The sequence below is a fragment of the Ambystoma mexicanum genome, chromosome 1p, assembly GCF_040938575.1.
Source record: "Ambystoma mexicanum isolate Mex_15411 chromosome 1p, UKY_AmexF1_1, whole genome shotgun sequence".
NCBI lineage: Eukaryota > Metazoa > Chordata > Amphibia > Caudata > Ambystomatidae > Ambystoma > Ambystoma mexicanum.
This window is the reverse complement of record NC_090921.1, coordinates 539085144-540238576: the sequence shown is the minus strand read 5'-3', so window position 1 is coordinate 540238576 and position 1153433 is coordinate 539085144. Positions and strand designations below refer to the sequence as shown.

Sequence of the window (1153433 nt, the reverse complement as noted above, 5' to 3'; positions counted from 1 at the left end):
TCCGCCGCCGTGACTTTCAGTTAGGTTGCGGGCGTCCTGGCGCACAAGTTGCATGTCAGATTTTACCTCCTTCAGCCTTCCTTCGAGTGATGTGCGGAGGGCAGCTATTGCTTGCAGGACTTGCATGTGTTTGAGGTCCTCCTCCTGTTGGGGCAATACTTCGGGGGATTCCCGATCTTGTTGTTGTGACTGACTTGGGGGCCTGACTGTCGTGAAAGAGTCCATCGTGACCAGTTTCGGTTTGCTCCTAGGGGGAGACATCCCCTACTCAGAGATCTGTAGGTACTGTCCCCTGCAGGGTGCGGGTTAATCTTCGACCCCCGTTCTGTTATTTCCGAGCGGATTTCAGGGGAACGTTGGCCTCAGGGATCCAACCCCAGCTCCTGTGTTGTATCCGGCAACGCGCGTTTCCAGAATCAGTTAGCAAACTTTGTGCCAAGAACTATGGGCGTGGGTTGCGAGGAGGGCCCCGGTCTTGGAGGTGCTGTGCCGTGGGGCCGGTCCGGGACTGTAGACTGTGTCCAGGTATCTTCTGGCCCCTACTTGTGCCGTCTATGGGCTGCCGGCGGATCGCGTCCCGCCACCCACGGGTCGAGCTTCTCGGGGTTCCCAGTCTCTATGATGTTTTATTTTTATTCACCGCCTCTTCCCTTCTGGGCTGTCGTGTTGTGGGCTGGCTCCCAGAGCTCCCCCGCCACTCCAGGAATCTTCCTCGCGTGGACTTTTGGTGCTTTTATTTTGGGGAGGGGGCCAGTGTCTACTCACCCTTCTCAGTCCAAGGGCGACAGGGGCCACACAGATCCGGGCTGGCCTCCCGCGCAGGAGACAGTGCAGGTGCTCAGGGTCAATTATTCTTTGCGGCCTCAGGCCGGGCGACGTCGGCTAACATGCGCCGGGGGGTCGCTCCTATATTCCGCCTTCTCACCTGGTATTATGTGCGTCCGTTTACCTCCCTTGAGGCCTCTGCTGCGCAGGTGCCGTGTCCCAGCTCTCGTTGTAGTCACGGGGGGGGGGGGCAACCCCCGACCCCCTAGCGACCGGTGTCATGATGGAGGCCGGAATCCAAAGGGCCGACTCACAGCCGCCGCGCCGGGGCACGCCCGAGGGGTTGCGTGATCTGCTGCAGCGGGGGATGCACTCCCAACCCCCGCAGCTTTATCCCCGGATTCTGTAACCCGGGCGAAGCCGGGGCTCGCGTGGCCCGGCCCCCTCGTTGATGCGCAGGAGTACGTTCGCGGGGCTGCAGGCCTCTCCTCGCTGCAGGGCTCGAGTGGCCTGTATCTGCTCCCTCCTTCCAGGCTCTGCGGCTTCTCCCAGGTCCGTTGCGTAGGGCTCGCCGGCGTTCACGGCTGTCTGCTCACTCAGCTGCCGGAGCCCAGGTGGGGCCGGGGATCAAGTGGCCCGATCAGTGGGTCACAGCGTTCAAGCGCGTCCTCCGCCGCGGGCCTCCCGGGGTCTCTAAACGGCTGCTGCTTCAGTCACAGCACGCAGTGGGTGGCGCCATCTTGCGGGTCCCAGGGGCTCTGCTCTCCGCGTTTTCGGTTTTCCCCTCCCCAATTCGGCTCAGGAGTCGGGTCGAGTGATGGGGATTAGCTCCCTTGCAGGATTATGCAGGCAAGTCGTTGATTGCAGACGCCGGTGCGCAGGAGTACGTTCGCGGGGCTGTAAGCCTCTCTGCACCGCAGGGCTCGGGTGGTCTGTATCCGCTCCCGCCTATCAGGAGCTGCAGCTTCTCCTAGGTCTGTTGGGCAGGGTTCGCCGACATTTACGGCGTTCCCCTCGCTCGGCAGCCGGAGCCCAGGTGGAGCCGGTGATCAGGTGGCTCAGTCAGTCGCCGCGCTCAGGGGCGTCTTCTGCCGCGGACTCTCCGGGGTCTCGAGTCGGCTGCTGCTTCAGTCACAGCACGCAGCGGGCGGCGCCATCTTGCGGGTCCCAGGGGCTCAGCTTTGGGCACCGCGTTTTCTGATTTCTCCTTTCCGATTCGGCTCAAGAGTCGGGTCGAGTGATGGGGATTAGTTCCCCTGCAGGATTGTGCAGGCAAACCGTTGATTTCAGCACTAATCAAGCATTTAGTTCTTTTTGGCAGGATCTCGGACGGAGCTCCACGGGAGCTTGTCTTTACGGCATGCGTGCAAGCCACGCCCCCCGTGGTGTCTTGTATATATGAATACATCTCATGTACGAAAGGTTTTAGGTATTAATCCGCAAATTGTGATAGCGGTACGAGCAAGGAACCTAGCCCCGATACAATCGGACGGCCTGGAGGGTTGGATAGTGACTTATGGATCTTTGGCAAGATGTAGAATTTTGGTATAGACCTTTTTTTTGCCATTAGAAATGCATACTCTTGCTTACAAATCCAACCTCTTTCCAGAGCTTTTCTTGTTTTTTCTTCAATAATTAGTTTTAGGCGTGGTGTGGGGTCTTCCTGTATTTTTTTATAAAATGATGAGTCTTGTATCTAGTGCATTCCGAAATATAGAAGTCTCGGATTAGTAGCACTATTGCACCACCTTTATCTGCCTTCCTCACTACAATTTGCTCGTTGTTCTTTAGTTGTTGCAGAGCTTTTTGTTCATCCCGTGTTAAATTTTGAAAAAATGTGATATTAGTGTTTTTTTTCTAGTAGTTTTAATTCGGCTAAAACCCGTTTTTCAAACACTATTGCTTCTGGTGTCAAACTTGAGAAAGGGGGATGGAAGTCGGAGGTTTTTTTTAGACCACTGTTTTTTTCAATTCATAACTCTTGTCTTGAAAAAACTGCTTTAAATTTATTTTTCGGAACAGTTGATGGATTTCTGTTCTCATCCCGAAGACTTTCAAGAGTGTCACTTGAAGTCTTCATGAAATCTGTACTGGACTTCTGGCAGCATAAAAAACAAACTGGGGTATGTTTAAGCCACTGCATTTACCAAGCATTGCCAAGTGACTGCTTTAAAAATGGCAGAAAATGTGGAATCGGCGGGTGAAACTACTTAAGCATGTTGGTAGACCTGCAAGTTCCAGGAACACAGGAAGAGAGTAGGTTAGGGCACTGAGTCTTCCAGTCAGCCAAAGCCAACCCCCACTGAAAGTGAGAGGACTAGTCCAGGGACCTAAACTACTCTAAGACATTTAGTACCAATATAGAGGCTTTCATGATGGGCTCACAAAGAGCTCAATGGTCTGAACGGGCATTCCGAGGCCAACTCGTTGTTACCTAGATAAAGGGAAGCCCTGGAAAACCAAATGGTGGTGTAAAGTATTTATAAAAGCCCATTGGTATCCGAATGACTACCAAAAAGATGCGTTGGTTTACCAATGCCGTAAAATGCTTTGCACCCTTGGTGAAGACCTAATTCAAACGCACAGCCACCTCCAACCTATTCTCTAAAACCAAATTACAGTGACGTGATGACACTAGGGCAGAAATGAGGTGTCTCGCAGGCACCCTTGAAACTTGGCACCTTTGGGGTTTCTCAATACCATAAAGCTTTTATAAGGTATAACAGGAAATAATGGCAGAGGGACTTCAGAAGTAGTCCCTCTGGCCACCAAAATGTTATCATGGAACCAAAAAAGACATTGGGTGGGGGAAGCAAAATGCTGAGGGGCCCCAATAAGTGGCCCTAGAATCCCCAAAATGGTTATTCTGCCCTCATAAAGAATATATAGTCTGTGGAAAATCCTTTATTGTATTTTTTAATTTACATTTACTTTTGTATCAACCTGCTCCGCTCTTTGTGTAAGTAACTGTATATTCCCGACTAACCCAGCGGAAGATGTGACCTAGCAGTCAGGGAAGCCATGCAACCCAGATGTGGATTGCTCTTTATTAATTTTAAGCATGGGGTCTAGGAAAGTCCTTTTAAAAATCGTAGTGATACGGGGGGAATTCTTTAAACCATATCTGTAAGTGATGCAAGACTCTTATCACGGCAAGAAGTCTATTGCTGGATAGTTGTCTACAGTGTCAAATGCTGCAAACCAATTAAGTAGTGAAATAATTCACCTATTACTACTTTTTGCTTCATTACCAATATAAAATCAGATTTTCCATTACTATAGAGAGATGAATGTTGTTCTTTATTTGTGGATCAATTTTATAGTGGTTGAAAGTTGGCAATTGGTAGGTTTGCATTTTTCTGTGGTGACTAATATCCTTACCGGTCTTCTGGACTTGATGAAAATATTGCTACTTTCAAGGGTACATTTTAGTCTGCAGGGAACGTCATACCTCCTCACTGGGTCCAGTAAGAATGAGTTCCGGGGATTGGGCAACACGTGTTCAGATTAGGTTAACATTCTCCTTCCAGCCTCGTGTTTTAGACAACCTCCAGACTGGGATGCATCTGAAGTAACGTTGTTTTCTTTTATTTTGCAGAAGCACAATGATGACTTCGAGGTTGCAGCATTGTGGCTCTCCAACACTTGCCGCTTAATCAACTGTATGAAGCAGTACAGTGGAGAGGAGGTGAGGGACAGGTGGAAGGTGGAGGGTATCTCTGAATCACTGCTAGATAAATGGCTTTAAATGAAGCTTCAACCTTATACCAACTTCTATTCTACTAGCAAATACAGTTTTAGATTGCAAATGATTAACAGCACAGTTTTCAACTTGCAAAGTTATTTACTTTATGAATCGTCCTTATCCTTGTGAAAAACCCAAGGGTCTGTCTACCCCTTCTCCCAAGCTGAATGAAAAGTTCGGGGAAGAATGCCAAAAGAGGAGAACACCATTAGGCGAAACATGGTGATTTCCCGCCCCCCCATTCCAATGCCCTTACCTGATGTCCCCTCAGCTTTTGTAGGATGCTGTCGTTCTACCTCAACCTTATCCCGACCATGCCCGTCCCGAAAATTTAGAACTGTCCCCACATATAGCAATAGGAAGTTCCCCACTCACTACCCCAATTCCCCCTTCCCAGACATAAATCTAAGAAACATTCTCTGAAGGGTCCATTCTATTTGGAACCCTTTCAAACTTATTTTCTCATCCATTCTTCAATGCACTACAACTCCCATAATCATGACCCTTCCTACCCTACTGACATGACTAAGACGAGGAAGAACAAACCTGGATCAATGAGTTACCCATAGGAAGTCATGGGCCATTGGTTTCCTATGGACCACCACCATTTTGTCACATTTCCGAGGCCAGGCAGGATCAGGCACTCTAACCCAATCATCTACACCTGCCACCAACTGACTCTCCCCAGCTGGATAAAAGGCAGAGCATGAAAACACACTCTCAGCAAGGCAGTGCATAGGAAGGAGCGGTTTGTCCAGAGAGGTGCTAACCAGGCAGAGAAACGCAGGAGGCCAGACAATCGGGGGGGGGGGGGGGGGGGGTCGGGGGGGGAGAGGCTTCAAGCATAAAACCCTTATTGCCAGAGCACGAGAATCCCAAGACACCAAGAAGGTTATTCAAGCCAGCCCAGCGGCAAGCAAACAATCCTATCCAGTGCCAAAAGGCTAATAGCTGCCCTCCCGGGTGAATGGCAGAGTTAGGGAGGTACCAGCAGAAGGAGAGCCATAGCATTGACTCAAATGGAAGACTGACGAAAGCAGGAAGCCTCCCATTGCAACAGGTGAGTCGAGGAGAAAGATGAAAGCCTGGTTTGTGTTGCGGAGAATGTGCAACAATTGTATCAGGAAAGTTGGTTGAAAAGGAACAGCGGCATTTCCAGTGTTAGTCCTTGCCTCTTTTACTGTACCCTCATCTTGAGGTGCCTCACACCTACATTTCTAGACCTGCACCCTTTGCAAATATCTGCCAAACCACCACCCTCTGTCAAACAACTTTTCACATGATTCAAAACAACTTGTTCCACCAGCGTTTCGTTAATCGCTCTCATTCTTCACCTCTTTGGTATTGGTCCAAATAAGTGCATGAGCAGCTCTGCATTTTGTTCAATTGTCTGATAATTTATTGCCCCACTCCCCATTATTGGGACGTGTACTTATTTCTGTGTACCTCAATCCGGTTATGAATTGCCCATTGCTATACGTTTGATTGCATCAGTGTTTGGGCTAACCCTGTGGGGGAAATGACTAGCAAATCTTTATTTTTCCTTCTAGGGCTTCTGCACAACAAATAGCCCTGCACAGAATCGCCAGTGCCTGAAAAACTTTGATCTTTGCTACCACCGCCAGATCCTCATTGACTTAGCCATTCAGATCTATCAGCATCTGATCCGAATTGCAGAGGGACGACTTAAACCGATCATTGGTAGGTGCTCACAGCCCTTCTAGTGGTGGCCACACACTAGGTATGGTACTTCCTCACATAGTTTTACATGGGACCAAAATGGTACCATCACCTATACTCTTCTCTTTTGAGCAAATGTGATCCTCACCAGACCTGGAACTTACTGCCACCTGTATTTTCTTAGTGTTTTCTCAGACATTTCATGGTGCTTGCTGTTCCTTAATAATCAGACAAGCCTTCTGATCTCAGCCTGTCACTGCCTTCTGAATTCTAGATCCCAATATCTTTGATTGCATGTATTCTTTTTGTTTCCTTACCAGTTGCTGGTATGTTAGAGGATGACACCATACCAGGCCTGTCCAGTTCTAGATTGTCAGGCCTCCGGAGGCGCACGTTGACTCCCTGGGGAGAGGAACAGTCACCATCTGTGGCCGGGATGGGCCATATTCTCCACCATTTGACTCACTTCCACGAGGTGCTGGGACGTTATCAGCTGGCATCTGACACCACACGACAGATATTCCGCCAACTTTTCCATGTTATTAGTGGTACCACACTCAACTTCATGCTCCTGAGGAAGGGTAGTTGCTGCTGGAAGAAAGGAGTCCAAATCAGGTCAGTTTGCAGGACTCTAAAGCAGTCACTCTTTGATGTTTTGTTGACACAATAGATGCAGTATGATTTCACCAAATGGATATTACCTGTACTTTTTTATATTTCACAGATGAGAGGAATTATATATGCAGCTCCTTTGTCCAGCTTTCTTTCTAATCCCTTAAGTTGTTTTCTTTCTAATCCCTTATGTTGCATTCCGAGGAATAAACACCTGACTTGACACCAAATAGATTTTAAATATAATGATTTATTTACATAACAGTGGAGGGTTCCAGGAGAACAAAACCGGTAAGCAAAATCTTCAAAACCCCAATCCACACTAGAACCATGGCTTCATTCAAGGTCTCTATTCTACAACAGTTAGGGGTCAGGACTCTTCCCTCCCTGAATGATTCATGCAAAGTCACTCTTTACTTCTAGATTCCCAGGGTCTGGTGCACTTCTTTATTGGTCAATGGAAATGTTGGCCTTCATGGGTTTGGGGTCCAGATCAATTGATGTCCTTCCTCCCTGTCTGTTCTGGCTTGATTTTTAGGCTGCTGTCATTCCCCCTGCCTCCACCAGCCAAGGGCGGTATACCTGATGAGAATCCAGCTTCTGGCTTTGGTCATCCAAGAGTCCAACTAATGCTCTGCCTCCTCCAGGGGTGCCTGCAAACTATGGCTAAGCTGTAGGCACCAAACATCTTATTTGTTTCTTCTCTTCGTCCTCACCTTTTCATTAGACTTCAGTATTTTTCTCATACTGCCCCCTTCCCTTTACCTCTCCTAGAAAGGTTTTCTTTTTTTCCCTTCTCTTCTTGCCTTTCATTTCGGCTAGGAGGTGGGACAGACTTCTCAAGGGGTCATGGACAATGCTCCTCCCTTGCCCATACAAAAACTGAGTAGTGTGAGGAGTTAACCAAATCATTTTATTTAAAATAAAAGGGTTATTAAAGGCCTCTCTGACCCTGCTCCAAGAGGAATTTCCCTACCTAAACCAAAACTAAGGATCTGTCTGTGTGAGGATGTCAAAACCTATACTTTCCAGTGTCCAAAGTTCTATTCTGTCCCTCACGTTAAAACTAAACTAAGGTGTAATGGGAAATGTCTTTAACCTTGGACGGTTTAGAAAAGTGTTCACAAAAAAAAAGACTAAATGGCTCCAACACAATGGTTCTGCCAGGATAGAGGTCCTTGTTCCAGAGGGTGGTCCCCTTTGCTCTCCGAAGTTTCACACAACAGTTCTTTGTGCCTTTCTAGGCTCACACTTAATGTACAAACTTTGACTTTGCAGTTGTATTTTCAGAACACCTGGTATGTTTTCCTGCCAGGATTTTTTTTTCTCTTCTCCTGGCTCACATATCTCCTCTAATCCTGATATTCACTCTTAGGACCTCTTTACTTCATACAGTTATAGATGCCTGGTATACTCTCCTGCTAGGGCTTCTTGTTTTCACACACTGGTGGCTTCCCCAAAGTTGCATATACTCTTAGTTTGTCAATCTCTCCTCTGGATATATTATCCGTTCTGGGTTTCCCATATATGTGTAACACATAGCCTTTGCTTGTAAGGGGTTTGTAGCTTATCTCCCCTTTCCATATCAAGTTCTTTCTCTCTTGATTGTTCATGGCTCAATTACTTGCACTCAGCGTTGCTGCCGACACACCCTGGGGTCCCTACTGCCTCTGGGTGGACTCACCGGCTCTTGTTGGCGTCTTTTGTTTCTCCTGCGGTGAACTGGAGAGCGTCTCCATCTGCTTACTTATTGCAACCGCTTTCTCTTGGCTCCTTCATCTCTCGCGGATTTCACTTGAGAGGTCTTCTTCTTTCCAAGCTCAGGTAAGTAAAGCGCTGCTCTGTCACCTGGGAACGCCCAGGAGTGTCTCACTGGCTCCTGGCGTTCCCGCAGCGTTTCCTTCTCACGCAGCCTCTTCCTTCTTCGTTGGTTCCACCACGTTGCTAATTGCCCTTCGGTTTCTTCAGCTTCATGGAGAGACTCTGCTCTCTCCCGCCGGCAGCAGACCTATATCCCCTGCTTCAGTTGCCTTTTAAACTTCCCAGGCTCAGGTGTATGCCAGCAATCACTAGAGCGCTCACTTGACTTATAGCCTCTCTCGCTCTGTACTTCTCAATGCCTCTTCCTCGTCACAGTATTTTGTTTTTTGTGGGAGATGACATTTTGAGAATTGATTTGGAAAACTTTCCAGTAGCCTTGAATGATGAATGAGTTCTGGATGATTGATAAGTGGAACTGGAGAGGATGATTTCCTTATTCTTTATGGGATAAGGACTAAAGGTATCGCAATAGGCAATGAGGGTGTTATATATGTGAGGGTTATTTTCAAGAGAAAATGGGGGGATACCATATCTCACCCGATGGAGCCATGCCATCTCCCTGCACGTTATCTCCCCCATGTGATCTTCTCTCATAAGCCGCCCCCAGGGTCTGGATCAGATAGCGGCTGCCGTCCCCTGGCCACATGGGAGGAGGTCACCACTGGGGAATCGGTGATGACTCCATCGGATTAATCACACTAGCCTTCACCGGCTTGTCAGATTTCTCATCTCCAATTCCTTGATATTTCTTCTTGTTCCTTTTTCTCTGGCATCCCTGCTCTTTTCTTCCTCTTCTTGATGTTTATTTACTACTTATTACTTCTGTGTCTCACTTTTCCTTCTCCTTGATTTGTCCCCTCTCTGAGCTCCAACCTTTCCCTTCTACTCGTTCTGTTAAGACGGATTTCCAAAATCAGCCTGGGCGGAGAATTTTGGGAGGCCACCCTATTGTGGTGAAAATGTAGATCAATTAAGGTTTAGCCAAAGTCAATCAAGGTAAAGTAGCAAGGTTTCAAGGCTTAGTCTCAGGGAGGGTGTGAGAGTGGTCAAGGGCTACAATGAGTTCACACAGATCAACACCAATATTTCTACTTAAACCAGTAAGTACATTTATTAGGCCTTTAAAATACACACACAGCAGGTAAAACGTCTAGTCGAATATTGTCATTCCAACACTATAAGACACATCTACATTTGCCCTTAGGCAACATAGAATAGAATTTGATTGAATGACGAGTGAAACACAGGTAAGCACTCGCATGCATTAGGAATAGAAAAGACACTTCATGATAATCATATGCATGCTCCCCTAGCTCTCATAAAGTCCAACCTTAAGATGGTTTGGGGCCTTCTGCCTAAATGTCACAAAATCCAAAGTAGATCCTTCACAGGTTAGATTTCTTAAGAGGTTGACAATGCTAGTGGTTATGATTAATAAGAGTCAAAAAGTTAGATAACGTTCTGTAGTGTCTGGAGTCACAGGATACACCTGTAGGATGCAGTGAAGACGCTGGAGCCAGTAAATACATGTCACAACCCAGAGGTTGTTTTCTGGTTGTATGCAGTATTTCCTTTTGCTCAAGTAATCCTGGGCTTTTATGGAGATGAGCCCAAGACTTCCCTCCCAAGAGCTCAGCCTTCAGGGATAAATAATCCTGACAGGTTGGGGGCTTGAGCGAAAAGGCCGGAGCAGAATCGTCAGAGCTATAGGGACAAAGAACAAAACAAAGAAAACAGTTGTTCAGAAAAATGCAGCCAAGTAGTGTTGGATAACAAACAGCCAACACCACCCCCAATCCCCACTCTTACCTGCACCGTAGAAATAATATACCAGTAACCTACTAGTATCGAATTGTAGGGAGGGAGGAGTGGAAGTTTGCCAGTATCTTAGGATCACCAGGGCGAAGACCGCAGAGCGTCCCAAGTAGGTTCAAGGCAATCCATAAGGTAAACAGCAAAGCGTCCCAAATAAAGGTTCAAATCAATCCAAAAGGTAAACAGCAAAGCGTCCCAAATAAAGGTTCAAAGCAATCCAAAAGGTAAACAGAAAAGCGTCCCAAATAAAGGTTCAAAGCAATCCAAAAGGTAAACGGCAAAGCGTCCCAAAATATAGTTCGAAGCAACAGAAGTAAAAGGAAAATTGAAATGGGAAGTGAGCGTTCACTTCACGCTAATTTCCTTACGGAGATGTTCGAGGTATCGGGTCACCAAAGTTTAAGGATTTAGAATTAGGAGGTCGAGAATGAGTAAGCCGGGTTCAGAATATCCAAGGGGAACAATCGAGGGAGGCTGGCGTCGGGAAGCAGGTACGGACAAGGCGAAGGCAATAAGTTAATTCAGGCGCTGGTTAGTCAAGGATTCAAGAAACGGGTCCGGGAGCTCGCAACTAACAACAGTTTAGGAGCACTCGATCTCCGGGTAGATGGGAGTTATATATCGTTCCCAACAAATGAAATCATCGCAACGTCACGCGTACTTCACGCGGCTATGGTAGCAGGCGTTGTGGGAGTTGTAGTCTCAGGGACTTTTACTTGCCGAATAGCGCTCGGATAATCGCCAAGGCAATTTCCAACCTGGCCGGGTCGTGACAATACAAAAGTAACAGTACTTGTGTTGCAGGGTATGAGGTTAGGAGGGAGAGAGCAGGTAATCTCCTTCTAGGTTGTGGCTCCCATCCTGAATGCACAACTGAAATTCCTCGAACCCTGAGGGAACCCAGGGTTCCACCACTGCTGTACATTCCATGGCTTCCATTGCTATATGCAATGCCATGCAAGCACCACACTACAAGTTGAAGTAAATAAACTCACTTAATCCCAGTCCTTGGGATAGTCTTATGACTGGATCCTTGACCTGGCCTCCACCGACCATTAGAGACAGGAACTTATTCCCATGCAACACTACAGGGGGCAGAGGGTGGGCAGAAGCAGGTATGTAAACTTTACCTCCTGACTGTGATTTCTCCAGAGACCACTGCTGGTGTTCGGAATCTGCAGGGGACACAATATTCTCCGGCATGGTGTCGGGCATGGATTCACATGCTCAGGAATATACCCTGTCGTCCGGGTGGGAATCCTCAGTAAAAGATTTTTTTTTAACTTTCACTTTAAGACTGTTTCACCTCTAAACCAATCACTGTCCTCTGGGTCATACTGCCCCCATCCAATGACAGTCTTCTACCTAAGCTCTGCCCCTGGGGGACGTCTTCAGATTTTTATCGCACACTTCAGTGTTGGGAGTCCTCGAGTTGCGCTCCAAGCTTTTTGTAAGTTTTTTGAGTTTTTCGACGAGAAAAGTTCAATTTTTGTTCCAAAGACCCTGTTATTTTTTTTTAAATGTCTTAACAGATTCACATCATCTGACCACCATAGTACATACAGTATGACATATATTCACTGACTGATCGGCCTTATACCTTCTACACTAGAGCATTCAGGATACAGTTATTAACCCACAAAGTGTTGAAACTCTGGAGTGGTCTGTCGCCTAGATAGTCTTGTTTTTCCTCTCTGGTGTATCCACTGTAAGTTCAAAACAGTATCTTGTGTCAGCCACCAGGGATATGTTGCAAGTTGGTTTTAGGACTTCGATGTGCCATAGTGAGATGCCCTGGTCAAACAGAGGTCCCACCGGAGTCTTTTCAGGGCCATCCTCCAGCCATACTGTGCTTGCTACAGGGTCAATTCCACACTTGTCCGCGACCTTGCCCGAGATCAAAACCCCCTGTAAAGAGTATGGTTTCACCGAGCCCCGCTCTATGCGCACATGGGGTACATTCTGTGCTCCCGGCATCCAATATTGAGTGAATGATAGTTGAGCCGCCAGGAAATAGTCTTCAATGTCTGGGGCGCAAATCGCCCTCTCTTCCCACGCTAGTGTTAACCCCTCCCAGCTTATATGCAGGGCTTTCGGCTGCCATGCCAACTTAATCAATTGGGTGCATACCTCATGGAAGAATTTCACCCCCGGCCACACCGGAATGTTTTGGAACATGTAGAGAAGCTTGGGAACCACCACCATCTTGGCTACAGCTACCCTGCTCATAAGCGTGAGAGGGAGTCTGCACCATCTGTCTGTTTTTCTTTTAAGTCTGCAGATATTCCAAGTGGTTGTTCCTGAGTAGTGAATGGGCTTCTATACAGACCCTGATTCCCAGGTATGCGACGACGGACTGTTTCCACCCGAACCCTTCAGTGTTTGGGGGGCGTGTGGTGGTTTTATTGAGGATGAACAATGTGGATTTAGCGCGGTTCAGTCTGAGTTCTGATGCTACCCCGAATTCGGCAACTTCTTGTGTCAAAGGGGCCAGGTTAACCTCTGGATTTTTGAGGTAGATACTTGCGTCGTCTTGCATATAACGAAATTAATTCAACCGATCCTCCCATGGGCAGGTGTCTGTGTCCGTGAAACATCTGCAGCCTGCACGTTAGCCTCTCGATCGCTATAGCAATGATTAAATGGGAGAGTGGGCACCCCTGCCTGGTTCCCCTCCCAAGTCTGAATAGGCCGAACAGTGTGCCCCCAATGTTGATCTGGGCGCTTGAGCATGCGTACAGCAGCCGCACTGCACTCAGGAAGTACGTGGGGACCCCCACTTGGGACAGGACCTCAAACAGATGGTCCCACTCGACCGAATTGAATGCTTTTTCCATGTCCAGCAACGCCGCAACCACCTGACTGGAGGGATCTATCTGGGTCAGAATCGCAAACAACCTTTTTAGGTTCCATGTGGTCGACCTCCCTGGGATGAACCCTGATTGGTCACTGTGGACAACATGCGTGATGTACGGAAGTAGGCGGTCAGCCAGTATCTTGGCAAAGACTTTGGACAGTGTCCTGGCGCCAGGCTCATAAAAGACATCAGTCCTGGCGCCATAGGCGCCAGGCTCATTTTGGGAATGCTTGGGTGCACTTACCTGATGCAGACCATGCTGCAGGATCCCGGCCTCCTTGAGGCCTGAAAGGAACTACTTTACCTGTGGGACTAATTTACCATCCGGGCATGGTCGGGGAAGGATACATACCTGATTGGAGGAAGGATACATACCTGGAACTTCTTCCCAGGCTATTTAAACCCCACCCGAACAGCCACACATGCTTTGTGGTGTTCTGCATCTAGCAGCTGGACGCTCACCGTGTCTGCTCCTGCATCCTGACTTCTGCCACGCCTGCCAGCATCCTGGATCACCTGCAAAGGAAGAGAAGAAGGAAAAGTCCTTACCTGCTAAATCCGCATCCCGGAGGCATCTCGCCGACAATCCTGAAAAGGAAGACTTTAATTTAAAAGCTCATCAAATATAATTGATATTTGATTTAAAGATAGCTTGGAAATAATTTAGCTTTCCAAAGTAGCATCCAGCGACACTCTGCATGGAACCAGCACCGGGAAAGACGCTCATTTGAAGAGGAAAACTATTAGAAAACCGAAGGTGAGCATTAGCAGATTTGCACTAGTAGGTGACTCTACTTTGGAAAGCTAAATTATTTCCAAGCGATCTTTAAATCAAATATCAATAATCTGGAAAAGCCGTCCACATTTCTAAGCTAGCCTTCTCTATCTCAACAGATTGTGTTTAGAATCAACAGCAGAGAGCTGACGATTATCCCAAAAAAACACACCCATTTCGACCAACAGTTCAACTAATTTGGATAAAGTGAACACATTATATAAAGTGTATACAAAGGAACTAAATTGGGTGAGTCATGAAAAAATAGATTATTGGATATTGATTTTCTTTTTCTTAAACACTTGTGAAAACGGTATCTCTCCCTTTTTCTTTTTTCCTTTAATGTTAAAGTGACTAGGATTTGCTCTCCTGATGAACCATTGCAAATTAACAATGGGGAAACACGTGTCGAGAGGGAATTAAAACAATTAAGTGTGAAAACTGATATTATTCATTGAAAACCATTGCTTATTGAATTTATAAGTGTGAAGTTAACACTTGGACCAAATTGTTACGCTCACCTGATTCCCACAGGGGCGTCGATCGGACCTGGACAGCTGCGGTCTCCACCAACGTGATGCGTAGTGCTGAGATGAATGTCTGGACTGGCCCGCCTAATCTCATCTGCTTGATCAGTAGAAGTATTCTCCTGCAAGTGGAGAAAGGGATTTAGCCACCCGTGGATATGAGTGATGGCCCCCTCCCACTGTTCTCGTTCTCCCTTCTTGTCACCTCCTCTGATATCCCCTTTTTGGAACCTTACCTTATGTTTTTAAATGATGAGCTCTCCATCCTGCGTGGATTGCAGGGGCGCGTTGATGCCAGTTACTTCACTGGTTTGAAGGCGTGGAAGAGTTCTGGAGAGTATTGACTCAGAGGTTCCTGGCAAGGTTTGGTAAGTATCAAGTTCATAGAGTTCAATAGGTCCGATGATTCAATCTTGTTTCCCCCTTCCTTCATTGTCTTACAACTAAGATCGTGAGAAGATACCCCTCGTGGCAGTTGGTGGCGCTCAGGTAAGAGTCTGTATTACCCGACGCCGTCCGGTAAATGTTGCCGGTGTTTAACGTGTTGTTTTCTCTCCCTTTGCACGTGCGGCACATGAAGATGTGGAGAGTTATAGAATAATGCCTCTGGCGCTAATCAGGTAAGTCTATGATAAGAGTTTTATTTGTTGGTTTTCTCGGCTCACCTTGTTGTTTTCTTTTGTCCCTCAGGTGCCGGAGTTCGGCGAAGAACTGATGGAGGCAGCGCCGAATCGAAAGATGCTGCAAGGACTGGCGAGTATGGCGCGACGCTGCAGCTGGAGATGCGACGCGTACAGAAATGATGTTCTTTCCAGGTCCGGAGGCGAGATGGATCCGAAATCGGGTGAGGATTTCGAAATAGTTTTCTAATCTTGTCCTTTTCTTTCCTCTTGGTTTTAGGAGCTCCAGATTCGAGGCGGGCATGGCAGAAGACTGGATGCAGACTGCAGGCATGGTGAGCGTTACGCTGCTGGATGCAGAATAACGCAAAGCGTGTGCTGTTGTTCGGGCGTGGTTTAAATAGCCTCCAAAGTAGTTCCAGGTAAGAAGCTCCCTAGAACCACGGCCGAGTAAAAAATAGTCCATGTAGAAAAATAGTCCCATCCAGGCCTCACGTTGGCTTGGACTCACTATCAGCATGGTCTGCATCAGGTAAGTAAAGTCTGAGCCTGGCGCTTATGGCGCCAGGACCTATTTCCATGATGAGCCTGGCGCCTAAGGCGCCAGGACTGAACCCAAACAGCCCCCAGCCGGGGCTGTTGGGGCTTTAATAAGTATCTGGATGCCTGCTCCAGGAGATGATGGGCTTGGTCCTGATGCCCGGGGGTAGGCATCATGACACAAATAGAACTTTACATGTGATGGTAACATGTGGAATTCACAGAGAAGGAACTAAAATAATAGTGTTAAAACTGGTATTATTCATTGAGAACCATTGCTTATTGTATTTTTAAGTGTGAAGTTAACACTTGGGCTAAATAGGACTTTACATGTGATGGTAACATGTGGAATTCACATTAAAAAGTACTACAAAACAGAACTAATACATTGAAGATTCCATGTTTTTCTTGTTCTTTTTCAAAAATCATTAATTGGATCTACAATTTGAAGACTCACCGTAAGGAATTTAACCCTAAAGGTAGGCGCATTGGGGTAAAACTTTTTCTCAAATCAATCACTTTCAAATTGTCGAGGCCAAGTCCTACGGGAGGGAACCCGATGAGGGAGATGTCGAGAGCGGTGACGAGATTGACTAGGAGCAGGGCATGGAGGATTTGTAGGACCCTACACCACTGCCGCAGTCGCTCCCACCTCCGCCACCTCAATCCCCAGTGGACATTCTCAAGGCACTGCACACCTTGTGCTCGGAGATCCGGACGAGGATGCCCCTTCCGCTGGTGGGAGACCCTGCAGCACCTGGGCCATCATGCTAGCCCCATGCCAAGAAGCGGAGAGTTCACCCTCCACCGCCTTGTCACCCTTCGCCTCCCTCCGCACCACCGCGGAGGGGATACGGACCCAGACACGGCTACAACGGGTACAGACGACGGCAGGTTAGGAGACCTCCCGTCTCCGCCGCCCCGAGCCTCACCGACCGACAAGATAGGCTCGTTCCATGCCATGATGTCTAGGGCCTCGGAAGTGTTTCAACTGACCCCCAAGGAAAAGAGGGTTTCCTGTACCAACACTGCGAGGCTAAGAGGAAGACCGTACTTTCAATCCTGCTATTGGACATTTGAGACAAGGGAACTGAACCTTTATGAAGAACCCGTACTCAGCCCTGGTGAGGAGGGACCGTTATGAGAAAAAGTACAAGGTACCAGACTCTGCACCCAAGTGTTTGAGGTCCCAGCCTTCCATGGAATCGGTGGTCTCGGCGAAGGCGAGGAAGAAATCTTCTTGCTCTTCCGCGTCAACATACCCCCCACCCCCCCGGACAGTGAGGGGAAGAAATTAGACGCCATGGGACGAGTCATCACGTCGTCGGCGTTGACCATCAAGGTGGCCAACGCCCTCGCCATCTTAGCGCGCTACGATGGGGAGCTCTGATTTAAGATCGCTCCCCTCCTGGACTTCCTTCCATATGACAAGGTAGCGGAAGCGTTGGAGATCCTGCAGGAGGGCGAGGTGGCATTGGAACACGCCATTACAGTGGCCACGGACATTTCTGACACAGGATTCCGCCAAATGGGCAACCGTGTTTGCCTTCGTTGGCGAGGATGGTTAAGGGCCACCAACTTTCTCCAGGATGTGCAGTCGAGGGTGTTGGACATGCCTTCGACGGGGAGAATTTGTTTGGAAAGACCGTGCATGAGTCCCTTCAGGCCATAAAGGCGGACACAGACGGCTCATGCCTCAACAGTGACGGCCATCCTTTCGGACTTCCTGTGGTAAATCCCAAGTTTCCTCCAAAGGCTTTGGTGGAAGCTTTTCTTCCTACCATCAACCGTCCAGCTCTTCGGCGCAGGAGGCCTAAAGGGGCCGCAACAAGTCTGAAGGAGGTAGCCGTCGTCGCCAAGGTCCCCAAGGCGGTGCCTCCATGGCGAAGCAAGATTGAACCGGCTGTGACTTTGGGCCCCCACCTGTGCACCCCGGTGGGAGGCCGGGTGGCGAACTTTGTCAGCGTGTGGAAGTCAATCTCCACCGTCCGTTGGGTGCTGGACGCTCTGGCCCACGGACACACCCTGGAATTCCAGCGACAGTGTCCTCGCATACCACTAGTGGCCAGGCAGTAAAACCACGTCCCTCAGCTTCTGCTGGAGGTGCGGGCCATGCTGAAGAAGGGTGCGATAGAGCTCGTCCCACAGAGGTTCCGGGGCTCTGGAGTGTATTCTCAGTACTTCCTTGTCAAGAGGAAGACGGGCGGTTGGAGGCCCATCCTAGACCTCCGCCGTCTGAACAGGTACATCAAATCCCAGAAGTTTTGGATTGTCACCCTTCGGCACGTGCTAGGACAGCTGGAAGAAGGGGATTTTCTATATTAGCCGGCCTTGGCCTTGACAGAGCTTGGGTTCTCGGTGAACTATGCAAAGTCCTGCTTGGTGCCATCGCAAGATGCGCTGTTTCTGGGGTTCTCTGCTCAACACAGTGTCGTGCCTGGCGTCTCCTGAGGAGAGGATAGCGGCCATCCTGGGCAAGGTACAACGGCTGTTGACCCTGAAGATCGCAAGTGTGAGGTCCATCAAGTCCCTTCTTCTCATGATGTAGTCATGCATATACCTCATTCGGCTGTGCAGGCTACGGATGCGCCCACTGCAAGAATTACTCGATGCCCATTGGATTCAGGTATCGGGAAGCTTTGAGGACAAGATCACTCTCGACAAGAGTTTCCCTCGAGCGATACGGTGGTGGGGAGTCAGTCCGCATCACGACAGATGCCTCTCTGGAAGGATGGGGTGCGCACAAGTCTCCACGCAAGAGGCCTGTGGCTGCCGGAGGAGAAGTTGTTGCATATCAACGTACTGGAGCTGCGGGCAGTGTTTTGGGCCCTCAAGTCTTTCCTTCCGTCCCTCAAGGGCAAGGTGGTACAGGTTTTCATGGACAACACCACCACAATGTTTTACATCCGGAAGCAGGGGGGCACCAGATCCCCAGCCTCTCTACAGAGAGGCACAGGACCTATGGTGCTGGGCCGTTACCCAGGGGATGTTCCTCATCCTGTTGCTTCTAGCAGGAGTGAAGAACACTGTTGCCGACTCCCTCAGCAGTGAGCTGCGCTCTTGACACAAGTGGGAGCTTTGGCAGGACCAAGTGCATCTTCTGTTCCGACGATGGGGCAATCCCCAGATCGATCTGTTTGCGACGGTGACACACACCAAGTGCCAGAGGTTCGCCAGCAGGTTTCCCCAGCCGGGGAGCATGGGGGACGCATTCTCATTCCCTTGGGACTGCCTGTTCCTGTAGGAGTTCCGCCGTTGCTTCGTTGACTAGTCAATCAACTCAGACGGTCCCGGTGCAGGATGATCCTCGTCGCACTGGCATGGATGAGACGGATATGGTACCCGGACCTTCTGGACTTGTCAGCGTCCCCTCCAGTCAAGCTTCCGGCGGCCGCAGATCTTCTCGCCAGAGGAGGAGACACGATTCTGCACCACGAACCAGGGTCGCTGAACTTGCTGGCCTGGCTCCTGCAGCGCTAGAGTTTGGGGGATACAATATCCCAGCGGACTGCAATGAGAGGTGCTTGCCAAGGCCAGTGCTTTGTCTACACTGAAATGCTACAGACATAAGTGGAAGAGGTTCGCTGTCTGTTGCCGTGCACAGAAGATCGACCCTCTACAAATTACGGCTCCGCAGGTGCTGCCGTATTTGCTGTCGCTGGCCAAAGCAGGTCTGGCTCATGCTTCGATCAAGGTTCATCTGGTGGCTATCTCTCGCTACAAGAGGGCTCCGGAACGGTCGTTGTTATGATCACACCGTCTGGCAAGGAATTCATCGAAGGACTTTACCGTTCGTTCCTGCCGGTGAAGGCCCTGACCCCGGAGTGGGAGCTCAATGTGGTTCTGATTTGGCTCATGAGTCCTCCTTTTGAGCCTATGCACTCGGCACAGCTGAATTATTTTGTCTTGGAAGACTGCGTTTCACATGGCCATCACCTCCGCACGACGAGTGGGAGAGATTCAGGCCCTCTCCTACAAGCCACCTTACTTGACTTTTCAAGACACAAGGGTGGTGCTGTGGACGCACCCCTCCTTCATGCCCAAGGTGCCGTTGGACTTTCTTCTAAACAAGCCTTTGGTGGTACCTTCGTCGCCGGCTGAAAGGATGTTGCACACGCTGGATGTGGCTAGAGCGCTGAAGTTCTATGTGGAATGCACAAAGTTTCTTGAAGACGTCGCAACTTTTTGTGAACTTTGGCCCTGTGAATACTGGGAAGGCCCTCTCCAAGGCTTCCATTTTCAGGTGGCTCTCAGACTGCATCACTCATTGTCACCGGTTGGCAAACCGACCATTGCCTGGTCGTCCGAGAGCCCATTCCACCAGAGCGATCGCTGCTGCTACGGCGTCCCTGTCTGGTGTGCCCCTGCTGGACATCTGCAGGGCTGCTATGTGGAGATCGACGCACACCTTCACAAGATTCTACTGCGTCAACAGGGATTCCAGAGAGGAGTAAAGAGCCGGCTAGGCAGTGCTCCGCAACCTGTTCGTTTGAAGGTGAGCCTGGTGAGGAGGTAAGAGATGCTTAATGTTGAGATGCTTAATGTTGAGCCTTGCCACCTCCCGTGGTTGTGCATGTGTGTACTGCAGTGTATTCTTTATTCATGAGCATGTGAATCCATGCCAGACCCCATGTTGGAGAAGGAACAAGTTACTTGCCTGTAACTGTTGTTCTCCAGCATGGGTCTGGTATGGATTCACCCTTCCGCCCGCCCCTCTGCGGCTCTTCTCTTGGTCCTACTGCCACTTTGTGCTACCAAATCGAAGATGGCTGCCAGAGGAGGGGCTTAGGTAGAGGGCAGTCATTGGCTCGGGGCAGTATGACCCAGAGACCAATGATTGGTTGTTTGGAGAAAGACAGTTCAGAAGTGAAACTAAACTGATTTATTTATTTTTTTCTTTACCGAGGATTCCCAGCCTGACGGGGAATATTCAGGAGCGTGTGAATCCATGCCAGACCCATGCTAGAGAACAACAGTTACAGGTAAGTAACTTGTTCCTTGGCCCATATATAATGACTAGAGTTAGTGACGTGTTGCGTACTGAGCCTGATACGATAATGTATCTCCCCCCTGGGTCTATTACTGTAGTGCTGACCCGAAACCCCAGTGACCTGTATTAGTGTCATTACCCCCGCCGATTATGCAGAGTATGTTATGAAGAATTTGCAGTTACCCCAGCCCCTAGAAACGCCTTCTTTCCCTTTACCTTTAAGGTGTGTGTCTTGAAATATCACTATCCTCGCCCCATGTCTCTCGCAGTATTGCATCACTTTCCGCGCCTTTCGTTGGTTATTCAGCCCCATCAAGTTCCAACTGATTACCTTATATGCCATTACTAGGGTGCAGGCTGAATAGAAAGGCTGAACTGCCCCATATACCTGAACAATCTGCTAGTGGGCTTGTGGTCAATTTGAGACGATGTGAACCTTTTTGCAATACCCCCAACATGCCATATGGGCTACTTGTCCTACCAAACCCCACCCTCCCCGGAATTTACCCAATTTTGCCTTAGTCATCCTCAGAGTGTTTTTGCTCCGATGATGTTTTTCTGTGACCAAGTCTCAGGCTGCAAAGGGATATTTGTGCTGTAGGTCATTTCAGTATCAATTCTAGAAATGTGTGCACTGCTTCCGGGTCTGTGAAGAAGTGTGCCCTTCCATTGTGCTGAACATGCAGCTTGGAGGGATATTGGCGCGCCCAGACGCGGAGCGCCGTCTTGGCTGCAGCGAAAATGACATGTGGGCCTTTTGTACTGCAGGAGTGAAATCCGGGTAGAAGGAAACTTTGCAGTTCTCAAAGGTGATGTCCCCAAGCTTCCTCGCTCTCCTTAGGATGGCATCTTGGTAATTGAGCAGCTTAGCTATCACCGCTCTAGGGTTTTGACCCAGTCTCGGGACCAATTGTGAGATTCTATGATCCCTTTCAACTAAATGGGAGTCAGGCACATTCAGGTACCTGGGAACACACACAGAACACGATGAGGGCAGTAGACAAAACCGAGAACTCCATGTCTTCTGGGCCAAGTTGCCATTATCAAGGTGGGACAAGCAGCAGTGTTAAAAATGGTGGTGGTACCGAGACTCCTTTTATTTTGCGAATGTCCCGTATGCTATACCGAAAACCTTTAAGAAGCTGGACGGTATATGCAGGAGCTTCCTATGGCATAATGTGATGTGCAGGGTGGCACTTAGGAAGCTTCAGAACTCGTTCGAGCAGGGAGGGATAAAGGTGCCCAATTTTGAAGTATATTAAGTTGCTAGCCAGTTGCAATTTGTGGCCAAATGGCTGTCAGATGAGCAAACACCAGAATCGCAGCTACTGCAGACAGCAAGCGTCCCGTTCTTTCTGAGAGAAGTGATATGGATAACCAAACCCCGTGCAACCTGCCTGCCCCTGCTGTTGCAGCTAGCGTGTACAATGTGGCATAGGGCCTGCCAGTTGCTGGGGAACACTACACCGTATTCCCCACAGTACCCGCTGGTTGCATTGCAACGGGAGGAAATGCAAATGAGGTTGTACTGGGAACCTAAAGGAATATCAACTGTGGGAGATGTGCTAAAGGAAGGTTCACCCAGGAAATTTTCAGAGCTGGCAGAAGACACAGGGGTACATCTAGGGCAACACCTCACATACTCCTGCTTTATAAGGAATCTTGTGCGCAGGTGGCCAAAAACGAAGTACGCTCACAGTTAGATGATTAGATAGACATTTTATGATATATCGGAAGGGGGACACAAAGTCTCGAGTATATATGAGCTACTGACGTCCAGGGTGGGAGATGCATTGGTGCAGACAAGGCAAAGTTGGGAAACAGATTTGTAGAACCAATGTCGGAGGCAGTGTTGATCAGGGCTATGGCTTATCACAAAATGTTGTCTAGAAATGCACGTTTACAACAGATTCAATTATATGTGACCCATAGGGCATATCTGAACACGAACAGGACAGCCAAGTTGAACCGTGCAGTTCTCGGGAGGATAGCTCAGTGTTGCGAAGTGGTAGAGATATTAGGTGCAGTGTAGGCTGGGGAAGGGGGTAGGGGGTGTACAGGGAGCAGAGAGAAGTGCCTTGGTGTATAATAGAATGTACATGTTTATGCAAGTCTGTAAATTACTATGTTTACATGAAATAGAAACTGTTTTTTAAAAAAAAAAGAAAAAAGGCAAGGGCAGTAAAGCAGAAGACTTTACTTAATTCTAGAAAGTCAGGACAAGGTTCAAAACAAGCAAAAAGAAAGGGTGCTCCATAGAAGTCTATGGGATGAAAGCAGCAAAAAGAAAATCTTTCCTAGCACCTTTCTCCTCCTCGACTTTTCCCTCATCCAGTTCCAACCTTTCCCTTACACTTTTTCTTTCCTCCTCCTGGATTATTTCCCTCCAGCTTCATCCACTCCCTCGCGCCTTTTCTTTCCTCCTCCTGGCTCACCTCATAGAACTCCTCTATTGACAACCTTTCAAAATCCTGTACCTTTGGTCTTTTTCCTCTTTTATATACAGGCTTATGAGCTCATGGTGTTCACTTGGGATGCCAGATCCCTATTATCAGGTAAAGCACTGGATTGGTTTAGAGGAATTGGACACTCCCCCTGACCATAAATGTTGAATCCTCCGGTACAGTAGGGCAACCACCATCTTTAAATCTGACACCCCTGTCATGGCACCCATGAGATTCTGCTATGGCTTCCCCCGAGTGTCTTCCCAATGGGTTTCCCTGCATCGCTTCTTCTTGAGTCCCGTGCACAGGAGACTGTCTCCCTAAAACCTACTATGGAAGGGGACTGGTGAAATAGGGTCCACTGTCTGACTCGTGGACCATTCTTGCTTGTAAACTTTGCCACCACTTCTGTAAATTTAGCTTGTGGACTGTGCTTGCTTCCTTTTAGTTCAAGTGTCGGAGTCCCTTATGATGAACGTGTTCAGGATGGATGTGGATGGATTTAGTGAGGAGGTTGAGTAGAGCAAGATGCTCTGGGGGATCCACCATGTAATTCTGGTGGTCAGCATTGCAGAGTTGGTGGTGTTCCGCGGATCCAGAGTATTCCTACCCTTTTCTCTGCATCACACTATATACTGCATTTCTAGATGTAGGGTCCCATTATGAGTTCCATGGTATGCGTTAAAACTGGCAGTAACACAATTACCGTCACTTTTACTACACCGCTGAATGGCGCTAATTAAGCTGGCGGAACGAGTCCTGGCGCAATTATTGGCAATATCAGGCGGAATTAGCATCAGCTGCCGGAATTTCCACCAAGATGCAAAACGGTATTTCTACTGTATCACAAGTTGAAATACCACCCAAAAATGGCCGATAATACCACCAAAAACACAGTGCAGTTACCTCCACTTAAAAGGTGGCGGTAAATACATACAGGTGATGTGATGCAAGTCACAGGTGCAACCAATCCACTCTGAAAGACTACATAAGGTCTGCACCTGACCCAAACACACTTTCCAACACCATGCTGCCACTAGCTGTCGCTAACTGGGACATGCAGCTCCTCCTGCTCCACATCGAGCTGCAGAGGTAGGAAAAGCAGCACATGACGCAGTGAGGAGGAGACGCCATGCAAGGCGAGCGCAAATTCCCCTTGTCCAGTCCTCACCTTGCACATTGACTGATATCCAGCTTATTACCTTGTACCGGCTGAACAGAGAAACCATTGCAGAGCTCCTTTCCCTGATAAAGGACAACATACAGAGCAGGATTAACATACAAACTGCTGTACACCTGCTTAAAGCTTTTCGTCCCTTCATTTCCTTGCAACTGGCCCTTACCATCACACTGTGGGCATGCTGCATGGTATGTCTCACACAAATGTTCATTTGTGCTCTGGCAGGTGCTGGAAGAACTCCTCTGCCATGCCTCCCGGCACATTTCCCGGCCCACCACCCTGTCACAGATTAATGCCACAGAGGTATGTTTCCACACAGCAGCCCACCTGCTCTGGACTGCACCCATTTGGTTTTTGCGCCCCCCATCCTGCCCCTTCCTGCCCCTCCACCCCCTGATGGTTGCCCTTGTGATCACACACACTACTGTGCCTGCTTCCCTGGTTCTGCAGAAGATGCTATGGTCCTGTGGGACAGCACGCTGTCTGCATACATCGAGAGCCACAGGGACCAACAGACATGGATACTGGGTAAGTACAAGTGTCATTTGTCAAGCTAATATCGCAGCACTAGTGAAATGCTTTGTCAAAGGGTGGAACATTACCACAACTGATCAATGCATGCACTGTCCAGGCCCTGTACACGCAGGACCTGACCCCTCACCCAGCATATGACAGCCACCAACCCACACGACTAGGCCATGCAGGACAATGGAGTACTATGCCAAGGATGCCTTTTGCTCCCACAAGTAAGCAGTACACACACAGAAAACTGCAGGAACCACAATGCAAAGCAACACATGCGTACACATCCAATGTCACAGTTCAACACTGCACAAAGACAATGCCACACTGGCAGAAAGTGATGGCATGTACTCTAGTAACCATGCATATGAAACCATAATGGAAGAAACGCATACCCCGCCTACATGCACAAGATCAACTAATCGCCCATCGGAACACATGCATGATAGCAATGTACAGGCCCAACACAGGCAACATGCACTCTGCAATCCCAATCAGAGACCATGAATGTGACTGCTAGCTTTGTGCATGGTTTAACACAAAAATGCATATGTACCCCAATAGTATATGACACTACATTCAATTACTGGGATGAAAAAACATGTTGTACAACAATGTTTCTGTTTTAAAGCTGCTTCTGTTAAAATATTTTTTGCATAACTCCTGTTTCTAAATCTTTTCTTGATTAAATTGATCTCATCCTCTGCTTTAGCCATCTGACCACAGTTGCATCTTGCTTTGAGTTCACCAACCGGTATATTTTGAATCGTGCATCTGAGATGACAACTTGTTGCTAATAGAGTGGAGTTAACCTCAGTGGGTTTGCGATGCGTGCATGTCTCTATTTTGTTATCCTTTACATAGCTGGTAAGCTCTAGCAAGGAAATTGTTGCTTTGTTAATTTGCCCCACTAACTCCACACCAAAAGTGGTGCTCATGTATGTGGTGTATTGTGTAAACTCCCTCGGTGGCCCATCCCATATTATTCTTTTAAATTTATTTGATTTATTATGATGTAGTTTATTACAAACTTTTCATAAATGCATCAAATTCATATTTAAACATCTAGTGTAATAAAAACCAAATACATAAATACATCAATTTCATATTCACACATCTAGTATAATTAGGGTTTCCTGTTTTAGGGGTTATTTTTTACTTCCGTGGTGTTTTTTTTTCCAGTGTGTTCAAAAAGTTTCAGTATATCTGTTTCAGTGTGATCCCGTTTGCCCACTTAAAGAAATTGCGGATAACACTTTTTTCCAGTGTAAACACACAAATATTATTTTATTGTTTCATTGCGCATATTAGTGTAATGCCTCTTAGAGAAAGATGTTATGAACACTTTCCAGACAATAAAGATGAATGTGGAAATCCAGTAATATCGAACATTTCTACAAGTCAAAATTAATGTAGTAAATAATGCAATACTTTTTCAGGGACTCTTTGCCCATCCTTGCCCTTTCCTTTCTTCCTATGAAGACTTTGATTTGTGAAAACGACCTTTCCAAATTGTACAGACTTCTAATTTTAGCAGATAAGGCATAGCATGATAAAAGGATTTGCAGTGGAGCACTCACTTTGGTGGAGATAAGGATCATTTTGACTGTCAAAATAAATAAACTCCAAGCAGATAATAACGGTTTATCAAGTGCTGCTCAATACAAAATTAGAAGGGATTCTCATTAATGTACACTTAGGGCTTGTTTGGAGGGGGTGAGCAGGCCAAAACTGTTGGCCTGGTGTGGGAATATCAGGGGATCCGATAGCAGAATTTGTCAAAGGCAACTCAGCAGGTTAGGTGATTGTTGCTGAGATGTTATGTGTATACTTTCCTGTAAATCATATGGCTTTTTTCCTATTCCTGCTGCAACAAGTTCTGTAAAAAGTGTTGTTTTGACTGGGGATGAGCACGGCTCTCGCTTCACACTCATTGGGAACCTTTGTCCCCATTGCGAAAATCAAAAGTTGGCACCCATGAATATACGCACAGTAAGTGAACACAGCTTAAAGTGAAATATACAAATGTAGTTCAATTGACCTTCCCCTATGAAGGAAATGTGCAAGACAAAAGAGCACTGGGCTTTAGAAAAAGTAATGAACACCAGAAGAATAACCTGAGAGGAAATGTTCCAATAAAAATGCTGGAAAAGTATAAAAGGTGCTCACCTTTAAAACTCAGCAATCTGTGGTGAAATATTCCCTGGAAAACAAAATCCCAATACAAGACAAGGGCTTGTTTTCTTGTGGGTAAGCGTCTGCACTGGGAATATGACAACCTGGGTAACATCCTGGTAGCCAAATACTTGACCAAGCTTCCAAACCTAAAAAAAAGGGGTTCCGTCTGTCCTCAAGTTACGCTGTCCATCCACATGTATCCCTTAAATTAGCCATCATTTATAAATTGCTCCTAATTAAAAAACTCTACTTTGAGAAAGAAAGTGCTAAGCACCAATTAAGGTGTGCTGCAGCTTCTGATGGGCTGCTGGGTGCGGGTGTTCTAGAGAGCCACAAGAGGTTGGGAGGTGACCTCACGCAAGCCTCGTACATGGAAGCAAAAGATTTCCTTTTAAAGCCGACTGGCATCTGACACTTTTCAGCTCTCCTCCAGACAGATCCACATACACAGACGTTTACTGAACAATCCATGTTAAACAATTTTTTGTAAATAAAAATATTTGTCAGCGGTCAACAGCTATTTTGAGGAATTTTAGCCAATTTTAAAAGGTGAATCGGCAACCATAAAAATGGCTGCAATATGTCTACAATTCCTCAAAATAGCTCTGACCACATATGAATACATTATTTTTTACAAAGAAAATGATGTAATATTGAATGTACAGTGTTTTTGAATAAGGTCAGGGGACAGGAGGGGAAGCAATGGGAGAAAGAAAACAAGCATACATGAGGGAAGTAGGGACCTTTACCTATTGTCTACCAAGCCCCCTCTCCAGCCACCCCTTCAACTCCAAACTTAATCCCATCCCATCTCATACAAAGGCACCACTGGGAAAGGGGAAACAGTGTTTTTTCAGTTTAAACCTAGGAGGCATTAATCCTTCTGGGGGTGTTTTTCCGGGGTGTTTTATCGGATTTCACTGAAAACAGGAAAGCCTAAGTATAATGGAAACCCAATTCGTCACATCATCCGATTTAAATTAAAAAAAAAAAAATCATTCTTTTTAAAAAAAAAATACCTTCCAAGTATTAAGAACAGCTGCCAAGCAATCAATCATAATGCTTCCCTCCTCCTCCTCTCTAAACCCAAACCATCAGAATTAGCACTTTCTCTTTCTCCCCCAACTTCAATTGAGCTTTAAAATTTCCTTTAAAAATGTCATTATTGTAAAAGTGCTCCCCTATTAAAAACATATTCCACCATTCTTGTTTCGTAAGAGATGATGGGGCATAGATCCTATCCCCCAAAAAAGTGTTGGTCTCTAGCGAGTGACATTCCACTATGACATGCTTAGATTTTTCTATCTTGGCCTTGTTCCTACAAAATCTGCCGAATGCCTCTGCTTGGTTCTCGTTCCTACAAAATCTGCAGAATGCCTCTGCTTGACTCCCTTGTCTTCTTCGAGCCAAAACCTCCCTTGTCAGCAAACCAGTCAGTTGTATAAATAAATCCCTTAACTTGGAGCACAGATACTTCCTTTAATAGAGTGGAGCTTATGGATAGCCCGACTTTCATGGACTAAATTCAAAGATGTTTTATATCTTGATCTTACTTCCTGGATATTAACACAATCCTGGAGGAGCCATTTTTTTTTTTGGCTCCCTCAGGATAATTGTTTAGCATATCCATCAGAATTTCCAACTCCCTTAACCACCTTATGCAACTGCCATACCACCTTTCTGAAGTCTCTTCCTGTCTTTTAATTATCCTGCTACAGTATCTTGAATGGTAAAGCTACGTCTTCCGGAGCAAATTTAGGGATTTTCATAATACTATTGATTGCAATGATTGGAGTGCCAATTCATATCTTATTGAATCAGGAAACTCAATGTTAAGTGACCCTCTGCCAGAAATCAGCCTCCAACACATCCCAAATACCCAGAGTCAGGGTTAAAATATTTTTTGCTATATATGTTAAAACAGAAACTACTTTTTGCTTGTTTTCTACAATATCAGAGGTGGTATAGTGAATTTCCCAAATGTTCTATGCAAAGTGGCTGCTTGTGCAGTCAAACTTTTTAGCACCTTTTGCCATACCTGCTCCCCTGCTCCTCCCAGTAATTTAGCAATACCCCTAGATATTTGATCGTACTTATTTGTTCCAACCAAGTGTTCGCTGCCTGCCATTTTAACTGTTTTATTCTAGCTTTCCCACATGACCATCCAAAGCACATGATCTTTGTTTTTCCTGCGTTTATCTTAAAGTTGTCCTTCATATACACCTGCAATCCTGCCAACCTCCTTTGCAGCCCAATACTGGTCTGATCAAGGACAACCAAGTCATCTGCCTATATATTCCATGGCACTGGATGGTCATAGATTTTAGGGGCTTAATGCTTTTATATGTCTTTGACTGTTCCCCAGGTCTGATATGAATAGGTTAAACAGTATCGGGGGGAATGGGGCATCCCTGCTTAAGGCTATGTGTTGTAATGCTCCTTGAGGTAGCTCCTTGTTGAGAGAGTCTTACCTGCACTGGGTTTGCCGAGTATATGGCACGCATTGCCTCCACCAAATCCTTAGGGCAATCCCAAGCTAGTATTTTCTGCCATAGACACTCCCTATCTATGCTATGAAAAGCTTGTTTTAGGTAAATAAAGACTGCATACAGCTAGCTTTGTCTTAGTTTCCATTGCTAAACTTATTTAAGATCAGAGCAAGAGCAGATTCTGGCCCGTTCCTTCTCCCTTGACAAAACCAGTCTGTCTAGGGACCAGCCTATTGCCCTGTTGCCCATGCCATAAGGTGCCCCAACAGGATAAATGCAAACACTTGCCCATGATGACTGAGGACAATTGGCCGATCGTTGCAGGGATCAGTTCTACCCCGATTTTTATAGATCGGTATAATCCGAGCTGTTTACCAAGATGGTGGAACCTTCTTTATCTGCAGTATGCGCTTAAATAATTTGGTGCAAAAAACTGCCCATTCTTCCAGATTTGATTTCAATAGATTATTAGATATCCCATCTGGCCCTGCCGCCCTTCACTTATTAAGCCTTTGAATTGTGCCCAATACCTCCTCATAATCGAAGGTTAATACCCAGTCCTTCCCAGAATCATGATCTATTTCTGTCTGCCTTGGTCCCTCTTTGGTGAACAGGGAAGTAAAATGGGTCGTCCATGCACTCTGATACCGCTGAAGCAAAAGCAGCTATCTGCAGCGCCTGGTTATTCAGTAGCCCCCAAAGACTTTGGGTGTTCTGTCTACTAACTACCTCTAGCATGGACCCTTCATCAGCTTGGTAAAACATTTTTATACTTTTGCTTCCTTTTCTTTCTTGGCCTCCACCAGCACTGTAATGGCAACCTTTCTATTTTCCTCAGATCTGCCCGAAGGTTTCTCTTCACGATTACCACCTCCTGAAAAATTACTAATACCCATGAATAGTCTAGTGACAGCGGAGAAGACTCAACCAGACCATTCAACCCTTGTGTTGGATCCAATGCCTTTTTTGGAGCTATTTTCAACCTGTTCCTCTCCAGGGAAATATACAGTTCCTTATCTGGGATGGTTGTAAGGGCTCCTAACACCTTCCCACATGTGATCACGAACAGATGGTGATCACTCTTTCCAGTAGACTTTACCACCAGATCTACCGCTTGTGCAATCATACATATCGATACAAAGATATAGGGCCTCATTCCAAGTTGGGCGGTAAGGGTTTACCGGCACCCTTAAGGATGCCGGTACCGGTAAACCCTTACCACCCAATTCCTAGGTCCCTTAGCGGGACCCGCTAAGGGACCAGGGCGCTATTTGCGGGCCCGTTGTTGGCGCTTTCCCCATTCCCATTGAGCCCTATGGGGGCACAAATGGGAATGGGGAATGGTCCACTGAATGGGGACTTTCCGGGTCCTCCAAGGTCGAACTGACCCGGTAAGTCCCCATTCAGCCAGACCGGACCCGGGTTTGGAGGCAGCCATGGCGCTAATAGCACCATTGCTACCTCCAAACTCGGAATGAGGCCGATAGTCCAGACACGCTTTCTGTTGCCCTCGAGTCCATGTCATATTAGCCAGGCTATCACCTTTTATTTGCCCGTTAAGCATAAAAATGCCCTGCTCAGACCGTTCCCTCCACCATAAAGATGCTTTTTTTTAAAGGAATTGATTGCTCAGGTCATTCCCCCTCTCATTAAAGAAAGTCATGTTGAGATCTCCACATCTTTATATATAAAGCTGTATGTATGTATGTATGTGTGTATGTTTGTCCGGCTATACAAATCCACACCGTCTAACCCACGTCTACAAAATTTTGCATGGGGTCCTCTCTTGTGTGGGGCAAGATCGTAGTCTGTTTGGAAGCAAAAATCTTATATGCAAAAAAAAAGTTGGATGTTTGTCTGTTAGTCCGGCTATACAAATCCACACTGTTGAACCCACTGCTACCAAATTTTGCATGGATTCCTCATTTGTCTGGGGCAAGATTGTAGTCTGTTTGGATACATAAAATTCACTGAGTAGACACCCTCATTTACTGATGAATACCCCGATTCACTACAGTAAGTAATTTGGAAAAGTGTCTGAAGCAAAATGTTTGATGTGTTGGTTATTCCTTTGAAATGTATTACTACTGTATACAGTTCGAATGTGTTGATTAAAGCATTTTTAAAGGGAATACGAAATGTACATTTTATTTTATCACACCACTCCAAATATGGGAAATGGCAAGATTATAGTTAATTCACAAGAAGAGAGCACAATAAATCTTTCTTGGACATTTTCTCAAATATGCTGAAGCCATTGAGTGACATGCCACACAAAAAACAAACCTCACTTGGAAAAGCTCCATCTGATGCAAAGCGAAAATCAATATCAAGAGCTTCTGAAACACAACAGCAAGCAGCAGCATGACTTGCCGACCAGAGGACAGGAGTAACATCGTCCAGAGCACCAATAGATCAAGAAAACGGGCAAAGATGGGTATCCTAGGTAGTATTATATAGGGTAGTGGGGCTTGCTTGCTCCTTAGCCTCTTCTAACAAAGTTAAAACCTGCTTGATTAATACCTCATCTCTAATTCATGCTAGATTCCAGTAGAAGTTCATGATTATTAATATATTTGACTTTCCATATTGTAAGTCCCTCCATTCTACTGTTAGTACCTGGATATTATAATTAGGGTTTACCACTTGTATTACCGTCAAACCATACCCCCCTCTTGATCAGTCATGAGGCCTTAATGGGGGCGCCCAGTCGCACCCCTCAATGCCGGGTTCAAATATACATCATAACTATCACACATAGGGGGTGAACTCAGCCATGTCTCTTGAAAGCACAACATGGCATACTCTTCCAGCCTTCCTTTAGGGGGTTTGAACGCAGCTAATCCAATCTTCTTTCCTTTGAGCTCAACCGGTCAAGTACCCCCTTTATCATTGAGCATATTGCCTCTTGAATAACAGACCTTAACTCTTTTGGGGGACTTTCATTGGCATGTAACAGTCTTTTCTCATTGTTCTTATCAATATACGACTGATTCCTCGGTTGTTTGCCCCCATGATTTAGTTGCTGGGGATTTCGTCCGGAACCTGCCAATAATTCATAGCCCATTGGTTATATGTGTGTAGCTACTTCCAAGTGCAATAGTCTTACCAATGATGAGTTTAAATACAGAATGACCCAATCCAGCCTTGTCTATTCCACAAATTCTACAATCCTAATCTGACCCCATATTTCTAGTGCAATAGTTTCAGGACATTGGCTCGATTAAAAATAAAGTCATCTTTAGCCCCAAACAGTCTCTGAATAACCACTGTACACTTCAGCTTACTCTCGTTCTCATCTTCCCATTGTGTATCATCTTTTAGTTTTTATTAGTCTATCCTCCTTATTTCATTTTTGACCATGTCCAAACCTTTTCCCCCCAGTGTTTTGGTTCTTTTTTTTTTATCATCTTTCTGCTGTTGATAAATTACCTTCTCTCTGACTTTAGTCACTGTCTGTGAAGTTACCGCCCCATTGTCGTCACATCCTCTTATTTCTGCGTCACCATCATAGTGTTTGTGGAAAAATCGAACATTCCAGTATTCTCAAAGGACACCTCTTGGATTACTTCTACCAAAGGTGTATCTTTGTCCGATGTCAACCTGTACTCAAAGCTATATTGAGCTTTGCTTTTGTTCGATGGAGCCTTAATTTCTTGAGGGTTTTTTGTTCCATCCACTTCTGCTTGTAATTTTCTTGGTGGAGTTTGGAGGTTTCGCAGAAATGCTTGCAAACCGTTTGACTTTGGCTTTTGCGGATGTGAGATGTTTTTTGCTTTCTTGTGGGTTTCCCCACTGACTTACTAAATTCCCTTTCTTTGTTTTTTGAAATATCAGGAAGATCTTCAGCTGCTGCTTACCCTCCATCTCTAATACTTCCAACTGTGGGGGATGCTATTCAGATTGTCCCCCACCGCTAGACATCTGGGGACACCCTATCACCTTATTTATTTTGAGCCAGTTTGGGGTTTGGATCTTCCTGCACTCTATGTTCTAACAGTTCTATTTGCGTCTGGTTTGTCAATATGGCCGTAAGCGTTTGCGTAGCTTGAGCAGCTGCCCTAACCTCTTCTTTTTTTTCCTGCGCTCTTAAGGTCTCAATCTGTCCCTGTCCCAACTGAATCCATCTCCGACTGTATCAAATGAACCAATTTGCTCTTTTTTCCACAGCCACTTCATTGTGTGTACAATGGAAGCTATCATAAGAGTTTTGTCCGATTTTTCGCCCCTAGCCAGATCACATAGACGTGCTTACCATTGCGTTGATTGCTCTGCTTCTCTATCTAATCTTTTTTTGTATAGTTGAGGCAAATGATTCCAGGAATATCTGTTTTGAATGAACCATTGCTAGGGGTGTGGCTTGATTTTTCAATGTCTCATTCACTGATTCATACGTGATGAATGGTGAAAACGCTATTGTTAATGTCGACATATTGCTTTGGAATTGCATCATCAGTATAGGCGATATTTCTTCCTGTGCCTGCCTTTGAATTGAAGGCCCATCCTTATTTGAAAATCTATAAAGCACAGAACTAAGGCACACAGGCATCTAGGTGCTAAAAACAGCAGCTACACAACATGCTTCATATTCATCACCTGCGGAGGACTGAATTTAATACAAGTGGCCTTTCATTGCTCTCTCGGAAAGGAAGATACTCCTCAATAGCTCTTAGAGAAAGTGGGAGTGCATTCCATAGACTTGGGACCAGGACTGAGAAGGAATGGCCACCCAGTCGCTTACGCTGGTATTTTGGTATCTTAAGAAGTAGGTGTGATGCAGGGTGTAGTTGTATACTCCAGTCCAGCATTATGCACAGCCTGATGGACGACCCAAAGTGTCTTAAACTCAATCCGCGTCTTCACTAGCAAACAGTGCAAGCGATGAGGAAGGGCTATTGAAGCAGGACAGACGTGGCGCCGTAAGTGGCAGCCTTGCTGCTGAATTTTGGAGTATCTGCATGCGCTGAATCTGGTACTTGGGCTGTCCCAAGTATATCCCTTTGCAGTAGTCCAATGTCCCCATTATGGTTGCTGTAACCAGTGTTGTTCTTGAACTTATCTAGGATATTTGGGCCTTTTCCGAGCTTTCTTAGCTCTACGAGTCAGTTGGTTGAAAATATCGGCTTTCTCTTTAGGTGGGCCGATTCCACAAACATTGATGGTATTGTGCGAGAGGAGTCAGGGGTTTATCTCTGTAACTCTTCATCCTGCTGGTGTGGCAAAGGATTATTTATTAATGGATATTTTTCAGTCAATAGATTATCTGACATCTGCTCAGATAATGTTGGATTTTCATTTAGTTCTCCTTGCCAATCTTATTTTTCCAACCATGACATTGATATTTTATTTGCCTGGAAAACCTCACTCTTTCTCTTGGACTCGATTTAATAGCTGAATTTCCACAATGGGCTGCTAATTCAGCAGATTGTCTTTGCATAGCTTCCTCTGTAGTAGGGTTCTCTACAGTATCTTCCTCTTCCGTTCCATTGCCAACCCTGTTTAAGTTAATGGGCCTTAGCGCACACCCTCGGCCGGACTCCACCTCTTTGAGGGGATTGGGTCCTCCGACGTATTCCATATCTGACAGGTAATGTCCACAGCTGTGCTGCTTCGGAAAATCTTCGGCGTCTGCGTCCTGCGGCGATGACGTCGATGCGCCGTCCCGAGGACCTCCTCCAATGGCCGACGTCACCCGATGTGATAACTAGGACGCACGACGCCCACAGCCTCAGTTCCGTTTTTTCCGCGAACGTGTTTGCTTTGTGAATCTCGGTACGCCTCGAATCTTTGGAGTTTGCTGTTTTCTTCTCGGTTCGTTGAACCTGTTTGGCTTTTTTATGAAGACCTGTTCGTGGCGATGTCTACTTCGTCTTCAACCCCGCGTTGAAGACGTTGGTGCGCTTCAAGAAATGCAGGGACTGTGGGTCCAAGATGTCAGTCACAGACTCGCACGACGCCTGCCTCTGGTGCCTCGGGGAGGCCCACGATACGGACGACTGTGTCGACTGCCAGTCGCTCACGGCAAAGGCCTTGCGGGAACGCAAGAAGAAGCTGTCGGTAGGTCGGGTGTCTAAGCCCCGGAAGTCGAGGTCTGCGGGGCTTTCGACGGATGACTCGAGAGGCGACTCTCCGCGTCATAGTCAGAAGTCCAGTGGGTCTCCTTCCAGGAGTCTGTCTCGCCACTCCTCCGACTCTTCGAGGCATTCCTGGAAGTGCCAGCATCGGTCGCCTTCCCCGTCTTCTTCCGAGGACTCCGCCCGTCGGTGGGTCGCTTATACCTCCATGCAAGCGACACCGGAGGAATGGGCTTCCTTCGGGAAGCAAATGCTAGCGATTCTTGAATCGCAGGGCACGGGTCCTTCCGCGCCTCCGAGTGGGGTCGGTCGGCACCGGTCGAGAGACACCGCTCGTACACTTTCAGGCTCGGGTGGTCGGCATGGCTCGCGGGAGAGGTCCCGCTCGGAAAGGGTAGCCGTTCTCGCCATGCCCGTTCCAGGTCCCGGTCCTCGAAGCGCTCGAGACCGTGTGATCCTGTGCCGTCTTTGAAGACGTCGACGGCTGTGGCGCCGAGGTCGTCGATGTTTTCTCTCGAGGCTCTGCCTCCAAGGGGGTCGTCGACACTGTCGGCGCCTCGGTCGTTGAGAGACACGCTCGGTGCTCTGGCTTCGAGGCCTGTGTCGATGCTGGCGGCGCTGCAGCTGACGTCGACGCCGATTCGCTCAATGTCGACGCTGTTTCTGTCGACGCCGACTCGTTCGGCGCCCTCGATGCCTTTCGAGGCGGTGGTGTCGGAGGGACCCTGTGGCACAGGGTTAGCCCCTAGAAAGGCTCTGGCTAAGGTCAGGCACAGCTTTGGTCCCCAGATGTCTTCCTCTCATCGCCTGGACTACATTTCAGAGGGTGATGAAGGCTCTGATGATGGCTTGGTCCCGGTTACGGTACCAGATGAGCGTATCTCAGGCCATAGCCAGTTTGATGACCTGAGGCAGTCACTGCATGATGCCAGTGGACTGGACACCTCTCCGGAGGTGGAGTTTTGTAGGCCGGAGCCTGGCACTCATGCCGATTCTTCATATCGGCGCCTTATGTCTCGGGTCACCGAGTACTTGGGTTGGTCGGCTCCTCCAGGGGAGTTTGTTCAGGATGATCTCACTGACATCCTTGATATTGGTCCCCCCACTGACCAGGTATTGCCGTTTCATATGGCTCTGCAGAGAAGGGTGGCGGCGGCAGCTTGGACTGCTCCGGAGAGTCTCCCGGCAGTGTGCAAGTCTTTGTCGCGAAAATACCGTCCAGCAAGTAGCGACCCCTGCTACTTGTCCAGGTACCCCACTCCGGAGAGTTTGGTGGTGCAGGCGGCTACGGCCCCGGCAAAGCAGGCGGCGTATCCTACCATCCCTCCAGATAGGGACGACAAACGTTTTGACGGCTGGGCGAAGAAAGTGTTTTCTTCAAGGGGTATGGCGCTTCAGGTGGCCAACTCCATATGTGCCTTGTCTCGTTTCACACACACTCTGTGTTGCATTAGCGGCTGAATATATTCCCGAAGGGGACGAACAGGATGGTTTCCCTGCTATGGTTCAGGATGAGGCCGTTCAGTCGGGTTTGGATATTGCAGATTGTGTCAGCTGGCCCATGGCGGCGAGCACCGTAATGCGCAGGTTTGCGTGGTTGCGGAAGTCTGGGTTCGCTTCTGATGTGCAGTCCCGGCTCCTCAACATGCCCTTTGACGGTGAACATCTTTTTGGCAGCAAGGCTGACGAGAGCCTTGAGAGGTTGCAGACCTCCAAAGCTGCAGCGAAGTCGTTGGGCGCTGCAGTTCGACCTCCGCCTTTTCGTCCTAGGGGACAGCAATGGAGGGGAGGTTCCTTTCGCTATTACTCGTCCTTCAGTAAAGCGAGAGGAGCTAGCAGTCAGAGGCCACCGTAAGAGTGCCAGAGGTGGAAACAAGGGTACTCGAGGTGCCAAAGCTGCTCAGGCAGTTGCCTCTTTGCCTTCAGGCAATGCCGCAGCTGCTACCACTCAGTCATGAGGCCAGGTCCCATGGTTCGCCGGTTGGGGGAAGGCTGGCGCAGCATCTTGTAGAGTGGCGAGCCATTACTTCAGATGTGTGGTTTCTGGAGATCATAACCCACGGCTACTGTCTTCCCTTTCGGCTGAGGCCTCACGACAATCCACCTGGGAACCTCTTGGAAGAGTCCGGATCCGCTTCTTGCGCAGGAAATTCAAGCCCTGCTGGAGAAAGGCGCCATAAAACTGGTGCCTGTAGCGGAGAGGAACAAGGGATGGTATTCCCCTTATTTTTTGATTTCGAAGAAAGACGGGGGAATTGAGACCCATCATGGACTTGCGCGGTTTGAACAAACTCTTCAGGAAGGACAAGTTCAAGATGGTTTCTCTCTCTCAAGTCCTCCAGGCCCTTCAACTTCAGGACGGGTTGGTGTCTCTCGACCTCAAGGACGATTACTTCCATGTGCCGATCCATCCCAAGCACAAGAAGTACCCGAGGTTCGCGGTTGGCGACTCGCACTTTCAGTTTCGAGTCCTGCAGTTCGGGTTGACCTCCGCCCGAGGGTTTTCACCAAGCTCATGGTGGTGGTGGCAGCGCATCTAAGGAAAGGGGGGGGGGGAATTCACGTCTACCTCTACCTGGACGATTGGTTGATCAGGGGGAGCTCTCCCAAGCAAGTCCTGATCATCTGTCCGTCACTTGCCACTCCCTTCACAAGCTGGGCTTCTCCCTCAATTTAAAGAAGTCCCATTTGACACCAACGCAGCGGCTCCAGTACATTGGAGCAGTGCTCGACACAACCCTGGGGCACTGTTTTCCTCCCCAGGTGAGGGCTCTTCACATTCAGCAGATGGTGCACAAGTTTCAACTTGCCCAGAATCTCCCAGCGTCCCGAGTTCTTGAGACTGCTCGGCCTCATGGCATCCTGCATTCTTCTGGTGCCAGAGGCTCGTCTGCGGATGAGATCTTTGCAGTGGGTGCTCAAGCTCCAGTGGTCTCAGTCCCCCGGCAGGCTGTCGGACGCTGTTCAGGTGCCGCCCTCGGTCGCCCAGGACCTTCTGTGGTGGGCCGTCGAAGGCAATCTGTTGAAGGGGGTCCCATTTTGGCTGCCCTGGCCGGAGGTGACGATCGTGACGGACGCATCCCTCACGGGATGGGGAGCTCATGCCAACGAGTTGACAGTCAGCGGTCGTTGGTCTCCGTCGGAGTCCAGACTCCATATCAATCTGTTGGAGCTGAGGGCCGTCAGGCTTGCCCGGAAGGCTTTTCTGCCGACTGTACGGGGGAAAAGTGTTCTAATCATGACGGACTACACAGTGGCCTTGCATTACCTCAACAAAAAAGGGGGGCAGGGTCACTCCCGTTGTGCAGGGAGGCGATGCAGCTCTGATTCTGGGCCATCGAACAAGGTCTTTCGATCTCAGCAGTTAATCTGGCCGGAGATGAAAACGCGGCGGCGGACGCTCTGAGCAGGCAGAGTGCAGTCTCTCACGAGTGGGAGTTGGCTCAGGAAGTCCTTCTGGAGATCTTCGCCCTTTGGGGAACACCGCAAGTGGATCTCTTCACCACCAGTGTCAACTGGAAGTGCAAGAGATTCTGCTCAAGGGAATTTCCTCCGAGAGGAGCCTTAGGAGACGCGTTTGTGGTAGATTGGTCATTCCCACTGCTGTATGCGTTTCCTCCAGTACCCGTCATTCCTGAAGTGTTGCGGAGGTTCGGGACCCGCATGATCCTTGTGGCTCCGAATTGGGCCAGGAGAGCGTGGTACCCGGACCTTCTAGAATTGTCCATCTGCCCTCCACAACGTCTTACTTAGCGAGAGGATCTACTCTGGAGGGAGGGGGGTCAGGTTCTCCATCCAGAGGTCAGGACTCTCAACCTTCACGCTTAGTATCTGAAAGGTTGAGATGCAAGGATTTGGACCTCCCGGATGACGCGATGATGGTCTTGCTTTCGGCCAGGCGGCCAGCAACAAAGTCCCTGTGCCTTTGGCGTAAGCTCTGCGACTGATGCAGGGGACAGAATGTTGATCCTTTCCAATGTTCCATTCCTATGGTTTTGTCTTTTCTGCTTTCTTTAGCCCACAAGGGCCTTCAAGTAGGTACCATTAAGGGTTACCTGGTGGCGCAGTCCATATTTAAGCGCTCGTCTGAAAAGTGTTCTTACTTTAAGATACCTTTTGATTTCGCAGTTTCTAAAAGGGCTGACTAATGCGTTTCCGCCGTCCCCTTTCATGGTGCCGGTTTGGGATTTGAATTTGGTTTTGAAGTTTCTTATGGGTGCTCCGTTTGAGCCCTTTCACTGTTCTCCTTTGAGACTGTTGTCTTTCAAGACAGTGTTTTTAGTTGCGGTTAATTCCGCTCGCAGAGTGAGTGAGTTGCAGGCACTTTCGGCCAAGCCACCCTTACTGTTTTCCATAAGGACAGGGTTGTCCTTCAGGTGTGGCCTTCTTTTCTGCCGAAGGTCGTGTCTGATTTTCATTTATGCCAGAAGGTAGTTCTTCTGGTTTTTTATCCTCCTCCGCATCCTGGCAAGGACGAGGAGAGGCTCCATAGGTTGGATCCTAGGAGAGCTCTGAGCTTTTACATTTCAAGGATGTTCAGGGTCAGATTGGACGATCAGCTCTTTATCGGTTATGCTGGACACCGGTTGGGCCAGGCTGTTACCAAACAGACCTTGTCCAGGTGGATTATCCTCACTATTACTGAGTGTTACCGTTTGACGGGTAAGGACCCTCTGGTCGGATTACGTGCTCATTCTAGGGGCGTGGCTACCTCCACTGCCCTTCAGCAGAGTGTTCCTATTCGGGATATTTGTGAAGCAGCCACATGGGCTTTGTTACATACTTTTGTCAAGCATTACGCCCTGGATTCAATCCACGGGCAGGATTTGGACCTTGGTAAGGCGGTTCTTTATTCTGCCATTTGATTGGGTATTCTAAATTCTGTTCCCACCTCCATAGTCTGGTATTGCTTTGGGAGTCTATCATAGATATGGAACATGTCGGAGGACACAATCCCCTTGAAGAACAAGTTACTTACCATATCTGGTAACATTCTTTCTATGGGATGTTCCTCCAATGTATTCAACATCACCCTCCCAACCTGCCCATCTGGAGAATTTCCTATGCAATTTCAGCTTACAAATCTGCAAGGCTATCTGCAGTCAGGGTGGCAGGAGATTGATGCCACACATTCTGGGAAAAAACTACAACTGAGGCTACGGGCGTCGTGCGTCCTATATATAACATCCGGTGATGTCGACCCTCGACGGAGGCCCTCGAGGGACATGGGATTGACGACATAGACGCAGGACACCCTCTGCCGAAAATGTTCCGAAGCAGCACAGCTGTGGACATTACTGTCATAGATATGGAATACGTCGGATGAACATCCCATCGAAAGAACGTTACCAGATATGGTAAGTAACTTGTTCATCCCTGTCATCAGGGCCTCCCAGTGCCAAACACAATCAACATGATTGTATGTAAGTCGCGGGGGGTGCTCAAGGGGAAAGCATGTTTTTATTTTTACTGGACATCTATGATAGATAGCCAGTAAGGGAAATAACATCCCTGTCTCTGGGCTCCACAGTGCCCCTCAGGAGAGCTGATTTTGGCAGGTGGGTAGGGGGGATTGAAAATGCATTTCTCCAGCATGGGTTCTGGCATGGATTCACATGCTCATGAATATTCCCCGTCGTCAGGCTGGGAATCCTCGGTAAAGAAAAAAACCAGTATCAGTTTCGTTTCTGATCTGTCGTTCGTAGTAATAACCAATCACTGGTCTCTGCGTCATACTGACCACAGCCAATGACTGCCCTCTACCCAAGCACCGCCTCTGGCAGCCATCTTCAGATTTTTACCGCACGTTCATGTGTTGGGATCCTCGTGCTATGGCTCTCGAGCGTTAGTGCTATTTTTTCACGTTTTTTCTCAAAAACTTCGTTTTTTTCGGTCAAAAGAGCCTCAAGCTCCACCGACTCTCCATCCGATCAACGGGGACCCATGTCGGATTCGTCTGCGCCCCTCAAGGGTGAAGATTTCGTCGAGCTACGCATTTGGAGGACTCCAGAAGCTTCTTAGGCCCGGACATGGCCCAGGAGAAGGGAAGCTCGACGCCCGGAAAGCTGTTCAGGGTCTGCCCTGGATGCCAGCTGCAGAACGTCTTTAAGGAGGACGAACACTCCTTTTGTCTCTACTGCTTACATGAGGACAAGACGCACGTGGAGAAGGACTGTGCGTTTTGCGGCAATATGTCGGAGCGGACCATGAAGGACCGCCATCAACGTCTCGCCAACTGGCTGGAAGGGAAGAACCCGTCAGGCGAGAAGAAGAGGAAGAAATCCGAGCGGTCTTCTAAGACCTTTGAGGACGCCCAGGCGACGGGGGTCCAACACAAGGCCAAGCACCGCGAGTCCGCTGGCACCGGGAGCGCCGAACGGTCGGGCTCTACGGGCGCCAGGCAGGGCGCACCCTCCCCGGCACCTTCAGCCACGAGCCAACACTCTGGGTCGGGTAAGAGGAAGGGCGAGCACCCGGCAAAGCTCCTGGAGAGGCCCCGGTTGAGCTCGAAGGCCCCATCGGAGGGGGAGCGAGGCAGTGTTCCCCCCCCCCTCAAGGATAAGGCGGTGAGCGCACCTAAGGTGGTGAAGGCCTTAATCCATCCGGCCAAGCCCTCTATCGAAACTGTCGCGGCGGCCCTGGCTCAGCCTGTGGAGGCTACACCAGTGGTGGCGACCTCGGGGCTCAGAGTCTCCCTGCCACCTCGGAGGGAGTCCTCTTTTGTGCCCGTCGATAGGACCCCCGTGAAATCCCTGGCGGGGAAGAAAAAGGGGGGGCAGGGCGTCGTCGTAGATTCGGCTTCAACCTCAGAGGAAGAGCTGATCGAGGTCTTAAGCCACGGCCTTGGCGTGGAAGAAGACCGGCCCGTCGGGATGGATCCCGTTGAGGGTGCCGACGAGGCCCCTGATCGCCCGTCGGATTCCCCTCTGCCAGCGCCGCAAGACAACTCGCCGGCCATTTTGTTGGCTATACAGTCCTTATGCTCAGAGATAAGGACGAGACTACCGTTGCCGACGGAGGAACCTCTCCCGTCGGGGGATCCTGAACCGGGACCTTCTGGTGTTCCCCCGCCCAAGAAAAGAAGGATTCACCCTCCACCTCCTTTTCAGCCCTCCTCCCCGTCCACCCGAGGGGATGATACGGGGACTGACACGGCAGCGACGGGTACGGACGACGAGGTATACGACGAGGATCTACTGTCGTCACCTCCCACCAGGGCTTCTCCGCCCGACGAGATTGGATCGTTCCACTCCATGATCGCCAGGGCATCCGAGCTTTTCCAACTCTGCCCTGAGGAGAAGAAAAAGGAAGGATTCCTTTATCAGCGGCGCGAGGCCAAGAGGAAGACGGTCCTCGCGGTGCCTCTACTGGACAACATTTGGGATGAGGGCCTCGCCCTCCTCAAGAACCCTTCCACGACGCCAGCTAGAAGAGACCGGTACGAGAAGAAGTACCGGGTCCCGGACGCGGCCCCCCTGTGCCTCCGGGCGCAGCCTACCCCGGACTCCGTCGTCTCCGCGGCGGCCAGGAAGAAAGCGGGGGGGGTGCGGCCTCCACATCGACTTCCCCACCGGACGGCAAGGGAAAGAAATTGGACGCTATGGGACGCAGGGTCATCTCGTCTGCAGCGACGACGATTAAAGCGGCCAACGCCTTGGCTATCGTGGCCCGCTACGACAAGGAGCTATGGTACAAACGGCTCCCCTGCTGGACTTCCTACCGGACGACAAGAGGGCGGATGCCCTGGAGATCCTACAGGAAGGTGAAGTGGCGTCGGACCACGCCATCACTATTGCGACGGACATCGCCGACACTGGGTTTCGCCAGTTGGGCAACGGCGTGTGCCTTAGGCGACGTGGATGGCTCAAGGCTACGGACTTCCGTCAAGACGTACAGACCAGAGTCCTGGACATGCCGTTCGATGGGAACAACCTGTTTGGGAAAACAGTGGACGATTCCATTCAGGCCATTAAAGCGGACACTGGGACGGCCCGGGCCCTTTGGGTTCTGCAGCAACGACGGACGCCCTTTCGGAGCAGCGGAGGCAAGGGCGCCTCCAAAGGTTCCGGCGGCGGTTTCTCCACCTACCGTCAAGCGGCCCGCTCATCGTCTCAGGAGGCCTACAGAGGACGAGGCAAGTCTGGCGGACCCCGCCGTCATCGCCAAGGAGGTCAAGGCGGCAAAGCCTCGTCGAAACAGGATTGAACCGGCCGTGGGGTCGGGCCCCCACCGAAGCACCCCGGCGGGAGGCCGGCTGGCGAGCTTCGTCAGCGTGTGGGAGTCCATCTCCACCGACCGTTGGGTGCTGGACGCCTTAGCCCGGGGCCACGCGCTCGAGTTTCAAAGAAGGTGCCCGCGCGTCCCCCCCGTGGCCAGGAAAGAGCTTCACGTCCCTCAGCTTCTCCTGGAGGTAAGGGCGATGCTCAGGAAGGGCGCCATCGAACTCGTCCCAAAGAGGCTTTGGGGCTCCGGAGTTTACTCGAGATACTTCCTCGTGAAGAAGAAGACGGGAGGATGGCGCCCCATCCTAGACCTGCGACGTCTGAACAAGTTCATCAAGGCGCAGAAGTTCCGGATGGTCACCCTCCAGCACGTCCTGGGTCAGCTGGAGGAAGGAGACTTCCTGTCGTCGTTGGATTTGGAGGATGCCTACTTCCATATTCCCATCCTAAAGGGGCACCGAAAATTCCTCAGGTTTGTGGTCCAAGGGCGTCACTACCAGTTCAAAGCCCTCCCCTTCGGACTACGGTCGGCACCCAGGGTATTCACCAAGTGCCTTGCACCGGTGGCGGCGCAGCTGCGCCGCGAGGGGATCCACGTCTACCCCTACCTGGACGACTGGCTCATCCGAGCCAAGACGAGGGAGCTCGCCGTGGAGCACACGGCAAGGACCGTCCAACTTCTCACGGACCTGGGATTCTCCGTGAACTACGCCAAGTCCCACCTGGTACCCGCGCAAAACGCACTGTTTCTGGGAGCGAAGCTCGACACAGTGTCCCTTCTGGCCTCCCCGTCGGAGGAAAGGACCAGGTCCATCCTGGGCAAGGTACAGCGGATGTTGGTTTCTGACGCGGCCAAGGTGAGGTCCATCAAGTCCCTCCTCGGAATGATGTCTTCTTGCATCTACCTCATTCCCATGTGCAGGCTCCGGATGCGCCCGTTGCAGGAGTTCCTGGACGCGCGCTGGATCCAAACGACGGGCGGCTTCGAGGAGAGGATCACACTCGACGAGAGTTTCCGCCGAGCGGTCCGGTGGTGGGGCACCCGCACGCATCTGACGGCGGGCATGGACTTCCAGACCACCAGGAGACAGTGACCACGGATGCCTCCCTGGAAGGGTGGGGAGCGCACACCGAAAATCTGCACGCGAGAGGCCTTTGGCTCCCGACGGAGAAGTCCCTCCATATCAACGTCCTGGAGCTCCGTGCAGTGCTCTGGGCCCTCGGGTCCTTCCTTCCGTCCCTCAAGGGCAAGGTGGTGAGGATCTTCACCGACAACACCACCACCATGTTTTACATCAGGAAACAGGGCGGAACCAGGTCCCCAGCACTGTCCAAGGAGGCGCAGGACCTGTGGCATTGGGCCGTCGCCCAAAGGATGTTTCTGGTGCCGTTTCATCTGGCAGGGATAAAAAACACCATCGCCGACTCACTCAGCAGGGAGCTGCGCTCGTGCCACGAGTGGGAACTACGGCAGGATCTAGTGGATCGCCTCTTCCGACGGTGGGGCACACCCCAGATCAACCTGTTCGTGACGGCGACGAACTCCAAGTGCCGAAGGTTCGCCAGCAGATTTCCCTAGGCGAGGAGCATGGGCGATGCTTTCTCGTTCCCCTGGGAGGGCCTGTTCCTCTACGCGTTCCCTCCTTTGCCACTGCTAATCCGGCTCGTCAACCAGCTCAAGAGGTCACGGTGCAGGATGATCCTCGTCGCACCTGCGTGGCCGAGGCAGATATGGTTCCCGGACCTTCTGGACTTGTCAGCGTCCCCGCCAATCAAGCTGCCGGTGGACGCGGATCTACTCTCCAGGGAAGGAGGCGCCATCCTCCACCACGACCCGAAATCGCTGAACTTGCAGGCCTGGCTCCTGCAGCGCTAGAGTTTGGAGGATACGACATACCGGCCGACTGCAGAGAGGTTCTTGCAAAGGCCAGGGCGTCCTCGACTCTTAAATGCTACGGACACAAATGGAAGAGGTTCTCTGTCTGGTGCCACGCACAGAAGATTAACCCTCTACGGATTACGGCTCCCCAGGTACTGCCGTACCTGCTGACGCTGGCCAAAGCTGGACTGGCACACACGTCCATCAAGATTCATCTTGCTGCGATCTCCCGATACACCAGAACCACGGGGCGGACGTCCTTGTGGTCTCATCGTCTGGTGAAAGAGTTCATGAAGGGACTGTTCAGATCGTTCCCGCCGGTGAAGGCTCCGGCCCCGGCGTGGGAGCTCAACGTGGTGCTGACCAAGCTCATGGGACCGCCGTTCGAGCCTCTGCACTCGGCCCCGTTGAAGTTTCTGTCGTGGAAAACCGCGTTTCTTGTGGCCATCACCTCCGCACGACGGGTAGGAGAGATCCAGGCCCTTTCCTGCAAGGCCCCGTACTTGACTTTTCACGACACGACGGTAGTGCTCAGGACGCACCCCTCCTTCATGCCCAAGTTACCGTCGGACTTCCATCTCAATGAACCCTTGGTGTTGCCTGTGTTCTTCCCGTCGCCTTCGTCGCCGGCTGAGAGGACTTTGCACTCGCTGGATGTGGCTAGATCGCTGAAGTTCTACGTGGACCGCACGAAGTGTTTTCGGAAGACGTCACAACTCTTTGTAAACTTTGGACCTGTCAATCAGGGGAAGGCTCTCTCGAAGGCTTCCATTTCCAGATGGCTCTCCGGCTGTATCATGTACTGTCATCGGTTGGCAAACCGACCGCTGCCTGGCCGTCCGAGAGCCCATTCCACCAGAGCGATCGCAGCTACCACGGCGTTCCTTACTGGTGTGCCCCTGCTGGACATATGTAGGGCTGCTACGTGGAGGTCGACGCACACCTTCACGAAATTCTACTGCGTCGATCGGGATTCCAGGGAGGAGTCCAGGGTCGGCCAAGCAGTGCTGCGCAACCTGTTCGCCTGAGGTGAGCCTGGTGAGGAGGTAAGATGCTTAATGTTGAGTTTGATGTAATGCTTAATGTTGAGCCTTTGCCACCTCCCGTGGTTGTGCATGTGTGTACTGCTATGTATTCTTTATTCATGAGCATGTGAATCCATGCCAGACCCCATGCTGGAGAAGGAACAAGTTACTTACCTGTAACTGTTGTTCTCCAGCATGGGTCTGGCATGGATTCACATGCGAACCCTCCCTACCTACCCCTCTGCGGCTCTTCACTTGGTCATACTGCCACTTCACGTGCTTCCAAATCTGAAGATGGCTGCCAGAGGCGGTGCTTAGGTAGAGGGCAGTCATTGGCTGTGGTCAGTATGACGCAGAGACCAGTGATTGGTTATTACTACGAAAAACAGATCAGAAACGAAACTGATACTGGTTTTTTTCTTTACTGAGGATTCCCAGCCTGACGACGGGGAATATTCATGAGCATGTGAATCCATGCCAGACCCATGCTGGAGAACAACAGTTACAGGTAAGTAACTTGTTCCTTGTTGTACAGCCCACCTCCACAACACCCCCCCTTCCCCCACATCCCCTTGCCAAAATCAGCTCAATGGACCGAAACACACACACCCACCCCTATCATTCACACAAGCACCCATCACCGTACACTCACTCATAACACAAGCATACACGCATCTGTACACCTATTAAAATAAAAAATAAATGAACATAAACGTAACTTCTGCCCCGTTCCTGAAGTTTCCTCCCCAGCTCCTGCATCATGAACAGGAAGCAAGAGCTTCCAGGTTCCTGCACATGCATGCAGGGGCCTGCATGTGGGTGCTGAAATGCCCCGCTACAGGCTGCCCTGTCCATATGTGTGAGGAGGGGCAGGAGCTCCCCCTTGCACATACAGACATGCAGTTCCCCAGTCAGCATTTCAAATGAGTTCAGCAAGGCTGTTGAAGCAAAACTTCCCTCAGCCTTGCATGGCTCTGGGAGCATGCGGCTGGGGAACTGAACTGCCAAAGGGAAACCGTGTTAACCTTTGACAGTTCAGCCAGCCCAGGAGCACTCCCTCATCTGGAAAAAGCAGCTGAGGGAGTTCTCAGTGTTTCACTGGGCTGGCTCCTCACCTCCTCCATAATGGGTGAGGGGGCCACTGGGTTGATGCCCTCTTACCCATTATGGATGAGCCACCATGCTTGGACTGGCATATATGGCAATGCCTGAAACAAACATGCAAAATGTTAGTGTGGGCCAGTTTTTCTGGTGGAAATGGGCCCGTTTTTGGCCAATGCGGGCTAATTTGATGAGTTACTTCACTATGCAGCTAGTAGTTTTGACCATTGTTGCTGAATAAATATAAATATCACAATTTGCTTACATTGTAACAAAAAAACACCCCCATGGGTACTATTCAAACAGTCCGTCACTAAAGGAATGAATTGCCATTTGCAAGTATGGGCCACTTTTTCATTGGTGCCCGACAGTTTTATGCTCCAGTCCGACCCTGTGAGCCGCCCCTGCCAGTTTCCTCCATATTTTTTTAAACATACTTTTTTACATTTCAGGCTGGGGCCTCGCTTCCCCCTGGGAATACAGCCACACCCCCCTCACTTCCCTGGGGGTGCACGTGCCACAGTTTGAAGATCTCTGCTTTAGTCCATCTTTAACTATGTTCGTCTTCCTTGTCTTCTGCCTCCTCGCTATCTCATTTCTCCAGTACCAGCTGCTCTTCGCTGATTGTCCTTACCTGCCCAACTACAGTTTGGTTGCATAGGTATTTGTTCATTTAGTATCTTCAAATACGCACATGTCCTTGCTCCTCCTTATTTATATTGCGTTTGTGTACTACCCCACTCCCTCGTGTTTGAGCCACCTGTGACAGGAGGAAGAACACTCCTACTCCCAGAGACGTTTCAAGGGTTTGTTTTAATTTTAGATAGGGTTCTAGGGCTGTCCCCCTCTCATCTAAAAGCACCAATCCCTGCTTAACCCAAGAGTCCTTACTCTCCAGGTTATTACGTACTGAACGTTTCTCTATACTGTCGAAGTTCCATTGTATGCTTACAACCTAAAGGCCAATGCCTTATCTGTCTGAACTCCCGCAGGGACATTCTAAATGGACACTATACTATCAATGTTAGTTGATTAAGGGGGATTATAGACACTCTAACCAATAGTCGTCTTCCTGTCATGCCCACATACTCCTCAGACTCGGTCAGATAGTCTCTCAATTACCTGTTCCCAACCCCAACCACCTTTACTATTCCTACTCCATGTGTTTCTCATCTAGCCCTCTGATCTCACTCCTCCTACCACTTGCCTCCACTGTTAGCTGTTACACCACCCTACTACTACTACTACTGCCCCCTCCACACTACTAACACTGCTCCAACCCACCTTCTATTCCATCACACCCCTTTTACTCTCACAATCACTTCACATTGACTCCCTCCAATAATATCAGTCGCTACCCTTGCACGCACCACTTCCAACACAGTACCAATTACACTCACTAACCAATACCTCACCTGCTCCAAAACAAAACGCTGCCACACTCCAGTCCAGCGTCCTTCCTCCTGCTGGTCTCATGGTCTGCCACCACCTCCTCTTCTCACCTCACCTGAACAACCCACAACTTCCTCTTTCCATCTTTGATACTCATACGAGGGTTCATCCGCCTCTTCTAGGTCTGCACAAAAAGAGCTCATAATATGTAACCCATCATTCACTGCGCTCTAGAAATGATAAATTAATGAAAAGTACATCCCACTGTGCACCTTTAAGCCATATCCTAGTTAATATTTTGAAATCTGCAGCTGCACTTTGTGCACATAAGAGGCAATATATGTAATTATAAATTTGAGGACTCTAAGGATTTCAATGGACTTTTCTAAATATTTATCTGATGGCAGATTTTTCTTTGTTTATTCTTTTGTTTTATTGGCCTACAAAACCTCGTGTTTGACAATCATCTCACACTTGTTTGTGATGTAGGGCGTTTGTCTACTCCGAGGTGTGGACATCTTGCGTTAATGTTGGAAATTATCATTGACTGCCCACTAGTATGAGTTGTTTGCATCCTGTTTCCTCTGAAGCTTACTGCATCAGATCTTTTCAGACTTATTAAAATGCAGTAGTTACTCAGTTTGCCTTTTAAGTTTTTGATTTTTCTTTCCAATGCACTTACCTCTCCCCCGCGTTCTGGTCATTTGTGCTTTTGGCTGTTGATTGCAAAAATAACTTCCCTATCTGCATTCCAAAGTACAAAAGTTGTTCCTTCCTTGGGCAAGGAAATTGAACATATTTTTTAGATTTCAGTGGTTCGTCCATGCATAGTTGGGTTGGGGTGGGTGTGTTCAGGTTTCATACCCAGCAGAAATCTTAAATATTCTGAAATTATCCCAAAGACCATGTTGCGTCACATTGCTTCCAGGAAAGATGCATGTGTGAGGAAGGGAGATGCTCTTCTGGGATTATCTCCATTCATTTTTTTATGTAGCCAATTATGCGTGATATCTCCCACAGATAGGCACTGCAATAGCAGCCTCTATTACCCAATACAATGGTTCCCAATTGATGAACCTCGGAAGAGGGGCCGAGTTGGCCCTGCTGGGGTTGAAACCTGTGTTCTGCAGTCCAAACACAGCCATTTCAGGAGAGTTCTTAACTGGGTAAGCTGATTTGTAGGCTGAGTAGTTGACTGGGAATTGCCACTCCCCCTTTAATCGTACTGAGTGGAAAATCTACCAGGCATTCCTGAAAGCATTGTCTGCTAGCAATATAGGACAGCATTCAGCAGCATTTTGTTACAATGGATTTCTTTTTTCTTTCTAAGCTATGGTGCCAATGTACTTTGGACTATATCATTCAGACAACCAACCACATTTTCTTTAAAAGGATGGTACTGAGGTTATGCAACTGACCTAAAGCTCATGTTCGACTTTGCGGGTAATGCGTACTTCATAATTAGCACCTCGCAACAAACTCTACATATAAATTAACTTGTAATATACATTGTGTACTTATTTGTAATGCAGTGCCTACTTTTGTAATGCTTCCCACCTTTCTAGTGTGGGTCATGCTAGAAAAAGGAAGGGTCTTCTGGATTCTACTAATGTAATGTGGATAAATACCTGTTGTACGTCTCATCTTGTTACAAGTGTACATTTGTACTTTCTTTGCTTTCTTATAACTTTATTGTTAATGTTTGTCCTTCTATAGCAAATCCTAGGTATCTTCTGCATTGTCTCTTAGCTTTTACTACTTATTTTAATCTGAGTCTGTTTATATCCCCTTCCGGCCTGTTCAGTCTGTGTACTGCTAATGTTGCTTTCTGTGTATACTCTTTGGGACATGTGGATCTTGCCTTTTAGGTACAATGTTAGCCAGTTGGAGGAGTGGCTGCTGGTCCGAGGACTGAGACACAACAGCATAATGGACATCATACAACCTCTTATCCAGGCTGCACAGCTGCTACAAGTGAAGAAGAAAACTGAGGATGATGCAGAGGCCATCTGCAGCATGTGCACTGCCTTGTTCCCTCAGCAGGTAGGTGCAGCCTATAGTGGCCTTTTTCACACTTCAGTCCCCTTGGGAAACCATTCCTGCCACAGACCCCTTCTGAGGGCTCCTGGCTCTATCCCCTTGTTGAAAAATGCCTACAGACGTCCAGTGGATTGGTGAACGACTTTTATTGGAAGTCAGCAAAGCCAGCAAACACAGGACAAAACAACCCAATAACAAACTACACTCGACGGAGCAAACCCCTTCTCCTCCACACATCGAGTTTTATGTGAGAGAGCACACATGCATTTCAGTGGAGAGGAAGGTCTAACACATGACATGACATGGTATATATATAAGCAACAATGTTTCAGGTGAAAGAACAGTGTCTCGGCATACAAGGCTTGGGCAGAGGCTGCACTCTCGTGCTCAGGAAAGCATAATCAGGATGGAAGGTAAACAGTGATATATTTGGGTTGTGCAGCGATAAAGCCTTCTGAGTTATGACATGCGCCTGTGAAATGCAAAACACAATGGAGAATCTAAAATAAAAGTGAAAAGTCAATCTCCCATCAGGTAGGGTTGGATGAACGACTACCAGTCCTAAGGATGCAACTGAAACCAACTCTATATCCAAAATGGGGTGAGGGCCGGCTAATTTAAAGAGCTGATTCAGTCCATATTGCTACCCACCCCCACTCTGCAATGGTCTTGTTTCTGTATACCCCTAATATAATGGAACAGAATCAAAAGGGTAGCCAACAGAAAAATAATGCTCAAAGTCCTTACCATAACCTAAATCAGAAGATAAACCAATGTTTGGCTAAAATATTAGCCACAAACCCTTTAAGCTCCTTCCCTATGATGTGACAAAAGATTACTTTAGCACAGTTCCGATATCAAGTACTTAGTCTGGCCTTCCCTCAGGCCCCCTCTGCTTTCCCCGTGATAATCTTTCTGGTTTGATCATTTCTTTTAGAGCTTCTTCCAGTACTTTTGTTCTGTCTGGTTTTGGGCACTTCTCACATCTGTTGGGGGTTTGCAACCTTTACCTGTCCAGATGTTTTGGACTACAACTCTCTACTGCCCTAGCTAGCCTATTCAATGGTGAGGGATCATGGGAGGTATAGTCCAAAACCGCTAGAGAGCCACAGGTTGCAGACTCTTATGGGATTCTGATTTACTCTAGTTACTGGTTAGCAATTCTCTCCTGATTTTCCACCACCCGATCTGGCCGAGTTAAAGGTTTGTGTGAAGTTCAGTGCAAATCATGGAATTGCTCCTGATCCTGAGTGTGCAGTTACACAGTTCTGCTCTCTGGCTCTCCTTCTACTCCCTGTTCATGCTCACCTCTCTCTCTCGAATTAACAGTTCTCTCTCTCTCCAGGTAACCTCTCTGTCTGGCTCTGGCGCTCTCTCCCTCACTGTAACATTCCATTTGTAAGGTGACACTTAGCAAGTCAGCAAGACTATGGTCTTCTCTCTCCAATTCCTCTAGGGGATGTCCTTCCGAGAAATGTAAAACCTGACTGCTTGTACTTTTTTCATGTTTAATCTTTGAACTGCTGGTAGTCTGTTCTACTCCCAGTCCTCTTCAGCCCCAATGCTGCGATGTCGGGGAATACTACGTTGTCACCCCCCATTCCCCTATGGCTGACTCTCACCCTGACTTAGCCCTTTCCATGCTCCACTCTGCTATATCTGATAGTCTAGATATTCTTTCCCCTGTCATGAGAAGCCACCTGAAGCCCAAAGCGAAGTGCAACTCCTGGTACGACTCAGACCTTGCCACCCTTAAATGCAAGTGCAGGGAGGCCGAGCGGAAATGGCGTGCTTCATGTACATCCTCTTGACAACCTGGTTTGCCGCCTGCTCCAAAGGCAATACCGGCTCTCTGTCCTCACCATGAAGAGAGCTCGTATCCAAGCCCTCGTCTCTGCGGAAACCAACTCGGCTGAACTCTTTAAAATCTGCAAGGAACTGGCCAATCCTGCCACAGTCTCTACCTCTCCTGTCCCTTCCCAGGCCCTCTGCACGGCACTGGCTTCTCACTTCATCTCTAAAACTCAGGACATCCTGTCCTCACTCTCCTCCTCTACCCTCCCTTCCTCTACTCCCTGCTATTCCTCTGGCCCTTCTGCAGCCACCTCTCCTCCCGCCTTCTCTGCCTTTCCCCTGTTCTCCGCTGATGAGATTTCTAGACAAGTCTGATCTATGAATGTCTCGTCAAAACAGATCCACCCCTGTTCCTCCAAAACCATCAAGGACCACATCGACTCCCTGGATCCTGCCCTGGCCGACTTCTGCAACCACTCCTTTGCCACTGGAGTCTTCCCATCCCCCCCTGAAGCACTCTCTCGTGCACCCTCTTCTTAAACCCTCTGCTGACCCCCAACTATCGCCCAATCTCCCTCACTCCCTTCCTGGGCAAACTCCTAGAAAAGCTGGGCATCTCCCAGCTTAATCTCCACACTGAAACTGTTGGTTGTCTTCATGACCATCAGTCTGGCTTCAGAGCTGCCAGAAGCACGGAAACTGCTCTCCTGAGCATCTGTGAAGACCTGCTCTCCAACCTTGATTCTAACACCCCCTGTGTCCTCATCTTGCTTGATCTCTCCTCTGCCTTTGACACGGTCAACCACACCATCCTGCTCAAATGTCTCAGTGATAACTTGGGTATCACTGGTCAGGCCCTTGCTTGGCTGACCTCTTTCCTTTCTGACTGACCCTCCCAGGTCCAACTGGGGTCCTTCCTCTCCTCTACCTTTTTCTCTACCTCTGGTGTCCCCCAGGGGTCTAACCTCTCTCCCTGGCTCTTCAACCTCTACCTGGCACTTCTTGTCCACCGCATTGCCGCTCTCTGCCCCAACTTTCAGTGCTGTGCGGATGACACTCAGCTCATTTTCAGGCTACCTTCAGCCTCCTCTTCTCCTTCCCTCATCACTGTCTGTCCGCTATCCAGGAGTGGAGTGCTGTCAATGACCTCTGCCTTAATGCCAGCAAGACTGAGATTCTCCTCATCGGCACACCCACTCCCTCCTTTCCTGTCACACTCTGGCCGGCCTCACTGGGCCCTCCTCCCTCTCCCACCTGTGAGGCTAAAAACCTCAGGGTCATGTTCTACTCCACACTCTCCTTCTCTCCTCACATCTCTGACGTCTCTAAGAAATCACACTACCAACTCCACCTCCTCAGAGGTATTCTTCCTTTCCTTTCCTTCCAAGCTCACTGTCTCCAGAGCTCTGGTTCTCTCTAGGCTGGACTATTGCAACAGCCTCTTTCTAAATCTGCCTGCCTCTACTCTCCGCCCTCTGCAACTCATCCAAAACAGGACTGCAAGACTTGTCCTTGGCCTCAAGCCCAGGGATCGTATCTCCCCATGACTGAGATCTCTGCACTGGCTCCCAGTGGGTGCGAGGATTAAGTTCAAAACCCTTTACATTGCCCACAAGGCCTTCTGGGGCCTCAATAACCTCATCTGTCTACCTAAATATCTTCCTTCTCGAGCTCTTCGCTCATCCGCCTCCAACTCCCTCAGGGTCAGTCGCTTCTCCAATCAACGAGTTGGTGGTAGATCTCTCTCTTCGGCTGGGGCCTCTGTCTGGAACAGCCTCCCTGAAACTCGGAGAACCATCTCTGGTTCTGGAAGCACCTCAAAACCTCTTTGCTTCTGCATTTTCTCCTCCTCTCCCCTGCTGACCACCTGGTTGAAACAGCAACTGCACTGGTTACCTGGCCATCCTCTGATCTCGGGCCCAGGTCCCTCCCACACTATTCGCACATGCCCGCACTGCCTGCCCGGCAACACACGCACTTGGAGACCGTTTCTGTATCCCTACAGTCCCACTACCAGCACTTGACACACAAAGTCTGCACTTCCTTGCACTTGCCACCTGCTTGCCATTATTTTTACTTTTGTTATTATTCTATTCCCATGTATTGCACTGTCCCCTCCGCCCCACACACTTTTCCCCTTCCCCCATCCCATGCACTTGCACGATCTGAATAGCACCTGGCCTAGTAGGATCGTTGTCTGTCCTCCCTTTGTTCCCCCCTCCCTTGCCTCGTCGCGCCTTGATACACTTGTGTATAGGTGCGTTATTAATGCCATATCATATATCTTTAGAGGAGCAGGCCTGTGGGATGCCACATAATTCACCCTCCAAGCACATTGGCTAGCGGCCAGACCAACGTTGTCTCTAGTGGCCAGCGTCCATATCATGCTGACATAGGGCGTCCTGGGAACTCGCTCTTGGGTTTCATGGAATTATGTCCAGGATGTAACCATGTAATCGAGCTATAAAATGATTTGTGCAAAGATGTATCTACAGGTGACAGTCGATCATGTTTTGATGTACAATTTCTTCTGAGTATTTTGCATGCATTTCTAGTGTCTGACCTAAGCGAATGAGCAAAACTCAAGAATGTGTTCACACCGAGGAACACTTGAACTGAATTCACTCCTCTTCTTGGGTGGTTTAATTCTAAGCCTTTTGCTATATTATTGCAAACATAGCAGTAAAAACAGAGGACTGTGTGTTTTAATAGTTGATGAAAATGTGTGATCTGAATTGTCAATCTATGTTTCGACCAACCTGTCTCCAAGTTTTTTTGTGAGCTTATGTGCAAATAAACTGAGATCCTCGGTGTGTATTTTAAGTCCATCTCATTGCAAAGAATTCCTTCCTTGCAAATTATTATCTTAATAGTGTGACATGCTGTGTGTCTATTAGTGGGTTCACAACCTTTTTTGTTAATGCTTCAGAAAGTGTGATGGCTTGAAATCCCATTTGCGCTTGTAGGATGCTAGCAACATTATTTCCTCTATAAATCGTCCCATGAGATCCTTAGAGGATTTTTTAAATTGGTTTCTGCTTTGCCCATTCGGATAATGTGCAGAAATGAATCTTAAGGCTACGCTTTAAGGACAAAGGATGGAGCAATGCTTTTGAAGCATCCTTTCAGTTTATAGGTTTTCGGTCTACCTGAACGAAGAGCTGTGTCCTTAATAATGCATGTGTTTCATGAATGGTCGAGGGGCGCAAGTGTGCGTTTTGGTGCATGCCATCATCTGGGGCTCTCTAATTTATTTTATTTATTTTCCTACATATAATGCGCCGACAGCCCGCGTGCATCGTGGCGCAAACACGGATACAGTATACATGACACTCTAGACGGGACAGGCAAAGCTAGAAGAACAGAAGTAGGATGGAATCTACTCAGTTAAAAGAATGTTTTAAGGCTTTTCTAAATGATTTCTGGTGAGGGTTAAGTCTGAGAGCAAGTGGCAAGGTGTTCCAGAGACTGCCCACTTTGGCCGGGAAAGATCTCCAGAGGCCCTTCATGCATTTTATCATAGGGCCTTGAATCAACACTAAACTGGGAGACCGAAGTTATCTGGATGGTTGGTATGGAGGGGCCAGTAATTTGAAATCACCAGTGTAGAGCCAAAAAGGCAGCGATGGACCAGGTTGTCTGATTTGAAAGCAATTTGTTCCCAGATCGGCAACCAGTGCAGGCTCCTCCTAGGATCTGAGATATGTGATCTTCTGGAGGTATTGGTCACAATTCAGACTGTATCATAAGATTGGAGGTGCAAGGGCCTATAAGCAGGCAGTTGCAATAGTCTAGTAATAATGGTGGCAAGTGCAATTGTAGCGCAGTTTCTCTCAGATGTATGTGGCAGATGTTTGTAAGGAGTCGTAGGTAATAATTGCAGGTATGGTTCACATAGGTGGTGTGGGCGTCTGCATTCAGAGATTCCTCCAACTGGACCCCTAAGGTTTTAACTTTTTTGCTGAGTTTTTATTACCTTCTCTTTCAGAGGAAAGCTGCTGTAATCCATGCTCAATTTGTCCTTGGCCTGTTTGGATCCGAAAATATTTAGCTCTGTCTTGCTGCCGTACAGGCACAGCCAATTTCCAGACATCCAACTGTCAATGTGATCATAGATGTTGGACAAGGTTTTGGAGTCATCGTAAGTCCCAGTGAGTTCCAGCATAACTTGGGTATCATAGGCATAGTTTGCAAAAGTGACACCCAACTTCTCTAGAAGGTCACAAAGGGATTTGATGTATAGGTTAAACACAGGAGAAGTCGCACCCTGAGGCACTCCACAGCGAATAAGCGCAGAAGGGGAGAAGGCAGAGCCCCACTGTATTCTGGACTCCCATCCCATGAGAAGGTATGCAGTAATAAAATTGCAGCAAAATAGTAATCTGCACAAAGAATTGTGGAAAAAATGCTGTGGTTTGACACTGTAAAGGTGTACCCCATTATACCATTTAAGGGGAGCAGGGATTGCGGGGGCTCCCCTCGCACCCATTAAATGGTATAATGGGTCGGGGGGTTGAAGGGGTGTCCCCTGCATCCATTACATGGATTGCGGCGGCAAAACCACAGCCTTTTTGCTGCAAGTTTTGTGTAAACAGCAATTTATCCTGTGATTATTAACTCCTGGAACCCATGAGAAAGGACTGGAGCCAGTTTGCAGCATTCTTGGAGCAAAGGCCTTGGGCCTTTAGGCAGCTGGGGAGATGTTCATGATCAATAAAATCGAACGCTGCAGAGAGATCTAATAAGATCAACATCCCAGCCTTGCCTCTGTCAATGATCTCCAACATTTGGGTCCAGAGGTCGAAGAGGGTGGTCTCTGTGCTAAAGGTAGGTCAAAAACCCGATTATCGGTTGTGATGGATACGTTTGGACTCCACAAATGATCGCCACTTGGAGGTGGCAAATTTGTCCAATATTTTTTGTACAAATTGACAATTTTTATTGGGTCTCAAATTGTTGGGTTTTCTTGGATCAATGTTTTTTTCTGAATGGGGGTGATGGTGACTTTTTTCATATCATTAGGGACATAGTTATCCCTAATGGAGGCATTAACGAGGAGGGTCAGGAAGGGGGCAAACGGGTCCTTATGTTCCAGGATTAATTTAGGTGGTAGTAAATTGTATGGGCACAAGGTTGGGCACATGGAAGACAGCATGCTGGGCATGTCCTGGATAGAGATTTGAGAGAAAAAGAATTCTTGAGGCCCTGCCAATAGTTCCGTTGAGATCCTGTTCCGTTAGGGGGGGATTGAGGGCTTGAGCTGCTATAATTTTGAGTTGGGCATTGAGACTAAGGCAATTGTAGCACAGTCTGAATTAGTGGGAATGAAGGAGATCTTGGAGGTCATGAGTTTTTCCAGGGATTTCAAGATTTCAAAATGTTTCTCTGTATGGTTGGACGAGGACACAATTTAGGTATTGTAGAAGCTTCTCTTGTTTTCCTGGATTAGAGCTTTGTATGAATTATCGCTCCTTCCAGGCAGATCTGATATCTTTGGATATCCGTTTAAGCCACCAGGCCTCTAGGGCCCGCTTGTGGTTTCTCAGTAGTTTGAGTTCTGTAGCGAACTAGGATTGGTGTGAAGGGTTTTCCCTAACCTGTTTTGTTTTCAAAGGAGCCGATTGATCGTTGAGTTATTTGCACATGTTACTTGGGCAGGAATGTAGGTCCTGATGTGTAATTCTTTTAAAGTTTGCTCTGTCACTGTTTTTAGAGGGCTGGGGGGCTTGCATGAAGGGTAAGGGCTCTTGGTGGTGAAAGTGACAACAGAGTGGTCTGACCAAATGCAAGGATTAGTTAACATGTGGTTAGATGTAAGGTTCCTTGACAATATCCAGTCAAGAATATTTTTTGTTTGTGGGTTTGCTGTTTTGGACTTCGAGACCTATGCTAACCAGGGAAGATTCTAATTCAATGGCTTCTTTATCCAACATATTCCCTCTCCAACTGTTCAGGTCTCCCAGAAAGAGCGTAGCAGAGTTGGAACTGGACAGCTTGTTGTTGGTAATTTCGTCATTGAATTCATGCATAGGGTTAGGGGGCCTGTAGATGAGGACGATATTGATGCAATTATTATTGGTTGGAGTCATTTTTACATGTAAAGTTTTGCAACCTTAACAAGAGATGTGAGCTGGGGCAAAGGCCCAACTCTGTTTTTGCAATGATGGCAACACCGCTGCCATAGCCAGAACTACGGTGTGCTCCAAAGAAAGAGAAACCTTCAGGTACTGCTAGGTTACTAGAAGGTTCGCTCGTATCCCGGATCCAGGTTCCCGTGATACAAAAAAATCTCCAAGCTATTATCGATTATCAGATCATGGCAGTCTCGAGCGTGGCTAATCAAAGACCTTGCGTTGAGGAGTGCAATTTTAATATGGTTGCGTTACATATAGTCAGATGAGCGGTAGGATTTGCAATAGTATTGTCGGGGTTAGGAGAGCTAAACAGTGAGGTAACAAGCTTGAGAAAGCAAGGGTGTAATACCGACCACTGATGCCATGTCAAAGGTTTGGGTAGCAGTCTGGATGTCCTGAGGTGGTAAGCCTGGGCTCAAAGGCCCTTGGTCCGGGGAGATGGTTGTAATGAAAGGGGTGACACATGATGGTTCAGAGGGACCAGGTTGTATTTTAGCTACTGAGACTGTTTCCTTTAGGGAGGGTACAGGATCTGATGCTTTGCTGTCCGTATCCGAGGGAGTGACTGGTGGTACGGTCAGGAGGCTATCCAGTTTCGTTAGTTTTAATTTGTTAATATAAGCCAAACTATTGCACCGAGGGAAAAGGAGTACTCGTGGGGGATAACCCATTGTGGCTACAGGGCATGGGTGGGGAAGATGCAAAGGTATCTAGTTAGATGTTAGAGCACTAACTTGTACTAAGAAGCCCCGTGGCACCGTGAACACTGATGACCGGCGAAGACTGGCTTGTTGCTGAAGCGCCTGCCGGTTCAGTAAATAGGACCCAGAGAAGCCTGGGTAATGTAGTTCACGAGTGTGCTTCGTACGCTCCCACTTAAACAGGATCACAAAGATCAGGTGTTACAAAGTACAGTCAGAAAATGAGTGCTTTTTCTCTCAGCCAGATGGAATTAAGCAAATAAATGCAAGGCACAGCAGCTGCTAGTGGAACACTATCGTCAGCACTGTCAGAACAGTCAGTAAATGTTACTTTAACTAGATCAATCAACACAGATGCGTTTGGTCTCTAAACTGCTCAGCCTATACTAATGAGGGAGGCATCGTTCATTTTCGTACAGGCAGCTTTGTAGTAGGCGGAGTGCATTGTGGGTTGGGCATTATGTGGCGTTATATCTGTTGCGTTCAGATATGCGGTGGGATTACCTGGGCATGCTTTTGGTGCCTGGGCGGTGGCTAAACCAGGAGGGATGCCCCCTTCCAAAACCGCCTCTGGCTCCCCCAATGCTCCATACACACAGGGGTCAGCACCAAGTAAGAAATAGGAGGGCTGATACCACTATTACAGCTGGTGCTTGGCCATGAAGTCTAATACGTGAATATTCCCTCTTGCAGTCTTTCGTCCACTGAGAAATTTAAGGCAGGTCAATGTCAGTGATGTTATCCCCTTTAAGGGTCCAATTCTGACCGTGTTGCCTGGCACAGGCAGGGCAAAACCCTTCGTAGATTATGCTGCTATGACTAGCATAGAACCAGGAGAGAAAATGGATGCTCGGACCAAGCACCAGATAAATTAGCGAGTGAGGGGGCTGTACTGCTGTCTCCTAAGTATGCAATGTTATGCAGGCAAATAAGTAAGATACTAAAAACAAAGATACTGAACATGCTCAAGTTCTTAACTATATCTGATCTTGAAGAGAAAGGAGGAATAAAAGATGCTGCATTCAATCTGTCTAGTAATGTACAATAACTTCAGTCATAACTCTTAGCTAAGTTCAAGAAAAACCAATGCATAAGAGATGTGACCCGTCTGCTGCCTAATAGAACGACAGACAGCGGTCTTTCTAAATTTAACTGTCGTGGCCCTGGTGCACATGAGTGCGCGCCAGGGCTGACGGGCACGGCCGATACAAGCATGAGAAGATGGAAGTTGGAGGTGAGGTAAGTGTTTATATGTTTGCGTGTATGTTGAGTAATGTTTGGAGTGTGTGGGGAGGGGCTTGGGGAGAAGGTGTGTGTGCATTTGTTTATATTATATGTGGGGGTAGCATAGGGGTGGTTATGGGGGAGGGTTCGGGATTAATGGGTACAGTGCTCAAGATGTGAAACTCTTTCCGAGGTGAAGGGGGTCGAGGGGTGGTTGAAAAGAGATATATTTGGCTAATATTAGAGGCTGCACCAAATTGGCCAAAAAATGGGTCTTTTATGTGTGTGGCCTTTAATATCCGAATTTATCACATAGAACCGTCTGGGCACCACATTACTGATTGTACTGTGAAAGCACCATAGTGAGCTTGCCATTATACCCCTGTCGGTTGAGTGAGCTGGGCCTTAGAACCCTTGGAGCAGAGTAAGCAGCATGCTGGGCTCTATATACCTTCAATTCAGGAAATAAAATAAATGCAGGGTGCAATGTTCCCCTAGTCTGAGATGACAAGAAGCATGCTGATTTATATATCTTTGAGAATGAGCAATCAAGAAGAATGGATATGGTGCCATCAGGGGGACCTGTGGATCCCCCTCAACTTTGGGTAGACAGCCTATCAGAAAATAGCCAAAGCTGTTCCTACCCCAGGCGTGGTGTGGGGGAGTTGAGGGACTCCAGTCCCTGGTTATCCAGAGGGTTTGAAGATGTGCAGGGCTATTGGAACCACTCCACTTGTTTCATTACCAAAGAGGCTCGGTCCTGGCAAGGTCTCTTTTCCAAAGACCCCATGACCTGTGAACATCTAACCCCCGCGAAGCCTGGCTGAAATCCTGGAGCCAAGGAAACCAGTGCAAGTAGGAGACTTGAACTGCAACTCCCGGAATGCAGCTGGGCACAAAAGGAGAACCAGTGAGTCCCAGGAATCCTCCCAAAACTAAGTAAGGAGCTTAACTCACCAAGAGCAACACAGCAAATGCAAGCATGTCAAGTACATCAGGGGTGCTCAATATACCTTGAAAAGTGCCTTGAGCATGGAAGGGAAACTGATGCCCCAAACTTACAAAGCACCTGGAACTGGAGAGAAGCTAGAAAAAGCTAAAGGATGCCTAAATCCCAAGGGGCATTGTAGTTTTAAAAGGTGCCCAGAACATGAGGGAAGTCCTGAGGAAACCAAAAGAATATGATCCTGGGAAAGGACTGAGAATTGCGAATCACTTGAAAGGAGCTCATCTCATTTCTTCTCTCTGCCTCTCCTCGCTCCTTTACTCTGGCATGCTCTTCCTCTCCTCACTACTCCCACTCTCTCTATTTAAATCCGACCTCCTCTCTGAAGAACCACTTGCATAAAATACTAGGACTCCACCTCTCCCTGATCTCTCCCCCCTACATCTCTTCTGTTGGAGGCAGATGAATGCGTCATCCATAGCTTCTGCCCCTCCCCCGCATCAATACTGCACAGGTGAGAGACGTTATTCACTCAGACAGCCGTTACACCCTTATCCCCCACTGGTACAGCAGGGTTTTGAGACAATGAAAACTGAAAATGGTAAAAGCATTCAAACTAACGTAACCGTAGAAAAGCATGCATTAGACATGAAGCAAACATGCACTCCACATGAAGAACACGTGCAATAGGTAATATATGCATTTAGACATGATGAAAATTAACATAGCATCCACAGACATGAAGAACACTAACAGAACCAATGTATAGGGTGAATGCAACATGAACAACACATGAATATAGCTTGCTAAACACAGAAGCAAGAGTGTAATTGGGCAGCCATCTTCTTAAAAATGGAAGTCGCAGCATGTATTTGAATAAACACATGCCTCAAGACGTTGAGGAAACTCATAAGGCTGAATCCACTGAAATAAATATCTGGGCAGAGCTCAGACCATGGCTGGCAATTAGTGCCATGGTTGGAGTGAAATGAGGGCGGATCGAAACGAGGGATTGAAGGTAGGAGCTAGCAATTGCCAAGACGCAAGCAGTCTACTCCCTGATTAATTAAGGTTTTATATGGTCACAACCAGCCTTTGTTAGTCGGGTGCAGTACAACAGTAAGCCAAAAAACTCCATGAAGAATAACTCAAGAGTCTCTCTGGTGGCAACAGAAAACACAACGTACCCATTAATATTATATTAAACCTCAATAAATAGGAGGCAAATCTATTCCAAACACAGTCCCATGGCACATCACTCATAATTCGAGAACACTGGCCATTCATTAGAAAGAAATACAGATATGGCACCTGCGATACTCCCTAGAATTGCACATAGGCATGAATCGCTGTAACAATGCCAAATCTAAAGGGATCGCCCGGGCTCATGGCCTGAGAATGAAGGATGGTAACTTTTAATTGAAGGCAGAACGTTCCATGGGTGTCTCTGCCCCTACTTTACGTTTGGCTCATATCTCGACGACCTGTCAAGGGTCCAAGGAGTGTTAGCAATGTGCCAACCTATAAAAATCGTTTGTGTCACGCCGCCCATCAAGTAGTATGCCAACCAATCTCTTTTTGTAGAGATGTTTTTTTTTCTTTTCAAAATCGTTTTTCATTCAAGTTTTGCACAACAGTGAAAGTTAGGACTAACAATCTTCCAAATCATAAAATAAAAACTTAAACACGCATAAGCTCACTTTCAACTCCTTCCCTCGCCTCCCCCTATGGCAAACACATAGCAAAGCATGCATGCATTTATTGAGCACTCTCCCACTAGGATAGTTCTTTGTCCCTTTTTAAGCTGCAACTTTTCAGAACCCACCTGCTCCGTTGCGTTCGTTGATTGTCTCCTGTGCCCTTCTTGTGCGCTTGGGGGGGGCTGATCATGGTTGTTTGGCCGCTTTTATTTTTTTATGGCTCCAGTCTCAGATGCTGCCTCTTCCTGATCTTTTTGCCTTTACTGCTCTAAGAGCGGCAGCCATTCCATGTCTGTGTGCATGAGAATTCAGGATCATTGCCGTAGGCTTTGTCCAACCATTCTGTCTTTGTGGGGAGGGCACTCTGCATACATTTCCACGTTAAGCACACCCGTGCCACCAATACTAAATTCTGTGGCATATGTTGGAACAGTGAATAGTCCTCTGCTCTATCCCAAATAGCAGCAACAATGGTGACAGAGTTCTAGTGATCCCATCTATGGCATGTACCCAGCCCAAGACCGCTTTCCAATAAAGTTGTGACTTCGGGCAACTCCACAATTAATGCCAGTAATCGTTCTCGACAGTGCAACCCCTCAAGTAATTGGGGTTTCCTGTGTACATTCTTGACAGTTTCTGTGGGTGAGGTGCCAGCGGAACAATATTCTGCTATTGTGCATCTTATACTGCACTGCTATAGTGGAGGAACAAACTGCCCTATAAATGGTAGGCCACACCTCTGCCTCTCCCTGTAGCCCCATGTCAGCCTCCCATTGGGCCTTTGTTCGTGGTGTGGGTAGGTGCTTCGTTTAGCAGCGAGGCATGTTGCTGTGAAATAAGTCCCTTCATTCCCTGGTATGAGTCGAACACCTGCTCTACCGGGGTTAGCGGACACTGTAGCTGCCTCGGAGCTGCAAGTATAGAAATCATGGTATACCTCCCACGTGCAATGCTTCCTCCAGCTCCCCCTTTGCCAACACAATCCCATTTTTACACATCTACCCAGCCCTGATCAAGCCGGCCTCATACAGTGATTGGAAATGATTGGGGTCTACGAGTAAACCCCTGATCGGAGGGCCCAAATGCAACTGAACGACAAGGACCACAATGTTACCCATACTGTGTCTCAACCCTTCTGCCACAGCGACCAGAAAACAGCAAGCACGGGGTGGGTTTGGATTCCACAGGGCAGCTTTTCTTGCGGGACCCACAGCCATTACCCCCTTGTCACAGGTGTAAAGAGATTGTTTTCTTACACTAACCATTGTTTTTCCGGGTTTTCTCTGAGGTGGTCCAGCAATATTTGCAGCTGCGGTGCTCTGAAGTATTCGTATAGTTCGGGAAACCCCAATCCGTCCTTATCTTCTGGGAAAACCAAGAATTTTCATGGTATCCTGTGCCTCTGATCTGCCCACAGAAAGGAGAGTAATTATTTTGTCATATCTTGGTGGAAGGCTGCTGGGACGGCAACAGGCAATGATTGGAGGAGGAATGTTAACCTCAGCAGAATATTTATTTTTATGGTGGTGAACCTGCCTGCCCAAGACAGGGCGAGTTTAGACCATCCTAATGTCTTTCATTTTTTCCCACATCTGTAAATAGTTGGCTTTATAGAGCTGGATAAATGGTTGCTTAATGTTCACTCAAAGGTACTTAATACTTTGTTCTGGCATACAGGTACAGGGAGAATCTATCCACTGGCTCACGGTTGCTGCAAGGATCAAATTCAAATCCCTCTGCATCATCCTTAAGGCTGTCCTGGGCCGGCGACCAAGATATCTACAACTGGCTCTCACTTAATACTCTCCCTCCAGATCTCTGTTCCTCTGGCACCAACTCTGTGTGTCCAGCACTTCACTAAACAGCAAGCTGGTGGCCAATCTCTATCATCAGCATGCTCCCTCCTATGTAACAGCCTCCCCCTGTCTTGAGCTGGATCTCCACAAATTTACGGAAGCTCCTGAAAACCTTCCTTTACACCACCTCCTTCCCTTCCACCCTCCTCTGCTAAACCCCAAAGTTGCTGAGATTGGTGACCAGGGCCCTTGTGTCCTCCTGGGTCCTGGCCTCCCACATCCAATCTCCTTGGGCCTCCGCCCGCTCCCAGCACTTGCTTTGGCACCCACTGGCCTATGGCACCACAGACCTGCCCTTACTTATTTTATTGGCAGTTGACCACTCTCATCAAATAATTTAACAGCTGCCTACTTCATAGCACTTTCCTCTGTGGTACTCCTAGCACTTAGGCCCCACTCCCTCATCCCTTCCCTCTCTCTGCACTTTCACATTCTGAATGCTCACAAGGCCTAGTAGGTCCGCCTCTATCTTTCATTGTTAAATTTGCTTTTCATTCCCATGTTCCCTCCCTGTTACCCTGTGGGCACTTTGAAACACAATTTACTTGATGTGTAAGTGCCTTTCAAATGCTCAATAAATAAAATAAATATCCCCCCCCTCCCATGACTTGGGAAACCTGGGTGCTGTCAGTGGTTAGTGGCTGGGCAGTTGTTTTGTGTAAAATTATGCCAAATCCCGAATATGAACCATACACTTCTATGGTTGCCAGGAGGGCCGGAACAGTGGACTGTGTGTGAGTGACATACGCAAGGATGTCGTCTGCAAGCATCCAAGTTTGTACTATCTGCCATACCTTACAAGCCCATGTATGCCGCTATTCTGACGAATCACCTGTGCTAAGGGTGTGCTAAGGGATCCACTACCAGTACATAAAGTGGTGGTGAAAGTGGGCAGCCCTGGCGTGTGTCCCCCTTCTCAACCTGAATGTGTCCAAGGCTATCCCATTTACTACTGCCTGGGCCATGCTATCTTTATAGAGCACTTGGGCCTCTGTTGTTCAACACTCCCTGAGCCCTAGCTTGCTCAGGAACAGTCGCAGGAAGAGCCATTCTACCCTGTCAAAAGCCTTCTCTCCATCTATTGATATTGGAATAGGATCCTCCTACCTTTCTCCCAGACTGGCTGTCCTGTCCAAGGTTTTTCAGACATTGTCTGAACTCTGCCTCCCCACTACATACACCACCTGGTCTTTGTGAACCAATTTGGGGAGAATACCACTCAGTCGGGGGGCACCAGGATGCTTGTGTATATCTTCTCATCAACATTAACTAGAGATATTGGACGGTATGAGCCGCATTCTATCCTATCCCTCCCCTCTTTGGGCAAGATTATGATTCTAGCTTGAGTAAATGAGGGTGGAGCTTGGCCTGGCTGCAGTATGTTAAAAAGCGTCAAAAGAAACTGGGCGAGGGCCAGTCCATATGCTTTGTAGAAGGCTGGTGTATAGTCATCTTGCCCTGGCGTCGAGCCCGCTTTAAGCATAGAAATTGCCTTTAAGACCTCCACACTATCGTTGGGGGCATTAAGCGGTTTGCTCTCCACTGCTGACATTTTAGGCACTAGCCGCGTGAGGTACTTCTCATCGCTGCTCACATTATCAGGACTTTCTGTTGTATATAATGTGGCATAGAATGGAGCAAAATGCACAGCTATCTGGGTTTACTAAAACTTCCCCAGAGCTACTTGTTGTTTTATTGACTGCTCTGTCTGCTCTCTGTGCCTGTAATCGGGCTGCCAACATTGTATGAGCCTTTTCCCCATTCTCAAAGTACCTCTGCTTTAGTTATTGAAGCTCTGTGAGGGGCTTCCCCTTCCATATCTCACTCAGCCCCTTTCACAATTTCATAATCTCTGCTAGAGCGTCCTCTGGCGGGTCTGAACTCCGGTGGAGGCTCCCCTCTTTCGCTGCTATATACTTTCTCAGGGCTGTCTCTCGTAGCATGTATGCTCTTTTCTTGGCCGCGCCTTCCACTATCAACACCCCCGGGTGGTTGACTTAGCTATCTCCCATACTGTGTTGAGCAATATCTCGCCTGTATTGTTACCCTAAAATATGCCTCGATCTCCTTGTGGAGCTTTTCTTTGAAAGGGGGTCTTCATATAAAGTATTGTTACTCATCCATCTGTGGCTTAGCTGGCTGCTGGGCCCTATCTCTAACGTGACGGTAGACAATGTGCTTTACCAGCCCACTACTGTGATTGACGTGTTATTATCCTGAATTCCTGCGCTGCATCTATCGATATATAATCAATTCGGGTTGGGATTGGTGAGGCAGTGAGTGAAGTGTATGATTTTATGGTTGGGTGTGTTACTCGCCAGGTGTCTATCAAATGTGTCCCTCTCCAGATCTGTCAGGCTATCTCTGCTGGCTACATGTGGTGGGTGCGTGCCCCTCCTTTGCGAACTCCATTCTAGCGTGGCATCTGCGATTGTGTTGAGGTATACCCTCCGCAATTTAGTGTTCCTTCCTCCAGGAACTAGAGCACAATTTTACAAAAGGGGAGCTGTAGCTGGTTGGGTGCAAAAATAGAGCAAAGGATAACTACTGTCTTCCCCACAACGCCCTTCAACACAAAGTATCTGCCCTCTGGTTGCTTGTGAATGTGCGTCACATTGAGGCCCAGCGGGGTGTGATATAATATGCCCATCCTTGCCATTTTGTTGGGCCAGAAGCTCAACTGGCGCCCTCCCCCCACCCATCAAGTACTTCCCCCTCGGTGCATATTCTTGCCCATTCTTGTACTTGGGGCTATACATTTTATCTGTGCAAAAAACCAACAACTTTATCTGAGGAGCACGGAGCGCTTCAGCAGAGAGTTGAGCCCTTTCACATTGAGCGTCCCAAAGTGCAGTGTACCGCTAGCCTGCATCATGCTGCGTTTGGCAACCCTGTGTCGCAACTTGTCCAGGGACTCAACAGGGACTAGCGCAGTGTTGGATCGTGGAATATACTGTATTGTAAGGTTTGCTCTGACCTTCTCCTCTTATGCCCGAGATGCTTAAGTTCCTGAAGGCTCTTATGTGCGCAATGCTACTGTCATTGTTCTTCGGTGTGCGCCGGGTCTGGTGCTGGTTCTGGCAGGCACATTGTATTGGACTTCAAAGGAGTGATTGTGCCACGCTACCTTTTACAACGTAGTGCTCTGAGATCAAACCAAGTGTCAAGGGGTATTAAAGCAGCAGCATTTCCTTGACCCTCCTGCCCTGCTGCATCTTGGCCGTTTCCACGGCTCCCTTCGTTTGTTTCTTGCGTGCTCCTTATCTCACCTTGTTCGGATCCCAATTCTTCTGCTTCAACTGCTATAGAACTTTGGATGCTTCCTCTCCTGTTGTAATCCTGAAATGTTCCCACCGATGCTCAAGTTCCGGGAGAAGGAGGGAAACTCGCACTTATATTTGATGCTCTGTTCTTGAAGCCATGATGTCAATTGTCTTCAGTCCCGTATTTTCGTTAACATGGCGGCCGACAGTGTTTGATATATGCGAACGTGCAAGCCTTCAAATTCAATCTTATCCCGCTCTCCTGCCTTCAGCACTATTTACGCCTTCTGCCTGCAATGGTGGCATTTTGCTATGATTGATCGTGGGTATTTCGGGGGACCACCTCCTGTGAATCCTTTCGAATTCTATGGCACGGACTGGCGGCTCCTCAAAGAGGGTGGCAATGAGTGTTTTCACCTGCCGTTCTAGTGCCGTGGGTGTTTCCCCAGGCGTCTCCTTCTATCCCGTGATCTGGATGTTGTTGGCGCGACTTTCTCTGTTTTCGAGGTTCTCTACCTTCGCTGCCAGGTCAACTTCTCTTTGCTCAAGGTCTAGAAAGCAGCCTACCACTCATCTCTGTTAGTGTTGCGGATTGCTGGTTGTTCTCTAGCACCTCTAGCTTGTTCTCCACGTTATCCATCCTTGACTGGATAGCCAATATGGTTGTCATGATGCTGCTCTTCATCGATTGAATTTCCCAGAGCAAAAGATGGATGTCTGCCTTTGTAGACGCCTCGTGGTCTTCTCCTGGTATGCTGGGCGCATTTGCTTGGGGTTGTCCTTCCATCTCTGCACCTTTGCAGCGGAAGGTTTGTAGTGCTGCTTTGTACCAGGGTGCAGCGTGGCTGATACAACAGGGACTTTAGTTATGCAGCGGGAGATGGGGGACGTTACCGTTCCACGCCCTCCATGATTCTGTTTTAGGAAGTCACCTCTGCAATGTTTAACTCTGAGCCCATGTTTCAGGGACACAACTCAGCTGTGCCCCTCAGAGCCCCGAGACCCGCCAGTCCAGCTCGTCGTTTGCTGTGATGGGTGGAGAGTGCACCTGTTCTTGGCCACCCAATCTTATCAGTGGGTGCAGGCACCTGGGGGCCTCAGTGACTCATTACTTGGCTCTTTACTTCTTTGCTATAAGTCTCCAGGTACTGAAGCGCTCTCACTGCGCTGTTGGGAGCTCTGCCAGGGTTAATTTGCAGCCAGGCCCATACAGTGAAGCTGGTGCATCACCTTATAAGGGCTTTTCCTGCTGTGAGCTGTTTTGTATTTGTATTATTTGTAAAGCGCGCCGGGCCCAAGGCATCTGGGCGCATAAACTTAGAACACACAGTTTCAATTTACATACAGGAGAGATCATTGAGTAGCTCAACCAGCTTACATACAAACTGCCGGTAGGACTACAGTTGACCAGAGAATGTACAGAATAGTATGCAATATGATGGCAATACGAATAAATTGGGTAAGGGTATATATACATTGAGTCATGCTGGCATTTTCAACACATGCTAGGCAACAGGGTACAAACGTGAGTAACGACGAGGCAGTATTAGACGTAACGTAGTGTGTCAAGTCATTTCAGATGTTTTGAGCAGAGAGCCATGATTTGGTTTTACTCTTGAATGCTTGGAAGGAAGCCTCAGCTCTAATAACGTTGGGAAGAGAATTCCAGAGCTTCGACGCCAGGACAGGGAAGCTCACACCACCAGCTTTTTGTAGTTTGAATCTAGGGATGGATAGGCTATGGGTTTGGGCCACTCTCATAGGTCAGGTGGAGGTGTGAGGAGTGAGGCGGTTGGCTAAGTAGGTACGAGCCTGGTTGGACAGGCACTTGTGAGTCAAGGCAAGTGTTTTCAGTGAGATTCTATGCTTAACAGGAAGCCGGTGTAGGGTTTCTCGATGTGTTTAATGCTGCTCTGATGGCATTGTTCTGGGTAACTTGCAATTTGTTGAGGTTGGACTGACTAGTCCCTAGATAGAGGGCGCTGCAATAATCTATCTTGGACATGACACGTATTCTGGCCAGGATGATGCAATTGGGAGTAGTCGGGAATGGTCTACATGCCGCGATAAGTTTGCATTTATAGGCGGAAGCTGACCTGACAGCATTAGCTTGTCTGCATAGTGATAATGTAGAGTCGAGGTTCATTGCTAGGGTTTTGGTATCCTTAGAGACTTTGATGTTACCGTCAATGATGAATGACTTGAAGGACTGGTCAAGTTTATTAAGACGTTGGTGGGAACCCAGAAAAATCAGTTCCGTCTTGTCGTCATTGAGGCAAAGATCATGTTGCGCCATCCATGCCTGAATAACCATGTAGATGTCTTTCAGGGCTTTGGTGTTGACTGCATAATCACCCGTGATTTGCATCTGTCGCCTCAGTTGCCAGCATCTATGCCCTCATGCCAATGGTATCCCACTGGTGCCTGCCACTCGGGGCCCCCTGCAGCGTTCCGTGCCTGGAACTAAGTTAATGAGGCCCACCATCTTGCCAGGTAGGTCCGCCAGCCTCCCGTGGTGCTTGCAGGGTGAGCTTACAATGCTCAACTGTCTCACCACGGCGCAGGGCGCTTGGATCTGTGAGAGCTTCACTGCACGGGGGTGGCACTCACGTTCCATCCGACGCAGCCCTCCCACTGGTGGCGCTTCAAGCAGCATGGATGGGCTTAAATGCGCCTCCTCTGTCAAGAACTTTGCAGTGGGTCTCTGCCACCCTCTGTCATCTCCCTGCAGCTGGTAGTTCAGTTACGTTGTGCCCGAGTCCAGCACTCTACAGGGCAATTCACAGCTGTCTACTGCGGCAGCATCAGACTTACTACAATCAGGTTGCAGGCAACATTTTGGGGGGGGGGCACATGCACTTACTTATATTGCAGCTCCCAAGGCCTTTGCCACCTACAGCTACCTGCGGAGCCTCTTTGCATCAGGCTCTCATTCTGCGGATCTGGGCTATTGTCGCCCCTCAGTCTCTCCAGCGGTCCGCAGGAGCTTCCGATGCCGCCGCTGGCCTTATTTCTGTAGTTTCTGGGCTCTTACCGGCTGCCTTTCATCTCTTTACTGCGGCAGGCAAGTCCGGCAAACGGTCAGGCAGCCATTTCAATTGCACCGCCCTAGCGGTCTTCCCAGAGATGTTTTAACCCTTATCAATATAGAGGTGGTTCCAGGTGGAGCCATCAGATACATGTAGCCCAATGAACTGTTTAACCTGTATGTAATCCATATGTAGGCACACCCACTAACCTATCCGAGTCCCCATATGTTATGGCGTAATTGATGACACATTTGTAGTTGTACTTAAGCAATTGTTTTTGATTAACATATCGAGAGCGACACTATTTCAATGCTTGTGTGCTTTACCTGCTTTGTTTTGATTAGAATAAAGCTGAATTTTGCTGAGCACTTGGTCTACTGTCATAGTCTGGTTTGGACCGATAATGATTCCAATTCCTCTGGGCTTATTTGGGATTTTGGGGCTAATTTAACACTACAAAAACCCCACAGCACTTTTCCTCACCCCTTCATCCGAAAACTCAGCACTTCCTCCACTATCCCGTTCCTAGAACATGCTCTACTATCCTTGTCCCTGCTTCATCTGGCCTTGTATCAACATCCTCATCCATTACGGACACTGGTCTTCCACTCTGTAAATCAATGTTAAATAGTTTTGTAAGCATTTTTGTGCCAAAAATGCATTGTTTTCCCTGTAATTTTCATTAAATAAATAGAAAGACTTTGAGAAACCAAACTGGCATTATCAGAAAAGGAGTAAAGGTGTGACACCTCAGGCTGAGGGCTAGATAATTCTGAGAGCGACATGAGAAACCTAATTACATGTAAGAAAAGTTGTCTTATTAAATATTAGCACTTGTAATGGGTGTGGCAGCAAATCGTATTGTTCAGAACACTTAATAAATCTCACGATTCAAGCTTGTGTTCTGAACAAACCCACTGCTGTCTGCACCTGCCCACCAGCTACCTCCCCGTCCACTCCTTCTGCCTTGCCTGGGTGTTGTAGTACCGTGGCCACACCCAGCCTGCGGGGCTATCGTTGCAATAGAGGGGTTCTACATTTCCATGGTGGCCTTTTTGGGTGAGTAGTTAAAACAAGTTGACGCAATCTGTTATTTCATGCAAATACTTTGCTGTCCACCGTGATTGTAAACCCGGGGTGCTTAAAGCAACTTTGACGACGTCTTCCAGGCTGCACTAGGTGGTACTGGCTCAAGGACCCTTGTTAAAGGCAGGCCTTTGCTGGTATGCATGGAGCTATTAACTATGGCTCTGAGGCTATTACCACCCAGTACTGCTCATGGAACCAGTGATTATTGGTAAACTAGTACCTAGCTTCTCTAGAGCAGCCAATTGTGTTGCTCGAAATGTGAGCTGAATTCCATGATAGTGGTCCGCATTTAATCCGGCTCTTCTTACCCCCGTGATGGGAACCCTCCAAACCAAATGCAACCTCATAGCTTCGGTTACCTGCGCCATCTTGTATCAGTACTTTTTTGGGGCGGGTTAAAGCTGCGCGCAGCACACGCACAATGGTTTCCCCCACATAAATTAACCATGAACACTCGGTATCCGGTAATGTGCCCATACATGTCGTCACCGGGAAAAGCCATTGGCGACATTATATATGGTGACATATATGGTGACATTATGTATGGGGAGGGGGAGCAAGGGTGTGCCCTGCTCCCATTGTTAAAAATAAATACAAATCTGGAGTTGCAGGGGTGGTCCCCCCGCATGTTCAATGTAATAATGTCACCGCAAAAAACAGCAACTTTGTCAGGGGACATTTTTGATGGAACAACACATGGAACCGACCACTCGAGGTGTCGGGCCAGATTCTTGGGTCAATCGCCTTGGATTCTCATAGCCTCAACTCAATAGCCCAATGCCCTTCCCGTCCCTCGCTAGTCTGAAGGATGGAGATAGGATCATTAACCAGTCAGACTGACCCTTAGCACCTACCTTTATCAGCTAGAAAAGAACACGTTGTGGCAAAAGAATGTTTATATTTTATCAATGTCACTTTGCCACCAGAATTTAATTAAACCGTATTTTTATTTTTTTTGGTAGATTGTGAAAATTCTGAAACTCTACACGCCACTGGATGAGTTTGAGGAGCGTGTTTCCCACCGCTTTACTGAGAGTGTTCAAGTGAGTACTGCTGTGCTGTTTCTCATGCCACCATGGGAAGAAGAATGCGTGCAGAGATGGTGTGGGGATGAAAGGTGCTGGGAATTCTGCTAGCCACAAGAGTAGTAGGAACATGCATGATCTTGCAGGGCTATTGCCTTCATCAGGCTATCTTACGTTTTCTGACTGCTTGCTTTCAAGACAGAATGGGTCTCTTGCTCCGGCACTTATAGGATAGGTGTGATTACATGAGACAGCGTGGAGGGGCAATAGGCTTTGGGTGAAAGCAGGAAAGCAGGACATATTGTATGCAGTTTGATGAAAGCACTAATTGAGTGTTCCATTTATGAAGGGGCAGCTTTGTTACTGACTGGAGTGCTCCTAAAACGGTCCCGGTTCTATATAAAATGTCTTCCTGTGAAGCCGTCACATGATTGGTAAGCTCTGCATGTTTCCCAGCGACAGTCATTGTGAGGTTGGTAAAGAGCTTATTCTGATGTTGAATGTACACGGTTTAGACACAATCTCACTTCTAACTACGCTCTATGCTACGTTTTGGAGTTGGCCCATAGGCTGACGTGGGCACACCAGAGAAGTGATGGAAAGTGAGTTTGAGTGAGAAAGCAAAGTGGAATGTTAGGACTTGAGCAGCTGAAGAGTGAACATGATTTCTGGTAAGGGTGTGGTCCTGCAAAGATCAACGTACTCTTTGTCCTTGCTCCAGGTGCGGTTGCAGGAGCGGGTAGTAGGAGGCGACCAGCAGCTGCTTGTGGACCTGAAGAACCCGTACCCGCTGCACATTCCCTTTTCTGCCTCTTCTCTCCCTCTCGACCAGATCTGCATCCCTAGCAGTGCCAACCTAGCCTTCTTGAGGCGCATCTGAAAGTGAAACCTGGCGAAGCCTTGGCCACAGGAAGGAGAATGTAGTCTGGGGATCTTCCATAGTGGGACATTAACACCTAGCAGCTACCCTCCAGTGCTCTCCCGTCCACCATGGCGAAGCAAAAGCACTTTTACTCACATTGCTCGTCTCTTTCACTCAGCACTTACTCTGGACTCCTTAAAGTCTGGTTAAATGCCTACTCTATGCAGGACACCTCAAGAAGCAAACCCTGTCACTTCTGCTGTGAAGTCACGCACACGCATGGTCCAGGGTGGATGGCCAAAGCGTGCACCTGAATGTCCATGCTCTGAGCGGCCTCCTTGATGTGGATTGGCACAGGATGGTCCGGCTATACAAATGGGTTAAGAGACTTTTTATATATGTCTTAACACTTGTGTGTATTTATTTAAAAAAAAAAAAAAAGGTATAGTAAAACAGTGTGTGCTCATTGAGAACAACGTGTTGCCCTTTCTTTGTGGCCTAGTGCTGTGATTCTTGCCCTGTTCATCTGCCTCCTGTCTCTGCTCTTGTTCGTCCCAGTTTAGTCTCTAGAACTTACTTGTTTTGGGGATACTCGTTCTATCTACTGTTGGCAATGCAGATCTATTGGCGTTGAACAAGGCTCCCAAAGTCTGCATTGTTGGATTTGTTTAGCTGGCAACCTCGTCTTGCGTTTGGGTGGCTTTTCTACTTTGCATGGCCACCATTCAGCATTGACAACAAGCAATCGGAGGGTCCTTAACAGCATATTGACGGTTCCTATCAGCAGTTGTCTTAGAATTATTTGCCAGCCGATCCTTGTGCAGTCTTGGCAGGATAGCTCAGGGGCAACGCGCTCGTCTTGCAAGCAAGAAGATACAGAGCAACACAAGTTTGATCCCCGGGGCCGCGCTTGAAAACCTCTGGGTATTAAGCATGCTATAAATAACCAGTTACAAGATCTCTAAACCGCTTGGTTGATGTATTTTGTTTTTAATTATTTTTATTGAGGTTGGACCGGCTATGATAGTCTCTTCCTCCACTGCTTGTCTGATCACCCACAGCCACTGCATACTTTGTACATAAGAACTATACCCAGAGTTAGAATAGCTCTGTCTTTGGGGGACTTATTACGATTGGCGACCGGCCATCATTGTATTTTGGTTTGATATGATACGGCATTCATAACGCGCCTATACACAAGTGAACCATCCTTTAAACGCTGTGGCTATGGTATGCTCTGCTTTGTGTGACTTTGCAGTCTTTTGGAATGACATGGCTTTGCAGCAACTCCTCCCAAACTCTTCGGTCTAGAATGCCTCTTTCTGCGAGGGTCAAATTATCAAACCATTCAAACATTTTCTTGCGTTATGTGAGGAACAGTTTTAAGGCAAAGAATGTACGAAAAACCTGGCTGGCCATCTTGTCTAGCCTAAATGTCTTCTGAGGTCTCTCTTCAAAACCTAATGTTCATGTATAGTAAATGGAAGCTGCCCTCCTACCCACCTTCAAAACCTAATGTTCATGTATAGTATATAGAAGCTGCCCTCCCACCCACCCTCAAAACCTTATGTTGACGTATAGAAAACAGGTTTCCCCTATATGCGCTTTCACAACCCACTGTTTACATATAGTAAACCAACGCTGCACCTTTAACCCTTCTCAAAACCTAATGTTTACCTATTGGAAACAGAAACTGCCCTTCCGAATTGCCCATGTCTAGTAGTTTGGATTTACAGTTTTCTTTGTAGCCCAGGAGGTTGTTGCACATGTTAGCAACACATCCCCTTTTTTCTTCGTTTTGCAGTTACCCTTTCTATGAATTTTACTTTCCCCAGTGTGCTACTGTTCTGTTAGTTTTCTGGTTACAATTCTGAGTTTAAGCTCAGCCCTGGTCATTGGGCTGGATTTTCCCCGATCCCGCTCTCTGGTAAAACCTATTGTGCTCATTAATGTAATGGATCTGCTTTTGTTAACACGACTGATATTCGAACTCTGTGGTTTGACCCGTTAAAGGTGTACCCCATTACACCGTTTAAGTTAAGTTGGGGTAGCGGATGTGTCCCCCGCCCCCCTTAAATGATAAAATGGATACGTGGGTTGCAGGGGTGTCCCCCGCATCCTTTACATGGATTGTTGCGGCAAAACCACTGCTTTTTGCCGTGATATTTTGTGTCCACAGCCATTTTTGCCACGATTTTAACACATGGAACTGTGACAACTACTGGAACATCTGATTAGAGAACGTGTGAATATCCCTCGAAGGATGAAAGGTTGACTTTGGCCCTGCCGGGATTCGAACCTGCGTGAGCAGGCTCTGCACAGATGTCAAAGCGAGCACTCTACTCACTGCTATCGCATCGCATCACATGTGAAGCTAGTGATCTTTGGCACTTCTCCAGTATTGGATCTTTCATACACTCGCATGCTGTGAATATTCCCTTTCGTCATGCTGGGAATACTCGGTAACTTATTTGTTTACCCTTTTCCTATTTGACACCTTTTGCAACCCATTGACATTGTTATGAGTGCTTATGGTCCCCACCAATGGGACCTCGAGTATGTAGCTCTGTGCCTGCAGCCTCCCTTCAAATTTCAACTGTCTTTCTTGTTGGAAGGATTCCTCAAGTGGATCTCTTCACAGAGAAAAAATATTTAAAATTACTTTGGATAAAAGAATTTTATACGATGGAGCACTGGTGAAGCAGATAAGTGCTTTTTCAAAAATCGTGGACAGAAGATCAAAAAAATCCTTTTTAAGGCCTGTTCTACCTGCGGCCATAAAAATGACTTTGAAGAGGACAGACCTGCAAACTGCATCTGTCTGTACCGCAATCACTCCATGGAGCAGTCTGACATATTGTATTTGGTTATTTATATAGTGCTCTTTCCCCCATTTGTATGGCCTCAATGCGCTTTGTGGTTGCAACACCCTCAGCGACCGTAGTCAATGTGCTGCAGATTCTAAGAGTTTTATTTTCGGAGCTGCATGTGTGCATTTTCGCCGGTCTAGGACTTGGGTGGCTGGCTAGGCTCGACTAAGCAGCCCAAAAAGGTCAGGCACGTGGGTGGGCGCTGTTGGTGGTTTGTGATAGAGTGCTGTTGTTGCAAGAGTCGATGTGTGGCCAGCTATACCGCTGCTAGACCGGATGAGCATAGCCATAGATGCATTCTACGGTGCACGGATGTTTGGCTGTCCCTGTGTCCACAGACGTGATGTAAGGTATACATACCCTAGGCTACGATGTTGTTCGGCTGCAGCAATCTTTGTCCAGTGCAGACGGCATGGTCTCATTATTTGTGGTCTCTCTGGTGCTAGTCTGAGCGGGGAGGGCGAGTGAGTTCATTGCATTGTGCCACAGCGAAAGCTGCTGTCTTCCCTGGTTATTTGTCAGGTAGGAATGTTGTTCATGGGGCGATAGTTTGTCGGGGTGAGCCAATGTGAATACTGCTGTTCGTGTTGGGAGAGGAGTACGTTTATTGTGGTGTGCCTCAGTGAATGCTGCTGGTTTCCATGCAGTATTCTTCATGTAGGAGTGGTGGTGTGCATGGGAGCAACAGTTTGTCAAGGTGAACTTCTGCAAATGCTGCCAACATCTGTGTTGTAATTGGTGTATAGGATTGTTGCGTTCAGCAGTGTAGTTTCGAGAGGTGAGGTCTCAGGAGGATATTGGGAACATCCAGAATTTTAGTGCCTTTCAGAATTTCAGGTGATTTTCAGTGTTGCAAATGTGTCGGCAGCTCCAGATGATTGGCACTTGGATGGAGAATGGATCTGCCGAGTCTGGAGGAGTTATCAGTGCGACCACTAGGCGATCTGCCGTGCGAGATTTGAGATTCTTTGAGGGCTGGTAGGGAAGGATTTTGTCTCAAAGGAATTCCGGTCCGGTGTTGTGGATGGACCGGTGGGTGATTCACATGGCTCTAAAGGTAGTGCGTCGACCAATCAGGAGCCAATGGAGGATTTTTAGTGTAGGGCTAATGTGTTCAATGGCGGATAGGTCAATGGACGGGCGCGCTGCAGCTTTTTGGATTCTTTGGCGTTTCCTTAGTTGAGATGCTGGAGTGTGCCTAGAGAGGCAGTTTGCGTAATCTAGGCAGGACAGGATGATGGAGTTGATGGCCTTAAACACAGTGGGGATAGTTGAGGTAAGGGAAGACAAACCTGAGAATCCGTAAATGGAAGAAGCAGGTTTTAGATACAGTGGTAGTGTGTTGGGCGAGGGTGTGCATACAAGTTTTTTTGCAATGTTTGAGATTACCGGTTCTTGTCCTAGGGATTGAGGCCACTGAATTTTAGGGGAATCGTTTTCCCGCAAACTAGGATTTCGTTTTTCCCAGGGTTGAGGATGAGGTGGTTAGTTGTCATCGAGTGGTTGCGATTTCTAAGGATGATCTGGGTGTCGTCTGCGTAGTTGTAGCAAGTAAGATCGTATTTTTTTTATTATTATTTATTTATTTTGCATTTTTAAAGCACTCACAGAGCCCGCGGGCATCACGTCGCTTTTACAGGCATTTTGTTTTTTAGTTGCGTAATTGTTTTTTTTGTTGGTCAAGTTGCCTATTAATAACGCGCTTAAATACGCAGATGTTTCTAAGCACGGACCCGGGGATAGAACCTGTGTTGCTTTGTGTCGTCTTGCTTAGAAGGCGAGCATATTGCCGCTGAGCTATCCTCCTGGGACAATGTATGAGCGGATGATTGCAGGCAGTGGTTTTAGGTAGAAGTTGAAGATTAGGAGAGATAGGGATGCTCCTTGTGGGACACCTTTTCTTACTGGTCGCGATGTGAACTGGTGGAGGTGCATGATTTTTGATCAATTTGAGATAAGGAACAAGTTACTTACCTATAACTGTTTTTCTCCAGCATGGATTCACACACCCATGAACAATATGTCAAGTGTTCAGCACCAAAACCCGTAAAAACAGGCCAGATGCTTAGTCTGTTGACTAAATGAGGGGAATTCTCCAACCTCAGAAGCAAAGTTGTCGGAGTGCTGTGAGCAGGCTGGAGAAAAGAGACCCTCTTCCAGACAAAAAGCGAGGGCGGCAGAGAACAGCTAAAAGGCACAGAGAGTGTGCAGATGCCCCTTCTACAAGTGGACCTGTTCAAACTTCAAAACCGTCAACTGGATCGTCGACTGGAAAAAAAACAGAAAAGGCCAACCACCTCACCATCAGCAGCGTCAACGATAAAGCACCAGACTACAGCCACACTGCCTACTAAATCGCAGTCCACGAAGATTAGTCGGTGATGGACATCCATTCCATGCCAAAGTTGGTGGCTCCATCATCGAGAGAATGTGGCCCGAAGAAACTATGCCCATCGAGGACAACACTGTCGATAATGATAACTCCGATTCCAAAATGACAAAATCAGTGTCGACAGAAAAATTGTCAGCAAGGTGCAAAAGATGGAATCGTCGCAATCATTTAGTAACTCTCGCTCAGCGTTCCACGCTACAACACATCACTGTTCAAACTCCTTGTCCACAAAAGTGGTTCACCAGGCGTCGACTGCATCATCTACGTCCGCTAATACACCCATGGCAGAGCCAACAACTCCGCCAACAGCCATTCAAAAAGCGAAGGTGACACCAACTACAATAAAAGTCCCCAACCTCACAGCCCGCCCCTTCACCTTGTTCGTCCAGTGAGCGACAAGCGCAGGTAGACCAACCAAATCTTAGTCTCACAAGTCTCTCCAATTATATGTTCATATATCGTGCCAAGAGACATCCTGCACATGAAATCACTTCGGACTTCAAGGCACAAAGGGTGCAGTCACCAGTCTTCTCAAGTTCAAATCTGTGATCATTCAAGGGCAGAAGGGTGCTGACCAGCCGGACATTACCTGTCATGTCCCCCAGATCTCCCTATGAACCAAGAAGGGGGCCATCCAGGCCCCCACAAACAGCTGACACTACTAGTGCAGGTCATTTAATCTCACCTGCTTATCCGCTGTTAAATCCTCAATCACTTCTATCCCTGCAAGTGCTGTCATCACTGCAAATCCTGCTCGTGCAGCTTAATACCAGGTTTTCCCCACCAGAAGGAGCTCCACCACCACTGCAGGCTGCCCAGACACTACGTGAGGTACGAACCTGGACAGACCTAGGTCAGAGCATGACAGAAGGTTATACAGTGCAATCAAGAAGATCACTTTCCCCACAACACCGTAGGCAACAATCAAGGTCACGTTAGCCAATCGCAGTGGCCTCTTTTCGCCCCTTAAGGGGTAAAAACCAGCTACCACCCAGACCACATATACCACCCAGACCACACCGGTCTCCGTCAATAACCGGTTAGCCACATGACCCGATGTCAAGCACACAACCCAGAAGGGGTGAGCAGGAGGAAGGCAAACAGATACAGATCCGAATATGGGTCCACATGACAGAGCGTCTACCACAACAGGGTCTCCATCCAGGTATGATGACTGGGAGACAGACGGTACTACGATAGAGGAGTCATTGAAAAGCCCCCTGCAACCGTCACCATCAGATGAGATTGGGGCCTTCCACTCAATGATGTCCAAAGCATGTCAAGAATTCGGTTTTCTTTTCGACCAATTGGGGGTGGAGGGGAAGTGCAAGATGGTGTTCTCTATCTCCAGCCTAGGCCACGTCTGGGAGGAAGGGGTGTGCACTATAAGACACACTTTCACTGAAGTGGCAGTGAAAGACAGATTAGAAAAGAAAGGTAGAGCTCCAGAATCTACTCCTAAATTCCTCACAACCCAACCAACACCAGAGTCATCGTGTCTGCAGTGCCAAGCAGAAAGGCGCATACACAAACACCAAAGTACCACCTGAAAGCGAAAGAAGAAAAAGACACCTTTGGCAAAAAAGTCCTTGCAATCAAAGCCACTATAGTAAAGGCTGCCTATTCCCTTTCCATTATAGGATGGTATGACTGGGAAATGTGGCATAGAATGGCCTCCGTTCTGGAACATCTAGCTGAAGAAGACTGCAAAGAAGCCCTAGCTATCCTAAAGGAGGGTGAGGAAACCTCCAACTATAGCGTTAACATCGCTGAAACAGGCTTAAAGAAATTTGGAAATGGGGTAGTCTTAAGAAGGCGAGGCTGGCTCGATGCACAGACTTCAGACAAGAGGTAAAGCACAAATTTGCAGACATGCCGTTTGAAGAAGACAATTAGTTTGGCCCTAAAATAGAGGCGGCCTAAAAATCCATAAAAACAGACACTGATACTGCACGTTTGCTTACTTTGCTTCAGGGGAGAAACATTTGTTGTCACTTTAGAGGAGTATCAGGACGAGCAGGATCCTTCTCAGCAAGAGGTTCAAGACCTTATTCAAAAAGCTCCTATTATTCTCAGGAGTATAGGAGAAATGTCCAATCTTACCAACGATCCTCGGAATATCGCTAGCCTCGGCGACAAGAGATTCTGATACTTCCCACAGGGGAATGCAGAATAAGTCACATGCATGGCTCCAAACATAGCAACATACCGCCCATAGGAAGAAACTCATTACATCCATGAACCCTCCTTCTGGAAAATCTGAAAACTTGGCTTTTCTCACACAAGCATTGAAATTCATTCGCTTCTCAATCCGACAGAGTCACCCACACAAGCCAACTGTATGCCCTTCCTACCACCGATGTGCCCCAGCACTGTTTAACTATATGCTTAACTCTGAACAGAAATGTTAAGTTTTTATTCTCACGTGTACAAACTTATTGCTGCTATGATGTATTTGCCTGTGACCTAACCACTGTGAAAACCCTACTGTACATGTCAAAAACTTGCACCCAGATGCCCCATGTGCGCTACACAAATGGCAAAATAAATAAATAAACAAGTGGCATTTAGTAACAACGGACAAATGGGTTTTGGAGGTGATCCAACACCTGCTTGAGTGAAACAACCAACCAAAACACATTCCCCCACAAAACACTCGCAGCCACACCTGTGGGTGCTCCATCAAGAGGTGTGACAAATGCTTGACAAAAAAGGGTACCACAACATCTACGATGCAGAGAGAATCCAAAGGCAAATGGCTCCACATACTCGATGTGCGTTGGCTGGACACATTCCTAAAAATCAAAGATTCAGGATTACGATGTTGCTGGAGGCAATGAGGGCAGTGGACCCTCAAGAATCCTAGCGTCGATAGACCTACAGGATGCCTATTTTCATACCCCAATACTTCAGAAACAAAGAAAATACCTAAGGTTTCTGGTTGGGAACCAACACCATCAGTTCCAGGTGCTGCCCACAGTTCTAAAGTCAAACCGCGGACGTTCACCAAGTGACTCCCACTGATGGCTGCATGCCTTAGTCGACAAGGCCACCATGTCTATCCATATTTGGACAATTGGTTAGTCTGAGCACCAACCAACAATAAGGCGGAGCAGACCATCACCAAGACAGAGATTCTCCTTCAACGATTGGGATTTACAAACAATTACAAAAAACTTGTAGACAGCCCTCCAAAACGTTAGTGTGTTTGGGAGCACAGTTATCCACAGCAGAGGCATTGGTGAGGCCATCGCAAAAGATTCCAGGCGCTCAAAGCCTTGTTTGCAACCTTCAAACCAGGAAAATGTACCCCAGTCCGCAAATGTATAGGACTCTGCTGGGCACTCTTTCTTTTTTTCTTTTTCTTTTTTTTAATTTTGTTTGGCTGAATAAATCAACCTTTCAAAACAGAAAAGGTTTTACAAGAATATTAATAAACAGAAATTGATCATTAAAGATATAAACATTTAAAAATCATTTTGCACAATATGAAAATTAGAAATTTTACAAAAATAAACACTTGCTATTTACAAAGGCAGTAAATTAAATTTGATAATGAAGTCATGGTATAAAGTTGCATCATATTTCATTGAGGTGGAATTACAATTTTAACAAATTGAACTAATGCAATTTGAATGGAGGTTTTAGTGTTAGTGAGCAAATAATTCCATATTTCTTCTATGGTGCGTAGAGAAAGGAAGTTGCAACATTTGTTCAACAATTTCTGCCTCATAAGACTCGAGGTTGGACATTCGACCACCAAATGGCAGAGTTTCTATTTGCTGTTGGTCACCAGCAAATTGTTGGGCACCCTTTCACCATGCATCTTTCCAATTCCTCACTGCAGGTTGCACACGAGGTCCCTGCGAGATTTTCTCACCAGCAAATGGTCCCAGATAAGGGTTTCTTGGGTAGAGTCCAACTCACTCCCTCTCTCACAAACACATAACAGTGGTGGTCCATCATGCACAACATAACACTGGGAAACCCATTTCAAGAACCAATACCGCAGAACACTCTAGGTACAGACGCCTCCCTGTCGGGATGGGGAGCACACATCAGCTCCCTTCATGTCAAGGGTCTCTGGACACTCTTCACATAAACATTTTGGAGCTAAGAGAGGTCCGGTGGGCGTTAAAATCATTTCTACTGATCATGAAAACTCAACGGTTAGGATCCTTAAAGACCATACCACTGCAATGTATTATATCAGAAAGCACAGAGGAACCAGGTCGAAAACCTTATCCCAGGAAGCTCAAAAGATTTAGCATTGAGCCATTCTCAACATCTCTCTCCAAGCACATCAACTACAGGAATACACAACCAAATAGACTGCATGGGCAGAGCCAGTGTTCAGTGCAATGAGTGGGAACTCCACGACATTCAAATCAACAGGGTGTTCACTTTATGGGGTCACCTGTCCATCGATTTGCTTACCAACAGAAATGGAGAATGTCACCAATTTGCAACCAGAATGCCACAGCAGGGGTCACTGGGAGGTGCATACTCCTTCCCATGGAACAACACCTTTGCCTATGTGTCCCCTCCCATACCAATAATCCACAAAACAGTACAAACAATACAGGCATACCCATGTCGGGTGATCGTAACCCAACTGGCCACGACAAACGTGGTATTCCAACCTGCTTCAGCTCTCCAAGGAGAAGCCAATTCACCTTGGGGTCCATGCCAGTCTGCTGTCTCAAAACAATGCGTAGGGTTCTACATCACGGCCCCCAGTCGATCAAGCTAACAGCATGGTTCCTGAATTCAGGGCGTTTGGGCACTTGAACTTCATGCAAGAATGCCAAAACATACATGCAGCAGCAAGAGCACCCTCCACCAATCGCTCATATATTCTAAAATGGAAATGGTTTTGTAACTGGTGTTCACAACAATGAAATCTGCAACCCCTCTGCACAACAGGAACAAATCCTCCTATATCTGCTGACATTAGCTAAAAGTGGACTTTCACCCTCATCCATCAAAGTGCACCTCGCAGCCATTTCTAAATTCACTAGAAAAAGGGCTCCACGCTCTGCTTTTCAGCGAATGTCTAGTTGAGCATTTTCCGCAAGCAATATTTTGTTTTCCCTCCAGCTAGGAGAATACCACCTGAATGGAGTTTGAACTGCACACATAAAGTTTGCCTCGTCGCAGGTCACATTCTTGGTGGCTAGTACATCTTCCAGAAGAGCATCGGAGTTACAGGCACTAGTAATAGACAAACCATACCTAATGTTTTGAAAAGTGGTACTTAAGAGATCTTTGGGATAAAGTTTGGGTTGGTACTGTTCCACAAAAATTCAGCCATCCCTCATTCTACCCTTTTTCAGAATGCCACAACACCAGCAGAGGCTGTGTTTTCCTTGTCAGATGTAAAGAGGGTGCTTAAATACCACTGGGCCAGGCTTACTACTTCAGGACCTCCACTCAAATCTTTGTCACATATGGCCCATCAAGTAGAGGGAAAGCAATCACAAAACAGGGCATATCCAGGTGGATCTCCAACATTATTTCTTTTTGCCATGCATAGCCAATAAACCTCTGTGCAACAGTCCGGGCACACTCTACAGAGCCACTGCTACTTCTGCTGCTCTATGGGATGGCATTTCCCTAAATGACAAATGCCAAGCAGCCACATGGACAGTGATGCACACCTTCACAAAGCATTAATGCCTGCAGAGTCAGCATTTGGCTGACACACAGATGGGAAAGCCAATCCTACAGTGTTTGTTCCTATAAGGTGGCCCTGCAGCTCCAAGTTTATTTGCTTTTCAGCTTCTGTTTTTACCTACTTTCACATAAGCTGATCCTGCTCTGTACTCTATTCACAGCATGTGAATCTATGAAAGATCCAATAATGGAGAAGGGATACGTTGCTTACCTGCAACTCCATTTCTCCAGCATTGGTATCTTTCATAGATTCACATGCGCCTACCATCATGGTAAAGCACTCTAAAAATATAAAATTGTTTCAATCACAAGGGAGGCTGCAGGGGCAGAGCTCCATACGCGAGGTCCCATTGGTGTGGACCCTAAGCACCCATAACAATGTCAATGGGCTGCAAAAGGTGTCAGTTTTTCCTTTAGGAAAAGTGTAAAAACAAATGTAACCGATAATACCCAGCCTGACAACAGGGAATATTAACAGCATGTGAATCTATGAAAGATACCAATGCTGGAGAACTAGTTACAGATAAGCAACTTATCCCATCTCTAACATTGGATACCAAGTTTGAAAATGTTCAATGGCATCCAGTGCATTTTGAAAGCTGACTTCTGTTGATGGGCAATGCTGCAGGTTTATGTTGTCTATGGGTGACAGTCTTGATTAAATGAGAAAAGGTATAGTAGAAAGGAATTGTTGGGGAGCTTGATGCTCTGCCAAAGTGATTAACCATGTTCCTTTGGTGGGAGTGACAGTACTTGACTATTGTACTCTTCGAGGGGATTGGGTGCTCCGACGTATTCCATATCTATGACAGTAATCACCACAGCTGTGCTGCTTCGGAAAATATTCCTGCGTCGATTATGTCGATACTGTCCTCGAGGGCCTCCGTCGAGCCGACGTCACCGGATGTTATAAGTAGGACGCACCACGCCCGTAGACTCGGTTTAATTTTTTCCACGAACGTGTTTGCTTCAGAGATCTCGGCGCACCTCGGTCTTTCTGTTATTTCGGTTCCTCGAACCTGTTCGTTTGTGAAGATCCATGATGTCTTTGTCGTCTTCTACCCCGCGGCCGGGTTTTAAGAAGTGTCGGGACTGCGGGTCCAAGATGTCGTTGACGGACTCGCACGACGCCTGCCTCTGGTGCCTCGGTGAGGACCACGACACAGATTTTTTTTTTAAAAGATTTTTATTAATTTTTATCACCAAACACGCAGTGTATTTTACAACAAAACAAATGTGTTAATACTCAATATTGAACACTGCTCCTCCCGCCCCCCTTCATGAGCCTGTCTATTCCTCATATTCTGTATCTGCCGCACGTGGCGGGGTCTCGCTTCCCGTAGATTCTGTCCGATCCGGTATTGTTCCAAACAATTCCGCTATTAATGATTTCCATGCCATCAGGGTAGGGTACCTGTCTCTTCCCCCCCCCCCCCCTACAGCGTTCGACTCTTGCCATACCATTGTTTCGGCCTCTGCCCATCTCTAACTCCTTCCACCACACCTCCACCCGCGGTCTGTGACAAGTCTCCCATCCCATAGCAATCCTCCGTTTAGCAAGCACATATGCCAAGTCCTTCAATTTACCCACATGTTTAAGTTTCGATGATCTGGGGAACCCACCCAGCAAGCAGGCCCACGCTGTATCTATAATTAACGTGACCCCCTTTTTCACTAGTTTTTGTGCCACTTCTCGCCAGAAATGCTCAATAACTGGGCAGGACCAAAACATATGTGTCATATCAGCATTTTCCTCGTCGCATTTGGGACACGCTTGCCGTCCCGCGTTTTCAAACTTGGACATCCTAATAGGTGTCATATATGCTCTGTGCGTTATATATAGTTGTATTTGTTTTAGCCTCGCATTACGTGACACCTTCTTATGATATCCCAGGGCCCGTTCCCAAACCCATCCTCTATCGGGGTCCCCACTTCCGCCTCCCAATCTATCCTTAATTGTGTTAAGTCCTTCCCGACCTTAGACATCACCATCTCATACAGCCTAGAAATTTCATGCCCCCCATCCGATATATCATATATTGCCTCCATGATGGCGTCTGGTTCTTCTCCCAATACAGTTTCAGGCCACGTTTTCCGAATTCTCTGCACCATTCTGTGATATGTAATGTACTGACCCGCATGCAACCCCGTTGCCTCCCCGAGGACCCCAAAGTCCAAAATGGCCCCTCCTTGCCAGACATCTCCCAATGTTACCAGCCCCACCGATTCCCAATGGGTCCTGATTATCGCCCTTAACTGCATATCTGCCCCTGCCAACACGACCAGCGGTACCTGCGGGGAGCATGGGAATGGGTTCTCCATCCGGCATGCTCGACGCCATATCTGCCACCCGAGCACCATCATCCTAGGGCGCCCTCTCATTTCGCACTTGGCCAGCCAGATCACCCCTCTTAAGTGACATGGGGCACACTCGTGTTCAAATAGCCTTACGTCAGGGGTCGCCTCATCTGAAAGCCACTTAGCCACATATTGCAGCTGACTTGCCACATAATACACCTCAAAATTGGGCAGTCTAATCCCACCTGTTTCGTAAAAGTTCTGCAGCTTCCACAGTGCCACCCTGTTCCGGGTACCATGCCACAAGAAATCCCTGCACATACTGTTCAGTTTGGCAAAGAACTTTTTAGGTATCATATATGGAATGTTGCTGAAATAATGCAGAAGCCTAGGAAGGACCACCATTTTCAGCCTTTCCCAGTGTTCCTTTTTCAGCATTGCGCTCAGTCCCATCATCGCTAGGGGCAACTTCACCCTGAACCGCATACACTTTCCAATTTTCTCCAGTGCCACCTCGGTGTTATACTTATGCTCCTCCTCCACCGTGTGGTACAAGTCTATCTCCAGGTACCGAAAAGAACTAACCGCCCATGGTATTTGTAACACCGGTAGCCGTCTCTCGGGGATTCCCATATAGCCGCCCAACGGGAACATACTAGATTTTTGAGGATTCACCGCTATCCCAGACAGTCTCACGTACCTCGCCATCACCTCCAGCATGTACTGGAGATTTTCTTCTGGATACCTTAAGTATAGCAGCAAGTCATCTGCATATAAGATCATCAAGTGTCTTTCTCCCCCCGCTTCAATACCTATCGTATCATATTGTTGTCTGAGGTATATTGCTAGGGGCTCCAGAGCTAATATGTAGAGCATCGGGGACCAAGAGCACCCCTGCCTAGTGCCTCTACTGAGCTGCCACCTCTCGGATATTACCGATCCCGTTCTGACTCTGGCCAATGGTTCACTATATAACATCTTCACCCACCTCATATAGCCGGGCCCCATACCATACCCCTCCAAGGCTGCCAGCAACCATGGCCATTTGACTGAGTCAAAAGCTTTGACCGCATCCAGGGACACGATCGCCATTTCGCCTCCAGTCGTACTACCCCATTCAACAACCCGTCGCAGTCGTCTGTGATTGTGGGTAATCCTATTCGGGACATAGCCCGTCTGGTCAGGGTGTATTAGCTTACCAATCACTCTTTGCAATCTGTTCGCCAGGACAGCAGTCAAAATCTTGCTGTCCTGGTTCAGCATCGAGAGAGGTCTGTAGGAGCCACAGCTGTGTGCGGGTCCATTAGGCTTGGGCAGCGGTATAATGATTCCGGCAACCATCCCAACTCAAACGCTTCATTGAGCATTTCCAACAACGGTGGAGCACCTCCACTCTATATGTCTTATAGAATTCACTAGGGAGCCCATCCGCCCCTGGGGTCTTGCAGGTAGGTAACTGCCTCACCACTTCTTCCAACTCCTCCAGAGTGATCGGCGCATCTAGCTCCTCCCTTTCCGCCTCACTTATCATGGGTAGTCCTATGTCTTCAAACGTTTCTAGTATTTCCTCCTGGCTGCCACCCCTCCCGTCTGCATACAGCACTTTATAATATTCTGCAAACTCCTTGTTGACTCCCTCTTGGGTGTCTACTACGCTGCCATCTACCTTTATTATTGTTCTAATCGTAGGTCTGGGAGCCTCGCTCTTGTATAACCGCGCTAACAGCCGTCCTGTTTTATCCCCTCCCTCATGCTTTCTCTCAATGTACTTTTTATAGTTAAGGTTGCAGAGCCTTTCCCAGTGTTCCGCACATTTCTGCTGCAGCCAGAGTACCCGCTCCATGTCTTCGCATCCGTCCTTTAATGCTCCCTCTAGTTCTTTTTCAGTACTTCGTAGGTCAGCCAGGACCCCGCCCTACAGTCCTTTTGATTTTGCTATTGCAACCCCCCGCAGTACTACCTTAAAGGCTTCCCATTATGTACTTGCTGAGTCAACGCTACCCGTATTCTCCTCAAAGTAATTAGCAATCTCCTCCTGTATGTCTTCCCTAAAGACCAGATCCTTGAGCGCCTCTGCACGAAGGCGCCATGTCGGAATCCGTGCCCTTGGGGGCGGAACTGCCACCCCAAAACCAGTGGCGAGTGATCTGAGAGGACCCTTGCATTCCACCTGAGTAACCTCCGCTATCACATCTGACGTGGCAAAGACGTAGTCCAGCCGCGTGTGTAGCTGCTGAGTGGCGGAATAATGCGAATATTGCCGCTCTAGGGGGTATTTCGTTCTCCACACATCCGCTAGACGAAAATAATCCAGCAGTGTCTGTAGCGCTTTCGCCGCCGGGGAAGGTCTATCAACCTTACCATCCGATCTGTCTACGCTGGGATTTAGTACACAATTAAAATCACCACCCCAAATTACTGCGCTACCCATACATATGCCAAGGTTGGCACACAGGGTCCTGAAATATGCTGCTGTGTCCCGATTGGGGGCATGTGTATTTATAATACTTATCTCCTTATTCTCCACCAACCCTCTCAGCATGACCATCCTCCCATCTGTCTCCGCCACCTCCTGCAATGGTTGGAACGGGACATGCTGCGCCACCCAGATTAGTACTCCCCTGGCATACGCCGAGTATGTTGAGCCCACCACCACCCCTTTTCATTTCCTGACAATCAGCTCCATCTTTTCCTGTGTCAGATGGGTTTCCTGCAATAGCGCAATGTCTATTTTTTGCCTTCTTAGGTATAGCATGACCTTATTCCTTTTCAGGTAGCTATTAAGTCCCCTGACATTCCACGTGATTATTCTAAGATCCCCCATAGCTCATTACCATCCTCCTTGTCTACCTCCAACAAATCCCACTGCCCCGCGCGATACAGATCCAACCATCCAATTCTACTAAATAGGCTCATGTTCAAACTTAAACTCCCAGCAACTATAAACATCCCAAACTCCCAGCTCCCTTCCCACCCTCCACCCGTCCCTTATCCAACAACTGTTTCCCAGCTCCATCCCTGGATCTCAGGCTCCCCCGCATCTAGCTCTTCCTGGCACACGCCTGTACTCAACGCTCCGCAGGGTGAGGTCGCCCTACTGGCGCACCTACTACTACTACTACAAAAATGAATTGGGGGGGGGTGGGGTAGGGTGCTGTCGCCCTGCCGCTTCTTCTGAGCTTAAAGTTAACTACTCATTGCTACACAGTTTGCGTATGTATTTGCGTTACTATATTCAAGGCCTTAAAACATATCGTTTACCACATCCATTGATCACTGTTTTAACTAATCACCCCCAGAGTGCCCATCGTACACCATGACAACGCATATACAAAGTCTCAGTCACTTTTCCTGTTACTCTCGGGTCTCCGCCGTATCTCCATCCGGGCAACCCTGCAAGTCTAGCCATGCCGATGCGTCTTCCGGTGTGTCAAAAAAGAACATTTTACTCTTGTGCACCACCTTCAGTTTAGCTGGGTACAGAAGCATATATTTAATCCCAGCCTCCCGTAGCCTCCTTTTGATAGCCACGTAGCCGTAGCGTTGTCTCTGAACCAACATTGTGTAGTCCGTGATACGCCGTGATGGTGCTTGAAGCTCTCTCGATTGTACCACCTTTTCGGAAGTACTCCAGTATCTTTTCGTGGTCTTTGTAGTTCAATATTTTAGCGATTATAGCATGAGGAGGGGCCCCTGGTTGCGGTTTCCTCATGAGGGCCCTATGTGCATGTTCCACTGCAAATCCTTGCGAGAGTTTTTCAGCCCCAATTTCCTGTAAAAGTAAGTTCTCAACATAGTCGGTCGGGTCCCGTCCCTCCTCTCCCTCTGGAAGGCCCACCACGCGAATGTTATTCCTTCTCGCTCTGCCTTCCGCTTCCTCCGCACGAGACTCCAAATTGGCCACCTGTTTGAGCACGTGGATCTCCTTAGCGTTGCTGGAGTCCGTATTGGTCTTTACCGCACTTTCTAGATTGCTTGTCCGTTCTGCCAGACCCCTGACATCTTGTCTCGGCAGGGTGACCTCTATGCCCACCGCATCTATCTTACCCTCCAAGGAAGAGCGTAGGTCTGACATTGCTATCCCCCATGAGTCTTTTAGTTCCGTAATGGCAGCCAATATGTGGTGGTTTTCCGTTGCCGCTGCACTCTCCGCTGGTGGCACAGAGGCAGTGGGCGTCGCAGCGGCGGGAGACTGTTGAGTCTTAGCAAAAGTGTCCATTGTGGCTTGCTTAATCTTGCTTTTACTCGCGACCCCTCGTGCCGCCATTTGGAGGCCTGTGTCTTGCGCCCAAGGTTGTCCGCACCCCGGTGTGATTGTACTGCTTTCCTATATCGAGTTTACGCCCAGCACCTTCCAAGCCGTGGGTGTCACGATGCCCGCTCCCGGGGAGCCGGCTCAGGCCCTGCGTCCCCGAAAGCGGACATCAAGTCCCCGGGGAAGGTCCCAGCAACCCCTTATAAGGGGCCCTTTGGACAGCGTCCTGGCGCCTATGGCGCCAGGCTCATAGAAAACGTCAGTCCTGGCGCCATAGGCGCCAGGCTCATTATGAAAGTGTTTGGGTGCACTTACCTGATGCAGACCATGCTGCAGAACCCCGGCCTCCTTGAGGCCTGAAAGGAACTACTTTACCTGTGGGACTCATTTACCACCTGGGCGTGGTCGGGGAAGGATACATACCTGATTGGAGGAAGGACACATTCTAGGAACTTCTTCCAAGGCTATTTAAACCACAACCGATCAGCCACATGTGCTTCGCGTTGTTCTGCATCTAGCAGCTGGACGCTCACCGTGTCTGCTCCTGCATTTTGACTTCTGCCACACCTGCCAGCATCCTGAATCACCTACAAAGGAAGGGAACAAGAGAACAGAAGAAGGAAAAGGCCTCACCTGCTAAATCTGCATCCCAGAGACATTTCGCTGACAATCCTGAAAAGGAAGACATTTATTTTTAAAAGCACATTGCATCGATCGCTGCAGCGCCACATTCTACTCACCTTTACAGGGCGCCTCCATGTTCAGCAGAGACCATCCGGATTCGCAGTCGTGCCCCCGCGCCTAGGGAGAAAAAGACAAGAACAAAGGTGAGAGAAAGAAGGGAAAAGGGAAGCTAAAACTCCATGTCAAGACTTACCTGTTGGGTCATTCCCTTTTCATTTCGGGTCCGCGCCGCATCCAGGCATTTTCGGACCCCGGCCCCTAAGGGGAAAAAGACATCAGCGTTAATGAGTGAATGAAAAGACATTACCAAAACACTCATTAAAGACTTACCTGATTTCCACAAGGATTTCACCGCTCACCTCGGGTCGGTGCCTGTTCCCCGGCATTCCGTACCCCGGCCCCTATGGGGAAAAGACACTAGCATTAGAACATTAATGCATGGACACAAGGAGAACCACTTATAGAAAAACTTACCTGGAAGCCAAGCAAGTTTGGTTCTCACCCATCCGAAAATCCAGTGACGTAACTGGATACCAACGCGCCCCTGCATCAGAAGCAGGATGGAGAGCTCGTCCTTCCAGACACTAAGGTGAGATGCTACGGGGAAGCACAGAAGGGTTTTGAGGAGGGTGAGAGGGGTAAGTGGGAGGCCGATTGCATTACCCCGCAGACAGTTAACCCCCTATTCTCACCTACAGAAGGATACTTCTGCGAGTCAGACAAGCCAGATCTGGGGCCCGGTCCAGTCCGTCTTCCGAACCCTGCGCATCACCTTAGACGAGGTCACAGCAGCGTGAACCAGGCCAGCGCCCCCGTGGGAGGTGAGCGTTACAGTGGGGTGACCACCGTTGAGTAGTGAGTTGTGACCGGGGCCCCAGCGTCAGCTTGTGTATCCCGAGCTCCGGCTTCAGGATGGTTTGTTTCCTCCCACGTATCGAGCGTTTGGCTGCATCCTCAAGACCACGCAGCTCCTTGATATAATCACCCAGCTACCGGGCTCTTCATATGCGACACAGCACCAGCTTAGTCCCCAGCCCCTCGGGCGCACTTGCATACTTTGGTGCCTGGTGATCTCCTCCTTTCACTCTCGTTACATCTCTTTAGTGCACTGGGAAGCCCAGCTCTCCACAGTGCCACTCGCTCTCTTTATTCCTCACTCGTTGTGATAAGAAGCGCGGTTACAGTCTCATGGAACCTATTTGATGGCCACTGCCCGTTGTTGCAAAGCGGCTGCTGCCAGCGGTCCGTCGTGTCCTCAGCAACCACCTTGTATAGGCTGCTTGTGCGCACTGTTCGCCGCGCCTTAACTTCCCTGCCCGGGGCGCAAGCCCCGGGTACTGTACACCCCCGTTCTGGGGCGCACTCCCGGAGTTCAGCCCACCACCTCGGATCCGCTGCACCAGTGCCCGCAGCCTTCGGTCGCGGGGACCCCCGTACCTCCTTTCATTCTCACTAACTTCTTCTATTCAGCCAGGCAGCTCCTCGCATATGGTGGAAGCCAGAGGGGCGTCGGCACCCCCTCGCACTACTTTCGCTGTGCGACGCTCATCGCCTCCTCGCTTGTAACCGAGGCGTTTATTCTGCCGGGTCCTTCCTGCATGCGCTTCGGGACCGCACGGCCCATGTGCCGGTTCCCGTTCCACGCCTGCCTTCTCATCTCCTATCAGGGGCCGGTCCGCCTCCTTCCGAGCCCTCGTCACAGGCCCGCACAGACCTGCCTTACTTCGTTCATCAATCAGAGGGACTCCGATCGTTCCCCTGGTGCTGGCATCCACGTCCGCATGTCGTGTGCTTTCTTCTCAGAGCCGCCCCAGTGAATTCGGAATCACAGTCCTTTGTTGTCGGCCATCTTGCTACTTTGTTTCTCGCGGCCGCGATCGTTCTTCAAGTGGTATATCAAGTTCCACGCATCCAAAGCACTCGATCTTCCTCATATGTGCCGAGCACACATTCCGTTGCCCATGTCGTAATTTCAGGGACTCCTAAAGCTTTTTTAAGCGCAGTAATTGCAGATCATTTATCGGATCGGCTGGAGCCTACAGGACGCACGTCCTACTCCATGGCTTCCCAAGCCACACCCCCAGGACCACGACGCGGATGACTGTGTAGACTGCCAGTCGCTTACGTCGAAGGCCTTGCGGGAGAGTAAGAAGAAGCTTTCTGTTGATAAGGTGGCCAAGCCTCAGAAGTCGAGATCCACTGGGCTTTCAACTGACGATTCGAGGGGTGACTTTCTGCATCGTCGTCGTCGTCGGTCCGGGGGATCTCGGTCCCGGAGTAGGTCCCGCCATTCCTCTGCCTCTTCGAGGCACTCACGGAAGCGCCATCACAGGTCGCCTTCCCCGTCCTCGTCTGAGGACTCTGCCCGTCGGCGGGTTGCTTGTCCCAACAAGCATTCCACTCCTGCCGAATGGGATTAATTTCGGCAGGAGATGATGGCGATTCGCAGGGCTCCGTTCCATCCGCACCGTTGGAAGACGGCACCCGTGACCGTGCTAGAGACACCACTCACATGCCTTCGGGCTCGAGCGGTCGTTGCGATCACTGGGCGCCTTTGAGGTCCCGGTCGGACAAGGATGGTCGCTCTAGACATGCCTGTTCCAGGTCCCGGTCCTCGACGCCCTCGAGTCAATCGGAGCCTGTGAGGTCTTCAAAGAAGACGTCGACGCCTTCAGCGCCGAGGTCGTCGAGGGACTCTCCCGAGGCTCTGCCTCCGAGGAAGCCGTCGATGCCTTTGGCGCCCAGGCTGTCGAAGGACACGCTAGGGGCTCCGCCCTCGAGGACTGTGTCGAAGCCATCGGCACCATGCTCGACGTCAACGCTGATTCCATCTACGCCTTTCGAGGCTGTTTTGTCAGAGGTACCCCATGGCACGGTGGAACCCCCTAGAAAGGCTCTGGCCAAGGCTAAAAATGTCTTTGTCCTTTTTTCTGTGCCCTCATTGCAGCCTCTGGATTATATTTCTGAGGTGGATGAAGGATCCGAGGAAGGGATGTTTCCTGATGCGGTACCAGACGAGATTTTGTCTGGTCATAGCCAGATTGAAGACCTGCGTCAGTTGTTGCACGACGCCAGTGGTCTGGACACCTCTCCGGAGGTGGAGTTCTGTAGGCCTGAGCATGGCACCCATGCCGAGTCCTCATACCGGCGCCTTATGTCGAGGGCAACGGAATACTTGGGGTGGTCTGCGCCACCAGTGGATTTTCTGCAGGATGACCTGACGGATATCCTCGACCAAGGTCCACCAACTGACCCGGTACTGCCATTCCATTTGGCCTTGCAAAGAACGATGGTGGCGGCTTGGACTGCTCTGGAGAGTCTCCCGGCAGTGAGCAAGTCTTTGCTGTGAAAATACCACCCAGCCAGTAGCAACCCCTGCTACTTGACTACACACCCCACTACGGAGAGTTTGGTGGTGCAGGCAGCTACAGCCCCAGCAAAGCAGGCGTCATACCCTACCATCCCTCCTGATGGGGACGACAAGAGTTTTGATGGCTGGGCGAAGAAAGTGTTTTCTTCAGAGGGGGTATGGCTTTACAGGCAGCCAACTCAGTGTGTGCCTTGTCATGTTTCACGCACACTCTGTGGAACTATTTCGTTGGTGGCTGATCATATTTCCGAAGGGGAGGAACAGGATGGTTTTCTTGCTATTGTGCAGGATGGCAAGGATGCCATGTGTGAGTCCGTTCAGACGGGTCTGGACATGGCAGATTGTGTCAGCCGGTCCATGGCAGCGAGCACCGTGATATGCAGGTTTGCGTGGTTGCGGAAGTCGGGGTTTGCTCCTGATGTGCAAGCCCGGCTCCTCAACATACCCTTCGATGGTGAACATCTTTTTGGCAGCAAGGCTGACGAGAGCCTTGAGAGGTTGCAGACCTCCAAAGCTGCAGCAAAGTCGTTGAGCGCTGCAGTTCGCCAACCTCTGCCTTTTCATCCTAGGGGACAGCAATGGAGGGGAGGTTCCTTTCAATATTACTCATCCTTTGGTAAATAGAGGAGCTGCAAGTCAAAGGGGCCACTGTAGGAGTACCAGAGGTGGAAAACAGGGTACTCGAGGTGCCAAGGCCGCTCGGGCAGTTGCCTCTTTGCCCTCAGGCACTGCCGCAACCGCTTCAGCTCAGTCATGAGGCCATGTCCCATGGTTCGCCGGTTGGGGAAAGGCTGGCGCAGCATCTTGTAGAGTGGTGTGCCATTAGTTCAGATGTGTGGGTTCTGGAGATCATAGCCCACGGCTACTGTCTTCCTTTCCGGCAGAGGCCTCACAACAATCCACCAGGGAATCTCTCTTTGAAGAGTCTGGATCCGCTCCTTGCGCAGGAAATACAATCCTTGCTGGAGAAGGGCGCCATAGAACTGGTGCTGTAGCAGAGAGGAACAAGGGATGGTATTCCCCTCATTTTTTGATTTCAAAGAAAGACGGGGGATTGAGACCCATCATGGACTTGCGCGGATTGAACAAACTCCTCAGGAAGGACAAGTTCAAGATGGTTACTCTTTCTCAAGTCCTCCAGGCCCTTCAGCTTCAGGACTGGTTGGTGTCTCTCGACCTCAATGACGCTTACTTTCATGTGCCGATCCATCCCAAGCACAAGAAGTACCTGAGGTTCGCGGTTGGCGACTCGAACTTTCAGTTTTGGGTCCTGCCGTTCGGATTGACCTGCCTGAGGGTCTTCAACAAGCTCATGGTGGTGGTAGCAGCATATCTCAGGAAAGGGGGGATTCACGTATAACCCTACCTGGACAATTGGTTAATCAGGGCGCGCTCTCCCGGGTAAGTCCTGGATCATCTGTCCGTCACCTGCCACTCCCTTCAGAAGCTGGGCTTCTCCCTCAACATAAAGAAGTCCCACTTGAAGCCAACTCAGCGGCCCCAGTACATCGGAGCTGTGCTCGACACGTCCCTGGGGCAGAGTTTTCCTCCCCAGGTGAGGGCTCATCACATTCGGCAGATGGTACACAAGTTTCAACATGCCCAGAGTCTCCCGGCGTTCGAGTTCTTGAGGTTGCTCGGCCTCATGGCATCCTGCGTTCTTTTGGTGCCAGAGGCCAGGTTGCGGATGAGATCTCTGCAATGGGCTCTCAAGATGCAGTGGTCGCAGTCCTCCGGCAGGATGTCGGACCCCGTTCAGGTGCCGCCCTTGGTCGCCCAGGACCTTCTGTGGTGGGCCGTCGAAGGCAATCTGGTGAGGGGGGGGCTCCATTTTGGCTACCCTGGCCGGAGGTGATGATCGTGACACTCATCCCTCATGGGATGGGGAGCTCATGCCAACGAGTTCAGTCAGCGGTCATTGGTCTCCGTCGGAGTCAAGACTCCATATCAATCTGTTGGAGCTGAGGGCCCTGAAGGCTTTCCTGCCGACTGTGCGAGGAAAGAATGTCCTGATCCTGACGGACAACACAGTGGCCATGAACTACCTCAACAAAAAGGGGGGGCAGGGTCACTTCCGCTGTGCAGGGAGGCGATGCAGCTCTGGTTCTGGGCCATCCAGCAGGAAATTTCGATCTCAGCAGTTCATCTGGCCGGAGACCAAAACGAGACGGCGGATGCTCTGAGCAGGCAGAGCCCGATCTCTCACCATTGGGAGCTGGCTCAGGAGATTCTCCTGGAGATCTTTGCCCTTTGGGGGACCCCTCAGGTGGATCTCTTTGCCTCCAGTGTCAACCGGAAGTGCGAGAGGTTCTGCTCGCGGGAATTTCCTCCAAAAGGAGCCTTAGGAGACGCGTTTGTGGTGGAGTGGTCATTCCCACTGCTGTACGCGTTTCCTCCAGTCCCCGTCATCCCGCAAGTGCTGCGGAGGTTACGGAGGTTCGGTTCCCGGATGATCCTCATTGCTCTGGCATGAGCTCGGAGGACGTGTTACCCGGACCTTATCTACTTGTCCATCTGCCCTCCACGTCGTCTTCCCTACCGAGACAATCTGCTCTCACGGGAGGGGGGTCAGGTTCTCCATCCAGAGGTCAGATCCCTCAACCTTCACGCTTGGCTTCTGAAAGGTTGAGGTATAAGGATTGGGACCTCCCTGAATACGTGATGGAGGTGTTGCTTTCAGCCAGACGGCCGGCAACAAAGTCCCTGTACCGTTGCCGTTGGAGGAAGTTCTGCGACTGGTGCAGGGTTAAGAATGTGGATCCTTTTTCATGCGGCATTCCTGTGGTTCTGTCCTTTTTGCTTTCATTAGCCCACAAGGGCCTGCAAGTGGGTACCATTAAAGGTTACCTGGCGGTGCTGTCCATATTTAAGCGCTCGTCTGAGGAGTGTTCTTATTTCAAAATTCCTTTAATTTCTCAGTTTCTCAAAGGGCTCACTGTGTTTTCGCCGTCACCTTTCCAGGTGCCTGGTTGAGATTTTAACCTTGTTCTGAAATTCCTAATGGGTGCTCCATTTGAGCCTTTACATTCTTGTCCTTTGAGACTGTTAACCCTTAAAACTGTGTTTTTAGTTGCGGTCAATTCCGCTCGCAGAGTGAGTGAGTGAGTTGCAGGCACTTACTGTTAAGCCACCCTTCAGTGTTTCATAAGGACCGGGTTGTCCTTAGAGTTTGTCCTTCCTTTCTTCCGAAGGTTGTCTCGGAATTTCATTTAAGTCAGAAGGTCATTCTTCCGGCATTTTATCCTCCTCCGCCCCCTGTTCAGGAAGAGGAGAGGCTCCATAGGTTGGATTCTAGGAGAGCTTTAAGTTTCTACATTTCACGCATGTCCCGGGTCAGAGTGGACGATCAGCTCTTTATAGGTTATGCTGGAAGGCGTTTGGGACAAGCTGTTACTAAGCAGACTTTGTCTAGATGGATTATCTTGGCAATTTCTGAATGTTACCACTTGGCGGGTAAGGACCCTCCGGTAGGCTTATGGCCCATTCTACTAGGGGTATGGCTGCCTATACTGCCCTGCAGAGGGGTGTTCCTATTCTTAACATCTGTGAAGCAGCCACATGGGCTTCGGTCCATACTTTTGTAAGACACTACTCCCTAGATTCTATCCATGGGCAGGATCTGGCCTTTGGCAAGGCGGTCCTTTACTCTGCAATTTAATTGGGCATTCTAAATGTCTATATTCTAAATTCTTTTCCCTCCTCCATACGTTGGTACTGCTTTGGGAGTCTTTCATAGATATGGAATACGTCAGAGGACCCAATCCCCTCGAAGAACAAGTTACTTTCTTACCTGGTAACGTTCTTTCGATGGGATGGTCTGACGACGTATTCCATATCGCTTCCTCCCTACCTGCCCCGCTACAGAATTTCTTATGCGATTGCAGCTTACGTTTCCACAAGGCTTTCTGTGGTCATGCTGGCAGAAGATTGGTGCCACACGTTCTGGGGAAAAAACTATAATTGAGGCTACGGGCGTTGTGCGTCCTACTTATAACATCCGGTGACGTCAGCTCGACGGAGGCCCTCGAGGATGGCGTATCGACGTCATCGATGCAGACGCCGGAAGATTTTCCGAAGCAGCACAGCTGTGGTGATTACTGTCATAGATATGGAATACGTCGTTGGACCATCCCATCGAAAGAACGTTACCAGGTAAGAAAGTAACTTGTTCTTCTATAGTTAAACCCCCACGAACATGTCCATGTCGCATTCGATTGTGGGGTGTTCATAACTCTGTCCAGGCAAGTTATGGCTATAGCTTTGAATAATTATATGCTACTGCATCCCTTGTTTGTGGGCACTGTACTGGGTCCCACCTATTGCTTATTACAGAATCCTATTGGAAGGAAGCCACTGAGGACCAGGGTGTTTGAGGGGGGGTTGGAATCCAAACAGTTCATGTCTGCATAGCTCAACTGGTCATGAGGTTTTTTGCACAGGCCCAGCCCTTAGATGTTGTGTACACCAGAAAAGAAGAGAAAATGTGCATATATATCTGTACCTGTGCAAGCAGCCAAGAGCAAGATGGAATGAAGAATATACTGCAAGCATTATCCACAGGCCCTAAACCACCCCCTCTTCTGGCATGCATAGTTATGTCAAAGGGTCACAACAAAATGAAAATGATTCCACTTAATGAAAGTTAGTCTTCAAAATGAGCAAGTGACTGCTGCACCCATCATGCTGAAGTCCTGCGTTATAAATGCTGTAGGGCCTGTCAGAAATGTTTATTGCCACCTCTGTTACTGCACTTTTATTATGGCCTTCTTGGCTATGCATCAGAAGGTCTTATACTGCTCTAGGCACACATTAAATTGTCACACTATATTATAAATTGACAGGGCCACACAATAACAGAATACGATGCGGGCTTACACTTCCATAACTTTATATACCCACTTCAAAAATCTGTCGACACAATGATATAGGTTTACAAACATAACCTAATTCAAAATCCATCAGAAAAACATAAATGTAACCGTGCCCTTTGTTACAAAGAGAAAACCGAACATGCAATTTGACAGTGACAGATTTCTTTGAGTTCTAAATGCTTTTTAGTATTCATTGATGTATGTATTGTGTTAACACCCTTTATTATTTCCCCCTGTATAGTATTAGTAATTTGGGAATGAAATTGGGACACGCCTTGGCACGTACTTAACTTGGTCATGAAAGCCAGTGTACTTTAGGGAAAGCCCTACCTCCTATTTACCTCTTGCCCTTTTAGGCAAATGTCAGGTTCGTCTGAGGTGGAGATAATAGATTTCCTTGCATAGCAGATGTATGCCCATAATCATTTTCATTCCCGGCAGCTCCCTTGGTCTCCGGGTACCGTGGAGAAAGAGGCAATTGCCTTTTAGGCCAGTCTGACCTGGCCAAAATCACTGATTGCAATTCTTTTGATCCCGATTTATACTTGCTTGCAACCCTTGTACAACCAGTCCTTCTGCCTTCTTTGCAAGTTCAGTGCCCGTCTCAGCACCAGACACGGCAGCACACACTTCACAGCCCCTACTTTTCAGCCCTCTTCAGAACACTGGCTTGGACTCTTGACACAAAGCCAGGCACACAGATGTCAAGTCTGCTCACAGCCTTTAACGCTCCAGCCAGGCTTAGTGAAATGCCATGATGTTCGAAAAGCATAACCTGGCACTCACACTCAAAACCCAGGCCATAGAATTATGCGCAAAGCCTGAGTCACAAGTGCTCCATGGAAAAATCAGCAGCCCAAAAACCTAGTGGAATCAGCAACAGGCAAACCACCCTTCATGGAATCAGCAACAGGCAAATGCCCACAAGAAGACAAGCCTTCAAGAAGGCAAAAAGCCCTACCTCCCATCGCCCATCTCACAGTTCCTTATAAGCCTTTCTTTCAAACCCAGCCCAGGACCTATGGATCCTGCACATTTCCATCCACCTCTGACCATGTCACCACCTTCTTCCAGCCCCTTGTGCCACTAAACATGTGACCGAGGGAATATTCCGGAACTGATCTCACCCCTTTTGTCAAACTGCTCGCCCCTTTGACTGTCTCTTCCTGTGCTCAGAAGTAAAATTTAAAATGCCATCTTTTCTTCCTGCGTTTGCTTTGCACAAATGGACATTTATTTTCAACACCTTCACGTTTTGCCACACTGCCAAAGTACGCTGGTCGTCCTTTAATTTCTCTGTTCTGCTTTTTCTGAATCTACCCCTTGCAAGCAAATCGGTCCATGCACATGCTGTATTGTTAATATGTTGAGGATTAGAGCCCCCAAATCAACCCCCCATTGGTTTACCCTCAATGCTACACATCATTACCGGTGCATACTAAATCAGACACGCAGTGTGTGCTGCAATGCCGGCATCAAATGAAATTAGTGGCATTGTTCAAAGTAGTGACACTGTTGAAATTGGTACTAAATTACCACAGTTGAAACTGGTGCGCACTGTCTGTTGAAATCAGTGGCACAGTTGATATGAATGCACCGTTGAAATTGGCACACCATTTCTTTTTCATCTACCGCTTTCTTCATTGGAGCCCATCCCTAAACAAGGGCCTCTGCAGAAGCATAATTCCTAGCTACACGTCAAACCATGTGAACTTTGTGCAACAATGTGAGCATGTGTTTTGCTTAGTACCGAATTTGTGTTTTTTTATTGATTACAAATTTGATTAAAGGAAGAACAGGAATCGGAGCACAGAACAGAATATTGTGAAAGAATGATAGTGAAAAAAGCAAAAAAATTGAAACTCTTTAGAATGGATTTGGCATCAATGGGACTCAGTGGTGATATATCCATCAGAAAACCTGATGCTAGCCCCAGCTTGAACATAGCTTGTCTGTTTGCCAGAGAGGCCTGTGTCCATGTCACAAAATACATCACTCCAGATTGCAGATTTCCATCTTGTCATCTGGATCTCTTTTCTGCTCGCCAGTCTCTTTCGGCCTTTTCCCCCCTTTTGATCCAGGAGATTCTGCCTTTTTCTGTTCTAAGGCCTCCTCCGTGGACACCCGGCTCTAGTGAACGCTGATGAAGGAAAAAAGTTAGAGAATCTAAACCAGAGGGGAAGGAGAGAGAGGGACAGCCTGGTTAAGTACCAAGCAATAATATGTTTTTATTTAAGAGTTGCCTTTCCTTCAAACTGCCTGGCATCAACCTTAAATACAGATTTTTATACATGTTCATTTTTTGTTGTTAGTACTCATCCTTCTCATTCATTTCTTCAGGCACACCACATCCAACACACCTGCTTACCTGCTTCGATAAACCCCTTTCATACCTCACTGCCCTTTACTGACTTACCTTGAGTTTAAAGTGACTGTTATACTTCTCACTCTCTACTGCTTTTCTTCAGATTGCTCTATTCTCTGAATTTCGTGTTTTGGGTAAAATGGCTTAATTTGGTTCACGTGGACAAATTGTTCCACGGCCAGATCCCCTTTCTTTCTTATTCTGTACGTAACAGGTGAAACCTTGTCCATAATCTTGAATGGGCCATGCCATGATGCCATGAATTTGGCATTTTTATTTTTGCCTTTTGCAAAATTAGCTTTGTACACCTGATCACCTACTTCATATTCCCTAACAGATGATTTCCTGTCATAGTATGATTTGGCACCCTCAGCTGCCCTTTCCAGATTTCGCTGTTCATATGCAAATGCATGCTGCAAATTATTTTTTAACTCTTCCACGTATTGATGAATTGTGAATGCATTTACCAGGACTTACTTATTGGCTCTATACAACATATTGGGGATCTACCATATTCCTGCCCGTTATTTCATGTGTACTGAGGTTTATAGCCTTCAATGGTGTCGCCTTCCTGGCCATCGGTACTAAAGGGAGTCGCAAATCTCGGGCATAATCGGAGTTGGTAACCAAAACTATTTATTTCAATTTCACTACTGATGTGGTAATGGCTTTGAAAAAAATTACCACCAATTCTGCCACTTGACCATTTTTGGGACCTATTCTCCTGCTCATTCGTGGGACTTCATATTTGACCCACACATTCCCTATTTCTGCCAGCAGTTCTTTTTCAGGATCAGCCCCCACATGGTATGTGCATCCATCCACAGTTGGAGATTTCTGCACCCTTCATCAAAACCCTTGTGTGGTGATTGCACCAGTCATAGCTTCTACAGCTGCAGTAATGTAAATCAGCCAGCCGCATAGCTACTGGACTCTTGTTATTTTGCCCATTTTTCACTTCCACAGGAAATCCCTGTAACACCAATGTCCATGATGTAATTCTTGACTGGGCTAAATTCCCTGATCTGATTCTTTTACTCTGCAAACATTTCAGGGGATGATGATGATGATTAATTTCAACAATAACCCACTCTCCTTGAATAATTTATCGTGAAGCTCGCCACATGCTTTTAAATAGATTAGACCACGGCAACCAGATATATATATAGTTTCCACTACATATATAAGGAGTGCTGAACGAAGCAAGAAGGCCTCATTTTAGTGTCTCAGTTGAGAAAAGCAATTGAATTAAACAGAATAAAAGTTCAGCTAAGGAGTTCACTGAGCCAAGAAAGCCAAGGCCTTATCAAACTGGAATTGGCTGACATTGGATACAATTAACGTGAAGGAACAGAAGCTCCAGTTCAGAGAGGTCAAGCAAGAAACAAAGACGTCGGAGGGCTATTGAAAATAAGTCAAATACATGAAAAGGCTCATCATAGTGTCCAGTTATGTGATAAAAGGAAGTTGGATGAGCGCGGTGATCACACATATGCACTGAAGCCGGCTAGTGCCCATACTCCTTAAAAATTCTCAGAACAGTACAAACTCAAGGCCAACTTCGAAGCACTAATTAACACTGGACCACTGAGGTGATGATGGATGATATTTTAATTGGTGGGAAGCTGGTGCAAAGACGAGCTCACCCGCACCTGGTTGTTCAGTCTGCGTGCTACTAAACGTAGGTGGAAAAGTACGACAGGGGTTAGAAGCCAACCAATCGTAGGGGACCATGTAGTTGGTGGCCCTATAGATTGTGTAGCCAATGGGATGTCGTACATTTAGTGATGTTCATAGTGGCCATTTTGAAGGGAGGGCTTAGTTGCTCCACCTAATGACTATCCAATTACCCCTCTGTTACTCCATACAGATATAGAACCTATGCTTAGTTATTCACTTAGAACCAATCCCACCTCCCGATAGGTTTTTGTAGTTTGCCACGTAGGATGACGTTGGTAATGACGCAGGTCAACACGTCAATTATAACCAGTTATGTGTATAAGAACCCAGTTTTTTATGATGTAGTTAGAGTCAGAGTATCGAGCGATTGCTGATGTTCGTTGTACTCCATTTTAGATACTTGACATTAAAAGAGACAATCTTTGCCAAACTATTTGTGTCTTTTTGATTATTGATGTATGAATAAAATCTGCATCCCCATCTATCTCCAGGGTATCGCAACTCATCTTAAAGGGCTGGACGGAGCCTCCAGTTCACTTGGTGGCAGAGATAAAATGGTTAGATAAGATAATCCATGGGCCGTTGACATAAGTCTTGGCAATATCGCACGACCTCTGCTATTTGGCTGACAGGACGTGAAGCTCCCCGTAGAAGTGGTTAGAATAGGCAACTCCTTGCAAGGAACGGTTTGACGGGACCCCTATTTTCAGATAGAAACCCCTCCCACATCTATGTGAAGCGGATTGAAAAGCAGCTCAAAGAGGCGGTAACGAAGGCGGTGATCTCGAGGGTCCGAATAGGAAAAATATGAGTGAATAGACCAAAGAGTGTGGCGAAGGGATGCATGCATGGTAAATGACAGAGAATAACCGAGGGAAGTGAGATAAAATAGAACGCCAGAGTAAGAGTGTTATATATATATATATATATATATATATATATATATATATATATATATATATATATATATATATATATATATATATATAGGAAAAAGATATTGACTTGAGTGTGGTCGAGCAATAAAAAAAGAGGAATAGTCCTGAGTGAGGCCGCGACAAGAGAACATGCCATGTTCCTAGATTTAAAGAGTGCTAGCAGAAGCTTTAATTCAGAGCCCCTTAGCGGGGACACATAGAAGACAAGACTGGTTAAAGACAGTCTTAAAGGAATATGCTTAAGTTCCAATCGGAGCAGATTTAGATGGTAAGACGAGTCTTAAGAAAGGATCGTGAGTAGTACATGTGGCCGGTCAAGGTTGTCTGTTTTATGTGATTGAAAGGGGTGATGACGTCAAAGTTGAAAGAAAAAAAACATTTTATGAAATAAAGTGTGAAGTTGAGACACATAAATTGATGGTTTTATAATTGAACTTTGATGGTGGTTTTTTAGCAAGATTAAAGTAAAAAATGGTGGTGTGACAGATTGGAGCTTGCAACGATTGGCGCTCGCTCATAAGTGTATTTTGATTGAGACATAATTTGGAAACTAAACATAAGCGAGTGGTAGCAAAGCGAAGGTTAGAAATGGGAGAGGTTACTCCATTAGTGCATCTCTGCAAACAGCTACCGAAACATGCGCTTAAGCTTAAACAATATAGTGCATAGTGGGTTAAGGGGACCGCAAACAAAATGTTTATGCCATGGCCACAAGGCGGATCATTGTCGAGAGCAGTTCTGCAGCATTTGACATATTTGCATGCTGCGTACACAGGAAAAAAGTTAGAAAAGCGCCTAGCAAGTCATGAACTTTGCAAATGTATGAACAGGCCAAGGAGGAGGAGCCTCCTTTAGATTGGATACTCAATGTATGCTAAGAGGGGGGTGAAGAGCCTTCTGCTCCGCCCACCCCATCTGAAATAAAAGACGAAACTAAGGATGATTAAGGGTTATACCCATTAAGGGTACTTAATGCAGCAACAGGATATAGCAATCCGTCATGAGTCACCTACGCAAAGTAGTGACGAGGGCCCAGAGAAAGATACAGAGAAAGATGTAACCTCCAAAGTGCCGAGGGAAAAGGAGAGACGCGACAAGGAGAGAAGTCATTGAGCAAGTACATCTCTAGATATAAGAGAGATAAAGAGATGGAAAGGAGACGAGGTTAAAACTGATGAGATGGAGCCTTTCAGAACGAATGGATGGGAGGTCCGATTTTACTTTAGCTTGATGGCAAAAGTATCGAAGATGTTAAACATAGGGGAGATGAAGACGAACAAGACAGAAAAGACGTAGAATGGGATGAACAATTGAAAATTGGAGTGAAAAGACACAAAGACGAGAACAGGTATATAAAAATGAGCAAGCTAAAAAACAGGAGAGCAGAAAAGCAAAGAAAACATGACAATAGACAAAGAACATCCGATGAACAGCAAAGGTTAGGAAGAAAAAGAATAGATGATGAACAGGAAAGGATAAGAGAAAAGTATACAGAGGCGAAGGGATGAGGAGATACAAAGGGCAAGTGAACGAAGGGATATGAAAGAGGAAGACTGAGTAAGAGAAGAAGCGAGAAAGTGCAGAGAAGTAGATGACTACATGGAACGCACAAGAAGACAGAGCACGAGATCTTGAGTATTTGGAAAGGGAAGTAAGAAATCCCAATCCACAGGTAGCATGGGAAGACATGGAGGAATTTTTTTCTGAATAGTTACCGGGCACGTCTAGAGTAAATCTAGAAGCCAAGTTTCACTTGCGGAGTATTTTGGAAACTATCGACAAAGTATACCATGAAATGCAAGGCCAGAAATAATCACAAGGGAAGGAAAAAAATTATCACCTCGAGAGCACTCAGTTTTATGACACGGAGGAAACCTCCTGTAGTAGGAGACACAAGGAGCTGCCTCTAGACAGACTAACATTAAATAGAGATGATGAGAGAAGTTGCACGAGTTGGGCACAAGAAGTATCAAACGAAGAAGGGGGAACCTTCCAGAGGGAAGAGAAAAGTGATATGTGATCCAGAGGGAGAGTCTCCTTTGGATAAAGGAGTAAGATGGTCAGATTTAAAAATGCCTATGTCTAAGGCACCAGAGCTACTGACACAGTCAGACCGACATAAGGGGCAATCCCACGATCAGAGGGGGGAGTCCCCGCCTTATTTAAGCAAGTTAAGATCATTGCCAGGTAGACAGCGATGTGGGAATATTACCCCGGCGGTAGATGGACAAATGATGAGAGATGAGAATGAGTTTGGGGCATCACAATTTCCTTTTCTAGAAAAGGGAGGGGCCAAGCCACAGTATATAACATGGCCCCAAATGGACAGAGATAATCTAAAGTGCAAACTCCCAAGTTTAACTTCCGGCACTGGAAAATGGATACATAAGTTAGAAAAAATGACGGGAGGGAGTACATTAGCTATAGGGGATATTAAAGGTCTTCTAATCGCTATACCTGGTGAGAGAGCTGATGACGTATGGACATGGGCAGGTTACCCTGGTGCGACTACAGTCAACACTGCGCATGATGGAGCGCCATTTAATAATTGTAGAGCAGCAATTTGGAAAGTGCTTAGAGTACTATATCCGGACACCTCCGATATGGGAGCTATAATGACAAGAAATATGAAAGAGGGAGAGGATCCGTTGCTTTACATTCAGAGTTTTCAAGCCGCTTGGAAGCTTGAAACTCGCGAGGCTTGGGGGAAATCTGTACCTATGTTTCATCATATATTATGCCAAGGGCTGCCAGAGCAGGTACAGAAGCAGCTCAAGAAGTTAGTGGGTATCGAAGCTAAACCGTGGTCGGAAATCCAGTTAACCACTGCATATTACTGCAGACTCCTGCAGGAAAAGAATCGCAAAAAGGACAATACGCGAAAAGGTGAGGAAGCAAAATTGGTTTAGAATAAACTGTCCAAGTATGCCATTGAAGGGACAATGTTAACTAGCGTAGGTGGATCAAATTCACAGCAGTCAGTAAGCATGCCACAGATAAATAACCAAAGACCGTTTCATCAGACAAATAATGGATATGCTCCATGAGGAAGGGGATATCGAGGAAGAGGTTGGCAAGGTAATCAAGGGAATTGGCAGAATAATCAGGGAGGTTTTCAGAATATGCTAAACGGTAATCGGAATATGTAATATGGGGAGACCACCGCCGATATGTTGGACATGTGGAATGACAGCGCACATGGCTCATATGTGTAGAAGCCAAGGGATGGTGCAGAATGATCAGTTTTCTAGACATGGAATGCCAAATCCACCAACATATTCACAGCAGAGCGGAAATGGATTTGCGCAGAATCACACAGTGCAGCAAGGCTTGCAGTCACAGCAAGTGACTGGTAACCAACCGCAAGGACAATCACAGCAATCTCCTATGCACCTTCAGCAGAACACGAACACAGAACTGCCAATAACTCATAGAATAGGCGGTGTCACTGTTGATGGAGGAAATCCATTCACGAGTAATGGAGTGAAACTGTACCCGCAATAGGACAGCTCACTGGGAGACCTGATGTGTTCAGTCCTATCTAGAATGCTGAATCCTCATGAGGAACCGAGGATAGATGTAAATATAGGCGGGAAAGCTTTTTCGTTCTTAGTGGACACAGTTGCAACACGACCATGTATACCTGAGGGCAAATTTTTAATGTCTGGCAATGGGATGAATACTCGGGGCTTTACAGGAGCAACACGCCGAGTTCCTTTCACAGAAGAATTACCAGTCTCCATAGGAGAATGCGATATGGAAGTGCCACTGCTTTATTCGAGGCAAACACCTGTCAACATATTAGGACGAGATTTAATGACAAAAATGAATGACCATTTCGTTTACAGAAAAAGGCATAATATGCTCAACTCCGGGAACGCATTATTTAAATGTGTACGAATTGATAATGGCATTCGCAGGGCAAATAGCGCCTAGAGCAATACCGCTTCAACCCGAGGTGTTCTATTATGGGATACATATTCTGTTAACATGGCTACCAGGTCTAGTAGGCAGAACCATGAGGATACCAGATGAGTTTCTATTTAGGCCTCAGATACCCATAGACGAAGAGGAGGGGCACATTTTTCCCTTAGACATAGAAGCAGCTATACTCCGAGGAAATATGGCTTTGCTTGATGCAACTGATAAGTGTAGACGATGGAGTACACTAATTGCCATTGAGGAAGGCTGCAGACTGACTCACTGTCACTGATGAGGAATTGTTTGGAGATGACCCATCTGGTGATTTTGTGATATTTGAAATGTGCATTACTTATTGGCTAAAGGCGATGAAGAGAGAAGTTCCGCAGAGAATGATGCTAGCAAAGAAGCGGCCTGAATAATTTGCTGAAGATATGGCAAAAGTGGCAGTTTAATTATGGACCACTGGCCCCTATGACGTAGGCTTACTGAAAGGGGTTGGGGAAGTGAAGATTAAATTGAAACCAGGAGCAGTTTTACCTCGAGCACAGCAATATCCCATGTCTCGAGAGGCAGGTGAAGGCATTTTGAAGACAATTTCTGGCATTATGGAGCAAGGTATTTTAGTGACGTCAGAGTCACCATGTAATACGTCAGTGTACCCCATGAAAAAAACTAAGAGGGTCGTGGTGTTTCATACAAGATTTGAAACCAATAAACTGAATTGCAGAGGCCGAGTTACCTCTAGTCCCAAACCCGTCTACAATTCTATGTAATATACCTATTGATGCACAATATTTCACGGTGATTGACTTGAAGAATTCCCTTTTCTCAATCCCATTGCACAAAGACTCACAAGATTTGACATTGTTTACTTTAAGGCAAGTGTGATTAAAAAGCACAAGGCTGCCCCAGGGGTAGTGAGAGTCCCCATCAATTTTCAACACAGTCCTCCAGATGGATTTGAGCAATATTGCTTTAGAAAGTGTTGTGCTGCAATACGTAGATGACATTTTAGTTTGCAGCACCACAGAGGAAGAGTGCAGACGCAATTCTGTTCAGCTGATGATTATACTTGTTGACATAGGATATAAGGTTGACAAGGAAAAGTTACAATATTGTCAACAAGAAGTGTTGTACATAGGCCAATTGATTTCACATGAGGGAAACAAGGTTACCCCTGAAAGAGCTGAGGTCATTTTAAAAACAGCTAAGCCACACACGATAAAACAGATGCAGAGTTTTCTAGGATTATGCAATTATGTCAGGGCATGGGTCTTTGACTGCAGCTCACATTCACAACCTCTTATAAAGGCCTTGAAGAAAGCACACACAACACAATAAAAATCGTGTGGACTGAGGCAATGAAAGAAGGGTTTGATTAATTGAAAAAAGCAATATGCACAGCCCCAGTTCTAGCGATCCCCAATTAAGCAGAGGAATTATTTTTATTCTCGCATACAGATGGTACTTTTATGACAGCAGTACTCACACAGAGAACCACATTGGGGTACAAGCCCCTTGCATATTACAGTGGAATTTAGGACCCAGTAATGAGTGGTCACTCTCCATGCGAACAAAGTTTAGCATCTGCAGCGTTCGCCATAGAAAAGGCTACAAGCATAGTGATGGGATGTCCTATGACGTTATTTGTTGAGCACGCACTATTTGCTATTTTGGAAAAACCGAAAAGCACGTTGACTTCTCAAAGGGCTTCTGCCTATGAGGTAGTCATATTGTCATGGCCACAGGCCCTAGAACACACACATCACACCATCTAGTGAAGGGGGCAATGGGTCACTTGACTCACTTATGTCCCTTTGGGACCCGTAAACACAGGGGCCCTAGCTGGACTCAGTCCTGCCGCCTTTCACGCCAGGCTCATATAGAGATGTGAGCAAGAACACTTTATTTCAGTGCAGGAGTGCTTTTACATTATTTCAGTGCAGGAGTGCTTTTATTTTACAAGAAATGTCCAGGAGCTGAAAGCCTTTATTCCAGAGAACATCCTCATGGGCTGACTCATCTGGTGTGGGTCCCTAGACCTGGTCTTAATGTGCTGACTCATCGGGTGTGGCAGGCAGACTGAACCTGATGGACGTGGCTTCAGAAGCTCAGCTATATAAGCTGCTCCATCCTTGAGGCCGGTGCTTCGCGTTACTCTGCACTTGTGTGCAACGTAATGCTCACTGCCCCTTGGACCAGTTTACTTACCTTTGAAAACAGGCGTTCTCCTGCATACTCACCTCCAGGAAACCGGTGCTTCATCGCTTCATCTGTGATCTTGATCCCGACGCCGCAGCACCGCACCCACAAACTCAGACCCTGTGAAGAAGAAGAAAGACAAGGTTAGAACATCTGTCTTAGGGCCGCACCGCATTTGAACCCCACGCGCCCCCTAGTTAACAACTTACCAGCTACTGTACTGCTGCAGCTTTGTTCCTCATTCCCTCCGGCAGCCGCCTTGAGCTCCGCTGGAAACATCAGCTGCAAGGGAAGAAAGCAAAAGAGCGAACATCAAAAGTGGAACGGACAGCAATACAAGACAACGAACTTTACAATACAACAAAAACAGACGAGAAAAGGCAAAGGCAAACAGGAACACTTAACTGAAGTATAGTGGCTTAGTCGCAGCAGGACTGGACTACCACGTGCAAGGGACCAGTGAAGGAACTTGGTCCAGATCATACAAGCCCCCCTGCCAGAAGCAGCAGGACGGAGTGCTCACCAAAACTAATCAACAGGAGCAGTCCCGAGCAGCATCACCTATTACCACCAGTCACCACATAAGTGCAGAGGGCAAAGTCGGACCCGAACGACCTCACGCCCGGGAGGGCATCATCCATGCCCCAAAGCCTCCACAGAGACCAGGTGAGCGTAACACATATCAAATCCAGTGATTAAAATAGTTTGATGTAAAATAGTGAACCCAGCTATCTTTATAGCTGAGCCAATCACAGAAAGAGAACCTATACATGATTGCACAAACTATGAAGAGTTCTGTGATGAGCTCCCTAGAGTAAAGGAAATTGCACTTGCAGGGGGAGAGATTGTTTTCATTGACGGTCTTCAAATATCGATCAAAAAGATGGGCAAAGATATACAGGTGCCGCAGTAGTGAAACTTCTGGCAAATGGAGAATTTCCAGTGCTTGTGAGTACTCTATTGCAATCTCATTATTCAGCACAAGCTGCAGAATTATTGGTGTTGATACTCGCGATTGAGAATCATGCAGACCAGGAAGTACTAGTGTACAGCGACTCCGCCTATGTGACGTCGACTGTGCACGCAGGATTAGCATGCTGGAAAAACAGGGGCTACCTCTGAGCAGACGGCACACCGGTACAGCACACAGCCTTATTGGACAGGCCCATTAAGGAACTACAACTCCCAGTGGGCATAGCAGTCATTAAATGCGCAGCTCACACAAAAGGGACAGATTTGATCTCGCGCGGAAATCAAGCAGCAGACGCTGAAGCCAAGCGCGTAGCAAATACAGATACAGGGATGATGAACATTGCAACCATTGATGTGAATGAAAGGATGAATGTGATGATGATTGTGGGTGAGGGATATAATCATATGCCTAAAACACAGATAGTGGAGCTCCAAGAGGAAACAAACTTGTGGAAGCAAAGAGGGTGTTTTTTAAACCCCTCTGAAGCATTGTGGTGACATAACAGCACTGGTAAACCAGTGATGCCTATAGCCTTATTAAGGGTAGCGCTAGAACAGTTGCACTACCCAGCTCGTACAACTAGGGAGAATCTTTCTGTAACCATTGCTGAGGATTGGTTAGTAACGAACCTAATGGAGCATGTTGCATTTTTTATGTTAAATTGTACTCTTTACCAACAATTCACGGCTGGGCATACACTGCTCAGAGTGAGGGTAGTCATCCCAAGACCCAATGGCCCTTTTCAACATTTGCATATCGACTATGTCGACATGATACAAGTATGCAATGGATATATGTACCTGCTTGTTGTAGTGGCCTTTTTCTAGATGGATAGAGGCATTCCATGCACACACCCGGACTCTACCTGTGCTGCTAGGTTCTTAGTGCGAGAAGTGTTTCCTAGATGGGGAGTGTGCGAGGTAATGATATCGGATAATGGACCTCACTTTGTTAATAGTTTTCGAGCAGATCAGCTCGTTGCTTGGTATAAAACACAAGTTTTCTTCGACTTATCATCCACAAGGAAATGGGATCTGTGAAAAGCTCAATGGCCTGTTAAAAGAAAGAATAGCCAAGTTGAAGCTTACTCTGAAAAAGGGGTGGTTGCATTACCTCAACTGGCATTATATGCATTGAGGAACCAACCAGGTACTGACCACCATCTTACGCCTCATGAAATCGTGACAGGAAGGTGAATGAGAACACCTTTAATTCCTCCATCCAGAGTTAGAAGTGATGCTCCGCCAACGTCAGAAGTTTTAGGATTGGAATTGCAAAACTATTTGAACTGTATGACTTCCAGTTTTTCTGTAATTTCAGGACAGTTTCAGAGACGAGGGTGTAGAGCAGTACAGAACACAGAAGGAGATGCTTCAACAACCCAACCTCTGGAATTTCAACTTCCCAAATTATACCCTGGACATGCGGTCCTAGTTCATAACCACACAAGGAAAAGGTGGGACAAGCCCAGGTTCAACAGTCCTTTTATCGTAGAGGACGTAACGCCATCTGTTGTCAAACTGCAGAGTAGGCGCGCTTGGCTCTTCTTGGGAGATATGGAAATCTACTCTGGAGAAACCCCTCTACCTACACCCCTCCGCGAAGAAGCTACAATCTGGGAAGAACCACAGCATCTGCAGACGAAATTTATGATGAATTAGAGGGACGCATAACCAGATACGTGGAAAGCGTGAAGAACCCTTTAGTGGATTGTTGCTTGATTTTGGACATTCCCTTTTCAGCTATAAATAAAAGGGTAAACACACACATTCAAACACTCTGCATTTATTTGTAGAGTGAAGGAAGACCTGCATGCTTAAAACCCACAGTAGCTTATTGACTTTGGACTGAGGCATACTTAAGCCTTGATAAGAATAAGGATCTGCTAGATTCTGATCGTGGACACAGCAATTGGAAGAGGGTACAATACCCCGATTCCTTCTACAGAGTTCTTGTTTGGTTCTACTCAGTGTTACCCAGTGATGTCCTTTCTAGGAATGTACTTCCGTATTGTGAGTTGGCGTTACGCTCTTATCCTACACTGGTGGGGAGAACGTGCTGCATTCCAGCTTTTATTCAAGATCCTGACAATGAAAAGATTATAAGAAGATTGCTCATAATCATTACTGAAGAATTTTTGAAGTTGCCTGAGTACAGTGAATAAAACACAAATGACCTCATCAGCAGACGCAGCACATAGACTGGTCAGTGTGGTGTTCTTTTGTCTAATTCAAGAATACCTGCATCTTGTTGGAAGACGCATTGGTGTGGTAACTTTTCTGAGAGATCCAAGAAACACTGCAAACTTGAATGTAATCCTGGAAGGAATGATAATCCAGGTGAGCATCTATTCAGAAAGAAATCAGAGCGGTGTAGAAAATTTCCTCTGAGGGACAGATCGAGGAAGTGAATAAAAGACCAGACTTTTTGTTCATGCTGACAGGGACGAAACAGGTCATCTGGACTGAAGCGGATTCGAGGCATCGATTGGGAACTAATGAATGAAGCAGAGCTTCTAGAGGCTTGCAAAGGACATTTTTCTTCACGATAAAGGAACATTTGCATTCGGACTGGTGAAAAAATTGGTTCCAGAAAGAAAGATGGATAGTAATTTCTTAGTATTCAGGAAGCAGATAGTTGGTCGAGAACAGCAGCTTCCAGAAAGCAATCTACAAATGCAGAGCCATTAAAGATTGTTTTTCCTTCCTTAGCAGGAAATGATTGAGATGGGGAACTTTAACAGCAACGTTGTGTTGCCCCATGAGAACAGACACACACGTTGTCCAAGAAGTAGATGGAGCAAGCTCACGTACTACTGCATTATCTGCACATGCATTATATGCATACTCGTATTGCTTTCACTGACAGTAAGAACTGCATTTTATATAGGAGCACATGGGGCCACGCCTCCTGTATATGTTTCTGAGCAGAAGGAAAAGGTGAGCGTGGCAACTACAAGGCAGCCTAGACCCTACATAGTTATTCCTGTCCCAAGAAAAGATGAGAAGATACCTGGGCTTGAAATTAATGTTGTTAGTAATCAATCACACACAGCACTTGTTTCAGAAACTGCTTTTAAACGACAGACACAGGGTCGGCGGATCAGGCAAAGTAAGGTGTTAATAAAGGTTGGGCCTACATAGATAATGCATGCAGACACACCTGGTCCAGTGACGAGAGGCCCAAGCACAAGTCCCACAGAAAGGTCAAGTGCAGAGATTCTAGCAGACTCTTTATGGCCATTTTTTATCTGTTGCTAGAAAAAGACAGATGGATAAAGAAAGACTTGCTGAACCTTTGTCTATGCAGGGAACCCGGGTGGATGTTCCTGAAAACAAACAAGCCAGAAGAAGTTATGTGGATATGTTTAGAAATGTAGTGATAGAAAACTACATGAAGAGTTTGAGAACCAAAAGAAACACCCACGAAGACAATTATGTACTGAATGATTATCTGGACAGCACAGCACACTTGGGAAGCAACATATGGTACCAACACATGAATGAAGTTGGAAGGAAGACATTGATGAAGAAAGCTTCGTATGTGCACTCTTGCCTTACAGCATGGGGAAGTCTAAGATCTTCATAGCTATTGAAATAGATGTCCTAACTGCACACTCCACAGTGCACCTAGCATTCTGTAGTACAAGAGGGCAGTTCATGGGTCGAACAGCCTCTTTCAAATGGGCAACTCTAGGAACAGATTCAAATGAATATGACTATGTTCAACATAAAAACAAGAAACAATGCCAAGACAAAGAATATTGTGATCAGAAACCTCGAGTAAAAGGAACTGGAATAGGAAGAGAACAAAATAAAAAGCTGAAAGTTCCAGGACACACTACAGACGACATCTGTAGATGGAAAAACAGAGGCTAGACAATCGAGAATGCACAAATGTTGTGTAAACTATTATGGCCAAAGGTTGCTAAACTGCTGACATGGGTCGAAGACAGAGGAGGACCCATGCAGATAGTACCAATGGAAAGTTCTAAATTATGCTTCAGGAACAATGGTACAAGAAAAATGGGGGAGAATCAGAACTGTGGATGAATCTTCGATGCCCCAGGAATAAATATCGGAACAGCAGTCATCATGGATCATTATTGGGCTTGTGGATCCAAGGCCTACATCAGACTGCCTAAAGATTGGGGAGGAATCCGCACATTGGTGAATGTTCATGTTCCTGCGTTGGTGATTCCTAAAAGTGTCCTGAACATTGATAGTTTCAAGCAGATGCTCATCTGAGGAAGAAGAAATCTGTAGAGCTGATAAAGCGAATAAAGAGAGAGGGCTACTTCTCTGCCAAATCAATAGAAGCCTTTGATGCTATTCCATATGAATATAGATTGTTCAACTAGACTTCTTCAGTGTTCATGTTGATCTTCATGCCAAGGGTCTTGGAGCAAATACCAAGTGGCCTCAGATCACAGATGGTAATTACCACAGACAAATAATACTACCATAAAGGGATTCCATGCAATCAGAAGAACTCAGAGCTGTAAGATTGATGACCCCCCAGAACAGATACGTCCTGGACATGATCACAGCTATGGATGGAGGTGTTTGTGCCAAAATCAGAGAATCATGTTGCACATTTATACCTGTTCATGGTGAAGAGAATGGAACATTGACAGAGGCCATAGACATGCTGACGAAGCTCCATGGCCAGATGATAGAATAGGTTGAAGACATTGCTGATGACAGCTGGTTTGGATCACTCTTCTTGTGGGTTCCACAATGGATGGCAGATATGTTCAAATTTCTTGGAGCTTTGTTATTATTCGTGATGCTTGGATTCTGTGTGATCAAGATAATAATCTCACAATGTAAGAAGACAGCAAAGAAAGCCATAGGGATGAAGATTATGATTGATGTTGAACCAGGATGGAAGCCTAAAGATCTAACTGATGAAGAAATCGGATACTTTCAAGGCCAGTATTCATGCACCCGGGGGAACAAAATTCCTGCATCCTAAGGACCATAAAAAATATATGGGGTGATGGAGCTATTGTAGTCCAAGTGGACAGTGCATGCTCATGACATGGAACAAAGTTGAACATGTGAAATCAGCTGGATGCTTGAAGGGAGTCATAAAAATATGGATCCCAATGAAGCATTTCTTCAGACCATGATGTCTAGATGTAGAAAATGATGTGAGAGTGGTTGATAAATTGCCCAGAGGGGGAGTGTAGAGGAGGAGCCAAGTACCCCCACTCCAACTGCACTGCCTCCATTCCATGAAACGTATAAACCAAAGTATGTGACGTATACTGAACAGTTAAACCTTCAAAGAGAAGACCGTGGACTCTGTGCAGTACCCATAAGAATACCTATACCTAAGAGACTATGGGAGGTAAAGTACCCATTGAGGAAACCATACTTGCATCCAAGTCAATATGATGGCCATTTGAGCAAGATAGAAACTAAATGGCAAAGATGAATGGTGACGTCATACAAAGTTGAATCGACACATATATAGAAAGACAATCAGACCCGAGAGGCAGACGATTTATGAAGTACAAGAAGGTGCCAAGGATAAGTGACATCTTGGGATCAAGATGAAGAGACTTATGCCTCAGACCTGATAAAGATACTTAGTTTAAATGTGTACAGATGCAATGAAACTCGAGCAGCAAAGCAATCAATGAGCTAGCCACATGCTTTTAAATTGATTACACTGTGGCAAGCACCAGTATATGTGTGTATATGTATATATGTATATATATAAGTAAAGGATGAATGTTTCCACTACGTATTTAAGCAGTACTGAACGAAGCAAGAAGGCCTCATTTTAGTGTCACAGTTGAGGAAAGCAATTGAATTAAACAGAATTAAAGTTCAGCTTAGGAGTTCACTGAGCCAAGAAAGCCAAGGTCTTATCAAACTTGAATTGGCTGACATTGGATACAATTAACGTGAAAGAACAGAAGCTCCTGTTCAGAGAGGTCAAGCAAAAAACAAAGACGTCAGAGGACTATTGAAAATAAAATCAAATACACGAAAAGGCCCAATTCATGGTGTCCAGTCATGTGATAGAAGGAAGTTGGACGAACGAGATGATCACACCTACACACTGAAGCCGGGTAGTGCCCATACTCCTTTAAAAATTGTCAGAGAACAGAACAAACTCAAGGCCAACTTCAAAGCACTAATTGACACTGGATCATTGAAGTGATGATGGATGATATTTTAATTGGTGGGAAGCTGGTGCAAAGACGAGCTCGCCCACACCTGGTTGTTAAGTCTGCATGCTGCTAAATATAGGTGGAAAAGTACTGACGGGGGTTAGAAGCCAACCAATTGTAGGGGACCATGTAGTTGGTGGCCCTATAGCTTGTGTAGCCAATGGAATGTCGTACATTTAGTGATGTTCATAGTGGCCATTTTGAAGGGAGGGCTTAGTTGCCCTGCCTGATAACTATCCAATTACCTCTCTCCATTACTCCATACAGATATAGAACCTATGCTTAGTTATTCACTTAGAACAAATCCCACCTCCTGTTAAGTTTTGTAATTTGCCACGTAGGATGACGTTGGTAATGACGCAGGTCAACGCGTCAATTATGACCAGTTATGGGTATAAGAAGCCAGTTTTTCTATGAAGTAAGTTAGAGTATCGAGCAATTGCTGATGTTTGCTGTACTCCCTGTTTTAGATACTTAACATTAAAACAGACAAACTTTGCCAAAACTATTTGTCGTCTTGATTATTGATGTATGAAAAAAATCTGCATCCATATCTATCTCCAGGTTACCGCCATTCATCTTAAAGGTCTGGACGGGGCCTCCAGTACAGTTGTTTTCTTAAGTTGAAATCACTAAGCAATTCAGCATCTACAGTCAATGGTGGATCATTCATGCCTTCACTGTGAGAGTTCTGCCTGATTAGTCATTTATTAATGCCCTTTGCAATGTCACTCTTATGTTCTACATTCTCACTCAGCTGCTGTTTTTGCCCTGTGCACAGCCTTCCTATCTGCTCAGCTAACATTTTCACTTGTGCTTCTAAGCACTGGAATCTATCCAGATCCCTAATGTAATCTCTCTGCTCTGGGATGGTACTGGTTGGATTCAAATTGGTCACTACTATTTTGTTTTTTTTCAGGAGACGGATTCCTGTTAGTGTTTCCCCTAAACTCCTGGGACAGGGGGGTGGGGAGCATAGAGAACTATCCTTTGTCTATGATCTCCTTGTAGGGAGGCCTGAACATTGGAGTGAGGGCTGTAGGTCACATTTGTCCTCTCATTGGATGGGTACAGCTCCCTTTGCCTAATTTGCATTTTCAATGAACCTGTCTACATATATTGGCCCTGTTTTATTTCCATATATCATTATAGCAGGGTTAAATCTACTGTGTGCCCCCAATGCCTTGTAGGGTCTGTTATGCAGTTGGCTTTAACTTGATACATTTGTATAGCACACTTGATGAACTGAAACATATCTAGGTGCAGAATGGAAATAATTAAGAACACAGCAGATGTTGGGTGTTACTAGGCCCTACCATATCATAATGAAACCCCACTTGTGGCGAATTACCAAGTTACCTGGGACTGAGGCAATTATCCCCCTGACTGGGGTCTGTGGATTGAAATACAGTTGCCTGGGGTGCTGCCTTTCTTTGCATGGCCACACCTTTCTGGTTATGTGATGGCATTCCTTATTTGAGCAGTCGCTAATGGCGTTTTCCCTGATCTAATTTCTAGCACTTGTGATGAATCAGTAATGATTCCTCCCAGAAACCTGGCCTGGTACTCTTCCCATAAGGCCAGGGAAAGGCAGACGCTTCTTGATCCCAACCCTGGGGGTAGTGTACTGCGGGAGGATCACATGGGGGTTTGAAAACAGGCCAGGAACACTGTGAAGCCTCCTCCCCCCTATTTAACTTTCCCTGTAATCCTACACTTTTGATGGCGGTTTTCCAAACAGAAGTAAAACAACTAATTTGGTTGTTAAGGACTGAAAGTCCCATAATCTCGTAACTACTGGGACGTGGAAGAGGACTGAATAGTTATGCTGCATCAGTAGTCAGGCAATTAAGCCCAACAGCCCACACCTGAAGGTCCGGGGAGGCATAAAAGGCCCCCTTATGTGCAGGCAACGAGAAGGAGCTGGAACTGTGAATGGAGTGCATGCAGTAGCAATAGAGGCAGAAAGAAGGTGCAGGATTGGCAAACCAAGCAGACGTGGGAGAACCAGAGGGGCACCGGAACATGGATACGCCAGATTTCACCTGCTTGTTTTGAGAAGGTCCTGTTTCCTCCCCACCCCCAAAACTCTGAAGTGCAGAGGTTGTGAAGCGGAATGAGTGCATGAAGGCTGCCTTTCCCCATGTGAGCCTGATTGCAGTGGTTGCCGTGGAAGAAGTGTGTCGGAGGCCGAGTCGAGGAGCTGTTGTCAAGCTGTGGGTCTCAGGAGCAAGAGGGCCTCCTTAATCGAGTGGCTGGGCCAGAGATCCCTTGAGTGAGGAAGAGTGTGCGTTCCAAGTGAACCAGAAGCAGTAGAAGTTGTGCAACACGTGGAAAGATTATCACAGAAGCCTGAGAGTCAATCTGATGCTTTGCGCAACCACTTAGGACAGCAGTATCCAGCTTAATGTTCACTCACGCAAAGCAAAAGCGGTTAGCCGAGTTCCTAACAAGGGGACAATGGAAAGTTGCACTGGCATGTGTATCAAATCTTAATCGCGTGAAAGCAAACACTGCTAAATGCATTGTTAAACCCTTAAACTTATACAGAAGTGGTTGCATGTCTCTTATTAAGCAGAACAAATGTTGCAAAGAGTCGTCGCTGAACACTTGAATCCTGTAAAACTTGAGAAGAGGTGGTCACATGTGCCAGGTTTGTTTTCCAAGTGAAGAGTGAACTTGAACTCTTAATTCAGAAGAACACCCATTGTCCACGAAAGTGGAGTGTTTAAACATTGTATCTGCAGTTGGAGAGAGCGCACACTTTGCCCAAGCAAAGAGTGTTCCTTTATTAAGATTGAAAGCAGCCTTTCTGAAAGCGAGAAAACGGTCCAACAATTACTGTGCGCCCAATAGAAGTTCAACCTTGCCTAAGTTACAAGTGTGCAAGCATTACCGGACGCCAAGAGAGTGGCACTAAGGCTTGTGAGTAATTACTTTGGTTAACAATTGGCAGAAAGGTGAAGGCAAAGTTCGGGAAGGGAAACTGGCTGCTTTTAAAGATTTGAAGTTGACAACCTATATTGCCAAAGCCTGTGAGAGAAAGAGAAGTGGGTCATAAAGGCAAACTTGGGTTATTGTCGCTCAGTCAAGACAGACGAGGGGCAAAGAGGCTGCTCTTTTGAAGAGAGATATTCAGAGGAAGAATTCCTTCCCTATTTGAAGGGGTTGAAGTACCTTAAAGGGAATCAAGTCAGAACCTGTCTTGAGTCACAAGTACTGAAGCTGTGGTGGTATATCCGAGTGTCAGTGAATGCAAGACTTCAGTGGTACAAGTGAAGCAGAAAGCTATGAGGCAAAGGAGAATGCCCTCATGGTAATAGTAAGTAGAATTAAAGTTGTTGAAGTAGAAGCAGCAGCACTGTGAAGTCATCCTGACAAATATACCTATTGTGAATCCTAACATTGAAAAGAAGAATGATTCCAGTTAACCAAAACTTGTTTCACTAACATTTATAGAAGCTGTATTTCTTTGAACTGTGTCAAGTCTTCCTGTATAACTGAAAGTGGTGAAAAAGCATTGTGGCTAGGAATAACATTGATGCTTAGAAGTGGGAAGTCTTTTATTTCACTAAGAACGACGTTGTTGGTAATTTGGTTAACAAAACTGTATCTTAATACTGAAACTCTTCGAACTGAATTGAGACTTTTCTTCCTACATAATTTCCTTATTTTGTTTGATAAACATGGAAACTGAAGATATCTTGAATCCTGGGGAAGAGAGTTCACCCAGGTTACTAAAAGGGCATCCAGAAACTGTGAATATAAGTGTTTATCTGAATTGCCTTATATATTTTCTTTTATGTATTTGTTGTTTAGTGTGAGGCCCAGACATCCTGTGTTAGTGTTTCCCCTTTAGTTTTGTTAGGTAGGGAAATCCTCTGCAGTGTAAGGATAGTGAGGCATTTAATATAATTAATACTTTAATAAAATGGCAAGTTTTGAACAATCATCAAACAGTTGTCCGCCTTGCATTGCTGACCCATCACACACTGCAGGGACAGCCTCTTCTGACTTCTGCTTTGATTCCTTGCTTTTATTCTTATTTGTGATTGATCTAGAATCCACTGAAAGCTCTTATCTCTAATAAATTTACAGGTGATCCGAGACACCCCCTCACTGTGCAGGCCATGAAAGAAAGGGGTCTAAATTCTACTGAGTGTATATCACCACTGACATCAGATCTTGCAAATGCTTGTTTGATGTTTTGCAAGAAGTATCTTGGGGATTCATCTTGTTGCGCAGTCAAACTATATGCTGCCTCTTTTGTGTCTTGAATAGACCGTAATGGAGAGAAGTGGTTTCAGATCAGTCTTCCCATTGTAAATTTTCCTGTTCATTAAGGCCACGTATAAAACTAGCATAACCCGGGTCCATTGTGAGATTGAACATATTGAGTTTTCGGAATGTGCAAAGTATGATACAATTCAAGAACATTTTCCAGATTCTCTTCGATAGTCACACCTATCATCTTTAGACATCAACTTAAACACTTCACCTTCTAATGACTGTTGGTTATCATGTTTGTGTAGAAATTGCATCTATGACCAAGCAAGATTGCTGTCTGTCTTGATGCCATCTAAACTAGTTTCTGAGTGGTTAGTTTCCACCACACCTTCCAATTGCTTCTCTTTCTGCGCTACATCCACATATAGAGCTTCGCATTTGCCCTGCAATTGTGCACTGGCCTGTCCCCCCTTCTGCGGTCTCTTCTGACTGAAACACTTTTTCATGCATGGCCGCAAACTCACTTTGCAAGCCTGCAATGAGCTCACCATTCTCCTCAGATCGATTAGCCTGTGTAGAATGAACCGTGTTTTGGCTTCAAGATGGACCAAACAATCTTGCTAACCCTCCTGGTCATCAGAGTGAAAAGGTTTAAGCAAACAGTAATGTAGCACAGTTCCCTCAGCAAACCGCTGCTCAGGGGCTTCGTTGTCAATTTCTGACAACAATCGTTCTCGTCAACTCGTAATAGTTTCTGACGTCCAAGTTGCTAGAGCATAGAATTTAGTTTCAGCATAATCACACAGGTCTGTTACTTTAACCTCTGCTATGTCTGCAGTGTGCCAATATTACCTAAATCACAGTACCACTAAGACAATTCACCAAGACCATTTCGAAGCGTGCCCAGCACAGTTTGACCGCTATAAGGTGCCATACCTTACAAATGCACTTATCCAAAGTTCCTGGCCAACGCACCAAAATGTAAGAAATATTTATTGCCACCTTTGTTACTAAACTTTTATCACAGGCTCCTTGGCTATGCATCAGAAGGCCTTATACTGCACTAGGCACACACCAGATTATCACACTGTACGTTAGAAAATGACAAGGCCACACATTAACAGATCACCATGCAGGCTTGCGGTTCCAAACTTTATATGCAAACTTAAAAAATCTGTCAACACAATGATGTACGTTTACATGCATAACATATTTTAAAATCCATCAGCAAAACATACATGTAACTGTGAACTTTGTTATAAAGATAATACAGAACATGCAATTTCACATGGACAGTTTTCTTTGGGTTCTAAATTCTATTTAGTATTCATTGATGTACGTATTGTGGTCATCACCCTTTATTTTTTCCCCCTTGTATACTATTAGTAGATGGGGGGGGGGGGGGGATGAATTTGGGACACGCTTGCATGCACTTCAGTTGGTTATGTAAGCAGGTGCACTTTAGGAACAGCCCTACCTCCTATTCAACCCTTGCCCTTTTAGCCAAACGTCAGGTTAGTCAGAGGTTAGAGATATTGGATTTCCTTACATAGCAGAATTATTCCCAAAATCAATTTCATTTGAGGCAGCTCCCTTGGTGTCCATGTACCCTGGAGAAAGAGGGAATTGCCTTTTTAGGCAGGCTGCCCTGGCCAAAATCGCCCCTAGTAACAAAATTCAATGTGTTTGATCCTTTTTTATACTTACTTGCGACCCTTGTACAACCAGCCCTTCTCACTTGTTTGTAATTTCAATGCCCGTCTCAGCACCAGACACTTCAGCACACACTTGACGGCCCCCACTGTTCCACCCTCTTCAGAACACTACCTTCGAATCCTGACACAGAGCCAGGCACACAGATATCAAGTCTACTCGCAGCTTTCAATGTCCCAGCCAGGCTTGGCAAAATGCGATGATGCTCGAAAAACACAACCCAGCTTTCGCACTGGAGGCAAGTCTTCCAAAACTCAAACATGCATCCCCAGGCCTTTGCTCACGATCAAGCCTTGTAATATCTAAACCCAGTTCTTTTGAAAAATTGCAGCAGTGCCAGGACCAGAGCAGGCTCCATCAAAACCCAGGCCAGATTTATGTGGAAAGTCTGGGTCACAAGTGCTCCAGGCTAAAATCACCAGCACAAAAATCCAGTGGAATCAGCAACAGGCAACTGCCTGCAAGAAGTCAAAAAACCTGCAAGAAGGCAAAAAGCCCTGTCTCCTAACTCGCAGGATCGTCTAAGCCTTTCTCTCAAGCCCAGCCCATGAACTATTTGATCCTGCACATTTCCACCCACCTCTCTGACCATGTCACCTCCTTCTCCTAGCTCCTTGTGCCACTAAACATGTGACGGAGCATTCAGGAATATTTCAGAACCTTCCAGGACCCATCTCACCCTTTTTGGAAAAATGCACACCCCTTTGACCATCTCTTCTTCGTCCCTTCCTGTGCTCGGACGAAAATGTAACATGCCATCCTTTCTTCCTGCACTGTCTTTGCACGAACAATGGACATTTATTTTCAAGGCCCACACGTTTTGCCACACTGAGCAAAGCAGGCTGTTTCCCCTTTAATTTCTGATTTTCTTCTTTTTCTGAATCTAACCCTCGCAAGCAAAACTGTCCATACACATGCTTTATTGTTAATATGTTAAGACTCAAAGCCCCTCAATCAACCCCACTTTGGTTTACCCTCACTAAGTAACACACACATGAAGCATGTGCTGCAATGCCAGCATCAGATTAAATAAGTGGAATTGTTGAAATTGGATCCGACCAACTATCGCCCGATAGCCCTCCTGGATATCATCGGAAAGATTTTCGTCACCCTGCTTCTTGAAAGATTCCAAGTTTGGGCGAAGTGCTCACCCTGTACTGATCCCCTGCCAAACAGGGTTCTTAAAAGTCAACACCTCCGTTAATATAATGCTTCTGAACATCATCAAGAGTAAGATCAGGGATGGTGCTCCGAAAGTGTTCGTAGCCTTCATCGATCTTACTCAGGCTTTCGATCGGGTAGATCTAGAGAAACTGTGGAAGAAACTTTTGGCATGGAAGTGCCCTGCATCCATCTTGGGTCCCCTCGTCGGCTCTGCATTCAGACACAAAAATGAGAGTGAGACTCAACCGGCAAGTCCTCCTCTCAGCGGAAATTCCTTCATATTGAGGGGTAAATCGGGGGCTACTGCCCTGTTTATTGCCTTTCTAGGTGATTATCAAGAAACTGCAACAATGGTCTGGGCATTTCCCCCTAAAATTGGGAATTCGGGAGTTTCCCGGCTACTGTATGCCGACGACCTTATTTTGTTGGACCAAACTCCAGTTGGACTCCAAAGAAAACTGAACAACTTGGTCCACTACATTGAGCAAAACAACCTAGAAATAAATAAGGGCAAGGCAAACTTTCTGATCCTGGAGAAAGCACCAAAAGAAAGCTCAAACACTGCTGGTTTGTGGATGGGACCAAAGTCGAACAAGTGGCCCTCTTCAAATATCTTGGTGTAACAATAGACTGCTCAACAGTTGATGCCGGAATGCAAATAGCCCTCAGGAGCAAAGTCTGTAACCTAACTGCTCACACTCGAGCAATCAACAGAAAATAAGTCAGGTTCTCATTGCTCCCCGCTCTCCAATTTTATAAATCCAAAGTGATTCCCGCCATCACCTATGGGATGTACGGCCATTCCTTCAGCACTATGGCCTAAATTAGGCGGCTTCCTCTGGCGATCTGTGCTCAACTTGCCAAAGTCCACTCCCATTGCAGTAATTCATCAGGAATTAGATCTGCTGTCTATCTGCAATGGTAGATCACACCAGTATGCAGCTGTATAGGAAGATCCTTATGTCAGACAGTCCACCAGTCTACAGACTGATTGCCGATGAAATCACTAAAGGAACCTGCCGCATGCTAAACACCTTGGTGCAAAATAAAAAATCCTTACTTGAGTCGATAGCATGCACGGAGGAAATCTTGATTTCAAATCCACAGAGTAAAACAGAAAATGGAAGATCACGACTGGACAATTACCCAAGAAAAAACAGCAAGCAGCAAGTCTCTCCCTCATCTCCCTCGGACTGCGCGAAAACGTAAAGGCTCGTTACAGTATATCATTGAATTTCCTGGCAAAAAGTTAAGAGGAACTTATGAGAGCGCGGCTTAATCTTCACCTGACTCGTGAAATCTTGTAGAGAAGATCCCAGTCTAATTCAAATGAATGTAGACTCTGCCCAGAGAACCACCAACTTGAATCCATCAGACGCCTGATGCTGTCCTGTCCAGCAACTAAAGAAGCAGGGCCAGCTTACCTTCCTCCTTTGTTTTCTTCCTGTGATCGGCGCGAAGAAGCGTGGTGGGCCCTCCTCATCTCTGGAGTAAACACCAGATGGTCAATTGCAGAGACCAAGATTTTAAATGAAGCCTTACAGAAAATTGCATCAACGGAAAAACCAAACAGCAACTGAAGGAGTAAGATTTTATTTGTACTCACAGAACGATGATCGTCATCCTTGAAAAAGCCGAAATGTGGCTTTACACAAGTATAATAAAACAAAATTCAAAAATAAGTGGAATTGTTGAAATTAGGGACACTGTTGAAATGAATGCCAGTGTTTAAGTTAGCACACCATTTTTCCTTACAGGCCAGAGGCCCAAAATGAAAAATATCCATGAAACACACAAGCATCCACAGCCCCCAAGACACACACATCAAAACACAAAATGTCAAACCCCTTCCTCTCTACAGCACAGATGAGCAGTTTTTGAAAATAATGTACACGCACCAAAACGACTTGTGGCAAATTATTGAACAAAATACGCAATTTCTGCTAACAATTCTGTCAACATAACTCGTGCTAATTATACAAAACTGCCTTAAACAATGAAATCAAGTAGATATTGGTTTTAAATGTTTGTGGTGCCTACCTCTCAAATTTTATTCTACAAATGTTAAGCCTGCCACCATTAAGATTTAAACTCATATTAAAAACTAACTAGTAACACTTGCCATTTGTTTTGCTCCTTAACTGTAACACTTGCTCAAGTATAAGCGCCCAGATAATGGAGTGTTAGGCACGCTCTATGAATAAACTAAATAGGAAGTAACACGAACATAGTTGGAACCTTAGTTAATCTCAATAAATGAGTCAAAAAGTAAAACCGGCAAATGTGTACCTTTACAATATATAGTATACCAGCAATATACCAAGATAGATCACATGAATGCAATGGAGTATGTGTTGAATCCTGTGGATCCCTCAACGAACCACTGCCTAAAGTCTCCTCCCAGGTGGCCAGAGAAAGGCAGACTCTGCCTGATCCTGTCCTTGGGGGTGGTGTACTGGTGGAGGATCACCTGGGAGGAGACAAGGCCCAGCGTGGTGAGGAGATCTTGTGGGATGAGACCTGGCATTTGTCCTTTAAAAGGGAGAACCTTTTAAAGTTGCCAGAACAGGTAATGGCCAATTGTCATTATTATGTACATGAATCACATAGAAAATCTGTGGCTTAGAATGCAAACACATTTAAACCTGAAGAGACCTTAATAACAGTAAGAACCTGTAAGGTATGTCATAATAAACATCCTCCCTCCTCCCAATGGTATAATGAAAAGGAAACTAGAAATATTGCCTTAAATAGACTGTCTCCTCTGTAACAACAACAAATTTTAATGATTCATCCTTAAATAACTTTAAGGGAAATATATCTACCCTTAAAAGACAGAAGTTATTGAAAAGAATTAACTTGGTTGTTCGGATTACAATTCCTATAATCCCAGAATTACTGGGACTGAAGAGGCATGCTGAGGTAGTAGTCGGGCAATTAAGCCTAGTAACCCACACATGAAGGAACCAGAGAGGCATACAAGGTCCCCTCAGGTGCAGGCAATTGGAAAGAGCTGAAACTGTGACTGTAGTGCGTGCAGTAGGAGCCGAGGCAGAAGAAAGCAGACAAGCTGTTAGCAATCCAGGCAGAAGTGGGAGAACTAAAGGGATGCCAGACTGTTGATGCAGCAGATTGCACCTGCTTGTTCTGTGAGGGCCTGGTGCGCAAGCACTTCTGGCAACAGTTTACAGCTTAATATTAATGTGCATATGTGCAGATGCGAGCTGAAGTTGTTAGTTGCAGTCTTAACAAGGGGACAATGGAAAAGTTACATGCGCGTCTTATCGGATAACTTCTTTTTAACTTGTGTGAAGAGCAAATGCTGCAGAAAGCCATTGCTAAACCCTTAAACCCTGTAAGCTTTATGAATAAGTGGTTGCATGTACTCCATCACGCAGAAAAAGCTTTTGAGGAGCCATTGTTAAACCCTTAAACCGTATGAGGAAGTGGTCGCGTGTGCATAATTTCCCGTTTCAAGGGAAGAGTGAACTTTGCATCTTCATTTATGTTAATAACAATTGCTCATAAAAGAAGTGTTTAAAAATTGTATCTGTAGTCGGAAAGAGAGCGCAAGTCTTGCCTAAGCCAAAAGCATTCCCCTATTCAGACTGATGGCAGCCTTTCATAAATCCAGATCATAATCTAACCAATATTGTAAGTCCAATGAAAGTTCAACCTTGCTTAAGATACAAATGTGCATGCATTACCTGAAGCCAAGAGAGTGGCATCAAGACTTTTGGGTAATTAGTTTGGCAAACAATTGACAGAAAGATGAAGACAGTTGTTGAAGGGAAACCTGCTGCTGACAAATATTTTTTGAAGTTGACACAACCTATATTGCCATAGACTGTAAGCAATAGAGGAAAGGGGGTCATAAAAGCAAGGTTGTTGTTGCAGACCGACAAGAGAGGGAAAGAGGCTGCCCCTTTTGAAGAGATATTCAGAGGATGAGTGCTAGGCCTATTTGAAGGTGTTGAAGTGCCTTAAAGTAAATCTCATCGGAAACAAAACCTGTTTTGAGTCACAAAGTACTGAAGCTGTGGTGATATAACTGATTGTCAGAATATGCATGACTTCGGTAGCAGAAACAAAGTAGAATACTATGAGGCAGAGGAGAGTGTCATCATGGTAAACTGTAGAAGAAGTAAAGTTGTTGAATTGTAAACAGCAGCACTGTGAAGACATCCTGACAGAGGTCTATTGTGAATCCTAACCTTGTGGAAAGAGACTTAATAACTGTTAACCAAGATTAGTATTCCACTAACATTTATATAGGTGGCGTTTCTTTTGAACTGTGGCAAGTCTTTTTGGTCGAGTGGAAGTGGTGGCCAGGCAGCATGTCTGGGAATAACACTGATGCTATCTTGAGGAAGTGGAAAGTCCTTATTTTAATGAGAAGAAAAGCTTTGCTATTGTTGGAACTTTGGTTAACAAAACTTTACCTTAAGATTGAAACACCAAGAACTGGTCAGAGACTGGACTACCAATATGGATTTCCTTGTTTCTTTTTGTTGCCTATTGGAACAGAATTTACCTTGAATCTAGGGGAAGATGGGTTCACCCAAGTTATTAAGAGCTTATCAAGAAATGGTGACTATTACTATTGATAATTGAATTGCCATATTTTTCCTGTGTATATTTGATGTTGAAATCTAAGGGCCAGACATCCTGTGTTAGCGTTTCCCCTTAGTTTTGTTGGGCAGGGAAATCCTGAACAGAGTAGGATCAATGAGGCATTTAACTTAATAAAATGGCATGTTTTGAACAATCATCAAAAAGTTGTTCGCCGTGCATTGCTCACCCATCACAAGTATGGGAAAAAAGCTTACAATTTATACAATAGTTTGAATGTAAATAAATAAAATAAAAAATACATACTTACACAATCCCGCAAAACATACTATCTTCCTGCTAAATTGTGCAACAAACATTAACATTTGAAGTACAAAACAGCACGGATACAACATCGATATACTAACAAAAACTACTGATGCTTTAAAAACACACACACAACAATCCAAAACAAAAACGGGAGTTCGATTCAAATGATGGTCCTTTTGCTCAGTGTTCAGAAATAGGCTTAACATTGGCATGCGCAATGTTTGCAGACTTCAACTGTACCAACTACCATGATACATAGCACACATTCAATTAATTTGAAAAACATTACAATGAAATCTGACCTACTAGACACATTACATGAATTGTGTATCCACGAGTGAGAACTAGCTCGCTAAAAGATACTTACGGTCATCTTGATACTACACATCACATTCACTGGGTAAGTAGCCCCCACACAGCAGCAATATACAAACAAAACACTAAACTATTAAAACCATACAAAACGGAGATGAGTAAAGATTCCTAGCTTGTTGTTTTTTATTTTGTTCAGTTGAATAGGCTATTTCGAGGGGATTGGGTCCTCCGACGTATTCCATATCTATGACGGGTAATGTCCACAGCTGTGCTGATTCGGAAAATCTTTGGCGTCTGCGTCGATGCGCCGTCCCCGAGGACCTCCTCCGACGGCCGACGTCACCCGATGTGATAAGTAGGACGCACGACGCCCATAGCCTCAGTTCCGTTTTTTCCGCGAACGTATTCGCTTCGTGAATCTCGGTACGCCTCGGCTCGTTGGAGTTTGCTGTTTTCGATTATCGGTTCGTTGAACCCGTTTGGTTTTTTGTGAAGACCTGTTGGTGGCGATGTCTGCTTCGTCTTCAACCCCGCGTCCAGGCTTCAAGAAATGCGGGGACTGTGGGTCCAAGATGTCGGTCAGGGTCTCGCACAACGCCTGCCTCTGGTGCCTCGGGGAGGCCCACGAGAAGGACGATTGTGTCGACTGCCAGTCGCTCACGGCAAAGGCCTTGTGGGAACGCAAGAAGAAGCTTTCGGTAGGCTGGGTGTCTAAGCCCCGGAAGTCGAGGTCTGCGGGGCTTTCGACGGATGACTCGAGGGGCGACTCTCAGCGTCATTGTCGGAAGTCCAGTGGGTCTCCTTCCAGGAGTCTGTCTCGCCACTCCTCCGCCTCTTCGAGGCATTCCCGGAAGCGCCGGCATAGGTCGCCTTCCCCGTCCTCTTCCGAGGACTCCGCCCGTTGGCGGGTCGCTTATCCCTCCATACAAGCGACTCCGGAGGAATGGGCTTCCTTCGGGAAGCAGATGCTAGCGATTCTTGAATCGCAGGGCACCGGTCCGTCCGCGCCTCTGAGTGGGGACGGTCGGCACCGGTCGAGAGACACCGCTCGTACGCCTTCGGGCTCGGGTGGTCGGCACGGCTCACGGGAGAGGTCCCGCTCGGACAAGGGTAGCCGTTCTCGCCATGCCCGTTCCAGGTCCTGGTCCTCGACACGCTCGAGACCACGTGATCCTGTGCCATCTTCGAAGAAGACGTCGACGCCTGTGGCGCCGAGGTCGTCGACGATTTCTCTCGAGGCTCCGCCTCCGAGGGGGTCGTCGACGCCGTCGGCGCCTAGGTCGTCGAGAGATACGCTCGGAGCTCCGGCTTCTAGGCCTGTGTCGACGCCGCCGATGCTGGCGGCGCTGCAGCTGACGTCGGCGCCAATTTGCTAGACGCCTTTTCTGTCGACGCCGACTCCTTCGGTGCCCTCGACGCCTTTCGAGGCGGTGGTGTCGGAGGGGCCCGTGGCACGGGGTTTGCCCCTAGAAAGGCTCCGGCTATTGTCAGGCACTGCTTTGGCCCCCAGAGGTCTTCATCTCCCCGCCTGGAGTGCATTTCAGAGGGTGATGAAGGCTCTGATGACGGCTTGGTTCCGGTTACGGTTCCAGATGAGCTTATCTCGGGCCATAGCCAGTTTGATGACCTGATGCAGTCACTGCATGATGCCAGTGGACTGGACACCTCTGCGGAGGTGGGGTTTTGTAGGCCGGAGCCTGGCACTCATGCCGATTCTTCATATCGGCGCCTTATGTCTCGGGTCACTGAGTATTTGGGTTGGTCAGCTCCCCCAGGGGAGTTCGTTCAGGATGATCTCACGGACATCCTTGATCTCGGTCCCCCCACTGACCCGGTTTTGCCGTTTCATATGGCTCTGCAGAGAAGGGTGGCGGCGGCTTGGACTGCTCCGGAAAGTCTCCCGGCAGTGGGCAAGTCTTTGTCGCGAAAATACCGTCCAGCCAGTAGCGACCCCTGCTACTTGTCCAGGCACCCCACTCCGGAGAGTTTGGTGGTGCAGGCGGCTACGGCCCCGGCAAAGCAGGTGTCGTATCCTACCATCCCTCCGGATAGGGATGACAAACGTTTTGACGGCTGGGGGAAGAAAGTGTTTTCTTCGGGGGGTATGGCGCTTCAGGCGGCCAACTCCGTATGTGCTTTCTCGTTTCACACACACACTCTGTGGAACTGTGTTGCATTAGCGGCTGAACATATTCCCGAAGGGGACGAAGGGGATGGTTTCCTTGCTATGGTTCAGGATGGCAAGGATGCCATGTGTGAGGCCGTTCAGTTGGGTTTGGACTTGGCAGATTGTGTCAGCTGGTCCATGACGGCAAGCATCGTAATGCGCATGTTTGCGTGGTTGCGGAAGTCTGGGTTCGCTCCTGATGTGCAATCCCGGCTCCTCAACATGCCCTTTGACGGTGAACACCTTTTTGGCAGCAAGGCTGACGAGAGCCTTGAGAGGTTGCAGACCTCCAAAGCTGCAGCGAAGTCGTTGGGCGCTGCAGTTCGCCAACCTCCGCCTTTTCGTCCTAGGGCACAGCAATGGAGGGGAGGTTCCTTTCGCTATTACTCGTCCTTCAGTAAAGGCAGGGGAGCTAGCAGTCAAAGAGGCCTTCGTAAGAGTGCCAGAGGTGGAAACAAAGGTACTCGAGGTGCCAAGGCCGCTCGGGCAGTTGCCTCTTTGCCCTCAGGCAACCCCGCAGCCGCTACCACTCAGTCAGGAGGCCAGGTCCCATGGTTCGCCGGTTGGGGGAAGGCTGGCGCAGCATCTTGTAGAGTGGCAAGCCATTACTTCGGATGTGTGGGTTCTGGAAATCATAACCCACGGCTACTGTCTTCCTTTTCGGCAGAGGCCTCACGACAATCCACCAGGGAACCTCTTTGAAGTGTCTGGATCTGCTCCTTGCGCAGGAAATTCAAGCCCTGCTGGAGAAAGGTGCCATAGAACTGGTGCCTGTAGCGGAGAGGAACAAGGGATGGTATTCCCCTTATTTTTTGGTTTTGAAGAAAGACGGGGGATTGAGACCCATCATGGATTTGCGCGGTTTGAACAAACTCCTCAGGAAGGACAAGTTCAAGATGGTGACTCTTTCTCAAGTCCTCCAGGCCCTTCAACTTCAGGACTGGTTGGTGTCTCTCGACCTCAAGGATGCTTACTTCCATGTGCCGATCCATCCCAAGCACAAGAAGTACCTGAGGTTCGCGGCTGGCGACTCGCACTTTCAGTTTCGGGTCCTGCCGTTTGGATTGACCTCCGCCCCGAGGGTTTTCATCAAGCTCATGGTGGTGGTGGCAGCGCATCTCAGGAAAGGGGGGATTCACGTCTACCCCTACCTGGACGATTGGTTGATCAGGGGGAGCTCTTCCGAGCAAGTCCTGGATCATCTGTCCGTCACCTGCCACTCCCTTCACAGGCTGGGCTTCTCCCTCAATTTAAAGAAGTCTCATTTGACACCAATGCAGCGGCTCCAGTACATCGGAGCAGTGCTCGACACGTCCCTGGGGCAGTGTTTTCCTCCTCAGGTGAGGGCTCTTCACATTCAGCAGATGGTGAACAAGTTTCAATTTGCCCAGGATCTCCCAGCGTCCGAGTTCTTGAGACTGCTCGTCCTCATGGCATCCTGCATTCTTCTGGTGCCAGAGGCTCGTCTGCGAATTACATCTTTGCAGTGGGCACTCAAGCTCCAGTGGTCTCAGTCCTCCAGCAGGCTGTCGGACCGTGTTCAGGTGCCGCCCTCGGTAGCCCGGGACCTTCTATGGTGGGCTGTCGAGGGCAATCTGATGAAGGGGGCCCCATTTTGGCTGCCCTAGCCAGAGGTGACGATCATGACGGATGCATCCCTCACGGGATGGGGAGCTCATGCCAACGAGTTGACAGTCAGCGGTCGTTGGTCTCCGTCGGAGTCCAGACTCCATATCAATCTGTTGGAGCTGAGGGCCGTCAGGCTAGCCCTGAAGGCTTTTCTGCTGACTGTGCGTGGAAAGAGTGTCCTGATTCTAACGGACAACACGGTGGCCAGGCACTACCTCAACAAAAAGGGGGGGGGCAGGGTCACTTCCGCTGTGCAGGGAGGCGATGCAGCTCGAGTTCTGGGCCATCCAGCAGGAAGTTTCGATCTCGGTGGTTCATCTGGCCGGAGTTGACAACGAGACGGCAGATGCTCTGAGCAGGCAGAGCACAATCTCTCACGATTGGGAGCTGGCTCAGCAGATTCTCCTGGAGATCTTCGCCCTTTGGGGGACCCCTCAAGTGGATCTCTTCGCCTCCAGTGTCAACCGGAAGTGCGAGAGGTTCTGCTCGCGGGAATTTCCTCCAAAAGGAGCCTTAGGAGACGCGTTTGTGGTGGAGTGGTCATTCCCACTGCTGTACGCGTTTCCTCCAGTCCCCGTCATCCCGAAAGTGCTGCGGAGGTTACGGAGGTTCGGTTCACGGATGATCCTCATTGCTCCGGCGTGGTCCCGGAGGACGTGGTACCCGGACCTTCTCGACTTGTCCATCTGCCCTCCACATCGTCTTCCTTACCGAGACGATCTGCTCTCACGGGAGGGGGGTCAGGTTCTCCATCCAGAGGTCAGATCCCTCAACCTTCACGCTTGGCTTCTGAAAGGTAGAGGTATAAGGATTGGGACCTCCCTGAAGACGTGATGGAGGTGTTGCTCTCGGCCAGGCGGCCGGCAACAAAGTCTCTGTACCGTTGCCGTTGGAGAAAGTTCTGCGACTGGTGCAGAGTTAGGAATGTGGATTCTTTTGATTGTGACATTCCCATGGTTCTGTCTTTTTTGCTTTCTTTGGCCCACAGGGGCTTGCAAGTGAGGACCATTAAAGGTTACCTGGTGGCGCTGTCCATATTTAAGCGCTCGTCTGAAGAGTGTTCCTATTTTAAGATGCCTTTAATTTTGCAGTTTTTGAAAGGGCTCACTAATGTGTTCCCTCCGTCACCTTTTCTGGTGCCAGGTTGGGATTTGAACCTTGTTCTTAAGTTTCTTATGGGTGCTCCGTTTGAGCCTTTACATTCTTGCTCTTTGAGGATGTTAACTCTGAAAACTGTGTTTTTGGTTGCAGTTACTTCCGCTCGCAGTGAGTGTGAGTTACAGGCACTTTCAGTTAAGCCACCCTTCACTGCGTTTCATAAGGACAGGGTTGTCTGTAGAGTTCGTCCTTCTTTTCTTCCAAAGGTGGTTTCGGAATTTCATTTGAGCCAGAAGGTTGTTCTTCCGGCGTTCTATCCTCCTCCACATCCTGGTAAGGAAGAGAAGAGGCTCCATAGGCTTGATCCTCGGAGAGCGTTGAGCTTTTATATTTCGCGCATGTCCCGGCTCAGAGTGGACGATCAACTTTTCATTGGTTACGCTGGAAAGCGTTTGGGACAAGCTGTGATGAAACAGACTTTGTCTCGTTGGATTATTTTAGCTATCTCCGAGTGTTACCGCTTGGCGGGTAAGGACCCTCCGGCTGGCTTGCGGGCCCATTCTACCAGGGGAGTGGCTGCGTCTACTGCCCTGCAGAGGGGAGTTCCTATTCGTCACATCTGTGATGCAGCCACCTGGGCTTCAGTACATACTTTTGTACGTCACTACTCCCTCGATTCCATCAGAGGGCAAGATCTGGCCTTTGGCAAGGCAGTTCTCTATTCCGCAATTTGATTGGGCATGCTAAATTTGTATTCTAAATTCTTTCCCACCTCCTTGCTTGGTACTGCTTTGGGAGTCTGTCATAGATATGGAATATGTCGGAGGACCCAATCCCCTCGAAGAACAAGTTACTTTCTTACCTGGTAACGTTCTTTCGATGGGATGGTCCGACGACGTATTCCATATCGCTCCCTCCCTGCCTTCCCCGCTGCAGAATTTCTTTTGTGATTGCAGCTTGCGTTCCGCAAGGCCTTGTGTGTCTGACTGTCAGAAAACTGGTGGCACACGTTCTGGGAAAAAAACTATAACTGAGGCTATGGGCGTCGTGCGTCCTACTTATCACATCGGGTGATGTCGGCCGTCGGAGGAGGTCCTCGGGGACGGCGCATCGACGTCATCGACGCAGGACGCAGACGCCAAAGATTTTCCGAAGTAGCACAGCTGTGGACATTACCTGTCATAGATATGGAATACGTCGTCGGACCATCCCATCGAAAGAAAGTTACCAGGTAAGAAAGTAACTTGTTCTTCTACCTTAATAGCATTTTAAAGGTAGAAATCATATTTTCTCTCGCTGATGTATATCCGAATTTGCCTCATCCTTCCATTTCTTTTTTACGTAGCACTGATGATTCAGATGCTTGCTACCTTGAAGTGATTCAAAATAATCATGTTTACTCCCTTTAAGTCCCCTTACCTTCTTCATTCTTGCTCTTATCAGAATGATAAACCAATAACATTTGAAGGCCAACATTAGCAGTCTACTAAGAGGTTACTTCTGTTCTAGTATAGATACAGGAGACTTTTTGTCAGTAGCATCCAGGAAGGTATGCAGCCTGTAGTATTAATGCAGGGCCGTATGTAAAAAGTACATGTAACCCAGAATAGAGAACTCCTATTATTTGCCTTACAGAATGCAAAAGTGCTCAAGCATTGATGGAGGAGACCAATTGAGGAAGGTGAAAGCTACACTTACCATAACCTGGATAGTGGATGCAGATTAGAAGCTACTAGGATGGTGTCTGTAGCCAGACAGACTGAGATTAGAAATGGGACATTGTTTTCAAATAGTGTTGTCATTAAAGATCAAAGGAACGTATGCCTGTAGTGTGCAATTTATCAATGCTCACTATTATAGTGTAAGGAACACTGTAGCCAGTGAAACCATGAGTGAGGCTTTTTTGAAGATCATATCGTGAAAAGGAAATCATTGTGAAGGGCTCACAATTTTGAAAGGTTTAGGGACTGGCAATTTTGAGAGCTTAGGCAATACAAGATTAAATGAGATGCCCAGGATCACACATTGGTTAAGGGGTGAAGCTATGAAGTGCACCAACTATGCAATTTCTGCATTTAAACACTTTCTTTTCCAGTTCTTACCATGAGCTAAAATACTCTCATTTTATAAAACTGGCTAGGAAAGTACACATCACATTACCAAACATGACAGTTTTTAAAAACTAAATCTTATAGAAGGGTGTTACGCAAAATGGGAATGATGCTATCTTGATTCTCTCCATCAAGGGATGTTTATAAGTACAAGCATACCAAGTGATGTGATTTAACAAATTTAATCTGGAGTTGTCTTTTGTATTTTAAAGCATTAAATACTTTCAAAAGACTGATTTGTGTGAAATTGTAATTTGTAAATGTGCAGAAAAATCTTTGACTTTGACACAAAGAACGGTTTGCTTTTTTGTAAAACGAGCAGACCTCAAAATATGCTTGCCCTGCAACATCTGTTCCGCTCTCTTCTGTCTACCACCCCTTATACGCAAATGGCCTACATAAGAAGAAAGATCAAGTAATGGCCAGTGGACGAAGTTGGCAGGAGCGGTTGGGAGCGTTGTTCTTCTACTTCTTTTTTAAAATTAAGATTCGCTTGTCCTATACTTCTTCTTCTTTTTTTTTTTAATAAAAAGAAACCATTCCGGAATGGAAGTGTAGGAAGAAGTTGAAGCTTGCACTGAACGTTCCCTTAAAAAGCAGGCGCATTTGTTTGGGGGGGGGTTTATAGTGCGTGTGGGACGGAGCATGGTGATGGGGTTTGCTGGGTGTGGGGGCAGGCCAGCAAGGAACATAGTTCCACTATTTCCTTTCATACACTTCGACCACTGGTAATGGGCTAAACGATGCCACCAGCATGCGAGAAGGCAAGCCTCACAGAAGACAGCACAGTAATGTAAGAGATATTACATGATTTGACCAGGATCACTGAATCTTCTGCTGGCAAATCCAGGATACAAGCATGAAGGCTTTGGTTCCACAGTCTTCAATTTGGATACTTATTCACCACTTGGTCTTAAAGTGTTTGCTCATCATTGGAGGTGATTGCCTAGGGTTTGCAACACCCCATCTGAACAAACCAATTTCTAGACCTTCATCACATAGATGACATGTTAGTTTTTATAGCAACTCCTATCTGGTGCAGCTACATTGCTGATAATAAATAGCACTTGTTGTGGTGCAAAACCAAGTTCATGTGGAGGCAGGTTTATAAACTTCAGACATAGGAAAGGCTCAGCCAGCCTTACAGGAATGTGATATTCTAATCTTGCATATGAACACATCTCTGCAATGAGTGCTTAACACACTGAGCTAACTTCTGAACCCTTGTGGCACTCAATTTATCAATATGCATTTAATCTTTGGCTATTGCACATGATCAGCATAATTCCCTCAGGAAGAAAAGAATGATGCAGGAGTTGTGCAATAAGGAACACAGATACTGTGTATATCACAGTGAACACAGAAAGCATTACATGATGAATTGAGCAAAGCAGAATGTACTTGACAAAACAGACAGGCAATGGGTTTAGCGCCTCAGCAGCATGCCATCAAATATCCTGATGTGTGCTATTTAAGTCTGGTGAACAATGGAGTCTTACTTCTTTAGATCAGGCAGTCTGGCGGGCCCCCCCCTCCGAGGTGGCGGCTCTGGGCAAGTGCCCCTTTTTCCCCTCCCATAAAAATGTCTCTGGCATGCATGACAAGAGTTGCACGCAGCAGGCATCCGATTTGCCCCAATGCTGTTCGGCACTGCAGTGTGGATCACAACAAAGGCCCCTGTGGATTATGCAAGACGAGGTATAAAAAGCCTATCTGGAGCAAGGTCTTCACCACTCCTCATTAAATTAGCCGTAGTGCGAATCATTCTTAGTACCCTCCTCATTCTGACACAAGTTGTCGAGCTGTGGCACCAGGACTTCGGATCTGTTGCAAGGCTAGTTAAAGAGCACAGGAGATTCCAATCTAGTAGTCGAACAGTCAAGGTGCATGGCGTAAAGAAAATACCCTCCTTCATCTCCATCAAGTCTTTAAATGTGGTTTTCCAAAATGCACACGGGTTTCAGCAACAACCCGATCTGCTCGCGTCCAGCCTCCTGCCTCCGACTCATCAACTTTTAAAGAATTCGTCATTGGACGTGAAACCTGCATATCCCGGCAACAAGCCCTCAACCTGCTGGGCTGGCCTTCCAGTAGAAGACATTGAAGCAACATTAAGCTTGCTGGATGCGCCACCGATGCTGTCCAGGCCCTGTGGCTCCTATCCAGAGCGCGTGATGAAAGGATTGTGCAAGCTCAGAGATCTAATCAGTTCTTCCTGCAGCTCATTCCAGGAAACCTTCAGCCAGCTGGCAGCACCTCTACTCCTCAGGCTTGAGGGACCTTGCCGCGTGCATAGCACAGAGCCCCGGAATCCTTCCGGCCAATCGGTTTAAAAAAGCTGTGAAGTAAGTTCCCTGATCATGACAAGTCACATGAGAATGGGGGATAGGGGTGGGGCTCTAATGATCAATCGCTGCAACCATGTGATGTAGCGGTTATTTACAGTCCTTCCTTGTAAATCGACACTTCCATACACTAAACATGTATTGTAAAACAAAATCGTGTGATAAGCATTTCATGGACACATCTCTTGTGATGTGTTAGTTTTACAAGCAGTTGGCTTTCCATGGTCGAATCATTGGCCGCCCTCTTTCGCTAAAGCGTGGTTAGACTGCACTGTTTCTTATGGATGGTTCACGCTACCACATTACTGTTGGCCTCCTCTCTAAGATTAATTGTGGATGCCTTGAATGTCGTTGTGCTTGAACAGAAGTAGACTGGAGAAGTAGCAGCAGCAGGACAGGCTAAAGAACTCGCCGATGGCCCAGGCGGTAGCAACCTAGAGGCCATCCTGTATCGCAACCTAGCAGTAGGGACGATGTATCCACGTCTTGCCATTGCCAGCCGGGGGAACTGGCGCCCCCGTTGCAGAGGAATTCATTGGGTTGTGCAGATGTCGCCCCGAAGACCCCTGCCCGCGGTCTTTCGGGCTGCGTTTATTGGCCATCTCACTCTTCGTATGCTGATAGCCTTTATGCACGAACTGCGCAGGCGCAGGTTGGTTCGCAGGCATCAAATTCCTAGAAATATCATGCAAACGTTACTGGACTATATCACCAGCGCAACTGGCTGCCCTATGCCCTTGCTTCCGCACGTCACACTTGACCTCCCTCTGCCAGGAAGATGATCACTGTGAATTAGTGGCCCACACTCGCGAATTCCTTTTGTGGCAGACTGCATCCTTAGTAATCAAGTTTGATTTTTGGATAAAAAGTCTTCCCAGTTGTGCATTTTCAATAATAATTGTTCCGTGCGGCTGTTTAAAAGTTGGAACGCCACAGTCATGTAACTCCTCAAAATGGACCCCTTTGACCAAAAACCAGGCCCACACTAGCAGGTTGGCTGTGCACATTGTGCCTTGCCCTACAGGTCTGCCCGAGGCTGATCTCGCCACGTGATGCCTAGGTAGGGATGTCAGCAAAGAGACATGTTCTTTGCCCTAGAGAAAACGTTCTGTAGTTTTCTGATAACAAATGGTGCTGTCTTCTGGCATACTTGGTGGGTGCATGGCTGACATGGAACACAAGTGCGTAGAGCGATTCCCTGCATACGTTTTGCATCCTCAGAAAATGGCCACGTTCTGCCTGACTTTATGTAGGTTTTAAGAGAGTAGGAGACCTTGAAAAAGCATGCACCGTACCAGAACACTTTTTGAAAATATGTAATGTAATTGTCATTTGTAAAGCGGCTACTCCCATTGGTATCTCAAAGCGCTGTAGGTTGAAATCCCTCGGAGTCCACAGTATGAGAAATTCGTCAGAGGGGTATAGAAGCGTGTGTGCATTTGGGCCGATACGAGAGTGGAGAGGGCAGCCCACGCCCCTCTTAGTTGCCATTTGAAAGAGGCATGTGGATGAGTGGCTTGAGGCCTTAATGAAGAGCAGGCGAGTGCAGGAGACACTATGGGCCTGATTCATGGAATGTGTTCCTATGGTATTGCGCCATTATAAAACACTTCCATGAATCAGGCCCTATGTGTTCAGCGAGTCTGAATTCTGTGGCGGCAGATGGCTGCGTTCTAATGGCAGACGTGTACTCTGCCATTAGAACTTTGCTTTAAGGGTAGTGTATGCTAGCGAATATCAGGTGTGTCCTGTTTCTAATAAGTGAACCCTAACTCTCAATTCTCTGTATTTGATACATTGCTATTAAGCATTTTAAAAGCATCATTGTACCGTCTTGTTATTCCCCAACCGTTCTCTGCTCTGTGCAAATCTCACCAAATAAAAGTACATATGAAGTATGTTGTTGAAAATTGAGAAGGTATTCCGGGAGCATATGAGGGAATTTCATTTGACATGATGGAGAATGTCTAATATTTGTCAAAACTAGCAGCTGCACAGTGCATTGACTTATAACAAAACCGGTTTCCCACTCCTAGTACCCATAGGCCTGTTAAAGAATGATGAGTGTTCATTTACACATACGGTAGGTGTTTGCATGAATTGTCGGTTTGTTTTTCCCGTACTTTAACCATAGATTGTCACTCTTGTGACATACATATTATTTGCTCAAAGTTTACATATGGTTCAAAGTATGTAATTCATTTTGGTTGCATTAGTGACGACACGTGTTTCAACCTTTAAGGTCTTTCTCAAGGCAATTGTAGGGTTAGCGTGTTCCCGGATGGGTGAAAGTCATTCCCATATAGTCAGCAATGGTGCTGGATAGTACCTCCAGCCCTTCGTTGGGGGACTGTGTAGTCTCTCGATCTCGTGGTGATCACTTTAAGCAAATAATATGTATGTCACAAGAGTGACAATCTATGGTTAAAGTACTGGAAAAACAATAACCAACTATTGTTGCAAACACCTACCATGTGTGGAAATTAACACTCATTGGATGCTAAGGAACCACTGTGCAGCGCCTAAGTACAAACTATTGGATTTCAGTCACCCAGAACAACATTTGCAAACACCGGGACATCAGGAGCTTTGTCCCCCTGAGATCCACCTACAGGCAGCAGGCAATGGAACGAGGAAACACATACAATAGCCAAGACCCACAGTTTCAACAAGCTCTAACACCACTTCAACTATCAGTTAAAGAATGAATGTGTGTGTGCTGCTTCAAATCCCATCAAGCCTGACTCAGCCTTTCATCCATAGTTCATGCATGTTACAAGCAGTGTTCCCGCTCAAAAGTTCCTTGCCCACATACACCTGCTGCTGTGCTTGGCCAAGCCCTGCTAGTGTTCACAGAGCAGGGCTGTGCACGGCAACATATCTGTGTTCATGAGAAAATGCGGCCCAGTTCAAACACTTCTAAAGCGGCGGCTCTAGGCAATTCTTCGAGAGAAGCAGTTTTTGCACTGATGACCATGTCTTATTCCCAGCCCCAAATGCTGGTATGACTATAAATTGATATCAGAGAAACCTAAAAGAATTGTATATGCTGTGAAAAATAAGTATGATACAGGATGGAGGAATGCCCTTTCAATCAAAAGGTTAAGGAATATGTTTTATAATCCTGCTGCTATTTACATTGGTATCTGGCTTCTACAGACCCATATTTGAAATCTAAAATCAAAAAGCACACACGGGTTTAAAAATAACTAGATAAAATCATGGTAAGAAACGCATTTCAACACGTGAGGTTTTGGTGGTGCACAGGAGTTGGAAGAGTGACGTGTAAATTGCAGTGCAATGACACTCAAGCCCCATTCTTTAAAGCTATGAATGAGTAGCTGATCTACAACAAACAATGCGAATCAAGGAATCGCAGTTTGAGGGTAAAGGTTAAACAACCCTTAAAAGTATGTTTGGAGTATATGGTTTGCATGGCCCCAAAAGTTTGATAATTTTCTTTTCACACTAACATTGTGCACCTAACTGGATGAAATCTGCATTCCTCCTTCACAGAGCCAGATACTAGAAGGGAGAGACTGGGCAGGCCAACACGTGCTATGTAGTCACACAAGGACAGGTGTCCCCTGCACCGGTCCAGTGGAGCCAAAATATAGAGCTTCTTATCTGGGAAAGGCATGCCCCCTGCGATAACTGCTTGGCCAACCTGTCGCAGCTATTTGCCAGTTGTTGGAAAGTGAGAGAATCAGATCTGATCTGAGCAAAAAAGGATTGCCGAGGTCATACGTGTATGCTGGAGAAGGGGTACAGCATATTGGGGTGCATCAGCATGTTTATCAAAGGAATTCTACTGAATATTGACAAAGGAAGAGTCGCCCACCTATCAACCTTCCCTCCAACACCTCCACGCATAGCATATGGTTTCACTCCAAGAGTTTGGGTACACTCAATGCAATACAGATGCCCAAGTAGGTAAGTGATCCGGGGGCCCGGTGATCTTCTATTTATGGGAAGGTGGGGTGGACGGCACAGTGGATTTGGTCAAAGGGAAAATATTAGACTTGGTCCAGTTCACTTGCAGCCCAGAGAGTATTCCCCCCCATTGCACAAAATAACACGCAATGCAAATGTTACAGTGCAGATTTTTAATGTATAACCACATATTGTCGGCATACAGGGATATTCTGATTCTGCAGCCACCCATCTCACGCCCCTGGCCAAGTGTTTGGCCCTAATGAGGGTCACCAGGTGCTCCAGAGCAAGTGCGAACAAAAGATGGAGCACATCCCTGCGTGATGCCGCAATCAAAGAAAACGGCTGTGATTGGCAACCGGCGATACTAACACTGGCCACTGGCTCAGAGTACAACTGTATCCTCATTTTACTCATGACAGCAAGCATAAAATGCCACAAAGTATAGTTAAATGCTTTTTCACATACAACAATGGTGCCACTCCTTGTGTAGAAGGATCCAACTGGGGCCACATGCCTAACAGATGGTGCAGATATGAGGCGGTAGATCTGCCCAGGAGGAACCCTGACTGGTCACGGTGAACCAGTAACAGGATGAAGAGGAGCAATCTGTCTGACAAAGATTTTGCAAACATTTTTATATCAGTATTTATTGGCAAGAGTGGATGGTGGTAACCACAATAAATGTGAGTCCTTTAAGGGGTCAACAGTAAGGAGATTAAGACCTCATACATTGATCGTGGAAGATGTCGCCTCTCTATCGCCTTCTTCCACCCCCAAGAGTTGGGGAAATGAGAAGCAACCCAAACATCATGTAGAACTTACAAGAGAAGCCGTTAGTCCCAGGGAATTTAGATGAAGAGATGAAGGAAGAGCGTCAATAATACGAAAAAGCTCATGAAGAGCATCACGCTTGTTGAGTGCCTCATTTGCCTCCTGAGGCAGATAGATGCATGAGAAGGATGTCCCTTAAATAATCATCCAAATCGGCAGTGAAAAATGTATAATGGGATGCTTACGTGATTGATAATAATTTGTGAAGATAGAGTTGATCTGAAAAGGATCTGTATCAGCGATAATGACACTTGACGGGCAGGTGATTCAGATCAGGACCCTGCACACCCTCCACTCCTCTCCATACCCGAGACCTGCTCCTCACTGTTTCCTCCCCTGGTTGCTTGTAGATCCCTTGATGCCAATTGGCCGCCCTACCCTGTTGTTGGCTCCCCGCTCCCTTTTTCTCTGCTTCCCTCGTGGTGCTCTTCTGTCTATTTTAAAGCTATCCATTGCTTCCTGAAGCTAGGCCTGTGCTCAATAAATACACTAATAATGGGGCAGAGATATGCACTATGCTTTTTGCTTAAAGCTTTGCGAATGGGGGTTCTGGTTAGCAGACCACGCTTTCTGAGATGCAATTACACACATCCTTTCCTTATTTAATAACCATCAAAAAGCCAGGGCTTCTACACCCTTGCCAGATCGCACTTCCTCACAAAAAAAGCACCGTAAGGGCCTCAGGTCATCAACTCTGAGAATGATATTGATTATGAATCAAGAGAGGATCTGCTATTGGATCCTGCTGGCAAGTGAGCTGTCCAGAAGAGAACATGGATTAAAGTGCCAAGGGGGTCTGACGGGGGAATGGTTGGAATAAGTACGGGGAAGGGTCTAATGCCACTGGGAGCATTTTTGAAGCAACTGAGATCAAATCAGTTCGGGAATGCATATTGTGGCACGATACGCAGATTTTATATTCACGTTGGTCTGGATGTTCAAGACTCCATGCTTCCAATAAAGATATTTTAGACAAGGAATTAATAAAATCAAAAGGGTCCCACGTGGGCCTCTTTAGGGCATCAGATGATCTGTCTTGTGAAGTGGCTAAAATAGTATTCGGCACCAGGCCTTATGAGTAGTAAGTGTAGTAACATATCAAGTTGCACGCCCCTCAGAGACAATTACATATTTCCCGCCTAGATCCATTCAACAGGCACTAATACAAATGGCACGGTACTATGGAACAGAGTGAATACATCCCTGGAGCAGAAAGAAGGAATAGAACCAATGAGCACATGGAGATTGTTATTGATCTCCTCTCAGGCAATCAGAATGTCTACAGCGCAGTCAATAACTACTGGTATTGACTGCTTTGAACATTCTGTCTTCAAAAGCAAACCAAGAAACAACAATGCAATTTACAGGCAGTTTTTTTTTCAACAAGACACTTACTGTCTGAAAATCTTTTATGCTGCAGCATCCCGTTTAATACATCGAAGAGGAATCCAAAACATGATCAGATGCTTGCTCTTATAGAGAAACTGTGTACTTTTACATGACACCAAAGTTTGCAATTAAAATGCTTAATTTGTGAGGAGAACTGTCATTTCAAATTTACAAAATAAAACCACATTTAATTTGCTAACTAAAATTGCCTATTTACTTTGAAACAACAACCAACTTAGAGAGGCTTAAGGGAAAGCATACCGCAAAGCGGTACCTTCAAAAAGGTGGATAACCTTTAGTTAACGAACACAATACACTTGTGGTTTAGGGGGTTCGTTATTGCGGGAAGACATTCACATTTTCTGCCTTTCTCTAGGCATTAAGCACACATTGACAAGCCAAGTTTAGCTCGATAATTCAGCTCGAGTGGTTAGTACAAAACACAACAGCAGATAGGCAAACATTAATTGCTTCCTACTCAAGTGATTAGTGCTGTGTAATTTCACACTGGACATACCTCGTTCAAAGCACTACTCAACTTTCACCCCATTCATACCAATCTGAACATACCAAATTCATACTTGATTCATAAAAAAACATATATAAAAACAAATATATACCCACCATGTTTCTTTCCTTAAAGCTCTGATGTCTCATAGGTAATTAGTCAGGCTCTTGTGATTCTGTACTATACAACTCTCCGGCTTCCTCGAGCAGCCTAAATATCAATTGTAGCTCATGCTCTGATTCAATTTGTCACCCAAGTCCTCGATCCTTGAGCATGTCTGTTCCTTATGCTGTCGATGTCTTCCCCTGTAGACATTAACACACAAGATGGCGATCAACTTCTCTTCTTATTGACAGAGGCTACTTGGAGTTATAGAATCAATCGTACTTCCTCCGTAGGTGGGAGTGGGTTGCTACTGTCGCACCTTGTCACATTTGTTGGGATCTTTGGTATTCTAAGAATGCCTCAGACAGCAACGATTCGTCACCCCCTCTATTTGTTGGGAACCATCTACCCAGGAGATGCAAACATGCTGCAACATCCTATTTAATACATCGAAGAGGAATCCACAACATGGGCAAATGCTTTCTCTTCTAGAGAAACTGTTTACTTTTACATGACACTAAACGCATGTTCATGTTAAACTGGTTTCATTTAAACCAAGTTTGCAATTAAATTTATGAGGATAACTGTTATTTTAAATTGACAAAATAAGGGGGGCGTTGTTGCGCAGCAGTTTAATATGGCCGCTGCCTGAGAAGCTCTGGCAACGGCGGCTGTAATATTTGCTAAAAATCCTGTCTCACCCTTCTCAACTCCCTCTATATCATCGGAAAGACTTGGCTAAGTGCTCCGCAGCCCGTGAGATAAGTTTTTGGGCCAGTTCGCTTCCCCCTGGAGTGCTTTTTTTTGTCAGTGCGTAACTGCTGGGGCTCAAGTGCGTTGTGTGGGGGAGGCGCGATAGCCCCGAAACAGAGTGGATGTGGAGGCAGGCATGTAAGATCGCAGAGCCTGCCCTCCTTGCTGGAGCGGAGGACTGTTTGTAGCCTCGGTGCAGCACCCCCGGGAGGCTCTGTTGGCGGGCTGTGTGGGTCCCTGGGGCCCGGGCACACGGTGTGGGAGAGGGGTGTGCAGCCCACTGATGTGAGAAAGACACGAAGACTGCGCCGAAGGAGCGGGGCGCTGCCCTCGACTGGTGCGTTGGTCCGGTGGAGGGCACTGGCGAGTGGCTGCATGTCGGTGGGGGTGCCCGCCTGAGTGACTGTGGCGGATTGTATGCCCTAACCCGACGCCCGGTTTTGCAAGCTCGGGGGCCCAGCGGCGGGCTGGTGGCTCAGTGCGCTCCGGGGTTGAGCATCCCTGCGCTGTGTATTGCGCCTGAAGCTGAGCAATCAAGTGCTGCATTGGATTCCTGATGGCGTGCGGCAGGAATATCCTGCTGCTGGCCCCATTGGGGGTGTACAGCCCGTGCAGGCGGTAGAAGAGGGAGGATTGCTGCCTGGCGTGGGCTCATTATAACATGACGCAGAGCCTGAGATCCCCTGTTCGTGCTGCGTGTTTCAGAGTGGGCTGGTCATAGGGCTGAATGGGCACCTCTAGCACTGCGGGGGCCTGGATCTGATACCCGCTCCTGCATATTACTATGTGGACAAGAGTCGGTTGGAACGCGGACTGTGCACCTCAGGTGGGCACTTGAGGATCTCTAAGGAGGTGGCATGAGGGCAATTTCAAAAGTAATATTCTTTCTGCAGCTGCCTCGTGGACTGGAGTGCCATCACACAACTTGCCTGGTGATACTGTGCTCTTGGAGGGGTTGGGGTGGAAATTATGGTGAAGGGCTGTGCCATAATATACGGCTAGGAGAAATAAAGCTGGTATAGTCGATCCTGGCGCAGCACCCTGGTCACCGGGGCGGAATGGACAATCACAAAAAGCAGGCGAGAATGGACCAGTTTACCTGCGCCGACCATGCTCGGGGCCCATGCTCCTGCTCACAATCGCGCGCTGCAGAAGAGGTGGATATCAGTGCCTTGAATCAGTCACTCTTAGCGTTGAAGAGCAGCACTGATAGCCTTGGCATCAAGATAGATTCCCTTACTAGCAAGGTGGATATCTCGGCGGTTCAGATTGAGAAGCTCTGCGGCCGTATAGGGGAAGCTGAACAGAGAATTGGGACTGTAGAGGACAATGTCGCGCAGCTACAACGTGAAGTGTCAGGGCTGCAGCAGATGGTTAAGAAAATAGCGGTGAAGAATGAAGATTTAGAGGGCCGCGCTTGGAGGAACAATGTTCACGTCCTGGGGGTTCCGCAGTCCACGAATATAGACAACATGGAAACATTTATAGAGAAACTCCTGGTAGACATACTGGCTAATCCGCCTCTCTCCAAAATGTATATGGTGGAACGTGCTCATCGATCGCTGGCGGCGAGACCATCTCCGGGAGCCCCTGCACGCCCCATAATTGCCAGGATCTTCTGTTGCCGGGACAGGGATGATATTCTGTGTGCTGCACGGGAGAAGAAAGAGTTAAAATGGGGGAGCTCCACTATACGATTGTTCCCGGATTTTAGCCCGGCAGTTCAGGACCAGAGGAAAACTTTTCAAGCGGCGAAGGATATTCTCCGGAAAAAAGGGGTGGCATATGCAATGATGTATCCAGCCAAATTGCGTGTACAGCATAAGGGGTCAACAGTATTTTCACTCACTTGTTTCTGGTGTGGGTGGGGTAGGGGTGGAGGGTGGTGGGCCACAGTGGGAATGGCCCTAGTTCTGTGAGTTGTTTTAATTGGGATAGTAGTGCTATGGCTCTCCTGCAGCAGTCCCTTTACGTTGGCTCTTCCCGCACTGGGTATGTGAGAGTGTGGCATTCAGTAGCTATAGAGTAGTATGGCTGTATTAAGTTCTCAGAATATGGGGACAGGAACGCTGGTGGTAATGACATGGAACATTAGGGGATTCACTAATCCTAAAAGGATGCGTGCAGTAGCAAATTTTAGTAAAGCTCTTAAGGTTAATGTACTGAGTTTGCAGGAAACACATTTGGCCAGTGATGTTTCTCTTCCGAAACTCCCCGGTTGGGGGGTGCACAGATACTGCTAGTCATACTGCACACACTCTAGAGGGGTTGCCACGTATATTCATAGCTCCCTTCAATTTAGACTGCATGAAGAAATTAGAGATGAGGAAGGGCGATGCTTGATTTTATCAGGGGAGATATGACACTAAAATACTGCTTGTAAACATTTACGCGCCCAACACAGACACGCCTGAATCTTTTCATCAATGTGCTAGGCATATTCATAAATTCCCATCTTATAAGATTGTTTGGATGGGAGACTTTAATTTAGCCCTTTCCCTGGAGATGGACAGGTCGGCCACAGTACAGCAGACACTTCCCCAGGTGGCAAAGGCCTGGGCTAGTATATGCGCTTATAATCTGTATGACATCTGGCGAGGCGAACATACAGGGACGAGGGAGTTTACTTTTTACTCTGGGGTCCATCAAAGTTCATCGAGGATCGATTATATCATGGCGTCTGGCTCCATGGCAAGTGCAGTCACGGCAGCCGTTGTACTCCCCCGCACTCTCTCGGACCACTTTCCAGTATTAGCCTGCTTTTCGGGCCTGGCACAGGCACCCAGGCAGCGTCTTTGGCGGTTTAGGGCCTCAGCATTAGAAGATGGAGTGTTCAGCGAAGGGTTAAGGGAAGATATAAATCTTTTTTTCGAAACCAATATTGGTTTGGTCCCTCACCTAAATACCATCTTGGAGGCTTTTAAAGTGTATTTAAGAGGGTGCTGTATATCCAGAGAAGGCGGGGTGCTGAAAACAGTCCGAGGATCCATGAGTAGATTCGAGGGAATCATTTGGGAGCTGGAAAATGAGCAGGGAAGAGGGGATACTCCTGAGATCCAACGGGAATTTAGGGAACGTAGGGAGGAATTTAAGCAGTTGGGAGAGGCCCAGGAGAAATTCCTGAGCGACCCTGTGGCCGCGGTTAGATACGGGGAGTGAGATAGGCCGAGTAAGACCCTGGCGTGGGCCATAAGACAAGAGCGCCACAATACTCCCATCGCAGAGATTGAAGGACGTGATGGTGGTTCTGTTAGAGGTCTTCAGGAGATAAACAGGGAATTCTGGGTTTACTATAAGGAGTTATGTAAGTCCCGCCACATACAGGGACATGATATCTTGACACAATATCTTGATGAGGTGGCACTGGGATGGTTGGAGAGGGAGCAAGGTGAGGCATTGAACGCCCCGATTACTGAAGAGGAAGTCCATAATGCTATCAGGGCTCTCCCCAACGGTAAGGCTCCAGGTATGGATGGGATAACAATTGAATTTTATAAAGAGTATGCAACGATTATTGTTCCTCAATTGCTGCAAATGTATGAAGAGTCTAGGGCCAGGGGCATACTTCCAAAGACTACTAGATCAGCATTGGTTACGGTGCTCCCCAAGCCAGGTAAAGATCCACGACAACTAGTGTCCTATAGACCATTATCTTTAATGAACATTGATAATAAATTCTTGGTGAAAATCCTGTCCGACCGGTTGTTGCCATACACGCCTGCCTTGATATTGCCGGATCAGTCTGGCTTCATTCCGGGCCGATCCACACAGAATAATTTGAGGCGCCTGTTCCATTTAATGCATAATGTAAACCGTGATGTTCCAATAGTAGTAGCGGCCCTGGATGCAGAAAAGGCCTTTGATTCGCTGGAATGGCCTTTCCTATTTGAGGTGCTCCACCGTTCAGGCCTAGGTCTTACATATCTTAGCTGGATAAAACTGCTGTATACAGCTCCAAGGGCTATGTTTTATATGAACGGGGTAGTCTCGGACGCCATTTACCCTACACGGGGCACTCGTCAGGGGTGCCCCTTCTCCCCCAAATCCTGTTCGCCTTGGCCATGGAGCCAGTAGCGGGTCACATCCGCGAAGGGCACATTCAGAAAGGCATCTGGGTGACTAATTTGCGGACTATTATTTTTTTGTACGCGGATGATATTCTGTTGTATGTTAAGCACCCCGATAGGAACTTAGGCCCACTGACACAAGAGGTGGTAAGATTCGGGGAACTATCCGGTCTTGGAATCAATTGGGACAAATCGGAGCTACTTCCTCTTACTCCGGGGGTACAGCGTGCAGATGTTGTGGGGGATTTTTGATGGTGCCCACAGGGTCTTCGGTACTTGGGCATTATGGTGTCCACACGGGTGGAGACACTCTACAGAGAAAACTACAATAAGGTCCTTGAGGCCTTTGAGCTGAGGGTGGAATCATGGATCCGCCTACCGATCTCCCAGGCGGCCCGGGTGGCCTTAGCCAAGATGGTCATTCTGCCTAAGATGCTGTATGTTTTTAACAATGTGCCGCTGTGGCCCCCAGGTAGTTATTGGTCCCGTGTCAAGAAAATGATTATCCGATTAGTGTGGGTGGGAAAGCAGCCTCGTATTGCTTATTACACGTTGGCAGCGGCACATGAACACGGCGGCTTGGAATATCCAGATTTACAGATATATTACCTAGCGGCCCAGTTACAGTACGTGGCGGGCTGGGGTGTTCCGCAATCTCTTTTACCACACGTAAGGGTAGCCACTGCAGTGTCTTTTCTGGGCAACCTAATGGGCATGCTGTGGGGAAATAGAGGCCAGACTCCGAGAGATGAGATTCAGCCGGTCTCGGTGACATGCCGGGCTTGGATGCGCCTTGCTCTACTGCTTGGGACTTCTCCGGATTATCATCCCAACCTCCCAATATATGATGTTACTGGTATCCCTCTCAAGTTTGAAAAATCTTTCAAGAACCGTTTTCAGAAGCTGGGGGTATGGAAATTGGGTGATCTGGTGATAGATGGACGGTTTAAACTGTGGGATGAATTGCGGGCTCAAGGGGAGCATGATGCTGTGACTCTGCTTCACTACTACAGGCTTAGAGGGGTGTTGAAGACGAAATGGCCAGATTTTCCGAGGGCTCCTGTCCCACATGTAGTGCAGCAACATGTTGTCCAACCCCTGATGGACAAGAAGATATTTGCTACTACATATAAGTTGACCAGGTGTGGCATTGGAATAGTGAGGCAGGGGTTTAAGGCTTCCTGCGAGTCCTCATTGGGTATTAAGCTGAGCGAGAAGCAGTGGAGACTGGTATGTATGCAAACAAAAACAATCTCGCTAAATGCTTGACATAGACTAGTACATTATGAGTTCTTGCATCAGGCTTATTATGCACCACAGAAGCTTAGTAGATTTTACCCTAACGAGGTCATGGCATACAAAAGATGTGGAGTGGTGGCATGCCCTAATATTCGATCCTATTGGGTTGAGATTGAAAAAACAAATAAAGAAATATTCTCTGTGGAACAGAACTACTCACCGGTGCTATGGCTTCTGGCATTAATTGAAGGAGTCACAAGCTGATAAGAGATTGTTGGGCATGGTGGTCGGGGTGGCCCGATGTGTTGTAGCAAGGACCTGGGGTAGGAGTACTCCTCCAAGGTTTACAGCCTGGCTTGAGAATATGAGAATGTGTGAATTTGAGGAAACCAGATATGCTTCGACGCTGCCCCCTACTAACGGACCATTGGACTAATGGGGACCTTTCAGGCAATGCATGGCAAATGAGGTGTGATCAGAACAGTCCTCAATAGCAAGTGACTGAATGGTATGATGGAGGACTGATGGGGGAGGGGGGTGGGGGTTGGGGTGTGGGTGCTCTTGCGGCGGAGACTGTACTGGACAGTGGGGTGTACTAGGTTGTAGGACAAATGATGAAATCTAAATGGTCAACAGGACAAATGGTCGACACCAAAAGGTCGACAGGTGAAATGATCGAATTTTTTTTATTTTGTTTTTTCACTTTATTTTGTGTTTTTTTTTGTTTGAGGGGGGTCCCCCCAACCCCCTTTTTTTTGCTTTTTTCCCTAAACGAAAACCTAAAAAAAATATATAACTTAAAAAAAAATTCGACCTTTTGACTGTCGACCATTTGACTAGACATCCTAAAACCTTTGTCGGAAGATGTTACATCTTGGGTGGGGGAGTGTGCTTTGAGTTAACGTGGAGGAGGGGGGGCGAGCTGGGGTGAGGGGATGGGGTTAGGGTAGCCTGGGTTGAGGGGGGAGGTGTGGGGAGTGGGGTTCATATTTGTGTTATGAGTTTTTTTCTTTTTGTCGGTTTACTGTTAAAATCAATAAAGAAAGTTTTAAAGATTTACAAAATAAAATCACATTTAATTTACTAACTAAAGTTGCCTATTTAATTAAAGTAACACTTGGGATAATGACCCTTCCTCAATTTATGGCCCAAGGCGAACATGGTGGTGGGTCATTAACCTGTGATAGTGACCCATCCTAAGGTCTATAAGGCTATAGGAGTACCCCAGTGCCTAGCAATACTGACAGTGGCAGAGCCCTGCAGGTGTGTTTCGTGTAAATATGTACTCTGCACCGCTATTCTATGCAATAAAGCAAACATTTTGTGGGCTTTAATATGATTATTCGGGTCGTGCTCATTCCAACTGATTAACTTAACGACATCAGCAGTATCAGCCCCCCACTTCAAACCAGTAGCCTTCATGGAATGACTATACACAGACGTTGTACATAAAATAGCCCCATAACAATTCACCACCTTCACTGCATTCCCCAAACCAGCCGTGCCATATCCCCTGCCATATTCCCGCCCCCCCCACCTGCCCAAAGGATTCTCCTCACACAACACCATAAACCGTTTTGACCATCACTGGAAGGTGTTGCTGGAGCCATCACTGTTCACTTGGGCACATTAGCTATGCTTCTGGGCAGACCATAACATATCAGAACAAGCACTGGCAATGCCAACATTTGGGCTTTTGTGTAGGCATGGTAAAGGCACTTGCCATCATCACTAGAACCCTACAAGGACCAGTCCTACCAGAAATGCCCCTCAGCCCACCTCATCCAACACATTGAGGTCTTATTTGTTTCGGCACCACTGGCCAAGGCCCTCAGCTGTGCCCACTATATATTTTAAATTAGTAAAGGGCCACTGCCATGGCCTTTGGCCATGCCCACCATTTTTGGAAACACTAACGAGCAAAAGCTGTGGTTTTTGGCCATGCTCAGTGGCCACGGCCTTTCATCATGCAGACTGTATAATTAAAATCAGTAACAGGCCACTAGCTACCATGCCCACTGTAGTTTTTAAAACACTAACTGGCGGCCATGGCCTTCAGCTGTGCCCACTTCAGTTTTTAAATCCCTCCCTAGCTACGGCCTTTTAACACTGGCCTTTTAACACTAAAAGGCCACCTTTGGCCGTGCCCACTGTATATTAAAATGATCGATGTAGCTGTATGAATAGCCTTTTTTTAAAAATGACTTTTTTCCCATAACCACAACTATAATATCAATTTACTATATATAGCCACGATTATCGTTAGTTTTCAGAGAACCGTGATTAAACTGCAAAGTCTTTCCCACCCCGTAGACCCTCACTCACCAACAGTGTTGGATTGGCATCTCTGCCCGTGGCCGGGCCGAAATCGTCCCTGAGGAGCGGGGCCGGTTTTCTGGCCACGCCTGGGCTGGTTTTGAAAACACTATAAAAAAAAAACACGTTACCTTGCTTTGATGATTGATTTGCATGCATGCTGTGTGCATCATAAATTATGATGCATGCATCATTCAGCTGATGCAGCATGCAAAGTTAAGGGGCCGGGGCTGTCACTGTGCCACCGCTCCAGGGGGCACTGTGCCCCCTGGGCCGGCTGTACAGTTGTATTAGTGATAAATATGTATTAGTGATAAACAACCAATTTTAGAGTAGAATAAGCATCCATTTCCGACTATGTATTTTGCCTTTCGCAAGTTGCAGTAATAGCATGTTTTTTTCCGGCTGTTTTCTTTGTTACGATCATCACAAGACATTCCATCTCGGTGTCCTCGTTCACTTGACAAAATCCTTGTGCCTAAAAGCTTTTGTACAGTGTAGAAATATTTGACCATAGCACAACAAGTGGCCATTGACTTCATTGTGCCACAATGAATGCTTTGTTGTAATGTGTCTATCTTTCCCATCTCCCTGGCATGCTGTTCAGGATGTTTGTTTGCAAATATGAGGTAACGAGTTCTCAGTATGGTATGTCCTGTGAGTGTGCTGCTTTCCCTATTTTGCCAACCTCTGAAGCCTGAAAGTAGATGCATGCAGGCTTGACATGCGGGCAACTTTGCACCAGGCCTGCAGATGAACTTAACTAGTCTGCTGTTAAATCTTAGTTACCCGTTTAATGGTATCCACTACAGAATAATTGCTTATTTTAGTATAGCTGATACAGTAGCTTGGTGGGTTGAGCGCTCGCTGCTGCAATGTGTGTGTGATCTGCAGGTTCGAATCCCAGCAAGACGATCTCAGTCTTTCATCCTTCTTCGGTTGATAAATGAGTACCAACACAGGTTGGGTAATATTGTATGCATATTTATTCTATAAAAAAAGAGCTTAAGGGTAAGTGCTATACAATAACATATTATCATTTGGCCTTGGACATCTGGTTGACTTCACAGTAATTTGACAATATGGATCTATACACACAGATATTAATGATACATATTGTGATCCATTTTTGTATGAAATGTATATCACATTAGTGAAATCACAACCATATATTACGAAAGTGTACTTGGGAACAATGCTATTTGATGTCACTTTCTGTTTGTCATGGGGTGAAAGGTCGTGTTTCATCGCTTCCTGGGATTTCACTTTAGGGTGGGGGTCAAATGACATCACTTCCGGTGATGTCATCAGAGGTCAAGGGTCGTGAAGCGAGGGGTGGGACACTTTTTTGAGGCAAGGGGTGGGACCCTTTTTTTTGGGTGACCGGGCCTATTTCTTGTTTTAGTCCGACCCTGCTCATCAGGTGCCCCTCGCCTCATGTCAAAGCTCCCCCCACTCCAACAAACTCCCATTTGCCTCCCGAGCCATCTCCCACATTTGTTCCATGTGATCCACTTTGATTGCCCACTCTCGTTTTCTGTAGTAGCCGCGATTATCGGACTGAATAACCAAACTCTGTCCTTAGCCCACTTCCAACTCACACATTTCACATGGTGCCCTCTCTCCCGCCCCTGCCTCTAGCCTGATGCCATTTCGAAGTTTTTCTGCCTCCAAATGCAATTTTTCTGCTTTTCGTTTTCCACTGCTATCTTTTGGATCAGAAAAAAAAAGATGGCAGGCGTAAACATTTCTGCAAAATTTCAGCTAAATCTGTTGCACAGTTCAAAAGTTATTAGCAATTAATTTTTTTGATTAATTATATAATTCACAACTCACATAACAATAGTGTGGGAACCGCCGCCCTATAATATATATTGCACAAAGGAAGGAAAAACGCCAGAAAACCGGCAAGGACCACACTCCAAGTTCTGGTGGCAGAAAGAATCACGGCAACACCATGATAGTCAATACACGGTTCTTTAAAATAAATTGTGGTACTGACAAAAAGGGTACATGTAAGGAAAGATGTTTCACACTCCCTGAGTGCTTGTTCACAACAAAGATGCAGTCATCTCACACAACTCTTAAAAGCTTACAGTCCAACTTTGCTGTCAATTGCATTGGGCTGAAAGGTAAACCTAGACATACATACATACATGCCATGCAGGTGGCCATATTGGAAAGGCCTGTTCTGCATAGTGCTGAAGCCAAATATTCAAACGTCGGAATATGTGGATCCCAGGTCCAACAAGAATGGCACTCATCCCATCAAATTAATCAATTGATTAAAACAGATGACATGCTGGATTACAAGACTGGAAATTGCAAATTGCAAGAATGTAGAACATTCATTATAAAATGCAAGTGCATGGATATTGACTGCGTGCTCTAGGTCCCAATGTAGGGAAATGCCACATTTAAATGCCTGACAAATATGAACCAAAGTGGGCAAATATATATGATGCATCAAAAGCAACTTAACAGCTATACCAGTTTCGTGTGTGTTTTAAAGAAAATGAATACCTGTGAATCACAATATAATTTGATTAAAGCCTCTCGCCTCTCCAATACCCTCCCTCCATATAATGAAGTTATTTACACTTGAAGCACTGGTTGTCTGTAGAGGACAACACATGTTAATACATAACTTGGAAACATACCGTTAAAGTGCAAATGCATTGAAAAATACAACTGCAAATAACAGCCTCTACATGACACAGTAAAATACAAGAATTCTATCAAAATGTCTATGCATTCAAAAATGCCACTACATTTTGCAACTTGATTAAGAATTTGCACTTTAAGTGCAAGTTCATAAAAGTGCTAATGCTAAAGTGCATAACAAGGCTGAAACCATATGATAGTTGCAACACTCTGGATATTAGAAACCTACTGTATATTACGTTGCCTGTATAAAGTGTCAACTGCCGAGGAGGTCAGGAAGGTGGAAAGTGCCTCGAAATTGGATGTAATAAATGCAAAGTAGAAACACAGAAAACAAATAGGTCCACTCACAAAATAGACAGACTGATACACTGGGATACTTCAAAAGGAATCTGCAAAGCATATGTCTAAATATGCCCCAAGTCCAGCCAAGATTTACTATCATGGAGGACATGTGAAAATTAACAAAAACAAGGGGGGGGAAGGGATCACTGAGCTACAATAAGCTTATAAAAACAGAACAGCAGCGCATCGATCTAATTCATAAAAAGCCAGTATGTAGCCGCAAAAATTGGAAACAAAAATCAATTTAGAAAAAGATTCAATTGATAAAGAACAATCAATTCATAATAGATGCAGATGAGGACTGCTGAACTCCAATAAAAGTACATAGCTCCTCCTCAATATTGTGTCCAAGTGGAGCCTTCATATCAAAATCCAGAATAAACATGGTCTCTATAGCTGGAGTAGTTTCAAGGTTCGATCTCCCCTCATGGATGAATGGGAATATGGGCCACTACAAAATATTTGAGCAGCTGGGGATTATTACAATGAACTTCTTTGAAAAAAGTTTAGCCAAAGGATAAGAGGGATCCAATGTATGGTTGGCTCTCAAATGTTTTAGGATACTCATCTTTAATTTACAGGTGCTACCCACATACCACTTGTTGCAAGGACAACATAATACATACTCGACAAAAGTGGTATCACATGTTATTAAAAGGGAAATATTGTGTGATACTGAAGTAATAGGATGCTTGTACCCTTTACATGGGATAACCAACATGTATGTGTGGACGTTTTACCACGCAGTGGGAGAAAACTCTATACCAATTTGTCTAATAACGAGGATACTCTTAAAGTAAGAGTGGTTTGCCCCGAAAGCAAAGGCATTAAATAGTTGTCCATCCTTAATAGATGCCAATGCTTATATTACGGGATGAAGGTCCAAATGTTACTACAAACCATGGGTCCCCATCTGTCTTGGCATCCAGAGATTTATTGGTGTTGAAAAGTAGACCCCCTGTCAAGTTGCCTGGCTTTAAGATGGGCAGTCTCTATGCTGCCCTTGGAATAATCTCAAGATAAAAAATCATGTGATGCATCTGAACAACATTTGTCAAATTGAGGCAAATCAGAGCAATTCCTACGGTACCGCACAAACTCCCCATAGGAAATACTTTTCTTACAGCTGGTGGGATGATGGCTGGTCGCATGTAATGGTAGTCCTTAGTGTTTTTTTTATAGACAGTGGTATGTAGCCTGTCCTTATCCATCTTAACTTTCACGTCTAAATAGACCATCTCTGAAACACTATGACTTTCTGTAAATGCTAAATTTATAGTACTGACATTAATTCTTTTGACAAATTGTACCCAGCTGGACTTAAAAACTTTCCATAAAACAAACACATCAATAAATCATCACCAACCCATGGTGAGGTTCGCATACGAAGGAGCGAAGTGAGGAAGGTGCAGACTCCAGTTCCCAAGGGTATTAACAACATTGGGATTCAACCCTGTTATTATTGCATCATGGGCTTCAACCCCGTTACTACTGCATGTTGTTGGGATTTCACCCAGTTACTATTTGCATTAAGAATTTTTGACTGGGAACTAGGGTGCGCGCCTGACCTACTTTTTTCATTTTTTCTACATGAGTCCCGGGCTTTAGAGGCAGCAGCAGCAGCGGGGTTATCATGCCCAACTTTGGAGGACCACAATGCTGGTACTCTTCCCCTCCCCAATTTTGGGTAAGAACTGTGTTTTTGATGGGTGTTGGTTCCTGGCGACCTGAAATGACTGAACTTTATCAATATATGTACCAGAATCCTCTGAGACTGAAATCAGAAACTAATTAGCAGCACCTGAAAAGGTTACAGCCTCCCTGAAGAATGTTTGAGACAGGAAAGTACTAGGAGGAGAAAATCAACAGAAGAATTAGAACTGCAACACATGGGATTCAACCCTGTTACTACTGCATGTTGTTGGGGATTTAACCCAGTTACTATTTGCATTAAGAATTTTTGACTGGGAACTAGGGTGCGTGCCTGACCTACTTTTTTCATATTAAGGGATCTGGTTTGTAAAAAATAACAGCATGCATTAACTCCCACTGAGTGATCAATGGACATGTACAATGATGCAACGTGCAGAGGGCCAAAACAAAACCATCTTCCCAGGGAACCTCATGTATATGTTGCAAAAAGTCCTTGGTGTCTTTGAGAAAGGAGTGCAAGGCAGAAACAAACAAAATCAAAGTTGCATCACTTAGGCGTGATACGTTCTCCAGTAAGCTTCCTGACAAAGTAACAATGCTTCTCCCGGGTGGTTTAACAAGGGATTTGTGAATCTTCAGCAAAAAATAAATAGTAGGAATGGTGTAGGACGGAGGAACAAAAAAAGTTAACAAATGCCCAACAATCATACCTGCCTCATTCCATTTAGTAACCAATGCCATCAACTCTGATTGTAACCTGGGAAAATTGACTGTTAGCTGTGAGTAACACAAGCGATCTTTAAGTTGCCTGAAAGCTTCTGCAACATAATCTTTGCGATCTAGCAGTACAATATTGGAGCCATTGTCTGACGATTTGATCACCACATCTTTCAAACCTTGTAATGATTTTAAACAGTCCATTTGACATCTATTCAAATTACTACCTCTTGGGGACAAAGATGTTGGTGTTAATTTACATAGATCCACTATGCAAAGATCATGGAAGGCCTCCATACAGCCCCCACTTGCCATAGGTGGATTAAACTTCAATTTAGGTTGGAACCTATAAGAATATGTTCACCCAGTGTCAATGTCAAAATCCTTAAAATTGATATTAGCGGAATTAAAAAGGGGTCTTGCAGACTAGCTAGATCAGATAACGACTCGATATCTTCAATACACAGTTCAGTTCGACCCAGCCATGGAGTAACGGAACCTCTTTCCTTTGGAGGATTGATGGCAAAAAACATTTTGAGTTTCAGTTTCTGAAAAAATTAAGTCCAAGTACGTTTGAACATAATCAAACGACTGACTGGGGCAAAAGTTCAGGCCCAGCTCCAAAAGATTGATCTGAGATTCACTCAACTGGTGGGATGACAAATTAATGACTTGCTGTCACGCGCCTCCCCGGCTGGCGCTTGTGGACTCTCCTTTGGCATCCTCCTCCCGGCGTTTGGCGCGTTGCAACCCGGTCATTCAAACTGTTCGGTTAATATGCTGTGTTCCTTTTCACGCTTTGCAGTGCACCCCACCCCCCCCTTTGCTAGCCTTTCATTTAGGTTTCTTGCTTCACTTTCATGGCTGGCTACGCCTCCTCTCTTTGCACCGTTGCCTCCCTCACTTGCTGTGGGCTTCTATCGCTGCTTCTTCATTCTCACCCTGTCTGCTCCAGGAGGCTTCCTGACGCCTCTCCCGGCATCCCGTCTGTGGGTTAGTCTCCTCCTCTCCCCTCTACGGCTGCACTTTCAGCAGTTATTTGGCTCACAGAATTTTGGAGGTCTTGTTTTCATTGGTCCTCAGTTCAAACTCTCTCCTGTTTACCAGAGACGCATTTCCCTTCTTACCTTTGGTTTTCTCCTCTACCATCCCACTTCCTTCCATGGTCCATATCTCCTTTGACCAGACCTGGGACCTGCCTACCTTCCGGGTTCAGTCCTGGTGCTGACTGTGCTTCACTCCAGTTTTGGAATCTTCAGAGCTGTTTAATCACCAGTGCCACTAGGGTTTTTTTTGCCATGCATGTCTTTTTCCCTTCCTGAGGCTGCCCCAGGGATGGAGGTCACTGGCCTGCTAGTTGGTTAGATGGTCACTGTGGCTTCCTTTCGGGTAGACCCTATCTCCACCAAAAAAAGGATTTCTGAAGCAGAGGAAGAAAGGAGGAGTCCCAACTTAGTTCCAGTAGTTCAGGTGAGGAGGAGGTGCTTTTCTCAGAATCTGACGAACACACAGAAGTTGACACTTGCATATTACTTTTAGGTTATAATTGTTTCGCTTGTGTCCCAGAGCACGTTATCCTGCTCTGATGATCTGTTCTTGGATCATTGCCCTCAATGTCCCCTGCAGGTTTTCTTGCACCTGGTGCATCACGTCCTCGACCTCTGCCATCACCCCTGCCTCCTTTTTGAGATTTGCCATCTTAGTGCAGGAGCCAGATCTTGTCTAAAAACTTCATTTTGATAATGGGCTGTTCATTGTCTGAGTTAGAAATATTTGATTCTGAAGAAGCCGCTATGACATTAGATTCGTTTGAAGGCAATTGAACTTTGTGCGCCTTTCGAAGAATGTCAAAGCATTTGGCAAAGGTATAAAGCCTTCCATTTTCATAGTCATTCTTAGCCCGAATGAATTTTCTGTGTTTGCCCAACTTGATTTTCTCTTCATATGAAATAAGTCCAGTATCAATCTTGGCTTTAAGTTTATTGCCTTCTTCAATGGAGGGTATGATTTTCAATTGATTCTCTACCTCCTCTGACTTTTGAGTACTGCCACCCGATCTAGTTTGGCATACTTCATGAGAATGGTCAAAAATCTTGCTGAAAATTCAGAACTGGCTTGTCTCCATTCCTCAAGCATCACAGGATCTTGGTCCTCAAATGATGGAGTTGTCATAATGCATAAACCACGAGGAATATGTTGGACATCAAGGTAATGTTGCTCCCAACATTTAGAAATTTCCTTTTTCTGATGCTTCTCCAATTGTTCAATGAGTCAATTATTTGTTTATAGCTACATCCGTGGGCTTTTTAGTCACAAGTTCATGTGTCTTTGAAATAGTCTGCTGTGTAGTGTGTGTGTATATATATATATATATATATACACATATATACATATATATATATATATATATATATAATCGCTTTAGTTATGATCAGTTAAGATACTTATTGCAACAAAACCCCTGAAATTCAATACATTGGGGAACTAAGGACTGGCTTAACTGTGAGCCTTTGGCTGTGCCTACTGTATATTTTAGAGCACTACCAGACCACTATCTATGGCTTTCAGCCGTGCCCTCTGTCCATTTTAAAACACGACCTGACCGCTAGCTGTGGCCTAGTCATGGGCAGCAAGTGTATTTTTTAAATCACTATCTGGTGGCAAGCCATGGTTTAAAGCCATGGCTAGTGGCCACAGCCTATGGCCATGTCCACTGTCCATTATAAAACACTACTAGACCACTAGCCATGGCCTTTTTCACCCCCAACCTCACTATCTGTTAAAATTACTAAAAACGTTTTTTGTATTACTTTTATGCCATAGCCGCGGGTGTACGTATAATTGGTTTCCTGTTTTCAGTGTTTGTTTTTACTTCTGGGGGTGTTTTTACAGTGTTTTGTGGGATGTATTTACCCATGCATCCGAGCCCTACCTCAAAACTGTGCAGTACTGACATGGAAAACATCATGATGGCCAGAGCTTCCCAGAAAATGCACAGGCAAATGCATGAAGAATAGGCTGCCACTCATTTTTGCCGATGTTATGGGCACAGAAGGACGCTGCCTAAAACCACCATTGGACTACCCACACAGTAGTCTGAAACCATTGGGAGTGGCAATGCTGATTGCCAAAAGCAAACCCATAACTGTTGGGAATTCATTTTCTTAAATCCCAAAAAGGGGTGCAGTACCAGTACTCACCACTATCCAAAAGCCGGCGTTTTAAAACCACCAGATTTTGTAGAAAACTGAATAAATGAACCCAAAGCAAGCCAAAGAAAGACTTACTGAGAGGTGGATCCAATGTAAAGTTATATTCTGAAGTGACTTGAAGGTTTATAGCAAGACTGGCTGAGCTGTGGATTTCAGCAGTCGAAGTAAATTTGGACTGAAAGACACTACAAATCTAAATGTTTAAAAGAAATGAGTGACCTACTTTGAGTGTCACATAGGTTGCAATTGTTTAAATGTCATAGTTTTAAACTTAGAATCAGCATCCTAGCTGCATATGTAAAAAAATGTCTTGACTTAAACTGGGGAACAGAAATGACATGTAGCTAAAAACTGGCTTAAAGAGATTCCAATTTTGCCTGGCAACTACCCCCCATCAGGAGTGAAACTTGAGTCACAGCTTTGTTCCCAGGCCTATCTGCCTTTTGCTGGCCACACTAAGGATATGCCATCTCTCTGATAATTGAATTAAGGGGAGCCCCCACAGAATACAGGAGCTCTGAACAAAGCCCTGTCCTGACCCAGGCAGATGGTTTATTGCAGATGTCGTAAATGTAGCTTCCTCCTGGAAGGACAAAGGAGGGGCACTGCCTGTGAGAGCAAGCTGGCTTGGCAGAACTGGAAAAACCAGAAATTCAACCTTGTGCTGGGGAAAACCACACCCCTTTGGGGCCAGAACATAACTCTAAAAAGATGAATAACTCCTAGTACGGACATGTGAAAATTTTATAAATGATACCATAATTCTTGTGATTTTTCTGCCCACATTTTAAGAGGTTTTTAGAACCGGTGGTATGTTCAGGGGAGTTTTAGCGGAAAAGAGGATATTACTCAAAATGTGTGCATGTGAAAAATCTGACACTTCATCAACTAATGTCCATACTCCTTGCGCACATGTGTGTAAATTTGGGTTAATGTCCGATATTGCAAACCAGTTAAAAAGTGCAAAATATTGCCATTTCTGAATGCAAGCCCCCAGGAAGAGCAGAGTTGGAACAGGGGATACCTCCTGTGATATGTGATGGGTGCATGTAATTTCAAACCACTGTGTAGCTATGAAATAAGTATTTGGTTCAAATCTAGATTTGTGTGCAAGTTGACAGGAGGAGTGGACTTTCTGCAGGCTGTAAAATGACATCACTCTGACACAACTTAGCTTCCCCAATCAGGGGAGAAATGAAAGCTTGGCCAATGATAAGTGGAGAGGGGCTGGCTAGTGATGCTGCTCACACACACCCATTTTAAAAACACATAAAAGCAGAGAGACAGGACAGATAGGGACCTTCAAATCCATTTGCAGCTGGAAGCTCTGCCGGGAAAATCCATACTTTACCTCCATCAACCTTCAGAGACCCAGACCAGACCAGCAGAGTAGAGCTGACCTGTTAGCAGAACCAGAGAGAGCTGACCCAGATCACTGTGAAGTGCAGAGACCAGAGTCCAGTCTAAAACCTGACCAGATCCGTGGCAAGGCCCATTCTAATTCAAGAATATAGTGTGAGTACCTAGCAAGACTGTGCAGAACCAATCTCCTAGTTAAAATAATATAATTCAATCTATTTTAATCTAAGTAGAACTGCCTCCTAACTGTCACCTGTCATTTGTAAAGCTGTCACTTGTCATTTTCTAGTTGCAAGCTGCACTTGTCTTTTTTAACTTTAAAATTTCAAATCTGAAAAACGACCTTTATTTAATCGCTCATATCTCCGTGACCGTTTGTTTTCCGTGAATCGTGAAAAACGCACTCGCGAATTTTGCCGCGATTTGCAAATTTCTCCACGTATGAAAACAGAAGCTTCTTGCTTTCATTTGCCAAAAATTCGTTTAACCTACCAATTACTCCTAGATCCTTGCTAAAAGTGAGCCTGGACTAATATTAACTTGATTTCACTCCCCCTGAACCTCCTAGAGGGAATTAAAAGCATTTTTGCATATTTTTTTCTACATTGCCAGCACATTTAAAAGCATTTGGGCCTGTGTTTTCAACTTCTGTAGTCTAAGTTGCTGGGTGAACTGAATTACATTTGAATTGCATTTCTGAGAATTGTGTGCCTTCCTTCCATTTCCCTGCATTGCATAAAAGGGGGGGTGAATGGTCCAAGAAAGTGATTACATTGTCTTTTGCTGAAATTCTATCAAGTTATTTTCTTTACTGCATTTCATTCCACATTGCATCCATTTGAAACCATAAAAGTATTTTTGCTATCTTATCCATTTCATGTCAACTCCTTAGTGATTATAAAGAAGTGTGCTAGTGCCAGATTCTCCGTTGTTAATCTTTATCATATCAGATTAAGTGTGATATTCAATTATTAATTTATTCTAAAGCGTGATATATATATATATATATATATATATATATATATATATTGTTTAAATTATCAAATAAACCTTTAACTTGCAAAACAGAACTACTTCTTGGCTCAGTGGGGTCAGGAGGATTCCAAGAGAGGGGTGTTATATAGGGGTAGTCATCCAGAAAGCATGAACTGGACATAAAGATATATCAATAAGGGTTTTCATTCAGTATTCTAGACTAGGCGTTGACTTGGCTGTAGTGCTGAATTGAATCCTCTTACAGTTTTCAAAAAATTCAGAATCTGTGTTGATCAGTGTTTTCCCATGTTACCCCCTTCAAAGAATCACAATTAACTGTTTTCCCCAGTGTAAACGCAAAAATATTATTTTATATAGGGTGTACCTCTGATTTGTACCCCTCCCCGGAAGTCTTTCAAGAACGGTAACCTTCTCCATATTGCCACTCTTAACTCTCGCTCAGCTGTCAAACACTCCTGACATCAGCCGCCTCCTGGAGGAACTGGACCTCGATGTCCTCCGTCTCACCAAGACTTGGTTCACGGCCAGCTCTGTCACAAGCTTTGACACCCTCCTCCCTGACGGCTACAAGATTGTCTCTGCACTCTAAGTGGATCCCTAAGTGGATTCCTGCCTCTGTCATTCCTAGGCAGGCCTACTCCTCTTTTGAATGCCTCGTCTGCACGCTCTCTCTCCTAGCCATTCCCTTACTGTGGCTACTATCTATCAGCCACCTGGTCAGATATCCTCCTTCCCCTCTGAATGGGCGGACCTCTCCTCTTCCCTCCTGGTCTCGACCACTCAAATCCTCCTCCTTGGAGACTTTAACATCCACCTGGATGCTCCCTGTCCTTCCTCTGGACTCTTTCGTGACCTCTGTGAGCCTCTCTCACTCTCTATTCTACCTTCTGGCCCGACTCACTCTGCAGGGCACACTCTGAATGTTCTGATCTCCTCAGACCTTCCCCTTTCTATCCCTCTCACCACTCCTCTATCCTAGAGTGATCACGTTCTCCTTTCTTCCCATCTCACCCTCTTTTCCCCCCAGGCTAAGCCAATTCCAGCACTGCCACCTACCTTCAGTTATCCGACCCATGAAGCGTGTGTCAGTTGAAGCTTTTGCCGCCACTTTCTCACCACGCCTCCCCTTATGGCTGACTCACACCCTGACACTGCCCTTTCCATGCTCCACTCTGCTATATCTGATACCCTTGATGGTCTTGCCGCTGTCATGAGGATTCGCTTGAAACCCAAAGCCAAGTACAATTCCTGGTACGACTCAGAGCTCGTCACCCTCAAACCCAAGTGCAGGGTTGCTGAGCGGAAATTGCGTGCTTCTGGTGCATCCTCTGACAAACTGGCCTGCCGCCTGCTCCAAAGGCAATACTGGCTCTCTGTACGCACCAAGAAGAGAGCTCACATCCAAGCCTGCGTCTCTGCAGCATCTAACAACTCGGCCAAACTCTTTAAAATCTGCAAGGAACTGGCCAATCCTTCTGCAGTCTCTACCTCTCCTGTCCCTTCCCAGGCCCGCTGCGTGGCTATGGCTTCTCAAGTAAGAGCTAGCTGGAGCTGCACATGGGGGAAAAGTGCAAATAATTGCAATAGAGTAGACAAGTGTTGGAACTGTGCAAGAAGGTTTGAGGAGGAAGTGTATTACAGGAAGGGGGAAATAGAGTAGTGGGGTATTGAGGGCCAAAGTCAGGTGAGAGCCTGCTGGCCTACTGCAAAGTTATATGCTGTAAAACTGGGCAATGTTCTGAAGTTGCTCTGAAAGAAAATAAACAAGACGATAGTGACAGTGCATCCAGGAAGGAGGGCCATCCAGGAAGGTATGCTTACTTGCAAAGGTGTGTTTTTAGTGTTTTCTGAAATGTACACTTCTTGCTATATTTCAGCAGGGGGATAATTCCAAAGGAAGGTGGCTCACTCACTAATAAAGCCTGGTGCCAGGTGTTTTACCTTGTGGCCATCGAGGAGCTTAAGGTTCCTGAGGTTTTTTGACTGGAGCAGCTAAGTACTTGGGTGCCTTGCCCTGCAGTGTTTTATGGATAAGGTACAAGGATTTGAAGGCAACTCCTTTCTTTCCAGAGGCAGCCAGCTCAGGAGCTTCAGGTATGGGTTTAGGTGGGCATGCATTTGAGTCTTAGGAGCAGGCAAGCAGCGCAGTTGACGTCTCAGGGTAAGATGTTTCCCAAGCATAGGCTATTACAGCAGTCTATACTGGCTAACACCTTAGGCCTGGTAACCTACTATTTGTGGTGCATGTTCAGGAAAGGCAGGATCCGTTTGAGTTGATGCAGGTAAAAAATGACATGTTTTGTGTGTTCCCGGATCTGCCTGCTGAAGGAGAGTTGGCATCGAAGTAGATGCTGTGGTTTCTTGCTTCTGGGACAAGTGTGGGGAATGAGACCCATGGGGAGGGAGGCCAAGCAAAGAGGAGGGCACAGAGAGTACTCATGCCCAAGAGAATGATCTATATTCTTGCTGCATTTAGTCAACCGTGATTTTCAATAATCCAGTCTTGAAGGGCGACCAAGAACTTTGTCGACTTGTGCCGAGTTTACATCTTGAAGGGGATGTGTATCTGCATACCGTGGGATAGGTGCATTGAAAGTGTCCAACAAGTCAGACAGTGGTTTCATGTAGACGTTGAAAAGGAGTGGGTGTTCGAAGTAGTGTATAAACCATGTACGTGGAGCCCATCTTGCCAGTTAACTGGTTTCTACGGGACCACAGTGTCATCTTCTTGGTTGTCGCTTCTGCATGGTCAGGCCTGATATCAAAAGTGCGGGGGGAGGGAAAGTGAGGGGAGTGCGGGGGTAAAATTGTTGAGATTTTGTGCGATACTGTATTGAGTTTCAAAGTTATGTTTAATGATAAATGCTCAATAAAAATGTATGTTAAAAAAAGAAGAGTGGGGCGAGGACAGACCCTTGGGGGACGCCTGAGGTAATGGTCAAAGTTTTGGAGCAGAAGGAGCATCATTTCACTTGAGCTGCTCTGCAATATAGGAAGGATGAAATCGACTGCATTGCCCATCCCGTTTTACCCAGGGAGTTCTGGAGCCTTTGAAGGAGTGCAGTTTGATTGACACTGTCAAAGGAAGCAACATATTGAATAACAAGAGGCGGGCAAAGGAGCTTCTCTGTCAATGATAGGAGCACCTTCTTCATGTGTAGTAATGCAGATTCCGTAATGTGTGCTGAGGAGAACCATGATGGGTAGCTGCGTAAGAGATTTCCTTTTTTGCAGTAATCTCAGTTATTTTACAATAAATTCCAAGGTATTACTTATGAATAGATTATTTGTGATTGGGTGGTAGTTTGCCAGCAATGAAAGATATGCCGATGGATTTTTCGGGGGAGGGCACGATGATGACTTTCTTTAGGTGAAGTGATACTTTGCCATGGGATAAGGAGCTGTTGATTAGGGTGGTTAATACAAACACCAAGGTTTTTTTTATTCTTTTTGATTTCGGGAGCAGGGCTGGGGTGGCTTTGCAGTGAGGAGGCATTCATTTTGAAAACACTCTTGATCAAGTCTTCCGATGTCATGGGTGATGGCCTATTTTGCTGTCCCTTATTCTCTAAACAATTACAAACGATTGTGAATTCGCAGGTGCCTGGTTTCTCCCTTCTTAGAGTTCATATAGTTACAGTAAACTGTTTTTTATCCTATTTACATAATTGTCCTCATCTTGGTTGTGTGGAAGGAGCCATCCTCTGCTCCTTCTGCTTTGTGTGCTGAGGCAGCCTTGCTAAGGGTTGGTGCGTGGGCCGTCACAAGCCTCTGTGTAATAATGACAGACGCAGGCGTAGTATAATCTGGTAGATTTATTTAGCATATTGTAAGTATAAGACCCCAAACGTGCTGTCACTCTCGCAAGGCAAGAGTTACAATGGCAGTTTCACCAACTGTCAAATGACAACCATCATCGCCTTGGTGCGTGCAGTGGCATTCCAAATGGAACGTGGGGATTCCATTATGTGCATCGAGGGATAGATACAACATACGTTCCTCCTTATGGATAGCAATAAACATTGAAGGTTTTGCAAACGAAAATATCATGAAGCAACAAATACATATAAAAATAAGTGCAAGGATTGTCACTGTTAAAGTATAAAAGGCATGCCAAAGTACGGTTTAGCTACACATTACTATGCTGGACAGCAGAAGTATACACAGTTGCAGATAATGGTCACTTGTACAGTTCATAGTCATCAAATTTCGTTGGTATCCTTCTCATGCGGCCTGTAATCCCACCATCACTAGCATTCCCAGCAGCACCCCTTTTTCGAGGGGATTGGGTCCTCCGACGTATTCCATATCTATGACATGTAATCACCACAGCTGTGCTGTTTCGGAAACTTTTTTCTGCGTCCTGCATCGATGACGTCGATGCGCCGTCGTCGAGGACCTCCTCCGACGTCATCCGATGTGATAAGTAGGACGCACGACACCCGTAGCCTCAGTTACGTTTTTTCCGCGAACGTGTTGCTTCGTGAATCTCGGTTATAGCCTCGACTCTTTGGAGTTCTGTTCTTCTCGGTTCTTTGAACCTGTTCGTTTTTGTGAAAATCCTTCGTGTGAAGATGTCTTCTACTTCGTCTTCGACCCCGCGTCCGGGCTTCAAGAAGTGCGGGGAGTGTGGGTCCAAGATGTTGGTGACGGACTCGCACGACGCCTGCCTCTGGTGCCTCGGGGAGGCCCACGACACGGATGACTGTATCGACTGCCAGTCACTCATGTCCAAGGCCTTACGTGAACGTAAGAAGAAGTTGTCGGTAGGTCGGGTGTCCAAGCCCCGGATGTCGAAGTCTGCGGGGCTTTCAACGGATGATTCGAGAGGAGAATCTCCGCGTCATCGTCGGAAGTCTCGTGGGTCTCCTTCTAGGAGTCGGTCTCGCCACTCCTCGGCCTCTTCGAGGCATTCTCGGAAGCGCCGACACCGGTCGTCTTCCATGTCCTCTTCGGAGGACTCTGCCCGGCTCGTCGCTTACCCCACCAGCCGTGCGACGCCAGAGGAATGGTCTTCCTTCGGGAAGAAAATGCTGGCGATTCTCGAGTCGCAGGGTACTAAGCCGTCCGTGCCCCCGAGTGGGGTCGGTCGTGAGAGGTTGAGAGACACCGCTCGCAAGAGTGGTCGGCACGAGTCACGGGAGAGGTCCCGTTCGGACAAGGGGACTCGTTCTCGACGTACCCGTTCCAGGTCCCGGTCCTCGACGCGTTCGAGGCCGTGTGCACCTGTGATGTCTTCGAGGAAGACATCGACGTCTGAGACGTCGAGGGCGTCGACAGGCTTTCTCGAGGCTCCGGCTCCGAGGAAGTCGTCGAAGCCGTCGACGCTCAGGTCGTCGAAGGACACGCTCGGAGCTCCGGCTTCGAGGACTGTATCGACGCCGCCGATGCTGGCGGCACTGCATCTGACATCGACGTCGATTTACTCGACGCCGATGCCTGTTCTCTCGACGCCGGCGCCGATTCACTCAACGCCCTCGTCGCCTTTCGAGGCCGGGTTGTCGGAGGTACCCCGTGGCACGGGGGAACCCCCTAGGAAGGCTCTGGTTAAGAGCAAGCACTCTCGGGTGCCTTCTTTTCGCCACCTGGAATATATTTCGGAGGCGGATGAGGATTCTGATGGCATGGTTCCTAGTCAGGTTCCAGATGAAATTGTCTCGGGCCATAGTCAGTTTGACGATTTGAGGCAGTCACTGCATGATGCCAGTGGACTGGACACCTCTCCGGAGGTGGAGTTTTGTAGGCCTGAGCCTGGCTCTCATGCCGATTCCTCGTACCGACGCCTTATGGCTAGGGTTTCTGAGTACTTGGGATGGTCTGCTCCCCCAGGGGATGTTGTGCAGGATGATCTCACGGACATCCTTGATGTTGGTCCCCCAACTGACCCGGTACTGCCGTTCCATATGGCTTTATAGAGAAGGGTGACGGCGGCTTGGACTGCTCCGGAGAGTCTCCCGGCGGTGGGCAGCTCCTTGTCGCGAAAATACCGTCCAGCCAGTAGCGACCCCTGCTACTTGACCAGGCACCCCACTCCGGAGAGTTTGGTGGTGCAGGCGGCCACGGCCCCAGCAAAGCAGGCGTCGTACCCTACTACCCCTCCTGATAGGGACGACAAACGTTTTGATGGCTGGACGAAGAAAGTGTTTTCTTCTGGTGGTATGGCGCTTCAGGCGGCCAACTCCATTTGTGCCTTGTCTCGTTTCACACACACTCTGTGGAACTGTGTTGCGTTAGCGGCTGAACATATTCCCGAAGGGGACGAACGGGATGGTTTCCTTGCTATGGTCCAGGATGGTAAGGAATGGTAAGGATGCCATGTGTGAGTCCGTTCAGTCGGGTTTGGACATGGCTGAATGCGTCAGCAGGTCCATGGCTGCGAGCACCGTGATACGCAGGTTTGCGTGGTTGCGAAGTCGGGGTTTGCTCCTGATGTGCATTCCCGGCTCCTCAACATGCCCTTTGACGGTGAACACCTTTTTGGCAGCAAGGCTGACGAGAGCCTTGAGAGGTTGCAGACCTCAAAAGCTGTAGCAAAGTCGTTGGGCGCTGCAGTTCGCCAACCGCCGCCTTTTCGTCCTAGGGGACAGCAATGGAGGGGTGGTTCCTTTCGCTATTACTCGTCCTTCAGTAAAGCAAGAGGAGCTGGCAGTCAAAGAGGCCAACGCAGAGGTACCAGAGGTGGACGACAGGGTACCCGTGGTGCCAAGGCCGCTCGGGCAGTTGCCTCTTTGCCCTCAGGTAACGCTGCAGCCACTACCACTGTCATGAGGCCATGTCCCATGGTTCGCCGGTTGGGGGAAGGCTGGCGCAGCATCTTGTGGAGTGGCGTGCCATTACTTCAGATGTGTGGGTTCTGGAGATCATAACCCACGGCTACTGTCTTCCCTTTCGGCACAGGCCTCGCGACAATCCACCGGGGAACCTCTCTTTGCAGAGTCCGGATCCGCTCCTTGCGCAGGAAATTGAAGCCCTGCTGGAGAAAGGCGCCATAGAACTGGTGCCTGTAGCGGAGAGGAACAAGGGATGGTATTCCCCTTATTTTTTGATTTCGAAGAAAGACGGGGGATTGAGACCCATCATGGACTTGCGCGGTTTGAACAAACTCCTCAGGAATGACAAGTTCAAGATGGTTACTCTCTCTCAAGTCCTCCAGGCCCTCAGCTTCAGGACTGGTTGGTGTCTCTCGACCTCAATGATGCTTACTTCCAGGTGCCATGCCGATCCATCCCAAGCACAAGAGGTACCTGAGGTTCGCGGTTGGCGACTCGCACTTTCAGTTTCAGGTCCTGCCGTTCGGATTGACCTCCGCCCCGAGGGTTTTCACCAAGCTCATGGTGGTGGTGGCAGCGCATCTCAGGCAAGGGGGGATTCACGTCTACCCCTACCTGGACGATTGGTTGATCAGGGGGAGCTCTCCCGAGCAAGTCCTGGAACATCTGTCCGCCACGTGCCACTCCCTTCACAGGCTGGGCTTCTCCCTCAATTTAAAGAAGTCCCATTTGACGCCAACGCAGCGGCTCCAGTACATCGGAGAAGTGCTCGACACTTCCCTGGGGCAGTGTTTCCCTCCCCAGGTGAGGGCTCTTCACATTCAGCAGATGGTGCACAAGTTTCAGCATGCCCAGACGCTCCCAGCGTTCCAGTTCTTGAGGTTGCTCGGCCTCATGGCATCCTGCATTCTTCTGGTGCCAGAGGCTCGCCTGCGGATGAGATTTTTGCAGTGGGCACTCAAGATGCAATGGTCGCAGTCCTCCGGCAGGATGTCGGACCCGGTTCAGGTGCTGCCCTCGGTCGCCCGGGACCTTCTGTGGTGGGCCTTCGAAGGCAACCTGATGAAGGGGGCTCCATTTTGGCTTCCCTGGCCGGAGGTGACGATCGTGACGGATGCATCCCTCACGGGATAGGGAGCTCATGCCAACGGGCTGACAGTCAGCGGTCGTTGGTCTCCGTCGGAGTCCAGACTCCATATCAATCTGTTGGAGCTGAGGGCCGTCAGGCTAGCCCTGAAGGCTTTTCTGCCGACTGTGCGAGGAAAGAGTGTCCTGATCCTGACGGACAACACAGTGGCCATGCACTACCTCAAAAAAAAAAGGGGGGGGCAGGGTCACTTCCTCTGTGCAGGGAGGCGATGCAGCTCGAGTTCTGGGCCATCCAGCAGGAAGTTTCGATCTCTGCAGTTCATCTGGCCGGAGACGAAAATGTGACGGCGGACGCTCTGAGCAGGCAGAGCACGATCTCTCACGAGTGGGAGTTGGCTCAGGAGATTCTCCTGGAGATCTTCGCCCTTTGGGGGACCCCTCAAGTGGATCTCTTCGCCTCCAGTGTCAACCGGAAGTGCGAAAAGTTTTGCTCGCGGGAATTTCCTCCAAAAGGAGCCTTAGGAGACGCGTTCGTGGTGGAGTGGTCATTCCCGCTGCTGTACGAGTTTCCTCCAGTCCCCGTCATCCCGCAAGTGCTGCGGAGGTTACGAAAGTTCGGTTCCCGGATGATCCTCATTGCTCCGGTGTGGGCTCGGAGGATGTGGTACCCGGACCTTCTCGACTTGTCCATCTACCCTCCACGTCGTCTTCCCTACCGAGATGATCTGCTCTCACGGGAGGGGGGTCAGATCCCTCAACCTTCACGCTTGGCTTCTGAAAGGTTGAGGTATAAGGATTGGGACCTCCCTGAAGACGTGATGGAGGTGTTGCTTTCGGCCCGAAGGCCAGCAACAAAGTCTCTGTGCCGTTGGCGTAAGTTCTGCGACTGGTGCAGAGTTCAGAATGTGGATCCTCTTGCATGTGACATCCCCATGGTTCTGTCCTTTTTACTTTCTTTGGCCCACAGGGGCTTGCAAGTGGGTACCATTAAAGGTTACCTGGCGGCGCTGTCCATCTTTAAACGCTCGTCTGAAGAGTGTTCCTACTTTAAAATCCCTTTAATTTCACAGTTTCTGAAAGGGCTCACTAATGTGTTCCCTCCGTCACCTTTCCTGGTACCCGGTTGGGATTTAAACCTTGTTCTTAAGTTTCTTATGGGTGCTCCGTTTGAGCCTTTACATTCTTGCCCTTTGAGGCTGTTAACTCTGAAAACTGTGTTTTTAGTTGTGGTTACTTCCGCTCGCAGAGTGAGTGAGTTACAGGCACTTTCAGTTAAGCCACCCTTCACTGTATTTCACAAGGACAGGGTTGTCCTTAGAGTTCGTCCTTCTTTTCTTCCGAAGGTAGTGACGGAATTTCATTTGGCCCAGAAGGTTGTTCTTCCGGCATTCTATCCTGCTCCGCATCCTGGTAAGGAAGAGGAGAGGCTCTATAGGCTTGATCCTAGGAGAGCTTTAAGCTTTTATGTTTCACGCATGTCCCGGGTCAGAGTGGACGATCAGCTCTTTATTGGTTACGCTGGAAAGCGTTTGGGACAAGCTGTGACGAAACAGACTTTGTCTCGCTGGATTATTTTGGCCATCTCGGAGTGTTACCGCTTGGTGGGTAAGGACCCACCGGCTGGCTTGCGGGCCCATTCTACCAGGTGTATGGCTGCATCTACTGCCCTGCAGAGGGGTGTTCCTATTCGCAACATCTGTGATGCAGCCACCTGGGTTTCAGTACATACATTTGTATGTCACTATTCCCTCGATTCCATCCGAGGACAGGATCTGGCCTTTGGCAAGGCGGTCCTTTGCTCTGCTATTTGATTGGCAATTCTAAATTTTGATTCTAAATTCTTTCCCTCCTCCTTGCTCTGGTACTGCTTTGGGAGTCTGTCATAGATATGGAATACGTCAGAGGACCCAATCCCCTCGAAGAACAAGTTACTTTCTTACCTGGTAACGTTCTTTCGATGGGATGGTCCGACGATATATTCCATATCGCTCCGTCCCTGCCTTCCCAGCTGCACAATTTCTTTTGCGATTGCAGCTTACGTTCCGCAAGGCTTGGTGTCTGACTGGCAGTTGACTAATGTCACACGTTCTGGGGGAAAAAACTACAACTGAGGCTATGGGCGTAATGCGTCCTACTTATCACATTGGATGACGTCAGACGTCGGAGGAGGTCCTCGACGATGGCGCATCGACGCAGGCGCCGAAAAAAGTTTCCGAAGCAGCACAGCTGTGGTGATTACATGTCATAGATATGTAATACGTTGTCGGACCATCCCATCGAAAGAACGTTACCAGGTAAGAAAGTAACTTGTTCTTCCCTCTCGATGTCAGTAGGTAGAGTACCACCTCTTGGTTCACGATTGGATGTGGTTCTCTGCTCACCATTGGTGCTCTGTTCCCCATCCGAATCAACACTGCAGTATATCTCATTGTTGACTGATCCTTCCTTGTACCATTCATCCTTTAATGCATTGTAACATGAACTCTCCAGAGCACGTTCCCTTACTTCGGGGTGCCTCACAATAGCCCCTCGATACATGCTCCAACATTTCTCATCACTGGTTACATGTTTCTCGCCTACCTTTATCACTTTAATGGGATCAAAGTATTGTGAGCACCCTTTTGGTACACAGTTTTAAAAGAAATCCTGGTGACATCACCCACTCTTACTGCTCGCACCCCCCCCCCCACACACACTCATGCTACTCAACAATGCAGTTATCAACCACCAATTAGAGTATAGGTCAGAGCGCATTCTCCTTCTCCTCATTTCGAATGGTGAAACCTTCGTCAAACTGTGAGGAGTGTCGCAGTGAGCCGTCAAAATTTCACGCATGCAGTTTTTCCAATCCATGTCGCTCTGGACAACTGGACCGTCTCCTTGGTTGTCCGATTAGTGCGTTAGACTAATCCGTTTGCCCTAGGGTTATATAATGCTGTGCGTTGGTTCTCGATTCAATGTAGTTCGAGATACTGCCTCATTTCACTCAACACTAACTGAACACTGTTGTCAAATATGATTATCTTGGGATATATACCTCCCGACGCAAAAAGCCTCTCCAGATAATCAATCACAATGCTGGTCATGATACTTTCCATAAACTTCACCTCAAACCACCTTGATGCATAGTCAACAACCACTATGGCAAACATATGCTCTCGCCCCAACGTGCTCATAGGGCCTATGAAATTGATGGCAACCTTTTCCCACACCTTCTCGGGAATGTCCACACTGCCATCTCCACCTTCTGAGTTTTTAGGGAATTGTAGCTTGCACTGCAAGGCATGCACAGCCCTACTTCCTCATTTACCATGTCATCCATGTACACCCACCAAAAATTGGCCCAAAGTCTCTTTTTGTTTAGGCTTTTGCCCAGGTGTACCTTGTGAGCTTGTTTGGTCAATTCACGCCACAGGGAGATGAGAGACACCACTCTCTTGCCGCAAGCTAAACCCGACTCTGAACAGTTTAATCTCTGAATGTATAGTACCGAGAGCTTATGAATTAATTAGACTTCCAACCCTGCTCAATGCTCGCAGTTCCTAACCTCCTCTCCTGGGCCTCTCTAACCGATTCCAACCAAACCTCTTTAGAAAAAGCATTGATCACTGCCCCTCCCTTGAGTGGAGCGATCCACTCAATACATATATCAACTTCAGGAATACAACTGTCTAAGGGAGTTTTAGACCAGCAGTCAGCAATAGGGTTGCATCATCCAGGGACGTACTCAACAGTGAAATTGAAACTCTGCAGAGCAGCTAACCATCTGGCAATTCTGGGAGTTGCCAAACCTGAGCCCTTCGTAGAAAACAAATGTGCCAATGGCTTATGATTACTGCTGACCTTTATAGGGTAATCCCCAAATGTAGGTTTTAAAGTACATAGACACCCAATACCATGCCAGACTGTCTCGTTCAATAGTAGAATAGTTAGATTACGTATCCAATAATGCCTGAGATGCGAAAGCCACAGGTATTTCCTTTTCCGGCCCTGACCTGACTTAAAACAGCACCAAAACCTACGGCACATGCATCGTCCGACACTATGGTCTCATCCATAGGATCAAACCTGTGTAAGGTAGGGGCATTAGCTACTTCTTCCTTCAACCTGCTGAATGCCCCCCTGCTCCACATGTCCACAAAAAAAAACTCCTTCCTTACCTTCAACAACACGCGCAAAGGCTGACTCTTCACAGCAAAATTCTCAACAAACTTTTAATAGAATTCTATAAATCCTAAGAAAGACTTCAACTCTTCTTTGTCAGAGATTTCACTTTTAAAATGGCATCCACCATCTCAGGACGTGGCACCATGCCCTCTTCAGTGAGCCTGTGATAAGATACTTGGTGGACCTTGAACTGGCACTAACCCATTTTGAGAGTCAAACCCGCGCTCTCCAATCTCTGTAATACTTCATACACTCTAGCATCGTGCTCAACCTCACTCCTGACCCCGATCAAGATGTCGCTCTGGAAGCATTTCACCACAGGAACATCCCCCAACAGATCCTCCATTATTTTTTGGAAGATGGCAGATGTTAGTGCCAGACCAAAAGGCATTCTCATGAACTGATAAGCGCCCATCGGGGTGATGAAGCCTGATAACGTGCGTAATGAGGGATGTACATTCACCTGGTAATATGCAGATGAGAGGTCTAGCACACTATACCATTCAGCCTCTTCCATTGTCATTAGCATCTCACTAACCTTGGGCAAAGGGTGCCTGTTGACCCAGATAGACAGTCCCTTAAGTATACACATAATCTAATCTACCCATCGGGGCATTGTGTGACAACAATGACTCTCTATGGGTTCAATTATACCCTGCTCACACAGGCCACGTATCTCTTCCTCTCTCACTCTTAAAGGAAGATTCTGCACTTATAGCACACACAGCATTGCCTGCGAAGACAACAGAATCTTGAGGCAGTACCCCTTCAATTTCCCCATGCCCTGCCGAAACACCTGCCTGAACCTGGAGCAAACCTCCTTGGTGAATTGCTCTGCTCTGTTAAGTACCACTGATGTCACCTGTAGTTCATTCCCTGGGTGCGGTTCAAGGCCCAATTTGCCTTAGTGATGCCACCTCAATAAAAAATCACTGTTGGCTGCCACATAAATCTTTGCCCTTGTGTGTTTGGCCCGTAAACAATGTCACACCACACAAAACCCATTATGTCAATCTTCCTGCCTCTGTATACTCTTGCCCTTATGTCGGTTGTGAGTAAGACATGTCCCCTTTCACCCTAGATTTCTTTGTACATTGCCTCTGAAATTATGGTATACAGTGAACCAGAGTCAGCCCAGGCTGTCACTGAGCATCCAGTCACTTTGATCTCAACTTCAGGGGGAACATAGTGCCCTTCCTCACCCTCCTCAACTTCACCCACAATGTGTACAATTTTGTTGGACCACTCCCCCTTCTCCTTCCTTACATACTGGATATTTCTGTCAACCCCCTGAGATTTGCTGTTGAACTTACACAACCTGGAAAATTGACCCATCTTGCCCCACCTCCTGCATTTGACTCTCATAGCCTAGTCTTTGGCATTCATGGCATGTTTTTCAAAACCACACCTAGAACATTGCCCCCTGTGGGTATCTTGTGATGTTACATGGCTCCAACTCGCTGCTGAGGACTGACTCGCACTGTTCGTCCCCATCCACACTATTATTTTTTCTTACTGCACCCACCTTGGTTTCATCAACCCCAGGTTCTCCCCCTGGCCCCATTTTCAGCTACAGCAGGCACTAACTCCTTGCTCCTTTAGCATTAACCTCCTTCGAACACATACTAGTTAATAACATTCCTTTAGCAATCGCCAGTGCCTCTTGTAGCAGTGGGTTTCTTGCCTGCCACAAACTGAATTTTTGGGTTTGACGTGTGCATCCTTAGCTGTTCGCTGATATATTCATCCTCTTTCCCTGTGAATTCACAAGATGAAAATAGTACCATAACATCTGCCACAAATGAGTCCAATGCTTCCTCCTCACCTTGTTTCCTTGAGAAAAACATGTACCTTTCCAACACAAAAGTGTTAGTCTGTTTCCTAAACTTCACCTGTGATTCTTTTCATAGCCATACCATACAGCCCATCCCCATCTTCTCTATACCCATCTGATTCCCCTCCTCCACAAAATCTGCCAGTTTCTTTATCATTCTCATTGCTTCTGCCCCTAAGCAATACATCAATGTAGAGAATTTACACTCATCAGAATATCTTTCACATCCTGAAGCAACACAGTTATATTTAACTCTCCAGTCTTCCCAGGGTATTGGTGGGTATAGGTGGCCATAACATGGGTGGTGGCTCAAGATTCTGCATGGTGGCATCACCTTCCTGACAGGACGTCCACTGTTAACCAACTGTCTTAAGGCAGAAGTATCTCCCATTGCCACTTATCGATTTGAGCTGAGAATTCAACCAAAGCTGAAGTAGAAGTTCCAATATTAGATGATGTGGAGGGAAGAACCATTAAAAATGATAAAATGAATGATTTATAAAGGGAGAAAGCAAAATGGGCACAATTACTTCTTAAATGAGGAAAACGAAATTGCCTGACTCAAAAATGGCAGCCCCCATTGGTTTGCACACATATCAGGACTCTGGCTGTCCCCAAAATGGAGGCAGGACTATTATGAAGTACGGAGCTCTGAGTGCCTGACACCCACAAATGGGGGCCTCATTTATTTCCTCATAGCCCACCCAGCTACTGCCTGCTCGCACGAATCTCCACAAGGGATGGGTGCCCACTGGTTGATGTGCCTCTGTAGTCCCTGCGATGGGGTGATGAGAGCCCCCACCTCAATAGGACCGGCTCCTCCTCTCACCTCATTCTATACCGCTCCCAACAATGCTGCTTTCTCATCCAGGTCGTGGCCGTCCGCTGAATTGTAGTGTGGCCATCCCACTTCCTGATGTGGCTTTCCGCCTCACCACTGTAATGTCCTATTTTCATTGTTAATTGTTTCATGCCGGGGACTGAGTCCCCTTTCTATTGTGTTAGTTGTGGGCTGCGACCCACGTGGTAGAAGGGGGGGAGGGGGTTACTGCGAAGTTGGCAGTTCGTGCTTAATTAAAGACAGATGCACATGCACCTTCCAGTCTCTGCGCCTCATTGACTTGTAATTGTTTCACCTGCTGTCATTGCATGATTAATTATATTGCCAGAATGTGCGATTCTAGTACGGATCTAACAATGGTGACAAGGAACGTTGAAGCAGCACCAAGATCCTGACAGAACGGGAGCTGCAATCTTCACGCAGCCAGCGTAGTCACTGCTGCGTCTGAAGCCTGATGCTGGTGCTGCCCGAACTCCATGCGAGCACCTGTCCACCCAGCAAGTATGGCTGGTATGACTGCCTGGGCACTGGTGGAGTGGATGAGGTGCACTTCAGGGAAACGCGACATTTCGTCAACAATTACCAGCGCATATTTGCCATTCACTAGGGGTCCAAACATGTCAATGGCTACTTCGTCCCATTCTTGCAAGGGCATTGAGGAAGTTCTGATGGGCTCGGGGGATGTGCGTGGGGCCACTGCTTGACAGGCGAGGCACTTTCCTAGTAGTAGTTCTACTCTTTCGTCCATTGAAGGGAACCACACTTTGGTTCGGAGCTGTCTCTTGGCTGACACTAATCACTGCAGGTGACTCCTCGTACATAGAATTTGAATACCGAGAGGAGGACAGAGATGCCGACGACAGCGCACACATAAGTGCTCTTCCACCAGCTCGCAGTCCATCCCAGAGGACCATACGGAGGCCATGGAGATGGATAGAAGAAATGAACTAAATAGCCTATCTGCATGCTAAGCAAAGGGGAGATGTAATGTCCTATTTTCATTCTTAATTGTTTCATGCCGGGGAATTAGTCCCCTTTCTATTATTAGTTGTGGGCTGCGACCCACGTGGTAGAAGGGCGGGGTTACCACCGAGTTGGCAGTTCACGCTTAATTAAAGACAGATACAGACGCACCTTCCAGTCTCCGCGCCTCATTGACTTGTTGCAATTGTTTCACCTGAAGTCATTGCATGATTCATTATACTGCCTGAATGCGCAATCCTAGTGCACATCTAACAACCACTGACTGCACTCTAAGAAGTTGTGCATTATTAGGTATGATTGTGCAGTTTGCCGGTTGCCCTCACTTCTGAATGCCACTGCTGTACCTTGACTGATTATTGGATGACTGTGAGGCCGAGCAACAAGGTGAAGACAGCGCTCATGAGACTGAGCCACCCGTTAAGAATTGGACCTCCAATTCAGCACTGATGGATAGTATGCTAGGTGCCCATGCCTCTGATCCTCCTCCTTGCCTGAAGAGTTGCCTGGGATGAGCTGGTGCAGTCACTCAGAGGGGTGAAGTCGCCGACCGCTTCACCAGACCCTGGCACCAGGAACCTGCAGTTTGTGGTCTTCCTCCTGCGTCGCCAATCGTGTAATAAAGTTGGACAGCAGGCGTATAATCCGGTATGTTTATTTAGCATACGGTAAGTAGAAGAACCCAAACCCGTTCTCACTCCCGCAGGGTGAGGCAAGAGTTATGTCAGTTTCACCAACTGTCATAGGACAACAGTCATCGCCTCGGTGCATGTGATGGCATTCCAAATAGAACGTGGGTACTCGATCATGCGCACCAAGGGATAGATACAGCACCCTCCTACGGATACCCAGAGTCCCATGGATGGGAAACCCCCCTTAGACGTAAAGCCAGTCTGTGTTTTCAGGGGATAAGAGATCCCTATGCAGACCCACTCTCTGGGTATAGAAAAGAGACTGGGGCCCCTTAAACACTTTCCCCAAGCTCACAACAGCATTTACAAATAGAAGAAAACACATACTGGACCTACCAGCAGGCACAGAGAAAGGCAGGCAGCTCCACAAGAGATAGCAAGGGAGGTGGTACATGTTCACATGCAGCACAGGCCATCAGGGAATCCAGTGGCCGCTGCATATGTATATGTGGTGTCCAGTTAAAGTTTCGAAAACAAAAGGATTGAATGCCAAAGGTGAGCGTGCATTCAACCAAAAACAAAAGGATCTAATGATTTTTTTAAAAATGTATATATATTTTTTTTGCTCTAGTTTAGCTTAAAAAGGTGTTTTTACACCAAAAACGTGGGTTGGGGGCCCAAAAAAACTGATTCAATACTATAACCTATAATCTGTATATGCTAGTCCCCTTAACACCCACCTGACCAGTGTGAAATAGCCCAATCAGGAGGTCCAGTAGTCCCATCACACAAGTGCAGTCAGTTCCCTTTAAAGCCAGACCAGAGGTGAAGCAGACACAAAATGAAAAGCAGGCAGCCCAGGCAACATTTGTCAGTCCTGGAAAGAGCTTTGTGGGGGGAGGCAAATCCTGGGAGACCCCAAGCAGCAGGCTTGGTTACAAGAGGAAGACCGTCCTGGGGAGAGCTAGCCATTGTAAGGCAGCAACCCTGGGAAGCCTTGACAACAGTGTGTCCACTAGAGAATATGATGACAAAGCACTGCAGATAGGAAGCCCTGGTGTGAGGTAAGGTTGGTGAGGTGTGGGGTAATTCAGAGGAATCCATTTGTGTAGAGCCAGAGTCCCTAGAAGGGCGAGTACTGGCTTGTGAAGAAATTGAGGGGTACTGAACTGGGGTGTCCAACCCAGCCCTTTAAGACGAGGTAGCCATACTTTGAGATGGATAGAGATGCAGAATATACTCAAACATCAATAATCAAACTGATTCAAGAAGTAGTGCGTCTGTTTTAATATGAATTATCTAAAATGGGGAGTTCAACGAACAACAACGAACTTGCTCGATCTTCAAACTCAATGCATGTGATTAAAAAAACAGCCTTTATAGTAAAACTTGTCGTCATTGACATCATCCTACATTGCAAACTACAAAAACCTACTTGGGAAGGTGATAGGCTTACAGGGAACATCTTGGTATATGTTCCATACTTGTCAGGGAAGGTGATTGTGTTTTTAACATCAGGCGGGGCAACTGAGCCCTCCTCTAGTGCAGGTTTCTACGAACCTTATCAAATACACAATGTCCCATTGGTTACACAAACTATAGGGCTCTCTACTACGTGGCCCTTTATAATTGGTTAGCACCCTCGTACCCCTCTGTAATATTCCACATACGTAAGCAGCATGCAGGCTGGCACCCAGGTGCTGGTGGGCTGGTCATAACCATAGCTTCCCACCAATTAGCCTGTCATCTATCATCACTTTTGCAGCCTACTAGTCAATTAAGGTTTTGAACTTGGCCTTGGAAACGTTCTCTGTGCCTTGAGAATATGAGGGAGTATAGGCAGACTGTCTTCTTGGTTTCGATACAGCTCGTCCCAGTGTCTATTTTCATCCAATTACGTGACTGCAGACCATGTTTTAAAGTCTTTCTGCATTTAAAATACTATTAAATGATGAACCTCTGACGTCTTCAATGTTCTCTCTCCTCACCTAAGACAAGAGTTTTGTTCTTTTCACACGTTCTGTAACTAATGCTCGAAAATTCAAGCCCACGGTAGTCTTGACATACTGGTCTTGGGCCAACCAAGCCTTTCTTTGATTCACCTCCATGGTTAAGTTTTCAATTTCTAACTGCGACACACTGAAAAATTCCTTCTGCTCACGGGATCCAGCTCTGCTAAAGTATGCTGTAGAATCATCCATAGTCCATACATTTCCTATGCATATATGTTGGCACATCGCCGTAATCTATTCACTACATAGCCAGTCTTTAAGAATACTTTGTCTACTTGTGTTGCTGCATCTGCACAATTGTAAAATGACTTGATATCCCCTTCATTATTTCTGTAGCATGAAAATCTTCATCTCGAGCCCGAAATATTGCTCATCTTTAACCCCTCCTCCTTAGAGCCTATAGAATATTTATGTTCTTTCGTCTCTGCATCTCTTCTGGGTGCATCATTTCTGCTTCTTCATGACATCACCAATCTCTTTTGCTCGGTTTTCACACTTCCTCCGGGATTTAATTAAAATGGCCATCATATTTTTGCGAATGCATGTATGGCTTCTTCAATTGGAACCTTTCTTCCAAGATTCTCTTTGGTATAGGTATTTTCACTGGTACTGCGCGTGTCTCACACTCTGGCTCCCAACATATAGGCAGCATGGGGGAGGAGCTTTGGGTGAGGGTACTTGGCTCCACCTCTACACTCCCCCCTCTGGGTGATTCATCCACCACTCTCATCAACCTTCATATCTAGACATCCTCGTCTGAAGAAATGCTTCTTTGGGACCCATATCTTTTACTGCCTGCTGATTGCACATGCTCATAAGTACTCCAGGACATAAGCATATAAGCATGCATTCTCCACTTGGACTGGAGTAGATCCATTTACCCACATACTACTTGTGGTTCTTTGGGTACATGAAATTTTCTCCCTTAGGTGCATGAATGCAGGCCTTCACGTAGTCTGATTTCTTGATCTATCAGCTCTTTAGTTTTCCATCCTGATTCAACATCAATCATGATCTTCATTCCTACAGCTTTCTTTGCAGTCTTCTTGCATTGTGAGATTAATATCCTTATCACACAAAATCAAAGCAATAGCATCACTATCAGGGCTCCAAGGAACTTGAATATATCTGCCATACATTGTGGAACCCATGAGACTATTGATCCAAAACAACTGTCATCGGCAATGTCTTCCACTTCGTCTATCATATGGATGTGGAACTTTGTCAGCATCAATATGGCCTCTGTAAAGGTTCCATTCTCGTCATCATGAGAAGGTCTGAATGTGCAACATGGTTTTCCAATTTTGGCATAAACACCTCCATCCATAGCTGTAATCATGTACAGGACATATCTATTCTGAAGAGTCATCAGTCGTATGGCTCACAGCTCTTCCTTGATAGCATTGAATCCCTTTATGGTAGTGTTGATCGTCTGCAAAAGCTCCCATCTGGTTATCTGTAACCACTTAGTATTTGGATCTGTCTAGATCCTGGGCATGAAAATTATCGTGAATATCGATGAAGTCTTACTAAACAATCTGTGTTCATATGGGATAGAATCAAAGGCTTCTATTGATTTAGCTGAGAAATAGTTCCCTCTCCATTCAACTCAGGAGTTCAGCAGATCTCTTCTTACACAGGTGAGCATCTCCTTTAGGAACTCACCAATGTTTAGGTCACTTTTAGGAATTACCAATGCTGGAACATGGACATACAATAAAGAACACAGTCCTCCCCAATCCTTGGGTAGATTCATATAAGCTGTGGATCCACAAGCCCAGTAGTGATCCATTATCACTGCTGTTCCTGCTCCTATTTTAGAGACATCAACTGCAGTCTTGCACCCTACGTTAGCTCCCATGTGCTTTTTCCCTTATCTCTGGAAGCACACTGTCACATTTGCCAACATGATCACTGTCATTGGACCTGATTCATCTTCAACCCACGTTAGTCGTTTGGCATACTTGGCCCATGGTTTAGAACACTCATGGTCTATTTCCTGTGCTTCTCATATATATTTATCTTTTATCAGGTGAGCTGTGCAGTACACCAGCCCTTCTTCCGATCCTTTTCTAGATTTTACTTTTCCATAAATTAACAGCTGAGCTCCATCCAGGCATCCAAGATATTTCTTCCTTCTCAGAACAGTTCAGTCTCTTCATTTCTTCAATGATTACCTCATCTTGTCCTGCAGCAGGATACACAAGCCCTTTTCCAACTGTGTGGTCTTGATCGAATCATCCTGGAATGGAAACAACCATTTCGCTCCCAATCGCAGTGTAGCCCGACTTGAAACTGGCCTCTTGTCATGTATGCTGCAATGTGAATAAGACATTTGGCATCATTCTCTGGGATTTCTCTAACCATAAAAGTTCAGGCTGCAGTCATAGCATGAAGTATGAGAGCACAAAAGTAGCAAATCTCTTTTAGATGTTCTCTCTCCCACCTCTTTCATGTGCTGATACCACATATTGTTCCCCAAATGTGCAGTGCTGTCTAGATAATCATTCAATTCATGATCATCCTCCCTTGTACTTCTCTTAGGTCTCCTTGCCTCATGAGCTTCTATAATCATCTCATGAAGTATACCAGCATAATGCCTTCTCACTGGGGAATCATAGGGACACTTGTCAATACAATCGGTGTCTTTACATGTGATACTGGTGTAGAAACAGTCATATAAGGTCTCTTCCTATTGCCATAATACAAAGGTATCCAAAAATCATGAATAACTTGCAAAGCCGACTTCCCCCCCAAGGGAAGCCTAGACCTATCTGTCACAGGACTAGGCGCTTTCATATGTACCACTGGAGTAGGGACAGTCGCATAAGGCATTGGCTGCCTTATAATTGCCTCCTGCTGCATAGGATGATACACAGGAACTACTGCCTTGTTTGGATCTACATAATAGAAAGTACGTACTGTGAGAGAAAGAAGAATGACAATGAACATGATGCATGTATATATTATGTACCAGTATGTCCATTGTATACAGCAATAGCCTCTTGCACGTCGTGGTGCTCTCTCGTTGATTGCCACATTGTTGTTACTGTCAATGTTGCCCATAGTGCTTATAATTAAGTTTAAGGAAGGAAAAAACTATTTTAAATCAGGCAATCTCATAAATTATTCTGGCAACTGCTGGATCTGCTCCACAAGTTCCACAAGCAACTTGCTGATTTCAGGACGATTGATAGGATTCCGTATGAACACAAAAGAGTTGTCTTTTTGCCAAACTAAATGAGGATGGACCTCCAGCAAATAGTAAAAGACCAAGGCCAGTAGGTTGTGAATGTTGTCACTCAGTAGACCCTTCCATACGTTCAAGATGTGTTGGGCAATAAACAGACCTGCCTGTGAATTTCATGTATCAGAAAATTTATCAGAGGTTGATTTCTAGGATCCCTCAAATACCCAAGTATTAGTTTGTCGTCCAACAAGATAAGGATGCTCTTCAATCAAGAAATAAAGACCATTCAAAGAGGTTTGTGTGCGTCTTCGTCAGACAGGACCATCTGTGCTTGCTGTACTATACTTGGGTAACTGGAGGATTTGCTCTATGATAGCTGTGAGTAGTCTCCTCATGATTGGACCATTTTTAGGATCTTGCAAAACCACATGTATGTCAACAGTTCTCCCAACCAGTGAAGGATATGCATGAAGACTGAAGAGGAAAACAGCAAGAATGATCTGATGAACATTGCCATTAGGCACCACCATGGGCACCTCCAAAGAGAAACTCAGTGAGAAAGGAATCGGGGAACTGCTCCCTTTTCCAATCATCAAAGATGAGCTCTAGGTCTGGCATTTCTTTTCCCTTCAAGACTTCAATATGTCCGAGTCCAATGTTAACAAGCCCCTGTGGCTCAAGAACAATAGGTTTTTCACTCCTTGCTTAGCAGCTATAAAAGAGTGTCTCAAACGAACCACAGTCCAATGAACTCTATCTGTCTACTGGACAGTCTCTGTGTCCTTCTTCCTCATCATTGTTCTAGTCTGCACATGCTGAACTTCTCCGTGGCGTGCTTCTGAATGGGGTGGGGGGTGAAGCTGTTTCACCGGTGTAGATCTTCATGTCGCAGAGAAATAGCCAAGCTTGTCTCCCAAAGATCTTCACTGCCGATTGTGTGACATTCTGTACTATGAAAGGACCATTAAATCTGGGTTGATGCCATTTACGGACAAAGTTTTCTGATCAGAATTTGATCTCCAGGAAATAACTTTGGCAATAATAGTTCATTTGGTCTGGTTGCTATATGGTCTTCATCTGTGTTCTGAGACCGGCACCCTGTCTGCTTGAATTGATCTGAAATGACAGAGATACTTGTAGTCATACATGTTAAGTATGCACATAACTCATCTCCTAACAATTCTGCTGTTGTCTGGGCATCACTTCTAGTCCTCGATGGAGGAGTGAGAGGCGTTTTCATTCGCCTCCCCTTTACTAGTTCATGGGGTGTGAGGTGATGGTCAGAGCCTGGTTCATTCCTCAGTGCATATAATGCAAGAGGCAGGCAATGTAGCCATTCATTTTTCAATGTTAGCTTAGCCATCCTTTCCTAGAGCAGACCATTGAGTCTCTCTCATATGCTGTTTTCTTGTGGGTGATAAGCAGAGGAAAGTGTATGCTTTATGCTGAGCAATAAGCTTATTTGTTTGAACACTTCATTCACAATATGTGGGCCATTATCTGATCTCAATACCTCACATATTCACCATCTAGGAAATACTTCTTGGACTACAATTTTTGCAGCACAAATGGCATCTGGGTGTGTGCATGGGCCAGCCTCGACCCACTTAGGAAAAGGGGCACACCACCAATATCCAATACCTATAACCATTACAAACTTGCATCATGTCAACATAATCAATATGTAAATGCTGAAAAGGACTGTTTGGTGGAGGTATAACTTCTCTGACTGTTTGCAGCGTGTACCCAGCAGTAAACTTTTGACGTATGATACAATTTACTGCATAGAAAGCAACGTGTTTTAACAAATTTCGGTACAGACCAATCCTCTGCAATAGTTGCTGTGAGCCTTTCCCTAGTGAAATGCGCAGGGTAGTGTAACTGTTCCAATGCCACCATTAATAAGGCTACAGGCATCACCAGTTTACCTGTGCTTTCCTGTTGCCACAATGCCTCGGAAGGGGATAAAGAACACCCCCTCCATGTCCACAGGTCCTTCTAATCTTAAACTTCCATCAATTGTGTCTTCGAAAAGTCAATAAAGCTTTGATTTACAGTCATCATCATCACAATTCTTTCATTCACATCAAGCGTATCAAAGCTCATAATATCTGTTGAATATGCAACTCGTTTTGCTTCTTCGTCTGTGGCTTGGTTTCCACGTGAAATAAAGTCTTCTCTCTTAGTGTGCGCAGCACACTTAATTATCGCAATGGCTACTGGAAGTTGTAGTGCTTTAATAAATCTGTCCAATAAGGCGGTATGTTGCACTGGTGTGCCGTCCGCTCAGATGTAGCTCCTCCTTTTCCAACATGCTAGCCCTGCGTGTACTGTCGACATCACTTGGGTGGAGTCAATGTACACGGTTACTTCCTGGTCTGTGTTGTTCTCCAGCACGACAGTCAGCGCCACTTATTCTGCAGCCTGTGCTGAAAAGTGAGATGGTAGTCGTGCACTTATTATTTCTTTGAATTCCCCGTTAGCCGTGTGCTTTATCACAGCAGCGCCTGAATATCTTTGTCCATGAGTTTGATCGATTTTTGAAGATCCATCAATAAAAAGAATCTCCCCAGCTGCCAAAGTATTTTCTTTCACCCTCAGGATCTCATCAAATAATTCCTTATAGTTTGAGCAATCATGTGCATGCTCGTTGTCTGCCAGTGGTTCAGCTACAAATGTGGCAGGGTTCACTGTCTTATATCTGACTATTTTAATCGCTGGATTCGATATAACCACCTCATAAGCAGAAGCTCTTTGAGACAGCAGTGTACCTTTTGGGTTTTTCCAAAACAGCAAATAATGCATGCTCAACAAACAACTGCATGAAACACCCCATTACTATGCTAGCAGACTTCTCAATGGTGAAAGTGGCTGCAGCCAAAGATTGTTCACACAGGAAGTGACCCCTCATTACTGGGTCCAAAATCCCACTGTAATATGCTAAGGGCTTGTACCCCAACGTTCTCTGTGTGAGTACTGCTGTCATGACTGTTCCATTCATGTGCGAGAGTAAAAATAATTCCTCAGAATAATTAGGAATCCCTAAAACTGGAGCTGTACAAATTGCCTTTAACTCCTCAAACCCTTCCTCCATTTCCAAAGTCCATACAATCTTTTCCTGATTTGCTTGAGCCTTTTTTAGGGCCTGCATCAATGACCTTGTGTATGAACTATAATCAAATACCCATGCTCTTACATAATTGCACAGTCCCAGGAATGGCTGCATATGCTTTATCATGTGCGTTTTTAGCTGTTTTCAAAATTGCCTCCGCCCTTTCAGGTGTGACTTTCTTTCGTTCATGCGAAATTAACTGGCCTATGTATAACACCTCTTCTTGGCAATACTGCAATTTTTCTTTGTCCACCTTATATCCTTTCTCAGCTAAAACAATCATTAGCTGAACTGAGTCACGTCTGCACTCTTCCTCTGAAATGTTCCAGACCAAAATATCCTCTACGTATTGCAGCACATCACTTGGCAAATCAATATTCCTTAAATCCATTTGCAGGACTCTAATGAAAATCGATGGAGACTCACAATACCATTAAGGAAATCTTGTGCTTTTTAACTTAGTCTGTCTGAAAGTAAACAATGTCAGATCCTGGGAATATTTATGCAATGGGATTGAGAGAAACACATTTTTCAAGTCAGAGTGAAATATCGCACCTCAACAGGGATACTACATACGATTGTCGCTGGATTAAGAACTAGAGGAAACTCAGCCTCTACAATCTGATTAATTGGGCGTATGTCCTGAATTAAATGCCATACCCACCCCTTTGATTTTTTGACAGGATACACTGCAGTATTGCATGCTGACTCTGACATTACTAAAATATCTTTATCCGTCTGGGCGGATATTGTCTTAAAAATACCCTTGTCTGCCTCTCGAGACATGGGATACTGTCGTGCTCAAGGTAAAATTGCCTATGTCACAAGGACCTGTAGTACATAATAATAATAATTGCTTTATTGTGATTTAGTCCAGAATCTGAACTTTACACAAACAACTCCATATCACATAAAATGGACAATAAACCATATCCAATAGAAATGAACAATAATTAGTAAAACAGTAAAATGGAATGAAATAATACCGTGAGCACAATAGTCATTCACCTAGGATGATGCAGCACAATGTCCAACAGAGACAGAAACATGATCTCTCCTGAATCCTTTACATATGTCCTCTGCCAACAACACATTGTATTGTACATATACTTACAAGCTAAATGGATAGTCCATAATGAAACTGGCACTTTCACCATGTCTTCATCAAAAAATGCAGGAAGCCGTTTCACTATCATTATTCTCAGTGGAACCTTGCGCCTTTCTGCCCTACCCCAATATGTAATGCTCATTTCGAACACTACTTCATCAGATGGATCATCTTTAAATATGTCCTCATCAGTGACTTCAGTTAATCTGTAACCCTCTCCAACAGCAATTACTGTGCTCCATGATCTTCCTTTATCATCAAATCCTATAAGCCTAGCCAAGACCCCTCTGACCACAACTGCTTGTAACTCTAAGGGAAAGATCCATACCACCTCTTCGTCCATGGGAATCTCAGGTCTAAAGAGAAATTCATTAGGTTTTCTCATAGTCTTACCTACTGAACCAAGTAGCCATGCTAACAAAATGTGTACCCCCTAATTAAATACTTCTCGTTCTAACGGTACCCGTCTTATGGCTATTTGTCCTGTAAATGCCATGATGAATTTGCTCACATTTAGGTAATGTATTCCTGGCGTTGAACACACTATGCCTTCATCAGTAAAAGAAATCGTTATGTTCAATTCCGTCATTACATCCGGACACAGTATATTAACTGGTGTCTGTTTTGAATACAACAATGGAACAGACGTATCACATTCTCCTATAGAGACTGCCAATTCTTCAGTAAAAGGAACTCTACTTGTAGTTCCTGTGAAACCTTGAGCATTCATGCCATTACCCGATAGTAAAAATGTTCCCTCCCGTATACATGAGCGAGTTGCACCCGTGTCTACCAAAAAAAAAAAGGATTTGCCTCCTATCGTGATGTCAACTATTGGTTCCTCTTGAGGATTTGGCGTTACTGATAGTGCTGAACACATCAAGTTACCCAGTGAGCTGTCCTATTGTGGGTACTTGCTTATTCCTGTGCCCGTGAAAGGATTCCCACCCTCGATAGTGGCACCCCCTATCCTAGGAGTCATTAACTGTTCTGTGTTTGCGCTCTGCTGTATCTGCATGGGTGCGTGCTGTGAACTGCCCTTGTGTGGATTCAATGGTGATTGCTGTGGTTGCAAATCCTGTTGCATTCTCAGCGCTTGTGCTTGATACACTGTTTGATCTTGGGCAAACCCGTCCCTGTTTTGTGAGCTATATGCAGGCGGATGAACGGTCACCCCTCTTGAGAACTGCCCATTGTGCACATAGCCTTGGCTCCCACATGTTCATGCTATATGCCCAGTCATTCCACATGTCCAACATATAGGAGGGAGCCTTCTAAGTTGCCCTCCCTGCATGCCTTGATTATCCGTTCTGCATAGGCTGAAACCCACTTTGGTTATTCTGGAAATTACCTTGATTATTCCATGTAAGTTTCTTCTACTTCGTGGTATAAATCCATTCCCTCCTTGATCGAACAGCTGTTGTTTATTCACCTGTGGCATACCTACTGCTTGTTGTGATCCTGGCCCTTCTCCAATAGTTAACATTGCCCCTTATATAGCATTTTCTGTACCAACTTAGCCTCCTCAAGCTTCCTACCATCTTCTCTCTTTTGATTTTTCTCTTGCAACAATCAGCAATGATGCGCTATGGTCAGATGTATTTCTGGCCATGGTTTTGCCTCCATACCCACCAGCTTCTTGAGCTGTCGCTACACCTTGTCTGGCAGCCCCTGGCATAATATGATAGAATACAGGTATAGATTTTCCCCATGGCTCGTGCCTTTCCAAACTCTACTGCTCTTGGAAATTCTGACTGTAAATAAGCGGATCCTCCCCTTCCTGCATCTTACGTGCCATTATAGCTCACATATCCGATGTATCCGGATACTGTACTCTAAGCACTTTCCAGACTGCCGCTCTACAATTATTAAATGGTGCTCCATCATGAGCTGTGTTTTGAGCAGTGACAAATGACTGGAATACACTGATGTCACCAGGAATCCAATGCGGAAGCACCAATGGGGTGGAACAGATGGATGAAGGACCAAAAAGGGAGTTCCACAGTGGTAGGAGCCCTGCCCCCAGCATCCAATGAGAAATAAGGGATGGCAGAGGAGGAGCTCGACTCTGAACAGACAGAGAGAGCGGAGAGAGTAAAGGTGCCATAATTTGCAATAAGGCGAGAGGATCAGCGAGGAGAGCGCTGTGAGGGAAGTACATGGCCTGAAAATGGCACCAAAGAGAGAAACACTGCGGGGTAAGCTCCTGGCCTGAAATGGCACCTTGGAGGGGAGCGCCGGGAGGAACGCGGACAAAACGATAGACGGAAAACGAGAGAGAGAGGGAAAGTAAAAGGAGGAAGAAACAGGGCACTGAAGAATGTGGGCACTGATAGTAAGGAGGGTTCACATTAGTGAACGGAAAGTAAAGTACTGAGAGGAAGGAATAAAGGTACTTAGCATTTGGTTAGGAGCAAGAGAAGCACACTGCAGTTGCAACGTGTCACGGCCGCCGAGGAGGAAGTGATTTAATCCTCTGGTGGCTCTGAATGCCCAGCAAGACTAAACCACTCACAACGTGCATGTGTAACTTGGTGGAACCTTCAATGACGGCGGCCCACCTTCCATCTCTCCCACAATTTCCAGGTGCATGGCAGTATCACATCTCTTTCTGGAGTCTTTTCGGGACTCTCATCGCTGCTACATGCAGGCAACTTGTACGTTGGGTTTCTATACCCCGTTGTGGCCTTAAGCTCTCTAAAAGGATATAATCCTTCATCTTTCGCACTATCGCCATTTACTCCAGGCACGGTAGGGGGAACAGAAGGCTCTTCACCCCCTCTTTACACTGGTTAAGCATCCAGTCTTTAGGAGGTGGGTCTTCCCATTCCTCCTGGTACATCTTCCAAAGCTCTAAGCTGGCTAACCTCTATTCTAACTTTTTTCCTGTTTATGCTGCGTGCAAGTATGTCATCATGTGTTGCAAAACTGCTTTATACAGTGATCCCCCTTGTGGCCATGGCATGAATGTTTTATCTGCCGTACCCTTAACCCATTCTGCACTGTACTGCTTGAGCTTGGGTGCATGATTTGGCAGTTGTTTGCACAAGTGTATAAGTGGACTAATATGCTCCATCATGACTTGGTCACAATCGACTGTCACAATTTATTGTTATTTCACACAAAGAAATGCTTTCCAGAAAAATATGAGTGTGCACCAATCGTCGCAGCACCAAGCCTCTGTGTCACATTTACTTCAATCTACTTATTCACTGATCATTATCAAACATACATAATCAAATTCATACATTCCAAATCTCAATGTTTCCACCACGGTCTGAGTTTTGAGTTTTCCTTGGGTAGCAGGTGTGAGCACATTCTGGTAAGGTTAGTCTCTTCTCTCGCCAATCAATACAGGGATTATGTTTTTCCAACCAAGGTATCCCCAGTATCAGCTGAAACTGTGGGGCCTTGATTAAGTCAAACACCATAGCCTCTCGATGCCCATCTTGACTCAGCAATGTCATCTCTGCAGTGGAATGAGTTACGGGTCCAGAGGCAATTTCCGTTCCATCTACAGTGGTGACAACATCGGCCGTGGTCTTGCGGGTGAGAGATAGATTCATCCTGGTAGCCAATTCCCAGTCCAAGTAATTTCCTATGGCGCCACTCTCTACGTACGCCTTTACCATGTGCATGCGTGATGGCTGCTCTGGATCGACGCGGACCATGTGTATGGTGAAATGCGAGGTCAGAGTGTCCTTCTTTAAGCTCGGCAAGCGGACCTCTACGCTTGCCGGGCGTGGTCGTTTCCCGAGTCAGATTTCACATGGTTTTCGTCTGCTGCTCCTATAACTTTCTTGGGTGGTTTTACGGGGCAGTTCCGAAGAAAATGACCAGTAGTTCTGCAATATAAACATAATTGCAGTTGCCGTCTTCTATCTCTTTCCTTCTGGCTTAAGGGTCCTTTAACCCCCCCCCGATTTGCGTAGGTTCTGAGACATCTACTCCCTTGGAGCTTACGTGGGTTTTAACCAACACCCAGTTCTCAAACTTGGTTCTGTCAGCCTTCCTGGTTTGAAGTCTGTGATCGAGCTGGACCACTAGATCTATATATTCAGCACAGTCTTGAGGCGGTTCACGATTTGGGCCAAAACATCTTTGAGTTCTCCCCGAAGTCCTCGATGGAATAATGTGATTCGCTTGGCTTCAGGCCATTCGGTTTCCACTACTAATCTGTTGAAAGTTGCAATGTAAGATAAAAGATCCTGGTTACCTTGCCGTAGGGATAAAAGTTCGTTGTCCAAAGCCTGTCCTCGGGAGTGTCGGGCGAATAGTCTTTCCATGCTTGTTCGAAAACCCTGGAAATCTCGAAGAATTGGGTCATCCTGGTTAACTAGTGGAATGGATTAATCCGCCGCACTGCAGCTGAGATATGACAGTACAAAGGCTACCTTGGCCTGATCGTTTGGGAAAGCTCCAGGTCTACATAAAAAGTGCAAGCGGCATTGATTCATGAATGTTGCAAGCCCTTTTGGGTCTCCGGCAAAGCGTCCAGGCGGAGCCAAAGGAATGGCTCCAGGTAAATTTATCTGCACCGGGTTACTCGATGGTACAGGAGCTGGACTTGCCCCAAGTCCTGGTAGAGGTGTTTGTCCAGCCTGGCTCTGTAATAGTTGTCTGGCCAACTCATCAGTTCGTTCTTTTGACACTATCAGTTCCCTCCTGAGGGCATTGGTTTCTTGGCGAGCGGAATGCACTTAGGCCCTTAATTCCCCTAATAATTGGGCCAAGTGATCGGTTTCCGAGGTCTCCATGACGCCCAGGTGGGTATTTGTGGGTAGGCTTCGCGTTCTGTTACGCTCAGCTGGTTCCCACGGGGGCGTCGACCGGAACTGGGCCGCTGTTGTTTCCACCAGCGTGACGTGTAGTGCCGAGATGACTGACTGGACTGGCCAGCTCTGCCTAGTTTGTCTGGCTCGCAGGAATATTCTTCTGCAAAGGAGAAGGGGAATTAACCACCCGTGGAATTGAGTGTCAACCCACCTTCCCCACTCCCGTTGTCTTCCCACAGATCACTCTTGATGTCCCCTCCTTAGTCTCACCTGATGGTTTGGAAGGATGAGCTCTCCATTCTGCGTCGACCGCAGGGGCGCGTTGATGACCAGTTACTTCACTGGCGTAGAGGAATTGGTGAGTTCCAGTATTGACTCTAAAGTCCAATTGTTCATAAGAGTTCAAATGTCTGATCTTCACTCTGTCCGATTCCTTGCAGGTTGCCGATTAATCCCCTCGAAGATTTCCAAATGGCAATTGGTAAGATTTAGGTAAGTCTATTGTGGTTTTCCCCTTAGGGGCCGGGGTACGGCAATGAAGCAGAGTTGACTGCGCCGAGATGAGGTGAGTACCCCCCGTGGTAAATCAGGTAAGTCCTTGGGGGTAGCTTGTATAGCCTTAGAGAGTCCCCTTGCTCACCTTGCTGTCTTTGTCTCCTTAGGTGTCGGAGGGCGGCCGCGAGATGGAGAGAGCGTGATGGAATGCTGAAGTACCGCCAAGCAGGTGAGTTCAGCGCGGCGCCGTAGGAATGCGAAGCGATGCTTCAAAGACTTCTGTCTTTCAGCTCCATGGCGAAATGGATCAGGATTCAGGTAAGGATTAAAGTTAAAACTCCTGTTCTAACCTTTATCCTTCTTTTCTTCTTGTTTCAGGAGTCCCAGGACTGAAGCGGGCGTGGCTGAAGACTGGAGCTGCTGAAAACACGGTGAGCGTTACGCTGCAGCAAGCAGAATAATGTGAAGCACGAGTGGCTGTCCGGGCGTGGTTTAAATAGCCTTGGAAGAAGTTCCAGGTAAGTATTCTTCCACAGCCCCATTTCCAAGTAACAAAATAGTCCCTTCAGTAAAATAGTCCCTCCTAAGCCTCATTTGGCTTGAGTCTTCATGCAGCATGGTCTGCCTCAGGTGAGTATGCAGCATGGTCTGCTTCGGGTAAGTTATCAATAATGAGCCTGGCGCCCATGGCGCCAGGACTGACTTTATCTTTATGAGCCTGGTGCCATAGGAGCCAGGACTGCACCCAAACATCCCGTAACTGGCGCTTTTGGGCATGCTCCAAGTGGCATGATGCCTGCTTCCGGGGCTGCTGGGCCTGGTCTGGTCTTCCGGGGGCAGGCATCATGACAGCACCGCTGCACCGAAGAGCAGGACGGAGTGCACACTACACAAGAAAACAAGGTGAGGAGAGGACATAGGGGAAGGTTTCGTCCTCAAGGGAAGTGGGGGGTCAAACAACCAGAGACTATAAAGCTAAATCTAGAAATCCTGTATTTCAAACCCAGTCCCCAGTCGAACAGATTCCAGGAAAGAGTTTGAGATCGTGAATGGTCCAAGCAGGCTCAGTGGCGTCCCAGTGGATATCAGGTGAGCATTACAGAACGCAAGGCTTCATACCATAATCCCCCTGGATGTCATGGAAACATCAGAAACTGACCAGTTAGCCCAAATGCTGGGGCAGTTACATACCCTGAGGAGAGAGTTGATAGTCGCTAAAGAATGCACTGATGACTTACGCCGGCAACTTCTCCAGTCACAGGCGGGTCATACACCGTTGCCCGGTAATGTGTCCGCAATGCCAGTACCATCAGCCAATCCTTTACAGATAACCCTTCCTGGGGCAGTTACTTTGGCCCCACCTGAACGATTCATGGGAGATCCCAAGAAGTATGCAACATTTATGAACCAATGCCATCTGCATTTCCTTTGTAGGCCTGGGGCCTTTCCAAATGACCAATCACGGATCGCTTTCATGCTATCCTATCTGAGCGGCAGTGCTGCAGACTGGTCTGTACCCTTTGTCAGCCAGGATGGTCCTTTGCTTCATGACTTCAGGGGTTTTCAGAAGGAAATGGAGAAACTCTTTGCTCGTCGTACCCATGGACAGGCATTAGACAACAAGGAAACCAAGACCTATTAACATATATATCAACCTTCAATAGGCTCGTGGTTGAAGCTGGGTGGCCGGAGGAGAAGAGAATCACGTTATTTATTCGGGGCCTACGAGGGGAGCTAAAAGATGTTCTTGCACAAGTGGTGGACCCCCGAAAGACTGTGCAGAGTTCATTAACCTTGTTGTTCAATTAGATCATAGGTTGCAAGACCGAAGAGCGGATCGAATGAGACTGGACACTCGCGCTATGTATGTGCGATCAAAGTACAATGTTTCACGAACAACAAAGTTCAGGGGAACCAATGCAGATCAGAGTGGTCAGGGCCCCCTTGACTAAGGCTGAAAGGGGCAAGAGAAGGCAGGAGCAGTTATGTTTGTACTGTGGAAAGTCAGTCCATTTCCTTAAAGAGTGTCCAGTGAAACCACCAAGGAGAACCGTAGAGGCCACGGACAAAGAAGATGCCAACAAAGAGTCTGAAAACTACCCAGCCCGGCAAGTGTAAGGGTCCACTTGTCGAGCGAAGAAAGTGAACTACAGACCTTCCATTTTGCATAGGAGGAGGTTTGGTCCTCAAGGGAAGTGGGGGTCAAACAACCAGAGACTATAAAGCTAAATCTGGGAATCCTGTATTTCAGACCCAGTCCCCAGTCGAACAGATTCCAGGGAAGGGTTTGAGATCGTGAATGGTCCAAGCAGGCTGAGTGGCGTCCCTGTGGATATCAGGTGAGTGTTACACCAACCCTTTCTTTGATTCACCTCCATGGTTAAGTTTTCAATTTCTAACCTCGGCACACTGAAAAATCCTTTCTGCTCAAGGTATACAGCTCTGCTAACGTATGCTGTGGAATCATAAATAGTCCATACATTTCCTGTGCATATACGTTGGCGCATCACCACAATCTATTCACTACATAGCCAGCATTTAAGAATACTTTGTCTACTTGCGTAACTGCATCTGTACAATTGTAAAATGACTTGATATCTTCAATATTTCTGTAGCATGAACATCTCCATCTCGAGCCCAAAATGTTGCTCATCTTTAACCCCTCCTCCTTGGAGCCTATAGAATATTTATGTTCTCTTGTCTCTGCATCTCTTCTGGGTGCATCAGCTCTGCTTTTTCATGACATCACCAATCTTCTCTTTTGCTCAGTTTTCACACTTTCTCCGGGATTTCATACAAATGGACATCATGTTGGTGCAAATGCATGTATGGCTTCCTCAATGCGAACCTTACTTCCAAGATTCTCTTTGGTATAGGTATTTTCACTGGTACTGCATGTGTCTCACACTCTGGCTCCCAACATATAAGCAGCATTGGGGAGGAGGTTTGGGTCGGGGTACTTGGCTCCACCTCTACAGTACCATCTGGGAAAACAAACAGTGAAGCAGGTGAAGGGGACCAGCTTGGTGATGGAAACAAGGGGTAGAACTTCAGAAGTGGAGAATGTGAAACAGAGAGATTTGGAAGAGCCCAAGAGATGGGAGAGAGATTACTGAGGAAAAGAGTGAGATATGCAGGCAACGTAGAAAGGCGGGTTAGGCAGAAAAGGATTCAGAGATTTTTAAATGGAAGACATTACTGGTAGAGAGATATGAGAAGACTTGGCCTATGAAGAGAGAGGGAAGGGTACTACCGTAGAAGGGGAAACATGGAATGCCAGCAGGGACTCATAGGAGAAAATTGGGAACAGCTTAAGATCAAACCAAACGGGGAATGGTAAAGAAACAATAGAGAAATACAGAGAGAAGGATAAGGAACTGACAAGTAGCAGAGACCAAGACTAGGAGTTCTGGAGCACCAGGTCAGTCCAGAAGAAAGCCTAATAGGGGACGAAAGTGAGACGGTGCTAGGAGCAGGCAGTAGTGAGTAGGAAGAAGAAAGAGCAGAGAGACATTCATGAGAAGACACATAGGAGGAAGAATGGGAGGTGGTTAGGAGCAGGCCTCCGCTTCTCAACAAACCCCACCAATGCCAGTGATACTTCCTGGGCAAGGGAAACCATGAGCAAAGGCAGATCAAAAACGTGAAAAGGCAAAGGTTTGGTAAACATACCAAATACCTCTCTGCCAGAGAGCAGGGAGCTGTGGCAGAGGACCATGTGCAGGAGAATCAGAGGGTCTGACACCCTCCAGGGTAAAGGAGAAGGAGAAAAGACATCCTCCTTGAGATACTTGATGTATGATACTTTAGTTTTGGACACTCAAGAATATTCTGTAGAACCTTTAGATTTTGGTTGCCAGAGTTTTCCGATATTTTCTGGACTATTGCAACACTGAGCATTGCCGTGAAGTAACCCTTTGGCATAAGGAGGGCAAGCCCAGGCCTAAATAATTACAGTGAGTCACCTTATCCTGACAACCTTAATATTTAGTCCATCTACCAGTACCCTGACGCATCATTTTAATTGAGGCGGAGCATGATATGTTATTGTTTGGTTAAACACTTAAACTGTATCATTGGCTGCTGGGCCCAAAGTGGGTGCTCACCACAATTGGCATAAAGAGCCCCTCAGGGTTCTGTTCGTGGACCCCTTTTCTTAACTCTCGACACCATTCCATTGATTCAGGTTTATTTCTACACAGATAGTACTCCCTCCTTTTTTCCATTTCTGTCATTGACAGATTCTTTTCATCTTCCTGCCTGTTCATCTGATTTTGAGTCCTGGATGGAACACCATAATCCCAGGCTTGACCCCTGCAGGACAGAAATATGGTTCAATCCTGCTTCATCACCATTCACCTAGTTATTAGTTCTCCTCCTGTGTGGTTGTCCCACCTTCTTCTGCACACAATTTAGGTTTCCTTTTAGAAAATTAATTATATGTTCATGAGCAAATTCTCTGACCTATATTTCTAATTCCACAGTATTCCCCAAGTAGGGTATTTGATTCTGTTATCAGAACTGAATTCTGAGGAAGAGGTTTAGCAGTTGTCTTGCTGAAGTTACTGTTCCCTTGGTATTGGGTTACCTAATTGTGCACATCTGCTATTTCAATCGGTCTTCCGATGTGTTCGAATCTTACTTGGGCTTCTAGCTTTTACTCCTATTTGAACCCCCAAACCCCTACACGCTCTCTTAGCTTGTTTGGTTTCCAATCTCATATTATTTGTCAGTTTGTTTTCTATGCATTATGTTTGCATGCTTTTAATCTTGCTATTCCCAGTTTATTCAATGTGAGAAGATGATCAGCAAGCTTTTCTGTGCCGCACGCATTCTGATTGGCACTCGCCGGGTTGATAGCCGGCCAAGAATCATTGGCTTCTTGGCCGGGATTCCAGCCGTCTTGTCCTTGGCGGGGGGCGTGGCAGCCCCGCAGCCAATGAGGAGGCTCGAAGCAGGGCCATCCCTGCTCTGAGCCTCCCACGGCTGAGAGGCTGCCTTGGCCCCCTTCCGGGGACTCGGGTAAGGCTTTTTATCTTTTTTTTTTTCCCCTTTCCTCCCTCGTCCCTCCCCACCCCACTTACCTTCTTGCTCTTGCATCCCCGGTGGGGGACGATGGCAGCCTTGAGTCGTGTGGAGACTCGGAGCGGGGCCATCCCCGCTCCATGCCTCCAAATGACTGGAAGTTTCCATTGTCCACCACCGGGGATGCAGATACGTTTTTATTTTTTTTCTTCACTTTTTTTTTCTTCCCTTCCCGTCCCCCAACCCCACTTACCTTCTGCTGCTTTTTTTTAACATTTCTGTTCCCAGCGCATCCGCTCCCGATGGCTGCCATGGAAAGGGAAAACAGACTCCGTTTTCCCTTTCCCGGCGGCGATTTTCTTGGTCGTGTCTTTTATTTTTTATTTTTTTTCTGTCCTGAAACGCACCAGCTTTTAGTGCCCCGGTCACGCAGATTTTGTGGGACGGGGTACTAATAGCAATATGACCCTCGCGGCGGGGGCATTACCGTCTCAGGTAATGCCCTGAGACCTTCGTTAACTACGGGCCCCGGGGCATTACCTGAGTCTGTAATGCCCCCGCCACTCTGGTCATATTGCTTAAGTACATGTTGGTTGTCCAAATCCAGGCTGCGAGGGCCGGGTTCCTGAAGGGTTTTCAGGATAGCCTTCATTAATATTCATGAAGAAAAATGTGCATACATTTAGAATCATTGTATGCACATTTATCTCATGAATATGAATGAGGGGTATCCTGAAAACCTGACATGGATCCGGCCCTCCAGGCCTGGAGTGGGACAATTTATGCTAGTGCTGCTGACAAGCATTCCAGTAAGCACATGTTTTGAAATGCATAGCTTGATTGTTGATTGAATTCAGTAGCCATAAACGTGTTTGTTAATTATGAGAAATGTTTATTGCACGTTCTACACTATGCGATAGACTTATTCATGCAAATGATTTATGTTCAATTTTGTTTTGAGATTTTATTTTCCCAAAGCTAACAATGAGTGTTTGAATCCGGACTGCGCTTGTTTGCATTAGGGCAATCATTTTTACTCCGATATGGCGAAGTTTGCAAGTTTGTTTGAGTGCAAATGGAAAGTGTGAGATTTTAAAGTTTGTGGGTTAGGAAGTCGAAATAAAAACGAACAATGAGTTCACGATGTGAATTTGCCAAAGTGCTAAAACTAGCCCGTCTTGCGCCCATCAAAGTGTATCCTGTGCACGTAGAGTGCACTGTTAGGGCCTGCTGTTACAGAATAATTAACATGTAAAGTGCAGATTGTAGCTTGCCACTGTGCTGCTACAGAATCACGCAAGAGTGGGAGCATACGGTCTCCTCTGCTCTGTCCTTGCCTCGCTTGCGTCGCATCGATCTTTGCTTCCATGTCTCACTGCTTGGAGTTGCATTTCAAAAAGACTGCAATACAAAGGAAGGCATCCACGATAATCACCTAAAAATAGACTGCTTGACCACCAACCTCTTATTACATATAGTTCACTTAAATAGCAAAAATATCGTACTTCTGTTCCTTTAAGGACAAATAAATATAAAATACTGACCTATGAAATCACCCGCTTTTATTATAAAAGAAAAGAAAGCAACGCATAACCATTCAGGTTATCTGTCACTCCTGGAAGAATCAACTGTTTTGGTAACACAGGGTAAATGGAAAATGGTATTCCTCCAGAATATGGAGTCTTTGAAACAGCAAACAAAATTTGAGTTTCCCAAATATTAAACAGTAAAAGCATTATTAATGACCGAGACCCATTGTACAACCAGGTGTCAGGCAACACAGTCACTGCCTCCCATCCTTCCTCCTACGCCCCTTCTGGCCCCGTCCTACCATATATCACACACTTCAATATTGTCAAACTCTTTATTATGCACTCAATCGCATCAGGGTTATAGGGTATGTATTATATGACCAAAAGATATAAACCACTGTGACGTGTAGAGTATATGGAATTCCAGACGCCGATGAATGCAATGTCTAGTTATAATTCAACACTGAACATTCAGCAACTTACCTCATTGCTTTCAATGAAGGCATGTCAACGTCTTTACCCACACTGCTCCTAGGCCTGTATCCACTGCCCCGGAGAGCCAGTAACATCATGGCCATCCCCCTTGTGAGAAGTGCGTTGTAGAAACTGCTCCTAGGCCTGTATCCACTGCCCTGGGTCGCCAGTAACATCATGGCCATCCCCATTGTGAGAAGTGCGTTGTAGAAACTGCTCCTAGGCCTGTATCCACTGCCCTGGGTCGCCAGTAACCTCATGGCCATCACCCTTGTGAGAAGTGCATTATCACCCTTGTGAGAAGTGCATTGTAGAAACTGCTCCTAGGCCTGTATCCACTGCCCCGGATAGCCAGTAACATCATGGCCATCCCCCTTGTGAGAAGTGCGATGTAGAAACTGCTCCTAGGCCTGTATCCACTGCCCTGGGTCGCCAGTAACCTCATGGCCATCACCCTTGTGAGAAGTGCATTATCACCCTTGTGAGAAGTGCATTGTAGAAACTGCTCTTAGGCCTGTATCCACTGCCCCGGATAGCCAGTAACATCATGGCCATCCCCCTTGTGAGAAGTGCGTTGTACAAACTGCTCCTAGGCCTGTATCCACTGCCCTGGGTCGCCAGTAACCTCATGGCCAACACCCTTGTGAGAAGTGCATTATCACCCTTGTGAGAAGTGCATTGTAGAAACTGCTCCTAGGCCTGTATCCACTGCCCCGGATAGCCAGTAACAACATGGCCATCCCCCTTGTGAGAAGTGCGTTGTAGAAACTGCTCCTAGGCCTGTATCCACTGCCCTGGGTCGCCAGTAACCTCATGGCCATCACCCTTGTGAGAAGTGCATTATCACCCTTGTGAGAAGTGCATTGTAGAAACTGCTCCTAGGCCTGTATCCACTGCCCCGGATAGCCAGTAACATCATGGCCATCCCCCTTGTGAGAAGTGCTTTGTAGAAACTGCTCCTAGGCCTGTATCCACTGCCCTGGGTCGCCAGTAACCTCATGGCCATCACCCTTGTGAGAAGTGCATTAACACCCTTGTGAGAAGTGCATTGTAGAAACTGCTCCTAGGCCTGTATCCACTGCCCTGGATAGCCAGTAACATCATGGCCATCCCCCTTGTGAGACGTGCGTTGTAGAAACTGCTCCTAGGCCTGTATCCACTGCCCTGGGTCGCCAGTAACCTCATGGCCATCACCCTTGTGAGAAGTGCATTATCACCCTTGTGAGAAGTGCATTGTAGAAACTGCTCCTAGGCCTGTATCCACTGCCCTGGATAGCCAGTAACATCATGTCCATCCCCCTTGTGAGAAGTGCATCGTGGAAACTGCTCCTAGGCCTGTATCCACTGCCCTGGGTCGCCAGTAACCTCATGGCCATCACCCTTGTGAGAAGTGCATCGTGGAAACTGGTCCTAGGCCTGTATCCACTGCCCTGGAGAGCCAGTAACATCATGTCCATCCCCCTTGTGAGAAGTGCATCGTGGAAACTGCTCCTAGGCCTGTATCCACTGCCCTAGGTCGCCAGTAACCTCATGCCCATCCCCCTTGTGAGAAGTGCATTGTGGAAACTGCTCCTAGGCCTGTATGCATTGCCCTGGACAGCCAGTAACAACATGTCCATCCCCCTTGTGAGAAGGGCATTGTGGAAACTGCTCCTAGGCCTGTATCCACTGCCCTGGATAGCAAGTAGCATCATGTCCATCCCCCTTGTGAGAAGGGCATTGTGGAAACTGCTCCTAGGCCTGTATCCACTGCCCTGGATAGCAAGTAGCATCATGTCCATCCCCCTTGTGAGAAGGGCATTGTGGAAACTGCTCCTAGGCCTGTATCCACTGTCCTGGATAGCAAGTAGCATCATGTCCATCCCCCTTGTGAGAAGGGCATTGTGGAAACTGCTCCTAGGCCTGTATCCACTGCCCTGGATAGCAAGTAGCATCATGTCCATCCCCCTTGTGAGAAGGGCATTGTGGAAACTGCTCCTAGGCCTGTATGCATTGCCCTGGACAGCCAGTAACAACATGTCCATCACCATTATGAGACGTGCATTGTGGAAAAGAAAGGAGAACACACACACACCACTAACTGTGCTTTTTTTTATTGTCCGTTATAATAAAATATTTTTACAGAGACCAAAAAAGTCAAAATAGTGCAAAACATCTCAACATCATGCATCCATGTTCAATTTGCAGGATTTTTTCAATTATTTTTTTTTACAGGGGAACCACTAGGTATGTGTGCGTGCGTGTGTGCGCGTATGTGTGTGCGTGTGCCGTCTATTAAGAAGTCATCTTTGATCACATACCAAACACAAGTTCTTTTGAGAGGAACTGTGGATGGAAATGGGGGTGTGGCGGGATTTTAGACATGGGAAGGGTATTTTAGGGGTGGGGTGGGTAGAGAGTAGGTAGGGGTCCTCTTGGCAGGGCATTATGCATTTGCAGTAGCTAACCCATGTAAACTCTGCCAGGGGGGACATGGGGAAGTAGAGGTTGTGGGAGTAGCTCAAAGAATGGGAGCATGGAAGAAATATTTCCACCTTAATGCCTGCTTAAATTATTTAAAATTGCAGCAGACAGTGGAAGGAAATGGGGTCTGAATTTGATCCTATAAAAAGCTTTGGTCCCACAGAGTGTTGATGTATTTCTCAGAAAGGAAATGTGCTAACATTTGATGTGGGTGTATAACATTATTTTCCCTCTACTCCGTGGTGCGGCTGTGCTTTGAGAGAGGGATAGGGGTTTGGGGGATTCATTTCTCTTCGGGTAGAGTTTTGTTGGTACTGGGGAGATTAGCCCTTGTTTCTGTTACTTAGGAAGGGAAGTTTGGATGACCACAAGATTATTCCCTCTTAAAGAAGGAACCATGTTGTTTGACATTCACAGCATTCAAGCCACAGCAGACAACAGGCTATCGCAAGCTGTCCTATGTACACTTCGGAAAGGGGTGACACGAGTTGGCGGAGGAGGGAGAAGGAGTTTCTCTGGTTTGGAGGTAAATAAGTCTTGGAAATAGCAAGGAACCATTCAGCGGCTTAACCCATCGCACATGGGAAAGCACTTCAGGGAATTAAAAAAATAAATATTAGCTGCACTGTGAGGAAGGACTTGCTTTCCTCAAGCACTTCAGTACATGTCATCAAAAACAATTGCCGCTTTCAGAGGCATGTCTCACAAACTACCCACCAAATTCTCCTGAAAACATCCTGAAACGTAATCTCATTAGTTTTGCAAGTGTATCTTACGCACTGCACAGGTGGTCCTCAATGATGGCACTGCTCTGGTGAAGAAAGATGCTCACTGAAGTATTGCAAGAGAGGGCCACAGGAGATGATGCCAGAGGTGACCAAACACGATGGATAAAATCTACCACCCTCACCACTGCAGAAAGTATAATATAATGCTGTTCTATTGGTTCTAGACTAGACACCGGTGGAAAGGATTCTCAAAAACAGTACAGTTAACTATAGCTTGAACAGTCCAGATAATGGGCCTCATTACCAGTCCGGTGGTAACTCTGCCTGATTTGTAATATTTTACTGGGGCCTTACTTTCCGGTGCCATCTGGAAATTACAGGTCCGGCGGCCTGGGAAGTCAGCGCCGGTAAAATGTCCATGCCTGGGACTCTATGGGAGTGGGGACTCAGAAGCGCTGGCATCGTTAACTTCCGTGAACGGTCTGCCTACCATGGCCGCTGTGCCCGGCAGGGTCAGACCTGTTGGGCACAGCGGCCACGGCAGGTAGACATGTAGATTACCGTTCCAGAAACAAGGGTGCCAGTGAGCTTACCACCACCCTTGATTCCAGATGAGCAAACTTGTAATGAGGCCCAATGTCTTTACTTTGGTAGGATGTACACAAATAGAACACATCCCCATACAAGGAATGTGTTCCCCTACATGGCATTATGCAATGTGTACTAAACCGCTGCAGAAGGTGTCCTTATACGCTGTGGTAGGAGATAGCCAAACACTGCCCAAACTTCAACCACAGGTGTAGAAGCACACTGTAATTGACCAGATGGCATTCTGCAGAATATCTGGTGTATGTTCGCCTAGTGTTCCTAACTTTATTTAAGCTCTTCCATGAGAGAACTGGCTGTATGCTTGATTAAAAACCAGCCCTGCTATGGCCACTTATGAGGCGAAGGCTGCGCCCACTAATACCCAGCCCTTATGTCAAGGCTGCAATGTGGCAATGGTGGCCTATGACGTCAGTGGGAGAGTAGTAGATGCTGCCATCTTTATTCCACAGACCTGAGCACTCTCAGTGCAGCCAGGCATGTTTGAGTTAAACTGCAGTTATTTGTGGGGTCTCTAGGGGGCAGTGATGCTTCACCACTATCTCACGTTATTTGCACTAGCGACTTTGATCGAACTAATGTCCTATTCCTTGACCCAGGATTAATGTGCAGGGCTGCAGGCAATAGGTATACAGCAGCATCACAGCTGTTTCATATATAGTAGCAGTAACTATATTCAAGTATCGTGAGGACGTGGTCGGTCTGAAAGCGTTTGGGACCCAAACCACTGAGAAGAGTTATTGGCTGGGGGGCATGATGATGGCACGAGACTCGTAAGGCGACAGGTTCAAGGAGGGTAGATGATCTCGTCTGAGGATTGGGTATTATGGCAGACGGGAAAACGTTTACATTAGGTTTTCCATGGAAGGGATGAGAGTCGGGGCTGGGGGGGGGGGGGGAGTCGAGACAAAAAGTACCTCTCAACCCCTGCTTTCTGGTTCATAAACACAGCCAATCGGCTCACGTGCCCCTTCACGGAATATAGGAACACCACAGCTATAAACAATATGTACATCGTTTTATATACACACACACACATACATACATTCACACACACATGCGTGCACAACAGAGCTCGAGGGAGGGTATCACTTTTAACATGACACAGTAAAATGCCTTGGCAGTCACCACTGCCTGCCAACTGGAAAAGCGACCTCCAGTCTTATTGCCACGCTGCCGATGAGCAGCTGGACAGTGACATAGACGCTCAATTTTATGTAAGAAAAATAAGATCTATAAATTCATGGTACATTACAAAATAATGTGGGCTCGCAAGTTCATCAATGACGCAAATGGTCCAAGGAAACAACTAAGGCTTCTCTTCTATCAGGGCAGCTTCTGACATGCTTGTGTTCTTTAGTTTCTGTGATGGCCTCACCCAAAGTAAGCAAGGACGCATCACAGTGAGGAAGGGGAGGGTGGCATGCACACTTCATTTGATCATATAGCTAGCTACAGCGACACACAAAGAAGGGCGTGGGGAAGGCCGCCCCGACCACGCCCCCTGCTGCTCTAACATTGCATTGTCTTGGCTGATCTGGTTGAGTTCACGTGGGACAGTACGGGCGCTCACCTCACGTGATCACTGGCTGAATGGAGGAGGTTGGCATGGGTGGCTCGAAATACTTTGATCATTCACAAGGTAGACTAAGCACACTGCACAAGCAGCATTCTCACAAGCATATCTGCACTTTCCAAGGCGTGTGGTGATTACAGTACAAATGCACATCAGGTTTTGGCTGACCCTTCCCCTGGACATTGGATGTGAAATTGAGGTGGAATGAGCTTGGGCGGGAATGAGCAAAGTGGTGGTGTGTTGGAGGGTCACTTATGTGATTTGGGAATAGCCTGAAGGCAATATGTTCGGTGTTGAATGGTTACTTCAGAATATTCAATAGCAGCTCTCCTGTATCCAACCAATCGTATATATTGTTGTGATGGCCTCTGCCTGATTTTTCTGATCCTTCGGTGGGTACAATTTGAGGGTTTACTGGTCCGACAAAAAGACTGAGGCACACTTTGTAGTGTCTGATCCAACACCTTCTTCCATAACTCCGTGACTGGCTCATACCGATCTCGGGGTGTCCAGTAAAGCATTTGGAGTTAATGTTGTTTTTGGGATTTGCTTTAAAAAAGTGCATTTTGGCTGCTTGCGCCATTGGTACTAAGTGCTGACATTGCATTCAAGGCTTTGCGAACAGCATAAATCAATGACTATCAACACATTTAAGGAGGGTGCGAGCAGAGATTCCCTGGGAAAAGGTAGGAAATACACTGGGGAGGGTAGGTTAGTGGAAGAAAGATGACCCACAAGTTGAATTTTTGTTCAGGTGAATTATCTTCCAGTTGACCTCTTCGGTGGGAATTTGAGTTTGTTCTACCTGGTGCTAGTGTCTGCGGAACATAGGGAGTTTGGGTCAGAGACCTTGCTTTACACGTCACTGTGCTTTCAAGGCTGTGGGTGAAAGTGGAAGAGAAGATTTAACTGGCCAAGCAGAGTTCATGTCCTTAATGATCCCCTCTGTGTTTCAGCCCTTTTTCATTTTAACACAGTCACTAGCAGGGACGTTCAGTCACCAAGAGGGCCTGATGGTTGGGTGGGGGCGGGGGGCCTTTCCACTCTACACACATTATTACAGGTCTTTTGTCACATTACACTCATGTAAGAGGGGAGAAAAAGATGGGAAGGCTAGGAAGTGGTACGACTGGCCAACACTTGCATCTTATGGAAGATCTGCAGTTGGCAGGTTTGCGTGGGCCAATAGGAAACACATATGATTTTCCAACCGTATTGAACCCCTGATTGGAGGGTAAGAAGGATTTCATTGATACTGACAATTCGCTACAAGTAGTGGTTAGTATAGGGTTTTTCATGTTTGCTGTTCGTACTCTTGTATGACTTGTGTCGTTGCAATCTGAAATAATGGGATTGAGTACCAATTGGAATAGGCATGGCCTCTCTGTGCATCACAAGGATAGCTCTTTATTCTTGACAATACGAACATCAAATGCCCATGCACTAACTCTCTTCTAATCGTCACTGGATACAGTCACACGATTGTAGAGATCCGTTTTAATTTACAAAGATTTGCTTGCCAAATGGAACGCCCTGGCAGAATGCCTGCTAGAGTTTGAGATGTTTGAGTCATGGAAAATACCATTTCTAAGAGTGACCTCAAATTCCCTGCAAGCACTTTGCTCGCCGGCATTTGCACAGGAGAACGTTACTGAGTGAGACTGGATGCCAGCTTTTTCTAGCACATCCATCACACCACAACGTTGGTGAGCATTTGCTGCACCTGCCTCCTTGTCTCTTGCCTTAACCTTTCCCTGGATGGTCTAGGTTATAGCCTCTGACCTTCCGAAGCATGTATCTGCATAGTGACCTGTGAGGTTCGCTCTTTCCAACGATGCGTCAGAATATACTACATTTGCACTGTATCCAGATCGAAGCCTAAACCTGGATGTCTTGTCTTTGATCCATGCTTGGATGTGTGAGGAACAGTTATGCCTAAACTCTGGGAAAACTGAAATACTGCTCTTTGGTGAGGCATCAACAACAGCCATACTGAAGATCTGTCTGAGCGACCTGATGCCGACAACCCCTACAGCATTGACAACCATTGAGAATCTAGGCTTAACATTCAACCAAGGGCTCAGCAGCAATAGGCATATCTACAACGTAAAGGTTCTTCGCAAAACCCAAGATATCATAAGATTACGGACTATTCAGATAGAGAAGCTAGCCTTATTTTTAAACTAAAGAAATACGATCACAAAACAGGAGGGCACAAAATCTTAGACTAGCACCCATATAGAACAGAATACAGTTTAAATTCCTTTGCACGATCAGATCATCAATTTTGAAGACCGATCCCAAGAACTCTGCAACCACCTGAACAAATACATGTCCAGAGCCCTGAGATCAAGCTCAGAGAAAAGAATGGACCAACCAAACCTTCCGACTATTTGGAGTTAGGAGTCCAGCAGTCAAAGGTATTTAGATGACCGCATGCCCCCAAAAACTGACACTAACACTACACCACCTGAAATTCAGGAAATTATTAGCAGTGCTCCTGTTCAAGAATGTCTTCCCAAATAGCTAACAGCAGTGTTCCAAAACCATCAACTGAGGCACCAGAAACGAGTACCTAATGACTTGTGAGCAACGACTCAAATGTTATGTTTTACCAAGTCTTGAATGTGTGTGCCATCTGGAACAGCATTGACAGCTGTCTTTATATTGTGCACACTCTGCCAGTTGAGTTAGTTCACTCATAACCGCCCCTTCCTCCTTTTCCCCTAAGTGCGTTGAAGTATTGTGTTTACCAGTAACGACCTAATAAATTAAATAAATGAAAAGCAGTAATACTGCATGGACCAATGCTATCCATTCCATCCCGGAGACCAAGACACATTCTTCTCCGTGACACTATTTCTACGGATCTTCAACTTAAGAGAGATCTCAGCAAGTATCAGAGTCAACACACTTGGTTCGAGGAGGAATATCACCCATATGATCAGACTTCAGTATTATCAAGGCATCCTTGTTTGACTGTTACAGAGATGTCAAGACTTTGAATGAATGTGTCAATATTCATGCCTCAATTGGTAACTCAAGTCTATTATGAAGCAGATGTTTGGTGCTTTAGCAAACATACATGCTCAGTATGCAAGAGCCGTTTGGTGGGCATACCCGCGCCATAGATAAAGTGCTTGCTCTTGTGACTGGCACTTTCTACAGCTTCATGGCCCAACACTATTCCTAATATGACCCAAAAGCAACACTGGGCCTTTCCATTGGATGGTGATGCAATTGGTGATGTCATGAGCCCCATTCTCAATGTTCAAGATTGTGTGATTGGCCTGGTCATGACAGCCCTGACTTTTGAAAACGTTGAAGTATTTTAGAGTTTGTGTTAAAGAAGAGGAAATCAAAGACCAGGTATTGTTTGGGCATCACCAGCAATGGGCTATGGAAGGCCCTCCCTCTTTATCACGCATCTGTATAATTTCAATGCCACAACCACAATCTCTTTTCTGTCTCTGTGTAGCAGAGGCCCTTATGAACAGAGTGACTGATGGCTTTATGGATAGGCCTCTGGTGGAAAAGCACAGGAAGGGCCATGACTGATGAATGGACGGGCCTCTGCTGTTCTGTACTGCTAGAGAGAAACTTGACTGCACATAAAACGGCCTGCGAAGGATAGGTCCAGAGAGGAACATTACTGGTATATGAATAGGCATCTTGAAAATAAAGCCAGAGTGTAACAAGGCCATGAAGGGCTAGACCTCTGGTATATGCATCCCAAGTGGAACATATCCGGTGCATGGACCGGTCTCTGAACATCTAAGAATAGAGCAATATGGCCAGGTTTTGGATTCACCTGCAAGAGAGGAACACTACTGCTGCATCGATTGGCCTTTGCCATGTAGATCCCACGAGTAACATGACTGGTGACTGTATCTTCTGCCAGGAGATGCAGGTGGACACGGATGCGTTCCTAGATCTCCACAGTGCCTATAGCTTTAAGGAGTTTGACTGACATGCCTATGGCATATACACATTGTACAGATGGAATAACATCCTATTTAATCTAAGTGGGTCACTTGCATGGATGACATTTAGAATCCCCAATCTCTGCCAAAATACCCACCTATCATCACCCTTGGGCTGTGCATGCCCTTGTGAAGCTTCGTGATGGTTTATTTGGCCTGCCCTGTCCACATTTATCTGTTGGTGTGGGCATCTTCACGATTATTGGCGATGTCCGCCTCTGTGAAGCCGCGTGAAGTTCTATTTGGCTTATCCTGGGCTACCCACATTTCTTCCTGCTGACACTAGCATCTTTGTGATTTCCAGTCCGGTTGTGGCTCTCTTGTGCTCCTACCAAAGCACAGCACTAGGCCTCCATTATAGTGCTAAGGACGTGCATGCCACGCTCTGACTGCAATGTCCTCAATGCTAAGCATGTGACATACATGTGCTTTCCGCATACTTTGATGAATGGTATTTGCTCTTCAGAATTCCCGCCACAGCGAAAGGGGTTGCACGCGAATGCAGGAGGTACGTCATACAGAATTTTTGCGTGTCAGAAGATTTTTGTCACGATACTGTGTCTTTCACACTGGGGACAGCATCAATTCTAGATGTGCAATGTAGCTGCTTTAAAAAAAAAACCCTCCCCACCCGCCTTGCCTCTTGTGCATTCTTGATATGGGGCCATGTGGATCAATCTGTGCATGGCTTTTCATGGCTGGGATTGGGCCGCCATCACATTGTAGAAAAGAAGGACAGGAGGAGAACACGATGGGGAAGGGTGGAGGGGTTTGGGTTGTACATTTAGCAATGTTCCTATGTTTAACTGCCTTCCTCAGCTGAGCGTGTGTCCGACTTAAGCTTCACAAACTCCTTGGCCACGTCGTCGTTGTTGCGCTGAGAGAGGATTCGCAGGATGGTGAGCCCCGTCTCGTCCATGTGGATGCGCCGGCCCAGCGGGAGCCAGCAGGCGCAGCTGCCTCTCTGCATAATGTCTCGCATCTGCATGACGGCGATGCCCACAGTTCGGTCCTCCCTCGCGAAGCAATAGTCCTTCACGCAGATCTGGAGCTCGTAGCACTCGGGGCCCGTCTCGCTGCTGAGTGTGCTGTGGGAGGGAAAAGGAGAGGTCAGAGATTGGCACTGCCGGAGGCATACGTGGCTATACTACACAATCCTGCACTAGTGCCACCCTGTTTCATTCGGCTTGGTAGAGGCCCCCAACCCAAATTGCCTGGCAATGATCCAACTTGTATCCTCATTGTAGGGGTGTTGCTAGGTCTGGAAAAGATCAGGGGCTAAGCTAATGTCGGGTCTGGCGGAATTCAGGGCTAGCTATAGCCTTTTGGTTGTAGTCTCTGACAGAGGCGTAGTCAGGGCTGTCTACCAAGTGGGGCCTGAAGCTAATGGTGTTGGGCACACTGCAGTGATATTAATATTTGTAAATGCCCACACAGCACTTCTGAGTGGGCATTTAATGGTTTTAGGTGGGCCTTGCCTGCTCAGGCCCTCCCCTCGCTATGCCTCTGGTCCCTGAGCTTCTATCCGAGGCTACAACCAAAAGACCCGGGGCTATAGCCTACTCAGCCCCCCCTAGCAACGCCTCTGCTCATGGTATTAGCCCTGTGGGACATCCACCGCCCCTGCTGTAGATGAGGAGTTATCCAATATGTCAAGTATCTTATTTTTGTAAAAGACAGAAAATAAAGTTGATTTAGTATTAGTACAAAAGTAGAGGTAGAGTTTAGTGCAACTGAAATGTATACAAGAGCATTTTGCAACATAGATTGCAGGCACGGTTTTCTCAATTCATTCAGGTTCTTTGTACAACACGACTTGTCACATAGCAGCCACGCCAAAACAATTGTCCACCAGTGTGACATTGTCAACATGGAAGTTCGAGTCACGTGATTGGTCTGGAGTGTGAAGGTGAATGGCCAGTGTAGATCTCTCTGATTGGTGGGTTCAGTCCATTCCACTGTTGTGGGTAGTGCGGATATTCTCTGGTGGAAGAAAGAGATTCTGATGGATACTGGTAATGCCCAGCCAAGGAGGCGTAACCCATTCCCCCTTTTAATGTCTAGCATGAATGGATAGGGTCCACAGATGGACAAGCCAGATGAAGCTAAAAATGCTCACAATCCAGGGCGGAAATCGACCTGCGGCAACCATGATAATCGGACATCACTGTACCTTTTTGGACAGTTAATCAGTAAATGACAAAGACCGTGGACTAAAATGCAAAACATTTGTCTCCATGTCTGCGTTCCTTACCAGTGACTCTTCAAAATGGGCTTGCCAGGAAAAATGAGAAAAGCATATTCTCAAGTCCTCAATGGCATGGGAGTACTTTTAATTGCCTTTGTAATTCGAGTTTTTCATTAGTAGTGAAATTGGGAAATGTTGCAATGTTTTGACCAACTACAATCCGATGTCCTTCTTCAGGAGGAATCACTCCCTTCTATTGTCCCAGTCATAATCAAGTGATTTCCTGACAGCATACTTTTAAATTAAATGTGTGATCAGAACTTTGCTATCATATTTGTTTGCTAGATGACAGATACAGTGAAGTTAATAAAGCAATGGGAATAAGGTACCTGGAAATCCTATGCACTTCAATGTGGTGGGGGTTCACCCCCTACTCCTTGTTTAGTGGAGAAGATAATACATTGTGCTTCGTGGCAATAGATGGATTGCAAAGAGGGGGATACACTGGAGCAAGCCCTGCTGGCTCCAGTGTATATAGGACTTTACTAACGTTTAATTGAGCATTGTACATGTACATAATATTTCAACATATTTAAAATAACCAATAATGGACAAGAACCCCCGTGCCTCATTTATTCCCATTGCCAATTGCGAAGATATTTACTGCAATGTACACATTGACATTGAATTGCCCTTACCCACACTTTGGTCTAAGCTGTTGATTGTACAGCCATTAAAGGGTCAATCTGATGCCCTCTCTTGACTGGTATGGCCTTTCCTTTCCTTCCCCCTTGCTCAGAACTAGGGCTTCCATTTGGTCTATGGCTTCCCACGGACTAAACTCTGAAGATTGGGAACTTGCAGCCTGTCAATGTGTGAAAAGGGATCCCCAAATATTCTGCATCGGCTGCACAGTATCAGAATGCGTATCAAAGCATCTGGTTGTGCGGATACTTTCATCGCACCCTCTGCATGCAACATATCTAGGTTTTCAAGACTGTGTGTGAACTCTAGCGTTACATTCTGTGTCTAGCCCCTTCCTCCAGAGAGCTTTTTTTTTTTAAAGTATAGGTAAATACCACCATTGTTTGAAGCGGAATTTAGTGGTGCTTCTTATCTCCAAGTACCCGTCAAATACCCGTAAAATAATTAAGTTGGCATGGAGCATTACCCTTCTATCCATATCACCCAGGGATTTAAATGTCCCCTCAATCCCAGTGGTATAATTGTTTTGAAGAGCAATATATAACTAGCTTGGAAATGGTATGGGATATCCGCGCGTATGTGCTTTGATAAGTGTGCAAGTGTGGAGTGGTATTACAGCGCTTAATGCTGGGAGAAGGCTTCTAAGGCCACAGGGGAGTCATGGAAAAGCCTGATTAAATTCAGAAGGCCGCGCTTTGACACATCCGCGACACATGCACTACCCAGTCAGAGATTTTGCTACTAAGCGCACATCATGGACATGAGAAAAGATGAAGCATATCTTTCACTCACAACTGGAAGTTCTCGTTGTATTTGGGAGCCCAGCTGTTGTTCTTGGATTTCGTGGCAAATTTCCTCTTCTTATCACTGAGGTGAGGACCAATCATATTGACCTCGATGAAAGGACGGAAGATTCCAGAGGTTTGCCATTTCAGGTCATTAGCAGCAACAACTGGAAGAGAGTGGCGAAAGGATCAAGATCTCTCGGGGTGGAGTGCCAATGTACACCATTTATGTTGGGTGAGAGGAAGTGACATCATAGGAAGTGAAATTACTTGACATTTTATCTTAATAAAACTGCGTTACTAATTTATTTAAACCGTCTTTATCCTTAGAAAACTCGGGAGTATAGAACAGTAAAAGATCCCTGCCACCCAAACACAGCCGTTAAATGGAAAAACAAGCCATAGACATAGCAACTTCTTAAAGGTCAGTTTGGTTTCATTACAAATGTTCACTGATCAGTCTGCAGCGTTTGCAAGTAGAAGCAGAGCGGTAGCTTTGTCTACCCCATGATAACCCCGGCCCTGGCCGTAGACCAATCAATGAATAAACATATACAACATTCATAATAAGGCTTAAACAGGTGAAGCTGTCCATCCTTCAGTTTTGTTTTCGCCCATGGTTCTAAATAGCCGGTAATACTGAGGTAAAGTCAGTGAATGTCAAGCACACCTGACACGTTGCTGGCCCTTCCTTACGGCAACCCTAGCAATAATTCAGAGGTTAATACCCTGTACGGTACGGAATCTCCAACATGAAGCCATTATAATATTATTTATTATATAGCATTTCATGACGGATTAGTCCTGCTTCTAAGTCCTGAAATATCGGTTTTGTTTCTCAATTTAATGGTACTGAGTACTTTCATCTCTGATGGATGAATGAAGGGCTGAGCCAGTCAGCACCATAGATCTGAACTTGCCCTGCACAGGTCGGCCCTTGTCAGAGCTAAGCGATCAGGACACTATTGAGCCACACTCCTTCAAAAACTGACCTACAAACTGTGCACAAAATGTTTTATTTATTTACTTATAAGGCGCTGATGGCCCGCAGACATCCGATCGGCAAAACAAAAAATATACTTACAACATGTTACACCAAACATAACATGCAAAGTTACAATAAAGCACCTTATCACAATGGAAGTAACGAAACACGATTAATAAAAAACAGCATTCTCATCGAGAAAAACCTGATTTCAAGTTAGTCAACTATACGTTTTCAATTTGATGAACCTCTGGGCAAATAGTAACAATCACTCAGGTAGCTAGGTAAATTGCTGGACTCACATCCAACCAGGACACAGTCCCTGTTTTCCTGGGTACACCACTCATCGATTTCCAGTCTCTGCAAACATTTCAAATCTATATGCCTAACAACCCAGTTAGTTGACAGCGCCAGGCCAAAACCTTATTCCTTAACGCTTCTCTGGGTTCTTTCCCAATTGGTTTTTCTATATTTGTAATAATGATGTTCTTTTTGTCCATGACATTTCTGATGATCTTATCTCCAGGCCGTGGCATAAGGGACTTCCTAACCCAAACGTTTTTTGGAATGGGTATTTTTTTACCTTTCCCAGGGTGACCCACAATACCGATGTTCGACTTAGGTTTCCCGGGGGCCAAAAATGGAGGTGGGTGTGGATAGCGCGCCCTAACCTCTTCTCCGCAAGATGGAACAGTAGGTCCTGCTGTGGATCAAAGGCCAGTGATGGGAGCCAGGTCATCAAATGTTAGCAATGTGGAAGATCAAGCTCGATCCACCTCCCTTGATAAAGGAACTAGCCAAGCCGGAGTATCAAGAGGAGCCAGATACTGATAGATCAATCGGGAGGTTATGGGGTCAGTTTGACAAGATACATCCACCTTCACAGTGAGATAGTTGGCCACACAATTGCCTAAGGAATCCATCCAATTACTGAAGTCATTGAAATTTGGACACAAGTTCAGTTGGTTAATGATGTTAGCCTTTACCATGATCCATTGATATGGGGTAATCTGCTCTTGGGGATTAACCACCGAAGTGTCCGCAGCAATCAACACAGAATTAGTTTGGGATTGAAGATCATTCTTAGGCTTTACTAAATCTATGGTGAGGGTTGTGGACTAGGGCGACAAAAAGGATTTCCCATCGTTGGCTGAAGCAATTCCAGTAACAGTGGCCTCTTCACTAGTCGGGGTTACGAGTTGGCAATCTTCTTTGCCAACCTGTTCACTTTTCCCAAGGTCCCCAATGTTGTTGAGATTAAACAATGGTGGCAAGTCCGTCCTTTCAGAATGAATCCTTTGCCTTCTACGTATGCTAAGGGCCCGCACCTCAGATAGTCGATCTCTTTTGAAAGGTAGCGGGGGGGCATAGGAGTAGTGACTGGGGGCTCAATATTCAGAATATCCTACTCAGTGTCCGGGCCTCCAACACAAGATGTCCTTGCATGAGTGTTGGGGGGGACCATAGGAGTGGAGTGGGTAGGCTTCATAAACCTGCCCATGCTCCCGGCTGGGGAAGTGACTGGGGAAACGGGAAGGATAGCGGACACCTCCTTTGTCATGACTTGCCTGGGAGAGGTCAGGCAGATTGCATCAGAGGTTAGGGTCAATAGAGCTACAGGCTTTTTGTCCTTAAGCCCTTTGCACAACCCTTTTTCCCTTTTTTCATCCTGGGTTGCAGGATCTCTAATAAGGGACATAAGTACACTAATAAGTGCACTTTTAGCAATAAATCTGCTCGCTTACAGGTGGGTGAAACGATAAAGTGCCAATGTAGAGGGGATTTAAACAAAACTCACTGTTCTCAAAAGCTCACCAGTCAACACGGGAACACCTTTAAAAGCCAGTGCTCCATGTACAAACCAGTTTACATTCTCAGAGTTGAGGTGCATGCAGGAGTCGGACTGCTTAACCTCCACGCGGTCTGCTTCACCACCAGCCAGCGCAGCAACCATCTGCATTCCCTTTTGAAGGAACGCTGAGCTTGCTTGACAAGTTTAGAGGAAGGGACCTAGTGGTGGGTGGGGTTAAGAGCATCACGAGCATCAAGCCGTGCTGCACCTAGAGTGTCAGTCGCTTCCGATGCTAAAAGCACTACATTTAACCTTCTCCCTGACAGATTCAGGTGTAAGAACATGCAATGCAGATGTTTCATATATAAACCATGGTATTGGGAGTTCTTGAAGAGTTTGCCCAGCTTGTGTGAATTTTGTTTTGATTCGATCATGCAACTCCAGGGGACTGTTTAGTGTGTACATAGAAGGATGTGTTACGTATTCCCTAGATTTTGCTTATTTCTGAAATTTGAATAGGTCTTGTCTTGTTTATCCACAGAATAGTGCAGCTTGGTAAGGTTTTCAGGATCACTATTAGCACCTGGGATGGGCATCAAAGCCAATCGGGTTGCTCGGATCACAGGCTGAATCTCATGATCCAAGCCCGCATTATGAGCAAGCTGAGAGCTGCTTTCAGCCGCCCCACGATCTTCCCCTCCACCAGCCTTTCTCTCTGGTTGCTGCATTGACCTCACCTACCCTGCTCACCCCCGTTCCCACTCACTTGGTTTATATTTTGGTACCGCCGCCCCTGGCTTCCGGGCCACCATGTAAATGGAAGAGGGGCTCTGCATGGAGCTCAGTCTTCCATTTCCATGGTGGCCACCTTGGGTGAGTATTTGTTTGAGAGAGCAGATTGTGGTGAGTGTGCAACCTTTTTTGTCAAAGAAATACATTGCTATCAGCTCCCTGGTTTAAAAAACCTGGGTTGTGGACGGCCACAAGGGGGCGCACGGATAGTGGACACAAGATAGAACTCCTCTGCTTTGCAGACCCCTCAAAGTGGCAAATGTGCCCCCACTTGCTCCCAAATTGAGGACATTCTAGCACCCAACAGAACAGCTACCCGGTGGAGTGCACGTCCAGAGAAAATCCGAACTAAATTGGAGAAGAGTTCACGGAGATACACTGTGAAGACAGACAGGCATCTGAAAGTGAAAGTACGGCACGGAACGAGGCCTGGCCACCTCCCGAAAGAGACTCCCGAAATCTGAGGCGCTCGGGGTGACCAACGGACAAAGACTTGCAGGTGCGAGTGGTCGAGTCTTAACCCCGGGACAGTAGTGACCCACATCCAGCAGCAAAAGTGAATCCGGTGCCGACATACGTGGTACCCCAGGGCGACCAAGACCCCTCCACACAACATGGGACCCTTGCACAGTGGCGCGAACACCACGCATCGAGCTCCAACGCATTAAAAAGGTAGGCACAAACACCATATAAGCCACCAAGGCACGTTGGCAGCTGCACATGCCGCGGGAGGGGAGAGGAGCCAGCTGCTACCTCTTCTAGACAGTATTGCAGCGCCCGCACACAGGACGCTGCACAGTGCTTGCATCATCCACTGTCAAAGAGCGGGAAGATCCGTACATACCGCTCTGCAGGCCCGCCGAACACCGCGGCCACGCTCAAAGGAAAGAAAGAGCACTGCATTGCACAGGAGAAGACTCCCATAGAGGGCCAGCAAAAACCCACACAGGCCACGACCAGGCCTAACCTGGCAAGCATTGAGCACCGGAACAGAGTTCGCAAGACTACAAGCGATGGTCACACAGGACTCCCATGAGATGCACTAAGGTGGCAGAGGCCCCACATAACTAAGCACACTACTGCTGAAACAGAGATCTGGGATACAAACGGCCAGACAACGAAAATGACCCCCGAAGGAAGATGTATTGAAGTAGAGTTATCTGGACAGATAACAAGAGGTGTGGGGCCCCTCTTTAGGGGCGTGTGCCCGCCTCACTAACCTGGAGAGCTTGCCACGAAGGAGATCAAACGTCAGCCCCAAATAACAATAGATCTAGTTCTTACACCCTTGAAAACATCAAGGCGTAACCAAGTCACGAACCACAGATCCCCCAACTACTCCAAGTCACAAAGGTCTCGTGAGATAATAACCCTGTGGTAAGAAAGGTAGAACCTGCTGAACAAACAAGAAGGCCAAGTGATCCCCAGTAACGCACGAAGAAGGTGTTGCAGGTGAGTGGCCGCCGATCCGGGGTGTGAGCCCGCCTACTATGAACATATAGAACCGGACACAGCACCCTCACGGCGATCAGCTAAGTCACCACCGGTACAAACATAGCCCACCGGTTCTTGTAGGGGCAATCACAAGCACCAGGAAATCACATGCACACTGAATCCCGCAACAATAACCCCTCCTGGTAGCAACGCTTGACCTCCTCTAGTGACGTTTTATGCTGCAATTCCAAATGTAGTGCACGGGAGAAACCCCCAGAGGCGGAAACGCCTACAAGTACCTAATGACAGAAATACTGGTCTATGGAACACAGAAACAGGTTAGCGGAATTTGCATACACTGGGAGAATAGATAACAGTGACCTCGACGAAAACACAGCAATGGCATCAAGAATTCAAGAAAAAGAGGGAGAGATGGAGAGAGACCTCAAAAACGCAATTCATCAGATTCTAAAACACCTCTTTGATGATGACTCAATTGCATCACAAAGATTGAAAGACTCCACAGATCCGGGGCACCGGCTGGAGGCCCAAGATCTGTGTTAGTACGCTTTCACAATTACCCCGACAGGCTCAAAATCCTTGAGAAGGCCAAAACCAAAGGGTCAGTGATTCTAGGCACAAAGCGCATCAACATATTCCAAGATCTGTCATCCCTCACCCTCGCCAAGCGACGACTGTGCCTCCCACTGACCAAATGGCTAATAAATAAGGGAATACGATACAGATGGGGTTACCCATTCTCAATCACATTCGAATTAGAGGGACAGAGACACAAGCTCGTAACTGAAGTGGAAATCACCAACACCATACAGGTGCTACTTGGAGGCAAAGAACGCAACCCAGGCAATCAATCAGAAACTGAAAGAGACACGGACTGGCGAGTGAAAGGACCAAACAGAAGGATACCTGGATCAAGAAGGTTTATGAAACTCAACGTTTTATGAAGATATGATGAATCGAAGATATGTCCAAGCAAGGAGACACGCGCACAGATGAACTCACCAGGTAGTCACCGGTGGTGAGCAGAGAACAGCCTCACACACATCATAAAGACACTAGTTGTCAAACGATCTCTCAAGGAGACTATGAAGTCAGAGGTAACCTGGGAAAGTTGTATAATGTTAAAAATGTTTGATCTGTTATAGTTAAGTGATAAATATCTGATATGGGACTACAGGGGTCACCCGACATATTGGTGTAATGTGCAGGGGTCTGGAACAGAAACCTCGCTGGTGGACAGGACTCGACTAGTGAAGACAACTGGGAGAGACTGGGCGCCCCACCAGGAAGGAAACATGGGAGGGGGGAGAGGGAGGTAGGGGGCAGATGGGGAGAAGAGGACTTTAAGAACAACCTTACGAATAAAAAAGCTCAAGTAATGACTCATATCAGGAACGAGAACACTGTACTATGAGAACCTATCTGGCGCATGATGGGGAGTGAAAATCGTAAATTCCAAAAATTGCGTCATTAGCAGGGACACATAGAGAAGGCAAACTTCGAATATGCACATTAAACGTTGAGGGCTTAAATTCACTCACAAAAAGATCACTACTTGCCAGAGAATTCAAAAGATCAGGAATTCACATCCTATTCCTACAAGAAACCAGATCCCAAAAAGCCGAAGAACGTAGGATACCTAGTGGTCTGATTGGAGGCACATACTGGAGCTCCGGGATCCTCAAGAGGGCGGGGGTGGGCATCCTGTTAAGGAAAGGGATACGCATGGAGATAACGAAAACATGGGAGAACACTGAAGGGTGAGCCTTGCTGATTTCAGGACAAATTCAAAATACAAAGATCACTTTTGCTACAATCTATGCACCGAATCAAGGTCAGAAGAGATTCTTGCAAAGGATCACAGAGAAAATAACTGGGGAGCCACAGGAACACCTTATACTCGGAGGAGACTTTAATAATTGGATGCACATAACCCTGGATAGATAGACCAGAGAAGAAACCAACCAGGAAACTCTGGGCCAATGGGGAACAGAACTTAACACGGCCATGGAGCTATATGAGTTGAGAGATAGTTGGATATATCTCCATCCGCACGAAAGGGGCTTTACCTTTTACTCCGCCCCACACTGCACACTCACAAGAATTGATTTTCTATACATCACAAGAGAGATGTTAGCCGTGTTAGGAGATTCTCATATCAACCCGATTCCGTGGTCAGACCATGACATGGTATCAATCGACATCATCTGGGAAGGTCTGCACCCCAGAAACTCGAAATGGAGGTGCAACTACTCCTTATGGAAGGACCAGATTTTCAGGGAGGAAATGGAAAACGAAATCAAACCATTATTTGTCAACGACACCGGGGAGGTGAAAAAGGGAACCGTATGGGATGCAGCCAAGGCCACTTGGAGAGGTATTCTTATCAGTGAAGGCGCCCGGAAAAAAAAGAGAACGTGCACTCATAGAAAAAGGGTTAAAAGGCAAAATAGAAGCAGCCGAGAGGCTTGCACAGTCCTCTCCCAGAGACAGACAGAAACACCTCACGGAAGATAGAGACTTAAGAGAAGAACTGAACTTACTAGAAGAGGGAAAGATAGACTGAAAATTGCAGTTTCTAAAACAGACATTCTATGAAAAAGGGGACAAGGCTGATGCCCTCCTAGCGGCACAGCTATGTAAACAATGAGCTGAAAGATGGGTCAAAGAATTAGAGAGACCAGACAATAATAACACAGATGGGGTAGAGGAGATTCAGGAAGCATTTGCCTCCTACTATTAAATCTTATACAGCAAGGAAGGGGTGGGTACCAGCAGGTGCCATTGAAGAACACCTTGCAGAATCGCACCTCCTCTCACTTTCGAAAACAGAGACCGAGGTCCTTGAAGCCCTGGTCACGGGAGATAAAATAAAAGTAGCCATCGGATGCCTCAAGCTGGGGAAAGCACCCAGCGAAGATGGTTTCACTCCAAGATTCTTTAAAACATTCTCACTAATTCTGACCCCCTTTCTAATGACACTCTTCAATGTTCAGCCTCTGTTTTCCAACCAGACAAGGGTGCCCATTATGCTCACTGCTCTTTGTTCTCTCATTATAACCACTAGCTCAGAGACTCCGACAAGATCAGAGAGTGGAAGGTATCATGGTCGGAGGCAAGACGTACAAGCTAGGGCTCTATGCAGACGACATGTTGTTGCATGTGACAAACCCCCTAACATTGATACCGGCGGCAATTGAGGTAATTGAAGCATATGGTATGCTAGCTGGGCTCAAAATAAATCCTGGAAAATCGGTCCTCTTCCCCATAGACAAAAGTAAAGACGAAGACGTGGGGCGGTTCACACCCCTGGGTATGAAAGTCAGTGTGGGAATGCTATGATACCTGGGCATCAATGGTACCATAGAACTTAAGGAGCTATATGAGGCAAATGTCCCCCCTCCCTGATGACACTGATAGAAAACGACCCCACAAGATGGAATTAGTTGATGATATCATGGATGGGCCGTTTCAATGCCATTAAAATGGTGATCTTACCGAAAATCCTCTACTTATTCTAGATGCTCCCCATACGATTACCCGATTAGTATTTTGTGAAAACTAAAGCCTCTCCACTGCAATTTTTGTGGCAAGGCAAGAAACCTAGAGTCCCCTTCGCATTACTACATCTTAACAAAGACAATGGAGGGGTGGGGCTTCCAGACATACACCTATACTACAAGGCCACGCAACTGAGAATCCTGTCGGTGGATCTCAACAACAAACATCTTCATCCCACAACTGTAGGAGAATGGATATGGGTAACCAGACCAAATCTATTTAATAGAATACGCAAACATCCCATTTTAGGAACCCTATGGAACATATGGCGACAGAGAACGGGGATGGAGGGTGTCACAACATGGCCATCTCCCCTAGGACACATATGGGTACCAGGAATCAGGGAAACCATCCCAGAGCCAGAAAGGTTTCAGACATGGTTCGAAGATGGACTGGAAAGGGCAGGAAAATTATGGAAAGGGGGAACCTACATTGCAATCCAGGAACTTGAAGAGGCTTTGGCCTCGGCCCACTTCCAGAATTTTTATATCTACAACTGAAGATGATCATGACCAGAGAAATCTGGAAAGATAAATTGCAGAGAGAGCTCACTCCCTTCGAGAAAATATTGGACATGGGTACAGGCTGCAGAGGTCTTAAAGGTGCACTATACAGAGCCCTGGTAGAGATGAATAATGCCCCCTCCAAGAAAGTAAAGGAAAAATGGAAGGTCGACCTGGGAAGGGAGCTATCTCCACACGTCTGGCTTAAGATATACAAAAGAACTGCGCAAACATCCATAGCCTGCCAACACAAACGCCACGGTATCAAGCGTCTCTATGGATGGTAATATGACCCTGCCACACTCGCTAAGATGTATCAAGGAGTAAGTCCCTTTTGCTGGCATGAATGTGGGATAAAAGCCAACTATTAGCACATGTGGTGGGGTTGCACAGCGGTCCAGTCATATCGGGATGATGTCATCAGTTGGATCAGAGACCTAGATGGAGAAACAAGGGAGAAAGCACTGCTACTAATATTATTCGGCTTAGAGGAACGCGAGTATGAACTTGTGAAAATACCAAAGATGGTTAATGGGCTGCTTCTAGCTGCACGGGTATGTCTAGCAACATTCTGGAAAAGGAAGACTCTCCCAAAAAAAACTGAGTGGGTCAATGTGGCACGGAACTTATACCGAATGGACTGCCTAACACCTGCCATCCATGGAGATCAGGGCTCTGTTGAAATGACATGGGCGGGATTCTGTGCAAAATACGATCGCTGAATTGCAACCCACAGACTTAGCCCGATAACAAAGAACACAATTAAGTCTGTAGGACCTTATGAGAAGGGCCACATGCCAAATGAAATGTACCTGAAAATATTAATGATAATGTTAATTGATAAAATTTAACATTTCCGAGCCAGTGGTGATATGTATTGGGGGCAGAGGAGGTTTTGAGGGACAGGACGGGAGACACAAAGTAACACACTGCATGTTGCCTATGATTGATGTCAACCAAAAACTCAATACAAAATAAATTAAAAAAAATAAAACCTGGGTTGCTGATAGTGAGGACTTCAAAGGCAGGTAAGGGGACGGGGCCTGGTTTTGAGGCCCTCACTTCGCTCAGGCCTATAACTTAGGACCCAGGTTGCTACTGGCCAATGAAGCCTGGTAGGTGGTTATTATTTCTTTGATAACATTTGCAGCAACTAATTTAACGTATATTTGTTACATATGTAATCACTGAAAGTATCCTGAAAACCCTAATGAATTTTGTTAATGAACGCACATATAATTGACCAGTCTAACAAAGAAAACGGTCGATAAAGGTAGAGGTCTTTAACATGTGGTTCTCCAGCTGTTTTGACTACGACTCTCATAACCCCTTATTGAATATGCTGCCTAGGCCTGATGGGACTTGCAGTCCAAAATATCTGAGGAGCCTAGGGCTGCAGTGCCATTGTTCATTTATTTCAATAGAGTTATAGAACTGCTTTTAGCATATATTTGACGTGCTCTGATGGTACCTCGTTGTTCGATGTGTAACCTGAAGACCTGAGTATTATATACCCTTGTGCCTTCGTTCCCCGACTTTTCAAAACTGAATGTGCTTAGGAGTAGGCAAACCCACACCCAGTGTGATATATATAAAGCCATACTTGGGTAAACTGAAGGGTGAATTCGGTCTATTGAAGCACTGGTCATGACTTTTATTTTCTTTAAATAATTGGTTAATTATAACACGCTTAGGACCCGGGGATCAAACCTGTGTTGCTCTGCGTCATCTTGCTTCCAAGGTGAGCGCGTTGCCCCTGAGCTATCCTCCCGAGACTGTGGCTGAAGAGAGGCACAGGGGGGTTCTTGAAGAAAGCCTTTCTTTCTTTTAAGTAACAGGCCAAGGGGGAAAATACCTCTTCTAGGGATGTGAAGATGGCACAGTTAAAACAAAGTAGAGAGAAGAAACGCTAAAGATCCCGACTTTCTAACTAAAACAAAAAATAACTGTATTAAATCTAAACCATTAAAGTAAAGAACATCAGTTTAGTCAACATGTACATTTAAAGTTAATCCAACATTCAGGCACATGCTAAAATCCAAACATAGAATATCAATACAAACCAAACCAGGCTGCTGATTTAACTAGCATGCATATGGAGTGTGGATGCATGATGTTAATAAGAAGCAGTAAACACTTTCAGAATGTGAAAGAGAGACATGACAGACGACTTCGAATGTCAACTCTCCTCATCCAAATTGCCCTTTGTCTACCTTTAGTGTGCGTCAGGAATTGTCTTAAGAATGCAATAAGGAAATTCTATCTATTGACGAACCTTAACCAATGACCTGTCTTTGCGAGCCAGACCAGAACCTGAAACATTTCTGTGCTTTGTTTGGGGGAAATTGTGCAGTTGTTTTGCGGATGTATATGTCCCTTCATGTGCCCCGACTCCATAGATACTGTGTGCGTGTGGGTCTGTGTATAAACGCATTAAGTATTCTTTTTGAGTGCATCATGTGCCTGATGGTCCTATGGATGAGTGCCTGTACAGAGCACTCAAGTTAGAGTGCAGCACTTGACGGATCTATGTTTAACCAACACAGACAGTGGCTCGACACTGCGTACCTTTTTACTCTTTACCGCAGCACGTGCTTTACAGTAATGTTGGTCTGTGTGGTAGTGCAGTGATTTCAGATGTACAATGGAGGCTCATCTAATTAGGGATGGGAATATTTGCCAGAGATTCGCTCCTTCCACATGTCAGGACAACAGTATTCTTTAAAATCACTGACCTCAAATTGTAAGGTCACTTACGCACCACATCCTAAAAACAAGGACATATCCGCTTGTAGGGTTGACCTGTAAGTACCCAACTACACAAACTGGCACTGTCGGGTCTTCCAAAAGCCAATGCATCAACGATTCCAGAGCAATAGCCACACAAGCAGACACCCACAGTACATCAACTCAACACACACAACAGACAGGTAGGCAAAAGGTGCGGGTGCATGCTCACCTGGCCCATGCCATGAATACACACCTGTTCCAGATCCCAACCTTAGACCATGGCATGCCAGTCACAGTCAGTGTGTCAGCAATCACTCCGGATAAATCCTCATCGACCCCAGATGAGGAAGAGATTAACAACCTAATTTCAAAAATTGAAACTGCATGCAAGGGACTGGCAACGTTGACACTTGCATGCAATCAGAAACATATACAAGGCAGAGTGCAAAAGTGAAGATTAAAACCAGCTTCATTGTTCACTTTTACTCTCTGGGGTGCATTCTGGGTTTGGCGGTAATTCGGTTGTAATTCTGCCGGATTACCACCAAAAGCAGATACTGCTACTGCCACTTGGTCCTGTGGGTTTACGCAGGATTACAAGTGGTGCTAGTGCGGTGTTTGTCCCCATTTATGGAGATTATAGGACTCCATTGGGGATTATTGGTGGAATTACCACCACCGGAATTACAGAGTAGTGATTTTGCTGATTTTTGAAGGCAAAGTGGAGGATTTAGCTCCAGCACCGCCAAAACCTGTAATGAAGCCCTCTATCTTGTAAAAATGTAAGCCTGCAAATTTTGCTTTTCAGAGAGCATTTACTAATTGATTCCTATGGAATCTACCTTCTAGCCGGTGCTAGTAGCAGGAGGATTTCATAGGAATTCATCTGTTTTACACCAACATGACAAATTCATGCCAGTGTAAACAGACAGGTTGTACAGGTATAGTGGCAAATTCAATTAGGACACATATTTCCCCTCCCGTCTCGTACTCTGCCTGCAAAAACTGGCACAAATCTCCCTAAGCATTATAGAAAAGTGTAAATGGCTTCAAGCCTTCTTTTTCTGCCTTGCAATGCCACACTGTGAGGTTTAAAATTACCCCTTAAACAACCCACCCCCCAACTCTAATCCCATGACTACCCACATCATTGACCTCACATGAAACACACAAGAACTAGTAGGAGATGATATGATAAGTCATTTATAACGCGCCTGTACACGAGTGTTTCTAGGCTCGAATGGTGGAAAGTGGCTAACGAAAATGGCCGCTCCTGGTCTACTCACTTCTCTAACCCCACAGAGCAATACCATGTGTGAGAATGGTATCAAGAGAGACACAGACTCAAATGTGTTCGTTTTTAAAAACCTTTATTTACTAACGTGTCTGGGTTTGGTGTAATACCTGACTGGCCCTAAATCTAAAGGGATGGTTTCCTTAATTGATGTTTCTAATGACCGTCCTTGTCTAATAGTCCAAAATAAAAGTCAGTCTGTGTCTAAACTTATGCTTGCCCTCACCCTTTACAAAAATGTGATGGGAAGTCTTTTTAAGAACGAAAAATAGTGGTTCAATAAGAAGTCGGAAACCAAAGTTGGTTTCAGGTGGTCTTCTCACCAGGTGCAATATGGTCAGTTTCACAAAAATTAGTTCAATCAAAAGGGCTGTTAGTAAGACCTTCTTCACAGGTCCCTTGCAGTGATTTCAAATATATTCATTGTCTTTGAGTTCCTTGGGGTTCCATCCACAAGCTTCAACTTATTCAAGTTTCAAAACACCACAAAATAAATGTGACACAATTCCTCTTGAAGCTTCTTAGGATTCCCTTCACCACACTTTAATCCTTTCAACACTATAAAGAAAACCAATAAGCCTACAACTTGGTTGGGCCTCTTACGGTTCCCCTCCCCAAGCTCAGGCCCCTTCCAGCTTTCAAACACAAAGTCAGTTTTATCAGGATGCACTTTGCTTTCCTCAATAGGACTCTCAGGGTTCCCTTCCCCAAGCATTGGCCTCTTCCAGCTTTCAACACAAAACAAAATATATCACAGTTCCTTTTTGGTTTCTCAGGGTGCCCTTCCCCAAGCTTAGGCCCCTCTAATTCCAAACACAAGTTCTGCTGGTCAGATGTGCCTTTTCCTTACATACAGCTTTTCTTGCATACAATCCTCTCATGGGGTAGAATCAGAGGCCTTCAATAACACCAGGCTCTTTGCTTTTCCTCAGTGTGACCACTCTGATACTTTCCCCCCTCTCTTTCTTACTCTTGCTTTCCTTTGCACTTTTTGTCTTCAGGTGCATCCTGCACCCCTTTTATGTATTCCTTTCCCTTTGTCGTGCACCCTTGCACTGTCCTTTATTCCTTCTCTCTGTTGAGCCCCTTGCACGCTCCCCTCCTTCCGTCGTGCACACTTGCACTGCCTTTTTCCTATCATGCCTCTTGCACACCTCTTTGACTCTTCCATGCACACCTGCACTTGTTTCCTTCTTTTCGGTCACTTGCACCCTTTTCTCTTTCTCTGGACTTCACTTTTACTTCTGTGCCGCTAATGTATCTTTTCTTCCTTCTGTGCCACTAGCCTGCTTTTCTCCTTTCTTACTTTACTTTTACTCAAAACTGTCCTTCTTGCTTTCCGCTTGGTGCCACTTTACAAATCTTGATTGATTTGTCCTCCCTTCCACCCGCATCACCTGTGACTGGCTACAGCCCTAGGTCAATGAAGGGACAAGACCAGAAAGAGGAGAGCAAGTGGGCAACACTAGGAACTGCCAAGCAATTACCGGGAAAGGACTACCCGAGGACAAAGAGGCAAAAACACACGCACCAAGCCCCTACAGCCAGCCCACAGAACAACAAGAAACAAAAGAGCAAGCAACACCAAAGAATTCAAGCCTCCCCCACTGTCAAGCTACGGACCACTGACTGCGTGAAACACGCCACCCAAAAGGTGAGCAAGTACAATCAGTGACCACTGCAATGGCAGATGAAGCCCTGATAGACATCAAATACGACCAATCCAAAGTCATCCAAGGACCTCCACCAGGCACACAGATCCTACACGCAATATCCTGCCAAGAACTAAACATCGAGGAACTCCAGGCCCTATTTCTGAAGCTATTCGAAGGAGTGGGCATGCTGAAAGACACAGTCATAACCCTCCACATAGACCCAAACATCACCCCTGTACCCCAACACCCTTGCAGAGTTGGATTCCACCTACAAGGCCAAGTAACTCACAAACTACACCTACTCATCGAGAATGATATCATCAAGAGGGTGGACGGCGCCACCACGCAGGTGCCCCCCTAGTTATCTCCCCAAAGGACAACAGGCGCCTGTGCCTCTGCATGGAGATGCGCATACCGAATACTGCCATTCAAAGGGAGAGACACCCAGAACCCAACATTGAGGACATGCCGGTGAGGCTCAACCACGCCACTCGCTTCTCAAAACTAAACTTGAATCAAGGGTATCACCAGTTGGTAATTGACCCCACCTCCAGACCAATTGCCACGTTTGCAATGCACAAAGGGCTATTCCGCTGCAAGTGGCTCAACTTTGGGATATCCTCAGCTGCAGAAATCTTTCAAGAGACAATTCGCAGACTAATCTTCCCGGTGCTCAATGCCCTCCACTTCAACAACATCCTCATCTTTGGCTCTGCACAAGAGCAGCATGACAACACACTGAAAGCAGTTTGCAACATCTTACACAAAGCAGGACACGTGTTAAAACAGATGAAAATAAATATACTTTTATACATGGTGGTCAAATGAAAGTATATGTATTTTCCTGTAACTATGTATCATGTGGTTTCTAAATGCCACCAGACTGTGCGGTGGAATTGTGGGACCGCATGTTGCAGAATGTGTTTACTGTATTACATGTACCAAACATGTTAGTGTTGGAAATCAATACATCATATGAATGCCATCACGCCCAAGGTTTACAGGCTAGTAAACAACATTCATGAAATTGCAGGTTTTGGGAACAATGCCGTTTGTGAATTATCCATGCCACCCACGTGGTTGTGTGCTTCTGACTGTCTCCTACATGCTCAAAGTACCTTCGTATCCTACTTTTCTATATTTTTTTCCACTCTCCTTGGCATAAGATCTAAGGGAAATTCCCTTGCTCATGCAAAAATGAGTGTTTGGACCATGACAATGTACATTTAGACGTGGTGTATTTTCACAACTTACTAGTTCACTCACCTTTGACACTGACTTTGTGTTCTCCTGTACCTGGGTGTGTGAACAGCTCCACGTGAATGGATACCTCCCCGACAGGGTCATCCACACCGGATCCTGCTTGGCAAAAGAGGGCAACATGTGATAAGCTACCAAAACCCATTTGGCAGTACTGAACCCCTTGCAATTGGAGGCACCATCAGGTCATGGATTTCTAGAACCATTGGAAGGGCGAGACACCAGCAGAGATTAAATGGCTCAACAAAGCCCTGAGATGTCATGGGAACATTAGGACCGCCCATTTCTACAGTTCATTCATCTAATGTGGGTAGGACTATATTGACATGACATTGGCTACTGGCGATACACTGGTACACCTTCATAACACATGAAGATGTTTATAATTTTGTGTTCGGTTGGTAAATCACATGACCTGAGCTTGCCATAGATTTGGAGCCATGCCCAATATGCTGAAGGCATGAAGAAAATGTGTCCTCGAAAAAATGGCCCCCTTGTATTCAGGCTTCCCCAGAGATCCATGCAATAAAGTCTGAGCCATCACTCCAGGGCGCACCTGCCATGTTGCATAGAAAAGAAAACTTCCAAACAATACATGAAATAACTGTTACACTGTGAAGACAAATGGAGAAACCTTTTTGTCTCCTTCAAACCTCTTACGTTTTTGGCATTAGTTAACTTTAAAGACTATGGATCAGAGGGGAAAAAACATCTCCCAGCGCTATGCCAGCCAGGAGGCACCGTGGTATTACGCACTGGCTAATGGGATCCTGGCAGTAACCTGTCTTAACTCAAACTATGACCAAATCCATTGCATTCTGAAGCCTCTGACTTCCAAACATTGCCCCCTTTTCCAGGGTAAGGGCATTGACAGGAAGGCAAGTAACCTCACGATCCATAGTCTTTTTCATGCCTGCAGCCTCACTGTGTGCGGAGTGAGATGCTGGCTTTTTATTGGAGCTGTTGGATGAATCGCATGCTTCCTCTCCCCCCTCCCCACCCATAGCCCAAATGAAAGAAAATGCTCAACGCAAGCAATAACAGTAGAAACCAAAATGGAAGAGAAAATGCTATCTCTGAATGCAGCGGCACTGTTAGGGCGAGAGCAGCTACCGGGCCCACTCCAACATTCCATTCGGTGAAGTTGATTCAGTTTGCTAAAAGCGCCAGGTCTTGTGAAGGGGTGCAGAGGGGCGTGGGCTAGGATGCTTCACTTCACTAACACTCACTTGAGCAGAATATATTAGCCATGATGGACACTAGGGAAGAAGTATGCTCGAACATGCCGGAAGGGCTCTTTTTTATTACCCAAGACCATAACATTAACATCTCCACATAGTGCTGACTTGACTTCTCATTCATCTTGCATAATGTAGATGTTCTTACTATTGAGAACCCAAAATGCATCCTGTGCCCCCAGACTATTCATACATGTCCCCCTCATTATCCAAAGAAGATTTCAAATCCATTCCACAATGTCTCCAAAGTTGGAGCACGCAGCTTTGTCTGCCTTAGGATATGCAGGTGCGTGCGCCCATCACACACTTGTGTCCTTTTTTCTTTACTGAATTTGCAGAGACTCATCTGAATAATTTCCATAGGATGCTGTCGTTCATGGCATCACTTTGCGTACTCAACTGAACTCTTCTTCACCACCCCACTCTCCCATCCCTAAATGGTACGGTTTTAAATCGCTAGCCACTGTAAGGCGCTCGCGCGCTGGACTGCTGCTGTCTCTGCAATGTTTGCTTATGTCCGGGTTTCTTGCTGAAGCACCCTGGGGCTTAGTGTCTAGTTCACTGTAAATTGGCGTCGGGGAGCCGTTACGTGTAGACATACATATAAGTGGCTCCCTGCCGCCAGATTTTTGTCATTTGCACGTTGGAGTGCAAATGAGTAGGACAAACGGCGGCGTACACGTGTGTACGCAGCCTTTTGCTCAGCACATTTACACTATGCCATGCATGGCAGGTAGCGTTTACAAAGTGTCCCTATGGAGACCGCCAGCTTTGTGCTGGCGCATAAGGCAGGCAGACTCCATAGGGATCCCCAGCATTTGTGTATACAATGGACAAAAATGGGGCTTGACATAGCAAATGTGCGTAAAAGCGTTATGGACGGCTTTTATGCATGTTTGCTATGTTGCATGCCAACGAAAATGAGCCCCCATGTATATTTGTACAAAATGCAAACTTTCAGACTGTGGGTGGGAGCACCGTGGTCTACAAGTAGTCACGTGTAAAAGGCTCAATGGTTCAAATTAACCTATTCTACGTATGAGATTATAGTCCATTTTTAGATGTCATGTTTAGATCATGTCCAATTTTTTCAGTTGACATCCAACCATGTTGTGGGATACATGGATTCTGAGAATCGGGTCTACAGTGCAGTGTAATGTCAGATTGGGAGCCACCTTTGAATGCAAACATTCAGAGTTACAGCCCATTGGCTGCCTCGCTAGACATGGACTTCCTTTTTGCAGGCTCTCTCTTAGCAAACTGAATCTGTGTTCATCCGTGTTCTCCTTGGTTGAGTAGGAGGGCTAATCCCAGTGGCCTCACCTATTGAAACACCCAGATTGAAAACTTTCTTTGATTTATTAACATTCCTCATCCCTACTATCAGTACTCAATGGTTACCTTGAACATACCTGTAAAGGATGTGGAAGAAGGAACTTCCTCATATGGCTTGAAACAAAGAATATGGTCTTGCCAGGATGTGACCAGTCCCTGGGGCCTCACTACGAGTTTGGCAGTGGCTCCAAAACAGCCTGTGTTTTTTGATCCACCGGTTTTGGGGGTTTTAGATCCATATCTAAACTTATCGTTCCGCAAAGCCATCACAACAACGCTATTTGTCTAAACTGCTACTTGTCTGTAACCTGCCAATATGCTGTAACTAAGTAACCACTGCCTCCTATGCAGTCTTGTTTACGTACACCTTCTTGTAACAAGCGCCTCAATGCCTTTGGGCTGCAGTGCGCTATACAAATGTAAAAAATACATTAAAAAATAAATAAATATATTCAGAAAAATTCCCATATCTTCACGGCAGACTTACCATCAAAATAATATCAGTAATGGTGATGTCTGTAGTACCATCAGCGGTAATGTGTCTATTTTTTTTTTTTTTTTTCCTTTATTGCTTTAACCTATTGGTTTTAACAAAAGATGCTTCGCTATGCTTGGAGTTTTGCTTTAAGTTTTGTACTTGTACTTAGGACACCACTCTCGATGTGTCATGCTAGTCCACACCGGGCTTTGCTCTGGCTGTGGTTTCTCTTGTACTACTATCAGATGGCGCTGTCGTCGGAGGGTTGATTTTCTTTAACACTCCCTCCAAGAATTTGGCTGTCGACCTAGCCCATCTTGGAGAATCTCCTGCGATCAGACGGAACCACAAGGTCTCTTCATCCATTATTGTCAGATCTGAAGTGAGTGGTGCTAAGTACGTTTTTCTTTCTCCTGCTAAAGCTGGACAAAACAAGAGCAGGTGTCGGATTGTTTCTATTTTGGCATGATCAGCGCAGAGCCGGCAATGCGCATTGGTTCCTGGACTTCTGATAGCCATAATTTCATTTGTATTCAATAAGTTCAGCCTGGCTCTCATGAAAATTTTTCTCAGGTTCTTCTCTGGAAATTTCTCGCAATAGTTCAGAGGGACTTTTAGACGATTTGTAGTAGGTGGCAGATGTTTTAATGATTTATAGCAAAGAATTTTTTCCGTAGTGCGTATCCAGTCTTGATTTTCCAGTTTTTTCTTTACTTTTCCCGGGTTGCTCAGGAGCGTTTTTGTTGAACAGGCCACTTCTTCTAGGCTTTCAAGAATCTTTCTTTCCCAATCACATAAGGGTTTACAAGACTTTTTTACAATTTCCGCTTCCATAATGCGAAATATCGGCAACGAGCTGGGTAACAGAATTTTTCTGTACAGTAGGACGGCACCTTGTAATATCACTGAGGCTAGAGAAGGTAAGCCCAGGTCTCTCCGTATGGCAGATATGGGGGCGGAATTTGGTAAGGATAACACTGATCTCCATATGTGACCTTCCAACTTCGCCCAAATTTCAGGTGGTAGGTGTAAATTTGACGCCATGCCGTAAGTTAAAGCTGGGACTACTTTGGATTTGTAGTACTGCACTGCCGGTATCCAGGAGAATTTTCCGAATTTCTTGTCTACAGCACGGGTTTGAGCTGTGAGTCTTCGAGTTTTTTCCCATAGTGTGTGCTGCAAGGCAGTGTCTTTAGTGGAGTTGTCTAACTGCACACCCAGATATTTAAATTCTTTTACTGCCTCAATTTTTGACTTCTCCAAAAACCAGGAGTGAGATTGCTGAACTCCTCTTGTATGTTTGCAGAATGACATAATTTTGGTTTTTGTAGTGTTTATCTTTAGATTATTGCTCTCCATGTATACTGACAGATTAGCTAACTGTCTTTGGAGGCCTATGGCAGTCTGGTCCAACAGAATTAGATCGTCCGCGTACCATAGCCTTGAAATTTTGACTTCTCCCAACTTAGGTGGGAAGGCTCGCACGAGCTCCTCGGTGGTTTGGAAATCGCCAATGAAGGCTATGAATAGAGCTGGAGCCAACGGGCAGCCTTGCTTCACTCCTCTCTTGGTTTCAATCTTGTCTGAGAGTGTTCCTTGTTGGCATAATCGAATTCTTAGAGAAGTCTTCGTGTGGAGGGACATGATAGGATCCAAGATCTCTTTTGGACATTCCCAGTTTGTTAATTTCGACCAAAGTTTTTGACGATCCACCATGTCAAATGCCTGAGATAGGTCGATCATGGCCATATGGACATTGGGGGCGCCTTCCTTCACCTTTGCTTTGATTGTATTAAGGATCAGAAGATTGATTCCTGTTCCCGCTCCTTTTTGGAAGCCTGTCTGAAAAGTGTCAGTAGCCGGCGAGTTCTTAGCCTATTTCTTAAAGAGGGTGAGTATCAGTGACGCAAAGATTTTTCCAATAATGTCTAATAGGACTATGGGCCTGTAATTGGATGGTATGTTTCTTGGTCCCTTTTTGTAGATGGGAACAAGTACAGCCTCTGTCCAGTTAGTCGGTATCTGTTTTTGATGTACACACTGTTCGAACAGTTCTTTAATCACCCTCGCCCATGCTTCAGGGTGTTGTTTCAGATTTATGTTAGATAGACCGTCTGGGCCGGGGGCCCTGGATTGTTTCAAGCTTCTGATTGCCTTTAGAATCTCGTCTAGACTGGTGATATCCGCCCAGCCCCCGTTTTCCTCCTTTGGGGGTTGGTTTTGCATAGAGCAGAGGGTGCCAGAGGTCGGAAGTGCGTATAATTTCGCGAAATGGGTGATCCACTGCTGTTCTGTGACGTCACACAAGATCTGATTTGGTTTCTGTCCATTAACGGTTTTGAGTAGTGACCAGAAGTCACGATTGTTCTTGGACACACAGACTTTCATCATTGCTTCTGCATCGTTCTGATAGAGATTTTGTCGTTCTTGCTTAAGCCATGCTTTGTACTTTACTTTCCCTTCTTGATGTTTTGCCCAGGCTTCTTTGGTGTTGCTTTTTTTTGCCGCTCTTTTCAATTTTGTAAGGTCTTTACGTTTTTCGACCAATGTTGCATTAAACGTGTGTTTGTGTATGGGTTGAGTTCCATTCTTTCCCCCAAAGCTTACTTTGTGGGGTATCAGTAAAGAGACATATTCAGGTTGAGACGCTTCCCTAGCGCTGTTTATCTCCATGTGGTTTTTGCGAAGCTTGTTCTCCAATATGTTTATGTTGCCGGAGGTCAGCCGAATTCGATTTTGTTGCGTGTTGACACCAATTACAAAGGGATAAAATGATCGCTCTTTGGTTTCCCCCCTCCACGACAGAAATAGAAGGTTGTGGTCACTTTCTCTGGTTCTTTCCACTTGGAATTCCACAAAGTATGGAATCAAACCTTCTGTAACAAAGATGTAGTCGAGATTTGCCGCTGCCGGCGCTCTCTCCCAGGTTGGTATCTGCACTTCGAGTTCTTGGAGAGAGGCGACGTTGTGAAATTGTCTCGATTTCATCAAGTCCATCCATGCTTGACCTCTTTTGTCCCTTTTCCTCAATGCTACTGCCATCGTGTTGCCTATCGATTGGGTTCCACATTTTGCATTGAGATCCCCACAAAGGATTATGTTGGGGGTATCGAAGTTTACTCTAATTTCGTCTATTGTTGTTGCAACTTGCTCACAGAATGTTTTCGTAGCTGTTTTCTCGGGATTCCAATAAAGGTTTATTATGACCAGATCAGGGCTCATCTGGACATTTTTCCCTTGAGCCTGGGGATTCCACTTTGTTAGGGTTGCCAGCATACCATATTTTTCACAGATTTTGATCTTAGGTGAGATTCCTGAACCTAACCGGATTGCTGTTAACAACCCTCCAGAGGGTCTTCCTGATGCGGGTCTCTGAGCTGGCGAAACTTCGATACTGTAGCCCTCGAGAGTAGGTTTCTCTGTTAGCCATGTTTCTTGCAGGCAAATTAGGTCGAAGCGGTTCAATTTTACATCGCTGGGCTTAGTTAGGTGGCTGAATCCTCTTGTATTCCACGACGCCATCTGAAGTGAGGTCTTTTCCTTAAATTGGTCTGGGATCATTACCTGGATCTTGTTATTGACGGCGTCATGGATTGATTGCTAGGCCTTCTTCTTACGGCCAAACGTGTCTGCAATCCATTTCCAAGGTTTGGTTGACGTGGAAGGGGATTGAGCTGGTTTGATCTCTGTCGCCTGGTCCCTCTTTATATAGGCGTTACGCGAGCTTTCCACTCGTCGCCTTGGCGTAGTAAGTGGTATGTGATGATTTCTGTCCCGTTTCCGGGGGTAGTCTTCCCCATTCCCGCTTTCTTCTCTGACTTGGCCAGCGTCCAACTCCTCCTTTCTATTAGCAAATTTCGAGGGGGCGTATCTTTGAGAGCCTGTCGTATCTTCATTTTCCTTTAGTTTTTCTAATTTTAGGCCTAAACACTGTAGCTCTTTTGCTATTTCAAGGGGCCATTCATGCAGGGCTTTCGACCTTATGTGTAGATATGCTTTAGCTTTATGGTCTTTGTGGTAGGGTTCCACCAGAACCAGGTCCCTTGTGGATAGATGCCGCAATTTGTCAATTTTTGCTGTGATTTTTAAGACTGTCCTTCTATTTAGGACCATGTATCTATCTTTAGATGAAGATTGCTCTAATTTAAATAGCGATGTCCCTTCGAGTTTTAGGAGTTTTTTTTCGGCCGGTTTTGATCGACCGTGGTCTTTTTTATAGGAATTAATCCTATATTTTCTATGCTCGCGATTAGGGATCCGTTCATCGCGACGGTCTGTCTCTTTTTTAGGGACTGGCTTCTCTTCCATTTTCTTTAAGGTTTGGATAACCTCCAAGCCAGTGGTGGGGGTGCTCGAGCGAGATCTACCCTGGTCGCTTGGAGCCTCCACATGTGTAACCCTCCTTGCTCCAGATCGCGTCCTAACGCAAGCCGGCGGGGTAGTTATTCTTGGTTGCTGCGGGCTTGAGATTTCCTCTTCAGCGCAGGCCGAGTCGTCAGAAGAGTTAGATGAATCGAGGGCGTGGATCAGCGTGGGGGACCTTTGCGCGGTTTCGGGGCGATCTTGCTGTGAGTGATTTCCCACTGTGGTCGCCTGGCGCTTTTCTTTGCTGGGAATGGCTCTGTCGGATCTGTCGACGGGGGGGACCACCGCGGAGGTGAGGGATGCTGTCACTCGAGTGTCTGGGAGACTCTTTGGAGGAACACACAGGAGGGGGCTCTCCATTGCCTGTTTCCTCATGTTTTTTGTCTGTAAGGCTCGACTCTGATCCGGCACATCTCTTGGTAATTTGACACGGGCTTTCGTGAAAATCGGAGCCACTTCTGTGACTCTGGCCATCTCTTCCGTTTGAGTACTTTGAGAGGTCATTGCTAGTGTCTGCCTGGTTTGTCGATCCATATTGAGCAGCTTGTTTTCGAAATTCGTTAGTTTGGTTTCGAGGCTCTTTTGTATGGTGTTTGAGTTCCTTTCTACTGCTGTTAGGTATCCTTCTATAAAGGTCAATTTATCCTTAAGTGAGGTGATCATGGACGTGTTGTCCTTTAGGGCCTCATGAATCGCCTCATACAGTTTGCTGAAGGGGTTGAGCGCTATTGAAAAGGCTGACATGATTGATAGTAAGTCAGCCTTTTTTTTCTTTTCTGAGGGTGTTTCTTTCTCAAACCCTGCCGGGATGTCACTTGGCCTCCTGTTTCTGGTTGGTGTGTAGAGTTCTTTTTCGTTATGGAGCTGATTGAATTTTTCAGAGAATCTTTTGTCCCCTCCTGCAATCACGCCTTGTAAGCTGGTTGAAGATTCCGCCCATGATGTGTTACTATGTGCCTGGCTATGCGATCTCGTCCGCGCCGCTTGATCTTCGACGTAGGACTGTCTTTCGCTTGGTTTTAGTCTTGTCTGAGTCTCTTGATTTGCCATGGCTGCGGGTGCTTGGCATTCGGGTTGGTCTAAAGTGTCTTTTTTGCTCAATAAGCTGTGTGGGCCTTCACTGACTACATTTGATGGGTCTGACGTTTGATGGTCTGTTACCGTTTTTATTATTTGAGTATTGTCTTTTTGTTTTGAATCTCCTGAGTGAGGTGTCTCCCCACTTGGCTCACTAATGCATTCGGCATTTGTCCTTAGGATGTTTAATTGTTCTGCATTTTTCTCTGATGTCATAAGGTCCTTCGCACTCATTTCTGCCGGGGGCTTTCCTTTCACGACTTCAATATTATGCGTTCTGTTTGGTGAAGTACGAGCGTGCCATTTGACTCTTGGTAATGATTTTTCCTGTGGCTGATCAATTTTCTGGGCTTTACACGGTGAGGGAGGCTCTCGGATAGCCGCCAGAATTTCAGCGTCTGACAATTCTTGGTCTGTGGCTTGTTTTTGCTTTGTTTGTTTTATAAAGTAATCCCTCAAGGAAGCTGAGAGTAACACTATATCTTGTCTTTTCGAAACTTCACCCGCTTGAGGGCCTGCTTTCCGGCCTTTCTTTTTAGGTGGCATATCATTCCCTGCCCTGGCTTTGCCTCCAGCCTTCTTGGTTTTTTTAAAGATTTTTTTCCTTATAGTTGTATCTCTAAGTTGTTTATGTTGTTCGTCCTGTGATGTAGACTGATCAGATGACACCGTCATCTCACAATTTACAATTTGATCCCTGGGCCCTTTGTTCTCTGGATTTCTGGCCCTTGACTCTTGTAAGAGATCTTCTTTTTCTTGTTGTACTTTTTCTAGTTGAATTCTTTGGGCTTTTATTTCATCTGCTGATGGGTCTTGGCTGGATATGTTTCCGCCATCCGACATTGACTCTATGAAGACGGAGTCATCTGCGTCGTCCCCCGGCCCTGGCTCCTCTCGTTCTTCGTTTTCGAGTGTCTTCGGGGAGGGAGGCCTTTCCGACGGCGAAATGGTCTGCTTTTTTCTGTCTTTGTCCAGCATGTTTCTGTCTTTGGCCGCCGCGATTGGGGCCCTTTTTCTGACACTGTTATGTACAATGGCCATTGCCAGGCCTCCCCCCTCTCCGCTCTGGACTAGGGCATCTTTTTCACCTGTGCCTACCGAGCCTTTCCTCATGTCTTCACTCGGCATTGGTGTAAGATGCCGTTGGTGCGTGGGTTGCCCCATGTCTCCTTCCACCTGAAGAGACCCTAGCCATGCAGACCCCAGCCGAGGCCGTCCTCCAACAGCTTCAGGCCTGGTGTCATTCACCGAGGCGGTACGCTGGCGGGGCGTTTGTGTGGAATCCGTGGAAGGGGCAGGGGCAGGGCCTTTTGTTCTTTCCAGGTTTAGATAGCCTTTCTGTTTATTTACGGTCGCTTTTTGCAGGGAGGTCTCGGGTGGCACGTTTAGATCTATTTGGTCTCCAGTTTTCAGCCCCCTTACAGTGGCTGTAGGATTCGCTGGGGTCATGATGCTTGTGTTTTTTACTCCTGAGGTCAGTGGAAAAGCATCTGAAGACTGCCCCTCTAGCCCCTCTTGCGAGGCATTTGGCATGCTGCTGTTGTGTTCTAGCGTAGCGCTGTTGGACTGCTTGCTGGCCACCCTGTGGCCATGATCTAACTGTGTTTTGTCGCTGCGCATCCACCTCCCGGCCTCCACTTCTGTCGGTGAGAGCGGCGCCATTCCTTTTTTGATATTTTTGGATAGCCGAAATGAAACGCGAACGGGGGTTGTGGACGCTCAAGTAAGGCGGAAAGTCTTTAAGCGAGACTTGCGTAGGATCGGGATATTTCCAGTGCCTTAGTGTCTTGTTTCACAGGTGTCCCCGGAGCGGAGTGGCGGGAGAGACAGCAGAGAAAGGGTGCAGGAAGGGACTAGAAGTAGGGAAAAAGAAGGAGAAAGAAAGAAAGGGGGAAAAGGGAAGGGGGCAGAGGGAAACGGGAAAGAGATAGGGGGATAAAAAGAGAAGGAGCGAGAAAGGGAGGAGAGGCGAGAGGAGGGAAGGAGGGAGGGGGAAAGGGGGAGGGAAAAGCTTTGGTTGCTGCTCACCGCTCTTTGCTTCAGGCTCCGTTTGGCTCCGTTTGTCTGTCTCCGTTTTTTCGCTCTTCGGCCTTAGGCCACTGGACACTAGACACACTGTGCCGCACACCGCGCCGCGCTCCGCGCGTGCGCAGTGATTTTGAAGAGTCTTTGTGGAAATGGTAAACAGACTGTCACAGGGATCGCTGGAATCCGGAACGAAATGCACAGAGGTCTGAAGAACAATGGGACTTCGGAATAGGGAATAACGCTGCTCTCATAATTAGACCGAGACACCGCTGTTACCACTGGTAGTAATTCGGTTTAGCATCATTAGCACTAAACACATAATGCTGCCCTTTCTCTTCTCCCTCCAAGTTAGCGATTGTTGATTGACTTAAATGTCAGAGGTCCTGTCTAGTTAGGAAGGGATATTCATATTGTCATTCTATGTGGGGTGAAGCAGATAACCCGCTAGGCCACCGAGCCCCCGAGCTCATGCTTTCATAAAAGGTTCCTTCCCCCCTAGTCCCTCTGTCTGCTGGGATTCCAAGATGCTTTCCTGACTCAATTCATTCTGTCTTTTTTCATTTAGTCTTTGACTTCTTGTCCAAGTCTTGCCATTTCCTTTTCATGCCTCCCACATTTGAGGCCCTCATATTTTTCATTCTCTTGTCATGGACTCGAAACTTTGCACATCTTGCCAACTTACTTGCTGTTGTTCTGCATGCCTCTAAGGCTCACCCTACCCACCCACATGCCTTTGCGTTAACCTCTTGCTCTCATCTATGCTACCTTTGAATCCCCAACTTTACCCTCTTACTATTGCCACCCCTCACTCTTACTCCAACTTTGCTGCCATCTTTCCACTAATTCAGACCTTTACCCTTTCTTCTCCCCATCTCACCTCGTCTATTCTCCCCAAACCTTTATCACCAAGCATTTTTCTAACATTTGCCTAATCATAATTTTCTCATTGCGGTGCAGGTCCATTTATCTCACCTATAGTGTCACAGACTGTCAATCCTCTTTGATTTGCCCTTCAAATATTCTCCCCCACTTTTTCAACAGATGCATCATCTGCCACCTCATCCTTTCTAAAGTTGTTTTCTAATCCGGGTGTTTCTTTTGGTGTTTGAACCCCTGGAGCCTGGATCAGAGCAAGGGTGTGGTTCCAGCATAGGCGCATCAGCAGTGCAAAGGAAGGGTTTCATTGTTCCTTTGAGTTTGACATACCCTTTTCAGGATACATTTCTTCACTAAGGGTAAACCTAACACCCTTTCCACCATGAACTATGAAAGATAAAGAGAAGGAGACAGGCATGGGGATAGGAAGAGTGCAGAAGGGGAAACAGAAAAATCAAACATTTTACACCAAGGGTAGTCCAGATTAGTTTCTGCTGAAAGGTTGGAAAGAAAAATTAGAGACACAAAAACACATACAATGTGCACACACGTTCAACATGTTACTCCCTCAAACAAAGCTAATTCTAAATATCTGTGATGGGGATTCCAGTTGAATCCAATTGCAACTTGGATCTTGTTTCTAATGTCATTACATTTTTCATTGGTTAGTAATTATGTTAGCTGGTTTTAGTTGTCATTTTTAGTCAACCTGTAGAATTCGTTTTTTTGTTCGACCAGTCATCGGTAGTTCTGTACATAAACAGATGTCCAAAATCTACATGACACTACTGAATCCATTGGATTCGGTTAGATTAAAAATTAAACTTTCATGGCACATGTGTAGGTTGTTCCACAGCTGGCATGACTTGGAATCCAATTCCTGAGGCTTAAGATGAGGAGAGAATCAGGCCAGGATATGAATTATAAGAGTGATGTTGTGCGTTTCTCTGCTATGTACTGCTTCCGTTTACTGTGGACAATAATGTAATATACATGTCTTCAGTCCAGAACTAAAATGGAAGTTGTTGTTCAGATGTGTCATAGACAAGGTGGCTGCAAGTAGCTATGCATCCCAAGTCAAAATGTCAGCTATAACAGTATCTCCCAGTCTTCTGTTCCAAGTCTGAGATGGCAACTATTCATTTTCTATTTTGTCACTTCTGCATTTCACTAAGCAAATCAATAAGGGAATGGACCCAGATCATCATTCCTCTCTCTTTACTTCACACTGAGTTGCTGGAATTCACAAATGAACATGGAGATTGGGGATTAGGACTAAAAATTTGTGCGCATTAGCAGAACTTTGGCAATGTGGTAGTTCTGCATTTGCTTCATGAATAATTAGTTCAGCTTGATGCAGCTGCACGTGTTGGCCCCATAACTCACTGTGTGAGAGATAAAATTAAGTGCTTATCGTTTACGTAGTGGAGTCTACAGAACTGTGAAAGAAAGTGTCCAGTGTCTGGGGATAATTCTAAATTGGGCCCAGAATTACAAGATGTTGGTTCTGAAGAAGTTGAGGTATTAGGATATGAAGTTACCCACTGACGTGTTACCACTGATTCCAGCTTCTTCAAGTTCATACATAACTCAAATTTACTAACTTGCTCATGTCTGTTTACAGCTCTATGTAAAACGGAACTCTCCATATTCTGCCAGTTATGGATAATTTGTAGATATTAGGAGGTGGTAATGATCGGGGACCAGATGACTATACGCCACTTGATGCCTCTTTTCCCAGTCTGGGGCTTTCACTTAACAAACTAATGCAATGGTTTATAAAAGTAAATCCTGTGAGTGGTGAAGGGGTGTCCCGGTGAAATGTAGGCCATGACAAAGAAGTGACATCAATCTCTTTATAAATATTCACCGTTACTGTTTCCTTTCTGGAGCGATATGAAGCCCTGCAAGACAACGGAAACCCTTTGATGCTTATCACGCAATGTACCCTGCAGTTATTCTAGCAATGGGCAAATGCCAGGGTCCCCAATTTAGTCTAATTAGAAACTGCCTTGATAACATGAATGCCATTAGCCCTACAGCACTTGGTTTCCGCATGTGGTTTTTCATGAAGAGAGGAAGCTTAAAGAAAACATGACAAAATCCGCTAGAATGTGGATAGGTGCTAACAAATGTTCGGCAAAGAATATTTGGTGGCAGGGAAACAAATTTTCAAATGTCATTGTGTACGGATATTTGGGATTAATCTTCTCAAACAGAATCTTCCCACTTGGGACCATATTTAATATATATAGAAGTACACACCAAGGCTTGGTTTTGGAGGTGTATAAAGCCAGGCCAATCAACTATGACAGTCTCATGTGAGGCTGGGTTGCTGCTAATCTTTAGTGGTAGAGGAGCAAAAATGTATCAAAAGATGTATCCATGGTGCCCAGTTCTTCTGTTAATGAACTACCCTTGTAGCGCTCGGTTTGACCCTAGTTAACCTGACTTCCACTCATTTTCTGGGTATTCATTTGGCCCAATAAAAAGGCCTGCTTGACCCCCATGATTATTGATGACCTAGTGGCCAGGAAGGTGGACAGGTGGATTCCGTTGTTTGTTCATATTGTTAAGGTCGTGGCTGAGTCCGTTTTCTTGAACCTTTTGTATTCCTATCAATACAGGCGGGTACTGTATTGATAGGAATAGGAATTCTGATATATTAAAGGTAATCAAGGCTTGGTGCTGCAGCATTCCAAAGATTTGTCTAGTTTTGGAGCAAACCTTCCACTCATTAACACCTTGCATTGTGAGCGGGTCTTGTATTATATTTCATCAGCCGCCATTACGTTTGGTCACAAACGCAAAGTTAAACCGGCTAGAAACCTGAACCGTGCTTTTGCGTAAGTCTTTTGGGAGCGCTAGCTTGCTTGCTAGCTTGGCCTAAAGCTGACGTGGCTAGTACTGGTTAGACACGATCCTGCCTTTTGTATTATTTTGCAACAGACTGTCAGGCCTAAGAAAGAGACTGTCAGGCTGTCAGGCCAATCTTAGGGAGGTTTCGGTTTGTCCAGGGCAGGGTAGTATTTTGTTAGGTGCTCTCTCTCCACTGGACATACCCATGGCTTTAGGAACCTATTTTTACCATGCAGAAAGGGAAAAGGCTTTTTTGTATGGTAATGCATGTTGCACTTCTAGTATTCTTGATTTTTGTATTTCTCTCATTTATATGATGATGTCGTTTATTTTTACTATTCATTATGTCACCTTTTAAATATGCATAGTTTTATCGCATGTTGCTGAATAAACTTTAAATTGAAATAGTATAACTTGTCTTCATATGTGTAAAGAGCGCGATAACATAGAAGCACAGTATACAGTTTCTAATCACATACAGTATTCCCTGGAAGAGGAAGGTCACGTGCAAAAGACTGAATAAAAAAGCTGAAGCTTACTTGTGTTTTTTTTATTTTGTTGAGCTACCTTTTTAAAGGGCATTGTGTTGTCTGGGGTTATTTTTGCTGTTTGTATTTTTATATATACTTGTCATTTCGCTCATTTATTTCATTAAAACTCTTGTATCTGCTAAATATAACATAACAGCAGGGCTCATGTCGAGGGTACACGTGGGGGGATGGGGTCCACCCACGTTTCTCAGAGGGTGGACTAAAATGAGAAACCGTGCATGCCCTCTTTGAATTCATGCATTAAAACCGACCATGAGGATCGAACCACAGTCGTCAGGTTTGTAGGCCAGACACTTCATCACTGCACTATATATAACCTGATGAAAAATAACAAACAACTAAAAGTAAAATGTCTCATTTCGGTACTGCAATTCCCAGGGAAAACATTTGTATTGGTTCTTGGAGTTTAAAACATGCACATCTTTTAAAGTTTTCAAAAACACAATTAGAAGAAAAAATCCTCTCTGGGCTGTGTGTGTGTTTTTATGAAAGGCACATGACATTCGTCCTGTGCAATTTGGGTGGTTATGCAAAGCAAATATAATGAAATGTGCATATTTCACCTTGATATGCTAATTTCTGGTGACGTCACATCCCATTCCATTTGTTGACAAGTCCCCCTACTTTAATTTTTAGGACTTGACCCCTGCATAACAGATCAATGAGTTCTCATAGCCTTGTCCATGTGCCGCTGTACATCGCCCTTTCTTAGTTCACCACTAGAGTTGTTACTCCTAGTTGTTGAGAATGAGCTGTTAGCGTGTCTGAGCGTTACCCATGGGGCGTTCTACAGCTAAGCAGTGGTAGGACGAGCCAGTGGTTACAGGTCACTGGCACATCAAGCAGACCGTAGCCGTAGACTACATCTGAGCAATTCGGGGTACTGTAGCAAATTTTAATGTGTTAGAAAACGAAATCGCATGACGGCAAATCTGACGTTCGTGTGACCTGGAGCCCTTTGATCACCTGAGTGGCGCATCCGAGACAGGGCATTCATTTTGGGTTGGTTTGCCCAGACTGGGCGGTGGAGGGCTGATTTTGTGAACTAAGTGTTAGTAAGGGTTCAGCCAACTCAGGCTTCTGCGAGGCAGAGTGTGATCGGTTGTGATCCATCTCTTTGGCTCCGGTACAACATGCATCCCTCTGCGAAAGTGCCTGAGGTCAGTGCTGTGCCTCCGATTGATGACCGATGAAGCCAATGCCCACTACCTTTGTTTACAACTGCCCTAGTGAAAATATTGTTCAAGCAACAGTACAATAATACCCACGGTATCCTGACAGATTCAGTCTCTGCCCTGCATCCAAATACATTAAGGTGGGAATGGCATTGTGCTACCTATGCCAACATCTTTGACACCCTGGTAAAATATTACAGTGAAAGACCTTTGCAAAACATTCCACCAGGAAACTTTGCACCAGGTGTTTCCAGTGGAGAAAGTGGAGTATGGCCGGGCCAAGATTGAGTTTGCTCATATCAAGGCTCTGTGTGGTGCACTGAGGCACCGGTCCTGAGTGGCATCTGCCCATGCAAGAGGCCAGAGAAGGGTTTATATAGGGTGGGTATAGTGACTGTTAGTGTCATTCCTGAATGTGAGGTTTCGAATTATGGTGTCCTAATAGTATTGGTGTTTCCAGGCAAAGAGCATGATCCATCCTTTAACAAGACTGAAAAGAATACTACTCATGCCAGCACTATTTATTATATTTATTTATTTCATTTATAAAGCTTGCAACAACCTGTGGGCCTCGAGGCGCTGTTACATCGATCCAGGTACTTGGAAGGAGATAACAGACACAACAGGTGATTCTGTGAGACAGTGCGAAGCATAACAGTGTGTGGAGTATAGTAGGCAGTGATGGCTGGATTAGGTCAATAACCAGGTTTTGAGTGATTTCCTAACTATCCAATACATGTTTTTTTTTTCTCCGGGTGGGAGGCAGAGCGTTCAATTTTTTGGCTGCATTGTTTGGCTTGCGCCTTCTGCTTTTGCACGTCTGACTTTCGGCTGTAGGAGGCGATTTGCATAGGTAGTTCTCATTAGCCTTGACGACTGAACTTTTCTGATTTTCTGAGCTAGGTAAGGGGATGCAGTGTTGGACAGGCATCTTTGAGTGATGGACATGGTCTTGAAGATGATGAGCTCACGGATTGGCAGCCAGTGAGCTGCTTTCCTGGTGACCGATATGTGTGCCCGTTCAGGAGTTTTGAGATCAGCTCGGAATGCGTTATTCGGAATGATTTGAAGCTTATTTAACTTTTGGGATGAGGTCCCAGCGAATATGACATTGCAATAATAAAGCCTAGCGCCAATGACCGCTTGTGCTATGGCGAGGCAGCTGTCAGGGGATAGAAAGGGTCTAGATGCATTTATCAGTTTAGATATGTAGGCAGCAGAAGAGGTGATTGTGTTCACTTGGTGGGTCATTGAAAGGTTGGCATCTAGATGGACACCTAGTGTCTTTACTGATGTGGAGATGGGTATCATGATGCCATCAATTTTGAAGGCTGTGTATTGGGGATTGAGCTTATTGAGCTCTGAGGGTGGTCCAATCAACAAGGTATTAGTTTTATCCCCGTTAAGGCACAGGTGGTTGGCTGCCATCCAAGCCTGGATGGTTGTGTAGGCGGAATCAAGGGTATTCGAGTCATCTAGGTATTTGCCAGAAAGAGGTATGAGAATTTGTTACGGGAGTCAAGAATGTCAAAGATGAGTCTGGTGAAAATGTAGAGTGTAGGCGATATGCAAGAGTCTTGTGGTACTCTGCAAAGGATGGGTGCTGGTGGGGCGCTGACGCTGTCAGCAAACACTTTCATGACTCTCCCTTCTAGAAAGTAGGTGATCCATGCTGTGGCTTCAGTGGTGAAGTTGGCTGAGGTGGTAAAGTGGTGGCAGAAGATTTTGTGATCTACCAAGTCAAATGCTGCTGACAAATCGAGGAGGAGTAGGAGGGCTGGCTTCCCCATGCCTCTAAACTCATCCATCTGTTTTTTTTTTAAGTCGAGCAGTGCTGATTCTGTACCGTGGCCTGGGCAGAAACTGGATGGGTGAATTCCTTAGATGTGGTATTTTTCCTGGTAGTGTTGAATTTGAAGGTAAGCTGCTCTATATACGATTTTAAGAAGGAATGGGATGGTTGTTATTGGCCGATAATTGTTGGGGACTGTAGGGCCAAGGGAAGGTTTTTTTTTTTTTAGAAGAGGGAGAACGCCAGCTTGCCAATACCAATAATGAAAGAAGAACTGGCAGTGCCAGGACTGGATCGAACACTCTCCATGCAAGCACCAAGGTGCTCTTGCCCACACTTTTATGTCTTGAGACTTGTGTTTTCAGGTAGCAGCTAGAGCTTACAGATACAGTGGTAATCGTATCCCCATTACCCTTCTATAGGAAGCGCTAACCGAGTGTTGTGTCTCACTCAGTGAGGTGTGTTCAAAGCTGTGGAGAACTCTTTGCAGCTGAACAGAGGTCAGCGGGAGGACACAACCTCTCCATATGATCCAGAACGCTTCCCTTAGGGAATTCTCACTATGATTGCTTTGCCTTGGTCTGATATCTAAGAAGAGCCTCTTACCCTGAGAAGACTGTGTCTGGATGAAGGTCTTGATGAGTGTGTCGGTTGCCTGGGTGTACAGAGACAGTGCATAGCGCAGAGACTGCAGGTCGGGGCTCTTTTCCAGGAACGTCTTCTTCAGACCAACGCCTCCTGCATGGAAGTATTGCTGTAACAGAAGGATAGGCATGACATGGGGAGGAAAGGGTGATCATAAGACCTTGAGGCCAGAGTCGGTGAGGTCATACAGTTAATGGACATTGAAGGAGAACATCGCATAAGATAGGACAATTGGGTGTTAGTGCTAAAAGGCAGAAAGGTGGTTGGAAGATGGAGTAGAGCACTGACTGGAGCATGGGGTGGTCGGTGGATAGGGACAAAGAACGATTGTGTGGGGTGTTTTATGCAAATTGGAGAAACTATTAAAAACTTGGCTCTTGTGAAGGCAAACAAACGAGTAAGGGGCATCTATAGAATTCAAGTCGGGAGGTTTGAGGTCTAGATATACGGATGTGGTTCCTTTGATTAGGTTGATCTTAGAGGTGTATGGGCGCAAGCTTCACCTGGGAACTAGGTGTCAAGCTCATGGGTGGAATGCAGCAATCAGGAATTAAGGCACATGCAATTGGGTAGAGGGCAGGGGCTTTGATGATGGGAGGGTAGAATAGACTTAACTAAAATACTAATCATTACCTTTATGGTGTCCAGGGCCAGCTCCACCACTGCACACTGCTTCGGTGTTAAGCTCTTTGCCTCCTCGCGCACCATATGATCCTGCAATACAGTGGTTTCTACATGATTAAATTGACAACTTTATAGGTTAATTAGTGCAGATTGTCCCAAAGGGGTACAACGCCTACCCTACAACTGGATCAATAATACTACATCATTTCAGGCAAAAGAACCATTTGTCCATGCACTTGTGGAAGCTGTACCGTGAAAGATCCAGACACATAACTGTCCAGCTTTTGCATTTTAAACCCCATCCCTGCCTGACAAACTATTTGGAGGTGGATCGACAGACACAGGCTGAACTGTGGCCCCTTTTGGACAATCATAGTATGCCATCCATTGTTTGATGCTTTCGCTGCCCTATGGTCACAGCTAATTGCTAGGCTGTCCACCCTGGAATATTTCGCTTGGGGAAATGCAACGGCTGAAAAGTGATGGTGTACTGAATGGCCACCATCTTGGGTCTGTGCCCACCTTAAGCCAACCAAAAGAACAGTGGTGATGTGATTGCAAGTCAGCGAGTTCCACTGGACCCGAGTATGCTAAGGCAGAGAACACCGAAAACTAAATACATTTGGTAAGCACATTGAAGGGTGCAAGCATCAAACTCACATACATTTTTAGATTTACTTATGGTCTAACTGCTTAGGAGCAATTTTATGCACACACACACTGACAACCTCAAACCAGTGGTTTTAAAACAAGGGTCTTGTGTTAAATCCATCTACAGGGATAAGCTCCAAAATTACAGAAAATCTGTTGGAGGCTAAAGGTGTCTCCTACTCCCCTTTTTGTGGCAGCCCATACACATTTTGAGAAAGAAATCTACTTTTACATTTTAAAATGGCCCACAGGAACTTTCCTTAGGCCTAATCTTTGAGTTTGGCAATAAATCAGCAGTAAATCCCCAAATTAACTGTCAGAATTGTTTACTGTTGGCGCCATTCAGTCCCGTGGACTTACCATGGGATTACAAGTGGAGGTATGGCAGTGTAAGTCCACATTTTTGGAGTCCATAGAACTTTATGGGGGTTTTTGGAAGATCTACCAATTCTGTGTGGTAGATCCACCGTTTTTTTAGACTTAAAGTGGCGGTGTGGTAAATGTGGCTGTATTGCTGTTACCACCCAAAAAGTGGTGGTATGGCGTTGCCTTCACTTTTTACCACACCGCTGAACTCGTAATGAGGTTCTTTGTCTTTTCACATTTAATAGGAAAAGTCACTGCAGTCTTACCATCTAGACTAGGCTATGCCAACTCTTTGAAACTCCCTGATATTCTATTTACACAAATTCCTCATTAAGAGTGTGATGGTGTGCTACGTTTTTTTATGCTAATTGCATTCCCTTTTGCGACATTAACAGAATGACTGCCAGTCTGGTTTCTGTGTGTGTGACACAATGAATGAGACAGCCCTGACTGGAACTGACATCTGGTGCCTAGAAACACTTCTGTACAGGCACTTTATAAACCCCATATCATATCAATACCACCATATTCTTTGAAGATGAAGTGGAGTATGTACCACTAGCATTCAAGCTTTGTAAGTGATGCAGGCTGTCTTGAAGGTAATGCATGCTTGTAAAGTTAACTAGTATAATTCCTTGAGAGTGGAGATGTGGTTGAATTTCTTCACTCTTGCGATGAGGCATGTTTCTGTGTTCTGGTCACCTTTCAGATGGGCCAGAGTTGTAGTTGGGATGCCTGCCAGGAGGGCATTGCCACAATCCAGGTCAGAGAGCAGCAAAGGCTAGACGAAGGATCTGAAGTCCGAGGTAGGGATGAAGGGTATGATACGGCACAGGAGTGAGAGCTGGTACTATGCTGTTTGTGTTTTCTTGGCAATGTGTGCTTTGAAAGAAAGGTTGTGATAAGTGGGGAAGCTGAGGAACTTTGCACTATAAGTGAGTTTGGGGGAGAAACCTTCAAGGTCCATCTATGTCAGTTGGCTTTGAACTTGGTCGTGTTTGGTGGCACCCCTGAGGCTTCACTGTTGAAGTTTAGTGTTTGAGTTGGTGAACGTCAATCAGACAATTGATCTTCAGAAATAGATGTGTGTCACCAGCAATGTGCTGGATTTTTATGTTGAATTTGGCCATGAGTGCCCTCGGTGGCTGATGTAAAGATTGAGGATGACAGGAGAGAGGACGGAGCCTTTTGAGACCACAGGTCACTGGGAGTTGTTGGGATCTGCAGGAGTTTATTTGGTCATACCGATGTCTGGATGTAAGGTAGGAGTTGAACCACTGAAGCACTGTGGCAACACATCACATGCAGGAGGGCTGGATGTTGAATAGTGGTCAACTAGGTTGAATGCGGGAGAGAGGTTGAGCAGGATCAGGAGACGTTGGCTACTTTTGTCCATGATGAGGAGTGCCTCGTCAGTGACCTGAATGATGGGGTTCTCTGTACTTCATCATGGGCAGAATGCAAAATGGTATTCTTGAAGTAGGTTGTATTGGGTGATCTTTAAATGTAGGTGGAGCATGACAGTCTTCTCAATGCTCTTGCCAATGAAGGGAGGTGGGTGATGGGGCAGTAGTTTGATAGGTTGTCTAGGTTGAGTGTGGGCTTTCATAGTATGGTTAGGATCTGGTCAGTTATCCGTGGGTGTGGTGTTGATAGTGTGGCAGACAGGAGTGAGACCGCTTCCTGTGATGTTCTTCAGGACAGAGGTATAGGAAGTGGCATTCAGTGATTCAGGGAGGCTTGCGAGTTCTTCCAGTTTAAGGGACTTAAATTCTGACCATATTACAATATGGCATGGTGGTATGTGTGGGGTTTCTATAGTGAGCAGGGTGTTATCAATCTGTCTTTGGATCTTGTTTCCTTTGCCTGTAATGAGCATGTTGATTGCATTCCATCTCTCTACGGAGTCGGGTACTTCGGTAGCTGATAGGGGAGTTAATGTAGGCCTGCCGGTCTTGAACAGTGCTCTCTTTTTGTTGGAAGCTACTGAGTAGAAATGAGCTTTGGCTGAGGTGATGAGGGTCCTGTGGACTGAGCAGATGTTTTGCCAGGTAGTGAGATCTTCTTGCAGTTGTGTTTTATGCAGATCTTTTCTTGCTTGCGGATGACATGCCTGCTGTTGATGAGTTCTTGTGTATAACAGGGTGCAGATGGCTTCATTTTGTTGGTTCACAAGTCTCAATGGTGCATGGGTGTTGGTGGGGTCAATTAGTGTGTGGTTGAGCTGGTTGAGAAGGATGTTGACATTGCATGAAGGAGGGAGTGTTATAGCCAGGTTGCTCAGGTTTTCTTCTCTGGCCTCCAGGGGGAAAGTTTTGAATGAGGGCCAAGGCACCTTTGTTGTTTTCAGTGACCCTGGATGGGAGGGTCTTGAATGCTGGATCTTGATGGGTACAGCTGCGTTTTCAGTCTAGTCGTGTTTTATAGGTGTAAAACAGTTGATGTCTATGGATGCAGCAAATACTAGGCTAAGAGTACTGCCTTCTCTGTGGGTGGGATCAGTGATGGGTTGCGTGATGTGTGGGATGTTCAGGAGATGGTAAAATGCTTCTTTTATTTTCTTGGTTAATTGTGTTCCTGGTAGATTATGTCTTCTTGATGGAATGGCTGACACTTGGTTACTTCGACCAGTTGGCAGTTTGTGTGAGGGCAATACACTGCATTGTCTTACTGATACCCTAAATATCAGTGGTGTGAGTTTACAACTAGGAGTGGCATGTTGCCAGCCACCTAAGTATGCACCACTGATTTTGCTGCTTTCCTCTGTACTCTGTGCTTTCCTTTAAATGCCCTAAAAGTTCATTTGGTGTCCTAAGTTGTATGCATATGCATGGCTGGGCTGGCAGGTAAACAAGATCTGAAACAATATCTTAAAATAGTTGGTGAAAAATAGCTGGACTCTTGGAAACACGTTTGTTGAACATTGGTTCTACATAACCTCCTTTGCTGTATGACAAAACGTGTGATGGCCAGAGGGACGTCCTAGGCTTTGTCTTTCTGCGGTGAAATGTAGCTCTTTTCCTATAACACAGTGTGAAAATGTGAGCTTCACAATGGACAATTTGAGCTCACTATTAGACACTGTACATTACCATCCACTAGCCGAGAACCCAGAGAGGTGGGTTTTCATCTCGCTAGAAGAGCCCACAAGAACTCCATATGCCACCCCAGGAGAATGCGGAGCACTACCCAAACAGCGGGGCAACAAGAAGTTCACATATCCTGAGAGGCTCCCATTCTCTATCCCAAAAATGCTCAGGAAAAACAATGGTATAGTTCTCTGGGCATAATGCAGTGCACCCGTTGAAGGCACAAGAGCATCCTCCTGATACATCACACAGAACTCCATGGGTCTCATTCCGAGTGCGGCGGTAAGGGGTTAACGGTGCCGGTAAGGATGCCGGTGCCATTTACCCCTTACCGCCGCATTCTGAGATCCTTTAGCGGCTCCTGCTAAGGGCGGCTGATTTTACCAGGGGCGCTAAAGGACCGGGGAGCTAATAACGGGCCCGTAATTAACAGGCCCGTTATTAGCTCCCTCCCCATTCCCATTGAGCCCTGTGGGGGCTCAAATGAGAATGGGTATGGCTTCCCTGAATGGGGACTTAACGGGTCCTCCAAGGTTGAAATGACCCGGTAAGTCCCCATTCAGGGAACCCAGACCTGAGTTTGGAGGCAGCCATGCTGCAAATAGCGGCATGGCTACCTACCAACTCGTAATGAAGCCCCAGGTCCTCTTCAAGACATTACCAGAAATTGCACTTTCACTGCGTAAGCCACAACCAGTGCAATGATTGATGTCAACATCATCCATATTTACATATGAATTATTCTGAATCCTAGAAGAGAGACAGTCACCCTCCAGCGGAATCAGCAAGACCTAAGCCCAAATTACATGGAAGTGCACACTGGTGGCACACTTTTAATGGAACCGAAAGTGTTCAATCTAGTTTTTCAAGTGACTGTGGGAGTAGCAGCTGCACCCATTAGAAACATATAAAACTGTACATGTCAGTCTAAGACAACCGACCATCAACCCCCATGGTTCTCCATACCTCCGTGAATGTCAGAATCTCTGATCATTTTTCTAGCGGAAGAAACCATTCATCGCTCTCATTGCGCCTCTCACTCTTTGAATGTTCTCACTTTCTTACCTTGAGTTTCGAGAGCTGTCCCAGTTCCTTGGCAGCATTGAATATCAGCTGAGTGCCCTGCAGTGGAGAAAGGGAGATAGCAAAACACACACCTTGTTTAGAAAAATTGATGAAGTGCCTGCTCCATCAAGGGCTCCTGAGCCAGGCGAGGAAAGGAAGTTCTAAAGATTGTTAAAGGTCTCCTGGGATGGAAGATCTACAACCTGAGGTGTGCCTTTCGACTGGGATTGGTCCCTGAGTTTAGATAAGATGTCACCTTTCCTGCATGCAGGTATCTCCTTCAAAGAGGTCCAAGTATGACTGCCTAACATTTTATTGTTTCCCAAACTTCAGCCAGGACCCTTAATAAACTCACATTGGACCAAGCTGTTGGTGCACTTTCACCACATCTTCAAGTCCTGTTCTTTGCCATAAGATGAGCAGCGTATCCACTCTGCCACTCAAAGGGTTCTTTCTAGTTGCCCCAAAATGAACCTCTGGAACCCTTTGTTGGGCACAGTCATTGTAAGTCCTGTTTCTAAGGAAGTTTTCTTTGTAGACTGATCAAAATGTCTCACTTTTCAGCATACAAGCCACCTGCCAGGCCAGAGAATATAGGATAATAATAAAAAATAATAATTGGACCAAATAGGAAATATTTTGCGCTTGATGGATTGCACATCCAAACTTACATTTGCTTGTTTCTAAATGCTGCTCCAGTGTGACAAAGCTGTCCCCTACCCCACTAGTGGAATCTACAGGATTGGAAGGCAGTGAGGCTGGTTCCACTTGAAAGTAACTGGAAGTGTGGCTGCTGCCAGTTGGATTTGACAGGAAGGCATTACACCTCCTGGCATGTGATAGGGAGCGAGGTTGCCATGAGTTTGATGCGAAAGCATGCAAGGCTGCTCTTGTTTGGGTGTAATAGAAAGTGAGGTTGCCATCACTTTAATTTGAAAGAAGTGAGGTTGCCATAGTTCGGGTGAGAAATTAAGTCAGGTTGCTACTACTTAAATGCTCCTGCTTGAATATGAAAGGTCACCACTGGGGTATTATAGGAAGCAAAGTTGAGCCACCTTGAAAAGACCGGATGGCACACGTTGGATGAGATAGGAAGCAAGGTTGCCACCATTTGCAAGAGGACCAAAGGAAAATTGACCCCATATAGATGTAACCGAAAAGGCAGCAGGCACACGCTGGAGGTGATGGCAAGGCTAGTTGCAATGACAACGGTAGGCCGGGACAGAAAGTTGTCACCACTTGAAAATTACAGAAAAGGTATAATGCCATCACTCACAGGAATGGGCATTGGATAGGGCATCTGCCACTGCTTGTTGTCACAGGGAGCATGTGGCAGGAAGTGTAGTTGCCAGCATCTGGAGAATGGCACTTTCTGACAAGTCACACATCTTCAAGTCGAGATTGTGGGTATTAGTTTCTGGCTTTGTCTCGCTCAAAGGCACTAAACACCCTTCCCAACATACTTTAGGACCTTCGCTCATTTAAGTTAAGTGGACGAGCACACAGCAGTGCATGGCCCTAAATATAGCATGCAATTTTCAGTTCATGGTTATATATGTCAAAACCCACAGAAGGGGCGAAGGGGTTGCTACAATATCATTATTTTTTAAGTAAGCACATCTACTTTTTACCTAAAGTGCCTGGACAATGCGAAACACCCTATTGCGCATCTCAAAACAGTACTGTTAACACTACAAGGTGGATGGATGAAAGCCAAAGGCAAGAGAAAGTTGGGAATGAACCACTGTGACACATAAAAAGGGGCAAGGCATACAGGCTGGGCTTGAAATAGGGACAAATCAGACAGAAGCGGCAGAGCCTTCCAATAGAGACTTACCCCAAAGCAAATTATGCTCAACCTTGAATGTGCCCAGGCTCCAATGGTTCCCTGAATCAATCCATGAAAGGGACATAAAAATGGGTTCAAGGGGAGGAGAAATTCTAATGCGACTGCCTCTCAGGATGATCTTTGGGGTTCAAGGAATCTACAATACTGCAATATTACGTAAAGGACAAAAGAGGCTGACCCTACACCATAGAGATCCTCGAGGACGTCTAGAGTATGTCAGCACGGTCAACTCTTCCCGACCTGTGCAGTGATAAGGTATCCTATCTCCTCTGCGGCAAATCAACCACTGTGGTTCCCAGAAGGGGTTTGCAATGGAAAGATTAGTAAGTGTGATGTGACTGGTGTCGGTGATCTGCCATGGCTTCCCTACCTCCCCTCACATTAATAGATGTGTTCTACTAAGCCACGCTACCAGGACTCCCTGATCGCCATTCATAGTCATATTGTATATAGTAGCCAGAAGGCAGCTTCTGAGATGTGACCTATTAGACCAAGTTGCCAGGGCTGCCCAACCACCATTCAGATACATACTGTATAAAGTATCTCTACATAGTGTATTCACTAGCCAAGGACCAGGCCGTGCGACGTACCCTAGTACTCCCGATGCCAGGGCCCCCAGACCTCTATTTACATACGTGCTACAGATAATAGCCAAGAGCTTGTTTGTGAGATGTGCCCTATTACAACAAACTACCAGGGCTCCCCAGACATCCAACACACTCGTACTGTATAGAATAGCTAGGTTGTGAGATGTGCCCTTCTAACACCAAATTACTAGGGTTCCCCAACCTCCATGCACATACATATTGTATATAGTAGCATAGAACCAGCTTGTTAGACATCTATCCTCGTCCGTGTTTTCAGGCATATGTTGTTACACTACTAGTGCTTGGCCTCATGCTGTCTAACTCGACCCAGGGAAGCCTAAGGCAACAAACTGGCAATTCCATCCGTGTGTGTTCAAGTGCGTACACCCACCTACCCATTGCCACAACCGTCCATGTTTCTTGTCATGTTATGTGTGTGCACACTAGTGGCATGGATGCTCTCTTTGCACCTTGTCTTGTTAGAAATGTTGCACAACAAAGTCAGTCTGTCCCTTATTCTGTAGGTAGCAAGAAGAGAAAAAAATATCTTTGATTCCCACTGCAGCAACCAACGCTGTTACAAAACGTTCTGTCATTGGCCCATTTTGCCGATCTATTTGTTTAAATTGACGGCCAACTGCCTGTGCTGTTTTCAAGCATGCAAAGGTAATGTTGCGTATTATATTTTTGTGGAGCCGGGGTGAGGCCTCCAACACTATGCCCTTTTCTAATATATATTTTGTTTTATGCTGTGGTTCATGATGAACTGTTCACTTATCTAAAGACACATCAGCATGTGGACACCCCTCTATAGACATACCGCACCATTTTGGATTGTATTGTACCTGAGAGATCAACGACCTGGCCTTGTGCTCAGCTCAACAGAGTCCTAGATGTTTTGAACTGCGTGTGTCTAAATATGTAACATAATGTTGTTGTGAGGAATGAGGCACAACAGTGAAAGCGTGCACACTGTTAGGCCGCAACCGTCCTGCACCAGTAGTCCCCCCTCGGGTCCTGGGCCCAGTCAGGGAACCATCACGGAAGTTGTTCTGCACAGAATTAAGATTCCCTCCCAACCTCCCCCCATATGAACGCTCTGCGCATGCGGTCTGAAGAGCTGGGGTGGACAGCGAGAGGGCAACAGGATGCTTTGAACAAAGAACACGACCAACAGACAAGAGATTAGCCACGCCACAGGTTAGTGGACGCCCCTCCAGAAAGCACAGCACGACGGTCACCAGACTGCAGAAGACGCACAGAGGCAGAGAACAAACAAAGCAGAGGCAGCAGCCCCACGAGAGACGAAAACGAGAACCGGAAGAAGAAAAGGACGGGGTGCTTACATCCGCGTGGCAGGCAAGCTTCACTCTGCTCTGGAGAAAGAACACAGGGTTTACGTGTTGGACAGCGCGAAAGACGAGAGGAAAATCACCCACACTCTGCTTCCTGGTCTAACACACCGTACTGCAGCGTATTCCTGACCGCTCACAGCCCACCCGCCCACCCTCCTCCGCCTTGTTATGATGGCACTTCTCCCACCCAGTTCTAATATACCCATTCCTGACCTTCAGCACTCCCTGCTGCTAAAGGAGGTGGACACCACACATTTGATCTAATGCACCCATTCTTAACATTCAGCACCCACTGTTCTCTGACCCCAGACAGATCTAATGCACAGCACACATTGCAGGCTCCCCCCTTCCCCACAGCTGGCCCCGCTTGCACTCACTCCCTGCTATTAAGATACACACACACGCAGTTCTCCCAATGGTTTTTATCCGGTTATGAAAAGTACTCTTTTTCAAGAATTCACTTGGGAAGGACACATTTTAACGAATTCCGAAGAATCCATAATGACGATTTCCAAAGAGGAGGATTTTCGTTATCACTTTATTGGTTTCTCATCAGTTCATTTATTTAGTCATTTATTTAGTTCACTATTGGTTCGAGCCATCATAGTTTGCCATGCCAATATATATATTAATATTGAAAATATTGAAGCACGTCGTAGTTTAATAATTTGACAGACGCCTTTTTTTCACTGGAATTAATGTTTACATTTAATTAAAAAAAATCATAATGGCAATCCAATGTACACATGCATACCTTGTGTAACAGTTCTACATTTTCTTCAAATGTATTCAGTTTGCAAAATCCTACCTTTGTGTCATAAAAATGTGCTATGTTGATTTTCTTAATCCATTTTTTGAGATAATCGCCTATTATGCTGACAATGCCTTCCTTCCTGACTGTAAGCATTGCCCCTACTGTTTGTTATTACTAGGGGAGCAGGAAATGGCCTTCACTTACAATGAATTATAACGCACTTAATACCCAGAGGTTTCTAAGTGCAGGCCTGGGGTTCAAACCTGTGTTTCTCCGCATCGTCTTGCTTCCAAGACGAGTGTGTTGCCCCTAAGCTACACCTGGGGACATACATAGTCTCCTGCCATTAAGTATGATATAAGTCATTTATAACGTGCCTGTACACAAGTGTTTCAAGGCGCGACAAGACAAGGAAGGGTAGACAGGACAAAACAATGATCTTCCTAGGCCTTTTGTCATTCAGATCGTGCAAGTGCAGGGGTAGGGGGGAAAAGTGCCAGGTGGAGTGCAAAGGAACTCGTAAGTGCTGCCAGGTAGGTGCAGATACAGTTGGTAAGTAATGGCATTGACCACTGCTCTGCCAATTAACTAATTCCTGCACCAAGTCCCGCTTGCAAGGGCCGCTCCTTTATTCAGTACTGTGACTGCAAGTAGTTTTGGCAACACACCCGTACTGGCCTGCCCTACCCTGCTGCAACCGGCTTCACCATGCATCCATTCCTGGCCAGGAGTAACCATTACTTCTACAGTAATGTGATGGCAACCAGCTTTGCCAATGCACGATTTTCCTGACATGCAGCACCCCTTGTTATCTGGGACTGTGACTTTGTATAGCTCCATACAGCTCATCCCTGACTTTCAGCGCCACCTTGCTATTCTAGCCAGAGGTGGCCCCACAGATGCGCTGCAAGCACACCTAAATCCCCATTGCCCATACACTGTTCTAATCTTGGATGAGGAGGAAAATGTTCCTGACAATCTTCTCATCATGCCAGTTTTGTCTTTTTGGTTTATGATTTCAGAGCTGTCAGAATGCATTCTACCGCTCTCCCCATCTCTAACCCACCCCTTCCTTGTATAATGGTAGCAATGTAAACGTGTGCCAATGTGAGGGTGTCTTAAGTGCTGGCCTACTGTACATTGCTGTGCAAATTGGACGAACATACTCCCCCCTTCTCACTTCAGGGGTTACAATCAGAGGAGATCCACCAGCTATCTCAGTTTTTATTGCTTTCGTTTTTAAGGCTAAAGAAGTGTGGAATCTGGATACATTAGAACACACAAAATTCTGAAAACCAAAGGAATAACTGGTTCTTGCCAAAGCCTCGAAAGAACTCGAGAAGATGGAAGCCCAACCGTTATCCAGGAAAAAGTTCTAAATTGAAGGGGCTGCATTCAAGAAACTTCAGGGACTTCTGGACTACCCTCAGCCTGAGAATGCAGACTTACTTCAAGGAGCAATGGCTGCACCAGGCACTCTCTGAAACAATAAAAATGCAATTACATGGGGCGGAGCCACCTTCTGCAACGATTAGCCTTAGCAGCCAAATGCAATCAGACTATAATCCAAGTGCAGTTCGCACAATTACGAAAACTGCAGTCAGACTATAATCCAAGTGCAGTTCGCACAGTTACGAAAACCTGTTCGAAAGAAGAGACTCGCCTCCGCAGCAGAGCTTCCAGCATCTGCACTAACTAGAGGCCTCCATTCAGGCACAATGAGAGCTTTACCTCCAGGAAATCTCCACTTGTTCTATGACACAATTCTCTAAATTCTGCCCAAATTAAAAAATTCACTGCAGTGTTTTCAGCTACCTGGGCATGTGCCATGGTCAAGTGGTGCGGATCAAAGATTGGGAGGCTGCAGCGGAAGGAGATTAATTACTAATAGCTGACATCCTCCTACTTTTATCTCGAGAGGTATAAACATGCCATATGGTTTGTGTGGATCACACTGTAACCATCTCTCCTGCATCTATCTAGCCAACATTGCCAAACAGGGCCTTAGGTATTGGGGGCTATCTCAGTGTTTTTCTGCTAAAAGACAGGGCTTTTGGTGGAATTAGTATATTTATGCTACTAAATAACATGGGATTAGGATGATGTGTGCCAGTTTACTTACTTCTCTCTGTCAGACAGGTACCAACAGCAAACATTGGAAACCCACAGCCACTTCTTGCCCCTCTTGAATGGGGTAGTCCACTGCAGAACACCCCCCCCCACCAAATCCCAAACATGCCACAACAGTACCCCATGACCAAAAGTATTAGTACACCAACATAGAAAGGGCTGAGAGATAGCTCAGTGCCATAACCACAAGCAGACTATTCACCAAACGGACCAGGATTAGACCACAATCTTCGAACGGCTTTAAGGCTATGCTGATAACCATTGTATAATCCAGTGTCCTCCATCAGGTCTGTACCTGGGAGCAGACAATCTTCTCCAATAGTTCACCAAAAATGATCCGTTGCAGAATGAAGAAGAGTTGATACCGATTGTGTTACCACCTTTCCTCAGGAGGTTGTTATACCAGCATCATTTTAAATTGATTCATGACTGTGCCTTCAGAAAGGGACCTGTCAATGACCTCCATCATCATTGTGTGTACTTTGCTCATGGTTTTCTTAAGAAGCCGGGAAGAAAAGGGTCAGTGAAAAAAATTGTGAAATTGTTTAAGTCTCTTGTGAGCCTTTTGGGGACCAGAATAAAGAGACGGTAGAAGTCCTGCAAAGCATACAATGACTGATGGTTTAGACACAACACTGTGTTAGGCTCTGGGCAAATGACAGCGTGGATGCAGTTGCTCTTAGCTACAAAGAAGCCATGGAATTCATTGTGTCACTTCCAGATCGAACAAACCAGCATGACTGTACAAACTGGATGCATTGGCTTCTGCCTACCATGAAGTGCAACAGCCTGCAGACTGCCTCTTTACACCCTTGTTGGCATACCCGAAGCATTGAAACATCGCCACCCTGCAGTGTCATGGGATTTCTATTTTATGAAAATCCAGCCATTAATACCTGAGCTCTTTACGGCACAAGTGGGCCCTCACAGTTTAGCAGGAGGGAATTTTCAGACCAGAAGCGCCCTTGCCAAAGCCACATAAAGCTATCCATTCAATTACTTTCTCTGATGTCCCGGGCAAAGGAGGATACAAGGACCATTACATTTCGTTCTTCAATTCACATAGTGCTACAATTCTGCAAACTAGGGAACCCTCAGGGTATGATTGTAAGCATTCAGGTAGTAATAATTTTGGGAATCATTATCTATTGCATCCTTTGACACTCTTTATCAAACATTCTCATAGCTCTGCTACCTAATAAATGACGAGTGCCTCTGTATTTGAGTAAACACAAACAAGTTTTCAGCTGTGAAATTAGTTCTATGGGTGGAGACCTTGATTTTGAGACGTGTGGGGTAATATCTATCGATTGCTTTGTGACTTAAAGTCAGACATTTGCACTCAACTCTGGCCTCCCCGACTGACCTGCACAGGTGGTGGGATATGCACACCCCTGGGGGTGTTTGCATTTAACCAGATGGCTGTTTTTTAAGCACTTGGAGACGCCAGATCTTGCAATTGTTGGATGTTTTGTTCAGAGATGATGAAAAAGTTTGAGATCCAATTTGAGGAGTTGATCACTGGCTTCATCGATGCTCCTGTGCAGAGTGGAATCAAAGAGTGCCCCTCATGACTCTAGCATTGCACCATAGCATCTGATATGTGGCATCTGCTAGATTGCTTTGAGTGGCACCGGACGAAAGTGAGTTCTGGACACTGAACCAGTTCAGACACATTGGTCAAAGCGATGCAGCAAACAGCTCAGGGCGTTTAACTGTTCTTCCTCTGCACAGCCCAATGGACTAGCCATCACTCGAGCCAAGAGCTTCATCAGAGCCCGAGGCAATGTAAATAGCAGGGGCGAGCTTTACAATTCCCCTGTAACACAGGGAAGTATAATTAGACATCTGTCATTCTAAAAAACCCACAACAACTTACATTTTACCCGGCTATCTTCAGCATATGAATGAATTTAATGTCTCTGCATCTGACAAAACAGCGAAGATTTGCATGCATTAGTTCCATGTAAATATTTAAAAGGAATGGGCAGATGCATGACTTCTGAGGATTGGAACATGCCACCAAGGAGATGCATAGCTCCGGAGGAACATGTTACCATTGAGATGCACACCATGTGAGGATTGGGACATTTCAAAATGAGATGCATGACAACTGAGGATTGGAGCATATCACCATGGAGATGCACGAATTCTGAGAAGTAGGACATGTCACCGCTGTTACACAGAGCCTCCGAGGATTGGGGCATGCCACCATGGAGATGCATACCATCTGGGGATTGGGGCATGTCACCATAGAAATACATAACCACTAAAGATTGGTGCATGTTGCCATAGAGATGCTTGACCTCTTAAGGCGTGGGATATGCGACCATAGAGATGCGCAACCTCTGAGGAATGGAATGTGTCACCATCGATATACACAACCTCTGAGGATTAGGGCCTGTCATTGTGGAGATTCTTGACCTCTGAGGAGCGAGGCATGTCACCGGTGAGATGCGAAACCCTTGGTGAGTAGCAGGAAATGCCATCCTTGAGATGAACTGCCACTAAGGAATAGGACATGTCACCATGGAGATGCGTAAACTCTAATGTGTGGGGCCAGCCACAAGATAAAGGATAGACCTAAATACCCGGACTGCCACTTTATAAAGAAGGATCCAAGCCAATGTGCAGCCACCTCTGAGATCCCCTCCGCCTCACTGGGTCCGTTGAGCATGAGGGTGTGTGCCAGGGTGCCCAAAGTAGTCACCGGATTGAGCAGCATCCAAAAACCCTCGTCCATTTTGAGAACATTGCTCTGGACATTTGCGGCAGCCCAACTGGATCATCGTTTTGACCCAAAGTGCCAGTATCTGGTGCTCTTCGATGCACGCCTGCAGCTCTAACACTGCATTGTTTTCTTCCATCAAGAACAGGAGGAGCACATTTGAAATCGCCTATAGATAAATGTTTAAACACTGCTATCTGTCTATATAGGGTTTGATTTACAGGCGGGGTCACAATACATGATCGAAGAGAATTAAAGGAGGCATGCACCAACCCCATGATGCTAGGGGACATTTGTACATCTGTATATTATTTATTTAATGATAAAGGGTGCTGGTAACCTTCCCATATTGCCTCATGTTACTTTCTGCATCACCCCCCACCACAGTGCTACTTTCCCATCACTCCCTTACTACAGTACACATTTTTCTATCACACCCCTCACACATACCTATCATCACTATTGCACAGCTACATTTTCACCATCACTCCTGCATAGTGCTTCCTTCTCCACCGCCACACCGCGCAGTACTATTTCTCCATCACACCCCTCCCAAACTTCTATTTTCTCCATCACAGCCTTCCGTGTGTACTTTCACTATCACCGCTACATTTCTTCATTGCACATATCTCACAATGGTAATTTCACCATCACACCCCAGTACTAACGTATCCATCTCACTACTCGAAGTTCTGATTTCACACTCACATGCCCCATCCCACTATTTTCCTTTGCTCAGTGCTACTTCCCCATCACTACCCCATCTGCAGTTCTTCTTTTCCCATCACTACCCCACCTGCAGTTCTTCTTTTCCCATCACTACCCCACCTGCAGTTCTTCCTTTCCCATCACTACCCCACCTGCAGTTCTTCTTTTCCCATCACTACCCCACCTGCAGTTCTTCTTTTCCCACCACTACCTCATCTGCAGTTCTACTTTGCCCATCACTACCCCATCTGCAGTTCTTCTTTTCCCACAACTACTCCATCTGCAGTTCTTTTCCCACCACTACCCCATCTGCAGTTCTTCTTTTCCCATCACTACCCCACCTGCAGTTCTTCTTTTCCCACCACTATCCCATCGGCAGTTCTACTTTGCCCATCACTACCCCATCTGCAGTTCTTCTTTTCCCACAACTACTCCATCTGCAGTTCTTTTCCCACCACTACCCCACCTGCAATTCTTCTTTTCCCATCACTACCCCACCTGCAGTTCTTCTTTTCCCACCACTACCTCATCTGCAGTTCTACTTTGCCCATCACTACCCCATCTGCAGTTCTTCTTTTCCCACAACTACTCCATCTGCAGTTCTTTTCCCACCACTACCCCATCTGCAGTTCTTCTTTTCCCATCACTACCCCACCTGCAGTTCTTCTTTTCCCACCACTATCCCATCGGCAGTTCTACTTTGCCCATCACTACCCCATCTGCAGTTCTTCTTTTCCCACAACTACTCCATCTGCAGTTCTTTTCCCACCACTACCCCACCTGCAATTCTTCTTTTCCCATCACTACCCCACCTGCAGTTCTTCTTTTCCCACCACTACCTCATCTGCAGTTCTACTTTGCCCATCACTACCCCATCTGCAGTTCTTCTTTTCCCACAACTACTCCATCTGCAGTTCTTTTCCCACCACTACCCCATCTGCAGTTCTTCTTTTCCCATCACTACCCCACCTGCAGTTCTTCTTTTCCCACCACTATCCCATCGGCAGTTCTACTTTGCCCATCACTACCCCATCTGCAGTTCTTCTTTTCCCACAACTACTCCATCTGCAGTTCTTTTCCCACCACTACCCCACCTGCAATTCTTCTTTTCCCACCACTACCCCATCTGCAGTTCTTTTCCCACCACTACCCCATCTGCAGTTCTTCTTTTTCCACCATTACCCCATCTGCAGTTCTTCGTTTCCCACCACTACCCCACCTGCAGTTCTTCTTTTCCCACCACTACCCCATCTGCAGTTCTTCTTTTCCCACCACTACCCCATCTGCAGTTCTTCTTTTCCCACCACTAGCCCACCTGCAGTTCTTCTTTGCCCATCACGACCACCTCTGCAGATCTACTTTCTCCAGGCCACTGCCACAGTGCTACTTTTGCATTATACCCCTAGTGCTATAGTCCATTTACTACAACCACCCTCCTGCCGCCCACAGCGCTTCTATACCAATCAACCCCACCCCCAGTACTTTCATCGCCTTTATTCCAGCACAGTGCTGCTTTCTCCATACCACGCCTCAATCGCCCCACTCTCCACGGTGCTACTTTTTTCATCAAACGCCTCCCACATTGCTATTTTGCTATTTATTTAAATCACATCACTCTCACAATTCTACTTTCTCAATCTCGTCCATCAAGTGCTATTTCCTTTATTAAACTTCTCCCTCCCATGATGTTTTTTTTCCCAAAGCTCACCGCTCACACGGAGCCGCAGCTGCCCATCTACTCTGCCCACTGTGCTTTCTTTGTCCCACATTCCTGCTTGTCCCTCACACTCCTGCCCTATGGTGCTGCATCAGCCTTACACTCCCCTACCATTGTGCTCCTATCAGTGCCAAACACCTTAATCATAGTCATGATAACCCCTTATGCGCTTTTGCATATTTTTAGTCCCATGCCACCATTACTATTTCTGCACCGCTGCATATCCCTCCCACAGCTGCCCTACTCCCACCCTCTTGCTTTGTCTCATTCTAGACCCCCCTCCCAACACAGCCCCCTCCCCAACACTGAAACCACACCACATTATTGATTCACACCTCAGAAGCTGTTGCACTTTAGGGTTACTAGGGAACTCCATGTCACGAGTCACACCCTACTCCACTCCGGGGCTTTGTCTATACCTTATTTTTACTCCAGTTCACTTTATTCCTTTGAAGTGACCTCACACTACAACTCCCAGCAGGAAATTGATGGAGACGTGAAAGCTCAGGACTGAGACAGGGTGTCCCTCCTGACATTGAGTTATCTGAAGACCCTATTTCATGCGCGTTGCTGCCCCTTATTAAGTCCTCCATCAATACTGCTACTCCCTTTCAGAGCCCTGCTTTGTTGCAGCATTGCCTAGCACCGGCACCCTTTTCACATTGCAGTTTCCACTGTCCACTTTGGCATTAAAAAAGCATCATAACATAACATACATCCTTCTCTGTTGGATTCCATTAAGACACCCTGACCTTCTGCCGATGTATTCCTCGGGCACTCCTTCCACAGTGCTAGTGTCAGTCCTTAACATTCCAGCTGCTAGGTGGCAGTGTCTGGTGTGATCCTGGAAAGGGTCAGCACAAAGGTGGGCATTCCGGTGCAGTGGTTTCGGCGCCGGCCGTTTCGGGGCCCAGCAACCTGTTTGGTCATGGAGCGTTAACTCGCAGTACAGCTCCATTCTTACAGTGTTTAGTGTCTGCTTTAATATACTGTCAGTGGCTTATAATATATTTAAGCAAACATCAGTCTCTTGGAAGTTCCCTGCGCCAAAACTGCGGGCGCCCAAATGGCTGCGCCCAAACATGGTGTTCTGGGATCAGCACTGTTCCCTGTTAGAGTGCAGATTTCCTTGGTTCCTATCTCAATAGTGGAATCCGGTCCTGTGTTTGAAAACAGAGTTGCTGCGAAGGTAGATCTGTTCCAACGTGCGCCTGAGACCAATCACCTCTTCCACCAGAGAATTTAATGGAATGCCAGGCCAGACCCCTGTGGCTATTTCATCTTTGCATTTGCAAAATATGCCACTTGGTGGACAGCTCCTGCTTCAGACTGTTCCTGGAACAAGGGGCTGCCTCAGTTATTTTCTGCCTGTGTTCCTGAAGCAGCCAATTCCTGCCAAGCCCCGCTTCCAGGGTTTTCTTCCAGCTGGGCCTGTGCCACTTCCTTGCCAGCTGGGTTATCCCTTTACTTTGCTGTGCTTGGTTGCCTTGCAGCCAGGCTGCTGCTATCTGCCTTCCTGTTCATCCCACAGCATTGCAGAACCTATGGGAGCCAGGTTGCTCACCTCATTTTCACTTCCTGGGGCCTGCCCCTGACGTTTTCTAAAGCTCTTCAAGACTCCATGAATACTTCCTTCCCAGTTGTCTTTGTTTAATTTTCATTTATTAAAGGAACAGGGTGATTCGACAGGAAACTCTTTCTACAGAGACAACAGTATATGGGGTAAGCCTGTATCAGGTGCCTTACAGTAGAAGGAATGGTCATGAGTAACTGACCAGTGGATATTGAGGAATACATGATACATAGACCAGGGGTGAGTTAAGACCACAACAGTCATCCTCGGGGACTGATGTGCAGGACCATTCTAGAGGTTTCTTCAGTACTCCTTCATCCAATTGATTGTGTGTGTTGTGTGGCCTCTTAGTTGTCTGGTGTTGCATTCATGAGCCTCTGTGAGGTTACAGAATTCCCAGATATTCACAGACCCTTCCTATAGGCTGAATCTCACCTGCTCGCTCACCTGCATGGATTTCGTCCCGTCTACCTGTTAATTGTCATATGAGAGGCATATGAGAGAAGTCTGCTGGCGCCGACCATTGCAGGAAGTGGTCTGTCTTGCTTTAGAACCCATGTCAATGTGCTTTAGGTTTAGCTGTGTTTCTTATCACATTTCAGTTGTGCCTGTGGCTCAGGTAATATCCCAATAGCTCAATGCGCCAGGATGTTGGTCAGCTGTGCTTGCATGCCACTGTGTGATTGTGGTCATTTGACCTGTTGGGTATTTTTCATTGCCTTTGGGGCAGGTGCTAACCCAGCTTTGGGGATATTAGGCTGCCCTGTTCTGTCCACGGGTACTACAGCGGCAGTGTTTTGATTTGTTAATACAGGGATTCCCTCGAGTCTTTGTCAATGTTCTGACATGCCAGTTCGACGTCATGGTATATAAATCTTATTAAAAGTAGGCCCACTTGTTCCGATTCCTCTGTCCTGCACATAGTGTTGCTTCTTGCTTCCTTCTGCCTTGCCTGTGATTCCACTTGTCATGCCCTGAACATATACTTTTTGCGGAGAGCCCTATTGTGCCACAAAGTACCATCCAGTATCGGGCACAGTATCTTAATCATTGCCCACCTCCTTCTTCCTCACCACGGTCGTTATGAAGTGAGATGAATTCCACCTCTGCTACAGGAACACCTGTTGCTTTAAATATTTTTCCAGCCATTTCAGGACGAGTCGCACCCACACCTCTGGGTGAGTTATAAAGGGGCTTAAAAAATATAAAAACAATTCGGTCTCCTTTTGCTGGTAGCTTCTTCTGTTGCGGTTTTGGTGGGAGATCCTCCTGGGACGAGTTCCCTAGCAGCCTCTGGAAGTTACCCCCAGGCTGGACTTGTGTCAATGTTGAGTGCAGGTGAACATTCAAAGGGTTCACTTTGAGCCCCTGTTGGCCTAGGTTGAGTGGGTCCTGGTAGTTTCTCTTCGCTCCCACAGCATGAGTGGCAATAAGCCCCCTTACCTCCTTCTTTAGGCAAGGCGAGGGACCACAGACTGAGGAGACATGCAAGCTGGGAGAAAGGGCCGTCTATGAAGTGTGCAGTGCACCCGAGAGGGCAAGACTGGAGGAGCATTGAGGACCGCTGGTCTTGGTATGACTGTTGGTATTATGTCAGGGGGGCAGCCTCTTGGGAAACATTTGCCATCATCACTCTTATGTGTCTTTCTTATTTGATGATTGCAAATATTGTTTGCGTTTTTTGGTCATATGGGTATGAAGTCAACATGTACGAAATTGGCTTCCAGCTACTTCCAGTTGAGCCATCAGTTTGTTGAGGAATCTGTGCTGCATGTTGTTGTTGCCATGGATATCCGTGAGAGGGAGCAGAAAGCGAGTCAGGACACTATACAACTACAGAGTCTGCATGCACATGGGGAGTTCTCCTGGCACTGATTTATGGTAAAGATGCTCGCTCTTACAGGCATAGTCATAAGGACAGGTATAAGGTTCCTCTTGGTGAATAAATGGAGACATTGTTAAATCACACTTTACTCCTGTGGGTCTCTAGGCACTAATTCCTTTCCTAGTTCTATAACTTGGTAGGCAAGTGGTACTATGGGCAGACCCTACCAAGCACGATCAGACAGCTCCCCTGTCAGGACCATGGCTTTTCTTTTTTTATATGAGACAAGAAGAGGAGATTATTGGGAATTCCAACCATTTTTCTCTTAAATGTTCTTTGCTCTGGATAGTGACCCCAAGGGTCGACGCTAGTGGGGATTTATGTAGAGGCACGGACATCACATCAAAAATAATCTGTGTTTTGTCTGCCCAGGATGGTCAAGGTACATACAAATATCAGAGGTGCAGATAAAAACAGGTACCAGTCCAGAAGGGAGACCATTGCTCAAAGACATTACACATTTCCATCTGTCAATATTGGTTCCATGACATGTTTTATGGCCCCCATTCCCCATACACACACTCTAGAAGTTAGGAATTTTGTGCTTTTCTGGTAATGCCAAGAACCCCTATCCACTTCTATGTGGAACTGATACCTCATGATCAGGCTAACACAAAGTACCATTTTTAGGAAGGCTACAGCTGGCCTAGAGGTGGATCAGCTCACACTCTGAAATATCTGACCTGCTGATGAGCAGGAAGCCAGCACTACTCTGCCTCACTGAAACCTGGCTTCTACCTAGCTCCTTGCCAGCATTGGTCCAAGCCATCCCTGCAGAATATCGTATCATTCATCTTGACCACCTCCTCCCACAGCGTGGGGCTGGGGTCGCAGTTATATTTCACGCTGAATATGAGATTACCAAACTTCCCTGCTCCCACAGGCTCAATATGGAAGCACTCCTATTTCACCTACATGTCTCTGCCATTTTCTCCTTATTTACCGACCTCCAGGTTCCTCGGGAGGACTTGGGGAACCTTTCTTAGATCTACTAGGTGATATGCATATGTGTCACACTAACCTTATAGTGCTAGGAGAACTTAATCTACATTTTAATTCTCCCAGAACTGCTGAGACAAACTCATTGTTCAACACTATATCCGACCTTGAGCTACACCAACTAGCCCAAGGCCCTACACATATTCTGGGCAACACTATTGATTTGATCTTTTTTAAAGATTCTCTGTTGGGCCTTAGTGCCATTGAACCAGTGGTCTGGTCAGATTACTTCTTGATAACTTGTATATTCAAGTCCTTTAACCCACCTACTAAGACCCCGGCACCTAAGGTGCTGTTACCCTCATGGCGCTCAGTTAATACTAAAGACCTAAGCACATCGATAACTTCTAAATGCAATTCTTCAGCACCTTTATCTTTGTCATTGATGTTACAGGTATTCCAAGATTCAGCTGACAATCTCGCCCCCTTGAAACTGGTACAATGCCACAGATTGCCTTCACAGCCATGGTTTTCAGACCAACTCAAAGCAGCTCGTCTGAAACTGAGACAGTCCGAACGCAAATGGCGTAAAATGTACGACCTTCAACTTAGAGAATCTTATAAATCCTGTCTCTCTATTTGGTAGACATCAAAACCGCTAAAGCAGGTTTCTTTTCTCATAAGATCAAAACAGCCCTATGTCAGCCAAAAACATTGTTTTCTATTGTAAAAACACTGGCATCCTCGGACTGTCTCACTGCTAGGGTCAAACCTACTCAAGAATTATGTGATGGTCTCTCTCATTTTTTTCTTACTAAAATCGATGATATTCGGACCAATATTGCCAAATCATTAGCCACGCCTTCTGCGATTGTGAGTAGGACACCCGCTGTTATATTTTCAGAAAATATTGCTAAATGGTCCACCTTTCCTCTCTTTACCGAAGGTGAAGTACTAGCAGCCATTCTTAAGATTAAATCTTCCTCTCCGTTTTATGCTATCCCATTGGACATTTTGAAAAAAATCACACCAGACCTCTTCGAAGCCTTAACTACGGCTGTATCTGACTCCTGTCAATCAGGTACTGTGCCACCTGAGCTGAAATCTGCCAGGGTTGTTCCTCTCCTTAAGAAGCCATCACTAGATCCAACTTTCGTCCTATCTCTCTGCCTCCCTTTCTCTCTAAACTATTGGAATTGCGGGTTGCACCTTTACTGTCTTCCTTCTTGGAATCCACTAATGTCTTCAACTCTGCACAGACTGGCTTTAGACCTGGCAGTGGCACGGAGAGTGCATTAGTATCCATCCAGGATGACATGTCCTGGCTATGCTATGAGTGCTCTATGCTTTCATGTCGGAGGGCAGCTGCAGTTTCCATCCAGGATAAGCTGCACCTTATGTTGCTTCAATGGTGAATGCAGAGCTTTCCCTCCAAGCAAACAATGAAAGTTCTCTGGTCCTTATTTTGACTAGGATTCCCATTCTTTCTTTGTCCTTAGTTCCAGTGGAAGGGAAAGAAGACTGTTGGATACAGGTCTCCATGATACCATTGTATCCAATCATAAGTGATATTTCTGATTTACAGTGAGAGGCCGCCATGGCTCTTCTCTGGGTTCCACTTTCTGTATGTAGTTGGGTCCAAATATTTGTACCAATGATCTGTCCCTCATGCGGGTGTGATGAGCAGCAATGGTTCTCCGTCTACCTCTATCTGGAAATCACCACCCTGTCATGTGAGATGCGCAGCAGCAGGTGGTCTTTAACTTTGGGGTTCTCCAGCCTTGCAGCTTCCTACATAAGTCTCACTGGTTGCCACAGCTGCTGTTCAGGAACGGGTGATTACTCAGGACTGGTGCTGCTTGGTCCGTGACTTGAATTTCCTATTGAGAAGTGAGCACCCAGTCTGAATGATCTCGTGGAGGTCCGCTTCATTTGTAGGAGTCTTGGGATTGAGCAGGGCTGAACATATATAATTACTTGCCCTTTTAGATCTCTCTAGAGCTACGGGACGGTCTACACCTACCCAATCTTCTGAAGTCCTTTCACATATCTGCCAGAAGGGATTTGTGGCATGGCATGGATCAAATGCACTGTTTTTTTTATTCATATCACATTTTGCCTTTTCTTAGAGGGGGCCAAGTACTTTCCCTTACTGAATATTAAACATGACCAGCCATACCCCTCTAGCAACACATTCTGAAGTGGGATCTGCCACTGCATCTTATCTTATCCTTCAAACTTCTCTCATGCTTCATGGAGCTTTACCACAAAACTACCTTTCAAACTCATACCCTGCTACTATCTGCTCACATTTGATTCTTTTCCTTTGCATGCCGTCATGAGAGAGTGAATTCCCTTTGATACCCTTCCAATGCGCTGCTTTCCTCCTCTCACATCACTTACATGGCCATTTCCCCTACCTTCCCATCCTTTAATAAATGCTTGGCTATATGCATTTCTATGCAAATAGGACGAGCATACTTGTCCCCGGCACTTAAGGGGTTAAGGGAGTTCCCTCTAAAGCACCCAGCCCATAGGGGTCCTAGCTTGTCAAAACGTCTTCTTTGTGTTGCTCTCCCCTCATAGATTGTTCACACAGTACAACTCTTCCTCAGAGCAGTTAAACACCAGCGGCTCACCCGTGAGGGCGAACCCCATGAGGAGCAAAGGGCGCTGGTGTCGACGCGCTTCAGAATTTGCTTTCTTTCCCGCTGCCTGCATTTGGGCCCAGCTCTCTGCACACCTGATTACTCACAGCAGTTAAAAACCAGCGGCTCTCCCACCAGGGCAAAGCCCGGGGGGAGCAAGGGGCGCGGGTGTCGGCCCGCCTGAGTATTTCCTTTCTTTCCTGTTGCTGGTATTTGGGCCCCACCCCCTTGCACACCTGATTACTCAGAGCAGTTAAAAACACCCGTGGGGAGCAGAGGGTGCAGGCGTTAGCGCCCCGCTGTTTGTGCAGCATTCCCTTACCTTTGGCCCACATTAGATGACATTAGAGGATATTACTTCTGCCACAGGTACCAATGCTCTGTTACTGTTAATGCGAGACGAGGCAAGCAGGTGAGGGGAGTTTTCCCAGTTTGTGCAGTGTGCAGTGTACAACTCTCTTCAAGTCTACTATGGATAACTATGGACAAAAGGAAAGCTGATGGGGCGCTCCCTCGGGTGGGAGCCAAAATTTGATCTCTAAGGTGTTTGAACTTATAAAGGAGGTAAATACTTAGGAAATTAAGGGCATACTGATAGACATTGATGGTTTGGGCAATGCGAACTCTAAGGGTCCCAAGGGGGGCTCAATTCAGATGTCTAAAGATCTAGTCACAGTTCGAAGTTCCAACTCCTATTGTGTTCTACAGTCATTTGAGGTTGATCTTATTTTTTTTTAGAATCTCTGCAAGCTATTGTGAAAAGGGCCTTTAAAATCACGCAAATTAGGATTGTTTGGCCCTATTTGAGACAGCTCACCTCCCTGGTCAAGAGGCAGGGAGAAATATCACCATCCCAGTCCACTTTAACGGCTTGGCATTGGGTGCGTGTAGCCCTAGTATTATTGAAACCCATCCAACAGAAGAGTGTTTGTCAAGTCTGGCTGTGGCAGAATCCGCGGGTGATGGGGGCTCTGTTTTTTCCCAAGCTGGCATTAGTGAACTTTGTGTTGGTGGAACTGCGGAGTTAACCCCAGAGGGCGCCTCTGCTGCCAGTGTTAAGCACCTTACCTCTATTGCCTTTTCAAATTGTTTTCAGTGTGTGTTTGTCAGAGGGTTTGCCGTTATCTATCTACTATTGTTTCGTCCCTCTTTGTCTCGTCTGCTTGCACCCCTCCATGTGTCCTTCGCTAGTGTCTCCCCGCCTCCCCCCTTGAACCACTTTTTCTTCTTCTCTTCTCTCCTCTCCCTACCTACTCTATGGTGCTCTCTGTTTCCCCTATCTTTTGCTTCTCTATTGACTATCCTGCTCTCCTCACTAAATCTGGTAGGAAGAAGTTTAAAAAGGACATCCTGGCCTCCAACCCAGGCCTCCCTATCAGCACTAATACCAGGGTTTCCTCCAGGCAAACCCTGACTGACATCATTTTTGTCGTTCCCTCGCCAGACCTATGGACTCTTCATATGGTCTCTGTGCTTTCTCCTTTATCTTCTTCTTCCATTCATGGTGGCACCCGGTGGGAGGCCCTCCTGGCCCCCTTCCACTCCTCTAAGGTCATCATTAATCTTTACCTGAATGGTACCGTCTTGGTCCAAGGCCCTCAGGCCAACCTTCTCCTCTTTGATAGACGCGTCCCACGCCTGATCCATTTCCTTTCTTCTCCTGTTGTTCCCTCTCTTCCCTCCACGGCTTCCTTGCCTCCCCCCACTGTCTCCTCCTTGGCTACCTTGCTATCTCCTCCTTCCTCTTCTTCCCCCCCTCGGGCTTCTTCTTTACCTCCGCAGGGCGTACCTCTGATTTGTACACCTTCCCGGAAGTCTTTGAAGGATGGCAACCTTCTCCATATTGGCACTCTCAACTCTCGCTCAGCTGTCAAAACACTCCTCTGACATCTGACACCTACTGGAAGAACTTGACCTCGATGTCCTCAGTCTCACTGAGATATGGTTCAGGGCTAGCAAGCTTTGACACTCTGCTCCCTGATGGCTACAAGATAATCTCTGCGCCCAAATCCAAATGTTCCAGAGGGGGTGTAGCCCTGATCTTCCCAGAGTGGATTCCTGCCTCTGTCATTCCCATGCAGGCCTACTCCTCTTTCAAATGCCTCGTCTGCAAGCTCTCTCTCCTGGCCATTCCCTTACTGTGACTACCATCTATCGGCCACCTGGTCAGATCTCCTCCTTCCTCTCTTAGTGGGCGGACCTCTCCTCCTCCCTCCTGCTCTCGACCACTCAACTCCTCCTTCTTGGAGACTTTAACATTCACCTGGATGCTTCCTGTCCTTCCTTGGACTCTTTTGCGACCTCTGCAACTCTTTCTCACTCTCTATCCTCTCCTCTGGCCCGACTCAGTCTGCAGGGCACACTCTAGATGTTCTTATCTCTTCAGAACTTCCCGCTTCTATCCCTCTCACCACTCCTCTCTCCTGGAGTGATCACTTTCTCCTTTCCTCCCATCTCACCATCTCTACCCCTCAGGCCAAGCCAACTCCAACACTGCCACCTACCTTCTCGGTTATCTGACCCATGAAGCATGTTTCATTTGAGGCTTTCGCCGCCACTTTCTCACCCTCTCCTCCCCCTTTGGCTGACTCACACCCTGACACAGCCCTTCCCATGCTCCACTCTGCTATTTCTGATACTCTTGATGTTCTTGCCCCTGTCATGAGGATCCGCTTAAAGCCCAAAGCCAAGTGCAACTCCTGGTACGACTTAGACCTCGTCACCCTTAAACGCAAACTGGCTTGCCGCCTGCACCAAAGGCAATACCGGCTCTCTGTCCGCACCAAGAAGAGAGCCCATATCCAAGCCTGCATCTCTGCGGCATCCAACAACTCGGCCTAACTCTTTAAAGTCTGAAGGAGCTGGTCAATCCTGCTGCAGTCTCTACCTCTCCTGTCCCCTCCCAAAGCCCTGGCTTCTCATTTTATCTCTGAAACTCAGGATATCTTGTCCTCTCTCCTCTTCCTCTCCCCCTGACCCCTCTACTGCCTGCTCTTCCTCTGGCCATCTCTCCTCCCTCCTTCTCTGCCTTTCCCCTGTTCTCCCCAGGCGAGGTTTCTAGACAAGTCCGATCTATGAAAGTCTTGTCAAAGCAGGTTCTCCCCTGTTCCTCCAAAACCATCAAGGACCACATTGACACCCTGACTCCTGCTCTGGCTGACTTCTGCATCTTCCATTCCCCCCTGAAGCACTCCCTTGTGCACTCTCTTCTTAAGAAACCCTCAGCCGTCCCCTCCTGCCCGGATAACTATCGCCCGATCTCCATCTCTCCTTTTCTGGGCAAATTCCTGTAAAAGCTGGCCATCTCCCATCTTAATCTTCACAATGAATCTGTTGGTGGTCTCCATGACCATAAGTCTGGCTTCAGAGCTGCCAGAAGCACGGAAACTGCTCTCCAGAACATCTGTGAAGACCTGCTCTCCAACCTCGATTCCAATCCCCCCTGTGTCCTCATCTTACTTCTCTGTTCTGCCTTTGACATGGTGAACCATGCCATCCTGCTCAACTGTCTACGTGATAACCTGGGTATCACTGTTCAGGCCCTGGCTTGGCTGACTTTTTTCCTGTCTGATGGACCTTCCCAGGTCCAATTTGGGTCGTTCCTCTCCTCTATTTCTCTCTCTACCTGTGGTGTTCCCCAGGGATCTAACCTCTCTCCCTGGCCGTTCAACCAATACCTGGCACTTCTTGCCCAACGTATTGCCGCTCTCTGCCCCAACCTTCAGTGCTATGCGGATGACACTCAGCTCATTTCCATGCTCCTTTCTGCCACCTCTTCTCCTTCTCTCATTTCTGACTGTATGTCTGCTATCCATGAGTGGTGTGCCGCCAATGATCTCTGCCTTAATACCACTAAGACTGAGATTCTCTTCATCGGCACACCTGCTCCCACCTGTGAGGCTAAAAACTGCAGGGTCATCTTCGACTCCACACTCTTCTTCTCTCCTTACATCTCTGACCTCTATAAGAAGTCACACTACCAGCTGCGCCTCCTCAGAGGTATTCTCCTTCCCTCTCCTTCCGCCAGAAGCTCACTGTCTCCAGAGCTCTGGTACTCTTTATGCTAGACTACTGCAATAGCCTCTTACTAAATCTGCCTGCCTCTACTCTCCGCCCTCTTCAACTCATCCAAACCAGGACTGCAAGACGTGTCCTTGGCCTCAAGCCCAGGGATCGTATATCTCCAGTACTGAAATCCCTGCGGCTGCGAGGATTAAGTTCAAAACCTTCTGCATTGTCCACAAGGCCTTCTTGGGCCTGGGGCCTCAATACCTTAAACTCTCTCTTCGTAAATATCTTCCGTCTCGAGCACTTCGCTCATCCGCCTCCAACTCCCTCAGGGTCAGTCGCTTCTCCAAGCAATGAGTTGGTGGTAGATCTTTCTTCGCCTGGGGCCTCCCTCTGGAACAGCCTCCCTGCCTCTCTGAAACTTGAGGAGAACCCTCTGCGGTTCCGGAAGCACCTCAACACCTTCCTCTTTACTTCTGCTTTCTCTCTTCCCCTCCCCTGCTGAACTCCTGGCTGAAACCCAAACTGCACTGGGCACCTGGCTGCCCTCTGATGTCGGGCCCAGGACCTCTCCACAGATGCACATCTGCACTGCCCCCCTGGCAACCCTTGCACCGGGGGCTGTTTCTGTATCCCTACAGTCCCCTACCAGCACTTGACCCTTGATGTTTGCACTTACCCTTGCACTTGCCACCAGCTGGCCGCACTTTTTATTTATTGGTTTTTTTTTTTTTTTTTACTGTTGTTCCCATGTTCTGCACTGCCCCCTACTGTTTCCCCTTGCACACTTTCCCTCCCCCCTCCCCTGCACTTGCGCGGTCTCAATGTCACCTCGCCTAGTAAAATCGTTGTCTCTGTCTTCCCTCTGTTCCTCCTCCCTTGCCTCGTTAGGCCTTGAAACACTTGTGTATAGGCGCGTTATAACTGCCATGCCATATCATATCATATAATATCATATCAAAGGCTCATCTGGCTGCATCTACATGGAAGGTCATTACCCTCAAGAAGAAGAGAAAGGCTGAGACTTGCGCTGTTGAGACAGCTGGGTCTGTGGAAAAGCCGGTAAAGTTGAAGAAATGTTTACCGATTTAAAGGAGTTGACCCTTCAGAAAACTTAATGCAGGCTGAGTGAGTTGACTGGACTATTCAAGGAGATCAAGGAAGAGGTGCAATCTTTGAATCCCATTTTTATGGAACCAGGAGCCTCTGTGACCTCTAGGGTTCATGAGCCTCCTCCTTACAGTGGCATGCCAGGAACCAAGGTTATTAAACGGTCTTACCCTAATTAGTCAACACAGAAACCTGGAGTGAATCCTATCAACACCACGGGGGCTCAATTGTCTGCTTTACCACTCCCTTTAAGCCCACCTGTTGAGCAAGGTTTTAATTCTGTGGGTCACTCTGCTGTGAGACTGTCTGGCCCTGACCTAATAGCTCTGGGGAGGGCAAGGGGGTTCAAATCAGCAAGTAGACTCTGTAATGGAGTGGGTAGTGAGCAGAGCTGCCCTGTCTCCATGGTGAATGTTCCCAGGCTAATGAGTGCAGTTTATGAGTCCTCTGAATCTTTGAAAAATAAATGTTCTCACTGGATTCAGCATACAAAAGGTTGCCTTTCAATTGGAAGGGATGATATTGTGAGATATTTGCGGGGTGCAATTCCCAATTCAGGTTTTGACTATATTCAGACTGTATTTTCAATAGATGCCTTTGCGAAAGGTTTCCTGAGTATTGTCTATAGATGCTATCCAAGTGAAGGAGCCAACATTACCTGGCTTCTGTTAGGCCTGGTGACTCTAGGGCACATTGTGCATCCACTCCAGGGTCAATCGACTCAAGTCTGAGGAGCAAAAGCCCCCCTAATGGGAAGTTGGGAACAATAATGATTTGGAATCAGTGGATTGACGGGCACAGGGAAGAACGACCCTGCTGACGAAGCTCCTTTAATGGAACATTGCGGGAATTTGTAAATTGCTGGTTGCTCAGGACTGGTGTTCTTTTGTTCGCAGGTTTCATATCATTGTATTATAGGAGACCTGGCCAGTTGATTCGGTTTTGTTTCAAGGATTTCAATCCTTCCATATGCCAGCAATTAAGGGTCCTAAAGAGCGGCCCTCTGGAGGTTTATTAATTTGGATAGATGTTTCTTTAGACTGTAAGGTTGAGGTAGTGCAAACTGACTGTTATAACCTCCAAATGTTTATTTGGATTAGTAAAGAGGAAATGTTTTGCCTCTCTAATATTCAAAACAGGCCCTGGATTTCACATGGCTTGGCGCGCTTCCAAGTTTTGGTGAACCCTATGTTTGTGCTGTTATCTGTAAAGGAAAAATATATAATTGTGGCCTGGGATTTTAATCTTGAGCTGGAACCCCTAAGGGAACTAACACGGTTATGGGATGACCAAGACTTAGCATGGGACATTCCGTCCCTGAATTCTGCCCCCCGGCTAGAAAGTACCGCTCAGCTGTAGAATCTGCCTGTATTGTGTTTAATTTAAATTTGAGGGCCTGCAATGGGTGATTTTCCAATTTAAGTCTGCGCAAAATACCTTTAATGGACATAATGGGAGTTCTTATTGATTATATCTTTTTTTCGGCAAAGGGTTGGATTAGAATTAGAGACTTTGAGATGCTTCAGAGAACGGAGAGTGATGTTTCCCCCTGTTGGTTTGCATCACAAGCTTTAATACATGTCAATCTAAGGTTTGTGGCATCCCTAGCAGTCAACTGATAGTGGTAGAAGGCCATGCTTGCAAAACTCTGAAATAGTCCCATATAACTGACCGCAAAGTAAAACCTTGTATTTATGATTCAATCCTTTCAAATTTGGAAAACGTATCTGAAGCAGACATTACTGACATGGCATTGTTGGCTGACTTTGAAATGATGAAGGCTAAAATCCTCCTATTTGTAACTGCCCCTGTTAAAGTAATAAAGAAGGGAAGAGTAGGTCAGGCTGATTGGTACAATGGTGAGCGCCGTTCAGCAAAAAAAGAAATAGAAAACTGTGTTAGCTCTAGCAGCTTAGGGGTGAATAGTGTTGTGTCTGGCACAAACACAGTTAACCTGGCGTGCCGTCACGTCGAACACAGCCAATGGCGCTCACACATGCTCGCGCATCCGCAGAGGGACTTTTGCCACGTTCGCGGCTGAAAAGGATAGTATTAATAAAGAAAGCATCCCGTTCTCTTTTGCTCCGTGTCCCTCATTTCAGTGCTGCTGCATGCTAGGGCCTAAGAAAGGGCATGAGAATATTCTCTGCATGGGGATGCGAAATCTGGCGAAGAGGATGGGATTTCTACACCTCCTCACTCCGAAAAAAAAGGGAAAGGAAATACAGCATCTGGCGAGCACCCTGGGGTCTGTTAACAAACGTGCACAACTGAGGGGTGTCTGACTGCAATAGATGTCAGCGAATGAAGAGCGAGACAGCCAGAGGCGGACAAGCGAGGCATCTGATGATGAAGGGCCAAGTGCAGCTGCATTTCGTCGACCAGGCCCTTTTAATATGGGTGATCAACAAGCCACGGGACAGAGATGGGAGAGATGGCTACAGAGATTTGAGAACTACATGGCAGCCTATGATGAAAAGGCTCCAGACAAGTTTGCCAGGAGATTACTTATCAACCTGGTTGGTGACCATGTTGAAGATCTCATCCCTACATTCCTGCCTGAAGAAGTCAAGACGTATGAGGGGCTCAAGGAGGCTCTATGTACATACTTCGACCCTCACCGCAACAAAGACCATGAAAGATACACCTTCAACACAGCCTGTCAAATGACTGGTGAGTCCATGGATGCATTTGCAACTTGATCGCGCAAGTTGGTGGCTCACTGTGACTTTCATGAATTCTCAAATGATGAGGCCATCAGGCTAAGGATCATCGTAGGGTGTTTATCGTCCACCCTTAGCAAGAAATTACTCCGGGAACTGTTTCCCTTTGCCACTTGCCACCATTCTACAAATAGCACGGCCGGAAACGAGAGCAGACTCACAAGTTATGCAGATGGAGACCAGCAAGGGACAGGTGAAAGAGCAAGTGTATTACATCAGTCAAAGTGGGAGAAGCAACAACGGTGGGAACGCCCCACCAAGAAGATATGGTACTGCCGGAAAGTGCTACAGGTATGGTCTGCTTTTTCCTCAAGAGAAAGGAACACAATGCCCTGCCTTTGGACAGAAGTGCACCAACTGAGGGTGGGAAAATCATATGGCGAGAGTATGCAAAGCGCCGCCAAACAGGACACAAGGAGGTGGTACTAGACTGCAGTAGAACCCACATGCTCAAGGACCCAGGAGAGAAACCTATGCAAGAAGGTCATGTGCATATCGGAATTTCGCAAGATGGCACATCCGCCAGAGTTGGAGCTGCTGGAACTGAAGGCGTTTCAGTGGGCCGCCAGAAGACCAGTTCGGAACCATGGAAAGTTCTCTATGTAACTGAACTACAAAGGGAGACAGGCTATGGCAGAGCTGCATGTTCCTCGAGGAGAAGTGCCGGGAAATAATTTGCTAGGCCGATCCACGGCCCTTGAAATGAAGATCACTGCCATAGTGTAAACAATGCATAGGGAGTCTCAGTGATGCAACGATTTCCAGAACTATTTAAACAGAATTGGGTGCTTGAATTGAGACCCAGTGACCCTTCACATCGATGGATCAATACCTCCAGTGGCGCAACACCCCGGCGGATGCCCATTCATCTGCAACCGCATGTATAGAAAGAGATTCAGTGCCTCTTAAGGGAGGACATCATAGAAACTGCTTGTGGTCCCACCCCGCGAGTCTCAAACGTGGTGGCCATACTAAAGCAAGGGTAATTGGAAAAGATTCACCTGTGCATGGACATGCCCCAGGCCAACAAAGCAATTCAACGAGAGAGACACCCTGGCATGCACCTGGATGACATGATTAGCATGCTAAAAGGAGCCAAGGTGTTCAGGAAACTTGATCTATACAAAGGGTACCACCAGATACAGCTAGACGAACAATCACGCTACATAGCCACTTTTGCAACCCATGAAGAATTGTTTCAATTACAGCAACCATATTTCGGTTTTCAGAGTCAATCTTGAACAACATGATCTGGCAGTGCATCAGGTATGCTTAGCCGCCATATCTTAGGCTGGGCTTACAATAAATACTGATAAATGTGCAATTTCACAGAAGAAATCTCAAGTTTTCAGACATGTGTTTTCGCAAGAGGGGATGAGTCCTGATCCGGGGAAAGTAAATGTGATTGAAAACATTTTTCCCCCACAAGATGTGAGCAATGTATGGTCATTTCTGGGGATGGCCAGCTATTGCAGCAGATACCTGAACGACTTTGCTACCATCAGCGCACCGCTAAGAGAACTGGCCAAGCAAGGGAACGAGTTTCAGTCGGACCAATCCTGCAAAAAGGCATTCGCACAGATCAAGAGATATATTGGATCTGCTGAGTGCATGGCCTATTTGCACTGAACTGACGGTGGATGCAAGCCCCGTAAGTCTGAGAGCCATCCTGGTGCAGCACAAGCCCAGCAGAGACAGTCCAATGGCCATCGTCGTGTATGCGTCCAAAAGTCTGACAGATGTCGAAAGAAAGTACTCATAGACGGAAAAAGAGGGGCTGGCAGTTGTTTAGGTGTGCAAGCATTTTCAGATGTTCCTATTGGAAAAACCGTTCACAGTAGTGACTGATCACCAGGCATTAGTCACGATTTATGGAAACCCTCAGTGTAAGATGCCTCCTAGGATTGAAAGATGGGGCCTAAGACTGCAAGACTTCAACTTCAACATTATTCATAAGCCGGGAAAGGAATACAATCTGGTGGATTTCATGTCCCAACACACACTTGTGAAACACGATTGTGACCCATCCATGGGCGAGGAATACATCAACTTCCTTGTTCAGCAAGGACCCCCAAAGCCGCTTACAATGAGCATTGTGAGAGACCACACCATGACTGATAGGATACTGCAGAAGGTGAAGGAGCTTTTCACATGGGGAAGGTGGAGAGACAGTGAGCTAGAACACACTCCAGGAAATCAAAATACTGTGAAGTAAGAAATGCAATCCTCCAGACAGGTGAAAGCTGAGTTGTCAGTTACGGCAGAAGGCCTTGTGAGGCGCGGGAGGCGGATCATTATACCCACCGACCTGTGACAGCAAGTAGTGGTTCTGGCACACGAGGGGCATTGAGGCATGGTGGCCACCAAACGACAAATAAGAGACACCATGTGGTTCACAGGGATAGACTCAATGATAGAAAACACTGTAAAGAAATGCCTTGTATGTCAGTGCACGTTGAAGCCCAGCAATCCTGAACCACTCCGAATGTCGGAACTGTCAGATGCTCCGTGGACCCATGTCACGGTTGATTTTCTTTTTACCATTTGGTGGCGGAAAATACTGGATGGTGCTAATGGACGAATTCCCTCGGTTTTCTCTTGTAGATATGATCTCGTTTACATCAGCCAGCACTGCCATTCCAGAGTTGAAGATTATATTCGCTGTGTGGGGCATTCCCGAGACGCTGAAGTCAGACAATAAGCCTCCATTTATCAGTCTGGAGTTTACTCGATTTATGAGCCACATGGGCATGCGCCATCGGAAAATCATGCTGCCGTGGGCGCAAGCTAGCGGAATGATCGAGAAATTCATGGGGGGCTTAAAGAAAGTACTGCAATAAAATGAGCTGAGTCAGATGTCGCAAAACCAAGCGATGTGCAGAATGCTCTGGGTTTACCGAACCTCACCACTTGGAACAATAGGAAGATGCCCATCAGAGTAGGTGTTCCAAAGAAAGGTGAAGACGAGCTTGCCCCACAGAGTACAGCTCTGGGAAACTGACATCACAACGCTACAGGCCGAGGACGCAGCAAGGAAATCTGAGATGAAAAGATATTCTGATTAAAAATGGGGCGCAAAGTCAACACTGCAACCTGGGGGACAAAGTTCGTGTGTCGAAAGCAAGAACGGAAGTCAGTCAAGATTTGATCCTGGTCATTTAGTCATCACGCATATCAAGGGATCTATGGTGACAGCCCGATCTCCGGGCAGGGTGATCACACAAATGTGTCACAGTTCAGGTTCTACTGAGAGGAAGAGAAGGAGCTTGAGGATGAGGAGAGTGTTTAGGACGATCGTTGAGAAAAGTCTGAGAATGATGATGTGGTGGTGACAGAGCCTGTGGAGATGTCGCCGATACCTAGGAGATGGATTACAAGGCCTGTGAGACTAATTGAAAAAATGTGAGGTCAATGTGAGTAATGGGATTTTGTTTTGCCTGAGAGGGGGAGATGTTGTGTCCGACACAGACACAATCTGAGAAACCTCGTCACACTGAACACAGTCAATGGGCTCGCACATTCTCATGCACGCTCAGAGGAACTATTGCTGTGTTCACAGCAGAAAGGGAAAGTAATAATAAAGAAAGCATCCCGTTCTCTTTGGCTCTGTGTCCCTCGTTTCAGCGCTGCTGCATGCTAGGGTCTAAGAAGGGGCAAAAGGATATTCTCTGCATGGGCATGCGAAAGGTAGGATCAAGCTACGTACCCTTAGAGCCAATTATAACAGCTTGATAACCTCCAAAAAGTAAGAGTTCACTGCAGAGAGTTGGGGGGCATTGTATAATGCCTTCAAATCAGGGGACAACTCCCTTCTTTGGAACAGAGCAGTCCTTTCTATGTTGTATTAGTTGTGAATCTTGGAGGCTACATTTCTCAGGCTTGTACTGTGATACTTCACCTCTCTCATTTCCTTGTGTTTTACCAATTGTGTCTGGTCTTGATTCTTTGTATATTACTCTGAAAGAGGTGGAAGTTGCTTTGGGTACTTTGAAAAGTGGTAAGGATGCTGTTCCAGATTTAATACCACTAGATTCGTTTAAAAATGAGGTTTCGGTATGGGCTCCTGTTTTGTATAAAGTTTTTGATGCTATTCTTGCCTTGGGGACAACCCCTGATTCTTGGGGAAAAGCAGTGTTTGCCCTGATTTATTAAAAAGGAGGTAGGGACACTCCTTGAAATTACCGACCAATCTCTCTTTTAGATGTTGCTGGTAGGTTATTTGGTAAGATCCTGCTGAACCATCTTCACAATTGGGTGGATAAAATAATATAAACAGTGATCTTCAGGCTGGGTTCAAGAAGAATAGAGGTACGCTTGATCAGTGTTTAATGCTTTTTCTGTTAATCTAAAACTACACAGTGTTATGGACAAGTAATTTGTCTGTAGTATTTTTGGATTTAAGAACCACATTTGATTCTGTTTCAAGGGCGACACTGTGGAAGATAGTATTAACTTGTGGGGCTCCGACCAATTTGATTTCTAAATTAATTCAGCTATATTAAAAAACAAATGCATGTATTTGATATGGGTTAGGTGGTAAACTGACCACTCAGTTTGAAGTGTCTATGGGAGTCAGACAGGGCTTTGTCTTGGCCCCACTCCTTTTTAATATCTACATTCAGAAGATTATTGTTGTACTAATGAATGGGTACTAAGACTGAACAAAATTGGTCTTTGGTAAATATCCGGCATGGTTTTCGTATCATCTACTATGCAGGGTCTACAGAAATCTCTATCTATTTTTCTGGCCAAATGCAATGTGTTACGACTTAATTTGAGTGTTGGTAAAACCAAGTCGATGGTATTCAGTCCTCACTTTCCTAAGCATAAATTGTTCCGGTTAAAAGCGGAAGGTCTTTTAATTGAGCAGGTGGATAATGTTGATTACCTTGGCGTAGGGATTCAGCAATATCCTGGTTGGGTGCCACAGATTGATAAGGCAGTGATTAATCTGGAATTGTTAAGTGGGGCTATTCAGCTTTCTTTTCTTAGCTATGCAAGCGGTGCTCTGTCCCCGGCCAGGACCCATACAGTAAGCAGGGATTACCAGCTGTTCTGTATGGGTTGGAGTTTGGGGGCATGCAAAGGTCTGAATACTAAAGAAAATAATTGTTTAAAGTAACTATTGCTGCTTTCCATGAGTGCTCCTTCAGCATCCACACATTTGGAGGATGGCACCATCCCTATGGGTGCACAGGCTATGTTTGGTTCCGCTTTTTTTTTTATAAGAGTTTGGCACCAACCAGGCCTGGAAAAGTGTAGGGATGTGTTGTCACATCTCATGTCTTTGGACGGAGGGAAAAGTCTTAAATGGTTTGCTCACATTAAGAATACGTTATATGTTTTGGGTGCAGGTGAGTTGTGGGCTAATCTCAGGGGCAGTAGTCGTATAGCCTTGAGTAAACTAAAAATGACCGCAAAGCTGAGAGCACAGAAACAACGTTTGGCAGATGCCACCAAGTACAGACTGGGTAGTGCCTATCTTGCCCTCAATAGTGAGCCTTCTTGGAAGCAATATTTAGATGTAATTTCGCCGCTGTTATGCGCCTGAGATTGAGTATTCTTCCAGCTGCTTCTTTTGCATACTCGTGGAGCGATGCTGTGTCTGATATTTGCCCAATGTGTGGGACAGACACTGAAACCGTACTACACTTTTTCCTGTGAAAAGACTCTGAGGTTGAATCGCACATACTTAAAACCGATTTTAAGGGATGTTGGGATTCGTACCTTAAATTCTGCTATGGTATTTTTAACACAATGTTTGTCTCCTCATGTGACATTTGCAACTGCTTGATCCAGTTATAGGGCTTGGCTGCTAAGAAAGAAGGCACTGAATTAGCTATTTTATTCTTCTGGTTTTTGTAGTTTTATCTTTGAAGATAGCGAGCATCGCTCTCCTTGTATTTTTATTTTCTTTTAATGCTTATATAATTTTTACTATGGAGTGTTCAGAATTATATTGCTCTGTATTGTTCTTATTCCTTGTTTCCATTTTATTGACATTTTTGCTTTTGTTAACTTGAAGGTTTATACCGAATAAAAGTATTTTGACTGACTGATAACTCTTCCTTACACACTCACAAACACCACACAAACAAAATGCTGTTTCCATCCACAAATTTGCGGCTTTCTTCTTTAAACCCCACCACAAAGCGGTTTTCCCTGAGACGTATGCCTTTTAAAAATCTGCCTTTCTTAAACCATCTGAATGTGAGGAATGTTGTCATCATATAAAACAAAGTCAATAAATTCCCTCACACTGTTCTAAATACCAGCAATGCTTATTCTCAGAATCCATTGTAAAATGGCTGCTTTGCCTAATACGCCCATTGCTTAAACAGTGCGGCCTGTCCCCGAAACTGGTGCTCATGTCCCTAACAATCCCCCCGAAAAATGCTGCTTTTTACCCAAGACAGGCATCCACCAACTGTGCTTATTAACATGTACAGTACTCCTACAAAAAAGTGCTCCCTCACTCACACTCCATGTGGTACTACTGCCTTTTCTCCATTAACTGCTTAACCTCCCTGCCCCAGTTAGGGTGATAGGATTTTGCACTCTGCAACAAAGTACATACTCTCAGGCGCATAAATTACCTTTTCTAATCCCTTGCCGTGCTTTCTCAGGAGCGTCCCCTGCAGAAACACAGCAAAGTTGATCAATGGTCCAAAACAGGGTTAGTACTCGACGTAGGCCTCAGTTTGTGTTAAAGCAGAGTGAGGTGTGCATGTATGCACTGTTTATGTGGCCTCGAGAGTGGTTAAGTTTACAGGTGTGCATATTTGTGAGTGTGCACACCTGTAAGGGCAGTTGTGTGATAGGCAGTTATGTTGTTGTTGAGGAGTTTGCATGAGTATGTTTGCAGCGTGTGTGTCTGTCTGTTTGTGTGCGTGCTTCTATGTCTGGGTGTGTGAGCGGAGTGTTGTTGCGGGTACAGCAACGTAGCAGAGGGTGGGAAAACCACCTTACTTTCAATAAGTAATTTAGGCGTGTTCTTGTTGGTATCTGGTCTTTACATCTAATGCCATCGCATCTAATGCCATTCCATCTAATTTTTTCCATCTAAAAAATTTGCATCTAATGTATATTTTTCGGGGTAAAGGGTTAATTTATGTTTAGCTGCATTATAAAGGGTAAAAAACAGGGGTTGTGGGGTACCCCCCAATAAAAAAATAAGACAAAAAATGCATTAGATGCTAATTTTTTAGATGCAAGGCATTCGATGGAAAGACCATAAACTGTTCTTGTTCACAGTGCTGCAGCCTTCACCTCGACACACCAGTGAGTGGCAACTCCTAGACACAGCTCACTCCCACCCATTTACTCTACTCATGCAGCCGGTCTTTGAGTTCAGGATGCAAAGGATATGAGTGGTGAGTGCCGACGGAGGAGTAAGTGGGCTCTGGTTTCATGGGTCTGATTGAAAGCATTAATGGCCACGAAAGCACTCTGAACATGCAGAGGGCCTACACGGTGAATGTGAATTGGAGAAGCGACAACATTACAAACGGCAGAGGGAGTCGCGAAACAGAACAGTGAACATGGCTGCGACAGACGGTGAGCAGAGCCAAGGATCTTGCGCTTGAAGTCACAGGGAAAGGCACATTTCTCCAAGCAGCAATGGCAGCTAGGGGGTCACTGCAGGCAAAGGTGGCTAGCGTGGCACTGTGAATTTGAAAGGGCCCTCCTTCCACCTCCACTGCCCCAAAGAAAGTTGGAACCATGCAGAGCTTGGGGAGACGGAAATTATATTAAAAACAATCGGAATAAAGAGAAAACAAGGGGCTATTTTGCCAGTAACTAAATAAAGAAAGATTTGGGCACAGAAGATGTATTTTTCACATAGACTTTGATAAGCTGGCACCAAGCAGCTCAGCTGGAGAGCAGGACAGAGCGAGGAGATGGGTTGGCGGGGAAGGAGCGAGAGGGGCACAGGCTTGGAGTGTAGCTACACATAACATAAACCGGCTGACTGGAGTCAGGACACAGCAGACAGACAGACAGACAGACAAGGAGCTGCTGTACTTACTATCATCTGCCGTTGTCGGAGAGCAGCGCAATTGGAAAAAACAACGGTCACATGAGTGTCGGTGCCAGAAAGCATGAAGGCATATCTCAGCATCAAGTTCTGCTACCAGATTCGTAAAGGGGCATCCATTCCATTCATCTGGTAACAGTGTACTGTGGTGCATCACACGGTACACTAGTAATACATTCATAACCGCCAATCAAAGCCTGTTCCCCATATCTTCAGAGTCCTCTTGCCGTTCATTACCATTGATCTTGCCTTACCCTTCCTTGCCGCCATTGTCCCTCTGTCTACTCTCTGTTTCTTCAGTCTCCTTTTCTGCAACTTTCTGTTAATCAGTATGTTTACTGCTTAATTGATTATTCCCTATCACAATACTCTCTACACACAATGGTCTATTTTAAACTTGTATTCCCAATTTCCATCCTCTGTCTCCTACTCTGATACTCCTAACTCTCAATGCCTCTTTCCCAACTCGTATACCCAGTCTCCCAATGCAACCACATCACTCACCTTGGCTTTACACCGTCTGCCCTTAGCATCAAGGTAGATTCCTTATCCTCAACCACACCCTAAAACAGCCCTTTTTGACGTTTAGGTCCCTAGCCCTCAACCTCCATCTTCACAATGTAACCCTCCACCTTCTTATCATGCCCCCTTTCTCTGACCTCCATGTACCCCTGGCTCACTTTTGAGACTTGTAAAATGTTGGTTGCTTTTTTTCTATGTTGTCTCCCGGATCTTTCTCCAATTCTCCTCCGAGTTGTGTACGGGTAAGTAGGTCCTCCACAAGGAATGCCTCAAGGCTGTGTAAAATCAACATGCTCTGTGTGCCTAGAGTGGCCCCAGGAATACCTCAGAGCCCACATTCTGCAATCCTTCATGGGATTCCTAAACTCTGAATCACATGCCTCCAGCTTACAGGGTGCACCTGGTCCCTAACCTTGGTATGTGGAGACTGATGCACTCTAAGTAAAGCACATAGATGCCTTGAGCCCTCTCAGAATGGTATGTGGAATGCTGATCAGCAATCACTGTGGAACATGGTTGAGTATGTGTGTGTCTGGTACACTGTTTGTTCTACTGTGGCCTGAGCGATGGGTTTCCTGTGTCTCTCCTGACACACTGAGCCAAGATCAAAAAAGGCTCTTATATGCAGATGCCAACCAGGTAACCTACCTTTCACTCTCTTCTAAACTGCCCCTTGTGATTTTATGCTTTGGAAAATTTCTGAAGACATTACCAGCTTCTGGTGATTGATTCCAACCACTATTTTGTTCTTGATACCTATCTATGTTGGAGTGCGTTTGTAGGATGATGTGTGCTTCAGAAGGAACCAAGAGGCTGAGAAAGGGTGATGGGTAACAGCCAACATAGCATTGCTCCTCTGATCATGTTGAGTAAAACAAAGAGTATAGGACCACAGAATTTACTAGTGAAATTATTGTTTAATATTGGAACAGTCAGGTTTACCCAAAATGGTTCTCCATATGACAGGACTCCTACAAAAGGTTTTGCAGAGCCCAGTGGATGCAGATTTGGAACTTCTGTCCAAGTTCAGCTGAAAGCAATGCTGGACCTCTCTTGAAGGCTTCCGACCACAGTTATCTCATGGGTAATAAACCCTAACTCCAGACACGCCTACCCTTAGAACCTATCTTTCACTACTGTTATATTAGATAACATTTGCTTTTTTAGGTAATCTCTGAGTAAGAGTGCATTTCAATACTTGATTATCAAATAACTACCCTACCTAATTTTACTCAGCTCACTCACTTTTCTGTGGGATTTACAATATTCCTTTTTTGAGCCACCCGCGGTCAATCCATCTCTTTGCACTACTGAATGCTTCACTTTTACTGAACCCCGAAATACTATAACTTAGTGTGAAGCGCAATGGCTTAAGTGGGGCAGAGAGCATGCTTGCTCTCTTGCTAGCATCAGGGAGACTAGAGAACTCCATGACATTTGGTTGTGGGCCAAGGAACAAGAGATCTTAGACTAAATCCTCCTCCCATCCCTACATTCCTTGCCCCACACTCTTTTTCCATTAATATTATCCTTACACTCAGTAGTACTTACTTTCTTTACCATCATTCCCCACCAACACTAATCACACCCAATTGTCACCACAATATCCCTTATATTGAAGCAATTTCTACAGCAATTACCAACCATCTTCTTCAGGATCTGTAACCCTACTCTCAAACTCAGTTTACATCCATCACTTGCAGTCTCTGTCTACCTTCTATGTTTCACCCTCCATCTTTCTTGACCCCTTCTACTCAACTTCTTTGACACGCTTCTCCTTGTTCTCCCCTTCCTCTACTACACATACTCTGCACATTATTTTAGCATCATCATTCCACTACCACCTACCTCTGTGTCATCAATCCTCAACATTCCTCCAAGACTGTAAACGTTTCCCTTATTTTTCCTTAATGTTACACCGCTTCACTTATTCTCACCCTCCACCCTATGGGGTTTTCAGCATCACATTGTCCTTAAACTCACACTTTTTTGCCCCCACTGAACCCTATTCCCTTATAATACAACCAACCCCTTACGAATAAATTCAACCTATCCACTGCCCTTAACCATTTCCAATACCACACTCTTTACAATAATAACATTTTTACCTTCTAGTTCCATCAGCTGACAATGTATCAATCAACACACTGTACAATGGTGCTGTGTCAGCTCAAACAACCCTACTACCAAAGGTCATTGGAAACAGTGGGGTACGTATAACCCCTCTCCCTACCACCGCAATTCGTGACACCTTACCGAACTCTCAAACCACATCATCTTCTATCCCTAAAATCAACTCACCAGCTCAATGCGTCTTATTGCAAATGTACCTATTCACCACGTCAATTCTACACAGCTATTTAAATATAAAGTATTTTGTCCTGAATGCATTTGGGCCATCTTAGCACCAAGCACCACTGTAATTAGTGTCTCTACTATTCAACTCCACTTTATACAAACCCATATTCTACAAACTCATAGTTCATAACAAAATTAAATCGTTCCAAAAATCAGATGATACGACCTTTTCACACTTAATGATCCCATTACCTAATTCTCCCATTACATTACCCAACGTTAATCAAGTGAAAAGTAGTGAATGTTCTTAAAATAACTTCCATGAAATTAATTTGGAAACATCACCTACCCTATAATGAATTCATCTCACTGTAGTCATACTTGTCAACCTTCTCTCAATTTACCTCAATTTAGACTGATCAACTTCTTGGTCATCAACTAACAACGTAGAAAGATGGATTTCCTCTAAAAGACCCTCTCCTCTTTTTCTAACCTTTTCCTGTTTGTCTGTGATTGTTGACAGCTGTGTCCTTTCCCTATCTGGCTTTCTGTATACAGGACTGTTGTAAGCTCTGCTGTTGCTATCTGTCTCCATGTTGATGATACAGTACCAGAATATCTTGTGTGGGAACTCTTTCCTGTTGTTACGTAGTCTAATACCTATACTGAAGATGGACTCTCGTCAACACCAATCTTGGTTTCCCTCTGCCATACCTAGATATTCCTCTGTTGGAGCTTAGTGACTGCACCTAATATGTACCTGCATGGCTTTGTTCAATGTTCTTCATCAGCTAAGTTTCAACTACCACCTCCAACTGATGCCATCCAGTTGTACACTCTCCATAAGCCTTATCAATCCCACCCAAATCAACAGTTCTGACATGAACATTTTTAGTTTGCTGGGGGCAATGCATCAGTTATATGCAACTGTGGCTTGGTGTTGGCAATCAAGCATTGACATTGAGTGTGTGTTACTTTTTGATGTTTGTGTGATCGGCTGCATGATGTGCCAGCTAATATTTGACTAGTGGTCCACAGAAAATAATATTTGAACCCCCTTAAATGCCATTCACATAGAGAGCATATGGTAAAATACCCAGAGTAGGTCTCTGGGGAGTCTCTGGTGACCATCTAATGTCAAAATGCACGTGTTTGTATTGCCTAAAAGTTAAAAGTCATACTGGGGCCTGTTGCAATTACTTCAAGTGTCAGCTCAGACAACTTGGGGAAATTGATTTGTATTGAATCAATATGATTATTATTATTGATATGGTATTTCTTGAGCCAACAGGGGAGGGTGTGGGCAGACAGTTTGGTAGCAAAGGATCTACAAGCAATCAGGGCTTCACTCCCTGCCTCCAATCTCTAGAACATGCCACAGTGTGTGGAAGTGCTGTGGGTTTAGATGGTGCCTTAGCAACAGTTCCCAGACATGCTAAGAGTGTTGAGCATCGACTACAGTGTGACATGCCAGAAACCATCTTAAACATTGGAAATCTTCACCAATGATAACCCTAACAGTTCTGATGCGCATAAGAGATATCAGCTTAAAGGAGAGTGTGAACCAATAGTGTGTATGGTGATCTAGTTATGTGGCAGCTGGGACAGGAGGTTAGTCCTGAAACTAGGACACAACGCTTGAGGGAGATCCTTTTCCTGTGTCGAAGTCTATGCTATGCTCTTCTTGCTGATAAGTGCACTGGGACACAAAGATTGTGGAAGGGCGTTCAACAAGGTAGACTCCATGCATATTATCCTACTGATATGATATGCTCGCTACAGTTTAGGCCCACAGCAGCAGTTCTTGTAGCTGGGCATAGGGATATAGCCGATTTCAGGTGTGCAGGGTTTATTTTATTTTTACTTCATTCGGTAGATTTGCAGAGCACCAGGTCGCAGGAACACTGCTTCAAAGGACAGGCATGTGTGGGGATTGGAGAGAAGCAGCCAGGCAGGACATTACATCCTCCTGCTTACCTGTCATTCTAGAGGGGGCATTTGTGATTTCTGCTCTCCAACACTAGTGTTCCCTGGAAGGTCAAATAATGCTCCCTGACTAGTGCATTGCAATCTGCTATAGTTCTCTGAAACAGGCATGCAATGGAACCTGCTTCGAGTGGAAAGCTAACAGGAGTGTGGCCAGTTGGGCTGCTGGTGAGAAACTATGACGGCACTTGTCGGTGTAAAGGTTTTAGGTGCAGGTAGCTTTCCGGTCAACGTCTACCCTTCATTTTTTCACTTTCCTCTGTATGGAAGAAAACTATGGTATTCTTTATTACTCATAGATTTGTCAGCTGTAAGGAAACAGGGAAAATCTCAGCAGAACATTTAGGACTGAATAAGATGCTAGTAAGGCGCAGGGTCAGACTGGGTCATACAATTGCCTCTGCCACCAATTAAAAAGTGGCCCACAGTTGCAAATGGCAATTGATTCCTTTTGTGACACTGTTTGAAAGTACCCAAGGGGGAGTTTTTTTGATAATGTGTGATGCAAATTGTGCAATTTAAAGAATATTTATTCAGCAACACTGGTCAAAACTACTAGCAGCAGAGTGAATTAACTCATCAAACTGGTCCATATTGGCCAAAAGAGTGGCCCACTTTGACCAACAAAAGTGTCTACACCAGCATTTTGTGTTTTTGTTTCGGCCATGGGCCTATTGCCCTATAGGCCAGTCCGAGCCTGGTAAGGCAGCAATCGGATACAAAATTCAGCATTAGCTAATAATATTCTCCTTCAGCCAACCACCATCACAGGACCATTTGGATGGCCCAGCCTGGTGGCATTTTAACAGTTTGTTTCATTTGGCCAGATAAAGGATTTCAGTAGTGTACACAGGGGATACAGGTCCTTTCATGGATTACAATTTTGATGATTCACACCTGTGGTACGTGATGACACAGATTCAGTCCTGAAGATGGACATAGTCTGAAATGCACAGTCTGGCTTTGTTTTGAATCTGTTTCCTTGCCACGCCTTCACATTAAACTAGAATCATCAATCACACATATATGGACTTGATCTTTCTTGATTATATGTTTACAAGGATTTCTCTGTAATGTAGTACCAAGAATAGTTCTCAACATTTTGCTCAAGGGGTCTCGTTGACCCATTGGTGAACACCCAGCACTTGGGGAGGTGCTCCAGGTTTAACATTTTCTAACACTTCAAAACTGCCCATGTCTGAGATAGACAAGGGGCGTAGAAGGCAAGTCTGCTGTTGGAAGTGTGGGTTTGAGTGTTTACGTGCATGCGTGTGTTTGTGTGTGGACCTATAGTGTGGTTTTCAGATGCATTAGTATCGATATGGGATCTGCTTTGTGCTTCCTGTTGGCTATCCAGTGAATGTCAACTGTTTGCTTTATTTAGGTTATACCTTCAGGGATTTTGGTCTGGAATGTTCGGTATTAGTGGTAGGTTACGACCTGCATAGTCTCTGCATAGGATCTGGTTGTCCCCCTGATGAAGAAATCACATCGTATTACTTTATTTTGAAGTGAGCTTTTCTTTAAGGGGACTGGTCTGTGGTTGGTTTATGCTAGAGGTGGTTTTGGTGTTGGTTTGCTTTCACCAAAGGTGACATTGACTTGAAATTAGATTTGACCCATATTGGATATTACAATCTACAGTAGATGGCTTTGGTCTAAATTCTGTTTCCATCTAGATTAGAAGGCTTTGAGTTGGATTAGGGTGTACTTGTTTGTTCATCACTTACTTTGTGTTTGACCTATAGTTGCTTTGAACATTGTTTGGTTTCTTTCCAAGTTTTCTGTGGGTCGGGTTTGGGTCCTACAACCCCAGTCTCATTTTTATGTTCCCACTATAGGAAATATGCATGAAGCATTCTGCAAGGTGACAAACATATTTTGGAGACTGGCCTGTGTGCACCATCTTAATTGGTTCCAACTGTTTATGTACATTTACTTATGCTATTTCATCCACCTGTGAGGACTGCTGTGGGCCTCCAATGGTGTTCATCTGGAATGTGGCTTGTAATTAAACAAGACATTTTACAGGCTCAGATGCCTGGGATTTCCTCCCTTTCGCACTCACCGTTTGGTCGGTGAGGGGAGGAAGAACAATGGTCTTCTCCATCGTGTTCATGACCAGCTTCCAAAGCTCCTTCAGCACCCGTTTCAACACTGTCTTCTCGCAGATCTTGGCAAACAGCGTAAGGCTAGGGATAAACAGGAAGTAGAGAGGTGTCATGCAGTCACTCTTGGGGTTCTCCGTGCAACACTCAACATATCTGGATTGGTGCCATTGACAACATGTTAAAAAATAACACCAAAAGGATGGATGGGACGGGATAATAACAAAAATCATATTCCTTTCTTGGATCAAAAAGGATGTCTGCAGTAGTTCCAAGAACATTAACCACTTACTTGCTGTCAAGGAGATCCATAATGGGCTGAAGCACATTGTCAGCATCTTGGGCTACACTGCTGCATGTGCTCGCAGGCACATTGCCTGTCCCCTTCACTTGGCTCAAGATGTCTCCCATCTGCTTCACACACTCCTCAATGTGAGGCTGAAAGCTGAGAAGGGGTTTAGAAGAATATCAGGGCGATGCCAGTCAGTAAAGGATCGTACACAGTGTTTCAGCATTCCTCAATCTGCTCGTCCTTTCAGCGAATGCCAAAGATCGTTCCACCCCCTGCCACACAATTGCTCACTTGCCCTCACCATCCAGGTTCCAGGAAATGTGAGAGAAGTGGGGCTGGCTGTTGCAGTAAAATGTGTAGGGTTCTATAGCATCCTTTAACTGCAGTCATATGTGTAAATGCCATAATATATTTTGACAAAATGGCGCACCATTATCATTACTTAAAAGACACTGACATGCCAAAAAACAACTACAATTTCCTAAACAAATCCCATTCATAACACATCTTTGTTCATTGTCTTAAAATATATATTTAATAGTCAACTGAACACGATAACTGTTTCACTGAGTTTGCATTAAACATAGGGCCTCATTCTGAGTATGGAGGTAATCATGGCGCTATTTGCGGCATGACTACCTCCCATACCGGTACAGAGTCCGACCTGGTTCAATGGGGATTTACCGGTCCATTCCGACCTTGGAGGGACCGGTAAGTCCCCATTGAAAAAACCACTTCCTATTCCCATTTCAGCCCCCATAAGGCACAATGGGAATGGGGAAGTAGCTAATAACGCTACCACAATTTGCGGTACCGTTATTAGCTCTAAAGTTCCTTAACGGGTCCCGTCCTTAACACCTGGTCAGACCAGGCTGCCTACAAAATCGTTCCGACTCCGGTCTGGTGGATGGAGCAATTACCGGTCCATTCCAAAGTCGGCAGGACCGGTAATACCCCATTCACCAGAGCCATTCCTCATTCCTCATTCCTCATTCCCTTAGGGCTCAATGGGAAGGGGGAAGGCGGCAATAACAGTACCGCAAATTGACCCCGGTATCCCTTTGCGGGTCCCGTCCTTAACGCCTGGCAAAACCAGGCGTTAAGGAACGACCCGCAAAGGGAACTCGTAGTAGGGCGGTAAGGGATTATCGGTACCGGTGCCCTTACCGGTGCCGGTAATCCCTTACCACCCACCTCGTAATGACCCCCCATACTTTTCTACACAACAAATCATATTAGTCCGGTGCCAGAAAGAAAAGAAATCTATTTATTTTGGCTGGTCTGACTCTTTTAAGTTAAAGATTTATTTTATTTACAGTCACATTGTACACTATTATTAGCTCCCACTGAAGACTCTGCTTTAACAGACCCCCATCTAATAGCCAAATAGCTGGGCACTGGGAGTAGGTGATTGTGTACAGGATCACACGTGAGCGGTTGGAGAACCTGGTACCCAAGCTTTGTGGACTTGCATCCAGAACCTGATTCCCTAATGATCAACTGAACCACTGCACCGTGATCTCTGCCAGTGCACGCCGGTGGGCTCAGGCACTACACCAAGGTTTGGATATGGCTTACCTTGTGGCAAATACTCTGCTAAGTTCATCCAGCACATTGTTGAGTTTCACCTGCAGCTCCTTCAAGATGTCACTGGCTTCAGAGTCCAGCTGAAGGGTAAAGAGAGACCGCTTAGTTTTGTCATCAACGATATAGTGGCCTGAGAAGTCAGCTCCAACCTCCATCCTTGAATGCCTCAGTCCCGTTTCCAACATGAACAGTCATGAGATACATACACATTTAATGATTCTGAAGTAAGATTAAATTATTGCGTGTATGTTGTGGTGATCTTGACTACCAACTGTTTAGGGGACCTCGAAGGCTGGACATGAATTGGGTAAATACAATGTAATGATTCATGCGTACGGCTGCGTGAAATGATCCTCTCCTAACCGTTAACATGTATAGAAAGCTTCTGAGTGCGAGAAAGTTTGACTACAATGGTAACAGGCCCAAAGGAAGAAGTCATTTTCGGTAGCTAGGATGGATTTTCTGTTTACTATTGGTCACCCTAAGTTACCTGGGGGAACCCAGACGTGAACACCTTGCTCACTGTGCTCTGAGAGGCACAGCCCCACCTCACTGATGAGGCCCAACAAGGCTTAAACACGTGTCTGGGGTTGCTGTTGGCATTCCTGTTCAAGGGAGGTTTGCCTGGCATTTCAGTGCTGGACTGCCCTTGTGGGCGGGACAAAGACTGATATGCAAATGGATATTCCCCCTTTGTGAAAAGTACAGTGAGCAAAAAGCGATAGCTGCAGACTCTCAAAGTGGGAAAACCACAGAAAAGGTTATCATGCCATGTTCTTTCTAGAGAGGGGCGCCCGCTACCTTTTTTTTTTATTTACTATTTGTAAAGCAAATATGTGATAATGAAACTGCAATAACTCAGGGCGTCCGAGCGTGGAAGCCTGGCCGGATGGGAGTGTGTGTGTGTGTGTGTGTGTGTGTACCCCACTGCAACTATTGTTGCTCAACAAGTCATACCGCAATGTGGCAGTGCAGTTCTCAGCTCAGCAGGAAAGTTTGTGAAAACTACAGAATCAGCTTGCCTGTTCTGCATGACCTTCATGTACAGTAGTTTGCTTCTCAGAGGGAGAGAATCTAAATTCCAACACAGCATGGTGGAGGCTCACCTGATGTGTAGAGTAACATTGATGTGACAGTAGAGTTTGGAGCACAGTGAGGGAGAAAGCGCACCTCTCCTTCATTGCTGTAGATGTTTAAATCTTTGGTGAAGTGTGGCCCATCAGGTGATTGTAAAGTGCTCAACTGTAAGGCAGAGTTTGTGTTCCTCCCAAGCGATAACAGCCTGACTTTAGACTGACATTGCTGCACACTTAAACTAGTGTCTGAGCAGTGTGTTTGAAGTATACGAAGAGTGCACAGCTCACTTGTAGATCTGATCCACCTTGTGATGAAACGTTTGAACCACTCCTACCATCAAATGTATATATTCCACATACTGTTTGCACCTAGAGCCATTATATGACCACACTGTGCCCAGTTTAGTTGTAGTGTGTTGGATGCCATCATACAATGGGAGAGTTCCCTGAACATTACTACATATAGTGTGTGTTTAACCTCATAGGACTGCAGACTGCTCTGTGCAGTGGGACAGACTATACAAGCCTTCAGGAATACAGGCTGCTGTGGGCAATAATAGATTGGGTATGACTGATCATATTCACAGACGTCCCTTCACTGAACCACAGCATAGCTAGAACAGAGTTCAAAGACATATGGAGTGAGAATGTGCAGTCTTTAGGCCGCGAAGATGGTAGCCCGATGAAAGAAAGTGTGCGTACAGAAGCGCGATGTGCTGTGCGTTGGTCGTCCATCTACGCAATCTGTGGAGCGGGTTGGGGATGGAGAGGGCCATGCAGCAGAGGGGCTTGTGTGGGGGTGTACACCCCCAAAAGGATTGGGAGATAGGCCGGGAACAAAAGACTGGCCTTGGAAGTGCAGCCTTCACGGCCTGGAATCTGCAAAGTCGACCTTCTGTTCACAGCTTTTACACATAGATCGCAAGTGAGGATGCACTCTAAAGCTCTCAGACCCAGTTCTGCCTGCCCCTCTGATTCCCCCATTCTGCCAACTCCAACACTATGAAAAAGGAAACCTTATGGCACACTAGTCAAGATTGATTCCACCTGCCATTTTTCCCACTATCCGAGAAATATGTATTTTTGTATTTTGTCTTTTATAGAGAGCATTAAGCCAAAGCGCTCTACATTAAATTAAAGCACAGTACAATAAAATTGAATAGACAATTGAATCCAAATTACAATCACTCAAGGGTGTAGAGGTAAGTCAAGAAGCATCACCCTGCAGGTAGGCGCTACCTACAACTCCTTTAACGTTTTGTCCATTTTGTATGAACCTTTGTGTTTCAATGTATATTAGATTTGTTCTAATTCTTCTTTATTAACATTCCCAAATACTCAAAGTTAATGTCACATTTACATGTTTGTAAGGCACCAGTTGGCCCTAGGAGCCAAAAGTAGCTCCTGGTAGCTGTTGATTCCAGGCTAACCAGGCTCTACTATGCTAGAAGCAGGAGCTAAATAGCTCCCAGCTCCCCGCAATTTTGAACCCTGTAGTTATTTGTTAAACTCGGGCTGGCCTCTGGCTCATGGGATGAGTAACTAGGCTACTGAAATACATATAGTGAATACATGTAATGCCCAAAGACCAACCAGAAAAGTGGAAGCCAAATGAAAGCCATAAAGAAATAGATTTCATGCAGTCTTGAAATGGGATCATGAGAAACTATAGCAGCTTTAAGAACTCATTGGCATTAGGAAGATTAATTAAAATATTATACTGATGACTATTGGCACCTCAATCCATCATGTGCTGGAGAATCTGATGATCATTTTGGCAAGACCATTTTTGGAAGATGTATACATGCGTCATTCAGTTGAATGTCTATATATACCCCCTTCTTCAGTCGTTCACATAGTCTGAATTTGCCACATAGTAGCATGTGCATGTTACAAAAGCCCATAAGGAAATAAACATAAAAGACCTGGCAACATCTTTGGACTATCACAGAATGTTTGGAAGCTCATAAGGATGCCAAATGTCTCTGGGCAGTGGTGTAGTGTGTGGATCTTTGCAAGGACTGCAGTCTGTTCTAGAATTTGGTACAACATCTGTTGCCTTCCAAAGACCGTACACTGCTCTGGAAAGAGTTAGTGTGTGGAGCCCCTTGGGGTTGCAGACTGTTTTGGGAAGAGTGTGTGAATGGGTGGATGGCATCATCTATTAAGTGGAAATTACAAACTAAATCATCTCACAGTGTTGCACACCACTTCAGTAGGGACGCACCCAAGGAATTGCTTGGATGCGAAACAGCTGGAAAAAGTCTGATTTTAAAGCAAGATCTAAACTGGACATGGTTGGTTTCTAATCTGAGAGAATAGGAAGGAGATTCCAGTGCGTTGTGCCCCAGACAGAGAAGAGCCTTCCACCCCTAGTGGTAGAGCTAAACCTGGGAACAACTAGAATGATAATGATGAATGTGATTATTAGACATACTGAAGCCGAGGCCTGAGAGACATTTGTGCACTGCACACTGTGTCTTGACTTGTAAACGTCAAAAAGATTCGATGCAATACCTGAAGCCAATGAAGAGATATTCAGATAGTGGTAGAAATGTTTGATGCCAATGATTAATCTAACCACGGTATTGAGGATCACTTGATGCTTGAAGATAATGGATAACGGCAGACCCACATATAAGGAGTAACAATCAATGCAGGAATTCACAATTGCTCTTCCAATGAATTTATGATCTTCTGCAGGAAGGTAAGGAAGAATGGGTCTAAGGCATTTTTACCTGCAAATAGCAATTTATTTTAACATTGCAATCGGGGCTCAGAGACATTTTGGAGACCATCAGGACTCCAAGGATGCGCACATGGGACATGAGCATTTAATTGATCAGAGAAGGCAAGAGAAGTGAATAGTAGAAATAAGGAGCCCTGCTGGAGGATCATTGAGAAGGATCTGAGTTTTTACCATCATTACTTTGGTGGCAATTCTTTCTCATCTGAGCCTGGGTGGCCTCTGGGCATGGCTCAATTGGATCAACTGATCAGTAGGCTCCTTCACACTAATGATACGTTGTGTATCATCAGAGTAGAATTGATAATTAAGGTTGAATTACTGGATAAGACAGAAAAGGGGTCTGTCATAAAGATTGAAGAGTAGAGGGTAAGTGGTGAGCTCTGAATGGCATCTGATGTAGACTTGAAGGAACCCAGAATCACTTGATTTGATCTGTAAGCCAGAACAGAGACAACCATGTAATCAAAGTGGGGGAGAGTGCAGAAGAGGGTCAATCATAATCCCACGGTCACCCGTGTTGAATGGCGTCCACAGGTCATGTAAGCAGATCAAAGTACATTGACCCATATCAATAGCACCCAGAACAGAGTCCTAGACATGGAGAAGAGAGAACGATCTGCCGTGAATAGGATGCAAACCAGATTAAAAGGGTCCAAATAGATTATTGGAGAGGATAAAGGCCTGTATGTGAGAAGTGGCTGTTGCTTCCAGGAGTTTTGCCACAAGAGGAAGTGTCGCAAATGGATGGTAGGTGCTTGCACTAGCTAGATATATTGAGGGCTTCTTGTGTAAAGGGTAAACCAAGGAATATTTAAAATCCCAGAGAAAGATGGCATTCTTTAATGAGAAGTTGATTATATATGTAATGCAAGGTACTAAAATGTATGGGAAAGAACAGATTACCAAACCAAGGAGAGGGTATTCTATAGAGTTAGAGGATTTAATCTGATTAATGCAATTTTCCTGCTCTAAGAAAAGTAGTTGGATGGAAATCACATTTTTACAGAGTTTCAGTGAATAGCAAGGGCACAAATTACAGGCATCACTTTGTATAAGGATGTTTGTGTGGATTACACCAAAAACAACATTTGTGACATTGGTTTATCGAAACGAGAGAGCAACACATTTGTAAAATATGTGTAAAAAAGAAAATATTGTATTTCTGAAATGTTTTTTCAAAGAATACATTGTTCAATGCAAAATGCATTATGCCTTATGGTAAATGTCAGGCTGATGTTATCTCTTCTAAAAGTCCCAATCTCTGGTTTTTAAATTACCATATTGTTTTCTGAGTATATGAAATGTTCAATGCATAATTTCCAGTTGCATTGTTCCAAATATTTATTATCGTGGTCTTGATGTCTCTTTGCCAGATTCCCAATATTTTTTGACTGAATACTCTATATAATGTCCTCATTAATACATTTCTCAATGAAATTCTCTATCAAATGATTAATACTTTGTTAATCAAATATTCAACTGTATCCTTTTGTATGTTTGTTAATCAAGTTTTCTTCAAATCTTCATTTACATGATACTGCAATTTCTTACCCCTTATGTTGTGCATGGAACATCCTCATGGGGCTTGTGAACTTGAAAGAGGCTGAGGTGCCGAGGGGGCACCTAGGTCGATGGTATGGTGCCTGGTCCGCCTCAATTGGAAACTATGAGGATGTGCCAGGGGGCTCAGGAGGCTAGTTTGGGCTCACCTGATCAAACCGAGGTACAGGTTAGGTCTTCCAGAAATGTGTTCTGTCTCCCCAGTGACAATGTTAATGACGACCAAACTTCCCCCAGCTGTGGGTATAGATGAGGCTGAACTCCTGATAAGGTCGTCTAGGCCAGTGTGCGAGGCTCCTGAGCAGTCGGGTCGCACGACACTGAAGGCCCTCGAACGCTTGATTGAGTGTCTTTATTTAGAAAATTGCCAGCATTTGACGCCGGCTTTGGCCACCATGGATCAACAACCGGAGCAGGAATGATTTTTGTTGAGCTATAGGGTGGACTGTGTTGCTTGTGAAGAGACACTGGTGCATGTAGCTACTGCTTATCACTCTTTAACCAGCACTGGTATGAGTTTTTTGGCTATCCCTACAATCAGTGAAATTATCATCGAATGCGATGGGGGCCAGGAGGGGGGCTCCGTTAATGCTGGGACAATGCTGGTGTATCAACTCCCATAGTTCTGGTTTAGGTAGTCCTGGTGGCAAGTATGTGGGCCCTACCTCTGGATCTGAACAGTCCAGTCTGGTCTATATTCCACGCCACGCTAGCTCACATTTGGGTTCTGTTATGGTCTCCGGGGGGGTGGGTAGGGGATGGCCTGGACACAAGCTTACATCAGGGGAGCCCTAGCTCTGTGCCTTTTTCTCCCTTGTCCAACGTTTACAAGAATTGGAAAATGTAGTGTGTGAACAGAGTGAAGTGCGAAGGCATGGCAATGATTCTGTTGAAAAGTGTCTGCACATCATATCCAGTCACCTAAATGGCTCCCATTTCCCTAATAATAGGTGTCCTGCAGCATCTAGTGCTGGAGGCTCGGATGATGCAGGGCATCATATTGTAGTTCAAGCTTCCCAGACGATATGGAACTGGAATGGGGGCGCAGTTTGCAAAGGAGTGCCAGTGGGAGCTCAAGAGGGAGACACTCTATTGTTAACAGGGAAAGACCAGTCCAAGGGGCAATCTACTGGGTGCCCTCAAATTGTTTATATCGAATCTGTAACTGCCCAAGCTGCAGGCAAATCATTGACAGCTTCTACTCCTGGGATAAACAAGTCACAGGTGTGCAACCATAGTGGGTCAGACTATAGTTGTGTATTGATTGAAAGTGGGGCTATGCCTTCTGTAAAAGGCAAAAGTACAGGAGCATGTGCCAGAGGAAATTTGCTTTTACCTGTGTCATACATGGACCCAGGGGATGGTGCGTTAAACTTGCCATTGCTTGATCCTCTACAGGGTTGGGGCTCTATGAATTTAATATACTCCTTTAAGGGTCGAACCCATCGGAACAAAGGTGGGTATAAGCGTGCTCTGGTCAAGGCTCTATCTGAGCCTGGGGGTCAATGATATTACATGTTTTAGCTTTTTAGCCTGCAGGATCCCTCAGATTGCATGTTCTGCAGGGGGTGTAATGTTAGATTTAGTTTTACTAACCCATCGGTCAGGAGCTGCTTTGTGAATTGTAAGGAGGCTTTGGGCAGCAAGGAATCATGGTATCCCTTGATGCTGCATTTAAAACGTGCCATCTTCATGATTCCTGGAATAGTTCAATTTTTGCTCAGTCTTCGAGAGTAGTGTAGCAAGACGAGGCTAGTCGGGAAGGGGAGGTCTGTGGTCACCAATTTTGGGATAGGAATTAAATTCTGGATTGTCCCAACGCATCCTTAATTTCTGTGCTAAAAGCCCCTTCTGCAAAGATTTCCCACTCTGTCTCGTGGGGAGACAATGATAGCGTTTACAGCTGTATAAATTGAGTGTGAACATTTGAGGGAAGGCCAGGTTTCTGGTGCCGGCCGTAGAACAAGCAAGGGCCTGCCCCCCCCATTCTCTTGGGAGTAGGGGCTATGGTGCGACTGATGGATCTAAGTTTTACTCCTGTTGTGGAACGTGAATGGCTTAGCTAGTAAGTTGATTGATCCTGACTGGCATGCCCTAATCGAAAAGTCTATATAATGTGTCTCCAGGAAACGTGGCTTGTTGCACCCACTTATAAGCTTAATTATCGTACCTTCTGTAGACCAGCAGTTGTATCGGAAGGGGGCAACCCTTAAGGGTGCCCTCCTAATTTGGGTCCATGAAAGTCTCAAGGTTGAGTGTAGTCAGATTGAACTGGATTCGCTGGACATGCTTGGCGTGATATTGAAAAGTATGGGCAATTTTAATCTGGCTCTTCTAAATCTGTACTTAAGACAGAATCAGCAAGCTGTTGCATACCTGGAGAGTGTACAAAGTAGTGCAAGTGTTCCGGTTGCAGGTTATGGTGATTTGTGTTGCCTATTGGTCGGTGACTTTAATAGTCAGATAGAGTCTCTTAGCCAAAGCCTAAATGATTTAATTTAGGAAGATGAACTTTGGGGTACTCCGGTACCAGTGGTGGCTCCCCCTTTGTCTGTCTAGCCTTATGCAGATAACGTTGGTTCCATTCTATACTGTTATTGGATGCAAGCATGTAATGGGAAGTTCCCTGAGGATGTCCACGCCTGCATGACTTTTCGTATCCAAGATAGGAGTAGCATATTGATTATATCTGGATATCAATGCTCCACTGGGAGGTCTTGTTGGCTTTCAGTGTTGTGGAACATGCCGAGAGCAACCATGACCCTCTAGTGGCACGTTTCTGACCTGAAATGTTTGGTGCAGGTGAGAACTATAGGGATGTCCGAGCAATTCTCCTGCTCAATCAACAATTGTCAGGACTTAGTGTTGGTCATCTGTTATCCAAAGGAATCAACTTCCCCTAATTTATAAGGTTTTGCTGCCCGTGCTTGTGGCTTTCTCGCAGCAACATTCTTTACTTTCCCATATTGAATTTTTATAACACAGTAGTTGCTAGGGTAGTTAGAGGGACCAAAGTGGTGCCGGTGGTTTGATGGGGGAGTGCAGATCAGCTAAGGCTGATCTTTTAAAAGAACTCAAAAATCATGTAGAAAAATGTTCAGAAAATGTTGCAAGTTTAAGATCTGCCTACAAGCTCCTACTGATTCTGAAAAAGAAAGAATATGTGAGAAGTATTTGGCGGACGCTGGAATTAGCCGCAAGGAAATAAAACAGTAACATGTTTTGGCGCTTAGCCAAGTCTAATATTAAGCCAGAGTAGGAGTCAAAATTGCATAATATTGACACAGGCAAATGGTTTAGCTACTTCTGCTCTGTGTATTCGCTAGAATCCAGCTCCTTAGTAAATGGGGAGGCCATGGGTGTAGCCGTAAGGAAGCCATGGACTGGCACTGAAGGCATGATGCCCATGCTAGATGCTATTGCTCCCATGGAAGTGGAACAGGCAGTGTTTGAACAGAGAAGTGGTAGAGCTCATGGCTCTGATCTCCCGCCGGCTGACATTTTCAGGCGTGAACCTTGTACTTGGGTGTCCTTTCTTACTAAGTTTCACAATGGTGTTTGTTCACAAACATTCCTCCAGATAGCTGGAGAGAAGATGTTATACTGCCTATTTTTAAGAAGGGGACCCAAAGCTACCATCAAACTTAAGGCCCATCTCTCTGATTGACTCCCTGGCTAAGATCTATTCAAGGGTCATCTTACATCGTTTGGAGGAATGGGTTGATGACTCGGCTATCCTCTCACATGTGCAAGCAGGATTTCGACCAGGGATTTCTATGCTTGATCTGGCCATGAGGTTAGATCCTTTATTGCGCAAATAGGTATCTTTAAATCTGCAACCAGTATACGTAGCATTTGTTGACCTGCAGATGGCCTTTGGCACTGTCCCTAGAGACCTTATGTGGACACCGTTGGAGAGGTTGCAGATTCCTCCCGAAGCTAGGATGTGCCATTAGGTCATTGTATGCTGGAAACAGTGCTCGCATTCGCTGGGGCCTAGTGGTGGAATGACCGAGCCAGTTCCTATCGGCATTGGAGTCTGATAGGGATGCGTGTTGGCTCCCCTTTTATTTGTGTTATATATCAATGATATTGCTTCTGATTTGCATGAAGTGGCTAAGGATGCTCCAAGTTTGGGTTCCTATAAATGGAGCTTACTTCTTTTCGCAGATGATGCTGTTCTTTTGAGTAAAACTCTGGTGGTGCTCCAAAATCAGCTTGATGTCTTTGGCAATGTATGTGCTGCAAAGGGCCTTCGTATAAACCAGGAAAAGACAATGGTTTGTGCCTCATGTGGGCAGCATTTTATCTTAATGCTCACTTATTGGCATTGGTGGACTCAGATAGTTAAGAGTCCACCAACGCCACGGTCTCACAGGCTCACGCCAATGTGGCCTTATTGTTAGTATTGAGGGGGGAGGCTATTGAGCAGTTTTTGGGCCCCCCATTTGAATGCGAAAGGAAAGAGTACCTCTTTAAAATGTAGACTTGGCCTTTTCCCGTTTGCGTGCTACAGTTGTAAATGGGGAGAATGTGTCTTCTGTCTGACTGTGCTGCCCTGCTTCAGTGGAGGATGAGATGCATTTCTATTGTTTTTGTCCTGCCTATGTAAGGTAAAAGAACCCATTGGCTGAAACCAATCTTGTGGTGCCTAGCTGTAAAATCTTCTGCCGCGCTTGATTCACTGAAATGCAGTACTTTATTAGTTGAGATTAAAGCCATTGTAGCTTTTTTAATTATGCTTTTAGGAAACAGTTTTGTGTGCTCCAAAGTGTCTAAACTATTTATGATGCTTTATATCTGTTTTAAGATTATCCCTGTGTTTGTTGTGTGTGATATTTTATGGTGTAAAGTCGCCGAAATAAAGGTTTTAACTAACTGCATGTATCAGCTTCTCAATGATTTGTAAATCAAATCATCTTTAACTAAACTTCATTACTTCATTAATCCACAATCAGTTCCTCCATCAAATCTACAATATTTTGTAAATCAAATCCTCAATTACCTCCTTAATTGAATCTTATTTTTTGTTTGTTAATCAAGTTCTCTTACTCTTTATAAAAGTCCTCAATGTTTCATTTAAACAAATCCTCAATTAAATTCTCTATCAAAATCCCCAATCCTTTGAAAATCAAATCTCCAATTAAATTCTCTACAATCAAATCATCGTCCTCTGAGGATAAAAGGATATAAAGAGGATTTCATTAACAAAATATTGAGGATCCACGGACCACAACCGAGCATTTTACAGTCCTTGGAGGCTCACAGTCACTACAACACTACAGTATAGTGTTCAGTTTCAGAGTATTGCAGAGTGACACGTTAATTTGGAAGAATATGTGGACAACTCCACAGGCCGCAGAAAGCAGGTGCATGTACTCCTCACATTTATAAAACATTCTCTATTCAGAGTGTGGTATATGTGGCCCTGGGCTGCTTCATCTTAGAAAATATGTCATGAATGTGGCATTGTGGACAACCTTATATATAATAGATAAAAGCAGAAGGTAAAAGGGACCCACATCCTTTCCTCCCATGGCTTCAAACATCTTCTCCAGCTGGACCCGCAGCTGCTGAATGTTGTTCATCAGGATACAGGGCTGTGGAGTGAAGGAAGAGTGGTTAGTCAGCCTGTATGATCAGCATATAACTTCTGCCATTGAGGTGCGGAAACACTGGTCGCTTCTATAGGCTGATGGAGAACCTTCTTGTTTTTTTGTTTTTCTGTTGACATACCTTAGAGACTTTACTACTAGTGGTGCTAAAGATTACCTCTCTTGTTAAGCCTATGATCACTGGCCACGTCCGAAGTCCCATCAATGGCAGAAACGAAAGTAAAGGCAGATACTCTATTTCAGACAAACATGGGCATGCCCCAATGCCAGCACTATAGGGAGTTGGCTTCTCTCTCAAGTAACCTGTGTAGGAACAGGCATCCAACTGTTACAATCTACGGTTTCAATCTGCATAAAATATAACTGGAGATTGTGACCTATAAGGAATTATTTAAACAGCGCAGACATTTTACAGCTCATATTCTAAAGCAGGTGTCTGAAATCTTCAGATCTCCAGATGTTTTTAGCTACCACCACTCCCATTGTCCCACACCATTAAACAAGCTGGCTACGGGTGATTAGAGTTTTAGCCCAAAATATGGGGGTAGCGAAATGTTATAGTCCCCTGCTCTAAACCTATTACCTTATACCACTTGCAATGAGAAATGTGTAAATGCTTTGTATGTACACATTCCTCTTTTTTAGGTTCCTTAGTACCATACATTACATATTTGTTCTGTGCCGGTGAAGCATGCATCACTGCACATCTAAACAGGAGATGCGAGGCGGTACATTGTGTTTGAGAAATGGAAGATTACATAGTATGTGTGTGTGTGTGTGTTAATCTGTATGTGTAGAAAACTGCACCAATGTGATTGGAGAAGTGCTGTGGTGAAATCCGAATTCCACATAAGTCAGAATCAGCAAGCTCTCCAGTGGGGGAGGGTGTGGGAGAGGATCCTCCCACATCGAACTGCATATGCCAGTTACTACTGCACATACAGATAGGTAGGCAAATGTTTGTGTTGCTAAGAGTTGAATAACAGAAACATATGTTTAATCCTTTCCCTGTTGGGTTGGTAATGCTTTCTTATGGCAATTGGGATATATATAGGATCTAATGGCTGAGTTTGGAACATATATTTTATATAGTCTCTGTGGACCGTGAATTTAGATTTTTAGCAATTTCTTTGCCTATTTGTGCTTGCATGATTCAGGTACCAATGACAAAACCGCCTCGGTTAAGGAGTGACACTGGACTCTACTCCACTAAAATATATTACTGAGTTTGCAGAGTCTGGTCTGCGCATGGTTTGTTTCACAGATAGACACTAATACGTAAAGGTTCGGAGCAGGGCACTATATTCATATGACGGTTAGCAAGGGCATTACAAAGTAAGTGAAGCAGTATACAAATAAATATGATACGAATATTCTAAATGTGTTTTCCAATGAATGCCAAATGTAACTGAAACGGAATCCATTTTGTTACTTTTCTTGCATGGAAACAAAATTGCATTACATTTCAAATAGCCAGATGTTGGAACTACTAAATTTAATGACATCTATGATTAAATTCGTAAATGCAGAATCGGACAAAACATTTAAGCTTAAATTGAGTTTTTTGTTTGTGTACATAGGATGTGCAAAGGTGCTTGAGCTAAACCGTGACCTTCATATAGCGGTAGTAAGGCATCAAAACTATCCTTAAAATATGAACCCCTTTTGCCATCAGTCCTGGGGGCAGGAGCATTTTAATGGAATGATACAAGAGTTTTATCCTGGGGTGCAGTTTCATGCACTGAGCATGGGGAGCAGTCCCGAATTTCAATCGGGCTTTCCTGATATATATATATATGAATGCACTTAATTAGGATCGAGGGACGACTCGCGCGGCCAAGGGCTTTGCTAGATGCAGTTCATCTACCTGAAATGCTCCTAAATCAAGAAGAGCTTCCTCACCTCACTCGGAGCAATCGACCTGTGTGTGGCTAAGACCGGAGCCACGTGGCAGGCCCTATGTCCTAATAGCAAGTGTGATAGGTCTTATGAAATGCTTCCTTCTAGTCTCCCTCAAAAATCTTTTCCTTGCCCACATCCCTCAAGGCTCACTTGACTAAATTGAATCTGACCCCCACCCTGCTTCAGCCTGATTTTCTCCCCAGTTGGCTATGGTTCTTAAGGTAAATAAGATGGGTGACCTATGCAACTGACCTACTCAGTTTCTTCCTGTGACTTGTAAGCAATTGTGTAGGCTACTTGCAAAGTTCCATTTGTGTACCCCTCCAGTATCTTTAGGGCATGAATTCAATTCCCACGAATAATCTGGTCTATATGGAATAAAATTAAGTTTGAAGACTGACAAAATCTATCTGTAACATGTGACAAGCCATGAGAAAGCTCCATGCAAAAGCGATTGGCTCTGGCTCAACCTACGCCTTGTAACCAACAGGAAATGTCCTTTCTTGCATTAGGTGGATGGAACTAAAAGCATCATTATTGTCTGATACTTATTCGGGAGACTTATACATGTGTCATTTTGGTTGAATGCAGATACAGAAAGCACAAGCAAGGCAGAATGGAGAAGGCTAGAAAGAACAATTGAAGGTAACATGAAGGATAAAGGGTACATCACCAGTTTCTCCTTGGAGCAGTACGAGGCAAAACACCGGGATATGATCTCTGCATACTGCAGCAGAATGGTGCTTATGGTCTATAAAGGAAGGAAAGAAGTAAGAAAGGAAGGAAAGAAGGAAGGGAAGACAAGAAAAAAGAGAGAAACACGCAAAGTAAGACATGTACTTGAAGCACGCGCACTATATGACTTTTGTAAGATCTGAACTGCAGGCATCATGGTACAGCTAATGACACAAATATTGGGCCTAGGCGGTTGGAAAGAGAGTGTAGAGTAATGTGTGTTTTCCTTTGATGCAAATATGAATCCTGCAAAGAGGGGAAGGTGAAGTCGTAAGCACATTAAGCCATTCAACTGGCAATGGAATCATGCCCCTCCCCTGGAGCTTTCGAGGTGTAGAGTTTTCCAATTTCCAACCAACTCCAGCAGATAGCGTGTTCCACTGCCGATCTCCAGCACGGCAGCGTGTAGCCTAGCTCCCACTCCACATCCCAACTCTCTGCCCTTCATGATGTGAGACACTTCTGACTATATTCCCTTTACTTCAGATCCCCCAGAAAGACTTGCTTGGTTCCTTCTTATTGCTCTGTCCAGTGTCTCCTTTGCTAGGGATTGTTCCCTGTGTATTACTGTCCGAGACCGAGAGGCTAGTCCTCTCTCTGAGAGTTATGTGGCAGGCAGTCAGTCCACCTTGGGCCAGGGGACATTATATTCTGTTAATGAAGGATAGTCAACCATTCTTGGCCTGTCCCTTGTTGGTCCCAACCTCTCCTTAAAGTGTGTGACTTCTGAAATCTCCTCTGAACAGGGATAGAAGCAGGTGCTCTTTGTGGGAGTGCTGTACCCATTGTATGTAGGAAAGGGGGCATCAGTAGACAAGGGAGGTTGATAGTATGATAGCTTCTTTGACATGTTGTGCAGATCCAGGCCTTCTACTAGCTGAGGCCCTATTGTGTTCCATCTGTGCTAATATGTGGGTTTGTACAACTGAAGAAAGTGTGGGTCCAAAATTGATAGTAAACAAAACAATGATCCCCCAAGCTGATGTTCGCTATATACTGCTTTTTTCATTCGGGGTAAAACCATGTCTTTTCTGATTAGACTTTTTTTTATTGAAAAAACTTCGTCTTATTAAGCCTTATATACTGAGGAATGTGTTATTATCACAGGATAATACCTCCCCTAGGTTATTGCCCACAGTGAAGCTGCAGATAATAATATCGATTGGGGGGATTATCACAACTGAAAACGGCCCTTCCTGAGGTCCACTAGGCTGTTAGCACTTAGTAATAAAGTAAAATAAAATAGTGTATGCAATATGAGCTGCTACCCTGCCACTGAAATCCAAATGTTTGGAATGAGCTCAATACCAGAGATTGTGGACTAAAAAGCAAACATTCTGATTGGTTTAGAGAAAGTCAATAATTACTTCTATTTGTTAATTGTTGCTAATCACTGCACAGCCCAAGCTACATGTGTGTAAGTAGGGGCATACCAACCTCGGATGGATGACTTCCATTGAGGAACATCTTGAATAACCAGTTTATAATTATAAATAACATATTGCTTGGGTATTTGAGGGTAAAACACCACCATACATTTTAAATGGTGCAAACATATAGTGAATATACTAATTTTAACCACGAAAACAATTTATTTTGACTAAGGGAACTAGTAGATCAAAAGCTTTACTTGTCCTGTGAATGAAGTAGTACATAGGAAAGACCAAAACTCAGGGAGGAGGGTTTTAGCTGTGTTATTGTATTGAACGGAACCTGGTTACCCTCACTCCCCAAAACCTGGGCCCTGCTTATTTATATACCAAAATAAATAGGAAGAAGTAGATAGATCCGAGGGTTGGAAGGGCACTTGTAAACATGGCTATCCTAACAGGTGGATCACCTCTCAGCTGTCATTGGCTCATGCAGAACTGCAGCTTCCTCTATTTTTGGCCCTGAGGCAAGGTGCACTTCTGCACATTTCTCTGTCCTCTGCCTTATGCTAGTGAAATGAAGAGGAGGTGTGGTTCAGAAGTGTGTGAAACAGGCATATATCAGGTTTTTTTTAGGACAAAGAGCTCATTGGGGGTGCCATAACACAAACGTGGGATGTGCTACACCGAGGGGGAGTTTGGCTAGTCTCATCTTCTGTGTTTTCCAGCACCCCACTTGAGAGCCGTCACTAATTGCAGTGGGTGTGTGTCCTTTTTCACTGTCCTTAAAATGTCCCTGCCAGGGCAATGATCTGGGCTTTAATAGAAGTATCCCCTATGGGCTTGCATTTCTGTAAGGTAGACTAGCGGGAGGTGCATTCACAGGCCATGCTTGCTTTGACATTTGCTGAGGCCAGCTTTTCAATGACACCACCCTTTTTGGAAATCTCCCAATTCCCTTATAGGCCGGTCCACCTCTGAGATCCAGGGATCATGTGGTGCAGCGATGGGAGGTGTCTGGCTGGTAATGCCCACATTGATGCTTCACTCACCTTGGCAAATCTGCGCATGTAATGCCCAACAATCTGGGGATCGGGACACTCCAGCTTCTTTACGATCTCAAAACTCTGATTGAGCTGCGAGAAGACATCGACCACAGAGCAGGAAAACAGTGCATGCTCTGATGTTTGCTGGAACTGCACAGAGGATGAGAAAAAAAAAACATACATTCTGTGATCATCGGTACTGGATGAATATGTAGTGCCGCAGACCTGTGTGTTCTGTGCCTTTTTACTATCTGCAAGAATGCCTTCTCTATCCTAGCTGAAATGGCTACCAAAATGTAAATGTTCAGGAGCCGTGCCTGAGGGATACGCTACCAGGTCACGTCTTTGGTAGCTATCATATCTAATGAAGATATCTAGGGAAGAAGGAATTCAATGAGATCATGAGAACAGAAGATGTCTGCAATAAGGCATTAACTGAAGGTAGGGGAGCATTACCGCAGGATATTGGCCGACAGCCCGAGTTACAGAACCAAGCGACGAGAGGGCCTTAACTTGGGCCCCAGCCCCATTATCTGCGGTAATGCTCCACTACCGAGGGGGATATAACTATTAGCACCCGCCATGATTTCCGGGGCTCAAAAGCTTTTGAGTAGCAAAACAGCCTGTTTGGCATTTCTCAACTTTAAAATGTATAAAACAAAAGGTCAACATGGACGCAGGGAGAAGGGAACGGCACCTAGTCCCTTCTCCCTTTCCATGATGGCCTTTGCCCTGGAGGGAAAAGGGCAAGACAGCAGGAATGCTGGAGAGCAGGTGAAAGGCGAGCCAGCGACAGATAAGTGGGGACATGGAGAGGATGTTGCAGGGATCGGGTGGGAGAAGGGGTAAGTTGTGAGGGAGGGCTGAAGGTGGCACGTTGTGAAGCCTTTTCTCATGGGAGGGAAGACGGCAGCCTCCCTCTGCTCAGGGAGCTCATAAGGTAGGCAATGCCATGAGGTAAAGCTTGCCTTCCGAGCTCCCGGAGGCGCCAAGAAGCCACCACCCAGGTGCTAACACAATAAAAATACTTCCCCCGTTATTGTCTCGCTGGTGTTGGGAGACAATGTTATGGCCATGTGATTTAAGGGGGCAAATAGGATTGTGATATGTTAGAGGAGAAATAGCCAAAGAGAAGTTTGGCAACCACTTATTGGTTCAATACAAAAAGTGTATGTTAGCTGTTGCACACATTGCAGTTAACTAGACAGAGTGAGTGGTTTACACCCATTGTGCTAGTAGTAATACTATACATGGCCACAGATGTTGGTAGTCGGTGCGACTCAGCTTATTTCATTAACATTAAAATAGCTTTTTCTACTTTCCTGATCAGATTGCAGATCAGCCTACCTCTGGAGAGTTTTGATGGCACTAAATAATTGTCATTTTCATCTGAACTAACCATGCAAGTTCAACAAGAACGTGAGGAGTGCTAGATTAGCTACAACATGTTGTATTTTGAGAATTGGGATGAAGAATATTGTGTGGTGGTTAATTGACACCTACTTAAGACCCAGACTGTACTCACAGCCAGAATCTGCGGTGATAAGGTAATGGGTCACACAAGGTGAGGGATTTCTGAAGCCGGGCAATTACAGCCAATTTCTTTCTGGAAAGTAACCTAAACATCTTCAAATATAAATACCACAGCTGCAGAGATTCTGGCAACACACTCAAACAGCCTTGTGGGTCACATGGGCATGACAAGGAGCACATGAAGTAGCATCTTACCCCATCCTTCTTGTCGCGTTCTAGTGCTCCGTGCAGGAAGTCCCGGGAGACCTCCTCATTTTCGTCCAGCCACTGGATGACAAAAGGCTCGAACCAACTGTGGGGAGAGAATGAAGCGAGGACAAGGGCACTTAAGTGAGATGCATGTGGAAGGCAGAAATAGGCCAGTTGTGTTATGGACTGACAGTGGCCACATTAGACATGGGCAGACTGGCCTTTGAACAAATTGGGATTTTCAGGCTGGTGACTGTCTAGTAAGGCTCAGACAGAGTCAATCATGTGACTTACATTTCCTCTGACCTATTGTCCTTACAGCCTAGGAGCACTGGCTTCTCATTGTACTCTCATATTGGTAAAAAGAGAAGATTTGATTAAACACCCATCTTCAACTTTCTTAAAACCCCCTTAAAATAAACACACCTATCCTGCACGTTGCATCGTAATAGATGCTTTAGCTGCCTATTCATGGAAATTGACCCACATCTTTGCATTGAAAATTTGAGAGCACCACTTTCGTGTGACTTTGTTATGGCTCTGGTCTTTATCCGAGTAATCGTAATTGTATAAAGTAAAATCCACTAACGATTTATGAGTATGCATGATGCTTTATTGATGATTTAGCGTACATATGATGAATTTCAAATGGAATTATATGCGGCACAAAAATGTCTTTGTTGGCCGTTTGGGATGATCTCCTTGAGGTGGCAGAACAGGGAGAACTATCACTACTGGCCATATTGGATCTCTCTGTGGCATTTGATACAGTGGATCACTGTATCTTACTCAACGGCCTTAGAGCGATCGGAAATGTGTTGGCATCGGCCATCAAATGGTTTCCCTCATTTGTAACTGATTGGCAGCAGCAGTTGAGAATGGGAGGCTTCACTTCGGACCCCCTTTCTCAAAACTGTGGAGTCGCCCAGGGATCCTCAATATCTCCCATTCTTTTTAATGTGTGCCTGCACCCTCTTATGGACATCCTAAGAAGACACAAGGTTAACTTTTATTCCTATTCTGATGACACACAGGTGTTCATCAATATAGGGAATTTGGATGAGTCTTTTTTAAGGGTGAAGCATTGCTTGGATGGAGTCAGTGGTTGGATGTCCTCCAACTGGCTCCAACTCAATGCACTTTTTGGCCCCAAGCATTTGCTTGACCCTTTAAGAAGGCCTCATCCATCATGTTTTCTGGGTATGGAATTGTTGTTTGCCACTAAAGTGAAGAGCCTGGGAGGTATCTCACAGGAGAACATGAGCAGCGAAGCTCGGGTGGTGCCAAGGTTCCGTTTGCATTCTATACTCTGCACCTTATGTGACAGGCATGCCCGTTTGTTCCTGCGGCCGACCATGCAGTGGTAGTAGGAGTCCTGATGAACTCCCAACTTGACTACTGCAATGGTCTTCTGGCAGGTATTCAATCTAAACAATGCCAGCAGCTGATAAAAGTGCAAATTCCGGAATAAGACTGATTTTCAGAGTGAGGAAGTCCTCACCCATTTCAGGATTACGACAATCCCATCACTGGCTTACAGTAAAGGACAGAGTTGACTTTAAAGTCCTCTGTTTAATCTTGAAGCGTTTAGGCAACCTCGTCCCCTCATACTTGTTGAACAAAATCTGCAGGTATGTACTGTGAGAAACCTGAAGGTGTCTCACCCGCTAGTCCCTGGGGAGCTGTCATCCAGGGGACCAGGACACAGCCATCGCTTTTGGATCCAGTACATTGGGGTGGACCAGTGTGGGAGGATCACCTGGATGGGGGTCTTCGGGAGTGGAAGTGGGACACCGGTTGGAGAGATGCAGTATCCCCTTCCCTATAACACCCTTACCCCATCCTACCTATTTAGGGATTTAACCCCTGCCCCTTTCCGACACAAACACTTTCTCATGGACAACTCACTGTGAGGGACAAAGGACTAACACCTGACCCGTATTCTTGACATGTCCCAACCCAATGGTCAGGCAGGGTCAGGCATGATCATTACACACACCTGACTTCCATCACACTTCCCCACAGGATAGAGGGCAGAGCACGATCACACTCTGAGCGAGGCAAAGCACACGAGGAAGCAGCAGTTCCAAGATGGCAGTTTAACACAAGTCAAAAGACGGCGAGACCGAAAAGGAATACAAAGGATGGGCCCTTGAACTTTTCACTGAAAAACCATAATTTTTGTGAGCCTGGGAGAAAAGAAAACGTAAGACCGGGAATCAAAGATGAAGCCTCCTGCATTGTGTGTCAGAAGTACCCGGGGCACTCCTGCGTCGATAGTCAAGGTGGGGCAAAGCAGTTGCTGCTGTGGTACTGTCCTTGGCTCCTATAACAAAGAAAAGCCAGTGAAGGCAGCACAGCCGGTGAGTTGGGGAGACTGATACCACCCGGGTTGTCTGGAACCCAAGTGGCAACATTGTATGAAGGAATTTGAAGAAGACAGTGCATGACGAGTATGTGGCAAGTGAAACAAACATAATTAATGCACTAAATGAGTGACTGAACTTTGAAGCGAAGAATCGATACCGTAAACAAAGTGGTCCGGCACCACATGCGTGCCCATTCAAAAGTCTCTGTTAGGTTCCAAACCCAAAGGAGACAAATGTAAAGAGAAGGAATAGTAAAATCGAAGTGGTCCTGCAATGGGTCAAGGTAAACCCTGTGCACATTCTAAAGTCTTCGATACTAGATTGAAATTGGTCCAAGTTGTGTTCCAAAGAGAGGGTATCTGAGCCCGGCTGAGGGCGATCCAGGGTGAACCTTGAGTCACCCGAAAGAATATCCTGCGAACATTGTACTAAAGAGATCTGAGCCTGACTTAGGGGGATGAAACGGGAAGGTACATTGTACTAAAGAGATCTGAGCCCGACTGGGGGTGAGCAGAAGGGAACAAACATTGTACTAAAGAGATCTGAGCCCGACTGAGGGGGATCCGGGTGAATAGTGAATAACCTAAAGTGAATACTTCTAGAAATCCAAAGAGGAAAAGAAAATATTGTTTTTGTTTGGTTGCATCAGGCCCTCTAAATGAAGAGACTTTGAGGAGTAAAGAGACTTGCATACAGAAGGTCCCGATGTTATGATTGGACTATATCCTTGTGCTAAAGATGCCAGAGACTGTGCTACACTCGAGTGAACTGCTTTTTCCACTGCTAAAACGTGGGGAAGGGAGGCCAATGGCTTGAACATCCTGACATATCATTTTGAACACTTCTTTCTTTTTGTAACACTATCACCCACACTGTTTGTATTTAGAGGTAAGGATTAGCAATATGTTTTTAGTATAGGCCCTTTTATTTTGACAAGACACCACTAGGACTGGGTTATTATTATTTGGTGGTCGTAGCTTGCTCCCATCTGTAGATGTAGGATTAGATAGGTGTTTATAATGCACTTGTTGAAGTTCAATAATCACCCTTGACCTGTGGTCACTTGTGTTACAGTACCCACAAATCAGTTGCACTCAGGGGATAAATTACTGTTAGTAGCTCCACCCTCTGTTTTATATTTCCAGAGGCGATTGAAGGTTTGGAGTTTACGGACCCAAAATATGAAACAGGCTGCCGATGGAAATTTGTTTTTCTGAAATCCCCTTTGTCCTTCCATAAGGCCTTAAAAACCTATCTTTTCAAGTGATGGATAGATGACCTTTCTATTTTGAGTTGTCCTTTGATACCCTGAGTTTGCCTCTGTTTGTTCTTGCTGATGCATCGTTTCTCATCTGCACATAGATACGAGTCTAACCAGAGCGTGATATAAATAACTCAAAATCAAATCTGCATTTTGTCTTCATTCTAAAAACCTACAGCTATTTGTTGAGTCAAGGGGCTCAGTCCTACATGTTGCAAAATTCACAAGGAATATTGAGGGAGCAAGGTATTCTCATTCATCAACCTCACCAGTGGTGGCCGGTGCATAATGGTTGTTTGGACATAGCCATTCCATTATGCACTGCAAACATGGATGTCCCTATAGCCGTGCACCCTTGGATATTGACTGGGAGTGGAAAAGATGGGGCGTGAACAAGTTGCCAAATAAAGCATGAATAAATATGGGCTGTGCCAGAATGTTCACACCTCAGACATAAAATATCTTTCAAGTGTTTGGTATGGTTCAACTAAGTTTGACCTTGGCCTGACAGTGTTACAGTTAGGTGGTCATAAGTAATTAGTACGAAAGAGAAAGAAAGGCATATCAAGGAAAGACTGAGAGAAGGTAAGACAAATTACGATAGGATGTTTGGCAGGTTGGTAAGGAAAGCAGGAAGGAAGGAAATAAGGAAGCACAAAAAGTAACACGCAGAGAGAAATCAATCGAAAGAGAAAGAAGAAGATAAAGAAATAGGAGAAAGAACAATAACTAACGAGAAAAAGAAAGAATGACAGAAAAAGAGAAAGATGGAAATAAAGAGAAAGGAAAGAGAAGAAAGGGTCACAAAGAGAGTGAAAGAAAGAGATTGAGAGAAAGAAAGGAAGAGGAGGAAGAGAAAGGGAAATGAGAGAGAAATGAAGAAAGATGGAAAGGTAATAAAGAGAAAGAAGCCCCCAACATAAAGAATGACATGGATAAAGGAAGACAAAATGAAAATGGGCAAAAGAAAAAGAGAAGGAGGCAAAGAAAGAAAGTACAAAGAAAGGAGAATAACAGAAGGAAAACAAGAGAAATGGAAACAAACAAGAAATTACAATAGAAAGAAAAAAGGAAAGAATCTGAATGCAAAAGAAAGAATGAAAGCTATAGAGAATATGAACAGATAGAGAAAGATTAAGAGAAAGGATCAAATAATAGGAAAGATAAAAAGAAAGACAGGGAAAGAGGAACAGAAAAGGGAAGTGAAATTAGAAAGAGATAATTTACTTTCTTTAAGTAGAAATAGTAAAATAAAAAGATTGATTTGATTTTGATTTTTTACATTTGTAACGCGCACATGACAGAAAAACCGTATAGAGGTGCAGATGGAAACCAAGATTGATTAAAAGTTAGACTCATATGCAACGGAGAATAATCAAACAACAAAAAGAATGAAACTATCTAAATAGATAGAAGAAAGGAACACAACGGAATGAGAAAGAGGCTGACAAAGATATTGAAAGAAAAATGATAGTAAGAAAGAGAAAGAGTTAAAGTACAGTGGAAACTGAAAGAGAAAGAACAGAATGAAGAAATGTAGGCAAAAGAATGAAAAAGGGCGAGAAAGAAGCGGATAAGGGAAAGACAAAGAAAGAAAGAAAAAGTACAGAAGGAAGGAGAGAAAGAGATATGAAGGAAGAGAAAGAGGGAAATAAAGAACAAAGGTAGAGAAAAAGATAGAAAGAGAAAAATTAAGAATGTGAGACAGAGAGAAAGGGAAAGAAAATGTCACCGAAAGAAAGACATAAAAAGAGAGAGTTAAAGAAAGAGAAATATAAAAAGAGTATTAAAAGGCAATCGAAGAGAAAAAAGAAAGAAAAAGAAAGCTGAGTGGAAAGAGAAAGAACAAGAAATAATGGCAATACGAGAAATAGCGAAAGAAAGGCAAAGAGAAAAAGGGAAAGAATGAGGTAGTGAAAGAGAAAATCAAAGGGGAAAAGTGAAAGAGAGAAACTACAAGACAGAAAGTGAAAGCAAAATTTGTGAGAAAGCTAGCAAGAGAAAGACGCAAAGCAATAAAGAAAGAAATAAGGAAAGAATGAAAGGGGTACAGGAGAAAGACCGAAAAAAGAGAGGGGATAATAAAGATAAAGAAAGAAAAACAACAATTAAGGGAAACAAAGACACAGAAAGAGAGAAAGATAGAAATCAAAAGAGAAAGAGAAAGAAAAATAGAGGAAAAAGAAGGAAAGGGAAAGAGGGGGAAACAAGGAGAACAAGTGAAAGAGACAATGAAACAGAAAGAAATATATGAAAGCAAAGAAAAAGGAAGGCCAGAGAAAAGAATGTTCAGAAAAAGAACGAGCAAGAGAAAGAAAAAAGAGAAGAAAAACAGAAAGGAAAAGAAAAAAGTGAATGAGAGAACGCGATAAAGGACAGTAAGAAACACAGTAAGATAGAAAGAAGGAAAATAAGAAAGGTGGAACAAAACGAAGGAATAGAAGACTGACACTGGACCTCAAGTGGTTGATCCTGATTGGTGCAAAAGCCAGGCCAACAGCTTTTAAACCAGTGTAAAAAAAATAGCCACATACTACACTCAAGTTTGAGCGCACGTTGCTCTCTCTGGACCGTATCACATAACTTGCACCAGTGATGGGCAATTTAACACCAATATTTTTGCACAGTTCAAAACGTCTAAAATGTGATTCTTGCACTTGCGATTCCATCTCCTGCATTCGTTTCTTCACAGATCATTTTTGCATTGGTAATGTCTGTAAAGAAATCCCATAACTGGGTAAAGATTCCCACCAGCCGAGCTAACTTGCCTGCCACTGTTGTATTTATGTGATATGGGCCTCTAAGTCAAAAACACGAAGCAGTTTATATTCTGTGTGATCTTGGAACAGCTGGTCAATAATGAGGCGGTATGTCCTGAGGTGGCGGCCCAACCCTCTAGGTAATGGCTTGCCGCCCAAGTTAAGGGCCCGAGCGCAACAAGGGTCCCTTAATAAGGGTGGCATGCCAACGAGGCGCATATCGCCATTAGCACTGTGTAGTTCCCTACATGGGTGCTAATTGTGTGTGCCATTGTCATGAAGTATCTTTTTGACTGTGACGTCATCAACATGAAAACTGAGTTCCCGAGAGCAGCACTGTGTGGCGCTGGGCCGCGCATGAAAGGTAAGCTTATTTTTTTTTCTTTTTTTTACCAAAAAAATCCCCATTGGCACCCGTGTCGGAAATACACGGGTGCTAATTGGTGAAGAGGGTGTGGAGAAGACACTTGTAAAAACCACCAACCACGTCCTTTTAGATATATCCCCCTCCTCCTTAATCAGCGTCATCTGGTGATCATTGCGCAAGTCGGAACGGGTGACTGCAATGCAAAATGTGCTGGTCCTACAAAAACATCCTCTACCATCTATGGCCAGTGAAACAATACAGCAATGGTGCTTATTGGGAGAAAGAAATGGGCGTGCAAACTCCCCGCTCCCATATTACTTGTAGTCTGCCATCTTGTTTTTTTATAATATGTATTTATTGATATTTCACTATGAACATCAAGATGGAATATAACACATTTACCACGTACAAATAAAGAAACCATTTGAGGCGCTTTAATATATATATATATACAGTATGCATAGTGATATCTCATCAATTCATCCGTGTAGAGAAATATTGGGCCAGTAATATTTTGCATATCCATTTACTACCTGGGACATGCATTACATGCTCGAACTCAACTCTCAAAAGCATGGCGTTAGTGTTATGTATCAACTACTATTAACACACCACCTGCTGTGATTTACCAGGGGTTAGGGTGCATATGCATCTAGGTGGAACAGGAGGTATTCATGAGCGTTGCTAGTCCCACAAATCGGGTGTTTTCTGGGGAGGAAGGATAGCTTGGGGGCAACCCATTAGTCTTGGAAGCAATGCAAAGCAGTGCAACACAGGTTCGAATCCCGATCCCGCGCTTAGAAACCACTCGTTGGGATAAAGCGTGTTACAAAATAATAATTATAATGGAGAGATCAAAACTACAAGTAGCAAATGCAATGGGAGATAACATTTAGGATTGGCTAGACATTGCACCCCTAGCATCCAACACCTTAAGAATGGGGTCTTTAACCCCATGTTTTAAGGAAATCCACACACTTCACGATTGTGAACCTAAATCAGAGTTATTTACGCAATTAGTGGTTATAAAGTCCTTGTGTGATTGTGGTTCTCGAGGATCGGACCTGGAGACCTGGACCTGGAGACCCCTGTCTTATGAGGTCTCTACTTTGTGCATGGATGGATGGAAGTCTTCCTAACTATAGCCTGGCAAAGTGCACTAGAGTTATCTATTATTAATAATTAGATCTTGCCTCCCTCGACTTTTCCAGTTTCGGAAGGAGTTTAGAAGCTTGCACTTTTAATTAGAACAACAGCACTACAATTTCCCCAATGCACAGATAAGGGACCTTGGGAAGCGAGAGAGGATCTCAGTTTCACTCATGTGATTGGACTAGCCTGAGAGGCATGCAGCACCTCGGCAGGTTTCCATATATCAACCTGATGCGACTCTTGAAATCGATGCTCCTGCAGCTTCCAAGCTTTTAATTAGTAATAAATAAGTATTGATCCCACTCCCCCCCCATTGTGAGATCATCCTCTTAAAGGGGGCCTCAATAGCTGCAACACCTCTTTCAATAGTCCACAAGGGAAGACGAGCAGCGAGTAAGTAGATTGACCCTCTGAGAGGAATGTACAAAAAGGGCACAGTGCAGAGGTTATGTATAGCAATTTGTGTAAGGTTGGAACGTCAGAATAACGGATAGACCTCTGTATTGTGATGCGCCTGGCTTTAGCACGGTATAAATCTTGTAACATATCATAACATAACATGGAAACGCACGCTCTTTATTATTACCTTTGCATCAAGTTACAAAATGGGAGCATATTAGGATTTTTCAAGGAACAATCCAGGGCATGGGAAGAAAAGGACTACACATTTGAAGTGAAAATCATACACCAAGAAATAGGCAGACACATTTTGATTATCCATTGCTTTCATGACCCTTAATGTGCTGCTAAGGATCATAAAATGTGGCTACCAGATAGTATTAACTGGTGCTCCAGAATCTCTCCCTATGATGCTCCTAATTTCCCTATTCTCTGGTACTCAATACATGCTAATCTAGTGTTCTAAAGTCTAAGCTTGTTGTCTAATTATCCTATTCTGGTGCTCAACAGTGTCTGGTGCATGGTGGTCTCCTAAACTGATGTTCTTAAAACTCCCAATATGATGCTCATAACATTTTCTAATCTTGTGCCTCAGCCTCTGGTGCTGGGAGTGCTTCTAATCTAGTGCTCTTGAATCTCCTAGTATGGTGCTGTGCTGGTGCTCAGTGGTCTTTGGTGCTTGGTAGTCTCCTAATCTGATGCACCTAAATCTCCTAATCTGGTACTCCTAGGTAGTCTCTTCTAGTGCCCTACTGCCCTCAATGTGGTGCTCTTAAATTGCCTAATCTGGTGATCGTATGTATTTTAATCTGGTACTTCAATTTCTCCTAATCTGTGTTCTAAATTCTTTTTATCTGGTGTCCCTCAGTCTTCGGTTTACCACATTTTTACAATCTGGTGTTCCAAAATCTCCCGATCTGCTGTTTAACTGTCCCTGGTTCTTGGAGGTCTCCTGATCTGATGTTTTTAAATCTCCTCATAAAATGCACTAACATCTCCTAATGTGATGCCCCACAGCCTTCAATTCTCTGAATTCTTCTAATCTGATTGTTTTAAATCTCCTAATATGATGCTTTTAAATCTCATAATGTGGTGCTCCGTAGTAAATTTTGCTTGGAGATCTCTTAATCTGATACTTTTAAATATCCTAATGTAATGCTCTTAAATCTCCTAACCTGGTGCTCCCAGGTGCCAATGTCTCTTAATATGGTACTTCGAAGTCTCCTAATCTGGCCTTCCTTATGGTCTGCTTTTGTGAGTTCTAGGCTTTTAATGCCAATACACCTGGGAAACATACTTCTCCTTAGTTTGAAACTTATTGTTTCAAGGTCACTGAATTTGGCACACCTAGATATCCTAATCTGATGTTCTGTGGTTTCCTGATCTGGTGCTCTTAAATATTGCATGTGCTGCTCCAGTGCCTGCGAACTTGGAGGCCTAAGGTCTCATTGGCCCACTGACATCGCCTAGAACTCCTAACTATGGTGCTTCAAGGTCCCCTCGTAAAGATCAAAGACACACTTACGCAGGGTATTCAGGGACACGACTCTTGAAAGATGGCAGCTCCTTCACGTACTCATTGTATAACCACTTCACCTTGAAGTGCAGGTTCATGTAATCGGCACTCTTACACAGACGGTGCTTGTCATGCTCTGTGAAGGAAGATGCAAAGGACCCTTAGGATAGTGAAGACCAAGGTGGCCTTATGGAAAGTCATGTAGACGAATGGACACTCAGAAGCCTGATAGACGATAGATGGAGATCATGATTATTTAAAGACTCCCCCCCTTCCCCAAGAAGAAAGAGGGGTCTTCTACATTCAGATTGTTTTAAGGGCAGCAAGACTACAATGCAATGGTGAACTCACTCATGACACTTGCACCCAACACCCCTAAATCAGTGGAGGAAGCCAGAGACTCCAGTTCTTGGAAGAGAATTAGAAACCCTTATGATTTCTTTCTTAACCAATATGAGAAATTAGATGCCAACCATGGAGGCTTCCATAACCCCTATTCTTGGAAGCTTACTTCAGCCACCCACAATCCTGCAATCAATGAGTTAAACAGCCCGACCCCCATAATCTCTTCACATTCTTTGCCTTAGTGATCCTTGGGCGTTAGAGGGCTTGCTAGCTCCCTGCTGTCTATTGACACCTCATTGCACACAGTAAATCAAGTCCTTAGCTCATGAAACTATATTGGATGTGACGTTATAGGAAATGTTTGAAGCACCCCTTCCAACTCTGTTCAGTAAGAACGCCCCAAGTTTTCCAGAGAACCCACAGATAATGGTTCAGGCCAGAGTGAAGAGGCTAAGAGGGACAGAGGGTGAAGCTGCATGTGTCTGTATCAGGTGGGGAAGGAGGGTTTTAAGAAATGTATTTGCCAACTGTTCATGACCAATTAAAATGTAAGGTAGTTAAGCAATTTCGAATCTCTTGATCAAGCGAGGATGGATGTTGGAAGGAGAATGAATGGGGAGGGGATGGATTAGAAGAGGGTTGAGAACTCACCTTCCATTGCATATTTCATGTCCTGAGCAAAGAGGCTCCACATCACCTCGGCACTGATCTTCCCCACATTCAACTCCTGAGGGAACCTGGGTGGAAAGGTAGGACGGGTCAATGCGTTAACCAAACTATTGTTCATATTTATTGTGAGGGGATTTCTGAATCTTATTTTGATAGTCCTCTGTTTGCAATGCAATCTCACCTTCTCTTCCCTGCTGCTGAAAATGGCACATTTGAGGGGGCAGTGAGCATTAAATTCAAGAATAGGACAAGTCATGATTTTGCCACCTTATAATTACTGTGCTAGTCCCCATTCTGGACATCCCCTTCAGTAAACAAATAGGTCCAATTGCCATGATGTGAGCCATCAGATTGTCCCCATAAGACATGCAAATGTGCACAAGTTATGAGGTGGATGCCAAATAAGCCTTAATATTGGTCCATTACGAGGCATAATACATTGTAATGCCCATCTCCTAAAGAGTCTGACACTCTGACACAAGCCACTGCGCATAAGAATAATCCATATTACTACAATAAAAGCTAAACACATTTCCAACGACAAGCCAAGGAATTTAATTAAGGCAAACAATGACAGTTTCTCTGTATCATATAGGAATCTTTCATGCAGGAGCCTTGACATTTCCTAATGTTAACAAGGACTAACATACAGTGAAGGCTGTAGACACACTTAGCTAACATGGAGGGCAATTCCAGAAATACCAGTAGGACAGGTATCGGAAAAGCTAATACAAACACAACATAACCCAGCAGATGAACATGTGTTAGGGACTGTGTTCCCGAAGCACTGGGTGAGAGAATTACTGCGCGGCACCACCAGAATCATTGCTTACTGGTAGGTAATGTCGAATGGTTACTTCGTATTTGGTTGTTGAATAAATCAGGTAATGATTAAAGCATTGAGATCTGGAAAGAGGAAAGCTTTACCAAACAGATGTATACTGCTCAGCATCTGCCTTTACATGGACGGTTGTCACTGGAGGGCTCTTCCTGGAAGGTATGGGCGAGCCAGTAAGGTAAATGGTGGGTATGAGGGTAGTCACTCAGCTAAAGCATGCTATTGAACGGGATAGGCTCATGCCCTGTGGTGGGTGTGAGGGCCATTCCTCGGCAACAGCACGCTACTGAAACGGATAAGCTTATGTCCTATGGTGAATATAAAGGTAGTCACTCGGCTACCAGGAGATACCACTGGGGATCGAGGAGCTAGTACATAGCGCTACGCAAATCTAACTTCCACATAAAATGCAAACATTTCATTATATCTATTATTTATGACCCCTGTACTTTACATGTCCTATATATATATGTCCTAATGTTGATTTATAGATTACCCCAATGCACAGAGTTACATACACAGTGGTGTTTGTTCTGCATTAGTTGGCCTGGGGAGTCAAAAGTAGCCCCTGGTAACTGTTGGTTTTCAGCTAACCAGGCTCGTTTATGCTATAAGCAGGAGCTAAATAGCTCCCCCCAGTTATGCACCCTGGGCATGAGGGTAGTCACTCAGCTAATGCATCCTTCTGAACAGGATTAGCGCATGGCCTATGGTGGGCATGAAGGTATCCACTCAGTTAAAGCATTCTACTGAAAGGGATAGATTCAGGCCCTAGAGTGGGGGTGAAGGTAGTCTCTCAGCTAAAGCATGCCATTGCATGGGATACACTCATGTCCTATGGTGTGAGGGTAGTCATTAAGCTAAAGCCTGCCATTGCATGGGATACACTCATGTCCTATGGTGTGAGGGTAGTCATTAAGCTAAAGCCTGCCATTGCATGGGATACACTCATGTCCTATGGTGTGAGGGTAGTCTCTCAGCTAAAGCATGCCATTGCATGGGATACACTCATGTCCTGTGGTGTGAGGGTAGTCTCTCAGCTAAAGCATGCCATTGCATGGGATACACTCATGTCCTATGGTGTGAGGGTAGTCTCTCAGCTAAAGCATGCCATTGCATGGGATACACTCATGTCCTATGGTGTGAGGGTAGTCATTAAGCTAAAGCATGTTCATGGGTTGACTGGACTACAGGGAACACTGGATATTTCACTGGTGGGCCTCTGCATCACAGCCTCTTTTGTGTGGTTACCTATTTTATTTTCACATTTCCTTATGGAAAGGACTTGGGCCTGCTCACACTGTGTAGTAAGGGGCCCTTTAGTTCCCAGGCCACCCCTGAGCATGCTAAGGGATAGGCACATGTCCTTAGGTGGGCATGAGGGTAGTCACTCAGCTATAGAAAGGGATAGACTCTTGTCATATCCTCCTATCATCATTTCTATATTTGTCTGCTCATCTTTACATACCCTATACACGCTTCAATCAAGGATGAACACATATCCCTCCCATTTATTTGTGAATGCCATAAGCCTCAAAGCTCCAGTGCACAACACCTCGTCACTGATGCCGAGGACCAAAGCTCCAGTGTACAACACCTCATCACTGATGCCGAGGACCAAAGCTCCAGTGTACAACACCTCATCACTGATGCCGAGGACCAAAGTGTCATACACCAACAGATGTGTAGTGATTTGTTTAATAAGCAACCAGTTCTATACCAGCGCCTAGATGACATTTAATTCACAGTGTGCCCTTCAATTCAATAAAAAAATAGCATGCCTCCCAGTTCACCCTCACAATACTTACTGGTTTAGGCAGGGTGTGTATGAATTCTTATCCTCTTCTATGATTGACACAATGAGCGTTATGAGTTTCGACCAGAAATCCAGGTTTTTTATGCTGGGCCCTTGTTCCTCTGGAGGCACCTCACCTTTCTTTGCCTGTGAAAGGGATTAGATTGTATTAATAGTCACAAAGTAGTCACGCCCATCACCTTGTCCCCTCCCCATATAGGTCTGGTTGCCCAGAAGTGGAATGACTTTTATTTTCACACAATTATGAAGCAGTTCAATTGTTGGTCCTTGAAAATCAACATTGGTTTCCACTGGAAACTTGATTTCAATTTAAGATCACGTGTATCAAAATCTCCAGGTTTGGCCACCTTGACACCTTGAAAATGTATGTGCTTCTGAGTCAGCTTGTTTAATTTGCTCCAGGTTACAGTAACTCACGCCTTTTTTGTGGACCATTGTAAATATCTACTGATCCATTTCGCGGAGGAGGAGTCTTGCAAGTTATATCACTGCCAAAGAACCAAGGTGATTTGTGTTTCCAGATTTCTGCAGTGTTTATAATGTAGTTTAACTAAGTAAACTGGTTGAGCATAGTGCTAGGACCACAAGTAAAGACGGCATAAAGATTCCTTTTGGTCTTCCCTTGCAGGTATCCCCCTTTCTATGGGACTGGTGGCTCTCACTTGACCCCCTTCTTAGCATTTAGCAGCGATTCTGCAGAACAGAGTATGGAAAATGTGATTCAGCTGTGGCAGAGAGGTACACTAGGGTCTATCCTCTTAAAACATTTGCCCTCGAGAATGCAATGTCTATCTTCTCACATCTTATTATATGTGGACTATCGCTGGGACAGACATGAAGTTAGAATTAGGCCTACAGTTGAAAGGGCACTCTTTGGGGATGTAACTAAATTTGGAATCTGCAAAGTTCTTATTACTCCGATGAAACTGATCTCGACGGCTTTGTTTTGGGGTGCAATGAGTTGCTTGATAACTTGCATTTTTTCATCAAAGTAAATTGCCAAGTCGCCTGCTTAATTCCTTGGTTGGATGGGTCCTGCAAGGCTCCGGCGATAAAACCGATGCACAAATTCGACTTTATCTGCCCATAATGACCCTTTGATATTCCCTGGAATAGAGTCCATAGACTGTTTGTCAGAAGATGTATGCCATTTCTTCTCCAGTCTTCTGCCATCTCTTTTAATAATGTCAAGGTCGCCATTAAATCATGTGTTAGGCAGTTTATATTTTCTATTGAATATATATATACTACACACGCCCTGGCCCGAATGCAGCAGGGCATTGTAAAAAAAAAGCAGATACAATACACATATTGAAAAACACATTCTATATCAAAGAACAAGAATACGTGTAAACACACATCAACAAAGGAAGCCATCAAAAACACACAGCTCACCTTTAGATTTCTTTGAGAGGGAGTGTACCAGGATAGCCACAATTTGCTCCAATTCACCATTTGCCAGGTCATTGGTCGTTTTGGCATACCTATACTATTCTGAGGTTAGCAGTGGGGGGATTTGTGCCAACGTTTTCTTGTGTAAATATGTCATGTTTTCCTTGGGTTTCAAATTGTGGGGGTGGTATGGTCAATTTACTGGAGATTATCACTTAATCAGATACGAACTGCCCCCCATATGGTATCCCCATAAGTGACTCGAAGACAGTACCTAGTATAGAAAGTCACAATTTTCGAGGGCACAGGAACTCTGAAGAGTTAAACAGTTAGCCAAGCTGACAACACATACATTTCCTTAAAACAACTCCTCAAGAAGACATACTCAGCCACTGCCACACGGCTTGCAAAACCGTTGTCGACAGTTACATCCTTGGCTATTTTCATGAAAAAGCAAGAAAATCTTTCTTTATGAAAGATAGTTTAGTTATTGTGTATTATTGACTTTTCTCTAGTGCTATAGCTTTATTGTAAGTGAGGATTGCCCTTATCTCTAAATACATTGGTTAGATGATGGTTGTGCGTTCTCCATGAGAAACAGGTACATATTTTCAAATACAAAATATTTAAAGTTATTTTTTAAAATGTTGATTCCATGAATACAATAGGAATGGCAGAGATGAGTAAGGGTGACTTTAATGAAAAATATTGGGTGATCATGGCTGTCAGGAAACACTGAAGACATCCAGGTGTTTGAAGTGACTTTATCCTTGTGCTGTGGGAAAGTACATGGGATCATGCAAGTATGGCACAGACATCTCATGCTCCGGAGGCAGCTGGCACATAAAGATTTTTCTACACCAAGTGGTTGATTGCATTGCATAGTTATACAAGTGCCAATACTTTCAGTCTGTTTAGTAGATATGGTTAATTTTAAGCAGCTGCTGCCGAGATGCCTACTATTAAGACCATCTTACCCAATACATTTCCAAACATGGCTGCATAGGTCGTTGTGCTGTCTGGCTGCCTGTAGATGGTCAGCCATGCACAGAATAACAAGACTTTCAATGTGTGATCAGAATCTAGTATATGAATTTAAAGTACACATTCATGTGGGCAGAGGTGTGGAGAGGTGGGGTCAGTGGGATGGGGCAATGGAGACCAAGGTGCAGCAAAGGATGCCTGGAGGATCCCGCATAAAGGGGGAAAAAGATTGAGCAAACTGATAAAACTTACAAAAGAGTCTGTGTAATCACGTAGAACCGATCATTGCTCTAGAACTCCGCTAATCTGAACGCTTGGTACTCAGGTTGTAGAAACAACAGTAGGAACAATAGGCAATGGGATGATCAAGAAGGGACTCCCTTGCCCGATTTCAATAAGCACCAATGTTGATGTTGTGTAGTTCATTAGAATCCTTTTGACACTTTGCAAATGACAGAAAGTCCCATTCTTGGTATATCACATTCAGCCTGCTTGTTAGGATACCTAAGTAAGTGGTACTTACAGGGTCGGTTTGGTACTCGCGGCTGTACAGCTCATGGCAGTTGTTAAAGATGTACTCGTACGTTGAGTTGAGGCAGGCTTTCACGCAGTCCTTCACCACCTGGCTGGCACGGGGTGGGCTCTGCAGCTCCTGGACCTGTGTGAGATAATGTGTGAGATGAGCACAAGTAAACATGATATGCAGAACACAAGCTGTGATGCAAATACATAAGCTTATGCCTCCTTGGGAGAGGATGTCCTCAAGGCTATTACAGAAGAGGACCAACCTTATTCAAATCCGTGTCACCACACCCTTAAAAAGCAGTCTGTCCCTAGATTGCTAGGCCGAATCACCTCTGCAGAAGAAAACATGCAACCTACATGTGTTTCTGTCTCTTTTGGCCTGGCCAGCGGTGTATATAGATACAGTAGCCAACAAGCAAGAGGTTCACATCTGCACATACAGATTTTATTCAGCACCAGAAAGCTACTGGGGAAACATGGCAAGGTCAAAATGATCCCTCTTTTTTTCTGAACAGTATGCACGCATCTGATGTCTTACCCAAAGTAGGGTTCTTGATAGATTAGGCATGCAGATTCAGGAAAATCAATTTTATCACGCGATAATTTAATTGATCAAAATAGTAAAAAAATAAAATCACCTTCTGACCTAATATTGAGGAAGCAAGTACTTCAATACGTAGGTCATCTCCCAAAACACTTTACAACTACAAAGAATGAGCAAATGTTTAAATTAGTTTAAACATTCGAACATCTGTGCACTGATTCTTGTTAATGGTTTAAATGTCGGTTCTTATCAAAGACGCCATATTATCACCCTGGAAGGGGGCGGTGGCCAATCAGAATGCTTTGAATGCGGGCTGTATTGTCCTGTAAAGCCTGTGTTCTGAGCAGCCTTGCTGCTGCTAGCCAGCGCCCCTTTCCTTCCCAGCTCCTCCTTCTCTTCCCTCCTCTTTCCTGCCCCCCCTTCACCTCTTAGCACCCATGTAGTTTCTGACGCGAGTACTAAGAGTGTCTAATTTGTTTATAAAAAAAGAAACGTAGTTTGCGCTAACTGTAGCCACGCCGTGGTTTCCCAAGTCATTTTTCAATGTTGATCACGTCACAGTCATCAACCTCTGAAAACGCTCTTGGGAACCATGGTGTGGCGCCTGGCTCTGCAGCAAGATACGTTATATATATTTTTTAAATGCACACCATTAGCACCTATATAGGGAACTACATAGGTGTTATGGGCGATATACACCTCAGCGGCGTGGTGGCCCTAACAGTAACAGTACCGCCACCCGCGTAATGAGACCTTCGCTACAGCAGTGTCTGCCCGCCGCTTTGGTATATATCACCCATTATCCACAATGCAAAGGGAAGCCCACTCTGCCGGATGGGTTGGCAGTAGCATTGCCTGTATTCCACTCTGCCACTTCACTCGCAGCGTTCCCAGCCGAAACTGCTGCCAGGGCTGCCCAACGCTGGTGTATCTCACCATCTGTGGGCCTGTTGACTCTCCAGACAATCCCCCAATATTCCTCAACATATCACCTGAAGCATGCTTGCATGCGCAAAGTACCCTTTACAGGAAACTCGACCTTCTCAAATGCAGTGCCTCTAGCACAGAACTGTTGAATATCCTATCTGCCCTTCCCGTTTCTAATTTGTTATTGTTTGTAATGTTGAATGATCAAACCATTGCAGTAAGTAATCATTTAAGATGGCCCCTGCAATAGTGGATTAGGGTGTCATGAAACAATTAAAACAGGAAACAAAACCAAGGCTATCTAGTAATGCATGATTCTGAGAAATCTGTCTGAGAGAAGGATGTCAGACTAATTCTGTTTTGTCATGTGAAAGATTTTGCCATAGAAATGTTAGACACAAAAAGCTTGTCTCCTACTAAGCCGTTCAGCCCCTTAACCTGCGACCCCCCTCAGGAAAGAGCTACGGTTTGAGTCAAGCCGCATGCTCACTCCAAGGGTATATTAAAGAACCGAGTTCGCTCACTGGCAAGTCATGTCTCTGTCCCTTTGAATACAGCATTTCATTATGATATCATTCTGTGGGTTATTACATAGGTTTTATAGTAATCATTAGGTGACATGTAAGAGATACAATGGGTTCACTTAAGCATTCACTTTTAGAGGTTTAAAGAATAATGAAACCAAATTAGATAATATGAACAGATGTTAGTAGGTTTCTAACGTGCCCATGCCCAGGGAAGTCATTTCACCAAAATGCCAGGGGTAGTGGAAGTGACATCACACGACCCTTGACCACCGATGACATCACAGGAAGTGACGGCATTTGAGCCCAGCCGAAGTGATATCGTGGGAAGCAATGGAACACAACCTTTCACTCCTTGACAAAACAGGAAGTGGCATCACATAGCATTGTTCCTAAGTACACTATGAAACATATGGTTACAATTTCACTATAATGTGATGTAAATTTCATAAAAGAATGGATCGCCATATTTATTGTTAGCATCAGTGTGTACATACATGCATGGCCAAATGATGATGATGTGTTATTATATAGCACTTACGCTTAAGCGCTTTATATATAATAAATATACACACAATATCACCCAACCTGTGTTGGTACTCATTTATCGACCTCAGAAGGATGAAAGGCTAAGTTGAGGTGTTTAAGAACAGACTCGGTGACTCACCCCTGAAGTGTGCCTGAAATTAACCTTTAATGAGTCTAGCAATTATTGTATAGAATTCCAGAAAGACACTTTATTTGGTATTCCTATTCTTTCTTATTTAGGGTCAGTACTGAAAGTGTTAGACTTGTGGCACCCCTGTTCTATTTTTTTAAGAGGCCTGAACAAGAAAGCCAGCCACTCCAGAAGTAAAGAGCCACATGGTGCTGGCCACAGCCCAGGAGCTTACATTAAAAAATGTTTTAGAGGTAGCAAGGGAGACCCAGAGCTAGCAAGGGAGACCTCAGAGGTCGCAGTTGCTACCTCTGGCGACCCCTAAATGACGTCCCTGCCCATGCCCTTTTATAAGGCACATCAACTACATGCCAATGCATTTGCGTTATTCCTGGACCTCCCACTTAATCTCACGCCCTGGCAATAAAAGATGCTGCTGTACCTTTCATGTGCAGGAAGAAAGATGTGGCACCCACATTTTCAGGACCTGGGAGCCATGCTTAAACCTTAATGAAGGATAGTATGTCCAACCGCTCCCATAAACTCCCAGGTCAGCGGGCACCACCCTCCACACCAACTTTGTTAACGGGCTGCCAATGAGTCCCACTCTAAGATACATAGGTTCAAATGTGTGTACCTTCATCCTGAAGAACGTAATGCTGGTAAGCAGGTCCACTGTTGACTTGAGGTCCTGGAGCCGCTCTGGGCTGCTGGCAGGGAAGTTGTTCTGTTCAAGAGAAATACAAGATAAATTGCCCAAATGTAACTGATTGAGAGTCTTGGACATACCAGATAACCCGGTAACAAATTGCGTGTATTTCAATCCGAAACCTCTATGATGGCTTCGTTTCTATTACTGAGGAGCAACACAGCACTGTGCATTAAGAATTTAGAATGTGTTTAATAGTAGAGTTGGTGGAAACACATCTACTGTGTGTAAAGACAAGAACGATTTTCCTGGTTTCACATCCCATTACCTTAAGGGACGAGTTGTCCACCTCCACACCATTCAACATTCTCTTACATACCAATTTAAGATCCATATATACAACCACGTAGCATATTTTGTCATGTGTATCATGGTGACCTTCTATTCACATCCTTTATTCACAAGCCAACCCCCTAGTGCAAGACTTGGGTGTGCTACCTTTTTGGAACCTTTCCGTTTGTCTGCTCTACGCTCATAAAATGATACATTCCTTGCATAAGTGGGTGACATTTTTTTCAGAAAATAACTGTATGTATTGTAAGTCACATTGGGGTGCAGAGGACAGAAGTTCCAAAATGAAAAGACAAATTGCCATTCTAGTTTGCTGTCTTATTTTGCCTGACTATAGTAAGAAATTCCTTTGGCTTTGCAGCAAGGGGCCAGAGGAAGTGGAGGGACCTTACCCGGTACATGGACAGGTCGATCCGCAGAGAGTTGTGCAGTTGGTCCAAGAGCTTCACAAACCTCTCTTTCTGTAGGAAAAAAGCAAAAACATCAAGTTGGTTCATGATATGATTTGATAGGTCATCTATAAGGCGCTTAATATCCAGAGGTTTCTAAGGATCGAACCTGTGTTGGTCTGTGTCGTTTTGCTTCCAAGGCGAGCACGTTGCCCCTGAGCTATCCTCCTGAGACAACTCAAATGCATAGAACTCAAATGCATGTGGTAGATATCCAAACTGTTTAACGTAGCCTGAGATATACTGTGACATCATAACTATCTTACTTAATGACTTCAAGGTCTGTTCCTGGCCAAAGATAGTCAAAATACCCCAAAGCATAAACTCAAATATATTAACAATTCAACTACTGCTATCGAAATGTCACCAAAAGTGGTGCCAATTAAACTATGGATACCTACCTCAGTGCTCAAGTAAGAAATAAATATTTGTTTCAGTCACAGATTACTTTTAGATTGCGCTTGTGGACTGAAAGGTGTGAGGAATCTTGGGGCGTTCGCACTTCACTCCCTAAATTATCCTCCACACAGAGGGCCAGGGAAAGGCCATCTTTTTTGGATCCTGGCCCTGGGGGTTGATATCTGAGGGAGGATCACCTGGGCGCGGGAGAATTGGGGAAAGAGGAGAAGGACCCCACAGATGAGACATGGTATCCCTCTTCTCCCTTGTGTGATGTTCCCTCAGTTCATAAAACCTTTTTAGGTTCAATCAGACACATATTTTCCCATCGGCTCTCATACAAACAAACACCAGTCTAGTACTGGGGCAAAGAAGAGGACTAAAAGGAACAAGACTGTGAGCTCCAGTCAGCGGTCTAGTTGTCAGACCTTTCTGATTTGTCCCAGTCATCTCAACTCTCAACAGTGGCAGTTTGAGTCTTTAGGTCACTATCCTTTCACGGAAGAGACACTTCCACTACATTTCAGTCTTTGTCCTGCCTAAGGGCAGTCCAGCACCAAAATGCCAGGCAATTCTCTTCTGAACAAGAGTAACAACAGCAACCCCAGACACGTGTTTCAGCCTGGTTGGGCCTCGTCAGTGAGGTGGAGCTGTGCCGCTCTAAGAGCAGTGAGCAAGGGTTCCACGTCTGGATTACACTAGTAACTTAGGGTGAAAATCAAAAGCTACTTAATATGCACAAACAAGGGTGGTCCTGGGAGTGTCTCTCTACCAGCCTATATTCCAGGTTACAGTCTCAACCAGAGTCTTTAGCTCACCATCTTTTCACAGAAGAGAAATTTCCACTACATATCAGTCTTTGTCCTGCTAAAGGGAAGACCATCATCGAAATGGCAGGCAATTCTCTTCTGAACAAGAGTACCAACAGCAACCGCAGACAGGTGTTTCGGCCTGGTTGGGCCTTGTCAGTGAGGTGGAGCTGTGTCTCTCTAAGAACAGTGAGCAAGAGTTCCCCGTCTGGATTACCTAGTAATCTTGGGGTGAAAACCCAAAGCTACTTAATATGCACAAACAAGGTCCTGGGTTAGAGTCTCGACCAGAGTCTTTAGCTCATCATTCTTTCACAGAAGAGAAATGTCCACTACATATCAGTCTTGCCCGGGCAAAGGGCAGTCCAGCACCGAGATCCATGGTCCAAGGCAGCAGCTGGGAGATGTGGGTATACAGTAATTCAAACTGTGGCTACATGCATGGAAACGGAGTTGGCGAGAGAGGCGCAAGAACAGGAAAGCCATGGTCAAGAAGGAAGGAGTAGCGGATGCTCCTGGAGCGAGAAACACTCACAGCGAGAACACTGGAGGGGCTTTGGAGAAGCCAAGCAGCCGAACGGGCAAACCTATATGCCTTACAGCTACCGCAAAGGATTAGAGGGTTGCCAAAACCAGAGAGGCCATGGGTGAGCCAAGCTGCTGATCTGATGAACCGCTTTGATCTGCAGCTACCACGGAGGACAATAAAGCTGCCAACCACATCCGGTATGGTTTACCAGGGATATAGAGCACCAAAGCACTTTGTATCGTGTACTGCCTGTACAAACCAGTGCCACAAACCCGGTAAACCCATATTCCTCAGTAATATGAAGTCAGAAGAAACATATGAATTTTGGGGAAATCCCGAATGGGGATGCTGAATAACCTACCAGTGACTGATGAGCAATTGTGATGAAGACTTTTGAAAGGCTAAACAGCTTACAAGTAAATTATGAACAAGTGTGAATTTAGGTAGGGAAGCCCACTTTAGCATAGGGCACATTAGGCCTTCCACCAACCCCTTTTGTGTTTAAATAAAGGTTTATAGCCCAAAACTTCACTTTTGTTGTCTGTGTCTGCTTACAGATGCCTTCACAAAGGGCAATTCCTTCAAAGATGAAAATAGGATTGTGATGTTTAAGTGAGTTAGGTAGATTTAAAAGATTCCCTTTGTCAGAGATCTCCAGATGGCCAATGATAGGGGTGCATAATTCATGCAGTTCTCCACAAGGGGGCCATTATTTGTGTCAATGCTTTCTCCTAAAAGAATTCCATTTCACCAACACTACCTACAGAGCTTTGCTGGTTCCTTGGATCCCTATTGCTCTGTTCCCTCTTCCTGATTATGGGTGCACAAAAGGGTCAGCTAAATCTAATCCGCTAAGAAAGGTGGAAGGCTAACAAATGTCACTGGCTCATTTGGAACCACTACAGGAGCGCGCGCACAGACATGCGCAATCGCTGGGCAACACAGGGAACACTACGCGAGACGCGCATGCGCTTTCCCAACACAGCCGTATTTAGTTCGGCTTTTTTCATGGTGCTTTCTCTCTTGTGAACGCGGCGCTTCACTCGCAAGCCACAGACGAGACAACGCTCGCCAACCAGCAGAGAACTTGAGACTCGGACTCCAGGTGAACAGTCCCCCTATCCCTGCACCCAACGTTGTATCTTAATTTTACTATCCTAAAAAACGGGCACTTATTTCTCGTTTTTTTCAACAGCCCAAGACTTAAAAACGCATGGGACACTACATAGCTGCCCCACCGGCATCCCGCTTACCTCATGTGATCTTTCACACGAAAGCCATTTATCAAGGTGAGAGCCCGCCTATTTTTAGTGCCAGCCATGTTCCAGTTCTGGATTTCCACAACTGGCATCTTACCCTATATTGTTCCCTTTTCTCCGGTAGTCTTTCACAGCTTGCAGCTACTGTTCAAAAATAAGCCCCATTCTTCTACTGTGGGGCCACCAGCTACCTCCAATTACATGCAGCATTGCAGCCCCTAAAGGTCAGTCCCCCTTTTTTACTTCCTTGCAGCCCTATTTGTTTGAGGTGTACCAAAGTTTTGGAACAGACTCTGCATTGTGTCTTTTAAACAGTTTTTAACCCACAATTCAGACACTAATAGTGTCCTTATATCTCTACCTTAGGGAGACCTACCAGGCCCTAGATGAAGGCATTCAGCCGAAACGTCCTCAGGACCAACACTTAGATTTCTCCTGGTCCCAACACCTTTTTTTGATCCACTTCTAGACGTCGACCATGTATGAGGTCACCCTTCAGCCTGGCTATAGACAACAAAAAGTTTTCGCATCTTTTGCTTCTGTTTGGATTGTCTTGTATTAAATACACATTAATCGCTTATCACAAAAGGTGGTGGTTACATAGTGCTCTTTATAGTACTATAGTACTATTTTGTGTTTTTTTCTTTCGACTTTATTTTGCAATTTACCTTGTTATAACTGTGTTAGGGTTAGGCTAAGACTGAGAATTAACCTCCCTGTATACTCAAGTATTTGTGAAGAATTTAGTTGCATTTTTGTCTGTTATCTTTACAAATACTTCTCTTTTTGAATACTAATTTTGCATGACGACTAAATGCATCAAACAGCAAAATAAATTTAAAAAGCTGTCCGAATCATATCTATTCTTGTCTGAATTTCTCATTGTACATCTTCACATTTATTGCGTTTTTGTATTTTTTTGAGACACAAAAAATTTTATAAGGTCTACTATAACCAATTAGTAGCTCCCCTGAAATATCACATGTCAGAACAGACCCCAATTGTAAACCAACAAATGTCACTGGACAGCAAGATGCAGCCAACATGGCGCCAGCCTCCCCAATCTGAAACCATACCACCCCCTTTCCTAAAGCGAGATGCTGACTGTCACATGGGAACATTCTGACTTTTCCAAAGTTCAGCTTTGTGGTTCATTGGAACTGTAACTTAGTAATTGCAATAATTATATTCTACACAACTCATAGTCTTTCAAAGTTCCATAAACCAGTCCATAGATATAACATACATCAACATAGCTAACAAAGTTATGGCTTCAGAAGGAAAAACAAAAGACACGTCAAACTTCCACCTCTATCAAAAACATAGTAAAACGAAGCTTTAACCATCACAAGCTACAGCTGAGCACAATCCAAAGAATATGATATGATATGATATGATATGGTATTTGTAACGCGCCTATACACAAGTGTTTCAAGGCGCGACGAGGCAGGGAGTGGGGGACAAGGGGAGACAGACAACGATCCTACTAGGCCAGGTGTCATTCAGATCGCGCAAGTGCAGGGGTAGGGGAGGGGGAAAAAGTGCAAGGGGAAGGGGAGGGGGAAAAGTGCAGTACAAGGTAAGTGGCGTACGTAATAAATAAATAAATAGGGCCAGCTGGTGGCAAGTGTGAGGTAAGTGCAGAACAAGTGCTGGGGGAGGGGGGGGCTGTAGGGATACAATCAAACATGTACAAGAGAAACAAGCACCGAGCACATACACAAAAAACACACTAAATTGCCCCATCATACTCAAAAATAGAACAAACCGAGGCTAACCATACAGTTCATTGAACGCTGACCATATTTCATCATATAAGTGAGGATTCTCCCTGTTCCTGTGCATGACTTTCTCATAGTTAGAAAGCATAAGCAAATCATTCAGTCAGGTATCTAACTGAGGTGTTTTCCTAGTTTTGCAGTCTTAACATTTGCTTATGAGCTAAAACAAGCACTCTTAGAATCCAAGGTATAGTATCAAAAGTAAACCCCCAAGTCATGTCCCTCTAAAGTTTAAAGTTATCATAGAACATCCAGGATGCCTTGGAATAGTAATGTTAACCACTAGGCCTACCCTGTGAAGCACACCCATCCAGTAATGTTCAACCCTCCCTTGAACAGTCCCACAGTATATGTTTTAGCGTCCCCCTCTACTTTCCATATCCCACATCCCCAAAAGCGATCATTGTCTTGTATTGTCTTAATGAATTAATGTCTAAATTAAAAGATTGTCACCTTGTACGGAAAACCATTTCTGGGAAGATTGTACTGGACGCCCGAAAAGATGCATTCTTGGGGCCTCCTGGACATTGCAATAATTCTCGGTCTGCACAGCATGGACATTTTAACAGTAACAACAAGAGCCACTCTATGCCTTTATTGTTCATTTCAAAGGTTGGTCTAGAAGATTCAGGTGATTAACATGCAGATAATTAGAGGAATGCTTTAAGATATGACGTATTTTTACGTTTGTCTGTATATGTGGGCAATCCCAGCAAGAACCAAATGCTGCACCATCATTCTGGGCCTGATTTCTACTTTGCACCTAAAGGCTGTGCCAACCATGAAATACCTCTTTGCTTACACCATCCCATGAAATCCCTCCCTCTTGTGAAGGCAAATGTTTTTGTTTTTTGTTAGAGAGCAAATGACTGACGGGGAAACAGTGTGTCCAACTGGCACCCCCGTGACTTTTAAAGGCCAGTGGGGTGTGAGTATTTCAATTGCATATCAGGCCTGAAACGGGCCTCACTTTGCCTCAGTCTTGCTTGATATTCAGATACTCACCTGCTACGAACGCTCCAGTTTACTCTAAATGCTAGTCCACATTTGCAAGACTTACCCCAAAATTGGAAGCCGCAAATCGGTCCGAGGCAGACACATTGGTGGAGGCAGTAGTGTGGGCATAGTAGGCATTAATGTTGGCAAGTAGGGTGCTCATTACAGCTGGCACCCCAGGGCACATGTACTTCGAGGACAGGCAGGCAAAATGGCTGAAGGAAGAAAGAAAGAGTGGGGGGTTATTGATTTGTAGCAATCGTTCTTCTGTTTTAATATCTTACATACATTGATGTGATTGGTTAAACGTTCATGCATTGCATATGAGGACCTGCTACAGAGAAGTCCAACTAAGCATGTAAGTTGATAGAACATTCGATATGAAGGAAAAACAAGTCGACTGTCCTGTAACAATGGTCCCCAAAAGATGATATCTTCCATAGATGTATTGCCCAGAGAGAAGTCCAACCCAGCATGTGAATCTGTGGGAGATACAAAACTGGGGAACCAAAAGGCACTCGCCCATAACAATAGCTTACCAGAAAACTCAACCAACATTGGAATAAATGAAAGACGCATTGTTGGCAAAGTTGGTATTCCCTGGGTGCAATGTAAAGACAAGATAATTTCCAAGTGTTTACAGTTGGAACTCCTCTTTCAAAGGATTACTTGGAGAATGGTGGAGAAAATCCCCACCCAAACAAAGTCGCTGATGGATCTGGAGAAATAGGTGCGTATATAGCAAGACGTAAGGAATCAGGATGGCGGCGGAAGGGGAAAGGTAATTGGATTCAATGGCATGCGCTGCTCAACAAGGTGCTCTTCTGGCAGATCAATGCCAAGTTTCGCTGAGGGTGACAGGACAGCAGCCATTGACAGAATGCAATGGAATGATTAGTGGAAACGCTTGGAAGAAGCGGTGGGAGTATGGGTTATGAAGCAGGAAGTTATAACCCCTATGAATATCTGGGATGTATTGAAAGATATACTGTTGTTAATACCAATGAATCCTTGGCTTTGAGCGGTGAGGCCTGCTGATCAATATGTATCATTGGTTCAGTTGGATATGCCAACATATTTTCGGAGTGTTTTACCCTTATAGTATTTCAATAAAACCATTAAACAAGTTTGGTTCCATATCTTTCGGTGGTGGCACTCGATGATAGAAGAATGATAGCCACCATTCTATTCTTAACTCTGAAGTCTCTTTCCATGCTATCACCCTAAAAATGACTGGTGTATAATGGTTCAATGAACTTTCCAAAGATGATGGGTGCCTCTTGAAGGCTGTTTGGGCTAAAGCAGACCGGGTGCCATGTCATATTTTTGATTGACTCTTCCCCATGCCTATCAATTACTGTAAGGCACTGAGGAGAAGCTACTCTAGAATTCTTAAAGTAAACCTTACCTTCCAAAATATACCAATCACAGGAATGAACTAGTACCCAACCCACCAGACAGACAAAGACATTAGAAACTCCTTACGTCATTGCTTGGTATATGGACTCCACTCCATATCTCATTGCAAACTCATCCACAATCTCTTGGGCTGTCTCATCAAAGTACACCTTCCAGGCATCGTCACCTTTGGCATCTGGGATCTTCACCACGCCGTTGTTCTGTACATCCGTCAGGAAGTGGAACAAGTTCTGCAATACAGAGAGGGGCTCACATTACTTTCCATTCCATTGCAAGCTATATCCCCACTCCTAATCAATTCCGCTTTCAGAGAAGGAGTTGGTTGTAGATCAGGCAGAGCTTTCTCCATGTTTTTTTTCCTTTTAAAGATTCTGGCCTGTAGAGAAAAGTCTCTTGTTTCCCCAATAATCAACGTTTAAATGGGATAAAGAGTAAGAAAGGAGAGAGAGGTGGAAGTGGCATACCCTGTGAGTGCAGTTTCATTGTCCGATCCCACTGATTTCATGCAAAGGGATTTGAAAGTACATTCAAAGGCACGGAGCACTAGGGACAAACATTTCATACTTACCCGGGTGCGGGTGTGGCGGCCAATCAGTTTGCTCAGAATGCTGGCTGGATCTCACGATCCAAGCCAAATTGCGAGCAAGATCGCAACCCCCTGATAATTTCCCTTCCTCTCTCTAGCATCCCTCCTGCGTCCTCCTCTTTTCTCCCCTTCCTAGCTCCCACTTGACGTACGCTATTCCAGCGCCGGTGTGTCACTCCCCATATACCTCTTAGCCACCATGAAAATGGAAGAGAGGCTCTTCCATTTCCATGGCAGCCATGTTGGGTGAGTATTTGTAATAATGGATTACAGACTCGCAGCAACTCATTCTTTAAATACATACATTGCTATTAGCACCCTGGGATGTAAACCCGGGGTGCCAATAGCAATAATCACTGGCTCCCTGGGATGTACCGGTTGATATTGGGCAGGGGTGTAAGGGCCTCTTGCTCCGCTCGGGCCTATTAACCTGGGGCCATAGACTGTTACTACCCGGTACAGCTCAAGGGAACAAGAGAGGGGATCATTATTGCTTAATCACTATAATCCTAATCAGGTTTTAGAAAAATGCTGAAGTAGTATAGATATGCAGCATCAGCCATATTCAAGCAGTGTTTCTTAGTGGAATGTGCTGTTAGTCCTGTTGCCAAGGTCTACTCAGATAGCACTGCATTAAGGTGATGCTGAGCGAACAGAGTTTAGATTAAGGAAACATATTCCAGGTAGGCATCTGATGCCCCACACCAGGGATATGCATTCCTCTAGATGATCTACCCACTGTAGATGTTTTGGACTGCAGCTTTGATGATCCCCCACTATTGACTATGCTGGCTAGGGCTCATGGAAGTTGTAGTTCTAAATATCAGAAGTGCCAAAGGATGCTGAACCTTGCCCATTTAGAGGGCACACAACTGTATTCCGGTTTATAGTCACATTTTCGAACGTCACATTTCCGGAATGCCATTTTTTCGACAGCAAACTGCCGAAAAAAAAAACATTTTGAATGTTTTTTTTTTTTAAATGGGGGGTGTTGCCCCGACCCCATTTTTTTATAGACACTTTTTTTTTTACTAACGAAACAAAAATAAAACATATCAATTTGTTTTTTTTAAAAATCAGAATTATTTTTTAGGCATTTTTGTTTCAAATAATGGCATTTCGAAAATGTGTTTTCGAAAATATAACTGGATACCCTGTATTCCCTATCCAATGATGTTCCTCTACCTAAAGGCATGCTCCCATTATAGATACTCTGCTTCCTATTCCCTACATTGGGCAGTCTTATGTAAAGAAGACCCTGCCACCTTTTTTACTCCGACCATGACATGTCTCATTCATGTCATTGCACACTCTCATTCGATGTAAACTGTGTATTGGGAGTAGATGCAGAAGTACTGTGACGAGATGGAGTAAAGAGGCTGATGACGCAATATCATTTTGGCTAGAGACATTTATTCAAAAAAAGAAAATAACCTACCTTTCCCCATTTCTAGAGGAGTCTTCCCTACCTCAATACAAATAACTCGGGTGCTTGTCAGGATGTAAGTTCAAAACCAATATACCGTCCTCTGTCCAAAACCAACTACTCTATCCCTGACACTGAGAAATAAACCAAAAAGGGTAGATGAACTTCTTATCAAACCACCAGATTAATGGCTCCCTTCTCGTGGTGGAACAGTCCAGTCTTGATTTGACTTAACAGCAGTCTCTTGCAATAGGGTCTGATTTACCAAAAACTCTTAGACCAGGAGAATGACTCCCTTCTCCGGGTCTATTTGTAAGAGTTTTGAAGACTGTTCCTAGATAGTACTTTGTACAGTTCATTAGAAGAAGTCTCTTTACTTCCTCCCAAAGATTTGCAACAATAGAGTTCTTCTTCTTAGTGCTGGCACTTTGTCAGGACTTTTTATATTTTGACTGTTTGGGAGATTGCTCCCTCGCGGTTCTTAGTCCTTTTGGTATCTTTCACATGTATTCGTTTTCCCACTGTGATAAGGGAGTTCACGCCAGAGGCACTCTTGAAATTCATGGTTTTTCGTACCACCACTGTGATGAGATAGTTCACTCCTGACACACTCTTTACTTTGCAGACTACACATGTACTTCAGGAGACTATGCCCTTGACTTTCGTTACTTTCGTTTCCTTGAATATCCCCACTAGGATGAGGGAGATCAGTCCTTAGGAATACTTGACTCTCTGGGTGGCCTGGACCCCACCCGGCTTTCCTGCAACTCCTGTTACCTGTATCTTCACTGTGGAGCGCTACCGGTTCTTCCCGGGGTCTTAGGTTGCTGTTGGTTCTGTATGTGCTCCAGGCATATTCCTGCTTTCCTCCTTTTTGGTTGGTGCAGCGCCACAGAGCTGCCAGAAGCACGGAAACTGCTCTCCTGAACATCCGTGAGGACCTGCTCTCAAACCTTGACTCTAACACCCCTTGTGTTCTCATTTTGCTCGATCTCTCTTCTGCCTTTGACACTATCAACCACACCATCCTGCTCAACCGTCTCAGTGATAACCTGGGTATCACTGGTCAGGCTCTGGCGTGGCTGACCTCCTTCCTCTCCAATCGACCCTCCCAGGTCCAACTGGGTTCCTTCCTCTCTGACATCTTTTTCTCTACCTGTGGTGTCCCCCAGGGATCTAACCTCTCCCCCTGGCTGTTCAACCAGTATCTGGCACTTCTTGCTCACCGCATCGCCGCTCTCTGTCCCAACTTTCAGTGCTACGCGGATGATACCCAGCTCATTTTTTGGCTACCCTCGGCCTCCTCTTCCCCTTCCCTCATCTCTGACTGTCTTTCTGCTATCCATGAATGGTGTGCCGCCAACGACCTCTGCCTTAATGCCAGTAAGACTGAGATTCTACTCATCGGCACACCCACTCCCTCCTTCCCTGCAGCTCTCTGGCCGGCCTCCCCTGGCCCTCTCCCTGCTCCTACCTGCAAGGCAAAAAACCTCGGGGTCATCTTCGACTCCACACTCTCTTTCTCTCCTCACATATCTGAAGTCTCTAAGAAGTCACACTACCAGCTACACCTCCTCAGAGGTATTGTTCCTTTCCTCTCCTTCCCCCAGAAGCTCACTGTCTCTAGAGCCCTGGTTCTCTCGAAGCTGGACTACTGTAACAGCCTCTATCTAAATCTTCCTGCCTCTACTCTCCGCCCTTTGCAACTCATCCAGAACAGGACTGCGAGACTTGTCCTTGGCCTCAAGCGCAGGGACTGTATCTCTCCAGGACAGAAATCACTACACTGGCTCCCAGTGGCTGCGAGGATTAAGTTCAAAACCCTCTGCATTGTCCACAAGGCCTTCTGGGGCCTTGTGCCAAAATACCTTCAACTCTCTCTTCCTAAATATCTTCCTTCTCGAGCTCTTCGCTCATCCACCTCCAACTCCCTCAGGGTCAGCCGCTTCGCCAAGCAACGATTTGGGGGTAGATCTCTCTCCGCAGCAGGGGCCTCCCTCTGGAACAGCCTTCCTGCCTCCCTGAAACTTGAGGAGAACCATCTCTGGTTCCGGAAGCACCTCAAAACCTTCGTCTTTGCCTCTGATTTCTCTCCCTCTCTCCCCTGCTAAAATCAGCAAACCTGCACTAAATCTGCAACTGGGCCACTCACCAATCTCGGTCCGTGGCCCAGCCACTCTTCCCTGCACTGCCTACCTGCACTACGGGACTGTCTCTGTATCCTACAGCCCCTCCTCCCGGCACTTACCTTGCACTTGCCCCCAGCTGGCCCTATTATTTATCTTGTATTCTACTAACCATGTACTGCACTTTCCCCTCTCCCCTTCCCCTTGCACTTTTCCCTGTCCCCTCTACCCTTGTACTTGCGCAATCTGAATGACACCTGGCCTAGTAGGATCGTTGTCTGTCTCACCCTGTTCTCCCCCACTTGTGTATAGGCGCGTTACAAATGCCATATCATATCATATCATTGCTGCTGCAAACTCAGCGTGTTTTAGGGAGCACCTGGTCCATCTCGGAGAGGCCACGCCACTGCTGGATTCTTTCTGAATCTTCAGTGAGTCAGTTTTACTCTGGCTTGCGTGGTTCTTTTCGGCTTCTTCTTCCAAGACCCACTGCTTCTTGACGCTTCGGGCTGCGTGGGTTTTAACTTCCTGGGCCCTGCAGGATGGACACTAGCTTCCTTCACTGCTCTTTTTGCTCATGAACACACCTAGTCCCTCTTCAGTTGTTACTTTATATTGCTGAGACCGTCTCAGCATAGCGTCATTGTTATCTTCATGCCTCCTGGGAGCCACCTCATCACAGTACTTTGGTAATCCTTTGTACTGTGTTTCTGTATGTTTCCTTGGTTCTTCCTTTCTCAGTTCTATCTGGTCTTACAGGTGAGATAGTAGAGACTTGACAATAACATACAGTAGTAGTTTCAGGTTGGGAGGGAAAAGAGTCAATGGGGCTGTGGCTTCTGGGTACAAGGTTTAGGGAGTTCTTTCACAGGACGAGAGTCCTTATACTCATGAGGGGCATCTCTCCCTATGAGATCCTACCACTTTTTACCCGCCCCAAGGGGACTATTGGGTAGTGGCCTCATCTCGCTAGCCTCATATGAAAGGGTACCCTCTGGGGAGAAGTGACGAGATCCCATGAATCATCACAGTACCCACTTCTGATCCTTGAACCCAGTGATGGTTTATATCTTTATTTGAGCACACTCATCTCCCGTAGACAGGTGCAATGAAGGTGGTAGGTCTATCCTTCTACCCACTCATGATGGGGAGACCGAGGTGCTAGTCTTGTGTAGACAGGTGTACTGGTGGTGGCATGGTGTCACATTTCTATGCATCAAACTCCAGACGATAAGTACTGAATGTGATAATCACTCCTCTCTATTCATCAACCACACAAATGTGTCTGTGCGCACTTACAGAAAATTCTTTCTCACTACTATTCTGTGGGCTCATTGAATCAAAAATGGACTATCCACCTTTCTAAGTACTCACCTCGTGCAAACAGGTGTACTGGACATGGTATGGTGCCACCTTCTCCTCACCCTTTATCTCCACACTGATGTGCAACCTGATGGCACCGGAAACCGCAGATTTATCTGTCCGCTTGTCTGTCGAGGGGATGTTGGGAAGAAAGAAGATGTAAAATTTAATACATCAAATTACCTACCGGGACATGTTCCCTTGTTGGGACATCATTCTAAATGTCTGATAGTCCCTAGTAAGGAGTTGTTTTGTGTAAAACTAGGTGGTGATGCAAGGGCGTTATTTTACCAATACTCAACACTGTTGTGTTTACATGGGCAGGCTATGTGTAGAGGTGAGTGATTAATTTTAGCTTGCACCAACATTATTTTTCCTCTTCATTAAATTCAAGAGCTTGCAATTTCAAACGTTAGCAATTTAAAAAACAAAATAAATCATGATTATGCTACTTTAGTGTGAATATTAAAAACCTTAGTTTGTATATGTCTTATCATTTTTTTCAGTGTGTTTAGAAATGCAGGTGAATAATCAATTTTTGCCCAAATTTCTCATTTTAGTAAGATTGAATCTTTTTTGTTATTTTGCTATTTCTGAAACTATGTTTATATGTCAATTTACCCAAAAAGTGCGTATGTACATTTCAAACAGTTTTCTCTATTCAAACACTGGTTCTTTGGTACATTTGTTATCAAATGTTATCGCCCAAACATTTTGTCCTTGCACTCAAATATATTTTGTCCCAGAACCTCAGTAGATCAGTGCCATTCAAGAGAAGGCAGTCTCTTCAGTAAGGTCTTTCTACCAAATCATGAATTATAACTTTTGTATTCCCCCAGCATGCCTAATATATGGCCTTTGAAATGCTGCACAAAATGAGTGGCAGCGCAGGGTTACAAGGATGAAAGTCTAAAATCAAATTAGCAGATTGCCATGGATTATTCCTGAAACAACCACTTTCGGAGGGATTTCCTAACCAGTATGGGATTTTCTCATAATGGAGGTCTCCATTTTAAGCGTTCCAAAGACCTGCGTTCTAAAGTTAGAAAAGTAAGACACATCTCCCTTGCTTGCAAGGTTTGGTAAACTGTGGAACAATAAGGCACCTGCTTCCAACTGGTTATGTTATGTTATGTTACTTTGCATTTATGTAGCGCCTTATGTACTATTGGTATGAGCTCAAAGTGCTGGTAGGTTGAACGCCCTCGAGAACCGAAGTTCAAGTGAGTAGAGAGAGGAGAGAGAGTCATAAGGTGCGTGAGAGCACCGGATATGTGTGCAGCAGTTGTGGCATTCGTGTGATAGCTGCTTCTTAGCGGTAGGTGTGGTGGTTGGGAGGTCAAGAGTATGTGTCATGATTTAGCCTCATTTTATTTTTCAATATTTAGCAATATAAGCAATATATAGGAAATATAGGCAATATATAGCTTCAGTTGTGTGATTGATTTGTTCACTCCAATTGGGAGCTTAACTATAGCTCGTTTTCATATTTTGCATAAGGTATGCATCACTCATCGCTTGAAACTGGTTTGCTTTCTATTTTCTTATATGCCAATTTGAATCAAGCATACCGTCTTCAAATGTACTTATATATCTATTGGTAGCAAGAACAATGCCTTGAAAGTGACTACCCAAGAATGACACTAACAGGGCATCAACATTCTGCTTCCTGTTAGAGTGTAGGGGTCACAGGAATAATGTACCTTTGTGAAGCTTATTTCTATTAAATTGGTTTAGGAGAAAGGACCACATTCACGACTGAGAGTGCATAGGAGATCGGTTAGGAAATGAACAATTTGGTAGTAAGGTTGGCAGCGGAGAAATCAGCTGCTCACCAGTGCACTGGCCTGTGGGAGCATGAACATCCTGGTATCCAACAGGACACATTGATCACTAAACGTTCCTACATGATTAAGACAAGGACCAAAGGATCTGGGCCATAAACCTTCTCTCTAAAAGGATGAGCTCAGATTAGTGTTCAATATGCGCGAGCAAAGCAAGGGGAGCTCTTCTGGGCTGCTAGTCCATTCAGAGCTGTATCACAATGCCTTTGGAAGTACAATCCATCATTAGAGGGATGCTGATAAAAGCAAAATGGGATAGTGGGCAGACAGTATCTAACAACCCTCATGAGAAGACCATTTTCTGGGTGTACAATGGACTAGGCTAAACCTTTTTCATCTTTCCTTCAAAAGGTAGGTCACCAATATCGAAATAGCAACTCCTATTGCAGAGCACATTTCCACGATGACCTGAAGATTTCCGCCTTCAGTGCGGATGAAATATGCAACATGGTGAGGGCACAAGCGCTGACAGCAGCAGTCACCGTGACACAATCTCCAAGTGTTGAAACTGGAAGTATGGCAGCAGTGCATCTAGAGCCAAAACACAACTGCCTGCAGTTTGGACTTCTTCGCTTCTAGTAATCGACTGATTCCCTTTGGTGGGTGTACTCTCATTCTAACAGCAGCTCAGAAATAGGCTGAAGTTGGGCGAATTCTTGGAATACAACAGAACCTTCTTAAGGATGGGTGCTGATGTATCCATCTTGAGAAAGTAATGCACCATACCAGATACAATGGAAAAAAGGGTCACTGCCAAAAGGGATGATGGAATCATATCCTCAAAACATTTTAAAGTCTTGCTCGGGTAAAGCGTTTAGTAACCCCGGTGCTTTAGTGGCAGGAAGGCCTCTACATCAGAGATGGCTAAAGTATGAAGGCTGGATTTAGTTGGCTCAAATGGACTGTTCTCTCCAGCTTTTGACCGATTTTGTGATTTAGTTAATTAATACAGGAGTTTGCTGAATTTCATATTCTTCAGCAATAAAACTCATTGTTAGATCAGTGCGCATTGTAAACTCAAGTACAGTAATCCCTTCGAAGATTGTTGCGGTTCAACCAGAACCTAGAAGCTACCAAATCCCATGTTCTGGTTACAATTCAGCAATATTCTAAGTGATTTCTGTACTTGCGTTTATGCTCCCAAGAGACATAGAGCCTCCATTTGTTTTCAAGGACATGTTATTTTATTTGGTAAATATAAATCCTTTTCCCTTTTTACTGTAAGGACACACAATACTGCCATGCCATTTGTGCCCCTGTGCTATAAAACAAGCAATATTTCAGGAACTCAGCACTTCCAGAAGGTGAATGTCCATTTGCCCACCAATGTCCACTGCCCCGGAAATATGGAAGTGGTGTAGAAACCACTTCCACATTTCCACTGGTGCTATGGGGGCTACTGCAAGTCAGGTTTGTTGGAATAAAATGTCTTGTGTTGTAAAGGGCCCTAATGAAAAACCCTCTCTTTTCATGCAACGCCATGATATCCAGAGGCCACACCATCTAACAGTGGAGTCTGGCTAATCAGAAATATTGATGGTGTACCAGGCAATAGAACAGCATTCGGAAACCTCTAGGTCTGTTTTTTTAATAAGGTAAATTCATGCCACAATTGTAGATAAATGAACTGTGTCCAGGTCAGCGGCCTGCATTCATCAGCTTGTTTTGAGTTATCGTTAACAATTAAAATAACTATGAACAATATCTTCCTTGGTGGGGAATACCTAGGGGCCCAAAGGACAAACCCCTCTCTCATTCAGACAATCATAAGGGACTAGAGAAAAATTAGATGCCTTATTATATATATCCAGCCAATCAAGAAGGAGCATGAACTGAAGGAATTAACATAAGATTGGCCAATATCTTGATTGGTTAAACGACTCAAAAACCCTGTTCTCGAGAGCCAAATCCACTCTGGGTTTTCAGGCTATCCACAAAAAAAGAAATATGAACACACTGCGGATCTAAAAGGAAGATATGTATACAGGCCCTGGCTAGCCTGAAAACCTGGTGTAATTCTGCTCTCCATCACTAGACTTGGAGACTTCTCTTTTGGGTGACTGAAATGATGAGCACTTGTGATCAACCAGCTATACCAAGAAGAGTGGAGGACGCCAAGAGGTGAGATCCCGCTGGATAGAGCACAGAGCAGCAGAGCATCATCTGTAGATAGGATTAATGGAAGAAGGAAGCTGAGGAGGAGCAGCATGCCAGCTGGTGCAGCCTATCTCCACCTTAGAGAAGCAGCGAGTGAGGGTCTTTAACATAGGGAATATTCTTCATCAAAGCCATGCCATATGTAACCCCAGATCAAGTGGACCGGAACCCATAGAAAACACTGACCCAGTTGCTAAAGTCCCTGTGTTTGCAGAAGATCTGAATCCCTAAAAACTCATCCAGCTGTTAGACCCTCACTAAATGAGAATTGGGGACTGAGAGCCAGGCAATCGTCCCTGATTAGAAAATAAGGATCAACAATGAGGCATGACCATATTAAACTCAACACAAGACCTAGCAGAGCAGAGGCCTATCTACCAAAGCGCAGATCCCTAACCAGGGGAAGAGAACAACAAGGGGATGCAGGTTCAAAGCTTGGTGTGTGCCCAGAAAGTGAGGAGTTGTTGCTTGCATTAGGGCAGGAGGACCTAAACAGGCCACCTCTGACTTTTTCATTTCAGGTCACTTTGCTGCCCATGTAATGCCACCAGAAAAAAACACCTGCTGCGTCTTTCCCAGTCACACCCCAATACAAAAACGCAGGGGTTAGGATGGATTGGAAAGGCAAGGGAACCTGCCCCAGGACTTGAGGGACCTGCCTACATACTCCCTCCGGGAGTGGTGTTAATTATCAGGGGCATGAATGAGGAGTACTTTGCAGAGGGGAATCCAAGGAATGAACAACCCACTGTGGGTGGCACAAAAGAAAAGTCTATTATGGCCTTCACCCGCCCCCCCCCCTTTGGCGAGGGGGCGGACTTGGCTGGTAACAGACTGCCAGCCCTAGCCATGGTAGGCCCGAGCAAAGCGAGGGCCTCGGTGAGAGCTGTGGGCCGTGACCGCTCATGTCCACACCCCCCACACCGGGCCAGGGGGGTCAACGCCATTCGCACCCCGGGGTTTAGCCAGATTGCTTATAGTTTCTTTTTCCCCTAAGGAGATTTGTGCTGCTTGCACAGCCGATCTTCTCAGGAAAAAAAGAAAAATAGGTGGCCGCCGCCACAGGTAAATGGTCCCTTTTCCATTTCTATAGCAGCGTTTGCGATCGGAAAGAGAGTGGGGACCGGAGCACAAAGCTCTGGTCTTGTAGGTAAGTTGGGAGGGAGAAACAGGTTGTTGAAGGGGTTTGGTTGTTTTTGGGGTGGGGAGGAGGTTGGTAGGCAACAGGGAGAATCTTCCTGTTGCCTACCCACCTAAAGAATAAATGGCGCAACCCTGGTAGGGCCTCGGATGACTGAAACAGCGGTCAGAGAATGTATATTCTTGACCACTATTCCAGCCACCTTACTTGCTAAAAACCCTTCCCTGGGTGCGAATAACGATTAAGCAATGAATGCGCAATGCAGAAACAAGTGGGTGAAAAGGAGGCGTTCCTACAGTGGCAACAGGGTGAACAAGCGACAGAGGTGATGGGCAAATGCCAGCTGCATGGAAGACCTCATTACTCTATAAGCCCTTGAGTGGCCCAACATCTTCACATTCTTAAAAAAGATGGAGGGAATTGATTTTCAGATCTAAAACGATGATGAGCGATGAGGTGTCTAGATGATGGCACTACTGTAAAGATTTCCAATGTATAGATTTCTTGAAAAGAGTCAAGATTTGATGCACTTCTACAGCCAGAGATCTGACAAGATTTACAGTAAGTGCTGTGTGCCGCAGTGGACCAGCTCACGTCTGGGTTTCCTATCTACTTAATCATGACTGTGAGGAGTCCAGCTGTGAGCCACTCGCCTCCACTCCCCACTCCCCTCTGCTTCACGCTCTGCCCACGCTATTACATCACACAGTGGAGAAAAGCACTCCTAAGTGTCAAGCTTGTCAAAATCATTTGAATTCAATAGGCTCCTATTGGGGATTGATGTGAGTTGAAATAATGTCAAAAGAAGAAGCGATAATGATCTGTCAGCTACCGATAAAGAGTTATCACAGGTGCAGGCGTAGGGGGAGCCCGGGAGGAGGGCGCCAGTGGGTTCTGGAATGTGACTGGCAAAAAAAGTAAACTTTAATTTACTAAATACACAATACTTATAATTAATGTCAGGCTAGTTGGAAAATTGCAGCGTAGGAGGACAAAAGGCGATGATTATTTACATTAAACAGATGCAAGGTTTCTGCAAAGCAGAGCTTCTGCAGCGACAGCGGCTGGTGGTTAGTGAGGAATGCTTCTGAAATACCCGACTGAGTTTGCTGGCATCAAGATCAGCCTGGGAGTGGAATAGTGATTCAAGACTGGCAGGGGGATCGGGTGATGGAATAAAACAGCATTTGCAGAAGCTCTCCATTTGGCAACTGGATCATCCTTCCCGTCAATCTCCTGGGTGAGTGGTAGTATCCTTCCAGCAGTTCTCCTGGGTGAGTGGTAATATCCTTCCAGCAGTTCTCCTGGGTGGGTGGTAGTATCCTTTCAGCAGTTCTCCTGGGTGAGTGGTAGTATCCTTCCTGCAGTTCTCCTGGGTGAGTGGTAGTCTCCTTCCAGCAGTTCTCCTGGGTGAGTGGTCGTATCCTTTCAGCAGTTCTCCTGGGTGAGTGGTAGTATCCTTTCAGCAGTTCTCCTGGGTGAATGGTAGTATCCTTTCAGCAGTTCTCCTGGGTGAGTGGTAGTATCCTTCCAGCAGCTCTCCTGTGTGAGTGGTAGTATTGTTTCAGCAGTTCTCCTGGGTGAGTGGTAGTATCCTTTCAGCAGTTCTCCTGGGTGAGTGGTAGTATCCTTCTAGAAGTTCTCCTGGGTGAGTGGTAGTATCCTTTCAGCAGTTCTCCTGGGTGAGTGTTAGTATCCTTTCAGCAGTTCTCCTGGGTGAGTGGCAGTATCCTTCCAGCAGCTCTCCTGGGTGAGTGGTAGTATCCTTCCAGCAGTTCTCCTGGGTGAGTGGTAGTATCCCTTCAGCAGTTTTCCTGGGTGAGTGGTGATATCCTTCCAGCAGTTCTCCTGGGTGGGTGGTAGTATCCTTTCAGCCGTTCTCCTGGGTGAGTGGTAGTATCCTTCCAGCAGTTCTCCTGGGTGAGTGGTAGTATCCTTTCGGCAGTTCTCCTGGGTGAGTGGTAGTATCCTTCCAGCAGTTCTCCTGGGTGAGTGGTGATATACTTCCATCAGCTCCCTTTTTGACTGGCAGTATATTTCCAGAATCTCTCCTGAGTGCATGGCAGAATTCTTCCAGCAGCTTCCCTGCGTGAATGGTGGTATTGTGCCAAAAGCTCTTCTGGGTGAATGGTAATATCCTTGTAGCAACTCTCCTAGTGAATGGTAGTATTTTTAAAGCAGCTCTACTGGTGTACTTGGAGTAACTGTCGGCAGCACTATCAGGGAACTGATAGTATACTGTCATCAGATCTCAAGTTGTATTACATTGTCTTTCAGTCGGCCCTACTTGGAATTGGCAACATTTTCCACCAGCTCTCCTGTAGTACTGGTAGCGAACATCAAGCTGCTCTCCTGAGTGAATGGTGGTATCCTTCCAGAAGCTCTTCTAGAGAACTAGGAGTATTTCCCATAAGCTCTCCTGAGACTGGTAGTATCCTACCATCAGCTCTCCTGTGGTAATGTAGTGCCCTTCCATTGGCTCTCAAGTGAAATGCGAACATCTTCCATCAGCTCTCCTGGGTGTGGGGGGGCGCGTAACGTACTTCCATCAGCTTTCCTGTGGGCATAGAAGTGTACTTCGAGATGAGCTCCAACGGGCACCAGGGCACCGGAGTGTGCAGTCAGCAGTTCTTCTCAGAGATTATTAATACACTTGCATCAGCTTTCTGGGGGCTACTAGTATCCTACCGCTACCATCATGTTACGTAGTGTCCTTCCGCTGAATCTCTTGCAGGTTGGGAGTAACCCCCATCAGCTCTCCTCAGGCACTCATATTGCCCTGCGTTCTTCTGCTACAGCTTCTGATGGAGTGGCAGTGTCATTATTCCTTCCATTAGCTCTCATGGGATTGGAATTGCACCTTCAATCTCTAGCAGGGTACTGGAAGAGACTTTCGATCCTCCGGGGTGGTATGAGCGGTTCCCTTCCAACAGTCTGCCAGGGGATTAGCAATACATGTCTGTTGGCTTTCTGTGGGACTAAAAGTATCTTCCATCATGTTTACTGGGGGACTGGCAATGCATTTCATCCTTCCATCAGCTGTCATTCCTCATTCCATTAGCTCTTCTGCGGGTTAGTACTGCTCTTCTTCAAGCACCTGTTCACTGGGAGGGACTGGTATTGTCCTTCCTCCTTCCACCAGGTCCGCTGATCGACACATCCTTTCATCAGTGTTGCTGGGAAAAGGATTTATTCCACAAGCTTTCTAGCGTGTATCGGAGTACCCTGCCACCAGCTTTCCTAAAACTGAGCTATAGTCCATCAGCTCTTCATGGGGACTCATAGAATACCCCTATGGGGTTTCCTGGGTGGCTGGCAGTGTCCTTCCATCAGCTCTTCTGAGGAGTAGGTTGTCATCCATCACTCTACCTGGGGACTGGTAGATTCTTGCGTCCTTCTATAAGCTCTCCTTGTGGCCAGTAGTGTCCTTCCAGCAGCTCTCCAATTTGCACCAGTTATTCTGCACAAACAGCAGTACACTTCCATCGGCTCTCTGGGAGACTGGTTGTATCCTTTTAACTGACCTCCTGGGTGATTGGTGACACTCTTCCAGCAGATCTTTGGGGGATTGATTGCACCCTTTCAACAGTTCTCCTGATAGAATTCGTGATACTCTTCCATCAGCTTTCTGGGGAACGTGGAGTATCTTTACATCTGCCCTCATGGCGTGGTGGTAGTAGCCTTTTTTCAGCTCTCCAAGGGGACTGATTTGATCCTACTAATTGCTCTAATGAAGGATTGGCGGTACCATTTCATGGGTTCCCATGGGGCATTGGTATCCTGCACGACTCTCAACTGGGGCATTGTAAAGTGCTTTTACAGCATCTCAACTCGTGGGTTGGAAATTGTCAGAAGATGTAATTGTTGATATGGGTATTAGTCCAGTGGCTATTCTGGAGACCTTGGGAAGAGGACATGTAATTTTCCTAGGGATTGTGACTGCCCTTCCAGAAGATGTCCCTGGAATTGTAAACACCAGTCCAACAGTGCACTCTGCACTCACAATAACCTTTCAGCGGTTCACATAAGAATGAATAAGCACTATTTTGTCAGTTACCAAGTTCGAATCTAGAGGCTACGGTGATTCCTGAGCCCTGTTGTTTTCTTTATCTTAACACCGTTTTTGGCGGCTTTATCGTATGCAATTAAATCAACAAGGACGGCGACATTGTAGATGTTCCCCCTTTGAAAGCTTACAGTGTTAAAAAATAAATTCCGATAAATTGCGTGTGCTTACTGATTTCTATACCTATAGTTAATCAGTCTGTGCAATTGATAGAGACATTTATTCTTTAAATGTGTTTGGTATTTCAGTACCGGAACTGACGTACCACAGTTAAACTATCCAATTATTGACGTTTGCACAGTCTGCTACATGTGATGACCCACACATAATTCAGGAAAGAGAAGAAGACTCACTCACATGCACATTACCTATTTTTCTTCAATCTAATCCTTACAGATTCGGCATATTTAAAAATTCAGCCCCGAAAAAGTTGCCCTGAGGAAGACGAGGCTGATGGCTAATCGTCAAAACTCGCCGACACCCAGGCTATACGAGAAATAGGATGGGTGTATTGTTTTAATTTTTATAAAGATATTTTTTATATGGGACTTTAGTATGGTAGAAGAACATTTATGTACTTTAGCCTTTTCAAAAAGAATACTTGTGCACTTTATAGGATATCTTTGATGTGATTGTATCTATTTTTTATTTGGGTTTCGTTGCATGTGTTGTATTTGTGAGCGACTCAACGTATATGTAAAAACAATGTCTCAAATAGTTCTTGAGTCTGTTTGGTTGTATTGAAGTGACGTCTTGACAAGTTAACTGTACAATAATGAGCTACGTCACTCAATGTCACTATTGAGAAACATATGTATATAAGGCGATATTGGAACTAATAATAATGAAGGTACTTAAATAAAATGTACTACGGATATTTGGTCATGTGTATGGGATTCTAATAGACGTGCTGACACATTGTATGTTTAAACATTGTCGTAATACCTCGTCTATTCATTTACCAAGAGTATGGATGTATGTGGAAAAAAAGAGAAATTCAAAATGAGTAAATATTAGTTGAGTCCACGTAGGATGTATGTATATTATATGTTTTACCCCTGGCCTGTGCGGGAAATACAGGGAGCCCTGGTTAGGGGACAGCTGTGGGTACTGCTCATTGGCAGTGGGGTGCATGTAATTGTGGTAATAACGTGTTCCACTCTAGGGGCTGTATGGACTATTTCAGGAAATTCTATTGAGGAACGGGTGAATAATATTTGGGGAGCACAAAGTACACTGACGCTGTAAACTATAATTCTGGAATAGTTACCTAAATTGTACCAGACATCCATTTCCCCGCTCAATGTTCGGACCTCAATGATCGTCTGGCCCAGGAAATCGTCAGATTCTCGCTTGAACCTTTGCTTGACGCGGGATTTGATGTCATCGTCTTCATCCCACACGCGAACCTTGATCCGATCAGAGGAGTTATGGCACTCACTAAGAAAATCAAAAAGTAGGCTTGTGAAAAACAAAATTGGACCCTGCTTTTTATTTTAAATTCTCACTTCTGCCCCCTTTCCCAACCATTCACGATTTGCATAGACATCCTGTACACCAAATGACACTCCTGTTGCCACATGAATGTCACTTAGCTCCCTCCTTGGCAGCCATTTTGGTATGCCCAAGCAGTGGCAAGTTAGTTTTACCAACTCTCAAGAAACACCAAATTAGACTCTGTGCTTTGGGTGATAGCCATGATAGAATCCTGATCCCGCGCTTAGAAACCAATCTCTGGTATTAAGCCTGTTATAAAAGAACAATTATAATTATATAGACTTATCAGATCCAGCAATAGTATCTTGTGCTTTCGATGTCATGAATAATTACCAGGTCATTATAACTTAAGAGAAGGCCATTTTACACTAACATGTTTTAAAGTGTCCATATTAGGTATGCCATGCCCTGTGGTTGCCTGTCCTGGGTTCTGTATGCTCTGAGCAGCTGCCACCTGCACCTCATCAGGTCCTGAGTGCTTGTCATTGTAAACTCAGTGTACAGTGAGAACCAACCATATTTGACTCACAGTGACTCAGGAGGAGGCTATCAGAATCACCATGCATTAAGCAGTATTCACTGTCAACGTACTTTAACTTAGATAAAATGTGGCTCCCACTGGCGAGTTGTCTTTTTTAATGATACAATTTAGAAAAATATATGTTTTCCCCTATATTTGGTCTTGTAATTAGTTGTAGTTTTGTTCAAATAAGAGCCTGGGAAATGAGTTTTCAATTTAAACCACAATTCCAATTTTCAGTCTCCAATTTAAACCCCAATTTTAATTTGAAACAACACGTGTTTCGTGCTGATTGTTACCATCGATCATCAGGGCTCTCAGATGCTATTATTAAGGGCTTCTAAGCCATTTGTTGTGAAGCAGGCCAATGCTTATTGAACGTAGATCCGAGTGTACGGAGGTATCGAAATAGATATGGGCCCGATCACCCAGTGGCAATGGACCGTGTGCACATTCCTAAGACACAGAGGGATGGTTCGCAAAGGTATCAGTGTCGGTCAGAAGACGTCCATTGACTGATGATTATCTTAGGCTGACAATGTCCTTAGCAATAGTCATCTTAGGCTTGCTTTTGCCTGAAAGGTCTGCTTCTGAGGCGCTTGATGGCCTAAGTGGTAATCATAGTCTGAGTTTAGGCTATTTTATGCTCATCTTGTGTTCAGCTCAGCAGTGGACATCTTGTGTTCACTGTCTCCTGAATGCTGCTCAATTTCATCTCTGGTCTTAAGCAGTGTCCATCTTAAATTTATAATGCGCGGAGCATTTTTCAACTTACGTTCCCTGGTCCCTGAGTTTTGGCTATCTTAGGTTAACTGCACCATGAGCAATAGTGAGCTCATGTGCCTTAAGCAGTGCCTATCCTAGGTTCACTGCGCCCTAAGAAGCACCTATCTTGGGTTCAGTGTTCCCAGGGAAGTACCCCTTTTGGGGTTACAACACCCAGATCTGATGGCATCTGAGGCCCACTTTGCCCTGACCGAGGCATTGCCTATCTTGGGTTACCCATGCACTAATTAGCGGCTAATAGGCTCACTGTTCCCTCAGCCACATGCATTTTAGGATCACTTTGCTCAGAGCAGAGGCCATGTTAAGTACACTGTTCCGTGAGCAGCGGCCATTTTAGATTCACTATGTTCTGACCAGGTTAGGGTGGTTTGGGGAAGAGGGACAAGTCAAGAAATATATGAGTGTTTTAACGATTTTCTTTGAAAGAAAAGACCATGTTGAGAGCAAAGACCTCAAGCAGACACTAGCCGACAATTCAACTTTACTGTAGCCAGCACCTAAAGAGGATCTTTTTCTTTATTCCCTGGCAAGAAGCTGGGCCTTACGCACAATCCTAGCTCGTCATGTATACAGTTAAGATGACTAGTGCAAGCTTCAAAGGTCACCGCCAAGTGATCTTGTTCACTTCTTATGATCACTAAGATGTACAGAGCTTCTGCAATCGGGTTGGTATCATACCCCTATGTGTGCAGAGCAACCAAGAAGATTCCCTGCTTCTTAGTTTGCGAAGGTCAGACTATTACTGGCCCTTGCCTATCTGAGAAGCATAGAATTTAAGGTGACTTTCTGTATGTAGTGGGTGACGTTTTGGTAGGAATTACACTGGCAAGTCCCATATGGTCAAATGCCTCGACAGCGAGACACATCACTTACAAATGAAAGTTCTCCTCCCACACCGGATTAAGGTTCCCGTAAATGGTTTTCGTTCTTTTTTTCGTCTTTCCGACCTGCACAGTGACGTAGGGGTCGCTGGAACCTGTTTTGTCCTTGGCTTGGAGGCCCTGTGCACAGACAACTGTAATATAGACACGGATGTTAATCAACAAACATGTATGCTCACACACAAATCTATGCATGCAGACCAGTGCAAAGAGTGCCAAATTCCAGGTGCTAAGGGCCACACATGTTACCCTTTTCCTACATTCTCTTCAAACAGCTTTACAAAAGCAGTAAATAGAAAACGAACTGGTCGCCCTTGTGCTGCTTTCTCTGTCGTCATCAGTGAGAAGACACTACAAGGTTAATCCCTCACCCACATCAACTGATTACATTATAATCACACAAACTATTAATATTTAAATGCATGCTCCGGTTAACACAACGGGATCTACATAGATATATGTACCCGAATTTGTCAACAAATTAGGCATCCACACATGCACACAGCCAACTTGGCAGACGCCCATCAAAGAAGCGGGCTGGTCTACAGAGCACCAAGGACCCTAACGGAAAGGCATTTGCCCCTTATAGGCCAATATGGCTGGGTCACCAGCACAGCTCTGACTTAGTAGGTCAGCCCTTGCCACCTGCAATGGCAGCACTGTTCATGAAAAAGCAGACTGCGCCCACCTGTAATACTGATCTTGGCCGACCATTTTGACGTTCCATCGAGCACGCTCTGCTTCACAGCCTTGATCTGCTGAGCGTGAGTGGCTTTCAAGACCCCAAACACCTCTTGGATCAGCTCGAAGATCTCCGGCTTGTTGCGTTCTCTGATCTTCATGCGGTCCTTCAGCACCATAATGATGTTCTGGGTCCGATCTTCTGCCCCGTGCTTGGAGCTCTTCTCTGCAGCTCCTAAGGACAACAACAGCCGAAGGACGGTGTTAGCAGGATGATTGGCCATGCGAAGCAGTGAACTTATATTAACACAATGGGCCTCATTACGACCCAGGCGGTAAGTTACCGCCTGGGCCGTGACTTTACCACCATGGCGTAAACTACGTTTACGCCATGGTGGTAGGCGGACTTACCGCCCCATTCCGAGGTCGGCGGGGCGGTAAGTCCCCAATCCCCATTTACCCTTCCCCATTCCCATTTTTGCCCCATAGGGCATAATGGGAGTGGGGAAGGCGTTAATTACGCCACCGTAAATTACGGTGGCGTAATTAACTCCATGGTCCCTTAGCGCCATGGATTTTAACACCTGCTAAAAGCAGGTGTTAAAAGCTCCATGGCGCTAAGGGACCTCGTACTCAGGCGGTAAGGGTCGGCGCTGTTTACGCTGCCGTAAACCCCTTACCGCCTGGGTCGTAATGAGGCCCAATGTCTAGAAACTGAGTAGAAGAGCAGTTTATTACCCACCATTAGACCTCATAAATGATGTCTGGGAGACAGAGAAAAGCCTTCAGAAATCCTAAAGCAAGTCTCCCAAAAGAAAAAGGAGCTGCACTGACAGGGACGACGTAGGCGGAAAGACTGGATACTGTGATGGATAATGAGCACCGGGTCCTGGCTGTCAGCAGCCTGCCACCTAACACCATACATGGTCACCATCTTGACACTGACCTTCCAATGCCTCTGCCCCATGCACGTTCTGCTGAGTTGGAATAATATACTTTTGCAGCTATAATGTTAAAACATTTCTTTAAGATAAGATCCTCTAAGGAAGTACTACTGTGGGCCATGCTTTCTTCTCAACCTGATGCTTTCTCTCGCTGCTTCCACATTCTGCATTCTGTAGGTAGTGAACTTTGGGTTTCCCTCCACCCCTCTATGTATTTTCTTCTACCACTCGTCAGGGGCCAAATCACTTATTAAAAGAAGTACTTTTTCCGAGTCATCTTCATTACATTTTCCTCCAAGTCCCAGTATCCTACCCTGAACTTTCATTGACATTTAAAAAAATATTAAAGTTTCCTTTATTTACCGATTAGGATATGATAACGCGCTTAATACCAAGAGGTTTCTAAGCGGGGCCCCGGGGATTGAAGCAGTGTTGCTCTGTGCCATCTTGCTTCCAAGGCGAGCATGTTGCCCCTAAGCTATCCTCCCAAGACATGGAGTATATGATTTCCCCTTATTATTGCCCCTTATGCTTGCACCGGTGCTCGCCTGATCACCTACGCCGCACAAGCTTGCTTTCCATCCAAGATACACATCTTTCACACTGTGCAGGTGTTTTGTTGTTGTGGTTTTTGTACCAGGCTCCATGATGCCAGAGATGCCTCTGAGCCTTTACTTGCAAGATTTGCCAACATAACCAGGTCTGGATCGATGGAAACATGCAAAGGTGTTGGCTAAGTGGTTTCCAAGTTAAGTCTCCCATGTATGTTTTCAAATTCGTTCGGCCTGGATGTCAAGCAAATCATTTCATGTTTTCTGGAAAATTTGACAACCTGAATTAGATTTCTATTTCCTGATCTTACCGCTTGCGAGGTGGTATAATCAGTGATTTTTGGTAGTGGATCATTTTGGTCTTCCTCACTATAGTCCTTTGCGGCAGCTATGCCTCAGTTTCAATTGGATCTACAATTTTAAAGGTAGGTAGCTAAGCCTGCTCAATAATAACTGAATATCTTGTTTGGCTCTTCATAGTGATCCTGGCTGCTAGTTTTGTTGAGAATTATTTGCAGATTTTTGACCACTTTGCCAAAAATGTTCAATTACTTGCAATTGTCCATTGTGGACAGAATCGGGGCTCTACACAGCGGGCTGCCCCATTCTTTCTGTAGAGATGTTGCAATATGTGTCTCAAGGTAAGATCATAAGGGCACCTCTGACAACAGCGTCTACATGGATGTCAAAAATTAGGTCTTCAACAAAAATGACACCAAGATTTGGCTCTTTTTTGTACTGGCTCTGGTGGTTGTTTTAGAATGCGTGGCCCATTAAATATTTCTATAGTAAATATTGTTGCAGTGCTGAAAGCAGGAGGAATCCGGCATGAAGTGATATGTATTATTATATTATTATTGTCATCTGAGTATATCTACAGAAAGCTTTCAGGGTTATCCTCTCCCCTTTGCTGAACCACCATTGTTGTAGCCTTTTTCTTTGTTCAGGGGGCCGAAGGCTCAGTACTTGGCCTAGTAACTGGGCCATCCACTTGGTGCCTTGAACAAATTGAGGCTAGGTGAGTGGGACCGGGTCTCATTCCCTACGGTATTTACGCGTTTGTCTTGCTTTGGTGATATCAGCACATAACCCATTGCAAAAGCTGAGTACAAAGCTCAGGGCCTCCTCTGAAACCAAGGGTGGGTGGCACTCTGTGGTCCCACTGAATGCACATCAACCTTAACACATGCATCCTATTAATGTGAAGGTGGGAAGAAGGAGGTCAAAAGAATGGTGGACCCTCCTCTAAAACTGGCACTGCCCATCGGACTTACTCTGTAGGCAGTCAGCATTGAGCAGGTCTTGGCACTTCTCGTGGCACTTCACCCCGCATTCAGTGCAGCGCATGCCCTGTCGGGCGATACCCCAGAGCAGCCCCTCACACTCGTAGCAGTAGGTGGGCGTGGTGGCGGTCCACACCTCAAAGTTGTGGGGTGTTGTGCAGGAAATAGGGTAGATTAAGGCTTGAAGGGTCTTCTTGTAAACATGGTTTTTCTAAGGGAAGAACATATGTGTGAGGGAGATAGAGATAGACAGGGAGACAGAGAGAGACAGAAATAGGGACAGAGAGAGAGAGAGAGAGAGAGAGAGAGAGAGAGAGAGAGAGAGAGGGAGAGAGCAGAGATTGTTAGTTAATCACACTGTAAACATAAACTCATCACAATATTTCCCACATATCTCCCCTTCTATCCTATTCTCACATGAACCCCTTCCATATTCGCAAAATAGTGGCAAGAATGGTATGGTCACAGAATGGAAGTGCTAATTTGGAAGTGTTGCTGGAGTGGCCAAGTCAGAGGAGTGAGTACTCTCCCATCTGGCAGATTTGAGATCTAGTCCCCAGGAAACCTGTTCTGCTTGGGCATGCAGCAGACAGATCAAAGAGCACCATAACAAAACAACACAATTGATTTTCCATTCCAGCATTGTCTGTGGTTTGTCATCAGACAATCCTTCCCCTCTTTCTTGTCCTCTCTTGCTGTCCTTCACTCCCAGACTCCCCCTTACTGCCCCACACAGGGGTATTCACCTCAGAGGAGCAGTGAGCCCTGGCAGAAAGAATGCTCCACTTACCAGCTCTTCATTGTTTAAGGTACTGGATGCTAGTGCTGATGTGATCCCGGCTTTCCTCGACTGCACCAAGGACTGCAATAGACAGTGAAAGTGGTACACAGAGTTAGAAGCCTTCAGGAATGTACGGGCATTAGAAAGTCTGGTTTAAAGAGCCCACACCGTCTTATGCCAAGACTCATCTTAAACGTTGCCCAGCAATTTGACTTGCATTACACACACTTTGAGGCACCAGAATTCTACCCATGAGCTTGACCATCACTCTTCCCCTTTCCTTGGCCCTCCAGTTCTTTCCCCTTGCAATTCAATATTCAATTCTGCCATCTATCTCACTCTCCATCTTCCACCCATTCCTCTGCCCCTTCTTCCTTGGCTTCTCTTGGATGGCTCTCCTTTCTTGCCCATCTTCGGTGTTGTACTCTTTCTCTTGTTTTTAATATTATTAATGGTTTCGCTCACTCCCACCTTCCCGCTCTTGTTTCAGTCAGCCCCCCCCTCGCTCTCTACGCTGACCCTTGTTCCTACCTACTGTGTCCAGTCCCACTTCTGTTCATTTTCTCTTCTTGCTTCCAAAGGATGGAACGCTGCTCTTTTCCCTCTTCCTTCTGCCGACACCTTAACTTTGTTTCACTCCTCTCTTAAATCCCTTCTTCGCTCCTATTCTAATTCTTAGGATTCTTAGCTTATGCTCATTGCATTTTCACTGAACATGAATTTTCAGTGTGTCCCCCATGAGCCAAAACTAAAAGCTGTCCATTAGGGATCTGCAACAGAGGTTTTTGACTACAACTCGGATCAGCCCCAACCCAGCATAGTCAATGCCTGAGGATCATCAGAGGTGCACCCCAAAGCAGCTGGAGCCCAGCAAGTTCCTTACCCCCCCAAAGCTCAGTCTATGATCCAAAACTAATCATTGCACTAAAGCGCCACTTAGAAACCAAAACTAAATGTGTCACGGAAGCCCTATGCTAGAGCACCAACAATGAGCTGCAACTACCTGTGCCACCAAAGCATTAGCTTTGAAAACAAATTAACTGAAACTAACTCTGGTACTAAAGCACCAGCTATGTCCCGAAGCCTAGTGTTGATCTAAAATACCATACAAGAGCCAAAACGAATTGTGATGCTAGAAGGCCAACTGTGAAGTAATCCTGTCTCGGGAGGATAGCTTAGGGGCAATGCGCTCGCCTTGGGAGCAACGCGACGTGGAACAACACAGGTTTGAATCCCAGGTCCGTGCTTAGAAACCTTGCGCGTTATAAATAACCAATCATAATTATACTAATTATGTCACTAAAGCGCCATCTATGAGCCAAAACCATGTACAGGTCTAATGGGCCACCAAAGAGCCGGTACTAAGTGTTGAGCTAAATTTCCATCGATGAGCCAAATGTAATTGTGCAGCTCAAGCTCCATCTATTTGACACAGAAAATTGACATTGTATCACTAAAGCACAACGCATGAGCCAACACGAATTATGGCCCGAAAGTGCCACATCGCCATCAGCCAAAACTATTGTTGGCACGACAGTAACACATTTAAGCCAAAAATAACTGAAGTGCCACATTTTACTGAAAACTAATTGTGCTGCTAAAATACCAGGTAGGTCAAGTAAATAATTGTGCCTCTAAAGCACCACCTATGAGCCAAAACATACTGTGGCACCAAAGGGACACCTAGAGCCAAAACTCATTCTGCATTAAGGTGCCAAATATCAACCGAAACTCAATGTGCAGCTAAAGTGGCACAAATGAGCCAGAACTAGTCAGCCTTAAGGGCATGCAAGGTTTTTCTTCGGGCTGTACATTGTGAAACCTGTATAACAAACTGTTGCCGCACTAGAGGGTGCTAGAAAATCAGGTATGCACCAAAACTGAACATAATAAGCGAGCACTTTGCTCTTTTTGTGAATCACTCTATCCCACATTGGCTTGTAGGTGCCCGATCATGTGCACCGCCTGTCCATTGGTCACTTTTCTAGCCACTCCCATTTTGCATATGTAAAAAGGGGATATTGAACGTCCATCAAAGTGTCATATGTACACGTGCGCAGACTGTGCACACGTGGCACAATAAAATGTGCATTCCCAGCATCTGGACACGCACATGACAGCTTCTAGAATACTTAAGAAACAGCCACAATTGTCCCTCATGCAACAGGTGTTTTTTTGGGAGAGTTACTGCAGTTGCCCGCACAGAAAGCAGGGCCACTGGATATACAGTCACGCAGATTATTTGTCCAGCTTGTTTTTTTCCTGCTTACAAAATATACAACAGAAAACATTCGTTGTGTAGGTTTAGACGACCATTTTAATATTTAAAAGAATAGAGCAGAGTGGGTTTCGCCCTCTGCCTTGGAGTGAACTGGTAAAATGGCATAAGGTCCAGGTTGCTACAGCGGACAGTGCAGATGCGTGAGCATGGCCTGCTTGCGGAGACCTATTTGCATTTTATATAGCGCCACATATAGCGCTATGAGCTACTGGTTGTGTCATTCCACTGTGCGTGAAATAACAGAGTGTGCTCACGTCTAGCACACCACATCGGCACCGGGAGACTCCAGCGGTGCTGACTGCCACACTACAGGCCCATGTTACAATACAAAACATAGCGAATGCTGTGAAAAGTATTGCCTTCAGGGACTCGGGTATTAGTGCTTGTGAAAAGTACTGGTGGAGATGATGAAGAAAGCATTCTCCATGGCCGTGGAAGGGCCTGACGGTAAGTGCCCCTCTAGTGTTGCACACTATCTGTCCGCACTCCCAAGGTGCCTCACAATGACCCAACAGCCTCATACTGTCTATGTTCCCCAAGGGGCACATGCTATCTGTCCACGTGATCCAGGTGCCACACAACCCATGGGCCTGCCACTGTCTGAACATTCTACTCAAGCGGTACACGGTCTGTCCATGTGACTCAGAGCCTCACACTCTGGCCACGTGCCCTAAATAAATCCCTCGTGTCTGTCCATGTTACTTACCCATGTGCCTGATGCTGTCTGCCCAAATGTCTCTCACAGTCTGTGCATGTGGCCCGAGATCCTACAGTGTCTGTCCTGGTGCCGTTATACTTCACACATCCATTTGACTCGATGTACCTCATACGGTCTGTCCACGTCCCTCAAACTGCCTATCTGGGTGCCCCAGGCGTACCCAGATTGGTGTAAAGGAGCTGTGATGAGCGTATGGCAGGGAGAGACCAGTGGAAAGCAGCAGAATTTCTCAGCCTTCCCCAGTAATCTGGCAGTAGCCAGAGAGCAGATCAGGATGTACGTTTGAGTTGGAAACCCAGAGAACAACAGAATGTTAGCAACAGGTAAAGAAAGCTCTCTAACAAAGAGGAGGAGTATAGAAAGAGTAAGATTTCTGTGAAGTCAGCCATTGTTGCGAGCAGGAGGAGGAAGTATAGAGCTGTTGTACTGACATGTTGCTAAAGACATCAGCTGACCCTCGGAACGCCTGAGAACCCTGAACTGCACCGATAGCCTGACAGTGGTGCTCAAAACTCTGCTATGCACCCTGATTGAGTGGTGCACTGAGAACCCAGAAAGGTGACCATGGCCTGAGACCAGTGCAGAGAACCCTGCCAAACACCTAGAGCCTAGGAGGGATGCAGAGAACCCTGCCAAACACCTAGAGCCTAGGAGGGATGCAGAGAACCCTGCCAAACACCTAAAGCCTGGGAGGGGTGCTGAGAACCCTGCCAAACACCTAGAGACTGGGAGTGGTGCTGAGAACCCAGCCAAACACCTAGAGCCTGGGAGTGGTGCTGAGAACCCTGCCAAACACCTAGAGCCTGTGAGTGGTGCTGAGAACCCAGCCAAACACCTAGAGACTGGGAGTGGTGCAGAGAACCCATCCAAACACCTAGAGCCTGGGAGTAGTGCTGAGCACCCTGCCAACCACCTAGAGCCTGGGAAGGGTGCTGAGAACCCTGCCAAACACCTAGAGACTGGGAGTGGTGCTGAGAACCCAGCCAAACACCTAGAGCCTGGGAGGGGTGCTGAGAACCCTGCCAAACACCTAGAGCCTGGGAGGGGTGCGGAGAACCCTGCCAAACACTTCGAGCCTGGGAGGGGTGCTGAGAACCCAGCCAAACACCTAGAGCCTGGGAGTGGTGCTGAGAACCCAGCCAAACACCTAGAGCCTGGGAGTGGTGCTGAGAACCTTGCCAAACACCTAGAGCCTGGGAGGGGTGCTGAGAACCCAGCCAAACACCTAGAGCCTGGGACGGGTGCTGAGAACCCAGCCAAACACCTAGAGCCTGGAAGGGATGCGGAGAACCCTGCCAAACACTTAGAGCCTGGGAGGGGTGCTGAGAACCCAGCCAAACACCTAGAGCCTGGGAGTGGTGCTGAGAACCCAGCCAAACACCTAGAGCCTGGGAGTTGTGCTGAGAACCCAGCCAAACACCTAGAGCCTGGGAGGGGTGCAGAAAACCCAGCCAAACACCTAGAGCCTGGGAGGGGTGCTGAGAACCCAGCCAAACACCTAGAGCCTGGGAGTGGTGCTGAGAACCCAGCCAAACACCTAGAGCCTGGGAGGGGTGCTGAGAACCCTGCCAAACACCTAGACCCTGGGAGTGGTGCTGAGAACCCTGCCAAACACCTAGAGCCTGGGAGTGGTGCTGAGAACCCAGCCACACACCTAGAGCCTGGGAGGGGTGCTGAGAACCCTGCCAAACATCTAGAGCCTGGAAGGGATGCTGAGAACCCAGCCAAACACCTAGAGCCTTTGAGGGGTGCTGAGAACCCTGCCAAACACCTAGAGCCTGGGAGGGGTGCTGAGAACCTTGCCAAACATCTAGAGCCGAGAAGGGATGCTGAGAACCCAGCCAAACACCTAGAGTATGGGAGGGGTGCTGAGAACCCTGCCAAATACCTAGAGCCTGGGAGGGGTGCTGAGAACCCTGCCAAACACTTAGCGCCTGAGAGGTGTGTTACAAACCATGCAAACCACCTAGCGCTTGAGGAGTGGACTGAGAATGCTGCCAAACAACTAGAGCCTTAGGGGACTGAGAACCCTGCACAAAACCGAGAGCCTGAGACGGGCTCTGAGAACCATGAAAAGTTTCTAGAGCCCGAGAGGAGTGCTGAGAACCTTGAAAAACGACTGGAGCTTGAGGGGGACAATGAGAACCTTGAAAGGTGTCTAGAGACTGAAGAGAGGTTGGAGAACCTCAAACAGTGCTTAAACATTCAGAGTGGAGATGTGAACCCTAAAAAGTGGCTACAGTTTGAAAGGGGCACTGCGAGCCCTGCAAGGCACCTGGAGACTGAGGACACTTGGAAACATCAAGATAAGGCAAGGGGAACCGCTAAGAAGCTATAAAGTTGGGAAATAATAGAGACTTGTAGACAAACTAATGACCAAGAATGTAAGAATTCCAATTGCTAAAAAGTATTCCTTGTCTTCGAATCATTTGTGCTGAAACCACCACACTAGGGCAGGCGGAATTCCAGTCTCTCCTTTTAATTGTGAACTGCCTTGAAGGGATTGGCGCATGATTCAGGAAATTGCAGAGCCGGCATATGATGCAAGTAAGACCTTCTTCCAGGATGGTCATGTATGATCCTCTCGCGGAAACTATCAGTGGATTTTGTGCGGTAGAGAAAGCTAAAACGACAACACTAATCACAAGATAGGCAACGCTTGAAGGCATCATTTCACTCTACAGGAAGCCCTCAGATGTAGCACTCCTTACTGTGTTTATGGTTTGGGTCTATTTGACCTAAAACATTTAATCTAATCACATTTGATCACATTTATTTGACCTTTTTTCGGTTTAAAATGCGGGGGCAGACCCCTTGCAATCCCCCACCCCGCTTCCCCTCAACCTAATCTATACCCTTACCCAACCCCATATATATATATATGCATGAGAAGATGCACCCACCAATTCGAAGACTTCTGAATGTCCGAATGGTTGGAAGGAGTTGTGTGTTGGAGGACCTGAGGTGCCTGGATAACTTTCTGTGTTTTACCAAAGATGCCTTCATGGTCGCCTTAAACTCAACCCTCTTTTTAACTGGGAGCCAGTGTGGGTAGGTAAGGCCTGGAGAAATATGGCCACATGTGCCCGTTTATAAGAAAAAGTCTGGCCACTGAAATTTGGACTGTTTGCTATTGGAGGCTGCTGAAATATAGACGATGTTAGGGGCAACTAATAACCACAGAGGACGACGGGGGCTGCACCGAGGCCATCAGAAGAGGCGCCATCTTTCTAGCAAACACATTGCTTTCATTTCCTGACCATTGGAATGAGCCACTGGCTGCTGGAACAGTCTAACCCACTGCCCAAGGCCAGACCTGCGCGCCTGAATCCACTCCCTCCATGCTCTTCAGAGACACTTCACCACACTGCCGTGCCTCCATGTGTGGCCCCATTTGACATTGAACACGAATATCAGCAAGTGATTTTGGGTTGGATTCTGGTATTTGTGCCACTGTGTGGCTTCAGTGGCAGGAAATATGACCCAGTCACACCATTGGGCTTAGCCAGCCAGGTGACTCTTGACAGTCAACCAGACTCTATGGAACTCTGCAATGGAAATTGAGCAATGTGGTAACTAAGGGCCCACTTGCTTAAAGTCCACACATCTCAGCAGCGAGAACAAGGGGGTGCCATGGTCATATGGGAGAAACATAGCCTTCAATGGCAGGTGCAACCTTTCTGCTCAGTTAATGTCCATACCTATTTTGTCTCACAGGCCCGCTGCAACCTTCATCTCCCTAATGGGATTTGTAGTCCAAAACATTCTGGAGAGCCAAAGGTTGCTGGCCGTTGCAGGGTACATAGCTTTACCTTTGTTTCTGCCACCCTATTGGCCTCCTCTGTCCCTTGTTGGAATAAATGCATCGACTGTGTTTGTGTATATGCTTGGCCTTGCCTAATGCAGGGGGCCCTAAAAATACCCATATTTCCCTTGTATGCCCCATTACCTTTACAAGCGGCCTGTAGCATGCACATGCCATCTATTTCTATTGTAAAATGTCTTTGTTGTGAATTCTATTTGCAATGTATTATACCTTTTTCTGTGATCATCGCAGTGGCAAGCATCCAATAAATAAACAAATAAATACAGGGGGGGGGGGCAGAAACACTTACCATGGCCTTTAGATACCGGGATGCAGGAAATAATGGAGACAATCGTTACTTAAACAGCTCACGAATAAAGCAGCGTGCTCCAACCACCTCAAACCCCCAGCAGACCAAGCATTGCTTTGTGTGGAACATTTTGTATATCACTGCATGGCTCCCAGAGCTGGTTCGGGACGCTGATGTATACAATGTACATGTACTAATACCAGCTGTGCAATACATAATTAGAACGCCAGGGTATTTATCTTTAGAAAGCAGCACCTACGTTCCCCATGCACACTGACAAGTGACGAATGCGACTATCACACGCTAAGATTAGAACAAAACAATGCCAATCTTACTGATTCATATTAAGAATGGAGGCGTTTTTTTCTTTTTTTTTAAAGCTAGGTTTAGAAATGAGAAATTTCCAAAGGTGAAACTAAGCAATGCCAGAGTGAAATCCATCCTTGGGAGCAAGTACATCAGTCGCATTGTCATGAGATAAATGCTTATTTTGGCTGTTAACCCTTTCCCCTGACGTTTTGGCATGTTTAAGGACATTAGTCGTAACATCATGTTTTGGGTGAGTTAAACAGCTCTGTGCATTGCCTTGATTCGTTTTCAATGGTACGTCATTGCGCTCAGTTCCTATCACATTATATTTCCTTTGAGTAAGACTTTTGTTTCTGCGCACACTGTGCTTCATCAGGACTCAAATGTATCATTAAAACTTAAATGCCACATAACTGTGCCTTGTATACATGGAGACTGGCTGTTTTCCATCAGCCATAAGGGACAGGCTGTAGTGCCTGATTCATGGAAAGTTTTCCTATAGGATTGCGCCATTATAAAACATTTCTATGAATCAGGCCCTATATCTGTTTTAAACTCGCCAATCATTTGGCAAAGTGCCCTTTGCTATGAATGTTTTTCTCATGAGTGTTTGAAGGAAAAAGAAGGAGCCTCGTCCTCCAGAAGCACAAGGCACCTCTCCCTCCTAGCATAGAGGATCCCTGCCCCGATGTGTGGAGGCAAGGCACCCCTCCCCCCTAGCATAGAGGATTCCTGCCCCGATGTGTGTAAGCAAGGCACCCCTTCAACCCTAGTATATAGGATGCCTTCCCCGATGAGTGTAGGCAAGTCACCCCTCCCCCCTAGCATGGAGGATGCCTGCCCGATGTGTGTAGGCAAGGCACCCCTCCCCCCTAGCATAGAGGATGCCTGCCCCGATGTGTGTAGGCAAGGCACCCCTGCCCCCTAGCATGGAGGATGTCTGCCCGATGTGTGTAGACAAGGAACCCCCCCCCTAGCATAGAGGATGCCTGCCCCGATGTGTGTAGGCAAGGCACCTCTCCCCTCTAGCATAGAGGATGCCTGCCCGATGTGTGTAGGTAAGGCACCCCTTCAACCCTAGTATATAGGATGCCTGCCCCGATGTGTGTAGGCAAGGCACACCTCCCCCCTAGCATAGAGGATGCCTGGCCCGATGTGTGTAGGTAAGGCACCCCTTCAACCCTAGCATATAGGATGCCTGCCCCGATGTGTGTAGGCAAGGCACCCCTCCCCCCTAGCATGGAGGATGTTTGCCCGATGTGTGTAGACAAGGCACCCCTACCCCCTAGCATAGAGGATGCCTGCCCCGATGTGTGTAGGCAAGGCACCCCTCCCCCCTAGCATAGAGGATGCCTGCCCCGATGTGTGTAGACAAGGCACCCCTACCCCCTAGCATAGAGGATGCCTGCCCCGATGTGTGTAGGCAAGGCACCCCTCCCCCCTAGCATAGAGGATGCCTGCCCCGATGTGTGTAGGCAAGGCACCCCTCCCCCCTAGCATAGAGGATGCCTTCCCCGATGTGTGTAGGCAAGGCGGCACCTCTCTCTCCTAGCATAGAGGACGTGTAGGATAAACACTTCACTTTCATTGTCCACTCCGCCACAGTCTAGAATGAAACAAATTGTTCGAAAAAGCTTACACCTTAGCATTCAAATGTGCAAATATGCATGTGCGCGTGGGGACCTTGGCGATTTCTAATTTGCTGATCTGTTGGCGAGAAGGTGTTCTGGGGGAAACCAAATGTGCTGAGCGCAGGAGAAAAACCTAACTATGTTTGCCTTGTGCGCAGGTTTTCAATGTCCTAAATTAGCGAAAGGAGCTCGTCTGCCTAGCAGCTCTTCCACGCTACCTGAGCAGATGTTCACTGGGAAGAAGGTGGCAGATTCATTTGGGGGTGGGGAGGAGATGCTCTGGATGCACGCTGCTGTATATCAGAAAAGAAGCCCAATAGCCTCATTACGACCCTTGCGGAATGGGTTTACCGGCACCGGTAATGGTGCAGGTGCCGGTAAACCCATTCCGCCCTATCACGAGGTCCACGAGGTCTGGTAAAACCAGACGTCCTTTCTAGGTCCCGTGAGGGGACCAGGGAGCTAATAATTAGCTCCATTCCCATTGAGCCCTATGGGGGCTCGAATGGGAATGGGGATTCGTTTTGTGAATGAGGAATTACCGGGTCCTCCAAGGTTGGAATGACCCGGTAATTCCTCATTCACAGACCCTGGACCCGGACACAATTTTGGAGGCAGCCATGGCGCTAATAGCACCATGGCTACCTCCAAACTCGTAATGAGGCCCCATGGATGACATTAGGAGCAGTAATAGACTAGAAGTTACTATGAATAAAGGCACAACAACAAACCTAAGGACTGACACTGATGCAAGGGTGGGAATAAATGGGGTTCAGCAACAGGAATCAATGATAGGAGGAGACGGATACCCCCTCAGTAAAGGGATGTGTAAAATCTGCGCTGCCTGAGTGTGACTGCTAGCAACATGGATCACATCAAGGCAACCCACTGTGTGTGTGATTAGTGTTCTGAGGTGGTTATCTGTTATATGTATTTTCATGTTCAAAACAAATACAAACTATGCTTATTAACAAAGGAGTGGCGTTTGACTAGACGTAGTATTCTATTCGATGAAGTGATCTCCGATTAGGGGAGTTGTGGGATCAGGAGTTGCATTAGATCAAAGGGGATCTGTGGTTAGAAGTAGTATTAGATTCATAGTTGGAGTGAATTAAAAGTGGTATTAGATAAGGGAGAGCATTAGATTAGGAGAGGTGTTGGATCAGGAGTTGCACCAGATTAGGGGTGGCATGTGATAACGAGTAGTATTAGATTCATAGTTGTACTGAATTAGAAGTGGTGTTAGATAAGGGGAGGTATTAGATTAGAAATCACATTAGGTAAGACTGCTATTTAGTTACAAGCATTACTGGCTTAAATATTCACAAGTACAAAGAGGATCATTTTGCCATCAAGTAGAAGACAGTCATTATGTGCCTCTACAGTCTAATTTGTTTAAAAATATAATTATTGAAAGGTTTCCAGAGGGCAATATCCCCATATCCATGTGCACGGGTTTTATAACATGGGTGTGAACTGGAAATGTATTATGATATTTCAGTGAGTGACAGTGGGGACACTTTGGGCAAGTAGAAAAGGACAAGGCAATAGAGATCTGTATAGATTTGAACAGATTTGGTACTGTTATACAAATAAAACATGGCAGCAGATCTTACCATAGGTATAATACGATTATTAACATAAGCACCCCGTTATCTTGTCATGTGTAGATTACATTATGTTAATACATTAAATTGGAACGCTTACAGATTAGTACTGCAAGCGACCAGGCTGTAACCTCAGATCTGCATTGTATCATTTTTATTGATCTCTGCTGTGTCTTTAGGAGAGAAGACAAACCAAATGCAAATCATTTAGAGCCCGAGCCCAAATGAGGACTCACCCAGTCCAAATAGCTGTGCCACATCCTCTCATCCTCTCTACAGACCCCAGACACAGCCCTGTCTTGTCTTGGGGCTTTTCCAAGGAGTCCAAGTTAATGTCCGTGGGCATCGCAAAGAAGGAGGTTTCTGTGCAGATACGGCATTACACTTACGGTTAATAACGCAAGCCTAAATTGTGACAAGAAAGCTTACATCCTTGCATTTTAAATTCCTGTGGTCTACCACACTTTGGGCCAGATCATATGGCTGGTGGTATCCTGCTGGTAAATCCAATGGGATACCACCAGACAGTAATACTGTTACCACCACTTGCTCTGCCGGAATTGCCAGCAGATTACAAGTGGCAGTAAATGGGGTTAATCCCCATTCGATGGAGCCCCATGGGACTCCATGGGGGGATTTGCTGGTATTGCCATGACAAAGGTTGGATTCAGGTGATCTGATTACAACAAATAAGAGTCACTCAGGCCATCAGACAGACTTCCGCAGAGCCAACCAAATGCTAATATGCCTCTAGTGAGTCGCAGAGCCGACAAAATGCTAATATGCCTCTAGTGAGTTGCAGAGCCAACCAAATGCTAATATAGTTCTAGTGAGTCGCACAGCCCACCAAATGCTAATATGCTTCTAGTGAGTCGCAGAGCCGACCAAATGCTAATATGCTTCTAGTGAGTCACAGAGCCGACCGAATGCTAATATGCCTCTAGTGAGTTGCAGAGCCGACCAAATGCTAATATGCCTCTAGTGAGTCGCAGAGCCGACCAAATGCTACTATGCTTCTAGTGAGTCGCAGAGTCCACCAAATGCTAATATACTTCTAGTGAGTCGCAGTGCCCACCAAATGCTAATATGCTTCTAGTGAGTCGCAGAGCCCACCAAATGCTAATATGCTTCTAGTGAGTAGGCTACTATGGCCTTAGGGGGAACAGCGTTTCACAGGCGATAAATTAGAGATGAGGATAAGTGCTAAATAAGAGTATTCGCCACGAGCAAAGCATGACTTCCATTTTGGATTGTATCCCAGATGCATGAAGTGAGGACAGAGGAGGCATGCCAAACCGAGTAACTGTGTTTGTATTTGTGTAGTGAAAGCATTATACTGCTGGCATACCTTTACATAACTGCTTTACAATACTCAAATATGCAAGAGAGTAGGGATGTGAATGGATTCCGTTATTTCATTGGATTGTGTCTGGCTTTCTGGGAGCTCTTCACTCATCCAGAGCTAAACAGAGACTTCCTTCCGTGAAACACAGGCTCCCTAAGATGAACCATTCAGCTCGCCCACCTCGACATAGGTGCATTCAGGGTTTCCAGAACATGCAATGTCATGTGGACACTATGGACTTTCCCATTGCACATCACTGTAACCATCAACTTACTCCAGTTGGTTCCATTCACATGGATCAAGATTCCAACTCCCTGAATGCATTAGGTTGTTAGATGGCAGCCCAAATATACCTTTAATACATCTAAAACAATTGGAACTTGAAATCCCAACTGCAGATGAACTTTTGTAGAACATATAAGGCAAAGGTACTTAACTAGGATAGGATACAGAGCACTGAGTACTCGGCAAAGAAGGAAAGATACGCAGAGTATCCGTTACAAGCACATTGTATTTATTTATTTATTTAAATGTTTCTAATGCGCCACTCACCCATAGGTCTCAGGACGCACACAAGACAAAACAAGACTAACAACGTGAAACACGGAACAGAAGGGGAGAAAGAAGCAGGTCATCTAAATGGAGTTCCCAGACCATACCCAATTAACAGCCTGATTCATGGAAGCATTTTATAATGGTGCAGTTCCATTGGAAAACGCTCTGTGAATAAGGCCCTAAGTTTTGCTGCCCTAAGTTGATGTTGCGACGATTCATTGCATGTTTGCGATTGGACATTTTACCAGTGCATGAAGGCACAGGTGCGTGGGCCGGCATAGTGTGAGAATGACCTGATTGTTGTTTTTGCAAGTGTCAGATAGAAACCACAAGACATATCCTGGCAAGCGGTCCAGAATTGGGAAGCCTATCTATACCCGGAAGCATAGCTCTAGCTGCGTGATAATGAAGCCAGCGAACCATCCGCGGATCCATTTTGGTCTATGCTGTATTCGGCAGAATCACTCGTGATTACGGCTGCAGCACACATACCATGTTTGGGTGCAAGTTCTTCCCAAAATCAGAGAAAATAGGGGGGGGGGCAAATGGACGAAGTTGCTAATAGGAGCGGTAATAGAAATAACTGTAAGCCTATACTTTCCGGACATGATTTGCCTGAGAAGCACTGGATTGGTATTGGATTCACCCATGGTATGATTGGTAAAACCTATGAATTACAAGAAGCAATATTATGCATCTGTAGTAGGATATTTGTTTTGCATTATAATGGAAACTATAAGTGAACAATGAATGTACTATTTCATGTGATGTTTTATGTAATGTTTTTTTGCAATATTTTATAAATGTTTTGTGTAAAAGCTTGTCCGTGCCTGGAGATATGGTGTCCCGCTGAAGCGCAATGGTGTGGCCACCGTTTATGTATCATCTGTACCTCGATCGAGCGGAGGTTCCCAAAACAGTGATCCGGGAGCGTTTCTTTTGTTTTTGTTGTGGAGTGCCAACACATGCCGCATTTTGACCATGTCGGAGCAGGAAGGGCCTCTGGAAAGAGAGGTAGATGGGAAGGTTGGGGATGCAAAGGTGTGGAGCAGATACCAGGGAACAGGGGATGTGGTGGAAGGACAGGCTATGTTTTAGGATGCGTTGGACAGCTCCTTTCTCCAAACGTTGTCGTCTCAATGCACTGACAGGGAAGAGGAGACGGGAAAGGGAAGTAGAGGTTCAAAAATGAATATTCTTATCTGCGTTATGGCTGACTTTGAAGATCAGCGCCGAAATAGTCAGTTTAGTCTGCCCAGCAATACAAGGACGCCTCAGAGGAAGCATCAGAGGAGAGGGGGCAACAGAGTGTTATGTTTCATTGTTCGCTTAGGGAGCACCTTATTATCACTTTTGGCGATTTCAATTATTTTATTGGAGTGGTGCATTGTGAGCGTCAATTCAAAGAGTCCTCTGAAAATGTTGAAGTACAGACAGGGACCAAAGAAATACAGGAAATATGGGAAGGGGCATCGAAGCGCAAGCAAGAATTGGAGAAGGGAGTTGGTGGGAGTAAATATCAGGAATGTGGAGGGTCCAGGGCGGCTAATGGTATGAACAAGGCTCCATGTGTTAATATCGCCACAAAAATATCGCCATAGAAGAATATCACCACATGTTTGTGGCGATATTAGGCCATGGAACCTGCGGGGGACACCCCCGCAAGCCCTATCATTTTTTTAATGGAGCTGGGGACACCCCCGCTACCCTGGTCCCATTACTCCCATAAATTATCCCCACTAATAATATCGCCTATGGCCTTACCCCCAACCATATATATGGCTAATTGGAGGGGATAATATTACCTGATACCATTAACAACCTCTTTGGTCATGTTTATTTATAAAGTGCCTATACACAAGGCAAGTGTTTCAAAGCGCTCAAGGAGGGTGGGAACATGGGGAAAAACAACAGTTGAATCAAAGCCCTTGAAATTCTGAGGCGATAATAGTCTGCAACAGGCGGAGTAAGTGCAAATAATACAATTAACAGTTGAGACACTGCAAATACGCCTGACGGCGATTCTGCATTTTTTGCCAGTGCGATCAGGAGGAGAAGACAGGGAGAACTGACAGAAGATCTTCAGGCACAGTGCATTCAGATTGTTCATTCGGATTTGTTAATTTTCATTTTTTTCCCATAGCGCTAACATGTTGCTGTTGCCTTTGTGGTGTGCTTTGGAACCATAGAGTTGGACAGAGAGATAGACAAACAGGAAAGAGGGGGCATGGAAGATAAGATAGTGAGAGACTAAGAGTTAGTTGTGCATATGGGGGAAAAAGGGGTGGAGTCATGGCAAAGGGTTGAGGTACAAAAGGGGAGAACTGGTCATAGGAGAGGGTGGGAATATGCATGGGGGATAGGATAACCATGTGGGGAGGAATTGGAGTAGATTTAAGTATCGATGCTTCCCTGCATTTGTCAATGCCCCAACATGCCACCCTTCTGCCACTTCGAAATGACTGGAGGCAAACGTTTGTGAGATTTCAACGCGATGCGCAGATTCTGAATAGATAACCAGCAGTTGAAGGTGGAGTGAGCACCGTCACCAGGGATGTACGTTGACTGTATGTTAAGTGCATACATCACAGTGCGCTCTTTAGTGCTTCCTCCAATGTCTTGTTTTCTGGGAACAGTGCAAAATACAATGCTGGTGACACCTGCTACAGCTTCCTGGGACAAGAAGTACACGTGACACATTAAGGCCCTCTCAATGTTCAACCGAGAGAGTAGAAAAGCATTAAATGATCCTCACCAGGTCGCTCACGAGCGGGATGGGCTTCCTCTTCCGGATGTCAGGCATGCTGTCAATGATGATCAGCCCACCGGCAGTGCTGTGATGGGAGAGCAAGCATGCAGTCCCCGGTGAAGAGGAAAGAGAGAGAGGACACATACAGTTTACTATAAGGTCATTTAAAGAAGGTTTTCACATTTTAATGCTGGATCCTTCATTTTCTGCTTCCCACAAGAGGTGGACAGAGCAATAGAAAAACCCGAATATGTCCCTGCTGGAAGGTGCCTCTGAAAAGCTGGGAGGGCCCGGAAAGAGTCAGTTGCATGTCAGGCAAGACTGCCAAAAATGCTGAACTAAATTGAACACTGACTCTTCCCTGCAATCTGCAGGCCTTTGGGAGAATTTACCGAACGGCAGTGCCTCTGAAGGGCCCAGAGGACCGGGCACATGTCACACAGTGACCGACACTTCCCTTGCCTCCTTGGCCCTCCTCAGATGGTGTTTAAACTTGAATTGGAGCTTTTATCTCACAGTGATCGTGTGCCTTAGGAATAAACTGAAACATTTGCAAATGTGAATGTCCTGACAGTTTCAGAAATGCCACTAAAAAGTTCATAATCCTGCATTGCAACTTTTAGGCCTTGCCTCCTAGTTGCCTGTTGGACAAATCAATGATCACTTCCAATATCTGATGACCACAGCCTTATGTCACACACATGACTTGAATGCGGACCTCACTCTGCAAGAGCTTGCTTTTTGATTAGAGCACGGTGAGAACATCAGCCTTGGGTACATGTATTAGCCTTTTGTGCATATTTAAAAAAGTTGGTAATTAAAACATAGAGCAATGCATCATTTTTATGCTGCAGTTTTTTCCTGTTGCTAAATATTCAAACCAAAGACACTTGCCCCTTATGCTGGCAGGGCGTTGGTAGAGGAGTGAACAGAATATACAGGAAAAAGGTCCATGATCTATAGTGGTGTCAATGGAATGTAACCACCACCAGTCACACATCCAAGAAAAAAATAATACAATGTACATAAAATGGACCGCAACAAAGTAAAAAGGGCATATCAAATTTTAAAAAAATCAATGGAAACCAAAACAAAAAAAATATCAAATCAAATTGATCAACCATCACCTTATCAAATGTCAACCTTTTCATCATCATCTTGGTGAACATTTGCAGTTTTCCAGACACATTATTTACTGATTTGTGAGGATCTGTGAGAAACGTTTCAGAGATGTGGGACTATAAGGGCCTTTCTCAGCAGGACTACTAAAACTTTGATTTGAAACATGAAGAAGGCTTTTTCTATTCCAACTGTTTTAGCTCAGCAACTTCTCCAATCTTAGTACCAAAATATTTGAGTTGTCGCGTTTTCTATGGAGCTGACGTGGATGACAAGGAATGCAGTCTAAACTGGGATTTAACCCGACACTAAAACGGAGTGAAACTAATCACAGAGGATTAAGACTGAGAGCAATGTTAAAAAGATATGCCCAGATTTGAAAAAGGCGCATAGCCGAAACACGTGTCATCTGAAGGGCGACGCATTTGGAGGAATAAATAGTGATGACAGTTATCAACTTGGCGCTTGTCTTTAATGGATTAATATGAGAGTTACTATAACTTTGAAGCCACAGAATGGTTTTTGTACTTCCCAGTGGGATGAGACTGCAATCAATTGAATATGGTTTGTCTTATTCTTTTACTAATTGAAAAACATGAACAATTTTATTATTCATAAAACCCCAAACTAGTCACTTCAGCTTACACATATTGTAGCTCTGCCCTCTTCACGCATGACTTATTGCAGGCGGTAGCCAGTAATAAAGACGCATGGGAAAAGGTCGCCAAGAGGCGACATTGGATGGGTCACAATACTTTTCAGCCTCACATTCTTTTCCAAGGTATGTAAACTAAGCCTATGGGACATGAATGACTATAAGTGCCATAATGCACTGGTACAGGGGCCACTAAAACTGAGTGTTTCTCTGCACGTAGAGAGCAGTGTATAGATGCACCTTGCGATTGGAGCTTTGACCTGACCCCTTAAACAAGAAGCAACACAGATTCACTTACCCGCCTTTAAACCACATGGATTTGGACTCGCCTTCTCCTCGGGCCTGCAAGACGAAAGTGTTCACAGTTAGCGTACATTGATTTAACCGCTCGGCGAAACCTCAGTGCCGTGGAGACATGATGTGGCCCATTTCATCAGGCGTGCACTAGATTGCGGTCTCACAGGACACAATGGGCCTCATTCCGAGTCGGGCGGTAGCGGATACTGGGCACCGGTAAGGAGACCGGTGCCGGTAATCCCCTACCGCCCGATTCCGAGGTCCCCTAACGGGACCCGTAAGGTACGTTTGGTCAGACCAAACGTACCTTACGGGTCCCGTTAGGGGTCCAGGGCGCAACTAACGGGCTTGCCATTTGCAAGCCCGTTATTTGCGCCCTCCCCATTCCCATTGAGCACTCTTGGGGCTCAAATGGGAATGGGGAATGGCATTTTCAATGGGGACTTACTGGTCCTGCAAAGGCCGGACTACACCGGTAAGTCCCCATTGAACTACACCGGTGCCGGACCCGTTATTGGTGGCAGTCATGGCGCAAATAGCGCCATGACTACCACCAAACTCGGAATGAGGGACAATGTCAAAGAAGGACCTCAAGTCCTCGAGTTACCTCTCCTCCAACAGCCACCAAAGGATGTCTCATATGGGAACCCATGTGTTGTCCAACGTACTGGAAAGGGCACTTTACGTACAAATGCGATTATCTCTGACTAGATATGGGTGACCCGCGGCTTGAGGTTTGAAGAAGGCAACCTAAAATGGTGGGCAGGGCAAGTACAGCTGCAGGAAACAGAAACCAAGAAAATGAGCTGGCAACCAGGTCTGCCAGGGAGATCTAGTCTACCAGGGGATATCTAGTCTACCAGGGGATATCTAGTCTGCCGGAGATATCTAGTCTGCCAGGGGATATTTAGTCTGCCAGGATATATCTAATCTGCCGGGGATATCCAGTCTGCTAGGGGATATCTAGTCTGCCAGGGGATAGCTAGTCTGCCAGAGATATCTAGTCTGCCAGGGGATATTTAGTCTGCCAGGGGATATCTAATCTGCCGGGGATATCTAGTCTGCCAGGGGATATCTAGTCTGCCAGGGGAAAGCTAGTCTACCAGGGGATATCTAGTCTACCAGAGGAGAGCTAGTCTACCAGTACGTATATTGTCTATGTCACACCTCGGTCCACTTTTGGATTCACATTCTTACAGCTCCCTCCACACTGTCGAGACCGCGTGGACCTTGGGTTTCCCTGCAGGTGTGATGGGGAATTTCATAGGGTGCTTGTTGTAACCGGTTCTGCGGGTGCTGCCAGTACTATTACTACCACTATTTTAGTAGCATTCTGTATTGACCACACACACGCATTGCTGGAAAACCGCAACTACTGCGACTGATGAGGAGATTCTGGTCTCTGAGGCTCAACATACAGGATGGCCCTTCACAAATGGAGCCTAGTTTACTTTCTAGTCACTGGCGAAAGAGTGAGGGATTTGTAAGGTACACCCTAGAACCGTAACACCTTTTAGGAACATGGAACTGCAACATAATTCTGTAACATAGATTAAAGGAGTTTAAAATGCTTATCTATGTTTGTTTCCGATTTTTTTTTTTCTTCTTAATCTCATTTTTTTACGACCAGTTCTAGAGTGAACTATGCATCGGGCTGGTAGCAATACCCTCTATTTCAACAATTGCGATGATGAAAGAACACATTAGCTTTAGGAGTACACAAGTATCAGCCACGAAATGAAGAGGAATTAATTAGCAAACATACTTCTATGTCCTTTTATATACCATGTTTTTACATTCTTCTGACGCAGAAGTCACAGAGGAAAACTGAGAAAAATAACAAAGTGTCAACACAGAGGGTGACGCGTCTTTACATCGATGCATTGGCATGTTTACGTGTTTGCATCAGTACATTTACATAGAGGGTGACGCATCTTTACATTGATGCATTTGCATGTTTACGCGTTTGCATAGATGGTGACGTTTCTTTACATTGATGCATTTGCATGTTTACGCGTTTGCATCAGTACATTTACATAGAGGGTGACGTTTCTTTACATTGATGCATTTGCATGTTTACGCGTTTGCATCAGTACATTTACATAGATGGTGACGTTTCTTTACATTGATGCATTTGCATGTTTACGTGTTTGCATCAGTACATTTACATAGAGGGTGACGCGTCTTTACATCGATGCATTGGCATGTTTATGTGTTTGCATCAGTATATTTACATAGAGGGTGACGCATCTTTACATCGATGCATTTGCATGTTTACGCGTTTGCATCAGTACATTTACATAGATGGTGACGTTTCTTTACATTGATGCATTGGCATGTTTACGCGTTTGCATCAGTACATTTACATAGAGGGTGACGTTTCTCTACATTGATGCATTGGCATGTTTACGCGTTTGCATCAGTACATTTACATAGATGGTGACGTTTCTTTACATTGATGTATTTGCATGTTTACGTGTTTGCATCAGTACATTTACATAGAGGGTGACGCATCTTTACATTGATGCATTGGCATGTTTACGTGTTTGCATCAGTACATTTACATAGAGGGTGACGCATCTTTACATTGATGCATTTGCATGTTTACGCGTTTGCATCAGTACATTTACATAGATGGTGACGTTTTTTTACATTGATGCATTTGCATTTTTACGTGTTTGCATCAGTACATTTACATAGAGGGTGACGCATCTTTACATTGATGCATTTGCATGTTTATGTGTTTGCATCAGTACATTTACATAGAGGGTGACTCTTCTTTACATTGATGCATTGGCATGTTTACGTGTTTGCATCAGTACATTTACATAGAGGGTGACGCGTCTTTACATCGATGCATTGGCATGTTTACCTGTTTGCATCAGTACATTTACATAGAGGGTGACGCGTCTTTATATCGATGCATTTGCATGTTTACGCGTTTGCATCAGTACATTTACATAGAGGGTGATGCGTCTTTACATCGATGCATTTGCATGTTTACGCGTTTGCTTCAGTACATTTACATAGAGGGTGATGTGTCTTTACATCAATGGATTTGCATGTTTACGCATTTGAATCAGTACATTTACATAGATGGTGACGTGTCTTTACATCGATGGATTTGCATGTTTACGAGTTTGCATCAGTACATTTACGTCTGCATTCACATTAGTTTTGCTCATTTTTCAGGGGACAAGCAAAACCTAAAAACGGATCAGAGGTATACAAAAAATAAAAAGAAAGTGGGTTTATGGGTGGGAGAAAGGGAGGAGGTTTGCTACTGTTTTTTTTTAACGATGCAAAAATGCAGATGCAAAGACGTGAAGACACAGATGTTGAGACACGGAACCAACATTGAGCTCCATGGGACTATATTGATTATTAAGAGTCCTTTCAAAACTAGAACTGAGAGGGCTTGCAGAATATGTCCAATATATAGCAATTTCTGTCTCAGCTGTCAGTAGATTCATCCCTGGCAGGCAAATGTCTCTTTGGTCTTCCACACATAGAGCATCCTCTTGCAATTCTGGTTTTGTATAGCTTGATTCATGGAATTTTTTTGCCCGGTTCAAAGTGACTTTCCACTGTCGAAAAGTGGCTTTGCACTGCCGACACAAACCCTGATTCATGGAACTGTGCAACGTGGATTCTTGCAGTGCAAAATCAGTGCAAAGTCATTTTGTACTGCAAAGATGACTATGCACTGACTTTGCACGGACTTTGCACTGCAAAAATACACTTTGCACAGTTCCATGAATCAGGGTTTGTGTCGCCAGTGCAAAGTCACTTTTCAGCAGTTCAAAGTCACTTTGAACCATGCAAAAAATTCCTTGAATCGGGCCTTAAGTGATTAGATGGTGGATATTAAGCACATATGTGTTTGAAGGGCTTACATAGGTTGCCCTTTGCAGCGGGCTATCACCATAGGTCTTGGTTCCTTTTGCAATGGTAGTTTGTTTTGTGCAACGAGCTGTGCTAGAGGTGGGGGATAATTGTAAGCTATCAGGGATGTTTCTGTGCATAGCCTTTGCAGGTTCTTTTCTCTAAGTGGCACTGGCTGTGGTTGTTAAATGTTGTTTCCGGGCAGCGGAGGGGTTCGGCACTGTGTCTCTGTGTTGTCTATTCACATTTCCAGTTCCTTTATCTGGCGAAGTGTGTCTGTGGTAGACCTACGATAGACCTATAGTATGAAGGGAGTTCTTGGCACATTTTCCCTTTTGTTAGCACATGTGGTTGGAATTGATTGCTTGAGTGTACAGTGGATATCACGTTGTGTGCTGTGGGTATCGTGCTCTGTTGCAGATCTTCGTTTTCATGTGTGAACCTTGGGATTTGATAGTTTCTGTTGTTCTATTGTTTGAGGCGGTTATGCTGGGGATCAGGAAGTGTGTTTCATGGCAATATTGATGTAAGGAGATTTATTCCAAGATGGAAATAACAGGATTATCATACTATGGTGCAAAGGTTGTGCCCTTGGCCGTTCCCGTCACCTGGAAGAAATGTCTGACATTGAAGAGGAGCTGTTTCTCATGAGTATGAAGTCCATGAGGTAAGTACTGCTATTTTCTGCACTCATCGTTACAGTTCTTTATTGTGCATTTATCTTTGGCCAGCTGCTATGGTGAGTTGTAAGGACTTATGCATCAGTTTTCCTAAAATGTCAACATTATTTTTCATTCGAAACATGAATGCATTATTTTATTTTTTAAATGCAAGTTGCCTCAAAAAAATCGAAAGGTACAGGGTTAGTAGCGTTCAGAGGGGCGGGAAACAGGATACCTTGGAAGAGGATTGTTGCGGGAAAGCCTACCTTTTCATCAAGCAATGCCAATGTAAAAAATCAAGATAGAATATTTTCTTTGAAAACACTCACTCAGATCCTGGATCCTGTGTCTTGATCCAGGAAATAATTGGTTGACCAGGATTGATAGTTTGGGAATTTTGATGATCAGTCTGAGTATTTGTGGGGTGGGTGTACTTATTGAGCTCAGTTGTTATTTGGTGTTTCTCCTTGGCATTGATCTGATGGTTTGTTTCGTTGTTTTCCTGCTCATAGCTGCAGGGCCATCATTGAGATCCTGTCAATAATTGGCAGCAATTAGTGGCCATTATGTTTCTTCTATGTACCGCAATGCGGCCAGGACGCTCACATCATTTCTCCAGTAGCTATATGTTACAGTTGTATAGTGATGGCTTGGTTCATTAATGTGTTCATGTGGTTATTTTCTGGCAGTCTGAGGTTTTGTTGAGGTTTCTTCTTTATATACCCTTAGGCTGATAAAGAAAGAACTTACAATGTTTGGACTTGTGACTCCATTAACAACTCAATATTCAGGATTATCAAATTCGAGGAACTAGTGGGGTTTGTGATGTCTAGAAAGGTAAGCAATGTTAGCACATGGAAATCGTTATTGACCTCCTCTCAGCCAATTGGAATGTTTACAGCGCAGTCAATAACTAGCTACTGGTATTGACTGCATTCTGAACCTTCTATCTTCAGAAGCAGACAGGGAAGCAGCAATGCAATTTGCAGGATCTTTTTTTGTTGCAACATGCAATTTAACGTTTGCAAAAGAAAGATAAAACATTGGAAAATGTTTCACTTTCGTATAGAGAAACTGTTTACTTTTACATGACACCAAATGCATGCTAATGTTAAACCTGTTCCAGTTCAATCAAGTTGCAATTATAATGCTTAACTTACAAAAGAACACGTTATTTAAATGTCTCAAAATAAAACCACATTTAATTTACCAACTCAGTTTGTCCATTTACATTACTCACTCTCAGAGCACAATTATTAACTTTACCAGGAAAAATCCAAAACATGTATTGCTACTTACCGATATGTGCTAATAGCCTTACAGACCTCGGTAGGGGTCATTATCGCTTGGGATAATTACCCTATCCCAATTTATGGCCCTCAGCTTCACCTCAGGCCATTGGTGACAGGTCATTATCCCACAATAATGGACCCTCCCTCAGTATATAAGGCTTTATTATTATTGTTTGACTAGTATAAGTAGTGTGTCGTTTCTTTGTCCATGGAATTGCTTTGTGCCACCTCCTTCTCAAACTCATGCAAAGTGCTCTATCTGCATCCAAAGTGGGCTGCCCTGTGTTCTTTCTTGCGAAAACTGATGTACTTTTTTTGGGGACGAAACAAAAGTTATCACTACAAGAAAGATAACGAATCTTTCGGTTGTCTATGTACTGGTGCTTCCAAAGTGCTTCCAAACCAGGGTATAAGAGCAGCTGACATATACGTGTTGGAAAGCAATGTCATAGCATTGATAAGTGGATAATTCAGCAGAAAACCTATGTTGCATGTTGTTGGGATGGGGCAGGAGTAGCTTCCGTAGTCACTTTGGTTTCTATTTTCTTTTGATAAATTGGATTATTATAGTGTCTGTCCCAGATGTGGGATGCTTCAGGGTCCGGAAATAGAATGCTCAAAGATGGACGACTTAGATGTCGCAACTTCTGTTGAGTATGAAATAAAGAGGTTGTCGTTCGGGAATCTGGAAAAAGCCAGGATCCAAAAAAAAGAAGGCAAGAGAACATTTCGAAACTATGAGGGGATATTTGGCCCACAAAAAATAGATCACTAAGCTGTATTGTAAGGAGCGTATCTCAGATTACACGCCACAAACATACTGAGATGCAGGAGCTGCATTCGAACAGCCTGACCATCCTAGAGCATCCAAGCTGAATCTTAACTCATATTTCCTCTGCAGTCTACAGAGACAGGGCACCACCGATGCCAACTATTCTTATCTAACAGATGTGTGCACAAACAAGTATACAGGTGTTTGCACACGTGTGCAGGTGGTAGGCACTAGTGGGCAGAGACAGGAGTGTACATAAGTATATAAGTTGCCTTTAGTAGAGAGAGACATATATGTGCAGAAGTGAGCAAGATGGGGCTCCTAGTGAATACAGGCATATGGGCATGCAGAGGCGTTGCTAGGGGAGATTAGGGGGGCTGTAGCCCTGGGTCTTTTGGGTGTAGCCATGGATAGAAGTTGAGGGGTTACAACCAAAAAGGCTAGCTAGCCCCCAGTCCCGACAGTCCCAAAGTTAGCATAGCCCCAGATCTTTTCCAGACATAGCAACACCCCTGTGGGCACGGCTAGAAAAAAGCGCTATCAATGGCTCCATTGCTTGAAGGCCTTTTGGTGCTGAGGAAACAAGCCCGAGAATCACAGAAGAGCACAACTTTATTGACATCTGTGGACATCATATGTCACCCCAAAAATCAAACCTGCTAAGGAAGTGGATTCCACAAATATGGAGCCAGACAAGATAATGAATGACTGCCTTTCCATTTCAGGAAAATGTGAGGATCTCAGTGAGAGGAAGTGTGTGAGCTGGAACCTATCATGAAAGGTCGTTTCTTCTCTGTCCACTGTTCCCTCTTAGGCCCTGCTATTCGGCTCCGCCTTTTTGTCTTTCTCCTTGCAGGGGGAATGCCATGTACCCCTTTCTTGTTTTTACATTTTTTGATCCTGTGGCAAAGTAAACCTCTAAAAGAGGTAAATTGTCCTGTCAATTTCACGATCAACCAGAGGCTGTCGAAAAGGTACTTCCACATTCAAAGATGAAGTGAAGTAATATCATGACAAGGACACCAATGTCGATAAAATGCAGCCCTTCAGGGCAGAAGGAAAAATGTGTAGAAATTTCAAGTGATGATAATGTCACACCTTTCACTTTAGCAAATGGAAACCACAGATTCAAAATAGATGGCGTTGGGAAAACTGTTATAACCATGACATTAAGGAAAAGGGTTCTGACCCAGAGCTGTTCGCGATCATCCCCAATCGGCATCTCGGCATTGTTCATATTTAATTTTATCCAGTGGCCATTTATTCTCCAATTATGCTCCTGCACTCCTGGTGCCCACAGTTGTTGTTTCCAAGAACTTGGCTCAAATGTTCAAAGATCTGCTTTCACACAGAATCAGTAAACCCGAAGGCTACATGATCAACAGATGGCACTGGGGCACTCCATAAATCAACATGTCAATGACCATATAGAGGAAAGAAAAGGAAAAACAGGTACAGGCTGTGACGGATCGCCCATGATAAACATACAATGGCACATTGCTGTTCCGCAAGCCCGTCCTGTGCAGATGCTCAAGCAAGATCTTACTGTCAGGCTTGTTGAATGGCAGGCACCAAGAGATCCATCATGACCACAGCTCTGACTCTGCTGGTGTCTGAGGCCTGACGCAGATGACTAAATGCAGAGATACGCAAGGATTCTGGCACTCTAGCCAAATTGAAACCTGTGTGAAGTAGATTGAGAATAATGAAGAAATCAAGATAAATCTTGAGGAAGGGAGTCGTGGTGAATTCCAGTAGCCTTGTAATGGTTGCGAGCAGGATATCCATCTAAAACGTATGAGCATTTGCGATATTGATAAAAGAGAGGAGACCTAGGTTAAGTAGCCTTCGGTGTGGGCCGCATCATGAACCATGAAGGTCTATGTCATACCCTTTGGGACCACGCCAGTTCAACAACATAGCAAAGGAAGGCACCACTGCCTGATTTAGTGGCCTTAGAAAATAGGGATCGGAATAGATACCGGGGAACCCCTATTTAAGGTGACCAATCAGTGCAGGTTCTGTGCCTCCAGTCATGGGAATAAAGTTGTTATTTGTAGACTTTAATGGATCCCTGAAAGAAGGCGCACAGTTAACTAAGTGCAGGTCAGTGTGAATAGGATAGGGACCAATACGACCCATAATGAGCTGCATTTTGTTCTGAAACAAAGTGCGATACCTTTTCAAAGAGTGTGCGACCACACCATTTGGACTGAAGAGACAGTATCAATAGAAACCTTTTTAACCTCCCCCTTCACACTCACCAGAAGGATATAACATGAAAAATGTACGCAATGTGCTTAGTTTTTTTTCTGGTCAGAAATAGCCCCCTATCAATCCAAAGTGCAGGGCAGGAGTGACAGGGATTGAATATTTCAAGCAAAGAAGTCTGGTTGTCACATGCAGATCCAAACTTTAAAGAGATCAACGCTAAAATCTAATTTGGTTTGGAAACACCAATAGCGCTGCAAGGATCAGTGAGTGAATGAATAAAGTATTCTGGTAAGATCTTATCCACCTATGCATCTTTATGTTGGGTGGGGATTTATGGGAATCGGTGGAGATGGCGATTGTGGGCAGGCAAAACAGCTGAGAATTAAACTGTAACAGAGGCAGACATGATGATCCTCCAGGTATTGCCATGAGAATTTGTTGGGTTGGTGACTTTTTAATGAGTCACAGAATTTCCATATTAGTTAGTGGCATGATCATAATGTGTTTTCCAGAAGTACCTTTGACTTATTCTCCTTTTGAGAGTCAAATAGCATTGGGAAGTGTCCTGGACAATAGTGTTTCTATTGCTGTAACCTATAGCCAATCAGTGACACTCCGTGACCACCTTAGAATGCTATAATGTAGGGCACTGTTCTGCTTGATTACTGTTATGGGTCCCTCCAAAGCACGAACCAAGGTGTGAGCAAGAGACTGCTCTATGGATGTGTGGTAGGCAACAGTACAAGATCCTTCATCTATAGTAGGGTTGAGAGGATTCAAAATCCCGCACGGAAGGATGAGGGATATGTTAAGATGGGAAAGGATAGTCTTATCACTGTCAGGTGACCCTGCTATTTATTTATTGGAGTCTCTCGTAGTCACTGGCAAGTAAGGCGACCACCTTGGAATAATGAAATTGATCAGACTGGTGTATTAGTTTCTATATCTCAGGATCACCAGCTGACATGTTAGGATTGCGGCCATTTTCAAATTATATAATTGACCTATTGTTCCTTTTTTACTTTTTTGTGCTATGCATGCAAGTATGGTACCCATCCTGAAATTGTTGACAGCATTATTTCAATGTGCTTATTAGATTCTCCGATGTCACATTTAAGAAAAATGCATTACAGTGGCCCTCATGGAAGACAGCCCTATAGGTCCAACATTTTTTTAAACAAAAACTCTTTTATCTATACATTGGCCCTCATTCCGAGTAGGGCAGTAAGGGATATGGGCACCGATAAGGAGACTGGTGCTGGTAATCCCTTACCGCCCTACTACGAGGTCCCTTAGCGGGTACCTTCCGTAATGCCTGGTCTGACCAGGTGTTAAGGACGGGACCCGTTAAGGGACCTGGGTGCAAATAATGGGCTTGGCATACTCAGGCCCGTTATTTGTGTCCTCCCCATTCCCATTGAGCCCTCTGGGGGCTCAATGGGAATGGGGAATGGTTTGGTAAATGAGGACTTACTGGTCCCTCCAAGGTCGGAATGGACCAGTAAGTCCCCATTGTACCAAACCGGAGTCGGTACCAGTATGGGAGGCAGTCATGGCGCAAATAGCACCATGACTACCACCATACTCGGAATGACGGCCATTATATGTTAAATAATAAGACAATGGGAGTCATTACGAGTGCGGCGGTAAGGGGTTAATGGCACCGGTAAGGATGCCGGTGCTGTTAACCCCTTACCGCCACATTCCGGGGTCCCTTAGCGGGTCCCACTAAGGCCGGCTGGTAAAACTAGCCGTCCTTAGCGGGAGCCGTTAGGGGACCAGGGAGCTAATAACGGGCCCGTAATTTACGGGCCCATTATTTACTCCCTCCCCATTCCCATTGAGCCCTATGGGGGCTCGAATGGGAATGGGGAAGGGTTTTTTGAATGGGGATTTACCGGGTCCTCCAAGGTTGAAATGACCCGGTAAGTCCCTATTCAGAGAACCCGGACCCGGCCACGAGTTTGGAGGCAGCCATGGTGCTAGCAGCATCATGCCTGCCTCCAAACTCCTAATGATCCCCAATAATACTTATCCAGTTTTAATTGGATTGTGCCTCAATGTTCTACTTTTTTTATTAAAAACATCTGATTACTATGGTTACTATGTATTTCTTGGAAAACAATAGATGTACAAATCTTCAAGTTTATGGAGCAATTTAATATACTATTTACCGCACAGGTCTAGAATCGTTGTTGTTAATATCAAAATAAGATGATTTCATCTCAGTATTTTTTTTTACTGTTGGCAAGTCAAATACAAGACCGATTTTAGTTTTGTTTGAATAGATGTTCTGGCGTTTGAATTAAACAATTACTTGACGTCCGGATGGTAAAGTGTCAGGGCATTTCCTGATTGTTGTATCAATAAAAGGGCGAAGATTTTGGTTTCCCTTTTCAGTTTTCTGTTGTAGTATGGAAACAACTTTCGTTTCAAGATGGCCGACATTTGGTGGATTCTTAAGCTTTTTGAGGAAGGACTGAACGCTGGGTATGATAGAACAACTACTTCTCTACTTCAATGTGATGTGATGCCCAATGCATTTATGTAGAGCTTAAGTTGTTTTCGGTTGCAACACCTCTAATAATTATAAAATGGATGGTTGAAAGGGGTTTTGCTTGCACATCCTCTTGTGTACTCACAAATAATATCCATTCACACCTCCACCCTCCCGGTAAAGTTTCACTGCACACCCACATACCTGGCCACAATGCAGCCAACCGTCGCAGGCAGGATAAGGTGGTCACGGAAATGCAAAACGAGAGCTGTGAGCAACTGAAAAGAGAAGCCGTTGGGGTGACAAATTAAAGCAAGGGGAGCAAATCATAATCCAGCCAAATGATAAGCGGGAGGAAACAAAGCAGACAAGCATGGAGGCGCCCAAATATGGACCAAATAAAAAATGCAATGGCGCTGCGCGAGCGAGGTCCTGGCGCGCTGCTCACACAATGTGCAGTATGCTGGAAGTCTGCATTCACTGGTGCAGCATTGGGAGCATGTACACTACTGCACACATGTCTACAATGCAGAAGAATACAAAGGAGGAGGTGGCCAGCAGGGATTCCTGCTCCAGCAGCAGCAACCGGGCAGTGGTGCATGGATGCAGGCAGGACCTGGATGGCTGTGCGGCACGAGGCAGGCAGAGGACATAGGGCATTGTATAAATAACTTCATTACCGGAAACAGCAGGTGGCCTCTCAGGGACTAGAATCACCAGTGCCCACTTCCACAGAATGTATCGCCAGTGCCCCCCTCCTTCTCACGCACCAGTAGAGCTTTTCTACATACATAGCGGGCACCGGCAGAGTTTACTTATAATCAAGGCACATAGTTCCACAAATGTTTTCATTTCAATATCTGTGGTGACTGATGTCATCCAACAGGAAGTTGGCACTTGTCTCTCTTTTGGACCCAGTACAGTTTTTACAGTGCCTAGCTATCTACCCCAGCTGGCATTTCTCCACCAGAGTCTCTGGCACCTCGTAGGCCCAGAGGATAGTGCAGAAGGATACATACCTCTTGAAGCTGCATTCGGACCTTGTTGAATGCCCGCAACCAATTGGCCTTGGCACGCGACATGCCATCTTCTTCCTCCCTGTAGCTGCACACAGAAAGAGGAGAATTTATGTAGCATTTGGTACAAGCAGTATGAAAAGCGAAATCAGGTCATGTTAGCGTGCTGTGCCCCTTGACTGCAACATGCCCTTGCATTGGAACTGCTTCTGAGTCTTGTAATGCACCCTGTAAAGTTTTGGGTATGGAGTCAAGATGGAGCCACCAAGCTTCTTTTATCTACTTCTCGGGAGAATAGGTCTGGGGCAACGTGCTTGCCTTGGAAGCACGATGACACGGAGCAACACAGGTTCGATTCCCGGGTCTGCGCTTAGAAACCTCTGAGTTTTGGGTCTGCGCTTAGAAACCTCTGAGTTTTAGGCGTGTTATAAATAACTTATCATATCATATCATACTTTGGGGGTTTAGATCAAGCCTCATGCCATGGACTCAAGTGTGCAGACAAAAAAAGAAAAAACAGCACCACCTCTTTATTAGGCGAATGGCTACCAATTCCTTTGTGGGGCAATTTACAGAGCACTGCTAGCCACTTGTAAAATGGGGCCTGAACTGTTTTGCAGCATTTTTCACATTACAACTCAGAATGAAAATGGCTGGACTTTGGTCTCAATCTTTTCTTGAAAAGAGTGTCATAAAATTATTAACAATCAGTAGAGCAAATAGAATTGGTTTTGGCACCGATAAAAGGTGTTCCTATAGCCAACATGGCGTTACTAATTTTATTGGCTCAGGAGGATAGCTCAGGGGCAACACGCACGCCTTGGAAACAAGACGCCATGGAGCAACACAGGTTCGATCACCAGGTTGTACTTACAAACCTCTGGGCATTAAGCACAGTTATAAATAACCAATTACAATTACAATTGATGGGAGCTTAAGTCGCTTAGTCAGGGGGTAGATGTCAACTGTGCTAACCATTCAGGAGTGCTTACATCAGCACTCTTTACCCCAGGGAGAGCACACTCACGGTTTGTGACCCATGTTGTGCAAGGACAGAAGATCCATTTGTGGAAGTAGATATGCCCTGAAAGACGGCTTCCACCGAGCTCTTCCAGACTCTAAGCATCTCTGTGGATCAGACTCTAAGCATCTCTGTGGATCAGACTCTAAGCATCTCTGTGGATCAGACTCTAAGCATCTCTGTGGATCAGACTCTAAGCATCTCTGTGGATTTTCTCTATGGACCACAACCTTAGTGTTTGATTTAGGAGTTTAATAGACATGATTACACAAACTGTACCAGTGGTTCTAAATTGTATGCATGTGTTTTTTTTTTATGTGCAGTCAATGTGAGTGCACATAGACGCACGCGCAATGAGACAAATAGTACATATCATCTGGTCAAATTTACTGCCACCCTTTGTAATCAATTAAATATTAGAGCAAAACAAACATCAACGAGATCTTAATTTGCACCACCCAGTGCAGTGTATGCAATCTGCTCCTATTGAGAGCTTCTGCTATACAAAGTGGCTTCTTTCACACCACTGGTAGGAGTACAGCACGGAGCGGCAGCAGGAGTTTAGGCAATGTACCCCTGTGGGCATTTTCCGTCAGATACTCCGGTCATGTGAATGAAGTACTTTTTCATCCCTCCTCTGGGGACCAGACCATAGACATCGGAGCAGGCCATTCACGTATATCTAGAGTGTGTACAGACTCCCCTCATGCATTTTTCATGGGAGCCATCTTTCAGAAGTCCTGTCGGGTGTTCGCACACTCAGCGGCACTACCGGTTTCCCTTCCCACTTCTCTGTATCCAGGTCCGGCGGAAGGGAACCACTGCGAATAAAGCGTGCCGCGCTTCAATAATTCAGAGACTGTGGCTGGTGAATTATTGAAAGCGCTCAATGCTGGGGACCTGAGGTGCGCATCGCTCAGTGATGTGGCGAGACGCGGACGGTGAGCAAGGCATACTCAAGAAACAGCTTCTCTAGGCTAGTTCTCATCCTGCATCCCTTTGGACCCCATTATTGACAAATCTAAACCAAATAGGGCAAAAGTATTTTCTATGTTAATGTTCTAAGATATTTAAAACACTCTGCTGTTGCATATGCAAAATGTTCATATACTTGCAGTATCAATAAAAACGAGGGGCTGATTCACAGAAAAGTCTGCTTTGAACCCGCAAAGTCCTTACTCCGGAAACGACTACGCGAAAAGTAACCAATGCACGGTCTGCATATTCATGGATTCAAAATCACAAAGCAACCCGACCCACAAAGAAAAAACAGCTGCGGGAGGAATGCCCACAACATGACCCCACAAAAACCAAAACCATAGCCCTAGACCAACCTTTTACGCAAACCTCCACCTCTGACCCACTATCCAGCACCCTAAAGACGCTGCACATGGTCCCTCACAAGTCAAGGCTGCATCCCTGCGAAACCGTGCCAGCTCCCTTGCAAGTCAAGGCTGCAACCCGTGGAAACCGCGCAAGCTCCCACGTAAGTCAAGGCTGAACCGCTGTGAAACCGCAAGCTCCTTCGTAAGTGAATGATGCACCCCTGCAAAACCGCGCAAGCTCCCTCGTAAATAGCAGCTGCACCCCAGCCAAACTGCAAACTGCCCACCCTAATCCTAAAGACACCCAAACTACTGGCTGATACCCCTACTGCACAGTAAAAAAAGCTCTGAATAACTTGATTTTACCATTCTTAACAAGGAACCTACTACTCCGCAGGGCAACCAGTTAGACTGGTTGTGCGGTCACAACATATCATTACTAAACTGCAGAACATCCCCTTGCATTTGGAGTGATCACCACATGATATCAGCTAACTTAAAACTACCACACTATGTATATATACCAAACCCCCACATCAAAGTAGCCAAGAGAGATTTTAAAAATTTGAATGTGCTACTCCTTAAAGCCTGCACGGATAAAATAGCGGGTTCTTTTCAGGATCAGGATTCCTGCATTATCCTCCTGGATAAATATAATAAGCATCTCACTGAATTAGTGGAGGCAGAAGCTCCGCTTACCTCGAAATTAATTAGGAAAAATAACAACAGCCAAAAATGGTTTACTCCAGAGCTTCATTCTTTGAAGAGGGAAAAACGGACCTTAGAAAGGAAATGGATTTCAGACAAAGCCGCGGAGAGCAAAATTATCTGGAAAAAAAAGGACAAGGAATATAGAGATAAGATTAAATCAGCAAAGGCCGACTTTTTCAATTGTAAAATTGAGCTTGCAGAAAACAAGACAAGCAAGCTTTTTGATATTCTGAAGAATATTGAAAAGCCTGACTCTCTCACCCCTCCATTTACGCCATCTGAGGAGGATTGTAATATGGTTTTAAATGCCTTCCAAGCAAAAACAGAAAAAGCAAGACAGAATATTATCAAAGCTAGATCCTCTGCTAATCTAGACACCTGCCCTTTAGTAACAGATAATTCTGCCAGAGAGCAGTCTTTTAAATTTAGCTCCATCTCAGAGTCAGAGATGTTAGAGGTACTGAATAACATGAAGCCAACCACTTGTGCAGAAAGTATCCTGCCTCCAAACATCATTCTACAACATAAAGACATCTTCGCTCCTATTCTACAGAGAATAGTGAACTCATCTTTTCAAGAGGGCATAGTGCCTAGAGATCTTAAGAAAGTTACTATTACCCCTCTAGTTAAAAAAGCAGGTCTGGATCCCAAAGACCCTGGGAATCTCCGTCCAATAACTCATTCGAACTTTGTTCTTAAGTTATTGGACAAGGTAGCTACACAACAACTGCAGCAGTTTGTTGAGAATGAGGAGATCCTGCCTCAACAACAATCTGGATTTAGAGCATCCCATAGTACGGAAACTGCCATGCTGGACCTGCAGAACCAGATGCTCAGCTTAATGGATAAAAGCAAGTTGGGAGTACTTATGCTTTTGGATCTAAGTGCCGCATTCGATCTGGTGGATCATCGCCTTCTTATCAAGGCGCTTAGAGAGAATGTGGGTTACTCGGAAGGAGCCATTGATTGGCTCTTGTCTTTCCTCTCGGATCGCCAAGCAAGAGTACATTGGGGCAGTAGTTTTTCCGATCCGTATGACATCCTATTCGGAGTCCCACAAGGGGCCAGTCTGTCCCCCATGTTGTTTAACATATACATGCGCACATTGTGCAGTCTACTGGTGAATGCGGGGGTGTCGTTTACTAATTACGCAGACGACACCCAACTCATTCTGGAACTGGGTGGCAGCCACTATGATTCAGACAGTGAAATAATAGCCAGGGTTTATAAGATAATCGACGATTGGATGCAGACAAACTGGATGTGTCTGAACGACTCTAAAACCGAGCTGATGCTGTTTGGATCAAGTCATCAGCTAGCGAACTTGGGGGCTGAGTATAAATCGTTTAAAATCAAGAATGCCACTATCCAAGTGGTCGAGAAAGTGAAGACCCTGGGAATAATGGTTAACTCACAGGTGGATTCTCATGCCCAGACTAGCTACCTACAAAAAAATACGGCATATTACTTAAGGCTCATGAAAGCCATTAGGCCGTTTCTTAATGAGGGTAATATGGCCACCGTAGCCAGGGCCATTATACTATCAAGGCTTGACTATGGCAATGCCCTGTTATTAGGGGCCTCCTCTAAGGATGTTTCTAGTTGTCAGGTGCTTCAGAACAACGCGGTTAGGCTGGTAAAAAATCTGCAGAAAAGAGATCATGTTACTGCAGAGAGAATAGCCTTGCATTGGCTCAGAGTGGAGGAGCGTATTAAATTCAAAGCTCTCTGCCTGGTGCATAAATGCCTGTACGGCTCTGCTCCTGAGTATCTGAAAAAGGGCTTAGTGCTTCATACCCCCAGTAGGAATCTTCGTTCAAAGGGTAAATGTCTGTTGATCGTCCCCAAGTTTAAATTGAAATCTGGGCTGGGCAGTTCCTTTTTGGTGCAGGCCCCCAGCTTGTGGAACAGTGTTCCAGAAACACTCAGAACCGTTTCCAACCTTACTGTTTTTAGGAAAGGGTTGAAGACTCATCTTTTCAGATGATGAACTGGGATACGGGGGATTATGACCACCTCATGGCTTAGCGCAGACGTTCCTATTGTATTGTTTTGTTTTTCGTTGTTTGCCTAAGCGCCCTGATGCCCACGGGGTATCGGCGCTATACAAAAAAATAAATACATACATACATACATACACAGCATCCACCTCAAGCCCAGCCACCACCCACCAGCCCCCTCACCTCCGACACTACTCCAAGCAGCCGCCTCAAGCACAGACACCACACACCATGCCCCCTCACCTCTGACACTACTCCAGATGGCCCGCCTCAAGCCTAGACACCACACATCAGGCCCCCTCACCTCCGACACTACTCCAGGCAGGCCCCTCAAGCACAGACACCACCCACCAGCCTCCCTCACCCCTGACACTACTCCAGGCAGCCCCTCAAGCCCAAACACCACCCACCAGGCCCCCTGAAGTATGGGTAGTCAGACATCTGGATCATACTTTATAAACCTTTATTCAAGTAAGTCTCTTACTTTTAGTTTACTTTACTTTAATGAATTTAAAATGCGCAATCAATGGATCCGAGGGCATCAGGGCGCTGACAGACATAAAATGGAAAAGGAAGGCCAGGGCCAGTCATATTCAGGCAGACGAGTCAGAAAAGGAATCAAACGAACAACGACGTTTTCAACTTTTTCTTGAAAGGATCTATGGTTTTCAGATTTCTAAGATCTAATGGTAGATTGTTCCAAGCTTTTGGAGCTGCAATATTAAAAGCTCCTTTATCGGCCTTCATGGTCCTACATCTAGGAAGCAGCAAAAATCCCTGATTGCAGGCTCTAAGGGACCACCTGTGAACTTTTTCAAAGACGAAGTCTTGCAGATAGGAGGGCATAAGGCCCTGTCTACATTTGATGGTGATAACCAAAAGGTGAAAAAGAATGCAAGCTTCCACGGAGAGCAAATCCAGTGCTTGTCTTGCAACCGAGACATGATTTAGACGGGATAGTCCAATGACCACCCTCACTGCCCTATTCTGGTCCACCTGTAGTCTTTTACTATCTGTTTTACTGAGCCCGACAAGGAGGCTACAGCAATAGTAAATTTTAGAACCAACTATCGCTCTAGCAATAGTCTCTGCATTGGGCTGAGAAATGAACGGTCTGAGGTGTGCAAGGAGCTTGATATAGTAGACCACCGCAGATACAAGGCTCCCTACATGGGCCTTCATGTTAAGCTGTTAGTCAAAGATAACACTAAAGGTCTTTACCTTCTTTTGGTGGGTTATCTTGACATCTCCCAATTGAAAGTTATAATAGGGAGGACCCTATTATAACTTTCAATTGGGACATGTCTAGCTTAGCTAACATGGACTGAATACCGATAATCAGCAACTCTGTTTTCTCCTTGTTCCATGCCAGATTATTCCACATCATCCAATACTCAATGGAGGTAAAAATTCTATTCCGTTCAGCTTCATCTTGAGCATGGGTTCGAACTATGGGGATGACACACTGTGCATCATCCACATAGTTAGTGAACTCAACCCGTTCCTGTTCCAACATGGCGAGAAAAGGTGCCATAAATATGTTGTATAGGCATGGAGAAGGGCAGGCACCCTGTGGGACACCAAATTGAAATGAGACAGGTAAGGCTACTGCTTCCTCATGAAATACTCTGCTCTCTGGGTTGGCCAGAAAAGAGGCAATCCAGCGCACTGCTGCTGGGGAAAAGTTAGTCACTTACTCCAGCCTGGCGACCAAAATTGAATGGTCAACCAGGTCGAAGACAGCCGACAAGTCAAGCAACATCAACATGGAGGATTACCCTTATCAACCCGTTCCAGAACGCTGGACTTCAGTTTGAGTAATGCAGTTTCCGTTCCATAAACCTTACAAGCCCGTTAGCGTGGAAGCCTTCCTCCTCGGCCTCCCCAACTGTCTCTCTCACGCTCACCTCCTTTTCCATTGCTTAACCCTGGAATTCTCCCTTTCCTTATAGATTTCCTATTCTCACCAACCACTCCTCTTGGCCTCTCCTCACTCACCACCTCAGAACTCAGTCTCCTTCTACTCTCACCACTCCTCCCATGTTCCAGGTCCTTTCATCTTCCAACATGACCACATTGTGAAAGACTTTCATCACTTGACAGGGTTTAGACCACTTCAAAGGGCTGTCTGTTAAAGGCACAGATAACTTGACCCTAACCACTTCTCGAATCCTCACACACTTTCTCTAACACTCTTTCTTCTGTTATAGTTCATTTTATTCACCATTTGCCTCTCTTCAATACACCTCCTGGCTTGCAAGACACTGTCCCATGCCCACTTACTCTTTTCATCCAGGGGGGACATAACGTACAGTTCGTCCATCTCCCTCTGCTCAATTCAAAGGGTGACACACCAGTAGAGCAATTCAGGGAAATACAATGTGCTTTAATCCTACTCCTCACAACATGCTCCCAATCTTCACCATTCACCCATGCCCAATTGATGCAGTATTTGCTGGTTTTATTAAATCTTTCAGCAACACCATTGCTTTGGGGGGGGAGGTAAATTGAGGTACATTCATGGTCAATCCCATTTTCTGTCAGATACTCAGGCATCTCCTTCGAGTTGAATTGCACTCCAATATCTGTGACTATCACGCCAGGATATCCCTCTCTCTTAAGCACTTTTTCCATGAAGTCAATCACATCCTTGGACACACTACTTATCGTAATCTTGACTGCTTTACACTTTGACAGCAAATCTATGATTACAATACAGTACTTCTGCACCCCCTGTTTCCAGATCAGCCCTGTGATGTCCATACCAACATTCTTCCAGAGCATCTTGGGTATTGCCATCAATGTCATGGGACTCTCCCTGGTTACCAAATTCTTCTCACTCAAAGAGCATGGCACACAATTCCGCACCACTCGGTCCACTTTCAGATCACACCCAGACCACCAATATTCAGCCCTAACTCTCTGTTTCATTTAAGTGGTTCATTGATGCCCCTCATGGACAATCTCTACAATCCACTTCCTCACTCCATTCGTGGGAATAATCTGATACCCTCTCATCACAAACTCCCCGCTCACATGTAATTCCTCTCTCACCATCCAAATTCCTTCCAAGTTTGACCGCATCACCAACTTCTTCATAATTATCCCTTTTTTCCCCAATTTCAGCCCTCACTTTCTTCAAATATTCATCATTCTCCATACTTTCATCCCACTCATCGTTGACAATTGTCTTTTTCTCTATAAGGAGTACACAATCCGTTTTTTCTTCCTTTTCCTCTTCATAGGTCATGAGCCTTGAAAGACACTCTGCAGGAATGTTCCTTTCCACTGGAAGGTACTCAACAAAATATTCTTGAAGAGCCATTACCCATCTCCTTATTCTTGAGAAAATACCATGCAGACATTTCATCTCCAATGTTTCTCTCAAAGGTTTCTGGTCTGTCTTGATTGTGAATTATGAACCCCAAAGAAATGTTCTGAATTTTTCAACTGCGTACTTTATTGCTAAAAGCTCTTTCTCAATAGATGAATAGTTACATTCTGCCCCTTAAAGCAGGCGACCATACAAATGCAATCACACTCTCTTCTTTGTCATCTAATTGTCTGGAAACTGCTCTCAGTCCTGTATTGCTTGCATCAGTAGAAATAATCGTTTTTCTTCCCATTTTGAAGTTTTTTAGTGAAGGTGTGTTCTCAAGGGCAAACTTTATAACTTCAAATTCTAATGCACACCGTGAGGACCACTCAAAAGGTTCTTTATTTTTTAGTTGAGATCTCATGTGAATAGTTTTGTCCGCAAAGCTTCGGATATATTTTGTGTAAAATTCGGCCATCCCAAGGCGTGATCTTAATTGATGCTTACAAGTTGGCTTTGCTATAATTTTCATATTGTCCACCAGTTTTCTAATGACATTCATACCTTCTGTTGAAATTGCATGGCCTAAGTATTCAACGTTCTCCTGGTTAAGTGTACACTTCTCTGAATTAGCTCGAGACCTCTTTCAATTAGTTTTGCCATTATCTTCCTCAACCTGTTGTCATGTGTCGACTGATCTGAACCAAACACCAGTACATCATCTTGGAAGCATGTGACACCTTTGTCATCCTGGAATATTTGATGCATCACCCTTTGGAAAACGGACACTGCCAAGATCAGAACAAAAGGAATTCTGACAAATTGAAAGAGACCTTCCGGAGTGGTGAAGGCTGTCAATTGTCTTGAATCATCGTGTAGCTTTATATGATGATAGACAGATGTGAGATCTATGGACAAAATATGGACAAAAATATGCGTGCTCCTCCCAATAGCGAGAGCATCTCAATTATGTTAGGAAGCGGATGGCGATCCGGTATCACGCATCTATTGAGAGATCTGAAATTAATACATAATCTTAATTTTACATTGGGTTTATACAGCACTACTAAGGATGGTACCCACTCTGATGATTCTAGCCTCTCTATTATTCCTTCCTGTTCCATCTTCTTCAGGTTGCTTTTTACTTGTTCACATACAGCAATCTGTATGGACCTTACTTTGTGTACTACAGGTTTTGCCCCTTGATTAAACCTTATTTTGTGCACGAAACCGTCCAAGCATCCAATCCTTTCACTGAAGCGATGTGGCTTTAAGGTTTCAGCATCACAAAGTAAGACATACTCCTCTTCATTAGGGTCCAATTTGATGTTCAATCTTTTTTGTTGTAGCTAGCTCAGCAACGGAATGCTCCCTTTTTCAGTGACATACACCTTCCCCGATGCTGTCCTCCACTTGAATTGGATTTGTGCCACGAAACACGCTAGCACCATAATGTTCACACCTCCATATGCTCGTGGGTTTATGTCAACATCCCTAAAAGTGCAATTTGGGAATTCTTTCTTCCAGATGTTCTTTGGCATAAGAGTATATTTTGGTCCGGAGTCTATCATCATGCATACATGGTGCCCATCGATGCACACCATATACTTAGGGGCTTTCAGATCCTCTTCATCTTCTTCCAACACCGTCAATACCGCCTCCTCAGCTTGGTCATACCATTCTTCAATGAAGCTGATGGAATGAGATCTGCAGCATTTAGTCAGGTGACGCTTCCGTTTGCATCTTGTGCACTTTGCCTCCCTGGACGGGCATGAGGTGCTGCTCACCAAGTGTCCCATCGCATCACACCTGTAACAACGTCTTTGGGAGGGTCCCTTCGATTGTTTAGGTACATTCGAGATGGTCTTTTGTTTTGCTACAGATCTGTTGGTGGTGACGGCTATGATGTAGCTTGAGCCTTCATCTCCAGGGCCTTTACACACTTGACCGGGCATTCCACTTCTTTGGCCACTTTGAGTACGTCATCCAGAGAGGGATCCCTTTTCTCCCACAATTTGCCTCTTATTTTACTACTCCAACACTCTAATATGAACTGATCTCTTAGTCTCTCGTTGGATTGCTGGCCAAAGTTGCATGTTCTGGCCAATCCACTACGTGCTGTGATGTAGGTTTCCACATTCTACTCCTACTTCTGTGATCTCTTCATAAATTTGTACCGTTCAAGTATTATGCTTATTTTAGCTTCGTAGTGTTTGTCTATTTTTAGTATACATTTCTCATATTCATTTAGCCCACTGGCTTCTTCTGTTTGTAGGTCAGGTATGTCATCACATTTTTCTTGACCTGCAGTTCCTAAGCAATGCATTAACACTGATTTCTTTCTTTCAGCATTGACATTTGTTCCACATACCGCTGCAGCCTAGTGTTCAAAACCTTTTTTCCATCTTTTCTATGGAGTCGGGGGATCTCTTGGATTTGGAAGGAAAATGAGGGGTGGAACTATGTTTTGCAACATGGTTGTCAGTCTTCCTTGATCACCTCTTGCAATTCTGATGGAGTTCTTGTTGGTGTGTTTTCCCTTTTTTGTTTTTTTATTTGTACACTATTAGACCTGCCACCCTCTTTTATTTTCTTATTTTATGCCATTGCAAAGTCGAAAATTTGAATGCCAGCCATTTTCCTTTTCCTTTTACAGGGTGTAGTTTAGTCTGCTCTTTTCTGTCACAGGGTGTCAGGGAACGCTGAGCGAAGCGGTCAGAGCGATGTTTACATGTCGCTAGGCAACATCTTTCACACAATGCAGGTTCCATGCCTGAGTAACTCCTGAGGTTCCTTTCTCAAAAGGGAATCGCTCGTGCACACAGTGCTTCCTTGCACATAACTGGCCGTAAAGCTGTAAATGGAGTTAGGGCTGCTGCAGTTACTTAATGGTGGGGATTACACTTGAGTGGGATGCGCCCTGGGATATCATCATGGAGCGCTCTTACCGGCTTGAAGTTGCAGACTGTAACTCAGGTTGACAATGTGTAACCTAAGAATTATACAGTCCATGCGTGGGATTCTGCTAACGGCGCTTGTCTTCATCACCAAAGTAAAGTATAGGGAGTCAGACTTCAGGATTGTACTTCATAAACCTTTATTCAAGTAAGTCTCTTACAAGCCTGTTAGCATGGCAACCTTCCTCCTCGGCCTCCCCAACAGTCTCCCTCACGTTCACCTCCTTCAATTCCAGAACCCAATACATACACTCTACATTCTACAGAACACTCATCCACACACGCGCACAGCAAGCCCACTACATCCACTATACCAGGCAGTCCCCTCAAGCCCAACCACCACCCACCATGAGGACCCCTCACCTCTGACACTACTCCAGGCAGCCCACTGAAGCCCAGACACAACCTACCAGCCTCCCTCACCTCTGCCATTACCCCCAGGCAGCCCCCTTCACCTCTGTCAAAACCCCCAGCCAGCCCCCTAACAGTTTGTCACCCTTGCAGTCTAATATATAGTTGCAGGTCACCTGACCCTCTGTGTTCTGCCTACACCATGAAGCAGACCCCCAACATGTTCACCATCAACACGATCAACTGATAGCACTGATGAGCAATACAGGACTGGAGCATCTCTCGTCACTCCCTGGCAGACCTGAATCTGCAGCACCTCAACTGGACCACACAATATTGCACTAACACCACTGTGCCCCCCCCCCCCCCATCCACACGTGACTTGTGAATGCAATGCAAAGTGGCATGTGCATATTAGCCATGGGTCTGCAAAGGTATAAACGCACAGCAAGTCAATGCATGTGCAGGACAAAAGCACACAGAATAAAACATTGGGCGCAGATCCACAAATAATGATGAGGCACATTACAGCCTGAGCATAAGTAGCCTGGATGGTAGAGGTGGCAATGTCCCCGTCAGGGATGACAACATGACAAGCCTGTGCATGGGTGATGGGGGGGTCAGCCAGAGAGTGCATGACTCAGTGAGACAGAAAATGTGTGCTGCCACACAGAAACAGCAAACACAGGACACAATTGCATTCCAGTTGCAGCAGTGGAGCATGACATGAGAGCAGGCAGTGCGTAACTGCACAAGCTGGTGGGTGTGTGAGCATGACATGGAAGTCACACATCCACAGTGAGCCCACCTCCAATTGCAGCACCCACAATGCAAAATACACACTACAGTGAATAGAGTGTGGGCACAATCCCAAGCATGTGCAAAAGGGACACATGAACAACAGTGGACCTGAAATGAAACTAATGCAAAATCGTGCAAATACATATGAATATGTGACAATCCATTCACAGTGAGAGTCATCAAAATAAATCATAAGATATCCACACATCACTGCAACTGTACCCATATGTACATCATCACACACACAACAGAAGCCGCCACGCCAACCACACAGACACACTGATGCCAAACATGCAGATATGCTGCATACGTAATGGAAAATGAAAATCATCCAGTGCAGCTTTCAGTCGTCTGATCACCCCCACATGTCAGACACATGTGCATCCCTCCACCCGCAAACATCACAACATCAACATGACACAACCAGGCACGCCACAATACAAATGACATGTAATGAAGAGATGCACTGGGAAAAATTGAAACAATCAAATGCGCAGACAGACAAATGAACTGCATGAAGCATGGAATGAACTCATAGAAAACCTGTATTAAACATAACTATGTACATAAAAAACTGGGAAGGAATTTTCCAGACATCTGCGGTAAAAGGAAAAAACAGAAATGAAACCTATACCTAAAGAACTATATACAAAGGCAGCGGGCTATTCCTCCTCACCAATTTCCGACAACCTGTTGACCAGATCTTATTCACAGGCCTCAGGCAGTCCTCTGTTGTTTCCTGGAGCGCTTGCAGGGTGGACTACAACTGATGTCCTGCATCCCGTGGCGACCTGCAAGTCCCCTCCAGGTTGGCAGCCCATCTCTGTGCCCGACGCAGCGCCACTTCAGCCACGTCCACCATTACCTGCGCCTCCGGTGCACCCGCTGCCTCTCTGCAAGCAGCTGCCTCTCATATTGCCGGAACATGGAAGAAATGGCAGCGAAAAGGGCTCCCAATGGTCCTCATACCTCATTGTTGCCACCTGCCTCCTCGGGGTCATTTTCCCTGTAACAATCTGTCTCCTCAGATTTGCCATCTGCTGACGCCGTGCCCAGTGCACGCTCTGCCGGTACGCCCTTTCATGTGATGACATTTTTCGGGGGTGTACGTCACCTGCACTGCTCCACTGTGGCTGCTGACCCTCCATTGCCTGTATCTGTGTCAGTGCCTGGGTAGGTATGGTGACCACCTCAGCTGATGTTGATGGGACACCCACCTCGGGCGGGGACGTTAGCTCCACCAGACAGGGTGTTTGTGGTGTGGCTGGTGCACAGGGGGTCATGCTGGTATGTGGCCCAGAAGGCACCCTGGAGGACTACTGGTGTACAGAGGATGAAGCCGAGGAGGGGGTCATGGCAGTGAACAGCCCACAAATGCCTGTGGTCTGCCTTGAGAGGCCATTCAGCAGGGGCAGCACCTGATCCCTGATGAACACATCAGTTAGCAAGGGGATGCTGGCCTGGGTGGAGGCATCCTGGAATGTGTGCACTGCTGCATCCAATGTCCCAGGGACAGGATTTTGAACAGGCACCTCCACAGTGGCCTACACAGTCTCATGCCGCTGTGAACAGCCCACAAATGCCTGTTGTCTGCCTTGAGAGGCCAGCCAGCAGGGGCAGCACCTGGTCCCTGATGAACACATCAGCTAGCAAGGGGATGCTGGTCTGGGTGGAGGCATCCTGGAATGTGTGCACTGCTGCATCCAATGTCCCAGGGACAGGATTTTGAACAGGTACCTCCACAGTGGTCTACACAGTGTCATGCCGCTGGGACAGAGTTGCAGCATGAACACCCACCTCGACACTGCACCGGACCCCATGGGGTGGGCTGCAACGGCCACCTCCTCTGCTTCCCCCTCCACCTCCGCCAACCTTCATGACTCCAGGGTGTCTTCCCCCGTGGATGGCTGCTGTGTGGTATCACCCTGTCCCACTGCTGTTGAGGGATCCCCTGCCACCTTCACCTCCTGGGACTTCCCCTCAGCAGCCACTCCCGATGGCCCTGGCGCTACCTCAGGCACATCGCTCCCCGAAGATGAGCTGTCACAGGGCAGTGGCTGGGACCTGCACGTTTGTCTGGTGAATTGGTCCCCGCTTCCACACTCCACAGCACCGCTTCCACCCTCTTCTTCAGCTGCAGCAACTGCGGTAAAAGAGACACAGAACACTGACATCAGTGTACAGTGTCAAATCACGTGTGGCATACACAGCATTTACTGTAACATGAAGTGGCCATGGTACAACCAACAACATCCACACTCACATACATGGCCATGCAATTTCCATTAGAACATACACAACAATCCAGGGTCAATGATGGCCACAGTCATGACACATATGCATGTAAACAGCACAAAGAGGGCAGTGCACAGACACATACCATGATATATGATATGGTACAATGGCAAAGGCAATGTGACCCAACTGCAAACTTCTGCGTTGCAACGGGAGATATGTCACAGGGGTGGGCAGGGAGTCAACTGGTAGGTTGGCCAAATATGGAATGCATGGAAGCACAGATGGGCCGGGGTACCGCTGTGTACACATTGGTGGAAAGACACACAGTGGAATGTAGGTTCCCAGTAGACACACATGATTGCCCTGCTCACAGCATGGCCAAGCCTGCTTGGGCATCTGTCCACGCAATGACATAAAACAACATGCCTCCCTGACAGCCTGAACTGTGAGCATGCAACACATACATGCATTCATTGCAGAGGCACACACAAATATGCCATAGCCCCAAGCACATATATTTGCAGACACATCAACTCAGTGTACACATGCAGCAGCATGACAGATCACATAAATGTCCCCGAAATGTCAATGCCACAACTTGACATTGCCAAACATCCATACGCACGTGTCTCGTTCAGATGTTAAGGGTGGATAACCACACATTGCAATGGTTCACAGAACATCATGTCTATCATGCATGCCCCTCACATGGGAACAACATCCTCATCTGGTACCGCTGCTGTCCAAGCATGTCTAACCATCAAGTGACATTGCATGGACACAGTTTGCGCAACTGCACAACTACACACACTGCAAATACCAGTGCATGTTCCATCAACAGATCTCACACGTCACACATGGGGAGCATTGCCTGCGGGCTGCGCAGTGCTGTGGATCACTGAAACACACATGCTGCATACATAACTACAAACATGCAGGCCCATGCAAAATACACATGCACTGTACAGAAGTGCACCACATGGCTACTCACCAGCAGCCTCCAGATTCTGTTTCCACTCGCAGATCTGGGGATAAAGCTTTGGGTAGAACCTCGCTAGGACCTGAATATTGGTGTTGAAAAACTTGCACCTGCCCGCATGGTGCACCTGCGCAGTTTCACCGGCCTTCGGGGCCCACAATGCCTTGGTGTGAGATCCTTCCATCGCTTATGGATGCTCCTGGGGCAGCGGAACTGCCACCCCCTCCACGATGATGGCAGCCGTTATGTCCCCTCAGATCTGCCTGTCTCCTTCTTTCCCTCATTGCTTTGCTGGGTCGAAGAGGGCATCATAGTTCTCCAGGACCTGATCCACCAGGACGCCAACTTCCCTGGAGCTGAACTTGGCAACCCTCTGCCTCGCTGCCATGGGGTTGCGGCTTTCTTCAGAGGATGATGGCAACCCCCGAGGCAGGTGTGGGTGGGAATAGTGGTCCTGGAGATGGGCTGTGGAGCAGTGGTGGTGGAATGGTGTGGTGGGAATCCGACACGGCAGCTGCGGTGGTCACAGGGCTGGATACAGGAGCACATGCAATGGCAGGTCAGCAGGCACTCCCAACGCAGTGCAGGTGGGGTGCAGGCACTCACACTGGGCAGGCAGCAGTAGATGGCAAGGTGGGAGGCAGCACAGGCCGGGAGAAGGGCAGTCCAACTGGCACAGAGGCAGGGGAGGTGTCATCCGTGTCTACCTACGAAGGCAGCTGAATAAACAGAGCAAAGGCCCTTAGCGTGTCTGTTACGTGACACACACTGTACACAGCGTGCCTACGTGGCTCACGGCATTGCCAGGGATATTTAAGAGTGTGTATGCGTGAGACAGGCTGTGCGCATGAAGAAACGAAGACGGACAAGTATCATTTACACGTATTTGGAGTTTAGGGGTGCCTCTGCTTATCGCATACCGCATATTTTTGCTTCTGGGGTACCTTGGAGCCTTGCTGGACTGCGCATCTACATCGCACATGACGTAGACAGTTCCCTTCCTCATATTGAGCAGAACAATACCTTGGTGTACATTCCATTACACCTTAACATCTGCAACATGAGTGGAAAGGCCCCAAGATGGAAAGGGAGCAGAGCGGGTGGGGGTCGGAGATGTGGTGAGGACACATCTGCCCCAGCCCCAGGAGGGCTCAGTGGGACTCAGCCCACAGGTGACCTGGAACCTGCATGTCGATGTGGTCATAGCCAGACAGCTGAAGCAGCACCACTTAGGGCCACTAGGGCCAAGTAGGGACATACTGCAGAGCAGGAAGAGGTTCCAACCCAAGACACGGCACAGGAGACAGGTCCGCAGAGGAAGAGGTGCTTCACTGATTAGGAGCTCCAGATCCTCATTGACTATGTGACCAAACACTATCCTGAGATGTTCTTGTATGCATGTAGCACGTTCATATCTGCACATCGATTGGTGCATTTGTGGCGTTTCATTGACCGCATCAACGCCTTAGGTCTAGAGATACCAAATTTTGAACAGGTACAGAAGCGGTGGAATGGTCTCACACGGAAGACCAAGTACAAGCTCAGTGCCATCCTTGCCTCTGGACTGGCTACTGGAGGAGGGGCCAGCAGAGGAGGAGGAGCTGACTCCAATCGAAGAGGCCACAAGTCAACTCAGTGCTGTGCTGAGCTGCGTTTTGTTTTGGCGACCATTCTATACACGGAATTGGCGGTAGCAGCTGCTCTGAGCTGCGTTCCGTTACGGCGGCTATCCTGCACGCGTAATTGGCGGAAGCAGCTGGTTTGGAGCTGCGTTTCGCTACGGCAGCCATCCCGCATACGGAACCGTTGTTAGTCTGAGGAATTTGGCGCCATAACAGCGACAGCTCTGCGACCGTCGAGAGTACGCCCTATATGTCGACGCGGATTGGATTTGCACAGGATTACCGGTTGATGGGATGCTTTCTCCCCATGCAGCCTGAATTGCTGTGCACCTGGACTAAACTCCAGGGGAGTATCATCAAGAGAAATAATATGTCTTTACCCTGATGGTTATTTTTCGAGTACACCTAATAGGATATTTTTCCCTTAAAGTTTCGAATATCATCAAGAGGGAATACATTGAACATTTGGGTGAATCAAGGAAGAATCATTTGAAGAAGATTGGATATATGAAACAAATCCTAAGACATTGCTTGTATTATGTGGCCCTAGAAAGATACTGTTTGTACTAGGTGGGCTCAGATGGCTCTTGACTATTTAAAAGTAGACAATTTGTATGTTTAGATTTTAGAACTTATCACCTAATCTGCCCTGTCCTGAGGAAGACGATTGTCAAGCCTTCTCTCTCCTGCTACGGCGAGAGACAGATAGCTTAGACACTGTTATTTTATCGTCGAAACTACCTATGTTTAGATACCAGTACAGCCCACGATACGTTTGGGAGCTGTACTAGGTACCGGTTGTTGACTATTTTGGTCAGATTGGAGACAAGCACAGGTTGTTGTTTGTTCTCTATAAAGAAATGGTGGGCTGGACTTAGATATAACCCTCTTTATCCCGCAGAAAATATTGATAATTGTTGATCTGCGTGGTTGACTATTTTGGTCAGATTGGAGACAAGCACAGGCTGTTGTTTGTTCTCTATAAAGAAATGGTGGGCTGGACTTAGATACAACCCTCTTTATCCCGCAGAAAATATTGATAATTGTTGATCTGCGTGGTTTTGGTGCCCTACATAACTCCTTAAGTCTCAACAACTAACTCTTATATATTCATATAGAGAGATTGGTTACAATACAGTTGAATACAGTTTGGGGACCAATGGAGGATCTTTGCTGTTTACGGAAGTTGTGTACTTTTGAATTAAGTTAGGCACAATGCACTTATGTTTACATCTTAGGATGCTTAGTAAAATATTATGCACTTTGATTGGACATGCTGAGCATTAATTATGCGTTTTTATGCTGGTTTTAATTGTATGGTAATTGAATATGTGTTTATTAAAGATTTATTGAATATTTCTCTATGTCTCTTGACCTGATCTGTCCCTACATTTAGCTCCTTCACAATGGGCAGTATATTCCATTGATTGACTCTATGGCCTTATCCCCTTGAACTCCCTCCCTCCCCCCCTGGTGGGTCTGTCTTATTTTGGTTCTCCCCTGAGTTCATGGTGTTGGGGACGCCTATTTTTGATTACACACAAGTCAACTCATCAGCATTGAACAGGTGCAAGTTGCCTGAGTCATGGAGACCCCCCGAGGACACATCTGATGAGTGGCATTTTTGTGCATAGTTCACATGGACGGTCATGGTTGACCTACCCATATTTGTGTAGCTGTACAGCTGGCTGCAGTTGTCAGCCATCCTTGGCAATGAATGTTTGCTAATGTGTACACTTCTGTCACATGGCCTCCGTTCATTGTTTTCATGTGGGCTCCGCATGTGTAGCACATGTCAGCTTGAATTTCACATCACTGTCGGCTTGCTCACATAGGCGTGCCAGTACTTGTATGCAGATTATGCAAGTTCAACACATGTGCAAATTGCAATTGCCCCTGACGTGCACCCCTGACAGGCACACATCACCCACAGGGGACACCTCTGTGTCACGCTAAACAATGCCACATCCACATGTATTGTTCATTGCTAGTTTTGATGCCTGTTTCATTTCATTGTACATCAAGTACATGTGATATACGTCGACCATACACATCATTTTCAGCAGTGATTTATGTTTTTATTGTCACCTACCCTTATGGGATTCCTCATCAGGGTGCATATCCAAACTTCCAGACATGACACTGTGTGGTGTGACCAGCCTGTCGGGGAATCAGTGGCCACAGACCACTGCTCTGTGTAGCAGGTCTTGTGAATATGCAACTTCACTTGTGTAATGCAGGTGGCAACACTAGTCATAACATGGGGAATAATGGCTGATGGTGGGTCTTCATGGCAAGGTGGCCAGTCAGGTACACATTCCAAGAAAAAGGTTAGGGGCATGAATGTTGTCAATGAGTGTGCCTGTCTGCATTGCATGTCATATAGGTGCATGGTCGATTTACACATTCGTACACATGGTTCAAAATAGTTCTACCTGTCTGACATGATAGCCCTGTATGTGTCCATCAGTTGATGCATGACAGACACATGCCTCATCCCTTGCATCTTTGTGTCCGCCACTTTAGTAAGCCTATGTGTCCACTAACAGCATGGACTGGACATGGGGTGGTGTGGTGATGCATGTCATCAAATGCCATGATGTCAGATGCATGGGGGCCCTGCCATTTTGTGTGTGACTGCCCTTATATGTACATGTGCATGTGCATGTGCATGTGCATATTTGTCAGGACACTCGTAGCTCCAAATGTCAATCTCTGTCCATGTGCAGGTGATGATGCAGTGGGTTCAGAGGAGGAGGAGACAGAAGAGAAGGTTGTACATCAGTGCACCAGTCGGGCCGTGGTTGTCTTGTACAGAGAAAATCCACAATATTAACAGGCCATTACCAGCCGTGTCCTGGACTCTTCAGATTATTCTGACTCTGCTGATTCAGATACAGAACCACACGTGGAAAACTCGCTGAGGGAGAAGGTGAGTGCCCCAATGGGCAGGTCAGATAGGGCTGTTGGTTCTGCAGCGGTGCAGCTGGCTACACAAGGCTAGTCAGTGGTGGGTCCCAAGTCTGTGGTGGCTATGGCTGCAAGGTCACCCTCCCATGAGTTGGTGTCGCGTTCTGGTGCTGATGTCCAATGGAGGGTTGCAGACCGGCACCCAACGACAGAGGCACCACAGCGACAGGCCTGGTCAATTGCATCACACCGCCATGGGCCCCGCACACATGGTGGACGTGTCCAGCCTGAAGAGACAGTGTGGGAACAGCAAAGGTTGTGTAACACCATTTGGCAAAACAATTTGTTGGATAGAATTGCAGAAGGCATCGATCAACTGACCAAGAACATGAAACCACCAGTGGCCTGAGATGCGCAACGGCCTCAGATCTTGCGATCCTCAAGCCGCTCCCACAGACTGGGCATGGAGGCGAACATCAAGGGCTGAAGGAGTTGATCTGAGTTTTCTGTAGGAGTCCCTGATGCTAGGGCATAGGCAGAGGCCCTGAGGTGGGAGATGATAGCATCTCGTAGAATGAATCGTCATCAGATGGAGAGCTTGAAGACTGCACTGCATGATGAACTGTCAGCTACAACAAGGATACAACTCCACAAGGGGATGGATGCCCTGAGGCAGACACTGTCCCAGCAACTCAATGCATCACTTGTGAGTGTCCATACAGACGCTGTAGCTATTTGTGAGGAAGCGCATTGTGACCTCACCGCCATTGGGATACTGGCGCATGCTTCAGTGTCACGGCTGGCTCTGACCAATGGTACTGCCTGGATTGGATCCACCACCACAACCACCTGCATATCAATCACAGATTGGGGATCCCAGCACACCAATGCCTCCTCAACCACCGTTGACGTGATATCCATGAACCCATGGAGGGATTTTCTTTTTCTTTTTCATTGTTTACTGTCCATTCATGTGGATTTGGACATGCAGCCTCCCCTGACCTCCTCCATGGTGGACATTCTTTTTGCCCCAGTCCAGGATGCATTTCTTTTTAACCTACCCGGTGTGGTCTGATATTTGTTTTCCATGACCCCTTAACGGGGAAGGACAAGTTTTTATTGATTTTTAAAACTGCTCTCCAGGATGGAGGCATGTGTTTTCTCCTCCATTCAAAGATGGGCAATTTATTTTTTCATTGAGATATGTGCTGTTGCCCTTTCAATGGATTGACAAGTGCAGTACTGGAGATGCAGCCATGTAAAGGGGCGTCACCTGCCATGGTTGCCTTGAATACAAAAGGATGACATGTGCAAGAAACAATGGGCTGATGGACCTTTTCCATGCTGCATGCATGATTTAGTACTATGGCTGGTGACAAACGATGTCCCATGTTGTTGCAGTTATACTGATTCGTCCAGTAACTGCACTCCATGGATGTCCGCCCTGCACCCTTTCAACTCCCTAGTCCCCATACCTTCTACCAGGTACTGGCCCTCCATTCACAAATGTGAAGGTACAATTTCTGGTGGAGGTGATGAGGGAATCACATCAAGGCAGCTCTGTCAGCAGGTAAGTATGAGCACAGTCTCTCGTATTATATCTGTATTAGTCGTCACCATGATATTTGCATTCATTCTCACAACTTTATTTCCTTGGGGTGTTATGTTTGAGTCACGGTAGATGTCAGTGCAGATGTGTGTTTGTCCACATGAATGCGGTGCATTGTCCACCCCCCCCCACCTTCTGTTCATCTGTTGTCAGTGTATCCTGTGATCCACGCACGCCTACTGGGACAGTCACGTCCAGAGTGTGTGATCTGTTGGTGGGTGATTGTACAGTTGCGTATTGTCTTCATGTCCATTTACAGTGGTGTCCTACAAGGGGTGTGGTGGGGCAGGGTTGTTGCAGGTCATGTGGTTGGAGGCACTTATTTGAGGGGAAGTTGCTGACATGGGTCTCATTTAAGTTTTAATGGCATGGTGATTTCTGCATGTTGTTTCTGTGAGGTGAAGCTGCTGAATGACCTTCCACAGGTGGCCTTATTTTTCCAGTCTGCCCTTCCCCATCACCCACCAACATGTGCTAGTGGTCCATCTATGTGGGTTCCAGGTTCTCTGGCCATGCTGGTTTTTATTCGTGTGTTTCTGTGTCTTCCTGTCTTGCCCAGCTTGTCACTGCCCTCACCCACTGCAAGATACTACATGTCTCTCCTCATCTCTTCACCTGCCAGTCTCCTCTTTGCACCGCTATGCCCGTATCCCTCTCTCTCTACACTCCACTGCTATACATTAATCGATCAGTTTCCTGGCTCACTCTTGCCCTACCTTTCTTCTCATAAGCTACCATACTTGTACTTCCACTCCCAAGACCACCTTCTCCTCACTTGGAGTACTTTTCCTCCCCTGCATCCATGGATGACCCAAAGTCACAAGTGACACCTGACAGTGGGTGTGCAGGGCTTGTATGCCTGCCAACAATGTCCACACATTTGGCGCATCACGGGGGGACTGATGCCTGTTACCATGGTGCATGTTGTGCTGTGCTAGTAATCGGTTTCATTTGCTCTCAGTGATTTATGTGTTGGTGAGTTTTGCTGGTGGTATGTTGACAGTTGAGGACGCTTGGTTTGTTGTACTTCCAGATGTTGACACTGGATGAGCCATGGCTATTTCCTTGTTCCGTACAGGAGTTGACATGGCTGTCCAATATCTTTACATTGATGCAATGCATGTCTTTGCAAATTCAGAATGTTGTTTCAGGTGGGATGCTGTGGATGCCAGACAGGTGGGTACCTTGTGCAGGTAAGTTGAATGCACTCACAGTGACACTTGTGGTGTTTTTGGTGGCAGGGAGTCTGGCACTGCGTGGGGTGTATTATCTGTTTTCTGTACTGATGTGAGCAGGTCTGGCTTCATGGTTGTGGGTACACATGGTGTCGGTTGGCTGGTGGTTGTATGCTTGCTGTTATTACATATCAATCGGGGGCACTGGTTGCTGGGATGTTGTTGTGAGGGTGGCTGTCACTGTAGGGCGTTTGCTGGTGTGTTGTCATGAGAGTGACCCATCCAGCTGCATGGGTGTTGGGACGCATGGTGATCGGAGTCTAGTGTGTTATTGCTTGCAGTTTTGGCATGTGTGTTGCCTGCCACACAGCTTCCCGTTCACTCAGCTGTTTATGTCATGTCTGCCCATGCTGGCGGTCCACTCTTGGTACTTTGGCCCCTTCTGGGGGTGGTGTCCCGAGACAAATCCACACTTAGCACAGCATTGCGGGCCATTTGGGGATGCCATGTTCACCACGGACACCAGGCATGGCATTGGCCTGGAATTGTTGTTTGGCATGGGGACATGTTCCACGCATGGCACACTGGCAGATATTTTGCTGCCTGTTGACTGATGCTCAGTGCATCTCAATGCTCCCTTCAGTTCCCAGCACATTGGTCCCCGTTCAGTCCAGTCCCTGTGCACTCTGCCTTGCCTTACTCTTGTCTGTTCCCTACTCCCTTTTGTATGGCAGTCTCCTTGGCCTCCTTTTATCATTTCTTTCTCTTGTCTACTTGTCTCTTTTATGCCAGTTGCCTCTGTACCCTGCCTTCCTGTATGACTGCTGCCTCTTTGACCAGCTGCCGTGTGCCAGATACTGATCCTGATGTTTTTTAAGCAGTGGGAGGCAACGTGCGACCCCATCCAAGAACATTGGAACAATTGAGTATCGTGATCTGCACTAGCAAGATTGAACACAAAGGACCTTCCTGAGATATGCCATTAGAAGTTGGCTCAAAGATATGGAGGGGGACCATGATGAACATGCAGGATATATGAAGGCTCAGTGTCAGTCATTATTGGGAGGTATCGTAATGTTCTGCTCAGTGTAGGTTGCTGCGTCTTCCGGTGATTCAAAAAAGTGGGCTCTGCCAGCATGCTGTATCCTGAGTTTAGCCAGGAAAATCATGGCGTATGGAATTTTTCTCTCCCGTAGGGCTCGGTTGAAATGGTCAAAATTTCTCCTGGCAGCTTGGACACCGGTCGAGAAGTCCGGATATATATGGATTCTGGCCGAGTTGTATTGTACGGTACCTTTTTCACGTGACAGCCAGAAAATCAGGTCATGATCTGGGTAGTTGAGTAGGCAGACTATGATTGTGCGTGGGGGAGCTCCCAATGTGGGTGGTGGGGCCAGGGATCTGTGTGCCCTCTCAACTAAAAACTGGGCAGAGAACTGTGCATCTGGGAACAAGGAGCGTAAGGCATCCTCCATCAAGGTTTCCATGGGGACATTTAGAGATCTCTCTGCCATACCCACCACCCTAATGTTGTTGCGGCATGACCGTGACTCCAAGTCATCCCACTATCCACAGACAACTCTGAGGTCTCTTTCGATTTTTTTAATGTCCTTACGGTGTGTGGTGACTGTATCTTTGAGTTCCCCCACCCGGTTCTCAGGTGTGGTAATCTGACCGCTTTCTTTATGGAGCTCTACTTTCAGTGAGAATATGGTGGTGCCAATGTCATCCTGCTTAATATTTACTGTAGCAAAACTGGCCTGCATTGCGACCATATAGAGGTCTATATCAGTATTTGTGGCATCCTTTGCGCTCGGGAAGGGTCTTGTGAGCATGCAGAGCTTTCAACTGGAGGTGACATATTGGCATAAGCCTCCATGGGGCCCTTTTTCCCATCTTTAGGGCCTCCACGGGTCATGTCTCTGAGAGAGAGTGCTTAATCTGGCAGGTTTGCGCAACTCCGCCAGTGGGGGCAATGTGCACTCTGTGGATAGCAGGGGCAGAGTCAGGCGGTGAGTGCTCTGATGCACGGGTCTTCTTATTGTTGGGTTCAGGGCCAGAGAGCATGCCTGTTTTGGCACCTACGCACCTTCACCGCGCTGAGTCCCGTGGGCAGCGGTACAGAGGTGTCATAACTGCTTCGCCAGAGCGGAGTGGAGGAGGGGTGCCGTGCTGCAGAGCGTGTGTTCTGGTGATTCAGAAATTCTCCGGTGGGTTGCCTTTACATTTCAGGCCAGCGTTTATTTGTCTCAGACCAGCGTTTAATTATCTCTTGTCCCAAGGGTCTCTGTGCAACATGTGTCTCCACCACCGCCATGGATCCTCCCTCACCTCGGCCCGCTCTGCGTCTTCAGTACAGCCACAGAGCAGGAAGGAGAGTGAAGCAGACTTTAATTTGTTCCGGGGACAAAGTGCAGCGAAAGTTGTCTGGCCTTATGCACAGATTTTCTGACGTTCGCTGGTGTGCAAGTTTCAAGGCTTTCGGTCCTTTGAGTGCAGGATATTGGTCACAGGATAGTATCGAGTACAGAGCTCACAAGTTAAGCGGCCATTCTTCTCCACGCTCACAGCACCCCCATACCCCCCATCAATGAGATGTTTGCATTCCATCGTCTTGACTTTCCATCATCGGCTCACCTACCAGTGTTAACTGCACTGTCCTAATGCCATGTTAATCAGGGGATGCGATTTCGTGGCATTGGAAGTGCTTCCAAGGGGATCCTGAGTTTCCAATCACTCAGTTATCTCTCTTTGGGAGTCCTCTCAGTGTCATTCTGACTCAGGCCGGAGCAGTGTGTTCACAATGTCCCCTCACCAGGACAAGGGGTAAGTAGTACCTGTTACTTCACTGCATGGCATTCTAGGGGGCAGGCAGTGTAGGTGTTGTGGGTGGGGAAGGTGTCACTGTGTGGGGTAATTGAATTGCATTTGCCAAAGGTGTGTGGATCTGACTGCATGAGTGCGGGGACACATGGTGTTTTGTGGCTGGGGTTTCATTTGTTGCATGGCACTCGGTTTGCACAGGTTACACTGGCCAGGCACTTTGTGCTTGTATGGTGGGCTTTGTTGTGGACAATGCCCAGGCATCGTATCCCTCCAGGACTGAAATCTCTGCACTGGCTCCCAGTGGTGGCGAGGATAAAGTTCAAAACCCTGTGCATTGTCCACAAGGCCTTCTGGGGTCTGGGACCTCAATACCTTCAACTTGCTCTTGCTAAATATCTGCCCTCACAAGCACTTTGCTCATCCACCTCCAACTCTCTCAGGGTTAGTCGCTTCTCCAAGCAGCGAGTTGGTGGTAGATCTCTTTCTTCGGCTGGTGCCTCCCTCTGTTACAGCCTCCCGGCCCCTCTGAAACTTGAGGAGAACCACCTCCGGTTCTGGAAGCACCTCAAGACCTTCCTCTTTGCTTCTGCTTTCTCTCCTCCTCTCCCCTGCTGATCTCCTGACTGAATCCGAAACTGCACTGGTTACCTGGCTACCCTCTGATCTCGGCCCAAGGTTCCCTCCCCGCCAGTTGCACACCTGCACTGCCCCACTGGCAACCCTTGCACTATGGAACTGTTCTGTATCCCTACAGCCCCACCTAGCACTTGACACCCGATGGCTGCACTTACCTTGGCACTTGCCACCTGCTGGTCATACTTTTATTCAGTTATTTATTGTGTTTATTTATTGTTTATTGTCTTTATTTATCTTACTGTTATCATGGGTAGCGCACTATTCCCCCCTTTCCCGCCATACTTTCCCCTTCCCCCTCCCCTGCACCTGCGCAATCTCAATGTCACCTGGCCTAGTAGGATCGGTGTCTTTGTCTTCCCTCGGTTTTCTCTCCCAGGCCTCGTCGTGCCTTGAAACACTTGTGTATAGGCGTGTTATAAATGCCATATCATATCAATGTAGGGTAACCGACAGACACTGAAATGATATCCCACTAGGGAGAAGGGCTTGGTGCCCCCTTTTTTGGGAAGTACATGTGCTTTGTTTTGTATACAAAATGCGGTAATGGCAACAGGGCATTATTAGTCCACTGCCACAGAGCTCTCTGTCTTTATCTTAGCAAGCAGCATGTTGCAACCATGTAGTTCATCATGTGTGACGCATTTCATGTGCAGTGTTCACCCACCACCCTCACTGTCTACTGCTTATTTAAATGCTTATATTCTCATAATGTCCAGTCTCACATTGACCATCTCATCTTCTCTTCCAGCTTATTCACACATGGGTGATAGCCTCTTTACCTTGTGTAACTTTGAAATGATTGGTTAGGCTTTCATTTACTCCACCCTATCCTGGGTTCTAACCACGTGATGGGCACATGGCCATCAACGTGAGCTCAGTAGACTACTTCAGGGTCAGCCTGGTCCTTGCAAACAAGGAGACTGTTTTCTCATCCCAGACAGACAGCCGCACCCATGAGGCCTCCCCAACGCTATCCTATTGACATTGACATTGCCCTTTGCTCTCCCTGGTACAAATGACAGACCTTGGTGTTCTCTGTTACCCCCTTTGTCAGGTACTCCTCTCAAGGGCTTGGCCTGGAGTTTGTGCACATGCCACTGATCCATCTGATTCGTGATGGATTTATGATCTTTATTCCTGTGCATCTGGTGATTCAAATGTGATGACCATTATCATGGGGCGTGCTGGTGTCCTATATCTCATCTCAAGTTTTGGCAGCTCTGCAAAGCAGAGTGCTTATTTTCAATTGAATATGTATGTGCTTATACATTACACGTGTCTCCTTCCAGTCACCTCTTCCCACATGATTCCCCCCACCCCCTTTGACCACCCCTGTGAATTCCCCACATGTTAGTGTTCATTCTACAATGTGAATCATTTGGCAGGGGCTAGGATATGAACGTGCTTCCCGACAACAAAATGGATTCTGTTGTTTCCATTTGCTATGACTGTGTTGGTGTTTGGTGCGTGTTAGATTATGTCTAATGGACACAGTTTGCCTCTCCCAGACACACATTCTCAGGGTATTATTATGGGCATGGAGGATATGCCCCAATTCATCATTGAATAGCACTGGGCTGTGGCCTCACTGTGTATGCTCCACTGGGACAGGTCTACACATAAAGTATGTTTGCACCAGCTGGTTGCGTGCAACCTCTCCCTGTGTCCTTTGGCCAATCAAGGGTTGCATGCGGCTGAGGCCGATGTCCCTCCTGCATATATACTGGTACGACATGCAGTGTGCCTATATTGGGTACTACACATGCTGCGGCAATGATTTTGCAGACTACTGGTGAGGCATATAGCAATAAGGAGCGGAAACATGACTTAAGCACCTCCCATGTGCACTCCACTATGCCACTTGTGGCCACATGTGCAGCATTATATCCTACCTCAGCTGGTGTGGTAGGATTCCTGCATGGCGTCATCATGAACGACGATAGCGGATAGGCACAGTCCGCTGAAAATGTTAACATGGTTTTTATTGCCACTTATTGTCAGGGTCTGTTGTTCAGTGTGTGACGTGCATGCATGCATGTGCATGCCAGTTCATACTCACCAATGAGCCAGGTGTTGCCATATGTTCCCGGTGCCAGGGCCCGGTAGAGTGTTGACCTGCGTTAAATGTAGCGGTCATAAGTGCTGCCAGGGAAATTGGCATTGACTTGCATGATCACTCCATTTGCGTCACAGACGACCTGCACATTGATGGAATGCCAGTGCATGCGATTGCGGTATATGTGCTCCATCATTCGAGGGGAGTGTAGTGCAACATATGTACAATCGATGGCTCCAAGTATGTGTGGGAAGTGTGCAACTTCATAGAAATCCTGGCATACACTCTGCCTTTCCTCCAGTGTTTTCGGCATATATACGTGCCTACGCAGACATGCATGTGATGTAATGCAGGTCAAAACCTGGTGGAGACAGGGGATTGTGGGGCCTGTGATATCCCACCAACTATGGCAGTGGTATGCTGGAAGGAACCAGTGTCAATGAAATGTGGTGCTGTGAGCACTTTTTCAAGAGGGGTAAGGGCCTGGGAGCAGATGGTGGGTGATGCTAGGTCTTGCTTCCAATCCCTGACAAGGGCTAGGATGATATGGGGTGGGAACCGATACCTGGCATACACGTGGTCATTAATCATACGAAACCAAGTGGTGCATGCAGCAGAAATACAGGGCCTGGGCTCCTCTTCCTCCTTCTGTGTCCATGGGCTACGGCTCCTGCTATTGCAGCATTCATTGTGGCTGTGCGATGTTTGTATAGTGTGCACTGTGCACTTTGTAAGCATTGGATCCCTTCCATGTTGAAGTTTACGCCTGCTATCATGTGGCGGTTGGATGACAGGGTTTGCGTGTGACTTTTCCTAACGTAAGGTTGCGTGATGGAATCCATGAATGCATTCGGGTTTGCGGTGGATTGGGCATGCCATTGCTTTGTGTGTCGCCTCCCATAACACCCCCACATTGTATTTCGCCTGCTATTTTTGTGTCTGCGCAGCCCCACCCACGCTCTATGAGGAGTCTCACGCAATGCTCTCGACTGCATGCAGAGACGTATTGGGCCAGCGTGGAGCCCATGCAAGGTCCGGGAAACTCCTGCAAAGTTGATTCCAGGAATAAACAAAGAGGGGGGGGTTGCGTGTAGAATGCCCCACAAAGTTCCTATTTTTCCCACAAAGTATTCCATGAATCAGGCCCTAAATGTTTAAAAATAGATGTTTACTACCTGTAAAAACATGAAGTTTACAACAGATGGGAATGCCAACATGAAGGTACAAACACAGTCGAAAGGTAAAATGACATGGCTGCACACGCTGGGATTGCCAACAATAAGGTACAAACAACGTCTTAATTAACTACTTCCCTAATATAAACCATGTGACTTGCTGTAACTATAACATGGGTGTAAGCCGTATAATCAATTGAAACTTCAAACACCACTTGCTTAACCCCCCATGAATTCCTCCCCCTAAATGCCCTCAATGCCCTAATCCGATGTGCATCAAAACCATCTGTGTAAATTGCATACATGCAAATAATGGATTAATGCATACATGTAACCCATGCCTATTCCATATATGTTCCACTAGACTCTTGCCAGCTGGCTTTTCTTAACCTTACGATCAGTGTACCTTTGTAAAATCTCCCAGCATGGGGACTGCCTCGTTTATCTGAATATCTATTCCATCTATGGCATTTCTGGGAGACGTGTCTAAGTAGTGGTGTAATGGGACATCAGGTTATCATTGTAATGTGTTGGAATTTGTATAATGGAAATAGTTAATTATGGCTGAGTGTTTGAGTGTGTGTAGCTCAACCACTGGCATTCCCAATGTTTGTAGACTTTACTTGGGACAGAGTGTGTGCACCTTAGTGATGTCATTCCCATGATTTTTAGACTTAGCCTTCTCATAGGTAATACAATTAACTCTTTCATATTATGACTGATTTCCTTGTTTTCTATTTGTGTATGTCTTTGACTGTATGTGTGTGTTCCAAAAATAGTCTGTGTGTGCTTAATAATCCAAGAGTATTGTTTGTGATCCCATACTTTCCATTTGCAACATATTCCAAGAATCCTACGTGCATTCTTCACGATGTCACATATTGCGTGTTATCTCTGCACAGGTAAATTATGGTGCATGATGTGCATTTGGTTTGTATTTGTGCTGTGTGTGTTCATATGCATGTGCATATTGCGGGCATGTGATCTGTATGACTGTCATTTCGTGTCGAATTATAATGGGCATATTCAGTGCTTAATTTGTAAAAAAAATAAGTGCCAGTGCCCAAAAAATATTGGCCCCATAATGCCGGGCACGGAGCCGTCCGCAGTGCGGGCGCGGTGCTGCATTCGGCACGGTCGCGGCGCTGCACTCAGCGCACCGGCCGCGCCAGTTCAGTGCTATACCTACCTACATCGGCCCACCACCAGCCCATCACACTGCTGCTGCTCCATGTCACATGTTTGGCGCTATAGCAACTGCTGGCACAGGCTAGTAGTCGGATGGATGGGAAAGGGCTCACATGGGTTGAGAAAGTATAATGCTTTAAAGATGGAAAACACTTGTTATGGTAGGTGTAGTGGTTCCAGCATTCCGGCAAACCCAGAGGCAAAAGAGTGCATTTGAACACACGTCTACGTTCTAGACCACACTTGTTAGATGTCTGGACCATACTTGCTGTCCTCGCAGTGATAATGTATTTGATAAAATTGTTGCAAACCTGTGGATGTTATCTTATTTGTCAATTTTGTAGCCCTTCTGCCCCATCTGACAGTCTGTTAAAGTACACCAAGTATTGTTAATCGGTTACCTCAGGAAGAGCACCCTCCCCCCTCAGCCCGCTCCTCGGTCACCTCATCCAGGTGTTTGTGTAATCAATTTACTCTCAAGCCCTTATCAGTCATCACATCTGATAAATGCATCCCCCTTCACCCTTCCTTCAAGCATGAGCATGGTGTTGAATAACTTGGAAAAAGTAATTTCTGCAAGGCATTGTTGTGAAATTAACAGCCTGTGCTACTTCTGCTTTAGGGCCTCTTTCCACCTTAACACATAATAAAAAACTAAATATGTTTTGTCACCCAATATTCAGGAGCCAGAGGAGAATGCATATTTGGATATCTCCTTCCCACTGACATGTTCTTGACATGCTTCACTAAACTGCAGGGTGTAACAGACATCCACCTCTATCTGATGATTCCTATCTGAGGATTGCATGTGCTCTCATTCGGAGCACATAGTCTGAGTGTATTGTATCCAGGTTAAGGTGCCACGTCTGGTGTATAAACCACACATCAGGATAGAAAATATGCGCTGGAATTATGTAAAAAAATGACAGCAAAAGACGGTTGAGAATTATACACGAATACTCAACTAGTGCTTTTATTTAGGACGACAGATTAGTGGGCATGTGCACCATGTTTATCCCCGTCGAGTTTCCATGTGTGTATCTTTAAGCCTGAAATGGCATTTCAGAAGTTTGTCTTTGCATGGGCTTTTCTCGCAAAGTGCAGCCGGTTCGGTTTTCGGCCCAATATGTGCACCGTTCCGGGTCCCCTCGCTGAAGCTCGTTTGTGAACTAATGAGACCGATAACATTAAAAGGAAGAATGGAAACACCCAGGCAAAACTTCACAGTTCATGTTTCGCTTAGATGAATGCTATCCAGGGTGTGACTGGGGCATACAATTGTCTCGAGTCGGGCTCGGCACCAATGAAAAAGTGGCCAAAGTTGCAAACAACATTTCATTCCTTTTGTGACAGACTAGTGGGACCACGATGCCGCCCGTGCCACGCCCGGTCCTGGGCCATGCCCTGCCTTGCCTCAATCACTTAGGCTACTTTCCGTGGGGCCGCCACCGCCATGCTGAGCCTGATGATGACAAAAATAGGTACGATTTTAAAAGAAAAAATGTATATTTGGGTGGCTAGGCCCGTCACTTTCGAAGTGATGGGCCACAGCCGCCACTCAAAATAAGTTATTTCTTTTAAAACCTACCTTCCATGGGGCCGGGCCCCAGCCACCAGCCCCACGGAAGGTCAAGTTTTCAAAGAAAAAAGTAAAAAACTTACTTTTGGGCACAATCTACGGGCCCGGCCACCCGCGGCAGAGTCATCCGACTCAGTCTGTGGCAGCCGGCAGCCCCTGGTCACAGAAATTGGCCTGGGCCTGGCACTGACTGCAGTCAGCAGCACACTGCACACAGGTCACAAAGACAGAAGCCCGGGCACGGATGGGCCCCTGGTGGGGTCCTGACTTCTGGGCAGTCAGGACACCACCAGGGGACTGTGCCGCTACCTGGGCCCCGACCTGGGCCTTGCCTGATCACTTGACTGTGACAGGCTCAGGCTGCACAGCACGCAACAACAAGTGACTTACCTGCTTTGCCGACTGGGACTTGTTCTCCTGTCGGGGCCTCAGGGTGGGGGAGGGGCCGGTTGTGCACACTGGCACCCGCACAAATGAAAAAGCAGGCAGAGGGCACCCCAGGAAGCAACTAGGCTGCACCACGCAGGCTCTCTCTCTCTTACAAGTCAGGACTGACGACACCACGCCTCAACACCTTCACTTCACAGTAACTCGTGAAATGAAGGTGGCACTGCCTCCTGTGGCAACAACAACACGTCACCATGTAATTTCACTGGCTCAGAAGAACAGCCAATGAAAACTGCACATTCTGTGTTACTATATACTAATGTATAAAATACTGCATAGTAACAACAGAATGGTAGTTTTCATTGGTTGTTGTTTGTAACAGTTTGTTGTTCATTGCTATTGCTGGCCCCTCCCATGCCCAGCCAGCCATGGCCTGCTACCTGCAAGCACGAGAGAGATCGAGATCAGAATGACAAATCCCAATGATTTATAATCGAAGCAAAGCGAAGTGGAAGAACAAACAAAGCAATTGCACGTGTGCTGGCCCCGCATGAGTTCCGGTGCCCAAAAAAGAGTGCCGGTGTTGGTCACCGGCAACCACCCCCACATATTAAGCACTGCCGCATATTGCCCCCATGTATTGTCTGTGCCTATTCTTCTTACCTACATTCCGGCATTACAGTCATACACCTTCCCCGCTTATTGACCTTTCATATTACTAGTATGTGCTGTCTATGCCTATTGTGGCCACTTGTGTTCTAAATGTATTTTCGGTCTAATGTTTACTCTGTCATCTGCAAATATGCATATTTGTTGTTAACCCAGACATTCCAAACAAGTCTGATTTACAAATAAACAGCTTGGACTTAAAATAATATCTTGGTTTCGAAGAACAGATTTTCTTAATTCTTGCAGCGTGTACAAATTCCAGGCCATATTTATGTGTATGCTGACAATCTCAAACATTGAAGCAGACAATATCAAGATATGTCACAAAAGGTGTTTTTGCATCTACGAAATACCAATGCATAAAACACCTAATAACAGCATTAGTTTTGTACATGAAATCGTCTTTGAAACATCCCCAAATGTGGAATACATTTTTAGATGTGGCGGATCAGCTGCTTGCTAAATTTGGTGAACTTCCATGGACAAGGTACACAGTTTCTTTGTAATGTAACATGTTACTATGACACTATTTTCATATATTATATGGATCGCCACACTATAGTTAAAGTGAATATCAAGTTCCGTAGGAAACCCGAAAATGTAATTACTAGTAACTTTTGACTTCCATGATGGATTTGGCTGATGTTTTGCAAACAAAGCTTTTGTCACGTCCCCACAGAGTGGACAATGTGCAAAAGATTCTTTAAAAAATGAAAACGTTATTAAGAAAGCAAACAACGCAGTTTTTGGCTTACTCCCATTAATTTCTCCATAGATAAAGAGTCCACATTCCTGCCCAGCGCACGAAAAGAAAAAAAAAAATTTAAAAAAAATAAAAAAAAAAATCGATGCACAGAATTCGTCCAGGTATGAAACAACTTTGGCACGAAGCATTGACTCGATTTCAAGGAAGGATCTGGGGTTATTCCGTCCAGTAGTTTGTAAAATAGTTGATGAAGGAGGTGCCCCCTTCTCCCAAAATTATAGCTATATCTCCCATGGTGCTTTGCGGCAGAGAGGCTGACAGCAGAGAGGCTGACATGCTTTTCAGAAATGAAAAAGCAGCAATTTTACCCCAAACTTCTACTGCTAATAACTTTTGTCTGGCTAGATGGATTTGGAGGAAATTTTCAAAATGAAGAGTTTGTCAAGGGCTGACCAAACCGCTTATTTTGGGACCTATGTGTTATTTAATAAAAAAGTTATTAAGAAAACAAAACACCACAGTTTCACAGTTTGCAGCACATTCATTTTCCCATAGAAAAAAAGTACAGTTATTGAACAGCCCTAGCGCGAAAACCTCTTGGCAGATTTGGACCAAATAAGAAACTATTCTGGCACAAACCGTTGACTTAAGTTCCTTGACTGGTTTGAGGTAAATCCATCCAGTAGTTTCTAAAATATTCATCAGAGAACGGGGTGTCTCCTGCTCCTTAAAACCTTTATATCGGTCTTGGTGCTTTGCAGCATAAAAGCTGAGAGAGGCTAATAACCTTTGACTTGCTGGATGGATTTGGATGAAACTTGTTAAACAAAATGTTTGTCATAAATAGGCAATTTTCACCCTACTCCCATTCATTTTCACATAGACAAAAAGTGTAGTTTTTGAACAGCCGTAGCACAAAAACTGCTGGGCAGATATGGACCAAACTTTGCAAAGAACTCCCCCACGACCTTACAGAGTCTAATAATGTTCTAAGCATCAGAAAGAGACTCAAAGATCTTCTGTTTATTTAATCACTCCAAGGGGAACACTGATTGTTTTAAACAACGGCTTTAGATGGCCTGGCCGTAGGCGCTATATAAATACTAATAGAAATAGCAATCAAATCAGGCTAGAGGTGTTACGCTCACCTGGTTCCACGGGGACGCCACCCAGCAGTTGGGATTCCGGTATCCTTCTCTGCGGTTCCCAGGTGTGACCAGCGGGAGTGTTCTGCCTGGAACACAGGTGGGCAATGTTCAAAACTGGGCAACTGGGGTAAACAGTCCCCCAGCACCCCGTATACCCATGGCCCCACTGGACCTCTCCTCACCTTGTTTTTAATGCAGGTGTGTTCTCCGTCCTGCCTTCTTGGCAGGGGCGTGTTGTGCTTGGTGGGCGTTTGCGATCGAGTTACTTCACTGATGCCGACCCACTTTGAGTCTTTCAGGTAGGTATTATTGCTGTGCTATATTATAGTCCTTGCATGCCTTTTCGGTTTAACTAATGTCTTTTCTCTTCCCTAGGTGCGCAGAAGTCCAATATGTGGCATAGACTGAATTGGTTCTCGCCGGTAAGTAATGGCTTTTTTAGAGCGCCTTGATGCGGTGAGTAGGCGCTAAGCGCAGCGCTATGATGCCTTGCCTCTTGCTAACCTCTTGTCTTGTCTTCCCACAGGTCGCGGTGATCACCCGGTGCATGGAATTCCTGAGGCGATGCTGGTCGAGGAGTGGCTTGCAAGGTGAGCTTTCGGGCCCGTTCATTAAATTGTAAAAATGTCTAATGCCTTGTTTCTTCCTTTTTTGCAGATCCGTCGGTTTGGGAGGAGCGCTGGTTCCAGGATGCTGATCTCAAGAGCCGTGGACAGCTAACAATGAAATTACAGGTAAGCTGCTGCCGCTAACGATGTCCTTATTCTCCTTTTCAGATGGTCTTCTTTCGAGGTTCGCGGGTGCAGCTGAACACGGTGAGCGTCACGTTGCAGAATTGCAAAGTATCGCGAATCGTGTTACCCCAGTCGGGCGTGGTTTAAATAGCTTCAAGAAAGTAGTCCAGGTAAAATAGTTCCTATGGTACCACACCCAAAAATACTATACCGCATAGTTTGGTTCCAAGGAGCCAAGCTATGTGGATGCCTCCATGTTGATTGACACTGAAATAAAGTAGCTCTCAATACCAGTCCTTTATCAAGTATGAGCCATGCGCCAAAGGCGCCAGGACTGGCCCCAAGAAAGCCTAGGCCAAGGTTGCCTGGTTTAAGTGAAGACCCTTCCTGGCCCATGGGCTTGCCAGGGGGTCTTCTGGATGGGGGTCGAGACAAGAGGTCGGGAGTGGGAAAGAAGGCACCATGTGAAGTGTGGGATATGGAGTGGGTTGGGGAGCCAGTTACGGGTAGAAAGGTTACGAGAATCTTACGAGATTACATGAATCTTACGAGTTTACAGCAGCAACGCCGCTAGACGCGCTCAGAAAATAATTTGCATCACACAAAGCACTGAGTGATAGGGGATAATAGGAGAGGGTTAGGGAGGGGTAGGGAGGGAAAAAAACAATTGAGTGGAGTGAGGGGAGCTGGAAAAAAGAAGGGGGACACATGTTGAGTGCCTGTGAGGACATGGGAGAGTTTTTAATTCTGAGCAATTTTTTCCATTATTGTGAGAATCAGCAAACCGACACTCTATCGCAGGAATTTCTGTCATAGGAAATGACTACTATAAAATGGTCACAGGAATAAGGATTTTTAAAGGTTTGACATCTACAGTGCCTGCACTAGTGGACAGGGGGCAGCAAGTGTTTGGAAACAAATTAATGGTGTGACATGGCCAGTGGCCATGGCTAGTGGGCCTAAAATGAAGATATTGGTGCAACAAGTACAGAAGCCACGGCCGAAGGCCCTAGCTCGTGAGACCTCTAGAAACTATGAAACATATTCAGGTGTGGCTGAAGGCCATGGTGAGTGGGCCCAAAAGAAAATTATTGCTACAAAATGTACAGTGGTCATGGATAGTGGGCCAGGAGGAAACTAAGGTATAGCAAAATCCCTGAAATTCAGTGAAAAACCATTTGTTAAAAGAGAGCTAAGGTGGTCAGATTTAACGCAACAAAACCCTGAAAATTCAGCACTCACATTGTAATCAAGTCCACCTTGGAGAAGAAAATGTGTCACGCCAACCAAGCAGTGATAGTGAGTAATGGCCAGGAGAGGGCTGTGAGGACTGTGGGGGGACCAGGGAAAGAGTAGGTGGGCACTTGGTGAGTGCCTGTGAGGATTTACAAGCATTATCATGGGATTACCGGGGGAATCCTGCGGGCCTTGGTAGTTCAATGCAGCTGTGTGTGTAGTTTGTTGCCGTTATCGAGGGAATATCAGGGGAATTCCACCGGAATAGGGAGAGAGTGAAATAAAAAAAGTAATTGTACACCTGCAATGCTCACATCTCCTAGGCAGTGGGTAATGCGTCTCTCTGCTGAAGGTCATGACTAGAGAACCCCAAAGAAACGTATTGGTGCAAGATGTACAGAGGCCATGGCCAGAGGCAGTGGCCACTGGCCATGGCTTGTGGGCCCCAATGAAACCTATCAGTGCAACATGTACATTGGCCATGGCCAAAGGCCATAGCTAGAGGGCCCCAAAGAAACATATTGGTGCAACATGACTACTGGCCATGACCAGGGGCCATGACTAGTGGGTCGCAAAAAAAACTTATTGGTGTAATATGTACAGTATCCACGGCCAAAGGCCTGATGGTATCACTAATTATATCATACATGACATCACTGATGTCAGTGATTTGATTAATTACATTTTGAAATATGACCACTCTGTTTTTTAACATAACATATGTGTACATATTTCATACTTACACAGTACAATGTGTTCTGCCCCTGCTTCTTTAAATGTAATGTGCGGTTTGCAATTATCTATGTGATTATTTGTTTATAAAACTTGTCATTTAAAAAAGAAAGAGTTCACCTAATGTTATCACAGTGAGGAGAATTGTAAATTTAAATGTGAACATTGACTATTTTCACCATTAAACTTGTTTCTACTTCTATCTATTCTTATTATTTTTACTACTGCATATACTTATAATGTTATGTTTGAAATACCTGAGATAGATTGACCAGAATCAGGTAATTTCCATGAAATTCAAACCGTGTGTATAATGTTACATATTTTTATTTTAAAGTTGTTAAGTATTAGAAATGAATGCTTCACACATAATCATATCATACTTCTGTATCAGTGGTATTGTTCAGCGACATGTTGTTATTGTTAGGTGTAATAAAATAAAATATGTATCAAAAGAGGTCAAGAAAAATATTCTTCCTTATTTAACCAGTAATGCAACATTTGATGTAATTATGGATCTTATCACTGATTTCATGTATGATGTAACTGTTGATGTCACCAGTAATGTCATCTGTGATGTCATCTGTGATATCATTATTATGGTCATGGGCTGCAAAACAGGGGGTGCATTGGTAAGGTGGACTTGCTTGAAATGTGATTGCTGAATTTTCGGGGGTTTTGTTGTGTTAAATCTGATCACCTTAACTCTCTATTAACCAAGGTTCTTTCACTGAATATATATATTAAATACATATACGCCTCACGGGTTTATGCATGAATCATACGTGACTTTACAACATGCACTCTTATGATAGCACTTAGCACTTTGTTATTCAATAGTCCATTGATGTTTACAAAGTACACAGCACTTTAATACATATGAATCATCTGTATTTTTAATAGTAATTTTTGCAATATGTACTTTGTAAGCACCAGACACTTTTATGTTTGCCCACTTGGGCTGAGAAAATTTGGCCGATGTAAAAAGGAAATGTTCAACCATTATTCCTTTAAACAATTTTTGTAACTGTGGAAATTGGAATGGAACATATATGAAAGTAATAATCCCGTGCTAATTGTCCAACTTTAACCCACTAGGGAAAATTGGTATTTGGGACAAATGCAAGGGGAATTGTAATATTGTATTTTTAACAATATGTTTCAAATGAGGGCACTAAAAGAGTGGTCACATAGTTCCATCATGGCCGTGTTTTTGTCTGACAACTGCTATTTCACCTGAGTGCTAAACACTGAAAATGGACTTACACACCATTGTCTATAATACTGCAGTCCTCTCTCTCTGTCAAATACCAGACAAAGCCTGAGTAGGGTGAAACGCGTCGTTCTTCTTTGCACTGAAACTGTTGCTGCCTCCTTTGTCCATGCATTTTTAATTAATAAAGGACACTTTGGCTGCACGGTACACATTGACTGTCTGTGGATTTGTTTGTGATATCCAGTTTTTCATCAAGAGCATCACTGAAGTGCCATTGTGCCCCTGATTGGCTTCCAATCTTTCTTTTTTGTATATATATATATATATATGGGATACATTACTCACCGTAATCGTATTTCCGATGCTTGTATCTGCTTAGATTCACATGCTGTGCATAGGCCGACATCTAGTGGAAGCTGCAGAGTATTACAGTTTGTTTTTCGAAAATCGAAAATGGGCGTCGGCACAGGGCGTGCCAGTAATACTATCCCTAGTGTGACGTCCAATGTACCCATGATCCCTCACGCGTGTAGGACCCTCAGATTGTATTTTTTCTGACGTGAGGTAGCATGAGGAGAAGCGTGAGTACAGATGATCCACGCAGATATAAAGAAAGGTAAGAACTACAAGCCTCCATGCGCCTTCTCTCAGAGGGGAGGAAGGGTGGATCGCATGTGAATCTAAGCAGATACAAGCATCAGAAATACGATTACGGTGAGTAATGTATCCCTTCTGAGGCTTGTGGAATCTGCTTAGGACACATGCTGTGCATAGATTAGCGAGCAGTACCTGAAGAAGGAGGTGGGATGTGAGAAGGGTCCTGAGCAAATAAATGTCTTAGAACCGCTTGTCCCACTTGGATATCTGTCTTGGAATGGGTATCAATGCAGTAGTGCTGAGTAAAAGTGTGAATAGAGCTCCAAGTAGCTGCTTTGCAAATGGTGTCAAGGGGTACATTTGCAATGAAAGCCAGAGTGGCCCTAATGCCTCTTGTAGAGTTGGCCCTAGGCGTGAAAGGCAGAGTTTTTTCAGAATGTGAGTAACACAGCTGGATACAGTTAATAATCCACTTAGAGATGGCACCATTAGAGACGTGATCCCCCTCTCTGCCTGTAGCCACGGAGACAAACAGCTGATCTGTTTTCCTAAGCGGTCTGGTCTTGTTTACATAGTAGAGGACCGCCCTACGCACATCTAGTGTGAGTAGTTTCACCTTAGCTGAGATTTGTGGGTCTTGGAAGGAAGCCGGAAGCTCGATGGACTGGTTCACGTGGAATTTTGAAATAAACTTAGGTGAGAACCTAGGGTGTGTGCGTAAAACCAGTTTATCTTTACGGACAGTAAAGAAGGGATCTTGCACTGACAGAGCCTGAATTTCACTGACTCTTCTTCTAGATGTAATTGCTACTAAGAAGACCATTTTGTAAGTCAGGTGTTTGAGACTGCTTTTGTGCATGGGCTCGAATGGGGGGCCCATGAGCTTAGATAGCACCACGCACCACGTAAGGTCCCATCCTGGTGGTGGGTTTGAAATAGGAGGGTGAAGTCTCTTTACTCCTTCCATGAAGGCTTGTTATGGGAAGTGGTGTATGCTGACAGAGCTGCCAGGTATACCTTCAGTGAGTTAAAAACCAGTCCTGCATCCAGCAGGTGGAGCATGTATGTAACAATAGTGGAAGGAGTGCAATCAACTGGGTTGATTTGTTTATTATGGCACCAGATAACAAATCTCTTCCATTTGTCAAAGTAGCAGTGCCTTGTGTTTGGCTTCCTAGATTCTTTTAGGATGTCCATGCACCTCTGTGGTAAATTGAGATGTCCGAACTCTATGACCTCAGGAGCCATACTGCCAGGTTCATTGAGTTGGGTTGAGGATGCACTGTTTGACCTTGGTGCTGGGACAGTAGGTTGTACCAGGCCGGAAGTTTGATCGGTTCGCACACGGCTAATCTGCGTAAGTGTGGGAACCACGGTTGTCTCGCCCACATGGGAGCAACCAGGACGAGCGTCATCGACTCTCTGTTCATCTTGTTGACCACCTTCCTGATGAGAGGAGTTGGTGGAAAAGCGTACGCAAACATTCCTGACCAGTTCATCCACAGGGCGTTCCCCTGGGAGACTGGTTGGGGGAACCTGGATGCAAATCCTGGGCATTGTCTGTTTTTGCTTGTGGCGAATAGGTCTACAGTGGGGAAGCCCCACTGAGAGAAGATATCTTCTACGACTCTTCTGTGTAGACACCATTCGTGTGCTTCTGGGAGGGGATCTCTGCTTAGAGCATCCGCTAGAGAATTGAGATCCCCTGGAACATGTTGCGATGACAGGAAGATGTTCCGTCTGAGTGCCCATTTCCAGATTTTCTAGGCAAGCTTGGACAGATTTGGTGAACGAGTCCCTCCTTGCTTGTTCAGGTAAAACATGGCTGTAGTGCTGTCCATCCGGATTTGCACTGACACATTTAGCAGGTAGGGCTCGAACGCTTGAAGCGCTCTGAATACTGCCAGAAGCTCCAGCAGGTTGATGTGATTCTTGGCCACTGAGTGAGACCAGAGACCCTGAGCTGTGTGGTGGAGATGGTGAGCTCCCCACCCTGTCAGGCATGCATTGGTTGTTACTTCCGCCTGTATCTCGGGATCGTAAAAGGGTTTCCCCTTGGACAGATTTTCTCTTGTCCACCAGTTAAGGCTTTCTACAAGTGTTGGTGAAATGACCACTAGATCGTCCCACTGACCACTTGCCTGAGACCACTGTTTCGCCAACCATTCCTGCATGGGACGCAGGCGCAGGCGCGCGTGGGGGACCAGGTAAATACATGACGCCATCATGCCCAGCAACCGCATTGCTTTGCGTACCGTTAACTGCGACCGGACTGATATTGCGGAATTTGCAGCAGCATATTCCGGATTCTTACCTCGGAAGGAAAGATCAACCCCTCTTGAATGTCTAGGATAGCTCCTAGGAACTGTTTGGAAGTGCTTGGCACCAGACCTGACTTTTTCTCGTTTATTGAGAAGCCCAATTCGAAGAGGAGGTCGATTGTCCTTTGAATGTTTGTTCTGCAAATTACTGGGGTCTCCCCCGTGATGAGCCAGTCATCCAGGTAAGGGTACACCGGGATTGCCTCCCTGCGTAGGTGTGCTGCCGCCACCGCCAGTACCTTGGTGAATACCCTTGGAGCCGAAGCTATCCCGAAGGGCAGTACCTTGAACTGGTAGTGCCGACTGTCCACCTTGAAGCGCAAGTACATTCTGTGCGCTGTGAACATGGAAATATGAAAATAGGCATCTTTCATGTCCAATGTTGCCATGTAATCCCTCTTTTTTAGGAGGGGGATTACCTCTTGGGGAGTAGTCATGCAACATTGTTGGGGCTTGACATACTTGTTTGCAGGCCGCAAGTCCAATACTGGGCGCATTGTCAAATCTTTTTTTGACACAAGGAAATAAGTTGAATAAATACCCTTGTTTACCTGGTGTCCCGGGACGAGTTCTATCACGTCTTTTGCTAGCAGATTGACGATCTCCTCGAGGACGATCTGCTGCTGTTCCAAAGAATGTATTCTTTGTCGTGGAGGATGGTTCCGGGGACGATCTAACAGTTCTATGCAGTACCCAGCGGATACTGTGGACAGCACCCATCTGTCTGATGTGATCCCTTCCCAAACTTGGGTGAAGTTGGAAATGCGTCCCCCTACTGGGGTTGCGTGAGAAGGGACCCTGAACGGAGCGTCACTGTTTTGGTGGAGGCGTGCCACCTCCTTTACTGGGACTGCCTCTACCCTTACTACGTCCTCTTTTATTACCCCTGCCGTAACCCTGGGTAGACTGTTGGTTATTATTGTTCCACGGGGTACTCTGCCCCTGGGAATAGTTAGATCCTCTCTGGGAATTTTGGCCGCGTGGGCGACGAAAATTGCCATTCCCTCTTTGATTAGGGAGTTTGTTGGTTAGTTGGCCTAGGGATTTGAGTGTCTCATATTCGTCCTTGGCATTTTTCAGCGCGTCCTCGACCGCCTTAGCAACTATTGGTTTATCTAACAAAGATGCTTGGGTTTCAGCTTTGAATCCAGACTGCCGTAACCAAGCGTGTCTCTTGATAACAGTTCCTTCTGCTATCAGTCTGCTGGCGTTATCCGCGGCATCAAAGGTTGCTTTTAAAATGCAACTGGGCACGGCTCTTCCTTCCGCCGCAACTCGTGCCAACTGGCTCTTTAAGGGTTCTGGGGCGGAGTCTATGAGTGCCGCGACTTCTTCCCACTGATGGCAGTTGTAACTGGCCAACAGGGTGGTGGAGTTGGCAATCCTTGCCTGGTAGGCGGAAGTGGAGGCTACTTTCCTGGCCAAACCATACAGTTTCTTGCTCTCCTTGTCGGGAGGAGCTTCGGATGATGACAAGGGTGTTCCAGCCCTCTTACGGGTGTTAGTAACAACCAGGGAGTCCGGTTTCAGATGCCCCCTTATATACAGTGGGTCTGATTGGGCTGCCCTGAAAAGTTTCTCAATCCTGGGGTTCACTGCCCTGGTGAGGTTAGGATTTAAAAGTGAAGGGTCTATTCTCCTCTGAGTAGACTTAAGGATAGGGATGGCCTGAGCAACAGGCCTCCTTTCTCCCACTAACTCTTCTGCGAAGTCCCTCTCCTCTTGAGCACCCTGTGTGTCAATGTGGAAATGTTCTGCCGCTCGGGACAGAACTTCATTCAGAAGAGGTTGATGGTCGACAGGGGAGTCGGTAATCGGGGGTTCTTTCTCTACCGGGGAATCTACTCTGTAGGTCTCAGGGTCTTCCTCTTCCTCTTCTTGGTCCTCATCATCCCCATAGTAGCCCGTACCAGTTTGCTCTTCCAACATGCCCAAATCTGGATCCTCACAAAAGGATGTATCCCCTTGATATTGGGAGTAGGGCTGTATATAGGAGGGGTCCGAAGACCGTGTTGGGGCTTCAAACCGGGACTTCTTAGTTGGAGGTATTGGATCCTTAGAGCCTGAGGGTGCTGACCCGTCGGGAGTATAGGAGAGAAAGTGTTCGGGGTTCTTTTTTGTAAAAATCTGCCAATGAAGACATCCTTGACTTAACTCTGTCTATGTCCTCAGTAGACCATTCTCTAGAACTGGGAATGATCTTTTCTGGGGCTTTCTCCGCCTTATCCTGACTAGACTTACTGGTTTTAGCAGGTGTCCTTGGGATAACAGAGGACTGGGACTTGTCTGTCTGTTCATGTGGAGTGGGAAGTTTTTGAGGTGTGTGAGGAGGCTGAAACTGCTTCCTATGTTGTTTTCCCCCCTCCCCGTGGGCGGAAGAGTGTTTTCCCTGTTTTTTCGCCCCTCCGGAGCCTTCCGACGCCTGGCGTTGAGGTTCGGGGGTAGTGTCCTTATCTTTAGAACGTGGAGGTAGGGATTCGGGAGCCGCCGTTATGCGGTCTGCGGGCGCCGACTCCTGGAGTGCGGTCTAGGGATGGAAGTCAGCTTTGTCTTCAGACGATCGAACTTCCGTTACCTCGGGGAGCGAGGTACTCTTGGCAACAGTGGATGATTGCCTGGAGTCATGCGGCGATCTAGATCGAGAACACCCAGAGGACACCGATTCGGACCGTTCTCTATATGCCTCTTTCCGAGAACTCGACGTGCGCGTCGAGTCTCGGTTGGACTTCATGTGCTTTGTGGAAGTGCTGTGGGTAACGCTTGTGTCGCCGGGGGTCTTCCCCATAGCCGCCCTGCTGGACGACCTTCCGAGGTCGGGGACTTGCGCTCGGCTGTCTCTTGACGCCACGTTGCCCTCGCCGTCTGAAAGCATGGCGTCGCTGCCATTGCTGAAGGCACCCTCCGCTGCCATGGCCTCCTGACGCCTGACGTGGTGGGCCCAACGCTTGATTGAATGGTCCTTAAGTGTTTTTGGTTTAAACCTACTACACGCTCTGCAGTTCGCCTCGTGGTGGTCCCTCGGCAAGCAGAGATTGCACGTGGCGGCCTGCCGACCCAAGGGTACTTGCGGTTGCACTTGGGGCAGAATTGGAATGGGGTACCCTCCATACGCACCTTGTGGCAGTGGGCTAGTAAGTGTAGGAATATATAAGAATGTACCTATATACCAAAAGAGTGTAGAGTATGTCCACCCCCCACTCTCCCTACTTGCAGGGCCAAGGCCAGAGGCCTTCCAAGGCCCGGGCCGAGGCCGGAGGCCTTCCGAGGCCCAAATCCGTCGTGCAGCTGTCGACGGTCGAATTCTTCTCCGTGCCGGCGTCGAGTGTAGAAGTTCGGTGACTCGACGTTGGGGTGGAGAAATGGGTAAATATAACAATATTTAGCAAAAGTATGGCTAAGGCCAGGGAACTCTGCGAAATGCTTCCAACCTGTATGGCGGAAAAAAACAATCTGAGGGTCCTACACGCGTGAGGGATCATGGGTACAGTGGACGTCACACTAGGGATAGTATTACTGGCACGCCCTGTGTCGACGGCCATTTTTGAGTTTCGAAAAACAAACTTTAATACTCCTCAGCTTCCACTAGATGTCGGCCTATGCACAGCATGTGATCTAAGCACATTCCACAAGCCTCACATACCCACAGTGGTGACAATATAGTGAATGGCATACAGAAATGATGCCACCTGTTATGGCAAATAGAAAATACTTTTTTAGCCACGCCATCAAAGCTAGTGTTTAAGAACTGCGTCAGGCACCCCAATTCTTTTTCAAATTACTTAAATTCTTTCCCTGCCCCCTGCATCCCCCACTTCCTGTACTCCTCTGCACCCATCCCCTGGGCCTTTGCCAAAAACCCAACCCCTGACACTCTGTGCTGTCCCTAGGCTGCATTTCTCTGCTGCCTTCTGTGTGGGAAGGTGAGCTTTCCATGCATTTCTCTGCACTTTGTAATGTGATTTTGAGTTGGGTGCGGAGGAATGAATGGACTGTGGTGATATGCATACCTCCACGTGGTGTCTCAGAGATTAACATATACATCTGCTGTACCAAGTTGACTATTTTATTTGAATGTTGAAAGTGCGGTATTGCATATGTTTTCTATACATAATATACAATATTATTATTACACACAATTCTAACTTCACAGTTGGTGCATCATAGCTGGTGTCCACTATTTCCACTGAGCGCATCATTGATAGTCTGTGTAATACCCACAAACTAAAAAGATAATTTCCAGTGTCCATTATTCCAGTTAGGGCATCATGACCAGGATGTTCAGTTCACCTATCATAACCCTGAAGTAACTGCCATCTCCCACAATGGTTCAGCTTCCAATGCTAGTGATGGAAAGATGGGTGGCAATGACCCCATGGTGGACCCCGGCGTTCGGATGCAACAAAAGCGTCAGCCTGTGGTGGAACACCATTAAGTTCATGCCATTCACCTGCAGGAGCAATAGGACCAGACTGCCCCAGGCAGCCTGCAAGTCAATCACAGACATGTTGGTGAGGTTCTCTTACATCCCTTCTCTCCAAAAGCCTCTTTATGCCATATTCCAATTATAATTAAGGCAAACACCCAATGGGCACTCGTCTCCATATAGGCGGAGTGCTTGGATGTGCAGTGTTTGTATTTCCAATGAAATTACTACATTTGGGTTTCGCGCTGGTGCTGACTGCAGCAGGAATCGTGTCATTATGCCAGCCCTAATGCCCACACAAATCCTGTTTTCATACTAGTGCTAAAACAGAACCCATTAGGTAATTGCATTCACATTGCTAGGCGTAGAGCCAGCACAATGACGAACTATGGCTGGTCCTACCCCTAGCACAATGACACCGTCTGCACCAGTGTTAGCCGTAGTAACCTCAAAAGACGAATGCACAGTCTTCTCTGTAGGCATGATAATCATTGGACTGGCTTTACCACCAGTCCTGTGTGCCTGCAATACAAGTAGTCCCAGATACAAACGCTAGACAAGCCCAGTATATTTACCGTTGCAGTATGTACCAGTATGCCCTGTTTGACAACCTCATCATGCCACTGTTTCCTATCTCCATTATACCCGTGTGGTCCTGCGATGTACGTGAAATAATATTTCTCCGATGCTACATATGGCTTCAGCCTCCTTTCACAAAACTTTCCAAATCTATTTGGAGCAGAATGTTTATTTTTATTTTGGAAAATTGTTTGTTTCATGACATTTTTTACTTGAGGTCAAAGTTTAAAGCTTTGTAGTGTTATGTTAACTCCGGCCCTCATTACGACCTCGGTGGTAGCCATGCCGCTATTGGCGGCATGGCTGCCGCCGAATTCTCGTCGGGGATCCGGGTCCTCGGAATGAGGATTTACCGGGCCATTCCGAGTTCGGAAGGCCCGGTAATTCCTCCCTCCAAGGACCCGGACACGGTCCTTCCCCATTTCCATTTCAGCACCCATAGGGCTGCATGGGAATGGGAGAGGGAGCAAACAACGGGCCATTACGAGATGGCCCGTTGTTTGCTCCCTCTTCCCTCGCGGGACCCGGTAAGCACGCCTGGTTTTCCCAGGCGTCCTTACCGTGCCCCGTGAGGGGAACTCTTAATGCGGCGGTACGGAGTGAAAGGCGCCGGCACCTTTTACGGCGCCGTTCACTCCGTACCGCCAGGGTCTTAATGAGGCCCCTTAGGTTTACAAACTAATTATTCTTTCTTGTTAGGGCGTATTGGACCCCCTCATGGTCAGGCCGTGCCCTTATGCTTCCCCAAGGATTTGTAATGCAGGGTCCCTGCACACAGCTGGCCTATTTTTTGTTGTTAACTCTAAGTATTTTTTAACAAACTTCATCGACGCTCTGCCCACGTTTGGTGTACATTTGTCCATCAATGTATATGCCACCATGAGAGGAAAAACGTCCATGTGAGTGTTTTTGGGAGCCCCTCACTTGCTTTGTCCCATATGTTAAGCTTCACACAACCTTTCAAACAATTAAGAGCGCACTGGAAATTTTTGGGGGGATTTTTCCTGTACTTTTACACATAGTGCCAAAGTTGTAAGCCTCAGAAAATTGGCTTTCTAACTGAACACTACGGCTTTGCTCACATGACCCCAATAATTCACAAAACGAGTTCTAAATATTAGGCATCTTGCATTAATGCTATAGTTAAAGTTAGTCTTTTGGTGTAGTGTTGTAGTGTACGTTTTAGTTCGTAGTATGACAGGCTTTGCAAAAGAGAGATGCTTCTTTTGGACCGACTGCTTGTATCTAAATGTTGCCATCATTGCCTTCACCTTTTGTATACATAGTTACATCAACACTTTTTACATTTTTTTAACTGATTTCCTTTTTTATCTTTGCATACACACGCCCTCATACACACGTACATATATATGTTTGCCAAACAAAAAGGCAGAGATGACTGTGGTATCAGAGCTCATGGTTCCAAGGCTGAAACTCAACAAAAAAGTGTAATCACATATAACAAGTAAGGGCCGGCACTCGCAATGGAGATCATCTAGCCAGTGCAGCCACCATGCCTTTTCCAGGCTTAATCAACAGCGGGAGAGACAACTTTCAAATTCTCCTTATCCCCAAAATTGCAGTCTATTGCATCTTCCAGCAGGAGAAGAAAAAGCTCACAAACAGTAAAATCTAACAGGGGGACAACACTAGCATTTTGTGTTTTTTGTTTCGGGCATTGTCCTATTGCCCTGTAGGCCAGTCTGAGCCTGTAGGCCAACCATCCATTACGATGCACCAATATTCAGACATTACTAATCAAAAGAACGGCATCCACCACTCGTCTATATTGTTCCTGGATTCATCAAGCAGATGGGAAAGGAATTCCATCGAGTATATATTCTGCACCTATAGGAGCCATTCGCTTTTTGTCTGCGCCGCAGTCCTCTTACATTGCTTTGCAACACAGCTTCTGGACGCTACCAACAGGGTGCATGCGCAGGGTGCATATGGTGCAAACCACCCTCCTCTTCACCTTGGTCAATGACCGCTAATAGTATCCACAGTGGTGAGAGAGCTCTGTGGACCCCATCGGGCCCCATCTAACTCCCCAATCCAAGTCATAATGTCCACCCAGAACCCTTGTATCTCAACACATCCCGAGCATATGTGCTCCTGCATACATCTTGGCAGATTTGGTGGGAGGATAGTGCCATCTATGCAATAGCTTAACTGTCTGAGGCCTATATTGTAGGGAAAGAGTGACACGGTTTACCCTTCGACAGATTGCGGACCAAAGTGCATCCGAAATATCCATACCTAAGACTTTAACCCAACTGGCCCTCGCCTGAATCACCCCTCATCACCCAGCAATTCTCGATATAAACTTGCAATCAGACCCCTCGATTCCCTCTTATTGGAACAGAACCTTTTCAAGGGTAGTCAAACCTCTAGAGAGACTATGGGCCTCATTACGAGTCACCCGGTATGAAAATAACGGTGGCGGTAAACCCGCAGCCACCGTTGTTTCGATACCGGATGATCTCGAGTCCTGCAGGAGGAGGTGTCATTCCCGCCAGGTCTGACCCGGCGGGTTTAACACCGCCCGCCTGCAGGCGGACGTGGAAACACCGGCACCATCACTCAATGGGAATGGGGATTTACCGAATTCCGCCTCTGGAATTCCCGGGTCACTGCGGTTGTAATGCCCCAGTAATTCTGGGAATCATGGAGGTGGAATGGTAATACGAGTCTGTCAGTAACTGAGCCTGAAAAACCGGCAGGTTACCGCCGGACTCGTAATGAGGCCCTATCTCTCCACCATGGGTCTGTAAGAGCTTCCTTCAACTCTATCTGTCGAAATAGCGAGAGGTTTCTGATTTGGGGAAACCCTTAGCTGTTCCAGGGACAGAAAATGTCCTCCATCCACATTTTCCCAGCTTTTTCCACATCAGCCTTATCACCACGTACACATCATGTTTGACACCTTAATATATGTAACTCTGTTTAAACAGATGGCTGCCGGTACAGCTAGGCCTGATGAGGCCTATCTGAAGAATTAAGGGATGTGGTGGCCAGACATCCAAAGTTTTCTAGGATTCTCGAATTTTTACTGAAAATTCATCCTGCAATTCTCTAGAAAGATCCTTCCTCAGACCTCCATTCTCAAAAAGGGAAGACAATTGATGGAATGACGAAGCTCAAGAGGCCTTTCAGAAGCTCAAAGAAGTCTTCACTTCCGCCCCCATTCTGCAGATACCTGATCAATCCAAACCTTCTGTTGTGTAGACTGATGCGTCCAATTGAGCCATTGGAGCAGTGTTGAAACAGAAAGAGAAGGGAGGATCTGAACATCTAGTGGCCTATCTTTCCAAAATGCTGACAAGTTCGGAAATAAATTATACTGTACTCGAAAAGGAGTTGCTCAGCATTAAAAGGGCATGTCGGGAATGGAGACATCTTCTCCTGGGATCAAGTTACTCCATAGAAGTAAGGACAGATCATCGCAACTTGAAAGTACTACAACATTTTGAGACTGAAAACACTAGACAAGCCAGATGGGCATATTTTCTTTACTCCTATGACATCAAATGTACCTTCATCCCGGGCGAAACCAACCTATTGGTGGATGGTCTGTCATGAAAAGACCCAGGGCAGAACAGGCAGTTTCATCAAAAAAGACCGTTTCCGAGGGCGTCCTTTCTTTTTTTGGTCTGGTTTCCTCCAAGTCGTTCAGAGAGAACCTAAAGAGGTTATATCAGATCATCAGCCCAATCTCCATAGTGGAATGTTACAACAAGAGGACAACCTATTCTGTCATGGCACACAACTTTCATACCCTCCTAGAAACTAACTCCAGAAGGAGGTGTTGTACATGTTGTACATTTGTCACGATACGGTGGTGGCAAGGCATTGAGGGATACAAGCCACCTTGAACTTTGTATTATGTCATTTTTGGTGGGATGGCTTGGCCCATGATGTGCAAGACTATGTTCTAGCTTGTACGGTATGTTTGCAGACCAACTCCTCTCATACTCCTCCCTATGGTCTATTGATTCAACCATATTTACCATCACGACCCTGGCAACAAATATCAACACATTTTAGTCATGGTATTTTTGCAGACCAAATACTCTCATTCTCCTCCCTATGGTCTATTGGTTCAACAGTCTTCACCATCACAACCCTGGCAATAGATATCAACAGATTGTAGTCATTGATTTTATGGCCAGGATGGCACATTGTCTCTCCATGCCTAAGATCCCGATGGCCGCTCAGATGGCTAAATCCCTTTTACACACATTCTGTTGTCTTCATGGAATGCCGGATACCATCATTTTGGATAGAGAACCACAATTTACCTGCAAATTCTGGACACAGGTCTGTATCCATTGCACTCTCAGTTTTGGATTCCATCCCCAGACTAGTGGAAAAACAGAGTGGTTGAACCAATCATTGGAGAAATATATATGGTGCTTTATTTGCACATTTCAGGTAAATTGGGGTGAACTGCTTCCCCTGGCAGAATTTAAGTTGTTACATACTTTTATAAGTATGAATCCCTTTCAGGGCACTTATGGCTTTAATCCCTCCAGTCTTTCCATGGCTACTCCTTTGTCCAATAAACATTCCTCCATGGATGCCTGCATCTCTGACATTAAAACCAGACATGAAAGAGCACTGACAGCACGTACTAATTCTGGAGCCCATTTAAATAAATATGCAGACAAGAAACAAACCAAAGAACCTATGTTCCCGATGGGTAGTCTGGTATGGCACTCTTCCAGATTCTTACCCAAACACCTGACCCCCTCTAAGCTCTCTCAGAGGTTTATTGGACAATTCAAAGTTTTGTCTGCAGTGGGCCCTGCGGTTTATCGTTTACAGTTACCAGCTACCTGGTTACGGAGTCATCCAGTTTTACATGTTTCTTAATTGGAGCAAGCTTAACCCGATCAATTCATAAGAAAAGAGGAAGCTATTCATGCACCAGTGATTACTGATTCCGGCCCAGAATAGGAAGTTGCAGGTATTTGTGATTCACAATATTACCGTGGAGAATTACAATATCTTATTGATTGTAAGGGATGAGGTCCTTTCGATAGATCTTGGGAATCTGCTTCTTCGGTCCATGCTCTCTTCTTTGTGCGAAGATTCCACAGAACACACCAATGGAAACCGGGACTCCTTCCCTCACAAGGGGGGGCATACTGGCAGGAAGAGAAGTCCTACCTGGTCCATATGGCGGCGATGGAGACTGCTAGGGAGAATTCTCAATTCTGTGCTAATTCCCTTCTACCTTAGAGACCGCCTGTTCTTTTGCTGGACTTTAGGACTTTTTAATTTAAACCTTGGACTGACTGAGACCTTTTTGACAAACTCCATAGGCATCTACTTTTTTTAAGGTGGCACACAGAAGCCTCAGTGCAATGTCACAGAGAAATCCTTTAGATTTCTCATAAGGTTTAAATACCTTTTCTTGTGTGAACTACTGATCTCAAGAATAGTAAAGTAAAATGTACTTTACTTACCTTTTCTCTTTGTATGTCCAGCACACACCATCTTACGTGAAGTGCTGGGGGGTTACCTAGCAGCCCCTTATTCTACATTCTCATGTAACATGTTTATGTTACCTTCACTACTTTTAATGGCTGGTGGCAGTGGTTTAATTTTTCCTACCATTGTGCTTTTCTACCGCAGGCTGAACCCTCAGCTGCAGTACAGCACCTATGGGTGAACATTTTGTCAAAATGGCCCAGTCTTCTTTTTCAACATTTTATGCTTGTGAGTTCTTTCGTGGGTTTTACTCTGGCCGTTGAGCCTGGTTTGAGCCCTTTGTTCATTTTGCCTTTGGCAGGCTTCAGCCCTGAAAACTGCATCTGGCTCCAGTGTGTCTGGAAGGACAGGATGTGAGGGAGGTTCCCAAAAACTCCCCTGTCCTTTGTCTCTAGGAATGCCTGAATGCAACCAATCCTGATTGGCCGGCTGGCTGTCCTTTCAGGGCAGCCACCCTGCTGTGTGTTTCACAGGCTAGGCTGTGCGTGAATGGGAGAAACCTGCTTAAAATGTGAGGGTTTTGGGACCAGAGGCAGAGTCGACCAATGGGAGAAATACCCAATGAAGAAATTGTGAAGGAAGCTTGCTGCATCCTCCTGAACCTTTGAATTGCCCGGTGACGCCCTGCTGTTGTGCTGAAACTCCTTTTCGATTTGACAGATAAGCTCCGCAAGGGATGAATTCTTCCCTTGGGTTAGTGGGACCAACTAACCCTGAGACGAACTCCACTGGACCATCTTCGCCGACTGGCTGAACTTCTTCACTGCTGCAAGAACCAAATGCCAGGGGTTGAGAAATCTGCAGTCGAGTGCAACGTCTGCGATCCGGCTAGAAGCTCCATGAGTCTCCTAAGGACCCCCCAGAAGCAGGACGAACAGACTTCGAGTCCCCTAACCAGAATGCAGGACCCAAGGAGTGAAGGAATCCCAACCGGTATCTGAGATCCGCAACTGTGCTGTTTGCTAAGCGCTGAAACCGCAAAGTGCCGCTGAACCAAAAAAAGAGCCCGTAGCTGCCGACGACCTCCCAACTACTGCTGCAGGAGCCCTCCAGATGCCCCCCCTCTTGTCCCCACGACTGAGGCTCAGGAGCACAGGGTCTGCATCAGTGCAACAGGACATAAACCAGCTGGACCACTCCTCTTCTAACCAGAGATACTCTTTAGACTCGGGTACTTATCTCATTGTCTTTTTAGCTGTGATTTTCTCAGTTGGGAATTGCATTGGTTTACCTTTAGAGTTTATCTCAACTCTCCTTCCACAGGCCTAACAGATTGTGACCCTACAAGTGATTTCTTTTTTTACAAGAAGTGCCTCAGCTCATAGACTGTTTAAAATTAACTTTGGCTGTCCTGGCTCCCTGCAGACTCTTCTGACCCATTGACTTTGATATTGTTTGTCCCTCATAGGTGGGGAGTTGTTTTAGACTGTTATTGCTGGGAAAGGCTTGTCTAGATTTCATTGGAAGATTTAGTTGTCCTCACATCTGCTGAGAACCTTCTTAACCTCTTTCCTTCCGTAACTCTTTCCTTTCTGCAACCGTAGAATCTGCCTAGTATAACTTGTGTGATATATAAATGCTGATAATGTCCTTGTGAATGAAGTCACCTCAGGGTTTAGGAATTGTATAAGAAGCATATCCAAAGATTATCCACTAACTTGTTTGATTCTGAAAAGTAACAAAAGGTGAGTTACCTAATACCAAGCAGATAAGTGTTGTGTAGTCTCACACAGTGTGACTGTATCAATTCTTACCTAACAGAGATTCAGCATATTATTTCCTTCCCAAGATGGTGCTGGGACAGCACCTTCCGCCCCTTGGTGAACAGTGTTGTCGATTTTTCCAAGATGAATGACGCTTACGGGATGGAGAGCTGCCGACAGGAGATGCTTGGAGCTGGATGGGCTTCATAACTAGTCTGATCAGTAAGCTCTCTGCGTTCCTTCTCTCTTGATTTGGACGCTCCTGCATTCCTGTGCTTTTATGTCCTGCTCCTTACCTGCTCGTTCTTGCCCGTTGCTCTAGCTCCCTCCTTTCCGTATGCTCCACTTGCCCTCGCTTGTCTCTGGCTTGTTCTACTATCTTCCTTCCAGGTTTTTGTTACTTTTACGACTGAATCTACTTACCTTTGACTGGAAACTGAATGGTTGGCTGCCTCCATCTGTTGACAACAGCAAAGGGTTTGTTTTTCTGTGGGTTTTTCCCCTGAGCTTACATGACTCCTTGTTCCATTTCAGGCATTGGATATTCTCTGGGGGATTTCCGCTGACATCAAGGTGAGAATCACCAACCTGTGTTTTCATTGTCACCCATACAGGTCAGTGTTTGTTAACTTGACACCACCACCCACAAACCTCTGAGGCACCCAGACATTTCTGGGTCACTACGGAGGACGAATCACCCCCCCTACCACTCCGTACATAATGAAAACGCTCCAGCACAATGTTGCAAATCTGCTGTTACCCAACAAACAGGTTAATACAACTTTCCCCCTCACCCTGTTTACCTGGGCCCAACCCAGAACAGCCTTGTCTTATAGATACCCCAAAATTATTTCAAGGAAGAAATGTTAATTTTCCAAAATGTCCGTGCCCCAGACTCTTGCTTCCGTACCCCAGGCTGAGCAAAGTCCATCTTAAATGTTGATGGCTCTCAATAGCTGGGTGTCACGATTCCCCCTGTAGCTTATGCAACACTGACTCAGCCAAGTCACCATCTTTAACATCGTATTGTTCACACCGAATTTCAAACAATAAGGAGAAAGGATATCTCCATCGTTAGCGTATGCCCTCCGACTGAAGCTAGAATGTTAAGGGACTACATTTTTGCCTTTAGTCGAGGGTATGCAATAATAAGTCTTGAACGAATTTAATCGAGCATCCCTCCCACTGAAAAGTACCCAGGTCTCTCGCCTTCTTCAGGATATCATCTGTGTTCTTGTAATAGTGGCACTTGACCACCACCGACCTGGGACCAGAACCCGAACCAGCTCCTCGATGAATCCTATCGTACTGAATTGTCCTGCTGCCGTCAGTGCCCAATAATGTCCCAAACTTATCGTCCACATGCCTCTCAAGGTCTTTGTAAGTGTGACTGTTTTCCTGGGGAAGCCCCCATAACCGTATGTTGTTCCGACATTCCCGGTTTTCAATGCCATCAATATTGCTTTTCTCCTCTCTCTCCTGAAGTTCCAGCTCTTTAAGCTGTATCCATCCTGGTTTCCTTAACTTTTGCTGGGAGCTGATTATTTTCCAAGACTTCAAGTTCTGTCCCCAGCCTTCTCCACTCTCTCATTGATCATTGACAGAGAGGATTGCACCTCCACCCTCTAGGCCTGAATTTCAAAAAGGACTCCATGGATATCTGCAGGGCTTCCAACCCTCCAGCCTCTTGCACCCCAGCCATGCTTGCGTCACTCTGCAATCCCACCTCCTCAGAATTGTAAACACTTGCGCCTTCAGCACTCAATGTCTGATTAGCACCTGCACATGCTGGGGAGTGAATTTGTGTGTCTCCATGGCTCAGCTGCACTGCTCCAGAACGAGCTCCACATGGACAGCTGATCAGGGCCAGAGAGCCTCTCCTCCTAACTTCTCAAATCTTCCATGCAGTCCCTCTGGCATCATGCTGCTCACCCAGGATCACTTCTCATCAACTAACTTCCTTTAATGGGCTAGAAGATTTCTAAATCTCATTGGGGGAGTGGAGGAGAGGTTCAGCACAGGATCCAGCAGCGCTAATATATGCCCGCAGGAGCGAGAAACTCCATCCATGCTCAGAAACCCACAAGAGCTGACTGCTGAGTGGCAGTGATCATCCTCGCTCATAGGGTCCCCGGGTCACACTCTGTCCGCACCTTTCCGTGCACATCAATAGTGCTTTTCCCCTCTCTCTCCTGAAGTTCCAGCTCTTTAAGCTGTATCCATCCTGGTTTCCTTAACTTTTGCTGGGAGATTATTTTCTAAGGCTTCAAGTTCTGTCCCCAGCCTTCTCCACTCTCTCATTGATCATTGACAGAGAGGATTGCACCTCCACCCTCTAGGCCTGAATTTCAAAAAGGACTCCATGGATATCTGCAGGGCTTCCAACCCTCCAGCCTCTTGCACCCCAGCCATGCTTGCGTCACTCTGCAATCCCACCTCCTCAGAATTGTAAACACTTGGGCCTTCAGCACTCAATGTCTGATTAGCACCTGCACATGCTGGGGAGTGAATTTGTGTGTCTCCATGGGTCAGCTGCACTGCTCCAGAACGAGCTCCACATGGACTCTCGTGGTCATCAGCTGCTCGCCTTCTAGGCCAACGGATCCTGAACGCTTCCACATCACTTCCAAGCCCCACCGATCTGGATAAAAGTGACCGGGCCCCGTAGGCCGTGTCACCTTGTACAAGGGTGAGGGCTCCAGGGAGCCTGAGGCCGGATCCGCTCTGAGCAATCACCCAGGCCTCCTTGCTGACTACGCTTCTCACCGTTAACCTGAGGCAATGCCTTGCCCCTCAGCCTCGTGAGTCGGGTACTGGGGTGACTGGGTCCGGGTGGCCACTCGACCACCAAAATAGAGAAAAGATCTTCTGTATGTGGGTGCGCTCTCTTATGAGATTTAGAGCGGGGAGCGAGTTGTTCATGCGGCCATCTGTTTCTGCACCTCGTAAGGATTTCATTATCAAATTTAAAGAGAAGAACTCCGATCATTTGAAGTTCCCTTATAATTCATGGTTTTGCAGTTATACACCCTCCAATGGGATAAGATTCAAAGGTACTGGGATAGTCACTGCAGTTTTTGAAGCAAGACACACTTACCAATGAAAACATACATTTAAAGTCTTGAAAGGCCTCTTCATGGCCCAGAATAAATATGAATATACTTTCTAAGGTATGAGGCTTTCAGTAGAAAAACTGGAACATTAATTCGAATAGATGCAATTAACCAGAGAAAGATGTCTATGCAGGGGAACAACCCTTTTATGTCTTTGAAACACCCTAAACCTGCACAGATAGTGTAACCGAATTTACCAATCATTTGACAAGATTATAATCCTACCCAATCCACCCTCCCTCCCTCTAGCCCCGCCCCAGATGCCTCCAAGACTCCCCAATCCAAATCCAAATCGGTTTGAATTCAGCATCACTCTCTGAATATGCCCAAAACGAGTCATGCCACACAACAAACTGCAAGGAAGGGAAAGGCCAAGAGAGGGACAAAGAGGAAGAGGGCTGTGGCTCAGGTACTGGAATATCCTTGGGCAGAAAAGGGGAAACACAGGGTACAACACATCATCATCACACACAAAAATAGACTGCGATTCATACTGTTGGCATTATAGCCCCCAGCACATAGACGGGTAGGGGCAATATTCATTCAAGCTATCACCCTAGAGTGGAAAAGGGTAAGGCTAGGGGTAAGGTTAAAGCCCAGAGATGAATGAGCAAGCAGAAGGAGTTACACAACCATACAGTGACAATGACTCCATGATGCAAAGCTCATTCAACCAAACACAGGAGGATAACCACAGGGGAACATATCATTCCCAGCTCAAAACAGCCCCTCTCCATGCTGATGTTCATGCCCTTTGCTACAGAAGCTAATTACCCACTGACCTTTGGTCTCCCTAAAGCTCAATAACAGGTACCCCCCTCCAGAATGAAGATTGACCTTTTACATTCTAAAAAAGTCCAAACTTACCTCAAAATGAGTTGCACCAGATCACCTGTATTTCTGTTTTTTACTACGTATGATAGTGCCGGCAGTGCCGCCGGGCCCCACTTTCTTATCCTCTTCCTATATTGATAGTGTAACTACTGCCCAAGAGTCATCACGAATTGAAGCAGATTAATACATTTTTTTAAATGAACTACATCGGTCTAGCCAAAACTGCACTTATCTACTTCGGAGCTCTTGGGTGGGTTCCATTTGGCGCTGGCCATTTCTTCATGTTAATTACCTCAATATTTTTCCTTACTTTCCACTTAGAAACTAACATCTAATTAACCGTGACTTTGAAAGTCACTTCCCAAATAACCTCCAAAGAAAGGAGGGTAGGGAGGCTCTGGGCTGACCCAAATGCTAATTGAGAGATGCTGCGGTGGGCTAGCCCACTCCTGATTTAGGCTTACAAAACGCTTAACTGTCACAAAGTCCCCCACCGCCGCCCCATTTCCTTTCAGTTCATTCTGTCCAGGAAGTGCAAAATATTTTGTGGGATGTAAAATATGTCAGAAAAGGTCTTTACTTGGAAATAACATTTTCCATCATGTTTTTCTGGGCGGCCATATTTACTAGACATCATACTCATGCAATGCATGTTTCCGGGATGAATTATCCCAGGAGGGGATGGACGTCTTTACTGGGAGAATCTGTGACCCTCAAAGCCACATTTTAAGAATGAGTGTTATGCCTGCCGACTCCACTTCCATCATTTATTTTATTAATGTATTATTATATTTTGTAATGTTTCACTATTTTAATCCGAAACTTTCCATGGCAACGTCCAGTTGTACATAATAACCAATGAATCTTGTCAAATATCATTACTAGATGAACACCCAATTAAAAATGCAAGCACATTGGGTATCATTCACAAGCAATGGCGACTACAGGATACGAGCAGCAAAGGGCTTCTCGCATCCTGCGGCCACCAATGTCTGCAGGTGGCCGCACAGTATGCCAAATGCAGTCTCTCTGATTCCAATAATGCCACAGTACGCCACTAAATTACTTCTATCTTAATCTCATGCCATGTACAGTCAACCTAAGCAAGGTATAACTTCAAATGTCCAGGTGCTGCCCCAATATTCCAAACACAGGCTCACTACCCCGTTATGCCAGCATATGCCAGAAAATTACTCACATGCCTGGTAACGTATCACCATATCCAATGGACAACCCCCACATGTTGGCTACAATAGGCAAGTTCGGCTTCAGTTTTCGCAGCCCTACCTCCTTGCTTGTTCACTCACTCCGACCACTTAACCTTGCCTAGTGACACCTCTGAGGGTAACTGAGGCAGCACTTGGAAAACACTTTAGTGAAGTGATAGTTAGAGTGATCATATTTAACACAATAAAACCCTTGACATCAAGCAGATGTGGGAAGTAATGATCATCTGAACTCAGCGCCCCCCCTTGCAAAGCCCATGAGCACATACATAATCAATGGAATTCAAAATGAGAAACAAAATTCGAGGCCGGCAAGATAGCTCAGTGGGTTGGGCGCTCACTGCCGTGATCTGTGTGTGATCTGCAGGTTGCAGTTTGAATCCCGGCAAGGCCAATTCAGCCTTTCGTGGTTGATGAATGAGTACCAATTACGGTTGGGTGGCATTGTATGTATAGATGCTAGGGGTCATCAACGGGGGGATGCAGAGTTCAGGTGATCATCACTTCCCACATCTGCTGAATTTCAAGAGTTTTGTTGAGTTAAATCTGATCATCTTAACCAAGTTTTTACAATGAATAGATACGAGAGAGAGAGAGAGACAGAGAGAGCCTACTCCTCCCATCCAACCAATTCCCCTCTAAGATCTTCTACCACTGTTGGGGGAGAGGTGGTCTTTTCCACCCACCTCGCCATTCCCGTGCAAAATGGATCCCGTGTGTACTAAAGGGGGGCGACGTTCCCACTTGTATTTGATGTACTCCATACTAACTACTAACAACAAGCAGACAAATAACCAAGCCTTTAGTGCTGCATAGAGACTCCATTTTGTGAGATGCTGGACGCCATCTTTTTGCTAGGCCTGGTAATTATCTCTAATGTTGCCTCTTCCGTGCCCAGCGCCTTGCACAGACAGCCCAGGCCCCCTCCAGCTCCCTGCCAGCTCCGCACAAACCCTGTTCTCACGAAAGTCCAGCCATGTATTGTTGAAAATATTGAGTATCCTTTCATGCCAGATGAGCTCATTGCACTGTGTGTGACTGGAGCAGGCCCCAGCTCATGTGCCCATCCATCACCACTCACCTGCCTGTGCTCCTTTGACTCCCACCCCAACAGGCCACAGTCCACTGAGCCCATGCCCCTCCACTCGTTCATACAGATACAAATCTGACCCTTCGCAGTGACCAGATACCCACCAAAGCCCTAATCCTATGTGCCAATATGTTTCACCTCAAGCCTAAACACATGTCCACCAGTATCATGAGGCATCAGGTAGATTAAAAACCTACAGGGCAGGTACCTGGTTCGGGGGGCACTGTATTTTATGGATGCCTGGGTACAAGGGTTAGAGTGCTATTATATCTGCCTGGGAGCTTTGAAACTACCCCCACTAATGCCAAAAGTTTATGGTTGCCATTTGTCTCATGTCATCAGTTCCTGTTGTCTTAGTTCAGATAGTCAGGAATGCCATGCTCCGTCGACCTGACCTTCACCGTGGAGATGAGCCCAGCTGACCCACGTGCTGCCGGATCGACACCCGAGCTGCAGCCAATCCAACGCGATCAGCCCGTATAGAACCATGATGTATCAGTCTGATTCTCCAATTGTATCACATAATTGTGTAACTATATCATTTCATCACTAATGACGTGTTTTTGACTTATACTGCGCTGCCCGTGTATTGTCTGGCAGAGCGCTCTCGGGGCAGCAGAGTTCTCTGCATGCACACCTTACCTTATATACATTTTGTTTTACTTGCAATCTTTCTCCTGGTCTAATTCCCTAGCGGGTTGTGTCCATTATTTGGTCTGAGGGATAGTACGTGTTAGGAGGGTGCAAGCCTTCAACACTCTATACTAAACTCATTAATACCCCTGAATTAAATATGCCTCACCACCCTACAGTGCAAGTCTTTTGACCACAGAGATATCGCCCTAAATTGCACATACATCATTGTACAGTACCTGGTCAGGCTTTAGCCGGCAGAACTAGCCCCCTAAATCACACATAATACTCTGCACATGGTCATAAATAGCCTCCTAAAGTGCATGTAGTGTTTCCTATGGTGTCAGGCTGTAGGCAGCAGAACTATCTGCCTATATGCTTCATAATTAGGCTTCAGACAGCAGCGTTCTCCCCAAAATTACATACAGTGTACCCTACATCATCAGGCTTTAGACAGCAGAGCTGCCCCCTACACTGCATATACTGTACCTTACATGGTCAGGGTTTAGACTGCAGAGCTATCTTCATAAATCACACATACTGCATAGTATAAGGTCAGGCTTTTGTTGTGACAGCAGAACTATCCTGGTAAATTGTGCATATGGCATTGTATATGGGCAGGCTTTAGAGAACAGAGCATTCCCCCTTAATTGCACATAATGCAAACAACATGGTCAGGGTTTAGACAGCAGAGCTATTCCCCAAATTCACACATAGTGCACTGTACATGCGTTGGCTTCAGACAGCAAAACTATTCCATAAATCACACATATTGCACTGTACATGGTAAGGCTTCAGACTATCCACTTGACTTGCCTATAATTTACCCAAATTGAACATACTTCACTGTACATGGTGTGCCGAATCCCAGGGTATTGTCACTGCTCCCATGGGGGGCACCCCTTCCCAGGGGGGCAGGGAGGTGATGCCGCTACCCGATAGTCCCCCTGGGGGTGGTACTCAGTGGGAGGATCTCATGGGGATGGGGAACCCTGTATGGGACCAGAGACTGCTATTATGAGAGAATGCAGTGTTACCACCCTCCACGCCTACCTCTCCTATACTCCTACTCTACACCCACCTCTTGCTGTAAAGTAGAGGATCCCATCCCCGTAAAACATGCTGAGACGAGGAATGATATGACATGATAGGTTATTTAATACGCGCTTAATACCCAGTGGTTTCTAAGCACAGGCCCGGGAATCGAACCTGGAAGAGTATGGATTAACTAGATGGACCCCCCTAGTTATCTGCATATTTCAAGTAACTTTGGTTCTCAACCTAAGTTACTAGGGGAATCCAGACGTGGACCCCTTACTCACTATTCTTAGAGAGGCACAGCTACACCCTACTGATGAGGTTCAACCAGATCGAAACACGTGTCTGGGGTTGCTGTTGGTACTCTTGTTCAGAGGAGAATTGCCTAGCATTTCCGTGCTGGACTGCCCCAGGGCAGGACAAAGACTGATATGTTTGGGATATTTCTTCTCTGTGAAAGATAGTGAGCTAAAGACTCTGGGTAAAGCTCTTGTAACCAGGACTCATGTCTGGCAGAGAGTCTCCCAGGACCCCCCTTGTTATCTGCATATTTCAAGTAACTTTGGTTCTCACCCTAAATTACTAGGAGAATCCAGACGTGGACCCCTTGCTCACTATTCTTAGAGAGGCACAGCTACACCCTACTGATGAGGTTCAACCAGACCGAAACACGTGTCTGGGGTTGCTATTGGTACTCTTGTTCAGAGGAGAATTGCCTAGCATTTCGGTGCTGGACTGCCCCAGGGCAGGACAAAGACTGATATGTTTGGGATATTTCTTCTCTGTAAAAGATAGTGAGCTAAAGACTCTTGGTAAGGCTCTTGTAACCAGGACTCATGTCTGGCAGAGAGTCTCCCAGGACCCCCCTTGTTATCTGCATATTTCAAGTAACTTTGGTTCTCACCCTAAATTACTAGGGGAATCCAGACGTGGACCCCTTGCTCACTATTCTTAGAGAGGCACAGCTACACCCTAGTGATGAGGTTCAACCAGACCGAAACACGTGTCTGGGGTTGCTGTTGGTACTCTTGTTCAGTGGAGAATTGCCTAGCATTTCGGTGCTGGACTGCCCCAGGGCAGGACAAAGACTGATATGTTTGGGATATTTCTTCTCTGTGAAAGATAGTGAGCTAAAGACTCTGGGTAAAGCTCTTGTAACCAGGACTCATGTCTGGCAGAGAGTCTCCCAGGACCCCCCTTGTTATCTGCATATTTCAAGTAACTTTGGTTCTCACCCTAAATTACTAGGAGAATCCAGACGTGGACCCCTTGCTCACTATTCTTAGAGAGGCACAGCTACACCCTACTGATGAGGTTCAACCAGACCGAAACACGTGTCTGGGGGTGCTGTTGGTACTCTTGTTCAGAGGAGAATTGCCTAGCATTTCGGTGCTGGACTGCCCCAGGGCAGGACAAAGACTGATATGTTTGGGATATTTCTTCTCTGTGAAAGATAGTGAGCTAAAGACTCTGGGTAAGGCTCTTGTAACCAGGACTCGTGTCTGGCAGAGAGTCTCCCAGGACCCCCCTTGTTATCTGCATATTTCAAGTAACTTTGGTTCTCACCCTAAGTTACTAGGGGAATCCAGACGTGGACCCCTTACTCACTATTCTTAGAGAGGCACAGCTACACCCTACTGATGAGGTTCAACCAGACCGAAACACGTGTCTGGGGTTGCTATTGGTACTCTTGTTCAGAGGAGAATTGCCTAGCATTTCGGTGCTGGACTGCCCCAGGGCAGGACAAAGACTGATATGTTTGGGATATTTCTTCTCTGTAAAAGATAGTGAGCTAAAGACTCTTGGTAAGGCTCTTGTAACCAGGACTCATGTCTGGCAGAGAGTCTCCCAGGACCCCCCTTGTTATCTGCATATTTCAAGTAACTTTGGTTCTCACCCTAAATTACTAGGGGAATCCAGACGTGGACCCCTTGCTCACTATTCTTAGAGAGGCACAGCTACACCCTACTGATGAGGTTCAACCAGACCGAAACACGTGTCTGGGGTTGCTATTGGTACTCTTGTTCAGAGAATTGCCTAGCATTTCGGTGCTGGACTGCCCCAGGGCAGGACAAAGACTGATATGTTTGGGATATTTCTTCTCTGTGAAAGATAGTGAGCTAAAGACTCTGGGTAAAGCTCTTGTAACCAGGACTCATGTCTGGCAGAGAGTCTCCCAGGACCCCCCTTGTTATCTGCATATTTCAAGTAACTTTGGTTCTCACCCTAAATTACTAGGGGAATCCAGACGTGGACCCCTTGCTCACTATTCTTAGAGAGGCACAGCTACACCCTACTGATGAGGTTCAACCAGACCGAAACACGTGTCTGGGGGTGCTGTTGGTACTCTTGTTCAGAGGAGAATTGCCTAGCATTTCGGTGCTGGACTGCCCCAGGGCAGGACAAAGACTGATATGTTTGGGATATTTCTTCTCTGTGAAAGATAGTGAGCTAAAGACTCTGGGTAAGGCTCTTGTAACCAGGACTCGTGTCTGGCAGAGAGTCTCCCAGGACCCCCCTTGTTATCTGCATATTTCAAGTAACTTTGGTTCTCACCCTAAGTTACTAGGGGAATCCAGACGTGGACCCCTTACTCACTATTCTTAGAGAGGCACAGCTACACCCTACTGATGAGGTTCAACCAGACCGAAACACGTGTCTGGGGTTGCTATTGGTACTCTTGTTCAGAGGAGAATTGCCTAGCATTTCGGTGCTGGACTGCCCCAGGGCAGGACAAAGACTGATATGTTTGGGATATTTCTTCTCTGTAAAAGATAGTGAGCTAAAGACTCTTGGTAAGGCTCTTGTAACCAGGACTCATGTCTGGCAGAGAGTCTCCCAGGACCCCCCTTGTTATCTGCATATTTCAAGTAACTTTGGTTCTCACCCTAAATTACTAGGGGAATCCAGACGTGGACCCCTTGCTCACTATTCTTAGAGAGGCACAGCTACATCCTACTGATGAGGTTTAACCAGACCGAAACACGTGTCTGGGGTTGCTGTTGGTGCTCTTGTTCAGAGGAGAATTGCCTAGCATTTCGGTGCCGGACTGCCCCAGGGCAGGACAAAGACCGATATGTTTGGGATATTTCTTCTCTGTGAAAGATAGTGAGCTAAATACTCTGGGTAAGGCTCCTGTAACCAGGACTCATGTCTGGCCGAGAGTCTCCCAGGACCCCTCTTGTTATCTGCATATTTCAAGTAACTTTGGATCTCACCCTAAGTTACTAGGGGAATCCAGACGTGGACTCCTTGCTCACTATTCTTAGAGAGGCATAGCTACACCCTACTGATGAGGTTCAACCAGACCGAAACACGTGTCTGGGGTTGCTGTTGGTACTCTTGTTCAGAGGAGAATTGCCTAGCATTTCGGTGCTGGACTGCCCCAGGGCAGGACAAACACTGATATGTTTGGGATATTTCTTCTCTGTGAAAGATAGTGAGCTAAAGACTCTGGGTAAGGCTCTTGTAACCAGGACTCATGTCTGGCAGAGAGTCTCCCAGGACCCCCCTTGTTATCTGCATATTTCAAGTAACTTTGGTTCTCACCCTAAGTTACTAGGGGAATCCAGACGTGGACCCCTTGCTCACTATTCTTAGAGAGGCACAGCTACACCCTAGTGATGAGGTTCAACCAGACCGAAACACGTGTCTGGGGTTGCTGTTGGTACTCTTGTTCAGTGGAGAATTGCCTAGCATTTCGGTGCAGGACTGCCCCAGGGCAGGACAAAGACTGATATGTTTGGGATATTTCTTCTCTGTGAAAGATAGTGAGCTAAAGACTCTGGGTAAGTCTCTTGTAACCAGGACTCATGACTGGCAGAGAGTCTCCCAGAACCCCTCTTGTTATCTGCATATTTCAAGTAACTTTGGTTCTCACCCTAAATTACTAGGGGAATCCAGACGTGGACCCCTTGCTCACTATTCTTAGAGAGGCACAGCTACACCCTACTGATGAGGTTCAACCAGACCGAAACACGTGTCTGGGGTTGCTGTTGGTACTCTTGTTCAGAGGAGAATTGCCTAGCATTTCGGTGCTGGACTGCCCCAGGGCAGGACAAAGACTGATATGTTTGGGTTATTTCTTCTCTGGGAAAGATAGTGAGCTAAAGACTCTGGGTAAGGCTCTTGTAACCAGGACTCATGTCTGGCAGAGAGTCTCCCAGGACCCCCTTGTTATCTTAGCTAGATGGAGTACATCACGAAACAGAGATGAAGAAGAACTCACCTAACCCAGTGGACAGTAATCCTGACAACACAGGGACGAAGACGATCTGCAGAGGAATAAGGAGCATATCGTGGAACCAAGATACATGCTCCATTCAATGTGGACACTTTAAACATATAAAAAGGAAAGAAGGGCTTCAAAATATGTCTGATGCACCCTGGAGGAGCTGCAAGAGCTAGCACAGCTCAGAGGGTAAAAAAACAGACCGGGATGCTGAAAAGGAAGCGAGGAGCTCCATGGTTGATCCAGAGTGGAAGAACCACTTGACAGCCCTGCCAAGAGACGTTCCAGGTGTTCCTTACCAAGGCACAGAGTGAGAACGGAAAGCTGCGCAACCCACAGAAATCTTGCTGCAGCAGTGATTCCGCAGCGAGAAGGCAGACCAAGAAAGCCTGTAAAGCCCCACAGCTGATTGCAGAAGCCAGGGAAGACCCAGGACGAGCGTGGACCACGAGAGAAGGCACGCTTGTCGCTGGGAGGACGCTAGGACCCCAAAAAGGTGATGGAGAGCCCAAAAGGGGAGAGCAATCCAAAAATACAGGGTCTGGTATGCTGACCAAAGGGAAGAGACAATATCATAGTTTGGGTCGCATGATAGAATTGGTTCACTCTCCTGCCAAGTGCTATCAGAACAGAAAACTATACAAGAGAAGCGAGCCTGGGACCCACACCCACAAGAAAGCTTATACTATAGGGTCTGGAACCCTAACTGAGGGGAAAAGACGTTGTTGCACCTTGGGGCGCAAAACAGTACTTGGCAGGAAAGTAAACCAAGTGTTTCAATGAGAAAAGGCCAGGGGAAGAGAAACATTCCCCCACCAACATTGAACTGTCCGAAGAGCCTGAGAAAGGCCAGGTTGAGACATTCACCCAGCAAACATTGTGAGGCCGGAGAAAGGCCAGGGAAAGGGAGACATTCCACAGCAAGCATTATGAAACCTGAGGAAAGCCCAGCGGAAGGTAGACATTCCCCCAGCAAGCATTGTGAAGCCTGAGAAAGGCCACTTTAAGGGAGAAATTCTCCCACCAACGTTCAACTGTCTTAGGAGCCCGTGAACGGCCAGGGGAAGGGAGACATTACCACACCAACATTGAACTGTCTGAGGAGCTTGAGAAAGGCCCGGGGAAAGGAAACATTTCCCAGCAACCCCTGTATTATTTAGGAAGCCTGAAAAAGGCCAGAGGAAGGGAGACATTCCCTGAACAGAGACTTGAGCAACCCAAAAACCTGAGGAAGGTTAGGGAGTGGGAGTCATCTCCCTAACACAGTGAACTAGGCCACAGGGGAGGGAGTCATCCTCCTGGTTAAGAAAGCTGAGGAACCATATATTCCGAAGACCTCATAGTGAAAACAACTATGATAGAGAAGGAAAAGTGACTGTGAACTATGTTTTGAGAAACCCACTGAAGCTGGAACTTTATGTTACTTTCGAATGAGACTACAACCTAAGGAAGGGAGACGTCCTCTCAGAACACAGTCTCCATTTGGAGTTGTTGAAACCCCCCCCCCCCAGTTATATAGTTCAGTTCTGAATTTAAGGGAAGGAAATAGGTTTTTGACACAGGACGGTGAACTCTTTTACTTTGGACATCCTGACAGTTTCCATAGTTTTTTTAGTTGAGGCAGGGAACCCCCTCAGTAGTGTTGTTTTTCCTCCTTTATTTTCATCTAATAAAGGTCTTTGCCAATCATCATGTCGCCATTGTGTCAGACTGTAGGTGTTAGCAGAACTCCTTCCGATAAATTGCACATCCTGCATAGTACATAGGCATTAGAAAGCAGAGCTATCCCCAGACATCACACATACATCATTGTACATGGTCAGGCTTTAGATGTGAGCATAATGCCTCTAGGCTACCTATACTGCACCCTGCAGGGCGAGACTATTCCTTATATTGAATGCACTATGCCACACTCCATGGTAGGGCTTTAGATAGCATAGCTATCTCCCTTAATGAGATTCCAAGAGTGAGAAAGAGGAGAAAGAAATGGAGTGACAGAGAGAAAGAGCAAGAGAGAGAGAGAGAGGGGAGCATGAGAGGAGAGAGACAGAGAGAGAGGGATGGACAGCGGCAATGTGAGACTATGGAATGGTACCTGCTGCAAGAGGCCACCTGTACAAGTTCAGCCTCCACAACCCATTGATACATTGATTCTCCTTCCATCCTCGAGGTAACCCATTGTATTACTCATTCACCAATTCACCACTGTGAGGAAGGCACATGGGAGAGGAGCCTTTTGATAGCACAATGTGGAGCCGGGCTTTACCTCACCACCATGTATCATGGCTCAAACCTGGTGGGGCTCCGTTAGGTACAGCAAGGCCTTCTTTCTGCATGGCACCGGGATGACTCACTCAGGCATGCCCCATTCAATTGCCTAACGATATGGATATGTGACACGATGCTAACACCCTTAGGACATAAGCACGTGGGTGCAATTAGGACCATTGATCGCTAATTCACTTGTAATAGACTATTCTTTACCCTCCCTCTAGGTGCTACGAACTCATAACACATTGACCTGGGGACTTTGTCCGAGTCGATTTAACTGAGTGAAAGCCATCTTTCCACATACGTTACCAATTGGATTTTATTTACTACTTTTCCTAAAATTCCGTTCCTCTTCCATCCCTTCGCCCCCCCCCCACACACAGATGGGGACGTACTTTCTTCAAGCAATATTGCACAACACCACGTCTACTGCCGCCCGCAGCTGCCCTAAGGGGGGATTGCCCAGAGTATTTGTTTAGGGTAAGCTTGTGAGGGCAACCCAGACGTTTTTACTCGCTTCAGGTTCAACTGGCACGTCACTAAAATATACACATATGTTTCTGCAGGGTCTTCGAACACGCCCTGAGGAAGGAGCAATGCCACCCCTTACTCCCATCTGCCAGATGGCTGATCTGTGTTGTGTTTGGACTAAAATAAGATTGAAGCAAGCCTTTTCCTACCGGATTCAGTCACTAGATGATGTTCTTCCACTGAACACTCAGCTTAATGTGACAGTGTTGATTCCTCTGTCACTAAAGGTATCATGTTTCATAGCTCAATGTTAATGTTGAATTGAGTCAACATAAGTTCTGTTGGGTTGGCCAGGAATAACACCTATTGGTTGAGCACAAAGCTACACTTCGTTACGTGGTGTGCGCTGTAACATTGCTCCATATTATTGAAGGTTCTTGAGTATTTTGAATTCTCAAGTTTCATAACAAAGACAGCAGATAATCCACTTGCCTTCCAGTGATGCTGCACTGCAATGGAGTGGCCTGGGGCGCTGGCAGCATGTGTGTTGGACCGCCAGAGGCATGGTTCACTCGAACCCTTTTGAATCAAATGAAAACAAAATATGTGCAGCGCTATAACAGAAGCAGAATGATGAGTTTGGAATTCTGGTATTTTCCCTATAACCAGGGTCTCTGAAAGACATGCAGGATAGGGCAAACGTGTGCCACGTGCTAGACTTGCCAGGTTCTGCCTCTGAGAGAAAGCAAGTCTTAGTGATTTTTAAGCCGATCCTCTCGTCACTCAATTCAAACATCACTGCATCAAAGAATCACTACTTTGGTTATTGGGGGTGATCACCAACCTGCGGCACAATCCCTTTTTGGCATCTCCTGGCATCCTTACATTTGGTTATTATTTGCAATCTGACTGCGCTGTTTGTAGTTGCTGGAACGGGGCGAGGGTTCAGCAGAAATACTTATTATGAACACTGATGTATGTATCATCTCACCTACGTATCGCCTGCAGTATCATACGTAGCGTGTAACACAATCTGCAATTGGAGCTCTTTCTCTGCTGCTCTCAGCACCTCCCACAATCTCCTCAACTGAACCATTTGAAACACAATCATCAATTCTGGCATAATAAGTAAAACCTCTTACCTTTCCACTGGCTTCTGAGGTTGGATAACTGGCTGCGTCTGTATTAGAGGTTGGGTTGGTATTACGGGCTGCGTTGTGATCAAGGGTTGGGTAAGTATCTGTGATGGGGACGGGACGAGGGGTTGAGTGGGGATAAAGGGTTGAGGATGGATCAAGGTTTCTGGAGTCTTTTCCTTTGCCTGAAGCTCATCGATTACAGGCTGCTCTATGCTCTCAGCCGGGTGGTAGCCCAGGTCCTCTGGCACAAAGACATGCTCCGGCTCCACCAGCTCTGGTTCATATGGACTTGGCTCCTGCAGGTCGGGCTCTTTCTTGGGGTAGTCCTCATCATAATCTTCACTGTAACATTCAGCGTCGTCATCTGGGTCCCATTCAGGAGAGTCCTTCTGGTAACTGACCGAACTGTGGCAGGAGTGATAAGAGTCCCGGTCCCGCTCGTCAATTTCAGACCCCTGTAGGCTCTCATTGTCTGGGTCAAACTCGTCGCTGAGCTGGGAACTGCCTTGGCTCAGTTCAGCGGATGAGGCGTAGCGGCTGCTTCCGGTGGGACTTCAGATGGCAGGATTGTGTTATAACAATGAAATAAAAAAGAGAACGTGTTAGAGAAAGCATTAATGAGATGGGAGAGGCCTACTGGTGTCTGGTACTGGTACGTGGGGCACAACCTTACATTAGGACAGTTCACAACAACTCACAACTACATTGTCAAACACAGAGCATGGGAGAAGAGGACACGTGTTTGCTGGTGGTTTATCACCGCAGGAGACACTCACTGGGAAAACACACATAAGATGCACAAGAAGCAGTGAAACCCACATTTTTTAAGAACACCTTTCAAAGTGGGAAGGGACTCCTGCATCTATCTGAAGGGCTCCATTAGTCCCTCGCGCTTGTTTCAACACCGTTTCTCCCAAGAAGAGACCGTAGACTGTTAAATCTACAACGTTACTCTGTTGTCCTCAACACAGAAATAACTAAACACCGAAGCCCCTCTGTGTGACTTAAGAAAGACGTCTAGTTCCTTCTGAGCAGCCTCCCACGCTGTCACTTCACTCACAAGCACACCTGAGCAGTTACACAGAACCGTGTGCCTTATCCATCTTAATGTAATGTGGTCCTGGGGAAGCAGTGGGGTAGCTTTAATAGTGTCCAGATTTAACCATTTTATCTAGTTCCTTTGTCTGCCCATATTCATATGTCTTGACCTGTTCCTCCCACACTCATCAATTATCTCTCCTCATTCCAGATCTTGCTCCATTTTAAACTCCTCCATTCATAGTCCCTTGCAAAGCCTACAATCAAACAAGTGTTTCTTAAAATGTGCCAGTCTGAAATAGGCATAACCTTTTTGTTGTTGTAGGATGGGGTCATTGTATGCAATATAATTCCACCTGCATTGCATATCACTATATCTCCAGCCCAACCCCTCACGCTATAACTTCAATCACAAAGCACCAAAACTGCACAGATAGCTTACAACAGCACCATCTCTCAACTATGCACCACCAATCCCGGTTACCATGTTAAACCAATGAACCCCAAACATTGTCCATCTTCTCAACGTATTCTAGACCCCCGTTTCAGCTTTATGTAGCTTTCTGTGCATCTGGCCTTCCATGACGACTCCTCCCACATACAACCCATCCTGGCATTTCTGTTCATTGCATAGAACTCATCTCCACGTGGCAAACATCTATAGTTGACCCGTCTCCCAAACCAAGATCTGGCTCCCAGCTGTGATCAGTCATGGTAACCCTTCCCTTAATATCTCACAGAACCTACGGCTAACTCCATTTTACATCACCCAAACATGCAACATCATCCAACCTCTCATCTACATGGCACATCTGACATGCCATCTCTCTTCGGACCTTCAACTCTTCACTTTATCTCTTCCCAACAACCTCACCACTGAACTATAGTATATTACCCCTTCACGGCAGCATGCCATCTCTTTGCACCCTCCCCTTTTCCTTCCCATCTGCTCTGATATTGTAACCAACACTTCTACTGTTTAGCACTGAAATGCCTGCCAGCTAGGTTTGCACTAGAGACATTCCCCTACATATGTAACCGTGCCCACCGACTCTCCTGCGTAGGAGTGTGACGTGACAGCTACTCCCAAACCATTTCCACCATTCGCTGAATCTTTTCACCCACACACCCTACCTCTGCTTTCCTTCTGGCTAGCTCCACAGTTTAGCCACACATACGTTCTGCCCCACGCCATCAACTCTAAATAGCATCTTTTAACAAAACATCAAGCAACTATAAAAAAACAGCTTTCCACCAATCATCAGACAGACTTGAATGCGATCTTTCCACAAATAGTGGAACACATTTCATGTTTCACGGCACATTCCTCCCTGCGCGTTCTCTCTTCTGAGCGCACGATCAAGCCTGCATCCCGACTCTGCTTGCTGAGCCTGCCCAGGGCCTGTTCAGCATGCCATGGCTTGCCACATTATCTATAGGACTACCTGCCATCACTCGCGCTCTACATGCCCCTTCAGCCTGCTCTCTCTACTCCCTACTGCCACGCCATGTAAACAGCACTCACCCTCGGCCCTGCACATCTTCTGTCCTCAACCCACTTTCATCTCTGGCTGCAAACTCTGTTCAACTTAACCTAACTCTCCACATTATTTTACTTCTTCGCATGCTTTGTCACTGCCACCTAGGGCTCCAACTCTCTATTTGAGATGGTCCATTGGGCAGTCACCCACTCTAGAATTTCTCGACAATCCTCCTTCAGCGCTACATTCTGTTTCTCAGCAAATTACCTCCTTATCTGCCCTTACGTCTCCTTAGCAAATCTTAAGCCCTACACACTGTCAATTACAATCCGATTGGTGCACTACCACTGCTAAGCCACTTCAGCTTGCATTGGGTGAACTTTGCAACCGTGCAGAGCATCTATTCGCATGTATTGCAGTAATGTCGTTTTGTACTTGGACATTTTTTGCATCATAGTAAATATAGCTGAATTGTGCAGAGCAGGCTGGACTGGACCTTTTGGGTTGGGACCAAGCCGGATTTGCATATGGTCGTTCCCTTATGTAATAGAGAGGCAGGCTGAAACACGAAGGGCTGGAGGGTTGCTCAGAGCAATTGTCAGTGGTTAATATTCATTCATAACAATTCAGCCACCACCCTTGAGTGTGGGAAAATTGCACTTGATCTGTGTATGGTTTATGCTTGCCTATTCTGCTCAGTGCACCCCCAGGCACTGCCTGCGTTCTCCCACGGCAACACTCCAATCCTCTGCTGTTTTTTTCCAAACACTTTTGAGGCCATGCTGAACTCTAACCAATTCAGAATCTCAGAAGACTAGACAATCACACCTGTATCGGCCATCTTATCCAAAACAAACCTTCAACCCAGCCAGTGAGCTGAACCTTTGAACTTTGCTACACGGCGCGGCAAACCAATGACTCACTTGTGGCACCACCCCCTGCCGTGGTTCTACTAACTCTAAGCTTGATAACTTTTCCGCTCATTTCAGCCTATTGTATCTTGATGGGTCTCGACCTCCTGTCCTCTCCAACTACCTGCCAGTATATGACACTACTGTCTGATTCCAATATGGCCTTCGCCAGTTGCCGCCACCCTTAGTTGACCAGGTGTACACTGCATCTGCCCGACCACCCCATATGACCAATTATCCACATACTAACTCTCAGATTGTGTTTGCATCTGAATTAGTTCATCCTGGTGATTTGTACACCTCTCTACTTGTACATACCTATGCTCGTACCGAAACTAATCACAATGCCAATGTACTAACCCTTCATTGTTTGTTCATGCTAACTAGCAGCCTAGACTTTTGTTACATCCTAGCCATTCCAATGTTAGACTAGCCTATCATGCTAAAAGTACTAGCACCTCACTGCTTTGCCAACATACTATCACTATTTTTCATGCAAATGTCAGACTAACTATCTTGCCAATGGTAATATCACTAGCTGTGTTGCCTAGGCCTTCCCAGTCCATTGTTATATTCTAGTCATGCCATTATTAGACCAGCCTATCTCGCCAATCTATAACTATTAGTACTCTAGCTTTGCCTAGCTTATCGACTTCACCTACACTCACTATTCAAGCATGCTGACCACTAGTCACATCTCTAGCACCCTTGGCCTCCTACTGCCACTATTTACCTTAGCGTGCCTGACCAGGCTCTCCCTTATACTTCCCCAAACCTCACCAAATCTGACCAACATGAGTTTAGCCAACTTACCCATCTTTGAACAATCTAGCACCTCTACATCGAGCCTACTCCTAAGTTATTCGTGTAACACAGTCTTAAGGAATACTAGACTCCGAACTAGACTATCAAAACTGTATGAACCTCCTACCAGATCTCTGCCCCTTGCTAATAAGAGAACCAATTTCTGTCAAAAAATCTTAAGTGTCAACCCCACCGTCAACAGGCCACGTACTCACTCTACCTCTACGGCCCAATTTACAGGTATCTCCTGCACACCCATTACCACTGTCCCCAACCTTAGAGGTGCCTTATTAAATGCCAGATCATTGGTCACTCATGCTACGGAGTTATCCAACCTTATCCAGACTGGAAACTATGACTTCCTGGCCATCACAGAATCCTGGCTACATGCCGCAGCAGGTCCTGCCCTCATGATAGCTATTCCCAATGGATATACTATCTTAAGATCTGATAGAAACGAAGCACACGGAGGAGGTATAGCACTTATTGTCAAATCTAATCTTTCAATAAGACTAGCTGCACCCCTTGATATTAAATCATGTGAAAGTCTCACAGCTAAGCTGTCTATCAACAACTCCCAGAATCTCTCACTATCGATCTGATTTACAGACCTCCAGGCCCTATGGGTACCTTTGAGGAGGACATCTCCACCACTGTGTCCAATAATTTAATAAACTCCGCCCAAGTCATTTTACTAGGGGACATTAACCTGGGCCTCAATGACCCTAAAGACCTACATGCATCAAGAGTGGCCAATACCTTAACTGAACTTGGCTTTACCCAGAGAGTGCTCCACCCTACCCATAACAAAGGGAGAATACTCGATTGAGTGGCAGACTTTAACTGCAATGCCTCTATCCCGTCGATCTTCCCCCAGATCTGGACTGATCATTGCCTTGTGACATTCTCTCTAGCAACTAAAAGACCATCCACTATGCTCACCCAACTGGCTCTGCCCATACCAACAAAGAATAAAAAGAACATTACCTCCGACAACCTTCTCCCTCTGATTCTTCCTACCCTCAATGCTCTGCCGGAAATCATGGGCCCTGAGGCCTTAGTGAATGAATATAATAAAATGATGTCTACTTCACTCGATTCGATCGCGCCTCTTAAAATGAGACAGAGCAAGCCCAAAGCCCATATTAATTCATGGTACACACCCCAACTGAAAACATTACGCTTGAAGAAAAGACAATGGGCCCCATTACACGGTAGGCGGTAAACCATGGTGCTAGTAGCACCATGGTTGCCCCCGGTACCATACCGGTACCACCATGGAGGAAAGGGGAATTACCACCCTATTCCAAGGTTGGCGGGGCGGTGATTCCCCCTTTCTTTCTGGCCCTTCCTCATTCCCATTTTTGCCCCATAGGGCTCAATGGAAATGGAGAAGGGGCTAATTACGGGACCGCAAATTGCGGTCCCGTAATTAGCACCAATGTCCCTTTGCGGGTCCCAACTTTAATGGCTGGTCTACACCAGCCGTTAAGGTCGGGTCCCGCAAAGGGACCTGGTAGTAAGGCGGCAAGGGTTTACCGGTACCGGTGCCCTTACCGGTACCGGTAAACCCTTACCGCCTACCCTGTAATGAGGCCCAATGTGCGGCATCTTGGAGACTACTACCCTCCGAGGAAAATAAAATCAACCTCTGCACTATAACTGCTCTATACAAAAGTGAAATAATCTTAGCCAAACGTGAAACCTAGAATACTAGAATATCGCAAGCCAACTCAAGTACGAAGGAACTTTTTGTTATCCTGAAGGAATTAGAAGCACCCATCTCAGTACCTGACAATTGTGTAAAAGATAAACCATGGTGTTCAAATATACAGCAAGTATTGGCCAACTAAGTTACTACTCTACAAGTCAAAATCGCCAGGAAAAAAGCTTCACTAATCCCTACCACTACCTCTAAAATTTCTGCCACACTACCTAAAATTACTACTTACCCCCCACTTTAGGGAGATCAATGCCCTGCCCAACTGATAAAAGACGCAGCCAGAGATCTGGCCCCTTTTATCTCGAAACTTATCAACGCTTCATTCTTCTCAGGCACTATATCAAGCAACCTCAAAGAATCGTAGGTGCTCCCACTTCTGAAAGAACAGACACTAGACCCTGCCATCCCTACCAACTACCAACCGATCACAACAGTGCCCTTTCGTCTGAAAATTATAGTCAAAACAGCCTATATACAAATCCAGAAAGATTTGGAATCCAACCATTTGCTAGGCACCCGCCAGTCAGGTTTTCGGACCCAGCACGGGACTGAAACACCTTTAATAGACCTTAAAGCCCAGATTGATGAGCTCAGGGATAAGGGGAAATCAGCTTTACTCCTTCTCTTAGACCTATCGGCTGCATTCGACCTTGTGGACCACGGGGTCTTTTGCAGCCATCTGGACTCGGCGGCTCACTTTTCTAAGGAAGCTATAGTATGGATAGAATCTTTTCTAAATAATAGGACTATGAGAGTCTTCGCCCCTCCGCGGCTGCAGACCCCATCCCCATCACCTGCGGAATGCCCCAGGGTTCATGCGTCTCACCTACCTTATACAACATCTTCACGAAGCTCCTTTTCGATGATCTGGACAACCTTGGTATCACCTACACTAACTATGCAGATGATACTCAGATTCTCCTACCACTTACTGGTGATTATGACAAGGATTTGGCCTTGGTGAACAAGATATATCTCATCTTCCAGATATGGATGGCCACCCATGGACTATGCCTGAATGATGACAAGACTGAGATCATTATCCTGGGCACCTCCTCAACCCTTAACAAACTGGGACACAAATACTCGACATTCAACATTGACAATAACCCTATCACGGTTGCTAAAGAGGTCAAAACCTTGGGATTCTACCTGGACTCCACCCTCTCCTTCAATAAACAGGTCAATGTAAACCCTTCCTATCCAACAATAGCTGCATTACCTTGGCCAGAGCACTTATTCTGTCAAAGTTGGACTACTGTAACTCTCTCTACATTGGGCCAACAAGGAAACTATCAAGAAAATCCATTTCCTCCAGAATAAGGCTCTTAGAGCAGCACTCGGAATCGCTAGAAGGGAACATATCTCCGAAACTAGAAGATCTAACTATTGGCTCTCAACATACAGTAAAATCCAGTTGAAAGTGGCATCTCTAATGTATAAATGTCTAAATAACTTGGCACCCTGTTATCTCTCAGAGAGACTTGTTGGAAAAAAAAACACAAGACTTACCAGACGTACGCACACAAACTGCCTTTCAGTCCCTAGATTTAAACTCTCCAGAGTCAGGGGACGCAGCTTCCCGGTCAAGGCAGCTCAACTTTGGAATTCATTACCGGCTCCTCTAAGAGCAGATCAATCTTACCCACAATTCTGCCAGAACCTTATATGATGGTTCAAAGACTTCGACAAGTAGTCCTGCCAGCTTTCTTCAGACTACCTCTCCTCCCTCTATAGTTTTGTATATATCATCGTACATTCCTGGTTTCCTCAGATTATATGCTGCTGCTATATGGAATAGCCCTGTAAATAGTTAATCTGTTTCTGTTATGTAACTAACCTGTATTTTGTATTTTACATGTGTCTACACTGATTTGTAACCAAGCTGTAAATTACCTTATGACATGCGCCCGGATACCATTGGGTCTGGTGCGCAATACAAGTAATAAAACAAACAAACAAACCCACGATTTCTTCCAAATCTACATCCAATTTGTCTTACATTTTATTCTAAACATAGATTAAATAATGTACACTATCTCTACCCAGCCCACCATTACCCCTATCTGACATTGCCCCCCCCAAATCACCCAATGGTTCAAATACACTGTCAGTCCATCTCCAGTAAACACTTTGCTCCACCACAGTTGCTAACCCTGTCCGTCTTATCTGCTAGCCGCAATTCGTTACTTTTCCCACACATCAGGTGGGTATCCACCTTCCTATCTACTTAGACCCAGAGTATTTCAAAATGAATGATGAAAATGGGCACTATGGTCAGAGGGGGAATGCACAAGTGACTCGCTCTTCTGGAATAGACAAAGGCCCTGTCCTATCATATGTGAGCCCATTTGAATCTACTTCCCCCAACAAACCAGAAGAAAGAACAAGGCAGCCAAGATGTTAAGTGAGATGCAGTTAGACGGGTGGAGAAGGTATTTAAGGAGCAAATGGGATACTGTGAAGAGAAAGAGACCAAAAGAAAGAGTGAGGACAGAAGAAAGAGGGAGAAAGGAGCAAGAAAAATCCCTGATTAGAGGAGTGGAGCCAGTTTTAGGAGGGGCTGGGGAGTGAGCGCTCAGAACATAAGATTGAGGCCCACACAGCATGCTGTTGATGGTATATGGCATCACATCTCAGAACACACCTGTAAAGATCAGAAAACAGGTGATCATGTGTGGAGGGAGCGGCTATGACTCTTGATGAGAAAGTGGCTTAGCTGACTTCAGCAGAGGAAAGAAAATGGGTGTCAGCTCAGATCACATTTGTGAATTGAAGGGATGGTGTGAGCTGGTAAATCGTGTCTCGTTAAAAGAGAAAGGTTCTATGTCATTTCATCGACACCCTAAAAAACAAATCAAAAAATGTTTTGACATTATTTTTGGGGGCTTCCACCCCTAACACCCCATCCAATACCTATTTTTGTTATCCTTAACCCCCTCAATCCATAATATTCCCTTTCTTGCCCACCCAAAAAAATGTGAAAGTTTTTTTCAGCAAGAATTCTGCGTAAAGACACCCATCGTAAAAACGGGTGTCGATGAAAGGCAGTGGTACCAAGAGAATATATCTCACACAGTGTGAATTGACGTCCAACTTCTGGAAGCCATAATAGACCCTGTGAGATCCATGGAATCCTCCACCAATACATTATGATTTAAAAATATAATTGATTACCCAAAGAAATTAAAATCTTTACATTTCTTTGGACCATGGGTTTTTAGGAGAGCCCAGAAAATAGGAGAGAATGGGCAAGATGAGGAAAGCTACCACCATATAGGGAAAAAGATGGGGGAGCGAGAGATCAGATCATAGAGGAAAAAAGAAAGCCTAACGCTATAGAGGGAATGAATGAGGGGCCAAAAGTACAGACCATAGGAGAAATAGACAAAGGGAAATATTCTAAGCCCATGACAGTAACATAGAGAGCAGAGGTGAGAGAAGAATGAGAAAGCCCTGATTTATTTCTCTCCGAACATCACACAATCCCAACCAGCACAACGGACACTGGACCAGGTACCTTCACAGAGGAACCAGGCACACCCAGCACCGATACAACATGCACTCTGCAGCAGGATCGCTGGAGCCCCATAGACATCGTGGCAACATTTCATACTGGGGTACCCCGCCAAAGCTGTTGACCCAACTAAGCGCACTGCCATACTCTAATGTAGACTCTGATTGCACCATCTACCCCCATGACCACAGTCGGCAAGAGAGACTGGGCATCTTAGTTGATATCCCTGGCAATCTCCTGCTCTCAGGTATATATTAAACACCAATGACCCGCACCAGTGGGGCAATCTGTCGTGTTATTTATTTGCATTCTAATTCTAATTCCTTTAATCGAACCTTAGCATAGATGCTCGTATTTTGAGCTACGCACCAACAACATTGACCTAGATTCTACTCCTCCTTACCCATACATCTTATGGCCTTTCCAAATAACTTAGTTATCAGTTAGTGACTTCCGCACATCCACTGCGATTCAGGTGTACACTGACCTACAGGAAATGTGGGAAAAGTGCTAACAAACAAGTGCCTCGCAAAGGATTGTAATTGTAGTGCTAGGGCAGAGGGAGTTGCCTGTCAGGAGAATGACTCGGTCCTACCACCCTTTTAGAAGGAATGGCCTGCTAGGAACTTTCATGATTTCTCTATCAGCAAATCCACCTTTGCTGAGATTGGATTTACGATTGAAGGCACTATAGCATTGCCAACATTAGCTGAATGGAATCTATTCCTACACTGCAGCTACCAATGAGAGTTCTCTATCGGCAAATCCACCTTTGCTGAGATTGGATTCACGATTGAAGGCACTATAGCATTGCCAACATTAGCTGAATGGCATCTGTTACTACATTGCGGCTACCAATGAGAGACTCTATCGGTAAATCCACCTTTGCTGAGATTGGATTTACGATTGAAGGCACTATAGCATTGCCAACATTAGCTGAATGGAATCTGTTCCTACACTGCAGCTACCAATGAGAGTTCTCTATCAGTAAATCCACCTTTGCTGAGATTGGATTTACGATTGAAGGCACTATAGCATTGCCAACATTAGCTGAATGGAATCTATTCCTACACTGTGGCTACCAATGGCAGTTCTCTAAATAAACCCTGTTTCATCAGCCTTGTCACTAAGACTAAAGGCAAGGTTAACCGCACCATTGACTGCACCGTAACCCCACATTGATCAATCAACAGCATTGCCATGCACACATGAGGGAAGTTGGTTTCCACGAGAAGTCGTTCTTTTCTTACTGATTGTCTTTTGCAAGCAGCTCCACCACAGAGGGACGCTAGAGGTAGACACGCAGGCCGGGAACATGTACATGAATATGCCCCAGGAGGGACACTGATGCAGGAGAACATGCATGCAAACAAGAACAGCGTTGAGCCCTGGGATAGACCGATACCACACCTCTAACCCACACCTCTGGCACCAGCACCCACTCTCTGATTCTCAATAGAAGCGCCTCTCTGGGGTCACAAGCGTAGAACTGTTGATTAGACGTGCCCGTGAGGTGCGGAGATGCATGCATTGCTTATGTGTAAATCCATGAGTAACATTCCCCTACCTTTGTGGGTGAGTGAGTGCGAACACACAATATTATCTGTGTGTATGTCTCTTGGGAGACAGCTTCATTTGGGCACCATAGGCTCTTAGATTCATATCAGAGGCCACCATGAGGACAGTGAAAATGCCTCATATGTTATGTTCGGGAGCTGTTCTCCAAAGCAGGAGAATGATGCTTCAGTAGCTTCTCTTTAACTTTTGAAAATTAAACAATAGTCAGAGGTCCGTTTTTGGGGTATCCAGTCATTGTTTCGAAAAAATGCATTTCTTTTTCAGGTAAAGTTTTTTTTTTTATTAAAATGGGTGTTATGGGGTAAAAGAATAGGGGTTGGGGGGACCTCCCCCCATTACATTTTTTTTTAAATGCATTTTTTCGATGCATTATTTTTCGAAACTTTTTGCATTCGAAACTTTTGTAGTCGAAACAATCACTATAAACCCCGTTTTTGGGTTTGGCATAAAGGAAGTTTTGCCTGAAGGCTTGCATTCAATAATCTCTAGTGGGCAGTGATGCTTTTTCTTTGATGATCTCCTGATTTCCACTTGCTAAGCTTTCAGCATCCAGGTGTTCACTCCATGAAACCCTCGCAGGATCAGGTTTAAGCTGGTGCATGGCGCTCTCTGAAGCTGCTTGCGGAGAAGCCAGCGAGCTGCCGACACTTACCAGCTTGAGGAGTGTTCATGTATGTAAGAGCTGGCCCTTCAGTTAAGATTGGGGAAGTTTCTGGTAAGATGTGAAACCTCCAGTTCTGAGTGGGAACATCCAAGAAAGAATGGGAGCTTTCAGGTAGTGGGGGATCGCTCGGGTAATATGGGGAACCTCCCTGTGAGACTGGTAAACTGAGAGAACCTACAGGATGACACCAGAGTATAAGACAAGGCACTTCCAGGTAAGAGGTTGGCCCCAATGTAAGAAAAAGGACATCCGGGAAGGTTGCGTATGCTGCAGGTTAGACGCTGGGGTTCCCTGTAAGATGGCAGAGCATTCGGCCGATTGGGCACTATCTAGGTCACATCTGGTGCTTTTAGCTTCGAGGGAAGACTCTGGGTAAGCAGGCACAGCCATGGGCGAGATGAAGGAACCTCCCGGGAACAGGTGGGCATTTTCAGGTAGGATGTGGCAGTGACTCACTGTATAGGCACAGGGAAGGCCGCAACAGTGACCCATCAGTATATAGTGTGTGTATTTGTAGAATTCCTTTTGTGGCAGCTTAGCGTCTCTTGGGACAGGCATCACTACAGAACCCATACAAGCCACATTTGGTAGAAGTCTCCTTGAGAACAGCTGGACTCTGTCTGAGGTTGCAGGCCCAGTGCTATGCAAGAACTGCTCCATGCCATGACCCGGGTCTTTCAAATCCTGCCCCTGCCCAAGTTTACATTAATATCAGACTCATATTATCTCAAATAAAGATATGTCGCACCTGCTGTAAGAATATTGAACTCCTATTCATTTTATTGGGATGCTATATCAGCATAGACCTTTACTACATTTTGCCGAATGTTTTTCCCGAAATAGGTCAGTTCCTTCAGCATTAACTTGGGAGAACACTGTAACCCCAATTAGTCAGCGCTCGTCTATTTCCCTTCCTCCCTTTCTCACCCCTTCAACACTATCCAAACTATAATTTTATTTGATTACTTTATTGTTGGAATATTTACTTTAACCTGCTTAAACCCGATTCAAATCTATGGAGCAATCTCGTAATAGGTGCCCACCCACAGGCCTAAAAAGGGCACCGGGTAGAAGACCGCATAGCTGCCCAAGGAAACTCTTTGCATGTTTTTTTTTGTCACGTTGCTTATCTGCCATTGCCAAGCGATACTGGCAACATATGCATGAGCAGTGACCCCTGTGTGCTTGTGGTGTGTGGGGCAGAGCTGTGAGCTGTCTGTATTCGGGATTTGATCTCCAGTTTGCATTAACTGAAGTTCTCCATTGGTCCAGCTTTGGGATTGTATTGCTCTGGGGCTTGCAAAAGGATGCATGGTATGGTTAGGTTTAAGGGGAAAGCAGGGGGGCAATGATAACTGAAAAGCCCACATCCATCAACATTCCTTTTCTTCTTCATGTTTTACCAAGTAGCCCCCCACCTACCCAAATATCGACTTATTCACCCCTCCTTTATCGTATGGGCTCTCTTCTCCGATGTGCACCCTTTTACCCTACAATGTGCTGACCTTTTGGAAGCACAATGAAAGGAAGTGCTTAATTCAAAGTCAGCAGAGACACATATGAGGAGCTGGAAATGACCTGGGATGTCTTTCTGGGGTGACCATGTGGATCCTCAATGGAAAACTGCCCAATATTGTTGTCGTCATTAGAATTGGCTTCCCTTTTAATAATGTGGACTAGTGTACAAGCCTTCCACTGATGTTAAGTTGTTTTGCCCCCCCCCCCGCCCCTCCAGGGTATCGGTCTAACCCGGACTGCAGGGACCACCACAGCACTGGGCATCACGCACAATGGCTAGCCACAAGGTAGAGACCCACCTATCGGATAGGTCTAGAGACTGCCTGCTCTCGAGAGAATGCTGGCGACTGGTTAGCCTGCTCGACCCCGAGGCAGACTCTAGGTCGCTGCGGATGTGCGTGGCAGAGTCTACGCTATCGATGCGTCTGCCAGAGACAGGTGGGGAGTAGGGCACCGGCAAGAGAAATGTGGAGTGGAAATAAAGAAAAAACAAAATTCTTTTGAGCGACGGCGCAGGAACTGAACATGTTAGACACCAATCACTTTCTGATCACAATGTTTGGATGGGGATCTCGGTCCCCTACACATGGTTCCTCTCCGGCAAGAGGCTGCCTTCCTCATCTTCTCACACACACTTCCCTACGACTGACACACCACTGCCCTTATAGCACAGATGCTGGAGCATCCTGCTTGGACCTTAGGGTACAATATCTCAAGTTTACACATACCACGGTTTCACGTTTGCACTTCTATTTGCACTTGGAAAATGCTCAACATAATGCAAATTCTTCTTCAACATTTCACGTCCTCTAAAGGGCGCCTTCCAAAGCAACATTTAAGCTGCTCTTGTCTTTGGTTTTCCATTAGGGCTCATTCATTCTTTTTTTTAAATTTCCACTGGTGGTGCTTACCAATGCCCTCCCCACCCCCACACCTCCGATACTTCCTTAAGGAGGAAAGGACCACTGGGAAGAGTCTTTCACCCATGACTTAATCTACAGAGTACCAGGTGTCTGCCTTGATCTGGAGGAACCCAACCCCTGCCTTCCATTGAAGGCGTATGCTTTACTTGACTATCTCTCTCTGATAGGTGTACATTTGTATACCCTCAGTACTATCTCGTTTCACCACCAACATGTGTCCTAAATCATTCCATGTGTGCCCATTAGCATGTGTCCTGAACGTGTTCCTTTTCCCCCAGCAATATGCATATAGGGAACACTCATCTGTTAACATTTGAAGTGTTGGTCTACTGAGATAGAACTAAGCAATGTATGTCTTACTGTACATGGCACTTCAAATGTGTTTTCTACTTAAAAGATTAAGGTTTCCTAACACTGAGAGTTTTTACGCTCTCTCTCCAAGATGATTTCTGGTTACCGTGGACTTCTTAAGAAAACACATCTTTGCACACCCGATTTTAGGAGAGATTACTGTTTTAAACCACCAATGGTGGAACAGAATCGCACATGTGGCAAGTGTGACCTACTGGTCAAGTGTCCACCAGATGCCCCATCCCATGAGCCTCCTGTACCTGATGGGCCGCTGGTCGGAGTAGTCCATCTCGTAGCTCTGCATGGAGTCCGTGTAGGAGTCGCGCGAGCTGGTCTGCTGGTGCCTCATGGGATACTGGTGGACAGAGGCATTCGGCTGGGAGGTAGAGATGAAAGGGCGTGGGATGCTGTTGCTGGTCTCGCTGCGGTAGTCGCTATCCCTGTCGTCCACGGCACTGTCGGGATCGTCATTGTCTGCAGAGGGGGAAACGACAGGCGAAGTGAGTGTTTTCGGTTCCACTGGTTTGAGCCACGAAGAGGAATGGGAAAGTATTGACCAGACACATGTGGGAACCAGAGTTTGGAATCTGCCCGTAGACCCAGTACCATTTCCTACTGAAGGCATTCTGGTTAGTCCACTCTGCATTCCTACAATATCACTGTTCTACCTGATACTACAGAGCTTTACAGAATGTGTCCTCTGCTATCTTTGGGATCAGTAAGTGAGCTCAACCAAATCCTGCCTCATTACTGGCAGTATATGTGTCCTCTGATACCCGGTGGGCCCTATCACAGGCCCTTGGCGTATCAAAGGGCACATACATTTTAGTAGTGGTGATTAGCCAATTTCCCCACTACTAAAATGAATGCGTCCTGTGATGCCCCATTGGCCTGTGATGGTGCTCTGCCAATGCATGCCCCTCACTACTAGAATTCCTGTGTCCTCTGCTACCCCATAGGCTGTGATGGCACGCTGCTGCCTATGCACGTCAGTACTGGTGCATATGTGCCCTCTGCCACCCCATGGGCCTGTGATGGCACGCTGCCTATGCCCATCAGTACTGGTGCATATGTGCCCTTTGCCACCCCATGGGCCTGTGATGGCACGCTTCCTATGCCCATCAGTACTGGTGCATATGTGCCATCTGATACCCCATGGGCCTGTGATGGCACGCTGCCTATGCCCATCAGTAGTGGTGCATATGTGCCCTCTGCCACCCCATGGGCCTGTGATGGCACGCTGCCTATGCCCATCAGTACTGGTGCATATGTGCCATCTGATGCCCCATGGGCCTGTGATACAACTCTGCCAATGCCCCCTCATTACGTGTTCCCATGATATGCAACAACTAGAATGGATGTTCTGTCAGCTACCCTAGGCATCATTAGATCACCTTCACCTGTGCCCCTCATGACAGCAGCTGAGGTCGGAGCCCTCGCTCTCTTGAGAACTGACACATTGGTCAAGTGTCCACCAGAGGCAATGCCCCTGTGCAATGCTTGTGCTGTGTATTGGCAAAGAGGCTCTAAGGCGAGTGTTGTCAATGCACCTGATTTCAGAAATGGATGCGCTTTCAGGTTGCCTGGGGCCTGTAAAAGAGTGCAACCAACATCGTCCAGTTCCATCTTTCCATTAATTTCGAGTCCACTAAACTTCTCGAGTGAAGGAGTTGTGGAATGTCTGCAGAGGCCAAATCCAAGGTGCTCAAACCAACATCCATCTTCCCCTTTAAATGCAATGGAAATTGTGTGTCCAAAGAAAGAGGGAAAGGAATAACATTGGATACTTACTATGTTGGTCTCCCCAGCCAAAAGTGTTCCAGTTGCCTACAAAGGAAAGGGTCAGAGACAATAAGGAGTGACAGGGATCAGGAAGCAGGCACACTGCATCGCCCCCTCCCCGACAGGCCATTATAGCATCCTTTTCCCCATGCTCCTTGACCGTACACAGCCAGTTTGAAACCTTGCCACTGCCATCCCCCCGTGGCGGGAGCACAGAGAACTTATCATGAGAGTGAACTTTGGAACTGGGCTAGGGCCCTTGTACTGACCACCCACCCACCATGTGTAATTGATTAAGACACATGACTGTAGCTGGACTTCAGTGAGAGGATAGAAATAAGATTGAGTCTTCCCATAGCTGTCCTGTGCAGAACAATATGAAACCCCGGCAGCTAGGAACCTTTCCAGAACATCTACCAGGTGGCTCTGTGCCATGCGTGCCACCTTCAGTCTGTCTTGGCTTTTAAGCAAACAACCCTTGGTATACTGATACATGTAGTTTCCCATTCCCACTATAAGTCTTAACCTACAAGTACCACCATGGAACATGCTTTGGGCTGGGTAAAGGTGTCATACATTAAATGGAGCCAATTGTAGCCATGGCCTGTGTAAGGATGGATACCACCACTAGCAAAGGCTAAGCTTAGCCCAGACTCCTTTACATTCAGACGACTTTACATAAAAATGGGGCTCCTCTGCTGGTGGTGAGCTAGGCAGCTGTCAAGAATTGCCTCATTTCCACACCATCTCTGTTGGTACCCAGATGTCACCTATCCCAGATGCTGGATTGAATGTCAGGGATGTCTCTCAACACCCATGCCAACAACATAATGCACTATCCCCAAAGTTGCTGAAGAATTGCTTTTAAATGTACTATTTTTATATAGCCCCAAAAAACACACAATTCTGTCAATGTGGGAGCCAGTTTAACATCTTCTGGTTCTCCAAGTGACAAATTAGTCAGATGACCACATATCCTTGTAGTGCCCCCACCGCCCCCGACAGTAATCTACCCTCTCTAATTTAGAGAATCTGTGGAATCTTCACCTTTTTACCACTACTTTTTAAAATTACTTAGGTTAGTTGCTGTTTTTCAGTCTTCCTCTATTCTCACATCCTTCATCTTTGATCGATTCCTGTCTTTGAACCACACAGTTCCTTTCCCTGTCCCTGATGGACATACACTGAGACTGTGACAGAATGGCATCTCTGAGGGTATGCTATCCTGAGCTTTTATGATTTTTGTTATGCAAAATGATGCTGGTTTTCGCTCTCAGAAAGTGAGTTTGGCTAAACAGGCCTCACTTTCCCAAGTCTCCTTGCTTGAAAGTACAGCTCACATGTGTGTACTTTGCTGGGGCCTGTCTATTGATACATCGCTATGTGATTTGGAAACATGGTAGCCACAGAGTGACATGAGCATTAGTGAAACAGCCTGCTGGAATCAAGTTAATTCCAACAGCCATGGGCTGCCTTTAACAATGGGCATCCGTGATTCAAACTGTATACAACTGTGTATCACCATGGACTGGAGGCAGAACTTTGGTTAAATGTAAATATAGAAATATATCTTGTTTGATATAGTGGTCTGCGAGAAAATACAGTTATAATTGCTAAAAAATCTAATGCCATTTTATTGGAAAACTGGTTTCCTGTGTCTTTCGCAGCTGCCACGGCCCTTTGTGTATTGCTGTCTCTGGCTCTGGTTTCACCCTCAACAGATGTAGATGCCTCTTTGTTCTCTGTTGGGAAGGCTTGACACATTCTTAGGAGTACAGGATATAGCACAAGTGTGTAGAGTGGGGTCTAGGCACTTTAACAGAATCTCTGCAACGCAATGTGGAATTCACAACAGGGGGAGTCTTATTATCTCAGACAGATAGGAGATTGGGCTGCATAGTGGACCGAGGAAGGGGTGTGTTCACTTAAAGAAGAATCCCACCATCTTCAAAATGCCTGGCACCACTTCCTTTCTGTGACCCTTCCTAACTTCAAGCCGACAAGGCCTTCCAGCAGCTGGCATCCAAAGTCAAAACTCTTGTTGAAATGGGCAAATATGCTGTAGCATAATGACTAGCTAAGGAGTGAGACCCGCCCCTGAATTGACTCATATTGGAATTATCTTTGAATCAACTTGAAGAAGATTTCACTGGACCCTTGTTGGGGTAAAGATGGCCCAAAGTCCCCAGACATTGGGGAGAAGATAAGGATTTCAAAGGAGGGTGCACACCTTCTCCCTAACCTCTTTAGGGGAACATTTGATGCTACCTGATGATGAAAAGTCTGCTTGCTGTTGAAACACTAGTACCCAAGACCCTGCCTGCTGAAATGGCAAACCTATAAGTGTCCTTGGCAATCACCTGGCTGGGAAGGGCAGAAGACAGAGCCCACTTTTGTTGGGGACCCGGACAGGGTATCACCTCGCCTCGGGACCAAAGGAAGCTGCCTATGGCTCTCCCTGCATCACCAAACCTCTGTGAGCCTCTGTGAGGTTTTGAGACCCTTTGAGCCACTGCAAGGACCCTTTGGAGCTTCTTTGGAAGGCTATGCTTCCTACTGCTGTGAGCACCTGAACCCACTGAACCACCATATCCTGTCTGTTTCCCAGCTTCTTCATGCTTTGAGCTGTTGCCGCTGCTGGACCACGATTCTGTGTTGAACCCAGTCGATCCAGCTTGCCCCTGAAATTGAATCACTGCCCCAAGCTGCTGTAGATCCCCCAAACCATGTGGATCTGCACATTGATGATTTTTCCTAACATCTTTGAGCCATTATCGCTTGTTGAATTACACTGCTTTGCTGAATCCCATCGAATTAGCTTGAATGACTTAACCCTGACTCGACTCAATGGGCAGCAGCCTCAAGCCCGGCACAATACTGCCAAGATCCTGAAATAAGTCATTAGGTAATCTAATGCTGGCCTTATTCTATGGTCCCTGGTGACATTTGAGACCCCGACTTTTACCCCAAAAGACAAATTCTTGAACTTGTTTGGCTTTTCTGAAAGACTGTCACATGCAGATCCTTGTTATTTAATACCCAGAGTGCCTCATTCACTCTAAGTCTGCATTCACAGTGTATTCCCTTTCAGGGCAGGGTTGAAGTAGTTTTCAATAGTTTGTCCTTGTAGTTTATTTCAAGTCTTATTTTTATGGGACCTGAAGGGCCTTCCATGCTAGCCTGCCCGGGGATCATGCTACCTTAAAGAAGCTAAGGAGGTATAGCATTCATGACGATCCCTCTATATCCCGCAATGGTCATTTCAGTCTCTCTCCGGCTCCACCCATATCCACTATCTCCCATCCCTCTGTGTCACTGTGTCACCTGATTCATGTCTCTCCTGGCCTTTAATCATCTGCTTCACTCACTCATCACTTTTGCTCAGTCCGTATATCTCACTCATTCAGCCTGCCCATCTTTCTCTGAAAATATGATGAGTGGGTCCTGCGTGGGTTTGAAAGTGAGCAGCGAAAATGCGGTGTGGCCTAATGAAGGAGTCCCCTATGGAAGGCTTTGTGGATTTTTGCCAATCTCTTGCTCCATTTCAACTATTTCCTCGTCACTCACATTGTCAACATAATTTTCTGTCTTCATCAATATACCTACTTTCACCAGCTCTTTGCCCATCTCCCTAGAACTCTCTGCCAGGTCTCTACCCGCTGATCTCAGTGTCTTTCCACCCAATCCTTTTTCCCTTTTTCTTTCTTTGTTCATTCATTTCACGTAGCTCTGCCATACACTTTGCACTTGACTCCTGAAGTCTGCACTTACCCTTGCACTTGCCACCAGCTGCCACACTTTTATTTATTGTCTTTATTTATTTATTTTTACTGTTATCCTATGCACTGCAGTGTCCCCTCCCCTTACCCATCGCACTTTTCCCTCCTCCCCTCCCCTGTACTTGCGCGATCTCAATGTCATCTGGCCTAGTAGGATCATTCTCTCTGTCTTCCCTCCCTTGCCTCGTCGCACCTTGAAACACTTGTGTATAGGCGCGTTATAAATGCCATATCATATCATATCATAGCATACCAGTCTATACCCAAACACATCCCTGGGTGTATCTATATTTGCATCCCTCACTTTTTCCAATTTCAGCATCTCATAAAACCTGCCATAATCTTGAAATAGAATATGCCGCAATGATTACACTGTGGGCGGAGGCAAAGATCCAGCCCACATATGAGGCGCATGGGCCCCACCACAACACCGGATTGTGGGAGAAGACAGATACCCAAGGAACAGACAGACGTGGATACATGGGGAGTATGATGCAAGACCTTTGGGCAACAGGGTGGTGAGCAGGAGACGCTGAAACATCAGGAAAGCAAACACTTATCTCAGGACGCAAACCTTGGGGGGCAGAGAGATGTGGGTTTGCAAAGGGTAGAGTGGTGAACATGAAGATACCCTGTGGGAAGCGATGACCACTGGGTAAATGGGAGCTTCAAGTGAAATGGGGGCGTATGCTTGACATGGGGAGACTGAGATGGGGGGAGGATTGAACGGAAATAACAGGATCGGGAAGGGAGGGCTGTGTCTGGGACCCACGTTTTCTGAGAAGGGAGAGCAACATGGTCAGCCCACTCCCCCAAAATGATGCACCAGTTCCCCTGAGAGGACACCTGATATGAAGGACGGCATTAACTAGAAATGGTCCTACACATATCTACTTGGTCTAGAACTCTCCAGTTCCTCATCGTGAGACATATAACGACGTCGAAGAGCGCTGGGCTGTGGGGAAGCTTTGAATCCCTCTGTACAGAAGCACCTCAGGTCATGTGAAGGAGAGGCCCTGAGACTGTATGGGAAGGTTATCAGGTGCAGTACTTACAACACTGAGAGCCGGGCACATTTAAGGGTTTATCCTCTTCTTCCTGGTACGAAAACTGTCGAGAAAGAGCAAAGACAGCCGATGAGGCCATTGTTAGAAAGAGATCATTTCCAAGAGTCTTCATGCAGATTTGCCAAATCTCATATCTTCCCTTGGAAATATTCCCAAATTAAGGAATCTGCCACATCTGTTGCAGAAGATCAAGTTATTTACCTGTAACGTTAGTTCTCCATCTCTTGGTATTTTTCATATCCTTGCGTGCTTGCGTTAGCTCTCAGGATCCCGGTACGGACCTCTATGTTGGAGCGTGTTCACAGCATATCAATCTAGGAAATATCCAATGTTTGAGAAGAATATGATACTTACCTCCTGCCTTATTTCATTAATAGGGTTACACGCTTTACGTATCCTCAAACATTATGCCTCGGCATCTGGAATTTCTGAAAAATCCAATATTCGGTAGGACAAGCTCCCCAATATTGATAAAGTTCATGGATTCATACACAATGAATATCCCTCAAGGGGAAGCCAAAGACCCCTTTTCTTTTACTGAGTTCTTTTCATCACTTCAGGAAACATCGAAGCATGTTTATCTAAAACTAAAGCACCTGCTACCTACCTGCCCGTCATTTGGCTGGTCGCATGGGGCGGCAAAGATGGGCTTTCATTATTATGGCATTTAGTGTTCACCCGTGCCACCCTGAGAAATGTGTCTGATCCTGACCTGACATCTCACGTCTACTCACAAATCGGTCTACATGCCAACTGCTGAGGGGTGGAGAGGAGTAGGAGGAGAGACATGAGCCTTCAGGAATCCTGCCTCTCCCCATTCCTCATAGCGGTATAGAAAAAGCCCAAGCTTTTGTGGCAGAATATAAACCTAGTAAAGAGGTCAATGATATAGGCTCACATGTCTGCAATACTATTAACACAGCTTGACAGAAACTTCTTTTATGTTTACATTGGGTGGTACTTTGACACAGTGGGTGGCCGATACAGTTTTCGGCTGCTTCTTGAAGGCCATGAGGTTGGGTGACTCTTTTAGTCAAAGTGTCAAGGATGATCAAGACATGTGGGACTTGCACCCGTCTTGATTGGCCGGAATCCAGACAGGTACAGTGATCTGGAATAGGAATGCTCTATGTTGGCTAGCGATGGGGCACAAGGTTCCTGAGACACTAGGTCCTGTTCCTGATAAGGTTTGACCATATAATAAAAATCCTTGGGCTAGCTACTCTTTTCCTCTGGGACCCAATGGAAGACTTGCGATGCTGGGAGCTGTTCTCAGATTTCCATCAGTATTTTAGGCAGTTAATGGCTGCTTGGTTCTGAATCCTCTGGATGTTCTGCACATTCTTTTAAAGGGCAGCAACAGGAAATGTTTTTGCAGTAATCCAGCTGGGATTGGACCAAGACTCTGAGTTTAGCCCCAGGGCTGGACCGGATAAGTGGAAATGACCTTCTCCGGCGGCATGAGATGGCAGGCAGGGGCCTCCTTGCTTGCAGAATAGAGCAGAATGTCTAGGAGGGGTTCGAATCGTGGACCAGTCTCTAATGATAGGGACTGCGCTTTAATTATTTATTTTACTATGATGAATTTCAGGAGGGGTGGTGCCTATCTTGAAGAGTGATGAGGGGTGCACTGCGTTTCCTGTTGGATGCCACCTTCACCCTTCACCACAAAGATGACAGTGACTTAAGTGAAGATCTAGGGCACAGCAGGACTCAGAGTCAAAGCACCTTTCTTGGCATCGGAATTCATACATGTTCCAGGCAGACTGAATATTTCATATTAAAGAGCTCATAAAGTCCAATCCTCGTTGCATATTTGACACCCAGCTGCATTTGAAATATCAAGGCGCTCATGATCCCCATGAGGCAGAACCTCTTGTTTAGATTCAGAGAACTTCTTAGAAGTTAACGGCACCGAACAGATCGACCCTCCCACGTCCAACTTGGGTCCTTCCTTTCATCTATCTTCCTCTCTACCTATGGTGTTCCCCAGCGGTCTAACCTCTCGCCCTGGCTTTTCAACCAATAACTGGCAACTCTCGCCCACTGCATTGCCATTTTCTGCTCAAATTTCCAGTGCTACGCTGACGACACTCAACTCATTTTCCGGCTGCCCTCTGCCACCTCCTCTCCCTCTCTCATCTCTGATTGCCTAACTGCCATTCAAGATTGGTGTGCCGCCAATGATCTTTGTCTGAATGCCAGCAAGACGGAGATCCTCCTTATCGGCACACCTTCACCATCCTTTCCCCTCACTCTCTGGCCGGCCTCCCTTGGCCCTCCTCCTACTCCCACCTGCAAGGCTAAGAACCTCGGGGTCATCTTTGACTCCACCCTTTCCTTCTCCGCGGTCTCTAAAAAGTCAAATTTCCGACTGCACCTCCTCAGAGGTACTCTGCCTTTCCTCTCCTTCCCCCAGAAGCTCATGGTATCTCAAGCTCTGGTTCTCTCTAGCTTGGACTATTGTAACAGCCTCTTTCTAAATCTACCTTCCTCTACTCTCTGCCCTCTGCAACTAATCCAGAACAGGACTGCGAGACTTGTCCTTGGCCTCAAGCCCTGGGATCGTATCTCTCCAGCTCTGAAATCTCTTCACTGGCTCCCAGTGGATGCAAGGATTAAATTCAAAACCCTCTGCATTGTCCACAAGGCTTTCTGGGGCCTGGGTCCAAAATACCTTCAGCTATCCCCCCGCAAATACCTCCCCTCTCGAGCTCTTCGCTCCTCTACCTCCAACTCACTCAGGGTCAGTCGTTTTTTTTTCTAAGAAACAAGCTGGGGGTAGATCTCTGTCTTCGGCTGGGGCCTCCCTCTGGAACAGCCTCCCTGCCACTCTAAAACGTGAGGAGAACCATCTCCGGTTCCGGAAGCACCTCAATACCTTCCTCTTTTCTTCTGCCTTTGCTCCCCCTCTCCCCTGCTGATCTGTTCTCTCTTGGCACTGTGCACCTGGCCGACCTCTGTCTTTGGGGCCGAGGTACCTGCTCATCCTGTCACCCTCCCGCACTGCCTCCGGGCTGCCCCTTGCACTGGGGTCTGTATCAGTACCCATACAGCCCCCCCTTTTTCTTCCTGCACTTATCAGACCTACCCTGTCTGCTGCCTTAAACCTAGCACTTGCAAATTGCTGGCTGCATTACCACTGTTTGTTGCCTTTATTATTTATTAATTGGTATTTATCTGTTTCTCCTCTGCTTCGCACTTTTCCCCTCCCCCTCTCCCATGCACTTGCGCGTTCTCAATGTCACTGGGCCTAGTAAGATCGCTGTTTTGTTCTCCCCTGTTCCCCTCCCTTGCCTTGTCGCGCTCTGAAATACTTGTGTACGAGCGCGATAGAAATAAAATATCAATCAATCAATCATTGGAGGTAAAGCAGGGGCGACAATGTTAAGCCTGAGGCAACACGTGAACCTCATTAATATGAAGTCTTTCTTCATTTTTTTTATTTGCATAATTTTTCAAATTTGCATTGTCAGGATTGTGAAATTCTGTGCATGTTTATATGAGCTCTGTCACTGCCCAATCAGGGGAAGTGGGTTTATTGTGATAATTTCGAAAAAAAAGTTTCGAAAAACAAAGGTTTCGAAAACAAAGTTTTGAGAAAAAAAAGCTCTGACAAGCTATATTTAACATGCAAAGTGCATTTCTTTCGAAACCAATCCATCGACAATAGTCATGGACTGGTTTCAATTGAAATGCACTTTTACATGTTTTGTTTTGTAACTTTGAAACGTTAGATGGAGCTGTCCAGTGCTGTAATTTCAGCACTGTACAGCTCCATGTAACGTTTCAAAGTTTTTGTGTATATTGGCATTTCAATGGTTTTTTTTGTAACTTTGAAACGTTACATGGAGCTGTCCAGTACTGTAATTTCAGCACTGGACAGCTCCATGTAACGTTTCAAGTTTTTAGTGTATATTGAGGGGGGTTCCCCCGTTTCAAGGTTTTAGTGTATTTGGGGGGGTTCTCCCATCCCCCCCAACTCCCACACCACCCTCCCACCTCCCAACCCTAACCAAAGCCCCAACCCTAACCCTAACCCATGTCGACGGCACTTTCAAATTTGTTTCAAAGACATTGGCCCTCATTACGACCCTGGCGGAAAGCGACTGACCGGAGCGCCACAGCGTAAATAGCGTTTCCGCCATTGTACAAAGGAGCAAAGTGCGGCCCATTCCGACCCATCGGGCACGAGCACCACGCCACGGCGGAAGTGCAAAGTCCGCGATGGCGGAAATGACCCCAAAACGGCCCACACCGCCGCCGTACGGCGCCCTAGGTGCAATACCGCCACCCCTCTTAGCGGTCACCGCAGTGTGCGCCTACCGGAAAGTACGGTGACCGGAAATATACGGAAACGGAAGTTAAAACATGGGCCCGGAACGGGAAACATCCCGGCGTACACCTATAAAAACACCAAAACCACACAACCACTAAAATCACTACCCTGAAACACACCCCAACCCGTCAACCACCCTAGCGAAACCAAGAAAAATGGGAAAAGTAGCGAAGAAAGCGTGCGACCGCAAGCGGCAGGTCCACTTCTCCCGTGAGGAACTCACCGTGCTAACAGAGACCCTCCAGGAGAATGCTGCCGTCGTCTTCTCCACGCAAATGACCAGGACGGCACTTGCAAACAAGAAGGCCATATGGGCTCTGGTGGCACAGCGGGTAAGTGCGGTGGGGACCGCACCCCGCACCCCACAGCAATGCTGCAAGCGATGGGACGACCTGCGGATACGCGTCCGCAGCATACTCTCTGCCAACCGCAACATTGCCACAGCCACCGGGGGAGGTCCTGAATCACCCATCAAGTTGACCCCCTGGGAAGAAATCTGTGCCTCCACCATCGGAATGGAGAGCATAGAGGGAGTCGGAGGGATGGAGAAAGGAGTGCAGACATCCGAAGATTCAGGTAGGTGGGCCAAATAAAACAATGCCAAATCCACAATGTCCAATCATGTGAAGTACCATGTGTCCACATAGTGCAACAGAAACACATGTCCAGGAGAACGTCCACACACACCGGCCTGATAGCGCACTTTAAAACTCACAATAAATACATAAATAATTAAAAACCCCTAATACACGCACTACACGTGCAGCAGGCACACCCCAACTGCAGGCTGCCAAACAACTGCACCCTCACTCCACACACAAATCAAAGCACCTCCAAGACCCCGACCCAAATCACCCTCAGGTACCACCCCAATGCATGTGATACAATGCCATTCCAATTCCCACTGACCCATCAATAACCCTCGCCCTCCTTTACTCCACCACAGGGTCCGATCCAAACGACGAGCTACAGGACACCCCTACCAGCACACCTGCAAAGAGGGCCAAGACCAACGGCCAGAGACCCTCCACCTCAGCTGCACGCATCAAGACACGGCAGCAGCACAAATCAGGTCCCCCCAATGGATGCCACAGAAGGCACTGCCTCTGGTGGCAGCAGCACCATAGGTGACACCCCATTGATGGCAGCATGCTCGGACACAGAAGACGGGGATGTCGAGGTCAGATCCATCCATGACCTGTCCCAGTCCCCCTGTCTGTCCCGTCCCGTACAACATGAGGATACCACGCAGGTGCAGCCACAAGACGACGACTGGCCATCCCCCACAAGCCCTGTGGCAAGGCAACATGAGGACAACAGCCCCTCTGTGACACCACCGCAAATGGCCATGGCCCAGCAGAGGCAACAGTCCCTCGACAAGTTAATCGTCCAACAGCAGCAAATGGCCACACTCCTCAAGGGCCATGCCGATGAATGTGGGGGCACCAAGGCAGACATAGAAACATCAACAGAGACACTTAGGGCAGAAATGGAGAGAGGTACAGAGACGCTAAGGGCACAAATTGAGAGTAGCACCGAGAGCCTGAGGGGGGAACTGCATGCGACGTCCAAAGACGTATGTGCCGAACTTGCCGCAGTGCGCCGTGTGCTCACTGAGCTCTCGCAAACCCTTAGGGACATGCATGGACGTGAGCAGGCAGACACATCATCCGTTGCAAGTTCCGTCCAGGGCAGCCCCCAACGTAGATCTGGAAGGAACCTGCGCTCCACAGGCAGGGGTGCCCCTGATACCCGCAGAGGGGGCATGCAATAGCGACAGCCCACTGACAATGAGCATCTTTGGACACTGGTGTTCGGGGGGGAGGTAGGAGGGTGGAGGGGGTGTGTTGGGCTCACTTGGGTGGCGGGTCGATAGGGTGTTCAACATGATATCACATATGCCATAAAAAGTGCACGATCAACCAATGAGAAGTGTGGACATTGATCTTTGTGTACTAGGCCATCATAGGCGTACAGTCCATATTGTGCATGTCCCAGACACACGCAGTGCCACGAGTCCCGTGTCCATGTATCAGCCACCAGGCGTGAGTGCTAGAAGCACACATCAATGAGATGCTGACGAATGTCACGGCCCTCCGGTGCCTCGCAGACTCCATGAGGTGCTGCCACATCCCCACCCTCATCATGACCATCATCAGGTGCTTGCAGTTCTGCGTCAGGGGGCATGGGCACATTTCTACGTACGCACATGTTGTGGAGCATGACACATGCCATGACCATCTTTGCAACCTTCTCATGGCGGTACAGGAGTGCCCCGCCAGACCTGCTGAGGCAGCGGAAACGGGTCTTCAGTAGGCCGAATGCCTGTTCAATGACTACACGGGTACGTGAGTGGGCATGGTTGTAGTCCTCCTCATGCTGGTCCCGTGGGTTCCGGACTGGTGTGAGGAGCCATCTCTTCAGTGGATATCCAGCATCACCTGTATGTGGACGAGAAACGTATGATGTGGAATGCCATTGATACGTACGCACACCCCCCCCCCTTCCTGGCAGGTCATTGACAATTCACATACCCCACATCATCATGCATGTAATGAGACTCACCGAGTAGCCAGGATCTGTTCCCTGCGTGTCGCTCCATGTAGCGTGGTATTGTAGAGTTCCTCAAGACCATAGAATCATGGGTTGATCCAGGGAATCGGGCACAACAATGTGTAATGATCCTGTTGGAGTCACACACCATCTGTACATTCAGGGAATGAAATTGTTTTCGGTTGCGGTACTGGGCCTCCATGGCATGTGGGACGACCAATTCAACATGGGTGCAGTCGATGGCACCAATGCAACCCGGTATGCCGCCAAGTGCATGGAATCCCACTTTTGTGTTGGTTATTTCCTGCTCCGAGCGTGGTAGAGAGATGTAGTCGTCTGCGTGCTTCAGGAGGGCATCGAGCACTTGCAATAGTGTCCGTGAGAACAGTGGCTGGGAAATGCCATGCAACTGTCCGACTGTGTGCTGGTAGGTGCCTGTGGCCAGGAAGTGGAGTACAGACACCACCTTCAGTAGGGGTGGGATGGCGGTTGGGCTATCTATCATGCTGACAAGGTCAGCCTGTGTCATGTCCACAATGGCGGCTATGGTGTCCCGGTCCAGACGGTAGAGGGTGTGGATCTGCTCATCAGTGAGGTTGAACGGATGTGCTCGGAGGCGTTGAATTGCGGGCTGCCTGCGTGGTGGTAGTGGCTGTGCTGGTGGGCCTTGATGGCCCTGCCTTGGCCTCCTCCTCCTCCTGCGTCTCCTCCGTGCGGCTGGTTGTAGTTGGTGTTCGTCTACTTCTTGGAGTCGGAGCACTTGCAGTGCTATCAGGTCCCCCAGGGCCAACATCGCGAGTCCTGCCGGTAGCATTTCGGTGTGGTTGTGGGAGGAGACTGGCTGTGCAATTTATGTGTTTTCAGGCTGTATGGCCTCCACCTGTGGTGATTGATTCCACCTGTGCAAACTGCTCTCCCCTTTGGCCGAGCACGTCCCGCGCACAACGCTGCAATTCGGGGAATTGTATCTTGCTATTGCAATCATGTATTTGTACCCGATGGCCGTGTGAGATTGGTTGATATGTTCATTCTGCTGTGGTCCCATTGTTTCACATACTATCTGTGCAGTCGCGAACAGACTTGTGAGGGGTCAGTGGGACGTAGTACTCGAGTAACGGTGGGCCCTCATGCATCACTGTACCGAGTTGCAACGACGGGCGGGGCGTCCCATTCGTGGGTGAAGGCAGTTGCCATTTTCACACACAGCCGCACTCGATGGAATAATTAGTGATTTCAAACGGCCACAGATGCCTTTTCGACGTGATGTTGCAAATGAGGAATTCGAAGGGCGGCGCTTTCGGGTTCCAGCTAGCGGCGAGGAGATGCCCACAGGTCTGGCTGCAAATGTAACGTTCTATTGTTCTATGTCCTTGAGACAGGGACCATGGCGAGGGAGCAATGATTGATATGAATAGTTTGGGATGCGCAATAGCTACGTGGGCGATGAGGCCGTCCGTTCCCAAATACATGTTACTTCACAACACTGGAATTACGGGCTGGGGCACTGTGGATTTAGCAGGCTGCATAACGCACAGACTCAATGGATGTTTCTAATGTTATGTGAGTAATTATTCAGGCATTTTGATCCCGGGATGAGGGAATGATGGATGGATGCATGGCCAGGTGATTTGTAACAGAGTTTGCCATGTACAGGGCTTCTTGGGATCTATCCGCCTCCCCTACGCTATGTGATGCAGGGCTGCCATAGTGGGACCATCGTCCATCTGGCCTTGTTGAGCCCTCCCTGTCTCGAGGCGCCCTCAGACACTCGTTTGTGATGGTGTTTGCACCTCGATATAGATGGTTATGAGTCGCAAGTGGTTTTGGGGTGGTGATGTTCCTTTGGAGTGGGCTAGCATGCATATGGCTGTGGATTTCGTGTGATCATTGAAGTGAGTTGTTGGTATGTAGTTCTGATGGCCATTCTGTTCTTTTTCTTTTCTTTTGGTTGACAGGTATCTCCTCCCCTTTTGCCACTGCCATCTGTATGCCACTCCTGCAGATGGATTTTACTCCCGACACCTGCTGCTTCGTGTTAATCAGTGGAGCAGCATTACGATCTTATGGGACGATCGCCAATGGGCCACATGCCCTTACGCAGTACTGGTGGCTCGGAGCAACATTTCGGCCTTTCAGCTGGACTAGTGCCTCCCCATTGGGACGGCCCTGCGGTTCTGTGCACTTCCATGTTGCCTTTTCGTACGTGAATGTGGCTCTGTGTACCATGGGGGAACAGGGCGACACACAGGTAGTGGCTGGTCATTTCTTGCGGAAGCAGCCCACAATGGTGATTCGTGTTTTGGAGTTCATGGCCTGATGGCTGTATGTGCTTGGTGATTTTGATGTGCATTAAATTTCTATTCTGATTTGGCCCGTGTAGCGTTTTTCTTTGCAAGTGATGTGGCATATGCCTATTTGGGGGGCGATGTATTGTGAGGAGATCTGCATTGGGTTCCAGCTTCGGGGTTTAGTTGCGTGGTACTGTGCTGTGCGCGTTTGCCTACGAAGCCCAGTGAGGTCAGGGATGGGGGCTGCCAATATGCCAGTTTGAATGTTGTCATGCTCAGGGGCGGGGGATTGGGTTTTGTGTAACAGATGCCGGTCAGCCAGGTGGACTGGTTGAATGATGTGGTTTTCGGAATATTGCTGGTCACAGGTGCCTGTGTTTGCGTGCGTTTCTTGGTGGGGGACTGTGGTCATGTCCATTGGGATGGCTTCTGTATTCGTGCCATCTGTGCCCTGCAGCTCCCATTGGCCCCTCTTGTGTTTCTTTTGTTCGTTGGCATGCATGGGTGACTTGTACATTTCAATGGTTGCATTGTGGCTTCATTGCACCTACGGGGAGTTGTACTTTGTGGGCAGGGAGCGGTGTACAGGCACTCAGTGGGGCCGTTTACGGTTGATTCGCGATGCCGTACTTCTCGCCATGGCGGAATGGTACATTCCGCCATGCCTGATGGCGTTAGGTACATGTCCGCTAGGGTCGGAATTGGCGTACCGTTGCACCATGGTGGTGTTTGCGGTTTGGCATGGCGCGCGCGCGCGTGCTTGGTGCAGTTAGCGTTGGCGTTCACTACGGTGTCGCTAATGGCTTCGTACTTTGCGGTGACGGGTCATAGTCGCACCGAGCGCTATTCGATGGCGGTATTGCATTTCCGCCATCGTTTTTCGATTTCCGCCAGGGTCGTAATGAGGGCCATTGTCATTCGAAAGATTGGCATTTCGACAAAAAATATTCGAAAGTTTGCCATTCGAAAACTTTTACGTTCATTAAAATGACAGGATACCCGGGAAGTGACTGCTTCAGCTTCTCTGTCTTCTCCTCGTCCATGAGGACCAGGGTGTCCAGGCACCGGCTGCACTGCATCTTGAACTTTACATTGCCCATCAAAGCATCTAATGTTCCGATTTTAAGGCCTGATAATTTGGCAATAAGGATCAAAGGTTATAGCCCAGATAAATATCTACCCTTACAATATTTATATAGCTCGCTGCGCTGTGGCCTGTAATCCTGATAACCCATGAGACATAAAAGGGGCATTAGCATAATTGTTCATTTTTAATTGGTCGAATGGTACATTTGACCGAATTTGACCTGTACCATTCGACTGAATAAAAACGAACAGTTGGGCTAATGCATACTGAACATGTGGAGCAGGGTTTGCGGGGGTGTCCCTCGCTCCGTATGATCGGTATGTATTAGCCTTGGGGTGATACAGGGGTGTCCCCCGCTTCCTCAACATGGGAGGCGGGGCGGGGGACCGGGAAAAAAAGAAAAAAAAGTGCCCCTGCAGCATCGGATCAGACGCAGGGGTGAAGGGGACCAGGCGGCATGCAAACAGGTAAGTGGGTTTGGGTTGGTGTGTGTGCATTTGGTTAGCGCTTTCATCCACTGACAATTGATCACACGTGGGCAGTTTTTTTTCGGTCTGTTTGCCGCGATCAATTGTCAGACGATCAAACACCACCAAACCATACAAGGCGTTGCTTTTAGCCAACCGTGGACCTGCCTCCAGGCAGCCAAGGCTCAGTGTGGTGAAAACCACTGCTTTGGGTACAAAGTGCAGGCAGATTGTTCAAGGTCCTGCAACTTTGCACTCCGGAAAGAAGCAGCAGGCTGATAGCTCTAAAACGGGGTCTTCAGAATCCTCGTCATGATCTGCAAGTAGGATAGTCCCACCGGTGTCCGCATGCACTACTATTTGGAAATTAGGAGCAATGAGCTTGAACATCTCAGATAAATGAAATCATTTGACATTGCTTGTCTGGCGGTATGGAACTGATTCCTCGCCCCAAAAATAAGAAAACAAATATTGGTTGATTACATCTAAACATACAATTCTGCCTTGTATACGCTTCAGGCAGCCTCCTGATGCTACCAGCTGTACACGCGAAAGCAGTTGCTCTGATCGCGCAGGTACTTACGTCATCCTGATCTCGCATAGCATTGAGCTGCTCCAGTTTCTTGGCCCAGTACCGCGCTTCTTCCTCAGGGATATCTGAAGAAAAAAGTGCTCATCACTTATGGTTCCTCTTACAGAAACACCTTCTTCAAAGTACTCAACAGCAATCATATTTGCGGATGCCAAATTACTTACATCTCTTGGACTCATGTAGAAAGAGTTTTAAACCCCCTGATAGCTGTATTCTGAAATATGCTCCCTGTGGACACCCCTTATATGGCCCTGGCCCATTGTTAGGCACGACGTGATGTAGTAACCCTGTGAGAGACTACACAACCTTGTCCTCTTCGTATTAGGCAATCCACCTGTTGGTATAGGTCTGTTCTCCACAAGCAGATAGTGTGACTGAGCAGCCAGACTTATCTGAAGAGGGGTAAATGTGAGCTGTAGAGCTGTAGCAATGACATCCACAAATACAAGTATCCAAGTAACATACTCAAGGTCTTTAGTTAAAATAATTATTTATTTATTTAATGGTCGTTTTCAATATATGCAGCAATCAAATACACTTTAAAATACTTGTTCAGATCAATACAAAATTAGCAGACACTCTTTAGCTGTGCTTCTTACGCACTTTGTACACCCTGAGGTGACTTCACTAACTAGGACAGTAATTGCATTTATCTATCACTAGTACGTCTTGTGAATTCTGAATTTGCAGAAAGGAAAGGTTAAAGAAAGGAAAAAGGTTAAACAGGTGCTCAGAGCATGTGAGCACTTTAAATGTTCCAATGAAGTCTAAATAAAAATCTTTCCCAGCAAATATTAGTTAAAAACCAATGTATCACCTAGGAGGGACAGTAAGAATCAAAGACAAATGGAATAGAAGAGCCTGCAGGGAGCCAGGACAGCCAAAGTCAATTGGAGCAAAGTCTATGGAGCTGAGGCACTTCTTAGATAGTTAACGTCTTCGTTTTTGTTGAAGAAAAATCACTGTAGGGTCACAAGCTGTTATGCTTGTGAAAGTTAGAGCTGAGATCAACTCTAGAAATGGAGCTACTGCAAGTCTCAACTGAGAAGAGCAAGCTACAGACAACGAGGTAAGTACCCCAAGTCAGAACAGAACCTTTGGTTAGAAGAAGGGAATCCAGCTGGCTTCTGTCTGGTTGCAGCGATGAGATCCTGTGTTCCTGGGCCTCAGCCGTGGGGAGGATGTCTGGGCACTCCTGTGGCAGCAATTCGAAGGTCGTGGCAGCTGTGGGCTCTTTTTGGATCAGCAGCACTTCGCGGTTTTAGCGCTCAGTAAAGAGCACCACTACGGATCGTGGATACCGGTTGGGCTTCCTTCACTCCTTGAGTCCTGCATTCTGGTGAGGGGACTCAAGCTCTGGTCGTCCAGCTTCTGGAGACTCCTGGAGCTTTTTGGCCAGCTTACAGACATTGCACTCGACTACGGATTTCTCGACCCCTGCCACTCGGCAGCTGCAGCAGCAAAGAAGTACAGCCAGTTGGGGAAGGTGTACCAGTGGAGTTCGTCTCAGGGTTAGTTGGTCCCACTAACCCAAGGGAAGAAGTCATCCTTTCCGGAGCTTCTCTTGTCGATCAGAAAAAGAAGTTTCAGCACAGCAGCAGGGCTTCACCGGGCAGTTCAACGGTCCAGGAGGATGCATCAAGCTTTGTTCACAGTTTCTTCGTCGGGTAGTTCTTCACAGTTGTCCACTGTCTTCAGTCCCAAAACCCTCACCAGCCAGCCAGCCAATCAGGACTGGGTGCATTCAGGCATTCCTAAAGACAAAGGACAGGGGAGTTTCGAGAACCTCCCTCACGTCCTGCCCTTCCAGACATGCTGGAGCCAGAGGCAGATTCCAGTACTGAAGCCCTCCAAAGGCAAAGCAAACAAAGGGCTTAAATCTGATTTTGCGTACAGAATAAAACCCAAGAAAGACCTCACAAACAGAAAATGGCGAAAAAAGAAGAACGGGGCCATTTTGACAAAATGGTCCCCCATGGGTGCTATACTACAGCTGAGGATTCAGCCTGCGGTAGAAAAGCACAATGGTAGGAATATTAAACCACTACCACCAGCCATTTAAAGTAGTGAGGGTAACCTAAAATTTCTACATGAGAATGTAGGATAAGGGGCTAGTATGTAACCCTCCCAGCACACCACATATGATGGGGTATGCTGGACCTACAAATAGAAAAAGTAAAGTAAAGTCAATTTCACTTTACTATTCTTGGGAACAGTAGTTCACCCAAGAAAAGGTAGTTAAACCTTAAGAGAAATCTTAACGATTTCTCTGTGACACTGAACTGAAGGTGCTGTTTGTCACCCACCATACATAAAGTAGATGCCTATGGAGTTTATCAGACTCCAAAAACAAAGGAAACATATAATCCAAATCAGATTAAAACCCATGGGAGAGTGGGAAAAGGGGCTCACTCACTCCAGGGTTAAAATTAAAAATTCCTAAAATCCAGCAAAAGAGCTTGGGGTCTCTGAGGTTAAAGGGAATTAGCACATAAATGAGAATTCTCCCTAACACCCAGAAACTTCCCGGACTTCTACAGCTCTTAGATGGTCCCTTAGCTTTCTATAGCTCATATATGGCTATGTGCCTCGAGACTCATAGAGGTTGTAATGCTCTTAAATGGCATTGCCCCCTAAACTGCCAGAGAATGTACAGCTTTTACAGGGCCACTGTCCTCTAGATTCTCAGATGTTCAAAACCTCTTAAATTAACACTTTCCCCTAGACCCTTTCCCCGTGGTTCTACAGCTCATCTATGGCCACTGGTCCCTAAACTCCCAGGGATGCTAACGTTCTTATATGGCCGCTAAGTCCTAGGGGTTCTATCACTATTTAATGGCCGTTAGACTCCCAGAGGTTCAACAGCTCTTATATGGCCACTGGTCCTTGCCCCCAGAGATTCTACAGCTATTATATGGCAACTGGCCCCACACTCCCACGCGCTCTACAGGTCTACAGGTGACCACTCTCCCCTAGACTCACAGCGATTCAATAGTTCTTGTATGGCCATTGCCCTCTAGATTCCCAAAGCTTACACAGCTCTTTTATGCTCACTGGCACCTAGACTCCCAAGGGTTCCACTGCTCTTATATGACCACTGTCCACGAGATCCGAGTTGTTCTATCGCTTTTAAATGGCTGCTGTCACTTGACTATATCAGGATTGATTTCTGGAGCTCTTTTGCGGAACGTGGCCACTTGACTCCCACGGCCTCTCCAGCCCACCTATGGTGGCTGACACACACACTGTTAAAGTCGTGGAAAGGGTCACTTTCCAGAGATTGTTGAAGCAGTGTTGCACCCCACCATATGAGGCAAGGAAAGGCTGACAAAGGATTACTTCTTTAACCCTCCAACCACAAAACAGCAGATATGGGAAGTCACATTTCCACCCCCACTGCATCCTTAGGTACATGCACGGACAGGAAGTACCACAGAATGATGGACGTGAAACGCAACTATCCTCTTTGAAGATTCCTAAATCCATGCATCCTTTACACTCAGCTTATAAACCATCCCTAAAGATCTTCGGATATCCGTGCATAGGACACAGCCATCTCCCCCACCCCCTTGATCCTGCAATCGACATCATCTCCCCATACCCAGTTTCACTGAGCTAGGCACTGTTATAAAGCAACATAAAACGTGCATGGGCAGATCAGTGGCAACCATGACCAAGGCTGCAGCGGCATGCTTTCCAGGCAGGCACGTGCCACTGATAGGTAGTGCCAGTGTCGCCTCATGTCAGATGCATTGCTCACGTGCATGACACTGTTCCACTGGCACTTCAGAGGCAGTGGTTTTGTGGAAATCTCTTTAGGGGGTCATGCCATATCTGTCCACAATGGTGTCTGTCCACAGGGGTTCCCGCCCTATATCCTAGTAATCAGCCTCTTGCAGCAACATGTGAATGCAAGTACCCCAGCATTCGATCACTGGCACCCACTCCCAAAAGCGAATGCGTCTATACTTTGGGAATTCGCAAAGGTTGGGAGCGAGTCTTCCTTGCCTTGCTCCATCCCCTCTGTGGCACGCTGCACTCCCTATCCTTGAGACGAGCCAGTGGCAATGGATCAGGACCACTGGCATGGTGTGTGACAGGAGCGGCATTTGGAAGCTGTGGGATGGATATGGGGGATGAGGAGACAGCCTGGGGAGAAGGAAGGTCCGCGTACACTGAAAGCCACACGCTTTCATTTCCAGTGACTGGCAGCGACAAGCAAAGTAATGAATCGTTCAGCCACTGTGGTAGCGCAATTTCATTAATTATTGCCATTAATTAGACAACCGAACAGAATGAAGGCTCATTAGGGAGAGAAGATGAAATGCGAGGCGGCTGTCAAGTGTCCTGATCAGAGAAGAGACACTGTACTGACAGCTGCCAGAATAGAGCCAGGTCCAGGGCCTGTCCAGCTGCAGTGCAAGCCACAGCGGAGGAGGGTGGGAAATTGGGTGGCAAGTACGAAGTGGACGATTGCGAAGACCGAGAACATAAGAATGTCAGAGAGAGGTGACAACGAAGACACAGCCTTCTGAAGGCAGGGAATTAATTGGATTTCTGTAGGCGATGGAGGAGATGGCTGGAAATCATTGATTTTTGGATTGGAGGTTGAGGGGGGTTTTTGATAGGTTGGACGATGGAGGAGGTGAGGGGTTAGAGCTTATTCTTGGACTGGAGGTTGCGTTAGGTTTGTGGTAGGGTAGATGATGGAGGCGGTGGATGCAAAGAACTGATTGTTGGATTGGAGGTGGAGGTAGGTTTTTGGTAGGGTGGACGATGGAAGAGGCAGGTGGAAAGAGGCGATTCTTGGATTGGAGGTTGGTTGGGTAGATGATGGAAGAGGCAGGTGGAAAGAGGCGATACTTAGATTGGAAGTTGCAGTAGGTATTTGGTTGGGTAAATGAAAAGATAGAGAAGATGTGAAGAGAGCTGAATTTGGATGTGGCTTCCTGGAGGAGGGTTTGGGGTTGTTATTTTGTAAGGAAGTAACAGGCTGGTAAGGACCAGCCAGAGCAAGTTAAGTGCACAAATGCATTGAGGACACTTAGTGAGGGGAGAGGGGTGCTATTACTGACTGACATGGCTTGCCCTGCTGGATGCTATCACAAATAAATGTAAGTAGCGAGTAAATCCAGAACTTAAATCTATTTGCATTAATCATTTATTTCATTGTCATGCTTGTGCTTTTTGATGTGATTGATATCAAACATTAGTACATGGTAAGGGACAATGAGATTGTTACAAGCAAGCTCATTGGTCCTTGCTGGGTCATTACCAGCCCAACAATGCCTTTGCCGGGCCGGTCGCAGCTGCTTTGCTCAGTCCTGCAATTATGGGCCCCGGGGTATTACCTAAAATGGTAATGACCCCCCCCCCAGCTCAGGGCTTATTGCTTAAATATATTTATTTTTGATGATAGAAAATGTAATTTTTATATCTTTTGCAACCAATGCCTAGCCTTGCGTGCTGCATTGCATGCAGATATAAGCCTTGGATTTACTTGCTGTTCAAATGTGTTTATAGTGCTGGGTCATTACCAGCCCAACAATGCCATTGCCGGGCCGGTCGCAGCTGCTTTGCTCAGTCCTGCAATTATGGGGCCCGGGGTATTACCTAAAATGGAAATGACCCCCCCCCCCAGCTCAGGGCTTATTGCTTAAATATATTTATTTTTGATGATAGAAAATGTAATTTTTATAACTTGTGCAACCAATGCCTAGCCTTGCGTGCTGCATTGCATGCAGATATAAGCCTTGGATTTACTTGCTGTTCAAATGTGTTTATAGTGATACTATTATGAATTTTGTTTCATTGCTAAAGGTACTATGTTTCTGGTTGTTTCCATTTTCTCACCTTCGCCTTTCAAGTTATGAGGATCCTCTTTTTTACTACTGGGTATTATCTCCACCAGCACCCCCATGATCCTACGGGTGAATTGGCGGCTTCTAATGCATGACAACAAAGAAATAAAAGAAATAGAAAACGCCCCCTTGGGTATGTTTTCAACCTTTGACTCACCTGGGCCGTCCCAGTCCCTTTATTGTCTTCCTTACATAACCACGATGAAGCCAGAAAGAGACTAGCGGAGCTTAACTTGTCTTTTCTTTCTTAAAATGGAGAGTTGGTGTTGCGGCAGGGAGCCAGCAAATGTGGCAATGAGCCAGATTGGCACACAGGCTTCTACTGGCGAATTCAGACTTAGTTCCAGCCTCTCTGGTTGGCTGGCTCCCATGCCATAGGTGATAATGGTTGAAAAGGTGAAGGGAATCTGGATGAAGGGGTGCAAAAGAACGGGCTGGTATGAAGAGAAGACATTTGCCATGATGCCAGTGCCTATGAAAGGTGGCAGACTTGGAACATATTTGGTCATACAGATCGCGAAAATGGCAGCAGGGTGGGGTATAAATCCCAGGAGTATGACATATTTTGCACTTAGTCTGGGACGTGACTCTCTTCCCGTATTAGACCAGCCTGCTTCTAGGTAAACTTCTCCATCTCATGACCGACCAGCCCCCTTCTGCAGAGGGCTGGGATCCTGATGCCGTGGCCGGTGGCGAGGGACGAGCGGAGCTAGGAGGCCCCCACTGCAGAGGGCATCAGATTGCTGACATGAGGAGCCAAGTGAAGAAGTGGAAGGGATTGAGAACTTGAGCTTGTGAGGGGGATGACTGAGGTGAAGAGAGTCACTTACCCAATGGGAGTTCGAATCGGGTATTTAATAGAGTCACTTACCCAATGGGAGTTCAAATCGGGTATGTAAAAGAGTCACTTACCCAAGGGGAGTTCGAATTGGGTATTTTACAGAGACACTTACCCAATGGGAGTTCGAATCGATTATTTAATAGAGTCACTTACCCAATGGGAGTTCGAATCGGGTATCTAGCAGGATCCGGTGGAAGGTGGGTTCCTTGGTCCCACAGATTTCGTTGTCTGTCATTATGACCTGGGAGTCCAGCGTTAGCCATTCCCCTGGTCCCTCCTGAGTGGGTCCAGGGCATAGAACAAGATGAAAAATTCAGGGCAAGAGAGGAAAGAAAAAAGGGAAAGTTAACATGGCATTCACGACAACAAGAAGTGTAGAGAGACAGGTGGATGGTAACAGAGGCAGTCATGCTGTAAAAATCAGAAGCATTGGGGTGGGTGGAGAGAAGATGATGGGCAAAGCCAAGGGAACACTACATAATAACACTAGGGAGAGACACAGAGACAGAGAGAGATAGAGAGAGAGAGAGAGAGGAGAGAAAGAGAGAGGGAGAGAGAGATAGAGAGGGAGAGAGGGAGAGAGAGAGAGAAAGGGAGAGAGAGAGAGAAAGAGTTAGAGAGGGAGAGAGAGAGGGAGGGAGAGAGGGAGAGAGAAACAGAGAAAGAGAGAGGGAGAGAGAGAGAGAGGGATGGAGAGAGAGAGAGAGAGAAAGGGAGAGAGAGACAGAGAGAGTTAGAGTTAGAGAGGGAGAGAGAGAGAGATAGAGAGGGAGAGAGAGAGACAGAGAGAGAGAGACAAAGAGAGAGATAGAGAGAGAGAGAGAGAGAGAATGACTGAAAAGAGCAGCAAAAGGGAATGGGAAAGAGGAATAGCCAACAGACCCTAAAGAAGACCACAGTAGACAGATAAAGGTGCAGAGTGAGGAGCAAAGGGGATTGGGGGAAGACAGGGGTTCATCACTAGAGAGCAAATGGGATGCAGGCAAGAAGGCAAACATGCAGAGTAACCTATGGCACTCTCCAGGAAATTCCCAAGGCACACAATAATGACATAGAGGCAGTGCCATGTAGCTGTTCCATAAAGGTCTCTCCAAACATTCATTGGCTCCCACTGACCGAGTGCACCACGGTATTCCAACTGACCCTCACATCGCTGCAACAGAAGAGCAAAGGAAGGACTCGGGCAAACCCATTTCAAGCTCCACAGTAGCAGTCCAGTGCAACCTGGAGCACCCTTAAACCTTTACTGGCCGTATTGCAGGCGTGAATACCCATGAAGCTTACAGCGGAATAGCAATATATAGGCAACTTTATGGCCAAGGAAGAACTGAACCTACCACTAGGCAGACAACTTGCCCCCACCGCAATAGGCCACTTCTTTCAAGATGACTGGTTTGATGGAGCCCTCCCACTCCGATTTCCACAACACTGTATCCTGGAAGTACAAGTCCCATAGTGCAAAGGGAGTGAATCAAAATTACTGTACAAGGCAGGCCTGGCTGAGATAGACTGTGATGCTCACACCTGACGGGCTGCACGCATCCCATTCTACAGTCTACCCAACCTGTAGGGTAGTGTTGCTGTTAACGGGGTAACTCGACAGGATACATGCAACCTGAAGGATAGCTAGCACACACAGCAATGCCCGGTGACAACGGGGTAACTCCACAGGATACATGCAACCCGAAGGACAGATAGCACACACACACAGCAATGCCCAGGGACAATGGGGTAACTCCACAGCATACATACAACCTGAAGTATAGACAGCACACACAGCAATGCCCGGTGACAACGGGGTAACTCCACAGGATACATGCAACCTGAAGGACAGATAGCACACATACAGCAATGCCTGGGGACAATGGGGTAACTCCACAGGATACATGCAACCTGAAGGACAGATAGCACACACAGCAATGCCCGGTGATAATGGGGTAACTCCACAGGATACATGCAACCTGAAGGATAGATAGCACACACAGCAATGCCTGGTGACAACGGGTAACTCCACAGGATACATGCTACCTGAAGGATAGATAGCACACATACAGCAATGCCTGGGGACAATGGGGTAACTCCACAGGATACATGCAACCTGAAGGACAGATAGCACACACAGCAATGCCCGGTGATAATGGGGTAACTCCACAGGATACATGCAACCTGAAGGATAGATAGCACACACAGCAATGCCCGGTGACAGGATACGTTCACCTTACCTCATTCGACTGCCTGATGGTGCCCAGCGGAATCCACACCGTGCCCACCATGGTGTCCCAGATTAGGCCCTTGTTCCACACTTCAACAGTCAACCCCAAGTCCAAGCGATTAATTTCACTGAAAGGAAAGAAAATATTGATAGTCTCCACCACTGTCCATCCCATCCCTTCTTGGCATTGTCAGGTACCCGGGGGCCACCACCCAACCAGCTTGCAGCCCCACTGGGGCACTCCTAAAAGGAAGGTTGCATTGCAGGGACTGGGACCACCGACGCAGATGCAGAAATATTGGAAAAGTGAGGGAGAAGAAGACATGTTTTGGTAGAGGTGATGCTGTTGTGGAGAAGTGAGGATGAGTGGGAGAGGTTAGGAGGAAGATGTCAAAATGAGGGTGGGAGATGTGGGGGTGTGGGCGGAAGAAGACGGCGCGGGAGCTAGTAAGGGAGGGAGAGAAGAGAGGATGAAGGCAGAAGGTGCTGGATTCAGCCGTGAAGGAAGGAGAGTGTGGGTTAGGAAGAAGTATGGAAGACAGAATGCGAACTAAGAATAAGGAGAGGATAAACACACGTGATGGGGAGAAAGGAGGGTAGCATGGAAGACACGAGGAGAGGGGTGAAGAGAGGAGGGTGAGGAAATTAAGTTGAGAACAATGTGAGGAGCGCAGACCAATAGTGGGGGTGAGCGGAAAAAACGAGGTTAAATTAGCAGGTGTGCATGGGAAGAAGGGACGGGGACCAAGAGAGTGAATGGAAAAGGTGATGGTACAGTGAAAACATGAATTGGAGGGAATGAGGGGCGATGAAGACGGAGACATGAGAATGGGAAGGGACTGAGGATGAGGGTGTGGTATAATTGAGGCTGTGGAGGGTTCATGGCAATCTATGCAATGAATTAGAGGGAGGTAGAAAAGGGCTGTACATTAGTGCCAGAAGGGAGGAAGTTGGAAGAGCAGAGTAAAGGGAAACCTCTTTCTGCACCTAAGAGTGGGATAGGGAGAGATTGTACTCACAACATGAAATCCTGCTCCCAGCATGGGAGGTTCCCCCGCACCGTGACTGTTGTGCTCTTGACATTCTGTACCTTCAGAGTTACGTAGGCGTTAAATTTTTCTGAAACATAGACACAATTCGAGCAATATTGGCATCAAACCACCTCAGATGGTGCATTTCTGTGACCTCCACCGCTAGCCACTTTCAGGTGTGTTGCAGTGACCACTAGCTCTATGGCTGTTCACGGGTGCGTGAATGTGGTGTCACCAGAAATTAGCATATCAAGGTGCCCTCTCAAAAAAGTGGGGGGACTACGTCCACCCGCGTGTACCCTCGACTTGATCCCTCGCTGGACTGCTTTGTACTTTCTTTGGGATATTTCAGGGTGTAAGATAGCCAGCCATGGTGTCAGAGCCAGGCAAGGCTGTGTCTCACCTGCTGCTGCTCCCCGCATCTCCCACTGAGTCTGTTTAGAGCAGTTGGCTCCAACTTCACGGTTTGAGAAGGCAGCAGAAGGTCAACCCGTCAAGTGTCTTTAGTACCTTACGCTAGTTTGGGTTTAAAAGAATAAACCACAGTGGCTGTGGAAATAGGCGATGGTCTGTCTGCCCACTGTGACTAGGGGAGGTGCGATGGCTGCCCTGCATAAGCGCCATAGTGCACCAAATATTCGGTCAATAGTCTAGGGTAAAAAAGGGGCTCACAAGAACATTGGGTTGATTTGCTAGTAGCGAGGCTGAAGTCTCAGGCTGTACTCTGGAGTACTTTGTGGAAGGCAGATGAGCGGGCTCACGTAACTTGAAAGCACGGAGATGCAATTTCAATAAGTAAATAGGATTTTAAACGGATATTATCTGAATCTAACATTTCATTTACAAAAGGAAAAAACCCATCTTAACCTAGTCAAAACTACAGATAGTAGAATACATTGTTGTACAAAACCTGTAATTGATATTAAAACAATAGTAAAAGTGGGCAGCAAAAGAGATGTAATGTACCTCTGCGGGCCGCAATGCCAAAGAAATGCAGACAGCCCTCACAATGAGTTGGTTCAGAAGACTGATGGCATCATCTCACCACAACCGTGTGAAGGAAATTGAAAACAAATCTGGGCAGAGTACAGGCATAATGTGGACTTACTGGTAGCAAAGCTTATGTGAGCTGGCACTTTTAGAGAGAATGGCCTTTATTCTCGGGTCACACCAACAAACGTGTTTGTAGTGCCTGTGTGTACTATTCCCCGGTAAAGAAGATGTTCACACCAACACACACACACGCTCTTCTTTACAAACATTGCAATAACAATACACCCTGGTTTAAGGTTAATCAGGGAGGTTACAATTGGTATCTTCTTCAAAAGGATTTCCTCTGTAAATGATACTTTCAGGTAGGCGTGTGTGCCATCTGCACACCGGTGGAGGGCAACTCCCTTTATGGTCACCTCAATTCCCGGCAGCTCCATGTAAAGATTGAAACACATGGGTGATAGGACTGACTCCTGGGAACACAGACTGCACTGTTTTGGCACATTCACATCTAGCTGCCAGAAAGGAAGAACAGTCCTGAAGGACCATGTGCCAAGAGCCATGCAAACACATCACATGAGAAACCGTACCGCTGGATCCTGTGTGTCAAATGCAGCAGAGACATCCAGCAGCACAGGGAAACAGACATCTTCCCCATCCAGCTCACTGAAGGCATCTTTGTGAGGAATCCAACCATCCGCAAGGTGGATGTGTGCTCGCCTGGTTTTTTAAAAAATGTTTAAAAGATATGACTGATGGTAGATGAACCTCTGGGAAATGTGTAGGGCTAATCCACACACATTTTCCTATGCTCACCGCACGACATACACATAGACCTGTGGACTCTGGGTGGACACAACCAAAAACACTGTCACCCCTGTCATATTTAGTTGGGATATGACAGCCAAGAGTACATCAAGGCATCTCAGAAGGGGGAGGGCAAAACCTTCCTCCTGCCATGGCCAGCCTAATTTACTAACAAAGGCTCCATCAAACCCGCCTGTCCTTTGTTAGCTCTGCTTGTGGCAGCTGTGCCTATTAATCAGAGTTAATTCAAACAGGCACTCCCTTAAACATCTCCCAGGGAACAGAGCGAGATACTGAATGAATCCAGAGGACCCTCCAGCAGCTCCAGGACAGCCCACAGTGTGCCCTGCTAGGCTCTGCAGCAAGCTTCCTAGGTGGGAAGTGCCAGAGAGTCTCTGAACCAAACCATGGACAAGGCAGTTGCTTGCAACACTCTCTTCCACTTTGGGCCGTCTGCCTTAAAGAATGACACAAGCCCAGTGAAGAAACTACGAGGGGTGCATCGACAAGCATCCACCGACATCCGCCATAAAGGACATTTTTGAGCCAGTCGAGCCCCTCGAGCTGCAACCGACTGCACAGCTGACTGTTACTCTGCAGTCGCTATCGCCATTCGAGACGCCTTGACCAGTTCTTCAGACCCGCCCACCAGCAGACAGAAAATGATTCCTGATCCCAAGCCGCCATGTAGGCCAGCCTGCAGCTGTCCGTCCAGCCTCGCTCGCCCAACTGCCTGCCGCTTGATACCCGCAGCTGCCTCCCATCTTGAACTCTGTCGCAGAAGCTGCAAAGCGCCCTGAAACTGACTCTACACTTTCGAGCACCAATAACTTCTCCAAGCACAAGGTACATTGTGGTTCTGTGCCCCTGGTCCTTCTCCAAAGGCCCCTAGTGACAATTTAGGACCCATTGCCCTCTTTGTGCTGAAAACAAGTATCCTTGAACTACTGCGATTAATTACCCTCTTGCCGGTATCCAGAGTGCATCCCTTTTCCTTCTATGAAACGGTCTGTCCTCTGCATTCCTTTACAGGGTGAGTTGTATTTTGTAGTGTGCTAGAACTGTCTGTTGGATAATAATAAAGTAGATATGTGTATATAACTTGGACTGGACAGTCCCTTTCATCATTGGGTAATAATTGTATTTTCTCTGTGTTGCAACTAATCCACGACATCGCAGAGATAAGCCTGCCGTTTTGGACAAAAAGGTTTATTTATTTTATTTATTTTTATTTATTTTTGTTTATAATTTGCTTGTGTTTCCGATCTGTTCAGATCCCTTCTGGTGTACTCAAGGTGTGGGGCTGATTGATGGTTTAGAAACTGATATTCATCAATGGACCATTGGTGCCCTGGGAAGTTGATTCATCACAATCGTCGACCACAGGAAGCGCTGCCGTTTCTGAACTGCACTGAGGGCGAAAACCAGATGGATGAGATCCTAAAGCCTCATGGTGCCTAATTGTGCTTTATGATGAACTTGTACAGCTTTGTTAATAGTCTTAACCAAGAATTATAACTAAGAAATTGAACAATAATCGGTGTCAAAACGGGCTTTCTAAAGCAATGGTGATATAGGACAGCTAGTGCCGTAGTAAGTTGCCACTTTAAAGATCCTGCGGTGCCAGCCATGCATTGCTAACTTGGGGAGACCTTCACTCCAAGAAATGCCACCCCGAGCCGCAGAACTGTGGCACTGAACAGCTGGGTCCCTATGTAATTCAGGCCTCAGCGGAGCTGCCCGCTGACCTCAAATATTGTCCTCTCAATCAGTGCCAGTCCCATCCCTGTCCCATACACTGGTCGGTCTCCTCTCTAGGTCTCTCGGTTTCTCTCTGTCTCCCTTTCTCTCTGTCTCTAGGTCTCTGTCTCTCTCTCTCTCTCTCTGTTACTTGGTCTCTCTCTGAATGTTTCTCTGTGTTTCTCAGTCCCCTTCTGTCTCTGTCTGTCTCTCTCTGTCGCCCTCTCTCTCTTGAGCTACTCCTTCTCTCTGTCTCTCAGTCTCTCTCTCTCTTGCTCTCTCTCTGTCTCTCTATTTCTCTCTGTCTTTCTCAGTCTCTGTCTCTCTCTGTCTCTCTCTCTCTTGGTCTATCTCTCCGTCTCCCTGTCCGTCTCTGTCTCTATCTGTTTCTGTCTTTATCGGGCTCTCTACCTTTGTCTCTCTATGTCTCTCTGTTTCTCTCTGTCTCCCTCTCTCTCTTTGGCTACTCCATCTCTCTGTTTCTTGGTCTCTCACTCTCTCTCTTGCTCTCTCTCTCTGTCTGTCTCTCTATTTCTCTCAGTCTTTCTCAGTCTCTGTCTGTCTCTCTCTCTGTCTGTCTCTCTCTCTCTCTCTCTACCTCTGTCCCTCTCTCTCTCTCTCTGTCTCTTCCTCTCTCTGTCTCTCTCTGTCCCTCTCTCTCTCTGTCTGTTTCTCTCTCTCTCTCTCTCTCTCTCTGTCTCACTCACTCTCTGTCTCTTGGTCTCTCTCTCTCCGTCTCTGTCTCTATCTCTCTCTATTTCTGGCTCTCTCTGGCTCTCTACCTCTGTCTCTCTGTCTCTCTCTCTGTCTCTCTCTCTCTCTTTCGGTCTATCTCTCCGTCTCCCTGTCCGTCTCTGTCTCTATCTGTTTCTGTCTTTATCAGGCTCTCTACCTCTGTCTCTCTATGTCTCTCTGTGTCTCTCTGTCTCCCTCTCTCTCTTTGGCTACTCCATCTCTCTGTTTCTTGGTCTCTCACTCTCTCTCTTGCTCTCTCTCTCTGCCTGTCTCTCTATTTCTCTCAGTCTTTCTCAGTCTCTGTCTGTCTCTCTCTCTGTCTGTCTCTCTCTCTCTTGGTCTCTCTCTCTTTCTCCCTGTCCGTCTCTGTCTCTCTCTCTCTCTCTCTCTCTCTCTCTACCTCTGTCCCTCTCTCTCTCTCTGTCTCTTCCTCTCTCTCTGTCCCTCTCTCTCTGTCTGTTTCTCTCTCTCTCGCTCTCTCTCTCTCTCACTCACTCTCTGTCTCTTGGTCTCTCTCTCTCCGTCTCTATCTCTATCGCTCTCTGTTTCTGTCTCTCTCTGGCTCTCTACCTCTGTCTCTCTGTCTCTCTCTCTGTCTCTTTCTCTCTCTCGCCTCCCCCGCCTATTCGTAAAATGGCTGGCAAGCTCCTTGCGTGCTTTTAGACTACTCTATGGTATAAACACGGCTACGGGAGCACATCTCAGAGCAGCCTGCACTACTAGTTCAATCGATAAAAGCACTCCCACCCCCACCCCACCTGGCTTCACTCTGCTAGCAAGTGGTCTGAGAAAAGTAATTAAAGGAAATGTCAGGCGGCCCACAGCCGAAAAGCAGCTGCTGATCCATTCTCCTAATAGGAAAAACCCAAGGAGCAGGTTAATTTAATGTCAAGGTGGGCGGGGGCATGTTAGGAGTAACGTGTGGCGAGGTGGGATCATGGAACGCGGGAGGGGCTCTGACCCTGCCACGATCAAGCACCTCCACACCCCTGACACGCCTGGGCTCCCTCCAGAGGGAAGCAGAGACGCGAGAGGTCATGGGAGGCTTACACTAAAGTCCAGGTGGGACTAGCAAGGGACGCCTTCCTGTCCCTTCTCTCCAATGCCATGGCATGCGGGAGGCGCCTCGGCTGTTCTATTCCACCTCACTGCGCTTCCCAGACACATCTACCCCGTACATCTCACTGCACAGAAGCCAACACGCCTTTCTATAAATGACATCCAATAACATTCCCGGCTGTGTTTCTTCCCTCCAGTTCAGTACTCGGAATAAAGAACGCCCCTACACATTTCTATCTCCTCCATTTTACAGCCCAAAGACAAGGACATTCTTCAACAGTTCTATGCCTCCTATTTCACTGCACAGCCCGGAAGGAGGAACATTCCCAGACATGTCAATCCCTTCCGTTTGCAACACAAATATAAAAAGACATTCCACAATGTTCTTCTATCCCTTTGACTTCACTGCAAAGCGCGCAACAGGGAACATTCACAGGCATGCGCCTCCCTTTCAATTCAAAGAACTAAGTACAGAACTTTCCCAGACATTTCTACTCATTCCTTTTCACAAAACGAATTAAAAAAAAAAAACATTCATGTACTTTTCTATCCTTCCTTTTCACCACACAACACGGAACAGAACATGCCTATCCGTTTCCATTTCACCGCACAAAACAAAGTACGTTCCCAGATATTTCTACCCCTACTATTTGACAGCATTGAGTAAAGCACATTCGTAGACATTTCTATCCCATCCTTTTCACCACATAGAATGAATAACAAGCCCAGACATTTGTATTCCTTCCATTTAACTGCAGGGACTAAATAACATTCCTGGACATTTCCATTCCTTTTTTTCACAGCACAAAGTAATGAGCGTTCCCAGACATTCCCAGCACTTCTATTTCACCACACTGAATTCAGAACATTCTCAGATATTTGCATCCCTTCCATTTCTCTGTGCAGACGGAAGAACGCTCCCAGACAGAGCAATACCTTCCATTTCACTGCACTGAACAAAGAACGTTCCCGGGCACTTCGATCCTTTCCATTTTAGCTGCACTGATTAAAGAATGTTTTCAGACATTACCTTCCCTTCTATTTCATTGTGTTGAATAAGGAACCTTCCCAGACATTTGTGTGCCTTCTATTTCCTTTCACTAAATAAAGATCACTTCTCTGCCTTCCATTAACTGTACTGGGGCGATATGACCCGAGGTGGCCGGCCAACCCTGTCCGGAATGGCCCGTCACCCACGTTAAGGGCCTGACCAAAGCGAGGGTCCCTTAATGCAGGCGGCAGTGCCGTCACGACAGGATTGGTGTGACGCATCAACTTTCAGGGCACCAATAGGCCAGGGATGAATATCCGTTTCTAAACCATCAATCAGCCCCACACCTCTAGTACACCAGAAGGGATCTGAACAGATTGGAAACACAAGTCAAATATAGACCTCCTTGTCCAACTTTGGTAACATGGATGGAATGGCAGGCTTATCTCTGCAAGGTTGTGTATCGTTGGTTAGTTGCATCTGAACGAACATACAATTATTACCCAGTAATAAAAGGGACTGTCCAGTAAAGGTGGTATACAAATATGTACTTTATTGTTATCACAACAGACAGTTCTTGCACACTACAAATACAAACCACCCTCTAAAGGAAAGCAGAGGACAGACAGTTTCAAAGAAGGAAAAAGGAATCTGGATACTGACAGGACGGTATTCCATATAGTAATTAATCGCAATAGTTCAAGAATACTTGGTTTCAACACAAAGGGAACAATTGGTCGTAAAATGTCACTAGGGGCCTTCAGAGAAGGACCAGGGGGACAGAACCACATGTACCTTGTGCTTGTAGAAGTACTTGGGGCTCGACATTGTACAGTCAGTTTCAGGGGCGAGTGAGGATGGACGGTTGGCTGCCGGCTGGCCTACACGGCGGCTCGGGGTCAGGAATCGGCGCCTCAGTGCTGTTCGATGGATCTCTCTGTGGTTCTTGATTGCAGCAGCAGGTCTACTTTGAAACTGTGACGAGGCAAGATTTTCTGGCGATGTTAATCCACATACTCATATCTTCTGAATGGGGCCCCCCTGCTTGGATGACTACTGTAACACATGCTGTCCCAAAGATGACATTTCACTGTCAAAGCGATACTGAGGGCGGGTGGTGGCTTCAGGTTGATACAGTGCATCTGAAAGGTTGTTGGGATTTCCTGTCTCCTTTGTTAGCCACTGCAGCCAGGATCCATGCGGGCATGTTTGAAGTACACTCTATTAGTATGTTAATTATGTAAATTGCTGCCACCATCTACAGGGCTAAACAAAAGAACAAGGCAGATCCATTGAGCTTTTGTTAGTTAATTAGGCTGGCCATGGCAGGAGGAAGGTTTTGTCCTCCCCCTTCTGAGATGACATGGAGTACTCCTGGCTGTCATATCCCAACTAAATATGACGGGGGACTGCATCTGTAGGCTTTGTCCACCCAGACTACACAGGTCTATGTGTATGTCGTGTGTTGAGCATAGGAAAATGTGTGCGGATTAGCCCCACACATTTTCCAGAGATTGATTTATCATCATTCAATTTCATTTAAAATTTCAAAAAAGCCCAGGCGAGCGCACTCTCACCGTGCGGGTGGTCGACTTCCTCACAGTTGGCCAACCGCTGAGGGTTATATCACTATTAGCACTTGTTAAGTTCCCTTCGTGGGTGCTATTGGTGTGTATTTTTTTAAGAGACTTTGCTTGCTGAGCAGCACACCGCCGTTCCCAAGCCTTCTTTCAATGTTGATGATTGTGACAACTCGGGGTTGCATTTTTCGCAATGCAGTCCATCTGCATGGGTTCAGATGCCTGCCTAAGAGCTTTATTTGGAAGGTTTTACCTGTGTAACGAGAAGCAAAGCCCTGGCACGTCTCTATAGCTCTATATCGCTTGCGTCCATAATGCTAGCACAACACACTCGTGACAGGTATATCCTTTCACGGCTCTGCACCTCTTTAATAGCCAAACTCAATCTATTTCAATGACTCCATCTTGGCTTTTCTTTCAAAGGCCCTTAAGGCACACTTGTTTCAATAGCATTTATAAATCTTTCTCAGTCTGTTGCAGATTTGTTATATTTTGATTGGAAAAATATTGCAATTGGCATTTTTGATGTATCATAATTGATTGTAGTTTTGCTTGTATGTTATACTTTTGTATTATTTCATGATTGTCATCGCCCCTTTACACTTTTAAGCTACTTTGTGCTTTATAAAAACACAAAGGGTCTAATTCACAGAAGCGTTTTGTAATGGCAACCCCCCATTGGAAAATGCTGTGTGGATTAGGCCCAAATGCACTAGATCTGGAACCGGCACTGCGGGGCGCATCTCCTTAATGCCCTTGTGCGGCTTCTAGGCACAGTGTAAGGAGGGCCACTACTTGGTGCACATCCGCAGGGCATCTGTGCAGAGACTGGGTCTGGATCTATAGAAGCACGTGTGCAGGGTGCCCAGAACAGGAGTGCAAGGTAGGGGATTGCTTGGCATCATTGCAAGCCTTCTGGGCACGAGTGCTCATTTCTCCAGGAAAGAGGATTACTGAGGCTAACCGGTGCCCATGTCATAGGGCAGTAGTGCAGGAAGTGGCGATGCAAGGGGCAGTTATCAAATGCGCAATCTCGCGCTGGCACTCTTGGGGTTGAAGCTTGTCTGAAGCCACTAGTGGAAGGGTTGTGACTGGCACAGCTCAGATGCAGCTCGCCAGATCACTGGTGCGTGGAATGGCACTTCTCTGGGAGGATCCTAATGGTAAAAGTGCAAGAGCTGAGGCCGGCATTACAAGGCCCTCGTAGAACAAGGGGACAGTCTGGGGCAGGCACGGCCGGTAGGGCAACACCTATGCCTAAGGGTTAGCGCACAAGCTGCCACAATACAGACGTGCGTCAGCAGTATTGCAAATGCAAGATGACCTGTGCAGTGTCCTGGTGTGGAGCAGTGCAGTCTTAAGTTGCAGTATGGGATAATTGTTGCATTGTAAATTTTCAAATATTTTAAATTCCGTCTTTTTTCATCCAGTAGAATTCGTCGAATACAAATTCATCGATTTTTTTCTTTTAATAGATTTCCTCTCCTATAAAGGCGGGGGGAGACCTCCCGCGCCCTTTCTAACCCCAACTTTATTTCTCTTTATAACCCTTACCCACCCCCCCGTCTGCATATTTTGGTGGCAAAATCCAATGACAAATATTCGATTCATTCGTATTCGACGAATTCCCTTGCACAGCAAACTCGCTATCCCTGCTTCATAGCCTAGTCATGCATGCGCGAGGAGTCCCTGCACTTACGCAGGGGTCACACTGTGCTCCCACCTGCGCTGTTACCTGCGCCATCTCATGTAATCCAGCTCTGCTTCTGCCCACCTGCGCTGTTACCTGCGCTATCTTATGTAAGCCAGCCCTGCTTCTGCCCACCTGCGCTGTTACCTGCGCTATCTCATGTAAGCCAGGCCTGCTTCTGCCCGCCTGCGCTGTTACCTGTACGATCTCATGTAAGCCAGCCCTGCTTCTGCCCGCCTGCGCTGTTACCTGCGCTATCTCATGTAAGCCAGCCCTGCTTCTGCCCACCTGCGCTGTTACCTGCGTGATCTCATGCAAGCCAGCCCTGCTTCTGCCCACCTGCGCTGTTACCTGCGTGATCTCATGTAAGCCAGCCCTGCTTCTGCCCAACTGCGCTGTTACCTGCGCTATCTCATGTAAGCCAGGCCTGCTTCTGCCTGCCTGCGCTGTTACCTGCGCGATCTCATGTAAGCCAGCCCTGCTTCTGCCCACCTGCGCTGTTACCTGCGTGATCTCATGTAAGCCAGCCCTGCTTCTGCCCAACTGCGCTGTTACCTGCGCTATCTCATGTAAGCCAGGCCTGCTTCTGCCTGCCTGCGCTGTTACCTGCGCGATCTCATGTAAGCCAGCCCTGCTTCTGCCCACCTGCGCTGTTACCTGCGTGATCTCATGTAAGCCAGCCCTGCTTCTGCCCAACTGCGCTTTTACCTACGCTATCTCATGTAAGCCAGGCCTGCTTCTGCCTGCCTGCGCTGTTACCTGCGCGATCTCATGTAAGCCAGCCCTGCTTCTGCCCACCTGCGCTGTTACCTGCGTGATCTCATGTAAGCCAGCCCTGCTTCTGCCCAACTGCGCTGTTACCTGCGCTATCTCATGTAAGCCAGGCCTGCTTCTGCCCGCCTGCGCTGTTACCTGCGCGATCTCATGTAAGCCAGCACTGCTTCTGCCCGCCTGTGCTGTTACCTGCGCGATCTGATGTAAGCCAGGCCTGCTTCTGCCCGCCTACGCTGTTACCTGCGCAATCTCATGTAAGCCCGCCTACGCTGTTACCTGCGTGATCTCATGTAAGCCAGGCCTGCTTCTCCCCGCCTACGCTGTTACCTGCGCAATCTCATGTAAGCCCGCCTACGCTGTTACCTGTGCTATCTCATGTAAGCCAGGCCTGCTTCTGCCCGCCTGCGCTGTTACCTGCGCGATCTCATGTAAGCCAGCACTGCTTCTGCCCGCCTGTGCTGTTACCTGCGCGATCTGATGTAAGCCAGGCCTGCTTCTGCCCGCCTACGCTGTTACCTGCGCAATCTCATGTAAGCCCGCCTACGCTGTTACCTGCGTGATCTCATGTAAGCCAGGCCTGCTTCTGCCCGCCTGCGCTGTTACCTGCGCGATCTGATGTAAGCCAGGCCTGCTTCTGCCCGCCTGCGCTGTTACCTGCGCAATCTCATGTAAGCCAGCCCTGCTTCTGCCCGCCTGCGCTGTTACCTGCGTGATCTCATGTAAGCCAGCCCTGCTTCTGCCCACCTACGCTGTTACCTGCGCTATCTCATGTAAGCCAGGCCTGCTTCTGCCCGCCTGTGCTGTTACCTGCGCAATCTCATGTAAGCCCGCCTACGCTGTTACCGCGCGATCTCATGTAAGCCAGCCCTGCTTCTGCCCACCTGCGCTGTTACCTGCGCTATCTCATGTAAGCCAGCCCTGCTTCTGCCCGCCTGCGCGATCTGATGTAAGCCAGCCCTGCTTCTGCCCGCCTGCGCTGTTACCTGCGCAATCTGATGTAAGCCAGCCCTGCTTCTGCCCCAGACGGCAACCCAAAGACGATGACACCTTTCACGGGTCACTGGTGTGCAGAACTAAGAATACAAGGAATCAAACCAGTTTAGTGGGAGAACATCTGCGTGTACAAGCGTGCAGGCAGGGAGATAGGCCGTGTGCACAAATAGGCCTGTGAAAAGAGGTTATGCTGGGTCATGAATTGCCCTAAACAGGGTCATCTAGTTCTCACTGTCTAGGGCAGCAGAGAGGGTATGGTTTGGCCCTGTAGCCCAAGTGTAAAGGGATTTATTGCAAACGCTTCTGTTTGCACAATTTCGGACACCGCAATCGCTGTGTGCCTCGCCTCTGCGTTTTGTTTGCTGTGCATTTGTGCATTCTCTAGTCGGTTGAATTTCTGGGTGTGTCGTTTAGCTGGGTCTTCTGGCTGTGGGGTTCCCATTTGGAAACGACACATGTTATGGGAATAAGGCGCGTGGCTAGACCCTGGAGAGGTATGCCTCTCGGCACAAGGTTGCCTACACTCTCAGCAGATAGCAACACAACAACTTCACAGATGTTATGCATAATACAGTATCGGCACAGTGCACATTTATGTTTGGTGCAGAATAGTTGGCTAGTAGTTCCCTAAAACTCCCCTATCCCCCTCTCTCTCTCTCTCTCTCTCTCTCTCTCTCTCTCTCACACACACACACACACTCTCTCACTCTCTCTCGCTCTCTCTCTCTCCCTCTCACACACACACACACTGAAATGAAAAAAAAGTCCCTTACCTTGGGGACCGTCAAACTTTGCTTTCTTGACTGTAAAGAGACAAAAAAAGCACATTACACTCAATTGGAATCCAATAGCACGAAACATGCAGACAAGCCAGATGTATAAAGTATACAATGTTCATATTGAATCCTATGTATTGAATCCCCATATATAAAATCTTTTATCTTGAAAACCTTTATAGTGAATGTATTTGGGTGGCACGAACAACAGCCAACCCTTCCAAAGCGTCCTGGAGTAAAGCTCGCCACATGGCTCCATGACTGGACAGGCAAAGGGGCAGGGTTACGGCCACCAGCCTAGGGAATGGGCAAGGCTTGCCAAGCCACGGAGCCCTCTCTGATCTTTCCAGAAGCCCCACAATGTCATGTGAGCCTGACACAAGCTAAGCCGGGATGTCTAGTGAGCGGCAGGAACTGCTGGTCAGAACCATGCATTGGCGAAGCATGAAGGGATGGCTTTTCTGAAGTCTGACACAATCCTTGCTGGACCAGGGAGGGCCAAAGGCTTCGGCGCCTTACGCCTACACTCGTGCCACAACTTGCCACAGAGGTGTTCGCATCGTAGAGGTGGATAGTAACATATGAAAAGCAGGCAGTGGAGCTGTCCGTGCATGTGCTGGATTACATGTATGCAGACAATGATTTGTTTTTGACATCTAAGTACCCTGGGAAGTAAAAGAAATATGGGGCCTGTCTCCCTCCTTATCTGAGCGCGCATTACACAAGAAATCGGGGACACGTGCTGTATGATCAGTGGTGTTCAAGAGATGTTCTTTTTACTGGTATACCAAAGTGTAGTTGCAGCTGACACTCGTTTTGCGCATGCGTGCTGTTCTGTTTCAAAGTTCGTACACTGATAAACATTTACACACATTTATTGTGTAGAAAGTACTAAAAGAACAGAATGCTCAAGCAAGTCCATACTAATATAGCATTTTAAACTAAAGCACAATCTATATTTACGTATAAGTCAAAAGTTGTGCGTGGGTTTGTGGCGTGAAGCGTTGTTCCTCATACAATTTCACACTGTTTCACCAATCTGCACCTACCTTTGCATAGTTACCTGTTAGGACCCTCTGGACACTACTGGCTACATGACATGTGGACACCCCACCCCTTTCCCTGGATTCCAGCACAACTCTAAATTTGTTTTTGGTTTTGTGGCTTGGCGAAGCGTTGTTCCTCCTACAATTCCACACCGTTTTGCCAATCTGCACCAAACTTTGCAGAGTTACCGGTTATGACCCTGTGGACATTACTGGGCACATGTCATCCGGACACCCCAGCCCATTCCCTGGATTCCAGCACAACTCTAAATTTGTTTTTGGTTTTGTGGCTTGGCGAAGCGTTGTTCCTCCTACAATTCCACACCGTTTTGCCAATCTGCACCAAACTTTGCAGAGTTACCGGTTATGACCCTGTGGACATTACTGGGCACATGTCATCCGGACACCCCAGCCCATTCCCTGGATTCCAGCACAACTCTAAATTTGTTTTTGGTTTTGTGGCTTGGCGAAGCGTTGTTCCTCCTACAATTCCACACCGTTATGCCAATCTGCACCAAACTTTGCAGAGTTACCGGTTATGACCCTGTGGACATTACTGGGCACATGTCATCCGGACACCCCAGCCCATTCCCTGGATTCCAGCACAACTCTAAATTTGTTTTTGGTTTTGTGGCTTGGCGAAGCGTTGTTCCTCCTACAATTCCACACCGTTTTGCCAATCTGCACCAAACTTTGCAGAGTTACCGGTTATGACCCTGTGGACATTACTGGGCACATGTCATCCGGACACCCCAGCCCATTCCCTGGATTGCAGCACCTAGCCCATTCCCTGGATTGCAGCACCTTTACACATGAGACTGTTGCCTGACATCGGTGAAACATCAATGTGGTCGTAGAAGGACTGCTCCTCAACCCTAAAATGTATGGTTTCTGGAACATTTGCACCACAATGCACCACAATGAACTGCACCACACCTGGGTGAAGCAACAGGTGGGGAGAGAGCACAGTAGGTCTCAGTGTGCAGCAGCACACCAACTCTCGCCTCCCTCCAACGTCTGCTACTGGGTATGTCAGCCAGCCGCACGCTCAGTCCCAGTGCAGTTTACTTCAGAGTACAATAAGCGAATCGGAACAGCGACCCACGGGATCATTGATTTTCAACAATTGATGAGTGTTGTCATGTCTGTCTAAAGCCTGCCTGGGATTGATCCACTAGCCCATTGAATTCCACATGGTGGAGGATTTATTTGTATACGTGGCTCACCAAGATTTTTGCAGGATAGGGTCTGTCTGATATTGCCCAGTATTTGGTGGGGTCATATATTTTTCCTGCCTCGTTTTTTAGAAGTGGTTTATTTGTATGTTTTTCCAGTCTTAAGTGATTATTTCATTAAAGTTTGGAAGTAGAGGGCTGCTGTTTTATTGGCGAGTGGCTGTTTGTAGACGTCTGGTAGGCAAGGGTTGCTGGGCTGCAGATCCTCACCTGCTGGTAAATCAAAAGGTGTATGGACAGCTCAGTGCTGATGAAAGACCGGTAGGACTGTGGTAGAATAAGTAGTCCCCGGTCATACTTTCTTTTGGCTGGGAAGTCATTGACAAACACAAGTATTAGTTCAAAGGTTCAGATTTTCTTCGCAAAGATCAACGCAGGATGGTGGGATAAATGCAAAATATTCCTAATTGAAATAAAGAAAATCACTAACTATTCCTAAAAAGAAGAAAGGATTGGCAGGCTGTGGAAGGGTTTAGATAGGGGTTGGCCGTTGTTTCTCGAGGGAGACGGGAAGGGGAAAACTCAAGCCCACCCTCCCGTTTCCGCACTAAAATAAATATTTTCACATTGAGATTTCCCTGCATAAAAACAGCCAATCAGGTGTCAGGTGGGCTCTGCCCGAGACCTACAGACCTCATGGAGGTACCAGACTCTCCTGCAATCCTCCCTCTCCCAAGCAGGGCACTCCCCTCTGCCACTGGGCACAGAGGGCTCTCCACAAGCTGTCTTCTTTCAATGTGTTTTACAACTTTAAACGATTTACTGGGCCCAAACAGAACAGGGAACTCAGTGAAACCCTCAACAAAGGCAAACGTTACACCAAGAAGCGAGCTCGACAGATTGCTTTTGAAATTAAGATCAACTACACAGCTATATTTACATTTTATTTCTGCAAAAGCAGGACTTCGTACTCATTCTGGAAATCTAGTCATTCTCCCTTTTCTTGAGCTGGGAGGACAGTTCACACCACGAGGGTCTGGCTGACCCTGGGGAAGTTCTCATCTTGGCCTGCTGAGGACATGTGTAGTAGTCGGCCCCACTGGTAATAATCCAACAATCGTCTCTATTCATACATGTGACATGATGATGTGTTCACCCCCCTGTCCCTCCACCCCGTACCCGACAGATCAGCTCAGCGCAAGCCCTCGGGGGACCCTTTTTAATTCGTCGAAAATCGGGGTCAGGGCTTGTCGGACCCAATTCAGCATACACTCAGTTTTTGCACAAATATGAAAGAGCAGAAGAAAAAAAATCAATTCTTGGTCGATCACAAGGCCAGTGAGGCGTCGGTGTGAGTCGATGAAACCAAGGAACAAAATTGAAGGAACAATAACACACAATTCACAGGCGTTCACAGGCCCGTGATTGCGTTGGGATCCGGCACCGACTGCCTGCACATGATGTGAAACACTGCTGTTTGCAGGTATTGTAGCATTAATGGGCCGCGGTTGAGGATGGGCGGAGTTATTAAGCTGAAAACGTCCCTCTCGTCCGAAGTGATAGAACTCCGTGGAACGGGAGAGCTCGCCACTTAAGGCCATTGCTAGCCTGGTGAGCCTCCCCACCTGGCCCTTAACGCCATTGGCACCCCGTCGCAAAGTCTGGGGTGCTGGTGGTGTTTTTCTTTTAAGGGAAATTGACCTGTGCATCGTGCGTGCCGATTTCCCAGCAAACAAGTGGGGTCACTGAAAATGGCATCGAGAGCTCAAGCTGGCTGCAGGAGAGGCAATGGAATCCAGGCAGGCGTTCATTGCTGGATTCAACCTCCATTCCTGGCCTCCTGATTGGCTGACACCTCTCCTGCGGGCACTAATGAGGTGATATAACACGAGGCCGGGCGACAGGGCTGATAACTTTCTGCTGCCCGAATTAAGGGACTGAGCAAACCGATGGTCTTTTAACGCGGGTGGTGGTGCCATTACCAGAAGGGTCGGGCCGCCAAGGCGTGTTATATTGCGATTAGCACTCATGATTCATAGACAAAGGTGCTGCCCACTTTTGGAAGAGCAAATAAGGGAATTTGACCTTCTAGTCACGTGAAGCCCGTTTTCAGTGTTGGTGGCGGGAAAGGGGACTGACACTGACAATAGAGGGTTTGCTGCTGCGCAGGTCATTTTCGAAAGCCTCTGCCCCCACGTCTTTTGGGGCTGCTAATGGCGATGGGAGGGGGGATTTGGATTCCAGGAGCTGGCGGGGCAGGACATTGGAGCAGAGGTAAACATATCACGGACATTGGTTTTCCAAAGCTGCTGTTCCTGGTAGCTCTATCTTTTTGATACAAAAGGTACCACATGCTCAATATTCCATCTTTCAAAATATATCCATATCATTGGGCCTTATCATCATATGCCCTCCTTGTACAGCGCTTCGTGCTTTCACAGATATGTTGGCGCTTATAACACCCAATGCATAATAAATGCACTCAAACAAGTTAGATTATTGTTTGCGGAATCTTTGACAGTGCAATAGTTTTCTTTTTTTATCTCTTTATTTCCATTTTTTTTTAACAAAATGTAACAACAAACAAACACCACACAAGTAACATATGCAATTCAGCCTTATAAGTAAATAACAATCAGAATAAAAAGTAATAGCACTTTTGAAGTAAAAAATGAATCCAAGTCACTAACATCTAACAATGGCTTTCCAAATAACTGATGAGAAGAAAAAAGAACATGGGACGTGACCAGACGCATACACACATTACAAACATCCACCCTACTAGACGACATCAAGCACATTCTCATACACTCTGTCTAATCTTCAGTCATAACATTCATTAAAGTCAGTGCAATAGTTTTCAACATAATAGTTTATCAAAATTTTAAAAAATGATATATGTGCAGCTAAACTAGTCAGTGATTGCAGCAATCAGACATCTACTGCCGGGGCTGTAACTCTATTGCATCCACTCCCAATTTCCTGATCTCGTAGCTAAAGTTACATAGTTACTAAGTAACTCCAAGTCCTGGGATCTCCCACTTGGTCATTCCTGGTGTTTTAGCCAACAGTACTTTGGATCCTGGGTCTTGTTGTAGGCTTTACCTATTATGAGAAATTTGAAACTACAAGGCCAGAATACAAAGTGATGGTGTCTGGAAATTCAAAAGAGGTTCAAGGTGTTACACATGAGATCGTGACTACGTGAGAACCATGAAGAAGAAAAAAACCTTCACTGAGAAATATTGTTTTAAAACTGTCTATTTCGTCACTCAATATCTCTTCAAATACAAAAATGAAGTACTTTAAGTGGTCTTGTGATAGGTTTGTTCACTTTGACAGAGCGATTGCTGGGGGAGAGGCCTCACTTTTCCATTTGACACAAACATTAAGGGTCTGATTCATGGAATCTTCTGCATGGGGCAAAGTGACTTTTCCACGCTTTAAACAATAAAATAAAAGAACAAAATATAAACATAAGGTTCCCAAGAAGGTGCCTTTCCCAGAACCAACATTAGGTGCAGAAGGCTGGTCTCATTGTGCAATTCCTCGTGTTTTCATCAATGGATTGAAGTTCCCAGGCTGCCGGGCCATGAGGGACAATTACATCATAGAGGCACTTTCTCCCACCATTCCTCCCACAGTAGTAGTCAAGGGTAACACACTAAAGTGGAATTGTGTGAATACATTTTGCTGATTTAATTCTTGTGCCCAGAATTAATATTCTGCTGGGAACTCTCCGGGAGCTAGTGTGTTGCAGTGTCATCAACACCTGCATGCAGTTCATAATTGAACCATGTTTAGAAGATTTGCTGGAAACCATTTCAGGGAATCCATAACATAGACTTAATCCACCTTTATAATATGAGCCAAGCAAGTTATCACATAGGGCTGTGGCTCCACATGATCTCACAGATATTATTTCCTGTGAGCGATGAAGCCTTATTGGTCCATATAGAAATGCAGAACAGGATTGGACCTGATTGTATCCTTCCAGAAACCAACCAGTTTCCCTATGTAACGTGTACACTAAGCCTAGCACACAAGTCAAGAAACTGCTTCAAGGTTTGGATGCGATGCACCTGCCATGGGTGGCCATTTGCATTCAATTTCCATGGAATTCACAGTTGTGATTGGGGCTGTGATTGCTTTAGCAACCCCAAGCATCCCCATGGCTACTGAAGGCTCTGCATCAGTTCTTTGAATTCATTGAAAGCCCACCAATAGCCCATTACAGCTTCTTTCCAAAGAGGGCTCTCTTCCTTCACAGCGAGGAAATCCTGCGGCCTGACCTGCTAAGACTTGGATACTTCATCTGTCTGCCTGCTGTCTAAAGAAGTGACCCTGCTTCGAAAGGAGAAGCCTGCTGCCCGGAGCCACAATCTCCCCCTGCCACTCTGCACCATTTGCCAGCCAGCAGAGTGGAGGCGGGCCCTGTAGGGCGAAAGCCCTGCAGATACACATTGGGGAGCAATGTCGGCAGTATCAAACCCAGAGCCCATGGTGAGCGACAGGTAATCTCCAACTTGGTAAGACGCTCTACCTGCCTCCCGCAGCTAAGAAACCTTGCACACTACAGGGTGGTGGATGTGCCTGTTGACAACATTCCCTGTTGAGACCCAAATACTGCCTGTGAAGCACCATTGAGAGCGTGTGCCTGCTGCACAACTCGTTGGTCTGAAATCACTAACTAAACAGCCCTGTAGCAGTTAACTACTGAATAAATGCCCATTTCTGTGCCCAAATACCAAGGTGTGGCCTTGTCCAGGTGAACTGATAGTTACACCTTCAGGTCATACGCTGGTAAGAACTTTATCTTCATAGGACTGCGGTCACATCGTCATTTCTCCAGGGGAATTGGCCCAGCCTTCTCTTCAACAGATTCTGGATTTGGCACTGGCACTCCCACTGGACTAGGAGACCCACTGGTAATGAAGAAGTAGTCTTTCCACTTTCTTGATCCCTCTGTGCTGTTTCCTGACAGCCACAAGATGCCCTGCTTCTTACACCAAGGAGGCACACAAGAAAGTGTAACCGCTAGGCTTCTGCCTTAGGAAATAGGGAGGGGCCACTGGAACACCATAACTACAAACCTCCAAAAACCAATGGCATTTGTGATTGCACGGTCTGGAAACAACACCAGAATGAGTTTCTGCCTGTCTGTGTTGTCCTGCCTGTCCTTCCCAAAGACTGAAGCATCCGTCTCAGAAATAAGGCCGCAAACCAGAAATATGAACCCATATGGTTCCTCGAAGATATGCAGGGGATTTAAAAACCTAACCCCTGGTTAAAGAAAGGTCTCCTTGCTATAGAAAAGGAGCACCGCCTTGCCTAACATTGACTCTCTCTTTTTCCGTGGCTGTGGTTGCTCAGATTGCCCAGAGTTATGCAAAACCTTCCACTCATCACTTTTTTGGTTATATGCTCATTTTACGATTAAAGATTTCACCTCTTTTTTTGGGATACTTCTTTTTTTTGGGAGCAAGTAATGAGTTCTCACTTTTTGAATGTTTACTTTTTCTTGGGAGCAAGTAATGAGTTATTATTCTTTAAAACTGGCTCTGATTGGACATTCATCTATCTTTATTGACCCTGTTGCATTGCCTTTACAATATTATGTTATGTTGATTTATACGGTGCACCGCTACCCCCCAAGAGCAGCCTCCAGGCACTCAAGTGGCTCTGCAAGAGAAGAGGGCTGGGTGTGTTAGTGGGGATAGGACGATAGAATAGGTTCGGAACCAGGAGGAAATGGCATCTGTGACCATTGTCGTGCATGTAGGAGTTGGATCGGGAAGCCCAGTGTGTTGTAACTCAGGGCCTCGGGTGTGTGCTAGTGTTTGTTTTTTGCTTGTGTGTCCTGTGATGTTAGGTTGTGGTTAGCGGTCTTGCACGCTTGCTAAATGTATCCATAAGGGTCCAGAGTCACTGATGGTAGTGAGGTTTGGATATATTGTGTTAGTGCGCGTTTGTGTAGTGTTAATGGACTATTTGCAGGGGTGTTCCCTCTAGTGTTATTTCCAGGGTCTTGGAGAGTTGTTAGGGTGTGGGCATGAGATTAATTGTTGGTGTGTTTATGTGTAGTGTGGCTACCTCCTAGCCATGTGTAGTGGCGTTGGTTATGTTGGAGGTTCAAGATGGGGGAAATGTGTTAGTAACTCGGTCGGTTTTACTATGCCTCTGGCGTGAGTCTCTGGTTGCCGCTCAATGGTATCTACCAATATGCCTGCATCAAAATCTATTTTAGTTTAAGTTCCTTCAATACGTTAGGTTTGGCAATTGCCTTCAGAAATAAAAGCTGTGTCAAACAAATGTTTTTAAAGGCTTATAACTCGGGAATGCTATTAAGCGTTAAAAGTGGCCAGTCATGGTAAAAGGTGATGATTATGCATGGTTCTGGGGCGCTGAAACAAACTGCAAGTGGTAGGTGCATCTTTCTGTGGAGCTAAGACTGCTTGGCAAAAATCGTGCTTGTTTTAGGCTTTAAAACGCTGGGCAGATTTCGGCCGGTCGTTCCGCTTTCTACACATCCTTCGATGTAAATGAGAAGCAAAAATGACAAGTCCACGGGAAAATTATACGATGTAAATGAGAAGTCTGCGTGTGAGTTAACTCATGAAGTACTGATGAGGTTTCTAATAACTATTCAGCTAATTTAATGAAACGTTGTGTGGTCTACACCATCTCTTCCTGTTTAAAAAAAAACACAATTCACGTGACAGTTCTGACAGGCGACGCTCAGGAAACGTGTAATCAGGAATTCATTACGTGAAAATGTTCACTGTCGCTCAGTGATGACATTGATGGGGAGGGGAGGGGTTGAGTGCTTCTAAAGCAAAGATGTTCCTTACGCACGTCACGTGAGCCACGCCATGCCGTTTTTGGGGACTTGATTTGCTTATTTGTGGTAAATTCCCATGCTCGTTTTAAATACATCGACGCAATTGCTTTTATTTGAGACTATGCTGCAGCCTGACCGACTTCGATGGGACAAAAAACAATGAAGAGAACTCTATAAGAATTCCCGAAGCCAAAGCGACCAGTACCCATTAAAACAAGCACTACCTGTGCAATACCATGATGAATACCTGTGCATCTGAGTGACTTGTTTCATTCAGGGCGTTTCTGGTGCAAGTCAAAACCTATCCGAAGCTTGTTGCCGTTTCTGCTGTTTTACCGTGCCAGCCTATCAACTTCTTAGAAAGTAAACCACGCAGGAGCCGCACGTATAAGCCACTTAGCACAACGGGCTAGGAGTATATGTGAGTGGTCTGTCCTGCAAATGAGGACCCCCAGTAGGTGAACACTGTATCGGCAGTGCAAAGTCACTTTTCAGAAGTGCACAGTCACTTTGAACCGTGCAAAAAATTCCATGAATTAGGCCCTTAAACGGGAAGACTAATGGAAGCAATACTGCTTATCACATATAGAAGACAGCAAACATATCAACAGGTATTCAGTATGTGCAAACCAGGATACAATAGATATTGCTTAGATTCAGTGTCAGACATCCAAACCCTGGCACACAGGTCTACTGTAAGGATCTGGTCTTATCCTGCATCCTAATGGAATCTGGAGTGAGTGTCATGATTGACAATGGAATGTTACTGTTTAGAATGTTTATGTGTGACTGGTGTTCTCTTGAAGGAGTTGAGAGATGTAACCTGAGAGAGAGGATGCCGGTGCTTGTCTACGAGAACTGGACTTTACCATCTGATGAATAATGACTCTATAAACGGGATGTTACACTTGGAAACTGATTAAAGAAGTTACTCATCCACACCTTGATGTCAAAGTCATTTTGCTAAAACCCAGAACTCCACATTGGCGACGAGGATGGTGGATGACTCTGACATCAAGGTGTGGATGAGTAACTTCTTTAATCAGTTTCCAATGTAACATCCAGTTTCTAGAGTCATTATTTATCAGATGGTAAAGTCCAGATCTCATAGACAAGCACCAGCATCCACTCTCTCAGGCTCAACTCCCTCAAGAGAACACCAGTCCACATAAACATTCTAACCAGTAACATTACATTGTCAATCATGACACTCACTCCAGATTCCATTAGGATGCAGGATAAGACCACATCCTTACATATCTCCCCTCCTTCGAGATATCAAAAAGACAACCAGTTAACTCAAGCATAACAACTATATACAGCACACACACGCACACACAAACACCCACAAGTTCGATGCACCTGCATAGTTTTGTTTTTTGTTTGTCAGTCTGCGCCCATCAGCCTTCGGGTATCAGGTGCGCATTACAAATCCTTTAACATAACATAACATAACATAACAATATAGGAAGTGGTTAGCAGAATGTTCTTAGTTTGGAGAGATGATGCAGGTGCATCAAACTTGTGGGTGTTTGTGTGTGCGTGTGTGTGCTGTATATAGTTGTTATGCTTGAGTTAACTGGTTGTCTTTTTGATATCTCTAAGAAGGGGAGATATGTAAGGATCTGGTTTTATCCTACCTCCTAATGGAATCTGGAGTGAGTGTCATGATTGACAATGGAATGTTACTGTTTAGAATGTTTATGTGTGACTGGTGTTCTCTTGAAGGAGTTGAGAGATGTAGCCTGAGAGAGAGGATGCTGGTGCTTGTCTATGAGAACTGGACTTTACCATCTGATGAATAATGACTCTAGAAACTGGATGTTACACTTGGAAACTGATTAAAGAAGTTACTCATCCACACCTTGATGCCAGAGTCATTTTGCTAAAACCCAGAACTCCACATCTACCTTTCATCCACTTACAAAAGCAGCCCCATAGAGCTTTGCAGAGAAACAAGCCTTCTGTACAGTGCTATAAAGCCTGTGGCATCAAAGACGACCTGAATGTGCTGTATCCTTCATAGAGGATGGATCCACTAAGGTACAAAGTTGTACGCCAGGTGCAGTTAATTGCATATACATTTACACTGACCGTCTCAACAGAGGGCATCAGAGCCGCCGGCATTTAAAGGGGCCCAGACCGAAGGCAGCACAATGTATCTGGTGCCGCCCACCACATGCCCCTCCAATAGAACCTGGGCCTTGGTTGCTCTGCCATAGCTTTAATGGTGATCTAAGAAAGATGTATGGCCACGTGTGGCCTCCACAGGCAAAGCACTGCACATTAGTCAACTTTAACATTACTAGCTAATGTGTCCACAGGCAATTCTCTCCTGGTACCAGGAGCTGAGGAAAAGCCTGACTACCACTTCTGGGGAAGTACAGATCTTTCTGCAAGCTTTGTTAAACTATTAATCAGTCTGAGAATTGTGTAGCTGTTCTATTTTTCTTCCTCTTTGGGATTGTACAAAGAAGTGCGTTCCGTTTTTCGATGAGGCCCGGGTTGTAATGTGTTTTAATTTGGGCTACAATGTGGTGCTTTAGTGGCTCCTATAAGCATTAGATTAGGGCTAGGCATATGAGGAGCCCAGATAAGGCAGCACGCAATACTTATAGGTGTTGTTTGGTTATTTAACCATCCATTGACCGCCCATGGCCATGCTAATCCCTATGACCATTCCCACCCACCCCACTCCCTTCCCTCGCGCCAAAATACACCATCCTGGAATCTCTTTGAGCTAACTTTATAAACTCTTAAAATCAAAGTTTCCAATTAAAGTGCCTGCTGTGGTTTTAAGAAAGCAGTCTTCTGAGAGCTAATGGTTTAATTGGTGCTGCAAACGACTACTGGTGTAATAAAAATGTCTTAACCAGGTCTGTCTTCAGCCGTGTCCTTCACTGAAGTCCTGTTAAGAGAAACCATTAGCAAAGCCAACAGTTGGTGCTTATGAACAGGTATTAGATGGGAATTTACCAGACATTGCTAACATAGGCCCAGGTATGCACACCATGTTCAAGCTGCTACTCTTAATGGCCAGTTAGTAACATTTCAGCATTGTCTGGCAAATACATTTCCCATATCTACACAAAAGCCAAAACTGTTGGAATTGCCAATCTGTTTTTGTGTTGCTTTGATCTTCATGATTGGTTGCCTGCTGAGAGGCAGCAGATAGAAGTGCCCTATTTGAATGTGCCAGTCTCCCACTCCCTGTTGCTAATGTGCAGACAGGTAGTGATGTCCCTGCTTGCATATGTCATGCTCCCTGTCCACAGCACCACCAATACAAATATTATGGAACGACCACCTTATTATCCAATGTGTGCTTCCCCCGATCTGGTAAAGAAACTGGAAAAAGCAGTAACTTGGAAGAACAACTGGAATCCTCAAGACCATCGAGCGAAACCTGGGACACAACTGACTTAGATGAAAAAACAGACCTAATCCAGAAATGGATCTCTGAAACAATTGACATCACATCCCCAGAAGCACCCTTCATCCTTTCATGAAAGAAAGCAGTGGCAAAATGGTTCACGTCCCACCTTAATACAATGGAGAAAAAAACGGAAACTAGAACAAGAATGGAGGAAAAACTACGACCAAGTCAAAAGATTATTCTTTCAAAAACAAATCTAAGCATACAAAAAGGAAACTCTCAAGGCCAAAAAGAAATACTACGATGGCTGGATCACAAAAGCTACCAACACTCAGAAAGAACTATTCAACATCATAAACGAGATGAGAAATCCCCTTGGATGCAATAACACACCGTTACCTTCACAAAAATCACTAACATACACTGGCTCATACAAAGTAGACCAACCAACCCCCTACCAACCCTGGGACCACAGAACAAGCTGGAAAGCTTTGCCCAAATGTCAAGAGAACAATTCCTAAAACTGGTGAAAAGAAGCAACAACACAGGCTCCCCAGTGAACCCCTGCACACCTGACATCTATAGATCAGTCCTTACATAGTGCACACAATTTGAATGCTTCCTAAACCTCTTCAACCTATCACTCTCATCAGGGAATGTACCACAAGCATTCAAATCTGCATACATAAAAAACTACTCAAGATCACAACATGCGATGGGGAAGACCTCTCAAACTACAGACCAATCTCAAACATTCCCTATCCAGCAAAACTATTAGAGACTTATGTCTATGAACAATCACTGGAACACATAGAAATCCCCATCTATTGGACCAGGCACAACTCGGTTTCAGACCAATGAGAGGGACGGAGACAGCACTTCTCTCTATTTGGGCCAACCTAAAGACCAAAGCAGACTCCAAAACAAACTCAGCATGGATACTACTCGACCTCTCCTCAGCATTCGATACAGTCAGCCACAACATCCTCATTAATAGACTAGAAGAAATAGGGTTCACTGACACAGCGCTGCTGTGGATTAAATCCTTCTTGTCTGAAAGAACAAAAACCATTCAAATCCACGCTGCGGGACACCACCTTTGGAGTGCCACAAGGATCCTCTCTATCCCCACTTCTCTTCAACTTCTACTCCCTTGCCTCGTCGCGCTCTGAAACACTTGTGTATGAGCGTGAAACAAATAAAATATCATATCATACATGACACCACAACTATGAAGATAACACCCAAATCATCTATAAAATTGGCAATGAACAAAAAGAGAACACAAAGCCAATAGACTGCCTCAAAGAACTATACCAATGCATGAACACTAACCACCTCAAAATCAACCCGGGCAAGACAGAGATCATGATTACATCCAACAACCTAGGAAGCAACCAGTACATCCCATGGCCCACGAACTGGGAACAGCACCCACACTATTCAAAGTTGTCAAATTCCTAATGGACAATGAGTTAACCTTAGAACCGCAAGTAAACGCGATAATCGAAAAAAGCAAAACGCAGCTGCCAGACTACTCCTGAAACTCTCATGAAGGGACCACATCACTCCAGTGCTAAAGATGCTACATTGGCTGCCAGTCAAAAAACAAATCCCCTTCAAAACAATGTGCCTAACACACAGAGCTATCCACATACAAAAGAAAATTACCATGTACCAGCTGACCAGAACACTCAGATCCAGCAATGGCATCCTCCTAGAACTTAAACCATACACAATGAGTACCTAAACCATACTCCTAGATCCTAAACCATACACAATTAATAAACTTGGTGGATCAGCATTCTCTTGCCTAACCGTTAAACTTTGGAACTCCCTCCCCAGAGGAATACAAACCATGAAGGACCATCTAAAATTCAGAAAACTTCTAAAAGCCTGGCTTTTCCACTCAGAACTGGATGAAAACGAATGAACACCCACTCCCCATGAAATTGACACACAACTGGAAAAGACAGGAGAGAAGGCCGAAACTAGAGCGAAGCACAGGGAAGTAGAGAGGCATCCAAATGGGAGGGAAACCCAGGTGTACCGTTTCCCATAGAGGGTCAAACTGGAAACTGGAGAGAAAGATGAGACCGACGTAATTGGACCACAAATAGTGGTCATTAGATTAAAAGGGAGAGGGAGCCATCCCATACTCTGATCAGATGGACTACGGAACACAGGAGGTAGGTGCCTCTGGGGGGATGGTGATTGCTGCACACCAGGATGTGATAGGGGTAAAGGGATGCAGGTGGCTATTAGTTAGAAACACCAGGGGATGAGAGGGTGCTGCCACTAAACAACCCTGTTGACGACACACACCTCCACACACAACAAAGGAGTGGTAATTGTAGCAGATCGCAATGTATGACTGGGGGAGGTACATATACAGCAGACAGTCAAAAAGGAGGGGATAGGATAGGGTACCGCCACAATCAAACCATACTAAAAAAAAACTCATCCTCTGCATACACCAAACACAGCCATACCACTACAGCACAACAAACTGCATGCACATCCCTACACCACAAAAATGAAACACACCACACGTAGCCTCACACAACAGCACATGAAGGGAACCGATTGAAAAATCATGCCTACGCTCAGTAAACAGTGTAAACGAAACTGAAGCTGCCAACAGTACATCACAGCTCTCTTGCTCTTTTCTCTCACTCAGTCCTACTCACTTACCCTCTTGCATTAAAGATCCACCAGAGCACAAAGGGTCCACAGAGGTGGAGACAGTGCGCGGTGTACAAACCTTAGGCCTAATATAACATTATGCTGAATCAAAAGAGGACATTAATGTCCCCGTTTGAAATTGCCATGCTGACGTTAGGGCAGACATTAATGTCCCTTCTTGTATGTGCTATGCACACTGCCCATGGTGCTGGAGTTAAGGTAAGCAGCACTTGATAGGTGTATCATTATGAGAGCTACACTTTAAGTCACTCAATACTAACCCTCTCACTGTGTTATTGAAATACCGCAGTTTCATTATATGATTGTATAATATGATGAATAGATGTGGGCACCAAGCAAATTGTTTGTTCAGCTTGGTAAAATTTCCAAAACATGTGAATAACCCAAAGTAGGATTTTTTAAATGTGCTTGAAAACATAAAGTAAACTAATGTATTATAAAAATAAAACAGTGGTGATCTACTAAATGAAAATACAGATCAAATTCTAGAATCTGTCAAATGTGTTGTGAAAGACACCTGTAAGTGTCGAGAGGGAGGGGTAGCCTGGGTTCTTCCAGTATTTCCCTCTGTTATGCTCCCTGTTCATGGTGCTGAAGTTGAGGCAGGCAGTACTGTCCCTTCTTGTATATGTTATGTTCACTGTCCATGGTGCTGAAGTTAAGGCAGGCAGAAATGTCCCCTCTTGAATATGCTATGCTCACCGTCCATGCTGCAGAAGTTAAGGCAGGCAGTAATGCCCCTTCTTGTATAGGTTATGCTCCCTGTCCATGGTGCTAAAGTTAAGGCAGACAGTAATGTTCCTTCTTGTATATGCTATTCTCACTGTTGTCCCTTCTTGTATATGCTATGGTCACTGTCCATTGTGCTGAAGTTAAGGCAGGCAATAATTAAGCAATAGAACCCGAGCCGCGGGGGCATTACCGACTCAGGTAATGCCCCGGGGCCCATAGCGAAGCGATGGCCTTACAGAAGGCCCCGGGGCATTACCAGCGTCGGTAATGCCCCCGACGCGAGGGTTCTATTGCTATTAGTATCCCGGCTCGCAAAATTTGCGTGACCGGGGTACTAAAAGCAATTTTTTTCTGTCCCGAAACGCTGCAGCGTTTCAACACTGCAGCGTTTTGGGACAGAAAAAAAAACGACCAAGAAAATGGCTGCCGCCATGGAAAGGGAAAACGAAGTCCGTTTTCCCTTTCCATGGCGGCCATCGGGAGCGGACGCGCTGGGAACACAAGTGTTCCCAGCGCGTCCGCTCCCGAAAAAGGATTAAAAAAAGGTAAGTGGGGTTGGGAGGGCAGGAATGGGACGGGGGAGGAAAAAAAAAAAAGTACCTGCGTCCCCGGCGGGGGACGAGGGAAGCCCCCAGCCGTGTGGAGGCGCAGAGCAGGGATGGCCCCGCCCCGAGTCTCGACACGGCTGGAGGCTTTCCTCGTCCCCCGCTGGGGACGCAGGATCAAGAAGGTAAATTGGGGGGGCGGGTGGTCGGGAGGAGAGGAAAAAATAAAAAAAAATAAAAAAAAGACTTACCCGAGTCCCCGGCGGGGGGCGAAGGCAGCCTCTCAGCCGTGGGGAGGCTCGGAGCGGGGATGGCCCCGCTTCGAGCCTCCTCATTGGCTGAGGGGCTGCCACGCCCCCCGCTGGGGACAAAGGCCGTGGAATCCCGACGGAGGGATTCCCGGCCGGGTAGGGACCTGGCGAGAGCCAATCAGAATGCTTGTTGCATTCTGATTGTCTCTCGCCGGGGTACTAATGTCCCTTCTTTTATATGCTATGGTCACTGTCCATGGTGCTGAAGCTAAGGCAGGCAGTAATGACCTTCTCGTATATGCTATGCTCACTGTCCAGGGTGCTGAAGTTAAGGCAGGCAGTAATGTCCTTCTTGTATATGCTATGCTCACTGCCCATGGTGCTGAAGTTAAGGCAGGCAGTAATGTCCTTCTTGTATGTGTTATGCTCACTGTCCATGGTGCTGAAGTGAAGGCAGGCAGTAATGTCCCTTCTTGTATATGCAATGCTAACTGTCTACAATGCTGAAGTTAAGGCAAACAGTAATGTCACTGCCTGGAGATTCCTTGCTCCCCTTCTCTCGTGCTTACGGCAGACAATAATGTTAGGAGAGGCCATGCCCCCTGTCCATTTTGCTGAGGTGCAGTGGGACACATCATTCTTTTTGTTTATGTGACTACAATGAGCGTATTGTTATGCCCTCTCCGTGGTGTTTAAATGTAGACCGATGTGGATCATACATGGTATTGGATGAAAGCAGACCGATTTATAGGCCCATCTATAGAAGGCAGGAATGCACGCGTTCCTGCTCCAGGTGCTGAAAGGCAGGTGGGCACAACGATACCTGTTAGAGGTGAAGAGGCGTGGGACTGTGCGTGCGCGCAATGTTTCTTAGATGCTTGTAGACATGTATCTCCTTAGTTGCATAGTTGTGGGCAGGCGCCATGTTGTGACGGTGAAAAGGCACTTGCTGCCCCTTCAAGGAGGACAAATTCTTCAAGTACTGCTTATCTGTGATTTGGAAATGCAGGGTAAATAGGTTTGAGCAGTGCCTTAAGTGGCACTGCTAAATGAGCTGGGGCTCATCAAGGGGGCGTGGCCTCACAGCGAGGAGTCGCCTGCTGACCCGTTAGGCCACGCCCACTTGACAAGTCCGTCTCAATGGGTTACTGCCACTCCTGCCAGGCAGCCTTTCCTAGAGATCAGCACCCTTGCCCCATGGGGGAGAGATTGCTGATGTCTGCATTTATATTCTATAGGCTTGCCTGGCAGGGGACAGTGCCTCGCCTATGCAGCCTTAATGGTGGCACTGCCCCTCGCCAGCTGGGGAGGGGCAGCGTCACCATTTAGGCTGGAAGGGTGAGGCCCCTGGAAGTAGAAGCCTTTTTCCTAAAGACTGAAACTCCCGCGAATGCGTGGGAGCTTTAGGATTTAGAAAACAAGTTCTCTGCTTCCAGCGGCCTCACGTTTCTCTCCATAATGGTGGTGGCGGCCCCCAGGCATCTCTTGCTTGAAGGTTTGCCTCGCAGGTGCGGTGCCACCATTATGGATGAAAGGCATTTTATTCTGACGACTGAAGCTCCCGCACACTAGCGAGAGCTTCAGGCTTTAGAAAATAAATCCTTGTCATGTAGTGGCTGGGGCTGCCATTGGAGTCTAGTATTCCCTGGCTGGGCCCTCCCTTTAACCGAGATTTCAGAGCCTACTGAGGCTCAGCCCCAGCCCTCTTAAAGCCCTGGGTTTGAGCATGTCGAGCACGCAGTCAAAGGAGCTGAAGTACAAACTGCGAAAATAATATGCATAGTTTCTGAGATATATCGTATTTTTGTGTGTCCCTGTTTGTTCTCTATAATGCCCCTGCCTGCCCATAAATACGTGTGCATGTTTTCTGCCACTGGCTCTAAATCCGTACTAACCAGGGTGCCAAATGCAGACACATATATGCACGCGCTACCAATGGCAGCTGAGTTCATAGGCGCCTGCCCTCTCCCATCCAGAGTAAACAGGTTCAGGTTGGGATATATTTAAACACACACACCTACACACACACACACACACGCCAAACCCCCTATAAATATATACATTTGCGTACATAACTTGTGAGAGTGCGGGTGCACATTGTATCGCCTTATATTTATAAATGTGTGACTTGCCCCATATGTGCCACTGACATTCAGGCAGACATGGTTCAGTTTTATGAGATAGAGGTATGATATCCAGCACGATGCCGAATCCAGGCACAGCCACACTTTTCTGTTTGAGTATATACTTGTGTGTTGTCCCTGGTGATCACATGTAGAAAGATCCGCGTATGCTTTCTTTTCCAGGCGTAGTTAGTGCTCTGTCCTTGGCGCAGAAATGCAACAAAGATGTATCTGCTTAGCTAGATAGACGTGTGCACAGGGATGTCATTTGGGGGTCGCCAGGTGCCACAGCTGCGACCACTGAGGTCTCCCTTGCTACCCCTAAAAAAAAAAAAAGAAAATCCTTTTTTTTTTAATAGAAGCTCCTGGGCTGTGGCCAGCGCCATGCGGCTCTTTGTTTCCGGGGTGGCTGGCTTTCTTGTTCAGGCCTCTTAAAATAAATCAGGGGGTCCCACAAGTGTAACACTTGAGCAGTGACTCTAAATAAGAAAGCATAGGAATAACAAATAGTTTAGCTTTCTATACAATAATTGCTAAACTCATTAAAGGTTTATTTCGGGCACACTTCAGAAGGTGAGTCACTAATTAAGTCTGTTCTTAAACACCTCAAATTCACAGTGCAGACAAAAATGTCCAAAAAGCATTTAGAATAGAATAAGCATCCATTTTGGGGTATGTATTTTTCTTTTCGCAAGTTGCAGTTATGGCATATTTTTTCTGCCGTTGTCTCTGTTATATTATCACAAGACATTCCATCTCGGTGTCCTCGGTCACTTGACAAAATCCTTGTGCATAAAAGCTGCTTGTTTACAGTGTAGAAATGTTTGACGATAGTACATAAAGTGGCCCTTTGTTTCATTGTGCCACAATTAATACTTTGTTGTAATGCTTCTATCTTTCCTATCTCCCTGGCATGCTGTTCAGGATGTTTGTTTGCATGTATAAGATAACGAGTGCCCAGAGTACGGGATGCCATGTGAGTGTGCTGCTTTCACTGCGCTACTCTAAATTCTTTAATAAACAGTTATGAACCCTCCCATTGGTATGTATTTGCCAATCTCTGAAGCCTGAAAAGTAGATGTATGTATGATCTGAAGGTTGCAGGTTCGAATCCTGTCAAGGCCAACTCAGCCTTTCATCCTTCTTAGGTCAATAAATAAGTACCAACACAGGTTGGGTGAAAAAGCTGGAGGGTCTTTCTGGTCTCAATGTGTTCCAATATCAACAATTTGTCATCAACAGATGACCTGGTCTTTAAGTATTACAATGATCTCCCAAAATTCATTGACAATTTAATTCCATTGCAATGAACGAATATGAAGGAAAAACACACCATTGATAGTATTCACATCATTTCAATCTCAATAAATGCCACATTCAGAAACTAGAAAAAGAAATGCCATTTCTTTAGGAATCCTATTGATCAGGAAAGTTGGAAATGGGGTAAAGTGGCTAGAAGAAATCTGATAAAAAATGAAAGTGAATGGTATTCAAAAGAAACTGCCCCACAGATAATGAAGCTAAAGTTTTGTGTAGGGTAGTGAAAAGATTTCCAGAGTCTAAAAATTGAACTACTGGGGTATTACGTATATTTATATGGGGATCCTCCCATTCTTTTTCAGAGCAGGATGAAAGGCAGTGGGAACCTTTATCCCTTCCATTCCTGGAAGAATTTTCAGACATAATTAAGAATATGAAAACCTATTGAAGGTCTATTTCCTGCAAAATATATTATACAACTGTCCAAAATGGTATTGATGCCAATTCATAAAATCCTCCTTGTAAGACAGCCTTAAAAAAAAAAAACACTTGAAAACAGATGTAGCTATTCCATTATGAAAAAAATGCTAATTTTGATTTCGACGTTCTAAATAATTTTAGGCCAGTATCTAGTTTTCCAATTTTAGGTAAAATTCTTCAGAAGGTTATGTTGTTGCGGTTACAAGATTGTAATGGTTTCACAGGACTGCTCAAGGCCCATCAATCAGATGTTAGTTCTAATCATAGTGCCAAGAGTGCCTCCTTCCAGGTGATGGACAATATTCATTGCACTACTAGTGTTGGGCTGCAAGCTTGCTTGTGCTGTTCAATCTGCCTTTAACTTTTGGTATTGCCCAATTTGATCGAATTTACTTGACTGAATGGTAGATTTGGCCAAATGTGTCCAGTACCATTTGCTCGATTAAATTCGATCAAATTGGGTAATAAATTCCGGACACGGTTGCAGGGGTGTCCCCAGCTCCCCATGTTCACTATTGATGGCCTTGGGGGGAAGCAGGGGTGTCCCCCGCCGCCTGAGGATTGGAGGCGGGGGACCAAAACAAAAAACAGAGAAAAGGGGACACTGCAGCATCTGATCCGACCCGCGTTAGAGGGACGAAACTGACGCTGCATGGCCCTGAGAGGCAGCAGATGTCCAAAAAGTAAGTGGGGGGACCGTAGGGGGATGTATTGGGGTGGGTAGGGGGTGGTCAAGGTTTTGCCACATTTGGCCATGGCAACATTGTATTTGCAGCAAAATTGGCAACGGTCAATTCCGCCGCAAATAATGCTGCCATGGTCAAATCATGCCTATCCGTACCTTTTGACATGATGTGCCATGGAGCCCTTTTTTCATTCTTTCATGATGCAATTCGATGGAGGTGGTTCTGTGGTGGTTGTAATCTTTCCTCACTATTAGATCACACGTTGTTCAGTTAAGGTCCTCCAGGTTTGCACCCCCTTCTGTGGGCTGTGCAGTGCCCCAGGGGTCCATCTTTGCACCCATGATTTTTAATCTACGATATGGAGCGGCTGGGATATCTGTTTGTGGAACATGACATCTCCATTCATCAGTGTGCACACAACAATTAACTTCATTTTTCTGTGTCAGCCCAAGATCATGCCTGCTGCTTGGGACATTGCTTCTCAGTGATGGAATTTTGAAGTTTAATCATTCTAAACCAGAATTTATATTGTTTGGTCCGGTTTATAGTGAATAAGTCGAATTCAAAAAGGTCGAATGCAAAAATGTCGAGAAAAAAAGATTTTGAATGTGTTTCTTTTTTGTTTTTTTTAATGGGGGGTCCCCCCCCCCCAGAACCCTGTTTATTTTTACTAGCTAAAGCCAAAAAACATACAAATAAAAAAAAACACATTCAAGTTTTTTTTTGAAATTTTTTTTTCGACATTTTTGGATTCGACTTTTTGCATTCGACATTATGACTGGCTACCGTTTGGTCCTGAGCAAGTCTGCGTCTTTTACTGTATCTGCAAGGTCCCATGGATTTATTGCTGAATACTAAGACATGTTTGCAACATGACCTAGCCAAACAAAATCCAAAGTGGCACAATATTAGTTATTCTTGCTGTGTAAAATAAAATACTTTCTCCCATCTGGCTCCTTTTAGCGGCAGTGCAATGTTTGGCTCTCTCCCACATAGATGGTGGTAACGCCTTGCCTGTGGCAGTAAGCAAGGCTCTGTTGAGGTCTTGAAAACTGTTGTTTTCATTCAGCTGCCGATTGATCATAGGCGCAGAGAAATTTGACAATGCATCTCCTATTGAAAAGCTTTCATATGGGCTCTCCTTTGAAGCTTGTATTTTATTCAAAATAGGCTGTAGGACAGATACAGCTATTCGTCTATCACATCCCTGCTATCTGGCATCCAAACTCTGTCTGCTTGGCCCTAACAGGGAGACCCGCGGTGACGACCATTTGATTCTTGAAATTCCAAAGCTTCACGAATCCCAGGCCAAAAATCAGATGTTTTCCTGTGCATATTGCTCGAAGTTTAACCCCATGCTTACTGATCTTTCGTAGGCAATTAAAAACCTCCTTTCTTAAGTAGATGCTGGTTGGTGTTTTGGACAGTTTCTATAATGTTTATGTGCAATATATGACATTTTAACATCATTGTTTACTGATTGTTTATGTTTCAAGACAGTTGATGGATTGTCTTACCTTGATTTATTAATTGTTATATTTTCTTAAATGTGGAACAGACCTCTAGAAATAATTTTTGATAACGTAAACACCTTATAAGGGTCCTAAGTAAGACAAATAAATAAATACATGGTGTTCTCTACCTCTCACTCTCCTGACCCCTCCCTTTCAAAAATCATTCCCCTCTTCCAGCCAGTTCCCTGCTATGCTCCCAATCTCCTACCACTGCAAGTATAGGAATAGCGACTGCACAGTGACACACCCAGCAAGTCAGCACAACAATTATCACTGCACTTGTTGGCACAACCACCACTGGAAAAGTACTCGCAGTGTCTGCAAAGAGCACTGGCACAGCAATCACTGCTTGCACTGGCTCAGGCAGCCCCAGTGCGCATCAGGACCAGACCCATTGTTAGAGTCAGGGCAGCAACTGCTGCAACTATTTGATCAGCATGTGCAAGAACTGAGCACCGAGCACATCACCCCTAGATGAGTGGGACAATGACCATAGTAACTACGGCATACATCAGGATGGTGACCCCTGTTAGCATTAGCACAGTGGCAGGTGCAAGCAGCGGCACATAAACCACTTTAGGGCGCAGGCACAGGCTCCATATGAAGCATCAGCACAGACAGCACAGGGAGTTGTCTGCATGGCAATCTCTGCACATATCCCACAAGGTAAGTATAGGCCCACTGAGTAATGCAAATATTGTCACAGTGATTACTATACCTGTTGGCACAGTGACTACTTAAAGTGTTTTAGCAAAGAAACCACTACAATTGTTAACATGGCGATAATTGCAAGTGTCTGCACAGCAACAACTACACATGTTTTGTGAAGCGACTATGACCAGTAGTGGCACTGCGATTGCTGAAACTATTGTAACAGTGACTAATGCACGTGTTCAAAACAGTGACCACTGCAACTATCTGCAGAGCGACCCCTATAATTGACGGAACAGTAACCACTGCAAGAATCTGCAGAGCGTCCACCAAAAGTGATGGAACAGTAACTACTGCAAGAATTTGCAGACTAACCTGTGGGGAATTGCCATTGGCAAGGGTGCAAAGCAATGGCTTTTTTGATTTGTATTAACAAATAGAATGAGGAGGGTAATTCTGTCTTGAAGAGGGGTAATCTGTCTATCAGATTCTTCTTTCCCGTCAACTCCATGCCAAAACCATAGTGCACTGATGCCCTTCCACATCAGTAGTCCAATCTGCGGCACCCGCTCTACTCGTGGCACAGAGCAGGTTCAAAGGTCACGAGATGCTCACTTGACAGCCGCAGAGACAGCAAGTCCCTGTGGCACAGAGGAAGCAGTTAATATATGGCCCACTGTACACAAAATAATGATGATCATGAGTCGCCCATGCCGGTGGCAGGATAAACTCTAAATAAAAGTTATGCCTACGCTTAGTATGTGGATCAGGACCTACCACTCTGCTCCAGAATCTCGAGCTGGGAGTGCAGACCCTGAACGGAATCATCCTATCATTGAGTCCACTCTGAAAGGGGCCTCACAGCAACCAGAGGACCAGACCAGACAAGGTTTCCTGTGCACAGCACTGAACCGGTCGCTCCATGTTCACGTTCACTGCACCTGGAACAAGAAGGAAGTTGCTGGCGCTGGTTGCTGTGCTTATCCACTTATCAAACAATTGCTTGCACCTTCGAGCAGCTTGGCACAGCATCGTGTCCCAGCCAAAGCTTGTCACCTGGTAGACCCGAAGGGTCTGCTCAACACTGGGACCTGAACTGAATCCCAGGAGATTAATTTGCAGACTCCAACCAGTGTTACAACCCCGGCTCGGCCCAGCTAGTCATCTGCTGCTGCGTCATTGATCGCCTATCGACACACCCAGGAGCACCACGTTGATGACCGTCGCCCACCACCTCGAACCGCTAGAGCGTTACTCATCGTCCCCTCCCATTGTCTAAAGCCTGACCTGCCCTGGCCTTCTGTAAAGCATTCCTGGCACCACCCCGACCTGCATACTTGAAGAGCTTCTGTTCTACCACACAGAGCACCCACATTTACCCCTACTCAATGCCCGCTTGCTGCCAGTGCCTCCCCGATAGTACATGCCCGAGTGATCCTGATCAGCTCGCATCTACGTTTGACCCCGGGTTTGACTGTGTCAGCCCACCAAGAATGGAATCCAGGTATTGATGAATCTTAACTGCTAACCACTCCAAGAATCGGCAGAGGGATCACTATACATGATGAATCCGCAACCACTGCAAGAATCTGCAGAACGACCACCATAGATGATGCAACAGTAACCACTGCAAGAATCTGCAGAGCGACCAATATAAGAGATGGAACAGTAACCATTGCAAGAATCTGCAGAGTGACCACTGTACATTATGGAACAGTAGCCACTCCAAGAATGTGCAGAGTGACCACTATAAGTGATAAATCCACAACCACTGCAAGAATCTACAAAGTGACCACTGTAAGTTATGGAGCAGTAACCACTGCAATAATCTGCAGAGCGACCACTGTGAGTGATGGAACAGTAACCACTGCAAGAATCTGCAGAGCAACCCATATAAGTGATGGAACAATAACCACTGCAAGAGCCTGCAGAGTGACCACTATAAGAGATGTAAAGGTATACCCACTGCAAGAACCTGCAGCACAACCACTGTAAGTGATGGAACAGTAAACATTGTAGGAATCTGCTGAGTGACCACTGAAAGTGATGGAACAGCAACAACTTCAAGAATATGCATCGCAACCACTCTAGATGATGGAACAGTAACCACTTCAAGAACAAATAGAGCAACGACTGTAAGTTATGGAACAGTAACCTCTGCAAGAATCTGAAGAGTGGTCACTGTAAGTGATGGAAGAGTAACCACTGCAAGAATCTGCAGCAGGATCACTGTAAGTGATGGAACAGTAACCACTGCAAGAATGCACTAAACGACCACTAGAATTGATGGGAAAAAAACACTCAAAGAATCTGCACCGCTATAAGTGATGTACAGTGATGACAGTAACCACTGCAAGAATGTGCAGAGCGACCGATATTAGTGATGGAACTGTAACCACTGCAAGAATCTGCAGAGCGACCAATTTAAGTAATGGAACAGTAACCACTGCAAGAATCTGCTGAATGACCACTATAAGTGATGGAACAGTAACCACTGCAGGAATCTGCAGAACGACCACTGTAAGTTATGAATAATAACCACTGCAAGAATATGCAGATACCACAATAGGTGATGGAACAGTAACCATTGCAGGAATAAGCTAAGCGACCGATATAAATAATATAAATTATGGAACAATGACAACTGCAAGAATCTACAGAGCGACTGCTATAAGTGATGGAACAGTCACTGCTGCAAGAATTCCCAGAGCAACCACTACAAGTAATGGAATAGTAACTACTGCAAACATCTGCAGAGCAAACCATAAAATGGAACAGCAACCATTGTATGAATCTGCAGAGTGACCACTGTACGTTATGGAATAATAACCACTGCAAGAATCTGCAGAGACCACAATAGGTGATGGAACAGTAACCACTGCAAGAATTTGCTGAACGGCAACTATAAGTGATAGAACAGTAAGCACTCTAAGAATCTGTAGCACAACCAATATAAGTGACAGAGTAACCACTGCAAGAATGGGCAGAGCAGCCAATGTAAGTGATGGAACTGGAACCACTGCAGGAATCTGCAGAGCAACCACTATAAGTGATGGAACAGTAACCACTGCAAGAATCTGCAGCACGAACACTATAAGAGATGGAACAGTAACCGCTGCAAGAATCTGCTGAATGACCACAATAAGTGATGGAACAGTAACCACTGCAAGAATCTGCAGCACTACCACTATAAGTGATGCATCGTAACCACTGCAAAAATCTGCAGAGCAACCACTGTAAGTGATGGAACAGTAACCACTGCAAGAATCTGCAGAGTGACCACTTTAAGTTATGAATAATAGCTACTGCAAGAATCTGCAGAGACCACAATGGGTGATGGAATAGTAACAATTGCAGGAATCTGCAGAGCAAACAATATACATGGTGTATCAATGACAACTGCAAGAATCTACAGAGCGACCACTAAGTGATGGGACAGTTACCACTGCAAGAATTTCCAGAGCAACCACTATAAGTAATGGAATAGTAACTATTGCAAACATCTGCAGAGCAAACCATATAAGGGTTGGTACAACAACTAGTGTAAGAATCTGCAGGAGTGACTACTGTCCGTTATGGAATAATAAGCACTGCAGGAATCTGCAGAGACCACAATAGGTGATGGAACAGTAACCATTGCAGGAATCTGCAAGCAGACTGATACATGTAATGGAACTGTAACCACGGTTGGAATCTGCAGAGCGACCACTATAAGTGATGCACTGTAACCACTGCAAGAATCTGCATAGCAACCACTATAAGTGATGGAACAGTAACCACTGCAAGAATTCCCATAGCAACCACTATAAGTAATAGAATAGTAACTACTGCAAACATCTGCAGAGCAAACCATATAAGGGTTGGTACAACAACTAGTGAAAGAATCTGCAGGAGTGACTACTGTACATCATGGAATAATAACCACTGCAGGAATCTGCAGAGAGCACAATAGGTGATGGAACAGTAACCATTGCAGGAATCTGCCAGCAGACTGATACATGTAATGGAACTGTAACCACTGTTGGAATCTGCAGAGCGACCACTATAAGTGATGCACCGTAACCACTGCAAGAATCTGCATAGCAACCACTATAAGTGATGGAACAGTAACCACTGCAAGAATTCCCATAGCAACCACTATAAGTAATAGAATAGTAACTACTGCAAACATCTGCAGAGCAAACCATATAAGGGATGGAACAACAACTAGTGAAAGAATCTGCAGGAGTGACTACTGTACATCATGGAATAATAACCACTGCAGGAATCTGCAGAGAGCACAATAGGTGATGGAACAGTAACCATTGCAGGAATCTGCCAGCAGACTGATACATGTAATGGAACTGTAACCAATGTTGGAATCTGCAGAGCGACCACTATAAGTGATGCACCGTAACCACTGCAAGAACCTGCAGAGCAACCACTATAAGTGATGGAACAGTAACCACTGCGAGAATTCCCATAGCAACCACTATAAGTAATGGGATAGTAACTACTGCAAACATCTGCAGAGCAAACCATATAAGGGATGGAACAACAACTAGTGTAAGAATCTGCAGGAGTGACTACTGTACGTTATGGAATAATAACCACTGCAGGAATCTGCAGAGACCACAATAGGTGATGGAAGAGTAACCATTGCAGGAATCTGCCGGCCGACAACTATAAGTAAAGGAACTGTAACCACTGCAGAAATCTGCAGAGCGACCATTATAAGTGATGGAACTGTAACCACTGCAAGAATGTGCAGAGCGTCCACTATAGGTGATGGAACAGTAACCACTGCAAGAATGTGCAGAGCGACCAATATAAGTAATGGAACAGTAACCACTGCAAGAATCTGCAGAGTGACCCCTATAAGAGATCAGCGATGGAAATGTAACCACTGCAAGAATATGCAGCATAACCACTATAAGTGATGGAACAGTAACCATTGCAAGAATGTGCAGAGGGACCAATGTAAGTGACGGAACTGTAACCACTGCAGTAATCTGCTGAATGACCACAATAGGTGATGGAAGAGTAACCATTGCAGGAATCTGAAGAGCAACCACCAAAAGAGATTGAACTGCAACCACTGCAAGAAACTGCAGAGTGACCACTGTAAGTGATGGCATTGTTACAACTAAAACAATCTGCAGAGTGACCACTCTAAGCGATGGAACTCGAACCACTGCAAGAATCTGCACAGTCGCCACTGCAGATGATGGAACAGTAACCACTGCAAGAATCTGGATAGCGACCCCTATAAGTGAAGGAACAAACAAGATCATCTTTGCGTCATTGGCCGGAGCTGCCCTGTCTTACAATCTAACTACTCACATCGCTCTTAGATCATTATGCCCAGAAACAGTGCAATGACAGCGCACGGCTTTCTGGGTAGTGGTATGCACAGGAGACCTCATTTGCCCCCTCTTGTGCACGGAAGACCCCTCCTCTCTCGAATTCTGCTGCCTGTGCACATCTTCAATCAGTAATTGGCAAAGGGCTCGAGTTGCAATAATGGAAACTGCCAACAAAGGCGTGCGGTTAACCCTTACCTCGCTGGGGCACACGGGCAGGCAGAGGCAGCACAGAATTAGCAGCACAGCGCGCCAGTCTGCTCCGCAGAGGAATGAAAGAAGGCCATCACCCCGGCGCGCTCCGAGGGCATGCCGGGAAATAGATGCCTCTCTTCTCAGATGATGAATGGCTTCCGTTATCTGGAGCTCACAGCAGGCTTTGTGTGCCCGTCCCTCTGTGGGTATCAGGCCCCCGGCACTCTCTCCGCCGCGGAGCGAGAAGACGCATGCCAGTCTCACACAATGGGTCTGTCCTCGTGGCGCACTTTCTAAGAACTACCTCCAGTGTTTCGGAGGCCCCCTAGGGCCCTGGCACGGCTTGTCCCCGTGTAACAATATATTCGAACAATGGTTCCGTACCCCGCGAGTTCCAATGCTTGCAACCATTCGCCTGTCTATTCTTTGAAGCTGAGGTCGGCTGACAATGCACTGTAGAGAGCGAACGACGAGCCTGTGTTTGAGCGGTTCATGCCCCGGGCCCCTCCCCATCTCCCACACGCGTATTCACGTTGCAAGAAAGTGCAAAGACACCCCTTGCTGAGTAGTTGCAACTTTCTTAAACTCACAATGGTCTGTGTGAGGAGAATTGCGATCAGCAGGAAACCTCTTAAAGACCAGAGAGGTTGGGGCAGAGTCAGTCATATGCTAGGAATGCCTGACATGCGAGCGACTCTTCCATCTAGCCTGACCAGTCTTTCACAGAAACAGACCTGCTCGGCTCTGGCCCAGGCCTTGTAGCCTCTCTGAACAACAGGGTCGTGATGGACATTGCCCCATCTTCCCTGCTGTTCAGCCGGAAGACCCTCTCTGGCTAAAGCAGTTCAGCCAATCCTAAAAGGCTGTGGGTTACCACGAGAGAGCTTCCTCTGGGGATCTGAGAAATATGCCTAAGTGCGTTGAATCTAATTCCTCCAGATCTTCTGCAGACCATAACATTGAGATGGAGGCCAGTGTAGGAGCCCATCAGGCATCATGGCTTCCAGTGCCTGTGCTCTAATGGGACATTCCGATGTCCTAACAAAGGTGAAAGTCACCTGGCACACAATAGAGCCCTCTGATGCCCTAACAAAGGCGAAAGTCACCTGCCACCCAATAGAGCCCTCTGATGCCCTAACAAAGGCGAAAGTCACCTAGAACACAATAGAGCCCTCTGATGCCCTAACAAAGGCGAAAGTCACCTAGCACACAATAGAGCCCTCTGATGCCCTAACAAAGGCGAAAGTCACCTGGCACACAATAGCGCCCTATGATGCCCTGGCAGGGGTGCAACTCACCTAGCACACAATAGAGACTCTGATGCCCTAACAAGGGTGAAAGTCACCTAGCACACAATAGAGCCCTCTGATGCCCTAACAAAGGCGAAAGTCACCTGGCACACAAAAGAGCCCTATGATGCCCTGGCAGGGGTGAAACTCACCTAGCACACAATAGAGATTCTGATGCCCTAACAAAGGCGAAATTCACCTAGCACACAATAGAGCTCTCTGATGCCCTAACAAAGGCGAAAGTCACCTAGCACACAATAGAGCCCTATGGTGCCCTAACAAAGGCGAAAGTCACCTAGCAAACAATAGAGCCCTCTGATGCACTAACAAAGGCAAAAGTCACCTAGCACACAATAGAGCTCTCTGATGCCCTAACAAAGGCTAAAGTCACCTAGCACACAATAGAGCCTTCTGATGCCCTAACAAGGGTGAAAGTCACCTGGCACACAATAGAGCCCTCTGATGCCTCAACAAAGGCGAAAGTCACCTAGCACACAATAGAGCCCTCTGATGCTCTAAAAAAGGTGAAAGTCACATGGCACACATTAGAGCCCTCTGATGCCCTAACAAAGGTGAAAGTCACCTAGCACACAATAGAGCCCTCTGATGCCATAACAAAGGCGAAAGTCACCTGGCACACAATAGAGCCCTATAATGCCCTGGCAGGGGTGAAACTCACCTAGCACACAATAGAGACTCTGATGCCCTAACAAGGGTGAAAGTTACCTAGCACACAATAGAGCCCTCTGATGCCCTAACAAAGGTGAAAGTAATCTAGCACACAACAAAGCCCTCTGATGCCCTGGCAAGGGTGAAAGTCACATAGCACACAATAGAGACTCTGATGCCCTAACAAGGGTGAAAGTCACCAGGCACACAACAGAGCCCTCTGATGCCCTAACAAAGGCCAAAGTTACCTGGCAAACAATAGAGTCCTCCGACGCCCTAACAAGGGTGAAAGTTATCTAGCACACAATAGAGCCCTATGATGTCCTAACAAGAGTGAAAGTTACCTAGCACACAATAGATCCCTCTGATGCCCTAACAAAGGGGAAAGTCAGCTGGCACACAATAGAGCCCTCTGATGCCATGGCAAGGGGGCGAAAGTCACCTAGCACACAATAGAGACTCTGATGCCCTAACAAGGGTGAAAGTCACCTAGCACACAATAGAGCCCTCTGATGCCCTAACAAAGGCGAAAGTCACCTGGCACACAATAGAGCCCTATGATGCCCTGGCAGGGTTGAAACTCACCTAGCACACAATAGAGACTCTGATGCCCTAATAAAGGCGAAAGTCACCTAGCACACAATAGAGCACTCTGATGCCCTAACAAAGGCGAAAGGCACCTAGCACACAATAGAGCCCTCTGATGCACTAACAAAGGCGAAAGTCACCTAGCACACAATAGAGCTCTCTGATGTCCTAACAAAGGCGAAAGTCACCTAGCACACAATAGAGCCCTCTGATGCCCTAACAAGGGTGAAAGTCACCTGGCATACAACATAGCCCTCTGATGCCCTAACAAGGGTGAAAAATACCTAGCACACAACAGAGCCCTCTGATGTTCTAACAAAGGCGAAAGTCACATGGCACACATTAGAGCCCTCTGATGCCCTAACAAAGGTGAAAGTCGCCTAGCACACAATAGAGCTCTCTGATGCCCTAACAAAGGCAAAAGTCACCTGACACACAATAGAGCCCTATAATGCCCTGGCAGGGGTGAAACTCACCTAGCACACAATAGAGACTCTGATGCCCTAACAAGGGTGAAAGTTACCTAGCACACAATAGAGCCCTCTGATGCCCTTACAAAGGTGAAAGTCACCTAGCACACAATAGAGCCCTCTGATGCCCTAACAAGGGTGAAAGTCACCTAGCACACAATAGAGCCCTCTGATGCCCTAATAAAGGCGAATGTCACCTGGCACACAATAGAGACTCTGATGCCCTAACAAGGGTGAAAGTCACCAGGCACACAACAGAGCCCTCTGATGCCCTAACAAAGGCCAAAGTTACCTGGCACACAATAGAGTCCTCCGACGCCCTAACAAGGGTGAAAGTTATCTAGCACACAATAGAGCCCTATGATGTCCTAACAAGAGTGAAAGTTACCTAGCACACAATAGATCCCTCTGATGCCCTAACAAAGGGGAAAGTCAACTGGCACACAATAGAACCCTCTGATGCCATGGCAAGGGGGCGAAAGTCACCTAGCACAAAATAGAGACTCTGATGCCCTAACAAGGGTGAAAGTCACCTAGCACACAATAGAGCCCTCTGATGCCCTAACAAAGGCGAAAGTCACCTGGCACACAATAGAGCCCTATGATGCCCTGGCAGGGGTGAAACTCACCTAGCACACAATAGAGACTCTGATGCCCTAATAAAGGCGAAAGTAACCTAGCACACAATAGAGCACTCTGATGCCCTAACAAAGGCGAAAGTCACCTAGCACACAATAGAGCCCTCTGATGCACTAACAAAGGCGAAAGTCACCTAGCACACAATAGAGCTCTCTGATGTCCTAACAAAGGCGAAAGTCACCTAGCACACAATAGAGCCCTCTGATGCCCTAACAAGGGTGAAAGTCACCTGGCATACAACAGAGCCCTCTGATGCCCTAACAAGGGTGAAAAATACCTAGCACACAACAGAGCCCTCTGATGCCCTAACAAAGGCAAAAGTCACCTGACCCACAATAGAGCCCTATTATGCCCTGGCAGGGGTGAAACTCACCTAGCACACAATAGAGACTCTGATGCCCTAACAAGGGTGAAAGTTACCAAGCACGCAATAGAGCCCTCTGATGCCCTAACAAAGGTGAAAGTCACCTAGCACACAATAGAGCCCTCTGATGCCCTAACAAGGGTGAAAGTCCCATGGCATACAATAGAGCCCTCTGATGCCCTAATAAAGGCGAATGTCACCTGGCACACAATAGAGTCCTCTGATGCCCTAACAAGGGTGAAAGTAATCTAGCACACACCAAAGCCCTCTGATGCCCTGGCAAGGGTGAAAGTCACCTAGCACACAATAGAGACTCTGATGCCCTAAGAAGGGTGAAAGTCACCAGGCACACAACAGAGCCCTCTGATGCCCTAACAAAGGCCAAAGTTACCTGGCACACAATAGAGTCCTCCGACGCCCTAACAAGGGTGAAAGTTATCTAGCACACAATAGAGCCCTATGATGCCCTAACAAGAGTGAAAGTTACCTAGCACACAATAGAGCCCTCTGATGCCCTAACAAAGGGGAAAGTCACCTGGCACACAATAGAGCCCTATGATGCCATGGCAAGGGCGAAAGTCACCTAGCACACAATAGAGTCCTCTGATGCCCTAACAAGGGTGACAGTCAGCTAGCACACAATAGAGCCCTCGAATGCCCTAACAAAGGCAAAGGTTACCTGGCACATAATAGAGTCCTCTGATGCCCTAACAAGGGTGAACGTCTGATAGAACACAATAGCACACTAGAGCCCTATGATGCCCTGGCTAGGGTGAAAGTCACCTAGCACACAATAGAGACTCTGATGCACTAACAAGTGTGAAAGTTACCTAGCACACAATAGAGCCCTCTGATGCCCTAACAAAGGGTGAAAGTCACCTGGCACACAATAGAGCCCTCTGATGCCCTAACAAGGGTGAAAGTCACCTGGCATACAATAGAGCCCTCTGATGCCCTAACAAGGGTGAAAAATACCTAGCACACAACAGAGCCCTCTGATGCTCTAACAAAGGCGAAAGTCCCTGGCACACAATAGAGCCCCTGATGCCTCAACAAAGGCGAAAGTCACCTAGCACACAATAGAGCCCTCTGATGCTCTAAAAAAGGTGAAGGTCACATGGCACACATTAGAGCCCTCTGATGCCCTAACAAAGGTGAAAGTCACTTAGCACACAATAGAGCCCTCTGATGCCCTAACAAAGGCGAAAGTCACCTCGCACACAATAGAGCCCTATAATGCCCTGGCAGGGGTGAAACTCACCTAGCACACAATAGAGACTCTGATGCCCTAACAAGGGTGAAAGTTACATAGTACATAATAGAGTCCTCTGATGCCCTAACAAGGGCGAGCGTCTGATAGAACACAATAGCACACTACAGCCCTATGATGCCCTGGCAAGGGTGAAAGTCACCTAGCACACAATAGAGACTCTGATGCACTAACAAGTGTGAAAGTTACCTAGCACACAATAGAGCCCTCTGATGCCCTAACAAAGGCGAAAGTCACCTAGCACACAATAGAGCCCTCTGATGCCCTAACAAGGGTGAAAGTCACCTGGCATACAATAGAGCCCTCTGATGCCCTAACAAGGTTGAAAAATATCTAGCACACAACAGAGCCCTCTGATGCTCTAACAAAGACGAAAGTCACCTGGCACAAATAGAGCCCCTGATGCCTCAACAAAGGCGAAAGTCACTTAACAGACAATAGAGCCCTCTGATGCTCTAACAAAGGTGAAAGTCACATGGCACACATTAGGGCCCTCTGATGCCCTAACAAAGGTGAAATTCACCGAGCACACAATAGAGCCCTCTGATGCCCTAACAAAGGCGAAAGTCACCTGGCACACAATAGAGCCCTATAATGCCCTGGCAGGGGTGAAACTCACCTAGCACACAATAGAGACTCTGATGCCCTAACAAGGGTGAAAGTTACCTAGCACACAATAGAGCCCTCTGATGCCCTAACAAAGGTGAAAGTCACGTAGCACACAATAGAGCCCTCTGATGCCCTAACAAGGGTGAAAGTCACATGGCATACAATAGAGCCCTCTGATGCCCTGGCAAGGGTGAAAGTCACCTAGCACACAATAGAGACTCTGATGCCCTAACAAGGGTGAAAGTCACCAGGCACACAACAGACCTCTCTGATGCCCCAACAAAGGCCAAAGTTACCTGGCACACAATAGAGTCCTCCGACGCCCTAACAAGGGTGAAAGTTATCTAGCACACAATAGAGCCCTATGATGCCCTAACAAGAGTGAAAGTTACCTAGCACACAATAGAGCCCTCTGATGCCCGAACAAAGGGGAAAGTCACCTGGCACACAATAGAGCCCTATGATGCCATGGCAAGGGCGAAAGTCACCTAGCATACAATAGAGTCCTCTGATGCCCTAACAAGGGTGACAGTCAGCTAGCACACAATAGAGCCCTCGAATGCCCTAACAAAGGAAAAGGTTACCTGGCACATAATAGAGTCCTCTGATGCCCTAACAAGGGTGAACGTCTGATAGAACACAATAGCACACTAGAGCCCTATGATGCCCTGGCAAGGGTGAAAGTCACCTAGCACACAATAGAGACTCTGATGCACTAACAAGTGTGAAAGTTACCTAGCACACAATAGAGCCCTCTGATGCCCTAACAAAGGGCGAAAGTCAACTGGTACAAAATAGAGTCCTCTGATGCCCTAACAAGGGTGAAAGTCATCTAGCACACAATAGAGCCCTCTGATACCCTGGCAAGGGTGAAAGTAAACTAGCACACAATGGAGACTCTGATGCCCTAACAAGAGTGAAAGTCGCCTAGCACACAATAGAGCCCTCTGATGCCCTAAAAAAGAGTCACCTGGCACACAATAGAGCCCTCTGATGCCCTGGCAAGGGCAAAAGTCACCTAGCGCACAATAGAGTCCTCTGATTCCCTAACAAGGGTGAAAGTCACCTAACACACACTAGAGCTCTCTGATGCCCTCACAAGGTTGAAAGACACTTAGCACACACACAATAGATCCCTCAGATGCTCTAAAAGGACGCAAGTCACCTAGCACACAATGGAGTACTCTGATGCCCTAACAAGGGCTAAAGTGACCTAGCACACAATAGAGCCCTCTGATGCCCTGACAAGGGCGGAAGTCACCTAGCATACGTTAAGGCCGTCTGATGCCCTGACAAATGCAAAAGTCACCTAGCACAGAATAGAGCCCTCTAATACCCTAACAGGGGCAAAGGTCACCTAGCACATAATCGAGCCCAATGTTACCGGCTCTAATGCTGTTGGAGCTTGTGCAGGGGGGAAAAGTGCAGTCTTAGCCTTTACTTCCTATGACATAGCTTGCCCATATTGCCTTGACCAGTGTGCACATATAACAAATGGAAGCGTGGAATGCAGCCTTTACAAGTGGTTAGAGCATCCATTTGAAGCTTGCTGATTGTCTAGAGAGCTGAAGCTGTAGAACAAATGAGAAGTTTAGAAAGCGGTTGACTCCTAACGTTAGAGTCTGGATTCCACTCTTTCTGATTGTCTTAAGAGAAGGAAACATGCTCTATTTAAGCCTCAGTGCTCATAGGAGCCCAGAAGACTAACATAACACCCCTGGGCGAGGAAAGCGCTGCTAAGGACCTCTAAGTCCGCCTAATGGCTGGGAAAGGAGACTGACAAAAGCTAGATAAAGTTGTTTTTTGTGCTGTTCCATGTGATAATGTCGCCTGGAAAAAGTCACCAGGTAGGCGACTTTCTTTTCCTGACCCCTAAAATACTTTCCCCAAATATTCTAAAAGGGGTATAATTTTATATCATAAACTCCAAATCTAGAATATTTGGGGAAAGCGTTTGATTTTACTGAGGGTGCATTTTGTGGGAAATGTTGCGCCCTGGCGGCTACTTCCCTGGTGACTTTATCACTGGACACCTACTTTTTCTTGGTTAATGCTTGATTTTCTATTATTTTATTTAAGAATCTGTATTCATGTGTATTAAAGGCCTAATATTGAAAAAGATGACAGCATCCCACGTTTAGGGCAGGCACATATTTGGACAAAACTACAAACATCACAGAGCGTAAAAAAAAGATGGGTAGCCAATGCACCTGGAGCTTCGAATTGACATGCAAGCCTCAAAGGCTCCTGTTCTCTCTGGGATTCTTTGCCATTAAAACCCGGCGTGGTGCAAAAAAGAAAATGGCCATTTACCTATTGGTCCATTTCCGAGCCTTACCTGCTGGTAATCCCGCTCACATCGCACTGCATCCCTCACGCCGGGCCTCACCATTCTTCTGTGTTTCTTCAGGCCACCATGGAAAGGGAGAAAGGACTACGTTTTCCTGTCTGTGGTGGCCATTTTTTTTAAACTTCAAGGGAGTAGGCCGCCACGGAAAGAGAAAACGGACTACGTTTTCCGGTCAGAGGTGGGCATTTTTTTAAACTTTGAAACTTTTTTTTTCCCGGCTGCAAAATGCAACGCATCTCGCAGCTGGAAAAAAAACACCATTAGTACCCCCGTCTAATGGGCCGTGGTACTAATGACAATAAGCCCCTCAACTGTGGGCCATTAAAGCATAAGGTAATGCCCTTATGCCTTTGTTAACTATGGGCCCCGGGGGCATTACCTTATGCGGTAATGGCCAGAAGTCTCTGGGCTTATTACCTTAGAACATTGTTTTCCGTCGTCTTATTTCTTCTTACAACCCCTAACCACTGTCTGCGATTTGGAGAATTCACAAATATCCAGTGTTTCTAAATTTGAATCCCAGTGCAATCCACAGCACAGAAGGACAGCTTTGGTCATTTCCTTTAATCAGACCCACAACATCTAGCCAGGGTCGGACTGGTGCATAAAATCGGCCCAGAAACCATGGAAAAAGTGGCCCACGGTCACACATTACAATTCATTATTATCTAGAACAGCCTGTTTAAGTACTCCCAAGGGGGTATTTTTGGTAAAATTTGGTATAATGCATTTGCAAGCATATTTGCTTAGTAACTATAGTAGTAAATTATGACACTCGCTCCACTCTGGCCAAAAAAGTGGTCCATTCTGTCAAAAGAAACTGGCACATGGTAGAATCATGGGTTTGTACTTCAGGCATTGCTCTTTTGCCCTATGGGGCAGTCCGAGCCTCCATATGGTAACCGTAAAGAATGGCGACTTGATGCATCAGTCTCTGGATATTGTTTCTGTTTGGTGAGTGAAGAAGGCACTTGAAACCACTGATCAGAAATATGAGCGTGTAGCCTAAACAGATTGCTCTTGTAAAATCAACAACCCGGTGGGTGTGCATCAGTGACACTGTGAATGCACGAGATGTATAAACAGGCAAATACAAAGCTGAACTAAGCGTTGTAACAGTGGAACGATGTCATCTAGCCAGCAGAAGCTTCATCCAGACATCATAACATCAGGATAGTGGGTTTGCAAGAAGGAGGAGGGGTGCAGATAGATAGCAGTCAACGATGTCCCTACTGAAAAAGGACCTTGACCTCTTCCACAAAAAAAGACTGATTTTTCCACCTTCCAGAAAACAATGACCAATTGTGTCAATCTTCCTTTTTAAAAAAAAAGGAAATGTATCACATTTGCGTAGGAGATACCAAAACACAACGAGTAGGCTGACCTACCCTCGTCAAGCTCAAATGGCCACCTGAGTCAATATTGATTGCTTCATGCAAGATGGTAAATATAATGGCCTACTTTGCTATCAATGAACCACAAACATGTAGAGTTGTATACCAATCTCTGAAACACCCCAATATCTTAGAAACATTATATAAAATATTGTACTATTGTTGATACAAACGTTAACATTTATCAACATTGCATGTTAACATAGCACACATTTGGACAATAGTTTCTGTGCAAAGATTTTTTTTTGCAACTGCACACTGGATGCCTTTTTGCTTAATACGGTTGCATTTAGTGGCTGATTGCCTGGGCGCAAAATGGATCTCAATTGTTCAGGACACGTAGAAGGTAAAAGATCCAGTGGTAGCTGCAATGATGAATTAATCTGATCAATTAAATTAACACTGAAGGAAGATGATGATTGAAGAGGGGACAGTTGGGAACCTACTTCTGTCACACTGTGAAAAAGGCAGGGAATTAATAGGGCTTTAGCACTTAGGACGGACACAGCTAAGTATTGGCACTGCAAATCTGATCGGCAATCAATTTTTTGAGTATTATTCCCCTCGAAATGGGCATTGCAAAGTGGGTTTATAAAGAGCCACAAGCTAATTTCACTGCCTGCAGAATGCAGGACCAAGCCCAGGAGCGAAACAGCTTATTTTGAACCAATGCCGGGCAATTTTCCACCAACACGAGCATGTTTTGCAACTACGTTTACACTGTTGTAAATTGACATTTGCCTTGAATGACCAGGCCAAAGAAGATATTTTGCCACAGCTGGTCTATGGAAATTCATGTGCTAAACCTCCTGGCGCCAGTTTTACAAAATCTGTTCCCTGAATATAGCTCACAACACTATAGAGACCAAAAGATTGGCGAAACACATGTGACTATTAGAGAAAGCCTCTCCACTAAGACTTGTTTGCCTTATGAGTGAGGCATCAAACAAATAGGATCACATCCAGACTGATTTAATGGCTGAACTTTTGAGACAGTAGATAATAACCTTAAAGAATTTTAAGAACTTTTAGGAACTTTTAAGACAACTTTGCAATATAATTGCTTCTTTAGCCACTGTCGGGACTGCCATGCAGCCAATCTCCACCTACTCCATGCCCCCTAATGAAAGGTAGTCGTTTTTGGTAACAGATGTTTTTTCTGCCCAGGGACACCGATTCTGGAACAAACTCTTCTCTAATATCGGGAGGAATATCCTTGAGGAAGGCCCAGCTCATGTCCGCTTCCCTGAATCATTATGTCATTCCCACTCTTTAACGATGATTCAGTTTTAGTATCCATATTGCAAACCATGTAATATGACATCCATAGGCATTAATGGAATTAACATGTAAGGATTGGTTTGGGAAAAGACTATGGATAGAGTTGTCCTTGCGGAGTCCAGTCTCCGTATTGATTTCTGAAAATCACTTTATTGCAAGATTTCCATAGGGAGATCTGTGTGAGCATTGCTTACATCACACATCGGTCACAGGGGTGGTTATGGTGGTTGATCTGCAACAGGCAATTATTTCCATAGGGAGATCTGGGTGAGCATTGATTTACATCACACACAGGTCGCAGATAAAATTAATGGCGCTTGGTATTTCTGCAACAGGTAAAGATTCCCATAGGGAGATTTGGGTGAGCATTGATTTACATCACACACAGGTCGCAGATAAAATTAATGGCGCTTGGTATTTCTGCAACAGGTAAAGATTCCCATAGGGAGATTTGGGTGAGCATTGATTTACATCACACACAGGTCGCAGATAAAATTAATGGCGCTTGGTATTTCTGCAACAGGTAAAGATTCCCATAGGGAGATTTGGGTGAGCACTGCTTTACATCACACACAGGTCACAGGGGTGGTTATGGGTGGCTGATCTGTAACACGTAATGATTGCCATAGGCCGATTTGGGTGAGCACTTCTTTACATCACACATGGGTCACAGAGGTGATTATGGTTGGTCGAGTTGTAACTCACAATGCTCCAATAGTGTATTGCCCACTAGAGAGTGATGTCTCTCATTTCCAATCATCAGAATGACATCTCTTGCACAGTTCGTCTCTTAAGGATGTTCCATGACTTTTGCTGTCACCTGTCTGCTGATGACACACAGACGTCCTCTTTCTGTCATGTGCTGACCTTCTTCAGGCTCGAGCAATGTCTCTCTCAGGCTGAGGGCTGGATGAAAGACCAAAGTCATACTGTTTGGCAAGGTAGCACTTCAGAAGGAATTAGTCTTCAGATTTGTGTGCCAATTTGTTTTTAGACAAAAGGTCTGTCCACTCCAAAGACAGAAATCTGGGTTTCCCACTGGAGGTAGGATTATCGCTCCTATCAAGCAGTTTTTACTGTGACACATTGATTTCAGCAAATGCCGCAGCACAGTCATTTACTACCTGACTGAGGTTTACTATATGGTGACTTGACACATTTGACATATGACTTATAGTCAGGACAATAAATAAAAAAATACAAATAAATAATGTAAAAGTCTGGCAGACTCCTATTTTCCCAACCCAGTAATAGCAAAGAATAATGTGGTTTACCTTGTTTCTGGCCTTCAGGAAATGGACCATGTCTCTGAGGCTTGAGATCTCGTCGTTACCTTCTTTTGAGGTCCAGGGCTTCCTTTAAGGCAGCCCATGTGGCATTTAAGGGTTTCCAATGCTTACCGCTTCGGAGCATGCTCCAACAAATCCACAGGTACATTATGGTCTGGGGACACACCTGGGGTCTTCTGAAATCAAAGTTCATGGGAGACACATGAGGCCTTCTGACATCAATTGTCCTGCATAAACCATGGTCAACCATGTCTGTTATCAACAAAGATGCCTGTCCTTGCAAGCCCCTTTAGTGATGAGCTGTTTCCTCCAGAATGTAGAACAGTGTACCTCACTTTGATCTTTTCAAAAGAGTCAGCTTCTCTGTAACATGTATTTTCTGCCAATCGTCAATGATTTTTATTGAACTATTTTAGAAGGTAACGAGACACCACTTGCCTGAATATTTTATTTCTAGGCTGGTTTGAATAGCAGTGCCTGGAGAGTGCTTACCCATTATATGTGCGAAATAATTCAATCAGTCTGTCGCAAGTGTTAGGTCCCACATCTGGGCAAGGAATGCCCCTTTTATTCAGGCAGTTTACTTGGGTTGGGGCCAAAGATGGAAAGTGGGACCATCTATTGGAAGACATGTTCATGTGCCCTTTGAGACACCAGTAGGCACAATCAAAGCAAACTGTAAAATGCTGGCCTCATGCCATCCCTGCCATGGAACCTGCCAGGCAGAGCTACCTTACCCACTCCTGATAGTTTTAGTAGTGGAAGCCCTTGAGACTCTATTGCTCGCATGCCTAGGTTGGTACAGGATTCTTATAGATGGATATTTATAGGGTAAAGTGCGATGGAAGTCTATTTGTGAATGTGCCATCCCTGTAGCTTTGTAAAGGTGACCATTTAAAAAAAATAAGTGCATTGGCCTACTGAATAGTAACAATCAGTCAGATTTCAATGATGTACATATTTTGTTGCTCTTTCTGGAAGCCTGAACCAATTTCCTGTGTGTTGAGTCGAGGAGCATAGGTCTGCTATCTACTGCATTCATCGGTAGCACGTGTGTCTCGGTTACATCTACATGCAGTACATTGGGCAGCAGGTGCCAGGCACAGTTTGGTGAACAATTACTTCACAACAAATGAGAGCATCCCTTATTTTTTTATGCGGACAAGGTTTCAACTTTCTGGTTCCAGAATGTAATATCTCAGCCTTCGCTGTTGACAAGCGTTAGGATTGTAGATCATCAGGACAAAGAACGCGGCCCTAGCAGTGTTTAGTGAGGAATGCGGCTCACTTTAGACCACATACTAGTCTACAAGGCTGCACCCCCACAGCTCCTGCACACTTAATGATTCTGGATCCCAAGTTCTATGGATCCTGTTTGTCATTTCATCTGCCGTGAGCACCACGCCATGATTTAGTCTGCCCAGAACACTAAATAAAACGACCACGTACATGTACAGACAACTCTGATATATTTACGCACCGGAAGTGCAGGTACCAGGAGTGATCGGGAGCAGCCCGTCCACAACACTTGTTTTCAAGCATAAACGCTTTGCAATATGCGTTCTTGTCACCCCGGTCGGTGTTCTCTAAATTCATCCTCTGGGATTGTGTCTCTACAAACATGTTGTGGCAAAATGGATACGGCAACCATCAGGGAAGTTACTTTATTCAATTACAATATAAGATGTAAGACAGGAACCCACTGGCACCCACCACCCAGGCTACAACCTCAACTGCAACATAACATTCTCTAACTTATGCATACACCTCCTGACGTTCCATCATTCACTCGGACCTCATGCATCCCAGTCCAGCATGCATCCACCCACAAGCACATCACCCAGGCTACACCCTCAAACTGCAAGTAGCGGAACGCCAGCGACATAACATTCTCTCACTCATCCATACACCTCCTGACGTTCCATCATTCACTCGGACCTCATGCATCCCAGTACAGCAGGCATCCATCCACAAGCACATCACCCAGGCTACACCCTCAAACTGCAAGTAGCGGAACGCCAGCGACATAACATTCTCTCACTCATCCATACACCTCCTGACGTTCCATCATTCACTCGGACCTCATGCATCCCAGTCCAGCATGCATCCACCCACAAGCACATCACCCAGGCTACACCCTCAAACTGCAAGTAGCGGAACGCCAGCGACATAACATTCTCTAACTTATGCATACACCTCCTGACGTTCCATCATTCACTCAGACCTCATGCATCCCAGTCCAGCATGCATCCACCCACAAGCACATCACCCAGGCTACACCCTCAAACTGCAAGTAGCGGAACGCCAGCGACATAACATTCTCTAACTTATCCATACACCTTCTGACGTTCCATCATTCACTCGGACCTCATGCATCCCAGTCCAGCAGGCATCCATCCACAAGCACATCACCCAGGCTACAACCTCAAACCTGAAGTGGCGGAACGTCAGTAACATAACATTCTCTCACTCATCCATACACCTCCTGACGTTCCATCATTCACTCGGACCTCATGCATCCCAGTACAGCAGGCATCCATCCACAAGCACATCACCCAGGCTACACCCTCAAACTGCAAGTAGCGGAACGCCAGCGACATAACATTCTCTAACTTATGCATACACCTCCTGACGTTCCATCATTCACTCGGACCTCATGCATCCCAGTCCAGCAGGCATCCATCCACAAGCACATCACCCAGGCTACAACCTCAAACCTGAAGTGGCGGAACGCCAGCGACATAACATTCTCTAACTTATCCATACACCTTCTGACATTCCATCATTCACTCGGACCTCATGCGTCCCAGTCCAGCATGCATCCACCCACAAGCACATCACCCAGGCTACACCCTCAAACTGCAAGTAGCGGAACGCCAGCGACATAACATTCTCTCACTCATCCATACACCTCCTGACGTTCCATCATTCACTCGGACCTCATGCATCCCAGTCCAGCAGGCATCCATCCACAAGCACATCACCCAGGCTACAACCTCAAACCTGAAGTGGCGGAACGCCAGCGACATAACATTCTCTAACTTATGCATACACCTCCTGACGTTCCATCATTCACTCGGACCTCATGCATCCCAGTCCAGCAGGCATCCATCCACAAGCACATCACCCAGGCTACAACCTCAAACTGCAAGTAGCGGAACGCCAGTGACATAACATTCTCTCACTCATCCATACACCTCCTGACGTTCCATCATTCACTCGGACCTCATGCATCCCAGTCCAGCAGGCATCCATCCACAAGCACATCACACAGGCTACACCCTCAAACTGCAAGTAGCGGAACGCCAGCGACATAACATTCTCTAACTTATCCATACACCTTCTGACATTCCATCATTCACTCGGACCTCATGCATCCCAGTACAGCATGCATCCATCCACAAGCACATCACACATACCAACCTTTTGAAGGAACAAATGCAGGTTTAGCAGGCTTGGTTTGAAAAACCCACTTCTCTGAATATTTTGACTTTAAGGTATCTGCAATTATACAAAACATCTGCCGGCTTAACCTGATAAACGCTGATGGATATGAAATTCTAGCCATCTGAAAGTTTGCAGTAATATTGTACATGAGTCTTTAAGAACTTAATGCAATTGAATAAGGATGGTTAGGCGTGATGAATTAATGCATTTACATATGAGACGGTTTCACCCAGGGGATAAATGGAAGATCTGAACTCAGTAATGAAGGACATTTGCATATTTACATTTTTTCCGTTATGCGCGGCTGTGATTTACACTTCTCTAATTTCTTTGTCATTTAAGCAATTATTTTCTTAATACGCATTTTTGTAAATAATTTACGAGAAATTAATTTGTTATGGGCTTGTTTTATACAGTCTCATAATTGATGTTTATTCCTTAATTGGGCTGAATATGACAAAATAGCATGGGCCATTTTGGTTCTTTGTTAGTTGCACCTGAAGAAGGAAAACCGAAAAGGAGTCAACACAATGGTTCCTGTGTACATCCTGAAAACCCAGCATGACTACAGCCGATACCCCCCAGTTGTCAATTTTCCCCTAGCTTTGCTTAACATCTGCATAGTGCGGGTGCTTGCAGCATGGCAGCATGGTACCTCCCACCCCTTAAGTGCTGGTTAATGTATGCAATCTGCCCCTATCCATGAACCCATTTTAGATCCAAATGATAGCCCACCTAAAAACACTAGTGCTGAGCTTTTGTACAAAAAAGAACACCGGAGCCCCCACTTCTTCGTTCAGGATGTCTTGCTGAGGTTACTGTGTTCATAAGGTGCCCAGAAGCATTTTATTTTGCACAATGCCTGCAGCCCTCCCAAGCCTGCGTACACAACCAATGCTGGAGTCTCGGTTCTACGCTTAAAGGAACTTGTATCTGCCAATCGACAAAGCCTCCCGTTTGCCATCTCCAGTGATGGTGCTTCTCGCAAGCCTCCTCATTAAACCCCCCAAAGAAGTGTGTTATGTTATAAAATGTTTATATTGCGCCAATTACCAACATAGTGGAGTTACCAACCCAATACCTTGTCTTACTGTGCCCAATCCCAGGGTCTATCAATGACCACATTTGGAAATTTGACTGAGACACACCAAAACATGGCAGGATCTGGCTGTTCTAAAAGGGGCTCTCAAGTTCTGCAGAAACTGACATCTTAACTGCAAAAAAGAACTTCATCATTTTCAGCAACATTTTGAATTCCCTCTGGAATTCGGAAGATCTTTTCCAAACTCTGGAAAACATCCTCCATATTGACTGTGTTAAGCCTGCCCCGATCGCCTCTTAAGAACCACATTCCAGCATGCGTTACTTCTTTGTGGTCAAATGCCTCAACATGGGGGTGGGCATAGCCATTCAACCTTCACCCTATTTCCTGACCTGCTCCCTCTGCCCTGCTATCTCCACGGCTTCCACCCATTTCTCTCACACATTATCCCTGATTACTGATAATGACGATCGATCATTGACAGGATGTGTGTGACCAATCCATGTTCGAGATGATGCCATTCCATCTTCCAAATTCACTGGTCAATGACAATGATTAGGATTTGGACAAACCTGTCCCTGACAATATTTGTTGGTTCCAGCTGAGAACTTCCAATAATGGGGAGTAACCTCCTCCTTGCACTAACCAATTGAATATTGTTCTGAACAAATGCCCCCCCACTGCTGACACCGAAATCAATTGTGGTCTTCATCTTCAAACCTTTTATTGACTTTGACCAACTCTTGGTAACTAAGCATACTTGTTTTGTCCTGGTATCAGCACAAGGTTGCATTGTATGGGTTTTCCTTGCTACTCTTGGGATACAATGGGGTCCTTCAACTGTTTATAGATTTGAACCTGCTGGTGGCCTTAAAACCACCATTTTAATATCCCTTAAGATTGCTTAGTGATAATTGGATGACATGACCCTATTTCGAGGAGGACTCTAATCTACCTGATAGAAATTCAGTTAGAATGGGGTATTTGGGGTACAATTTCTCGTTTAATTCAAGAGGTATCGCTCAGGGCACCTTTCTGCTGCTCCCATGCTTCCTCTGATAGACCAGCTGAGTGATTGTGGCCTTTCATTTGCCTCTTTTAAAGATAATACACAAATCTTCTTAGTGACCCCTATCCCGGCTTTGATATACTTACAGTCTAAGTAACTCATATCAAGTTAGGGTCAAAGTCCTTTTCTTTGCCGATTTTGATATCTGATCAGAATCATCGCCACATATCATCATTTTCCACACCTCTTCACGATTACTCGGAAAAATCTTTTTACCTGTGGAAATTCCCTCAAACCGGAAAGTATGTCAGTGGGGTACATTTTCCACAGTATGTTTGGTGTGAAAAGTACTTGCTGATGAAAGTACTATTTCTATTGCTCTGTGTTAGGGAGAATTCTCATTTCTGGGATAATTCCCTTCAACCTTAGAGACCCCCAGCTCTTTGGCTGGACTTTACGACTTTTTATTTTAACCATGGAGCGAGTGAGACCTTTTCTCACTCTCTCATGCGTTTTGACCTGATTTGGGTTGGATGCTTTCAACAGTTTTTTGAGTCTGACAACCTCCATAGGCATCTACTTTTTGTATGGTGACACGTAGCACCTTTAGTGCAGTGTCACAGAGAAATCCTTTGAGACGTCTAACAGGGTTTAAATACCTTTTCTTGGGTGAACTACAGTTACCAAGAAATACTAAAGTGAAATTGATTTCACTTGCCTTTTCTCTTTGTAGGCCCAGCACACCCCGTTTTATGTGGAGTGCTGGGTGGTTACCTAGTAGCCCCTTATCCTACTCTCTCATGTAAGATTTTTATGTTACCCTCACTATTTGAAATGGCTGGTGGCAGTGGTTTAATTTTTCCTACCATTGTGCTTTTCTACTGCAGGCTGAACCCTCAGCTGCAGTGAGGCACCCATAGATGACCATTTTGTGAAAATGGTCCCTGACCTCTTTTTTTGCCATTTTCTGTTTGTGAGGTCTTTCTCGGGTTTCACTTTGTGCATCGAGGCAGATTTGAGCCCTTTCTTTGTGTTGCTTTTGGCGGGTTTCAGCTCTGAAGCCCACCTCTGGCTCCAGTGTGTCTCGAAGGGCAGGATGTAAGGGAGGTTCCCGACACTCCCCTTTCTTTTGTCTCTAGGAATACCTGAATGCAACCAGTCCTGATTGGCTTTCAGGACAGCCACCCTGCTGTGTGATTGCCAGCCTAGGCTGTGCATGAATGGGAGAAACCTGCTTAGAAGGCAAGGGTTTTGGGATTAGAGGCAGAGTCGACCACTGGGAGAAAGACCCGAGGAAGAAACCGTAAACAAAGCTTGCTGCATCCTCCTGGATGTTTGAATTGCGCGGGAAAACCCTGCTGCTGTGCTGAAACTCCTTTTTCAATTCAAAAGAGAAGCTCCAGACGGAACAACTTCTCCCCTTGCGTTATTGGGACCAACTTACTCAGAGACAAACTCCACTGGACCATCTTCCCCAACTGCCTGTACTTCGTCTCTGCTGCAAGAACTGAGTGCCAGGGGTAGAATAATCCATAGTCGAGTGAAACATTTGAAAACCGGCTAGAAGCTCCATGTGTCTCCAAGGGACCCTCCTGAAGCAGGACGTCCAGAGCTCGAGTACCCTCACCAGAGAGCAGGACCCAAGGAATGAAGGAAGCCCAACCGGTAACCGAGATCCGCCACGGTGCTGTTTGCTAAGTGCTGAAACAGCAAAGTGTCGCTGATCTGAAAAGGGCCCTTAGCTGCCGACGACCTCCCAAGTACCTCTGCAGGAGCCCTCCAGACATCCTCCCTCTTGTCCCCACGACTGAGGCTCAGGAACACGGGGGCTGCACTGCTGTAGCAGGACAGTATCCAGCTGACCAACTCTTCTTCAAACCAGAGGTACTGTTTAGGTTTGGGGTATTTATCTCATTGGCCCTCATTACGACCCTGGCGGAGTGGGATACCGCCAGCGGTAATCGTGGCGGACCCGTCCGCCCTACTACGAGTTCCCGTAGCGCCATGGAGCCTTTCTCCGCCTGGTTTTACCGGGCGGAGAAATCCATGGCGCTAAGGGACCTCGTTGTTAATTACGCCACCGTACTTTACGGTGGCGTAATTAACGCCTTCCCCACTCCCATTATACCCTATGGGGCAAGAATGGGAATGGGGAAGGGCAAAATGGGGATTGGGGATTTACCGCTCCGCCAAGGTCGGCATGGGGTGGAAAATCCGCCAACCCCCATGGCGCTATCGGCAGCTTTCCGCCGTGCTCCGCGGTGCATTTAGCACCGCGAATTCCGCCAGGGTCGTAATGAGGGCCATTGTCTTTTAACTGTGCTTTTCTCAGTTGGGAATTGCAGTGGCTTACCTTTTAGGGTTGAACCCAACTTTCTTGCAGGCTTAACAGCTTGTGACCCACAAGTGATTTTCTACAAACTCTCTAACGCTGTGCAAGACTGTTTCTGATCTAAGACGTGCCTCAGCTCCATAGACTGTGTTCCAATTGACTTTGGTTGTCCTGGCTCCCTGAAGACTCATCTAGTCCATTGACTTTGATATTGTTTGTCCATCATAGGTGGTAGCTTGTTGTGAACTGTTACTGCTGGGAAAGTCTTGTATAGATGTCATTGGAAGATTTAGTTGTGTTAAGGATTTCAATCAGGCACAGACCCAGGTCTCGCCTAGCATGTAGTGCTCAATGAAACCCTTATTTATTTGTGTCTATAAGTTCAATATTCTGAATGATATACCACTCATATCATAGCCGTCTCAAAATACTCCCCAGATCACACTGAACCAGGAATCAGGCTAGTTTGTAAAGGTAAATATCTATTAATTTATTTTATATTCAAATCACACATACATTTTAATATATAGAGACATGGGCAGCAATCACCACGCAGTGACAATACAATTCAAAATAAATAAAGCAACTGAATTCACTTATGATAATGCAGAAGGTAAAACACAGGAAAAGGAACAATTTTGGTTTGTGAGCAGATAGCGTTTAGGTTAATATTTCCCCCTGCAAAGTTCTCAAGGTACAAATGAGCAATCCTACACAGATGTCATTAATCAGCAGGTATTCATGAATGAAAGATACTGTCTATAGTCCGAGTGCAATCTTCCCTCCCCAAACAAGAGAGAAAACTGTTTCTGGAATTTGATACTTTTAAAATGACAGGTGAAAATGGCTTTGTAAAATAATGCAAAATGAGCAAAAATGCTTAAATGGATAAACATTCTTAGGAAAGCAACACACACAGGCCGATTCATGTAATTCCACTCAAAAGTGTTGCACGCGGCTGGCGCACAGCATGCCCGTGCGAATGTCTGCACCAGCGTGTGCGATAAAATCAATTTCCGCGCACAGCGTATTCATGGATTCCCACCTCCAAAAGCAGACGTGGCGCAGAGTGGCGCAGCGACCCTGCAGCAGCGCCAGTTACGCCCCCAAGAACGCCCTCGCTCAAGGAAAAGCCATCAAGATCGCAAAACCATCGCAAAGGGCTGCGCCAACCCTGTACCAGTTTACCGGACTGGCAAACAGCAAACGCAAAGCGGGGAACGCGTATTACGGGTGTCGGGAGCACGCGTGCGCGAGAAGTTTCACACGCGACCTGGCCTGGGGGAGTGTGTGCGTGTATTTCAGGAGTGCGTGAGAAGTATTACACGCGAATGGCCTGGGTGCGTGTATTTCAGGGGTGCGCGAGAAGTTCCACACGCGATTGGCCTGGGCGCGTGTATTTCAGGTGCTCGCAGGTGGTTTCACACGCGATCGGGTCTGGGGGAGCGTGTGCATGTATTTCAGGGTGCGCAAGAAGTTCCACACACGATTGGCCTGGGCGCGTGTATTTCAGGGGCTCGCGGGTGGTTTCACACACGATCGGGCCTGGGGGAGCGTGTGCGTGTAATTCAGGGGTGCGTGACAAGTTCCACACGCGATTGGCCTGGGCGCGTGTATTTCAGGGGGTCACGGGTGGTTTCACACGCGATCGGGCCTGGGGGAGCGTGTGCCTGTATTTCCGGGGTGCGCGAGAAGTTCCACACGTGATTGGCCTGGGCACGTGTATTTCAGGGGCTCGCGGGTGGTTTCACACGCGATCGGGCCTGGGGGAGCGTGTGCGTGTATTTCAGGGGTGCGTGAGAAGTTCCACACGTGATTGGGCTGCATGCGTGTATTTCAGGGGTGCGCGGGAAGTTTCACACGTGATTGCCCTGGGCGCGTGTATCACAGGGGTGCGCGGGAAGTTTCACACGCGATTGGGCTGCGTGCGTGTATTTCAGGGGTGCGCGGGAAGTTCCACACGTGATTGGCCTGGGCGTGTGTATTTCAGGGGTGCGCGGGAAGTTTCACACGCGATTGCCCTGTGCGCGTGTATTACAGGGGTGCGCGGGAAGTTTCACACGCGATTGGGCTGCGTGCGTGTATTTCAGGGGTGCGCGGGAAGTTTCACACGCGATTGCCCTGGGCGTGTGTATTTCAGGGGTGCGAAGGAAGTTTCACACGCGATTGCCCTGGGCGCGTGTATCACAGGGGTGCGCGGGAAGTTTCACACGCGATTGGGCTGCGTGCGTGTATTTCAGGGGTGCGCGGGAAGTTTCACACGCGATTGCCCTGGGCACGTGTATTACAGGGGTGCGCGGGAAGTTTCACATGCGATTTCATCAGGGTATGTGTATTACAGGGGTGCGCGGGGAGCACCACACGTGAATTGCACGTGTGGGTCCTCCCAGGTGTTCCCTCTACACCCTCCACGGCCCCTGCAGGTGGCTCACACCACAGGGGCCTACCCTGCACATGTCCTGCAGGCACCCCATCCACCATGGCCATGCCCCCCAGCCAACCCACATGTCAACTTGCACTACTGCCCACCAACGCATGTCTCCCTGCACCCCCAGCCACCAGGGGCACCCTCCACCAGGCCCCCACCCATGTCTCCCACCCCCTCCCCCCCTAGCACTGTGGGGTACCTGCCAGCAGGCCCCCACCCACGTCCAACTCATGTTCCCCACCATCCCCACCCCCCAGCACTGTGGGGCACCTGCCAGCAGGCCCCCACCCATGTCGACCACCCCCCCACCCCCCAGCACTGTGGGGCACCTGCCAGCAGGCCCCCACCCATGTCCAACTCATGTCGCCCACCCCCCCACCCCCCAGCACTGTGGGGCACCTGCCAGCAGGCCCCACCCATGTCTCCCACCCCCCCACCCCCCAGCACTGTCGGGCACCTGCCAGCAGGCCCCCACCCATGTCCAACTCATGTCTCCCACCCCCCCCACCCCTCAGCACTGTGGGGCACCTGCCAGCAGGCCCCCACCCATGTCTCCCTCCCCCCCACCCCCCAGCACTGTGGGGCACCTGCCAGCAGGCCCCCACCCATGCCCAACTCATGTCTCCCACCCCCCACCCCCCAGCACTGTGGGGCACCTGCCAGCAGGCCCCCACCCATGTCCAACTCATGTTCCCCACCCCCCCACCCCCCAGCACTGTGGGGCACCTGCCAGCAGGCCCCCACCCATGTCTCCCACCCCCCACCCCCCCAGCACTGTGGGGCACCTGCCATCAGGCCCCCACCCATGTCCAACTCATGTTCCCCACCCCCCAGCACTGTGGGGCACCTGCCAGCAGGCCCCCACCCATGTCTCCCACCCCCCACCCCCCCAGCACTGTGGGGCACCTGCCATCAGGCCCCCACTCATGTCCAACTCATGTTCCCCACCCCCCAGCAGTGCAGGGGCACCCTCCACCAGGCCCTCGCCCATGTCCCATCCATGCCCCCCTGCACCTGGCTCCCAACAATCCCCAATCATGTCCGTAATGGCCATCCTCCCCTGCCAAAAGGCCCAACCAACTATCACATCCACCCACATATCAAAGGCAATTACATGTTACACACCCACTGTAAATAATGCAAATGAACACATGTCTGTCACACACAATGGCTGCAAGTGAATGTTAAAACACCCAACATGACATGCATGAAAGCAATGAGATGATCGGACACATTGAAGGATGAAAATAAAAATGTATTGAAAATCAACTTGAATGGAAATGAAATGAGAAAAACCACAAAGCAAAACAACCAAAAGAAGATGAATGTCCATGAAAAAAATCAAAAACACACAGCACAATCAAAATGAATGGTGTCCAAAGTCACAGTCAGAAAAGTAATCCAAGTGTAAATGATAAACAAAAACCATTGCTCCATGGCGATGAAAAAAAAACAAAAAATAAAAGAATCCATTGAAGAACTATTTACAAGATAATCCCAGGTCCATGAGCCCAACCAAATGAAACCTAACTATGACAACTAACTAAAAACTGAACTATATACAAAAATGTGGCGCCTTGTCCAATCGTAACCAAATAAAATAAAATTAAAGGAAACCTAACACAAACTATATAACTATATACAAAGGCGGCGGGCAAGTCCAGCGGCTCACTCCGTGGTGTTCCGGGCCAGGGCATCATCGAACTCCTGTTCGATGTCCCGGAGGCGGTCCTGTTCCATGGCCCAGAGGGTCCGCAGGGACAACGCCGTCTCCTCCTCCAACCCCCTGCGGATTGCCTCGAGGCACTCGGCCCGCCTCAGGGCCCTCCGCATGGAGTTCTCCGCCCTGACCATTGTGAGCCGCGCCTCTTCCGCCCGCCGCCGCTCCGCACCTATATGCTGGCTCAACCGCTGCCACGCGGAAGACACTTCCCGTCCTGGGTCCTCCTGCCCTCCGGCCGATGCCTGCCCCTCCGATGTTGATGGCCCCGAGCCATGATGCCTCCCACGTTGACTCCGCTGCTGCCTCCGACGCCACTGCCTCTGCCAGCACGACGGCATCCAGGCTGATGGAATCCACCGACGCCGTCGTGCACGTGCCCTGCCTGATGATGCCGGCACATCCTCCATCTGCTGGGGTACAGTTGCTGTGGTGTCCACCCCTGCTGGACCTCTGACTCCCGACTGTGGCAGGGATGGGATCCCCACCGAGCTGGCTGCATTGGTCAGGGCAGGTCCACAGGGGGCCCTGGTGGCATCTGGGCTGGAAGACGGCAAGGAGAACGACTGGCGTATAGTCTCCACAGAGGAGGAGAGGGACGCCAGATTGGCCGACACATGCAGGAAACCCCCGAACATGGACGATCCCAATTGGGCCACGTCGGCACGGTGCTCTTCGTGATGACGTGCGTGCTCCTCCTGGGAAGCACGCACGGCATCACGAATCACAGCCGTGCGCATCGCGACCCCAATCAGGACCTTCTCCATACGGCCAGGGGTCCCCTCGTCCGCAGGTGGAGGGGAGTCAGATGACATGGACATCCCCTTTACCTGCGGACGGGCCTGGGACGGGGCATCCCTGCTGGTGCATGGTGGTGCACCCACAGGGTCAGGGACAGCGACATGCACAGGCCCCTCCACGGTGACCTGTGCTGCCTCCTGCCCCTGCCCCTGGACTGCACCACTTGCACCAGCAGGGATGCCCCCACCAGGCCCCATGTGCGCCTCAGTGGCGGCCTCCTCCTCCTCTGTGGAAACCACCAACCTGGATGGCTCCTCACCGTCTTCCGCCGTAGCAGGCGCTTGTGGGAGCTCACCCACCCCTTCCGCTGCAGCCGTGGGGGCATCCCCGTCGCCTTGCTCCACAGCGCCGTCTCCGCCCTCTTCTTCACTAGCCGCTGCGTAGAGGGAGACATAGAACACAAGCATCAGGGTACTGTACAATGGTCCCCTAGACAGGAAGCAATAGCAGATGAGTGCCACTGTCAAAGTACACTTCCATCACGTCCCTCCACAACACATGTGTCAGTCCAGGCAATACACACACAGTGACAGTCATGGTGCATGCCATGGACATTTCCATACATGTCCAATGGACTCTCGAAACATACAATGTAATGGTACTCACATGCATCATGGGTCATGCCTATCACATGCACACACTTCACCTCAGTCACATCCATCTGGCTCCGTACACCCCAATCACAGTGGATACAAGGATGACTAGGCTGCATCAGTGAATCTGTAAATTGTCACAGACATGTGTCATGCATCCATGGCATTCACAAGTCACAGACACGCAGGTCAGGCACACAGATATGGATACCATATATGTACCTGGCATCCGCACCCATCCCTCACCCCCACCCATGTCCAGGAACAGAGACTGCCATGCTCTCATGTGTGCAATCTGCATAGGGCTCCCCATGTCGCATTTAAACACATGCAACAACCGTGCGGTTCACACATTACTGGTCGCATATGCATTACCATGATGTCCCTGCACACATACATGTGTACATGGCCTATGTCACACATACAGGCAAGTATCAGACAACCAGCACACTGCAACATGCTCTGTCTCACACAGCAATGCTTGTCCACTTACCGCTCAACTCCAGACGGGTCTCCCTCTCAAGGACCTGGGCGTGGAGCGCTGGGTGTACGCGTTCCAGGACCCTCATCTGGATGGAACTCATGCGGCCCCGGCCCCCCTCCACGAGGCGCCGGGCCTTTATGAGGGTCCTGGACCTCAAGTCCTCCCAGCGCTTCTTGTTCTTCTGGATGGTGCGGGTTGCCACCCCCTCCGCGTTGATGGCAACCACACAGTCGGCCCTGTCCTTCCTTGTTGGCGCGGGACGATCCAAAGAGGGCATCATACTGCCCCAGGACTTGCTCCACCAGGACACCAACTTCGGTGGCAGTGAAGCTGGTGCCCCTCTGCCCCTCTGGCCGGGGGTTGCCACTGGTGCCAGATGTTGATGTGCCCGACATGGCAACCCCAGGGGCAGGAGTGGGTGGGCAACTGGGTCCTGGGGCTGGGCTGTGGAGCGATGTTATCCGAGTCGGGAGTCTTCTGTTCCAGCAGGGGTGGACACAGCAACTGGACCCCTGCAGATGGCTGATGTGCAGGCACCAAATGGCAGGGCACGGTGGCAGCAGGCAGGAAGGCAGCCAGCAGCAGATGGCACGTGGGAGGCTGCTCAGGGCACTGGGGGGCAGTAATTCGGCCTTCTGGGCAGGAGCGTGGTCTTCCGTGTGTTTTCGCGTGGCCAGCTTGATACAGAGTGATTTGGCACGTGAAAATCCTGCACGTCAGCGTGAAATTCGAGGAAAGGGCCTTAGCGCGTAAGCGCGTCAGCACGCGTACGCGATTTCATTGGACCAAAGGCCCTTACAGCGTAAGCGCGTCTGTGGCGTTTCGCGCACGGGCGTTGCCCTGGCAGGGCTTGGAGATCCCGCGTGCCTTTACACTGCTCTGTACGTGCTTTTCGTGCGGTGCGTGTGTTTTCCATCCGTTGGGGTTCATACGCTATTACTTCACAGCGGGTGTTGGCTACGCGTTCTTCTACACGCAAGGCAGACGGTGAGTGGTACCCCGCTCCCCCCCAGGCCCGATCGCGTGAAAAACTTCACGCGAACCCCTGGTATACACGTAGCACGCTCCCCCAGGCCCGATCGCGTGTGAAAACAACCGCGAGCCCCTGAAATACACGCACACGCTCCCCCAGGCCAGATCGCGTGTAAAAATTCACGCGCACCCCTGAAATACCCGCACACAGCCCAATCGCGTGTGGAACTTCTCGCGCACCTCTGAAATAAACGCACACGCTCCCCCAGTCCCGATCGCGTGTGTAAACACCTGCGAGCCCCTGAAATACACATACCCCGCTCCCCCAGGCCCGATCGCGTGTAAAAACACCCGCGAGCCCCTGGAATACACGTACCCCGCTCCCCCAGGCCCGATCGCGTGTGAAACACCCGTGAGCCCCTGAAATACACGCGCCCAGGCCAATCGCGTGTGAGAAACTTCTCGCGCACCCCTGAAATACACGCGCCCAGGCCAATAGCGTGTGGAACTTCACGCGCACCCCTGAAATACACGCACACGCTCCCCCAGGCCAGATCGCGTGTAAAACTTTGCGCGCACCCCTGAAATAACTGCACGCAGCCCAATCGCGTGTGAAACTCCACGCGCACCCCTGAAATGCCCGCACGCAGCCCAATCGCGTGTGAGAAACTTCTCGCGCACCACTGAAATACACGCACACGCTCCCCCATGCCCGATCGCGTGTGGGCCTTCTCGCGCATGTAGGACTTTGGCACACATTTTTTTCCTGCGCAGGGACGCTAACGCCTGCTTTCGTGTGACGGACATGTATGAGCCTGTGCGCGTCTTTGGCCATGCGCTGTTTTTCCCTATTCGATTCCATGAATACGTGTTGTAGGCGAGCGTGTGGGCATTCTGCGCACTTGCCTCCTGTACTTCCCCCGTGACGCCCACATTTTCACGAGTTGTTCCCCATTCTGCGTGTGACGCCCCGTGTTACGCCTACTTTTGTTATGTGCGCCGCGCTATGTGCAAATTCGCTGTGGCCTTATCGCACGGCGTTCGATGACCTGTGCGCCAGCGTGCGCCAGCGTGCACCGCGCACTTTCTCAGCGCACATCCCATATTTCGCGCGTGCACGGACTTCCATGAATTGATGTGCGATGTTTTCTGTGCGATAATCGCACTTGCACTGCGATTTTCGCTATTTCTCTGCGAATCGCACGTTTTCGCCGTTTTTTCGGCGCACATTAATTCCATGAATCGGCCTGTAAACAGGTCCTAAAACACATGAGCTACAATATAAACAACAGTACACAATTTAGATCAGTATGGGATTTGAAGAACACTTTGAATGGGAAAAAGACACGTGTAAACTTTTGAAAATGGCAAATTCGTGGCAAAATTGCACTATGCGATATTTGAGAAAAACGGGTCAAATACACTGTTCTGTTTTGGTTGTGGGTGTAGCTAAGGGTCTTAGGTATCATTGAGAGTTGGAATTACGTTTCTATCTACAGAATTGAAGAAGTTATGGAGGTTTTAGTGAGAGGCATTTTTGCAAAATGGGTGCGAAAATGAAACAGAAATTCGGTTTTAAAAATGACCGATTGGTTTGATTACATGATATTTATGACTATGAAAAAGGGAATGCCACGCATGAATCTTCACAGTTAAGTGGCCAGCGTAACCCTTCACGTGGTGGATACTCGATTTCTTTCTGGGATCTGATTTAGTTACTTAAAATCACTAATGACTTAGAGTATGGTAGAACAAAAGAGGAAAATCAGCGCAAGAATGGTTTTGACAATACTAGGGTTCTGAGTTTAAAGATGGGATGGGTTCAGATGGGATAAGACAATGCACATATACTATGGGTCACTGTTCTTCCTATTAATACTTACAGTCCCCTGTAATTAAAATTGACCGTCACGGTTCTGGTCATGGATCGGGTCAGGTCTACTGGCAGCAGGACACTTCTGGAAGGGTTGGATCAGCTGCGCGGCACTGGTCAATTTTGGACTGCACCTCAGACTGGATTTTGGATTGGCCTTTCTGGTCACTGACACGGCAGATTGCAGGATGCAAGTTTCAGCGGGCAAGCCTTGATGGTAGCAAGCCAAAGTGAATCAGAATTATTCTTTTAAGTTTTGGGATGGTTGAATTTGGGCCTAGCTAAAAAGAGTTCAGCAATGCTAAGGCCTGGATTCTGCAAAGAAATATGGAGTCAGCAGCAAGGTGAAGAGTTCTGGACAAGATGAAGAAGTCAGGAACAAGACGCTGCATGGAAATCTGGATGTGTTCTGGAAGCAGTGTGTTCTATGTGTTGTGAAGTTCCTATATTTATACTATCAAATGACATCACAAAGTTTATGGTGTGGCCAGAATTTCAAAACACACCCCCACGGTTGTGAGTGGCCACAGGCACTTGCCTTGTTTTGGTTGGCAGTCAGAACAGAGCTGTCATCTTTACAATGGGATTTAGGAACTCCCACATTGATTTTGACCAAAACGTAACTTTTGCACAAATGTACATTTCTAAAATTATGTACCCTAATAAAATCGGACATATTCATTTCATATTTGATGGGCTATATTCACATTCAATCCCCATCTCTGTACGAGCTGTCTTTCTCATTCTATAAATTTTCAAAATTTTAATCATAACAGTTTGCATGAATAATGTCTAATTCGGTACATCTCTGGGCGCTTATCAGTGGATCATGTACATACATTCTTAGGCTTACAACATTAATAGTTCTGCTACCATGAGTTTATTTTTGTGTAACCTTGGTCCCTTACGTGGTACAGGTTTCATCAATGTCTTCAAAGCAAAAGCCTGAAATTAGGTTAACATCTACCAATTTTCAGATTTATCCTTTTTTAGGTTGACCATTAAAGAGTTTCAAACTTAACCACAAATACAGATTGAAACACCAAAACGTTCCTTTGAACAGAGATTTTTTTCTCTCCTTTCAACAAACAACAGCTGTCAGATCCCTTTGATCAGGGTGGGGTGTAGAGGGAAGCATCCTGCCCCTCCCCAGCGGAGCCTGTCCTTTGTTCTTGGCTCAGACACAAGAAGAATGACTAATGAAGTCTATTGTGCTACCTATGAGAAAACCTCAGACAGCCATTAGCTTTCCTGTAGCAAGGGGTTGCCAAACTGAAGTGTCAAACTTTCCCAGGCTGGCCACTGTCCAATCAGAATTAAGCAGTTACTTAACTCCAATACTGGGTTGCTTTAAAATTCACAATACAGTATTTTCTTTAACACATATAAAAATAAGCACAGTTCATAAGGGATTTGGACATTTAAAAGAATTAAGCCCTTCACAAACATGCTTTAAATAGGCGAATATTGCAATTCCTTCAGGAACCAGAAACACAATTAAACTGGGTTTGACATCTAATTTTCTTATGCAGCTGTCAGGCAATGAGGCCTGGATTCCTCTAACTGTACTGGATGATCTGTGGTTTCAGCACACATTAATTTCAATAGTTCACTTGGAAAATGCCTGAAATTAGCACCTAAACAGCACTTTGAAGTTTGCAATTGATTAAGAAAACTGTATTTTAAAGGCATTTTTGCATTTTAACCCACTTCTGTGGCCTTGATTCATGTGACAGGTAACAGCACCCACTGGCATTCTCCTGCAGGGAGTTCTTGTTTTGACGTCAACTTTGCCTGTGTGGCAGGCTGATGCAGCCTTCTTGTGATTTAAGAACCATGCGCAGTTTTGCAGATTTGGCATGCACAGGGGTTAGCATATCCATTTTTGGCTGTTTTCTTTCCACATTGGCAAAGGGATGTAGTAGGGCGCATTGGCATGGGTTGAAATATCCCACAGTTGTCCTCACATTTACTAAGAACCTGTTTAACCTTTTCCTTCCTTAAACCTTTCCTTTCTGCAACCTCAGAATCATCTACAAAGTATCTAGTGTGACATATAAATGCCATTACTGTCCTTGTGAATGAAGTCACCTCAGGGTGTAGGAATTGTGTAAGAAACATATCCAAAGAGTATCCACTAACTTGCTCTGATTCTGTTAAGTAATTTTAAAGTATATTTACATTGTTACACAAATTGCCTTTTTAAAGAACGTTTATTTAAAAATTGATGGTAAATAAATAACTATTTATAACAGAAACCTTGAGTGTAAGTGTTACTTGGCTACGTGTATTTTCAGATTTCATTTGTACAGCTCTACAGCTCGCATTTACCTCTCTTGAGATAGGCCTGGCTGCTCAGTTACACTACCAACTTGTATAGTACAGACCTATACCAAAAGGTGGGTTAACCAATACCAAGCAGATAAGTGTTGTTCAGTCTCACAGAGTGTGACTGCATCAATTCCTAGCTAACACCCAGCATTGGAAGTAGATTTGTAATCATTTCCTAACCTCTGCTCAGGATTGTAGTGTCTGAACACTGCATAAGTAAGGGAAGACAAGAAGAGTGCAGGGACATTAAGAAAAGTACACAAACATTATAATTTGTTTGTCTGGCAAACGCTTGCTGCTAACTGCCTAAATATGTCATACCAAAGTAAACAATATCAACCAAAATATCGACTTTCTATTAAATATACTTCATACAGCATTTGAAATGGAATTTGATACAGGACCGGCACCCTTCATTACGGGAGCGCCTATTACGAGGTTCCCTTTGCGGGACCTGAAACAGATGTCTGGTAAAACCAGACGTCCTTTCTGGGTCCCGCGAGGGGAAGAGGGAGCTAATAACGTGCTGTTAGTAATGTGCCCGTCATTACCACCCTCCCCATTGCCATTGAGCCCTATGGGGGCTCAAATTGGAATAGGAATGGTTCCTTCAAGGAGGAATTACCGGGTCCTCCAATGTTGGAATGACCCGGTAATTCCCCATTAAAGGAACTCGGTATTGGAGCCCGGTACGGAGGCAGCCATGGCGCTAATAGCACCATGGCTACCTCCATACTGTAATGAGGCCCAAAATGTTAGAACCCTTCTACTGAGAAAGAAAAAGGCCCAGAAATGTGTCCAATGGGTGCTGCCCACCCAGGAGGGCTTGCAGTCACGGTTGACCTCTTTTGCAGAAGGCTGGCTACGAGGTCTGCTTAATAAGCACATTTAGAGTAATTGGGCCTCATTACACGGTAGGCGGTAGCCATGGCGCTATTAGCGCCATGGCTACCCCCTTTCAGCATTCCAGGTCCGTGTTCCCGGAATAGGGACTTACCGGATCATTCCGACCATGGAGGACCCGGTAAACCCCCATTCCGGGAATCATTTCCCATTCCCATTTGAGCCCCCATAGGGCTCAATGGGAATGGGGAAGGAGCTAATAACGGTACCGCAATTAGCTCTGAAGTCCCTTCCCTAATGCCTGGTAAAACCAGGCATTATGGGAGGGACCCGCTAAGGGACCTCGTAATAGGGCATTAAGGGATCACCGGCACCGGTGCCCTTAGTGGTGCCGGTAATACCTTACTGCCTACCATGTAATGAGGTCATTCTTGAAGATAACCTTTCAAATGTCCGTACAGAAGAATGCCTTACAAATTGCAGCCAGTTATATCATAGAGTTCACAGATCGACGGAACGAATGACGGGACAATCGGATCCCGTTCCACAGAACTTGAACGGTTCCCACCAGAAACGTCTTTATGGGAGGGCAAAAGGGGCACTTGCCCAGGGCCCCCACCTTGGAGGGGGCCACCACAAAGCTGCCTGATCTAAAGTAAGCTTCCATTGTTTACCAGACTTAAATAGCACACGCCAGGAGATTTTATGGTGTGCTGCTGAAGTGCTAAATCTATTGCCTGTCTGTTTTGACAAGTACATTCTACCTTGATCAATTAATCATGTCATGCTTTCTGTGTTCACTGTGGAATACATAGTCTGTGTGTTCCGTATGGCACAGCTTCTGTGACATTCTTTCATTCTTGTGGGAATTATGTTGATCATGTGCAATAGCCAAAGTTGAAATCCATATTGATTCATTGAGTGCCACAATGGTTCAGAAGTAAGCACAGTGTGTTAAGCACTCATTGCAGAGATATGCGTTCATATGAAAGATTAGAAGAGCACTCCAGCAAGGCTGGCTGAAGCTTTCCGATGTCTGAAGTTTATAAACCTACCTGCATATGAACTTGGTTTTGCAGCATAGGAGGTGCTATTATCGGCAATGTTCCTGCACCAGATAGGGGTTGCTATAAAAACTAACATGCCATTCATATGATGAAGGTCTAGAAATTGGTTTGTTCAGATGGGGCGTTTAAAAGCTATGCAATCCCCTCCAAAGATGAGCATAAACTATTAGTCCAAGAGGTGAATAAAAGACTGTGGAACCAAAGTGTTCATTCTTGTATCCTGGCTTTGCCAGCAGACGATACAGTGATCCTGGTCAAATCATATATCTCTTGCATTACTGTGCTGTCTTCTGTGAGGTTTTCCTTCTTGCATGCTGGGGGCATCGTTTAGCTCATTACTTGATCTTTCTTCTTCTGTAGGTCATTTGAGTGGAAGGGGTGGTAGACAGGAGAGAGTGGACCAGATGTTGTAGGCCTAGGGCAAGCATATTTTAAGTTCTGCACGTTTGACCCAAAATAACTTTTGCCTTTTGTATAAAAGTCAAAGGTTTTTTGCACGTTTATGAATGACAATTTCACAAGCCATTGGGCCTCATTATGGCTTTGGCGGTAGCCATGCCGCTATTGGTGCATGGCTGCCTCCAAAACCAGACCCGGGTTCCCTGAATAGGGAATTACCAGGCCATTCCGAGTTTGGGAGCTCGGTAATTCCTCCCTCAGGGAACCCGGGCCCGGACCTTCCCCATTCCCATTCGAGCCTCCATAGGGCTCAATGGGAATGGGTGCAAGGAGCTAACAACGGACCGATTACGACCGGCCCTTTGTTAGCTCGCGGGACCCGGGAACGACGCCTGGTTTTATCAGGCGCCCTTACCGGGTCTCGCGAGGGAACCTTGTAATCTTGCGGAATGGGTTTAGTGGGTCAGCCTCCATTAGCGGAACCTGTTAACCCATTCCGCTAAAGTCATAATGAGGCCCATTGTTTTGGAAGTATTTCAAGCTTAAAGGTACACAAGACATACCTAGATTAAATATGGTAAATCACATCGATTGGTAAATCATTCCCATTTTGCATAACACCCTTCTGTAATATCTTGGTTTGAAAAATTGTCAGATCTTGAAATCTGATTTGTGTACTTTGCAAGTCAGTGGTAAGAGCTGGAAAAGTAAGTGTTCAAATGCAGAAATTGCAGAGTTGGCACAAATCACAGCTTCATCCCTTAAGCAATGTGTGATCCTTGGCATCTCATTTAATCTTGTATTGCCTAGCCTCTCAGAATGGCCAGTCCCTAAACCGTTTAAAATTGTCAGCCCTTTAGAGTGATTTCATTCTCAGGGTATCTTCTTCATAAAAGCCTCACTCATGGTTTCACTGGCTATAAGGTTGCTTCCACTATAATAGTGAGCGTTGATATACTGCACACCACAGGCACTTGTTCCCTTGTTCTCTAATGGCAACACTATTTGAAAACCATGTCCCACTTCTAATCTCAGTCTGTCTGGATAGAGACACCTTCCTGGTTGCTTTTAATCTGCATTCACTATCCATGCTATGCAATTTGTAGCTTTCTCCTTCCTTACAAATGGTCTACTCTATCCATGCTTGAACACTTTTGCATTCTCTGAGGCAGCTAATGTGAGTTCTCTGCCTATTCCGGGTTACATGTACCTTTTACATACAGTCCCGCATTAATACTACAGGCTGCATACCTTCCCGGATCATATTGATAAAAAGTATCCTGTTTCTATACTAGAAGAGAAGTAACCTCTTCGTAGATTGCTAATGTTGGCCTTGAAATGCTACTTGTTTATCATTCTGATTAGAGCCAGACTGAAGAGGATAAGGGGACTTAAATGGAATAAACATGCTTATTTTTAATGCTGCGAGGTGGCATATCTACCTATGGGTTATGCTCACGGTGGGGGAGATAGAGGGGAGGTACCACCAGATATTCTTGATCACTTAATTCCTTTCGTTTGGTGGAGGGGGCCTCAAAGATGTCCATGCCCAGGGCCCCAAAAATGCTTAAGATGGCCCTGGTTCCCACCACTCTGAAATAAACAATGGAGTCCAATATATATTAAAAACATGCACTAAAATGGTGACATATACAAATAATGCAAAAAGAAAAAAAGAATAACATGATACTCTCCTAATGACCCACTATAAAACTGTGGAGAAGCACGTGATATATGAGAAAAAAAGAATAATTGTCATATAGAAGGAATTTAAGGTATCAAGAAAAATGACCTTGTGATACGGTGCTGCTAAGAGAATGAATGAAGCTCACACTGTTGCAATAATCAACTCATGTATTCAGTTGGCGCAATCAGGTTAATACCAAACATAAAAACAGAATATTACAGAGTTTAGTTCTGTTCTTAGTTTAGATGACTCACACCCTCCTTAAGCTACTTGTACACACTCCCTTAGATAACATCTTTCTGTCTCTCTAACCTCCCCATGTGTTCTTTCTTTCCCCATTGTAGGCCCGATTCACAGAGCGTTTGCCATTATAAAACACTTCTGTGAATCAAGGTCTATGGGCCTCATTACAAGTTTGCCAGTCCAGGAACGACGGTACCGGTAAGCTTGGCGGTACCGTAGTTCCCGGACCAGCAAACTACGAGTTGTACTCGTGGGTGCCTTTCGGCCCGCCAGGTCGGACCAGGCGGGAAGAGCGGCACCCGCGAGCACAGCATGCTCCATGCACCGGCACCATTCACAAACCCCCATAGGGCTCAATGGGAATGGGGAAGAATTTTTTCCAGAGTCCTGGAATGGGCAATTACCGGGTCCTCCCGGGTTGTAATACCCCAATAATTGCCCAATCCTGGGCGCCGCGAAAAAAACGACTCCATCAGCAACCGTGCCTGTGTTACAGGCACGGCTGTCCGCCAGGGTCGTAATGAGGCCCAATGTGTTTAATGCGCCATGATTCTATCTTTTGATTACATGATATGTCACAATTCTAGCTGTGTCTTTCACATAATCTAATAGTTCACAACTTTCTATATGTAGCTGCATTCCATTCCATGCTAGTTTTAATCAAATGTTGAAGAATGGTTGTCAAAATGCATTTCACTTTTAGATCTACAGTGGCTTGCGTTGTCCTGTTAAATGCCAACCTGAGGGGATTGGGATAACATGATCCATTGATATGCTTGCTCGATTGCCCCCTGGAACATCTGCAAAGCCTCCATGGACTTGTGGAACTCCTCAGTGCTAGAAACATAGCACCTGCTCAATGATTTATTCAACCTTTAATTGTGTGAATTAAAGTACCCGCCAATGCGCTAGAGTTCCTGCGGCATATGGAAAGTAGAGGGACAAAGCAAAAGAGGACGACTAACTGCTAAGAGTTAACAGGTTGGGTTTAATGCAGATCTGAAAAAACAGACTGGAGAAAGGGGGAGCTCAACTGAAGGGGATTGCATTTTTAAAAATAAAGTCCCTAACAAGGTCCAAAGAGGGGATTCATTTTAAAAAAATCATCACTTTTCCTAATAATACTGGTGTGGTCACTGGGTCCACATTATATGACATGTCTCAGGAGGATAGCTCAGGGGCAACGTGCTCGCCTTGGAAGCAAGACGACACAGAGCAACACAGGTTTGATCCCGGGTCTGCGCTTAGAAACCTCTTAAGCGCGTTATAAATAACCAATTATATCATATCATGTAGTGGTAAGATGCCACCAAAAGGGCAGAGGTAACGCTTTACCAGCCCACTTTACATTAGACGTGGCTATGCCACAGAACAAAACCAAAGACGTTTTAAAGGGCTTTACAAAGGAATGCAATAGGCCCAAGTGAGGTCCCTCCAGTAAGAAAATCAGCTATTGCCAAAATGAAACCTGCAGAACTTCCCGTTACAGGGAGCGAGAAGCTGGATGTCTGAACCTGTTTTCATATCCTGATGCAGCGATTCGGGGCGGGGCGGGGAGGGCGGCTTTCAGAGGCATTCTTCAGAGCTTGTGAATATTGGAGTTTGCCGTGTGATGCCATGGACAGACAATGGAAAGTAAATGATAAACCCAAAGCTTGCTGGACTCTCCCATAGACGCAGCTCTACATCAATGACTAAAGCAGCTGGCAGTCAGGAAGGTGTTACTATGGCTGGACGACAGAGCACGTGCGGGAGAATCTCTCTGTTCATTGGGTTCCCCTGGAATCTTTGCATTTTTTGGGTAGTCGTGCACTCTATTTCGAACAAAAAGACGGGCTACAGCTCCCCCTGTTTCTGCGAAATGGCAATCCTTGCTTCAAGATGCACTTTTATTTATTTATTTATCTATTTGTACCGCGACCACGGCCCATGGGCACAGAGTGCGCAGGCAGAGCACACACACACAAACAAAGAACAAACAGGGCCCTATAGTCAAGGGCAACAGACGATGAACCAATGTATGTGCAACAAAGCCAAACCGGGGACAGAACAGAGGCAGACCAGCGGGTATTCCAGATAAAAACAAGATGGCCGAAAGAAGCTCATTGTAAGTATTGTTCTAGCAGGGGCTTACTCCAAAACTTCGCATGATGCGTACCAGAAGGCTGGTTTGATATAAAATGCGCATTTAGGTTTGCCACTTGCAATTGCTTTACAGACCGTAGTGGTAATATCAAGGGGTTTAAAGAGGCCATGTCAGCAAAAGGAGGACTTGGGCACTGTAACCCGTTCATAGGACAAGAACTTAGCAAATTAGAGAATACTATAAAATGTGCATCTCCAGGTACTACCAAGCTACACGTTTCCTTTTTGTAAGGTTAGGTTTCTGTAATTTGGGGCATAACGAAAGAATTCAGAATCACCTTAAGACTAACCAGTCCTAAAATAATGTTTTAATGAAGTTTTAACAGGTTTGTTGGCCCTCGGCCCCCTTGATTTGTATATGTTGCAAATGATCCAGGGTGACCCGGTGTAGTGCGACTGTGCCACCTTCAGATGTGTGAGTCCTGCCACAACCTATCTCTAGGTGGAGATGCCAGGCGGGGAAGGTGGAATGGGCCATCAAGAGTCATGTAGGGGTGCTGGAGAAACTCTGAGCTAGGAGAGCCTGGTGCAAAATGCACAGGAGGGGTTACTCACATGTTAGCAGGCCTGACAGATGGCACATTATCAGCTGCACCTTGCAGATAGTAACTGCTGCAAAGAGGGGGAAAGGGAATTTAGCAGACAACATCCAACGACTTCATCTTTATTGGATCAGAGTTGTGGGAAATACTGCCGCCTCCGTGCATAGGGAAAGGAGGTCACAGTGCAGTAACAGGTTGGGGGACATAAATGAGGGATGATTTAGGGTTATCTATTGTATGCACCCGTAGAATTAGTGTGGGGGATACTTTAAGGACGCCTTCTGGTGCATCACTCAGTGTAACATTCTTGGAGTTTGCACTGCGAGAAAGGATATTTAGCTGAGTCTGAGTGACTGCTCCGGTGCAGTGGAGGGAGCTTTGCCTGGCTGGACCCAGCTGACACTGAAAAGGACTGGGAGAGAATCTCACTGTAGACCTACCTTCCCTGCTGGGCACGCTCCGTGAGCCAGAGGATCCCGGGCCAGTCAGCAGTGCCTAGAAGACATGTGACCAGTGGGCCACGGCCATTGCCTACGAGTATTCAAGGAGCAGGCAAAATGTATACGGTACTTTAACCACATACACGTTCCAGGGGTCAACCCCAAACTACGACCCGAAGCCTCTGAGCTTTCAAAGCGAAGATGACATTTTGACAGGCTCGGAAATGGGCTGGTGTGAGATATTTCACTGTAAAAGGAAGGGCTGACCAGGAGGCATTGGTAGATATCTGCCCAAACCTCTGGTGGCCTCTGCACATGCAGACTTTGTGCCCTGGCAGTGCGATATTTGCTCCATTCTGGGGATTTGATCATCTTTTACATGCTTTGACGTCTCTCATTGATCAACATTGCTCCCGATATGAACCCTAGTTAAATATGGTCCCCATCACTTCCATGGCCCGTTTAAGGTTATTTTTCATGTGTTTTCTTTTTTTATTGTGTTTCTTAAATCTGTTAAATTATGTTAAATTTGAAAATATAAGTGTCTATTTCTTTTACTAGGTTTGGATAGTGGTGTATTCTACTGTATTTTCTTCTTGAGTTTTTCCACTGATTGCATACCGAGCAGCACCTGAATAATTTTAGGAAGGGTACCAAGAAGAGGGGACAGACATTCGATTCCAGAGGGGACATTGCCTAAAGAATCGGAATCGGCCAAAATAACCCCAAAAAAACCATATGCGTGATTTGGCTGAATTTCGGCTGTTCGAAAAGTTCGACCATATCACGCATTCGGTGCTGGGGCTGCAGGGGTGCCCCCATACCCTTGCTCACTAAAAAAAATGAAACATAAAAAATAAAAAATAAGGAAAGGACACGGTCACAGAAGTGAAAGGGAATAAGCTTTGCAGGGACACTGCGAGTCATCGCAAGGTAAGTAAGTGGATGGTGGGGTTGTGGGTGACGGTGTGGTGGGGGCTTGGGGGGGGGGTTCAAGTTGGAAATGTTCAGGGGAGAAAAGACCGACGGTTACCTCAGACTTTCAACCCCGATTCAAATAATCGGCATGGCTGGATCAAACTTTACAAAACAGAAACATACGTGGGAGTGAACTATTTAATTACCATAGAGTATATCTTAAATAATTGTTTTGGTGAGTGACACCAGCATTTTGTGGATCAAAAATTGACCAACCACAGAGAGCTGCTGAAGACATATGAGAAGTATGTCAACACCAGGGTGCAGAATAAAAGGCCAGAGGGGACCCACAGGGGGTATGAAATGGTCCCCACCAACCTGTATAACGCAATGGCCCTAAGGAGTATTAGAAAAGTAGTGAGTTCAGAAGGCAGGCTCAGAGTGTCAGGATCTGGTGGGGGCCATCTGGAAAGTAAAGTCCTGCTTTATCAATCAGACTGTGAGAGATTGGCTTTGGTGAATTTGTCCCAACGCCCTGCCCAAGCAAAGTGCAATGGTCCAGCCTCTGAGACTAGAGGGCTGGCTCTGCGGATAAAGGGGGCTCTGGAGAAGGGATTGCCTGCAGGCTGAGAAGATAGTCCCAAATTCCTCAGAGTTATGTCTCTAGCAGGAGAGGACTCTTAGATGCCATATTCAGGCCGAGCTTCTGGACCAGAGGGCATGCCTGAGCCGAGTGGCCGTCAGATGGATCTCCTGTCCAGACAGACTTTTGCCCTTTCACAGGCAGAGCTCAGAGCCCAGTGCGATGCCCCTGCACTGGATGAAGTGTGTATCCATCTAGTAGCATCATGTAGCCGGTCAAGTGGCACAGCGAGTAGAGCACTCACTTTGACACCGTGCAGAGCTTTTCCTAACGAAGGTTCAAATCCCGGCAGGGCCAAACTCAGCCTTTCATGAGGTCGATAAATGAGCACCACACACCATGGGTAATAATAAGCAGCGCTCAGATACCTGAGGGTTCATAGTGCTATATAAATGCCAAATTATTATTTATTATTATTATCTGCCATTTGGGGGCGTGATTCCTGAAAACTAATTTTCATCCACTAAAGGGTATATCATTTGTTTTACTCATGTTAGTATTTGAAGAGATACTGATTGGGAGTGTTTCCAAAGACAAGCGTCCTTTCTACAATAGTTTGAGCCAGAAAAAAAGCAGAATTTTAATAAACAAGGCCTGATACTTCACAATATATGTCTCATTGTTCATAGGGTTAAGAGTTATAGCACAATACCCCTGTCCTTATCAAGCAACGGTATATTCTCAATCTATAAACATTAGACACATCGTTTTTTCACAGTTTTGACTCATTGTTATATAACTCAGAAAAGAGTTTAATCGAGTGCTTTTAAATGTGATCCATTTTGACACAACGTTGTGTAAATCAGGAAGAGGCCGACTGCATGGCCATTAGTTTTGCCAACTGCGCTTTATCAAGGCTATTGTCAACTCAAATAGTATACATTAACATTCATATTCCTGTAGAATAAGGAGATTAAGCAATTTGGAGGGGGTGAAGAAAAACAAGACAAACATGAACAAAGGTTAGTACCGTTAATGGGTATGTCTGTGTGAAACAACACTGCATGACAAAATGATAATTGGTCGTTAATACCATTTTGACTATAGTGGCTGAAACCAAAGCATAGTTTGATAGCGTTCTCTTGCTGTGCTGAAGAATAGTACCTAGTTAGGTATGTTTAACGTCATTGGTGCATTGTAACAGTGTGGAAGAAAGCATGTGTAGATACAGATGCATAAAGCCTCTTTCAGTCGCGACATAGATGCGATTAGAGCTATTAAAAAGAAATAAGAATGAAAGTCCAACTCACAGTATTGTCGGTGGGGTATCAGTTTGAAGCAAATATACATTTCTGGCATGTTGGCAAAAACAGAAAAGGTTCAAAAGGTCCACTCCTTTATAGACAAAATAGATTTGTGTCATGTAAATAGGGGATCCAGCTTAGTTAGTATGCGCATTAATATTAATATCCATTGGAAGAGATGTATTGTGGGATATACCTTGTCTGGAAGTAAGAAAGTGTATCATTATGCCATGTCAGGCATAAAATGGCATCCCATGTGCAAAACGTGGTGCCATTTTGAATAACTACTAATAAGTTAGACATTTTCTGCATTTAGCAATTGCAAGGACTAGCTATGCTTCACATTTAGATAGAATTGTGAAGATTAGCCATGCCTCACGTTTAGATAGAATGGAGAGGATTAGCCTCACTTAGATAGAATGTTGAACATTAACCACGCGTCACATTTAGATAGAATTGCGAAGATTAGCCACGGACCACATTTAGATAGAATTGCAAAGGTTAGCCACACATTGAACTTAGATAGAATTCTGAAGATTAGCCACGCATCACATTTATATAGAATTGCAAAGATTAGCCACGCGTCACACTTAGAATTGTGAAGATTAGCCTTGATTACTTAAAATGTTGAACATTAACCACACGTCACATTTAGATAGAATTGTGAAGATTAGCCATGCACCACATTTAGATAGAATTGTGAAGGTTAAACACACATCACATTTAGATTGAATTGTGAAGATTAGCCAAGTATCACACTTAGATAGAATTGTGAAGATTAGCCATGCATCACATTTAGATAGAATTGTGAAGATTAGCCAAGTATCACACTTAGATAGAATTGTGAAGATTAGCCATGCATCACATTTAGATAGAATTGTGAAGGTTAAACACACATCACATTTAGATTGAATTGTGAAGATTAGCCACGCGTCACACTTAGATAGAATTGTGAAGATTAGCCTTGCGCCACATTTAGATAGAATTGTGACGATTAGCCACGCATCATACTTAGCTAGAATTGTGAAGATTAGCCACGTGTCACATTTAGATAGATTGTGAATATTAGCCACACGTCACACTTAGATAGAATTTTGAAGATTAACCATGTGTCACAGGTAGATAGATTATGAAATTATGCATGCATATCACTAGATAGGATTGTGAAGATTAACCATGTCTCACAGTTAGATAGAATTGTGTAGATTACTCACCTAGAAGACCTTGGAGAGTAGCCAATGTAATAACCACCCCGCTCCTGCTCCCCTCCAACACACCACCAAAGTCCTATATGCACCAACTGTGCTAACCAATTCATACAAAAACACACACCCAACATAAGCAAGACTTGCATACAACAATCCCTGACACTGACCATACCCATATGGATACAACAGGCCAGTGCGCACAACCACAACCTGAAATACCAGTCAATCTACACATAAAACATGTGGACACACCAAAATAACAAGCATTCAAATAGAAAACAACCCAAGCATTGAGCCTTACCCGTATGAATACAACAAGCCAGTTCACGCAATCAACCATCCGCAAGCCAACATACACAGAAGCCAGTTTCTCCTGGTTTTGGACCTATCCTTTCACTGTACCCCCACTAACCAACTCTGTCCACTTTCTTGCAGAGCTACGTGAGCCCCTTGAGACTGCCCCTGGGTGGTAGCAGGGCACAGTATAAATCAACATAACATAACACAACAGCTCAGCGGCAACGTGCTCGCCTTGGAAGCAAGACAACGCAGAGCAACACAGGTTCAATCCCCAGGTCCGCGCTTAGAAACCTCTGGGTATTAAGCGCGTTATAAATAACATATCATATCATTAATGTTTCATGAAATCAAATGCTGTAAACTCAAGTATACAACTCATCATAAAAATGTTTAAAATAATGTTTAAAATAAGGTCAAATATTGTATAATGATTGTACCATCGCGTATAATAATACAACTCCTAAAGGTATCTGTACCTTCTATTGTCTGAGTTTTTATTACAAAAACATCAAGTTCGTTATCAATGTTAAGTCCATTTATAGTCATTCGTAATTTGCAGATATATCTTGCCTCCAGTTTCCACAAATTATTCTCCCTGTTGCCAACTCTCAGTGATTGACATGGTCGATAGTTAGGAATTTGATATCCCTCTTGTCATCCACCTGATGCCAAGATAATGATCCATATTGTCAATCCCAGGTCTCGGGTGGTGCTTAGTTAGATCATGCTCTGTCACGTGGTACAAGAAGCAAGCACGCCAAAAACATGCACACCTTTGGTGGAGTCCAGCCTGCATAGGCATAGGAGAAGACCCATGAAAAGTGGGGGCCAAGGTGCAAGCGCATTGAACTGGGTTTAGGGATGAAGGAGAAGGGATCATGAGAAAGCACTAACTGCTGCCTGAAGACAGACAGCAACAATGATCAAAGAACATTACATTTTTATTTCAGATTTAGGTTCAAATGGGTGGAGCATATTAGAAGGTAGTGAAGTGGGTGAATGAATACAGTAGCTTTCAAAGTCCTGCAAATGAGAAAATTCCAACAGACGGAATTTTTGTTTCAGAGGAAAAAATGTTGATTTATTTTAGCGTGGCAAATTCACTATGATTTCGGAGACTTTTGGATTAGCAAAATGGCGACTAGATGCAGTCGAGCTAATGTTTTATATTGTTATAGCGCTGTCAGCAGCAGATGCGCATTGTCCAGGCAACCTGAGAATACGAGGGTCACAGGTAAGTCAAACTCTCATTATCATACCATTGTTTTTAACAACTTCAAAGAGGGAAAAGCAATTAAGAAAAGCCTATACACTTTAGTGTGGAACACACACCTTCCCACGCCATCCTTATATAAGCCTCCTTCACGTCTGCCTCTCCAGATGCTTGGGCCGCCAACTCCCATGATCCCTCATCATCAAATTGGCTTACTAGGGCTGACGGGAGTTGTAGGCCAAAAGATCATGGTAGCTTCAGGTTGCAGACCCCTGAATGCTGCTTAACCATTTCCCTTACCCCTTATTATGATGGAAGAGATTGGGTACCTTTAAAGCGTGATGCATTCTTTTCAGCCAATACCTTTTACAAGGTGAATATTGAATATTATAGGGTCATAGGGTTACACTTACCCAATGAAATCCCATTTTTTGACCGATGGGATTAATACCATCTCTCTAAAAATGTTTTCATTTATGCCAACAAAAAGATCATTTTTAGAAAAATGCTGCTTTGTCAAGCAATGGGACACCTCTCTCAAAGCTATCCAACAATCATAGTTGTGTTTTGTCCTCTTTGGGGCTCATCCATGGATGCAGGTGCTTGTACATGATTTAGTGAGTAACAATAATTCACATGTATCATAGTGTCACAAGGCCCATCACACCCCAAAATTACTTTTTTGTGGTATTTCAACCTACAACCCAGCTAAACGCAGTTGGGGTGTGTGTAGCCTTTAACGTAGCAAGGGTTGCTTTTGTGTTTGAATTTGTCAAGATGGCGCCAATTCCCGTGATTCAGTGGCGGGAGTCAGTAGCAGAGGCAGCTTTTGGTGGGGGCATGGGTGCTGCTGCCAATAGGGCACCAGCGGGAGGCTGGGGGCGAACTTGGCACCAGAGGGGAGCCCAGGGGGGTGCTCCCCCTGTCCTCCTCCCCCTAGCTCTGCCACTGACGTGGGAGCCTGGATCTAGTCAGTGGTCATCTACAGGCCAGTGGGAATGGTGGGCAGGTGAAAGACAGCATGCAACCCTCCTAGAAAAGGCGAAATACAAATTCCAAAACACTAACTATGCGTATTAGACTCGAATGGCCGAGTTTGAAGAACAAGGGAGTGAATTTGCTTCTTTAAATAGGGCTGGAGACTGTATGTTAAGGGGACACTGTCAGACGCCAGGCTGGAGAAGATACCATTCACATCAAATGTATCAAAGCATTGGTGGGGCTGTCATGACAGATGCCCCACTCTACCAATTTACGGCGTTACTGATTTAGGTGGCCGACTCCACCAATCTACGCCATTACTGATTTAAAGGATTCGAACAATTGTTAATGACCAGGTGCCTTACCAAGGGTGTTGCTAGCTCAGGAAATGATCAGGGGCTACGGTAATGTTGGGACTGTCGGGCCTCTGGGTTAGGTAGCCTTTTGGTTGTAGCTACTGAGCTTCGATCTGGGGCAACAACCAAAAGAACCGGGGCTAAAGCCTCCTCAGCCCCTGCAGCGCTGCCCCCAGTGACGCCTCTGTGCCTTACAGTGGACGGTGTGCCAAGACTCTGAAGTTCCCTTGCAAGCAGAGCTAGGCGAGCGTTTTGGAAAATAATAGGCAGGCAGGTACAGTAATAATAGGCAGTCGGGTGAATTTGACATGTGGACAAGTCCAGCCCAAACATACCGGCCTTTTCAAGGCATTGCTCAGTCTGTAGTAATTGGGTTAATGCATAATAGCACCCAGGGAACTGATACCAGCACTGTTCATGAGTCTTACAGTATCCGTCAAAGATCCCATTTTTTTAGAGGACAGATGGATTCAAATACTTTCCAAATGTAACAACTGCATCAGGAGAATAATCATTCTGTTTAAACCTGAAATTATAAGTTTAGAATGCCTAGGCTGAATTATATAACATTACAGTATTGCAGTTAAGTAGAACTATGAGCTTGGGCAGTATATTCTTGTTTTAAATTAACAGACAAGGAGGTATGGTGGGAACACAGAGGATACCACAGCAACCCATGACGGCACAGACAACTCCCAGAACCGACAAAGGGGGAACTCCCACAAGAACAAGAGAGACAATGCTAGGTGGAACCGACCATGAGCGACAACCCTATCAGGACAGAACAATAGCAAACAAGGCTGACACATACAGGCACAACTACTAACCTTACCCACTCAGACAGAGCGATCGGTACAGGCGTAGGTCGCAAGTAGATAGATCCGCAAGAACCAGTTTGCATCAACCACAGAGTGGGATGTAGGGGCTGGTCTGAGTAAGAACGAAGATAGAAATGTAGAGACTAACTAAGGCAAAATGATGATAGAGAGATGAGACAGCCGTATCATGCTGGAACTAGATCACTGTATGGAAGAATACTTTGTCTAAATCTCGAAAGACACACAATAGGAGTGTGCATTTCTCGGGACAACAATGCTAATAACCAACCCTACAAAACTACTAAAACCTCACCCCTCTTCACACACCTCTCAAACCCTAACTAAACACAACCAATACCTCTTAAACCACAGCTCCCTGCATGCACTTCACCACACCGCAACAAACACACCACACAGACCCTCACACAACAACACTCAAGGGACTCCAACTGGATACCACATCAAAAGCTCAGCGAACATGTTAACTGAACTGAAGCTGCCAACAGAGCTCTCTTGCTCCTCTCCAAACCTTGTCCTACTAATACGCCTACCCCCTTTTTTTTCAGATCCACCAGAGCGCCAGGGGACCACTCCAGTGGACATAGTGCGCGGTTCAAATATCCATTAACATCTGACAGTAGAGTAATGTAACCCCCTCCCCACAGAACTCAGCCCCACTTTCCAGCTGGAAGTTGATATATTGAATGGTATCCGCATGCTTGCACTTGGCGTCTTATTTTACAAGATATACTTTCCTTCCGTTCTCCCTGGCTTCTCTAATTACGTTGTTAGTCATCGTTCTTAAGCCCCTTCCCTTGGCTCCCAGGTCCCTACAAGGAGTTTCCAGGCAGAGCTGGTTGCGCGTTTTAACCTATGCAGCGGACACGCATGTAGTGGTCTCTCGCCTGGGGCCAGCATGGTCCACATGGCTGTCTTGGCCATCGTAGCCTCTAGCACGAGGCACTTCTTGCCTAAGTGGGACACTCCTATGGTTTCAGAGGAGATGAGCAGGTGTGTCCTATCCTTTCATCTGCTTATTCCAAATATTTTTATGGAGAGTAGTAAGGGAGAGTGCAGCTCAACATAGATCAATAAAACACCCCTACAGTAGATCCTATAGCAATCGCTTTCCGTGTATCCCAAATAATGTCCTGCTTCCTTGTATTCAGGAACGGCATACGATCCATTCAACCTTTTCAAATGAAAGGGGTCTCGAGCCTCAGGGGGGCCTGAGCAACTGCCCCATATTGCCAGTCAGGGGTCTAATAATGCAGCAACATATTCCTGTATGTATTATGTTCTGGGGCTTACAGTGTGTGCTTTGTAGTGCTCTCCTTCCAAGCTGCTTTTGCCTGTATGGCTATCATTTCCATTGGGGAAAACACACGTTATTACCTCGCCTTTCAATGTTGGCTCCTGCACGTCAGCCACTTGCTTACAAAGAAGGATTCACAGCTATTCAGTGGGCATTCAGTGTTTCAGATCCCTGCTGGCTCGCTGTCTCGTGATAATTGGCGTCTTTTAACCTTTTTTTATCTCTATTATAATGTATGCCCCCCACACAGGTGCCTCAGACTGCTTTCTGCTCTAAGCAAGAGACGGTGGGCACCATCATGTTGAAATGGGACCCCACACATCTTCAGCCGGAACTGCTTGTGTTTATAGTTTCACATATCTTTCCCATTTTAAGATCGCATCCTTAGTACAGATACTCACTGTACCCTCTTAAAAGGAGATGGGGGAAGGGAACAGAACGTGTAGAGTTATAGTAGCATACCACAACCTTTAACAGTGCATCCTTTGCCTTCCCCAGGCAATGTGTCACAGACCCTAGGGTCAGGTTTGGCCTCCTGTGAAGAAGTACTGGAACCTGCGAGAACCTAAAATAGTACATCCACCGGTGCCGCAAGTCAGTGTGTCTGTATGAGTACACCCCTGAGATATTGATTGATAATTCACATGCCACCGTATCAACGTACACGCCTTAGAAGTATCCATTTTCATACACTCTTCCTGTCTTTCAGAGTAGAACCTGGGAGCTGTGGACCACATACCACCATGGCATGCTACCCATAATCTCTCGATTTATAATCCATCTCACAGTTACATTAAATGCTGGGCTATTACACATTCAAATGCTACTCATAATATCAGGTCATATAGTACACCTCACAGTGACCTTACATGCAGGACTATTACACAGTCCTATGCTACCCATAATCTCAGGACATATAGTACACCTCACAGTCACATTAAATGCTGGGCTATTACACATTCAAATGCTACTCATAATATCAGGTCATATAGTACACCTCACAGTGACCTTACATGCAGGACTATTACACAGTCCTATGCTACCCATAATCTCAGGACATATAGTACACCTCACAGTCACATTAAATGCTGGGCTATTACACATTCCTATGCTACCCATAATCTCAGGACATATAATCCATCTCACAGTCACCTTAAATGCTGGGCTATTATATAGTCCTACGCTACCCATAATCTCAGGATATATAGGGCCTCATTACGAGTATATATAGGGCATGGCTGCCTCCATACCGGGTTCCAATACCGGGTTCTGTGAATGAGGAATTACCGGGTCATTCCGACCTTGGAGGACTCAGTAATTCCTCACGCACAAAACCATTCCCCATTCCCATTTGAGCCCCCAAAGGGCTCAATGGGAATGGGGATGGAGCTAATAACGGGCCCGTTATTAGCTTCTTGGTCCCCTCGCAGGACCCGGAAAGGATGTCTGGTTTTACCAGACATATGCTCCGGGCCCCGCTAGGGGACCTCGTAATCAGGCATCCCGTAATGAACGGTGCCGGTCCTGTACCAGCACCCTTCATTATGGGAGCGCAAGCCTCGTAATGAGGCCGATAATACAACTCACAGCCACCTTAAATGTGGGGCTATTATACATTCCTATGCTACCCATGATCTCAGGATATATAATACACCTCACAGCCACCTTAAATGTGGGGCTTTTATACATTCCTATGCTACCCATAATCTCAGGATATATAATACACCTCACAGCCACTTTACATGTAGGGCTATTATACATTCCTATGCTATTAAACATTCCTATGCTGCACATAATTTTAAGACATATAATACACCTCACGCTGACCTTACATGCTTGGCTATTATACATTGCTGTGCTGCCCACAATCTCAGGACATATTGTACATTCCTATGTACTTTGGACGTACATACGTCCCCTTAGCATTTGCAAGGTTAATGATTTCCTTTCATGCATTTCCAGGGCTTCTGATGGAGGATCTGCTACTCTCACGTAGTCCTTGTTTTAAGAATAAGCTCTGACTGCGCTCGACCAGTAGACACTCTCTCATCCTGATCCAACAATGGCAGCAGAAACTTGCCCTTCCCTAAATGTGCGAGGCTGTTCTGACATCGTCAGTTTTCTCATTCAATTAGCCGGGGCTAAGCCACAAAGACCCTCCAGCTCACTAGAGCGCAAACTACTCCCAGGCCAGCCCTTGTGGTGTTTCGGCTGCAGTGGCATGGCTGATCAGCTGGATCCACAAGAGAGCTCCAGGAACAGCCCTTAGGATATCGCTGGCCGTCATAACGTGGATCCCCTTGGGGCTCTTCGGCACAGGATATACGTCCTTCTGGGTATGCATTGCTCGCTGTCTCCCGGACAGTGGTCTTGGCTTAAAATACTAGGACTGCTACAAGGGCCATCAGCGACAACATTTCACTTGGATCATGGCCCACTCTACCAATTGCTTCTCCGCCTCTGACAAAGCCTGACAACTCCTAGGCCGTAGGCTCACCTGCTCCTAGGGCCCCCCCTTTCCATATAGGGTGATTGCCAACATGTCTCCCGATAGGGGTGGAACTACGTGTTTTACAAGTCACCACAAACACATCTGTTGGACAGAATGAGGAGAGGATCTTGCTCTTCTCTCCTTTGGCAGCTTTCTTCCATTCAAGTGGAGGGCGATTCCGCCATATAGGAGATGGTGCGGGGCAGGGAGTTGTGGCCGGCACTGGACCCTCAAAGAGAAGTTTCTGCCATGGAGCTTGGTCAGCGTCGCCCTCAGCATTGCTCTCACCATCATCTCACGCCCTCCTCTTGTTTTTTGGTAACAAGACCTGTGCTTATTGCATTCCGACTTTGGTGTTGATCAGCTATGCACGTTTCGCAGAGTCAGAAATGTTGAGGCCTCTTCTACTTACACAAATATTGAGCTATAGGTAACGCGAGTTCAGGAATGCGGAAGCTCTGAACTTGAAGGACCTGGACTGCTATTAAAGAAATACAAAGATCATTTGCCAGCATAGCTCGGCAATAACCTTGGCTCTCCTGTGGCGATTGCATCTGAGCACAATGATTAATGGGAAATGGTATGCAAATGAGCTGAGAATGCTGGTTATAGGGGAAAGTTTCGAATGCATAGGATCGAATGCCAAAAGGGGTGAATCAAAAGAACCTAAAACCAAAGGGTCACATTTTTTTTTTGTGAGGTCCCCCCCAAAACCCCCTTTTTTGTGGTAAAACCACTTTTTTTTCCAAAAACGGAAACCCAAAAAAATATATATTTTTTAAAAAAAATGGACCCTTTGGTTTTAGGTCAAATTGAGTCGACCCTTTGGAATTAGATCCTTTTGTATTAGGTACTTTAACTGGACACCGAGAATGACCACCCTACCTCTTACCCAGAATCATCTATATCCCAACCCTGATATCTTTGTATGCCTTCAATCTAGGAAAGGTGGCATACTGGAATTTAACTGATGAGGGGTGTCACTAAAGGCATCATCAGTGGGCTATGGCATCTTGGCCCAGTCTCAAGGGATACTGGAAAACAGGGTTAGCAAGACGGTTAGCCACATGGCATAACATTGTGTACACTACTGGACCTAATGAGAAGCCATTGTTGATAAGCAATGCATGGTGCATGCTGGGAAATGGACCCGCGCGCCTCTCTTTAGGATGATGAGTATCCTCGGTTATCTGGAGCGAGCAATACGATGGGTTAAAGTGTGCAGCCCCGCTAGCAATCAACATGCCTTCCTCTTCTTTGTGAGTGTGAGGAATCAAGCCTGCCATTTTTGCATGGTTCTCTGTGTGCACATCCTTGTCCAGCTGTTGCATTGTCCAATGCAGCACTAATGATCTGGTTTCTCAGACTTCCTCCCCAGCATCAGGCCCACTGAAGGGACATCTCTCAGAAAGTCCCCCCTACGGCCTTGTTCTTGAAAACTTTTGTTGAAAGCCAGCTTTGCCGCATTCATTGGAATCAAAGCGTGCTTCCAGTACCTCCCGCGTAGCCGAATGCGTACTCCTCACAACAAGTGGATAAAAGAATAAAAAATGCTACTGAAAAAGCGAGGAGACATTCTAGGCATGGAACTGGAAAAATAGCCTTACACTTATCATGGACGCAATGAGCATTTCAGGCCATACTAAGCACGGAATTGTGGGCGCAATGAGTCAACATGGATCTGGCAATATGCTGCTCGTGGGTGCAATGATCTGGCAATAAAAGCCTTATGCTGCTCGTGGGCGCAATGACCATTACTAGTCCATGTCAACATGGATCTGGCAATAAAAAGCCTTCTGCTGCTCGTGGGCGCAATGACCATTACTAGTCCATGTCAACATGGATCTGGCAATAAAAAGCCTTCTGCTGCTCGTGGGCGCAATGACCATTACTAGTCCATGTCAACATGGATCTGGCAATAAAAAGCCTTCTGCTGCTCGTGGGCGCAATGACCATTACTAGCCATGTCAACATGGATCTGGCAATAAAAACCTTATGCTGATCGTGGGTGCAATGACCATTACTAGGCCATACTGAGTACGGAACTCAAAAAAGTAACTTTGTGCTGACCGCAGATGCCATGGCCATTCCTAGGCTATACTAAGCACAGTTTTGCGCTGGGGGAAAACGAAGCCAATTGCTTTTGCATCCTTTTAGCTGTCATTAGAATAAGGAAGAGAGTGAATAGGTTTTGCAGACCGAAGATATTACTGCAACGTTTTACAAAATGAAGTTGATTTACTCATTGCTTACATACTAAGGAACAGCCCAGTTTGATTTCCACTCATTCATTCTCACATTTGAAAAGTCGACCACAATTTGTTTGATACAAAAAAGGAGGGCAACATCTGCATGAGTCAATTTCCCCGGGCAAAGCTTTTCGGTATGTGGCCCATGCTGGCTCTATGCTTCTTGCAAACGGCGAAAATGGTGCGACATAAATGTGTTCTAGTTTTTTTCACAAATGGGAAATTCGCAAGGACTTTGCTCTCAATGGGCTGTGGTTAGCCAGTGACAAGACAGTGTATATTATTAGAGAAAATCATGAAAAGGTCAGAAAGACCCAAGGTAGGAGATAAAACCTCAACTTTACTATGTAGGCCGATAGGAAACTCCATAGGGCTCACGTATTGATGGGTGAAGTAGCTCGGGCTCTGCGGCTATGTGTAGCCATACAGAACACTGTTATAGATCTGAGATCTTCGTGCCCGTCAGTGCACCCCTTCTGACTTTCAGGAGCAATGGCCTGCTGGATGCTCTCCCTATATCCTGATATAATAGCATGCCTCTTGATGGATACAGTATTCTCAAAGGGGTCAATAGATGAACGACATGTTTGAAATAAAAAGACATTCTTCAATTAAGGATTTCATTGGATTCTTCCATCAAACTTTTCAGGTTGCAGGATCCAGAGGGTCCTGCCTGCAGGTTTTGGCCCCGCCCTCTGTAGGCGGTTCCATGTAATAATGTCCCCACAAAAATGTCTCCTGACAAAAATGTTGCAATTTTTTCCAGAGACATTATTACATTGAACATGCGGGGACACCCCCGCAACCCCCAAATTTTGTTTTTTTACAAGGGGATCAGCGGACATCCCTGGAACCCGTCCCCGTACATAATGTCGCTAATCCATCATTAACCTAAAGTATAGGTAATGTTTGTGCTTCTAATTATTCCCTGCTCTAAACAAATGTTCCCATTTGCTTGCAAAATGCGGAACACATTGCAGGAGTTATTGAATGCTCCATGACCACCAAAGTAACCTTGGAATCCACACACCTTTAATAGGTAAGGGTCAAAGGTCTTAGTTTTGCTATAACAATAATAGGGGCACCAAGATCATGTAGACATTGAAATTGAGACTGAAACAGTTCCTTTGCCTGCATTTTAAGGAAAGAACTGGATATGCAATTCATGGAATCTTATGAGTACAATATGAATTTAAAATAGACTGAGCCACTTCTCGACAGGTACAGCCAAAATCTGATTTGTGTTTAGCGTATGGCTAATTTTAATTGCAAATATATTCTCCTAAACAGCCATGGTATAGCCCACCCTTTTAAATTGTTCCACTTCTAGGTGCACGCAGTCTGAATTTGAATGCAAGATACACCATGAAATATGGAATAACACTCATCTACGTAGCATCACCCAGGTGATTATTGATCTTTAAGAAAACATGACAGACAGAATTGTTGTTAATAACTGTGCAGTGTAATAGAGACTTAAACATTATCTTATCTAATTGACTTTAGAGATGAATGAATCACAATAGCAGAGAATTAGCAGCTCCCGAAGAAGGGAAAGTCCTCCCGAAACGCGCTGAGCAAAATTGTATTACGATAAAGAATGGACACTCATTACAAGTTGAACAATGAATGAAATTGTTTTGACATAGTTGATGTTCGTTAATAATGTCATCTACTTGAATCAATATACTTTGTTGCTACTTTATTACTTGTATAAATATTTGTTAGGAACTCATATTTTTCAACGTGATCACTATCATATTCACAGAGCAGAATTGCTTCAGAAATACTATTGGAGTCAAGCCATTTTTTTGCTAGAAAAGAAATGAGAATTTTTGGTTGTTTTTTCAACACACATTGGGTGTGCGAGGGATGGGAGGGTTCCACAAGTTTGTGAACATCTGTTGTCTTTTACTGTTAATTCCACCTAGTGTCAGGGTTGGATTATCTCCCTTGCACCCCCACCCTCCCCCCCGGCTGATCTTAAGGTTAAAATAATTGATATAACAATACAGGTGTGCTCCCAGTTTTTCAGTTCAGGACTTAGGTCTGCAGGTTTTGGACCCCCCCTCTGTAGGCGGTTCCATCTAATTATGTCCCCACAAAAATGTCTCCTGACAAAAATGTTGCAATTTTTTCCAGAGACAATATTACATTGAACATGCGGGGACACCCCCGCTACCCCTGAATTTAGTTTTTTTACAAGGGGATCAGGGGACATCCCTGCAACCCGTCCCCATGCATAATGTCACATTATATAATGTCGCCAATGGCTTTTCCCGGCGGCATTATGTATGGGGACATTATGTATGGGGACATTATTACGCGATACCCTGTAGGCCTGGGAAGAGCCACGCATGCAGAAAAAGCGCGGTTGACTTTCCTAGAAAGGAGAGCTGCTCAGCGATGAACCGTCTGCTGGGGCACGCAGTTAAATGCCTGACTGCCCTGCGAGACAGACTCTATCAAATACTCAAATGTACATCCTATTAAGTTGCAGGTCAGTGGAAGGACGCGGTGAGGCTGGTGGCTCCCGGGGGAATGCACACTAGTAAGTGCTGGGCTGGCAAGAGATTTTCAGAGACAGCTCAGGGAGCGTTCTTTGAAGCAGTGCCAATGTATTAATGGTCTTACAGATTATGGGTACGGGATGGGTGCCGGGTCCTTCGATAGGCATGCCAAGGAAAAGATTTGCAGAGTATTCGGGTTGGATGATGTGATCAGTTCAGCTGCGGGGACATGTAAAGTGGGTCGCACACAGCTCACTTGACCTTGACTCGGTCATCTATAAAATCAAGGCATTTTGCCAGGTGTGGCACCAAGCAGTGAATACAAGAGATAATAACAATGACAATGATTAATGATTGAGAACGGAGTGAAGCTATAGCTGATGACAACATGCTGTTGCATGGTTTATTTCCTGTATGTATTGGCCATTGTATTGCAGAGTACCAGGCTCTAGCTGGTGTCAAAACACTGAGAACAAATAGAAACAGTAGGACATTTTCTTAATCATTAATCATCGATTCAAGGAATAATGTATACAACTGTGAATGGTCTAAAACATAACGGATAACAGTATTTAGCGTTCTGACTGGAACATTTAAAGAGCAGATGAGCCGTAACAGTATTTTTGTGGAGGCAGGGGCACAGTTCAAAGGTGAACGAGCTCGATGTAGACAGGTGTATTGGAAGGGGTTAGCCGGGTTGGCAGGTAAGGGTAGATGGATTGAAACGGGGGTGGGGTGCTGTAGGAGGAAGGCAGATGTAAAAGGGTATGTCAGTGTTGGCTCACTCATGGTCCACAGTGGGACATTTAGTAAGAGAAGAGTTACTTTCAGGATAGGTGTCAAAGGTCCCACCAACAGAGGTACAACAGTAGCGGTGCCCAGGTAGACATAATCCTTAATCGCTAGGGGATCTGAAAAGTACAGATGTCTAAGCCTAGACCTCAAGAGTCAAATCCACTTCAAGTCTTCACTATGTCCACAGAAAATACTGTGTATACAATAACTGTACATTTTAGAGAGCTCCTGCATTGCTTTGTCCAGTGTTGCGGTTCCAGAGTAGGACAGCACAGACGCCAAAAACAAGTGTTTTTTACTGAATTTGACTGTGACAGTAATAAAAGCAAACAAAATTGCCCCTCTACTGAGAATGACTAGAGCCAGATGACCTATCTCTCTGTGCTTAGAGATCAGCGGAACCGTTGCAAGACTTCACTGCTGACGCCCAACAAGGTAGAAATACCTGTCGGGTTGCTGGTAGACCTCTTCTTCAGAAATGAATTTCCTAGCAGACTGGTGCTGGACTATCATCATAGGCGGGACCAGACTGAAATGCAGAGAGATATGTCCCATCTTGCAACACAGGAAGAGCTAAAATGTGATTATAGACCCTCCTGAGTGGGCACCATTCCATAGAACAGGCTACTTAGCCTTGTTCTTTCTACTAGGGGGTGGCTCGCATATTTTTGGCAACATTGGAATATTTGGGCTTTCATCCTAAATAAAAAGGGTAATTGAGAGGTGTGCCCATTGCCTTTTGAGCCTAGTTGAACACAGTACCACAACCACACTTCATGGAAAAAATGTCCAACAAAGCAGAAACATGTGCCAGGGTTCAGAGGATACGTACCTAGAATTTTGTTGCCAGACTGTCCTTAGGCCCAGAACAGACTTGTACATGGATTCTTCCTTTTTGGTAAGGCACGGTGAGCTAAAAATGCGATTGTCTCCCCTCCTGTGTGTTCTTTGGCCTTGCTCATTATCAGTAGAGGGGATCTGATATAGTTGCCAATGCAATGAGATATTCTTATTATCATAAGCATAATTTCTCATTCCTAACATATTTTTAGGGGGCTGCTGCTGAAAAGTTCCTAAACATGTTGAAGGGCACAATACAATACAAACCCACTTTCCTGTAAAACACTTGAAAAACCACTAGGCTACTATTGTGGAATATTACAGTTTGTAATAGCTACGGCTAGCACAACTCCCCAAATGGTTTTAGTGGAGAATATGTAGGTCATGTGATATTGATGAAAGACTAGCACAGACACACTGCATGATTCATATACCTGGAAAACCAAATGTACCAGCGCTTGCCCACATATACAAAGAACTCAGGATGCATAGTAATCCAGTGGTTATGTTACAATTAGAGCAAATATATCACTTAATTTGCACTTGTCCAAGTACTATTGGATGATGTGTTCCAATGCAATAACTGGGATGATCCTCTAAATGGATTGTGTGGCGCAAGTGCTGAGGTAGTCGGAGGAAGGACACAGCAAAATCTTATATAAGCGGGTCCCTGTCCATGCTACTCAGAGATGTTCACTCAAGTAGGAAACACTGTGATATGTGCCTATCTATGTAAATGTCTATGTGTGTGCCTTTTTGTGTGTCTCGATATATATTTCTTCATGTGTTTCAGTACTGAGTGTTTCTGTAAACCCATATTTTTAAAGTCTGTCACTGCAAAGCTTTTCCACTAGAAATGTGGTTTCACAATGCTTTTTTTAAACGAATTTTAATTTAGTAAAATTGATTTTTGTAGGAGGATATTCCTTTTTGTGGGAAATTCAATTTTGAAAATGAAAAGCTTAGGTGCTGTGTGCACAGCTGTAGATCTAGATCATGTATCCCTGCGCCCCCAAATGCAGCAATTGGAGGATTCTTTTTTAAATGGCTGTACCAATTTTGACAATTTCTTAAACACCCACCATCTTCGAGAGGAATTACGTCAATTAGCAATCGGGGAGGAAAGGTTTAAAGGGGACCCGATAGCAGCAGTGAGATATGGGGAGGGTGACCGTCCCAGTAGAACACTAGCATGGGCCATAAAACCAGAACGGCAACTAACTCCCATCATGAAAGTTGAGGACAATGTCAGCCAGCTCGTTAAAGATCTGACAGGAATTAACACCGTTTTTCGGGGGTATTAGGAAAGGTTGTACATGTCCCAGGCTATTACAGAGCATGATACGATGATGCAATACCTAGACGAGGTAGCGCTGTGTTGGCTAGACCCCAAGCAAGGTGGGGAACTCAATAACCCAATAACAAATGAGGAGATCCGTAGAGCAATCCTCTCTCTCCCGAATTGTAAAGCCCCAGGAAATGAAGGTGTAACTGCAGAATTTTATAAGGCATATCTAGACCTACTGCTCCCTAGCCTACGGGACATGTACAAAAACGCTCTAGTGACGGGAATCCTCCCGGAATCTACTAGAACGGCACTAATTACTATGTTACTCAAGCCAGAGAAAGGCCCCAAAAAATGTCCATCATATCGGCCATTATCATTAATCAATATAGACAACAAAATCATAGTGAAAATACAGAGAGATCCAGACCAGGCAGGATATATACCAGGCCGCTCTATGCAACACAAGCTGCAGAGATTATTCGAATTTATGCATAATGTAAATCCAGATGTCCCCATAGCGATAGCGGCATTGGATGCCGAAAAGACTTTTGACTCGGTGGAGTGGCCATTCCTCTTCGAGGTGCTCTGCCGCTTGGGGCTCAGATTAAAATTCATACAGTGGATCAGGCTCTTGTACAGCGCCCCCAGGACGTCGGTGTACACGAATGGGGTGAGGTCGGAATATATATATCCAGCCGTCGAGGCATACGCGCATGTGCTGCCCCATCTCACTGATATAGTTTGCACTAGAGATGGAACCCCTCTCCTGCCACATCAGGGAGCTGCATGCCCATCGAGGCATACGAATACAGACACACCTTAACGTCATATTATATGCGGGTGACATCCTGTTGTATGTCAAACATCCAAGCGTAAACCTCCCCCCTTTGATAAAAGAGATAGGCAAATTTGGGGAATTCTCAGGTCTCAGAATCAACTGGAATAAATATGAGATATTACCATTGACCCCGGTGGTGCACCAACCCGATATTGGTCCGGAATTTCGCTGGTGCCCCCTGGGGATGCATTATCTGTGAGTACTGGTGACCACCAACATGGGAGATCTCTGCACAGGCAACTACACAAAAACACTGGATATACTGGAACACAAAGTAGAAGCATGGATACACCTACCCATATCCCAAGCAGCGCGCATTACACTAGCAAAAATTGTCATACTGCTCAAGTTACTGTATGTATTTAACAACATCCCCATCTGGCCCCCTCAAAACCTTTGTGCTCAAACCAGAAGTTTAATGATAAGACTGGTATGGGCTGGCAAGCATGCAAGGATACCTTACGACACTCGTATACAATCATATGAACAGGACGGTCTGGAATACCCCAATCTATACTTATATTACCTGGTATCTCAGATACAATATAAAGCAGGATGGTGCCACTCTGCCCCCGACTTCCCACACTCCCTTTTGGCCAAAGAGGCAGCATTCCCAGGTGACATTATGGGAATGTTGTGGGGAACACAGATGCGTATACCACGGAGGGAGGTCCAGCCCACGGCCGTGATGGGCAGAGCCTGGGAACGGATAGCACAACTGATTGGCACAACTACAACATACTCCCCAGATCTCCCATTATACAACACACATGGGATACCACTTACACATGAGAGATTTTTCCAGACCCACTTCCGAATGTTAGGGATCCAGGCGCTAGGGGACATAGTACAGGACGGTAAGTTCATAACTTGGGAAATGCTACGAACAAAGGGTGAATGTACAGCGGTGACCCTACTTATGTATTATAGGACCCGGGAAGTACTTAGATATAAATGGCCTGAATTTCCACATGCACCAGTCACACACCCCATCCTGCAATATGTGTTAAAACCACTATCGACCACCAGTGTACACGTTATACAAACTAGCCAGGGGCTAGAGGACTGTCAAGGAACAGAGGCACAGGACTAAATGGAGGACAATCTGGGTGAGACCATAAGTGACAAACACTGGAAAATCATATGCCTTCAACCCTGCAGCCTGTCCATGAACAACCGATTCAGGTTAAACCATTACACATTTCTCCATGAAGTCTACTATTCCCCAGCCAAGTTACACAGAATATACCCCAAAAGGTCCTCCACATGCATGAGATGTAATGAAGAGGCCGCCGACATTTATCACGTAGCATGGGTACGTCCACGAGTACGGCCCCTCTGGGATGGGATAGCAGGTGCCATGTCAGAGATGTTGGTAACCAAATGGGATTATACTCCGACACTCTGGCTCCAGACACTGGTTGGGGAAGGCCCTCTGGGGGGGAAAAACTACTGGGGATGGCCTCGGTGACGGCAATATACATCATAGCCAGCACATGGGGGAAACGCACCGCACCAACGTTTAATAGATGGATGGAGTTTATGAACACGTGTGAGCAGAGAGAAACCCGATATTCATAAACAATGCCGATCAGTAGTCGACGAATAGATTACTGGCCACTTTTCAGACAGTATTACTCAGATTGGAAGCAAATCGGGCAGGCGGGAGAGATTGGTGCTCACCATGAATAAGGTCCAATCTGAGTGAGGAAGAACCCCCATTGAACTGAGAAGGGTGAAGTATATGAAGGAAGCAGAATGGAAGTAGAAACGGGCCCTAGACACTCAAGGGCTGTGTCTGTATGCGGGGGAAATTAATAACGACGAACGGACTAGAAATCAAACGGACCAGGCTGAATACATAATGTTATGTGGTCGAAATGTCTTGCCAAGTGGGGGAGGGACGGGTGGTGGGACAATGGGAAATGTGGGGTTATCAAGTTGTTGACTGTTATTTTAATTGTTGTAAAAAACATGAATGTTTTTTTTTAAATAAACACCCACCATTTTAGAAAGCAATCTGAGTATTTGCCACTTGGGAAAAATTGTGGTAACCCCTTCATGGAAATATGTGCTGAAAAAACATTTTATTCGACGTTCAAGGCATATGGACAGAGCAATGCAATCTTAATTGCCCGGACAATACCAATCCAGGGGTTCTTTCTCAGTCTATCTTCCATATCAGTATGGTGGTCAAACAGCTCAGTGGTACATTTCTTTTTACTGGAATATTTCTCTTGTCCCTCTTTCTCTTCTTTTCTCGTGATATAGTCCACAAAATGCTTACATGCGTCACATCTATTCACCTTCATTCTTCCACTGCAAATGTCCTTCACTTTAAATGAGAGCAGTCTTCAATAAATGTAGAAAAGGTAGCAAAATAAATATAATTGTCCTGGGAGGATAGCTCAGCAGCAACGTCCTCGTCTTGGAAACTTGACGACATGAAGCAACACAGGTTCGATCCCCGGGTCAGTGCTTAGAAACCTCTGGGTATTAAGTGTGTCATAAATACGCAACTAAGACATTTTCCTGTAACAGCGCATTGATGCCCCCGAGCTGTGTGAGCTCTTTAAAAAATCTAATGAATAAATAAATAAAAGCATTTCCAAGTAGGGGTTCTTCTCTGATCACTTATTTTGCAAGCCAGGCCAACCCACATTCCTTTATCGCCTGTATGGTAAAAGAATTAATTCCCAGGAAGAGGAGTTATCAATCACTGCTAATTGTGAATTGATTAACTGTTCTTATCTTGAGGAAGATCTTAGACCCAATGAAAAAAGCTATGCTACTTTAATCTGCGAAGACTTACGTTTGTTCTGGTACCAAGATTCTTAGCGTGATTTTGTTCATTAACAAGACTGTGTTCATCTATTAATCATCCACATATGTAACTGTTCGATTGGGAATATGTTTCCATCCATATATAACTATATTCATGAGTACACTAAAAAAAAAAAAACAATTAGAACAATGTAAAAAAATACGAAATCAGGAAACTGCGCTCTAACAACAGGGGCAGGAATTTTGGGAAATGTTGTGCCCTAATGTGCAGACATCTGCAATGTGCTTTTCAGCGGTCATGTGATACAGAATTTGTTAATGAAACTGCAGTATCTTTAAAGTGTTACAATTAGTATCAAATTGTGTTGATCGCTACAAAGTTGTTCAGAAATTCAAATTCGCTCAACAGTCTAGAGGGCTCACATGTCCTGACGGGGGGGGGGGGTTGGGATGTGTGTGTGATGTATGACATGTTACAGAGCATTGGTTTTATGCTGAAATTGGGGTGTAAAATAGAGGGTATAAATCGACCACAGAAAGCAGTGTCTTCGATCATAGCTTGTGTTAAGAATTGGAAATTATGCATTTTGCCCTTAAAATGTGGCTTGGATGGGAGGTGATGTTCCTGGCCTTAGAATGAGTATGAAAGGGGTGAGATGCTGTTGGAATAGAAATGGAAGAGAACAGGGAAGAGGTGTCCCTGGAACTAACTGAGATTGTGGTGTTAACAATGAAGGATTGCTGATGGACTGCAGAATGTGGTATGAATAGGAATGAGTGCCCTTTTTTTGGGGAAGTGGTGTTCTTGGCCCACGGTAGGATGGTCTTAAGCACATGTTAAGAGAGAAAAGGACCTGCACAACTGCTGAGGCTGCGGTCTCGAGCTCTCCTCTCGTTAGCCAGTTGTGCTCTCTGCGTTCTCACGATATTTGAAGAGAGCTTGCTATAAAAGGGAGCTGGTTAGGTACACACAGTATGGAGGTGCTCGTTTAGTGCACTTTCTTCTAAGTATTGAGGGGGTCCTCCTTGCTATTGCTGTATGAATTACTGGTGGGCTGCTACTGGCGTGTTTTATTGGTGTTAAGGGTTTCTGTATAATGTTTTAGTTTAAATTCAGACTGCCTTTTATACTTTATTTGGGTACATTTGATCATGCCTTATGGGCGCCAATTGGAAAGTAAAGATTGATTGATTACAACTGTGTTCCTTCATTACAGCAATATCAAACACCATGCATGTTCTTTTATTTAATTTCTATCCCCAGTCCACTTCGGCAAAGCAGCCTCAGGACAAGTGATATATGTTAATCTGTGAAATGCACTTGTGGTGGATCACAGCACCCTTAGAGTGATTGCCAATACCTTTCATTCGAGATGGGGATAAAGGCGGACCAAACCCCGGATGTCTTCAGTAGCCCCCTGACCCTCTGCTGGAAGTGGTCCTGTCGATCACAACAGGCCTGTTTTTTAGTGTGTATTGTGAAATGTTTTTCCTAGTAACCTTACACAAAATAAAAGGCCTACTTTCGCCTCCTGGTAAAGCCGAGCCCCTCTGGCCGGCTGGCACCTGTTGTTGGAATTTGGGGTTCTGAGATGTGGAGTGAGCTGTTCGGGATGCGGGGGGGCACCATGATCCAGGTACCGCCTCGCGGGAGAGCTGTTTTAGTCGGCGTGCGCTGCCTGCTGCTATTAGAGGCCTCTGCCTGCCTCAGATCACCTGGGTCTCCCGGGACGGTGCCACCGCGCCCCCTCGCCCCGCCCCCTCCCTTCCTGTGAAGGCTTCCGTTGATGCTATTAGGAATACAGCAGAGGCTGGGCGCCGAGGGGATCCATCCATTTGCCGAGGCTGACGGCGTAGGCTCACGCTGCGGTTTCTAAGAAATCATTAAAGCTGCAGCGTCTGCATTGAAGTTTGTGCCAGGATTCCGATCCTGTTATCCCTTGCTGGGGCCTCCCAGTGACGCCCGCGGAAGGCGCGGCGCGAGGAGCGCATGCACGTGCTGACTGAGGCTGGGAGAGGAGAGAGAGCGGAACTCGTGCCCTCAAGGGCTATTGGCAAAATTATGTCATGCAAAGCGGCGGCCGGGGCTCAATTTCTGGCGTTGTTACGGCCCCTTCACGCAGCTGTGGTGAAAGAAAGCAGGGTATGGCAGGCAACTTTCTCTAATCGTTTTGCGGGATGCGTGCCCACAGGGCGACGATGACGTCACGGCGCCAAAGAGCGCCTGTAAACCATGAAAATGGCAGAGGACCAGGTGCGGGGTATATTCTCAATAATATTCAGCTTTGGATCTCCCTAATTGTTCTTTAAACAATTGGAGAATGGCTGTTAATGTTCCAAGACTGATATTAATGGCAATGCCAATGGTTTGTTATTTGGATGTGATGGCCACGTTTTGTGACGGTGAACATGGCCATCGCAAACCGAGGAACAGAGCATTAGCAGTATAATTACGCCCGGTGTCAGATCATTGACAGCAGGACTCAGTGGTGGAAATGGAAAATAAATGTTGGGGGATCCCACAAGGGCCGGTGTGGGGGCAGGGTTTGGGGGGGGCGTGACCGAGGAGGCGGGCTTAAGGGGGGGGCTCGCAGTTGACCTCCGATCAAAGGAAATGTCCAAAATAATAGTTTAAAACAGCACTATTTCTTTCATTCTGCTACTTTTCCAAACTATCAATTCCACTTTAAACCACTTCCATGGCACTGGTGATGAGTTACTTCAATATGCGGAAAATAGTTTTGACCAGTGTTGCTGCGTAAATATTCTTTAAAAAGCACAATTTGCATTCCATTTTATTTTTAAAAAACTTCCCCTTGGGTACTATTCAAACACAGTGATTTCTGTTCGCCATAAGCAACGTTTTCCTTTGCTTGAACCAGACCCAGCACACCTGCTGCAGCTCCCCTCGGAAAGCAGTTGGGTAGTTGCATCGTGTGTGATGTTAATAGGGGTATTTATTTATGCAATGTTTGTCGGATACGCATATATTTATTTATTTGTGCACTGTTTGTCGGATACAAGTATTCGACAAACATTGCATGAATAAATAAATAATCCGGGTCCATGTATCCGACAAACATTGCATAAATAAATTAATCGGGTCATGGCTCAGGACTGTAACTTCCTCTTGTGACCTCTTGCATGGGGTCACCAGAGGAAGTTACAGTGTTCTAACAGGCACTTTTTTTCCCTTCTTCTCCCCAGCGCAGAGCAGGGGTTTGGGGCGGCTGACTCTAGCCGGATCCTGAAATCCAGCTACACATCTGGTGCTGGATCTCAGACTCGGCGAGAGCCAGCCCAATGACCAGCCCTGGCAGTACTGTAACAGCTGTGGCAGCAGCAGCTTGTTTTGCCGGCACGAAAAGAAGGTGTGGGTCAAGACTGCTACTCGTCCAGCAGGGACATTCCTCCAGCACGAGAAAGTCCTGCAAAACAAGGGACAGTGTGCCTCTCAAGAGGAGGGACATCTGTGCAAGGAGAGGGAGAAGCATAGTTACAACCTGAGGTGTTGGGGAGTGAAGGCCGAAAGTCCCTGTGTGCTGTGAGCGTGCATATTTCTAGCATGCCATTAGTTTTCTCAAGCTATGAGTAGTTTTGATGATTTATTATATAATTGCTTGTGTAGTACCGTAATCTACGAATGTGTACTGTTTATGTTACTTTATTTTTGTAATTTTCTTTTTTCTTACTTGCTCATTGTTAATATATATTAAACATGTTTTATGTCTACCACTCCCCTCCGCTACTTGCCCTCTGGTCTCACTGTTTGGTGAGGATCATTTGCTGTTTTTACACCCCTTTAACTCTCTGGACTGCAGCTGTTGATTTCGACTCGTCCACGCATCACAGTGGATCATATAGCCCTCGATGAGACTCACAGGCACAAGTCGGTTTGGCTGCATCTGGACAGTGGCCACATCAGGAGTAGACACTTTGGGAGGGATGGTAACAAGAATGGCAGGCTTCAGTGAGAGGGAGCCAGAGAAATGGAGGTTGGAGAATGAACGGTGGAGGTCCACATGGAAGTGTGAGAGACACGTGAGAGTTGTATTGTATTGTATTGTACTTGTAATTTCTATAGTGCCAATTTTACCATTAGTATAGTCTCAATGTGCTGTTAGTGAGAACGTCCTGGGAGGACCGGAGTCCAGAGTGCTGGAGGTTACGGAGCACGATTATTATACGTGTGTGCATTTGGCAGAAAAAGACTTAGCAGGGCTGGCCAGGGTCTGGTGGAGAATCTACCCATGCGGTCAGGTGTGGTGTCAGTGCTACAGGCTCGCTATGTGATCAGCGTGCCCGAATTGCTTGTAGTTCTGCGCTGCATTCTGTAAGTAGGCGGAGAGTTTATGTGAACAGCATGACCACATTTTTGTCGTAGTCCTTGCTGTTTACTGATGTGTGTGGATAGCCATGGCTGCAGCCAGTGGAGTGGTTCATTATACATACCATGCCACCATTGGTGGTGCTTTGTTGTTAGGGCGTCTGCACAGGTATTTGGCTTCTTCTGTCGGTTCTTGTGACTGTGATAAAAATGGTTAGCAGCAGCGACAGTCTATGCTCCAACTAATGGCCACAGGAGGTGCTCAGGGTTTGCTTCCAGATTCTTCTAGGTGGGTCGGTTGGTGAGTCTTACCAGTTATCAAACGCTTACTGGTCATTTTTAAGGAGGTATCTTTACCAAGAGCTGCCCATCCTATGGTTCATATTTGCCCAGTATCTGCTATCCCCCATTCCTTCTAGAGTGACGTTGACCTGGTTCATAATTGCCTGCTGGTTTTGGATATGGCAGCCCAACTTCCTATGATTTCCCGCAGTGCATCCCAATCTGTACGATTGCGGTGGTTTTGGTTCCATCACACCACTGTGCTTCTACCACTATTGTTGCAATTTGCTTGTTTTCTGTACATGCCTGGTGCTGTCATCAAATCTGTGACATCAGATATATGAGTGCTGTGAGTCAGCTGGTGGACCTTGAGGGGAGGCTGGGTCATATTAGGTGTGTGACAGTGTGTGCAGTCTGGCCACCTCAAACGGGTGTATGGAAGGTTGGTAACGCTACAAAGGCAGCCTGCACCGCCTGGGGAGACAGTTTATTTACTCAGGATTTTAGGTTGGTTAGGGGGTTTTCAGGATAATGTGGTAAATACCTAGGTTTCTAGGTCTTTTTTGAGGGAGAGGTTGTTTTTGGTTTAGCGGATGTGCAGAGGAAGAGTGTTCCAGATGGTGGGCACTAGGGTAGAGAAATCCGAGCCGCCAACTATTGATGAGTGGTGCAGTGGGATAGCCCGATCTTAGGTTTCTGGCAGGCTGGTACTGGATGATTTTGTCCTGAAGAAACTGTGGTAACAGTTATGGAGGACACAGTGTTTGATGCACATGGCTTTGAGGGTTGCTCCTAGGCTAACTGGGGCCAGTGCAAAATTCTGAGTGCAGGAGTGATGTGTTCTCTGGACGAGAGGGCAAGGAGCAGTGTGGCTGCTGCGTTTTGGATTAGTTGAAGTTTCCTGAGCTGGCGTGCAGGAACGCCGAAATAGAAGGAGTTGGCGTAGTCCAGGTGGGAGATGATAATGGGCAGTATTGCAGAGACTCTTTGAGGATAAGAGCGGTAAGGAAGGATTTGTTTTAGGATATCTAGGTGGTAGTAGCATGTTCTGGATAAAAAGTTGATGTGCGTGGAGAGGGAGAGGCCTGCGCCCATGGTGCATCCAAGATTTTTGACGATGGTGGGGGCAGCAGATGAGGCTCCAAGGGCAGCTGCTACGGTAAAGGTATTAGGATCGCTGATTTGCCTGGGTTGAGAATTAGGTGGTTGTAGGTCACACAAAGATTGATTTCCGAGAGAGAAGAGGCGAGGTTGGAAGGTGGGGAGGCTTGGATCTTGGGATTTTGAAAATGGTCTGCCTAGATGTAGCAGGTAAGGTTGTGTGAGCGCATGGGAGCTGGCAGTGGGCTTAGATAGAGGTTGAAAAGGAGTCATGACAAGGAGTCTACTTTCGGCACCCCTTTTGTGAATGGTTGGGGGACGGAGTAGAAAGGGGGAAGGAGAATGATTTGTGAGGGATTAGAAATAATGGAGGTGATCCAATTAAGTGCAGACTCTTTGATGCCTACTGTGAGGAGCATGTTATTCAGTATTGAGTGGTGAATTGAGGCCGTGGATAGATCCAGGATGATGTGCGGCTCATCCTTCTGACTCAGCGTTTCTTTTTATGTCGTCCCAGATGGAGACCAGCGAAGATTCTGTTCCACAGAGTGATCAGAACCCAGATTGGGCTGGGTCGAGGAGACTATTGGCTTCTGTAAAAAGGCCAAGTTGCTTATATGCTGCGCTTTCAATTTGGGAATGAATTGGGGTTTGGCCGGTAGCTTGATGAGAGAGTGGGTCGAGGCTGGGTTTTTTGAGAAGCGGTTTTACATGAGAGGTTTTGAAGGCCTCTGTGAAAATTCTTGATTCAAGCAAGTTATTTAGAATGAAGTGGGCTACGTTGCCAGCACAGGTGGTGGTAAGGATATTTTTTAGAAGGGGCGGTGGGCAAGGGTCTTCAGGTGAGCCCGAAGATCGGCTAAGTGCTAGTAGGTTGCTGAAATCGGCCTGGGAAAGATGGGTGAAAGAAGTGAAAGTAGGTCGGGAGGGCGTGTAAGGGTTTGGGTTAGTGGAGGGTCTGGAAATTTATGGTGGGGTCTGAGCTAATTTAGTGGTCATGGAATGGTGTCTTTCAAGCGCAACATTATGAAAGTGGTTGGAAAGTTAATCACAGAAGGCTTGTGAGTTCGGGGAATGGGGGCTGGGCAGCTGAGGGAGTTGAATTCCCCTAGGATTTTGTGGAGTTCCCTGCATGGATTTTTGGAGTTGGAGATTCTGTTCATATAATGTTTTTTGTTAGCTTTCTTGATTTCGTACAAGTATGCCCTGTTCACTCTTGCAAGGGCTGTTTGGTTAGTAGGATTGGAGGTGGTCCTCCAGGCTCACTCTAGGGAATGCTTGAGGGATTTTAGCGCTCTGATGGAAGGGGTGTAGCACTTTTGGTGAGGGGTCGATCATCGGGAGGTGTGACAGGATGGTTTGAGGGGGTTCATAGCTTTGCAGAGTCATAGGTCAAAGAGATTGATGGAGGGGTGTCCTTCCTTGCTAGTGAGATCTCGAAGGGGATGAAGTAGTGAATTGACCAGTTCTGGATTGATGATGATTTTGTTCAGAGAATGAAGGGGTGGAAAAGAGATGTGAAACAATGTTGAGCTGGATGCGAGCGGGAGAGAGGGGTAGACTGAGGTATGCAAAGGAAAGGTAAATATTGGAGAGAAACAGAGAATGGAGAGATTTGAAAAAAAGAGATGAAGATGAAAATGAAAGAGCCTGGTGGTAAGAAGATGAGAGAGGGCACTTGTTTAGGTGGTAATCATATCACATTTTGTATAGTCCTTAATCTACCACTGGTAAGCTCTAGAATAATAGTTGTTATTATAACCCAATTTACGAGTACACTAATCAACCGTTGAAGGGCTGAGTCAGCACTACAATGGTAATATGGATATAGGTGTCTGTCAGGTCGAACACCAATGTCTGGGCAAGCACTAAGCTGATGGAGTTTCCAGTTTACAGCAAATCACCATATGGTGCTGCACCTCGCAGTACATGGGAAAAATGAAAGAAAGAAAGGACAACGGTGCTTGTAATGGCCTAGAGTGCATGAGACAGTGGAAGATGAAGTTATGTTAATGTTAATGTTAAAGGATATTTGTACCGCGCACTATCACCACCGGAGTGGTCCCCTGGCGCTCTGGCAGCTCTGAAAAGGGAGAAGGGGGGGTGAGTTAGTGGGAATAAGCAGGGAAAGTGAAAGAGAGCAGTGATGTGCTGATGGCAGCCTCAGCCAGGTGGATCCGTTGGCTGGGCTTAGGGTGTTGTACGGCCGGTAGTCGTCATGTACTGTTGTGCAAGTCTATGTGTGGTTTGTTTTGTTGTTGCAGTGCAGTGGAGTTTGTGCGGATTGCTGCGATTGAGGTTTGTGGTTGTGTTTGGTTAGAGTTTGAGAGGTGTATGCAGAGGGATGAAATTGTTAGTGGATTGGCTGGTTGGCATTGCTGTCCTGGCACATGCTAACATTCACATTTCTATTTAGATCCGACGCAGACTATGTTAAGAATTCCATCTAAGTGTGGCATATGCTAACATTCACCTTTCTATCTAGATCCGACGCAGGCTAGGTTAGGAATTCCTTCTAAGTGTGGCATATGCTAACATACACATTTCTATCTTGAACCGACGCTGGCTAGGTTAAGAATTTCATCCAAGTGTGTCATATGCTAACATTCACCTTTCTATCTAGATCCGAAGCAGGCTAGGTTAAGAATTCCATCTAAGTGTGGCACATGCTAACAATCATATTTCTATGTAGGTGCGGGGCAGGCTAAAGTTGAGGATGACATCTAAGTGTTGTCACACTAGAGAAACACAGTTTTGTCGAATGGGACGGGTTTCAAAGAGCCAGTTGATCTGACTGCACTTTCCAATTCGTCTCTGGTGCACTGTGTTGTGCTAAAAAACACATGCTAGACCACCTCGGTTTTTGCATGCGTCTGCTGCCATACAGATGAGGGGTATAGTTAATTTTAATGGGTTTTCTCTGTATTGGCAGGTGCAGGTTTTATCTAAAAACAAGGAAGACATTTCTTCAGTAGATTTCTCTCTGGAGGTTTTTCACCTAAAAAGGTGGACCCCTAGGTACTTAGTCTGGGGGTCCTTTTTCGGAACGAGGTAGACCTGTGCGGATAGCGCTGTGCACTAGGTCTGGCCGTTCCATAGCCGACTGGTTTCTGTGGAATAAGGTGGATGAGCCACATTCATCAGGGCTAGACAAGTGGCGTCATAGTATGTGCCCACTGTTATTCACATACAACAGCGTTGTCTGCATAACTTCGGTACCTCTCCCCTCTCCGTGTGGTAGGGATGCTCTCCACGGGGGGTGAGACGGCCCGGGACCATCAACGCATGTGTCCAGCACTCCAGCAACTATGCCAACAGCAAACACGAAACAGGTCAAGAATTTCATCTAAGTGTGTCATATGTTAACATTCACATTTCTATCTAGATCCGATGTAGGCTAGGTTAAGAATTCCATCTAAGTGTGGCACATGCTAACAATCATATTTCAATGTCGGTGCGGCACAGGCTAAAGTTGAGGATGATATCTAAGTGTGGCATATGCTAACATACACATTTCTGTCTAGATCCGACGCAGGCTAGGTTATGATTCAATCAAAATCCTATCTAGATGCGACGCAGGCTAATGTTCACAATTCTAAGAGTGGCACATGCTAACATTCACGTTTTAGCTAAGTGCAGCGCTTGTTGACCTTGACAAGTATGTTAGTGTGTAATGCATGGCAACTTCTACAATCCAGTCATGAATAGGTTCAGTCTGGTGGTCAAAAATCTCTCTGAATATGCCGGTGCGAGTCTATGGCAGTTTATGTTATTTGAAGGTAAGACAGAGTGGCAGGGGTTTTCTGGAACAGAGTAATTGCTCCACTCCCCACCCATGCCACACTCACAGTTTTTCTTGGTGTCTGTTGACTGATGGCTTCCCCTGCTGACACCTGTGGACACATCTTCCAGCCGCCAATGCAGGAGCCGCCCTTTGCCTCGAGGCCCTTAGCCGAGGGGGCTGCCGGGCAGTGGGATGCCTTGGGGTGCCCTTGATGAGGGTGCAATGGGCCAATCATGTAAAAAAGAGAGGAAAGAGCGAGAGATGGTAGCAAGAGAGAGGAGGGGTTGAGAGAGGAGGATGCGAACAAGCAGCGGTCCAGTTTGTGTGATGTGTGAGCCCCCGCACACACTGTGCTTGGGCGAGCCTGCTGACTCTTAAAGATGGGCAAGGAAGAGAAGTGTCTTTAGGAGTAGGAGTGATGAAATATGTGAGAGAGTTGGTGAGATGAACGTGTGAGAGTGGTGGGTGTAAAGGAAGGTAGGCTGGCAAGATCGAGGTAGGAGCGAAGGAGAGGGTGTGCATAGAGGGAAAACAGAGATTGGGGAGGAAAATGTGGTAGGTGATGAGGAGAAGCAAGAGAGGACAGACGGGAAAGTAAATGAAAATTTAAGATACAAAAGTATTTATTGAAAAATAATTTCAGCGGCGAAGGGTCAAAATTGTAAGTATTTGACATGGGAGCATGATTGTCTTGAAACGACGCGGTTCTGATTTGCTGCACTAGACTAAAGAGATGAACAAGTTACCAGCTGCTTTGGAATCAAATCAACATTACAGGATGGGGTCAAAGTAGTGGCTCCATGTCCACCTTTCACTTCAGTAGACACTTGGGAACATTGTTTGCGTTGGGATTCCTAGATACCCACTTTTCATTCTGGGAAGGTAGGGTGCGTGTAAAGCAGTATTATCATGAGCATTCTTTCCCTTCCTCACCAAATTCAAAACCTGATACAAAGAAAAGGAAGTCCTTTAATTCTTCAGAAACAGAATGTAACAAAGAGGTTCAATAGCCGAGTTCATTGTATTTATTTATCACCAAACAAGAGTACCATTATATGTCATGCGTTACGTTATGGAAACTTCTAACGTGCGTCTCAACCTTGGGGTCGGATGATTCTGTAACTGAATGATTAAACTTCCGGTAACCTTCTAGTGAGTACTGAGGGTCCAGGGATGAACCATGCAATCTCTGCCTGAGAGTCCGAGTCATCCCAGATTTCCCTCAGCCTCGCTGATGAGGCAAATCGTGGTGTGATTAGTACTGCCTAGAAGTCTACAGGTTGTCCATTGGGCCATGTTTTGAACTCACACAATAGTGCTGCTGTAGAAAGCGTCCCTAGGAGAGGGGCCAGGGATATAAATTGGAGCCTGATTTTGGAACGAGGTGTTGCCGCAGCGGCATATTCATGTCTATATCTCATCGGAGATACATCCGCTCTGCATCTTTTCGCACATGAGAATGTTTAAAACTGCCTGAGGGGGAAGAGGAAATATGCTGATAATGGCGTCAGTGAAGGGCCTGTACCATGTGGTAATAGTCTGCCGTCTCGAGGTAATGGCCCTACCACACAGTCCAGCCCACCCCCGAGGCCACTATTGCCATTAGCACCCGGCAAGTGGAAACGTTGAGGCTGGAAAAGAATGAACGCGGTGCAGCATAGTGAGGACTTGCTGGTTGTTTTGGCGGCACATCCACCGTAACACCCTGAATGTGGGCAAAGGTACACCGGCAACGTTGAAGGTGCCCAGAGTTGATTAGGTGGAGAGGGCCAGGGTGGGCCAGAGGAGTGTGGGTTAAGGAAGTCAGGTGGCAGAGTGAAGGTGAGGCAGAGGGGCGAGATGCTCTATTTATTTATTTATTTATTTATCTATTTATTTATTTATTTATTTACTTTTGCATTTGTTACAGCACGCTGAACCCTTGGGTATCTGGACGCTCATTCCATTGATAGATTAGGAGAAAGAAGCAGGAGAAGACGGGATGAGAGTGATGTTAGGGGGGTACATGGAAGGTCACGTATAATAGTTTCAGTACTGAGGTACAACATGATATTGAAGGCGAGAGAATAATGGAACACAGAGAATGCAGCCTTGTACTGGCACATAGTCTGGGTACCCTGCAAGGGGACTGGTCAATAATTCCAATGGTGCTAATTAAGCTTTATAGGTCTAGTGATAGGGCCCTACCAGAGGTATGGGCCCTGAAGACCAAGTTAAAGGCCCGAGTGCAGCAGGGGAGTTTAATGAGGTATATGGGCCTATACAAGAGGCCGAGGTCTATAAAGCTTTTATAACTTGCCTCGCTTTTCAAAATATATGGCTTATTTGCAAGTATTTAGAAGTTGTCCGCACTGACCGTACAAAATTATACCTGGGTGGTTGCAGAGAGTTGGCAGTGGGTACTCTCTGCTGTGCTGGTAATCTTGGAATTCAAAGCACCTGCAGGCTGTTCTAGTTCAAATATGTAAAGGAGCATGTGCTAATGAGCACATACATTCTAGGGAGGAGGAAGGGGCAGGGCTTACTACCTTGCCAGGCGGCATCTCCCGGATGCGGCCTGGAAAAGAAATGGAGAGAGTCAGTCCGTGGGCAGTGAGTGAGAGAGGCCGGGCCGCATCGGCCAGGTGTGGCCAAGCATAGATTGTGGCTGCTCCGGGTGGGGCCATTAGCACCAAGTAAGGAGTAAAGTAGGGATTAGCAATGAGGTTTTCAAGTGCCTTGGCCGCGACTGTCAGGTGCAGCTCAGCTGACGAGGAGGGGCGAGCAGGCGAGCAGTGCGGACCGCGTGGCTGCTCTCAGTGCAGCGTCCCACCAAGAGAGGGAGCAGTGTATTGAGAGCTCTGCTTGCGGCTCTGTGTTCATCGTTATGCCACTTGACTGAATCGGCGAGCTATACCACTTCTTATAGCATGCAGAGTAGCCAATCGCCACAGCACCAATGCACCGGCATTCACTAATTGGAACTTGCTTCTGAAAAGTTCCCTTTCCATGTACTAATGTCTGGTGGTGCATATTAGAAATGTTTAAAGGGCTTTTAATGGCATCCTTCACTCATACACTGGGTTCCTAGGACAGCCATGCTACATTTAGGCAACCAAATATGCACATATACAAGGCTGGCGAAACCCCTACACAGTTGGGAGTAACATGGGGTGTCAGACAGTCAGTGAGGAGTAGCTAGACTGCAAAGTACTTCCAGAAAGTCCAGTGCCTCTGAAAGGCAACCAGGGTAGAGACCTGCCTGAGCTGCAGGTAACTTTGCTTCAAACTAACTGCTCTTCAGAAGTACTGGCATGTGGGGAAACCACCTGACTTTCTATGAGACTAGGCCCCATTTCAACATTTCTGTGTTGCAACATGTGAAGGTTAGGGGCAGATACCCAAGATGCCTGATTTTAAAAGTTGGCCATGTGCTCCCATACCCAGTGCTAGCTGTAGCTATGGCATTCTCACGGGGTAGCGCCAGACACTGAAGGTGTGCAGTTAATGAAAACTGCATATGATATGATCTATGTCATTTATAACACGCCTGTACATATGTGCTGCTATGAATGTGACAAGAAATGTGTTATGGAGGCCAACTCTTAGCATTAGTAGCAGAAGAGATAATGTCAAATGGATTCAGTTCATATATATTAATCAGAAACCTAAAGGCACACAAAGGATTATAGATGGGTAGCTATCAACTACGGGGGTATATTCCACTATGGGACATCTGACAGGCAATGAGAGTGAATTCAACCCGTAGTTGAAAGCTACCCATTTATCATTTTATGTTGTGTGTACCTGCTCTCTGTCCCTCTTCCACCGCATGTGCTGTCTCTATGCACTAGCATTGCAGACAGTAGGGAGGGGAGGCATGAGGGAACTATACAACAATAAAATATACCAGGCTCCCTCTCCCCGCAGCAACTCGAAAGGAAAAAAAAACACCTGGCAAAGAAAAGGCCATATGCCCCTGCTGTGATGTGTCATTAGTTGACTATGAATTCCATAATCCTCTGCCAGGACGTCACAGTGGAAGGAGACAACCTTCAGAAGGAAATCCTAGGTAATGGCATCTTGTGGGAACCATGCAGAAGAAAGGGGAATAAAACGGTACCTATCAGAACACAACCAATTCAATATAATAGATCCTAAAAGGAAAATATATATTCTTACAAACAAAAATGCAAAAAATAAGCAGGGCATAGTGCAGACATGTGCTGATGTAGTGGTTTTCAGATCCTTACTCTGATCCTGTCTTGCCTCTTGGTGCGCCAACTTGTTATGCCAAAGGAAAGAAAAACACTACAGTCCTCGAGGGCGCAGTTGAATAAAACCAAAAGACATCATGACATAGTTGCCACCGTGAAAAGGCCAATCATCAATAGACATAAAGAACATACTCTGTGTGATTTAGAGGTGCATTCAGCATGCCTTGGGCAAAGTTATCATGACGCTAATAACGAATATGAGTCACAGTTTAAAAAATAAGATGTTAGTAGAAATCTGACCAATGCAAAGAGCAGCAATAAAAAAGAGAAATTAAATAAAAGAATAAAATGCCCTTGTCCACAGCAGAAATGCAATCAATGCTTTTTGTCTTTGGCTTTAGAGCCTTTACAAATCACTGGCTTAACCGAATGCAAATTTAAAAAAAAATACAATGTGCACCAAAAACAGCTGTGCGCCTCGATCTTAAAATAATATAAAATATTTAAAATAGTTACAAGAATATAATTACAATTCAGAGACATCTTGGGGAATAACAATAGGCTATGAGTAAATGTATAGGTTTGATTTGGTTTGGTTTATTTATTTATAAAGCGCGCCTCACCCGTGGGTATCTGAGCGCCGTACAAGATGATGCATAATTCTTAGTTACACAGGCATAGATAAGCTGCACAATAAAATATCTTAGTTACATAAGTACAAGTAAACTGTACAATTGGATATCTGTACAGGGTAGGTTCACAATTATTCACAGTAGGTACAGAGATGGCAGTGCATAAAGAAGGCAAAGGTAAGTACAAGTGGAGCAGGAATATATTCTTACACATATACATGGTAGAAGATGGAGCCCTCCTAAGGGTAATTGTTGGAGATAAGCCAGGTTTTCATTTTGAGTCTGGAGCTGGAAAGGGATTGGGTGGTTATGAAATTGGAGGGAAGAGAGTTCCAGAGCTATGCGGCCAAGACAAGGAAGCTATTACCTCCTGCTTTTTGACGTTTGTATCTGGGCACTTGTAAAAAACCCAGACTGGATGATCTGGTGAGTCTGGTGTGTTGTTTCATGGGAAAATTATCTGAGAGGTATTGTGGAACTGCGTTGTTGAGGCATTTGTAAGTGAGAGATGCGGTTTTAAGTTGGATTCTTTCTTTAATAGAGAGCTAGTTGTGTTCTCTTCTTATAGAGGAGCTATGTTGTTTGCGAGGAATGCTCAAGGCTGTCCAGAGGGTGTTATTTTGTAGAATCTGCAGTTTTTTGGTGTGTATTTGTTGGCCCCAAGATATAGACCATTGCAGTAGTCCATTTCTGATAGTATTAGGGTTCTGGACAGAGTGGTACAGCTTTTCGTGGAGATGAAAGGTTTGCAGGCTCGGATAAACTTGCAAGTATAGTCACTCGCCGAGGCAGTGACGTTAACCTGTTTTCTTAGGTTTAGGGAGGAGTCTAGGTAGAAACCTAATCTTTTTACTTCACTGGCGACTTTTATGATGTTGCCATCGATATTGAATGAGTGATGTTATTTGCCTAGTTTGGAAATATTAATAGGGGTGGCAAGGAGGAGGAGTTCTGTTTTTCATCATTCAGGCAGAGGCTGTGTGTGACCATCCATGCCTGAATGATAAGGTAGATCCTGTTAATCAGGGTTAGGTCCTTGGCATAGTCACCTGTCAGGGGAATTAGAATCTGGGTGTCATCTGCATAGTTAGTGTAGGTGACACCCAGGTGGTCTAGATCATCAAACAATGGTTTGATAAAGGTGTTATACATGGTTGGAGATACAAATGAACCTTGTGGGACTCCACATGTAATAGGGATCTGGTCTGCACCCGCACAGGTTGAGAATACTCTCACTGACCCATTACTTAGAAATGATGTGATCAAAGCTGTGGCCTCTGGTGAGAAGTGAGATGTGGTGGAGAGATGGTTGCATAGGATTTTATGGTCAACCAGGTCGAACGTAGCCGACAGGTCCAGAAGGAGCAAGAGTGCTGAGTTTCCTTTGTCTTTAAGGTCGTCTATTTGCATTTTTAGGTCAATCAGGGCAGTTTCTGTGCCGTGTTGTGGCCTGAAACCTGATTGACGGAGACCTAACAGTTTGTTAGATTTGAGGAATTTTTGTATTTGGTTGTAGGCAGCTTTGTCTATAATGTTCAGAAGGAAAGGGAGGTTAGGGTCAAGAGTAGGTTTCTTTAGCAGCGGCAACACCCATGAGTTCTTCAGGTTAGTTGGCACAGTGTAAGTGTAGAAGGAGGCATTAATTAGTGATGTGATAAAGGGAGCGAGGATGCTAGCTGCTTCCTTAATAACGGCTGCAGGGCAGGAGTCTCCTTTGCAGTTTAATGGTTTGGGGGACGCTATGATTTTTGGTACCTCTTGGGGAGATACTGGTGTAAACTTAAAGCGTTGGGTGGCGGTGGGGGTCTTTGAGTGAATTTTGTTGGAGTAATTCTGGGGTGGCAGGGTGTATTTTTTAACAGTGATTTTCTTTTGGAGAAGGGCCATTTTATTGGCAAGCGCTTCCTGGATTTTGATGCACCAAGATTGGTCCTTAACACAGAGGTCTGTTTGGGGGGTGGGTGATTGAAGTTCTCTCAGTATTATAAAGAGTTCACGGGTACTTGAGCTGGCTTTATCAATCTTATAGTTGTAAGAGTTAAGTTTGGCTGCAAGGATTTTCTCTTTATAACAGGCAGTAATTCTTAATAGGATTTCTTTGTTGGTGGTAGATGGGTTGTGTTTCCAGATGGATTTGTGTTTCCTTTTTTCTGTCCTAAGTTCTTTAAGTTTGGGGTTAAACCAGGTGTTCACATGGGCCGTAGGTTTGCTTTTGCATATTTGTATGGGTGCAATAGCGTCTATCGCCTAATTGATGGTGTTATTGTCAACAGTGATTTATTTTTATTTCTGGTTAGAATGGAGGGCGCAATGACTTTGGTTATAGCTGGATTGTGTGCAGTTTAGGAGAGTGAAGTTGAGCAATCTATGGTCTGTCCATGGAAGTGGTTCGATGGCCGTAATGTTGGTTGGGCAGTTAAGATCTGCTAGCTGTCTGCTAGCCCGTCCAGGGTTCGTCCTTTGTCATGTGTGGGAAGGAGAAGAACTCTTTGGGTTATGCCTAATTCAGACAGAGAGTTGGCTAGGAGTGAGGCTGAGTGGTCAGCTGGGTCATTGAATCTCAGGTTGAAGTCGCCTAGGAGTATAATTTGGGAGGAGGGTTTGGAGTTGGTTGTTATGATGTTGTTGATGTCATCTTCAAATGTCCCTAAGGGACCTGCAGGGCGATAGATGAGGTGAATAGTCACGGTTTGTGATGTCGAGAGTGGCAGTTTGGCAGTCAGTAATTTACAGGATGAGGTAGGAACATGGTGGTTGGCTCTGAGGTTAAGCAAGGTTTTAGCAATGAGGGTGATGCCTCCCCTTCTGGATGATTCTCTGTCAGATCTGAAAACAGTGTAATTGTCTGGTGTGGCGATGAGGAGGGAAGAGCCTGCTGCAGCATGTAACCATGTCTCAGTTATTGCCGGGAAGTCCAGTTTACTATCAGTGATCAAGTCAGCAATTTCGGATGCATGGACGACTAAGGATCTGGCATTGATCAGTGCTCTGGTAATGTAGGTACTAGTGATAGTAGGGGTGGTTGTGGGTGGTGTAGGCATACATGTGGAATTGGGTACTTTTTTGCATTTCTTTTGTGGTTGTTTGGCAGTATTAGGTCTGACGATGTTGGTAGGTGTAGCAATGGTGGGTGGACGGTACGACCTGCCTAGTCTTGAGCCTAGTCTAGTGTTTCTCAGTGGGGTTGGGCATGGGGCGTTCATACTAGAGGTTAAGGTAGAAAGGTCGGTGGTGTTTTGACCGCTGTTGATGGTGGTTTCCCTTGTCCTGATATTGTCCAGGTTGTCTGGGAGCAGTGAGGCAAGATTAGAGTTGTCAATAGAGCAACTTGGCTTCAATGGGGGTAAAAGGTGGGTGGGTTTGATGTCGTGGTTAATTCTGAGTGGCAAGAGGAATAGTGTTGGTATAATTCTGATGTCCATGGGGAGGGGGTTGGACATGGTTGTTCACATATTGACTATGTCTAGTGATGAGTTAGTCACCAACCTGAGCAGTCACATTTACTCCTGTGGGGAGTCATTCTGAATGAATCTTTGCCACTCTGCAGCAACTGTTACAACGTAACAAGAACAGATTGAGGACTGGAAGCCTCACATTGTCCAGCTGAGGCAACATCCTGCAGTTTGATTCACTGAATAGCTAAATTGTGTCCAGTTTTCATGTCAAATTTGTAAATGTTTAGAGGCAGCTTTAACTGCGCTGATGGACTACATCTCCAGTGCTCCCAATCAGGTGCCTTTCAGAGGCTTTATATCCATAAGAGCACTTGGTGACTCTTCAGTTCTCATCGCCTACTACACAAAATCAATTAATTCACTCTGCAGAGGTGGCCCAAGGTGACCTAAACACCTGCAGTGTGAGTCGGGCAATTCCATTCTTCCCAAGAAGGCTCTACCAGTTCATCCATTAAAGAACCCACCGATTCCAACAACTGAAAGCAGTCACTGGCATTGCTAGGGGGTTCCTGGGGGGGCCAGTGCCCCACCTCTGAAATCCTGTGTCCCCCTTTTTGCCCCCCGTACCTAAGGCGAGCAGTGACTGTGTTCTCTGTTCGTGGTGTTATTTGTGACACACTGAGGCAAATGTCTGCATATCACATGGCAATACTCCTTTTGTCTCAAAGCTAGTAGTGATCGGGAGCCCATCACTGACCACAAACAAAAGACAGAGGCTGTTTTTCTCTGCAGCGCGCCTCCTCCCACCAGCACTTAACACCTCTTTATCATCCTATATGGCCCTAACGATCCCAGGGCACTGCCAGCCTTAGACAAGTTGGGACCATTAGCCCCCCACAGTGAGGGGATTGCCAGGGCTGAGTGGATGCTGAAACGCCTGTCAATAAAAGCTGAATCCAAGTAAAACTAAAGAGAAAAGCAGGGTGGATAAGTGGGGAATATGAGGTGCTGGCTGGGCATAGAGAGAAAATGAGGGGGAGAAAGACCAAGGATGGGGTTAGTGCGTGGAAAAGGGCAAAAGAGCAGGAACACAGGAATGGAAGTGAAAACGCAGAAAGAAAATGTACAAGAATGACAGAATTAAAGAAAAGGGGGAAAGGTGGAAAGTGAACATTGTTCGGAAAACAAAAGGCAATTAACGAGGAAGAGAGCAAATCAAGTGTCAAATGAGAAAAACAAAAGTAGAGGAAAAGGGGTAAAAGCTCAAAAGAAAGCAGGGGATTGAACAAAAAATGAAAGGAATACAGGATGGAATTAAAAAAAGAAATGATGTAAGAGGGAGAGAATGCTGGCCAAAGTAGGTAAATGCAGCACAAGGAGACCAGGAAAGGTTGTGCTGGACACACAGAAAAGGGGAACAAGATGAAGGAAGTAAAGCTCTCATCTCTCCTTGGATCTTGAGTGCCTCCTACTCCATCACAAGCTGGTTCACTGGACAAGTTGTCTGGACAAGTTGTACGTTGCCTACTCGGTGCTGGTGGCCTGGGTACGTGTCAGAACTCTGCCCTATCTGACAATTACTAGTACTGGTATTTAGGTTGGTTCCCAACAGCTCCTGAAATCATATTGTAACTGCCATGTGGCTGGCTAACAACTTAAAAACGCCAGGCTATTTTCCAGCCCAAAATATACCATCCTGCACTCCAACCAACAAAAAAGTGTTTATACACAGTTTTAAGATCAGCACGATTTATTTATTTTTGTTATTGTATTTTTATTGACATTTTGCAATACAAAATCAAAGTAAACCCCTTTTACAACACCTGCCCCCTGGCCCTTCCTCAGATAGCATCTCATTTGTTACCAATGTCCTATCGCCCCTAATTACCTTAACCATGCCAAGTTACAGAACAAGCAAATTCTCTGTGGACACCAATTCACACGCTAGTCTTTGTGGAGGTAGTCCAGCACCAGATCCCAGTCCTCCTTAAACTTCCCTTGGTCGCCCTAGATCTTTTACAATTAGTAATGCATGTCTTCCGATTCTTGTTAATCTGCTTAGAATCACATGCTGTGCAAAGACTAGCGAGCAGTACCCAGAGTTGGAGGTGGCAGGGACGTCATTTAGGGGTCGCTAGAGGTCGCAAATGCGACCTCTGAGGTCTCCCTTGCGACCTCTGTGGTCTTCCTTGCGACCTATAATGTAAGCTCCTGGCCTGTGGCTCTTTACTTTTGGGGTGGCTGTCTTTCTTGTTCAGGCCCCTTAAAAAAAAAGAAGAAAAATAAGAACAGGAGTACCACAAGTCTAACACTTTCAGCACTGACCCTAAATAATAAAGAATAGGAATACCAAATAATGTGTCTTTCTGGAATTCTATACAATAATTGCTAGGCTCATTAAATGTTTATTTCAGGCACACTTCAGGGGGTGAGTCACTGATTTAGTCTGTTCTTAAACGCCTCACTCAGCCTTTCATCCTTCTGAGGTCGATAAATGAGTACCAACACAGGTTGGGTGATATTGGGTGTATATTTTGTCTATATAAAGTGCTTAAGCGTAAGTGCTATATAATAACACATCATTATCATTTGGTCATGGACGTCTGCTTGCATGCATAGTAATTTGGTAATATGGGCCTACACACACTGATCTTAATGATACATATGGTGATCCATTCTTGTATGAAATGTACACAACATAGTGATATCGTAACTATATTTTTCATAGTGTACAATGCTATGTGATGCCACTTCCTGTTTTGTCAACGGGTGAAATGTCGCGTTCCATCACTACCCGTGATAGCACTTTGGGGTGGGGTCAAATGACATCACTTCCTGTGATGCCATCGGAGGGTCAAGGGTCGTGTGATATCACTTCCGCTACCCTGCCATTTTGGTGAAATGACGTCCCTGGGAGGTGGGTTGTGAGAAGGAACAGTAGAGAAAAGATGTTTTAGTACTGCTTGTCCCACCTGAGAATCAGACCTAGAATGGGTGTCTAGGCAATAGTGTTTTGTAAAGGTGGGTACAGAACTCCAGGTTGCCGCTTTGCAAATGGACTCTAGGCGAACATTTGCAATGAATGCTATGGAAGCCCCAGTGCCCTGAGTAGAGAGTGCTCTAGACTTGAAGGGCAGTTCTCTCTTAGCAAGAGCGTAACATAGTGTGATGCATTTGACAATCCACCTTAAGATAGCTGATTTAGATACAGGATCCCCTTCTCTACCAGCTGCCACCGAAATGAAAAATTGGTTTGTTTTCCTCAGTGGTTTGTTCTTTCCAGATAGAACATGACTGCCCTGCGCACATCTAGTGTGTGTAGGCTTCTTTCACCTATGCTAATGGGATTCTGGAAAAAGGTAGGTCGTTAGATCGATTGGTTTACATGGAACTTTGAGATGAATTTAGGCGCAACACTGGGATGAGTGCACAGAACTACCTAATCCCTGTGGACTGTAACAAAAGGGTCTAGAACAGAAAAGGGCCTGTAGTTCGCTGACCCTTCTAATAGAAGTGATAGCCACTAGGAAGGCCGTCTTGTAAGTAAGGTCTTTTAGACTTGCTTTATGCATTGGCTCAAAGGGAGAACCCATGAGTCTGGTTAAAACCACATTTAGATTCCATTTAGGAGCTGGGTGAGAAATGAGAGGATGAATCCTCTTAATTCCCCCTTCCATAAAAGCTTTAATCACCAGTATTTTCCACCACAACACCTTTTGTTGTGACGTGGTGTAGGCTGAGAGAGCATCAAGATGAACTTTTAGGGAATTGAAAAACCAACCCTGAGTGTAACAAATGGGTTAGGTACAGCACAATGTGTGTGGCTGAGCATTCAATGGGATTGACACCCTTGGTATTACACCAGATGACAAACAGTTTCCATTTGCTGGCAAAGCAATAGCGTGTGTTAGGTTTTCTAGCTTCCCTGAGAATGTCCATGCATCTCTGAGGGAGCTGAAGGTGTCCAAACTCTATGACCTCAGGAGCCAGGCTGCTAAGTTCAGAGTTTGTGGGCCTGGGTGTAAGGTCTCCCCCCTGTCCTGAGACAACATGTTGTACGGGCAAGGTAGTTTTACTGGTGGGGAGAGGGACATTTCCATTAGATGAGTGAACCAGGGTTGGCGGGCCCACATGGGGGCTACCAATATCATGGTGATTGGTTCCTGGTGCATCTTGTGCACTATCTTGTTGAGTAGGGGATTCGGGCAAAAAGCCGAAGGAGCTTATAAGCCGCACACAGCTTCTCGTCGTGATCTAAGGGGAGACAAGAATTACACGTTCTGTGCTTGTCTTTCCACGGGTATCTGACCCTACCCTAAATGGAGTCCTATCCATAGCGAAAGGTATAAACAAAGATGACCAGACCTAGAGGGCAAAGAGGGGTAAAGAGAAAAGACATAATGAAAGATACGGCCACCCTGACCCCACTCTCCCTACTGTGTAGGCCGGCCAGAGGGCCCGGCCATGTGGATGCCTCAGCCGCCGGATCTTAAGCGCCGTAATCCACCGACATAAAAACGTCCCGCAGTCTTCGTCGAAATTCTTAACCGCCTGTCGAAGTGACATAAGGGGCAATAACCGACAAAGTCGGTATAAGATAAACAATGTCTCTTATGTAAGAGCTCTGCTATAGGGCGACCAGTTATCTGGCCAGAAAAAAACAATCTCAGGGACCTCGGCGCGTGAGGGATTTTGGGTACACTACACGTCACGATAGGTATAGTGTTACAGACACGCCTATGCAGATGTCCCCTTTTGGTCCCCGAAAGACAAGATGCAATACTCTGTGGTTACCACTGGATGTTGGACCATATGCACAGTATGTGATTCTAAGCAGGTTAACAAGCACCAGAAATGTCTTTCTCAGAGGTTTTGACAGCAGTATATCCGATACATCTCCCATTCCCATCTCTTTCCAGCACTTCTGCGATATTAGAGCACCTAGAGTGGTCTCTCACTGCTGCATTTATCTCCAGTTTAGATGGGGAGGGGTGTCTGAGAATAGCTTATATAGTGTTCCTACTATATGGCTGTTGCCTGAATTGCTAGTCAAGTACTTTTTGAAGGGGGTAGGGTCCCTACTAGTCACCATATTTTTATTTTCTGGGGCAGAGAGCCAGTGGGCCTCATTATGAACATGGCGGTAGCCGTGCCTGTATGGCAGGCACAGCTACCGCCATGCTTGCTACCGGCACCACCTCCCGTGATTGCACAATAACAGGCCCAGTAATTGCCCATTCGCAGGTGGCAGTATTGCCGGGCTCCCGATCCCCATTCTGCCCCATAGGGCAGAATGGGGGTGGGGAGCGTGGATGCGCTGGCACCGTTGATAACGGTGCCGGCGGTATTACGAGTTATGCTCGCGGGTGCCACACAGCCCGCCAGGTCGTTGTCAGGAACCTGCGAGCAGAACTTGTAATGCGGCGGGACGGTATGAACGGTGCCGGTGCATTACCGGCACCGTTAATACGGTCACCGCCACCCTTATAATGAGGCCCAGTGTCTTAGTTGCACATACCTTTCCTCCTCCCCTATGCCAAACAGTTGCTTACATTGTTGGAACGTCCTAATCTTACACCCCTCCACCATATTACCCATCTCCTGACAGCATGCCTCCTCCCAACATGTAAAGGCACCCTGCTCCACCCCTGGTGTAAATTGGATATTGCGGAATATGGGTGTAAATGGGGATGGGAATGTTGTAATGCCCACTCACCTCACCACTGCATCCTATACCTCAGCTACCATGGCAGTGATTTTACTCTTGTACATGCTGGTGGGTCAACCCCATAATACACCTTCTAAGCGTTTGCCCACTACTGCTCTATCCATTCGCCACCAGATATTTTTCTGATTCCCCGAGAACCATTCCCGTATTACCCGCATCTGGGCTGCCTGATAGTGGTTGTTAAAGTTCGGGGCCCCAACCCACCACTGCTCGTAGGCGCCGTTAGTATTTTCCAGGCCACCCCAGGGCTCTTCCCTTTCCAGATAAAATCCCCTACTATCTTATTAAGAGCCCTAAAATGTTTCCAAAGGACCACCAACGGCAGTGCCTGAAAATAGTAAAGCACCCTTGGGAGTACCACCATTTTAATGATGTTTATCCTAACCAGCCATGATATTAGTAGGGGGCCACGCTCCCCTAGCCACTTTTTGATTGATTCCAGTAGAGGGGCATAGCTAGCCTGGTACATGAACTCCAGAGAGTTCATTATTGTTACCCCTGATATCAGAGGCCTCTGTCCGCCCTCACATATGAGCTTGTGGTCAGGGTTTGTACTGTCAGCGCACCCTCCCACTGTAGAGCCATCAATTCCAATTAATGGGCATTGACTTTTAACCCCGCCACTGATGCGAATTGTGTATGCTCCTGCGGCCAAAGCTGGCGATGACCTATCAGGATTGGTTAGTGTGAGGAGCATATAATCGGCGAAGGCCATCACCTTATGTTCCTCGCCTCGAAACGGGATGCCTTAAATATCCCACGTAGCTCGGATCCTAGGCAGGAGTGGCTCTAGATGTATTGCATATAGGACCGGGGACAGCTGACAACCTTGTTTAGTACCTTGGGACACTTTGAACCATGCAAGATGTGTCCATGTGTCAAGCCGCAGTACAGGTGATTACGATGCCTCTGGGCTATTTGCGCGTTCTACAAATGCAAATAAATAAAAATACTACTTGGCCCTAACCATCCTTAAGAATCTCGGCCCAAACCCATAGTATGGAACAAAAACAACCACTTCACCCGGTCAAATGCTTTTTCCACATCTAATGCGAGTACCACCACAGAGAGCCCTGTCATAGTCGCCTTTTCTATCAGGTGGCACACCCGCCTTGAGTTGTTGAATGTTTGCCTCCACTGTCTGGTCCGGGTGGATTAGTTTGGGGATTAACTTTTCCAGTCTCGTCGCTAAGATTTTGGTATACATTTTTCTGTCTAGGTTGATGAGAGCTATGGGTCGATATGACTCGCACTGTGTCCTTCCCTTATTGGGCTTGGGGAATAACACAACCATCACCTCCTCCATGGTCTGGGTAATACATCCGTAGACTGCAAAGGAGTTAAAAAGTGAAGTAATCACTGGCATTAATATTTCCTTCAATGTTTTATAAATGTTAAATGTTTTATAGAATATTGCCAGAAAGCCACCTGGACCGGGGGCCTTATCCCTCAGCAGAGACAAGATAGCCCTCCTGACCACCACCACAATAATTTCCCCTTCTAGTCCTTCCCTCTCCCCTGGGTCGACGTTGTTCAATTGACAGAGGTTCAAATATGCCACCTGGGATTCTACACTGGGGGGGTCTGTGGCGTAGAGTGCAGAGAAGAACTCTGAACGCCCGTACTATATACTCTGAGGAGGAGTTAATGGTTCCCTGTCATGTTCTAATACAAAGGATCTCCCTCTCTTCTTATTTCTTCCGGACCTTCCAGGCCAGCATGTGGTCCACTTTGTTTGCACTGATAGAGTACCGCTGCCTCATATACAGTAAAGCTCTCGCAGCCTGCTTAGTCTGTAATATGTCCAATTGGCCCTAAAAATGCTGATATTCCTTCCTGAGTGTCACACCCCGGTCAGATTCCATTTTACTCATCACTTCCTTCAATTGCGATTCTAATTCCCCATGAACTGCCGCAAGTTGTTTCTCAGGCAGGGCCTTCCTCGCAATAAGTTCACCCCTCATGGTCACCTTGAAGGCGTCCCTCACTATGTGGTCTTGCATTACCGGGGTCCTGTTTCTATAGAAAAACTCCCTGATTGTGCTCATTGGTTATCACCGGGTCCTGTAGCAGTTGTTCCAGGAATTTCCAGTTCCATAGCTCAATCCCTCCCTTCTCTTGTCGCATGTGAATTATTAGGGAAGCATGATCTGACAAGCTAATGGTCCCTATCTCCATGTTCTGTACTTGCACCAATAAGGTGCTTGATACCCATATATAATCGATCCTTGAAAAGGTCCGGTGAACATGAGAATAGAACGTGTTCCCTTTGCTCCCCGTTTGGGTCTCCTTCTAGGCATCCACTATTGCTAGTTGGGTGATGCATGCTTTCAATTTCAGAGATGGGCCCCCATGCATCGGACCTATTTTCCCTATCAACCAAAGGGTCCCAAGCAATGTTAAAGTCCCCTGTTAAAACTATTTGACCCACTGCAACATTTTCGACGTTTGCCATTGCCACCCGCAGAAATCCTTCTTTCCCCGTATAGGGTGAGTACAGGGCGGCTATTGTATAACGTTACCCCCCCCTCCACTCCCACCAAATCTGGACAAAAATGTATCTACCATCCCTGTCCACCTCAACTGCTCCTATGGACAATCCCACCCACTCCTTAAATGCTATGAGGACACCTCCCATCTTCCCTTGGATTGCACAATGTGATGGTACCCCTTGAGCCTTAGTCTATGTTTATCGCTCCTGCATATGTGAGTCTCCTGTATGGTCACTACCTTTGGTTTTCCCCGCCTTAGGAAGTCCTCCACCTTTCGCCACTTAACCGGGAGTTTAGCCCCTTAATGTTTGGCAACAACAATTGGAACCCAAATGTACCCCCCATATCACCCTTAGTGTCTCGTTTCGCTTTCTAGCTGCTGTCCCGCAACCCACACATCCCTACTCCCATGTTCCTGCCTCTATACCTACCCCCAACCTTCTGGTCAGACTCAGTCCTCCTCCCTCCTTCCCATGCAACCAGCCATGGGGGCTGAGTCTCGTTACTCACATGGAGATAAATTGTGTGGGTCTACTGGGACCCAAACTCTCCCCCAGATTTCAGATGCCAGGGAACACCTCTTCCAGCCCCAGCACCCCACTGCTTTTGCCTCCCCCTCCCCCCACCCTTGGCAAACTAATTTCCTCCAGCTAAGAGCCTCAGAAGCACTGCCCCTTCATACGGGCCGCACCTTAGGGAGGCTAATCTCCCACCCGAGCGGGTGACTTGGTCCCTGATTTGCCTGAACCACTCGGGCCCTCTTCTTAGCCTTTGTCTCTGGAACTTTGCGCCATTCCCACATTCCCATTCTCCTTGGCTGTTTCATGTGGTGGCCTTGTGATGTGTGCCATGTCCCCTTCTTCCTCTGGATTCAAAATCTGAAGACCCTCCTCGCAGGTGGTAATGCGATGTTGTTGACGCTCCCGGGTAAACAATAGGACAAAGGTAAACATCCATATGTATCTTACTTGTGCCTTGGTCAAGGCCCTGACCACCAGGCCCATCAGTCTCCACTTCACTAAGGTGGACTGTGCTAGGTCTTGATACAGCTGTATTTCCATGCCTTTAACATTGATGGGGGCTGCCTTCCTGGAGGCTTGCAAAATGTGCTCCTTTTGGCCGTATTGTTTCAGTGCCATCACTACATCCCTCGGTCTGGTGCCCAGCTCCCCTCTTTTAGGCTCCACCCAAAGGATCCAGTCCAGGGGCACCTCCCCACTTGGCTCCAGCTCCAGTAGATCAGCAAAGACTTGTACCATCGTGACCCGCAGGTCTCAGTCCTCAACTGTTTCAGGCAGCCCTTTCACCTTGATGTTGGCTATCCTCGAGCAATTCTCGAGGTCCTCAGCTTGAATCTCAAGATTACGTGTGACCGTTGCCAGATGATCTACTAAAATGTCCATTTTAGGCGTATCTTCTGCAGGCTCCTGGATAGCCTTTTCTGTCACATCAGTTCTTCCTCCTAGCTCTGCTATGTAATGTTTCACCTCTTGTAGAGATTGGTCCACTTCTGTTATAATCAGGCTCAGCTGAGTCTGAAATGTTTCCATCATTTTATCGCTAAAGTCTTTGAAGCATTGTTGAAACAGTTCCTTGGTTACTGCCTGCCCCTCCCTCAGGGTTGGTGACATTCCTGGTCCCTCCTGCTCTTGTTGCAATGAATATTCACCCAGACACATCCCCGCTTCTCTCCACCAGAGATTTTGCAGCGCCCCGTCTTGGTGTCCCTTTGCCAACTTGGGAGTAGCTGCCCCATCCTTGGGTTTCTTAGATTTATGCCTCGACATTTGCAGGTACTGTCAGAGGGGTGTCTGATGTTTCTTACTTCCTTCTTAGTCCTCCCCCTCCCTTCCCTTGCCCTGCTTTTCACAAACGGGTCATTGTGAGCTGGGTACACCGCCCAACCACTTGCTGTTACAGACCACTGCTTCCTCGAGTGGTGTAGTCACGGGCTCTCCACTGACCACCATCTCGGCTGAGGGGGGTGGTCCTCCTGGCCCTCCTCACGCCCCTTCCACCTGAATCTGGGTGCAGGGTGGTAGCTCCTGCTCCTCGGCGGGCGGGGGGCGTCACACCTATTGCTGATGCCACTGCCGCCAACTCCGCCTGCTCCCGTGGGCCATCCCAGCTTCACTAACCTCAGGTTGCCATGCTGGTGCTTGCTATTTGTGGGTGTGCCACTCTTCCTGTCTGTCGGCCAGTGCCGGTGTGGTCGTGCGGGAGTTAGCGCCGTCTATCTGGACAGCCTCCTCACTTCAACCAGGAGGTGGGACATCACCAGGGACCTCCCTCGGGTCTCCTGCCCGATCTCTCTGAGTTGGCACCTGGTTGATCAATTTCAGCAGTATCGGCACACACCTCTCAATAGTTGCTGATATGACCATTCTTATGTGTTGGTTGGGTGGCCGCCACTCTGCCTGGATTTCCGAGGTAATTATCGCCACCCGTGGGAGTTTCTAATTGTATGTTCTTTATTGTTTATGGGCACAGAGGAAAGAGTTCACTCCCCACAGTGCTTGCTTCCCGGCGGCCATCTTGGAATCGGCACTATTTTTTATACATAATGTTGATCATTTGTGCAATGTGCACCACAGGCTGATGTGTGGCAAGTCTCACTCACGGCATCATCACATGCAAGGTATCATCCTTTCCTAAAAGAATGGTGAGGCATAACTCACAACTCACACGGCTTTGGTGTGTGTCACCCACTATGGAGCCAGTTCATAAACACAGCGAGGCAAATATCATCCATAGATTTCAACAGGCTCTATATGCTAAATCTGATTTGAACAACTTGGGCTGCTCAAAAAGACTGAGATGTATTGGTGATGTGACTAATATACTGCAGTGTTTGGTGGTTAGAGCTGGATATGGCTGGGACAAGGCGTTTAACTGGGTGGGGAGCAAGCATGCGCAATTGAGTTTGCCAACCCCACGTCATTGGGCTCATAGCTGCGTAAACTGTTCGTTCGGCTATGGTATGTCTGAGGCAAGAGGGGCACACTGGCGTTGGGTATGCCGCGGGGAGAGATTGCACACAGGGGCAAGTTTGCAGCATTTGAAGGAGATGTGCACAAGTTGGGGGGGCGCACATTAGCTGTTTGCCCTGTGCACCATATTGCCTAGAAACTGCCCAGCCCTTCACATTCTCGGGATCGATAACAAACCTCATACATATTATCGAAGCAGTAGGAGGCAGTCCCGTGTGGCTTTATGTAAGGGTCAGCATTCATTCCCTTCAAGAATGCATAGGGCTGTTTTAGTGAGAGCCAACTACACAGTCCTGCGGCCCGGCCGCTCCCTCGCACCACCCTTACTCCCAGTCTACAGGATTTCTGCTATTATTGTCGTGGCCCGTCCTTTCCAAGCTGAAATGGACATCTCTGCCCAAATTCAGTTGGGGGCGGGGGGCCACGAGGAAAGTGCAATATGGATTTGGGTGCATTCAGTGCATTAAGTGGGATTAGAAATCGAGGGGGGCTCACCTTGGGCCCACCAAGGAGAGGTTCCCTCGCCTATGTTTGGGGGGTGCTGGTAATGGAAGTAGAGCTGGCACGCACTGGTATTATTACCTTTGATGTGCCCAGCCCCTCCTTTTAAACAAAAGAAAGGGCTGGGCGCAGCAGAGGTGTGACTCAAGTGTGCCCCTGCTCACACACAGCAGGCAGTGCTTTCATCCAAGGAACCAGTGGTAGGCAATGCTTTAACTACCAGCTCCTTGAATGAAAGGTCGCCCTGCTGCTGATGTCTCTGCCCAGAAACAGGAGGGGGCTGGACTGATGAGCTCTCCTTTTGTTTTCGAGTTAAGTCATCAAGCAGCATGAAGTCCCTGGGCTCCACATGCTGTGTGATGACTATTTCCTCGGAAACCAGTGGTCGAAGTGAGCGGGAGCGGTGCTCCTCTACTTTTTTTAAATCACGTGTTACTGCTCCTATACTTTTATTTTAAAAAGAACCCTTTCCGGAGCGATTTCATTTTAAAAGAACAGTGTAGGAAGAAGTTGAAACTTGCACTTTCAGTGCACTACACTGACTGTTCCCTTAAACCCTTAAACAACAGGTGCATGTGTTTTTTTTTATTGTGTGTGGGAGGTGGTGTGGTGATGGGGTTTGTGGGGAGTGGGTGCAGGCTAGCGGGGAACATAGTTACACCACTTCTCTTTGTACACTTCGACCACTGTCAGAAACAAAGGAGAGCTGGGCACAGAGACATCAAGCAGCCCGTGTAGCCGAAGCGCTGCAGGTTACACAGGCTGCTTGCAGGTGTCAATACTTCCGAAGTGCTGACAATTGCAGGCAGCCTGTGTAAATGCAACACTTCGGCTGCACAGGCTGCTGGACTGAGGTGTCGGCGTGGCTGGGGCTAGTCAGGGGTGGGCCCCGGCAGGGCCCTGGCTCGGGAGCCATTTTTGGAGACTGCCGGAGCTTGGCCTCGGCTAGCCCCGGCCCACTTAAAGCCCCGGCGTGCATTTTTACACCTCCGAATTTGGACGTGACACTCAGTGGGTGGATGGGGCATTTGGGGTGGTAGGCTTTTTGGAGAGAGTGGCTTCGGGTTAACTGCGTGCCTCAGCTGCCCTTTTCAACCGGAGTCTGGGGAAATGTAGAGATTTATTAAATGTCGGTACAAGGTCAACGGATGTTAGGGCTGGGGAGAGTCAGTCACATGCCAACTGCTGTCAGAAAGAGGCCTCTCAGGGGCGCCGGCCTGTTTGAGTGTGGCTATTCCTCATCCGCCTTGCCTTGGAAATACCTTCATGTTGGAATCGGACTGGCTCTATCCCAGCCCTACGGGTTGTTGAGAGGCATTTCCTGAACTGCTGACATACGACCGACTGTGCACCCGTCCTACCAGCCTCTTAGGGGAAGCGCCTGTCAGTTAATAGCTTTATTTACCAATAGGTCAGTCTCCCCGCCACAAGCTCGTCTCGCTGCTGTGTCTAGCAAATGACAAGCTCTTGCGGATGCCGCTGCACGCCATGTCCTCCTCATAAGCCCTGTGATCCTCTAATGAGGCCCCTTCATCTTCCAACATCGAAATAATTGCATGATATCAAAGGCAGAATGGATCTGTGACAGTCCAGAGAGGAACAAAAGCTTCTTATTTTCTGATGGTGGATGTCTACGGCGAGCCTCTCATAATGGTAGCAGCGACCAGTCATTCCGGTGTCACGCATGACGTCTTACGTTGAGGAGCATTATGAAATGCCCAGCCAAAAGCGGGACCAGGCTTGTAATAGCCCTTGCTTACGGGCTTTAAGTGAGCTCGGGCTAGCACGGGTGGTGCCCTGGCAGTCTTCAAAAAGTGCCCCAAGCTGGGGCTCTGCCTGGCTCCCCCTGAATAGCCCTGGACACGCCAACCCCCTTAGGCAGCCCTTTGGTTTAACAGAGGCACATGGTTAAAGAGCTACCTGCGCGGTGCAGCACTTATGATAAGAAAAAAGAGGTGGGAGCACCAAAAGTATGATAAAAATGCAACCCCCATCTCCTTTTGTTTCTTAATCAGAGATGCCGACCCCCCCAGGCAGCCATTTAACCACACGGCTATGTAGAAATAAAGGGATGCTTGAGGGGTGTGGTGAGAGACAGGGTGCAGTCTTATCATTACTTTTGGTGCACCTCCCACTCCTTTAGTTTCCTAATCAGAGGTTCCAACCCCAGCCCGCAGCCTGCCAGCAGGAGCAGTACCTGTGATTAAGAAACAAAAGGCGAGGGGCACATGAAAAGGAATGTATAGCAAAGAGGAGTGGTTGTACCGATGACACAAGACCCAGGTAAGTGATATCTGATAGTGTGCTGTATTGTCCTCCAGTCCGTCAGACATGTAGGGTTGATACAGGTAGGTAAGTGTGAGAAACCTGAATGTGTCTCCGTGACTAGTCCCCGGGGATCTGTCTTCCAGGTGGCCAGGACACAGCCATCGCTATTGGATCCAGTTTCTGGGGGTGGACCAGTGAGGGAGGATCACCTGGATGGGTGTACTCGGGGAGTGGAAGTGGGACACCGACAGGTGAGATACGGTATCCCCCTTCTTCCGACAACTTTTCCCCAACCTACCACGCAGGATACAAAAGCACTTTAACCCCCCCCTTTTCTGATGCAAACACTTTCGCATATTACAAAGGATGATGGACTAACACTCGAGCTATTTACCTGACATGACCCAACACCAGGGTCAGGCAAGGTCAGGCAATTGACCAGAACCACATACACCTGACAGTCCTTTACCTTCCCCACAGGGATGAAAGGTGGAGCACAAGAGCACAATTCAAGCTAGGCAGACTGCATGTCCAGGGAGCTAACTCAACACGGCAGTTCAAGAGGTGAGAAAGACGGCACATACCGAGAGGGCGACAAGGAGGGAAGCAACCTTGCCCTTTCTGACCAAAGCCTGTTAAACCTCTGCAGAAGGAATTGTAAGACCGTGAACAATAGCCAGTGTGTTTTGTAATAGATGTCAACGGTACACAAGACACTTCTCTGCTGATAACCAAGTCGGGAAGAGACGCTTGTCTCCATGGTACCAACCTTGACTCCAACGAAAGAGAAGGCCAAGCAGTTCATCACAGCCAGTGAGTCGTGGGGAGAGTCGATAAAAACTGAACTGTGCTGACCGAAAAAAGTAGTAAACGCTAATTGAACTTTGAAAGTATAAAGAGCGATTGATGTGAAAGGGGGAAAACCAGCAAACGAGGAGTCCGGCACCACGTGGGTGCTCACTCAGGAAACTCTGGGAGCGATTACCCGATTATTGAAACTACCATAACCAGAAGGTCTTGGGAAAGGCGAGAAGAGGGTTCAAAGTGGTCATACAGGGATCTTGTAAAATCCTCTATACAGTCAAAAGTCTTTGACCGACAAATAATTGTGAAGCTAAGGGAAGTGAATCCCGCATTGTAAGAGTTGAATGAGAAATGTTGCGATTGACAGACTGGCAAATGTGTACCCGAACGAGGGATGCCGATAAAGAAGGGACAAAGTCTAAAGTCCCGAAATACAGTGTGTTGACAAGAGTAAACCCGACGAGGGATGTCCACAGTTAACTGTTGAAAAAGACATTAAGATTTGTGAATGTCACAAAGAAAATAGTGTTGAAAGCCATAGTGAACCCGGCGGAAGGAGGCTAAACATTGGGAAGGGTCTTAGCCCGGAAGAGGGCGATTCGGGGGTGGAAAAGACATCACCCAATGTATATGTGAAAAGGAACTCTTTGTTCATTTTTTGAATACATCAGGCCCATGGCGGCAAGAGACTTTTTGATAGAAATATGCTGATTGCTGAACCTACCTTTTGCTGTTTAAAAAACACCCTTGAACTGTGAACACTTGTGCCTGTCTTTACTGTTGCCACCATGAGTTCCTTACATAAGGTAGGCACACAAGACACAACATGACAGACACTGGTCCCCCACACCCTTTCAGCCAGCTCCTTTTCTATAACTGACTCTCAACTGTCCTTATTGGAACCTTGGGAAAACATAATATTCCATGATGCATGGAACCTCTGACATCACGCCCACCTACACCAATATATAACACTTCTCCCTCCATTAGCACACAACACAAAAACGGGACGGATAGCACTGTGACCCGCACAGCTAAACCATTATGTTGCTTGCACGCAACACACCCCAAGCATTTCTCACGTATTGACGAGCAAGGTGGGACAACACCAGTGCCATAGGAATAAAACAAAAGGTAGACCAAACCCAGACTAGAACCCAGACCTAAAAAGATGCCACTACACAAACATAACCGAGAGAGTGATTACAGCCAGATGGAAAATACACCCATCTATGCAGAACAAGACTACCACCAGTGAGCAAATCCGAAAATCCACACCAGATCGCAAATTACACTCCACTCTCTCTTAACGCAATGACAGCAGCATAATGCCCACAAACATGGAGAAAGGACATCGATACCCACTGCATCAACAAACCGACAGGACCACACAACCCGAAAAATGCACACCTCTGTCGCCCCTGGGCTGCCACACCAGAGCCTAAGGCCTGCCATGCTTGAGCACAGCCATGCTCTCCTCTGAGAAAAAGACCAACCAACAAACCTGACCACCAAGAAAACCACTGAACTCCTTCTGCTCTGGGCTGCCCCTCAGAGCCTCAGGCCTGCCACACCTGAGCGCCATCCCGCTCACCTGCAAGCATCCTGCACAAACAGTCACGAATCCCATCGGGCGTCACTCAACGAATGCCCAACCAAAACATCAATCACCAAGAAAACAACTAACCCACAAAACTGTCCACATACACACTCCACTCATTCTGCAACCAAAATGCCCAACAAAGGAAGCATTATGAAAACCCAGATAACCACAACCTGCATATGCACCCACAAAAACCATAGCATCAGAAGAATGCCCAAAACCGAAGCGCTGAGGCCTAAAGCAATTGCCCAAAAGCAGAATAAACACCAGGGCCAAATATGGACGCCCTCACCAATGCGCCCACCGATGTCATGGTGTTCCTTAGCACCACGAATACCCACATTGGCCCAAAATATGGCCAAAAACTGGCACAAGATGGCACATCCCCACAGCATGGCTAAACACGATGAAACCCAAACTCCAACCAACATTACTGTTAGGAAAGATTTCGTAATTGTAGGTAATTTTCCTTCCATGTGGCAACCCCTAAACTTTTTGCTGTTGTTTTTCACCTTGTTCTCGACTTTGCCAGAGAAGTGCAGCCTTCTGCCGCACTCCTCTGGGCTTTCGCTCCTTTCTTACGGGGAAACTGACATGCCCTTAAGACAGTCAGTACCGGGGAACGTTGTTTCCCGTAGTTTCTTTTATCATGTTGCGGCTTTCGTGCAACATGACACAAGAGGGCACTGTAAGCTAAGTTACAGCTCTCTTGGGTCTCTAGCCTTCTACAGGCCCTAGATACTCGTTTAGGATTGTATCTGATCAGTGCAAGTGATTCAGGGATGGGAATGGTGGCAGCGATCGTTTCTTGTGTTTTGAGCTCCTTTTGGCGTTCTAAGCGCGTTTCTCGCGCTTAACCCAAAATGGTGGCCTGGCTCACAAAATGGCCAGACCACGAGGCTCCTTTGTTGTTCTGTCCGCTGACCGTCTTGCTCCCTTCACCTTCCCCAGGTCGAGCCGACCCGGGGCCTTCCTTATTTGGGCATGTACTTTCCCGCGAAACACGGATGCTTTCGCGGGCTTCTACATGTCTTGTGTGGTGCCTCCAGGATGTGGGCTGGGATGTCTGGTCCCAATACACATCCTGGGTGCCAGAGAGTCTAGGGTGGTGTGAATGCCTGGGACCACCGTGGTCCTTGATTGGTCCACGAATGGTGTGAGTGTTGATGAGCGGATCTCCCATTGGGTCCCCTCCGTTTTGGCGCGAAGGGAACCGTGGATAAGAGGGGGCTGGAAACACCACTACCATGTCGATCTCCTGAGTTCTCACGAACGAAGGAATACAGGAGCCAAGTATCCTGCAACCAAGAGGCTGGACCGAGGAATTGCTGGTGACCCGCTGAAGGACTTCTCCTCTGCACTGCTGTCGCCTTGTGAAACCCTTTTCACCTTTGATAGAACCAGAAGGCCTGTACTGGTACTTCGACCTTGGAATAGCGGGAACAGCTATTCTCGGCATCTTCACCATCTCCTGCCAGTAAGCCTTCGGAAGCGTCTCTGGGCCATCCAGCTGACTGACCAGCTTACACTGGAGTCTTGCTCTGTAACCGCCGCCAGGTTGTGTAGTATTTCGAGTCCTTGTCACTCTCACATGCTTCGTACACTTGGCATTCCCAGGTCTGAAGTGAGTAGTGTACATTTGGCTCAGATACACACGGCCGCTCCGATGCCCTGCTGTGGTAACAAACTGTGCGGGTTTCTTCGATTGGGACGTCTTTTTACTCAACACGACGACGAGGCGTTCCCTGCTCTTCTGAACCTGCCAGCTGCTGAAACTGACGCGGAGAAGCCTGGGTCTGCTTGCATCGGGGACCGGTGAGTAGCATAGCTAGGATCTGGTCGCCCTCCTGCAGGAGCCCATTGCTTTTCCCCGCTGTGTCAAAAACAGCACCCTTTTCCGTACTCGCGCTCTGCTTCTGCCCACTGTGGAGGCTGCGCTTGAGTCACGGAACTTGTTCTTCTTCTTTTGTGCACTAAACTGAACTGCCTGATTTCCCTCGAAGAGCTTCTCCTTTTGCCCGTTGGCACCAGCGTGTGCAGGTACTTTTGAGCACAAGGCTCCACTCTTCGCAGGGCTCGGACTTCCATCTAGTTAGGTGCCTCTGAAGGCGGACTGGGTCTAAGCATTATTTCGCACTGCCTGTTTTCCTTCCCTTTTAGGTGGACTACACATTTCGTGCATCTAACGCTTGAGACTTGTTGTATTTGTATATATATTGTATTGGTATGGTATGTGTTGGTTTACTATTGTTATATTGTGATTTTCTCGCTACGGTCATTGTTTTAAAGGCCTTGGAATAAATGTGTATATATTTTTAATATAACAACTGTTTGGAGTAGTTTGTAAGTGATCTTGCTTTGTGTGCTCATTGCGGGCTTTCAGTCACCCTCACCCCTCTTGAGACCTAGTCTTGACTGCCGCGATCGCTACCTTGATTGGTCTGGCTCGTCCAGAGGTTACCCTGTTCCAAGTAATTAGGTTGGCCTTCTGAACTTCTGCGCCACCAGGACAGAGTTCAGAAATCCGTCTTAACAATAACCCCAACTGCAACAACGCTGCCAAAACAGCCAAAAACATGGCACGTCCTAGCACCAAGGCTAAACCCCAACTAACATGTAAAGAAACAACAAACATGTAACAGATGGTGCAAAACATATATCCAAACTGCACTACCACCCTACACTTGCATGTCCTTTGACCTCAAATGCAAGCACATAAGTTCCACCTCCGCACCTGCATTTTATTACCTCTCCAATGTGAGCATATAAACCACCAAATGCAAGCATTAACCCCACCCCACACTAACAAGTCCAAGATTACATGTAAAAAGAAATGTACATATTTGCGCAAAATCCCGTGTGAAAACCCACACCCTAATTTCTGTGGAAATGTGCCTCCCGTGGGAAAACCCACACCCTCATATCCATGGAAAAGCCACAATTCATTTTTAACTGCACACATTTTTTTTTACCAACTTGCACTCCCCGTGTGAACCCACACCCTGACGTCCATGGCTAGCCAAATTAACACTCCAAGAGAAAGACCCACTGTCCTAAACAAAAAGGCCACAACGAACAACTTTAAACAAGGCTGCCCTTGCACCTATGCATACTACCATAACCCAGCCACAGGAAACTTCCTATACCCACTTCAAAGGGGCCACAACTCAAAATACGAACACAAAATATTAAAACACCGGCTGTCACCAAACAAACTAACCTACTGCTCTCCTTCACAGATGAACCTGAACGGACTTACGGACCAAGCTCGAAAGTCAGGTTCCAGCTGCTGCTCGTTCACCAAAATATGATCACGCCTGGAACATATGATAGCAGCATACCAACTTCCCTCCTGACACAATCTGCACTGTGGGAATTCTGACTGCACTGGCTGCTCCGGTTCCTGAAACAATCCACACTGTGGGGCCTCTGACTGCACTGGCTGCTCTGGTTCCTGACACATTCTACACTGTGGGGACTCTGACTGCACTGGCCGCTCCGGTTCCTGAAACAATCTACACTGTGGGGCCACTGACTGCACTGGCCGCTCCGGTTCCTGAAACAATCTACACTGTGGGGCCTCTGACTGCACTGGCCGCTCGGTTCCTGAAACAATCTACACTGTGGGGCCCCTGACTGCACTGGCTGCTCCGGTTCCTGACTCATTCTACACTGTGGAGACTCTGACTGCACTGGCTGCTCCAGTTCCTGACACATTCTACACTGTGGGGACTCTGACTACACTGGCCGCTCCGGTTACTGACACATTCTACACTGTGGGGCCTCTGACTGCACTGGCCACTCCGGTTCCTGACACATTCTACACTGTGGGGCCTCTGACTGCGCTGGCTGCTCTGGTTCCTGACACATTCTACACTGTGGGGACTCTGACTGCACTGGCCGCTCCGGTTCCTGACACATTCTACACTGCAGGGCCTCTGACTGCACCGGTTGCTCCGGTTCCTGACACATTCCACACTGTTGGGACTGTGACTGCACTGGCTGCTCCGGTTCCAGACAAAATCCACACTTTGGGAGCTCTGACTGCACTGGCTGCTCCGGTTCCTGACACATTCCACACTTTGGGAACTCTGACTGCACTGGCTGCTCCGACACTGTAAGTGTGTACCTGTCTTCCCCTTCTTCACCACATCACACAATGCAACGTTGAACTTGCAGCCTGTGTAAGTCCGGAAACCCAACGAAAAAGAGAGCCCATCCTCATGCGACTCCCTGTAGTTCCCTTGCTTGAACGCACGAAGGATGATGTTGTGTGTCCTGCGCATCACTCATCCATCACATGACGTCATCAGTCCTTCCCTGGACATCGGAGTGGAAAGACGTTTCATCAGGTCTGCGTCCGTAGCTCCAGGGGCACCGGCACTGCTCTCTGAGTCTCGCATCCTGCGAGCCAAGCAGTTCCTCATCAGACACTAGCGCTCGTTGCCTGCCTGTGGCACCCCTACCACTGCAGTGCTACCAGCGCCCGCAGCATGTCGGGAGCTGCCTTTTTGCAGCACAACTCCATGGACCTATGCCACTTAGCGAAGAGGAGTGGTTTGTACCAATGATACAAGACCCAGGTAAGCGATATCTTATAGTGCGCTTTATTGTCATCCAGTCCATCGCACACGTAGAGTTGATACAGGTAGGTAAGGTAGGCACACAAGACACTCCATGACAGACACTGGTCCCCCACACCTTTCTACGCAGCTCCTTCTCTATAACTGACTCCCAACCGTCATTATTGGAACCTTGAGGGTACATAACATTCCACGAGGCATGGAACCTCTGACATCACACCCACCTACACAGACACTAAGAAATAAAATGATTCCAGAAGTGCGCTCCAGCTCTCCTTCTTGGTTCCCACTGCCAAGCAATTTTGCCCCCTAATTAGGCCACCCACCCCTTAATCGAGCCCCCGCCCTTGAATCCTCCTCCCACTTACAAGTCTACCCTTGCTGCTTATTTACTCATTCTTCAGCTACCTCTCTCAGAGTCCATGAAAGTATTAATTTTATTATTGTTGTATAGAAGAACCTTTCCGCTTCAAATCACCCCACCCGGAATGGAGTAGAAGTGCTGGTACATGCTCCTGTGTAGAAATATGAACCTTGGGAGTTGTGAGCAATCGTACCATCTGCACGGGGAGAGTGCACTTGCCTGGGCTTTTTTGATTTTTTAATAATGAAAAGGAATGATGGGAGATCAACCTCCGAGGACTGTGTGAGGTCATTCCACACACAGTCCATCTGCTTCTAACACAAAATGCATAGTCACATATATTCCAGGAAGGCACGGCCTACAGGCGCTGTATTCCCCTGCCATATTCAGCTGGAATGTGACAGCCCCGGGTACATCAAAGCATCTCACGGAGGGGAAAGGCACACCTTCCTTCAGCATGGGCAGCCTAATTTAAATATCCAAGGCCCCATGGATCTGCTTTCAATTGTCCTATGGCTGGTGGCAGTGCATACAAATGAGAGATAATTGAGGCAAGCCTGAAGGGGCTTGGTTGCCGGATAGACAACAGAAAGGCGGGGCTAATACCCCTTTGGTGTGCAATGTGTCAACTTGAATATAATTCCCACCACTCTGTATGAAAGGCAGTGGAATGCATGTCTGGGTCCACTATTTACCCCTGCAGAGCTAACCACTTTCAGAGGGGAGAAGTTTGAGTGGGATATGATATGATATTTTATTTATAGCGCACATATGCACAAGTGTTTCAAATGAACTTAGGTAAATGTGGTCACCCCCTTATCTGTCCTGTTGCAGAGCACTCTGGTCCTGACCTAATGCATAACAGAAGATTTTTAGTGGGACCCCGGATTGGTTCGGTGGGCCTAGCCTGTACCAATCACTGGGGCCCATTTGGCTTTAACGAGAGGGCTGAACCCCTCAATTGGCAGATCATCTGAAGACTTCGAAAGGAGTAAGAAGAAGTACTCATTTGGACCCGAGCTGAAGGTACAGTCTACCTTACATCTTCTGCCAGTGAAGGAAGGCCAGGAGTTCCAAGAGGGAAGCAACATCCCTCCCCTAAACATCTCCCAGGGAACAGAGGGAGATATCAGACTCGGAGGATCCGTCCAGCAGCTCCAGAACCGGTACCCAGCCTATGATGATCATGCTGTGGGGGCACACCGCGCGCTGCACTAGGTGAAAATGTAAGTTTTTTAAAATCAAATCTTAAACCATTCACCTAGTGTAGAAATGGGGTGGTAGATGGTCCCTTGCACCCAAATGTACCAGTCATCAGTGATGGCTGGAGATTTTTTTAGTTGGAGCAGTGTCATTATTTGCCACAAATATGGGACAGTCACCCTGCTTAGCCACGGAGACTGAACCGACCAAGCTGGGTTCTGGGAGGGCGTTCTCCTCCGAGAGCATTATTTTAATAATGAGTTAAAATGGTGAATTATACAGCATACTTTCTATGAAAAATTAGGTAAAAAGCAATACGGTTTGCTATTGGTTTTGATGGGTAACTCATGAAAAATGGAAGCAATGCAAGTCACCAACATTTCACAACAGTTTTTACTAAAATACTTTAATGATGCACTTCCCCACAATTTATGCCAGTATGAAAAACATGTTCACACTGGCTGTCTCATATATTTCAATGCTAGCTCATATATTTTCCAGTATTCCCATATGAGGACATACTCATGTTTGCTTTGAGCGTTATGCCAGTAATGATACAGGGGCGTTGCTAGGGGGGGGGCTAAGGGGGCTATAGCCCCTGATCTTTTGGTTGTAGCCCCGGATAGAATCTCAGGAGCTACAGCTAAAAGACTAGCTATCCCCCAGTCCCAACAGGTCCGACATCAGCTTAGCCCTGGGTCTTTTGCAGACCTAGCAACTCCCTTGCTATAGGAAAACATGTGCAAGCTGGCTCTGCCAATATATACCCCTATGCCCTTTTAAGAACATACCCCTATTGGCTTTGCCATTACAAATGGCGTGCCACAATAAGAAAACATGTCAAAACTGGATGCACCAATGTAGGGCAGCTTAAACACGTAATAACACATATCATGCTTGCTTCATTATAGATGCTGTGTAAAATAATGCCACGCCACAATAGGATATTATAGCTAGGAAGTTGCCTCAAACTGAATGACTCTAAATCAGAGCTCCTCCACCTTGGACTACAACATCTACTGAGCACTTCAGCTCATCTGCATATTCCTCCAAAACATTTTGGTGTACATCCAGCTTTTGCACAAACAATTAGGACCTCAGAGCCTATTGGGCCAGACCCTTAGTGGTTACATGTCTTTCCATTGATTTTTTTCCATCAAAAATATTTTCCAACGAAACTTTTCCATTGAAAACTTTACCACTGAATCACTATTAATATAATTACAAGTGAACATTCATCGAAACGGCTTAATCGAAATGAATATATGGTAAAGTGTTCAATGGAAAAGTTTCATTTTTTAATGGGGGGGGTCCCCCCAAACCTCCAATAAAATAAAAGTGTCCAGTTCTAAATTACTTGCTATACTACACACGTAAGAGGAGTGAGCTGTCCAGTGTTGAAATCGCTTCCAATGTATTTCAGCACTGGACAGCTCCCTCTAGCTATTGTAGCATTAGCGAGTGTCAGAGAGTGAAGTCATTTATTTTATTCCCCCCCCAAACCCCTATTTTCAAAATGTATCCCTATCCCCCACCCAAACACACATACATCTATTTTCGACCAAGGACATTTCCATCGAAAAAATGTTCATTGAAAGATCTTTTCGATGGAAACATGTTTCAATGAAAAAATGTTTCCATGGAAAGGCTCTCGATGGAAAATGTGTAGATGAAAAGACTGTATACTAACGTTAGCCTGAATGCTCGGCCAGCACAATAGATAGGGATGCACTTTTCAAACCCTGGCAACTCTGTAGCGTCATCTCTCGTCATTCATTCATTCATTCATTCATTCATTCATTCATTCATTCATTCAGTGGAAGTTGGTTCACTAATAAACTCGAAGTTAGATTATGGTAACTCATTATAGGTGGGGATACTAGCTTACCAAGTCCAGTGCCTTCAGAGTGTTTGAAGTGCTGGAGTGAGTAGTCCAGTTGATTTTTGGTTTCAGAAAAAAGAACCACATTACTGCACTGTGTAGATCTCTGCACTGCCTGCCTGAGCAGAAGCATATTGTCTTTGAAATCTTCGGTCTGGTGTTAATAAATGACCAATAAAAGGTGCTGCTACGGCCTACCACCGCTTCCTCTGGGGGATCAAATCCATGTTATCCATCCCGCTAGGCCACTGAGGTCTTGAAAGTGCAACTGGCCAATTCAAAGATAAAGGACCGGAATGATTTGGGGGTTCAGGCTCCAAGGATATGGAAATTCCCTGCCAGCTGCCATTCATCAGCTGTCTGACTTCCTGACTTTTACAAAAGCAGTAAAAACTCATCTTTCACATTTGTGTGACAGTTGTATAGCCCCATTTATTCTTCAACCCACTGCACCTAGAAGCAATTGTGTTCCGGATTTGAATAACTCGGTCACTATTGTTTTTTAAGAACGCACAAATCATCACAACCAAGCATAACACACTGTAGAGGCCCACACACCCACAGCAGCAGCAGCAGCAGCACAGGTGCTTCAAATGTATCCTTCGTCATCTTTCCATGCGTGAACGTTCTGCTTGCCTTCCAATGGCTTCCTTTGGTCATATGCTGTATCCCAGACACCGTAGCTCCACTGGTGTATCGGGTGCCACTGCAGCCCCTGTGTTGTGGTGGGCCCCGCCAAACCGGGGCTAGGGGGCCCCAGCCCAGTCCTCACCCATACAGGTGAAGGCTGGGCTGCAGCACGAGGTCCATGCGCTCAGTAGGGGTTGGAGCTGACTGTGACATGTGGCTGACATGCCAGGTTCAGCTCCAACCCCTTCTCTGGGTGTGTGTGTGTGTGTGTATGCCTGTGTGGAGAATGCAGTGAGTGTGGATGTAAGGTTTATGTGTGAGTGACTGGTGGGTGAATGAGTATGAATGTGATAGTGTGTGTTTGAAGGTTCTGGGTGGATGCATGCTTGTCTAGAGAATGCAGCAGTGTGGGTGGATTTGCGAGAAGGTTTATGGCTGAGTGACTGGTAGGTGAATAAGTATGAATCTAATAGTGTGTGTTTGAATGCTGTGTGGAGGATGCAGTGAGAGAGGAAGTGAGAGAAGGTGTATGAGTGAGTGCGACTGGTGGGTGAATGAGTAGGAATGTGGGTGTGTGTTTGAATGTTCTGGGTGGGTGTGTGCTCTTATGTTTGGAGAATGCAGTAAATGGTGGATGAGTGAGTAGGCATGTGTGTGTGTGTGTGTGTGTGTGTGTGAATGTTCTGGGTGGGCAGGTGCCAGTGTGAGTGTATGTGAGAGAAGGCATATGGGTGAGTGACTGATGGTGAATGGGTATGATTGTGTGTGTGAATGTTCTGGGTGGGTGAGTGCATGCCTATGTGGTGACTGCATTGTGATTGAATGTGAGAGTATATGTATGGATGAGTGACCTGTGGGTGAAAGAGGATGCCCGCGCATGTGTGTCTGTGTGTGTAAGGCCCTGGAAGACTGAGAATCACTAGAAATTTGCCTGTGCACTTTTGGTGACTTACAACTATTGTGCACACGTGGTGGTTTTGGGACAGCCTGAGGTGTGGTCGGCCCTTTGCTTTAAGGAGCTTGGGGTTGGGAGGCCTCAGTGTGGCTTTCAGGTGAGCCCCCAAATGTTGTGCTACGCCACTGCATAGGCCTCATGTCATGATAAGCCTTCCTTTCCACAATAACCTCCCACATCCCCTGCCATGGGTCTCCTCCTTCATCCACCTTGGCCAACACAACCACACTTCTGCTTCCGTAGAATTGGCTATCTCCTTCCTTTCAAATACACACTCTAAAGTCCACCTCTCGCCCCCACACCCCCCCACCACTACTCCCCATAAGCCTTCTGTGCTACCACAGGCCTCCTATGATCATCACAGATCCCATTTGCCACCTATGGGTGTTATGTACTATCACAGGTCTCTGCTTGTCATCACTGATCACCTCTGCCCACCGTGGACCCCCTGTGGCACGACAGGCCTCCTATAATCTCTGCAGACCTTCTCTGCCCATCAAGGCCCTCCTCTGCTACCATAGGCCATCACATGATCATCATATATCTCTTCTACCGACGGCAGGCCCCATGTGTAATGTCCTTTGACCCCCATAAACCTTGGGTGCTACCATTGCTCTGTTGTGATCACCATAGACCTTTTAAGACTATCATAGATCTCCCGAGCTACCACAAGCCTCCTATAATCACAACAGACTCCCTCTGCCCACCATATGTCTACTGTAGAACCACAGTTGTACTATGATCACTGCAGACCACCTCTGTCCATCTAGGTCTCCTGTGCTACTACAGGCCTCCTATGATGTCAAGAGGCCTCCTGTGCCCACCAAAGATCTCCTGTTCTACTGCAGGCTTCCTATGATCTCAAGAGCCTTCCTGTGCACACCAAAGATCCCCGGTGTTACTACAGGACTCCTTTGATCTCAAGAGCCCCCCTATGCCCACCAAAGATCTCCTGTGCTACTGCGGGCCTCCTATGATCTCAAGAGCCCGCCTGTGCCCACCATAGGCCTTGTGTGCTACCGCTGAAGCCTATGATCACCATAGACCCATCCGCCAACCATAGGGCTCTTCTCTCCACCTCATAACTCGTCCACCCATGTTGGGCCTCTTTGATTGTAAAGTAACCATTTTGGTTTGCTGTGGACCCAGCACTGTTATCCCTCTTGCCAGCCAGAGGTTTTCTGCCATGTTTGACCTCTCTTCCAGCGCACACATGAGTAGGCAGGCAGTACCACTCTGAGCCTTCACACAAGGACACAAGCTAGAGAGAGAATGCTTCTCTCTTGCACCACTGTGACCATCACAACAGGGAATTGTGAGAATTCAACAAGTCATATCAAGGGCAGGGATGCACTATATATGGCGTGTGTGGCAAGTTCTATTTGGGCCAGGAGGAGCACAAGGTGGAGCTATGCATTCTATACACTGTACCAAAACTTCAACCAGAACTCAGCTCAGCATTGGGTCATTCATAAAAGGTAAAACAGATACAAGTGAGCAATATTGCTCATTTACCACTACAATGGCAAGATGGGACGAGGGCAGGCTGTGCCCTGCACAGATGTAAGCCGTAGTGGAAGCTTCCAAATAGTACAGGTTCAGTAAGTACCAACATAAAAGGAATGTCCAAGCAAGGGTTTATTAAACTATCTACTTTGCTAAAACAAAAATATGAATGAAATACCCTAAAACCCACTTCTGCAAAAGAAACACACACATCATGTGCGGTAGATATCTATTTAAATGTGCATGCTGACTACTCTGGGTATTATACTGCAAGAGGGGAAAAAGCAAAATGGTGTAAAAAGGAAACAGCACAGTCTAATAATAATAATAATTTTGCATTTATATAGCGTTACAAGCCCTCAGGCATCTGAGCGCTGCTCATTATTACCCATGGTGTGTGGTGCTTATTTATCGACCTCGGAAGGATGAAAGGCTGAGTTTGGCCCTGCCGGGATTCAAACCTACAGGCTCTGCACAGATGTCAAAGCGAGCGGTCTACTCGCTGTGCTATCTGTTTCTTTAACATGCCTTGAGTACGCTGGGAATGCCCCAGCCTATAGGGTCCAAGATAAGGGGGGAAGCAGGGTAAGAGTATCTAGGATGCATGATCACTGATGCCTTGTTCACCAGTTCACAAGCTTAGGGTCAACGGCATCAAGCAGGCCTTCTTGGTGCTTCTTTACATAGCAGAAATAGAAGATTCACACAAGGAATCTTGATGGGGCGAGTGGATTGGAAAGGCTCGTTTGATGGGGATGGCTTTGATAGGGGCGTCTTGACTGGCCCTCCAGGCAGGCGCAACGAGAGTAGCATGGCTTTGGGTACAGAAAGTGGTCAGGTGTGTAATACATTGGGCGACACAATCGTGGGTTCGGGGGTGGATCGATTTCTTAAAGCAGGCTTGAATGCTTCTTGAGGTCCTCTGAGAAACAATAGAGCCAGAGTTAATGCCCCAGGACCTAAGTGAGTGCTGGGGTTCTCCAAAGAGAGAGGAGCCTTAGAGGTGGGCCTCTCTTCTGCATTTCCTTCAAAGAGGGATGTATGCAGAGTACCCTACACGTAAGATGTCTCAACTCTGGACCTCCAAGGATTCTTTCAAGGGATGTTCAGTGAAGGAAAGTCCAGCAGGGTCTTGTCTGTTCTTTATGGGGATTAAAGGAAGGGTCTTCTACCCTCACTGGATCAGTTGTCCTCGACCCTATGGAAAAGGATTTTGAATTGCCAATAATTACAAGTGTTTATCAAGAGCGGGGGCTGGGGGTCAACTAGACTTATAGGTACATCCAAGCATGGGATCAGTAGCTCCCGAGCCTTCTGTGACAATCCAATGAGGACAACGTCCTAGAAAAATGTGCCATCCTTTTTTTAAGTAATTCCTCAACGTCTCCGTTTCCAGGTGAGTCTTTGTGGGACAGAGCAAAGCATGCAGGGAGAACCAAAGAAAGTGGCACAGATCTGCCCTGAGTCATTGCTCCCTTGCTGCCTTAGCTCCATCCCTCCTTGGGAGCAAAGTGTCTCTGCTTGCAGTTCCCTTCCTATGCCTAATCACCTTTGTCAGGGTCCAGAGAGTTGCTACTGTTTCAGCGAACATCTAGTAACCGGCCTCTCCGCCTGTAGGTGAGGTCTGAAAATCTAACGTGAGGCTCACAAAGGATTTCTTGGGTGGCACTTAAACCATCTGCTATGAGTTCAGAAGGGGACGTTATCGGAGCAGATGTTGCTTTCCTGTAGAGAAGCAGGGAGAGAGAGGCAAGTTTAATAACTGTATTTTAGTAAACACATTTATTGGCTATAACTCTACACTCATTGCTTTGGGCTATAACTCTACACTCCTTGCTTTGGGCTATAACTCTACACTCATTGCTTTGGGCTATAACTCTACACTCCTTGCTTTGGGCTACACCTCTACACTCATTGCTTTGGGCTTTAACTCTACACTCCTTGCTTTGGGCTATAACTCTACACTCCTTGCTTTGGGTTATAACTCTACACTCCTTGCTTTGGGCTATAACTCTACACTCCTTGCTTTGGGCTATAACTCTACACTCCTTGCTTTGGGCTATAACTCTACACTCATTGCTTTGGGCTTTAACTCTACACTCCTTGCTTTGGGCTATAACTCTACACTCCTTGCTTTGGGCTATACCTCTACACTCCTTGCTTTGGGTTATAACTCTACACTCCTTGCTAATAGCGCCATGGTTCACTGCCTACCGTGTAATGAGGCCCATAGTCCAATAGCACTAAGATGTGAATAGGCCTCTAAAAGCGCTGGTGTGCAAAGTAGAAGAAGTGAAAAACGCATATTACTCATCAACTAGCTCGGCAGCCACCAAGATGAGTACAACTCCCTTCACAGCAGCCAAACACTGTTTAAAGTCACTGCCCGACCCGGTAATCCCCGAGTCTACCGTAAAATGCAAAGCTGTTATCAACTTTTTCATCCTCAAGACAGATCGATACCGCAAAATCAATCACGCCACCTGCTTTTGATCCCATGACACATAGCACATGCCTTCACTCCCCTCACCACCAAAGATATTGCTGACACGCTTGCAGCACTGAAACTAACTATATACAAAGATGATGCACTCCCTGTTGCCGTCCTACAGGAGATGACGAAGGCCGCTGCCTCCACCTCCTTCAAATATGAATGCATATCTCACACAAGGAATCTTTTCAAGCACTGCAAAAACAAGACTAATCTGCCCTCTCCACAAAAATCCTGCCTTGGAACTAATGACCAATCACTAGCCACCGATTATTTGGAAAAAAACATTGAGAAGTCAGTTGCCAACCAGCTCCATGATCGGATTAATCAGCACAGCCTGCTCCATGAGCGAAAATCCGGGTTCAGACCAAAATGCAGCACTGAAACAGTCACCATCCAGATCAGAGATGACACTTCAAATCATGGACTCGGCAACTCATGCTTTCTCGGCCTCCAAGACACAGTTGACCACCTCACACTACCCAGCCTACTCGCTAACAGAGTAGACTTCTTTGGCGGGCACAATTCTCAAATGCCTTACCTCTTACACAGGCACTAAGCTGTCCAGATGGGCAACGTCAGGTCAGACTCTGGCCACCTGGTCACCTGTGGATTCCCACGAGGCTCAATACTCTCCCTGCGTATTTTTAATCTATACATGGAGCCATTGGGCACACTTCCCAATGATAACAATGGCGCATTCCACAAATACACAGACAATGCCCAATTATACCTAAAGGTCAGTTGTACCCAGAACATCTCACGCCTCAGGAATTATCTCACCTCCATGCAAGCCTGGATGATAAGCACATACCTGAAGCTCAATCACCCAAAATGTGAATTAGTTCTAATCGGTCATCACACAGTAAGGGGTACCAATTGACTTTGGCTAAACGACCTTCACCTTGATGGCTTCACACTTCCTTTGGCATCGACTGCCAAATCTGTCTGGTTCAATATAGGCAGCACTCTTTCCTTAAGAAAGCATAGTAAAAAAAGGCCCAAACTGACTTGTACCAGCTATCCCTCTTTCAGAAGATGAGACTTCCTTCCAGAAGCAGATTCTAGGCCTTAGTAATCTCCCACATCGATAGGGGAAACACCATTCTCATTGGCATTCTGGTTATGCGCCTCGCCCCAATTACAAGAAATTGGACCACATTTCTCCAAACCTAGGGGAGCTGTATTTGCTTACCAGTCCAGCCAGAATACTCTTTAAGACTGGTTGCATCTACTGTCCGGCAAGCACTGCTCAACCACGTGCCTACCCATCTCCAAAACTCTGCAGCTCAGGCGGGTCGCCCTCCTACAGGTGCCAGGCATTCACAGGCTTGATACGAAACTGGCACACAAGGAAAAAAAAACAGACAACAGCCCGTCTCTTGCAACGCCCTTGCCTACTGGAACAACATCCCAGTGCAATGACTGCCATGCCAATGTTCCTGCAGTTCAGTAAGGAACTCAAGACTTGACTCTTAAATCAATAACTAGGCGGCATCTAGGCTCCTTGCTTTCTGGCATCAACTCCTACCCGCATGACAAGGACAGCCTGTGCCGCATTTTGTAACCCACCCTACTTGCCTCATTTGTTACCCTAAATGACATGTAGCGTGCTCCAAGGCTTCCTAGCTAAGTTTACAATAAACTTACTATTAGCGCCATGGTTCATGCCGGTAAAATACCGGCACCGCCTTGGTGGAAAGGGGAATTACCGCCCCATTCCAAGGTTGGCGGGGCGGTAATTCCCCCTTCCACCATTGCCCTTCCCCATTCCCATTTTCGCCCCATAGGGCTCTATGGGAATGGGGAAGGCGCTAATTACGCTACCGCAAATTGCGGTACCGTAATTAGCTCCACTGGTCCCTTTGCGGGTTGGTTTTTAATGCCTGAAAAAAGCAGGCGTTAAATTCCCCAACCCGCAAAGGGACCTCATAGTAAGGTGGTAAGGATTTACCGGTACCGGTAAACCCTTACTGCCTACCGTGTAATGAGGCCCTATATCTCTAGGGTTTGTGGGCTTTTAACTGGCAGTACAATGTAGAAAAGATGTCTTCACCTCATTGAGAATCATGGCTGCCCTGCTGTCTCTGCTAAGACACTGGAGGCTGTCTCTGATCATGCGACACTTGCAGGCATTCTTAGCGCAGGCTTGGCTGTCTTGTTGCTCAGGATTGCATTCAGTACCTGGAATAATTATTGCCATCTTTTACTGCTGGTCCGCCGCTCATGCTACTGGGAGCTTTGTCTATGCAGCAAGTGTCTCTCTGGAGCCTGCAACACTCCACGAGGAGCTGGAATGGTGCCACTTACACTTCAGGGGCGCCTTGTGTATCTTTCTGCTGGTGCCATAAGGCGGCACAATATTTTTTGTAAGGATGCTGGTTGCTCGGTAATCCAAGCCCTTCACTTTTGTCCTGTTTATTTAGCAGCTTGTAAGTGCCAGATGCTCAATTATGTCATCTGCTAAAGCTCTTGAACACACTGCAGTATGTTTGAGTCTTTTCAAATGTCTTCTTGCAGTTTTCTCACGCCACAGCTGCTGAGGCGCATAGAGGCCCTGTATTCCAGTCGCCTGCATTGTGCGTCCGTGCGCGCGCAGGCAGACAGTCAGAACATTCGTCATCTGAGCCTGCCTGTGTGGCGCAGTCGGAAAGCCGACGGGTCTGAGACACTCACTCACTCAGTATCATGACAGGATTGGATAGCGAGGAGTGATAGCAGAAAGTCTTCCTGAATGTAGGAAGCTATTCCAGCATCCATGCCTGGTGTGGACGGGTGCTAGTGGAACTTCATAACCTGGGCATTTTTCCATCTTTGTACCAACACATTTTGCTCATTCGAATCGCCCTTTTGATACCCCACCCAGGAAAGGTGCAGAATGACACATGTTTTCTTTGTTGGCATAAAAAGGCTGCTGATTTATTTTCACAACATAATAAACTCAAAACACTGCAAATAACTTCTGTGAAAATAGCTCTGAAGGTGCAGCAACTGCTCCGTGGCCAAACCTTGCTTCCTCCTTTCCCAACCAAGTCCACAGTAGGCTGCAGCTCCCCCAACCATTCTTGTCTGAGCCCTGCCTGCCCTTGCAGGTGCTCCTGGGCTGGGAGAGCGCCGTTTAGTCAGGGGAAGCTGAGCCCTTATTTCTACCTCCAACGCCCCTGCTGCTTAGGCCCCTAAGAAACGCTGGTCCCGAGAAGACCGAAGACCCTTCCGGCTTTCCCATGGCCCATTAGAAGCATGTATCTTGCCACTGGTCACCAAAACACTGCCTCGCAGTTCTGCGACAGACACGGCCAGGCTTTGCCATTCCGCCGTCCTATAAGCAGGGTGGGTGGGAGGAAAACAAAACACGACAGGTCCTTCGGTGCGGCTGGCGTCCTCTGCATGAACTGGAAACTCATGCAGCAGGAAACCGAGCAGCTTATAAGCTACTTGGCCAGCCCCCTCCCATTGTTACCTTTAGCGGGCATTTTCCTGTTTCCGCGGGCTTCACGCCCCTCAGGCCACTTCAAGCACCCCTCTGCTTTACCCAGGGGGGAGGGAGGAGAGTACCCTCCCCGTATTATTAGGGCGCCTCCTCCATTTTGTTTCGTCGTCACCTCCAGTTGCACAGGTGGGCACTAAGGAAGATGTGCATTCTTACAGGGTGCAAGCAAGAGAGAGAGCACTTGATAGCCCTTATATGCTGTCTAACCTGCTTCTCTGTGCAACCATGCTTGCCTGGGTATGCAGGGTGTTTACCGACCAATAATTACTACACATTTCTTTTACCAACCACATTTTACCGTTTTTTCCTGCAATAAGTAGATGGTGGGGTATGGTGAGGCAATGTTAGATGGGGAGAGGTTGGGGGATGTGGAGGAGATTTGTCTCTCAATTCATTTTGCTAGGAAATAATTATAAGAAATCAGCGGTAATAATATCTGTGGTGAGACATTGCTCGGTAAAAACCCATGGAGCGTTTTCCATTTGAATTCATGTGCAAGTCACCTAAGCCTGTGGCCTTGGAACCACAAATGGATACCCGCTTTTGGAGTAATTGGAGTAAAGTGAACTCATGAGATGCATTTAGAATTTGGCGGCCGGTAAAAAGTTGTGGTAACAGGATTACCACCACTTTTACCACACTGCCGAATTAAGATTTTTAAAGTTTCAAAATTTAAAAATTACATCGTTTTGTGTGGAGGAAATGTCCTGCACACAAAACCATTGCAGCATGCGATAATGAACCCACATGGCAATGTGCAATGCCCGCTGGAGTTCTCTAGGACTCCAGAATGAGGAATAACCAAATAACGGAAGAGACTGCAGACCCTTCAACAGTAATTGAGTTTGGAGGCATTTTTAGAGTAATTGCTTCCAAACTCTAAGGTCCTGATTAAGCGAAAAGTGCACATTTATCCTGCAATTTCTGCATGCCAAGAATGACACTGCATGAGCCTTCGCGCTGAATAAAAAATGCGCGTCCCTCGTATTCATGGAATATTCTGTGCAAAGTAACCATATTCACAAGTCGTGCCCGGAATGCCCCCCGAAACTCCCCCATGAAAATTAAAAAACAGCCAGTACAGCTACCTTTGCGTGCTCCCCCGGTTGCGAATACATGCACTCTTCAAACAGTGCCTTGGGTCCCCCGCAAGCTCACCTGCATCTCCAGGACCCAGCGTGGGGTCCCCTGTGAGAAACCACAAGGTTTCTCACCCAGTAGTCCCCAGGGATCTTTCATCCAGGTGGCCATCTCTTTTGGATCCAGTTCCTGGGGGTGGACCAGTGCGGGAGGATCATCTGGGTGAGCGGTCTTCGGGGAGTGGGAGTGGAACACCGGATGGTGAGATGCGGTATCCCCTTCCCTATAACACCTTTACCCCATCCTTCCAGGTAGGATATTTAGGAACTGAACCCCCCCCTTCCACAAAACAAACACTTTTTTACAGACAGCCCGCTATGAGAGAAAACAGACTAACACCCAAGCCGTATACCAGATGTGTCCAAATACAATTGTCAGGCAAGATCAGGCAATTACTGTTTATCACACACCTTACTTCCATTAAGCTACCCCACACGGATAAAAGGTGGAGCACGAGAGCACACTCTGAGCGAGGCAAAGCACACGAGGAAACAACAGTTCCAAGATGGCAGTTTAACGAGAGAAGAAAGACAGCAAGACAGAAGGGGGTCGCAAGGAGCGAAGTTCCCATGACCTTTTCGACAAGGAACCATTACTTTCATGAAACCTCGAGAATAGAAAACGTAAGAGGAGGAAACGAGGTTAACAAATCCTGCATTGTGTGTCAGAGGTAATGGCGATAATCAAGGCCTGGAGAATAGCCAGCTCCCGTGGTACTGTCCTTGGCTCCAAGTACAAAGCAATACCCTTGAAATCAACACAGCTGGTGAGTTGGGAAGACTGATACAAGACCGGTCTGTGTTGAAGCCAAGGTTGCAAGCGGCAACATAGTATGGCGAGCGCTGGAACGAACATTGTTTGAAACGCATGTGATAACCAACGCGGATAAAGTTGAACTGCAGATGAGTGATTGAACGTTGAAACCAAGATACAATACTTTTGACAGAGTGGTCCGGCACTGCGTGTGTGCTCAATCAGAGGTCTCTGTAAGGTATCCAACTGACAAGTAAACGACTTGTAGAGAATTGTATCCAGCTGAGAGTTGACAAAAGTGAAAGAGTGGCAAAGGATTGTGAATCGAAGTGGTCCTGCGAAGGGTTAAGTAAAATCCTGCACACAATCTAAAGTCTTAGATGTTGATACAGTAAAGACGGTTTATAGCAAAGTAGATAAAGTTGGTCCGAGCCCGGCAGTTGGAGATCAGTTGAAAGCTTTGTGTTAAAGCAAGTTTGTGTTGAAGTAGATAAATTGGGTCTGAGCCCGGTGAAGGGAGACAGATTGACGATTTTGTGTCAAAGTGATTCTGAGCCCGGTGGAGGGGGATCCGGCGTAAACAGTGAATCATCCAAGAAATTGAATATGTGAACATTCAGAGAACATTGTGTTAAAGATGATTTGAGCCCGGCGGATGGGGATCCAAGGTAAATAGTAAATCACCTTAGAAAATAATGTATATGTGAATTACAAAAAGGAAAGGAACTTGATTGTTTGTTTGCTGCAACAGGCCCTCTGAGATAAGAGACTTTGAATGGCAGAGAGACTTTGGCACAGAAGGCCATGATGTTGAAGTTTTGAACTGCACCCTCGTGCTATAGAATCCAGAGACTGTGCTAAACTCGAGTGTGCCGCCTTGTCTGTGATGAAAAAGTGGGGAAGATAAGCCTACGACTTAAATACGCTGACATGATTTCTTGAACACTTTTCTTTAGCATAATATTGTTTCCCACACTATTTGTTTTCAGAGGTAAGGATTTGCAATAGGTTAATTAGTATCAGCCCTTTTATTTTGACAAAACACCACTAGGGCTGCGTTATTATTATTTGATGGTCGTAGCTTGCTCCCATCTTTAGATGTAGGTTTAGATAGATGTTTTTCAAACCCAATTGAAGTTCAATAAACACCCTTGAACTGTGGTCACTTGTGTCTGTCTTACTGTTGATACCATGCCTTCCTAACACCCCCGTAATTGTAACCGGTACCCTGAGGATATGTGTACAGTTTCACGCAAAGCATATATTTTCCAGGTCAAGCTGTGTGCAAACCCCCGTAAGCAGTCCCTGCACTTTACTACTCTAAGCATGTGCATCCCTAAGTATGACCAGAACCCTGTCTGCATGTAAGCACCCCTAATTATGACATGCAAACTCCTCTCCAGAGTTGCGATTCCTCCACGCAAGTCCATACACCTGCTTCCGGGTGGCAGAGATTTCGAGGGAACTGCATGGGCATTTTGCCAGCGAGAGGTTCTGCGGGCACATCCATGAATACGCTTTGTTGTGTGCACTTGTGGGCGTGCTATGGACTGCCTGCGGTCCGTCCCACGTAACGCCCACTTTCTGGCTTGTTCTTCCCCATTTTGTGTGTTCAGCCTCCTATGCAGGCCATGCCCACCCCCTGCGTGGAGTTTCGCACAAGGCGCTCGGCCACTCGCAGAGCCGTGCTGAGCTGGCACGATCTCTACGCAAGTCATGGAAAAGTCCTGCGCAGTGGGTTCCATGAATCGACGAGCAGTGTTTTGCACGCAGTTTGATGCGCAAGTACCATATTTTTCCCACAAATAATTCCATGAAGCGGGTCCTAAGTGAGGCCCTTCCAAAGCTCATTTTTCTGCGAGGCTGCTGACATGTTCCTGTGCAAAGGAAGCCGAATTAAAATGAAAATTATCCTCAATATCTAGGCCTTATTTGTATCAACGGCACCTGGTCGGCCAAAAAAGTGGCAAAAAGGATGAAGAGGTAAAAGAGTTAGTCCGGACCTACTTAATTGCTCATCAATAAAACTTATGATAATGCATTTCAATCAATTTCTTTCATAATATTTGTCCAGGAAATGACATTCTTATATACATTTGATTTTGATACATGTCATTGCTTTCCTTGATTTGGTTTTTAAAGTGATATAGTGATTTTAGCGCTATGCCTCCCTTCCCTCCTTTTACACCCTGTGGCTCAGTGTTCATTATACTTCTTTAGTTTCTTTTAGTTTTATTGCTATGGGCCTCATTACGAGTTTGCCGGTCCGGATACAACAGTACCGATAAGCTTGCTGGTACCATTGTATCCGGACCGGCAAACTCTGAGTTGTGCTCGCGGTGCCTTTCATTCCGCCAGGTATAACCTGGCGGAATGAAAGGCACCGCGAGCACAGCATGTCGGATGCACCGGCACCGTTACAAACGATGCCGGTGCATCCAACTGGGAATGGGGAGCATCCCACTCCGGCACCCGCGGATGGGTAATTACCCAGTCCGGCTGAGCCGTAATGACCTGGTAATTGTCCATTTGCAGGTGCCAACATTTTTTGCACATTTAGAGTTAGCCTGCCTGCATTACAGGCAAGGCTACCTCCAAACTTGTAATGAGGCCCATGTGTTTTTCATTTTAATGCCGACCTTACTACTTACTATTTTATCATCGCTTTAATTTTGAGTTCGAATATGCTTCTTTTTTTAATCATCCTTTATGCTTATAATTTCACTGAGTTCCATGGGTGCCTTGATGGCTGCCCTTTCGGTGAAACTCCCATGCGTGGAGTTCTTGTTGGTCGAAATGAGTTTGAATGACATAAATCCGGTGAGCAGGCAGGATGAGATGCTGGGTAAAATGCAGGAGTGAATAAAGGTGAAGAAGGCAGGGCAGGACATTCTATATGCATAACGAGCCTCTAGCACTCACGCCATCTTCTGATTACTCTCCCCAGCACTCATCCACATGCCTGACCTCATGGGTTGCTCTCTACTGGAGCCTGGCCAGCCTTGCTAAGCCTTATGTGGCCAAATGCACACATTCATTATAATCTTATGCGTGACCGCAAACATTCTGTAGATCGGTGCCCGAGGGCCTTCCCACCACAAGCGCATTGAGACTATAATAATGGTAAAAAGCGATATATAAATGACGAGTACAAATGTCTTCAGAAGTGCCTATGAAGGGCAATGGGAATACATAATATGTCCTCAGAACAAGTAGTGAAATCAGGGAACTTGTTTCCCCAGAAAGAGTGTTAAGAAAAAAAGGGAGGCGTCTTCCGTGTCCCCAGACGGCGGTACGAAATAGAATTAAACCAGCTACATGCCTTCACAAGTGGTAATGACAGAGAGGACATCAGCCCCAAGGACACCAGTAGCTGCCCTGGATGGGTGAGAGGGGTAGAATAGCTCTGAAGACCTGAGGAATATAAGGACTGGTGCTGAGATGAAGGAACATTGGGCTGCAACATGAAGGACATGACAGTAAAGAAGACCGAAGGGAATCCTTGCAATCACGTGTGCATATCCCGAAACTACTTTTAACCACCATAACTATTTCAGTTTGTGAAGTCCTCCTACACCAGTGATGTACACCTCAATATTGACCAAATATTCAGATCAGTGGCTTGAGTTGCCTACAATGCAGTCGGGCCAGATGCCATTTGAGGAAGGAGGCAAAGTATGCACCCCGATGAGGTTGCCGGTCATCGTAATGAGCCCTGTGGGCATCATTAAGAGTGAGTTGAGCGGTGCACCCGAAAAGTGGAGCTTATTCGATTACCTCAATTTTTCCTGCATCGCGCTATTACCATCAGCAGCGGAATTAGTGGATGGTATTAGCGGTATTACCATCTGGTAATTCTGCCGGTGGTAGTACTGCCACATAAAACCAAATAAAATGGGGACTAATACCACCAGTGATGATACCGCCAGACCAAGTGTCAGTAACAGTAATACCATTTGGTGGTATTACCAAACTCGTAACGAGGCCCAAAGTGGAGGATCTACCTCCAGCTTCATGCTTCATGCTGGTGGTAGATCCTCCACTTTACCTCTAAAAATCAGTGGTATTACCACCCAGTAATTCTGCCGGTTGGAATACCGCCCAAAATCCCCAATGGAGTCTAAGACTCCATAACATTGGGACAAACACTGCCAAAGCACCACTTGTAATCTGGCGGTATTACCACCGGTGGTATTACTGTTTGGTGGTATCTCATTGGTATTACCACCGAGATACCACTAAAAACACCCTATATCTATCCTATTGAATTTAATATGATCTTTTATCGAGCCTAAGAGCGGAGTTCAAAAACTATGCAGATGACACTTATTTTATTTTCCATTTTACCGTAGACTCCCAGGCTAATTCAAGCTGTCTCTCAGTGCAACAGTGTCTCCCAGCTCTGGATGTCCGAAAATTGCTTGGGTTGTATCAAGATAAAACCGATCTTAATTGTTGCTAACCTCCGTCTCTACAAGTAATTAATGAGTCTTACCCGGATATTTCTTTACCTGGCCACACAATTAAGATACAAACTAAAGGTAAAACGTAAGTCATCACTCTTGGCTCTATATTATCTATGATTTCCCAAGTGAATGATGCGTTATGATCTACCAATTATCATATAATGCTTTTAAGACCGATTTGACCATTATTGCTAGACGCTCATGGTGCCCCATTAGCTCTAGCTATAGTGGGTGCAAAGGTGGACTTTGGCAATGCCCCTTATGCAAGAGCCCATGATTTTATGATCCACCGCTGGCAGCTTTTAAAAAACCCTACCGCACGCAGAGTAAATACTATCCCTAAATGAGGGCATATTACTGCTATACTGGAACAATTGCACGGGTTTCCAGTGAGGGCAATACTAACTTTTAAATTCCTTACCTTAACCCACAGGGCCTTATATGGTCAAGCTCCTAAGTTATTTTACGCAAAGCTTGAAGGTGGGACTTGTCCATTCGCCCCCTAAGCACTGCCACTAGATGTACCATGTACATACACCGCTTTCACTGCTCAGGAGCTGCAGGTGGAACCGCATCTGTTCTAGTTGCAACACAATGGAACACTCTTCCAGATAATCGATACGGCATACATTACTGATATGCGTTTAGGAAAAGAATGAACATTTTTCTTGGACTTACTTGCCTGCTATCGCCCGGATGGTCTATCTTCTGGAGGATTTGTGCAGTAGAAAGGTCGTATATGTGCTTTATAAATTAGAAATAAAACGTCTGTTGTTCTAACCTTCTCTACACTGTAACTATGCTACGGACTGTAGTCGGCTCAGCGGATCTATGTGATTTCATCCAATCCATTGCTGCGAATACAATGACGTCAAATTCCCCCCCCCCCCCAACATTTCACCGAAAATACATGCAGGAAGAAAAGAAATCGACCCCTCCAACCCCACACCCCATTCACATTCCCCCACCTTAAATCAATACCCAAACCCAACTCCCATCTTTATTTTCAGCGGAATTCAGGCAAAAAACGTTGATGAAATTGTATATGCAGTAATGGTCTGTGATGTGATCTACCACTACCCGTCACGCGCTGCGATACCCGTTGGGTTGCTCTTACTGTCTCTCTCTCTCTGTCTTTATCGCTCCCTGTTTCTCTGTGTCTGCGTCTGTTTCTATCTCTATCTGTGGCCTAGAGTCACATTGTCCTGCCTGCTTTTGCTTGGGGAGACACCCCAGCTGTAGTGGACAGCATTGTGCCGAAGAAAAAACTTTTGAAGGGGTCTGTATTTGTTTTATGCAAAATTAGCTATTAAGCCCCCCTCTCCCCAAAAAAAGAAATAATTTAATTGTACTAACTTTGTGAATTGGCTAAGATATTACAATCTTTATTTTTTAATGAGGACTTCCAGTATATTTTGTTGTTATAATAAGAATGTTACACTTCTCTTACTAAGCCAAGCAGATTAATAAAACCTAGATTAGTCATACAAATAATTTTCTGCTGGAAGGTTAGCATTTCAAGATGCAGGGTACACACACCTATTGTATTATTTGATAATACCCCATGAGAAAGGGGTAGAGGACAAAAAGCACCAATGAGCGCTCCTGCCTGCTTTCCATAAATTCAAAGAGTATTTTGAGAGCATATCAATTGCCACTCATGTGTCTGTGATAAAAGGGTTATATGCTTGAGTCACTAAGTATATAACGAACACTGGGCTTGGTGATAATTTCATTTTTTACAATACTTACCCCTGACATTAACAATATCAAATTATTCAGACACCCTCAGGATTTGGATGTGAGGCTGGAATGTCTTTGACATCTCTTACTCTGCCAGGGTGAAAGGTCTGTCCTGCTTCTTGTTCCCTCGCTGAATTTTGGAAGGAAGTGTCTGAGAGAGGAAGCCCGGTCTTACGACACAATGATGAAACACATTCTCAGTCCCTAGTGCACAGCCGTTCTTAGAGAATTATAGATTTAGAGTTGCCTGTACTCACAAATTGTTTCGTCTCCTGGGCACCCCTCCGGCAGGCTTTCTTGTGCTAAACTGTCGCTCCAGGACGGTGGCTGCGAAGCATTATTACATAGTTCCAAGATGAGAGGAATGCAGAGGACTGTGCAGAAGATACATGGTGATCCTGTCCAGGCATATCAAGCCCAGGCGAATTATCTGTAGCAGGATTTTCATGCTTCCTTTAAATGCATATTAGCCCCAACTGCCTCAATCCATTTGAAACTTATTTCCTTTTGTAGTTTTGTAAAGTAACAAAGTGAGATCGAGTGTCTGCGACAGAAATCACATTGTAGCCAGTAGATGTGCCTCTTCAATCGAAGGTTGAAAACATCTGGAGACCCAAAGGTTGTAGACCCTTGTACCAGAGTGTCAGTGGTTGCCCAATTCCTTGGAACCAGCAATTGTGGACATGTGTGGTGCTAGACAGGCCTATCTCTAAAACATTGGTTAGGCCCTGGTACTTCCCTTTTCCGCATTAGGTAGCCCCGGTATACACCAGGCTGTACTGCACGCATCTTGGCGTAACGCCATGGAGGGCAGACTTGTGACCGTAGAGCTACCCAGCACTTTCTACAGATAGCTGTGCCACGCCCTAGACATCAGAGCTTTCCCTCAGGCTGTACACGCATACGTGCCACCCCTCCTTTAGCGTCATGCGCCAGGGCGCGCAGCTACCCCTGAGGTGACGTAGATCACCCACGCTCACGCCTCTGGCAGCCCGGTGCTATCTGGCCAGACTTTTCAGGACACATTTGTATTAATACTGTTGCAAGAGTGTGTGAGAGTGGGGGATGGGTGGATCAGCTCTTTCAGAAAGGATGCTGCAGTCATGTCCCGTGTTGCTAAGCAACAGCAACACCGTGACCACTACAAAGGCGGGAGACGTTCCTTTCACATACTCCTGTGGTGTGACGTGAGTACCGTGTGTGTGAGAACTCGGTGGTGCCAATGCATACAAATGTGCATGGCAAGAACCCCACGCCTGGGTACCCTCCGAGATGCATAGGACTGTGTGGCACCACTCCTTCGGCATTGCCAATTTCCCTCCATGCATTCAGAGACCCAGCGGAGATTGTCAGGCGCACAAACACATATTTTTTCTCGACGAAATGAACGTGCATGATGTAAATTAAGTGAATGGTGGCGTCTTAGGCATGCACTGCAAATGCACCACCCCTCGCAGTGAAGGTTAGCATGGTAGACCAGTTCATGCAACCTGACCGTCTCCTGTAGAATTCACTACCGACCAAGGAGTGTTGTGCATTGATGATGCAATATGGTTATAGCTTCTAAATGATAATCTGCTGCGTATATATACATCCACAAATATCGACCAAAAATGCAGTTTGCAAAAATACCAATGGCATAATACTCACTTCAAAAATGTAAACAAAAGAGCCAAATATCACCTAGAACCAAAAGATAAATACATTTGTATGAAACTCACACGCTGCCACTTCCATGGAGAAATATTTCCGTGCGTTTTGTGGGTCTTCTTTTTCAAGTTCGACATTTTAACCACTTTGTAGATATCATCACTCTTTTTACAGTCGATATTTTCACTAGACACCATATCAGGCTGTTAATAAGTGGGTGGGGGGGGGCTTGCAGTATTAGCTCCTGCAATGCTCCAATGGTCCAATAATACCAGAGGACATTCTCCAAAGACGCCCCCTAGGGCACATTTTAGAGGTGTTGATGTGGCACGGATTTACCAAAGGCAAGCGTTAGAACTTGTGAAAGAACTGAAACCCATCCAGTGAGTTTGGTGCCAGGTTCCACTGAATGAGATGGGCACGACTGCCCCGGTTGATGAATATCTCACAACCCAACAGTAGAACAGCCGCCACGCCACGCCTGGCACAATGATTGCCGATGACAAAGGTTCCAGCAGCAGGCCTTGGAGGTTCTAACTGGGATACACCACGCTGGTTCCCAGTCGGGTACTGTGGAGGACGAATATAAAAACCACTTACGGGGGTATCTGGCACACCCTGCATGCCTGGCTCCCAGGACAATGTGTGAGGGCAAACGCAGGACAAGAGGTATTTCTTGCCGGAGGAGGAGGTGGAGTTTGGAACAGCCTTCCTCGCCAGGTGATTGCAAGGACTTCTCTCTTAACTCGTTCACTATGTTCTTTCCTTCCAGTCTCTGTCTTCACTCATTGCACCAACCTTCTTTCGTTCACCTCTTCGTCGCCTCGTCTACACCTTTTTTCCTCGATTCTTTTTCCGTCTTCTGCTCCCATTTCGTTGTAGCTTTCTTCTCCCATGAACCCATTGCTTGATATGGCGCTTCCATACTTGACAGCCTCCTTCTCCCCATGGCTCAGCCCGATGCACCCTGTATTTCTCTACTGCATGCCCTTTCATCACTGCACACAGGGTCGTTTATTTATTGAGCCTTTCATACTGTCTATCAGGCTTGCAACACACGGTTGTTGCAGAAGACACCGATGACACATTAGTGTCATAGGCCCTTATTATAAGTTTGCCGTTCCGGAAATAAGGTTCTGGTAACAAAGAGGGAAATCCTCAACTGCAGGAGGCATATCTACCTTGCCTGACCTCATGCCGTTATTATGAATTAATTCAGTAATTCAGAAATGATGAATATTGCACAGAGCAAACCTTGTTTGCACAAAAATTCAAATGGAGCTGGCACCCTCTGTGAACATGGCCCCTAAAACATTGTTGAGAGTGTGACACTGCCTTACATACACCCTACTGTACAGCCTGCACCCACAATGCCTTTGATAAACATAATGCATTAACACAAGTCAACATGTGACTGGTCTTAAAGCAATCCGGGCCCGGAATCCTCTGTACGTATCGCTGAGTGGAGTATTTGATGCCACTCCTCTTATTCTGCGCCTCCTGATACAGAAAGTGCCTGGGCCAGAGTTGCAACCAGTTGACCGGGCCTTTTGCATATGCAGTCTTTCCAAGGTGTATTAACCCAGCTAACCATAAACCTGAACACTTCTAGCTGTCCTGATCTCATTTTTCACATGTGCTTTTGTATTTCCCTATCATTGTTTCACTCAGGTAAAATCATCATTTAGCACTCTTCTTGTCTACAACCAGATCTGCAACCTTTGGCTTCCCAGATGTTTTGGACTACAACTAAGACCAGCTGCAGCTATCATAGTCAATGGAGAGGAATCTTGGGAGTTGTAGTCCCAAACATCTGGAGAGTCCTTGGTCTCGTCCATTGCTTCTTCCTTCCACTGTATTATCCCTTCACTTCAATCTTACCTTATTGCAATATTGTTCTGTTGTACTCGTCTTTCAGTGCACCATCCTCCAATAAACCTTTCTTGAATCTCAAAATTCCTTTTTTTCAGTTATTTCTCTATTACACCCTTCCAGTTTGACAAGAGTCCATTGCATACTTCATCCACTTAATAATTCCTCTAGTCCGCCCTCGTTTGCATCCATTATTTATAAATGGGATACATGGGATAAGGTACCCCCTAATGTACTTTATAAGGATATTGCAAGCCACCTAGTAGTTTTGCGGCCAAATAGAGCCGAGTTCCTTTATAAGGTCACGGAAACTAGGCTGACTATCAATACCCCTTTCATGTATACTAGAGGGTATTTTAGATCTTATAATGCATGGCCACAGAATGTTGTTCCCTTTAATACCTCGTCTCATGCATACAATAACGTAAGAGATCTTCCATTTGCTGATCCACGTAATCAATATAGAATATGTTTGGATTTAAAACCGCAAAAATGCAGCTTCTAATGTATTTTAGAAAAATTATCCCGTTTCATAAAATGTATCAAAAAAGGCTTTCATTTTGCGCTTTAAAATAAGTAATAACATGAAGATACTTGCTCGCGCGTTAAACTCCAGCAGTGCACAAATTAAACATTCTACCATGAACAGTTCCTTGTCACTAATGGCTGTAAAAGAACACAGAAAACTATTGTGCAAGAAAGGAAGCTTTTCACAGCTTTAATTAAGTGCTGCAGGGACAGCTGGCATTCGGTCTGCTGGCTCAGGCAGTAGGCATTGTGACGTCATGGCTGAAGCATTATAACGGATTAAAGAGCAGTTCTGATGTCATTTTTTTAGTGCAGGTTCATTGTGCGGTCACAACTAACCTGTAATAAGAACATTATTTTCAGGCTTCTATACAGAAATGGCAGGCTGCCATGCATTACAGCATCCTTCTTTCATCAGCTCATGTAGCTCATCGATAGGTCAGGTGGCCACCTGATTTTCCCTGTCCCAAATACAGTACTTCCACATAGGGTGTTCTTTAAGTATATGTCCCCTTCACTAAGCATGCAGCCTTTACAAGAAATGCTGTAGCAATACATAAACTGTGGTGTGCTGGGAAATGCAGTTACCAAAGATTGGGCAGTCATGCTATCTATTCACAGATGGGCCATTCAGAAAGGTACCCCCTCAAAGGAAGATTGGGAAGCACCATCGCTTGATAGCAGAGGATGTAGGAAGTGATGTCACAGGAAGGCTGGAGGATATTACAGCATGTGCGAGGAGAAAGCTCCGAAAAAGAAAATCCTGGCAGTGCTCCATGTTGCCCTCCTCCCACCCCCACCACAAACTATTTTCCCAGCTTGTGCAGAGTGAAACGAGGTTCTCAGATACATTGAAGAATAAGAATTTGTGAGGAGGCTAGAGTGAAAAAGAATTGGAGGGCAGTGCAGAGCCAGCAACTGGTCCACAAATCTGCTTTCCTAGGATGCAAGTAGCTAGAGAGCCTGGTCCCCTGGGGAATCTGTGGCCCAGAGAATGCTCCCTCATTTGAGTGAATGGGGCAGCCCGTTCCCTGGCAGGAGCTGCACTTTGAATTTCATTCCTTACACTCATCCTTGATCCCGGACCACCCATCGCTCACCATGCTTCTACCCATCCTACCTCCGCCCCTGACTGTCCTCTCTCTCTCTCTCTCTGAGCTTTTACATACTCACAGCTCCTCCTCTCTTCTACACCCTTTTCAGGTCCTATCATTATTCACCTATCAGTTTCTAAACAGCGCTCTTGCCATGCCTCTCAGCTTGCTTTCCCAACTCAAAGCTTTTATACCCCATTCATCTCCTTCAACAGACTACCTACCCTACTCCCCACCCTCCTGCTCTCTGACTGAATACACTGTGTACCTCTGCAATGCCCCTTCCCTCTGTCCTTTCATACTCACCATTTTGACTCCCATCACCCCAAAGCTCTGTGATGGGTGTCAATGAAATGGGGATTGCCCCTCTCAACACAACCGCTCTGGCTGCCCTCCATACTGACTTTCCACCATCTCCCACTCCCTCAACTAACAGAAAATAATGCAGTTGATAGTCTAATGAGTCCAAGAACTGGCCATTGGGGGTCATTATGAGTGTGACGGTCCGGAATATAGGTTCTGTCGCACCATACGGGCACCCATTTCCGGTCCGCTACACTACAACCCTGTAGGCAGGGGCCGTCGCGCATGGCAGGTCAGACATACCAGGCACAATGGCACCCACATGCACGATTTTCACAGAAGCGCATGCATCGTTAGCAACGGTGCCAGTGCTTCCGTCTCCCGAATCCCATGGAGTCCTATTGGCCTCCATGTGAATGGGGATTAACGTTTGCTGGTGCCTGACCTCTTGATCCACTGGGACTTGTAATGTCCTGGTGGCAATGGGAAGTCAGGCGCCGGTAAAGTGTTGTGAGTCCGGCTGCAACCCGCCGGGGGCACCAGCAGGGTTACAGCCGGACTCGTAATGAGTCCCATTGTCCGCTTGGATCCCCTCTGACACATACCTGTCCAACTTTGCCTCACTATCTTACTTATCTATTGCCCACCTGGCACCCTCAATATTTTCATCACCGAGTTGTGCCTACTACTCAGACCTCTCCCAGCTTATGTCTTTGCCATCATCATGGGTGACCTCAACCTGATCGACTTGACCAAACCCGAACAATTGCAGTTGAACTCAAATCTCTCTGGTGACTCTCTGATGAAACTACACAACCTTTCTACCCACAGTCGTGGCAACTCAATAGACCTCATCTTCCTATCCTCCTCCCTAGGATCCTCTGCTGTTTGTCAATGCCTCACTCTCTGACCACTCTCTCATCCTCTGAAACATCTACAGTGCGTCTCCATTCTTGATCCCCCTCTCTCATCTTTCACCAAAAGAAAATTCAAACCAGCTCCCCGGTCACTAAGCCAGAGCCCCCCTCCAAACTCTTTCTCCCCACTTTCTCACTCTATCAAACTCACCTTTACTAAATTCAATACCACACTGACTACCCCCTTTGGCTATCACTATAATTATAATTGTTCTTTTATAATGCACTTAATACAAGAGATTGGTTTCCAAGCATGGATCGGGATTCAAACCTGTGTTGTGCTGCATTGTCTGGCTTCAAACACAAACACGTTGTCCCTGAGCTATACCCTATCTGTTACACTACACCCCTTTACACTCCCCCAACCATAGATCTCCCGGGCCAACCAATACATGAGGATTACTGGGAATCTTTGCTTATTCTGCTGGTGCAATGTTTGCTCCACTGCTCTCTTAACTGTATGCAATGATTCTCTCATTGCACACAATGCTGTTCTGGATGCTGACAAATCTTCCTGCAACATTTCTTTAATATTATCCCTCTGCTTGAAACCTCGCAAACTGTCCATGACGCTAGAGTCCATACTTTCTCCCCCTAAACCTCACTCCATTTCCTCCTCCCCGTCTGCCAAGACTTTGCCTCCTTCTTCTGTTCTAAGAGCTCCAATATACCTGACTTCCTGACCACCCTTCTTTCCCTCCATCCCTCCTTTCTCTCTCTTACTCTCTAAGCCACTTAACCCACCCTCTCTCTTCTCTTCTGCACTTTTCCTGCTGAGCCGACACCCAGTCTCCATTAGGTAATCCATCCCGTGTGACAATAGATGCCTTTGCCCCCCAAAGTATCAAAGATCTTGCTCCTGTTACCTGCTTTCATCTCTCCTTCCTCTTATAACTCTGTCATATATCTTTGCAGCCTGCTACATGGTAGCCACAGTCATAATTCTAGAAAAGAATGTCTGCTGGCACTAACAATCTCTTTTTATGATATGTTTCACTTCTGTTCCATTGATCCAAAATCCCTGAGAAAGTTTTCTTCAACTGAATCATCAATTTCTCTCCACAGAAACTGCTCCCTCCTCCCAGCTACTTTCCTGCCAATGTTCACCACTTTCAGTTCTCATCTATTCTCATTCTACTCAATCTCTATGCTGCCTTTGCCACTGTGGATCACCCCTTCCTCATTCAAACTGTGTTCTCCCTATGCTTCAAGGACTCTTGTTTCTCAGACTGCTCCTTTGCTATTTCATGGCACTCCAACAGATCCTACCTCACCTACATTCCCATGGGTGGCCCCATAAGGATTAGTCCTTAGCCTACCTCTCTTTACTGTATATACTTCATCCCTGGGTAGCCTAATTTCATCCTTTTTTCTGCTCTTCTTCCTTCCCCTTTTTTTCTAAGGGATTTCAATCTCCATCTATCATCTTCCAATGTTTCTTTGCTGTTCCTTCCTTTAATGGATTCTTTCAATCTTTCTCTGCTCTCTTCTCACCCTCTACATATATCCGGTTCCACTCTGGACCTAACCTTTTTTTCTATCCCTCTTTCCTCTGCTGCTACCTCTCTTCCATTTCCAGCGTCCAACCATTTACTTCATTTCCCCCTTCCCTCTCTTCTAATCTTTCCTCTTCTAATCTTTTATGCCCATGTCATAATCTCACCGCTTTTAATCCTTCTACCTTTCATATCATATCATATCATATCATCCCTTGGCCCTTCCCTACTGTCCTCCTCATCCCTGTCAGACATTGCTTTGTTTTTTTTCCAACAAACACTCTAAACTACGTTGCTTCCTTTCATCCTCCCACACAACCTCCTTTCCTACCGTGCACACTGACTCATCCTTCTCCTCTATTTCCCTTCTCTCTGGCTCTGACATTGCCCAATTCCTTGCTCATGCTCACCCCACAGCTTCCCCCTTGGATCCTATTCTTTCTGTTCTTATCTATACAATCTAGTATTTGCTCTTACCTCACCTTACCACCTGTATCAACTCTTCCCTTAACTCAGCTACTTTTCGTTCTTCATTTAAGAAGGCTACTATCATCCGTATTCTAAAGAAACCTTCACTCAACCCTATCACTCTATGGAAATAGCCCTTCTAAGTGTCTCCAACTCTCTTCTCTATGCTCGCCATTCCAGGATTTTTCCCATTCTCATTCAGCTCAATCTTTTGGCGGCATTCGACACAGTGGACACCACACTCTTCTTTCTACACTCCTTTGGGTTCTCTGGCTCTGTCCTACACTGGTTTTTCTCTTATCTTCATCACCGCTCTTTATCAGTTTCTTGATCTAATAGAAACTTCCCCTTCCTATTCTCTACTTCATGGCATCGCCCAAGGATCTGTCCTTCGTCCTCTCCTCTTTTCTCTCTATACTACCCCATCTTCTCTTATTTCCTCTTTTGGGTTATCCTCCCACTTCTCTGTGGATGATTCCCAAATATTTGTTTCCTTTTCCTCATATTCGGACTCCTTTTAATGAAACATCTCAGCCTGTCTTCTTGCTATTCAATCTTGGATAAACGCTCATCTAAACGGATGTCTCCCTCCTTTGCCCCCTCACTGTATTCCACCCCCATATCTTTCCTTTGGCAACTCTGCACATAACCTGGAGGTCATTTTGGATCTTGCCCTCTCTTTAAATCTCATATTTCAGCTATTGCCAAATCGTGTCGCGTGCAGCTCTTTAATATCCGTAAGGCTCAGTCCTTTCTCTCCTTTCCTGCAACTAAGCTTCTTATTTCTACTGTTATTTTTTTTCAGCATGACTACTGCTCCTCTTTTCTCATTGGTCTTCCTTCAGACCTCTGGCTCCCCTTCGTTCTATATTCAATGCCGCTATTCCCACTCTCTGTTGGCTTTCTCCTCGTCCCTCAGTTTCATCTCCTCTCTGCTCATTGTCTTGGCTTACTTTTGATAATCGGATACTTTTCCACTTTCTTTCCTCATCTATAAAAGTGCCCACGGTCTTGCTCCTCATTAGCTCTCCTCTACTCTCTTTCTATGCCCCTCCTAGGCCTATCCATTCTGCTAATCAGTTCTTACTCCCAAGCCGCCCCACTGTGCACAACCCTGTTTCCATTCTTTTTCTGTGCTGGCCCTTAAGCTTTGGAACTCTCGTCTCCCTCTTTGCTTCTCTTTCACACGCGACTTAAACTTGTTTTGCTTAATTCCGACCTCTAGCTCTGATTATTTTCTCCATCTTCTATTTGCCATGATGTTATTTTTGCTTTACATTATCTGAACTTTGTTGGCATTATTTGGCGAAAGCACTTTATAAATTAATATACTACAAATACTTTGACTACTCCATCATTTTGCCGATGACACCCAGGTGTTCTTCTCTTACAAATCCTTCTCCTCTGACATCTCAGAGTAGACCACCAGCTGCCTCTCTGCCATAGAACCCTGAATGGCACTAAACTGTCTGGTCTTGTACTCCTCTAAGACAGACGACCCCTTCCTCCATATTTTTAATGCCTACCCTATTCTCCTACCCACTATGTCCTTTCCCCTGGACCTCCTCCCTCAATCACCAAGGGATCACAAGCCTCGTGTACTAGTTGAAAGAAAAGTAAAACTAAAGCACTTTGTTAGAGCGACTGCTACTAGTAGCAATCTTGTAAATAGCAGGAAGATCTACCCGCACCTCACACTAAACTGAAAATGTACCCTGTAGTCACGGTCGTCCCACTTTCCACTTTCTTATGTAGCAATGCATTTAACCCCCACTAACCATTCCCCCTGCACCAATATAATCAATGAAACTCCAAAAGGCACCATTACCATAGGCTGCCCAGCAGCTGGCTTTATTTATGCTCCCTGTGTGGCACTTCTGATAGAAGGGTCTGACAAACCAACCACATAAATACAAATACATCAAGTCGACACTGTAAGAGTGAATGTCCTTAGTTGTGGCTGTGTTGCAGTGTTCCTGACTTTTTAATAAGTTCTTGCCTGGCTAAGCCATCATTTGTGAACCTTTCCCTTGTGAGTTCTGCTCCTCAGAGCACCACATGAACAAAATCCTGTATACGCGGGACAGTTAGCCAAGAGTCCAGAGGACAGGTGTTATCCCGTGTATGCCCACTTTGCCAACGGTTGCGATAGTTTCTCAAATTCTATGAGCCCCTACAGGATGGAGAAATACAGATCCTCGCGCATGGATCGTTTTCTAAAAACCTCTTCTATCTCTCTCTCTACAAAATGATCTGTTCTTGGCTGTGCACTATCGTGACAAAGGCCTACTTAGATGATTCAAGGGGGTTACATGTTTATTATGGTGACGGGGAGATTTAAAGTGCTTCAAATATCATCGAGGGGTGGTAGATTTTAGCTACATCAAAATTGCAATTCACTCCATTGTTCATTATCAGCTTCATCTCTATGCAATTTGCCAAATTTGATCTTCTCAAAACGCGAAAGGAGCTGCACATGTACTAGCCATTCTTCATTCATTCGTTTCATCTTGAATTGCATAGAGATGAAGCTTATAATGAACAATGGAGTGTTTTTAATGCATTTTATGTTTAATATTTGCCTGTTTGGTTGTTTATGTTTTATTTCCTTAAGAGTGGGTGAAGGAGGTGAGGTTCGAGGGGGGGTGTTAGTGTTGTGTTATGTTGTTAGTGTTGTGTTATGTTGTGTGTCTTGTGTTGGTATGTGTATTATTGGTTTCTTTGACAATATTGTATCAAAGTTCTGTTTAACATTTTAAAAATCCTGTGGACATTCTTCTTTTTGTTTATGCAATCTGTTTTTGATTTTATTATAAGTTTCATGCTGATTACCTATCCATTATTTTGATGCATTTAAATGATTTTTTATCCTGAAATATGACTTTGTTGTTATTTAATTGTTCCTTAAAAGTTAAATAAAGAGGGAAAATAAATTGCAATTCAATTTAGAATTACACATCCTCAGCATGTTTTTGGTTTATTTGATGTGTCTATATGTAAGCCTTATTTAATAGTGCTAGATGATGGCCTTCTAGTGCCATCATTTCCAGTCACTGCTACCAAAAGAGAAAGTAAGGGTGTTTCCATGACTAATCTGCGCCTCTGTGTGGGGGATTATTTCAGCCTGATTTGGCAGGGGACATAAATGTTCCAGTTCAGATTGCTAGATGTTAGGGTCTGCGGCAGGAGTGCAGACCCATTCTTTTAAATAAATCCCTTCTGTGAAAGACCTGCAGATGGGGACATTCCTGGGAAGGAGCTGGTTGATTATGTAAAGGGATCTGACTTAATCCGATAGTTTCTTGGTACACTTAACCCAAGTTGAATATCTACTAGTGGACATGATTTTTCAGGTTTGGATAAAGACTCGGTGTCTACAGTGGGACCACTCCAGTGTTTTCTTGAGGAGAATCACGGTCAGGATTCTGATGATGAGCCAAGAGTTGCTTTTCAGGACATCAAAAGATGTTACTGCAAGCTGGTGGCTTTACAGTGCCCGACCTTCGTTAGCTAAATTACAAGTCTTTTTCCTCACATATGATATGTAGTTTCAGTTTGCAATGGTAGTATAATTAAATATGTTATTGTTTTTGGATGTCGCCAGCTAAGACACCGTGAAAGACACTATACTGAATATGTAGGGAGTAGGTTTTGTCAGCTATACATTATTTTTCACTTCGGCAAGGGTGCAAGACATTTTACCACATTAGTAGTCCAATGTATATTTTTGTAGCCATTGGGATACCAATGAGTTTCTTAAAATCCTGCTCTCTGCCATTTTGAGTTTTAGGGCTTCCTTTGTTTTAGGTGCCACAAAGTGGCCTCCAACTGGCTGTTCTGACTATGTGAGCTCTTTGTAAACACATCAAGGCAGTCTCCATATTGGCCCTAACTGGTTTGTGCCAGTATATATCCCTGCACTATCCCTCTCACTTCATGCTGGCGTAGCAAAGACTGAGTGCCAGTCCTACAGACCAACCAGAATGCTTGGTCATCTGACCCTCATCTCCAACCCCTTTTAGTGATTGGATGGCTGGCTTTTAGCCAGCCCATTTGTGGAAGGGTAATTAGTCTTTGGGCTGGACGAGGAAAACGAGGAGGAAGCAGGTCTGTTAACCTGCTGGAAGAGAGTTGTGCTGTGATTTCCTCTGTGTTTGCCAATTTTGACTATACTGGCTAGGTGCAGTGGCTTGGGCATATCACAGTTTGGGCCGTTGGTCTCTGGAAGTTCAGTCCGGGTTCCCTAACGTCTCCAACAGTTGAGCCACCGTCTACAGAACTGTTTCCAGACTGTGGGTCACTGCAGAGGTTCAGAATGTGGTTGAAGCCTCTTGTTGCCACATCTTCAGCTTGTAAAGTCTAAGTGTGCCATCAGCCATTGTCTCCATTCTGGGGCTGCTCACTGCCATGCTGCTGCCCGTTAGGGAGAATTCTCAAAAATGTGCCAATTCCTCCCACCTTAAAGCCCTCCAGCTCTTTTGCTAAACTTTGGGAATTTGAACTTTTCGATTCAATGTGTTTTCTGTGTTTGTTTCCTTTGGTTATGGAGTCTAACTAACTCCATAGGCATCCTCTTTTCATTTGTGTCACACAGCACCCTCACTGCAGTGCCACAGGAAAGCCTTTCAGACTTCCCCAAGGTTTAACTACCTTCTCTGGGATAAACTACTGTTTCCCAGAGTAAGTAAAGTGAAATTGACTTTACTAGTCTTTCAAATTCCTAGACCCAGCACACCCTATTTTACAATAGAGTGCTGGAGGGGTTACTTAGTATCCCCTGTGTCTAGTTATTCATGTAGCATTCAAATGCTACCCTTTCCTCTCAGAATGGCTGGTGGCAGTGGTTTTACAACAAACTACCATGTTTTTCTGGACCGCGAACTGTTCGCAGCTCCGGTAACGTTAAATCACAGGAGGCATGTTTCTCAAGATGGCGTCTGATCCTCCTTTGTCAAAACACGTCCTGGTCCTCTTTTTTTGCCATTTCTTTTTGGAAAGGTCCTTCTCGAGTTTTCCTCTGTGCGCCAAACCAGGTTTGGTATTTTTGTTAATTAGCCTTTAGCGGCCTTCAGGATTGAAACCCGCCTCTGGCTCCAGAGTGTCAGGGGTAGGCAGGAAGTGAGGGAGGTGACCGAAACTCCCTGTGTTTAGTCTCCTAGGAGACCCAAATGTACTCTCTGGTGATTGGCTGGCTGACTGTCTGGCAAGGACAGCCACCCTGCTGGGTGAGTGACAGCTAGGCTGGTATGAATGGGAGAAAACTGAATAAAAGGTGAGTCTTTTGGCTTGGAAGGCAGAGTCGACCACTGGACGAAGGAACCAAAGGAGAGCTTGAAGAGGATGACTGCTGCAACTCCTGGACCGTTGGTTTGCCCGGTGAAGCCATGCTGCAGGTCTGAATCACCAAGTTTGCGTCGACAGAGAAGCCCTGCAAAGTACGACTTCTCCCTTTGAGTTGGTAGGACCAATCAACTCCAAAGTAAGCCACATGGACACCTATCTCTGAGCTTTCCTCAGAGTTGCTGCAGGAAACCGTAGACCAGGGAGAGGGACACCAGCTTGTGTGTGTTACCTTTAAGCTGGCCTAAAGCATTTGGAAAATCTTCCGGACTCCCACGATGTCGGACCGACCGAGCCGGACGCCCCTCAGCTGAGTGTGGGACTTCAGAAGCAAGGACAGCCCACCTTGACAGCCAGGATCAGCGTTGTTACCAGTGCGGTAGCTGAAACGCGAAACAGCCACTGAAATTAAAGTTTGCCAGTTGCAAGTTTTTGACTGTCCCAGTGCACTGCAGGAGTCCCCCGATGTCCTCCCTCTTGTCCCCACGACTGAGGCCCAGGAACAGCAAGATCTGCAGGAACTGCCAGGAACAGAAGTCATCAGCTGCCTCTTTTTCTTCATTGTAAGGTACAGTCAAACAAGACTGAGAGAACTTGCCTCTTGCAGTGAAATTGCTTGAAAATTTTCCAATTCGCAGGTTTACAAACTACTTCTGAGAACATGTGCAGAGAATTTTCCGTTTACTTACCTTTATCCTATCCAAGACTTTAGCCCATTGGCTTTGGCATAGCCTATTGAATCTAATGGGCCCTTCTGGTGAACTCAAAGTATTTGCACTGTCTAAGAATAATTGTAGTCTTTTTATGTTCTGATAACCTTTGCCTTTTACTCCTCTTTAAAAGTATTCTGAATGCCAACAGTAAGACTTTTATGTCCCCAGCACCCTTTTTACTGAAGTCACCTGTGGGTGTAGGTTGTGTCTGTCGGCCATCCCAAAAGGGTCTTGTCTGATTCAGAAACATAGTGTACAGTACTGAGGTATATTTGTGCATGACTATATGATTGCCTCCTTCTAATGAATGTTTTATAACTGACTGATAAATAAATGAATATGTATTTATCCAAGAAACCTTGAGTCTAAGAGTTTATTTGAACACCTGTGATTGTAGACCTCTGTGTAACATCATTACTGCTCACATTTCCCTCTTGAGATAAGCCTGGCTGCTCAGCCACTACCAAAACTGTGTAGTACAGACTTATGCCAAAGGTTGGTTTGCTTTCACCTGTAGTCATAGTGTGTATAGTGTTCACAGGGGGTACTGCATACAAACTTTGCCTAACACTGCCTTCTTTTTTTCACCCTTCTGCTGGGAGCCATTTCTTCGGGTAGCTTCTTCACCCTGAAGTCTTCCTCACCAGATCTTTCACTCCCGGCTTGAAGATAGAGGTCCTAGGAAGATCCTGTTCCTTTTTTCAGCTGCTAGGGTCTATGTTGGCCCAGGGTTCATGTCCTAGAGAACTGAATCCTGCAAACCCCACCTGTGGGAAAGAACTGTTTCCTCACTGAGTTGTTTTGCGCTGCCGGAGCTGTTAACACTGAAAACTACCAGTGCTTTTGGGTCCTGGGTTGGGCGAGTTTTTGAGACTCTCACCCTTAGGTGTCCCTCTGGCCTGGGGTAGAGGTTCCTTGGATGCAAGACTTCTATTGGGGGTCCTCCTGCTCTGTTGTCGTTCCTCCGCGGTTTGTGTCCATCGTCTGACCTCTGGAACACTTCTTTGGGGCCTCCTGTGGCCTTCCCTTTTGTTTCCCGCCACATACTTTGCGCCTGTGGCGTTTAACAGACCTACCACCATCAAAGCGGTTGGGCCTTTAACTTTCTTCCATTTATTCCAAAGGAATTGTGAACTTACCTGGAACTCTCCTGAAATTTACTATTTTTCCTGAACCTCCTAGCGGTTCAGTGTGTTCTGGCCAAGTTTGTTATTTTTTGGTACTTACATGTGAGTTTTAATTGATTTTTAAAATCTTCATATGCATTTCTTCCATGGAATTGTGGGAATTAGGTCATTGTTGCTAACATGTTTACCAATTCTTGGAAGCCTTTGACTATGGTTTACAATTGTCTCATTTTCTCTCTGCCTATCTATATTTCATGTGCCTATGAATTAATACTTGTTATAGTAATGTTATAGGGATTTCAAATGAATATGGAGTACTGTTTTAGGCCTTGGGTATTTACTACATATATTTTGCCTGTTGGTAAAATTGTGTTCCCCTTCTTTTCAGATACCCAACTTACACGTGTTAGCTGTTCACCACTAGGTCTAGGGCCTTACACATATTCTAGGTTTGGGATGTGTTTATAGGATACTGTACTGTATGGCTTAGGCCCATAGGGGATGTACCTGCTTGTTAGGTGTATTTGTTCTTTGTCCCCCCTCGTTATTTTAGGTTGGGTACTTACCCTTGGTAAATCACCCATATGTGGACACTGGAGTTGGGAGAGTTCTTGGATAGACTTTACTGTTTTATATATAGTATGCTGGTATCTTTTTAATACTGTGTATTAATACCCAAAGTACTTATTTTGAACTGATAGGTCTAAATGTGTTACTTTATTATAGTATTTCAGAGAAGTGTCTTTTCTGGAGTTATGTGTCTGGACTACTTGTACATCTCTGTCAACCTACTACCACTCCCTGAGAGATAAGCCTTGTCTCTCTGACCACGTTACCTGCATTAAGAGAAGTCTGGCTCCCTTTTCTTGTCAAGTGTCTTAGTCCTCTCCCTAGGGTTAGTGGCTGTAGCATCCACAACAGAAGTTGGTTAAAAAAATACCTTAGCACAGTTGTTGTTGTATACGTTACGCGACCCCAAGCCTGAATTAATGCAGCTCTGTCGATTAGGGTTTTTAGGAGATTTCGTTTTTTGAATATTTACTACCTATATGTATTTAATGCGTTTGTTGTTGTTTAAATGTGCTTTCCATTTACTGTATAGGGCCTTTAAACTGGTGAATGGCATTGTTGTGTGTTTAATACATTATTTCAATGGTGAGGGATGATGGCTGGCAGAGACCAAAACATCTGGAGAACGATAGGTTTCAGACCCCTGCTGTACAGGCTGGTGCTGCGTATGCCTCTCCCTTTGCGGGTCAAATTCGTTCAACATACCTTTAGAGCAAAAAGGGAGTTGGACATGTACTCACTGACAAAGCGCACTCCAAGCTTGTGGGGCCAATTCAAATCGTTCCAATATGTTAATTCGTTTATTAAACCTCTATGCGTGCTTTATAAATAAACTGTTGTCATTTGTATAAAAGGCCATTTCAAATTCGGCATGGGTACTGGCTTAAATCGGTTTAGTCTAATTGTCGTGGACTTAAACCACTTTGCATGAATTTGAAAGGTTTGAAGCAGAATGCCAGTATGATTTTGAAGGATTTGAACCCAGGCTGAAATAGTTCAAATCACTGGGTTAGATGCGAACCATGTACTGTGAAAGGCCGATCAGGCGTTTATAGGGTTGGTTATAATCCCCTCCAGGGTCAGCTGTATATGGGTTTGAACGATTTGCATTGATAGAAACCATTATTTTAATGATTTGAACCATGATATCAAGTCTCGCACTTTATGGCTCCACCACCCTTAGATCATAAAGTCACTACACATCCTTAAACAAGACCTGAACGCTAAGAACCTTGGCTTCCCCTTGGGAGCCTCTGTGCGTCTGTGCAGTTTGGAAATTCAGGGGTAGTGTTGGGTTTCTATTTTTACAACAAGCTGCTGACACCTCTGGGAATACACACTGTGGAAGGGGATCCAGACAGTGATAAATTAACAAGAGGGCAGGAAAACAGAACAAGGTACCGGGACGCGCGGGGCTGAGGTGCAAGGAAGGAACGCGCGTCAGAGAAAGGCGTACAAGGGACCACTGTAGACTAGAGAGAAGCCAGGTGAGATGGTGATAGGAGCAAGATGTGCAGGATAGTGAGAGTGCTGCCGGAGACCGTAATAGGGTCAGCAGAGGGGATAGCGGTTGAGTGGAAACAGTGATGGGCAGGAAAGGATTGAGGGCGGGGAGGGGTGGGATTGATGTGGGCTGAAGATGGGACCAAGGGTGGTGAGAAGAGAAAATGATTTCATTTAATGAAGGGGATTGGGAGAAGCCGATCATTGGTAAGATTTGATGAACTTTTTAAGAGCATGAGCTATGAGAGTGGCTCGGCGTGGGACAATAATATTGCAGGATGGGAGGAGGGTTAATCAAGAAATCAGGTTGAGGTAGCCATATAAGTAGAGTATCAAACACCAGACCGTCAATGCTTAGCCCTGGAGACAGTAATTCACTGAGTGACCCAAAAACAACACAACATTGCACAGCACACTTTCATGGTAACTGTGCCTAACAATATATGTCAGCATTGCGACTGTAGAACATATGTTATTGCTGCTAATTCCCAACAACATTGTGGTGCCAGTATTTCCACTGTGTAATACATTTTCATGTTGCTAGTGGCTATCAATATATGACAGCATTGCCATAATAAAACACATTTGAATGCTGCTTGTTCACAACAAACCATAGGAGACTTGTCTCAATAATATATGCCTGTGCATCCCTCCGTTTCATGTTGCTAGTCCCCAAAGATAACATGAAGCCTGACTCAGCAATACCTGGTTGTGCTGCCCCCTTCTCCTTTCAATCGGCTTGTAATTATATGAGGCCTCCCTCAAATGCATATGGCAGTGATGGGCTCCTCTCCCATTTTCATGCTGTTTGAGCCAAAAGAAAATATGTTTGAACAATATATCTCAGTAGCTCAACAGGGTGGGTACATTCCAGAGATACCCACTGGCGTGGCAAACACTTCTCTCCAGCTATCTCTCCTTTCGGCACTGCGCCCCATAAAACACAGTTGAGTCCCTCATTAAATTTGGTCCAATTGTACAAATAGTTCCTCCATCTTGTCCTTCTCATAACAAATCACTTCAAGGCCATTGCAGGAGGCGCTGTACAAATATAACATAACATAAATAGCCGGCATGAGCCTCCTGCTCGCCTTTTTGTGCTGCTTATGCCCCACAAACATATGAAGCTTGCCCCAACAGTATATGCTTTTGCGTCATACCTACAGACTCCTCCATTGGCGTTCATACACACAAAGGTACATGCGCACGTACACATACATACAAACATATATTCTCACAAACACATGCCAACTTTTTTTTTTTTAAAGTGCCTTTTATGTCCCCAGTTCCTCGGCTCCTCCGCTGCCTCTGAAGCTCTGGGCCCGCGTAGAATTAGGAATCAAGGAGAGAGCTGATTGACAATTTACCTCCCTGAGTCCCGCCTCCAAAGGTCCCATAGGAGGCTCTGGGAGCTAGGAAGCCACAGCATGCACTTTTCCTAACTTGCTGCAGCTTCACACCAGAAATCCCCATTGCCTCCTGTGGGCCAGGTTCACTGGTACCAGCTCCCTCCTGCCAGGACACACGCCCCTTCAGGCTACCATGTGGAATCGTGCCCTGACTCACATAGGGGTCCGTAGGGGCATCTTTCTCCCCAGTCACAGTGTAGTGTGTCATGCAGAGCACTCCACTTTCAGATGTACTGATGGCAAATGCTCTGCGTGACAGAGTGGTGGCCTGTGCATAACGCAGGGGCACCACCCAGATGCCTACTATGCACAGTTGCTGCTGTTATTGACTCTGGACTTCTCCAACCAGCCTTTCCAATGGACCAATCTGCTGCGTCATCGCCTAGCTTTCCAATGGGCTTGCCTGCCCATGATGTACAGTATGTTCCATGTTCCAAAGGGGAAATGTTCTAAAATACTGATTGGAATGAATGAGTAAATTGAATGAATGATTCGACAGATGAATGCATGATTGAAAGGATAATTAAAATGAACAAATAAACGTTCAAACGTTAGATTACATTACTTGGTCATGCTATAGTCTGACGTTTGCCATATGAAAAGCCAATTGGCACTTCCGGACTTGCAAGGAACCCAATGGTTAGTGGGAGGAGAGGCAGCAGAGCAAAGGTTGCCATTTAACTGCCTGTGGAGGCTCAGGCAGGCCAGGCTAGGAGTTACCATTTCTTTTGGGGGGGTGTGTGTCTGTGTGTGTGTGTGTGTGTGTGTGTGTGCGTGTGCGTGCATTGTTTGAGGAGTGTGTTTGAGTGTTTAGGAGGTGTTGCTGTTCAGCAGGATAGAACCCATTGCCTGCATACAGGTTAGCGTAGAGGTGTGCTAAGAGGCGGTGTAGAGTTTCAGAGCTGCAGTTGGTGAGTTGTTGACTTGCGTGATGCATTTTGTGTGAGAAAAGAAGGCAGGTGGAGGCGGCTAGTGTAGAGTTGTGTGGGTTTTGGTTACGGAAGGAGGCTGATAGTTGGAGGCTATTCACAGGTTAAAGTTGCATACCATGCATAACACAGCATGGGTCATTGACATTGCACTTCGCACCTGTGTTGGATCAGTGTTGGAGTTCACACTACACAGCAATTTGGGCTTTTGTGTTGTGGTCGAAAACACAATTGGTTGAATGTTTAAAAAAAAAATCAGTTTTTTACAACCACAAAGTAGATGGTGGGTTGGGGGTAGACTTTATTGGGTGGAGTGTGGAGTGAAGAGCTAAGGGGGTGGGTACCCCCTGCATTCGGTTGCAAACAAATCGGTTAAATACTTGAAATTCAAAACAAAATTTGACCAGTAAACATTCGATGAACACACATAGATCGAGCAACTCATATCACACGATAGCATTACATAGCACAAAACAATACAGCATGATAAAAGGGGATGTGTCAGGGCCTTTCAATCTTTTTCAAACCTCCAGGTCCTTCAAGAACTTCCCGCTGTAAACCCTTCAGGTCCTTCAAGAACTTCCCAGTGGAAGCACTTGTGGAAGCCCTCGCCAACCTCCACCTCGCATGGACTGAACACCCCAAACTGAACTGCGACTCTCTACTGGAGGCACTCAACTATACCCTCTCAGCCCCCACCACACGCATCTGAAACTACCCACGTGCAAACCAAATCCGTCAGCACCCTAGTACATGCAAGAACTCAACCTCAGCAAAGAGTAATCATGAAACAAGAGAAAAACTGCCCCTACTCCAGGGCTGCTTCCAACCTGCCGCTCCTCAAGAAACTCTGAACAACCCGCTGACAACTAATCAACACAGCCAAGGCCCCCTTCTATTAGATCACCATAGCAGAAGCTGACAACAAAAGCAGAACCATCTTCAAAATGGTCAAGCAGTGCGTAAAGCCGCTACCCGACGCTGCCATACCACACTCCATCGAAAAATCCACCACCATTAAAACACCTTCGTCATTGACAAAATCAGCAAGATTCGCTAGACCCCAGCTATGCATCCACAGACCCACCTCACGTCCCTCCTCGTGAAATCTCCACACACTGGACAACATCTACAGAGGACCTGGTAGAAAACCTAGCTGCCTTCAAAGCCACATTGGATACAGACGACATCCTCCCAATCCATCCTCAAGACCCTTTCTGCAGAAGCTTTCCTTCCCTACCTGGAGATCATCAACAGTTCTCTAACTGAATGCACCCTCCCATCGACCCTAAAGACAGGACAAATCCTCCCTCAAACTAGGAAACTATCGCCCCATCACCCATCTTCCCTTCCTAGTTAAGATCATCGAGAAAGCAGTAGCCGTGCAACTGCAGCAACGCATCGATTCCAACCATCTCCTGCAAACCTACCAATCCAGGTTCAGGCCCAGATGGAGCATGGAGACGGCAACCATAATGCCCTCAACATCCTTGATTGCGGCCAACCCTGCTTCCTGGATCTACTCGACTTCTCGGCCGCTTCCGACAGAGTAGACCACCAGGCGCTAATACCCTACTTTGGTAGCGACCTTGTCCTATGCTGGTTCAAGTCCTAACTCGCCAACTACCAGCAGTTTGTTCAGATGGACTCATCTCGATCGGCATTGCTACCCATCGCCTGTGGAGTTGCGCAGGGTTCCATACTCTCCCTAATGATATTCAACCTATACATGGAGCCGCTGGGAGCCCGCCTCGCCACACACAACATCTACCAATACGCTGACGACACACCGCTAAACCTCAAGATCGACTCCATCAGGGGCATCCAAAGGCTCAAAACCTGTCTTTTGTTGATCCAATCTTGGATGTCCAGTGCATACTTGAAGCTGAACGCCTCCAAGACCGAATTGCTACTCCTCACCAACAACACTGAACACCCAGACATATAGACCTGGCTATCAACCATGAACCCTGAGGGCTTCACACCCGAGCACACCTCCTGCGCCAAGTCCCTCGAGTTCCACATCGCCAAAAACCTCTCCTTCAAGACACAAATACTTAAGAAAACTCAGACAGCTTGGAATCAGCTCTCTCTCCTGCGGAAAGTCAAGACCTTTCTCACTCCAGACAGCTTTAAATCCACCGCTCAAGCTCTGGCCCTTTCCCACCTGCATGGGGGCAATGCCCTCCTCAAAGGTCTCCCATCATCCTCCCTTGTGCCCCTGAGAAGTGTTCTTCATGCGGCTTCATGCCTCATCAAGGGTCTACGCAGATACGACCACATCACCCCGGCACTCATCAACCTTCACTGGCTCGCACGGCATGCACAAATCACCTTAAAATCTTGCTGCATCATCTGTAAGGCAGTCGCCCTCAAGTCACCCAGGTACCTTGCGGAGAAACTCAGCATCTCTGGCGGACAGCACTCCACCAGAAGCCAGGACACGTGCAGACTTGAAATTCACTGCTGCAAAAAGCAAAGGACCAGAAAACAATCTTTCTAAGACAACGCCCCAAGACTATAGAACCTCCTGCCCATGAGCATCAGACTCGCCACCACGCTCCTACAATTCACAAAAGAACTCAAGACCAGCCTCTTCAAGGAGTCTGTCCCCAACACCTAGACCATCAGGTCGCCCACTGCGCCACCTGACTTGCTAGACACCGCCACCCCTCTCCTCCCTGCCACCCTATACAGCTGTACTCCTCCTCTGTGCCCCTCTGTATCCTACCCCTGATGTATATCTGTTTTGTTGTTACCTCTGAAAAGTGCTCAGTTATGCATCTGTCCTGCTGTATCCCTCTGTAAAGCTCTATGTTGTGTATCTGTATTATTGTATACCTCTGCAAAGCGCTGTGTTGCTTCTCAAAGCTGGGTCCGCGCAAAATAAAAAGCATAATAATAATAAAAATAAAAGGGGCCTCGAGCCTCAGGGGGGACCCCAGTAACTGCCCCCATCTTGCCAGTTAGAAGTCTTGTAACACGCCAAAATATTAATTTCCTCTTTTTCGCACTGTTGCTTAAAATGTGCACCTTGCAGCGCTTGCGTTGCAAGCTGCGTCTTCTCGTCCCACAGGATATACAGAAGTGTGATCACCTCATTGCCTTGTAACACAGGTGCCTCCATGTGAGCCCATTGTTGACAAAGAAGGGTTTGTAGCTCTTCAGTGGGAATTGAGTGTTTAAGCTTCCTGCTGGCAGCCCATCTCATGACGATCAGCGGCTATTAGCCTTATCTTTGTCGCCACTGTAATTTATACACCACACGGTTGCCTCAGACTGTTTTTGTTTTCAGCAAGGGGCCCCCAACCATCATGTTTAAATGGGCCCCCACACATCTTCAGCCAGGCCTGATGATAAAGCAGCTTTAATGAAGGCATGGCATGAATCGAGGTGCAACATAGTTTATCAGGCATATTGTGGTGAGCTGTGTCACAGGGGAAGGAAGGTATTTTATCAGCCTTACTTAGGATAAAGCAACACAGTGTAGCGTGAATGGGTGAATGCATGAATTAATTAGTGATGGAATGCGCCAGTACTGCAAACCCTGCAGAATGCGTCGTCTCCACGCTTTGAGCCCAACGCAAGCAGCGCATTCATTCCGCTCACATCCCCTCGGCAGATGCGTCTGAACCCCAGACAGTAAAACACAGGGCACGGGAGGGGGAGAACGGGGGGGGGCTATAATTATACTATTAAAGAGAGCAGATCTTTAAACGGCAAAATCAATGCCGGCGAAGACGCGAGTCGCAGGCAGACCTTGAGAGGAGCCATGTGCTCTACTTGAGCGTAGCCGGAGCAAAGCACGCGAGATTGGTCCAATGAAGGATGAATCGAAAGCATCCGAGCGCGATCAGATCGCTCTGGGCCAATCAGGCCCTTGCAGGAGTGGGGAATGCAGGACCTTGTGAGAGGGGCGGATCGGGGCTATAGAGTTTGGTCAGTCGGAGGGCAGCTTCCAAGGAATGTTGCCCCTCTAGGAGAAGTGGTATTTCCCGACTTCTGCTGCTCTTGGGTACATTCAGCGCCGCCTGCTGGTGGCTGCTTGGTATGGCCTTGTCCTTAAAGCTGCATATGGAGAGCATAATGGCTGCCTGGTGATCTCGCAACATGGCCTCCTAGCCCGCTAACACTGGAAGCATGGAGCATATGGTCTGCGGAGCCCCGGCACTCTGCCATTTCACGCCACACACACCAGTGCCCCAAACCATCATGCGACAGCTGCTACACCAAGCCATTCCACGTCACGACTTCCCAAATGCACCACCTGCACCATATGGGCTACTTACCTAATAAGGAAGAGAGCAATAACGAGGGTGTGCACACAATGTACAATGTTGAGCCCGTCTGGGAAAATGGAAATAAAGAATAGTGCGCTCTTCTTTTTGCTGGCCTGTAGGACGGGATGGGGCAGGTTGGTGATTTTGTACACTCTATTCATCTGTGTAATTATTTTGTTGCGCTTCTGCTTTCTGAAACACCAACAATAATGTGAAATAATATCCTCCGTCATTGCGCAGGTGCAACATGTTTACATAACACGACTTGTCAGCAGAAGGCATTGCGCCGTCCCTTCTGGCACAAGCTGGACAAATGGTACAAAAAGCATCTGCTGAACAATTTCTGCTGGCGCAAGAATTCACGGGAAGACGTGGAAAATGGCCACCGCAACGCAGGGCTGTTCTGTACGTGCATGGCACGGCTTCTTTCGTCTTCTTGCTGACATATTGTATCCATCGGCGGTGATTATTAGATCCTGAGGCTTGAACCTCATTACTCCATCCTCTCGGGTTGAGTAAGTAGTCATGGGCTGGATTTCTTCATAGTCTGTGTGGATTTGTCACAATAAGGCTTTTTTCAGGGTTATTCGCCGTGGCGGGCGTGGCTGGTGCAGAGCTCAGCTTTATCGCAGGCCCATGGGTCCTCTGAATGGAGCACAGGCTATTTCCTGTTAAGCGGACATTAAGAAGTGGGGAATATGTAAATCGCTCCAACCCACCACTTCATGTATGATGTGGATAACCAAAAACGGCATGGCTTAATGCACAGGCTGCCGTGCTTTTCTTGTTACACATTGAATATGTTTGGCCCCCTTTTGCATGCATGGTCACCCGGGTGCAAACACTCTGCGCATAGCACCCTTCATAAGACCATGAGAATTCGGTAAAGGGCGTCGCAGCTGTAGATAAGACTGCCTGTACAGGGGAAAGCATGCAATGTTTCCCTGCCCTGTCTCCAGTACCTGGATTACTGGCAAGGAACTGGGCCGCTAGCAGTGGCTCTGGAAATGATGCAGCAGTGGTTGCAAAGCGTTTTAACAGTTTAGATAGATGCAGGTAGCCGCAGTGTTTGATTTGGCTATTCATGGGGGCGGAAGTCCCAGGCCCCTCTGCGATTTAGGACAACGCGAGTGTGGAAGGAGATGTTGTAGGAGAGCCAGAAGAATGGCCGGGGAAGGGAGGTCACCCATAGATGCTGGATTGTAGTGGAAATATTGTGAATTCTGGTATTAGTATTGTAATGAAACACCATTTTAGAAGTTAGACGCCATCTTGGAATTAAGCCCTAGTGCCATAGCTATGCCAGTACACTCACATCCCGTCCGGAGCGTTAGAAGAGTGTGCATGTGTTTTCTGTACGCAGCCCAGACAGTCCTGCAGAAGGATAATTTCCTGAAAACACAGTTCTTTATTGTGCCTTATCATTAGTGCATGTAACTCACACGGAATGTGCCCTGCAAGGCCAAGAGAGTGGACCTTTGAAGAGGTATCCCACAGGAATGGGGGAGGGTAGTGTGGCTTTAGGCCTTTGCCAGTCCAGATATCTAAGTTATAGAGGTCCGGGACCCCCGAGCCAAAGACACAAACATTTGAGTGCACTGACCAGTCCAAGACCCCTCGCGATAAAACTGTAAAGTGGCCAATCGATCAGGAAGATCAGAGAGAAGGGACGGGCTGCCCCCACCACAGGGATAGGCTGCCCCCACTATCGCATCATGTGATATGTGCTTCGAGGTGCCAGGGGAGAAGGTAACACATTTAAACAGCGGTTGGGAAAGTTGCGCAGGTGCCAGCGAGTCTGGGATTGGAGCGGGGTTTCAAGTAGTTCTGAGAATTTGTCATGACCTCGAAAGTAGCCGCCCCGCTTATGTCTTTGGTACCAGGTGCACCGTAGAGCTATGAAATAATGAATTGTATAACCAAATTGCCAATTAGAGTCTTCGTTCTTGATGAAGGAAGAAGATCCCCTTGTGGGAGGAGATAAACAGAAGATGTGAGGTCCAATCGCCTGGCATCCCTTATGGAGCAGGCTATATGCACCAACCAGCTACCTGGTTTGGTAACCTACGTGATGTACGTCACTTGTGATGCTGTGTATCTTTAAAACCCATTGCTTCTGCTGTTTTTGTCAGAGTGCTTCGTGGTAGCAGAGTTCTTTGCTGGCACGTACTTGTATTTTGTGAGAATAAACCTTGTTCTTTTTGCAAGAGGCATGCTGGCCCTTTTTCCCCTAGTGGGTTGTATTATTTCTGGTGTGAGATTTGAGGGGTTACTCTCCACTATCCAAGTGAACTTTCAGCGTTATCACCCTGGAGCCCAAACCTATCAAGCAACGGATGTGGATTGACGGTTCTCTAGCTCTGACCCCAGCCAAGGATGTGAATAAAATGCGTGGCCCGCTTGGGCACCAGAGACCCTCTACAAATCTCTGTGCTCCTCCCCTTTTCTTAACACCCACAAAGCCTCTTACCAAAGACACAAATCACGCTTCAGTCATGTTTCCTTCCATGGAAATCACCCCGTCACTCTTCTGCATTCAGTAGCACTTGCCATCCTCTTAGATGAAGAGCAGATGAGAACGCATCTTTGAGTGGTTGACCAGTTTGAACTCAAGGTGAGTGTCGCACAGGTATACACTTTTTAGCACCTTAAATAAGGCCTCCCCAAATGGGCTCATATGATTCGATTCCGGCAAGTAAGCTGAGCTACTTCCTATGGAGCTTTGCGGCAGCCTCACTCAAGGCCCCCATGAGGAAGTGCTCTTCTGCTGATTTTAGCACCGGCGGCACTGAACCTAAGACCTTGCATGCTGCTGCTGTGACTTGCTTCTTTGTATTGTATTGTGTTCATCATTTATATAGCGCCTTTTCCCATTTGTATGGCCTCAACACGCTTTGTGGTAGGAAATCCCTCAGGGATTGAAGTCCAGGTTTTCGGAAAGGTTCTAAGAGGAGACTTCCGGTGAAGATCTTTGACCAGTCGCCAGACCAAGCTTTGCTACAGGAGCTGCAAGAGTCCTACAAGTCACCTGTCTGATCGTCTGTCTGGATGCCACGTGTGTTTGTGACCTCACTGTGTTGTATCATGGGGGCAGCGCAGCAGCCTGTCCGTTCTTTCACACCATCTCCATGGGCAGACTGGGAGGTCACCAGCAGTACGTGCGGATATGACGTCAGCCCAGTTCAATAATGTTCATAGTCCCCTCCATACACCACTATGAACGGCTATGTCCTTAAAAAGACTTCTACAGTCATTGATAACATGGCTTTGTCACCACATAATGATGTGCAGTACTCTCCTAATCACTTTGCTTTGAATCAGCTTGCACAGAAAGTGTGTAAACCTTTGCCGGATTTACTGAACCGGAGCGCTGCAGCACTCTAAAATGGCAGCCCTCGCCACCATGCCCCACCTCACCGCCGGCACCAAGCTTCATTGACTGGCTGTGCACTTTACTATGCGACCTGATTGGCTGCCTACTGTTCTTGGCCTGCCCACAGAAGTCGGCAGGGAAAGCCTGCCTGTGGTGATGGCATGGGCAAAGGCACTCATGTCTGCCTGTCTGCGCCTGGCCGCACTGGACATGCTGCATGCTGTCTTCTGCTGACCCGTTATACACCGTGGTGTTGACTCTCTGCTTCTGGTCCACACACTGGAGCTATCCTTCCTGCCACTACTTGTCTATGATGCCGGATGCCTCACTGCATCTAGTAGGTAAGTCTTGCTGCTACCCGTATAATCTGCAGCGACTATTGGACACATCTTCCTTCTCCCTCCCCTGCTAATATACTAATTCTTCCACCCTGCCGCCACATTCCTCCTGATCGTCTCAGCCTATTGTTGTGGCAAGCACCTGCTATTTCTGCCTCCCTTCCCGCAGAGTTGGGTGTGTCCTTTCCATCCCGCGCCGGCTCTACCTCTCCTCCTCCCCATCCCTCTAACGGTTGCCCTCCTTCCTGCCTTAATACTTCGGGTGACTACCACTGGCGGTGTATAGAAGAGCCTTATAGACTACTACTCCACTCGCCTTCATGATCAAACAACAGACTTTGAGCAGCCTGTGCACCACACCGACTCCCCTCATCAGCCTGAGTGGTTTCTGCATTCCTTCCTGCCTGTAATACCTGACTCAGACTATTACTCAGCCTGTGCTGCTTCGCTTGTATGTGCTTGCAACTTCCACTCTTGAATCCTCACTCAGCTAACCCTCACCTTCCTGTTTCACTGTCAGCTGCATGCCTGATGTAGCCATGAGGTGAGGCTTTTTCCAGTCTGCAGTCATTCATACCTGCTTTGTCATAATTGCTTGGCTGCATGCCTGATGTAGCCCCTCATGGAATGAGGTGAGACTTTTCCGGTCTGCAGTCATTCATACCTGCTTTGTCATAATTGCTTGTCTGCATGCCTGATGAAGCCCCCCATGCAATGAGGTAAGGCTTTTCCGCTCTGCAGTCATTCATACCTGTTTTGTCATAATTGCTTGTCTGCATGCCTGATGTAGCCCCCCATGCAATGAGGTGAGGCTTTTCCAGTCTGCAGTCTTTCATACCTGCTTTGTCATAATTGCTTGTCTGCATGCCTGATGAAGCCCCCCATGCAATGAGGTGAGGCTTTTCCGGTCTGCAGTCATTCATACCTGTTTTGTCATAATTGCTTGTCTGCATGCCTGATATAGCCCCTCATGCAATGAGGTGAGACTTTTCCGGTCTGCAGTCATTCATACCTGCTTTGTCATAATTGCTTGGCTGCATGCCTGATGTAGCCCCTCATGCAATGAGGTGAGACGTTTCCGGTCTGCAGTCATTCATACCTGCTTTGTCATAATTGCTTGTCTGCATGCCTGATGTAGCCCCCCATGCAATGAGGTAAGGCTTTTCTGCTCTGCAGTCATTCATACCTGTTTTGTCATAATTGCTTGTCTGCATGCCTGATGTAGCCCCCCATGCAACAAGGTGAGGCTTTTCCACTCTGCAGTCTTTCATACCTGCTTTGTCATAATTGCTTGTCTGCATGCCTGATGTAGCCCTCCATGCAATGAGGTGAGGCTTTTCCAATGTGCAGTCATTCATACCGGCTTTGTCATAATTGCATGCCTGGTCTTCCATAATGCAGCTTATCTACTTGAACCTGGACTTCCCCACTCCCCTTCTCCCTTGCTTTCTGTTCAGCATTTGCCTGTTCAGAATGTCCCATGGACTAGTAGGAATGTTTTTGTGTTGTTCTCCTCATCCTTGTTCCCCTGCATTATGTCTTGATGCTTTCTTGTTACAGCAATTGCAGGTTCCAAATGTATCAAGGCCTAGTCGGAAAGTGTCTATCTTGTTTTCATCACCCTTGTTCCTCCCCCACTTTTTTTTGTCTTGATGCCCTTTAGAACACCATTTGGACGTATAGGTGCATAATAAATTGTCAATAAATAAATAAATGGTGCTTCTTACTATGCTTCACTTTACTGGCATTAATACACATTATAATTATTTAGCCTGTCCTGGATTTGAACATGTTATCTACAGTGTAAGCACACACCTCAGCAGCAAGGACCCAACGGTGAGCTTTCTGTCCTGAACTTGAGCTGTGGAAATGTTGCTGAAAAGTGACCAGCTCTCGGTTTACACTGATGGCTGTGGCAGTAAAGCGCTGCAGAAAGTCCCAGAGGCCCTTCAGTTATGCTAATGTGGGTTTATAATTAGCACCCGGGGGAGGGGAGCAACCAATCAGGATGCTCGGATCGCGGGCTGAATCCCACGATCCAAGCCCATGTTCCAAGCAACCAGACGGCTACTTGCCCTGCCTTCTTCCGGTCACCTTCCATTCCCTTTCCCTTCAATTTCCTGTCCCCCCACACCCCCACATACCTGATGCATTCAGCAGCGGCAGCAGCAGCACCGCCGCCACTGCTACTGTTGCTTCGTCTTCCTGCTGGCTGCCAGGGAAATGAAAAAGTGGCTCTGCTTGGAGCCTCGTCTTCCAGCTCCATGGCGGCGGTCTTGCGTCAGATTTTTGGATGAATGAACAGGATGCCGCAAGGCACCCCCGTTCTTTCATACCAAAAACATGACTATCAGCACCCTGGGCAACTTGTTTGGCAACCCGGGGTGTTAATAGCAATAATCGCCCGTTCTATGGGCTGGAACGGATGGTAATGGCACAGGGGACCCTATTAGCTCAGGCCCCAGGCCATTACCACCGGTGGAATGGGTGATTATTGCTTAAGTGTTTTCTCTCTGCTGAGGCAGCTCTGAGCTTGAGAGCGAAGGGTATTCACCACATGCAGGGAGGAAACCCTAAATCATCCAAAGACCAGCCCAGGGGTCTTCGATGCTGCCTGCCCACCGGGCAAAACCCTGACCCATTTACTGCTCTGTCTGCCCCACACCATCACCAAGCACCACTGTACGCCAAAAGAGACTAACCAGTACTGAGTTTAGTGCTGCACTCTGACAGTGAGACCAGTGACCCTTTTCGGGTTCACCACCAAAGAATGTACACACATAAGCATCCTCGCCCCCTCTTGCATAGGGAGATGTTCACGTCATGCCTGCTGAACAGGCACTGTTTCCTTTTCTTAAGGAAATCAGAGTCTAAAGTGAGTTGATCCGACCAGCCACCATTTCCACCTTCTGTAAGTGGAAGCATAAGCACTACGTTTGTGCTGCTCAGAATGTGTTGGAGGTAGCCTGTACCTGCTTCTACTGTTCGGTGCTCTCCGGACCCCTTATGGCTTGATCCCTGCAGGATTGATTCCAGAACGCAAGTGCAATCATATGCCTGAAACATGTAAGCACGTTTAGCTCCTGGGGTCCAAAGTAGACCTCACCTGTTTATCTTGCGACTCAGGATGGAATACAGTAGCATTGCATTATCCCTGCTGTGTTTCATAATGATGATTCTTTATTCCCTGAAATGCAACCTGATTGGCGCTCAGCAAATGAGCATGACAAAAGCAAAAAATGTGCTTAATAAATGACCAAACTAGAAGATGAAAATGAGTCAAAGATTAGTACAAGAAATCTAGGAAAATTAATAAACAACCTCAAAAAAGCTAGGGATGCGCCAAAGATCAGAACAAGAAATCCAGTCAAATTAAAACAAGAAAATACAGGTAATTAGTCTTAGTGACACCTAATAAGTACACATCACCAGTGACAAAAAACCTGTAATTCAATCATCATGCTACCCAAGAAAGAATCTACTTTTGGAGACACCAGAACAGAGACAAGCCAAACGACAGGCTGATGCTGCCAGAAAGGCAGCCCAAATACAGCAGGAGACCCCACACCAAAAGCAAACTAGAGAACAGCTCGAGGCAGCCAGACAGGCATCCCAAAAAACAGCAGGAGAACCCACACCAGAGGCAAACCGCACAACAGCTCGATGCAGCCAGACAGGCATCCCAAACTACACCAGGAGACCCCACACCAAAGGCAAACCAGACAACAGCTCGATGCAGCCAGACAGGCAGCCCAAATACAGCAGGAGACCCCACACTGCTCGATGCAGCTAGGCATGCTTCAAAACGACAGCAAAAGACACTAGATCAATGTCAAACAAGGCTCCAAAGTAAAAGGGCCAGGCAAGTTGAGGTCATTTTTTTGTTTATGTGCCTGCTGGAAAGACATGCTAAATTTTGTATACTGAGGTGTTCAGTGACAATGTTAAAGTATGTACATGCACGACTATTCATTGATAAAGCATACAGAGCTGTTTAGCCAATTCCTATGTCTCTTTGTTAACCGGTGGAAGACCATAGGATGCCCCCTTTACTTTTTGGTATTTACGTTAACATAGGTTGGCCAGAGCCTGTCGATAATATTTGAATCTTCCTGGTCAGTAGTGTGGAATTAGCTGGGGACAAATATGCACAGGCCTACTTTAATCATTTGTATAGGTCTGTAATGGTAAAATCCACCTGGGCAGTTCCAGGGAGTTAGCTGCGAGTGTGTTCTTTGATGCTGGTAGCCTTGGAATGTGACATTCAGAACAATCTGCAGGCTCTAGCAGTTCATAGAGCCTGCAACTTGTCCAATGAGAATGCTTAATGAACATTCCAATGGTTATAATTAAGCTTTATAGACCTCTTCCGATGGCCATACTGGGAGTGATGGGCCCTGAAAACCTTCAGCGTGGCGCTCCTGTGAAGAGAGGAATCGCTGCGCTAAGTGCTCTGCCTACGGCTCAACGGTGTGCGTCGCTATAATGCTTGGTGCAATCTGCAAGCTATACCAGGTCGTATAGCTCGTAGATTGGCGAATCGCCACAGCAAATGAACTAAGGGGTTCACTAATATAGCTTTATAGACCTGCAGCGAAGGGCCGTACCGGGTGTTATGGGCCCTGAAGACTGAGTTAATGGCCCAAGAAAAGCGAGGGCCTTTAACAAGGTATGAGGGACCATGACACCCGGTACTTCCCAAGCTGCAGGTCTATAAAGCTATTAGAACACCCTCAGTGCCTGATTCTGAACATGGTCGCAGTGAATGTTCTAAAGAGCAGGATTCACTGCGCCAAATCAGTACGCCCAGTCTCCACCAGTATTTTCAAGTGGACCTGGGCGTCCTCGTAGTGCACGACAGTGCACCTTCAGGATTGCGCATGTTTGTCATAAAGGGCGCAATCCTGAATTCTCAGTAATATTTTTGTAAAATAACGACATATTTTACAATAATGCTGCTGAGAACACAGCTGTATATAAAAACTTGAATACACACCAAAGTAAGCAGCTTCAACGTTGCAGAATACAACGTTGAAGCTGCTTGCTTTGCGAACACCCGATTTGCGGGCTGTAATCAATCTGTGGGCTATACCATTTCATATAGCCCACAGATTGACCAATCAAGATTGAGAAACACCCACTAGGGTGTTCTAATAGATGTTACATGATATCTGTTTTTATAACACATGTACACAACGTGGACTTTCTATTGTAATCCCTAATTCAGGAGAATAGTTTTCAGTATCAACTGCACGAAAAGTGGCATACATGTATGGACATACTAGCTCAAAATTCTCAAGGGCTTGACATTCAGTTTTTATCACAGATTCTTTATATTGGGTTAATTTGTCTTGAAACAGATTTCCTTTTTACTAAGCATAACACTATTTATGGAACACAGGAAGTTGAATAGCTCTGATCTCGCTTTTGTAGCCGGTAGCAAAAATCATTGAAAGTAGACGCAGCGATTTTATTGTTATAGCCAGCACTCAACCCACTGTGCTATCTAAAGGAATCAGCTATTGCTTTACTTGCAGGCTCTGTGCCAGCACCCCACACTTACCAGGTATAAAACAATACGTTAGTCCTAGTCCTGAAGGACACAATAAGAGAACATTTGCTCATGAAAAGGGGTAGGAAATATGAGTTTACAGGCAATTCGTGTATTTTTGCTGAACCAAAGCAAGTCAAAATCCTGAAGAAACGTCAATGGCACACCAATGCATCATGGGTGTTCTGAATTCCAGATGCTTGGGCATCGGGTTATGTGCTAGCTGCAATGATGCTTTCTATTTTGTATTTATTTTTTGAGATTTTAAACCAGTTAGCAACGTTAGGAGTAAAGTTGCACAACTCAATCCATTCACCATGCCATTGCAGTAGTACAGTTACATCACATATCTTAATCTGCCAATTTCCTGCTGAGCCACGCCCTCTTCTGTTATGATTCAACGTAGTGCGTAATGAAAGTTGAGGCATGAATAACTTTAATAGGAAGATATGTGAAAGACGCTGATTTTGAGAAGCTTTTCTGTCAATCTAGATATTTTTCAAGGCTTCAGACCTTTTCCGTACTTTATAGTATTTCCGAAGGTTCTAAGGTTCAATGCTAGAATCCCGAAGCAAGATGTCTGCCCTACAGGCTCAGCTGGGTGATGCTGTGCTACCACAACAGCCATAGCAGAGCAAGATCCAGAATCGAGCCAAAGGATACCACGGGTGTCTGTCCCAACCAAGCAAGGCGATAAAGAGGAAGGGTAGAGTGAGTGCTTCTGCATGAGAAGGAGTTGTGAACGAGCCACAGAATTAAGGCACCTATTGCTCCTGAGCACCTTTCCAGAGACCTGCAGGTTGATGGTTTGAATCCCACAAGGGCCGACTCAGCCCTTCATCATTCTGAGGTCAATGAAAGTGCCGAATGTGTTGGGTAATGGGGAAACCCAAAGCAGCTGAAGACCATTTAGATTGTGGTGCGCACTATAGAACATGTTCATTCGAGAGGGAGGTCCTAAGCGAGGTTCTCAACGAGGGCTGGGGGCTGTTACCGGCCATTTCCACCCCCCACATTCGGGGTGAAAGACATTCACACGCTGGGGTTTATCCGGGGTGCAAATGGTTTATTTTGAGATGCCAAACTCCCGAGCAAAAAAAAAAAAAACAAGATTCCTGCTGCTATAGGGAAAAGGGACTAAGTCACTTTTCCATTCCTATGGCGGCCTGGAGCATGAGGAGCACTGGGACCGGAGCACAAAGCTCCAGTCGAGCAGGTAAGTGGGGAGAGAGGAAGGGGCTGGGGAGGGGGTATGGTTTGTTTTGGGGGGTTTGAGAGGTGCGTGTATGGGGAGGCAACAGGTAGCGGCTCCCTGTTGCCTCCCCACATTAGATCAAAAACACGATGGCGCCACCTGGGAAGGGCCTCGTGTAGCTGTAAACAGTGGGCGGAGAATGTGCGCTCTCACCCACTGTTCCAACCACCTGATTGGCTGAACGCGCTTTCCCGGATGCAAAGACGAGATACCTGTACACATTGTGGTTCACCAAAATGATAGGAAATAGTGGATCGTCATTGCTGTAATACATAGGCCAGCTACACAGAGCAGGCTCAGACTGGCCTATAGGGCAATATGCCCATGGCCGAACGAAAAAAACAAAATGCTGGTGTGGGCCAGATTATTTTGGTCAAAGTGGGCCACTTTTTTGGCCAATTTGGGCCAGTTTGTTGAGTTACTTCACCATGCAGCTAGTAGTTTGGATCAGTGTTGCTGAATAAACATTCTTTAAAATGCACAGTTTGCATCACATTTTACCAAAAAACTCCCCCTTGGTTACTATTCAAACAGTGGCACAAAAGGAATGAATAGCCATTTGCCACTGTGGGCTGCTTTTTCAGTGGTGCCCGAGACAATTTTAAGGCCCAGTCCGACCCTGACACAGAGAGCGAGAGCAATGGATGCGGATTTAATGGAGGCCAACCATACAATGCATTGTGCACTTCTTTACATTGTGCAAAACCCACTGTTTAAAATAAATAGTTTCTTACAGCACCCAACTTTGGCAAATAAGAGGTACTAAATCTATTTGCCCACTCTCACACAATGTGAGTCAAGCGGGGAAGCTAGGATTGGAAACAAGATCTACTGGTAACACAGTCAGCATTGGGGCCAGAAGACCGCAGCTAGACCTTGCACATGGAGGATGTCACGTTTTCTGATGCTTTTCAATAGCAGCTTGGAGACCCAATTCACTCCTCAGGAAGGAAAGCTGCAGGGCAGTGTAGTGTCTCTTCAACCTGCCAGTAGCAGTCCTTGCTTGAACTGTTTTACTTTTAGTTTACATTTTTCTAGAGCGGTGGCGAGACAAAGGCACCTAATTGCTGGCACACAATGAGATAAGAATAATGTTGTGTTCTTATGTAGCACTTCATTCCAGACTCTTCCAACTTCTAAGTACTATAATAAAAGATGTTATTTTTATCCCATGTTTGATGGCACTTGATTCGTCGACCTCCTTGGAAAAATAAAAAGGATGAAAGGCTCGGTTGGCCCTGGTGTGGGATTTGCCCTGGCAAGCGCAGGCTGCTTTCATGTCAGAGATCAACGTTTCATTTGTAAAATGCAGTTGGCCTACAGATCCATCACAAAACAACCATAAAATCAAAACAAACATGACATGCGCCATGATACTCGAGAAACTTTCCACCCCAATTAATAAGGGACCTTCCCGAGCTATCCCAATTCAAGGGACAGTGGATAAAAAACCCTCCAAATGGCTTCCAAAAAGCATGATAAATGGGGATTGTTTCTATCTCACGTGACCGTGTTCCAACAGCCACGTCACTATGTGAGTCAAGGCCTGAGAGAGGTTTTATTGTGGCAATAAACCCTGAGACGGCGGGCCAATAACGCCCCAGGTAATGCCCCAGGGGCCCATAGTTACAGGCCCAAGCGTAGCAAGGGCCTTAACGAGGCCCCGGGGGCATTACCACGGGTGGTATTGGCATGCTGTCGAGGGGCTTGTTGCCATTAGTATCCCGGCCCGTTAGACCGGGGTACTAATAGCATTTTTTTCTGTTCCGAAACACTGCGTAGTCTGTTTTCCCTTTCCATGGCAGCCATCGGGAGTGGACGATCTGGGAACACTCCTGAGAAAAGAAGAAAAAAGAAGGTAAGTGGGGTTGGGAGGGTGTGGAAGGGATAGTTTGCAGGGGAGGGGGGTGGAGGAAAACAAAAACATACCTGAGTCCCCGGCGGGGGACGAAGGCAGCCTCCAGCCTTGGGGAGGATCGGAGTGGGGATTGCCCTGTTCCGAGCCTCCTCATTGCCTAAGGGGCTCCCACGCCCCCTGCCGGGACCAAACACAGGCACGTACGTGCTTGCAAGGGATTCCCGGTCGGGTAATGCCCCGGCGAGGGCCAATCAGAATGTTTGTTACAGTATAGAGGGAAGCCCATGCGATCAGGGGTCTGTGTGGAGGCGGAAGAGCCTGGGCTGTTATCCTTTCCTGAATTTGCATTCATGGAGTAGTAGCAAGTCTAGAAGTGCGTTCCGCAGTCTTTCTCCAAGAAGAGAGACAGCTCTGCCCTCTTGAGTTACGTCTCTGCATTAGGGTTGTGGAAGGGATGTGTGCCTCCAGGGTGCGGTGGTCCATTCAGTTCGTAAACTTTGATTTCTGGATCATCAGTCATTCCTAGTTGTACGTTTTTGATACTTAGTAAGTTTGTTCTTTAGGAAACTCAGAAGCATCCATCTTCAATATAAATTGATTCTTCTGCCTCCCGCGATGTTCCATTTCAATGGTAGTTGAGACATAGGGCCTCATTACACGGTAGGCGGTGAGCCATGGCGCTATTAGCGCCATGGCTCATGCCGGTAAAATACCGGCACCGCCTTGGCGGAAAGGGGATTTACCGCCCCATTCCAAGGTTGGAGGGGCGGTAAATCCCCCTTCCGCCATTGCCCTTCCCCATTCCCATTTCTGCCCCATAGGGCTCTATGGGAATGGGGAAGGCGCTAATTACGGCACCGCAATTTTGCGGTGCCGTAATTAGCTCTGAGGTCCCTTAGCGGGTTGGATTTTAACGCCTGCAAAAAGCAGGCGTTAAATCCCCCAACCCGCAAAGGGACCTCGTAGTAAGGCGGTAGGGATTTACCGGTACCGGTATTTTACCGGTACCGGTAAATCCCTACCGCCATCCGTGTAATGAGGCCCATAGTTTTCACATATTTTAATAGTTCTATTCACTATCGTGACTGCCAGAGGCAGGCCCTCAGCATTTAGTGGCAAACCAATAATTTATTTAAAAATAACACCTGATAAGTCAATTCCCAGAGCCAATGGCAATCACGCATGCTCCGTCCACCACCAAAGCACTAAAAATGTTTTCCAGGAAGGTGGTGCCCCCATCACAATTATTCTTACTGTTGTGGCCCCTTCAAGGATAATGCATACACAGGTTATTTGAACAGGGGGACTTTATTGCCAACTTGCAGGTTAATTAGTACAGGCTCTTAATGTCTTTATGCAGGTAAAGGATCACCAGAGCAGGATATTGCTTGATGTGGAGGTGTGCCAGCTGCAGTCTATATTTGGGCCGTAGTCAGGAGGAGCGCCGGGGCTGCCGTAGCATCCTTAAACTCTCCTGCGCTCAGAGTGCCTCTCTTCGCGGGCAGTCTCCCCCTTGCGTCGGGGGCGTCTTCTCGCGAGAGGTCGGGCGTGACTTCTCACGAGTACATTGACTCTACATACCTCCTTTTGTTGTGCACCTTCCCTTACTCCCTCACCACTTTCCTGTGTACCCTTTCCTCACGCCCTGAAGTGGCTCATTGCATGCAGCGGTTGCACAGATGACTTAAACCAAATGCATAAGAAATATAGGAAAGTCCTGCACCTCAGGAGAGCCAGTTTTGGAGAGATGTAATATGAATCCAGGAAGTGCTGGCAGGTAGAAGTATGGATGACGTTGAAGAGGTATGGCCGGGCAGTATTACAGGCGTTTATATATTAATGCACCCCTAAACTAACTACAATATGGCAACGATGACTGAGAGTCAGCAGAAATGGGAAAAGAGGAAAAAACGCAATGATATGATACGATAGGTTACTTATAACGCGCTTAAAACCCAGAGGTTTCTAAGCGCGGACCCGGGGATCGAGCCTGTGTTGCTCTGTGTTGTCTTGCTTCGAAGGCGAGCACGTTGCCCCTTTGCTATCCTCCCGAGATGGTGCAGGAAATCACGTCAGCAGGTGGCAACAAAAGCACATTTAGACTAGGTGACCGGATCTGTGAGAGAGCCTCAAATAGGGTTAAGAGGCATTTCTTGATGTACTACTGTTTATGACTTGTGTGCTATTGACTTTTGGACTACTTATGAAATGTGAGCTATGTTGTGAGACACATTTAATAAAATATCGTTTAAAATGAAAATCAGAGGAAGGCAGCGAAGGCAATCTGTAGAGCAAATTGTCAAACGAAGCAAAACATGTAAAAGGCAATGAAGCAAAAGGGCAGCTTGGGCAATTAGAGAAGCAAACACTTAGAACGCACCAATGGCTGGCCAGCAGGCAGAGAGTTCCCATCAGAGCAAACATCGAAGTTCACAAGCTATGCAGCATACTGCCAACCAAACTTCTACAGAAATGACATCAACCACAAGCTCTGCTGCCAACCTCTATCTGCTAGTGCTGCTTCCAGCCACCTAGACCTTGCTAGAACCTTGCTAAACTCCAACTGGTGCAAAATAACGCCCTCAGAGTGGCCATGGGCATATCAAGGAAAGACCATATCTCCGAAGTACCGAGACAGGCCCGCTGGCTCCCTGTCAAAGAACGAATCATCTTTAAGACTCTCTTGCTTACTCATAAATGCCTTCACGATCTAGCATCAAACTACCTTGCCCAAAGAATCATCAAGCACACCTCCACAAGGCCCCTCAGAAAGGGCTATACCAACACTATCATCACTCCTAAATCGCTAAAAGTTCGCGCCGGGGGGTCCAGCTTTCCCACTATGGCCATTTCTCACTGGAACGCTCTTCCCTCCCACCTAAGAATGATCGAGTCCCATCAAGCCTTCCGTAAAGCCACCAAAACTAAGCTCTTTGTATAACTGTATTCCCTACTCTGTTGCTTTATTATTTTTGATGTATTACTGATTGCGTCCCACTTGATTATGTCTGTAAGTCACCTACCTTCATGTTCCAAGTCACAGATTTCTATGCACTTGTACCTAAGAGACCAACTCGGTCAACTGTAACCTACTTAATTACACTTTCATGCAAGATTTCATGTAACAGCGCCTAGATGCGCCAGGGCTGTAAGTGCGCTATACAAATGCAAATAAATAAATAAATAAATAGACCAGAAGAGGCCTTTCCATTGCAAGCTTTGCTGCCAACCTCTTTCTGCTCACGCTACTTCCAGCTGCCTACACCAGATGGGTCTTTTCCACCACAAGTTCTGCTGCCAACCTCTATCTACATGCTGCTTCCAACCGCCTACAATAGAAAAGAAATTTCCACTGCAAGCTCTGCTGCAAACCTCTGTCTACTCACGCTACTTCCAGCCGCCTACACCAGATGGGGCGTTTCCACCTCAAGCTTTGCTGACAACCTCTCTCTGCTCGCTGCTTCCACCCACCTGCACTAGGAGAGACCTTTCCACCACAAGCTCTGCTGCCAACCTCTATCTGCTTGTGCTTCTTCCAGTCACCCAACCTACACAAGATGAAGCCTTTCCACTGCAAGCTCTGCCGCCAACGTCTATCTGCTTGTGCTGCTTCCATCCGTCTTTCCATCGCAAGCTCTGCCACCAACCTCTATCTGCTCGTGCTGCTTCCAGCTGCCTAGATGGGGCCTTTCCACCGCACGCTCTGCCGCCACCCTCTATCTGTTTGTGCTGCTTCCAGTGACCCAACCTACACCAGAAGAGGCCATTCCACCACAAACTCTGCTTCCAACTTCTATCTGTTAGTACTGTTTACAGGTGCCTACACCAGAAGAGGCCTTTCCACTGCAAGCTCTTCTGCCAACCTCTATCTGATTGCGCTGCATCTATCAACCTAGACCAGAAGAGGCCTTTCCATCGCCAGCTCTGCCGTCACCCTCTATCTGTTCACACTGCATCCATCCACCTAGACCAGAAGAGGCCTTTCCATTGTAAGCTTTGCTGCAAACCTTTGCCTGTGCACTGCTTCCTACACCGGAAGAGACCTTTCCACCACAAGCTCTGCCGCCAACCTTAATCTGCTGGCTCTTCTCCGAGCCACCTACAACAGAAGAGGCCTTTCCACCACAAGCCTTTCCTCCAACCTCTGTCTGCTTGCACTGTTTCCAGCTACCCCACCTACACCAGAAGAGGCCTTTCCACGGCAAGCTCTGCCACCAACCTCGATCTGCTTGCGCTGCTTCCAGCAGCCTACACCTGAAGAGACGTTTCCTATGCAAGCTCTGCCGCCAACTGCTATCTGCTCAGACTGCTTCCAGCAGCCTACACTGGAAGAGGCGTTTCCACTGCAAGCTCTGCCGCCAACCGCTATCTGCTCAGACTGCTTCCATCCACCTACACCCGAAGAGGCGTTTCCACTGCAAGCTCTGCTGCCAAACGCTATCTGCTCAGACTGCTTCCATCCGCCTACACCAGAAGAGGCGTTTCCACTGCAAGCTCTGCTGCCAAACGCTATCTGCTCAGACTACTTCCAGCCCCCTACACGCGAAGAGGCGTTTCCACTGCAAGCTCTGCCGTCAACCGCTATCTGCTCAGGCTGCTTCCAGTCGCCTACACCCGAAGAGGCGTTTCCACTGCAAGCTCTGCTGCCAAACGCTATCTGCTTATACTGCTTCCAGCAGCCTACACTGGAAGAGGCCTTACAGCCACATGCTCTGCTGCCAGTCTCTATCTGCATGCGCTGCTTCCAGCTGCATACACCAGAAGCTATGCAGCCAACCTCTGCTTGCGCTGGTTCCTTCCAGCCGCCCACACCAGAAGAGACCTTCTCTGCTGCCAACCTTTATCTGCTTGTGCTGCTTCCAGCCGCACACACCAGAAGAGACCTTCTCTGCTGCCAACCTTTATCTGCTTGAACGGCTTCCAGCCACCCACCTGCTTGCACTGCTTCCAGCCGCCCACCTGCTTCCACTGCTTCAAGCCGCCTACACCAGAAGAGACCTTCTCTGCTGCCAACCTTTATCTGCTTGAACTGCTTCCAGCTGCCCAACTGCTTGCACTCCTTCCAGCAGCCTACACCACAAGAGACCTTCCCTGTTGACAACCTTTATCTGCTTGCACTGCTTCCAGCCGCCCACACAAGAAGAGACCTTCTCTGCTGCCAACCTCTATCTGCTTGCACTGCTTCCAGCCGCCCACACCAGAAGAGATCTTCTCTGCTGCCAACCTTTATCTGCTTGTGCTGCTTCCAGCCGCACACACCAGAAGAGACCTTCTCTGCTGCCAACCTTTATCTGCTTGAACGGCTTCCAGCCACCCACCTGCTTGCACTGCTTCCAGCCGCCCACCTGCTTCCACTGCTTCAAGCCGCCTACACCAGAAGAGACCTTCTCTGCTGCCAACCTTTATCTGCTTGAACTGCTTCCAGCTGCCCAACTGCTTGCACTCCTTCCAGCAGCCTACACCACAAGAGACCTTCCCTGTTGACAACCTCTATCTGCTTGCACTGCTTCCAGCCGCCCACACCAGAAGAGGCCTTCTCTGCTGCCAACCTCTATCTGCTTGCACTGCTTCCAGCCGCCCACACCAGAAGAGATCTTCTCTGCTGCCAACCTTTATCTGCTTGAACTGCTTCCAGCTGCCCAACTGCTTTCACTGCTTCCAGCAGCCTACACCACAAGAGACCTTCCCTGTTGACAACCTTTATCTGCTTGCACTGCTTCCAGCCACCCACACAAGAAGAGACCTTCTCTGCTGCCAACCTTTATCTGCTTGCACTGCTTCCAGCCACCCACACAAGAAGAGACCTTCTCTGCTGCCAACCTTTATCTGCTTGAACTGCTTCCAGCTGCCCAACTGCTTGCACTGCTTCCAGCAGCCTACACCACAAGAGACCTTCCCTGTTGACAACCTGTATCTGCTTGCACTGCTTCCAGCCACCCACACAAGAAGAGACCTTCTCTGCTGCCAACCTTTATCTGCTTGCACTGCTTCCAGCCACCCACACAAGAAGAGACCTTCTCTGCTGCCAACCTTTATCTGCTTGCACTGCTTCCAGCCACCCACACAAGAAGAGACCTTCTCTGCTGCCAACCTTTATCTGCTTGCACTGCTTCCAGCCACCCACACAAGAAGAGACCTTCTCTGCTGCCAACCTTTATCTGCTTGCACTGCTTCCAGCCACCCACACAAGAAGAGACCTTCTCTGCTGCCAACCTTTATCTGCTTGAGCTGCTTCCAGCCGCCCACCTGCTTCCACTGCTTCAAGCCGCCTACACCAGAAGAGACCTTCTCTGCTGCCAACCTTTATCTGCTTGAACTGCTTCCAGCTGCCCAACTGCTTGCACTGCTTCCAGCAGCCTACACCACAAGAGACCTTCCCTGTTGACAACCTTTATCTGCTTGCACTGCTTCCAGCCGCCCACACAAGAAGAGACCTTCTCTGCTGCCAACCTCTATCTGCTTGCACTGCTTCCAGCCGCCCACACCAGAAGAGGCCTTCTTTGCTGCCAACCTTTATCTGCTTGAGCTGCTTCCAGCGGCCCACACCAGAAGAGATCTTCTCTGCTACCAACCTCTACTTGCACTGCCTTCCTGGCAACACCCCGCACTCGTGACTGCCTCTGTATCCCTACAGTCCCACTACCAGCACTTGTCACCGGATGTCTGCACTTACCCTTGCACTTGCCACCAGCTGGCCATACTTTACTTATTGTTATTATTCGTTATCCCTTGTACTGCACTCCCCCCTCTCCCTCGCACTTTTCCCTTTCCCCCTTCCCATGCACGTGCACGATCTGAATGACACCTGGCCTAGTAGGATCGCTGTCTGTCTTCCCTCTGTTCCCCCTCCCTTTTTTTCGTCGCGCCTTCAAACACTTGTGTATAGGCACGTTATAAATGCCATATCATATCAAATTTGCTTGCGCTGCTTCCAGCTGCCCTCACCAGAAGAAGCATTTGCACTGTCAGCTCTGCAGCCAACCTCTATTTGCTCACACTGTTTCCAGCCACCTCACTTACACCGGCCTAATCGGACACGTGTTCCTTTATAAAACAAGTGGTGGCAGAGTCACTGACAGACATGTTCAAGACAATGGTGGCTAGCAGATATAACCTGATTCTATAAATGTGTGGAGAGAAGGGCCAAGCTGTCACAGCCTTCCAGCGACTCTAGACTGAGGGGTGGGCAAATTAATGCGATCATTGGCACACGTAGGACATGTTCAATATCTTGAAACCAGTGTGTGCCAAGCTCCAGGCAGCATGGTTCTGCAAGAGGGAACTCATTCCAGACAAATCGAATTCAGGTTTCTGACGAAGTAACCATGGAAACAGATGAAGGCAACACTATGGATGGTGTCTACTTAGACTACAGTCTAGCCGTATTTAATGATGTGCCCTGAAAACTCGTAAGAAAGTTGTTTAGAGTTGGAGTCTAGTGGCACTTTCTAACATCTGCACTGTATGGGGGGGTGGGGAGTCCACCCTAGTCTGCTTCCCATCCAGCCGATTGTTCTGATCCACACGGTCCCAATGACCTGCGTATATCACTGCAACGGAATATATTTTGATCTCCAGGCCAAGCCAGTCAAGAATTCACATACAGTGCAGAAGTGAGCAGAGCCCATCACCTACAATCTGAGGCACACCGACACCACCACCCCAAGCTGGAAAGCCCCACACTGGCCCTCATTAGGACCCTGGCGTTAAGGGGTTAACGGCGCCGTAAAAGGTGTCGGCGCCGTTAAACCCTTAACGCCTTACTAGGAGGTCCCTTTGTGGGACCCGACCTTAACGGCTGGTCTAGACCAGCCATTAAAGTAGGCCCGCAAAGGGACTCTCGAGATAAGTACGGTACCGCAATTTGCGGTACCGTACTTACCGCCTTCCCCATTCCCTTTATGCCCTATGGGGCAAAAATGGGAAAGGGGAAGGGCCATGGTGGCATGGGGAATTACCGCCCCGCCAACCTTGGAATGGGGTGGTAATTCCCCATTCCACCATGGCGGACTCTGGCATCGACCATGGTGCTAATAGCACCATGGTTTTCCGCTGGAGTCCTAATGAGGGCCACTGTCTCCTCGTCAAACAATGCTAGCACCATGGTTTTCCGCTGGAGTCCTAATGAGGGCCACTGTCTCCTCGTCAAACAATGCTCCGGCTCCAAAGCCCTTGGGCTCATTCAGAAGTGAAAGGGGTGGCCTCTGCATTACGCACCTCTCAGGCTTCTTCCTCCAGCAAGTGGGGCGCCGCCCCTCATCCCGAGGCAAACTGTCCAGACCCTCCCCCCCACACACAGACACACAATTCTAACTCTATGCGGAAGTCCACGTCACGTTCACGGCTCAAAACTTTCAAACTCTCTACGTCAGAACCTGACTTCCGGCCTCAGAACCTCCCTTCCGGAAGTAATATGAAATGCGTGCACCCTGCTTGCTGTGCACACTACACATTCACAGTGTGACTAAGGCTTGAACCTGCAAAACTTAATAACTCAGGAAAATTGGACTGCTAGTTATTTTAAGGATGGAAGACGCACATTATCTGTGCCCTGTATGTAATATGTCACAATCGGACTGACCGGCTGGCCATTCAACGAACACAATAATGTTTTAACGTCTCATGCTTTGAATGCGTAATTGCTCTGATGTGCCCACGGGGCAGCTTCAGCACTATGTTAATGCTGGGAAAAATGAATACATTCTATTTGCCAGGCACGCAGGGCTCCATCGCAGGGAAATTAGAATGCCACGTGGACAGGTTCCTCTGGAAGGCTGGATTGAGCTTCATGGCTGTGGTGCTGCCCCTTTAAGGGTTCAGCATGCGGCGGAGTGACGTTACACTCTGCCGCGTGCGTATAAATAAACGGGGCGTTCCCGGCCGCGGTATAGCGACCGGGAAGCCCGAACTGTACAGACCGTCTCCTGTGTGGGTCTGTGGTGGGAGGGGTCTCACGGCAGACAACAAGCCGGTGATCAACCCACAACAATGGACAGTGGCTATTATAGACCAGTACTTCTGTAATGCCAAATGGGCTGGTGCAGAGTTCGTCACAAATAGGCTGGTGCCTGTGCCTGGAAAGTGCTGACAGTACCATGGCAGCACTAGTTGCATGCCAGGTAAAGTCCTGGCTGGTCTCATATTCTCTAGATTACCTGGACGGCCAGTTAACCCCTGAGGGCACAAACCCTGCTAACAAGGGCCTCGACTCGGACATCTCTGCACTGCAACCACCCCGCGAGTCTTTCACACGCGGGCACCCGCTACACGAAACCGGAGTCACAAAGCCTCAAACTGGGTCAAGTGGGCTGCTGCCCGCGGGGTCCCTGAGATGCTCACGCGCAGATGCGATTCACAAAGATTTCTTCAAGGGCAACTCAGTGCAATAAATGCATGCATTCATGGTCTGGCCTGGCTCCTCCCTGTCTCACTATCCTTCCTCCTCTGTTTTCCTGGCCATTCATCCTTCCTCATCCCTCTGCACAATTCCGTCTCCTCTCTTTTCCTTTTCAGCACGACTCCCTTGCCCTACCTGTCCGCTCGGCTACTATTCTCCTACTTTTAGTCCTCTACTTAAATCGGTCGCATTTTCCTCCCATTTTCAGTAATTGGGGCCTCGTGCTGCTGCTATAAATCGTTCTCCATAGTTTCATGCGCCGGTGTTATCATTTCCCACAGCAAAAGTGCTTTATAAAGTATACTTTCTATTAGAGGAAATTAAGTGTAATTGTATATCTGATTATGAGAGGCATATAGTGTGTGTGTGTGTGTGGTGCGTGCGGGAGGTAGGTGTCGCGGAGCAGTGTTTATGAGGTTAGATTAGCACACATGTAAAATCTCGGATCTGGCGTGTGGGTAGGGGTGATGTGTGCATCTTTGCATGCAACAGTACATATATTCATGTGCATTTTCTGCATGAAAGCTGTGCATGTGCCCGTTTTTGCAGAAAGGCGGTCCCCTTGTTCATCTGTGTCCGGGTGGTGATGTATGCAACAGTGCATGTTTTCAGTGCCGCTGTAACTAGTAATAACTCGTTTTTATATAGCGACAAACCCGCAGGTATCAGAGCGCTGCAATAATAGTTGTTTTTATTCTCCCACTGAGTGGTACTCATATTATCGACCTAAGAAGGATGAAAGGCTGAGTTTGGCACTGCCGGGATTGGAACCTGCGTCAGCGTGCTACGCACGGATGTCAGAACGAGCGCTCAACTCGCTGTGCTATCTGACCAGCTGTGTAGATGTATATTCCTGTGCATTTGCCACGTGAGAGGAGTGAATGTGCCAGTGCTTGCAGGAAAGTGGTCCCCTTGTTCTCGTGTGTGTGCTTGTACCTGGGTGGTGATGCATGTGTCTTTCATGCAACATTGCATGTTGTTCAGAGGTGCTGTGCAGATATATTCATGTGCATTTTTCTCGTGGGGGTGTGTGAACATGCCAGTGCTTGCAACTTTGTGTATTGCCAAATCCTTGTAAGATGTGTTTGTGTCTAAGGGGAGAGTGGGGTCTGTCTCTAAATGAAACAATGTGTGTGCTTGCTATTAGTAGCACATAGACCTACATGTATGTTTGTGGGGAGTGAGTACCTCATTGCTGGGGGGGAGGGGCATTGGGGTGTGTATGTTCAGAGGATTACTGTGCATTGGATGAACTCCCTCTGGCTAGGCACATAGGCCAAGAGTTTCTTAGAGCAGTCCTTCGAGTTCACTGTGGGAAGTCCAACAACGCCGGCCCCCTGGAGATACCAGGCGGCATGGTGAGCTCTCCACACAAAGAAGAACAAATGCATGCACTGGCCAGGCTAATAGAAATCAAAGTAGGACTTGTCTTTATATCATTGAAGAAAGGTTTCAAAATCACTGTTAAGAAAGTGCCTTTCCAGTGGTATCCAGGGGGTGGGTTCAGGCATTTAAATGAAGAAAACGATGTGGGGCCTTGGAGTAGTCCACTGGTCTAAGCAGCTGCAGAGGGGCCAGTAGAAGGAGGGTAAGTGCCGTCAGGTTCCACACAGTGGACTTACATGTCTTTGAGGTGGAGGTAGATGCAGTTTCTTAGTGGCATCAATTGCAGCTGTGCCTAGTCCCTAAGTGATCGAGGGGTCACAGAGTTCTTTGGGGTCTGCATGAGAGCAGAGTTGCAGTATCGCAGGCGGTACCGAGGTGTGGGAGCGTCAAGTGGGATTTTAATCTGGCGACACCCCCTGCGGCCGGGGTTCTTGTGTTGCAGGATTACCTGGAACGTTGGGGAAGGTGTGCCGATCCGCTCAGATTACCTTGCCATGCGAGTTCCGTGAAGACAGAAGGTGAGAGGCAGGCTGTCAAGCGTATACTCTCCTTCGCAGCGGGCAAGGTGAGTGGGCCATGAGCACTGGCTTGTCCGGCTGGTTTGCCCGGGCAGATGTGGTCCTAGACCTAACATACTCCGGCACAGGTCATGCTGCAAAGCAATGAATGGGAGTGGCACGAGAGCTTTTGTACCCAACAAAGGGCGCAGCGCATGATAGTACGGATGTATGTACTGCACAGTTTGGATACTTCAACCGTCTTCTACCCAACTCTGGAGCAGTTCTAGAGAGGAGAGGCTGGAACCAGTAAGTGAAAGAAAGTCTCAAGGGATGGGACAGACTAATCCAGTGTTCTGAATGGAAAGGGGTGTGGGGCGCCCATTGTTCTGAATATCATTAAGCATAAAGACCACACAGACTTGGCAGTAGCTTGCTCTTTATGGCATTCTGCTCCCAATCAAGAGAGATGATGGACATGCAAACTTGAAACAGACTTGGGTGACACCCAGACGGGAGAATGACCCTGCCCGCTGTTGCCTTCTCTGGCTTTGTGACCTTCGGGAAATAACTCTCAGCTGACTGTATGGGCACTCTCATGCCAGGTGTACTATTCTGCCATGATGAGGTAGGTCACCACAGAAGCAGGAAACACTGTGGAGCAGGTAAGTGCAGATAAGAGCTGCCTTATTAGTTACAGGGTAAGGTTGAAAGGTTACATAGGCGAGCTGGAGCTGTATAGTAAGATCCTTTCAGTTAGGGCTCCCATCCTGTGTGTCTTTCAAGGGTCTTTCTTGGAATGTCCTGTTCTCCAGGCTCCACATTCCACCATGCATTCTTCCAGTTCAAGCAATGCACTCGGCTTACATGCCACATACCTCCCCTTCTTACAAATACAAAGGAAGCTTTACATTATCTGGGTCTTAACTGGGTGCTGCATGCATGGAAAGTGACCCTACACCCACAGATGGATGACCTTGATACTTCATCTCAACAATGCCAGCACTCGGTTCAACCACTGAGGGACCATGCACACTGCCTGTACAAGGCGGCCATCTCCCACGCCCAATCAGAGCTGCCCTGCTATCTACACCTGTAATGCTAGAAGCAAGGGGGTGCTGCTATCTACTCCCCTTAGGTTTTTTTGCATAGACTTGCATAATAGCCTGGCAGCTAAGGGGTTAATGCTAGAAAACATGGACACCCAGGTAAAACAACGCTCGAAACCAACTGCAAATACTAAAACGCCTCCCCGGCAGGGCTGCCACCCCCAAATAACGAGCCTGCCACGCTCGAGCACATACCATTACAAAGGGGTGAAATAACCAACTACCATGATGCCCTGTTACATATACACAAGAGCACTGTGCAATAATGGAAGAACAGAAGAGCATCGGGTGCCAACCTTGTCGTTGGGACAATCACGCCTCCTTATAGGACTGATAATAGGAAGCAAAAGATAGAAAAGGAAACTCACAAGATATAAGACACCACACACACACACACACCCTTAAAAGTTTTGCATATTTTACTTACTCGCCCCACAACTGCTCAATACGTCTACACCCTCAGTGTTGGAATGTATAAGAGCAGAAACGCACAGCAAGTGGAACGAGTCTGCACCTGTATTGCCGAAAATATATGCGACCAACCTATAATATAGCTTACATCTCAAACCCATACTTCACACAAGGGTCAGACTGGGCCATAAAATAGTCTTGGGCGCCAATTAAAAAGTTGCCCACAGTTGCAAATGGCTATTCATTCCTTTTGTGACACTGTTTGAATAGTACCCATGGGGGAGATTTTTGATTAAGTATGATACAAATTGTGCATTTTAAAGAATATTAATCCAGCAACTCTGGTCAAAACTACTAGCCACAGAGTGAATTAATTGATCAAACTGGCACAAATTGGTTCAAAAAGTGGCCCACTTTGACCCAAAAAACGGACCCACACCAGTATTTTGTGTTTTTGGTTCGCCCATGGTCCTAATACCCTATAGGTCAGTCTGAGCCTGCAGTTAACGCTCCCAGAAATAACACATCATATGTGCCAGAGTGCTCATCTCAATGCCTTCATACACGCTGGTTGGCACACAACAGTTAACTTCGTTGTGTGCTGTGAGTGGTTACTCAACCTATTCACACGCAGAACAGTTTTTTTTCAATCAGTTGTGTGGATTCTATGCGATCCTTTGCGCCTGGCTTGGTATTTTTGTTATTACTATCCACCAAATGAGTCAGCGTGAATACTTTAGTTATTCAGAGTATCATTGGTTTATTAGCAATTCTAAAAAAAAAAAAGTGGTCGTATAAGCGTTTCAGTAGGTATAGGGTAAATAATAATGAATAAAGTTCATTAAGCAATGAGTATATTTTCGAAAGTCGCCCGTCTTGTCTATGCAGCATTTATTATAAAATATTTTTTTTTCACATTGTCATAGTCTAAGATGCTGAGTGGACGGGTTTGTTGTGGTTCTTTGAATAAAGGGTAAGATCATACTCGTACAGTGTTATTGTTCTGGCATTGTCCTCATGCCTTGGAATTCCTTATTACTTAAACAACCATGGAGGGTTTTGTATTAACTGTGCCTTGAAAAAGCCAGAGTAAGGGCGAAACGTATGCACGTGCCTCCTAGCGGAGTTTGTTGGCACTACTGTACAAACGTATAACAACTGAAATGGCTATATGACACATTTTTAGAATTGCTAATAAACCAATGATACTCTGAATAACAAATGTATTCATGCGGACTCATTTGGTGGATGCTAATAACAAAATAACAAAAAATACTAAGCCAGGCGCAAAGGCTTGCAGAGAATCCACACAACTGATTTACGCTCTCTACGACTGGTTGGTGGATACCAGTATCTATGAAGCCATGCTGCTAAGGCTTCCTCTTAGTTGACCAAAAAATAGCACTATAATTACTTATTCTTAAATCTCTAACTGAATAGATATGGGTAGAGCGCACAGACTAAAATATTCACCACTTCTGAATAACCCCCTTTTTTTTTCAAAATACATGTTACTCATCTCATAAGAAACACGTGCATTCCACATGTCCTGCTTTGGTCAATGGTCTGTGTGTAGGGGCTGGTTCAACACTCAACTGTGAATCCAACCTCAAAAGCAGGTGCAACTAGGTGTAAACTAATAATAATCCTCAAATACCAAAGATAATGGTGATTGGCCACTACCTCTAGCACCGCATGTTACCCGAAAATAGTGGTGATCAGCCACTACCTCTAGCACCGCCTGTAGCCCGAAAATGGGGGTGATCAGCCATTACCTCTAGCACCGCATATTACCTGAAAATAGTGATCAGCCACTACCACTAGCACCACATGTTACTCGAAAATAGTAGTGATCAGCCACTACCTCTAGCACTGCATATTACCCAAAAATAGTGATCAGCCACTACCTCTAGCACCACGTGTTACCCGAAAATAGTGGTGATCAGCCACTACCTCTAGCACCACGTATTACCCGAAAATAGTGGTGATCAGCCACTACCTCTAGCACCGTGTGTTACCCGAAAATAGTAGTGATCACTACTTCTAGCACCGCATGCTACCCGAAAATAGTGATCAGCCACTACCTATAGCACCGCATGTTACCCGAAAATAGTGGTGATCAGCCACTACGTCTAGCACTGCCTGTAGCCCGAAAATAGGGGTGATCAGCCACTACCTCTAGCACTGCATTTTACCCGAAAATAGTGACCAGCCACTACCTCTAGCACCGCATGTTACCCGAAAATAGTGATCAGCCACTACGTCTAGCACTGCATGTTAATCGATACCCGAAAATAGTGGTGATCAGCAGCACCGCATGTTAACCGAAAATAGTGGTGACCAGTCACTGCTTTCAAGTAACATTTCGGAAATAAACGTCATATTAGCCCAAACACACAGTACCTCTTATCTGCACATGTTGTACAGGAATTACTATGTTGTAAAACGTCATTCCACACAACATCATGGCAGAGCCACAACGGTTTGAACCATCTAGTATGCATTTTTACACTGTCAGTTCGTGCTCATAGTGTAAAATACTATTAATCGCACTATTTAAAAAAATAGCACTTTACAGTGGTGTATGTATTCTGTAATATTTCTAAGCACATAAATGTACGCTTCCACGTAACCTCTCCACTTTATCATCACGTCGTGCAATTCTCAGACTTCTCAGAATTCTAATTGTTATTGAACTCAACACGTGTATACACGTGTTAACAATTGGGTGCAATACCTATCACTTCATGACTGCCGTGCCTCAATGCGCAGCAAGTCTAACCGTAATATAGATAACACGTCAGATCTCGCGATGCCAGGCCATTCATCTCCCGCTATCCTCTCGCGAACGCGCAGGGCTTTAAAACCCGGAAAGTCATCAAAGGCGAAAGCGAGAAAACTGAAAAGTCAAGAAAACTTGGAAGAGAGAAACTTCCAACTGTTTTGGATGCGCCTGGGGCCGCTGCGCTGTTCACGTTCTCATATTGTGCCTTGTGATTGAATATCACGTCGCTTCTCACCGGCGCCGCCACGCAATGATCAGCAGGGCCTCGTACGTGCATAGGAAAGTGCATCTTCATCACAGCGCGCACGAGGAGAACGTGCGCATGTTCTTCCATCTCTCTTCCTCCCACGTCACCACACTAGCACATGTCCCTTCCTCATAAGCTGTGGAGCAGAGCTGTGACTGTGGCTGTTATTGGCCCTATCAGTACCGGTCATTGGGTCGGCTCTCAGCGGATCCGAGACTCGAGATCCGGCCTGCGTCAGCCGCCCAAGCCCATGAACCGCACTGGAATACTTAAAAAACAAAAAAGGGAAAAAAAGCACCCGCGACGGCAGCATTGCCTTTTACCGCAGTTTTGGCACTGGTGTGTAATGCACAATGCTCGCTACATGTACAACTGATTCCTTTAAGTTGTACACGTAGCGAGCATTGTGCATTACACACCTGTGCCAAAGACGGCGGTAAAAGAAAATGCTGCCGTCGCACGGGCTTTTATCTTTTTGCTCTTTTTTAAGTATTCCGGCATTGCTGGATGTCCACTACGAGCCCCGCCCACTCTACACCACGCCCCCTCGGGCACCGCCCCCACACAAATTCCTCCCCAACCCCGACCCTTGTGTTGTGGGATCCCCCACCACATTTTTTCCATTTCCACGTCTGGGCCCTATGAACACACATGTATTACCATATCACCCCATAGTGCCCAATACATCATGACTGATACATTTGTGTGTTGTTGGCAATAAAAGGCTGTGAATTTTATTGCACAATACATATATCATGACAATGCCTTATATGTATTTTTATTTATATTATTCCTTCATTAATAATCAATAGTCTCATTACTGTATATTCTTTTAGGCACATGGTCCAGGGTGTGACCTCCGGGCCGTGCCGCCTTTTCTTCCCCAACTGTGTTTAGACAACGTACGCTGTCCTGTTTTTCTCTCTTGCTCCCCTCTGTTCTTCTTGTTTGGGGTGGGTGGGTTTTTGGTGATAAAATACCGCCTACTGCGTTCGCAGGATAACTTTCATTGTGCTCCGTTTTTAGTGCTGAGTAATGAAAGAGAGGTGCTCCAGCTGCCCCTTCTTTTATCCTCATCTTGTGCCCTGAGGCCATGCATTTGGTGGTGAGCCTTGCTGCTCACACTAGCCGGCTGGCACCTATGACACCCCAGCCTTGGGTGTGCTTTCTCTTTCTTCTTTTGTTGGTCCCATCCTTCCTGATTTTCCCTGTTTGTCACGTGTCGGGCAAACCTTTTGGCACGTTGCTGTGGCCCTCACTTCCTGTTCTGGGGGTTACTATGATCCCTGTGCTGCAGCCTTATGCTAACGGGGATGGGGAGGCCAGGTCAGGAGCTGGAAGTTATGGCGGGAAAGTATTGCTCAGCGCTGAAAGAGTGGGTCCTATTTGGGTTATGGATATTCGCGTGTCCGTGTGTGCCCCTCTGCCCCTGCTTACATGTCTGTGTCCTTTAGCTGCATATGTTGCTTATTCTGCGGCACTGGTAAAAATATTGTTATGCCGCAGTGCCACCGAACGTGCGATCCGACCATTGACTGGCATTCCACGTTCACCGGATCTCACTTCAGCTCTCGTGGAATCAACGCAGGACATGAGATCACGGAGCAGAGAAGAGCTCCTGCCCAGCGACGGTTTGAGGAGCTGGACAGCACCTTTGTATCAATGCAGCCGGTTTCTTGATTAAGAGCACCCATGCACGGCCTCTATCACAGGGACTTTATGTCCCAGAGTGCCGGGTCTACACGGGCACCAGTGATTTTACACTGGCACCGATCTGCATCACAAAGGCACAGCAGGGCTGACCTTTGACAGCAGGCACAAGTAGTACGAGACCACGAATTCAATGGGCCCACTGGACGTCCTCGTAAGGTACCACAAGTCTCAAACTCGCCACCAGCTCAAAGCCGTATGTTATCCCTTGACAGCCGTTGGGATATCTGTCATTGGGTTCAATGACCACCCTAGACCCCCACTCACTCCATGGCCCAACCAGCAGCAGCCTCATGGAGGACACCAGGACTTCATCGCCAGCGGTCTTCATTTCATCATGGTGGCTCTGCATTTAATCATATCTTCTTGGGTAATTTCTGCCAACTTGTCGCCATAAAATTGGAGTATTCTGCCATCATAAGGTAAGGCACCACAAAAGCAGGAAACACTCTGGAGCCAGGTAAGTGCAGATACGAGCTGTTTCATTAGTTACAGGGTAAACTAGGAAGGTTACATAGCAGGGCTGTAGAGTAAAATCCTTTCAGTTAGGGCTCCCATCCTCTGTGTCTTTCAGGGGTCTTTCCTGGAATCTCTTGATCCCCAGGTTCCACATTCCACCATACATCCTTCCAGTTCAAGCAATGCACTCAGCTTACATACCACACCAGGTCTTTGGCAATTGTTGATCACTGGAAAAGGCATGCCATCTGTTCATTTGATGACTGATTTGCACAGAAAGGGCAAGGAAGCCGATTCTGTGTACTTAATCGCTGGGTGTGAAAATATTTTTTTACCATACAGGTGACAAAGGGATAACTGGCATAGGACAGGTTTTTATGTGGTGTCTGGCAGGGAAGTCTCCTCCTAGACTGCTCTTTTCACTCGGAAGGGGGCTTCATTCAAGGAATCTGCCTTTCCTTTTAGCACACACAGATCTGTATCAGCACATGCATGTCAGAACTAGGGCAATTAAACATGTCTCGGTTTATTATGTAATGCATTCCAACTCCTCGTCTCTAAACAAACTAATTGCTACCACCAGAATCTCATGAACAAGCACTATTCTTAGTTTGGCAAAAAGATTGGCAGATTAGTCAAATGTTAATACAATGTTGAACCAAATTCAGAGAGCGCTTGATAACGGTGTTCTACCAGCAGGCTGTGGTATTAGCCCTGCCATATGCCCCGAAAGCGGAGAACATGCCAACTATGAAGAAGGCAGTGACAATGCCAAGAAGAAAAAGCGAAAAGGTTCTTGGATCACACTTTAGTCCTTACTCTCTGCACAGCTCCCTTCCAGATGAAGAACAGGCAAAGATACAGGTTCAGAGATAATCCTTAGCGCGACTCCAAGTGGGCCACTAGGAATGGGGAGATCGGCAGCTAGCCTGCGCTCTAGGGATATGTCCATTCCTTGGAGAGATATTCTCCATGTCAAGACCTGATCTACTTCAGGGTCCTGCGGTCACGCTGCATGGTAATGTGGGCCAGACATGTATTTCTTTCGATTCTTTCCCACATCTCAACTCGGCGCCGCAAACGTTGAAAACGGAAGGCCACTGATTCGTCTCCACCCTCCACGTTGAGCCGGATAAACACTGCTCCCAGTTCATGAGTCGATGCATCCGTTTGAACTTTAAATCCCTTGCTCAAATCAAGAACCTCATTTCATTAACAAGCCCATCCATTGTGTAGTGGCTCTGCTCCTGTGCTTCGTTTCCCAGCTAAGAGATACCAGGCTTCTCTTTAAAAGGTTGCCCACATGTTCAGTCATATACAACAGAAATATAGTGATTTATTGATTCTATCTATGGATGTGGAATCCATTTGCATTTGTCTGCAGCATTTGCAGGGTGTTTGCCTGTACATTTACCGAAGGAATGTCAATGTCAGGTTCTCAATCTGTCAACCCTAGTATCTTTGAGAACAGTTGGGAGACATTCCCAAGTAAGAGATTACATGAGGTAACAGATAGGAAAGAGGCAGAAAAAGGTAGCAGGCGCTCCTCTCTCGAAAGAACATAGCATGATAACCGGCTCTGTGGTTTTACCCAATGTGAGAGTCCGCAGCCATCGCTTTTAGCTCACTGTACATTCCCAAGTAAGAGATTGCATGAGGTTACAGTTAGGAAAGAACCTTGCTTTCCTCCTCTTCCTCCATTGGAGCTACCCTTGGCGTACCATCTCAGCCCTGTCATAATGAGGTGTGATATAATCACTTGGAACACCTGGTGGGTTTACGGAAGAGCCTTCACATCAACCAAAAAAGTTCTCATCATTGATAATTTCAAGCGAAATGTATGGACCCAACCATTTGATTTGTCAAGGTCTGTTCCGTAGAGTCTTGAGGAACCACATCCTGATGTGATTGGTTGATGCTCACCACGGCCTTCTGCTTGTATCTCTGCTTGATCGTGTCACGAGTTGCCTCAAGCATTTTCTTGCTCTTCCAGATGAACGGCACCGTCTCCTGTGGAAGGGTTACTGCTTGGGTGGGCAGCTTGGGGTTGCCATCTCAATCCTCCCTGACGAGGCTAAACCATCGTCCTTATGCAGAAGCTCCCCGGATGAGAATAGCAGAGTGATTCTCAACTTCCTCTTAACTAGCAGCTCGAAGGCTCACATAACGGCTTCAGGATCGTGTTCAATCTCTCTGTATGTCCACTGGTCAAGGGGTACTGAAAGTATAGGTCAACCCACCCTCATCTAACATCCACTTGGCACACATGAATTTGCCTCTCTGTCTGACACAACTTCCCTAGGAAAACCCGCTCCTGTAACACTCCCAACAAGAGCCATAACTACCACAGGTACACTGGTGCTTGTCTAGGGTACATATTCTGTCAATAGTATGAACTGCATCGCCACAGCTGGCAATGAAACCAGGGTGGGCTGCACTTTTCCTCTTGACCACTAGCCCAATAAGGCTGTCAGAGCCCACATAACCTCTTGACACATGCATCTGAGGCTGGTAAAGTTGGAGTGTAAGCCTTATTTCAGTTGCTTGACACTACATGTTCTCCGGTCTGCACCACCTGGGGCAAAAAGAAAAAAAACTGTCTTGTGGCACTGGGCCACAACCCCAACCTGTCTCAGGGTGGCTGCAGGTTTTTTATCTGCAGCCTGCTACATGGGGCCTTCCAGAGAGGATGCTTTCTCTGACCTGGGCAGAATTATGCTTGGCTCGGACGACTGACAGTCTGTAGTTCCTGGAATGTGAGACCCTGGTATTTAGCCAAAGAACACCTTCCCACCCACTGTAGGTATTTAAGTCCCTTTCTAGTTTCCCTTTAAGTCTGGTTTCCTAATTCACCAAAATAAGGACGGCAAAAGTGGATTTGCCGGTTTCAACTGTCAAACTGACTGAACAGGGTCACCGTGCCAACTCCCTTGAAGTGACTCTACACCACATATCTAATATCTGTAGTGTCTGCTTTGGGAGCTAGCATGACTCCATAGTCCAACATGTCCGCTCTCCAGTGTTTCTAAGGAGGAGCGAAGACGGCGCATGATGCATCTGCCTATGTGTGTGCGGGTGGTTTGGGTTCTTCTACTTAGTCTTTGGTGACCTGCAGATTAGTATGTGTGCTTTGTAGCAGGCCCGGCTGAAATGTACTGGACTCATTTCACCATAATGGTTGGGACCCTCCCCCTTGAAGCCAAAAACAGACTCAGGCACCCGTGGGGTACATTTATTATAACAGAGACAAAGAAATACACCCAGCGGTTAATAGCCACCAATTATCATGCGACTGCTAGCCAGCAGGGAGCTGAAACACTAAATGTCCACTGATTATCACCTTGTTTCCTTTTAACACTGGTTCTTCTTCAGCCTCTTACTGTCAAAGAAGGATTTATAGCTCTTCGGTTTGCATTTAGTGTTTCAGCTCCCTGCTGGCGGTCTAGTGATAATTGGCGGATATTAACCCATTGGTTTATGTCTTTGTTTTAAATGTGTGCTTTCCAGCGCTCATGTTAAAAACTTTATTTGCTGGAGCCTTTCAGGTCCCCACTTCCAAGTGAGGGACGGGATGGGCTGTGGCAAAGGAAGCTTGTAACGAGAGCCCTGCAAAGCGTACGTGATGACGACTTGAAGGTTTGCAGCAAATTAAGTAATCTACTGCTGTATGAGAAGAATGCTGATTGGCAATCTGGAGCAGTTTCAGGGGCCCCCTGAGGCTCAAGGCTCCTTTAATTTGAAATGGTTTAAAGGCCCTGATGTGTCCCTACTTGTAGTGAGAGTGGGCCTCATTACGAGCATAGGCGGTCCGGGAACTACGGTACCGGTAAGCATGCCGCTACCATCGTTCCCAGACCACCATACTACGAGCTCTGCTCGCGGGTGCCGTCTCACCCGCCAGGTCTTTCCTGGCATGTATAATGGCTCCTGCGAGCAGAGCACGTCGGATGCACCGGCACAACTCTGAATGTGCCGGTGCATCCGATGTCCCCATCCATGTTCAGCCATATGGGGCAGAATGGGGATCGGGAGGCCCTTGATTCTGGCACCCGCAAATGGGCAATTACTGGGTCTGCCGAGCTCGGCATGACCCGGTTCTCTACCCTCTATAACATCTTCACGAAGCCCCTTTTCGATGATTTGGATCATCTGGGTATCACCTACACTAACTATGCGGATGACACACAGATCCTCCTACCTCTTTCAGGTGATTATGGAAAGGATTTGGCCTTGGTGAACAAAATCTATCTCATCATCCAGGCATGGATGGTCACCCATAGACTATGCCTGAATGATGACAAGACTGAGATCATTATCCTAGGCACCCCATCAAACTTAGCCCTAAATACTCAGCCTTTAACATAGACCAAAACATCATCCCAGTCGCTAAAGAAGTCAAAACCCTGGGGTTTTATCTGGACTCCACCCTCTCCCTCAACAAACAGGTGAATGCTATGGCCTCTGCCACAGCCTACACCTGCAAATTGATACGAGCAGGCAAAGCCTTCCTCTCTAACGATAGCTGCATCACCCTTGCCAGAGCACTTATTCGCTCAAAATTAGACTACTGTAATGCCATGTACATTGGAGCAACTAAACAAACAACTAAAAAAATCCAACTCCTGCAAAATAACGCCCTGAGAGCTGCTCTAGGATTAGCTAGAAGACAACATACCTCAGAAATGCGCAGAACCAATAACTGGCTGTCCACAGCGGACAAAATCAAACTCAAAGTTGTCTCACTCCCTCATAAATGCATCAACAAGGCAGCCCCTCTCTACCTCTCAGATAGAATCAGCCTGAAAACCACAACAAGAACAACTAGACTATCCAACACGAACTGCCTACTGATTCCTAGACATAAATTGGCTAGAGTGGGAGGTAGCAGCTTCCAGGTCAACGCAGCCCAACTCTAGAATGCTCTCCCCCTACCTTGAGACTAGAGCAGTCCTACCAAAAATTCAGATTTAACCTAATAAGGTCGCTAAAAGATGCTGACCACTAGCTCCCTTTCTATCCCAGAGCTTACACGTGCTCACAATCACTTCTAACCAACCGATGTATCATACTGGACCCGGGTATATCCTCTGTAAATACTCTGCACACTGTTATTCCTACAACTCCATATGTCAATACCTAGTTTGCATTTTTGTCCCTTTTTTATGTATACAAGAATCGAGTTTTGCTATGTACTGTACATATTTCTTCTGTATTCGTAACTAAGCTTTGAGTTACCATGTAATGCGCCCGAATACCCTTGGGTTTGGTGCGCTATACAAATAATAAAACAAACAAACAAACAAACATTTGCGGGTGCCAGAAAAAATTAAACTCCGGCAGCAGCGATGCCGTTTTTAACGGCATGGCTACCGCCAGAGTTGTAACGAGGCCCAGTGTGTTGCTGTACGTACCTGATTGCATTGGACTTTTTAAGCAGCTTTCGGTTAACGTTCTTACTACTGCGAACCTATTAACCCATTTTTCAACAAGGTTTCAGAAGACTCACAGCATTGCCAAAGCCTTGCATCCAGCTGTGTATATATTTACAAACATCTCTTTATTAGGGTGACTATTGTGAAGGGCTTCTTACTGAATCACACTATATGACATGTTTAACATTTTAAATTGTGGACATTATGATGTTCCCATAATGCTCTTCGCGCAAATTGCTCGGATTGAGTTTTATGAACCCGCCCCTCCTTCGACACAGCCCCGCCCCTCCAAACAGTTGACAGTTCCCCCAATAAATGTTTTTTCCATTTCCAGCCCTGTTGTCCGGACCCATCTGTGCGTCGGCCTTTTCAGCCTTGCTGTTTGCAGACCGCAATCGCTGCTCCCATGAGCGCCTTAATCCATGATAACAATAAAGGAACCTAAAGTACGCTAGCCTTGTTTTCCGAAGACTGCGCGGTAGGGCGCAGGAGCCCGCGCCGAGCCGCGCAATCGGTTTTCCCGGCTGGCCTTTTCCCTTCGCCTGCTGCCGACACACATTTGTCAGGCTGGGGAATTAAACAGGGCCACACACATCCCTGACTGGATAGCCGGAGATTGGGCGCTGCCGCGAGCATTTCTGTCCGGGCATCTCCTCTGTGGTGAGTTGGGCGCGCAGCATCGCTTCTGCTGACGTGCGCAGAATCGAGCTGTGTGCCCGCCCAGCCACAGCGAGAGTGCCGTGTGCAGGGAGCAGCCATTCACAAACTTGCCTCGGGGGCAGGGCAGGCATGCCTACCTAGAGAGACAAGCCGGGCCCCAAAGGCCAGTAGGGTAAGGCATAGAGGGGGGCTGTAACAAGGGGGTGCGGTTTAAACGAAGGGCCTGGCCTAACGCATGGTGTGCGTGTCGGTACAAGGTGTAAACCTCAAACATATTTCGAAACCTTTCAATACGCACCAATAAGTACACATTAATTAACAAAATGCGACTTAATTAACACAATTCCCAAAGTTTTACGTAACTCCCAGTCTAGCCCCCAAACCCCACCCCTTCCCCTGCGTGTTAATGGCCCCTCAATACGCCTAAACACTAACAAACATTATGCAATTTATGAGCAAGGTACTTGTATAAGTAGTGAAAGCACGTTTCTTTCACTGCTTGGAGACAATGCTCGTCCATGCTTTCAGACTCTGGCGCACGTTGGTGACATCTCCTGTGTCGATTGTCGGACCTCCGGCAGCGCCCTGCTGCAGAGACGTTTTCTGGAGACTGCCAGGGCTGCGTCCGGCAAGCCCAGCCCCACTTAAAGCCCTGGCAGTAGGCCCCGGAAGTAGTCAATCGTATGCCATGGGTCTACTGACTTGTCGTGAGTGTTAAGCGCAAAGCCCAACCTTTGCTTCTTGGCACTGTTTGAGGTATGGGACTGTCTGTATATATATGCGTGTGTCTGTATGTTAATGTGCCTTTGTGCATATGTATGTGTACATTACTGTTTGTGCATCAGAGTGCATGAATCTGTGTATGTTTGAGTATGTTTATATTATGAGTAAACATACGTCCTGAATTTAGATGAGCACATTTACACATGTTTTGGTAGTTAAGTCTGGCTGCTATAGCTATCCTTCTGGAGCACACGTTTGTCTCTCCTGAATTTCGCTTTGCTTTTTTTGGATCAACGTGGGTTAAATGAAGAATTCACGTTCCTAGGAACTGTGTTTTTTTAACTGCATTTTTTAACACCTGTTCTCTTTGCATGAATGGAGCGGGTTCGCCCATTAGCCACCACCTTGCAGCCTCCTCTAATTAAACATTTTCCTGTGCTCTTGAAAGCTCTGTTGCACTTGCAAAATTGGATTTCGAAATTCTGGTTCAAAATCGGGGAGCATTTGCTCCTTTTCATAAATGCAAAGTACTCCTGAAAAGACATGCTGTGATTGCACATTCCTTCTACAGCTGCGATTGCACAACCCTGCATCTATTTACTCATTCAAATAGTCCATCCATATGCTGGAAAGTGTTCATGGCATACATGCCAACATTATACATTCCATTCGGGAAAAAGTAGTCCAGTCCTGGTTTTATTTGATTTGTGGAACTTGTAGTCCTGGGTGTTATTCAAAAAGAGCAAATGACCAAATCGCATATAGATGCCAACCTTATCCATTCCATTCGGGAGATGCTAGTCCAGTCGTAGTTTTAACTCTGCATTATGGGAAGTGTAGTCCTGGATGTTACATACTGTTACATACTGTTACACATCCAGTACTGCAAGTCCCAGAATGCAAAGTTAAAACCAGGACTGGACTAGCCGAGGATTGGATAAAAACATGACAGTAAAGCAAAAAAGATTTTTTTTCTGTTTTCGTTCTTTCTTTTTTCTCTCATGTTTTCATCCAATCATCTTCCTACGCCACGCCTATTACATTTTATGTGCAATCCACCATGTCTTTCTTTCCATGCTTACACTGAAAGTGCACCTTTCCACCATTTCCCTTCACACTGTTCAGTTGTCACCTAACAGCTTAATTTCACTCTCCCCATTGTAAACCTGTGGCCTAGCATTTTCTCTTTCCCCACGACGTTGACCTGGCGGATTTCTTTGCAGAAAACCTCTCTTCCCTATTTGGCGCTTCCTCTCCCAGCTTGTTTTACGGCAGCTGGATTCCTTTCTTGCTCACCCCAGCAACTGGAGACAGGAGCCTCTTACTATCTGTTCATGGCAGAAGGCATCTGTACCGTTTCGCATACATTTTAGATTTCTTCGCTCTCTCGGTTCACAGTCGCCTCACACTGAAGTATGACCTGTAATGCACCCTGTCCTCTATACTGTCTGGTTCCTTCTAATGGGAGTATGCTGTGCATGAACCTATGGGAATGGCTGCACTGTGGAAATGCGGCAGAGCCTCTACGTTGGCCCGCAGAGAAACTCATCACCATGAAGTACCAATTCTGCCCTAGATTTTTGTATGTACTCTTAAAGACAAGTCAATGCTTGCGTGTCAATGATCACGTAAGAACATACTCATGTTGGCTTTGCCCACAATGCTAGTAATGTCACTGCAGAAAGACAAGTCAATTCTGCTTGTGCATATGCATATATGCCACCATTTCCAAGTACGGACACACATGCTGTCCTTGCCCACAATCCTACTATAAGAAAACATGTCAATGCTAGCTGTGCTCCTACACGCCAGTATTCCCACATGCGATTGTGCATGTTTGATTTGCCCATAGTACACCAATGCCACTATAATCAGAATAAGTCCATGCTGGCTATTCCATTATATTCCAGTATTGCCACATACCAACACACACATTGCCCATAAAACAGTTATGCCAGTGTAAGTAAACAAGTCCACGCTGGGTGAGGCAATAAATCTCAATATTATCATGTAAGAACACAGCTATATTGGATTTTTCCAGAGTGCAGTTAAGCAACTGTATGCAAACATGTCCGTTGGCATTGGCCATAGCATATTAATGCCACTCCAAGAAAACATGTCCACACTGGCTGCGCCATATATGCCAGTATAGCCACACAGGAACACACATGTTGGTTTTCCCATAGTGCAGACATGTCACTATAAGAAAACATGTCAATAATAGATGCACGAAACATGTCAGTATTACCACGAAAGAACACTCATAAGTTGGTGTTACCCATAGCACAGTAATGCCACTGTAAAACAGCATGTCCATGCTGGGTGCACCAATATGTGCCCATATTACCATGTACGCAAACACCTATGTTGACTTTCCCCATAATACTAGTTAGAAAACGATGTCCATGCTGGGTATGCCTAATCCAGAGCCGCCAAACCCCGGGCCTACATGGGGCCCTTTGTGTGCCCCCTGCGGACCGCAGAGTTTCCTATGAATCCCCTGTCATGGGTCACAAAGACTCAAGTACTAACATAAATACATGCACATTCCGACATGCTTCCATTCACACACACACACACACACACACACTTCCCCACAGCATTCAGACACACACTCACATTCTTTACTTTCACACAGGCACACATTCAGACAACATGCAAGCACACATATTTTTACACTTAACTTTTCTCGTTCCCTATGCCGGTGGTAACAAGAATCAGGTAGGGAAGTTGATGGACACTCCCTCCCTGAACCCCGCCTCCTGCATGGCCTATAGAAAGACATGTAGGGAACAAGGGAACAACTAAATTAGATGCCCTCCTGGGTTTCTATGGGTGAACCTCCTTGCTACCACCTAGTGGCTGCAAGGCTTGCAGCAGACAGTAGCAAATCATTCTGATATGCACAGAATTCATGAAATGGAGCACTGTGCATGACAGAATGAATGACAGCTGGTGCATAATGGGCGGGGCTGCGCCCCTCTGCTCATTATGCACCAGCCACCATTGTTCTACATCGCAAATCTGTTTACAACTCTTGACTTTAGCCTGAAACAATAAAGTACTGGACTGTGTATAAATAAGTGCTTATTAATATGTGAGTGCTGCCTTTGACACTGTCAACCATGCCATCCTGCTCAACTGTCTCCATGATAGACTGGATATCACCGATCAGGCCCTGGCTTGGCTGACCTCCTTCCTCTCTGATCAACCCTCCCAGGTCCAACTTGGGTCCTTCCTCCCCTCTATTTCTATCTGTACCTGTGGTGTTCCCCAGGGGTACAACATCCCTCCCTGGCTTTTCAACAAATACCTGGCACTTCTGGGCCACCACATTGTCGCTCTCTGCCCCAACTTTCAGTGCTATGCGAATGACACTCAACTCATTTTTAGGCTCCCTTCTGCCACCTCTTCTCCATCTCTCATTTCTGATTGTCTGTCTCCTATCCAGGATTGGTGTGCCGCCAATGAGCTCTGCCTTAATGCGAGATTCTCCTCATTGACACACCTGCTCCCTCCTTTCCTGTCATTCTCTGGCCAGCCTCTCTTGGCCCTCTTCCTGCTCCCACATGTGAGGCAAAAAACCTTGGGGTCATCTTCGACTTCACCCTTTCCTTCTCTCTTCATATCTCTGACATCTCTAAGAAGTCACACTACCAGCTGCAGCCCCTCAAAAGTATTCTTCCTTTCCTCTCCTTCCCCCAGAAGCTCACTGTTTCCAGAGCTCTGGTGCTTTCTAGGCTGGACTACTGCAACAGCCTCTTTCTAAATCTGCCTGCCTCTACTCTCCGCCCTCTGCAACTTATCCAGAACAGGACTGTGAGACTTGTCCTTGGCCTCAAGCCCAGGGATCGTATCTCTCCAGCACTGAAATCTCTGCACTGGGTCCCAGTGGTGGCGAGGATTAAGTTCAAAACCCTCTGCATTGTCCACAAGGTCTTCTTGGGCCTGGGGCCTCAATACCTTCAACTCTCTCTTCCTAAGTATCTTCCTTCTCGAGCTCTTCGCTCATCCGCCTCCAACTCCCTTAGGGTCAGTTGCTTCCTCAAGAAGCGGGTTGGTCATAAATACCTATCTTCTGCTGGCTGGAGCCTCCTTCTGGAACAGTCTCCCTGCCTCACTGAAACTTGAGGAGAACCATTTCCAGGTCCGGGAGCACCTCAAGACCTTCCTCTTTGCTTCTGCTTTCTCTCCTCCTCTCCCATGCTGATCTCCTGGCTGAATCTGAAACTGCACTGGTTACCTGGCTACCTTCTGAGCTAGGGCCCAGGTCTCCTCCCCGTCAGTTGCACACCTGCACTGCCCCTCTGGCAACCCTTGCGCTCTGGGACTCTTCTGTATCCCTACAGCCCCTCCTAGCACTTGGCACCTGATGTCTGCACTCACCCCTGCAATTGCCACCAGCTGGCCACCCTTTTATTTATTATTTATTGTCTTTATTTATTTTACTGTTATCCTATGTACTGCACTGCCCCTCCCCTTTCCCCCCGCACTTTCCCCTTCCCCCCTCCCCTGCACTTGCGTGATCTCAATGTCACCTGGCCTAGTAGGATCGCTGTCTCGTCTCTTTCTACCCTCTGTTTCCCTGCCCTTGCCTCATCGCACCTTGAAACACTTGTGTAAAGGCGCGTTATAAATGCCATATCATATCATATATGTGAGTGTGTGTGAAAGAGCAAGCATGCATTTGTTAATGTTTGTCTTCATGGGTGGCAATTGTGTGTGTATGTATGAGAATACATGAGTTTGAGAATGCATGTTTGCATGAGTGTATGGGAATGTGTGTGTATTATTGTTGGTGTCTGTGCATGAAGGATTTAGCGTCATTGAGTGTCTGCTGATGTATAATTGTTTTTTGTATGTATTGAGGTTGATGTATGACAGGGACAGCCAGGGTCGGATTGGGGCATACAAATGTCTCAGGCACCTATGAAAAAGTGTCCCAAAGTTGCAAAAGGAAATTCATTCATTTTGTGACAGACTATTTGAATAGTACACAAGGCGGAGATTTTTGATAAAATGTGATGCAAATTGTGCAATTTAAATAATATTTATTCAGTAACAATGGTCAAAACTACAAGCCGCAGAGTGAATTAACTCATTAAACCAGCCAATACTGGCCAGAAAAGTGGCCCACTTTGACCCAAAAAACGTGCCTACACTAGCATTGTGCATTTTTGGTTTGGGCATTACCCTATATGCCAGTCCGAACCTGGGGACAGCAGGTGCTAAGTCGTGGGCCTCTGTACTTCAACACGCTCAGTCAAAATGTGCGGAAAGCTAAAACACAATTTCCAACCTGCAGAGCGGTCGCAATCCTTAGAAGAAGTTATTAGACTCTGCTCATTCTCATTATAGAGGGGTTCTTGTATCTTGGAAGTCCGAATGTCCAAATTTGACGTGGCAGTGCAAAAACAGATGTTATAAGGAAGAAATATCCTACCAAGTTATCATTTTGTTTATTTTTATTTATTTTTTCTTCATTTATTGCGCTATGATTTTATTAAAAACCTTTCACAATACCAATTAAATAACAGTCCCTTTTCCATATCTATGGCGTCAGCTGGGAGACGGGAGGAGTGCTGGGACTGAAACACAAGGTTCTGGTCCAGCAGGTAAGTAGGGAGGGAGAGAAGGGGTGGTTAAGGGTATCAAATTGTTTTGGTGGGAGAGAGTGGGGAGACAACCTGTTGCTATGCCATATTACATTTTTGTAAGTGGAGCAACCTGGGGAAGGGCCCCGGGTGGCTGGAAGCCGCGGGCAGAGAATGTCTATTCTTGCCCGCTGTTCCAGCCACTTGATTGACTGATGGCCCTTCTGCCCACAACCACACAGAAAGGCCCAGCTCGCAGCCCCCTACCGTAACTCACAGCTCCCACAATCTGACAGAAGAGAGCCTACTCACCTTGCTTTCCCTGCACAAACCGAGACACCAACACACGTGTTGCTCACTACCATACTATGCTTACCAAAGCTGTCGATACTCTCACCCCACTCAAGCCACGGAAATCCAAGAACCCTAAGCACAGAAACTCCTGGTTCACTGCCAAACTAGAATCTCTATGCTGCAAAAAAACAGGCTGCAGAAGTCGCCTGATAGAAACTTCCCATGAGCCAAAACAAAGCACGAATCACAGAAGTAGCAGAAGTTTACAAAAGAAATCTACAAATCTAAAGCAACTACTTACAACACGAGAATTACTGAAGCCTCTACTAACACCCGAGAATTGTTCTCCATCCTTAGAGAATTAGAATCCTCCATCACTCCTCTCTATAACATCACTAAAGACACTATTTGTTGCAACACAATTTAAGAAACCCTAACAAATAAAGTCACACAACTTCAGGATAAAATCAAAGCCAAACTTGCCAGCTACTACACAAACAGGACAGGTCATCCCCAGAACAATCTGATCCTTATCGCCCAACCTTTCAAATTCAAACCTATTGCATAGCCTGATCTAGCTACCATTATCGCAGGCCTCAAGCCATGCCGCTTCATGGGTGACATCTTCCCTGCCACTTTGGTAAAGGAATGCGCAGACCCTCTGGTCCCCCTTATCACCGCCACTGCAAATTCTTCATTCAATTGCTGCAGCATCCCAACCTGCCTTAAAGAGTGATCATGGATCATGCCCTCCCTCAAGAAACTTTCCTTGGACCCCACTATCCACACAAATTATAGGCCTTTCACCACTGTGCTTTTCCTTCTAAAACTCATTAATAAAGTAGCTTACACCCAAATCCAAGCCTTCTTGGAAACCTACCATATCCTTAGCCCTCGCCAGTCCGGCTTCCTCCCCCGCCATGGGACTGAAACAACACTCCTGCACTTGAAGAATCAGCTTGACGAGGCTAATGATGCAGGAAAAGTTTCTCACCTTTTCCTCTTGGACGTATCAGCTGCCTTCAACTTAGTCAACCACCAAACCATCTGTAGCCACCTCACTAAGATTGCAGGCTTCACCCCCGAAGCAGCCATATGGGTTGCTTCCTTCCTGGCCAATAGATCCCCCAGAGTCTTCGACGAAGCATCAGCAACACCCACTCCTATATCATGTGGTGTGCCCCAATGTTCATGTGTCTCTCCCACCTTATATAACATTTACACCAAACCATTATTTGACCAACATAGACTATGTTTGAACAACGAAAAGATGGAGCACCTCATGGTTTGGGTACCACCGTGGTGCGCCTCGACTCAGCATTCAGGTTCTTCGCCATTGATGACCATAACATTCCAGTCTCACCATCTGTAAAGACCCTGGGGTCTACCTCGATGCTTCACTAAGCATGTCATGCCAAATCAGCCACATCACCTCTTCTGCAGCTTACACTACCAAATTGATATGAGCGAACAAACCGTTTCTATCTGGTAACCGTCTCACCATTGCACAAGCCCTTGTAGGTTAAAAGTTGGACTATTGTAATTCCTTGCTTTGCAGCTCATCCGACAAAAACATAAATAAGTTCCAGGTCATACAAAACAATGCCCTCTGGGCAGCACTGGACCTAAGCAAATTTGGCCACATCTCTGAAGCTCGGAGATCTGTAGACTGGCTGCCTGTTAGAGAGAGTATTACATTCAAAATCATTTCAATTACGCATAAATGTCTGTCCAACAGTGCCCCACCTTACCTAACCCAGACGATTACTCCTCAAACATCATTCAGACCTCTGAGATCCACCCAGAACCACTGTCTGGTCAAACTTAGATTCAGACAAAAAAGAGCTGGTGGGTCCAGTTTCCTAACCGTGGCACACAACCTCTGGAACAATTTGCCATCCTATCTCAGTTTCCGGAAACGCCTAAAGACCTGTCTCATCAATCAATTGTATGCAAATGTACCTAATATGTCTGTAACCAGCGCATATATGGACACAGGCTTTGTGCTGTCTAACAAATGAAAAATAAATAAATGTGTTAAGAATGCCCTGGGGGCTAATCAGTGAACAGTTTCTTGGAGCAGTGTGCAGCTGAATGTTGTCAGCCATCACTCATTCCATGAGCAGCCACTCTGAAGCTGTATTTTCCCCACCTCCAAGCCCATCCCCTTTCAGGAAGATTGGGAGCTGGAGGTGGAAGGCAACCATGGTAGCATTGGAGCATTTGGGGGAGTGGCGTAGCCCACAGACACATGACTGTTGCTGGATGGGCCTGCTAAGGAATGTTTAAGTGATTGGATATTCTGGCCTCATTGTTCATTAGTTGATGCTTCTGGGCACCCCCCTTTTCAGTTTTCGCTATTAGGTGGCGCTTATACACCAGCTATAAGCCAAAACAATTGCATTGAAGCACAGTTATGAGGGAGATGGCATGTGAGGAGAGACACACTGCTTGTGGGTGTTGTTTGGTTATTTACCCATCCATGGCTATGCTAATCCATATGGTCATTCCATCCCACTACACGACCCTCTCTTCTCAAAACACACCCTTCTGGTATCTCTTTGAGCTACATCTATCAAGCAGTAACAACAAGTTTTGGTCTGTCAGTGTTATTTATAAGCTGTCTGCTGAGAGTTAATGAGCTGTAAATGGGCTGCTGATGTAATAAGAATGTCTTATTTCGGTGTGCCTTCGCTCACTTGATTAGCGTCTGTTGCTTGCACAAAAGTACTGTTAAAAACAAGCATTGACACAGTCAATAGTTTTGGTTTGAGTATCGACCATTAGATAAGCATTTGTTAGCACAGCTACTAGATACCCAAGTAATTGCACCATTGTCCAGCTGCTGCCATCTAAGACCCAGTTTGCACCACTACGGCAGTACCTGGCAAATGCCTATCCCGTGCCTGCACCGAAGCTGAAACGGTTGGCTTTGCCAATGCTAGTTTTGTTTCGTCTTAGTTCATTTTCGCATTTACATGGGTAGAAAGCCTTTTTCGGTGGGGGTGAAAGGATTGGGATTGAGTGGGTCAGGTTCCCATTTGGGAAGAATTGCCGTGGGTTTAATATGGGGAGTTGGGTGTAACAGCCATGACGGTATATGAATATTGTATGATCAGAATGTTTGCATGCCTGATGTGCCCACTGTGGAGTCGCCTGAGATTGCAGGGAACAGGACAGTCTAGACCAGTTAACATTGTTAGTGGGTTAGTGGGCAATTGTTAATTGCTGTGGCAAAGGTAAGGAGGGGTGCTTAGTTCTGTCTGGGTGCCTTGTGGGAATAAGAGTGGGCGGAGAAGAGGTACTAAACATAGGCGTGTCCGGCTACTTCATGCCACCCCTGCATAAGTCAGTGCCCCACTTGGGCCACCCCAGTCAGAAGAGTCTGGACACGCCACTGGTACTAAGAGGCCAAGGAAAGACGGCCAGGACGGTGGGTGTTTCAGGATACGGGAGGAACATGTTGGGATGGGTGTCAAGGGAGAGGAGAGAAGGATGGGTCTGGAGGATTTGACACCAGCTCCCATCACAAACCACACGGCGTACTCCCAGAAATCACGACAGCTCCTAACACCAGCCAACGGATGTATTTGCATACAGTTAAACTGGGCAATGCCCTGCCACGCAGGCACCATAGAAAGTCTGGAGCGGGTCCGTCTCATGCCAGGCAGTGACTCTCCCACCAACCAGTCTGGCTTTCCAGTGTAAGCAGTCTATCGGGGAATCTCGCAGTGTCACTTATAGGGTAGGGGTACCAGATGACTTCAGGCTATCGGCAATGTACCAATATCATATCATGTCTTCAAATTCCAGTCCAGATTTTTCTTTTAACAATCCACTGCAATCTGATGTTTCTGTCTAGTTGGCCCAGCTGGAGAGGATCGGGATTACAGACCCCAGAACAGGATTCGGCAGTGACCGTCTCCTCTCTGCCAAGACTTGATGATCTCACCAATGACATCATGGCATCGCCAGCAGGACCTTTCATACGCCCATGGGCTGTCCGGCGACCTGTGGCATTCGTGACTGGGGCACGGTGCCCATGGCGCTGGCTGCAGGGTTCTCTCATCCCTCGGTGCCTTGGGCCTCCCGGGCTGCACCGGAAAAGCGGGCAGCTGCACTGGACGGGGAGACGGATGCCCAAGCATGACCTATGCTGGCAGGTGGGGCCCAGATGATGCGCAGGTACCAGCCCCCGTTCGCCCTGGCATCTATATTTCTAGTCCATCCCACAACTGAATCTGGCATAGGGAGGCGGTTATCGTAAAGGGTGGGATTGCTCTTACACATACCTGCCAACTAGTCTCATGGATTCGGGCTCAAAATCAGCGCGGCTTAGCCTTTAGGCCAAATCCACGCTGGATTCTGGAACTCGTAGTTTAACTTGTTTTGCATTTTAAATATGGGACTACCATTCCCAGCACACACATGGGTTCTGGCTAAACAGGAAACCAGGACTGGGTGAAGGTGACCGTCACTCTGTGGGCCACTTGGGACCCCCCCTGTCCCCCCCTCCCCCACCGCACGCCTGGAAAGGGGGAAGGTCAGTAGAGCGCATCTGGGTCTGTACAGGCTGCCCCCTCCCCACGGCCACCCAGTGGGCCCAGGCAAGATGTGGCCACTTATCCCTGGGGGGTGTGCAGGGAGAAGGGGCGCAGGTGTCCATCCTGCCCCTCGAATCTGCGGCTAACAGCTGCACATGTTCAGCACATTTGCTTTCCTGGCCCATTTTTTTCCCGTTCGTATGAAACGCGTGAACACCAACGTCTTGGAATAAACAGCGACTCTTCGCTGCGCCGGCTAAGGTGCAAACACCGCCTCTCCCAAAATAGACGCGCCATCGCAGGACGGAGCGGTGAAAACACGCACAGCACATTCGCTACAAAAAAAAATCCACGGGGGCCTGTGAACGCGCCTCACGCGAGTACAGAGGCAGGCTACACACACGCGTGCACACACACGTACTTACATACATACACGCACGCACACATACACGCGCGCACACACACGTACTTACATACATACACACATACACGCGCACACACACGTACTTGCACACACGAAAGATATCCACATACCAAAATGCCCCCACACTATGCATGTTCATGCATTCTTCCTGCCTCCACGCCTTCCTGCACACCCACTATGCATGCCCCTACACACGACCACATACTACGAATTCCCCTATACATACTGTATGCATGCTCTCTCTCTCTCACACACACACGCACGGGAACACCCCCACATTATCCCACTGTGGATGTGCACACGATACACAGCCACACACTAAAATTCCACCCACACCATACGTGCTAATGCATTGTTCGTGCCTCCACGCCCACATATGCACCCAGACACTGGATGGGGTCCCCTCCTGCACACCCACTATGAGTGCCTCCACACACCTCCGCATACTGTGCATCCCCCCCCCCGAATGCCCACCCCCGCATACACACCCAATGCACAAATTATTCGCCACACACAATGGACGCTCCACGAGCTTTACTGCACCCCCGCCAGATCCATCATACACGGGGCCTCCACGCCCCCTCTACACGACCCATGCACTCGTCATGCCATTAGCCGCGTGCAGATGCTGCACTCTCTATACTGCTGGTTGCAAGCAATGCCCGGGGGAAGCAACGTGCTATAGGTGCTCACGCACGTATGCATCACTCAGTCATGCAGCCCAGCGGGGTGGGAGCCCGGGCACGCGTCACGCGCCTAGAAGCCGAGCCCGAGCAAATGGGTCCGAGTCATTTCAGAAATACGGGAACATAGAACCGGAGCGCCCCCGAGAAATACCTAAATATTGAGAAAGACTGACGGGAGCCGACCACGAGGCTGTGGGGTGTATGTGATCCGGACAACTCCCCATGTCGCCTCGATAGCGCCCATGGCTGCTGGATGCGTAGAGCGGAGGACCCTCGGCGCTCGCGGTGCATCCACAGGTCGGATCGATAGTGCATTAACATGGCCAGCGCGCCGGAAAATCGCCCGCCTCCCTGTAGTAAGAGTGTGAGGAGAAAAAGAAGGGACGCGGCTGCGTTCGGGTCCAGGCGTGCATCCCCGCGCACGCCCCCACACTATGCCGTGCAACGGCGCCGCTCTCTGTCTCCGGGGCAGGGTGGGGACACCACGCTCGTGGTATGTGCGCGTGCATCCAGTACGCGTGCCAGGCAGCTCTAACATGACAGCTGCCCCCGGTGGTACATCAAGCATCGCCTATACACTTAGAGGTGGGGTGCTCACAGGGGCCAATATTTGGGAGGGAGAGCGGCGAGTGATACGTTACACGGGGGTCACACCGGGCACTCACAGACAAGGGGGTGCTCACGAGGCACCCAGTGCTCGTGACATCGACCGCGGGGGCCCGTGGCTGGGGCGGGGGGGGGGGGGGGCTCTTCCGGTACAAGGGTGTGGTGTTTGAGGAGTACTAGCCAGCCCAATACACGCACACTAAATACATGCAGCGTGAACTTTGCGTTGCAGCGGAGAATAGTACATATATCAAAATGCTCCATGGCTTGGGTATTTCTTACCTCCAACGCAGAGCAAGGACATGGTACTGCCCCCTGGCGCGGAGCCCTGCTGGCGGGGCGGTTAGCTGGGTGCCTGCTGCCTCTGGAGGGGTGTCAGTGGCATAGTGCTCGCTCCCTGCTCAGCCTTGCTGCTGCCAGCCAGCCATTTTGTCTCAGCACTGAGGCCGGCGGACAGCTCCTGACGTCAGGCTGAGGAGATCCAGGAGGAGGGTGGGGGCCGGGAGCACCTGATCTGCCGGGATTGGCTCTCTCAGGCTCGAAGGAAGGCCTTCTGGGGGACTTCATTGAAAATGTCTGGATGAATAATGCACAAATCGCCTCCTCCTCCCACCGCTCTCCCCCCCCTCCCCTAACTTGTAAGTGCCGCAAGCGCTCTTTGGCTCAAGTTCAGAAATAATGCAAGCGCCATCATTATCAATGAGCATTGGGCCGGACGTGCTACTGCGCTGGGCTGCTCGTCTCCTCCCGGGACATATTCCATGCACTCCCTTTCTCTTCTCATGTTCCCACCCCTCATCTGTTGACGTACTCATACATTCATCCATCTGTATAGCCCACACCAGACACTTCTGATGGTGTTTCTCAGCACTAAAAGAATACACGTGTTGTCGTCTTTATAAGCATATGAAAAAAGAAAGACATATTTAAAGAATTGAAAGTAGTTTAGCCCGGATATCTAGCGCTCAAAGAAACGCTATTCACATTCTGGGGTTCTGTGCGTTTTGTTTTCTGTATTCAGATGATAAAGGTGGTCAGCCCACATGCGTTTCGACCTCTCAGGGTCTTTATCAAGGCTGAATCAAAACATTTGTGATTTATTGGTGCAACACAGTGTGACGCAGTTATGAGTTCATTCATTGTTGCATATGTTTTTGAGCATAGTTATAATTATTACGTTTCCAAATATTTACAAGGGCCCAGTGATTACATGCATCCAATTTGAACCGTGGGGAGGGGGAGATGAAGAGAGAAGGTGACACATTCAGTTAATACAGCATATGAATCCTGTAATTTATACTTCTGGTGTCTTGCATAAAGGCTAGAGAGTTGCTTGTCCTGACACGGACCGGTCATGGCCTACATGCTGCTTCCCACGGCCCACCGCCACCATGGACATGCCTCCACACCCATACTGACCCGAACCTCACCTTCGAGTCCAGATATCCACTGCCCCCACATAGCCTCCCAGGCCAATATCCAAGTACTACAGTAGGACCAGAAGTGTACCCACTGACCCCCAACAGATGGATGTTAACCTCTAAGAATCGCCACTTGGCCTTGAGAACCCAACAATTTAGGTGAGGCGGTCCATGTCAGGACGAGCAACTCTCTAGCCTTTATCCAAGGCCCCAGACGCATACATTACAGGAGTCATATGCTGTACTAATTTAATATGTTGCCTTCTCTCTTCCCTCTTCATCTCTCCTTCCCCACCATTCAAATATGAAGCATAAGAGCCACTTTAGTTGGGGACTTGGCAATTCGCTTCTGTGTAGCGTTCTTCTCTCTCATTGATCCGCGGTCACTGCGGGGCAGCTCTGTAACTTTTCCTAGCCTTACACTTTGAGTTGGGTTTTCAGGGGAAATGGCAGACGCCTTTTCCTTGAAGTCTGGAGGGAAACGTAAAATAATTCAAAAAAGAAATAAAACCAAATCCTTTGGAAGCTCCTCCCACCAAACTGCCGTGGATAATAATCATGGTGTGAGATAGAGGATTGGACCACATAAATGTTGGATGTACTACTGCCTCGTACTATGACGATTGGAGGTTCTTCTAATTGCTGGGAAAGTGACTCGTCCCATCAAGAGTCTGGCATAGCTACTGGGATGACCACAGGACGAGCAGCTTGTTGATCCCCATTGAATTGACTGGACACTAGCTGTTCTGTAGGAGGTACCGCTTGCTTTATAACTGCTGTACTGGACTGGGATCCTATACAAACTTTATTGGTTACAACCGCTGAGCAAGAGGGGAACTCTGCTTTCTAACTGTCTACCACCAGATTGGCACCTCGCCTGCTTACGTTATCTCCTTGAGCAAAGAACCTTTGGAGGACATTATCTCTGAACTCTCTGCCCCTCTCCAGTGCTTGGGCTTCATGACCATCGAGAAAGTGCTTGTTTTGTCACCTGTGCGACTGACTGAGGTGTCTTTAGCTGCCACCCCTACTGTTCTTCAACTGACACCCTGCCTGATCAACATTCCACAAAAATTGACCCCAACTCAATTTCACCTCAGGCCGGGGACCACGCTTCCTCTTTTTCCCTGCCCGATGTTCCAACATCTTTTGACAACACAGTAGGGAAATCTGCTTGCTTGGTTCATTCTCACTGATCCACGAACACTCACTTGCGACTCCTATAGGTTCTTTCCCGGCCCTTATGACCCCTCTGCTTAGCTGTGAACACGATTCTAAGGTCTCTCCTATGCTATCCCACCCCATCTCAACTTCTTTTGATGATTTTGCCCCCGTATTCTGTGGTCTCCCCTTTATTTCTTTTTCTGGTAACCCTCACTTTGGTGCTCCTCATCCTGTTTCTGTCTGTAGAAACAATGACTTTTCTCCACCTGCCTCTGTCCACTCTTCTGCAACTCTGGATCTGGCAGATGTTACCGACTCCTCTGCTGTTATGTTCAATGTGCTGGAATCAATCTTATCTGAACGCTCCTCCAAATGCAACATGATCTGTGCTAAATTGGATGCCCAGGACCTCCAGCTTGCAAAAACTTTAGACTTTGTTTAGTCCCTCGTCTACGCATTGGCTGTCAGGAAGATCAATGGTCAACAATTCGCACCAACCAGCCGGTTTTTCACCATGATTGCGCCAGACGTTCCACTAACTGTCCACTGTCGTCTTTTTCTTCTATTTCTTTTGCCCCCACCACTGTCAGGTTACCCATTGACACCCCTTCCAGAGTTGGCCAAGGGAATTCCCCCTGCAAATCGGTCCCGGAGGGCTGCCTGCCAAGGAACCATGTACGAACTGCTTGCGGCAACAAAAAAAAAGAGACTGGGGACTGTCACCAATAGACTCCCTGGCACGACAGCGGTCTCACAGGAGGAACGCACCCCCTTCTCCATTTTAAACCCCCCCTCAAGACCTGATGTACCCTGTGCTCGCTCTAATTGTGTGACCTCTTTCAAGGACAACAATGACTTGTCATCGATTAAATACGACAACTCTGCACTTGATCTTGGCGCATGTGTTGACTCCTCGTCGGCTGACGAGAATGGCAGTTCCTTATCCAAACCTGTGCTGGGCAGCTCCTCAGATGATGTGGCTGTTACCACCACTCCCCCCCCTGAGGGTTTGCCCCCAACGTAGAGTTGAGGACCACTGTAAACTCGTTTGCACAGACTGAGGGATCTCCTGAACCCCTGGTTTCAGTCACCCCCTTCTTGGGTTATAGGGCAACTGCTTTTTCAGGCCCACCGGTTCAAGCAGGTCCCAGTCAAGTGCTCAAGCAACCTCACTGCCCTCATAAAACGGTCACCAAGACCCTCCTAAAACAAGGGGCCTCCTTACGAGGAGGGCGGTAAGGGGTTAACAGCGGCGGTAAAGGTGCCAGAGCCGTTAACCCCTTACCGCCCTATTACGAGGTCTGCTCGTGGGACCCCCTCAGGACGCCTGGTTTTACCAGACGTCCTTAGCGGGTCCTGCGAGCGGGCCAGCATGCTAACAACAGGCCTGTCATTAACGGGCCTGTTGTTAGCATGCTCCCCATTCCCATTGATCCCTATGGGGGCTCAAATGGGAATGGATATGGGCCGGGTTCCTTGAATGGGGAAATACTGGGCCCTCCAAGGTCGGAATGGCCTGGTATTTCCCCATTAAGGAAACCCGGACCAGGGTTTGGGGGTAGCCATGCCCTTGCTAAGGGCATGGCTACCTCCAAATTCATAATGAGGCCCAATGTATCTTCGGCAAAACTAGGGGGCAGTTTCCAAATCGCTCTCAACTACTTGTACTTCCTTTTTACATAGCGACGATATCAAAACAGTTGATATTTGTGAATCTTTTGATCGAGCTACCGCCGTGGTGTACTTTCGTTCCGGGGAGACTGTGGCTTATATCTTGGAGCATGCTGCTTGATTTAACTGACAGGATTATGAGTGTACGCTGATCAACTCTCTGTATGGCTTGAGATATAGTGCAGTGGAACCATCCGAGGGCGGTATGGTCGCTCAGGCTCCTTCCCGTATTCTGCTCCCAGTCCCTAGTTTGCCTTCTGGAACAGGAACATGGACAGTGGTCTCGGCCATTAGTTGTTCCCTCCCATCAACCCCAACACCTCCTCCTCTTGCATAAAGACAACCCAGTACCAAACACTTTCAAACATCAGAACACTCCTCACTCTTAACCAAGTTCCACTAGCACCCGGAAAATTGTACCAACAGGCGTAACTAACATCCTACGACAGACCCAGTTGCCACAACTAACGCTCGTAACCAGTCAAAACACCACAAATCACCTTCCGTTCTCCCCTTCCACAAGGAACCTCGAACTACGACTTTCGAGCACTAACCGCCCACCTCGGGCAAACACAACAAAACACTACCAAAGCCTACCAAACACCACAAATCACCTTCCGTTCCCACCTGCCACAAAGGAACCTTGGACTGCCACTTCCGAGCACTAACTCCCAAAACCGGGAAAAAACCCAGGTACTATATCCTGCCAGTGGGCTCAATATCCGTGATCCTCTTGATATCTCAATGACTTGATGACATCTGATCCTGTAACTAAGAAGATAATAAAGTAACCACCTAGAGTATCTGTCCTGAGTATCCCGAGTGTTCCTGATGAGTGAACCCTATGACTAAGGGCTGGTCATAACAGGGACGAGTTAAAAAGATGGGCAATACCTGGAGGATCTTTAAAGGAGATTATGTTATTGCACAAGGATACAGACTTATCTGCAATGCTGAATGCTGCAGGCACTCGAGAAAAATTCATACATTTATCGTACCAAGACTGGGCTGTAGTACTGATGCTCTTTAATTTATATATCTCATTTATCCAAAAGGCAGTTAACATTGCTCCTGTTTCCCACCAAAATGAGTTAATTTGAAAGTACTTTGGCTAGCATATGCGGACGATATTGTCTTGCTAGACCCGACTCCAGTTTGTCTACAAAGAAGCATGAACATGGCAAACATAGGCACAGGTCAACAATATCATTATTAATGTAAAAAAATCTAAGATTTATGTTTTAAAAGAGACAACAAATACAATAATTATAGGTAGAGATTATATAACCCTAATCTAGCGGTAATGAAAGAAATATGGTACCTGTTTTTTTATATGCATAATTTAATTAGATAATGTAAGTACTGAACCCAAGGGATGAATATGTTGGAACCATTTACAGCTCAGATGAGGAAACTTTTAATGAAATTTGCAAGGTTTTCACTGGTTCCACTGATTAACTTCAATAAATGAAATATTATTCCAGATGTTTTGTATGGTGTGTATATTGGACTGATTTATAATTGGAGATGGCTTTCCATTTTACAAGAGTAAGCTATGAAAACCATTACTAAGATGGCCATCTTAGTTTCCCATAGCTGCCATGCGCAATGAACTAGGAATAATTTAATGGGAAATGTTTATTCAATGGAGGATTCCAAAAACCCATTTTAAGATAATGCAGCCACAACAACATACCTTATATTTTTTGCTGAATAGTTAATATAGCAAAGGATTGGTATCAGAGCAGATGTTTTTTTTATGCACTACTGTGAATAACATATTACTGGTCTGAACATGGAGACTTCAAATGTAATGGATAACCAACTGTTAGAAAAAGAGGAAATTGTGGGAGCAGGTGTAAAGAGGCAGATTTATACGTCATTAGACCCCACCCCCTCACCTCCATCAAACTGGAAGAACAATAAGAAGGCACTGTGTCTGACACAGGTTATCATCCCAATACAACACTGAAGATATGAGAGACATTATGCACTCAGACAACTTTCCCGAATGTATCCTCAAACTGATGTGGTAGAGGAAGTCTACAGACACCACTGAACATAGAAGAACTATAAGTAAAGTCTGACACGTGTAAAGTGATGCCACGATGAGAAGAGATGAGGGGCGCACTGAAATTATATAAGAATGAAGATGTGATTGAAGTAATAAAGTGAACATACATGCAAATATGAAGAAATCATATACAATGAGAAGATAAGTAACAAGAAACACAGTAAATATATATACACAGTCACACAAGGCAGATAAGATATATGAAATCTTGCTAATGTAGGAAGTATAATATGAGTAAAGTGGCCATGTTGAGAAAATGGACGTTGGTCTCATGTAATAGTAAACAAGAAGCCTGAAGGAGAAAAACCACAGCTGAAGAGCTGACAAACACTGGAAATACAAATTTGTGCAAGAACTAAGAATATATGTTTGTCTCAGGATCAAGGATGCAGCAGCAAGAGGCAATTGCAAGGCATGAAAGGAGTCGAAGAGGATAAGCCATGTAAGCAGGACATGTTTCTCTTAGATTAAGTAAAGGAGTGAATATTTGCGAGTGCCAGTCATTGGACAATCAAACATCGGAAAGCATATGCAAGACAGAACAACCAAGTCTCCAGGGGCCGCAGAGAGTAATAGCACCTAATACAATTGAATCAAATAGCACTAAATAAGAGGACAGAATGGACAAAATGATGGTCTCCTCACAAGGCCTATTCATAATGCTCCAGATGAAGATAACAATGTATCTTCACTCCCTTTAAAGTTCTGGAGAAGAGAACAGTCAGCAAGGTCAACTACAAAGAAGCCTTGGTTTAGGGCCTAACTGAATAGAGATGGTAGGCTAATTAGTCAAGTGGACAGTTGTCTGACGTTGTTCCCTGCACCTGGGTTTAGTTTTTGCTTACTTTCTGCTAACAAGCCAAATGTCCAGGGTTAGATGAGAGTGCCAACCAATCATGAGTGCCTAAGTGATAATGGACTATTCATTGTTGCAGAAACCAATCCCCTGCTGTTATTCTGCTATTATCGATATTATACCTAGCTAGAGGAAGTTCAAGGCGTGCCTGCTTTGATAAGGGGCAGCCAATGATGTTACAAAAACCTATGCAGACCATAGGTATATATTTTCCCTTAAGCAATCCCTCCATCCACTAGGTCTTTACTGTTTGCCACGTAGGACGACGTCATAGCTCAGTAAATGAAATGTGATGAGAGTGTGTGAGCTGCGATTTGTTATGCTTGCCAGGTTTCCATACTTTATTGAACTGATAATAAAGTAGTATTGTGCCATATTCTTTGACTCTGTCTGGTTATTTGGGCCTGAGATCATTTATTGTGGTAATCCCATCCAGCACTTGGAACGCTCCAGGAGAAGGTAGGTAATCGACCACAATATTTGGTAAAATGTCATTGTATGAAATATGGAACAATGTGCATGAGATTAAGATTGAATGCAATATGTACATTAGATACCATGAGTCAGATACAAGGTATAAACAAATGTACAAACGTGCCATTTATGTAAACAGGCTAATCAGTTGGAAACTGTAAACATCTTATCATTTTCTGTGGTATTCATTTGAAGAAACGTTTATCAACTTTTATAAAGGTTTGTATACATCACAAATTTTATTTGAATGGAAAGGTTCTAAGGTAGAATTATCATGAGCTCTGTCACAGATGGCATAGAAAACACTACAATGTCAAGGATAGTTCAAGGATCTTTATTGAGATCTTTGTGGGGCCTACGGCAGTCATCCTCTCTCTCACCTTGCCACGACCCTCCTCCATAACCCAGATGTCCGTAACCACATGCAGTGCAATCAATTGTTGACCCCTAGTGTTTAAGGTCTGGATTAGAAAAAATGCTGTTTTCCCAAAGGCAGGCTCACTGACTTTCAGGGGCTTTCTAACATTTCCTACACTCACAAAAATTACTGTTTTAATTGAGAATGGGATTGTACCTTCATATTGCTCTGTTAGATTCACCTGGTTTCACTCACAACTACCGTCAGCTTTCGCGCCTTGAAACACTTGTGTATAGGCGCGTTACAAATGCCATATCATATCATATCATACCCTTCTACTCTACCTACTCCCTCTCTATTGACTCCTCCCCACCAACCTTCTATTCCTCCATTGGTTCACTCCTCCTCTCTCCTGCCTCCACCCTCTGATTTGAACCCTTCTCCCACTCCTGCTTCTTCCACACTACTTCCTCTCCTCCTTCTCTAGTACGACTCTTCCACCCACTCTATTACTCCTCTTCCCACACTACATATCCTCCTCCCATGCTATTACTCATCCCCCCTCTACTCCTCCTCCCATGTTACTACTCCTCTTCTCACAATACTACTCCTCTTTCCACTGTACTACTTCTACCACACTACTCCCCCTCTTCCTCCCACACTATTATCTTCCACCACACTGCCACTCCTCCTCTCACACTACTTTCACTCTGTACCAGTCTTCTTACACTCACACCTTACATTACCCTCTCTACACACTTATCTCACACACACGCACACTCAGACTGCAGAACCATTATCACTCCTAAGGCAATGCCTCACCTCAGCAAGCCGCCTCTCTCTCCTTCCTCCGGCTGGTCTCTTGGTCGCTGTCCGACTCCACCTCTGACCTCACCCAACACACCCAAAGTTCTTGTTTCCCATCCCCTGATTGAATATCCCTCCCCTTGTGCTGGTTGGCCATTTAAATCTATCCAATTTGCTCTTTTCCTTTTCCCCCCAGGGTGTGTTTGTGCAGGGAAAAGCTTTAAAATGGGGATAAGCCAGCCCACGTTCTGCGTGCAGGCTTGTCCCTCGGTACACTTGGCGCATTGGAAAAGCTGTATTATGGTTCCTGGTTTTGGGCTATTGTCAGGGATTCCCATGGTGTGTTTGCAGAATGTTCCCCCTTTTAGTCCATGGGGTTCTACTGGATTGTCTCTTTCCAATGCAGGGCTACCGGCAATCTTTGACCATCCCATAATTTGTGTTTCTGCTCTGTGGTGCTGCGCAGCTAAAACCAGTGTCTCTCTCTCATATACTGCTCTGCAGCAGCTATCAGGTCTATGCAGCGTTGGGGCTCTGTGTGCAGGTAACTGTTCTTGGGTTCCCCAACCTTTCTTCTCTTTGCACCAGCATCCGAAACACGAAAACAACACTGGCAAGTAAACTACTTCAGATGCAAGGCTGGAGGCATGGTTCTGCACAGATAAAGATTGGCACAAAAGGGCAGGGGCAGGGATTGGATATCTCTCTGCTGCCCCACCCCACCTCCAGGGTAGGACTGGATCTGCATTCCTCCCTGCTAGTCCTCCCATCCACACTTTTGACAAGGCCAAATTATTGCCCTTCTCACACACTTCCATCCTTCCTTCTAAGTTCACCACATCTAATATTTCTTGATTTAGTTTATCGGGCTCCGGGTAATGTGACAGACAATCGACACTGGCTTGTTTTGTACCTGCTCTGTGTTCCACTATGAATGAAAAAGGTTGTATTGCCAGGAACCACCTGAAGGCTCATGGACTTTTGCCTTTCTTCCTGGCAATCCAGACTAATGGTGCATGGTCTGTGACCAGCCTGAATTTCCTTAGAGTTAAAAAGCAGCGGAGGCAGTACACACAGACTGTGATTCTCTGTCTGAATTCTTTGCCACAAAAATGTTGGATATACGTAAGTCTATTGGTATGAATGGACACTGCCCTGTTAATACTACTTTGGTGAGATAGAGACAGTGGCCTTGCATTCTTGGTCTCATTTTCCAGAGTTCTATGTGGAAGATGTAAGTCGAGTAGCCAATCAACTCAAATCAGCTGCTCCCTTGCACCCAGTCCCTATGGTGGTACTCACAGATATTATACGTAGTATAATTCCTTTGGTGACCAAAGCAATTAATCTTTACTGCCAGACTGGTGTTATCCCCAAAGTACTTAAACAGGCCATTGTCAGCCCTCTTTGAAAAAAAAGTTACTGGATGTCACTGTTTTGCCTATCATCCTATTTCCCTTCTGCTGTTCTTAAGCTTTTAAAATCTTTGGTAGCACCGCTCCTTTCCTCTTTTCTTGAAATCTCTAATTTCTTTGACCCCTTTCGGTCGGGTTTCCGTCCAGGAAGTGGCAGCGAAAGTGTTTTTGTATTGGTTCTTGATGACCTAGCCATGATGGTGGACCGGGGTAGAGTGGGAGCTCTGATATTTTTGGATCTCTCTGCGCCATTTGACACTGTTGACCACTCAATTCCCTTGTCCTGTATGGCTGGCACAGACCTTACTGGACCCATCCTGGCCTGGTTTGCATCTTTCCTGACTGACAGGGGCAAACACTTTCCCTTCCTCCCTTTTTTCACCGCCTCTCATTCACTTTCCTGTGGTGTTTCCCAAGGCTCTGCCTTGTCTCCAATGTTATTTAACATCTATGTTTAACCATTGGTGGGTCTCATCTGATCCCATGGCTTCCGATGCTACTAATATGCCGGCGACACTTAAATCCTGGCCCGATTAGACCATGACCAGGCAGAGACGTTGTTGCGCCTCTGCAGGTGCCTGGGGTCCGTGAGAGGATGGATGAATCACAACTGGCTCAAACCTAATGGGGACCTGACGGATATTCTGGTGGTGGGTTCTCCCCAGGTCCTAATCTTGGACTCCTTCCTTTTGGCCTTCTCTTATGGGTGATTTACCTATTCTAGTGACAGCGGTTAACCATCTGGGCATTTATCTCTGTGCTTCATTGTCAATGGCCCCTCAGGTAAGCGCAGTTTGCAAAATAGCCCATTTTCTACTCAAAGTACTCTGCAAGGTGCTGCTATTTCTTCCTTTGCACCTGCGCCCTTTGGTGGTGGCATCTACAATTACCAGCCGCATTGATTATTGAAATGCCCTGTACTTGGTGCAACCTGCTGGGTTTATATACCAGCTACAGCTCCTTCAGAATTTGGCTGCTCAGGTAGCTACCTCTACCCCTATGGCTGTCATATTAGCCCTGTATTGTGAGCCCTTCACTGACTCCCGGTGGTCAAAAGGATCAAGTTTACATCCTTATGTGGGGTCCACAGGGTGTACTATTGCCAGGGGTTTGGTACCCACAGGACACCTTTCTGCCTTATATCCCATGGCGGACTCTAAGCTCTGGTAGTGGCCGCCTAGTGGCCATTACTAAATTCCGTCTGTCTAGAGTAGGTGGCCCTGCATTTTCCATCACGGCAGGCAAGTTATGGAATGGTCTGCCGGTCACTCTCAGGTGAGCTGAGAGTCATTTTCATTTCCAGCGGTCTCTAAAAACATTGTTATTCTAGGTCTTAGTGTGCCTGTTTGTTGTGTATATCCTAGCAACAAGGTGCCCTTTGGATGAACGTGCGTGGTACAAGTCTTATAACATAACAACATAACATCTTGCTCTTCAGAGCCTCCAGTTTGAATATTGGGTAGTTCACTTCACTAGGTTGCAGATTTATGCTGATGTAAATTATTGGTTTCTCCTCTTGATTGTCAATTTGGGACAGTACTGCCTCTAATCTGATCACAGAGGCATCTGTTTTCAGTTTGACATGATGAGAATGTGGCTCTTATATAGGGCCTCCTTCAGATGTTCAAATGCTTTCTGAGCTTGTTCCTCCCAGATAAGGATGCTGGGGTGGACTTTTTAAATCTATCAGTCTGAGGGCTGGCTATGTCAGAGAAACTGGGTATGAACCGCAATAGTATCCCATCAGACCCAAACAGACTTGAATGTCCTTCTTTTTGATTGGTTGTTTTACCAGTTGAATGCCTTCTACTTTGATATGATATGATATGATATGTCATTTATAAGGCGCCTATACACAAGTATTTCAAGGCACGACAAGACAAGGCAGGGCAGTCAGGTGAAGGACAAGACAAACAATCTTACTATGCCTTGTGTCATTCAGATCATGCAAGTGCGACAGTGCAAAGTACATGGGGGAAGGGAGAGGGGAAAGTGCAAGGGAGAGGGAAGTAGGAGGTACAATCAGGGCAGCAATATCTCTGAGTTAGTTCAGCCAGGGCAGTGCGGCTCTGGGTAAGTGCAAGGAGGACTGGACAGTTTACAGTTACAGCCTCTCAATGTGCGGTAGGCCTGGAGGCAGGGTAGTGGAGACTGATCATGGAGGAGCCTGGTACCCAGTGAGGCTCTGAGGGCAGCCAGGCAACTAGTCGGCCAGAAGACAGGTAGGTCAACAGGGGAGGGAGAGAGAAAGCAGAGGAGAAAAGGAAGGCCTTGAGCTGCTTCTGGAACTTCAGGTGGACCGGCTCAAGTTTGAGAGGGGCAGAGAGAACATTCCAGAGGGAGGCAATTGCAGAGGAGAGAGATTTACCCCCCACTCTCTGCCTGGAGAAGCGTCATACCCTTAGAGATTGGAGGTAGCAGAGCAAAGGGCTCAGGAAGGCAGGTATTTTGGAAGCGAGAGTTGGATGTAGTTTGGGCTTCAGCCCCAGAAAGCCTTGTGGACGATGCAGTGGGTCTTGAACTTCACCCTTGCAGCCACCTGGAGCCAGTGAAGAGATTTCAGGGCTGGAGAGATACGGTCCCTGGGTATGAGGCCAAGGATAAGTCTTGCAGTCCTGTTCTGGATTAGTTGCAGAGGACGGAGAGTAGAGGAAGGCAGATTGAGAAAGAGGCTGTTGCAGTAGTCCAGCCTAGAGAGAACCAGGGATCTGGAGACAGTGAGCTTCTGGGGAAAAGTGAGAGAAGGAAGAATACCTTTGAGGAGGGGCAGCTGGTAGTGGGCCTTCTTGGCAATGTCCTTGATGTGAGGAGAAAGTGGAGTCTAAAATGACACCAAGGATTTTTGCCTCACAGGAAGAAGAAGGAAAAGGGCCCAAGGAGTGAGAGAGGGAAAGCAGGGGTCACAATGAGAAGTATCTCAGTCTTACTGCCATTAAGGTAAAGATTGTTGGAGGTGCAACAATCCTGAATTGTGGATAGACAGTCAGGAAAGAGCGAGAGAGGATAGGAGGCTGAGGGGAGCCTGAAAGAGAGCTAAGTGTCATCCGCATAACTCTGAAAGTTGGAGGAGAAGGTAGAGATCATGTGGGTAAAAGGGGTCACGTAGACATTGAAGAGCCAGGGTGAGAGGGTAGAGCCTTGGGGAACACCACATGTGGAGAGAGAGGTGGTGGAGAGAAAGGACCGAAGTTGGACCCGAGAGGATTGGTCCAGAAAGAAGTAGGTCAACCACTCCAGGGACTGGTTCGTGATGCCCAGGTTCTCGCAGATTCGATTCATTAGGATGGCGTGATTGATCGTGTCAAAAGCAGAGAAAAGGTCAAAGAGGATAAGGGCAGAAGGAAGATTGGAGTCAAGATTAGAGAGCATATCTTCACAGGTGTTCAGGAGCTCAGTTTCCATGCCTCTGGCTGCTCTGAAGCCAGACTGATGGCAGTGGAGGCAACCAACAGATTCGGTGTGGAGAGTAAACTGGGAGATGGCCAGATTTTCCAGGAGTTTGCCAAAGAAAGGAGTGATATAGTTCGGGTAGCAGTTTGCTTGGCAGGTAGGATCGGGGGAAGGCTTTTTAAGGAGGGGGTGCACAAGGGAAAGATCCAGTGACGAAGGAGTGATTTTTGAAATTGGCCAAGGCTGGTGGGAGGAGGTCGATGTGGTCCTTGATGGTTCTGTAGGAGCAGGGGAACACCTGTTTGGAGGACATTTTCATAGATCAGACTTGTCTAGAAACATTGGCAGGTGGTTGACACTTTGGGGACAGATCTTTACATTTTTCACTTGGAATCCCAAGTATTTCAAAGTAGATTGGGCTAGATGACACTTGGTGGGATTTGCAGTTAGATCAGCCTTCTGTAGCTGTGTGCAGACAGTCATCAGATGACTCGGGTGCTCCTCAAAGCTGGAACTGTACACAATTAAATCATCCAAATAGGGGCCAGAACCTGATCCATTAATCATTGGAAATTGGTTGGTGCTGCATGGAGTCCAAATGGTAGCATTGTGAAGTGGTACAGCCCCTGTGGTGCAGAAAAAGGTGTCTTGCATAGGTGTAGATAGCAGGATTTAGGCACAGTGTAAATGTGGTTCAAGAGTGTCAGGCCAGCATTCATGATGCATCCTAATTTCTTTCGTGAGTCGGTTGAGGTGGGAGGGGTGCCTAATGGTGGGTTGGGGGAAGAGAGCTGTTTTCCCACAGATCATGAGTTTGTTTTTTCCAGGGCTGAGGAGGAGGTGATTGGCTGTCATTCAGCAGGCAATGTCGTAGAGGCAGGAAGCGAGCTCGGGTGGGGAAGGGAAGCACACTTAGTGATATTAAAGATGATCTGGGTGCCTTTAGCGTATTTGTAGCAAGTAAGGTTATGAGAGTGGATAAAGGCCAGTAGGGGGTTCAAGTAGAGGTTGAAAAGAATGGGCAAAAATGAGGCAACATGTAGCGACCCTATTGGAGACAGTGCAGGGGGGCCGAGGAGAAGGGAGGGAGGAGGGTGATTTGTAATCTATAAACCAGGAAAGAGGAAATCCACCTAAGAGCTTTGTCACTTATGTCCAGAGAGTGGAGTCTGCCAGTGATGATGCCATGGTCAAAGGTGTCAGCCGAGAGGTCAAGGAGGATAAGTGCGGCACAGCCTTCATAATGTGACGTGATTTTGAAGTCATTCCAGATGGAGACTAGGGATGATTCAGTTCCATGGAGGGGTCTGGAGTTGGACTGGGAAGGGTTGAGAAGGTGGTTGGATTCAGCGAAGTGGCAAAGTGGCAGTAGGCCATTCGGTCAGTAAGTTTAGCTAAGAAGCGGTTGTTGGAGATCGATCTGTAGTTGTATGGAAGGAGGGGATCCAGGGAGGGTTTTCTGAGGAGGGGTTAGATTATGAGGTCTTGAATGATTCTGGGAATAGGCCTGAGGTTAGCAATGAGTTAGTGATGGATCTCTACATATTTCACATGTCTGAATAAAGCTTTTATATCAGCATGGATACCTGGCCACTAAAACTTCCAACTGATGTGTGCCTGGGTCTTGGATTGTCCTAAGTGTCCCTCTGTCAGATGAGAATTTGCAATTTTTAGTACTATCTTCCGGTGGGTTTTGGGGATTACTAACTGAGTTTTACTTAGGCTTTCTGTGGATTTTCTTTTCTATACTGCAATCCTTGCTTTAATAAGAAAAAAGGACTTCCCTTCTCTACTCCCTCTCCTTCAGGACTTGCTTGTAAGAAAGCCTCAGCAAGGGCTGGATCAAATCGCTGGGCGAAGGCTAGGTTGGGAAAGATGGTAATTTCTTCTTCCCTTTTCTCTTCAGCAGTAGATGGTTCATCAGCTTCCCCAAAGCTTGAGGTACCTTGAGGTATCTTCTGGGTCACTCTCTTAAAAAGGGGGATATAGAGCCCTTTGCAGAATTCTTTGTGCAATTCTGTCCCCACAATGTACTTCAAATGGAATTTCACCATGGTTCTGTAAGAGAACCTTTATGTCTCCCCAGAAGACGGGATTTCTGGTGCATGCTAGAACGTCTAGACCGAACTTCCAAGCCAGGCCAGATTTTGGGGCCAATCTTATATAACACCCAGGAGGGTATATGAAAACTAAGTCTGTGGGAATCATTCCTCTTTTCCATGGAGCGATTAGTAGCCCCTCTGCTGCTACATATATCAAAGCCTATTGCTTCTTTTGTTGCAATAGAGGGGTCTGATGCTGTATGACTAAGCTTCTGGAATTTTAGTGTTCCCCAATTTGTTTCAATTGAGTCACATCACACTCCTGACACCAAATGCAAGGAAGGCATGGTATCAACAGTAAGACAGACACAAGTGACCACAGTTCAAGGGTGTTTATTGAACTACAATAAGGGTTTGAAAAGAACCTATGTAATCCTAACTCTACAGATAGGAGCAAGCTACGACCATCAAATAATAATACCACAGTACTCGTAGTGTCTTGTCAAAATAAAAGGGACTATACTAAGAAACCTATTGCCAATCCTTACCTCTAAATAGAAATAGTGTGGGAAAACAATGTTACGAAAAAGAAATAAGTATTCACAAAATGATATGTCAGGATGTTCAGGCTGTTGGACTCCCTTCCCCACGTTTTTAGCAGGGGAAAAGGCGGTACACTGGAGCTTAGCACAGTCTCTTGATTATCTAGAACGAGGATACAGTTCAATCATTAACATCAGGCCCTTCCATGTCGAAGTCTCTTTGCCTTTCAAAGTCTCTTCATTCAGAGGGCCTGATGCAACAAACAAACAATAAGTTCCTTTTCCCTTTCAGATTTTGACAAGTATTCAATTTCTTAGGCGATTCACTATTCACCTCATATCCCCTTCAGCCGGGCTCAGATCCTCTCTACCCAATGTTCTTAAATCATTCACGTATCCAATTTCTTGTAGGATATTCTTTCTTGGGTGACTCACGGTACACCCAGGAACAACCTCAGTCGGGCTCAGATCTCGATCCCTTCTCGGTCGGGCTCAGATCTCGGATCCCCCTCAGTCGGACTCAGATTCCTTTTAACACAATGTTTGTAACTTTACACAAACTTGCTTTAACCAAATGCTTTCAGCTGAGCTCCTTCAGCGGGCTCAGACTAACCTCCTATATGATTTCATCAACTATCGAAGAATTACCAATGTGCACATGCTTTTTGCTTGGCCCGTTGCAGGACCACTTCGATTTCACAGTCCTTTATCACTTCACATTTGCCACCTTTCAGCTGGATACCTAACAGAGACTTTCGAATGAGCACCCACGTGGCACCAGACCACTCTGTCTACGGTACTGTATCTTGGCTTCAAAGTTCAATCACTCACCCGCTAGTTGATTGTGTTCATGTCGCTTGCCACTTACGCTTCATACATGGTTCTCTTCAGTCTTCATTATACAATGTTGCCGCTTTCAACCTTGGGTTCAACACAGTCTGGTCTGGTAGCAGTCTCCTCAACTCACCAGCTGTGCTGACTTCACTGGTGCTGCTTTTTGTCAGGAGCCAAGGACAGTACCAAAGCAGCAAATAATTCTCCCTGCCTTGACTATCAACGTGGGAGAGCCCTGGGTACCTCCAACACACAAAGCAGGATTCTTCAGCCTTGATTCCTGGTATTACGTTTCCTATTCTATTAAGGTTCCTGAAATTAATGGCTGTTCAGTGAAAAGGTCAAGGGCTCTTCCTTCCTTACAATCCTCTTCAGTTTTGCCGTCTTTCGCCTGGTATTAAACTTCTATCTTGGAACTGCTGTTTCCTCATTTGCTATGCTTTTCTCAGAGTGCGCTTTCATGCTGTGCCTTTTATCAATGTGGGGATGTGTGATGGAAGTCAGGTGTGTGTAATGATCAGTGATTGCCTGACCCCGACTGACCATTGTATTGGGACATGTCAGTTATACAGCTCGGGTGTTAGTCAATTTTCTCTCACAGTGAGCTGTCTGTGAGAAAGTGTTCATGTTGGGAAAGGAGAGGGGGTTTGAGTTCTAAGTACCGTACCTGGTAGGATGGGGTAAAGGTGTTACAGGGAAGGGGATTCTGCGTCTCGCCATCCAGTGTCCCACTTCCACATCGTGAGGACTCATCACCCAAGTGATCCTATCGTACTGGTTCACTCCCAGGATTTGGATCCAAAAGCGATGGCTGTGTCCTGGCCCTGGATGACAGATCCCTGAGGACTAGTGGGTGAGACACCTTCAGGTTCTCACAGTCCCAAGAGTTTTTTTATAAATGTAATTGGCAGTAAGCAAGAAATAGATATGGTAGACAAATGAGCCAATGAGAACGAGACAGCAAGCAGTTTTGAGAGTCAGCGTCATCTCAAAACTGCTTCTATCCAGCCTTTGAGTTGCAAAACATGTCCTGTGTTTACTAAAAATGGGAATAACAAGTTTTATGCTGGTCAGCATAGTATGATGTCATTGGAAGAGGAAATAATGATGCATTTTAGGACGCATGTGTAGCCAATGAGAGAGGGTAATGCATTTTATTCATGAAAACCTGACCAATTAGATTGTATGAGTTATGTTAGACCGGGACTGGTGTGTCATGTATTTCTGGTTATAAATATACGTTAGAGATAGAAAAACAGTGAGAATTTCTTTTGTCAGTTTAAGATATCCTGGTTGTCAGGAGAAATGCTCCCGGCCATTGGAAAATAAAGGTCTCTTTCTTGCACAAGTGTGTGTCTCTCTCCATGGATGGCTGTATTGATTGATGCCTGAAAGATGACCCCATCTACAATGGGGTTGTGCAAGGCTTTGAACCTTAAGTTGAAGTCTCCAAATATGGTGATTGATGGATGGGAAACCAGCATGGCCGCTAGGGAGGCGCTTAGAGCATTAGTGAAGTTTCTGTTGTAGCCGGGAGGTGAATAGACCAGTAGGAAGCTGTAAGAGAGTGGTTGAGGTGAAACTTCACTAGGAGGGTTTCACAGTCTGCGAGAGGTGTGATTTGTGGAGGATGGCTATCCTGCCTGCTCTGCCCGCTCTGTTGTGTGTGATGAGTGTGTAGCCTAGTGAGAATGCTTGACGTGCGATGTGTTGGAAGTCATTGGAGAGCCATCTTTCTGTGATGAAAAGGATGACTAGGCTTTCGGTGGAGATGAGGTTGAATATGTTGTGCCAATTCTTGGTGACCGATCTAGTGTTTATGAGGGTGCAAGAGAGTAAGGAGGAGAGGCGCGGGCTAAAGGCCCTCAGAGAGGCAGGAAGTAGGGGGAGTGTGGGGAGGAAAGGGGGTGGAGGGGAACCCCTGGTAGAAACACCATTTGGGAATGCAGTATACAAAGAGAGGGGGGGCACGGGGCAGGGTGAGGGGAAGAGGGAGGTGAGGAGGAGGAGGAGGAGGAGGGGTGTATGATAAGTGGAGGTGGGGGGTCTCTGTTGATCTGGTAGGAGGGGGCTCTGGCCCTCTTTGAGTGTGGAAAGAGTGCTCGGGATGTGCAGATTCTATGGGGGAGGTCAGGAGTGATGAAGGGGAGTAAAGGTGAGTGTGAGTGGGAGAAGGAGCTGAGTTAGTGGTATGTATCGGGCCAGGATAGTCGCTTGAATGTGGATGGATATGCTGGTAGGGTATGTTTGATAGTGGCGGTTGAGTGAAGGGAGGGATGAGTGGATGGAGATGACACCTGGATTCTGATTACTAAGGGAGTGTGGAGAGGGCTGATAGGGTATTGCAAGTGGAGTTGAAGGAGGAGCTGATGAGGGGTTTCATTGGGTTGGGGAGGAGGGGAAAGTGGTAATAGTGTATGAGAGGGGTCCTGGTAGGGATCAGAGAAGATAAGGAGAGGTGTGCAGTGATGAGAATGCTTGGGTGTGGCAGATTCTGCCCTAAGGGGGTTCCTGGGTGCCAATGGTGTTTGAGTGAGGGACGACGGGTCTGCGGAGGCAAGGGTATTGGCGAGGGAAGCCCCGGGCGTGCTTGGGGAAGTGAATGCTGAGGTTGGGGCAGGGATCGGGGTTGGAAGGGCTCAAGGGTGGGAGAGGGCAGTGTGAGTGGGATAGGCAGGAGATGTGAACGGGGGGGGTTGGGGAAGGTGCCTGAGAGAGAGAATGTGCCCCCTGATGGTTGGATTTTGATATGAGCAGGGTGCAGTGGAACGATGGGGTGGGCAGAGGGGACTGTCATGTTGCTGGCACGCCAAGGTGCCCATCTGACCTGGGAACTGGTTGGCATGATGGGAGATCTGTTGCGTCTGCTCTTTGGCTAGAAAGGGAAGGTGGTTGAGTCCTTAGAAGGTCAGTGCAATCTAAGAGGAGCAGAGTAGCAGTGGGAGGCAGAGTTTGAGGCACAGTGGGGACTCATCTCGATGCTACCAAGAGATTTAATTTGAGGGGGAACCCTCGGAAGTACGGAATAGAGATTGACACTCTGATATGCACCTAAAATCAATACATCAGCTCCACTCTAATATGCATCTAGAGTCAGTATACTGGCTACCCTCTAATGTGCACCTAAATTCAATACAACAATCAGAAATCCACCTACATTCAATATAAAGGCAATACTCTAATATGCACTTACAATGGCTACACTCGAATAAGCATCCGGATTCGGTACACTGGCTACACTCTAATAAGCACCTACGTTCAATATGTTGGTTATACTTTAATATGCACCTAAATTCAAAAGAATGGATGTGCTCTAATATGCACCTAAATTGAAAACACTGGATGCACTCTAATATGTACTTAAATTGACTACATTAGCTATGCTCTACTATGCACATAAATTCAATACATTGGCTACACTCCAATATGCACCTAAATTCAATATAACGGATGTACTCTAAAATGCACCTAAATTCAAAACTTTGGCTATATTATGAAAGCACCTAAATTCAACCCAATGGGCCTCATTGCGACCCCAGCGGTAGCCGTGCTGGTAAAAACGGCACGGCTGCCACCGGAGTTGTGCTTTTTTCTGGCACCCGGCTTTGGGGAATTACCGGGGCATTACAGCCCCAGTGGTCCCAGAAATTCCCCAATGCCAGTCACTGGAAAAAGTAACTCCCCATTCCCATTCGAGTCCCGCAGGACTCAATGGGAATGGGGAGGATGGAAGCACTGGCAACGTGTGCAACTGTGCCGGTGCTTCCGTTAAAGTCTGCAGGTGCATGCCGTTCCACCCGCCAGGTCAGACCTGGTGGGAGGGATGGCACCCACCCGCAGAACCCGGAGTGTGCCGGTCCGGTAACAACGGTGCCAGTAGCTTACCGGCACCGTTGTTACCGGACCGGCATACTCATAATGAGGCCCAATGAATGTACTCTAGATTGTACTTAAACTGAATACTGCACCTCAATTCAATTAATTGGCTATGCTCTAAAATGCACCAACCTTCAATAGATTAAGCCTCATTATATGTTTGCCAGTATCCCGCTGGTAAAAGAAGTTGAAATACAAGTATGGAGCCAGCAAACTGACCTACGGTTTCCACCGCCTGATATCCCGGAATGTCTGGGATATTACAGGTGGCAGAAAGGGCGCTTAATCCCCATTCCATGGAGTCCAAAAGGACTCCATGGAGGGGATTGCCGGTATTACTGGCACCAGTATTACCGGCTCCTCTAATAGCAGCAGTTTGTTGCTGGTGAGGGCCTGATTTACCTCCAATTCTTGCCTGGAGGTATATCAGTGACCCCACCGGCAAACTTGTAGTTTTGTGTTGTGGTAAAAGTGTCGGTCAAGGAATTACCAGAACTTTGCCCAGCATTTCTCCTGCATTGCAAAACTTGAAATGAGGCCCATTGAACCTCATTGCAATTTAGCCGGTAAAATGGAGATAATACTGTGTTGCCGTTATTACCATTTCTGACAGGGTGACCTGTGGAAATACCAGCACATCACAAGTCCACGGGGGCATGCATACCCTCCTTCCAGAAACGGTAATACCAACAACAGGGTATTAACGGCAAACAGTGCAAATCACTGCTATTACCAGGAAAAATGTGCCGTTAACACCAAAACCAGCACCCAAACTGCTGGAATTACCAGCACTGGAATTATCGTCACAGCCGGACTGGAATCTCGCTAATGGCCATCTTAAAAAACTTAATCCACTCTCAATCTCTCACTTATTATTGCCATCCAATGCCAGAGGAGCAATACAACACGTCTCAAGACCAGAAGAAACATGTACCAGATGTGAGAGTGAGGAAGCCTACGTTCTCAGCGGCAGAACTCACTGCATTGGTCAAAACTGTGGTCCCGCACACTGATGAGTTATTTGGGGCTAGACACCACAAGACGAGCACCCAGTGGAAGTGAGCCATATGTTCTGCAGGTTGCATCAAGCGTCACTGCAGTGGCTACTTCCCCCTGCACACCAAGGTACTGCCACAAGTGGTGGGACAACCTGTGCCTGAGAGTACGGAAGATGATCCCCACCAACAGGTAACAATCCTCATCCATGGGAGAAGGGATGGTGGCACCCCTCACCCTCATGCTCTGGTAGGGAAAGGTGCATCACCATCTTGCACATGGAGGTCATCAAGGGTGTTGGGATGGCTGAGGCAGGAGTCGGGACCCAATCTGATGGTAGTAAGTACAAACAACCCATGTGAATACAAACACTGCGTCCATTAACATGCATCCACAGGCAGAGTGGCCAACACATTTCTGACACACCAAATGCCCTGATCAGAGGCACATGCATGGGCATGCAGATAGAAGTCAAATTTGGAAGGTGTTCTGAAGACAGCGGAAGACAAAACCAGGGCACACTTTTTTCAAGTAAATTGCAAACATTAGTTGTCAAGTATGGCAATTAATTATTACATATAAGAAATGCAATGGCAAAAGATAAACACATAAATAAGCATGAATCAAATACATTTGTGTTGTTTACAATTAGTTTAGCAAAACATTTGATAAGAAATGTATTATTGCTCATTTTTCCTTGGGGGTTTCCCTGAGGTTTGGTTTTTATTGTGTGTTTTATGTTTTTTGTGCCTTATCTTGTGGATTTTTTGTATTTGTATTTGTTGCTTATGACTGGTTTGTTCTGATATTTTGTTTGGTTTACCATTCTTTGAAAAAAGTTCTGCTACATCAATGGATGGGAAGGAAATGGAGTTTGTCTGACCTCTCATGTTGGAATAAAGAAGGAAAGGGTTTAATAATATTGTTTGGGATTAGTGAGATGGATGTGGGTAATCTGATGATTACGACATGGAATGTGAATGGATTGAAATGTCCAAAGAAGAGGAGGAAGGTTATAACGCGCTTATGGAGATCTAGGGCTGATATTGTTTTTCTGCAGGAAACGCATTTGACTGATGAAACTACGCAATGGCTGGACAATTCCAAATATTAAAAGGACTTGTCGAATTGTTTCTCTTCTAGTTCTAGAGGAGTGAGTATTTTGTTCAGGAAAGGATTGCAGTATTAAGTGGAGAGAGTGGTGATGGACTCAGAAGGGCGAATGATTTTTGCTGATATTATTTATAGAGAAAATATGATTACATTAGGTTGTATTTATGGTCCTTGTGTTTCTGGTAAAGATTTTTTGGAGAAAATCTCGGAGATGTTGGATGGACTGAATGGTGAAACTATAGTTCTGGGAGCGGATTTCAATTGTGTTCGGGATTTCAAGCTAGATAGGATCAGTACATGTAGATATACTAATATGAATATTTGTAGAGAATTTTATCACTTTCTTGATAAATTTGATTTGATTGATATATGGAGGGAATTGCATCCATTGAAGAAAGAGTTTACATTCTTTTCTCCAGTACATGACTCATTCACCAGACTGGATTATATTTTTGTCACCAAGGCTTTATTGGATAAAACTTGTGAAGTTAATATAAGGGAACACAAAATTTCTGATCACGCTTCGGTAGATCTTTGTTTACAGATGGATGTGGTAGTTCCGTCTTTTAGGAAATGGAGATTGAAAACGGGAATTTTGGAGGAGAAGAAGTGTTGGTGGATTTACTGTCACATATGACTGAATTTTTTTAACTGAAAGAGGGATCTGCTGATGAAGGGATAGTGTGGGATAGTTTTAAGGCTACAATCAGGGGTTTTCTGATTGATTGGACTTGCCGTCTTCGGAAGCAATCTTTGGAAGATCTTAATGAATTGGAATCACAATTGTCTAAATTGCAGCAAAGACATGCCCAGAGTGAGAGAGGTTGACCAATGCAAATAATTTATTGGCACAAAGGGGTCTTTTTTTTCGACAGGAGAGGACAGGACAGGAGTGGTAGATTGCTGGCGAATTAATAGATTGAGGGGCATGCATAATGAGACTTTTATCAAAGGGATTAATGGTGATAATGAACAACTATTGTGGAAAAATAAAGATATTTGTTCTAGTTTCAGAGACTACTACAAAAAGTTGTACATGGAAGATGTATCAATAGTCAAGAAAGACTCCAAAAATGTATTTGCGAATATTCCTATTATGAAATTGTCTGTTGACGATAAAATGGGATTGGAGGCAAACATAGATGTTGATGAGGTTATTTTGGCAATTGGACAAATGCAGTTGGGAAAGTCTCCGGGATTAGATGGGTTGCCCATTGAATTCTATAAGAAGTTTGATACTTTCCTAGCTCCAAGATAGCGTGCTTTGTTTAACTCTTTCTTAGAAGGGAAACCTTTGTGTCAGTCAATGACTGAAGCCATGATTTCTGTAATTCCAAAAGAAGGTAGAGAAAGTAAAAAATGTAAGAATTATAGACCTATCACTTTGTTAAATGATGATATTAAAAGTTTTACAAAAATATTAGCAAATCGATTAGGTAGTTGTTTTGGGAATGTTATTCATGAGTCTCAGGTAGGGTTTATGAGGGGTAGATCAGGTTATGATAACATTAGGACATTAATAGATATAATAAGTCTTCATGGTAATGGGAATGTTAACACTGCCTTGATCTTTATGAACGCTGAAAAGGCATTTGATAGGGTGAAATGGAATTTTCTAGACTTTACTATGGAGAAAATCGGTTTTGGCATTAGCTTCAGAGAGATGGTTCATAATCTTCAGAATTCGGCTAAAGCGCGTTTTTGGGTCAATAATGTAATGTCGGAAACATTTACTCTTAGTCGAGGTACGAGACAAGGATGTCCTTTGTCGCCTTTTTTATTTAATATTGCTCTTGACCCCTTGGTAGCACTAATACGTAATGAGCAGAGAATTTGTGGTTTGACATTTGGAACAAAGGAAATTAAGACACTCTCTTATGCGGATGATATGGTGATGGTGCTTTTGGACCGTGAGAAGGGGAGTATGGTTCTTAAGGAAATCCTTGAGAAAGTTGGTAAGTTTTTGGGTTATAGAATTAATTGGGACAAAACAGAAGTCTTCCCGCTCTCAACTGCGGTCAGAAGGGAAGACTTTGCAGAATGGAATTGTAAATGATCTGAGAATGTGTAAAATATTTGGGGGGTTTTCTGATTAAAGATGTGTGGAAGATGGTTCAATTTAATCTAGCTAAGCTGTTGGATGCACTTAGGAGAGATACTAGGAAATGGTCCAGACTAGAATTGGGGATCTGGGCTAAGATTAATTCTATTAAAATGTCACTTCTGCCTAAAGTTTTATATGTTATGCAGTCAATACTTCTGAGTTTTTCAAAGAAATTACTTAAGGACATTGATAGGGTATTCCAAGATTTTATTTGGGGTAAAAAAAAGGCTCCTAAAATTCCAAAATACATTTTGCAGAGGGAAACTAAGGAAGGAGACTTTGGATATCCAAATTTGGGAAAATACTATAGGGGTTTTGTTTTGAAGAAGGCTGCCCAATATGTAAAGTCAGAGACTGATGAAGAGCCAGTTTGGTTGACTATAGAGAGGAATGCTCTAATACCTTTCAGGTTGGAAAATATTTTCTCAATGGGGACATTGCCTAGAGGTTCTACTAAATTGCTAACTATTAAAGTGTCTAAAGACTCGATGAATTGCTGGGTGCTTAACTTTATGGGCAATGTATTTCTGAATCATGTTTCTTCAATTTGGTATAATCCTGCATTGCAATTAGATAATAGAGTTATATGTTGGCGAAGTTGGATTTTGAAGGGGTTATTGAAATTGGGAGATTTATTGCAGGATGGAGTCTTGAAATCTTTTGTAGAACTTCAAAGTGAGTTTTATTTGAGTTGCTGGGAAAAGAATAGATATAGGGATCTTGAACGGCTTCTGACCCAAGTATTTAGTATGATGAATTTACCACTGGAAAAGGAACCGGTAGGTTGGACTGTGTTCCACTTGTTGCCACACAATGTATCCACATATCTGAAACTTATGAGTGTGGATGACTCAGTATTACAGTCCTGGAACCCATTGAAACAGAAATGGGAGTTGGATTTAGGTTTTGCAATCAGTGATGGAATCTGGAAGTATGTATGGCAGGTTGGTTATGGTAGTAAGATGGATCTCAACCTGCGTCTTGTACATCAGAAAGGTTTGCAGAGGTTATACTGGACTCCAGTGCGTATGTATGGTTTGGGGTTACTTGCTAAGGATATTTGCTGGGGATGTGGATGTGGGAGGGGGTCATTGATTCACATGTTGTGAAATTGTTCGAGAGTGTCGACGTTTTGGACAGAGGTATTGGATAGATTGGATATCCCTTTGTCAATTTCCTTTCCAAGGGAACCGTTCAGGTTTTATTATTGGCAAAAAGAGGTTGTTGTTTGAAAGCTAGACTGTATGGGTGTTGGATAGATAAGGTATTAGTAGTAGCAGTGAAACAAATCATGAAAGTGTAAAAATCTAGGAAGAAACCAAATATTGAAGATTGGATTAATGATGTGATTGTATTGTCGGAATTTGAGTTAGTTCTAGTTAAAAAGCAGGGTAAAGAAAAGGAATATTGTTTTTTGTGGAAATCGTTCACTGATTTGTATGGTAGTATAATACAGGATGGGGGAAGTGAGGCATGAGGGATTTTTTTTGTTTGTTAGGTTTTGTACATTTGTCTATATGTCATGGGATTTGGTCAATTTTGCTGTGCAGATAATTTTGTTTTGTTAGTTCTTACTATATATTTATATATTTGACTCTCACTTGATTCTCGTTTCTTGTTATTGCCAATTTCCACATATCTCATTATGAGGAATATTTTACTGCTGTGGGCTTATGGGAAGGTTTAAAGCTGATTTTGTTGTTCTTCTTATGTTGTTATCCTTCCTTGTTTGAATTTGTTTTGAAAATTGTAAATAAAGTTAATTAAAAAAAGAACTAAAAATATATTACAATGTCAGCACAAATTAGATAAACTTATGCGGGCCACCGGATCGGAGTTTCCCTTTGTGGCCAGTCAAGTAAGTACATTACATATAGAAGTTCAGAAACATGTTATAAAGCTTAATCAAAGAACATTGATTAACACAGATATCAAATTGAGGAGTTCTTGACTGCAGTGAGATAATGTATCTCTGCGAGTTGCCTCCTATTTACTTACAAAACATTTTGGCCATTTGGAAACCCTTCATCAGGTAAATAATATGTTTGATTTATGTGTTTTCACCTGAAAGTGAAAAGTAATGTGTGGATAAGTATGACTATTAGACCATTTCTCTGCAGCAGGTAAGTCTTGACATTTTAGTCCTATGCTCTTGGATAACTGACCTGGGAGTTGGGAGGCTATTGGATGAAACTACACAGCCATGGTGTGGAAAGGAATAAAGAATCCCTCATTGTATCTGTTGGAAAAGAAGGATAGTGGTCAGCAATAACGTAAAATGGAATGCTGAGGAGCGGTTGAAAGCAGGGTCAGTCGCTTTGGTTAAAGCGATGTGTCCCACCTAACAGCCGTCCATACTGCCTAGTATGACATAAAAAGGGAGAAGGACTCAGCTAGATTAATTAATATCTGGGGGCAGACTCAGTCTTCAGTATTTCACTATGCCCTGATCAGGCAGCAAGACAGCAAGTTCATAAAAATCTCCTAAATCCACCTGGACGTCCTATCATAGCAACAAATAACAGCCTATTGGAACCATTAGCCCAATATATTGATCGAGTGATACAACCATTGACTCATGGCTTTTCTTCCTACATCAAAGACACAAATAATTTCTTGACGAAACTGGATGGAATCATATTTGATGAGAATACTGACATATTGTTCACCATGGACGTGGGAAGTTTGTACACTAACATCACACACAATGCAGGACTCGAAGCAATGGAATGGCTGTTACTTAACACCAAGGAAGTCATGAAAGCTGATCAGTTATTTATGTTGAAACTACTCACCATAGTCCTTAGCAACAATTTCTTCATGTTTGAAGATAGATACTTTGTTCAGATCTCCAGCACCTCAATGGGCGCAGCAATGGCCCCTAGCTATGCTAATATATACATGTCCTACTTGGAAGAATCACACGTGGTTCCCAATGAAAGATGGGAGAAGCATCTTAAATGCTTTCTAAGATATATTGATGATATCTTAGGCTTTTTGGAATGGGACTATTGAGGAACTTGAAGAATGTTATGTTATGTTTTTTTATTTATACTGCACACCACTGAGCCAGAGGTTGAAGGGCGCATTGTATCAACAGCGTAGACAATAGGCATGTACCAGAAAACTGAGAGAAGAGAGATGGTTCAAAACTCACGATATAAAAAGGCAAGTCTTAAGCCTTTTTTTAGATACCGCTCTAGACTTTTCATTATGCAGACCTGGTGGGATGGTATTCCATACCATAGGCGCTACTGTAAAGAACGCTCCATTCTTCACCTGAGACAGTCTATGTGGCAGGATTTCTAGTTGGTGTGTATCATTAGATCTGAGGTTAAAAATATTGGCTTTCATCTCCAACACTTCACTAAGATACAGTGGTGATGGCATTGTCAGGCATTTCTGTGTTATCACTAAAAGGTGAAAAACAATCCTAGCCTCTATAAGAAGCCAGAGCAGGCTCCTTCTGGCAGTTGATACATGTTCCATTTTCCTAATTTCCATCACAATCCTGACAGCATTATTTTGGATCACCTGAAGGCGTTCTGTCTGGTTTTTAGCCACACCAATAAGCAAGCTGCCACAATAGTCCAGCCGAGAGCCAATTAGAACTCTGGCAACTATCTCACAGTTTTCTTTGGAAATGAAGGGGTGAGCTTGCGACAGATGTTTGATGTAATATGAGGCTGATGATAACATGTTACCAACCTGAGCCTTCATCTTAAGATTTCAGGCAAGATAGACACCTAAGGTTTTAACTTTGCTTTTAGTGTCTATATCACAGCAATCCATACAGAATTTAGCATATTCCGAGTCCATTTTCCTAGTTTTTGGCAGGGTGCCCACCACCATCAGCTCAGTTTGACCACTATTCAGTGCCAGACCATTTTCACACACCCAGCGTTGGTTCATTCCATACGTCTGATTAATGACTCTTTGGTCCTATTCATGATTACCTGAGCGATTGATGACACATTGCATGTCATCAGCGTAGTTGGTAAAGTTGATTTTATCTTCTTCAAGAAGGTCAAGGAATGGGACAATAAAACTATTATAAAATGTGGGAGATAAATTGACATCCGATAAAAGGGGAATTGTACCAATTTTGCTCTTGTACTTCAAATCTATATTTATCGGTATTCAAAACCTTCAATTAATTGTTAATTTGCCTGTCGGACCGCCCAGGGGGGTTACCACTATCGAACGGCCAACTCACCAGTATCTTCTGGCCTCTTGACTCGTGGCATGTTGTAGCAGCAACATTTTGCTTCGGGTCTGACATCTGCAGCTTATCAAACCCTTTCTCAGGTCCTCCACCGCCTTTGTGGTTCCTCGCTCATATGGGTGATGCTTTCTGGTTTGATAGCAAAGTGGACAACCTTTCTGCGGTTGCCGGTTCCTTTGCTGCAACCAACTTCTCCTCCACCTTCTCTTACCTACAGGAGATTCTTGGATTTAAATGCCCCACACAGTTGATTGAATGAATAACTAGACTGCACGTTACTCTTGGTATTACGGTTGATCCTCATTGACTACTTACACATCTTCTTTGACCCAGCACTTAAAGCTTTCTGGGAATTGGAGTCCAAAGTATTTTTAATGTGATTTAAGTTCTTTTGTTGGACACTTTTGTCTACATAACAATAATCATGAACATCACATGTCAAATGAGTTTAAGAAAGGTTATGAACATATGAAGAATGAATAAGGTTCTGTTTAAGATGTTTAGCAGAAGTAGGCATTAAGTCTGTACAATTAAAGGGTTCTGAATAATGACAGCAGGCCATTAGAAACTCTGAGATTAGGGTTTCTTCTTGACAGTCAAGTGAAGAATACTGCATCTCTCCTGTCAGAGACATCTCCTCCCCAACAGATTTCTCCCCACACATGATCCTCCTTCCTGGCACCACCCCCAGGGTCAGGATCAGGTAGTGGTTGTCTTTCCCTGGCCATGTGGGAAGAGATCACCACGGAGGAATTAGAGATGACAAGTGTCAGGTCAGTTGATGGGCTGTGGGACTGCCTGTGACAGCTGTATGTAAGTGGACAGTCTGCGCATGCATCTCCCTTTTCACATTGTGCTGCTCTGTTTCACATTCCAGTCCTTGCATGCATATTGCATTGTTCCGCGGGATGAGGGGGTGTCCTGTCAGACATGGCGATACCTGCATGCTGCTCATGGCTGACACGCATTTCATGTAAGGCATCTGAATGAGGGGGAGGCATGCCATGATGGGATTGTGTGGGCCTGTGCACTGCTGACATGCAGGGTTCCTGATGGCAGTCAGGGTCACACATGCAGGTGGTCTGTTGGTCTGCTAGTCATGATGGATTGTGTCACATCTGGTATGCACAGTGCATGCATGCTCAGGTGGAAGGTCAGTGCCCTCAGTGGTTGTTAGGCAGTGTTCCATTCGTTGCATGGGCGAATCAAAGGGTGCCTCATCCTATGTCCTCGCCATGTATGACATTGTAGTTTCTGGACACTGCGCCTGGTCTTCGTCCCACATCCAGGGTCAACACCAACTGTGTGGTGGTCAGGGCAGCCAGTTCTGACCATGTACGTGTCATTGCATGTGCACGGCTACTTGTGCATCACTGGACTGTGTCTCTGCATGTGTGTGTTTCTCTTACTTGCCGTCTGTAGCTGTTGCTACATGTCATCTGCAGGCTTGCCCATGGACTCTTGGTGGTGCCCCAGGACATACGTTTCTTGTGTCTAGGTGGCCATGTCTACCTACTCACTGCCATTGCATGTGGGGGGTGAAGGGTGTTGCATTTTGGTACCTGTAGTACATTGTGTGTTAATATCCAGTTGGGGTTGCAATGGTCTGATCAGTGACTTCTGCATCTGTATTCATGTTCCACCCCTGTCATGGCCTGTCAAATTGAGAGTTGTGTTGGTGGGTCCTTCATGTGTAGGGTGCCTTCTGTACTTGCATTCATGGCTTGGTTAACACCACCCCCATTTCCTCTCAATCAGGCTGCATGGTAGTAGTGGTTGTAAATGTACTCACCGCAACATCCCGGTCCTTTCTCCTCTGTGACGTGCCATGCACACAGACAGGGTGCTGTTCCACAGGACCATGGAGTTGTGTGTTGATCCTGGAAAGCGTGCACAGCAGTGCGTAGTGGTCAGGTTGGCTTCATAGTGCAGCCAACACATTTGGCATGCCCGCAAGTGTGTGGAAATGGCCCTTGGTGGTGTTGATCTGTGCTAGGGTGGTGGGAGGGAGATGTGTTGGGCCACTTGGCGCAGGAGTGCCTCCAGCACCTGTGCCAGCACTCTGGAGAATACAGGCTGCGATATGCCATGCAGCTGGCTCATAAAGGGCTGGTATGTGTCAGAGACCAGAAAGTGCAGGACTGACACTATCTTTACCAGCGGTGGTATGGCTGTCCTGATTCCGATCCTGCTCTCTGTCTTCCTGGATGTGGACCAGGAGTTCCCTTATGGTGGCCCTGCCAAGGTAGTAGAAGGTGATTATTTGGGTGTCTCTGCAGGTCCATGATGTGGACCTTGTGCGTGGGATCACTGCACCCTTCCTCCTCCTTCTCGTCACCTACATAGCCAGCTGCTGCATCCTCCGCCTCTTTCTCCTTCTGTCCCTGGCATCCTGTCACCACTGCAGGTACTGCAGACCCAGCATCAGCACGTCTGCATGGAGCAGCTCCAGTACCATTGTCGCAGGAAGAAGTGGCAGCATGGTTGTGTTGGTAAGTGTGTTTGGGGAGGTGATGCCCTTTTCTACTCTCCTTGTGTTCATTGGGTTCACCTGGATGGATTGGGTGCACCTGTGGCCAATTAACCTTCACCTGTGTCCATTTATCAGCTGCTCTGAGGAGTTGGTAACTCTGCCAGGATTTTGCCAGGGTTACTGGAATATTTGTGCCAGTAACACCGGCAAAGATAATCTCATAATTGGCCGGTGATATCGTTGTGCTGGCGATTCCAGTGCAGCAGTGTGACCCTTCCGATATTCTGTTGGTGGTATTACCGGCAAATGTGATTCTGGCGACTCACATCTCTGGTGCCGGTATTGCCAGCAACAGTGTTTCAGTCTACTTGGAAATTGTTGGTATGTTGAAACTGCTGGTTCCCAGATTCATGGGCACCTTTAAAGTTTACTGGCTAACTTCTAATGATGCCCATTGGCTATATGCTAAAAGTACCTAAATTCAATATGGTGGCTACACTCTAATATGCATTTAGATTCAATACAATGGATGTACTCTAATATTCACCTACATTCAGAATCAATGCTGTGCTCTAAAGTGCACCTAAATACAATGCATTGGCTATACTCTAATATGCATCTAAATTCAATACAATGGATGTACTCTAATATGCACCTACATTTAGTACAATGGATGTACTCTAATATGCACCTAAATTTAATGCAATGGTTGTAGTCTAATATACATCTAAATGTAATACTTAGGCTATATCCCATAGCACCTAAATTCAATACAATGGATGTACTCTAAAATGTGCTTAAATTCAATACATGTGGCCTCATTACTAGAATGGAGGTAATGAAAAAAGGAAGGCGGAATGGTAATACTGGCATCGTTAATGGGTCCGGGGCATTACGACCCGACAACCCGCCAATACCGACACCGCCCGTACCGTGCCCCCTCATACCGGCATGAGCGCGTACACGTGCCCCTTCGGGGAGTAAATACCAGGATGCCGGTGATAGGAGGACATCACAACCCATGCCGGCATGCAAATACCGGCATCCCGAAGGCGGTAATTAGGGCCTGCACGATGGCGGCCATACAGGCATCGCGGACCACCCGTAAACAGCAATCAGCAAAAAAAGCCAACTGCCACAGGTGCACACAATCACCACAGGCGGAGTCAATGGAGCCTGGCCCAGTATAAAAGGAGTACACCCACACACCACACCCCTTCCTACACCAAAATGATACCACTAGCTGTTGCAATCATGGCGCTGGAGGACATGCCTATACTGCTACAACTACAGAAACAACAGAAACTACAACAACTACAGCAGCAATAACAGCCAGCACAGAGGAGACACTGGAGAAGGAAGGTGAGACAGGCCCAGCAATTACCACCAGTTCAGCCAGTAGTACCTGGTAGGCAGCCACCAATCCCTCGCATCAGACCCAGTCCCTTCAATCTAACCCCTGACCAGATCCATCCCCTGTACCGGTTGGACCGGGACACCATCACCACCATAGCGGACATGATAGGTAACAACATTGCCAGCCTCATAGAAATACACATTGCCATCCCCCCGCTACTAAAGTGGTGTCTGTGCTCCACTTCCTGGCCATAGGCACCTACCAGCACACAGTGGGGCAGCTGCATGGCATTTCACAACCACTATTTTCATGCATGCTGCAGCAAGTGCTGGATGCCCTCCTGAAGCACGCTAGCACCCACATATCCCTACCACGGATTGGGCAGAAGATAGCCGGCACTGGCAGGCATGCCCAATTGTGTTGGTGCCCTGGACTGCACCCATGTGGAATTGGTTGTCCCCCATGCCGTAGAGGCGGTGTACCGCAATCGCAAGCAATACCACTCCATCAATGTGCAGATGGTATGTGACTCCAGCAAGATCATCACACATTGCTGCGCCCGATTTCCTGGATCAACACATGTGGCCATGGTGCTGCATAACTCCATGCTACCCCGTCACATGGAGCGACATGCTGGACCACGTGCCTGGCTGCTTGGTGAGTTGCCTGACTGGCCCATGGCAGTGCTTTGGGGTGGTGATGTGTTGGGATGCATACTCCACCTGGGTGGGAAAGGGGGGGTTGCATACTCCACCCGGGCGGGAAAGGGGGGGGAGGGGATGCATACTCCACCTGGGTGGGAATTGACGGTGAAAGGAGAATGCACGCAGAGCTAAACACTCCTGACCTGAACCCCCCAACCCCAACATGAAACATCACTGGCACACATTTGACCAATTACGTATATCAATGACAACATGTAAGACGCACAACCTGGCCACCATGGGTATGTCAAGCAATGCGTGACTGAACAGGATTGCAACTGTGCCAATGTGGCTAGTGTGACCATGCACAGTGTAGTATACACAGCAGAAATGGGAGGCAAAACATAGTCCTACAACCACAGTACATCCGCATCAGCATGCAAGCATGCATGATTTCACCCTACATCATCTGTACAACGCCATCCAGACTACCACACCATATTGCAGTATAGAATGCATCTAAACAATATTCGTGCATACCTACAGGGACATGTGCAGGTCGACGGCAAATAGCTGCGGCCATGACTGTGTATCCTGAAGGTGGCAGCTCAGAGTGACTCACCTAGACCTATCTGTATTCGCTTGCAGGTGATGGAGGATATCCCTTGAAGCTGTGGCTACTTACCCCTGTGTAGAACCCATGGAACAGCCATGAGGAGGAGTATAATCGGGTACATACCCGTACACGTGTTGTGATTGAGCAGACCTTTGGCTTGTAGGCGCGGTTCCGCTGCCTAAGCAAGTCTGGTGAAACACTCCTATATGCACCTGAGAAGGTGGCAAAGATCACCATGGCCTGTGTCATGCTGCACAACATGTGCGTCCGGAGAAATGTACCACTGCCACCTGACATTGACATGCATGCACCGGGTGAGGATGATGCGGATGAAGATGGAGGGGAAGCAGCACCCCTGCCAGTACGTGATGCACAGGATGGCTGTGCAGTACGCCAATCACTGATTGACAAATACTTCTGACCCACAGGGATGTTGATAGATATGTGTCAGTGACACATTGTACACTGTGTCCATGTGGACATGCACACAGGGAATGTGTGGAGTTGGGCACTGTACACCGTCATTAATAAATGGATACACACGAAATGAACAATGTCCAGCTATTGAATGTTTTTTAACACAACAGGTGTATTGATAACAACTGGAGAAAGTGCAACCCTCCCCCACCCCCCAGTGAACTCCCAAAACCCCCCAGTGAACTCCCAAAACCCCCCCAGTGAACTCCCCCTAGTTCACCCGTTCACCACCAACACCATCTGAGCCACTCCCATAGTTCCATAGTTCCCCTACACTATTTCCTAGACTTCTTGATGTCAGGGGGCAGCAATTCAGAGTGCCTCACACTACGTCTTGTTAGAAGCACAGGGCTGGAGGGTGCAGAGGAAGTGGGGGCAGAGAAAGCAGGTGTGGTGGATGGGGTGGAAGCCATGGGGATTTCCACGGCTGGTGCAGGTTGTGGCTGCTGCGTGTGCAGCAGGATGGAAGTGAGGACCTGCGTGATGGCCCCCAGACTGTCTTTTATCAACGATGCCGAGGCATTGACGGCGGCAGTGTTCGCCTCTATGGCGGCTGTGGTTGCTGTTATGGCCTGGGCTATCCCACGCCCCGCGTCCTCCCCATCGGCGACATATTGTCTGAGCAGGTCCAACATAGAGTCATGTCTGGCCTCCACCCTCGCTAGCCGTGCCTTTCGGTTGTTGGTGGGAGTAGCAGTGGTCGAGGGTGCTGTGACCGGGCTTGCAATGGCAGTGCTGTCCTCAGGGAGGCTGCTGAGGTCAGAATCTTGCAGCAGGGGATCCGCACTGCTTCAGGTGGGTGAGGGCTGAATGTGGGGTGGGGGGGTTTTCACGGGGCTTGGGGAGCGTGTACATGGCACATGGCTCAGTACATCCCGGTCCATATCCTCCTCCAATGGGGTAGCAGTGTTGCTCAGTGGGTCAACAGCCTCACCTTCCACTGATGTAGCCAGCTCAGTGTCCACGGTGTCAGGCCCCCTGGGTGTGGGATGCAAGGCTGCCCCGGAGGTGGTGCTGTCGGTGGCCATTGCCTTTGGCCGGGACGTGAATGCCCTTGCGGTTGGATCCTCGCTGGCATCTTCTCCATCGGTGCCTGGGGGGTAGAAGAGATGCAGGGCACCAGTGATGGTGTTACAGGATAGATGCATTATATGGTGCTGTGGAGTATTACATTTATCATGCATTCATATCTTACAGGTGTGGTAGGGGTTTGTTTGATGTATTACATGGGCACGGTCCATGTGTGTTGGCTGTGTGTTGGCAATGGGATTGGCACTCAGCATGCATTTCAGTGTGGCAGGGTTTGGCCCTCCATATGCACAAAGATATGTTCATGTGTGTGTTGGGACATGCATTGCCTTGCCTAGGCTCTCTTCCACATCACTTGTGCTACGTCATGGTTTCCCCTACAGGGATCTGCAGGGTCACTCACCTCCATCTGCAGATGTTGCAGCACCCGTCTCCATCTCCCCAAATCCCTCGATGGACTCCATCTGAATAAATGTGCTTGCAGTCTCCTCCCAGCTTATCAGTTTGGCAGGTGAGTGGGGACCCCCACCTGTGGCCATGGCCTCCCTCCTGTTGCTGGCCAGGATATTCCGAACCCTGAGGCGGAGGTCATCCCACCTCTTTTTGCAGTCCTTCACTGTCCGTGGGATGGTGCTGACTGCCGACACCTTGCGTGCTACCTCCTCCCAGATTTCCTTTTTGTGCTGCTGCACCTCCCTCTTCAGGTTCTGCAGGTTGATCTCATCTGCATGTGCTGCAAGGGTGTCTGCCAGCATGTTAAGTTCTGCATCTGAAAAATGCTTTTTGCGCAGGTGGGAGGTTGTTTTCCGGGTAGCCTTTGACATGGTGACGGGATTGGCACTGGTCTCTCCTGAATGCAAGTGGTGGTTTGGGAGGATGGCAATGGTTTGTGTTTTTAATGATGGCCGCCGCCGCATTTCCCGTTCCGAAGCAATGATGTTACTTCCGGGTCCGGTATTACGAGCCCGGTATTAGCATGATGTTATTATTAAGGGGTTCCTCCTAGGCAGAGGCGGTATCGGCTGGTCCCGTGATGGCACTATCGGGGGTTGGAGGGCCTTTAGCGGCATGCCGGTATGGCCATTACTGTCATGGGGGTTCCGCGTGCTTGCGCACTCGTAATCACCCGCTATTAGTGGCGTCATATGAGCACGGACCCACTAGTACCTCCATGCCGGTAATGACCCCGTTTTTACAGCGCTCCTCGTAATGAGGCCCATAGTCTATATTCTAAAGCACCCCTAAATTCAATATGCTGGCTCTGCTCTAAAGTGCATCTAAATTTAGTACATTGGCTATACTCTAATATGCACCTTATTCAATACAATGGATGCACTCAAGCAAAGTATGTAGTCTAATATGTACTCAATTCAATACATTGGCTATGCTCTAATATGCTTCTGAATTCAATGCATTGGCTATATTCCAAAACGCACCTACATTCCATACATTGGCTACGCTTACAGTGTCATTAGTAGCAACATCTGTTATGACTGTTACTTTACAATTGTGAACACAGTTGATGCATATTTAATATTTGTATTTGTTTGAGGTCATATTCAGCATGTATCAGGGAGTGCTCATCCCGCTTTTGGGCTTAGAAACACAATTATACACTACACATGTCAATTTAACAGGACTGCCCTTCAGCATTATGGTTACCAGGTTAAAGTATACCGGTATGTAGGATGACATCGCGCTTGCTCGCGATAACATACATAGCAATTGTACTTTGAGGAGTCCCTTTTTGGTTCTAGTGCACACATCCGCGCTACGTCATCAAGCCTTCGGCTGCACGGTGTGTGACATCGCTCATTCTGATATTAGTGTGGAGCTGGGCGCCAGACGGGAGGTCGCTCACGGAGCTGCTTTCCTTCCTGCGTCCTGCTCCACACATCATTTAAGTTTCCAAAGGTGAGTTTATGTCTCACCATGTTTGTAATCTTTGTTGACGAACAACATACCCCTCACTTTTTTTCTATACTAATGTATCCAACACAAGTGGGCCTCATTACAAGTAAAGCTTTACCCCTATGCCAAATTATGAGGTCAGGTCTGGAGTGGAGGATACACCTCCTTAAAAATACTGGGGGTAAATTCACCAACTCACCACCTAAAAATCATCAGAATCTGTGGAATTACCGCAGCAGTATTCCGTTAAAAAGCCCCATTGAGTCCAATGGACTAAAAAAGAATGGGGATTTACACCCACAACACCACTTGTAATCCAGCGGTAATTCTGCTGGACCAAGTGGCAGTAACGGTAATTCAGTCGGGCAGTATTCTAGCAGATTTACCACCGGGATACCGCCCAACTCGTAATGTGGTCCTTTCTTGTCTTTTCAGCAAAGAGGATACATCAGCCTCGGCTTTCTATGGACGTTGGGCTTTTTCATCTGCCCATAGCCAGTACCAGGCATTTGGGAATATAAATTCGAAGTAAATTACTAACATTAAAAATGTGGGTTTTTACGATTTTTGCATATACTACGGAACGTGTAGGTAGACTAAAGAACTTTTTTGGGTTTCTCTTTTACATTCAGCACTTTAAAGAACAATGGTCCTACGAATATAGTTGGACAAGGCTTGATCACACGGAATTGTTAAATCCCATAAAGATCAGTACTGAGATTTACTCGCCAGTTAGTAAGTAAAACAATCTAACTAATTTATATTTAGGGGAGACAGGATGTCCCACATCTGACGAAGGGGGAACACCCATCCCGAAATGCGTAGTGCACTAGCAGAGCTATCTCTCCGGACATCAATTTGTTTATCATAAAGACCTATGGGAATCTCTGCAAAAATTGGACATCCAGTGTATATTTATATGTTTGTTCTTCTTATACATATATACATATGTATGTACATCAGCAACAGTTTCCTTATCCTTTGATGACATTCTCACTTAATTGTTGTTATATTTTTAATTTTTTTATTTTAATGATTTTTATTGTTCAAAATATTGAGAATGATAAGTGTTAATAATTTACAGACTTTGAAAGAAAACAGGTTACCATACATGATTAATAGAGTGAATGATCTTAGCTTGCTATAATATGCTTTCCTTGTAACATATTCGATTGGTTAATTTCTCTAACGTATCAATATAAACAATAGTAGAGTTGAAGTTGTAGAAATATATAACTAATAACATGTGAGTAGTTGTGAATCCAGTCTGCAAAGTGTAACTGATATGAGGAGAATCATAGAAATATGGGTACACGAACTGGGAGACATACCGAAGACAAACAGGAAACAGATGGGAAACAGGATGGGGGGGGGCGTGGGTACAATGGATTATTTCATGCAAGTAATCTGTTCATTTCTATTGTAATAAAGACTATGCGTTTCAAAATGAGTAAAGTCATTAAGTTAATGACGAATAAATAAGGATATATGTTCATGTACCATGAGCTGTTGCGTTGAAACAGTTAAGATAACAAGTGAAATAGTACCATTTAACATTGTATTTTGATTGTTAGCCATGCACATTTCCAATTTATGAGTATGACAAATAGCATTCCACCAGACTTTGGTAGAAAGCAACCAAGAGTTTTTCCAGTTAGGAGTGATGCATTTTAAGGCTATGGAGATAAACAGATCATATAGTCTGGCTGAGTCAGATGGAATGTACGTTGTGATAGCCAAGCTTCCTAAAAATATATTTACAGATGAGAATGGAAAATCTACACAGAAGATACATTTGAGAAATTTCCATATTTCATGCCAAAATTCAACAATATATGAACATTCAAAGAACATATGCATATACGTAGCAGGAGATAAGCCACATGACCAGCATTTTGCATCATAGTTCGGGTTAGCCTTAGCCAATTTGGCCGGAGTGATGAATGCTTTATGAATGAAGAAGTAGTAGTGTTGTGTTATATTTGCTGACACCGATAATTGTTTAATTTTGGAGAACAGGCGGAGCCAAATATGATCTTCAAATATGTACCCTAAGTCAAATTCCCATTTCAGACGAATTGGGCAAACCTTAAATGATGAGGTGAGCAAATTATATATTTTTGAGGCTTTAAGTTCGTTTATCATTGTTAGGTGCAGTAGTCTAGGGGCATCTGGAGTAAGTATCTCATAAGAAAAGTGGCCAAGTGCATCGAGACAGGAGTTGATTAGTTTATTGTAAAATTGAAAATCTGTCTTGGGTACGTTAAATATGGTAGAGAATTGCTGGAAGGAGAGTATTGAAGTACCATCAATAATGTGTTGAATGAATCTAATTCCTTTTTTGATCCATGCTTTGCGATTGAGGATCTTATTATTTATTACAATATTCTTATTATGCCATAGTAAAGGGGAAAGATACATATTGGGTGTTTTGGGATGGGGAAAGAGAAAAGTTTGTAGGGCTAAAACGGATGATTTGATATGTTCCGAAATGTTTTTTGGGGTATGTTTAAATATGTATATATAGTCGGTAATGTTATATGGTTGAACTATGTATCTTTCTAATGTACACCAAGTTGGGGTGCGGCGAATTCAGGATCCGTGAACCAATGACGCGACTGTTTTATGAGAAACGCAGAGTGGTATAACTTAAAGTCAGGGAATCTGATACCTCCCTTTTCATAAGGTGCTTTAAGTTTAGTTAGAGCAATTCTTTTGCTTGTTATATTTATTTTGACTTTTTTCTTCACTGATTTTTGATCTGTTAAAACTAGTTTGTGAATTTGTTTGAATTGACATGATTTATTTTTGACTAATGTATTCTTGCACCATATGAATTTGTACATAAAGATATCACTTATGCTTACATAACTCTTGGTACTTTAATTGAATTTTGTTGTGAGGTTGTTTCTCACTAAGAGTGCACAGGTATTTCAGTGTGTTAGTCTACCAAACTTATTTGTTCAGTTGCACTCTAATATGCCGCTAAATGAAAAACAATGGCTATATTCTAAAATCACCTACATTCAATGTATGTGTAGTACTCTAATGTGCACCTCATTTCTATACAATACATTCAATACTAAATACTATTGGCTATACTGTGGTATGCACCTGGATTCTATACAGTTGGTAATGGTCTAATATCCACTCAAATACAGAACAGTGGAAGGGCTGTACTGTTCTCCTAAAATCACATGAAGTGGGTATATGTAGTATGCACCCAATGCAAATTAGTTGATGTAATCCAATGCATCGTCTATGCTCTAGAGCAACCCACTTCAAATTAGAGTAGATAATGGGGAGGCTTTACTTGAATATGCAGCTAGAATCAATACAGAAAATGTAATCAAGACACAGCTTAGTTAACAAGAAAACAATGGTTATGTACTTCAGCGCAACTAGCGTCAATTCTAGCGTTAAGACGTACAATTACTCCAAGTAAAAGTTTGTCTCTTACTTAGAGGTTGCTGCAGACAGAATATAGGGGCTTTGCTGGGGCGCCCATGATGAACAGGCAATGGAGGTGCCGTGGGGAGGTGCTCGTTGCCTATGGCCCTTAGCTTGCCGACTAGGCAAGTCTGCCCTGGGACTCAACTAAGAGTGCTTCCTGGAAGCTGCAGCACCCAAACAGGGAGGGGGTGGGTGCAAGCTGGGAGGAGAGGGGAGGGAGAGGAATGGAGCAAAGGGAAGGCCACATGGGGAAAAGGCAGTGAGGAAAGGTGGAAAGCAAGCAACACAAACAATGCCCAAGTAAATAATTAAGGGCCATACCCTGAGGAAAACGGCTCCTGGGGTTGCAAGGTCTCGCCTGCACGATGGGTGGGGCAGACACTAACCAGTCACGGCAACAGCAGAGAAAGGGTAGACGGCTTCCCCAGTGAGATGCTTTAAATTGCAGCACTTCCTGAAAGCCACAGCAGCCAATCAGGGAGGAGGTGGGTGGAAGTTGGGAGGAGAGGGGAGGGAGAGGAAAGGGTGTGGGTTTCCCAATTGAAATTTGCAGCTGCTGTGCACTGCCATGCCATGCTTGCATTTCCTTCCCTCAGGGTACAGGGTGTGGGACTCCCAATCGAATCTGCTGCTGTTTTCCACTGCCATAGATGCATTCTATTCCGTTAGGGTCCTTGGTGTGGGTTTCCTAATTTCATTTTGCTGCTGTTTTTGCACTGACACATCTGCGCTTTCTTCCCATAGTATCCAGGGTGTAGGTTCCTCACTGGAATTTTCTGCCATTTTTGCATTTGCACACTTGCACTTGGACTCCCACACGATTCAGGAATCTGGCTATCCCCGTTATCCTCACAGATTTAGTCAATTTCCTGGGTGAGCTACACCCTCTGACACCTGAGGATTCAGCAAGGTGAGACATAGCCCTCCCCACTGAATGCATCTCAGTCAGGGCTTTATGGTAAGCTCTGCAAGACTACATCTATCCAGGTGTCAGTCTTTCTTCACTGGAACCACAAGTGCTCCATCACAACGGAACCTAGCTGTATCCTTCACGTGGCACGGCTCACCCACCTCCATATATCTGAAATAACCACTGCTCAACTACACCCACCCAAACACTCCTCACGATCCAATAGAATACAGCTGAGTCCCATGCTGTTCACATATTCTGTCTCCTTGACTCTCCTACTCCCTTGACAATTTGTCACGGCACCCGCTTTCCCACTTGATAACTATGCCGCCAGTGATTTAGCCACTCCCTACCTACCTTTGAACTGGTTACAAAATGCACACAAACATTTTAGAAATCCTTTCTTCACCTCTAAAATCTCTGAATACGGTTTTCCGAAGGGCGTTCAACCCCACAGCACTTTGAGACCATACCAATGGCAGTAGGTGCTATACAAATGTCATACAACATAACATAACATAACATAACATAACATAACATAACATTGGATGTGGAAACTCCCGGTCACTGTATTCAAAAAGAAGAAAGAAGGATCACAGTTCCACCTGAATCCTAGGGGTGGAGGGATCACATTTGTGATGAGGCAGTGTAGAGTCTAGGGAGAGTGGTTTAGGAAGCTGTGGTGTGCCCTGGACATGCATGTACAGGTAAATCAGGGGCATGGGGTGTAAGTGGACAACAGGGGTGGTACATGACCATTATTGCAAGCACACTGTTACAATAATCAGGGACAGCAAAGAGACTGTTCATCGCAGTGCATTGAAGTCTTTCAGTCCATGCTTAATGGCACTTTCATATTCATTCATAGGTAACTGCTGGCAAGTTGGGGCAAAACCATGAAATGTGTGCCTAAGCCATACCTTTATTTCTGCAGTCTTTGGTTTTCCTTTTCTAATATTCTGTGCAACGCATTGATTGCCAGATTCAGAAAAACAACCCTTGAACTTAAAGAAGCATGATATAGGTTTCACAATAATGGCCCTAAATCACTCTTACACATTATAGTTAAGTGACAAAACGAATAATAGAGCTTCCTATGTATACTTAGAACACTTAGAACTGATTTACAGCTTGACACTTGAATAGGATTACTAATAAGAATATGTAATTAAGACAGTTCTCATTTTTTTGTCTTGGGAATCTTGAAAGGATGAGCTGCCCCACGGGAAATCAAACCTGGGTCCAATGCTCACACTTGCTGCAGCAAGCACCCAACCCACTATATTAACTTCCCATCAGCATAACCAGTCAAGTATTTACATTTGTGCTCCTTCCGGAGAGACACTCACAGTTACATTTATTTCCTGCTTGGACAGTTTCCCGGATAACGGATCTCAGATGTGTCCAAGCATGCTCCTGTTGAATAATGGTCTTAGACTGCGCTGGAGTGAAGTCAGCAATGCATTGCGTTTCCATGGCCATTAGGGGCCCGCCTGGTCTGTACCTCCCTTGGAGAGCATTGCATGCTGCAGGCTTCCTTTATATTGTGATGTTTTCCCCACCTTGTGACAAAATCAATACCGCTCTGCATGAGTACAGCAATGAGCAGTTAGGTTTGCGGGTGCTGACGTCTAGGCCAATTGCTGCCTATTCCACAACTCTTCCCCTCTGAAACATAGATAGACCCATGAGGAAGGTTATGGGCAATGCCGCAGGGCCGCCCAAGACGAGGCAGGGTAACTGCTGTTACCATCTGGAAGGCCAGGGAGAGGGGCAGCCCCCACCCCCATGCCTGCTCCTCTCCCCCCACGGTCTCGGAGACACGCAGTCTCTGGCACACAAAGCAAAGGAGGGGTGAGGTGTGAACAATCACCTCACCCTTCCCAAAGCAACAAGGTGCTAATGCACCTGGAAGTAACAACAGGCAGACAGGGCTCAGGTACAAAGAACTGCTCCTCCCCTCAGGGGTGGGGAGATAGTCGGCTACGCGGGCCTGGGGGCTGGACTACAGCCCCCACTACGCACTACAAAGGCCCAGGGCTCACCTGGGTCTGATAAATAAGGGCAGCAAGCCCTAAAAAATCACAATCTGTTTGTGGACCCTGAACGGGGACCCAAACAAACAGGGGATTCGCTGTTTACTCAGTGTCCTCCGCTCTTTGCTTCTTTTACCACAAAACCCTCCCACCCCACAAAAAGAAGGAGAAGAAGAAAGAGAAAAAACGAAGTAGGACACTGTACGTTGACCACTTCAAGTCGTGGGACAATAAGGCGGCTCGGGCCAGAGGGGGTAACCTCAGGACCCGGTGCCCAAAAGTATGATATTATTATGATATGTGATAATTGTTATTCCATAACCATATCTGTACGATAAAATCCTATGGCCTTTTATTGCCAACACTTGACAAACGTGTACCCTAACTTATTTCTGGAGAGGATAAGGGTCCGGCCAATACAAATTGCACGCATATGGGTTCAGAAGTTATGTACGTGCCACGTCACTGCGCACGGCAGGATGTGGCACGTGGATAAAGAGCCGTGGGCAGAACTTCTGGCAAGTCCCGAGCCACCAGTTACACCAGCCTAAGGTGTCTTCTTTGGCTTTGGCCAGGCTGTGCAGCCTTCTACAAGGTACCGCAGCTCCCGTCCCTCCCGGGGAGTTCCGACATGCAAATGTAACAGTCATCAGGAAAGGTGAGGGGGAAATTGGTAGCCCTGAAGGAGACCATCACCAACTCCTTGAGGGTTTAAGAGAAAAAAAAGAAACCCACGGTCATTGTACCCCCAGGAGAAACTCTCCCTTAGCCACTCCCTTCTGATATGCCCCAAAACAGTACCTGCATGAAGTCCAAAGCAGCAGCGACCTGATGATCTGGATAACTATCTGGAGGAAGATTGCCCAAATACCTAGGAACCGCCGACATGCGATACTTATCTGAGATGCAGACTTCAAAAGTCCAAATCCAAGTCTGCCTGAAATGAGGTCCACTTCACAGTCCAAAAGTCCTGAAAAAGGTGACCAGTCCCGGATTCCAACCTCCTCCCACGGAAGGGTTAATGCAGGAAGAAGGTGGAGAAGGTGGAATAGTCAACCAGTCTAAGAAAACACTGGATGTGAAGATTTCAACAGGAGACAAGGGCACTATAGAATATCAAAGGAAAAAGACAAGCAGGGACGCTGCGGAGAAGACCTCCAGGAAAAGGCAGGAGCTAGAAAAACTGTACAATGAAGCAGACCCACCAAGAACGAGAAGGCAGAGGAATGAAAGGTAAAAACAGGAGCCAGAAACACATGGTGCTTACCCACCTAGCATTGAAGAGCGCTGCAAATGAAAGGATCTGAAGTAGCATACACAGTACACGCATGCTCCTAGAAATATAGGGGTTGCAGGCACGCCTTTAGCAGGTGCAGCCTCAACTTGCACCCTCCATGCCAGTTGCGGCATTTAGCAGGATACCGTTAGACAGCAGTGGATAAAACCCGCTCAGCCCCAGACTTCCACTAAACCAGCAGTGATACCAATCAAAGGTGAAACTGCTACAGCCCCACATGTGCAACTCCTTTGCCTCTAATGTAGCAGGGACATAGGGTAGACTATATTCTTTGGGAGCAATATTACGGTTATACCAAAATAAATAAAAGTCTAACCCTGCCAAAACAAAAATAGAATACTTTTAAACAAAACACACTAATCAAAAAATACTGTAACCACTCCCTGTGAGAGAGGACTCAGAATATGAGCTTTGTAATGAAAGAGTGCACTGCAGGTCTGAAGACATAGATGCACATGCAATCCTTTCAGCTGTAATGTCTTTCAATAAGGTAGATGGAGGGGGGTCTTACTCGACAATAGGGTCCTTTAAAGCAGGCATGGGGAGGGGAAGCAGAACCACTTCAAATTAATTTAAGACTTGTTCTTTGGGCTAGATTGTGTCCAGCCAAGCTTCTAGATACTAAATGGGTTGAGCCTGTATCAAGGTGCTTAGACTCTGCTGTCGCCAATGTATGGTTAGAAATTGAGGGGAGCTAATTAGCTACTGCTTGTAGGCTAGAAGAGCCTGGTTAGCTTCACACCAACATCTACCAGGAGCTACTTTTGGCCCCCAAAACCAACTGATGCCGAACAAAGACACCTGTGTGAATTTTACTCTGTGTGTTTGGGACAATCTATAAATAAACATTAGGACACATCATTTAAAACATAAGGGGATTATAAATAATGGACACAATGATAAGTTGCATCTTATGTGGAAGTTAGATTTTCAGAACGCTCTGTAGTAGCTTCTTGTTCCCCAGTGGTAGCATCTGGCCAATGGTTGATGCTGGCTACACAGGGGATGCTTTAGCTCCTACTTATCCAATCTTCATTTTTTTCGATCTCTGCAAGGGTTTGCTGGCATTGAGCATTGGCTGGACATGGTCCAGTCATACAGTGTGGTCTTGCAGAGGTGATTTGCTCGACTCGATTGAAAAACAGACAGGAGATGGGTCGAGTCAGTGTCTCTACTCAAAGAGGTCCAACAATGTACAGAGCTATTCCTTGTATTCCGATTGCTGATGAACTAAGTCTGGGGTCTTCTGGGGAGAGGTCAGCCCTTGATCAGAACTTTCAAGCCAGGAAGGTTTCCAGAGAGCATATGCAGAGGCTACCATCTCAAGTGAGCAGGTTTACAGGTGCCACTGGTGTCAAACTGCAGTAGGACTGGTTTACATTGGATTGGCTCCTTTCTAGCCTGCTTTACATGGGCCAATGCTTGCTGCAGTTTCTGAATTTTCAGTGTCTGCATGAAGTGTGGAGGGGGTACAAAGGCTTGGTAGCCCTGAGAGAATCCAGGATGATGGTACCCTTTGGTGGACTTGTGGTCCTATTCTGGCTTACTGTAGCTCCACCCCCTCTGTCTGATACATCAAAGAGTGCCTGTAAATTCTACCCTGGTGTGTTTTTGTTTATCCTAGCAGAGCTGGTTCTTTGAAGCATTAAACTGCACAAAGCCCCGTTGGGGGCAGTTCCAGTCTCTTTGGAAGGTGACAAACCTTAAACAGGGAAGACAAAAGCTTTTGCTATGGCAGAACCTAAATGGCCTATTTTGGGTGAAACTCTGTTCCAGAAAGAGAACACACAGGAGGCCTTGACATGAGCGTCACTATAAACCAAGCTGAAAACAGTATGACACTAAACCTTTTTACCAGTATCATTGTGGATTCCCAGAGACCACCACACTATAATCGGAGATGGCTCATATTTATATTTGTAATCTAGCACCAGGTTCTGGTTGCAAACACGTATATAATTGAATTTAAGATTGGAGATGCCCACAATTAAAAAAGGGCAGGCCCCGGTTGTTGGATCTTTGGGTTCCAGCAGGCTTTTGGCAAGAATGCACATGTCACTTTGTACTTCCATGTTGCTAAACCACAAGCCAACTGAGAGTTGTCAGACCAGCCCAGCATACTTTCAAAATGCTCCATGCTGAAAAAAGTAGTGCAAGAATGTAAGGTGGAGAGGGGTGTGATTAGCATACCTCACCTTCAGTGACAGATCTAACCACATTGTGCAGTAGCACCTTGGAGGGTACTTCACACACAGAATGGAATTATCATAGTAAATTACATTACCTCGGACCCAAATAACTGGACAAACTCAAAGAATATAGCAAAGTTCTACTTTATTTTCAGCTCAACTAAAGTACAGAAATCTGGTGACCATACAAAATGCAGCTCACTCACTTTCGTCTAAGTTTCGATTATACAAATACTTTATACTTCGATGCAGGTCAGCTATGATGTCATCCTACGAGGCAAACAGTAAAACGTATCGAGGGGAGGGATTGGTTAGGGGAACATATATACCTATAGAATGTATAAGTGTTAATAACATGAGTGGGCGCCCTTTATCTAGTAGGCACGCCTCAAACTACCTCTAAATACATATAAAACTGATTATGAAAAATAATAACAGTGGATTGGCTTTTGCAACACTGTTTAGCATGCCGCTATATAGCCACTCGTGATTGGTTGGCATTCTCTCTGAACCTTGGACATTCGGCTCGCTAGCCACATGTGAACAGAACGAAACCCAGGTGCGGAGAACAACGTTAGACCACTGCCCAAATTGGTCAATTAGCCTACCATCTCTCACCAATTAGACCATGAGTCAAGGCTTCTCCTTTGTAGTTGACCTTGCTGACTGTTTTCTTCTCTGGGCCTTTTAAGGGAGTGTAGGTACATTGCCATCTTCATCTGAGGCTTAATGAATAGAAAATGTCATAGCCAAAAATGTAAAAACACTTGGCTTTTACCTCGATGCTAATACCAACCTCACCAAACAAGTCAACTCGACTGCTTCAGCCACTGCCTATACAGGTAAACTAATTAGAGCTTGTAGACCATTTCTCTCCTCTAACAGATGCCTCACACTAGCTAGAGCTCTTATACAATCTAAGTTAGACTACTGTAATAGCCTCTACCTAGGCGCCAATCAAGTGATAATTAGCAAACTCCAAGTCCTTCAAACTAATGCGCTACGGGCAGCACTAAACATTCCCAGGCGTGAGCACATCTCTGCCACTAGAACCTCATGTAAATTGCTCACCATCCAACATAAAACCGATCTAAAAACCCTCTGCCTTACCTACAAAGCACTCAACCAGCTAGCCCCTCCCTACTGTACTAACACATTTACTCTGAAATCTTCCCCTAGAACTACGAGATCTTCTAATACCCTATGTCTCACAGTACTCAGATTTACCTCTAAAAGAGCTGGAGGCTGGAGCTTCACTGTTCTCGCCTCCCAACTCTGGAACACCTTTCCACTGAATATTAAGGCGTCCAAATCCTTCCAATCGTTCAGGAAGCTTGCCATTGGGTGGCTTCTGACAAAAAGTCAACCTTTAAGTTAGTCCTCAGCTATAAATTGTACATATTGCATATGGCTAATTTCTGTCATTATTGGTTGCTATTACCTCTACTGTCTGTATATTCTGTATATATATATATGTACATTTATCATGTATACTTGTTGAGCTATTACTACTAGTGTTTATTACCATGTACTGTGCCTTGTAACTTGTACTAAGCGCCCTTATACTCCCGGGTCCAGAGCGCTATAGAAATATAATAAACAAACAAACCTTGTTTTGGAGTTTTGCACCACATGTCAGTAGACTACGAATTTGTCCATTTCATTATTAACTGCTATTTGATTAAATTATGCTGGGTGCTATTATTCCTCTTGGCCTCTGGAGACTTGGTTGCTCCATTTTACATGTGCTTTCTTCATCCTTGATTGTCCAATACTTAGCACATGCAGATGCTTTCTCTTCTGCGTAATCTAAAAGAGATGTGCCCTTTGTTCATAGCTTATCCATGTTGACCCCTTTGTTCCTTCCAATAATATATTGATGTGTCATCCTTGGTCTCAGCCAAACCGATATTCTTTGTTTCTTGCATGAAGCTATTTCCTGCAGCGTTTCTGATCTGCAGTCCTGGTTTGTCTCCGAGGTAGTTTTGACATGATCCACCGTCCATCTTTCCATCACGGCTGCTTTCCTTACGTTATAGTTTCTACAGCAGCAAGCTTCTACGTAACTCAGCTACCTTGCATTTCTGCATATATACATTTACTACTCATCTGATTACTTATCTTATTTGTATATATGATTTCTTCACCTCTGCATACACGTTTTTCTTATGACTTCAGTTACATTGTCAGTTCCTTAATCATTTGCTTATCGTTTCAGTACGCCTTTGTATCTTTTCTTCATGACGTCACTTTACTCTGGTCAGACTTCATTTACAGCTCTTCTACGTCCAATGGTGTATGCCGACAACCTTCCACCACATCAGTGCAAGGGTACATTGGAGCATATGGCCCGTTGGGTATCGTGCATGCAATGGATGGGCATGTAGAATAACTGACACCAGATAGTCGAAACAACTCAGGAAGATGGCAAAGGTTGCTGTTTTAATAACAATATGTAAAACAGGGATTTACAAAGGACATTAATGGACTTTTGCTTGAGCTCTCAATACGTTTCACATAAACATAACCTTTTATACAATAAATATGTCAGACGTGACGTCATACTATGTGGCAAATGATAAAAACCTACGAGGGGTTGTTATAAGCTCAAAGGGACTATCTAAGTATACTTTCTATAAGGGCTGGGATCTTGATTGGTTATCTACTGCCAGGTGGACAACTTATGCCTACCTCTAAAACATATCATCTTCAACACTATTAGGTAAACAGTATATCATTGGTCTTCAAACTATAAAGCCCTTCAATATACAGCCCTCTATAATTGGTTGGCACGCTCCTGCCATGTCTGGAACATTCGGTTCAATTTGCAGCACGCAAGCTCAGACCAAGGTGCAAAGAGGTGGACTTGATTTTATCTCCCCACCCAATTAGCCCAACGTTTCTCATCACCCAGGCCTTCTGCCACAAAGATAGTCTTTGAACTTGGCCTTGCCGTCTATTCTTGTCTCTGGGAATATAAGGGAGTGTGAGCACGCACTATCGTTGTTCTAGGACTCCAAGCTCAACTCTATTTTCATCCTTAGCTCATGTGACAGGAGACCACGATTTGGGCGATTTTGCAGCATTTACATGTTTTAAATGAAAAAAAAGTGACACGCTTGGTGTTCTTTCTTTGCACCTTAACAAGGGATGATTCAGATTCTCACATTCACTGCCTTTGAGAATAGGTAACCAGCCTTGGCTGCTTCAATTTGATACCAGGCCAAACAGCCTTGCCATTCATTTCTATGATCTCAGTTTATTCTTGCTGTGACACAATCCACGCCTCTCCTCAATGGGAAGACCTCAAGGTGGCCCGTTTCTGTAAATTCCTGTTATACCTTGAGTGTTGAAATCTTTGATGACACTTACCATGGTCTTTCGGCACTTCGTTCTACTATCAAGAGAGTTCCATCTGATGTCCTATTCATTAATTTGTATTTTAATGAGGCACAGAACACTTTAAAATGATTTTTGACTAAACTAATACCTATTTTAGCTAAGTGGCATGATGTTTATTCTAATGATTTCAGCCGGATTGCAGGGGATTATAACTCAGATTGTTTGGGTTAGGGACATAACTCAAAATACAACAGATAACCTTGTAACTAATTATAACTTGAAATCCTGTGGTAGAGTTAAACAGTGGTTGTCTTTTGACAAAGAATGGAATTTGTTTAGGCTAATTGGAAATATGGAGGGGGATCAGGCAGGAAGAAACACTTGGCATTGCGACCCTCTGCGACCCTCTGCACTCCTGTATTGACTTCATCTTTATCTCTGAGGTTTTGTTTGGATAAATGTCATCACTTATCCATTGAGGAGGGTGCACCCAGTGATCACCATATGCTTTGTATGCTTTTTAATTGTGGACCCCCGCCCGTCAAGAAACACACTATTCCTGAATTGATAGTCACCTCTGGCCTTGACATGGAATCTGCATACTATTAATACATTAAATCGTAAATTGTTGATAAAACTGGATCCATGTACCGTGGAGTCTAGAATAGAAGCCCTGAATCTACTTAATTTTCCAACATTTATTAGGAACTCCATAGTCAAGCAATCCACCTCCATACTCCGTTTATCCTCTCGCTCCATCCTGACATCACAGTTTTAAAAAAGGAATTAAACTCCTCCATTAAAGTGACTTCTACGTGTGATTGGGTGAGCAAGAAGTAAACAGAAGAAATACATAAATTTAGGCAAAAATACAAAAATAAAATTTAAATGTTACGTATGAGCACACTTCAGCACAATCGTGAATTTATGTTGAATTGTGTATTGACTAAATCTAGTTCCAATTACTAGACATTAGTAATTTCTTTGGGTCAGTGTCAACTGACTTCTCAAGAAAATCCTATCATGGAGTCGGTTTTGGTAGCACATTACTCAACACTTTATGCCCAACCATTGCGCCCGATCCCAGCAATTGGTATGACTGTGCCATGGTCCCTGAAGTTTGACGTAGATGACATACGTCTGTTCATTAATAAGAGCAGTAACTCTCGTGCACCAGGCCCAAACAGTCTTTGTAACAGGCACTTCAAGCATGATCCATCCATGTGAGCTAATATTTTAAATATTCTTTTTCAGACCTTTCTTATAGAGAGTAAGATCACAGCTAGACCCCACCTGTTGTGTCAATTTTTAAAAGTGGTGATAAAACCAATCTTTTGAACTACCTGCTCGTTGCCCTTTTAGACGCAGACTCTAAAATCTTCAAGTCCCTTTTACTGAGGGCATTCAATCAGTGCGCAATCTTGAATAACATCTTTTTTAAAAAATCATACCAACTTCCAGGCCGGATTAGACACTAACCTTCCTGAACTTATTGACACCATTCAAAGATGCACATTGTGTGGAGAGATTCCCAACGTATACATACATGGCCAGTATTGCTCTCTCTCTTTGGCCTTCGACAAGATTAATAGAAACCTCCCTTGGGCAAAATAGGATTAATGGGGTGTCCCCAGGCATTTACTAGGTATTTACTTAAACACAGACACCAACCTAATAATTTGATTAAACATCTCTGGTCTAGTTTCATCACCAAACGCAACCTACAGAGCACTGCATCAGGGATGTATTCTTGCCCTGTTCCTTTTAATTCATACCTTTCCCGACATTGGAAGTGTGCCTTCTAGGGCTGCTTTTATTTCTCCAAAGATTTTGAACTCTAAATTAGCCTGGATCACCTATGCCAGCGATATTATCCTTTTGGATTGCTCTCAAATGAGTCAGCAGAGACTGCTTTCCTCTTTTGAACTATACATTAAGGCAAATTACCTCATCATGAATGTTAAGAAGACAAAGGTCTTGCACATTCCTGCTGGGGAAAAGGGGCATGCAATGAGAAATATTTATCTGCAGTGCCGTGATTGGCCCTGCTGAATGGGATATGATCAAACAGGCCTGCGGGGAAACAATGTATAACCATTGTTTAGTAGTGGAGTATAGCTGGTTAGGAGTTTATCCATTGCTCATCCCTGTACTCCTGCAGAGCAGTAGGAATTTTGTCACACTTCTTGTTTTGGAGCCCCCATGCCTTTCAAGGGCTTGCACTGTTTTACCAAAGAAACTACTCAGATTGACCCAGTGTGTACGGTTGTTAAGGCTGGTGATGGGCCGGGGAGCCTAGAGGAACCTCAGTTTACCATTTCTGGGGACTTTGTCATGGAGAGGGAGTGGTTGTACCCAGCAAACATGGTCTCCCTAGCTCCATCATCCAAGCAACAACATCAGACCTCATCTCAGTGCTGAGGTACATCCTCTCATTTGCTCGAGTCACAATGGTCGGTGCCCAATTCATTCTCATCTGTGCCTTAGTCATCATTTACTGTGCCTTAAATCAGGTACCCTGGTTCACCATCTTCTCTGGCTTCCATCGTCTTCTCTGCGTCCTCCCTTTTATGTGCCCTGAATCATCCTCTTTTGTGCCCAAATGTATCTTTCATCTACCCCAAGCCATCCTTTTCTGTGCCCCGATTCATCTTGTATTGTGACCATTGTCATCACTTGTATATTCCCTTATGCTTTCTCTGTTGTGCCCTGACTTCTTTCCTTAATTTGCGTCCTAATTCACGCACCGCTGTGCTCTGATTCCTCCATTTTATGTGCCATGACACTTTTCAGTACTCTGATTCACCCTCTTCTCTACTCTAATTCATCTAATTTCTCGGTGAGCCACTTCCTTCCCTCTCTCTATCTTCTTCTGTTCCCTGGTTCATTTATTTTGTGCTCCATCTTTTGTCCCCCTAATTCATTATTTACGCAGTGATTCCCCCCAAGTTACCCCATAGGTGTCCCAATTCATCCATTCTCGAAGCCTGGTTCATTCAGATCTGCTTTCTGATTCATACCTTTTAGAGGGCATTGTTCCTCCTCATCTTTGTCCCGATTCATTCTCTTGATGTGTCTTGGTTTATTCGCTTTATGTGGCCGGATTCATCTTGTTTTGTGCCGAGGTTCTACGAATGCTGTTCTCTGGTTCACCACCTCAGCACCAAGATTCATTAACCTTTGTCGCTTGATTTCCCTGCTTCTCAGCTTCAATATTTTTGTTTGTGTATCCTGGTTAGTCCTTTTGTGTGCTCTGAGTCATCAATTTTTATGCCTTTTCATCAGTTTCATGTGCCCTAATTAATTGCTTTTATGTGCCCTGGTTCATCCTCATCTAGTCCTTAAAATTCACCCTCTGGTGAACTGCTCCGGCCTACTCTGGAACAGTGTACACTGAACGAACATCCAGAGGAAAGAATTTAATAAATCTGTATCAAAAATATGTGTTTATTTAAACTGATACAATATTTATGAATGACAATTAATCATGAATAAATCATCACTGAGAACAACATTTAGGCTGCAGGTAAAATCACATCTAAAACAGTGTCGATGGTATTAATCATTTCTACACAACACAATCCATTCATTCATTCAACAACCATACTCCTACAAACATACACATACAATCATGCTTTCACATATATTTTGGATAATATTCAATGACAACATAATAGTCAACAGATGTTTATGTATGTTGTCATAATTTGGAGTGGATCTTTACTGATGGTATGATCACATCACCAACTAGTTTCCATTTCCAAACAGGCCAGTGGCCCTGAAAGCGTGATAGGTGTGGGAAAGAGACATTGGCATTCCATGCCTTTCAGTGGCACTTGTTTACCTCGGCTAGGCCAAGGCATCAGTGCCAGGGGCCCAGTAATGGCTTATGAGTGCTAAAGAAATGCCCGTTGAATATAGTGACACCCACATACCCACGCACACCCCCAGCCCTCCAGGACTAGTTGCCTGCTGAGGCTGCTTGTGGCGCTCCTACACTTAGCAGGCCCTGCAGAAGGTGCTGAGAGCTGGCACCGGCCCTTCCACTTCTTTCCGCAGAGGGGAAGAATGCAAGTGCTACAGGGAAGAAGGCCAGCCCAATCCAGCCTTGGAGTTGCATTCTAAGTATAGCCTCTGGCATCACAGACATAGTGCCCATTAAGCGTCAGGCCTTTTATTGACCTGCGTGATTCACTTTCCTCTACAGAGTCCACGGTTTAAGTGAACCTTCCCGCTGTCTGTGTGCTGCTTTCCGCGTTCTTAATGCAGGGTGAGCAGCCGCTGGCACGGGGGCATTGGGAGACCTTCAACTGCTATTCTTAATGTGTTCCACTCTTCCCAGCACCCCCCGCCCCTCTCTCTCCCTCAGTCTATAGGAACGTATCCATATTACATATATATTTAATGAAAACACTTTAGGTGAATGGAAGTTATTGTAGCAAGCCAAGGCGAAACCCTAAAAATCCCTGAAATTTGCCTACCTCTAAAATACTAGAGCTACCCACCTCGTGCTTGCTCCGACGCGAGTGTCTTTACTACTCACCCTGCGTTGTATCTGGGGTGGTATTCGTACCTTTGACAGCCCTGGTGGGCGCTCCGGTAGCCGATTGCCACACTGCTCGTGGCACCCTCCTCGCCTGGGTTGCTTTTAGACTATTGCCAATGCTGACTTCTCTCCACAAACTATGGCCACTTTACTGCCTTTCGGCTCAATCGAATTATAAATACTCTGCCTTCGTCGGCATCCTTATCCTTTTCAAGTTCTCTGTTTCTCTCATCTTTAGGGTTCACGTTCAATGTTGTCACTGACACCTTCGCTGCCACACCCTAACTCCCCTTATGTGCCGCACACACGATCCTCACACACATCCTTCAACTCCAATCAGACTAATTTGCACAGCCAAGCAACACGCGGTACGCCATTGTCTTCATGAACTTTTTGCTCACTCACTGGCATCTTATTGTCTGGTGGCCGATAACAGCCCACTTGCCACCGTGGTTCCTGCCGCCTTTATGCCTACAACTTAACACCCACGTGTTGTGGCCCTCTGTCTTAAACTGTGACCCAACATATATAGACTCTTACGGTACCTTTTCCATGTCCCCCTCTCATTTCGATCTTCGCCTGTCATAACAAGAGGCGAGTCCCTCCCAGCTTCTATACCTTGCCCCAAATCTTTCATCCTTATGTACTCCGGATGCAGACGCTACAAGAGGCGCATGTTCAGGTATTGACTAATGTTACCAATCTTTGTCTCGTACTTGTACCTTTGACGCAGCTCCCTGCCATAAGAGGTGAGCTTCCAAGTATACTACCTGATTTGACACTCATTATTTGTCTAAACACCTTGCAACATAAGGAGCGGTTATGCAATTTGATGAACTTACCTAATTTGACATACATTATTTGTCTAAACACCATCCAACATAAGGAGCGGTTATGCAATTTGATGAACTTACCTAATTTGACATACATTATTTGTCTAAACACCATCCAACATAAGGATCGGTTACGCAATTTGATGAACTTATCTGATTTGACATTCATTATTTGTCTAAACACCTTGCAATATCAGGAGCGGTTACGCAATTTGATGAACTTACCTGATTTGACATTCATTATTTGTCTAAACACCTTGCAATATAAGGAGCGGTTACGCAATTTGATGAACTTACCTGATTTGACATTCATTATTTGTCTAAACACCAGGTAATATCGGGAGCAGTTACGCAATTTGATGAATTTACCTGATTTGACATTCATTATTTGTCTAAACACCATGCAACATAAGGAGCGGTTACGCAATTTGATGAACTTACCTGATTTGACATTCATTATTTGTCTAAACACCTTGGAGCATGCAATTTGATGAACTTACCTAATTTTACATTCATTATTTGTCTAAACACCATCCAACATAAGGATCAGTTACGCAATTTGATGAACTTATCTGATTTGACATTCATTATTTGTCTAAACACCATCCAACATAAGGATCGGTTACGCAATTTGATGAACTTATCTGATTTGACTTACATTATTTGTCTAAGCATCTTGCAACATAAGGAGCGGTTACGCAATTTGATGAATTTACCTGATTTGACATTCATTATTTGTCTAAGCATCTTGCAACATAAGGAGCGGTTACGCAATTTGATGAACTTACCTGATTTGACATACATTATTTGTCTAAGCACCTTGCAGCGTGCAATTTGATGAACTTACCTAATTTGACATTAATTATTTGTCTGAACACCTTGCAATATAAGGAGCGGTTATGCAATTTGATGAATTTACCTGATTTGACATTCATTATTTGTCTAAGCATCTTGCAACATAAGGAGCGGTTATGCAATTTGATGAACTTACCTGATTTGACATACATTATTTGTCTAAGCACCTTGCAGCGTGCAATTTGATGAACTTACCTACTTTGACATTAATTATTTGTCTGAACACCTTGCAATATCAGGAGCGGTTACGCAATTTGATGAATTTACCTGATTTGACATTCATTATTTGTCTAAGCATCTTGCAACATAAGGAGCGGTTACGCAATTTAATGAACTTACCTAATTTGACATTCATTATTTGTCTAAACACCTTGCAATATAAGGAGCGGTTACGCAATTTGATGAATTTACCTGATTTGACATTCATTATTTGTCTAAACACCTTGCAATATAAGGAGCGGTTACGCAATTTGATGAACTTACCTGATTTGACATTCATTATTTGTCTAAACACCTTGTAATATCGGGAGCGGTTACGCAATTTGATGAACTTACCTGATTTGACATTCATTATTTGTCTAAACACCTTGCAATATAAGGAGCGGTTACGCAATTTGATGAATTTACCTGATTTGACACTCATTATTTGTTTAAGCACCTTGCAGCATGCAATTTTATGAACTTACCTAATTTGACATTAATTATTTGTCTAAACACCTTGCAAAATAAGGAGCGGGTACGCAATTTGATGAATTTACCTGATTTGACATTCATTATTTGTCTAAGCATCTTGCAACATAAGGAGCGGTTACGCAATTTGATGAATTTACCTAATTTGACATTCATTATTTGTCTAAACACCTTGCAATATAAGGAGCGGTTACGCAATTTGATGAACTTACCTGATTTGACATTCATTATTTGTCTAAACACCTTGCAATAGAAGGAGCGGTTACGCAATTTGATGAACTTACCTATTTTGACATTCATTATTTGTCTAAACACCTTGCAATATCAGGAGCGGTTATGCAATTTGATGAATTTACCTAATTTGACATTAATTATTTGTCTGAACACCTTGCAATATAAAGAGCGGTTACACAATTTGATGAATTTACCTGATTTGACATTAATTATTTGTCTGAACACCTTGCAATATAAAGAGCGGTTACACAATTTGATGAACTTACCTGATTTGACATTCATTATTTGTCTAAACACCTTGCAATATAAGGAGCGGTTACGCAATTTGATGAACTTACCTGATTTGACATTCATTATTTGTCTAAACACCTTGCAATATAAGGAGCGGTTACGCAATTTGATGAACTTACCTGATTTGACATTCATTATTTGTCTAAACACCTTGCAATATAAGGAGCGGTTACGCAATTTGATGAATTTACCTGATTTGACATTCATTATTTGTCTAAACACCTTGCAATATAAGGAGCGGTTACGCAATTTGATGAACTTACCTAATTTGACATTCATTATTTTTCTAAACACCTTGCAATATAAGGAGCGGTTATGCAATTTGATGAACTTACCTGATTTGACATTCATTATTTGTCTAAACACCTTGCAATATCAGGAGCGGTTATGCAATTTGATGAACTTACCTGATTTGACATTCATTATTTGTCTAAACACCTTGTAATATCGGGAGCGGTTACGCAATTTGATGAACTTACCTGATTTGACATTCATTATTTGTCTAAACACCTTGCAATATAAGGAGCGGTTACGCAATTTGATGAATTTACCTGATTTGACACTCATTATTTGTTTAAGCACCTTGCAGCATGCAATTTTATGAACTTACCTAATTTGACATTAATTATTTGTCTAAACACCTTGCAAAATAAGGAGCGGGTACGCAATTTGATGAATTTACCTGATTTGACATTCATTATTTGTCTAAGCATCTTGCAACATAAGGAGCGGTTACGCAATTTGATGAATTTACCTAATTTGACATTCATTATTTGTCTAAACACCTTGCAATATAAGGAGCGGTTACGCAATTTGATGAACTTACCTGATTTGACATTCATTATTTGTCTAAACACCTTGCAATAGAAGGAGCGGTTACGCAATTTGATGAACTTACCTATTTTGACATTCATTATTTGTCTAAACACCTTGCAATATCAGGAGCGGTTATGCAATTTGATGAATTTACCTAATTTGACATTAATTATTTGTCTGGACACCTTGCAATATAAAGAGCGGTTACACAATTTGATGAACTTACCTGATTTGACATTAATTATTTGTCTGAACACCTTGCAATATAAAGAGCGGTTACGCAATTTGATGAACTTACCTGATTTGACATTCATTATTTGTCTAAACACCTTGCAATATAAGGAGCGGTTACGCAATTTGATGAACTTACCTGATTTGACATTCATTATTTGTCTAAACACCTTGCAATATAAGGAGCGGTTACGCAATTTGATGAACTTACCTGATTTGACATTCATTATTTGTCTAAACACCTTGCAATATAAGGAGCGGTTACGCAATTTGATGAACTTACCTGATTTGACATTCATTATTTGTCTAAACACCTTGCAATATAAGGAGCGGTTACGCAATTTGATGAACTTACCTGATTTGACATTCATTATTTGTCTAAACACCATGCAATATAAGGAGCGGTTACGCAATTTGATGAACTTACCTGATTTGACATTCATTATTTGTCTAAACACCTTGCAATATAAGGAGCGGTTACGCAATTTGATGAACTTACCTGATTTGACATTCATTATTTGTCTAAACACCTTGCAATATAAGGAGCGGTTACGCAATTTGATGAACTTACCTGATTTGACATTCATTATTTGTCTAAACACCTTGCAATATAAGGAGCGGTTACGCAATTTGATGAACTTACCTGATTTGACATTCATTATTTGTCTAAACACCATGCAATATAAGGAGCGGTTACGCAATTTGATGAACTTACCTGATTTGACATTCATTATTTGTCTAAACACCTTGCAATATAAGGAGCGGTTACGCAATTTGATGAACTTACCTGATTTGACATTCATTATTTGTCTAAACACCTTGCAATATCAGGAGCGGTTACGCAATTTGATGAACTTACCTGATTTGACATTCATTATTTGTCTAAACACCAGGTAATATCGGGAGCGGTTACGCAATTTGATGAACTTACCTGATTTGACATTCATTATTTGTCTAAACACCTTGCAATATAAGGAGCGGTTACGCAATTTGATGAATTTACCTGATTTGACACTCATTATTTGTCTAAGCACCTTGCAGCATGCAATTTTATGAACTTACCTAATTTGACATTCATCATTTGTCTAAACACCATGCAACATAAGGAGCGGTTACGCAATTTGATGAACTTACCTGATTTGACATTCATTATTTGTCTAAACACCATGCAACATAAGGAGCGGTTATGCAATTTGATGAACTTACCTGATTTGACATTCATTATTTGTCTAAACACCTTGCATTATAAGGAGCGGTTACGCAATTTGATGAACTTACCTGATTTGACATTCATTATTTGTCTAAACACCTTGCAATATAAGGAGCGGTTACGCAATTTGATGAACTTAGCTGATTTGACATTCATTATTTGTCTAAACAACTTGCAATATAAGGAGCGGTTACGCAATTTGATGAACTTACCTGATTTGACATTCATTATTTGTCTAAACACCTTGCAATATAAGGAGCGGTTACGCAATTTGATGAACTTACCTGATTTGACATTCATTATTTGTCTAAACACCTTGCAATATCAGGAGCGGTTATGCAATTTGATGAACTTACCTGATTTGACATTCATTATTTGTCTTAGCACCTTGCAGCATGCAATTTGATGAACTTACCTGATTTGCCATTCATTATTTCTCCAAGCACCTCGTCACATGATGCGTGGTTACGCAATATTGATGAATTTACCTGATTTGACATTCATTATTTGTCTAAACAACTTGCAATATAAGGAGCGGTTACGCAATTTGATGAACTTAGCTGATTTGACATTCATTATTTGTCTAAACAACTTGCAATATAAGGAGCGGTTACGCAATTTGATGAACTTACCTGATTTGACATTCATTATTTGTCTAAACACCTTGCAATATAAGGAGCGGTTACGCAATTTGATGAACTTACCTGATTTGACATTCATTATTTGTCTAAACACCTTGCAATATCAGGAGCGGTTATGCAATTTGATGAACTTACCTGATTTGACATTCATTATTTGTCTTAGCACCTTGCAGCATGCAATTTGATGAACTTACCTGATTTGCCATTCATTATTTGTCCAAGCACCTCGTCACATGATGCGTGGTTACGCAATATTGATGAATTTACCTGATTTGTCATTCATTATTTGTCTAAGCACCTTGTAACATGAGGCGCGTCTATGCAATTTGATAATGATCTCACCTGACTTGTTTCTTTGTACTGTAGCCACTTTGCAACGTCGGGTTAGGCTCCATTAATGTGCCCTCAACTTGACCTTCTGCATTTTATGCTGTAGGCACCCTGCAACATGGGGCTAGGCCCCTTGAATTTGCCCTTAACTTGACCTTCTGCATTTTGAGCTGTAGCCACCCTGCAACATGGGGCATGGCTCCACTAAGGTGCCCTTTTGAAAATCTTCACGTCGCCTGTGATGTAACGACCTCTGTACTGCTGTGCATGTTGTACTTACCCCTTGCGCCTACTGTTCTGTAACCAGAAGCACTGTAACCAATTTCTTATGCGCAAGCACCTAGATACCTCCGGGTTTGGTGCACTATACAAATAATAAATACAAATACAACCATAACTCGACTCAACCGTGTAGGGCTCATGGCGTCAAACATGACATCACACATGGCATCCGTGATGACATCACATTGACATCTCCACTAATATCTTCAAAGATCTGATTGTTTTAAACATTAAAAGGTTTTTACTTTGGGGGACATCCTAAAATTGGGGCTCATTGCATGCCATGTGTATATGGCACCTGCAGCCTGCCCATGTCCTAGATGCAGTACCCATTTCCAGGCTACGCAGCGATTTGTGAATTGTGCATGGGGCACCATGTTGGCCACCCGAAAATCACAGTGGTTGCCAGGAGTAACTCTGATTTCCTCCTGACGAGAAACGATATGATTCCCAAAGATGTTACTAGCAGTAACTCTAACTTACTTCTGGCATACTCTTCTTTTTCCAAGACAAAATACATCGGAGTTACTACCGGGAACCTCTTTGTGAATCTGTGGGCTAGGTGCGCTGTATAAATGCATAAATAAATAAATACATACATACATAAATAAACGTCTGTCAAGGAGTAAGTCAAGAGTAAGTCAAAGTTCCCGCTGGAAACGACTTAGTTAACCAGCTCCATTGCTTATATTCAACATCTTGGGCAGGACTGTACTTCAGGCATTGGCTTGAGCTACTGGGCATCCTCATAGTACCCACAGTCCATAGAATCTGGCCATGCCTTGGCCGGTCCCAGCAGCTATGACAGGTGGCCCCTAGCATACTAAGAAGCTATAGCAGGCCCCCGGAATGCCACTAGGACCATGAGCCTGGCCATCTAACCGAAGTATCCTGGTGACTTCATCTGCTGCCATGCCCAGATTCCATGGCTGGGCTATTGCATTCGAGCATTTCTAGGCACCACCAGTAGCCATGGTGTATCCATGAGTTACCCCTACCTCCATAGACCCCATTACCCAATCACATATAGAAAGTGGCATGGCCCACGGCAATTTCCAGTGACCACTTTGCTGGGGCGTGCCCTATGCAAATCAACAGCAGCACTGGTGGATCCCTATGCTACTTCTAGCCCATCCAAGTGGCCTACATGTCCGAGATGGGTCCATTGCTCTGAGCTGGGCTCAGGTCGGGTCTCAGACCTGGACTGGGCCCACAAGCTGGTCCCTGGCCTGCAGGCTGACCCTCCTATCTGGGAGTCAACACAACCAACCTGTATCCTATGTGCCGCTCCTTGAGCCCGGCAGAATACAGTTTTATTTTGCAGTTTTGTTGTTAAACTGCAACCATCTGTGCATCCACCGACCTTGCCAAGAATTGTGGTGCTGCTCAGTGGGTCGCAATAAGCCCCTTTAATAGATTTTGCAGTACAGAGTCAGCAGAAGCTTGCAGAGAGTCTGGAATAACAAGGGCATGGGAAAAGGTCTAGGACCCAAACCGTTGTGAGTCTGCAAACACCATTGGCCAATGAATGCCCTGAAAACGCCGTGTGCATTTGCTGATAGTTATTTGAAAGGTCAGATAGCTCTGAGTTTTGACAATTTTTAGCCAGATTTAAAATAATCGGTTGGATAGATTTACTCCAAAGAAATTAATCTAATATCTTGGGACTGATATTGGGTGACCAGACATCCTGTTTTTTCCGGGACCGTCTTGAAATTTGACTCTCTGTGCCCCCTCTGTAGAGTTCATTTGATTTAAAAAACCTGTCCTGTTTTTTTGTTACGGGATGGTGAGTGACAGGAAGGGTGAGTAATGGGCAGCTCTATTGCTGGGAAGCAGACCCCATGTCGCCCAAGCCAGCAGATTCCTGCAACTGACACAGAATGCGGAACCCTGGCCAAGAACAAACACACCAGGGTTCCATTACACCAGTGGTCTTCAAACTTTTTTGGCCAGGGCCCCCCTGAGCAAAATTTGGGCAGGTCGGGACCCCCCAGAAATGCCAAATGGACAGTATATATTGCGCGCCGTCACCTGCTCCCATCAAAGTCGCTTGGGCTCCCTCATCCCACTCCTACCCAGTCGCTGGTCTCTCCCGACCCCATCACACACCCAGGGCTCTCCCCACTCTGCTCCCATCACTATCCCATGGTTCCCGCCCATTGTGCTCCCACCATAGTCCCTTGGTTCCCCCATCCCGTTCCCAACACAGTCTGAGGGCCAGTGGCGGCTGGTGAATCTTTTTTAAGTGGAGGGGCATTAAGGGGAGGTTCGGGGGGGTTTCCCCCTGTGAATTTTTTTTTAAATAATAGGTTAAAATGTTGCATTGTAGAGCATACTTTTAACAAAAAATGGGTAAATAGCCAAACAGTTTGCAATTGTTGCTGGGAGTCCAGGGGGCAGGCATTGATATTTTATTTCTATCGCGCTCGTACACAAGTGTTTCAGAGCGTGACAAGGCAAGGGAGGGGAACAGAGGAGAATAAAACAGCGATCTTACTAGGCCCAGTGACATTGAGAACGCGCAAGTGTGAGGGGAAAAGTGCATGGAAGGGGGGAGAAGTGGAAAGTGCGAAGCAGAGGAGAAACAGATAAATAACAATAAATAAATAATAAAGGCAACAAACAGTGGTAGTGCAGCCAGCAATTTGCAAGTGCTACGTTTAAGGCAGCAGACAGGGTAGGTCTGATAAGTGCAGGAAGAAAGATGGTTCTCCTCAAGTTTTAGAGTGGCAGGGCGCTGTTCCAGAGGGAGGCCCCAGCCGAAGACGGAGATCTACCCCCAGCTCGTTTCTTTTATAAACGACTGACCCTGAGGGAGTTGGAGGTAGAGGAGTGAAGAGCTCGAGAGGGGAGGTATTTGCGGAGGAATAGCTGAAGGTATTTTGGACCGAGGCCCCAGAAAGCCTTGTGGACAAGGCAGAGGGTTTTGAATGATAGATGTCCGGTAAAAAGATACCATCCCTGTCCCCTGGGCCCCACTGGTCCTAACACAATGAACATGATTATGTGTATATGCAAGGCGCTGCACATTCATACAGCAATCACTCTATCATTCACATGAGCATCCATCACCATACACTCACTCATAACGCATCCATACACATGTTTAAATAAAAACAATGAACATAAACGTACCTTCTGCATTGGCCTGTGTGTGGGTGCTGCTCCAGCTGCTCTGTCCGTATGTGCGAGGAGGCGCAGGAGCTCCCCCTCGGACATACAGACATGCAGTGCCCCAGCCAGCATTTCCAATGAGCTATGCAATGCTGGCGAAGCAAAACTCCCCAGCACTTGCATGGCTCAGTGAGCATGTGCGGCTGGGGAACTAAACTGAACTGTCAAAGGGAAACATTGTTTCCCTTTGACAGTTCAGCCAGCCCAGGAGCACTCCATTAGCTGGATAAAGCAGCTGAGGGAGTGCTCACTGTTTCACTGGGCTGGCTCCTTAGCTCCTCCATAATGGGTGAGGGGCCACTATGCAGTTAGTAATGTTGACCATTGTTGCTGAATATATCACAATTTACTTACATTTTAACACAAAGCACCCCTTTGGGTACTATTGAAACAGTGGGCTTCATAACTACTCTGGCGGTAGCTGTGCCGGTAAAACCGGCACGGCTGCCACTGGAGTTGCATCCGGGTCTGGCACCCGCGAATGGGCAATTACTAGGTCATGCCGAGTTAGGCGGACATGATAATTGCCCTTTCGAAGGTGCCGGTAGATCCCCATTCCCATTTGAGCCCCATATGGCTCAAATGGGAAGGGGGAGCTCGGATGCACCGGCACCGTTAATAACGGTGCCGGTGCATCCGACGAGCTGAGGTCAGACCTGGCGGGGGCTGTCAAGCACCCACGAGCACAACTCTTACTATGGCGGAACGGTAGCAACGGTGCCGGTAGCTTACCAGCACCGTTGTTACTGGTCCGCCATAGTAGTAATGAGGCCCAGTCTGTGACTAAAGGAATGAATATCCATTTACAACTGTGGGCCACTTTTTCATTGTTGCCTGAGACAGTTTCATGCTTCAGCCCGCCCATGTGGGCCACCCCTGCCCATTTCTTCCAATCTAAAAAAAAAAAAAAAAAAATCTTTTTTCATGCTGAGCTCTCAGGGCCCCCCTGGGATGCACCCGCGGACCCCTAGGGGGTCGCGACCCACAGTTTGAATACCACTGCATTACACGCACTGCAACAGTGAGCACTGTCACAATCCCAGCAGGAACCATTACCATTTCACAATCTGCAGCAAAATAAATATCATAATAGGATCTTTGGGCTCGAACTCACAGTCTTGGAGAAGCCAGCCACATGCATTAACAGAGCCACAGAGACCTCTATGCGGTAAGCACATGGAAAGGCCTCTAATATCTATCAGAGCAAAGGCTCCTTTAGAATTAACATGCTTATATTTACTGGGTTATATTTACAGTAAAAATCGCACCATTTGTTTATAATGGAGAAGTGCTAAAAATACTGTGGGATCCCGAGTTGTGGGCGTGGGGTAGGGGGGTTATTGGTCGGTCTTGTTTTCAGTCCAACTTCTATGTCTGTCAGCCATCCCGGATTAGCATTTTGAAAATCTGGTCACCCTAGACCAGAGGTCTTCAAACTGTGGGGCGCGCCCACTGGTGGGGGCGCGGCCGCTTCCCGGGGAGAGAGGGGGCGAGAGCCCAGCATGAAATGTAGACTCCCCACCCCCTTTTTTTAGATCCGAGGAAATGGAAAGGGGTGGCTCACATGGTCGGACTAGACCATAACACTGTTTTAGGCACCAATGAAAAAGTGGCCTGCAGTTGCAAATGGATATTCATTCCTTTAGACAAAAACTGTTTGAATAGTACCCAAGGGGGTGTTTTTTGTTAAAATGTAAGCAAATTGTGAAATTTAAAGAATATTTATTCAGCAACAATGGTCAAAACTACTAGTTGCAAAGTTAATTAACTCATCAAACTGGCCAACATTGGCCAAAAAAGTGGCCCATTTTGACTGGCCCACACTAGTATTTTGAATTTTTGGTACGGCAGTGCCCTATTGCCCTATAGACCAGTCCGAGCCTGGCGGCTCATCCATAATGGGCGAGGGGGAGTCCACCCAGTGGCTCCCTCACCCATTATGGAAAGCCCAGGAGCAAGCCCAGTGAAACACTGAGCACTCCCTCAGCTGCTTTTTCCAGCTGAGAGAGTGCTACTGGGCTGGCTGAACTGTCAAAGGGAAACATTGTTTCCCTTTGACAGTTCAGTTCTTCAACCGCACATTCTCACTGTGCCATGCAACGCTGGGGGCGTTTTGCTTCGCCAGCCTTGCACAGCGCAAAAATCCTGCAAGGGCAGCCTGCCGAGAATGTCACTGCACAAGCCTGTGAGCAGAATAAAAAATTCATGGAATTTATTGCACAAAGTAATCGTATATGCAAGTTGCGGACAGAACGTCCCTGACACGCCCCCACGCAAAGCAAAAACAGCCAGTACAGCTACCTTTGCGTGCTTCCCCGGGTGCGAATACACGCACCCTTCATACAGTGCGTGGGGTCCCCCGCCAATGGGCCTGCATGTCAAGGAGCCTGCACGGGGTCCCCGTCAAGTGTTAACGGCATCCCGACAACATGCGTACGATGTATCATAACTCGGTTGAAACTCGTCAAATCTGCGTGCGAACCCTCATAAACCATTCCTGCTCCACAACACACTGCATACGCGCACACCTAACTCTGAACTAAGGCTGCGTACACACACCCCTAAATCCAACATTCAAACCCACCTCTGCGCTGCGATTGCTATGCGCAAGTGTACTTACACCTGACTTTGGGTGGCGGAGACATGGAGGGATTTGCATGGGCATTTCTCAGGCGGAAGGTTGCGCGGTCACATCCATGAATACGCTTTGTCGTGTGCATTTGTGGGTGTGCCATGGACTGCCTGTGGCCCATCCCTTGTAACGCCCACTTTTCGCTTGTTCTCCCTCATTTTCCGATTTCCGTCCCCTACTCCACCCTCTGCGCAGGCCTTGGCCAAGCTCTGCGTGGTGCCTCGTGCAAGGTACTCGACTGCTCTCAAAGATGTGCCAAGTCTGTGTGAAGTCCATGCAAGTTAGGATAAAGTGCTGCGCAGTCAAATCCATGAACCAACAAATGGGGTTTCACACGCAGAATGATGCGCAAATCCACGATTTTCCACGCAAATTTGAATCGGGCCCTAAAACTGCACCAGGCAAAGTAGTCACCAGGCATGGGCACAAGGGCACCTGGGGCTGGGCTGAAAGTTGTTCCCCCGCAAAAAGGCCATTGTGCTTGGCCGTAGACAATGACAATGGGCCCATCTTTTGGGTTTGTGGGATTGATTGGGACGGTCAGGGAAGGCCCAAAGGCTTTGTCTGGGCAATCTGGCCACCTGGCATGGTTGCAGGATAACCCAGTGGGCTCACTGGGGTCCTCGGATGTGCTGGGAGGGTGGGCATGTGCAGGGCCAAATTTCTTGTCATGGACAAAGATGCTTCTGGGTATGCCCAGTGGACCCATCCGATGTTTCAAGGGTCCCGAGACAGTAATAAAGTTCCTTGCCCAGGTAAAGTGGCTGAAAACGGGCCCATCAGGTAGCTTGGGGTTGATTGGAGCAGGGCAAAAGGCCAAGCAAAGAAGACACTGGGCATCGTCAAAGGCTATGTACTTTATGCACATTGTGCTCATCTGGTACCTAGGTGGTACCTGAGGAAGGGCAAAGCTCCTGCCTCTCACAAAGTGGCCACTGGTGTTGGCTGCCGGCTCAGATTTCTGAAGGGTTTTTTGAGATGCTAGGGGGCCGAAGCAGGGCCAGCATGTCTCGGCAAAGTGGCCACTGGAAATTCCCACAGTCGACACCCAGTATTCCCATTAGGTAGCTTGGGGTCGCCTGGAGCAGGGTCGAAGTCCCTTCCCTGGCCAAAGTGTGGCAACTCTGCATGGTCACAGACCATGCCAAGTGAGCCCTTTGGGCAGCTCAGATGTCCACGGTGCATGGAAAAATTCCCAATCACAGGCACGTGGTGGGCGTGTCCAGTGAGCATATTGTGTGACTTAGTACCTGTAGATATGGCCTGCAGGCAATGAGCCACCCAATGTGCTCACTGGGCATGCCCACCACTTTACCTGTTACCATGCTTTTTCCCCTGCCCCGGGCACATTTTACGGACCCGAAGGGCTCACTGTCCGTAGTATGTGGTACATATAAGGTATATGCGCTAATATCTTTTTGCAGGGACTGGTTGATGTAGGCACCTGTGATGATGTAAATAAGCCTGAGAAGTCATAACTGATGCTGAGATACAGACAGTGCTGCAATGCTTGTTTTATCAAGTCCGCGCACAGCGGCTGGCCCTGTCAAGTAAGAGACGCAGCAGCGAGGATGTGACCTGCCTGACGTAGTCCACCTGCTGCATAAAGGCTACACCTGCTAGCGGCATCACGAGGTCTCCCCAGAGAAGGGAGGAGAATGAAGCGTTCTGGGACCACACGTGCAAAGAGTTACAGATCCATGAAGATCCAAAACAGTGGACGTTCAGTCAATCTCTTGATGGCAGCACACAACGGCACTGTGAGAAAAGAGGCGGGACTTGAAACCAGTCATCCAATGCATCATGGGAGGTCATAAGGCACTATTAATGGCCCCAAAAGAGAGCTGCTGACCAGACAAGAATGCAAGAGGATGTTAACCCTCTTTACCCCTTGGTGGCTTTACTGCCTTTCTGCCCAATTTCCACACGGCCCAGAATTTTCAATCCCCTCGTAGAGTGTATTGCTCCCGCCTACCTCTTGGTCCGTGGATTCGGACAGGCATGCAGGGCTGTGGGGGCATCCACCCTCAATATTTGGCAGAGCTCACTGGTGGACTGGACCACATCAGTGAGGTCCGGGGAAACACGGAGAGGGGAAGAGCATGGGCTATCAGAAAGGCAGGATTCTACCAAGATTTAAAAGCTGTATTAGCTCTGTACATCGTGGGCTGGATTAGGTAAACACTGATTCTCCATTTGACCAATCGTGGGAGTTGGTAAACAAAATGGCAACAATTAACCAATCCTGGCTTGGAAAAGAAACCCTAGTGAAGGCGTGGCTCTAAAAGGCAAAGCCATACTATGAATGTGGAGTTAGAGACAGAGGCAGGTGTGGGAGCTGGAGAGCCAGTGCAACCCAAAGTGTAGGCCTCGGAATCATGAGCCGAACCAGACAGGGAGCACCGAGGCCTGCACCACAAGGGGAAAACAGCAGAATCACAGCGCAGAGGAGTGACCACTATCCCGAAGGACAGGGGCGAGCCATGCACTGCAGGAGTCAAGTGAGGAACATCCTGAGAAGGTGCACCTCATGACTGGGGGGAAACCTGACGATAGACCTCAGGAGCTGGGGATCCTTGGCATCCGTCTCCCTGATAGAGAGAGAGATACATCAAGGAATCAGAAAGAGAGAGACGGAGAGAGAGATGGAGAGATAGAGAGAGCGAGAGAAAGAGAGCGAGAGAAAGAGAGAGAGAGAGAGAGGTGAAGAGATAGAGAGATGGCGAGGGAAAGAGAGAGAGAGTGAGAGAGATTGAGAGACAGATAGAGAGAGAAAGAGAGAGAGGTTTAAAAGGTCAAGGTTACAAGCCGCCTGTGGACACCCCTCCTGATCTGTGAACTTTTGCACCGTGACCTAGGATGGGGAAGCAGAGTGCAAGCCAAAATCCTTTGCGTGTCGATTACAAATAGCAAGAACTGTAACCCTATGAAAAGGACCTTTGGTAAAGAAGCAGCTGGACACTATATTCCTATGATGAAGAAAAGGTGGCCAAGCCAAATGAATGGGGATAAAATGGTGTGCCATAAAAGTTGGGGGGGACAAACACCCCCAACACCCCTAAAATTACGCCCATGCTCCCACCCCTCCTCAAAGTCCACGCTTCATGCACCCCAGTCCGTTGCTCCCTCCATGCTACCCTCTTACCCGCTGTGCCAGCATCCGGCTTTCTTCATTGCTGCGTTGTGCCTCCAAAAACCTCTATAGTTGAGTTGTGCAGTTGTGCCCCTCCCACTGCAGCGTGCTGTCGCAATTGGAGGGCATGTCCTGTGCGTTTGACAACACTTCCGCTGCAACATCTTCGTGGCAGGAAAAATATAGGTTGATGAAAAAAAGGTAAAACCGAGAGAATGATATAATGCCGACGAAACTGCATTCTCTGATATTAGTGAAGCACATTGATTTACACAAAATAAAATGAAACTAAACACAAAGTTGCTTGTTTGAGTGATGCCCCCTGTGTCAAACATTATAGATCACCTGGTACTGCACTTAGGCACGCCCTGCTACCCTTGCCACTACTGTAGTTACTGCTTCATGTCTGTATTGTACTGCACTAGGTATACCTTTGCTGCCATTACTGTACTTACTGTCTCTTGTCTGTATTATAACCAGAGCCCAGACGCCCATGGGTTCGGCGCGCTCTAAAATGTCAAATAAATAAATAAATAAGTGCCTGATCTGCATATTGAAGAAGCAGGAAATTATATGAGCTAGCCCAGTAGAGTCCATATGTCTCTTATGCGGTATCAAATACATTCAATTACAGCAAGGAATATAGTGGGGCATAAGGCATATGTCGACACCTTAAAATGTGGCATAGTTTGCAATGATCAGTAGAATTGAAGACAGGTCCATGAATGGAAGGTATATGAGGAGGGGGGAGCCGGTATCTTGCACCTTTATTTGGGTGAGTTATCCATATCAAGCAGCCAGTCCTACTACTGAGACCCCATACCCAGGGTAAGAAAAAGCTATTTTGGTGTGAATGAGCTTTGATGAAGACGTAGAGCCAAGTCATCCCTTTTTTGGGGTATGAGATATGATGGACAAATTGTTTCACCATCCCAATGCGATCTTAGAGAAAGTGTTGGCTCAGATATTGGAACAATTCCTAAAGGCTCTTCCAATTTAATTAATCATCGGTTTTCTTGACAGGAAGTGTCCAGCATTGCTTCAGCTTAAAAATGAGCAAGTATAAGCCAAACAAATCTCATGCTAAGCTTGTCATGTTCAATAACAGGCTCAAATATGTTGATCACCCCAGAGGCACTGCTTATAATATGTCCAGGAATAAGGGTGCCAAGTTGAAACTCATCTCCTAAGGGGACATCTTCTTTCTTTCAATGTTAAAATTGTGGGGGTGAGGTAACCGTAAACACACATTTGCCCACACAGACAACTACCAGACCTTGTGGGGATCGGAGCAATGGGTTTACTACAGAGAGAGCTAAAGGATGGGGAAATTGCCGGTAGATTTTCTACAGTGGGTTGTGCAAAGTTTGCACTGACTTTTCCCTGGTGTCGAGAAACAGAGCCATCAAAAGGAAAAGGCACAGGGCCCAAAAATGAAGAATAAAAAACAGGTAGTAGAAGACCGTAGCCTTTAAACGTATTGTTAACATGGAAACACATGAAATGCAGATGTTGTCAGATTTTGGGAGAACACAAACTGCTGCTATACCTCTCATGGCTCAACCACATGAATTTGTAAAAGACATTGGTGTCACCATAAATTGTGTCCCTCGGGAAAGCTGGCTCCTAGGAGATGTACCACATTTACAGATACCCATAACAATAATCTTGGGTACACTATTCCCAGACCGGGCAACTGTACGCTTGGGTCTTGAAGGTGAGGTGACAGAACCATTCAACCTAAAAAGAGGGGTACATGAAGGGTGTGTCCTTGGCCCCCTTTTAACATCTATTTCAACAAATTGATAGAAGACCTGAGAGCCAATAGCCTGGATCCCCCTAGAATTGGGAGCAAAAGATTCCATGCTTTGTTTTCTGCAGACAACGCTGTTTAATTGGCTATTTCTCCTATGGGCCTAAAGAAATCTGTTAACAGCTTTGACTGCAAATGTAACCAACTAGAGTTCCAGGTTAACATAGAGAAAACAAAGGCTATTGTTTTCATAGCACAACATAATGGGCATTGTACTACATATAAGTATGAATTGTCTGTAAGGGATCAAGATTAAGACTTGGACACAGTGGCTTGTTAGATGTTGGTTATAGACTTTTATTGTCAAAATATTAAGATGAGTTGGAGAAATCCTGTCTATCCCTAACTCTACGAGGGGTTTCCCTGACTCAAGAAAACTAAGGAACATCTGTGTCAGATTTCTTCTAGTGGCTTTAAATATTGTTTTATCACAGTTCCAATCTATCCAAGTGGGAAGGTTCTTCTTCTGACTCTTCTCCACAATACACAGTTCTTTTGAATTACACTTATCCTTGAAAGGATCTGGTTTCTCCTTTTCCATTTTTTTGGCATAAATATTTTTATTAATTTAAATAAGAACAATATGATGTTTAATAAATCTGTAAACTGAGAAAAATACATCCAATATTTAAAGAACATGTAAACCGAGAAAAACATAGAAACAAGTCTAAGTCAATAATCATATAGGAATTGTGTAATGGGAAGACAAATACAGGGGAGAGTCAGAAACATAAGGTCATGACAGGACACAGGAGGGAAGGAGGGAATAACCATATAAATATGAACATACAATTAAATACTAATTATAAGAATTAAGATATTGATGAAATATAGTAAATTTTGTGTTAAATTTGTGCACAACATCAAAAGAAGAGGCATAACATTTTTCAATCCGGTGGATAGAGCAAATCGAGTTCCACCAAACATTATAGGATACATTTGTTGTATTTTTTCAATTAAGAGAAATATTCTGGAAAGCAGTACTAATGAATAAATTAAATGGAACGGGAGAATCGATGCGACTAATGTCTGGATAATGTTCCAATGGTCATATCTAGTTTGTAGGACTCAGTCAGTTTCCCATTGCCTTATGTTATTAGCATTGAGGTGGTTAGAAGAAGGAGAATCTCTCAAAAAAGCATAGATTTTGGAGGCATTAATAACTGGATTGCTAATCAAAAAATTGAAAGATGGGGAGGGATTTTTCTGAGATACAGCGGACCTGAGTTTAGTAATAGAATTAATAAAGGAAGTGTAAAATGGAAGATCTGAAGAGGGTAATTGGAATTGTGAAGTTCATTGTGTGAAGGGAACTAGTTCAGTGTTTTGGTATAATTGGTTGAAAAATTTAATACCAGCTGAATAATGGTGAAATTAGATTTGGTGGAATTTTGTTTGTTGAACCAGAGAAGATCATTATTATTAATTTTAGTAAAGGAGTTTGGTGGGAGTTTATTCCAGATGATTTTGAAAAATATTAATGAAGGGAAAGAGGTAATGTTGGCCAAGAGGAAGTGATTAAAAAGTGAGAAAAAGAGAGTGAAGCAATAATACTAGTCTCAATACGGACCCAAGGAGGTGTATTTACAGGAAGGGATTCAAATTGGTTAAAAATCCTCAGCTGTTTTAGAACAAATGCTTTATGATATAGTTGAAAATTAGGAAAATTGTCTCCACCTGAATTTTTAGGGAGTCTCAATTTATTAATAGCAATACGTGGTACTTTATTATTCCACAAGAATTTGATAAGAAGGGAGTCTAGTTTTTTATGAAAAGAAGTGTGGATAGAAATGGGGATCATCAATAAAGAATAAAGGACGATGTGGCTAGACATTATTTTAATCGTATCAAGGCGGCCCCACCATGACAAGAAAACCATTTTGTAGTCATTTCTGAGATTTTTCCAATAGAAGATTAGTATTCATGTTAATAGTAGAACCATTTCCTTGCTAATACGGAGACCTAAGTAGGTGAAATGAGAAGGTTGCCAAGATAGTCCTAATAAAGGAGTAGTAGTAAGATTACAGGAATTAGTAAGAGGCATCATTTCAGATTTATCAAAATTTAGTTTATAACCCGACACGGAGGAAAAGTTATTTAAAGTTGATACTACATGAAGAATAGAAGATGCATGATTAGATATATAAAGTAGAATATCATCGGCATACGCAGATAATTAAGTTTCTATACCATTAATGCTAATGCCTTTAATGTTTGCATTCGTTGTAATATTTTGAAGTAAAGTTTCAAGAGCAAGGTTGAATAAGAGAGGGGATAGAGGGCATCCTTGACGAGTTCCTCCTTCGATTACAAAAGAAGAAGAGAGATTATTATTGATAAGAATGCGAGTTGTAGCGGAAGAGTAAAGGATTCTGACTAAATTATTGAATATGGGAGGGAGACCATGCCAAGATAGGGACTGGAACAAGAATGGCCAGGAAACACGATCAAATGCTTTCACAGCATCAAGAGCAAGAAGGGCTAAAGGGTATTGAGATTTTTGAGAATGAGAAAGAATATTAAAAAGAAGTCTAGAGTTAGAAGAGGAGTAACGATTTTTTATTAAACCAGTTTGATCTGGGTGTGTATGCTTAGGAAGAAGTACTTCAAGATGCTTTGCAAGAATCTTAGCGAACATTTTCGAGTCAGAGTTGATGAGGGAAATAGGTCTATAATTTTTAACTAGGGATGGATCTTTATCAGGTTTTAGAAAAATAATTAATAGGGCTTCACCAAAAGAACCTGGACAATGCCCTATGTGAGCGAAATGCATATATGAATCTAATAGTTTTGGGGCAACTGAATCTGTAAAACTTTTATAAAATTCTATGGGTAAACCATCAGGACCAGGAGTTTTGTCTGGTTTAAGATCTAGTATAGCTTTCTTAATTTCTGTAAGAGAGATAGGAGCTTCAAGAGGCGAAAATTCATTCGGATTCGATGGGTTAATTTTTTTGTTAGTTTCAAGAAATTCATGAATTTCTGAATTGTTAATAGAGGAGTCCGATGTATATAGATCGGAATAGAATTCAAGGAAGGTGTCATTAATCTGTTTTGGATTAGTTAAAGAACATGGGTAATGTGGGACTTTTCTTTTCTCTTCTTTAACATCTTACCCACTTTGTTGGATCCACAGTGTAATTTAGTCTTAGATTTCAATAGCGAGTTAGCAGCTCTATCAGTGCAGATTTTATTAAATTCAATGCGTTTAGCGATAGTAGCTTTCAAAGTGTCAGGATTGGGATAAGCATAATAGGCTTGTTCTAGTTGTTTAATTTTTGACAGAAGATTATTATGAGTTCATATTGACATTTTCTGCTTGCAACAAACTGTATTATAAAGGCACGAAGGGTAGCTTTAAACGCATCCCAATTGTTATTGAAAGAGGTGTGATCAGGGTGGCTATTGAGAAAGAATTTTTTAATAAAGGAGTTTGCTTTTTCAATGAATGTTTTGTCCTTAAGTAGGAAGGAGTTAAATTTCCATCTAGGAGAAAGTGTATTGATAGTTGTCCATTCTAGTGTGGTTGTAACGGGGGCATGATCTGAAATGGTAATAGGGCCAATGTCAGAGTGCAGAATGGTGGGGGTTAGTGAGGAGTTTACAAATAGGTAATCTAATCTGGGGAAAGATTGGTGGGTGGGAGTAGAAAGTGTAATCTATGGTATCAGGGTGACAAAATAGCCAAGTATCGATTATATTTAGATTTTTTAATAAATTGAGGAAACTCTTACGTGATTTACAATTTATGAAATTGGAATTGAAATTTCTATCTAGAGCAAAATCAAGAATCTGATTCATATCTCCACATAATATAAGTTTGTCTAGGTTTTTCTGAGAGAGTTTAGTTATAAAGTTAGACCAAAAAAGAGGTTTATGTGCACTGGGGCCATATATATTAACAATAGTGACAGGTAAATTGTTGATGTTAGCATCCATTATGATCCACTGACCTTCTGGGTCTTAATCTTCATCAATTAGAGAGAAATTCAAATGCTTATTTACTAAAATAGATACACCACCTTTCTTATCAAGTGCATTCTAGTCTATGGAATGACCAATCCAAGGGGCTTGAACTTTAAGATTTTCTATATCTGAACTTAAGTGAGTTTCCTGAAGGCATATAACATCAGGTTTCTGTTTACTAAGAAGGTTCAGTCGCTTCTCCAAGCAACAAGTTGGTTGCAGATCACTCTCTTCGGCAGGGGCCTCTCTCTGGAACAGCCTTCCTGCCTCCCTGAAACTCGAGGAGAACCATCTCTGGTTCCGGAAACACCTCAAAACCTTCCTCTTTGCTTCTGCTTTCTCTCCTCCCCTCCCTTGCTGAATTCCTGACTGAAATTGCACTGGGTACCTGGCCACCCTTCTGATCTCTGGCCCAGGCCCTGTCAATTACTCACCTGCACTGCCTCCCTGGCAACCCATGTACTTGGGGACTGTTTTTCTGTATCCCTTCAGTCCCCTACCAGCACTTACGTCTGCACTTCCTTGCACTGGCCACTAGCTGGCTGTTTTATGTGTCTTATTATTCAACTTCCCATGTACTGCCCTTACCCCTCTCCATTCCCCCTGTGCACTTTTCCTTTGCCCCTTCCCATGCACTCCCCCCCCTTCCCATGCACTTGCGCGATCTGTATGACACCTGGCCTAGTAGGATCGTTGTTTGTCCTCCCTTTGTCCCCCCTTGCCTCGTCGCGCCTTGAAACACTTGTGTATAGGCACGTTATAAATGCCATATCATATCATACTAAGTAGGGATAAAACTTTGCTTAATAGGATGGGCCAAATCTTTAACGTTCCAGATTGATGGTTGAAGTAGGATATAGTACATAACAATATATCATTTCCATGCACTTAGATACATTGACAATTAAGAGTTTTAGAACCATAGTAAAATAAATCATATTCTCAATATCATTAATATTAAATAACCAGGGAAAACACAAAGGGAAGGGGAGACGACAATAATTAAAAGAAAAGGGAAGAATGGAATGAATGAGAAAATAAGTACAAAAAGATATAAATAAGAATATAGGTAAAATAGCTATAAAAGAGAGTATAAGGAGTATCAGAAACATGGGAGAACCAGAGTACAGAGATAGAGTAAGCATAGACCGAAAGAGAGAGAGCTATGAGAGAGATATAGAAAAGCCAACATAATAAGAAGAAAAGTGCGTAGTTAGAGTAGTAAACGTAACAAAATTAGATAAACTAATTTTGGTGAAAGCGGTAATGAAGCATAATCTGCGACATTCAGAGGCCGATTCATGGAATAATTAGCGCGGCGCAAGTGGGCAAAAACGTGCGAATCGCAGTGGAATAGCGAAAATCGCAGTGCAATTGCGAAATTCGCACGAAAAACAGCGCACGTCGATTCATGGAAGGCCGTGCGAGAGAAAACCAGCGGATGTGCGATAAAAAAGTGCGCGGCGCACGTTGGCGCACAGGCCATCTAACAGCGTGCGCCAGGTCACAGCGAAAATCGCACAGGCCACAGCGAAATTCGCACATAGCGCGGCGCACGCAACAAAAGTAGGCGGAACACGGGCGTAACACTCGGAATGGGGAACAACTTGCCAAAACGTGGGCGTCACGGGGGAAGTACAGGGCACAAGTGCGCGGAACGCCCACACGCTCGCCTACAACACGTATTCATGGAATAGAATAGGGCAAAAAAGCGCACGCTCAAACCAGCGCACAGGCACAAACACGACCGCCACAAGAAAGCAGGCGGTAGCGTCTCTGCGGCTGTAAGAAATGTGCGCCAAAAGGTGCGCCAACAAATAGCACCTATATACTGCCATGATGAATGTCCCATACTGTGGCCCTCCAGGAAAAATGACGTGCAAAGGGGTACCCACAAACACGGACACCCGCTGACAAAAAATACGTGTGCGTGTATACCGGGGTGCGCGGGAAGTCTAACACGCGATTTCAGCAGGGTACGTGCATCACTGGGGTTCGCGTGAAGTTATTCACGCGATCGGGCCTGGGGGAGCGGGCTACGTGTATTTCAGGGGTTCGCGTGAAGTTTCACACGCGATCGGGTCTGGGGTAGCGGGCTACGTGTATTTCAGGGGTTCGCGTGAAGTTTCACACGCGATCGGGTCTGGGGGAGCGGGCTACGTGTATTACAGGGGTTTGCGTGAAGTTCCTCACGCGATCGTGCCTGGGGGAGCGTGCTACGTGTATTTCAGGGGTTCGCGTGAAGTTTCACACGCGATCGGGCCTGGGGGAGCGGGCTACGTGTATTACAAGGGTTCGCGTGAAGTTCCTCACGCGATCGGGCCTGGGGTAGCGGGCTACGTGTATTACAGGGGTTCGCGTGAAGTTCCTCACGCGATCGGGCCTGGGGGAGCGGGCTACGTGTATTCCAGGGGTGCGCGTGAAGTTCCACACGCGAATAGCCTGGGCGCGTGTATTTCAGGGATGCGCGGGAAGTTCCACACGCGAATAGCCTGGGGGCGCGTGTATTTCAGGGGTGCGCGGGAAGTTCCACACGCGAATAGCCTGGGCGCGTGTATTTCAGGGGTGCGCGGGAAGTTCCACACGCGAATATCCTGGGCGCGTGTATTTCAGGGGTGCGCGGGAAGTTCCACACGCGAATAGCCTGGGCGCGTGTATTTCAGGGGTGCGCGGGAAGTTCCACACGCGAATAGCCTGGGGGCGCGTGTATTTCAGGGGTGCGTGGGAAGTTCCACACGCGAATAGCCTGGGCGCGTGTATTTCAGGGGTGCGCGGGAAGTTCCACACGCGAATAGCCTGGGGGCGCGTGTATTTCAGGGGTGCGCGGGAAGTTCCACACGCGAATAGCCTGGGGGCGCGTGTATTTCAGGGGTGCGCGGGAAGTTCCACACGCGAATAGCCTGGGCGCGTGTATTTCAGGGGTGCGCGGGAAGTTCCACACGCGAATAGCCTGGGCGCGTGTATTTCAGGGGTGCGCGTGAAGTTCCACACGTGAATAGCCTGGGCGCGTGTATTTCAGGGGTGCGCGGGAAGTTCCACACGCGAATAGCCTGGGGGCGCGTGTATTTCAGGGGTGCGCGGGAAGTTCCACACGCGAATCGCCTGGGCGCGTGTATTTCAGGGGTGCGCGGGAAGTTCCACACGCGAATCGCCTGGGCGCGTGTATTTCAGGGGTGCGCGGGAAGTTCCACACGCGAATATCCTGGGCGCGTGTATTTCAGGGGTGTGCGGGAAGTTCCACATGTGATTTGACAGTGTGGGTCCTCCCAGGTGTACCCTGTACACCCTCCACGGCCCCTGCAGGCAGCCCACACCACAGGGGACTACCCTGCATCCCTGGTCATGTCCCGCAGGCAGCCCACCCACCATGGGCATGCCCCCCAGCAAAGGCACATGTCTCCTTGAACTAATGAACACCAACTCAGGTCCCCTTGCACCCCCACCCCCCAGCACTGTGGGGCACCTGCCAGCAGGCCCCCACCCATGTCCAACTCATGTCCCCCACCACCCCCACCCCCCAGCACTGTGGGGAACCTGCCAGCAGGCCCCCACCCATGTCCAACTCATGTCTCCCACCACCCCCACCCCCCAGCCACCAGGGGCACCCTCCACCAGGCCCCCACTCATGTCTCCCACCACCCCCACCCCCCAGCCACCAGGGGCACCCTCCACCAGGCCCCCACTCATGTCACCCACCACCCCCACCCCCCAGCCACCAGGGGCACCCTCCACCAGGCCCCCACTCATGTCACCCACCACCCCCACACCCCAGCAGTGCAGGGGCAGCCTCCACCAGGCCCCCACTCATGTCACCCACCACCCCCACCCCCCAGCCACCAGGGGCACCCTCCACCAGGCCCCCACTCATGTCTCCCACCACCCCCACACCCCAGCCACCAGGGGCACCCTCCACCAGGCCCCCACTCATGTCACCCACCACCCCCACACCCCAGCAGTGCAGGGGCAGCCTCCACCAGGCCCCCACTCATGTCACCCACCACCCCCACCCCCCAGCCACCAGGGGCACCCTCCACCAGGCCCCCACTCATGTCTCCCACCACCCCCAAACCCCAGCAGTGCAGGGTCACCCTCCACCAGGCCCCCACTCATGTCACCCACCACCCCCACACCCCAGCAGTGCAGGGGCAGCCTCCACCAGGCCCCCACTCATGTCACCCACCACCCCCACCCCCCAGCCACCAGGGGCACCCTCCACCAGGCCCCCACTCATGTCTCCCACCACCCCCAAACCCCAGCAGTGCAGGGTCACCCTCCACCAGGCCCCCACTCATGTCTCCCACCACCCCCACCCCACAGCCACCAGGGGCACCCTCCACCAGGCCCCCACTCATGTCACCCACCACCCCCACCCCCCAGCCACCAGGGGCACCCTCCACCAGGCCCCCACTCATGTCTCCCACCACCCCCACACCCCAGCCACCAGGGGCACCCTCCACCAGGCCCCCACTCATGTCACCCACCACCCCCACACCCCAGCAGTGCAGGGGCAGCCTCCACCAGGCCCCCACTCATGTCACCCACCACCCCCACCCCCCAGCCACCAGGGGCACCCTCCACCAGGCTCCCACTCATGTCTCCCACCACCCCCAAACCCCAGCAGTGCAGGGTCACCCTCCACCAGGCCCCCACTCATGTCTCCCACCACCCCCACACCCCAGCCACCAGGGGCACCCTCCACCAGGCCCCCACTCATGTCTCCCACCACCCCCACCCCCCAGCCACCAGGGGCACCCTCCACCAGGCCCCCACTCATGTCACCCACCACCCCCACCCCCCAGCCACCAGGGGCACCCTCCACCAGGCCCCCACTCATGTCTCCCACCACCCCCCAGCACTGTGGGGCACCTGCCAGCAGGCCCCCACCCATGTCCAATCCATGCCCCCCTGCACCTGGGTCCCAACATTCCCCAATCATGTCCGTAATGCCCATCCTCCCCTGCCAAAAGGCCCAACCAACTATCACACCCACCCACATATCAAAGGCAATTACATGTTACACCCCCAATTCAAATAATGCAATTGAACACATGTCTGTCACACACAATGGCTGCAAGTGAATGACAAAACACCCAACATGACATGCCTGAAAGCAATGAGATGATACGACACATTGAAGAATAAAAAAAAATATGTATTGAACAGCAAGTAGAATGGAAATGAAATAAGAAAAAACACAAAGCAAATCAAACAAAACAAGATGAATGTCCAAGAAAACAATCTGAAAAATTAAAATAAGCCAATGAAGAACCATGAAGAAGATCCTCCTGGGTCCATGAGCCCAACCAAATTAAACCTAACTATGACTACTAACTAAAAACTGAACTGTATACAAAAAAGTGGTGCATTGTCCAATCGCAACCAAAAAAAAATCAAAAAAACAAAGGAAACCTAACCCTAACTATACAACTATATACAAAGGCAGCGGGCTATTCGGACGGCTCACTGGTTGTTGTCATGGGCCAGGGCATCATCGAACTCCTGGTCAATGGCTTGGAGGCGGGCATGTTCCCTGGCCCCGAGGTCCCGCAGGGATAACGCAGTGTGAAGCTCAAACTCCCTGCGAAGACCCTCGAGGCACTCAGCCCGCCTCAGCGCCCTCCGCATGGAGTCCTCCGCCCTGACCATCGTGAGCCGTTCCTCCTCTGCCCACTGCCGCTCCGCACCTATCCGCTGGCACAACCGCTCCCACACGGAAGCCACTCCCATTCCAGGGTTCTCCTGCCCTCCGGCCGATGCCTGCACCCCTGATGTTGATGGCCCCGAGCCATGATGCCTCCCACGTTGAGCCTGCTGCTGCCTCCGACGCAACTGCCTGTGCCAGCACGACGGCATCCAGGCTGATGGAAACCACCGACGCCGTCGTGCACGTGCCCTGCCCGATGATGCCGTCACATCCTCCATCTGCTGGGGTCCAGTTGCTGTGGTGTCCACCCCTGCTGGATCTCTGACTCCCGACTGTAGCAGGGATGGGATCCCCACCGAGCTGGCTGCATTGGTCGGGGCAGGTCCACAGGGGGCCCTGGTGGCATCTGGGCTGGAAGACGGCAAGGAGAACGACTGGTGGATAGCCTGCACAGAGGAGGAGAGGGCCGCCACATTGGCCAACACATGCAGGAAACCCCCGAACATGGCCGATCCCAATTGGGCCACGTCGGCACGGTGCACTTCGTGATGACGTGCGTGCTCCTCCCGGGAAGCACGCACGGCATCACGAATCACAGCCGTGCGCATCGCGACCCCAATCAGGACCTTCTCCGTACAGCCAGGGGTTCCCACGTCCGCAGGTGGAGGGGAGTCAGGTGACATGGACATCCCCTCTACCTGCGGACAGGCCTGGGACGGGGCATCCCTGCTGGTGCATGGTGGTGCACTCACAGGGTCAGGGACAGCGACATGCACAGGCCCCTCCACGGTGACCTGTGCTGCCTCCTGCCCCTGGCCCTGGACTGCACCACTTGCACCAGCAGGGATGCCCCCACCAGGCCCCATGTGTGCCCCAGTGGCGGCCTCCTCCTCCTCTGTGCAAACCACCAACCTGGATGGCTCCTCACCGTCTCCCACCGTAGCAGGCCCCTGTGGGGGCTCACCCACCCCTTCCGCTGCAGCCGTGGGGGCATCCCCGCCGCCTTGCTCCACAGCGCCGTCTCCGCCCTCTTCTTCACTAGCCGCTGCGTAGAGGGAGACAAAGAACACAAGCATCAGGGCACTGTACAATGGACCCCTAGACAGGAAGCAATAGCAGATGAGCACCACTGTCAAAGTACACTTCCATCATGTCCCTCCACAACACATGGGTCAGTCCAGGCAAAACACACACAGTAACAGGCATGGTGCATGCCATGGACATTTCCATGCATGTCCAATGGACTCTTGAAACATTCAATGATATGTAACTCACATGCATCATGGCTCATGCCTATCACATGCACACACTTCACCTCAGTCACATCCATCTGGCCCCAAACACACCAAACACAGCGGATACAAGGGTAATTTGGCTGCTTTACTGAATCTGTGCATTGTCACACACATGTGTCATGCATCCATGGCATGCACAAGTCACAGACACGCAGGTCAGGCACACAGACATGGCTACCATATATGTACCTGGCATCAGCACCCATCCCTCACCCCCACCCATGTCCAGGTACAGAGACTGGCATGCTCTCATGTTCAAAATCTGCATAGGGCTCCCCATGCGGCATTTCAACACATGCAACAACCATGTGCATCACACATCACTGGTCGCACATGCATTACCATGATGTCCCTGCACACATACATGCATACATGGCCTATGGCACACATATAGGCAAGTATCATAGAACCAGCACACCGCAACATGCCCTGTCTCACACAGTAATGCATGGACACTTACCGCTCAACTCCAGACGGGCCTCCCTCTCAAGGATCTGGGCGTGGAGCGCTGGGCGTACGCGTTCCAGGACCCTCATCTGGATGGAACTCATGCGGCCCCGGCCCCCCTCCACGAGGCGCCGGGCCTTCACAAGGGTCCTGGACCTCAAGTCCTCCCAGCGCTTCTTGATCTTCAGGACGTCGCGGGTTGCCACCCCCTCCGCGTTGATGGCAACCACACAGTCGGCCCAGATCCTCTGCCGTCCTTCCTTGCTGGCGCGGGACGATCCAAAGAGGGCATCATACTGCCCCAGGACATGCTCCACCAGGACACCAACTTCGGTGACAGTGAAGCTGGTGCCCCTCTGCCCCTCTGGCCTGGGGTTGCCACTGGTGCCAGATGTGGAAGTGCCCGACATGGCAACCCCAGAGGCAGGTGTGGGTGGGCAACTGGGTCCTGGGGCTGGGCTGTGGAGCGATGTAATCCCAGTCGGGAGTCTTCAGTTCCAGCAGGGGTGGACACAGCAACTGGACCCCTGCAGATGGCTGATGTGCAGGCACCAAATGGCAGGGCACGGTGGCAGCAGGCAGGCAGGCAGGCAGGCAGCAGCAGATGGCACGTGGAAGGCTGCTCGGGGCACTGGGGGGCAGTAACTCGGCCTTCTGGGCAGGAGCGTGGTCTTCCATGTGTTTTCGCGTGGCCAGCTTGATACGGAGTGATTTGGCACGTGAAAATCCTGCACGTCAGCGTGAAATCCGAGGAAAGGTGGAAAAAATAAATAAAGAATAATTCTTGCAAAAAAACATGAGTAATTTGTTCGCGATTCTATTGGACCAGAGTCCCTCAGCGCGTAAGCGCGTCTGTGACGTGACCCGCACGGGTGTTCCCCACTCAGCACGTGATGACGGGGCACACGTGGAGATACTGCACGTCAGAGTGTCATCGCGTGTAATTGGACAAAAGTGCGCGTACACGCGATTGGCCTATGTACGTGTATTTAATGGGTGCGCGGGCACTTACACACGCAAGTACGTCAGCGAACCTGTATCCCGTGGTGCGTGTGAATTTCCACACGCTATTGGACTGGGAACTGGATTCCAGGGGTGCGCGGGTCACACGCTGTATCCCGTGGTGCATGTGAATTTCCACACGCTATTGGACTGGGAACTGGATTCCAGGGGTGCGCGGGTCACACGCTGTATCCCGTGGTGCGTGTGAATTTCCACACGCTATTGGACTGGGAACTGGATTCCAGGGGTGCGCGGGTCACACGCTCGCCTAGAACACGCGCAAAGCATAAATTTGCGGACTTTAACAATAACAAGCTCAGACGCCAGGATGAACATACCGTTCCTAGCAGCAGTGGCAGTGGGCTACCAAAGGAGGAGGAGGAGGATAGTCAGGGCCAGAATATTCACACCCAGAACCAGCCTTTTCGGGATGCCTGATGACCAGGTGTATGGGAGGTACAGGTTTCCACCACACATTATACTGGACCTGGTGAGTGAGTGGGAGGATGACCTCACATCACCCACCCTGTGCTCCCAAGCACTCAGCCCCCTGGAGAAGGTCCTCAATGTACTGCACTTCTTAGCCACTGGATCATTTCAGCGGACAAGTGCCATAGTGGGTGGGGTGTCACAGGCCACCCAGTCACGCTGCCTACACCAGGTCTTGAACATCATCACTGCACGCCATTCAGTCCGCAGGCACATATACCTGCCCAGAACACCTGCAGAAAGGCATGCTGCCGCCCTGGATTTTTACGCAGTGGCACGATTCCCCAAAGTGCTAGGTGCCATCGACTGCACCCATGTGGCTCTACGTCCCCCCAGGGCATCTGAGCACATCTATAGGAACCGCAAGCACTGGCATTCCATCAACGTGCAGGTAGCATGTAATGCCAAGGGAATCATCACCTCAGTATATGCCAACTATCCCGGCTCCACCCACGACAGCTTCATTTACCGAATGTCCACCCTAAGCCGGGACCTAGAAGCTGGGCGGCATGGCGATACATGGCTGCTTGGTGAGTATGTATGCCACTGCACATGCATGCATGTTGGATACTGAGCAAGGTCACAACCCCACCAATGATACCAATCACCACCTCCACAGGGGACAGTGCCTACCCTCTCAGCCCCCACATGATGACGCCAATTCGGAACCCCACCACGCCACCCCAGGTAAGATATAACACAGCCCACATTACAACCAGGGGCATAGTGGAGTGCACATTCGGAGTGCTAAAGTCACGCTTTCGCTCCCTTGACCGTTCTGGCGGGCAGTTGTTATACGCTCCCCCAGTAGTGTGCAGGATCATAGTGGCAGCATGTGTCCTGCACAACGTTGCAACACGCCGGGGCCTGGCCGTGGACATGGTGGTGGCCCCACATCCCCAACCGCATGCACAGCCGCTGCGCATGGGAGGGGAAAGGGCACGGGGGGAGGCAGCCCGTACACAGCTAGTGGCTAATTACTTCACATAGAAATCACACCCCTGTGGAGTGCACACTGCCCTGGCACATTCCATCTGACAATCAATGATGACTCAACCTGACACTGATCCTGAATGTCTGGAGAATGAACCGGGAATACCATGTCAGCCTGAGATTGTTCACCTGGAAGTGTCACAATGTGTGCATCCCTACCCACACAGACACCACCAATGCAGTTTTGCGAAGTTACACATTGAAGCAGCTAAAATGAATACCCACTTGCAAAATGCAACAAGAGGACAGTGCCATGTCAGCCAACCCAACCCCAGCACCGCCACACGACACACCGTGCCATGTCATGCTAATTGCAGGTAAACAAAGTAATCCCCACAACATGACATCAGTCTCACTATGTACAGTGGCACTATTAGAAACCTGCAACACCTGAAATGCTCACAGCAATGTCGGACCAACAACATACTTGAGCACGTAGTACCATTAACATGACATCACAAATGTTACATATTAGTAGTCTCACCACCTGGAAATGCCTGCACTCCCACCACTACCAACTGTGCAGTGTTGTCGCCATGTAGAGTTGTAGGTGCACTGCTGCCAACATGGACCCCATCTCCAGACTAGAGGTCCTTGTGTGGACATGAGGAAGGGACCTGCAAATTGGGAGGTAGGCACAGAAGAAGAGTTACACATCAATGCAACATGCAGTGTACAACACAACAGCAATATGCACTAGGAATGTATACACAGTATTGACTACAGACTGCCCACACAGCTCATGGGAGTCCAACGTCACTGTGTAATTCACTGTCACTTGGGCACACCCTTTGCAAGCCCATGGAAACGGGAAGCAGGAGGGGTGTGTGTGACTCAAATCCAAGCATCTGAACCAAATACATTACAAGCCTGCATGTGCCCAGCCACAATGCAGCGTATGCCCACAGGAACCACGGAAGCCAACAGATCGTCCCAAAAAAATTGGGAATAAAAGAAATCAAAATTAAAATAAAAATAAGAAACAATCAAAAATGGCCATTGATGGGCCCGGGGGGGGTTGGGGAGGCCACCCAGGAGGTCCGAGGACAGGATGCACACCAGAACCCACCTGCGTGGATCCTGGGAAGATAAAACACCTCCATGGGCTCATGGCCCACACGGCTACCCTATTGTGGGAGTATCACTGCTGTCGCTATTATCACCCTGTGCAGCTGCATCCGGAGGTGGTTGCACTATGGGAGGCAGCCCACGCAAGGCCCTAGTCTGCTCCTCCATGGCTGCAAGCATGCGGGTGTGGTAGGTCTGGTTCTGGAGGATGAGTGTGCGGAGGTCCCCATGCAACAACTCACGGGATGCCCGGACCTCCGCCCTCGTTGCCTGCATCTCAGCTGAGAGCGTACGGGTGAGACGCTCCAGCTGCTGTTCTGTCCTTTGGTGTGTTGAAGCCTCAAGCTCAACAAGAGTCGTCCTGAGGTGAAGGAGCTCCTGCCTCAGGGCTTCCCTGTGGCCCTGGGACTCAATGGAGATGGCCTCCTGCAGAGTCGCCAGTGCCGCCCGCCTGTCCCTGTTGGACCCCAACATGTCCTCCCTGTGTGACTGGCAGATGGAGTCAGTTGCCTGCTCTAGTCGCTCCATCAGCCTTTCTGGGGGGACAATGGAAGTGGCCACCCTATCCATGGCCTGAGCCATCATCTCGGATGATGCAGCCTGTTGGGTTGCCATACCGTAAATGGATTGCTCCCATGCGGTATTGCCGGGTGGCGTACGGCCACCACGTCGGCGGGCACCACACCTGTCTGGGGCAAGGCGAACTGCGCCTTGCTGTGCCGGCACTGTCTGAGGCTGCAGGACTGCATTCCCCCTCTGATCTGCTGGCCCAGGAACAGGATCGGATGTCGCGGAGTGTGACCCTGCATCCGTAACCACCGAAGGCGTAGCTGCCAACACTGACATCCCCATGGAGGGTTCTGACCCTGGTGCAGGTGGGTGAGACAGAACAGAATCCCTCCCTGGAACACTCACCTGCGACGGCACGTAGGTCTCATCCGAATCAACACCTGAGTACAGCTCGGGGGAGGTGCAGCCAGAGACACCCCTTGAGAGCACGACCTGCAGCACTTGTGGGTTCTCCCCCACCACCACACCACGTCCCTCACTGGTGGTTGGTCGGCCCTCGGACCCCTCCTGGGTCTGCACCATCTCCACAACCCCAGCAGTATCAGGTGCGTCTTCCCCTGCAAAGACATGAAAACAAAGAAATGGAAACAGGCATTAGCACCATGGCACACATTGAGGGCTGAGAAGCAAGAGAACCAGTACTTGATTGACACATGTCCCACATGACTAAAACCCTCCCATGCATGCACCCTCACTGCGTATGAAGTGCAGGCAAATGGCACACACTGATGACACCAAGATGGAAGATGAAGACATTTTCTGCATGCTGCCTGGCAGTGGCATCACACATTGGCCTGTGATTGGCAGGTGAAACACACATGCCATCACACAGATGGCATGTACCATTGCTATTGAGTGAAGATGGAGAGGAGGGCAGCACCTATTCATTCAGTCCAGTTCCCGCATGTAATTGCTTTTCTAATTCTAACAGGTCAGATTTTTCACCTGGAGCTGCCAGTCTGAAATGGTCCAATTGCACAGGGACATGTGTGTACAAATGATATCCAGGTAACAAAGTCACTCCACTTTACCATACCCATGTCAGACATGTGACTAGTGGACAGCGACATGCCTAGTGAAAGTGGTGGAATGCAAACAAACTGACTGAATGAACTGTGAAAAAGAAGCAAATATGTTGTGGCAAGGTGACACTTCAAGGGCAACTGGCGTGCAGTTGGGCTAGATGTCTACTGTTGGCAGAAGGAATACTGCTATGGCCAAATGCAGCTGCGCAGGAAGGATTGCATGAAGCACATGGCTGACCCATACGACTCAGGCGCACACACTCTCACCTGGCACCCGAACAGAAGCCCTCACACACACACCATGCACATGGATGACACACACATGCATGTGCACTCACCGGACAATGCCTCGTAATCAGCCAGATCTCCCACGCCTTGGATCTGTTCCTCCGTGACGTAGGTCCCAGCGACTGACTCATGTGGAGTGAGTTCCATGTCTACTACTGGAGACCCACCTCCAGTCACTAGAGTTGCGGCATGACTTGAGGCCAGCTTACTCTTTGCCCTGCGCTTTAGGTCATTCCAGCGCTTATAGCAATCATTGGCTGTGCGCCTCACGATTCCAAGGGCACTTACGATGTCCGCAACGGTCTGCCAGTGTGCCTGGCGTTGTGCAGGTGTGGTCTTGGATCCTGCAACAATGACCATCTCATTGTCATGTGCGGACACATACTCGACAAGTGCATTCAGTTCGTCATCCGTGAAGCTGGCCTTCCTGGACGGGCCGGACTGTGTAGCCGTGACTGGGGCATCAGCCTGTGCCGGACAAGCACTCTTCCTCTTCCGCTTGGAAGGTGGTGGTGATCCTGAGTGTCCTGCGCCGCTCTGGACACTAGGGGCAGGAGCCCTGGTGGACTCTGTATGAGGAGTGTGGGATTGCACACTCAGCATGGGAGTTGGTGCAGGCATTGGCTCTAGTGTGATGGTGTCAGGGGGAATGTCAGCAGCATGAACTAGGACCGACACTGTCCTGGCTGGGTGTGTGAGGGCTGGGGTGGATGGAGCCGCAGCTGCCCCTGCAGCCTCTCCGCCCTGCCTCCTTGGTGCAGCAGATGACCTTGCTGCCCCAGATCCACGTGGCATGATGGCATCAACGTGCACCAGCGCACGTGTCGTAGCCCTGCTGACCTGGAAGTCAGCCATGGAGTCAGCCAGGTCTGGTGCCACAATGGGCTGGTCCAACAAGGGCTGAGCATGGATGGTGTCAGCCACATCAGCCTCAATGGGAGGGGGGGAGGGGGAGGGATTATGGGTGCCCGTGACTGGTCCTCCACACATGGGGGGACAGGCTCACCCTGCAAGTTACGACCACGTCCCCTACCGGATCCACCACGGCCACCACTTGTGGCTCTTCCACCTTTGCCACCCTTACGGAATCCTCGCCTCCCAGCCATGGCACTGATGTTAATGTGCGTATGGGAGTGGATGTAGACTATAGTCCTGGGCAATTGGGGGTCAAAGGGGTTGGGTACCAGATGGTAATTGTACCCTAGTGCTCTAGCAAGGCTGAATGTAACCCCTGGGGAAAGATGACGGGTCACGCAACGCACAGGAGGCCCAAAAAAGGGAGATGACGTGCACGCAACCCCTCCTAGACCACGTGTGCAGAAAGAAAAACCTGCACTACGCTGTGGCACCCAGAAACACAAGAATGAACGTATGCGTGTCACACGCAGCCTAGAATGACCTCTGAAGGGGTAGGCTACACACGGGGCAAGCACAGATGTTAGATACGTGCGTGACTCACCGTCTGCCTGGTAAACGAGCGTGTAAAAGGAGTACGTTTGGTTGGCAACACCCCCGCCAAAAGAAGATTTGTACGCTGTCTGAGGAGACAGGACAACAGTAGAAGGGAACACTGTTTGAGGGAACAGGCCCAGGTAAACCAGTAAAAGAGAAAAAAGAGAAAAAGCTGTCAGGGAATACGAACTTGAAACGCCGTGAAGTAAATCGCGTGTGAAACGACAAGAAGTACAGAATTCACCCACTCGCTCTCCACGAAAAGCACGTACAAGGAAAACGTGTTCTACACATACCTTTTATACAGGCCCACACGTCCAGCGTCACTTACGCGGCGTGTACGCGCTAGGGCCATTTCCACCTATTACATGCTTTGTCACTTCTGCGTGTAGGGCCATTTCCACCAATTACACGCTTTGTCACTTCTGCGTGTAGGGCCATTTACACCAATCACACGCTTTGTCACTTCTGCGTGTAGGGCCATTTCCACCAATCACACGCTTTGTCACTTCTGCGTGTAGGGCCATTTCCACCAATCACACGCGATTACACTCTGACGTGCAGTCTTTCCACGTGTGCTCTGTCATCACGTGCTGTGTGGGAAACACCTGTGCGGGTCACGTCACAGACGCGCTTACGCGCTGAGGGCCTTTCCTCAGTACCAAGCTGGCCACGCGTACGCACACGGAATACCACGCTCCTGCCCGGAAGGCCGAACTACTGCCCCCCAGAGCCCGAGCACGCTCCCACCTGCTGCTGCCTGACTGCCTGCTGCCCCTGCACTGCTGGGGGGTGGGGGTGATAGGGGACATGAGTGGGGGCCTGGTGGGGGCTGCCCCTGGTGACTGGGGGGTGGGGGTGATAGGGGACATGGGTGGGGGCCTGGTGGAGGCTTCCCCTGGTGGCTGGGGGGTGGGGGTGCAGGGGGACATGGGTGGGCGCCTGGTGGAGGCTTCCCCTGGGGGGTGGGGGTGATAGGGGACATGAGTGGGGGCCTGGTGGAGGGTGCCCCTGCACTGCTGGGGGGTGGGGTGGTGGGAGACATGAGTGGGGGCCTGGTGGAGGCTGCCCCTGGTGGCTGGGGGGTGGGGGTGATAGGGGACATGAGTGGGGGCCTGGTGGAGGCTTCCCCTGGTGGCTGGGGGGTGGGGGTGGTGGGAGACATGAGTGGGGGCCTGGTGGAGGGTGCCCCTGGTGGCCGGGGGGTGGTGGTGCAGGGGGACATGAGTGGGGGCCTGGTGGAGGGTGCCCCTGCACTGCTGGGGGGTGGGGGTGGTGGGAGACATGAGTTGGGGCCTGGTAGAGGCTGCCCCTGCACTGCTGGGGGGTGGGGGTGATGGTAGACATGAGTGGGGGCCTGGTGGAGGGTGCCCCTGCACTGCTGGGGGGTGGGGGTGGTGGGAGACATGAGTGGGGGCCTGGTGGAGGCTGCCCCTGCACTGCTGGGGGGTGGGGGTGATAGGGGACATGAGTGGGGGCCTGGTGGAGGCTGCCCCTGCACTGCTGGGGGGTGGGGGTGGTGGGAGACATGAGTGGGGGCCTGGTGGAGGGTGCCCCTGGTGGCTGGGGGGCGGGGGTGATGGTAGACATGAGTGGGGACCTGGTGGAGGCTGCCCCTGCACTGCTGGGGGGTGGGGGTGATGGTAGACATGAGTGGGGGCCTGGTGGAGGCTGCCCCTGCACTGCTGGGGGGTGGGGGTAATAGGGGACATGAGTGGGGGCCTGGTGGAGGCTGCCCCTGTTGGCTGGGGGGTGGGGGTGGTGGTAGACATGAGTGGGGGCCTGGTGGAGGGTGCCCCTGCACTGCTGGGGGGTGGGAGGGGTGGTAGACATGGGTGGGGGCCTGGTGGAGGCTTCCCCTGGTGACTGGGGGGTGGGGGTGGTGGTAGACATGGGTGGGGGCCTGGTGGAGGCTGCCCCTGGTGGCTGGGGGTGGGGGTGGTGGTAGACATGGGTGGGGGCCTGGTGGAGGGTGCCCCTGGTGGCTGGGGGGTGGGGGTGCAGGGGGACATGAGCAGGTGTGCAGGGTAGTCCCCTGTTTTGTGGGCTGCCTGCAGGGGCCGTGGAGGGTGTACAGGGAACACCTGTGAGGACCCACCCAGCCTTATCGCGTGTGTAACTTCCCACGCACCCCTGTAATACACGTACCAAGGCAAATCGCGTGTGAGAATTCCCGCGCATACCTGAAATACACGTACCCTGCTGAAGTCGCGTGTAAAACTTCCCGCGCACCCCTGAAATGCATGCGCCCAGGCTATTCGCGTGTGGAACTTCCCGCGCACCCCTGAAATACATGCGCCCAGGCTATTCGCGAGTGGGACTTCCCGCGGACCCCTGAAATACACGTAGCACGCTGGGAGACATGAGTGGGGGCCTGGTGGAGGGTGCCCCTGCACTGCTGGGGGGTGGGGTGGTGGGAGACATGAGTGGGGGCCTGGTGGAGGCTGCCCCTGGTGGCTGGGGGGTGGGGGTGATAGGGGACATGAGTGGGGGCCTGGTGGAGGCTTCCCCTGGTGGCTGGGGGGTGGGGGTGGTGGTAGACATGGGTGGGGGCCTGGTGGAGGGTGCCCCTGGTGGCTGGGGGGTGGGGGTGATAGGGGACATGAGTGGGGGCCTGGTGGAGGCTGCCCCTGGTGGCTGGGGGGTGGGGGTGATAGGGGACATGAGTGGGGGCCTGGTGGAGGCTGCCCCTGGTGGCTGGGGGGTGGGGGTGGTGGGAGACATGAGTGGGGGCCTGGTGGAGGCTGCATCTGTTGGCTGGGGGGTGGGGGTGGTGGTAGACATGAGTGGGGGCCTGGTGGAGGGTGCCCCTGCACTGCTGGGGGGTGGGAGGGGTGGTAGACATGGGTGGGGGCCTGGTGGAGGCTTCCCCTGGTGACTGGGGGGTGGGGGTGGTGGTAGACATGGGTGGGGGCCTGGTGGAGGCTGCCCCTGGTGGCTGGGGGGTGGGGGTGGTGGTAGACATGGGTGGGGGCCTGGTGGAGGGTGCCCCTGGTGGCTGGGGGGTGGGGGTGCAGGGGGACATGAGCAGGTGTGCAGGGTAGTCCCCTGTTTTGTGGCCTGCCTGCAGGGGCCGTGGAGGGTGTACAGGGAACACCTGTGAGGACCCACCCAGCCTAATCGCGTATGTAACTTCCCACGCACCCCTGTAATACACGTACCCAGCCAAATCGCGTGTGATAATTCCCGCGCACCCCTGTAATACACGTACCTGGCCAAATCGCGTGTGATAATTCCAGCGCACCCCTGTAATACACGTACCCAGCCAAATCGCGTGTAAAACTTCCCGTGTACCCCTGTAATACACCTACCCAGCCAAATCGCGTGTGATAATTCCCGCGTACCCGTGTAATACACGTGCCCTGGATAATCGCGTGTAAAACTTCACGCGTACCCCTCTAATACACGTACCCTGGCCAATCGCGTGTTAAACTTCCCGCGTACCCCTGTAATACACGTACCCTGGCTAATCGCGTGTAAAACTTCACGCGTACCCCTCTAATACACGTACCCTGGCCAATCGCATGTTAAACTTCCCGCGTACCCCTGTAATACACGTACCCTGGCTAATCGCGTGTAAAACTTCCCGCGTACCCCTGATATGAACGTTACCCGCTTTGCGTTCCTTGTTTGGCAGCCCTGTAAACTGGTCCAGGGTTAGCGCAGCCCTTTGCGATGATTTAGCGATTTTGATGGCTTTTCCTTGCGCGAGGGCGTTCTTGGGGGCGTTACTGGCGCTGCTGCAGGGTCGCTGCGATACTCTGCGCCACGGCTGGTTTGGGAGCCTAAAATCCATGAATACGCTGTGCGCGGAAATCGGTTTTAGCGCACGTGCCTGGCGCAGACAATCGCACGCGGACACTCTGCGCCAGCCGCTTGCGACACTTTTCTGCGAAATTCTATGAATTACCCTGTCAATGTGATTCAGTTTGTAGATTGGTAAGAGAGGGATCTGTTGATTTAATAGGGGATCTTGATTTGTCTCTTAAGTGAGATGATGTGGAGGAGGAACACAGTGTTAAAGCAGAAGTTGATCTGCTGCGGTTGGGTAAGAACTTTATATTTTGAGTCTTGGAAGATTTGAAATATGATGAGTGAAGGAGAGAATCAGATTTGTGAGAACTAGATGTTGGATCCATGGGAGTAATATCCATCGGTGTCATCTGTAAGACTTGAAGAAAGTTCTGAATCTCATTAGGGTTGGTAAACTCTTTAGTATGACCATCTGGAATAGTAATTAACATTCTGTCTGGTTCAAGTAGACCGTACCTAATATTTAGAGGTTTCAAAAGAGGTCTCATGTCCAGGAAGTTTTTTCTTTTGATCTGCGTAGATTTGGAGAAGTCTGGAGATATGTATATTCGATTGTTCTGAAAAAGAATGGGAGATCTTTTCTTGGTGGCGAACAAAACTTGCAGAGCTTGTTGGTGTCGAAGGAAGCATACAATGAATGGTGTGGTGTAGCGTTCTTATTGGTATATCAGGGTTTGATTCTATGGGTACGTTGCAATTCCAGAGGAGGAGAGAAGGTAATGCCTAAGGTAGATGGGATCCAGTTAGTAAGAAAGTTGATAGGGTCATTACCTTCAATTTTTTCAGGTATTCCATAGAAACAGAGATTATCTCTTCTATTTCTATCCTCTAAATCGATGACTTCAGATTCTAGTTGTGCCAATAGAAATTGCATGTTTTCAAGACCTTCCACCCTGTGTTCAACATGACCAATTCTCTCTTCCGTCTCCTCGAGTCTGCCTGAGAAAGATTTTATTTCACACTTGAAATTTTTAATATCTTCCTGAATGGAAAGAGAGCAGGAATCTAGTGAAGAGATAGAAGAACAAATGTTGCCCAGTTCTTCCAAAATGTTCTCCATACATGCATTAAAAGGTGCATTGGTCGATGAGATTGGTATTTTTGTGTGTTCCGCCAATTTAGAAAGGTAAGTTGAGTGCCAATGTTAAATATTATGAAAAGAAAGATTTAACAAGTACTTAGATTTAAAGGCACTTCAGAAGGAGGATTAAAACGTTTAGTTATTTAAAGTGATGTTGATGAGCGTCTTAAATAAAAAATGAAATTATTATTTGGTTATCTGTGGTAACCATTTTCTTGGTAAACTGAAATCATTAATAGGTTATACGATATTCCAAGGGTAAAGTTGTTGAAATGTGGAAGATGAGTGTTTCATTTATATATATCTAAAAGTTGTCAAGTAATGAAGTCATATAAAATTGATTTCCACAAGAAAAATCCATTCTTCCTGGATATAAAGCATATAAAGAATAAACCAGTTCAAATACAGAAGATTCCAGGCATGAAATGCAGCAAGCTGTGTGTTATTTAGTAAATTAAATCCATTAAACCTGTTAATAGGCTTTTCCTGTCTTTGTTGTGAAACAAACATATTTCCAGAGAATCCTGTCAGCTGACAGGACGTGTCGGGAGAATTCTCAATGGGAGGCCGTGGATTTAGGCCTAACCCCCTCATAACATCCGTAATTGAATTCCCACTGACACTTGCACCAACCACTCTCGCCACAAGTATTGGAGCCACCAATGGGAATGGAGAAGATCTCACCCCGGCAAGATGAATTTCATATACTGTTCGAGAGTCTGTCACTGTTCCTGTCGTTCAGGAATAGAAACAGGCCGCATCGCATCATGGAGACAGGAAAACGCCATGGGAGCAGGACTTGAGGACGCAGGCCCAGCGAAAATAAATATTTCCAAAGTTCATGGAATGAAGTCGCCAGAGCAGTGCTACATAGTGCCCAAGAAAAACAGGTAACCCACATACGGGATTAATTGATTTTATATTAAATAGTTTCTCTTAAGCTCAGGAGCCTTCGGTCTACGCGGCCCTCTCCTCTGACGCTTGGCCATGCCCCCCTTTCCTTTTCCATTTTATCACTGTTCCACAATTTCAAAAAGTAGTTCTAACTCCTGAGCTTTCCTTAGTTCTTTTTCTCTTCCTGGTATACTCTCCTGCCAGTGTATTGTAGTTTATCCTTACAAAGGGGTATGGGTCCTCCCTTTGATCAATGTTCCATACTTTCAATGTGGGGTTCTTAACCCCTTTGCTCATTTCTTCTTTAACCTCTGGTTTACTCTCCTGCTAGAGTGTGTCAAGGGTTTTGACCCATGTTGAATCCTTAGACTGTGTAGATGTGGGGATGAGCTGTCGCCGCCCATTATTCTATCCCAGAACAAACTAAATCAATAGACTGGGTGGATGTGGGGATGAGCTATCGCCGCCCACATTCACGCCAGCATCCAGGAGAAGTGCGCAGTTGGCACAAGACCACTCCAAAGATACAACCTTCTTGTGGGGGGTTCCACATCACCACTCTACTGTACGGATGCCATCAAAACAATGTTAAGCAAGGGTCCTATACTATCAAACAAAAGACCACTCTATTGAAATGCAGTAATTCAAGACAGATCCCAAAAATGGATGCAATACCGGTACTCACCACTATCAGAAAGCCGGCGTTTTAAAACCACCAGACTTTTGTGTAAAACTGAACAGAGGAACCCAAACCAGACCAAGGAAAGACTTGCTAAGAGGTGGATACAATGTAAAACTATATTCTGAAATGACTTGAAGGAAGTAATTATTTAATGTATATGTAAAAAGTGTAAGTTTGATTTAAACTGGGAACTAAAGTGACATTTAGCTGAATTCTGCCTGACAACTACCCCCTACAGGAGAAACCTGCTCAGCCACTCTTCCCAGGCTTAGCTGCCTCCTGCTTCCCCACCAAAAGGAGATGACACCTCTCTGATTAGATTAGGGGAGGGGCACCTGCAGGAGGTTGAACAAAGCCTTGTCCTGGACTCAGGCAAATGTTATATTGGGGGGGCGTAAAGTGGCTTCCTCTTGGGAGAAGTGGGAGGAGAAGTGCCTCTGGGAGCCACCCGAGCTGGAGGCGGGGGCAGACAGAAGCTTCTCCCATGTGCTTTGGAACCTAAACCACACCCATCTGGGCCAGAGCATGATTTTAAAAAAGATTGATAATTCATAGTACGGACTTGTCAGAATTATATCAGTAATATCATTATTCTTGGGATTTTTCTGTGCACGTTTTAAGAGGCGTTAGGACCCTGTGGTGTATTCTGGGGGGGTTGCTAGCGGAAAATAGGGTCTTACTCCAAATGTCTGCATGTTAAAAATCTGACACTTCATCAATTAATGTCCATACTCCTTGCACTTGTGTGTAATTTTTGGTAAATGTCCGATATTGGTAAACCAGTCAAAAAGCGCAAAATGTTGTCATTTTTGACTGCAAGCCCCCAGGAAGATCAGAGGCGGACAAGCATTGACCATAAGGAATATATAATGTGTACATGTAATTTCAACAAATTGTGTATCTGGGAAATATGTATTTGAATCAAATATAGATTTGTGGGCAAATTGACCAGGGGAGGATCCTCTGACCCATAAACAGACCTCATCACTCTGACTCACAACCCAATTCCCCCAATCATGGGAGAGGGGAGAATTGGGCGAATGACAAGTAAAGAGGTGCAGGCTTAGTGATGCTACGCACACACCCACTTTCAAAACACATAAAAGGAACATTGAAACCCAGGTAGAGACATTCAATTCCATTTGCTGCGGAGCGTGCTGACTGACGACTTCACATCCAGAGATCCAACACTTAGACTTCCAAGCTAAACAGAGTACATGAATCAATAAGGGTTTCCCTCAGCATCCCAGACTAGGCATTGACTTAGCTGTAGTGTTGAAGTGAAGCCGCTTAACAGGTGTCGCAACCTTCTCAGACTCACTGTTTGCCTGGTTCACTATCCTGCCAGGGATTCTTCACTTTCTTTTCACTCTTTCATGTACAAAAACACTTCTCCAGTACTGGGTCACTGACCCTTTCTGCACAACTTTGCATCAATTGTACTGTCTTTACTTCGGTTTTCAACACTGTTTGGTTCTGTACCAATTTTGCTGCCTTCACCTAGGCTTTTCACAATGTGCGTAGCCGTATCAATTATATTGCCTTCTCTTAGGGGTTTTGCAATGTTCGTTTCAAGTCGATTGCCTTTACCTAGGCGTTTCACAATATTTGGGTCTGTATCAATTATATTGCCTTCTCTTAAACTTTTCGCAATCTTCGTCTCTGTATTAATGATATGGCCTTCTCCATTGGGCTCTCTCACATTGTGGCTGACATGCAGTATTCGCCCTGAAGTACCATTGTAACCCATGTGCTCTCTCTGGGTTTATCAGTGTTACTCAGCGTCTTTGGATGATAATCGTGCTTCTCCGTCCTCTCCGCTTCTCACCCATTGACTGACAATGCCTCCTGTGAGCCGCTTCGTTCCCACTTGGCTTCCCTCTGTGTCTGGCAGCTCCAGCTGCCCATTACAGGGATGCAGCTTACTTCTCCCAGATTGTCTTTGCTGCATGCCGTGTCCGTCAGCTTCTGAGCTGCGTTCCGCACTTCACTCTCCTCCAGTGTCCCAAACAGCTTCAGAGCAAGTTGGATGCAGTGGCAAGCTCCGTCTCTCTCCCCTGGTTACTCTGCTGTGAGCATTTTTAATGTCCCTGTCTCACTTAGTAGTTTCCAATGACTGGAACTCGCCGCTGGTTTGTCGTGTTTAGTCATCGTCATTACGCCATCCCTCTTCCTTGTCTCAATACTACAAAAGGGGGGAGAGAGGTGCATAATATTGTTGACTAAGAAAGATTGAGAATTCAGCATCCACATTACAATAAGCCATACAGGATTGTGCTATACATCTTTGGCTATTACTAGGAGTTACCATTGAACGGTTGTTTAAATCTAATATTCTCTTGCCTCCCTGGAATTTGTCTTCGCCTCTGTAGTCCACCCGCAGATAACCACCCGCAGGGGGAGTGTCAGGTAACTTCTGCCTTTTCTTGGCCACGTAGGAGAAGCCTCCCTCCAGAGAATCAGTGATGACATTGCTAGACTTGTCACAGGTCACAGGCTAGATCAGGTTTCTTTCTAGGATTATTTAGGTACCAGATTCCCTGAAAATGCACATGGTCAGCCCAACTTGATAAGGCTAGTCTGACGCTGGCAAAAACAAGTGTAGCAGTGGGAACATTTTACCACAGACATGGTGGAAGGGCAGTTAGCCCAGCTTTCAAGTTGTACCAGCTGCAGGCGAAGGCTTTGGCTCTATATGGTGCTGGGATTTGGGGTTTGCAAATGTAAAAACCCTTGTTGCAGTGGAAAATACATTAAACACGATTTAACGGTTGCTCTGAAGCACCCCCAATGCTCACATCCACTTGGAGTGTAACATGGGCACAATTATGGATGAGGAGGGCCTGAGGCCCCTGTTATACTGGATCAGATCGTGGAGAACCATGGGCTTAATTAAATATAGGGAATCTCTGGAGCACATTTTGGCACTTGATGGGGGAAGATGATTGCTCTAGTTTGTCCACGTAAAAAGAGACTTAAGAGCCTTGGAGCTGGGGATTTTATGGGATGAACCATCTTGCACAGATAGGGAGAGTAAAACAAGAGTTAAAGCAGCGACATCGCTACTGTCTAGTGGGGAGCTGGTAAAAGTCTGCCGAAGCACAAACCTGCGACCCTTGTATTTATTATTTAAACCAGAACCCAGCTTTGTGCTCTATTTCTAGAGTTTAGGTTGAACACCTCAAAAGTGGCAGCTTTCACCAGTATTTGGGCTAATTCTTCTAATATTTGCCCGATCCGTGGAATAGGGGTGGAAACCCAGGCAGATCTTTTGCTTCTTTGAGAAGATTTTACATTCCTTAGAGCTAAGTATCTTCAACCACTCTTTCAAAGGGAGTTTATCTGCACTTTTGAAGATGCAATGTTTCTATGTAAATCAACTGTACATTTGGATGTGGTTTACTGGGTAGCTAAATTAATCCATTTCACTTGGATTAAAAGGCGCTGTGTAATAGCTTCTATTAAACGATTAACCATGCAATATCAATTTAATGGAAGTGTTTTAACTGTATTTATGTATTATTGTAAGTGATTTGATGTATTTTAGCTTATTGCAAAACCATTGTATTTTATATATTCGTTTATCACTTTGACTGTGATTATGCTTTGTTTTTTTGTACCAGAAGACCATGTTGGTCGAATTAAGGTTTGTTGAGGCTGATGATTATTCCCAGACTTCAACCACTTAAAATATTGCCATAAAGCCACTGAGGGATGTTTGGGAAATTGGAGGTCAGCCACAGATGAAGATATGTCCTGCTTCAACCACAGAGGTTCTGATACTGCTGAAGTGGCACATGGACCTGAGTGGCACTATGAACTCTACAGTAGCGCTTGAATCTGTTGGACCTGCTGTCGAAGAACAGAGCAGTGGGAATGCCCTGAGTCTGGATCTAATACTGGGTGATTTCATTCAGAACAGCCCATCATTCTGGGGACGATGCCTAACATCCTTTTGCAATGTATTAAATAGAGCAAATGTAGTGTCTCCATCATGGCACTCTGCTGATATTATCCCAATCTTTAGGAAAGGAGATATATCGCCTTCTTCGACCTATATCGCCCAATCTCCTTACTAGACTGAATATCAGAGTACTGCTGGCTCGGCTCAAAGAATGGGCCAATGAGCACAATAGTATCTCTTATTCCATGGGTGGCTTTCTGCAGGCTCTCGGCAGGGGCGGGGAATGATAGAACAGGACTTTATGCTTGCTTCTTTCATTTTTAAATCTGTGAAAGTTAAGAAAGAACAGTTTTTCTTGTCTTTGTTGATTTTAGCACTGCTTTCGACACAGTAGATAGAGCTAAACTGTGGCAGGTTTTTAATGATCTACGATTGCCATCCAACACACTGAAAGCACTACAATCACTTCACTCTGAGATGACCAGCAGAGTAAGGTATGGGACCAATCGGAAAATGTACCAATTTCTTCTCAGTGAAGATGGGGGTGTGCCAAGGCTGTGCACTGGCCCCTTATACTTTTAATGTATGTACAATAGCTGGCAAAATTGATAAAATGTTCAGACAGTGATGCAACCCGCATTGATGGGGAACCTTTTGTTCTGCCCCAACCATACCTCAAAGATGCTATGTGACCGTTCTTATATGAAGTTTACTTGAAAACTCTACTGTTCTAGGTGCGCATTAATGCAAGCACTGATCTGATGCTTCATCAAAAGATCCTATGGTCCATCACGAATGGCCTGCAGGGAAGTAACTGGAAATAATTTAAATTAATTCAAATCATGTTGATAGCATGAGGTTTAGGCCACCTTTGGAAAACCCTGCCAGTATGCATAACAGATCCAGAACACTTGCAAAAGAGACATTTTATGATGCAGCCTTTCTCATTACTTCTCCTATGAGAATATCAGCACAAAATATTTGTCTCTGAACACAAAACACTGTTGGGGTATCGCACAGTATCTTATTTGGGCAGAGAAAATTGCTCCCAATTGTTGGCCGCTCGGGGCCTTGATGCCAGCATATAGCACGTCGTGGGAAAGCGAAACAAGCAGCTAAAGGATACAGGCTTACAAGGAGTTAATGAGAGACTGCACTCGACACACTGAGAGAGTGATATTACCCCTGAGAAACGGAGTGCCTGATAGAAAGAAAATTGTTAACCAGGTACAGTAGTGACAGTCATTGATTAATAAAAATAAAAGGACAATAAACTTCAATACCTTTTTTCAAATCTTTGTTTTAACTTTTGTATAATTTAAAACAAATTCTTTAGGCCGTAAACATGCTACCAGCATAGAACAAAATTAACAAACATATCCCGCTCTCTGCCCCAGCACCATTTATATGTTGAAATCATACAATTCTTAGCCAACAGATAGAAATGTCTTATTATAGGTAACACCCAATTTAAGCGAGAAATACAACAGTCTGTATGGTCGTTTTGTTCGATTTGGGTGTTATCGTTTTGGTTGCAGCTGAAAATACATGAGGAGCGGGTGCTGCGGGGGTGTCCCCTGCTCCCCATAATCGATACTTTGGGGGTGTCTGCCGCATCCTTAACATTGATTGGTCAAAACGGGGAACGGAGCAGTTACACGCCGGGCAGTTCACCCGCAAACAAAACGTTCGCGATCAGACATCCCAGATCGTTATTATAAGCCTAGAATGAACTTTCAACCCGAATGGAGATAAGTAATAACCCATGACTTAGCTCATACATTGAAAAGTCTCGGCCAATAATCCGGAAATGTATCTGTATCTGAAATGTATCTGCCTTTCCCGTTTCAATGGCAATCATCGACTCATCTGCTGCCAATGTGGCTAACAAGTCAAAATATTCTTTAATCATTCCCTAACTCTGACTATTCCAGTGATACAGGACTATTATTCTTGCAACTGCTAATAAGATACTTCTCCATTTCATTTCTCTGTGCGCTAAAGTGTTATCAGATATGCCAATGCCTAGCAGGGCCAGCATTGGCGTAATACCACAGTATCCAGGGACCACATTCATAATTAGATTTGCCAAATTGGACGTAAATATGTGTACCACACGTCATTGTTATATCAGCTCAATCATTTTGGATTTTGCTTGTTTAAATGATCCCCTCCATCACACATTACAACAGAAACATCTGAATGTAAAAAGCTCAAAAGAGCCATAAGATTGCGTAACCGACACTCAATATCTCACTTGTGTTACGTGCATGCAACTTGTTTAATGAAGAGAGTAAGGTAGAAGGCACAACCATAACCCTTAAATTGGCCTATAGGATAATTGTGTCAATAGAATTGCTGCATCAGCTCCCAAAACCCTAACACAGATTCCAACTTTGTATTCCACCCACCCCTCACCTCATACTACCCCACTCTTAAATTTCCATTTTATTCCATCAACCACCATCAAAAAGCACCTGAACACGCTTGCTTTTCATTAATTCTTGTAACCACTAATCAAACCTTTCACATGATCAAGATCCTAAATACTACCATTGAGCCTGATCAGCTTTGCTTAATGTAGGAGAATAATTGGAAGTCTCCCTGGTTGTGTGTATTGCCTGGTAATATCTATGTGTTTGTTTAGTCATTCATCGTATTAGTTATGCAAGTAAATCGGAGGCCTATGAATGCCCCCAGATAGTCGAGAATGCTGCATCTTACATCTTGACACTGATACCGATTTACTACCTTAAGCAGGAAGAAAAACAATGCAGTTGAACCAAAATAAATGTGTAATTTCATTGTTGCGTTGGTGCTATATGGTGGGGTCTTGCAAACAGTAGACTGTAAAACAACACATTCAGTCATCTATCTACAGAGTTCTCCAGCTTCCACATGCATGCATTAGTAGATCATAGTGTCTGCATTCTGGGACTTGTAGTTTTGCTTTTCCCATTTTCAAAGACTAAAATCAGGACTGCATAACCTATTCATGTACAGGATGGGGAAACTTTAGGACTGAATGTGCATGAATATTTGCCGTTAAAGTCACAAATAAGAGTACTTGAGTGATCTGCCAATGACCGATTCTCAGCTACTTGCCCAAATAAGGCTCTGCGGGCTTTTGGTCTATCACTATCAATTGTACCAGTAAACCCTTAAAAGAAGGTCTTTTATCTCAAAATAGATGTATTATGGCCTCGGAGCTGAAACATTCCAGACCCTTACAATTCTTGACATATGACCTATGCTGCATGAATACAAAAGTGCAAATGTATTTATCATCATGATCATCAATATTATGTTTATTTGGATAGACATCCTTTAAACATTATATGCATTCAGGTTTGGCAACACCTCAGAATAACCTGGTTGCAATGCTCCAGCACAAATTGAATTAGAAAATGATCAATTAAAAAAACCTGCCATATATGCATGCACAAAGCAAACAATTGCTCTTACACACTCACGCGACAGGTGTTATTAGGTGAAGTGAGTGCTTTCTGAGAGTTGTATGAGTGGCATTAGCGCCACCTTGCTTCTACATTTCAGGATGGAGCTCAAGGCCCTCCTATTCAAGCGATGGCTCCTCCCTAACACCCAGATCCACACAGCCTCTACTCCCCTCCCTCCCTGAGACTGAGTGATCTGCTTCCCCAGTTTCATCTCCTGTTTAATTGTAGATCCCTTGCTGGCAAATTGCCCATCCTCTTCCTCCCCCTCCCCCTCCCCCATTGCTAGCTGCCCGTTCCCTTGTATCTCTGCTTCCTTGATTGTGTCCTTTCCCACTATGCCTTGCAAAGTTCTCTATTGCTTCCCTGAGCTCGGGCCTTGCTCAATATATACCCTAAAATAATTATTAATGATAATAATACAACATGTTTACTTTACAAAAACACATCCCAGTGACTATGCAATTGTATAAAATCCCTGTTCAAAAATATGTACTAACTGCACAAAACAAGACTAGTATATTTTCACATGAACACATTTAAAAATAGAGAAAACACATTGGATGTATGTATTGTATGTTTTATCCATTATGAATGTGTTTGCTTTAATCCGATTCAACAAGAACCTCTAAAGTCCCCAAATGTCTCCTTTTGTGAATTCATTTGTGTGAGGATGTCCTGTCTACGTCACGGCTCTGCCCCTCCCTCTATGCAGATGTTTTACAGCTCGTCGTTGAGGGGGAATTGACAGAAGAAAGAAGGGTTCCATGTTCTTTCATCGACAGGCTTTCTAACGTCTGCTGTTTCAACGTGGAAAGAATAACGAAAAAGTTCATTGACATTTTTTTAAATTTCGAGCACCCCAAACCCCACCTCGCCCACTGCTTTTTAACTATTACCGACCCCCCTAAACCCTTATCTGCCCTTTCCCAGCCCCCAAAAAAACATTTATAAAAACAAATCGATGAAACGTTTTCGTTATTCTTTCCACGTTGAAACAGCAGGCGTTAGAAAGCCTGGCAATAAAAGAACTTTGTACCAAAAGAAGTAACTGGCCAGCAAATAGCAGGCCTCCGTCATTCCCATGTAAAAGTGTGCATCTCAGCAGGACTGGCAGAGAGTTGCGATGCTTAGCTCTTAGGTCATCCATCTCGGCATACAGTCTGTAGGAGCACAGACTGCAGAAGAGAAATCGAGCAATCCGAATATCGCATTGGAAATCCGGCCGAAATCCGGATAGGTGGCAACGCAAGATCCGGGGCCAGTCAGTAGCCTGGCATAATCCATGTAGTCCTAAACCATGAGGAAACCAGCATGGAGATGTACAGCCAGGTCCGCATCCTGCAGGAAGCACTGTCACATGGGAGTACTGCCATGCCATCATTGCTACCCTGTCACATGTTGATTCCCTATTTACACTCGTGCTATGAATGTACTGCTATACTTAAAGAGTGTTGGTGGTAATTCATGGCAGTCTTTTTTGTTGCGTTTTTGTTTTTATTTCATGTCTTGTCCCTGGTCTATGTGCCACTTTCTTCACATCCTCATAAACAGGTTCACCACTTGTTCTGTTTTTTTGTTCTCATATTTTTGTTTTTTTTCCCGGTCTAAGTCTCACATTGTTCACACCCACATACACCGGCTCGCCACTTGTTCTCATCTTTGTGCTATCGAGTCTCGGGAGGATAGCTCAGGGGCAATGTGCTCACCTTGGCAGCAATACGACACAGAGCACCACAGGTTCGATCCCGGGGTCATAAATAACCAATCATATCATATTGTGCAGGCGCCATTCCAGGGGAATGCCTCCACCACTTGTAAATGTGTTACTGTAAGCCATTTGTGAATGTAATTGACATCCATGCTCTTTAAATAAATATAACTATAAATACAAAAAAAACACAGAAACATAATACCACAAAACATAATTTTTACATTTTTAAAAGTGCCATAAACACCACCTCTGGTAAAAATCTACCACTGAAGGTTAAAAAAAAATCCAGCTGGAAGTAAAAAAATACCTACATGCCATCAAATATTCAAATTTCAGTTGTGGAGTAGAGCCCATACCAACAAAAAAACTCAACTCTCATTGCTTGGGTGTTATGTGACAACACAATACACAATTACATTGACATTTCAACAGCCGTTTATGGGTGTGACCCAGCTTACACAGGATGTTTTCATTGTCATTAAACACCATTTTAAGATGTCCTTTCATTGTGATGTGGATTGTGATGATGTTGCGATTAAGAAAAATGGTAATGTATTTACCAGCGGAGGTAATATTAACTCCGTCAGTAAACTGGTGGAGCAGCATTTTAATATTATGCAGTAGACAAAGGTTTATCACGGGCGGTTTGCTCCATTTTACCACCCTTTCTGGAATGAGGCCCTCGGCCTTTTCTCTGCCCATCTCTTACAGAAGAGAGGAAGTGGATATTGAAGGAGAGGATGAACATTTTAAATACTGTTTCGATACGTTCATCTGTCTAGTCAGAGCTTAGTGTTTTAACTGATGGTGAGACGTTCACGTTAATATCATTTTTGCATTTCAATAAAATGTAATTTAAAAAATCCAATATACTCTTACCGAGTAAAACTGGGGATGTGATTAGGAAAGCTTCCGCAGAAATCTAATTAAATCTGTTCTTCTCCACAGCATATCAATCGGATATGACTGTCCAAACACAGCGAATGGCAAACTGCGAGCAACTGACACATGGGAGAAACAGCATTTCTTGCGCCACCTCATTCCCATTGGTGAATATCCGCTCTCTCAGCTGCGCAATGCATTGTGGGTCGACTATATTAGGAAGTGGCAAAACCTACTTTCCTCCATTTAAAGATTTGCTTCCCAAAGGTGTACAGCCCATGAAAGCCAAAAGGCTCCAGCCAGATGGGAAATGGATCTTGTTTATTGGTATCTAAAAATACTGCATAAGCTCCCAATCAAACATTGTATCACGTTCAAAACAATGTGCATAACATACAGGGCAATCAACGGACAGGGGGCCGAATTCCTAGAAAGGAAAGTAACAATCTATAAACCACGAGACTCCTCAGATAAAGCAATGAAATCTGCAGGGAACCAAAACCATACATCAAGAAAAAACTAGGGGGCTCATCTTTCTCCCACCTGGCCGCAAAAACATGCAACAACATCCCTAAAGAAATAAGAATCACCAAAAACCACCTAAAATTTAGAAAACATCTAAAAACCTGGCTCTTCAACACCTCGGAACCAAACTGAAACAAGTAAACGATCCAACAGGAAACACAAAGAACAGATTGACAAAATGTATGATGGCACAGACAACACCCAGAACAGACTAAGGGAAACTCCTACAACACCAAGAGAGACAACGCTGGGTGGAATAGAACCCAAGCGACAACCCCATGAAGACAGAATTGGCATACATGCCCAATTCTACCTAACAACCTACCCACTACATGAACATTAGCAAGTAACATACTTAGATAGAATTTGAATGTTAGCAAGTACCACCTTTAGATAGAATTGTGAATGTTAGCCTGGGCCGGACCCAGACAGAATTGTTAATGATAACAATTACCACATTTAGATAGAATCATGAACCTTAGCCTGCACCGGTTCTGGACAGAATTGAGAATGACAGCAAGTACCACATTTTTGTTAGGATTGTGAACGTAGCCCGAATATTAGCCATTGCCACATTTAGACTGCATTGGGAATATTTACAAGGCCACATTTAGATAGAATTGTGAAAGCTAGCTTGATCCGCATCTAGACAGGTTTGAAGGTAGGTCAGTGCCACTACCGGATATAATAGTGAATATTGGCATACATCATATATAGACAGGAGTGTGAATATTATCCAATGCCGGATCTAGATAGAAATGCAAAGATAATCACGAGCCACACCTATAAAGAACATAGGAATTCATCACTTATCACCTCTGGATAGAGAGGGCAATAACCAACCCACTAACAATCTCACCCCTCTGCATACACCTCTCAAGCTCTAACCAAACACAACCTAAAGCACAACAAACCGCACAAACTTCACTACAGCGCAACAACAAAACAAACAACACATAGCTTTGTACACGACGGCTACCGACCGGGAAAGTACCCACAAGCTCAGCGAATGGTGTTAACTGAACTGAAGCTGCCAACAGCACCTCACTGCTCTCTTGCACTTATCCCGCTCATTCCCACTAACTTCACCTCCCACCCCCTTTTCCTTTTCAGATCCACCAGGGTGCCAGGGCACTACTCCGGTGGTGATAGTGCGTAGTACAAATATCCTTTAACATTAACATTAACATCCAAGAGATGGGGCTGAATACTGTTATTACCATTTGAAACACTGGGGCCAAATGAAAAAAAAAAAACTGGGGTCAAATAAAAGAAGACTGTGGCCAAATCAAAAAACCACTAGGGCGAAATTAAACAAAAACACTAGGGCCAAATCAAAAATATACTGAGGCCAAATAATAAATAAAACACCGGGGACAAATCAAAAATATACTGAGGCCAAATAATAAATAAAACACCGGGGACAAATCAAAAATATACTGAGGCCAAATAATAAATAAAACACCGGGGACAAATCAAAAATATACTGAGGCCAAATAATAAATAAAACACCGGGGACAAATCAAAAATATACTGAGGCCAAATAATAAATAAAACACCGGGGACAAATAAAACAAAAAAAACACTGTGGACAAAGTAACAACAAGGGAAGCAATATGCTTGCAAGTTGGAAAACGGGTGCAATATTCAGCTAGAGCAATTTGAAAAGGGGATTTACAGAGACATTCGCATTTGCACTGCCTTTGTTTAAACTATGCTCCGACTGCTGTGCACTACAAAATTGCAAGGCACGTGACCGGGGTGCAAAGGGAGTGAACAGCACATCTTTAAATACAGAGGGCTGATTTACAAAAGTGTTTTAATTGGAAAATCCAATTGAAAAGTGCTTTGTGAAGCGGGTCCAGAGAGACTGGCTTAGTTATGTGCTCCTTTTTAGTTTTAGTTGTGAGCTGGCACAAGCCAAAACCCGAAACGATTGCATTGGATTAGATGTGAAAGCTTGAGTGTGCTGTTCTGTCTTTTACCCACCCTTTTCCAGCACATGGCCATGCTAATTTCTATGGCCATTGCAACTCAGTACCTGCCCCTCCTCGCCCAAAACACACCCACCTGGGATCTCTTTGAGCTAGCTCTATAACAGACTGTAGTATCAAACTTTGTGCTTCACAGGGCGACACAATTTTATTTCTAAGCAGTCTTCTCAGAGTTGTGTTGGTGCAAATGGGGCCAACGTCATATCATGCACCGCCCCCCACAAACCTCAAAACCTGAACGTAAGTCGAAAATAAGGGAGCTGCCTTTTTTCCCAAACTGCTTTAACTAGGCCTGAATACAAGCAACACATTCACACAAGTAGAATAGGGACACATGTCTTATTATATTGCTGTTGGAATGTAAACACAAGTAGAATAGAATTTGTTTGCAACACTATAGGTAATTGTGCCACACTGAGGGAGTTAGGTGATCACCAGGTTGCTGCGTATACTGGTAAGATCACTGAGAAATACACGTTGCTGAATACACTGAGAAGATTACTGAGAGATATATACATAAAGAAACAGTGTTCCTGATGAATTCTAAATGTAGTATGGTGCAGAGGTACCACCGTTTTGCAGCAGAGGCCTTACGTGAAATTGCTGAAAGTGTTATTTTAGAGGCGCCGTGGCATTGCAGTGCTTAGATTTGTTAACTTTATGGAAAATCCCTTTCTCGCTTGAAAGTATGAGGCAGCCAAGGTTACAATGGAAGGTACAAGATAGTGCTCGACAGCACGTCGAAGAGATAATGTTCCCATGGCGCAAGAACAGATATGTAGCAATTATTTTTGTTCGAAAGAGTAATTGAATAAACACACAGAAACCTTGATCGCCTGGTGTATGGTGCCCCAATACAAAATATTGCTAAAACACCAAACTTAGTTGTATAAACAGTGCCTCCTATGGCCAAGCAGTGCCACTACACTCTGTACTAAATATAGTAAAATAGAGGAAAATATCACCGACAGACAGATCCACAGAGAGCTCTGGGGTCATGTGACCCAATTAAAAGATTATGCCCATGAGGTGGAAGCGAGTATGGAGACCACAGTTGCCAACTACAGTATTCAATGTTAATTAAGCAGTCTGAGAGAAATGAGGCCCTGGCATGGGAAATGAGATGGGATACCCTTTTGTTTGTGGAAACGGGGGTTTGAACTCTCTATTCCCAGCAGCGGTAAACAAAATAATAATTTAATTGTCTAGGATGGTTGCAACATTTGATGCCACCTTAATAGGTGGCATCCAATGGCAGAGAAGCATTCTTATCACTGTCAGTAAGAAGTGTGGCAACCACTCAGATCATGTGGTAGGGATGCCTATGTAAAGATGACTACGTTTGAGGGGTTGGACCTCAGTGGGGTTGTAGATAATGGGCTAGCCGATGGTAGACTCCAATGTATAGGGATCTATAGGGGTCTTGATTAGCATAGCCAATTATTATGTTAGTAAATGTCACATGTTTTATTTTTAGGAACAATGCAAATTGTGCGGTTTTGCACCTTATAACCCTCAGCCAGCCCGAGGTGGGCTTGTTGAGTTTTTTGTATCTTGCTTGACCCCCGGCTGACACTTTGTTTGTTAATAAATTGAATAAAGCTGTTTTTTCTTATACCTGGCACACTTCCTTATTTTTGGTAATGGACTGCTTTTGCATGCATTAATACATTTGGTGACCAGGAAGGGACTCCTAATGGCCTCGGAAGGCCATGGACTCCTCGCTGCCCTCATTGGCCAGTGGCGCTTGGCCTGTCGAGATCAATTTCCTTGTGCAGAAACGGGGCGAGAAGGTGCCGGGTTCTGCGAAGGCCCACACGATCCGGCTGGCGGCCCCCTGAGCAGGGTGAGGCAGGCAGTTGCGAGAGAAGGCTTGATGTCATGGACCTCAAGGGAACATAGAACGTGAGTGTGCCCCTGAAAACAAGCAGCAGTGTAAATAATTGTGGTTTGAATATTTTGGGGGAGGAGGAGGTTTGAGTTAAAAAGAATACTCCTGGTAAATGGGGAAGACCATGTGGTATAGTTATAGTGTTTTTATGGTGAAATGTTAAGGAAATGAATACTCCTATATAAGCGGAAGGGCAGCCCTTCGTAGATTATAAGGGGTATTGTAAATAAGGTGTGCTTTACCCTCTGTCCTAGTAAGGGGGCGCGAAGAAGTGTGGAAACCCTTGCATCATAGACATGAGGAGGTGTGGTTTCCCTCTGTTCTGGGTAAGGGGGCATGAGAAAGTGATGTTCCCTCCGTACTGGGCAAGGAAGCAAGAGGAAGTGTGGATACCCTTGCGTTATATGAAGCAGAGGAAGAGTAGGAATTAAATTGTGTTATTATTGATAAAATATGTGTGGTATAATATACGGTTTTTGTGAATGTGTATTATAGGTCGTGGTTTCTTGGTGGGTCTGAAAGCATTTAGAGTGAACAAGTTGGGTGTAGCGTGTATATTAACAAGCACTTTAGAAAAAAAAAATGTAAACAAATTTGATATATATATAGAGATATACATCAAATTGACTCCCCCCATAGTACACATGTGTAAATAATTTCTCCAGTAGAGGGAGAAAATAAATAAATACCATAAAGAATGGATACATGAACCAGCAGGGCAGATGATTCAATCTTGGCCCACGAAAGGCACACATATTAAGAATATGTTACAAAACAGCCAAATACAAAGGGAAGAAACTAAACAATAGATTAAGCATTATAGAATTATGGAAAATATTTGTGGAAGAGGAGGGAGATAAAGGTAAAAATGAAGAAGGAGGTGAAAATCGAAGTACATACACAGCCAACTGCCCCGCCTCTGTATGGGACCCACACTCACAGGCAGTATGTGGACACTACCCATTGCAACCTGCAACAGCCTGGATGAATCCCATGTTTGCACCCCAGAGAGAGGGAAAAAATGAGCAAGACCCACCTAAGGATGTGACAAGAAATCCACTTGTTTTGCAGGTAGAAAATGATGCACAGAGAAATTTCGAATCACAATCAAAAGACAGGGGCGAGGAGATAGACTTGGGCAGTGGTAACTACAGATTAATGGTGGGCAGCACAGATTTTATTTACAATAGACAGAAAAACAATACGGGATCCCTGTGTAAATGACAAACAGACATAGAGGAATGGGGCGAGTGGTCAAACAAACTATTGCACAGTGACAGTGTTGACAATGATTTAGCAGAAGGAGACATAGCAGAAGATTGGGAGAATATAGTTTTGGGTGACAACAAAGTGATGGATTAAACAGAAATTGAAAAAACCCTTAAAATGGAAAGGAGGGAGACTCTTTATAGGGACAGGTTTAGGAGAATGCCAGGATGGGCATTTGTAGCAAAAGGGAAGAGAAAGGAGAATTTATTGATACAAAGGAAAAGAGGGACACCATTTTGTTTATTACAGAAGGGTCCAGGAGTATCATAGTATGTTCCATGGCCACATGTGGATAAGGACAATTTAATGAATAGTTTACCATCACTCATAGTGGGTGCGGGTAAATGGATATTTTAGTTAAAAAAAAATGGGCCGTAGCAGTACTGTTAGCGGTGGGTTAGTTTATTTGCCTCACTATTGGGGGAGCAAGCAGAGGATCTCTGGAAGAGGGCAGGGTACCCAGGAGTGACATGGAATAGAAATGCACATGATAGAGCACTTTTTAAAAATTGTCGAACATGAGTATCGAAAGCATTAAGGATACAATACCCAAACACATCGGACATGAGCACTATCATGACACAACAATGAAAGTGGATGAAGATGCCGCAAAATACATACAGGAATTGCAAGAAACATGGCATTTGGAAACAAGGCAACCATGGGATAAAATCATTCCAATATTTCATCACATTTTGAGTATGGCCCTACCGAATTAGGTCCAATTGGAATTGAAGAAAATAGTAGGTATGGAAATGAAACCATGGGCCGAAATTGTAATAATAGTTCACTTTTGCAGATTGATGGAAGAAAAGGAGAAGAAAACAGCAGAACAAAGGGAGAGCGATGGAGCAAAATTGGTACAAAAGAAATGAGCATAGGTTACAATGGAAGCAGCAGTAATTACTAACCCTGTAGAAGGTTACTTTGAACAGAATTGGTCACAAACAGGGCCAAAAGGCTATAAAGCTGGCAGAGGTAAGGACATGTACTACCCCAGAGGAAGAGGAGGCTTTCAGAGGGGGAGAGGAGGATTTGGAAGTGGATTTAGAGGTGAATTTGGAAAGCGATTTGGGAGAGGACATGATGGTGGAGGTGAAGGAGCAGGGCATAGATTTGGAGGGTTTGGAGGATTTGGAGGACAATGTTGGACATGTGGAAAGACTATACACTATGAACGAACATGTTGAAGCGGGGAGACAGCACCTTATGGTTCACGTCCCTATGGAGAAAGGCAAGTACCAGCACAAAATACATTCCAATACACTCCACAGTATCAACCCATTTACATCCTCAAGCACCATTCCATATTTACAATAGGACATCCCACAGAAGAGTTTGAAGTGCCCAATACTGTCAGTATGCCCGGACCAAGAAGAGGATCCGTGGGTTGGAGTGATGATAGGAGAAAGGACATTTTCATTCCTGGTCGACTCAGGAACAACCAAATCCTGTATCAAGGAAAGAGGGTTTCCTTTATCGGACATCATAATGGACATGCAGGGATTTCCTGGAGGAGTGATGATGCTTCCTTTCACAATAGAGCTAGCAATAAAATTAGCAAAACAAGAGATAAAAGCATCCTCATTATATTGACCAATATATTGGGTAGGGACATCAAGAGCAAATTAAACATGACCATCTCGTTAACAGAAAATGGAATAGTGTGTTCCGCTCCAGGTTTACACTATGCACGAGCAAAGGTAATACTACAGGCATTCTGTGGTCATAGCATTCTGCAAGGAGTGACACTAGACCCCGATTTATTCCTTTATGGAGAACAGATTATATTGGGATGGGTGCCTAGAATAGAGGTCAAAGTATTATGCTAATCTACCTAATTTCTATTCAGACCAGCAGTTCCCAGTGAGATTGCACATGGGACAATCATTACAGTACATTTGGAAGCAGTGATGTTGAAGGAAGCAGCAGTAATAGTACATGGAGTAGATGAGGAGGGTATTGAACGGCACTCACTCTTGTGCATTGATGCAATACTGCATTTCACTGATGAACAACTTTTCTAAGATAATTACAAGGATGGAGAGACAATTTCTGAGTTGTGTAGATCATACCAGTTAAAACTGCAACATAGGGAAGTACCTCAGAAGGTATTGTTATCGAAAATGTATTTATCACATTTTCAGGCAGATTTGTACGCAGTGCCTAAAGAATTATGCACCAGCAACCCCCATGATGTGTGACTATTGAAAGGCGTAGGGATAGTTAGAATAAAACCAAAACAAGGATGGTTAGTACCGCGAGTGAAACAGTACGCAGTGTCCAGAGAAGCAGATGAAGGGATACATGATACAATTGCAGTATCAGTGGAGCAAGGCATTATAGTACCATCAGAATCCCCAACATAACACAATTGTGTACCCTGTGAAAAAGCAAAAGGAGGAACTTGGAGATTTATAAAATATTTACACCTGTTGAATAACATAGTGGAAGCAAAATTCCCAATAGTTCCAAATCCAGCAACAATTATATGCAACATACCCACATATGCAATGTATTTTGCAGTAATAGATATCAAAAAAGCTTTATTTTCCATATAATTACACCCAGACTCACAATATTTGACAGTGTTTACTTACTGCAGCCAAAGACTGCAACATACCCATTTACCTCAAGGGGTACTGTGAATCTTCAGAGCGCTACAAATGGACATAGGGAATATACAGACACACAGTGAAGTGATACAATTTGTTGATGACATCTTGGTGTGCAGCACCATGGAAGAAGCATGCAGGACAGATTCAGTTATGCTCCTGATGCTATTAGTGGAGATGGGGTAAAAAGTAAATAAAGAGAAACTGCAATATTGTCAAAAGGAAGTAATATATTCGCGCCAAATAAAATCATTAGAAGGAAGAAGAGTGACTCCAGAGGGAGGGGAAGCAATTCCAAAACACACCAAAACCAGCTACAGTAAAAAAAGTGCAACAGTTTTTAGGACTGTGCAATTATTGCTGATTCTGAATTTTAGATTACGCCCCATACACCAGGCCCTTTTTACAGGGATTAAAAGAAGCACAACAGGTGGAAAAAGTTATTGTTTGGTCAGTAGAAATGACTGAGGCATTCAATGAACTTAAATATGTGATTAGCACAGCACCAGCGTTAGCAACACCAGATTATAAAAATATTTTTTCCTTTTCTCTCATTATAATGGTTATCTGATGATGGCTGTCCTCACACAGGTAACTACAATGGGGCACAAACCTCAGTGGTCATTTAAACCCATTAATGCAAGGATATTTCCCATGTGCGCAAGCATTGGCAGTGGCTGCATTTACAATTGAAAAGACATCCACAATGACTATGGGTTGCTCAGTGACGCTTTATGTAGAACAGGAAATGTTTGCAATTTTGCAAAATCCGAACTCCACACTCATGACACAGCGTACCTCAGGCTACGAGGTAATACTGTCAAAGTCCTTGATTTAAATTGTCAGATGCCACATTGTCCATCCAGCTGCCTTCGTTGCAGAACCTGCGGAGGAGGGAGATTTACATGGTTATTCGACATACACCGATATCTATGACGGTTCAACACATATTGAGGAAGATGTGCTTGAGGGCGCTACATAGTGTTCATTGATGGATCATCGATGACATATCAGAGTACTGGTTTAACCCTTTAAGTGCCAAGGACGAGGTATCTCGTCCTTGGAAGTGCACACGCAGTGCCAAGGACGAGATAGCTCGTCCTTTTCGGCACCTTGTTTTGAGCGATCCCTGCAAAGCAGGGATCGCTCAAAACTGTAATCCAACCCCCGGGTTATGTGAGGGGGAGGTCCCCCCTCACTGCCCAGGGGTTGGATTTCCTTCAGTTTCACGCCGATGTGCGTGACGCACGTCGGCGTGAAACTGAAAGCAATTCCACCGCAGCAGCCATTTTCGGCTGCTGCGTTGGAGAGAGAAGGTGAGTGCCCTTCTTGTTCCGCCTCGATCTCCGGCTGTATTTCAAGCCGGAGATCGAGGCGGGTATCGTTGGAAAGGGGAGATCTTCCCCTTTCCAACGGTACCCATTGTGTGGCTTTGCTGCTCGCGGATCGGGCGCAGGGCGCCTCGATCCGCGGGCAGCAACGTCACGGATCAAACGAAGATCCTTTTGTGACGCGTGGGGGAGGGGGGGCTGCTTACTAGGTAAGCGGCCCCCTTCCCCCGTGGCCCCAAAGCATGGGGCCACAGCGCCAGGGACCCCTGGGGGCAGATGATCACTGCCCCCAGGGGTGGGGGAAAAAAAAAAAAAAAAAAAAAAATCGAGGGAAGGAGGGAGGTGGGAGGGGGTTTTGGGCCCTGGGGCCCACTGGGCCACCAGCGATTGACCTAAAAGTGGTGTCCCTGGAAAGGGGACTTTCTCCCCTTTCCAGGGACACCACTCATATGCCGCATTGCTGGTCACGGATCAGCGCAGAGCGCTGATCCGTGACCAGCAACCCACTGAACCACCATGGATCTGTTTGCGAGTTGGGGGGGAGGGGGGCTGCTTCAGGTAAGCAGCCCTCTCCCCCCCCCCCCGGTCCCCAAAGCATGGGGACACATGAAAATGAACCCTGGGGGCAGATGGCTGACCATCTGCCCCCAGGGAAATGTATAAAAGAAAACGTGAAAATAATCCGAGGGATGGGGGGAGGTGGGAGGGGGTTTGGGGTCCTGGGGCCCACTAGGCCACCAGGGATTGAGCAGAAAGTGGTGTCCCTGGAAAGGGGACTTTCTCCCCTTTCCAAGGACACCACATATGAGGCATTGCTGGTCACGGATCGGCGCAGAGCGCTCGATCCGTGACCAGCAACCCACTAGACCACCATGGATCTCTTTGTGAGGTGGGGGGTGGGAAGGGGGCTGCTTCAAGTAAGCAGCCCTCTCCCCCCTCCCGACCCCAAAGCATGGGGGCACGTGTATGTGAACCCTGGGGCAGATGGCTGACCATCTGCCCCAAGGGAATGTAAAATAAAAAATAAAAATGAAATGATGGGAAACAGGGTTGGGGGAAGGGGTGGGGGCCACTAGCCACCATGGATTTTTTACTGAATGAAAGGAAGGGGGTGTCCCCCCATAGGGGGGGGGTGCCCCCCCAACCAAAGTAGAAAGGGGGCACCCCTTGTAACCCTCCCTGGGGGCAGATATCTGTTCCTAGGAAGGGCCATCTGACCCCAGGGAGGGATGCATGAGGTGGGGCCCCCCCTATCTGCCCCCAGGGAGGGTTGCATGAGGTGGGGCCCTCCATTTGGGGTGGGGGGGGGTTGAGGGCCACCCCCCGTTGCGGTACATCATGCGCTGCCAATTTAGGGTGGCCCTCAGCCCCCCCTAAAAAGCAGCCTGTGGTTTTGTATATTTTTTTTTGTTTACCCAACTTTGCTTGGTGCAGATGGCCACATTAGTGTGGCTATCTGCCCCCAGGGTGCCCAAACCCTACTGCCCCATCTATTGGGGGTCCTGCCCCACCTTTTGGGGTGGCCCTCTCCCCCCTCACCCCAAATGGAGGTGGGGTGTACCTCACGCAGCCGTTTGGAGGAGGCCCAGGGAGGCCTGCATGAGGTGTGTCCCCCAGCCATTGGGGGTGGGGTGGGGGGGGCACCCCAAAAGGTGGGGCAGGACCCCCAATAGATGGGGCAGTAGGGTTTGGGCACCCTGGGGGCAGATAGCCACACTAATGGGCCCATCTGCACCAAGCCAAGTTGGGTAAACAAAAAAAAATATACAAAATCACAGGCTGCTTTTTAGGGGGGGCTGAGGGCCACCCTGAATTGGCAGCGCATGATGTACCGCAACGGGGGGTGGCCCTCAACCCCCCCCCACCCCAAATGGAGGGCCCCACCTCATGCAACCCTCCCTGGGCGCAGATAGGGGGGGCCTCACCTCATGCATCCCTCCCTGGGGTCAGATGCCCCTTCCTAGGAGCAGATATCTGCCCCCAGGGAGGGTTGCATGAGGTGGGGCCCTCCATTTGGGGTGGGGGGGGGTTGAGGGCCACCCCCCGTTGCGGTACATCATGCGCTGCCAATTTAGGGTGGCCCTCAGCCCCCCCTAAAAAGCAGCCTGTGGTTTTGTATATTTTTTTTTGTTTACCCAACTTTGCTTGGTGCAGATGGCCACATTAGTGTGGCTATCTGCCCCCAGGGTGCCCAAACCCTACTGCCCCATCTATTGGGGGTCCTGCCCCACCTTTTGGGGTGGCCCTCTCCCCCCTCACCCCAAATGGAGGTGGGGTGTACCTCACGCAGCCGTTTGGAGGAGGCCCAGGGAGGCCTGCATGAGGTGTGTCCCCCAGCCATTGGGGGTGGGGTGGGGGGGGCACCCCAAAAGGTGGGGCAGGACCCCCAATAGATGGGGCAGTAGGGTTTGGGCACCCTGGGGGCAGATAGCCACACTAATGGGCCCATCTGCACCAAGCCAAGTTGGGTAAACAAAAAAAAATATACAAAATCACAGGCTGCTTTTTAGGGGGGGCTGAGGGCCACCCTGAATTGGCAGCGCATGATGTACCGCAACGGGGGGTGGCCCTCAACCCCCCCCCACCCCAAATGGAGGGCCCCACCTCATGCAACCCTCCCTGGGCGCAGATAGGGGGGCCTCACCTCATGCATCCCTCCCTGGGGTCAGATGCCCCTTCCTAGGAGCAGATATCTGCCCCCAGGGAGGGTTGCATGAGGTGGGGCCCTCCATTTGGGGTGGGGGGGGGGGGTTGAGGGCCACCCCCCGTTGCGGTACATCATGCGCTGCCAATTTAGGGTGGCCCTCAGCCCCCCCTAAAAAGCAGCCTGTGGTTTTGTATATTTTTTTTTGTTTACCCAACTTTGCTTGGTGCAGATGGCCACATTAGTGTGGCTATCTGCCCCCAGGGTGCCCAAACCCTACTGCCCCATCTATTGGGGGTCCTGCCCCACCTTTTGGGGTGGCCCTCTCCCCCCTCACCCCAAATGGAGGTGGGGTGTACCTCACGCAGCCGTTTGGAGGAGGCCCAGGGAGGCCTGCATGAGGTGTGTCCCCCAGCCATTGGGGGTGGGGTGGGGGGGGGCACCCCAAAAGGTGGGGCAGGACCCCCAATAGATGGGGCAGTAGGGTTTGGGCACCCTGGGGGCAGATAGCCACACTAATGGGCCCATCTGCACCAAGCCAAGTTGGGTAAACAAAAAAAAATATACAAAATCACAGGCTGCTTTTTAGGGGGGGCTGAGGGCCACCCTGAATTGGCAGCGCATGATGTACCGCAACGGGGGGTGGCCCTCAACCCCCCCCCCCACCCCAAATGGAGGGCCCCACCTCATGCAACCCTCCCTGGGCACAGATAGGGGGGCCTCACCTCATGCATCCCTCCCTGGGGTCAGATGCCCCTTCCTAGGAGCAGATATCTGCCCCCAGGGAGGGTTGCATGAGGTGGGGCCCTCCATTTGGGGTGGGGGGGGGGTTGAGGGCCACCCCCCGTTGCGGTACATCATGCGCTGCCAATTTAGGGTGGCCCTCAGCCCCCCCTAAAAAGCAGCCTGTGGTTTTGTATATTTTTTTTTGTTTACCCAACTTTGCTTGGTGCAGATGGCCACATTAGTGTGGCTATCTGCCCCCAGGGTGCCCAAACCCTACTGCCCCATCTATTGGGGGTCCTGCCCCACCTTTTGGGGTGGCCCTCTCCCCCCTCACCCCAAATGGAGGTGGGGTGTACCTCACGCAGCCGTTTGGAGGAGGCCCAGGGAGGCCTGCATGAGGTGTGTCCCCCAGCCATTGGGGGTGGGGTGGGGGGGGCACCCCAAAAGGTGGGGCAGGACCCCCAATAGATGGGGCAGTAGGGTTTGGGCCCCCTGGGGCAGATAGCCACACTAATGGGCCCATCTGCACCAAGCCAAGTTGGGTAAACAAAAAAAAATATACAAAATCACAGGCTGCTTTTTAGGGGGGGCTGAGGGCCACCCTGAATTGGCAGCGCATGATGTACCGCAACGGGGGGTGGCCCTCAACCCCCCCCACCCCAAATGGAGGGCCCCACCTCATGCAACCCTCCCTGGGCGCAGATAGGGGGGCCTCACCTCATGCATCCCTCCCTGGGGTCAGATGCCCCTTCCTAGGAGCAGATATCTGCCCCCAGGGAGGGTTGCATGAGGTGGGGCCCTCCATTTGGGGTGGGGGGGGGGTTGAGGGCCACCCCCCGTTGCGGTACATCATGCGCTGCCAATTTAGGGTGGCCCTCAGCCCCCCCTAAAAAGCAGCCTGTGGTTTTGTATATTTTTTTTTGTTTACCCAACTTTGCTTGGTGCAGATGGCCACATTAGTGTGGCTATCTGCCCCCAGGGTGCCCAAACCCTACTGCCCCATCTATTGGGGGTCCTGCCCCACCTTTTGGGGTGGCCCTCTCCCCCCTCACCCCAAATGGAGGTGGGGTGTACCTCACGCAGCCGTTTGGAGGAGGCCCAGGGAGGCCTGCATGAGGTGTGTCCCCCAGCCATTGGGGGTGGGGTGGGGGGGGGCACCCCAAAAGGTGGGGCAGGACCCCCAATAGATGGGGCAGTAGGGTTTGGGCACCCTGGGGGCAGATAGCCACACTAATGGGCCCATCTGCACCAAGCCAAGTTGGGTAAACAAAAAAAAATATACAAAATCACAGGCTGCTTTTTAGGGGGGGCTGAGGGCCACCCTGAATTGGCAGCGCATGATGTACCGCAACGGGGGGTGGCCCTCAACCCCCCCCCACCCCAAATGGAGGGCCCCACCTCATGCAACCCTCCCTGGGCGCAGATAGGGGGGGCCTCACCTCATGCATCCCTCCCTGGGGTCAGATGCCCCTTCCTAGGAGCAGATATCTGCCCCCAGGGAGGGTTGCATGAGGTGGGGCCCTCCATTTGGGGTGGGGGGGTTGAGGGCCACCCCCCGTTGCGGTACATCATGCGCTGCCAATTTAGGGTGGCCCTCAGCCCCCCCTAAAAAGCAGCCTGTGGTTTTGTATATTTTGTTTTTGTTTACCCAACTTTGCTTGGTGCAGATGGCCACATTAGTGTGGCTATCTGCCCCCAGGGTGCCCAAACCCTACTGCCCCATCTATTGGGGGTCCTGCCCCACCTTTTGGGGTGGCCCTCTCCCCCCTCACCCCAAATGGAGGTGGGGTGTACCTCACGCAGCCGTTTGGAGGAGGCCCAGGGAGGCCTGCATGAGGTGTGTCCCCCAGCCATTTGGGGTGAGGGGGGAGAGGGCCCCCAAAAATGGTGGGACAGGCCCCCCAGTGGGTGGGGCAGTAAGGTTTGGGCACCCCGGCGCCAGATTGGCACACCAATGTGACCCTCTGCACCAAGGGGAGTTGGGTTACCAAAGGAAAAAAATGAAAATGGTGGAACGCTTTTTAGGGGGGGCGGTGGGGCACCCCAATGGGTCAGGGAATTTTCTAATGGGATGGGGCGTTGACCCCCCCCCCCCCACCCGCAATGGAGTGGGTGCCAAGTCATGCAGCCCTTCCTGGGACCAGATATCTGCTCCTAGGAACGGACGCCTCAGCCCAGGGAGGAGTGCAGGACAACCCCCCCCCCTATCTGCCCCCGGGGAGGGCTACATTTTGCTGGTGTGACCATAGGTAACACATGTTCTTTGTTTTGTTTACAGCTTTTTCTACCCAAGCAGCTGCAACGTTATGTGAGTACTGTTTTTTATTATTCTATGGTTAGGGCCCACTGTCAGTGGGGTGGGTGAGACTGGGGCTGGATTGTTGGTGGTGTGGGTGGGAATGGCCCGTCTGGGCAGATCACCTCCAACTGTCCTGGAGTTGCGGCTTGGCTGCATTACAGCTTTTCCCTTCGGGGAGGTATTGGCACACTGCCGAGACTCCTTGGTGGGGAGAAGCTGTAACGCAGGGCAGCCAGGGCTCCAGCAAAGTCGGCGGTAATATCCCTGGCCTTGGGCACCCTTCTCCCATGTGGGTCTTTGCTGGTGGTTCTGGGTATTACATTCTGGGCCGATTTGCGTAAGTCAGACCTCTGTGGATTCCCACGGGTGTCCTCTTTTGGGAAATGCATGGGGTTCCCTGTTTCCCTTGCTGGCTGCGACACCCTAGGCCCAAATCTGTAGGTTGCCCACATGAACAAAATGGGCAGTGGCGAATGGCTTGGGGTTCCCAGTCGGTTACCCTTTTCCTTTTGCGCCCCCGGTAGGTGCACCCACACATGTGAGGTACCGTTTTCATCGGGACACGTGTGGGGACACGGGAAGGTAGGCCACGTGTTGTGGGGGGCGTGTTTCGATGGGTGCGGCGAGCGAAATGTGCGGAAAAAGCGTTTTTTTCCCCACATTTCCGACTTTGCAGGGCTGTCTGGGTAAAAAAATCTGGGGCGATGGGCGCAAATCACACCTCTGCGGATTCCCACGGGTGTCCTCTTTTCGAAAATGCATGGGGTTCCCTGTTTTCCTCGGTGGCTTGGACACCCGAGGCCCATATCTGTAAGTTGCGCCGGTCGGCAGAATGTCGGAGATTTCCCTCTGACAACAGACTTGGGGTTACTTGTGTTTTAGGCTTTCCCCTTGGCGGCCAGGTAGGTGCACCCACACATGTGAGGTACCGTTTTCATCGGGACACCTGTGGGAACGCGGGACGGTAGGCCATGTGTTGTGGGGGGCGCGTTTCGATGGGTGCGGCGAGCGAAATGTGCGGAAAAAGCGTTTTTCCCCCCACATTTCCGACTTTGCAGGGCTGTCTGGGTAAAAAAATCTGGGGCGATGGGCGCAAATCACACCTCTGCGGATTCCCACGGGTGTCCTCTTTTCGAAAATGCATGGGGTTCCCTGTTTTCCTCGGTGGCTTGGACACCCGAGGCCCATATCTGTAAGTTGCGCCGGTCGGCAGAATGGACAACAGACTTGGGGTTACTTGTGTTTTAGGCTTTCCCCTTGGCGGCCAGGTAGGTGCACCCACACATGTGAGGTACCGTTTTCATCGGGACACCTGTGGGAACGCGGGACGGTAGGCCATGTGTTGTGGGGGGCGCGTTTCGATGGGTGCGGCGAGCGAAATGTGCGGAAAAAGCGTTTTTTTCCCCACATTTCCGACTTTGCAGGGCTGTCTGGGTAAAAAAATCTGGGGCGATGGGCGCAAATCACACCTCTGCGGATTCCCACGGGTGTCCTCTTTTCGAAAATGCATGGGGTTCCCTGTTTTCCTCGGTGGCTTGGACACCCGAGGCCCATATCTGTAAGTTGCGCCGGTCGGCAGAATGGACAACAGACTTGGGGTTACTTGTGTTTTAGGCTTTCCCCTTGGCGGCCAGGTAGGTGCACCCACACATGTGAGGTACCGTTTTCATCGCGACACCTGTGGGAACGCGGGACGGTAGGCCATGTGTTGTGGGGGGCGTGTTTCGATGGGTGCGGCGAGCGAAATGTGCGGAAAAAGCATTTTTTTCCCCACATTTCCGACTTTGCAGGGCTGTCTGGGTAAAAAAATCTGGGGCGATGGGCGCAAATCACACCTCTGCGGATTCCCACGGGTGTCCTCTTTTCGAAAATGCATGGGGTTCCCTGTTTTCCTCGCTGGCTTGGACACCCGAGGCCCATATCTGTAAGTTGCGCCGGTCGGCAGAATGTCGGAGATTTCCCTCTGACAACAGACTTGGGGTTACTTGTGTTTTAGGCTTTCCCCTTGGCGGCCAGGTAGGTGCACCCACACATGTGACGTACCGTTTTCATCGGGACACCTGTGGGAACGCGGGACGGTAGGCCATGTGTTGTGGGGGGCGTGTTTCGATGGGTGCGGCGAGCGAAATGTGCGGAAAAAGCGTTTTTTTCCCCACATTTCCGACTTTGCAGGGCTGTCTGGGTAAAAAAATCTGGGGCGATGGGCGCAAATCACACCTCTGCGGATTCCCACGGGTGTCCTCTTTTCGAAAATGCATGGGGTTCCCTGTTTTCCTCGGTGGCTTGGACACCCGAGGCCCATATCTGTAAGTTGCGCCGGTCGGCAGAATGGACAACAGACTTGGGGTTACTTGTGTTTTAGGCTTTCCCCTTGGCGGCCAGGTAGGTGCACCCACACATGTGAGGTACCGTTTTCATCGGGACACCTGTGGGAACGCGGGACGGTAGGCCATGTGTTGTGGGGGGCGCGTTTCGATGGGTGCGGCGAGCGAAATGTGCGGAAAAAGCGTTTTTTCCCCCACATTTCCGACTTTGCAGGGCTGTCTGGGTAAAAAAATCTGGGGCGATGGGCGCAAATCACACCTCTGCGGATTCCCACGGGGTCCTCTTTTCGAAAATGCATGGGGTTCCCTGTTTTCCTCGGTGGCTTGGACACCCGAGGCCCATATCTGTAAGTTGCGCCGGTCGGCAGAATGTCGGAGATTTCCCTCTGACAACAGACTTGGGGTTACTTGTGTTTTAGGCTTTCCCCTTGGCGGCCAGGTAGGTGCACCCACACATGTGAGGTACCGTTTTCATCGGGACACCTGTGGGAACGCGGGACGGTAGGCCATGTGTTGTGGGGGGCGCGTTTAGATGGGTGCGGCGAGCGAAATGTGCGGAAAAAGCGTTTTTTTCCCCACATTTCCGACTTTGCAGGGCTGTCTGGGTAAAAAAATCTGGGGCGATGGGCGCAAATCACACCTCTGCGGATTCCCACGGGTGTCCTCTTTTCGAAAATGCATGGGGTTCCCTGTTTTCCTCGGTGGCTTGGACACCCGAGGCCCATATCTGTAAGTTGCGCCGGTCGGCAGAATGGAGAACAGACTTGGGGTTACTTGTGTTTTAGGCTTTCCCCTTGGCGGCCAGGTAGGTGCACCCACACATGTGAGGTACCGTTTTCATCGGGACACCTGTGGGAACGCGGGACGGTAGGCCATGTGTTGTGGGGGGGCGTGTTTCGATGGGTGCGGCGAGCGAAATGTGCGGAAAAAGCGTTTTTTTCCCCACATTTCCGACTTTGCAGGGCTGTCTGGGTAAAAAAATCTGGGGCGATGGGCGCAAATCACACCTCTGCGGATTCCCACGGGTGTCCTCTTTTCGAAAATGCATGGGGTTCCCTGTTTTCCTCGGTGGCTTGGACACCCGAGGCCCATATCTGTAAGTTGCGCCGGTCGGCAGAATGGACAACAGACTTGGGGTTACTTGTGTTTTAGGCTTTCCCCTTGGCGGCCAGGTAGGTGCACCCACACATGTGAGGTACCGTTTTCATCGGGACACCTGTGGGAACGCGGGACGGTAGGCCATGTGTTGTGGGGGGCGTGTTTCGATGGGTGCGGCGAGCGAAATGTGCGGAAAAAGCGTTTTTTTCCCCACATTTCCGACTTTGCAGGGCTGTCTGGGTAAAAAAATCTGGGGCGATGGGCGCAAATCACACCTCTGCGGATTCCCACGGGTGTCCTCTTTTCGAAAATGCATGGGGTTCCCTGTTTTCCTCGGTGGCTTGGACACCCGAGGCCCATATCTGTAAGTTGCGCCGGTCGGCAGAATGTCTGAGATTTCCCTCTGACAACAGACTTGGGGTTACTTGTGTTTTAGGCTTTCCCCTTGGCGGCCAGGTAGGTGCACCCACACATGTGAGGTACCGTTTTCATTGGGACACCTGTGGGAACGCGGGACGGTAGGCCATGTGTTGTGGGGGGCGCGTTTCGATGGGTGCGGCGAGCGAAATGTGCGGAAAAAGCGTTTTTTCCCCACATTTCCGACTTTGCAGGGCTGTCTGGGTAAAAAAATCTGGGGCGATGGGCGCAAATCACACCTCTGCGGATTCCCACGGGTGTCCTCTTTTCGAAAATGCATGGGGTTCCCTGTTTTCCTCGCTGGCTTGGACACCCGAGGCCCATATCTGTAAGTTGCGCCGGTCGGCAGAATGTCTGAGATTTCCCTCTGACAACAGACTTGGGGTTACTTGTGTTTTAGGCTTTCCCCTTGGCGGCCAGGTAGGTGCACCCACACATGTGAGGTACCGTTTTCATCGGGACTTCTGTGGGAACGCGGGACGGTAGGCCATGTGTTGTGGGGGGCGTGTTTCGATGGGTGCGGCGAGCGAAATGTGCGGAAAAAGCGTTTTTTTCCCCACATTTCCGACTTTGCAGGGCTGTCTGGGTAAAATAATCTGGGGCGATGGGCGCAAATCACACCTCTGCGGATTCCCACGGGTGTCCTCTTTTCGAAAATGCATGGGGTTCCCTGTTTTCCTCGGTGGCTTGGACACCCGAGGCCCATATCTGTAAGTTGCGCCGGTCGGCAGAATGTCGGAGATTTCCCTCTGACAACAGACTTGGGGTTACTTGTGTTTTAGGCTTTCCCCTTGGCGGCCAGGTAGGTGCACCCACACATGTGAGGTACCGTTTTCATCGGGACACCTGTGGGAACGCGGGACGGTAGGCCATGTGTTGTGGGGGGCGCGTTTCGATGGGTGCGGCGAGCGAAATGTGCGGAAAAAGCGTTTTTTTCCCCACATTTCCGACTTTGCAGGGCTGTCTGGGTAAAAAAATCTGGGGCGATGGGCGCAAATCACACCTCTGCGGATTCCCACGGGTGTCCTCTTTTCGAAAATGCATGGGGTTCCCTGTTTTCCTCGGTGGCTTGGACACCCGAGGCCCATATCTGTAAGTTGCGCCGGTCAGCAGAATGGACAACAGACTTGGGGTTACTTGTGTTTTAGGCTTTCCCCTTGGCGGCCAGGTAGGTGCACCCACACATGTGAGGTACCGTTTTCATCGGGACACCTGTGGGAACGCGGGACGGTAGGCCATGTGTTGTGGGGGGCGCGTTTCGATGGGTGCGGCGAGCGAAATGTGCGGAAAAAGCGTTTTTTCCCCCACATTTCCGACTTTGCAGGGCTGTCTGGGTAAAAAAATCTGGGGCGATGGGCGCAAATCACACCTCTGCGGATTCCCACGGGGTCCTCTTTTCGAAAATGCATGGGGTTCCCTGTTTTCCTCGGTGGCTTGGACACCCGAGGCCCATATCTGTAAGTTGCGCCGGTCGGCAGAATGTCGGAGATTTCCCTCTGACAACAGACTTGGGGTTACTTGTGTTTTAGGCTTTCCCCTTGGCGGCCAGGTAGGTGCACCCACACATGTGAGGTACCGTTTTCATCGGGACACCTGTGGGAACGCGGGACGGTAGGCCATGTGTTGTGGGGGGCGCGTTTAGATGGGTGCGGCGAGCGAAATGTGCGGAAAAAGCGTTTTTTTCCCCACATTTCCGACTTTGCAGGGCTGTCTGGGTAAAAAAATCTGGGGCGATGGGCGCAAATCACACCTCTGCGGATTCCCACGGGTGTCCTCTTTTCGAAAATGCATGGGGTTCCCTGTTTTCCTCGGTGGCTTGGACACCCGAGGCCCATATCTGTAAGTTGCGCCGGTCGGCAGAATGGAGAACAGACTTGGGGTTACTTGTGTTTTAGGCTTTCCCCTTGGCGGCCAGGTAGGTGCACCCACACATGTGAGGTACCGTTTTCATCGGGACACCTGTGGGAACGCGGGACGGTAGGCCATGTGTTGTGGGGGGGCGTGTTTCGATGGGTGCGGCGAGCGAAATGTGCGGAAAAAGCGTTTTTTTCCCCACATTTCCGACTTTGCAGGGCTGTCTGGGTAAAAAAATCTGGGGCGATGGGCGCAAATCACACCTCTGCGGATTCCCACGGGTGTCCTCTTTTCGAAAATGCATGGGGTTCCCTGTTTTCCTCGGTGGCTTGGACACCCGAGGCCCATATCTGTAAGTTGCGCCGGTCGGCAGAATGGACAACAGACTTGGGGTTACTTGTGTTTTAGGCTTTCCCCTTGGCGGCCAGGTAGGTGCACCCACACATGTGAGGTACCGTTTTCATCGGGACACCTGTGGGAACGCGGGACGGTAGGCCATGTGTTGTGGGGGGCGTGTTTCGATGGGTGCGGCGAGCGAAATGTGCGGAAAAAGCGTTTTTTTCCCCACATTTCCGACTTTGCAGGGCTGTCTGGGTAAAAAAATCTGGGGCGATGGGCGCAAATCACACCTCTGCGGATTCCCACGGGTGTCCTCTTTTCGAAAATGCATGGGGTTCCCTGTTTTCCTCGGTGGCTTGGACACCCGAGGCCCATATCTGTAAGTTGCGCCGGTCGGCAGAATGTCTGAGATTTCCCTCTGACAACAGACTTGGGGTTACTTGTGTTTTAGGCTTTCCCCTTGGCGGCCAGGTAGGTGCACCCACACATGTGAGGTACCGTTTTCATCGGGACACCTGTGGGAACGCGGGACGGTAGGCCATGTGTTGTGGGGGGCGCGTTTCGATGGGTGCGGCGAGCGAAATGTGCGGAAAAAGCGTTTTTTCCCCACATTTCCGACTTTGCAGGGCTGTCTGGGTAAAAAAATCTGGGGCGATGGGCGCAAATCACACCTCTGCGGATTCCCACGGGTGTCCTCTTTTCGAAAATGCATGGGGTTCCCTGTTTTCCTCGCTGGCTTGGACACCCGAGGCCCATATCTGTAAGTTGCGCCGGTCGGCAGAATGTCTGAGATTTCCCTCTGACAACAGACTTGGGGTTACTTGTGTTTTAGGCTTTCCCCTTGGCGGCCAGGTAGGTGCACCCACACATGTGAGGTACCGTTTTCATCGGGACACCTGTGGGAACGCGGGACGGTAGGCCATGTGTTGTGGGGGGCGTGTTTCGATGGGTGCGGCGAGCGAAATGTGCGGAAAAAGCGTTTTTTTCCCCACATTTCCGACTTTGCAGGGCTGTCTGGGTAAAATAATCTGGGGCGATGGGCGCAAATCACACCTCTGCGGATTCCCACGGGTGTCCTCTTTTCGAAAATGCATGGGGTTCCCTGTTTTCCTCGGTGGCTTGGACACCCGAGGCCCATATCTGTAAGTTGCGCCGGTCGGCAGAATGGACAACAGACTTGGGGTTACTTGTGTTTTAGGCTTTCCCCTTGGCGGCCAGGTAGGTGCACCCACACATGTGAGGTACCGTTTTCATCGGGACACCTGTGGGAACGCGGGACGGTAGGCCATGTGTTGTGGGGGGCGCGTTTCGATGGGTGCGGCGAGCGAAATGTGCGGAAAAAGCGTTTTTTCCCCCACATTTCCGACTTTGCAGGGCTGTCTGGGTAAAAAAATCTGGGGCGATGGGCGCAAATCACACCTCTGCGGATTCCCACGGGGTCCTCTATTCGAAAATGCATGGGGTTCCCTGTTTTCCTCGGTGGCTTGGACACCCGAGGCCCATATCTGTAAGTTGCGCCGGTCGGCAGAATGTCGGAGATTTCCCTCTGACAACAGACTTGGGGTTACTTGTGTTTTAGGCTTTCCCCTTGGCGGCCAGGTAGGTGCACCCACACATGTGAGGTACCGTTTTCATCGGGACACCTGTGGGAACGCGGGACGGTAGGCCATGTGTTGTGGGGGGCGCGTTTAGATGGGTGCGGCGAGCGAAATGTGCGGAAAAAGCGTTTTTTTCCCCACATTTCCGACTTTGCAGGGCTGTCTGGGTAAAAAAATCTGGGGCGATGGGCGCAAATCACACCTCTGCGGATTCCCACGGGTGTCCTCTTTTCGAAAATGCATGGGGTTCCCTGTTTTCCTCGGTGGCTTGGACACCCGAGGCCCATATCTGTAAGTTGCGCCGGTCGGCAGAATGGACAACAGACTTGGGGTTACTTGTGTTTTAGGCTTTCCCCTTGGCGGCCAGGTAGGTGCACCCACACATGTGAGGTACCGTTTTCATCGGGACACCTGTGGGAACGCGGGACGGTAGGCCATGTGTTGTGGGGGGCGTGTTTCGATGGGTGCGGCGAGCGAAATGTGCGGAAAAAGCGTTTTTTTCCCCACATTTCCGACTTTGCAGGGCTGTCTGGGTAAAAAAATCTGGGGCGATGGGCGCAAATCACACCTCTGCGGATTCCCACGGGTGTCCTCTTTTCGAAAATGCATGGGGTTCCCTGTTTTCCTCGGTGGCTTGGACACCCGAGGCCCATATCTGTAAGTTGCGCCGGTCGGCAGAATGTCTGAGATTTCCCTCTGACAACAGACTTGGGGTTACTTGTGTTTTAGGCTTTCCCCTTGGCGGCCAGGTAGGTGCACCCACACATGTGAGGTACCGTTTTCATCGGGACACCTGTGGGAACGCGGGACGGTAGGCCATGTGTTGTGGGGGGCGCGTTTCGATGGGTGCGGCGAGCGAAATGTGCGGAAAAAGCGTTTTTTCCCCACATTTCCGACTTTGCAGGGCTGTCTGGGTAAAAAAATCTGGGGCGATGGGCGCAAATCACACCTCTGCGGATTCCCACGGGTGTCCTCTTTTCGAAAATGCATGGGGTTCCCTGTTTTCCTCGCTGGCTTGGACACCCGAGGCCCATATCTGTAAGTTGCGCCGGTCGGCAGAATGTCTGAGATTTCCCTCTGACAACAGACTTGGGGTTACTTGTGTTTTAGGCTTTCCCCTTGGCGGCCAGGTAGGTGCACCCACACATGTGAGGTACCGTTTTCATCGGGACTTCTGTGGGAACGCGGGACGGTAGGCCATGTGTTGTGGGGGGCGTGTTTCGATGGGTGCGGCGAGCGAAATGTGCGGAAAAAGCGTTTTTTTCCCCACATTTCCGACTTTGCAGGGCTGTCTGGGTAAAATAATCTGGGGCGATGGGCGCAAATCACACCTCTGCGGATTCCCACGGGTGTCCTCTTTTCGAAAATGCATGGGGTTCCCTGTTTTCCTCGGTGGCTTGGACACCCGAGGCCCATATCTGTAAGTTGCGCCGGTCGGCAGAATGTCGGAGATTTCCCTCTGACAACAGACTTGGGGTTACTTGTGTTTTAGGCTTTCCCCTTGGCGGCCAGGTAGGTGCACCCACACATGTGAGGTACCGTTTTCATCGGGACACCTGTGGGAACGCGGGACGGTAGGCCATGTGTTGTGGGGGGCGCGTTTCGATGGGTGCGGCGAGCGAAATGTGCGGAAAAAGCGTTTTTTTCCCCACATTTCCGACTTTGCAGGGCTGTCTGGGTAAAAAAATCTGGGGCGATGGGCGCAAATCACACCTCTGCGGATTCCCACGGGTGTCCTCTTTTCGAAAATGCATGGGGTTCCCTGTTTTCCTCGGTGGCTTGGACACCCGAGGCCCATATCTGTAAGTTGCGCCGGTCGGCAGAATGGACAACAGACTTGGGGTTACTTGTGTTTTAGGCTTTCCCCTTGGCGGCCAGGTAGGTGCACCCACACATGTGAGGTACCGTTTTCATCGGGACACCTGTGGGAACGCGGGACGGTAGGCCATGTGTTGTGGGGGGCGCGTTTCGATGGGTGCGGCGAGCGAAATGTGCGGAAAAAGCGTTTTTTCCCCCACATTTCCGACTTTGCAGGGCTGTCTGGGTAAAAAAATCTGGGGCGATGGGCGCAAATCACACCTCTGCGGATTCCCACGGGGTCCTCTTTTCGAAAATGCATGGGGTTCCCTGTTTTCCTCGGTGGCTTGGACACCCGAGGCCCATATCTGTAAGTTGCGCCGGTCGGCAGAATGTCGGAGATTTCCCTCTGACAACAGACTTGGGGTTACTTGTGTTTTAGGCTTTCCCCTTGGCGGCCAGGTAGGTGCACCCACACATGTGAGGTACCGTTTTCATCGGGACACCTGTGGGAACGCGGGACGGTAGGCCATGTGTTGTGGGGGGCGCGTTTAGATGGGTGCGGCGAGCGAAATGTGCGGAAAAAGCGTTTTTTTCCCCACATTTCCGACTTTGCAGGGCTGTCTGGGTAAAAAAATCTGGGGCGATGGGCGCAAATCACACCTCTGCGGATTCCCACGGGTGTCCTCTTTTCGAAAATGCATGGGGTTCCCTGTTTTCCTCGGTGGCTTGGACACCCGAGGCCCATATCTGTAAGTTGCGCCGGTCGGCAGAATGGAGAACAGACTTGGGGTTACTTGTGTTTTAGGCTTTCCCCTTGGCGGCCAGGTAGGTGCACCCACACATGTGAGGTACCGTTTTCATCGGGACACCTGTGGGAACGCGGGACGGTAGGCCATGTGTTGTGGGGGGGCGTGTTTCGATGGGTGCGGCGAGCGAAATGTGCGGAAAAAGCGTTTTTTTCCCCACATTTCCGACTTTGCAGGGCTGTCTGGGTAAAAAAATCTGGGGCGATGGGCGCAAATCACACCTCTGCGGATTCCCACGGGTGTCCTCTTTTCGAAAATGCATGGGGTTCCCTGTTTTCCTCGGTGGCTTGGACACCCGAGGCCCATATCTGTAAGTTGCGCCGGTCGGCAGAATGGACAACAGACTTGGGGTTACTTGTGTTTTAGGCTTTCCCCTTGGCGGCCAGGTAGGTGCACCCACACATGTGAGGTACCGTTTTCATCGGGACACCTGTGGGAACGCGGGACGGTAGGCCATGTGTTGTGGGGGGCGTGTTTCGATGGGTGCGGCGAGCGAAATGTGCGGAAAAAGCGTTTTTTTCCCCACATTTCCGACTTTGCAGGGCTGTCTGGGTAAAAAAATCTGGGGCGATGGGCGCAAATCACACCTCTGCGGATTCCCACGGGTGTCCTCTTTTCGAAAATGCATGGGGTTCCCTGTTTTCCTCGGTGGCTTGGACACCCGAGGCCCATATCTGTAAGTTGCGCCGGTCGGCAGAATGTCTGAGATTTCCCTCTGACAACAGACTTGGGGTTACTTGTGTTTTAGGCTTTCCCCTTGGCGGCCAGGTAGGTGCACCCACACATGTGAGGTACCGTTTTCATCGGGACACCTGTGGGAACGCGGGACGGTAGGCCATGTGTTGTGGGGGGCGCGTTTCGATGGGTGCGGCGAGCGAAATGTGCGGAAAAAGCGTTTTTTCCCCACATTTCCGACTTTGCAGGGCTGTCTGGGTAAAAAAATCTGGGGCGATGGGCGCAAATCACACCTCTGCGGATTCCCACGGGTGTCCTCTTTTCGAAAATGCATGGGGTTCCCTGTTTTCCTCGCTGGCTTGGACACCCGAGGCCCATATCTGTAAGTTGCGCCGGTCGGCAGAATGTCTGAGATTTCCCTCTGACAACAGACTTGGGGTTACTTGTGTTTTAGGCTTTCCCCTTGGCGGCCAGGTAGGTGCACCCACACATGTGAGGTACCGTTTTCATCGGGACACCTGTGGGAACGCGGGACGGTAGGCCATGTGTTGTGGGGGGCGTGTTTCGATGGGTGCGGCGAGCGAAATGTGCGGAAAAAGCGTTTTTTTCCCCACATTTCCGACTTTGCAGGGCTGTCTGGGTAAAATAATCTGGGGCGATGGGCGCAAATCACACCTCTGCGGATTCCCACGGGTGTCCTCTTTTCGAAAATGCATGGGGTTCCCTGTTTTCCTCGGTGGCTTGGACACCCGAGGCCCATATCTGTAAGTTGCGCCGGTCGGCAGAATGTCGGAGATTTCCCTCTGACAACAGACTTGGGGTTACTTGTGTTTTAGGCTTTCCCCTTGGTGGCCAGGTAGGTGCACCCACACATGTGAGGTACCGTTTTCATCGGGACACCTGTGGGAACGCGGGACGGTAGGCCATGTGTTGTGGGGGGCGCGTTTCGATGGGTGCGGCGAGCGAAATGTGCGGAAAAAGCGTTTTTTTCCCCACATTTCCGACTTTGCAGGGCTGTCTGGGTAAAAAAATCTGGGGCGATGGGCGCAAATCACACCTCTGCGGATACCCACGGGTGTCCTCTTTTCGAAAATGCATGGGGTTCCCTGTTTTCCTCGGTGGCTTGGACACCCGAGGCCCATATCTGTAAGTTGCGCCGGTCGGCAGAATGGACAACAGACTTGGGGTTACTTGTGTTTTAGGCTTTCCCCTTGGCGGCCAGGTAGGTGCACCCACACATGTGAGGTACCGTTTTCATCGCGACACCTGTGGGAACGCGGGACGGTAGGCCATGTGTTGTGGGGGGTGTGTTTCGATGGGTGCGGCGAGCGAAATGTGCGGAAAAAGCGTTTCTTTCCCCACATTTCCGACTTTGCAGGGCTGTCTGGGTAAAAAAATCTGGGGCGATGGGCGCAAATCACACCTCTGCGGATTCCCACGGGTGTCCTCTTTTCGAAAATGCATGGGGTTCCCTGTTTTCCTCGCTGGCTTGGACACCCGAGGCCCATATCTGTAAGTTGCGCCGGTCGGCAGAATGTCGGAGATTTCCCTCTGACAACAGACTTGGGGTTACTTGTGTTTTAGGCTTTCCCCTTGGCGGCCAGGTAGGTGCACCCACACATGTGAGGTACCGTTTTCATCGGGACACCTGTGGGAACGCGGGACGGTAGGCCATGTGTTGTGGGGGGCGTGTTTCGATGGGTGCGGCGAGCGAAATGTGCGGAAAAAGCGTTTTTTTCCCCACATTTCCGACTTTGCAGGGCTGTCTGGGTAAAAAAATCTGGGGCGATGGGCGCAAATCACACCTCTGCGGATTCCCACGGGTGTCCTCTTTTCGAAAATGCATGGGGTTCCCTGTTTTCCTCGGTGGCTTGGACACCCGAGGCCCATATCTGTAAGTTGCGCCGGTCGGCAGAATGGACAACAGACTTGGGGTTACTTGTGTTTTAGGCTTTCCCCTTGGCGGCCAGGTAGGTGCACCCACACATGTGAGGTACCGTTTTCATTGGGACACCTGTGGGAACGCGGGACGGTAGGCCATGTGTTGTGGGGGGCGTGTTTCGATGGGTGCGGCGAGTGAAATGTGCGGAAAAAGCGTTTTTTCCCCCACATTTCCGACTTTGCAGGGCTGTCTGGGTAAAAAAATCTGGGGCGATGGGCGCAAATCACACCTCTGCGGATTCCCACGGGTGTCCTCTTTTCGAAAATGCATGGGGTTCCCTGTTTTCCTCGGTGGCTTGGACACCCGAGGCCCATATCTGTAAGTTGCGCCGGTCGGCAGAATGTCGGAGATTTCCCTCTGACAACAGACTTGGGGTTACTTGTGTTTTAGGCTTTCCCCTTGGCGGCCAGGTAGGTGCACCCACACATGTGAGGTACCGTTTTCATCGGGACACCTGTGGGAACGCGGGACGGTAGGCCATGTGTTGTGGGGGGCGTGTTTCGATGGGTGCGGCGAGCGAAATGTGCGGAAAAAGCGTTTTTTTCCCCACATTTCTGACTTTGCAGGGCTGTCTGGGTAAAATAATCTGGGGCGATGGGCGCAAATCACACCTCTGCGGATTCCCACGGGTGTCCTCTTTTCGAAAATGCATGGGGTTCCCTGTTTTCCTCGGTGGCTTGGACACCCGAGGCCCATATCTGTAAGTTGCGCCGGTCGGCAGAATGTCGGAGATTTCCCTCTGACAACAGACTTGGGGTTACTTGTGTTTTAGGCTTTCCCCTTGGCGGCCAGGTAGGTGCACCCACACATGTGAGGTACCGTTTTCATCGGGACACCTGTGGGAACGCGGGACGGTAGGCCATGTGTTGTGGGGGGCGCGTTTCGATGGGTGCGGCGAGCGAAATGTGCAGAAAAAGCGTTTTTTTCCCCACATTTCCGACTTTGCAGGGCTGTCTGGGTAAAAAAATCTGGGGCGATGGGCGCAAATCACACCTCTGCGGATACCCACGGGTGTCCTCTTTTCGAAAATGCATGGGGTTCCCTGTTTTCCTCGGTGGCTTGGACACCCGAGGCCCATATCTGTAAGTTGCGCCGGTCGGCAGAATGGACAACAGACTTGGGGTTACTTGTGTTTTAGGCTTTCCCCTTGGCGGCCAGGTAGGTGCACCCACACATGTGAGGTACCGTTTTCATCGCGACACCTGTGGGAACGCGGGACGGTAGGCCATGTGTTGTGGGGGGTGTGTGGGGGGTGTGTTTCGATGGGTGCGGCGAGCGAAATGTGCGGAAAAAGCGGTTTTTTCCCCACATTTCCGACTTTGCAGGGCTGTCTGGGTAAAAAAATCTGGGGCGATGGGCGCAAATCACACCTCTGCGGATTCCCACGGGTGTCCTCTTTTCGAAAATGCATGGGGTTCCCTGTTTTCCTCGCTGGCTTGGACACCCGAGGCCCATATCTGTAAGTTGCGCCGGTCGGCAGAATGTCGGAGATTTCCCTCTGACAACAGACTTGGGGTTACTTGTGTTTTAGGCTTTCCCCTTGGCGGCCAGGTAGGTGCACCCACACATGTGAGGTACCGTTTTCATCGGGACACCTGTGGGAACGCGGGACGGTAGGCCATGTGTTGTGGGGGCGTGTTTCGATGGGTGCGGCGAGCGAAATGTGCGGAAAAAGCGTTTTTTTCCCCACATTTCCGACTTTGCAGGGCTGTCTGGGTAAAAAAATCTGGGGCGATGGGCGCAAATCACACCTCTGCGGATTCCCACGGGTGTCCTCTTTTCGAAAATGCATGGGGTTCCCTGTTTTCCTCGGTGGCTTGGACACCGAGGCCCATATCTGTAAGTTGCGCCGGTCGGCAGAATGGACAACAGACTTGGGGTTACTTGTGTTTTAGGCTTTCCCCTTGGCGGCCAGGTAGGTGCACCCACATATGTGAGGTACCGTTTTCATCGGGACACCTGTGGGAACGCGGGACGGTAGGCCATGTGTTGTGGGGGGCGTGTTTCGATGGGTGCGGCGAGTGAAATGTGCGGAAAAAGCGTTTTTTCCCCCACATTTCCGACTTTGCAGGGCTGTCTGGGTAAAAAAATCTGGGGCGATGGGCGCAAATCACACCTCTGCGGATTCCCACGGGTGTCCTCTTTTCGAAAATGCATGGGGTTCCCTGTTTTCCTCGGTGGCTTGGACACCCGAGGCCCATATCTGTAAGTTGCGCCGGTCGGCAGAATGTCGGAGATTTCCCTCTGACAACAGACTTGGGGTTACTTGTGTTTTAGGCTTTCCCCTTGGCGGCCAGGTAGGTGCACCCACACATGTGAGGTACCGTTTTCATCGGGACACCTGTGGGAACGCGGGACGGTAGGCCATGTGTTGTCGGGGGCGCGTTTCGATGGGTGCGGCGAGCGAAATGTGCGGAAAAAGCATTTTTTTCCCCACATTTCCGACTTTGCAGGGCTGTCTGGGTAAAAAAATCTGGGGCGATGGGCGCAAATCACACCTCTGCGGATTCCCACGGGTGTCCTCTTTTCGAAAATGCATGGGGTTCCCTGTTTTCCTCGCTGGCTTGGACACCCGAGGCCCATATCTGTAAGTTGCGCCGGTCGGCAGAATGTCGGAGATTTCCCTCTGACAACAGACTTGGGGTTACTTGTGTTTTAGGCTTTCCCCTTGGCGGCCAGGTAGGTGCACCCACACATGTGAGGTACCGTTTTCATCGGGACACCTGTGGGAACGCGGGACGGTAGGCCATGTGTTGTGGGGGGCGTGTTTCGATGGGTGCGGCGAGCGAAATGTGCGGAAAAAGCGTTTTTTTCCCCACATTTCCGACTTTGCAGGGCTGTCTGGGTAAAAAAATCTGGGGCGATGGGCGCAAATCACACCTCTGCGGATTCCCACGGGTGTCCTCTTTTCGAAAATGCATGGGGTTCCCTGTTTTCCTCGGTGGCTTGGACACCCGAGGCCCATATCTGTAAGTTGCGCCGGTCGGCAGAATGGACAACAGACTTGGGGTTACTTGTGTTTTAGGCTTTCCCCTTGGCGGCCAGGTAGGTGCACCCACACATGTGAGGTACCGTTTTCATCGGGACACCTGTGGGAACGCGGGACGGTAGGCCATGTGTTGTGGGGGGCGTGTTTCGATGGGTGCGGCGAGTGAAATGTGCGGAAAAAGCGTTTTTTCCCCCACATTTCCGACTTTGCAGGGCTGTCTGGGTAAAAAAATCTGGGGCGATGGGCGCAAATCACACCTCTGCGGATTCCCACGGGTGTCCTCTTTTCGAAAATGCATGGGGTTCCCTGTTTTCCTCGGTGGCTTGGACACCCGAGGCCCATATCTGTAAGTTGCGCCGGTCGGCAGAATGTCGGAGATTTCCCTCTGACAACAGACTTGGGGTTACTTGTGTTTTAGGCTTTCCCCTTGGCGGCCAGGTAGGTGCACCCACACATGTGAGGTACCGTTTTCATCGCGACACCTGTGGGAACGCGGGACGGTAGGCCATGTGTTGTGGGGGGCGTGTTTCGATGGGTGCGGCGAGCGAAATGTGCGGAAAAAGCGGTTTTTTCCCCACATTTCCGAATTTGCAGGGCTGTCTGGGTAAAAAAATCTGGGGCGATGGGCGCAAATCACACCTCTGCGGATTCCCACGGGTGTCCTCTTTTCGAAAATGCATGGGGTTCCCTGTTTTCCTCGCTGGCTTGGACACCCGAGGCCCATATCTGTAAGTTGCGCCGGTCGGCAGAATGTCGGAGATTTCCCTCTGACAACACGCTTGGGGTTACTTGTGTTTTAGGCTTTCCCCTTGGCGGCCAGGTAGGTGCACCCACACATGTGAGGTACCGTTTTCATCGGGACACCTGTGGGAACGCGGGACGGTAGGCCATGTGTTGTGGAGGGCGTGTTTCGATGGGTGCGGCGAGCGAAATGTGCGGAAAAAGCGTTTTTTTCCCCACATTTCCGACTTTGCAGGGCTGTCTGGGTAAAAAAATCTGGGGCGATGGGCGCAAATCACACCTCTGCGGATTCCCACGGGTGTCCTCTTTTCGAAAATGCATGGGGTTCCCTGTTTTCCTCAGTGGCTTGGACACCCGAGGCCCATATCTGTAAGTTGCGCCGGTCGGCAGAATGGACAACAGACTTGGGGTTACTTGTGTTTTAGGCTTTCCCCTTGGCGGCCAGGTAGGTGCACCCACACATGTGAGGTACCGTTTTCATCGCGACACCTGTGGGAACGCGGGACGGTAGGCCATGTGTTGTGGGGGGCGTGTTTCGATGGGTGCGGCGAGCGAAATGTGCGGAAAAAGCGGTTTTTTCCCCACATTTCCGAATTTGCAGGGCTGTCTGGGTAAAAAAATCTGGGGCGATGGGCGCAAATCACACCTCTGCGGATTCCCACGGGTGTCCTCTTTTCGAAAATGCATGGGGTTCCCTGTTTTCCTCGCTGGCTTGGACACCCGAGGCCCATATCTGTAAGTTGCGCCGGTCGGCAGAATGTCTGAGATTTCCCTCTGACAACAGACTTGGGGTTACTTGTGTTTTAGGCTTTCCCCTTGGCGGCCAGGTAGGTGCACCCACACATGTGAGGTACCGTTTTCATCGGGACACCTGTGGGAACGCGGGACGGTAGGCCATGTGTTGTGGAGGGCGTGTTTCGATGGGTGCGGCGAGCGAAATGTGCGGAAAAAGCGTTTTTTTCCCCACATTTCCGACTTTGCAGGGCTGTCTGGGTAAAAAAATCTGGGGCGATGGGCGCAAATCACACCTCTGCGGATTCCCACGGGTGTCCTCTTTTCGAAAATGCATGGGGTTCCCTGTTTTCCTCGGTGGCTTGGACACCCGAGGCCCATATCTGTAAGTTGCGCCGGTCGGCAGAATGGACAACAGACTTGGGGTTACTTGTGTTTTAGGCTTTCCCCTTGGCGGCCAGGTAGGTGCACCCACACATGTGAGGTACCGTTTTCATCGGGACACCTGTGGGAACGCGGGACGGTAGGCCATGTGTTGTCGGGGGCGCGTTTCGATGGGTGCGGCGAGCGAAATGTGCGGAAAAAGCATTTTTTTCCCCACATTTCCGACTTTGCAGGGCTGTCTGGGTAAAAAAATCTGGGGCGATGGGCGCAAATCACACCTCTGCGGATTCCCACGGGTGTCCTCTTTTCGAAAATGCATGGGGTTCCCTGTTTTCCTCGCTGGCTTGGACACCCGAGGCCCATATCTGTAAGTTGCGCCGGTCGGCAGAATGTCGGAGATTTCCCTCTGACAACAGACTTGGGGTTACTTGTGTTTTAGGCTTTCCCCTTGGCGGCCAGGTAGGTGCACCCACACATGTGAGGTACCGTTTTCATCGGGACACCTGTGGGAACGCGGGACGGTAGGCCATGTGTTGTGGGGGGCGTGTTTCGATGGGTGCGGCGAGCGAAATGTGCGGAAAAAGCGTTTTTTTCCCCACATTTCCGACTTTGCAGGGCTGTCTGGGTAAAAAAATCTGGGGCGATGGGCGCAAATCACACCTCTGCGGATTCCCACGGGTGTCCTCTTTTCGAAAATGCATGGGGTTCCCTGTTTTCCTCGGTGGCTTGGACACCCGAGGCCCATATCTGTAAGTTGCGCCGGTCGGCAGAATGGACAACAGACTTGGGGTTACTTGTGTTTTAGGCTTTCCCCTTGGCGGCCAGGTAGGTGCACCCACACATGTGAGGTACCGTTTTCATCGGGACACCTGTGGGAACGCGGGACGGTAGGCCATGTGTTGTGGGGGGCGTGTTTCGATGGGTGCGGCGAGTGAAATGTGCGGAAAAAGCGTTTTTTCCCCCACATTTCCGACTTTGCAGGGCTGTCTGGGTAAAAAAATCTGGGGCGATGGGCGCAAATCACACCTCTGCGGATTCCCACGGGTGTCCTCTTTTCGAAAATGCATGGGGTTCCCTGTTTTCCTCGGTGGCTTGGACACCCGAGGCCCATATCTGTAAGTTGCGCCGGTCGGCAGAATGTCGGAGATTTCCCTCTGACAACAGACTTGGGGTTACTTGTGTTTTAGGCTTTCCCCTTGGCGGCCAGGTAGGTGCACCCACACATGTGAGGTACCGTTTTCATCGCGACACCTGTGGGAACGCGGGACGGTAGGCCATGTGTTGTGGGGGGCGTGTTTCGATGGGTGCGGCGAGCGAAATGTGCGGAAAAAGCGGTTTTTTCCCCACATTTCCGAATTTGCAGGGCTGTCTGGGTAAAAAAATCTGGGGCGATGGGCGCAAATCACACCTCTGCGGATTCCCACGGGTGTCCTCTTTTCGAAAATGCATGGGGTTCCCTGTTTTCCTCGCTGGCTTGGACACCCGAGGCCCATATCTGTAAGTTGCGCCGGTCGGCAGAATGTCGGAGATTTCCCTCTGACAACACGCTTGGGGTTACTTGTGTTTTAGGCTTTCCCCTTGGCGGCCAGGTAGGTGCACCCACACATGTGAGGTACCGTTTTCATCGGGACACCTGTGGGAACGCGGGACGGTAGGCCATGTGTTGTGGAGGGCGTGTTTCGATGGGTGCGGCGAGCGAAATGTGCGGAAAAAGCGTTTTTTTCCCCACATTTCCGACTTTGCAGGGCTGTCTGGGTAAAAAAATCTGGGGCGATGGGCGCAAATCACACCTCTGCGGATTCCCACGGGTGTCCTCTTTTCGAAAATGCATGGGGTTCCCTGTTTTCCTCAGTGGCTTGGACACCCGAGGCCCATATCTGTAAGTTGCGCCGGTCGGCAGAATGGACAACAGACTTGGGGTTACTTGTGTTTTAGGCTTTCCCCTTGGCGGCCAGGTAGGTGCACCCACACATGTGAGGTACCGTTTTCATCGCGACACCTGTGGGAACGCGGGACGGTAGGCCATGTGTTGTGGGGGGCGTGTTTCGATGGGTGCGGCGAGCGAAATGTGCGGAAAAAGCGGTTTTTTCCCCACATTTCCGAATTTGCAGGGCTGTCTGGGTAAAAAAATCTGGGGCGATGGGCGCAAATCACACCTCTGCGGATTCCCACGGGTGTCCTCTTTTCGAAAATGCATGGGGTTCCCTGTTTTCCTCGCTGGCTTGGACACCCGAGGCCCATATCTGTAAGTTGCGCCGGTCGGCAGAATGTCTGAGATTTCCCTCTGACAACAGACTTGGGGTTACTTGTGTTTTAGGCTTTCCCCTTGGCGGCCAGGTAGGTGCACCCACACATGTGAGGTACCGTTTTCATCGGGACACCTGTGGGAACGCGGGACGGTAGGCCATGTGTTGTGGAGGGCGTGTTTCGATGGGTGCGGCGAGCGAAATGTGCGGAAAAAGCGTTTTTTTCCCCACATTTCCGACTTTGCAGGGCTGTCTGGGTAAAAAAATCTGGGGCGATGGGCGCAAATCACACCTCTGCGGATTCCCACGGGTGTCCTCTTTTCGAAAATGCATGGGGTTCCCTGTTTTCCTCGGTGGCTTGGACACCCGAGGCCCATATCTGTAAGTTGCGCCGGTCGGCAGAATGGACAACAGACTTGGGGTTACTTGTGTTTTAGGCTTTCCCCTTGGCGGCCAGGTAGGTGCACCCACACATGTGAGGTACCGTTTTCATCGGGACACCTGTGGGAACGCGGGACAGTAGGCCATGTGTTGTGGGGGGCGTGTTTCGATGGGTGCGGCGAGTGAAATGTGCGGAAAAAGCGTTTTTTCCCCCACATTTCCGACTTTGCAGGGCTGTCTGGGTAAAAAAATCTGGGGCGATGGGCGCAAATCACACCTCTGCGGATTCCCACGGGTGTCCTCTTTTCGAAAATGCATGGGGTTCCCTGTTTTCCTCGGTGGCTTGGACACCCGAGGCCCATATCTGTAAGTTGCGCCGGTCGGCAGAATGTCGGAGATTTCCCTCTGACAACAGACTTGGGGTTACTTGTGTTTTAGGCTTTCCCCTTGGCAGCCAGGTAGGTGCACCCACACATGTGAGGTACCGTTTTCATCGGGACACCTGTGGGAACGCGGGACGGTAGGCCATGTGTTGTGGGGGGCGCGTTTCGATGGGTGCGGCGAGCGAAATGTGCGGAAAAAGCGTTTTTTTCCCCACATTTCCGACTTTGCAGGGCTGTCTGGGTAAAAAAATCTGGGGCGATGGGCGCAAATCACACCTCTGCGGATTCCCACGGGTGTCCTCTTTTCGAAAATGCATGGGGTTCCCTGTTTTCCTCGCTGGCTTGGACACCTGAGGCCCATATCTGTAAGTTGCGCCGGTCGGCAGAATGTCGGAGATTTCCCTCTGACAACAGACTTGGGGTTACTTGTGTTTTAGGCTTTCCCCTTGGCGGCCAGGTAGGTGCACCCACACATGTGAGGTACCGTTTTCATCGGGACACCTGTGGGAACGCGGGACGGTAGGCCATGTGTTGTGGGGGGGCGTGTTTCGATGGGTGCGGCGAGCGAAATGTGCGGAAAAAGCGTTTTTTTCCCCACATTTCCGACTTTGCAGGGCTGTCTGGGTAAAAAAATCTGGGGCGATGGGCGCAAATCACACCTCTGCGGATTCCCACGGGTGTCCTCTTTTCGAAAATGCATGGGGTTCCCTGTTTTCCTCGGTGGCTTGGACACCCGAGGCCCATATCTGTAAGTTGCGCCGGTCGGCAGAATGGACAACAGACTTGGGGTTACTTGTGTTTTAGGCTTTCCCCTTGGCGGCCAGGTAGGTGCACCCACACATGTGAGGTACCGTTTTCATCGGGACACCTGTGGGAACGCGGGACGGTAGGCCATGTGTTGTGGGGGGCGTGTTTCGATGGGTGCGGCGAGTGAAATGTGCGGAAAAAGCGTTTTTTCCCCCACATTTCCGACTTTGCAGGGCTGTCTGGGTAAAAAAATCTGGGGCGATGGGCGCAAATCACACCTCTGCGGATTCCCACGGGTGTCCTCTTTTCGAAAATGCATGGGGTTCCCTGTTTTCCTCGGTGGCTTGGACACCCGAGGCCCATATCTGTAAGTTGCGCCGGTCGGCAGAATGTCGGAGATTTCCCTCTGACAACAGACTTGGGGTTACTTGTGTTTTAGGCTTTCCCCTTGGCGGCCAGGTAGGTGCACCCACACATGTGAGGTACCGTTTTCATCGGGACACCTGTGGGAACGCGGGACAGTAGGCCATGTGTTGTGGGGGGCGCGTTTCGATGGGTGCGGCGAGCGAAATGTGCGGAAAAAGCGTTTTTTTCCCCACATTTCCGACTTTGCAGGGCTGTCTGGGTAAAAAAATCTGGGGCGATGGGCGCAAATCACACCTCTGCGGATTCCCACGGGTGTCCTCTTTTCGAAAATGCATGGGGTTCCCTGTTTTCCTCGGTGGCTTGGACACCCGAGGCCCATATCTGTAAGTTGCGCCGGTCGGCAGAATGGACAACATACTTGGGGTTACTTGTGTTTTAGGCTTTCCCCTTGGCGGCCAGGTAGGTGCACCCACACATGTGAGGTACCGTTTTCATCGGGACACCTGTGGGAACGCGGGACGGTAGGCCATGTGTTGTGGGGGGCGTGTTTCGATGGGTGCGGCGAGCGAAATGTGCGGAAAAAGCGTTTTTTTCCCCACATTCCCGACTTTGCAGGGCTGTCTGGGTAAAAAAATCTGGGGCGATGGGCGCAAATCACACCTCTGCGGATTCCCACGGGTGTCCTATTTTCGAAAATGCATGGGGTTCCCTGTTTTCCTCGGTGGCTTGGACACCCGAGGCCCATATCTGTAAGTTGCGCCGGTCGGCAGAATGTCGGAGATTTCCCTCTGACAACAGACTTGGGGTTACTTGTGTTTTAGGCTTTCCCCTTGGCGGCCAGGTAGGTGCACCCACACATGTGAGGTACCGTTTTCATCGGGACACCTGTGGGAACGCGGGACGGTAGGCCATGTGTTGTGGGGGGCGTGTTTCGATGGGTGCGGCGAGCGAAATGTGCGGAAAAAGCGTTTTTTTCCCCACATTTCCGACTTTGCAGGGCTGTCTGGGTAAAAAAATCTGGGGCGATGGGCGCAAATCACACCTCTGCGGATTCCCACGGGTGTCCTCTTTTCGAAAATGCATGGGGTTCCCTGTTTTCCTCGGTGGCTTGGACACCCGAGGCCCATATCTGTAAGTTGCGCCGGTCGGCAGAATGGACAACAGACTTGGGGTTACTTGTGTTTTAGGCTTTCCCCTTGGCGGCCAGGTAGGTGCACCCACACATGTGAGGTACCGTTTTCATCGGGACACCTGTGGGAACGCGGGACGGTAGGCCATGTGTTGTGGGGGGCGTTTTTCGATGGGTGCGGCGAGCGAAATGTGCGGAAAAAGCGTTTTTTCCCCCACATTTCCGACTTTGCAGGGCTGTCTGGGTAAAAAAATCTGGGGCGATGGGCGCAAATCACACCTCTGCGGATTCCCACGGGTGTCCTCTTTTCGAAAATGCATGGGGTTCCCTGTTTTCCTCGGTGGCTTGGACACCCGAGGCCCATATCTGTAAGTTGCGCCGGTCGGCAGAATGGACAACAGACTTGGGGTTACTTGTGTTTTAGGCTTTCCCCTTGGCGGCCAGGTAGGTGCACCCACACATGTGAGGTACCGTTTTCATCGGGACACCTGTGGGAACGCGGGACGGTAGGCCATGTGTTGTGGGGGGCGCGTTTCGATGGGTGCGGCGAGCGAAATGTGCGGAAAAAGCATTTTTTTCCCCACATTTCCGACTTTGCAGGGCTGTCTGGGTAAAAAAATCTGGGGCGATGGGCGCAAATCACACCTCTGCGGATTCCCACGGGTGTCCTCTTTTCGAAAATGCATGGGGTTCCCTGTTTTCCTCGCTGGCTTGGACACCCGAGCCCATATCTGTAAGTTGCGCCGGTCGGCAGAATGTCGGATATTTCCCTCTGACAACAGACTTGGGGTTACTTGTGTTTTAGGCTTTCCCCTTGGCGGCCAGGTAGGTGCACCCACACATGTGAGGTACCGTTTTCATCGGGACACCTGTGGGAACGCGGGACGGTAGGCCATGTGTTGTGGGGGGCGTGTTTCGATGGGTGCGGCGAGCGAAATGTGCCGAAAAAGCGTTTTTTTCCCCACATTTCCGACTTTGCAGGGCTGTCTGGGTAAAAAAATCTGGGGCGATGGGCGCAAATCACACCTCTGCGGATTCCCACGGGTGTCCTCTTTTCGAAAATGCATGGGGTTCCCTGTTTTCCTCGGTGGCTTGGACACCCGAGGCCCATATCTGTAAGTTGCGCCGGTCGGCAGAATGGACAACAGACTTGGGGTTACTTGTGTTTTAGGCTTTCCCCTTGGCGGCCAGGTAGGTGCACCCACACATGTGAGGTACCGTTTTCATCGGGTCACCTGTGGGAACGCGGGACGGTAGGCCATGTGTTGTGGGGGGCGTGTTTCGATGGGTGCGGCGAGTGAAATGTGCGGAAAAAGCGTTTTTTCCCCCACATTTCCGACTTTGCAGGGCTGTCTGGGTAAAAAAATCTGGGGCGATGGGCGCAAATCACACCTCTGCGGATTCCCACGGGTGTCCTCTTTTCGAAAATGCATGGGGTTCCCTGTTTTCCTCGGTGGCTTGGACACCCAAGGCCCATATCTGTAAGTTGCGCCGGTCGGCAGAATGTCAGAGATTTCCCTCTGACAACAGACTTGGGGTTACTTGTGTTTTAGGCTTTCCCCTTGGCGGCCAGGTAGGTGCACCCACACATGTGAGGTACCGTTTTCATCGGGACACCTGTGGGAACGCGGGACGGTAGGCCATGTGTTGTGGGGGGCGTGTTTCGATGGGTGCGGCGAGCGAAATGTGCGGAAAAAGCGTTTTTTTCCCCACATTTCCGACTTTGCAGGGCTGTCTGGGTAAAAAAATCTGGGGCGATGGGCGCAAATCACACCTCTGCGGATTCCCACGGGTGTCCTCTTTTCGAAAATGCATGGGGTTCCCTGTTTTCCTCGGTGGCTTGGACACCCGAGGCCCATATCTGTAAGTTGCGCCGGTCGGCAGAATGGACAACAGACTTGGGGTTACTTGTGTTTTAGGCTTTCCCCTTGGCGGCCAGGTAGGTGCACCCACACATGTGAGGTACCGTTTTCATCGGGACACCTGTGGGAACGCGGGACGGTAGGCCATGTGTTGTGGGGGGCGTTTTTCGATGGGTGCGGCGAGCGAAATGTGCGGAAAAAGCGTTTTTTCCCCCACATTTCCGACTTTGCAGGGCTGTCTGGGTAAAAAAATCTGGGGCGATGGGCGCAAATCACACCTCTGCGGATTCCCACGGGTGTCCTCTTTTCGAAAATGCATGGGGTTCCCTGTTTTCCTCGGTGGCTTGGACACCCGAGGCCCATATCTGTAAGTTGCGCCGGTCGGCAGAATGGACAACAGACTTGGGGTTACTTGTGTTTTAGGCTTTCCCCTTGGCGGCCAGGTAGGTGCACCCACACATGTGAGGTACCGTTTTCATCGGGACACCTGTGGGAACGCGGGACGGTAGGCCATGTGTTGTGGGGGGCGCGTTTCGATGGGTGCGGCGAGCGAAATGTGCGGAAAAAGCGTTTTTTTCCCCACATTTCCGACTTTGCAGGGCTGTCTGGGTAAAAAAATCTGGGGCGATGGGCGCAAATCACACCTCTGCGGATTCCCACGGGTGTCCTCTTTTCGAAAATGCATGGGGTTCCCTGTTTTCCTCGCTGGCTTGGACACCCGAGCCCATATCTGTAAGTTGCGCCGGTCGGCAGAATGTCGGAGATTTCCCTCTGACAACAGACTTGGGGTTACTTGTGTTTTAGGCTTTCCCCTTGGCGGCCAGGTAGGTGCACCCACACATGTGAGGTACCGTTTTCATCGGGACACCTGTGGGAACGCGGGACGGTAGGCCATGTGTTGTGGGGGGCGTGTTTCGATGGGTGCGGCGAGCGAAATGTGCCGAAAAAGCGTTTTTTTCCCCACATTTCCGACTTTGCAGGGCTGTCTGGGTAAAAAAATCTGGGGCGATGGGCGCAAATCACACCTCTGCGGATTCCCACGGGTGTCCTCTTTTCGAAAATGCATGGGGTTCCCTGTTTTCCTCGGTGGCTTGGACACCCGAGGCCCATATCTGTAAGTTGCGCCGGTCGGCAGAATGGACAACAGACTTGGGGTTACTTGTGTTTTAGGCTTTCCCCTTGGCGGCCAGGTAGGTGCACCCACACATGTGAGGTACCGTTTTCATCGGGTCACCTGTGGGAACGCGGGACGGTAGGCCATGTGTTGTGGGGGGCGTGTTTCGATGGGTGCGGCGAGTGAAATGTGCGGAAAAAGCGTTTTTTCCCCCACATTTCCGACTTTGCAGGGCTGTCTGGGTAAAAAAATCTGGGGCGATGGGCGCAAATCACACCTCTGCGGATTCCCACGGGTGTCCTCTTTTCGAAAATGCATGGGGTTCCCTGTTTTCCTCGGTGGCTTGGACACCCAAGGCCCATATCTGTAAGTTGCGCCGGTCGGCAGAATGTCAGAGATTTCCCTCTGACAACAGACTTGGGGTTACTTGTGTTTTAGGCTTTCCCCTTGGCGGCCAGGTAGGTGCACCCACACATGTGAGGTACCGTTTTCATCGGGACACCTGTGGGAACGCGGGACGGTAGGCCATGTGTTGTGGGGGGCGCGTTTCGATGGGTGCGGCGAGCGAAATGTGCGGAAAAAGCGTTTTTTTCCCCACATTTCCGACTTTGCAGGGCTGTCTGGGTAAAAAAATCTGGGGCGATGGGCGCAAATCACACCTCTGCGGATTCCCACGGGTGTCCTCTTTTCGAAAATGCATGAGGTTCCCTGTTTTCCTCGGTGGCTTGGACACCCGAGGCCCATATCTGTAAGTTGCGCCGGTCGGCAGAATGGACAACAGACTTGGGGTTACTTGTGTTTTAGGCTTTCCCCTTGGCGGCCAGGTAGGTGCACCCACACATGTGAGGTACCGTTTTCATCGGGACACCTGTGGGAACGCGGGACGGTAGGCCATGTGTTGTGGGGGGCGTGTTTCGATGGGTGCGGCGAGCGAAATGTGCGGAAAAAGCATTTTTTTCCCCACATTTCCGACTTTGCAGGGCTGTCTGGGTAAAAAAATCTGGGGCGATGGGCGCAAATCACACCTCTGCGGATTCCCACGGGTGTCCTCTTTTCGAAAATGCATGGGGTTCCCTGTTTTCCTCGGTGGCTTGGACACCCGAGGCCCATATCTGTAAGTTGCGCCGGTCGGCAGAATGTCGGGTATTTCCCTCTGACAACAGACTTAGGGTTACTTGTGTTTTAGGCTTTCCCCTTGGCGGCCAGGTAGGTGCACCCACACATGTGAGGTACCGTTTTCATCGGGACACCTGTGGGAACGCGGGACGGTAGGCCATGTGTTGTGGAGGGCGTGTTTCGACGGGTGCGGCGAGCGAAATGTGCGGAAAAAGCGTTTTTTTCCCCACATTTCTGACTTTGCAGGGCTGTCTGGGTAAAATAATCTGGGGCGATGGGCGCAAATCACACCTCTGCGGATTCCCACGGGTGTCCTCTTTTCGAAAATGCATGGGGTTCCCTGTTTTCCTCGGTGGCTTGGACACCCGAGGCCCATATCTGTAAGTTGCGCCGGTCGGCAGAATGGACAACAGACTTGGGGTTACTTGTGTTTTAGGCTTTCCCCTTGGCGGCCAGGTAGGTGCACCCACACATGTGAGGTACCGTTTTCATCGGGACACCTGTGGGAACGCGGGACGGTAGGCCATGTGTTGTGGGGGGCGTGTTTCGATGGGTGCGGCGAGCAAAATGTGCGGAAAAAGCGTTTTTTCCCCCACATTTCCGACTTTGCAGGGCTGTCTGGGTAAAAAAATCTGGGGCGATGGGCGCAAATCACACCTCTGCGGATTCCCACGGGTGTCCTCTTTTCGAAAATGCATGGGGTTCCCTGTTTTCCTCGGTGGCTTGGACACCCGAGGCCCATATCTGTAAGTTGCGCCGGTCGGCAGAATGTCGGAGATTTCCCTCTGACAACAGACTTGGGGTTACTTGTGTTTTAGGCTTTCCCCTTGGCGGCCAGGTAGGTGCACCCACACATGTGAGGTACCGTTTTCATCGGGACACCTGTGGGAACGCGGGACGGTAGGCCATGTGTTGTGGGGGGCGCGTTTCGATGGGTGCGGCGAGCGAAATGTCCGGAAAAAGCGTTTTTTTCCCCACATTTCCGACTTTGCAGGGCTGTCTGGGTAAAAAAATCTGGGGCGATGGGCGCAAATCACACCTCTGCGGATTCCCACGGGTGTCCTCTTTTCGAAAATGCATGGGGTTCCCTGTTTTCCTCGGTGGCTTGGACACCCGAGGCCCATATCTGTAAGTTGCGCCGGTCGGCAGAATGGACAACAGACTCTGGGGTTACTTGTGTTTTAGGCTTTCCCCTTGGCGGCCAGGTAGGTGCACCCACACATGTGAGGTACCGTTTTCATTGCGACACCTGTGGGAACGCGGGACGGTAGGCCATGTGTTGTGGCGGCGTGTTTCGATGGGTGCGGCGAGCGAAATGTGCGGAAAAAGCGGTTTTTTCCCCACATTTCCGACTTTGCAGGGCTGTCTGGGTAAAAAAATCTGGGGCGATGGGCGCAAATCACACCTCTGCGGATTCCCACGGGTGTCCTCTTTTCGAAAATGCATGGGGTTCCCTGTTTTCCTCGCTGGCTTGGACACCCGAGGCCCATATCTGTAAGTTGCGCCGGTCGGCAGAATGTCGGAGATTTCCCTCTGACAACAGACTTGGGGTTACTTGTGTTTTAGGCTTTCCCCTTGGCGGCCAGGTAGGTGCACCCACACATGTGAGGTACCGTTTTCATCGGGACACCTGTGGGAACGCGGGACGGTAGGCCATGTGTTGTGGGGGGCGCGTTTCGATGGGTGCGGCGAGCGAAATGTCCGGAAAAAGCGTTTTTTTCCCCACATTTCCGACTTTGCAGGGCTGTCTGGGTAAAAAAATCTGGGGCGATGGGCGCAAATCACACCTCTGCGGATTCCCACGGGTGTCCTCTTTTCGAAAATGCATGGGGTTCCCTGTTTTCCTCGGTGGCTTGGACACCCGAGGCCCATATCTGTAAGTTGCGCCGGTCGGCAGAATGGACAACAGACTTGGGGTTACTTGTGTTTTAGGCTTTCCCCTTGGCGGCCAGGTAGGTGCACCCACACATGTGAGGTACCGTTTTCATCGGGACACCTGTGGAAATGCGGGATGGTAGGCCATGTGTTGTGGGGGGCGTGTTTCGAAGGGTGCGGCGAGCGAAATGTGCGGAAAAAGCGTTTTTTTCCCCACATTTCCGACTTTGCAGGGCTGTCTGGGTAAAAAAATCTGGGGCGATGGGCGCAAATCACACCTCTGCGGATTCCCACGGGTGTCCTCTTTTCGAAAATGCATGGGGTTCCCTGTTTTCCTCGGTGGCTTGGACACCCGAGGCCCATATCTGTAAGTTGCGCCGGTCGGCAGAATGGACAACAGACTTGGGGTTACTTGTGTTTTAGGCTTTCCCCTTGGCGGCCAGGTAGGTGCACCCACACATGTGAGGTACCGTTTTCATCGGGACACCTGTGGGAACGCGGGACGGTAGGCCATGTGTTGTGGGGGGCGTGTTTCGATGGGTGCGGCGAGTGAAATGTGCGGAAAAAGCGTTTTTTCCCCCACATTTCCGACTTTGCAGGGCTGTCTGGGTAAAAAAATCTGGGGCGATGGGCGCAAATCACACCTCTGCGGATTCCCACGGGTGTCCTCTTTTCGAAAATGCATGGGGTTCCCTGTTTTCCTCGGTGGCTTGGACACCCGAGGCCCATATCTGTAAGTTGCGCCGGTCGGCAGAATGTCGGAGATTTCCCTCTGACAACAGACTTGGGGTTTCTTGTGTTTTAGGCTTTCCCCTTGGCGGCCAGGTAGGTGCACCCACACATGTGAGGTACCGTTTTCATCGGGACACCTGTGGGAACGCGGGACGGTAGGCCATGTGTTGTGGGGGGCGCGTTTAGATGGGTGCGGCGAGCGAAATGTGCGGAAAAAGCGTTTTTTTCCCCACATTTCCGACTTTGCAGGGCTGTCTGGGTAAAAAAATCTGGGGCGATGGGCGCAAATCACACCTCTGCGGATTCCCACGGGTGTCCTCTTTTCGAAAATGCATGGGGTTCCCTGTTTTCCTCGGTGGCTTGGACACCCGAGGCCCATATCTGTAAGTTGCGCCGGTCGGCAGAATGGACAACAGACTTGGGGTTACTTGTGTTTTAGGCTTTCCCCTTGGCGGCCAGGTAGGTGCACCCACACATGTGAGGTACCGTTTTCATCGGGACACCTGTGGGAACGCGGGACGGTAGGCCATGTGTTGTTGGGGGCGTGTTTCGATGGGTGCGGCGAGCGAAATGTGCGGAAAAAGCGTTTTTTTCCCCACATTTCCGACTTTGCAGGGCTGTCTGGGTAAAAAAATCTGGGGCGATGGGCGCAAATCACACCTCTGCGGATTCCCACGGGTGTCCTCTTTTCGAAAATGCATGGGGTTCCCTGTTTTCCTCGGTGGCTTGGACACCCGAGGCCCATATCTGTAAGTTGCGCCGGTCGGCAGAATGGACAACAGACTTGGGGTTACTTGTGTTTTAGGCTTTCCCCTTGGCGGCCAGGTAGGTGCACCCACACATGTGAGGTACCGTTTTCATCGGGACACCTGTGGGAACGCGGGACGGTAGGCCATGTGTTGTGGGGGGCGTGTTTCGATGGGTGCGGCGAGTGAAATGTGCGGAAAAAGCGTTTTTTCCCCCACATTTCCGACTTTGCAGGGCTGTCTGGGTAAAAAAATCTGGGGCGATGGGCGCAAATCACACCTCTGCGGATTCCCACGGGTGTCCTCTTTTCGAAAATGCATGGGGTTCCCTGTTTTCCTCGGTGGCTTGGACACCCGAGGCCCATATCTGTAAGTTGCGCCGGTCGGCAGAATGTCGGAGATTTCCCTCTGACAACAGACTTGGGGTTACTTGTGTTTTAGGCTTTCCCCTTGGCGGCCAGGTAGGTGCACCCACACATGTGAGGTACCGTTTTCATCGGGACACCTGTGGGAACGCGGGACGGTAGGCCATGTGTTGTGGGGGGCGCGTTTCGATGGGTGCGGCGAGCGAAATGTGCAGAAAAAGCGTTTTTTTCCCCACATTTCCGACTTTGCAGGGCTGTCTGGGTAAAAAAATCTGGGGCGATGGGCGCAAATCACACCTCTGCGGATTCCCACGGGTGTCCTCTTTTCGAAAATGCATGGGGTTCCCTGTTTTCCTCGGTGGCTTGGACACCCGAGGCCCATATCTGTAAGTTGCGCCGGTCGGCAGAATGGACAACAGACTTGGGGTTACTTGTGTTTTAGGCTTTCCCCTTGGCGGCCAGGTAGGTGCACCCACACATGTGAGGTACCGTTTTCATCGGGACACCTGTGGGAACGCGGGACGGTAGGCCATGTGTTGTGGGGGGCGTGTTTCGATGGGTGCGGCGAGCGAAATGTGCGGAAAAAGCGTTTTTTTCCCCACATTTCCGACTTTGCAGGGCTGTCTGGGTAAAAAAATCTGGGGCGATGGGCGCAAATCACACCTCTGCGGATTCCCACGGGTGTCCTCTTTTCGAAAATGCATGGGGTTCCCTGTTTTCCTCGGTGGCTTGGACACCCGAGGCCCATATCTGTAAGTTGCGCCGGTCGGCAGAATGTCGGAGATTTCCCTCTGACAACAGACTTGGGGTTACTTGTGTTTTAGGCTTTCCCCTTGGCGGCCAGGTAGGTGCACCCACACATGTGAGGTACCGTTTTCATCGGGACACCTGTGGGAACGCGGGACGGTAGGCCATGTGTTGTGGGGGGCGTGTTTCGATGGGTGCGGCGAGCGAAATGTGCGGAAAAAGCGTTTTTTTCCCCACATTTCCGACTTTGCAGGGCTGTCTGGGTAAAAAAATCTGGGGCGATGGGCGCAAATCACACCTCTGCGGATTCCCACGGGTGTCCTCTTTTCGAAAATGCATGGGGTTCCCTGTTTTCCTCGGTGGCTTGGACACCCGAGGTCCATATCTGTAAGTTGCGCCGGTCGGCAGAATGGACAACAGACTTGGGGTTACTTGTGTTTTAGGCTTTCCCCTTGGCGGCCAGGTAGGTGCACCCACACATGTGAGGTACCGTTTTCATCGGGACACCTGTGGGAATGCGGGATGGTAGGCCATGTGTTGTGGGGGGCGTGTTTCGAAGGGTGCGGCGAGCGAAATGTGCGGAAAAAGCGTTTTTTTCCCCACATTTCCGACTTTGCAGGGCTGTCTGGGTAAAAAAATCTGGGGCGATGGGCGCAAATCACACCTCTGCGGATTCCCACGGGTGTCCTCTTTTCGAAAATGCATGGGGTTCCCTGTTTTCCTCGGTGGCTTGGACACCCGAGGCCCATATCTGTAAGTTGCGCCGGTCGGCAGAATGGACAACAGACTTGGGGTTACTTGTGTTTTAGGCTTTCCCCTTGGCGGCCAGGTAGGTGCACCCACACATGTGAGGTACCGTTTTCATCGGGACACCTGTGGGAACGCGGGACGGTAGGCCATGTGTTGTGGGGGGCGTGTTTCGATGGGTGCGGCGAGTGAAATGTGCGGAAAAAGCGTTTTTTCCCCCACATTTCCGACTTTGCAGGGCTGTCTGGGTAAAAAAATCTGGGGCGATGGGTGCAAATCACACCTCTGCGGATTCCCACGGGTGTCCTCTTTTCGAAAATGCATGGGGTTCCCTGTTTTCCTCGGTGGCTTGGACACCCGAGGCCCATATCTGTAAGTTGCGCCGGTCGGCAGAATGTCGGAGATTTCCCTCTGACAACAGACTTGGGGTTTCTTGTGTTTTAGGCTTTCCCCTTGGCGGCCAGGTAGGTGCACCCACACATGTGAGGTACCGTTTTCATCGGGACACCTGTGGGAACGCGGGACGGTAGGCCATGTGTTGTGGGGGGCGCGTTTAGATGGGTGCGGCGAGCGAAATGTGCGGAAAAAGCGTTTTTTTCCCCACATTTCCGACTTTGCAGGGCTGTCTGGGTAAAAAAATCTGGGGCGATGGGCGCAAATCACACCTCTGCGGATTCCCACGGGTGTCCTCTTTTCGAAAATGCATGGGGTTCCCTGTTTTCCTCGGTGGCTTGGACACCCGAGGCCCATATCTGTAAGTTGCGCCGGTCGGCAGAATGGACAACAGACTTGGGGTTACTTGTGTTTTAGGCTTTCCCCTTGGCGGCCAGGTAGGTGCACCCACACATGTGAGGTACCGTTTTCATCGGGACACCTGTGGGAACGCGGGACGGTAGGCCATGTGTTGTTGGGGGCGTGTTTCGATGGGTGCGGCGAGCGAAATGTGCGGAAAAAGCGTTTTTTTCCCCACATTTCCGACTTTGCAGGGCTGTCTGGGTAAAAAAATCTGGGGCGATGGGCGCAAATCACACCTCTGCGGATTCCCACGGGTGTCCTCTTTTCGAAAATGCATGGGGTTCCCTGTTTTCCTCGGTGGCTTGGACACCCGAGGCCCATATCTGTAAGTTGCGCCGGTCGGCAGAATGGACAACAGACTTGGGGTTACTTGTGTTTTAGGCTTTCCCCTTGGCGGCCAGGTAGGTGCACCCACACATGTGAGGTACCGTTTTCATCGGGACACCTGTGGGAACGCGGGACGGTAGGCCATGTGTTGTGGGGGGCGTGTTTCGATGGGTGCGGCGAGTGAAATGTGCGGAAAAAGCGTTTTTTCCCCCACATTTCCGACTTTGCAGGGCTGTCTGGGTAAAAAAATCTGGGGCGATGGGCGCAAATCACACCTCTGCGGATTCCCACGGGTGTCCTCTTTTCGAAAATGCATGGGGTTCCCTGTTTTCCTCGGTGGCTTGGACACCCGAGGCCCATATCTGTAAGTTGCGCCGGTCGGCAGAATGTCGGAGATTTCCCTCTGACAACAGACTTGGGGTTACTTGTGTTTTAGGCTTTCCCCTTGGCGGCCAGGTAGGTGCACCCACACATGTGAGGTACCGTTTTCATCGGGACACCTGTGGGAACGCGGGACGGTAGGCCATGTGTTGTGGGGGGCGCGTTTCGATGGGTGCGGCGAGCGAAATGTGCAGAAAAAGCGTTTTTTTCCCCACATTTCCGACTTTGCAGGGCTGTCTGGGTAAAAAAATCTGGGGCGATGGGCGCAAATCACACCTCTGCGGATTCCCACGGGTGTCCTCTTTTCGAAAATGCATGGGGTTCCCTGTTTTCCTCGGTGGCTTGGACACCCGAGGCCCATATCTGTAAGTTGCGCCGGTCGGCAGAATGGACAACAGACTTGGGGTTACTTGTGTTTTAGGCTTTCCCCTTGGCGGCCAGGTAGGTGCACCCACACATGTGAGGTACCGTTTTCATCGGGACACCTGTGGGAACGCGGGACGGTAGGCCATGTGTTGTGGGGGGCGTGTTTCGATGGGTGCGGCGAGCGAAATGTGCGGAAAAAGCGTTTTTTTCCCCACATTTCCGACTTTGCAGGGCTGTCTGGGTAAAAAAATCTGGGGCGATGGGCGCAAATCACACCTCTGCGGATTCCCACGGGTGTCCTCTTTTCGAAAATGCATGGGGTTCCCTGTTTTCCTCGGTGGCTTGGACACCCGAGGCCCATATCTGTAAGTTGCGCCGGTCGGCAGAATGTCGGAGATTTCCCTCTGACAACAGACTTGGGGTTACTTGTGTTTTAGGCTTTCCCCTTGGCGGCCAGGTAGGTGCACCCACACATGTGAGGTACCGTTTTCATCGGGACACCTGTGGGAACGCGGGACGGTAGGCCATGTGTTGTGGGGGGCGTGTTTCGATGGGTGCGGCGAGCGAAATGTGCGGAAAAAGCGTTTTTTTCCCCACATTTCCGACTTTGCAGGGCTGTCTGGGTAAAAAAATCTGGGGCGATGGGCGCAAATCACACCTCTGCGGATTCCCACGGGTGTCCTCTTTTCGAAAATGCATGGGGTTCCCTGTTTTCCTCGGTGGCTTGGACACCCGAGGTCCATATCTGTAAGTTGCGCCGGTCGGCAGAATGGACAACAGACTTGGGGTTACTTGTGTTTTAGGCTTTCCCCTTGGCGGCCAGGTAGGTGCACCCACACATGTGAGGTACCGTTTTCATCGGGACACCTGTGGGAACGCGGGACGGTAGGCCATGTGTTGTGGGGGGCGTGTTTCGATGGGTGCGGCGAGTGAAATGTGCGGAAAAAGCGTTTTTTCCCCCACATTTCCGACTTTGCAGGGCTGTCTGGGTAAAAAAATCTGGGGCGATGGGCGCAAATCACACCTCTGCGGATTCCCACGGGTGTCCTCTTTTCGAAAATGCATGGGGTTCCCTGTTTTCCTCGGTGGCTTGGACACCCGAGGCCCATATCTGTAAGTTGCGCCGGTCGGCAGAATGTCGGAGATTTCCCTCTGACAACAGACTTGGGGTTACTTGTGTTTTAGGCTTTCCCCTTGGCGGCCAGGTAGGTGCACCCACACATGTGAGGTACCGTTTTCATCGGGACACCTGTGGGAACGCGGGACGGTAGGCCATGTGTTGTGGGGGGCGCGTTTCGATGGGTGCGGCGAGCGAAATGTGCGGAAAAAGCATTTTTTTCCCCACATTTCCGACTTTGCAGGGCTGTCTGGGTAAAAAATCTGGGGCGATGGGCGCAAATCACACTTCTGCGGATTCCCACGGGTGTCCTCTTTTCGAAAATGCATGGGGTTCCCTGTTTTCCTCGGTGGCTTGGACACCCGAGGCCCATATCTGTAAGTTGCGCCGGTCGGCAGAATGGACAACAGACTTGGGGTTACTTGTGTTTTAGGCTTTCCCCTTGGCGGCCAGGTAGGTGCACCCACACATGTGAGGTACCGTTTTCATCGCGACACCTGTGGGAACGCGGGACGGTAGGCCATGTGTTGTGGGGGGCGTGTTTCGATGGGTGCGGCGAGCGAAATGTGCGGAAAAAGCGGTTTTTTCCCCACATTTCCGACTTTGCAGGGCTGTCTGGGTAAAAAAATCTGGGGCGATGGGCGCAAATCACACCTCTGCGGATTCCCACGGGTGTCCTCTTTTCGAAAATGCATGGGGTTCCCTGTTTTCCTCGCTGGCTTGGACACCCGAGGCCCATATCTGTAAGTTGCGCCGGTCGGCAGAATGTCGGAGATTTCCCTCTGACAACAGACTTGGGGTTACTTGTGTTTTAGGCTTTCCCCTTGGCGGCCAGGTAGGTGCACCCACACATGTGAGGTACCGTTTTCATCGGGACACCTGTGGGAACGCGGGACGGTAGGCCATGTGTTGTGGGGGGCGTGTTTCGATGGGTGCGGCGAGCGAAATGTGCGGAAAAAGCGTTTTTTTCCCCACATTTCCGACTTTGCAGGGCTGTCTGGGTAAAAAAATCTGGGGCGATGGGCGCAAATCACACCTCTGCGGATTCCCACGGGTGTCCTCTTTTCGAAAATGCATGGGGTTCCCTGTTTTCCTCGGTGGCTTGGACACCCGAGGCCCATATCTGTAAGTTGCGCCGGTCGGCAGAATGGACAACAGACTTGGGGTTACTTGTGTTTTAGGCTTTCCCCTTGGCGGCCAGGTAGGTGCACCCACACATGTGAGGTACCGTTTTCATCGGGACACCTGTGGGAACGCGGGACGGTAGGCCATGTGTTGTGGGGGGCGTGTTTCGATGGGTGCGGCGAGTGAAATGTGCGGAAAAAGCGTTTTTTTCCCCACATTTCCGACTTTGCAGGGCTGTCTGGGTAAAAAAATCTGGGGCGATGGGCGCAAATCACACCTCTGCGGATTCCCACGGGTGTCCTCTTTTCGAAAATGCATGGGGTTCCCTGTTTTCCTCGGTGGCTTGGACACCCGAGGCCAATATCTGTAAGTTGCGCCGGTCGGCAGAATGTCGGAGATTTCCCTCTGACAACAGACTTGGGGTTACTTGTGTTTTAGGCTTTCCCCTTGGCGGCCAGGTAGGTGCACCCACACATATGAGGTACCGTTTTCATCGGGACACCTGTGGGAACGCGGGACGGTAGGCCATGTGTTGTGGGGGGCGTGTTTCGATGGGTGCGGCGAGCGAAATGTGCGGAAAAAGCGTTTTTTTTCCCACATTTCCGACTTTGCAGGGCTGTCTGGGTAAAAAAATCTGGGGCGATGGGCGCAAATCACACCTCTGCGGATTCCCACGGGTGTCCTCTTTTCGAAAATGCATGGGGTTCCCTGTTTTCCTCGGTGGCTTGGACACCCGAGGCCCATATCTGTAAGTTGCGCCGGTCGGCAGAATGTCGGAGATTTCCCTCTGACAACAGACTTGGGGTTACTTGTGTTTTAGGCTTTCCCCTTGGCGGCCAGGTAGGTGCACCCACACATGTGAGGTACCGTTTTCATCGGGACACCTGTGGGAACGCGGGACGGTAGGCCATGTGTTGTGGGGGGCGCGTTTCGATGGGTGCGGCGAGCGAAATGTGCGGAAAAAGCGTTTTTTTCCCCACATTTCCGACTTTGCAGGGCTGTCTGGGTAAAAAAATCTGGGGCGATGGGCGCAAATCACACCTCTGCGGATTCCCACGGGTGTCCTCTTTTCGAAAATGCATGGGGTTCCCTGTTTTCCTCGGTGGCTTGGACACCCGAGGCCCATATCTGTAAGTTGCGCCGGTCGGCAGAATGGACAACAGACTTGGGGTTACTTGTGTTTTAGGCTTTCCCCTTGGCGGCCAGGTAGGTGCACCCACACATGTGAGGTACCGTTTTCATCGGGACACCTGTGGGAACGCGGGACGGTAGGCCATGTGTTGTGGGGGGCGCGTTTCGATGGGTGCGGCGAGCGAAATGTGCGGAAAAAGCGTTTTTTTCCCCACATTTCCGACTTTGCAGGGCTGTCTGGGTAAAAAAATCTGGGGCGATGGGCGCAAATCACACCTCTGCGGATTCCCACGGGTGTCCTCTTTTCGAAAATGCATGGGGTTCCCTGTTTTCCTCGGTGGCTTGGACACCCGAGACCCATATCTGTAAGTTGCGCCGGTCGGCAGAATGGACAACAGACTTGGAGTTACTTGTGTTTTAGGCTTTCCCCTTGGCGGCCAGGTAGGTGCACCCACACATGTGAGGTACCGTTTTCATCGCGACACCTGTGGGAACGCGGGACGGTAGGCCATGTGTTGTGGGGGGCGTGTTTCGATGGGTGCGGCGAGCGAAATGTGCGGAAAAAGCGGTTTTTTCCCCACATTTCCGACTTTGCAGGGCTGTCTGGGTAAAAAAATCTGGGGCGATGGGCGCAAATCACACCTCTGCGGATTCCCACGGGTGTCCTCTTTTCCAAAATGCATGGGGTTCCCTGTTTTCCTCGCTGGCTTGGACACCCGAGGCCCATATCTGTAAGTTGCGCCGGTCGGCAGAATGTCTGAGATTTCCCTCTGACAACAGACTTGGGGTTACTTGTGTTTTAGGCTTTCCCCTTGGCGGCCAGGTAGGTGCACCCACACATGTGAGGTACCGTTTTCATCGGGACACCTGTGGGAACGCGGGACGGTAGGCCATGTGTTGTGGGGGGCGCGTTTCGATGGGTGCGGCGAGCGAAATGTGCGGAAAAAGCGTTTTTTTCCCCACATTTCCGACTTTGCAGGGCTGTCTGGGTAAAATAATCTGGGGCGATGGGCGCAAATCACACCTCTGCGGATTCCCACGGGTGTCCTCTTTTCGAAAATGCATGGGGTTCCCTGTTTTCCTCGGTGGCTTGGACACCCGAGGCCCATATCTGTAAGTTGCGCCGGTCGGCAGAATGTCTGAGATTTCCCTCTGACAACAGACTTGGGGTTACTTGTGTTTTAGGCTTTCCCCTTGGCGGCCAGGTAGGTGCACCCACACATGTGAGGTACCGTTTTCATCGGGACACCTGTGGGAACGCGGGACGGTAGGCCATGTGTTGTGGGGGGCGTGTTTCGATGGGTGCGGCGAGCGAAATGTGCGGAAAAAGCGGTTTTTTCCCCACATTTCCGACTTTGCAGGGCTGTCTGGGTAAAAAAATCTGGGGCGATGGGCGCAAATCACACCTCTGCGGATTCCCACGGGTGTCCTCTTTTCGAAAATGCATGGGGTTCCCTGTTTTCCTCGGTGGCTTGGACACCCGAGGCCCATATCTGTAAGTTGCGCCGGTCGGCAGAATGTCGGAGATTTCCCTCTGACAACAGACTTGGGGTTACTTGTGTTTTAGGCTTTCCCCTTGGCGGCCAGGTAGGTGCACCCACACATGTGAGGTACCGTTTTCATCGGGACACCTGTGGGAACGCGGGACGGTAGGCCATGTGTTGTGGGGGGCGCGTTTCGATGGGTGCGGCGAGCGAAATGTGCGGAAAAAGCGTTTTTTTCCCCACATTTCCGACTTTGCAGGGCTGTCTGGGTAAAAAAATCTGGGGCGATGGGCGCAAATCACACCTCTGCGGATTCCCACGGGTGTCCTCTTTTCGAAAATGCATGGGGTTCCCTGTTTTCCTCGGTGGCTTGGACACCCGAGGCCCATATCTGTAAGTTGCGCCGGTCGGCAGAATGGACAACAGACTTGGGGTTACTTGTGTTTTAGGCTTTCCCCTTGGCGGCCAGGTAGGTGCACCCACACATGTGAGGTACCGTTTTCATCGCGACACCTGTGGGAACGCGGGACGGTAGGCCATGTGTTGTGGGGGGCGTGTTTTGATGGGTGCGGCGAGCGAAATGTGCGGAAAAAGCGGTTTTTTCCCCACATTTCCGACTTTGCAGGGCTGTCTGGGTAAAAAAATCTGGGGCGATGGGCGCAAATCACACCTCTGCGGATTCCCACGGGTGTCCTCTTTTCGAAAATGCATGGGGTTCCCTGTTTTCCTCGGTGGCTTGGACACCCGAGGCCCATATCTGTAAGTTGCGCCGGTCGGCAGAATGTCGGAGATTTCCCTCTGACAACAGACTTGGGGTTACTTGTGTTTTAGGCTTTCCCCTTGGCGGCCAGGTAGGTGCACCCACACATGTGAGGTACCGTTTTCATCGGGACACCTGTGGGAACGCGGGACGGTAGGCCATGTGTTGTGGGGGGCGTGTTTCGATGGGTGCGGCGAGCGAAATGTGCGGAAAAAGCGTTTTTTTCCCCACATTTCCGACTTTGCAGGGCTGTCTGGGTAAAAAAATCTGGGGCGATGGGCGCAAATCACACCTCTGCGGATTCCCACGGGTGTCCTCTTTTCGAAAATGCATGGGGTTCCCCGTTTTCCTCGGTGGCTTGGACACCCGAGGCCCATATCTGTATGATGTGAGAGTGTGACATTTCCGGTGTGAAAACAGACTTGGGGTTACTTGTGTTTTAGGCTTTCCCCTTGGCGGCCAGGTAGGTGCACCCACACATGTGAGGTACCGTTTTCATTGGGACACCTGTGGGAACGCGGGACGGTAGGCCATGTGTTGTGGGGGGCGTGTTTCGATGGGTGCGGCGAGCGAAATGTGCGGAAAAAGCGTTTTTTCCCCACATTTCCGACTTTGCAGGGCTGTCTGGGTAAAAAAATCTGGGGCGATGGGCGCAAATCACACCTCTGCGGATTCCCACGGGTGTCCTCTTTTCGAAAATGCATGGGGTTCCCTGTTTTCCTCGGTGGCTTGGACACCCGAGGCCCATATCTGTAAGTTGCGCCGGTCGGCAGAATGGACAACAGACTTGGGGTTACTTGTGTTTTAGGCTTTCCCCTTGGCGGCCAGGTAGGTGCACCCACACATGTGAGGTACCGTTTTCATCGGGACACCTGTGGGAACGCGGGACGGTAGGCCATGTGTTGTGGGGGGCGCGCTTCGATGGGTGCGGCGAGCGAAATGTGCGGAAAAAGCGTTTTTTTCCCCACATTTCCGACTTTGCAGGGCTGTCTGGGTAAAAAAATCTGGGGTGATGGGCGCAAATCACACCTCTGCGGATTCCCACGGGTGTCCTCTTTTCGAAAATGCATGGGGTTCCCTGTTTTCCTCGGTGGCTTGGACACCCGAGGCCCATATCTGTAAGTTGCGCCGGTCGGCAGAATGGACAACAGACTTGGGGTTACTTGTGTTTTAGGCTTTCCCCTTGGCGGCCAGGTAGGTGCACCCACACATGTGAGGTACCGTTTTCATCGGGACACCTGTGGGAACGCGGGACGGTAGGCCATGTGTTGTGGGGGGCGTGTTTCGATGGGTGCGGCGAGCGAAATGTGCAGAAAAAGCGTTTTTTTCCCCACATTTCCGACTTTGCAGGGCTGTCTGGGTAAAAAAATCTGGGGCGATGGGCGCAAATCACACCTCTGCGGATTCCCACGGGTGTCCTCTTTTCGAAAATGCATGGGGTTCCCTGTTTTCCTCGGTGGCTTGGACACCCGAGGCCCATATCTGTAAGTTGCGCCGGTCGGCAGAATGTCGGAGATTTCCCTCTGACAACAGACTTGGGGTTACTTGTGTTTTAGGCTTTCCCCTTGGCGGCCAGGTAGGTGCACCCACACATGTGAGGTACCGTTTTCATCGGGACACCTGTGGGAACGCGGGACGGTAGGCCATGTGTTGTGGGGGGCGTGTTTCGATGGGTGCGGCGAGCGAAATGTGCGGAAAAAGCGTTTTTTTCCCCACATTTCCGACTTTGCAGGGCTGTCTGGGTAAAAAAATCTGGGGCGATGGGCGCAAATCACACCTCTGCGGATTCCCACGGGTGTCCTCTTTTCGAAAATGCATGGGGTTCCCTGTTTTCCTCGGTGGCTTGGACACCCGAGGCCCATATCTGTAAGTTGCGCCGGTCGGCAGAATGTCGGAGATTTCCCTCTGACAACAGACTTGGGGTTACTTGTGTTTTAGGCTTTCCCCTTGGCGGCCAGGTAGGTGCACCCACACATGTGAGGTACCGTTTTCATCGGGACACCTGTGGGAACGCGGGACGGTAGGCCATGTGTTGTGGGGGGCGCGTTTCGATGGGTGCGGCGAGCGAAATGTGCGGAAAAAGCGTTTTTTTCCCCACATTTCCGACTTTGCAGGGCTGTCTGGGTAAAAAAATCTGGGGCGATGGGCGCAAATCACACCTCTGCGGATTCCCACGGGTGTCCTCTTTTCGAAAATGCATGGGGTTCCCTGTTTTCCTCGGTGGCTTGGACACCCGAGGCCCATATCTGTAAGTTGCGCCGGTCGGCAGAATGGACAACAGACTTGGGGTTACTTGTGTTTTAGGCTTTCCCCTTGGCGGCCAGGTAGGTGCACCCACACATGTGAGGTACCGTTTTCATCGGGACACCTGTGGGAACGCGGGACGGTAGGCCATGTGTTGTGGGGGGCGTGTTTCGATGGGTGCGGCGAGCGAAATGTGCGGAAAAAGCGTTTTTTTCTCCACATTTCCGACTTTGCAGGGCTGTCTGGGTAAAAAAATCTGGGGCGATGGGCGCAAATCACACCTCTGCGGATTCCCACGGGTGTACTCTTTTCGAAAATGCATGGGGTTCCCTGTTTTCCTCGGTGGCTTGGACACCCGAGGCCCATATCTGTAAGTTGCGCCGGTCGGCAGAATGTCTGAGATTTCCCTCTGACAACAGACTTGGGGTTACTTGTGTTTTAGGCTTTCCCCTTGGCGGCCAGGTAGGTGCACCCACACATATGAGGTACCGTTTTCATCGGGACACCTGTGGGAACGCGGGACGGTAGGCCATGTGTTGTGGGGGGCGTGTTTCGATGGGTGCGGCGAGCGAAATGTGCGGAAAAAGCGTTTTTTTCCCCACATTTCCGACTTTGCAGGGCTGTCTGGGTAAAAAAATCTGGGGCGATGGGCGCAAATCACACCTCTGCGGATTCCCACGGGTGTCCTCTTTTCGAAAATGCATGGGGTTCCCTGTTTTCCTCGGTGGCTTGGACACCCGAGGCCCATATCTCTAAGTTGCGCCGGTCGGCAGAATGTCGGAGATTTCCCTCTGACAACAGACTTGGGGTTACTTGTGTTTTAGGCTTTCCCCTTGGCGGCCAGGTAGGTGCACCCACACATGTGAGGTACCGTTTTCATCGGGACACCTGTGGGAACGCGGGACGGTAGGCCATGTGTTGTGGGGGGCGCGTTTCGATGGGTGCGGCGAGCGAAATGTGCGGAAAAAGCGTTTTTTTCCCCACATTTCCGACTTTGCAGGGCTGTCTGGGTAAAAAAATCTGGGGCGATGGGCGCAAATCACACCTCTGCGGATTCCCACGGGTGTCCTCTTTTCGAAAATGCATGGGGTTCCCTGTTTTCCTCGGTGGCTTGGATACCCGAGGCCCATATCTGTAAGTTGCGCCGGTCGGCAGAATGGACAACAGACTTGGGGTTACTTGTGTTTTAGGCTTTCCCCTTGGCGGCCAGGTAGGTGCACCCACACATGTGAGGTACCGTTTTCATCGGGACACCTGTGGGAACGCGGGACGGTAGGCCATGTGTTGTGGGGGGCGTGTTTCGATGGGTGCGGCGAGCGAAATGTGCGGAAAAAGCGTTTTTTTCCCCACATTTCCGACTTTGCAGGGCTGTCTGGGTAAAAAAATCTGGGGCGATGGGTGCAAATCACACCTCTGCGGATTCCCACGGGTGTCCTCTTTTCGAAAATGCATGGGGTTCCCTGTTTTCCTCGGTGGCTTGGACACCCGAGGCCCATATCTGTAAGTTGCGGCGGTCGGCAGAATGGACAACAGACTTGGGGTTACTTGTGTTTTAGGCTTTCCCCTTGGCGGCCAGGTAGGTGCACCCACACATGTGAGGTACCGTTTTCATCGGGACACCTGTGGGAACGCAGGACGGTAGGCCATGTGTTGTGGGGGGCGCGTTTCGATGGGTGCGGCGAGCAAAATGTGCGGAAAAAGCGTTTTTTTCCCCACATTTCCGACTTTGCAGGGCTGTCTGGGTAAAAAAATCTGGGGTGATGGGCGCAAATCACACCTCTGCGGATTCCCACGGGTGTCCTCTTTTCGAAAATGCATGGGGTTCCCTGTTTTCCTCGGTGGCTTGGACACCCGAGGCCCATATCTGTAAGTTGCGCCGGTCGGCAGAATGTCGGAGATTTCCCTCTGACAACAGACTTGGGGTTACTTGTGTTTTAGGCTTTCCCCTTGGCGGCCAGGTAGGTGCACCCACACATGTGAGGTACCGTTTTCATCGGGACACCTGTGGGAACGCGGGACGGTAGGCCATGTGTTGTGGGGGGCGCGTTTCAATGGGTGCGGCGAGCGAAATGTGCGGAAAAAGCGTTTTTTTCCCCACATTTCCGACTTTGCAGGGCTGTCTGGGTAAATAATCTGGGGCGATGGGCGCAAATCACACCTCTGCGGATTCCCACGGGCGTCCTCTTTTCGAAAATGCATGGGGTTCCCTGTTTTCCTCGGTGGCTTGGACACCCGAGGCCCATATCTGTAAGTTGCGCCGGTCGGCAGAATGGACAACAGACTTGGGGTTACTTGTGTTTTAGGCTTTCCCCTTGGCGGCCAGGTAGGTGCACCCACACATGTGAGGTACCGTTTTCATCGGGACACCTGTGGGAACGCGGGACGGTAGGCCATGTGTTGTGGGGGGCGTGTTTCGATGGGTGCGGCGAGCGAAATGTGCGGAAAAAGCGTTTTTTTCCCCACATTTCCGACTTTGCAGGGCTGTCTGGGTAAAAAAATCTGGGGCGATGGGCGCAAATCACACCTCTGCGGATTCCCACGGGTGTCCTCTTTTCGAAAATGCATGGGGTTCCCTGTTTTCCTCGGTGGCTTGGACACCCGAGGCCCATATCTGTAAGTTGCGCCGGTCGGCAGAATGTCTGAGATTTCCCTCTGACAACAGACTTGGGGTTACTTGTGTTTTAGGCTTTCCCCTTGGCGGCCAGGTAGGTGCACCCACACATGTGAGGTACCGTTTTCATCGGGACACCTGTGGGAACGCGGGACGGTAGGCCATGTGTTGTGGGGGGCGTGTTTCGATGGGTGCGGCGAGCGAAATGTGCGGAGAAAGCGTTTTTTTCCCCACCTTTCCGACTTTGCAGGGCTGTCTGGGTAAAAAAATCTGGGGCGATGGGCGCAAATCACACCTCTGCGGATTCCCACGGGTGTCCTCTTTTCGAAAATGCATGGGGTTCCCTGTTTTCCTCGGTGGCTTGGACACCCGAGGCCCATATCTGTAAGTTGCGCCGGTCGGCAGAATGTCGGAGATTTCCCTCTGACAACAGACTTGGGGTTACTTGTGTTTTAGGCTTTCCCCTTGGCGGCCAGGTAGGTGCACCCACACATGTGAGGTACCGTTTTCATCGGGACACCTGTGGGAACGCGGGACGGTAGGCCATGTGTTGTGGGGGGCGCGTTTCGATGGGTGCGGCGAGCGAAATGTGCGGAAAAAGCGTTTTTTTCCCCACATTTCCGACTTTGCAGGGCTGTCTGGGTAAAAAAATCTGGGGCGATGGGCGCAAATCACACCTCTGCGGATTCCCACGGGTGTCCTCTTTTCGAAAATGCATGGGGTTCCCTGTTTTCCTCGGTGGCTTGGACACCCGAGGCCCATATCTGTAAGTTGCGCCGGTCGGCAGAATGGACAACAGACTTGGGGTTACTTGTGTTTTAGGCTTTCCCCTTGGCGGCCAGGTAGGTGCACCCACACATGTGAGGTACCGTTTTCATCGGGACACCTGTGGGAACGCGGGACGGTAGGCCATGTGTTGTGGGGGGCGTGTTTCGATGGGTGCGGCGAGCGAAATGTGCGGAAAAAGCGTTTTTTTCCCCACATTTCCGACTTTGCAGGGCTGTCTGGGTAAAAAAATCTGGGGCGATGGGCGCAAATCACACCTCTGCGGATTCCCACGGGGGTCCTCTTTTCGAAAATGCATGGGGTTCCCTGTTTTCCTCTGTGGCTTGGACACCCGAGGCCCATATCTGTAAGTTGCGCCGGTCGGCAGAATGTCGGAGATTTCCCTCTGACAACAGACTTGGGGTTACTTGTGTTTTAGGCTTTCCCCTTGGCGGCCAGGTAGGTGCACCCACACATATGAGGTACCGTTTTCATCGGGACACCTGTGGGAACGCGGGACGGTAGGCCATGTGTTGTGGGGGGCGTGTTTCGATGGGTGCGGCGAGCGAAATGTGCGGAAAAAGCGTTTTTTTTCCCACATTTCCGACTTTGCAGGGCTGTCTGGGTAAAAAAATCTGGGGCGATGGGCGCAAATCACACCTCTGCGGATTCCCACGGGTGTCCTCTTTTCGAAAATGCATGGGGTTCCCTGTTTTCCTCGGTGGCTTGGACACCCGAGGCCCATATCTGTAAGTTGCGCCGGTCGGCAGAATGTCGGAGATTTCCCTCTGACAACAGACTTGGGGTTACTTGTGTTTTAGGCTTTCCCCTTGGCGGCCAGGTAGGTGCACCCACACATGTGAGGTACCGTTTTCATCGGGACACCTGTGGGAACGCGGGACGGTAGGCCATGTGTTGTGGGGGGCGCGTTTCGATGGGTGCGGCGAGCGAAATGTGCGGAAAAAGCGTTTTTTTCCCCACATTTCCGACTTTGCAGGGCTGTCTGGGTAAAAAAATCTGGGGCGATGGGCGCAAATCACACCTCTGCGGATTCCCACGGGTGTCCTCTTTTCGAAAATGCATGGGGTTCCCTGTTTTCCTCGGTGGCTTGGACACCCGAGGCCCATATCTGTAAGTTGCGCCGGTCGGCAGAATGGACAACAGACTTGGGGTTACTTGTGTTTTAGGCTTTCCCCTTGGCGGCCAGGTAGGTGCACCCACACATGTGAGGTACCGTTTTCATCGGGACACCTGTGGGAACGCGGGACGGTAGGCCATGTGTTGTGGGGGGCGTGTTTCGATGGGTGCGGCGAGCGAAATGTGCGGAAAAAGCGTTTTTTTCCCCACATTTCCGACTTTGCAGGGCTGTCTGGGTAAAAAAATCTGGGGCGATGGGCGCAAATCACACCTCTGCGGATTCCCACGGGTGTCCTCTTTTCGAAAATGCATGGGGTTCCCTGTTTTCCTCGGTGGCTTGGACACCCGAGGCCCATATCTGTAAGTTGCGCCGGTCGGCAGAATGTCGGAGATTTCCCTCTGACAACAGACTTGGGGTTACTTGTGTTTTAGGCTTTCCCCTTGGCGGCCAGGTAGGTGCACCCACACATGTGAGGTACCGTTTTCATCGGGACACCTGTGGGAACGCGGGACGGTAGGCCATGTGTTGTGGGGGGCGCGTTTCGATGGGTGCGGCGAGCGAAATGTGCGGAAAAAGCGTTTTTTCCCCCACATTTCCGACTTTGCAGGGCTGTCTGGGTAAAAAAATCTGGGGCGATGGGCGCAAATCACACCTCTGCGGATTCCCACGGGTGTCCTCTTTTCGAAAATGCATGGGGTTCCCTGTTTTCCTCGGTGGCTTGGACACCCGAGGCCCATATCTGTAAGTTGCGCCGGTCGGCAGAATGGACAACAGACTTGGGGTTACTTGTGTTTTAGGCTTTCCCCTTGGCGGCCAGGTAGGTGCACCCACACATGTGAGGTACCGTTTTCATCGGGACACCTGTGGGAACGCGGGACGGTAGGCCATGTGTTGTGGGGGGCGTGTTTCGATGGGTGCGGCGAGCGAAATGTGCGGAAAAAGCGTTTTTTTCCCCACATTTCCGACTTTGCAGGGCTGTCTGGGTAAAAAAATCTGGGGCGATGGGCGCAAATCACACCTCTGCGGATTCCCACGGGGGTCCTCTTTTCGAAAATGCATGGGGTTCCCTGTTTTCCTCGGTGGCTTGGACACCCGAGGCCCATATCTGTAAGTTGCGCCGGTCGGCAGAATGTCGGAGATTTCCCTCTGACAACAGACTTGGGGTTACTTGTGTTTTAGGCTTTCCCCTTGGCGACCAGGTAGGTGCACCCACACATGTGAGGTACCGTTTTCATCGGGACACCTGTGGGAACGCGGGACGGTAGGCCATGTGTTGTGGGGAGCGTGTTTCGATGGGTGCGGCGAGCGAAATGTGCGGAAAAAGCGTTTTTTTCCCCACATTTCCGACTTTGCAGGGCTGTCTGGGTAAAAAAATCTGGGGCGATGGGCGCAAATCACACCTCTGCGGATTCCCACGGGTGTCCTCTCTTCGAAAATGCATGGGGTTCCCCGTTTTCCTCGGTGGCTTGGACACCCGAGGCCCATATCTGTATGATGTGAGAGTGTGACATTTCCGGTGTGAAAACAGACTTGGGGTTACTTGTGTTTTAGGCTTTCCCCTTGGCGGCCAGGTAGGTGCACCCACACATGTGAGGTACCGTTTTCATCGGGACACCTGTGGGAACGCGGGACGGTAGGCCATGTGTTGTGGGGGGCGTGTTTCGATGGGTGCGGCGAGCGAAATGTGCGGAAAAAGCGTTTTTTTCCCCACATTTCCGACTTTGCAGGGCTGTCTGGGTAAAAAATCTGGGGCGATGGGCGCAAATCACACCTCTGCGGATTCCCACGGGTGTCCTCTTTTCGAAAATGCATGGGGTTCCCTGTTTTCCTCGGTGGCTTGGACACCCGAGGCCCATATCTGTAAGTTGCGCCGGTCGGCAGAATGGACAACAGACTTGGGGTTACTTGTGTTTTAGGCTTTCCCCTAGGCGGCCAGGTAGGTGCACCCACACATGTGAGGTACCGTTTTCATCGGGACACCTGTGGGAACGCGGGACGGTAGGCCATGTGTTGTGGGGGGCGTGTTTCGATGGGTGCGGCGAGCGAAATGTGCGGAAAAAGCGTTTTTTTCCCCACATTTCCGACTTTGCAGGGCTGTCTGGGTAAAAAAATCTGGGGCGATGGGCGCAAATCACACCTCTGCGGATTCCCACGGGTGTCCTCTTTTCGAAAATGCATGGGGTTCCCTGTTTTCCTCGGTGGCTTGGACACCCGAGGCCCATATCTGTAAGTTGCGCCGGTCGGCAGAATGTCGGAGATTTCCCTCTGACAACAGACTTGGGGTTACTTGTGTTTTAGGCTTTCCCCTTGGCGGCCAGGTAGGTGCACCCACACATGTGAGGTACCGTTTTCATCGGGACACCTGTGGGAACGCGGGACGGTAGGCCATGTGTTGTGGGGGGCGCGTTTCAATGGGTGCGGCGAGCGAAATGTGCGGAAAAAGCGTTTTTTTCCCCACATTTCCGACTTTGCAGGGCTGTCTGGGTAAAAAAATCTGGGGCGATGGGCGCAAATCACACCTCTGCGGATTCCCACGGGTGTCCTCTTTTCGAAAATGCATGGGGTTCCCTGTTTTCCTCGGTGGCTTGGACACCCGAGGCCAATATCTGTAAGTTGCGCCGGTCGGCAGAATGTCGGAGATTTCCCTCTGACAACAGACTTGGGGTTACTTGTGTTTTAGGCTTTCCCCTTGGCGGCCAGGTAGGTGCACCCACACATATGAGGTACCGTTTTCATCGGGACACCTGTGGGAACGCGGGACGGTAGGCCATGTGTTGTGGGGGGCGTGTTTCGATGGGTGCGGCGAGCGAAATGTGCGGAAAAAGCGTTTTTTTTCCCACATTTCCGACTTTGCAGGGCTGTCTGGGTAAAAAAATCTGGGGCGATGGGCGCAAATCACACCTCTGCGGATTCCCACGGGTGTCCTCTTTTCGAAAATGCATGGGGTTCCCTGTTTTCCTCGGTGGCTTGGACACCCGAGGCCCATATCTGTAAGTTGCGCCGGTCGGCAGAATGTCGGAGATTTCCCTCTGACAACAGACTTGGGGTTACTTGTGTTTTAGGCTTTCCCCTTGGCGGCCAGGTAGGTGCACCCACACATGTGAGGTACCGTTTTCATCGGGACACCTGTGGGAACGCGGGACGGTAGGCCATGTGTTGTGGGGGGCGCGTTTCGATGGGTGCGGCGAGCGAAATGTGCGGAAAAAGCGTTTTTTTCCCCACATTTCCGACTTTGCAGGGCTGTCTGGGTAAAAAAATCTGGGGCGATGGGCGCAAATCACACCTCTGCGGATTCCCACGGGTGTCCTCTTTTCGAAAATGCATGGGGTTCCCTGTTTTCCTCGGTGGCTTGGACACCCGAGGCCCATATCTGTAAGTTGCGCCGGTCGGCAGAATGGACAACAGACTTGGGGTTACTTGTGTTTTAGGCTTTCCCCTTGGCGGCCAGGTAGGTGCACCCACACATGTGAGGTACCGTTTTCATCGGGACACCTGTGGGAACGCGGGACGGTAGGCCATGTGTTGTGGGGGGCGCGTTTCGATGGGTGCGGCGAGCGAAATGTGCGGAAAAAGCGTTTTTTTCCCCACATTTCCGACTTTGCAGGGCTGTCTGGGTAAAAAAATCTGGGGCGATGGGCGCAAATCACACCTCTGCGGATTCCCACGGGTGTCCTCTTTTCGAAAATGCATGGGGTTCCCTGTTTTCCTCGGTGGCTTGGACACCCGAGGCCCATATCTGTAAGTTGCGCCGGTCGGCAGAATGGACAACAGACTTGGGGTTACTTGTGTTTTAGGCTTTCCCCTTGGCGGCCAGGTAGGTGCACCCACACATGTGAGGTACCGTTTTCATCGGGACACCTGTGGGAACGCGGGACGGTAGGCCATGTGTTGTGGGGGGCGTGTTTCGATGGGTGCGGCGAGCGAAATGTGCGGAAAAAGCGTTTTTTTCCCCACATTTCCGACTTTGCAGGGCTGTCTGGGTAAAAAAATCTGGGGCGATGGGCGCAAATCACACCTCTGCGGATTCCCACGGGTGTCCTCTTTTCGAAAATGCATGGGGTTCCCTGTTTTCCTCGGTGGCTTGGACACCCGAGGCCCATATCTGTAAGTTGCGCCGGTCGGCAGAATGTCGGAGATTTCCCTCTGACAACAGACTTGGGGTTACTTGTGTTTTAGGCTTTCCCCTTGGCGGCCAGGTAGGTGCACCCACACATGTGAGGTACCGTTTTCATCGGGACACCTGTGGGAACGCGGGACGGTAGGCCATGTGTTGTGGGGGGCGCGTTTCGATGGGTGCGGCGAGCGAAATGTGCGGAAAAAGCGTTTTTTCCCCCACATTTCCGACTTTGCAGGGCTGTCTGGGTAAAAAAATCTGGGGCGATGGGCGCAAATCACACCTCTGCGGATTCCCACGGGTGTCCTCTTTTCGAAAATGCATGGGGTTCCCTGTTTTCCTCGGTGGCTTGGACACCCGAGGCCCATATCTGTAAGTTGCGCCGGTCGGCAGAATGGACAACAGACTTGGGGTTACTTGTGTTTTAGGCTTTCCCCTTGGCGGCCAGGTAGGTGCACCCACACATGTGAGGTACCGTTTTCATCGGGACACCTGTGGGAACGCGGGACGGTAGGCCATGTGTTGTGGGGGGCGTGTTTCGATGGGTGCGGCGAGCGAAATGTGCGGAAAAAGCGTTTTTTTCCCCACATTTCCGACTTTGCAGGGCTGTCTGGGTAAAAAAATCTGGGGCGATGGGCGCAAATCACACCTCTGCGGATTCCCACGGGGGTCCTCTTTTCGAAAATGCATGGGGTTCCCTGTTTTCCTCGGTGGCTTGGACACCCGAGGCCCATATCTGTAAGTTGCGCCGGTCGGCAGAATGTCGGAGATTTCCCTCTGACAACAGACTTGGGGTTACTTGTGTTTTAGGCTTTCCCCTTGGCGGCCAGGTAGGTGCACCCACACATGTGAGGTACCGTTTTCATCGGGACACCTGTGGGAACGCGGGACGGTAGGCCATGTGTTGTGGGGGGCGTGTTTCGATGGGTGCGGCGAGCGAAATGTGCGGAAAAAGCGTTTTTTTCCCCACATTTCCGACTTTGCAGGGCTGTCTGGGTAAAAAAATCTGGGGCGATGGGCGCAAATCACACCTCTGCGGATTCCCACGGGTGTCCTCTCTTCGAAAATGCATGGGGTTCCCCGTTTTCCTCGGTGGCTTGGACACCCGAGGCCCATATCTGTATGATGTGAGAGTGTGACATTTCCGGTGTGAAAACAGACTTGGGGTTACTTGTGTTTTAGGCTTTCCCCTTGGCGGCCAGGTAGGTGCACCCACACATGTGAGGTACCGTTTTCATCGGGACACCTGTGGGAACGCGGGACGGTAGGCCATGTGTTGTGGGGGGCGTGTTTCGATGGGTGCGGCGAGCGAAATGTGCGGAAAAAGCGTTTTTTTCCCCACATTTCCGACTTTGCAGGGCTGTCTGGGTAAAAAATCTGGGGCGATGGGCGCAAATCACACCTCTGCGGATTCCCACGGGTGTCCTCTTTTCGAAAATGCATGGGGTTCCCTGTTTTCCTCGGTGGCTTGGACACCCGAGGCCCATATCTGTAAGTTGCGCCGGTCGGCAGAATGGACAACAGACTTGGGGTTACTTGTGTTTTAGGCTTTCCCCTAGGCGGCCAGGTAGGTGCACCCACACATGTGAGGTACCGTTTTCATCGGGACACCTGTGGGAACGCGGGACGGTAGGCCATGTGTTGTGGGGGGCGTGTTTCGATGGGTGCGGCGAGCGAAATGTGCGGAAAAAGCGTTTTTTTCCCCACATTTCCGACTTTGCAGGGCTGTCTGGGTAAAAAAATCTGGGGCGATGGGCGCAAATCACACCTCTGCGGATTCCCACGGGTGTCCTCTTTTCGAAAATGCATGGGGTTCCCTGTTTTCCTCGGTGGCTTGGACACCCGAGGCCCATATCTGTAAGTTGCGCCGGTCGGCAGAATGTCGGAGATTTCCCTCTGACAACAGACTTGGGGTTACTTGTGTTTTAGGTTTTTCCCTTGGCGACCAGGTAGGTGCACCCACACATGTGAGGTACCGTTTTCATCGGGACACCTGTGGGAACGCGGGACGGTAGGCCATGTGTTGTGGGGGGCGCGTTTCAATGGGTGCGGCGAGCGAAATGTGCGGAAAAAGCGTTTTTTTCCCCACATTTCCGACTTTGCAGGGCTGTCTGGGTAAAAAAATCTGGGGCGATGGGCGCAAATCACACCTCTGCGGATTCCCACGGGTGTTCTCTTTTCGAAAATGCATGGGGTTCCCTGTTTTCCTCGGTGGCTTGGACACCCGAGGCCAATATCTGTAAGTTGCGCCGGTCGGCAGAATGTCGGAGATTTCCCTCTGACAACAGACTTGGGGTTACTTGTGTTTTAGGCTTTCCCCTTGGCGGCCAGGTAGGTGCACTCACACATATGAGGTACCGTTTTCATCGGGACACCTGTGGGAACGCGGGACGGTAGGCCATGTGTTGTGGGGGGCGTGTTTCGATGGGTGCGGCGAGCGAAATGTGCGGAAAAAGCGTTTTTTTTCCCACATTTCCGACTTTGCAGGGCTGTCTGGGTAAAAAAATCTGGGGCGATGGGCGCAAATCACACCTCTGCGGATTCCCACGGGTGTCCTCTTTTCGAAAATGCATGGGGTTCCCTGTTTTCCTCGGTGGCTTGGACACCCGAGGCCCATATCTGTAAGTTGCGCCGGTCGGCAGAATGTCGGAGATTTCCCTCTGACAACAGACTTGGGGTTACTTGTGTTTTAGGCTTTCCCCTTGGCGGCCAGGTAGGTGCACCCACACATGTGAGGTACCGTTTTCATCGGGACACCTGTGGGAACGCGGGACGGTAGGCCATGTGTTGTGGGGGGCGCGTTTCGATGGGTGCGGCGAGTGAAATGTGCGGAAAAAGCGTTTTTTTCCCACATTTCCGACTTTGCAGGGCTGTCTGGGTAAAAAAATCTGGGGCGATGGGCGCAAATCACACCTCTGCGGATTCCCACGGGTGTCCTCTTTTCGAAAATGCATGGGGTTCCCTGTTTTCCTCGGTGGCTTGGACACCCGAGGCCCATATCTGTAAGTTGCGCCGGTCGGCAGAATGGACAACAGACTTGGGGTTACTTGTGTTTTAGGCTTTCCCCTTGGCGGCCAGGTAGGTGCACCCACACATGTGAGGTACCGTTTTCATCGGGACACCTGTGGGAACGCGGGACGGTAGGCCATGTGTTGTGGGGGGCGTGTTTCGATGGGTGCGGCGAGCGAAATGTGCGGAAAAAGCGTTTTTTTCCCCACATTTCCGACTTTGCAGGGCTGTCTGGGTAAAAAAATCTGGGGCGATGGGCGCAAATCACACCTCTGCGGATTCCCACGGGGGTCCTCTTTTCGAAAATGCATGGGGTTCCCTGTTTTCCTCGGTGGCTTGGACACCCGAGGCCCATATCTGTAAGTTGCGCCGGTCGGCAGAATGTCGGAGATTTCCCTCTGACAACAGACTTGGGGTTACTTGTGTTTTAGGCTTTCCCCTTGGCGGCCAGGTAGGTGCACCCACACATATGAGGTACCGTTTTCATCGGGACACCTGTGGGAACGCGGGACGGTAGGCCATGTGTTGTGGGGGGCGTGTTTCGATGGGTGCGGCGAGCGAAATGTGCGGAAAAAGCGTTTTTTTTCCCACATTTCCGACTTTGCAGGGCTGTCTGGGTAAAAAAATCTGGGGCGATGGGCGCAAATCACACCTCTGCGGATTCCCACGGGTGTCCTCTTTTCGAAAATGCATGGGGTTCCCTGTTTTCCTCGGTGGCTTGGACACCCGAGGCCCATATCTGTAAGTTGCGCCGGTCGGCAGAATGTCGGAGATTTCCCTCTGACAACAGACTTGGGGTTACTTGTGTTTTAGGCTTTCCCCTTGGCGGCCAGGTAGGTGCACCCACACATGTGAGGTACCGTTTTCATCGGGACACCTGTGGGAACGCGGGACGGTAGGCCATGTGTTGTGGGGGGCGCGTTTCGATGGGTGCGGCGAGCGAAATGTGCGGAAAAAGCGTTTTTTTCCCCACATTTCCGACTTTGCAGGGCTGTCTGGGTAAAAAAATCTGGGGCGATGGGCGCAAATCACACCTCTGCGGATTCCCACGGGTGTCCTCTTTTCGAAAATGCATGGGGTTCCCTGTTTTCCTCGGTGGCTTGGACACCCGAGGCCCATATCTGTAAGTTGCGCCGGTCGGCAGAATGGACAACAGACTTGGGGTTACTTGTGTTTTAGGCTTTCCCCTTGGCGGCCAGGTAGGTGCACCCACACATGTGAGGTACCGTTTTCATCGGGACACCTGTGGGAACGCGGGACGGTAGGCCATGTGTTGTGGGGGGCGTGTTTCGATGGGTGCGGCGAGCGAAATGTGCGGAAAAAGCGTTTTTTTCCCCACATTTCCGACTTTGCAGGGCTGTCTGGGTAAAAAAATCTGGGGCGATGGGCGCAAATCACACCTCTGCGGATTCCCACGGGTGTCCTCTTTTCGAAAATGCATGGGGTTCCCTGTTTTCCTCGGTGGCTTGGACACCCGAGGCCCATATCTGTAAGTTGCGCCGGTCGGCAGAATGTCGGAGATTTCCCTCTGACAACAGACTTGGGGTTACTTGTGTTTTAGGCTTTCCCCTTGGCGGCCAGGTAGGTGCACCCACACATGTGAGGTACCGTTTTCATCGGGACACCTGTGGGAACGCGGGACGGTAGGCCATGTGTTGTGGGGGGCGCGTTTCGATGGGTGCGGCGAGCGAAATGTGCGGAAAAAGCGTTTTTTCCCCCACATTTCCGACTTTGCAGGGCTGTCTGGGTAAAAAAATCTGGGGCGATGGGCGCAAATCACACCTCTGCGGATTCCCACGGGTGTCCTCTTTTCGAAAATGCATGGGGTTCCCTGTTTTCCTCGGTGGCTTGGACACCCGAGGCCCATATCTGTAAGTTGCGCCGGTCGGCAGAATGGACAACAGACTTGGGGTTACTTGTGTTTTAGGCTTTCCCCTTGGCGGCCAGGTAGGTGCACCCACACATGTGAGGTACCGTTTTCATCGGGACACCTGTGGGAACGCGGGACGGTAGGCCATGTGTTGTGGGGGGCGTGTTTCGATGGGTGCGGCGAGCGAAATGTGCGGAAAAAGCGTTTTTTTCCCCACATTTCCGACTTTGCAGGGCTGTCTGGGTAAAAAAATCTGGGGCGATGGGCGCAAATCACACCTCTGCGGATTCCCACGGGGGTCCTCTTTTCGAAAATGCATGGGGTTCCCTGTTTTCCTCGGTGGCTTGGACACCCGAGGCCCATATCTGTAAGTTGCGCCGGTCGGCAGAATGTCGGAGATTTCCCTCTGACAACAGACTTGGGGTTACTTGTGTTTTAGGCTTTCCCCTTGGCGGCCAGGTAGGTGCACCCACACATGTGAGGTACCGTTTTCATCGGGACACCTGTGGGAACGCGGGACGGTAGGCCATGTGTTGTGGGGGGCGTGTTTCGATGGGTGCGGCGAGCGAAATGTGCGGAAAAAGCGTTTTTTTCCCCACATTTCCGACTTTGCAGGGCTGTCTGGGTAAAAAAATCTGGGGCGATGGGCGCAAATCACACCTCTGCGGATTCCCACGGGTGTCCTCTCTTCGAAAATGCATGGGGTTCCCCGTTTTCCTCGGTGGCTTGGACACCCGAGGCCCATATCTGTATGATGTGAGAGTGTGACATTTCCGGTGTGAAAACAGACTTGGGGTTACTTGTGTTTTAGGCTTTCCCCTTGGCGGCCAGGTAGGTGCACCCACACATGTGAGGTACCGTTTTCATCGGGACACCTGTGGGAACGCGGGACGGTAGGCCATGTGTTGTGGGGGGCGTGTTTCGATGGGTGCGGCGAGCGAAATGTGCGGAAAAAGCGTTTTTTTCCCCACATTTCCGACTTTGCAGGGCTGTCTGGGTAAAAAATCTGGGGCGATGGGCGCAAATCACACCTCTGCGGATTCCCACGGGTGTCCTCTTTTCGAAAATGCATGGGGTTCCCTGTTTTCCTCGGTGGCTTGGACACCCGAGGCCCATATCTGTAAGTTGCGCCGGTCGGCAGAATGGACAACAGACTTGGGGTTACTTGTGTTTTAGGCTTTCCCCTAGACGGCCAGGTAGGTGCACCCACACATGTGAGGTACCGTTTTCATCGGGACACCTGTGGGAACGCGGGACGGTAGGCCATGTGTTGTGGGGGGCGTGTTTCGATGGGTGCGGCGAGCGAAATGTGCGGAAAAAGCGTTTTTTTCCCCACATTTCCGACTTTGCAGGGCTGTCTGGGTAAAAAAATCTGGGGCGATGGGCGCAAATCACACCTCTGCGGATTCCCACGGGTGTCCTCTTTTCGAAAATGCATGGGGTTCCCTGTTTTCCTCGGTGGCTTGGACACCCGAGGCCCATATCTGTAAGTTGCGCCGGTCGGCAGAATGTCGGAGATTTCCCTCTGACAACAGACTTGGGGTTACTTGTGTTTTAGGCTTTCCCCTTGGCGGCCAGGTAGGTGCACCCACACATGTGAGGTACCGTTTTCATCGGGACACCTGTGGGAACGCGGGACGGTAGGCCATGTGTTGTGGGGGGCGCGTTTCAATGGGTGCGGCGAGCGAAATGTGCGGAAAAAGCGTTTTTTTCCCCACATTTCCGACTTTGCAGGGCTGTCTGGGTAAAAAAATCTGGGGCGATGGGCGCAAATCACACCTCTGCGGATTCCCACGGGTGTCCTCTTTTCGAAAATACATGGGGTTCCCTGTTTTCCTCGGTGGCTTGGACACCCGAGGCCCATATCTGTAAGTTGCGCCGGTCGGCAGAATGGACAACAGACTTGGGGTTACTTGTGTTTTAGGCTTTCCCCTTGGCGGCCAGGTAGGTGCACCCACACATGTGAGGTACCGTTTTCATCGGGACACCTGTGGGAACGCGGGACGGTAGGCCATGTGTTGTGGGGGGCGTGTTTCGATGGGTGCGGCGAGCGAAATGTGCGGAAAAAGCGTTTTTTTCCCCACATTTCCGACTTTGCAGGGCTGTCTGGGTAAAAAAATCTGGGGCGATGGGCGCAAATCACACCTCTGCGGATTCCCACGGGGGTCCTCTTTTCGAAAATGCATGGGGTTCCCTGTTTTCCTCGGTGGCTTGGACACCCGAGGCCCATATCTGTAAGTTGCGCCGGTCGGCAGAATGTCGGAGATTTCCCTCTGACAACAGACTTGGGGTTACTTGTGTTTTAGGCTTTCCCCTTGGCGGCCAGGTAGGTGCACCCACACATGTGAGGTACCGTTTTCATCGGGACACCTGTGGGAACGCGGGACGGTAGGCCATGTGTTGTGGGGGGCGTGTTTCGATGGGTGCGGCGAGCGAAATGTGCGGAAAAAGCGTTTTTTTCCCCACATTTCCGACTTTGCAGGGCTGTCTGGGTAAAAAAATCTGGGGCGATGGGCGCAAATCACACCTCTGCGGATTCCCACGGGGGTCCTCTTTTCGAAAATGCATGGGGTTCCCTGTTTTCCTCGGTGGCTTGGACACCCAAGGCCAATATCTGTAAGTTGCGCCGGTCGGCAGAATGTCGGAGATTTCCCTCTGACAACAGACTTGGGGTTACTTGTGTTTTAGGCTTTCCCCTTGGCGGCCAGGTAGGTGCACCCACACATGTGAGGTACCGTTTTCATCGGGACACCTGTGGGAACGCGGGACGGTAGGCCATGTGTTGTGGGGGGCGTGTTTCGATGGGTGCGGCGAGCGAAATGTGCGGAAAAAGCGTTTTTTTCCCCACATTTCCGACTTTGCAGGGCTGTCTGGGTAAAAAAATCTGTAGCGATGGGCGCAAATCACACCTCTGCGGATTCCCACGGGTGTCCTCTTTTCGAAAATGCATGGGGTTCCCCGTTTTCCTCGGTGGCTTGGACACCCGAGGCCCATATCTGTATGATGTGAGAGTGTGACATTTCCGGTGTGAAAACAGACTTGGGGTTACTTGTGTTTTAGGCTTTCCCCTTGGCGGCCAGGTAGGTGCACCCACACATGTGAGGTACCGTTTTCATCGGGACACCTGTGGGAACGCGGGACGGTAGGCCATGTGTTGTGGGGGGCGTGTTTCGATGGGTGCGGCGAGCGAAATGTGCGGAAAAAGCGTTTTTTTCCCCACATTTCCGACTTTGCAGGGCTGTCTGGGTAAAAAAATCTGGGGCGATGGGCGCAAATCACACCTCTGCGGATTCCCACGGGTGTCCTCTTTTCGAAAATGCATGGGGTTCCCTGTTTTCCTCGGTGGCTTGGACACCCGAGGCCCATATCTGTAAGTTGCGCCGGTCGGCAGAATGGACAACAGACTTGGGGTTACTTGTGTTTTAGGCTTTCCCCTTGGCGGCCAGGTAGGTGCACCCACACATGTGAGGTACCGTTTTCATCGGGACACCTGTGGGAACGCGGGACGGTAGGCCATGTGTTGTGGGGGGCGTGTTTCGATGGGTGCGGCGAGCGAAATGTGCGGAAAAAGCGTTTTTTTCCCCACATTTCCGACTTTGCAGGGCTGTCTGGGTAAAAAAATCTGGGGCGATGGGCGCAAATCACACCTCTGCGGATTCCCACGGGTGTCCTCTTTTCGAAAATGCATGGGGTTCCCTGTTTTCCTCGGTGGCTTGGACACCCGAGGCCCATATCTGTAAGTTGCGCCGGTCGGCAGAATGTCGGAGATTTCCCTCTGACAACAGACTTGGGGTTACTTGTGTTTTAGGCTTTCCCCTTGGCGGCCAGGTAGGTGCACCCACACATGTGAGGTACCGTTTTCATCGGGACACCTGTGGGAACGCGGGACGGTAGGCCATGTGTTGTGGGGGGCGCGTTTCGATGGGTGCGGCGAGCGAAATGTGCGGAAAAAGCGTTTTTTTCCCCACATTTCCGACTTTGCAGGGCTGTCTGGGTAAAAAAATCTGGGGCGATGGGCGCAAATCACACCTCTGCGGATTCCCACGGGTGTCCTCTTTTCGAAAATGCATGGGGTTCCCTGTTTTCCTCGGTGGCTTGGACACCCGAGGCCCATATCTGTAAGTTGCGCCGGTCGGCAGAATGTCTGAGTTTTCCCTCTGAAAACAGACTTGGGGTTACTTGTGTTTTAGGCTTTCCCCTTGGCGGCCAGGTAGGTGCACCCACACATGTGAGGTACCGTTTTCATCGGGACACCTGTGGGAACGCGGGACGGTAGGCCATGTGTTGTTGGGGGCGTGTTTCGATGGGTGAGTCGAGCGAAATGTGAGGAAAATGCGTATTTTTTCCCACATTTCGGACTTTGCGGGGGTGTCTGGGTAATAAATTCTGGGGCGATTTGGGCATATCATACCTCTGCGGATTCCCACGGGTGTCCTCTTTCCGGAAATGCATGGGGTTCCCTGTTTTCCTTGGTGGCTTGGACACCCGAGGCCCATATCTGTATGATGTGAGAGTGTGACATTTCCGGTGTGAAAACAGACTTGGGGTTACTTGTGTTTTAGGCTTTCCCCTTGGCGGCCAGGTAGGTGCACCCACACATGTGAGGTACCGTTTTCATCGGGACACCTGTGGGAACGCGTGACGGTAGGCCATGTGTTGTTGGGGGCGTGTTTCGATGGGTGCGTCGAGCGAAATGTGCGGAAAAAGCGTTTTTTTCCCCACATTTCAGACTTTGCAGGGGTGTCTGGGTAATAAATTCTGGGGCAATTTGGGCATATCATACCTCTGCGGATTCCCACGGGTGTCCTCTTTTCGGAAATGCATGGGGTTCCCTGTTTTCCTCGGTGGCTTGGACACCCGAGGCCCATATCTGTACATTGTGCCGGTCGGCAGAATGTCTGAGTTTTCCCTCTGAAAACAGACTTGGGGTTACTTGTGTTTTAGGCTTTCCCCTTGGCGGCCAGGTAGGTGCACCCACACATGTGAGGTACCGTTTTCATCGGGACACCTGTGGGAACGCGGGACGGTAGGCCATGTGTTGTTGGGGGCGTGTTTCGATGGGTGAGTCGAGCGAAATGTGAGGAAAATGCGTATTTTTTCCCACATTTCGGACTTTGCGGGGGTGTCTGGGTAATAAATTCTGGGGCGATTTGGGCATATCATACCTCTGCGGATTCCCACGGGTGTCCTCTTTCCGGAAATGCATGGGGTTCCCTGTTTTCCTTGGTGGCTTGGACACCCGAGGCCCATATCTGTACATTGTGCCGGTCGGCAGAATGTCTGAGTTTTCCCTCTGAAAACAGACTTGGGGTTACTTGTGTTTTAGGCTTTCCCCTTGGCGGCCAGGTAGGTGCACCCACACATGTGAGGTACCGTTTTCATCGGGACACCTGTGGGAACGCGGGACGGTAGGCCATGTGTTGTTGGGGGCGTGTTTCGATGGGTGAGTCGAGCGAAATGTGAGGAAAATGCGTATTTTTTCCCACATTTCGGACTTTGCGGGGGTGTCTGGGTAATAAATTCTGGGGCGATTTGGGCATATCATACCTCTGCGGATTCCCACGGGTGTCCTCTTTCCGGAAATGCATGGGGTTCCCTGTTTTCCTTGGTGGCTTGGACACCCGAGGCCCATATCTGTATGATGTGAGAGTGTGACATTTCCGGTGTGAAAACAGACTTGGGGTTACTTGTGTTTTAGGCTTTCCCTTTGGCGGCCAGGTAGGTGCACCCACACATGTGAGGTACCGTTTTCATCGGGACACCTGTGGGAACGCGTGACGGTAGGCCATGTGTTGTTGGGGGCGTGTTTCGATGGGTGCGTCGAGCGAAATGTGCGGAAAAAGCGTTTTTTTCCCCACATTTCGGACTTTGCAGGGGTGTCTGGGTAATAAATTCTGGGGCAATTTGGGCATATCATACCTCTGCGGATTCCCACGGGTGTCCTCTTTTCGGAAATGCATGGGGTTCCCTGTTTTCCTCGGTGGCTTGGACACCCGAGGCCCATATCTGTACATTGTGCCGGTCGGCAGAATGTCTGAGTTTTCCCTCTGAAAACAGACTTGGGGTTACTTGTGTTTTAGGCTTTCCCCTTGGCGGCCAGGTAGGTGCACCCACACATGTGAGGTACCGTTTTCATCGGGACACCTGTGGGAACGCGGGACGGTAGGCCATGTGTTGTTGGGGGCGTGTTTCGATGGGTGAGAAGAGCGAAATGTGAGGAAAATGCGTATTTTTTCCCACATTTCGGACTTTGCGGGGGTGTCTGGGTAATAAATTCTGGGGCGATTTGGGCATATCATACCTCTGCGGATTCCCACGGGTGTCCTCTTTCCGGAAATGCATGGGGTTCCCTGTTTTCCTTGGTGGCTTGGACACCCGAGGCCCATATCTGTATGATGTGAGAGTGTGACATTTCCGGTGTGAAAACAGACTTGGGGTTACTTGTGTTTTAGGCTTTCCCCTTGGCGGCCAGGTAGGTGCACCCACACATGTGAGGTACCGTTTTCATCGGGACACCTGTGGGAACGCGGGACGGTAGGCCATGTGTTGTGGGGGGCGCGTTTCAATGGGTGCGGCGAGCGAAATGTGCGGAAAAAGCGTTTTTTTCCCCACATTTCCGACTTTGCAGGGCTGTCTGGGTAAAAAATCTGGGGCGATGGGCGCAAATCACACCTCTGCGGATTCCCACGGGTGTCCTCTTTTCGAAAATGCATGGGGTTCCCTGTTTTCCTCGGTGGCTTGGACACCCGAGGCCCATATCTGTAAGTTGCGCCGGTCGGCAGAATGGACAACAGACTTGGGGTTACTTGTGTTTTAGGCTTTCCCCTAGGCGGCCAGGTAGGTGCACCCACACATGTGAGGTACCGTTTTCATCGGGACACCTGTGGGAACGCGGGACGGTAGGCCATGTGTTGTGGGGGGCGTGTTTCGATGGGTGCGGCGAGCGAAATGTGCGGAAAAAGCGTTTTTTTCCCCACATTTCCGACTTTGCAGGGCTGTCTGGGTAAAAAAATCTGGGGCGATGGGCGCAAATCACACCTCTGCGGATTCCCACGGGTGTCCTCTTTTCGAAAATGCATGGGGTTCCCTGTTTTCCTCGGTGGCTTGGACACCCGAGGCCCATATCTGTAAGTTGCGCCGGTCGGCAGAATGTCGGAGATTTCCCTCTGACAACAGACTTGGGGTTACTTGTGTTTTAGGCTTTCCCCTTGGCGGCCAGGTAGGTGCACCCACACATGTGAGGTACCGTTTTCATCGGGACACCTGTGGGAACGCGGGACGGTAGGCCATGTGTTGTGGGGGGCGCGTTTCAATGGGTGCGGCGAGCGAAATGTGCGGAAAAAGCGTTTTTTTCCCCACATTTCCGACTTTGCAGGGCTGTCTGGGTAAAAAAATCTGGGGCGATGGGCGCAAATCACACCTCTGCGGATTCCCACGGGTGTCCTCTTTTCGAAAATGCATGGGGTTCCCTGTTTTCCTCGGTGGCTTGGACACCCGAGGCCCATATCTGTAAGTTGCGCCGGTCGGCAGAATGGACAACAGACTTGGGGTTACTTGTGTTTTAGGCTTTCCCCTTGGCGGCCAGGTAGGTGCACCCACACATGTGAGGTACCGTTTTCATCGGGACACCTGTGGGAACGCGGGACGGTAGGCCATGTGTTGTGGGGGGCGTGTTTCGATGGGTGCGGCGAGCGAAATGTGCGGAAAAAGCGTTTTTTTCCCCACATTTCCGACTTTGCAGGGCTGTCTGGGTAAAAAAATCTGGGGCGATGGGCGCAAATCACACCTCTGCGGATTCCCACGGGGGTCCTCTTTTCGAAAATGCATGGGGTTCCCTGTTTTCCTCGGTGGCTTGGACACCCGAGGCCCATATCTGTAAGTTGCGCCGGTCGGCAGAATGTCGGAGATTTCCCTCTGACAACAGACTTGGGGTTACTTGTGTTTTAGGCTTTCCCCTTGGCGGCCAGGTAGGTGCACCCACACATGTGAGGTACCGTTTTCATCGGGACACCTGTGGGAACGCGGGACGGTAGGCCATGTGTTGTGGGGGGCGTGTTTCGATGGGTGCGGCGAGCGAAATGTGCGGAAAAAGCGTTTTTTTCCCCACATTTCCGACTTTGCAGGGCTGTCTGGGTAAAAAATCTGGGGCGATGGGCGCAAATCACACCTCTGCGGATTCCCACGGGTGTCCTCTTTTCGAAAATGCATGGGGTTCCCTGTTTTCCTCGGTGGCTTGGACACCCGAGGCCCATATCTGTAAGTTGCGCCGGTCGGCAGAATGGACAACAGACTTGGGGTTACTTGTGTTTTAGGCTTTCCCCTAGGCGGCCAGGTAGGTGCACCCACACATGTGAGGTACCGTTTTCATCGGGACACCTGTGGGAACGCGGGACGGTAGGCCATGTGTTGTGGGGGGCGTGTTTCGATGGGTGCGGCGAGCGAAATGTGCGGAAAAAGCGTTTTTTTCCCCACATTTCCGACTTTGCAGGGCTGTCTGGGTAAAAAAATCTGGGGCGATGGGCGCAAATCACACCTCTGCGGATTCCCACGGGTGTCCTCTTTTCGAAAATGCATGGGGTTCCCTGTTTTCCTCGGTGGCTTGGACACCCGAGGCCCATATCTGTAAGTTGCGCCGGTCGGCAGAATGTCGGAGATTTCCCTCTGACAACAGACTTGGGGTTACTTGTGTTTTAGGCTTTCCCCTTGGCGGCCAGGTAGGTGCACCCACACATGTGAGGTACCGTTTTCATCGGGACACCTGTGGGAACGCGGGACGGTAGGCCATGTGTTGTGGGGGGCGCGTTTCAATGGGTGCGGCGAGCGAAATGTGCGGAAAAAGCGTTTTTTTCCCCACATTTCCGACTTTGCAGGGCTGTCTGGGTAAAAAAATCTGGGGCGATGGGCGCAAATCACACCTCTGCGGATTCCCACGGGTGTCCTCTTTTCGAAAATACATGGGGTTCCCTGTTTTCCTCGGTGGCTTGGACACCCGAGGCCCATATCTGTAAGTTGCGCCGGTCGGCAGAATGGACAACAGACTTGGGGTTACTTGTGTTTTAGGCTTTCCCCTTGGCGGCCAGGTAGGTGCACCCACACATGTGAGGTACCGTTTTCATCGGGACACCTGTGGGAACGCGGGATGGTAGGCCATGTGTTGTGGGGGGCGTGTTTCGATGGGTGCGGCGAGCGAAATGTGCGGAAAAAGCGTTTTTTTCCCCACATTTCCGACTTTGCAGGGCTGTCTGGGTAAAAAAATCTGGGGCGATGGGCGCAAATCACACCTCTGCGGATTCCCACGGGGGTCCTCTTTTCGAAAATGCATGGGGTTCCCTGTTTTCCTCGGTGGCTTGGACACCCGAGGCCCATATCTGTAAGTTGCGCCGGTCGGCAGAATGTCGGAGATTTCCCTCTGACAACAGACTTGGGGTTACTTGTGTTTTAGGCTTTCCCCTTGGCGGCCAGGTAGGTGCACCCACACATGTGAGGTACCGTTTTCATCGGGACACCTGTGGGAACGCGGGACGGTAGGCCATGTGTTGTGGGGGGCGTGTTTCGATGGGTGCGGCGAGCGAAATGTGCGGAAAAAGCGTTTTTTTCCCCACATTTCCGACTTTGCAGGGCTGTCTGGGTAAAAAAATCTGGGGCGATGGGCGCAAATCACACCTCTGCGGATTCCCACGGGGGTCCTCTTTTCGAAAATGCATGGGGTTCCCTGTTTTCCTCGGTGGCTTGGACACCCAAGGCCAATATCTGTAAGTTGCGCCGGTCGGCAGAATGTCGGAGATTTCCCTCTGACAACAGACTTGGGGTTACTTGTGTTTTAGGCTTTCCCCTTGGCGGCCAGGTAGGTGCACCCACACATGTGAGGTACCGTTTTCATCGGGACACCTGTGGGAACGCGGGACGGTAGGCCATGTGTTGTGGGGGGCGTGTTTCGATGGGTGCGGCGAGCGAAATGTGCGGAAAAAGCGTTTTTTTCCCCACATTTCCGACTTTGCAGGGCTGTCTGGGTAAAAAAATCTGTAGCGATGGGCGCAAATCACACCTCTGCGGATTCCCACGGGTGTCCTCTTTTCGAAAATGCATGGGGTTCCCCGTTTTCCTCGGTGGCTTGGACACCCGAGGCCCATATCTGTATGATGTGAGAGTGTGACATTTCCGGTGTGAAAACAGACTTGGGGTTACTTGTGTTTTAGGCTTTCCCCTTGGCGGCCAGGTAGGTGCACCCACACATGTGAGGTACCGTTTTCATCGGGACACCTGTGGGAACGCGGGACGGTAGGCCATGTGTTGTGGGGGGCGTGTTTCGATGGGTGCGGCGAGCGAAATGTGCGGAAAAAGCGTTTTTTTCCCCACATTTCCGACTTTGCAGGGCTGTCTGGGTAAAAAAATCTGGGGCGATGGGCGCAAATCACACCTCTGCGGATTCCCACGGGTGTCCTCTTTTCGAAAATGCATGGGGTTCCCTGTTTTCCTCGGTGGCTTGGACACCCGAGGCCCATATCTGTAAGTTGCGCCGGTCGGCAGAATGGACAACAGACTTGGGGTTACTTGTGTTTTAGGCTTTCCCCTTGGCGGCCAGGTAGGTGCACCCACACATGTGAGGTACCGTTTTCATCGGGACACCTGTGGGAACGCGGGACGGTAGGCCATGTGTTGTGGGGGGCGTGTTTCGATGGGTGCGGCGAGCGAAATGTGCGGAAAAAGCGTTTTTTTCCCCACATTTCCGACTTTGCAGGGCTGTCTGGGTAAAAAAATCTGGGGCGATGGGCGCAAATCACACCTCTGCGGATTCCCACGGGTGTCCTCTTTTCGAAAATGCATGGGGTTCCCTGTTTTCCTCGGTGGCTTGGACACCCGAGGCCCATATCTGTAAGTTGCGCCGGTCGGCAGAATGTCGGAGATTTCCCTCTGACAACAGACTTGGGGTTACTTGTGTTTTAGGCTTTCCCCTTGGCGGCCAGGTAGGTGCACCCACACATGTGAGGTACCGTTTTCATCGGGACACCTGTGGGAACGCGGGACGGTAGGCCATGTGTTGTGGGGGGCGCGTTTCGATGGGTGCGGCGAGCGAAATGTGCGGAAAAAGCGTTTTTTTCCCCACATTTCCGACTTTGCAGGGCTGTCTGGGTAAAAAAATCTGGGGCGATGGGCGCAAATCACACCTCTGCGGATTCCCACGGGTGTCCTCTTTTCGAAAATGCATGGGGTTCCCTGTTTTCCTCGGTGGCTTGGACACCCGAGGCCCATATCTGTAAGTTGCGCCGGTCGGCAGAATGTCTGAGTTTTCCCTCTGAAAACAGACTTGGGGTTACTTGTGTTTTAGGCTTTCCCCTTGGCGGCCAAGTAGGTGCACCCACACATGTGAGGTACCGTTTTCATCGGGACACCTGTGGGAACGCGGGACGGTAGGCCATGTGTTGTTGGGGGCGTGTTTCGATGGGTGAGTCGAGCGAAATGTGAGGAAAATGCGTATTTTTTCCCACATTTCGGACTTTGCGGGGGTGTCTGGGTAATAAATTCTGGGGCGATTTGGGCATATCATACCTCTGCGGATTCCCACGGGTGTCCTCTTTCCGGAAATGCATGGGGTTCCCTGTTTTCCTTGGTGGCTTGGACACCCGAGGCCCATATCTGTATGATGTGAGAGTGTGACATTTCCGGTGTGAAAACAGACTTGGGGTTACTTGTGTTTTAGGCTTTCCCCTTGGCGGCCAGGTAGGTGCACCCACACATGTGAGGTACCGTTTTCATCGGGACACCTGTGGGAACGCGTGACGGTAGGCCATGTGTTGTTGGGGGCGTGTTTCGATGGGTGCGTCGAGCGAAATGTGCGGAAAAAGCGTTTTTTTCCCCACATTTCAGACTTTGCAGGGGTGTCTGGGTAATAAATTCTGGGGCAATTTGGGCATATCATACCTCTGCGGATTCCCACGGGTGTCCTCTTTTCGGAAATGCATGGGGTTCCCTGTTTTCCTCGGTGGCTTGGACACCCGAGGCCCATATCTGTACATTGTGCCGGTCGGCAGAATGTCTGAGTTTTCCCTCTGAAAACAGACTTGGGGTTACTTGTGTTTTAGGCTTTCCCCTTGGCGGCCAGGTAGGTGCACCCACACATGTGAGGTACCGTTTTCATCGGGACACCTGTGGGAACGCGGGACGGTAGGCCATGTGTTGTTGGGGGCGTGTTTCGATGGGTGAGTCGAGCGAAATGTGAGGAAAATGCGTATTTTTTCCCACATTTCGGACTTTGCGGGGGTGTCTGGGTAATAAATTCTGGGGCGATTTGGGCATATCATACCTCTGCGGATTCCCACGGGTGTCCTCTTTCCGGAAATGCATGGGGTTCCCTGTTTTCCTTGGTGGCTTGGACACCCGAGGCCCATATCTGTACATTGTGCCGGTCGGCAGAATGTCTGAGTTTTCCCTCTGAAAACAGACTTGGGGTTACTTGTGTTTTAGGCTTTCCCCTTGGCGGCCAGGTAGGTGCACCCACACATGTGAGGTACCGTTTTCATCGGGACACCTGTGGGAACGCGGGACGGTAGGCCATGTGTTGTTGGGGGCGTGTTTCGATGGGTGAGTCGAGCGAAATGTGAGGAAAATGCGTATTTTTTCCCACATTTCGGACTTTGCGGGGGTGTCTGGGTAATAAATTCTGGGGCGATTTGGGCATATCATACCTCTGCGGATTCCCACGGGTGTCCTCTTTCCGGAAATGCATGGGGTTCCCTGTTTTCCTTGGTGGCTTGGACACCCGAGGCCCATATCTGTATGATGTGAGAGTGTGACATTTCCGGTGTGAAAACAGACTTGGGGTTACTTGTGTTTTAGGCTTTCCCCTTGGCGGCCAGGTAGGTGCACCCACACATGTGAGGTACCGTTTTCATCGGGACACCTGTGGGAACGCGTGACGGTAGGCCATGTGTTGTTGGGGGCGTGTTTCGATGGGTGCGTCGAGCGAAATGTGCGGAAAAAGCGTTTTTTTCCCCACATTTCGGACTTTGCAGGGGTGTCTGGGTAATAAATTCTGGGGCAATTTGGGCATATCATACCTCTGCGGATTCCCACGGGTGTCCTCTTTTCGGAAATGCATGGGGTTCCCTGTTTTCCTCGGTGGCTTGGACACCCGAGGCCCATATCTGTACATTGTGCCGGTCGGCAGAATGTCTGAGTTTTCCCTCTGAAAACAGACTTGGGGTTACTTGTGTTTTAGGCTTTCCCCTTGGCGGCCAGGTAGGTGCACCCACACATGTGAGGTACCGTTTTCATCGGGACACCTGTGGGAACGCGGGACGGTAGGCCATGTGTTGTTGGGGGCGTGTTTCGATGGGTGAGTCGAGCGAAATGTGAGGAAAATGCGTATTTTTTCCCACATTTCGGACTTTGCGGGGGTGTCTGGGTAATAAATTCTGGGGCGATTTGGGCATATCATACCTCTGCGGATTCCCACGGGTGTCCTCTTTCCGGAAATGCATGGGGTTCCCTGTTTTCCTTGGTGGCTTGGACACCCGAGGCCCATATCTGTATGATGTGAGAGTGTGACATTTCCGGTGTGAAAACAGACTTGGGGTTACTTGTGTTTTAGGCTTTCCCCTTGGCGGCCAGGTAGGTGCACCCACACATGTGAGGTACCGTTTTCATCGGGACACCTGTGGGAACGCGGGACGGTAGGCCATGTGTTGTGGGGGGCGCGTTTCAATGGGTGCGGCGAGCGAAATGTGCGGAAAAAGCGTTTTTTTCCCCACATTTCCGACTTTGCAGGGCTGTCTGGGTAAAAAATCTGGGGCGATGGGCGCAAATCACACCTCTGCGGATTCCCACGGGTGTCCTCTTTTCGAAAATGCATGGGGTTCCCTGTTTTCCTCGGTGGCTTGGACACCCGAGGCCCATATCTGTAAGTTGCGCCGGTCGGCAGAATGGACAACAGACTTGGGGTTACTTGTGTTTTAGGCTTTCCCCTAGGCGGCCAGGTAGGTGCACCCACACATGTGAGGTACCGTTTTCATCGGGACACCTGTGGGAACGCGGGACGGTAGGCCATGTGTTGTGGGGGGCGTGTTTCGATGGGTGCGGCGAGCGAAATGTGCGGAAAAAGCGTTTTTTTCCCCACATTTCCGACTTTGCAGGGCTGTCTGGGTAAAAAAATCTGGGGCGATGGGCGCAAATCACACCTCTGCGGATTCCCACGGGTGTCCTCTTTTCGAAAATGCATGGGGTTCCCTGTTTTCCTCGGTGGCTTGGACACCCGAGGCCCATATCTGTAAGTTGCGCCGGTCGGCAGAATGTCGGAGATTTCCCTCTGACAACAGACTTGGGGTTACTTGTGTTTTAGGCTTTCCCCTTGGCGGCCAGGTAGGTGCACCCACACATGTGAGGTACCGTTTTCATCGGGACACCTGTGGGAACGCGGGACGGTAGGCCATGTGTTGTGGGGGGCGCGTTTCAATGGGTGCGGCGAGCGAAATGTGCGGAAAAAGCGTTTTTTTCCCCACATTTCCGACTTTGCAGGGCTGTCTGGGTAAAAAAATCTGGGGCGATGGGCGCAAATCACACCTCTGCGGATTCCCACGGGTGTCCTCTTTTCGAAAATGCATGGGGTTCCCTGTTTTCCTCGGTGGATTGGACACCCGAGGCCCATATCTGTAAGTTGCGCCGGTCGGCAGAATGGACAACAGACTTGGGGTTACTTGTGTTTTAGGCTTTCCCCTTGGCGGCCAGGTAGGTGCACCCACACATGTGAGGTACCGTTTTCATCGGGACACCTGTGGGAACGCGGGACGGTAGGCCATGTGTTGTGGGGGGCGTGTTTCGATGGGTGCGGCGAGCGAAATGTGCGGAAAAAGCGTTTTTTTCCCCACATTTCCGACTTTGCAGGGCTGTCTGGGTAAAAAAATCTGGGGAGATGGGCGCAAATCACACCTCTGCGGATTCCCACGGGGGTCCTCTTTTCGAAAATGCATGGGGTTCCCTGTTTTCCTCGGTGGCTTGGACACCCGAGGCCCATATCTGTAAGTTGCGCCGGTCGGCAGAATGTCGGAGATTTCCCTCTGACAACAGACTTGGGGTTACTTGTGTTTTAGGCTTTCCCCTTGGCGGCCAGGTAGGTGCACCCACACATGTGAGGTACCGTTTTCATTGGGACACCTGTGGGAACGCGGGACGGTAGGCCATGTGTTGTGGGGGGCGTGTTTCGATGGGTGCGGCGAGCGAAATGTGCGGAAAAAGCGTTTTTTTCCCCACATTTCCGACTTTGCAGGGCTGTCTGGGTAAAAAAATCTGGGGCGATGGGCGCAAATCACACCTCTGCGGATTCCCACGGGGGTCCTCTTTTCGAAAATGCATGGGGTTCCCTGTTTTCCTCGGTGGCTTGGACACCCAAGGCCAATATCTGTAAGTTGCGCCGGTCGGCAGAATGTCGGAGATTTCCCTCTGACAACAGACTTGGGGTTACTTGTGTTTTAGGCTTTCCCCTTGGCGGCCAGGTAGGTGCACCCACACATGTGAGGTACCGTTTTCATCGGGACACCTGTGGGAACGCGGGACGGTAGGCCATGTGTTGTGGGGGGCGTGTTTCGATGGGTGCGGCGAGCGAAATGTGCGGAAAAAGCGTTTTTTTCCCCACATTTCCGACTTTGCAGGGCTGTCTGGGTAAAAAAATCTGTAGCGATGGGCGCAAATCACACCTCTGCGGATTCCCACGGGTGTCCTCTTTTCGAAAATGCATGGGGTTCCCCGTTTTCCTCGGTGGCTTGGACACCCGAGGCCCATATCTGTATGATGTGAGAGTGTGACATTTCCGGTGTGAAAACAGACTTGGGGTTACTTGTGTTTTAGGCTTTCCCCTTGGCGGCCAGGTAGGTGCACCCACACATGTGAGGTACCGTTTTCATCGGGACACCTGTGGGAACGCGGGACGGTAGGCCATGTGTTGTGGGGGGCGTGTTTCGATGGGTGCGGCGAGCGAAATGTGCGGAAAAAGCGTTTTTTTCCCCACATTTCCGACTTTGCAGGGCTGTCTGGGTAAAAAAATCTGGGGCGATGGGCGCAAATCACACCTCTGCGGATTCCCACGGGTGTCCTCTTTTCGAAAATGCATGGGGTTCCCTGTTTTCCTCGGTGGCTTGGACACCCGAGGCCCATATCTGTAAGTTGCGCCGGTCGGCAGAATGTCGGAGATTTCCCTCTGACAACAGACTTGGGGTTACTTGTGTTTTAGGCTTTCCCCTTGGCGGCCAGGTAGGTGCACCCACACATGTGAGGTACCGTTTTCATCGGGACACCTGTGGGAACGCGGGACGGTAGGCCATGTGTTGTGGGGGGCGCGTTTCGATGGGTGCGGCGAGCGAAATGTGCGGAAAAAGCGTTTTTTTCCCCACATTTCCGACTTTGCAGGGCTGTCTGGGTAAAAAAATCTGGGGCGATGGGCGCAAATCACACCTCTGCGGATTCCCACGGGTGTCCTCTTTTCGAAAATGCATGGGGTTCCCTGTTTTCCTCGGTGGCTTGGACACCCGAGGCCCATATCTGTAAGTTGCGCCGGTCGGCAGAATGTCTGAGTTTTCCCTCTGAAAACAGACTTGGGGTTACTTGTGTTTTAGGCTTTCCCCTTGGCGGCCAGGTAGGTGCACCCACACATGTGAGGTACCGTTTTCATCGGGACACCTGTGGGAACGCGGGACGGTAGGCCATGTGTTGTTGGGGGCGTGTTTCGATGGGTGAGTCGAGCGAAATGTGAGGAAAATGCGTATTTTTTCCCACATTTCGGACTTTGCGGGGGTGTCTGGGTAATAAATTCTGGGGCGATTTGGGCATATCATACCTCTGCGGATTCCCACGGGTGTCCTCTTTCCGGAAATGCATGGGGTTCCCTGTTTTCCTTGGTGGCTTGGACACCCGAGGCCCATATCTGTATGATGTGAGAGTGTGACATTTCCGGTGTGAAAACAGACTTGGGGTTACTTGTGTTTTAGGCTTTCCCCTTGGCGGCCAGGTAGGTGCACCCACACATGTGAGGTACCGTTTTCATCGGGACACCTGTGGGAACGCGTGACGGTAGGCCATGTGTTGTTGGGGGCGTGTTTCGATGGGTGCGTCGAGCGAAATGTGCGGAAAAAGCGTTTTTTTTCCCACATTTCAGACTTTGCAGGGGTGTCTGGGTAATAAATTCTGGGGCAATTTGGGCATATCATACCTCTGCGGATTCCCACGGGTGTCCTCTTTTCGGAAATGCATGGGGTTCCCTGTTTTCCTCGGTGGCTTGGACACCCGAGGCCCATATCTGTACATTGTGCCGGTCGGCAGAATGTCTGAGTTTTCCCTCTGAAAACAGACTTGGGGTTACTTGTGTTTTAGGCTTTCCCCTTGGCGGCCAGGTAGGTGCACCCACACATGTGAGGTACCGTTTTCATCGGGACACCTGTGGGAACGCGGGACGGTAGGCCATGTGTTGTTGGGGGCGTGTTTCGATGGGTGAGTCGAGCGAAATGTGAGGAAAATGCGTATTTTTTCCCACATTTCGGACTTTGCGGGGGTGTCTGGGTAATAAATTCTGGGGCGATTTGGGCATATCATACCTCTGCGGATTCCCACGGGTGTCCTCTTTCCGGAAATGCATGGGGTTCCCTGTTTTCCTTGGTGGCTTGGACACCCGAGGCCCATATCTGTACATTGTGCCGGTCGGCAGAATGTCTGAGTTTTCCCTCTGAAAACAGACTTGGGGTTACTTGTGTTTTAGGCTTTCCCCTTGGCGGCCAGGTAGGTGCACCCACACATGTGAGGTACCGTTTTCATCGGGACACCTGTGGGAACGCGGGACGGTAGGCCATGTGTTGTTGGGGGCGTGTTTCGATGGGTGAGTCGAGCGAAATGTGAGGAAAATGCGTATTTTTTCCCACATTTCGGACTTTGCGGGGGTGTCTGGGTAATAAATTCTGGGGCGATTTGGGCATATCATACCTCTGCGGATTCCCACGGGTGTCCTCTTTCCGGAAATGCATGGGGTTCCCTGTTTTCCTTGGTGGCTTGGACACCCGAGGCCCATATCTGTATGATGTGAGAGTGTGACATTTCCGGTGTGAAAACAGACTTGGGGTTACTTGTGTTTTAGGCTTTCCCCTTGGCGGCCAGGTAGGTGCACCCACACATGTGAGGTACCGTTTTCATCGGGACACCTGTGGGAACGCGTGACGGTAGGCCATGTGTTGTTGGGGGCGTGTTTCGATGGGTGCGTCGAGCGAAATGTGCGGAAAAAGCGTTTTTTTCCCCACATTTCGGACTTTGCAGGGGTGTCTGGGTAATAAATTCTGGGGCAATTTGGGCATATCATACCTCTGCGGATTCCCACGGGTGTCCTCTTTTCGGAAATGCATGGGGTTCCCTGTTTTCCTCGGTGGCTTGGACACCCGAGGCCCATATCTGTACATTGTGCCGGTCGGCAGAATGTCTGAGTTTTCCCTCTGAAAACAGACTTGGGGTTACTTGTGTTTTAGGCTTTCCCCTTGGCGGCCAGGTAGGTGCACCCACACATGTGAGGTACCGTTTTCATCGGGACACCTGTGGGAACGCGGGACGGTAGGCCATGTGTTGTTGGGGGCGTGTTTCGATGGGTGAGTCGAGCGAAATGTGAGGAAAATGCGTATTTTTTCCCACATTTCGGACTTTGCGGGGGTGTCTGGGTAATAAATTCTGGGGCGATTTGGGCATATCATACCTCTGCGGATTCCCACGGGTGTCCTCTTTCCGGAAATGCATGGGGTTCCCTGTTTTCCTTGGTGGCTTGGACACCCGAGGCCCATATCTGTATGATGTGAGAGTGTGACATTTCCGGTGTGAAAACAGACTTGGGGTTACTTGTGTTTTAGGCTTTCCCCTTGGCGGCCAGGTAGGTGCACCCACACATGTGAGGTACCGTTTTCATCGGGACACCTGTGGGAACGCGTGACGGTAGGCCATGTGTTGTTGGGGGCGTGTTTCGATGGGTGCGTCGAGCGAAATGTGCGGAAAAAGCGTTTTTTTCCCCACATTTCGGACTTTGCAGGGGTGTCTGGGTAATAAATTCTGGGGCAATTTGGGCATATCATACCTCTGCGGATTCCCACGGGTGTCCTCTTTTCGGAAATGCATGGGGTTCCCTGTTTTCCTCGGTGGCTTGGACACCCGAGGCCCATATCTGTACATTGTGCCGGTCGGCAGAATGTCTGAGTTTTCCCTCTGAAAACAGACTTGGGGTTACTTGTGTTTTAGGCTTTCCCCTTGGCGGCCAGGTAGGTGCACCCACACATGTGAGGTACCGTTTTCATCGGGACACCTGTGGGAACGCGGGACGGTAGGCCATGTGTTGTTGGGGGCGTGTTTCGATGGGTGAGTCGAGCTAAATGTGAGGAAAATGCGTATTTTTTCCCACATTTCGGACTTTGCGGGGGTGTCTGGGTAATAAATTCTGGGGCGATTTGGGCATATCATACCTCTGCGGATTCCCACGGGTGTCCTCTTTCCGGAAATGCATGGGGTTCCCTGTTTTCCTTGGTGGCTTGGACACCCGAGGCCCATATCTGTATGATGTGAGAGTGTGACATTTCCGGTGTGAAAACAGACTTGGGGTTACTTGTGTTTTAGGCTTTCCCCTTGGCGGCCAGGTAGGTGCACCCACACATGTGAGGTACCGTTTTCATCGGGACACCTGTGGGAACGCGTGACGGTAGGCCATGTGTTGTTGGGGGCGTGTTTCGATGGGTGCGTCGAGCAAAATGTGCGGAAAAAGCGTTTTTTTCCCCACATTTCGGACTTTGCAGGGGTGTCTGGGTAATAAATTCTGGGGCAATTTGGGCATATCATACCTCTGCGGATTCCCACGGGTGTCCTCTTTTCGGAAATGCATGGGGTTCCCTGTTTTCCTCGGTGGCTTGGACACCCGAGGCCCATATCTGTACATTGTGCCGGTCGGCAGAATGTCTGAGTTTTCCCTCTGAAAACAGACTTGGGGTTACTTGTGTTTTAGGCTTTCCCCTTGGCGGCCAGGTAGGTGCACCCACACATGTGAGGTACCGTTTTCATCGGGACACCTGTGGGAACGCGGGACGGTAGGCCATGTGTTGTTGGGGGCGTGTTTCGATGGGTGAGTCGAGCGAAATGTGAGGAAAATGCGTATTTTTTCCCACATTTCGGACTTTGCGGGGGTGTCTGGGTAATAAATTCTGGGGCGATTTGGGCATATCATACCTCTGCGGATTCCCACGGGTGTCCTCTTTCCGGAAATGCATGGGGTTCCCTGTTTTCCTTGGTGGCTTGGACACCCGAGGCCCATATCTGTATGATGTGAGAGTGTGACATTTCCGGTGTGAAAACAGACTTGGGGTTACTTGTGTTTTAGGCTTTCCCCTTGGCGGCCAGGTAGGTGCACCCACACATGTGAGGTACCGTTTTCATCGGGACACCTGTGGGAACGCGTGACGGTAGGCCATGTGTTGTTGGGGGCGTGTTTCGATGGGTGCGTCGAGCGAAATGTGCGGAAAAAGCGTTTTTTTCCCCACATTTCGGACTTTGCAGGGGTGTCTGGGTAATAAATTCTGGGGCAATTTGGGCATATCATACCTCTGCGGATTCCCACGGGTGTCCTCTTTTCGGAAATGCATGGGGTTCCCTGTTTTCCTCGGTGGCTTGGACACCCGAGGCCCATATCTGTACATTGTGCCGGTCGGCAGAATGTCTGAGTTTTCCCTCTGAAAACAGACTTGGGGTTACTTGTGTTTTAGGCTTTCCCCTTGGCGGCCAGGTAGGTGCACCCACACATGTGAGGTACCGTTTTCATCGGGACACCTGTGGGAACGCGGGACGGTAGGCCATGTGTTGTTGGGGGCGTGTTTCGATGGGTGAGTCGAGCTAAATGTGAGGAAAATGCGTATTTTTTCCCACATTTCGGACTTTGCGGGGGTGTCTGGGTAATAAATTCTGGGGCGATTTGGGCATATCATACCTCTGCGGATTCCCACGGGTGTCCTCTTTCCGGAAATGCATGGGGTTCCCTGTTTTCCTTGGTGGCTTGGACACCCGAGGCCCATATCTGTATGATGTGAGAGTGTGACATTTCCGGTGTGAAAACAGACTTGGGGTTACTTGTGTTTTAGGCTTTCCCCTTGGCGGCCAGGTAGGTGCACCCACACATGTGAGGTACCGTTTTCATCGGGACACCTGTGGGAACGCGTGACGGTAGGCCATGTGTTGTTGGGGGCGTGTTTCGATGGGTGCGTCGAGCGAAATGTGCGGAAAAAGCGTTTTTTTCCCCACATTTCGGACTTTGCAGGGGTGTCTGGGTAATAAATTCTGGGGCAATTTGGGCATATCATACCTCTGCGGATTCCCACGGGTGTCCTCTTTTCAGAAATGCATGGGGTTCCCTGTTTTCCTCGGTGGCTTGGACACCCGAGGCCCATATCTGTACATTGTGCCGGTCGGCAGAATGTCTGAGTTTTCCCTCTGAAAACAGACTTGGGGTTACTTGTGTTTTAGGCTTTCCCCTTGGCGGCCAGGTAGGTGCACCCACACATGTGAGGTACCGTTTTCATCGGGACACCTGTGGGAACGCGGGACGGTAGGCCATGTGTTGTTGGGGGCGTGTTTCGATGGGTGAGTCGAGCGAAATGTGCGGAAAAAGCGTTTTTTTCCCCACATTTCGGACTTTGCAGGGGTGTCTGGGTAATAAATTCTGGGGCAATTTGGGCATATCATACCTCTGCGGATTCCCACGGGTGTCCTCTTTTCGGAAATGCATGGGGTTCCCTGTTTTCCTCGGTGGCTTGGACACCCGAGGCCCATATCTGTACATTGTGCCGGTCGGCAGAATGTCTGAGTTTTCCCTCTGAAAACAGACTTGGGGTTACTTGTGTTTTAGGCTTTCCCCTTGGCGGCCAGGTAGGTGCACCCACACATGTGAGGTACCGTTTTCATCGGGACACCTGTGGGAACGCGGGACGGTAGGCCATGTGTTGTTGGGGGCGTGTTTCGATGGGTGAGTCGAGCAAAATGTGAGGAAAATGCGTATTTTTTCCCACATTTCGGACTTTGCGGGGGTGTCTGGGTAATAAATTCTGGGGCGATTTGGGCATATCATACCTCTGCGGATTCCCACGGGTGTCCTCTTTCCGGAAATGCATGGGGTCCCCTGTTTTCCTTGGTGGCTTGGACACCCGAGGCCCATATCTGTATGATGTGAGAGTGTGACATTTCCGGTGTGAAAACAGACTTGGGGTTACTTGTGTTTTAGGCTTTCCCCTTGGCGGCCAGGTAGGTGCACCCACACATGTGAGGTACCGTTTTCATCGGGACACCTGTGGGAACGTGTGACGGTAGGCCATGTGTTGTTGGGGGCGTGTTTCGATGGGTGCGTCGAGCGAAATGTGCGGAAAAAGCGTTTTTTTCCCCACATTTCGGACTTTGCAGGGGTGTCTGGGTAATAAATTCTGGGGCAATTTGGGCATATCATACCTCTGCGGATTCCCACGGGTGTCCTCTTTTCGGAAATGCATGGGGTTCCCTGTTTTCCTCGGTGGCTTGGACACCCGAGGCCCATATCTGTATGATGGGAGAGTGTGACATTTCCGGTGTGAAAACAGACTTGGGGTTACTTGTGTTTTGGGCTTTCCCCTTGGCGGCCAGGTAGGTGCACCCACACATGTGAGGTACCGTTTTCATCGGGACACCTGTGGGAACGCGGGACGGTAGGCCATGTGTTGTGTTTGTGTGGTTTTCATAACGTTTTGACCCATTTGCTGGAGCCCTTTGTCTCACAACCCTTTCTTTTCCCAAATGTGACCTACATTTAGTCGCTGCTTTAGCCACCATACACTTTTGTAACCTGCACAAGTCACCTACCCTTGAAAAGGTCTGCCTGTGCTCTTTCAAAAAATGTATGGCTGCCGTTCCTCACCACATTGGTTTTCCCAATTTACACATGCTAAGTGCGTCTGGTCAGGCCGTGAGCGTAAAACTCCTGTGTACCATGGCTCAGTGTTTGGCTTGTGGTATTGCTTGTTTTGTACAAACACTACAAAAATGGTATGCTCTCCTAACTGCAAGAGTCGGGGGAATGTAGCGGAGCATTGCTTTTCTCAAAATTCATAGAAGCCATTGCCGTACCAAGCCAACCATGCCCAACACATACCTTTTTTTTCAGTCATTTTCCCGCTTTTCCCCCATTCGATGGCAGTTTCCCCTACCTAGTTGTTGCCTGACCTATACAAATCACCCCTTCCTAAACTTGGAATTTTGTCTACTTTTCAGAAATATATGCCTTTCTGTCCTCCAATTTGGCTTTCCTGCCCTTTTCTTCCATTCCGTCCATGCATGTCCAATTGGCAAAAATGGCAAAAATCGCCTACCTCTCACAAAACGGTTGATATCCCCATCAAAATAATTTTTTTCCATTTCCACTCAACCTGTTCCTGAAAGCCAACACATTGGGGAACTCAGCACAGCAAACCATTTGTTCCTAGCTCTTACAAGGAAAAAACCACAGGCTTCTTTGTTCATCATTTTATTGGCATTTTTTGAAAAAACCCAAAATTTTCGCACATTTTCCTTATTTTCTCTCACCCCCCTACAGCAACCTGGGATTCCTGGGTGGCGTTACGACCGCCTACATGTGGGAAAAAAAGGAGCCAAATTTGGCTGAGATATCTCATGTAACAAAAAAGTTACAAGCCATTGAATGGCCACATACCAAAATCACCAAAAAAGGCTCTGGCACTGGGGAGAAATACCCATGGCACTTAAAGGGTTAAGGCACACAGGAGCAGCAGTGTAAAATGGAAAAAAGGGAGTTTGAAATAGTGTCTCCAAACAGATTGCTGCACATTATTCTGCGCAAGCGGCAGAATTAATAGCTATGATCCCGGCACTAGAAATGTATCTAGATATCCCCAAAAACAATTTATTCGTATTCTGTGTCTGTCACCTCCACAGTATATTCAGGATTGACATGATGGAAAATTTGAGGTTTTAGAAAATCTGACAGTACGCCATTGCAACATGCCCAATTATTATCCAGATTAAAGCATTATCAGGCCCTACAACAGTAGCAGTAGCAAAATGCGCTGCACACATTAATGGAACAGACATGATAGCACACGTTAATAGTGTTGCAGATTTCATGGCAAAAAAGTATTGTACATGCCTGAGATATCAAAGATGGTAGTGCTGCCCCCAAATGTAAAACAACAGCAAGTATAGATAAAACAACCATACAGCACCCTACCCCTAATACAAAAAATAGAGTTGCAGGGACATGCCCCCCAAAATGAACAGGAACTGTGGACTGGGAGAGGGTGTGTTTCGTCAGCCCCTGACCTAATGTGGTGTCAACCTATTACTGGGAAACCTGTCATGCAACTGAAACTACTGACAGTTGCCCTCAAGAAGCTGCATTATCCTGCACACACATCAAACAAATTTGTAGCAGCAGATTTGAGAGAGTAATGGTTTGTTCCTAATTTAAAAGAAAGGTGTCAGAATGTATAACAAATGGTGCAGTGTGTCAACAATATACTGCCGGACACACACTAAAAACAGTAAATGCAACATTGCTCACCCATCGAGGCCCTTTCACCAATTGTATAACGACTATGTTGATATGGGAAATAGGTGTAAGAGTTAACGCTAGATGATCGCTTTGGTCTGCCCCTTCTCCCGTTGGCTTGAAGCAGGTCCATGTACCTACTGTAATGCAAAATCCCTCATATGTGCGGTATTCCCCCACTGGGGTATCTGTGAGGTACTGTGATCCGATAATGGCCAGCACTTTTTCAATGATTTAAGGAGATCACATCTCTATTGGGCATAACACACACATTTTGTTCAGTGTACCACCCACAAGCCAATGGGCTTGCGGAGTGCCTCTGCAGTCTGCTCAAAGATCGCTTTGTGAAATTCTGCGTTACTCTGAATGATAATTGGCTGTACTAGGCGCCAAATGCCCTCTTTGCACTCAACCATGCTCTGGCATGCAACTTACACTGCATGAAGTAGTAACTGCCAAAAGAATGCATGCTCCACTAAAACCTTTTTATGCACATTCAAATGCTGAAAATGGTGTGACTGTTCTAGGAGATGAATTTCATGAATATCTTAGGGCTTTGCCCAATTCTTTTAAGTATATTTCACACCAGATAATGCCTCAACAACAGCCAGCCACAGCTACCAGAGAAGAAGCATCAGCATTGCTATGACCACCGCAGCTCTACCCAGGGGACCGGGTCCTCATTAGGAACTTCGTGAGGAAGTGAAGTAACCCACGCGCTGTGGAACCTTCCTTGGTGGAGTATGCCACAGCAACTGCAGTACAACTTCAAGGACGTACAAGATGGGTACATTTGTCTGATGGCAAGAGCAACACCCACTTTTCCAAAGACAGGGGGGGTCAGCAAAAGGGAAGTGTCTTAAGATATAATATCACTGTGTAAAATTCCATGTGTCCGTTTCTTAACAGGGGCGCAAAAAGTAGTTTCACACAGCACAAGAGATTCAAAGGATTCATGGAGATGGTGCCTTGTATAGCATTTATTCTTGTTCTTTTTGTTTCTCTTTCTTTTCTTTGCATGAAATATAAATGGTTGGTGGCACAAAAAGGGGTTAATAATTTGAAAATATTTAAAAACAAAAATGAAATATTGACCAGGACAAGGAGAGAAGGTTTTGACCCTGAAAGATTTGAATGGGCCACTAATGATGGCTTTTCTAATGAGAATGAAAATATGTGCAAGTAGTTGGAAGAGAGAGATCGATGGGATTTGTTATGTCTGCTCCCTCACTCCCCATGCCAAAGGCGCTGACTGACTATTTATACCAGAGGAAGTAAAAGCAGAAACAGCACACTGCTTAGTTCATCTTGCCCTATGCAAGATGAGAGGGTTGTTGCAGGGACATACGGCCTATGTACAATGGGAAGATAATTCGGTATTTGTTCATGTCTTTATACAAATGAACAAAAAGGCAGATAAATTGGGATAAAAACATATTGAAATGCATTATAGACTGGAGGGACCGCACACGGGGAAGTAACATTTAGAACTATGAGTTTAAAGAAATGCACAAATGCACAAGGAAAGAAACTGCCATGGTGCACACACAGACCACAGCTGCACATGCTAGAGGATGTCTTTCATTGAGGGAAATGAGAATAAGGCTTAATGGGATGCAGAGCGGAGGCAATGGTTGGATTGGCAAAAGAAACAGTTGCGCACTTGAACAATATATGTGTTGCTGAATGGAGGCAAAATGCAAAATTGTTAACTTGAATACATTTGAAAAAGAACCGCTTCACATCAAACGTCTCACACGCACTTCTTAATGTTTCAGATATAATGCAACTATCAAAGTGGGAACAAACACTGGGTGTAAAAGAATAATGGACATGCCAGATGTTTAATTGGGACAGCAGCTCTCATTACTGGTCCTGCTCAATCCAGGGCTACACACAGCTCCCACCAAATTGGAGTGGCTCTTGCATGTTAACAACCCTCCACTCAACAGCATTCGTGATGCCACAATTCCACGCTGTCTCAATTGCTGAGCATCTGCCTCTAACTAATGTGAACAATCACAAGAAAGATAGAAGTTCTAAAACATTGACAAGGAACAAGGGAGACCCTTTTTCTCAATCCTCTTCTGACAGTTTTGCTTGCAATCCCTACAAAATACAGACTTTTTAGTAAGGCAGCAGTATTATTCACATCACTTTTAGCACCTGGAATCCAAGCAGCCACAAATGCAAAGTGGGTGCAGATTACATAGTGGGAGCTGCTACAACTGGCAAACAATACCAAGAAAGGACTGAACTACATCAAAGAGAAGCTTAGGGCTGTCAGATGAACTACTCTTTAGAATGGGTATTTTCTAGACCTTCTTTCCGCTAAAGAAGGGGGCATCTGTGAAATAATTGGCACATGTTGCTGTGTATTTGAACCAGCAAACAATGGATAGAACGGCAGCTTAACAGATGCTATTGCTGCCCTGCATACATTGAACACTACCATGGAGAAGGAGAGGGGACCAGTTGTTGATGAAGATTGGTAACATGCAATGTTTTCCTGGGTGCCCTCATTGCTGAGCAAAATATTTAGAGTATTAAAGGGGGTTGGGAAGAAGAAAACACAAGCACAAATGTTGTCACTTACATTAGGATCTTACAATGCCACGGTCCTCTCGATACATGTTTACACACAAACAGCCCCATAGAATGGGGTGAAAGAAATGTGTATGGTTGCAATAGATAGACCCATTGGCCTCCCTTGGCACCTGTTGTACCGCTCCAGACCCAAAATGATACCCAACACTGGGTAGATTGTGATGTAGATGGAGAGTGCTTTTTTATGACATGCCCTCCAGAAGAGTATGCAGCACGTGGAGGAAGCTTGTAGGAAGTGTGTCGGCCATTGATACCAAAAGATGCCTATGATAGTATGATGGCTGCAGGTTTATTGGTTAGTAAACTAACCAGAGGGGGGAATGTGATAGTACAAATGGGGCAAACGTCACGTCATGAGCCGCCCCACCACACACCTTAAACTTGAATGTAAATACAAGATAAGGGAGCCCACTTAAATTCATGATTTTAGCCCTTTTTTCCAGAACTGCTTTCAATAGGCCTGAATACAAGCTACAAACTCACACATATAGAATATGGGCACAAGTCTCATTATATTGCTGTTGGAATATAAACACAAGAAGAATAGAATTAGCATGAAACACTATAGGTAGTTGTGCCACACTGAGGGAGTTAGGTCGCAGCGTACAATGAGAAGATCACCATGTTGCAGCATACACTGAGAAGATCACTGAGAAATATACGTTGCTGAATACACTGAGAAGATTACTGAGGGATACCTACATGAAGAAGCAGTTTTCCTGATGAATTATAAATGTAGCATTAAGCAGAGTTTCCACCATTTTGCAGCAAAGGCCTTCTGTGAAATTGCCCAACATGTTATTTTAGAGCAGCCGCACCATAGTGCTCAGAATTGTTCAACTTTATGGAAAGTGCTTTTCTCGCTTGAAAGTATGAGGCATCCAAGGTTGCAATGTAAGGTAAAAGAGAGTGCTTGCCAGGACGTCAAAGAGATAGTGTTCCCATGGCACAAGAAAAGATATGTAGCAATTTTCTTTGGTCCAAAGAGTCATCCAAAGAGTCATTGAATAAACACACATAATCCTTGATCACCCGGTGCATGGTGCATGGTGCCCCAAGATGAAATATTGCTAAAACATCAAACTAATTTGTATACACAGTGCCCCATATGACCAAGCAGTACCAGTATACACTTTATTAAATATAGTAAACCAGAAAGAAATATCCCCGGGCAGACAGAGCCCCACAGAGACTGTTATTCATCACTTGACTCAAATAAAGATTAGGCACCTGCGTTGGCAGCGCGTATCGAGACCACAGTTGCAAACTATAATATTCAAAGTTAGGGAAGCAGTCTGAGATAAATGAGGCCCTGGCATGGGAAATGAGATGGGATTATATTTGTGTTTGTGGAAATGGGGATTTGTTCTCTCTATTCCCAGCAGCAGTAAATTAAATAATAAAAGACAGTGGGCTCGTTGAGATGTTTGTATCTTGCTTGACTCCCGGCCGACACCTTTTGTTAATAAAGTGAATAAAACTGGTTTTAAAGCACCTGGCGTACCTCCTTATTATTGTTAATGGACTGGGTTTGCAGGCATTAATATTATTGAATAACGTGCACCTGTGAATGAGCTTCTTGTGTAATAAAAATGTCCTAACTAAGTGGGCTTTCAGCAATTTGAATTACAGGCAACATGCGTGTCCTCACATCTATTCCTTTCACTGAAGTCCTTTAAAAAAACAAGCATGGAAAAGCCAACAGTTTTGGCTTATGAATAGGTATTTGAAAGGTAGTTTCCAGGCACTGACATCATATGATCATCAACAACGTTTTCAGCTGTTGCCATTTTAAGGTCGGTTAGTGACACTTGTGAGACCCCTTAATGTGTCTCACTTACTAGTCCCCCGGGATCTGTCGTCTAGGTGGCCAGGATATGGCCATTGCTATTGGATCCAGTTCCTGGGGATGGACCAGTGGTGGAAGATCGCATGGATGAGGGGTCCTCGGTGAGTGGAAGTTGGACACCGAAGGGTGTGATGTGGTATCCCCTTCCTTATAACACCTTTTCCCCATCCTACCCCATAGGATATATAAAAACTCTACCCCCCCTTTTCTAACACAAACACTTTCCTACACCGTGACAAACAACAGACTAACACCGGAGCAGTTTACCTTGCATGTCCCAACACAAGAGTCAGGCAGAGTCAGGCAATTGCCAATAATTACACAGACCTGACGGCCCTTTCTCTTCCCCACAGGGATAAAAGGTAGAGCCGGAGAGCACAATTTGAACAAGGCCGAACGCACGAGGAAGCAGCTATTCCAGACCGGCAGTTCAAACAAAGGAGAAAGGCCACGAGACCTGAAAGGACAACGAGGAGGGAATTGCCCTTGCCCTTTTCAACTCAGACCCGCGAAGCCTCCGAAAGGGAAATCATAAGACCGGGAAGTCCAGCTGGCGTGTGGTGTGACAGGTGTCAACGGTACACAGGGCTCTCCCGCGGTGATAGCCAAAGCGGGGAGAAGCGACTGCCACTGTGTTGCCTTCCCTGACTCCTGAGACAAGAAACTCCAACAGTTCAGCACAGCTGATGAGTCGGAGAGGACCGATTATAAACCAAACTGTGCTGGGCCCAAGGTTGCAGTCGGCAACATTTCTAAACAAAGAACTTGTGACAAAGAACTTGTGTATTTGAACTTTTAAAAGAAACCCCAGTGAAGGTCCAGATGCAGTGTGGTCCGGCGTTGTGTGGTCGCTCATCAAAGGACTCTGACTGGTCCCCTTTGTTGAAACTACAAGTACATGGAGGCCCTAGGAGAGGCCAGTGTGAAGAGTCAGAGGGGTCATAAAGGGGTTGAGTCAGACCATTTGTACAATCGAATGTCTCCGACGCATTGACAAGAAGGAAAGTAAAGAGAAGCCTGGCTGGGGGCTTAAAGGAAAGCCTAATTCGGGGCTGAGATCCAGATTTAGGTAAAAGGAAGAACCCAAGGGGACTTAAGGAACTGTTTTGTGAATTGTGGCCAGTGTGAACCCGATGGAGGGATGCCAAGAGAAAGCTAGGGCACGGGAATCTCGCTTTCTGATGAGATGAGCAAATCATGAACTGTATTAGAAAATCATGCACTGTGTTAGAATGGCTATGTGAACCCAACGTAAGGATGCCAAGGGGAAAGCTAACGAGAGTGAATCCTGAATTGTGAGAAAGCAAAGTGCACTGCGTATTTGGCAAACGTGAACCCGGCTGAGGGAGCCTGCGAATTGGGGTGAAGGATAATACACCCGTGAACATTGTATCGACAAGAGTGAACCCGGCTGATGGTTGTCCACAGTGAATGGTTGTTTAAAAAGACATTAAGTCTCTTCAATATTACAAGTTGCTGAGAATTTTAATGAAAGGCCGTAGTGAACCCGACGGAGGGAGGCCCAGGTTGTTGAAGGATCGGAGTCCGGCAGAGGGGGATCCTAAGGCAAAGAGTAATCGCCCCATGAAGATTTATTGAAGGAACCTTTGTTTTTGTTGATTTTAACACATCAGGTCCTCTGAGATAAGAGACTTTGTGTGAAAGAGACTTGGCCACAGAAGGCCCTGACATTTTGGAAATGAACTGTAACCTCGTTCTGGCGAGGCCCAGGAGTCTGCTGTTCTTAAGAGTCCCGCCTTGTTCTGTGCTAAAAACTCGGGGATGGAAGACCCCAGTTATGCCATCCTGACGTATCATTTTGAGAACAGTTCTTTCTTTTCTTGTGAACACTATCCCACACTATTCTGTAACATAGCGGTAAGGATTGGCAATAGAATTATTTAGTATAGGCTAGTTTTTATTTGACTAGACTCCACTTGGACCGTATTATTATTATTATTTTGATGGTCGTAGCTTCCTCCCATCTTAGATTTAGGTTTAGATTAGAGATTTTTCTCACCCATTTATACAGTTTAATAAACACCCTTGAACTGTGATCACTTGTGTCTGCCTTTACTGTTGCCACCATGCGTTCCTTACACACTATGGTGGTGGCTGGCAAATGCCTACACCATGCCTACACAAAAGCCAAAACATGTTGGCTGGGCCAATGCTCGATTCAGTGACTTCCCCTGATGTGGCCCATGAACACGTGAAAGGCAGAGGGTAGCAATTTCCAGTTTCAACACAAAGAATCATTTTGGGTAGCCAAAAGGCAAAATAATATGGGCCAGACATTATGGACGATGATACCTGATCGATTAGCTGCGAGAACGAGAACGCCGTTACACCATTGCTGGTCCATTCATAAACAGGTCTCAAGCAGCTTCACACATGCTAGTATAAAACAGAAATGTGCAGATATGTCATGAAACCAAATAAACTACTTGCAATATGCTTTTTATACTGGCATGGGTGAAGACAAGTAAGAGTCGCAACAGTCACACTCAGTGCAACACTAATATTAGACTTTAGTCATTATTATGAGCCTTTGAATGGAACTATCGATGTTAAAATGTGGGCTTTATTTTTTTAAAAATTTGCATACCCATAGCTAGATTTTGAACTTCTGGGGTTACATTTTCTATTAATAAAGCAGCTATTTTTGTGGTGCATATCCGCAAGAGAGGGAACATTAGAGCGCTGTGAGGTAGATATTGCAGGAAATTATACTTTCTAACGGCACAATAGACCAAACGACATGCTGCAGTCTGGGTCAACAGCTCAGCAAGTTAAGCGCTCATCTCTGGCATGATGGACCAGTATGCAATTCGCAGGTACAAATCCTGACAGGGCCGACTCCGCCGCTCATCCTTCTAAGGTCGATTGAGAACCATTACTTTGAGAAAATAACAGTTGTTTTTACAGTAGTCAGAAGAGGGGGGAATACTCAACACAATTATATCATTTATTGTATCTGGACACAGGAAACCAGTGCTTTAAATGGAAAAGAATAAGTGCAAGAACTCACCAATCTGGGCTTTAAGTGGGCCGTGGCTCCGCCCAGAAAGGGTCTTGAAATTGATCACATGCCAGGCCGTGCCAAGGCTCATTGATCCATTTCAACTTTTCTCACATTGTGTGCCCTGCTTCATTTTCAGAGTTCTCCATTTGTCTCACTTTCTACGTGTGTCTCGAATTCTCTATTTTTGGCCATGTACCTGTGTTGGCCTGACACTCCCACTCCGGCCATGCTCTGACACTCTCTTGAACACTCTGTGTTAGTCCATATTGTTTTTCTGAGCCGGGGCCTTTGAACCATGACGCACAGAAACCCCTGAGCTATTCCAACCAAAATCTCAGTATAATGGTTTACTGTTAAGTCACTAACTTTACATTTGATTCTGTCAGCCTAATGCAACAATCTCTCAAAAATGAATCACAGATTGATTTTGGCCAGTATTGTGAAGCACATAAGTTAGCAGGCTTGGAGAATGGTAAGGCACAATGAGCATAACAAATTTTCCAAGTATCAAGAAGTGAAGCTAGCATTCTTCCAGACAAACTTCCAATTTTCTGTTCTGCATGGCGTTAAGAAAATATGAAGATCCATATAAAAGCAGATCTTATTTTTTGCATGTTAAACTAGCAGACATCACAGTTATAAACTAAACTTTAAAAGGGCAGTTTTCCTATTGCTTGCTTTCATTGTCTGGTAATAAGAGATCGGTAGATATCTGGAACTTTGTGTGGGTTTTCAGTCTGAAACGTTCCACCACAATTCCAAACTCGTATGCACTTGCATATTAGAAAAGGCAATAAGAAAGAAATGTGATTAAAGAAAAGTAATTGCAAAGGTTTTTTTGAGGCGCTGCCTGTACAGGGGTTTCCAGAAGAAATCAATCCGTACTCTACCCGAGGTATTGATTGAACAGTAAGGTCTTGAGTACCTTCCTGAACATAGCTGGCATGGTCCAGAGAAGGTGTCTTAGTAGGCAGTGGCATACTAAACAGTGATCCTGTGTTTCCTTTCTTGACAATATTGTATCAAGCATAGCAATGGCCCGGTTTCTGGAAGAGCATGACCCGCCTCCCTTACAGAGCTTTGCAGCTACATAGTGCGAGTGGTGGTTGCCTTAAAGGTAATGCAGGAAGTATTAAAGAGTATTCAGGCTGGATTGGGAAGCCAGTGCACTTACCTTAGCATGGGTGAAATGTGATTTCATTTCTTTTTTCCACCAGGAGTGATGCCATGGCACATTGGATGGCCTTAGGTGGGGCCAGGAACACTGCTAGAGCAACAGTGAAGAGGGCTTTTCACATATCTATGTGAGAGATTGCCAGGGGCTGGACTGTGGTTATAAAGTCCTCAGGAGGAAGGAAGGGGTCGTCTTCTGCAGGAGATTAAGCTGGCACCAGACTGTTTCAGTATCTCTTTATATGTTGTCAGAAGAGGAGAGTGCTGCCTGTAGTGAACCCAAGTGATTTGGCAGTCAGGGCCAGGTGAGGTGTGAAGATGACAGGGTGCATGCTGTACAGCCACCCTTGAGTGGCATCCTGCTTAGATGGTTGACTGAGTAGGTATAATTATGCCTTGGTGGGATTGAGCTTCAGGTATGTGCTTCTCCTCCAGGCTTGGATGGAGGCAAGGCAATTCTGGGGTGCAGGATTTAATTGGGTATCATCCATCTATTGGTGGAGTGAGATGCCAGGGATATTTGTAAGTGATCAGAAGGGCTCCATGTGTAGATTAAAGATCACAGGAGTATTGAGCCTTGCATCACTCTTCAGTAACCAGGTGGCAGCCTGACCTGAAGTTGCACATCTGTACTGCTTGGTGCTGTCCTAGAGGTTAGATTCAAACTAACTGAGAACTGTGTCCCCAAAAATCCCATTCTGTTCGCGAGTGTTGGTTAATCTGATTATTGAGTTGATTGACAACTGCCTTTTCAATGATTTTTCCAATTAATGGGAGGCTAGTCATAGTTTGGTAATTCACAAGATCATCTGAGCCCAGGGGTAGGAAGATTTGTGGAGCGAGCAGATTATTCCTGTTTTTAGGGTGCTTAGGAAGATGCTTGTGTGAGTTAGTCATTCATTATTTGAAGGAAGCGGGTGAATGCCGAGCCTTTGAGCTGCTTTAGGATGGGAGCAGGGAGGGCTTCATCTTTGTATACAGTTGGTTTAAGTGAGCAAAGGCTGTCCAGGTTTGTCTTATGCACAATGGGATAGATAGCAGGGGGTGACCAATTTTGCGATATTCCCCAATTGCCATATATTATCTATCTAGTTGATGATAAATTGGTTAATTGCGTTGCATTTTTCTGTCGGCTCAGTGATTACCGGCCTAGACAGTGGGTTGGAGCAGTATTTGACTGCCGTAAGGAGAGCTTTACTCCATTTGGCATCCTCTGAGATAGTTTATGCGTAACATGCTGTTTTGGGTTCAAAGATGACAGACTGGTGCATACCTCATGATGTCTTGTGGGTGCGGTGGTGTCCACGCTTTTGTGTTTTACGCTAACATTTTCAAAGTGACTGGATGGTGCACTTATTGTTGGTTCTTATGTGTGCCAGGGGACTGAGGGTTTAAGCCTGATCAGACAAATTTCCAAGCAGACATGTGTGTCAACCAGTTCTGTTCTGTTTTGGTTGAGGTATGGTAAGGGAGCATCAACGTTTGGGGTGGTGGTGCTGTTTAGAGTTGCTAGTTTGTGTTCCAGTACTTCCAAGAGGAAACCCTTAAAGGAGCATCTCAAGGACATGGGGACTTACTCTGTTCCTTGTTGATGGTTGGTTATGTCTAAAGAACATTCGGATAGTGTTGTGGTCTGTCCTGTTAAGTGGGATAGGATTAAGACATTGGGCCTCATTACACGGATGGCGGTAAGGGATTACCGGTACCGGTAAGGGATTACCGGTACCGGTAATCCCTTACCGCCTTACTACAAGGTCCCTTCGCGGGTCCCTACCTTAACGGCTGGTTTTACAAGCCGTTAAGGACGGGACCCGCAAAGGGACCTTGGAGGTAATTACGGTACCGCAATTTGCAGTACCATAATTACCGCCTTCCCCATTCCCATTGAGCCCTATGGGGGCAAAAATGGGAATGGGGAAGTACCATGGTGAATGGGGAATTACCGCCCCTGCACACCTTGGAATGGGGCGGTAATTCCGCCATTCACCATGGCGGACTCGGTAAAATACCAGCGGCAACCATGGCGCTAATAGCGCCATGGTTACTACCTTCCGTGTAATGAGGCCCATTGAATTAGCGGGGATGCTAACAGGACACGATTGAGTATTTCTCCTCTAATATGGGTAGGGCTAAGAACACGTTATTTTATGTACAGGTAATGCAGGGGGTGGAGGAGAACATCCTTGCTGCTTTTAGTGAATTGGGTACGTGGCAGATTGAAGCCACCAAGGAATATATTTGGTGAGTTTGCGATTGATGCTAAGGTGACAAGGACAGAATGGTCATTGTGGTAATTAGTAGGATTTGGGAGAGATTTAGAGGGTTTATGGCATGTTGACAGGGCCGGTTTTACAACAGATTGCACCCCAGGCGGGAAGCATCGTTGGCGAGCCCCTCCCCTGACCTGGGATCTCATGCATGTGTCATGGGCTGAGCAGCAGGAGTGGGGTCTATGAGTTAACAAAATTGTCAATGCTGGCATCTGCTGAATTTCATGAACCTCAGAAAACAGCAATAAGAGGGTCAAACCCGAACAGGCCTGGTTATGTTAGTCTGCTTTTGCTCTTCATTTTTTAGTAACAATGACCAGTTTGCTGCTGTGACTCAGGTCAGAGAATCAACAATTTCCGATCTACACTAATGTCATTCGTATGACCTCAAACATTTAGCTACTCTTAAAAGGTGATGAACTGGGTGGTGAACTGGTCTTGAACAGTGTTACTCAAATCTCCAAGAACAAGCACCAGCAACATACCCACCGATAGCTGTACAAGCCCGTCTATCTCAGCATTAAAATACATGCATTTATGCAATATGTATTGCATCAAATATTTCACGGGAAGTTAAATATATTTAGGAGGGACACACGTAAACAATATCACTACTTCATGTGAGTGGTAAAGTCTACTTTAAACATATGCAGAGAGTTAACATGCATGTACAATTCAACATAGCTCCCAATGTTAATGTTGGAGAGGTGGCGTTGTAAAATTATGACATTACAATGTGGACTTTACATTGAAACACACTGCAGTGCATTACCGCGGCAGAGAAATGGCAGATCAAGTATTGGGGGTTGTTTCGCTCATGCTTGTGAACTCTCAAAATTCTTAAATGTTTCCTACGTGATCACTCATTTTAGCTCCCGACAGCACCATGAAACTGTAAGATCGCAAAGAAAAACGATGTCTACCATCCCAACATAAAAACAAAAACAATCAAATTCTTAAAGGGTGGAAGATGACCTTTTCTCGGGACTCGTTAAGTTTACTTTTTGCAAATTACTAGTCGCGTGCTGCTTGAATAACAGCGACCCTTGCACATTGTGCAGTGTATAGACAAATTTCATTTCATGGGACTTGGAGTACTGCGGGTATCAGGGGAAGCATCTCCAGTGTACCCCAAGCGTAATTCGCTTTGCCCTCCACCCCCAACCCCCAGCCTTGCAGCCCTGCGCTTTTTCACTTTCTCTATTATGGTAAAGAACATTGTTCCGAGCTTGGGAGAGAAATGGACTATGCAGAAGGAACTGCCTCCCCAGGGTATGTTTAGCTTCTGGTGTATCAAATGCAGAAATGGGTGGCATCAAGAGCCCCACGCTCTGAAACATCTTTTGCGCATCGGTTGGTCACACGACAGGAAGTCTGAGCAGGTGATTCCCCAACACTTGAACCATTCTTTAGATACCTGGCTTTGATTAATGTGGCGTTAACTAGTCATGGCCATTTCCCAGCGTTTGTGTTAAAGGAGATCAGAAGCTGCACTGTTCAGGGTATTTTAGAGGCCATGAACTGATGCTACAGCATGTCACCCCCAATGGAACAAAGAAAGTGAAGCATGCATCCTACAAGTCTGGGTATTTGCATTATATGGAAGAGGGGCCAACCGTCCACGGAGACGGTTTCTACTGTAGTTGCTGAGTTGCTTTCCCAAGCCAGCTGCTGTGCAGACTTCGCTCAGCTTTTGGTCCAGCGCATGCATCCATCCTTCACACCATCATTCACAAGGCGCGTTCGTGTAGGTGTTCGTTTATCTCGTTAGACTAGCATTATTGCTATTCCAAACAAAAGAAGCACAACGACAAAGAAGAGTATAAGACAAGTCTCAGCGAACAGTGAAATGTATGAAACTCTTGCACTAAAATAAAGTCAGCAGTGCATGCCCAGGAAAGAGGAAACGATGAACAATATGCTCGGGAGAGGGAACTAGGGGGGCGTAGTAACCCCCAAACCGGCCCATGCGTGGTACCTGCCCCCACGGCCTCACCCGCAAAGTGATTTTGGCCCGGCCAATGGACCGACCAATCCAACCCTGCTGGAACGTGCAACTGTCTAAGATCTGCTGACAGTGACACTATGCCCAGGTCTTCTGAGAACCGGCCTTTTGATCTCCTGAGGAGAATCCACCACCAGTGCTCGCTTCCTTTTTCATGACTACTTCAGCCTTGACAAAAGTGTCAAGCTTTGTGGCCTCCAGCGGCTGTTCTTGGATGGCCCAGTCATCTCCGCAATACCATTTTAAAATAAATAAAACGCCTATGCAGCAATAGGCCTCAACTGCGAGGACGGGAGCAGGAGGAAAGAAGTGTGCTTGCCTCGGCAGACTGTAGTTACTGCCGGGTTTCCTGAAACAAGGCCAATCAGCAAGGGCAGGATGCAGCAACTCTTTGTATTTGCTGATTCTGATGCTGCTTGGCAGTGTGTGCTTGTGATGGGAACAACTTTAGGATTTAGTGACCCACTCGCTCCTCTTTTCTGTAATAGCCGGGCAGACAACACCAGCCAGCCCCAATCGATCCACACTTCAGTGTCAGTGCGCACCCATAGCCTGGAGGAGGGCAAACCACACGTGCGCCCATGGGCCTGGCTTGCGCCAGCAGCGCCGGCGCCACCCGGGGCCGGGGTAAGGTAATAAAGCAACAAATGTTGCTAATTTATTTGCCAATTGCCCTGCCCTGCCTGAGGGCCGAGGCCAGGCCTGTTTCTTGGCCCGGACGAGGCAGGCAACTGCCCGGGCCGCAATAGCCCTGTGGGATGCAATTGCCCCGGTCCCTGGAGCCTCTGGAGGGGATGGAATTCCCTAGTTTGTGGGGCGGCACATTGACGTGGGGAAAGTTCCGCAGGTCAGGTGCTGGCGCTGCCCCTTCCGACTGTAATGTCACGTAGTACAAAAGTACTACGTGACATTACAGAAGTCAGAGGCTCCCTCTGACCACTTTTGCACCACTTGGGGTGGGGGCATAAGCACACCAATAAAAACACTTTAGGTCCCCGTGCAGCTAAGACCCGCCCCTTCCATCACAATGCCGGCAGGAAAGTGCTAATGGTGGCCCATTAGTCACAAATTGGTTTCGTGCTGGCATTGGGATGGGAGTGGAGGTGCAGTGGGCTGTGGGGAGTGTGCGTGCCTTGCAGGGACGCATCGTGGGCCCCCGACATGGTACAAACGCTATTTCTTTCATGCTGCTTCTTTACCAAACTATATATCAATTACACTTTAAACCACTTCCATGGCACTGGTTATGAGTTACTTCACTATGCGGACAATAGTTTTGACCAGTGTTGCTGAGTAAATATTCTTTAAGCTAGGATCCGGTTTATTTATTTATTTATGCATTGTTTGTCGGGTACATGGAGACGGATTATTTATTTATGCAATGTGTGTCGGATACCTGTATCCGACACACATTGCATAAATAAATAAATATGCAGGTACCCGACAAACATTGCATGAATAAATAAATAATCCTGGTCCATGTATCCTTACAACAGTCAAGACTTTACTGTATCAAAGCATAACCCTTGATTCCCATTCAAAGAATGTGAAAGTAATTGTTAATTGGGTTCAGGTGTCTCCTTGCCATTGCCCTTTTGGCTTAGGTTGCCTCTAAACCCCCTTTAGCATCTTGTGTTCTTTGTTGGTTGTATATAGTGCATCCTGTGCCATATTCATGGTCTCTTGGTTGGTGTGCCCAGTCCTCATTATCTGCAGCCTAAGTGGGAATGGGGCATAAAATTGTCTTGGGCACCAGTGAAAAAGTGGCCCACCGTTGCAAATGGCAATTCATTCCTTGTGTGATGGACTGTTTGACTTTGGGTAGGAGTTCCTTAACGGTGTAGTTTGGAAATGGCGCGCAGGGTGCAGTGGGAGTGGTGCACGGGGTGTGGCGGGAGTGGGGCGCGGGTTGCGGTCGGGGTGGCGCATGGGATGGGGTGCGGGGGGGTCGCATTCCTAATGTTTCACCCTGGGCACCAAATGGACTATAAAGTGCCGAGGTCACAGCCTGCAGCAGTTTATACACTTTTAACACGTTAGTTTCCTAACATTATAAAAATGAATAGGCGCATTCACTTTTACAATGTTAGGACATTAACGTGTTACACGTGTATTCTAGCACTGTCCTGCCTGAGGGCCGAGGCTGAAGCCTGCAGCAGTGCCAGTGGTGGAACACACGTTTATCACGTTTGTTTCCTAACATTATAAAAATGAATAGGCACATTCATTTTTATGTTAGGAAACTAACGTGTTACACGTGTATTCTAGCACTGTGGACTGCTGGTGCAGCGCCCCCCTAGAGGCTGACTGACGTCAGGCAGCCGCCTGGGCTGCCTGACGCAAAGACTGGCCCTGCATGTTGATGCAGAAAGCATTTATGAGCTTGTGTCCTCATGAGAGTGAGAATGGACTACGGAAGTAGGAGACACAGTGTTTTGTCTGCCTAGCATTGGCGAGGCAGGGGTTCTGGCGCTTGCCCCTGTCCTGGACCTAACAGGCACAAACAGGTCCTTAGCTGAGGGTCCTGACGATGAGGATATGTAGGGAAGGCTGGATAAGGACATAGCATCTTATTGGTTGGTGGGCTAGAGGAGGCAGAGATGATCACATAGCCAGGGCCCCCACACTGAGCCTGGGGGTAGAACATTGCAAGTTAAGTAGTCACTGTTTGCTGGGACAAGCTAGATGTTGAGGTAGCTACTTGATTGACAAGCTTCATGGGCTGGTATTAGATTTCTGGAAGATGGTGGTATAGCCATAAACAGAGACGGACTGCTAATAGTGAGGGGCTGCAGTTTTTAAGTCAATAACAAGAGGGGCAGAGAGCTCTTAAATATTACATGTGCGTGGGCCTAGTGCTGAGACGGATACAAATTGCAATGACGGCACATTGCATGATTGCCTAACATAAAAGTGAAAAGACAGGTTAATGATGTTTAAATCACAAGTATGGAAGTTGGTGATGGCCTGAATAGAAATATTCCAGTAGGGGCGCTGAAGAAGAACTGCCACTGCAGCGAATGGAAAAAGTGGTATGGTGTGTAAAGTGTAGAGAGGTGTAGACAATGTGGAATTGAGAGACACTGGGCCTCATTATGAGTTTGGAGGTAGCCATGCCCTTAATAAGGGCATGGCTACCTCCAAACTCGGGTCCGGGTCCCGCAAAAGGGGACTTACTGGGCCATTCTGACCTTAGAGGGCCTGGTAAATAGCTATCGCGGGACCGGACCCGGTACATCCCCATTCCCATTTAATGGGAATGGGGAGGATGCTAACAACGGGCCCGTTAATGACGGGCCCGTTGTTAGCATCCTGGCCTGCTAGCGGGTCCCGCTAAGGACGCGTGGTCTGACCAGACGTCCTCAGCGGGACCCACTGCAGACCTCGTAATAGGGCAGCCCGGAATGAACGGTGCCGGTCCCTTACCGGCACCATTCATTCTGCGGCCGCCAGCGTCCTAATGAGGCCCACTGACATTGTGTGATAGAAGGGTCCTGAAAATCCAGTCCATTGAATTGAGGAGTCTTCTTCCTAAGATTTAGAAGGGTGTAGACAATGCGGAATGGAGGAGCTGACAGTGGGGGAGCGGGAAAGAGCTGATAGTGGGTGGCTGAGTGGGGCCAATATTGGTGAATCGAAGGAGGTTGAAACTAGTGACCCCTGCGGAGAAGAATGTTGTTGACACTGGGGAATAGGAAGATGCTGACAATGCAAATTAATGGGGTTCTGATGTCTGAGAACCAAAGGCTGATGACCTTGCCTAATAGGGCGGGTCTGATCGTGGGGAATAGATTCCTTGGGAGGGAGTGGGGAGGTGAGCAAACACAAGGAGAGGATGGTCTAAAGTTATACACTTCTGGAGCATGATTGTGAACGGCATCACCAATATTCCCAAGACATTATAAGCATTCAGTTGCAAAGCACTGTTAAAGGGTAATTGAGGTTTCACTGTGTGAATCACACAAAAGAATGTGTATAGCAGAGCGTGCACCCAGGCAAGCTACTGTGATCTTTGCCGCCCTACTGAATGAAATATAGTTTATGAAGATTAACACTGAAACTTGCTGAAGGCGGATTTGCTTCGTGATTTCCGCAATTGGGCATGGACTGTCTCTGATCTGATTAACACTGGCAGGGAATCCCGCTCCCTTGCCCCTCAGACTGCCCTGCCACTACACGTTACGTCTGAAAAGAAGAGATTCCGAGAATTAATTGGTACAAAAGACTTAGCAACTTGCAGAATCGACAGGGACTGTTTTTTGTTTTAGTTTGATGGAGGCTGGATAGAAAATTGTCCAACCACTGGACTCAGGGGCTTCAAAGTAAAGTGTTCCTAATGGACAGCTAGCACAGATATTTCGGGGTGGGTGACCCATGTTCTCTTTGATGGGATTACCTGCAGGAGACTGCAATTTCTGTAACTTTGCAGAACATCAAGGTATCCAGAATTAAAGGTCTGACATTCTTCTGTCATTTCATAATTCAAAGAGGGAAGGATCTGCAGTATAAATGGAGCGAAACCAACCAGAAAAAGTATCTTTTTTAAATGTGGATTGATCTCCATCATCATCATCAATTTCATCATCATGTTCATCATCAGCGTCATCATCCTTGTCATCATCATCAGCTTCATCATTTTCATCATCATTAGCTTCATCATCAGCTTCATCATCCTTTTCATCATCATCAGCTTCATCATTTTCATCATCATAAGCTTCATCATCAGCTTCATAATCCTTTTCATCATCATCAGCTTCATCATCCTTTTCATCATCATCAGCTTCATCATTTTCATCATTAGCTTCATCGTCAGCTTCATCATCCTTTTCATCATCATCAGCTTCATCATCATTTTCATCATCATTAGCTTCTTTCCCTTTCCTATTTTTTTTCTTCGCATAATATTCAACACCAAGATGGCCACTCATAAACGTGCCTCAAAAAGCTGGTGGGAGCTTTAAGAGTTTCAAGGCTTCACAAAAGACAGAGGATTCTTAAGTGACTTTTTGTAACATCCACCTCCTTCAAGGCCAAAATACTTAGTGCACCTGCCTAGTGCTGCTGGCAAAATCATGTTGCTTTTTTTGCAGCATACTTTTCTCAGATTGTCACGGATACACTGTTTTCCCGTTCATAAGTCAATTGAAGAGGTGACTCGGGGGCCAGCTGTGATAAAAGGAGGGTTGTATTTGCCAAAAGGCAACATTTGCACTTGTCAAGATTTCAGTCAACCCCCTTTTGTCCGAAAAATGTTCATAACAAACTGATTTGTGTTAAAAGACAAATCGGTTGATTTATGAAAAAAACAATCTCATATTTACAAAGAAAATCTATTTCTAGGAGGCCTAAACGGGTCGTTTGCTAACACAATCTTAGTTACAATGGGGTTTTATTTAACACAGAAACTCTTCTGTATACATCAAACTGAAGCATTTAGTGTTCAGGAAAGTCTTCAGTGAACAGTTCCACCAGTTCTATGGCCCCCTGATAATATTCTTTAGGTGTCAGGGTGACTCCCAGTCACTCACACTTTCTGCTGATAACGACCCTGTGCCCTCACTGAGGCCCTTGCCTCGCTCATGTCTACCTCAGGCATGGGCGTGCCGCTCGTTACCAGCCCGATCCCCATGAACACAGGGGTTAAAGCCATAGTGCATTTGCTTGCTATGACAGAATGCCATATGGTGACGGAGAGAGAGCCCACGTTTTTTATTTTTATACATATAACATGATGCTGGTGAATATGTTTCACACACATGTGCCTTTGCTTTTATTCAGCCACACCAATTTTATATCAGGCTGGTGTCATCTCTGTGAGGAGGGCCCAACTATGACCGGACTGATATGTACTGGTGTCTGCTCTGACTCCCCACAGCTTCCGTGCGGAATAATGGCCAGGATGCTGACACTTTGAACCTCAGACGCAAAGGGGAACACCTTCCTCCATGGTACAGGAACTTTCCCCAGGAGGCCTCCTGGGAACCTATGCGTCAAAGGCGGCACTGATATAACAAAGCCATACTCGCACCAGGGTTCTGACCACTGTGGTCCCTTTGAAGTCAGCAGGGAGGGGAATTGGGCAGCGTTAGAGGAGGCAGAAGGGAACAGTTGAGAAAAGCGTACCCCATCTTGGCTTCCGTTAGGGCTCTCGATCCTGTCCCCCATTTACTGTCAGCAAGACACTCTGGGTGTGATATCAGAAGGCAGCGGGCACTTTTTACAACTGCCTGGATTGGACCCCTTCCAGCAGGATTGCTTAGAACCAATACCTTCTGATATGGAAGAGGCATCCTCTCTTTCTTGGGTTCTTCTTTGGACTCTCAAGACAAGAAGAAAGCTTCACTGGACCTCTGCTAGGGATCTAGATTATTCTGAAGTCCTCTTACAGGGAGGTGAAGACAGAAGGTTTCCAAAGCAGAGGTGACCTCTGTCTCCTAACCATACACTGGGAGCAGTGAGGGGAAACTGCAAAGTGTAGAGATTTTGAGGACTAGCAAAACTGTTCTCTCAAGAATTCAAGAATTATTAAGGGGTCACAGAAAAGAGGGACAAAATATTTTGAAGAACACCAAGAAAAATACAAGCTCACTATCTTTAGGACTTGTGCCTTTGCTCAGACAGCTGTCAGTCGAGATCCCGTGGGATATGCACAGTATGAAAATCAGACCCCCTTTCATAAATGCTCCATTCCAAAATTATAATGCACACATGTGCCTTTGCTGAGACAGCCTACAGACGCACTCAGCACCAGTCCTGCAGTAGCACAGGGCAGGTTCAAAGGTCACATGTGCATTCATGATTGCTGCTGGAATAAAAAGCTTCTGCAGTCAGAGGTGGCTTTTTAATCTTCATCACCTCTGTTTCCAAATATAATAATTGTATTTCTTTGTCACTCTGGTGGCAGGTACATCTGTAAATATTAGCCATACCTGTTTATGGCCTTGTGACTTCTAAGAACACATAACTATGCAGCCACACCAATTTGTGGTGTGACCTAGTCTCAGCTCTGTCAGAAGGGCCCAGCAATGGCAGGACTGACATGTATTGGTGTCTGCGCTGCCTGACTCCAGAGCTGCCCTGTGGAAAAATGGCCAGGATGCTGCCACTTTGAACACCAGCCGTGAATGACAGCACCTTCCTCCATGGTACCAGACCTTTCCCCAGGATGCCAGGGAGATCTAGGCTGAGGGTACCAAAGGTGTTTCCGGGAAAGTCTATTAATGATTTGTGAAACTGAGTATAATTGTGATTGAGGAGAATATGTTTGAGAGCTGTGACTGTGCTCTGTGAGAAGAGTGTGTGTGTCTGCATGTTTAAGCATGTGTGATGAGTTGGTGCTGTATTCTATCTTTACCTATCTGTTCTGCACTGTATGAATGTGATGTAATGAGCTTTCAGTGGTACAATGTAGCTTGAGTGTTCCCTGATCTATGTTCCAGAAGAGACAGTTAATGAGAGAGAGGTTGGCCGGTGGATTTCTCTATAGGTACCTGGGTCTAACCTATCCTGTAACTAAATGAAAATAGGTTTCCTTTTCTAAAACTCACTCATTGTGTCTTTGGAGTAACTTACCTTGCAACAATGGCGATTAGTGAACCCATGCTGTGCTGAAAAGGACCTCCGCTGTGCTGGCGGGACAGCCTTTAGAACTGGGACATCCATTACCCCCAAACCCAGGAAGAAGAAGACCCTCTCTTGGGGTGAAGTTATCAGCCTCCCAGGAAATATCAAGGAAAGCCAGTGTGGGTCATGGTTTAAATAGAAAGCAGTACAGAGGTTTGGCCCCCTAGGGGTGGTATACTGTCGGGGGGGGGTCTTAAATCTGACTATGGTTGTTGTAAAACATACAGAAAGTGTTTTCCAAGTGTGACTTACCTGAGTGTTGGGGTGATCCTCGAGTGTTGTGACGAGTGCTGCGGTTTGAACTTTTGCAGCTGGCGGCACATTATTTAGGGGTGGATGAACTCTTGGCATCAGGACTATTGCAGCAGGGTAAAGCTTGCAAGGGGCTGACAAGAAGGAAGAGTGGGTGAAATGCTGAGTGCTCATCAGACCTTGTCAGCGAGGAAGGTGACAGTTCCAGCATCAGCTTCTCATTCAGGATGCGGAGTGCTCTGTACTCCGTGGAGCACCGTGAATAATGGTGATGTCGTAGAACATTGTGGTTCTGGGCACTTCGAATGAACGAGCAAAATAAAGAATGTGTATGGGTCTTGCCAGCCATCAAAGCTCAGGAGAAGACTGCTCTTCGTCACAGGGAATTTGTTGGTGTTCGGCATGGTTTGGTGGGGAGCTGGAGTCTGGCTGCGGGCGTGATTCATGTGGAGTGTTCATTTCATGATTAAGAACCATGCACTGCGTGTACTGTAGGCAATAGGAGATCGGAAGAGTTGTCATGGTCGGAAAGGTTAAGAGGACGGCAAGGGCAGAACTGCATTTCTCAGTTTGGCAGTTTGGAGATCACACTTGTGAGGTAGTCATGCTGCATTTATATAAGCTACTTTGGGCTGGCAGTGCTGTCTTGGAGACATGCAACCTGCGTGTTTCAACTATTACTGTTTGCCGGGTTGTTGACACTGGAAGCCATGGCAAGGGTAGAGCCTGTATCAAGAGGGCGTGTACTCTCGAGTGCAGCACTGAGTACTATTAATGCAAAGCAATACGAGGGTTGTGATGTGAGGACTGTGACTTGGTGAAGTGGTGCATGCATTGGATGTATGTCGTTGCCTCTGTGATATAGATTGAAAGTAAATGATGGAGAACTGTGTATAATTTGTGATGTTAAACTTCCACAGCATCAATCAACGTCTGCAGACATTAAGCTTAGGGCATGGACTTGTCAAGATTAGGATATGTCTTTATTTGCTGTGTTGCATACGAGCCTACTTACTGCAGGTTTGTAGTTGGGGATAAATGTATGTCTTATGTTTGTATGTGAAACAAAACAAAAAGGTGATGGCTGGAAGGTTTTGAATTAATCATAACCACGGGCACAGTTCTGGGCAACCCTCCAGATTATCGTTTTTTAGCCTGTCAAGCCATTAAAGTAGAGGAAAAACCATATGAAAATCAGGCTTGGTCCTACCACAAAAGGGACAGTCCAGCCCACACTGCTAGGTCACATCCCTTCTGCACGAGACCACAAGCATCCCGAGAAATGTTTCAGTCTTGTTGGGCGTCATCAGTGAGGAGTAGCTTGGGTCTCTAGGCCTGTCAGACTCGGGACCCACGTCTGGGCATACCCGTCCCACTCAGGGAGCCTTTCACAAAAGAAAAAGGTGATGGCTGGAAGGATTTGAATTTATCGTAACCACATGCGCAGCTCTGGGCAATCCTCTAGACCATAGTTTTTCAGCCTGCCAAGCCATTACAGAAGGGGAAAAACCATATGCAAATCAGGCTTGGTCCTACCCCAAAAGGGGCAGCTCAGTCCGAACTGCTAGGTCACATACCTTCTGCATGAGACCACTGGCATCCCCAGACATGTTTCCGTCTTGTTGGGCATCATCAGTGAGGAGTAGCTTGGGTCTATAGACCCGGCAGACTCGAGATCCATGTCTGGGCATACCCGTCCCACTCGGGGTGACTATAGCAAAACAAAAAGGTGAAGGCCGAAACATATCTGGCGATGCTTGTGGTCTTGAGCAGAAGGGATGTGATTTAGCAGTTCGGGCTGGATTTCCCCTTTTGGGGTGGGACCAAGCCTTATGTGCATATGGTCTTTCCCCTTCTGTAATGACCAGGCAGGTGACAAACGATGGTCTGGAGGGATGCCGAGAGCAATCCCAGTGGTTAAGATTCATTCTAAACCTTCCAGCCATCACCTCTTTATTTTTGCTTTATGTTTGTATGTGTACTGGGTTCGTACCTAGCAACCCATGGGTCCAGTTGGGGGCGGATTGTGTTTTCTTTATGTTGATGCAGGCTTGCGTAATGTTGGGCTTTGCACCACCTTTCTGCCACCTCCGGAGTGTGGGACACTGATGTGGTTATGGGAGTGTAGGACACTCAGGACACCCAGATGTTTATAGAGGTTTTGGACACTCAGGAATTTATGGAGGTGCTTGACACCCAAGTGGTTATGGCGGTGATGGACACCCAGGGGTTTATGGAGGTGTTGGACACCCATGTCAAGTGCAGGGTGTTGGATACTGGTGTAAGTGTGGGTACAGGACACCTGTGACTGTTAGGAAGTGAGGGGCTCCTGAGGCCATTGTGTCACGATGGTGTGGCCACCATGTTGTTTAGTGGTAGCAGATGCCTTGTAACGATTCACAGAGTGTCATATGAGTTGCCAGGTGACTGGGTCACACATAGTTTGTATGCCTCGCAGGAGATCTGTGTTGCATGAAATGCCTTAGAGGCGTGATTGGCGTCCCTACTGTTGGTGCTCTTGATGAGTGTTAAGGTGTGATGTGGGCATGGGATTCATGTTTTGGTTCTCTACGCGTATCATATTGCTGCCCTTCAGGTGTTTGGATGGTACGAGTTGTTTGAATGATTTTAGTGTGTTGAGGGGTCTGGTGTGGTATCCTTTCTTTAGCTGAAGTGGTCACCCCTCATTTTAGTTTATGTAATTTGAGGAGGGGCAGGGATTAAGTGGTTTTGTTCCACGGTCTGGTGAGCGTGCGCTTGGTTGACATGTGAGGACTGTTGCTGGGTTTTGGATGCAAAGTGGAGCTTCACACTCAAGGTTTGAAAATGTTAGCTCAGGGAGATGTGTGGTTGTAATGGTTGGGGCCATGTATATGTCTCTATGGGCTCAATTTCCTATTTCATTTAAGGGGGTATGTGTTGTATTGTATCTTTACCTATCTGTTCTGCACGCTATGCATGTGATGTAATGAGTGTTCTGTGGTAGAATGCAGGGTGAGTGTTCTCTGCTGTATGTTCCAGGAGTGGCAGCTGATGAGGCAGAGGGTGGCCGGTGGATGTCTCTTTGGGTATCTGAGTCTAACCTATCCTGTAACTAAATAAAAAGAGGTTTCCTTTTCTAAAAGTGGCTCATGGTGACTGTGGAGTAACTTACCTTGCAACAGTTGGACCTTCTTTTACTGGCAATGGGGGAGCTGTTTATTGAAGTGCAAGCTCTTGGGGACCATGTTCTTTTCCTGCTGATACAGATCAGATGAGCATATTTATCAGATGCAAACATAAAATAGTTAAAGGCCATCTTGAGGGATTGTGAAGCACAGGGCACACAAATAGTTGGGACCCCACTTAAACCCAACAAATGAAAGCGTCTAAAAATCTTTGGTCCCCCTCTCTTTCATCTCGATCACAAACGATAGCTTGATTGTCTTTAACAGCAATAATCAAAATAAGCTTGGGTAGGCCCTTCAAGCTCTCTTATCCCCTTCATCCATGCTGGAATCTGAATAATAAGCAAGTGGCATTTCAAGTGCAACATGAGCTGTTCACAACAAGGGTACCTATGCTCTAGCCTGGGTACCAGGCACATTTGAACAATCACAACCACTTCAAAGTGATACAGGCTGTAGTATAGTTACAGGATAAAGATTAGAAGCCATATGAAAAAGGTACACATTAGCTGGCTGTGACACCTTCACTGAATGTTAAGGAGCACACACATGGATAGCAAGCAGTCAGGAAGGTACACATACCATATCATTGATAGAGGATTTAGATTTTAGGTTGCCAGGAAAGTTCCTTCATCCAAACATCGACTGAGATTGGAAGAGGGCCAGGGGTTTCAAAAGATGGTGTTGTGAGTGAGCAAAGGAACAAATTACCTAATGGTGAACAATGTCAATGGTCACTATTATTATACATGAAGCAACACTAAACAGAGTTAAATCACGAGTGAGGGATTTTTGGCGATTATACTCTGAGAACTAAATCACTCAAATGAGCTTACAATTTTAAAATATTTAGGGACAGGCAATTTTGAAGGGTTTGGCGCTATGAGACTGAATTAGTTGTCTGGGTTAACACACTTTGGTTAAATGGTGAATCTGACATTTGAGCCCAGTCTGCCATTTCAGAACTTGGCCACATGTTTCCCAGTGCTTTTCGTTCAGCAAGTTGAAATTATTTGTGGATGTTATGTACTAAAAGAATACCTGCTTTTGTAGAACTGACTTATAAATAAAACACAACACATGATTAAACAATATGACAATGTTTTTTAAAAATCCTTATAGAAACAATTGATGAGAAAGGAGAATGTTTCCACTGTAGCTTTATTTTCTCTTTCATCAAGGAACCAGAATACGAATTATTGTGGGCCTCAGAATTCTCATCTAGGTTTTACCACTGTAGCAACAAAATAACCTCTGTGATGTAAGGTCCTTTGGTTATTGTCATTGTTTGGCGCAGTTGCAGATTATTGTTCACGATGTGAAGAAGAACATTTAAAATTGTACAAAACCCCCCAACACTTTTGTGTCAAATAAGCAGACTTGAAAGTAAGCGTACCAGTTGCCTGTGACATTTGGTCGTCTCTCTCCTGTCTAGAACATCTTCCATTCAAAAGGTTTCATGAAAAGAAAGAGCAGGCAATAGGCTAATCAATGCCACCAGAATGGCTCAGTATGTTTTGCTAGGAATTGTTACTGTGATCTGGCATATGAACACAGATATCTGCAGATAGTTCCTAACACACTTATCTTCAAAACCATCGTGGCACTCAAATCTGTTGATATTCATTACTTATGTGGTTGTTGCACGTGATGAATGTATTCCTTAAAGAAAAGTGAAAACGCTACAGAAGCTGTGCCATAGCGAATTCACAAACTGTATGCACTATCATGAACGCAAACACAGCACAGGACTCATTGATCAAATCAGACCTCAGTTGTAAACAGCAGCCAGGCAGCAGTTTCAGAACCTCAGCCGCATGCTGACTACCCTGACCAGGAGGCTAGCTCAGAGGCAACTTGCCAGTCTTGGAAGCAAGACAATTCAGAGCTAAACAGGGTCGAATCCGGTCCAAACCGTTATAAAAGATTACTTAATTAATGGCACTTAATTAATGTGACATTTATGTTCTGTAAAAATGTGTACACTGACTTCTTTTCATAGGCGGACAGGTGGGGGCCCCTCGCAGGGTGGGGCCCAGAGTACATGTCCCTTTTGTCCTCTAATGAAGTCATATTTTCCTTTAAGGAAATTCCTCACTGTTCTAAACCTTTGGGGTTGGATGACAATGTTGCCCTCGCCTTCCTTCAAGTCATCTGGCCACAAAGCCTTTGAGTGGCACTTGCGTTGGCCCTCTTTATGTGCCGCCAATGGTGGTGTTTACTTTAGTCCAGGACCTAAACTACCACAATGTGCACATCCCTTCGTATTTTAACTCCAGTTCGTAACGTTTGAATACTCTTGATTGGTGCTTAGTATTTTTGAGGAAGACATTTTGCTAATCGGTAAAAGGCTGGTTGAGGTGGGACATTTGCCTCGTACTCTGGTACCGAAATTGACCGAATTACTGTTCTAAGAAAGGCATGGTCATACTTTGCATCTACAATAACGTGATTGAATGGCCACAACACGTGACATTTGACCTCTCTGCAGATCATTTCTGACATGTAAAATATTCAATTTATAAAGAGGACGTTAAATAAAAAAAAGTGCGTTATAGTGCATTTGATATAGTGTAAAACACATTCATACTTTTCAAACGGTCGTGTTTGAATAGCAGCTTGAGGTTCTGGGAAATCCACCAGCTAAAATATGGGTTACCCCACATTGGTATCATCTCTGCAAGATCCTATTATTTCAATTCTTTGTTAAGCAGGCTTCAAGTCTGAATAGGTAGGGTTCTCACCTCCACAAACGTGGCATTTCACAAGCTCTGGAAACACATACACAGTTGTGCTGGGATCGTGCTATCTGTGGTGTCACGTGCCCAGAACTTCCGGGTCACGTGACACCCGGAAATAGAGGAATCACCGGAACTGGCGTTAGAACGCCAGTCCGGGTTTATGCAGCCTAACGTGTGGTCGCGTCTTCCTTTGAGCGCCGCGAAGCACTGCGCACTAGGCCAGGCCCAAGCCAGGCCTACCCACGAGGTCGGGCCCCGCACACCAACTGGGACCCGACATCACATTGGCGACGAAGGGGAAGAAGAGGAGCCCGTGAGCAGAGCGGAGCCGTGTATCAACACGCGCAGCATCCGAGCCTCATTTTCACACCCCCAACATTCTAAATCAAAACGCAGGATGTACAGAAACTTTAAAAGCCTCGTTCTCTGCCCCCCAACGTTCTAGGAGCATCGCGCTTGGAACAAAGTGGCTGCAGCAAGTCCCGCCTCATCCAAGAACAATTTAGTTTTTTTTTTCTAAAAAAAAAACCACTTTTTTTTCCTATTGAACATTTAAATTATCAGGAGGCACAGCCAAGCCAACAAGGTTAACGGAAGACACCACTGCGAACCAAGGCCGCCACTCAGGCACCCAGGCACCTGCATCACGACACTGGTGAGTGAAGCTCAATAAGCCTGCATTTTGGCTGCGCCCTCACCCCAGCAACGCAACATGTCCAGTGGAGAGTCAAGCCCCTCGAGGGCCACCACTAACTCGTCAACCAGAAGGAGCATCACCACAGATCACCCCGACCCAACGCTCACCACGCTCACGCCTCCGTTTGACCCATTCACCACTGGAGCAGCCATTTGCTGGGAAATCTGGCTACAACAGTTTGAAATGCACCTCGACGTAAGAGATATCACAGTACCAAAGAAGAAACGCACCTTCCTCTTGCTCAACATCGGGGCTGCAGCATTACGCCTGTTTAACGCCATCCCAAACCGCAGAGACGGAAACGACTACGACGCTGCAAAGACGGTGCTCACCAACATGTTCAAACCAGACCTCAACCCGGACTATGAATGCTTTCATTTCTGCATGGCCAGGCAGCGGGAAAACGAGACGGTTGATAAATTCCATGCACGCCTACGCGAAATGGCGGTCGGCTGCGAGTTCCCCGACGAGGAGTTCGCCATCCGCCTTCAAATAATCAACGGCATATCCTCGGAAAAACTGAGGAGAGCTATCCTCTCAGAGAAGAATGTACGCCTATCCCGCATCCTAGAAATGGCACGCCTTCGCGAGCAGACGGAAGACCAGGTAGAGGTGATCGAAGCAGCGATCCAGAACTTCCATTCGACAGCCCGAAACCAACGGAAGACGTTGCAGCCATATCCAGACACCGGAACACTCGTGTGAAGCCTGAGCAAAAGTCCCACATGCCGCAAGGGAGGGGCAAAGCCTGCAAATGGTGCGGCGGCCCGTGGCACAAAGGTGAGTCCTGTCCCCCATGGGTGTCAACCTGGCGTAAATGCAACTGCCTCAATCATTACGCTGCAGTCTGTCTAAACCCGCCAAACCGAAATGAGAGCCAACTCCGCGACCAGGGCAAGAGCGCCGGAAAAAGTTTGCACCCAGAGAGACTCCATACCAGCCTAACAGGCAAGGAAAGGCCAGAGCCGTTGATCACTCCCAAAGATCCCCGGACACAAGTGATAGCGACGACAGGGATGACAGCAAATCCCCCGAGAGGAGAGACAAAGACAGATGGAAAAGAGGGAACAAGCGGATACACTGGGTGCACCTCATCTCGGCCGTTGAACCACATCGATCCCGACAACGGAAGAGACCATCATGCACGATCATCGCCGACGGAGAACCACTAAAAGTAGTCATCGACACTGGCGCAACAGTGAATGTAATGCCGACGACCGCATTTGGCAAGCACCGCCCGAAGCCCAAACTCCACGAGAAGAAGGCCCGACTATACACCTATGGATGCAAGAAACCCCTACCGGTGCAAGGATCTTTTAAATCAGACTTTGCTCATAACAACACCAATTGCCGGGCACGCATATATGTCGCGGATGCTGGCTGCGAAACGCTGCTAAGCTGTAGGACAGCGGAAAAACTGAAATTAATACAATTCACTTTCAGCCTTCAACACAAAGAACTCGACGGCCTACTAGAACAAGATATTCCAAGGCATCGGATGCCTCAAAGGCCGAACCATCAAGCTCCACATAGACCCTACCATCAAGCCGAAAGCTGTACGTCACCGACGGATACCGTTCCACTTGAGAGAAACAGTAGAGAAGGAACTAGCTAAGCTCGAGGACGCAGGAATAATAGAAAAGACATCAGGTCCGACCCCGTGGGTTTTTCCCCATGGTGGTTGCCCAAAAACCCAAGCAACCCAACGCGGTACGCATCTGTATTGACATGAGACTTCCCAACGCAGCCATCGGAAGAGAGCGCCACATAACTCCAACGATAGATGAACTCATTGTGGACCTCACAGGAGCAACAATCTTTAGCAAGCTTGACCTCAGATCCGGCTATCACCAGCTCAGATTAGCCAAAGAGTCGCGATATATCACTACATTCTCCTCTCACCTTGGTCTGAGAAGGTACAAACGGCTAAACTTTGGGATATCGTCAGCCGCGGAGGTATTCCAACACGAAATCTGCAAACCTCTCACCGGCCTAGAGGGAGCAACGAACATTAGCGACCCGACATCACACTATCTGTCCCACACAGGCAAGCTCTTACTATGCTGAAACAACAACTATGTGCAGATAAGAAATAGAGTGAATGTATAGCCCGGCTCTGGTCGGAAGTTCGATTACATAGGTACTATTGTGATCAGTGTCAGTGGACGCAAAATCAGAATGGTTCGATCTCTGACTGCCTATAGCCCTTGTGTGAGGCAGAAGTAAACGCAGCGGCAGCTGGGTGAACGGAGAATCGCAGCAGCAAGGTCCCAACGGTGCAAGCTGTTTCAGTAATCCCCAAAATCAAAACCATAGTGCCTACTTCCAATCTCGAATCGTCTCTGTGAGGCGGTCTGCAATCTGCAGCCCTCCAGAGGGTTTGGACTACTGCTTCCACGATTAGTGACCTGCTAGCTGAGGCTGCTGGGCGCTGTAGTTGAAAGAATCTGGAGGCACTCGATTTACATCAATGTAGTATCTTAGACACATAAAGTTACATCATCCTGGCCAAGAAACACTGTGCGCCAACCCCTACAGCTGAGGTCTGAGTTTGGGCCCCCTACCCAACTTTTGCATATGTAAAAACTCATTACCCTTTACACAGGGGGGGATAGCTCAGGGGGAAAGCGCTTGCCTTGTTGGAAACAAAACACAGAGCACCACAGGTTCGATCCGAGCTGCCGCACTTCGAAACTTCTGGGTATTAAGTGTCTTATAAATGACCTATTATATCACAGCAGACACAATCCACGTATGATGAGGCAGTCATATATTCTTTCTTAGTCCAGTCTCTGTACAAAAGGAATGCAATGTCAGAGTGATTTAAACATTCTCCCCATGTTCTGCTTGAAACATGATATTGTACCAAAAAGTACAAGATGAGTGTGGAATCCAATCAGACCTCAAGTCTAAAAGGGAAACTGCAAAGCCCAAAACTCTTGCTTCAAATTGAAATAAACTGACAAAGAAAGACTAGAAAAGACTAGAAAAGAAATTCTGACTGCCTGCTTATTCTGTTTTTGCAAAATCATTGAATTGATAGAAGCAAAATAAAAAAAAAAAAAAAAAAAAAAAAAAAAAAGATATTGTTTAAAAGTCCTTGCAAAATAAATGTTACAAATTCTGCCGAATGAGTGTCATGCAAGCCCATCTTGCTTACTTCTGCAAAATGAATGTCAAACAAGTATTTCTTGCATTCTCTGTACAAAACAAGTAATATGCAGTTAGAACATGAACTTTAATCCAAAAGTGTAGTACACATTTGTAAAAGTATTTTAAATACAATTCTTTCTGCATTTGTTCATATCAATTCTAGGCCAGAAAATATAGAGGCTGTTGGGTGCAACGAATTACAAGAAAATGTAATGGCATATTTAAGGTAATTTAAAGTTCTATTGTAAAAATAAAAATAAACATTTCTAAATACGATATTGAAGTCTCAAAACTATGCGAGATTAAAATATTGGCTAATAGTATCATTACGGAAATTAGATTAAGGAACATAAGGAGAATTATCATAAATGAAATGAAAATAATAAGGGCTGGCATCTGAGTACAAGATTACTAAGCAACACAACGATTTAACTTGCAGTGATACACCCACCACCACGAAGCAAACTTTAATAAACGTGCCTATTGAACTTTTTTAGGGTGAAAAGGTTTCCCTGAAAACACACACTTTGACCTTAATAGGAGGGAAGGGAAAATATGACATGGTTAAAATTAATTAAATTAGCTATACTGGCAGCGAAAAATTGTAAACAGATACATTTTATTACCATCCTTCGCACCTCATTTATTTCAATAACATATGTATTTTTTCGTTGTTGTGTTTAATGATTTGTATTAAAGGATGGCATACATTAGATACAAAATATAAGTATTTGTTTTTAAAATTGTAGATTTTTGGGTGAGACAGTACATCAGTAATGTTGGTGTAATGTGAGTAATGTGACCTACTTAGAAAGTCGATTGAACTCGATAACATCCCGATGCATGTTCAAAAATATGATAAGAACAGAAACATGTTGATGCAAGTATGTTGTATATTTAAAATAACATCAATAAAAACATTATTAAGATGTGTATGATATTGTTACACAGAGGAGATAACATATAGAATGTGAAAACATAATTTCTGGTGCATAGCATTTTTTTAAAAGTTTGTAGTAGGAACTAAGCATTACATGAAGGCACTTTTATAACACTGGTCTACAAGAATATATTACACATAGATGTTGGCATTGAGTCATGTAAACTTTTGTAATGATTTGGTTTTTAGTACATTGCACGTTGATATAATAATTGTTAAAAAAAGTTAGTCATCTTTTTAAATAGGTGTGCAGTGTTTTGAAAAAAAACTGTTATAGAGGCTAGTTGTCCACACGGGATATGACTACCAAGTTGAAGGCCTTGATGTATTTATTTATTATTTAGTATTTTTAAAACACGCATCCGCCCGGGGGCATTGTGGCACTGTTACAGACATTGAACTTAGTTGCATAATACAGACAATTACATGTGATAAAAACAGACTTTTATGTTACAGACTTAGTTACAGGTTATCAAGGGCAGGCTTAAGTGAATAGGGTGGTTTTGAGAGTTTTCCGGTATGCTGGGAGGGAGGTTTCGGCTCTGAGAGTGTTGGGGAGGGAGTGCCAGCGTTTTGGAGCAATGTGTGGAAAGCCAATACCCCCCGCTTTGGGTCTGTGGATGTGTGGGATGCGTAGTTTGTTGGCTTGGTTGCTTCTCTTCGGGCGAGAGGAAGTATTTTTAATAATGGTGTCTGAGAGATACGGCGGGGCTGAGAGGTGAATGCATTTATGTGTGAGGGAGAGGGTCTTGAAAGTGATCCTTTCTCTTACAGGGAGCCAGTGGGCATTTCGTCTAGCCTGAGAGATGTGGTCTCTTTTGGGGATTCTGAGGGCTGCTCTGAGTGCATTGTTTTGGACCGTTTGGAGACGGTTGAGGGTTTTGGCGGAAATTCCTGTGAGGAGACTTTGCTGTAGTCTAATTTGGCCTCTATTGTGGCTCTGGCTATGGATAGGCAGTTCTGATTGGATAGGAAAGGTGAGACTGCGTTTATGAGTTTGGTGGTTAAGTGCCGATGCACAGGCGATGGCGCTGACTTGCCTGGTCATGGCTAGAGTGGGGTATAGGTAGACTCCTAGTGTTTTTACTGATGGGGAAACGGGGATGGTGGAGTTCTCAATGGAGAAGTTGCAGTATTATTTGTTGAGTTTAGCTAGTTTTTCATTGGGGCCCAGGATAATGATTTCCGTTTTGTCCCCATTCAGGCATAACCCGTTGGCTGCCATCCAGGCTTGAATGATGAAGTAGATCCTAGTAAGGACTGCGGCGTCCTGGTCATCTAAGCCTGAGAGGGGCAGAAGTACCTGCGTATCATCGGCATAGTTTGTATATGCTATGCCCAAGGAGTCAAGTTTATCAAAAAGGGGTTTGGTGAATAGGTTGTAGAGTGTGGGGGCGGTGCAGGAGTCTTGGGGGTCTCCGCAGTGTATGGTGGAGGGGTATGCATTGGCTTGATCTGAGAACACCTTCATAGCTCTACCCTCCAGGAAAGATGTGATCCATGAGGAGGCCTTGTTAGAGAAATGAGCTGCCTGTGAGATATGTCTGGTCAGGGTTTTGTGATCCCAGAGGTCGAAGGTGGCTGAGAGGTCTGGGAGTAGGAGGAGGGCAGGATTGCCCTTATCCATGATTGAGGTTATTTGGTTTTTGAGGTCTAGGAGTGCTGTTTCGGTACCATGACCTTTGCAGAAACCAGATTGCCATTTACCCATGATGGTGTTAGTTTCTAGGAAGTGCTGTATCTGGTTGTGGGCTGCTTTGTCAAGGATTTTGAGGCATTACATAATGACTGCTCAGATTAGTTCAACATTTCTCAACTAAAGTCAAAATAAATGTAAGAACTAATAAAGGAGGCCCCCCCTTGTCTTCTCCTGCTCAGCCTTGTTGTGGAGGCACTAGTAGAAGCCATTGGATGTAATGTGTATGTAAAGGGTGCTGTTACCAGTTATATACAATGCAGTTCTATGTCCCTACATCGACATGAGTTTTATCGAAATAATATTTTTTCACAGAAATTATTTTGGAAAAATGTATCAAATTTATTTTTGAAAGTATTTGGGGTCCCCCAAGCCACCCCTACCCTATATTATAAACCCTCCCCGGACTCCCTCTCCACTCCTTGTAACTCTTTAGTTCACCCACCAAACATTTTGATGAGTTTTTTCAACATAAAGTCTTAAAAATATAAATTGTCAGAAAATGTGTTGGGGATGAATCAATGCGATACAAGAGCCGTATTGATTTGAAAAATGGTCTATCTATTTTTAAAACTGTCCACATCAAGTATAATGCCTATCTCTCTGGCTTTAAATAAAAATGAATATGCCATCCAGTCTGGAAATGTTTTATATTGGCATAAAAATTGTGAAAGATACAAATACTGTCTTGATATTAAATCTGAAAGATATTGAACTGAATTGGAAATATAGAGATTGACCAAACACAATCTAGCTGTTGGACAAAGGTCAACAGCATAAAAATACAGTTGCAGTTTTTGTTTACACCCAAAATCAACATCATATATTTTCAAATTATGTTATAGCTTGAACCTGCTGGAAGCAACGACGCACTGTACAGGTCACAGAGATAATACATTGAGTAGGTAAGAGCAGCTGGCAAGCAACTTTGGTTATTTGTAAACAGGCTCATATCACCTACACAATAAACCAGAAATGTATACTCAAAAGTGAGTTATGGATTTCTCATTTCTAAGGAGGACCTTCCAGCCGTCTTTGTTCTACCCCATGAAAAAAGGAAAATACAGTACTGGGATCAGGTCATATGGTATGCTTTATCTGGGCTGTTCTTAAAGTTATTCTGTTTTTCAGAAACCTAAGGCATCCTTACTGATCTTGTACTCTAGAAGTGGTGCTGGATCTGCAATTTGGTAAACACCTTAACAATTTAGAACACATCCATTCATCTTATCTCTCTTCCACCAAGCTTGAGTCTATTTTAAAGGTTTAAGACATTAATCAATTGACCTATATGGATTAGCAAGTGTATGCTTGGTTTTACTGAACAATTCTCTAAGGATAAATTAATCTACTTTAAGACTTCTCCAAAAGTTGATGCCCATACAAGTGGCGTGCTCTAAAGTTACTTGATTCGGAGAAAAACTGTTCAACCTCTGATGGTTCTGTTGGCTCATAGCTACAATTACTTAAGAATTCTCTTATCTTTATTAGCCAGTCTCAGTAGCACAAATGCATCTGCTTTAATATGGCTTTCATGCCCTGCTAGGAGGGCGGCTAGGGCCTTTAACGGCCCGCCAGCCCAAGCTAATGCAGACCTGAGCGAAGCAACGGCCTCAGCTCCGTCTGTGGGCCATTAAAGGGCATGTCCACCCTCCCAGCAGGGCATGAAAGCCATTCACACCCCTGGGTTCGTCCTGGGTACCAATGACTTTCACAATTTTTCATCAGGAGATCTGCGCTGCTAGCGCAGCTGACCTCCTGATGAAAAATTAAATAAGAAAGTAAAGATGGTTGCTGTCATATGAAAAAGGGATCATGTCCCCTTTTCATGTCTATGGTGACGACCAGATGGGAGGAGCTCCAGGACAGGAGCACAATACTCTGGTCCCGCAGGTAAGTGGGGGGGGTGGGGAGGGCAACAAGGCGTGGCTCCCTGTTGTCTCCTCGCAATTAAAAAAATAAAAGAAACCACACCCGGGGAAGGGCTCAGGTGGCTGGGACAGGGAGCTGGATTGTGTATTCTCGCCCGCTGTTTCAGCCACCTGATTGGCTGTGTGCCCTTCGCTGGGTGTGAATAATTTATCAGTTTATTACTAGGAGACAATTGGAAAGTCTGAACAAAAATAAAGCTGATTAGGAGTCGGAATTGAATATTTTCATGGGATGATTTTGCATCAAAAGGAATTATTCATAACTAGAAATTAATTACTTGCAACAAAGAATGTTGAGGTGCACTTACTGAACACCTGACAAATTGTGAAAGTCACACCTCTTGAGAGATGAAAATCTCAGGTGGCTCGAGTGTCTCTCATAACGTTAAACGGTGCTGGGATGTCAATGTAGCAGTCTGACCACTCGTAAACAATATCCAAAATATCTCGACTTTGAAGCCAAACTGAGTACAACCATGTTAACTGCAAACATTGTTTCTGATTTTAGAAATATAGACAATATTTGCACAAAGCAGTTGATTCCAGCTATTAAAGCAGCTACAAATATTCCCCCAAAAACAGACAATTTAGCAGGAAGTTTAATATTCATAGTTTTACTTGTTGACTGAGAGTAGGGTGTATGAGTGTATGACGTAGGAGTGTATGGGATATGAGTGCATGCCATATGAGTGTAAAACCTATAACTATGGCATATGGTGCATTGCAAATGTCATGATGCCATTTCAGTGGCATATGAGTGTTTAGTATGTGAGTGTGTGGCATATGAGTGTCTAGCGTATTAGTGTCAGGTATGTGGGGTATGTGCATATGGCATGTCAGTTTATGTCATGACAGTGAATGTTGTGTCAATGTATGTTGGGTGAGTGTAAGGCATAAAGGTGTTTGGCGTAAGTGTGTGCGGCATAAGAGTGTATGCTTTAAGATTCTGTGGCATAAGAGTGCATTGCATAAGCACGTGTGGTGTTAGCGAGTGTGGCAGAAGTGTGTGACATCAAAAGTGAAACTTAGAAGTGCATGGCGTATGCGTGTATGACATGTGTGTCTGTTGAATAAGAGTGTGTGGTATAATATCATGTTCCCCAAGCATGTGTGGCATAAGAGTATATGGCGTAAGGACATCAGAGTATGTGGCATAAGAGAAAGTAGTTTAAGAGTGTGTGGTGTAAGAGCATGTGGTGTAAGAGTGTGTGTCATAAGTGTGTGTTGTAAATGTGTGTGTTGTGTGTTTATTAACTGTTAGACATAACACTGTGTGTCATAAGACCATGTACTGTAAAGCATGTGATATATGAGCTTGTGGCATAAGAGCATGTGTCGTAAGATTGTGTGCCGTAAGAGTGTGTGCCATGAGTGTGCATTGTAAGTGATTGTGTCATAAGTGTGTGTTGTAAGTGCATGTGTTGTAAGATTGTGTCTTGTAAGGGTGTGTGCAGTAAAAGCACGCTGTGTAAGAGAGTCTGGCATAAGAGCGTGAGCATATGAACACAAGGTGTGAGTGTGTGTGGTATAAGAGCTTGTGGCATAGGAACATGTGCTAGAAGTGTGTGGTGTAAGAACATGTGATTTAAGAGTACATGGCATAAGAGCGTGTGGCATATTAGCATGTGGCATAGGAGTGTGTGCCATATGAGATTGCGTCATAAGTGTTGTGTCACAAGTATGAGTTGTAAGTGTGTGTGTCATAAGCGTATACATCATAAGTGTGTGGATGCAAGTGTGTGTGTTGTAAGTGTGTCATAAGAGGATGTTTCATAAAGAGCCTTTGTCATAAGAGGCTGTGTCATAAGAGCATGTGTCATAAACGATTGTGTCATAAAAGTGTGTGTCTTCATTTTGTGTATCTTAAGAGCCCATGTTGGAAGCGTACATGGCATAAGTGCATGTGGTATAAGAGCATGTGGTGTAAGAGTGTGTGTTGTAAGAATGTGTGTCAAAAAAGTATGTGTCATAAGAGTGTATGTCACAAGTGTAGGTAGTAAGTGTTTGTGTAGTTAATGTGTGTTATAAGAATAGGTTCCATGTGTGTCATAAGTGTGTGCCGTAACTGTCTGTCATAAGAGCACGTGTCATAAAAGTGTATGTGATAAGAACATGTGTCATACAACTATGTGCATAAGTGTGTGTGCCATAAGGAAATGTGATGTAAAAGTATGTGGCATAAGAGCATATGACATCAGAGCACATAGTGTAAGAGTGTGTGTGGTAGGAGTATGTTTCATAAGAGTGTGTGTGTCATAAGTGTGTGTCATAAGTGTTTTTCCTAATTGTGGGCATGTTATGAGTGTGTGATGTAAGACTGTGTGTCATAAGAGTATATGGCATAAGAGGTTGTGTGTTAAGAGTGTGTGATATAAAGCATATGAATGTTTTCTGTGTAAGTAAGTGTCTGCCATGTGAGTGTTTTGTGTAAAGACATTTGTTTATTGATAAAGCTGACTAAGGCAACTTTTCAATAATCACATTTTATACAATATTCAAAATTACAAATTACAATTACAAATTACATTTTACATTTTTAGAATGATCACAACGAGATAAGAAAAAAAGGAAAAATAATAGAAAAGGCAAAAAAAAAGAAAATAAAAAAACACGAAAAAGAGAAAAGGAGTAAATAAGCTAACTCAAATGATCATAAAAAGCACAAAACCATCTAAAAAGCGAATTTGTCTCTTGATGAACATTAAAATCCTAATTTTTCTAAGGTTTAGAACACAAAATCTTTCTAAAAGCAATTGGATGCATTCAATGTTTTTTTGACACAAGGTAATTTGTTGAACAAAACCGAACACAAAATATGAGAACAATGTTTTACTCCACAAACCATTATGCTCACTAAAACGACATTCATGTCATCACATCATCACTGTTGGTGGCATTTCCAATCGCAAGGCTTTAAGAAAGCTAACTGCACCAAAGCCCTACGAAGCATGCTGACCAGAGAATATCGCTTGCCAAAGTGAATCAGATGTCATTCCACTACATTCTCTAAATAAAGGTTTCAGACAATGTATGGTTTCAGACAGATAAGTAAAGACATATGAAATCTACATATCCTATATGCCTCCTATATGTATGAAAACTCACATTGAAGTGCAATTTGACATTAATGTGGGTTTTTATATGTATCAGAGGCGAATTTGAGTTTTACATCTCATACATGTATGAAAATTACGGGGGTAATTCATAGAATTCAGCGCACAAGTGGCGCACGCGGCTGGCGCACATTGTGCGCGTTCGACAGTCTGCACCAGCCGCGTGCGCCAAAATCCATTTCCGCGCACAGCGTATTCATGGATTTTAACATCCATTACCAGCCGTGGCGCAGAGTGGCGCAGCGACCCTGGAGCAGCGCCAGTTACACCCCCAACCCCTCCCTGTGCGGCATGTACAGCGCACAAATCCCGTACATGGCGCACAGGCCAGTGGACCAGCATACAGGCCCCCAACCATGAAAACGCCTGTAAAACTCCCCGCGCACCCCTCTGAATACACGTACCTCACTGCGCGGGGAGAATCACACGCGATTGGCCCTGTGCGAGCGGGGTACGTATATTACTGGGGTTCGCGGGGAGTTTCACACGCGATTGGCCCTGTGCAAGTGGGGTACGTGTATTTCGCGGGTTCGCAGGGAGTTTCACACGCGATTGGCCCTTTGCAAGCGGGGTACATGTATTTCGAGGGTGCGCGGGAAGTTTCACACGTGATTGGCCCTGTGCGAGCCAGGTACGTGTATTTCGGGGGTGCGTGGGAAGTTTCAAATGCGATTGGCCCTGTGTGAGTGGGGTACGTGTATTACTGGGGTTCGCAGGGAGTTTCACACGCGATTGGCCCTGTGCAAGTGGGTTCCGTATATTTTGCGGGTTCGCAGGGAGTTTCACACGCGATTGGCCCTTTGCAAGCGGGGTACATGTATTTTGAGGGTGCGCGGGAAGTTTCACATGCGATTGGCCCTGTGCGAGCCGGGTACGTGTATTTCGGGGGTGCGTGGGAAGTTTCACACGCGATTGGCCCTGTGCGAGTGGGGTACGTGTATTACTGGGGTTCGCAGGGAGTTTCACACGCGATTGGCCCTGTGCAAGTGGGGTACGTGTATTTTGCGGGTTCGCGGGAAGTTTCACACGCGATTGGCCCTGTGTGAGCAGCGTACGTGTATTTCAAGGGTTCGCGGGGAGTTTTACATGCGATTGGCATCCCACACCACAGGCAACTACCCAGCACCCCTGGTCATGTCCCGCAGGCAGCCCATCCACCATGGGCATGCCCCCTAGCCAGCCCATATGTCACCTTGCACTAGTGATCACCAACTCATGTCCCCCTGCACCCCCACCCCCCAGCAGTGAGGGGCACCTGCCAGCTGGCCCTGACTCAGATCCCCCAGCACCCCCACCCCCCAGCAGTGAGGTTCAGGCCCTGACTCATGTCCCCCAGCACCCCCACCGCCCAGCAGTGAGGGGCACCTGCCTGCAGGCCCCGACTCATGTCCCCCAGCACCCCCACCCCCCAGCAGTGAGGGGCACCTGCCAGCAGGCCCCGACTCATGTCCCCCAGCACCCCCACCCACCCAGCATTGACGGGCACCTGCCAGCAGGCCCCTACTCATGTCCCCCAGCACCGCATCCACCCAGCATTGAAGGGCACCTGCCAGCAGGCCCCGATTCATGTCCCCCAGCACCACCATCCACCCAGCATTGATGGGCACCTGCCAGCAGGCCCCGATTCATGTCCCCCAGCACCCCCACCCCCAGCAGTGAGTGGCACCTGCCAGCAGGCCCCAACTGATGTCCCCCAGCACCCCCACCCACCCAGCATTGACGGGCACCTGCCAGCAGGCCCTGACTCATGTCCCCCAGCACCCCCATTCACCCAGCATTGAGGGGCACCTGCCAGCAGGCCCTGACTCATGTCCCCCAGCACCCCATCCACCCAGCATTGAGGGACACCTGCCAGCAGGCCCCGACTCATGTCCCCCAGCACCCCCATCCACCCAGCATTCAGGGGCACCTGCCAGCATACTCCGACTCATGTCCCCCTGCAACACGAAAGGAAGCTGCACAATCATGGCCCTCATGTGCACCACAATTCCACAGCACGCCACCCCACTCTTGACATGCAATGATTTCAAAAATCCACCACACACTGACATGCCTATGTCACGACACAAATCAAAAGTCAACCATGTACATCAACACATGTCGGTCACACACACACACTGTTTGCCATAGATTGTGCAAAACCACAATTTGACAACATGAACCCAATGAGCGAATCCCACGCACGTCATCACGAATGTCACATGTGCGCACCGCGACATCAATCAGGATGGAGCCCATACGGTCATGGGACCCCTCGTCCGCAGGTAGTGGAGAGGCAGATGACGTGGGCCTCCCCCACATGGAATTAAAATATCAAAATGTATTATTAACAAAATCAATGTAATGAAATGAAAGTCAAAAAATAATATAAAAATGAAATTAAATGCATGTCCAAAAATATGAAAAATTAAATGTATATGCAATCCAAATAAATCCAGAAGAAAAATGGTCCAAAATCATTGTCCACCAAAACAAATCCAAAGGAAACGTAAAAAGGAAAATCCTTTGCTTCATGGTGAAATTCAAAGAAAATGCACACATAAATCCAAAGTCCAACTATGTACAATCAATTTTGAAAGGGTCCATCAGCCCAACGAAAGAAATGAAACCTATCTAAAAAACTACTTAAGAAAAGAACTATATACAAAAGTGTGGGGCATAGCCCAATCACACCAAAAGAAATGAAAACGAAAAGGAAACCTAACACTAAAAGCTATTTACAATGGCGGCAGGCTAGTCTGACAGCTCACTTTCCAATGTCCCGGGCCAGGGCATCATCGAACTCCTGGTCAATGTCCTGGAGGCGGTCCTCTTCCATGGCCCCGAGGGTTCGCAGGGACGATGCCATGTTGGACACCAACTCCCTGCGAATAGCCTCGAGGCACTCGCCCCGCCTCAGTGCCCTCCGCATGGAGTTCTCCACCCTGACCATTGTGAGCATGCCTCTTCTGCCCGCCGCCGCTGCGCATCTATACGCCGGCCCAACCGCTGCCACACGGATGACACACCCATTCCATGGTCCTCCTGCCCTCTGGCCGATGCCTGCCCCTCTGATGTCGATGGCCCCGAGCCATCATTGCTCCCACCTAGAGCCTGCTGCTGCTGCTGCTGTCCATGTGCCCTGTCCGATGATGCCTGCACATCCTCCATCTGCTGGTCTCCAGTTGTTGGGGTGTCCACCCCTGCTGGACCGCCGACTACCGACTGTGGCAGGGATGGGATCTCCACCAAGCTGGCTGTGTTGGTCAGGCCAGGTCCACCGGGGGCCCTGGTGGAATCTGGGCCAGAAGACGGCAGGGAGAACGACTGGCCCATAGACTCCACAGAGGAGGAGAGGTCTGCCAGAGTGCGCGACACATGTAGGAACCCACCGACCAGGGCCCTTCCCAACAGTGCCACGTTGCGACCCTGCTTTTCATGATAGCATGCGTGCTCCCCCCAGGAAGCACGCACGTCATCACGAATGTCACGCGTGCGCACCGCAACATCAATCAGGATGGAGCCCATACGGTCATGGGACCCCTCGTCCGCAGGTAGTGGAGAGGCAGATGACGTGGGCCACCCCCATACCTGCGGACGGGCCTGGGACGGGGCGTCCCTGCTGGTGCATGGTGGTGCAGTCACAGGGTCAAGGACAGTGAGATGCACAGGCCCCTCCGCGGTGACCTGTGCTGCCTCCTGACCCTGGCCCTGGACTACACCACTTGCACCAGTGGTACTACCCCCACCAGGCCCCATGTGTGGCTCAGTAGCAGGCTCCTCCTCCTCTGTGGAGACCACCAACCTGGATGTCTCAGCACCATCTTCCACCATTGCAAGCCCCTGTGGGGGCTCACCCGGCCCTTCCGCTACAGCCATAGTGGCAGACGCGGCACCAGTCCCCTCGCTCCTGGATGATGGCAATTCCTGGGAGGGTGGCTGGGCCTTGCGTCGCCGCCCGGTGGCGGTATCCCTGCCGCATGGCTCCACAGCGCTGTCTCCGCCCTCTTCTTCACTCGACGCTGCGTAGAGGGAGACATAGAACACAAGCATCAGGGTACAGTACAATATTCCCCTAAACAGGAAGCAATAACACATGAGTGGCACTGTTAAATGTCACTTCCATCCTGTCCCTCCACAACACATGGGTGAAAGCATGCAACACACATGCAGAAACAGGCACGGCGCCTGCAATTAACATCAGCATCCATGTACAAGGGCCTCTTTTAACCAAAATGTTGCCTTCAAACTCACATGCATCATGTGGTTCATACTGATCCCATGCACACACATCACCGGAGGGTCATGCATCATGGCCTGTACACCACAGACACAGTGGATACAACGGTGACCGCACTGCATGAATGAATCTACACATCATCACGGACATGTGTCATGCATCCATGGATTTCAAAGTCACACACACACTTCTCAGACACACACACATGTGCACCATACATGCACATGAGAGCAGCACCCATCCCTCAACCCCCCTCCATGTCCAAGAACAGAGACTGGCATGCATTCATGTGTGCATTCCGCATACAGCTCCCCATGTTGCATTGGAACACATGCACCATCCATGTGGTTCACACATTATTGGTCTCACATGCATGACCATGATGTCCCTGGACACACACATCCATACATGGCCAATGTTACACATACAGGCAAGTATCAGACTACCAGCACACTGCAACATGCCCTGTCTCACACAGCAATGCTTGGCCACTTACCGCTCAACTCCAGACGGGTCTGCCTCCGAAGGATCTGGGCGTGGAGCACTGGGCCTACGCGTTCCAGGACCCTCATCTGGATGTTGCTCATGCTGACCCGGCACCCCTCTGCATCCTCTGCCTTCACAAGGCGCCGGGCCTTGTAGAGGGTCCTGGACCTGAAGTCCTCCGAGCGCTTCCGGACGTGCTTGATGTCGCGGGTTGCCACCCCTTCCGCCTTTGATGGCAACCACTACGTCCTCCCAGATCCCCTCCCGTCCTTCCTTGTTGGCGCGTGATGTTCCGAAGAGGGCATCATAATGCCCCAGGACATGCTCCACCAGGACACCAACTTCCTTCTCACTGAATCTGGTGGCCCTCTGCCACTCTGGCTGGGGTCGCCAGTGGTCTCAGATGGTGTTTGCCCCGACATGGTGACCCCCGAGGCAGGTATGGGTGGGCAACTGGGTCCTGGGGCTGGTCTGTGGAGCGATGGTATCCCAGTCGTGAGTCTTCTGTTCCAGCAGCAGTGGACACAGCAACTGGACCCCTGCAGATGGCTGAAGTGCAGGCACCAAATAGCAGGGCACGTGGGCAGTAGGCAGGCAGCAGCAGATGGCTGGTGGGAGCGTGGTCGGAGCTCTTGGGGGCAGGAAAATGGCCTTTTGGGCAGGAGCGTGGTCTTCCGTGTGTTTTCACGTGGCCAGCTTGATACGGAGTGATTTGGTATGTGAAAAAAGTGCACGTCAGCGTGAAATCTGAGGAAAGGCCCTTAGCGCGTAAGCGTGTAAGTGACATTACAGGCGCGGGCGTTCCCCACAACACGGGTGCATAGTGAATCAGCACATGAGAAAACTGCACATCACTGTGCTATTGGAGGAAAGGGCCTTAGCGCGTAAGCGTGCAAGTGACGTTGCACGGTTGGGCTGGCTTAAAAGGTACAAGTATCACGCTATTTACTTGTACGTGCTTTTCGTGGAGGACGAGCGGGTGATTCTTGTACTTCTTGTCGGTTCACATGCGATTACTTCACAACGTTTCCAGTTCGTACTCCCTGTTTCCTCAGATTGCTTTCTTTTCTTCTTTTGGCGGGGGTGTTGCAACACGCACACCCGCGTCTTTTTCACATTCTTTTTCAAGGCAGACGGTGAGTCGCGCACCTATTTTCCAACTGTGGTTGCCCCCGTGTGTCGCATACCCCTTCAGAAGTCATTGTAGGCTGCGTGTAACACGCGTATGCTTATTTTTGTGTTTCTGGGTGCCACAGCGTAGTGCGGGTTCATTTTTCCATGCATGTGGTCTACCAGGGGTTGCGTGCACGTGTACATTTGTTTTTGGGGTGCCTGTGCATTGCGTGACCCGTCATCTTCCCCCAGGGGTCACAGACAGCCTTGCTAGAGCACTAGAGCACTAGGATACGAATTCTATCTAGTACCCTACCCCTTTCACCCCAATTGCCCAGGACAATTGTTTACTGCAACTCCCATATGCACAACAACATCAGTGCCATAGTTGGGAGGCGACCAAGCAGTAAGGGAGGCAAAGGTGGCCGATCTCAAAGAGGTGGGCGCGGTAGGGGACGTGGCCAAGATTTGCAGGGTGCCCCTAGAGCCCCGTGTGTGGAGGACCAATCAGGGCCACCTATGCCCCCCCAATGGTTGTGGGAATTGTAGCTGACACCATCCCAGCTCAGCCTTTGTTGGACCGGCCCATTTTGTCAACTGAACTGGCACAGGATGACTCCCAGGCTGACTTCCAGGTCAACAAGTCTAAGCCACGTGTGGCGGTGAAAGGTGCTGTCACCAGGCCACGTGGATCTGGGGCAGCAATGTCATCTGCTGCCCCAAGTAGCCAGGGTGGGGAGGCTGAAGGGGCAGCTGCAGCTCAATCCACCCCAGCTCTGAGTCTCCCAGCCTGGACAGTGTCGGTCCAGTTCCATCACACCGACGTTGGCCCTGCCAACATCACCCTGCAGCCAATGCCTGCACCAAGACCTTTGGTCATTGTGCTTTTACAGGCTTCAAGTACCCAGTCCACCTGCACTTCTGCCCCTACTGACCAGAGCAGCGTAAGCCACTCAGGATCCGCACCACCTTTGAAGAAGAAGAAGAAGGGTGCTCTTGCACTACAGGCTGAGACCCCAGACACGGCTACACACTCCGGCACGTCAAGGAAGCCTAGCTTTAATGATGCCGAACTTGAGGCACTTGTGGCCTATGTGTCGGCACATAGCCGCGAAATGGTAATGACTGCAGGGTGCAAGACTACGCCTGGTCAACATAGGGCCCACTGGCAGACCATCGCGAACCACATTAGTGCCCTTGGATTTGTGAGACGCACAGCTGATGATTGCTGCAAGCAGTGGAATGACCTGAAACGCAGAGCAAAGAACAAGCTGGCTTCAAATCATGCCTCTACTCTGGTGACTGGCGGTGGGTCTCCACCAGAGGACGACCAACTCACTGAACATGAGTCTGTTGCTGGAACCTTCGTCACAGAGGAACAGATCCAAGGCGTCGGAGACCTACCAGATTACGAAGTATTGTCCGGTGAGTGCCCATGCATGTGTGTGTAATCCATGTGTATGTTGCTTGGGTGACGTGTTCTAATTGAGTGCCAGGTGAGGGTATGTAGTCCTGAGTGATATGGGTCACCCATGTGCTTCCTCCAAACCATTCACCACCCTTGGATTTGGGTATGACTGTATCCCTTCTGACCACAGTTGCCAATTAGCACCACATTACTGCAGTTGCCCTTGAACTGTCATCTTGCAACAACATTGTTCAGAATTTTCAGTGTTCATTCAGCCTGATTGTTTCAATCCTCCCATTTTTGGAACGCATTTTTCAGCCCTAATGCCACATATGTGACATGCTTCTGTCATATATTACACCCCACAATGGGCGACATTTATTACCTTGTTATGAGAATGATTTGACCATTCAGGCTGATTGAGTAAGGGCCTGCTCACATTGATTTTTGGGGCCTGTTTGAATGTGGAACATGATTGTCGTTTCCTGTCATGTTGAAGTGACCAGCCATTGAAGTATCCATCTGCCTGCCATCACTGTATAATTGTACACTGGATGTGTTGCAGTGTGTGGCACATGCGTATTCTGTCATACAATTTTGCTTTTTTCATCTCATCATGTCCATCTCACATGGCTGGGTGACAGTACTCATTCAGTAACATATGGCTGTACTTGTCAAATGTACCATGGCTATGCTACGTGCCATCTGTGTGCTGGCATGTGTCATGTATGTGGATTGCCCATGCCACTCACAGGCTAATGTGTGCTGCCAGTGCTATCCAGCATGCAGCACATGTGTTGCTGTTCCATCTTGGAGTCCTCAGTGTCTGCATTTTGCCTCCCCTTTCAACTCATTGACAGTGCATGCATGACAGGGTTATAGTCATGTGGGACATGTGCAATTCATGTACTGGATCTCTGGCTTGTCAGGCCTATGTGTGTGCTGGGGTGCTCATGCCTGTTTCCATTTGTTGTCTTTCATGTTTTTCCAGGTGATGACGCACTTGATGCTGTTGAGGTGGAGGAGATGGTGCAGACCCAGGAGGAATCTCAGCCACGACCGGGCACCAGTGGAGGATGTGGGGTGGTGGTGGGTGAAAACCCAATCCTCCTGCAGACCATACTGTCCAGGGGTGTCTCTGGGTGCACCTCCTGAGACCTCTATGATTCAGGTGCTGAATCGGATGATGTGACTTATGTGCTGTCGCAGGTGAGTGTTTCTGGCAGGGATGCTGTTCTGTCCAACCAACCTGCACCGGGGGTAGACCCCTCTATGGGGATGTCAGTGTTGGTAACTCTGCCTTTGGCGGTTACGGATGCAGGGTCACACTCCACAACATCTGATCCTGTTCCTGGGCCAGCAGATCAGAGGGGAAATGCAGTCCTGCAGCCTCAGGCAGTGCCCGCACAGCAAGGTGAAGATCGCCTTGCCCCAAACAGGTGTGGTGCCCGCCGACGCGGTGGCTGTACGCCACCAGGCAATACTGTATGGGAAAACTCCATGTACAGTATAGCAGCACAACAGGGAGCATCGGTTGAAATGATGGCTCAGGCAATGGATTGGGTGGCCACTTCCATTCTCCCCCCTGAAAGGCAGATGGAGCTCCAACAGCAGGCAACAGAGTGCATTTGCCAATCACACAGGGAGGACATGTTGGCGTCCAACAGGGACCGACGGGCGGCACTGGAGACTCTGGACAAAGCCATATCTGTAGAGTCCCAGGGCCACAGGGAAGCCCTAAGGTTAAAACTCAATTTCCTCAGGGAGAATCTGGTTGAACTTGATGCTTCCCGAAATTTTAGGGCAGAACAGCAGCTGGAGCAGCTCACACGTTCGATCTCAGCTGAGCTCCAGGCAACCCGTGAGGAGATCCGGGCATCACACGTGGCCATGCATGCAGAAATACAGGCAACCGGTGAGGTGCTGCATGGGGATCTCCGTATTATCATCCTCCAGAACCAGACCTTCCACACCCGCATGCTTGCTGCTATGGAGGACCATACCAGGGCTGTGCGTGGGCTGCCTCCCATAGCACCGGCACCTCCTGATGTAGCAGCAGAGGGTGAAGAGAGCGACAGCAATTCTCCCACATTAGCGTAGCCGTGCAGGCCATGAGCCCAAGGAGGTATTTTATTTTCGCAACATCCACGCAGGTGGATTTTGGGGTGCACCCTGTCCTCGAACCTCCTGGGTGGCCTCCCCACCCCCCCGGTCCCCACATGGCCATTTTTGATTTTAGTATATATTTTTTTTTTTACAGTGTGTTGCCTTGTGTGGCTTCCGTGGGCATCCACTGTATATTCCAGCTGGCACATGCAGGCTTGTCCTGTCTTTGGGTTAGATGCTTGTGTTCCTGACACACACACCCCTCCTGCTTCCCTTTTCCATGGGCTTGCAAAGGGTGTGACCAAGTGACAGTAACTTACACGGTGACATTGGACTCCCATGAGCTGTGTGGGCAGTCTGTAGTCAAAACTGTGTGTACATCCCTAGTGGGGATTGTTGTTGGATTCAACACTGCATGGTGTATTGATATGTGCTTGTGCATCCATGTCTTTCTCCTTATTCACATGTACCTTCTTCATGTCTTTACAAGGCCGTCTCCTTTGCAGATGCAGTTCATGTTGTATGCAGTACACTGACACATTTGCCGAACAGCAACACTCTGCAGTTGGAAGGGGTCGATGTGCTGGCTTAGTCGGGTTGTGAGACTTGCACCACTTTGATTTTGTACTGTCGTATTTTTACACTGTTTCATCCTGTGTTGCTGTTCTGTGTTGCTGGTAAGTATTTGTTCATCTGTGCTGTTTCTTATTGATTACTGGGAGCATATTGTCTGTGGCCTGTTTACATTTGGAACAGAACACTCTGTGACACTTGTGTCATGCGTTGTGCATTCATTTTGTAGCTTTCACATTGCATGACATGCCATGGTGTGTTGGGTAGCTGAGATGGGGAGGGGTTGGGTGACATGGCACTATTTTCATGGCGTATTTTTCAAGGGGGTAGTAATTCATGCAGCATGAATGTGTCAGAAACTCAACCTTGCGCGGAGGTAGCACGTACACCTGCCTCCCCGTTGGGTCTTGGTGCCTGGCTTGGTAATAAACTCAGGCTTCCGTAACCCGCCGGGGAAAGAGGGTTAGGGTCCGCTGGATTGGATAGGTAGGGGGAAGTTAGGGTAACCGGGAAGAAGGGATAAGGGAATGGTAGGTAAAGGGGGTTATAGGGAAAGATCCGTCTTGCTGTCCCCTTGTGGGGTTCCTGAGATCGATGGCACTCCGCCCTTACATTCACTCTTTCACTCAGCAAGAACCTCAGAGACCTGTTGGGTCTCACGCTATACACAATAGTGATTGATGCACATAGTACGTTACTCTGGTAGAAGCGTTCCTATCACGCTTCTTGAGCTGTTCACACAGACACCCCTAGAACAAGTATTACTATACACAGTAAAAAGAATAACTCAAGAGACACTTAGCTTCGTATGATGCAGCTGAGGTATGCAGCTTGCCCCAGTTCTTGCCGTAACACTACGGCGCGATACGAGTTCCTGCTGTACACTACAGCGGAGCGCTGCTACAAGAAAACCAAAAACAGGTGTGAGTGTAGTGTCAACTACCGTGTTTCCTCACACGGCACAATCACACATTCGTTCGTTCCGAGTATAGTCAAGCCGTGTTACTTCACACGAACTAATTGGCACCGAGTGAATGTTCCGCCTAGACGGACTTTGGAATCTCTTCCAGTGCTAGGTTTCACCCCACTCCCGACGTGTGCACCCAACGCTGAATTCCAACCAGCGTGTTCCAGACGCACGCTGGAAGTAACTGGTATTCTTTGTAAGCGTTCCGTTAGCGGTCGCTTGTTCACATTAGTTTAGCCCAAGAAAATAATGCACTTATCTGCCATGGTGCGCGGGGCCTGCAGTATTCACAGGCGGGGTTTGGCCCCGCGGGTTGCTGCCTGCAGGAGCCCTCGATCTGCACGTCTTCTCTGGTCAAACTCCTTTAGCACAAGCAGGGATCCTTGCGCGCGTCTCGCGCATGCGCTGGTCCTCGGGCGTTGTCCCGAAGTAGTTCTTTTGCTCGCAAAGGCGCGAGCATGCTGGGTATATAAGTCTTTCTTGGTCCTGATGCAGAATGCTGCATTCTGCTGCCTCCAGGCTTGCATTCTACAAATAGGGCACAACAAAGTCCTAAAATACAGATGCTTGGACCACTGCCTGTTCTTCCCTAGCCCAGGATGTTGCTCTTTGTGCGTGGTGTGTACCAAATGCCCAAAACCTGCATTAGGCACAGTCAGAATCCTGACAGAATGTGTGTCTTTTTTCACACGGCATTGGTTGTATTTAAGTAGGTAGGGATGCACACAATGTAACACTGCCAGGTGACCAATCTTAGGCTGGTATGGTTGTGATAGTTGACTCTCCCTTATGCCATCATCATTGATTGTCAGCTGGTATGTGCCAGGGCTGTGTGCACTCCACAGGCGTAGTATTTTAGGTGAAGTAATTAGCCACCAGCTGTGTACGGGCTGCCTCACCACGTGCCCTTTCACCTCCCATGCGCAGCGGGCGTGCATGTGGTTGGGGATGTGGGGGCACCACCATGTCCACCCGCAGGCCTCGGCGGCTTGCAACGTTGTGCAGGACACATGCTGCCACTATGGTCCTGCACACTACTGGGGGCGCGTATAGCAGCTGTCCACCAGAGCGGTCAAGGGAGCGAAAGCATGACTTGAGCACTCCGAATGTGTGCTCTACTATGCCCCGGGTTGCAATATGGGCTGTGTTGTATCTTACCTCAGGTGCTGTGGTGGGGTTCCGAATTGGCGTCATCATGTGGGTGCTCAGAGGTTAGGCACTGTCCCCTGGGGAGGTGATGATGGGTATCATTAGTGGGGTTGTGACTTTACTCAGTCTGACATGCATGCATGTGCAGAGGCAATTATATTCACCAAGCAGCCATCTATCGCCATGCCGCCCAGCTTCTAGGTCCCGGTTTAGGGGTGACATTCTGAAAATGAAACTATCATGGGTGCAGCCTGAATAGTTGGCATATACTGAGGTGATAATTCCCTTGTCATCACATACTACCTGCACGTTGATGGGATGCCAGTGCTTGCAGTTTCTATAGATGTGCTCAGTTGCCCTGGGAGGACGTAGAGCCACATGGGTGCAATCAATGGCACCTAGCACTTTGGGGAAGTGTGCCACCCCGTAAAAGTCCTGGACGGCAGCCTGCCTTTCTGCAGGTGTTCTAGGCATGTATATGTGCCTGCGGACTGAGGGGCGTGCAGTCATGATGGCCAACACCTGGTGTAGGCAGCATGACTGCGTGGCCTGTGAGACTCCCTCCCACTATGGCACTTGTCCGCTGAAATGAACCAGTGGCCAAGAAGTGCAGTACATTGAGCCCCTTTTCCAAGGGGCTCAGTGCTTGGGAGCACAGGGTGGGTGATGTGAGGTCATCCTCCCACTCACTCACCAGGTCGAGTATTATGTGTGGTGGAAACCTGTAGCTCCCATACACCTGGTCACCAGGCATCCCAAAAAGGCTGGTCCTGGGTGTAAAAATGCAGGGCCTGGCTATCCTCCTCCTCCTGCGGTGTCCCACGACCACTGCTGTGAGGAACGGTATATTCATCGTAGCGTCTGAGCTTGTTGTTTGTTTGTTGTGCCATGCACAATTTTAGCGCACATCCAAGGATTTACACGCGCACGGACTTCCATGAATCGATGTGCGCGGCTTTCGCGCGCTTGCGCTGCGATTTTCCCGCTTGCGCTGCGGTTCGCACACTTTGCCACGCTTGCGCTGCGATTTTCAGCGCACATTAATTCCATAAATCGGCCTGTACATCTCTAATAAGTCTTATATACATAGGCAAACTAATATCAAAGTCTTTCAAAACTTATTGAACATTTTCATTTGTAAATTAGTGTACACGTACGAAATGTACATTCCCAACACATACATGTATAGTTAGTCTAGAAGATATACATTCAGTGCATGTCTAATATGCATCCTAGATGTCTGAAAGCTCACAAGAGGTCTAATTTTGATGTGCATTTGTATTAGAGGCGTATAGGAGTTTTACATTTGGAACATGTTTACAATTTACATCTCTTATATGTCTCATATACAAATGACAACTCACATCAAAGTCAGCGCGGACTTTTATGTATTCTTCATTAGTATCGTAGTATACATGTATAAATTGTCCATCTTTTACTTTTACTTTTATAGTTCATATACAAGAGGCACATTTATTCTGTGCATGCGTATTACAAGTATAAATCTTAAAACTTTACTATCTTGTAAATTAAAGATTGACTTCCAAAATAATTTTTCAGTGCACCAAATCCTGATAGTCTGTAGGGGCATGCCAACAATCTCGAAAATCAAAGTGCCATTTTTAAGATATTTGTGCTAAAATATTTTTCAATTCCCTAAGGAAAAAAAACGTGTTAAAAGCTATTCAAAACAAAATGTTCTTAAAAATAAGATGCCGTTTATGAACAATTTTGAAATGTTTCATGTTGAGGTAGATGCCTAAAAAGATTTTCGGATTTTTCATGGAAGGGTTCAAAAGTTACCACATTTTATTTTCTGAAACTCCATAGGCAATTTGACGTAACCTTAACTATTAACTATGCCACGTGTTCGCATAATGGAATAATCATTAAGGTTCTATCAATTTGCATTTACTTTTTCCAATAATTATTTTGCTAAGAACTTTTAACTCTCTGGATCCATTTTGATGAAATCTTCCCCAAAAAATTCCTGCAAGGGGTGCCTTCAAACCCAAAACTTTAGTGAACATGTTCTCATCAGTTAAAAAAAGTAAGTTATTGAGAAAACAAACAAAAAAATGTTTTTGGCCTGCGTCCATTCATTTTCCCAATGCTCCCATTAAACACAAGTAGCATTAAACTGCTGGCTGTTTTGCACCAAATGAGAAACAACTAGCAGACAAAGCACTTTAGATGTGCCTTTTATTGGTTCTCGAGTCACACAGTGCTGTAGCTTTGAACTAACTCAACGGAGAAGGAGGTTTCCCAGGTCCCATGGTCCACTGCAGCAGAATCGCTTTTCATAAATGAAAGCCACAATTTGTGTTCCTCATTGTGAGAAATTGCTGCGGTAATACCAGGGCAAGCCAAAAATGAAATGTGCTCAAAATGATTTTTGAAGGAAGGAAAGGGTAGTTTCATATCAGAGTAGAGGTGGGTAGGAGCAAAGAAGGCCACATATGCAGTGGGAGAGTTTGCGGTGGACTGGGGAGTCTGTTTGCTCCAGATCATTTTCGCATTATTGGGGGGGAATGTTGCAAGATGTGCCAAAAAAAAGTGTCACAATAACGAGAGAGAGAAAGGGGGTAGTAGGAGAGGGATAGGAAGGATTTACACAAGGGGGGCAGAAAGGAGGAGTGGGGTCATGGAGAGCTGAAGTGGGGATGGGGAATACTTTTACATTTTCAAGCCTTTTCCTATTCCTGAGATGATGAGTAAACAATGCATTACTGTGGGAGTGATCATCTGTAATAGTTACTTTGGGAATGGGAAGCTGCACAGGAGTGACCACAGTAATTTCCAGGTGAGAAATAATGCCGAAATTAAAGGAGAGGGCACATGTCAGCTATTACAGTCCTTTTACACCAAGTATTGTTACAGATACTACTCTTCCACTTACCACCTTGTGTGACGATAGGAGTGCAGAGGAGTGAAAGGGGTGATCGCGGTAGTGTACTACCATGTAGTACAGCTTTAGATATAGCTGGACACACAAGGTCAACCGACAGCAAGGCCACAGAGGGAAAAAGTACGAGGCAAAAACCCCTCTGTAGCTCCATGAAGATGAGGAGGTGGAGCTGAATATAGGAGGTTGTAGAGTCTGCAGCAAGGCGAGACCAGGCTTAGATGGATTCCACGAGGAGACGGGTATCAGGGAAGAGTGAGTGAAAGATGCTGTAGAATAGGTAGCAAGTAGAGGCAAGGTTAGGTTGGAGACCATGAGGACTCAATGGGCCAGGGAACGAAGGACAGAAGAGGGGCAAAATACTTCAGGAGAAGCCAGGGATGAATCACGAATTAGGACGAGAGACAAAGAGCTTGAGAGCGTCAGCAGGAATCATACCTGTTTTGTGACCCGCAATCCAATCTGGCCATCTGAATTTGTCTTCCATGTAGACAAAGTGTGCAACACCATTTTGAAAACGATTAGCCTCTGCACCACAGAGTGGAGTGAAACTTGAAGAAGACACATTTTGTTGCTAGGGCCAATGTCCCCAAAGGGACCACACCTTCTGAGGCATGATCACGACAGAAAATAAAAGGAGGTATGGGCCATGGGCTAGAGTTAAAGGTCATGGCTGGTGGAATCTGGTTAGTTAGTAGATAGGGGGATGGGCTTTTGGGGTGCCTGGATGTGTGTGACCAAGGCAAAAAGCCCAACTGGTGGAATCTGGTTAGTTACTGGCAGGGGAGGGATTGGCCATGACCAAAGGCAATGGCGTTGGGTCTCCGTCATTTTCTATAACTGGAGCAACATGGAAAGTGGCCACTGTTCATGGCTGGTTAGTTACTAGGCCAAAGGCCATGGCATGTGGAGCTCCATCTTGCCATGGCTATTTAGTTACGAAGTGGCGGAAGATTGGCCTTGGCCTTAAGGCAGGTGGCCATGGCCAGTGGTCCTCTGTCTTTTTACAATAGTGTGGGCAACATGGACAATGAGCACAGCGGAAGGCCATGGCCAGTGGGCCCTGGAAAAGATATAGCATAAAAAAACCATTGCAATTCAGTGAAGAAACGTTAGTTGATAAAGAGTTAAGAAAATCTAATTAATTGCACCTAAACCCAGGTTTGGGAATTGATGACCATGTTAACTCAGAGTCTTCCCATTGCTCAACCCCTGAGCACATACATGGCATCACAGCAGTGATTAACCTTGTGATAACAATGACATCATGAGTGACTTCTAGGGGGTGGAGACTCCGAGTTAAGATGGTCGTCACTTCCCACACCCGCTGAATTTCGTTGTTGTGATAAGTTGGATAATTTTAACTCTATATTAACAAAAAAGTTATATATTATACATTATTATGCACCCGCTTCCACTACTCCTGCATATCGATCCACGCTATCTATTGTGGACGACTTTGCCCAACTGAGGTCATTTCCCATATGTATATTCTTACTTCTTTTTGGTAAATGCCAAGGATATTTTCCTTTGGCTTTTTGGCTTTTTGGCAAACACACACGCAAACATGCAGGACGCCAGGGTGGCAGCCCGGCTACTCCAGGCCAGGGATTTATTTAATGAGAAGCAGGATTTACCAACAGCGTTACCAAATAGTGGGACTAAGAAGATTGTCACCACTATTTCCCCTGAAATAACTTTATTTCGAGAAATTGAAAAATCCTGCATGAAGGAGATCTCTAAGTGGTGGGAGGAGCACTCCCTGCAAAATTACCTTGACGTGGGTTGCATGCCTCGTGGCCTACGTATCATGACAACACCATATTTTGAGGATCAGGATCCACATATGCTGGAAGAGTGGGGTGGTGCTAGCAGCTATTGTTCTGCTCAATTTCTGAAGATCCTGGTGAAGTATGCCAATTTAAACCGCACTGCTGTGCTTGCACATCTTGAAAAACTTGAATCTGAATTGCTTGATGTTCCCAGTACTGAAGAGGGAAAGAAACTGCGAACTAAAATTGAAGAAGATCTGATTGTTTATGAAGAGGAAATCAAACAGCGCAAACATAGAAAGTTTATTAGGGATAAAACAGACTATGAATCAGGACAAATTTTCACCTTTGCCAAACGATTTGACTTATTGCGCAAAAGCTCAACCACACAACCGTTGCCAAAATAACCGGGCGATGCTGAGGCCATGTCATCAGAGTCTGATGTTTCTATCTCAGAAAATGACGAAATACCAGTCAAATTAAATTTTTTAGACGAAATGAGACTTTTGTGCAAAGACGGAAAACATCAAAAGAGAGGCAGAGGTCGTGGCAAGAGCAGAGGAAGAGGAAGAGGGAAAGGAAACGACCAGAAATTGCCAAAAGGGGGGAAAAAACCCATTGAGGCTGTCGTAGGAAACGGCTCCGATGTACATCAACAGGGCAGGTCAATGCGCTCTGGGGTAAAACAGTAACTATGGAAGCTATGAAAATCCATCAAATTGTTAACATGTCTTCCCACATACTCACGGGTCCGCAATTATCATTACTCTCACTAGGCTTAAATTTCTGTCCTACCATGACATTTGATTATGTTGAGTCACGTCTGGATTTTGACAAATTTCTACGCAAGGTCAGACTCAAAAAGTTATTTTCCATTAGGCCACCGCGGGCCAAACCATCTGTGTCCCGTACTGGTCGTACTGACCTTTGTATCTCTGATATCCCTATGCTGACTGACTTGGCTTGTTTGAATAATTAATTTTTTTATCCCTCAACCTTCGATCCTGTTGACTTTGACATTGATCCCAACTGGGATATACGCACCAAACTGAAAAACAAGTCCAGGTTCAATCCGCAATTCTCTGTGAGTGGCTGTATTGAGGCTTTCCAGGATCTTTGCGTCAGTGATTTTCCCAAATTAAGGAAGAAACCCTTCAACCATAAACAGAATTTGACTATTTCACAACGTTTGGCCCACAGTGAACTACAGAATTTGTCCAATATTGTGATAAAACCGGCCGACAAAGGCTCTAATATTGTCATTCGGGATAGGGAATGTTATGTGGCCGAAGCCAATAGTCAACTACAGACCGGTGCTGTTATTCCAGGCTGCAAAAAAATCCCTTTGGAGAAATACAGTGAGAGCTGACTTCTCTATGCACCAAATGGGCCGATAAAGGCCTTATTGAGGATGATTTAGCCAAATTTCTTGTTCCTGAAAGCCATACCATCCCTACTATATACTTCCTGCCTAAGACATATAAGTCTTTGACTCACCCGCCAGGCAGGCTGATTGTCACCTTATGTGGTTCCCTTCTTTAACATATGGCCCAGTTCATTGATGAGACTCAGTTCCCGTTTGTTTCAGTGTTACTTTCTTATCTACGGGACACTAAGGACTTTCTGAGTTACATTACTGATATACATTGGGAGGAGGGTCTAATGTTGGCAACTCTTGATGTTTTTTCTTTGTATACCGCCATTGATCACACGAATGGGTTGACAGCTTGCAAATATTTTTTAGACACTCGATCTCTGAATTTTCTAGGGCACAGTTGTATGATTTTGGATATGCTTCTGTTTTGCTTAACTAACAATATTTTTCTGTTTGAGGCCTTCTTTTATCATCAGGTTAGAGGTGCTGCCATGGGCAGTACCTTTGCCCAACATACGCTAATTTGACCATGGGGTAGTGGGAGGCTACTTTTTTGTCTGATTTACTTTCATCTAGTTTCCCTACACAAATTATTGGTTGGTGGCGTTACATTGACAATGTTTTTTGAATTTGGAAAGGAAATGAAAGTGAGTGGGCATCTTTTGTGGACAGCATTAACAATACTATGAACCTGAAATTCACTGAATGTCATAATTCGACTGAGATTGTATATTTGGATGTCAATGTGAGGCTTCATAACTTTGGCATTCATATATCCCTTTACAAAAAAACCACCAACGCAGGCCTCCCTCTGCATGCCACGAGTTGTCATCCGCCCTCCTGTAAGAATAGCATTCTCTATGGTGAATTTATTCGCTTTCGGTGCAACTGTACAGATATCCTTGAATTTGACCGGTGTTGCAGTCTAGCTGCCGTTGCTTTTTTACAACAGGGTTACCGAAAGAAGATTATAGAAATGTCTTTTGTTAAAGCACGTGCACTTTTGCGGGAAAAGGTATTGCATGGTCCTACCAATAAGAAGAACAAGGACCATGATGATCCCTGCCTTATTGTCACATTTAATAATGCTTCTTATGATGTCCGGAAGATTATTATGAGACATTGGCATATTCTCATGCTTGACAAAGATCTTGGTCCAATACTGCCAAAGTGCCCTATACTGACCTACAAACAAGCACCTTCGCTGAAGGACAGACTGGTTTCCAGTTATTTATCTCCTGTTTAAAAAAACTCTACCATGACCAATTGGCTACCAAGTTTTCCAAAAGGGTTTACCAAGTGCCAAAAATGTAAGGCCTGTCCACACGCTACTGCCTGCAAATCCTTTATACATCCTATTACAGGCACTGAATTTAGGCTAAAACATTTTATCAACTGTGATACCCCTTTTGTAGTGTATGTCCTTGCATGTCCCTGCTGAAAATGGTACGTAGGGTCCACTTCATGTATATTGAAGCTCAGAATTTTGAAGCACCTTAGAGCCATTAAGAATTTTCACCCTACATACCCCATGGCCAAACATTTCAGGCAGGAACATGATAGTGATGTTCACCTTCTTACGTTTTTTGCTGTTGCCCATGTCCCGACTCACTTGAGAGGTGGTGACCGAACCCTGAAACTTAGACAGTTGGAAACCAGGTTAATTTTAGACTTTGATACTAAATACCCCAACGGTCACAACGTGGATGAGGAGTTGCATACTTTTATGGGCATCTGATACTTTGTTCCTTTCGCTCCAGTTTTTCTGGTTCTTGTCTGTCTGATTTTGGTTACCTAATATTGCTTCTCTTAGGTACCAATAAGACATACTGCTCTGGCCTGGAAATGCCTTGTTTATTTTAATTTTATTATCTGTGTTATTCCACCAGATTCATTTTCTTTTTGGTTTTACGGCTGTCTTGCCTTTCTGATACATTAAGGGACCGTAACTTTATGATTATGATATAGGTTTATTCTAAATCTATCTTTTCTATGGATATTGCTTTCTTTCTTTCCATTTTTTGTCTTCTCTCCTTATTTGTTATTCTATAAGGCTGAGCACTGTGTAGATTTCTTGTTTTCATATATTTGCTTTTGACTGTGTGGGCACTTGATCAACAAAAAAACAACTACTTTTTAAAGAATTTAGAGTATATAGTGTTTTTATTTGAACCCTAGCTTGCAGCCATATGTATTTCAATATGGAATTTTATCGTAATATACTTGCACTTGCACTTTATGAGTACCAAAAAAGTTTGGTCTCTTGTCTATTGCTGCTACGTTGGTATGTTTACATGGAAATGCACTTGCACTTCATAAGTATCAAACTAAGTTGGTTGATTGTCCACTGCTGCTAAGTCGGTATGTTTACATAGAAATGCACTTGCACTTTATGCTGTAGCTGTGGGCTGCCCCACTCATCAGATCTTTAGCTATTGCACTTGCACTTTATGGCCCATTTATAGAAACATGTTTTAATTCCATGGTCGCATTTTTCTGATAGTGATGCATTTATTTTTAAGAAGCCACCACTGGCCTCATATCTGTATTGTTATTCTATATATGGTTTTCTTCGACTTTATACTGCTGCTATGTTAATATGTTTACATAATATTGCACTTGCACTTTACGTTATAACTATTGACTGCACGTTTTTCGGAAAATTATGTTTTCATTTCCAAGAGAAAAATATTTGTGTGTATGCATCCATATCCATAATACTTAATTTTTAACCATGGGACTTATATTTCAGTATTATGCTTACCTCTTATTTTGTGACATTTTAAACATGTTTCTTGAATTACTTTACCGTGCAATGTATAATACTGCCATATCTAATTGTTTATATCAATGATATGTCTTAGACTTTACTCCAGTCTAACATGGCTGCCCTGGTTTTTACGGCATACTGGTTGACTTGTGGAGACAGGCAAAATGGAAGAGGGACAACTGTGCAATATGTATTGTGTTTTTCACTCTGGTTCCCTACCGTGACCAAGCGCTCAGGGAAGCGCGAAACGCGTCGTTCAGGACCCATCCTTGACGTCCTGCTTTGTTTGCTGTGTGTGTTTTGCTTTTTTGCCTTTTTTCTTACCATCATTAAAACTTGTGTCTTTACATTGATTCGAGTTTGTCATTTCTGGGACCAGCAGTACCTCATGGTGGAGAGCGTTTTTTTTCCTCTGCTGTACTTTTCGATATATATATATATATATATGCACATATTCACAAACACACATATATGCACCTTTCAAATTTCAAAAATAAAGTCATTGGTCAGAATGTTCTTTGGAATCTTGACACAAGATACTTTCCTGAAGGAGCAGAAAATAACATTGACTGGCTTCAGAGATATGTAGATGTAGGGGGCAGGAACTCGCACTCACTTGTTACAGAGTGACACGCGATTTTGTTTTCCAGAGGCAACAGAGTATAAGTGGCTGCTAAATTGGGACAAAGGGAGGCTCAGTGAAAATAATTGAGTGGTCACACACTAACTTTTGCGAGAGGCACAAAAATGAGTGACAGCCTGAGAGTGTCATACCGGTTTTTATATTCTCTAACGAAGATGAAAATCACACTGATTGGTTTCATAGAGACACACAATATTTGATCTGAGGAATATTATACTTCTTTCAGAGTGACAAAGATGTCATGTGATTTATTTTCTTTTTGGAGTGCAAACCCGCACTGAGTGATTTTAGCGACATGTGTTTTTCTCACTATGATGGAAATTCAGTGACTGTCTTGCTAAGACAAAAGAAGGATGAGCAAAAACAAATGAGTGATTAGACTTAAGAATTTTTGTGAGGCAATAGAACATTTGTGACAGGTGAGATTATTTGCGGATCGCGCAGAAAATGATCATGACAGGTTTGGGTGACGCATGATATTTTCCTGAGGTAATACTAATAACACTTATGCGAAAACTAATAATGATGCTCTTACATAGCTGTTCATTCTTGATTCCTCCCACTTTTAAGCACTGCATTAATAGCTAATGCTTTTGAAGTGTCCTCAATTTAATGACCACAAATGGTTCAGATACCAAGTAAATCCTTCCAGAGTTTGGTGTGGCCCACGTCAGAGGCAAGCACTTGACATGCAAGCTATCCGTCCATAGAAGATCAGTGACTGGCTAATTTACACAAAAGGAGACTCTGTGATAGCAAGTGAGTGATAACAAACCACATTTCGGTTGAGGAAATAGACAATCAGTCACAGGCAGTTAGTTACATAGGTAATTTTTCTTGCAACTCACACTGTTAGCCTGTCACATGTTATTTTTTTTCTATGGGAACAGAAAATCACACTGATTGGCTTAAAAGTAACATACATTTTTTTACAGAGGGAATAGAAATTCTGTGATTGACTACTTGAGAAAAAAGGAGCTTGAGCTATATCAATTAAGTAGTTAGAGGCAACAATGATTGCGAGGGAACATACATATCAGTGACTGGTTGAGAGTTATAGGTGTGAATTTCCCAGAGGGAGAATTGACTATTTTTTTATAGTAGCAGATGTATTTATTTTCTGTGCAAACTTGATTTTTTCCAGAGCACGAAGATAATCGCACTGACTAATTTCAGAGTGACACAAATGATGTTTTCCCAAGGGAACATAAATCTGTGCATTGCTAGTTTACAGAAAGGGAAACTCAGTGAAAACAACTGAGTTATTACACACATGATATCTTGTGAGGGAGCAGATTGTAAATTACTGGGTGAGAGTATCACCCCTGATTTTTCCCAGAGGGAACAACAAAATGACATTGTCTGGTTTTACAGGGACACACATTATATTTCCCCAGGCGGAATAAAATCAAATTGATTGGTTTTGCGTATCCCACCTACTTATTTTCGAAGAGAAAAGATACTCAGAAACTATGGAGTCATTGCACACAAGACATGTTGTGAAAGAACAGAAAATCAATTACAGACTGAGATATTGCCCCTGATAGTTCCCCGGTGGAACACTAAAGAACACTGTCTGATTTTACAGTGACACAATAGATTTTTCCAGAGGTGGCGAAAGATTACATTGATTGGTTTGAAACACTCACATGTTTCCTAAGTTTATATCTACTCAGCAAATGGCTATATGAGACAAAATGAGTTTCATTGAAAATGACACTGTGATAACACCCAAGATTGCTTGTCAGATACCGGAAAATCAATGACTGGTTGAGACTTGCAAGTCATTTTTTACTATGAGAGCATAATGCTGCACTTTCAGAGTGTCAGACATCATATTTTTCCAAGGGAGGAAAACATCACAAATACTCATTTCCCAGTGAAAACAAGCTATTCTTCCCTGAATGACCAGACGATCACACGAACTGGTTTCGGAGTGACACACTTTCTTTTCTTGAGGCAGCAGAAACACAATCAATTGCGAGAGAGGCATGCCCAGAGCTCCTTAATATGTTAGGCATAAGGGCCTGCAGCACATCCAACAGTTGTATGATATGATATGTTTTAAGTGCCTGACATCTACTACGAGAGACATGTATTCGAATATTGTGTTGATAAATGGAATGCTGTTGCTACTTTAAATAAACCTAGGATATTTGGCAAGGTCATCCTAGTTAATGTAATCTTAAATTAATGCACCGGCCCACAAACACTATAAAAGTATTATTTCAAAACTAGATAATTGCCTGGTTGATGGATAATAGATGTTTCTTTCTTTTCAGAAATCTATAGAACTCAGAACAAAAATGTCAAGGAGAACATTTTTGTTCCATAGTCTCAAACATCTCAACAAGAGCAGAAATACTTCCTAAATTCATCACAAACTGCTTAGGTGATTTTATGTTATGTCATGTTATATTATGTTAAAGGTACTAATATAGCGCACCATCACCAAGGGAATTGGTCCCCAAGCGCTCTGGCGGATCTGTAAACAAGAAGGACGGTGGGTAGAGTTAGTCAGGTGGAGCGGGAGTAGGAGAGTGGGATAGGTGGTGTGCTGTTGGCAGCTTCAGCTCGGTATACACAGAGTGCTGGGCTTTGGTGCAGGTATCGGATCGGGCGAGACCTTGTGTGCTGTAGGTGCTGTTTATGTGTTGTTGATACAGTGTGGTAAAGTGCATGCGGATTGCTGGGAGAGAAATGGTTGTGTGAGTTTTATGTGGGTTGAGTATGCAGAGATTTGGAGGTTGGGTTAGTGGGGTCTGTATCCTGATTCTGATACTTCTGGTTCCAATTGAGCTGTATCCCTGAGGGTGGGCTTGTTGCTGATTCCTTATAGGCCGGCTCCCTGTGGTGTGTGATGGTGTAGCACGGATCCAGCTATATCCTGTTGAGTATTGAATGGAGTGATAGGTATGTCTGAACCTTTCCTTCGGGTGTTGAACTGAAGTTGGTACTACCTATTCTCTGGTTATCTATTGTGACAGTGGTCTGTTGGAGCTTGGAATGGTTCAGGGTGAGTGTGCTGTTGATGAGGCGTCCTAGTGCTTCCGTCTTGGCCAGCCTACGTATTCAGTCGTTAGTTTCCTCCTATCATGACTATCTTTCAGTTAGTCCTTCGGTTTTCCTTGGGGTGAATTCCTTAAGAGTTGTTGTTTGGTTGTTGTTTATGTGTGATAGCGCATTGTGCTTCCCACTGTGTCTAGATGAGCATTGTGTAATGTGAATGCTTATTCTGTTTCTCACCCTCTGGTTTGGAGCTAATGCATGGGAGTTCCCTATTCCCTTGCTATCTGTCCTGACTGGGTCTGTTGGGAATGGCTATGGTCTTTTGGGTCCTATTACAACTGAATCCTCAGTGTCACAGAGGGGGGACAGCTGCTCTCTGCTGGTGTCAGCTATGTGTTGTGGACTGTTGTAGATCAGTCTCTTGAAAAACTGGGAGGAGGAAGTTTGGTCATGATTATCAGGCTGTGAGCACGCTGTGTATGGCACGTGTGAGCACGCTGTGTATGGTGTGTATGAGCACGCTGTGTGTGGCGTGTATCACGACGAAGGGCTTAACTAACAAATGTGGCCCCAAGAAATCTGGGTGATCCAAGTTTATTGTACAACACACATAAACCGAGGACGTAGCTTGGGCTGAACAAGAGGAAGGAGAGGGAGGAGAGAGAATCTACAAAAGAAACTAAAGAGGAGAGATTGCATCGTTCTTGAGGATTGGGGTCTATCGGTCCATCCCTCACTTCACACAGGCTCTGCCTTCTGGCGGTCAACCAAAGGTCACTCACAGTCAGAGCCCTCTGGGCTTCTTACCTAGTTAGCTTACTTAATTCTGTTGATGCCACTGTAGCCAGTTTCCACTGCAGTCCCCGTGGTCAGGATGCTAAGCTCGCTATAGGTGTCCACCCTGCTTGCCAAAGTAATGGGGGTTAGACTTGTTTCAGGTCTAGTTAAAGTTGGGTAACCCTTCCTCAGATCTCACTAGTCCCAGGGATCTCTGTTGTTGAGCCTTGAAACACTGGCAAGTTGCTCTGCCACTGCCTTTGCAAGCACAGGGTGCACAGTTACTTTCTTTTTAGGACCTCCCTACTCCCCTTACCAACTTTCTGTACTATTTCTCTTTAACACTTCTTCCTCCTTGAGGCTCTGCCTCCCAGCAGTCAAACAAAAGTCACTCATAGTAAATGGGGTTTTAAGTGTCCTCTGGGCTTCTTTTAAGTTATTTTGGGCTAGCTGTCATTGCTGTATTCAGGTTTCATCTGAAAATGCTGTGGTTAGGATGCTAAACTTGCTTTAGGCGATCTCCTTACTTCTCGCACTTGTGGGGTCTGGACTGGTTTCAGATATGACCAAATTTGGAGTCATGATCCTCCTGAATTCAGTGGGCCCAGCGAGCTTTGGAGTTATGCCTCGGAACACTTGCACGCGGCTCTGCCACAGCCTTCACCAGAACAGGTTGCACAGATGTTCCCTTTTTACAACCTCTCTTCTCCCCTTATCCTCATCCTGCACCGCTTCTCTGTTACCTTACTTATAGTTTCACTGACTCATACTAAATTTATACTTTCTTGTACCCCTCTCTTTGTCTCTGCCTGCTTTGCCCCTCCTTTATATTCTCATTTTCTCTTATGATGTATGCCATTATTGTCCCTTTTCCTCTGTTTCTTCCTTCTCTCCACTTTAAATATGTTGTACCTGCTTGTCTTTCATTGGTCCTTCCTAGGCCTACTTGCATCTTTACTCCCCACCTTTGTAGGCTCACTCTGCTCCACAATTCCTTCCATCTGATTCTGCTTTCCTGCCCTCCCCGCCTCCGCCATCCTCCACTGTCCCCTTCATTCTTTTACTCTCTGCTCATCTACAGTTCTCTCCTGTCCGCTCCACTATCCTATGCTTTCAACTCTGTGGCTCTCTCCTTGCTGCTTTCCTCACTTCTGCCTGCCACCACTGACTATCTCACAACACCCTTTACCATGATCAATCTGCACTGCTTTCCTGCATCAATTATTGGACCTTGAACCCACCCTCTGCACCCATGACTAAAATAATTCCAGCAGCTGTGGTGCGCGGTTACTTCTGCACCAGGATTGGCTTATCAATTTCCAACTCTGGTTCAAAGCTGAAGCCTATTGGGCTGCCATTGGCCATGCAGTACAGCAGGTTGAGCCATTAAGAAGGGTGTCTAGCATCTTATCCTGCACAACAACCAGTAGCTACTGCAGCACACTTCTATCCATGTACCACTGCCTGCCATGCTCTGCAGACAGTCATCCGTATCCCTGGTCTGCAGGGTGGATTGGGAACCAAAAGAGGCTCTGGAAATTATGTTCAAAGTGCCCTCATATTACACATTTACAGCAAGCCCAACCCTTTTCCTGTGAGACAATTTGGAAATAAAATAGCCTACCACACAAAAGAGGCCCAGGGTCCAGAGGTCTCCTGGGAAATATCCAAAGTTCCCTATTGGCCAGTACATCCTAGCTGGCCTGGCATTACAGAGATGATGTATGCTTTTCTTACATTAAATCACTGACAATACTAGGGGACTGTGAGAAGCAATCCATTCAACGTGGGTGCCTGCGGCTTTTTACAGCGAAATAAGTGATCTGACAGGTCATACTTGTCATGTGGAGGGTCAGGGTAATGGGGAAAATGTTAAAGGTTATAATGGCCCACGGGACCTTCTTCATTCCTATTTGGGGCCTTACGTCGCATAGTGGGTGGCCCTCATGGTCACCCCAGCCTAGTCTCCTAACCTAGAGCAGGGGACAGTACCACAGATGGCAGCAGTATAAGTCACAGTAGCAGTGAGGAGTGGTGAAAAAAAAAAGAAAAGCTGTCTTGATTTCCTGCCCAACTGCAAACCGTCAGAGGAAGGAGGATGCCATCATCACGCCCATCAGATGTCTAAAGAGGAGAGAGTAATCCCACCCAAATGAGAACTGATGTTGGCTAGCCAGGCCAGAGCAGTGATGAGGAACCTATGCTGCTGCACCTATCGAGTCATACCAGGTGATGCTCTCTGACATGAGGAGCAAGAAGCTCGACTGTGGCAAGAGAGAAGAGAGTGGACACCACAAAATGAAGAGAGGCACTTTTAGGAACGTGCATATGTAATGTATGGTATCACACAGATTAATTCTGAGTCCAAATAATCGAACCAACTCGGGAAGATGGCAAAGTACTGTTGTATTAACAATTATCTAAAACAGGGAGTTACAACGAACATCAATGGACGTACGCTCAATTTCTCTCAGCGATCTTCACACAAATCATAGCTTTTATATAAACAATATGTCCGAGATGACGTCATACTACATGGCAATACTGAAAAACCTATCAAGAGTCGGGATTGGCTAAGGTGATCATTTAAGTATACTTTCTATAAGAACTAGAATTGTGATTGGCTGCCCACTATCAGGTGAACAACATATGCCTACCTCTAAAACATGTAATCTTCAGAAACATTAGATAAACAGTTTCTCATTGGTTTTCAAACTATAAGATCCTTTGTAATGTGGTCTACAACAATTGGTTGGCATGCTTGTGCCAGCCCTGAAACCTTACTTACACTTAGCAGCACCTAAGCCAAGACCCACTTTCAAGGAGATGGGGCATGACACTATCTCTCCACCCAATTAGCCTAGCATCTCTCATCTCCCATGCCTTCTGTCATGAAGATTGTCTTTGAACTTGGCCTTGCAAAGTATCCTTGTCTCTCAGAATGCATGGGAGTGATAGTACTCACTATCGTGTTCTAGGACTCCAAGCTCGAACTCTATTTTCATCTTTGGTTCACGTGACAGGAGACCACGATTTGGTCCATTTTGCAGCTTTTAAATGCCTTAAATGAATTAAAAATGGCACTCTTGGTGTTCTTTCTTTACACCGTAATAAGGGATGAATCATCCTTTGCACTTTAGCTAATTTCCAGAATAGATAGCTGACCTTGGCTTCTGCTTATTCTTGCTGCGACACAGCCTTCCCTTCCCGCTTCATGGGTCCTGGCTTCATGATACCGATGTCTAGCTTTCATACAATGGCGGCTTCACCTGCTTACTACCCACTAGGTTTAGCCAGCGCCAATGATTACTCTACCTTGCGTTTCAGCATCTGTACATTTATTGAACGGTTGATTTTCTACGGCACTTTGTGCGCGTGTAATCTTTTTTATATTTAAAGGCTCACTTGATTCTTTACTTCGTCATTAGTTTCTTTAGGATCTATACATTCTCTTCAGTCAGTATCTTGGGATGTCGTGCATACTTTGTATGACATCACTTGCTTCTTTTCTCTGCTCCTTCTCATATTCCTTCAGGGAGTTCCTTCCTCAAGTTGTCATCCCTTTGGGGATACATTCGGTAGGGTTGTCTCAATGGGTATCTTCTTTCAAACACACGCTGCGGTATTGGAACAACTGCTGGTGTCAAACACGGCACAATCTCAGGTCTCCAACATACGTGGGGTAGAGGGGGCAGGGTTTCCTGCAGAGGCATGCAGCTGCTCCTCTACAACACAAATGCAATCGCATCACGGTTACAAAAGAACACATTGCGGCCTCTATTTTAGGAAAGTTCATACATATTGTTGCTGCCGATAGAGGTATTAAATGTAATTATTTGTTTTCAGTAACACAGAATGCAAACAACAAGGCAGAAATTTACAAAGTTATAATAAAAAAATAAAATAGGATATAATTTGAAGCATATACATTATCTAAAACATTATGGCCCTCATTACGACCCTGGCGGTAAGGGGTTTACGCCAGCGTTAGCTGCGCCGACCCCTTACCGCCAACTACGAGTTCCCAGAGCGCCATGGTCACTTTTCCGCCCGCTTTTTGCGGGCGTAAAAATCCATGGCGCTATGGGACCTCGGTGTTAATTACGCCACCGTAGTGTACGGTGGCGTAATTAACACCTTCCCCACTCCCATTGAGCCCTATGGGGCCGAAATGGGAATGGGGAAGGGTAAATGGGTCAATGGGGACTTACCGCCCCGCCGACCTCGGAATGGGGCGGTAAGTCCGCCATCCGCCATGGCGTAAAGGGACTTTGCGCCATGGCGGAAAAGTCCGCCGATGGCGGAAAAAATCCGCCAGGGTCGTAATGAGGGCCAATGTGAATGAGGAGGTATATAAGTGCACACATCAGTGTAATTCAGAATGCACCTGGAGATTAAGTTAAGAAGCACACTGGGAGAGAAAAGGAGATTCAGCAATGACTTTTCAGCAGATAATAAGCATGAAAATAGATTTGTATTAATGGCTGCCTAACAATCTGACAGCCTTTATTTTTTGTTAATATGTAGGGATGAAAAATTGTTACAGAGAAATGGACATGAATCATTAGAAATTATATGCTATGGTATTGAAGTGGGAGGTTATTTGTGGTAATGTCCTCAAGAATGTCGATTGGGGCGCCATGTAAGATGCTGTCTGTGAAGCTACATATAATTTTTGATGTCACAGGTGACGTCGTAGAGAAATCAGCAAAAACATTTAGTAAGGTGTTAGAGTTTTGATTTGCTTTTTTCTGACCTAGCTTTTAGAATCTTATTGATCACTTGAAATACATTTAATTAATGTAGTGAAATAAACAGCCATGCACAGTATATATCAGGTGGGATAAGAGCTAAACATTAAATAGTAAACTGAAACTGTACTTACATGTGTGCACCATTCCCTTTCATCTGCATGATGGAGATAGCTACAACAACAAAAGGCCTCTTGTTGGTGGTAACATTAAAAATATGTGGTGTTTTAAATGCCTTGCATTTTTAAATTAACCTCCTAATTATGTGTTGGGATTGCATGCAATATGTATGGCATGTGTTACATAGAAAGCATTCATCAGTAAATAACCGGTATTTACCAAATGTAATGCTCACTGTGTACAACAAATGCTGCAACTATGAAATGCAATCCCAAAATAACAGTAGAAGCCCTTCTATCGGGTACCTCAATAACTGGAAGGCTCAATTAACTGGCATCCAAGGCAATGAAAGGGAAACCCCTAATGTCAGGAACTTGGGAACTAACCAGAAATAACACAAAAAATGTTCCTAACTGAAAAAATGCTAAATTGTTCTAGTATCAGAACAATTTAGCATTTTTTCTGTCAGGAAATGTTTGTGTTATTTCCATTTACCTGGCATCCACCATTGTTGGTAATAGTACCGATTATGGATAAGGAAATACCAGAAAACAATATTTGGAAGCCGGGCGTCCAGTGTTGCAGAGGGCAGGGCACTGGTAAGCAGAGCAGAAGGCCGGGAAGCTTTGTTATCCTGCCTTGTTGCTCTCTTTTCTAGCTCCCTTACACCTGGATCGCCATCTTTTGGTTATCCAGCATATTTGATTAGCCAACACCATTGGGTCCCAATTGGTGCTAGATAACCAAGCGGTCATGATTCTATCTTACCCTCCATGCCAGAGTGTAGCCATTGCTGGCCGTGGCAGGGTTTGCAGCAGAGAATAGTGCAGCACCTGATGCAAGTCTCAGAAAAAGGTTACGTCTGTACCTCTAGAGTGTATTTGTACCAATGCTTATTACCTTTGTGTGTATGTTAAACATTAGATGCTATCAATATCTTTCTTACACAGTTTTATCATTAAACCAACACGTATTTATACTTGTAATATAGTGTCTTTTATACTCATAGGTTGAAGCACATTCTCTCTCACTCTCTTGCTTAGTTAAACAATATACAGTTCCCAAAATTTGCAAAAAAGTAGGTCGGTAGCGTGGCACGGCGAAGTAAGGACTCAGACAAAGGGGTGGCATGTTTCAACAAGTTTTATTTTAAATAAAAAGAAAGGGTCCTACCTCTCCCCATCTGTAAATAGTTATCCCTGCCTAAACAAATATCAACTCTGGTACTCGTCTTCACAATGTTCATCCAAATGAAAAGGTCTGTCCTCTGTCCAAAAACGTACTCTAACCCTAACACCAGGCTACAAAAGGGTTCATCATCCAAATGAAGATCGCACCAGGAGAATGGCTCCCTTCTCCTGGTAAACTGGCTCACTCTTCATCTCTTTCTCATCAATCATTTGCTCTAGTTTCTAATTCAGCAACAAAAGTGGAGTCTGGAGAATGACTCCCTCCTCCTGACCCATGTTGCACAGTCTTGAAGGCTGCCTTGGTATATTCTTTGACAATAGCCCTCAAAAGTCTCTTTACTTCTTCCAAACGGCTTCTGAAAGCTTTCTTTACAGTTCTGGCTATTCCTTTCTGTTGTAGGATGTTATAAAGATTGTTGTTTAGCTTTCTTTACAGTTCTGGCTATTCCTTTCTGTTGTAGGATGTTATAAAGATTGTTGTTTAGAATCCTCTTTAGTCAACAATCACTGTGACGAGGGAGATACCTCCCGATGCGCTCTTTATTTTCAAACCTTTGGATACACTACTGTGATGTGGGAGATCGCTCCTGAGATTCTCTTGACTCTTGATTCTCTGAGTATCACTACAGTGACAATGCAGATTACTCATTAGACTTTCTTGACTCTTAGTTCTCTGGATGTCACCACTGTGATGAGGGAAACCACTCCTGAGGCTTTCTTGACTCTTGGTTCTCTGGATGTCACCACTGTGATGAGGGAAATTACACCAGAAGCTTTCTTGACTCTAGGTTCTCTGGGTATCACCACTCCAATGAGGGTGATTACTCCCGAGGCTTTCTTGACTCTTGTTTCTTGGGGTCTCACTACTGTGACGAGGGAGATTACTCCAGAGGCTTTCTAGACTCTTTGGTCTCCCCCTCCCCACTGGCGTCTCCCGCAGTTCCCATTACATTGTTTGTGTTGGGAACTCGGGTCTGGTTATTCCCGGAGTTGTGGACGGTTTGCTGTTCGCTCGACGCTTCTTTCTCATTCGCTTCTCCAGCTCTGTGAAGGCCTGGGGCTGGAAGTCTCTGTGTCATTGTTGGACTGAACAGTCCACCTCCCAGAGGTCATGTTACCACCTTGAATTCCCCAGCACTGGAGTGAGTCAACTCTCTGCCGGCTCATTGAACTTCTCTGTGACTTCCATCTTCTGTGTCGTCTCATCCAAGGAACAACTTCCCTTCACAGCAACAAGTTCACAGGTTACAAACTTACTGGGCTTAGCTGGCACCTTGCTGGCTTCTCTCTTCTTTCAGTCCTTCCTATGCTTTTTTTTATCTCTCCCAGCTGGGCCCTCCCCAGCAGAGTGTCATCATTTTTTTGGTTGTTTCCACAAAGTACTCTTTATGCTTCCTCATGGCCACCTCTTCCCAGTACTTTTACAAAAAGGTATGCCATCAGTCTTCTTCTTCTTCATCTCAGTGGTGTCAAGTCTCAAGGAAGGAAGGGAGGGAAAGTTACAGTAACACACAGAAGTACTTTCAGTTGCACTCTTTTTAGACTTGAGTGGTTTTATGGGTGCAAGCCAAGAGGGTTAGGGAGTTCCTTCATGGAACGGGAGTCCTTATCCCCAGGAGTGGAGTCTCGCCCTGTGTGGTCCCGGTTTCCACCCCCCCTAGGGGGACTATTGGGCGGCAGCTTCACCTCCCTAGCCTCACATGGAAGGGCTTCCCCATTGGGGAGAAGTTACAGGATTCTGTGAATCGTCACAGTAGATACATCCTTCTCTTCTATTCACTTTTAAAATGTTAAAACTACCAACAACCAATCAACAATATGTCTGTGTGTGTACCCATTGCGGCCCAGTTAAACTTAAGATCATACTACCAACTGTGATGCTGTGGATTGCTAAGCCAGGGGACAGTGGAGGTTAGACAGCCACACCTCTGAATGACCCATTACAGTTAAAAGCGCCAGCAAAGATTCAAGGGGCCTCATTACGACCCTGGCGTTAACCATGGCGCTATTAGCGCCATGGTTGACGCCGGTATTTTACCAACTCCGCCATGGTGAATGGCGGAATTACCGCCCCATGCCAAGGTTGGCGGGGCGGTAATTCCCCATTCACCATTGGCCCGTCCCCATTCCCATTTTTGCCCCCATAGAGCTCAATGGGAATGGGGAAGGCGGTAATTACGGTACTGCAAATTGCAGTACAGTAATTACCTCGAAAGTCCCTTTGCGGGTTCCTTCCTTAACGGCTGGTAAAACCAGCCGTTAAGGTCGGGACCCGCAAAGGGACCTTGTAATTAGGCGGTAAGGGTTTAACGGCGCCGACACCTTTTATGGCGCCGTTAACCCCTTACCGCCTGGGTCGTAATGAGGCCTAAGGTCTTCTATTGGTAGTTAAATGAGAACAACTTAAAAGTGATCTACAGCAATGGATCAAAAAGATCACAGGTAAATCATTTTAAACCCTCCTGTAACCACTCCTCTCACAACTCTGTGGTTTGATGGATCTGCCTATTCTGGCCAAGAAGTACAAGGGGAAACACAGATTATATATGAACGCTGTGCTGAAACTCAGCATCACCCTAAACTCAATGTTTTACTAGCACAGAGAAACTAGAAAGGATAATCTAACAAAAATACATCATGGTGTCTTTTAATGGTTCGACCATGGAAAAGAAAAATGTATGTTACAAAATGGGTAAACGTGGCACATTTCAGCCCCCAAAATATTGAAACAGTCAAAAAATGTGAATTTGAACAAATTGGCAAAATTCCCATTTTTAGCCCCATGAGCAGTTTTCTGTTACATGGTGAAGACAGCTAGAAGCTGTTTGCTTCTGGTTTCAAAGGCAGTTCAGCTTTGTGATTTAGTTTTGCCTCAAGCATTAAAGATTGAAGATTGATTCAAACATTAAAAATCAAAATTTGGGAACGTGCCAATTTCTAGGACCATATACTAGAAATGCAGTCTAGTGCCAGGTCATTAAATGTGTTTGCTCTATTACCCGGTAGTCTCAGGTCTTGTGTGATTAGTGGTCCACCAGGTTCTGTCCCCTCAGGATGTAGTGACATAGCCTTCGGTGTATTTTCAGAAGGCGCTACCAGCTGGCTGGAACAGCTGATTTATAAAGGATTAGTCCTATCCGTCAGCTTTATATGTTCCATCTCTTTTCCCCTGCTAGCCAACCCTAACAAAATGGTGTCATTTCATGTAATCAGTAGGACTGTCAATCCTGATAGTTTAAATTGAAACGATGCAAACTCTGTTTTGAAAAAGAAGGACATTTACCAAAACGTACAGGATGACATTGTTATCCATAACAAAACCATGTTTGGCTATCAGCTTTCCCCAATTGAGCATTTGTGCTGGTCTGCTTTGTTTTACATTAGTTTGGATGTCTATCTTTTGTTTAGATACGCATCCTAATATGCAAATATGAAAAATAACCCTATCATGATTGCAGTCCACGCTGTGTGTGTTTTTGTGTTGTTGCATTTGTGTCATTAGGCTATTATTAACCTTAGGTAGCGTTTTAAAAACTAGTGGTATTTGAAATACTAGTAGGATTTACCAATACCACTTTACTCGTAATGAGTCCCTAAATTGTAATGGATTCTTAAGCTTTTATTATGCAGTCTATTTCAGGAAATTCCAAATCCATAGTAGGTGCACCAACTTATATAATACTTATGGGAGACACATCGCTTAAAATGCGGGACTGCAAGCCTAGATTATATGGCCGTGCTAACATTAGCCCTTTTTTGTGTGAATAGGACATTTTTCAAGATAATCTGTGTAAGAAAATGGGGCCAGGCTTTGTGATCAGAGAGGGGAAAACTGTTTGCAGCCTGTTTCAGACTATTAAGATTCTCCTGTCTCCTTTGGACGATAAACAGTTGGTGACTAGTTAGTGTACACCATACAAGGGTTTGAAAGAGACAACCTTCAGCCTCTTCCAAAATACATTTTCTGAACTTGCCAATGAATCTTGATGTTTGTCTTGGGAGGATAGCTCAGGGGCAACGTGCTCACCTTGGAAGCAAGATGACATGGAGCAACACAGGTTCGATCCCCGGGTCTGTGCTTAGAAACCTCTGTGTATTAAGCGTGTTATAAATAACCTATCATATCATATATCAACACGGAGGCAGTGACGTTTCTTCCTTGCATTGGCCATTTTGACATATTTACCCAGTCTAGTGGTCAATGCTATGCAGTACTAAGATTCCTTTTTGCGGAGCCCAGAAAAAATGGCCATGGAATAATTGGACTAGAAATTGATTAATGCCCACTCTGTAATATTATAAAAGGAAAAAATCTTCTGAGCATCCAAATCTAAAAAAGGAAAATGTTCAGCTAACTCGTTGACTTGCTGAGATATGGATAGCCCCTCATTAAAAATCACAAATTATGGATATCCTTAGCATATTTTTGGCCTTAGTTTTATTGAGTTTCAACCTGTTCTGGTGCATCTATGCTAGGGTGTTACCCAAGAAGCCTTGCAATCAATGATACTGAGAATGTGCAACAGTGATAAAACCCACAAGTATATTCTGAATATGGATGAAAAACAACCTGTCTAGTTTTAGTTATAGTTTAATAAAAGATCCACATATAAATTAAAGAGTAATGGGGTGTTTGGCCAAACATAATCCACACCATTAATTTGAAAGAGTAGCAAGGCACAGCATACATTTTTTAAATGGCAATGCAATACAGTACACTGCAGCATGCCCCTTTCTGGAGTAAAAACAGCATCAGCCCCCAATGCATATCACACATTTGTAGACTGTTTTTAGAGTTAACAAAAGGGCTTCTTATCCCAACGACATCACCTAGCCCTGGTAAAGGTACTTGTCATGGGAAGCTGATTTCTGATGCTTTAGGGCGCAAACTCCTGCTTGTGCATCTTTTCTTCCTGTGCACCTGTCACTTCCTCTGGTCACATGATAGGATCCTCTCAGAAATGACCCATCTCAGTTGTACTCTTGCTGGCTACCTGCTGCCTTATCCAACTCTTGCCACCCTGAGTTTTTCCATTTATTAGTAATATTCAGGACTTAGTCTCACACAATTCCTGTCAAGTTCTGCCCTGCACTGGTCACCGGTGCCAAACCCTTTCCTAGCAAAGTCAGCACTTTTCATGTTGCCAGCAGCTCTAACAACCGAGATTTCATAACAATGTCTGTGATTATTGTCCATACTAAAGATGAAAGAAAGAACAATAGAATACTATTTATATTCCCACAGAGATACAGTGAGACTCCCTGGCAGACCCCACAATGTGAAATGAAGGCTTCTGATTGACAGCCACAATCCAATCGCTGTCGGAAAACTACTCTGAAAGCTTTTCCTTTTCACCAAAGCAGGACAGTTTGGATAAATCTCTGACGATGAAACAACTCCAACGCTGTGGAATTCAGCCCTTGTGTTTGAGACCTAAATTGTCTTCTCAGTGGTCTATGGGTGGATTTTACAGAAAGGCGTAAGAGGGGATTTCTAAATGTGGGATGCATATTGGTAAAGAGGTGTATTCTGAGGAAATGGAAGGATCAAATGGTGACAAAGAGGGAGGAATGGTTGAAAGATCTAGAGTGGGCTAATGACTGTGAAGAATTATTTGTTACAATGTTCCCAGCATCATCTAGACCAAGGGACATTTGGACTGACGTCCGTAGCTACCTGTTACAAAAATGTACCGATTAACATTCCAAAGGCATTTCTAGGCAACACAAGATGGAGAAGGGGTGAAAGCAGTAGATGGCTGCGACAATAACTGCAAACCGGGAAGGGGTTAACATTGACAGCGGCAGACATGTTACAATCTGCAGTGATATGTAAGGATATTGCATGACGGTGTAATGGTCCTGAACAATTATGTATGTCAAGTATAAATAAGGTTTTTAAAAAATAAATGTTGCGGTTGCCATGACAGTTTCCCTGCTGTAAGGGAAATGGTGATTTCCAAACCGAATGTGGTGTACTTTTGGCAATCATCAGAAAAGTTATAAAATTCCAAAACTTTCACAATTACTATTAAGAAAAAATGTGATGTTTAATTTACACCATGGTCAGAATTGGGCCATCTGTTATTGTCATAGATCATTCCAACCGTCTCCTACTCATGAATAAACCAAGATTAAAATTGAAAAAAAATAAAATAAAAGTCTTCTCAGTGTTTACCCACTGTAGTTTCATTAACATTATCTGGCACTCCCTACCCCTAAACATTCGCAACACTGAAAATCACCTGAAATTCAGAAAGGCCCTTAAAACCTGCCTCTTCCCAAATCCCACCTGAACTCCTTACCTCTCCAAACTACACTGCTGAACCCAACATCCCCATACACCAGTCACAGAATTGATGCCGGCAGCATTCGCAGCGGCTCACCTAGACAAACTGTTGCACCATGCACAACAACACTCCCGCCCAATAAATACTGAATAAATACTGAATTAAAGCCAGCAACATTCGATGAGGAACTCCACGATAAACCTTACACCTCCTCCAACTACAACACGAACAAGGATAGCATTAGCATCGGCTTACCTGACAAACTATCGCCCCATGCGCAACAACACCAATACCAGGCAAATATGCCAGATAAGCCAGCAGCATTTGCCGTGGCACACTGCAATAACCTCACCTGTCCTCGCTGTTCAGACTTGCGCACCATGAGAGACCACGAATAATGAGACTGTGCCATCCACACTGGACAAAGGACGCTGCAGCCGAACTACATCAAAGCATACGGTACGTATACCTGTTGAGCACGTCTGTTGACACAGGCCACAGGAATTGCCAAACATCCATGCACCGTAGAATGCAGCTATGGCTATGCCCATCCGGTCTAGCAGCGCACATAGACGTCCACACTGAAACGCCAGAGGTACCTCAACACCTCTGCCACTAGAATACAGCGACTACCAACATAAAGAAAATTTGGTATAGCTGGTCACCTATCGAATCTTCAGCAATAGCAGTCTATCGCATACCACCAACAGCGCCCACCCATGTGCCTGACCTTGGGTTGCTTTGTGGAGCCTAGCCAGTCGCCTAAACGCTAAGCCGGCGAAAATGCACACAAACATTTCTTAATATAAAACTCTTAGAACCTCCACCACATTGGCTACGGTCACTGAGGGCGTTCCAACCACATGCGCATTGAGGCCATACAAATGGGGAAAGAGTGCTATATAAATAACCGAATACAATATAATACAATACAACATATCTAAGGGCTAAACGTAATACATTCAGTCCAACATGATATTATTGATCAATCATTTGTCCACCAATTGGAGGCATTCTGATTTTGACAAAAAATTTGCTAATGTAGGCAGGCACTACAGGTTTACATACCCCAGGGTCATCGTGGTTAAGATTTACCTTTTTAATGGATAGCCTGTCTGTGATGTCTTGAGCCTACTGGGACAAGCTTTGCTCACACATACCAGCTACCTAAAGTAACCCATCACCTGTAAAGCATAAAAGTAGCCAAGCTACGGTGGTGTATGGTGGGAGGAAGTGTGCCTGTGCTGTGGCAATAGAGTCAGATATTTGTATGGTGCAACTGGCAGATTGATCTTTGGATGACCCTTTGAAATCAAATTCTGGATAAGCAGAAGCATCCCCTGATCTGTTGAGAACCCTTGCTTGTGGTAACTTTAAGTATAGGTGAGTGTTGTCCAGATATTGGTAGAACATGATTCCATGCTTAGCAAGTAATTCCCACAGGGGCTCCAAGTTGTGATTTAAGATGATTGGAAAAGAGAATACAGCCATGTCACCAGAACATGTTGTGATCTGGATATGCCAATATGTACAAAATGGTGGCAATGGTGGTGGTCGGAGAGGTGTGAACTGCTCTAGAACAGCATTTCAGTAAGACGTGTCTGGTGGTTGAGGTGTCAGTCATCTGAAAGATCAATTAGGACTGGTTGACTTGAGTTCACAGTCAACCAATATGTGAAGGCTGTCATCAATATCTTGCTGTTTCAGTGCTGCACTGTGGTCTGAATCCAGATTGGTAGACTTGTAGTGGATGGTGATTGTTAATCTGATCTTGCATTTGATTCTTTACTGCTTTCCATGCCAAGAAATGGTAAGTAAATGCCCAGGCAGTGTATGGGCAGGTTGTTTGTTTCCAGTGCATGCTTTTGGCCATAGAGGTTGGAGATATTGAGTTTTGAGTTTCTAGGGGAATATCCCTTGGATGATGGAGGTATTAACTATGTCAATAAGGAGTGTGAGGGATGCTGAATAAAGGGATTTTTCTGTGGGTGTTGGATGATATCTCATTGTAATGGTTGCTCTGAGTTGTCGTCATTTTGAGAGGAGGTTTCTCCATTTTGCTTGGAGGTTTGGGATCGGGATCGGGATTTGCACCAGTGACAGATAAAATGGTGTGCCATGTCCCTTCATGTGAAGACAGGTTATTATTATACAGGCCAGGGACCTTGATTGTTTAAATGTCAGGCTTCCTAGAAGACCAACTTGAATTGGTACAATTAACCAAAACAGACTGACCCATATGCACATCTGCCTACCAAGAAGTCTTCTGATTTACCTATGGGCCATGCTGCCTATTAACAGGACACAATATTGTTTTGATGTTGCAATGTGTGTATGTGTGTGTGTGAGGAGGACTTGAGGGAGTATGCCATATATAAAATGTACCGTCCATGGATGCAGATGCTGAAGGTTTTTACCAGACATTAGTTAAATGTTAAATGTTAAAGGTATTTGTACCACGCACCGTCACCAATGGAATTGGTCCCCAGGCGCTATTAGTACCCGGGATTACACTGAACGTGTATTGGCTCGTATAATCCCGTGGACGCATGTACGTGCCTGTGTTTCTTCCCGGCAGGGGGCGTGGTAGCCCCTCAGCCAATGAGGAGGCTCGAAACGGGGCAATCCCCGCTCAGAGCCTCCACACGTCCCCCGCCGGGGATTCAGGTATGTATTTTCCTTATTCTGCCCACCTTCCCTCCAAACTATCCCCTCCCTGTCCTCTCAACCCCACTTACCTTCTTTTTTCGCCTTTTTCATGAGTGAACGTGCTGGGAACACTTCTGTCACCAGCTCGTCCCCTCCCGATGGCCACCATGGAAAAGGAAAACCGACTCCGTTTTCCCTTTCCCGGCGGGCATTTTTGATTTTTTTTCTGTTCCAAAACGCAGCATCATTTCGGAACAGAATTTTTTTTTATTAGTACCCAGGTCTAACGGCCCGGGGTACTAATGACAATAAGCCCCTCGACGGCAGGCCAATACCGCCCACGGTAATGCCCCCGGGGCCTTCGTTAAGGCCCTCGCTATGCTTGGGCCTGTAACTATGGGCCCCGGGGGCATTACCTTGGGCGGTATTAGCCCGCCGTTCCGGGGCTTATTGCCACAGTAACGTCTTCTATTAAGTGGACTAGAAAAGGTGATCTCAGTCTGAAAGGAAGGTATGTTTTGGAGCCCGTCTGGCAACTTCTGCTCTTTAGTTCTCAGGACTGGTCAGTGGCAATTTCTCTGCACCTGATTCACGTGCATTAGTATTCACATTGGGATCAGATTGTGGGCATTGTTGATGCCCACATTCTGATACCCTCTATTAATCACCCACTTCTTTTTCTGACACAGGCAAAGAGATGTGCATGCACTTTTCCAGGAGCAGCTCTTCACTTGCATCACAAAAAGTCTTTTGAAACATGCTTTATGGAGCCATGGCTGAATAAAGCTTTTCATACATGCCACAGATAAATAGCATAATAATCACCTTACATTCTAAGCACATCCATCCTCAGACTTTTAAAATAAAATGTAAGCTATGAATAAATATTTCATTAAACTCCACATTACATTATATGAGGTTTAATTATCTTAAACAAATTGACCTTCTTTCCCAGGAGCTAAAAGTGTAGAATCCAAATAGAAAACTGTTACAGGCAAAAGAGCAGTTCACCAGGCTTCCCTTTGTGTTTTGTGGTCTGCACCGTGTTAGGTGAGATTTTCACAGTAATGATAAATCTTCCTGATCTGTGTCAGCCCCAGAACTTTTTTATTTTACTGGTGGATTATTTTTCCGTATAGCTCTGTGAGTCGGAACTTTTTTCCCACACTCACAGAATCTTTAACTCTTTTTATGGTTGTCATTTTTAAGACTCTCTATAGTGTCCTCAAAGTTATCATCTTTGACAACTTTTTGGCACTAAGTGCCTATTGTTGCTGGGTTGCCCGAGGGAAACCCATTTTAACTTTCTCTGGCTAACCTTGAGAGAACTACAGCTCCGAAGGGTAAAAAGTATCTTTGGATCCTTTTTACATGTAACTTAGTGAAACCAGCACACCCCACCTTATGAGGAGTGCTGGGGAGATAGAACGTATCCACTTTCACACTAAACTGTAACAATTCTGTTACAAGAACAAGCTTGCCTTCAAAGGCTGGTGGCAGTGATACCTTTTATTAATTTGGTGCACCTTTACCGCAGGCTGTTTGCACAGCCCCAGTAAAGGTGCCCAGGGGAGCTTATTTCGTGAAAATGACCGCTGTCTTGTTTTATTGCCATTTTAGTGTTCCTCATCCTTTCTTGTTCCTTCCCCTGACATCCAGGGTGGGAAATTCCTTTGTGTGATTTGTGTGTGTGTGATTTTTATCTTTGGCAGGAGTCCGGTGAACTCCACACCCAGGCTCCAGAGTGTCTGTGAAAGCAGGACGCGAGGGTGGAATACAAAACTCTGCAGCCCTTTGTGGCTAAACCTGAGTACCAGATTCCAGTTCAAACTGGAAGGCTGGCTGTCCTGAAAGGATTGCCACCCCCCCCAAGTTTGAATGTTGCAAGGCTGTTGGATTGGCTGGGTTTCTGCATACGTTTCCGATCCTGTTAGCTGAAGATGTAGTGAACCACTGGAACCAAAACTGAAGAGGCATATGAGGAATTTGCGGCAGAAATAATTTCCAGTGATCGGAGAGCCTGATGTGTATCTGGAGCCTGCTGTAGGCCTTCATTCCAATTGACCTGGGGACTCCAAAAACGACAACCCTGACCCGGAGCCTAGTGAGACCCACTAAACTCAGGAGGATCTGCATTTTGAGCCATCCCACGCTGTGCTGCAACCTTGCAGGGCTGCAATACTCTAATACCCTGGGACCTCAGGCGATTTTGCTGACCACAGTCTTCCAAATTCTGAATCTCGCTGAAACTTTGTGGGCGTCCTGCTGGATCTCTAGAGGCACGATTGCAGTCCAAAAAGTCCACTCAGCAGAATGCTGGACCTTGCAAACAACGAGAATCTGACCAGCGACTGTCTGTCTTCTTATGTGCTCCTGAAAAAGGTGCCAAATCCACATAACTGCATCCAGCTGCGAGAACAAACTTGTCTAGAGCCTTCCCCTTGACCGTTGCTGCAAATGTCCTTCCAGTGTCCTGTCTTTTGTCTTCTTGATGAAGGAATTCAGTGACCAGATTTTTGGCTGCAGATCCTGAAGTCCTCCTGCTGCAAAATCTTCTTCTGTGCTGAGGTACTGTGCTGACTTGGGTATTCAATTACCTTAAGTCTCTTGTAATGTCTGTGTAGTTTTGGGGTGTTTTCTGTGATTGGGAGGCCTCTCATCCAGTTCCCTAAGGCCCACTGCTGGAATCCTCCTTCTGTGAAGCCCCTGGACCCTCAACAAACTCTAAAGTAAAATACTCACCTGTTTGAACAGTCTTCCTTAGGAAATCTGACTTTAGCTACTTAAGAACCTATCCTGACACTGCCTGTTGGACACTAGACCCAAGTGACCGCCCTTCTGCCACTGAGAACACTCATGATCCAAGAATAAAGGAAAGACTTTTAAAGGGTTGGGCCTTTTGCATAGAAAAGAGAATACGTGTTTAAAACTTACCTGCTTGTAAAAGAGTTGGTTGGTTATTGTAACTCTGAGAGTGAACAGTTACAAAAGTTATTACTTACCTTATAAATGTTCTGCCATTCTGAAAAGTATATGTAAGGTTGGTTTACTTACCTTAGAAATGTTCTGCCATTCTTAAAAGTAGATATAAGGTTATTTTACTCACCTACGATTTGGTTGTGCCTCTTTGCCAAAAGCAATGCTGTTGGCTTCACTTAACTATTTATTTCAGAAAATGATTGTGTAAGTCCAACTGGGTCTTGCTTCCCATGACTTGCTGTTAGCCTGTCCAGAATAAGTGTGCATTAGGTTTTACATACCTAGAATAATGTTGAGTCATTCATAAAGTGCAGCACTGAGTTTTCCTTTCCCTGGTCTGTTGTAGACAGACATAAAAAGAGTCTTCGGTTTATACCTGCCTTTAAGTTGCTTACAGCTCCTGTAAAAAGTGTATAGGTTTGACAAACCTTGAGTATAACTGTGTTATCCTAAAATAAGTTAGAGTTATTGCTTCCCTTAGTCTGTGAACTGAAAAGCAACTGTAATTGAATATTACATCAAACGGGTTTACTCACCTTGAGTATAACTGTTGTATCCTAAATTATGTTAGAGTTATTGCTTCCCTTAGTATGTGAACTGAAAAGCAACTGTAATTGCATATTACACCTCAAGGTCCAACTCCCCTAGAATAACTGCGTTATCCTAAATCAGAGTTATAGGTTTATACTGTTCCTCGAATCTGTGTTTCACTAGATCAGAATAGTATATTGTACAGTTGATATTACTATGTGATTTTCTGCTGAGCGTCACAGTACAACTGATAGGGTCTACTACCCTGCTATTACTGAAGGTAATCTAAAAGTAACTATTGGTTTTGACTTCCCTAGAACTACTGTTAGGTGTTCTAAATAAGGTTTTATGCTTTGGTCTGTGCACCTTCAAGCATAGTGTTGTGTTTTTATAATTGTGGTTATATATAATATAATGATATACTTATTTCCGCCCAGATTTATCTGGGTGTACTTGTATTTAAATAAACCATTTATGTGTACAATGCACAGTGTTTCAGTGTTTCTTTGGACCATTTGTATAAAAATTTAATTTGTACTGATTCTACAGCCCTCTCTCCCTCCTAAGTAAGCCAGGCTGCTCTGTCTACGCTACCATGAACTCAGGGGGTACAGCCTTATATTGCCTCAGTTGAATGGTTTTACTAAGCCCTTAGTTGGACCTCAGAAAAACTGTCCTAACACACCATGTGTAGGCCAAGGCACCATGGAGCTTCCTTGAAGACTTCCCACAAAAACTGCAATATACCTGTGACTTGATATACAACTATGTCTCCACTTGAGTGTTGGTTTGGTACACCATTATTGTTCCTCTCATGCTACCTGCCCATCCCAACTTAGAAAACAAGACAGATGCCAAAGTCAGGACCCTAAAATACCTCTGTACCTACTCAGGCAAATCCCTTATTTGATAGTCTTGTTGCCACATGGGAGATCAACATTATGTTTGTTCTGAGATAAAACTGCACATTTGTTTGAAGCCCTGCTGTGGCATCTTGATCACTGGACTCCCAGTTCATAGTCTATGCCACATGGGAGTACAACACTGAATTCTGAAATGGTATTCCACATCTAGTGTTCATCTTGGTGTGTCACCTTGGTCTTTGGTCATCAGAATGTCACCTGGCAATCTGATGACATGCTCCAGTAAAAGTCTTGCTGGTCTTCCAGAACTAGTCTGTCATTCTCAGACTACACCCCCTCAGTACTTCCCATTAACATCCTTGCTGATGTGCTAAGGAGCTCATTCAGTTTCCTAAACTGTTCAGATTTTTATGTTACAAGTTCACCTTCCTCGAGTCTCAGTTACCATGGTTTCACTACCCTTTGCGCTGATAGAGTTTTTGTTGCCATGGCATCTTTAGAGTATTTGATTTTTGGCATTTTGTCCAGACTGGATAAGTTTGTTCACAATGATCATATCCCTGACAACCTGTGTTTCGTCCACACTGGAGTAGATTCTTTGACTCCTCTTTTGATGATATCAGCCTCATCATTTTGACTATGTTGTCCTATTGAAGGCCGATATCAACAAAAGAAGGTCAAAGAATCCACTCAAGTGTGGCCAAAATGCAGTGTTAAATGGTCCAAATTGGAGTAAAACTTTGAGCCCCACCTATGGGTTTTCCTGCCTGGAATATAAAACCAAGAATGAGACACCATCACAAAATAACATAGTTACATAGATACATTTATTTAGCATCAATAAAACACTCGCGTGGAGAGAGGCAATGACATATGTTTCGCTAGTGCTCTCTGACTTACTTACAATCTTTCGCTCTTTAAAGACAGTTTTTTCAGCTGTGTTAGCATCACATGTAAATAACACAGGGTCTGTGCAAGAAAAATCACTGGCAGAGTGAAAAGAAAGTTTGGTGTGTAATCGTAGTGAAAGACAAATAGTCAGGCGGGGGGCTCAATATGTGTTCCTACCTATCCTCAGCCTGAGGTCAGGGGGGTCACCAGCAGCTGATATTTGTGCATGCTATTCTGACCGCAAGCTCTTTGTTAGCTGCCAGCCTGAGAGCAGTGCTTGCAACTTAACACACACAGCGGTCATTCAGGAATTTGCTGTTTGTGGACCAAATGCAAAACTGTTGTGTGACATTTTTAACAGAGAAAGAGAACTGGTGTTCAATTTTTGTATATTTCCACAAACAACCCTTTGAACATCAGTTCTACTATATGAGGTATCTTATAAGCGCGAGTTCTGATATACAGGTTGGGAAGAGAAGGGAGACTCGGTACTAATGTCAATAGCCATTATTTCTTGTATTGCTACATCTTGCATTATCAATGCATTAATGTCCTATTGCAGTTGGCGCTATATCCTAGGAATGTAGAGCCATTGTTCTCAATACAAACGGCTCCTGTTAGGTTGGAGGCCCAGAGATGCAGGGAGGGGATGGAAAATGAATAAGGTTTTTTTTTCAATAACTGTGGAGTAGGTAGAACCGGGCCTGCCGCAGTCACTAGGGCAGCCAGGAGAGAAAAGGAGTAAACACTTCTGACAAAGGGAAAGTAGCATTTTGCAGAATAACTGAGCATACAAAGAGGAGGAGGAAAAATGCGAAGCGGAATGGATAATACCTATTCCCTGAGCTATTCCTTTAAATATAGTTATAGTTTTGAAACATAATATAGCCATGCATAAACCATAACATGAAGCAAAGAACTGTTGCAGGAAACTGAAGGCAAACATAGCAATTGCCGCATTGAGCCATCTTGTGTATATGATGCATATGGGTAACAAAAACATTTCTGCTCATTCATTCACTATGATAATGCTGGTGAGGGGGCAAAGAAGCCATCATAACATTCTGAAAGGGTACAAGTGTAGGTTTTATGAAAAGGGGCCAATACATATCACATAATACAAAAGCACCAAGTAGTAAAAGCAGGATCCAAAAACATAAAAACAGAAAGCACAATCTGGAATGATACCATTTTCAGTCAATGCATAATACTTCATATTTGAAGGTCAATTGTCTTTTGTTATGAGAAAAATAGTGTCGAGGCATAGTCAGTGTATCCGTGGAGGAGGCAAATATTTTGTTGGAGTGTTCAAAATACCTCACCCCTAGGTAGTCCTTTAAAGTTGGCGGTCTTGACCACCGTGGTAACTGCTCTCTCCGGAGAGTTTTCCCAAACAATACATTTTTAATTGACAGTTTCATAAACATGTTCTTGGTCTTATGTTATAGCATGGCCCCTCTGCTGGTCCAATCTATCAACAGGAATGCCACTGAGTACAGCTACCCGCCCATACACATGCTAGATGTGCTTGGTTGCGCTAAGTGTTAGCAGTCATATTGGTCATTGGATCCAAATAGAACAAGAGAGAGAGATAGAGATCAACATATTTTAATTAGTCTATAGAAGAGACTGACATGTTAAAAAAACAATAATGCATTTCGTTTACACAAAACATAAAAACAATTAATGAAAAACACCGTTTTTCCTAACCAAGAGAGCAGCAACTGTAATTGACATATTTGAACAGTTGAGTGAGGTTAGTATAAGTGTGATATTGACATTGCATATATCCACAATTGCTATTTTATTAGTCCTTGACTCTGTTTTTTAACATGTCAGTCTCTTCTATAGACTAATTAAAATATGTTGATCTCTATCTCTCTCTCTTGTTCTATTTGGATCCAATGACCAATATGACTGCTAACACTTAGCGCAACCAAGCACATCTAGCATGTGTATGGGCGGGTAGCTGTACTCAGTGGCATTCCTGTTGATAGATTGTTTGCACTTGGTCCTCAGCCACACAGCCCCCTAAAAAAGAGGACTTTTCTAGCTCAAAACCCTTGACCTACCCTCTGCTGGTCCTGCAATGTCTTTGGGGCACCCTGTAGTTGGAGAAAGCAATACAAGTTCCTTTGTCCCAGCAGACGTCTCTGCAGGAGAATAGATAAGTGGTGCAGCAGTGCAGCCATCCTCAGGTTTATTGTGCAACAGGAGGGGCACAGGTGCTTTCTTCACATGGCTGGCATGTATCCAATGTTTGTGTCCGTCACTCTTAACTACTGTCTGTGTTGCCAGGAACACCTGCACCAGCCCTTTCACTCTGGGTTGCAGACCAGATGTACTTTGAAAGTTCTTTGTAAAATAGAGTGTCTTGGCCCCACCAGGGGTTTCTCGGTTCATTTGATTTGTTTATCACTCTGTTCAGTAAACTCATTTGTCTGTGTCAGAATTACTCTGTTTGGTCTCTGCAGTGTTAGATTCACAACGTCAACAGGCAATTCTCATTGGCTCCATTTTCTTTGTCCGCCCCACTGTGCTGCAACTCTGCAGTGTTAGATTCATACTTCCCATGACATAATTCTCTTCCGGGCTTCTTGACTTTATCAGCAGCACTGTGCTACGGCTTTGGAGTGCTGCAACCACAAATTCCACAATACAAGTCTCTTCAGGTTTGCTTGGCTGTATCAGTCCAACTATGCTATGTCTTTGGAGCGTTGGAACCACATTTTTGATAATGCACTTCTCGTCAGGTTATCATTTGTTTGTCAGAGCTGCTGTGCTATTTCTTTGTGGCATTGTGACTGAAATTCCCACAATGTAATTCTCTTCAGGTTTCCTTATCTTTATCAGCATCACTGCACTAATTCTTTGGAGTTTTGCATATATTTTCCTATGAGTCTAGGCCCATGTATCACACTCCCATTTTCAATTTTGGAGAATCTTTGCTATTTCTGGCGTAGGGTCACATGTCCTCCTCAGCAATTGTCAAGCTATCAACCATTTTGCACTAGTTCCTCTGCAAAAACACTTCTGAAGAGTATCTTGAGCATTTTCTCTTCTTTTTTTTTTAGTACCAAAATTCATGTTCTCTTGTAGCTTATACTCTCCTCTTTGCATCTCCCGGTGCATATACAACTCTTTAGGTAGATGTCATGGACTTAGGACTTCTTTTTGTACCATCAAAATCTTCAGTTCTTTGGAGGGACTTGGTATTCAAGCAGATTGGCCAAAGCTTGGTTTCTCTCAATAGTCTCTACCCCCTGCCCGAAAACTCTAGACAGAATCGAGCACATCTGACTGCTGCTGATTCTCTCCCCATTAGGGATGATCCCTTACTGGCTCCTACTCATCTTGGACATATTCTAATTCATGAACCAATGGCTCTTCTTGTGATGTCACGTGATGTTGGTCAGAGAAAGCATACTTTCTTTCTCCTAAAGTTGTGAATCTTTCCTCCTCACATGTGATAAACTGGGTATGTTCATCACACAGGGAATACACGTTTTAATGCACACTGCTGGATAATAAGCAGTGGCATTCATGACTGGAAGAAGTGACCTATGATTAGTCACCACCATGAATGGAAACCATAGAACCTCATGTGGAAATTATGGCAGCTCCATAGCAGTGCAATTGCCCCCCTTTTGATATAAGAATGCATATGCTCCACCACCACCCCCCGAAAACGATGCATTCCAGTCCTTTTGGATGGGGGTTGAACCGCCTTGATTTGACTGACTGGATCTGCAGACATTACTTCGTACATGAAGACATAAACAATAAACGCAACCTTCAATTAAAATAATGAACACTTCTTTTGGTACAGACACAGATTATAATCTTTTAGATGCAGGAGAACCCCTCTCAGGCGGTGGTGATGTTCCACCTCATTGGTACCTAAATCAGAATCTCATTTCTGACATCCAGTACTCCATCAATGTTGTTCAGCAGGCTGTGGATATCATACTGAAAAACCTCTGCATCGAAGGCAACATCAAAACTTGGGAACGTATACAGGTGCAAACCTATTTCATTGAAAACATTGTGATATATTCAAAGTATGGATGAAGTGAGAGCTGGTGATACTGAGATGGAATAGAATCAGTGTTGTGATAATGTGCAACCACCTCCTTGCCTGTCAAGCATTCACCCACTTGGAAAAGCGAGTCATACTGCACCATGGTTCTGTGGAAAACACATTGGACAAGACCCCCAACAGCATAGCACCAGACCTTGTTGTGCCTTAAAGTGGGAGAAGGCCACAATTGCGGAAATTGCTCCAAACTGATGACATTCACGAAAGTCCCTTCTCAATGATGACTGGAATGACCAGGCCGTTCATTCCCACATTCAATGTGGCTGACGTATAAGAGAATTGAAGAACATATCCTGACCCTGCTCAGAGTTTTGTTTTTTTTTAAAACAATTTTTATTTTATAACAAACACGTCAACCATGGTAACTTTTTAGGAGATACATAATCAATATCAAAACATCACATTATACATTGTCACTTCCCGTCCTCCCCCGTCCCTCCCCACAAACTCGAGCCATCACAGCCTCATCATCTACATGAGCATTTTCAGGAATCTCTTTGTTCGTTGACTCATCTGAGTCCTCTGTATCATGATTGACCTGGTGGGGGCTTGCCATTGAGGTCACCAGCTGCCACCAGGCTATCAGGGGGCCCGCCTCCTCCTCCCCCCCCTTGGTGACAGCTTCAAACCATCACACAGTTTCTGCCTCCGCCCATCTCAAGAGGTCCGCCCACCATATCTCCACTCTGGGTCTGTGGGCCACTTTCCAGCACATTGCGATTCTGCGTTTAGCCAAAATATAGGCCAGGTCCTTCATTTTACTAATATGTTTTGAATGACGTGGCCTGGGGAAATTCCCGAGCATTCAAGCCCAAGCAGATCTTACGTCCAGTACCACTCCCCCACCAGCCATTTTCATCTTTATTTCCTCCCAGAATCTGTGCACCTCAGGGCAGGACCAGAACATGTGTAGTAGTCCTGCCTCCTCCTCCCTGCACGTGGGGCATTTTTGTACAGCCGAGCCTCCAAACCTAGCCATTCTACTGGGAGTCAGGTAAGCTCTATGAGTGACATACAGCTGGATCTGCTGGAGTCTCGCATTCCGGGACACCTTTTTATGGTACCTTTGGTATCCCACTGTCCCTCTGTCATGGGTTCCTCCACCTCCTACTCCCAGTCATGCCTCAATTGGAGCAGCTCCTTCGCCGCCTTCGCCCTCAGGAGCTCATATATCCTAGATATTTCGTGCCCACATCATATATCGTTTCTAGGGAGGCATCGGGTTCTTCCCCTAGCACAGTCTCAGGCCACCTCTCTCTCACCTTTTTCATGAGCCTGGTATAAGCAATAAATTGGCCTCGATGCACCCCTGTCTCATCCTGCAGCTTCTGGAATCCCAACGCCTCCCCTTCCTGCCATATGTCTCCAAGGGTGGCCAATCCCACTGGTTCCGAGTACCTACAGACCGCTTCAAACAATTGGGAGTCGTCCCCGCATAGCACTGCCATCGGGGCCTGCTGGGAAAGCGGATCTGGGTCACCCACCGTTCTCCATGTCCTGCGCCATACTTCCCAGCCCAGCTTCAATAATCTCCCCATCTTTGCCATTTTAGTTTTGTGCAGCTATACAGTCTCCCTCAAAAAGTAAGGATCTGATTCACCTTGCAAAAGCCTAGCTTCTGCCAAGTCTTCTGCAGACATCCACTTAGCCACATACAACTGTCCTGCCATGTAATACAGCTCAAAATTCGGTAGGTTTATGCCCCCCCTTATCACATGTGTTCTGTAGTTTCCACAGGGCCACCCTATTTCTGGAGTTGCCCCATATGAAGTCCCTGCACATGCCATGAAGTTTCACAAAAAAGCGTTTGGGGATTAAGTACGGGACATTCACAAAAAAGTACAAGAGTCTGGGCAAGACCACCATTTTGAGTAGAGCTGCTCTCCCCATCATGGCTATGGGTAATTTAGACCAGAACACCATGCTATTCTTAACTCCCTCCATCGCCTTCTCTGTGTTATGTTTGTGCTCTGTCTCTATATTGTGGTAAAGCCGACGAGAGAAGGCAAAGAGAAAAGGCCTTCTGTGCTCTTTGCAGCTCCGCTGCGAGCACTTCACCATCCCCATCAGCTGGAAGTAAGATCAGCTGTTCACTTTTCATTTGGAACAGGCTGCTGCTCCAGCCCGCTCACGGCCGCGTGTACAGCCGTCCCATCTAAGATGGATGCCCGCATCTCCATAACTCCAGCTACAACAAGATCAGCTGGAGCCACGAAGTTCACCGCTGCAGCCCAAGGTCCTGATTCATATGGTCGCCCGGCCGCCCCTCCCCTTCTGCTTTAAATGGAGGGGGAGAGGGCCGAGAGCTGAAGCCGACGAGAGAAGGCCAAGAGAAAAGGCCTTCTGTGCTCTTTGCAGTTCTTCGCTGCACGTTCGCCACTTGCCACAAGGCCATGCCGCATCAGGCAGGTAAGGAATCATTCCATTCCCACCTGTATTCTAACCTCACCCCTGTTACCACAAGAAACCTTAAACTATGTGCTCGCATTCCTAAGTCCAACCTCCGTTCTCAGCCACTCGCAACAAGCACCTACAATTTAAGGCTATGCTCCCGGACGCTGCAATCCACTTGCTACAAAGTTGCCACCCTGCAGGCAACCAAAGCCAAAGCCTCCCGCACTACTTGCAATCAAACGGACTCAATATTTAATGCCACACCATATGCGCTCACTGTAAATGTGCCCCCAAATGTAAAATCCGTGCTAGGCAAATCTTCTACCACCATTTTGAATGCAACTGTGCCAATTGCTACTCCATGTGTGTCCACCACCACTGAAAACATGCCCCCCAATGCAAAATCTGTGTTAGGCAAATCGTCTACCACCATTTTGAATGCTTCTGTGCCAATTGCTACTCCATGTGTGTCCACCACCTCTCCCACGCTCCCCTCTCCCCCCCTTTAGCTACACAACCACATCTCAAATGTGCCATGATCAAGCCCAGGTCCGTTAATGCACACCCTCTGGACATCCATGATCTCATAATCTCCCATGATCTTGATCTGCTCATGATCTCAGAAACTTGGCTACATGAAGCCTCCGGTCCTGCACTCTCCCTTGCACTACCTCCGGCCTACTCCATCACAAGACAAGATTGCCTCTCTAAAGGTGGAGATGTAGCAATCATTGCCAGAGATTCTCTCTCCATTAGAAAGATAGAGAAATCCCTGCACAACAACAGTGACTACCTCCAAGTCAAAATCAACCTCTCTCCCCACTATACCATTGCTGTTCACATTGTCTATCGCCCTCCAGGCCCAATAGGTGACTTTCAAGACTCTCTCATACACCTCCTTTCAGACAACCTTAAAAAGAACTCTAAAGCCATTCTCCTTGGAGACGTCAACCTAGGCCTACTTGACTGTAAGGACTCAGCAGCTAAATCCCTTGACTCAGCCCTCAAGGCACTAGGCTACAAAATCACCATATTCAGTCCTACCCACACCCAGGGACGAACTCTCGACTGGATTGCACAGCACAACTGTCCACTTACCATCATTGGTAACACGCCCACCCCATGGTCTGACCACCATATCATCACCTTCAGCATCCCCACCACCTGCCCCTCCACCCCGGCACCCCAACCCTTGCCACCCTGCCTCGCAAGAAGCTCCCGGCAGCTCACTAAGGAAAGACTACTGCCTTTCCTCCAAGGCCCAGCCTTCAGACCTCCTTTCTCCACAGACCCAGAAATACTTGCAACAGCATATGACAGTGCCATCAAAGGAGCCATCAACTCCATTGCCCCACTGAAACCTCACAAATCCAAACCCACCACCCACTCCAACTCCTGGTTCACCCCAGACCTTCTCACACTTTGCAACGAGAAAAAGGCTGCCTCACACAATGGCAAACTTCCCACTCGGACAAAGATAAGATAATCTTCAAAGCCCTCTCTACCAAATACAAAAACGCAATCACCCAAGCAAAGGCCAAATCCTTCGAATCCAGAATCTCGGAGGCCCAATCTAGCACGAAATAAATCTTTGCTATCTTCAGGGAGCTAGAGACGCCCACTCCCGCCCCCCAGAATTTCACCAAAGACAAAGCCTGGTGCGACGAAATACAAACAGCCATGCCAGCCAAACTGAACCTCCTCCAAAAGAAAATATCAACACCAAAACAAGCCATGCCTAACACAAACATCCCTGTCCCCCCGTCAGCCCCTGACCCCCCCAACCTTTCTCTTTCAAACCCATACAGCAGAAAGACATCATCAACATAATGAGGAATATCAAACCTTCTAACTGTAAAGGTGATGCATGCCCAGCTACCCTCATCAAGGACTGCACTGAAGCACTAGCTCCTTTCCTTACAGCCTGTCAGGAATCTGTGGAAAGGCCGAGGACGGCGCTTAGTGCTTGGCAGGAAGAGATAAACTACATTTCCCATTAGGCTTTAGGATGAGGGTAGTTCTCCTCTATCGCGCGCGGCACCAGCTGCTCATTAGCAGCAACTGTTAAAACCCGCCGCCGCCCGTGCATAGGTGCAGGTAATTACTGATTAGCGGCATGGGCGGCAGCAGTGTTGGAGCCGGCATGTGGGAGCATATCTGACGCCGAAGGACTTCTTGAGCTTCCCTTCTCCCCGGGCCTCGACGGTAACGCTGAAGAACACAAGAAAGTCTGTCGCGGGCTGCGGCGGTGAAGCGGTTCTTATTACCCGGTGTTGGGCATCGCTCTTCAGGGTTCGGATGTCCTCGTGAGGCATCCGGGCCATCAGTTAAGTGTTTTGGATCACGGTGCTTACATACTGGGGTTATAATACCTGGATGTTGATGTATTGATTCATTATCCATTATGCAGTGAGTGTGTGAGGTAACACGCTCTGGGACACACTTCCCGCTTGATACACGCCATATGCGAGGAGACATGTTATAAGAACTCAGGTCTTTGGAGTCCACCTATCACAAGGGGCCAGTTATGTGTTATGTTTGGTCCCAAAACTCTGTTTGTGGTTTCATTGTGCCCAACGGGCCATGTGTTTTGTATCTTCATGAAAGGGACAACCCTTGTTTGTGCCATTTTGCGCCTAACCATTCGTCTGTGTTTTCATACATGATTGTCCCCAGTAACATGTTATGTTCCAGGTCTGTGTTCTAGGTTATGTTTGTGATATGCAAAGGGAATACATGTAAAGCTACCATGGTTATAATTTAGCAGGTTTACTTCAGGAATAAGAGATTAGGCTAGGTGATTTGGAATTACGGTTTCAGGTACAGGAGGATTTACTGTTGTATGTATTGGTTTGTTATGTTCCCCTCTTTCCCTTTGTCTCTCCATCCCCTTTCCCTAATCCCATCTTCCCCCCATTGGCTGCCACGCGGCTCCCTGTGATATACGTTCAGGCGCCCGTGCCAACCACGGTGGGAGGGGTCAATCTATTTGGCTTCTGTGGTTCGGAGGAGGGGATCGAGATCCCTACTCTCTATAAGTTTGACAGAATTACCTGCCCCCGATTTCGGGGTAATTGAACCACCCAGGCCAAATGGATATAAATCCTCCCTCTTTAGCGGATGTGCTCAAGGCACTACAGGACATACAAGTAGAATTGGTACAGACTAGACAGGATTCGAGTATGTTGAAAGTTCAGGTACAGGGTTTGGTCGCACAAGGCACCCCGCTTGATGGGGCTGGAACCTCTACTGGAGGGCAAACTGGGAGAGCCACGTCTACTGTGATTGTGCAGCCCTCTAGTAGTGTGCCCTTAGCCACACCTGAAAGATTCACAGGAGACCCTAAGAAATATATGACCTTTTTAACGCAGTGCCGACTTCAGTTTTTGTGTAAACCTAAGGCGTTTGAGACAGTACAAGCTAGAACGGCATTTGTTATTTCATATTTAACGGGAGATGCGGCAGCATGGGCAATGCCTTTGGTGCAAAAGGATGATCCTTTATTATATGATTGGGATGGGTTTCTAGGGGAATTTGGAAGGTTATTTGACCGCCGGGAGGTTTCTTTGGCTCAAGACAAAGAATTGTTAGCTTTAAGACAAGGAACCCGCGACTTGGTTTCGAATGTTACACAATTTAACAGGTTGGTTATTGAGACAGATTGGCCTGAAAAGAAACAGACTGTGTTGTTTTATCAAGGGCTCAAAGAGGAGTTGAAGGATGCTATCGCTCAAGTAGAACCCCAGCCCATGACATGTACCGCCATGATTGATTTAGCTCTAAGATTGGATCATCGTATTGGAGAGCGCAGGGGTGAGAAGAAGAGACCAGAAGTGTTGCCTTTTGCTAGATTGGATCGGGGGAAGGGAAACAGGACTACAGAAGGAGAACCCATGCAAATTGGTGGAATAAGGGGGCCTTTGTCTGTTGCTGAGAAGGAGCAACGAAGGGCTAATAATTTGTGTCTCTATTGTGGACAACCAGGACATTTTATTAGAACTTGCCAGAATACTCCCAAGAAAGGAGCAGGGGTGGATAGAAACAAAGTTGAGTCGGGAAAAGGATTGGGCCGGCCTTAGGGGGAACTCAGGCGACAGGCCCAGACTTAACTAGGTTCCCCAATTGGAGTGCAAATACGACAGGGAAAAGAAATTCACATTTGTACATACTGGTGACTTTACTGTTTGCCTGTACTAAGCAGCTAGTGTCTGCAATGGTGGATTCAGGCGCCACTGGTAATTTTATTGACATTAGTTTGGCGAAAAGATTGGGTTTACCATTGAAGGAAAACGCTCAGGTTGAGGGAGTACAATCGGTGGATGGTTCACCACTGGTGTCAGGACCCATTTGTCAACAAACTGAGGCACTTATAATGAGGTGTGAGTCTGGACATACAGAGGAAATTGTCTTTGATTTAATTGCGGCACCTCAATTTGGGCTCATTTTGGGCATGCCGTGGTTGCTTAGGCACAATCCCAGGATTGATTGGATTAAGCGGGAGGTGGTTTTTGAAGGAGTGGAATGCGAGAGTCACCTTGAGGAAGAGGTGAGACCCGCATTGTATTTGGCAGACCAAGTGGCAGAACCACAAAGGGTGGGAGCAATGGCTGTGAGTATCCCAAATCTGTACCAAGATTTAGCTAAGGTATTCGACAAAGGGGGAGCAGACAAGTTACCACCCCATAGATCTTATGATTGTGTAGTTGATTTGGAGCCAGGGGCTAAGTTACCTTGCAGTAGAATCTATGCGTTGACTGAAAAAGAAAACCAACATTTACGTGAATATCTGGATGACATGTTAAATAAGGGATTTATTAGACATTCCACCTCCCCTGTGTCGTCACCCTTATTTTTTGTTCCTAAGAAAGAAGGAACACTTAGGACATGCATTGACTATAGAGCATTGAATAAGGTGACAGTGAAAAATAGGTACCCCTTGCCTTTGATTTCAGTGTTATTAGATCAAGTAAAAACAGCAGTGGTTTACACCAAATTGGATTTAAGAGGGGCTTACCATTTGATCCGTGTGAAAGCAGGGGATGAGTGGAAGACAGCTTTCAGGACTAAGTTTGGTTTGTTTGAATACCTTGTGATGCCTTTTGGTTTGTGTAATGCTCCCGCAGCATTTCAATACTTTATGCAGGAAGTGTTGAGTGAGTTTTTAGATCAGTTTGTTATAGTTTATATTGATGACATTTTGATTTATTCATCTTCTGAAGAACAGCATCGAGATCATGTAAGAGCAGTGTTAAAAAGATTACAAGACCATCAATTGTATGTAAAATTGGAAAAATGTGCTTTTCATACCACTCAAGTGGAATTCCTTGGTTTTATTTTGACTCCCTCTGGTATTGTGATGGACAAAAGGAAGGTACAAGCAGTTACAGAATGGCCAGCGCCTCAATGCATCAAAGATATCCAATCCTTTTTGGGTTTTGCAAATTTTTATAGGCGCTTTATTTCAAACTTTTCACAAATCGTTACACCTATTACCAGATTATTAAGGAAGGCCACTAAATTTGATTGGAATTATGAGGCAGAAGTAGCTTTTCAAGAGTTAAAGAAAGCATTTACATCAGCTCCGGTATTGAGACACCCCAATCCGGAAAAACCTTTCCAAGTGGAAACGGATGCTTCCAATGTGGCTGTGGGAGCTATATTGTCTCAAAAGGATGAAGAAGGAGTATGGCACCCTGTAGCTTTCTACTCTCGCAAGCTTACTAGCTGTGAACAAAATTATTCAATCACCGATAAAGAGTTATTGGCAATTAGAACAGCTTTTTTGGAGTGGCGACATTATTTGCTGGGGGCCAAATATCAGGTTACAGTGGTCACTGATCATAAGAACTTGCAATATTTCAAGACAGCGCATACATTAAGTCCAAGGCAGTTAAGATGGTCACAGTACTTTAATGAGTTCAATTTTGTAGTCACATTTAGACCAGGAAGAAAAAATGGAAAAGCTGACGCTCTATCTCGGCAGCAACATATGGAAAGCATGATAACCGAAGTTAAAACTATCATTCCTGCGGAAAAGGTAGTAGGAGCAATAATGACTCAGTTACTAAGACAAGTTAAACAGGAAATGAAAGGAAAGGTCAAATTGAATTGGGGAGAGAATCCCGCGGAAAAATTCCACAAGGGACTTCCCTATTATGCAGGGAAATTGTTTTTACCGACGCTCGCTTTACAAAGGAAGGCGATGCATTGGTGTCATAATTCACCTATAGCAGGACATTCAGGAAGCAAAAAGACACAAGGGTTGCTGGAGAAATATTTCTGGTGGCCAGAGTTAAGACAAGATTCTATTAAATATATTCAAGAATGCGAAACCTGTGTACGCAGTAAGTCAGATCACCAAAAGAAATCAGGGTTACTTCAGCCACTACCCACTCCGGAGAAGGTTTGGACACATCTATCCATGGATTTCATCACTGATTTGCCTCCGGATGATCAGTATGACACAATCTGGGTGGTGGTGGATTATCTCTCTAAACAAGCCCATTTCGTACCTTGTAAAGGCATTCCTGGGGCAGGCAGATTGGCAGAATTGTTTTTACAACATGTGGTCAGATTACATGGTCTGCCTCAAAGTATTGTATCTGATAGAGGTCCACAATTTACTTCCAAATTTTGGCGTGCGTTTTGTAAAATGTTAGGCATGGAGTGTGCTTTGTCCACCAGTTATCACCCACAGACAGACGGACAAACTGAGAGAGTCAATCAGACGCTTGAACAATATTTAAGATGTTATTTAAGTGATGGTCGTGAATCGTGGGTACAATCTTTATGGTTGGCTGAGTTCACTTATAATAACACTGAACATGCCTCGTTGGGAATGTCTCCAAATGTATGTTTGTATGGTCAGACACAGAATATGTTACCCGAACATCTACCTGACATGGAGAATATCCCTATGCTTCAGGACAGAAAAGAGTTACTATTACAACTCAGACAGAAAGCACGAGCCAATTTAGATCAGGCTAAGAAACAGTATAAGAAATATGCCGACAGAAAAAGGCGGGAGGCTCCGCAGTATAAAGTGGGGGATAAGGTATGGCTTTCGACACACAATCTGCCTTTAAAGGGTCCCCGGAAATTTGCCCCCAGGTTTATTGGCCCCTATGAAATTGTGAAATGTATTTCTACAGTGGCATGTAAACTAAAGTTGCCTCACATGTTAAAGATACATCCAGTGTTCCATGTGTCTCTGCTTAAACCCGCAGCTCCGGGAACGCGAATACAGAGACCACCAGCAATCATTAAGAATGGGCAGACAGAATATGAAGTCAAGAAGATACTGGACTCAAGATGGAGACAAAAGCAGTTATGGTATCTCATACAGTGGGTAGGATATGGACCTGAGGATTGTTCATGGGAACCGGCCAGTGCGGTGCATGCACCTAGATTGGTTCGACAGTTACATTTGCAGCAAGCTGAGAAAACAAAACTTGGGAGAGGCCTTGAGAGAGGAGGTACTGTCAGGAATCTGTGGAAAGGCCGAGGACGGCGCTTAGTGCTTGGCAGGAAGAGATAAACTACATTTCCCATTAGGCTTTAGGATGAGGGTAGTTCTCCTCTATCGCGCGCGGCACCAGCTGCTCATTAGCAGCAACTGTTAAAACCCGCCGCCGCCCGTGCATCGGTGCAGGTAATTACTGATTATCGGCATGGGCGGCAGCAGTGTTGGAGCCGGCATGTGGGAGCATATCTGACGCCGAAGGACTTCTTGAGCTTCCCTTCTCCCCGGGCCTCGACGGTAACGCTGAAGAACACAAGAAAGTCTGTCGCGGGCTGCGGCGGTGAAGCGGTTCTTATTACCCGGTGTTGGGCATCGCTCTTCAGGTTTCGGATGTCCTCGTGTGGCATCCGGGCCATCAGTTAAGTGTTTTGGATCACGGTGCTTACATACTGGGGTTATAATACCTGGATGTTTATGTATTGATTCATTATCCATTATGCAGTGAGTGTGTGAGGTAACACGCTCTGGGACACACTTCCCGCTTGATACACGCCATATGCGAGGAGACATGTTATAAGAACTCAGGTCTTTGGAGTCCACCTATCACAAGGGGCCAGTTATGTGTTATGTTTGGTCCCAAAACTCTGTTTGTGGTTTCATTGTGCCCAACGGGCCATGTGTTTTGTATCTTCATAAAAGGGACAACCCTTGTTTGTGCCATTTTGCGCCTAACCATTCGTCTGTGTTTTCATACATGATTGTCCCCAGTAACATGTTATGTTCCAGGTCTGTGTTCTAGGTTATGTTTGTGATATGCAAAGGGAATACATGTAAAGCTACCATGGTTATAATTTAGCAGGTTTACTTCAGGAATAAGAGATTAGGCTAGGTGATTTGGAATTACGGTTTCAGGTACAGGAGGATTTACTGTTGTATGTATTGGTTTGTTATGTTCCCCTCTTTCCCTTTGTCTCTCCATCCCCTTTCCCTAATCCCATCTTCCCCCCATTGGCTGCCATGCGGCTCCCTGTGATATACGTTCAGGCGCCCGTGCCAACCACGGTGGGAGGGGTCAATCTATTTGGCTTCTGTGGTTCGGAGGAGGGGATCGAGATCCCTACTCTCTATAAGTTTGACACAGCCTTTGTCAATGCCTCCTTTGCCACCGGAAAAGTCCCTGCCTCCCTCAAGGAAGCCTGGGTCTGCCCTCTATTAAAAAAACCAACCCTTGATCCCACCTCCCCCAACAACTATAGACCAATCACCACTGTCCCATTCCTCCTCAAAATACTGGACAAAGCAGCCTATCTGCAGGTTCAAGATTTCATTGAAGTGAATAAACTCCTAGGTCTCCGACAGTCTGGCTTCCGCCCCAAACACAGCACTGAAACTGCGCTGCTTGATTTGAAAAACCAGATGGACGACGCCAGAGACATGGGCAAACCAGCACTCCTCCTACTTCTCGACCTATCAGCCGCCTTCGACCTTGTAGGTCATGACGTCCTATGCCACCACCTCTCTGCCACCGCTAAATTCTCCCCTGAGGCCACAGCATGGATCACGTCCTTCCTACAAGACAGAACCATGCAAGTATTCTCTGACTTAGCCTGCGCCTCACCCACCATCATCCTCTGTGGTGTGCCCCAAGGCTCCTGCCTCTCCCCCACTCTCTACAACATCTTCACACGACCCCTCTTCCTCATCCTCGACGCCATGGGTATCTCCTACACCAACTACGCTGACGATACCCAGATCCTCCTCACCCTCACTGGCAACTATGACACTGACTCACTGACCCTCAACAACCTCTACAACACCATCCAAGCCTGGATGGCAGACAATGGACTATGCCTCAACTCCGACAAGACAGAACTCCTCCAGGTAGGTTCCCCCGACACGCTAAAAAAGCTAGACTCCCAATTCAGTCATTTCACCATCGACTCCATTAAAATACCTGTCTCAGACTCAGTCAAAACTCTTTGTGTCTACTTGGATTCCAACCTCTCCATGGACAGACAAGTCAACGCAATAGCCTCCTCAGCTGCGTACCACGCCAAACTAATCAACACAGTCAGACCCTTCCTCTCCAAAGAGAATTGCACAAACATAGCCAGAGCAATCACCGGCTCTAGGCTAGATTATTGCAATGTACTCTTCCTAGGAACCTCCAACAAAAACCTGGAAAGGTTACAAATCGTACAGAACAATGCCCTCTGCACTGCCCAAGGTATTATGAAAAGAGAACACATCTCTGAGGCCAGAAAATTAGCCCACTGGCTACCAATAAGGGAAAGAATCATCTTCAAAGCTCTGACACTGACCCACAAGTGCATCCACATCACCGCCCCTGTCTACCTCTCACAAAGAATCCACCCTGTATCCTCCGCAAGGCCAACCAGGTCACCATATACCAACATGCTCTGTGTACCACTAGTAAAAAGAGCCGGAGCTGGAGGTTCCAGCTTCCCTTATCTCGCACCATCACACTGGAATGCATTACCTCCCACAATCCGAGGCGAGCCCTCCCTCACTGCCTTTCGGAAAGCTATGAAAACCACCCTATTCACATAAGGTCTTCGCAGCACCATGTGTGCCAATAAACTGTCTGTAATGTAATAACCAAAGATGCATGAGCTGTAATGACTAATATGTTTGTAGCAATCATAATGTGCCAACTACTGCTACCAATCCTGTACGCCCTGTTTCTGCAAGTAACAGTGCCACAATGCCCCTGGGCTGTCTGCGCGCTATATAAATATAAATAAATAAATAAACATTTACGCCCAGATACCTGAATGTCACGGTCTGCCAGGGTATCTGCAAGACGGGCAGCCTCTCCAATGGGGTGCTCTTGTACCTACCCAGGGGGAACAAACTGGACTTCCCGGGGTTCACTGATATGCCCCAGAGGGTGGCGTAACGATCCATCACCTCCAACACATATTGCAGGTTCTCCTCCGGGTAGCGCAAGTAGTGAAGCACATCATCTGCATACAATGATATCAGGTGTGTGCCCCCTGTCGTGCGGATCCCCACCTCCCCGTATTGTTGCCGCAGGCATATTGCCAGCGGCTCTAATGCCAGGATGTATAACATTGGTGACCAGGGGCATCCCTGTCTGGTCCCCCTGCTAAGTTGCCATTTATCTGAGATTGTGGTTCCGGTTTTGACTCTCGCCGTCGGGGTACTATATAGCATCTCGACCCATGACTCTCCTCAGAGTTATGTACCGATGTATCCACAGGCCTTTGCTATGTGGAGACTTGGTTTAATCTTTGTGGCATGCCGTTTGACTACATTAAGGGGGTAATTCATAGAATTCAGCACACAAGTGGTGCACGCGGCTGGCGCACAGTGTGCGTGTGGAATTTCTGCGCCAGTCGCGTGCGCTCAAATCCATTTCTGCGCACAGCGTATTCATGGATTTTAGCTTCCAAAACCAGCCGTGGTGCAGAGTGGTGCAGCGACCCTGCAGCAGCGCCAGTTACACCCCCAACCCCTCCCCGTGTGCCATGCACAGCGCACAAATCCCGTACATGGCGCACAGGCCCCCAACCACGAAAACGCCTGTAAAACTCCCAGCGCACCCCTCCGAATACACGTTCCCCGCTGCACGGGGAGTGTCACACGCGATTGGAGCGGGGTACGTGTATAACAGGGGTTCGTGGGAAGTTTCACACGCGAAATGCCCTGTGCGAGTGGGGTACGTGTATTGCTCGGGTGCGCGGGAAGTTTCACACACGATAGGCCCTGTGCGAGTGCGATACGTTTAGTCCTTGGGTGCATGGGAAGTTTCACACGCGATAGGCCCTGTGCGAGTGGGGTACGTGTATTCCTGGGGTGCGTGGGAAGTTTCACACGCGATTGTAGCGGGGTACGTGATTTTCGGAGGTGCGCGAAGAGTCCTACACGTGAATTGGCAGTGTGGGTCCTCCCAGGTGTTCCTTCTACACCCTCCATGGCCCCTGCAGGCAGCCCACACCACAGGGGACTACCCTGCACCCCTGGTCATGTCCCTCAGGCAGCCCATCCACCATGGGCATGCCCCCCAGCCAAGCCACATGTCACCTTACACTAGTGATCACCAACTCATGTTCCCCAGCACCCCCACCCCCCCAGCAGCCAGGGGCACCTGCCAGCAGGCCCCCACTCATGTCCCACTCATGTCCCCCAGCACCCCCACCCCCCAGCAGTCAGGGGCACCTGCCAGCAGGCCCCCACTCATGTCCCACTCATGTCCCCCAGCACCCCCACCCCCCAGCAGTGAGGGGCACCTGCCAGCAGGCCCCCACTCATGTCCCACACATGTCCCCCAGCACCCTCACCCCCCAGCAGTCAGGGGCACCTGCCAGCAGGCCCCCACTCATGTCCCCCAGCACCCCCACCCCCCAGCATTCAGGGGCACCCGCCAGCAGGCCCCCACTCATGTCCCACTCATGTCCCCCAGGACCCCCCAGCAGTCAGGGGCACCTGCCAGCAGGCCCCCACTCATGTCCCACTCATGTCCCCCAGCACCCCCACCCCCCAGCAGTGAAAGGCACCTGCCAGCAGGCCCCCACTCATGTTCCACACATGTCCCCCAGCACCCCCACCCCCCAGCAGTCAGGTGCACCTGCCAGCAGGCCCCCACTCATGTCCCACACATGTCCCCCAGCACCCACGTCATGACGATCCTCAATCATAGGTCTCATGGCCACCCACATCACACCCCACGCCACCCCAGCCCAAAGACCCAACCAAGTATTGCATCCACCCACAGAGAAATGGCCATTACATGATACAACCCGAATGGCAAGTATGTACATGAACACATGTCCGTCACACACACACACAATGGGTGCAAGTGAATGTGAAAACCCATATCATGACATGCATGAAACCAATGAGAGAATAGCACACATCAAAGTATGAAAGAAAAATATATTGAACACAACATGAATGTAATGAAAAAAAACACTCAATAATGGGAATAAAAAATAAAATGCAGCATGTCTGGAAAAAAATAAAAAATATGAATTCAGAATCCAAAGAAATCCAAATGAAAATGTGTCCAAAGTCTCAGTCCAACCAAGCAAATCCAAGGGAAAAAAAATCGCAGGGACGACAACATGTTCACCTCCAACTCCCTGCGAATTGCCATGAATGCACTCGGCCCGCCTCAGGGCCCTCCATATGGAGTTCTCCGCCCTGACCATTCTGAGCCATGCCTCTTCCGCCCTCTTCCGCCCGCTGCCGCTCCGCATCTATGGCGTGGCCCAACTGCTGTCACACGGAAGACACTTGAAATCCGGGGTCTTCCTGCCCTATGGCCGATGCCTGCCCCTCCGATGTTGAAGGCCCCGAGCCATCATTGCTCCCACCATGTTGCTGCTGCTGTGCCTGTGCCTGCGCCCCGGCTCTTGCTGCCTGCACGTCCTCGTCCGGCTGGGGTGCAGTTGTCGTGGTGGCCACACCTGCTGGACGTCCGACTCCCGAATGTGGCAGGGATGTGTCCTCCACCAGCCTGGCCGCTGGCTCAGGGGCAGCTCCACAGGGTACCAAGGTGATACATGGGTGGGAAGATGGCATGGAGGACGACTGGCGTGTAGGGGGTTCAGGTGAGGAGGGGTTTGCAAGAAGGTCCAGCACACGGAAGAATCCAGCACCGGTGACCCGTCCCAGTAGGTCAACGTGGTCAAAGAGGCATGCGAGACGACGTGCAGTCTCTCCACGAAAACACTGCAGGTCACCTCGCATGCCCCGTTGATGCAACGCTATCCCAGCCAGGACAGGCTCAACATTGTCCTGGATAGCTACGTCCACAGGTAGAGAAGGCCAGTTGTTGTGCGCTCATCCCCTCCCTCAAAATGGGTCTGGACGTAGGCATCCCTGCTGGTGCCAGATGATGCAGTGACAGGATCAGGGACAGGATTACACACAGGCACCTCCGCGGCTGCCTGTGCTGCCTCCTGTCCCTGCACTGCACCACTAGCACCAGTGGAATCCCCACCTCCAAACCCCGTGTGTTTCCCTTCCGCGGCCTCCTCCTCCACCAAATCCCCCACCAATCTGGATGACTCTGTGCCATCTTCCTCTGTTGGACCCTGTGGGGTCTCAGCTGCCCCTTCTGCTGCCGAGGAGTCCACCTCCGACTTCTGCTTCTTGGACCTACCCTCAGCAGCTGTGGCCTGGGACGCGGCACCCGACTCCTCACTCCCCGACGGGATGACAATCTGGGAGGGGAGCCGGGCCTTGCATCTCCGACTGGTGGTGCGATCCCTGCCGCTGTGCTCCACAGTACCCTCTCCGCCCTCTTCATCAGTTGACGCTGCAGACAGGGAGAGATAAAACACAGACATCAGGGCAATGTACAATGGACTGATACACACATGACAGTTGCACATGAGTGGCAGTGTCAAACTTCAGACATGGCATCACACTCCACGACACACATGAGCATTTCCACAGCAATATTGCACCAGGCAGCAACATCCATACACATACAACAGCATGAACAGCTGAAGGTGAGCCTGACATCACATGAAACACAGGGAGTGCACTAGACATGCACACACGCCACCACACTTACATGCATGTCTGCATCTCCTCCAACTGTCGCAATGATGCGATCGCCATACATGTCACATCTGGCATTCAGCCTTCTACATATCAGTGTCACGTGCATCCATGTTGCATCACAGTTGCACACTTGTCAAATACACACACATGCACATGTACACAGTGCTGATACATGCAGCAGGAACCACCAACCATGTGTGACACCACAACTATGCCAACGTACATACACAGAAATTCAAACATGTGTGCTCCCACACCTGCATTTGCACAGCATGCTTACCAACACATACACCATCGATGTGTCTCACACCTAAGAGGACTCACATGTGGCAGCCTCACGCTCCTGTTCATACACATCCCTACATGGCCCTACGAAAACACATGTGCAACCTGCACACTACTGGCACACCACCACACGCTCAGTGTCCAATCAGTATGCATGTACACTTACCGCTCGATTCCAGACGGGTCTGCCTCTCAAGGACCTGGACGTGGAGCGCTGGGCATATGTGTTCCAGGACCCTCATCTGGTGGTCGGACAGGTGGCCCCAGCGCCCCTTGGCATCCGCTGCCTTCAAGAGGCGCCGGGCCTTGTTGAGGGTCGTGGACCTGAAGTCCTCCCAGCGCTTCTTGACATGTTGTAAGTCGCAGACTGCCACCCCCTCCGCGTTGATGGCAGTCATGATGTCCATCCAGATCCTGGTCCGTCCTTCATTGTCGGCGTGCGAACTTCCAAAGAGGGCATCATACTGCCCCAGGACTTGCTCCACCAGGACACCAACTTCCCTGGCACTGAAGCTGGTGGCCCTCTGCCTCTCTGGCTGGTGGTTGCCAGTGGTGCCAGATGGTGTTGTGCCCGACATGGCAACCCCAGAGGCAGGAGTGGGTGGGCAACTGGGTCCTGGGGCTGGGCTGTGGAGCGATGGTATCCCAGTCGGGAGTCTTCGGTTCTAGCAGGGGTGGTCACAGCAACTGCACCCCTGGCTGACGTGCAGGCAGCAAATAGCAGGGCACGTGGGCAGCAGGCAGTCAGGCCGCAGCAGATGGCAGATGGGAGCGTGCTCGGGGCTCTGGGGGGCAGTAATTCGGCCTTCTGGGCAGGAGCGTGGTCTTCCGTGTGTTGTTGCGTGGCCAGATTGATACGGAGTGATTTGGCACGTGAAAATGTTGCACGTCAGCGTGTAATTCGAGGACAGGCCCTTCGTGTGTAAGCGCGTCAGCACACGTACGCGGTTTCATTGAACCAAAGGCCCTTAGCGCGTAAGCGCCTCTGTGATGTGACTCGCGCGGGCGTTTCCCTCATGACGTGGGCATAGTGGTTCAGCGCGCCTGAAAAAACTGCACGTCCACGTGTGGATGCGTGTAATCCGAGGAAAGGGCCTATGCGCGTAAGTGACGTGACGCGCGCAGGCGTTTCCATCAACACAGGTGCATGTTCATCGTACACGTCCAAAAACTGCACGTCCGAGTGTCAGCTTGTGTAATTGGAGGAAAGGGCCTTAGCGCATACACGCGTAAGTGATGCTGTACGTATGGGCCGCTTTAAAAGGTACGTGTAGGACCCCATTCCCTTGTACTTGCTTTTCGTGGAGAGCGAGTGGGTGAATTCTGTACTTGTCGGTTCACACACGATTACTTCACAGCGTTTCAAGTTCGTACTCCTCTGACAGCGTTCTATATTTTTTTTGGGCCTGTTTCCTCAAACAGTGTTCACTTCTTCTTTTGTCCTGTCTCCTCAGACAGCGTACAGTTCTTCTTTTGGCAGGGGTGTTGCCTACACGCATGTTTTTTTCACATTCTTTTTCCAGGCAGACGGCGAGTCGCGCACGCATTTAGCAACTGTGCTTGCCCCGTGTGTCGCGTACCCCTTCAGAGGTCATTGTAGGCTGCGTGTAACACGCGTACGCTTGTTTTGTGTTTCTGGGTGCCACAGCGTAGTGCATGTTCATTTTTCCATGCACGTGGTCTACGAGGGGTTGCGTGCACGTTACCTTTTGTTTTTGCGGTGCCTGTGCATTGCGTGACCCATCATCTTCCCCTAGGGGTCACAGACAGCCTTGCTAGAGCACTAGGGTACGAATTCCATTTAGTACCCTACCCCTTTCACCCCCAATTGCCCAGGACAATTGTTTACTGCAACTCCCATACGCACAACAACATCAGTGCCATGGTTGGGAGGAGACCTAGCGGTAAGGGAGGCAAAGGTGGCCGACCTCCAAAAGGTGGGCGTGGTGGGCGCGGTAGGGGACGTGGCCAGGATTTGCAGGGTGCCCCTAGACCTCCATGTGTGGAGGACCAATCAGGGACACCCATGCCCCCCCCATGGTTGAGGGAAACGTGGCTGACACCATCCCAGCTCAGCCCTTGTTGGACCAGCCCATTGTGGCACCTCAGCCGGCACAGGATTACTCCCAGGCTGACTTCCTGGTCAGCAAATCCAAGCCACGTGTGTCGGTGCAAGTTGGTGTCACCAGGCCACGTGGATCTGGGACAGCGATGTCATCTGCTGCCCCAAGTAGGCAGGGTGAGGAGGCTGCAGGGGCAGCTGCAGCTCTATCCACCCCAGCTCTGAGTCTGCCAGCCGGGACAGTGTCGGTCCTGGTCCATCAAACTGACATTGCCCCTGCCAACATCACACTTCAGCCAATGCCTGCACCAAGACCTATGGTCATTGTGCCTTCGCACACTCCCAGTACCCAGTCCACCTGCGCTTCTGCCTCTACTGACCAGAGCGGCGCAAGCCACTCAGGCTCTGCTCCACCTTTGAAGAAGAGGAAGAAGGGTGCTCTGGCACTACAGGCTGAGACCCCAGACTACACAGTCCGGCACGTCAAGGAAGCCTAGCTTTAATGACCCCGAACTTGATGCACTTGTGAGCTATGTGTCGGCAAATAGCCGCGAAACGTTGGTGACTGCAGGGTGCAAGACCACACCTGGTCAACGTAGGGCACACTGGCAGACCATCGCGGACCGCATAAGTGCCCTTGGATTTGTGAGGCGCACAGCTGATGATTGCTACAAGCGGTGGAATGACCTGAAATACAGAGCAAAGAACAAGCTGGCCTCAAATCATGCCGCTACTCTGGTGACTGGTGGTGGGTCTCCACAAGAGGACAACAAACTCACTGAACATGAGTCTGTTGCTGGGACCTTCGTCGCAGAGGAACAGATACAAGGTGTGGGAGATCTACCTGATTACGACGCATTGTCTGGTGAGTGCCCATGCGTGTGTAATCCATGTGTATGATGTTTGGGTGACGGGTTCTGATTGAGTGCCAGGTGAGGGGGTGTACTCCTGAGTGTTATGGGTCACCCATTTGCTTCCTCCCATACATTCACGTGCCTTGGATTTGGGTATGACTGTATCCCTTCTGCCCACAGTTGCCAATTAGGCCCACATTAGTGCACTTTACCTTGAACTGTCTTCTTGCAACTACATTGTTCAGATTTTGTAAGTGTTCATTCAGGCTGATTGTTTCCACTCTCCCATTTTTGCTACGCATTATTCTGCCCTATTGCAACATATGTGATATGCTTCGGTCATTGTTTACAGCCCACACTGAGCCACTATTTTTACCTGGTTATGTTAATGATTACACCATTCAGGCCGATCGAGTATTGGGCTGCAGACATTTTTTATTAGGGCCTGTTTGCATGTGGAAGATGACAGATGTTTCCTGTAATGTTAAAGTGACCAACCATTGATCAGCCCACAATGACTGTGTTATTGGACACTGGTTTCAGTGTGTGGCACATGCATATTTTGCAACACTATTCAGCATCAATCTTTGCATCATGTCGATGTGACATGGATGTGTGACAGTACTCATTCACTGACATATTGCTGTAGTTTTGTAATTTACTGTGGCTATGCTACATGGCATCTGTGTGGTGCCATGTGTCATGTATGTGTATTGGACATGCCACTCACAGCCTGATGTGTGATGCCAGTGCTACCCAACATGCTGCAAATGTGTTGCTTTTCCATCTTGCTCTCCCCAGTGTCTGCCTTTTTGACTCCACTTCCAACTCTTTGACAGTGCATGCATGGCAGGGTTATAGTCATGTGGGACATGTGTAAATCATGTACTTGATCTCTGGCTTGTCACGGCCTATGTGTGTGCTATGGTGCTCATGCCTGTTTCCATTTGTTGTCTTTCATGTTTTTGCAGGTGATGACGCACTTGGTGCTGTTGAGGTTGAGGAGATGGTGCAGACCCAGGAGGAATCTCAGGCACGACCGGGCACCAGTAGGGGACGTGGTGTGGTGGTGGGTGAAAACCCAATGTTACTGCAGACCATACTGTCTAGGGGTGTCTCTGGGTGCACCTCCCCAGACTTCTATTCAGGTGCAGAGTCGGATGATGAGACTTATGTGCTGTCGCAGGTAAGTGTTTCTGGCAGGGATTCTGTTCTGTCCAACCCACCTGGACCAGGGGTAGAACCCTCTATGGGGATGTCAGTGTTGATAGGTCCGCCTTTGGCGGTTACGGATGCAGGGTCACACTTCACAGCATCTGATCCTGTTCCTGGGCCAGCAGATCAGAGGGGGAATGCAATCCTACAGCCTCAGGCAGTGCCAGCACAGCAAGGTGCAGAGCGCCTTACCCAAAACAGGTGTGGTGCCCGTCGACGCGGTGGCCGTGCGCCACCAGACAATACTGTATGGGAAAACTCCATGTACCCTATGGCAACCCAACAGGCAGCATCAGTAGAAATGATGGCTCAGGCAATGGAGAGGGTGGCCACTTCCATTATCCCCCCCTGAAAGGCAGATGGAACAACAACAGCAGGCAACAGACTCCATCTGCCAATCACACAGGGAAGACATGTTGGCGTCCAACAGGGACAGACGGGCAGCACTGGAGACTCTGCGCGAATCCATATCAATAGAGTCCCAGGGCCACAGGGAATCCCTGAGGGTAGAACTACATAACCTCAGGCAGACTCTGGTTGAACTTGAGGCTTCCAGTAATTTAAGGGCAGAACAGCAGCTGGAGCAGCTCACACGTTCGCTCTCAGCTGAGCTGCATGCAACACGTGAGGAGATCCAGGCATCACGCGAGGCCATGCATGCAGAAATGCAGGCAACCCGTGATGTGCTGCATGGGGATCTCTGCACTTTAATCCTCCAGAATCAGACCTTTCAGACCCGCATGCTTTCTGCCATGGAGGACCATACCAGGGCTTTGTGTGGGCTGCCTCCCATAGTGCCACCGCCTCCTGATGCAGCAGCAGAGGATGAGCAGAGCGACAGCAGTTCTCCCACAATGGCATAGCCGTGCAGGCCATGAGCCCAAGGAGTTTTTTTTTTCCCGCAACATCCACGCAGGTGGGTGTTGGTGTGCACTCTGTCCTCGAACCTCCTGGGTGGCCTCACCCACTTCCCCTGGCCCCCACATGACCATTTTTGATTTTTGATTTTTTTTACAGTGTGTTGCCTTGTGTGGCTCCCGTGGGCATCCACTGTATTCTGGCTGGGCCGATGCAGGCTTGTCCTGAGTTTGGGTTAGATGCTTGGGTTCGTGAGACACACACCCCTCCTGCTTCCCGTTTCCATGGGCTTGCAAAGGGTGTGACCAAGTGACAGTGAATTACTCAGTGACGTTTGGCTCCCATGAGCTGTGTGGGCAGTCTTTAGTCAATACTGTGTAGAGATCCCTAGTGGATATTGTTGTTGTATTGTTCACTGCAGGGTGTATGGATATGTGCTTGTGCATCCATGTCTTCCTCCTAATCTGCAGGTTCCTTCCTCATGTCTTCACAAGGCCGTCTACTTTGCAGATGCAGTTCATGTTGTAGGCAGTACACTGCGACATTTGCGTGGCAGCAAAACTCTACAGTTGGAAGGGGTCGATGTGCTGGCGTATTCAGGTTGTAAGACTACCATTACTTGAACTTAGTACTGTCATGTTTTTGCATTTTTTCCATGGTGTGTTGCAGCATTGTGTTGGTGGTAAGTATTTGGTAATGTGTGCTGTTAGTTATACATTACTGGGAGCATATTGTGTGTGGGCAGTTTCCATTAGGGACAGTGTACTTTGTGACACTCGTGTCAGTTCTTGTGCATTGCTTTGTTTGCTTTCACATTGCATGACATGCCATGGTGTGTTTGGTGGTGGAGCTGGGGAGGGGTTGGGTGACATGGCGCTGTTCTCATGTTGTATTTAGCAAGGGGGTAATGAATTTAGCAGCATAGATGTATGTCTTTTGATGACACAGCATTGGTGGTGTTTGGGTAGGTAGGGATGCACACAATGCAACACTTCCAGGTGACCAATCTCAGGATGGTATGGTTGTGACAGTTGAGTGTCCCTTATGTCATCATCCTTGATTGTCAGCTGGTATGTGCCAGGGCTGTGTGCACTCCACAGGGGTGTGATTTTATGTGAAGTAATTAGCCACCAGCTGCGTACGGGCTGCCTCACCATGTGCCCTTTCCCCTCCCATGCGCAGCGGGCGTGCATGTGGTTGGGGATGTGGGGGCACCACCATGTCCACCGGCAGGCCCCGGCGTGTTGCAACGTTGTGCAGAACACATGCTGCCACTATGATCCTGCACACTACTGGGGGAGCATATAACAGCTGCCCAACAGAGCGGTCAAGGGAGCGAAAGCGTGACTTGAGCACTCCGAATGTGCGCTCCACTATGCCCCGGGTTGCAATATGGGCTGTGTTGTATCTTACCTCGGGTGGCATGCTGGGGTTCTGAATTGGCGTCATCATGTGGGTGCTCAGAGGGTAGGCACTGTCCCCTGGGGAGGTGGTGATGGGTATCATTAGTGGGGTTGTGACATTACTCAGTATCTGACATGCATGCATGTGCAGTGGCATTTATACTCACCAAGCAGCCATGTACCGCCATGCCGCCCAGCTTCTAGGTCCCGGTTTAGAGTTGACATTCTGTAAATGAAACTGTCGTGGGTGGACCCTGGATAGTTGGCATATACTGAGGTGGTGATTCCCTTGGCATCACATACTACCTGCACGTTGATGGAATGCCAGTGCTTGCAGTTTCTATAGATGTGCTCAGATGCCCTGGGGGTACGTAGAGTCACATGGGTGCAATCAATGGCACCCAGCACTTTGGGGAATTGTGCCACCTCATAGAAATCCTGGACGGCAGCCTGCCTTTCTGCAGGTGTTCTGGGCAGGTATATGAGCCTGCAGACTGATGGGCGTGCAGTCATGATGGCCAACACCTGGTGTAGGCAGCATGACTGCGTGGCCTGTGACAACCCCCCCACTATAGCACTTGTCCGCTGAAATGATCCATTGGCCAAGAAGTGCAGTACATTGAGGCCCTTCTCCAGGGGGCTGAGTGCTTGGGAGCACAGGGTGGGTGATGTGAGGTCATCCTCCCACTCACTCACCAGGTCGAGTATTATGTGAGGTGGAAACCTGTACCTCCCATACACCTGGTCATCAGGCATCCCAAAAAGATTCTGGGTGTAAAAATTCTGGGCCTGACTAACCTCCTCCTCCTCCTCCTGCGGTATCCCACGACCACTGCTGCTAGGAACGGTACATTCATCTTGGCGTCTGAGCTTGTTTGTTATTTGCGTGTACTTTTATGCTGTGCGGGTCCACGTACGCCTGCTTCCTGCTGGCGTACGTGTTTCCGGATTAGCACGTCTTTTTTGGCGCACGCATTAGCCCCGTTCAATTCCATAAATACGTGTTGTAGACGTGCATGTGGGCGTTCCGCGCATTTGCCTCCTGTACTTCCCCCGTGACGCCCTAATTTTCACGCGTTGTTCCCCATTCCACGTGTTATGCCCCCTGTTCCGCCTACTTTCGTTGTGTGCGCTGCGCTATGTGCGCTTAGCGCACGCTGTTTGGAGACGTGTGCGCCAGCATGCGCCACGCAGAATTTTAGCGCACATCCAGGGATTTACATGCGCACGAACTTCCATGAATCGCTGTGCTCAGGTTTCGCTGCGATTTTCACACTTGCACTGCGATTCACACGCTTTCGCACACTTGCGCCGAAAATATCAGCGCACATTAATTCCATGAATGGGCCTCCAAGTATTCTACTATTGAAGCATTCCATCCCCCCTGGAAAATGACTGTTGTGTGGAGAATTTTTGCCACAGCGCATGGCACTTTGAACAACCTGTGCATTTCAATGGGGACCTTTCTGATGTCTCCAAGTAGTATTTAATAGGAGCAAGGGGAATGGGAATATCTAAGATGTCATTGACAGCATTGGCCACTGCCACCCAGAATTCAAGTATCAGAGGGCATGCCCAATACATATGGAAAGAGTCTGCATATTCAGCCGTTCAGCCGGACACTTAGGGCAGCCAGGTGATACATCAGGGGAAAATTTTGCCACTTTTATGGGAGTGAGGTGTAAATGGTTCAGGATCTTGAATTGAATCAATCTCAATTTAGCAAAGATTGACACTGATTTGGTAAGTTGGCAGCATTTAGCCCACTACATTTTGTCAATAGACAAGCCCAAGTCCCGCTCCCATATACCTTTCATGGAGTTGCGAGAGGGAGAATCGGTCTGTATCATTTTATACAATTAAGAGGTTCCACAGCTATCGCCCTTGGGGGTCATGATGACAGATATAAATGGGTATGTCGTTGGTTCTACCGGAAAGGAGGGCCATCGACTTTAAAACGCTGCCCTCATTCTATGGTATTGAAGGGACTGCGACGGTCCGTATCCCAACCTAGCCACAAAGTTAGCCAATAACACGAAATTCCCATCAGGGAACATGTCTCCCAGTTTTAGTTGGGCATGGGGGTGCCAGATGTTCCTAACAGGCAGATCATATGTGCGGGATATCCCAGGAAAAGGCCACAAGGGAGAAGTGCTGTTATAGGGGGAAATAATGCTAAGCCTTTTAAATATTCTGGACCACGCATTTACTGTGGTCTTAACCGGGTCAAAAGAACGTGTGTCCGCATAGCGTTCATTGAATAAAACCGAACAGAGATCAGTGGGAGATGCAGCATATCTTTCCACCCTGAGGTGAGCAAGGTCATCAGAGTCGGCAACCAATATCCCGCATATTAAGCCTGAGCAGCCAAATAGTATAGATCAATATGCGGTGCTGAAAGGCCACGAGTGTCATATTGTTTGGTAATTTTTGCCCAGCTCATTCTAGCCTTCCCTTTGTTCCAAATAAATGTCAAGGTCATGGATTGTAATTTAGAACAGAAAACCCTCCCGGGCCATATGGGTATGTTACTAAACAGCTATAACAGTTAAGGCAGGACAATAATTTTCAACAATGATATCCACCCATAGATTGATATCGGAAGGTTATTCCAGATTCTAAGCTTGACTTCCAGCTGATGCAGATATGGTTCGTAATTGTTTGCATACAGCGACTGGCGATCAATGGATACAGCTGTGCCTAGTTAGTAGATAAATGCTGGGGACCCTCAGAAACCCATCAAGTCACTGGGTTGTGTTGTGGCAGGTCTGAGGGGTAATAGTTCAGATTTAGTGTTCTTTATTCTGTAGCCGGAATAAACTGAGAATTTGTGTACATCTCTCATAACAGGGCCAGATTGATTTCGTGGTCACAAAGATATAGCAGGGTATATTCAGCATATAATGACATTAATTGTCCGAGGCCATTGATACGGACCCCTCCATTCAAGTGCTTGAACCGAATTAACACAGCCAGGAATTCAGTTGTGATGGCAATTAATAGGGGGCAAAGGGGACACCCCTGCCAAGCGCAGGGGGAATTTATTCGAGAGGGTGTGGTTGGTTCGGACCGCAGCACTGGGGTCAGTGTAGAGGATTTGAATACAACTCAAGAATTGTGGACTAAACCCAAAACGTTTAAGAATGGTGACCATGTATTGCCATGAAACTATGTCAAATGCTTTCTCAGCACCTAATGATGCCGCCACGACTTTGGCCTTGGGGTCTAATTGAGCAATAATGGCGAATAGTTTACATATATTCAGGGAGGTTGATCTGGTGGGTATAAACCCTGATTAATCAGAGTGCACCAAGTGGGTCATAAAGGGTATGTAAGGAACTCATGATTCCAACTAGTAAGACAGACAGAAGTGATCACAGTTCAAGGGTGTTTATTGAACAATGAATGCTGTATGCAGGTTGGAAAAATGCCTAATCTAAACATAAATGATGAAAATGACTTGACGAAAAATGCTTACACCAACTGCCCTCTTGACTGTGCCATTGACAAGTGAGTACTGTAACTCTGTTTCTACCTCTGCGCCACGGACCTCATTTCATCTTCCTCTCTAGACATTAACCTGCAGATGCCCCTTGTTCTTCGGTGACTCTCCTCTCTGCCCTACTCTCTATGACTCATTCACACTGTTTCCAACTACTGCATTGCTTTGCCCCACCTCCTGTGCCATTACTCTAGCACTGTTATCATTTGACTGAAAATCTTTGTTAGCTGTGCCTCCATCCCCCGCTGAATGTACCTGTTTGGCTGAAAATTGTTGTTAGCGGTGCCTCCTTCCCCCACTGAAAGTACCTGCTTGCCTGAAAATTGAGGTTAGTTGTGCCTCCACCCCCCACTGAAAGTACCTGTTTGTGTGAAACTCATCTTTACTGAGTGTACAACTGTTACACACCACTTTTTACATACAACGTCTGCTTTTGATCTCATCATGCATTTATGTCCTGTTAGTCCTACCTTGACTTCAGTGCCCCCTATCGTACACTGTGTCCCCCAGCCCCCCTGTGTTTTGCCCCACACCTCCCCCCTTCCCACCCCCATGTGCCTCAGTACATCAGCCTGGTAAGTGTCCGCCTCACCATTGCAGCTAGCTATGTCACTATCCATCTCTCATATCTTCTATAACTGCTTCTCTATTTCCTATCCCTCTCCTATCACTAAATCTGGTGTGCAGTTAAAGTTTCGAATCCTTTTGGTCGAATGCCCTGGGGAACGCCACAGGTTCAATGAGTGATAGTAGAGAGAAAGGATCCAAGGTCCACCTGGGATGGGCGGTCGAAAGGAAGGATGTTAACCACGCCAGAGCCTGACCTGTGATTCCAAGGGTCTCATGGAGATGTGCAATCAGGTTGTTATGGTTTTCCATGTCAAAGGCATTGGAGAGGTGGAGAAGAATGAGGACAGAGGGAGTGTTAGTGTCAAGATTTGAGAGCAGGTCTTAATGGATGTTCAGAAGAGCAGTTTCCATGCCTCTGGATGCTCTAAAGCCAGACTGATGGTCGTGGGAGCAACCAGCTGATTCAGTGTGCAGGGTAAGCTGAGAGATAGACAACTTCTCCAGGAGTTTGCCCAGGAAAGGAGTGATAGAGATAGGGCAGTAATTTGCCGGAATGGAGGGGTCGGCAGAGCATTTCTTAAGCAGTGGGTGCACAAGGGAGTGCTTAAATAAAGTTGGTAAGACTCCAGTGGCAAAAGAGAGATTGCAGAGATCAGCCAAGGCTGGAGCGAGCAAGTCAATATTGTCCTTACTGGTTTTGGAGGAGCAAGGGGCCACCTGTTTGGATGAAGCCTTCAAAGACTGGACTTGTCTGGTGACCTCATCAGGTGTGACCGGAGTGAAAGAAGAGATGAGTAGTGGCGCAGGGGCCAAGGGAGGCTCCAGAGGCGTTTGTGTATGATGTGGTGTGGAAGATAGAGAGGAAAGGATGTCTTTGGATTTTGCGGTTAAGTGTGCAGCAAGGGATGAGCAAAGGTCCTAGGTGGGTGTGACAGAAGAGGAGGCTGCTGTAGGATTGGCCAGTTCCTTACAGACTTTGAAAAGTTTGTCCATGTTGTTTGATGCCGTGAAAATGTGGGCTTGAATAAAGACTCTTTTCTTGTGGTGGATGCAGAGTCGATATTGCTTTTGGAGGAAGTGACAGGCCAGTTGTCCGAGGGTCCGTCTAACAAATTCCATTTCCGCTCAGCTGCTCGACACTTGCTTTTGAGGGCAGCCAGATCGGAGTCATATCAAGAGCTGCACTTTTTGGAAGGCTTCAGTCCGACCTGCATGGCAGGGGAAAGAGTATCAAGAGTGTTAGCGATAGAGAAATTGAAGTTAGCGAGGGCTGTGTCAGGGTGGGAGTCAGCAGCAGGAGTAGGAGGTGGATAGTAGGTGGAAGGAAAGGCAGCCGCTGTCACTATTTTCATGGGTCTGGTGACTTTGAAACTGAGTGGCCGCGCCGGGTGTGCCGATGCGAGAGGAGAGGAGAGCTTCAGGTATTACGAGAGAAGAGAGGGTCGGTCGAAGAGAGAGAGGTAGTGAGAGGGATAGAGAGAGGGATGTCGGTAGAGATGAAAGAATCCAAAGTATGACCTACTGTGTGCATGGAGCCAGAGGGTAAGATAGAGAGGGAGAGAGAATTGTATAGGTTTGAGGAAAGGTCCTGAGGAGTCAGTAGAGTCTGTTGAAACGTAATGACAATATAATGCCAAACTAATGGCTCGTAATTGTGTCACTGCAATAATATTAATATTGGAATAATTTAAATAATTAAATTACTTATGAATCAACCATAATCTAAGACAAGTTGAATTTTGTTTATCCATTGAAATTATAGAACATTAAGATTTAAAACCAACTCCGGAGGGAAAGTGACGAGTGAGCACACTCAGGAACAGATGGTGATCTGTTTCTGCTCTTTCGACTTATTTGCAATAACCTTGTGCCAAGGCTATAGGGTGTGCTCCCACTACAAATATTTTTTAATCATTTTTGACCTTTAGAATTGAATGCAGTTTCAGAATAATTGAAACCAAGCGGTGCCCACCCTAGCTCTTTTTGCTTTTTCCTTCTTGATTCTTTGCCAATGTTGACATAGGGTGATGGCTTCACCCCTGGATCTCCCACGGTCGGGCTTGGACCCCTTTTGACTGCCCATACTTGGGTGATTGCTTCCTCCCTGTGTTACGTTCTGGCTCCGCGCCCGTAGCGTGGGGAAACAGAACATTGAAGGCCTCCGAAGTAGGCCGCAGTGGCGAAGCTCCGGCAGGAGCGAAATAACACACGCCACACGTCGTTGGTATCTGGCCTGGAACTGCCTCCCATCCACGGGGGCGGGGCTTTTATTAGGATACGCCCTGCGTCACTGCGTTGCGGGACGCAGGGCAGATACAACATTCCTCCTTTATTTTAACTTAACTTAACATTAAACAAAACGTGGCATTCAGATATGCAAATCCTTAAACTACCCAACCCGTGGGCCTCCCCTTTATTTATAGTTCTAGTGGGGCAGACTACCACACATAGTCTTGGAGCCGAGCTGGTGGCCTGGTGGCGGTTCTTAAACCATACCGCCCACCCCTTGGGCTGTGCCCCACTGTCTCCCTGGGTGCCTCACTTTCCATGTCCGGCTCACCCATGTCTGGTTCGCTCCACGGCTCCCACGTTCTGTCACCCACTTCGACCTCCCTATGGAGGTGAGCGGGTTCTTCTTCGTTTGGCTGTGGTTCTTCATCTTCTTGGGGACATTCACCGTCAGTCCATAGGTTGCGTGGCACCGCCTTGAACCACGACGCATTTCGTGTTACCTGTCTGTGTCGTCTTTTCAGTTTTCATGGTCCCTTGTTTCTCACTGACAGTCCATGGGAGCGACTCGTAGCGAGAGTCCAGTTTGGACCTTGTCAGGTTCCGCAGCATGACCACCTGGTCGCCCACCTGGTGGTCGGATGGCTTCAAACTCCTCTTGGCACTCATGTGTGCATTGGCTCCCGTTCTCCTTCTTTCGGTGTGCTCCTTGTCAAATCTGTCCGGGCTCCTGCTGGGTGATGTGCAGAGGCGTAGCCAGGATTGTTCAAAAAGTGGGGCCTGAAGCCAATGTAGTTGGGCACACCCTAAGGAAAGCTCCCCCACAGATGGAAGGCAGGGTTTGTCCCTTCCCCCTGCAGATTTTTTAGGAAAAAGTGTGCATTTTAGCTGAAAACTTTAGATAGGATAATGAATCAAAAATTGGATGAGTTTTGTAGATCTAATGAGATAACAAATAGTAAGCTTTCCCAAACAGACTTTCATAAAACATCAAATTCATAGTTTAAAAATGATTAGCTAAACATGATCTGTAAGTAGATAATATCTGTAAATCATCAGACTGTGGTTTTGTTTTTCCTGGGCAAATTAAATGTTGACGTCAAAATGCCCTGACAAGAACACTATTTACATTTAACACAAACAACTCCCAGAAAGATCAACCGCCCACTACTGTACTATGAAAATTTGCTTTGGATTAGACACTACAATGTCAGTGGCTAAATAAATGATAGACTAGTTATATTGAATTTTTGTTATCAACAAGGAAATCATGGATGGTATGTGCATTTGGACACATGTATACATTACATACAGTTCTACATTACAGCTGTATTAGGATAATGCATTGTGTTAAAGATGCACACATGTAATAGAAAACAGATACATTATTTTCACTAAATATTTTTATTGTTTTAAAAAAGTCACAAACATGTGGTCTATTCTACATTTTTCACTTGAATAGCTTTCCTTCCAAATGTTCACTTTCCTTTTATCATATCCATTTCTTTTGTTCTTTGACATTACGCATACTTATAACGATGATTCTTGTCATTTCCCACTACCTCCAACTCTAATATAGCATTCTGTCTTTAATGTACAACTTTACAAAAATTGGTGCAATCACTCTATTCATCCTTCACTAAATTCAACAACTCTCTGGACACATCTTGCCTTTGCACACTACATCCACCAACCCCATTTTCATTTTCCCTTTCTTCCTTTGCTACATCCTCCAACCCCTTTCACATTCCTTCCTTCACTGCATCCTCAAATCATCTTCATGTCCTTACTTCACTCTATCCTCTAACCCTTTGAACACATTTTCCATCCTTCAACCTTTTGAACTGTCTCTTTCCCTCAATGCATGCTTCAACCCTGTGTCTACATTCTGTCCTTCCTTCACTCAACCTCCAGTCCCCTTTTCACATTCCCTTTCTTTCCTTCATCACATCCTCGAACCCCCTTTCTCACATATCCTTTCCTTCCTTCACTACATCCTCCAACCCCATTGCACATTTTGTTTCCTTCCTTCTCTAGATCCGCCAACCTCCATTTCACATTTCCTTTCTTTCCTTTACTACATCCTCCAAACCCCTTTTCACGGTCCCTGTACTTCCTTCACTTCATCCTCCAACCCCCTTTTCACATGCCCTTTCCTTCCTTCACTACACCCTACAACAACCCTCCACACTCTGTCCTTCCTTCACTATTCCCCAACCCTAAGATTACATTCGCTGTTCTTCCTTCACTGTATTCGTCAACCCTTTTACAAATCGATTCTCCTCTTTTTTGCTTTGAAGGTATCAACAATTGAATCAATGTTAATTAATGAAGACAATTTCCTCTCATCAGATGCATAATGAGGATAGTCTGATTTCTGTCATCCTTGATCTTAACCTTGTTTTAACACGCTTCAATGTACTAAAAGTACGTTCACATGATACTGATGTAACTGCAAATGTTCGGGCCACTCTAAGCATGTTAAATACATTTGGAAATGCTGCTTCTGGACCTTTTAATATTTCTAGAGAAACTGAAACATCTAGAGTACTTCTAGGTTCCTTTTGTAAATTCTGCAAAATCACATGCTTAGCCTGTGTCAGTTCCAGCTCACTTGGCAGAAAACCTAACACAGACTTGTATGTGTTGAGCAAAGGCTGAAGTGTAGTGACATCAAGAAATTTTAAACTGGCAGCCGCAAACAATTCACAATTTAAACTAGAAAATCTCCTTTCTAGCTCATCAAGAATAATTTGACAAGTTCAAGAAAACAAGGGATTCTACTAATGCAGAAAGGCTTACATTCTGTTTCACAACTCTTGAACTTCCCAAAGTAGACATAATAAACGAGTCTTGAAGCTTTTGGGGAACAATGCCATAACGGCGTGGATGTTCATCTATATTTAGTTCCGAGCTTGGCTGCAGAAATGATATCAGCACTATTAGATTTACAGTTCTGCAGATCCGATTTGACTGCATCAACAAGTGCAACACAGCGAGACAGGTCAAGATATTTTGCCTGTAGCTGATCAGACAGACATCTTGTTATACAAAAAATCTTTCTGCATACTACTAATGCACTAACAAAATGTAAGCTGGTTTCTTGAACTAACAACCCTCTAGCAGTTACAGCCTGTATCTTATTTTCATCCTCAACAATATAATCCAGAGTAGATATAATAGGTGTTAGCTTGTCATGAACTGCTAGAATACTGTCATACCTACAGGCCCATCGTGTATCACACAATCGTTTCAATTCAATTGTTTGCTTTGTTGGGTTTAGTCTCCTTTGGTTCTCAAGGAAAAGGACATGAACAGTCGTTTGTGACATGAAAACATACAAGCTCTCGAGAACAGCAAAAAAATCATTTAATGTGCTAATTGTCTTGCAGCATTCTACTAAAACCAAATTAAGGCGCTGTGCACAGCAGTGAATATAAAGGGCTGTAGGGTACTTTTTGTGCAGTAATGCCTGTACCCTAGAACATTTGCCACTCATGACACTTACACCATCGTAACATTGGCAGATACATTCGTGCATATTTAGACCCATCTTATTTACAATTGCGTTTTCAATGCAAGTCGCCAGATTTTTGGCATCCAGATTGGTAGCTTGGGTGAACCCTACAAATCTATCACAAAGTTCACCACATGCATTTATGTACCGAAGCACAAAGCTAACTTGCTCGTTTTTGCTTTCATCTTTTGTTTCATCAACAAATAATGAAAAGCAAGTGGCGGCCTGTATCTGTTGTCTTATTCTATTAATGACATCATCAGCCATTATATTTAACAACTCGTTCTGAACATCTGGCGATGTGTTTTTAGCATTTTTTGGTTGCTGTGACACAATTGATCTAAAGTCTGAATTTAAGTCTTGTGCAAAAGAATGCAATGCCAAAGAATTGCCCATATTCACATTAGATGCATTACTGTTCCCTTCAAGATCATCACTACCTTCATTAGATTTACTTTAACTTTCAAGGTGCCCTCAGAGGGGAAGATCCTGGTGTGCACAGAGTAAAATGATTTTGCAGACCACCTTCAAATATGTGAGATTCTTTTCCTTGACTTGGGCAGACACCTGACAACAAATTAAAAAAAGAAAAATCCTTCAATACTGAGACTATGCTCTGCCAGAGGCATTGAGCCTGCTAATGATAGATACACTGGTTTGGTGCAGTACAGAAACATAAATGTTTTCAAGATCAGGATACAGACACTTATTTCTTTTCATATAAATGACTAATATAGATTGTAGAGTCATTTTATTGGGCTGGTACTCTGGGGACAATACGAAAATATATATTAAAACTGAATTAACCTTTTAATTTGAATGTGATCTGCATTTAGGTAAATAATATTTTCCAGGCAGAAATTAACTGCTTTTGCAGAAAGAAAGTATGAAACTGCTACTACTCAAGGTAATACAAGACCTGGGTAAACAAATTCACCAACAAATTATTAAATACTACAACTGTGGATGGTAGTTAAGAAATGTGCACTGCATATCTATATAGGAACTGCTTCTAGGCACTTAACTACACATCTCGGTGTTGAAAGGGAGAGACATACATTTTTTTGATTTGGAGAGACAGTTTTGAGGGATTTTCTGAAGGGCCTTCTGCATGCACTGAGGTTCAGAGCAGGATTCCCAGATGGACGAGGGGAACAGCCTCCCAATGGGATGAGAAATGATTTATGCTCGGGCGGGGGGAGGTTGGGCTGTAACACCTGCTAGATACCATTAACCCTTATTTGTCCCTGCCAATGCATATGGGTATAACTCAGGAGAGTTCTCATAGTAATTGGTACAGCCTTTTGATTACGACATTCTGGTATCAGAGAAGTACATTTCTTCTTATGGTTATTGAAGTACAGATTAAAGAATAAAGCAAGTATACAAAAAAGTGCCTGCTTTATCTATGAGGTCATCAATCCCCATCCTGTTTGTGTGGTTGTCGCGGTAGTCTTTCCACCGGGTCATTGAAAGTATGTGTGCTGAACTGTTGGCATGTCTACGAAATCCACCACTGGAACAACTTGCATGTTTCCAGTCACAGTACCCACCTAGCAGAGGTTGGAATATGATAAAATATCAAAAGACATTATTCCCTTCTGTCCACCCAATCTGGGTTTCTATTGTCAGTGCACTGCATGGTGCCACAGTCTACGGTCTGCATCACAGCATTACTTATGGACCATAGATAAAACAATGATAATAATGAATAGCAAATTGTAAAATTAAATTGGGTTCACTATGTTTTCTTTGAAGTCATCCCACTCTTGAATTTTAATATTATTTACAGCACAGCGACTGCACATACTCTACATCTTCAATTCCTTCTTTATGACTGCTGACTTAATTGTAAACATTCAGCTTACAAAGAAATTGAATGCACATTACTAGAAATCTAAAACCTCTTAACTTTACCCTTTAAAAGCCAAATGTAGACCGCTCACCAGCTCGTCATCTCAGACAGTGAGAAAGGATAATTTCTCCATGAATTTTAGTAAATTTTGCCCATCCAACAAAGGTTGTCATAACTCACAAAGCAGAACGTAGGTATAGTTTCTTATCACAGTAACTATTCTGATGTGTTAACTAACTGTCATAAGATGTAAACAAACTCACCAGCATCAATAAAAGGGGATTTGCCTGTTGTATCAGCCAAACTGTTACTGCCAAAATGACGGCAGGAAAAGCAGTAAGCAGAGTCCATTTTCTTAGAGTACTCCAACCATTTAGTATTGGAGTACCATGCTTCTTGGAAGGACCTGGATTTTCCATCTTTCACCGTGATTGGAAACTTTATCCGTGGTTGAAATGGTTGCTCAAATATGGATCCCAAATCATCAGGAAACTGTCTAACTACTGCTGCACTTCCTATCTCACATGGACTTCTAATACCTTCACAGTCTACATCTGATGGAACTGGTGAACATCCATCCAGTTCTGTACTGTAGCTAGGTCTATCGGTTCGATTAGAACTGTGGTGATCATCACTAGAAACAGACGTATGCAGATCTCCAGCTTCTTTGATGGTAACTGAACTACAGCTTGGTCTAGTTAAAAAAATCAGTGAGCTTCCTCTCTCGCTTCATGTCTGAAACCTAATCACTAACAGATTAACACAAATATATAATTAATGACATAATTAGGATGTTTATTAAAAGAAATAGCAACAGATAGTAATAGTAGAAAGTCACAATAAAAGCATGTCATTCCATTGTAAACACACATATTATATTGCACTATAAAAATATACGACAAATAAATATAGTGTGAATCATTCTCTTAAGTGGTGCCAGGCCTATATTTCCAGTGCCAATATATTGCCCACAATTAGTGAGAGCTAATGTAGAGGATTTCAAATCTGTTCATTTGTATGATCCCAACCAAAATGTTCTGATTATATGCCAAGTACCAATTAGCTTACATTGGTGCTATTTGTTGTCCTCTTCTTTCTCACAGGTCCCCTCATGAGTAATTTGAAGGCTGGTTTGTAAAGGTAGCGGGCGCCCCTCTCTCGACAGAACAAGGCCTGATAACCTGTTCAGTGGTTATTAACCACTTGAGAGTTCGCAGCCACTGCTTTTACTCACTGTGCCTTTCACAGATGGGAAATATCCATTTGCATATCAGTCTTTGTCCTGCCCAGGGGCAGTCCAGCACCGAAATGCAATGGCAATTCCAACCTGAACGAGAGTACCACCAGCAACCCCATACACGTGTTTCACCCTTGTTGGGGATCATCAGTGAGGTGAAGCTGATGCCTCTCTAAGCACAGTGAGAGGGAGACCACATCTGGTTGCCCCCAGGAGACCTAGGGCTACCAATCCCAGGTTCCTTGAAATTTAGTTTGTAAAGGTAGCGGGCGCCCCTCTCTCGACAGAACAAGGCCTGATAAACTAAATTTCAAGGAACCTGGGATTGGTAACCCTAGGTCTCCTGGGGGCAACCAGACGTGGTCTCCCTCTCACTGTGCTTAGAGAGGCATCAGCTTCACCTCACTGATGATCCCCAACAAGGGTGAAACACGTGTATGGGGTTGCTGGTGGTACTCTCGTTCAGGTTGGAATTGCCATTGCATTTCGGTGCTGGACTGCCCCTGGGCAGGACAAAGACTGATATGCAAATGGATATTTCCCATCTGTGAAAGGCACAGTGAGTAAAAGCAGTGGCTGCGAACTCTTAAGTGGTTAATAACCACTGAACAGGTTATCAGGCCTTGTTCTGTCGAGAGAGGGGCGCCCGCTACCTTTACAAACTAAATTTCAAGGAACCTGGGATTGGTAACCCTAGGTCTCCTGGGGGCAACCAGACGTGGTCTCCCTCTCACTGTGCTTAGAGAGGCATCAGCTTCACCTCACTGATGATCCCCAACAAGGGTGAAACACGTGTATGGGGTTGCTGGTGGTACTCTTGTTCAGGTTGGAATTGCCATTGCATTTCGGTGCTGGACTGCCCCTGGGCAGGACAAAGACTGATATGCAAATGGATATTTCCCATCTGTGAAAGGCACAGTGAGTAAAAGCAGTGGCTGCGAACTCTCAAGTGGTTAATAACCACTGAACAGGTTATCAGGCCTTGTTCTGTCGAGAGAGGGGCGCCCGCTACCTTTACAAACTAAATTTCAAGGAACCTGGGATTGGTAACCCTAGGTCTCCTGGGGGCAACCAGACGTGGTCTCCCTCTCACTGTGCTTAGAGAGGCATCAGCTTCACCTCACTGATGATCCCCAACAAGGGTGAAACACGTGTATGGGGTTGCTGGTGGTACTCTTGTTCAGGTTGGAATTGCCATTGCATTTTGGTGCTGGACTGCCCCTGGGCAGGACAAAGACTGATATGCAAATGGATATTTCCCATCTGTGAAAGGCACAGTGAGTAAAAGCAGTGGCTGCGAACTCTCAAGTGGTTAATAACCACTGAATAGGTTATCAGGCCTTGTTCTGTCGAGAGAGGGGCGCCCGCTACCTTTACAAACTAAATTTCAAGGAACCTGGGATTGGTAACCCTAGGTCTCCTGGGGGCAACCAGACGTGGTCTCCCTCTCACTGTGCTTAGAGAGGCATCAGCTTCACCTCACTGATGATCCCCAACAATGGTGAAACACGTGTATGGGGTTGCTGGTGGTACTCTTGTTCAGGTTGGAATTGCCATTGCATTTCGGTGCTGGACTGCCCCTGGGCAGGACAAAGACTGATATGCAAATGGATATTTCCCATCTGTGAAAGGCACAGTGAGTAAAAGCAGTGGCTGCGAACTCTCAAGTGGTTAATAACCACTGAACAGGTTATCAGGCCTTGTTCTGTCGAGAGAGGGGCGCCCGCTACCTTTACAAACTAATTTGAAGGCTGGCTTAAGATGCATTGATGCTCCTGGCGGACACCAATTCCCCCAGTCTTCTTCCCGGGGCAGCTGTGTGGCTCATAGATAATAATGGAGATGCTTCCTAATGAAAACTGCAATGGGTTATTTCTCTGGGATTATCGTTCAGGGTGCCTAACATGAATCCCCCCTTGAATGTCTTTATCCCCCACAAACCTACTCCTTACCCCACATTAAAGAATAATGTAAAAGAATAGTGTAAAACATGTTGTGGATAAGCGAACACCCTGAGGTCTGTCGTCAGCAATATCACATTTAAAGTGACACAATGAGGCCTCATTACAACGAGTGTGGACCCATAATCAACGGTGCCGGTAAGGGACCGGCACCGTTCATTATGGGCCACCTCATTACGAGGTCTGCAGCGGGTCTCGCTCTGGAACTCCTGGTCAGACCATTCGTCCTTAGCGGGACCCGCTAGCAGACCAGGATGCTAACAGCGGGACCGTCATTAACAGGCCCGTTGTTAGCATCCTCCCCATTCCCATTGATCCCTATGGGGGATCAAATGGGAATGGGGATGTACCAGGTCCGGGTTCTGCGAAAGGGATTTACCGGGCCCTCCAAGGCCGGAATGGCCCAGTAAGTGCCCTTTTGCAGGACCCGGACCTGGTACCCAGTATGGGGGTAGCCATGCCGCTATAAGCGGCATGGCTACCCCCATACTCCTAATGAGGTCCAATGTCTTTACTGAGGTCTACTTCTGCCAATGGCAGAGCTTTGACCTCCTATGAACTCATACTTTTTGCAGATCTCACAGACCAGAAGCGTGTATATAAAGCTGTGCTGTCACATCTCCGAAAAAAAATTAATTGAGCCAAGGCTCTAGTCCTAAAAATGGAGGAACTCTGATGCACGCATTGGGACATGACATCACAGGAAATGAACAAATCCTAAAATTGAATTAGATATGCTAAATTATATTCAACTTAAATTGCATAGACCAAATACACATTTGCCAAGAAAAACTGATTTCTTATTACTCTGCTGACTAACTATGAAAGGAATGCACTTTTAAAATCTAATAAACTTCCCCAAAGCCCGTTCTGTATTGCAGGATGGCAATATAAAACATTTTAGGGGCCAGTGCTGAGCTATTCATGTGGTCTTGTGACGAAGAGTCTCACCTCCCACATGCACGACCAGTGTTTAAAAGCAAGTGCAGGATTTAAAAAAACTATACACAATATGGACAACATCCGCCCTTTCAAAAAAGTGGGTAGACACCTTCCACCCACAATGTCCCTCGACTTGTGCCCAGATTTAAATGCTTTGGGGTCAGGCACATAAGTTATTGGTGGGGCTGGGATGAAAATATGCTAATTTCTTAAAATAAAACATTCACTGATATACACGTGTTTACAATTGAGTTAATTGTGTGCCCCATCACTAAATATATCAGTGATGATTCAATAGTATCTTCAAAGTCACTACTAGTGAACACACATTCCCAGCAAGTTTTACCCAAGATCACAAGGCACTCCAGTGCAATCAATCCCATCACTTTTGAATACCTATCAAAGCAGGGAAGGGATTGGGCCGGAAAGAGGCAGAGCTGCGCTCTGGCAAATACTGTATTGCCTGACACCATTCCCTGGAGACCCGTGGCCCATGCCCTTCCAAACTTGAGGAAGCTCTCTGCCTCTGACTCCCCAAGTCTCCTGAACGCTGTGCTTTTGAAGTCTCAATGCATGCAGCGAACCATATGTAATGCCTTAACAACCTACATCTGAAAGTTGTCCATTGCTTACCAGAATAGTTCACGCTCAATCAATGAAATGGTCCAAAGCTGTATACATGCCTTGCGTTTTGCACACATTTTACTGTCATGTTGAATATTTTGACAGAACAAATAAACATTACACAAAGTGTGCATTGCATGCTCAGAAGGAATGCACATTTAAATTCATATCAGACATTTGATAAATTGGCAGCCATTCTTATGTTCCCAAAATGCACTTTGTTTTTATGCAAAGCAGCCAGCATTTGATATTAATGGCACCCACATACAACACCTACCTCCACCCCTCATTACCACCCACACCACAGACATGTCCCCGCCCCCTGTTACCGCAACCGCCATAGAGCAGACAGGGGGGCTTTAGACCCCCCCAAAAAAAATGATGATGCTATTATCAGGGACTTTTGTCCCTTTAGAAATGGGAGGGAGTGATCAGAAGTGAGAAGGGTGGATAATGTTGCATGTTTTATGAAATAATGACGGTTGCTTTAAAACCCAAGGGTGATTTGTGAGGCTCACATAAATTTGCATGATGCTATTGTGTATTTGCATGCAGGATGGGGAGAATAAAACTAAAGCCATACTTGTATTGCTCAATATATTTCTATGACAATGCCCACCTCCCCTCCTTCTATCTCACCCCTTGCACACCCCTCTGCACACCCTCCCCTAACTAAGCCCTCCCTACCGACCTCCACACCTGTATGCCCCCTCATGTAACACATGGTAGACATCATGTTCATATGCTCCTCTTGCCACTTGGGGTAATGCATCAGGTTTTGTGCCACAGATTTTGACTATGCATTTCAAGCTGCCTCCCTGCAACTGGGGTAAGGCGTCATGTTTTGTGCCACAGATTATGACTATGCATTTCAAGCTGCCTCCCTGCAACTAGGGTAAGGCATCATGTTTTGTACCACCGATTTTGACCGTGCATTTTTTGCTACCTCCGTGCAACCAGGGGTAAGGCTTCATGCTGTATGCTCCAACCTGTCGTTCTTGCACTTATGTAACTAAGCTAAACGAGGGCAGTTGTGCGCTATACAAATTCAAATAAATAAATAAATAAATAAATATAGTGCATAGTTAGTTTACCATAAAAGGCTAGTTTAATATGTAATGTGGTTTGCTTCCAAGGCATTGCTATAAATAAAGTATTATTTAAGCACATGAAATGAAAGGCAAACCCTTAATAAATATCTATATCAACTAAGCCGAGGAAGATGTGCTCAGTTGCTTAAATTGTCTGCATCCCAGTTTCACCATTTAACCAAAGTGTGTGATCCTGGGCAAATCATTTAATCACACTGTGTTAGTTCTGTAAGTGATTCTGATTCACTTCAAAGTTTATGTTAATATACCATGCTATTATAATAAAGAAACAAATAATGCCTATAGAGTTGCTCCATATATAACAAAAGCACAATTTAGGTATTTTGCACCACAAAGTTATTTTGCCACTTGGCCACTTGAACTCACTTGCATGGTGCGTCCAAGTATCAAAGACTGATTGTGGTCCCTGTAATGTCCTTTTCTATAAAGTCACATCTTGGCGCAATCCATATGCAAATTAGGAGGTTTTCATTTATTTTGCGCCAGAGGGCCTGGACAGAGCTCTAATAGATGATTTCCTGCATCGGTTATGATCCTGCAGTTTAACTTTTTTGTTGTGTCAATATGCCATCTGCCACTAATGGTTAAACAAAAGTAGATTGGGGCAGAGGTGGGCTGTTTGGGGGTGTGAATGAGACGTATGGAATTGCCTATTTTCCCCACAAACCTCATTTGTGAGAAAAAGAAGCACTTTAGCAGGACTTTTTTCATGACTCGCCCTCCTTTCCTCCCCCACTCTGGCAATGCTGGATACTTCCCTGCACCCGGGGCTGTGACTGAACTGAAGGAGGGCAATGGGCAGGCATGAAGGCGCTTGCGCTGAATGCAAAGCAGAATGATGCGCTGTGAGGCCCCTTAGCCCCCCCCCAAACCCTGAAAGGCTTGGTCACTTACTGTACACCTGGTTGGTTGGCATCTCTGCAGCATACTTGCCAACCCTACAGATTTAGGCAGTAAGCTACTGCTTTTTAAGCAGTCCTACTGCCTACAGATTTGGGTGACAGATTCCACTGCTTTTTACAGTGGCAGGAAATGTATGTGACTCTAAGGCAGGCTGCTTGAGACTAGGCCCAGTACAAAGCATGCAACACATTAGTCTGTCTGTATAGTAGGTTGGTAGGTGATTACTTTGATTGGGCTCCGACCAATCCACTGACCTGACAGCCACATGACTCTCTTGCACTCTTGCCGGTACAACCCTGAGGTGAACCACCAGTGAAGGCAAGTGGCAGAGCGTACCATCACACAGCATCTGCCTATCAGACTGATGGGTGTATCAGTCTCCATGTCATTCAGTGTTCAACTTGCACTGCAGGAGTACACATGTATTGCCCAGGCTGCTGCTACAGAGCAGCGGCAAACGTTGCCTACCAGCTCTGTGTGATTAACTTCTGTGAAGTAAGGCTATTGAATTCGGTGTTACTTTACCATTCAAAATTATACATTTTTAACATTTGAACATCTTTCCATGTTGTACTGTTTGTTGGGTTGTGTATTTTAGAATGCTTCAATGGTGCCAACAATGTATGTTGTGTATTTTCCTGCGATGACATTGTTATGCAAATTATTATTGAAACTTGAAAAATCCTACATCATTTTGGTCACAGAATGTTGGCAAGTATGATGCAGTATCTATCCTTACAGTAGTAGTAATGATAGATATTGCATAGATGCCTATTTCAGTCAACCCTAGACCCATGCATTCACTGACACTGACTCATACACACTTGCACACGCACACTATACACTCTGCTAACAACACACACACACACGAACACCACAGTCCCTCAGTCACTCACTCAGTGTTTACATAGGCATATCAAATACAACACACATAACTGTTATGATATTGTCTTTGTGCTGGCTGTGCTCTGTGATGTCATCCGGAATGTTGATGTTTCAAGGTTGGAACGTTTAGGGTGAAGGTTCCTGATTAAGGCAGTTAGATACTCCCTGCCTGGGTGATGGGAGCCGGTGTCATATCTTGTCCACTCATCCTATGTCTCATGTAATATGTAACTTAAGAACCTGTAATAAACTTACAATAAGCAACCTAAGAAAGCATGGAACCTGCCTCACAACAATGGCGACGAGGATTTCTAAGAAGAAGAACCCTGATGCAACAAAAGGTGAAGAAGAAGCCAGGTACACAAAAGAAGCAAAAGAAGCCTGCTACGGGGGGTGCAGGAAGGATCAGGACGGAAGAAAAAGGACAACACTGCCCCCATAAACAAGTAAGACCACCCATCACCTAGGGTGCACAAGGGAGGATGAGAGCTGAGCCCCATACCAATCATTGTCTGCAGCCCATAATTCGTTGGGAGTGCTGTAACTGGGGGTTTATGGGGCGACTAGGGCCATCATATGAAAAGAGATTTGGTTATGCAGCTAGGCGCTGGAAGTATTACGTTTGTTGATACCAGAAGCTGTAAACCTGTATTTTATCGGAGAAGTGGCCCATTTGGGGTAATGAGACATTTGGCCCTGAGAAGCCTCTAAATGCGAGCAGTAGACTTATATGAGACTTGCTCCGTTAGGAACATGTAAATGAAAGCGTTAAGCGGGTGCTGCTAACCTCACTAATTGGAACTGCGACTGTTTGAGGGATCTAACTGCATTTACAGCCGTAATATTCGGAGCCGCTGAGCTCCGTCCCCCCTGCTGATCTAGTTGAAATGATGACGTCACAGCAGAAAACAGGGGACTTGGCGAAGAAGTGCCAACGGCTGCGGGTAGAATACGAACCTTCTTATATGTATTCTGAGTAGTATTGGCGACCCGACGAAGGAGACAGTAGATGTGCAAGGTAGGCACAAGGAGAGTCAAGGACCTTGCGACGTCCTCCGACGTGCATAAAAAAAATGTCGTTTTGCGCGGGGCTAACAGAGGGGACAACAGGAGTTGAAGTCGCCATGCAGAGAGCAGTTACGGGTGCCGTCCGACTGAACTGTCAGATATGTGCCCATAGTATGTTTTGCTGTATGCGCACTGTAAATGAAGAAGTTGAAGATGCGGTGATCGCCATGGATCACTCTACAATGCCAGAAGTGTGCAGCATCGGGAACTTTCCATTTTCAAATGCCAGAAGAGTGCAGCATTGGGAACTCTCCATTTCATGTCGCTTTGAGTGCCACGGATCACGCGATAGTGCCTTAAGTGAGCAGCATCGGGAACTTTCCATTTTCAAATGCCACAAGTATGCAGCATTGGGAACTTTCCGTTTCATGTCGCTTTTAGTGCCACGGATCACGCTATAGTGCCTTAAGTGAGCAGCATCGGGAACTTTCAATTTCCCATGGACTAGGAAAGGCGAAAACGGAAAGAAATGGAAAATGATGTATCCTTTTTCTTGTTGAAGTTTTTACAAAAAAAAAAAAAAGTGTAACGTTGATGTTGTGTTCGTACCAAATGTCGATGGAAGTAAGGCAATGCTATTGGAAGAGAGAGAATGAGCATCAGATGTGAACGTTAGTGAATTTAACTCTTTTTGAGGAATTTCAGGTGGCATGGTGTTAGTCACCTTTGGCAGCATCGGCATGCAACTATTATTGTTACAATTTTGGATATCCAATGCATAAAATATCTTAGAAGAAATGTATATGAAGTGGAGTGTGCATGAGCATGATTGTATTTGTGTAAAATTATTCAAAGACTTAACGTTTTGAGGAATTTTAGGAGTTAGGTTGTTACACAACAACATGGACTTGTAGCATCCAAGGTCATGAATTTGACTATGGACATGTCGAGTGACAATGTTGAAATTGTAACAATGACTGTTGCCCTCATTACGACCCTGGCGGAAAGTAACTGACCCGACCGCCATAGCGTAAATAGCGTTTCCGCCATTGCACGATGGAGTAAAGTGCGGCCAATTATGACCCATCGGGCACGAGCATTACGCCATGGCGGAAGTGCAAAGTCCGCGATGGCGGAAATGTCCCCAAAACGCCCCTCTCCGCCGTCGTACGGCACCCTTGGTGCAATTCCGCCACCCATCATAGCGGTCACCGTAATGAGCGCCAAACGCAAAATACGGTGACCGTAAATATACGGAAACGGAAGTAAAAACATGGGGCCGGAACGGGAAACAGCACGCCGTACACCTATAAAATCAGAATCCCAACACAACCATTAAAAATCCGACCCTGAGACACATCCCAACCCGACAGCCACCCTAGTTATAACAAACAAAATGGGAAAAGTAGCAAAAAAAGCGTGCGACCGCAAGCGGCAGGTCCACTTCTCCCATGAGGAACTCACCGTGCTCACAGAGACCCTCCAGGAGAATGCTGCTGTCGTCTTCTCGACGCAAATGACCAGGACGGCACTTGCGAACAAGAAGGCCATATGGGCCCTGGTGGCACAGCGGGTAAGTGCGGTGGGGACCGCACCCCGCAACCCACAGCAATGCAGAAAGCGATGGGACGACTTGCGGATACGCGTACGGAGCATACTATCAGCCAACCGTAACATTGCCACAGCTACCGGGGGAGGATCGGAATCACCCATCAAGTTGACCCCCTGGGAAGAAATCTGTGCCTCCACCATTGGAATGGAGAGCATAGAGGAAGTCGGAGGGATGGAGAAAGGAGTGCAGACATCCGAAGAATCAGGTAGGTGGGCCAAATAAAACAATGCTAAATCCACAATGTCCAATCATGTGAAGTACCATGTGGCCACATAGTGCAACAGAAACACATGTCCAGGAGAACGGCCACATACATTGGCCTGATAGCGCACTTTAAAAGTCACATTAAATACATAAATAATTAAAAATCCTAAAAACACCCTCTACACGTGCAGCATGCACACCCTAACTGCAGGCTGCAAAACAACTGCATCCTCAATCCACACAGAAATGAAAGCACCTCCAAGGCCCAGACCCAAATCACCCTCAGGTACCACCCCAATGCATGTGATACATTGCCATTCTAATTTCCACAGACCCATAAATAACGCTCGCCCTCCTTTACTCCACCACAGGGTCCGAGTCAAACGACGAGCTGCAGGACACCCCTACCAGCACACCTGCAAAGAGGGCCAAGACCAACGGCCAAAGACCCTCCACCTCAGCTGCACGGATCAAGACACGGCAGCAGCCCAAATCAAGTGGCAGCACACAGGAGGGGACTTCAACAGGCACCCCAGCAGCCAGCATGCCCACAACAGCAGCACCACAGGTCCCCCCAATGGATGCCACAGAAGGCACTGCTTCTGATGGCAGCAGCACCATAGGTGACACTGCATTAATGCCAGCATGCTCCGACACAGACAACGGTGCTGTCGATGTAGGACCCATCCATGACCTGTCTCAATCCCCCTGTTCGTTTCATCCCCTACACCATGAGGATACCACGCAGGGGCACCCACAAGACGACGACTGGCCATCCCCCACAAGCCCTGTGGCAAGGCAACAGGAGTTGATCAGCCCCTCTGTGACCCCACCGCAAATGGCCATGGCCCAGCAGAGGCAACAGTCCCTCGACCAGGTGATCGTGCAACAGCAGCAACTGGCCACGCTCCTCAAGGAGCATGCTGATGAATGTGGGGCTTCTAAGGCAGCCATAGAAACATCTACTGAGACACTTAGGGCACAAATGGAGCGAAGTACAGAGACACTTAGGGCACAAATGGAGCGAAGTACAGAGACACTAAGGGTACAAATGGAGAGAAGCACCGAGAGCCTGAGGGGGGAACTGCATGCGACGTCCAAAGACGTATGTGGTGAACTTGCCGCTGTGCGCCGTGTGCTCACTGAGCTCTCACAAACTCTTAGGGACATGCATGGACGTGAGCAGGCAGAGACATCATCCGTTGCAAGTTCCGTCCAGGGCAGCCCCCAACGTAGATCTGGGAGGAACCTGCGCTCCACAGGCAGGGGTGCCCCTGATACCCGGAGAGCGGGCTTGCAATAGCGTCTGCCCACTGACAATGAGCATCTTTGGACACTGGTGTTCGGGGGGGAGGTAGGAGGGTGGAGGGGGGGTGTTGGGCTTACTTGGGTGGCAGGTCGATGGGGTGTGTAACATGACTTCACATATGCTATGAACATTACATAATCATCCAATGAGATGTGTGGACATTGTTCCTTGTGTATGAGTCCTTTATAGGCGTACAGTCCACATTGTGCATGTTCCCGACACACACAGTGCCACAAGTGCCGTGTCCATGCATCAGCCAACAGGCGTGAGTGCTAGAAGCATGAATCTATGATACTCTGACGAATTTCACGGGCCTCCTGTGCCTCGCGGACTCCCTGAGGTGCTGCCACATCCCCAGCCTCATCATGACCATCTTCAGGTGCTTGCAGTTCTGCGTCAGGGGGCATGGGCACATTTCTACGTACGCACATGTTGTGTAGCATGACACATGCCATGACTATCTTTGCAACCTTCTCATGGCGGTACAGGAGTGCCCCGCCAGACCTGCTGAGGCAGCGGAAACGAGCCTTCAGTAGGCCGAATGCCTGTTCTATGACTACACGGGTACGTGAGTGGGCATGGTTGTAGTCCTCCTCATGCTGGTCCTGTGGGTTCCGGAGTGGTGTAAGGAGCCATCTCTTCAGTGGATACCCGGCATCACCTGTATGTGGACAAGATAGGATGTTTGTGGGATGACATTGCTACGTACGCATCCCCCCCCCTTCCTGCCAGGTCATTGCCGCATCACATACCCCACATTATCATGCATGGATTGAGACTCACCGAGTAGCCAGGATCTGTTCCCTGCGTGTCGCTCCATGTAGCGTGGTATTGTAGAGTTCCTCAAGACCATAGAATCATGGGTTGATCCAGGAAATCGGGCACAACAATGTGTAAAGATCCTGTTGGAGTCACACACCATTTGTACATTAAGAGAATGATATTGTTTCCGGTTGCGGTACTGGACCTCCATGGCATGTGGGACAACCAATTCCACATGGGTGCAGTCGATGGCACCAATGCAACCCGGTATGCCGGCAAGTGCATGGAATCCCACTTTTGTGTTTGTAATCGCCTGCTCCGAGCGTGGTAATGAGATGTAGTTGTCTGCGTGCTTCAGGAGGGCATCGAGCACTTGCAATAGTGTCCGTGAGAACAGTGGCTGTGAAATGCCATGCAACTGTCCGACTGTGTGCTGGTAGGTGCCTGTGGCCAGGAAGTGGAGTACAGACACCACCTTCAGTAGGGGTGGGATGGCGGTTGGGCTATCTATCATGCTGACAAGGTCAGCGTGTGTCATGTCCACAATGGAGATTATGGTGTCCCGGTCCAAACGGTAGAGGGTGTGGATCTGCTCAGCAGTGAGGTTGAACGGATGAGCTCGGAGGCGTGGGATTGCGGGCTGCCTGCGTGGTGGTTGTGGCTGTGCTGGTGGGCCTTGCTGGCCCTGCCTTGCCCTCCTCCTCCTCCTGCGTCTCCTCTGTGCGGCCGGTTGTTGTAGTAGTTGGTGTTCGTCTTCTTCTTGAAGTTGGAGTACTTGCAGTGCTATCAGGTCCCCCAGGGCCAACATCGCTAGTCCTGCCGGTAGCATTTTGGAGTGGGTGTGGTTGTGGGAGGGGGTTGGGTGTGCAATTTATGTGTTTTCAGGCTGTATAGCCTCCACCTGTGGTGATTCATTCCACCTGTGCCAGCTGCAATCCCCTTTGGGTGAGCACTGTACCGAGGTTCACCGACGGGCGGGGCGTCCCATTTGTGAGTGAAGCCAGTTGCCATTTTCACACACTGCCGCACTACATGGATGATTTTGTGATTTCAAGCGGTCACAGATGCCTTTTCGACGTGATGTTGCAAATGAGGAATTCGAAGGACAGCGCTTTCGGTTTTCAGCTAGCGGCGAGGGGACGCCCACAGGTCTGACTGCAAATATAACGTTCTATTGTTTAATGTCCTTGGGACAGGGGCCATGGCGAGAATGCAATGATTGATATGAATAGTATGGGATGTGCAATAGCGTAGTGGACGAATAGGCAGGACGTTCCCACATACATGTTACTTCACAACACTATTATTCCGGCCTGGAGCACAGTGGACTTTGCAGGCTGCATTACGCACAGACTCAATGGAAATTTCAAATGTTATGTGAGTAAATAATCAGGCGTTTTTATACCGGGATGAGGGAATGATGTATGGATGCATGGACAGATGATTTAATTGAGAGTTTGCCATGTACATGGCTTATTGGAAACTATCCCCTTCCCCTGCGCTATGTGATGCAGAGCTGCCATAGTGGGACCATCGTCTATCTGCCCTTGTTGAACCCTCCCTGTCTCGACGCGCCTTCCAACAGTTGTGTCTATGCACGTTACTAATCCCATCTAATGGATTCTGTTTTAACAGACGCATGCACACGAACACTCGTTTGTAATAGTGTTTTCACCTCGATTTATATTGTTATGATTGGCAAGTGATTCATGGGTGGAAATAATCCTTTTGAGTGGGCTAGCATGCATATGGCTGTAGATTTAGTGTGATCATTGAAGTGAGTAATACTAATGAAGTTCTGATGACCATACTATTCTTTTTCATTTCATTTGGGTGACAGGTATCTCCTCCCCTTTTGCCGCTGCCATCTGTATGCCACTCCTGCAGATGGCTTTTACTCCCGACACCTGCTGCTTCGCGTTCATCAGTGGAGCACCATTACGATCTTATGGGACGATCGCCAATGGGCCACATGCCCTTACGCAGTACTAGTGGCTAGGAGCAACATATCTACCTTTCAGCTGGACTAGTGCCTACCTAATGGGACGGGCCTGCGGTTCTAGGCGCTTCCATGTTGCCTTTTTGAACGTGAATGTAGCCCCTGTGTACCATGAAGGAACAGGGCGTCACACAAGGAGTAGCTGGTCATTTATTGCGGATGCAGCCCACAGTAATGTAGATATTTCGGGGTTTATGACCTAATAGCTGTATGGGCTTGGTGAATTTGATGTGCATTCAAATTTTAGTCTGATGTTAACCGTGTAGCGTTATTCTTTGGAAGTAATGTAGCATATTCCTATTTGTGGAGCGATGTATTGTGAGTAGATCTGCATTGGGTTACGGCTTCTGAGTATAGTTGCGTGGTACTGTACTGGCCGCGTTTGCCTACGAAGCCCAGTAAGGTCAGGGATAGGGGCTGCCATCATGACTGTTTTAATGATGTCATGCTTAGGGGCGGGGGATTAGCTTTTGTGTAACTGATGCCGGTCAGCCAGGTGGATTGGTGGAATGATGTGATTATCAGGAAATGGCTGGTCACAGGTGCCTGTGTTTGCGTGCGTTTCTTGGAGGGAGACTGAGGTCATGTCCATTGGAATAGCTTCTGTATTCGTGCCATCTGTGCCCTGCAGCTCCCATTGGCCCCTCTTGAGATGAGCCTGGCTGCTCAGTCACTCTGCCAACTTGTGTGGTACATGCTTATGCTGATGGTTGGTTTGTTTACTGGCATGTGTACAGGGCTGGTGCAGTCTCCCTCAGGATACTGCTTTGAATGTTGCCTTGCACTGGTGTCAGGCGATGGGGGCCTGTTGTTGTTTTGTCTCATCTTTCAGTTCATTTTGCTGTACTTGAACCTTCGCATGCCTGTGCTGCATCAGTACGGCAATGGTGACATGCCAAATATGGATGGCCACTCACAAGGCACTTGGAGCCCCTACATTCATTTGTTCGTTGGCATGCGTGGGTGACTTGTGCATTTCACTGGTTGCATTGTGTGACTTCATTGCACCTACGAGGAGTTGTGCAATGTGGCCAGGGTGTGGTGTACAGGCACTCAGTAGGGCCATTTACGGTTGGTTCACGATGCCGTATTTCTCGCCATGGCGGAATGGTACTTTCCGCCATGCTTGATGGCGTTATGTAAATGTCCGCTAGGGTCAGAATTCGCGTACCGTTGCGCCATGGTGGTAATTACGGTTTTGCATGGCGCGCGTGCGCGTACTTGGTGCAGTTAGCGTTGGCGTTCACTACGGTGTCGCTAATGGCATCGTACTTTACGGTGACGGGTCATAGTCGCAACGAGCGGTATTCGATGGCGGTATTGCATTTCCGCCATCGTTTTTCGATTTCCGCCAGGGTCGTAATGAGGGCCTGTGTATAAAGAAGGAGATGTCATTTTAAAGTTCATTAAGTTTAAGAAGTGTGGTGAATGACTTTAAATTTCCTATGGTATGCTTATGCATGAGTGCAGCAACCAGAATTCTCGTTGATTGTGATGTCATTTTAAAGTTCATTAAGAAGTGTGGTGAATGACTTTAAATTTTAAATTTCCTATGGTATGCTTATGCATGAGTGTGGCAACCACATTTCTCGTTGATTGTGGGAAGTATGCTGGTAGGTAGCGCCTCCCACAGCAGTTTAGCGAAGGTGTGTAGAGTTACCACAAACATATTGGAGAGGTAGCGCCTCTGTTGTAGTGGAAGCGTATGTAGTATTAACCACAAGTGTTGGAGAGGTAGCGCCTCTGTTGTTGTGGTCAAGTGTGCGTAGTGTAGACCACAAATATTGGAGAGGTAGCGCCTCTGTTGTAGTGGAAGTGTATGTAGTATTAACCACAAGTGTTGGAGAGGTAGCGCCTCTGTTGTTGTGGTCAAGCGTGCGTGGTGTAGACCATAAAGGTTAGAGAGGTAGCGCCTCTGATAGCATTAAGTGAGTGTGGTGCACTACAGTGGCTAATGTACTGAGAGGTAGCGCCTCTGTTAGCATTGAGTAGTGTGATGCACTACAGGGACAATTTGTTTCAGAGTACTCATCCATCTGTAAGGGTCAGAAGAGAAATGCTCTATTTCATTCGTAGGTGAAGGTGACTGAGAGGGGACGCCCTCTAAGTTATCTAAAAGTGGAAGTGTTGGAAGTGTTCTCGGTGATGAGTTAAGTTGTGTTTTTATGTTGTTTTTCTAAGATTTTGGATCTATCTTGTTTGCTTTATGCGAACACTGTGTTTAGTGTTTTGACTATTCTGAAACTGCCATTGTTTGGGTGCGTGGCCAACCAGTGAATATGAAGATGGATTTTGGGGACGAATGGCCAGCGTCTTCAAATTAGGCAGAGGGTTTTCTCTATCGTGATCTGGTTGTTTAGGTCCGTTTGGCTGAGTCTATTGTTGTGTGTGGGTGAATTTAGCAAGTGATTTTGGGTTTAAGATAGGAGTGTGCTGTCTCTATGCTGTTACGTTCTTTTTAGAGACAAAGTAAGTATATGGTGGTTGTGTATTTAATTAAAGGAAGGAGATGTGTTATGATGTTGTCTTTGTGCTGGCTGTGCTCTGTGATGTCATCCGGAATGTTGATGTTTCAAGGTTGGAACGTTTAGGGTGAAGGTTCCTGATTAAGGCAGTTAGATACTCCCTGCCTGGGTGATGGGAGCCGGTGTCATATCTTGTCCACTCATCCTATGTCTCATGTAATATGTAACTTAAGAACCTGTAATAAACTTACAATAAGCAACGTAAGAAAGCGTGGAACCTGCCTCACAACAATAACATAACATACAAACACGCACGCACCAGCATTCATGACACGCAGGCATATACACATAACAAGTACATTAAGATAACATGATGGGCTCGCTCACTGCTGGCGCTGCAGTGCTTACCTTAGAAGAATAGTCTTCTTCGGTCGGTGGGTACAGGCACAGCAGCAGCCACAGCCCTGGACACGGAGATGCCCACACAGGCCAGGCAGTTAGTGCACAGGCAGGCACGGTGTGAACACGGAGACCCGTTCTCCTTAAAGAAAAAAAAAAGTTTGCTCTGTATATGGTGGTTGGTCCGGGGCTGACCTTTGCAAGACCAAAGTGGTTGCATAGCAATCAGCCCAGAGTGCGCCAGGCGTGCTCTCCAACAAAATTAAAAAAAAAAAACAAAGTGAGCAGCACTGTCCTCCTCCTCCCTCACAAAGCAACGTGGAGCAGAGGGAGGAGAGGTGCTCACAATTTTTTTTTTATGTGTTTGTCTAAAATTGTATGCTCAGAGCAACGCGGGCATTTGTTATTTTTGGGTGGGCCTTGCCCGCTCAGGCCCTACCCTGTCTACGCCTCTGGTGATGTGGAATGGAAGACTTTATGACTGTGCCAAACATGAGGTCGGCTGGCGGGACACCAGTCGTGCTGTGAGGGGTGACCCGGTGGTTTCGCAGAAAACGATAAAGGTCGACCTTCCACGGGCTGGCATTTGCTCTTGATAAAATCAGCACTTTGTTGAGTGTCCTCATGAACCGTTCTACATCACCATTCGCCTGGGGCCACCTTGGCATGATGTGATGGTACCTTATGTTTAGTTCCTGCAGGTATTGTTTGAACTCCTCCCCTTGGAATGGTGCGCCATTATCACTCTTGATTCTTGTGGGCAGTCCATGCATTGCAAACATCTTCTCCATGGCAGGAATGACCACTTCCGCTGCCGTGGATTCAACTACCTTGACTTCGGGATATCGGGAGTGATCGTCAATGGCCAACAGGAGGTACAGGCCTTCTTGCAGTGTACAAAAGTCGATGCTTATTGCATCCCATCTGCCAAGACCTCGTTCCGCTGACTGGATTGGTTCTGGATCAGGTGGCGCCCCTGTTATCTGACATGGTAGACAGGTGTTGATTAGCCTTTCGACCTTCTCATCTATCTGTGGAAACCACACTCGGTGCTGGATTCGGGCCTTCGTCCGAGCCATCCCTTGGTGGCCCTCATGGGCTAGCGCCACTATTCTGTCCTGCAGGCTCAGCGGGATGATGATGCGATTTCCCTGAGCAGCAATCCTTGCTCTGTGATCGACAGGTCCTGTCGTATGGTGAACATCCCCGTGAGGAACGCCTTTGCTTCCGCTGTCCTGTTGTGGGTGTTCATCATGAAGGACTTCCAGTCGCCTGAGATGATGGCATCCTTCACCAGGTCGCAACACTGGTCTTTGTGTGTTTCCTCTGCAATGTCATCGATGCTGACAGCCTTTGGTCTTATGGACCGCACCACCTGGCAGATATGCTCCTCAGTCTCTTCGGCTACATGAACTTCCTGTGGAGTCGCCGCTCGAGGGTGTCTTGAGAGGAAGTCTGCCGGGTTTCCACTTCCCGGCTAATAGACCAGCTCAAAATTGTACTGTCGGAGATGTAGCAGCCATTTGGCTATTCTGGCCGGCGGGTGAGAGGATGTGCCCATGAAGATTGGCAACAGGGGCTTGTGATCCGTAACTGCCGTGAATCTTCTGCCATACAGATAGAGGTGAAAGTGACAACACCTCCAAAGTACGGCAATTCCCTCCTTCTCAATGTGCGAGAATCACTGCTCTGTCATTGTGAGAGCTCATGACACGTATGCAATGGGCCTCTTCTCACCTTCTTTGGTGACCTGCATGAGGATGGCCCCTAGGCCGACAGGGCTGGCGTCCACAAATAGTTCAGTTGGGAGCGCAGTGTCATAGTACGCCATTTTTGTGTCCACGGATAGTGACTCTTTGATGTTTTCAAATGCGTCTTAACACGCTTGCCACCACTCCCACTTTGTGTTGAGCTTGGTGAGCTCTCGAAGGGGTTCAGAGATGACCAAGTTCCGGATGAATCTCCCACAGTATGTGGCCATCCCTAGGAAGCTGCGCACTTCAGTGGGTGTCATGGGTGGACTCGCAGCCTGTATGTCGGCAACCTTCTGGGGGTCCGGGGAAATGCCAGTGCTGCTGAACTTGTAGCCAAAGAACGATATTTCTGTTTTGAAGAATTCACATTTTTCTTTGTGAATGGTTGGTCCAGCATCTTCTAGCCTGCCCAGGAGCATTTGTAGTCTCCTCAAGTGTTCTCCTCTGTCCTGAGCATGGATCAGGATATCGTCACTTACATTTAGGACACCTGGTATGCCCTGGATGACTTCCTGAATTGTCTGTTGAAAAACATTCGGCAGCCGAAGAGATCCCAAACCTAAACCGCTTATATCTTCGCAAACCCATGTGTGTCAAGAAAGTGGTTATGTATCGAGAGTCCCTATGCAGCTTTAGCTGGTGGTAACCCGCTTTCAAATCAACCTTGGAGAAGACCCTTGACCCAGTGAGGTCAGCCACGATTTCATCAAGGGTAGGTGTGATGTGGCGCTCCCGCTTGATGGCAGTGTTCGGGAGGCGCATGTCTATACAAATTCAGACTTTTCCCGGCTGTTTGGGTTTTTTTGTTACCACCATCAGGGAAACCCATGCTGTCGGTCCTGTTACCTCTTCTATAATGCCGGCTTCTTCCAACGCTTTAAGTTCTTTCTCCACTTGTTCACACATGTGGAATGGGGTCCTCCTGTGTTTTACGGCCTTTGGCTGGACCGACTCGTCAATGTGGAGCTTTATCGTATTTCCTTTTAAACACCCTATCCCTTTTTGCAGGTTGGGATACTGTGCCAGAATCTTCTCAACCTCTTGTGCCTCCTTGACTTGACAGATGAACTTCACTAGCCCTAGGTCCTCAGCCGCATCACCACTCAAAAGGCATTCGATCCCCGCATTTACCATGTAGATTTTTGACGGTAACCTGTTTTCCCCATGGCTGAGGGTAGTGCGGAATCTGCCAACCACCGGTAAGGGTTTCCTACAGCCATATGCAAACATTAGAGTGTCTGTGTTCTTCAAGTCCGGTTGTGGTTGCAGTGTTTGAAATGTGCTTGTCGGCATAACATTTACGGATGCTCCCGTGTCTGTGGTCATCCATACCTGTTGGTTTTGGAGAGAGACCTGGCATTTGCGCCTCCTGCGCCCTTTTTTCTGCATCGCGTGTCCATGATCCAGGGCTGACACCAGGTAGATTTTTCTCCCTTTTATCCGCTGCTCCCTGCCAGATTCCTGTTGGGTCCCGGTGATGTCATCCCCTTCTTCCTCAGTCGAAGAATTTGTTGTTTCGACTCGCCGTGCACTCGCTTGCTTCTTTTTCTTGGTTCCACTCTTCTCTTGGGGATTTTGTGGAGGTGGCAGTGGGGTACCCGACGACCGGCACACCTTAGCATAGTGGTCCTTTCTGCCACATGCACCGCATGTTGTCCCTTGCGCCGGGCAGTTCCGCTGTCCATGTCGTGGTCCACCACACCATCCACACTCCGTGGGTCCCGGGATTTGTGGCTGCCATCTGGCTTGTGCATAGTTGCTGCCAGTCTCATCCCTTGAGGACTGTCTGTTGGTGACATGGGCTACCATGGCTGTCGTGAGGGCAGGCTGTAGTTTTTGAAGAGTAGCGCCCATGTTAGCGGCCCTGGCATGTGCCAGCTCTCTTTGACAACCCGGTTCCAAAATGCGTGTTAGAGAGATTCTCTTTTCACTCAGTACCATCCTTCTCAGTTTCTCGGATTGGATGCCGTTGATGAGCTATCTCCGGATTTCTTTCTCGACGTCCGTGAACTCACACGATATTGCCAGCTTCCGGAGTCGGGTGTGGTAGGCATCTAAGGTCTCCTCTTCTGCTTGAATTGTGGTGCAAAATACGAAGGTTTCATAATCAGGGTTGAGTTGTGGGAGAAAATGAGTCGTCAAAGCATCTTTTGCTTGCTGGTAAATGTCCGGGCCATCATCAATGGTTAGCGAGTTAAAAATACATAGCACTTCGTCCCCCACATTTAGCAACAGGTGCGATCTAATTTTCCTGGCGGTGGATATGTCCTTACATTCCATTGCCATTTCGAACTTTTGGATCCATAGTTGCCACCGGGGGCCAACTGATGATGGATCTGTAAATGGCTCAAAGGGCTGAATCGTTGCAGAGGAGCTCCCTTGTGGGCGAGCCTGTGGTAACGATATTGACAGGTTAGCCGCAAGTCTAGAAGGCGTACCGGGCCTGGGGCTGGACGTGCCGGTCGCCATATTGGGGCCTCACTGTCCCTTGATGGGGTTTATTCGCCTCACCTTGATGCGTATCTTCAGGCTTCATTGCCCCTCCGTGGCAGAAGGTCTCGAGATGTGGTGGATGGACCAGCTGCGTCGATCCAGGTGCTCACCACGTTCAGTTGCCATGATCACACGTGTCTGGTGGGAGTGTGATGTCTTCCCCCGTCGCGCCGTGGTGCATCTGACCCCTGGAAGGCAGTGGGTGGATGTTGCAGTACCTCGTGGCCATGCGTTGGGACTGTGTCTCCTCCAACCAGCTGGGGCCCGTGTGGAAGGCCAGTTCAATAGGCCAGAGATGGAGAGAGAAGAGAAAGAAAAAACAAATATATATATATATATTTTTTTGGGTGGGAGGGGTTTGTGTGCCCCTCCGCCGGGTGTCCAAAAGGTTCGCGCGTCGCTGCTTATGAGAAACAGCCTGCAGGGCGTCAAACGCGTGTGCTGGGCCCTGTTTTCCTCATCGCCAGTGTTACGTTCTGGCTCCGCGCCGCGGTGCGTGGGGAGACAGAACGTTCAAGGTCTCTGAAATAACACACGCCACACGTCATTGGTATCTGGCCCGGAACTGCCTCCCATCCGCGGGGGCGGGGCTTTATTAGGACGCCCTGCGTCCCCGCGTTGCGGGACGCAGTGCGGATACAACACCCTGGATTTCCCTCGGTCAGGCTTGTACCCCTCCTGACTGCCAATGTATGATAGCTTCACCTATGGATCTTCCGCAGTCGAGCTCGGACCCCTTTTGGCCTCTTTAGCGAGATTCAGTTCCCTTGATATGATATGATATGATATGATATGGTATGGCATTTATAACCCACCTATAGACAAGTGTTTCAAGGCGTGACGCGGCAAGGGAGGGGGAACAGAGGGAAGACAGACAACGGTCCTACTAGGCCAGGTGTCATTCAGATCGCTCAAGTGCATGGGAAGGGGGAGGGGGAAAGTGCAGTACATAGGATAAAGGATATTAAACAATAAGTAACGTACGGCAAGCTGGTGGCAAGTGCAAGGGTAAGTGCAGACATCAGGTGGCAAGTGCTGGTGGTGGAACTGTAGGGATACAGAAACAGTCCCTAAGTGGGGGGGTTGCTAGGAAGGCAGTGCAGGAGTGCAACTGGTGGAGGGAGGGGCTGTGCCCAAGATCAGTGGGTGGCAAGGCAACAATTGCAGTTTCAGTATCAGCCAGGAAGTCAGCAGGGGAAATGAGGAGAAAAAGCAGAAGCAAAGAGAAAGGTTTTGAGGTGCTTCCGGAACCAGGGATGATTCATCTCAAGTTTCAGAGAGGCAGGGAGGCTGTTCCAGAGGGAGGCTCCAGCCGAGGAAAGAGATCTACCACCAACTCCTTGCTTGGAGAAGCAACTGATCCTGAGGGAGTTGGAGGAGAATGAGCGAAGAGCTCGAAAAGGAGGATATTTAGGAAGAGAGAGCTGAAGGCATTGATGCCCCAGACCCCAGAAGGCCTTGTGGACAATGCAGAGGGTTTTGAACTTAATCCTCACAGCCACTGGGAGCCAGTGCAGAGATGTTAGTCCTGGAGAGATACGATCCCTGGGCTTGAGGCCAAGGACAAGTCTCGCAGTCCTGTTCAGGATGAGTTGCAGAGGGTGGAGAGTAGAAGCAGGCAGAATTATAAAGAGGCTGTTGCAATAGTCCAGCCTAGAGAGAACCAGAGCTCTGGAGACAGTGAGCTTCTGGGGGAAGGAGAGGAAAGGAAGAATACCTCTGAGGAGGTGCAGCTGGTAGTGTGACTTCTTAGAGATGTCAGAGATGTGAGGAGAGAAGGAGAGTGTGGAGTGACCCTGAGGTTTTTAGCCTCACAGGTAGGAGCAGGAGGAGGACCAAAGGAGGCCGGCCGGAGAGTGACAGGAAAGGAGGGAACGGGTGTTCCAATTAGGAGAATCTCAGTCTTAATGGCATTAAGGCAGAGATCATTGGCGGCACACCACTTCTAGATGGCGGACAGGCAGTCAGAGAAGAGAGAGGGAGAAGAGGTGGCTGAAGGTAGCCTGAAAATGAGCTGAGTGTGGGCAAGAAGTGCCAGGTATAGGTTGAACAGCTAGGGAGAGAGGTTAGACCCCTGCGGAACACCACAGGTAGAGATAGAGATGGAGGAGAGGAAGGACCCAAGTTGAACCTGGGAGATTCGATCGGAGAGGAAAGAAGTCAGCCACGCCATGGCCTGACCAGTGATACCCAGGTTATCACGGAGACGGTTGAGCAGGATGGCATGGTTGACCATGTCAAAGGCAGAAGAGAGATCAAGTAGGATGAGGACACAAGGGGTGTTGAATCTAGGTTGGAGAGCAGGTCTTCACGAATGTTCGGGAGAGCAGTTTCCGTGCTTCTGGTAGTTCTGAAGCCAGACTGATGATCATGGAGACAACCAACAGATTCAGTGTGAAGATTGAGCTGGTAGATGGCCATCTTTTCCAGGAGTTTGCCCAGGAAGGGAGTGATGGAGATTGGGCGATAGTTAGCCGGGCAGGATGGGTCGGCAGAGGGTTTCTTAAGAAGAGGGTGCCCAAGGGAGTGCTTCAGGGGGGAAGGGAAGTCTCCAGCAGCGAAGGAGTGGTTGCATTGGTTCCTCAATGTCTTTTCAAACAGTTTGGATCTCCCGGATTTGGGGTCAGACCCTTCTCTTCTCTCAGCTGGATCTATCTCTGTCAGGCTCTGACCCTTCTCCTCTCTTAGTTTCTAAATGTCTTTTCAAACAGTTCATAGTGGACATCCCTCGGCCTGATTCACGTCTGTCAACATACTGTTTCTTGGGATGTTAGACTTTGCCCCTCTCATCTGGTTTACTACTGCTAACTTCACATTCATTATTGCTTGTGTGATTCACCTCCCTTTCTTCCACACAGTTTGTAGATCAAAGTCTTTCGATTGTATGGGGATTTTGCTTCACCCTCAGTATAATCACTTTGACCTATTCTGGTGGCCCTCTTATGGCCTCTTTGTATCTGTAGTTTCTCTCACGTGGGGATCGATCAGGGTCTTTGGAGTTAGCACCCACATGGTGCCAGTTTCCCTCTGCAGCTATTCTCCCCTTAACACCTTTACAGTTCATTCAGAGTTCCAATTCCTAGGCCATCCGTGCCAGGAGCCTTCCCAGTGTTTAGACCTTAAATTGCAAATATAATTTTGTCAGCGGTGAAGGGGACCTCCAGGGCTTCATTCAACTCAGATGACAGTGAGAGGAATGGGATTGTAGGTAAGTAGTTAGCGAGATGGCACCCAGAGACATTGTCAATGTTGGCATAAAGTGAGGAATAGTATTCAGCAAACACCTTGTTAATTGCAGTTTCCCCCACACACACCTCCCCATGTCGATCACATACACTGGTGATTGGTTGTCTAAGGTTTTCCAATTTTATCAGTCTGGCTAGCTGGCCTCATCTCCCTTTCCATATATTCTCACTGTGCTGGGTTTAATGATATACAGAATCTCTCTGTCAGCAAGTTTGTAGAAATTATCCAGTTGTGTGTGAATTTGAGTCAGGGTTGATTCCTCAGGCTACAGTGCATAATTATTTTCCATTGTGCGTAATCTAGATTCAGTCATCTGGAGGTCTTGGTGGATAATGCAAAGGGAGCCATTGGTCTTGGATACAATCTGACCCCATACCCAAACCTTAATGCTCTCCCACACTGTGGACAGAGAACCCACCGTACCCTCATTGCGTTCAAAAGAATCTGTCAACTCCACTCTCAATGGATCCACCACCGTGGCATCCCGCAGGAAGGCCAGGGGCATTCACCAGAGCTGCAGGCTCTTATCTAATTGAATGAATGAGCCGATATGGTATTCTTGGGTTCTTGGCGGTTCTATCACATGTCAGGTCTAGAATGGCGTTGAAAGCCCCACCCCACAGTACCCAGTATTTATGGTGTAGTTTATTTGTTTATTGATGTAACAGTGCCATGATTATCAGCAAATAAAAGTGGCATACAAGATACAATTACATGTAACCATAAATGCCAATAAAAATATTTTAAAATAAAACTAAAACGCTTCTATGAGGATATCTATTTTATGATCTTAAAACTTAAGATAAAATTCTGGGTCATCTAAGTTTGGACCATAAGTATTGATGAGTATGGCGGGCTGTCCATGCAAGTCACCCCAGATGATCAGATACCTGCCAAACGGGTCTCTAGTTTTAGAGACCTGAAAACCCAATGTGTGATGGATGAGAATGAGAACCCACCTAGACTATAAGGAGTAATCGGTGGTGAATGTTTGGGAGCACCAGCTGTGTGTGAAGGAGTTGACCAATCTGATCAACGCATGGGTCTCTTGCAGCATCAACATTTGTATTCTATATGTTTCGGCATACAATCAGAAAACCCATTCTTAAAGAGTGGGAGGCGTCCTGGGAGCATCTGCAAGAACATTGGAACATTGTCTGGTGCTCCCGAATTCCATCAAAAGGGAGATCCCAAGGTATGTCTTGTGACATAATGATGAGACTAGAACAACACTGCAGTGTTTCATCCTGGCAGTGATAGTGGGACGGGCAGTAGCTTTTCGACAACCAACAGCTAAATGTAGGCAGGTGGTAGACTGCCATACAGGTTAAGTCAATCAGTGTCTGGAGGCATCGGAATGGTTTGTTCAATGTAGGATGAAGCGTCATCTGGAGATTTGAGGAAGTGCGGTCTGCCCACATGTTATATTCGGAATTTCAGGGAAAATCATTGGATACAGTATTTTCCTGCTGAGTAGAGCGTGCTTGACTCGGTCAAAGATTTGTCGTGTTGTCTTAACACAAGCTGAAAAGTCTGGGTTGATGTGAATCCTGGTCGCGTCAAACTGAAAGGATCTCTTTTCTCGTGATAGCCGGAGATCAAGTCGAGGTCACGATAATTGAGGAGGTGGGCAATTATTGTGTGTGGGGGGGGCTCCCGGTTTGGGGGGTGAAGCTAAAGAGCAGTGTGCCCTTTCCACCAGGAATTGCGTAGAAAATTGTGCCTCTGGAAACAAGGAGCGCAACATGTCCTCAATGAATGTCTCCATGGGGACATTTAGTGGTTTCTCCACCACGCCCACTACCCTGATGATATTGCCGTGCAACCACAATTCCAGGTCGTCACGTTTCACACAGACAGCTTTAAGTTCCTTCTTAATATGTTCAATGACCTTCCCGTGTGTGGTGACCGTGTCTTGACTAGGTGACTAGGTATCCTACCCGATTCGCGGCCTCTATCTTGAGTTTTGCCTTCAGTGAGTTCACCGTTGAACCAATGTCATCTAACTTGGCATCTACTGACGCGAAGCCTGATTGCATTAAAGCCATATATGGGTCCATGGCTGTATTTGTGGAAGAGATGTAGCCAGAGGCTAGGTCCTGTGAGCAGGCAAAGATGGCGCAAGGCTGAGATGTGCTGGCAAAGGCATCCATGGTGCCCTCTTTCCTCCCTTTGTCTCCCCCTTGGGTCATTACCAGTAGGGTACCCCCAGAAAGCGGGTGCTTAGTAGTGCTGTTAAAGGCGCAGTATTGTTGGGGATGAGTGCACTGTTAATAGCTGAGGCCAATATGCACCCCCTGCTCAGTAGGATACGTGGTTGCAGGGCTCAGTGACAGTGGAGTAGGGCCCGTGCTTAGGGGCTGTAGTGTGCTTAGTATGCTACCACACTGGATGGCTGGTGTGCAATATGCAAGAGGGGACCCACCTTCACTCCGTCACCACTGTGTTTGGATACATCTGGGACTGTGGGGCGCACATTATAGCTGTGGTCTGCCTGTGATTCGCGAACTCAGTGACCCTTCGGGGCAGGCCGTTGCGTTGGTGGGGCCGGTGTCAGCCCGGTATGCTGGTGGGGCCGGCATCAGCACAGGCAGCAGGTGGCAAGCGTGTTTCGGGTGGGCAGGCAGGCGTGCAAAGAACCGCGTTACAGCTGTCTGCAATACTTATATCAGCTGTCCCACCAGTGTCGGCTCCGAGCACCTGTGAATGGCGCCAGCGGTGCGCAAGCCGTTCGAATTCTTGGCCCACCCAGTATTCAGCAAGAGAGGCCACACTTGGAACTGAGGGGGATTCCGCCACCAAATAGGTGTCCTATATTGCCAGGAATCGCTCCAGTAATGCTGTATGTGTTTTCAAAGTGCAGTGTTGTGTTCGTCTCAGATATTTAGGTCCTTGGATGGCAGGATTAATTGATCAGTATAGATGTGGTCGCGGAGCTCAAAGGTCAGGCAGCCATTCTAGTTAATGCTCAGCAGTGCCCCCCCCCCATGATGAGATTTTCTCACCCTGCGACCTGCCTGTGTTTCAGACCTTTCCAGAAGCAGAATTCCTGTTAGTGAGATACTCAATTCTCCTGATATTTGTTTGCACACTGTCATGGAGTAAAGGTTTTGAAGATACACACGATTCTCATCATTTTTCTTTTGGAACTTGTACGTGCTAGCCAGTTGCGAGAGATGGGCATGCTAGTCGTTGACGACTCCTTAAGGAATTGCTTCACCTGGTGCAATTTGTATTGTTCAGAGGCAAAACCAGGTGAGTTTGTGGCTGTTGTTAGTGGAGGGGTTGGAGGTGTGGAAGTTTTATTTTGGACTGTGTGTGAAGAGTTTCGGGCTTGTGGAAGACAGCAGGATAGACCTCTGGGTAAATCGAGCAGCGATTCTGGACCCTGCTCTGACCAATGAAAAGAGGGTAGATCTCTGGGTAAAACAAGCAGAGATTCTATCCCCTGCCCTGCCAATGCCTGATGAGTACCTGACAGATACCTTGCTCTGCCTCAATAGGCCAGGCCCTCAAAGGGTAAAAATCACAGCAGGCCCTGAGCATAGCACCTGAGCATGTTAGAGTGAGGTTTGAGGCATCTCTCAGCCTGCCAACCAATATACTATCACATCTGCTCATTTGGAGCACTTACCTGGCTTTTGGCATTTGCTTTCACATTGGCACCTCTCCTGGAACTCACAGCCTCGACAGCTCTGCTGTCCCATGAACTGTGACTGTGCAGATGGAAGTTGCGCGGCATGGACCACACAGATCATGGGTGCTGCAATGGTCACCACATTGCGCAGGTGCATATATGCAGTTCTCTAGGAAGGTACATTGCATCTCAACCTTTTGCAGCTATCCTGGTGCTGTTTCTTCTCTTGTCACTCTCTTCTTATTGCCCTGCATTTCTGATCCCTGACAGTCCCTCTCCCTTCTACTCCTTCATCTCTGCCTTGGCAGCTTTCTCAGTGGGCCTTATTTTGTGTTCTCCTATTGGTTTTCTTCTGGATTTCCTGTTCGTCAGCTGCTCTGCCCCTGCCGCTCTACCTCGAAGTGAGCCTTTCTTCATCCTTCCTTGGTACCATCTGGCAGTCCATCACAGTGAGTTGTCACTGTCGTTACTCCACTTTAATGGTTGACAGCCAACTGAAAAGTGGAATAGGGAGCTAGCCATATCCACACTGTTCATTCCTGAGATCTGTTTGTGATTCAGCCTCTACAAACACCTTCTACACCCTGTCCCGGGACTGGGCTATAACCCACATTTGCAATACTCAGTGGAAGAAAGGCATGCGCCAGCAACGGTACACTCTCTTTGACAGATTGAGATGCACATTGTTCTTTTCAGAAGACTCTGACCTCACGGAGGCCATTTATGAGTTGCATAATGAAGTGTTGTGGCTTTGCGTCAGAGGTGGCGGACCGCAAGAAGGAAAAAAGGGTGCTAAGGGAAGACATGCATCGAGATACAGTTACGGTTTTGTCAGAATCACCTATAGCAGCGGAAGCGCATTCAAATACGAAGGCAACCCTCAGAAATTGAATTATTTTTGCAATCATTGCACAATCCAGTTCCTCTTCAGACTATCGCATTTTGGTAGTGGCAAGGCCAAGATCGAGTTCATCCTAAATAATCTGACAGGAACAGCACTGGCCTGGGCTGCCCCATTTGTTTCTGCTGGCAGTCCTCTCCTGGATTCCTTTGTGGCCTTCAAAAATACATTCCTAGAGATGTTTCTGTCACCAAATCAGAGTGTCATTGCCCAGAATTAGCGTGTGGATATGAGGCAATGTAATCAAGATCTAGTTTCTTATATTGGGCATTTTTTCCGTCAGACTGCTGCTGAATCCCCCTGGCTGGCGATTACTCAGAAAACCCTCTTCATGCAAGGACTGTATGAAGTGTATAAAGATGAATTAATGCACATGCCAGATGCTGCATCGCTAGAGGAACTCATTGACCAGGTACTCAGAATTGATTATTGTTTGAGTGAACGCAAGAGAACGAGACATTGCTGGAAGACTAGCCGACTAAGAGGACGGACCTCCTTGGCTACTATGACACCTGAACCGATGGAGGGCTCAGATTAACCTATGCAATTGTGAACCATAGACAGACCATTGACAGAAGCAGAAAAACAACAACAATGTCTAAATCGGCTGTGTGTGTATTCTGGGGGTACAGCCCATTACACTAACTATTGTCTCAACCGGGCTCCCAAAATGGCAGGAAACTAATTGGCCTGCTGGTAAATGTGAAGATAACAGCAGGCCGACATCTACGACATTTCTTCCCACCTCTGACCTGCCATCCATGTCACCTGTTCCTCTCTTTGCATTGGCCATGAATCTAGTTTGGATTGACGATACTGAAAGGACCCTGACAAACACACCGTTGGTGGATTCTGATGCTTCTAGAAATTATATTGGCTAGTGTTTTGTTCATGTCCATCATACACCAGTCAATGTTCGGGAGGCCACAGCTTTGATTGAAGGTATTGATGGGGTATCCCTCTTCTCTGGTCCAGTGGCCTATCCGACGTAAACTCCTGGAATATGGATCAACCACCATGGAGAAACCTTAGCTTTGTACATAATCAAGACTCCCTCATATCCCATTGTCTTGGGTCTTTCATGGCTTACTAAGCATAACCCTTAAATCAATCGGGCCACGGAAACATTGATTGTCTGCTCTGTCCTTTGTACATCTATCTGTTGCCCAACTTATCAGGCTTCTCCCATGCTACAGACCTCACCGGAGGGGAAAAACCGACATAGCATTCATGGCAGTCATTTAATACACAAAGAGTACAGCACTTACCTAGCCCTATTCTCGGAACCTGCCTTTATACCATTACCCCCACACCGTCCCTTATGACTGTGAGAAGAAGACAAGCCAATTCCTCATGGACGGATATTCTTTTGACCAAGGAAGAAAAGATGGTGTTACGGAATTACCTCAACAAATGTTTGGAGATAGGTTACATATTGCCATCCAAGCCCCCTGCCGGATCTCTGCTTTCTTTTGTCCCAAAGAAGGAGGGAACCCTCCACCCTTCCATAGACTACAGAAATTTAAACAAGATAACTTTGAAGAGTCGCTACCCTTTACCACTGATCCGTAATATACTGGAATCCCTCCATTTGCAACCGTGGCCACTAAGTTAGACCTGCTTAGTGCACACAATCAGTTACACGTTAAGGAGGGGGATGAATGGAAAACTGTGTTTAAGACCCCATTCAGACATTATGAGTACCGAGTGATGCCATTCCGTTTGAGCAATGCTCCCACCATATTCCAGCGGCTTATGAATGTCATTTTTCAAAACATACTCAGCGACTTGATGTGGGTCTACTTGGACGACATCCTGGTTTTCTCCCCCTTCCTATCCTCTCACATTGTCCAAATTTCCCAGGTTCTGACTGGGCTCCAGATGCATCATTTATATGCCAAATTAGACAAATTCCTTTTTTCACCAACACTCTATTGAGTTTCTGGGATATGTGATCAGTGCTCAAAGTATCCATATGGATCACGTAAGATTTAAGCCATCTAGAACTGGACCAGCCCCCAGGATATGAAAGCAGTTGAGCGTTTCCTGGGCTTGTCCAACTATTTCCGAAGCTTTATTGAGGGGTATGCTCGGCTTTCTACTGACATCACTTGACTGCTACAGAAAGGGCAACATTTCTTCTGTGACAGCATGGTGGAAGCAGCCTTCCAACAAGTGAAATCAGCGTTTACAAAGGCTCGCATTTTATTACATCCTGATGATACCAAGCCCTTTGAATTCGAGACTGATGCCTCCAACAAGGCCATTGGAGTAGTATTGCTGCAAAGTAATGAAGAAACCGATATTGAGCACCCCCTGGCTTATCACTCCAGAAAGCTGTGATTCCACAAGCTAAACTATTCCACAATCAAAAAAGAAAATTTAGCTGTAAAAGAAGCACTTATGAAGTGGGACAGCCTCTGCAAGGGGAGGGGGGCGGCTCCCAGCCGAAATATGAACAGATCAATGTAACTTGCAGTTTTTCCACTCTTTAACCTGTCATAATGAGCGCAATGGTCATTGGGCTTTTTTTTCTCTCAATCTGAATTGCACATCACCTACATTCTGGTTTCACAGAACAAGAAGGCAGATGCCCTTTCCTACTCCCTTTCTGCTGATAACAAGAAGACACCCGATATCTGTTTATTACCTACCCACCATTTCCTGGCATCTTTACTTTAATTACTAAAGCAAATCTAAAAGGACACCTGTGCGGATCCTAGCATCCTATACCTGTTTCTCCAACTGAAGACCAATATGGAAAACTGGGTTATATTTCATAAGAAACTTCTCTACATACCCATGAAGGAGACAAGGGGACACATTTTGAAAAACATTTACTACACCAAGGTTGCTGAACATAGGGGAGTCCATAGTGCCTTGGAACTCATCCAAGACACTTCTGGCAGGCTGGATTACTCAGTCAAGTGCAAGAGTGTGTTTCTATGTGCCCTGTGTGTGCCCACCCAAAAACCTCATGCAAAAGGCCAGCTGGGCTATTGCAATCATTGGAAGTACCGCCTTACCCGTGGCGCACGATTGCTACTGATTTTATAGTCGATTTACTGCCATCCAGTGGAAACACTTGCATCATGGTTGTCATAGACTGTTTTACCAAGTTTGCCTATTTTATATCACTTAAGCAAGTATTGTCAGCCGAGCACATTGTCATGGCATTTTTTCATGATATTTACTGCCTACTTAGCTTAATCAAGAAGATAATTTCAGATCACGGTACCCAGTTTGTTTTAAAGTTTTGTAAGGCCTTGTGCACCTATCTTTGTGTACACACAGCCCTCAGCTAAGCATATCACCCGCATGCCAATAGTCAAATGGAAAGAACCAATCAAACTGTTGAGCAGTATGTATGGTGCTTTTCAAATGCCCTACAGACCAATTGGAATGGCCATCTGCACTTAACAGAAGTGTCCCATGACAATGCTGTCCATTCAACCACTACATTCATCCCGTTCTACGCCACCTATGGATTTCACCCTAATATGATACACCTACCTTCTATTAAACCTAGCGTTGTGCCATCTGTCAGCGTTCTGATCCATCGAGCACAGAAATCATATTGCCTCACGAGGAACATGCTAAACACCTCCATAGCCACCCAGAAGCATGAAGCAGATATGCGTCTAGCAGAACTGCCTCAATATCAAGCAGGAGAAAATGTATGGCTGTCCGCAAAGAACCTCTTTGCGTAGAATCCTCCAACCAAGTTGGCACCTCGGTTCTTGGGGCCTTTCCAGATGACCAAATGCCCATGTCCGGTGGCAGTCCGTCTTCAACTGCCTTCTTCATGGTGGATCCATCCCGTCTTCCATGTCTCTTTGTTGAAATGGTATTTACCTGATCAATACAATCAGCTGTTTCCTAGACCGCCGTCTGTATAAGTTTCTGGGGTATGAAGTGAATGGCATATGTGATGTCTGCCTCTGCAGAGGTTGTTTATCGAACCTGGGAGCTGTTCTCACATGTCCTGGCTCATCGCATCATCCAGTGTTTCTACCAATTGTTTCCATGGAAACCCGGGGTGCCCAGTGGTCTTTGGGGACGCAAAGTGTCACATCGGCACCTTTTCCTGGCTCTTGGCATTTGCTCCCACAATGCCACCTCTCCTGGCACTTACGACCTCGCCAGCTCTGCCATCCCATGACAGGGCAGATGGCAGTCAAGCAGCGCGGACTGCGCAGAACATGGGCACTGCCATGTTGACAGCATAGCAGAGGTGCAGGGGACCAGCGTTGGCATTCTAGGCATGCGCATTAGGTAGATAATGCACTTCGGTCCACAGGTGATGCTGAACCAAGCCTCGTTTCCAACCCGCGGAGTATATATGCAGTTCTCTAGGATAAGGACATTGTGTTTCAACCTTTTCCGGTTGTCCTGATGCTGCTTCTTCTCTGGTCTCTCTTCTTGTGCCCTGCATTTCTGCTCCCTGCCAGTCTCTCTCCCTACTGTGCCATCCAATTTGCTTTGGCAGCTTTCTCCCTGGTACTTATCCTGTGTTCTCCTGTTAGTTTTTTCCTGGATTTCCGTTTTGTCAACTGCTCTGCTTCTGCCGCTCTGCATCAAAGTCAATCTTTCTGCATCGTTCCTTGGTACCATCAAGCTGTCCCTCACAGTTAGTTCTCACTGTCTTTGCTCCACTTTAATGGTGCACAGTTAAAACATTAGTGGAGTAGGGAGATGGCCAAATCCATCACCTATTGTTCATTCCTGGGATCTGTTTGTGGTTCGCCCTTTACACACACCATCCTCACCCAGGACCATGACCCGGCTTCAACCCATACTAAGGAAGGTAAGATGGGTAACTGGAGTCCTGAAATTTCAAACTGCCCTTCCACTGAACCTTTGGTTCCTGCCACCCATAACCCTTAGCAGGTAGCTCATGGTAATATCTGTGTTTCCACAGCACCCCTTTATCTTATCTGCCAATTTGCAGATGCCTGTTTTTTTCCTCATGGGGTACAATGTATCTATTTGAGACAGCGTTATATTGAAGGATTGGGAAAGAGAGTGAGAGAGAGATTGAGAGATTGAGAGAGAGAGAGAGAGGAGAGAGAGAGAGGTATATATATATATATATATATAGAGAGAGAGAGAGAGAGAGAGAGGGGGGGGTCAAGCATTGGGAGCTGGATAAATGGTGCCTGTCTGAAAATGGCATGGGGTAGGAGTGCAGGGTTGCAGGTTGGTATGCCTTGTAAAGCTTACTTCCCCAGACTAGCCAATCCCCCTCTAAGATCTTCTAATACCTTACACTACACATGCAAGCCAACCACATGCAAGCCAACCACAGATGGCCACCACAGGCTATCATACTCTCCCACATCAGCAGCAAACCAATCCGAAAGTGGTGTAGTCTACCAGATTTCAGGCTCTTCCCTATCGATGATATATTCTCAATTTGCTTCACCAAAACCACAGGCTTCACATCTGCCTCTCCCACTGCTCCCTAATGAACCCCTTTTTTTTCTTGTACACCCACACGGGCATCAATAGTGACAGAAGGGTACTATACAAGACCACTTACATTGCATTACATAGTGCACATTTACTTGAGGACTGAAGTACTGAGAAACCATCCACAGCAATTGAGAAGGACTGATAAGCTACTATCAGCATTTTCAAAATACAGTGCACACCTCCATCATTAACAGAAAGGGAAGCTTCTTGGCCTCTTGGCCTCATGTTCTGTATCGTGGCAGACTTTGAAGAACATTTTGAGCCTCTCCCTTTACAAGGACCACTTGGACCTAATGCCAAGGGGGCACCATAAGCACCAAACTCTGCAAGAGGATCTTAAGAGCTTACCAGTTTACCCTAGGGCAAGGGAAATGCAGGGCAAGATGTATGTGCTGAAGCATGTTCATCCGCATTGATTGCCATGTGAAATCTCATTAGCAGTTGTGTGCTATGTACTTGTGCTGATTGAGGGCTGTAGGAGTTGGCTGGCTGACTTCTTATTATATGTGTATCTTATTATAAAACAAGATACACATATAGGTTGGTGTTCATGTGCGGGTCCAGATACACCTGTATTGCCATTCTGATGCTGCCTGCATGGCTCACCTACTGTCAGCAGCTGTCTAGGAATCCAGGTCCAGCTCTCACGAGGGGCGTGAAGTCCATAGGAATACATAGTAAACATGAATGCTTTCTGTAAATGAATCTCAACACCAGAATAATACTTTATATCTCATTGCAGGCAGGAACATTGTTATGTATGCTCTATCGCAACTAAGCTTACACAAAGTCACAGTGGCGGCCTCCCTGTGAGCTCCGTGTAGCTCCCACAAGATCCTGAAAAATCACAGCTTCCGTGGTGTCTAAACTGCCTGATGCCGCCATTTATCGATAGCTGAGGCGTTTCCGCTCAAAACCCTGCGGTCATTTCGCCTGTCACCCGTTGTTTCGCCCTCGAGCACCCAGCGGAGAAGAGCCCCACCCCCCCTTCTCTGTCAGCGTGGTGGCACGGCCTCTGGTGAGGTCGCGGAGGACTGGGTGTGCGGGAGGCAGCCGGCTGGGAGATGGACCGGCGCCCGACAGTAACATCCAGGAGGCGCCAGCCGCGCCTCGCCAGAGCCCCCAGAACCACAAAGAGGAGCCGGCAGATACACGACCGTGGCGCCCGAGCGGGGCCAGGAGGGCTGGCGAGGTCTAACACAGACGCGGAGAGCAGCACCGAGGAATCCGAACGAAGGCCGGCTGGAGTCCAGGTACGAGCGCCCTGCGCTTCTCCACGATCACTCGCCCGCGCAGCGGGCCCGCTTAGTTCACCAAGTCTCCCGCGTGATAAAAGACTAACTAATGGCCGCCGCGGCTCCGTAGGGCCCCGCGGCCGCATACACACAGGGAGCGAAGATCAGGCCCTTGCTGCCCACAACCACCTGAAAGCACGCTTCTCGGCGCCGCATCCTTCCTGGGGCTGACAACCCCGACCACGGAACACCGTGAGAGGCTGAAAGTGGACAAAGTGTGCCAGGAAGCTTGGTGCGCGTATCGAGAGGCCCGTGAGCGAAAGGCTTTCACGGGACCGCGCACTAAGACATATAGGCTGGCCCTCGGCGGTGCAACCCATTAACCCAGGGGCACACAAAACCTCAGTAGAAGCATTCAATCGGGTTTAGGCCGAAAATAAATCGTCCCAGGCCCCCAGTGAAGCCACATCACCAGCATACGACTAAAGAGAAGCCATGCACCGTTGTAGTCACCAATATCTCGCTCAAGAGTTAACCAAAGGGTGTAAGCATCCGGCAGACGACAACGCTATATCCTCAGGCACAGCATAAGATCCTGACCTAACACCTCCCCGACGCATCAAAAGAAAAGGGGGGACAACAAACACACAGGAATAGCACACCAATTGTCACGGCAGAAACCCACGGCCTGCCTGCTACAAAGGGACACCCCGTGGGTACCCAGTCGAACCCCCCGGACCCGCTCCACGCCGCCTTCCTGGTGGTCAACGCCCACATCCATTACGAACATGGGGAAAACTGATAGGTCGCAAAGAAAACTGAACTTCGAGAGCTGTTCCTCCACCAAAGCGTCCTCTTCCAATAGCAGATCGCAATCACCCACTCAAACGCCACTCCATGAAGAGGATGAGGCACAGGACTTCGACATCAGAGAAATCTTACTTGACCTCAAAGCAGGCATAGGAGGCCTAGGGAGCAAACTCGACTCACTTTCCTCCAAAGTCGACCAGCTCCAACATCGACTGGACAAACATGTTGACAGGCTGGACACAGTTGAGCAGAGGGTATCTGACCTTGATGATGGGACAACTGCCTTAACCTCCAGGGTGGCTTCACTAGAAGCGCAAATGAAAGCAGTTAGTCCCAAAAACGAAGACTTGGAGGGTCGCTCCTGGCGAAATATCATAAGGATTGTCGGAGTCAGGGAGCATCAACTTACCCAAAAGATGGAGGAACATGTGGAGAAGATTTGCACAGACCTGTTTAGATCAGAGATCCTCTCCAAGTTGTTCGTCGTCGAAAGAGCCCACAGAGTTCCTAATGCGAGACCTATCCCAGGAACAAATCCTCGTCCTATCATTGCAAAGTTGCTAAACTACAGGGATCGAGATGCTATCCTAAGAGCCTCCAGAGATAAAGGAGAGCTCCAATATGAAGGAGACAAGATTCAATTTTTTCCAGATTTCTCCCAAGCAGTCCAGGCGCAAAGACGATTGTTCACGGCTGTGAAATGCAGATTGCAAGAAAACCAAATTCAATACTCAATGCTCTTCCCGGCGAAACTTTGCATCCAATATGAAGGTAAAACCCAGTTCTTCAACACACCAGAAGAGACCAGTGACTACCTAGACCGCACCGGTTGCAGACCTGCCCCAAACAACGGAAACCCTCAAAGGGGAAACCGACCGAGGAGAGATCCGCCATAAAAACTCACCCCACGAATGACACAAAATAAAAGGCATCCCATTAACACCAACGTAACAGAATTACCACCACAGAACAAAATCATAACAATGGTAGGGAGTCAGCCTCCTCTTGGAGGGCTACCAGCGCCCCTAGCACAGAAATGTTGACTGTACTGTTTACTTTACAAGGGACTATTTATTATGGGCAGTTGGGGGTCGCCCACACAAGGGAGGGAACCCAGTTCTGCAGAGCCGTTGTTAACCCCTCACTCTCATCCCACAACAATCACACAGTATATCGCCAATCAGGCGAAAGCCAAGTCCTTCAGACACCTACATGTATCAAGACCCCAGTCGTATCTCATGTCCCAGCGGACCTGAACTCCATCAACCTCTCAAATGGCAGTGACAACACTTAAAATCGCCACCTGGAACATTCCGGGCGGTAATCAGCTAGCGAAAACCAGGAAAATCCTCCATTACCTCCGAAGACACAAAATTAACATCGCCATACTACAGGAAACCCATCTCCTGCCATCGTCAGAACATCACTGGGCCAAATCCTGGGGTTGTCATAGGTATTTCTCATCCTATTCGTCCTATGCAAGAGGAGTCGCAATCCTAATTGACAGAAAAACTAACTTCAGTTTTATAGACTTGAAGAAAGACTCCAAGGGTAGAGCCCTGCTAGTGAGAGGGATAATCACAGGAAAAGAGGTAGTAATAGTGAATTCATATGCGGCGAATTCCAATGGACCTAACAACTTCAACTGGGTTATGTCCCAACTAGGAAAGATTAATGCAGCAACCATTATATGGGGAGCAGACCTCAACACTCCAATTGATCCCAGACTCGACAAATCCCACAACACCACAGGAAATCCATCCAAAGCCAGCGCCCAAGTTTGAGAGATTTGCCAAAGTTTTTACTTATCCAACACATGGAGACGACACAATCGTGATGCAAGAGAATACACCTTTCATTCAGCCTTTCACAACACCAGCTCCCGAATAGATTACATTCTGGCATCCACCCACAGCCCTTTTAACTGGGGGATAAGTCAAATTTTACCACGTTCCTTCTCCGACCACTCAATGGTCACACTTGAAGTCACCCTAGCAGGCACCACAATTCCTGGACTCAGTTGGAGATTCTAGCCCGGCTCACTCAATGACACCGTCTTCGCGGAAGAACTGCGCCAAGAAATAATATCCTTCATTGAAATAAACCAAGGCCCTCATTACGACCCTGGCGGAAAGTGACTGACCGGACCGCCACAGCGTAAATAGCGTTTCCGCCATTGCACGAAGGAGCAAAGTGCGGCCCATTCCGACCCATCGGGCACGAGCACCACGCCATGGCGGAAGTGCAAAGTCCGCGATGGCGGAAATGACCCCAAAACGGCCCACACCGCCGCCGTACGGCGCCCTAGGTGCAATACCGCCACCCATCTTAGCGGACACCGCAGTGAGCGCCAACCGGAAAGTACGGTGACCGTAAATATACGGAAACGGAAGTAAAAACATGGGCCCGGAACGGGAAACATCCCGCCGTACACCTATAAAACCACAAAATCCACACAACCACTAAAAACACTACCCTGAAACACACCCCAACCCGTCATCCACCCTAGCGAAACCAAGAAAAATGGGAAAAGCAGCGAAGAAAGCGTGCGACCGCAAGCGGCAGGTCCACTTCTCCCGTGAGGAACTCACCGTGCTAACAGAGACCCTCCAGGAGAATGCTGCCGTCGTCTTCTCCACGCAAATGACCAGGACGGCACTTGCGAACAAGAAGGCCATATGGGCTCTGGTGGCACAGCGGGTAAGTGCGGTGGGGACCGCACCCCGCAACCCACAGCAATGCAGAAAGCGATGGGACGACCTGCGGATACGCGTCCGTAGCATACTTTCTGCCAACCGCAACATTGCCACAGCCACCGGGGGAGGTCCTGAATCACCCATCAAGTTGACCCCCTGGGAAGAAATCTGTGCCTCCACCATTGGAATGGAGAGCATAGAGGGAGTCGGAGGGATGGAGAAAGGAGTGCAGACATCCGAAGATTCAGGTAGGTGGGCCAAATAAAACAATGCTAAATCCACAATGTCCAATCATGTGAAGTACCATGTGTCCACATAGTGCAACAGAAACACATGTCCAGGAGAACGTCCAAACACATCGGCCTGATAGCGCACTTTAAAACTCACAATAAATACATAAATAATTAAAAACCCCTAAAACACCCACTACACGTGCAGCAGGCACACCCTAACTGCAGGCTGCCAAACAACTGCACCCTCACTCCACACACAAATGAAAGCACCTCCAAGGCCCCGACCCAAATCACCCTCAGGTACCACCCCAATGCATGTGATACAATGCCATTCCAATTCCCACAGACCCATTAATAACCCTCGCCCTCCTTTACTCCACCACAGGGTCCGATCCAAACGACGAGCATCAGGACACCCCTACCAGCACACCTGCAAAGAGGGCCAAGACCAACGGCCAAAGACCCTCCACCTCAGCTGCACGCATCAAGACACGGCAGCAGCACAAATCAGGTGGCAGCACAGAGGAGGGAACATCAACAGGCACCCCAGCAGCCAGCATGCCCACAACACCACCACCACAGGTCCCCCCAACGGATGCCACAGAAGGCACTGCCTCTGGTGGCAGCAGCACCATAGGTGACACCCCATTGATGGCAGCATGCTCCGACACAGAAGACGGGGATGTCGAAGACAGATCCATCCATGACCTGTCCCAATCCCCCTGTCTGTCCCATCCCGTACAACATGAGGATACCACGCAGGGGCACCCACAAGACGACGACTGGCCATCCCCCACAAGCCCTGTGGCAAGGCAACATGAGGTCACCAGCCCCTCTGTGACACCCCCGCAAATGGCCATGGCCCAGCAGAGGCAACAGTCCCTCGACCAGTTAATCGTGCAACAGCAGCAACTGGCCACGCTCCTCAAGGACCATGCCGATGAATGTGGGGGCACTAAGGCAGACATAGAAACATCAACTGAGACACTTAGGGCAGAAATGGAGAGTAGCACAGAGAGCCTGAGAGTCCAAATGGAGAGTAGCACCGAGAGCCTGAGAGTCCAAATGGAGAGAAGCACCGAGAGCCTGAGGGGGGACCTGCATGCGACGTCCAAAGACGTATGTGCCGAACTTGCCGCAGTGCGCCGTGTGCTCACTGAGCTCTCACAAACCCTTAGGGACATGCATGGACGTGAGCAGGCAGAGACATCATCCGTTGCAAGTTCCGTCCAGGGCAGCCCCCAACGTAGATCTGGGAGGAACCTGCGCTCCACAGGCAGGGGTGCCCCTGATACCCGCAGAGGGGGCTTGCAATAGCGACTGCCCACTGACAATGAGCATCTTTGGACACTGGTGTTCGGGGGGGAGGTAGGAGGGTGGAGGGGGTGTTTTGGGCTCACTTGGGTGGCGGGTCGATAGGGTGTTCAACATGATATCACATATGCCATAAACAGTGCACGATCAACCAATGAGATGTGTGGACAATGATCTTTGTGTACTAGGCCATCATAGGCGTACAGTCCATATTGTGCATGTACCAGACACACACAGTGCCACGAGTACCGTGTCCATGTATCAGCCACCAGGCGTGAGTGCTAGAAGCATGCATCAATGAGATGCTGACGAATGTCACGGCCCTCCGGTGCCTCGCAGACTCCTTGAGGTGCTACCACATCCCCACCCTCATCATGACCATCTTCAGGTGCTTGCAGTTCTGCGTCAGGGGGCATGGGCACATTTCTACGTACGCACATGTTGTGGAGCATGACACATGCCATGACCATCTTTGCAACCTTCTCATGGCGGTACAGGAGTGCCCCGCCAGACCTGCTGAGGCAGCGGAAACGAGTCTTCAGTAGGCCGAATGCCTGTTCAATGACTACACGGGTACGTGAGTGGGCATGGTTGTAGTCCTCCTCATGCTGGTCCCGTGGGTTCCGGACTGGTGTGAGGAGCCATCTCTTCAGTGGATATCCAGCATCACCTGTATGTGGACGATAAACGTATGATGTGGAATGCCATTGCTACGTACGCACACCCCCCCTTCCTGCCAGGTCATTGCCGAATCACATACCCCACATTATCATGCATGTAATGAGACTCACCGAGTAGGCAGGATCTGTTCCCTGCGTGTCGCTCCATGTAGCGTGGTATTGTAGAGTTCCTCAAGACCATAGAATCATGGGTTGATCCAGGGAATCGGGCACAACAATGTGTAATGATCCTGTTGGAGTCACACACCATTTGTACATTCAGGGAATGAAATTGTTTTCGGTTGCGGTACTGGGCCTCCATGGCATGTGGGACGACCAATTCCACATGGGTGCAGTCGATGGCACCAATGCAACCCGGTATGCCGGCAAGTGCATGGAATCCCACTTTTGTGTTGGTAATTTCCTGCTCCGAGCGTGGTAGAGAGATGTAGTCGTCTGCGTGCTGCAGGAGGGCATCGAGCACTTGCAATAGTGTCCGTGAGAACAGTGGCTGAGAAATGCCATGCAACTGTCCGACTGTGTGCTGGTAGGTGCCTGTGGCCAGGAAGTGGAGTACAGACACCACCTTCAGTAGGGGTGGGATGGCGGTTGGGCTATCTATCATGCTGACAAGGTCAGCCTGTGTCATGTCCACAATGGCGGTTATGGTGTCCCGGTCCAAACGGTAGAGGGTGTGGATCTGCTCATCAGTGAGGTTGAACGGATGTGCTCGGAGGCGTGGGATTGCGGGCTGCCTGCGTGGTGGTAGTGGCTGTGCTGGCGGCCCTTGCTGGCCCTGCCTTGGCCTCCTCCTCCTCCTGCGTCCCCTCCGTGCGGCCGGTTGTAGTTGGTGTTCGTCTTCTTCTTGGAGTTGGAGTAATTGCAGTGCTATCAGGTCCCCCAGGGCCAACATCGCGAGTCCTGCCGGTAGCATTTCGGAGTGGGTGTGGTTGTGGGAGGAGACTGGGTGTGCAATTTATGTGTTTCCAGGCTGTATGGCCTCCACCTGTGGTGATTCATTCCACCTGTGCAAGCTGCTCTCCCCTTTGGCCGAGCACGTCCCGCACACAACGCTGCAATTCGAGTAATGGCATCTTGCTATAGCAATCATGTATTTGTACCCGATGGCCGTGTAACATTTGTTGATATGTACATTCGGCTATGGTCCGATTGTTTCACATACAATCTTTGCAGTCGCGAACAGACTTGTGAAGGGTCAGTGGAACGTAGTACTCGAGTAACGGTGGGCCCTCATGCATCACTGTACCGAGTTGCACCGACGGGCGGGGCATCCCATTTGTGGGTGAAGGCAGTTGCCATTTTCACACACAGCCGCACTAGATGGATTAATTTGTGATTTCAAACGGCCACAGTTGCCTTTTCGACGTGATGTTGCAAATGAGGAATTCGAAGGGCGGCGCTTTCGGTTTTCAGCTAGCGGCGAGGAGATGCCCACAGGTCTGACTGCAAATATAACGTTCTATTGTTCAATGTCCTTGAGACAGGGGCCATGGCGAGGATGCAATGATTGATATGAATAGTTTGGGATGCGCAATAGCGATGTGGGCGATGAGGCCGGACGTTCCCAAATACATGTTACTTCACAACACTGGAATTACGGGCTGGGGCACTGTGGATTTTGCAGGCTGCATAACGCACAGACTCAATGGATATTTCTAATGTTATGTGAGTAAATATTCAGGCGTTTTTATACCGGGATGAGGGAATGATGAATGGATGCATGGGCAGATGATTTGATACAGAGTTTGCCATGTACAGGGCTTCTTGGAATCTATCCGCCTCCCCTGCGCTATGTGATGCAGGGCTGCCATAGTGGGACCATCGTCTATCTGGCCTTGTTGAGCCCTCCCTGTCTCGACGCGCCTTCAGACACTTGTGTCCATGCACGTTGACATTCCCATCTGATGGATTCTGTTTTGACAGACGCATGCACAGGTACACTCGTTTGTGATGGTGTTTACACCTCGATATAGATGGTTATGAGTCGCAAGTGGTTTTGGGGTGGTGATGATTCTTTGGAGTGGGCTAGCATGCATATGGCTGTGGATTTAGTGTGATCATTGAAGTGAGTTGTTCGAATGTAGTTCTGATGGCCATTCTGTTCTTTTTCTTTTCTTTTGGTTGACAGGTATCTCCTCCCCTTTTGCCACTGCCATCTGTATGCCACTCCTGCAGATGGCTTTTACTCCCGACACCTGCTGCTTCGTGTTAATCAGTGGAGCAGCATTACGATCTTATGGGACGATCGCCAATGGGCCACATGCCCTTACGCAGTACTGGTGGCTCGGAGCAACATTTCGGCCTTTCAGCTGGACTAGTGCCTCCCCATTGGGACGGCCGTGCGGTTCTGTGCGCTTCCATGTTGCCTTTTCGTACGTGAATGTGGCTCTGTGTACCATGATGGAACAGGGCGTCACACAAGTAGTAGCTGGTCATTTCTTGCGGATGCAGCCCACAATGGTGAGATGTGTTTTGGAGTTCATGGCCTAATGGCTGTATGGGCTTGGTGATTTTGTTGTGCATTAAATTTCTATTCTGATATGGCCCGTGTAGCGTTCTTCTTTGCGAGTGATGTGGCATATTCCTATTTGGGGAGCGATGTATTGTGAGGAGACCTGCATTGGGTTCCAGCTTCGGAGTTTAGTTGCGTGGTACTGTGCTGGGCGCGTTTGCCTACGAAGCCCAGTGAGGTCAGGGATGGGGGCTGCCAATATGACTGTTTGAATGTTGTCATGCTCAGGGGCGGGGGATTGGGTTTTGTGTGACAGATGCCGGTCAGCCAGGTGGACTGGTGGAATGATGTGATTTTCGGAATATTGCTGGTCACAGGTGCCTGTGTTTGCGTGCGTTTCTTGGGGGGGGACTGTGGTCATGTCCATTGGAATGGCTTCTGTATTCGTGCCATCTGTGCCCTGCAGCTCCCATTGGCCCCTCTTGTGAATCTTTTGTTCGTTGGCATGCATGGGTGACTTGTACATTTCACTGGTTGCATTGTGACTTCATTGCACCTACGGGGAGTTGTACTTTGTGGGCAGGGAGCGGTGTACAGGCACTCAGTGGGGCCGTTTACGGTTGATTCGCGATGCCGTACTTCTCACCATGGCGGAATGGTACTTTCCGCCGTGCTTGATGGCGTTAGGTACATGTCCGCTAGGGTCGGAATTCGCGTACCCTTGCGCCATGGTGGTATTTACGGTTTGGCATGGCGCGCGCGCGCGTACTTGGTGCAGTTAGCGTTGGCGTTCACTACGGTGTCGCTAATGGCTTCGTACTTTGCGGTGACGGGTCATAGTCGCACCGAGCGCTATTCGATGGCGGTATTGCATTTCCGCCATCGTTTTTCGATTTCCGCCAGGGTCGTAATGAGGGCCCAAGACTCTGTTGACTCAGTCAGCACCATTTGGGAAACACTAAAATGCTACGTGCGAGGAGTATGTCTAGAAAAAGAAAACGGCATACTAAAACAGATCCGGGGAGACCTGTCCAGCAGTGAACAACGCCTGAAAGACCTATAGTTGAAAGTCTCTACTGCCCAAGACCCACATATCCAAGCCAAATTAAAGAAAGAACTTCTGAAGTTCAAAGAAACAGCCGAACGTGAAATAAAATTTCTAAGCCACAAACACCAGGTCCGCCAATACAGAGAAGGGCAGAAGCCAGGCGCACTGTTAGCCCGTCTATTATCTATAGATAAAACTCCAACCTGAGTCGAATGTATTAAAGACGCTCAAGGACAACTCGTATACTCGAAGGAAAAAATCACCAATGTATTTCACAACTTCTATCAAAACCTGTACAGCTCCAAAGGCAACTCGGACCCAGAATCTATACAGAAGTTCCTTGATGAACCCCTGAACGCACCTATGAGAGTAGAAGAAATCTTGGAAGCAATAAAATCCCTTCCAAACGCCAAAGCGCCCGGACCCGACGGGCTCATCGAGAGTTCTACAAGGACCATGCAGCCATTGTGGCCCCTCTTCTGCTCCGTGTCTATGAGGAATCAATAGAGCGTGGAAACCCCCCCCCCCCACATCGCATGAAGCCAACGTAATAGTGCTGCACAAAGCCGGCAAGCCCACAGATGATTGCGCATCATACAGAACGATCTCCTTGATCAACTTGGACAATAAGATTCTTGCTAAAATCCTCGCATCACGGCTACTTCCTCTAATGCCCGCCCTTGTAATCGGAGATCAAGCTGGTTTTATCCCGGGACGCAGCAAAACCTACGGCATCAGAAGACTGTTTGGCGTCATCGAGGCCCTAAACTCAACACAGCAGGCAATAGCAGTACTCCTAGACGCTGAGAAAGTGTTCGATTCAGTTGAATGGCCATTCATTCTCGCAACACTCAGACAAATGGGTTTAGGCAATTTCTTTATTAAGTTGGTGTCCTTGTTATATAATGACCCATGCTCATTTATCACACTGGGAAACTCTAGGTCCTCAAGCATAGCACTAGAGCGCAGAACAAGGCAAGGCTGCCCACTTTCGGCCCTCATTTTTGCCCTTATTATGGAACCCTTGGCCTCGAGGCTTCGATCCAATCAACTGCACCGGGGTCTTAAACTAGGTCCCCATAGGCTAGTTGTCTCCCTTTACGCTGACAATGTCATGTTATTTGTCAGCGATCCCTAAGACAACCTTAACCCTGTAATGTGCGAAGTTATAAAATTTGGGCAAATGTCAGGCCTCAAAACCAATCACTCTAAATCAGTAATCTTCCCCCTGGCCCCAAACATGATCGAATTTGCCGACGATCGTGGTTTTAAATGGGAAAACTCAAAGGTTCGTTACCTGGGCATCTACATGTCACGTAACCACCACGAAATACACAAAGACAACTATGTTTCCACACTAAATTCTCTGCAGCAACGAATCCATAGATGGAAAACGCTGCCGTTAACGCTATGGGACAGAACCTCTTTGAGGAAGATGGTCATCCTTCCTAAGCTGCTTTATCTATTTTCGAATAGCCCGCTACTTGTCCCCAAATCCTTTCTTCAAAAAGTAAGGAGTTTAATCCTAGAGCTGCTATGGGCAGGTAAACCTGCACGCGTTGCATACAGCACATTAACTCTACCAGTGTCGAACGGCGGCTTAGCGCTTCCTGACATTGAGAAATATTATTGGGCAGCCCAGGCTCAATTTCTGAGCCACTGGTATACGACCCACTTCGTTCGCCCACACGTTCAGGTGGAACGAGCCTTAGCCTCCCCCAACCTGCTAAGAGCCATCATTATCAGACATATCCTGGTCCCACACAACACATTAAATACAGTTTTATCCACATACGCAATTTGGAAAAAGATGGCCAACAAATACGAGGTGAACATAAGATTCTCCCCCCTATTACCAATCAAATGTATTCCTGGCATCCCCCTCACAAACGAAAAAGTGTTCCTTATATGGGCAGACAAGGTTAGAATCCAATCCTTTGGAGACCTTTTTCCAGAGGGCACCTTTTTAACTCCACAAATTGCCAAAGATAAGGGCGGAAACTCCTCTCTGGATGTGTCCCTTTACTTTAGACTGCGCCACACCCTACAAAAGCTGTTTCCCTCATTCCCCAAACAACCCCCCACATGGGACCTATTACACAATACAATTCAGGCACAAGGGGAAGGGAGATTAGTGTCACTTCTAAACAAATCCCTCGTAGTCGACACCGCGAAACTCAGTCCCAAAGTGCAGCAAAAATGGGAAATGGCCATCCAAGAAACAATAATCGCTGAAGACTGGTCATATATCCTCCGACAAACTCAAAAGGTCACACTGAACACATGGTATAAACTAATTCACTTCAACTTCATTCATCAAACGTACTGCACCCCTGCTAAGAAGAACAAACATCACCCAGAAGTGTCAGCCCAATGTGAGAGATGTGCGACGGCTAACGCAGATTTTTTCCATCTAGCTTGGAACTGCCCAGGAATACAGCATTTCTGGACCTCCGTTATACAAATAATGGCCGACATCATAGGCGAAGAAGTGACCCCACTACCACTGGTAGCCCTTCTCGGTCTCACAAAATACCTTCAACCCGCATCACGAAAACTCTCAGCCCTTCTTTTGGTGTTAGCACGTAGGAGAATCGCCATGACATGGAGCCGTGGCCTACTTCCAAAGATTGAAGACTGGAAAAGAGACATAATCTACTGTCAGGATATGGAGAGCGAATTTATAAGAACCTTACCATTACATGCACACCACCCTGACATCTGGGGACCGTACATAGCATATCTGCTAAACAGTGCGGAGTCCTCAGACTCCGAAAACCCTGGAACATAAAAAAGTGCTCTGTGACTGTGAACCACAAAACAACTCTGGAGCCATACTATTTGAGACTGAGTGAAAAACCTAGCGGAATCTATATGGGTGGACACAGGGGGGAGGAAGCAGCTCTGCAGGGGTGTTTGAAGTTGGGAATTTCCTTTTCTCTGTCTTTTTCTATTTTTTTCTTTTTGTTTTGAATGCGCACCCAGTTGGTGCGTATAGATACCGAATGTATGTAAAAACCAAAAATAAAGTAATTAAAAAGAAGAAAATCACAAGGTGCACCGGAGTAGGGGATCATTTATTGAAGGAATCCCTGCTCAACCATTGTACAGATATCCCTCAAAATAAGAAATGGGTGTCAGACTCATTTTCCACTGAGCTAGATAGCACAGTTCCTAGTGACCTGAGATTCCAGCTGCACTGGGGGACAAGCTGCCTATAGAAGGAGCAGATGGGAGTCACTGGTGGTGGAGTATGGAAGCTGGACTGTGGTGCAGACTGCTTTGCGTTGATGGAGATCCAGCACTGATGAGGCAACGTTACAGGGAGACTCCAGTGATGGTACTCAGGTCAGGTGGGAACTCCCTGGATTGCAGGCACTTTGGGAGGTTGTCTGTTCATGTCATTCCACTGGAGGTGGAAGTCTGGATGTCCACTCACTGGGAAAGAGCTTCACTCTCTGGTGGCATCTTCAACAGAAAAAAGAGTCCTGCAGTACTTACGTGCAGACTTCTGGTTGGCATCTTCCTCTGTATTGAAGGTATACTGGCAGTCATAGTGCATCCTCTACTCTTATGGTAACTGGTTTTGTGGGTAGGCCCCAGGCCACCCATAACACCAATCTTCTCAAAGATGTTGGCAGTCACCCAGCCAGTGGTGGAAGCCACATTCAAACTAAGTGGGCTGTTAACTGGGCAAACTGTCCAGATGTGGATACAGATCAGAGTAGACACATCCATTCTGAGCTGGTTGTATCTGGTCATACCTACTGTGACCTTCAAACTCTTAGGCCAGTAGAGCCACGCCTGTGCTTTGCCACACATGCATCCCACTAACTCTTACATAGGAACAATGGTCGGCTGAAGGGATCTGAACAGCATTCTAGACAGGAGTCACCAGTGGGTGCACCCAGGGGGTACAGGATGATTATACCTCCTAAACCTACATTAAAGCTATCAGCAACCACTAGAGCCCCCACAGACTGGTGTGAGAGGTAACCTGTACTAAGGAAAGGGGTACGTGATGTAGGGCACATATGGTTTTCATGTTAATGAAGAGCCTACCAATCACGGCCCATCAGGTATGAAGTTAGTAAAACAGTCAAAAATAAAAGCTATCTTTCATTCTGTTTTGAGTCCCTGTATGGCATACCGCGCTCACTTTCAGATCCGCCACAGCACCATGGGACCATGCAAATGACAGCAGTGCATGTTGTAAATCCCGGTTACATAACATAATACTCCTTGGGAGCATAGAACATGTTTGTGCTTTTTTAGTATCTAATTTGATAAAATGCAGTTTCTCCCATTGAAAAGGTACAGGCATTGTTGTGCTTTTTCCACCTGAAATAGTTACTGCTGTCAAAGGGCTCCTTGTCCCATGTGACATGTTTAGCTATTTGTTTTTAGCAGTCAGCACATTGCATGCTGGGATTTGGGGTTTGTTTTACTTTTGATATTATAACTTTGTATGAGGCATATGCCATGTCATGCTAAGTGTTGTTGGGTAGAAAGTAAAAACTCCCAAAAGTGCCACTAGAGCCATGTGAATGTAATTTGCCTAAAAGCAACACAGTATCTCTGTCCTCAAATAGAGAATTTCTCTCCCAGAACACCCAACATGTTTCCCTGAAAAAAAGCAAAACAGGAATCAATTAATTACAAATACAAATGAATTTAACTAAAAATATATTTGTACTAAGTCAAATAAATTAATTACAAAAGGAGTGATGCTTCCAAAAACAAAGATGTAGTATTCTGCCTGTCAGTATCTAGGGTGCAGAGAGGTTGTGCATGTCTAGAATGTTAGTGTGTGAGCTTGAGTGAGTGTTCCATAGACCGGCAGATAGAAGATAGATGGCTGGGGTGCTGGATGCCAGTGGTTGTACCTCTCCTTCTCTTTGACATGTATTATGCCTATGATGATCACTGGATTAAAGGAAATTACCTCATTCACCTGCCCTGGTGTGGTGCTTGCTGAATGTACAAACCTACAACATTTTGGTGACAGGCTGGTTTTGCTGTGAGGGGGAGCAGCCTACATGACCACTGTCCCCCAAAAGTCCATCCATCCACATCAGCCAGCAAGGAGGCCAGCAAGAAACCTCCAACAACTCACAAGATGGACAGAGTCAGTGGCCCTGTGAGAGGCATCTAGCGGGAGGATTAAGGCCAAGGACAATAGCCCTCTGTAACTTGGAAGTTGGGCAGACGCTGTAAGAGGATGGTGCTATGTCAAATGGTCCCCGGCAACGTGCGTGCTGTGTGGAGGCAGGTTGTTTAGGGAAACCTGCAGCAAGGCTCCAGGGAAGGCAGAAGGCAGGAAAATCAAACGAGCAACTCTGACCCTGCGTTATATTGCAGATGTGATGGTCACAGCTGTTGTGCCTGTGTCTAGAGCATGTGTGAAGAGTGTTAAATTAGCCAAGAGCAGCCGTGGGAAGAAAAGTGGAACTAGGGCTGCAGTTCAATTTTAGTCTTAAGTCAATGACTGTTATAATGTAATACATGTTGTCAAATGTATAAATGCTCTCCTTATGAATAGAGGGGCTTAGATGGTGTCTTCAAACCATGCTGAGTAAAGCTGCAGCTGTTAATAAACCAGTCTCTCTCTGAACGTTTAAAACCAACACTGATGCTTCATGGTGTCTTAAAATAATTTGCTAGACTATAGGAAAATAGAAGGAGTATTCATAATTTATCTAACAATTTGGCACCACCAGATGGGACCTCATTGCTGAAAGATCCAGTTGAACTAAGCTGCCACGGTCGGACAGGAGGCAAAGATGGGAGACAGGCTTGGGGTGCACTGCTGTTATCAGGACAAGAGGTTTTCCTAGTAGCCACACTTTCCCTCACCAGTCAACCTATTCAACATGTTGATCTCTCCAACTGAGGAACCCTGTCTGTGTGAAAAAAGTATTTACATTCCTGGTGAAGCAATGGAACAGAAGACTGCAGAAAAAGGGGTGAGACTGCTCCACAATAATATTGTATGATCTGATATTATAAGAATAAAATGTATTTCCTATAGGGAACATACTGTTAAATGAACTATAGAAAAATACACTTCAATATGTACTGTGTTCCCTGTGAATGCATAATGTTAATGAACCATAGGGAAACACACTTGGATATGTAATGTAATGTTTCCATTGGAAGCATACTCATAACATATTATAAGGGAAATACACTTGGTGTATAAAAAGTTAGAAACCATGGCATGGATGAATCATGAAATGAGCTTGCAGATTGTATTGATTGTGGGCATGCTGCATTTAAGTGAGACATTATCAACGCAAAGTTGCGATCACGAAGTAAGTAGGAAAGAAATGTGATTAAAATGTTGTAAGAGGAAACGGGAGTTACAAAAGCATGCGTCTACCCCACTGGAAGGAATGGCAGGCTGGGAATTAATGATTAAAAGAGGCTTGGACGTAGTGATGTTTCTGCAAAAATGGCATGAATACACTTCCAACAACACTGATCTGCAATTCCCAGCACATGGATCTTTTGACCTGGAAAAGATAGGATATTTACGCGAAGTGCTTGCCACTAAGGGTCATGAAGCCATTAGACCACTGCAATGGGAAATATACAAGCAATGGGAATATTTTTCAAGACAAAAAACTATGATAGAAGCACAGATTAAGAAATGTAAGCCACAAACTAAAAAAGAGAAAGTGTGTGCATATGATCGGAGAGTGATGAAAAAATATTAGGATGAGGGAGATTGTAAAGATAAAATGAGGATAAAGGGTGTGTATGTAGCCATGGCTCACCCCTCTGCCCCGGCACCTGAATCAAAAGTGACTTTAGAGGATGAGACAGATCCATTGTTAGAATGTTTAATGGTTAAAAGACCTCCCTCGCCACCCTATCAAGTACCTAATGACAAGGTGGTCTCTTCGCCACCTCGTGCTCGCAGAATTACAGCCCACGACATGGAAACTGCAGAAAAGGTAATGGTGGCAAGGATTAAAAATGGGATAGAAGGAGTGACGCAAGCTAAAGTATATGTGCTCCAGGTACGAGATACACTTGCATTTGGAATAGTACTGAGGCTGTGCAAACAAATATGGGACTTTCATAAAATGATAAATGCTAAGAATGAAGTATATCCCCTGCCAGATGACTATGAGGAACCAGACCGAGCAGTCAAGGAGGATACACGTGATGCAAAGTTCTGTCATGCAATAGTTTTTTTATTTGGATCATAAATAACCCATCAAAGTCTATGGTAACTCAAGTGCTCCCGATGAGAGAAGTGCCTGGGTTTGAAACTGATAATCCGACACACCAGGTTCATGCCCCTTTATCCAGATATTAGACAAAATCCAGAACAGTGGTACACCAAGACACCAAGAAAAAGATCATCTCAAATTGGAAAATATAGATCAGTTGAAAAATATTTTGCACCAAAGGAAGAAGATTTGACTTCATTTAGCGTAATGGACATGCCAGATGGGCAGAAAGCCTTTTTCACATTTTGTAGAAGGATTGTTGCCTTATCTAAAAGATGACATACAAACCTATGGGTCTACATGGCCAACTCAAACTGCTGGCCAGATTTTGACTATGGATAGGTACTATGCATAGGTACTATGATAGATACTATGCAAATCGCCTTGCCAAAGATAAAGGGGAGAAGGAAAAGAAAATGAAGGAATTTAAAGCCAGGGCGCTAATGCAACAAGATTTTCCAGAAAGAGGCAGAGGTAATATGCGCATACAAAATGGAATAATAATGTATAGAGGAGGAAGAAGTTGTATTGCCCTGCCAAATATGGGAGCAGGTATGATAGACACTGGGTGTCATTTTTGTAAGGAAGACGATCACTGGATAAGGGAGTGTCCTTTGCGCCGGAGAGGGCAGAGACATTCTTATGGGTGAGGAATGACAAGGGGAACCTTTTTTAAGAACTGAGGCTGAGAACAGTATAGTAACAAATACTGGGACATCAGAAGCGAATAATTAACAACAACATAGTTATTTTGACCCTAGGCAAGGTCAGCAGTATTCAGCTCGGGATAATTATGAGAATGGTTACTATGAAGTACACAGCATAGAGCTGTCGTGGAGAAGGAAGAGGGTGCATATTCCTGTATATTCAAAAGGGTCATTTGTAATGGCTACAGTGCAAAGCAAACAGGCAACATTCCTCCTCGATACAGGTGCATCTAATACATCAATTTTCCACAAATTAGTGCCCCATATTCCCCTCTCCTGGAAAGTAAACACATCAATGGGATTCTCTAATAATCCGGTCCAAAGTCCAATATCTGAGCCTGTACAGTTTAGCATAGGTCCTATATCTTTCATGGCACAGCTTGTTGTCACAGATAAATCTGGTTTAAATCTGTTAGGAATGGATTTGTTAAAACATTTGCATGCTAACATCTATTGTTCACCTGATGGAGTGTACCTAACATGTAATGCTGAGTCCTTTTCAAAATGTTTTCTCAATGACTGTTACTAATGAACTGACACCTGAATTTAAGGGCATTGACCCTGTGATATGGGGTACAGGATCTAATAACGTAGGATGTATGGCAGGTGATCCAGTGAAAATAAGAGTCAAGCCCAGTGCCATATTACTGCAAATTCAGCTGTTTAAAATACCCAAGGAGGGACTGCAAGGAATTAAGTCTGTAATACAGGATTTTCTAGATTAAGGGATTTTAAAAGAAATTGTGGGGAGTCCCTGCAACAGCCCAATTCATCCTATACAAAAACATATTGATGTGACATGTCTTCCCTGTTTACCATGATACCACCTTCAGCTCAGTATTTCACAGTTATAGACATTGAAAATGCTTTCTTTAGCATTCTGAACCATGAAGACACTGAGTATTTATTTGCCTTTAATGTGTAGGGGTGGTCCTGCACCTTTCATAGGGGCCCCCAAGGTTACACTAAAAGCCCACGTATTTACAGCGAAGCACTGTAAACACAGCTAGACATGTTCACACCAACTGCAAATACTACACTGTATCAATATGTTGATGATTTGCTGATAGCTGCAGATACCCTAGAGCAATGCATGGATTGCACTGTACATTTATTAGGAGTTTTTAGCGCCACTGGGACATAAAGTGACCTTAAAGATATTGCAGTTCTGCAAAACTCAGGTCACCTATTTAGGGCATTTGGTGTCAAAAGGAGAGCGTACACTAAACCCACAGCGCACAGACGGGGGCTATAATGAAAATACCGGTTCCTATCACACAGAAAGATGTCAGAGGTTATTTGGGGATGATTTCATTTTTTAGGTAGTGGATTCCCAATGTTTCACTTTTAGCAAAACCGCTGATAGAACGAACACTGAGCAGCACCTGGTTCCCTTGTAATGGACTGCTGCTCAGCAAGAGAGCTTTGAAGTTCTAAAATCTGCATTGTGTAACTCAACTGCGTTGGGCACCCCCGATTATACTAACACTTTAACATTGTTTGTGCATGAAAAGCAAGGGCGTGCATTATCTGTAATAACTCGACAACAAGGGGGTAAAAACAGACTGTGTGCATATTTTTCTTCCACATTTGGCCCGTGGCAAAAGCACTTCCAAATTGTTTAAGGGATGTGGCGGCTGCAGTCATTTCTATGAAACAAGCCAATGCCATCATATTGGGACACCAAGTTACATTTTCTGTGCCACATGCAATTGATATTTTATTGAATAGAACTAAAACACTGCACCTGACAAATGCCAGGTTGACTAGATATGAGCTGACCTTATTGGCTCCAAATATTGTCATACAATGATGAAACACTCTAATGCCTGCCACATTGCTACCCCTCCCATCAGATTAATCAAAGGTATGTGTGATTGTATATTAATAACAGATGAGGAAACAAAGGGATGGGTAGACTTGATGGATACTCCAATTGACAAACCTGATGGTACATTATATACAGATGGTTCATGTTTTAAATTACCAAATGGTACTACCTCGGCAGCACATGCTATTACAACATTGAAAACCATTGTTGAGGCTTGTAGGATATCTCAGCATTCTGCCCAGTGTAAGAAAGGCATGGTATCAAAAACACAAGTGACCACAGTTCAAGGGTGTTTATTGAACTTTCAAAGATGTGTGATAAACACCCACCTATCTAAACCTAAATCTAAGATGGGAGCAAGCTACGACCATCAAATAATGAAGAATGCAGTCCTAGTGGAGTTGTGTGGAAACAAAAAAGGGCCTATACTAAAAAAAGAAAACTATTGTGAATCCTTACTACTAGATACAAATAGTGTGGTGTACAGTTCATGAAAAAGGAAGAAGTGTTCATAAAATAATAATCAGGATACTTGGGTCGTTGGCCTCCCTTCCCCATGTTTTCAGCAAGATGCTAGGCGGTTCACTCTGAGCAAAGCGCACACTCTGGCATCTGTGGTATGAGGATATAACGGCAGTTCCCATATCAGGGCCTTCTGTGCTCAAGTCTCTTTTCTATCAAAGTCTCTTGTTTTAGAGGGCCTGATGTGGAAACAAAAATGTAGAGAGTTCCATTCTTCTTGTAACTAATTGGTTTTGGAGGTCTCTCCCTGGATCCCCCTCAGCTGGGATCAGATTTCCTTGTGTTGTAATTCAAAAACTATTCCTTCTTGGGTGACTCACGGTTCACCCCGGGTCCCCCTCAGTGAGGCTCAGATACCTCTTCACGTTCAACTAGTCTCCCTAAACCAGGCTTGGACCAATTGTCAGCTCACTTTTCCTTCTCGGGTTACTCACAGTTCACCCCGGATCCTCCTCAGCCGGGTTCAGATCCCTCTTTACGTTCAACTAGTCTCCCTCAGCTGGGCTCAGACCAATTGTAAGTACCACTGTATACTTATCGAAGACTTTCGATTGTGCACAGGTTTTTGTTGGACCCGTCGCAGGAACACTTTGATTCAAAGTTTCTTTCTGACAACGTATTTCTCATTTAGTTTGATATCCAGTATAGGCCTTCAAATGAGCACCCCCTCGGGTGCCGGACCACTCTGTATTTGGTATCTGATTTAGCTTTCAACAGTTAATTCACTCCTTAATCTTCCAATTGTTCACGCCTCTTAACACATGCGCTTCAAACACAGTCCTTTGTAGAATTCTTCATATATTGTTGCCACTTGTAACCTTGATTCAAACATAGGGTGATTTCGTAACAGTTTCCCTGACTCACCGGCTGTACTTCTTTTACTGTCATGGCTTTCTTGCGGGAGCCAAGGACAGTACCATGGTGGAAATTGCTCCTCCTTGCCTAGATTATTGATACATGAGTGCCCCAGATACTTTTGATGCATAGCGTAGGTCGGCTCAGCTTCAGTTATTTGTATTAGGCTTTTCACCTTCCACGGCTTGTGTAAATAGTGGTTTCTAGAGGTCAAGGGTACTTCCCTCCTTGCAACCCTCTCTGGTCTCGCTGCCTTTCTCCTTGCGTTAAATTGCCACCATGGAACTGCTGCTTCCTTGTGTGCTTTTCTTCGTTGGAGTGTGCTTTCGTGTTCTGCCTTTTATCTGTGTGGGGAAGTGTGATGGGAGTTAGGTGTGTGTAATGATTAGTAATTGCCTGATCTTGTCTGACTATGGTGTTGGGACATGTCAGGTATACGGCACTAGTGTTAGTCTGTTGTTGCTTATGATGAACTGTCCGTGGGAAAGTGTTTGTGTCGGAAAAGAGGAGGGCGGGTGTTAAGCTTCCCGGTATCCTACCCGGTAGGATGGGGAAAAGGTGTTACAGGAAAGGGGATACCGCGTCTCACCCTTCGGTGTCCCACTTCCACTCCCCGAAGACCCCCATCCAGGTGATCCTTCCGCACTGGTCCACCCCAAGGAACTGGTTCAAATAGCGATGATCGTGTCCTGCCCACCTGGATGAAAGATCCCCAAAGACTAGTGAGTGAGACATCTTCAGTTTTCTCACACTAGGCAGCTGAAATGAGTGTCCTTACCAGAGCTTGCGAGTTAAGCTCCGGTCTTGTACTTAATATCTTTACTGAGCCCCAATATGCATTTGGAGTGGCCCCCAATTTTGGCCGCTTATGGGCTGAGAGAGGATTTCTTACTTCAAATGAGACAAAGATACAGCATGGTACCTTAATTTCAAGTGTATTGTATGCACTGACCCTGCCAATGAAATTGGCTGTCATTAAATATAACACCCATAAGGCCATTGCAAATGATATAGGGAGAGGTAATACTTTTGCTGGCCACATTGCAAAGTCAACTGCACAGTCCCCTGTATCATCTGTGTATATTACACGCATGATGCAGACAAAGAATATTGTGTTTGACAATACCCTTGAGACAGAGCGAAACATTCAGGCTGAGGCCACTGAGCAAGAGCTACTGGATTGGAAACGGCATGGGACGTGTGTAGATGGGTGTTGGGTGGATTCATGGAAAGAACATAGATGGAAGTTACTGAATAAATATATACCCCTAATGTTGTCTCATGCCCATGGTCCATCTCATGTAGGAGCAGATGGTATGTTTAGTCTGCCACAATATGAGCAACACTAAATTAATGCAAGCAGCAATTGCATATTGTAGAAAACTGTCATGTTTGTGCTGTTCATAATATAAGCAAGGTGGAAGGTGCAACAAAAGGACATTTTAGACCTCCAGAGTTCCCCTTTGAAGCCCTACAAAGGGACTTCATTGAATTGCCTCCATGTCAAGGAAAGACATATGCATTAGTATGTATATGTATGTATGTTCAGCAAATGGGAACAGCATTCCCATTAAAAGATATTACTGCTTTGAGAACTGCAAAGGTGTTAGTTAAGGAATATGTACCCCAATTTGAGTTACCACACACAGTTTGGGGTGATGATGGTGTTCATTTTGTTAACACCACTATGGATTTGATATGTAAGGCATTAGACATCAGGCAGCAATGTCACGCTACATACCACCCGCAAGCAGCTGGATTTGTAGAGAGAATAAATTCTACTCTAAAAAATAAACTGGCAAAAGTCTGCACCAGTAGCACCCTAGGATGGGTAGATGCACTTCAGTTAGCCTTATTCTCAATGAGAAATATTGTGCATTCAGGTCATGGATTAACTCCGTATGAAGTAGTCATAGGCCGGCCAGCTAATGTGTGGGGTGTGCCAAATCCAAATCGTTTAAGTACTGTACCTTACGCTTTGTTGATATATTACTGTAAAGAGCTGACTAAAACATTATCTGTTCTTCGCAAACAGGTCACTGACAAATTGCCAAAACCACTGGAGGGGCTAGGACATTACTCAACCAGGCGACTTGATTTTCATGAAGAACTTACAGTGAACATCTGGGTTGCAACCCAGATGGAAGGGCACAGCACATGTGCTGCTGACCACTCAGACTGCTGTGAAGTGCAGTGGCCATAAAAGCTGGATCCACACCAGTAACTTGAAGCATGCACTATTCTCTTTATTGCCTGCCCTTGTGGACAGTACATTGCCTGGTAAGGAGACCCAAAACCCCCTCGCGGTGGTGAGACTATTGACCTTTGCAAAGACAGTGTGCCTGAGGTCATTAGTGGACCAACAGAAGAACAAAGATACAACTTGAGACCCAGGAAGCTGTAAGCGGAACTACAAACTGTGAAAATGAATTCCGTTCCTGAAGAATAGCAGCCTGGTGCGAGCCCACCATCTAAGGAATGAGATAGAGAGAAAGAAAATGACACTCCATAAAATTGGAGTGTTATTGCACCCTGTTCCTTTGTCTTACCTATTATGTAGTTGAAGAAATACAATATGCCATGGCAATAGAATACCGTTATATCACTCCATAACAGTTCATCCAATGAGGAAAGAAAGAATAAGTGGTATACGACCAAGACTTTTATTTATGTTATGTTGATTTTTTTTATCATACTATGTGTTATTGGGGGGGTGGTTATTGGTAGAATATATTGTGTATCCAGCTGTCTCCAATACCACTATTGCTGTGGCTATATTATCCACTGTGCAAAAATAACATAGGGAGAAATGTATAGACAAAAATACTGCTACATAACACACATGAAATCATCAACAGAAGCAATTGTTATGTCTGTCTGAATTACCCAGCCTATGCTGGTGAAGGCCTACCATTGCAGCAGCTCCCCCTACCATTCTCCACCTCATGTTATGCGCTACATATAGCTGTGGCTAAGAGAGGACCTCCTTTTGCTAGTATATATGCAAAAATAGGTAGCAAAAAGCATAACTGTATCAGTATCTTAATGTGAATCTTCTTTAAAAGGAGGGTTATGAGGGTGTCACTATGCCTAATGGAGTTTTGCCATTAATGGAACTGTTTCCAAGGGAATGGCAGAAATTGTCTTTTCTTATGAATGTGTCATCATACAGCAATGAAGCCTCTCAACTGCCTTCCAATGCACCTACACTCAATATAAGAAAGAATACTGTCCCAGGTAGTGTGTGCATCTCCAGCGATTGTACAAAGAATATGGGGTTTACCTTGAACTGTAACTATACATTGCACTTGCCAGCTAAGGTGTTCCAAAACCTTCTCTATATAGGGGAATCTGTGTATTTTATTTGTGCAACTAATGCATCTTCTTGGCCACCTAACTGGGCAGGGCGATGTCACATGGAGTTGGTGATGCCTGCTATGACAGTGAAAGATAGCCATTGGTCTTCTCTCCCACGGCAAAAGTATTATGTAGTGCAGGATGATACTGGACCACAGGTAATGGGAGATATCCTTAAAGAAATTGTTCCATGGTATGGCCCTTCTGTTAATTCCACAGATGTACGCAGATTGTCACGATTGCTAGACGCCACTATAAATGAAAAATCAGATGCCCTTATTAATATCACTATTGAGTTAAAAGCTGTACGCCTTGTAGCATTACAGAACAGGGCAGCATTCAATATGATTTTGGTGGAGAAGTGAGGCGTTTGTCTGATTTTCAAGGACAAATGGTGCTCATTTATACCTGACTCCTCCCCCTCAGTGTGGCATGCCATTAATAATCTTCAGAGTATTGCAGGCCAGGCACATTTCCCCACTGGTACACTAGACATCGGCAAATCTTTAACAGTCCTTAATAAGTACATTTGCGTCGAAACTATTTTCTATAATTTATGTTCTATTAACTATAGTTCTTTTTATATGTTTGTGCATTAATTGTGTGCCTACCTTGTGCCATGCATTAGCCTCATGTCTCAGATCACAAGTAACTTCAAGACCCACCTCAAATGCTTCTATTCAAGGGAATGTGTTTAGAGAAATGTTAGCTATAGATATGGAAGATTCAGCTAATTGATGAAATGGATACAGTTGGAGAATTATTTTTTAAAAAGATGGATTGGTAGCAATATGTATTAAAATTGTAGGCTTTGCAAGTGTTTAACATACATTCTCCAAAACCAGATAACTGTGAAAATGTTTTGAAGAAGCCCATAGCCTGCAAAAACACAGAATGTCCTTGCTATGTCACAGCTGTTAGGCCTGCGTAGAGAGCACATGTGAAGAGTGTTACATTAGCCAAGAGCAGCTGTGGGAAGAAAGGTGAAACTAGGGCTGCAGTTCAATTTTAGCCCTAAGTCAAACAACTGTCCGGGGGAGGAGGGTGTACTGTTAGTTTTCTGCGGTCTGTATTTTCTATCTAGTGTGTATATGTTCGTAGCCTCACGTTAGGCACATCGATAGGAGCTTTTGGGTTTTGTAGAGAAGAAACCAAGTACCCCCACTTCAAGTACCACTCCCATGTTGCCTATATGTTGGGAACCAGAGTGTGAAATATATGCAGTGCCAGTGAAGATACCAATACCAAGGAGAATCCTGGAAGCCAGGTGAGAAAACCATTGAGAAAACCATACCTGCATACACGACAATATGATGGCCATTTGAATGAAATCCCAGAAGAAGTGGGAAAAGTGAGCAAAAGGGAAGATTGGTGACGTCACATGAAGCAGGGCTGACATACCCAGAAGAGATGAGGAGGCAAGAGAACATAAACATTCTACAGGTGTTAAGAAAGTGTTGAAGTTAACAACATTTCGAGATTGAGATGAAGATGTTTATGCTACAGAAACAATGAAGATATCAAGTCCTTTTACACGTGTACAGATGCAAGAAACGCAAGCAAACAAAGTATTATTAAGGCTAGCTATGTAGTGAAAAGATTGCGGCATGCGCCAAATATATATGTATAGGAGTGAATGAACTATGGATGATTCCAATACACATTTTAGCAGAGCTGGACCCAGAGAAAGAAGGGCTTTCCCAGTGTGTCGCAGTTGAAAAGCAATTGAATTACAGAGGCGGATAAAAAAAAAGGCGAGGCTGGACCATCACCAAGAAGCCAAGGCCATTCTGGGCCTGAAGGATCAGACAGTGGTTACAAGTGTGTGAAAAGAACAAACTCCTGTTCAGAAGACGGGCACGTGAACAGTGAAGACATCAGAGGTTCATTAAATAAAAGTATTTTAAATGCAGCAGAACTCTAAAACATGGTCTTCAGTCACGTGGATAAGTGAAAATAGATAATCATGACCAACTCCAGGAGACAGAGTATGCTATACTCCCTCTTATTCCCAGGCATGAAGAACAAACTCAAGGCCAATCTTCAAAGGGCTAATTGACTAAGCAGATAGCACAGTGATGATGAATAGTAGGCTAATTGGTGGGAAGCTATGGTAAAGACCAGCACCTGGATGCCAGCCTGCGTGCTGCTGGCGTATGTGGAAAAGTACTGATGGATATAAGGGGGCCAACCAATTATAGAGGGCCACGTAGTAAAGAGCCCTATAGTTTGTGTAACCAATGGGACGTCGTGTATTCGATGACGTTCGTAGTGACCTTAACCAGAGGAGGGCTTAGTTGTCCAACCTGATGTTAGAGACCCAATCACTTTCCCGACAGGTATGGAACGCATACCTAGATGTTCCCTCTAATCCAATCACTTTCCCAAGTAGGTTTTTGTAGTTTAGTGCTTTTTTATGAAACTTGCTGATCGAGAAGTTCGAGAGAATTGTGGATGTTCATTGTAACTCCCTGTTTTAGACAATTACAAATAAAACAGATGTGATTTGCCACCTTCCTGAGTTAGTTTGATTATTAATGTTTGAGTATCTTTTGCATCCCCATCCATCTCAAATAATTGCTACCTCGTTTTATAGGGCTGGGTCGATAACCCCAGTTCAGTTTTGTTCTGCCTTGGGCTGCTGATGTAGTTTTAACTTTCTTTCTGGGATTTTGGGGTGGGTGACATTTTTTTTTCCTCTAGACACAGTGTGCGGGCTGCACTTTGTTACTATTTGGATGCTTTTATCTTTATGTATTTCCTTCGTCAGTAGTTTTTCCTTCCTTTTGGGACATGGACACGAGGGAGAGGGGTGCGTGGACTTCGGGATGATGAAACCTGTATCTGTTTTCGGTGTCTAGCCAGTGTATTGGCTTAAGTGCAGTGTGGTTCTACATGGGGTATGCATGGGTTCAGTGAGGTGCTGTTGCTGGTGCAGATTTGCTGTGTGTTGGGGCTAAATTGCAGTGAGGTGCAGCAGGGTTATGGGTGGGCAGGATGAGGTGCTCTGGCCGGGAGAGCACGCGCGCGAGAGCGAGCCTGGCGGGAGAACATGCGCGCTAGAGCGAGCCTGCCGGGAGAGCACCCGCCTTGTGGTAGTGTGCAGTAGCGCACTAATCATCTGTTTGGGGTTTTTGTTAAGGTACAATGTCCCGTCTTGGTGTGCATTCTGATCGTCTTTTGGTTTTGGTGTTTGTCTGGTTTAAATGGAAGTGTGATGCTGCAGGGGAATGGGTGAGTGCAGTGAGGTGCTGTGGCCCATTCCATGGTGGTGGTGCCAAGTTAATTGGTTTGTGGTCTATGGTTAGGTCCACCTTGGGGTGCAAACTGGTTTGTTTTGAACAGTTTGTTGCAGCTGCATGGTTGGTGTGGTGGCCTTGTGCAGCTGTTGGAGTGTAGTGGGCACAGGTTTGTGGTTATGCACGTATTCCATCAGGTGCTGGTTATGCACATATTCTTCTGACAAGTGGGGTGTTTGCCAAGAGTTTTGGGGTTTTGTATCTGGTGCGGGTGGCACCCCAGGATAGAAGGAGTTTTGCTTCTTTGTTGCTGTCCCGTCGTTTGGTGTTACATTTTTGGTTGGTCCTTTGGTTACTTCGGTGGCCCCATTTCTACTTCTGTGGTGCGTTGTTGGTGTGTTAAGGAGGGCAGTAGGTTTGTAGTTTGTCCAAGTTTCATATTTGGTTGTGGACCGCATGTGAATTGTGTTGGATGATGAGGAAACTCGCTACATTTGATTGTAGGGGCTGCATTGTTTTTTTTGGGGCTCCTGCTTGTCATTTAGTGGCCATAGACGGCTGCCTCGAGATAAGGATTGGCTTGGTGCAAGGGTTCATGTTTTGGAGGCTCTGGCTTAGTGTCGTCTTTTTCATTGTCGTGGAGGCAGGGGTGTAGTATTCTGCCTGTCAGTATCTAGGGTGCACGGAGGCGATGCGTGTCTGGAATGTTGGTGCGTGAGCCTGAGTGAGTGTTCCATAGAGTGGCAGATGGAAGATAGATGGCTGGGGTGCTGGATACCAGTGGTTGTGCCTCTCCTTTTTAAGTCTCTGTGACATGTATTGGGCCTATGAGGATCACTGAAAAGGCACTTACCTCAATCACCTGGTCCTGGCGTGGTGCTTGCTGAACGCACGAACCTACAACAAAATTGAATCTTTTTTGTGAAGTCAAAGATAGGGCATTATATTCCAGATATCAGCACAATCAAGATTTCAACTAAATATTTATTTATTTATTTGTTTATTTTTGCAGTTTATATAACGCACCGCGCCGAAGGCATCTGGGCGCTGTCTTTAAACAAAATACGCAAACTTTAGACAAAAACGTAATGCTTTTTTGTTGAAGCCCTTCTTTCCCTAAAAAAAGGGGGTGATTGTTTGGGTTCTTCACTACCCATTTCAATTTGCACGAAGGTACGTTTGGCTCTTGGCGTGTTTTGGACTTGACGCCCCTCAGCTCCAGTCAGCATATTCAATGATGAGGGACCATGTGAGTCGAAGTCCAAACATATTGTCATCCAAAGGTTTCAGACCCTCTAGCCACTATTTGGCAGTAGAAAAAAAATCGTCCCTTCCCCCACGGCCCAAACGACCTCCATACAGCCTCGCGTGTCACACTTTAGCTGAGACAATCGTTGTGTTTTTAAGGAGCCTAAATTGTTTTCCTTCTATGTGAGCTACATAATTCGATGGCTGAGATGTTATGTAGCTACTGGCTTCTTCTGAGATCTATTTTTTAGGGTCCTGCTTTTAAAAGGGTAGGCGGTGGGAGATTAATCTGAGGTGATAGCACGGCTCAATATTTCGCGCGTTTCTGCCTGCCAGCTAGTAAAGAAAAGCGCCTGATTTACGGGGTCGTATCAGGGCAGGGCGCCCGAAGACTCATTTGCCCTGTTATTGGGTGAGGTATTTATTGCTCAGCTCTGCTCGGTCACGTGAAGGCGGAGAGTGTGTGAGATTGGCTTGGAAGCCAGGACAGGCACGGATCAGCTGTGTAAATAAAATATTTACAAGATCGAATCCTGATTGAATAATGAATCTGTTCATGATTGTCCGTTATATATGAAAAATGCGCGTCGGAATAAATTGCCTTGGAAATCAATCTGTGTTCCTTAGAAGCGGACATTTTTATAACTGTCACCCCAGTTCGTTGGACACAAAGAGCGGTCACTGCAACGCGCCATGCGTAGATTTGCTAAATATGAGCGTAAAATGATTTGAGTGATGGCCCTGTGTACCGTGCACACGCTGCAGACGGAGGCGCCTCCAGCCGCCCACAGTATCTCAGCCACTGCTGGCCTGGCTACCAATTGCTGGAAGTGGAGAGCGTGCAGCTCCCAGGGGAGGAACGGGATGTGGTGTTGTGGTAATGTCACGGACAGTAGAAGGACAGGGCGACCTACACTTCAACTATATTGTCTAATTACTCCGTTGATTAAGGCACCATAAATGAGAGCGGTATTTGCATATATCGCCGTTTTTTTCCCCGGCCTGAAACAGTGGTTTCTGACTTTCACACACATCACCGTTATGATGGTCCCAAAATATCCCGGAGTTGTAGCCGAAACAGTTGCCTGGGGCACTGTCTATTATTTTGCCACTAGGGAGCCCCTTTTCATTTAATGCCTGCACGTTTTAACATTGCCAATGATGCATGTTTTGTTTGCATTCTGGTACTTGTAGTCCTGGGTACTTATAGTAATGGGACATTAAGTTGTAAGCTGAAAGAAGGCTGTTGCTTCTGGTTTGTGTACAATAACTCCACCAATCCGTTAATTTACATTTTTTCTTTATGCACGCCACCTGTTCTCCAATTCAGCCTGGCAGTAACATATTCCGATGGCGCTCCTCTGCCCCTCTCCCCAACATCAACCATCAAGGGAACTGGACTCATGCATGTCTCCAACTTTCTCTCTAATGTTCACCACTCCAAACTCTCTTGTACAGTCATCCTTTTTGACCTTTCTGCCGCCATCGACACTGTCAACCTCTACTCTCTCCTCACTCTCTCCGACCTTGGGTTTCCCAAATCTTCTCTTGTCGGGATTTCCTCATACCTGGAAGCACAATCCTTTGAAATCTCTTGGAACAGGCAAACCACTGACTCCACCGCTCTCCCTGTAGACATCCCTAAGGATCAGTCCTTGGACCTCTGTTATTCACCTTCTGTACCTCTGCCCTGGGAAGACTTAGCTCATCCTTTGGCTTTTGCTATTTCCTTTTAGCAGTTGATACTCAAATATTTTGATCATTTTTCTCATTCACCCCGGCCTTCTTGGAATGGATTACAAACTGTCTCACTGCAGTTTGTCACTGAATGACTCCGCCCTGCCTCATGTGGAATTCATTAAAAAAAAAAGTCTTTCTCCCGGCTTCCACTGCCATTCCTACCATCTCCTTCCCTATCTCCTTCCCACATGACCTTCATTCCGAGTAGACTAGAATAACAGTCTTGAAAGGTGTTCATTCACACCAAACCTGCAATAGCCTCCCGTCACTGCAAAACCTGTACCCACAGTTAGGAAGAGCCAGCTGGAAGAGGGAGGTTTTTTCCCTGGTGGTGGAAATGGCCGTTAGCAGTTTTACAAATGAGTGGATGCTCGTGATGTATTTATATCAGAGCGTGGGAGGTCTAATGATAAGGGGCGAGTATTGATAAGGGGCGAGTATTGATAAGGGGCGAGTATGGAGAAGGATCGGAACCGAGAGAGAATACAGGGAGGGTGAGGAATGAACAGGTAGAGTGACATACATGTCAACAAGTTGGGGGGACTGGTGCAATGGTGAATTTAAAGACTAGCAGTATACATTTGAAAAGGGAGTTGTGCGCATGGCGAGCCAGCCGTTGTGGAGATGGACTAAAGAGGTGGGAGAGGAGTATGAAAGAGTGTGGAGTGTGGGGGTACCAAAGTTTATGATTTTGTCAAGGTGTGTCATTGTGCGCAGGAGGATGTTGAACATCAGGTGCTGTACAAAGGGCAGTTGGGCGTGTGTGATGTGATTGAGAGCAGACTATATAAACGAGGATGGAATGAGGAAAGAGAAAATTGAAATGGGACAGTATTGGGCCACACACAATCACTATCTAGGATTAGAGAGATAAAGTGCTTTACCCAAAACCACATGAACTTTGGTCAAGTGCAGAAGGCAGGATTAGAACCAATGCAGGCGCGGCACACGGCATGTTCTGATTTCCATAATGGAGATTTTGACGGAAAACCGGTAGCCTGCAAGAATGCACCACAAAGCTTCATCCAGCTAGGGGTTAATTGATTAGATGGATACTTGATCAATTTCACCCTGCCTTAACCTTAAAGTATAACAGCATTAGAGTCAGAAAGTCACAAAGGCTGCCTTTTGAAAGAATACGAATCTCAAACCCAGACATGCCCTTCTCTCTGGATCTCTTGTTTGATGAATATTCCAACCCGACTCCTCATCTGCACATGCTCAGATTAACAGTAAGCAAACGGCACCTGTTTAAACATTTCTTAAACTCGCACAGTCTTTCTTCACTACGCAGCACGATATCTACCCTCAGAGCCCTCACCAATGTGACTAGAGGCTTCGGGTGCACCTCACCACTCCATTTTATGGTTATGATGGCACACGCACCTTCACTGCCATATGCAAAGATCTGGCCCCCTTCCTCCTCATACCAGCGTTCCCTCACTCTTTTGTGAGTGAAGGAAATGCCCATTAGGAGTGGTTTAAGAACTGCGCACGTTGCTGATGTATCTATATCCGAGGGGAACAGCCCAGTTTAACTGTAAACTCCACTTGGACTGCCTCTGCAGACATGGCTGCCTAGAGCATGCACTACTTTTAAAGTTCTCACTTTGTGCATGTGCAGATGGGACCATGTAAGGTCTCTTCCTGGACCCTATTCTCTGGTGAATCTTCCCTCATTGGATTTAGGCAGGCTGCTATCTAGCTCTTCTCGGAGCTCTGACCCCTGAACCATGGACGCTGACCCCCAGTGACTATGCACCTTGCGCTTCTGAGGCACTGATCTCAATATTTCATGGACAGGCCTGACATACATAATGTGCTGGATGTGGAGGTCACAGTGAGCAGGAGATGTTGAGAACCGATTACCACTACATTTATGTTGTTACTGGTAACCAGTACAGCCATTTTTCCTGTTCTGGAACTTTGAAGTGAAAGCATACCTCTTCCTGGTACCAACACAGAGCAGCTACAGCTAAACTAAAATCTGCTCCACTGCACACTCATGCAGCCTGAATGATATATCAACCTGGATGAACTGCTATTACCCAAATTGTCCTTTTCCAAGTGACCTTTTGTCCTAATTGACCTAATAATAGTGGTCCTAATTGACATTCTGCACAATTGAGCTTTACCTTTATTTTACTTTTATATATGTGTGTGGGCTGGGTTTGGGGTAATACATAATATCATGGGATTGGGTAGGGAGTTGTGGGGGGTTTTGGATTGAGTGGGGTGTTTCCCCCCCATATATGCCCTAATTGACCTTCATTTCACGATCAATTGTGAAAAGGTCAATTCTCCTGCGATCAATTGTGAAAAGGTCAGTTGGTATACATCCGAAGAACTCTCTCAGCCCTCATCTTTAACAGGACCAGGCTCGACAAACAGTACAAAATTGATCTCTCGCAACACCCCACCTCCCTAGAAACTTGTCAAGTTGTTATCTCTGATTAAATGCACAGAGGTAACAGGTGATAATGGTCTGGGCCGTTTCCACAGGATATTCTTTCAACATTGGGAGGCTACAAGGGATTTGCCCCTTCATGCCACTGACAGGTGTGCAGTTATAGTAGGAGCCTCAATCACTACTCATGTAACTACTGTAATGCACTCCCGTGGGAGGCTTCAGGACCACATAGTGTTCATCCCTCGGACTCTGTCAGACCAGAACAGGTAAGAGGCTTTGGAATAAATCATCAGACTCTATTCATGGTAGCAGACATTCTTCCAGTGGGAGGCCCCTGTTGAAGCAGCTGCTGTTCAGGTAGGTGTTAAGTGTGGGTCCCAGTGATTTCACAATGGCCATATATGCATGTTCCAAATGACTGACCAACTGAGGGAAATCATGAAAAACACTACAGAGCACCTGCATCTTTGGCTTGTTCCACCACTTGCTGCCCACCTGGCCCATCCACAACCCTTGACACATGTTACACCTTGCTCTCTCTTGCCTAACCCGCCTCCCACGGGAGTCACATTGCCACTACTTTCATTGGCACACTTCTACCTCTGGATGAATTGTATGAACATGGGTCACACAGGTTGAGAGAAAGGCCACCAAACCATAGAATGCTTTCTTCACTACATTAGCAATTCCTGATTGATACAAAGCCAAAAAGTGCATAATCCCCCGAAGGTTCAACTGTTCACCAAATCTCTACAGTGTGACAGGCCTAAGGCATCAGTTACGCCCCTGTTGGCTACGCGTAAGTCTGTAAAATCCTCTACTTCTGTGTTAAAAAACAACACTTTCATCTGTTGAGCCTCAGAAGTTTTCTTAAATTGGTTTGTGAACTTTTTGCTACCCTCAATCCCTCCCTGCCTTGCTGCTCCCCTGTGAGTAGCGGGGAATGCCTGAAAGCTTGACATGCGGCCACTACTTTCATGCTGTTCTCTAAATAGATGGAAAGCATCACAGCCAGCACCTCACCTCTCTTGAGCACCTGCCAAGTGGCTACACCCATGCAAGGCCCTTGTGGAACACTCACAGGACCCATGCATTGATGATGCTACAGCGTTGCCGCACGATGCTGTGGTTAGTCCGGACAGTGCCCTTCAACCCCTTCCCCGCAATATGAAAAACATTTGGATACAACCAAAAAGGACATTTGATAACAACAAAAGGAAACAAAAACAATAAATGCTAAAGAGCCATGGTCACTATGGGGAAAGCCCTTCAGTGGGACCAGCGCTGAGGGTGCAAATCCCCTTTGCTACAAAGCCAAGGAATCATACTAATGATTGTTTTGATAAATAGTCAATCATAATGTTAATATGAGTTGATTATTATTTAAGCGAACAGGTGTTTATTAGCTGAGTTGTAACATTTTACTTTTTTTTTTTATCAAAGATTTTATTGATTTAAAAATTAAAACAACATTACACTTATCTCTCTGCAATACAGGGTAGGGACGTGGGAAGGGAGGGGGAGAGATAGGAACAGCAGGGGGGAGAGAGGGGGAGGGAGGTTGGAAGGGAGAGGAACATATGCAACATCAACATTTCCAGATGAGGGTAATGGGATGGAGAGAGAGAAACACTCAAGAAACAAAAGCATCTAGAAACTCAACTTCCGGGACCACGGTCCGACAGACCGTCAACTTAACATAGGATGACCTCATGGCATAGTCTATTCATGGCAGATTCGTTACCCCCACTTTCCCGGGGCATCTCTCAGTCTCAGAGGCTGCGGAGCCACCCCTGTCATTTAGCTAGCCTCTTCCCATCTTCTCCATATTTTGTCGGGTTTTTGCGGGCAACCCCTCGCCGCGTACACTCTATGTTCCATTATAGCGCATATGTCCACATCTGTGACCCACAGGTCATAGCTCGGCATACCTTGCGCGCCCCACAGTTGCGCAATGTTCCGCCTGAGAACCGCCATCGCAGTCGACCAGAGCAATTTCTCATAACGGGAAAGGTCAGTTTCACTGGAGATCCCCAGGAGAAGGAGTTTTGGGCACCTCTGTATCGCTTTACCCATAACACTAGACAGTTTATCACAGCATTTCTGCCAGAGCTGCTGTATCTTACTACATTCCCACAGAGTATGAAAAAAGGTACCTTCTTCTCGTTTGCAGCGTAGGCATCGTGCATCCGAGGATTTGCCCCAGCGCAAGAGGGCCACTCTCGGGTAGTAGGTACGGTGCAGGATCTTCAGTTGGACCAGTCTTAGCCTTGAGGAAATTATTGTTTCACACGGGTACATCAGGGCCTCCACCCAGTCCTCTGTTTGAAGGGGACCCACATCTCGTTCCCACTTTGTCTTGAAACTGGTTAGTTCCGGTGTCGCAAAGGATGTTATCACATTGTACATGGTAGAGGTGACCTTCCGGTCCACCCGGTCCAGAACTATGTTTTGCTCTAATGGGGAGCTTTCCGGCATGTCTTGTGTTATGTGTCGATGGGTCGTCCAAGCATGTTTCAGCTGCATGTAGTGGTACCTTTCTGTGGCTGGGAGGGAGAACTTCAAATGCAATGTCTCAAATGGTACCAGGTTGTCCTCGTGTACCACATCCCCTATGTTGGTGATTCCTCGCTGGACCCATTCGGGCCATCTGGGCAATTTTCGTATTTCGGGAAGGTTGCAGTTGTTCCATAGGGGTTGCGCCAGTGTTAATTTCCCGCCCCATCCTAAGTACCGATGTGCTTCCTTCCATATTCTCACTATATGCGTTACCATCTCTGTTTTTGGTGTGCGGTTCAGGCCTCCATACAGGTGCTCTAGTGGCGTGGTCGTGGCATTGCAGATAAGACCTTTGATGTGTGGGAGGCTTCCGTCCCCATGGAGCATATCATTTACTACTGCCATCTGGCTGGCCCAGTAATATGACTGCATTCTGGGCAGTCCAATCCCTCCTTCCCAGATAGACCTTTGGAGCCTGGCAAGAGCAATTCGTGGGTGTCCTCCTCCCCATAGCAATTTCCAAAGATATGCACTCGATTTTGTGGAATTCTCGCTGGTGGATGTATAATGGAGCGTTTTGCAGGATATATAAGAATTTAGGAAGAGCTATCATTTTGAACAGGGCCGCTCTGCCCATCAGCGTTAGTGGCAAGGAGATCCAATGGCGAGTATCTTCTGCAAATCTTGTTACAAGGGGGGAGAGGTTCAGGGTTGTGTATTCAGTAAGATGCTTCGTGATACGTATCCCCAGATATTTGAACTGTTCCCTCTCGATCTGGTAAGGGCCAGCCTCTAGGTTTGCCATCAAGGTGTCTCCTATAGGGAAGAGGATGGATTTGGACCAGTTCACACGTAATCCACTGAATGCCTCGCATTGCTCTAACAGGTGCATGAGTCTGGGGCAGGAGTTGCTCGGGACCTTCAGATAGATGAGCAGGTCATCCGCATAGAGGGATATTCTGTCTTCCCAGGTCTCAGACCATCGGAAGCCTTCCCAGGTTGGCGCGTTTCGCAGGATTGCCAGTGGTTCGATAGCGATTGCGAAAATCATGGCTGACAGTGGGCAGCCCTGCCTCGTGCCCCTCCCCAGATTGAAGAGGTCTGAACGCCAGCCATTGACCCTGGTCCTGGCCACCGGGGATTCGCACAACAGGCGCACCCACCTCATGAAGTTCTCACCGAAGCCCATGCGGTGCATTATGGTTCAGATGGCCTCCAATCTCACCGAATCAAAGGCCTTTTCAAAGTCAATTGCTAGTAGGGCTAGTGGGCCCCGTATGCGGTTAGCCCTTTCCAGGGCTGAATATAGCCTGTGGAGGTTCATGCGAGTTGATCTCTGTGGCATGAAGCCGCACTGGTCCGGATGTATCAGGGAGGGAATACCCTGTTGCAGACGGTCCGCAAGTAATTTCGCCAGTATTTTGGTCTCACTATTGATGAATGAAATGGGCCTGTATGAACTGCATCTTTCCGGGGGCTTGTCCGGCTTGGGTATCACTATTATTGTTGCTTCTCGCAGATCTGGTGGGAGAATGCCCTTTTCTCATGCATGTTGATATATTCGGAGTAGTTGGGGGGCCACCACATTGGTTCCCACCTTCCGTCATAGCTCAACCGGGAAGCCGTTAGGTCCTGGGGATTTACCGGCTTGGAGGCCTTGCATGGCACTTAGGATCTCATCTTCCATGATCTCCCTCTCCAGCAGTTGCAGTTGCGTCTCATTTAAGGTGGGGCTATCAATTTGGTCCATGATCGTGACGTCCATCTGTGTCGTGGGTTCTCTGTACAGCTCAGCGTAGTATTCCGCAAAGCCTTGGCTTATTTCCTGATCCGCCACCTTTGCGGACGGCCCTCCTGTGTCGAGCCTTCGGACATGACTGCGTCCCTGCTCCTTCCTTTCCAGCCAAGCCAGCATCTTGCCAGCCTTGTCACCTGTTTCATAGAGTCTTGCTCGCATTGCAGTATGCGCTTGTTTTGCATTGTCCATCGCTATGTTTTGAATCCTTTTCTGTGCTAGTAGCAATGTCCGATTAGAGGCCGGTGTGTCCTCAATTATGTGCCTCTCCTCTGCCTGCTTAACCTGTTGTTCGGCTTCCAGTGTCTTGCTGCAGTGCTGTCTTTTTTTGTGGTCATCCACGATATTAGTTCACCTCTTAGCACCGTCTTGTAGGCCTCCCACAGTGTTCCTGGGTTCATTGTCGTCTGTGTGTTGAGCTCGAAATATGTATTGGTGCTCTTCTGTAGCCTGTCCACAAGCTCGGGGTCACCCAGGTAGTAGCTATTCAGGCGCCAGCTCAGAGGCGGAATCCGCCTGGATGGTATGAGTGTCAGTTCTAGTGGGGAGTGGTCAGAGATGCCTCTGGGAAGTATGTTTATTTCTTGCGCCTTATGTAGATCAGTTGCTGGGGTGAAGAGATAATCTAGCCTGGAGAGCGAGGCATGTGCCCCTGAGTTGAAGGATTATGCTCTCGTGTCTGGGTGGAGTTCTCTCCATACATCGCATAGGCCTAGTGCGTTGGCAAACGTGGCAAGTCTGGTGGGAACATTGGGGTTTCTATTACGCAAGTGTGATCTGTCCAGGGTTAAATTCATGACTTCATTAAAGTCACCTCCCAGTATCATGAGGTTAGAAGTGTCGTTTGCGATTAACGGGGCAATGTCAGTAAGTAGATCTGCTGCCTGTGTCATGGGTTACCGTCGTAAGGTGGAAGGGGAGGTTTTTGTGTACTAGGATCATGACGCCTCTTGAGCCCATCGTGAAACCTGAGTGGAGTGTCAGCTTGTAGTTTGTACATCTGAATAGGGTACAGTCTGTGCCCGCAAGGTCTCAGACAGGAACACTATGTCAGCACCCCACCTGTTTAGAAATTGCCGCACCAACCGGCGCTTGACTGCATTGCCCAGACCATTAACGTTCCATGTCATAAGCCTCAGTGTTCTGAGAGCGTCGCTACTACCGCTATGTGATGCCATGGGTGCTTGTGATAGTCACTGCCTGTGTTGCCACTGACGGTGTTATGCGCCAGCTGCGAATATGCCCGTAGGTTAACACTATTTTATCGAGCCATATTATCTTGTGCGTTTTACAGGTCCCGTCTGTAACTAAACTTAACAAATCCCCAACCCCCCTCCCCATACTCCTCCCAACTAGAAGCATTGGTCGCCCGGACAAAAAACCCATGGTATCAACTGGACACCTTACATGCGTTTAACTTAACTTCAAGTACAGGTGGCCTCCCTCTGCCTGAATCCCCAGGGGGAGGGAGCCCTCCTCTGGGGGTGTGACCAGGGGGGAGCCGCCACGTATAATAAACGTGGAGTTTGTTTCACTATCGCGAGGGGGCTCTCCTTGTGTCGTGGTCTTGGGGCATACCGCGGCCGCATCAGGTAAGTGTGTGTAGCCTGCTGTTGCGTGTGTGTGTGTAGACAAAATGATTCAGTAGTTCAACCTGGGTGACCCAACGGGACCTCGGGCATCCGGCAGGCGTTGACGCAGTGGACAGCCCCCCTGATCTTCTGATGGGTCTTGCGCTGGTGGTCGACGGGCCTCTCGCTGTTGGTCTGGTGGAGGCCTTCTGTTCCTCCCCCTGTTGTCGCGGTTGGTCGACCAGTCTCCGCCTATGTTTTGTTCAGCCCAGCGCCAAGCCTCCTTGAGATCATTGAAGTGGACTGTTGTCCCTTTGTGATAAATCTTGAGTTGCGCAGGGAAGAGCAGGCCATACCTCACTCCCATTGTTTGCAGTTGTTTATTGAGGCGGTCGAAGGATTGCCTCGCCTTTTGCACTTCCCTGGTGTAGTCGGAAAAAAGGCAATTTTGGAGCCATTGAATGTGATGGCACCTTTTGCGCGCGCATGTTGCAGTAAGGCATCACGATCCCTGTAGTTTAAGAACTTTGCAATTACCGTGCGTGGAGGTGCGCCAGGCGGAGGTCTGCCCGTGGGTACTCTGTGTGCCCTCTCTATGGAAAAGAACTTGGAGAAGGCGTCTGGCTCATACAGGTCAGTCAGCCATTGTTCTAGAAACAGTTCCATGCAGGGGCCTTCGGCCTTCTCGGGTATGCCGAGTATGCGCACATTGTTACGTCTAGATCTGCCTTCTCCATCTTCAATTCTGTCCTCCAGTACCTTCAGTTTGGTTGTGACATTTTGGAGCTGCTGTTGCATGTTATGCATTCTATCATCTGTATTGGATATGCGATGTTCAGCTTCCCCGGTGCGTTCCGTTAGTTTTTGGAGATTGTGTCGGAGGAGGGATACATCCATACCTATCCCGTCCATTTTTTGCTCCATTGATGTGCGGGAGTCGGCTATTGCAGCCATAATGTCCTTCAATGAAATTCCCTGGTCAGTTTCCATCTCGTCTGCGGATTGCGGGTGGAGGTCTGATGCCTGGGGCGGAGGGATGGTGTATTGATCCATCCTGCTTTGTGTGGGGAGTTTCCTTAACTTGTCTTTCCCCATGGTGCCAATATCACTAGCTGCGTATGGTTCTGCATGCTTGGCCTTTTGTTGGTGTTATCGTCTCACTGCGTGCTGTATTCGTGCTCTGACCGCAGTCTGTAGGCATTGTGATTGCGCTTAGGGGACCACAGCTTGGGCTAGTCTGGGAGCAGTCCGCATGTTCCAGCTATCCCCGCCACTACTCCTTCGGGTACTGCCCCCTCGCGTCTAGCCCTTCTTCAATAATGCAAATTGAGGATGGTTCGGTGTGTTTGCTGCAGGGGGGCCTGGCGATGCGCGGGTTGGTGCTACCCTGCGGAGTCCGCTCCTGACGTTGTTCCACTGCAACACTGCCAACTATTTGGGGGAGCGGTGGTCCTCCAGGGTCCAGATACAGCATGAGTTTGTGTGCCGTTGTGGGCTATTTGGCCCGATCAGCATTAGCACTTCACCCCCACTGTACACCTCTTGTGCTGTGTGCTTCGCCAGCCCGATGGATCAGCGGTTGTCACCGCGTGGTCTCATTCCGGGGGGTTTCTGTGCCGCGGGCCCACACAGGCTAAGGCCCCAGGGAGCCTCTTTCCGTGTCTTGTGACGGCACACCTCCAGTCCCTGGGGCTGTGTATGTGCTGTTAGGTTCGCGGCGCCTGCAAAGTTCACCAGTAGAAGGGGCCGCGTGGGCTCTAGTGGGTCACCTCCAGCCCTCCACCTCTCCCTCGGGCTGTCTTGCTCACCACCGGGAGCAGGGCTCGGGCGAGGACACTCACCCGCGCCTCCCAGCTGCATCGGCACCTCTTCTCCGTCGGTGGTGCGCAGGCCAGCCTCACACGCTGGGCCGCTCGGGAGGTACATCCCTCATTCTCGAGTAGCAGCGCTGTCAGTGGGAGTCCCGGGCGTCCCACGCGAGTGGATACGTGCCCCGCCCTCACATCCGCACGGGTCCGCTGTAGTCCACCAGTTGGGAGGGACACCGCCGGAGCCTCACTGGGCCCGCACTCTTCCTCCGATGTAGTCTGCGGATCAGTAGCAGGCTGGGTTCAGTTGCAGGGTGGCCTCACTGCTCTGCTTCAGGGCATTCGTCCGTGCGCACTGGCGGCCATTTTGGAGGCTGGATATCGTACGCCTCCAAACTTCTTGTGGTTGTTTCTCTTGAAATCGGCTGCGGTTTCCTCTGCTCTACACCTCGTTTGTGCCCAAAGGTGTCCGACACCACATGGAGGTGTTATCAGCTCTTATGTCGTCGAATTTCAGGCGATTTTACCAGGATATTTGTTGCGGTCGCGGGAGCCGAGGAGACCTACGTCTTTCTCATCCCGCGGCTAGCCACGCCCCCAACATTTTACTTTTTAACATAAATGCAGTCGACAGAATAAGCCCAGAGTCTTGCTTTTAGAGAAGGGGCCCCCCTGTCTGAATTCATGCACAAGTTGAGTTGTGGAGATTGTATTAATGATCACTAAAAGAAGTTTCATGATTGGAATCAGGGGTGTGATGGTGCCGGCATATGCCAACGTACTGTGATTTGTGTAAGCTTATATATGTGCTTTAATACTATTTGTTGTATTTTTGTGCTTTATAAAACAGCAATAAAATAAAAAATGCTTGCCGAGCAGCAAATACTATACTTCTCCTGATTGCCCCGTTATAAATAAAAAAAACAAAAAGATAATTTTCCATCTAGGTATGACCAAACTTTGAAACGCCATGTTAGACAGATGGCGTGATCGCATCGCCTGTATTCACCAGTCCTCTGACGTTGCATCAGTCACCTGAAAGGGATTGAACAGGCTACCGGGTAAATGCCCCTATGTTACCAGTGCTGTGCCTGAAAATACGTGTCAGGTTTTAAGTACCTATTGCATAGTGTTTGCATCAGAAAAATGGCATTGCTCAAGGGGTTAAAATGTCAAGTTGCAAGCTGCTAGCCAGCCATAAAAGGTAACTCGCCTCCTCAGTCCTCCACAGGCGCACAGCAAATTTTGTATTGCTGGCCAAGCGTCAATTATCACTAGGCTATTGACAAGGGCCAATTTGAGGACTGGTTAACCTATGGAGGTTCACACTAATAGAGACCTTATTTTGAATCCCATTAAATGACTGAACTAGGTGTTTTCTTGCATTTTCCAGTGACACACTTCCATTCTGCCTGTTCAGAAGATTATCATTTCAGAGTGACACATATCAGCCCTCCTGACACTGGACGTGCAGATACAAATCTGCTCATCCGCTGTCTGAAATGTGTTATGTTAATCTTATGTTAATGTGATTTGTACCAGTACCTCTGCCATTTGCATGGTCTCCAGGCGCCCAGGCAGATCTGAACAGAAAACAGGAATGGGTGGGTGTGTTGGTGGGAGGAGAGGGAAAGTGCACACTTATTTCTGCTGTTGTCTTGGTAGTTTCAGTTGGAAAAACAGGCTACTTGTATGTGAGATTTGCTTTTAGGTGGTGTGGAATGGTGGGCGTGTGTTTGAGTTTGTGTGGGAGGCCAGGTGTGCCCTTGGGGCATGGGTGCGTTGGCTGTGTTGCAATTGAGTGAGTTATTGGAGTAGGTAAAGATTTTTGTTTCTTGGTGTCTATGCGAGTGTGGTTTGTTGTGGTTGCAGTGTGAGGGTGGCATAGTTGGTTGGTGTGTTTAAATCATTTATTCATAGATTAAAACTCAAACCCACCATGTGGAGTATTAATAGCATTGTGGTTGCTTTCCCTGCTAGGTCAATCCGCTTAGATCACATGACCCATGGCTCTCGAGCGAAGACCCAGTAGTTTGTGCTGCGTCTCTTTGCATTAAGGTGTGCACTTCTCTTTGACTTTCGGCCACACTTTGGCGAGTTAGGTCGGCAAATCAAAGAACCAAGAGTTTAGTGCTTTCCTGAAGGTGAGGTGTTCCTCCAGTGTGCCAGTCCCTGTGGGAGGGAACTTCAGAGTTTCAATGAGATGTTTGAGAAGGCAAATCCATCATATTGCATTTTGGAATATTTTTGGGATTCAAGACCTTAATGTTCTTTTAAGTCTGTAGATGGTGATGTTTTGCCCCTTGCCTGTAAATTGTGTGTGAACAATACAGATTGCTTTGACGTAGATCCTTTTCTTGATTTACTGGTAGTCAGTGTAGGGATCTTAGTGTTGGTGTGATATGATATGATACGTTATTTCTAACACACTTAGTACCCAGAGGTTACTAAGCGCGGACCCGGGGATCGAACCTGTGTCGCTCTGTGTTGTCTTGCTTCCAAGGCGAGCATATTGTCCCTGAGCTATCCTCCCGAGACTTCTCTCTATAGAGCTAGAGATATGCTCTCTATTGTTGAGCATTAGGAGGTGTCTTGGCAGGGTAGTCTGGCATTAGATACTCTTGGCATGATCTATTCTTGACATGACGAGGGAGATGATGGCAAGTGTTCTATGTGGGAAGCTATTACACAGGTGGAAGAATGAACCCCAAAGTCATTATTCTGCTACTGTGAACAGACAGTTAAATGGCTGAATTAGAATATTGCTATCATGCAAATTATTTTCTTTTTGCAGCAATGACATGCCAAGGGTTCTCGCTTTTATGGAGTGGGTTAACAGCGCCAAATGCTGTTTCCTTGTGATGAACTGCAAGCATTAAGTGCCCCTGTTGATTTCTGAGGGTGAGGGGCAGAGGAGCAGCACCTGGGCTTTCTATCACTAAGCAGCAGTGAGGAGCAAGTGGTGCGGGTAGAGACAGAAATAAAATCAAGAGCTTGGTGGAATACTATACAGGAGCCAGTGGAAATGACCATGCTCACCTGACAAATCATAGTCAAATAGATGCCAAGGTGCCCCCTATATAAAGAATGTATTAACAACCATCATGTATTTATTTATACAATTGCTTATGGTTTACATCAAACCTTTGCAATTTTCACATATTATAAAGCATTTAATCGCCATAAATACAACTAATATTACACATCTAAATCCATACAACTGCTATATCAAGTTATACATAATAACATAATCCAGTACAATACCACTAAAATGTACACATCTTAGTCCCCTAAAAGTTCAATTCATACTAATAAATATCAATTCTTCCTAGAAAAAAAAAATATGAAGACTACTCCCTATATCAATACTGTTACGAAGCAGCTCCCAGCCTTCTTAGGTTGACATGCTAGGTTTATTACAGCTTCTCAGGACACCTTCACAAGCAGTTACATAGTCTTTAAGTAAGTTTCATTAATAGGACAGAAACACTGGCAGCCCATCACCCAGGCTTCAGGCTGACTACCTGCCCAACATTGAACCTTCCCTC

General features: G+C 47.0%; 2 protein-coding genes and 1 long non-coding RNA gene across 10 annotated transcripts in view; 2 read left to right on the top strand and 1 right to left on the bottom strand.

The window, feature by feature from the left end:
* LOC138575296 (unconventional myosin-Vb-like) overlaps window positions 1-75376 on the top strand; it is a 1749675-nt gene extending 1674299 nt beyond the window's left edge. The window contains exons 32-37 of the mRNA XM_069649473.1: window positions 4364-4453; window positions 6061-6211; window positions 6511-6805; window positions 51122-51296; window positions 73992-74072; window positions 74776-75376. Of these exons, the coding sequence (XP_069505574.1) occupies window positions 4364-4453; window positions 6061-6211; window positions 6511-6805; window positions 51122-51296; window positions 73992-74072; window positions 74776-74934 (951 nt within the window). The 3' untranslated portion in view covers window positions 74935-75376. The remainder of the gene's footprint in view (window positions 1-4363; window positions 4454-6060; window positions 6212-6510; window positions 6806-51121; window positions 51297-73991; window positions 74073-74775) is intronic.
* A 132079-nt stretch (window positions 75377-207455) lies between these two features.
* Window positions 207456-748657, bottom strand: UNC13A (unc-13 homolog A). Of its 7 annotated transcripts, XM_069649472.1 has the most exons (43): window positions 747740-747868; window positions 525021-525050; window positions 512874-512973; window positions 511865-511982; window positions 509796-509919; window positions 502932-503005; window positions 491603-491657; window positions 486778-486813; window positions 485247-485460; window positions 470482-471030; window positions 400014-400098; window positions 387674-387717; window positions 385608-385686; window positions 370301-370372; window positions 369502-369721; window positions 366740-366967; window positions 366044-366185; window positions 363638-363807; window positions 353172-353287; window positions 347726-347889; window positions 346305-346455; window positions 340411-340479; window positions 339656-339745; window positions 336364-336498; window positions 333457-333590; window positions 330793-330878; window positions 329806-329932; window positions 319980-320076; window positions 318258-318401; window positions 315774-315851; window positions 313106-313183; window positions 302190-302278; window positions 300612-300764; window positions 300280-300403; window positions 293397-293402; window positions 291964-292002; window positions 262436-262465; window positions 258654-258710; window positions 253492-253572; window positions 252820-252967; window positions 234446-234538; window positions 218420-218579; window positions 207456-215822 (listed from the first exon to the last, which is right to left on the bottom strand). In XM_069649472.1, exons 1-43 carry the CDS (start codon window positions 747810-747812, stop codon window positions 215537-215539), a joined length of 5148 nt encoding a protein of 1715 aa, XP_069505573.1. In that variant the 5' UTR covers window positions 747813-747868; the 3' UTR covers window positions 207456-215536. The 7 variants fall into 7 exon arrangements, with proteins under 7 accessions (XP_069505573.1, XP_069505569.1, XP_069505567.1 ...); XM_069649468.1 differs by lacking the exons at window positions 262436-262465; window positions 291964-292002; window positions 293397-293402; window positions 747740-747868 and adding exons at window positions 484012-484137; window positions 748477-748657; XM_069649466.1 differs by lacking the exons at window positions 262436-262465; window positions 291964-292002; window positions 293397-293402 and adding an exon at window positions 484012-484137 and having other exon boundaries at window positions 747740-747867.
* A 333783-nt stretch (window positions 748658-1082440) lies between these two features.
* Window positions 1082441-1134853, top strand: LOC138575204 (uncharacterized). Of its 2 annotated transcripts, none has more exons than XR_011303947.1 (3): window positions 1082441-1082698; window positions 1124783-1125028; window positions 1132254-1134853. It is a non-coding gene; the product is annotated as an uncharacterized lncRNA (long non-coding RNA). The 2 variants fall into 2 exon arrangements; XR_011303946.1 differs by having other exon boundaries at window positions 1082441-1082738.
* Window positions 1134854-1153433: the final 18580 nt, after the last annotated feature.

Excerpts from the sequence above, each read along its gene's own strand:
- UNC13A (XM_069649466.1), bottom strand. The coding sequence starts at position 747,812 with ATGGGGAGTTGTCCGGATCACATACACCCCACAGCCTCGTGGTCGGCT. Across the intron at positions 484,138-485,246 it reads TCCGACCAGCGGCCCATCAG|ACGCATCGATAGCGTAGACT; the intron begins GTACAGGAGGCT and ends TGTCTCTGGCAG. Across the intron at positions 253,573-258,653 it reads GACAGCTCTCGAAACTCAAG|GATCATATGGTGCGCGAGGA; the intron begins GTAAGAAAGTGA and ends ACTGTATTGCAG.